The sequence below is a fragment of the Crocodylus siamensis genome, chromosome 14 (genome assembly GCF_052110815.1).
Source record: "Crocodylus siamensis isolate JL-2025a chromosome 14, ASM5211081v1, whole genome shotgun sequence".
In the NCBI taxonomy this organism is placed as follows: Eukaryota; Metazoa; Chordata; order Crocodylia; family Crocodylidae; genus Crocodylus; species Crocodylus siamensis.
Genome location: NC_143408.1, coordinates 12,057,651 through 13,028,934, shown reverse-complemented (window position 1 = coordinate 13,028,934; position 971,284 = coordinate 12,057,651). Strand labels below are relative to the sequence as shown.

The 971,284-nt window shown below is 46.1% G+C and overlaps 1 protein-coding gene and 1 pseudogene across 9 annotated transcripts; one reads left to right on the top strand and one right to left on the bottom strand.

Moving 5' to 3' along the window:
• Positions 1-33,505: 33,505 nt before the first annotated feature.
• Positions 33,506-33,740, top strand: LOC149853376 (U2 spliceosomal RNA; annotated as a pseudogene).
• A 16,594-nt stretch (positions 33,741-50,334) lies between these two features.
• On the bottom strand, positions 50,335-877,354 carry PKNOX2 (PBX/knotted 1 homeobox 2). Of its 9 annotated transcripts, XM_090027055.1 has the most exons (16): positions 874,828-877,354; positions 753,881-753,947; positions 677,996-678,112; positions 519,729-519,914; positions 461,133-461,270; positions 388,671-388,712; positions 382,708-382,816; positions 303,322-303,461; positions 243,971-244,142; positions 209,544-209,732; positions 127,092-127,221; positions 126,166-126,263; positions 92,718-92,837; positions 60,596-60,672; positions 57,266-57,444; positions 50,335-53,733 (listed from the first exon to the last, which is right to left on the bottom strand). In XM_090027055.1, the coding sequence occupies exons 7-16, from the start codon at positions 382,792-382,794 to the stop codon at positions 53,507-53,509; spliced, it is 1,419 nt and encodes a 472-aa protein (XP_089883181.1). In that variant the 5' UTR covers positions 382,795-382,816; positions 388,671-388,712; positions 461,133-461,270; positions 519,729-519,914; positions 677,996-678,112; positions 753,881-753,947; positions 874,828-877,354; the 3' UTR covers positions 50,335-53,506. The 9 variants fall into 9 exon arrangements, with proteins under 9 accessions (XP_089883181.1, XP_089883174.1, XP_089883173.1 ...); XM_090027048.1 differs by lacking the exon at positions 461,133-461,270 and having other exon boundaries at positions 873,213-877,354; XM_090027047.1 differs by lacking the exon at positions 461,133-461,270.
• Between the last annotated feature and the right edge of the window lie 93,930 nt (positions 877,355-971,284).

The following is a 971,284-nucleotide window of genomic DNA, read 5'->3' as shown; positions in this document are numbered from 1 at the left end:
AGCAGGGAGACTAACATGCTCCCTTCACAATTCCATCATTGTACTGCAAGGAAACACAGGTTGACCATGGACAGCCTGGGTCAGCCAATCAGGGCTTCCCTATGCACTGCTGCCATCTATCACCAGGCAGACTAAGAGAGCCTGCAGAACACAAGATGTGTGTACAGTTACTGCCTCCCCACCCCCGGTCCAGGAGAACAAACCTAGGAGATGTTCCAGATTATTTGAATATTTGTACACAAGCTAAGTTATAACTCTCACTCCCCATATGTTGGATATGCCCAGTAGTACCTTATTACTGACTGTGCTGATTAAGTGGAAGCCAGATACAAATAAAAACACAGGTCACTACATTGAACCATAGGTGGAATTTAACTGCATAACCCCAAATGAGCAGTCCACAAAAACCCTGACTAATCCCTTAGATGTCATAAAGTTCATACATCAGGTATCCAGGTTAAGTTCATAGGCACTCACGTTTTCTGGCAAAAACTCACTTAGGTACAATGGGTGGAATTTTGTCTTCCTTTGTGCATCTACTTTTGTAACCACACAAGTAAGACTTATGTGCAGGGAGCAATTCAACTTACCCTGCAGTGTGGCTGCATAATCATGTACCTGTAAATAGTGTATGCAGTCAGGCATACACTGGTCAGGCATCTACATATGCATGCCCAGTCTGGATATGTGCCTATGTCTAGTGTCCTAGTAGGTGTTTGATTCCAAAGGAGGAGGAAGACCTTTCCCCTCTCCACAGTTTAATCTAGGGGTGTCCAACCTGTGTCATAGGCACCACAAGTGGCATAGACAGCCTCTGTGAGTGGCATGTGGCAGATTAGGGAAGGGACAGGCAGCATAGAAGCAGATGGGATGAGAAGTAGAAACCAAAAAGCAAACTGAGTAGGGAACACAGAGCTGGGAGAAGAACACAGAGAAGCATATCAAGCAGGGGAAGGTGATAATAATGACATTTGTGGGGCTGCAGAACTAATTTGTCTCATGCCTGCTGAAAAGTTTGGTTTAGTTCGATAGCTGAAGATTAGGGCTTTTGCCCAGGAAACTTGATACCTGTATTCTTGCTTCCCTTTCACCCACCAAGGGCCAGGACCTGCTCCTTGATGAGTTCCTAGCATTTTTTTCCAGCCACACACTATGGGTTAGTCATTAAGCATTGCTCTCCCCATTGTTCCTTGTGTCACCCTGGACAGCCAAAAAAGGAGGTAGTTTGTGCCATGGATGCTGACCTAAAAGAGAGCAGACTTTGAGGCCTAGTTTAGGCACGTTTTCTGCCTCATCAGGGAAAATAACTCACTTCATTTTATCCAATGTTATCAATTAATTTTGTCTAATGACAATTAAAAACAAGGGTCAACGGTTCTGCCTCCAAAGGGGCATTAGATACACTGGATAATGCATAATTTGTGGCACTAAAGCACTAAGCTACAAATCAGAGATGCGGGCACAAATGTTGTCTGAGTGTGGGGACTTAAACCCTGGGTCTCTGGCTTCCTGTGTGAGTGTGTTAATCCTTGAGTGAACAGAAGGCTGTTTTCCTACTCCTTCCTCTATTTTCTCCTGGACTAAACTCAGGTACAAACATATGTAGCTGCTTATGAACCAAACCAATATGTAGGCCACTGTATGTACTCAGGCTACATACATGCACTTGTGACGCTGTGCTGCACAGAAGTTAAATTATTGCTTGAGTGCGAGTGCTAAAAGTGTAAATTAAGCAGCTAGAAAACTGCAATTTTGACATTTCAAGAAGTTCACCCTTATAGTTTAACTCCTGCTCATGTTCAAAGCCAACACAATAATAAGTGAGCCAAATATTTAGGCAACTTGTTTCGCCTAAGGGATTCACAATTTACATATAGAATCATAGAATCATAGAAAGTAAGGGTTAGAAAGGACCTCAGGAAGTCATTTAGGCCAATCCCCTACTCAAAGCAGGACCATCCCCAATTAGATAATCCCAGACAAAGCTTTATCTAGCCAGTTTTTGAAAACCTCCAAGGATGGAGCTTCCACCACCTCTCTGGGTAACCTACTCCAGTGTTTCACTACCCTTCTAGTGAGAAAATTCTTCCTAATATCTAACCTAAACTTTCCTGCTGCAGCTTGAGACTATTGTTCCTTGTTCTGTTATCTGCCAGCAATGAGAACAGTTTAGTTCCATGCTCTTCAAACCCCACTTCAGGTACTAGAAGGCTGCTATTAAATCCCTTCTCAGTTTTCTCTTCTCTAGACTAAATAAGGCCAGTTCCCTCAGTCTTGGCTCATCAGTCATGTACCCCAGCTCCCTTACCATTTTTGTTGCCTTACGCTGGACTCTCTGCAATTTGTCCACATCCTTTCTGTAGTGGGGGGCCCAAAACTGAACACAGGATTCCAGACGTGGCCTCACCAATGCTGAATAGAGAGGAATAATCACTTTACTGGACCTGCTGGCAACACTCCTACCAATGCAGCCCAGTATGCCATTAGCCTTCTTGGCAACAAGGACACACTTCAACTTGTTGTCCACTCTAACCACCAGGGCCTTTTCTGCAGAGCTCTGCCCAGCCAGTTAGCCCCCAGTCTGTACTTGTGCATGGGATTGTTCCATCCTAAGTGCAGGACTTTGCATCTGTCCTTCTTGAACTTCATGAAATGTCTTTTGGCTCAATTCTGTGATTTGTCTAAGTCACTCTGAAACCTAGCCCTATCCTCCAGCATATCTACTACTCTCCACAGCCGGGTGTCATCTGCAAACTTGTTAAGGATGCACTCTATGCCATGTTCTAGGTTGTTGAAGACATTAAGCAAAACTGGCCCCAGGAATGACCCCTGGGGCACTCCACTTGATACCACCTGCCAACTAGACAATGAGCTATCCTCTGAACTCCATTCTCCAGCTGGTTTTCTATACAATTTACTGTCCATTCATCCAGGCCATACTTTCTTAGCTTGCCTACAAGAATGCTGTGGGAGACCATATTAAAAGCCAGGCTTAATCAAGGTACACCACATCCACCAGACTTCCCACATCCACAGAGCCCCTGGTGAATCTATGCTGACTCTTCCTAGTCACCTTCTTCTCCTTCAGCTGCTTCAAAATGGATTCCCTGTGGATATGTTCCAGGATTTTTTCATACAAGGAAAGGCTGAGGGACTTGGGCCTCTTTAGACTAAAGAAAAGAAGGTTGAGAGGAAACTTGATTGCTGCTTACCACTATATCAGAGGAGTGCATCAGGAGCTTGGTGAATAACTGTTCACTAGGGCAGCCCCAGGGAAGACTAGGACCAATGGATACAAACTCCTGGAAGGCCGCTTCAGGCTTAATACCAGGAAAAACTCCTTCACCGTCAGGGTGCTGGACTGTGGAATAAACTCCCTCCAGAGGTGGTGCATTCACCCACCATGGAGGTTTTCAAGAGGAAACTAGATAGTCCCTTTGCTGGGGTCACTTAACCCCAGTCGTCTTCCTGCCTAGAGCAGGGGGGCTGGACCCAATGATCTGCAAGGTCCCTTCCAGCCTCTAACAATTTGTGAATCTATAAATTACTGTGCTCCAGCATCCTCCAGCATCTCATGTATCAGCTTCCCTGCACTTCAAATGGTAGTGCATGTGCTTGAACTAAAGCTCATTGAGCAAACTGTGGGCTGTGCTCAGCCTCTGCTCCTTGCTGCAGCTGCTTTGGCAGTGGCATGGTATGGCATGGAACCACGTGCCTCATTGCCCAGGCTGCCCAGTGGTGGGCCTCAGAAGGTGCTGCACCATGCCACTGTCAAAGCAGTGGCAGCAAGGCAGGAAGCAGTGGTCCTATTTCCCCACGACCTGGCCTGGCTTGAGTGCAGCCTTCCCACTGCTAGGAACAGCCAGGTGTAGCCCCAGCCCCACTACCCGCCCTCCATGGCCCTTCCTTTGGCATTGATGGCGGCAGCAGTGGGCCACAGTGATCCCCCCTGTCCTTCCTGCTCCCATCCCAGCCGCCTGTTGTTGGGGGGATGGGGCATGGCACAGAGCAGTGGTTCCCTCGCCTCCGACCACCTTCACCCCTTCCCCCAAGCCCCAGCGCATGTGCAGTTGGTCTGGAGTGTAACGGATAGACAACAGACAGCCAGACAGAGAGATGGATTAAGGCTTTTATTATATTAGAATAGAGATAGATAGATAGATAGATAGATATACACATTTATATGTGTGTGTGTGTGCGTGTGTGTGTGTGTACATTATATAAATACATACATACATACACATATATACACACACACACACACTCAAATACATGTTCAAGGAAATGAACTGGTGGTTTATATACAGATGCAACCATAAACTGATCCAAGAAATCAGATTTTTAATTCAAACTTCCTATTTGTTTTAATACCAGATTTGTGCTGCAGGTAGCTCTCCAGGAGCCTGGAGGGGTGTGGAAGAGAAGGGAAGCTGCACCTTCCAGGGAATCAGGGGAAGAAGCTGTTGTGCTGAATGCTTGAATATGCAACCTTCCTAGTGGGTGTAAAGGCTATAATATGCTTCAGAAACATGCCACTGTTGAAAATCCATTGGAAGTAGCTACTCCAGGACCTGAATAATGATGGATGATGTACTCTTTGTGGAGGCCCAGTAGGGCGTGCTCCTGTGCTGAACCACCAGCCTCACTGCACCCAACCAAAAAACATGATTCAGGTGTCTCCCTTGGGGTGTCTATGTCCGGCCAACCCCCTTCCTGGAGCACACCCACAAGCCTGGGGTAACCACTGCAACCACTCAGGGTCTGGTCTTTGTTAGGGCTCTGTGCCACTGGGATACACCGACCCTTTAGATCTTGGGGTTGCTTAACCCAACATGGTACTTTGGAGTGCTTCTCTTCACCTGAAGCATTCACAAATAGCCTCCCTTGGCCAGCTGAGGAAACGGGAGCTGAAAAGGCTTTCCCCATCCCTCTCAAGTAGTTACAGCAAGGCTTGTTATAATGGATAGCTTTATTCATCAGAGAGAGTAGACATGGGAAGGGGTACAGGTCAGAAAAGTAGCAAAAGAAAAACCTTGAGCAGACAGAAGAGGCTTGGTAGCCTTTTGATATGCTTCTAGATCATTTCGTCCTAAGTTACTAGCTAAAATTCAGGAAAGTTACTCACATCCACATCCAGAGAATTCTGGAGTCCCAGAGCTTGATTCAGTGACCAGAAGATGTCTCCCCCCTCCTAAGATGGATGGACCCTTTTAAATAACCTTTCTGACCTCTTCACCTGGCCCCAACCAGGATCAGGTATTTTATGAGCACCACTGATGCTGACCAGTCAGTTTGAAATACATCAGCCCTCACCTTGATGAGTGACCACTGCCTTAGGACTGCCCCTCCAGGTAAATTGTGGGAAAGGTCACACAAAGGACCCGGGTACAGGAAGAGGTAACCCCCACACCCTTCCTCCTTAGAGGATCACCTAGGCAACCAGGTTGATAGACACATAGTCAGAGAGTATCCCAGGGGCCTGGGCTGTCTCAGAACAGAGGTGAGGCAGCCAAAAAGGGGATTGCTTCACACTCTTAACTGGAGTGAGCCCCTAATTACTCACTTAGAGAAACTCATCACTGCCTTTCACTTGCTTTGGGAATGTAAACACGAGTTCCTGAAGCAGCAGGTCAGTCTGCTGTCCTTTTTATGCCTCTGAATCTTTTTCCTGCCAGGGTGTGGAAATTTGCCCTTCTGTGCATCAGGACTCAATTATGTGCCAAATGTTCCAAATAACAAAACATATTCTCTAAGTGATCATTGTGAATAGTGAGGCACTTCTAGGAGGGTTCAGAAGCAGGATAGAAATGTTAGGCTTATATAGATTTAGGCAAAGACTGAGTTGGGGAATTTTGAGGACTGCAATAGGAAGGTTTGGAATGGGGATGGTGGATTTTGAGGCCTCCCACCTAACATGGAAGTTAGGTGTTTCAGACCCACTCTACTTCCTTTGTAGTTCTAGTTCAGAGTCAACATCATGACACTGTGGCAAATACATAGAAACAGTATTGCACCAAACCATGCAACCCCAGAAACTGGCACAGAGAACCTCTAAGGTGAATTTCCATTTTTATATAGGGAATGCTGGGGATTAGGTTCACACACCAACAAGCTAAGGGAATTAAGAAAAGTACAGGAAAATAAACATTAGAATACATACACTTAGGATATATATAACAGGTAATAAATGGTGTCACTGTGGTCAGACCACCCAAGAACAGATAACAGGTAACATATAGAGAACACTAACATTGTGGTATATCCACTGGAGAAACCTTAAACTCCCCATAACTCTGGAGGGACTCCAACCCAGTACCTGATTCCAAAACACTTAATGCCCACCTGTTCCACCTGAACCTGAGATCCACTGCTGCAGTTCACAGTCCTAGCTGCTTCCCGCTCTCATACCACATATCTGTTTTCATCACACAGTTCAACAGTAGTGCAAAGCTGCTCCTTCCACTTCCTCTTTTCTCCTGCGGCCTTCTGGGAGCTGTAGTGCATGCTACAGTTCATTCTCCCAGTCCTCTGAAGGCTTCTGGGAATGGAAGTCCGTACCACAGTTCCTTCCTCCAGTCCTCTGGAAGCTTCTGGAAGCTGTAGTTCACCTTACAATGTTACAGTGCAGTATGCTATATTCTACCCAATAGGTGTATCTACACATGACACTATGTCACTGTAGCAATGCTCTACAGTGATGTAGCATCCACAGGAAAAAACTATGATGCCTCTGCTATGTTGCCATAGCAACATGATCCCTCCATATAGTACATTGCTATCGTGATGTAGTGGCTAAAAATAACTGTGCTGGGGCATATGTAGATGCACCTAGTATACAGGTCAATATTTTGTGATGAGACCAACCAAAAAGTGTAGTACTGAGCTTCCCATTAATATTAACTGATTGAAAAATCATCTTAACATTTTCAGGAGTTTTTTCCATATAAAAGTGAAATTATAAACAATGAGTATTATATATTTTGGATTATACTGAAGGCACAGTCCTGGCATGTCTTGCCTTCTCAGGTGTCTAATTTTATTTCAAATCTCAAAAACCACACATATCCAAAAAATCTCATATCTATCAGGCTGTATGGTGGGGCTTTGCCCTGACACATATTTAATTTAAGGTGCAGTGGACATGAGGCATCACAGTGTTCAACATTTTTGTGTCTGAATTCTCATTTTGTCATACACACCCTAAAATACCTCGATTTTGATCAAAAGAACTTGAATTTCTATGCCATATAGCAGAATAGAATAGAAACTGCTATATCAGCAGAAGTTGAGCTGGAGATACTACAAACCTGTCTTACTTCATCTTGCTGTTACTTTCTGTTTGAAGTACTTCTAAAACTATATTGACCATTGGTATTTTCAAAACAAGTATTGCTGTTGTTAGCATATTTAATTCCAAATATGTTTCTCGAGAGAGAAAATCTTCCAATGACGTAGCATTCTCCAAAACCTGTTAAATTTAAGACCCAATGATTTCCTCATCTTAGTTCACTGAAACTTAGAGATGACTACATCACTGTGAATTATCCCACAGTCTGTACCCGTCTGGTCAATAACTTCGGCCGGAAGTGCACTGTCTCTGGAGCTGCGGACGTCAAAAGCCACCTGCCATGACTTTTATGGTTCCAATGTTCAATGATTTTCTTCTGACGTGCGCAGCTCCAGAAATAAGACTTCCAGTTATTCCAGGTGTGGCATCCTTGAGGGCTCCTTCCTCCCCTACACCCTCACCCGGGCCTCCGTGACGAATCGCAGTTGGCCTTCTAGTCTCTCCCCCGCTTAGGGAGAGTGAAGGCCAACACCTCAAATATAGGAGTCCCGAAATCAACAATTATAAATCAAACAAACAGTTCCACTCCTGGGCGTTCGGTCCCAGGTTCCTATGATTGGTTGGCTTTAGCAAAGCTCCAAAGTCCTTTGTCAGGGAACTCCTTTCCGTTCCCTTCCCACAGAAGCCAGTCTCCCCCCTCAGAGTCCTCCCCTTCCTGGGAGTAATCCCGTTGCTTGCTGGGCGTACCGTGGCTGAGATTAGCAGCCCTATGAGCTGTTCAGACCCCGCCGTGGTGAAGCGCCTCCAGCTGCCACGACTCCTGCGGCCAACTTCGGGGCCTATTGCCCCCGTTGCCTCGCCCCCCCCCCCGGGGCATTACCCTTGCTCCAGAACGTGCGTGCCGGTCGCGTGTTGGTGTGCCTCTGCTGGGCTGGGCTTCCGCCGGTGATCTGCTCCCACGCCGGCACTTCCGGTTCCCCGCTCCTCCATTCCGGCCTGGCTTTTAAGCCAGCCAGCTTCGCCTCACACCTGCAACAGGTGAGTAAGTGCCCCACCCCCAGGGGCCGCAGGTGGGCTGTTGCTGCAGAGCCTTCCGCCCCGCAGGTCTCAGGGCTTGTCTGCCCCGCCGCCAGGGACCGTGGGCGGGCAGGAGCTGCGGAGCCCTCCACCCCGCGGGTCTCAGGGCTTGTCTGCCCCGCTGCACTCGCACAATCACCTCTGAGTGGAAGTCCAACTCACCATATAAAACAAGTTCATCACTGAAGGGATTTTAAATATGGATCTGGTAAGATTCAATGGATTTTTCAATATGGAAATAGAAAGATTCTGGTGCCAGAGAGATACTTTTTGACATCCCCATAGAAATTCAGTTACTCAAAATGTCATTTGCAATATCCCTAGCTAAAAAGTCAGTATACTTTCTGTAGTGAGCATGTTCATTTGCATTTTGCTTATCACAAGCAACTGAATATACTTCAAAAAGGAGCAGGGACATGTACTTTTTCTGTGTTATGACACAGACAAAATGGATGATCCTGCTTCCCTTTGTATTACAGGAAAGTATTATGGCAATCAGGAAGAGAACACATGTTGGGAACTCCCCTGCTACCAACTTGTGTTCGTAAGTAATCCCACATGCAATTAACTGATACACCATTGACTAGGTCGATTATTATTAAAGGTCCCAGTGAGAACTTTATCCAGGCTTGATATTAATGTCTTAGTCGCACTGGATATTTACAGATATTCAGGGAGTTTAGAGGGAAGTTAGATTAAGTTAAAAATGACCACCTAATCTAAACTAAATCAGGAGGTTTAGCAAGCTTGGGTCCACTGGGGGAGGGGAGTTGCCAGTCTAGGGGTAGGGGGTTAGCAGGATGGGGAGGTAATTGGGATCTATGGGAGGAATCGGGGGGAAAGCTTGGTATATAGGGGCACTTGGGGGGATAAGGGGTGCTACAGGAGGCCCATGGGGGGTGTCAGGGGAATGGAGGCAAGTGACATCTGTGGGAGGGAGCATCAAGGGGCAAGCAGAGTCTGTGGGTGAAATCAGGGGGGATGGGAGAGCAAGCAGGATAATCTGCAGGGGGGCTTTTACAGATTGGGAACTCCCCCACCCCCACCCCAGGACTAGGGGCTATTTTTATCCCCCTGTCCCTCCCACCTTCAGATGAACAACTCTGTCCCCTGGTGAACCAACACTCCTGCCTCTATCCACCCCTTCCCCATCTCTGATTTACTTCCTGGGCTTCTGGCACTGGTGAATTCCAGTAAAACTGGCACTGGGAGTGGGTTGCAAGATGGGTGGTTTAGCAAGCTTGGGTCTGGCTGGTCCACTGGGGGAGAGGAGTTGCCAGTCTAGGGGCAGGGGAAAGAACTAGGGAGCTAAAAATAGCCCTGAATGGGGGGCAGGTAGGATAAGCCAGCCCTGGGGCTGGGGCCAACTGCCTGGCTTTCCCAGCACTGGGGTTGCACTGGGAACTACAGAATTTCAGTTAGTCACTCTAGCTGGACCCAACCTAAATTAGACTACCTCTGACATAGGGTTAATTTAGGTTGTGTCAGGTATTTTTAGACTGATCTGACCTTTCTGAATTTCTGTACAGTTTGCACTTAGATCAACCTAACTAGGATTTTAAGGGTGGAGACAGAAGAGGAGCTCCCTGCTGTAACTCACAAGACTTTGCAGGAAGTGTTCTCAGTAACAACAATGCTCTGGACCAAACAGAAGTTAATTTTTGGGTCCAGGGGAGAGTGGGGATTAGGAAATCCAGCTGTTGGCTATAAGCCTGTAGCCAGTTTCCCCTAGCAATGGGCCCTCTTTCCTCCCAGCCTAGGCACTCTTTTGAAAATGGGAAAGGAGAAAGGGAGCAAAAGGAGCTCATTCTAGGGATTCCCCAGCCAGTGCTGGAGGATGGGGTGGGATGGGTGGAATAGAGTTGGCTGAAAAACCCCAGACCAAATATCCTCTTCTCTCTTACCCGCTCTCCCATTCTGAAAATAGCTCCAAGACTAGGAGGCAGACACAAGTTACCAAAGATGTTACGTTTTGGAACATCATCTGAACCCTCGTGCGATGACAGTTCAGATTTTCTCAGGATTGGGCCCTTTGAAAGTGCTTTGTAGCCATGCACTTCTGTTTGGTCATGGCTTGTAAAGTGCTTTAAAGGGCCAGATCAAGTGAAAATTGTCACTTCTATCTGCACCTTCTGTGTAAGGTTCACACCTGGGTGAACTAAGTTAGATCTCTGGACCCTCTCAATGCTGTCCAGATTTCTCCTGAAGTGCAGCACCCAGAATGAACACAGTACTCTTCCATGAGGCATGGGTGGAGAAGGTGCAGCAGGTGAAGGATACTTAGCAGTGGCAGTGGCATCAGTGGCAGCAGCAGCAATAGTGACAGCCCTCATCCCAAAGACTCTGGGCAAGCTGCGCACCTGTCAGATGGAGGCCAGGGCACCATGTATGAGAGGTGCTGGTGGACCACCTCCTCCTACACCCCACATGGTATGGGACTTGGCTAGCCAGCCATGGACCCCAGGCCCACTGCACACTACCAATACCACACTCACTGTGGACAGTTTTCAGCAAAAGTCTTTACCTCCACAAACACAGACCGTACCACCAAGCCCACCACCAAAAAAAATCTTCTTCCCTGTGCAGACTATTTACATTGTGCTCTGTATGCCCTCCCAGGGCATCCAGTACAGTGGAGTGGAGAGTGGAGGCACCTATGAGGCAGGTCCTGGGAACAGGTTCCCAGCACACTGGGATATGGCCACACCACTGTGGGTGCAAACGCTGCAGTGAAGCCAGTGATCAGGGGGCTTGCCCAGGGGTGAGGGTGGCCATTGTTCTGCCTGTGCTGCTGGTGGCCTCTCCTCCATTATGGGGCCAGTGCCAGCAGGGTCCATGCCTGAGGGTGTTCCCCTGGTTGTGGGACTGACTGGGAGCAAACATGCCCACAACACCTGCATGTTCCCTAACTCTGCCTTGCCAGAGATGGTTCAGAGTGGGTTCATGCCAGGGTTTCTGAACCTGCAGCTGGGCATCATGGTAGTCCCACCCCTGCTCATCAGGGACCTCAAGGGATGTTGGCGCACCCTCACCCTGCCCATCTTCAGTTCACCGAGGACAACCTCACCTGGGTCATCATTACAGCCTGCATGCTGCATAACATCTGTGAAGCCCAGGGGGAAATCTTCCACAAGGCCTGGGCAGAGGAGGTGCAGTGCATGGAGGATGCCTGGCAGCAGGAAAACCACCTGTAGTGGCAGTGACAGTGGTGGGCCTCCCATTCTGAGGGCCTGGACAAGCCACACACCCATCAGTGGGGGCCAGGGCACAGGTTGTGAGAAAAGATGGTCAACCACCTCCTCTTGTAGCCCCACAGTAACTCAACTGGATAGCCCAAAGACCCCCACCTCCCCACCCACCCCCAGCACCATGCTTAATGCAGACAAACCTCAGAAGAACAAGTTGTTATCCCCTTCACATCAAACAGATCCCCCACTCCTTACTCAACAAATAGAAACCCTCTCTCCCACCTTTCCTGACAGAGCCTCCTCCCCCTTTCTCCTCAACAAATAGAGCCCCCTTCCCTCTCAAACAACAGAACCCCTCCACCCCCCACCCACTCACAGTAAAACATGCTTTTCCCTGTGCAAACAATTTACAATGGGTTTATGTGCTGTCTGAGTGAGGCAGGGGGAGTGGGGGCTCAGGGCACCTAGGAGGTAGAGCCAAGGAAGGATAGCATGGTTGGCTGCTCCACTTGGTCCCAGGCAGTGGCAATAGCTTTCAGGAAATGGTAGTGTTCTCAGGCAGCAGGATGTGACATACAGGCACCCAGCCAGGCCTCTCCCCGCACCCCCCAGGAGAAGCTGCTGCTGCTGGTGCCTGCTGATGATGTGGCCAGCCATGCCTCATAGCTGGGGCTGGGGCAGAGCAGTTGGGATAGGCTCTAGCCTGGGCTCTCTGAGCTGCTGGTGGAGCCTGTGGCCCAGGAACTCTCCCCAAGGGGACACTTGACTGCCTGTACACAAATGCCAGAAGATTGGGGAATAAGCAGGAGGAGCTCATCATCCTGCTCAATGCAAATAATTATGACATCATAGGGATAACAGAGACCTGGTGGAACTCCACCCATGACTGGACCACGGGTATAGATGGCTATACCTTGTACAGGAGAGATCGTGTAGATAAAAGGGGTGGGGGTGTAGCTCTCTATGCTAAGAAAAGGTACTCATCCCTGCAAGCTGATGTTGGTGACCAAGGTGGATGACTGGAGACCCTCTGGGTTAAAATCCATGGGGAACATGGCACAGGGGACATAATGGTGGGAGTCTACTACAGACCTCCCACCCAAAGTCAAGAGCTTGACCAGGAGTTAACCCGGAAACTGGCTGAGGCCGATTGTTCCAGGACCATGGTTGTCATGGGTGACTTCAATTACCTGGACATCTCGTGGGAGGATCACTCAGCAAAATCTGAGTGGTCACAAAGCTTCCTCTCATGCATGGATGGCCTCTACCTGACTCAAGAAGTCTATGGACTAACAAGAGGCAAAGCGCTGCTCGACCTGGTACTGGCTACTGGGGATGACCTAGTCGGCAACCTAGTGATCTATGGGAAGCTGGGTGACAGCAACCACGAGCTGATCACCTTCACCATCTACCATAAAGCTGACAAGTCAGTCAGCAACATGGAAGCTTGACTTCAGGAAAGCCGAATTTGACAAGCTCAGGAGGCTTGTCAGTGAGGCCCTAAGGAACCATGGCCCCAGGGAGAGGAGAGGGACTGATCCTCAATGCACAAGCTAATTCTATTCCATCTTGGAGGAAAGGCAGCAAGAGGGCATAGCAGCCCTCCTGGCTCTCCAGGGATCTAGTAGACCTCCTGAGGCTAAAAAGAAAGGCCTACAAAGGATGGAGGATGGGATTCACCTCCAAGGAGGATTATTCTGCACTGGTCTGGTCCTGCAGGGAGCAAAACAGGAAAACCAAGGCTGCAACTAAACTCTAACTAGCTTCGAGCATCAAGGACAATAAAAAGTCCTTTTTCAGATATGTGGGGAGCTGGAGGAAAAGTAAGGGCAATATTGGACCCCTGCTGAACCAGATGGGGCAACTGACAACTGACACCCAGGAAAAAGCCAGCCTATTAAATGGGTACTTTGCGTCAGTCTTTCATCAGTCCCATGGGATGCCCATGCCCACCACGGGACAGGGTGGTCCAGGTGAGGGAGATCCCCTGTCCGCCATTAATGTTGATCTCAAGAAGGAATACCTTGAGAAGCTGGATACCTTCAAGTCAGCCAGTCCTGACAATCTGGAAAAGAGCAGGCTCAGGGGTGATCTGATGGCCACCTATAAGTTTATCAGGGGTGACTACCAGTATCTGGGGGAACGTTTGTTCACCAGAACGCCCCAAGGGATGACGAGGTTGAATGGTCATAAACTACTGCAAGACCATTTCAGGCTGGACATAAGGAAGAATTTCTTTACTGTCTGAGCCCCCAAGGTCTGGAACAGCCTGCCATCAGAGGTGGTTCAAGCACCTACATTGAACACCTTTGTAGCAGGGCACTAGGGTGCCTGCTACTAGCAGGAGGAATAGGGCTGCTGAAGTGACCCAGAGCAACACAGATGGGGGTTGCTAGGGCAACCAGGCAGGTCATGTGGCCAGGAGGGGGCAGGGCCAGGCCCTTATAACAAGCTAGGCCAAAGCCTAGCTAGCAGTACCCTTCTGGATGCCGCAGGAGTAGCAGCTCTGTGGCTGAGCTGAGCGGCCAAAGTTGGTGGTTGCAGCCTTACCTTACTGACCGGCTGCGATGATGCTAGGGACGAGAACACCCTGACGAGAGGGGCTTGGAGTTTACATTATGAGCGGGTAGGCTCTTTTGTTGGTTTTGTTTGGGCTTGGCTTGAGTTATGGTTAACCGGAGGACCGGGTGAGGCTGTAGGGGAGTGAAGAGGCCTCAGTGGGGCTCCCCAGCAGCTTGGGGGAGGTTCCAGGTGCCCAGTAGGGCCACAGTGCCAGCGGGGCACAACAGTTGGTGCCGGAGTGGCGTGGAGTACAGGGTTTGGACCCCAGCCCATAAGGGCGGCACTTTGCCCAGTGGGGCAAACGACCCAAGAAAGGGTCAAGGGGGCCAGGCATGGCTACGGATACCTGAGCCCCAAGCACGGGAAATGCGCAGCACGAGGAGCGTGGTACAGGCCCCAGAGGGGGCGAGGCCCCAGAGAGGGCGCAGCGCAAGGAGCGCGGTACAGGCCCCAGAGGGGGCGAGGCCCCAGAGAGGGCGCAGCGCGAGGAGCATGGTACAGGCCCCAGAGGCGGCGGGAGGCACAGAGAGCGCGGGCAGAGACCCCGAGAGGAACTAGGGCGGCCCAGGGGCATCAGTAATAGGCCGGTGGGTAAGAGCCCGGCCCAGGGGCGCCAGGCAGGTGACGAGCCCAGGGTGCCAGAGGGAGAGCACCCAAGGGGGAGGGGACTGGGCAACGTCCCACGGAACAGCTGCGAGGCTTGGGGCGTGCTAAAGGGGAGGTTTGGAGGCACGCATTTGCCCATAAGGCTGGGGTGAGAGTACCCCCACTTTGGAACGGAGGTGATACCAGCAAGGTGTCATTAGGTGTAAGTAGGCAGCCTCCCATTCTGAACCTCAACAGCAAAGACGTGGCGGGCGAGTAGAGGGTGCTAGATCACCCTAATTGGCACGGGAAAGGGGCGCTAGCGAGTTCACGGCCGCTCGCGGGGCCACCCCGTGACAACCTTCAAGAGTAAATTGGATGCTTATCTTGCTGGGATCTTATGACCCCAGCTGACTTCCTGCCCTTTGGGCAGGGGGCTGGACTCGATCTTCTGAGGTCCCTTCCAGCCCTAATGTCTCTGAAATCTTCTATGAAATCTATGAAAACTCAGTAAAATGAGCTGCTGAAGGCTCAAAGGGCACTCTGTCAGATCACTGTGGATACCAGGCCAGGGCATGTGCTCGGGCAGTCCACCCATGCTGTTGTACACTGCACAGCTGCATCCTGGGTTTTGAGGTACAAGGATCTCCATCAGTTGCTGCATAAAGGGCATAGACTTGTGGGTACTCCCTGACTGACAATTGTGGTCAGTGATGGTGACCCACTGCACCCACAAGGCCTTGACCTTTATGTGGCATTGCCACGCTGACCAGTCATGCCAGCACTCCTGCATCCAGCCTGACAGCTCCTCATATACATTGGCTTTGGAGCATCTGCCCCACGCAATATGGCACTGCAACTCTGCTTCACCTCACAGCACCACAAGATTGCCAGTCTCCTCCATTGACCATTTAGGACCCCAGGTGGCAAGCACTGGTGTTGGCAATGATGAGGCCATCAGGGGTCTCACACCAGGTCTCTGGGCCTCTGCACAGCTGTCCTAGTGCTGCGGACCTGGGCAGCTGCCTGCAGTGTCCAACACCGGAGCACAGTATGGGACTGGCAGGCACATGGTGAGGCAATGCCCCACAGCACCTGCAGGCTCAGGTCAGCATGCTAGGAGTGGGCTGCAGGCAGCTGAAACTGGTCCTGGGGGCCAGGAGCTGCCTGCAGCTGGGCCTGGGTACTGGCAGGCCTGGCAGAAGTCTGCAGCACCCTGCAGGCCTGAACAGTGTGGGCCTGGCAGCTGCACAGCTGGGGTGGCTAGCCTGTGACCTGTCCAGGGAGACACGGGGGCCTGGAGTGGCCTCAGCCTGCCTAGGACTCAAATGCCGGCAGGCTTTTACGGGCCTAAGGCTGGGGCTGCTATACAGCCATCCCAGCCTTGGGGCAAGACAGGTTTTGAGCCTTGATTCCTGGGGCTAGCCTCAGGCTGCCCCCTAGTGGAAGGGCTTACTGGGAGCAAAGCTGGTCCCATTTGGCATCTACATGTGCATTACTGTGCAGTAATTACTCACGAGTAAATTTGCTAATTGCATTTTCAGGTAGTAAATGTACTAGCAAGTAGCATCATTTACAATTAGCAATTACCATACACATGTGTTGATTTACATGCTTACTGAGCAGTAAACTATGCTGCTGCTCAGTAAAGCATCTCATGTAGACATGCCCAATGTGCAGTTAATTACAAATGCAGGTAGTAAACTAACCACACATTAATCTAATTTACTACACAGTGGGTGTATTTACACATGTGCCGGACTGTGCAGTTATTACACAGTTGTGCAGGTATTGTGCAGTCCCGGTGCTGTACAAGTTGTTTCCCATGCTACTGCCCTGTAGCAACAAGCTACTGCATAGTAGCTCCTTGCTACTGCTCAGTAGCATCAGTGTCATGGTTCGTGCCTGCCAATGCTACTTCACAATAGCAACAAGCTACGCAACATAGCTTATCACTACAGCAATGTAGCATCTCATGTAGATGTTCTCACTAACTGCCTGAACATGTAGAGAGCAATGTTTTACTGCAAATAAAATTGTTCTACTATGCAGTAAAGTGTCTTGTATAGATGCAGCTACTGTGTCTCAGGATCATCCATATGTGCTGACCTGATACCCCATCTGTAAAACTGGACTACTGGTGCATTTATAAACTGATATTACTGTATGTTACAGATCCTCCCTGATATTCTATAAAGAGGATAATAGATTACACTATGCAATAAATCGTCTTTAGTTATATTATCAGTGTTTTGTTACAATGCTAAAAGTCCATTCTGAATACCCCACTAAAGACTTACGGAAAGAACATTTCAGTGGGATACAAGAGTTTTTGGTTGGTCTTCATTCCTTTTCTAATATCTATATCTATATCTATCTATCTATCTATATATATTAGTTTTGAAAAAAATTGTGGTACATGTGCAGGTACATACATATGTACAAGAACCAAAGAAGAGAAGACTGCAACTACGTGAAGAGTGGTTCAAAATAGGATGGAAATAGACTGTTCTCAGTGGTGGTAGATAACAGAGCAAAGAGTAATGGGCTCAAGTTCCAGCAGGGGAAATTTAGGTTAGATATTAGGAAAAGCTTTTTCACCAGGAGGCTAGTAAAGCACTGGAACAAGTTGCCCAAAGAAGTGGTGGACTCTCCATCTTGGGAGGGTTTTAAGACCAGGCTAAACAAAGCCATGGATGGGATGATATATTTGGGGTGGTCCTGCTTTGAGCAGAGGGTTGGATTAGATAACTTCCTGAGGTCCCTTCCAACCCTAATTTGCTATGATTCAATCTTAAGTTCCGAAATTTGGAATTTACTTCAATTTATGCATTTGCTAACACTTTAAAAATCACATTTAAGTATAACTATACCCACATGGCATAACAATTCTGAGCAAGGACAGATAAATTATTTTAATGGTAATGGGTTATCAATAAGGATGCATATTGCTAAAACTGGCCTTACTGTAATTATGAATGGAAGAATGTTTCAATCCTGTGAATTTGTTGAGTCTGTGTATGAAAATGTATCAGAGCCAGAGAGAAACAATTAATTATTTAATATAAAGGACTTTCACTTTAAATCATTTTCATGTTATGCTCTTCCTTTGGGTTGAGCAGGATTTATGTTGCTTGCGTGGCTTCTATTCTTTCTGCTTGAAGAAAGAATATTACATGGAATATTTTCATGGAGATCAACGAAACAACCTAGATGAAAAGCCAGAATAGATCAGTGGAAGGACAAAAGAGCAAAGAATTTGTTTTAATAGCAGTTTCATTATTGCAATCTATCTGGCAAAGGGGTTTTTCATAGTACTAAGTGAGCTGTAGGGAATGCAGTGCCTGGACAGTCTATATGTTTGTTAATGTGCCATGGTTACTGGAATCAGAACTCTTGTTAGAGGTGATATATTTTACTAGACCAACTAAATATTTGCAAATATATATATATGCCAACAGGGTGCATCTACACATGCACTAATGCATTTTAATTAATGTATATTAAATCTAGTACCTCCATTGTGAGGTACTAGTAAAATGTGCATTAGCCTGTCTTAATGCACATTAACTGAAGAGCAATGTTTTTTTAGTGACCTTTTAATGCACATTAAAATAGGCTAATGCTCATTGAAGTGCATGTGTAGAAGTGCCCCACTGGCACAGGAGGGGCAGGTCCTAGACCCTCACCCTGGTGTGCCAGAGGGACAGCCAGCAGTCAGCCCTGGTAGGGTGGGGGGGTTCCCTGACCAGATGGGGGCTTGGTGCTAGTTGCCCCAATGATGGATTGGAACAGCGGGTTGAGACCTACCCCTCCACCGCAGCTCTTTCCAAGCCCTGCACTGTGATCATCCTATCTGCACATGGTGCTGGGACCTGTCCCTGATCGAGAAGTCTTCACCTGCAGCACAGAGCTGGCTGGTGACTGCCTGAAATGGGACAGTCCCCAGCCACCTCCAGGCTGCACATGCAGGCTTCCCCATGCAGCCAGTGTCTCAGTCAGGCAGGTCCCAGCCGGGTCTAGCCTGTGCAGGGAACTCTTCCCATGCAGGGAGGTCCCAGTCCCCAGTCCACAATCTTGGATCAGCAGCTGGGAACAGGCTGGGATCTTGTTCCCACCCTCAGCTCTGCTAACCATTTACTAAAAGTACCTGAAATCTGTAGTGCAGGGGAAAAAATTGTAACAAATGAAACACCCACACTTTTTCACATGACACTCAGATTCAAGCAATTCTGTCACAACTGAAGTAAAATCTTATATGTTAGTGGGTGAAGTGATTATTTCTTACACATTAAATTTATTTTCACCCAAGGGAATGGGCCAAGAGCTAGCAGAGCCAGTGGAGTACAAGGACATGTCTCAAGCTGCTTTAATCTTCTTCTTAAACCTTAACTTTCTAACTTGGGCAGTGGACCCAAGCAGCTGAGAGAAAATGCTTTCATAAGAAACAGGCTTTTAATGACCTTGGTTATTCTTCTTAGATCTATGGAAAGATCTTATTTTGACTAGGTATGCCACCATAACTGACATACTAGGCAGCCTTTTCCGTGCCATTCACATGTACAGAGAGAACTAATAACTGTACTTATTTAGAATAGATTTCTATGGAATTCACAGTTCTGAGATGGTTGAAGTATGACATTGGATTTCAAAAAGGTGGCTTTCAACTGACTCATGGAGACAGTAAGCATGGTGCCATAGGAAGACAGACTAGGAGTTTCCAGCCCTCCTGGGCCTCTTTGGGTATGTTTACATGTGTAAATCCTTGGGGGTTGGTTTACTCTGGAGTAATTTACTCTAGAATAAACATACCCCAGGCAGACATCTTCACATGCACCTCATGCTATCAGTCTGCTCCTGGCCCTACTGACCCTGCACTAGCGCCCTGTAGCAGTGAGGAGGAGCTCTAGGCTCCCCAGCCTGGGGCTGGCAGGGAGTTTGGATCCAGGAGACCACTGTCTCCTGGTTGGGGCTGGGAATTGCTCTGTGCCCCCCAGGAGCTGCCTGGCTCCATCACCAGACCCTAGGTGGGGACCATGTCCCAGAATCTCCCAGCCAAGATCCTGGGACCACAGAGCTCAGGTTGGGAGATAATAATCTTCTATCCCAAGCCCTGTGATCCCACTCTCTGATCGTAATCATGAAACAGGGATTGGGAGCTCTCTGCTTCCAGGGCAAGGGGACATTGTCCCCACCCAAGCTCCAGTGGCAGAGCCTTCCCTGGCAGCAGGTAGCTCCTGGGAACAGGGAACAATCTCCTGACCCCTTCTGCCCATCTGACTGGGAGCTTCCAGTCAGAAATCTACACGTGCCATATAGCGCAGTAAGTAATCGGGAGTAAATTTGTTAAATGTGGAGCCAAAATCTGCACACAGTACCCTAGATTGGGCCTAACCACTGCTGAGTAAAAAGGTGCTTTCACCTCCTATGTCTTGCACCTAAACCTCGTATTGATGCAGCTTAAACCTCATTCACTTTTTCTACAGCTGTATCACATTACTGATTCATATTGTTTGAAGTCCACCAAGAATCCTTGATCCTCCTTTGTATATTGTCATTCAGCCAGTTGCCATCTTTTTGAATTTGTGTTTCTGGTTATTCTTCCCAAGGTGTAGGCACCTGTCATTTGTCAGCATTGACCCTAATCCTGATGGCTCTAGTCTATCTTTTAGTCTATCAAAAATCTTTGAGTTATGCTCCTGTCCTTTTCCTCCATGTAGGGTAACCCTGTCACTTGGAAGAGATCATAGGAGCAGGCAGTTTGTCTAAGAACAGGGCACAAGCCACAGTGGTGCAGTACTGCTTAGATGGTGAGCTAAACTGCCTACATGGATGCCAGGTGCCTCATGTGCTCCAATGTATAGCAGCTGGCCCAAATCAAGTCAGCTAACAGAGGGAGGGTAGCTAGTGGGTATCAGGCAGTGCAGAAAGGGTAGGGAGTTGGATCCCTGCATAAGTTACAGTAGCACATTTCAGGATGGGGTGGGTAAGGGTACATTGTAGGAAGGTGTGGGTGCAGTGTTGGAATTGAAGTTGGGTGGTAATGGGGTGAGGTATAATGCAGAGAGTCATGAATGATGCATGCCCCCAGTGGCTAGGGGGGCACGGCAGTGGCAGGAGCATAGTGGCAGTGGTGGAAGTGCAGTGGTGGTAAGCGGGGAGCTCCCGCAGACACTGCTAGCACTTTTGGCGGTGGGGGGGAGGGGGCGAGTGGCGACTCATAGGGGGTGCCCTGCCATGCCCGGAGGATGCAAGTGCACCCTCATGCACCTCCTACACATTGCCAATGCAGAGATTGAAGATAAGGAGTAATGAGTTGGGGCTGGCATGTGGGAGATGGCCCTGGAGTGTGAAATTCCCGAGTAGTACTGAACTAGTATATTGCCCCTTTTTGCTCCAAGCGTAGGAAGCATGGCTGAGGGAGAGAACTTGAATGTCCTGCTGATGCACACACAGTCTGTGACTACACAAGCATGGATGTTTGTTTCCCCAGGGACAAGTAGCAATGGCACAAGGTATCCTCAAGGAACTCCTGTGCCATGTGTCCTCTGGTGCATGGCAGCTTACTCCAGAAGGGGGACGGGAGGCTGGGGCCAGCACTGTGCTGGCCCCAGCAGCCTTACCTGGGGTCATGGGGGCCTCGGGGATCTGCAGCTACAGCGATCCTGCCACTCAGAGCCTGGCCGGCAGCCAGAGCATGGCTCCGGTTTTGGGTAGCACACACTGCCCCCATGTGCTCTGCCCCATTTTTTTTATCACAGGTTTTTTTTGCAATGTCTTCAGTGAATTTCTTTTACCACGTGAAAATGGTCACATTTATAAAGCAACCTTTAAATAAGCAAAAACTACTATGGTTTTTCACCGAATCAAAAGAGTGATTGAACTATTCCAATTTTAGAGGGTAAAGAGATTGATCATTCAGAAGGCAGAACCAGTAGCTTCTACTGACCGTTATGCAAGCTGATAATATAGTAATTACATGTTGTGCTTGTAAAAAGACTATTCATATTTTTTGATGAAATTTGATTGTTTACCTGCCTGTGGAAAAGAGAGGATGTTTATTAATGTTTCTTGTTATGGCCACGTTGCCTCTACAGATAATTTTTGTATGTTTTCTTTGTAAGATATCGATCAATCGATATAGATATAAATATATCAAGAAACAGTACATTGTTTTCTATTAAAATATTTTTAAATATAAAGACATGACTGCTACAAGGAACACAGAAGATCTTGGTGTTCCCACAGAAACTCTCATGCATATTTATACTGGCTTCAACAAACACTGCAGCAGAATATGCAAATTATCAGCATAGTAGCTGGCTGCATTTGATAATTTTCATCTGAAAATCCCAGAAGAGGCATGAACACAAAACAGTCCAAGTGTTTTTAAAGAGGTTTCTCTTAACATTCAAAGGCAGCACATTTTTATATCACTGTAAAATTAAGCCATGACCCATTGCCTAGTTCTCAACACATGGAGATGTTACTGACTGTTAACAAGCTATACGAATCTTTGTTAGGGTGATGATATTTGGACTCAAGGGAAAAGCTATTGAGTCATTCCCCCTCTACTACATGTCCTTCCAGTTCCAGGTAAACCTACAACATAGGCTCTGTGCTTTTTCTTAGCATAAGGATTTTTTTGGTGCAGCAAAGGGAAAAATGGCAAAACTTCCATTGATTTCAGTGAGATCGGTGTTTACCCTTAAGTCATCCCCCAGTGTCAGTACCAGGTTGAGCAGTGCTTTGCCTCTGATCAGTCCATAGACTTCTTGAGTCAGATACAGCTCATCCACACACATGAGGAAGCTTTGCGACTGTTTCGATATGGCTGAGTGTTCTTCCCATGAGATGTCTGGGTAGTTGAACTTTCCCATGACAACCATGTACCAGGAGCATTAAGACTCAGTCAGTTCCCTGGTGAATTCCTGGCTAGGAGGTCTGTAGTAGACTCCCACCATTGTGTTCCCTGTGCCATGTTCACCATGGATTTTGACCCAGAGAGCCTCCAGTCATCCACACTGGGTGCTAATGTTGGATTTCAGGAATGTGTAGCTTTCCTTGACAGAAAGCTACACTCCCCCCTTTTCTCCACACAATCTCTCCCATACAAGGCATAGCTATCTATACCTGTGGCCCAGTCATAGGTGGAGTCCCACCAGGTCTCCATTATCCCTATGAGATCATAGTCATTCTTGTTTAGCAGGAGGACCAGTTCCTCCTGTTTATGCCTGATGCTCCTGGCTTTGGTGTACAGGCACGTAAGTGTTCCACTGGGGGCCCTTGCCTTCCCTGCAGATCATTCCAGGGCTGGGGTAAGGGTGGGTTCCCTTAAGTGCCTTAGCTTACTTGATTGGCAAAAGTTGCCCAGTGGGCTTGCAGTGGTGGTAGTCCCCCCATTCCCCAGGAGTCTTAGTTTAAAGCTTGGTCAAGCAGGTCAGCCAATCTGGCTGAGAAGAGCCTCCTCTACAGTGCAGTGAGGTGGAGGCCATCTCTTCCCAGCAGACCACTGCCGCTCTCACCAAAGAGTGGACTCTGACAGTAGAAGCTGAAGCCTTCACAATGACACCAGCGCTGCAGTCTTTGGTTGACTACCTTCATCCTCTTCTCCCTCCTCAGCCCATAACCCAAAACTGGAAGGATCAAGGAAAATACCACCTGTGCCTCCAACTCCTTAATTTCCACTCCCAAAGCCCTGTAGTGTCTCATGACCCAGCTGGGATTGCTCTGAGCCATGTCATTCATGCCCATGTGGATAAGGAACATAGGGTAGTGGTTGGTGGGCTGGATGAGTTTTGGGATCCTCTTGGCTATTTCCCAAATACAGACTCCCAGGAAACAGCATACCTCCAAGGCTAAGGGATGAGGGTGGCAGATTGCACCGTTAGTCTCCCTCAGGGGGAAGTGTCCCATGATGACCGCTCTACAAGTGGCTTTAGGGAGAGCAGAAACTGTAGCTGTGGTTGAGCCTTTGTTGCCTGCAGTAGCTGGAAGCTCTGCAGGCTCTACTGGGGGTGCAAGAGGTTTTTACCTGTTGCAAAGCTCCAGAGAGGAGGGGACCTTGGTGCAGTGGGTCTTGGGGCTGTTGACCACCTTGGTCCAACCCCCAGGCTGGACAATATGGGAGATCCTTGAGTCCTCCCTTGTCCTGGAAGGTGGTCTTGGTTGACCCTCTGCCTCCAGGGGGTGAAAGCCCTGGCAGTAGGATTCTACCTCCCATTCACCATCCTTGATGGCACAGTCTCTGGAATGTGGCCTGGAGCTCCTCTGTCTGGTGCCCCAGAGACTTCGAAGTGGAGCAAACCTCACAAAGGGGCTCACAAAAGAGCCATGCTCCCGGTCCCATGTGCCTGGAAATGTGCCAGGCAGTCCCTGCAGCTGAGAGCTAAAGGCTCTGTCTAGTTGGAGCCTGGGACCAAGGGTTTTGTCTGGGTGGAGACCTATGACATGCCATAGAGGGAGGCTGCAGACTCCAAGGGGACCCTTAGGGTGCACCGTGTGGCCATCCACATTGTGCCACTGGTAATGCACCGGGCCCAGAAGCACTCCTTTTTGCCTGTCCTGTTTGCAAGTCTCCAGTCATGTGGCTTCCTGTGGGGCTGGGCCAAGTAGGAGCCAGGGTAGAGTGAGACCCCCTGGCTCCTCTCAGCTGCCTCCCCCAGCTAAGCTAAGCTATCCCCCTCCTGCCATGGGCCCTACTTACTTCTGGCTGTGCTGGAGGTCAGTGGGGGAGCTCCACAGCTGCTGGGGGCAGGTCAATGGGGGCTTCAGGGTGCAGGGACATGATGAAATTGCATCCATGCATCTCTTACTTCTCCCAGAACCCAACAGAATTGGGGGGGCTCAGGGGGCTGGAGGAAATGGTGCTGGGCAGGGCAGGGATCAGGGTCACTCAGGGGGTTGGAGGGATGGGGTTGGGAAGGGAAGGGATCAGGGAGGCTCAAAGGGCAGGCAGGGGGTAGGACCAGCGGGAAAGGTATTGAGGGGCCAGGGAAGTGGGTGAGGCCAGCAGTGGTCCCCCCCATGGTCCCCTCCCCCCTCCTCCAGCCTCCCAACCCCTTATTTGCCAGCAGTGGAGTCCAGGTCCAACTCCCTACTGCTGTCATGCACCCTGGGCTTCAGCACCAGGGTGAGGGTTAATCATTAGGGCTGTGCGAGGCTTCAGACAGAGCTTCGAATCCAGAGAAGCTTCGGGATCTGAAGCAGCACATCTGGGTTGAAGCGCTGGCTTCGTTCAGCTTCCTTGATGCGGTTTGGAGTTTCAGAAGCACTTCAGAGCAGCCTCAGAGATCTGGCCATAGGGTATAATGGGGAAACAATAAAGTATCTATAACTTTGTTGTTTTTTCTCCTATTTGGGTAAATGTATCAGGGGTGGTAAACTCTTCAGAGAGGACAAAGCCTGTCAAGCTTCAAGAATGTCAGTGCAGGGGGTTGGGAGGAACAGCACCCCAAATTCTTGAAAGCAAAACTCATGTCACATCTAGGTGTTACAACATTGAGGGGTGAACACTGCAGGGGTGGTAGCTCTTGCTGAGGCCACAAAGTCTGCCAAGCTTCAAGAAGATCGGTGCAGAGGTTTGGGGGGAACTGCATCTCAAGCTGCGGACAAGCAAAACTGGTGCCATGGGTGCTTGTAGGACTGTGTCATGCTTGGGGCGGGGAGGGGAGATACTGCTGCAGGCCTGGCTGCTAAGCTACTGTGTTACCAGTTACCAATCAATCATGATTCACTCAGGGACCAGGGACTCAGGGACCAGCTCAATACACAGGACCTAGCTACTAGCAAGGACTTAAGGAGCATCAATAAGCACCTACAAAACCAGGCTAAGGAAAGGAAAGAATCAATACAGACAATCAACTGCCCCAAGACAGACACAGTCTTAGCACAGTTTTACCTGTCAGCAGCTAGGGGTGGAGGGCCCCAGAGTCCTCCTGCACCAATCTCCTCCACAGCTGACAGTTGTCATGGTCACAGCAGGGGCCCCAAACCCCTGCACCAATCTTCTTGAAACTTTTTAGGCTTTGTGGCCTCACTCAGAGCTACCACCCCTGCAGTTTTCACCCCCCTGTGGTGTGACACAGCTGTGACATGAGTTTGGCTTTCAAGAATTTAAGGTACAGTTACCCCCAATCCCTTGCACCAATATTCTTGAAGCTTGGCAGGTTTTATTCTCTCACCAGAGGCTACCATCCCTGCAAGTTTCATCCAAATCAGACAAGAAAAAACAGTTACAGCTATTTCATCGATTCCCCATTATATCCTATCTCTGAGGCCACAAAGCTTCCAGATCAGATCATGGCCATCTGAAGCGGCCAGATCCAAGGCCTGTTCGGATCGCTGCTGACTCACACAGGCCTACTAACCATAGAGACGCTCTGGCGGTTAGAGCATCTCTATGGAGGACCCAACCTCCAGTTGCCTCAGGGTGTGGTCACTGCAACAGGGAGCTGGACCTAGACTCTGGTGGTAAGTAGGAGGTGGGGGAGGGGAGGCTAGAGGGGAGAACGGGACTGTGGGGGGACCCCTGCTAGGTCCCATCCCCTGGCTGCTTCCCCAGCCCCCCGATTCCCCCTGAACCCCTGCCCACTGCTCCAGCACTCCCATCGCATGACTGCCCCACCTACCCTAGCTCATGGCTCCTTAAGAAAAAAAGCCCCTACTCACCAGCTGCTGCCAGGTGTGGGGGGTGGCAATCCCTGCTGCCCCCCCCACTGCCCCACGCTGTGTAGGGGGTTCTGCTACAAGCCCCCCAACCCTCACTCATTCTCCCAGTCCCCTCAATGCCTGCCCTGCCTGCCCCAGCTCCAGGCCTTTTAAAAGAAAAACAAAAAAGCCCCTGCATTCATTCTGCTATGAAACCAGAAACCACTGTTGAGAAAGCATTGCAATCTGGTATAGATCTAATTGTAAAATCATTCCCTATAGCGGATAGGTAACCGTGGTGAGTAAAAACAGAAGTGGAGAAAGATAATTTGTTGACACTACTAAAATAAATGATAATTTAAGATTGGCCAAAGTACAAAACATAGCTGTATCAGGTTACTGTAACAGGCAACAGGTTACTGGACTTGCAAGCAACATAACTGTAACAGACTATTGGACTTGCAGGCATGAATTATTGGTGGCAGGAGGTATAGTTTGTAAAGTTATCATGCTTGTGGTACTGAGAAGCCTCTGGAAGAAAATGCTGCAGAAGATTTATGCAGACCATTAAGGAACAAGTATAAAAAAAAATCATGAAAAGTGATGTACTGGCTTGGGTTCGACATTGCAAATATAGTAGAAACCTGTTATATCTATCTGAAGATGAGCCGGCTGAACTCGTATAACATCCAGTTCGATCTCAGTCATACAAAAAGGTCAGTATTGATCTATTCATATGCAATTCAAAGACATGCAATAGTTACAGGCTATTGTTCCCTGTACCCAGAAACATGCATTCTGTCTAGTATTACTGGGAAATCAGTGATAGCCAGTATGAAGGCCATATTTGCAAGGCATGGGATTCCAGAGGAAAGTATTGGTGACAATGGGCTTCAGTTCTCTAAGTTATGAGTTTAAGATATTTGCTAGGTATTGGGACTTTCATAGTTCTACATTAAGTCCTAACTATCCCCAGCTGTATGACCTTGGGAAATTTTCTGTTCAGTCTATAAAAAACCTAATGAAGAAATAATTTGATAAGGGGAGTGATTTACTGAAAGCATTATTGGCATTTTGAAGTACACCCCTGGTGAATGGCTGATCACCACCACAGCTATTTATAAGTCAATGGATATGTTCTAACTTAATAATTTGTGACTGCTTATTAATAGATCAATATAATGACACTGTCAGGGAGACAAAATACATTCAGAGGCATAAACAAAAATGGTATTTTGACAAAGGAGATCCACAGCTCCCAGTACTAAAATCTGGTGACAGAGTGAGCCTGAGGAATTACACCTCAACCACATAGGTTCAGTGGGGTGCTATCAAGTACTTAATGAATCCGTGGTTGTACTTGGTTCAGACAGACCAGGGACACACACTGGAGCACAATCATCAGGATCTATGAGCACTCTGAGAGAAGTCAAGACCTGAAAGAAAAGGTGAACATGGACACATAGACTCCAGTGTTCTCAAGCACTGGAAATAAATGAAGAACCAGACAATGTTTGTACATGCCATGACAGTTCCCGTTTACGTCACCGCAATTGTGTTCATGCTTGCATGAGCGGGATTTCCTACCACTTTAAAGGTCTTTTTGGCACACTAAAGTAAAACTGCTCAGACATGTTTTATTTTGCTGTGCTACCGTTTATGCCTCCCTATCTATGGATTCATAGCATGCAAACACTAAGCGAGCCAAAGACTTGTAATTACTTTCCTTCACTACCAGGTGGTGCTGTACTACTTCTGTAGTGGCCAGTAGGTGCAGCTGCTATTTTCCTTTTCCTTTTTTTTCCTGCCAATTCATCCCTCCCTCCCCCTGCTCCCACAGCTGACTGCAGGCAGTCAGGGCATGGTGTGGCAGCACAGAATAATTAATAAAGAGAAAAGGTAGGAGCAACCCATATCGCAAAGTTTTGTGACTGTTTACTACCCCCTGGCAGTTTTGCTCCTGCCTCCACCAGGGGTAGTGACCGTGCCCTCCGCTCTCTGTGCCCACCACAGTGTTCAGCACTGCTGAGCACAGTGGCATCACCAGAATGGAAGGTTTGCAACTGTGTTTGGAGTGTGGTAACCCTTAACACTTCAAACCATCCAATTTCTTATAATAGACATTCCCGTTCCAGAACCATGATGAATAGTCCAGATGGACACTGTCTGCCAGACCCACCTCCAGGATATGCAGCATCTCTGGTGTTATATAGGTAATATCAGTAATGTCCCACCAATTTTGGGGAAGGGGGGGGGTCTGTGGGCGATGTTTGGACTTTTATTGGTTGAAAAGCCTATATTTCTTTCTTCCCTTCCCTGCAGAACACTTTTGAGATCCCATATTGAAAATTTTAAGTGTTAAGGAAAGCATGAATCAATACTCACCTGTTAGAAGCAACTTATTTCATTAACTAGGACTTTGTTTTTGTACCATTTTCTATTTTCCTATTTTTCTATGAATTTAACAATTTTTGAAATTTTCTTTAATCTATACTTTTTAATGATGCCCTTTTGATAGAAAACTATTGTAATGACGCCTCATTTTTAAAATAAATATTTTAAATTGTGTTAGTTGTGAGGCATATTTTCTTTCATAGGCAGATTGGCAGTCTGTGTGGTTCAGGGGTGGGTGGAATGGGTTGGGAGACATAATGATGATCCCCCACACCTGTCTCAGCGTGGGGATCCTTTGCTTGGGTGGGTTTATCTGAGTGACGGTATTATTGAAAAGAGTTGCTGGGTGGACTGTTATGGGAGGCTGAATGTTTGTCCAAAATGCTTGTTTTATCCTCAATCCCAATGTACAGTGATCCTGGCAACTGAAAGTACCACCTCTCCCCACTCCACCCGCCTCCACACAGAACGCCCCATCCCAGGCCTGACAGGCAAACTGCAATACTGGGGCAGACATGGGAGAGCCTTTCTTAACAGAGGAACAGGGCAACTATCAACTCTTCCAAGCCTAATGCTTGGGCATGGTGGGTCAGCTGTGTGCAAGATAGGTTCACAAAAGAGAGGTGTCACATGAATCATTCTCTTGTAACAATCCTATAATTATTTTTATTTATCCTTTTTTTTCTTTTCCATACTAAAACTATGAATGAGTTACATTTGTTTGAATGCAAGCATTCACTGAGATACTACCCACACACTCACGCAGGGCAGAGACAAAAAATAACACAAAAAATAGCATTCACAATTTCAGAACTTAATATTAATAGCTAGCATGGGCTACTTACAATATTTCTACTAAAAGTGTCAGAGATTATTTTTCCTTGTGTTCTTTGTTTTTGTTTCCATGATTTTTGAGTGAGGGAGGGAGTGTAATAAATAGTGTATAGTGTTTATAGTTTATGTAACAGTAAAGTTAAAGTGTAGACCAGAGCCACCAATATTTGGTATTCTTTAGTTGTATACATATTGCATAGATAGTTTATAGATAGTATAAATAAACAATACTTTGTATTTCAGTGCACACAGTGAGAATCAATCTACCCACCCATCTCTGCAGGGCAAAGACAAAGAATAATGGAGGGTGGGGTGCATCTGCCCTTGGTGGGCTTGGGGATCCCAGGCAACTGGGGCAAGGGGATGTGAACAAGTCAATAACACTTCCATTAAATGAGACAGTATCCAGTGAATACTTTTGCAAGTACAGCAAAAGTAGCTGAAATAAACTGAAATCCTATTCTGATTGATGAATCACAATACATTGAAATACAATTCTTTGGTAAATCACAATAATTTCAAATGTTATTCATGCAGGCCCAGGCCATGGCCCTGAGACCTGACAGATCTTTTCTGATTGGTGAATCACAATAAATTGCAATGTTATTAATAAATTGAAATTCTGTTCTGAGTGGTGACCCACAATAAATTGCAACTCATTTATGCATGTATGTATATGAGATGTAGGCAGCCCTGGCCCTGAGACCAAGCAGGAATACTGTCTCTAATTCATGTATTTTTGATTGGGAAATCATAATATATTGAAATGCTATGTCCGTTGGGAAATCACAATCGATTGAAAAGTTATTGAAATTTTACGTATTTATATTGCAGCTGAAATAATGACAAGAAATTGGAATGTTGATTAGCCTATCTGTGGAGAAATGGAGGAGCAAGCCATATGGCAGACCTTCCAATGTGGAGATCTTGTTCATTTCCTGAGATGTGACCAGTTGGCAGTAGGAAGGGGACCACCAGCCAGATGGGGGGGGGGAAGTGCCATTGGTAGTCAAGTGGTGAAGCTGTGAAAATAGTATCACAACTCAAATGTACCTATGTATGTGTGTGTGAAAATGTGTTTTGGGAGTCAAGTGGTGAAGCATCTATTCCCACCTCCCTGGGAGCACCTTTTCATCCTGGATATTGAAACTGACTCCAAGACTATCTTTCAGTTCACCACTGTCGCTATTGTAATTTGTAGCTTTTGTTTATGAAAGGTAGTTAAGATTAAGTATTTAACATGGTCGTGTGTGTGTGTGTGTGTGAGAGAGAGAAGGTTGGAAAGCCCACCATGCAATGAGGAAGCTAGGATGTCATTGGTAGTCAAATGGTAAAGCATTAGACTTTTTGGGCAGCACCAATTTCAGACCAGGGAGTTCTTGGAAAAACTTTCTACAGTAAAGTAAAAGACATTCTACAGAGCACTTTATAAAATTTGTAGATTGATGATTAGATTGATGATTAGATTGATTAATTGATTATTTGATTACTTTTATTGATTTTTGATTGATTATTTGATAATTTGAATGATTTTTGCATTGATTGTTTGAGGGAATGAAGCAGGGAGGGAGGTTCCTCAAAATTAACAGGCAACTTGTGTGTATGAAAAAGGTGGGAGGGACCTCACCTCACCTGAACTCGAAGCAGGGTGGCCCTTGCTCTGAGACCAAGCCAGGCTAAGAGAAAGTAGAAGCAAGTTTGTTAAATAGTGCATTCATTTTATATAGAAAATAGTGTATATATAGTGAAATAGTGTACAGGTGCATAGGTATTGTATAGGTGTGTTGGCATTGTATAGATAATTTTAATTCACAGATTTTGATTGACAGATTTTTTTTTGCTAAATCACAATAAATTAGATGCCCTCAAGGGAGGCCAGAGATGGTTGCACTCCACAAATTACAAAGGAGCACAATCATTACTAAGACACGACCATGCCCAGAGCATTGTTATTATAAGTTGTGATTACTGATATTATAATAACACTGTAATATATAGAATAATATATAGTATAAGTCTACTGTACCGATTGTATTGTAATTCTATATAATATCAGTCTATCTCAGGGGTTCTCAATTTGTGGGTCACGACTCCCCAGGGGGTTGTGAGCAACTTAAAAGGTGGTTGTGTTGGGGAGGGGCGTGGTGGGGGTTGTGTTCAGGATGCAGCAGTGGCTCAGCAGTGGTGGTATGCAGTGGTGGTGTGCAGTGGTGGCATACCGCTTCTCAAGTACCGTCGTTTCTCTGTGCTGCTGCCATGTTTCTATGCACCTTGTGTACTTTCCTTTACAACAAAAAAATTCCATCAACCTGGTTTGCAATAAAGTTGAAGTAGACGATACACCCCACTCCCCCCCATACACCCCCCCCCGAGGGCACAGGCAAGTGTCAGGCGTCACTTACCAATATGTAAAGGTGCCACTTGTGGAGCACATTGCTATGTTCTCTTTCAAGTTGCACGTCGCAAAGCTGTGCTCATCTAGCACTCAAAGCTACACTGCACCCCACTTCAGCAGCCTGTATTCATCTTGAATTCTGGATTCACATTCTGGTGCCCCCCAGGGGCAACTCTCCCCACTGGGCTGAGTGTTTCTGCCTCTGGTGTGCTGCTGTCTCTCATCCACCTCTCTCATCCCCCGTCAGAGGCAGAAAAGACTGGGCAAGTATGAGCCCCTGTATACATCTTTGCAAAGTGTGTCTGGCTCGCCAAAATTCAAGGAAGGCTTGTGATGGGTGACACATCACTTACACTTGATGGGAATGTTAGGATGCTTCCCTTCTCCAAACTGAGGGAGGTCAAATCTGAAACAACCTGGCCTCCAAAGTGGCTTTGCAGAGTGGCTACTGTGTTAGCAAACTGCTGGTTCACAGGCCAGCAGGCCAGTCAGGCTTGTGAGGGGCAACCCACCAAGGTGGCCCCCCTGTGTACCTGGGCACAAGAGATTGCCAGCCCCTCCCCTCCCCCTCCCATGCCCCATGCTGCAAGTACCCATGAAAATCACAAAGCATAAAAGCGAAAGAAGAAATAAACCAAAAAATGAATGAAATCCTCCTTTGCCACCCAGCAGTGTGAGATGGGATTTTGCCAGCCCAAGATATGGAGCCAGATGCAGAAAGCCAGGGTAACATAAGGTTTTATTGTAAGGAACACAAGATTGTAAGCAGTCAGTTACTTGGCCTTCTCCCCACCATCACCCTCAATGGGCCCTGGCTCCCTGAACCACAGAGGTGGCCACCTGGCCCTGCTGGCAGTCGTACACCCCTCCCACGGCATTTGGGGGACCAGGCTCAGCTGTAATGCTCCTGGGTACCTCTTGGACATAGGCAAGCCAAGTGAAGCTACTTTTCTGTGTCTGGGGTGGTACCTGCTTTTTAAAGACGTGCTTTGGCAATTTCTGTAGGGCACCACTTACCAAGTCCTGTGACCTCTGGTAGTCAACACAGGACTCTGTGGCCATGTCTACCAATGCCCCATGTGATCTAGCACCTTCTCACAGAAGGCAAGTGTGTTGTCTGTGATTCAGTTGTCCTGGACCGCATGAGAATGCATCAACTCTCGGAGTTCATCCTGCCAGGCTTCTGTGCCTGACACTCTGGCTTGTGATGAATTTGCCATCTAGCTTTCTTGGGAGCATTGCTGCCTGCGGTACATATTCCTTGAGCACTCTGCAGTAGTGCGAGCTGGGGCCCAAGGTTCAGGGGCATGTTCCCAACTGTCATCGGGTTTGGTAGTTGGTAAAAAAATGGAAAAGGTCCTTCTGGTTATGTGACATTTCCTTCCCCCAATAGGAGGAAACTCTACACCCCTACCCCTGACCCTGCAGTGGAGACAATGCCTGCAGGCACGGAAACAAACTGCAAAAGTGGGGCACCATTCATACTGCCCAAAACATACAAGTTCATGGTTCAGAACCACGTCCACAGCTGCCACTGCCTGTGCCAGCTGCAAATGATTAAAGCAAAAACATTAGTTTGGCATCTGTTATAAGCAGCGTGACCATGTAGGTGGGCTCCCCAGGGCAGGTGATTGTCTCTGATATGTCCTCCATCGGAGGTCTATGTTGAGCAGATTCTTTTTGGTGTTGGGTGGTGGAACCGGAGCTTGCTCCATCCACTCCATGCATTGACCTGGTATTGCGTGCTTCCAGGACTGGTGCAAAAAAACAGAAAAAAAAAAATCTGTTATATTATGAGCTGTCCAACCACAAAAGAGAATGTCACATACTTTTCATCCACCACCACCTAAAGAGCATGGTGACCAACCAGCAACGCATGAATTTCTCCACACCCCACGCAACCTCCCAAACCCAACCGTCATGAACTGGAGAAATGCCTGCCAGTGACAAGAGGCACATTACAAGATACAAGTCACCAGCCATGCATCTGCCTGGGTTTCAGGATCAGAAAATGATGATTGAGTGTTTCATAGATTTTCATAGACATTAGGGCTGGAAGGGACCTCAGAAGATCATTGAATCCAGCCTCCAGCTGTGGCCTCACCAAGGCTGAGTACAGCAGGAGAATGACATCTTGAGATTTGCTTAAGAAGCATCTATGGATGCAAGCCAGAGTTTTGTTCACTTTACCAGCTGTGACATCGCATCAGTGGCCTATGTTCATCTTGTGGTTAATCATGACCCACAACTCCCTTTCAGCCATGGTGCTAGTGAGCGTAGCACTGCTTAGCTTATAAGTGTGATGTGGGTTTTTCTTCCCAAGGTGGAGTCCCTTGCATTTTTCCGTATTGAGTGTCATCAGGTTCTTATCCTCCCGCTTTCTAAGCTTGTCGAGGTCAGCCTGGATCACCAGCCTATCTTCAGGTGTGGACCCAAAGTTTGGTGTCACTGGCGAACTTGGCCAGTCTGCCTCCAACCCAAATGTCCACATCGATAATGAAGAAGTTAAAGAGTACAGGTCCAAGGACAGAGATCTGGGGGACACCACTGGTCACAGAGCGCCACGATGATTCACTTTTGTCGATTACTACTCTCTGGGTCCGACTTCAGAGCCAATTCCCCAGCCATCAGACTGTGATGTAGACAAGGCCACAGTTGGCCAATTTTTCCATGAGGAGATCATGGGATACCAGATTGAAGGCTTTTTTAAAGTCCAGATATATGATGTCAATCTCTTCTCCCTTGTCCAGGTGATATGTCAGTTGATTATAGAAGGAAATAAGATTGTTCAGGCAAGACCTACCCACAACAAACCCATGCTGGCTGTCCCTCAGGATGTTGCCATCAGCCAGTTTGTCAAGAATGGTCTCTAGAAGAATTTTTTCCAAAATCGTTCCAGGGATTGAGTTCAAGATGGTTGGCCTGTAGTTCCCTGGATCTACTTTCCTCCTTTTCTTGAAGATAGGCACCACATTGGACTTCTTCCAATCTTTGGGTACTTCACCTGAGCGCCATGAGTTCTCAAAGATCCTTGCCAGTGGCTGGGCTATGATGCCTGCCAGCTCCTTAAGTACCCTGGGGTGCAAACTGTCAGGACTGGCTGACTTGAAGGTGTCCAGCCTCTCAAGGTGTTCCTTTACAAGGTCTACACCAATGCTGGGTATAAGTTCACCCTCACCCTGGCCATCCCACATTGTGTTAGGCAGGGTGGTCCCTTTGTGCTGGTGAAAAGTTGTTGGGAAGAGAAACGGTATCAGTTTCTACCCATTTCTCCTCCTCCACCTCATCATGTGTGCTAGACCATGAAATTGGGGAGGGGACACTGGGAACAAGTTCAAGGTGTACTGTTGTTTTTGTTGGCAGTCCTCATCACGCAGGAGCTTCGAGCAGTCTCCATACCACTGCAACATGCTCATGGTTTCCCTCTCAGGAGAAGATGCCTCTGTTGGTGTGGTCTCCTCCTCTACAACCCCAGTCTTGAAAGAAAGCATACCAGGATTATCACCCACATCCTTGGGGAGAATGACAGGCAGCTGGTTGTAGAAAGGAGTAATTGTGCATCCTGGCCTAGAACACTAGTTTGTATCTGGGCCTTGACCTTGCACTGGCACTGGGTCCAGTTCCAGTTGTGCCCTCACACCTGCATTGCTTTTGCAATGACTATATAAACATACTTATTCCCCCTACTTTCCAGCTGCTCTCTGATCTTTTGCTCTGACCAAATGTTGATTAAATCCTGTAGTTCTTCCTGGGCCCAGTTGGGTCCACAGGCATTGGAGGTAGCAGCCTCCTGCTTCCTCACCTCCAGACTGCTGGCCTCAGCTTTCTGAGACATGGTGAAGCAGTTTGTGTTCAACAGCAAGTGATTCATGAAAGGTCGCTGGTGAAATTTGGGGCTTCACCCTAACCCTAACCCTAACCCTAACCCTAACCCAGACACATGCCGTCCCTGCATTAGGATTTTGGAAAATACCAAAGACTGTGAAATTACCTGTGTCTCACAATACCCACAAATGATGAAGCCCCCCGTTACCAACAAAGACATAGTGATGGGCTTGAGCATGGGCTAAATAAGGCCTTTGTCCATTGGGATGGCTGCCTAATGTTACAGAATGTTGCGAAAATCAATCGCACCTGCGTAAATTGTGTTTTTCCCTGTCTTCCCCTAGTCCCACAATGGAGGCCATTTTTTTATTGCTGCAACTACAGAAGCACAGTCTGTTTTTGCTGACCTCACAAAAGTATTCAGCTGATACTGGCCCAGTTTGGCTGGTCCTACATTAACAGTAGAGCACTACGGGAAAATCTTATCTGTCCCATTGCAGAACTAAATGTTTGCAAGCTTGATTACAGTTGTCTTGAACAATGACTTGATGCATCAGAACATTGAAGTTGCTTCTTATCTTACAACAAAACAAAGGCTGCACAAATGCCCAGTGCCCCAGGGTTACTTGTTGAAAATGCAGTGGTCATGTACTGAATGCAGCTAGACAGAGCTCCAGATCGTAACACCCCCACTCCCTTACCCCCTGCTTAGTGCAGGGGATGGTGGCAATCTTAGAAACAGGTAAGATCTGAGAAGAAGATGATGAGGGAGAGGGACCAAATGGAGATTCAGGCTGAAACGCATGAGGAATAGGAAGTGGCAAATGGAGAAGAACGCAGTGAATACTCCTCCGACATAGAGAATCTGGAGGGCATGGGTGAGCAGGAGGAGGAGGTGATAGTGCTGTTGATCGAACTACTGCTGGCCTTGAAATTAATACAAGGTATGCAGTACTGCTGGATAACAATGACAGCGTATGCATCATTACCATTTCTCCAAGCTTCACATTAGGACATGGCTGCATGCACAGGTACCTCATGAAAAAGATAATGGAGATATTCCAAGGAACGGAACAACCAAGAGGCATGCAAAGAAGTGGAAGATGACTCGGCTCTGTGGAGAAACCTCAGGAACAGCATCCGCATGGTCTGGACCTACGAAAGTAGCTCAGACTGGTGGGAGTGAATCGTGCTAACTACTTGGAGTAATCATCAGTGCCTGGAGACATTCCAAATGACTGGGGAGATGTTTTAGCATATTGTCTCAATGCTGGCCTCACATATTGATATGCAGGACACTAACATGTGTCGGGCCATCCCACCAGACAAGAGGGTGGCCACAGCCATCATGAAACTAGCCACCCTGTCCAGCCTCCACTACATCATGAACCAGTTTGGCATGGCTCCCTGCATGACTGGGGTGACGACTCATGAGGTATGCCAGCTGCTACAGGATACAACTGCAAAAAACTTTATTTGCCTGGGAACTTCTCAGGAGGTCATAGATGGCTTCAATGCCATGGGGTTCCCTAACTGCATGGGGGCTTTAGACAGCATTCACTTCCCAATGCAGTCCCCTCTGGGGAGGGGGAGGTCTTTCAAAAACAGGAAAGAATTTGCCTCCACAATTCTGCAAGCCATGGTGGACCGCTGGGGCTGGTTCATGAACATTTTTACCGGGTGGGCCAGCAGCGTGCATGATGCGTGCATGCTCAGAAACTTTCCCCTGTCTGGTTTCATGGAGAAAGGACAGTATGCACTCAGAGTCCATGATCCATGGTGTTGCCATTCCCCTGTTTATAATAGTGGATGCTCCCTACCCACTAAAGCCCTGGCTCATGAAGCCTTTTGGAGGGAACATTATGGACCCACAGAAGCTCCTTTTCTACGCACATCTGAGCAGTTGCAGGATGGCCTTTGAATGTGCCTTTGGCTGACTGAAAGGACAATTGAGTGTGCCTAACTGCCACCTTGAGCTGGAGCCAGAGAATATCACGGCCTTTGTAGTATCAGCCCGTGCACGCCACAATATCTGCAAGACCCACGGAAAGGTCATAGGCTGAAGAAGCACACCAGGCAGCAGCCAGAGATGTGGCTGGCCAGCAGCACAGGGACCAAGGACATATCCACAATGAGAAGCTGATCGGGTGGCCCTTGTGTGGGATTGCCTGGCAGCACATATTATGGATATGGATGCTGACAACTAGCAGCATCAGCATTCTTTTGATTACAATAAATTCTTTTACTATTTTCAACATAAACATCTGTGTCTATCTGCAGGGGTGTGCGGGGGAAGGTAGAGGGTGAGCATGGTGGGGAGGTAACCTGGAGTAGGAGGTTGTTGCTTGGAGGTTGGCAGTGGTCAGGGGTGTGTGGCTTATTACAGACATAAGCACCTAGCCAGCCTGATGCATGTCCTATGGAAGGGTTAATTACACCTCTTGGCCAGCTGGGGGGGGAGGGGGCACATTCCAGCTCAAGGGCACCAACAACCCATCAGTGCAAAAACATTTCACAACACCCCTCCAAAAGCCATATGCCACACTAAGCAAATTCACAGTGGAGCATGGGCAGGGAAGGGGAATGGGGAAAGCGGCCGCATTGGTGAGTCCCCATGGAAACTGTTCCATGTCCTGGCAGCTTCAGGACACCAGGAAACGTAGTCTTAAAAAGCCATAAAACTAAGAGCTGTTGGATTTGCCACCACTCCTCTGCCCCTACACTGCATACTATACTATTAGTACACTCACGTTAATTTTCACTAATAAGCATCCATGGCACTCATGTGCCTCGGCAACACAAAACAAAACACAGTCACCTCACCACCACCAATAGCTGCAATAGCCAACCGCCTGGGGCGGTACCACCCTTCCACTACTCCTAACACCGTACATTTCTGATATCATATCAGTTACATATTGTAAAAAACAATTTTTTTAATATTTATAAATTCCCATTACTTTGTAAAATGGGGGGAGGGAAAGGGATGGGCAGGGATGATTCACAAGGCTTGTCATCAGGATCACCATGGGGTTGCTTACTGGGAGACTGGACAGAGCCTAGACTGGTGCAAGTGGCAGGGTTTTCAAGTGACCGTGCCCTGGAGTGGGGTGTGGGGCAGGGGGGGGATGACTTAGCGTGAGACTCCTGGCAGTGGGGGTAGGGGGCAGGGACTGTGCAGGGAGGCCATTTTACCAAAGTACAGGCTCCTCCTGCTGTAACTCATTAGAAAAGACATTACTGGAGATAATTGGCATTTGGCTCTCCCTGCTGGAATCTGTGAGGAATTACACATGGAACTTAAGTCACTTGAAAGCTCCTGGTGTGCAAACACAAACATGATGCACCAAAATAACCCAGGTTACAATTTTTAAGGTGCAGTAAATTAACAAGGCTCAAACACCGTGGCATGTACACATAGTCTTAGGCATCTCAGAAGATCTGACACTGTCATTCTGAGGGAAGTGATCCCCACTGAAAGATTCAAAAGACTTACTAAAAATTGCCACAGTTGGATAAGTTTTCACCAGTGAAGCTCCCCAAGTGACTGAAATTATGCATTAGCACATGTCCAAGGTTTGCCTCATCTAAGACTGAGTGATTTTGTGCATATCTCATGTCTAAGCCCAATTGGGATTAACAAACTAAAAATTCTATCACCTAGACCGCTGAGAGGAACTATCTAGTAAGCATGCTCTGAGCATATCTGATACTCTCTTACAAGATCAGGTTCTTCACAAGATGGACATGATTGTCTCCTTTCAGAAGTGAATCTAAGATTTTGAAAAGTGTTTGTGGTGAGAGCTCACTGTGGGAGTTAGCACTGAACTTGCTGCTGTGCAAAGAGGTGACTTTAGAGACAAAATATGGTGGCAAATAAACAGAGGTGAGAGGGTTAACATTCTCCAACACCTCCACCCCAGAGCAGGAGTTTCCCCCAGGAATAAACTTTGGGCCAGTGCCAGCCTGGCAGTTGCTGCTCTGCTTTCCCTGCCTATCTCACAACTGGCTGCTACAGCCACTTCATGGAAAGTGCAAGGTACAGGTAGGGGGCCATGTGTTACATAGCTGAAGGGGCTGCAACCATTGCATACCCCTGGATACACTAAGTATCCTTTTATCCAATAACTCAGTGAGGGGAGTACTCAATCAGAATATGGGCTATGTGGATTATATGCCATTTTTACTCTAAATCAGTGGTGCCCAACCCATTGGGCTCCATGGGCCATATGAGTGGCATATGGGCCAAATCAGGCTGGCACATGGGGTTAGTCTGCTGCTGGTTCATATCTGTGGACTGACCTCTAATCCAGAGTCTGGCTATGTGCCAACATGATACAGTGCACAGAGCCATGTCATCTGGCCCATAGGGCTTGCCAGAGGTGTAGCAGGGCAGCTCCCAGCTACCACTAGGATAATGGCAACAATGCAATCAGCTATCACTGTGGCAGTGATTCTTTTTGCATACACCAGCCCTCTCCTCCACAACAAAGGCAGCACGTAGGACGGCTGTCCTGATTGCTCCCCCAAAATTACACTGCGAGGACTCCCCATGGGTCCAGAAATTTGGTGGAAAGGGAACTGTGACTGTGTTAATTGCCACAGCTCCCGGAGACAATTAATGCTGCCACTGCTTCATTGCCACTCAGTTTCCAGGGGAGTCTTTCACAGGCTGGATGACAGTTCTGTAGGCCTGATCCAGCCATAGGCTATAGGTTGAGCAACACTATCATAAAGGGATTCATTTACCAGAGAAGTGCCTTATCCATGAGTTTGCAGGCTATTAGGGGAGGGTGGAGAGGTGCAATCCCAACCATTCTGTTGAATCTATGCTTCCATTCAGAAGAAGAATGAATTGGTCCATAATTCTGTAATGTGTGCAGCACTAATGATATGGAGAGGACAGTGCTGGCTTCTTGACCCCACTCTGTATTTTATTCAATGATTGCTTAACCCACATTTTATAAACAGTCCTTGGAGCAGAAACCAGAGCCTGGTTCTCACACCTGGCCAGTTGAATGCCCTGATTAATTTTGCTGTATCTCTCTGGCTTATGTATCTGGAATTCAGTTTTTATTTAGTGTCAGAGCTTCCAAAAGAGAAGCAGGTAAAGAAGAAAAAGAGGAAGAAAAAGGTCACCACCACAAAAAAGAATCTATAGCCTGATAGTTAGATCTTTATCTAGGAGGCAAGAGCTTTTGGTCTGAACTTCCTCTGCCTGATAAGCGGAGTAAATCTTGGGTCTAACTTCTAACCTGTAGGATAAAGTGGGGACACTACCTTCTGTGTTTTAAAAGAAAAAGATAAATCCTGTTTCCTTCTCCAAAGGAATTACTTATATTTCAGAAGCTTCAGATTGAAATAAGCACTTCTCTGAACCCTGAAGTTATGTACACATGATCTTGTGAAGGGAAAGACTTAAGATATCCCTAGATCTTCAGTGTTTCCTGCTAGGGTGACAGTATTTGGATCTTGGGGAGCATTGGATTTGTAGCTGATTAAAAGGCTATAAACTGTGGCCTAGCAAGTTGCTATCCACAAGGCAGAATGGTATGTTAAAAGTAACATTGCAAGACACTTTAGGTAAGCATTTTCCTAACAATATAGTACTGTTGTAAGATATATAGTTCATTGTGTAAAAAGAAGAGGATGCAGACCACTGGTTATCATTAGGAGGTAAGACCTTGAAGATGGTGAGGAAATCAGCAAGAAACCTCAAGTGACCAAGAGAAGCAGGGGTCAGGGTCTTAGGCATATGCTCATGCTAAAAAGACATGTAAATAAGTGAAATGCATAGGTAATTATATGTTAATGAAATAAACAATAAACAGAGGTAGAGCTCAAGATGGGAAGGAATAAAGGTGGAACAAAGGAGGGACAATGGTAGGGTAAATGTTAATAAGCATAAACCAAAGTGTATAAATATGGAAAGATCTAATGTTTGCTGCAGCTCCTGGTTTGTTGGAGCTAGCCTGTCTCCATTTTGAAGAAAGGTGTATGTGTGCATCAATTCATTGTCTCCCTAGTCATTGCGTGTTGCGTGGAGTTGAGGTCCATCTTGGCATAGTCGGCAGGATTCAACACACATTTGGAGGGGAACTGATCATCCCATCCTATCAGGGTAAGGCCTAGCTGTCTTAGCTAGGGTCTCCTTAGCTATCATACCTCTTCTTATACCTTTCCCCAGTAGCATGGCAGTGGATTTTCCTCTGTGTGTGTGGCGTCAGGGGGACCTCAGGGATTTTATTGAGTGTTAGGTTAAATGGAATGGGGGTACATTGCAGGGGCCCCAGGATAATCCATCTAGCCCATCTTGGATTATGGCCCAGGGGTGGGCTGAATTTCAAGTGAAAAATCACAGAAGCAGGCCTTCCGTAAAGCAACTGCCCTCCAGGTTTTAGCTTGGAGTGTTCAAGATTTCACCTCCAGACTGCTAACACCTAAGAGAGAGAGCCTCAGAGTGGAGCCTGCATCCTGGCCAGATGTACTTTGACTCTGATGACAGCCCTAGGCTTGGTAGATATAGAATTTTTTGATTGTTTGTATTATTGCTTTTTTGTTATTACCCTATATTGATAAATTAACTTATTATCAGCTGGCAGGTGTTGTGATTGGTCTAAGGGTTGTGACCACCCAGAACAAAGGTATAAGTGCTGGGTCAAATCCAGTCCAGCAATTAGCAATTCCACTAGAACACAAGGGGCATGTCCACATGAGCACGCATGTGCCTCTTGCCCCATCTCAATCCCCTTTGAGATGGGGCAAGAGCTGCCATCTGTTTCACTGGGGCCCTACCAGCAAAACATGGGGCAGAGGGACAGCCCCAGCAGCCCCAGCCTGGGCCCTGCTGCCCCTCACTGCCCTGTGCTGCCCAGAGAGCTCTGCCAGGAGGCCCTGGAGCACCCCTCAGCCCTGCTTCTAGGGTAAGTAGAGGCTTTTTTTTTTTTTTTTCCTTTTCCTTTAAAGTGATGGTGCCTGGGGTTGAGGGGGCAGCCATGGGGGTGTGGGGGAGTGGGGTTGAGGCTGGGTGTAGCAGCCATTGGGGGCTGGGGCATGTGGGCCTTGCAGGGGGGGTGGTAGCCCCTGTGTGGGGGCCTTAGCCCTTGCATGGGGGCCATAGCCCCTGTTGGAGGGTAGCAAAATATATATTCATCTATTCATGAGGGCCAGATGCCTCCATTGGCTGTGCAGTCCCCATCCGTGTCTGGCAGGTGTGCAACAGGTCACAGCCAGGCAGCAGCCTCCACTGCCAGACTGCTGCAGTGGGTAGAGAGTGTAGGGAACTCTCGGGGCTTCAGTAGTCCTGCTGGCACAAGGTGTAGTGTCCCCAGGTACCAACTGGCTGGGCCCCAGAAGCTCCTCAGAGTGAGTAGCCCTGAGCTACTTGCCAGGGCAGCTTTTTATACTGCTGGGACAGCACAGGTGCTGGCCCTGGGTTCTAGCTCCCCCTGGCTGCAGATCCAGGAGGAGCCAGGCAGGGTTATTTTGCCCAAAGTGGCACAATTTGCTCCACAACAAAGTGCATGTCCAAGCATGTGCACTGAGGCAAAAAGCCCTAGCTCACATTTGCACCACTTCTATTTGAGCTGCTGCAAACGCACATGCTTTCATGTGTGGGCGTGCCCAAGAGTAGTAACCTAACCAATCAAGGAATTTGTTGATGCTGAGCAATCTATACTAATTCTGTGAGGGAGTGTGAGGGTCACAGTATTTGGATCTTGGGGAACAGTTGATTTGCAGCTGAATAAAATGCAGCTGCTAACCACAAGGCAGAATGATATGTTAAAAGTAGCATTGCAAGATGCTTAGGCAAGCATTTTCCTAACAATATAGTACTGTTGTAAGATATATAGTTCATTGTGTAAGAAAAACAGCTAGCTGCTGTTATCTGCTAGCTAACACAAACCCAGACATAGTAGGGCTCACTGAAACCTGGTGGGATTCAACCCATGCTTGCAGGGTAAACATTAGGGGCTACATACTGTACAGGTGGGATAGAATGGGGAGGAAAGGCAGAGGTGTGGCTCTGTAGGTCAAAGAGCAATACACATCTTAAACAAACAGTATAGGGTCAAAGGATGGGCAGACTGAAGTGTTCTGGGTAAGAATACAAGGGGATCATGGGGAAAGGGACTTAACAGTTTGTGTCTACTACAGACCACCCAACCAGGGGGAAGAGCTAGACTGGGAATTCTCAAGTCAGCTTGTGGGGGCAGTTAAGTTAAGGGATGTGGTAATCATGGGTGACCTAAACTATCCGGACATCTACTGTGAAGAACAGTCAGCCAGGTCTGACCACTCACATAGGTTCCTAGAGGAGATACAGGACCTCCACCTAACCCAGCAGGTGCACAGTCCCACCAGGGGAAATGCCTTGCTGGACCTGGTCCTGGTCACAGGCGATGACTTGGTGAGGGAACTGCGGGTTCTCAACCACCTGGGTGACAGCAATCGTCGCCTACTGGAATTCACTATCCAGCGAACGGTATCAAAGGTCTGCAGCAAGGCCTTTGACTTCAGGAGGGCTGATTTCAATAAGTTAAGGAGATTAGTAGGAGAGGCACAGAGGTCCTGGAGGGTAGGGGACTTGGAAGTCTAAAAAGGGTGGTCGTTCCTTAAGGAGATGATCCTCTGAGCCCAAAGAGTGACAGTCCAAATGCAAATCAAAGTGGGCAAGAATGCTCAAAATCCCCATGGCTCAGCAAAGGCATTCAGGAACATCTGAAAGCTAAAAAGGAGGCATACTTCTGGTGAAAGGGAGGGGCTATGACCAAGGAGGATTATACCTCCATCGCTCAAGACTGTAGGGTGGCAGTTAGAAAGGCTAAGGCGGAGACAGAACTAGGACTAGTGACAAAGGATCAAAGGTCAAAAGATTAAAGGTCCTTTTTTAAATACATAGGGAGTAAAAAGAAGGCACCGGGTAATGTGGGACCCCTGCAGAACACGCTTGGCAATCTGGTGGTTGCACCAGACAATAAAGCTGACCTCTTTAACAAATTCTTTCCCTCCATTTTTCTTGGCAGGGACCAGGACATCTCCCCTACCAGGATTCTGTATGGACAGAGAGGTGCCACCAGGCCTAGGGTCAGGGAACTTCTGGTGGGGCTGGACATGTTTAAATCAGGAGGTCCAGATAATCTCCGCCCCAGGATGCTGAGGGAATTGGCAGGAGTCATTGTAGGGCCCCAGGCTACAACTAGATCTGGACAGGTTACAGGGGTGGGTGGATAAGAATAGGACGGGCTTCAATACTGACAAGTGCAGGGTGCTGCACCTAGGGAGAAAAAACTAGCAGCATACCTATAGGTGGGGGAACTCCCTTTTCATTAGCACACAGGCAGAAAGGGTTCTTGGAGTCATTATTGATTCCAAAATGAACATGGGCCGCCAATGTGAGGATGCAGTCAGTAAGGCACCTTGTCATACATCCACAGGTGCATCATGAGTAGATCCAAGGAGGTGGTCCACCCACTCTATGTGACATTGGTCAGGCCCCAGTTGGAGTACTGCATCCAGTTCTGGGAACCGCACTTCAGGAGGGATGTGGACAGCATTGAGAGGGTTCAGAGGAAGGCCACTCACATGGTCAGGGGGCAGCAGGGCAGACCCTAGAAGGAGAGGTTATGGGACCTGAACCTGTTCAGCCTCCACAAGAGAAGGCTGAGAGGGGATCTAGTGGCCATCTATAAACTTAACAGGGGGGCCCAGCAGGGAATGGGAGAGTCCTTGTTCCCACAAGCGCTACCCGGAGTAACTAGGAATAACGGCCACATGTTGATTGAAAGTAGGTTCAGGCTAGACATCAGGAGACACTACTTCACAGTTAGGGCAGTTAGGATCTGGAACCAACTTACAAGGGAAGTGGTGCTCTCTCCTACCCTGGGGGTCTTCAAAAGGAGGCTAGATAATCACCTACCCGAGGTCATTTGACCTCAGCATTCTTTCCTGCCCATGGCAGGGGGTTGGACTTGATGATCTGCTCAGCTCCCTTCTGACCCTATCAACTATGAAACTAACTATGAAACAGGATGCAGACCACTGGCTATCATTAGGAGATAAAGCAGAAGCAAGACCTTGAAGACGGTGAGAAAATCAACAAGAAACCTCAAGTGACTAAGAGAAGCAGGGGTCAGGGTCTTAGGCATGCTCTCATAACAAAAAGGCTGTAAATAAGTGAAATGCATAAGTAATTCTATGCTAATGAAACAAACAGTAAACAGGGGAAGAGCTTAAGTTTGGAAGGAATAAGGGTGGAACAAAGGAGGGACAAAGGTAGGGTAAATGTGTATAAGCATAAGCCACAGTGTATAACTATGGAAATAACTATGGATATACCTCCTTTTTCACAAAGATACAAGTCTTACTGAACTTCAAGGTGCACATCATAGATTTCTTAGATTTCTAGGATCAGAAGGGACCTTGTAGATTGAGTCTGACCCCCTGCTCTATGCAGGAAAAAGCACTGGGTTTAAGTAACCCCAGCTAGGTGCTTCTTGATACCTTCTTGAACACCTCTAAGATTGGAGAAAGCACCACCTCCCTTGGAAGCCCATTCCATATTTTGGCAGCCCTTTCCATAAAGAATTTCTTCCTGATGTTCAATCAAAATCTACCCTTCTTCAGTTTATAGCCATTATTTCTAGTAATCCTGAGGGGCGCCCTGGTAAACAGAGTATCCTCTATTTCCTGCTGACCCCCCGATGAGTTTCAGGCCCACAAGATCACCTCTCAGCCTTCTCTTGCCGAGGCTGAAGACTTCATAGGCTCTAACCCACAGGCCCTCAACCATACAAGTAGCCCTCCTCTGAACCTCTCAAGGTTATCCACATCTCTTTTGAAGTGCAGTGACCAAAACTGGATGCAGTACTCCAGCTGCGGCCTGACCAACACCACATAGAGGGGAAGTATGACCCTAGACCTGCTCATGATGCACTTACTAATGCAAGAAAGAGTGTGGTTAGCCTTACTTATTGCCTTGTCACATTGACGACTCGTTCATTTTTATGTCGGCTATGACTCCAAGATCCCTTTTCACTGCTGTGGTACTCAGAATGGTACTTCCTAGTATAGGTGTATTGAAGATTCTTTCTCCCCAGGTGCAGCACCTTGCACTTATCCTTGTTAAATTGCATCCTATTCCGATCTGCCCACTTCCAGTCTGTCCAGATCCACCTGCTCTCCAGTGGGTTTACTATACTGTGTCCAGGAACACAGATGCAAAGAAATCATTTAAAAGCTCCACTTTATCCATCCTGTTATGACTTGCCCTAGTCCATTCTGTAGAGGCCCTATATTACGCTGCACCGTCTTCTTGCTCCCTATATACTTAAAGAAGGACTTTTTATTACTCTTAATCTTTGTTGACAACTGGAGTTCTGTGTCAGCTTTGGCCTTCCTCGTTGTTTTCCTACAAGCGCAAACCGAGCAGGTATACTCTTCCTTGGTGGCTGCCCCCTTCTTCCACAGCCTTTAAGACTCTCTTTTCCTCTGAAGGCTGTCCTGGATTTCTCTGCTCAGCCAAGAAGGTGTTTTGGTTCTTTTGCCTCCCTCTGTGTGTACTGAAATGGCACCCTGCAGGATCAGTCCCTTGAGGAACTCCCACCCTTCTTGGACTCCCATCTCACAGATTTGATTTCCCTCAGACCCACTTTAACTAAGCTCCTGAGCTCATTGAAGTTGGCCTTCTGGAAGTCTAGCACTTCTGCTAGCTGTCTTTCCCACCTTTTGCCAGATAGTGAATCCTATCAACTGGTAGTCACTGTCCTCTAGGTTACCTTGTAACTGTAGATCCCCGACCAAGTCCTCCCCTGTGGCCAGCACCAAGCCAAGTACAGCATTTCCCCTAGTGGGACTGCATGCCTCCTGTGTTAGGTGAAAGTCCTGTATGCAGGTTAAAAATCTACATGAACGGGCAGACCTAGTAAACTGCTCTTCTGAGCAGTAATTTAGGTCCCCCATGACAACTAGGTCCTTTGAGTGTACTGCCTTTGAGAGATGTTTTGAGAATTCTAGGTCTATGTTTTGAAAATTAACTCCTCCTCCTGGTGTGGGGGCCCACTACGAAGTCCCTTTCACCCCTACCCCCTTGTAATCTGACCCATGGGACTTCGATCTGTCCTTCTTCTGTCCCCATCTTTATTACATAAGATATCAAATGTTCCCTGATGTATAGAGCAAGGCCCCCACCTTTTCCCCAATCTATCCTGCTTGTATAGTCTGTAGCCCTCAATGCCCACTGCCCAGTCATGGGAAGGGTTCCACTAGGTTTCTGTTAGTCCAACCAGGTCAAAATCTGTCTGTAAGCAGGAGTTCCATCCTGATGGAAGAGTATAGCCTACTAAAAGCTTGTCAGATTCCTTGACTCAAAAAAGATCACTCAATTCCACAGGTTGCAATTTAGGGCTATAACACTGGAAGAAAATAAAGAATTAAAAATATATATCAATAAAAATATGATTTTAATTAAAATTGTTTTTAAAAAAAATCATTTAATTTTTTAATCATTATTTTGTCCACCCTGCATTTAAGTATTGAAAAGGATGGAAAAGACATCCACCAACTATGTTTCCAGCTCTTTGTACCTACTGTAGGATTTCTCCAAATGTATTACAGTAAGTAGTTCCATTCCCACATCTCTCATATTAACAGATCTTTTGGCTGTAGAGCTGTCTTTCGGAGTAAGGCCTCTTATGCCTTCATGCTTCCTACCAATTAAATCCAATGGCTAGCAGATTTTGTTCCACCTAAAATAATAGATTTAATCATTTCAGTCTTTCATCAGATTTTTGTTCTATGCACTTGACAGTTTCCTGATGCAGGCTATGATGGCTTATCCTCCTTAAACTGGAAGTTGTGTCTTGAAATCTTGAAGGGCAGCAGATTTCCGTAATTCGTAGTGTCCCTTCACATTGGTATGAAATGGCCACTCAGAAATTCTGTTATTCAATAATTAGAAGTCATTCCCTTTTATAAAAATGGTGAGACTTATCTTGTTCAGGACATTCAGTATGATTAGAACTCACACAGCATGATCACTTGTTGTCTGAGGAGCCAGTGAAAAAGAAAGATTGGAGAAAAAAGGAATTTCCTAGAGGCTCATGCTAAAGATTTCCACTGGTATTAAGAGGAGCAGTAGTAAGTTTGTTTGTTTTTTCACTATTTATTCTCATTCTGTAACTTTTCCTAGGTAAAGGAAAGTATAGAGACCTCTTATGTTCAGTACCGATTGCACTGCAGAAAGGGCTTTTTGTTTCTCTTCCAAAATCTGCAGTGTGATGTCAAAAGTACAGAGGTTGTAGATCTAGCCACTTGAAAAATAGTGTTAACATGTAACTTCTTGGATGCTGCAGGACTGTTTCTCTTGAGGTTTCCTTAACAGAATGGTGTTTGACTGGATGAGAGGCCTGGTCACTCATCCCAGGAGCGTTAGCAGTTTTAATAGGAAAGAGGTGAAGCACACAAGGTGTGGTTTTAGACCTGGGTACAAAGCTTTAATTCAAATCCTGAGCTGGCAGAGGTTCTCACCAAGATGTCTGCAGAAGAAGATCTGACTGAAGGCCATGGGAGAAACCCTGGACTCTCATTGAAATGATACTTCTAACCCTTTGGATGTTGCCAGGTCCCTTACTAAAGTGGATAGATCCTTTTGAAACACAGGGAGCACTGACGCTGTAATGGGAAGTTCTGCTCTTGTAAGTCTATTCTCTGAAAGGATATGTGTTCCTATATGTGTGGAAGGAACAATGGAGTGAGTGGCCCATTAGTTTTGCATTCAGGGGAGCCTCAAACAGAAAGACAAACAAGTAAGAGAAAATAGCAAAACAAGAACAAGAACCATCAATTAACCTGAGGGGACATACACAGTCCTGTGATTACACAGAATGTTTACATCAGAATTCCATTTTTTATCTTTATTTAGAAATGCATTTACTTTGTCAGCTAGATAATTTTGAGTATTTTAGCCTCACAGTTACAGGAGTTGAATGCCCAATATAAGCAATATGATCTGCAGCTCTTTTGGATTGAACAAAATGATTGCTCAGACCTGTGTATCTGTTCCTTTAATTCAGATACATATCCCACATATGGATTGTGAGAATAAACGTGAAAATAAATGCAGCTTGCTGTAGAAGGAATTACTGCTGTAGAAGGAGGACTGACTTTTCTCAGTCAGGTTGCTCTCGTCTTCCAGTCATTATCACAAAACAGTTATAGTAGTGGCTATAAGGAATGGCCACCATTTCAGACATCTTCAACAGTTTTTGAGAATAACAACAATTTTCAATTCTGAGGCCTGACAAAAGAGAATCAAGTTAAAAGAACTCATATCTTGTGTAGCACTGGGTTCCCCCACTAGCATGAATTTCTATTACTCTTTATTCCTAATTCTTTTTCAAGAACATATAAATAAAATCACAATGAAATACATCTTCAAAACCTCATCTGGTAGCACTTTATAATAAATGGACATGAATTAATACTAAATTACAATGATTTTTTATGAAATTACACATTACATTCAAGCCATACCAGTATTGAAAATGGGTCTTCATGCCCATTGCCATTCCATAACGTTCCCATGGAATTATTGACCCAACCTTTATTGTGTTTAATAAAACCTCTCAACTCCTCAAGACCCAAAAGAAGAAGCAGAGTGAAGACTGCAGGTTCAGGGAAGAGGAAAAATCATTGTTGTAGAGGAATAAATCTTAAAAGTGGGATCAAGCTTTATAATAAAACATTAATTTTACTGAAAAATATCTCAAACCCAGAGTACATTATTTAGTTGTGAGGACTATATAAAATCAGGTACATGTAGGGGTACATAAAGTCTGTGTAGTGTTGGGGATGGTGTTTTATGCAAATGTGTTCAACACAGAATATGATCCAAGGAGTAAAGCCCATCACACTCTCAAAAGTGGAACTTGTTCTAATTATGACATTGAGATATGGTCTATTACATTGACTTGAAATTAAATTGTTTTGCCAATTTTCTACAAAACCGTTAAATATCAGCTGTCTTTGGGGAAGAGGGGGAGGGAGCAGGACATTCAAGCGTTAAGCAGGAGCTGGACTAGGTGACTTGCAGAGGTCCCTTCCAGCCCTACATTTCTATGATTCATTTCAGAAAGCCTGCATCAGTTTCAAATCCATTCCTCTCTCCAACAGTGGAACTTAAAGACCTTCCACTTTTTCAAAAGAAGCCACTTCCAGGAGGTACAGGATTGTTAGCTATGGTTTCTTACTGAAATGTTCTAATTACAATTTACAGTGATTCAAATGTGCATGAGAAATGTACCCTTATTCAGTTCCAGTATTCACTATCATGGAGTGGAGGAGGGAGAGACTGAATGTTCAAGGGTCTTCCCTTCCATTTTTCTGATTATCATATTTTCTCACATACAGCAATCTCCTATATATAATAGAGGAGCTTTTTTTTCCTTCATGGTACATTATTTGTAAAAGGCACCATGAAGGAAAAAAAATCTTCCTTACAGAAACTGAATAGTAGCAGCTAGGGAGCTGAGCTGGATCCTGAGCTTGCTGCCAGTCCCATGTGCCAGATGTGGCCTGTGGATCAGCACAATGTACTGGGTCTAGGGTCACCTGCTGCATTGGGGGCTGTATACATGGTCCAGCTCTGCACATTGAATCTGGGATCCAGTGTCTGGGGCAGCATGATGGGTCCAAACCTATGTTCTGGGTCTGAGGCCACATGCTGGGTTTGACTCAGTTCACTAGGTCCAGGGCCAGGTTTGGAGTCCAATACCACATGTCAGATCTGGGGCTGTGTGCCAGGTCCAACCATATGCCCTGGGTCTGGGGCAAGTCCACCCTTGTGACCCAGTCCAGGGCTGCGTGCCAGATCTGGGGCCACCTGCTGGGTCTGACCCCATGCACTAGCTCAATCCAGTGTGAAGAGGCATGTCAACTGGCAAGCATGGGAGAGGGCTCCCTATGGGTCCAGAAATTTGGTGGCAATGGGGAAGTGGAGCATTAATTGGCATTGCTTTAGAAGCCATGACAATTAACGCTGCCACCTCTCCCCTGTCACTAAAATTCCAGATGCATGGGGATACGTTTTTCTCACTTGTAATGAACAAGCACCTGGCTGGGGTTATCTGACCCCAGACCTTTTTCCTGCCTGGGGTACAGCATTGGACTCAATGATCTGCTGAGGTCCCTTTTGACCCTAATAGTTATGAATCTATGAATACACACCTCGATTTCCACAAGTTGGTTTGGGGGGGGGGGGAAAGGTGCAGGGTAATGTCATAAAATATGGTGTTTCAATAATCTCATTCTTATTAGTTTTATGTATTAGAATATTGGGCAGTCATGTTTCCCAGGACTTCTATTACTAGTATTGCCCCGTATCTCATCACATACCTTCTTCATTCACAAATGAAAGTGTTTATGGATCTGATCCCAAATCAAACTGTATAAAAGATATCTATGCTTGCATTTTATTTCAAGAGGGTTCCAGTTCTAGCATTCATATTTTCTGGATGAAATGGTTAAACAAGAAGTAATTTTGGTGTGTATTCCATATGATGGGTGGAGGTATGATGGGAAGGCCTTTTTTATTTCATTGTCTAGACAGAAACATCAATTAGTGTTGCTCAAGAAAATGTTCCTATTTTAGAAATCCCTGATGCCTCAAAGCCAGGAGATCAAACAGAAGTTACCTGTATTTATCATAGCAGAGTATGGAACTGTTTCTGAAATTTGAACACATGTCAGATGAACAAGGAAAATTTAGAATTTTGTTTCACGTTTGATTAATATACTGCAAGTATAAAAGTATCCAGTTATTTCTGACTGAATTTTTCAGTATTCATGGTCTTTATTTAGTAGCACCTAAAATACACATTCTTGGTATGTTCTTAGTCATGTGACATTGCACCTATGGCATAGAAAGTCCACTAATTATGTCATAAACAGAAAATCAAATTAAAATGGTTTAAATTCTCAGTTTTCTTAGAAGAGTTGTCCATCTGACAGTTTCACACTGAGCTGTCACAAAATGTGTGCCTCCTCTGTACTCTGATTTGCTACACTTGTATAGTACAAGCTGGAAGTCTAAAGAGTAGAAATTCATTTAATCAGCTCTAATTAGGGCATAAGTGAATCCAATGTTAAATTCTTTTCGATATTCAGTTTTAAATTCTGAAAATTTGCAAACTGATATCCCTACATTTGGATCTCTATAATCATTACAATCTTTTACTTTTCTAAAAAAGTGTGAGAACTTTCATATCTATAAATCTTTCAGAAAAGCAATGAAAATGAAAAGGCTTGCCTCTTACCTGCATATCACAAAAAGGCATTTCATGATAACATCCATCAAACAGTCATACAGAAAACAGCTTACCCTAAAAACACTTTTGTGTTCTTATCAAAAGAAAAGAAAAAGGAAAAAGCTGGCCACAATATGTGCCTTGTAAACACGTGTCCTCCATTTAAATAATAAGCCTGCACATTCTACCGGTCTCTTAAATGTGCACACCAGTCCACATCTGCAGTCTGATTCAGGCAAATGGGACAATTTGTAGGGCATCATTACTTGATTTTGTCATGTATGATTTTTAAAGAAATGTGTGGGAACTTGTTTGACAAAGTTCAAGGATTCCTCAGCTTCTGATTTAGGTAAGGAACAACTTTCCAGGAGGCATCTGTTTAAAATCAGGGACCTTCAGTTATTTGCTACTCCAGTGAGTCACTGTGTTCCAAACCAAGGTCACTAACATTTGTTGTCTGGAGCTCATCGTTATCTTCCTCCAGTTCATCATCTTCCTCTTCCTCTATTTCATCTTCTTCCTCATCTTCTGTACCATCAAGTGAGTCATCATGAGCTGCCATCATGGCTTGCTGCATAGCAATGGTAGCATTATCGGATGAGAGAGACTGCAGGTTGTCCATATTTATAGAGCCTACAATAAAAACAATAGGTATATAAGAAATTGTATTTGGGTGATATAACTTGCCAGGGATAGAGTGCCATTTGACATTGTTCTGCCACTATTTTTGACTATGGAATCCCATATTTTTTGGTATCCTCAGTTTTTCCTATTCCATATAACTAAATTAAAACCTTCACTTCAATTAAAAAGATTTGCAGTAAAAAAATCACAGAATCCCTATTGCCAAAACTTTAGATAAACCAATAAAAAACCTGAATTTTTAGTGGTGACTCTGCATTTGACATACTAAGTTTAAAAAAATATTAACATCAGTACACATGACTTATCAAAGGTATAAAAGAGCTTTAGTTTAAAAGAGCTTGCAAAGAACTTTTTTTTCCACTACTCAGTTGGTCTAATAAAAGAGATTACATCTACCCAAAGAACCTGGCCTGCCTAAAGCAGCTTTACAAAGGTGTGTCATGTAAGTATTAATATACTTCCTTTACAGATGGGGAAATTGAAACACATAGACGGAAAGTTTCATAGGTTTCAGATGTGTGTGCAGACATGTTAAATGTGAAGGGTCATAATTATGGAGTGATGGTATCTATAGGCTCTACCCAACAAAGGTGGAATTGAATAAAAATACTTGGGACATTAGGAATTAAAAAGAACTCAGGAAACCTGAACCAGCTAACTAGGGGCCAAGCCCTAGGTATAAGCAGAGGATAAAAGGAAATCCTTGCCAAGTAAGAAACGGGGTTGGTCTTGAGATAGAAAGAGCCCCAGGCTTTCAACTTGATGGTCAAGCTAAATAGGGAGTCTCTGGAGGCTGCTGCTTATGTGTTCCAAAGTGCTGCTGGAGGAAAAGCAAGCTCCTGCTCTCCTTAGGAATTTATCTTACCAGATCACCTAGGTGACCAGATTGAATCAAACAGCAGCAAGTGAAGGAGAGAGGGGCATTGCTGGACTGACCCAAGCAGGGACAGACAGAGGAGGATTTCTTCACATAGGCACCCTTAGATAGGGCATCAAGGTTGGCAGCATACACTTCATATTCAATTTGAGGAATCTGTGGATGACTGCAGAGTGAATCAATGATGCTGGCAAAAAAAAATCAAAAACTCTGAGTGACTTACAACCAAAGGCCCATGCTCTTAAGTCATTTAGGTATTTTTCTGAATGTTAATTGATGCTGTCAGAATTTTGTTGCGTTCTATCAGTGTTGAGTGACCAAGTGGGATCTCTGAAGCTTTGGCATACTTTTCCTGAGAGAGTTTGCTTTGAGATCCATAAATTAAAACTCTTTTAAAAACTCCAGAATAATCTTGTACTCAGATACTAAGTCTTTCACCATCATAAAAAAATCTAAGATTTGTCCAAGGTATTAATTAAGATTAGTTTGTTAATTTGTGAAAGGACAGGAGAAGTCAGTATATTTTTTTCAGCGTATTCAAGGGAACTTGATTCTTCCCTTTGAACTTATAGTCATAAACACTTTGGATTTAGGTATTAGGGCCTTGTTACATGTTGCACTTGGAGCGGCTCAAATGATGACTGGTGTTAATGCTAGCTTCAGTTTGGACTGGTCACACCTTAGGGCTAAAAACCTTCTTTGACTGATAGATTCATAGACATTAGGGCTGGAAGGGACCTCGGAAGATCACTGAGTCCAGCCCCCTGCCCCAAGGGCAGGAAGACTATCCCTCACCTGCACAGCTGTGATTTTCCACTAGAGGTCTAGTGATCCAGAGCAGGCTCTAGGTGGAGATGTGAGAGAGATAGATTGGGGGACAGTTAGGAACATGAAGTGGGAAGGCAGAGAGTTAATGGTGGGTAATGAAATGGGAAGTGGAAAGGAAATGGGATGGGGGATGAAATAAGGGCAGTCAGCCACTGAAGAATAAAATAAAAGAAAGAAGAGAAGAATTTAAAAATAAATGAAGAAGTTGTAAATTAAAGAAGGCTTCATGTTTTAATAAATTGGGATTGGGTGGGGCCATTGGTTGTGCTTGCTGGGGTGGCTGGGAAGAGTAAGGGAAGTTGCTTTTGGGGGAGTTAAAGCTGGGGAGATAAAGCCCCTGCCCCAGGAACGAAGCTTTAACTCATGAGGACCCAACGTGGCTCCCTACCTTGTTCTCCCCATACCCACTAGACACACTTCCAGACCCATCCATGCCCTGTGACCTGGCTAGCTGCCATGTGCCATGTGCTTTGCAGGCTGTTTGTGCACGGTGGCACCCTGGGGGTGGGACAGTCACACCACTGGGAGTGGGAGAGGGAGGGGGAGTTGGTTTGGTGCCACTACCCTCCCCTCCCCTCCTTTCTCAGGCAGTAGAGGTTCAGAGGGTGGATACTGGAGGACTACAGCTAGAGCAGCTCATCTTGCAGAGTGGCCACACATTAAAGAAACATGAGCTGTGTAACACGGCTCAGAAATAAATCTGCCCTGGAATGGTGTAATCTTAAACTTCCTAAAGTGTGCTTAAAACTAGTTTTAGGTGTTAATGTGCAAATAATCCAGGGGTTAAGAGCCCCAGAAGCTACCTATAATTAACATATCACTACACCCTTGATTGGTCCCTGTATCAGAAAGTCTCTGGGTTGAGGTAGTTTTACTGGTGGCATCATCTGCATGCATACCAACTCTTGACAGCCACAACTTCCATGGCAAGGAATGGCAATCAGTGTCACTGTGGTGCTTTGGTCTGCTACAGTGTTTTTAATTGTGTATATTAGGAGTGGAGCATGTGACAAGTATAGCAGTTTTGAGAGCCATCGCTGGGACAGACAGCCATCAGTGGCTACATATGCGAATCACGAAGCTGCATAAGTAAAATTCAATTCTGCAAAGAAGTGAAATAAACTTGCACTTAAGATGTTGAAGCTTAGCCATTGCCCCTTAGTAATTTTAAAAAACATGGGTGGAGGGCATTGTGGAGAGGACTTCTGCTTCACTCAGAGAATCCAGGACCCCTTTCCTGAGCCCCACACACATGGTTTCTCTAGCCACTTAGCTACTGAAGACTTATTTTAATCTGTTCCTGAGTCTAAATCATAGGCTTTGGTTGACTACATTTTTGAGCCTTAGACACAACTGAACATCCACAAGGGGTAAACACACAGGGTACAGCCTGTGTCCATTTTTCACATGGACATTGTTATAGATGTGCATAGGTACAGAGAATGCATTGGTAAGAAAAAAGAGATTCAACACCATTTTCTTGTGTTCATCAGCTGACACAGCACATGGCCTATGATTTTATTAGTCACTATGGCAAATGAGGATCAGGAAATGAGTTTACATTTTCTTTTTGATCCCCTCAGTTTTGCAAGGAGAGGTTTCTCATAGGTTTCTCAGTCACTGCTAAACTATCACCCATGTCAGATTTCCATAGATAAAATAATGCAAAGCCAGTTTTTGGTCCTCAATAGTTTAAGCTGATTCCTTGCTATAATGAGGTAAACTATGCAAGGATTCTGCTTTTATTCTCCATGGCAGCAATTCTCGAAGGCCTTCAGAAGTCATTCTCATGCCTTATCCTCACTGCATTCTTACCATCAGGATTAGTACCAGGATTGCCTCCTTGCTGCTGCAGCACACCAGCTGCGATGGAGTTGGGCCAGAATCTTTGAGTAGGCCGATGCTGGGACTTGATCTTCTTGGCTTTGGGAGCTGGATCTGGATTGCTTGCATCAAGCATGGGTTGCAGAATGCGCCGTCGGGCATTGATAAACCTTTCCAAAACAGGGGGAAAAAATAGTTATTTGAATTGCTGTAGGTTTAAAGTTATTGTGAGATTTGGGGGTGAGTATGGTGGGGGAGTATCAAGCAAGACCATGTATCTCAGTGCTCCTATGATCAAGGGCACTTTGAGATAGTAAATGTATACTAGTTGCTATGACTTGTGTTTAGGTGATGTTACTGGGCATTAATTCAGGGCTGCAAGAGCCAGATTTTTTAAAGATTTAGGTTTTTAAAGTTACAGATAATAGGAAAGTTGGGCTGGAAGGGACCTCATGAAGTCATCTAATCCAGTCACTTGCTCAAGGCAGGATTATCCTTGACTAAATCATCCCAGTCAAATATCTGTCCAACCTGCTCTTGAATATTTCCAGGGATTATTTCCAGAGAGATTCTTCAACTTCTCTAGGTAGCCTGTTCAATGCTTGACCATCCTCATCATCAGAAAGTTCTTCCTAATTTCCAATCTCAGTATACTTTGCTGTAATTTGAGACCATTACTCCAATCCTCTCTCCTACAACCACAGAAAAATATTTATAATCTATTTATAATCACCCTTCAGGTATTTGAGGACTGTTATAAAATCCCAGCAGTCTTTTCTTCTCTTGACAAAATAGCTCTAGTTTTTTTCATCCTTTCCTCATAATTGTGCTTCCCATGCCTCTATTCACTTTTGTCACCTCTGCTCTTCAGATAGGTGCCTAGAGGCCTAACTCCATATTTCCCTAGGTCTAGGCAGGCCTAATATACTGTCTTGATAAAGAGAGAATGATTTGTACCCCACTGTTGAAACTCCCATGAGAGGAGTCCTAGGTCCTAGTCCCTGGTCCTAACAGGGTTGATGATTTTTGCATTACACAATCATTCAATAAAATATAACAAAATATTTTTGGAGGGTGGACCAGAAATCAGCTCATCCATCCCAAGGGATTATCCTCATTATTAGACTACCATCCTCTTACATGTCCTCTTTCTAGCCCCCTAATTTTGCAGTCCTGGCTATGCAGTGATCCAAATTCAGCATCAAGGATGGAGTGTGGCTCTCTTCTAACTTACAGACTCATTGCACTAGAACAGAAAACTTGTGGATTTGAATATCTTGTAAGGATGGTATAGGTCTTAGATCTGCCATTTCTTGGGAAATAGCTTTAAGTGGCACATTACTTGAAAGGTGTGCCCACGTGACCATGGGTGCTAGATTCAACAGTGTTGGTATATAGAAAAAATGCTCTGAGCATGACTACTGGATTGCACCCCCAGGGCACTTTTACACATGCTCTGATGCATTCTGATTAGAAAACTTTGGAGGAGACTCGACTCATTGATTTCTAATAAGAATGTTCCAGTGTGCTGCAGGGTCTTATGTATTCAGTGTCCCTGCATTTCAAAATGTTTGACAAGCTTTACTTAAAGCACCCACACCACTGTTTTGAAATGTTGGACACTGAACACATGAGACACTGTGGGCATTTTAATTAGAGTGGTTCCCAAGAGCCACTCTAATTAAAAACAGACTCCTCCCTGTGGAGCACATGTACAGATGCTTCCAGTGACTTAGGCTTAGAGACATGTAGTTTATTAATCCCAAGTAGCCTTAGGGCAGAGACTGATAACAACCAACCCAGGATGGTTATGCTTCTGTCTGTGCACACTATCTAAAGTGCAGTGAATTGTTGTCTTGAACTTATTTATAAAGCACAAAAGTGCCTAAATTGCACTTCTGGCACATAAATTCCCTTTTGAAATTAATCCTAAATTCAGGTTTTACCATAACTAGATGTAATTTCTATTGAAGTTAATGAAAGTTAGCATTAGAAGTGTAGCAGAGAGTATAATGACAGACCTTGTGGTTGAACTCTTTATAGTGAATTTTCCTACTTAATGTCTTCTCTGCCCACCATGTAAATGTTGCATGTCCATTTCCAACTGAATGCAATATTTTTACAAGTTATGCTGTTTTATGAAAAATAAACAGTTTGTAAACTTAAGTCTTGTAGTGCCAGGTCAGGTCTGATTTGTTTATTCTATCATTTATGTCACCAATGACTGGAGCATATTGATATCCAAGATGTCGCACTAGTGATGTTCAGGCAGCATGTGCTTGAACTGGGCCAAGAATGATTTCTGGATGTCCACCGTTTCTAAGATCTAAGGCTCTACTTTCTCTTAGTATTTTACTAGCAAATGTACTCTTAGGGAACCAGATTCTGGTCTTATTAATGTAAGTAAGCATCCTCCAATAATTTCAGTGAGACTAGCACTTGGCCTAGAATATTCTCCAAAAGACTTATACCATATTTTCTTGCATACAAAACATACTCGTTTCCCCAAATCCAACTGCTGGAAGTTGCACTGAGCATTATATGTGAGAAAAACAGTAAGACTGTACAGTAATACTGCTGTTTACCTTCCAAAAGCAAAAGTAAAATCTGAAAGCAGTGATGACCAGAACAATGAGCAGACTCAGCTTCCCAGCTGATGCTACTTGGTTACTTATTACAAAGAAAGACCTTGTTTTTCCTTCATTTTGCCTTTCAAAAACATGTTCTGGGCTGTTTCATGAAAGAAAATGTTATATTCTCTGGTTTCACTTTGATTATCAATATGTTATTTTAATTAATCAATCTTACTGTTGTAATTTATTGGCCTAATTTCATCTTCTTTAATTTCCATTTCTGCTGACAAATTATATGGCATGGGGTATAGCGATGTCATTAACTGATTACTGACAGAAAATGGAAAAAGATAAAAATAAATATAAACAAATACACGTTTTAATTTTAACTTTGAATATGCCTTAGAATTTACATCTACAGCTTTATCAGCTATTCCAGGCCATGCTGCACACAGCTTTGCCATGCACTATTCCACTTGCTTTCCCCATTTTTGTTTAGGAGCTATTTTTACTTAATCTATAATTTATATACAAGACCTAAAAAAAAAGATAGAAAAGGCCCTTTTCCTTTAGGTTTTATTCCTATATTGTTCTGAGAAGTGGTCAATAGAGGTAGGTGCCTGAGGAACTTAATCAGCATCTTGCTACCCATGTGTTAAATACCAGGCTCAGGAAGGGCATTAAGATACAACAGTTTAATAAGCAATAAAGCAGGGAAATTCCCAGAACCCCTCTTAAGTTAACTCACCAGTTATTGACTTGCAAAAGTGTCAGGTTTGTTTGTGCTGCTATCTGCCTTTTCTCATCCTCTGTTGGGTAAGGGTGCTGCAAAAAGACAAATAACATTTTTACATTGCATATCCTAGGTCTTGGACCCTTCCCAGCAGCAAGAAAGACACTGAAGTCCAGAAAGTAAGTCAGCTGTGTGTTTTACCTGAATGGGCCAAAGCTAAGAGTGTCCAATCTTTGTCCTTCTGGGCAGCTCAGTATTATAGTAATTAAAGAAGTCGATCTAAGTACAACTTAATAGACAGCTCAAGCAGCATTCAAAATCCCAGATTATAAAACAGTTCTCAGTAAACTGCATATCTTCTTGCCATAGATACTAGACATATTCAGTGGCAGCAGAGAAAACCTATACATAAGCAGTGAGGCTGCTCTGACATGCTATAATTACAGCCGACTTCAAATGGTGAACAAGCTTTATTTCAAGTGTCCTCAGCACTTTTGAAGCACAGGGATGCTGATACCTGAGATGTGGTGGTTCTTTAATTAGAGTGGCTCCTGGAGCCTCTCTAATTAAAGAGCTGCCCCAACCCTCACACCCCAGGCGCATGTAAAAGTACCCTGAATGGATGGACTTGGATTCTGTCTCAGTGGTCTAAAGAAAAGGATGGTAGGTCTTGGGCAGCCTCCACTCCTTCATATCCTTGCCTACACATATGCATTGAAGGCCTTAGTGACTAGACCTCTTACATGTACACCATGATCCAGAGAATCAATGGTTATCTACTGTATATTCCAGTATTCCAGTGGGCAAAATACAGCCCAGAGGCCAGATCCAGCCTTTGTCCAGCCTGCGGTGAGTCCCTCGGTCCCACCTGGCCCAGGAACTAGGCCTATGCAAAGTGGAAAGTATTCAATTTGGATTCGGCCAATTCAGGGGACAGTGATTTGATTTGGTAATTCAGCTGCTGAATCGGCTGAATCTCTGAATCAAACAGACCCCATTCCCTGCCTGTTCTCTCCCAGCCCCATCAATGGCTGCCCCACCAGGCCCCACCCAGCAAAAGCCAGTGAGTGGAAGGCTTTTTTTTTTTTAAGTGCCAGGATGCTGGGCTGGGTGGGGCAGCCATTGACAGGGCTGATAGAGGGGACAGGGGTTCGGGCATGCTCAGGAGGGCTGGGGGAGCAGCAAGGGGATGCGGCCTGGTAGGGTTCCCCCCATGGTCCCCTCCCCCCTTCTATACCCCGCCGTGCCCTGCCCCCTACTTACTAGCATGGAAACCAGGTCCATCTCCCTGCAGCGGCGAGCAGGGCCTGCCCAAATCACCAAAACTCTGAATCTTTATCCAAATCTTTTCTGAATTGATTTGGAGGCTTTGAATTGATTCAGACTTTTTTACTGGTCTCCCAATTTGATTTGGATTCAGAGATTCAGCCACTGAATTGGGCCAGATGTTCTCTGAATCGAATCAACACCAGAAGCTTTGCATAGCCCTATCAGGCACTATCTGCCTGTGGCATGTCTTGCTGCTCCCTGGGCATTCAGCAGAACTGTGGCAGCTTCTCATCTAGACTGCCATTCTAGGCAGCCCAGATGGCAGCGGCTCCTTCTGGCTGCTGCCACTGCTGCCTCAGCCTCAGCCCCATGGTACTAGCAGAGACCTGCAAGCACAACCCCTACGCTGTGCACCCTGTGCCTGCTCCAGGCTAGCCCACCCGGCTCAGCAGTGACAGCACAGGACAGGGGGGCAGTGGGTCTGATCTGGGCCAGCAGGGATAGGTGAGTTCTTTACACTAAGTGTAGCTTAGAGGGGCTACATCTCAGTGTAATACGATTTGGGTGGCATGGATCACAAATAATCCTGCCCGGGAGTGTCATAACTTTGAGCTGCATAATGAGGACTTAAATCTAGCTTCACATGTTAATGTGTGGATAATCTCAGGGTTAACAGCTCCCTGAGCCACCTAAAATTAATGCGTTGCAAACCCCTAACTAAGCTTTGAGGCCTTGCCTGGATTTACATGGGTAATGCTGAATTGCAAATAGTGCATCACTGCCAAAGGTGGCAATTATGCAGCTACCTACCCAGCACTTAAACATGTAACGGGTAAATAGGATCTGGGCACTAGTAGCACTACACGCACTGTTTGCATATGGCAGTAGAGGTATACCAAGATGGTTCTGAATCCTGGGTGGCAGCGCTAGCAAGAGTGATGGTGCAAGTGTGGCCAAGCTACGAGCAATGGCAGTGTATGTTTTTGAACTCCCTCTAAGTTGGCAGTTGGATATGGTGCCCTGGTTGCCAATCCTTAGTCAGCAGTGCACGATTAGATGGAGAACAGGGGGAAGGAGATGGAATTGTGTATGTTGGAGACAGAACTTCCAATTGTCAAAAAAATTGTTAGTTAAAAACGACGCAGCAGCTAAAAATGCCTGTCAGTAAAGTCTGTAAAAAAATCTTAGCTATCAGTAACTACGCTAAGCAGTGGCAGGCTGATTGAAGCTCCAACAGACAGAGTACTGACGCATCACTTGATGTGTGAGTAGGAGCACAGTACCCTGAAGCAAGTGTTCTCTCAGCAATGTAATGCTGCTTCTGCTTTGTCCCACACTTACTATAATGCTTCTGGGTCACAGGAAGGTTTCTTTGGAGGCCTGTGCCAGGATAGGAGGAGTGCAGGGCTAGCAGGGGTAAGCCTGGAACTGTGGTTAGGTGGTAGGGGGAAGAGTAGCATGGTTCAGGGTGCACTCAGGGCATCGGTGTGTACGGGTGAGTAGGGGTTATCTGGTGAAGAGTAGGGAGCAGCATGCAGCAGCAATGGCACCCTCCTGCCCTGCAGCAGCAACTCCAGTGTCCTGGGGCCAGAGCTGTTGCTGCTACAACTGCTGCTGCTGTGTGGCTGGTACAGGGTTGGAGCTGCCCTGTGCTCTGTACCCCAGGCAGAACGGTGCCAGACCATTGTCAAACAGTAAGCAACAGATGGGGGCAGAGGCTGCAGGGATCAGAGGTGGCAGAGCGTGCAGACACTGTCAGGGAGGGAGAGGTGGTGGGGATGCAGGCATCACAGGGGGAAGGCAGCAGGGCTCTTGGGCACAGGAGGGACAGGCAGCAGTGGAGGGCAAGTGGGGGGAGCCAAAGGTCGGGGTGAGGCTGCTCGTCCCCAGTCAATGATTTCCATGTATAGAATCTAATTACTGTGTGGTTGTCTTCAAAATTGGCTTGGATCTGGGTAAATCTCATAAATACCTCAGGATACAAACTGAGAGAATGCAGTAAAAAGCAAATACAGTAAAAGAACGAATCTTTGTATAAGAAGTAAACATACTGTCTGAAATAATTTTATGAAGAGCTGCTGACTGAGGGCAGGAGTTAGCCTGTTCCCTGCTCAAGAAGGACTAGATCAGCAAACAAACATAAGTAAATATTGACGTAAAGGTTGCCAACATACAAACTTCTAAACTACACAAACGAGTTATCTGTTTCAAATTATAAGCACTCCTAGCTGGTAGACAGAATACCTGATGGTCATTCTAGATCTAGCAGTCCAGATGGTCCATGTTCTACCCTTCTCTTAAAATAGTAGGGTTAAGCAGATCATTTAAAAAAAATAAAAATTCCCAGATTTAATATTAGGACATTCCATTGCGTGTGGGCTTTATTTCTTTATTTATGATGTCCAGGTCCTCCTGAGTTTACTTTTTTAATTAGATTGTTGGGAAAACTACATCAAATGAGCTACATTTAATCCCAAGGAGCTCTGCTGTCTGCATTGCTAAACTTTCTTGGTGAGTCACTCAGATTGAAAATAGAGTCTGATGGATTTATGAGGTAGTTTCAGGTTCACTACAATTGTGCTTCCTGCTATGCCACCTTGTGTTTCCTGTCATACACTTGGTACATGTGAATTGCAAGCAGCATGATTGTGGGATCGAGCATCATAACCCACCTCACCTTACTCTCAATACAGGGAAACCCAGGATCATGATTCTGGGCTCCCCCTGCACTGGCAAGTAGTAGGCTTCTGTGTCTGGGAACCCCCTTAACTGATGGGACTCACAGCCATGGGGTGTGGCCATATATGCAGTTAATGGTTTGGTAGGTTATTACATATTGTTGTGGAATAATTTTGAGGCTTATTCCTTGTTTTATGATGCCATTAATTACCTTAACATGTGGCTGGGTTACAACTTAAGATGAGACTAACTGGTTAATCATATTAACACAGGGAGAAGAGCTCTTCTCCCTGGATCCGACCGACACTGAAGTCTACCAGACCCTGTGGGACAGACTCCTGCAGGCCACCCTCTGCCTGATGGCTGGCAACAAGGTGTTGGGCATAGACGAGCTGACCACAGAGTTCTACTGGGTCTTATGGGACGTCCTCAGCCTGGACCTTCCCGTAGTCTGGGCCGAATCCAAGGGAAGTGGGGAGCTCCCCTGTCATGCCACAGGGCTGTGCTGACCCTCCTGCCGAAGAAGGGGGATCCCCATGACCTGAGGAACTGGCATCCCATGTCCCTCCTCTGCATGGACTAAAAGGTGGCAGCGAAGATGTACACAGTGGCCAGATGTTCCATCTTCGAGAACCAGGTACAGGTTGAGGACCTCCTGGAGCTAGTCTTTCACTCTCCTATCCCTGGACGAGGAGAAGACATTTGACAGAGTGGATCACAGGTACCTCACAGGCATACTGCATGCCTTTGGCTTTGGGCACCAATTTGTGCAGGCGCTCCAGGTGCTGCATGCCTCTGCAGAGTGTTTGGTGAAGCTCAACGGGACCCTAATGGAGCCCATCCCATTCAGGAGAGGGGTGTGTCAAGGTTGCCCGCTGTCAGGCCAGCAGCATGCCTCGGCCCTGGAGCCTTTCCTCATTCTCCTGTGGAAATGAGTGGTAAGGTTCATCCTCTGGGAGCTGGTGGTTCATCTGGTCCTGTCAGCATATGCTGAGAGGGTGGACCCCCCTCCTGCACTGCTCCAGTGCATGGGTGTGCCCAAGACACTTGCAAGCCTAACCTAAAGCAGCCCCTACACCTTCTACCCACTGCAGCAGTCTGGCAGGGGTAGAAGGGACACTGCTGTCTGGCTGTGACCTGCTGCTACCTGCAACAGGATCCACCCCCTTGGATTTGCAGCCCCATGGCTGCACACCTGCCAGACCTGGACAGGGACCATACAGCAGCCTGGGTCAGATAAAGGGGTGCCAATGGAGTCTCGCCACCTGCCTGGAAGCAGTGCTACAATACATATCCTGCATTATGCACAGCATATGTCCTGCATAATGTGTTTGAGTCCCAGGGACAGGTTTTTGAGACTCAGTGGGTGGAGGAGGCTTGCTGTGTTTCCCAGAACATCCAGCTGGAGCTGCAGCAGAGATGGCCAGTCAGGTATGGCGCCACAGATGAGACCCACCCCCTCTGGCAGCAGCACTTGGGAGCCAGAGTGTGGGACACCATCACCACCCACCTGCTGGCCCACCCCTTTGAGTAGGGCATCGGGCCTCCCTCAACCAGCACCAGGCCACCTGCCCAGGGGCCTCCATCCTTGCCCACTGCCAGGACCACAAGAGCACAGGCAGTGTGGCTGTGCTGAAAACAAGTGTAATTTTATTCCCCTTCCCACTCCACAAAACTTCCTGAACACCAGCAGTACATCATGCCCACAGTACCAACACTATACACCCAGTCCACCTTCGCCCTCCCTACCTCACTCACCCCAATCCTGAAAGCAATGAAAATTATATAGATGTGGCCCAGGGGAATAAGACGGCATGGAGGGGTGGGGGAAACTCAAGGGGAGGACATACAGGGAGGAGGGGTTCAGGGGTTGGCTGCTCTATGGCCCAGATCCAAGCCTTAAGACAACCACCCTGTGTGTGGGGGCCACAGAAACATGGACCAGGGTTTGGTTACTCTGCAAAAGAGGGTGGTTGCTCCTCATGAGGGGCAGCCAATGCAGGTTGTCCTGGGCCTGGGAGAGGGGGAGGCAGTATCCATGCTCTTTGATGGCCATAGTGGGCCTGTGGGGCCTGCTGGGGGGCCAGCTGTGACATCATTCAGCCAACCTGCTCCCCGCTGGACCTCTCCCTGGTGCCAGGGGTGCAGGCTTGGCAGAGGGGCCAGGTGGCTGTGGTGAGGCTGGCAGAGCCTGGGGCACAGTGCCATGAGTGACTGGGGTGGGGATGGAGGACAGGAACTGTCTGGTGACCCTGCACTCATGTGCTATGCAGATATCAATGGAGGCCCAGAGTTGGCACACTCCTCCAAGCTCTCCAGGGCCAGCTACCACTCCCCCTCAATCTGAGTGACTAGGTGCTTCAGGGCTGCCCTCCTGGTCTGCACCTCCTCTATGTCCAGAGCATGGTTGTGTTGAAAGCAGTTTAGTTCCTGCAGGACTTGATTACAGAAGTCCTGAGCACGCCTGATCCATATGGAGCACCTCCTCCTGCCAGCTCTCCCACTGGGTGTGCTGCTCCTGCTGCAGGTGGTGCATCCATATAGCCCCTGGCATCTGGAAGACTTGGCGAGTGGCTCCTGGATACAGGGCATCAACTTCTTCTTTGGCAGATAGGCTTTCTGGGGAGAGAGAAAATGGAGGGCCATCTTCAGCAACAGAAACATAGCATGGGACAAGAGCAGCTTCACAAGGATCCCCAGGGAGTAGCCTCACTCTTGGGCACATGGCCAGGCAGATGGCTCCCAAGCCAGGGCCTTGCGGGCCCGGCCCCCTGACAAGGGCTGAGGCCATCTTGGGATTTGGCTACCTCCTTCCACTGTTTGGGATCCTCCTGGGGACAAGCATCACAGCCAACCCAGGCTGCAGCTCCCAGCCTCTTCCCCTCCCAGGGAAGATCAGTGTTCCAAGAGGCCCAGGCCCTCAGGCAATGGTCCCAGTGCTTCAGAGTTGGGGTCCCATGGGCTTGTGGCCCCAGCAGCTTTCACCTCCCCCAACTTCATGGCCTGGGCCAGATCCATCCAGCAGAGAGTGCTGAAAAGGTGGGGAGCTTGTCCTGTCCCTTCTGGGAAGCAGGTCCCAGTATGGCTGATGACTGGTGCTGAGGAGAGTAGGGAGTAGGGGAGGTGACAAGGATGGGCTTGGGGCCCAGGGAGACCTTGAGAAAGAGTGGGTTAGGGGAGAAGGGAAGGCAGGAGAATGGTGGGGAAAGGCTCCCAGTTCCCCATGCTGTGTGTATGGCTTACCATGCCTTGGAGACAGCCAGCCAGGTTGGCTGGGAGTGCTTGGATCCTAGGCCTTGGGCTGCGGGGCACGTGGAGCTGGACAAGGTTTCCAGTGGGGGTGAGGCCTGGTGCTTAGGCTGCCAGAGTGTGGCCTCCCCTGACCTGGGCGACACCCAGGTCCACCACTCCACACTCCTACCGATATCCTACAGGAGGCAGGGGACCTCTTGCTTGGAGCTCCGCTCAGGCATGGCAGTGTCTCTGGCTGTGGCCTGCAGTGTCTGCCCCTCACTGCTGTCTCCCTTGACATGACTGGATGGTGGTGGGTCAGCAGGGCTGGAAGAGAGCCCAACTTCTGGGGACTTTGGCCGGGTTTCCAGGCTGGCTGTCCCTGCTTCCACTTCTCCCTCAGAGGCAAAGAAGTAACAGTGGGTCTTGGTGGCTGTGGGCCTGAGAATGCAGGCCAGCTCCTCATAGTGGGGCATGGTGATGCACCCCACCCCTGAGTACGTGTTCACATCACGGACTGTGGTAAATTGCTGCCACAATGCCTTGGCCTTCATGCAGCACTGCTGCCGCATTTTCTGATGCCCTCACTCTGCCATCTGGGCAGCTATTGCCCAGAAGATGTGCTCACTGTGGTGGACCACTGTAAACTGTTAAAGCTTGTCCTCCTGGCCCCAAATGGCCAGGAGGTCAACCACCTCATCTTCCCTCCAGCTGGGTTCCTGGTGCCAGCCCTCGGCAGGCTCTTCCTCTGCCCAGGTCCCGCCACCTGCCTCACTAGCAGGGATCCTGGTGTTCCCTGTTTAAAAATTGCAAATTCTGGGATAAAAAATCCCAAATTCACTAATAAAAATTATTGTTCTTCCATGATTAAAATGAAACACCACTCTGTGTATGTGTGTGTGTGTGTGTTACAGAAAGAAAGAGAGATCAGTTTGCAAATATTTTATTGATATACTTACAATTTTAAAGAAATCTGGAAGCCCACAAGTACCTTTATCATCATAATAAAATACATTCTAAATATCTATATACTTTGAAATTTGCTCTTGGTTTTTTTTAATCATAGAAAATCAGAGCACCCCCTTTGCTAACCAGGATGTGGGGACAGCTGGCCATGCAGCCACAGCTTCAACCAGCAGGACCCATCCTGTCTGGCAGTTGGGCACACAGGGTATGAGATGCAGGAGGGATATGGGGTTTGCAGGGGAGGTGGGAAGTGGGGAGTGGGTGTCAGTAAGGTTTTCTCAAACACGTAATTTTGTTAGATCCTCCGATTTTGGTCCTAGTTCTATTTTTTTAAATATGATCAAATGTCCAGGATTTTGGTCAGCTCAGTTTCAAAGCTTTTCCCAATACTTCCCAGCTTGCCCTAGCAAGGAACTGCTTGGGGCTGAAGGGAGGGCAATTGGAGACAAGGTGCACACACATGGCTAGCATGTAGCCAGGCAGGGGGGGTGAGAGCAGCCCAGCAGCTGGATATAGCTAAGTCTGAGGGAGGTGAGGGATGGAGGGCCAGGGCATAGGGACTGTCCTGTGTGGGGGGAGGAAGGTGTGGTGGGGCAGAGGTGTGTGGAGGGGATGGATGTGAGAGGGAGCAGGTGCCTGCTGGTGCTGAGGGAAGCTGTCTGGGTGCTGGGTCTACACTAGGGCAGGGGAGGCAGAGGCAGTACCTGACCCTCCAGTAGGGGAAAAAGGCGGGGGGGCCCTTCTGGAGCATCAGGGAGTTGTGTGGCCTGACCCCTTGCTCACAGGGGTGGGGCAGGTATTGGGGGGCACCCCCCCACCTCTGGCCTGAAACAGTCCCCCAAGCCCACACCCTAGCTCTTGCAGTCTGAAACTCTGCTGGCAGGCAGAGAGCTGTTTGAAAATGAGGAAACCCCGGGTTTCCCTTTGAAAAGGAAAATTCACATCTTCCCACATCCCTTCTTTCCAGGATCACCCCTGGTCCTTGTCACAGCCTCCAAGTCCTCCTGACTCTGCTGCTGGCCTAGACAGTCCTGGGTGCCTCCATCTCTGGGACACAGGCACAGCTGGTCCTCATGCATGCCTGGTCCTGCTCATGTGCTTTTTTTTGCTTCAGCTGGTCTCTCCTGAGCATTGTCTCCTCGCAGAGGTAAGTGGAGTCATCATGGAAGCAACAGACTCCCCTCTCTGCTCCAGATGTTCTGAACTGGTTATATATCTGCCTGGAGATGTTGCAAATAATGGGCTGCCTGTTATTCCCAGTGGCAGCAGTCCCAGAGGTTTCTCAGAGACCCTTTTATCACCTACATATTCAGAAGCATTTCCTTAAAGGTCTCCAAGCAAACCAGGCACCCCCCTTGGAGGGACTGTGTCTTATTTTTCTACCTCATCCCAGAAGAGATTTGCTTTCCATCACCACAACAGGAGAGTGTCAAAGTAACACACACACCCTGACATGTTCATATCACTGAAGCATAAAAAGGACAAAGTAATAAATCTGAGACAAAAGAAAATCCATACCACATTTACTTGATTCCAAGATGAGCTTTCCCCCGCTCCATTTAACATGGGGGGTGGGGAGAGGAAATCCCCTAGTTTTGGAATGAAGTACAAGATGGGGGGCGGGGGGAGGAGGGCAAGCACCTGCTCTGGCTCTGGCTTTGACCCCAACCCAGGGTTGGGGCAGGAGCCAGAGCCAAAGCTGCTGCCAGCCCCACTGTCTGCCCCACTGCCACCTTTGTGCCCATCTCTCCCCAGTGCAGACTTGTCCCTCCACCCCTACTGCCTCTTCCCCTGTGCTTGCCTCCCCCCTCCTACTGCTTACCCTTAATCCTGCACCAAAAGGTACTCTACCTGTACCAGTCTGGGGCACAGAGCATGGTCCCACCTCAGCTCAGTAGCAGTAATAGCTACCAAGCCAGACTGGGTCCATGCTCCATGACCTAGGCTGGAGAAGGAATGGAGCCTGCTGTACAGGGAAGCAGGGGGAGGGAGACTAAAAGATGCTGCAAGCAGGCAGGCACAAGGGGAGCAAGTAGCAAAGGACAAGGTGCTTGACCCCTCCCCACCTTCCCCACTGCCCATCTCCCTCCATCTCTCCATGTATTGCCCCTTTCCCCAAAACACCCCCCCAATGCCTCCCCCTCTGCCTCTGCTTTCCCTGCTGCAGCAGTAGGGGGCAGGAATTAAGGCTGCCCACCAATAATTAGATTCTATACTGAAAAATTTAGAACACATTTTTACATTTTTCTAAAATTCAGGGTCATCATGGATTATGGTAAATATGGTAGATTGTGGGGGTAGGGTCCTAGCAGTTCTTCAGAATATGTCTTTGTCCTATTCACTATCCCTTTGTATTTACTTCCATTCAGATTGACCTAGCTAATCATCATGCTAAAGCTGATCGCTTGCAGACATCTTGCCATTTAGTGGTGGATTGACTGCAACAGTTTAGAATCATGTGGGTACGTTGTTAAGTGTTTTCAAGATAATCTTGTAACTACATTGCCTAACTTTGCCTCCCAGAGGCATCTCATAAATACATATTGCAGAGTAGTGAAGACAATGTGGATCCTTGCAGGGACTTTCGGGTGAGGATTTTCTGAAAGGATGAAGAGTTTTCCATCAGCAATCTCTGAGTTATGCTGGGGAGGAAAGGCTGCAGCTACTGCACTGTTGGGCCTTCTACTCCTGCTATGTTATGAAATCAGTTTAGCAGCATCTGACAGCCCATTGTATTAAAGTCTGATAAAAACAAAACTTGCACACTGACTCTATACGTGTAATAGGTTCCCAGGTATGTAAATGCACTTTCACATATGACTTGCATTTTTGTCCCTTTACATTTTGTTCCTCATTCACCCATGGTTTCTCTTCATTTTCTTCATTAAATGAAATGCCCAGAACTGTCATTCTGAGCTCATTCCAAATTGTCAAAAGTTCTATAGCAATGCTATTTCCCTACCATGATAACAGTCATTTGATTTCTTTGTTTATAGTCATTTTTTGATTGTCTAGTAATATTTTCTTTCCATTCTGGGGCTATTTTTGCTTCATTTTTCAAAGCAAAACAAAGTAGTCACTGAGTATCATAGAATTATAGAAAATCAGAGTTGGAAGGGGACCTCAGGAGGTCATCTAGTCCAACCTGCTGCTGAAAGCAGGACCATCCCCAACTGGATCGTTCCAGCTATGACTCCATCAAGCTAGGCCTTAAAAGCCTCCAAGCATGCAGATTCCACATCTTCTCTAGGTAACCTGTTCCAGTGCTTCACCACTCTCCTAGTGAGAAAGTTTTTCCAACCTAAACCTCCCTTGCTGCCACTTCAGACTGTTGGTCCTTTCTATGTTATCTGCCACCACTGAAAACAGAGTAGTTCCATCCTCTTTGTAACCCCCTCTTCAGGTAGTTAAAGACTGCTGTCAAATTCCCTCTCAGTTTTCTCTTCTCCAGACTAAATAAACCCAGTTCCCTCAGGCTCTCTTCCAGTGTCCCAGCCCCTCAGGCATTTTTGTTGCTGTCCACTGGACTTTCTCCAACTTGTCCACATCCTTTCTATAATGGAGGGAGGTGGGGGACGGGGTGTGGAAACTGGATACAGTAATCCATATGTGGCCTCGCCAGTGCAGAACAGAACACTTACTTCCCTGCTGGCAGCGCTCCTACTAATGCAGCCCAGTATGCTGTTAGCCTTATTGGCAACAAAAGCATACTGCTGGCTCATGTCTATCTTATTGTCCACTGTACCCTCCAGGTTCTTTCTTGCAGAACTTCTGCTTAGACAGTCAGTTAACAGGCTGCAGCAGCACATGGGATTGTTCTGTCCTAAGTGCAGAATTTTGCACTTGTCCTTATTGAACCTCATGAGATTTCTTTGGGTGCAATCCTCCAATTTAGCTATGTCATTCTGAATCCTAGCCCTACTCTCCAGTATACCGACTACACTCCGCAGCTTGCTGTTCCGTGAACTTGCTGAGGTGAAATCCATCCCATCTTTGAGATTGTTAATGAAGATATGCAGGCATGTACCCTTCCTCCCTTCCCATTCTTCCCTCCCTGCCTGCTGTTGCTACTGTCTCTGGCTTCCCTACAGGTGGAGGGAGCTCCAGAGCCACTCCTATCCCACTTCAAGCCTAGGCTGATAAGGGGGAGGAGGGAAGGGAGGGGCCACTGCTGTCATGGTTAAACAGTATATGTATGAGAAGTTGAGAGATACTTTTCCAACATAGAGTTTTACAAACTCCTGACAGAATACCACACAGCACAATATGAGAAGTAGCTACATAAACTCATAGAGCACATCCAGAAGAGCATGCACATGCCTCTTGCAGCTTCTCAAAGCCCTTTGAGATGCTGCAAGAGGCATATGTGGGAACAAAAAATGTTCCCTGCACTGCAAATTAGCAGCACAGGGGCAAAATTAGATCCCTGGATATCCAGGGGTCAAACAATAACCCAGGTGAAAAAAGCAGGGCATGGCATGAACCCTGACCATGTCCTGAGGCAACAGGGGCTCAGATCCTCCACAGAACTGCTCTGGCAACCAGCCAGAGCATCTCTATGGCCAGCCCTCACTCCAGTGCTAAAGCACACTGCTTGCCCCTGCAAGGCAGGCAGTGTGCCAGCCATGGGGAGCTGGACCCAGGCTCCATGATGGTAAGAAGGAGGTAAAGGGGGGGCTGCCATTGGGGGAGAGCAAGTGGGGGCTGGGTGGGGGGCATGTTGGCCCTGCAGGGGGGTGGTAGCCCCTGAAGGGGCATGTAGCCCTTGTTGGATGGGCTGCAGCCCTTGTGGAGTGGCTGTGGACCCTGTTGGGAGACAGTTCGTGAGCTGTGGGGGGGGCTGGTCCTGCAGGGGGCAGGGGACCTGAGCAGCCCCACCCCTACAGTCCTCCCACAATCCACCCACACCTACCCGCATACCCTGCAGCCCCCCACATCCCTCCAGAGCCACCCACATGCCCCCACCCCCAACCTGCAAACCCCACATACCCCCAGCACACATCCTGCATGCCCAGCTGCAAGACAGGATGAGACTTGCTGGCAGGAGCTGTGGCTGCAGGGGTAGCTGTTCCCACATCCTGGTTAGTGAATGGGTCAGTGGGAGCTCTAGCTGCTCTATGATAAGAAAACCAAAGACAAACAACAAAACATATAGATAATTAAAATTCATTTTATTATGATGATAGAGACAATGGCAGGCTTCCAAATTGCTTTAACACTATAGATATATCAATAAAACACTGTCCAGCTGATAGCTGTGTCTCTGTCTTTCTCTCGCTACATATATAGAAGTCTTTTGTTTTAATTGTGGAGGATCATGGATTTTGGGGTATTTTACAGAGTGACTTTGGCACTTTTTTGTCAGGGTTTTTTCAGCTTTCAAATAGGGAACACCAGAATTCCTGCTAGGGAGGCAAGTGACAGGACCTAGGGAGAGGAGCCTGCTCAGAGCTGGGACCTGGGACGCAGCTGGAGATGGCCTACCTCCTGGCCAATTGGAGGTGGCTGACCTCCTGACAGTGTCTGTGAAACTCACCATGGCAATGGCTCCATGGAGGAGCTGCCAGCTGAGGTTCCCAAATGGCTCATGGGTTGAGGGTGGAGTACAGACTCAGCCACTGGGGTGTTCTAGCTATGCCCTTGCACAGTAGGTCCTGCCACTTGGTGTCTGGGCAGGATGCAAAGGTGGCATGATGGATTGTGCAGCACACAAGCATGTAGATGATGTGGCAATGGACGGTGCAAAAGCAGATTGGTCTGGTGCCTTCCAGTCTGGTGCCTTCCAGTGGTGGAGCGGGGAGTGCTGTGAGGCCGGGTGAGGTGTTGTCCCCACAATAAACTCTGGTGGGCCAGAGAACATGGGGGGGGGGGGGCAGGGACCACCACAGCACAGGATCTGGACAACAAGGGCAAGGGCATCACAAGATAGGGCAGATTTCACCTCCTGGACCAGACAACCAGTCATGTCATATGTAGACCCATGCACTGGGCCAGTGCAGCGGGGTCCACCCACTCCTGCCTATCATAGTCCAGGATGTTTCCAATACAGGTGACACCAGCCAGGATCAACCTGTCGCAACCTGTGCGCCTCTGCCGTTGGCACCTCCAGCTGTGGGTTCCAGAGGAGGAGCTTGATGAGAGGGTTAGCACCCTGGGTTAGTGTTTCAGGGGACCTGGAGGTGGAGACCAGCCTCCAGGCCCAGAGGAGATCCTGGAAGACCTCTGGCAGCCCTCGCAGGTCCTGCAGGGAGAAGCCTCACAGGCCAAGGAGCTGCCAGTCATCTCAGAGCCCCCAAAAGTGATGGAGGAAGGCGTACCCCAGGTGGCCTCATGCCGCATGGCTACCAACTCAGAATAGCAGTTGCTGTAGGGCCTGAAGGTGGAATATCAAGACCTGGTTATGGAGGCAAACCCAAGCCCTGGCCACCCTCCCTCAAGAGGAGGCTCAGGATCTGCCTGAGGATGCTCACAGTGGCCTGGTTCTGCTCCCTGCACAACTGGTCTTGTACGTCTAGGGTGACATTATAGTCCCCACCAAGGACCAGACATTCATGAGGGTTGAGGGTGCTGATGTAAGTGGCCATGTGGCAGAAAAAAATCCTCCAACTCCGGGTCTTTTGCAGGTGTATACATGTTCAAAAGGTTCAGGACCCAGCCCTGCACTTGGAAACTGGAGGTGCAGCGAGTGTCCTGGCACCACCTCAATGTCCTGGAGAATCTTTGGCTGCAGGTCTGGAGAGAACAGGGTGGCCACCCTGCAAGAGGTGGCTGAGAGGCAACTAAAAAGATCCTGCCTCCCCACTTCAGTTGCCAATTAGGCTCATTGGCCAGAGTTGTTAGGATCTCCTGTAAGAATGTCATGGGGTACACCCCCTCCTGAAGGAAGGAGACCACCCAGAATCTCCAGAGACCCTTCCTGCAGCCATGGACATTGAGGGTCACAATCTTAAATGATCTCATGGCTGCAGGAGGCAGGGGGAGAGGATGGTTCAGCAGAGTCCTTGTGCATCTCAATGCCCAGTGTGGGGCTCACTAGCTTGCACAGCACACTCCCATAAGTATAGAGGATGTCTATGACATTGCAGGCCCACCTATAGAGCCAAGAATTGCAGCTTTTGCACCCCTTGCCTTCCCCTGCCAGCACCCTCATAGTTCAAACCCTTGGTTTCTGCTGTCCACCCCAGGACCCTTCCAAACTTGGTTTGGGATTCGGGATCCCCTGAGCTCAAAGGGGGGCTGGATGATGCCCCCTGATAAGGTTCCTGTGTTGCCATTGATTCACATGAGGGAGGGGAAAACAATAAAGGAAACCAAAATATACAGTGGTGCTGGTGAATCTAATAGGGCAGGTTGGAGTTGTGGGGGAAACGGGGTGCGGCAGGACAGGAACTGAAGCTCACTAAGCTACAGCCACACAAGAAAAAAGACTCGGGGGGGTGTGCTTGGAGAATGTGGGGGAGGGGAAAACAGAAACAAGGACTGGGGAGACTCAAGCTGGCTTACTCAGCCACATCACAAACACCAGGGCAGGGGGGCATGGACCACAGGACTTACTACAGAAAAGCAAAAACACACAGGGAAGCTACTGAGGCAGATGTAAAGGTGACTGGAGCAGTGGAGGGGCTTTGTTTCTTGCAGATCAGCCCAGGAGCCCCGCAGGCCTCCAGCCAGACATTTGGCAGTAGAGGCAAGGAAACAAAGCAGAACCAGACGCAGTGAGGCAGCTGTGGGGGAGGGCAGCAGCAATCAGTCAATTAGGGAGTAATCCAGTGCAGGTGTGGTGTTGAGTGGTGCAAGGTGGTGTAGCAGGGAATTTCCCTCTCTCCTGAGATGACAGAACGGACAGCAGCAGCAGTGATGGTAGCAGCTTTATAGTTCAGCCACTCAGGGTATGCTTCACGTGAAAGTGAAGGTGAAGTGGGGGGATGGCCTTCCAAGGCAGCTGAAGCAAGTAAGGCACCTTTAGGCTCTAGCAGTGGTGGTGGGGGAGGGGACCACAGGCAATGCAGGCTTCTTCCCCGAGCTGTTCCCCAACCATGGCTTGGCAGCAGGCTGGAATAGGAGTGCAGAAGCTGGGCTGCTTTGTGGGGTGCAGTGCAGTGGGGTGCCCCCCAGGGGGGCAGTGGTGTGCAGCATGCAGCAGAGGACCCCCCCCATAGGGGGCAGCAACAGCAGTCCAAGGCAGATGTGGATGTGGCCAATTTACCCCCAAACACTCTGAGAATAAGCCAGTAGCTAGCAGTAGCCAGAGGCAGGAAGGGGTCTGGCCATTTTCTCCCCAGAAGCTCCTGAGACCAAGCTAGCAGCAGCCGGGGACAGGTAGGAGCATGGCCAACTTCCTCCCAGAGGCTCCTCCCCCAGGAGCCAGTAGCCCTGAGCTACTTGCCAGTGCAGCTTTTTGTATTGATGGGGCCAGGACAGGGCAGCTTTTTAAACTGGCTCTAGTTCCCCCTGGCCACAGATCCAGGAGAAGCCAAGCAGGGTTATTTTTGTCCCAAGTGACACAACTTGCACCTACCAAAGCACATGTCTGGGCATGTGCACAGAGGCAAAAAGCCCCAGCTCAAATTTGCACCACTTCTGTTTGAGCTGCTGGAAGCGCACATGTCTGCATATGTGGATGTGTCTTAAAAGATCTCTGTCTAGAAACACAGGAGAGGAGGAGCAGGAGAGGATTACTACTTCCATTTCCCAGGACCTAGGTCAGCCATTGTTACTGAAAATCCACAAACCTAACAACCCAGAACAGCCTGTTCTCTCTGACATTGACAGCACCATGAAGGGAATTTCTGGATATCTTGTAAAACACCACAGATTTCCTAAAGAAATTGGACTTCATCAGGAAGCTTCTGGCAAGCACCATATTAGCCATCAGAGATGCCACATCTCTGTACACCAACATCCCCCATGAAAATGGGATACAAGCTATAGGATGGATTGCAAGCCATCATTATTCTTGATGAGAAAAGTGCTTTTGTTTCCATTATTTCAGGGATCTGTTTTGTAGCTGTATTGGCCTGTGACCAAGAGGAATACAAAAGTCTAAAACTCTTGGTTCAGAGGTGATAGCTTTTATTAGACCAACAGAAAATAGCAACAACAACAACAATTTTTTTTGCAAGCTTTTGGTCATGTGCCTTTCTTCAGGCTGAGGGGAAAATCAAAGATTGTAAAAGTCCCCTTAAGTAGTAAATAAACTTCATTTTGCAAAGAGGAATATGAAGGTGAATGTATGTTCCTCTGGGTCCATGAGAGTCCCTTTGTGTGAGCTGCTCTTTGATGTGCAGATAAGTCAGTTTCTCTATACCTCCCTGCCTTTCTGTCATCTGACACCACCACAGAAGAGAAAGCCCTCTCAAGGTAACCCTGGGGAACAAAACTGTCCTGGCTTACAGTCAGCCCCCCAAACTCAAACAACATTTCTCAATCAACAAACTAACCACCACCAACCTCATCTAAGCTCTGTCTTGTAATGGAGCCAAGTAACTTCCATATACCCACATCAATACAAACATCATCATCACTGAACTGAATAACAAGGAATATAAAATGCGAGGCTCATTAACCTGCAACTCTACATACATGACACCACCTTTCTACAGTGCCCCTCTGCTATCTACGTGAGACAGGCAGGGTGATCTCTATAGGCACATCTACATGCATCACTATGGTAATGTTGTTATTGTGACATGATTAAGTACTTCCTTTTGGAAGTACTAACTACTCTGCATATACAGCACACAGTTATTTCTAGCAGCTACTTTGCCAGAGTGGCATGCTATACTGGGGGAAACACATTGCTATGGTATTGTAGTTGTTAGGGTGACAATATTTGGATTTTCAGGGAGCATTGAATCTGCAGCTGGAACAAGGCTTTAAGCTGTGGCCTAGAAAAAGCTGCTAACCATAAGGCAGAATAATATCTAAGCCAGCCATTTGCTTATGCTAAGTAACCATCTTAACTGTGTCAACCATTTCCTGAGGAAAAAGCAGCAAGTGAATCTGTGTGAGTCTGCATGCTGTGAATGAGGTAAAGTTTTAGGAACGTGGAAGATGGTACAATGTGGGACAGAAAAACAGATTGGAATGTGAAAAAAAACATGCAGTTGGTAACAGAATCTGAAATGAACATATGTAAGTTGAATGGTGATTGTTGAAGAAGACTCTAGAAGCTTCCACATTTTGGTCAAAGTCCCCCTGTTGACCGAAGAATAGAAGTCAAAGTCTTAGAGATGCACTTATAGCAAAAAGACATGTAAATGAATGAAATGCATAGGCAATTCCATGCTAATGAAGCAAAAAGTAAAACAGAGGCAGAGCTTGAGATGGGAGGAGAAATGGGTGAAACAGAAAGAGGGACAGAGGTAGAATGAATGTTAACGAGTATAAACCAAGGTGTGTAAATGTAGGAAAAAACTATTGTTCAGTGCAGGTCCCTGGTTTGCTATTTTTCGTACCCTTCTCTGAAGGGGACATTTGGAATCCCTCTGACAAAGCCTGGCTAATTAGGTAAGGGGAACTTTAAAATAGGTCTTATAGGACATAGCAAAGAAAATCTACCAGCCATAAAGTGGTTAAAACTAAGGGGTAAAAGACATTGAGAAGAGTGTTATTTTGGTAGAAAAGAAAGGAAACCATATTACAGAGAAAAAAGGACCTGGACAAGCTCAAGAAATTATTCTTCACAGGTCCAAGAGGACAAAAACAATATTTTTTTTTTAGTGTTCCCAGGTGAAGATAAGGGGAAATAGAACATTAGTGATATTATGGGGAGAGTACTGCAGACCACCAAATCAGGAAGAGATGGATAAGGCATTCTTGAAGGAGATAAGACAACCTAAAACTTGAAAGATAGTTGTAATGTGGAATTTTAACTTCCTTAATATTGGTCAAAAGACTGGTACATTTTAAAAACTGCTGGACAACATGGCTTGCTGTATCTGAATGTGACACATCTGTTTCAGAAAGCTGAGAATACAACTACAGGAGGGTGAACCATCTTGGGTCTTGATCCGACTGGTACAAAAGAACTAGCAGCAGTCATGAAGTTAATTGGAAACTTGGGAAGAAGTGATTTTGAGATGATGAAATTCATGAACTAAAGGAAGAGAAGGCATGAGAATAGCAAAATTGGGCACTGAACTTCAACAAACAGGTTTCAACCAACTCAGATAGTAAGTCCAATGGGTAGATAGATTAAACGATAAAAATGGATCCAAGATGGCTGGTAGTTGCTAAAGGATTGGAAGTTCAAGAACAAGATATTCTGATGTAGTTGGAAGAGAAAAACTGCAAGCGACCAATGTCCAAGGAATATCCTAGGACAGAATTATATTTTACTTCATGTCTAAATGGTATTTTGCCTTGAAGCTGTCAGGCTCATCCCACTGTACCAAACCAGTTTGAGATGTAGAGGCATGTTTCCCAGAGGCAGCTAGGAAGTCTTTTTTAAACACAGCATCACAAACTCAACATCCTTTGGCTAGCAAAGGCCCCTCAAAAGGAAGAAGCAGGCTCCATGAATACTAAGATCACACAAAGGAAGTAGATCCCTGACTAGGAATAAGTATGAAACAACCCTTTTAAGAGTTTAGAAACAGTAGCCCGAGAAGACGCAGAATATAATCAAATAGTGCTTGGCATACTGAAACTGCAAGCAAATAGACATCAGACCTGATGGAGAGGGACCATCTGCTCCAAAATTTTGGGAATAGGAGCTTCCAATGGTTAAGATTGCACAGAGAGGCTCAGAGGGAGATTCTTTTCTCTTCCTAGTAGATTTTTCTTGAAGACAGTTTTCTGTTGTGTAGCAAAATGTCATGTATATTTGGCCAATCAATATTTAGCCATCATACATAGCCAATTAACTGTTGTGCTGTCATGTGTAGAAATGCAAGTTTTGTGATTTTATGTTTGTATATCTGGGAAGGAACTGGAAGTTGCACTGGGTGTTAGAGGTCACTGAACCAGCAAGCAACTATAAGAATTGTTATAGCTTTGTCCCATCTGATTTTTCTTACCATTCTGGATAACTGATGAAGTGAGGGAAATATTTAGGAGACCCGAGGTCCAAAAGATGAGAAATACATCGTGGACCTGGGCTTATGCCTACTGGGCTCATATGCATGTGATGCTAACTGTGCTAGTCTAATAACACTGTGCAGTAATGTGTCATGGCAAAAACTGTGCTAATAGCCTACTGTGCAATGTTATTAGGCTAATGCCTAATAACAGTAAGCATCACTAAATAACATTTTGCCCGTGCTAATATGTAGTAAACCTATGTACTGTGCATTTAGTAAGTACCTTATTAAGGAAGTACTAAACTAAATGTGCAGTATTTAAGGCAAATTAATGAACATGTGGACGTGCCTACTCCAGAGTAAAAGAAAACATTTTAGACCATATCCAAATAATTCTTGTTGGACCTAAATATGGAAATTAGATTCCTAGACCAATACCACTCTATTGCCCCCAAAACCACCTAGACTGATGGAATTTTGGTGTATTGTGGTGAATGCAGGGGAAGATATGAAACAAAGAACAGATAATGAACAATTAGCCCAACCTAGCTAAAAGTGAACCAATGAAAGGAATGTTAGACAAGCATCTCTCCTCCCCAGAAAAAAACCCCCAGAAACACAAAAAACCCACTTTACTTCTTTCATATTTCCAGGATTATCATGGCTATAACACTCCAACCCTACTACAGATAACACAGATAAGAGCTGGGGAAAGAGATAAATGTTTCAGGTAAGAGCCCCACACAGCTGAGTTAGGTTCCATTGCAACTAATAGCTAGAGAAATGTAAATGGAGGTTTTAGGATAATTGCCTTTTATGCTTTTGAGTGGTCAGGAATGAATCTATGGAGTGCAGGAGACAGGGGCAGTCCCCATGGATCAAATAGAGTCTAAGGATGTCCTGAACTCAGATGCCACATATATGTCATTTACTCATACCAGTTTGTGTAGCAAGCAGCAGACAAATGATTTGCCACCTTTGATTCCTCAGTCTGAATGATTATATATGAGGTTGTATCAACCTATTTCATAGTAAGGGGGGAAAAAACCCCAAACAGTTGGCAATGGGAATAATTTAAATGAGGCAATCTCTAGAGGTGTTCCAGCTCAGCCACCCTTAATGAATATGTGGGCTTTGACAAGGCAATTAACATTCTCATTTCCCCACATAAAAGTTTACGATTAACCAAACTCCCTTCAAGATGGATAGGCATTTGGTTTAACAACAGCAAGCAAAGAGTAATAATAAATGTATCTATATTGGAATGACAGGAGGTCGAGTGAGGTCCCTTTTACAGGACCAGCCACCAAGGATGGCCATGATGTGCCCACCCTCAAGGATGACTAACACCTCCTAGTGGCCAAACTACCTGTCCACTCAGCTCCTCAAGGCAGTCTCCATTATCTTCCATCTTCCACACTTTGATGGAAATTGTACATTTTGCTTGGGAGGCGATTCCCCAGAGTCTGGGTATGCTTACTGGGCCCCTATTTAGCCTGTTTTTTCCTGCTTGTCAGGCCCATTTTGCTTCTGGAAATGGACCCAAATTCTGCTACTACTCTGCACCCTACTGGCACCCACATTTCGTTAACCAATAGAGTACTTTCTGTACCATCAAGAGCCAACTCACCTTAGGGGCATTAATCATGGCCTGCAGCACCCCCCACTCCCATGTCTCATGGGTCTTGCTCTCAGTCCACTTACTAGGTCCAGGGGGCCTGGCAGGCTGGTGAGGCCCTATTGAATTATCTAGGCCCCAGGCCCCATCATGGCTAGAACTCCTCTCAGCCCTGGCCTGCCTGGCTCCAGTCTGGTATTGGCCCTCTCGGCCCTAGCCCACCTTCCTCTGCCCCTCTACAGGGCTTGAAACTCAGAGTGCCCCAAGCACCCTGCTACATGGCTTCCAATCCATCCCTACAGCCACAATCAAATCCTCCAGTTAAACCAAAACTGAAATGCCATCCATCTGCTTCAAATAAAGTTCTCAAAGACCCTCTGGGTCATCATACTGCTGCAGAAGCCCCCTCCCCTCTCACTGGTTTTCTCCTAGCCCCATGGAATACTTCTAGGCCTGCAGGTTTTGCTCCCCGACATCTGAGGCTGGCAAGAGCTCCTCACTCTGCAAAGCTCAGGGCAACACTGGTATCTCTGCCCCAGGCATCCAAGGTTTATATTGCCTGAACTACTCTTCTAATCAGGTATTTCCCTGACCAACCACGCTTGTGTTCCCTAGGCCTAATGGGCACAACTGCTTATCACATAAAACAGAAAGACTGCAAACTATTGAATGATAGCTTAAAGAGGGCAGAACTCCAGGAACATAGAGGGAAACAACTGCAGCTGAGCCAGGAGAGCAGCATTAAGCTGCTCATTAGTAGGGCCTGGTGTAAATTGCAGGCACAGCTTAATGGCACAATGACTCCTTTAAATCTTGGAGTTCCCCTTGCATGCCCCCCACTTTAATTGGTGAAGGGGCCCCATCAACCCTGCCACTTGCTCCTGAGGGCTGGGAAGTGAAAACCATACTTTTAAATATGCTACAGTGTTTTCCTCCCTCTACTTGCTGCTGACGGGACAGGGAGACAAAAACCACAACATATGATGAAACAAAAGGTGTTTGTTGTGGGACACTCCATCCTGCGGGCGACTGAGGGGGCAATCTGCCGCCCCGACCCCTTAGCCCGGGAAGTCTCCTGTTTCCCGGGGGCCTGCATCCGAGACATTGCGGAGAGGATCCCAGAGCTCCTCTGGCCCACAGACCACTATCCCATGCTCCTTATTCACGTGGGCACCAATGACATGGCTTGGAGCACCCCCAGCCAGGTCATGAGGTGCTACAGGGATTTGGTAGCGGGGCTTAGGGGTCTGGGAGCTCAGGTGGTGTTTTCATCGATCCTCCCAGTCTCGGGCTATGGGCTGAGGAGGGAGAAGAGGATCCATGCAGTGAACCAAAGACTGCGGAGCTGGTGTCATCGGGAAGGCTTTGGCTTCCATGACCACAGCCTGCTCTTTGGCGAGAGAGGCAGCGAGCTGATGGCCTCCACCTCTCCCCCCTGGGGAGGAGGCTCTTCTCAGCCAGGCTGGCTGACCTGCTCCACCGGGCTTTAAACTAAGCCCGCTGGGGGATGGGGGGACTACTGCCACTGCTGGCCCACTGAGCAACCCTTGCAAAGCCAGCAGACCAAGGCACTTAAGGGAGCCCACCCCTGCCCCAGCCCTGGCACAATCTGGGGGCAAGGCAAGAGCCCCCAAGGGGACACTTGCCTGCCTGTACACTAATGCCACGAGCCTGGGCAAGAAGCAGGAGGAGCTCATCCTCCTGCTCAGTGCAAAGAATTATGATGTCATTGAGATAATGGAGACCTGGTGGGACTCCACCCATGACTGGACCATGGTTATACAGGGCTATACCCTGTACAGGAGGGATCGTGTTGACAAAAGGGGCGGGGGTGTAGCTCTCTATATGAAGGAAAGCTACATGTTCCTGCAAGCTGATGTTAGTGACCAGCATGGACAGCTAGAGACCCTCTGGGTAAAAATTCGTGGGGAATACAGCACAGGGGACACAACGGTGGGAGTCTACTATAGACCTCCCACTCAAAGTCCTGAGCTTGACCAGGAGTTCGCCCAGGAACTGACTGAGGCCGCTTGCTCCAGGACCTTGGTTGTCATGGGTGACTTCAATTACTCGGACATCTCGTGGGAAGATCACTCAGCAAAATCCGAGCGGTTGCAAAGCTTTCTCTCGTGCATGGATGACCTCTACCTGACTCAAGAAGTCTATGGGCCAACGAGAGGCAAAGCGCTGCTCGACCTGGTACTGGTTCCAGGGGACGACCTAATCGGCGATGTAGTGATCGATGGGAAGCTGGGTGACAGCGACCACGAGCTGATCACCTTCACCATCCGCCGTAAAGCTGGCAAGTCAGTCAGCAACACAGAAGTCCTTGACTTCGACAAGCCTCTTGAGCTTGTCAAAGTTGGCTTTTCTGGTCAGGCCCTTAGGGACCATGACCCCAGGGAGATGGGAGTTCAAGAAGAGTGGTTGCTTCTCAAAGAAGCGATCCTCAATGCTCAAGCTAAATCTATTCCAACACAGAGGAAAGGCAGAAAGAAGGCACAGCAGCCCTCTTGGCTCTCCAGGGACCTAGCGGACCTCCTGCGGCTAAAAAGAAAAGCCTACAAAGGATGGAGGACGAGATTCACCTCCAAGGAGGATTATTCTGTGCTGGTCCGGTCCTGCAGGGACCAAACCAGGAAAGCCAAGGCTGCAACTGAACTCCAACTAGCTTCAAGCATCAAGGACAACAAAAAGTCCTTTTTCAGATATGTGGGGAGCCGGAGGAAAAGCAAGGGCAATGTTGGACCCCTGCTAAACCACATGGGGCAACTGGCAACTGACGCCCAGGAAAAAGCCAACCTATTAAATAGGTACTTTGCATCAGTCTTTCATCAGTCCCACGGGATGCCCATGCCTGCTATGGGACAGGGAGATCCGAGTGATGGGGATCCCCTACCCTCCATCAATGCTGACCTCGTGAAGGAACACCTTGAGAAGCTGGATACCTTCAAGTCAGCCGGCCCTGACAATCTGCACCCCAGGGTACTCAAGGAGCTGGTGAGCGTCATAGCCCAGCCCCTGGCACGGATCTTTAAAAACTCCTGGCGCTCTGGTATAGTGCCCGAAGACTGGAAGAAGGCCAATGTGGTGCCGATCTTCAAGAAAGGGAGGAGAGTGGATCCAGCTAACTACAGGCCCATTAGCCTGACTTCTATCCTGGGGAAGATCTTAGAAAAGTTTATTAAGGAGGCCATCCTTGAGGGACTGGCCCAGGCTAACATTCTAAGGGATAGCCAGCACGGGTTTGTTGCGGGTAGGTCTTGTTTGACCAATCTCATTTCCTTCTATGACCAGGTGACCTATCACCTGGACAAGGGAGAAGAGATTGATGTCATATATCTTGACTTCAAAAAAGCTTTTGATCTGGTATCCCATGATCACCTCTTGGCCAAACTGCCCAGTTGTGGCCTTGGCTCCACCATGATCCGCTGGCTGGGAAATTGGCTCCGTGGTCGGACCCAGAGGGTTGTAATTGATGGCAGTCACTCATCGTGGTGCCCTGTGACCAGTGGGGTCCCTCAAGGCTCTGTCCTGGGACCCATACTGTTCAACATCTTCATTAACGATGTGGACATTGGAGTCAGGAGTGGACTGGCCAAGTTCGCCGATGACACCAAACTTTGGGGCAAAGCATCCACGCCAGAAGATAGGCGGGTGATCCAGGCTGACCTGGACAAGCTCAGCAAGTGGGCAGATGGGAACCTAATGGTGTTTAACACCGAAAAATGCAAGGTTCTCCACCTTGGGAGGAAAAACCTGCAGCTTCCTTATAGGCTTAGCAGTGCTACTTTGGATAGCACTACAGAAGAAAGAGACTTGGGGGTCATCATTGACCACAAGATGAACATGAGCCTGCAATGAGATGCTGCAGCTAATTAAGCGACCAAAATGCTGGCTTGCATCCATAGATGCTTCTCAAGCAAATCCTGGGACGTCATTCTCCCCTTGTACTCGGCCTTGGTGAGGCCGCAGCTGGAGTACTGCGTCCAGTTTTGGGCTCCACAATTCAAAAAGGATGTGGAGAAGCTTGAGAGAGTCCAGAGGAGAGCCACGCGCATGATCAGAGGTCAGGAAAACAGATCTTACAATGACAGGCTGAGATCCATGGGACTCTTTAGCCTCGAAAAGTGCAGGCTCAGGGGTGATCTGATGGCCACCTATAAGTTTATCAGGGGTGACCACCAGGATCTGGGGGAATGTTTGTTCACCAGAGCGCCCCAAGGGATGACGAGGTCAAACGGTCACAAACTCCTGCAAGACCGTTTCAGGCTGGACATAAGGAAGAATTTCTTTACTGTCCGAGCCCCCAAGGTCTGGAACAGTCTGCCAGCGGAGGTGGTTCAAGCACCTACACTGAGCACCTTCAAGAGTAAATTGGATGCTTATCTTGCTGGGATCCTATGACCCCAGCTGACTTCCTGCCCTTTGGGCAGGGGGCTGGACTCGATGATCTCCCGAGGTCCCTTCCAGCCCTGATGTCTATGAAATCTATGAAATATTTAAAACCATGGTTTTTGCCTCCCAGTCATCATGAATGAGCAGTGGGGACAATGGGGGTCCTCCACCAATCAGCAGCATGGGTGTGCACGGGGGGAACTCTAAGCTTAAAGGAGCCATTGTACCACAAGCTGAGCCTGCAATTTACAGTAGGCCCTACTAATGAGCAGCTTAATGCTCTCCTGGCTGAGCTGCAATTGTTTCCTTCCTACTTTCCCAGAGCTGTCCTGAGCTATTCTGGAGCTATCTACCACATAGTTTTTTGGGGCCCTTTCACTCCCTAAGTGCCTGTTCACCTGCACCTAGCTCAGGTTCAGTTGCCTGCTTCTACTTGTGGACCTTATCTGTTATACTCTCCACCTTAAAGTAAGTTTCTGGCTCTGTTACAGTCCTATAGGGGTCTGTCCTGAGTCCAGTGATATTCAATGTGTTTATCAATGACTTGGATGCCAGGAAGAGAGCTTCCTGAGCAAGACTGGTTATGACATAAAAAAGAAAGATTGCAAACTGCTGAACAATAGAGGTAGAACACAGAAGGGTTGTAATACATTGGAAGCTGAGCTAGAGACAACAGGATGAAACAATGCAGACAAAGGCAAGCTTCTACACTGAGCAAAGAATCATCAGCTGCACAAATATAGAACATATAATAACTGGTTGGGTGGCAGCACTGGTATGAAGGATCCTGGGATTTTTGTAGATGACAGTTTCAATATGAGCAAACAATGTGATGCAGGTGCAAAAAAGCCACTCTGGTTCTGGGCTACATCAACAGAAGTATTTGATGCAAGACAATGCCACTCACTTGGCACTGGTTGTAGTTCTGGGATACACATTTTAAAAAGGATGAACAGATACTAGAAAGGTTTCAAAGCCACACAATAATTTGGAATGCAACCCATACAAGGAGAGTTTGAGGAAAATTAGCACGTTTATCTTGCAGAAATGGTGATTAAGGGGAGGAGGACATAATAGCTCAGTTAGTACTATTAGGAATATGAAAAATAAGTAACATTGAGCTGGATTGAGCAAACAAATATCAATTAATAGGGATTTGCAGAAGCAGACTTGATTTACAGGTGCAAATGTTATAAAAGTCTATTTTAATGAAGATCAGAGGTATTTTCAGTTTCTGGACATTTAGTTCACTGTGCATATGTCTACATGTACTTTTACATGTGCCTAAACTTAATCCACATTTGCCTAATGTGCATTAAGTCAATTTAGAGCACGTCTATATGTGCACAGGCTAAGGCACATTAATGCGGTGTGCGGAACAGCTTGGGACTAAAGTTAGTCTCAAGTCAGTCAACATACACAGCATTAATGTGCCTTAGCACATCTACATATGTGTTAAAAGTTCTTTAGTTATTTGTACCTAAATTTGAAACCTGCTTTTGCAGGTATCACATTTAGGCATGAATAGCTTTAAAATAAAATCAAAAAAAAAAAAAAATTTTGAAGGTGCATTAAGGGTGAACACATGTAGTCCCATGCTCTTAATGCACCTTAAAAATGGCTAATGCACCTTAAGTCAGCACATGTAGACATACGCAGTAAGTGGTGCTAAGTGGAACTAACAAGAATCAAATTACTAGTATGAGAAATTCTCTCTACTGTGAAAACCTTTCCCATTCTTAACTATGGTAGAATCTTATTAAAATATGAATTCTCCATCAATTAATTTATTAATGAATTGAGAGTAAGAGAAAAAAAAAGTGGGGGAGGGGGCGTGCAACTGCACGGTGGTAATTGATCTTCTAGCTCATGATATTGCACAAGGGCAACTTAGCCTCATTTCATTCATGGGTAAGTTGTTCCAGTTTAACTTTCACTTATCATGGGGTAAGAATGGTCAGATGGACATTTGCTTCAGCTGAGAGACACTTGTTTAAAGTTATGGGCATATAAACAGTTATCACTGATCAACATACCGTAAGGAGCATCTCTAAAAGAGAACCGAGGGCACAAACATTTTCCTTATTGACAGACAGTTAAGATTTCTCTCTACCAATTCAGCATGTTTCACATTGTGTTAATAAAACTGTCAAAGAGACACATCTGTAAGTAGGCCATTTACTCTACTGCCTGTGACAGGCAAGTTAGCACCATGCTCAGCTTCACAGGCCTGCTTTGTATTTCATAAAAAAAACTAACCTGGAATCCACAACAAATCAAACCAAGAGCCCTTTTAGGCACTAGAAGGGAGATAAATTTAGTTCTAGGCTTCTCACATCCTAATACTCTCCTCCTGGAGTTCTTAATTCTTCCTGTGGCTCTACCATCATTAGGTGGTCACCACTTCCAACTGACCCCAAGCCTTCCAGCCAGGCATACTATTATGCACTGAAACCCTGCAGCTGGGTCCCCAGCCCTTGAGGGGTTGCGCACTTCCTTACAATCTTTTTGTTAAAGATCCCTCACTTTTCTATAGCCTCTAATATGCCTTACATACTGTATTTTATATTCTAAGAAGTACAGCCATTTCCACTTTGTGCCCCAGGAAATACAGCTACATGTGAAAGGCAACATTAGTAAAATTTTATTCCTGCTCCTACTGAAAAAAAATGTCCTTCTTTGTGAAGAATAAAACCGTGAAATTAAGAACAAGGCCAGATGTTCAGTACTATTTAGCTGTCAGAAGAGATGGCAGAAGTTTTAAGTAAATTTTCAACATCTTGGGTACGCCATCATTTTTTAAAAACCTAAGAGATGCCCAACAGCTTTTTTTAGCTTCTAAATTACTTCGAAAATCTGACCTCCAACAAGAGCTTTGCAAATTACCATATCAAAAAGCACACAGATTCCTAAGGCATATGTAGCCAGAGATGAGATTCCTGGATCTAGAAAGGTCATGATATAGGTTTCTATTACAAACACATCCTTACAAACCTAGGATCTTCCAGTGCTCCTATTACTATTTCTGAAGTTTCTACAAATGCCATAAATGAAGGCACTAATTTAAAGATACTACTGAAATCATAGAAGGCCTAGGCCCCTGACACACATTACATTTTAGATGCATTAACAGGTTAATTGCACCTTAAAAAATAGTAACCCGGCCACATGTTAATGGCAATTTAAGGAATGATAATACAGTTAATAAGCCACAAAATTATTCCACATTTAATGTATAATAACTTTGTGGCTCATTTGTGTCACGCCTTAAATTGAATATGTGGCCAGTTGCCAGATCCTGACACTCATCTTAGTGTCAGGCTCCAGCACAGAGTAGCCCTATGGGTTGGACCACAACTGTCCCAGGGTCCCGGTACACTGGGATTTGGGGTGAAGTCAAAACTTTATGTTCCATCCAACTGGATAGCGCATGAATTTTAAAAAATCCAGTTGCACAGAGATCCTGGGATTGGGCTGTGACAGCCCAATCCCAAAATCCTTATGGGCTGGCATGGAGTCAAAACTATGCAAGTCATTAGATCTCTGTTCAGTCCCCAGCCCCAACCAACAATCAGGTGATTGTTGGCAGCTGTATTTTAACTTTTGGTGCAAGGGGAGCCCAGGATCATGATCCTGGGGTCCACCTGCACTGACAAGTAAGATGTGATAAGGTTCTAATCCCAAATCCCAAACTTGTTTTAGGATTGTGGCTTGGATCCCATGGTGCCTTAAACTGTAAGACACCTTACTGTTTGCTTGCATTTGTTGCAAAAATGAGCTGGAAAATAGGACATTTCAGAGCAACACTTTTACTTCCACATTGTGGTCTCCAAGGGGTACGACCAGCCACAGAACCTATTATTTTGTTCCATCTTCACTGGCTTCCTTTCTCCAGCCAAAAAAACTCTAAAATTATCTACAAGGAGGTAAAGAAGCAAAATGCTTTCTGTTCTGTCCCTTGTTCTTAGCACCTCAGAATGTTATAAAACTTCCAAGTCTGATCTGCCCCCAAATTAGTTTTTATTTTTATTAGTTTTTCAAGATTAAATAAATCCATTCAACAATTTTCAGATTTAAGAAGGTGCAAACATAAAATTTTCCCATCTTAAAACTTTACCCTTAGTCCAGTTTAAGTTAGAAACTGAAAACCAACCTGTGCACAGGGCCTGATCCTAAATCCACTGTTATTAATGGGAACCTAATTTATCTGCTCCATGGTGCAGAGCCTTTGGCTGGGGGGTGGGTGGGGTGGGATGGTGTGGTTAACATGGGAGCTTTGGAAAATCCTGGGAAACTGCATCTGATAGATCTGCTCCCTAGGAGAACCCAAGCCTTTCAGAAGGTACAAGATTGCCACATGAATATCGCTTTTCTCCAGATGATCCGTCAGAAATCTAATGGGCCCAAAGAGAATATCATACCGCTTGGTATCTACAAAAATAGCTTCACAACATGGTCTTTCATTTCCATTGTAAAGATGATCGGAATCTGTTAATTAGAATCATTAAAATGATTGATTTTCCCTTTTTCCTGTTTGTTCTTATTATTTAATATAGTTTTGACTGCATCAACAGTCAGATAAAATACATGGGATTCCCAGTAAGACTGAATTAACATTGCTGAAGTCAACTTAGACAGATGGCAGGGGTAGAATTGTATCTTGTAGGCTATCAGACTAACACACCTACCTCTGCTCATGAAGTTACCATAATCTATATACAGTAGAACCCATATTGGGATAGTTCACAACCTGCTTAATTTGAAGTGGGCTGCCAAATTAATGACAAGTGATTCAGCAGATGGCTATAGCTTTTACTGCAAAAAGCTTCACTTCTCCACTCAGCTAGAGCTCATTAGCAGTCCCACAGAGCTGACTAGAGAAGCAGTACTCCTTGAAATAGAAGCCAAGCAAATAGCTGGAGCACCTAACAGGTCCAGTACAACTATATGCTGTGGCAATATATGCTCCATGCTAGTTCACAAGCTCTCATTTTAATGAAGAAAAAGGAGGTGAGGAATTTTATGCTAAAGAATCCAAGTTCTATAGTATTCCTTTACTTTGTAATGCGTTGTATTATCTTTTATATTTAATTTTAATTGATAGTAAGTATTCTATTAGGTTAGGGGGAAAGACAGTGTTGCAAAAAAACTCAGGACCAGTACAAATCTTCTTGGTAACAGGAATAAAAACAATGCCTGTGCAATCTTTCCAACTGAAGTACTAAAGCACTGAGCAAATAAATTAACATATTGTTGACTAGAAACTGAAATGCATTCAAATAATCTATTTTGATACTTTAAGCTAAAAAAACCCCCAAAAACCTAAAAACAACAAAACACCCCCCAACTTAAATAAGAAAAAAAAGTCAAATAGCACAAAAGCATAAAGTCAGTAATTTTTTAAATGATTTTATTAGTATGTATCTAGTTTATGCAAGAAACAAAAATAGCACTATATGGGCTCCAGGAGTATGGAAGAGGGGGGCTCTTTAGAATGGCTCCTAGAGCTGCTTTAATTAAAGCACCCAGAGTGTCACTTGTATCAGCATCCCTGTGCTGAAAAATGGTGGCAGGGGTGCTTTAACTGAAGCTCAAACAAGACTTAGTTAAAGCATCCCCACTGCCATTTTTCAGCATGGGGATGCTGATAGATGTGACGCTGAAGTCTGCTGGATTATGGTACTTACCACATTCCAGCAGACTCAATTCATTGCTGTAATTACGGCACATAGAAGCAGCCTCTCTGCATGTCATATATTAACTTTACTTTCTTCTTTAATTACTGACCCTCCTAAAGGGTTTTTTTTTTTTAAAATACAACTATCAAAGAGGAAGCACAGAATAAAATGTTTAGTTGTATAAAGACCCGATGTTAAATGAGTACCCACAAATAAGTATATGGAAAGAGAGGGAGTTAAAGTGTTAATCTCTCACACACTTGTTGACTTCTCACCATAAGATGCTGGAAGAGCCAGGAACGCATTATGTTTGTAGCATGCTTTGGTAGCACTCCCCTTTTGTTCTTTGACTTTTTATCATCACTGTCAAGGAGGGAGGTCAGGTCCAGGTTAACCTACAGGGCAGGAAAAAGGGAAAGAAAAGCTTAAAGGACAATGCAGCTAAAAGGAACAGTGTTACCATGGAGATGCATCATACAATGGTTGACTGATTTTATGGTGATTTTCCTGGGCTACAGAGATTCCTGCCATTCCCAGAGGTAAAGGAAACACATCTTAAGTGAATTATATTCCAAAAAGGCATAAAACATTAAACGGCTTTTACCATGCAACTAAGCTTGACTAAAATACTGCACTTATTGAAAATATAGCACTGGTAAATAAAATAAGATTTTAGTGCTTTTCTGTATTCATGGTGATTTAGTCAGCTGCAATTAGTTAATCACTATTGCACCTCTTTTCTGCATGTTTTCATCACTCACTAACTGGTTTTTGAGTTCTCGCATATACTTGGGGAATGGCTTTAGTTTAGCAATTAGTGGCCAGTATTTGGTGCTGCAGCACTATTGCTCATTCTTCTTTACCTTGGTTCTGAATCTTGATTAGTTAGACTGATGAAAATTGCACCTTACCTTTGTGTCTGCTTTGGTGAACTAATCCTTACATATCTTCCTACACATAGATTTAAGCACAGTAATTTGTTGCACTGACAAATACTACTTGTATCTGATGGGACTATCCAACAGCATATTAACTTAGTCTACTGTACCCTAATTGCTGAGCGCATATAGATGGCGATGCTTTATACTGCACAGAAAGTTAGTCTGCTATGCAGTAAAGTATGGCATGTAGATGAACCCACTGGGGGATATCTGAATTGTTGTATAAAGGCAAAATTTAGGCTGGCCAGGTAGGCATCACAAGTGCTCTCCTCAAAGTAGATTTGATATCTGAGGGTCTGACCACTTAATTTGCATCAGTGACCAAAAAAGTTAAGTCAATGGTTTTAAAGAAACATTTACGGTGACTCCAAGGTCTATTTTCTCAGTTATAACGACTGATTTAGAACCCAGCACTACATATGCACAGTCAAAGTTGTCTTTTCCCCATACACATTATTTGGCACTTGTTAGATTAGAAGTTTGTGCCACTTTTTGTCTACTGACTTAGTTTTTTAAAGATCTTTCAGCAGATGCTCACCATGACCTTTTGATTTAAACTTATTGGAATAATTTAGTATCATCTGAAAATGTTGAGATTTCACTTTGAGCTCCTTTTAAATATCATTTGAAAATGTTGAACAAAGCTAACCCACCACGGATCCCTAGAAACCTCATTACTGACATTCCTCCATCCTGAAAAGCGACCATTTATCCCTACTCTTTGTTTCCTTTCTTTTAACCAGCTTTCAATCCATGAAATGACACTCTCTCCCCATAACTCAGTTGTCTAAGAGATTTTGGTGAGGGACCTTATCAAAAGCTTTTTGAAAATCCAAATATATTATATCAACTAGATTCTCCTTAACAGTGTGCTTGTTTACACTGTCAAAGTACTCCAGCAGGTTTGTGAGACAATATTTCACTCTACAAAAGCCATGCTGGGTACATCCAGACATGCATGCCTTACGTGGGGTCCTCCCCAAGGGAGCTGCACTGCAGCGCAGCCACAATGTTCCTGCTGGATGGAGCCTGGCTAGCAGGTGCAGCAGCATGGCTCTGCTTTTTAGCATGCACTGCTTGGGAGGCGGGGGGGGGGGGGGGGGGGGTTGACTTCTGGATACCCAGGGGTCAAAAACTGGAAAAAAAAAGGAGCACTGTATGCTCCAGGAGCATGCCCTTGCAATGCAGAGAACTGTAGACTTTGTGGTATGTGGTGCTGCAAATGTGTTTGTAGTGCCACATACTGCATGACCACGCTTACGTGGATGCACCTGCTGAGTCTTCCTCATTGTATCAATAAACTTCCCATTAGCTCTTATCGGGTGTTTTAAGGCTGACATTTCAGAAAGCAATAACCAAATTTTCTTACTGAAAAATATAGCAATTTGACAAATTGTTCAGCTCTGTGTACACAAGCATGCATGTACCCAAATAGGGCTGTTCTCTTGTCAGGCACATGGTGACAGACACTCACCTAGCTGAACACAAGGCCAGTGAAGTCCAGAAATCACTAGTGGGTATCAGATTCAGAAGGAGAGGAAGAGTCTTGTTATTTCTTAGCCCAATCTCCTACCTGTTAAGACATTTGCCTAGGGTACAGATTCAAATTTTAGCTCTACCTGCCTCCCCTCACGTAGGGTGTTTAAATCTCTCTTGCTAATGAGCAAGGCGTTTTAACCACCAGACAACAGGCCATAGCCATAGTCTGATATAGAAACTGAGTCATTGTACCTTGCTTTTAATACTAATTGGATAAACATGACTGGTTAAATGTTTTTGCTATGTTGGCAACAAGGGCTAACACAAGAACTCAGCCTTCATCCTAGCTACAGTAGAGCCTGTTTTGTTAAGCTACACACCTCTCCTGATGCTAGCTTCAACTTGTGGAAAACCAGAGCCTGAAACTTGGTGTAAGTGCTAAAAGTGGCAGGTCTGTGGCTGTGTGAGAGCCTGCTTTACGTAGGCATGCAAAATTAAATAGGATTTATCCCTTAGTTTCTCCATGATTAGGTCACATTCAAATAGTTGTCATCCTTAAAGCCACTAGTAACAATAACTACCTTTTCCTTAACAAACTTATTGCTTACGATAAAAAACCCCTCTGAATTTATTAATCACTTCAAAATGTGTAATTTAGAACTGGATTGTTCTAAAAAAGAACAACATTTAAAAAAGGAACGCATTTGAAAAGAAAACCTGTTAAAAATTGCAAGCATGTCTTAGGAATCAGAAAGAGAAAAATTTTAACAAGGTTACAGGAAACTAACAGAAGTCTCAGCATCAGTTTAAAAGCTTCTTTTTAGGTTCTTCATCAAAACATTTCTCCTATATGAATTAAATATCAGTATGGAGCCCTGTGTCAGGTAAAAATGATTCCCTCAGGCACCGACTGGGATGTACTGCAGGGCCAAAGCTGAATAAATTACCCAGGCAATACAGGAAATCACATCAGGAGGTTCTTGTCCAGGGCTCTGTTACTGCCACAGTACTCCCAGCATACTTGTATTTCACATATCTGATCATTTTTGTGGTAAGATCTGAACCAGCAACAGTCTTTACACATTAAAGGGATAGTAGATTTCCTTTTTTTTTCCCTTCCTCATCTAGGCTCAAACAGCTGTGAACAAAAGATTAGAAAGACTGTTGTTCTGAACAATTTCCAAGAGTTTTACGGTAAAAGCTCTGTTATCCAGCATCCCCTGGGAATGGGGGATGCCAGTTAATCAAATATTCTGATTAATTAAATGTGCACTGCCTGGTGCACCCTCAGTGTCAGTGTGCTGGGGGACAGGACGGAGGGCCCTGCGCAGGCTGCTTTATCCTGCACAGGATGCTTTGCTCTGGGATGTGGGCCGAAGAAGGGGCAAAGAAAAAAAACTCTGCCCGTGGCAGTGAAACCTGGAAGTGGTACTTCTGGTTTCCCTTTTGCTGCATCCCTCAGATGCCGGTTAACAGAGTTTTCCAGCTAATAAAGTGCACTAATATAAGAAGAGGATGAGGAAGATTTTAAAGAGCTCCAAGATGATCAGATACAATCTAGATCCCAATTGGTACTGCCTCTGTATGAAGTGACAGAACTGAAAAAAAAAAATCCTTCTCTAGGGTTGCAGCTGTGAAGTATATGATTCTCTAGGTTAAAAAATACCAGGGGACTAAACCAAAGGAATTCATTCAGAAAAAACAAAAATACCTAACTTGATTTTATTTCACAGAATCTTCGAGAAGTAGGCTGGAAGGGCCCTCCAGAGGTCATCTAGTCCAAACCGCTAGATAGTAGGGCTTAGGGCTGTGTAAAGCTTTGGATCATGATTTGGATTTAGAGATGATTTGAAGGCTGAATCTACAAATCCAAATTGAATTGCAGGAAGCCTTAGGCTTTCCAATTTGATTCAGAGCTTCTGAATCAATTCAGAAAAGATTCGGAGATTCATACATAGAGTATAATGGGGAATCAATGAAATATCTGTAACTTTGTCATCTTTTTGCTGATTCAGGTGAAACTTGCAGGAATGGTATCCTCTGCTGAGAGCATGATATGCCAGGCTTCAAGTTAATAGGTGTAGGGGTTTATAGGAAACTGCACCCCACAATTCTGAAAGCAAAACTCATGTTGTGTGTGTGTTAAGCTACAGTGGGGTCAAAACTGCAGGGATGGTAGCTCTTACTGAGGCCACAAAGCCTGCCAAGTTTCAAGTATATAGGTGCAGAGGTGTGGGGAAAAATGCACCCCAAAATCTTAGAAGCAAAACTCATGTCACATGTATGTGTTACGCCACAGTGGAATCAAAAACAGCAGGGGTGCTGGCCCCTGGTAAGGCCACAAAGCCTGCCAAGTTTCAAGGTGACAGGTGTAGAGGTTTGGGGGAAACTACACCTCAAGCTCCAGACAAATAAAACGTATAACCATGGGTGATGACACTGTGTGTGTTAAGGTGCAGCAGAGTGAAAACTGCAAGCCTACTAGCCCCTTATGAGGCCACAAAGCCTGCCAGCTGTCAAGGAGATTGGTGCAGGGCTTCTGGGTTCTGGGGCCTGCACCTCTAGCTGCTGACAGGCAAAACTCGTGACATGCATACTTGTACAACTGCTTGTCTCGGTCTTGGGGCAGTTGATGGTCTGTCTTGGTTCCTTCCTCTCCTTAGTCTGTGGTTTTGTAGGTGTTAATCTTTGCTCATTAACTCATTACACTAGCTAACCACGGTGTATTGAGCTGGTCCCTGAGTGAATCATGATTGACTGGTAACTGGTAACACAGCAGCTTAGCAGCCAGGCCTGCAGTAGTTCCCCCACCCCATACCCCAAAACAGACACAGTTGCACAAGCACCCATGACACAAGTTGTGCCTGTTGGCAGCTAGGGCTGCAGGACCCCAGAACCCCTGCAACTTTCTCCTTGAAACCTGGCAGGCTTTGTGGCCTCCCCAGGGGCTACCACCCCTGCAGTTTTCACCCCCCTCCCCGCCCCCCTTGGTGTAACACATACATGTAACATGAGTTTTACTTTCAGTCATTTGGGGTACAGTTTCCCTTGAGCCCCTGCCAGGTCAGGGGAAACTGCACCCCAGGATAGTGATCATTTCTATCCAGACTATCTTATACAATGAAGAAGCTAAACTCTACATAAGACTATGGTTAACCCTAACACAATACATCCTAACATCCACATCTGCCAGAGTTAAAGCAGGGAAACCATGGCAGCCAATGTTCTGCTTCTACAAGATGTTGTCAATATATGCTCAAGAGATTCCAGGCAGAGGGCCGTACCCCTCATTATAGAGGAAGGCAAACATTCCCACAGTCCATACCAATCTCATCATGGCAGGAAAATTCCTTTCTGTAACCAAATATGGTGCTTGGTCTGAACCTAAGCAGAGGGGCAAGACCCTGTAGCCAGGAACCTCTGGCTTTGCACTGAACATGAGCACTACAAAACCCCAGTCAGAATCCCCAGCCTTGGCTATAGCCAACAGTCAATGCCCCTGAGGGATGCTTAAGAACACCCCAACGCATGTAGCAGAAAGGTGGGGCGGGGGAAGGGGAAGGGTGTGCAACAAAAGCCCAGAGGCATGGGAAATACCTACAGTGAACACAGGTATAGCTATACCCAGATCATCCCCGACCAGTGACTATCCAACCTCTTCTTGAACACCTCTAGTGATGAAGAGTCCACAGCTTCTTAAGGGAGTCTTTTCCACTACCTCACTGTCCTCACAGTGATAACGTTCTTCTGGATTTCCAATCTAAAACTTACTTGGCTGCAACTTGAAGCTGCAACTTCTAGGTCCATGTCCTCCTATCTGAAGCAAGAGAGAAAAGGTGCTTTCCTTCTTTATAACAGCCCTCCAAGTATTTGAATACTGATTTCATGTCCTGCCTTACGCACCTTTTCCACAAGCTGAACCTGCCTAGTTCCTTCAGTCTCTCCTCATACGACTTGGTTTCCAAGCCCTTGATCATCTTTGTTGCCTGCTTCTGGATCCTCTCCAACTTCCTCATGTCCTTTTTAAAATGTGGAGCCCAGAACTGCACAGAGTACTCCAGATGAGTCCTAACCAGAGCTGAGTAGAGGCACTATTACCTCCCCTGTTTTACACCTAATGCTTCTGTTGATGCATCCTAAAACTGCATATGCCTTTTATGCAGCTGCATCACACTATAGGCTCATACCGAGTCTGTGATCTACCAAAACCACCAGATCCTTCTCCACAGTGGCTAGGTTTCACCCATTTTGTATTTGTATTTCTGAATATTCTTTCCAAAGTGCACATCTACACATGCAATTAATGCTATTTGGTTTTACTGAAAAGTAATTTAATGTGCAGTAAACCAACCCAGAGCAGGCATCAACCCAGGACAGCCATTTGGGAACAGATTTGCTGCTTAGGGGAACAGCCTGCTCTGGGCCTCCTCCAGCCCTTATTCACCCCCTTGCAGAAGCTAAGGGGAGCTGGAGGCTCCAGCCACAGCTGCCTAGGTGCCAAGGGCATCCTATAAAAAGCAACTTCATGTGATGCTCCCTGGTCACCTGGTCCAGAACAGTCTGCAGCATGCTGACACAACCTTCTGTGTCACTGTCTGCAGAGCCTGTGCCCACTGTGCAATGGCTGTTCCACCCCAGGCCCTGGTGGTGATGACCCATGTCCAAGGCTGCTATTTGCCACCCTGTTCACAACCAAGTGACAACCAAGTGGTCCCATTCAGCCCTGGCTCTGTTGGACTCCCTATGCCATGTGTCCAAGCTCACCACTGCATCTGAGGCACCCTTCACGCACGCTGATGCTGCCCAGCTCCTGGGCTACCATGGCATCCCTGCCAGGGTATGCAATGACATGCACGTGGATGCTGCCACTGGTAAAATGCACAAGCTCCTGGGGCTCCAGCCCCACCACAACCAGGACTGGTGGCTCCACATCGTCCAGCACACCTGGGATGACTACCAGTGGCTGAACTGGTGTGTAGTTCCCCGAGTTCTCCTTTTTGCCTTTTTTAAAGAAGGCCACAATGTTGCCCCTTTTCCAGTCCTCTGGCATCTCCTTCATTTTCCACAACTTCATGAAGATTATTCCTAAGGGCTCTGAAATCTCTGCCAGTTCCCTCTGTATCCTAGGATGAAGTTCATCAGGTCCTATTGATATGAATTTATTTGGAACCAACAATAAAAGACAGAGAGCTTTTGACATTTCATCCCACAGTTTGTCCCCTTCCTCATATGGATAATACATGTTAGGTATCTAGCTGCAGCTTTTTTTTTTTTTGGTGAAGACTGAGGCAAAATAGCTGTTGAGTAGGTTTGCCTTCTTTGCATCTTCTGTTAAGACTTCCCCTTGGCTAGTTAACAATGGGCCTACAGTTTCCATGGTCTTTCTTTTCTAGACAACATACTTATAGACCCCCTTCAGGCCATCTTTAACCTCCCTTGTCAGGTGCAGCTCATTCTTTATCTTGGTCTTCCTGATTTGGTCCCTCCAAGTTCGTTCTATTTCCTGGTACACTTCCTTGGTGACCCACCCATTCTTCCATTGCTTGTTTGGTTTCCTTTTGCATTTGAGGCATCCTAGAAGGTCCTTATGGAGCAACATTGGTCTGTGATCATTCTCCTTCTGCTACCATGTGTCACTGTACCATGTGAAGAACTAGGATCAGTGCTTTAAGACAGTGGTGCTCAACCTTTGGTTCACAGGTCACATCTGCCCTGCAAGACCATGTCATATGACCTTTTGATCTTCTCTTGGTATGGAAATTTGGTGGCAGGGGAGAGGTGGCAGTGTTATTTGCCACTCTTCTGTTGCCAAAACTGCAGACCCATGGGGAGACCAACAGGTCATATGACATGGTCCTGTGCATTAGATCATGCTTGCCTGTTCTGGGGCTGGCACATGGGGTCCATTTGGTGTATAGCCAGATATAGTGCATGAGTTTGGGCTAGCATACAGCCAGATCAGGCACACAAGGTCAGGCTACATGCAGGGTCAGACTAGCATGGATGGTTCATCTGGTGCATTGGATTGTACTCAAGGTTCAACTCTATGTGCCAACCCCAGATGGGGTCCAACCCATGGACCAACCCCATGCCACTCATGGCCCCCAGGGGGCCATAAGGTTGAACACCACTGCTGTAAACTGCCAGAGCCAAACGCTTTTCAAGTAATAAACAGGGATCCTGGTTTTCCCTGATAAAAAATAAAAAAAAATTCTCTGACTAAAAACCCCAGATCCATGATTAAAATGAAAGGGGGTGTGGGTGTAGTTGAACACAATGTTTTCTTGATATATATTTACTATTTTAAAGCAATTTGGGAGCCTACCAGTGCCTCAATCATTATAATAAAATAAATTCTAAATACCTGTAACTTGTGGTATTTGATCTTGGGTTTCTTATCATAAAAAGAATCAGAGCTCCCCCTGCCCCCTTAACTCACAGAATGCAGGTCCAGGCCCCTCACTCCCAAGCCAGCCCTGCTGGCGCCCCTCACCATGTAACAGGATGGTGTCCTAGGGGGTTGCCGTGATCTCCCCTGATGCTCCTTACCATGTCCAGTCAGTCTATGAAGCACCCTCAATTTTCACCCGCCACATCTTTGATGTTAAGTATATATAATAGGGAGGCTGCCTCTTCGTCTCCCTGGACCCAGTTTTCCTCCTGTACACTGGCCACATTTCTGTAAGGGGCATTTCTGTGCACCCCGGCATTATGGGCTATGCGTGGCTCCAAACACCCCTTTACCATGCCCCAAGCCTTGCCGATATAATGGACATTATTCGGTCTCACACTGTGCCCTACTGGCGCTAGGGCCCTCCGCAGCCCTGTCTCATGCCGTGCCCCACTGGGTGCTCGGGGTCAGCACACTCCCAATGCTGCCCTTTTCTGGTGTCTGGCGGTCGCTACCCCCCCCCCCCCCGGGCTTCCCAATTGCTGCCTCCCTCTCTGAGGCTGGGGTCCCCACTCTATCGTGAGTCCCCTATGAGGCCTCCTCCATCCCCTTGTAGCTTCACCCAAGCAACTGGTTTCAACAACAAACAAAAACCAACCCCTGGGCTATATCACAAATTCATGCCACTTGGCTAAAACATCACTCGAGCCACCCCAAGGTTGCTCCATCCCTCACCCATATCAAGCTGCTCATGCATTCAGGTTTCATCACCTCTCTCAATCAGGCAGAGCTCCTTTCCCCTTGGCTGCCAGCAGGGAACTGCCTGCTAGGCCTCAGCCTGGGATTTATATAGGGATCAAGCCCTGCCCTTTCCGGTCAGCTGACTGCTAACAGGTGTGGGTCACTGGCTCCTAGCAACCTGTGCCCGGGCTCCTTCATTACTGCTCCAAAAGTAGCAGGCACACCCCCACCAGAGCTCTCCCCCAGCCCTGCTGCTGCCCCTGCCTCACATGCAGATCTGGGGGGAACAGTTCCTTCCTGCCCCTCCCAGGAGAGCACACAGCAATGGGGAGCTGGCCCCACTCTCAACCCTGTCTACAGCTCCATTCTACTCCCCGCTGAGGCCCTTCAGCCATGCGTTCTGGCTCTGGGCCCCAAGCCCCATGCAAAAGTGCAAAATCCATGGGTATCTCTTTTAAAATGAAAATTCTGCATTTTCCTCAGGTAAAGGGGAAAACCTTCATTTTTCTCCATTTTTCCAAGGGAAATGGAAAATGCAGATCCCTGGTAATAAGCCTTGTGCATGGGTCAGGCAGGTGATGACTCTCTCAGTCCAAGAATAAAAGCCTGTTCAGAGGTCCAACATAGAAGGGTTCTCAAAGTCTGGGAACAACAGAATGTGAGGGACAGAGGGCAGTTGGACAAAGAACTTCATAGTCTTTGCTGAAGTCATGAAAAGGCTATGTCCACATTACAGATAAGATACAACTGTATTTTATGTAAGTATAACTTAACTAGTTTTAAAGGAATTAGTGCATATACTAGATAATAACATGGCTACATTACTTGGATAATAGCATAGCCACATTGATCCTTCCAGATCATGGTGTACACAAGAGGTTGCCCGGACCTTTGATACATATGCCTAAGCAGGGAGGCTGCCCAGAACTTCTATCCCCCCTTTAGGTCACCCAGAAGGAATCCAAAAAACAGACTGGGTCCAGATGTTTGGTGCCTCCATGACTGTATTTGTTTACACATCCAGGAATTGAACCTGAGTGTCCTGTATGGCAGACCAGGAGTCTACCACTGAACCACAGGGAACTCCACTACATTGATGCGGAGCTTGTAAAAAGCTGCAAAACCCAGGAAGCTGAGTAAATTCTATGGCAATTTGCCTGAGCAAAGCTCCTGGCTGCTTACGCTATATTTCTATAAATTAGTGACCAATTTAATGCATGTAATGAGAGGGGATTCTATGAGCCAGAAGGTCCCTTTGTAAGCCTTGCGTTTCTAAACATTTGTGTTTCAGTAAACTCCCAACAGAACATAGGCAAGGTTCTGTCACAAATCTACCTGGTTTCCTTCCAACATACCAGATAGCCAATGAGTCTACTTCTCCAGGTACTGATGACCCTGGGCTTCCACGGTCTGTCACTCTTCATTAGCCCCGCCAGACTTACTTATCTGTAGTCAGAAATTCCAGGGCTTTTGAGATCTGTGGTTCAGGGACATCCCCAGTATGCTGTCTGCTTCAGGATCTTGGGGCAGAGTGCTGTCACAGATACAGAAAACTGGAAACCCTGCAAGTAAATCCCCACTATCAAAGCTTCTGTGCTCCCCATTCCACAGCAAGGAGCCCGACAGCTTCTGAAAGTCTTAGGAATCCTTGTTCAAGCTGGGGATCTCAGGACCTGTTATAAAGCAAGGATCTTCCTTGTCTCCTCAGGAGTTCCTGGTCTGTCCTTGGCTTCCACCTGTTACCAGCTTCAGGGGAAAGGAATTCCCACGAGTCAAGGCATTTGGCAACTCATTTCTTTCAGGAAAGTCAAACCAAAACATTTTGATATTTGTTAAATCATTTTTGGATGGAAGCTGACCAATCTGTAGTTCCACAGATCCTCCTTCTTCCTTTTCTTAAGCTTGGGCACTATATCTGCCCATATCCAATTGTCTGGAACTTTTCCCAATCATCCAGGTTTTAAAAGATAATAAACAGCAGACCTGCAGTCATAGGGTGCTTGTATACCTGATGAAACTGGCCTTTTAAGTGGTTTAATTGCCCTTTTTAACCAGTTTAATGCCATCACAGTTTACACCTGCAGTAACATAGTACATTTGAATTTCGTCACGCTGTACACATGCAGTGACATATTTCTATTTAAGCTACTTTGTTACTAAAGCAAAGTAAAACACATTTGATGATTTTTAGTTTGCTACATAACAAATTGCAGTGATACATCCAGAGAAGGTGGCATGGATGGTGCATGGGGCAGTAGAAGCCCAGGCATGCTCAGGGAAGCTCAAGCTTAGCAGGTTTCCAGTGCCCCATGCACTATCCCTGTTGCCTTCTCCTGCCACTAGCATACCCAGCCACTCTCTTGCTTCCTTCTCACACTGCTCCAGGGGCAAGACAGACCATTCCTGGGCAGTCCCAGACAGTGGGAAGGTGGCAGGGATAGTGCACAGGACACTGGAAGCCTTCCAAGCCTTAGCTTCCCCAAGTATGCCAGGAATTCCAGTGCCCCATGCACTGTTGGTTCAGGCTGGGTGCTGCCTGTGACCTGGGACAGTACCTATACACTAACATCCCACCCGGGCAGCCCCAGGGGGTGCCACTGCTATGGAGGGAAGCATCAACCCCCCCAGCTCAGGGGCTGCATGACCCAGTGACACCTCATGCAGACAGGCTCCATCAAGGAAAAAGAAAAAAAAGCAGTGAGGGGCCCTTCCCGCCCTCCCCTCCATCCTTGCAGAACCTGCCCACCTCTGGATTTGGATTCAGATTCAGCTGATTCAGATGCCAGAGATCCAATTTGGAGGTCGGAATAATTTTTCCAATTTGATTTGGAGCTTATTCGGAGCCAATTCGGAGATTTGGCCATAGAGCGTAATGGGGAATCAATGAAATAGCTGTATCTTTGTTGTTTTTTGGCTGATTCGGAGATGATTCGGATGATTTGGAGGCTGAATCTATGAAACCAAATCAAATCACTAGAAGTTTTAGGCTTTCTGAATTGATTTGGAGCTTCCAAATAGATTTGGAAAAGATTCAGAAAAGATTCGGTGATTCGGAGATTTGGCCATAGGGTATAATGGGGAATCAATGAAATATCTATAACTTTATTGTCTTTTGGCTTATTCAGATGGAACCTCCAGGGATGGTAGCCTCTACTGAGGGCATGACACGTGCCAAGTTTCAAGATGATCGGTGTACAAGTTTCTGGGAAACTGCACCTCATAGTTCTAAAAGCAAAACTCATGTCACGTGTTTCTGTCAAGCCACAGGGGGGTGAAAGCTGCAGGGCTGCTAGCCCCTTCTGAGGCCATGAAGTCTGCCAACTTTCAAGGAGATGGGTACAGGGGCTTCTGGGTTCTGGGGCCCTGCACCTCTGGCTGCAGACAGGCAAAAGTCTTGTCATGGGTGCTTGTGCAACTGTGTCTGTCCTGGGGCCCAGGGGGTGGGGAGGAACTACTGCAGGCGTATATCCTTGAAACTTGGGAGACTTTGTGGTCTCCACAGGGGCTACCAGGCCTGTAGTTTTGACCCTGCTGTGGCTTAAAACATATATATGACATGAGTTTTGCTATCAAGAATTTGGGGTGAAGTTTCCCCCAAACCCCTGCACCTATCATCTTGAAACTTGGCAGGCTTTGTGGCCTCAGCTACCATCCCCACAGTTTTCACCCCCCCCCCCCGCTTAACACAAACACAGTGTCTCCTATGTCATGAGTTTTGTTTTCAGCAGTTTTGAAGTGTAATTTCCCAGAAACTCCTGCACTTATCTCCTTGAAACTTGACAGGCTTTGTGGCCTCAGCAAGAGCTACCACCCCTGCAGTTTTCACCCCACTGTGGCTTAACACACACACACAACAGGATTTTGAGGTGCAGTTTCCCAGAAACCCCTCCACCAATCACTTTGACACGTGTCAGACTCTCAGCAGAGCATACCATCCCTGCAGGTTTCATCTGAATCAGCCAAAAGACAACAAAGTTATAGATTTTTCATTGATTCCCCATTATACCCTACGGCCAAATCTCTGAATCACTGAATCTTTTCCAAATATTCAGGAGCTCCGAATTGATTTGGAAAGCCTAAAGCTGTTAGCGATTTGATTCAGATTCATCGACTCAGCCTCCAAGTCATCTGAATCATCTCCAAATCCGAATCATGATGTGAAGCTTTGCACAGCCCTACTGCTGACTTTCTCTCATTGTTATTGATTGGAATTAACTGATTTTTCATTTAAGCACTGGTGTAAGAGGTCTCTGTTGATTGGGTTCTTGAGGCCTTCGATATTGATCTTCTGTTGGAATTGCTTCCACTGCATTTGAGAGCCAGTTTGAGTTACATAACTGAGTGGATGAATCTGTGGCTCAGCCAGCAATCATCAGCTCCTAGCACAGCCTAAGTGATCCTGGGCACAAACAATGACATAGTGAATCAAGTGCCAATGCTTAGATTTCCAGGTGTTGCCATGCTGTCTTGTGCCTATTTCTCTGGTGGGACAGGGTGTGGGTGATGGTGAGTCCATGTTCTGTACATTTGATCAAAAGGAAAATGCCGCTACAGTTGATTTTTCCCACTCCTTCCTTGCTTTCACAGGTTCAAATCCCTTTTGATTCTGGCATTGAAAATGCTGAGCATAATAAGTCTGTTTCTTTTCAGAACATCAGAAAGGACTTGGTCAAGGTTGGCATAAAATTCCTCCTTGGTTTTGTCAGCAGCATCAAGAGTTGGGGCAGAAGAAGGTATAGTCATCTCCTTGTTCTTTGAGCTTTCATCTCCTGCTCATTGGGTCTTGCTCAGTGTGGTGATGTCAATATTGTGTTGTCTGAGTTCTTGAGCCACAATTATGGTGAAGCAGTCTGGGCATTCATTATTAGGATTATTCATGAGGGTCCTGATGTTTCAGGTCCCAAAATTATTTGTAAATTTATTGATTTTGACCACAGTAAAGATGATCTTGCTGGACATGCTTATCCAGTCAGGAAAAAGGTAGGCAGACTAAATTTATGGCAGCTTTTCTAGCCCCCTCCCCATGTGGGGTGAGCAGAACAGATTCTGAAGAGGGCTGCTCAGTCACACCTACCACTGCCGAATCACACTCCTTCCTCATCCAAGTGCTAGACAACCTTCTTGTAACTATCACCTTCATGCCAGTTCATGACTAGGAGCTTCCAGTTGATCACAAGTCCTACTCCTGTCATCACTAGTTGGTCACCAAAGGGCTTGAAAGATGTGCTGGAAAAGCTGTGTTACTGGAAGACATCTGTGTGTGATTTATTTTATTGTGGAGAAGCTGCTACACATCAGCTTCCGCATGGTTCCTGATAGATTTGGACATTGATCCAGTGGCAAGAAGGCCAAGATAATTGGAGATCTCTTCCCAGTGCAAATGTTGTCCACTTTGAAGCGGTTGACATTCTAAAATCTTCTGCCTGCTGTGCCACTGAGGCTTGTAGACCTATGGCTGAGGGCTGGACAGGCTTATTAGAATGGCAACCTATACTTGCCATGTCATAGCACTGTCAAAATGCTGTTTCACCAAGTAGACACTAAGGATGCATCCCCACATGCAGGAACCTGCAGTTGCCACTGCAAAAATAACAGGGTCACAAATTTGTGCTGCTACTTTTTGCACGCAGGGTTGGTGCAGGGCAAACTATGCTGGGTGGAATAGGGGAGGCTGAGTCTAGCACCTGTGCTGGTCCCAGAAGCCTTACCTAGGGTCCTGGCAGCCTCCCAGGGCAGTAGCAGTAGCGATCGAGCTGTTTGAAGCCTGGCCAACAGCCAGAGCATATGGCTGACCAGGCTCTGGTTCCTGGTAGCTCATGCTGCTCCCACGTGTGTCATACCACTTTTTTTAGCAGCAGGCTTTTTTTTTTACATTGGGAACTCCCAATGCCAAAAACCCCCTGCTGCACTGCTAATTACCAGTGTAGCACACAGGTGGAGTAGCGCGAACTGATTTGAGGAACGACAAATTACATGTATGCACTTGTGGGGACATGCCCAAAGGATCATATCATATTTCATCTAGTGGGTGTCTAAGGAGATCTAGGCATTGAATGCAATCCACCCTGCTAGAGTCTTTGAAAAAATTGTTACTGTAACAGGTTGGTTCCTTTTTGGTTTTTTTATCATTCAAATGTAAGAGTAAGATGATTATGTGTTATAATAGTGATGCATTAATGGATTTTTCAAGTACTTAAACAGGATGCAACAGAATCACACTTAGGGAACTAAATCCATTTAGACACCCCATAGGTAGAATAGGGTCTGCCCATTAGTAGCTGCCCATGCCCAGGTAGGCAGAAAAATGTATTTATGCAAAAAGCATGAGTAGCAGGACATACCTGGTCACAACAAGTGGTGTTGATACACTTCTTTTCAATCAGTTTGCACCTGTACTGCATAAAAGGGGCCCTGAGGGCCACAAGGTGAATATGGGCCAGACAGTATAAGAGAGGCGACCAAGGAGTACTGCAAAGAGGGGAAAGAGCTAAGTACAGGCAGAATAGCTGTGGAGACTGGAGAGCAAGGGATATGGGCTAGAAGGAACTAGAGCAGGCTGAAGGGAAAACAAAAACAGATTAAGGGCAGACTGGGTAAATATCCAGTAGTGGAGAAAAGTGTGCATCAAGTAAGATAGGGCTGCAAGGCTACAAAGTAACTCTTAGGGTGGTACTGGGTGTTGAAATACTGGGCTAGGGAGCATGGAGGGGATCTTATTGGAAAACTGAGTTTGAAGAGCCAGTGAGTGGAAAAAGACATTCTCTTGCACCCTATGTTCTGTATCCAATGGGATGTCCAAGTCGTGGCCCCAGCCTAAGCCACAAGCAGCAGCCACACACCAGGACAAGGTGCAGGTTGGTCCTAACAGCAGCCCTAGGCCTCATCAAGACTTCAAGGGGCTGAGTGGCTAGGTCTGCATACAGAATTAACACCAAGTGGCATATGCCAAACCCTCTGTGCTGTGCTGTGGAACAGCCCATAAGCATCATTCTCTATCAATTTTGCCTTCTTGGTGTCAAACAAAGCCAAAGACCTAGAAATATGCACCTCAGTCTCCTTCCAGAAAGTGGCTGCAAACCCCATGGGTATCAGTTAGTCCAAAGCCCCAAAGGTCCTGTGCTACTTCCTGGATGCCCTCATCCTGCACATCCCAGACATGGAGGCAGACCATGTGTTAGTTTCTGAAAATAGCCAACATCCCCCAAGCCCTGGGCACCATGGACAGGACGTACATACATTAACATCAAGAAGCCAACATATGACTCCATGTGTTCATCAACAGGCATCACACATATGTCATGAATATAATGATTCCCACCTCTAATTCACCAGTATTGCAATAAAGGTATCTTCAGCTGCAATACTTCCATGTGGTCCCAGATGGCCATTCTCAGTCATTTCCAACCAAGAAGAGGTCATATCTGGGTGACTGATGGGTAAGGAGGTACACCTTTCTGTGTCCCATCACAGTCACCAATCTCCTGCCAAGGTTCCCTTGACTGCTTAGGACCATTTCTAGTTTTCGTAGATTTCATAGACATTAGGGCTGGAAGGGACCTCGGGAGATCATCGAGTCCAGCCCCCTGCCCAAAGGGCAGGAAGTCAGCTGGGGTCATAGGATCCCAGCAAGATAAGCATCCAATTTACTCTTGAAGGTGTTCAATGTAGGTGCTTGAACCACCTCCGCTGGCAGACTGTTCCAGACCTTGGGGGCTCGGACAGTAAAGAAATTCTTCCTTATGTCCAGCCTGAAACGGTCTTGCAGGAGTTTGTGACCGTTCGACTTCGTCATCCCTTGGGGCGCTCTGGTGAACAGACGTTCCCTCAGATCCTGGTGTCCACCCCTGATAAACTTATAGGTGGCCATCAGATCACCCCTGAGCCTGCGCTTTTCCAGGCTAAAGAGTCCCGTGGCTCTCAGCCTGTCATTGTAAGATCTGTTTTCCTGACCTCTGATCATGCGCGTGGCTCTCCTCTGGACTCTCTCAAGCTTCTCCACATCCTTTTTGAATTGTGGAGCCCAAAACTGGACGCAGTACTCCAGCTGCAGCCTCACCAAGGCCGAGTACAAGGGGAGAATGACGTCCCAGGATTTGCTCGAGAAGCATCTATGGATGCACGCCAGCGTTTTGGTCGCTTTACTAGCCGCAGCATCGCATTGCAGGCTCATGTTCATCTTGTGGTCAATAATGACCCCCAAGTCTCTTTCTTCTGTACTGCTAATCAACGTAGCACTGCCGAGCCTATAAGGGTGCTGCAAGTTTTTCCTCTAAAGGTGGAGACCCTTGCATTTTTTGGTGTTAAACACCATGAGGTTCTCGTCTGCCCATTTGCTGAGATTGTCCAGGTCAGCCTGGATCACCCGCCTGTCTTCTGGCATGGATGCTTTGCCCCAAAGTTTGGTGTCATCGGCGAACTTGACCAGTCCACTCCTGACTCCAATGTCCACATCGTTAATGAAGATGTTGAACAGTATGGGTCCCAGGACAGAGCCTTGAGGGACCCCACTGGTCACAGGGCACCACGATGAGTGACTGCCATCGATTACAACCCTCTGGGTCCGACCACGGAGCCAATTTCCCAGCCAGCGGATCGTGGTGGAGCCAAGGCCACAACTGGGCAGTTTGGCCAAGAGGTGATCATGGGATACCAGATCAAAAGCTTTTTTGAAGTCAAGATATATGACATCAATCTCTTCTCCCTCGTCCAGGTGATAGGTCACCTGGTCATAGAAGGAAATGAGATTGGTCAAACAAGACCTACCCGCAACAAACCCGTGCTGGGTATCCCTTAGGATGTTAGCCTGGGCCAGTCCCTCAAGGAAGGCCTCCTTAATAAACTTTTCTAAGATCTTCCCCAGGATAGAAGTCAGGCTAATGGGCCTGTAGTTAGCCAGATCCACTCTCCTCCCTTTCTTGAAGATTGGCACCACATTGGCCTTCTTCCAGTCTTCGGGCACTATACCAGAGCGCCAGGAGTTTTCAAAGACCCGTGCCAGGGGCTGGGCTCTGATGCTCGCCAGCTCTTTGAGTACCCTGGGGTGCAGATTGTCAGGGCCGGCTGACTTGAAGGTATCCAGCTTCTCAAGGTGTTCCTTCATGAGGTCAGCATTTATGGAGGGTAGGGGATCCCCCTCACCCAGATTTCCCTGTCCCATAGCAGGCATGGGCATCCCATGTGACTGATGAAAGACCTATTTAATAGGTTGGCTTTTTCCTGGGCATCAGTTGCCCCATCTGGTTTAGCAGGGGTCTAACGTTGCCCTTGCTTTTCCTCCGGCTCCCCACATATCTGAAAAAGGACTTTTTGTTGTCCTTGATGCCTGAAGCTAGTTGGAGTTCAGTTGCAGCCTTGGCTTTCCTGGTTTGGTCCCTGCAGGACCGGACCAGCACGGAGTAATCCTCCTTGGAGGTGAATCCCATCCTCCATCCTTTGTAGGCTTTGCTTTTAAGCCACAGGAGGTCCGCTAGGTCCCTGTCTTTGCCAAGGTGATTGCAGCTATTCCTTCCAGCAATAGCACCTCAACCCCTGGCATATTCTAAGACAGAAGCCAAACTGCTGAATAATTGTGCATGGTAGATCATTTGGAGAGAGGGGTACCTGTATAAATTTAGTAAAACATTATAGTATAGTTCCAAATATGTTAATGAGATTTTCATGAAGTGTTGTACTCTGCACAATATAGCTGTAAGACATGAAATTTCTCTGCCTGAGAGATTTGACTTAGACAAAGAGAGTTAAGAGGCAGTCATGGAAGCAGTGGCAGTGGCAGAGGAAGCTGTCTCAACTCTAAAGCTTGTGGGAACATGATCCCAGGGGATATGGAGAAGATGGGCAAGGAAGCAGAGGGTGCTGTGACACTGAGGCAGCTCAAGCAGATATGGTAAGAAAGGCATGTGAGCAACATGTGGAGAAGCAGCTCAGAAGAACAGTCAGGACCAAGCTGATCAAAGACATGACTGAATATCTGTTTGTGCAACAGGTGGCTGAAATTCATAAGTGAGGCTGATCTCTGGGTGATGTCAGCCTGTTGCATCCTGCAACACTGGCAGATGCTGTAAGTGCTACAGACTGCACTGTGTCCATCCCTGAGCCAGGCACCTGTTATGCCCACTTTGCCCTCTAATTAACTGATTCTAGAGATGCTTCCAGACTTTGTGACAGTGACTCTAGCATGGGTGGAGACCCATGCACCTGATGAAAGCCTCCCAACTGAAGCTCTTTGACACCTCTTGGATTCCCTACTGAAGTTGCATCTTAGCCTCAGGTGAAGTCCATCTGCTTCTTTTGGATGGACTCCAGTGGTCTGTTCCTGGCCCCCTCCCCACTTCACCGACCTGCTGCTGCCATTCCCCTGCACAGAACTCCCAAATGTGCTAGACCATATCATTTAAGGCTTATAGCTACTGTTGGGCAAAGCTGGGGCATTGCAGGGGGGCACATAATGCCCCTTCTACCTCCTACTCAGAGCCAGATCTTGCCACAGCAACTACTCTTCTAGATGCCTTGCCATTGGTGGATGGTCTGCAGCCATGGCTTTATGAAAAGCCTTGAGTTGAGCAGCTGATCCTAGAGAACCCAGAGACCTGCATTCCTGAACACTTAACCATTATGTTTCTAAGTTGAACTGGGGAAGGGGGAAAGGAGGTTTACCTGACTAAGACCAGTACAACAAAGTGAATCAGCTGTGGCTCTGGTTGTGCAAGTGATACTTTGCACCTCAATTAGTCATCTGGATATCCAGCAGTTCAGCAGTGTGTCTGATCAGATACATTTTCTGGCAGATAGAAACATGTAAAGTTAGGGTTGGATAGGACCTCAGGAGCTCATCTAGTCTAACCTTCTGCTCAAAGCAGGACCATCCCCAACTAGATCATCCCAACCAAAGTTTGTCCAGCTAGGTTTTGAAAACCTCCAAGGATGGAGCTTCCATCACCTCTCTGGGTAACCTGTTCCAGTGTTTTACTATCCTCCTAGTGAGAAAACTATTCCTAATACCCAACCTAAGGGGTTTGTTCAGCAGTGTGGGTGAGGGTCTCACTGGTGCATCACTTTCTTAGGAATGCTCCTTTCTTCAGTTGCTGAAAATGCCTCTGGGCTCCAAGCAGATTACTCCATGTAGCAGGAATCTTCCCTCTGAGCCATCCCCTGGAGTGCACAAGTCATCTATTACCCAGGTGGGACAGCAGGAATGAAATAGGATTGCCCTTCAAGACACACAAGTACCTCCCTGCTCTTACAACCCAGCCCATCCTAAACTCACATGGTCCTCCACAATTACAATTAGAGGGCAACCCTTGGAGAATGTTCTGCATTTCCCCTATCTGGGTAGCCACCTTTCCCCAAAAGTAAATATAGGGGACAATATTCACACAAAATAAAATCTACTAGTGTTGCCTTTGGACCTCTCTGAATTTGTGTCTTTCATGATCAGGTTCCAAACGAAACTTCTTGTCTATCAAGATGTTATCATCCCCACCCTGTTGTACTGGTGTAAAACTTGAATGACATATCGAAAGCACTATCTTCAGAAAATCCTCCATGTCAACAGGAAGAACATAGGAATGTACCCCTGTCTTCTAACTCAAGGAAAAGCCACCAGCATAGAAGCCATGCTTATACAGTACAAGATCCCTTGAACAGGACATGTCATATGGGTGCCTGACAACTGCCCCCACAAAACAGGTCCTATGCTCCCACTGCTCATAAGAAGAGATTCAGGGACACCTCAAAAGTCGATCTGAAAAAATGTGAACTTAACATCAATACTTGGAAGACTCAAGCACTGCATCATCTCCAGTGGTGCTGTGATATATAACAAGGCATCTAGCATTTCCAGCAAACTTGTTTCATCATGGGGGTGGCTAGAAAAGAGAGACAAAGGGAAAGTGTTGTGACCTGACATTAACAGGCTCTACTCCTTCCTCTCAGAATGCAGGATCAGCTTCCTCAGTCATATGTAGACTCACTGATGACTTCCCTATTCACTGGAGAACTGTCATCCTCTTAAGGAACTGCAATGACAGGACAATGGAAGCATCCAGTGGAGGGAAGCAGAATTGCCCCTAAAGAGTACAGACCGTTCTTACAGGATGGGAGACTCTATCCTGGGAATGAGTGATTCTGAAACAGAATTGGAGGACTATTGGCAGATATTCAGTTGAACAAGTGATATTGTGATATTGGGTCTCAAAGGCTAATATGTTCCTTGGGTGTATGAATGTGAAAACTAAGTAAGTATGGAGAAGCTGCATTGACGTGTATTTGATAATGGTGCAGCTGATACTAGGATAACTTTTCCAGTTCTGTAAGTTATGTTTTTAATGGAAAGATCTCAGAGAAGAACCACAAGAATAGTGGAAAGATTGAAAAGCATGCCTTAAAAAGTGAGACTCAAACTATTGAAAAGGCTGAAGGTTGACTTGGTCATAATCTGTAAAGTAGGGGTCTACCCAAATTAAGAAGGTGGTGACCAATTTCACAGGGATATCATGGGGCCAGCCAGCATTTCTGTGGGTTGATTGCAGCAGCCTTCCACCCCATATCTATGATTAGCTGAGGGGCTACAGTGGCCCCACCTCTTATTGTTAATTGGTTGTGAGGGGTGTCCGTCATGCTGCCTTGCCCCTCACTGCTGATTGGCGGAGAGTGGAAGGGCTACACAGCAGGCAGCCCTCTCAGCCAATCAGCAGTGAGGGGCAGGGGCAGCAGTCACCTTGGGCTCCCCCTCCCCACTTCTCTCTGGCAGGCTGCATGCTTGGGTTGCAGTGCCATGGGGACTGGTGGCTCCCTCCAGGAAGACAATGTTTTTTTCAGTACATTTTTTTCAGGGGGAGAGGGGTGAATTCCATGGGTATTGCTGGATTTTGTGATTTCCATGAAATCTGTGAAATCACTATTTTGGTAGGTCCCTATCTATAGGTCTATATATTGAGAAAGGATGTTGCAGTTTTGTTGCAGGACACTAAGGCATGCCTGGTCATTTAAGGGCAGAAGCAGCCTAGCTAGAGAGCTCTAGGAGGGAGGCAGAGCTCCACAGTTGCAGGTTTCCTTGGCAACAGGCTACTGAGGGAATTAGCTGGCACCTGCACACAGTCAGCTGACCAGAAGGAGGCAGGGCTGCAGCCACATGTAAGCTACAGGGCTGGGGATGGCATGGGTTTGTTCTCTGGCAGCCACTAGGGGAAGGAGCTGCTGCATGAAAGAACTACTCAGAGGTGTTTGGTTGCCTGATCTGCTGCCTGTAAGCCTAATAGGGCTCCAGGAGCTCATAAGGTCCCCAAGGTTAGAAAGCACACAATACTAGGGTAGACGTTTGTCTTTTTAAAGGGACAGAGCGTAACCTCCATTATTACTGTTATGTTACAGTCCAGGGGCTTATGTTTATGTTGTTATTTACACCCAAGGTTTTGGATGAGGTTTAAAGGAGAGGTTTGGAGGCCTCATTAGTGTCCAGAGGGGGGCACACAATTGTGTACAGCCCCAGCACCAGCAGGGTGCAGCTACAGAGGCCGGAGAGCCTGCTGCCAGAGGGGCACAGCTACAGGAGCTGAAGAGCCCAGAGCCAGCGGTGCACAGCAGACAGTGGCCAGAGGTGCAGTAACAAGTGGGGATTGATTAAAGCTAGTGCCTCAAAGCCAGGCCTAACAGTGGATCTAGGCTAGAAGGCCTAGCTACATAACAGGGGAGAGGGCAAATAGGCTGAGAATCCAACAAAGGTAACAACATTCATATACAGGAATCTTGGTTTACCCTTATAAAATACCTTTACACACCTCCCATGCCTGCTGCTACTTTGAGGGGCCCAGCCCTGTGTGCAGGAGGCATGTCACTGGGGCAGTGCAGGGTGAGCAGCGGTGAGGAGATCCCCACACAGCTCCACTGCAGCCTGCTGCCCCAGATCACACCTGCCGGGCTCCAGAGGCCCCAGGGGAGGGAGGCAGGGCAGCAGGAAACAGCAGCTAGCAGCTTCTCTGTGCAGCTCTGCTGTCACTCGCCACCCTGCTACTCTCCCCCGGAGCCTCTGGAGCCTGACAGGCATGATCTGGCATGGCACGAAGCAGCAGAGCTGCACGGGGATCTCCTCACTACAGCCCCGGTGATGTGCCTCCTGAGCATGAGGCTGCAGTGAAGGCAGTGGCACAGTGAGGAGAGAAGGCAAGATCCCCGCTGTCTCTGCTGTCCCCAGCTGTGCCTGCTGGGCTCTGGAGGGCCTGGGAAGTAGAGTGGGAGCCCAGCCTTCAGCCTGCACCTGCCTTGGGTAGAGATCTGGGCGGGTGCGGGTCCCCCATGCTGCCCAGGAGTGCGCATGGTAGCAGGGAGCCAGTCTTCCCCTATTCCCCCCTCAACCCAGATGAGCTACCTGTGGCCCTGTCCTGCTCCCTGCTGGGGTCCTGCAACTGGCTATTGTGGCCCCAGGCCCCAAATTCCCCCTCTCCCCCCACTTAACTGCTGGAGCTTCTCTTCAAGCTGCCTGGCATCATGTGGTACCCCCTGTCTCTCCACCTTCCTCCCACTCCCTCCCAGCTCCCTGCAGGCTGGAACTCTGTCAGGAAGCTGACTGCAAAATGGCAAAATCCACGGGTTTCTCTTGTAAAATGAGAAATCCATGTTTGCCTCTGGTAAAAGGTAAATCCATGGTTTACTTTGTTTTTCTGTGGGAAATGGAAAACCTGGATCCCTGTTCATATACAACTTGTGAGGCATGGGGTATGGTAAAGGGGCAGTTTTGGAGCCACACATTTAGCCCATAAGGCCTAAAGTATCCCATGAGGCACCAGCTTAGAGCAGGACCCAGCAGGGGGTCCAAGAATCCACAAGGTCTAGTGGGGCTCAACAGGACCATGACTACACAGAAACTCATAGGCAGTCTCCCTACTTATTATCTTCACCAACAAGACACGGCAGGTGAAATTAGAAGCTACCTTCAAGGCAAAGCTGGTACAGTCATGAAGCCCTAGGAGCATCACAGCCATCCCTGGGGACCCCCAAAATAGCAGAAAAAGGATAACAAGATTTAATGACCTGCTATTCAAAATAGACACGTTCAGACTAGAAACAAAGAAAAAATGTTTATATCTTTATATATTTTTAAATTTGTTTGTGATATATTTTTCTTATTTACAGATGCCTTATGACCTGTGCTATTACACGAGAAAAAAGGCAGAGTGAATTTGCATCTTATAGACTAACCAAAGTACATATAGCACAAGGTTTTGTGAGCTCAAACTCACTTTGTCAGATGTTGTGAATGGATGTGCAACAAGCAGTGCATTAGAAGGAGAGAAAAATTAAATAACAAAAGACAAGGGAGGTGAAGAGAGAGACAGAGAGAGGAGGGGGGATGGAGCAGTGCTGGGAGAAATAAAGAGGCAGTAAACCCACAGAAGCAAAATAATCACAAAATAATCACAAAATGGACAAAATGGGTCTAATCCATAGACCCTGTTTGAATTGAATCCAGTCTTTGGATGATTTCTTGTTTCACAATTTCCTATTCAAATTGGTTTTGAAAAGTTTGCTGTCTAAGAGCAACCACCCTCAGGTCAGTGATGGAATGTTCATGGGGGTTAAAGTGTTCTGTCATGGGCTTCCATGTCTTTCTGCTTTCCATTAGCTTAATGTGCAGCAAGTTCGACCAAATGGCTGATCCATAATGAGGATAATTTATTATTGCCATCAATTCCTCCACTACATAAAGTGGCTGGAATATATCTGCGTTGTAGATCTGCACTTATAGGCCATGCCCCCGGAGACTAACAGAAGTGACACATAGTTGGGGAATGCTCCTGCATGTATGCATGCTCTGGTGTGCAGCAGGTTGCCCTGGGTGCTAGTTTTAGCTGGGATCCTGGGGACCTCCCAGTAGTCCAGCATTGGCAATGCAGCAGCAGGGGGCCTGTCTGACAGCTGGAAAATGGCTCTGGCCAGGCAGGCTCTGGTTTTGGGTAGTGCACGCTGCTGCCACATTTCATAGATTTCATAGACATTAGGACTGAAAGGGACCTTGTTAGATCATTGGGTTCAGCCCCCTGCCCAAAGAGCAGGAAGTCAGCTAGGGTCAAAGGATCCCAGAAAGAGAAGCAACTAAATGTTTCTTAAAAGTGTCCAGAGTAGTGCTTGCACCACCTCTGAGGGGAGTGTATTCCAGGCCTTGGGAGATCCGACAGTAAGAAAGTTTTTCCTTATGTCCAACCCAACATGGTCTTGCAGGAGTTTGTGACTGTCGGACCTTGTCATTTATTTGGGTGCTCTGGTGAACAATCATTCCCCCAGATCCTGATGCACATCCCTTATGTACTTGTACGGTGCTACCAGGTCACCCCTGAGCCTGCACTTCTCCAGGCTGAAGAGTCCCAAGTCTCACAGCCTTCCTTGATAAGGCCTGTTCTCTTGCCCCTGATCATGCACATGGCTTTCCTCTGGACTCTTTCAAGCTTCTCCACATCCTTCCTGAATTGTGGAGCCCAGAATTGGATGCAGTACTCCAGCTATGGCCTCACCAAGGCTGAGTACAGTGGGACGATGACATCCTAGGTCTTGCTTGAGATGCATTGGTAGGTGCAAGCCAGAGTTTTGTTCACTTTTCCAGCTGCAGTATTGCATTGGTGGTTCATGTTCATCTTGTGGTCAGTCATGACTCACAAATTTCTTTTGGTCATGGTGATAGTGAGTGTAGTATTGCTGAGTGCAACAGGGAATCCTACCCTTCCCATTAAGACTAGAAGTGTCAGGGTACAGCCTTCAGGCAGAGCAAGGGTTAAAAGTCAAGCCTTACAGGCCAACCAGCTGACTGGGGGCTGTCAGGTGGCCAGGAGAGGGTTCAGGCCAGAACTACATAAACCCTAATCTGAGCTAGCCCAGGTTGCAGAGAAGGTGAACTATGGAGGACTCCAAGCAGAGCTGCAGCAGCCCTTCAAAAGAGAGAGAGGAGTAAGTGGTAGGACTCAGAGATGTGGAGTCCATGGAAAAAACGTAAGCAAGCTAACTGCCTTAGTTAACTTTCCTTCATTATAGCCCATGGGCTTATTGTTTATGTTTTAGTTTAACTTGGTGGTTTGTGGCTGAGACTGTAGGGGAGGTGGAGGCCTCATAAGCACCTACAGCACACACCTACAGAGGGCCAAAGAGTCTGGCACTCCAAGGCACACCTACAGAGGGTCAGAGAGCCTGGAGCCATAGCGGGCACAGCTGGGCTGGGCCAAGGCCTGGAACAGGTGGAGTGAAGCTAGGGCCTCTAAGACAGGTCCTATCCAGTGGGCCAAGGCTGGTAGGCCTAGCTAGAGTGAAGGGGCAGAAGCCTAGAAGACTGAGGCCCCAACAAAGGGACATCATACAGAAAGGAGGGGTCGGAGCATGCAAATAACCCTTATGGCAGAAGCTCTTCACTGCCAGGTGTACGCAAGCATAGATTTTTTCCACCGAGGTGGAGCACCTTGCATTTCTCCATATTGAATACCATCAGGTTTTGATCTACCCATCTTGCAAGCCTATTGAGGTTGGCCTGGATCACCAGCCTATCTTCAGGAGTGGACACTCTTCCCCAAAGTTTGGTTGCATCAGCAAACTTAGCCAGTCTGCTTCTGACACCAGAGTCCAGATCATTTATAAAGACATTAAAGAGTACACGTCTGAGAACAGAACCTTAGGGGACACCAGTGGTCACTGAGTGCCATGTTGATTTGATTCTATCAACTACCACTCTCCGGGTCCAACCAGAGAGCCAGTTCCCCAGCCATCAGACTGTAGTGTAGTCAAGGCTGCAGTTGCCCAATTTTTTCATGAGGATATCATGCGAAAGGCTTTTTTAAAGTCCAAACATATTATATCAACCTCTTCCCATTTGTCCAAGTGATACATCACCTGGTCATAGAAGGAAATGAGATTGATCGGGCAAGATCTTCCCTCAATAAACCCATGCTTGCTATCCCTCAGAATCTTGCCTTCTGTTAGCTTGTCAAGAATGGTTTCTTTGATATTTTTTTCCAAGATCTTTCCAGGGATTCAGGTCAAACTGATTGGTCTGTAGTTTCCAGGTTTTTCTTTCCTCCCTTCCTTGAAGACAGGCACCACGCTGGCCCTCTTCCAATCTTCAGGTACTTTGCCCAAGAGCCACGAGTTCTCAAATATCCTTGCCAGTGACTGTGCTATGATGTCTGCCAGTTCCTTTAGCACTCTTGGGTGCAATCTATCTGGAACAGCTGATTTGTAGGTGTCAAGCCTATCAAGGTGCTTCCTCACAAGATCTATGCCAATGGTGGGCATATATTCACCCTCACCCTGGTCATCCCGCATCATGTTAGGCAGGGTAGTCCCTTTGGGCTGGTGAAAAAAGAATGCAAAGTATTCATTAAGCAGATTGGCTTTTGCCTGGGTGTTGGTTGTCACCTGCCCAATTGGTTTAGAAGGGGTCCAATGTTGCCCTTGTATCTCCCCATGTATCTGAAGAAAGATTTTTTATTGTCCTTGATTCATGTAGCCAGGTTGAGTTTGGTTGCAGCCTTAGCTTTCCTAGTTTGCTCCCTACAGGTGCAGACCAGTGGAAAATACTCCTCCTTAGTGGTGTTTCCTGTCTTCCATCCTTTGTAAGCTTCTCTTTTAGGCCGTGACTAGGCAGCTATTCAATCCAGCTTTGGATCCAGCCACTTCAGATGCCAAGGATCCAATCCACAGTTCTGGACCGGGTTCCCGCTTCAATCTGGTCAAAGTGGCTCCAAAGCTTCAGAGCCACCTCGGATATCTGGCCATAGGGTATAATAGGGAATCAGTGAAATATCTATAACTTTGTTGTTTTTGTCTGATTTGGATTACGCTTGCAGGGGTGGTAGCTGCTGCTGAGAGAATGAAGTCTGCAAAGTTTCAAGAAGATTGGTGTAGGGGCTTGGGGGAAACTGCACCCCAAATTCTTTAAAGTAAAACTCATGTCATGTCTTTGTGTTACATCAAAGGGGGCTGAAAACCGCAGAGGTGATAGCCCCTGGTGAGGCCACAAAGCCTGCCATGTTTCAAGGTGATAGATGGAGGGGTTTGGGGGGAGCTGCACCTCAAGCTGCTGATAGGCAAAACTTATGACATAGTGTGTGTTAAGGTGCAGCAGGCTGGAAACTGCAGGGGTGGTGGCCAGTGTTCCCTCTAGGAAGCAGTGGTCTGTAAGTGCACTGCCTTGGTCTATGAGTGCACTGCCTCAGTCTATGAGCGCGCCGCTTTGGTCCAGCATGGAACACTTATTGCTGGGGCCTGGAGGCTAGAGCTGACAGGCTGAAGCTGGGGGCCTGGGGTTGGGGGCTGGAGGCTAGGGCTGGGGGCCAGAGCCATGGGCTGGGGCAGGCTCCACTGGCTCCGGGGAGGTGCTCTTCTCCCCTGCATCAGGGCTGGAGAATGGAGCACTTCCCTGGAGCTGGCGGAGCCCGCACCAGCCCCCCACCCCAGCTTTTATTCCTGCCTTGCCTCACCTCAGGGAAGAGCTGCTGCCTACTCTGAGTGAGGCTCCTCCGGCTTTGGGACACTGATCTGCTCCCCTACATGGCCTTGGGGGGCATGTCCTACAGTGTTCTGGAGCTGGCGGAGCCTCACTGGGGCAGGCAGCAGCTCCTCTCTGAGGTGAGGCAAGGCAGAGATGGAGGCTGGGGCAGGGGGCTGGTGCAGGCTCTTGCGAGTTTCATCCCAATCAGACAAAGAACAACAAAAATATAGATATTTCATTAATTTCCCATTATATCCTATGGCCAGATCTCTGAAGCAGCTCCGAAGATTTTCCAAACCAGTTTGGAAGCTCCAAACCACTTTGGAAAGCCTACCAAAGCCAGCACTTAGAAACAGACATGCTGCTTCAGATGCTGAAGCATCTGAAGTTTCTCTGGATCCAAAGCATGGTCCAAAGCCTCGCACAGCCCTACCCTCTTTTGAGACATAGGAGGTCCATGAGTTCCCTGTTGAGCCAAAGGCGTTACTGAGTTATTTTTATCACCTTTTATAAGTTGGGATGAACTTCCCTTGTGCTTCTAGGATCTCTTTCTTAAGGAACAACCACTCATTGTGAACTCCCCTCCCTGTCAAACATGGTCTCTCAGGGCCTGAACAACAAACCTCCTGAACTTATGAAAGTTGGCTTTCCAAAAGTCGAGGATTACTGCATTGCTGACTGACCTGCCAGCTTTGCAATGGATAGTGAAAGTGATCAACTTGTGGTTACTGTCACCTAGCTTCCCTTCAGTTCTTAGGTCGGCTAGGAGCTGGAACCAACTTCCAAGGGAAGTGGTGCTGGCTCCTACCCTGGGGGTCTTTAAGAAGAGGCTTGATGCCTACCTGGCTTGACTCATTTGAGTCCAGTTTTTTTTTTTTCTCCCACCCAGGCGGGGGGTCAGACTTGAAGATCTACAAGGTCCCTTCTGACCCTACTTCTATGATTCTATGATAATAAATACGACAGTTAAGGTTGTCCACATAACTTTCCTGCATTTTTGCATATGTATTTTATGAAAGCTTTTAATTATAAATTACATAATCATGAGAAACTATGCCTCATTCATGATGTATCTAATAAACTAAATTACACAAAAAGTCTGTGAAAAAAACATGTGCATTCATGAATTGAAGTGGGGGAGGGGGTTATCAGCCCATGGGGCCTCCCAAAATATTAGAAAATTATTACTTGCCTGTGGCTGCCTCTCTAAGGTACCAGTGGTGGCAGAACCTGGGATGAGCCATCAGAAGGAGCTGGTGGCAAGACCCAGGGGTGGCAGGACCCAGCGGCTGCAGCAGCAAGGCCTGCCTGGCTCCATCCCACCCCCAACCACTCCCTAGCCCCCAACCAGAAGCCTCTGCCAGCACCAGCAGAGGCTTCTGGCCTGGTGACCATAGATCTGTTCCCCCCGCCCTCCCTCCCTGCAGGAATGCAAACTCAGATAAAAATGGAAGGGAAGGGGACCACTGGTGATTGCCCCAGTCCTCAGGGCTGGGCTGGCTCCTGCTGTGCCCTGCAGTCCTGGCCATGCAGCTGGGAAGCATGTGGTGCCAGACCAGCAGGTGGGTGGGCAGTCTGGTGGAGAGGAACGGCAGTGGCAGGTAGAAAGATGGGGAAATGGTTGTGGCATTGGTGGCAGGTGGGGGGTGGGAAGTGGCTGTGAGTGGGTGGGCAGGAATGCACTGACAGCTGGGTAGGAGCACAACATACATTCTTCTCCAAATTAAAAAGATACCAGAAGCTTTATGAATATACCAGGAATCTACAACTATATTATTTAGTTCAAGATTGAAGTAAAATAGATATAACTTTATTGGAATATCCTTTAATTGGCTATATTTATATAAAACACAATGAACTGGGCAAAAATAAAATCAACAGATATTTCATTGTTTCAGTAGTTATTAGAATTAAATGTACATCTCTATTCAGATTCATAAAACAAAATCCAGCCTTCCTGAGTGTCTTAACACAATGTATTTAGTACTTCATTAACAGTCATTTCCACACCTGAGTTAATGTATTCAGCTAGAACTAAAAACAAGATGCAGGACTGTGAAATAGGAGCTACATTACCAGGAATAGCTAACAGATAGCAAAATTGAAGATGAAAGAATATCTTGGCGAGAGGACCATCATTACCATTAAAAAAAAGAAAGGATCATTAGCATAAATAGAGTAATAGGCAAATTATAAAAAGCCAAGAAGTGATTTGCAACCACACCACTGTACCCATCCTGGATCCACCCCTGTCCCTATACAATTCATGAGGAGAGGTAGGTAACCTTATGTGTGGAAAATACAGTGGGAGCTGATTGGAGGTAGCCAAGAGGAAACATACAGCCCAAGGGTATTTTTCACACCCTGGCCTTCTCCAAAGCTTTGGTGTCTGAGTTTGGGCTTACGTTAGAGATGCACCTCTATCCACTTGGGATCCAAACCCCAGAGTCTTCGCCTGAGGGAAGGAATGTACAGCTTTTCTTTCAAAGAAATGATCAAGGCTCACTTTTTTCATTGTAGGAGTGGTGGTGATGACTACCTTTTCCACAATAGCATAGTTGTTAGAACACTCTCCCAAAAGGTTGTACCCCTAGGTTCAATACCTTCCTCAGTGTGAAGAGATTCAGACTTACATTTCCCCATTACTAAGAGAGAGTCATAATTGCCAAGCTATAAAATAAACTGGGTGGGGACACATTATATTCCAAAAAACCCCAAAACAAACAAAACCAACTCCCCCTCAATAAACACACACACACAACCACTGGACCAGATTTACAGATGCACCTTAACATCTTTGTTCTACATCACTGAAACAAAGTGAGTGGCTTAAGTGGCTGGTTAAGTGGATTTCCAGGTGATTTACATATCCAAAATACATGTTTAGAGAATAAAACATTGGGGAAATAGGCCTAGCCAATTCAATGAATGAGGCAGTACACTATGCAGTAGGGCTGTGCAAAATGGCTGTGTTTCAGTTCAGTTTTGGGTTTGACTGTCTTGGAGGACAGTGATTCATTTCAGTGTTTTGCATCACTGTCCTGTTTTGTTTCAGCCAAATTGGTTTTGCTCTGGCAAATTTCCTCTGAATCTGTTTAGAATGGGCTGCAAGGCAAGCTTTGCACAGCCCTATCCAGCTGAGCGGGGCTTGGGGCCAGGGGCTGCAGAGCCCCAGCAGAGAGCAGGATGGGGCCGTGGGTGGTTTGTCCAGAGGTGGGGAGAGCCACTGCTCTCCATGCAGGCATGAAGACCCCTGTGTGGATCTCTGATCCTGTCACGCCAGGTCACAAGGCAGGGAAGCAGCGTAAAGCAGCGAGCAAGTCTGCTGGTCCCTGCTGCATGACTTGGATCTGTAGGGAGCAGAGATCTATGCCATGGGTCTCCTCACTGCCACTGCCCACCCTGCACTGCCCCAGCAACCTGGGGCTGTGCAGGGCAGGCAGCGGTGATGAGGAGACCCCCCGGTATGGATCTTTGCTCCCTGTGGAGCTGAGTCCTGTGGCAGAGACCAGCACTTACCTGCCACACAACCTTGCACCTCAGGGAGCAGAGATCCATGCCAGGGTCTTCTTGCTGCTGCTGCCCACCCCGTGCAGCTCTGCATCTCCAGGGCAGTGCGGGGCAGGCAGCTGTGGCAAGGAGACACTGGGCTTGAATCTCTACTCCCTGTGGAGCCAAATTGCATGGCAGGGCATCAGCACACAGCTGTTTCCTTGCAAACCTGGCTCCAAAACCCCCAAATTTTCTGAAACATTTCTGAAAAATTTTGGATGTGTCATTTCATTTTGGAGATGTTTCTGAGCCTTCCATTTCAATTAAGATTCAGTGTTTCAGGTGCTGAAACGGCTCGAAACACCTCCAAAATGAAACAGCCGCCAAAATTTTGCACAGCCTTGCTATGCAGCTAATTTAGCTACCCAGGGCAGTAGTACATACATACACTGTCTATAACGATTAAGCTAGGACTGCTTAGGTGAAAAGATCTTACTCCAGTTTGCATTTATGGGGATAAACACAGACCTCCATCAGTTTGCCAGTTTTATTGCAGTAAGATCAGTGAATAATCATCCCTGCCCATTATTTGACCAGAGCCTTCATTAAGTTGTTTCAGACCTCTGCACCTCTTCACATGATATGTATGCAGTGACTCTGACTCCCCGTGCCAGTAATTATTACTTAAAGTATTAGACAGGTTCAGCTAGACACCCCAGACCTGATCTTCCCATCACTTGCAGACACATAACTCCTACTGGCTTTAATAATATGCACCATCCGTCACTCATTCCCAAATAGTTTGTCACAAATCTCCAGCTGTAAAGTTCATCTAAAAGTAGTGGTAATTCTTGTTTGTAAGCAGGTCTACCATTTTACAGGAGAGAGGGGAGAGAGTATGAGACAGAAAATGGACTGAGAATGAAAGAGTATGTGAGAAGAGAGAGCAACAGGAAGGGCACATGTAGAAAGAGCTCACACAGGGAGAGAACAGCAAGAGTAGAAACGGAAAATGTGGAAGTGAGCAAAATGAGAGAGGCCTAGAAGTAAGACCAAGTGTGAAAGGAAAAATGTGGCCGAATAGTTGAGTGGGAAGATATCAGAGCATGGAATAAATGGAAGTGACTGAACTCTTTCCCTGGGGCTACCCCTGTTTTAAAGTTTTAAGGAACTTCGCTCTGGCCAAACACCAGACATCCTGACCTCAGTTGGCTTACCTGTGTGTTCTGGATCTGTATGGCTCCCTGGGGGATTGCTTGGGTTACCACCTGGCCCTGAGATGTTACCATAGTTACAGGCTGGTAAAGGGTTCCACCTAACAAAGAGATATGGTTCAAAGCAGAGCTTTAGGGTAAAAACAAACAAAAACACACATGAACTCTGGTTAGTGAAGAGGGAGGGTCAAGCACAGACGCAATGTATTGGCCCCAGTTGACAAATATAGGGTGGGAAGACCACTTTGAAAAAAGCACATTTAGTTCAGTTATACAGTGGCTAACACAAAGGCATGGGGAAAGGACAAGCCACGTAAACCATGTCTAGCTCCATTCCTTAAGCTCAAGCCAAAGGTAATTTCATTTTCAGAAATGGTAAAAAATAACATCAATCCCTGAAAAGCCAAGAGCTCTGTAGATTTGTTGAACTTGGGGTGGTCATAGAATGGTAACTTCCTTGAATCAGACAGGTTTGAGGTTTCAAAGAAGACGAAGGTTGCTGAAACTATGGGATTTTATGTTCTGCAAAATAGAAATGATAGAAGGCCTCAACCCTGCTAAAAAAACAAAAGAGATCCTTAGCTGTTAGTTATTAGTGAAAGTAAAACACTGATAAACAAGGGGCCAACATGCGGTACTATGAAGTCCTGTTCTGGGGAGAAAGAGCCACAGCCACAGTGCTGCCAAGCCAAAAGCCAGATGTTCCATTTTAGGACAGAAAATGCCTTTTGAGTTTCCAGAGATTTATAAACACAAAGTGCTGCCTATTTCCATGCCATGCTTTTTCCATTTTCAGACATTTACTGTCACATTTGATGCGTCTGACATAAGGTCGTTTTGGGGTTTTTTTGGTCATCTAAAAAAACCAAAAATACAAGCATGCAACAAATACGATCTGAATGCTCACTAATATATTCCACATTCCACACCTGACACAACTTGTGAGTTGACTGTTGTCATGGAGATGTTTCCCTGCTGTATTGCTGATGCAGGTACTACGATTCCCTGGGGATTGTTGGATACTGCAGTCATCGAGTTAGGAGAATTCTGCAGCATATCCTAAAAAAGAGCAACACAAACTATTTTAATTTTTTTTACAAAACATACTTTAATCATTATTATTAGTGCATTTTAAATTAGCCTTTAAATTAGAACATTAATTTATTACTTCACTTTCTCTAGAGCCATTGTTTTAAACCACTCAAAGCAGTTCAGAAAAGATAATCTCACATTTTTCATCATAACATTTCCATCACAGAATTTTCATTCAAAATTTTTCTTGTACAGAATCTTGTATTGTAATTTCACACAGATTACAATAGAAACAAGTATAGTAGCTGTCTGAAATGTCATTAAGTTTGAATTTAACTGGAAACCTCATCTAAATTAGGATCATAGGAATGTAGTGCTGAAAGAGACCTCACAAAGTCATCCAGTCCAGGGCTGGCATGAGAGATCAGGGAGTCAAGCAGAGCTCAGGCGCAGGAAGGGGAGACTCAGCCATTGCTGCTATAATCCCAGCTAACCCAAGTGAGGAGGGAGCCCTAGAGCCACTCCTGTTCTTCTCTCGCTAGGGCTATAGGGAGCAGCTGCATGCAGTGCATGCTTAGCTGAGGACTAGTGTGGAAGCAGGTGGGTCCCCCCTTTCAGCATTTGCTCCTAGCTTGGCAGGGTACACCTGGGTGGAGAAGGTAAGGAGCAGGTGCAGGATGGGGGATTCCCCTGCTACCACCCATTCCTTGGTGGTAGAAGAGTAAGTTTAGTGCATGAACCCACTAACTTTAAATTGAAGAAAGAATCACACTGTAAAGAGGAATAGTGCTTCCTTCCAATAGAAGGGATTTATGGTAACCTTCTAACAAAAATGGGTGCCTATGATCCAACTGAGGGAGCACCTCTCTTTTTAAAATAAATCTGTCTTTTTTCTGTACGTTGTTGGCATTTTACAGGTGTATTTGGAAACCTTTGACTGCCTCTCATAACCCTAGTTAAACTGTACCTTCTTAGAGATGGTATCCAGGTTGTAGTCATATTGGTCTAGAGGAAAAAGCAATCAGGGCTCATGGTAGACCAACCTGGATACATGAGCCCTTACTGCTTTTTCCTCTAGACCAATACAGCTACAACCTGGATACTAGGGCTATGCGAGGCTTCAGACTATGCTTTGGATTCAGAAAAGATTTGGACAATTCAGACGCCAAATAGCATGTCCAAAATGAAGCACTTGCTGCTTTAGGATTTCCAAATTAGTTCGGAGCTTTTGAACCAATTCGGAAAAGATTCAGTGCTTCAGAGGGCTGTCTGTGTGGGGAAACAGAAACTTAGAAGAGGGAGGGGGAGACAGGGAGTGGGGGGGGAGGAAGATCAGGGGGGAGCGGGAGCATGGAGGCAAGACTGATATGTTTAGGTGGCCAGTGAACACGATTTCTCTCTGGCTGCCTTTCCAATTACAGTGTCTGGGGGGAGGGACCTAGGAACAAGACAAAAGTCTCAGTTTGCAGGTGTGCGGTGCCTTTTGTAAGCTGGTTCTGTCTTGGGAAAGGTACTGTGTTAGCTGGCTTGCTTTAGTCAGCAGTTGAACTTGCCTGCTCCTTTTTGTTGTTAGAAAGGATTGGGTAGGATTTAGCTTAGCTTAGCTTAGCATCTCTTACTACTATTCAATTCATTTATTTCAATTTATATTTGCTCTTTTTTTTTCGCAAACTTTGAAAAAAGAAAGCTGTGTTTTCCCTGCCAGCGTGATCCATCACTGTGCAGGGAGGCACATAGATTGCACCCACTCGTGCGCGCACGCGCAAACACGCACACACACCCACCCACACACACACCCTTATAATATACATACATAGCTCTTAACACTTGTTACTGAGGCAAACAATCACAGAAAAGTCCAATGCATGCACGCAACAGAGGGAATACGAGAGAGTGAAGAAAACACACAAGTCAGACTTCATATTCGTAATTTACACTAAATAAACACATCACTGTGGAGTAGACAGACAGACAGCAGACAATTTTTACATAGCTCTTAACACTTGTTACTGAAGCAAACAATCAAAGAAGAGTCCAGTGCATGCATGCAACACAGGGGGAATAAAACAACATAAAAGGAGTGGCGCGCACACACACGCGCGCGCGCACACACACACACGCGCGCGCACACACACACACACACCCTTTTGCAGCACAGGAAAGATTAATAAGAAGAGTGGTAGAAAGGGAGGTGCCAGATCTTCTGGTAGGGGAGGGAGAGGTGGTAGGTGGAGAGCTAGAGCTGCAAGTCCCCCCACGTCCCGCAAACATAGACGCATTCGCTTCCCAAGCAGCCATGACATCAGTGCTGCCAGTGGAAGCAAGTAAGTGGGAGCAGTGTCTGCACCTGCACCACCTCCCCTCAGTCCAGAAGTGGGCACCAGCTGTGGAATCACTGTCTCCTCCACCCCAATGTCACCTCTCAATGTGAGTCTCCCACTGCCAGAGGAGGAGCTGGAACCATGGATGCTGAGTGTACTGGCTCAAGGAATTCTGGGGACTGAGGGGGAATCAGAGTTTGTGCTCCACACCCCATCAAATTTCCCCTAGACCCAGGTCTCCTCGGGAAAGCAGCACCTCATAGGAGGTTGAGGTTGTGAAGGCAAGCGGCTCAGCTGAGGCAACTCCTCCTGCTGTTGAGTCTCAGCCTGCTAAGGAGTGGGACAAGGCAGGATCCTCACCCTCAACTCAGAAGCAGGTGAGTAGCATAGTGTGGGAGCATTTTTGAGCTGGCAGATGATCCCAGATTTGCCATCTGCCAGCAATGCCAAAGGCACATCAGCTGTGGCAAGGATGCAAAACACTTTTCCACAAAGGCAATGCTGCTGCATCTGAGGAGGCAGCACCCCCTTGTCCTTCTTGCTGCTCAGCCTGGCAGCAGTGCAGACGTGCTGAAAGGGAAGTCCCCCACTTGCTCCAAAGCCCCCTTCCCCCAAAAGCAGAGGCAGGCCACCCTGGACCTATGGGGAAAAGGTGGACAGAAAGCGGGGAGGGTGTTCCCACGGCAAGCAAGATCACCCAGACCATTGGGGAGATGCTTACTCTGGATAGCCAGCTCTTGTCCCTAGTTGAGTGGCCAGGATTCAAGAGGCTCAAAGCACTTCTGGCCTCTTCTTACAAAGTGCCTGCATGCACCACCTTTAGCAGGACGGTGGTGCCCTCCCTGTATGAGGCACGCAGGGAGTACTTGAGGGAGGAGCTGTGCAAGGCAGGGCTGCAAGTAGCTTTTCACTTCACCTCTGAACTCTGGAGCAGCCAGGGTAGTGATCACACCTGCCTCTCACTCAGAGGGCACTGGTGCACTCAGTCAGGCCGCCGGTGCACTCTACTGCAAGCTGAGCTGCTGGATGAGTCCCACACAGCATGGTAGCTCATGGGGCAGGCCAAGCTCACCCGTGGTTCACAGTCACCAACAACGGGCCCGATACAGTGAAGGCTGTCTGTGATAACAACTTTATACACAGGCTGCACCTCATAGTGAGGGATGCCTTGGAGGGGGACAGGGCTGCTGGTGATGGCACCACCACCACTACTGCTACCAGCCAAGTGATTTTGAAATGCAGGAAGGTGGTGGGCTACTTCCACTGCAGCATCAAGGGGGGGCAATATGCTGTGGGAGAAAAAGGCAGACCTGAGCATCCTGCAGCACAAAATCATGCAGGATGTGGAGACTTGGTGGAACTCCACATACCTGATGCTCAAAAGGCTGCTGGAGCAACAGAAGGCCATCCATGAAATGGCCTTGCTTGGGGAGATTGGGATCAGCGGCCCCCTGAACAGAGCTGAGTGGGGTACCATCTCCCAGATGCTGGTAGTCCTCAAGCCCTTCCTCGAGGCCACCAAGACCCTTAGCACTGGCGATGTCCGCCTCATCTAGGTGAACCCCATAGTGAGGAAACTTTAGAACCAAATGGAGAAGTTCCAGGGGATCAATGTTCCTGGCTGGGGCAAGCTGCTGTCACCAGACGTGCAGGCACTGGTGAGGCGGGTGAAAGAGGGCATCAGGAGATGGCTAACTGTCTTGCAGTCTAGTATGTTGCACATGATAGTGGGCATGTGTGACCCAAGGGGTGAAGGGGAGTATGTGCACTGGCAGCACCAAAACCCTTGATCACTAGATGCAGGTGCTGGGCAACAAAGTCATGGAGGCCAGTGTGCAGAGGCAAGGGGATGTGGAAGAGGAGGATCCACTTTCCCATGTCAGCACTCCCAGCACCAGCACCAGCACCAGCCAGTCTCCTTCACACCAGCCACTGCCAATGTGGGCCTTGGGCATGGCTTCAATGCTGGGGTCCAAACACACCAGACCCCAGCCTCAGGCAGGTAGCGCCGAGGCTTCAGTGGCTACCTATCTCATTGAGGATGTGGAGCCACTGGACTCCAACCACGTGGCCTACTAGGCAAGCTACAGCCAGATGTGGCAGGATTTGGCCACAGTTGCCTGGCAACAACTGTCCTGTCCACTTACCAGTGTTCCAAGCACCCCACCGCACCTGCTTGGATCCTGGCTTGGAGGAGCAGCTGGTATTCCTAAAGGTAAACCTCCTGCTGCTGGGGTTCCCCAAGCTCCATGTGCAGACAGACTGAGTGCCACCCTCCTCACTCCATTTGCACCACTTTCCTTTTTAGAGCTTTTTAAAAGCCAAGTAATACCCTGCTGTCAGCTGGAGGGGGCACTAACTGCATCAGTAGCCAGCAGGGGAACAACATGTCCCTGCTGAGCTCATTCCCCTGCCAGGATGAACTTGGAGGTATGGGATTGGGGCTATGGGGAAGGAGAAGGCCCCAGGTCCTGGGCATGACCACTAAAACTGCATCCTGCCAGGGTAGGGAGGCCTGGTGGCAGTGCAGCAGCCCCGTAAATGCCAGGACCAATGATCCCCTGGTGAAAGGCATCATAACCTCCAGCATCATAACCTCCAGCTAACACACACACACACCAAGTCCTGGCTGGGGAATGCCCAGACCTGTCACGTCTTTGACAGGCCTGGTGCTTGCTGGTTGCAGCGCAGTGCAGTTGTGAGGCTCCTGGTGAGTTCAGCTTAGCTGCCCAGGATGCCAGCTTTTGCATTGAAAACCACCTTGTCAGGCTGCAGTTGGTCCTGGATGCAAGGAATAGCAGGTCGCAGTGTGCCTGAATTCCACTGTCTAATTTATATTGAGTCCATGAGTTTCTGTACTTACCTATGAGGCTGATGCAGTGCAGTTCATAGGCCCAGCTTTGAAAAGTGGTTTGCATTGTAATTTGTTCCCTCTCAGGATCAGGCCTGAGAGACTGGAGGCAGAGTGTTTTTTTGGTGAGGAACGTGCCCCCACAGGTACATGGGTTTTGTTTTTTGAACAGATTCTGGTGTGCAGTTTGTGGGGGTACTGGAGATAGTTGGCAGGTTTTGTGTTTTAAGCTGTAGGAAGTTCTGGTAATGAGGTTAGGTGCTGGTTTGAATGTGCAAAGGCAAGGGGATGTGGAAGAAGAGGATCCACTTTCCCATGTCAGCACTCCCAGCACCAGCACCAGCACCAGCACCAGCACCAGCACCAGCACTGGCACCAGCCAGTCTCCTCCACACCAGCCACTGCCGATGTGGGCCTTGGGCATGGCTTCAATGCTGGGGTCCAAACACACCAGACCCCAGCCTCATTTTAACAAACCACCAGACCCCAGCCTATGTTTGAACAAACCATTTTTCAGAGCTGGACCTATGAACTGCACTTCATCAGCCTCGTAGGTAGGTATGGAAACTCATTGACTCAATATAGATTAGACAGTGGAATTCTGGCACACTGTGACCACGACCTGCTGGACATCTGACACCCCAGGTACCTCTGCACTTTTACCTGCACTGCTACACCCTCCTTTCCCCCTACCCCCCACCCAGCGTGTCCCTCACCCCTGATGCCTCCATTTCCATTTTCACTGACTGGCTGTCTTACCTGCATTGTGTGCCAGGCCAGCCTCTTGCTTCTTTACTATTCCTTCCATCCAGGACCAACTGCAGGTGTTTCCTCAGCCTGATAAAGTGGTTTTCAACCCTAAGGTTTCCTAAGATACATATTTTTAAGTACTCCTTTTTTTTCATAATAACCATATAGACATAAAAACACAAGATAAACCATCATACACCATGAGTAACATTATACATCCAACACAACACAACACCTTTACTTCTTGCTGTCAATTCCTTTATAAAAAGAAAGGATCTGTGACAGTTCCATTTGGGTACCTTTGATGCTGCTGCCGATGCTACTGGTGTTGAGCCAAGTAAGTTATTTTACTTCTTGTCATGTAAAGTGGTGGACCGGACCTGAGGCTCTAGGGGAGGAAGAGGCCTCACTGAGGCACACTTCTGTGTGTACCTGAACACAAGTACACACACACACAGAGTCACACAGTGAGAGCACAACTTAACAGATACGCTAGAGAAGAAGCAGCTCCTACCTGAGAGGAAAGAAGGGCTCAGTCTGGCTACCTGAGATGCTGCTGGTGCTACCTCAGTCAGTCACTAGGTTATTTTATCTGTTGTCATGTAAAGTGGTGGACTGGACCTGAGGCTGTAGGGGATGAGGAGACCTCACTGGGCCACACTGCTGTGTTGTACAGAGGCCCCAGTGCCAGGAAGGGTGCACCTTAACACACACACAGTGTCACCCACCCACATCATGAGTTTTGCCTGTTAGCAGCCAGAGCTGCAGGGCCCCAGAAGCCAGACTCCCCCTGCACCTATCTCCTTGAAACTTGGCAGGCTTTGGGTCCTCAGCAGGGACTACCACCCCTGCAGTTTTCACGTCCCCCCCCATGGTGTAACACATACACATGACATGAGTTTTGCTTTCAAGAATTTGGGGTGAAGTTCCTCACAAATCCCTAAACTTATCTTCTTGAAACTTGGTAGGCTTCATGCTTTCATGTAGGAATCCAATAATAGAAAGAGGAGTATGAATGAGAATGTGGGACATGAGAGAGTATGTATGGAGACTGAGAGAGAAAAAAATATGTATGGACACAGAAAGAAAAAGAGGAAAGTATGGAATCATCCAGGGAAGGGGCAAGGAATAAGAAGGAATGATCCTATGCTTCTGAACAACAGGATCTTTGTGCTGAGACCCATAGAAGTAGATGGTCCAGTTATCATTTCCTACATTTCCCTGCAAAAGGAAAAGTGATGGCTCTGGAAGAAAAGGTGTCAAGGACTAGTGAACCTCCAACTGAGGAAATGTCCAAGGATATGGACACAACCCTCTGGACTATCAGTCATGTTCTTCAAACTTTCTGTTACCATAAGGGTGTGTGTGAACTCATCTCATGCTTTTAGAAGGAAGGGGTTGGACAGAAAAAAACCCCCCTGCTCTTCCAGACTTGGCCACAAGATGGTAGTGCCATTACACTGACATAGCTGACTGAAATGGAAATAGTCAATAGTGGGTATACAATATCTAGCCAATAATTGACTTGTTTTTAAGTTACTCAAATTTCATATTCCAGGTTAGGTAACTACTTCATTTCCCAGAGAGGCATAATTACATTAAGAAGTTCCCTGTTAATGGGATCTCTATTTGAAGCCATGCATTGGATGTTATTTCTATACAGTTACCTGTAGAAGATTCAAGGTAAAGATCCATTTAGCATGTAATGACTTATTTTTTCAGTAACCATCATATGACAAACTTATTCTGGATCCTTTGAAAGGATTTATATCAAAGACTAATAATTCACAAATGTCAAATCAAACTCTATGGGACTCTGCTACAGTAAAATGCAAAGAAAAATACAAATTTCTCAAAAATAAAAGAATTACTCAGATTGTAGAATAATACAAGATTTTTTTGTTGTCATTAACACTAAACCATCTCTAGTATTAGTAAAGGCTAAATGGACCATGGACTCTCATTTAAAGTTCTCTAGGAGCAATTTTCCATTCAATTTCATATAAAAGGATGCAGTGTGGCAAAACAACTTCCTAAACAGTCACACAATAGAAGTACTCAAGAAATTAAAGTGTAGGAGAAAGCATTTAAGGACTTCTAGAAAAAAAAATCAAAAGAGCTTTTTATATTGATTTTTTTCCCCACTGTATTCATTTAACTGATCAAAGTAAAAAATAAAAATAAAAAAAGAACTTTTTGGCTTATGTTAATCAACCCAAATTTTCAGTTGAAAAATTGAAGGCTCTTATTCCTGTTCACACAGATGAAATTTAGAGCGCTGTAATGCTATCAAAATGCCAAAACTAAACAGAACTCTGGCACTCATATATTAGGTACACAATTTTAACATACCACATCTAGCACCTTTATTTACTTTTTCTATTTAGAGGCATCTAGCTCACACTGAAATGCCAAAAGAAAGCAAACCAGCTGATAGAAGTCTCTTATTAACTGTTTTTATTTAAATTTGAATATAAATATTTATGCAAGATTCCTGTAGGTTAGGTGAATTTTATAACAGGAACCAGAAATTCTCCTGGTTAGTCATTATTGCTCAGACCATCTTATGTGAGTGATGACATTACCCTGTTAATTGGCATTTCTAAAAAGCTGCAAACAAAACAGACAGCCTGGCAAAAACAGCAGATCAAGCTGGGCTCAGGGTGTGGCGAGCCAGTAGGGGGTGCTCCTGCATTGAGCCGCCCACCTCCCTGCGCCTGACCACCTTCCAGGCTCCGAATGCCTCCCTAGGGGCGCCTTATGCTTGGCTGACCCCTCTCCCGGAGCACACTCGCTAGTCTGGGGGTAACATAGCTGCCACCACCCCGAGAAGGGACTGTCTTGGCCCTGTGTCCTCGGGGAAACACAGGCCTAATAGTCCAACGGGTACTCGACCCGGTTCAGGCACTTGGGGCACTTCCCCAAGTCAGGGGCCAAAAAGTAAAGTCTCCCTTAGTTCACAGACCTAAGGGGTCTCTTAGGCATAATTTAGACCCACCCCTCAATAAGTCTTCCACACCAGTCAAAAAGGAGAACTTTATTGATTACAAGGGGTAGGGTAAACTAGGGTACAGGATTGAGCAATATCTTAGAAATCCTAGAGAGCAAACAGTGTGGCTGAGGTAGCCTTTTGATTACACATCTGTGTTACTGCCAGCTAAATATCTAATCAGATCTCAAGTAGCTTACTCACAAGCATCTTCCAGAGGCTGGTGAAATTCCCCTCTGTAAGCAGGCGGTTTCTAGCTCGTGAGTTTGGGGGAGAGAGCCAACTTTAGATGGTAAAGCTCCTCTGTGTCCCCCGCATGGCTGCTGCTTCACCTCATGGCCAAAGAGAGAGAGCTCGCCTCCTAGCCCGTCCTAACTTATATAGCCGCTGTGACCTCATTCACCTGGTCCAGTGGAGGTCAGCCCCAGTTGGCTGTCAGCCAACCAATTTGAGATACATCACCTGTCACTGGGCAGATTCCAGCTCACCAGGTAGAAACCCCTTACCCAGGTAACTGATGCCAGTCACGTAGGCAGAGGGAGCAGGTTTCCCCCCTCCCTCAGGAATGCAGCCAGCTCAGGTTACCTAAAGAGATAGGGTAAAGGTGTGAATCCTTTGTGCTGGCCCATCTAATCACATTGTCACAGGGCAGAGATTTTGGGGAGAAACCAAGGTGGCTTTCTGCCACACAGGGTAGTTTTCTGCCTGGCACCACCTCAAAAAGAAAGTGACATCAAGAAAAAGAAAGGAAGACACATCATTCAGTAAATTAAGCAGTTTATAAAAGCCAAAGCATTATAACATGAAAACAAACAGAATTTTCTATGCAAACATAATCTATTATTATTATTATATGCCAGGGACAAACAGAGATGAAACAGAGCATCAGACAAGAAACTAGGGGTGGCATACTATTCTTCCTATTCATTTAAGTGGTCACTTTTTAGTGTTTGCAGGGCATTTTTGGTCCTTATGCATTCATTGATATTCTGTTCCTCAACACATAGCCCTGAACTCATGGAAAACTATGTACATTTCTCAGTGGTGGCAGATGACAGGACAAGGAGCAATGGTTTCAAATTGCAGCAAGGAAAGCTCAAATTAGATATTAGGAAGAACTCACTAGAAAGATACTAAAACACTGGAACAGGTTACCCAGAGAACTTGTGGACTCTCCATCCTTGGAGGTTTTTAAGATGCACCTAAACGAAGCCTTAGCTGGGATGATTTAGTTGAGGATAATGCTGCTTTGAGCAAAAAGTTGGATTAGATGACCTCCTGAGGTCCCTTCCAACCCTAATTTTCTATGATTCTAGGATTCTATGCACAGACTGACAGAAACAAAGTGAAAAAGGGATATCAAGTATTTACTGAGGTAACTGAGTTACCAGGACACACATTTGGAAACCCCAAGGATCTGCGTTCTGTCCCTTCCTCATGAGCTTGAACCTACATGCTTCTAACTTTTTAGCACAAACCTCAAACTACTAGGTCAGTTATTAGCTAGCCTTTTCTCTGGTGCTCCTTTTGAGCTTGTCCCCTTGGCAGCCCTGAGGGCAGTCCATGGGAGTTATGTGGGGCCAGGAGGAAGGGAGCAAGTGTAGGTTGTGGGTCAGTGAACTGGCTGTGAAAGGTAGGCGGCTCTTGCTCCCAATAAGGCAGAAATGCCCCGCAACCCCACCTTCTACCCTTCCCTCCTCTTCCAGGACTATGTTAGTGGATCAGCTTCTGCAGGTGAGCTTCCTATACTAGGAAGTGAAAGAGGACCTGATTCACACTCCTTCCAGGACCTCTAGCATCCCAAGTAAGTGCACAAGCCTGACCCGTGCTTTAAGTAATGGCAAGTGAAAAACACCCTTTTGCAAGCCACCTATGGGCAAGGAGGGCCCAGAACCCAGCAACGTAGTTAAGTGCAATTGAATTCTATGGCAGAAGAGGGGACACATCCACCCCACTTTTGTTCCCAAGGCTAAATCTGATAGTCATTCATTCTGGATGACTCCATTTTTGGATGTTGAAGCCCATTATGAGTCTACATGAGGCACACAGTTGAAAGGAAGACCTGGATTCACTTGGAGCATGTCCTTCTGATGGGCTTGTTTATATTATGGAGGCAATGAGTGTCCAGGAGAATGATGCTGAGTATGTACAGTCTACCTGAGCCAACTGATGTGCTCCAGAGCCAGAAGTTTGCTATTGTATATTGCTCCAGGCTCATCCCCTGTGCCTGCCAGAGATAAAAGGGTACCTGCTGGAGATAGGAGGGTACCTGCTGGAAATCAGCCTGTGTCTGGAATTAGGCTGGGATTTTATTATTTTATATTTATTATTATTATTATTATTATTTATCTGTATTTCTGAAGTATACTAAAGATACTATCACATGCTAGGTGCTCTATAAAGTTAGAACAAAACATGGTCCCAATCCTGAAAAGCTTATGCTAGAAGTATAAAACAGGAGGTAACAGATGCATATAGACCGATGGACACAGTCAACATGGCTGGCAGTAGTCTCAGAATAGCAGCAGTCTAGCCATTACCTAGTGTTTTGTAGACATCACAGGAAAAAATGTTTTATGGAGGATATCTCTAAGTTAGGTGGATATTTATGAGGTGTTCCAAAGCATAAGAAGCATAAGAAAAAACACAATGGTGCTGTTTTGCCCATATAATAAATGAGCTGGGAGGCTGGCTGGGTCATATGCATCTTAGCTGTTAATAACAAAATCATAGAATCCTAGAGAAGTAGGGCTAGAAGGAACCTCCAAGGTCATCTAGTCTAACTCACTGCCTGAGACAGGATCATTCCTATCTAAACCATCCTATGCAAATGCGTTGTCTAACTGTTTAGCAAAACTGCACAGTCAAAGAATCCACAAAGCTTAGATACCCCACAAAGCTTAGATAGCTGCAAAGCTTTAAACACGAAGATCAGCCCAAGTACAAGTGAAAAGTGGTATGGTGAGGTTGTTCACAGTGATCAAGAGGAAAGATAGGGTAGGGCTTGTGAGAAAAGATTGAGAATTTTCTTTGCATACAAATCTTAAAATGGCACCTAGACATCCACAAGGACATACTAGACAGACAAATTGTGATTTAGTTTGGACAGAAGGAAACCAATGTCAAACAGAGAGCCTGTTTTGTAAAGTGTCAGGATGTGACAATAATTTAATCTGTGATTGCTTTTGAGATTATTCATGGATAACAGAGAAGTGAAAGGCACCAAGGGCAGAATCTTGCGAAACACCTTCTCCAAAATTTGGAAGGAGGATGAAGAGAATCTTCCAAAAATTTGCTGAAAGAGCAATTGGAAAAAATAGGGAGGAAAACATGGAAAAGGAAAAAAGTCACAGGAAGCAAAAGAGGAAAAGATTTCAAGGCTAGTATGCTCACTCATGTCAAAGGTGGCTAGCACATCTAGGTAGCAGTACTGGTTCTGAGTTTTGGCTAGTAAGAAGTCATTAGAAGTTTGATGAGAGCATATTCATGAAATGCAAGTGGTGGAAGCCAGATTAGGATGGTCAATGATAAAGGTTGGAAGGATGCCAGACAGTAATTGTAGATAACACAGTCTTAAAGATGAAAGTGGATGGGACAGTTGAAGAGGTAAAAATGGTTTGAAGAATATTTTTTAAATGTGAAAGGAAAAAGCATTTTTCCCCGATACGTGGAAGAACAGAGCCAGAAGAAAATAAGTTTTCAGTGTATTCTCAGCTGTTTTAAAAATAATGAACTTATTTAAGTGCTTATACACAAAATAAACATGTGATCTTTCCTTTTATCCTGAATTCTCTGAACAATTGTCTTTAATATATATATTTGCTTCATTTGTAAGACCATAACAGTGGTATTTAGTGTCATTTAAAATGAACATAACAGAAAGTCATCTCTCTAATAGATGCAGATGAGCGCAGTAGTGTAACAAAGGCTGTAAATACTTCCTGTTATTTTAATATAGAGTCACAGAGAAGTGGGGCTGGAAGGGTTCTCCAGAGGTCATAGTTCATAAGACTGTGCGAAGCAGCTAGTATTCACTTCAGATTCAGATTCGGCTGATTTGGGGGACAGTGATTCGATTTGGTGATTCGCATCACTGTCCTGAATTGATTCAGCCAGATCTCCAAATTGACCCCATCCCCTGCCTGCTCTCAACTGCTGCCCCTCCTGCTCTCCCATCTCCCTGCTCTTTGAAAAAAAAACAAACCCACTCACTGGCTGTTGCCAGGCAGGGGGGGGAGGTGATCCCCACTGCCCCCTGTTGCCCCATGCTACGTAGGGGCCTCTGCCATGAACCCCCTGACCCCTACCTGCTCTCCCATCCCCCCACATCCCCATGGCTGCTCTGCCTGCCCCAGTTCCTGGCCCTTAAGAAGAAGAGCCCTGGGATTCACTGGCTGCTTCCAAGTGGGGGGGCAATCCCTACTGCCCCCCACAGCCCCACGGTGCATGGGGGAGCTCTGCCAGGAGTCCCCAGAAGCCCTGAGGCTGCTGTAGCAGTTGGTGGGTCAGGGATTTTTTTTTTTGAGAGGGGGCTGGGAGAGTGGGGGGGTCAGGGAGCACATGACAGAGTGCCCCACACAGTATGGGGCAGGGGGGGCAGCAGGGATTGTCTCCCCACCTGGCAGTAGCCGGTGAGTCAGAGCATTTTTTTAAAGAGCTGGGAGCTGGGGCTGGCAGGGCAGCCATCGGGGAGGGGTCTGGGACAGTGGGCAGGGATCATGGGGCACCCAGGGGGCCTGTGGGAGCAGGCAGGGAATGGGGCCTGGCAGGGGTCTCCCCATGGTAACCTCACCGCTCCTCCAGCCCCCTCCTCCCCTGTTCCCTACTTACCAGCATGGAGTCTGGGTCCAACTCCCTGCTGCAGCAAGTGGGGACTGCCTGAATTGCCAAAGCTCTCCAAATATTTTCTGAATTGATTCAAAGAGATTCAAATCGATTCTGACCTTTTAATTGGTCTCCTGATTCGATTCAGATTCAGAGATATGGCCACTGAATCAGGCCGAATCTCCTCTGAATCGAATCAGCACCCAAAGCTTCACACAGCTCTACCAACCCCCTGCCTGAGGCACGATCATCCCTATCCAAACTATCCCATACAAACCATAATCCAAACTCTACATAAAACTATCATCAAACCTGACACAACATAGAACTAACATCCTAACTTGCCACAGATAAAGCAGGGGAACCAGTATAGCCAAAGGCCTGCTTCTATAAAAAGATGTCAATATACGCTCAAGAGGTCCCAAATATATGCCCAAAGCAAGGCAATGTGACATGGTATTCAAAATGTCAGCAACAACATGAACATTCCTACTGTTGACCCTTTTCTCCCACCCTGAGCTCTGGGGCAGCAGGGACTGTAGTCAGTCTTACCTACCCTGAGAGTCAAAACCCCTGATTGCTGATGCTTGTGTTACTGTATGCTCGCCCCCAGATGTTACTGCTGTGGTCCATGCACCCAGACTGGTAGCAGCCCTGCCCCCTGATGGGCAATAGCAGGGCTGCTACCGGTCTTCATAGCAAAAACTCCCTCTGGGAGCTACCACTCTGGTCCCCAGCTTGCCCACCCTTTTTATACTACTGAGTGATACATTGGGAAGAATTCTACTTCCTTTATATCCTCAAATGGCAGTGTTCTAACAGCATTCCTAGCTGGTTTTGGCCCCGTCTTTGCACTGTAAATGTGTAAGCAGGCACACATACATTGTCCACACATAGCAGGCTCTGTATCAGCTAAGCACATGCAAAAATACTTGTACAGAATTATGGGAATAGGCAGAAGGGAATAGAAGGACCTTACTTTAGCCTCAGTAGCTGAGTGGTTGGGAATCTCACATAGGAAGACAGAGACAGAAGTTCTAACTCCCCCTTGCCCAAAGGGCATTTGATCCTACGTTTTTATGATTACCCAGCAGTTTGCTAAACAACATGCCATAATTCAGGTATTATCAAAAGCCTTATCCTTTGCTCCTTTTGAAGCTTAGCCATGGCCTCTTTGTATTTAAGAGTCATTGGACAATATGGGTATAGAACTGTGTAGAAATTGTAGCCCTTTTGGGAAAAAGAATGGAGGCTAGAACTTTGGCTAGCTACTTTGAACTACTAAATTAGATTGTTTAGCAATTCTAAGGGTAAATAAGGCAGTATTAATGACTAAGTTCTCAGTTGATTAAATATTCATTTAATTTGAATAACCCCACATGATGTGAATTTAACATCTAAGTAGCAACACATCATATACAGGAAGTGCTCTTCATTGCCAGAACACGTAGGGTGTGCCCACACTTGCAGGCATGTACACTTGCAGCAGCTCAAATAAGAGCAGTACAAATTTATGCCAGGGATTTTTGCCTCGGTGCACATGCCTGGACACGCACTTTGGTGTAGGGCAAGTTGTGCCACTTGGGGCAAAATGACCCTGCCCAGCTCCTCCTGGATCTGCAGCCAGGGTGAGCTACAGCCTAGAGTCAGCACCTGCGCTGGCCCCAGAAGTACAAAAACAGGCCCTGGCAAGCAGTTCAGGGCTACTTGCTCTCAAGAGCTTCTGGGGTGGGCCTTACAGCCCTTGTAAATATGAAGGATACAAATAGACAATAGCTTCCTGGGCCTGGCCAATTGGTATCTAGGGAGACAAGCCCCTTGTGCCAGCTGGACTGCTGCAGTAGCCATAACCTAAAGTCCCCTGCACCCTTTACCTACTGCAGTAGTCTGGCAATGGGGGCTGCTGCCTGGCTATGACTTGCTGCCACCTGCGACAGCCTGCGGCCCCAAGGCTGTGCACCTGCCAGACGTGGTTGGGGACAGAACGGCTGCAGCAGAGGCATCTACATCTCTGGGCCAGCTGCCAGTAGGACATGGTTGCACAGTTGGCCTTTATGCGGCACTGCTGCCATGTATGCTGCCACCCTGCCATTTGGGAAGCTATTGCCCACAAGATGTTCTCATTGTGATGATCTTCTTTGAACTGTCAAAGCATGTCCTCCTGGCCCCAAGTGGCCAGGAGGGCAGTCACCTCCAGCTCCAGCCACCCATCTGGGTGCCAGCCTTGAGCAGGTTCCACTGTTTGTGTCCTGCCACTTGTCCCACTAGCAGGAATCCTGATGTTCCTTATTTAAAAACTGCAAATTTTCCGATAAAAAAATCCCAAATTCACTCTTTGAAATACCCCAAAATCCATGGTCATCCACAATTAAAACAAAAGATCACTATGTATTAGAGGTATACATCTGTCTGATATCAGTGCAGCACTGATATAAAGAAAATTGCCTGTATTGGAAATCGGCCCAATGTGGCCTATAGTCTGACCAATACACACCTGTGTATGTGTGCAGCCACAGCACAACACATAGGTGGAAAGAAGCACAGCCCAGCAGTGTGGAGAGCTGTGTGCAGCTGGTAGGTTCACTGGGGTGGAGGGGGAGGGAAGGGGCATGTGGGGCAGATCAATGCCCCCCATGGTGAGGGAGGGAGACAGGAGCAGATGCTGCCCAGCCAGACAGGGTTGGAGAGGCATGGAATGGAGCCATGGCTCATCCAGGGGGCACAGGGAGGGGGCAGCTCCCACTGCTGCTTGCACTCTGGGAGGACATGGTGGGGCTGTCCCCCCAGATCTGCACAGGGTGGGGTGGGGTGGACTGAAGCTTCTCAGTGGAGGCTGGGCATGAGGCAGCCGGTGATGGCACTGGGAGAGGGGCTATGGGAGAGGTACAGCCACCCCAAGTTTCACCATAACCCACCCTGAAAGCCCCCTCCCAGTGTTGCTGCTGCCTGCCCCAAGCCCAGCCCCCACTGAGAAGATCCTGATGCAGCCCTGGCTTCAGCCCTGAGTTGCAGCCTGCTCCCCTGCCCCGCACAGACCCGGGGACACATACCCTTCCCATGCCCTGTCAGGGTGCAAGCAGTGGCAGGAGCCACCCCCTCATGGTCCCCCAGATGAGCTGCCACTCCGTCCCACACCCTGCCCCATCCCAGCTGGCCAGTCTGCCTCTATCCCACCCCCTCCCTCACCATGGGTGCCATTTATCTGCACCCCCATGCCCCTTCCTTTCCCCCTCCCCATTCACCACAATGGACTTACCAGCTGCATGCAGCTGTATCAGAAATTGGAATGGTATCAGCCAATATGGCTCCTTAAAAATTGTCTATTGGCATTGGCCCCCAAAATCTCTATCAGTGTACCCCTACTATATATATATATATATATATAGAGAGAGAGAGAGAGAGAGAGAGAGAGAGAGAGAGAGAAACAGACAGACAGACAGAGACAGAGAGAGACAGAGACAGAGATCAGTTGGAAAATGTTTTTATTGACATATTTACAATTTTAAAGCAATTTGGAAGCCTGCCATTGTCTCTATCATGGTAATCAAATAAATTATAAATATCTGTATGTCTTGATGTTTTCTTTTTTTTTTTAATCATAGGGGTGCCTTAAAACTCCAGCCTTCACCTTTTGGTGGGTTATTAACATCAGAGGGGAGTACGGCCAGGCACACCCAGAGACAGGGGTGAGTGTGTTGAGGCCCACCTGAGGCCACATGAGGGACTGAAGCCAAGTAAGGCAGCATAGAGAGAGTTGTGAGTGGAAGGGGTGAGTCATTGACCCCAATTTTGGGCTTTGTTACCCAGTGATGGGCCAGGGGCAGTGTTAGCCTAGTGTCTGGCAAATTGCCCAGCCACTATGCAGATGAGGGTTGTGGGAGAGACCCAAAAGGCTGTTCCAGGGCTGGCCAAGGAATGAAAGGAGAAGCCTGATGGCCCATGTAGTCACCCAAGGGAGCTGGGTGGGGTGAAAGAGGCCCGGTGAGCATGGGCGGAGTAGTAGAGACCCCAGTGAGAGGGGGGTGTTGTGTGTGAGGCCCGAAACAGGGCAGCATGAGAGAGGCCTAACAATATGCTGAGTTGGACCTGGCCTCAAGCTGGAGCATAACATAACTCACGGGTGTCATCTGTGAGGCATGGGACAGAATAAAGGAAGACTGGAGTCATGTGAGAATAGCCCTTTGGCATCAGGGTGCTCAAAGGTCAGCCTCCCGCCTAGTACCATCTTCATACATATTTAACAACAAGGTGTGGAAGGTGAGTAAGGTGGGCGGCATGCCCAAAGACAGTTGGGTGGGCCAGCACTGTAACCAGGCATGGAAGATTTCCTCCTGTAACACCAGGTATCAAATTTTGAACCCACGCTGGAAATATGCAGCACAGGGAATGTTTTTTTGTTCCCAGTGTGCCTCTTGCCACATCTCAAACTTCTCTGAGACACAGCAAGAGGCATGTGAAAGCTCATCTGGAAGCATACTTAGAGTTAAAAAATACACCAGAATAAACATATTATTTGATTTTTTTCCCATTTCCTGCTAGTGGAATGCCTAAAAATAAATGGGGATTTTAAAAACATATTTATTGTTCTAAATTACTGGTTTATTTTTATCTAAGCCTTATTGACTATGTAGAGATCCACAATTTGATCTATTGTTTAGTTGTGACTTGCTGCTTACATTACATTACAATGTTTCTTTTTCCTTAGTGGAAGATCATAGCTCTTATAAAGTTTTATATAATTGTGGCATCATTGGTGCCTGCCACTGCAAGAGCTGAGCCAAACAGCCAGCAGGTGCTTGACTGCGGTAGCCATTTTAGATCTCTGGCTGCCTATATAAACAGAGCAGTTTCCTGCTGGCAGGCCAGACAGAAATATTGCCTGGCTGCAAAGCTGCATGCAACATTCTGGAGGTAAGGGCAGGAGCTGTAGGGGATGGTTTGGAGGGTCCTGGTCCTGGGCATGACCTAAAACTTCACCCTGCCGGGCATGGGTGGCCTGGTGGGGCTCCCAGTGGCACAGGAACTCTCAGGAAATGCCAGGCAAGTTATCACCCTGGTGAAAGGTGGGTAGGGGTACCTTAACCCCAGCCCTCACCTTTGGGTGGGTCATTTATCATTGGAGGCAGTGGGGCCAGGCATGGCAGTGGCCACTTGAGCCCTGTGGGGTAAAAGATCCTGAGGAGTGAGAGTGCAGGCCAGGTACAGTTGTGGCCACCTGAGCCCTGTGGGGAACAAGACCCTGATGAAAGGTAGTTGGGGCCAGGCATGGCTATAGCCACCTGAGCTCACCTGGGAGGGAAGACCCATTGCCCAAGTGAGGAGGTGGTGTGGAGCCCCAGTGTGGGGGCAGAGATGAGTCCCAGTGAGGGGGTGGCCCCAGTGAGGGGAGGCTAAGGGATGTCTTTGGACACCTGAAGCCGGAGTTTGGGGCAGAGGCTGAGTAAGGGGGCTCAGTCTGATAGATTGGGGTGAATCCTGACCTCAGTAAACCCTCCACCATTGGGAGGCTGAGTGTGGGTTGAAAGTAAGAGCTATAGTAGAGCACAATGACCTGCTGCCCCTGGGAGGGAGGGAGAGTCCATGTGAGAGGTGGAGCACCAATTGTGCTGTGGATTAAGAATGCTCTGGTAAGGGGTGGCCCCAGAAAGGGGCAAAGAGGTGACATCCTTGTGAGAGGGTGGCCTCAGTGAGGAGATGGTGTGGAGTCCCAGTGAGGGGGCAGAGATGAGGAACCCCAGTGAGGGGGCGAAACCAGAGGGCTGGGAGCGCAGTATCGTTTGAGTGAACAGACTTGCCCTGGGAAGGGGCCAGGGCAAGCTTGGACCTGGTCGGGTAATTGGCTGGCCACTACCCCAGAGAGGCCCAAAAGACAGTATGTCTGCCACCCAAGGTATGAGCTAGATAAAGCCTATGGCCTAAGGGGCCTGCTCCAAGAGGGAGCAAGGCAGTACAAGTTGTCAAGGCATGAAAGAGACCCTGTGAAAGGGGTGGAGTGTGAGAGGCCCTAGTGAAAGGACGGCAGTATGAATGTGTGTGTGTCTGAGGCCTGACAATGAGGCCTAAGCTTGGTCTGGCTGTAGGCTGGGAGCACTGTCATCTGGATGCCAACTGTGAGGCTTGGGCTGTGGTGTAGGGGAGGAACAGAGCCGCAAATAGCGCCCCCCTGGCATCGGGCCAGAATGGGCAGCCTCCCACCTTAATTAACAACATAATTAATTAACAACAAGGCATGGCAGGAGAGACAGGTGGCTGGTGTGCCCAAAGGCAGGTGGGGAAACTAGCACTGTGGCTGGTCAGGGAGTTTCCACCTTGCCACAATAATTGTTCATGGAGAGTGAAGCTTAACTTTACTTTTGGGACCCTCTGTAGTATCTAAAATTAACAAAATGTGTGCAAAGATGTCTTAAAATGATTATGTGGGATTGCTTTTTCATTTTGTCTGCCTAGTGATTCAGCCATAGACACAGCTTTGTTTTTGCTATGTACCTCAAGGTACCAGGCATGGCTTGTGAATGCTGAGATGGCGAGGCAGATGGAGAGTCCAATGGGAGCGCAGGGGAGGTCCTAGCACTAGCACTATCCAGTAAGTTTTGAATTGGAAATTCAGTAACCCATATCTTCAATGGAAGGGAAAAATAGGCTGCATTATACTTGCCTTTAAACTACAGCAATGCTTATTGTTAAGCACTCAAATACCTAGGTCATGAATGTGACACAAATGCTTAGTCAGAGAAGCCACTCACAGTGAGGACTATAACAGATCTGTTTAGACCATTACCACCCTGTGTTCTTATAAAAAAACTCTGAAAATGAGTTGTATAATATTTTTATCAGGTTTTTTTTTTCATGTCAAAGTTCCTATGGGCAAGACTGACACTTTAGTATTGGCCATACTTAATGCCCACCCTCCTTCTGTTCTTGCTGAAATCAACAGAAAAACTCTCACTGATTTCCTTGGGAAAACAATAAGGCCAACTCTGCTTAGCTTGTATAGATGTTAGGACATGAATCATGTTTTCTTAGAACTTCTTGGTTGTGAAGGCAGCAGCTGAAACACTCTTCTTCTCTGGCTAAGCACACTGCATACTGCATTGGTCTGTTTGAGTAATAACTATTTTTTTTATATAAATTACTGAGGACAGAGTGCTGTAGATTTTGCCTTTCACTCATATTTAATGAATAACAGAAAATATGGTTAAAACCTTCATAAAAGCTAATGACACAACAAAGATGGTCATCATCAGCTCTTAGAACTAATGAGGTAGATTCTTAGCATCATGGCATTTATTTAAAAATAAATTTTAGAATAAATGCAAAAACTAGCAACAAAATGTTAATGCAAGTAAAAGACCTAGGGAATTAATAATATCATTTTATTATACTTAAACTATTCCTTTTTGGGAAATAGGGACTATCCTCAGTGGGAAAGAAAGGTCCAGAGATCAAAGTCTTCAAAAGTGGTCACTGGCTTTGTGTGCCCAACTTGAAATGTGGTTGAGAAGGATGTACTGATCACATGGCAAGGGCAGTAGGGGTCTCTGAAATGGGCTGTATTCGATTTGGATTTGGCCTGAACTGGGGACAATGATTCGATTCATTGATTCAGATCACTGTCCCTGATTCAATTGGGCCGAATCTGAATCTGAAGATTCAATGATGATTTGGAGAGTCGGCAATTTGGCTGTAGACACAGCTTGAAATGTTTTTCCTACATACCTTGAGGTACCAGGCATGGCTCATGAACAGTACAATGAGGGAGTGGATGGATCTTCCCACAGGAACGCCCCCCCCCCCCTGCAACATGCAACCAGAAGTACTTCCATGTTCTACTTCCGGGTCTGCTACTAAGCACACAGGGGTGCCCCCCCATCTCCCTGGCTTGGCAATCAACTGTGGGGGGATCCCAGGTGCCCCCCCCCAGATCCAGGAGGCACCAGTTGCCAAACTGGGGGGCATGGGAGGGGTGCTCAGTGTGCTCCCTGGCAGACCTGAAAGTGGACCAGAAGTGCTTCTGGTACACTTCTGGATCTGCTGCCAAGCGCATGGGGGAGCCCCTGCACTCCTGTGGGATGCTTCATCCGCCCCTGCATCTCAGCCTTCATGAGCCACCTGGTACTGTGAGGTGTGTAGACAAAAACATTTAAAGCTGTGTCTATGTCCAAATTGCCATATTTTTCTGAATCTCTCTGAATCGATTCAGAGGGTTCTGATTTGATTCGGAGAGATTAAAGTGTCTCCTGATTCGATTCAGTGTCTGAATCTTTGTATCCAGTGGAGATTTGGCCTGATCCAAATTGAATCAGGAACCAAAGCTTCACACAGCCTTATTAGGCAGCCTGGGCTGCATGTGGTACAGGGGCTGCAACTAGTGCAGTGTGTGACCTCCAGCCATTCAAAAGTTGTACAACCCTGAGCTAGAAAATGATTTTGCAGAGTGTTGATTATTCTACAGTAACTGCTTGTGTTTATGCCCTTTCCCCAAAGTAAATGCAAGGCTGCTTACCTCTCAGAGTGGGTTAATCTACATCATAAAATATATGGGATAAGAATATAAATACAGTCAGTTATCTTACAGTAGCTAACATGCTGCAAGTTCACACCCAACCTTGCGTTCATTTGTTCACATGCCCATATCTTCATATGGGCAGAAGCTCAGAATCAAAATCTGCCATGTGGATCTAAAAGAAGAAATTTCTCTTTAATTAGTAAGTGCAAGATTTCCATTTTTTTTGCTATTTGTAAAAAACAAAACAAAAAACAGAACATTACAATACTATGTATCAATGAATGGATTGAAAATATCACTAAAGTTATCTTATGTTTAATAGTTTGGTAATTTTGAAAATGAAAATTATCTCTTATTTCTCTTAAAATTATGGCTCAATGTAGTAGAAAATTATATGGTTGACAAACACTTATCCTGTAATAATTTATCACTAGATGTCTCTGTTGATCCATCCAATAAATTAACATTTCTATATGGCATAAGACATTTTGTTTAAATTCAAAGATATTTTAATGAGGAATTTGATATTACATATATTATGCTTCATAAAAAGACCTCTGTTAAAGGAACATTAGCATTGCAGTCATGCACTTCAAAGTGGATAAATGCCAGAATTACCTGAGCAACCTTAGTTCAGCCCCCTTGTTCATAAGGATTATGATAGACTTCTAATATAGGATCATATACTATTTCACTCACAGGACCCCTGTCTCAACTAATGCACAGGGTGATCCATGGCTGGGAACCTATTCAATATTTCCTTTTATTTTTATCATGTAATTAATATCTCCAGGCCTATTGACTGGACAATATTTGAATCTTGCACTATAAAATTAGGCTTTCCTCACGTGGTGTTATTGTAATATCCTTGAGACATATTCAATAAAGGGAAGCAATGTAGAGCCAGACAGTGGAAAACACTAAATACAGAACCAGGTCTGAAGTTCTACATTTATCTGATTCAGGTGGAGTTTTTTGGTTTTTTGGATGCTACCCTAGTTGGTCAGACAGCTGGGGGGGGGGGGCGGGGAAATCCTTGTTTCCAATGTAGTTTATGCCCATTTCATTTTGCATTTCAGAGTCATCAGTAATGCTTCATAAACAGTGTTGGGGGGCAGGGGGTGGGGTGGAGGAAGGAATTAAATCTGGCATCTTCACATAGTGCTCCCCCTGCTTGAAATTCCCTACTCATGGATCTGGAGCAGATGCCATTAAAAAAATTGTCGAGTAGCAGTCTTCATATCAATACAGAAGAGACCTGCTGAAATACATAAAACAGAATCCCAGGAAAGAGTGTGTGCTTTTGTTTGGAGAGATGAAATGAAAACTTGGTAGACTAGCAGTAGATATCCTCAAGGCTGCTGGGTTTTTGGGTTTTTTTCTTTCAGGGAAAGAAAGTGTATGCATGTACAACACATTTGCCTTCTGTTTACTAGCCCATTCCACCCTTTGGTCACGGGCCCCAAAAATCATATATCTCTGCTCGTCTCACACCTTTTTCCCTCTCATCTACCTGACAAAAAAGTTTGTTTTCAGGCACCCCTAATTGAGCACTGTAGGCCTAAGTCCCCACCCAACTGGGTTGCATGGTAGTGAAATACAATCTAGAATAGTACTTTGATTTGCAGTAGTATGACTCCACAATGAATTTGGCATTAAAGGGCACTTGTCCACAGCATTGACTTTTTATGGCTAAAGATGTTCCTGGGTTTTTTGCACTGTTGCAATGTACCACGACTAATGACATAATGTGTATGTTATTTAGCTTGTTATGGCTTAATATGCTATTACTAGTAAAAAAAACACTAGGGGGCACGCCATAGCAATTTTACTCGCTTGACCTCCCAGTAATAATTTCCACCAGGGGGCATTTTAAGATAGTATTTGATTCCTTGGTTGGTTTATTTTCTTGGGTCATGTTGGGTTTCTTTCATTAGGGGGATTGTTGGCAGCTTTGTGGGGTCTAATAAGTACTCTAATAAGTAGTGCTCCCTGCCTCACCTGGCAAAACCTACCTCCCACTCACAAGTCTGTCTTGGCATTGAGGTTTGGTACTACAGGCCACCCAAAGGGGCTGCCCCCCTGGCCAAGCCTGTCCCCATACTTTTGCCTTCCACCTTTTCTGTGTGCTTGTTGCACAGAGATCTTTGGGGTTGGGGTGGGAAATCTTTTTGTGCAAAGGTCTGCAAGTGGCTAGCTGTCACCTTCTTACAAATCTGCCCTTGTCATTGGGGGGTCAGTATTGCAGGCTACCCAAAAGGGCTTCCCTCCTGCCTTCTCCTCACAAATCTGGCTTGCCAGTATCCCTGGGCATTGGCAACAGGGTACCACAAGCATTGCATCTCCCACCCAAAGGGGACGCCCCCTTCAAAGTCTTTTTCTGCCCTTTTTTTCACAGGCTTTTGGCGCTTTCTTTGGATGGGGTATTCACTCTCTTTTCCAGCCTGGTGCCAGCCTGTCTGTAGTTTGTTTTCTTTTTTTCCACCAGAAAGAGGCTGGCGGGGAGGTGGGTGCTCAAGGCCTATAAATTGGGGGAGCAGTCTTCAGGGTGCACATATGCTGTATGGGTGAGAGACTTTTGAGGTGCATGAGAGATGGCAGCATACCAGAGGCAGAAGGACTCAGCCCAGCAAGGAAGAGTTGTCCCTGGGTGACACAGGAATGCAAATGCAGTGTTCAAAAAGAGTGCAGGCTGCTGCTGCTGCTGTCAGGTGCAGTTCAGCATTTAAGTGCACAATGACAGCCACTTAGCAACGTGGGGACTTGGAAGACAACACTGCTTTAAGCATTGGTAAGTGACACCTGACACTTGGCTGCACCCTGAGGATGGGGGGTGCCTTGTTTACTTCAACTTTGATGTTAATAGGGTGGGTTGATTTAATTGTCATTAAGGAACCTGGAAGGTAATGCAGAGCATGAAGCCCTGCAATGGCAGTGCACAGTTCGGGGTGGGGGGGGCACGTCCCCCCCCACCCCTTCCTCGGCTGTCAGCACACACAGCAGTGTAAGCTGCCTTTCTTCACCTCCCCTTGTCCCCACCCCCTCCACCTCCCTGTACAGGAGGCACTGCATGGTGTTTTTTCCAATTCAAATTCTTATGCTCTTAAACTTCCCCCAGCACTCCTTTCCACCCTCCTATTTTGAGCTCCCAATTGCTACACTGGATGTTACTCCCACAGGTGACAACAGGAAAAAGAGAAGAACACACGAAGCCTGAGAAAGGCACCTTACACCACTTCCTTCTACACAGTCTCAAGCATCAATGCTGGCAATGTCACTGTCAGGTGACTACCACTACTTGTATTATCTTTAAATTAATAATGCAGTGGAGTCGCATCATATGCACATTTAACTTGCGCAAATTGATCATACGTACTGTGCACGGGGCCAGCAGCCCTGCTGGGAAGCTGTACACGCTGGCCGGGCAGGAGTTTGGTGCAGGCTGCCCTGGGTGCTGTGGGAGGCTGCCCTGGGGGAGGGAGCACACTGTACCTCTGGGCAAGCCCCCCGGCTCCCCTCCACCACCAGCCAGCTCCTGGGACCTAGAGTGCGTGCAGCCTGCAGCTGCCCCCCCGCAGCGCTGCGCATGGGGTCAAGCAGCTACATTGGGAGCAGCCCTGCTGGGAAGCTGTGCATGCTGGCTGGGCAGAATTTTGGTGCAGGCCAGCTGATTTTCTAGGGTAATTTTGACTATACCCGGTTTTCGCCTTATGTGCTGACTCTAGAACCTAACCGCCGTGTAAGATGTGACCATACTGTACTGCAAAAGTAATAAGAGAACGAGCATGATAACTAGTTCACCATTAGCAGCGTATGTATAAAAATTTTGGTTTAATATACGAACATGCTAGTATTTACTAATTATTAGAATGTTTTGTCTCTGGTCAGGGTAAGAATAGTCTGCTATGTTTGTGTGCCTTACTTCCAGGCTTGCCTGTTGCTCAGCCACCCATCCTACAGTATGCAAGATCTTGAAATGCTGAAAAATTACAAATATTCAGGTAGTCCAAGCAGCTACTTACTGAAATATGCTTCATTAACTCTTTTAAAAGATGCTATATGCAATGTTCCTTGTTTGTTTATATACCCACAATTCTTTACTTCAATGTATTTCACTACTCGGGCTTGGTGTGCTCTCAAGATACAAAGTAGCACAAAGTGATTTACAGGGGCTGGGTGAGAAATGACTGCCTGTTGGGCAGTCTGTTCACTTTGTCCACCAGGTACAGCAAAAGAATTAGAATGAAGTTTTTGTATTGGGATAATGTATTTTCATCTTATTGTTGTTATTTCTCATATGTCTGTCTTTGTTGGCCTCTCTCCCTTGCTGTCTGCCTTCTTCTGGTGCCTGCCCAAAGATCTGAGATACTGGACCCTGTACTGGACTGGGTGCCTATTTCATAATGATTGTACTTTTTCTGTCTTGTGAGGACAATGATCCCAAGTAATTCTGTCTACAGTAATGATTAAATTAATAATTATACCAGTAATAATCGTAAATGATAATACCAATACTCTAGCCGCCGTGTCATTTTAGTACTTACTGTGCTCTTAGCACCACGCTCTCACTTACTCATGTCTTAGCACCTGAGACCTTCCCTCTTCCCCACTGCCTGGTCAGTCTTAGCACGCGGGGTGGTGCCTCTCCCCAGTGCCTGGTAGCTCTCAGCTCCCAAGCTGGTGTTTGGGCAAAGGCCCTCCCTCCCTCTTCTCCAATGCTTGGTGGCTCTTATACCTACGGCCATCCCTCTTTCCCACTGCCTGGCCAGCCTTAGCACCCGGGTGGTTCCTCTCCCCCACTCCCTAGTGGCTCTTAGCACATGAGGCCTTCTCTCTTACACCCCAGCTGCGGGCTCTTAGCACCCAGGGTGGTGCTTCAGCAGAGGCCCTCCCTCCCTCTTCCCCAACACATGGTGGCTCTTAGCACCCAAGGCCTTCCCTTTTGCCCCCCAGCTGGTGGGTCTTAGCACCGGGAGTGTTGCTTGGGCAAAGACCATCCCTCCCTCTTCCCCACTGCCTGGTTCTATTTGGCATCACATCTTTTCATACATTCTGAAGAGAACTGATGAGATTCAAATTTGATTGACTGATTCAAATTCATACATACTTTCATACATACATTCTAATCAAGCCATTGAGTTATGCAAATGGCACCGTACAACCAAGTTCTTGGGGTCCCCTACCTGCTTATTGTCAGCATCTGGTAATCATTTGAAATAATCACAGGACAACATAAGGGAGCACAAACTCTCCCCACCCTCCTGCCCCGCACCACATCACCAGTCTTGTGTTAACTTGTGTTATTTTTCTCCACCTTGCAGGGGTGCTTTTCTCAAACTATGGGGTACTGCTGCTGCCCAAATGGTGTTGGGTTTCTCTGTCTGCTGAATTTCCTGCAGGGTGGGGTGGCTGTCACTTTGAGTGCTTGTATTTTAAAAAATGTAACTAAATCACAGTTTTGCTAATGGGAAAAAAAGGCTTGAATAGAAACATTGAGGGATTTTTATATAGAAGAGAATGCATGATCTGACTCCTGTCATATGTGTCCTCTCATCAAACAGCATGGCTGATTGGGGCGGGTGGGGGGGTGGTTTGGGTTTGTCAAAGAGGTGCATTAAGATTCCTTGGGTACTGGAAATCCCCGTCCACAGGACAGCTGCCCCCTATGTGGGGGGGAGGGGCAATCGGCTTACTACGCCTTCCACCCAGTGATTACAACACTGCCCAGCATGCACGCACACTAGTGTGGGTGAAGGGGAACCACCCACCAGTGCAAAGACAGCCTGATGAGCTGTCCCCACCACACACATGGCGTGGGGATGGTATGGTTGAGGTGATGCAGAAAACAAAACTCAGGATCAGTGAGAGAAATTTTCTTATCACTTACCCTATTTGCAGTTCAGTCCTATTATTACTTGCATCACAGATCATTGCCTGCAGTCACATCCCTTCCCCCCCACCCCCCGGTTTTACTCCTTCCTTTTTTCTCAAGTCACCTGCCACCCCAAAACAACCCAGACCCATCCCCCAAACTCCCCCCAAACAAAATTTATCCACCACTGCTGGTCATTCCAGCAGTCACCACTGAGCTGGCTGACCAGCCCGACATGCTGCTGAGGCTCCCTGTGCCCCCTGGAAGCAACATGGGCTGCCCCTTCAGCACACTGCCCCAGAGGGGACTCTACGCATAGGTGCTGTGCACCTGGCATGCCCAGGTGCTGACCAGTCACCCTGATACCAAGTGGTAGTGGCACCTGGTATTGCCGGGGAATCCAGCGTGGTGCACACTGTACACAGTGCCCACTGCCAAGAAGACTGGCAACCAGTGGAGATTGGTGCATGGCATCCTGGCCACTGGCACCTTCACACAGTGACCTGGGTGGCCTGCCCCTTCTGCCCAGGAGCGGTGGAAGAGAACATTTTTCATGCCTTCCTTGACTGCCCCTGGCTGCAGCTGCTCTTTGCTACCCTCGGGGCAGTGCTTTGGGCACTGGGCCGGGACTTCTCAGAGCACGTATACATCTGCTCTTTCCTGTACTGGGTGGCCGAGTGGGGCGCAGTTGGCCTGGCCAACTTCCTTGTGGGCCAGGGCAAGATGACCATCCTGAAGAGCTGCTGAAACCAGCTTGCCAGGACTGGAATGGATGACGCCCTGCAGCTTTTCCACCTGCTGATGTGAGCCTGCCTCTCACTTGCATTCGAGCATGTGGTCCTCCAGCGGATGGTGCCCACCTTTAAGGAGTGCTGGGCTGTCGAGGGGGTGCTGTGCTGGGTTGATGGGGGATGCCTGCTCCTTGTACTCTGATGCCGCTGCCTGCTTGGAGAGTGGGGGCAGGTCCAGCGGGTCGACCCCTGATGTCCTGAGGCCCCCCTCAGCTATCCTGCTGTAGAACTGCATATACATGTATATGTATATATTTCTTTGTCCCTTATTTTTTTGTTTGTCTAGAGTGTGTGGGCAAGCCTTTCAGGCCATGAGTCTAGGTTTTGCCCTTGAAGCCCAGAACTTGGGGCCAATCTGTAGGGTCTTTACTGCTGCCCATTTGTCACTCTCCCTGGAATAAATGTTTCTAAAAGTCAAAGTCCTTTTTTCTTTGTCATTTTTGTTGATTGAAGTACTGATTTATGGATCTTAAGTTAAATTATGTTATTCAATTTTTTTGCTCTGTAGAATATAGGTTTTTGTGTGTGTGCTTGCTCAAAATGAATGAATGAGAAGAGCAGGAGAAACACAGCCAGCCCCAGTACTGTGGGCATGTATGGCCTGGCTGTGGTGTGAAAGAAGGGGTGTGCTGCAGAGCTGTGGGGTCAGCCACCCTTTGGGAGGGGAGAGAAGCAGGGCATGCAAGGAGCAGGAGAAAAGATGGGGTGCTGGGGGAGGCTTTCTGGCTCTGAGAAGTGGCAATTGGGAAAATAGGCATTGTCTGCCCCAGGGGTAGGGGTGGAAGGGGAGAACCCCAAAATTCACAGCAGGGCCAACCAACCCTGGTACTGTGGGCTTGCATAGCCTGGCCATGGTGTGAAAGCAGAGGTTTGCTGCACAGGTATAGGGTCAGCTACCCTTTGGGGGTGGGGGCAGGGAAGGAGGGCATGTGAGGAGCAGGAGAAAAGTTGGGGCACTGGGAAAGGATTTCCATCTCTGAGAAGCAGCAACTGGGAAAATGGTCATTGCCTGCCCATGGGTTGGGTGGGAAGGGGAGAGCACCACAATTCACAGCAGGGCCACCCAGGCCCCGTACGGTGGGCATGCATGGCCAGGCTTGGTGTGAAAAAAGAGGTGCACTTCAGGAGTAGGGAGTCAACCACCCTGGGGGGCGGGGCAGGGAAGCAGGACAAGTGAGGAGCAGGAGAAAAACTGGGGTGCTGGGAGAGGCCTTCCAGCTCGGACAAGTGGCAATTGGGAAAGCAGACATTGCCAGGTTTTGGAAGTGCACGCAAACACTGGGAATATTGTTTTGGAGTTGAAAAAATAGTATTTGTAATTAACCTGAACCTTGAACTAAATGACTGGGTAAAGATTTGCAAGTATTGCACCTGGTGTCTTCTAGCCACATTGCAGCAGAAATTCCATGGATTTCCAAGTGAACCCAAGCAGCACCTGGTGGCAAAATCAGTGCAAGAAAAATGACATTTTTGCCCATATGCTAGATACACATTGAAAAAATATAACAACAAAAAAATCCTCTTGGCACAAATTGCCATGCTAATCATAAAATGTGTTGGAGGTGGTTTAATTTCCCATGATAAAAAATGACTAACACAATAAAACAAGGTAAAAACGTGGATTGTGAGATGTGATTAAGGTAGCAAAATGGTGATTTTTTGTCATGTGGAAACAGGAAAAGTGCTACATGGGCAAGTGCCCAAAGAGTCATTGAGGAGAATGCATAAGCAGCCTGGGGAACAGGGACAAGAATCCAGAACCCCAATCTTCACCTCCCTAACACTCTCAGGGAGGTACCTACCTCCCTGGGCTATAAAGTAAGGCTCCCTGTTGTTTTTTTTCTCCTTCTGTTCCTGAGACTGCTCCTCTTTCCTGCCTAGTAGATGAGTTTCAAGAGCAAAAGAATGTAAAAAAATATTGAAATGGAAACTGTACAACATGAAAAAGAAAGAAGCCAAACTCAACAGCAACATATATTTTCTAAGCCTTTGCAAGGAACACAACTTCATTCCCTGAGGACTAAACATCTACAATCCTCTGACTACTACACACAACTCCAAACAGCTATGCAGAAGAACTTCAGAGAAAATTAGAAATCATCTACTTCACCTATGCTACTCCAAAAGAGACCAACTGAGGGAAGAAATCATCACGTGCTACAACAACTTAAAAGACAGAAATCTTCCCTAACAATATACAATAGATACAAAGAGACTATGAAAAACTTTCTACAACATTCATCCTACATAAAAAGAAGAAATGGAACAAATTACTCCAAGAACAAGTTCCCCAGCCACAAAATAACCATCAAAGGAACAACACCAACAGTTTACAACCTTCCAACCTCAGACTTGATAAAACTGAAAGCAACAACCAACCCACAAATATGATCAATCTCTCCACACACATGCTTAGCAGAACTGAAAAATCTGTCCTTTCTAAAGGCCTAAATTGCTGTCTAGAAAAATACCCTAATAAAATATTTCAATATGGAGAATTCTTCTGACGCTTCCACCTCAAGGAATATTTCCACAACCAAACTGAACCCACTCCCAACAACAACTCATCCTCTGACAACATTCAGGAAAAGATCAATGCTAAACCCCCCCCCAAAAACATCAGATTGGACACCTCACAGTGGACAAAACCCTAACCTTGACGACCACATTGACTCCTTCAGGGAAAGAATGAGCAATGAAATAATCAGCAACACACACCACCACAATAATCTCTCTCTACCAGAGAAAAAGGCCATAGAATCTCTAAGATCTAACCACCAAATAGTAATAAAACCAGCAGATAAAGGAGGAGCCATAGTCATCCTAAACTGTGAAGACTACGTAAAGGAAGCCAACAGACAGCTCTCTGACACCACCTACTACAAAGTACTACAAGAAGATCCTAATCCTCTTTTCACCAAGAAGCTCAACAATACCATCAAATCATTTCCAGCAAGACTACAAGAAAAACTTCAGACCTTGATCCCCCCCACTACCTAACCCAGGGACTTTTTACATGCTCCCTAAAATCCACAAAGGAGGGAACCCTGGCAGACCTATCATAACCAACTATGGGACCCTAACTGAGGAAATACCAGGTTTTGTTGAATCAATCCTAAAACCACTCATCATCCACAGAGCAAATTTTGTACAAGACACTACAGACTTCTTACGGAAACTTAAAAACATAAACCACCTTCCCAGCAACACCCTCCTTAGCCACCATGGAAGTTACCAGCCTATATACCAACACCCCACACCAGGACGGCATCCAAGACTGCCTTACATATCTACAGGAACAAGATTACAACTCCGAATACAGACCCAAAGATATTACTGACCTTATACACTTCATCCTCACACACAACAATTTCACTTTTAATAATCAATACTTCCTCCAGATGATGGGAACAGCTATGGGCACCAAAATGGCCCCACAGTATGCCAACCTTTTTATGAGCCACCTGGAAGTAGACTTTCTTAAGAACTGTACCATCAAACCCTTGTTATACTTAAGATATATTGATGACATCTTCATCATTTGGACTGAAAACCTGCAATCTCTGATGGAGTTCCATCAGAAATTCAACAATCACCATCCCTCCATCCAACTTCCTCTAGAACACTCCAGCACCAACATCTCCTTTTTAGACACAATGATCAGTATCCAGGATGATGAAATACAGACCACGTTATACAAGAAACCCACAGGCCAACATACATATCTGCACAGAACCAGCAATCACCCTAAACACACCCAAAAAGCTGTGATATACAGCCAAGCCCTCAGATACCACTGAATTTGCACTGAAGAGAATACCTGGGATTACCACCTCACTAATCTTAAAAAGGCTTTCACCCAACAATGACACTCCTCTAGAGAGAGAGATCGCACGTTTGAAAGAGCCACCCAGATACCATGTGAAGAACTGCTGCAGTACAGAAGAAACCCCCCCACAAATCGCACACCGCTGGTTATGACATATCACCCCTCCCTCAAACCTGTATGGAAAATCCTCAAACAATTGCAGCCCATGCTAGAAAGAGACCCTATTCTTAAAAAGATCTTCCCAGACCCACCCATCCTAACCGTCAAATGAACACCAAACCTCACTAACCTCATCACCAGAAGCAAACTTCCTCAAGCCCAGAACACACTAAATGGATCCAGACCATGCCATGACAAGAAATGCAAAACCTGCCAACACATCTCCACCACCCCCACAATTACTACACCCCACAACAGAGCCATCAGCATTTCCCAGATCTTACAGCTGCACCTCCAGAAATGTAATATATCTCATCCAATGCACCAAATGCCCTGGTGGAAAATACGCAGGAGAGACCAAACAACAACTGTGCACCAGAATGAGCACACCAGAAATCTATCAAAGACAGGAATACTCAATTACCTGTGGGGGCACATTTCTCACAAGAAAACCACTCTCTCTCCAATCTCTCAGTCCTGATCCTCAAAGGAAACTTACAAAACACTTCTCAGGGACGAGCCTATGAACTTCACTTTATCAACCTTCTGTACACTAAAAATCATGAACTAAATATAGACATTGGATTTATGACACAACCTGCCAGACATCTGACTCCCCAGGTATCTCTCCACTGTTCACCCCCCTTCTCTCTCTTCTCCCCCACCCCCACCTGTCTCTCACCCATTGAGACTCCTCAATCTATATTTTCACTGACTACCAGTCTTGTATGCATATCAGACCAGCCTCTGGCTTCTTTACTTTTCATTCCATCCAGGAAGAGCACAGACCAACTGCTTAAACTTCCTTAGCCTGACAAAGGGTTTTTGAACCCGAAAGCTTGCTTAATAATTGTTTTCCAACTATTTAAGTTGGTCTAATAAAATATATCAGATTCATGCAAAGAACCTTATCTGTAAAATACTGAGGCACTTTCAGTCCCATTTAGCTATTTATGGAGTAAAAGATTTATGCTGCTGTCCATGTAGATGTCTAGCTGCTTATGTAAAAAGTTCAGCTGAGCTGATCAGAAGGAAGGAGGATTCTGAGCAGACACCATTTTTTTAACACGAATTAAAATTCCACATTGGAATGAATAGATAGCCATTAACCTGCCTAAACAAGGATCTCTCTCTTCAAGTACCTAAGGGCATCCCATTGAATGAATCTGCTTCTGCAGGGTGCAGAAGAATTCACTTCTAGCAGTGCAATAGCATGGAATCAGAAGTCCTTGCCTGATTCTGGTTATGTACACCAGGATTTTGCCAGAAACTACATACAGGGCATCTAGGCATCTAGTGAGTTAAGCCCAGCAGCATGAGATGCTTTTTTAGTGTTGTTGCAAAAAGAATGGATGTAGTTCTTGGATGTATAATGGGGCTGGGAGTAGGAAGATTTTACCTCTGCCACACACACATACATGCGCGCGCACACACGCGCACACACACACACACACACACACACTGGGTTGTGTGTACTGATCAGCAGGGATCCTGGTTTTCTCTGATTAAAAAAAATCCCCAATTTTTGGATTTAAAAAAGTAAAGCAAAATCTATTTTTTCCTGTGATTAAAATGAAACACCACTAATATATACATTAGGGCTGGGCAAAACAGCACCATTTCATTTAGACTTAAATTTTGCCATTTCAAAGGGACAATGTTTCATTTCACTGTTTCAAAGCACTGTTCTGTTTTGTTTCGTCGAAACTGTCTCGCTGTTTTGATACTGTTTCGACACATTTCAATGTTTCACCCATAGGCTATAATGGGAAATCATGAAAATGCCTATAACTTTGTCATTTCTTTCCTTACCTGAATGAAAAAAGCAGAAATGGTAGCCCCTGTAGAGGCCACAAAGTTTGTCAAGTTTCAAGGAGATAGGTGCAGTGGATTCTGGGAAACTGCACCTCAGGTTGCTGAAAAGCAAAACTTGTGATGTGTGTGACTTTTTATGCTGTTTTTTCCATCCCTCTCCCAGAGCAGTGGGATTGGAAGGAACCTCAGGGAAGGATCAGTCACTGGCCAAATACACATGTCAATATCAGAGCAGTCCTTCCCCCCACATTCCCCCTCTCTGTCCTTAGTTTCTGTTTAACTGAAAGCAAGCCTGGCTTCAAAACCCAAAAAGTTTCAAAACTTGCAAAACATTTCAAGTGACCTCATTTCCTTTTGAAGCTGTTTTGAAACCCTTCATTTCATTTTGATTTTGCTGTTTCAAGCTCAAAACACATTGAAGCAGCTTTGAAACAAAACACCCATCAAAATTTCACACACACACAGCCAGTCCTTGATTTATGATTTTTTGACTTACAACAAATGATACTTATGACGTTTATAAACTGACACCTTGTTTTGAGGTCCCAATGCCGGTTTCAACTTTACGATGCTAAACACAGGTGCCTCTGGCTGGTAAGTCTCTTGTGGTGGAAGGAGGGAAGGGCTGTGGGAGGGTGGATAAATGCCCCTGCAGTGAGGGAGGGACTGGGGCTGGGGGAAGTGCTGCTCAGCTGCGGTGTGGGGGGCAGCTCCCACTGCTATGTACCAATGGTCAGGAAGGGCATGGCAGGGGGGTGCAACTGGATCTGCAGGGCCGGGGCTGCACTCCAGGCAGGCAGCACTGAGAGCGAGGACTATGCCCACCCACCGCGTGCCCATCAGAGCCAAGGGGGTGTGGGACAGAGGCGCTGTACTGCCTCTGGACAATCTGGGGGCACATGCCCCCTCATGCCCTGCTGCTGCTCATCCAGCTGGGCCAGGGAAGTGGGGCAGGACATGGAGGCATAGGGAGACCAAAGACACATGGAGACTGGAGAGGCTCCCGCCACTGCACACCACTCCCACTGCTCACCCAGCTGGAGTCGCGGTGGGGCATAGGACGGAGAAGCTGTGCTGCCTTTGGATGAGCAGTGCACAGTGGCAGGAGCTGCCCAAGCTTCCCTGCAGCTCTGTCCCCGCCCCAGCTGGGTGAGCGGTGACATTACATGGGGTGGGGAATGTGCCCCTGGTTCTCTGTGGGGTGGATGGGAGCGGTCGGGGCTGCACAGGAAAGGTGGCAGGAGCTATGGGTGACTTTTAGTGGCTGCAGCCCCCACTCCGCCAGCCCAGCCAGGTAAGCAGCAGGAGGGCATAGCCCCTGCTTCCAGTGCCACCCCCCAATCCCCTTCCCTCCCCACACCACAACAAACTTACTACCCAGAGGCAGTTGTGTAAAGGAAACAACCCCCCACTGATAACATTGTTCCTATGGGAAAATTGGTTCTGACTTGCAGCATTTCAACTTAAGATGCAGTTTTCAAGAACCGCACTGTAAGTTTGAGGACTGCCTGTATATGTGTGTATGTGTGTGTGTGTGTGTGTGTGTGTGTATAGTGGTGTTTCATTTTAATAACAGAAAAGTGTGGATTGTGGGTTACCTTTTTTAATCTGAAAATTAGGTACTTTTTATCAGAGAAAAATCAGGATCCCTGCTGATCAGGAGTGGAGCCCTGGCAGTTCTGCTGGCAGTTTTGGCCACACAAGCCTGAGTGCAATAATACTATGGGGATATTAATCCCTGGAACAAACTACCCAGGAATGGGTCCTGGCAGTTTCCGGCCTCTGTGTTTGGGAAGTGTAGTGTCTCAGCATCCTGGTATAGCTGAGATTTGCTGTCCAGACTGCAGCCATAGGCCTGGGCCCTTTTTGTTGTTTCATAGCTGTTGCATTTCAGCCTAGCTGTGCAGCTGAACTTCAGCCATATGTTTAGATACCAGATTTGGGCCAGGATGAAGCCTGGAACTATTTGTCATTTTCCCAGGCTTCTGTGTAGTGTAGGTCTGGTCAGCTTTTTTCCTGCTCAGTTCAGGGCCAGTGAGATAGGCCTGAACTTTCCTTTGAGTTCTTTTTCAGTTTTCTGCCCAGCAGAGCTGGGACTGGGACTAGCAATTTTGGGGTGTGGTATGCTAAAAGAAGCAGGAGTTAGTCCCTCAAAGCCACCATATGAAAGTGGGGGCTGGTGCTCTACCACTTCTCCAGGAGCAATGGAGCCTCTTGCGATGCAAAAGGACCCATGCTCTCGAGCAGTTCCCCATGGTGCAGTGAACCCAAGGGACAGCTCATAGGACTCTCTGGTATGGGCCCCCCTCCTCCAGCCAATTGCTGAAGGGCAGGTATAGGGGTTCAGGCCCCCAGAACTACCCATTGGGGAGCCCCAAGTCCCAGACTACCTGGGTAGGGTTGAAGAGGATGCCACCTATAGACATTGCTTTGTAATAATAGTTTTTTAAAATTATATTTAATGTTTGCTTTTGTTTGCTTTTATTCAGTGTAATAAGTTTGGGAGTTCGTGTTTATACTGTTTGCAAAGAGAAGATTTAGTTTATGTGGGACACCCTAGTAATTCATTTAGTGTTTTCCAGGTGGTCTAGGTAGGGGCTCAAGCTAAGGTAAAATATATTTAGTACCCCAGAATTGAACCCAGCCCTTGTTGCTGTTGACCAGTGCCTGGAAGAAGAGCTACACCTCTATATATGAGATTCCTGAGACCAATAATGGTAGACTGCCCATATTTTAGAAAAGTAAAAGTAGAAAATTGGAGGGAAAGCAAAATTGGAGAGATAACAGGATGGAGTGTCATGGCTGATGTCTTATGGCAGTTCAGACTGGATATTAAGAGATCTTCTAACCAGAAATATTCAGGAAAAAATAATCCAAATTAATTAGAGACGTCACCTTAAAGTGGATTAGTTAAACTGTATTAAACCCTTGTGTGAACATTTTCATTCAGAATTAAAATGGCTTTAATTTCATTTACCTTAAGTTATTTGTTAAGTGAAGTTCCACTTTCATATGGTGGCTTTGAGGGACTAACTCCTGGTTCTGTTAGCATACCACACCCCAAAATTGCTAGTCCCAGTCCCAGCTCTGCTGGGCAGAAAACTGAAAAAGAGCTCAAAGGAAAGTTCAGGCCTATCTCACTGGCCCTGAACTGAGCAGGAAAAAAGCTGACCAGACCTACACTACACAGAAGTACACACTAAGTACACACTAAGGCTACTTTAATTCTAAATTGAAGTGTCCATACAAGTAATTTAATGCCACTCAGTTAATCTATTTTTAAAAATAGTATATTTTTCCTGAATGTCCAAAGACTCCCAAATTCAACTATATTTCTTTCAAACTTCATAATTTAATTTGAGACACTTTTACAACACTTAAAACTCACCGAGGCTTTCCTATCTTTAGAATTCAGCCCTAAAATGCAGTCTACACTGATACTGGTCAATTTTACCCAACTGGTAATCTAAACAAACTAAAGGGATGGGACAAAAAAAAAAAAAAGATTTGCTCCTTGTCCATATTTTACAGGTGAACCCATCATCAGCTCTTGAAGACCTGGTTCCTACAAGTAAAGCAGGGAAGCTTTACTAAGAAACCAAATAAATGTTAACATTGTTGGCTTCCCTACTGGCTGGGAAGTGACCCTCTCTGGAGCACAGAAGTGGAAAGGGATCTTGGAATCAAAGTGGACTCCAAGATGAACATGAGTCGTCAGTGTGATGAAATCAGCAGCAAAGCTAATTGCACTTTATCATACGTCAGCAGATGCATGACAAATAGAACCAAGAAGGTGATACTTCCCCTCTATGCGGCACTGGAATGCAGTTGGAGCATTGCATTCAGTTTTGGGTGCTGTACTTCAAGAAGGATGTTGATAGACTTGAGAGGCTCTGAAGGAGGGCCACACATATGGTTAGGGGCTTACAGGACAAGCCCCATGAGGAGAGACTGAGGGACCTGGACATCTTCAGCCTCCGCAAGAGAAGGCTGAGAGGTGATCTTGTGGCTGTGTACAAATTCATTAGGGGGTGCAGCAAGGGATCAAAGTTGCTCTATTCGCCAGGGCACCTCTTAGGGTAACAAGGAACAATGGTCACAAACTGATAGAGAGCAGATTTAGATATCATGAAAAACTTCTTCACAGTAAGAGTCGCCAAAATTTGGAATGGGCTTCCAAGGGAGGTGGTGCTCTCCCCTACCTTGGGGGTCTTTAAGAGAAGGCTGGATAGGCATCTGGCTGGGGTCATCTGACCACAGCACTCTTTCCTATGTAGGCAGGGGCTCAGACTTGAGGATCTATAGAGGTCCCTTCTGACCCTAGCATTGCTGAATCTATGTTGGGACAGTAAACAAATAACCTAATCCCAAACAAACCTTCCACTCAGGCTGTTGAAGCCAAATGTTGTATTTCCAAAGCCATACGTTGGAAGAGGCGGTTATAGAGCATTGGGATAAATTGCAAACAGCTTTAGAAACTTTCAGCTGCAGAAGACCAAAGCCCACTCAAACTTAACATCTCATGTCACTTGCCATTTCCTGAAAATGTACTCACCCATTTTCTGGGGACAGGCCAGTATTAATTTATCAGTAACAAGCTTCTGAAGACTGCACTTCCCAAACTTTTCCTCAGTGTGAAGCCATGCGTGATCCCACTTCCTCAGCATGACCCCTCACTCCCAACTCCCAACCTCCCACATACCCTCAAGTGCCCCTCACTCTCAATCCACAGCTCTTTGGCCCTGCCAGTGCCCCTCACTCCCAATGTGCAGCCCCCCACTCTCCCCAAGAGCCCATTGCCCCCTCACCCCAGCAGCATCTGAGCCCCAGCTGCTGCCCTCAGGAAGTAGCAGCTGCTGAGCCCAGAGCATTGGGTGGGGGAGGAGGGGGGGAGGCGAGGGGAAGAATGTGGGCTGTCTGCTATGGGCTTGGAGCTCCTCACCCTGCTTCCCTTCCCCAGGTTTCTGCAGCCCAGAGCCCAGCAGGCAGGACCTGGTGTGGGAGAGTGCCACACAATCCCATCTGCTGATGTTGCAACCCCATTTGGGGTTGCAACCCACAGTTTGGGAACCGTTACCTTAAGAGATGTTTTAATCTGTTTATGTGAACTGTACAGGAACAGTGTGGCCATAGAAGGCACTGGGTTGTTGAAACTCCTGGACATGGGGTGTCAGGATTAACAAGAACAGTAATCATATTCCTTACAAAGGATATATTTGAAACCTTAAAGCACTGAGCATGAGCTTTGGGGTGAGAAAAGCCTCTTTGGGCCTTGTTGCACAGTAATTTTAGGGAGCTCCTGGAGCTCTTAACCCCAAATTGTCCACACATTCACACCTAAAACAAGTTTTAAGCACTTACTAGGTGGCTCAAAGTTATGCCACTCCAGGGCAGAATTATCTCTGATCTGTGTCACCCAGATGGTATTAAACTAAGGTGCAGCCACTCTAGGTGAATCTAAACACCCTCTCCTTCCCCTGCTGGCCCACTGAGCGGAGCAACCGCTGCTCCGCCCCCCCCCCCCCCCCCCCCCCCCCCCCCCCCCGGCAGCAGAAGAAAGCCAGTCAGGCAAATTAAGTCTTCCCTGCCTGCTCTCCTGGGACAGACAATACAAGAAGCTACAAGTAGGCAGGGGGAGAACAGGGAGAACCCTGAGGGGTAAGTGGGGAGCCTCTGGGGGCAGGGAAAGAAAGGGAGGCCCAGGGGGCAGGGGCAAGCCCAGAATGGAAGGGGGGGATTCTTACCTATCAGCCATCTAGACCCCTGCTGGCCTGAATGAGGGATTGCTCCAAACTTGAGCTAGCATTAACACCTATCAATATTTCAGTATGTGACTCAATATTTGTGTAACACGTAACAAGGCTCTTTCTGTCAGTTCTTTCTCCTCTGAAAGTACCCAAGACTCAACAGCAGCTTGTATATTCATTGCAAGTGTTGAAGTTTGGATCATTCCTAATTTTAAAGTTTCAGACCCTAACAGGATCCAACTGTCCATGAGTCTTTACCTAATACCTTTCATGAAGCTACAAATATCCATTTCCCTCCACAGTTCTCTCAACTATTTACCCACAAACTGGAGAATCCTGCAAAACTCCATCAGCTGGATAGGATGTTAAACATATATGTGACAAGCAACAGCAGTATAACCCAGAAATCATCAATATAAATATATTCTGACCCCTTCTTTTAAAATTTTCTGGCCTGATATTCTGTACTAAAAAAAAAGAAAAAAAGGAAGCACAAATCTTTTCTAATGTCACTGTAGAGAGGGAGAGCCACAACCCCTTTTTGACAAGATTGGGATTTCTATTTAACATTATTTTTTCAAGTGGATCTGTTTTTCTTTCCTCTGTAACACAAATCAGGGGAATTAACAACTTGAGAAAAACATTAGCAAGCTGCCTCCTCAAATCTGGCAGCAGAGTGGAATTTTTATCTTGCGTATCATTTTCCAGTAAGGAGCAACCTTAACAAGAGCACAGGTGGTAACTTCTATTTCAAGCTGCTGGGATTAAATCTGAACCATGATGAATTTTGCACTCTCTCTCTCTCTCTTAAAAACTGTATACTTAATGTCAACTTGCTGTGGAAAATCCCTGACTTGAGTTTTCCAGTGCCCTTTTTCCATCCCTTTCAGATGCAATCTTACTTTGAATTTCTTAATGCAGTTGTGTATGTATGTCTAAATTAACCAATTTTGACCAAATCAGTTTTACTGTAAAATCCACTAACCTCAATTTATGAGAAACTTGTACTTTACAACATATCCCACTGCATCAAAGAAGCAGCAGTTTGTTCAGAAATGACCTGCAAGTGGAAAATCAGAGCAGAGACAGCATGGAATGAAGAGTCATAGCTTTCCAAAGGGCACATACTAAAGGAGCTTTCCTATTGCCAGTGAATGTTTCCCTGTGCCCCCCACATAGCAAAGAGTAAGTGCAATCTGAGCTAATATGTCCACAAAGACATAGCTATACAGTTGGTCCAATAAACAATATCACAAAAAATACTTGCCTCTCATGCATTTCCTAGACCATCATGGTTACAATAAAACTACAAACCTACTACATTATGAACAAATTACCCCTACTTTGCTCCCCTACTCTGGTGAAGTTAATTAACAACTTCATGGGTGCAGGTTGTAGCTGTGTGGTCTAAGGACACAGGCAAACAAGGTTCTTTGGGTAAATCTGACATATTTTATTAGACTAGCTCAAATAGTTGGAAAAATTCTTCTTAGCCAACTTTCGGGCACAAACACCCTTCATCAGGCAACACACTTCGTGAGGAAGTGTCTGCAGATGGTGTTGGTTCTTCCACTCCATCCAGGAAACTGGCTATGAAGAACGTTTCCAACTATTTGAGTTGGTCTAATAAAAGATAGTGGATTTAACCAAAGAACCTTGTCTTAACAACTTCATCAAATTTAAACTCTTGTAAGCACTAAAAGCAACTTGAGAGAAAAGTCTATGCTTGCACCAGAGAACCTTCTCTCAGTTTTCATGCATTTTAAACCGGATGCCAATATGTATATCAGATCCCCACATAAACTAAGGCTTATTCTTCTTTCCTACTCTTGACTTATTTTCAGATTGCTGAGCAGTGGCCTAGTGTTTCTGGATTCAGGTGGTTTGCATGTGTAAAATGTTTAAAGTAAATTATGAGTAGATGAAAAGGGCCAGCCTTGAAGCACTGGAAATTGGTTTTGTCTCTTCTGTGGAGAAGCTTGAGAGAGTCCAGAGGAGAGCCACGCGCATGATCAGAGGTCAGGAAAACAGACCTTACGATGACAAGCTGAGAGCCATGCGGCTCTTTAGCCTGGAAAAGCGCTGGCACAGGGGTGATCTGATGGCCACCTATAAGTTTATCGGGGTGACCACCAGTATCTGGGGGAACATTTGTTCACCAGAGCACCCCAAAGGATGACAAGCTCGAATGGTTATAAATTACCGCAAGACCATTTCAGGCTGGACATAAGGAAGAAGTTCTTTACTGTCTGATCTCCCAAGGTCTGGAACAGCCTGCCATTGGAGGTGGTTCAAGCACCTACATTGAACACCTTCAAGAGTAAATTGCTGGGATCCTATGACCCCAGCTGACTTCCTGCCCTTTGGGTGGGGGACTGGACTCAGTGATCTTCCGAGGTCCCTTCCAGCCCTAACGTCTATGAAATCTATGAAATCTGTTACTCAGAACTTTGGGAAAATGGCACCAGGGCAGTGGTTCATAGCTTTCATAGGCTCAAGGCCCCCCTTGTTTGACTCAAGACGGTCCTCAGAAATGCCAGCTCTTAGCTTTCACTCATTTCTTGACTACAGAAAAATAATAGAGCAACTAGATTGTTTCAAAAAACTCAGAAAGACCACAACAGGTCAGAATGTTTTTGATAGTATGAATTCCTCTTTGAAATCTGTGGGTTTATCTTGTGAATCATGTATAGCTGTTTGCATACCTAACAGCTGCAAAGTACCCTGTTGCATTTGTCAAAGAATCTGAGACACCCCAAGGTGCTGTAGCACCCAGGATCAGAATCACTGCACTTGGGTTTCATGGTGCCATGTCATATGGCTCACTGGGAATTAATAATGTTTCCCAAATTTAAGGAATGACAGTGGGAATCTATTTTCCTCCATATATCTAAGGGGAAGTATAGCAGACTAGCTATGAACAGCTTGCAGCAGCCTACACATACCAGGCTGCAGGAGTCTTCAGGTTTGCAGGGGCTACCACCCAGCTGCAAGTAGTGTAACTTGATTAGAGGTCTGCCAGGAGGACTGAGCCAACTGATACCAAAAATTAGCTAGCCACAGAAAGCTGAAAGACTCACAGAGAAAGAAGCCAGAAGGGAACCAAGAGAGACAGAAGACTGAGGGATAGTGAAGACAGAAGTACTAGTCTAGTGGTGGCAAAACTGAGCCATGGTGATTCTCGGTGTCTGGAAGAAGATCTAGGGACTGCAAGCCTGGAAACAACAGCACCACATCAGAAGCTGAGTCAGAGACAGCTAGAGAAGGAAGATGGAGTGGCAGGAAGCCACAAGCTCCTTCTCAGGGGCTGGAGAAGACTCAGGACTGTGAGAGCACCCTGTATAGACTATGCTAAGTGTGTTAAAGAATTATGATTTATGTCTGTAGTGGTTCCTGAGAGGCAAGTGTACCCAGAAAAATAAAGAATTGTGTAAAGTTTTAAGGACTCTTTGAGCTAAGAAAGTCCTCAATCCACTACAGGAAGCTCCTCTCACCCAGAGGTGGTTTGAATTTGTAACTTTCTGACTTCCACTATGGTTCTTAAACCACCAAACTACAGGTAAATCATAATCCAGGCCTCCCTGTTCAGTGTGCTTTTCAAGACTGAGCCACTGCCTCTAACCATTTTATCCATTGCCAAAGATAAAATGGAGAAAGGGGAGGGTAGCTGAAATAATGTTGTCTCCTTAGGAACACGTCTAGGGTAGAACTGAGGGCCTGCTTACTTCAAGACTAGGAACTGGCTCATTGAAAGATTCTTCAGCTTGCTTCCTTCTTCCTGGCCCCACATCACTCCTTCTCTGTGTTGCCATGAGCCGAACTTGGAAAGAATGCCAAAGTGGGGTTGGATAATGTCTGATGTGTGGTGTGTGCTACAAAGAGAGCTGTTCTGGTAAATTAGAGATGCAAGTTTGAAACTGAAATTTTCAACTAGCTCATTAAATACTTTATCAGAATGTCACATACTGAGCTACACAAACCTTGGCAGCTATGTGTTCATATAATCTCCAAGCTGGAGAAAAAGAGGACAAAGAGAAAGAAACACCCCTCCCCCCAAAACCCGCCCCCAACACATTTAGATTGTGTGACTGCTCTGCAGCACATTTCCCCTGCTTTCAGAATACACTAGGCAGAGCTGAGTTTAAAGAAGGAAAGGATTGTTAGGACTGAGAGAAGCTAGGGGGATAGGAAAAGCCTTGGCTTGGAAAAGAAGCAATGAGAAAAGCAAAAAAACCTAAACTCCTTTTAAGAAACTAGGCTCCAGGCCCAAAGCAGAGCCACTGTAGCACGGAGACTCAGATTCCTTAGTAACAGAAAAGAAAGGGCCATATCCACAAAACCAGAGATGGAAGGAAAAAAGATGCTCATAAGCAATAGTAGAAGAAGTGGGAAGAAAGTTATTAAAAAAGAAATGGAAATATTTTCTCAATTACAGAAAAGAATTTAAAGTGTATTGGAAGAATTATAGAAAATATTAAGTTCCTCATCAATCATTTAGTCAAACAGAAGAAATAACTTTGAGCAGTCCGAAGTTTTATCTCTGTCATTGGGGTTGAGACTGACAGCAGAAGGCTAGATGAGTAGCAAAACACTGACTTTCTGCAAGTGACATTAGCAAAGTGCACTTCATAGGAAACCTGGGGAAAGTTAGGGTACAAATTTCAGTGCAATGAGTCTCAATAAGGGAACTCAGGAAGCTGAGAGTCTGACAGAAAACTCTGTGGACAGAAACAGAGGACACTGCACTATATATAAATATATTTTAAATGTAGTTAATACTGCGGTACTGCTGGGAAGTATGCCCAGCCAAAGAAACTGAGTGCCAGAAAAGGGGATACAAAACATTTTTCAGCTTCTCCAGATGGGAGGGGAAGGGAGGAGGTCACAACTGAATAACTATTAAACCCACAAAAAACTTTATTACAGTCATTTAGTTTGCCCTTCTGCGTAACACATGTCAAAAATCTAACTCAGTGATTCCTAATTTTAGCCCAATATCTTGTGACTGCCTTTGAACAGATCTATTAGAAAGACCATCAGTCATAAAGACTCCAAGGGTATGTCTACACAGAGAAAGGCAGTGCTGTGCAAACACACTGGAGCTAGCTCAAATACTGGAAGGCTAGCATTTTAATTTTGCTTCAAAATGCAGATTTAAATGGACTGAGGGAGCTAATAAGCTTGCAAAAGGAAAGCATACAGGTAATGAAAGAATGGGCAGGTCACCAAGGAAGCATACCAGGAAATAGCAAGACCTTGCAGGGACTGAATCAGGAAGGCCATAATAAAGAATGAGCTGCACCTGGTCATGGAGGTTAAAGACACCAAGAAGAGGTTCTATAGGTATGCTGGCCAGAAAAGAAAGACCAAGGAAACTGTGGGCCCTTTTGTTAACTAGCTAAGGGAAACTCTTAACAGGAGATAGAAGAAGATAGAGCTAATCAACAGTTAGCTGGACTCAGTCTTCACAACAAAAAAGAAAAAATCAAGCTGCAGTCAGATACCTAACAAGGATTATTTGGATAAGGAAAGGAACAAATTGAGGGATGAGATGGGGGAAGAAAACAAAAAAAAAGACAGGGAGCTTTTACAGAAGTAGAGGGCTATTGTCTCCTTGCTCTACCTGTGGCATGTTAGGATGTTGTGTCTTTAGTTTTGTCAGTATTCTTGTTGGGCTTCCAATTTGTACCCTTTAGTGTAACAAGAAGCCCCTTCTTGCCTGCATCCCTCTCCACATTTTGTGCAATTCTTTTTCCTTCTGAGTACTGACAGAAACCTAGCACACACATTGCATGGGTATGGCAAGGCTCAGAAAACAAAAGAACTAGAATATCCACTTCAAAGACTGTAATTATATCTTGGTGCTAACCTAACTCACTCACTGTCCCCAGTAGCCTTTGATCCTCACTACGTCACACTACATTTTTATATATTTCTCACTGCATTTTCATAGTTCATTTTTCTCATCTTTGCCATGGCATTTTGTATTTTATATGTTATTTTAAACCCTTAAGGAATATACTTCCTGTAGAATGAAGTTACACCCTGGGCCATTGTTTAAAACAGCATTGAAACTGTAATTGTGAAGTGATAAAGTCTGCTATATTGGGTTGGTCTCTTGAGTGAATGCAAGTATGAGTCAATAGATAATTGAATGACAAAGCAAGAGCCTCTGGCTGTTAAATGACACTAGTGTTGGTGTCACTGGGCATAACCCTAGGTAACTCAGAGGGATGGAAGACCACGAGTGTCGATGAAGCCCCTCTGCTCTAGGCCCAGGCGAGCCAGGGCCCCCCCCCCCTTCCTGAACCTTTATAACCCTTTCCTTAAACTCTTTGTAACCTCCTGTAATACTGGAAAACAGGATGAGTAGCAGGCAAGCTGAAACTCCCTAAAACTGTTATCTGTGGAATGCAAGGACACCACTCAGAGAGAGAAGGGAGGAGGGAAGGGGGTGGGGGGAGTGGAAGCCAACTAGTGGAAAACTACTGCTGGAAGTGACCAGGGTATAAAAATACACTGTTGCAGGGCTAGGGGTGCAGGATTTGAGACCATACAGTCTCCCTGCACCTTTTACTTGAGCTCAAATAAACTCTGTCTACTTCTCCCCCCAGTATGTTTATTGGCGACGCACACCGGGCAACGAACCCAATTGTTGCCTCCCTCGGGCACCTTGTGCCGGCAACACTAGCCTAACCAGAGGAAATTACCGTTACAAAACTCTACTGTACAAGCCATTTTATGCTAACCAAACTACCTGAAACCTGCAGGGACACAGCCATTGAATCAATCAAGTCAAGGGTGGCTTCCCAAAATTTCAGCATTGGGCAAAACCTCTAGTGACTGTGACTAACAGCTGTCATGCACTACTCAAGACCCACATGGGACAGCGACCTGTGAGCTGGGCAGCCAAGATGGTGCTGGGGGAATCACACAAGTCTTCCAGAAAGGGATAAAAGGCAGTGAAGCATAACCCTCAGTGACGCCCTCTCATCTAGCACCTGACCTACTGAGGCAGAAGGGCAAGCAGTCGACCCTCTTCTGGAGAAGACATCACTTTGGAGGAAGCTGACCATCAGCAGAAGACTCCAGTGCCCCAGACAGGTGTAAGCCAACATCAGTGCTACACGACTATTGCAGCAATTGTGTGTGTGTCAGTGTGTTAAGGTGGTCAGTACCTCTCATAACTCAAAGTTTGTATATATGATTTTACTGGTAATTTCACATCCTGTACAATAAACTAGAATTTATGATGATCCTGAGAGCGGGTCCTTTGTAGCCAACATTAGAAGGTCCCAAGCCCTCCTTCGGCTGTCAGATGATGGTGACCAGATTTGAAACTGAAAGAAAAGGATGCACTTGTTCCACCAGATACAGTTGGTGAAAGTCACTCCTAGGCACAACTGCACCCTGAGAATCCAAGTGCAGCAAGGGACCCAGAAGCATCTCATAGCTGTAGACCTGAGGGACATGGGGAGGTTGAATCCCATCCATAATGAGTGTCCCAGTCTCCCCCCGCCCCCCCCAAATCTTGGTGTCTGCCCACTACAATCACCTTTGTCTTGTCTGGATTCAGCTTCACTTGGTTCACCCTCACCAATTCCCAACAGTAGCTAGGCACTGGGTAAGAGCAGAGACTGCAGGACCTGAATCAGGTGAAATAGAGAGATAAAGAAAGCTGGGTGTCATCAATCCCAAAAGGAAGGTCTCAAGGGGAGAATGAACATGGCCCCACCACATTCTGAGATCTCTGTTAGGAAAGAGCAGAACTAGTTAAGAAAAGTCCTGCAAATACCTACCAAGTCATGCAAATGTGTTATCAACACTTCATGGTCAGCTATCAAAAGTTGTTAAAAGATCTAATAGTATCAACAGGGTGCAATTTCACTTCTGGATATCCAGGTGAAGATCATTTAACTAAGGCCATAAACATAAGATGAATAGGAGAATAGGAATAATAATAATAATATGAATAGGAGAATAGGAAAATAGGAGTGGGACAGGGCTGCAGTGGTGAACCAGACCCAGGCGCTGACCCCATTAAGTAGGGATGTGGGAGTGGGGAGATTGTATGTAGGGGGAGTTTGTTGGGGTGGGGGAGAATGCTCAGGAGGGGTGGGTCTTCTTCCGGCCCCCTGCATGGTGTACAGCTTCTCCTCCTCTGCAGCAGTGGCCATCAGGTGCTCAGGGCCCACTGCTGGCAGAGGCCCCTATGGTAAGGCATGGCCCCGGCTGCCTGAGACCCAGTGCTGCCTGTGGCACATGGTGCAAGCCCAGCCCAGCCCAGGGATGTGTGCCTTCAAGCAGAACCAGGCCACTCTTGCTGCCCAGGGCCCCTGGCACTACATGCAGGGGCTGCATGTTGGGCCAGGCCAGGCCAGGTCTTACCTCCATGGAGCCGGCCCAGACTGATGGCACATGGGGTACTTGGAGGCAGGACCCAGCCCAGCCCAATGCATGGCTCTTGGATGCAGGGCCAGGACCCTGGATGACAGCAAGAGCAGCCCAGTCCTGCATGAAGGTGCATGCCCCTGGGCTGGGCCAGGAACATTGTTTGTGGCACAGATGCCTCTGGGTCTCAGGTGGCTGAGGCCATACCACACCATAGGGGAGCTCTTCCAGTAGCGGGCCTTGAGCAGCCTGATGGCTGCTGCTGTGGGGTGGAGGGGGGCTGTGCCAGGGGAAAGGTGAGGGACCCACCCCTCCTAAGCAGTACCCCCCTACCTACAACCCCCCCAACAACACACCTACAAACCCCATACTCCTCATACCCTCCTACAAACTCTGCACCCACCTCCCACACAAATTTCACCCCCCGCTTGCCCAGCTGGCCAAATGGGATGGGATGGGCCCTGCAGGCGGGAGCTGTGGTTGCAGGACAACTGCCACACTTCAGACCTGCCCAGTGCCCACACCAGTACTGGGACATGCAGCACCAGCATGGAAGGTGGGGGTTCCTTGTCTCCAGAAACCACTTGGGTGTGTCATGGGCTGGGGGTAAGGTAGAGGGGACAGCAGGGATGCGTTTGTAACAGAGAGATGGGAGTCAGGGTGGGGGTGTGCTTTGGGTAGGAGAGGCCACTAGATCCAGGCTTAGAGCCCCTCTGGCCCCCTAAAGTAGCCTGTGCAGGGGGAGGCCAGCCTGGAAGGGAAGGGGCTTGCCCAGCCTAATCCCTGAGCTGCAGTAGAGGGCTTCTCAGGAACAGCATGGGGATCACTGGGGCCTGGGCACAGGCACAAGGAGCAGAACAACAAGGGCTGACAATGCTCAGAGCCACAAAGCAGGAGGTGGAACAGCTGCAGCCAGACTCATGTCCTGGTGTTGGGATGGAGCTGCTGTAGGGAGGAAGCTAGTGGGGGGGCAGGCAGGGGCTGTGAGTCTGGAGTGAGGGTCACTTGGGGAGGGCTGTGAGTTGGGAGTGAGAGGCAGGGGCAGGGCATTGGCATATCAGTGCTGCTCAGAACCCCACATCCTCGTGAGTGAAGGAGGCAGGGGCAGCTCTGATTTTTTCTATGATTAAAAAAAAACTAAAAGGAAACACCAGACTGTATAGAGATTTAGAATTCATTTTATTATGATGATAGAGGCACTGGTAGGCTTCTGAATTGCTTTAAAATTGTAAATATATCAATAAAACATTGCAATGCCCACACCAGTACTGGAAACTGAGCAGCACTGATACTCCAGTGCCGTGCCCTGCCCTCGTTCCTCACTCCTGACTCTCAGCCGCTACCTGCCCCCCACTAGCTCCCTCCTGGCATCAGCTTCATCCCAGCTCCAGGACATGAGCCCAGCTGCAGCTTTTCTATCTGCTACTTTGTGGTTCTGAGCAGTGCCAGCCCTTACTGTTCTGCCCCTTCCACTTGTGCCCAGCCCCCAGCAATATCTATGCTATTCCTGGGGAGCCCTCAACTGGGGCTCAAGGACTGGTCTGGGCAAGCCCCTTTCCTTCCAGGATGGTCTCCCCCTGCACAGGCTGAACTAGGGAGGCAGAAGGGCTCTCCTACCTGGAATGCTCCCCCATCCCTGACCCCCATCTCTATTTCTCACCCCTGCTGTCATTGCCACCTCTACCCCCAGCCCGTCACAGCCCAGAAGTAGTTCCTGGGACCAGAAGCCTCTCCAAGCGGGGGCCACATGTCCCAGCTTTGGTGTAGGTATAGGGTAGGGGTGCAGTGTAGTAGTTGCCCCTGCAGCCAGGGCTCCTGCCAGCAGGACCTGTCCCATCTGGTGGCTGGGCACTTGGGGAGAGATGTGTGGGGGCAATGTGGGATTTTGGGAAGGGTTGTGGGTGTAGGGGTGGCTGTACAGTTTGTGAGGGTGGGGTTTGTGGGGGATGTGGGGCTTGTGCAGGGGTTTGGGGTGGTGTGGGTTTTGTGGAGTTGATTTGGGGTGGGGGGTTGTGGGTGTAGGGGAGCTGTGTGGGGGTCAAGGGGACTGTGGGGGTGGAAAGGACTGCTCAGGAGAGCCCTCACCTGCCCTTGTCCTCACCCTCACCCCGTCTCTGCTCCTACCCCTCTGCAGCAGCAGCAGCAAGACTGGCCATCAGGGCACTAGTGACACTGCAGGCACAGCCACCTGGCAGCACACGGTGTCATCTGAGACTGGGGGCTGTGCATGGTGACAGCCCAGCCTGCTGGTGTGTACTCTCAGACAGGACTGGGCTGCTTTTGTTGTCATACAGAGCTCCTGGCACCTCACACAGAAGCTGCACATTTTCAGGCCAGGGCCAACCCTCCTTGCATGGAGCCAGCCTGATCTGATGGTATGCAGGGCACATGGAGGCAGGAGCCAGCCCAGCCCAAGGGCATGCAGCTTCTGCCTGTGGTGCTGCGAGCACTGCATGGCAGCAAGAGCAGCCTGGTCCTGCCCAAGAGTGCACGCCAGCAGGGTAGGCTGATGCCCTACACCATATACAGCTCCCAATCTCAGGTGGCATGGCACAGCAGGTGGGCTCTTCCAGGAGTAGCAATGAGCACCCTGACAGCTGGTGCTGCTGCAGGGGGCCTGTGCACCATTTGGGGAGGTCTCACTGGGGGGCCCCACCCCTCCTGAGCAGTTCCCCCACACCCGCAATTCCCCTATTCTCCCGCACATATTCCCCCCACCCCCACATCCCTGCTTACCTGGGACAGAGCCCAGGTCTGATCCACCAATGCAGCTTTGCCCTGCTCCTATTTGCCCCATGTACTGGAGCAGCAGGGGCATGCAGCAGGAATAGAGACACTCTAACCACAGTTGTTTCTCTGTAGAACCCAGCCTCCAGTTGCATCAAGACATGCTCCAGGAGCATAGCCTGTACTGCTTCTTGCCAGCAGGTTATTTTTTGATACTGGGGTTTCCACCAATATGTCTGTGATTTTAAGATTCCTAGAACGTAGACTGGGATGGACCTCAGAATACCACTGAGTCCAGCCCCCCTGGACCAAGCAGGAAAGACAACTGGGGTCAAGTGACCCCAGCAAGGTGACCGTCCAGTCTCCTCCTGAAGAATTCCAGGGTACATGATTGCACCACCTCTGGAGGGATCCTATTCCACAGTTTGGACACCCTAGCTATGAAGACAATTTTCCTACTGTTGAGCCTGAAACAGTCTTCCAGGAGTTTGTGACCATTGCTCCTGGTTTTCCCCAAGGGTGCCCTGGTGAAAAGCTGTATGTCTCTAATGTAGCGATAAGCTGCTACCAAGTCCCCTCTCAGCCTTCTCTTCTACAGGCTGAAGAATCCCAGGTCCCTCAGCCTTTCCTCATATGGCTTGCCGTGCAAATCTCTGATCATATGGGTGGCCCTTCTCTGGACTCTCTCAAGCTTTTCCATGTCCTTGTTGAAGTGCGGCGCCCAGAACTCTCTCTGCCATCTCACCAATGCTGAGTTTACTGAAAGAATCATTTCTGTGATTTTCCTGGAGATGCATCGATTAATGCACACCAGAGTATTATTTGCCCTGTTGGCTACAGCGTTGCACTGCCAGAGACAGATTGTCTCTGACTCATTTTTACTCCTGGTAAAAATACTGATTAGTGCTGAGCTAAAACTTTTTAATCAGAATTTTTTGATATACTGATTATATTATCAACCTGATTTCTTTTAGTAATAAGGTCCAGCATGGGATGTTTCCTTTATTTTGCCGAGATTTGACAGCACGTGGATAATCATCCAGGTCATCCCACTTGCTATTCTATTTTTTAATCTTGATGGCATGCTAGATTTTTCCAGTCTTGAATGTCCCTAGTTTTCTAAGGCCTCAAGAATTAACATAATTGAATGCAGAGTTTTTTAGCACTTTTTGGAAACAAATATTGAGTTATCTGAATCTGTCAATTAAAAAATACTAGGCAATAGCAGGTAATTTTTAAGACCCTCCTTAGTTATGGTTGGAATAAGAGTAATAAAAAGTATTTCATTCTCATTGCATATGATTCTCACAATACATCATGTAGTTTGTTTCTAAATGCAGAAGATATTTATATTATTTTTTACCAGCTATTGATGCCTTCACATCATTAGAGACAACATAGCAATTTCCATCTAGTAATGTACTCCCATAAATGTCTATATTCTTGATTTACTGGAAAAAAGATCTTATTGTAATTAATCCTTTTGAATGAGATATTTTGTTGATATATTTTGCATCATTTAACAGTTGTCTTCATTTCTTTCTTTCTAATTCATTTATTTATTGCTGTTTGCTTCCCATTTGCCATGTTATATAATAATTCTTTTCTATTAATAGTTGCTTTCACGTCTTTTCCCATAGCACATACCACTTAACTAAGAAGCTCTTTTAATTACAGAAATATTTTTATGACAAACAGAGGAGATAAACTGAAAAAGATATGAGAAAGAAGAGATACACCTGATATGCTTTCAGATGTTTACTAGTAAAGACAGCTCTTTGCTGAGAATGTGGTTTTGCCTTTTCTGCCACATATCCAAGCGTAGAATGTACTGTTGAAGGGTCTAATTATATTTCTGATGACAGAAATTAAATCAATGGTTGACACAAATTGGAGTCCTATAGCCAATATTTTAGTACTATCCTGGCTTTGAAAACATCTGCTTCTTGAAAACATCTGCTTCATTAGACAGTATGTATTCTTTTATCACTGCAGTCAAGAAGAATGATTTTCCAGGTCTCATAAGGTCCAAGTCTAAGGTTCTAATGGGAGAAGCTATTATCATACCTGATACAAAATTTTGTATATCAGCAGACGGTGAAAAGGCAGAAAAAGAAAATCAGTCTTCAAGTTAAAATGCTTAAAAAATGTTATGTATTGAAATACCATATTTACTCAATTCCAAGACATTTTTTTCTCCCACTTAACATGGGTGGGGGGGAGCCCCTCATCTTAGAATAATGTACAAGGATTGTGTGGAGGGAAGTGTCTGCTCTGACTTGGGCTCAGGCTCCTACCTGGCATTGTGGCCAGAGTCACAGTGGCGGCTGCTGCCTACCCCCTCACAGCTCTGCACTCTGCAGTCTCCACCCTACATCCAGCTTCTGCTTGCCCACCTGGCCCTCTACTTTCCACCCCTTACCCTTGCTCCATAATAGCAGGTTCTGTGTAAACTGCAGCCTAGTTTACTGAGCCTGGCCCCATAGAAGTGTCATGCAGCTCACATGGCTGCTACAGCGGCTGAGCTATGGCCATGTTCCATGCCTCAAGCTAGAACTGAGATGCAGCTTGCTGACATGGAGAAAAGGTAAGTGTAAGACAGTGGGGAGCAAAGACAGGTAGGGAGGGAAGGCAGAGCCTGGGGGAACCAGAGGCTGGAGGTGGAAAGAGGAGCAGAGCCTGGGGAAGGGGGGAATAGATGCTGGTGTGGGGGGGGCAGGAGGATAGAAAAAGGGGAAGTGGAGGGGTGCTGAAGCTGCAGGTGGGGAAGGTAGAAGGCAGAGGTGGCATGGGGGTAGGCACAAATGGGGCAAGCTGCTTGGCCTCCCCATACCACCTGCCACCCCACTGCCTGGCCTTGCAGTACTTGGGGCCGGGTGCGGAATTTAAGACTACCCTCCAATAATTAGATTCTATATATAGAAAATTTATCAAATTATAAAATTTACAAATTTATAAACTTTCCATGTATAGAATCTAATTGGAGAGGGGGTATCATCTTAAATTCAGAGTCATTTTAGATTCAGGTAAATACAGGAAAGCAGGGGTTCTTGACCTTTTGGCCTTGTGGGCCAGATCAGATCCCACATGCCAGGATCCCACATGCCTTGGGGCTCTGCACCACCTCTGTACAACGGAATTGGGACCTGTGGCTCTGCATCATCCCTGCTTGGTCCTACAGATGAGGATTCAGCTCAGGGGTCCCACACTGCCTCTACCATGTCCCTCATGCAATCCATGTTTTTCTGTTATAAAAATGAAACAACAGTATATATAGTTGGAATTTGGAAGCCTACCTATGACTTAATCACTATAATAAAATAAATGCTAAATACATATACATTTTGACATTGATTTTGGGTTTTTTTATCATGGAAAATCAGAGCTTACTGTGATCGCTTCACTCACCAGAATGCGGGTCCAGCTCCATCTGCTTCTTTCCTGCCTCCTCCCCCTGCTTTATGGAGCTGAGCGGCCCTGATATACCAGTGCCATTCACTCCCCACCCACAACCCCTCAATCCTCCCAGCCTTACTGGTGCACCCACTCATGACCTACAGCCCACTGCCCCACTCCCCTCAGCTCTGGCAGAGGTGGCGCCCAGGTGCCAGGACTATGGGGCGGAGGACATCTTTAAAATGAGAAATTTCACATTTTCCAACTGTTTTTCTGTGATGAACAGAAAACCCGGATCCCTGGTAACCAATAAAAGGTTCGGTTATAGATCTATCTCTTGCTTCTTGCCTATTTCCCAGTGAACCTTCATTCCTTTTTAGCTGCTTGGATCACACCCCCTTCTCTGCCCCCCACATACCCCTCAGGCACTCTCTCAGCTCTCCAAATAGCACCCCCCTCCATTGATGCCCCGCAGTTACCCAATCTTTCTCCCTGGATTACCCACCCCCACCAGCCCTTCCACCCCACAGCTTTCCCTCTGTCACTCTGATTACCTGACCTAATTCTCCTTTCATCATATAGTGAGCCTGGGTACCAATATAAGGGAGCTGGGTTCCACTAAGGTCATGACTATACAATGCAGGGTAGTTCCATGCATGTTCAATACCTAGTAGCTCTGGAACCTAAAGTAGTATAGTCATGTGTATCAGAGTAGTTTGTTCCTTTGAGAGTAACAGTCCGTCCTGTTGAGAGGGCTCAGTTGTGAGGCATCTGGCTAGGCAGGGAGTGTCTTACTAGGAGCTTTAAAAGCTCCATAAAGAGCAAGCAGGGAAGAGTGAAGTAAGTTGAGGCTATAGCAATTTGCTATGAGAAGGGGTTAGTCTACTGTGTTGGGGCCAGAGCCCAAGAACTCCTCTTCTCATGTGTGGGACAGGGCAGAAAGGCTTAGTTTTGTTTGCTTGTTTGTTACTTGAATACTTTGTTTTATTTGAGAGGACTGGCTGGGGAGCTCCTCAAGAAGAAAAAATCAGCCTGCAGAACCCAGCAGGCTAGGCAACCTGCTTACACCGTGTTCGGCTAACCATTCTTCTGAGACACTGAGCTTTTTAGTCCACATGCAGCACTACAGTAATGTGGTTATATTGCTTCTGATGCCAGCATAAGGCAAGATAGAGAAACAATATCTGCATAGCATTTCGTGGAACCATCTATGCATATCCTAGCTTGCAAGCCTTCTAAAGGTATGTCTACACTAGTCAAGAGAGTGCTATAGTTATCAGTGTGTGTAGTGGACACACTACTGCCTCCACAACTGGAGACATATCTGCATGAGATGCTATGTCACCATAGTGATGAGTTATGGTGACATTGTACGTTACAATAGTGATAAGCTTCAGCAGCCACTAACAGTGATGCTGCTGCTACTGCACAGCAGGGTAGAAAATAATCCGTGTGCCACTGGGACACTGCAGTACCAAGAGGTACTGCATAGTCATTTAGCATATGTTAAGGCAGGTACTAAATGTCTGTGTGGTACCAACTGCACAATCAGGGGCAAGTGTAGACACCCTGGAAGTAGTATAGCTGATTTAGTGAGGTGTAAGGCAACTATAAGGTTGAAGAAATAGGATGCTTGGAATGGGTGTTGCATATTGGCCTGCAGTTTCCTAATGCCATACTGGGAAAGTGTTATCATACCCTATAAGTTAAGCACTGCAAAGTTCGGCACTGCAGTACATAACACCTCTTTGTGGCTATAAGTCTTAATGCTCAAAGACTGGGCATGTGATCCTGGATCATGTAGAGCTATGTGAAGAGCTGTACACATGGTTTGAGGTGTGTTTATCTGACAATGGGTGAAAACACATTATTCTAGCTCATTAGTCAGCATCTGAGATTTACTTTCTGCTAAAGCATCCACACACCAGTTTTACAGGAGATTATATTTAACGAATTTTAACTGCAAGTATGAACTCTCTGGCAGGGAGAGGAATATGCTGTAGCTGAATCTATTTCTAACTGAGGAAAGAGAAAACCAGGACAGTTCCTTGATTACAGAACTCTATAAAACCAGAGGGCACTGAGAGGAGGGGTTTAGTACCTCTCCAAGGGCCTGATTATTTCCAAAGACTTGTGCTAATTTTCTGATATGATCCTCACATCTTTGTGAGGCACTAAATCCTCATTACTTTTCCTGACCGATGCATTCTAATTAGATCAACACTTAAAAAAAAATCACAATAGCCACAGGACAGCTTTCCATCTCATTAACTCCTCACTTATTATTTTCATTAAAATTACTGATAAAAAATGTGCATCTCCATTTGCTAGGACTTGGAGCCTCATCAGCTCATATCTAACATCTCTCTCATCACCCTGGATATGAGCTGTTGCTATGGTGACTCACAATAATAGAAACTAATAAATTACAAATGAGATGCTCATTAAGCAATTATTGTTCTCTTTCATGTCAGCTTTTTTGCTAATTTTGATCATAAGGAAAACTACAATAAAGCAATGAAGGAATAATATGTCCATTTCTAGAGAATATTAGAGAATAGAAAAAGGTCATTATTTTAGAACAATGATTAAGTAGTTTAGTTATTTCAGTAAAGCTAAATAAGAAAAAACTTATTTTGTCTGTTCTTTTCAGTGGACTTCTCCCTGCTTGTGCAGTGCTGATTCTCATTGCCACTTCTGTTTGGGAAAAAAAAGGATTCAAACTTCTATTAAAGTTGACTCAGAACATACATGATTCATAGTGAGACATGGTGTCCAAAATTGCCCTTTGAGGAAAAAAAATTCAATCCTTATTTCTGGCAGTGGAGTAACAACTAAGAGGTCTTTAGTATCATCATGGCTATGACAGCAGCAACACCTAATACAGTTGAGATGTTTTCTGAACCATCTATATGTATATAAGATGATTTCTTATTCTGTTGACAAGGTTCTTTGGGTGAATGTGATATATTTTATTAGACCAACTTAAATATTTGGGGGGAAAATAGCAAGCTTTCAGGTTTAAAAACCCTTTGCCAGGCTGAGGAAGCCTCATTATTCTGTTCATACTTTTTTGTGCTTTAAAATATTCTAGATCAGTGTTGTCCAGCTGGTGGCCCATGAGCCACAGGTAGCCCATAAGCAGTTAATCCTATGAGCCCGCGCAGCTGGCTCTCCCATTCCCATGCAGTGAGGAAGGACCCAGGGGTCCACGTGCTACCTGTTCAGTCAGTGCAGCAAGGGGGTCTGCACGCTGCTAGCACTGCATCCCATGTGGCAGGCTGCAAGGAGGTGTCTGTGTGCTGTTGAACCTCCTCTATGCTATTTTTTTGTGATTTAGCCATAAGTGACTTGAGCAAAGAAGAATATCATTGTTCTTATGTGCTAGCAGGCCAGGGGCTGCCCCCACTTGGAAGCAGCAACCAGCCCAATCTAACTGTTCCCTGAGCTTGAACTGGGCCAGGCCCCAGCCCGCTAGCAGCAGGAATGTCTGCCCCCCCACAACATAGCTCAGGAGCTGCTCAGTGGCAGTTTGCCTCCCAGCCACAGGAAAAGAAGATAGGTTTAGCAGGCAAAAAAAAAGGTGGGGATGGGGCCCCTTGCTATAACAGTGACAGAAGTCCCTAAATTGCAATGGACGGTTTTTAATTTAAAGGACTAAACCCCCATCACGTGTACAAGTGCCCTAGGTTTCCAAGAATGCCATGCCTAGTTTTGAGGTATTGGATCAAAGGCTACAAAATACTGGACAGCTCTCTCTAGGAACTCCAGGCTCCACAGATCCGTGTGTGGTGAGCACAGAGGGATGATGTATACTAAGCCTGTACAAAGCTTCAGGTGCTGATTTGATCTGGAGATCAGGCCCAATTCGGTGGCCAAATTTCCAAATCCAAATTAAATCAGGGGACCAATTAAAAGGTTCAAATTGATTTGAAGGACTCTGAATCAATTTGGAAAAGACTCAGAGAGCTTCAGCAATTTGGCCAGTCCCCACTGGCTGCAGCAGGGAGCTGAACTCCATGCTAGTAAGTAGGGGGTGAGGGAGTGGGAACTGGAGGAGGGGACCATGGAGGGACCCCTGCCAGGCCACATCCCCATCCTACTCCCCCAGCTCCCCCTGAGCATCCCCCGACCCCTGCCTGCTCTCCCAGCCCCCAATATGGCTGCCCCACCAGCCCCAGCTCCTGGCCCTTTAGAAAAACCAAACCAAACCAAAATAAAAAAAACTCACCAGCTGCTGTGCAGCAGCCTCAGGACTTTGTAAAGCTCACAGAAGAGCCCCCCACATAGTGCGGGGCAGTGGGGGGCACCAGGGATTGCCCCCCCCCCACCTGGCAGCAGCTGAAGAGACCAGGGTTTTTTGTTGTTGTTTTTTTTAAGGGCCAGTTGCTGGGGCAGGTGGGGCAGCCATGGGGGGGAAGGGGGGAGGAGAGCAGGCATGGGTTGGGGGGCTTGTGGCAGAGCCCCCACATGGCATGGGCCAGTGGGGATCGCCCCCCTGCTGGACAGGAGTTGGTGAGTGGCGGCTTTTTTTTTTTTTTAAGGAGCCGAGAGCTGGGCCAGGCAGGGCAGTCATTGAGAGTGTGTGGGGAATGGGACTTGTGTGATTCAGATTTGGCTGATTCAGCAGAAATCAAATCTGGGAATCAGATTCGCCCAAATCAATTTGGGACAGTGATTCGAATACTAAATCAAATCACTGTCCCCCCAGTTGGTCGAATTTGAATCCAAAGTGAATACTAGCCATTTTGCATAGGCCTAATGTATACGTTGAATGGGCTAATGTTCTTATATTTTTATGTTGATTCAGAAGGGGCCTTCAGAAACTCCTTTCTATTAAAGATTTAGAGTCAAGCATGGTAGATAGGAACACATACACCAATAAACTGAATCCATCACTGACCTCATCTTTCTCGCTCTTTGTACTTATCCCTGCTCTTATATTGAAGTAATCTAAAACTGCTACTCCAGTATAGTCAGCATTGTATCTAGCCAGGTCCAGGAAGCAGAGAGCAGGCAGACTAACAGTTGGTACCATAGGCTGGCCTGTTCAGTAGCATAACAGGACTGAAGTGAGGCTTAGGAGACCTGGAAAATAATTCTACACACCCTTATAGCACATTTCCAGTAACTGTTGGCAGTTCTATTACCTGTGCAGTGTGTACATATAAATGTCCATGTGACTACTGAGCAAGTGTGCTAAGCTACACACTGGCTGGGCCACTATGTGGCCACACACACACCCCTCTCTGAATGTAAGGCCCCAAAAAATGAGGAAGAAGAGTGCCCTTCCATGATTCTGCTTAACAAGTAAATGTTCTAGTCACTTATCTAGGAAGTGGGAGACCCAGCTTTCTGACACTACTCATTCAGAGGGGACTTAAACCTATATTGCTCAACTTGCTAATGCAGGGTGCTAACCACAACACCACAGGGTAGGCAGTACTCAGTTCCTTCTCCAGCACCCCTTTTGAAGCTGAGCTACCTCACTTTCATTTAATATTCATTAGATAAAATACATGGAGGGCAGTGTGCAGGTTTCTACTCCATTGGGAGCAAGGAGCCAGGCTAGACTCCTTCATGTACAACTTTCAAAGCATCCTTTCACTGAAGACTTGAGCTATTTTTCCTGGCTTAACATATATTCCTCTCTTGGCTGCCCAGGGGCAGCTTCAGTGTGAGGGTTGGAGGAAACAGGTAGTGTAACTAGGGTGGAGTGAGAGGGGCACCAGGCCTGGGCACCAACACAGAAGGGTTGCAAGCACAATCCCCACCTTCATGTAAGTCTTTTCCATGACAGGGGCAGCCCTGTGCAGCCTGGCTGTAGGAGCCAGGCAGGCACAGCCCCATGTACTGTAGTGTATCTGTGGAGGAAGTAGGTGAGCAGGTGAATGGGATAATATCACTGTCAAGGTTTTGCTGTGAGAGTTGCAGCCTTGTGCCCAGAAGCTGGCTGTTTGCAGGGGGGAGAGGGTTAGTGAATGGGGCACCAGGAGTGACTATGCTGGCTGAGTTAGCTGGGCTGCTGCATCAGCACTCAGGGAGCCCATTCATCAGATACAGCAGCCAAGCTCACAATGTTACAGCAGGAGCTGTAGCAGCTGCTGCCCGAGCACAGAGATCAGGGGCAAGAAAGATTCCATTCTCCCTCTACCTGCCCCCACTTGTGCCCCCTCTTCCTCTCCAGTGGTCAGAGTAATCCCTCTTCTCTCCCCAACTTCTGCCCCCATGCACTGAAATATCTTGCCATGCTTCTGGGAGGAAGATCTAGAAAATGCCTAACCTGTTCCTTTGGGTGAGAGCATTATACCGGGAAAGTCAGAAGCATAGAGATACAAACTTCCTCATGGTATAGGATACCTAGAACCTGGACTTTCTACTTATTGGGTAAGTACCAAATCCTCCTTCTCCTCTGGTGTCTAACACTTACTAGTCATGGGGTTTTTCTGAACTTTTATTTTGTGACTTGTGCATATGCCTGTGCATCATCAGTGGATGTAATATACCTGGACCTTAGCAAGGGTTTTGATATAGTCTCCCACAACATTCTCACAAGCAAATTAAGGCAGTATCAGTTGGATGAACAGACTGTAAGGTAGAAAGAAAACTGGCTGGATCATCACTCAGAGGATAGTAACGAATTGACACCCAGTCACAAGTGGAGTGCTCCAGGGGTCAGTTTTGTTCAATACCTTCATCGACAACATGGAAGATGGGATGGAGTGCATCCTCATCAGGTTTGCAATGACATCAAGCTGAGGGGGAATAGTAGATACACTAGAGGGTAGGGCTAGGATTCAGAGTTCCTCAACAACTGGAGAATTGGACCAAAATAAATGTCATGAAGCTCCAGAAGGAAAAGTGCAACGTCCTGCATTTAGGGTGGAGACAGAAGTGACAATTTTCACTTGATCTGGCCCTGAAAGTATTCTATCGTTATGACTTAACACAAGTGTATGGCTGCAGAACACTTTAACAAGGCCTGATCCCATCAGAATCTGAACATGAGGGTTCAAGTGAAGGTGCTCCAAAGTGAAGTACTTTCATTAACTTGTGTGTGCATACCAGGAACAAGGCTGGGCTGAGGCAAACTAGCCTTGTTCCCAGTGCTGTTTTCAGAATGGGAGGAGGGGGTGGGACCAGAGAGAGCTTGTTCTGCTGGTTGTGCAGCTAGTGTTGGAGGGTGGCTTGGAGGCCCCCCAAGGTGGGTGGCTCCAATCTACACATCCCCACCCACTCCAGCACTGGCTGGAGAAACCCCAGAATGGACCTCCCTTCCCTGCCTTCTTCCCTTCCCATCCTGAGACAGCATCAGGGGGCTGGGAAGGGAGTGGGGCTAAGAAAAGAGGTTGCAGAGGTGCAGCCTCTCTCCTTGAATCAGCTCCAAACTGGAGCTTGATCCCCCATCCTCCCAACCCAACAGCTAATGTCTGTTGGGTCAGGAGGATCAGTCTAACTCTTGGCACTTTCTGTGAAGTTCTATGAGTTAGACCGGGGAGCTGCACTTCTGTCTGTACTCTTAGGACTATGCCATGCACTGGTAAAGGCTGGGGACTGACTGGCTAAGCAGGAGCTCTGCAGAAAAGGACCTGGGGATTACAGTGGGAAGGAAGAAGAGTGTGTGTCAACAGTAATATTCCCTCCCAAATTGAAGGGAAGGTTTTGGTGATATCTTTATACCTCACCCCCAAAAAACTCCCCAAAAACAAAACCAAAAAAATCTCTGGTCAATTACTCCTACCTTAAATATCTAGAACTCAAGGAAAAATTAAGAAAATCATCTTTTTTTTTTTTCCTGGAGTGCATAAGATTGTACAAAGAGGATTTTATAAAAGTGCCCAAAGTGAGAGAGACCTATAGACATAATTACAGGTTACTCTTCACACACACACAAGCACATCTGTACATACATATACACAAGCAACACAGAAGACACTTCAGCTTTCATTAGCTGTAGCACCCATACAATCAGGATTTTGTTTAAAGAAAAGATATTCCAAGAAAATGTATGTAAAAAATATACAGTAAAAGCTCTGTTATCCGGCATCTCCTGGGAATAGGGGATGCCAGATAATAAAATATGCCAGTTAACTGAGTAGCCTGAACAGGCGTCCTTGCCTGTTGAGGCTACTGCTTTACCCACCATGTCCGGAGCATCACCACCCCTCCCATGGCATTGCTGCTCCTCCTGCGGGCCCTGCACAGCCTGTTATGCCCCTGGGCCATGGGGGCTCGGCAGCACAGGCTGCTTTGCCCTGGGCCGTGGGGGCTCCGAGAAAACGGAAGTGCCATGGTGGGCACCTCCAGTTTCACTTTACCTTGCAAGCCAGCATGCTGGTTAATAGAGCATGCTGGCTAGTAAGGTGCCAGTTAACGGAGCTTTTACTGTATTTGTTTTCTCAGTTGTGCCTACTTTATCTGTATAGGTATGACAAACTAAGTTAGTTTACTGGGGAAATAAAATTACTTTACCACTCTTTCTACAGCACATTTAGTCCTGATAAGTGTAACTGGTTTAGGAAGAAACTTTTCAAGGAGCTTCTATTTATATATTCATCTGCGTTGGCTTGTGACATCATTAGCCATGATAATTAATGTAAGAGGTCAGACCCAGAACTAAGAGCTAAGTGGTGATGTAGAAATTGAAGTGACATCACTATACTGAAAAACAGAATTAAGGGACATCTGGTTCAACCCCTGCACTAATGCAGGCATATTATACATTTTTTTTAGCAATCCATCCAGTGAGTCAAAACACAAAAAAGGAATTCTACAAAAAGTGGAAACTTGGTCTTATTACTAGGAAAGGGTTTTAAAATGTTACATGGGTGTGCAGGGAGAAAATTAGGAAGGCCAAGGCATGATTTGAGATGCAACTGGGAAGAAAAAAAAGGGCAATAACAAGAGATTGTACAAGTATGACAAAAGTAAGGGGAAAACCAAAGAAACCGTAAGTCCCTTATGGAATGCAAATGGTATTCTACTTATAGACAATGAAGAAAAGGCTGAAGTATGTAATGTCTTTTTTACTTCATTCTTCACAAATAAGGCCAGCTGGAAGATGATGAGCACAGTTGGAAGAAAAAATAGGGAAGAAGTCAAACAGTCTACTGTAGTGGCAGAACTACTTAGGGATCACTTAGAAAAGCTAGATACAGTCAGTCAGCAAGACCAGATGGAATACACTCTAGAATATTGAAGGTATTGACTGACAATTTCAGAGCCACTGGTTATCCTCCTTGAGAACTTGTCAGATGAGGTCCCAGATGACTGGAAAAGGGCAGATATACCCATTCTTAAGAAAGAAGAAAAAAGTATTCAGGGAATTACAAAAGAGTCATCATTAATTCAATCATAAAGCAGGATTCATGGACCTACATTCCTCAAGGAATCTAATTTGAAACACCTTGAGCAGAACAGGGTGATCAGGAATAGTTAGCATGGATTTAATAAAAAACAAGCAACACCTGACCCACCTGATTTCCTTTTATGATAAAAAGACAGGTTCTGTGGCTGGCGGGGGAGGGGAGCAGTGCATGTAACATACCTTGACTTTAGCAAGGTTTTTGACATTATCTCCCGCAACATTCTCATTAACAAGCTAAGGAAATGCAGATTAGATGAAAGTACTGTAAAGTGGGTATAAAACTCATATTCATTGAGTAGTCATCAGCCACTAAATGTCTAATCAGGAAGAGGTATCAAGTGGGGTTCCCCAGCAGTTAATATTGTTTAACATCTTTAATGATGTGGATGATGGGATTAAGTGCATTATTTAGCAAATTTGCAGATGATGCCAAGTTGAGTGGATTTGCAGACACACCGGAAGGTAGAGCTGCATCCAAATTGACCTGGAGAAATGGTCCAAAAATCAATCAGATGAGATTCAACAAAGAGAAATGCAAAGTCCTTAAATGAGAAAGGAATAATTGCGCACATAAATATAACCCAGCTTGGGATTGTCCAAACTCCTTAAGGCATCCAGAGCCCATGAAGTCTGCGGCAAGCCTAGCCTATGGAATCCCCACTTACTGTTATCTACCCACCTCTAAGTTCCAGGGCAGAAATGCTCATTTGTCATGCTGACCACTGTGCTGGACTCTGTAACTATGGGTAATTTCACAGACAAGACAATGAATGCCATGAGGACTACAAATCCCACTAACGGAATGACACAAACCCAAAACCATAGAGACCATAGATGGCTTGCTCCTGGCTTCAGGGACTATGGAATGGGAGACCACCACCCTCAAGATAAATCTGCTTTGACACAGAGAAATCATATGCTTTGGGGCCATTCACTCCCCGTACTACCCCTTGATTCTGGGGTTCCCCACAATCCACTAATCAAATGGAAATCCCAGCAAGTCCACTTGAACTCAGACTACTGCCAACAACACTGTTATAGGCTAGGTGGACACACCTCCTTAAAATCCAAGCTATAGAGGCTCACCTGCTGCAGAACTCCCAGTGGTGCCACTTCCATAACCTGAAACCCATTTGCTCAGGACATACCAGGAGTCCACAGATATCTTTGAAAATAAAAAATACAGACTTCCTTCCTCTGAATCAAGATTACAGCTGTCCCATTGATCTTCAAATCAGAGTGAAAATTCCTGTGGGAATTCAACGTTATGTCGAAGCCTGACCTCTCCACCTTCCATGAGTACCTAAAAGAGAACCTGGCTGAGGGGTTTATATGCAGGTCTACATCACCTGAAGGAGGGCTCATCCTATTTCTTAAAAAAAAAGAGGATGGGAGTATCCATCTCTGCGTCAATTATCAGGCACTGAACCAGAGTACTATCTTTACCAAACTGAATCTCTGGGGAGCCTATAACCTGGTTTGAATCCACACTGGAGACAAATGGAAGACTGTTTTTAGGATATGGTATGGGGATTTTGAATAACTAGTCATGCCCTTTGGACTCACCAGCGCTCTGGCTACTTTTCAACACTTTATCAATGATATTCTATGAGGCCTGCTGGACTTATAATTGACTACCTGGACAACATACTGATTTTCTCAGAAGACCCTAGCCATCATGCAATGCATGTCCAAGCAGCACTGGAAAGACTGTGCCAGCACGGCCTGTGCACCAAGTTAGAGAAGTATGTGTTTGACGAAATGGTGATCAAGTTCCTTCAATTTGTTTCATCTCCTGAAGGCCTGCAAATGGTTCAGGCCATCCATGAATGGAAAGCCCTCCAGAATGTTAGATAACTCCAGGGAGTTTGAGGATTTGTGACTTTTTACTGCAGATTAATCTCAAACTTTGACCAGGTAGTAAGTTCCCTCATGATGCTTCTGCAGAAGAATGTCCAGTTCTACTGATCCAAGGAGGTTCAGCAAACATTCAAACACCTGAAAAAGGACTTCACCTCTTCTCCTGTGTTCTCCCATCCAGATTCTGCTTGCCATTTGTGGCAGAGATGGATGCATCTAACACTGCCATAAGTGCAGGTCTCTCCCAATGGCAGGGTCCAGAACAAACCCTATACCTCTGCACTTTCTTTTCCTGAAAACAAGCAGAAAAGAATGACAATATCATGAACCAGGAACATCTGGCCATCCATGTGGTCTTCAGGGAATGGTGGCACTAACCTGAAGGAGTGTAACACAAGTTATAGGGCTTCACACACCACAAGGTTCTAGAATACTTCTAAAAAGTAGTAGGTAAAATCTCTCAATCTGAAGCAGCTGTGATGGGTGCTTTTCTTCTTCCATTTTGATTTCCAAATAATATACCAACCTGGGTCCAAAAATGGAAAAGCAGACATGCTATCCTGAAAGTCAGAATATGAATAGAAAGAATAGAAAGTCAGTTGGGACCAACTGCTGGTGGGACATCTATGGGTGCAAGCCCATTGCACCCCTAAGAGTGAAGAACTGTGGCGGATCTCTCCGGCGGACCCCTACCTGACCCCCAGCACAGAGCCAGGAGGTAAGTTGGGTTCTTAGTGGCTGGGCAGTAGCTAGAGGGGACAGCTGAGCAGAGTTGAGGAGCCCCTCCCCCCCCCCCGGCTCTTACTTAGCCCAGCCAACAGGGAGCCATGTGAACAGAGCTCACAAACAGATATGCTCTGGGCACAGCGTGCTTGTTAATGTGGGAGTTTGTGCAGAAGGGTGCACAGAGGGACAAGCAATGGGCATTTTCAACCCTGAGTTGCACCCCATAAGAGACACGCAGCACATCCCGTGCCTGTTGCACCCCAGGTCATTGAATCCCCCCATGCCATGGGACAGACCTCTGACACTGGATCTCGGGTAAAGGTGACAAGGAACCAGTCCTTCCCCACTCCTTCCAGGGAACGGCCCAGGATCACAGGGGCTCCTCAGAAAGCCAAGGGATTCCCTTGCAGGCAACTACTTGAGCCTGTCTACCAGACTGCAGCATCAGCAACAGCTGCTGGTGAGGCCCACATGGGAGTAATTACACCTACCTCAAACAAGCACCTAAGGAGCTGAGTGAATAGGGCCTACCATGCAACATGGTGATGGGCACATGCCACACGCCTACACTCCCTGATCCTGATGGACCACCCCCACTTGGTGTTTCGGAGGTCTTTACCCAGATGGAGCCCATAGTCCTGGCCTCCAAACAGGTGGAAGCCTTGTCTCCAGGCTGTGGAGGCTACCTGGCACATCTTCTGGAAGTTGGGATCTGGGGTTCAAGCACTCCCACTTGTGGGATGAGCTCACTGGTTGAGACTCTGGAAGGCCGGGTGAGGGAGCTCCAGGAGGAGGTGAGCAGCATTTGAACCATCAGGGAACACAAGGTAGATACTGATGCTTACTGCCAGGCCCTATGCCTGGAGGAGGATGCCATGAAGACCAGGCAAAAGAGAGGGCTTGAGCAAGATCCCCCCAACTGATGGCTCATGGAAACTGGACACATCAGGCTCAAAGCCATGACATGCATCAGCTGCTCCACCAATAGTCCTGCACAACAACTACACAGCTGTCTCATCATCAACGGATTAGACAACAGCATTCTCTGCACCAAAGACAGGACAGGAACAGCCGCCCCCACCAAAGAAGCAATGAAGAATGATTGTGCTGGGGGATTCCTTGCTGTGGGGAACATAAGGTGCCATTTGTTGTCCAGACCCCTTGGCTTAAGAGGTCTGCTGACTTTGAGGAGCCAGGGTCTGAGATTTAACAGCAAGGATCCCAAAACTGGTCCATCCTACAGACCACTACCCTATGATCCTTGTCCATGTGGCCAATAACGACACAGTAAGAAACAACCCCTGGAGAATCATGAGGGACTACAAGCCCATGGGGGCAAAGCTCAAGGAACTAGGAACACAAGTGGTCTTCTCTTCAATCTTCCCAGTTAGAGGCCATGGTCATCAGAGGGTGGAGTGTATTGAGGAAGTCAACCAAAGGCTTCAGAAACGGTGTTGCCATGTTGGTTTTGGATTCCATGACCCTGGGATACAGTTCAACAGCACTGGTCTGCATGCTACAGATAGTGTTCACCTCACGGGCAGAGGGAAGAAGCTCTTCTTTACAAGAATCACCGACTTGCTGAGGAGGGCTTTAAACTAGGCATGTCCAGGGGAGAGGGGGTAGATTTCACTGCTATACACAAATCCTCTGGCCAAGATGACTCAAGGGAGGAATTTCAAATAGGGGATACACAGATGAGTACCAATGCCCTGAGGCACTTGAAGTGGGACAGAAAACCTGACGTGACTAGGCGTAACTCAGATGTCTTCATGGGAACACCAGAATTATGGAAAAGAAACAGGATGAACTGGCACTCCTTCTGGCAGATGATGAATTTGACCTCACTGGGTTGATGAAGACCTGGTGAGACAATACATACAATTGGGCAGTGGACATTGAGGGCTATAGACTCTATAGGAAGGATCAGGTTGGGAAGAAGGGAGGTGTGGCCCTCTATGTGAAAGAGCGGTACCCCTCCCTGGAAGTCATGTTTGATTGCAGGGAGAGGTCCCTTCAGACCGTATGGATCAAGACACAACAGGGCTCAGGAGAGAGGGACCTGACGGTAGAAGTATGATATAGGCATCCCTCCCAAGAAGAGAAGAGTGATTAGGCATTCTCCAGGGAATTGCCAGAGGCAGACATCACCAAAGACGTGATTCTCATGGGTGACTTCAGCTACCCTGACATCTCTTGGGAAGACCATTCAGCCAGCTCCAGCAGGTCAACCAACCTCCTGGCAGCTATTGATGACCTGTTCTTGACACAGGCTGTGGAAGGACTGACTAGGTGTAAAGCCACTCTGGACTTAGTGCTGACTGTCATGGCACAGAGTCCTGCAGGATGGCCGTGATCTCCCCAAGGCCCCCTTACCGTGCCACGTTGGCCCAATGGGAACCCTTGATTCTTGCCTGACACGTTTTTGATGGAAAATATATAGTATGGAAAGCTGCCTTTATGTCCTCTTGGACATGGTTTGCTGTCCAGTCTGACCCCGTGGACTCCCGGACCCCTGGTGGGTACTGTTCCAAGAAAGAAGTCACAACGGGTGTTTCAGGGCACCCTAGCCTTATGGGCTATGTGTGGCTCCAACCACCCCTTTACCATGCCCCAAGCCTTACAGATGGTACTGAAGTTGTTTGGTCTGGGCCTTGTTATAATTTGGCCCCCTTGTCCTCCCTGGGCCCTCTGCAGCCCTGTCTCACTCCACACCTCACTGGCGCTTGAGCTCTCTGTGACCCTGCAAAGTGCTGCGCCCCCTCTGGCGCTGGGGTTGGTGCACCCCAAAATACTGCACCCCCTCTGGTGCCAGGGTCCCCACACTGCCGTGGGTCCCCTATGAGGCCTTCTTCTTCCCCAAATAGCCTCACCCAAACCACCAGTCTTAAACAGCAAACAAAACAAAAGCCCCTGGGCTATAACATAAATCCAAGCTGCCTGGCTATAACATCATTCAAGCTACACTGGGTGCTCCATCTCTCACCAGTATCAGAGGCTGTACCTGCAGTCAGGCCTCTCCCCTTTGCTTGCTCTGGGAGAGTGCCTTCCCCCTTGGCTGCTGGCAGGGAACTGCCTTCCTAGCCTCAGCTCTGGGGTTTATGTATGAGCCAAGCCCTGCCCCTTCCCGTCAGCTGACCGCTGACAGGTGTGGGCCACTAGCTCATTCTGGCTCCCCTGGTAACCAACAGCTGAGGCTTCCAACTCACTGCTAAGACTCTTCTAGCAGTTTCAGCTTTTTAATGGACCTTAGTGTCCTGTGACACTTTCGTAAGCTCAGGAGTCTGGAGCTATAAATGCCCTCCACAACCATCAACTGGATGATGTGGGAGTTCAGGATTGGTGGAGCTTCCTTAAGGATACAAGTGTCACTGCCCAAAGAGAGGCCACCCCCATGCAGTCAAAAAGCAGGAAAGGGGTCAAAAGACCTGCTTGGACAGGGACATCAGGGAACTCTTGAAAAAGAAAAAAGCATATAAGCAATGGAAAAACAGTTCAGCATACAGAGAGGAGTACATGGCCAGGATCTGCAGGTATGAGACACGAAAAGCCAAGATAGGCATGGAGATCAAGCTCCAAAATAGACAACAAAAAGTCCTTCTATAGGTACATAGGGATCAAGAAAAAAAAAATCGAACTCCACTGTGGGACCCCTACTGAATTCGCGGGGGTGGGGGTTCAGCCCACAGTTGATCCCCACGAAAAAGCACAGCTCCTACATCAGGGGTGGGCAGTTATTTCAGGCAGAGGGATGCTTACTGAGTTTTGGCAAGCTATTGAGTGCTGCATGACAGGTAACCAGAGGCAGATAAACATTAATTTTCTAATTTTTTTAGGGGCCCCAACTCAAAGGAGTTTTAGTTTGTTGTGCCCCAAGTCTTTTAAGGTGTATTACACTGCTGGATTTCCTACAGTGGCTGGAATTAATGTGCAATATACCACCAAGGCATCCAAACACCAGCACAATTAAAGCAGTGCAAAAGCATTTAGCCCACTTTAAAGTGTCATGAACACATGCCTTTCATTTCATCTACGTGGTCCAAGACTCCTATTTCCAGGGTGAGTGCCCTAAGCATTCAGTTATTGAGCTAAAACAAGTGAGGGCTCTCTTTTTTGTGTCATAATTATTAGTCATGGGGTTTTGTTCAGCTACAATTTTGGCATTTAAATTCAGCCAGCTGGGGGCTAACAGGCAAATGCCCCACAAGCAGGACAGTTTCTATTGATTCCTGGGCTGAATGGGAAAGCAGAGAGCTCCCCAGTCCCATTGCTGCTTGGCTCCCAGCTCCTGTAGTGAACTGGGAGCCACACAGAGATGGTACATGAGGGGCAGAAAGCAACCCCATCCTGATGCTGACAAGCTCACTGCTCCTGGTAGGAGCCAACAGCTGAGCAGTATCAGAACTGGAGATAGGGAACTCCCCCATTCCCTGTGGCCCCCTGCTGGTGTGGCTGACCAGAAACAAATGTGAAAACTATGTGTATACCTTCTCAGAAATGTCACTATGTGCTATGGTTGATGCCATAAGGCTACAAGAGTTAGTTTAAGCTAAATCCTGTGTAAGAGAAATTATGTAGCTTCACCACCTCGTGAAAACCCAGGCAATATATTCCTTCCAAGTTCTCATCTTTCTTATGGGATGAATTACTTTGGAACAGTCTCATAAGCTATTACTGTATCTTCTCCCAAACCAGCATTGGTGATTGATGTCCCAAGGTAAAACCAAGACTCTTAACTGAGGAAGCAACAGCACTAGAATTTTCTGTTCACAGTACAGTGCAGCAAGTCAGAGTGGGAAGTGGGGAAAGGAGTGGAGAAGGGTTTGAATATACTACTTCATGCCACAACCCTATGTGGCAGCAAAGGCCTGGGCTGTTGTTCTGTGGCCTCATAAATGCTAAATAAAGGTGAATAATCACTTTCCTTGATCTGCTGCCAATGCTTCTACCAATTCAGCCCAGTATGCCATTATCCTTCTTTGCAACAAGGGCACACTGTTGGCTCATATTCAGCTTCTTGTTCACTGAAGCTCCCAGATCCTTTTCTGCACAGCTACTGCTTAGCTGATTGGTCTCCAGTATGTACCAGTGCATGGCATTGCTCTGTCCTAAGTTCAGGACTTTGCACTTGACTGAGACTTTGCACTTTGCAACTGAGATGGTTTTCTTTATTATCATGAACAAACTCTGTTGGCCCAGCCTGACCATATATCTGCTACCAGCCATCAGTGATAGGAAGATAAGAATGAATCAAGGTGGGTATCATTCAATTGACCCTGACAGGTGGGCCAAGGACTGACTGGATTACACTTCAACCAACAATATTGATCTACTGGGATACAAGCAAGCCAGGCCAGCAACCGACTGATTGTCCCAGACATTTACCAACAGTATTAACATAAGGCGGGTGGGAGTGTCAAGGGGAGGAGGAGCCCCCAGGAATCCCAGGGTAGACCTCAAGGATGAAAGCTGCTCCTTCACTCCAGCTCCCAACAATTTAATCATTCCATCAAGTTGTAGCAGGCAAGAGTGCTCCATTGGAAGTTATGGACAGCATCCTCATTGAGTCACCTTCCCAACATCATATTTGCATCAGATCCTAGGACATCATGGGCCTCATCCCTACCAGATGGCTTCTCTACAGAGGCCCCATGACTCTAGTTCATCAAAAGAAAACCAGTCTAGGCTATGTTACCAATCATCCCCAAAGCAGATTCTGTTATTATGGTAAGTACAAGAATAAACTTTTCCACGTGTAACTCTTCCCAATTGTGCAATATGATAAAATTGGCTGCCCTGTTATTTTGGGAGGTCTGCAGCTTGCCCAGAGCCTGGATCTGATATCTCACAGAGGGGCATATATAGCTCTCCAGTACCCCATACTGCTCATCCATGTGAGCACCGCTGATACTGCCAGGGGAGACCCCGAGCAGATCAAAAATTAGTACAGAGCTCTGGGTGCAAGGGTGATGGGGAACTAATGTGCAGGTGGCATTCTCCTTGATCCTTCCAGTGAAGGGAAAGGGTCCAGGCAGGAGTGGGGACATCCTACAGATCAATGCATGTCTGTGCAGGTCATGTTGCCTGCAGGGCTTTGGTTTTGGTTTTGCTATAGACCACCAGACCAGGAGGATGTGGTGTATGAGACTTTCTTCAAACAGCTAGAGGAAGTTTCCTAATCACTGGCACTGGTTCTCATGGGGGACTTCACAGTCACCCTGACATCTACTAGGAGGGCAATACAGCAGTGTGCAGGCAATGCAGGGAGTTTTTGAAGAGTGTTTGGAACAACTTTTTGGTGCAAGTGTTGGAGCAGCCAAATAGGGGCAGTGCTCTTCGTGCCCTGCTGGGCAGTAGTCATCATAACTTACTGATTCAAGAATCTGAGGAAAGGAAAGAAGAAGAGCAGCAGAGTAAGGACTCTGGACTTCAGAAATGCAGACTTCATCTCACTCAGAGCATCCATGGGCAGAATCCCCTGGGAATCCAGTCTGAGGAGGAGAGGAGTCCAAGAGAGCTGGCTGTACTTTAAAGAAGCCTAACTGAGAGTGCAGGAACAAACCATCACAATTTGCAGGCAGACTAGCAAGTATGGCAGAAGACCAGCTTGGCTTAGGAGGGAACTGTTCAAAGTGCTAACACACAAAAAGAAGCATACAAGAAGTGGAAACAGACAAAAAATTAGGGACTAGGAAGGAGTACAGGAGTATTCCTGAGGCATGCAGAAATGAAGTCAGGAAGGCCAAAGCATAATTGGAGTTGCAGTTAGCAAGGGATGTGAAGGGTATCAATAAGGGTTTCTACAAGTATGTTAGCAACAAGATCAGGGAAAATGTGGGTCCCTTATTGAATGGGGGAAGCAACCTAGTGACAGATGATGCAGAAAAGTCTGAACTACTGAATGCCTTTTTAAATTTGGTCTTCACAGGCAAGGTCAGCTCCTTCACTATTGCACCTGGCAATACAGTGTGGAGGGGGGATGAGCAGACAACTGGAGCAAAAGAATAGGTTAGGGACTATTTAGAAAAGTTGGATTTATACAAGTCTATGGGGCCAGATGGAATCTGCCCAAAGGTGTTGAGGGAGTTGGCCAATGTGATTGTAGAGCCACCGGCCATCATCTTTGAAAACTCAGGGCCATCAGGAGAGGTCCCAGTTTATTGGAAAAGGGCATATGTAGTTCCCATATTTAAAAACGGGAAGAAGAAGGATCCAGAGAAGTACAGACCAGTCAGCCTCACCTCAATCCCTGGAAACATAGCAGATGGAAACCTGATGACATTCAACACCAAAAAATGCCAGGTAGTTGGGGAAAAATAACATGCAGCACACTTATAGGCTTGGCAGTGCTATGTTTGCTAGCACCACAGCTGAAAGAGACTGGGGGATCATGATTGACCACAAGACTATGAGCCACCAATGCAATGTCACAACTGGTAAAGTGAGCAAAGCTCTGGCTTGCATCCATAGATGAATTCTAGCAAATCCCAGGACACAAACTCCTCCAAGACCATTTCAGGCTGGACATAAGGAAAAACTTCTTTACTGTCCAAGCCCCCAAGGCCTGGAATAAACTGCCTCCATTAGTTGTGTAAGCACCTACTCTGGACTATTTTAAGAAACATTTGGACATCTATCTTGCTAGGATCCTTTGACCCTAGCTGACTTCCTGCCCCTGGGGCAGGGAGCTGGACTTGATGATCTTCTGAGGTCCCTTCCAGCCCTAATGTCTATGCAATCTGTGAAATCTATGAAACATCATGGAGCAGGTCCTCAAGGAATCTGCTTATAAGCACTTGGAGAAGAAGATGATTAGGAAAAGTCAGCATGGATTTGCCAAGGGCAAGTCATGCCTGCCTAACCTGATGGCCTTTTATGATTGAGATGACTGGTTTTGCGAATGTGGGTAGAACAGTGGATGTGGTATACCTTGACTTTAGCAAGGCTTTTGATACAGTCTACCACAACATTTTCTCTGGCAAGCAGGAGAAGTACAGGTTGGATGAATGGACTGTAAGGTGAATAGAAAATTGGCTGGCCCATTGGGCTCAGAGTGTAGCAGTCAATGGCTCAGTGTCTAATTGGCAGCCAGTATCAAGTGGGGTGTCTCAGGGGTTGGTCCTTGGGCTGGTTTTGTCTAATAGAATGCATACTCAGGAAGTTTGCAGATGTCACCAAGCTGGAGGGAGTAGTTGATATGCTGGGAGGGTAGTGCTAGGATTTTGAAGGCATCTCTACATGAGACACTGACTGTACAGTAGCTGAATACTACTGCACAGTAGCATCTCACGGCAAAAGCCGTGCCAAGATGCTACTGTGCAATAGTATTAGGCTACTGCACGGTAGCATCATAAAAATGGCATTCACCTGCACTACTACACAGTAACTCTGCTTACTGAATATTTATTTAATTGTTTATACAAGTACTAAATAAATGCACAGTCACCACTGAGCAGTAGCATCTCATGTAGATGTGCCGAGAGAGACCTACACAAATTTGAGGATTGGACCAAAAGAAATCTCATGATGTTCAAGAAGGAAAAGTGCAAAGTCCTGAACTTAGGACAGAAAAATCCCATGCACCAAGGCTGGGGACTGACTGGCTAGGCAGCAGCTCTGCAGAAAAGGCCCTGGCAGTTACAGTGGACAAGAGGCTGAATATGAACCAACAGTGTGCCCTTGTTGCAAAGAAGGTTAATGGCATATTGGACTACATAGGTAGAAGCACTATTAGCAGATCAAGGGAAGTGATTATCCCCCTCTCTTCAGCACTGGTGAAGCCACATCTGGAGTACTGTGTCCACTTTTGGGCTGCCTACTACAGAAAGGATGTAGACAAATTGGAGAGAGTCCAGTGGAAGGCAACAAAAATGGTTAGGAGACTAGGGCACATAACTTCTGAGGAGTAGCTGAGGAAACTGGGTTTATTTAGTCTGCAGAAGAGAAGACTGGTGGGGGGTTGATAGCACCCTTGAACTACCAGACCATGGAGCTAGATTGTTCTCAGTGGTGACAGATAACAGAACAAGGAGCAACATTCTCAAACTGCAACAAGGAAATTTTATATTAGATATTAAGTGCTGAAGGGGGGGCGGGGCAAGAGTGCCCGAAAGCCCCCCTGGCTTTCCAAGGGTGTCCAGGAATGCCTGATTGCCAAAAAGGTGGCATACACCTGGTGGAAGGGGGGTGCTATCTCCAAAGAGGAGTATACCTCCTTTGCTTGGGCCTGCAGGGGGGCTGTCAGGAAAGCTAAGGCGGACATAGAGCTAGGACTAGCGTCCAAGATCAAGGATAATAAAAAGTCCTTTTTCAAATATATAGGGAGGATGAAGAAGGCACCGGGTAATGTGGGGCCCCTGCAAAATACACTGGGCAAGCTGGTGGTTGTGCCAGAGGAGAAAGCGAACCTCTTTAATCAATTCTTCACCTCCATTTTCTTGTGCAGGGACCCGGACTTCCCCGCTGTGATGCAAGATGGACTCGAAGGGAATGCCTCCAGACCTCGGGTTGGGGAGGACTGGGTTAGAGAGCTTCTGGAGGGGCTGGACGTGTTCAAGTCAGCAGGTCCAGATGCTCTCCACCCCAGGGTGTTGAGGGAGCTAGCTGGGGTTATTGCAGGGCCCTTGGCACGGCTTTATGAGTGCTCATGGTGCTCGGGCCAGGTGCCACATGATTGGAAGATAGCTAACATGGTCCCCACCTTCAAAAAAGGGAAGAGAAAGGACCCAGGCAACTATAGGCCCGTCAGTCTTACCTCAATCCTTGGGAAACTCTTTGAGAAGATCCTCAAGGAGCACATCTGTGATGGGATGATGCTCAAGGGCAACCAGCACGGTCTCATTAGGGACAGGTCATGTCAGACCAACCTGATTGCCTTTTATGATCAGGTCACAAAGGCAATGGATGCAGGTGTCGCCGTGGACATAGTCTTTCTAGACTTCAGCAAGGCCTTTGACACCGTCTCCCACCCCATCCTCATTAAAAAAACTAGGCAACTGTGGCATTGATGCCTACACAGTCAGATGGATAGCAGATTGGCTCAAGGGTCGTACTTAGAGGGTGGTGGTGGACGGGTCATATTTGACCTGGGGGGGAAGTGGGCAATGGAGTCCCCCAGGGCTCGGTCCTTGCGCCTGCGCTGTTCAATTTCTTCATCAGCGATTTGGACGACGGGGTGAAAAGCAACCTGTTTAAATTCGCTGATGATACCAAAATTTGGGGTGAGGTGAGCACGCTAGTAGGGAGGGAAAGATTGCAGCAAGATCTGGATAGGTTACAGGGGTGGGCTAACATAAACAGGATGCGTTTCAATACTGACGAGTGCAGGGTGCTGCACTTGGGCAGTAGAAAATCAGCAGCACACTTAAAGAATGGGAAACTCCCTTCTTGAGAGCATGGAGGCAGAAAGGGATCTTGGAGTCATTATTGACTCCAAGATGAACATGGGCCGACAGTGCAAGGTCACGGTTGGCAGGGCTATCCGCACCTTGTCGTGCATCCACAGGTGCATCTCAAGCAGAGCCAGGGAGGTGATCCTCCCCCTTCTATGCAACGCTGATCAGGCCACAGCTGGAGTACTCCATCCAGTTCTGTGTGCCCCACTTCAGGAGGGATGTGGACAGCATTGAAAGGGTCCAGAAGAGGGCCACCCGCATGATCCGGGGACAACAGGGCAGACCCTACAATGAAAGACTGAGGGACCTAAACCTGTTCAGCCTTCACAAGAGAAGGCTGAGGGGGGACCTGGTGACTGTCTATAAACTCACTAGGGGGGACCAGAAGGGTTTGGGAGAGACACTGTTTCCCCTAGCGCCCCCTGGCATAACAAGGAATAACAGCCACAAGTTGTTGGAGAGTAGGTTTAGATTAGACATCTGCAAGAACTACTTCACAGTTAGGGTGGCTAGGAGCTGGAACCAACTTCCAAGGGAAGTGGTGCTGGCTCCTACCCTGGGGGTCTTTAAGAAGAGGCCTGATGCCTACTTGGCTGGACTCATTTGAGTCCAGGTTTTCTCCCACCCAGGTGGGGGGTCGGACTTGAAGATCTACAAGGTCCCTCCTGGCCTGACTTCTATGATTCTATGATAAGAAAACACTCTCTCACTAGGAGGGTAGTAAAGCACTGGAACAGGGTACCAGAGAGGTTTAAAAGACCTGGCTAGACAAAGCATTGGCTGGGATGATCTAGTTGGGGATGGTCCTGCTTTGATCAGGGGTTCAACTAGATGACCTCCTGAGGTCCCTTCCAACCCTAATTTTCTATAATACTATGATTCCATGAAGTCAGAAGTTTCCTTTTTGTAGTGCTGTCCAACCATTTTTTCAAGTGACTGTGTTAGTGGCTCAGCTTTAAAAGGAATGCCAGAGCCTGAACTAAGTAATGCTTCAGCTATGGAATAGGTGGTTAGTAGGGGTGCGCGAAGAGGGCCCTATTCAATTGGGATTCCGATTTGGACAGTGATCTGATTCAGATTGCTATCCCTGATTTGATTCAGCTGAATCTGAATCTGAAGATTCAGTGCTCATTCAGAGAATCAGCGATTCAGACATAGACACAGCTTTAAATGTTTTTTCTATGTACCTTGAGGTAGCATGCGTGACTCGTGAATCCTACAATGCTGGGGTGGATGGAGTGCTCCACAGGAGTGGGGTGGGGGGGAGTCCACATGCTCAGCAGTAAACTCAGAAGTGGACTGGAACTACTTCCAGTCCACTTCTGGGTCTGCCAGGGAGCCCACTGCCCTCTGCCCCCCGTTGTCTACCAGCTTGGCAATTGGCCACAGGGAGACCCTGGTTGCCCCCCCCGACTGAGGAGGTACCAGTCACTGAGCTGAGGGGGAGCCAGCACACTCCCCAGTGGACCTGGAAGTGGACCAGAAGTGCTTCTGGTCCGCTTCTGGGTCTGCTGCCGAGCCATACGGGAGCCCATGCACCCCAGCATCACAGCATTCATGAGCCCCTGCTCCCTAGAGGTATGTAGAAAAAACATTTAAAGCTGTGTCTACGTCCAAATCTACAAATCTTTCCAGATCTCTCCTAATTGATTTGAAGGATTCCAATTTGATTCAGAGAGATTAAATGGTCCTCCAATTCAATTCAGAGATTCAGCCACCGAATTGGGCTGCATCTCTGCCACATCGAATCAGGGACCGAAGCTTTGCACAGCCCTAGTGGTTAGCATGCTATCCTGGGAAATCTTAGATGCGGGTTCACACCCTTGGGTGAGGCAGAGCTTGGCACCCAGGTCCTCTGGCATCCTAGTTGCATACTCTATCCACTCAAGTACTGGAGACAAAAGATAAGCCAGCTTGCCTCCCTTTCTTCCATTTTGTTGCCACTGTGCATGCACAAATGACTGTATACAAGCACAGCCCATGCTATGAGGAATAGAATTCCTATTTGTGTTTTGACACTTAGACAATCAGAACTGCCATGCAAATGACCAAATCTGAACATGCAGACAACCAACAAGAAAATACAATACCACTCATTATAATCTAGATCAGGGGTTCTTAACTTTTTCAGACTCAGGTATTCCTCCATAACTCTTCTGAATTTAGTGGCACCTTCCAGGAATACAGGCAGAGGGAGCCCCTCCTTTTCCATGCACAAGAGAGACATGCCTCCTGCCTTTCCCTAAATGTCTGAAGACCTGGGGGTGCTCCTTGCCTACAAAAAAGTGCAGGGACAGGGGTAGCCCTCCTGTCTGTGGCAGTGATGTTCTCGTCTGGGTCCTCAGATGGGCCAGAAGCCTCATGGTGCTCCTCTCATCAGGCTAACCTGAAATGGAGTGCCTTGTCCTGCCACAGTCATGGAAACAGAGGCACAGCAGGGAGGTTCCTTCTGGCAGTGCAGTGTTGCCCTTAAAAGGATCCCATGTCACCCTAGCTGAGAATTTTTATCTAGATTAATCCCTCTTGTTACTGTTTATAAATCAGAAAAATGAATAAATATGTAAATAAATGTCTCATTGCTACTATCAGAAATAAATAAGTCCAGAATGCATATTTCCCAATATCTTGTATGGTGAGGACTAATGTTTAATTTCCCAGCAATTCTGTTAACTTCCTTTATTGTTCTCTTTCCTACCTCTGCAGATCTTTGTTTGTGAAATGTGTATTCATTAGCTATCATTTTCACAATAAAGAATGACACTTGAAAATAATAAGAACTTGTGAGAGGCAAGGATTGCTTTTATTGAACCAACTGTATGGTTGGGATAGACTGGAGAGTGTCCTGAGTGCTGGGAGCAACTGTGGCTTCAGGATCACCTTGAGTACTGGCAGAGGTCAGGGCCTCAGGTATGCCTAGAGTCCAGAGAGCCCTACCACTCTGGTTGCTATTAATGTCCTTGCTCTAGGCATTTGCGGGTAACAGAAGCCAGGGAGCAGGAACACATGGGCAGGGGAGCAGGCAGGCTATTAGTCATCCTATCCACTCTCATGGAAAAGAGTGGACAGAGCAAGAGCACTGTGGACTTCTAGAGGACACATGGACCCCCTCTCTGCGTGCTGATGTAATAGGAAATGAAGTACTTCTAAACAGTACCTCTTTTTAGGAAGTTCTATTTTGGAGTACTTTGGCCACTTTTGGGATCCTTCTGAGAGCATGTACATATGTATGGCTGGCCCTTTGAAGTATTTCAAAGGCGTTTCAAATGTTATGTCTGTCTATAATCTCTGTTGAGATCCTTAATTTCCTTCTCATGTTACCTCTTTTTCACCAGTTTTACTAAAGTTTAATTTTGATTTTTCTGTTTGCCTTGAACAATCCTGTGAACTTTGCCATTGGACCAAAAGACGGTTTACTTCATGCTTTTTTGCCTCCCATTTTGTTTCATGTTCTTTTAAATGTTCTGTACACTCAGCTGTTCAGTCAGCATCTGAACAAAAGTTTCAATAAATCAATCCCATAAAATAGCTTAGGATGCAGTGAGAAATTAAGTTAGCAATGTTCAGGCAGGATGGAATACTATAGAAGTAATGCACTCAACCACATCACAGAAGCTGCCTGTGCTGCGTCTAAAAACAAAAGGCAGAAGGCAACACTAGTGAGACCTGGGAAGAAAAGTCCCTTGCGTTACTGCTCTGTCAGTCCAGTGGATCAATGATAGCTAATCTAAAGGGCCAAATCTGGCCTTGGTACAAGGAAAAGTTTTTTTTAAAAAGTTAATTACAAAATAAAAAATTAGGCCTGAGGCTGGTGAAATTTTTGTACAAGTTTTTGTAACTATAAATCTTGTCCTTTTTGCTATGATGTTCCAAAATCAATAGTTTTCACGTTTGTGAACTTTCTGCAATATTCCATGAAAAATATTTCAAATCGTCAATATAAGATTTGGAAAAGTGAGAATCAGAATTTCCCACGGTTCTAATAATGCTTTACAAGCTCTTCAGCTACCTCTCTATATTTAATTGCCAGCATTTCTGGGAAGAGAGGTGGTCTACTTAATGAAGACAAGATAGTGCATCCTTCCATACAGGTTCATTAACCTAGTGAAGTAGGTTTTAAACTAGGCTCAATGGGGGCCCAGAGGTAAGTAAAATGTTGGATGCCAGGAGTAAAAAACAAGTAACAGAAGGCAATATGGGAAGTCTTACAAATATTCTTAGAGTAAATCAGGCAAATTGGAGTTATCAAATTGTTTATATATTAATGTGAGGAGCTTAAGGAATGAATAGGAAGAACTGGAAGGCCTAGGATACTCATTGAAGTCTGAAGTAGCTGAGATAACAGACCTGATGAGATAGTTTGCATGGCTGGAATATTATCATCAATGGGTATAACTTGTTCAGAAAGACAGATAGATGAAAAAGGAGGTGTTGCTCTATACATAAAAAGACATTTGTTTCAAGGTGCCATACAAAATGGAAAGTAGGCCTGTTCAAAGCCTGGGTTAAGGTGAGAGAGAACAGCACGAGTGATGTCACAGTAGGTATCTCCTATAGACTACCAAACCACAGAGGGGAGGTGAACAAATCTTTTTTTCAACAACTAATGGACCTGTCCAAATCACAAGGACCTACTGCTCATGCAGGAATGTAATTACCAAAACATGTCCTGGGAAGGTAACATGATCGTTCAGCAAGTTCTTGGAGTATGTCAGGGATTACTTTTTGGTACAGGTGGTGGAGAAGCCAATTAGTGGGGGAAGCACTTCTAGAATTTGGCCATAAGTTCTGAGGTAGAAAATGAATGATTTTGTTTTTATTTAGAGAGGTTTTTTTTAAGATTCCCATAGTACCTTACTTCTCTGGTCAGACAGAAAACCTCAGTCTCATAAAAGCCAGCTAGGATAACTGTAGTCTTCTGGTTACTGGATTAAAATAAGAAGGAACTTTAGCAAATGGAACATAATTGTTTGTAGAACAACAATCTCCAAACCAGGTTTCAGGGATGCATGTGTGGTAGGTGTCTTTAGCCATTACCTGTTGGTGTAGGTTTATGGAGGACTGGTTTGGGGAGTAGGGACCTCCAAGGTCATTCCTGAGTAAGTTGTCGCTGTGCATCTTAGTTTTGAGGCAGGTGATATAACGGTTACAAAAGTCCTTGCACAATTCATTCACCTTCTCCAGCTCCAGCAGATGGATTCTCAGAACCTGAATTGCTTTCACCATCTGATAGAAATAAACAAAGAGAAGAAATCAATCCGAGTCTATCAGCTTCCTATTAGTAACTCCAAATACTCATGTACAGAAAAAATAGCTATGAACGTGGAAATAGAATCTGCAGAAATGCCAAAAATGGCATAAATAACTCTCATTCAGGTGCAAAATTTGAAATAGGATTTAGTATCCTTGTACAATTTCTGGTCTTGTAGCCAAACAGGGTAGAATTCAATTATTTTCTGGTCAGCTACGTGTCCAGATTTGGTAATCCATTTGACTGTCTCAGTGCCAAAAATGTCACTTGCACACCAGTTGGAAATCTATTCCTGGTCATGTATCCCTTCACTCAGATACACACCCAGGAACAGAATTCCAACCATCATGTAAGGGACATTTTTAGCACTTAGACAACCACAAATGCCACATACATGATCTGGACACTTAGATGACAGAAACAATAACAGGCCATCTCTAACCCAGTCTCAGCCAATATTTGAGGACTATGGTATTAGTACAGGAATGCAGTGTTCTTAGATTGTGGAGTTTTGTCATTACTGATCAAAGAAAATAAATATAAAAAATAATCTCCTTCCCCAAGAAGTGCTTTGCCACTGCTTAAAGGTTATTTTGCTAGTCAATAAGTGTATCTACATATGAAATAATTTGACTTTATAAAGTCCCGGGCACCATGTTTACATGTGTGCCCTGGACCACAGCACATTAAGCTGGGTTGGAGCAGCCCCAGCAGGCAGGAGATCCAGGGGGTCAGCCTGCCAGCCTGAGGCTGCTTCAACCTGGCTCAAAATGCTGTGAAGGGACTGGCTTGGGCACGAGGGTGCTCCAGTGCAAGGCTAGCTAATAGACAGCCCCTGTACTAAAACACCGTGATGCCCCAGGCAGCCCCATCAGCATCCAGAAATGTATTGTGGCACACTAAATAACACTGCAGCAGGATAGTACTTGTGTTTACAAGTACTAAACTACAGTGGTATTTATTACTTTACTGTGGCCTCATAGGGCAGCATATATAGATGCTGAGACTTTACTGTGGAGCTAATTAGTCAACTCCCAAGTAAATGTCTTGTGTGGATTCACCCAGTATTATAAGACATATAAATTAGCAAGAGTTACCATCCCGATTAAAAAAAAAATGTCCAAACAAATTTCAGACATTAAGCATTGGGTGTAAAAATGCATTTGATTGTTCTGATCAAGGACATTTTTTCTATTAACAAGATTATGGATTAGCAACACAGTTGTATGCCTATTCTAGAGCAAAACCCAGGCCTCATTAAAATGTACACCATAAATATTTAAGAAATTACACATTAAAACTGCCCTCTTATGGAACTAGAACCTTAAGTTTCACAGCTCAGTTTGAAATCTCATATAATAGATAAAGTTTCAAATATTCACTACAGGGCAATAAATTAAGTTTTATATAATAAAAGTCTTTACATTTCAAAGGGTTTTTTAATGTATAAATCATACTGCTTATCTTTACAAACAGTTTGCCACAACTGTTCATGGGTAGAATTGACTATGCATATTTAAATGGATTGGCAATCAATTCCACCGAACCCTTCCAGGGGCAGCAGTGGAAAACAAGAAACACTGGGGAGGCCTGTTTTGCCCTTTACTAGTTTGTGTACTCAGGTTATATAAGAGGTACTGAAAATGGGTAGGAGAAAAACGGAGGTCTCAAGGTACAGAAATATCTCTCCTTCATAAATTACCATTAAGGCTTTTTCAAGTGAGTCACAAAGCCAGGAGGGAGACAAAATGAAGGACAAAGAAGTATGGGTAGCCAGGGCAAGGAGGGAATAAACTCCCTTTGCTTTCCATCTACTCAAGCAAGTGTTTGGATTAAAGAGTTGAAATCCCATGGGATATATTGGTTTTTCAGCTCTTGCTGCAACACATATGTGTTTGCTTTGATATGCTTGTGAATGTATGCACCCCAATACTCTGTTTTCTACTTCTTTTCTGTTAAATAAATGGGAACAATGCACAAGATTAAACAAGATTTTAAAAATGACTGGCATATGCCCTAGGAAATTAAGTTCTCCACAACTATTTGGAAAATGTGCACAAAGAAAGATGTAGCTCCAGAAAGGTACTCTTGGGGACAGGGTTCCCTCAGACCAGGGGCTGCATCCAACAATCACATTTATGAAAGTCAATATTCAAGGGCAAAGGCAAGAAGATTTCACACACACACACACACACACACACACACACACACACACACACACACTAAATCTCTCAATTATCTCAGCTCATTTGCTTAGGGTCTTTTATTTTATGTTCCTGCTTCATTGCACAGTATATCTGTCTGGATAAAGAGTTACAGTCCAATGGAATACGTGCGTGGGGTTGTAAAAAATACAGATGCTGAATTAATTGACTGTGTGGCACTCAGCAGCTGATTGAGTTGATAATGGCAAGATCTGACCTTTTTCTAATTTCTAATTATGTGCATCTTGGCTGTGAGGAATACATGATTCTTATTCTAATGATGGCTAATGTCACTGCCCTTTTCATCTCCTCTTTGTCATCAGCAATGGTAGATAATTTACATGGAATTAGTAGCATTAAATAATCTCAGCGAAAACATAAACAAACTTCAGCAGAGGATTTGTTTGTCATCACTTGTCCAGACATAATGATGGCCTTGCAGATCTCACAGAGTGAAGAGGAAAGTCCTAGACAGCACTGGGGAAGGTAGAAGTATTACACCCCAAACAAAACCCACTCTATCTGCTAAGGAATCTTCACACCATTATAAATAAGTGAATAGAAAACTTTGTTTCTCTTGATCAGCTTCAGACGTATTACAGCTGCTTCCTTCATATTCCTGGTGTAGTGTTGGATGTGAATCTTGTTCGTAACACTAGTAGAAGGAAGGAAGAAGTTTTCTTGTGTGGGTAAACACTGACACATCAGACTCCTGAGTCTGACGTAGTACATGGAACCAGCCCACACTGATATTTAACAAAAGCTAAGGAAAAGCCCTTGCAGCAGCAACAGCAACATTTCCTCCTTGTAATGCTAATACAAAGATATTACCTCCAAATACTACCTGCTACTCACTTCATCCTCATTCAGAATCCATCTGCTCCATGGACTTCAAAATTCTGCTCAAAACTGATTTTGGCTTGTTTTCCCATTCAACAGTGTAATCCTGCAGCTCTTACTTACAGAAGTAAGTCTTTAGGAATGTAAGACAGCACTGGAAGACCCTCCAGAATCATACTGCATAGCCCCTTGCAACCATATCATATAAGTGCTTTTATGGATCTATCAAGCTTTATCTTAAAACCAACCCCAGTACACCTTATACTGGTCAAATGGAATTTGTCAGACTGAGGCCTCAAAATAATGAAAGAATCTCATTATATTTTAAGTGGCTTGTGCTAACTACCAACTTTACTCTTCCTCTGAGTTCCCATTGGGTCTGACAAACTTCAGTTCAGAATAATTGTCATTTTAGCACCTCCATTTACATAACTTTAAAGCTATTATATTCGAAACATTTTCCACTGGGCACATAAATTTTAACTAATAAGGGTATTAGGCCACCCATATGTTTCATTACCGAGGGCCAGATTTCTCAGCTCTTACAGGGATAAAAAGGCTACAGGACTGGGCCTTCAGTGGAGATAAGCCCTGAAAATCATAAAATAATAAGTGCCTTTTGAGGGGGGAGGGAGGGAGTGCTGCTTGTTAAAACCTTTGTGTAGTGGAACTTGTGAAGAGTTTCTTACTTAAAGTTTGATCTCAATTTGTTTAGCAAATAGGACCTTTCAGAGTCAGATCTGCTGACTACAATGATCACAGAAGAACTTTCTGCTTGTTACTGCTTTTCTCCAGATTGGTCATCAATGTTCTTTCACACATCAGTCCAAGTGAAAGAATAACTATTGATGGCAGTTATGTTAAAGGAGGAGAGAAATCAGCTCATATTTTGAAACATTTAGGCTGAAGGGAGGAGAACTGGAGCTGCTGGATTTAGGGGCTTGAGCTGGGTAGCAAAGGCTCAATGGGTGGGGACACATGGGGCACATCTATACATTCAATAAAGTGCTTTAGGTGCATTAAATTTAGTACCTCCATTGTGAGGTACCAGAAGAATGTGCATTAGCCTATTTTTATGCACATTAGCTAAAGAGCATGATTCTTCTGTGACGCTTTAATGTGCATTAAAATAGGTTAATGCACATTAAAGCATATGTATAGACGTGCCCATGGTGCTTCTGCAATAAGAGGTGCTACTATGGTGGGAACCAATCCTCCTGTCTTCTCTATATATGCTTCTCTCTTCTCATCTATGCAGCACTCATCTTACAGACTTGGGTAGATTTAAGAGTCAGTGGCCATATCTACACATGTGTTTTACTGCAGAGTAGACTAATTGGCTACAGAGTAAAGCTTCACCATCTACACATGCAATGATATTAGGCTTCAGTAGATTAATTAACATCACCATAAGAAGTACTATCTTATGGCAGAGTAATTAACTGTGATTAAATGTACATGTAGATGCTCACCGTGGGTGTATTAGCCCAGCCAATAGGGGGTTAGATTCCTGCCTGCTGCCTAGCCATACAGCTCTGCACTTTCAACATCCTCATGCCCTAGCCAGCCCCTCCATCACCCAATGCTGTCACCTGGAGTTCTGGACAGAAGAAAGCAGGAGCAGCCCTGGTGTAAACTGCTTTGCCCTGCATCAAATTGCTCCCGTCCTATGTGCATGTGTAGACACTACACCTGGGAGTAGTTTACTCAGGCTCAAACTGCTTCAGAGTTTATTGCTTTGAATTAATTGTGTATGTAGATGAATTCAGTATATAGAACCCTAGTATTAGAAAGGTTCTCAAAACTCACTGTAGAACGCATTATTCTTATACTATACCAGTATTTATATTCCTATTGCAGGAAACAAAGTTATTCTCCATATGGAGCTCCTGGCCACATTAGGCATGAACAAAGAACAGCTACTTACTATACAGCTACTTACAGCTATACAGCTACTTACTGCTATACAGCTACTTACTATACAGCTACTTACTATAGCTACAAGAAGGTAGGATCCTCACAGAAACTTCAGTTCAGAATAATTGTCATTTTAGCACCTCCATTTACACAACTTTAAAGCTATCATATTCTAAACATTTTCCACTGGGCACATAATAAAGGCCCCCCATATGTTTCATTACCGAGGGCCAGATTTCTCAGCTCTTACAGGGATAAAAGGCTACAGAACTGATATCACAGAACGGATATGGGATTATACTAGGCAAGGACAGATCCACGATTTGGCAAAGTGGGGTGTGGGAACAGGTACACACAGTGCAGAGACAGCTGCACCTCATTCCTAATCTCTTCCTCTTCCCCTTACACCAACCAGTATGGGAAGACCATGACACTGGAACCTCTGGGGGCTTTCTAAAAGTCCCCAGTGCAGATAAGAATACCTTCCTTCCCCTTCTTGCTCACAGGTATATTCCCTTGCCCCCATCTCCTGCCTGCTACTACTTTTGGCCCCCCCCACTCCTACCCCAGGGAAGCTTCAATGCCCCTCCTGCCCACTCCAGCTGGGACATCACAGCAAGCCCTGGCATTACATCTCACTGTCCTATGCCCTCCACTCTGGACCCACCCTGATACTAGACCACTGTTTCTTAATCTTCTTTAACTTGAGGCACCCCTTATCAGACTTAAGACAGAAAATGCCTGCTTTTTCTCTTATCTTTTGACTATGGGAAAATAATAGAGCAATGTTTTCCCTTGCAAAGAACACAGGGGACGTATTTACATGTAAAATTTGTGCAACACAATGAACTCTGGCACAGTTCACACCAGAATTAATTGCTCCTGGGTGCTGTGTTTACACATGCCCCTGGGATTATAGCATATTGAGCTGGGACAGCACAGCCCCAGCAGGCAGCAGGCCCAGGGGTTAGCCTGCCAGCCCAGACAGCTCAACATGCTACAGAGGGCCTGGACGGGTCATGAGGGTGCTCCAGTGTAAGGCTAGCTGGTAGGCAGCCCACAGATTGTAGCACCCTTGTGCCTCAGCCAGCTCCAGTCTGCATCTACATATGTGTTTCAATGAAGTAAATAACTCTGCCATAGGATAGAACTTGTGTTGGGCAATACTATCCTATGGTGGAATTAATTAGTTTACCCTGGCCTAATAGCACCATATGTGTAGATGGTGACACTCTACTATGGAGCTAATAAGTCAGCTCCATAGTACATGCACCCAGAAAGATCAGAACTTTTATTACATTATAAATTCCTATTTGAAATGTCTGGATTTATCTTGTGAATTGTATTTGAACACCTGGAAGTGCTAATACTGTGTGATACCCTGTGGCAACCTTGAAAGGATCTCAAGGCACTCCAGGGTACTGTGGCACCCTGATTGAGAATTGCTCTAGAAGACAAGTACAAGAGGAAAAGTTGTAATGAAGAAGAAATGCTAGGTACTGGACAAAAGAATTCCAGGGAGAAAAGCTCACTGCAGGGAACAAATGACAAAGCAAGCTCAGGTTTTGATAAAGGAAAGCTGATTGTGTTTTCACCAAAAAAAGATAAAATCAAAAAATTTTTTTTTGAAGTTTAGGATTTTTCAGGCAAAACCTGAAAATTTTCACCAAAATGAAATTAGTGAAAATCCCATTTGCAAAAATGTTCCAGTGTAAAACAGTGGCCATCTCTATGGTATGTTTTGTGGAGTTAATAAAATCCTAGAACTAAAGTAAATCCACTTCTAAAGTAAATCAGGTCAGTTCCACTGTGTTCAATAGTTCTCGGTGGTTTATAAAATTACATTCCCAGGTGCTTACATCTGATTACTCTCTTGTTTTATGAGTTATTGTGTCCTGTTATTATAAGGTGCTCTCACCATTTGTTGGGAAGGCTGGCATATAAATCAAATAAATAAATAAATACAGGGATGCCCCATTTCATCCTTCATTCATGATCATAGGTGACGTGTGCCTCCTGAGGCTGGGGGGCATAGGCATCGGTGATGAGGGTGGGCCAGGAGGGGACCTTCCACAGGAGGCTGCAGTGGTGTCGGTGGTGGGGGGAGCTCCCTGCAGCTGGATGCCAAGCCCGGAAGTGCTGACAGCATGCCCAGAAGTTCCAGCTGCACTTCTCGGGGTGGGCACCAGCACTCTGCCTACCCCCCCTGCCCATCACCTAAGCCAAAAGCGCTCACTCTCAGGGCAGGCACCAGCACTTTCAGGGGGTGCACGTGCACCCCTGTGCACACCCTACATGTCACCTATATTCATGATGCCAGATGTTAGGTTCCAGATACAATTTTACCATTCCTGTATTCTACCTGTGCACACCCTACGTGTCACCTATATTCATGATGCCAGATGTTAGGTTCCAGATACAATTTTACCGTTCCTGTATTCTACCTGTGGAGGATGCTCCCAGGCTTAGCAATTTATCAAAGGAGTCAAGATGAATAAGATTTATACAGACTATAATAGATATCAAAGAAGGTTCCTACACAGAATTCTAAAATACAGCTTCTTGTCAGTTAAAAGATCACTCAACTGGTGACACAACGCCAAGAAACAATGATGCCTTCATTTGAATGTGTACGAGACCTGCCTATAACAAATCCCTTAAACTATTTCTACTCTGTAACTGAAGGTAAATTGCAAGATGGGTAGGCATGCCGTAATGTAGCCAGCACAGGTAACAATGCTAGTGAAGATGAGGTGGAACACATTTTAGCTCAGACTAACAAAAGGTTTTGCATTGGCTTGTTTGCTTTACTGAAAACTCATAGCAGCTGCAATTTTTCATGAGAAAAGTTTTGCTGTTGAGTAATTATTAATTATCCTTCTAAATTATTACAATTTGTTTTATTTTTCACCAAAATATAGCTTTAAAATGTCAATTCTCTATTAAAAATCATAAAAATTATTAGCAAATTATTGTTTACCAAATATTTAAGTAAACATGTACGTGCTTTGCTAAGAATATTTGAGGAAAACTTAATTAAAAATGGAAGGAATTAAAATTGTGATTAAAATGAAATTTATAACAATATATTGATTTTTTTTTATTATTAAAACAGTGGTTGAATTTTCAACCACTGTATTTTGCTAGTTAAATTCTCCTTTATTCCCTCCAAAAGAATACTAAAATATTGCAATTGACTTATACACAAGGTTGGTCTATAATCATATCATCAATAGTCTTGATGTTTGTACTTGCAATATGTTTGTTAATACATAAGTATACCAACTGAATTTTTTTTCAGTGCAGTTTTTATTTTAATATTTTAGTACATTTAGCTCTTTGGTTATTTAATTCTCTTTTTGGTTATGTAAAATGTTCAGGATCTTTACTATCTATACTTACTGACTTGTGTTCAAGTGAAAACTCAACTTTTTCTGAAATTGAATATAAATATATGGGGTCAACTTATAGCAGGGCCAACTTATAATTAGTATAATACAATAACTCTATTATGGCTCAAAATCTGTCTGTTCATGTACGACTCACCTGGTCCCATGGAGTCTTGCATCTCAGTTTCTCTTTCTCTCTCTCTCCAACATTCCTTCTTACATATTTCATTTTCAATTTAAATATAATATGGTCAAAATCAACTCATGATTTTTTCCTCCAATTTCGCTATACATCTCCATTCTCTGCAGGACATAACATTATTCTCCCAGTACTCATGCTCATAACCAGGGGCATCTTTGATTCCTCCTTTTTTCTATGTTACATACATTCAGTACATTGCTCAAATTTGTTAGTTTCTTTGTGCATGTCTCAGATCTGAGATCAGCCCACACAGCTCTCACCCCACCCACATTATCTTCCAACCTGATTATTTCACCTTCTCTTTCCTAGTCTCCATGGGGAGCATCCAGACAAACAGGAACATGCATTTTGCAGAGCCTCAAAGGCTTTTGAGGCTCTGCAAAATGCACACTGTGCATGTGAAAATGTTTTCTGTGCTGCATATTTACAGTACGGAGTAAAAATGAGACTCTGGAGAATCCTGGTATCTAAATAAAACAGAACAAAAAGAAGCGACAGCGCGTGCTCTAGGAGCATGCGCTGCAGCAACTAAAGGCTGGGTCCTCCAAGGAGATGCTCTGGCAGCTGGCCAGAGCATCTCTATGACTGCTGCATTCCCCTGCTGCTCCAGCACACCACCTCAGCATGCTAAAGGAAATAAAAGTATAGGAGGGCTTGCAGCAGCTGCCTCCAGAATGTACCTGGCACCCAGGGTCTGTCCTGGGCCCAGGCAGAGCAGCAGGACCAGCCAGTCTGCTTTGCAGCAATGCATGGGAGCCAACCATGCCTGTCCCCAGAGGCTGAGTCACCCGGGCCTGAGATGCAGGCCAGCAGCAGTGGCAGGAGGACCCAAAGTCTGCATCAGGGACCATCATGGGTGATCCTGGGGAAGCAAGTGGGGGGACCCAGCCAGAGGAGCCTGCTCAGGACTGGTGCCAGTTGGAGGCTGGAAGAGGTGGCTGAGCCCCTGGCCATTTGGGGTCAAGAGGATATACAGCGGTGGTTCACTGTGGGCTACCACAACAAGCATGTGTTCCAGGCAATAGCTGCCCAGAAGGTGAAGGCACTGGAAGGTGTGGCAGCAGTGCCAGAAAAAGCCCAAATTACTGTGGCAGCAGTTTAATGCTGTCTGCAATGCCAACTGGTGCTCAGGGGTGAGGCACACTGCCATGCCCCACTACGAGGACCTGGCCCACATCCTGGGACTAACAGGCACCAAGTCCTCCTGCTACTCGTTTGCCACCAGAGCAAAGGCAGGGACCGCCAGCTTGGAGACCTGGCTGAAGTCTCTGGAGGCAAGGCCCTCCTCCAGGCCTGCTGCCCCACCACTGTCCAGCCATATTGGGAGTGACACCAGCAAGTAGTGAACACCACAGGCCAGACCCAGTGCCACCACAATGCCCAAGGGAAGACCAGAGTGAGAGGTCCACCACTTCCTGTGGGAAAGCAGCAGGACGGGGAAGAGCCTGGGTTATTGGCCAGGTCATCAGAAGGCATACGCTGGAAGCCTTAGCACCAGGCCTCACTCCCACCAGAGGACTGGTCTGGCTTCCCCTCCCCCCTGCAGCCCAGGGGCCAGGATCCCTGGTCTCCCAGGTGGGCTGGCCACCTGTCACTGATTCCTGAAGGAACTGGGAGACTTTTCCCACTGTCCCCCCACAACCCCTCCCTTCTCTTCTGGCCTCCTTATTCTCAGGCGTTGCCTGTGCTCCAAGCCCATCCCCACCACCTTCTTCCATAGTTTCATAGTTTCATAGTAGCTAGAGTCGGAAGGGACCTAGGTAGATCATCTAGTCCGACCCCCTGCCTTAGCAGGAAAGAGCACCGGGGTCAGATGACCCCGGCAAGTTGCTCATCTAACTTCCTTTTAAAAATCCCCAGGCTAGGAGCCTGCACCACTTCCCCTGGAAGCTGGTTCCAGGCCCTAGCCGCCCTGACTGTGAAGTAGCGCCTCCTAATATCTAATCTAAACTTACCCTCCGCCAGTTTGTGACCGTTATTCCTGGTCACTCCTGGCAGCGCACGGGGGAACAGGGACTCCCCCAATACCTGCTGATCCCCCCTGACCAGTTTGTAGCAGGCCACAAGGTCCCCCCTTAGCCTTCTCTTGTGGAGGCTAAACAGGTTCAGGTCCCGTAGCCTCTCCTCATAAGGCCTGCCCTGCTGACCCCTGATCATACGAGTGGCCCTCCTCTGAACTCTTTCCATATTGTCCACGTCCCTCTTGAAGTGTGGCGCCCAGAACTGGACGCAGTACTCCAGCTGCGGCCTGACCAGTGCCGCATAGAGGGGGAGGATCACCTCCCTGGACCTGCTCGAGATGCATCTGTGGATGCATGACAGGGTACGGTTGGCCTTCTTGACTGCCTCCCCACACTGCCGGCCCATGTTCATCGTGGAGTCAATGACGACTCCAAGATCCTTTTCCGTCTCCGTGCTGGCAAGAGGGGAGTTCCCCAACCTGTAAGTGTGGTGCCGGTTCTTCCTCCCCATGTGCAACACCTTGCACTTATCAGTGTTAAACCCCATCCTATTCTCATCCGCCCACCATTGCAACCTTTTACGATCAGGTCACCAAATCATTAGACGCTGACCCCCTGACCCCCTCATCTGCTCTGCAGGAGCCCACTTCCCAGCACAACCAGGAAAATCTTCCCATCTTGCCAGCACTCACAGCTGGCCCTGGCCATGAGGGCATGGGGGAGGTGGTGGTATTGCTGGGACCACATGCCCATGAATTCCCAGCTCTGTACCCATTGGGACTACTAGCAGAGGGCCCAGGGTTTGTGGAACACCACATCTATCCTGGGAGGGGGTAATGCTGGGTGCCAAAGGCTGAGATGGCTGTGACGCTTGTCATTGGGAGGCTTCCTCCAGGAGAGGCACCATGGATGCCATGGCTGGGGGGTGACCCTTTTGGCAGCAGGCCACCCAGACACACAATGGGAGGGTATGGAAAGACCCTAGGATGGTCGCAGTCCTTGTCATAGTGCTGGGACAACATGGCTCTAGCTTGGAAGCCTTCTGCCTGGTCCTGCACCCAAGAGTGAGGCTACTTCTTGGTGACCCTTGCTGAGGCCTGTTTTCACCCCATGCCATGTTTCTGTAGCTGAATATGATCCTCCATTTGCTCTTTCTACAGGCAGCCCTTCTGCCAAGGGAGAGGCTGCCACCCTGAGCCCAGGAGCCACCTACCAAGAGTCACAGATTCTGGGAGCCATCTGAATGTGCCACCTGCTCTGGGAGTGGTGCAGCTGGCAGGATGAGGTGCTCTGGATGGAGCAGGCATACTGCCAGAAGGTCCAGGGTTTCCATGCCTGGGTCCTACAGGAGCTCCACTGCTTTTGCTGTGACCAGGCTGTGGTCCTGGAGGATGTGCAGGCCAGGAGCATGGCCCTGCTGCACTTAGCCACCCAAACTGAGGAGGAGCAGCAGTTGGCCCAGGACAGCTTGGAGGAGGTGTACCAACTGCAGTCCTCCATGAATGTGGTCATCGTGCACAAGCACAGGATTATGGAGCAGCACGTGGCCACCATCCCCAGCCTACCAGCTTCTGCTGCTGCACCCTAGTCTGTGCCAGCTCCACAACAGCCACCTGCCCCCCCGGCCAGCTCATACCCCCAGCACCAGGGACTGGGCCCAGCTGGGTGCAGGTTGGTTGGATAATGGCACATCTGCAACCCCAGAAGGTCCCAACAGGCCTGCCATGGCCATCAAGGGGCATGGGTCTTGGCTCCCCCCCTTCCTGGTCCTTGGCCAGCCTATGGTGGCTGCACCTAAGAAGCAGCTGACTTCCTCCCCAGAGCAACCAGGGTGTTCAGACCCAAGCCCAATACACAGGTCTGGACCATGGGGCCACCTACCCCTAAGTCCATCCTTCTTGTGCCTCCTGCCCCTGAGTTTTCCCCACCCCTCAGGACCCTCTCTCATTCCCCTGTGAAATTTGTACATAGTTTTTGTTGCTTTCTGGGTCAGGATGAGATTACGCATGGTGGGGGTGGGGGTGAATGGTACTGGGGTGGTGGAAGGTATCACAAGGGGTACTGTGGGCATGATGCATTGCTGATGCTGTGGAAGTTTTGGGAAGAGACAGGGGGAATAAAATTGCTTTTGTTCCCAATACAGCCACACTGCCTGTGCTCTTGCAGAGCTAGCGGTGGGTGAGGATGGAAGCCACTGGGCAGGTGGCCTGGCACCAGTGGTGCCTACTCAGATGGGGGTGAGGGTGAGCCTGCAGGTGGGGTGTGATGGCGTCATGTACCATGGTTCCTGTGTGCCACAGCTGAAGGGGGTGGTCCTCCCCTGTGACACTGTTCCTGGCTGGCCGGATCTGCTGCAGCTGCCGCTGAATGCATCATGATACATGGCAAGCCTCCTCCACCCACTAGGACACAAAGATCTCTCCCCTGGTCTCAAACACATTATGCAGGACACATTGCAATGATGATGTGGGGTATGTGCTGCAATGTTGCCTCCAGGCAGGTGGCGAGATTCCACCAGTGCTTCTTCAGCTGGCCATGCCTGCTCAATGATGCATCAGCAGTGGGTGAGGGCCTTATTGTAGTACTACTGCCAAGCATCCAGGGACCTGGGAAAGGGTGCATCAGCCAGGGGAGGAGTGGGCATGCAGCATCTGCTGCGATCACTGTCACTGGCAATGTCCCCTATGATCAGGTGCTAGATTATTTAGGTGAAGGTCCACGCCTCCATCAGGCCTGGGAGTGGGGAGTGATACAGAATGTGGGTGTCATGGGCCCCCAGGACCTGGAATAAATGGGGGTGAAGCAGTCTCAATGGTTTATGGCCACTTCAAGCACCACCGGGTGGGCACTGTGGTGGTTGATGTACTGCCACCCTCCCCCAGGGGGGCAGAGGATGGGATGTGGGTCCCATTCAGTGCCCCAACACAGTTGGGGAACCCAAGGGCCCCAAACTCCACCACCCTTGGGTTAGCCAGTCAGATGACCTAGTTGGTCAGGATGTCCTGGGTGGCCTCACAGACGCCCAGGATGGCCTGGCCAGCAGTGGCCTTCTCCCCACTGCAAAAGAGTGGGCCATGTACCTGAGGCTGGCAGGTGTAGCCATCCTCAGGATGCCTATGGCTACATGCTTCATGGCCTCATGGGGTGAGGGCTGGGCACATCACAGTGTCCTCATGCTCAATATTCAGAGCCAGCTGGGCCACCAGGTGCATAAATGTTCCCTTCTCCTCCAAAGAGATTGATCGCACTTTTGAAAGAGCCACCCAGATACCACGTGAAGATTTACTGCAGTATAAAAAGAAAATCTCCACAAATCGCACACCATTAGTTACAACATACCACCCTTCCCTGAAACCTACATGGAAAATCCTCAAACAATTGCAACCCATACTAGAAGAAGACCCAATTCTTAAAGAGATATTTCCAGAACCATCCATCTTAGCCTTCAAACAAGCACCGAATCTCACTAACTTCATCACCAGAAGCGAACTCCCTCTGATCCAAACCACTTCAACAAATAGATCCAGACCTTACCAGGACAAGAAATGCAAAACCTGCCAACATATCTCCATCACCCCCACTATAACTATACTCCACAACAGAACCATCAGCAGTCCTGGATCTTACAGCTGCACCTCCAGATATGTTACGTATCTCATCCTCCAGTGCACTAAACGTCTTGAGGGAGAATATGTAGGAGACACCAACACCAGAATGAATGCACACCAAAAATCTATCAAAGACAACTACCTGCAGGTGCACACTTCTCACAGGACAATAACTTCCTCTCTGATCTCTCAGTTCTAATCCTCAAAGGGAACCTTACTAACACCTTCTGTAGATGAGCCTACGAACTTCACTTTGTACATCTACAGGATAAAAATCATGGACAAAATATAGACATTAGTTTTATGACACATTACAACCTGCCTGACATCTGATTCACCAGGTGCCTGCCTGACAGCCTCTTTTCTACCTTGTACTCTATCACTGCACTGTCTCCCTTCAGCCTTTTTTCCCCCTGCTCTCTTCCCCCTCCTCTGCTTCACCTCTCTGCTCCACCTTTTGTCTTCCTAACCCCACCTATTCACATTTTAATTTTACCTATTTACTGCTTCACCTCTCTGCCTCACCCTTTGTCTTTCTAATTCTACCTATTTACATTTTCACTGACATCTGGCCACACTTTTAGCTTCTTTCATTTCTTGGAATCTCAGAACATCAGAGACACCCCATGCCTGATGACGGGTGACTGCATCTGAAAGCTTGCCAATTTTTTTCCCCAAATACTCAGTTGATCTAATAAAAGATATCACATCTACTCAAACAACCTTCCCTGCCTGTGTTCTTAGACCAACATGGCTACAACCAAAAACCTAACTAAACGTTCCCCTTGACAGTCTGAAGGTATGCACCCCGTGTCTGTCATCCCAGGTGGAGAGGACTACATGCTCCCATCATTGTTTACTGGTGGCTGAGGCCCAGGTGCAATGGTGGATGTGGGAGATGACATTGTCATCCTCTCCCTCAGTTGGGTCCAGGCTGGCTGGCAGTCCTTTCTCCCTTACAAATGTTTGCTTGCTTCTGTGCCACCCTCCTTATCTTTTGAGGTGTCATCTGCAAACCCACAATCTCCTTGCACAGATCCTCTCCAGTGACCACACTTCTTCCATATACTATTTTTGACTAATTTATGTACTCACAACTTCATTTATTTATTTCAGATTAGACATGGTCATTTATATTCATCTGAAAGCAAGGAGCCAGTATGTAAAGGTCCTAGAACTGGTGCTGAGAACTAGTGGGGAATAAAAACACATGACCTGATTTGTGGAGGAAGTATTTCAGGAGGGAATTAACTGTGTTTAACTTTAAAAACCCCCCTGCAATTTTTAAAGCATGGCATGTCATACTCTTATTTGTTGCATCCTTTTTTCCCCCCACTTTCCCACTGATTTTGCAATTTTAGATTGACAGACATTTAGATAATGTCTCACTGGAACAAATGCCACCTCTTGTAAATGTGGAAGAAAATACAACATGACATACAAAAACTAAAGCAGGAGAGAAAAAAGAAGCAAAGTGCTTCTAGGGAATTCATTATCTTCAGGAATCCACCCTCCTTCCATATATCCCTACAGTATTTATACTGGAATCAGAGGAGATGAGCGAAAGGACATAGGACAGAAACAGAAACATTCTCTGATTACAAAGGTGGAGGGAAACCACGTCTGCTCCCCTTACTTTGTGTTTTCATGAGGCCAAAGGCAAGATAATAAATCTATCACAAAAGAATGCAGATAACATTCATAGGCTGTAAAACTATTCTGCAAAGCAGAGGCTCTGTAAAGATTTTAGAGGGTCATATTGTATCATTCAGCAGCAAATGTATGTCACATTTCATATGTAGTGGGTGCCCTACAGAAGGGGTATAGATCCAGCATACAGGTTGAAATTGATTATCTGAAGACCAGGGTTCAAACCTTTGCTGGGTTGGTCTTTGGGTCAACGTAACAACATCCTGGGAAATATTTTTACTTATTAAAACACTGAGAAAATACACTGAAAATAAATTTGTGTAAAATGTTATAATTAGTCAACTACAGTGCAATGCACAACAAAATACAGATATATCACACTGCAATCATTTGTCATGCATTTCAATGACTAATTTTACACCAGTAGGTACAAAAGGTGAGGTGTTTGCATTTCTGCAGGACATCACACACAAGCCCTTTAATTACTTGGGATTTAGAAAAGGAATCAAGTAAAAAAAAATCTATAAAGATGTTAAAAGGAAAAGGAAAATCTAGGTAAATGTAGGTTCCTTACTGAATGGGTGTGTCTACACGAGATATTTACTGTGCAGTGGAGCAAATTACTGTGTAGTAAGCATCACCATCTACATGTGCAGATCCTTAGTGCCCAGTAATTTGATCTACTTGGCAGTTAATTTGCTACCTGAAAATGCAAGTAGCAAATTAACTGCCAAGTAATTACCGAGTAGTAAGACACATGCAGATTGCTGACTGGCAGCCCACGTGTAACATGGCAGGGCCCTGTTACTATGGGTACAAGGGAGTCTGAACAGAAGCACCTCCTCATGCCCACCCCAGACCTGGAAGAACTCACCAAAGGCTTGGGAGCCAGGTCTTGGGAGGCAGTGTCTCTCTCAGCAAAGGAGCTGACAGAGGTGGGGTGAATGAGGAAGACTTAGCCAGATGGGCCAGTAAGGGGAAGGATAAAAGACTTGGAAGCAGCCTCAAGGGGCTGTACCTGGCAGGGTGTAGGCTTGCCTGGAGCTTCTAGTTAAGCAGCTGCTGCTCCTGCCTTTCCATTTGTTTGTTTGCTTGCTTGATTGTGCAAGCCTGCAGGCCCCGCAAAGCCTCTGAAAGATAAAAGGTGGCCAGAAGGTGAAGCCTTGGAAGACAGCTAAGTGCTGGTTTATTTGTTTTAGGGATGTATTTGGTAGCTGTGTTGGTCTGAGACAAAAAAAAAAAAAAAGCAAAACTCTAGAACTCTTGGTTCAGCTATTATCCAAAGGTGGGCAATTATTTCAGGTGGAGGGCCACTTACTGAGTTTTGGAAAACCATTAAGGGCTGCATGACAGGCAGCCAGGGGCAGATGAATATTAATTTTCTAAACTTTTTAGGGACCCCATGGGCCAGATACAATGGTCTGGCAGGCCACGTCTGGCCCACGGGCTGCATTTTGCTCACCCCTGGATTATACCTATGAAATTGCAAAAAAAAAAACAAAAAACCCCAAAACCTCTTTTCTGCAAGCTTTTGGGCACATGCGTCCTTCCTTAGGCTCAGAGAAAATTTAAGACAGTAAAAAGTCCCCATAGGTAGAAAATAAACTTCATTTTTGCACAGAGGAAGCTGAAGCTGGAAGTCTGTTCCTCTGGGTTCATGAGAGTGTTTTTCTGAGTTGCCCTTTGATGTGCAGATAAAGCAGGATTCTCTTTGATGTGCAGATAAAGCAGGATTCCTTCCCTGGTTTATTTTCTATGTATAGGGACTTTTTACCATCTTTTCCCTATTATTTTTTTCCATAATCAAAAAAGAGTTGCATAAGTTTTTGAAATGGGGTCCCACTAAATTCAGAGAAGTAGGAAAGGTGTTTGTGAAATAGTCATCCTTCAAGTATTTCAAGTGCATGTTGGACAAAATATTTTTCTAGGATGCTTTTGGCAGAAGCCACACAGAGTTGGCCGGGCAGGCAGGGGGTGCCTTTCCATGGCAGCACGGTTGGCACAAAACTCCTGAGCAGCAGAGTGGGGAGTCCCAAGCCTGCAGTGGGCAATTCACATCCTCCCCCATCCCCAGGCTTCACTCACCTCTGCTCCACCATGCTGCGGGGGGGAAAGGGGGGGGAAGTCATCATCTTAGCCTCCCCCGTCCCCTGGCAAAAATAAGTTAGTGCAGTGGCAATGCACAGGGGGTGCACGGGGTGGACATGCACCCCCTGACAGGCCATACTCCCTGTTTATGCAACAGGCAGGGGAGGCAGGCAGGAGCACCAATGGTACCACTGCAAATGCCACAGCTGCTTCTGGGAGTGCTGCAGCCACTTCCCAGCGGGCGCAATCAGCCATGGGGGACACCCCTCCCATGGTCAGTGAGACTGGGTGTGCGGGACCCCTCCCTCCCGGTCACTGACTGATTGCTGGGAGGGCATGTACCCACCCTGACTAAGGTGGCACCAGTCACTCATGAGTCTGTGCCTATGGTGATTTATGTCTAGAGTGGTTGTCCATACATAGTTGCATACCTGCCTGTAATAGAACTGCAGACTGCCTCAAAAAACCCTTATGCAGCAGGGAAAGCTTTCATTAAGGCACACATAGTGAGGCAGTGATCTGTACCATGACTACTAGGAAAGAAAAATAAAAAAAGTTTTGTTTGTGATGTGGCACATTAAATATGTGTAGGGATACTGGTACTATTTAGTACTTCCCCACAGCCCTGTCCATACCACTACAACACAACCAGTACAACATTCTTTGTGTCATGCATTTCTTCATCTTCTGTACAATGTTTCTACATTTTCTTTTTTCATATTTACAGTGTATGAGAATTGACTAGTTTCCTTTTGAATGGTTTGGGAGCCCTCTCAGGTGTATCCCTGTTTCTATAGTAGAATCAATCAGAACCCTGCCAAAGAAACAGTGTACATTGGTAACTAGGCTTTGTATACTTTCACATAATTACTAACATATGGTTGTTTCACAAATCTATTGTCTTGTGTGAGAGATGGTATCTGTTTGGACATCAGCTCTGTTAATGCAGGTTCCTCAGATATGCATGTGAAAGCTGTAAATGGAGTTTTCAAACTTTTAAAACCTGGCAGGAGTAGTTCTGGCACTTGGCTGCCTATAAGACATAAGGTTTGGTTTCTTCGTTTGTTTGCTTTATTTTTGATTTTTGGCTCTTAAGGTGCATTTTGTTTTTAGAACTGGAAAGCTTTTTCTTCTTTTTTTTTCTTTATCTTTGGATACATATGGAGCTTGTCTTATTCCCTATCCCAATAAGCTTTGATGGCAATGAGCTGCCAAATGATACCCAATTTTTGTGTCTGGGTGACAAATCAGCACAGTAATTTGACACTTCTTTGCCATGAAACACAAGCAAAACAATTAATTCTTAATATTAGGCTTCCAAGTAAACAATCCACTAATACACCTTCAGGTTCAGGCGGACACAAACGATACAACTAACATAATTTTAAATGAACACACAGAGTATGCAGCAACATTTTAAAACACATTTTAAACAGATGTATAAACACGGCTCAAGTATAGGGGAGCTTTTCTGGGAAGAAGTATCTCTTTCATATGTTGGAATAAGGGAATGGTTTTTCGGAACAATGTGAAAAGGAGGAAGGATGTATATGAATCAAGAGTCTATAAATATTTTTCCTTTCAACAATTTCCCAGCATATTTTTCTTTTCTTCTTTCTACCTTCATGTGCATTTTAAAGGTTTTAGCTTCTAGCAATTGCAATAAGAAGCTATGGTAGCAATTTTGTTGTGGAAAGTTCTGGTACCCAAGAACCAATTGGAGCAATGGGGTTAGTGTCAGGGTTGCCAACTGTTTACCGAGTCCATAAAGAAGCCTACAAACTCTTATCTGAAAAGTCTGAAGAAAAAAATTGAGCTGTCTGCAAAAAGACTAAGAAACCATGAATTTGATTGAACATCTGTCATCAGAATGAGGCTGGATACAAGTGTTAATGAACAGACAGAGCAGAGCAGTGCCACTTTTTATCTGAGCAAGAGCACAGGTTGGTACCCTACAGGGAGGTCTCCACTAAGGCATTCTGGTCCATGGGAGCCTCTGTAGTCCCCTCTTCACCACCACCCAGCTAAGAGCTGCTGTTGCATCCTGTTGTTTGCCTGCTAGGTAGGCTTGCTTGGAGGTAGGCAGGCCCACATGGCCCTAGGCAGTCAGAGGCATTGCATGGGAGAGGGTAAGGGGAGTATAGACAGGATGGATCTGTGGTGGCTGATGGGATCTATGTTGGGATGGATAGAGTAGGGACAGAATGGTGCAGGGTGTGGTCAGGAGTATCAGGGTGTGGAGGTGAGTAGAAGATGCCTGGGATTGGAGAAACTTAGTGTAAAACTACTGCTGCAGTAAGACTGAGACTATTAATGGTTTAGGTTTCGCTTAATATTTAATAGTTATGATTTTATCTAAGATTATGTGTTTGTTTCCTTTTCTCCTGACAGAAACCCTTTTTTGGTTTAATATTGCTTGCAAGTGGGGACATTTTTTCACTTTGGAACACCCAATTAAAGTGTACTTTTCATTTCATAGACATTAGGGCTGGAAGGGACCTCGGGAAACTTTTTCAGGTTTCTGGGTGAGGACTCAAGCCAGATTTAGAAAATTGGTGTTAAACCCCCAAATTTGAACCCAGCTCATGTTATTACCATCCAGGGCTTAGAATCATAAAATCACAGAAAATGAGGATTAGAAGGAACCTCAGGATGTCATCTAGTTCAACCCCCTGCTCAGATTGGGGCCATCTCCAGCTAGATCATTCCAGCCAGGGCTTTGTCTAGCCAGGTCTTCAAAACCTCCAAGGATGGAGAGAGAGTCCACAACCTTTCTGGATAACCTCAGTATTTTACTACTCCCCTAATGAGAAATAATCACCTCCCCTTATCTGCTGGTAACACTCCTACTAATGCAACCCAGTATACCATTAGCCTTCTTTGCAACAAGGGCACACTGTTGGCTTGGTAAAAGTGTTACGTTTACCTTATGTAAAACATATTTCAGTAAAAACATATCAATATCATTTGGTTGTCAGTAAAAATTTTGTAGATTGTCAGTACAAAAACATTTTCTTGGGGTAGCAACCCTGAATAATCAAAGTAATTATTAGCATATTTACAGTAAGATTGCAGAGTCATATATAAGTTGTACCTAACTTTGGGTAATAAGAGGTGTCAGTCAATCAGAGTACAGGGACTCTCATACTGAGCAGTTATTGCAAACTAATTGTGCAGTGATTATTTAAATCCAACACCTAGAACCAATGAAAATGAAGGGAGTGCATAACAAGGGGGAGGAGATACTGTACTATAATGAATCAGGAGACTTGCACTCTGGCTGAGAAAATTCTAGTCCTTCAGCAGTCCCTCCCAGTCAAGGAATATTGTCTTTCATGACTGTCTTATCTGTGTGTCCAAAGATGGTTGAGGAGGCCTCACCAGGATCGACAGGCTCTACTGCAGTTCAGACGTGTTTCCGTGTGGCGTGGGTGGCTCTGGATTCTGATTTGGTCTGTGAGGTGCTGTTTCTGCTCCCCCTGCTTTTCCATTTGCTACTGTTATTGTGAGGTTTCAAAGTACTGAGATCCCCGCAGGAGACTTCCTTCATTTGGGGTGGTCCTGGGCAATAGTCTCCCATGAGTTGACATCAATGTTATATTTTTTTAGGTTCGCCTTGAGAACACCCCTGAATCACTTTCTCTTCCCTCCTTTTGAATATACGCTGAGCTGGGAAAATAAAACTTGCTTTAGGAGTCTGGCTTCAGAAATCCAGATGATACAGTTGGCCCAACAAAGTTAATGCTGGATGATCAATGCCTCAATACTTGTGGTGTTTTCTTGCAAGAGGACACTAACATTGGTGTGCCTGTTGTGATTCAGAGGATCACTTGCAGGCAGCATTAATGATAATTCTCCAACAACTTTAGCTGTCTCCAGTATGTTGTCCATGTTTCAACTCCCCACAGCAAAGTGGGGATCACGACTGCTTGTTAAATCAGGAACTTGGTTTCAGATCTGATGTCACAATCTTTGAACACCCATTTCTTCAGGCATCCAAAGGCTGCACTTGCTTGCTTGAGGTAATGTTGGATTTCTTTGTTGATGTCATCCTTCTGGGAGAGATGGTTCCAGGGTACAGGAGATGCTCTATGTTGTCCAGAGTCTCACCAGGGATCTGGATTACCACAGCTCGACACTGTTCATCGATTCATAGACACTAGGGCTGGAAGGGACCCCGGAGGATCATCAAAACCAGCCCCCTGCCTCAGGGGCAGAAAGTCAGCAGGGATCATAGGATCCCAGCAAGATAAACATCCAAATGTCTCTTGAAGGTGTTCAAAGTAGGTGCTTGAACCACCTCTGGCAGCAGTCTATTCCAAAACTTGGGTGCTTGGACAGTAAAGAAATTCTCCCTTATGTCCAGCCTGAAATGGTCATGGAGGAGTTTGTGACCATTCGATCTTGTCATCCCTTGGGGTGATCTGGTGAACAAATGCTCCCCCAGATCCTGGTGAGCACCCCTGATAAACTTGTAGGTGGCCACGAGATCACCCCCTGAGCCTGCGCTTTTTCAGGCTGAAGAGTCCCATAGCTCTCAGCCTCTCATCATAAGGTCTGTTTTACTGACCTCTGATCATGCATGTGGCTCCCCTCTGCATTCTCTCAAGCTTCTCTGCATCATTTTTGAATTGTGGAGCCCAAAACTGGACGCAGTACTCCAGCTGCGGCCTCACCAAGGCTGAGTACAAGGGGAGAATGAAGTCCCGGGATGTACTAGAGAAGCATCTGTGGATAAAAGCCAGCGTTTTGCTCGCTTTACTAGCCACAGCATCATATTGAAGGCTTATGTTCATTTTGTGGTCAATCATGACTGCCAAGTCCCTTTTGTCTGTAGTGCTAGTCAGTGTAGCACTGCCGAGCCTACAAGGATGCTGCAGGTTTTTCCTCCCAAGGTGGAGAACCTTGCATTTTTCGGTGTTAAACACCATCAGGTTCTCATCCACCCATTTTCTGAGCCTGTCAGGATTTGCCTGGATCACCCTTCTGTCCTCAGGTTTGGATGCTTTACCCCAGAGTTTGGTTTTGTCAGCGAACTTGGCCAGTCCACTTCTGACACCAATGTCTACATCATTAATGAAGATGTTAAACAGTATAGGGCCTAGGACAGAGCCTTGTGGGACCCCACTGGTCACAGCACACCACGACGATTGATTTCCATCAACCCTCTGGGTAACATATATTGAGAAAAGTGTTGAAGCAATGACACAGCCTTGCTTGACTTCTGTTTTAACCTCAAAGGGATCTGTGATAGATGCATTACTGAGAATCACAGCTTGCATATCCTCATGGAGAAGACAGTGAATGGTGACAAATTTCAGTGGGCATCCATACTTCAGAAGGATTCACCACAACATTTCTTGGCCGACAAAATTGATAGCTTTTGTGAGGTCAAAGGAGGTCATGTAGAGGCTTATGTTGTTCCCAACTTTTCTTTTGCAGCTGTGAAGATCCTGTCAGTTGTGCCTCTTGATGTCCTAAACCCATGTTGAGATTCTTTCCGATTGCAGTTTTACTGACTCACTTTTGGGATTAGATCACTCAGGGTGTTGCAGAACTTTGACATGCTGTGAGATCCTTTTAAGGATCAGCATCTACTGCCTGAGAAGAGAAAAGGGTTCTCCTACCCCCATCTGGAGCCCCATATCTTCTGCAGAATTCTGCACACAAACACTGCTCACAGATTCTGACTCAGCAAATTCTGACTTCTCCTTTTCCCTGTCCCTGTCCCACCCATCCCGTAGCAGCCCCTGTGCCATTTGTCCTCATGCTTTGAGCCATGGGATGGCAAAGCGGCAGCCATGCTTTTCAAGTAGTCTCCTTTCCCCTCCTCCCCACCCCCCTAATGCATGCTCACAGGACCACAGGAAGGGCCATGGGGCAGGGGGCTGCAGTTGCTGATGTGGAAGACCCTAAATGAGCTTCCTCAGCAGTGGAGGCTGTGCTTATCCCTCAAGAATAGACCAGGGGTGGGGAGGTTGCAGATGGTGGAAAGAATGGGGCACAGTGAGGTGTGGTTCTGCCCCTGCCACCCTTGCCTGGTACCAGATAGATTTGAGCTCAGTGCTGTCAAGTGAGATGCCACTAACATCCAAACTGTTATGGAAGGCTGATTTGAGGCTGAAAAGGTTGAGAAATTGATCTAAGCTCTCTGGTGTTCCTGCTCCTTATGCTGTAGAGATCATAACGTCTGCTTTCCAGACTGGCAGTCCTGGCACAACTGCCTAGGCTGTCTTCTAATTTAGCACTGGTATAGCTAAAGGATAATTGCAAAATGCAAAGTAGTTCTTCCTGCTGTTTGAACGAAGAAACCATGTATTCACCTTAGATTATTCATACAGCAGTGAATGAAAGGGTCTTTTCTTAGGGGGCAGAAAAAGCAGACTGCAAAAACAGAGCTGCACCAGCTACTATTAATGACTCAATCTCTGCAATGCAATCTTTAAAGTTCTAGAATTTTCTCAGAACAACTCAGTAAAACCTATTCCTGAACCCTTACTCAATAGCAGAACCCATTAGTGATTCTCTGGTAGTTAAATGCTGCAGGATTAAGCTTATATCTATATTTATTTATAGTGGAATGCATGTTAAAAATCCTTCAGATATCATAAGGCCTGTCTTTCTGGTCTAGCACACTGACCGACCCATTATCTCACCCCTCCACAAGAGGAATATAAAACGTTGAACATTTAAATCTTCAATTATTGATACATTTACTCTTCTCCGATAAGTGTAAAATTCTTTTATTTTCCTGTATCGTTTTTTCTTGTACGATTCCCCTTGTAGAGGATGACATTACTGTGGAAAAGCCATAATGAAAGGTTAGAGTAAAACAATTCATAATCATTCTAATCTCTTGTGGCTGGGATGCTGTAGCTCTGGCCAGCTGCCAAGAAAGCTCTGTTATATGCTTCTGAGTCTCAGTTCTGTTGTGAACATTTCCTTTGTTGCTGATGACTTCATTTAACATCAGATTTCTTCATTGCAGAACAGCTCCAAGCATTCTGTGAAGTGGTCTATGCAAAACTCACTGTATACTTCGTAAACAATAATCAGGATCTTGAATCAAATCTGCAATTTGATCAGAAGCTGGCAGTGGTGACACATAGGGGGTGCACAGGGGTGTACGTGCACCTCCTGACGGGCCACACTCTCCGCTTAGGTGACAGGCGGGGAGGGCAGGTTGGGACCACCAGTGCCCCCCCCCGAGCGCCGGCTGGGGAGTGGGAGCACCAGTTGAAGTGCCATGGCCACTTCTGGAAGTGCCACAGCCACCTCCTGGTTGGCATGATAGGTCCCCCCAGTTACTGACTGGTCCTGGGGGGGCATGTGCCCGCCCTGACTAAGATGGCACCAGTCATCCATGGTAGCTGGAACAGCATCTGCAGCTGAAGTCTTCTCAGTGACTCTTGCGGGTTAATAGACAGTCTAATATGTTGAACCTGCCCCCCTTCCATTATAGTAGTTTGAGATTTTTCATATTTGGAGACATCAATCATCAGGGAACATGGTATCCTGGTCAAAGATGGAAAAAGCCTGGCAAGCATCTGAAGCTAGCTGGATAGTAAACTACAGCGTCAATGAGGAATCCAGAAGCCCCTAAGCTATAGGGGGTGTGCAAAGCACGCTCTAGTCACTTTGGATTTGGATTCAGCCTGAATCGGGGACAGTGATTAGATTAATTGATTTGGATTACTGTCCCTGATTTGATTTGGCCAAATCTGAATCTGAAGATTCAGAGAATCAGTGATTCAGACACAGACACAGCTTTAAAAGTTTTTTTTTTCTACATACTTTGAGGTCGCACGTGCAGCTTGTAAATGCTGTGATGCTGGGGTGGATAGAGCTCAGGCCTGGCTCTCCCCTGCCTCCCACTAATGGGTTGCTTTGAAACTGGAAACATTTTAAAACTTTCAAAACACTTTGAGTGCCCTCATTTAATTTCAAAACCATTTCAATGCTTTTTGTTTCATTTAAATTTCAATGTTTCAAGCTGGAAACGTGTCGAAACAGCTTCAAAACAAAACACTCAGAGAAGTTTTGCACAGCCCTAATATGTTGCCACACAGATATAACTGCACACGGCACTCAAAAGTACAGACTCAGATCTCCTTTAGTTCTTCAAAGCCATCTATTATTGGAATGGTCTAATATCAGGCCATATTAGAAATCCTATTGACAGACTTTGCTTTTAGGAATTCACATAGCCTAGAACTGTATAAAATTGGCTGGAAGTTCATTCCAAAGGCAGAGACTTGAGTTGGAAGATGATTGGAAGTTATCCTGGTTGACAAACTAGATTATAAACTGCAATAATTTGGTAATTATAATAGTAGGAAAAAAGATGATCTTACCTTGTTGTGTTGGATGGAGGACTATACAACTACACTCTATCTCCTCAAATTGTTCTCACCTTTTATGCTATTAATGCATTGGTGAATGAACTCAATGGCTCAGGCAGCTTCTCTCAGTCCTATTTTCCAACATCACGGGTGCATCTACATGTTGCCATATAGTGAAGTTGCTACAGCACCGTGCTTCCTATTGGACGTACTAAAGCATGGTGCAGTATGGGCAATTACTGCTAGGCCTGTGCGAAGAGGCTAGTATTCACTTCAGATTTTGATTTGGCTGATTCAGGGGACAGTGATTTGATTTGGTGATTCAAATTACTGTCCCGAATTGATTTGCCCAAATCTGATTCAGAGATTCAGCATCAGCTGAATCTCTGAATCACACAGGCCCACCCCTGCCCGCTTTCCTAGCCCCAGCAATGGCTGCCCCACCTGCCCCAGCTCCCACCACTGGGGAAAAGGCCTGACTCACTGGGTGCTGCCACGTGTGGGGGGGGGGCAATTCCCCACTGTCCCACGCTGTATAGGGGGCTTTCAACGAGCCCCTCCCCCCACAACAGCCCCCTGCTGACCCAGCCTCCCCATGGCTTCTCTACCTGCCCAGCTCTGGCCCATTAAAAAAACACAACACCATCTCACCGGTTCTTGACCTGTGGGTGGGCACTCCCCATTGCCCCCCACTGCCCCACACCATGTCATGGGCTCTGCACAAGCTCCCCAAAGCCCCAAGGCTGCTGCAAAAGCTGGTGATTGTGGTGGGGGAGGGGGGTTGTGTTTCTTTTTTTTCCCTTAAATGCCTGGGAGCTGGTGACAGGTGGGGAGCCATGGGGGGCTGGGGGCAGCAGGCACTCGGGGGTGGGGGAGGGGGCTCAGAGAGCAGGCAAGGGCTAGGACTTGATAGGCCTCCCCTCTACTTACCTGCACGGAGTCCAGCTCCCTGCTGCAGCAGGCAGGGACTGCCTGAATCATTGAACCTCTTCGAATCTCTTCCGAATTGATTCAGAGAGCTTTGAATCAATTCAGACCTTTTTATTGGTCCCCTGATTTGATTCAGATGTGGAGATTTGGCCACCAAATCGGGCCAAATCTCCTCCAGATCGAATCAGCACCTGCAGCTTGGGAGCGCACTGCTCTGGTGATGTAGCTAGCGATCACATGTAGACTCTCATGATTGCTACATTGCTGTAGCACACCATACGTCACTGTATCATGTCACTACATTGCCATAGGGCCCAACGTGAAAGACTTTTTCCTTTGTGCTATTTACTTATAGATTGTCTGAATAGCTCATGATCTTTAGCAATGATGAGAGGTAGGAGATTTGGATGTAGGTCTTGTTAGAAGGCAATCTGCTTTCATTCCAGAAAAGCACAAGCTGCAGGCACTGAGCTGACTGGCTGCGAAGCTGGCTGACCTGAGTATGGCTGACTGGGCTGCAACAAGGCTGACTGGGCTGCAAAGCTGGCTGGGCTGGCTTGGCCCAGGCCATTCATTTGGACTATGGTTGCTTAACACAGCACACCCTGAAGCAGGAATCAACCTTGTTCCTAGCTTTTCTGCAGCCTTGCTCCAAGCATTTGTCCCTCATACCTTATGTCTGCTTTACCCCCTACCTTGGACCTCAGGACCTTGCTCATGCATCCCCATCCTGTGTTCTTGACTTATCTGCTCCTGCCCTCTTGCTTGGCCTTGACTATGGTCTTGGCTATCCCTAGACTAGGAATATAACTCAGACTCCTTGGTTCTGACCCGTCTGTGCGGCCTTAGTCCCCCATCTGGTTTCCCCACAGACCCAAATACTGGTTTAACCCCATACTCCTCAAGAATGCTTATCCTCCAGTCTTAATAGCTTGAGCAGCCCAAAAGGATCCTTCCTCACCATTCTCAGGGGAAGTACTCAACTACCCATTATGGATTCCTCCCTCGCCCCTCTCCCCACTGAAGCTTTGATGGCCAGCCTGCAGAACCTGCAGGCTAACACAGGGGCTCTCCAGCACAGAATACAGTTCTGCTGTTCCAGTTGAGATTCTGAAAGAGGAAAATGTGGTCCTGTGGGTCGAGAAGGCACAAACTTCTGCTACAGTTGTCCATTTCATATCTGTTCCTCTGAACCCAAAGTACCTCTGCCAGCTTGATTTGATGTGAACTCCAAGGAATGTAAGGGTTTTCCTGAACCAATACCACTTTCAGTTCTCCTTATGCCCTCATATTTATCCCACAGACAGGGTTAAGATGGCCTAGTAACCATCTTATTGATGGGCAGCATCCTTGCTGGGGCTTCTACACTTGTGGAATGTGCCAGCCTTGTGCTGGGCAACATGAAGAAATTTATTGAGGACTGACTACTCTGTATGGTGACCCCCTTCAGGAGTGGGCAGCAGAAATAGGCATGGGGCAGAGTTATGACTCCATGTCACACTATTCAATGGAATTCTGCTTTCTGACTGAGGATGTTCAACAAAAAGAGGCCACCCAACTCTCCTATTGCAGCTGGGGAATGAATGATGAGTTAACAGATGAGCTGACCAAGTTTGATATCCCTACTAATCTCCATTTATGTATTAATCTGATGGTCCTTCAAGGCCAGCCCTCTATACATGAGCAGTAGAGTTCCTGTACAATAAACCACAGCCGCTGATCCCAAGCACCAGTAAGTCCAGAACTAGAGTGGCCATCACAGAGGACATTCTGTTTTCTGCTACTCCGTCCTCTATTGATACAGAACCCAGTGCTTTTATGTCCTCTATTTTTCTCATCAAGGCAATGTCCTTTATGATGGCCACCCTACCCACAGCTAAAGTCCCCACTGCCCAATATTGGGATTTCTGGCATGTCTAAGAAAAAAAAGAAAAAACCAGGCTGGTATCTTGCCCATGCCTATGACTACCTCCTTGACTTGCAGCCAGGTGCTGTGGTACAATTTGTGAGCATATATTCATTATTCAAACCTGAAATCTTGGTTCTAAGAAACGATCTTCATGGAAACCTGGACAAAGGTTTCATTCAGCTTGGTAACTCCCCCACAGAATCCCCTATATTTTTCATTGCCAAGAAGTATGGTTTCTCTCCCACAAATTCCAATATTATTGAGCCCTCAATAGGATAATCAGCTATAATTGGTATCCCCTTCTGTTAATCATTGAACTATTTGAACGTAACTATTTTTACATTCCATGTGTATTTTTTTAAGCTAGCCTTATGGAGGCCTTACCATTTAGTTAAAATCAAGGATACATGGAAAATTGTCTTCCAGATACATTACAGGAATTTTGAGTATGGTGTAATGGCCTTTGGTATCTGCAATGCCCATTCTATTTTTTAACATTTTTAAATGATACCTTTTGAGATGGTTAGTATCAATTTGTCATTATCCACTTGGATGATAGTTTGATTTTTTGAATGCACAGGAACCACATAATCAATATGTGCATTTTTGTTTCAGAGGCTGAGTCACATATCTCTATATCAAAATAAAAAAAAAAAATGGGATTTTGATAAAACCATCATTGAGTTTGTGGGCTACATTATCTCCCAGAGGGGCTGATGATTACAGAAGGTGGCTGCAGTGATTGACTGCACCTCCCGCTCCCCCCCGCCCACACACATGAAGTCCAAGGGGTGCAGGGATTTATGTATGGAGTTTTCAAATTTTTATAAATATTTTATTAAGAGCCTCTTCCAGCTAATCACCTCCATCACCTCTCTGCCTTATAAGGGGGTACATGGACCCAGGAGGCCCAGGGAGCCTTTCAATGCTTGAAACAAAAATTTGCCTTTGCTCCTGTCTTGATTCATCCTGATCCAATGAAACTGTTTGTTATGGAGGCAAACACCTTCAGTTTTGTTGTAGGAGTAATCCTGTCACAGACTGCAGTGCTTTGGGGCTTAATACCACTTTGTGCTTTCTATTCCAGGGGCGTTTGTACACAACACATAATTTAATCCTGTTAATTTAGTGCACCTTAAACATTTTAACCTGGGTTATTTTGGGGCGTCGCATTTGTGTTTGAGTGACACACACTTTTGAGCAACTTAAGTCCCTGCAACTTAAGTCCCTGTACAATTCCCTGTAAATTCCAGCAGGGAGAGCCAAATACCACCTGCTCCACCTGCTCCCACCAAGCAGTCCCTGCATGACAGGACTACAGTTCCCAGCATCCCCCAACTGCCTGGGCTTGGTACAGTTTCCATGGGGAGCTACCAACTTGGTTGATCCTCCTGACCAACTTGGGGATCACTACTGGGCAGGAGGGGAGGAGGGAGAAAACCCTCAGCTTCTCCAGACACAGTTTGGCCTGAGGAGGTGCAAACCTTTAACAAAAAGGCAGGGACAGTTCTTTAAGTAGATACATAAAATAAATGAAAATAAAGGATATTTTCTTTGTGATTTCCCAGCTGGTCTTATAAAAGGTATAATTTTGAAACCAAGAGTTCTAGATTATTGTATTTCTTTTTGAGTAGATGTGATATCTTTTATTAGACCAACTGAGCCAGAAAAAAAGTTTTTGGCAAGCTTCTGGGCACAGTTACCCTTCTTAGGGCATATAGGGAGTCTCTTCTTTCTGAAACTCCAAGAGATGAAAGCTAAAAGTATGGCAGGATGTCAATGAAATTGTAAATAAGTAGAATTTGAAAGACAAAATTTGAAGCAGAGAGGTAAAAGTAGAGGGGGGAGGAGAAGACGGGAAAAGAGAAAAAAAGCTGAAAGGAGACATTACAGTGATCGAATACAGGGTAGAAAAGAGGCTGTCAATGAAAAAGAAAGTAGTTGGAAATCAGGAAAACAGGACTGAGAGACGTTTTCCCAGCATATTGTTCCTTAGCTATCTTTTCTTTTGAATTGTTTTGTAATGACAGTGGGTGGGTAATGTTAAGCCAAAGCTAAATGGAAATGATTCAAAGAAGTTTTAAATATATAGGTGGGCAACCGAATAATGCTGTGTGTTAATAACTGAATAATGCTGTGTGTTAGGATTAACAAGTACCTGGTTTATGTCACAACCGGTTCATGATAAGAGGCTATAAGAAAACCCCAACCAAACATGCTAACATCAGGGCGTTCTCTCTGTTTAGTTTAGTTTAGTTGCATGCAGTGTTTTTGTTTTGTTATGTTTTTCAATTATGTATGAGGGAGATGAGGAGAACAAATATATTATTGTCAATGTTTGGCATAAAAGCTATAATCTGAAGTCTGCCCTATGTAACATGGAGGATTCGGTCAGAATAACACGTTTTGGACACAGGCAATCGATAAGGCTGTGGGGAAAATGTCCAGGTAAAATTACTTTGAACCTAACACCCAACAACACAGATCTATATCTATATCTATCTAAATTCAAAGCTTTCCTACTGGGGCAAAAATCCCTTGCATCTCCCAATGGTTTAAAAATGCAAGCTTCCCTTCACCCTGACTGTATGGCTTTGCTTTTAGTGAAACATTTTTACATTTGAAAGAGGACATTTAGCACGTGATAGCACCTCCACAGGCCCCAGAGCTGTGTGTCTTTGGAGATGCTAAGGGGTTTTCTCCCTCTCCCTCCCTCCCACCCAGAAACAGGCATTTCCGCTCCTCCAAAAAAAAAAAAAAAAAGGTTTTATTGCACCTGAGTAAGAAGCGCACACACACAAGTGTTAAAAAACTTCCCTTTTTGGAAGAAACTCTGGCTTGATGGAGAAAGGACACTATGCACCTGGAATCTCTGAGAAAAGACAGTGAATCCTGGGCCGGCCAAGGGTCCCCCATAGAAACTGTACCAAGCCTGGACAGCTGGGGGATGCTGGGAACTGTAGTCCTGTCACACAGGGGAGGACTTTTCTTTGCCCATTCTGTTGCCCCTCAATACCAAGCCACAGATCCCCGGCCCTGCCGCTACCCCTCACTCCTGACCTACAGCCTCTAGCTCCCCCACACCCACCCCTGCCGGATGGTGGCTTCATCTCATGCAGGTGATGGCATGTGTCTGGCCCCAGCGCAGCCTGGAGGGAAGAGGAGGAGAGGTTTGTAGCACTCCCCACCCTGGGATGGGGCTGCCGGTCTCACCAATTCAAAGTGCCATCTGGTGGGCAAAGGGGCAAAATACAAAAAAAAAGCCACAACTCCATCTGGTGGACAAAGGTCTCATTACATGTCTATGTATTTCCATGACACACATCCATGGATTCGAGTGAAGTAAGCGAACTCGACACAAAATAAAACACATACGAGCACTGTTAGTTTAACATGCTGAAAAGACTCTTAGAACAGTGGGAAATCCCAGTCGTGCAAACCCAAACACAATTACGTCAGCATAAATGGGAAATCTTGTGTCGTCTACAAATGCCCCAGGACACTAATGCTGCCGCAAAGGAATTACACAATCCGGAACAAGGCTGCCTTTGAAGAATATCACCATCACCTCTAGGGGGCATGTTTCCTCTCAGAAGTCCTCATAGAGATGGAGACTGAGATGGAGATATAGTGGTGTTTCATTTTAATCATGGAAAAAATGTGGATTTTGGGTTACTTTTTTAAATTAAAAAATAGGGGACTTTTTTTTTTTTTTTAAATCAGAGAAAACCAGGATCCCTGGTCATAAGAACCTAGGGCATTTTTACACATGCTTTGGGGAGGGCGTGCTTTAATTAGAAGAATGGGGACACTGATACACGAGACACAGAAGCTGTCAGCAGACTTGATTAATTGAGTCTGCTCCAACACACTGTAATTACAGCTTACCAGAGCAGCCTCCCAGCACATATATCAGCACTCTAGACCACCTACATTTCTAAGTGATGCATAAGCCAAAACCAAACTCCCACCATGAAAATGTGACAAACTATAGTTTCTACCCTCATGCCCACCTAGACCTCCCACCCCTATCTTCAATTCCAGCAGACATGGACTTGGTCACATATATCAAGTTCAGGGAGAACTAAAGAAGCATTTACGAAGCAGACTGACCGGGGCTGCCAATTCATCCCTGGGGACAAGTCTGACTTTTGGCATACAATCTGTGATCAGCAGGCCAGCTATCAAGCTGAACCAGCAGTTGCTTGGACCAGTCCAGATTATCAAATATTCAAATTCGGTGGGTTTTAAACTCAGATTTCGAGATACCATGATGATCTACCCCATATTTCTGGTATTCCTGGTAAAACTTTAGGTAGAAAATCCTTTCCAAGGGAGAAAAAACAGTGCTCCCACCATTCATCACAGTCCAGAAGCACAATGACTAATCTGATTTGGCAAGTCCTGGAGTCTAGCCAGAGGGGGAAACTATTTTATTTGATAGATTGGGAGGGATATAGCCCAGTGGATATGTCTTGGAAACCTGGGAAAATTGTTGACATCCTTATTTAATCTGATACTTCCATCTGGCACATCCAGAAATGCTGTAGAGCCAGCTGGACTGAATATACAAGCCCAGGTCCTTCATTTGGGCTATGGCTGCTCAACACCTGACACCCTACAGCAGCTCCTAGCTTGTTCCCTTCCCTTGACCCTCATGCCTTGCTCCTACTTCACCCCTGTCTTGGACCCCACAACCTTTCTTCTGCTTCTCTACTGTGTATTCTGGACTCCCTGACTCCTGACCTCTGGCCTGGTCTCAACTACAAACTTAGATATTCCTACAGACTGCCTGCTAAGACATGGACTATTGATGGAGACAGTTAAAAGGCTACAGTGGAATTTCTCTTCCTGCCACACAGTGCATTTGTGTCATGTGTGCACAAGTCAATACAGCTTGTTGCCTTTAAACTAGTTCTAAATTATAGACAGTTTATAACTATGTCTTCTGGAAAGAAGAACTGCTAAAGGTTATTTAGCTCTCAGTTTCCTAATGCAACTGGGATATATGCTTCCTTAAACTCATCCACTATGAGACTTCTCTGTCTTGATACCCTTAGTTTGCTTTAGATTCAAATACTGGTCACCTAAAATCAAAGCACTTAAATGTACATATTGTCTCAAATGTCTCAAAAAATAAAGCAGCTCTGATTTGTCTGAACAGCAACTTTACCAGATTGTCCAGTTCAGGATCATCGCTGAAGAATGGTTTGTGTTCCTGTTCCTGCTGGTGTACAAAATTCTCAATGTCCACATCAAAGCTGGCTGAAGTGATGCACTCGGAGCCCTGTGTTGCCTGTTCACACTTCTCAAATAGCAGCGTCAGAAGTGGGAAGAGAGGGTGTCTAGAGATAAAAAATACATATATATATATATATTGTTTCTTCCCATAAAACCATTTTACCACATATTCCACTATTTTCAGCTTTATGGGCCATAGCCCAGGCCACGATTACAGTCATTCACTAGCTAAACAAAGGCATTGCTATTTCTCTTCTCAGCCTCCTCTTATTTCTTGACCTTTAATTTACCTCCTGACTCTGGAAGGCAGGGGCATCTTTATACAGTTAAAATACCAAAAAGTCAGCCAGTGGAGCAGCTACATCCTTAAAAGGTTGTTACATTTGTTTTATTCTGACCAGTTCTAGTAGACAAATTCTGCTAGCTGTGATGTCGCAAGATCAGAGTAGAATTGGAATTGTCACTATTGTACAGTGATGCTGCCCCACTTCACTCTCTGTGGGCATGTCTACACATGGAATTAATGTTATTTGGATTTACTGCAGAGTAATCTGATGTGCAGTAAATCAGCTCTGGGAAAGTGTCTACATGCACACCCGGTTGGAAGCAGATTTAATCCTTACAGGCTTAAATTGCTTCAGAGCTGCCTACTCTTGCCCTGCTCTGACCTGCAGCAGCCACAGGGAGCTTCAGCGTCTTCCCACACCTGGTCTGGTACCAGGGAGCTCCAAGGGGGAATAGGCTTGTCTGGGCAGGGGTCCCCATGGAGTGGGATGGACAGTCACAGCTGGGTAATGATCTTCAAGCAGGGGGATGGGCAGACACAGCTGAGCAGGGGTCTCCAGGGGTGGGCAGGAAGGCAAAACTTGAAAAGGGTCTCCAAGTGGGGGGATGAACAGGCACAGACAGGCAGGGGATGCAGTTCTCGGAACCTCTGGCAAGTGCAACATGGATGCCCTCCTGCCCCACCCCCCCAGCAGTGGCAGACAAGTCACCATGTATGCAACACACCCATGGGTCACCTCTTCCCCCACCCCCTGTAGTAGGGCCCCTAGGCAGCTGCCCGCAGACCCCAGGCCCACAGCTCTCCCCCAAAAGTACATGTATTCTGGACAGTTTCCATTAAACAAGCTTTAGTTTCTTCAAACACAGCACATTGCCTCCTGCCCCCCTCCCCAACAACATCCTTCCATGAACCCCAATGCCCACTATCAATATAACACCCTGTTCCCTGACACTGCATATGAAATATGGGAGGGGGGATCAATGGCCTGGTGGTGCCTTTGGGGTGGAGCCTGGGGAGTACCACTCAGCACTCCAGCCTCTGGTGGTGCCACTGTGGGTGCAGAGACTGTAGAAAACATTAGTGTCCAAGGACCTTGGCCAGGGGCTAGGGTGGGTGCAGGACAGCCTGCTCCCCCTTCTCCTCTATGGAGTGCACCTTGGCAGGGGCCATCTCCCTCTCAGGGGCTATATGGCAGGCAGGGGAACAGGGGGCATCAGCCTAGGTGGGCAGCCTGGATGATAGGGGAACCCACTTAGGATTAGGGGGAGGGTCCCTGGCCACTGCACCTGGTGCAGGGCCTCCTCCCAGGCCTGCTGCCTCAGGCCTGGGGCCAGGACTGGTGGCTGGCTGGCAGGCAACTGTGAGGCAGCAACTGGGGTTAGGGCTGGTGTCTGGGCAGTGGGTGGCTGCCAGGTGGCAGGCAGGACCAGGGCCAGGTGGTGGGGGGCAGGATGGAGGCTGCCAGAGTCAGGATACTGTCCAGAACCCAGCAGTCTTCCTCCATGGCCACCACTGCGTGAGCCCTGAGCTACCAGTCTGGTTTCCTACTTTGGAGCAGCCACCATCTGCTCGAGGGGGGCAACATGCCTTTCCTTGAACTCCAGGAGCTGGGCACAGTACACCCATTCTTCCTTGTCCCTCTCCTGCTCATGGACCTCCGTCCACTGTTTCTATGCTTCAGATGCCTCCTGCTAGACCTGGGAGTCAGACATCCACTCCTCTACAACAGAGACCAACCAGGCCAGAGGACAGTTCAGTTTTACACGTGCCACTGACAGAGATGGCATATGCAGAGGTCACAGCACTTCAGGGCCGCCGTCCTTGATCCCACATCCCTAGCAGTGGCTGATGCCTCTCTGCCACAAGCAGGTGCTGGACTTACAGAGTAAGAGCAGAGGCTCTTTGTGAGAGTTTGCAATATTTCAGAGATAACATGTACTCTACCAAAGGATGTGCAGTACCTGGCATCAGATCAGGGATCATGTGCTTACAGGTGCCCAGGGACCATGGTAAATTGGCCACCAGCCTCTGCCACAGGCAGTCACCAGACAAGCCCTCTGTCCCCTCTCCCTCTATGGAGTCAGGCAGCCTGCTTGGTGATTGATTGCTGCAGGCAGTCTGCTCTCCCCATCCCCTCCCCTGGCTGGGTTGTGGCTGGCTTCTGTTAGCAGCTGCCAGGGCTGCTCCAGGCCAACTCCTCTGCGCCCCTCCTCCTCCTGCAGACCAGGCAATTTTTTGCCATAGGGCCAGGACCATGTGGCTCAGGTTGCATGAGGTAAGGGACTCCCACCCCCCTGGGATGTGCAGCTGCTGATGCTCCCACCCTCCCCCTGATAGCAGTAGAAGCCTTAGGGGAGGGCAAACCAGGCAGCTGCTTGGGGCCCCACACTTTAGGGAGGCCCACATTTTTTGGGGGGGTGAAGTTTTTGCAAGGAAGTGGCTCTATTTGCATTTTAACGCTCAACTATTTATCTAAGTCCCCTAAAGAATATTAAAAAGATCCACAGTAAACCTGTGGTGGGTTAATATTTACTTGAGTACATACTTCTATGGGGCCCTAAATGACTCTCTTGCCAAGGGCTCCAACAACCCTAAGGCCACCACTGCCGGTAGGCCTCTCCCTAGAGGCACCACAGGGACGCCCCCCCCCCCATGCCTGCACATGGCCTGTAACCCAAGCATGCCCCTGTAGAGAGTCCCCTGGATGCACTGCAACAAACTGTTTGAATGCACTGAGGGGTGGCCGACCCATGACACCCTGCTGCTGCTGATTGCCATGGTGCCCTGGGAACAGCTGAGAACCTGGCGCAGTCTCCTGAGCTTCAGTGGTGCCCAAGGCAAGCCCATGCTGCCCCGCAATGTGCACCACTGCCTGGAGGGGTACCTCTGCCTACACTATGAGCCCCTGACCCCCACAGATTGCTGCTGTCATTGACATGTTTTTCTGCATGTGACATGCCCCTGGCTGCCTAGCTGGGGGATACTGACTGCTCAGTAAAGTTCTTTGCTGCCTCCTACCTCCCTGCATAATGTGGAGGGAGGACCCCAAGGGGCAGGGCAGAGCACAGCAAGGCTGGGTGGAGAGAAGTAGGAAGGGGATAGGGGGAGGAGGGCACCCGCAGTGCACAGTCTCTAGCTCTCGATGTGGAGGCTGGGGGTGGGCAGCTGAAGTCATGTGGACATGGGTGGCTGCAGTGTTCCCATTCCCCAAACCCTCTTCCCTGTGAGGGGCTTACCAGCTGGCTGTGGCAGGTGGCCCCAACAGACAATCTTGAAGCCTTGGTACAGGGAGGTGGTCAGGCTGCCAGGACAAAGCCGGGGTGGAGGCCCAGTGCATGGCCACACACCCAGTGACCCCCCTGAGGAACAGCTGGAGCTGGCCATGCGTGAGGCCCTTCCTGGCTTGTCCTCCCCACTCATGCTCTATGGATACAATTCCCTGAACAGGTACCAGCCTGGATTGCCAATGGTGGATGAGGAAGCCATGGGTGGAAAACATACTGGCCACTGATGCTGTTGGACTGAGGGGCCCTCTTCCAGGGACGACTCCTCAACACTGAGCCACTGCAGGGGCTCCAGTAGGCCCTCAGTACTAGAGAAGGTATGCTGCCCATGGCCTGGGTCCTGGGGAGCCAGGATCTGGGATAGTTCCACATGTAGGGCCTGCTTCTGCAGGCTACCCTAGACCTGCAGCTGTGGTCAGTTACCATGATGCACTTAGCCTGCAGGGCCTTCACTTTAACTTGGCACTGGCAGCCTAGTGATCATGCCCATGCTTCCTCATTTGGGCTACCATCTCATTGTAAATACAGGCATTGGCCCGCAAGTCCCTGGCAAACTGGCACTGCACCATATTAACTAAGTCAGATATCTTATCTGCCCCCCAGCTGGGGCCATGGGCTGAGGACCCTGGGGTTGGGGAGGATTCCATTCCAAGAAAGGTACCCTCAGGAGGACTACAGGAGGACCCAGGAACAAACGTACAAGCTGTGGTCACTTCTGAAGGCAGTGTGTGCCCATGCTGCAGTCACATGATGCCCAAGGGCCAGGCAGCAGTGCAACAGAGCCCTCTGCCTCTAGCTAGGGCTGATCAAGATTGCTGCTGACCGGGCTGGGATAACAGAGATAGCTCCAGTGACTGGGAGGTGACAACAGCTAGTTCTAGGGCCCAGAAGGCAGGCCAGAGAGCTTAGGGCCACTCAGGGGATGCAGAGGAACTTCCCCTGCCCCATGGATGGAAAGGCTGTCAGCCACAGTGCTCTCACCATGGCTGAAGGCTGGCCCCCTAGTGGTCTGGCTGACTGGGAACAAATTTCCCCCCAGTCAACATCTACACATGCGCTACTGCATATTACCTAATTCACATTAAATATAGTACTTGTGGGTACCTGTACATGAGCGCAGAGGCTGCTCCAATGCACGGTAATTACAGTGCATCAGAGCAGACTCAATTAATCGAGTCTAATGGAACATAGTAATTAGTGTTCCAGCAACCCCCCACATCTTGTGCATCAGCATCCCCACACTTCAAAATGGTAGCAAGCCACTTTATCTAAAGCTCATCAAATGAGCTTTAGTTTGGGCACTTTATTTAAAGCTCAATGAACAAGCTTTATTTCAAGCACCCCTGCTGCCATTTTGAAGCACAGGGATGCTGATACATTAGACACTGGCTAGGGACAGACAATACACATAAACCAGTTTAAGTGATCAGAAACTGGTTTAAACCTGCAACAAAACAGATGATTAATGCACATAAAACAGTTTGAAAATGGCTGAAACCAGTTTGAGATAAACCTGGTTGCATGTAGTATCAGACTTAAATGATTTGGCTCAAATCAGCTTATGCAATGTCTGTCCTAGACCCTTTGTTGGTTTAAGCTAAACCAGACACCACCAGCATCCCAGCATGTTCTCTGGACTGGACAGGGCTCTCTGCTTCACAGCAGATCTGGCCCCTCCCTTCTTCTCTTCCCTATGCCCTCTTTCCTGCCCATCCCCACTCACTACTTTAGCAGAGATCCCCTCCTCGTCCCTCCCACATCACAGACTGTAGCCAGCATGTGGTATGCTAGCTAATGCTGTGTAAGGCAGATAGGGCAGTATCTGCTTAGGGCTTTTTGGAGGTAATTAACAGCTCAAATGGTAATGTCCCTGCATTCCCTCCTTTGCAAAAAGCTGTTGTAATGAGCGAGAAAATATCCATGCCACGGAGCTACAGATACAGATTTCCTCTTGTATACTCATGTAGCTCCATCTAGCTCTAGTCTTCTAGGTGCTATATTCCCCTGGGAAGTGAAAGGTTTAAAGGTGTAAATCCCTTCAGGGTTAGGGGTATCTGGAATCCAGGTTTCCTGCAGATATGTGAATTCGCTACCATCAGGCTCTTAGGCAAGAAGTAGGAATCATTGTCAGGACTTGCTTTGAACTGAATCCAGTGCTATTGATGTGAGTTAGTTGTGCTTTTTGTCTGCCAAAAATCTAGGATCTCCAGCTGTGGAGGCTGCCTAGAATGGATACAGGCAGGCGGGTTTAGGAGCACTGACACCTCCCCTTGTGAGGCATGCTCAATGGTGGAGGCCATGGAGTACCAGTTTAGGGAGCTCCAGGCAGCAGTGCAGAGGCTGAGCACCATTAGGGGAGCAGAAGAGGAACTGGACACCTACTACCAGGCTCCCCACCAGGAGAGCAAAATGAAGAGCCACCATGAAGTTCAGCCAGGGGTTGCCTGGACGAAGGTAGTCTCTGGCCCAAAGAGGCTCTTCACCAGGATGACCACTCCCAAGGACCCGAACAACCATTTTGAACCCCTCACATCAGCAGAGCCAACAGGTGAGGATGGAGGGCCACCAGTAACTGAACCCCAAAGATGACAGGGCAGGAAAATTCCTCAGTAAATCAGAAATCCTCAACTTTGGGAAGGCTGACTTTCACAAACTCAGGAGACTGGTAAGTCTGGCATGGTTATTGCTTAAGAACTCAATCCTTGAAGCACAAGAGATGTCTATCCCATTTTGCAGGAAATTCAGTCAGCGGGCAGGGAAGCCCCCTTGGCTAAGCAGGGAATTTTTGGACCTCCTGAAACTTAAAAGAGAAGCCTACACCAGATGGAAAGCATGAATCATCACCAAGAAGGACTACTCAGCACTAGCCAGCACCTGTAGAGAGTGGTCCAGAAAAGCCAAGGCAGAAACTGAACTTAGACTAGCCACTGGAATCAAGGATAACAAAAAGTCCTTCTTCAGGTATGTGAGAAGCCAGAGAAAGATCAAAGGCAACACTGGACCCCTGCAAGATCAAATGGGACAGCTGATATTTGACACCCAAGGAAAAGCTAATCTCCTAAATGATTATTTTGCATCAGTTTTCCACCCACCAAGGGGGTCACACTATCAGAATGCAAAACATCCAGGGAGTGGGAAATGGGCTTACAATTGACACAGATTAAGTGAGGGAACACCTCAAGAAAGCTAGATATCCATAAGTCTACAGACCTGGACAGAATGCACATGACAGTCTTGAAGGAGCTGGCAGACATCATAACACTCCCTGTGGTGAAGCTATCTGAGAATCTGTGGCACTCAGATGAGGTACTGGAAGACTGGAAAAGAGCCACCACAGTCCCAATCTTCAAGAAGGGATGGAGGGAAGATCCAGGGAATTATAGGCCAATCAGTCTGATGTTCATCCCTGGAAAGATAATGGAGAAAATCCTCAAGGGATCCATCAGCAATAAGCTAATGGAAGGTAAACTTCTGAATGCCAGCCAACACGGCTTTGTTGCTGGAAGTTTTTGCCTGACCAATCTCGTCTCCTTCTATGACCAGGTGACACACTGCTTGGACAAGGGAGACAAGGTTGATGTCATACATCTGGATTTCAAGAAAGCCTTTGACTTGGTCTCCAATGATGTCCTCATGATTAAGTTGGGGAACTGCAGCTTCTACCATCTCACAGTCTGATGGCTGGGTAACTGGCTCCAGGGTCGGACCTAAAGTGTACTAGTTGATGGGAGCAAATCAACGTGGTGCAAGGTGACCAGCGGAGTCCCTCAGGGCTCAGTACTCAGGCCAGTACTCTTCAACATCTTCATTAATGTTCTGGATTTGGGTGTCAGATGCAGACTAGCAAAGTTCGCAGACAACACTAAACTATGGGGGAAGGCGGTCATATTTGGAAGACAGACTGGGGATACAGGCTGACCTGGATATGCTCACAAGGTGGGTGAACCAAAACCTGATGGCATTCAATGTAGAGAAGTGCGGGGTACTCCACCTTGGGAGGTACTTGATTTCAGTCAATTAAATTCCTAGTTAGGTTTCTGGTAAGTTACTCACTTCCAGATCCTGAGTATGAGAGAGGGCTTCTGAAGCCCATGCTGCTCAGTGCGTGTCTTTAAAATGTCCATCATTCTTCCTGTAGAGGACCCTCTTAAATGGCCCTTCTGACCTCACACGTTAGCTCCAATCAAGTCCAGGTGTTGTTCTATGCTGCCCAACCAATTCAAAAAGCATCACACCTTGACCTGCAGAGCTAGATAGTGAGCAGTGATCAGCCTGCAAATAATTTTCAGGTTGGAGAGCGATCACATATAGGACTGGGGAAAAGGAAAAGCAATGTCATTTTAAAGGAAGAGACCATTGTGCTCAATTATTTCACTTCCTGCACAACCTTACCTATTGATTCTTAAATTATGCCCAGTGATTTCTGGCTGTGCTAAAGAATAGTTTTAGACACTATTGATTTAAGGACATGACAGGATAGGGAATCTTCCAAGACCTTTGCCAATCTACTCCCAGGATTGATTATCCTCACTGACAAAATTCTGAATTTTTATTTCCAGTTTAAACTTAAATAGTCAGAGCCAATAGATCTTGTTCTTCCATTATCTTTTCCTGTTCTATCAGAATTAAGGGGACCTATGCATGTGCAGCGAGGCTGCTACAATGCACTGTAATTACAGCACATCAGAGCAGACTTGATTAATCGAGTCTACCGGAGTGTGGTAATTACTATGCTCCAGCAGAGTCCAGTGTCACAGGTATCAGCACCCTCCAACTGAAAAATGGTGGTGGGGGTGCTTTAACTAAAGCTCATTCAATGAGCTTTAATTAAAGCGCCCCTGCCACCTTTTTTCAGCATGGGGACACTGATACATGTGATGCTCTGAGCATTTTAACCTGAGCATGTGCATAAACACCCACAGTATTTACTTGCATACCACACATACCTTTGTCTGAAAAATCAGCCTGTTCAAAATTGGGTTGTATGTCTTAAGTGAGGACACTGATTTCTGTGTTGGAACTGAAGCATGAAAACACTGCTATAGCTGCACAGGGACACTAATGGCTATCACAGCTGTCCTTCTTTCCCCAACAGAGGAAAGGGTAGACTGCAAGCATAGTTTGTTTTGACCTTTTCACAACTCCTTATGATCTGTCAGTAGCTTCTGACTGAGCAGCCAAAAGCTGCTGCCAATTTAGCAATGATTGTGAGAGGATGAAAACTAGCTTTTGCCTGAGCAGGGGTGGTCGGGATTTATCTAGGCAGGATTCAGTCATATGGTTAGGATTCAGTCATGACTCTGGAAAAATCTTTTTTTCTTCAGTCTGCCCTTTCAAAACAAGCTCAGAACATACTTGCAGCAAATGTTTGCTGAATGACTAATATTTTTTTAGTTCCTACAAAAAGGAGAAACTTTGGGCTCAACTCACAAGAGCAGATAAATACTGGAGAGGTAATAGAACCAGCAGGAATGGTGCCCAGATTCTAGGCCTCTAGTCATTATGAGTATTTTAAAGTAATTTAGGTGGCTACAGATACTGATAGATGGCTACTGGGAATTTCCAAAACACCTAAGTACCTATAAAAGTCCCATTCTACATCTATCTGTATTTTAGGCATCTGAATACCTTTAAAAATACGGCTCTGTGTCTATACCTCTACTTTACATGCAACGTTCTTATTCATGGAACAAGTACTTTTCCTATTCCTCCAGTATCTTAGAGGTGGACACCATCTACAATGCTTGATTCTCTTAGGATGTTTTCCATGGCCTAAAATTCTTACATGGGTTAGCTTTATCCATCCACAGGGGAATTCTTAGAAAAAAGAAGTAGTAAAAGGCAGGGAAGGAAGAGATACCTTTCCTATGCGGTAGGTATATCTACATGAATACAGTGTTACCATCCACATGTGTGAGGTAATTACTGCATAGCAGATTAGCCTAATGCACAATTTTCTAGTACCTGTAGATACAGGTACTAAACATTGGTGCAGCAAACTAATGTGCCACAGTGCTTGACTGGGAGCAAATTGCTCCCTGTCAGCCTCAGCAGCCAGTGGCCACAGAGGTCAGGCAGAGCTGTCTTGCCTCAGTGGAATAAATTTACTCCCCTCAGGTGTATTTTCAGATGTATGCAGGAGTTCAGTTTAATGCTCTTGAATGTTCTGTGCAGAAAATTTAGGCACATTAATTGCATGTGTAGAGGCACCAACTGTAAACTTTTAAACATTTCTGTAGAAAGATTTACTATAATACTGCCAATTGCTGGACTGTTCTATTCAGCTATCTTTTAAAAGTAATTGACATTTTGCAAATAAAAATAGCCACCCCAAGGAGTAGTAGCAATTAGCAAGACACACAAAAAACCTACCACATCCAGCATACTTCCGGACACCTTTATTCCTCTTTCTTTAGTATACAAGGCAGCAGATGATCACCAACAATTGACTCACCCTCATGTCCTCATTTTCAGCCCAGTCCTTTAATTTAATTCCTTCACCCTCTTGTCGCTAATTGCCTAGTAGCCTGTGTCCAAGTAAGATCCCTAATACCTTTGCATTTATTCTATCATTAGAACCAGGAGCAGTTAGGAGAGTTAACTGACTGCTGTAATGTATTGCACACCTAGACCACTGTTATTTGACTCCTTCCCAAGAACATTAGAAAAAAATGTGGCAATATGTCATTGAGCTGAATGGGTCCATATTTAAAGCCTCCAGAATGGGCTGGCAGTGTACATCACCATCAACAAACAGGAGAAAGGAAATAAAAAGAACATAAACATCAAACACAAGACAACAAACTCATTGGCAAGCTTGTGTCATTAGAAGAAAACAGCATAAAAAATAAATAGCAAACACATTGTACAATGAGTCCTCCAAAAATCTTTGTTAATACAAACCCATGAATCTCTTCTCTAAAACCCCTCCCCTTTGCACTCATATTCCAATTAGCTCAATTGTTTGCAGGATCACTATAGGGAGAGCTCTTTCACAGCACTTAACACATATTTAAGCCACAGGTTTCAGACCTGAATGCTCTTCAGAACTGAATTGCTCTAAAACCAATTCTTTTAAATCCATATTTCAGCGTATAAGTAAAGCAGACTTGATTTACAGCTGTAATGAGTTCTTAAAGCTCACTCTGAAATCAATGGGATTTGTGGGTGCTCAGCACCTGTGAAGCTTGGTCACTTTTATTCAGGAGACCAGGTCTGACAATTCTGGTCTAAATTCATATATTACATAGTTAATGTCAACAGAATAATTATTAGGGCTCTGTGAGGCTTCGGACCATGCTTTCCAGATCAAAGCGCTGGCTTTGTTAGGGTTTCCGAAGCAGTTCGGAGTTTCTGAACCACCTCGGAAAAGCTTCAGAGCTGCTTTGGAGATCTGGCCATAGTGTATAATGGGGAATCAATCAAATATCTTTAACTTTGTTGTTTTTTTCTGATTTGGACAAAACTTACAGGGCTGGTAGCCCCTGCTGAGAGCATGACACCTGCCAAGTTTAAAGAAGATTGGTGGAGGGGTTTTGGGGGAACTACAACCCAAATTCCTGAAAGCAAACCTTATGTCACATGTATGTGTTACACCACGGGGGGGGGGGGGGGGGGCGGGGGAGGGAGAACTGCAGGGGTGGTAGCAGTTTGTGTATTGAGGCCACAAATCCTGCCAAGTTTCAAGAAGATCAGTGTAGGGGGTTGTGGGGAACTGCACCCCAAATTCTTGAAAGCAAAAAACTCATGCCATGTGTATGTGTTAAGCCACAGTGGGGTCAAAACTGCAGAAATGCTAGTTCCTGCTGAGGCCACAAAGCCTGCCAAATTGTCACGAGGTTTGCTTGTCCACAGTTTGAAGTGCAGTTCCCTCCAAACCCCTACACCTATCACCTTGAAACTGGGCAGACTTTGTGGCCTCACCATGGGTGACCATCCCTGCAGTTTGGACCCCACTGTGGCTTAACAATACATGTGACATGAGTTTTGCTTTCAAGAATTTGAGATGCAGTTCCCCCGCAAATCCCTGCACTGAGCTTCTTTAAACTTGGCAGGCTTCATGCTCTCAGCAGAGGCTACCATCCTGGCAAGATTCACCCAAATCAGAGACAAAACAACAAAGTTATAGATATTTCATTGATCCCCCATTATACCCTATGTCCAGATCTCCAAGGCGGCTCTGAAACTTTGATCCGGCTGAAGTGGCTCCAAAGTAGAAACCCAGTCTGGAGCTCCGGATTGGATCCCTGGAATCCAAAGCAGCTGGACCCGAAGCTGGATCAAATAGCTGCCTACTTGCACAAATCTAATAACTGTCTCAGCCAAATTTTTCTCATATTTTCTCATGTGATATAGAACGGGGTTTCAAACATATGGTCCACAGGCCAGATCCAGCCTGTAAAGTCCTATGATCTGGCCTATGGATCTTGAAATGACCCCATGCACTACATACAGTGCATGGAGCTGATCCCGCATGTGGGCTGGATCCAGTACTGCAGGTGCTCCATATAGCACATAGGTTCAGTTTGGGCTGTGCACTGCGTGTGGCATTTGTGCTGAACTGGTTCTGAGCCCTGGCTTCAGAGCCAGTCCAGAGTGGAGCATACTGGAGGCAGAATGTAGGGCCAGTCCAGCAGGGCACCATATGAAATATATACCCTATGGTAGGCCCCTGCACACCATGTGCAGTACATACTGGCCCCACTTGGAGCTCTCTCTGCACATGACATAGGAGGTGCATATGGTACCCCACCAAACCAGCCCTGCATGCTGCCCTGGTGCATGATCTGCAGACTAGCCTACTAACTCATCAGGGCTGAATGAGTTTGACACTCCTGCTCTAAGGTAAGATCCTTCTGGAAAATATGTTCTTCAGTGAATGCTACTAACATTGTGGATGAAGTCCTGGAACCACTGATCTTGTTTCTCTCCGAGACCAGTGTGCTTTGAGAATCTCTGTATGCTTAAATGGCAGTTTTTTTGGGCGATGTAAGTGGTGTTTTGGGCAATTAAAACAGGTTGAATTCCATCAGCTCTATGCTGTGGGTCTGTAAATGTATACCTGTGTGTGCTGAACATTCATAGTAGGATACATGCCATGATACCCAAGTTCAAGCTTCCTTACTCAGAATGGTTTTGAACCTTCATCTACCACTTTTCATCCATGTGCTATAACCATCAAGCATTCCCCAGGGCATCTTTTACCTCTGCTTTTGAAATGAAGCAATTGGGCTTGTAAAAAGAGAAGACAGAGGAGAACAAAACAGATTGTCTCTGTGAGATGCACACTGCCTTGGAAAGGAGGGGGTCCTGGCCTCAAACTCTGCTCTCAGTGGGGGCAGGAGCTGAAGCCAGAGCCTAGGGTCCCTCTTTTCCATTGCTTGGGTAGTGGGGCACCTTTCTAGGAAGTGGGAAATTCAGATCTATATCCCTCTGGGTGTGGGGAGGGGGGCTAGAACACGGGTCTCCTACCTCCTAAACCTGGAAATGTCCCATAAACACTAAACAATGTAGTTATCCAGTGGGAAGGACAAAGTGCCCTTTTTCAGGTCTCAGAAAGAAGTAGACACAGGCTAAGCTAAGTCTAGTATGTGAATCTACACATGCAAATAATGCAGGAGCAGTTTACTCTTGAGTAAACTACTCTAGAACAAATTCTCCCAGGCATGTGTCTATACATACAGCAGATTGCTCCCACTCTCTGTGGCCCTGAAACTGGCCCCTTCAGCAGCTAAGAGAAACTCTAGGTTCCCCCTGGGTCATAGCCCAGGGGCCAGGAGACAGCTGTCCTTTGATGGGGGTTGGGATATTGCTCCATGCCCCAGGAGATGCCTGCTACTAAGGCAGGCTCCACCACTGGAGCCTGCACAGGGATAATGTCTCCCTGCCCCAGCAACAGGGAGCTCCCAGCCCCTGCACCACAATGACAGAGATCCTGGGAGATCTCCCAGGGCTGGCCCTGCAGAACTAGCTCCCTGCAACCACAGAGCTGGTGTTGGTAGATAAGGATCTCCCAGCCCTGGCACTGAGATTGCAGGACTCAAGCTGGGAGATAAGGATCTCCCAGTCCCCGCTCTGTGGGAGCTCCCTGCTGCCATTGTTCCCACTCAGGCTTCAGTGGTGGAGCCCGCCCCCACAGCAGGCAGCTCCCAGGAGCAGGGAGCAATCTCCTGACTGCTGCTGCCTGGCTGACCAAGACCACATATGTTCCCAGTTAGGCATCTGCATGTGCACTACAGCACAGTAACTATTCATGAGTAAATCTGTTACTTGCATTTGCAGGTAGCAAATTTACTCGCAATTAGAGCCTATTACTAAGCAGTAAGCATCTGCATGTGTAGATGAAGACACTTACTGTGCAGTAATTAGCTCTACTGCACAGTACAGCATCTCATAATTGTCCAATGCAATTATATGATTTCTACAGGACCTTACCTCATTATATATGGATATTCGACAATGACTGAGACAGATGTTTAATGTTTATTAATGTCCTTATTTCTCAGCGAGGGAAGCACTGATTCATTCAATATATGCCATCCATTCAGTCTACTCAAGGCCCAAATGTTGTCTCATCTATGCTGATGCAAATACAGATATACTTCAGATTTACATGAGGTAGCTGTCAATAGAAAAGGGACAATAGCAATGTAAAGAACCACATCCTGCCTTACTCGTTCAGCCACTGCCCAGTCATGTGGCCCTTCTCCCCTTTGTTGAGTTCAGTGTGTCCAGCAACAGTTTGCTGTGTGGTAAGTGACTCTTACACTGTTTGTTAAACCCAGGAGCAGCACATTTAAATAGCAAATGTCCACACTGCTACATTAATCTTTGTACTAGGATTTTTTTTCCTTGCCTTCTTTTTTCTGACACTTTATTTTTCAGTCTGCTGCCGGAAAACAAAAATCCTTTCTGCTGCTCTTGCTTAGGTTTCCTAAGCAGAAAGAAAAATAAACTTTCAGAGCAAAGCTGGCCAACATGACTTTACCTTGCCATGTAGTGTATTGCCAGAACCAAAACACCAAGCTCTAGGCAATGCTCAGCAAAATAAAACACTTTCCTGACCTTAAACTCCTCTGGTCTAGACTCCAATGGTGCTAGACAGGCTTTTAATGACATTCAAATAGTCTGTAGTATTCTTCTCTAAATGAAGGGAAATTAGAAGTCATTAAAACAAGATGGTTGGTGGGGTGCAAGGCAGGCTATAGTTGGTGTGGGGGATCAGATACATCAATTATAAAGACTCTGACCCTCAGTTATGAAGATACTCTGGGTTTCAACCCCACCCTGTTTTTTTCCTGCATGGAGTCAATTCTCTGCCCAGAGAAATGTACTGTCTCTACAACTGTCCTTTCATTCTTTCTGTTCAAGCTCAGATTGCCATGTTTCCCTGAGAAACAGGGCAGTAAAATGTCAGGAAAAAGGAACATGCCTCCTGAAAGAAAAAATGTTTTATTAGCAAATTAAAATTAATTTGCTATTTAAGAAATTCCAAATTCATATATTGTTGAAGAGGATGATTCTTAATTGAAGATGAAATTAAACATGGGATGGTGAAAGTATAATTGGCTACTAACATTTATCAAATCAAAGGAAAATGAGAATGACATGGACTATTTCAAATGAATTAACTAGTCTACAATTCATACAGAAATTTGGCAATAGAGCTGTTTATACTGGCAGCACAATCCTAACATGACTTCAAATATCCTGCTTTTTCTTCTCTGTACATTTGCAAGGAATTGAAAAAACACATGCCTGTTTCACTAAGGTCTGAAAGGAACTTTATTTAATAAAGCAAGTGTACTTTAATTTCTCAAAAGTCTGCTGTCTTGGACATTTCTTGTTTAAGATATCCCAGGAGTCCAACAAGCTGAAAGATCTATTAAACACATCAACACATTAGAGGAAGTAATGGATTAGTCAAGCCTTCAGGACCAAGACAAAGAGAACGCCAGGTGAAGGGGTTAAACTCTGGTATAAGTCTTCATTTGCAGACCCTAATACTGCAGCATATTATAGTCTAATCTAGACTGATCCCAGTTTAATGCAAAATTCTCCAAGCCCTGAGTAGAATATGAAAAAAAAATCCTCAGTGGTCGTAATTTAGCAACCCTGCAGAGGCTTAGCTGAGGGATATGAAAGGCAAATTCCAGACGGTGTTATGAATTATTGCACCTTATGAACCTTCCAACTCTCAACAGATGCCTGCTGCCATTTAAACAGCCACTAGATCAATTAGAAATGAAAGGCACAAATCGACCCTGTGCAAGGGCACTAAATTACCAGGAACTAATAATCCAAGCAGTAATGCCAGGTTGTAGGAGTTCAGCATTGCACTCCCCACCTCTGCACACTGCACAAATTCCTTTTCAGTTTTATGGAGAGAATTAAAGTGCACACACTGAGTGGAAAAAGGAGCAATTTGTAAACCCCGGCAAACGTTCAGCAAGCAATCTCTATGGCATGTCTATATCTCAAGCACTATAGCTCAATCAAAGAATCCTAGAAACTGGACATGGAAGTGCCAATTAGACCAACAGGGGCCAACATTTTTGGCAGGTGTGCCACAATAGGCCCCATCCCCTCTCCAAGTGCCATTCTGATCTCACTCCCCTGCTAAACTTCTGCTTTTTTCTGCTCCCAGCCAGACCTGTGCTCCCTGCCACATTTACCACTTTGCTTTTGCTTCCTACCCTGTCACTATACTCCCTATCCTTTCCCCAATCTCCTGTGTGCCACACCCACAGGATGACTAGGTCATGTATGGCACCTGTGCTGCAGTTTGGCCACTGCTGAATTATACTTTCCCAACTGGGGTGGAGAAAATATTGCCTGCTGGCCAGATCTAGCCCACCAAGGGATTTCATCTAGCCCATAGAGGGTCACTCAGTCCTGCCTGGTCCAGGTGTGGGCAGCAGCCTAGGCCATGGTGCATGCAGCCTGTACTACCACCCCAGGCGCATAGCATGCCTGGGGCAACACAGCAACTGTACTCTACTTTTCAGAAGGCCCAGGAGCAGCAGCTCCTTCTGGCTGTCACCACTAGAGTTCTGCTACCACCAGTCCTGGCTCCATAGTCTGGACACCCCTGACCATCTACCCTGCACACACCACTGGAGGCACAGGCAGGCAGGGTCTCCAAGGAAACTAGCCAGGCCCCCTGTGGGCAGGGCATGCTTAGCTGGGCACATGGGATGGGGCCATGGGTGGGCAGGGAGTGGTGTCTCAACAGTGCAGCAGGATGGGCAGGTGGGGCCTGTCACTGGGGTCGCAGGGTAGTGGCACTGTGGGGTCATGCAGGGAGTGGATCATATCTCTGCCCCAGGGCCTGACCCTGGCCTTGTGCTGTCATCATCCTGTGATTCTGGCCTCAGCCCTGGCCCCACCAACCTATCCTGCTCTTTGATGCTAGTCCCCAACCACTTACCTGCCCAGCTGAGCACGCCATACAGACATATAACAAAGATAATTTCTGTGGCAAAAACCTTTACATTTTTAGTTCAAGTTTTGCACTATAATAAATACAGGAAAAGGTGAATGCCTGTAAGCAAATACTACTGGTGTGGACAGAGGGGGAAGGCAAAATATTTGAAGATGTATGTAGAAAGAAGTGGCTAAGCTACAGATCTGTAACAAAGAGATTTTATGCCCCCTTTTTTTTAAAAAAAGAAAGCATAGCATACAAGCAAAGGGTGCAAATAATTAGGGAAGGCCTGTCAATATATGAATATGGTTGTGGTATACAATTCCTAGGTAGAATTGTTTCCTTCCTTGTATTGTTGTTTAGCAGCTCCCCTAGCTCTTATCAACAGTAAGCACTAAATAGGTATCACAGTAGAAGTAGAGTTGTAAAAATAGATATTGGAAGGAAATTTGGACAGTGCACACTATTCATTGCGTAAGCTACAGCATAGGACAGACCTTGGAGATACCTGAGGTAGAAATTAGGGCTGTGTGAAGCTTCAGTCCCTGATCTGATTCGGTGGAGATTCGGCCCAATTCAGTGGCCAAATCTCCAAATCTGAATTGAATCAGGAGACCCTTTAATCTCTCCAAATTGAATCAGAACCCTCCAAATTGATTTTGAGACATTTGGAATGATTCAGTGATTCGGACATAGACACATCTGTGATGTTTTTTCTACATATACCTCAAGGTACCAGGGGGCTTGTCAATGTTGCAATGCTGGGGTGAGTTGAGCATCTCACAGGAGTGCAGGGGCTCCCCAGAGCACTCAGCAGCAGATCCAGAAGTGGACCAGAAGTACTTCTGGTGACTTCTGTGTCCATCAGGGAGTGCACAGGGCCCGCCCTCCTGGCTCAACAACTGGTGCCTCCTGGGTCTGGGGTGGCACCCAGGGTCTCATCACAGTCAATTGCCAAGCCAGAGGAGCATGGGGGGGGGGGGCATGTGCTCCCTGGTGGACTCGGAAATGGACCAGAAGTACTTCCAGTCCACTTTTGGGTTCACTGCTGAGCATGTGGGGGGCCCCCCTAAGCTCCTGTTGGATGCTCCATCTGCCCCACCATCACAGCATTCATAAGCCATGCCTGGTAGCTCGAGGTATGTAGAAAAAAACATTTAAAGCTGTGTCTATGGCTGAATCACTGATTCTCCAGATCAGTGTTGAATCTTCAGATGCAGATTTGGTTGAATCGAATCAGGAACAGTGATCCAAATCAACAAATTGAATCACTGTCCTTGATTTTGGCTGAATCCAAGCCCAAATAGGGCCCATTTTGCACACCCCTAGTAGAAATAGACAATTTGATAGTGGAGGATGAAAGTATATGTCAAAAGCTTACGGATAAAAAAATCTAAATGACATGTAATTATCTGAAAACAACTGTTACCAACATGGGCAGTCAAACTAAAATGTTAAAACTTCAAGAAATCCAAACCTGTTAAGGTATGAAATGAATGGTTAACCCAAACAACTTTAACTCTGCTCTGTAATAATGCCATGAGAAAAATATAAAACAAAGATTCTGTTTCTAGAAGCAAGGCTTTCGCAGAGTGATATCTTTTAGGCAAGTAAAGGCATGATGAGATCTGATGCACAGTCCCCACAATCACATTTCTTGCCATGCCACATGTGCGTGGCAGGAAACGTGGTTGTGGGATTGAGCATCAGATGCCATCTGTCTTATTTCTAGTGCAAGGGCAGCCTGGGATCACAATCCTGGGCTCCTCCAGCACCACCAAGTAGCAAGCTCCTGCACCTGAGCGCCCATTAGTTGATCTGGACTCCCACCTGCAGCAGTGCATGGTGTGCACCAATGGCTGGTACCCTTATCAATTGATAGGGCTCCCAGCTGTGTAGATACAGCCCATGGCTGGGAGCTTCAGCCTGACCACACATTCAATTAATGATACGATAGGAACCAGCCACAAAGGTATACTTTTTGTCATGCCATTAATTGCATTGATATGTGGCTGGGTAACAACTTAAGACATGATTAACTGGTTAATTATGTTGTAAGTGTAATGCGCGCGCACACGTGTGTGTGTGTGTGTGTGTGTGTGTGTGTGTGTGTGTGTGTGTGTGTGTTGGGGGGGTGTTATTAGACCAATTGGGATAGAGTTAAACAAGCTTTGGAATGCAAGACATTCTAAGACATACTTCTTTAGGTCCGACCAGAACAAACCAAGGACAGAAGCAGACTGATATGTACTGCCAAAAATACCTGATAACAACCATCCAGCATAACAAGAAAAAGTGGAATAAGCTATCACAACAGGATCTAACAACACAGAAGGGAATCCAGACAGCAGCACTTGGAACACCAACATCATCAACTTATCACATCACTCATTATCCCATTGTGAAATGGGGTAAAAAGCACCCTGTTCAAATTTGCTGATGACACTAAGATGTGGGGGGACGTGGGCACACTGGAAGGATGCAACAGGCTACAATCAGACCTCGACAGGTTACAAGGGTGGGCGGACGAGAATAGGATGGGTTTCAACACAGACAAGTGCAAGGTGATGCACCTCGGGAGGAAGAACCGGCACCATACCTGCAGGTTAGGGAACTCCCCTCTTGTCAGCACGGAGGCGGAAAGGGATCTGGGGGTCATCATTGACTCCAAGATGAACATGGGCCGGCAGTGTGGGGAGGCAGTCAGGAAGGCCACAGATGCATCTCGAGCAGGTCCAAAGAGGTGATCCTCCCCCTCTATGCGGCACTGGTCAGGCCGCAGCTGGAGTACTGCGTCCAGTTCTGGGCGCCGCACTTCAAGAGGGATGTCGACAGCATGGAGAGGGTCCAGAGGAGGCCACTCGCATGATCAGGGGACAACAGGGCAGGCCCTATGAGGAGAGGCTGCGGGACCTGAACCTGTTCAGCCTCCACAAGAGAAGGCTGAGGGGGGATCTTGTGGCCTGTTACAAACTAGTCAAGGGGGATCAGCAGGCATTGGGGAAGTCACTGTTCCCCCGAGCACCGCCAGGAGTGACCAGGAATAACGGTCACAAGCTGGCAGAGGGTAGATTTAGGTTAGATATCAGGAGGCGCTACTTCACGGTCAGGGCGGCTAGGGTCTGGAACCAGCTTCCAAGAGAAGTGGTGCTGGCTCCTACCCTGGGGGTGTTTAAGAGGAGGTTACATGAACATCTTGCTGGGGTCATTTGACCCCAGTGCTCTTTCCTGCCATGGCAGGGGGTCAGACTAGATGATCTGCTCAGGTCCCTTCCAACCCTACAAACTATGAAACTATGAAATATCTGAACTCTCCAAAGGCCTGAACTTCATCCCAGAGAAAAATCCAGAGGCTGTGTTTGACTTGTTCTGGTCACACCCGAAGAAGAATGTCTTGCATTCAAATGTCTGCTTGGATATGCTGGTCTAGAGAAAGAGAGCTCTTTCGAAAACGTAACAAATATGACTGACTATGTAACAAATCTGACTATCAGGATGGTGGTTTAACAGAAAAGGAGAGCGGGAAGAAACAACCAGGAACTAAAGTTTGACCATATTCAGCTTGACTGGACATCTATGAGGAGATATAAGAGAGTCCAAAGTATGAGACTAGATAGAGGAAGGTAGATTGTGAATTTGTGAGCTGTCAGCATGAAGATGGCATTTGTAAGCACTTGAACAGGTAAGATCACGCTATGACAGTTTTTATGGTGAAAGGAGGAGAGCATTTAGGATGGAGATTTGCAGAAGTTCCATCAGAGGAGGAGGAGAGGGACAAAGAATTGAACAAATCACCTAAGAAGTGATCAGGGAAGTCTGAGGCTATCACCAGAATTTGGAGTACAGTAACGAACATACAGGGAACACTTTTTTTTTAGTGTTATGCCCTCTAACTCTAATTTAAAAACTCATGCAATTGACAGTGTCAGATAAAGATTAAGGAGGACACTAGCTACTTCAGCCATATGGCTATAATGTAATCTGAGTTTTAGTGTAAAAGCAGACAGTTTCTGTCTTTCATTGTTGCTGAGGAAACAGAGCAGGAAGGTCACGTAGAACTGATGTAGTCCAAATCTGCTTACAAAAGACAGTCTTGACAGGTATGAAGTGTCCCAGCTACTTCAATGCTATGTTAGTAATGAGGTCCTTGCCAACTCCATATTGGTGAAAGGCTGTGCACCAGGAGCAGAAAAGTTGAAACAAAAATTGAAATGCTCTGGTTGATGGTATTAGTGGGGACTGATCACAGCACTCCTACTCTTTAAGGAAAAGAGTACCTCTGTCATCGTGCCTTCTTTTTCCAAGCAAAGAAACCCCCTTGCAGCCATTCTTGAACAATGAAAGGTCCTTTATGCCACTGTTCAGTCTTTATAATAGAAATGGGGTATCCTGCAACCATATCTTCAACTGCATGTCTAGGGAGGGACCTATGACAGGTAGGAAGACTGCAAAAATCACTGTCTTAATATGAAGATTATTGCATTAAAACTTGTGTTAAAACAACAGTGAGGCTGTGAAATTAAATTTTCAAAAATCAGCAATACCAAAGTTAATATTGGCTGTGCAACTTCATTTTGGGCCCTTGTATTATGATAGTCTTTAATGATATTACAACATGCTTTTTTTTAATCACACGATCCCTACCTCGGTGCAGCTTGATAGTGATAACAAATTGGGTAGCTATTAACTACTTCTATCCTCCATACTCAACATTTAGTTCTTATTTAACATATGGCATGAAAACTTTAAACTTAATACGAAATTAATTGTTTCCTGGGCATTTCCATGGTGATTATCACTGTAATATCTTTGTGCTTAACCAACAGTTCTGAATTTATTTTTATAATTACATTATGATGTAAGATAGTATTATCATCATTTTGAAGCTAAAGAGCTGAAGAACAGACTTCTCAATTATCACTAGTCATAGGCATTGTGATCTCTGATTTTTCAGTATTTTAAGACTCTTTGCATGTTTACATTGTTTATATATATATATATATTTTTTTTTAAACTCCAGTGATAAGACCAACATGTACACTCCTTCCAACTATTGTGAAAAAGAAGGCATGATTCCTATAGACAGAAGCCTCCAACATAAAAAAAATCATCATTATCTTTATTAATAATTGGATGAAAGGCAAGCAACTACATGTGATGATCATGGAAAGCTGTCATGTTCTTGAAAACATCAATAGTTCAAACTCATCAACAAATATCATACAGAAGACTTCTGAAAGCAGTTCCCTAGGCTAGGCTTTGGATTTGATCTTCACCAACAAATTCAACTTGGGCCAGGGCAGTGGTGTAACTATAGTGGGGCAACCAAGGCAGCCACCCCAGGCATCAACTTTGGGCACATAAAAGAATGACTGTTGTCATGGCTGTGTAATTATACTGACAACAGCTGTGGCAACTGGAAGTCTGTGTGGGGCAGTTGTACCATTAAGTGTTTGGGCCAAAGTAGAGATCTCAATCTAGATAACATGAGAGGATGAGACTGAGCAGGTTCATTTATTCCCATTCAGGCTCTGTGAGAAAGAAAAATAGGTCTGAGGAGATATTCTTTCCTATTCCCATGGCATGGCTTTCTCTGAAATAACTGATGCTAACTTGATAGTGTTTGAAATGATTTTGTAGCCATTATCATCCAAGAAATATGCAAGAGGCAAGCATTTTTGAGTGATATCTTTTATTGGACTAACTGCATGGTTGGGATAGACTTAAAAAGCTTTCAGGTATCAAAGTACCCTCCCTCTGGTCTCTGGGACAGAAGCAGACACAGAAGACCTAAGCAGCAGACAGAACAACTTGTGCAAAACTCCATATGCAACTAAAAGCAGGATTTAAGTTCAGGTAGCCAACAAATAAGAGAGATGCAATAAAAGCCTAATAGTGGAAGAATAAGTCATTCAGAAGCATTGATGATGCATTAAGTGTTGACAGTGGGGGGGCACAACTCTGAGACACATCTCATCCCCTCCCCAACCAGTTCCACACCCACTTCTGAAGGGTTTGTCTCTGAGTGCAAGGAGGGACCCATTCCCTGATGTAACTGTCCCCAGCACACCTGAGAAGGGAAGCCCTGAGGCTGCTCTTGTCCCACTCTGGCTGCAGCTTCTGTGACTGACAGCACAGAGTACTGGCCTTGACTAGGGACAGCAGCAGTGAGCAGGTCCCCCCTTCCAGGCACATCTGTTCCCTGCCCAGTCCCCTGGTACCCTCTGCTGCCCAGTAGCACATGGTGGGAAGTGTGGATTGCTAGCTACCACCATAATCCTTGGTCCAGCCTGGCACCCTATATAGCCACCTCTCACAGCTGGAGCCCCTGGGCTGGTGTGGGGAAACTCAGTGGAGTAAGAGGGGCAAGAAGCAGGAACATACCTGATGCCATTGCTACTGAGCCCAGCACCCCTTGTAGCCCGTCTCCACAGCCGTTGGCTGAAACAGGGCATAAGTGGCTTGGTGCTTCTGCACCATCAGATCAGCAGCAGCAGTGGGTTGGTCCCCCTTCCTTCCTTACTCCCTGTTTGGTCCCCACTCCCCTGGTATCCTCCATGAGCCTGGGACTGTACCCATGCCTGAACTGTGCAGGAGACCCAGGCATCCAGGGCCATGGGAAACTGAAGCCACTAGTGTGACTGTGCCACTGTATTCCCCCTTGGATCCACCCCAGCTGAGGGGTCCTAGAATCTGGTTCTTCCACTCCTTAGGTGAAAGTTCTAACCAACAAGTTATTGGGCATTAAGGCAGGAGGACTCTTCTCCTCCACTTCTGGTAGGTACATGCATAGGGAGCACCTCTTCGACCACAGATAGAAATAGAATCCAAACTCTACGTGCCCAGAACTGCAGTTACAAAGCTATGTAAGAACCACTTTGGCATGTAAGGGTGAAACAGGATTTAGCACTGTATGTGCAAAAAGCGATGGCAAAATCAGAAATGTAGAGAAGAAAACAATCGGAAACTTATCTGGAAGGATGAAGGAGGGGACAAACATTTAAGGGCACCTATACACATGACAGAGCTCTGCTCCAACATAAGCAGGCTTGGTTAATCGAGTCTGCTGCAAGTCTGCTGGAGCATTCAATTAGCATGCTCCAGCAGTTTCCATGTTACATGTATCCAATGTCTCTGCATTTCAAAATGGCAGTGGGAGTGCTTTACTTAAAGTAAAGCTTCAAACCAGACCTACTTAAAGTGCCCCCGCTGCCATTTTGAAGCTTAGGATGCTGAATACACATGACACAGTTGGCTCTTTCGAGTAGCTCTCAAAGCTGCTCTAATTAAAGCACCCCCCTCCACCTAGAGCACATATACAGACTCTCTCAAAAATATTAAAAGAGCTAAATCTGTTCAGCCTGGATGAGCCACAGCTGAGACTCCAAGGCTACAAAAGGAGTTAGGAAGAGGAGCAGAGCACAGATATAATACTTATCTTTAGGCACTCTTTCTAGTAACTGAGCAGCAGCAGGAAAGAATAAAGGAAAGGCACCAACTGAGTATTAGAAGCATTTCTTTAATGTTACAGCTACATGTGACAGTGGTCAACTCTAACTGGCACTATGCACAATACCATAGGCACTGCTGTTCACAGACAAGATTTCAATCTTATTTAAAGCCACTGGTCCATCCCAGGGCACTAGTTAACAACAAAATGAATCCTCACTCAATCAAACTGCTGGTTTAGACAGGCTGTTTTCTCAAACTATTTAAATAAAAAGCTCACTCTTGTGGAATGAAACAGAGCTAGTGGTCACCTTCACATTGTCCTCCTAGATAAAATTAGGGTTCTTTTTTCATTCCCAGTTTTCACTGAAGGCATATATAACCTACAAAGGAGCTGAGCAGCATGCTTTCTCTCTTGCTTACTCTTCCCATCCCCCCCTTTCCTCCTAAACCATTCATAATTTGGAGGAAATAAATCTCTCTACACTAATTCAGGGAGAGTTTGGTCCTCGTCAGTGCAGAACAAATAAATGGGCTGAACTGGCCTGACATTTTACTGCAGAAGAGAGGTCGTTTTCAGCCACTAATAAAAAGGATTTGACACAGGCTAATAAAGAGAAATGAATTCCTCTAATGGCCTAATTTAGCACATTCAGCAGTGCTCTGCCTGCAAGCTAGGAGAGGAACTGCAAAGAGAGTACAGACAGGGAAGGGGGAAAATAAATAATTTAAAATACTGGTTTCTTTTTTAACTTAAGTTAGGAGCATCAAGACAAAATCAGGTCTGAGAATATGCAGGTCTCATTGTTAAAGCAACCCCCAAAAAAGTATAATAAAATAAAGGACCAAACTCAATATGAAAATTACAGTCTTGTACCAGCTTAAATAGGTGATTAAACAGATGTGCTTATTTCTTGTGGGGTTGAAGCCTTCATTTGAATAAATGACACCCTTCATATTTCTATTATCTACAAAGATTCCACATATTTGAATATCTAAGAGCAGGGAGGAGTTCTAGCTGTTGGAGTTCAGCAGATATTGGGAAAGTTGCTGAGCATAGACTATATTACTGTAACAGAAAAAGATCCAGAATTCTGGGAACAACAGTGGAATATATCATGAGTGGAAAGTCTTTCCTCAAGACCCCTCTTTTTATTTCAAATAGCTGAGTAAATTGTAAGGATGATCCAGGAAGATAAAGGCAAAAGAAAAACAAGTTCTATGAATGTTCTTCATTAGCTAAGCAGCTAAACTATTTACACTAAAAGGAAGAATGTCCCTGTAATTGTGAAGAGAGAGAAATATTCTCTCTCAGATATTGTTCTAGTCATTCCTCTGCCTTTTTCTATGTATTTTTATATTATTCAAAGGGAATGCAAAATTCTGCCATTGTTTTTGGATGGCATTTATACACACATCATGCAGGGGGAAATGATTGCATGAGGAAGATGGCAGTAGAAAATTGGCCTGAAATCCTTGTACAATACACAGGTTAGTATTAATCTGAAAAGAATGGGGCTCTTTCTACTGCAGTAATTAAACATATAATGATTGTAAGTTTCAGTTCACCCCTGCTACTTTCTCCCCAAGACAAGTTCTGAAATGCCATATGGAAATTGTCAGAAGGGACTCACTGTAGTGGTCTGCATGGAGTTCCCAAGAAAACTGCTTGCTGAAAAACCCTACGAACATGCTCTGCTAAGGAGCGAGGGAAGAAATAATTTTGTAAAATTCTTTTTATGGGTGATAAAACTCCTGATACCCTATAAAGCTGAGCAGTAACTTCACAGTCACTCAACCATTTTCTTCAGACTGACCTTGGACAGGAAGCCAGACCTCAATTACAGACTCAACCAACTGTGCAGCAATCTGGCTGCTGGGCATTGCATTCCTTCCCCCATGAGTGACCTTGGAAACCTCAGCAGAATGCAGGGACTCATGATGTTCAGCAGTTCAGCTTTTACAGCCAGTACTAACACTTAGAAATAGTCATTTATCAGGGCATTAACTTCAAAATTTAGCTCAGACGCCAAACGCTACCATTTGTCTACCAGTCAGTCCCTCCAAACCATGCGGTAGCCTTTCGTCCTCCCAAATTCTACAGTTTTCTTCTATGATAGTCAAGCTCCATTAGAATGTCTCTTCATTTTGAATTCTGCTTATTTAGTACTAACAGAAGGAATTGTAGAATAGGGCCAGATACTCAGTTAGGGAAGGCAATGGGTAAAAGGGTATAGAAGAGATGAAACAATTATATGGCTTCCAGAGTTTAATACTGCCTCACCTTCTAATCTTCACATCTCACTGTTAAGTTTATTTTTTCATCTACTCATCAATCATCCCAGTCTTGGCCATCGTCTTATTTGTTTCTCCCAGAAGCACTTTTTTACTCATCACCATAAACGCCTAGGAAAAATTCCTGCCTATTCAAAAAACAAATCAATCATGTCAGACAGAGCAAGCCTGAAGAAGAGAAGCCCCAAGAATTAGGAGGGACGTAAAATAGAAGGTGAGAAGGGAACTTACCATGTAGAATTAACTCTAATGGCAGTTATTTCACCTCTAGCTATCATGACACAATCAAAATTTCAAGTAGATAATTGGGCAGTTTTAAAAGTAGAATAAAACTCCAGAAATAAGGGTCTTGAGGTTGAGGCACTATTTGGAACTCAGAGGGTCCATCTATATGAGACATTAACCGCTCAGTACCTAATAACACTGTGCAGTAGCATTTCAGGAAAAAATGTGCTAATACACTACTGCACAGTAGTAGTATTAGTGTTCAAATTTGCTGATGACACTACGATGTGGGGGGACGTGGGCACACTGGAAGGATGCAACAGGCTACAATCAGACCTCGACAGGTTACAAGGGTGGGCGGACGAGAATAGGATGGGTTTCAACACAGACAAGCGCAAGGTGATGCACCTCGGGAGGAACAACTGGCACCATACCTACAGGTTGGGGAACTCCCCTCTTGTCAGCACGGGGGCGGAAAGGGATCTGGGGGTCATCATTGACTCCAAGATGAACATGGGCCGGCAGTGTGGAGACGCAGTCAGGAAGGACAACCGCACCTTGGCATGCATCCACAGATGCATCTCGAGCAGGTCCAAAGAGGTGATCCTCCCCCTCTATGCGGCACTGGTCAGGCCGCAGCTGGAGTACTGCGTCCAGTTCTGGGCGCCGCACTTCAAGAGGGATGTCGACAGCATGGAGAGGGTCCAGAGGAGGCCACTCGTATGATCAAGGGACAACAGGGCAGGCCCTATGAGGAGAGGCTGCGGGACCTGAACCTGTTCAGCCTCCAAAAGAGAAGGCTGAGGGGGGATCTTGTGGCCTGTTACAAACTAGTCAGGGGGGATCAGCAGGCATTGGGGGAGTCACTGTTCCCCCGAGCACCGCCAGGAGTGACCAGGAATAACGGTCACAAGCTGGCACAGGGTAGGTTTAGGTTAGATATCAGGAGGCGCTACTTCACAGTCAGGGCTGCTAGGGTCTGGAACCAGCTTCCAAGAGAAGTGGTGCAGGCTCCTACCCTGGGGGTGTTTAAGAGGAGGTTAGATGAACATCTTGCTGGGGTCATTTGACCCCAGTAATCTTTCCTGCCATGGCAGGGGGTCGGACTAGATGATCTGCTCAGGTCCCTTCTGACCCTACAAACTATGAAACTATTAGGCTACTGCTCAGTAAGCATCACTGAAAAGTTGTGCGCCAGCACAACTGCACAGTAGTAATGAGCTACTGTGCAGTCAGCATCTTGTGTAGACGCAGCCTCTCTGTACTTCATTTCTTCTTCTGTAAATTGGGAGTAGTAATGCTGCCCTATTTCAAAGGAAATTTGCAAGGATTAATGTATCCATCCTTAAGAAGTTTCAAACTATTAGGATGGTGAGGTCAAAAAGCACCTGCCTAAGCAGTTACAGAGAAACCAGAAAGATTTTGCACAATGAAGACTTAATCCTATTTCAATTATATAGCTAAATTATGCATACAAAGGTGTGTAATGATGATTTTAGGCTCTTATACACAGTTCGCAATACCACTTTGCCCATATTAGCTTACTAAGTATGGACAGTAACACTACATTCTGGCTAGGCAGCTGAGCAGGGCAATAGATTCAACCAGGTACATTCATAAGGCCAAGCCCCAAAATTTCAGGAGGCAGAACTAGCAGGTGTTAGATAGTGGGGAGGACAGGCCTTTTAACCCAAAAGCACCCACTTAGGACACTTTATCAGGAAGCCGGAGATCCAGAGGAGACTTGAAGTTGCATCTAATGCTTCCCAAAGGACTCCTTCAAGGAAGGGATAAGTGATGGGAATGATCAGAGTACTGGAAAAGCGAATCTTTGGGTAAGTCTACATGTGCATTAATGTGCCTTTTCTAATGTGCATTAAATGTAGTACCTCCAATGTAAGGTACTAAATTAATACACATTAGGCCGCACTAATATGCAGTATAACATTGCTTTTTAGTGACACTTACAGTGCAGTATACTATTTTACTGCACATTATTGTAATGTCATGTTTTTTGTGTGATGGTTTTTATGTAATACTCAATAAAATAGCCTACTGTACATTAAAATGAACTAAATGGACACATCTACATGTTTAGAGAAGCTGTATGACAAAATAAGGCGTAATATACAGAAGGCACAAAAAGTCTTTCATTTTTTCTGTCTTACACAACAAACTAAGGACACATTCAATTACAAGGGAAAACAGCAAAGTTAAACTAATGAAAGAAAATACTATTTTCATAAAAACTGTACTTTGTTCACGACAGCTAACTGTCATATTTTGCTGTAGACAAAGCACAACTTTCCTCCTGAAATCCCCCCTACCCCCCTCCCAAAATTCAGATACTTGTATTAAGTGGGGAAATTGATTTTCTGCCTGGGATAGAAACACACTGCTTCACTTCCTGCTTCAGTGCAGCAGCTGTTGCATTACCATTCAAGCAGCTAAGGGTGTCCATTAAATTAACAGTTCATTGTTCTTTATGGCTTCAGGCTACACATAAGGAAAACTTCTTTACAAGTTGAGTGCCAAGGGTTCATAACAGGCTCCCCCCAGAGGTGGTACAGTCATCCACCCTGGCAATCTTCAAAATGTGTCCCCAAGACCCATCTTGCTGGGGTCATCTGATCCCAGCTGTCGTTCCTGCCCAAGTGCAGGGGTTGGGGGTGGACCTAATGATCTGTAAGGTCTGCTCTAGCCCCTAGCAACAACTATGAAACTTCACTTTTTTTCTCCTTTTTAACGGTCTTGGTGCTACACTAATCACAATAACTTTTCTTAGAGCAATTTTCCTGTCTGCTATCTGCTCCTGGTCTCTCTCATATTTCACAGCCTTGGAGATTCTTTAGCTATTTTTCAGAATCACAGGGAGACCAATCACCAGCAGCACCTAGGGTTTCAGTTTAAGTTAAACAGGAAATGGGGGATGAGCTTAAACTTTGTCCCTGTTCTATGCTGTCATTTCCCCCCTTGATTCTGCCTTTCAAAAATAATGTGTTCTTTATACCTGCAAGCAAATAGTGTAAATTGTGTTCCTCAATGCCACAAGATGTTTTTGGGACGAGAGTCTTTTCCACAAGAATAGACAATATTAATAAACACAAAGGCTGAAAAAGGAAAAGAGAGAATGTCTCACTGTAGCAGGGCACTAAGTTGTGCCTACTCCTTTAAGGGTAGAAACTGCCTGGCCAGAGGGCCCTACAAGCTAACAGAGCTCCACAGCTGCAGGTTGCCTGAACAAGAGCCTAAAGAGATAATTGGCCAGCACCTGCAGGCTGTCAGATGACTGGAAGAAGGTGAGGCTCCGCAAAACATAAGCTCAGGGTTGGAGCTAGCAGTTTCATTCTCTTTCTGGAGACTCCTAAGGAAGGAGCACAGCCTTCAACAGCTACCCAGAGACCTTTGGTCACCTGTTTTTCTGCCTACAAGGACTAAATCTCTAGGAACCTATAAGGTAGCCAGGCCTAGGAGACACTATCCTAGGGTGGGAGTTTTATCTTCTTAAAGGGACAGAACACGGTCTTCAATATCAGTGTTAGATTATAGCCCAGGGGGCTAATGTTTGTGTTGTTGTATGAACCAGTGGACCGGGAGGAGGCTATTAGGGGAGGAAGAGGCCTCATTGGAGCCCACTAGTGTGTAGAACCCCAGGCAATTGAGGGAGGTGCAGAGCCAGGTGCCCACAAGGGGTGCTCGGAGACAGATGCCAGAGAGAGGCACAGAGGCAGGCACAGAAAGACAGGTGCCAGGGAAGAGAGGCACAGAGGCTCATGTAGAGAGACAGGCACCAGAGAGAAGAGGCAGGCACAGAGAGACAAGTGCCAGAGAGCTCGGTCCCTGAGAGGCACAGAGGCTGTAGGGCCCAGCACCCAAGGGGTGCACAGAGCTGACAAAAGCAGTAAGATCTTTAAGGCATGAGACATAATAAGGGAAGGTCAGAGTTATGTGTACACCCCTGCACTTTGGGGTTGTAAATGGGCAGTCTCCCGCTTTAATATAATTCTTATTTAACAGCAAAGGCGTGGAAGGTGAAACTGGACAGACCGGCTTAGACAGCTGGGCAGGCTGGTATTGGGCCGGGAGCTTGCCCCCTATCACGCTCCACATTACACAAGTAGTCCTAGCAGAGTTATAATCCACATCTTATAAATCTGTCAACTGCTTGATCAAATTTGTAATATCCAGTACTGAGTATACGAAAACAGGGATGGAAGGGACCATACATCACCTAGTCCAGCCTCCTCCTCAAGGCAGGATCATCGCTGAATAAATCATCCCAGTCAAGTGTCTGTCTAATCTGTTCTTGAAAATTTCTGGAATAAAGATACTACAGCTTCTCTAGATAGCCTGTTCCAGTGCTCATAGTGAGAAAACTCTTCGTAATCTCTAACCTAAATTACCTCTAACCCAGTTTGAGGCCATTGGTCTTAGACCTCTCACCTAGGGAGAATAGTCTACTTCCAACCTCATTATAGTCATTCTTCTGGTATTCAAAGGCTGAAATCAAATCTTTCCTTGGTCTGTTTCTCTGCAGACTAAATAGTCCTAATTCTTTCACTTTTTCCTCATAAATCCTAGCCCTTCCAGGCCTCTAAAGATTTTTGTTTCTACACCCTTTCTAGTTTGTCCATATCTTTCTTGAAGTGTGAGACAAAAACTAGATGCAGTACTCAAGATGAGGCCTCACCAGTGTCAAACAGAGTAACAGAATCACTGCCCTTTACTTGCAAGTGACACTGCTTTTAATAGACTAAATCAGAGATGCATAAGCTTTCATGAGCCTGAGCTCACTTCATAAGATGCCACGAAGGAACATTTACAGAGCAATCTGCTTGTTCTGTGCATTCCTTTCACAGCATCTGATAAAGTGAGCTCAGGCTCATGAAAGCTTATGTATCTCTGATTTAGTTTATAAGGTGCATCTCTACCCTGCCTTCTGTCTGACTTCAGACTAACACAGATAACTACCTCTGTCTGGTCTCGCCAATACAACAAAGACTGTTGTTAGCTTTTTTTCTAGTGAGAACATGTTATTGGTTCCTATCCACCTTCTGTGGGGGACAGAGGCTTCCATCTGCCAGCCTAACCTGTTGTATTAGGAGGTTTGCTGCTTGTCCAGAGCCCAGATCTAATATGTTATAGTTGGGTTACCAAGACTCCTCTGACCACTACCCCATGCTGCACATTCATGTGGGCACCACTGATACTACCAGAGGTGATCCTGAGCAGATAAAAAGTGACTACAGGGCTCTGGGAGCAAAAGTGATCAGGACAGGGACTCAGGTGGTATTCTTCTCAATCCTTCTGGTTAAGGGGAAGGATATGGCCAGATCCATACATGGCTGTGCAAATGGTGTCACCAACTGGGCTTTGGATTCTTCAAACACAGAACGTTGTTCCAAGAAGAAGGATTGCTAGGAAGAGATGGGATCCACGGGGGAAGAGCATCTTCACAGACAGACTCACTAACCTAGTGAGGTGGGCTTTAAACTATGTTCTCCGAAGGATGGAGACCAAATACCTGAGGTAAGTGGATAAATGGGGAACCTGGAGGAAGCATAAGGAGAAGGGGGCAACAAAGGAGGCCATATAATTATTCTTGAGAAATCAGGGCAATTGGCTAGTTACCTTAGGTGCCTATATATAAATGCATAGAACCTGGGAAACAAGCAGGAAGAATTGGAAGTCTTCACACAGTCGCAGAACTATGACGAGATTGGAATAACAGAGACTTAGTGGGAGCTCACATGACTGGAGCAACGTCATGGATGGGTACAAACTGTTCAGGAAGGACAGGCAGGGGAGAAGAGGAGAAGGATTTGTACTTTATATAAAAGAGCCATATGATTGCTTAGAGCTCTACTATGAATCAGGGGGGTTGGCCTGTTGAAAGTATCTGGGTTAGGGTCACAGGGAAGAGCAACAAGGGTGACATCATGGTAGGTGTCTACTATAGACCACCAGCCCAGAAGGATAAGGTGGAAGAGGTTTTTTTCAAACATCTCATGGAAGTTTCCTGATCATGGGCCCTGGTTCTCATGGGGGACTTTAAGTATGCTAACATCTGCTGGGAGGGCAAAGCAACAGTGAACAGACAATCCAGGAAATTTTTCAAGAGTGTTGGGAAAATGTCCTGGTGTGAGTGTTGGAGAGGCCAAATAGGTGCTGTGCCCTTCTCGATCAGCTGCTCATAAAGAGGGAAGAATTGCTGGGGAATGCAGTAGCGGGTGGCAGCTTGGGCAGCAGGGACCACAATGATTGACTTCAGCATCCTGAGGAAAGAAAGGAAGAAGAACAGCACAGTAAGGACTCTGGTCTTCCAAAAAGCAGACTTTGAATTACTCAGGGAATTGATGGGGAGGATTCCCTGGGAGGCCAATATGAGGGGGAACAGAATCCAGGAGAGCTGGTTGCATTTTAAAGAAAGCTTAATGAGGGCACAGGAGTGAACCAACCTGATGTTCAGGAAGATTAGCAAATATGGCAGGTAGGTTGGCCTAGCAGGGAACTCTTCAGAGAGCTAAAACACAAAAAGGAAGCTTAAAAGACGCGGAAAGTTGGACAAAAAACTAGGGAGGCAGGGATGAAATCAGGAAAGCAAGAGCACAACTGGGGTTCCAGCTAGCAAGTGATGTGGAGGGTAACAAGAAGGATTTTTGAAATATGTCAGCGACAAGAGGAATATCAGAGGAAATGTAGGTCCTTTACTAAATAGGGGAGGCAACCTAGTGACAGATGATGAGGAAAAGTAAGTATGCAGTGCCTTTTTTACAGGCAAGGTCAGCTTCCAGACTACTGCACCTGGCAACACAGTTTGGGGAGGAGGTGAGAAGCCAACAATGGCAAAAGAAAAGGTTGGGGACTATTTAGAAAAGCTGGGCATGTATAATTCCAAAGGGCCCTAGGTGATGCACCCAAGGGTGCTGAGGGAGTTGGCTGATGTGATGATGTGATTATAGAGCCAGTGGCCATTTCCATTATCTTTGAAAACTTTTGGTGATTGGGAGAGGTCCCGGATGATTTGAAAAAGGCAAATATAGTGGCCCATCTTTAAGAAAACAAAAAGGATTTGGGACCAACAGATCAGTCAGCCTCACCTCAGTCCTGGAAAAATCAAGGAGCAGGTCCTCAAAAACTTCATTTCTAAGCACTTGGAGAAGGAGGTGATTTGGAAGTGTCAGCATGGATTCACAAAAGGCAGTTCATGCCTGCATATCCTGACTGCCTTCTCTAAGATGACTAGCTCCATGAATGTTGGAAGATGTGATATACATTGACTTTAGTGAGGCATTTGATATGGTCTCCCACAGCATTCTTGCAAATAAGCTAAGGAAGTATGGTTTGGATGAATGGACTGTAGGATGGATAGAAAACTGACTGGATTGCTGGGTCAGAGTGTAGTAATCAATATCTCAACGTCTGGTTGGCAGTCAATATTAAGTGTAGTGACTCAGGACTCAGTCCTGGGGCCACTTTTGTTCAATATCTACATCAATGCCCTGGAAGATAGGGTGCAGTGCACCCTCAGTAAGTTTTCAGATGACACCAGGCTGGGGGGATTAAAAGATAAATTGGGGGTAGGACTAGGATTCAGAAAGAACACTACACATTGAAGAACTGGACCATAGGAAATCTCATGAATTTCAGTAAGGTAGAGTCATCCACTTGGAATGGAACAATCACATTCACCCTTACAGGCTAGGGACCAGCCAGTTAAGACCCCATGTCTAAAGAAAAGGACCTGGGGGTTACTGTGGACAATAAGCTAAATATAAGCTAACAGTGCAGCCTTATTGTGAAGAAGGCTAACAGCATCCTTGGCTGCATGAATAGGAACATTGCCAGCAGATCAAGGGGAGGGATTCTTCTCCTCTATCTGGCACAAGTGAGGCCACATCTGGAGTACCGTGTCTGGTTTCGAGCCCCTCCCCGCCCCATCCCCACCACATAAGCAAGGACATAGACAAAAACTAGAGTCCAGTGGAGGGCAACAGAAATGGTTAGGGGGCTGGGTCTCATGACTTCAGAGAAAAAGCAGAGGGAACTGGGCTTATTTAGTCTGGAGAAGAGAAGAATGAGGGGAGATTTAGTAGCAGCTTTCAGTTACCTGAAGAGTGATTCCAAGGAAGATGGAGCTAGACTGTTCTCAGTGGTGGTGGATAACAGAACAAGAAGTGATGGTCTCAAGTTGCAGCACGGGAAGTCTAGGTTAGATATGAAGAAAAACTTTCTCGCTAGGAGGGTAGCAAAGCACTGGAACAGGTTACCCAGACAGGCTGTGGACTCTCCATCTTTGGAGGTTTTTAAGATCTAGGCTTGTGTGGGATGATATAGTTGGGGATGGGCCTGCTTTGATCAGGGGGTTGTAATAGAAGCCCTCTGAGGTCTCTTCCAAGCTTAATTTTCTATGATTCTATTACGATACGATACAATATGACCAAAGCTTTTAATCTTGTCAGCAGAGATGGTTTGTTCCTAATCCTGAAAAAGACTGGTTGCCCTCCTAAGCTCCTGAGCATTATCAAGTTCTTCCATGTTGGTATACATGGAACGGTGCAGTTCAGTGGGTCACATTTGGAAGAATTTCTTATCAAGAGTGGTGTCAAACTGGGCTGCGTCCTAGCTCTAACACTTTTTGGGATTTTCTTCATTGTCCTATTCAAATATGCGCTCAGTGGCTGTTCAGAAGGAGTATACCTTCAGACCTGATCTGACAGGAAACTCTTTAATCTTACTCATTTCAAAGCTAAAAGAAAAACCTGAGAAGCTTTTGTCCATGAAATGTTCTTTGTCGATGTTGCAGTAACTGTTAGTCATTCAGAAGCAAGACTGCAAAATCTCATGGATCACTTATTCCATGCTTGTAGTGATTCTGGTCTGACTATTTAGCCTAAAGAGGACAGTAGTAATAGGTCAACAAGTTGACTGCCCTCAAGTTAGAATAAATGATGAAAGCCTAGAAGTGGTTGAAAAAAATCACTTACTTGGGTGCCACCATTTCACAAAATCTGGGCTTGGAAGCCAGAATTAACACTCACATTGGAAAGGCAAGCAATGCCATGGCTAAACTTCAAAAGAGAGTTTGGAAAAACATTGCGTTCACTCTGTTGACAAAGATTTCTATCTACAGCACTTGCATACTTATCTCTCTCTTCTGTGGCAGTGAAACATGGACTCTGTATATTAAGGAAGAAAGAAAAATGAACAGTCCATCTTTGATGTCTCCACTGTATCCTGGCCATAATATGGCATGACATGATCTCCAGCTTTGCTGTTCTGCAGTGGACCAAGATACCCAGTATGTTCATGCTCCTGAGACAGAGATGCCTCCATTGGTTAGGACATATGAATTGTATGAGTGGTGGCCAAATCCTTAAAGGAATGCTGTACAGTGAGCTGACCACTGGCAAACCTCGACTTGGACAGCCCAAATTCTATTTTGTTGATATCTGCAAGAAAAACCTTTCAGAGCTGCACATAGATGACCAGTGCTTGGAATCAATTGGTTTGGACCACTGTGAGAGGAAAGCTGCCGTGAAGCAGGGCCTATGTCACTTTGAGATGGAGGGTCAATGATGAGTTAGAAAAGAGGCATCAGAGGCAGGAAGGACAAAATGGACAGCAAGCCAGTGCAAGTTCAATCGAATTTGTATGTGCAACTTGCTGGAGGGTTGACTTGCCAAGCACTGGACTCTTCAGACACTCACGAAGCTGTAGTGGCACCTGGTAACCCACCAAAGGGGCATGGTCTCCTGAAACTGATGACTGCCAATGAATGAAGATGATTATGGTCCACTATAACCCCCAGGTCCTTCTCTGCTGAATTATTCCATCATTTAGTGCTGATCATCTAGAGCAGGAGTATAATACACATCAGGCCTCACTGGGGAGATGAAAGGTATGGGGCTGGTTCACAGGCAAGATCAGGCTCACAGAATGGCTCTGCAAGCCAGCCTGTAGGGCTGGGTTAGGAAGGGTACTGCATACAGCCTGAGACCCAGACCAACCTCACATACTACATGCAGTGTGCAGGGCCAGCATGTGCTGCATGCAGCAAGCAGGGCCCACCTGGGGCAGGCTACATGTGGCATGTGGGTCCAGTCCAAGACCCACAGGTACCACAGTAGATCCTACGATAGGACTCTGTAGGCTGGATCTGGCCTGTGGGCTGGATCTTTGGAACACCTGACCAAGACTAATGTAACCAACTGATAAACATCTTGATTGACCCCAAAAGATTTTTTCCTTCACAAACCCATAATCACTTCTTATAATGGTCAAGAAATATAATTTACAAAATAAAGTTGGAAGACTGGAATTTCAGCAAGAAAATCATTGTAGACCCCTAAGAAAATATTTGAAAATTCTTAGAGATGAAAAGCTATGGATGCCTGTACACGAGTGTGGAGCCGGCTCCAATGCACTGTAATACTGTGCTCCAGCAACCTACCATATCTCACCTATAAGCTTTCCTGTGTTTCAAAATGGTGGTGGAGGCTCAGTGGGATTAGATTCTTATGGGTGTGTTCCAGTGTCTTTAAACCACTCCAAAAAGTGAAGGGTATAGACATGAATGGAGCTAGATTTTTTTAAAAGGGGAGTGCAGGTGATATGACACATCATCACATATAGCACACCACATATTTTTCTCCAGTTAAAGAAAAAACAGAAACTTTACTAATATGCTAAGAGCCTACCACTACATTTTTCAGTTTAAGATCAAAGCAAAAACAAATATAACTTTATTGAAATGCTCACTAATTTGTGAGATTATATATAGAATTTTACAAACAAATTAGTAAAAAATAGTCAAAAGTTTGATATTATTTCATTAGTCATGTAATAATTATAGTTACATTTACATCCTTTATTCAGATTTGGAAAACAAAATTTAACCTTATTCAGCATCTTGACAGTCCTTTCAGTACTTCAGTGTCATTCATTTCTACACCTGAGTTAATACTAGCACACTTGAATTAAGATACCTAGCTAAAGCTAAAAACAGTCTATAGGGCTGTGAAATAGAAGGGAGATGTTACCAGGAAGGGCTGATAGATGGAAACATTGAAGAAAGAAGTATAGTTTGAAGAGTAGAACATTAAACCCATTAAAAAAGGAAAGACAGCCATTAACACCTGTGAGGTAAAGAGAGTTTACGTGGAATTGGGTAGATTATAGTGAGTCATGAAGTCAATTGACTCCCTTAGTGCCATCTTCCACCCTGATCCACTGAGCCATTGGAGATCTCAGCTGTTGGTGTGTATCTGGCTCATTTTTAGACCAGTACAACACCAACCCCTTCTGTCAGCAGAGAGAGACCCTGGCACACACCTATCTCGAGTTTACTAGGCTGTAGCCTGCTAGCCATGGATGGCTCATCCTTGGCCTGACTGCATAATTTTACAAACAGTTTACATTGTTTGAGTATTGGATAAGTGAATAAAGTAGTTGCACACATGCTTAATGAAGGTGATGCTAGGAAGATTCTAGAGAGAGCTCAGTGAGGTATTGACCTAATTCAAGTGTAGGTAGGAGCATGTCAGTATAAGTATTGGTTATATAATCATTCATTTTCCCACCAAAGTGAATGTGAGGCTATCAGAATGGATGTATTAGTCTGGAGGTGTGAGGAATTGTGATTGGTATACATGATGATTGACAAATGAGTGATAGGCCTCTTCAGAGAGTGATTGGCTGGTGAATAATTGGCAGTAGTGGAGTGACTTGGGAAGTTAAAAGGAGCTTGCATCTGTTATCCCTCACATACTTACATATTGCTGCCTGGTGTTGAATATGTTTTGTATCCTCCTGTTTGCCTTATCTGTTTAATAATATAGTTCAGTTATTTTGAAATTTACCATTGAGTCTGTGGTTCTTATGTGCAATTTTCAGACACTAGGTGGAGTCAGGCGGTAGACTGATTCCTAGTGGAAAGCTCCGCTAGTCTACCTTACCGTGATTATTTGGACTTGGGCTCCGAGGACTAACAACCCTCACTATTGCCACCATTTGATTCCAGGTTCCAAGAGCCGCTCTAATTAAAGCGCCTCAGTGTCTCATGTATCAGTGTTGCCTCACTTCAAAATGGTGGTGGAGGCACTTGAACTAAAGGTCATAGAACATGCTTTAGTTCAAGTGCCTCCACCCCATTTTGAGGCACAGTAATGCTGATGCATGAGACATGGGAGGCTGTTAGAGCATGGTAATTACCACACTCTGGCATGTGTGCTGTAATTACAGTGCATCAGAGCAGCCTCTCAGCATGTCTACAGGCACCTCTAGGTTTCCTGTACAGACCTAAGTACCTTTCCAGAGTGATTTAGATCACTCAATCATTCAGCTGCAGGGCTGACACAAAGGGTGACATTCCATTCTTTTCTGGTCTTCTAAGCAGTCAGTTTTTTGGTTGTGTACAGGGAATTTTTTTATGCTAATATGCCCAAAAGAATTCTATTCTTGGAAGTGTAGCCAAGCACATGTGACCAAATGCATACTCATCCAGACTTACAGAGGGTAGGAAGAGAGAGAGACCTCCTATCTTTTCTAAATAGTAGAATGGCTAGGACACGCAACTGGGAAGCTGGATGCCCTAGGTTTTGGGCCATCTTGCCTAGAGGGGGTTTTAACCCATCTGTCTGACTTCCCAGAACACTACCTAAACCACTCCATCACAGGTCTGCCATTCCTTATCTAGTACATTCATACATAGTCAATGATAAACAGAGCTCTCTCTCCAGGAATAGAATTCCTCTGGGCATGTAAGTGCAAAAAATGTCCTGTAGATAATAACAAATTGGCCACTTAGAAGACAAAACAAGAATGGTAACCCAAGGCATGTCTGATCTCCTGCATGTGAAATCTGAATAGGATTCTGCCCAAAATAATAGGCCCTGAAAGATATCAGAAAGGTTACCATGTGCTTGGGCAACAGTGAAGCTCTGAAATCAGTTGCATCCCTGGGTTCTAGTAGCAGTTTTGATGGATCCCATAGACCAGGTTTTTCTGGTAATGTTCTTTTAGGTAAAAGGATTGCAGAATGAAGGATGCTGATATGCAGGGTAAAGTTAAGGGATTTAAAAATCTTGGACTCATTCTGAGGGCTACTTAAGAAAGCATAAAGAGACCTAAAGGAACACTTCCTCTAAACTAGAAAAGATCCAGGAAGGCAAAGACCAGTCTGGTTTCATCAGAAAATTCAAGAGATTATTTAAACTAAACAAACAGCCATCGTGAAATGGAAAGCCAGTTGTAGATTAACTAATAGAAGGAAATATAAAATTAGGGATGTAGGTTTGTGAAATAAAAATTAGGGACCTTGACAGTGCTGGGAAGCTAAATGGTTTCTTTGAGGATGTTATAGCTACAGCTACTTCTGGTGACAAAGATGAGGTGTTGTCAGGGTCTAGCAGTGGTACTATACAACCATTGATCCTTCTGGATCACAGTGTATGCATGACAGGTCACTAGGACCTTTGACATATGTGCCTAAACAGGAGTATAGGGGACTAGAGGGTATCCAGACCTTTCACCCCCACTTTAGACCATTGGGACAATATCTAAAGGCCAAACCAAGACTGGACATTCATGCCTAATGTCCACTTAGATGTCTAATAGAAGGAACAGAATCTTGCCCTTAAAATATTTGCAATTGAAACAGGTTAAAATGAGAATATAATGCAGAAATTTAAAAATCATGCTAACTTTGACTGTCTACCCTATGTGAGTGTCTTCTCTGCTAGTGCTGTCACAGATGCAATAATCCTGAGATTCCCCAACCCAAGGTTATCAGCTATTAGCTGACATCATGATACATTTGACGATATTCTAAGTTCTTCCTATACTGATGATATTAATGTTTCCATAGAAACTAGTGCATTTCAGAGGGGGAAACTGCATCAAAACTGAAGAGACCAATAAGGAGTATGAGCAAATATGAGATGGTGAATTTAGTGCTGTAAGGTTTCCAAATGGTTCTGTTGCACAGAAGCAATGTGGACATCCCAAGTTCATTGCAGCAAAAACCAGAATATCACACAATTCTGTTTCTACAAGGACATACACATTTCACAGATGTGCACCTGATCTCAAATCTAATTAAGATTATATCACAATTATTAAATGTCACCCACCGTGGCTTTTTAAGACTGCTACCTTCTTTTTTAACCAAAGAGATGCTCTCACAAGATTCAATTAGAATCAGCAACTTCCTTCCCAGATTTCAGATTAGAAAGAAGGAATATTGCTAATGCATTGCCTATACAGTGTAATGTGGCAGCATGTCATGTGCCTGTGTCAACTTCCCTTTTTGCTTCTGTGTTTTTAACATAACAGTGACTAAAAATTGTTCTACTGGGATTTCTGTGGGTGAGTCTGGGTATGGGTCTGTGTGCTTTTGTGAGTATGTGTGTCCATGTGCATAAATAAATGTAAGAAAGCAATTTAAGGTTTCCAAATATTTTCTTTTATCTGTTCTCTTCAAGAGCAAAGCATAAAAACTAAAGCTCAGGCATTAATTTGAGTTGAATGGGGCCTTGTTAAATTTATTGACATGAAATGAAAAATCCCCAGTGTGGTTCTGAATTGTCACGCTACCCAGAGGCAAGAAATTTTAATTAAAAAAAAATCTCCAGGCATTCAATGTGATATACAAGGTTTTTCAGCAACCTATTCAAATGCTCTTCATCCTAGTACGGAGACTTTCTCTGTCATGACTAGAAGCAGCCCTTCCCTGTTCTTTGTTGTATAAAATACAAATATATTATTGCAACCCCATTATGGATCTGAAATAAAGAGAGGAAGAGAGCAGAAAATACTAGAGTTCAGGCAGCCACACCATAAAATTCAAATTAATGCCTGGCAACTATGGACTTTAAATTTTGGCAACTATGGAGTTTATTCCAATTTGATCCTGCAGCAAGCTGCTTGCAGACATAAAAAAAAAAAATACAGCGCTTTGCTATAAACTCCATGTGCTCTGGCCATGAGCCCAGCACATGCCCAGAAGAGGCAGCAAATTAGTTGGACCCAGCTCACCTGACATCTGTATTGATTAGGCATTTAATGGACCTTTCTTGGTCCTTGATTGTATCAGCTTTAGATAAATGTACCAAAAAGCACTGCTGAAGCAGCCAATCTATACAGACACTACAGAGAGGAGTTGAAGTAACGTGCTGTTTCTTTTAGTAAAGTGGAGGGTTTTTTGTTTCTTGCGGGGGACAGTTGTGACATTTGCAAGGAGCCACAGTTACAATGAGAAATCAAATTCATATGGTTTGCAACACCAAAATGTTCACATGAATGGTAGGGGTGTACAAAATGGGCTGTATTCGATTCTGTTTCCGATTTGGCCTGAATCGGGGACAGTGATTCGATTAGTTGATTTGGATCACTGTCCTCGATTCCATTCAGTCAAATCCAAATCTGAAGATTCAATGCTGATTCAGAGAATCAGCAATTCAGTCATAGACACAACTTTAAATGTTTTTTCTACATACCTAGAGGTACCAGGTGCAGCTCATGAATGCTGTGATTCTGGGGTATCCCACAGTAACACGGGGGGGGGGGGGGGGCTTGCATGCTCAGTGGAAAACCGGGAAGTGGACTGGAAGTACTTCTGGTTCACTGCTGGGTCCACCAGTGAGCGTGCCGCCCCTACCCCCCCCCCATCTCTGTGCCCCATCCTGGCTCAGCGATCAGCCGTGGGGGAACCCTGGGTGCTCCCCAGATCCAGGAGGCACAAGTCACCATGTTGGGGAAGAGTACGGGGGGAGGCCAGCACGCTCCCCAGCAGACCTGGAAGTGGACTGGAAGTGCTTCTTGGTCAACTTCCAGGTCTGCTGCCAAGCATGCTGGAGAACCCCCTGCACTCCTTTAGAATGCTCCATCCATCACAGCATCGCAGCCTTCACGAGCCACCTGGTACCTTGAAGTATGTAGAAAAAACATTTCAAGCTGTGCCCGTGTCCAAATCTCTGAATCTTCCCCAATCTCTGTGAATCGATTTGGAGGGTTCTGACTCTATTTGGAGAGATAAAAGGGTCTCCTGATTCAATTCAGATTCCAAGACTGACCCACCAAATCAGGCCAAATCTCCGCTGAACTGAATGAGGAACAGGAGCTTTGCCAGCCCTAATGATTGGTCCCCCTCCCCATATGAACTTAAGAGTTTAGATCTGTCCTTGCTTTGGACCTATATGCCATAATTGAAGCAGGGGAGCCCCTTGACTTTATATGGCAACAGCCTAAGAAAAAAAGAACAAACAAAAAATTCCCCACTCATGGACAAAACAAGCTGAACACAAGACTAACTGCATTAGATATGGTATTAGCAATCATAAATGGGGAGAAATTGGATCTGAGTACGCTAGTCTGATGTAATAGATGAAAGAAGACAACTTGTGATACTCAGGTATAGTATACATGAGTGGCAAAACCACCTTCTGGTGGCTCTCTGTACACTTCCTGGTGCCTGTGCTTGGTGTTTCATTGCTCAATTCTTATCTGCTCTGCAGTGCTCAGCCAAAGTGTGTGAACATTTTTAACACATGCTGAAAGACTATATCTGACAAGCTGGCCATGGTGTTCTGGCAAGCACTTGCTGTCTCAGTAGAGAGGTGCTGATGTCTGAGTCTTGGAGCATTCCCTTGACTGTGGAAGATGCTAGCTGCCACAGAAAAAGATATTACTTGTAGTGCAGACTGACAAATAAAGCAACCCTTTAAAATATTGTCTGCTCCTAATTCCCTGGCTCATGGCTGTCTAGTGTCAATCCTTATCCACCCACATCCCAGTCATCCTTGATTAGGCGATCTCTAAAATAAAAGCAGAAGGCATACCAGCAGGTCACACTTCACTCACATGACTCATATGACAAATAAGTTCATAGAAAAACCTTGATCCAAAGACATAAAGGAAGTGTTCTACTAGTCTAGTGATTTGGCTGTCTGATTCATCTCCTTCCTTACAACTCCCATACCATCCCATTGCCTTTGTCTTTGTGGAGTCAAAACTGGTAAGGGCCTCCCTGACACATACCAAACTGAAAAAGAAGAAACATTTTACTAATTAAAACTGATGCAACCTTAATTATTTATGTGTTTACAGAGTGATTTTCTGCCAAGATATTTTTGCATCAGAAACACAAACTGGTTTTATTTCCATCCCACTTGCTCTCTATTTACACACTTAATGTCTGATTTCCTTTCAGAAATCAGTCCCAGAAGAGCTTCTTTCAAGACCCCTTGGGGAATGAGTGGTGTCTTTATTTTTACAGCCTTAGATTCCCTAGCTACATTCTTGGGTTCTGGGGGCATCCACATTGACAATCTCTTTAGATGGTTCCAATGGATAAGACAGGATTAGTCCTAGGGTGTTACTGTTTCATATGCAACACTTCATTTATTCAGAATACTACTGCAGAGGGTCACTCCAGGAATTTATCCAGTGTAAGTATCCTCCTTTCTATTAAGATTGTTGAATATAGAAAGATCCCCTTTATTAAGTTTCCCTACATGAACTTATATTGTGCATAGTTTGGGGCTCCACATTTTAAAAAGAACACGGTGAAGTTGGAGGAGGTCCAAAGGGATGACAAAAATTATAAAGGGCTTGAAAGGGAAACATATAAGAAGATATTGAAAGAAATAAGCATGTTCAGCCTGAAAAGGCGATTGCGAGGGGACAATAGTATCAGTCTTCAACTGTCTGAAAGGCTGCCATAAAGAAGAACAGTGACCTTTCCCCTGTCACTGTAGAGCAAGGGTCAGCAATGTTTTCCAGTCAGGGAAGCAGAAGGACTGTGCTTGGGTTGGAGGTGGGTGGGCATAGGCACTTCTCCCTGGCACTCAATTGCAATGCTTTTGCAGCTAAGTCTCCCCTCCATCAGAGCCTGTGCTGCCTGACTGTGGCATGACACACAGAACTCCCTCTCTGCCAGAACTTTAGGAGATTGGCTGTGGGACAGTACAGGCAGAGCCACCCACAGCTGAATGCCACCAAAGCTACAGCTTCTCAGGCCAAATCCAAAGGCTCCATGAGCTAGAGCTAGTCTGCAGGTAACAGGTTGTCAACTCCTGCTGTAGAGAATAGGATGCATAGCAATGGCTTGAAATGATCAGTACAATCTCCTTCATCAGGCTTTACCAGTATACTCTCCCTTTGAATGATAATTCTTGTATAGGTTACAGAAAAAAAGAATCTCCATGAGTATGTCAATACTGCTCTTTAGCATCAACCTTAAGATCATCCTTTAGCCTACAACATCCAATTATCTATACAGAAAATCCCTATGTTCATTCCTTGGTGAAAGTTCAGGCCTACCTCGGGAATTGTGCTGAATTTCAGGATCTAAAGTTCAGTCTGTCTCCAGCCAGGCATTCCCTACAGTGGGTGCATTTACATGAAATACTTTACTGCGCAGCAGACTAATTGGCTGTGCAATAAAGTTTGTGTCACTGTCTACATGTGCACAGAAATTAGGGCTCTGTAGACTAATTTACTTGCACTGCTGGATAGTCCCATCAGATACAAGTGGCACCTGGCAGTGCAGTAAATTATTGCACTTAAACGTGTGTAGATGGTGACATTGGGATTAGTTTACTCTGCCTCAAATTGAGCCAGAGTATATTCAGTCCAATTGGGTGCATCTATATGTTGCCCTATGGTAATGTTGTTTCTGGACAGTAGCTGCCTGTAGTGCACTGTGTGCACACTGAACAGTTATTTTTCAATGTTACTTTGTGGTAGAAGTGCACTAAAACAGGGAAGCGTGCTGCTACAGGAAAGTAGCTGTCAGTCACAAGTAGACCTGTGTGATTGCTACAGCAACATAGGGTGACATGTAGACGTAACCACTAATTACACGTGTAGACATGCCCACTGTCTCTGGAACTCACCCATGTGTTGCAGCCTACAAATACAGGATGTTTTCCAGCAGTGCTCCGTATCTTCCTGTTCCTGACTCCTGGCCCTTCTTCTTTCATCTATCTCTTTTCTCTATTGCCCATAATTAGAAGCAAGCACAGAATAAGAAAAAAGTAATCAGCATACCGATTACTAGAAGGGGTCCATGCAAAGGACAAGAAGATGCCCAAGATGTCCATCTACTATGTAGATGCCCTTGATGTAGATATCAGAGGTAAGGAGCACCAAAGAAGAGCCTGGGTAATGCCTGACCTGTGCTTGTTTGAGATGCAAGTTTAAACTTCTTCTGAGAAAAGGGGATCTAGAACACAAGTCTCTGGCTACCTGGGCAAGTGTCCTAGAAACTCAGCTATGGGGCCCAAAGCATAGGAAGGTGCTCTCCCTTCCACATTCTTTCAGAAATCATGCATGTACACAACTACATATGTATGAATGTAGCATATGTGTACAGATTTACATGGCCAAAGCATAAAATGGGGACCAAAACTCAACAGGTATATGGCTAGAAAACTGCCACTGAGAGGTTCAGAGGGAAAACAAATTTCACATGGCCTCCTAAAGAACAGAAAATTTTTGGTATTTCTCACAGGGCTATAATGATACCATGGGGAAGACATAAAAGGGTTTATGACGATAAACTGAGCTGAGGTAAAAGAAGCATATAGCACCCTTGAACATTGCATTAGTGCCCTGGCTAACAGCCTTAGTGAGTGAATATACTCTTCCACAAACCTACAGTTAATCTCACTAATAAGTAGCTGCTGATGTGTGTGCCCAGCAAACTAAAAAAACTACTATTCTCCCTACATTGAATCTGAGGAGTTTCAGAGTTCCAGATGAGACTGATCAAATCAAATTCAGATGTATGTAGGGAGAGTAATACAAAGAAGGCACTGCACCATTATAAATGGTACAAACTCTATAAAACCAATCTGACCATATTTGCAAGCTAAGCAGATAGGGTAACTTTTCTACGTGGCAAATTTTGGATGTTTTACCCAACACCTCCTGCAAGTGCTAACAAGAACACATGAAGGTGCTTCATAGTCAGCGGTGATCTTGGTGACATGGTTTGTTGCATGTTGTGGGACAAGGCAGTCTCTACACATTCCCATACAGTCAGAAGACCTGTGATTTCAAGCAAATAAAGCAAAGTGTATAACTTGTAAACTATGGTCTAGTTATCACAGGGAAATTACCGTAGATCAGGGGTGTCAAACTTATTTGGCTCTATGAACAAGATCCAGACCACGGGGCTTCTTGTGGACTGGTGACCAACCGCCAGCTGTGGTGTGAGTAGGAGCAGGCCCCTCAGTGCTGGCAGCCATAAGGTCAATGCTTCCTGTTACTCACCTCTCTGCCTTAGAATTGCATTCCCATTGGAGATCCCAAACCAGGAATTCATTGGTGGGGAGAGTGACAAAGTTAAACTCTTGGGTAGCAGCCCTACTGACATAGTAACAGAGACAGCCATGGGAGCAACACCACTGTTGTTCAACCTGTTGCTGCCTTACCCCCTGAGAAGCCCCATGGGCTGGATGACCCACCTTTGTGGGTCACAAACAGATCTTTAATATCCTAGCCTACCCAGTCTAAGTAAGAGGCAAAAAACAGGGGTAACACTCTTACTGTCTAACAAAAAGCTAATAAGCAAAATTAGCTTATTTATGATCAAGCCCATAAATATAGGTGCAAGGCTTTGGGGAAAAAGAGTGTCCTTGATAGAAAGAACAGACCAGAACACATACATTGCGGAAAGCAAACTTAGATTTGCCTGGTTTTCAAGAGTTTTTGAGCCTGATAGAAAAGTGTAGTTAGAATGCTTCTGTTCCTGAAAATCTGGAAGAAAATTTGTCTAATTTAGCTTGTGATTTGCTGTAAGATTAGTTTAGTCCAAGGATATCCAACTTTTAAGTGACTTGAGACTGAACATCTCATGGGCTGCACCAGAGAGGGATACAAACTAACAGGATGCACCATAGGCAGCAGAAGGCCGGGGCTAATAGGGCTTAGCCCCCACAAATGTGGGGCAGCAGTGGCAGCACAGAGGACTGCAAGGTAGCCTGGGTGTGGGCTCTGGGTGGCTGCAGTGTGGGGGGGGAAGGGGCCAGCACAGATGAGCAGCCAAAGCCTGCAGGTGGCTAGAAACTCAGCCCAGCTCACCTGTTTGTGGAGCAGCACCCAGCAGGTAAGTGTGTAGGGAGGAAGGGAAGTGGCATAGTGGGGCAGATTAAGGCACCCATGGTGAGGGAGGGAGTGGGGGGAAGGGCAGGAGCTGGGGTGAACAGGGCCCCAAGGTGGGTTGTGGAAGTGGCAGAGCCCGAGTGATTTGTCTAGGGGTATGGGGGGGCTCCCACTGCTGTGTGCACACCTGGGGCAGACACAGGTGACACATACCCCCCCAGATCTGTGCATGGGGTAGAGGCAGGCTGCCAGTATAGGTTTGGCTCTGCACCCTGATGCTGCTGCCCTGGCAGCCATGTGATGTAATGTGCCTGCTGCTGGCAGGCGGGCAGAGGCCTCGGCACCACCAGCGCACAGGACGCATGTGGTGTCACATGGCTGCCAGGCCATCATCACCAAGGAACAGAACCCCACACCACAGCAGGCATCCTGCCTCTGCCCCGCACACAGATCCAGGGGACACATGCACCCCCATGCCTGACACAGGGGTGCACACAGCAGTGGGAACCCCCCCATGCCCCTGCATGAGCTGCCAGGGCTCCAACCTTCCTATGACTCACCCTGGGGCCTCATTCACCCCAGCCCCTGCCCCACTCCTTCCCTCACTGTGAGGACTTTGATCTGCCCCCACCCCCATGCCCCTTCTTTCCCCTGTTTCCCTCCTACACACTTACCTGCTGGGCAGAGAGAGAGAGAGAGAGAGAGTGCAGAAGTATCTTTTAAGTTTTACTCAGCCCACCCCCCCAATAAGATTTTCTCCCTCCACCTATGGGATGCACCAGGGCAAGTCTCAGCTCCCTGGGGCCACATGCTATGCAGGTGCCCCCCCACACTCCCCAAAACTGCTGCACCACCCACTCACACAGGCCTTCCTCCCTACTGCTGCAATGTGCAGTTGTATTTCCCCCCCACTGTCCCACAGCTACATTGCATACCTGTGCAGACTCCCCCAGGTATGCCATGCTGCACTGCCCCACTCCCTAGGATAAGGGTAGGCAGTGAAAGCCAAAGGAGGGAGGGTTTTTGGTTGTAGCCATGTTGGTCTAAGGACATAGGCAGGAAGGGTTCTTTGAGTAGATGTGATATCATTTATTAGACCAACTAAGTAGTTGGAAAAAAAGTTCTCATTAGACCTTGACTCCATTCGACGTCTAACAGCCGGATAGCAATAGGTCAGCACACTCATTGGCTTAACAAAGTGGTTTTATTGCAAGACAGCACTCAGGACATCCACAACTTCAGTGACCCCTAGCATTCTTTCCTCCAGCCCCCTCTACACATGAAAATTAACTATTGTGACTTTGTAAAGTTAGTGAACATTTTCAAGCAATAACTATAGCTGGTTGGAACTTTTAGTTGATTTCTATCCACTTTACAGTTGATTTTCTATCCCAGCTTTAATTTGTATGCACAGGCAGTCCTGTGGCTGGGAGACAGAAGCTGCTGTGACCTCCAAGCTGCTGACAAGCACAATGCTCAACTAGGGCTGGGAGATTGCTGACAACTTGGTCTCCCAGATGTGGGTTGCTCCATACACCTACCTCTGTGGCTGGGACACTGCAGCTGAGCCCCATGGCTGTGAGGGTTGTAACTCCTGCACCTAACAAAGTTCTTGGTCTCAGCTATACCATATGTGCAGCCAGTACTAAGAATCCCCAAACCTGACCGGACTTTCCATCCCAGCAGCACCTCGCATGCAGCCCAGACAGAGTCCCACATCTGACAGGGCTCTTGGTCCTGGCTGTGCCCCCAGAAGGCGGCTCCCATGGCTGGAAGCCCTTGTTGCTGACAGAGCTCCCAGCTGCAGGTACAATGTGCAGCTGGGTGCCAAAATCCTATGCCTGAAAGGGTCCTTGGCCCTGGCTGTGCCCCATAAGCAGGTGTAGGACTCAGTCCCAGATGTGCATGGTCCCCACAGCTAGGAACCATTCAAAGGGGACTCCCACCCATGGGAGCCTACATTTTGCTGATGCAGGAGGAGCCCGGAATTAGGCTCTTCCTACACCAACAAGAAGGCACAACTGAATCCAATGCACAATCCCTAGGCTGACCATATCAGGATTTCCAGGATTTCCATCTGGGAAATTCAGGATACTGATCTCCCCTCCCCCACACACTCACAAATCAGTGGGGGCAGGGCTGCATGCCAGACAGACAGTGGTGCCTGTCTGTCACCTGTAAGGTACTCCATACCGCTCTGACCCCCAGCCAGACAGCTTCCTGTACTCCTATGTTTCTGGGATGCCATTTTAATTCCCAACAGCCAGCTGGGACCAGCCTCTGAAATCCAGGACTGTCCCAGCTAAAATGGGACATATGATCACCATAGCAACCCCGCTATGATGCCTCCTGCCTGTGTATATCACCCATTAGATCCAATTCCACCTTTACATGCGCATATAGTGGGGTCCCAATACAGCTATACTAGCAGCTACACAAGCCAAAGCTCCTAGTGGAAATATAGCATATATCAGTAAACAAATTCTTTCAACACTCATTTTTTAGGGACTTATTACATGGTAAATTTAGGTGGCTTCTAGAGCTCTTAAGTCCTGGATTGGCTGAGCATTATCACCTTCAAGTGGTTAAAACATTCATTACTTGTCTTAAAGTTATACGATTCCAGGGCAGAATTATTTCTAATCCATCTAACGTTGCTCTTGTTCCATTAAGGTGTGGCCAATCCCTACAGGTATTCCACCCGAATTGACATCCTCCAGCATCCCAAGATGTCATGGTGAGTGGGGATGTCATGGCATCGTGGGAATGGACACAGCACCTCACAGATTCACAGAAGTTTAGGGCTAGAAGGAACCTCATGAGATCATCAGGTCTAGCCCCCTCTGCTCTGGGCAGGAAAGACTGCTGGGTCAAATAACTCCAGCAAGCTGTATGTCCAATCTCCTTTTGAAGATCTCCAAGGTAGGTGCCTGCACCACCCCTGCTGGGAGTTTAATCCAGAGTCTGGTCACGCAAACCATGAAGAAGTTTTGTGTTGTATCCAGTCTGAAACCTTCTTCTAGGAGTTTATGACCATTGCTCCTGGTTCTCCCCTGGTGTGCTTTGATGAATATTTGCTCACCTAGACCCTGATGCTCTCCCCTGATATATTTGTAAGCTGCCACCAAATCTGCCCCCCAGTCTTCTCTTTTCTAGGATAAAGAGTCCCATATCCATCAGCCCTTCCTCATATGGCTTGCTCTTCAGACCTCTAATCATACAAGTGGCTCTTCTCTGGACTCTCTCAAGCTTCTCCAAATCCTTGAAGTGTGGTGCCCAGAACTGGATGCAGTACTCCAGCTGAATCCTCATCAATGCTGAGTAGAGTGGGAGAATAACTTCCTTAGTTTTGCTTGAGATGAATTGGTTGATGCATGCCAGTGTATTGTTTGCTCTGTTAACTGTAGCATTACTCTGGTGGCTCATATTTATTGTATGGTCAATTATGACCCCCAGATCCCTTTTGGACATGGAGCTAGGTAGTGTTGCACCACCAAGCCCATAAATTTGTTGCAGAATTCTCCTCTGGTTCTGGTCTTCCCATCTAACTAATCTGTTTAGGTCCTCCTGGATTGTCAGCCTACCCTGAAGTGTGGCTGCGCTTCCCCACAGGTTAGTGTCATTGGAAAACTTTGACAGTGCATTTTTCACCCCCACATCTAGATCATTGATGAAGATGTCAAAAAGCACTGGTCCAAGTACTGAACTCTGGGGGACCCCACTGGCTACACCGTCTGCCAGGTCAACACAGATCCATCTATTAGTACTCTCTGGGTCCAACACCATAGCCAGTTTCCCACCCATCTGACTGTTGAATGGTTGAACCCATATGCCCCCAGTTTTACCTTGAGAGCATCATGGGACACCAAGCCAAAGGCCTTCCTAAAGTTCAGATAAATGATGTCAACCTCATCTCCCTTATCCAGGTGGTGAGTAACCTGGTCATAGAAGGAGGTGACTTTAGTTAGACATGACCTACCGATGACAAAACTATCCTGGCTGTTGTTTAGAATTTTACTTTCTACTAGCTTGTCATATAGGAGCTCCTTGAGAATTTTTTCAAGGATTTTTCCTGGTATTGAGGCCAGACTGATCAGCCTCACCCCCTCCAGGGATGGGCAGAGTAAGCACCACAGCCCTGGAGTGCCCAGTTACCTAGGGGCTACAATGGACTTCCACCATCCCCTATACTGGATCTCTGCTCCCACCCACAGAGAATGATGAAGAAGCACCATGGGACAAGGGCAAAGTCCAGAGGAAAAAAGGATTGCACTCCTTAGAGCTCAAGCAGTACCTAAGTGGCCAGCAACCTACCCCCAACCCACCCCTCATCCCACTGCACCACTACAAGCTGGGCTGCTGGCCTGCCAGGTGTCACCTAAACTCTGAGGGGTCCAATTTTTTCAAGGCTCAGGCAGTGCCTGACCAGCAAGTAGCTCAAACACAAGTTGCATGGGTCAGTGATGCTAGCCAGCTGGGTATCGCTTGAGCTCCAAAGGGCCCAAATCTTTTTCTACTGGAGCTCACCAACCCCACAGCACAGCCAGCTGGATGCCACCTGACCTCCAAGGAGCCCAATTCTTTGGGCAGAGTGGGTGGAAGGCAGCTGACAGTTGCAGATGGATCTGGCACTGGAGCTGGAGCCTCTCATGCTAGGCCAGGAGTTGCCCAGCTGTAGCTTCTCCTCGCCCCCACCCCCACCCAACTGGAGTAGTGCAGCAGGGGCAGGAGGAGAAGGAGCCACAGGAGCTTGGGGGAGCTGAGCAGTACCTGGGCAGCTGCATCAGTAGCAGGGGCAGCTCTGCAGGGAAGCTGTGCATGCTGGTTGGGGCCTGGGCAGTGCAGTCAGCAGGCACAGGGTAGGTGTGGGAGGGAGTGCAGTGTGGGCTGCCTTAGGCAGGTGCAGGCAGGGCTTAGCTCCATGCAGAGCACCATGGGAGCAGCTGTGGGCCCAATACCATCAACTGGTAGACCAGATCCAGCCTAAAGGCCATATTTTGCCCTCACCTTCCCTAGCTCCTAGTCCTGCCCTTCCTCACCAAGCCTCTAGTGGTAAGTTACAGCTGTACAGGTGAAGGACAGTCCAAGATGGTTCTTGGCTTTAAGGTTAAGTTGCTCCACTAAGCAGAACAACACCAACCCAATTAACATTTGTTCAGCTTGCAGCGTAAGGTGTGACAAAGCCCTTAGGGTTTTTTTCTGCACAAAGGCAGGTACTATGCTTAAGTCCATAAAACTTAATATAGACATAGCTTCTGGGTAAGCCAAATCTGATCTTCCTGCCCAAGAAAGGTAATGGCACAAGGCTGAATATTGCAATGCACTCAGGAATAAATAAATAAATAAAGGAAATAGAGGTGCAAGCAAATCCCTAACTGTGAGAGAAGGGTATGCCCCTATTCCTTCACACTCTAAGCTTTCAGGTTAGTAGTTTAGGATTAACAACAGATAAAAATATGGTAAATGTAAAACAACAGTATTAATATGAACGAATATACTGTGGAGCGTATTGCTTCTGGGCATGCCATTTCAATATGCACCAGGGAGCAAAAATATCTGGAGCATGCTGCTTCAGAGTTTATTCATGCACAGCACAAGGAGCCTGGTTTGAGACCCAAGGGCTCAGCCTGCCAGCACAGAGCTGCTCCAACCAGGCTCCATGTGCTGCAAGACAGGGTGGTTGGGGCATCAGGGTGCTTCAGCACAGGGACTGCCTGCTGGCTTGCCCCACACTGAAGCACTTTGTGCCTCACCAGACAGCATGTGTGTGCGCTGCTGCACATGAAAAAAACAAAAGAAACCCTCTGCAGTAGGACAGTTCCTGTATTTTACAAATACTGCCCTGCTGTGGAGTTTATTAGTTTCATTTGCCCTAACAGATGTGCATGTGTAGACACCGAGACATTTACTGTGCACTTAATTAGTCAACTGCTCAGTAAACATCTTGTGTAGAAGTGCCCAGTGGGTGCATCTACATGAGATGCTATGTCACTGTAACTATGAGCTATGGTGATGCAACTCATTGCTATGACAATATGGTGGCAGCATGATTAGCGCCTGTTGGCACTACTACTGCACAGTAGCAACAAGCTTTGCAGTAGCTCATTGCTACTGTGCAGTAGGGTAGGAAATTACTAGTGCACTGGCAGAGCTGTACAGTACTGGCAGGTACTATACTTAAGCAAGGACTAAATGACTGCAGTACCAACTGCACATCTACACACATGTAGATGTGCCCACTAAGTCCCAAATTTGCAGCACAGCTAAATCCTCTAGGTAATAAGAGACTCCTATCAAATGACTTCAATGGGATTCATTCACCTAAATCTTTGCATCACCTGCAGGGCCAGGCAGTATTGGGAGCCTGGAGTGGGGAACATATGAAGGCAATAAAACAGAATTGAATATTTACTATTTCATAGACATCAGGGCCAGAAGGGACCTCGGAAGATCATCGAGTCCAGCCTGCTGACCCAGGGGCAGGAAGTCAGCTGGGTTCACAGGATCCCAGAAAGATAAAATATCCAATTGACTCTTAAAGGAATCCAGAGTAGGTGCTTGCACCACCTCTGGCAGCAGTCTGTTCCAGGCCTTGGGGGCTCAGACTGTAAAGAAGTTCTTCTTTACGTCCAGCCTGAAAAACTCTTGGAGAAGCCTGTGACTGTTTGACCTTGTCATCCCACAGGGCACTCTGGTGAACAGGCATTCCCCCAGATTCTGATGTAAGCCCCTTATATACTTATAGGCAGCCAGCAGGTCCCCCCCTGACCCTGTGCTTTTCCAAGCTAAAGAGTCCCATAGCTCTCAGCCTTGCATTATAAGACCTATTTTCCTGCCCTTTGGTCATGTGCATGGCTCTCCTCTGGACTCTCAAGCTTCTCCACATCCTTTTTAAATTGTGAAGCCCAGAACTGGATACAGTACTCCAGCTGCAGCCCTCACCAAGGTAGAGTACAGTGGGAGAATGACATCCTGGGATTTGCTAAAGAAGTATCTATGGATGCAAGCCAGAGTTTTGCCTGCTTTGCTGGCTGCAACATCACATTGGTGGCTCATATTCATCTTGTGATCAATCATGACCCCCAAGTATATAGAAAAGTATACCTTCTATAATGTGTATAGAAAAAGTTTCCATGTTTAGTATTCAACAGTTCCATGAAAATTCATTGGTAAAATTCCTCACCTGCAAGCCCCAACTATTTCTCCAATAGATTTGAGAGCACTACTGCCATTACAGCTTGCTTACACCAATTAAAATTATTAATATGGCTTATAACTAAGGCCTGGTTTAAATTTTGGCAAAGCTTGCTGCACTGCAGCACCTTTAATCTTTGAGTTCCCTCCGTGTGCCCTTCCCACCAGTGTTCGGTGGAGTGGCCTGTCAGCCCCACCATCCATCATTCATTCCCAATGGTTGGGAAGCTAAAAATGCAATTTTTTTTTAATATGCTGTAGGTTTTGCATTCTGCCACTTGCTGCTAACCAGTGGGGACACCCAAACAGTGGCATATTTAAAACCATGGTTTTCATTTCCAGGCCATCAGAACTGAGTGGCATGTGATGGGGCCAACTGCTCCCTCCACCAATCAGCAGCGGGAGTGGGGAGCGGCTCTAAGATTAAAGGAGCCACCGTATTGTGAGCTGTACCATGATTTAAACCAGGTCCTACTTATGAAACACTGCTTAAAAACAAATCTAAGCAGAAATTACAAAACCCAGGATAAATAAACAGAGATTGAGCTCAGGTGAGAGGGAAGGAAAGATGTGGTGCTTGTGACAGTCTATCAGCCATTAGAAACATCAGAAACAAAGTCCATAAAGTCTTAGAGCTCCAGCCTTACTATGGCCTTCATATAAAAGCACATGGGCTTATGACTGGAAAACAAAATGACTCTACTTGGGTTTTCAGAATGGGGACAGGCCTGAGACCCCTCTTGCCCTAGTATTTCTAAAAGGAAAGGGGGTGGGGAACCTCAAGATGTGTGTGGGGTTTTTAAAATAATGCTCACAAGCCATGTTTCTTCCCTGTTTTCCCTATCCTTTAGACTCTGCTCAGGTTGTACCAATCTTTTTATTCTGCCATGCACAAATTAAACCAGCATGTCATGACAGATATAGACCCAAGATAGCCTTCACATAAGTAGATGAGAGAAATGATAATACTAATAATACTAATTGTGAAATAGAAACAAAACAGATCTGGGACACACCACAGCCCTTTAAAAATTAAGTCTGAGGATAAGTTTCTGTGATTTGAATGCTTTTCAAATTCAGGCACAGAAGGAAAAAGACACATTTCAGGGAGACTGTGCTCCACACTCAGAAGCCAAATATTTCCATTGTGTTATCATACAAACATGGATAGGCAGAACATATTCAGCCTCATCTTTGAGGAACCTACCACGTTTACAGTGTGGACAAGCCCGTACTGCTAGTGGTATTAAACATATGGCCCACTGGCTGGGTTTGCCCCACAAAGTCTGTCTAGCCTCCTGGGCCACTGGAACTTGGTGGGGTGTGGCCAGAGGAATGGCTTGCCGCAGAATTCAGCACTTTGAGCCTTGGTAGACATAGCAGTTGGTGATAGGAGGCTGATTGCTACGTCCACTGAGCTGCTTTGCCTGATGCTATTGTCACAGTCCCACTTCCTCAGCCACCACTTTCATCGTTAACCCCATGCTGGATCCACTGCTGCTACAACGTGCTTTGTTTCCCATTCCATAGCTAGAGCTGCTCCTATGTCAGGCAGTAGTGGTGGCAGCTTCAGCTCCAGAAAAGGGCAGAAGACAAAAGACAGAGCTGTACTGCATGTAGCTCTGGCTTCAGCATGGGACTACTGCCACTACCACCTTGTGGCATGGATAGGAGCCAGAGTTGTCACTGTCACATGCCCTGGCCTGAACCCAGACCACATGGAGCCCTGCAGTCTGGACCTGGCCCATGGTTCAAGGTGAATTGCACACCCCTGCCTTAGGCTATTATTCTCTATGCGCACCAGTCACTATGGGTACATGACACAGGCTTTGCTAGTGTTTTACAAAGCTGTTCACTCTAACAGACTGTAAGGAATCAGGATTGATTAATTCTGCTGCTAGCCATGTTAGACTGGAAGATTTAAAGTTGGGACTTTCAGCTTTGAATGATTTTTTTTTTTTTTATTTGTACAAAGTTCATTTGTGCATGCATCTCAAAAGCAGGCTTGCAGGGGTGACGCCTTCTTACAAATATCATGACCAAATTTGCAGATATTTAATCTGAAAAGCAATGTGATTAAGTGGAATAGACATGTGACTGTCATATTTGAGACATGGCTTCTTTGGGACCTGTGCAATCTCTTATTCCTTCATATCAGCTATACAAGTAGAATGCTGGCCTTCTAGGGTGAGGATAGAAGGTCTTGCTACATCTGAATAGATTCTCATGGGGATAATAAAAAGCACCTCTCAGGCTTCATTGTTGTCCTGCTGCAAACTCTTGCACTTCAGTGAAATTAAAGAGAAACTGGCTAGACATTTCAGTTTTTCTAAGACTGCCTACCTAGTTTTCACTGAGTTCCTTCCAAACAGAAACAATCATATTTCAGTGCAGACTAAGTATTTTTAGTTCCATATGATGGCAATAAGAAAAATAAGATTATTAAAATTTGTAAGTGCTGTAGAAATTAAAAACAGGAACTTGCTATGGTCTGTTTCATCATAGCCATTATTACACCTATTATTGACAATGTTATAACTGTAAGCACACTTCTACTACAGCGCTTGCATAACCATGGCTGAAGGGCTAAATATCTTACTCTTGTCTATGACACTTATTTTTTTTTTTATCCAAACAGCAACAATGTGATACAGATGCTGCTGTTTGGATCCAAGACTAGGTCACAGATACTTTGCATTGATGCAGGAAGGGAGTCAGGGAAAGCACTTATAGTCTTTAAATCTTTTAATCTACAATACAGAGAAGGATTTATTATCAATTCCATTGTTCAGCATTCCAGCTATTGTGTATGGGCCAAGCTTGCTGAAAGCTGTATTTTCTTGCATCAGAAAGGAAACAGAACCACATACAAAGATGTTGAATGGTGGAGACTATGTATTCCTAGCTCCTCTGAAGCTCTCAGCATCCATGAAAGAATTGGGTGCACTAGGTGGTGGCTCTAGCTACTGCATGCAAGCTCCTCCCCACACACACACACACACTTCTTGGGAGGCAGCAGCTACTGGGGAAGCAGCAGCTACTGGGGAAGCAGGCTCAGGGCAGCTGCAGGGGGTTACGGGAAGGGAGCAGGGCTGGATATGAACTGGTGGGGGGAGGGACAGGGGGGGCACAGGGCCGGACACAGGGCTCCATCCCTGCCTGCCCATCATTCTTGACAGGCAATTTCCTGGAGTAGTGGCAGGAGTGGGCCAGAGCAGCAGGAGTGGGCCCAGACCTATAGCATCAGGGGGCGCAGGGGCATGGGGCTGGACACGGGCTCTGTCCTTGCCCACCCCTATTATCCTTGCCGGGCAATTTTCTAGTCTACCTATATTTGTGGTGTTCAGGTTTCCTCTGATTAGTGGAGTTTCATTTTAAATCATGGAAAAATTGGGCTTTGGGTTTACTTTAATCCAAAAATTATTCATTTGTTTTTTAAAGTCAGAGAAAACCAAGATCCCTTTTGATTACCCACGTGACATAAAAATTACCACATAGATACCAGTTGGCATCACTGGATCTATGCATTTCCTTATAATAAAGCTATAATAACTGAAATCCATGGTAAATTTTAATGAAACAAAGTAGGGGAAGGGGGACAGTAACAGACAAAAGCTAGCATAACAGGAAGGGAAAGAGAACGGGAAGGACTCGTACTTCTTAACATTATAGCATTTTGTTCCAATGTCTTCAACTGCGTATTCATTATTTTGGCGCCTAACATTCATGTGATCTAGAATCACTTTCTTCTCAAATGTGATATTATCCCAGTATCCTTAATGTCTCTCCAAAAAAGGAACAGACCTATTTCTTATTGAACATGGGTCTAGCTTCATTTAACATGAACTGAAAGTTGCCTCCTGAAAATCGATTGACAAGGCCTTCAAGGAAAGGGCCTCTCTGTAGAAACCTGCTGATAAAAGTTAGCCCCAGGCCACTTTCCAGTAAGAAGTCACAACTCTACAATGATGGAAAGGAACATTAAAGAACAGCCTTGCAGTAGGTTCTCTCTGTACCTGTAGACAGCCCGCTTGTCAGCCTCCAGCTGTGCCTGAGGGTCAATGGGAGTGCTTGGGACAGGGGTATTGGCTGCTGCTGAGGGTGTTGTAATGAGCACTGGCTGTGCCTTAGCTGGCTGTTGTGTTGTGGCAGTCATCTGTTAAAACAAGACAAGAAAGCATTGGGATTAATAACAAATCAGGTCAGTGAGTGTGTGCATGCATGGTGAGAGTCATTGCAACTGTAGGTATGGAGGAGAGAATAAACATGAGTTTGTGACTCTGTGCAATGTGGGTTTGAGTCCTGTTGTTTATGTGTGTGCTTGTCATGTCTGTGTTTTTGCACACCTCTGTCCTACCTAAGCGTATCTATGTCAGACATCCACACATGCACTTTTCAGGGGTTCCATGCATCTTGAAAGGTGTCACTGAATATATTACACACACACACATAAACACGAAAATGAGTCCAAATTTTTATCTGTCAGTATTCCTTCACAATTAGGGGTCTCTTTCTCAATGGATGCATCATGTATCAAATGTTTGTCTTAAGCATTGCCCACCTCACTACTGTCTTGTATCAGTTTATTTGGCTCCCCTGATGTATTTTTGGATATCTATGTCAACATCTCTTGACAGCGAATCCATGAAGTAGCATGTGATGGAAAAAGAATGCCGGAACTGTTAGAAAATACTGATTCTAAAAGCCTAGTCTTTTTCCCATTTCAGAGATGTGTTGAAAGTTTAGTCCAGACTCTTTAAAAATAAATTTCTGACATGAACAACAGCAAGAACCTTAATAATTGCAAACTGATTTCTCCATTGTCCTGTACTTTGTACCATAATTTACCCTGATTCAAAATAAGAGGTTTGCACCTATTTTTCATTTAATATTTTGAGGTACTATTCTTTCAGTTTGATTTAAATAACCATCATCATCATCATCATCTACAGAAGGCTCAAAACACTCCAAAACACCATTAGCATTAAGGCAAAACCTCAATAGCATTAATTAAAATCACTCAGGCAGGAGCTCGTCTAACCACCTGTAACAAAAGCTCCCTTCTACATCTCTGCCATTTCCAAGAGAAAGCACCAGGAGCCCTTTCCAGAGACCTTTTTAGGAAAGTGTCTTTTACAGTATATCCTTTAGTTTAGATCACCAAATCTGGGCTCCTTTGGACCACCTTATACTGCAAGGTGTGCAAATGCTGCCGTAAGTCATATGGAAGTAGTGCACTGGATGGAGCAGTGAAAGTTACCACATAGTTATAACACATTGGGCACATCAACACATGTGATTAACTTGCACAAATAAACTCTGGAACTTATTGTTCTGGAATTTTTTTCTTCTGGGTGCACTGTTTCAAGATGTGCACAGGAACAAAAAACACCTCTGCCTCAGTAATCTACCAAATACTACCCTGCTGTGGCAATTATTAGTGTTGTGCACCCCAGTAGGGGTGCACATGTAGACACTTAGATGGTTACTGTGCAATTAAGTAGTCAACTAATGTCATGTCAGTAAATGTCATGTAGATACACTCCTTGGGTCTGAACTGGAAAAGCAATCAAGCAACATGGGGTAGATATCTGGGACGTGTTGTAGGAAGCCTGGGACAACTGGGATATCCAGGACAGTGACCGCTCCCCACCTAAGTCAGTGGTGCTTTTTGCAGGCAGTAGCAAAGGCTGGCAAGCAGGAGTACAGGCACAGTCCAAACTGTGTCTTGCACCCTTATGATTCTGGGACTCCCATTTTATTTTTTTTAACCAATCACTTCAGACTGACAGACAAAATCTAGGACTTTCCTGTGCAAACTGGGTCATATGGTCACCCTAGGTAGACATATAAAAAATCCCTGTCATTAGTAGAATCCACAGGTCAAAACTAGTTGCACAAGCTTCCTAAAAAAAACACATAAAAAGGGCATTTCCAAACATTAGGAAACTTTTTACATTTGCTTCACATTTGGGGCAGGGGTTGTGAAATGTCGAAATAAAGAAAAAGGAATGAAAGCCAAAAAGCAAGCAAAGAAAGACATGAAGAAAAATTTGTTTGCAGATGCACTTGTGGCTAGGTATTACAAAAAACAAAATTAGAAGGTCACTCTTTCAAGCATTATGCTACATTTATTTACACCCTGGATTTGTGGGGGGGGGGCAGGGCATGGAACTGCAGTCAGGTGGTTCCTGTCCCAGTGCACAGGGCTTCAGCCAGTTCCCAGCTACCTTCCCCCCACTTGGCTGCTCATTAAGGCTGTGTGAATCAGGGTTCCCAATTCAATTTGGATGAGATTTGGCCTAATTTGGTGGCTGAATCTCCAAATCGAATAAGAAGACCCTTTAACCTCTTTGAATCAAATCAGACTCCTCCGAATCAATTCAGAGAGATTCGGAAAGATTTGACGATTCAGGCATAGACAGTTTTAAATGCTTTTTTCTACATACCTCAAGTACCAGGTGGCTTGTCAATGCTGCAATGCTGGGGCAGATGGAGTGCCCCACAGCACGTTTGCCAGCAGACCTAGATGTAGACCAGAAGCACTTCTGGCCCACTCCCAGGTCCAACAGGGAGCATGCACCCCCCGCCCCCCTGGCTCAGTGACTAGTGCCTCCTGGGTCCGGAGGGCACCCAGGGTCCCCCTTGTGGCCAATCACCAAGCCAGGGGAGGTGCAGGGGCAGGGCTCCGCATGCTGCCCAGCGGACCCAGAAAAGCGGATCATAGCCACTTCCAGTCCACTTCTGGGTTTGCTGCCAAGCACATACACCACACACACACTTCTGTGGGACACTCGATTTGCCCCAGCATCACAGAATTCACAAGCAGTGCCTGGTACCTTAAAGTATGTAGAAAAAACATTTAAAACCATAGCTATGGTTGAATCGCTGACTCTGAATCTGTTTCGAACCTTCAGAATCAAATCAAATCACTATCCCTAATTTGGACTGAATCTGAATTGAATACAGCCTGTTTCACACACCCCTACTGCTCATTGCATTGGGGAGGCAGAGTCTGTAGAAAGCAGCCAGGAACTGGAAATAGAGCCCCACATACAGAGACAAGAGCCATCCAGCTGCAGCTCCCCCTCCCTGCACCACACCTGAAGTGTCATAGGGGCAGGAGAAGGAACAGGAGAAGCTACTGGAGGTGGGGAGAGCTGAGAAGTCCCCAGATGGCTGCAGCAGTGGCAAGAGCAGCCCTACTGAGAAGCTGTGTGCACTGGCCAGGGTTGAGGCCAGGGCAGGGGCTCGGGCCAGGGTGGTGCAACTGGTAGTCATGGGGCAGGCACAGGTAGGAGAATGGGGTAAGCTGCTATGGGCAGGAAGAGGCAGGGCTTGCCCCCATTTGGAACACCACAAGGCAGGTGCAAGCTGGATACAGTCAATTGGTGGGCTGAATCCAGGCTGTGGGCCATATTTTGCCCACCCTTGGCCTAAAATAACAGAAAAACAGATTAGGAATCACTTAGAGACACTAGATGAATTCAATTATAAACCAACCAACCTGAACTTGATACCTGAAAAGATCATGGAGCCAGTTATAAAGGAAACAATAATGAAGCCCTTAGAGGAGAACAAGGTGATCAAGAACAGCCAGTATGGATTCACCAAAGGCAAGTCATGCCTGATCAACCTTTTTGCCTTCTATGAAGACATGACAGGCTCTGTGTAGGGGAAGGGGAAGGGCATGTGATCTACTTTGATTTTAGCAAGGCTTTTGACCCCATTTCCCATGACATTCACATTAACAAGCTAAGAAAATACAGACTAGATGAAAGTACTGTAGGATGGGCACAAAACTGGATCATAATGCTCAATGAGTAATTGTCAATATGTAGTTGGGAAGGGTATCAAGTGGGGTTCCCCAGTGGCCTATTCTGGGTCTGATATCATTTAACTTCTTCAATAATAATTTGGACAATGGGATTGAGTACATGCTTAGCAAATTTGTGGATGATGCCAAGTTGAGTGGAGTAGCAGACCAAGTGACATGGAGAAATTGTTTAAAAAAAAAAAAGATGAGATTCAGCAAGGACAAGTGCAAAATTCTGTACTTGGGATGGAATAATTGCATGCACAAATACAGATTTGGAATGAGTGGCTTGCCTACAGTGCCACAGAGAAGGACCTGGGGGTATAATAAGCCATAATCTGAATATGAACCAACAGCGTACTCCCCTCCCCCCCCAACAAAAGCTAGCAGTATACTTGGTTGTATTAACAAGAGTGTCACTTGCAGATCAAGAGAAGTGATTCTTTCACTCTATTCAGCACTGGTAAGGCCTTCCTGGAATCCTGTGTCCAGTTTTGGGCCCTGTACTTCAAGGAGAATGTGGACAGCTTGGAAAGCCTAATACAGAGAAATAAAAAAGATTAGGGGCCTGGAAGGAAAACTTATGTAAAAAGGCTGAAGTAAATAGTCTGGAGAAGAGAAGACTGGGGAGGGATTTGATATCGGTCTTCAGCTCCAACAGGGAGAATTTCATTTGAAGATTAGGAGGGGCTTTCTGAGGATGGAAATAGGCTATTCTCTATGGCCCTAGGGGATGAAACTAGGAGCAATGGCCTCACACTGTCAGATCCAATTTAGATTGGAGATTAAGGAAAGGTTCTCTCACTTTGAGAATCATTGAGCATTGTGGAAGCTCCATCCTTGGAAATTTTCAAGAACAGCTTAGACAGACACTGGACTGGGATATTTTAGTCAGGGATAACCCTGCCCATGAGCAGGGGGCTAGATTACATGACCTTCTGAGGACCCTCCCAGCCCTGCTTTCCGATGAACCCTGGAGGGGTCCAACATTCAGACACCTCAGGTTTTACTTGAACAGTTCCTATGAACCTAAAAATGCTTCAATCTTGGCAGGGCTGAGCAGCTCAGTGTCTCATTTTTAAATCCAGTCAATTTTGAGAAACTTGATGTGGCATTCCTTTCTTTTCTGGTCATTTAAGTGACTATTTTGGCATCTACAGAGTGTGGTGTTTACGTGCTCAAAGAAATTCCATGTGCATCTATCTTCCCCCCAGCCCCCTTCCCCCCCACCAGCTGAAGGGAAGGCAGAGGGCCTGGAATCTAGATCCCGCTCATCCAAAGGGTGCTTGAATCTGTTTGACTTTTCACTGCAATATTCTGACTACCATGATATAGGTCATTCACCATCTAAGCTCTTCTTTTGCATTCATTTTGAATCCGATATACCCAAGGGGGTACCCACAAGCAGGAAGGCTGTGGGTTACATGTTGGATTTGGAGAAAGGGAGAAAAGCAGAGGGTATGTGCCTCAGTAAGATGACTGTTGACTTAACAAGGAGATCAGCTTAGATTCTAGCCTGGGAACTTGGGGGGGGGGGGGTCAAAGCTTGCCCTCTGTAGCAAGTTTGCTACCACACTTGTAAGATTTGTGTGTGCAAGCAGTTAAGGACCTGGAGCAACAGCTCCCTCTCCCCTTCTGAAGGAGCTCCAAGTATATATTTGTTCATTTCCTACATCTGTTCTTGCATGTGACCTTAAAGTCCAAATTCAACTCTACTAGTAAATAGCATTTGCACAGCTTCTAATACAAGAGCCTACTTCAGGGCAGGTTGACTGCTAGCTTATGGGCTGCATGAAGCCTGCAGGACTTTAATTAGCAGCCTGTGGGCTCCTATCCAACCATCACTCCCCCACTGCCTGTCACTATGATGCTGGTTTGGGTGTCTGGGGCAGATAGCATGGCTGGAAGGGGCCTGATAAGCTCCTGCCCCATGACAGAGTGGGGATTGTGCCATCTATACCTCAGAACCAGCAGGAGGGAGGAGAGGCTTGGGGGGGGGGGTTCATGTAATGTGAACAATGGTAGTGAGGGGCTTATGGTACCCATGAAGCAGCAGTGAGGTCTCACCCTGCAACAGCATGAGCCAGGGAGGTTGTATTGCTCATGCAGTAGGGATCCTGGGAGCTCAAAGAGTGTGTGGCCCCTGCAGCATGGTGCTCCTACAGTATGCAGCCCCTGGCTCCTCTGAAGTTGGACAGATCTGGCCAAGTGGTTTAGAAACTTGCCCAGGGAGTGAGAGTTTAGCTCAGCACCTCACACTTACCCATATGGAATGAAAATAACTTTCCCTCTCCCTAGCCATAACCACCAAGACAGGACATAGATTAGGCCACCCTCACCACTCTTGTTGAAGCCAACCCATAGGCAGACAAAAAGTGTGTGGGACCAGAAAGAGATCAATACTTAATAGCTAAAATGGGAGTTAGATTTAGGCTTATGGTGGAAAACTGTTCCCTGTGTAAACAGGGGGATTTTCTCAGGGCTGGTCAGCCATTTACTCAGCCACCTGTTCCTGGGCTAAATGCCCACCTCACTCACTTGCCATACCTTGTTGTATCATAATTGGCTCTAATTAGGCAGGAGCCTACCTATTCTTGCCCCAATGCTAGGGGGTGTTCCCTGCAGTTCCAATATTCCCTTATACCACAGCCCAAGCCACAGCAGATAACATCCAGGTGACTCAAATACTCCCAGCCTACAGCCAGACCAAGCTTAGCCCTCGTTGTCAGGCCTCATACACACACATTCATACTGCCTTCCTCTCACACATCAATGACTTATACTGCCTTGCTTCCTCTCATAGCAGGCCCCTTTGGTCATAGGCTTTATCTAGTGTACACCTTGAGTGGCAGACATACCAAGTTTTGGGCCTCTACCATGACCCTCACTGGGTTAATGGCCAGCCAATTACCCAACCAGGGCCAAGCTTCCCCTCACTAGGGCTCCACATCCACCCCCTCACTGAGGTCTACACTTATTGGGGCTCTACATCTTCTACTCCCACACTGGGGCTACCAGGCTTCCCTTCCCAGGAGGGACTCAGGTGGCCATAGCTGTGCCTAGCCTCAACTGCTACCCACAATGATGTGGGGGCTAGGGATTATTAAAGCACCCTAACCCACTTTCCACCAGGGTGGTAACTGGTCTGGTATTTCCCTTGCCACTAGGACCCCAACAAGGCCACACACTCCCAGCAGGATGCAGTCTTAGGTTATACCCAGGACCTGGTTTTACCTGCACATATTCTCATACAGCAACTCAGCCATACAATATTTCTGCCAGCAGCAATCTGCTCTGTTTATATAAGCAGCCAGTGTCTCAAAATGGCTGCCACAATCAAGCACCTGCTGGCTGTTTGGCTCAACCCTTAAAGTGGCAGGCACCAACAATGCCCTGCCACACTCTACATTGCCTTCCTCTAAGCAATGAGAAGATATGTGGGGCGAGAAGTAGAACAAGCCAGAGGAACTGTGGTTCAGTGAGACTAATATTGTCCTGGAAGGGAGGGTCTCCTGGGTTCTTACCCAAAAGGTGTTTCTGAATGTAATAGTGCTTGTCAGAAGAGGGGTAGCCACTGTTCCATTAGCAGCAGCCACCATGAAACTTGCACCTTTGGCTTCATAATAGTCCCAACTTCAGTGGGAGAGATGGGGGTAAATACTCCTGCCTTCAGACAGCTTTTCCTACAGCCTATTTCCTGAAACTTAGTGCCCTCTCCTGGAAAGTGGGATGGATGATTTTGAAGCCCCCCCCCAGGTAAGGTGCCCCCAGTCCTATATTTTCTGGGCAGAAGCTTTTCCTGTTAGGCTACTGGACATAAGCATTACTGCAAAAACAAATGAAGATATTGTGCTACATGTCAGGTATGTGTTTCCTCCTTGTATATGTGTCTACACATGCATTTACTCCAGCTTAAACATACTGCTCAGTAAATTCCTGCACAGTAAGTGGGAATAGGCCAGTGTCTACATGTGCAGGTGTTAAAGCACATTTACAATGTCTGCATAAACACACATACAGGGTTACTGTGCAGTAAGGCATCTACACATGCATTAGTGTGCAGTAACTAATTGGGCCTAAATTGGATATCTGCATGATGCAGGTATCAAATTTATACTTGAGTCAGAATATGTCACCATATTTACTGTGCAGCGTGTGCATGTGTAGACGTGTGTCTCTACTGTACAGTAATTTAGGTACTGCACAGTAAAAGTGCATATGTAGATGCACCCTGTGTGATCTAGAATCCCATTATGATGGAAATGCCTTCCTTGCAACCTGAGTCAGATATCTAAGCTCTGAGGAAGAGGAAGAAACAAGACTCAACCCACTCCTTCAGTTTCCTATTGAATATCTGGAGGCATAAACCTCCTTAGGAAATAATTCTATTTTCCTCTGTGCATATAAATGACAATTTTCTAAAAGACAATTTGAATGACATTTTTATCTCTTATGTATATATGGCAATTATATTACCTTAGCACTGTGGACAGGTAAGGAGGAGTGTGTAGTAGACTGTTTTTTGACTTAGCGTGTGCTTACACATTACAACTAGCTCTCACTAACTTTAAGGAATGATAGGTCCTTAAAGTTAGCATGTGCTGGAAGCAGTAGTATATTTGGGCAGTAGTATACCAACTGCAACTGCACAGCTCTGAGATGTGCTAGAAGGTTGGTGAGTAGGGGTGTGGGTAAGAGCTGAAAAGTCTGCTCCACGCCTGCCCTGCTTACCAGCTCTCTAGCAGCACCCCACACCACACCCTACATAGCACAGCATACACAGATGCACAGCATCTCTCCCGCCCACCCCACACATACAGACATCCAGCACACACACCTACACTGAGCACAGGACAGCACATGCACACACATCCTACCCCCAACTCACCTTCCCACTCACCCCTCCATCCCTAGACTTGACTAAGCAGCACAGCTGGCAGATAAGAATCAACAGGGAAGGGGCCATCCCTGACTGCACAGAGCTGAGCAAAGCCTGGGAGTACACAGAGAGCATCCCTGTTGCCTTTCAGCAGCAGCCAGCAGTGCACAGTGCAACTCCTTCCCACATTCCTGTCATTGCCTGTTCTTATGCATGTGTTATTCTGTGAGTGTGAGTGCTTTGCTATGTGGGTGTCTGTGTGTCTCTGTTGAGCTTTGTGTGTGTGCTGTGTTTATTGTGCTGTGTGTCTGAGTTGTGCTTTATTTGCAGCCCCTCCCCCCCAGCATCTCCCTGCCTCCTCTGTTTGGCCTGCTTGTGTCCTCCCCCATCCCCCACGCTCACCCTACAGCCTGGCAGCTCCCTTATTCACCTGATGCTTCTGCACTGTTCATACTTTCACTGGGTGGAGTGTGTAAAAGAGGCTTCAGCATCCAGGACAGTGAGTCCACCTGGAATGGTGTCTCCTGGGATGCTAGAGGACAGTGAATTGGGTCATTTGATCTCCCATGAACAATTAGAAGTTAGGCTAAGTTGACTTGGTTAGCACAGCTCCAAGAGAACCCTCACTTCAAACAGCATACTTAGCAATTGTTAAGGAGCGTGAATGTGTGATCCTTCATATTTTAAGTGCCCTTAACAAAGTTTAATTGTAACTTCTAATCTCATCCTTAAACACAGGAACATATTCATAATGTGTGCATGCATGTAGCTATGCACTTGTCGAGCCAACACACAGCAGGAGTAACAGATTTGCAACCTTTGCATAAGTGCCAAAAACACCATTTATGTGGCTAGAAACTAGGGCTGTGTGAAGCTTTGGGTGCTGATTCAATTCAGAGGCAATTTGGCCCAATTCGGTGGCAGAATCTCTGAATTTGAATTAAATCAGGGGACCGATAAAAAGGTCTGAATTGATTCAAAGCTCTTCAAATCGATTCAGAGAGCTTCAATGATTCAGCAGCTTTGCCCCACCTGCTGTAGCAGTGAATTGGAGCCAGACTTGGAGCTGGTAAGTAGGGGCTGGAGGAGGGGGGGAGGACACCCTGGGGGGACTCCTGCCAGGCCCCATACCCTGCCTGCTCCCCCAGCCCTCCTAACTCAGCCCACACCCCCTCCCATGGCTGCCCTACCTGGCCCCAGCTCCCGGTGATTTTTTTTTTTTTTAAAGCCCCAGCTCCTAGTGAATTAAAAAAACAACCCTGTGCTTCCAGGCAGAGGGGTGATCCCTGCAGCCCCCTACTGCCCCATGCTGCCTGGGGGGCTCTGCACAAGCCCCCCAACCCTTCCCCAGCCCCTCCCAATGGCTGCCCAAATGCCCAGCTCTGGACCTTTAAGGAAAAGATAATCCCAAACCCCTGGATTCACCAGTTCCTGCAGCAGCCTCAGGGCAGTAGAGATCGCCCCCCACTGGGCAGGAACCAGTGAGTCCCAGCTTTATTTTTTTTTTCCTGAAAGGGCCAGAGGTGGGGCTGGGACAGCAGGAGGGGTTGAGGGGCTCATGGAAGAACCTCACACACAGCATGGAGCAGTGGGTGGCAGCAGGGATTGCTCCCCACACCTGGCAGCACTTGGTGAGCTGGGGTATTTTTTTTCCCAAGTGCCAGGGTTGGAAGGGCAGCCATTGCCCCTTGTTTTCCCCTCAGGTGTCCTGATAAACAGTTGGTCACTGAGCCCTTGATGTACTCTCCTAGTGTAGTGGTAGGTCCCCTATCAACCTTCCTTTCATCAAGCTGAAGAGTCCCAGATCCCTCAGCCTTTCCTTGTATGGCTTGCCATGTAAGACTCTGATCATACAGGTGGGTCTTATTTGAACTCTCTCAAGCTTGTCCATGTCCTTGTTAAAGTGTGGTGCCCAGAACAGGATGCATACTCCAGCTGTGGTCTCACCAGTGCTGAGTAGAGTGGAAGAATCAGCTCCTTGGCTTTGCTGGAGATGCATCAATTGATGCATGCCAGAGTATTATTTGCCCTACTGGCTACAGCATTGCATTGCTGGCTCATATTCATACTGTGGTCTATTATTACCCCCAGGTTCCTTTCATTCACGGTGTTAGTCAGTTAGGTGCTGCCAAACCTGTAGGTGTGTTTGGGAGTTGCTTGTCCCAAGATGGAGCACTTTACATAAAGGTAAACAGAATTTTGTTCTAAGTGATTAGGTAATTTGGATCAACCCTGGGAAGCATCTTCCTCTTGCTATTTCCTGTATAGGAAGGGTAGGAGATTAATACTGTCAAATTGTCATTACTCACCACTCTACCAATCATTTTGTCAATGAGTAGCTTTAAAGACAATTATTTTAACTTTTTCTTCCAGATCATTGATTAAAAAAGTATTAAATATCACTGGTTTGAGAACACCTCGTGGGACTTTTTTGGAAACAACCTTACTAGATAATTATCCCACATTAATAGTTAGTTTTTGAGATACGCTAATTAGCCAGGTTTTATTCCATTTAATTTCTGCTACATCCAAAATTGCATCCCATTTTAGAATGCTTTATACTATTTTTAACAGTTTTAATGTATATATGTATAATCAAGTATTATTTTTAACCAGTTTTTTGTGAACCAGTTAAGTGTTTTGTGTGAACACCATGTGACTAGTGTCTGATTGGTCCTCCAGGGATCATATGATGCACTGTGCTCTCCCACCTGCACCCCCACCCCTGGACAGCAACCAGTTGCCCTGGTGCACAGCCAGAACTCTACTGCCCCAGCCTCTGTTGTTTGCATTTGATTGCAGTGTCCTGGCTGGAAGCTTTGGGGCCAGTTCTCCACTGCTTTTAAATAGGGTTCCACGCATCTTGGGCTTAGTCGGGAGGTGGCCAGGTGGGAGGGCAGTGCTTGGAGACTGGGAATGCAGAGCCACTGCTTGAAATTGACCAGTTCCTTAAAAGTGTCATAAAGCTGCCTCCTGATCTCCCAGCCCCAAGGCACACAGGGGTACAAGCAACCCCTTTCTCCTTACCTGGCCAGTCCTCCAGTCCCAGATCAGCCTGGGATTTACCAAACCCTGGCCAGTTACCATGAATTAAAGTACACTGAGTGGCTTGTTGGGGAGGGGGAAAGTGCTCTTTAAAAGCTGTGAAAACTCTGGCAACTAACCCAGGCTAGAAAAAGACATCACTGAATGAAGCAGATAAGCTTAGTTAGTTGAAACATACTTTGCCCCTTGTCCTGTCTGATGGTCTGGGACAAGGAGTGATGTGTTTTTTCCCAGAGCTTGAGGGGAGAATTCCTGGGCAGGACTGGGCCCCTCAAGCCTTAAGAGCACTTGTTTAGTGTTCCCTACTTACCCAGATGCATCACTGGAGATTCCAGTTCTTTTCCCACTCATCCACACCTCCTTTAGTTTCCCTGAGTTCTATGCCTCTATGCCAGGACCCACATGGGCTTTCCTTGCTTAAGGAGACTGCCCCTGGAGATCATGGGTAGGTTTCTGTAAGCAAGGTACCCTGATTTCCCTACTTATGGAGAAGCACTCTGAGATTCCCTGGCATGCTTCTCTGTAAGCAGGGAAAGCTGGGTAAGTGCTCTTGGGCCTTGAGGGGGCCATTAGGCCCCTAAAGACCTGATGGGGGTAGCTAAAGGGTGTGCACAACTCAGGCTTCCCACACTCACTTACCTCAGAAATAAATGACATCTGTCACAGTAAAGCACTAGAGTCTATTACTACCTTTCTTCTGAATTGGCATGACAAAGGGTAGAGACTTCTATTTGTGCACAGTTTGTGCTGCTGCAATTTTTTTCATAGTGGTACAAATGAGACATCAGATGACATTTGTTTCTACCCCCAGAAGCAGGGATTCATACAGCACCCAAACCCTACACACACACCTAGGCAGCAGTGCAGTGATGCAGCCAAGGTGCCCAGGGTAAAGCAGAAGCAGCAATTTCTGGTTGCTGCCATGGTCATGAACATGCAGCTGCTTTTTTCTTTGTCCCCACAACAGGTTGGTGTCATAACATGTAGGCACTCCCAGTCAGGGTACCATCACACAGATGTACAGAAATGGGCCTTTATTTAACTCAATGTGAAGAGGGAGCAAAACATTGCAATTGGGCTGGATATCCACTACCACCGCTGCTTACAGTTCAACAGCAATGCAATGCCTAAAAGGTGGTTCTACTTTTAATCTTTAGCGGTGTACACACAGACACCTTTGATGAGGAACAATAAAAACCCAGTTTCCAATCATGACATTCTTGGAACAGTTCAAGTATTATGTTTGTCCACACCCTGACAGAGAGTGGCAGGTGGAACTACATGTTGAAGAGCTAGGTTTCAGAAGGGAATGTAGTTTTATCTGTCCCAGGGACTCAAAATACCCAGCTGCTGATATTGTATGGCAGTCTGTCCCTACACCTGCCTGCTGCTACCTTGGTGTGGTTTCTTTGGGGGACCACTTCCTCTAAGTCAGTGCCTTGTTCACACAGCCCTAGTTATGCTACTGGATGTTTTCCCAGGATTCCATCATTTATTAAAAATTAAAAAGAACAGTCCAGAGAGCTTCTTAAACAGCAATTCAGTCTCACTTTCAAGATATTTTGACTTTGTTCTTGATATAATTTTTCAAATCTATTTCACTGTCCATTATCCTCCTGGCTATGGGTTTTTAATTAATTTCTTCAATTACTTATATACAGTTCTGAATTTCTTAGTTACTTGAATTCTCTCTCTACACTGGGGTGACAAAATGTTGCCTGTGGGCCTGATCCAGCCAAGTTAATTCATCCGGCCTGAGGGCAAGCACCCACCAATTAATTGTATCCTGCTCAGCCTGTGGCTGCCCCTGCTGCACTCTGCATAGGGCCAAACCACACCCACTGCCACTGGGGCAGCATGCTGTGCTCCTACCCTCACCCATGGGAGGGCCCTGGCCCCAGCTCTGGCTACAGCCAGAGCACACAGCTTCTATAAAGGGCCACTGCTGCTACTGTTGCAGATGCTTCCCAGGGAACTACTTGATTCCCCTGGCCTCCAAAAGCTTCTCCTTCTGTCCCTAGTGCAGAACCGCAGGCAGCAGGTAAGAAAGCAGTGGTGTGCAGGGAGGAAGCTGCAGTCGGGTGGAAGTGTAGAGCCTATGCCAGGGCCAGGTGGAACTACATGCTGCAAGGGGCATCCTCCTGCCATGGGACCTGAGCATGCCAAGGCCTTGCTGCTGCTACTGATGCTGCTGGCAGTGGAGACTGTGTGCCTTGAAGGGTAGATTTGTGGGGAAGCCTCCAGATTCATACCCTACACCCCACAATGCCCACAAATACACCCACACAGCCCACCCCTCCAACAAACTCCACCCACATCCCCTCACAAATCCAACACCCACCCCCACACGCACCCAAACCTCTCACCCCTCACACCCCATAACATATACCCACCCACCCCTCCAACCACACCCAATACACTGCCCCAAACCCTCCATATAATAAACAAGAGTAAGACTTTATTCTGAACTATTATGCAACTGCTTCTACATACATTATAAAACCACACATGCATCAGGAAAAACATATTTTTTGCAATAAAATTAAAATATGTTATAGTTGATATTTGATTTTTAGTATATGATTAGATCTTTTTCTGGTTCCAAGATGGAATCCCACCCCCCTTCCAAAAGGAATATTTCTAGGGGCAAGGGGAGGGACCTTCAGTGGCAAAGGTCAGAGATTAGGGGTAGGACTTCCAGTCTCAAGATGGCGACCAGGGGACAGGGCACCTGGCAAGGGGAAGGTCAACCCTTGTGGCCCTTGACAGCTCACAAAAACTTGTTAAGCCTCCAGCCCAAATAACTGCCCATCCCTGAGCTAGACTGTTCTCAGTGGAGGCAGATAATAGGACTGTGCGAAGCTTCGGTCCCTGATTCAATTCGGCAGAGATTCAGCCAGATTCAGTGGCTGAATGTCCAAATCCAAATCAAATCTGAGGACCCTTTAATCTCTCCAAATCGAATTGGAACCCTCCAAATTGATTTGGGAGATTTGAAAAGATTCAGCAATTTGGACATCGACACAGCTTTAAATGTTTTTTCTATATACCGGTAAGTAGCAGGCAGCTTGTGAATGCTGTGATGCTGGGGTGCATGGAGTGTCCCACGTAAGTGCAGGGGGCTCCCCAGCACACTTGGCAGCAGACCCGGAATTGGGCCAGAAGCACTTTCGGTCCACTTCTGGGTCCACCAGAAAGCATGCAGGGGGGGCTGCCCCCCCAGCTCAGCGACTGGTGTCTCTTGGGTCTGAGGGGCACCCAGGGTCCCCCATGGCCAATCAATGAGCTGGGAGGGCATGGGGAGGGGGGGCATGTGCTCCCTGGCAGACCTGGAAGTGTACCAGAAGTATTTCCAGTCCATTTCCAGGTTTGCTCCTGAGAACGTGAGGGGGGCCCAGCGCTCCCGTGGGACACTCCATCCGCCCCAGCATCCCAGAATTCTTGATCCATGCTGGTACCTCGAGGTATGTAGAAAAAACGTTTAAAGCTGTGCCTGTGTCCAAATCGCTGATTCTCTCAGCAACGAATCTTCAAATTCAGATTCAGTCAAATTGACTTATGGACCATGATCCAAATCAATTAATCGAATAAGTGTTCCTAATTCAGGCCAAATATGAATCAAATAGGGCCCACTTCACACACACCGAGCAGATAACAGACAAGGAGCAACAGTGTCAAGTTGCAGCAAGAGAAGTTTAGGTTAGATATGAGGAGAAACTTTTTCACCAGGAGGGTAGTAAAGTACTGGAACAGGTTACCCAGGTTACCTCCCATCCTAGACGGTTTTTAAAACCCCTCTAGACCAAAGGGTTGGCTGGAATGATCTAGTGGAGAGTGGTCCTGTTTTGAGCAGGGGGTTGGACTAGATGACCTCTGAGGTAATTTTCAGCCCTAATTTTATGAGTCTATGAAGCAGGCTGAGTCATCCCTCAGGAAAAGGAACTCACACACAAGGGCCTATATAAGCTCAGACCAAACAACAGCAGGCTGTGTGAGCAACCACCTGTGCGTCTGTGTTTCTGGCCTGCTTGGAACTGCTAAGCCTAACCCCATGCGCTGAACCTCTGGCTTGCGGCGAGTGCTTTAGAACGCTGTTCTCCCTCCTGGCATTTCGTATCACTAGGTTATTCCCTGCAGCCTCAAAGTTGTTGTTTCTTTTAAGATAATATTCTCAATATGAAACCCACGTTTAGGCTCAACTACCTAAGGCCACAGCCTTATTGAATTACAGCTAGACAAGGAGAGGGAGGACACACAGACCTTTCCAGTATTCAGATGCTAGCATATGCATCTCATTTGAAATAGTTATTGCACATGCTTTGTACATCCCCTATGTTTTAAAACACATAGCTTCAGTTTTGCCTAAGCATTAGAATGCATAGACCCTCGCTGAAATGCTTACAACTTCGTATGTACATAAACATTGAGGCAAAACTTTACAGAATCACACATTCAAAAAAAGGCACACACAAATCCCTTTTTGAATCTGGACCCTGGATTGCTGTTCTGAGCAGCTGCAGGATGATGGCTGAGGGGGCTGAATGTTACAAAGCCTGTGCTCAGTGTCAGGCTGGAAACGTGAGGAATACCTGTCCACATTTCTGATTGTGTTTTGATTGCATCTTCAAGAGTGAGCTCATGGGTGACAGTCAGACAGAATGATGTAGTGGTTTGAGCAGCAAAAGTTCCAACCAATAAACACTAACACCCACCAAGTATGGTTTGCTTAGGAGACACTGAGTGCCCACTCTGAGAAAAATGCATGAATGTGCTCTGTACTTCTAGGGCTCTATGATGGGGCACCCTCATCATATCTAAGTAGGCAACTGAACTGCTTGCATCCTTCTATTCTGGTCCATTACGGTTGTATGTGCTCTGCAAGTTCTATTAGTAGTTCTTTTTCCTTAAGACATGTTATTCAGGGGATTACTGTCCTGCTTGGGCAGAAAGGCCCCATGAATTTTCTCTTTGTATGGAGGCCTTCACCTTTCAATTCTCTTTATAGACACGACTCGAATTCATTTATTTCCTGTGTCGTGAAAGTTGAGTCTGCTATTGAGTAAGACCTTAGGGTGTAAGCAGAGATTTATTTAGTCTTCATGTTTCACAAATAGAGGAGTAATATATGGGAATCTTACTCAATTGACTTTATTATTCATTTCAAGCAGCAAATACAAAAGTCTTTTGAACTACAAACAAATATTTTATTTGAAAATAATTGCAGAACTTGCATAGGGCTTCAAAAATGTGGATTTAATCAAGTACAAAAATCACAGAGGTCACACAAATAAAAGAGAAACAAGGTATGTACAAGTACAGGAAATATCATGAATTCACACTTGGCAAGTGTGAGAGCCCTTCATTCTCCAGCCCTTCATTGAGGGCTGGAACAGTACAGAGCCTCCCCACTGGCTCCCTCTGAGACTCTGGAGAGCAGAAGGGATAGGGCATCATCCAAGCATGAAGGCTGGCAAGCTGAAATCTGTCAGCTCCAAGAAATTTTTTTCTGCCATAAAGGGCATGTGGTCCTTCACCTCCCATACTGTTGTTCCTAGCACAAGGTGTTCATGAGTAGTTGCAATACATATGAATGAACTTCTGTTGAGGCTGGGTGGTCCTGAGCAAAAAGGGGCATAGACAGTGAAAAACAGTTCACACAAGGGTGTGTGAAGCAGGCGGTATTCAATTTGGATTTGGATTCAGCCCAATTTGGGGGACAGTGATTCAATTCAATGATTCGGATTACTGTCCCAATTCTTATTCAGAGAATCAGTGATTCAGCCACAGACGCAGCTTTAAATGTTTTTTCTACATACCTTGCAGGTACCAGGCACAGCCCGTGAATGTGAGGGACCCGGAAGTGGAATGGAAGTACTCAGCAATTGGCCCTGGGGGGACCACAGGTGCCCCCTCTCCACAAACCCAGGAGACACCAGTTGCCGTGGCAGACCCAGAAGTGGACCTCCCATGCTTCCGTGGGATGTTCCATCTGGCCCACCATCTCAGCATTCATGAGCCGACTGGTACTTTGAGGTAAGTAGAAAAAACATTTAAGGCTGTGTCTATGTCCAAATCATTGAATCTATCCAAATCAAAATTGGAGGCTTCCAATTCAATTCAGAGAGATTAATGGGTCTCCTGATTTCAGTTCACATTTGGAGATTCAGCTGTCGAATCAGGCCGAATCTCCTCCGAATTGAAATTGGCAACTGAAGCTCTGAACAGCCCTACAGCATGCTACTTCTGCTGCTCAAACTGGATGTTGTTATTAAGTCCAGAGTCCCTTGATGATATCCATGGCCTCCTCATTGAAGGCCAAGCTCTCCTTGTTTTTTATTTTTCTTGTCGTCCAGCACAAGTAATCTAAGGTTATCCTCACAACTCCCTCCATCAGGCACAGTCCTGCTGTCTCCAGATATCTGCAGCCCTGGCAAAACTGCTTATTTCTTCTTAACCTGGTTTTGGTGGGGCTTCTCCAGGCTTCCTCTGTAAGCCTGGATGTTGTGCAGTCCACAGCCTAAAATGCATGCTGCTCAGCAAATGGTGCAACCCTTGGGCAGGATGGAGATGCTAGTAGATGGTGTAGCAGTATGGTGATGTTCATTATCCTGCTTCTGGAAGCAGTCTAAAGCTTGGACGGTACAATCCTGCTCTGTCATGGAAAAGCATGCCTATCTTCTGTTCACCAGGACTGTGCCTCCCAAGTTATTCAGGAATGGAAGAGGGCAGCTACCTGTTTGGGAACTGAGAATGAGTTAGCCATTACTGACAATGGTGAAGCATTCCCTCAGACGTGGTCTAGGTACACTGATTTATAGTTGTGCATCTCTTAGGACATTTGAATGCCCAGGTTTATGGCTGGCAAAGAAGTCCTATTTCCCAAGGACCTCTTTGACCATGCAGTTTTTGCCTGCAGACCACTTTCTCTGTTTCCATCCTTCCATGATATTGGGTTGATATTGGTATGCCCTGGTAAGATTTGGTCCAGCTCTTCATAGCATGAAATTACAACATAGCCAGCACCTGAGCAGCCATTTATGTTCCTTGCCCAGTAGTAATCATGCTTGAGGACCCTGTCCTTAGAGTTGCAACGCCACGCTAATGTCCATATTCCTGTGATTCTTCCACAGGGATTGTTGAACCTTTGCCTCTTCTGAGAGCACAAGTAGGTACAGGATCCCTGTAAATGATCTCTGACTCTTGGAGCAGAAAGCAGCACACATCCTTCATGGTACTGTAGTTGTAGAGGCAAGAGAAACATGCGGTGCCTTCAAGGTTTCAACTCCTTGAGCAGAAAAAGGCAGAATCTGGTTCCAGGCCAGAATTTAAAGTTGAAGATGACGTCTGATCACTCTGACTCCAGGGAAGTAGAAGTCAAAAAGGTAAATAGAACAGTGTAGTCTGAAAGAATGTAGAATAGTATGGGAAGGCAGTCACTTACTCTGACTGGCTAAATCAGGGAGAGGTCTCAAGAATAAGAGTTAGCTCATGGCATTTGAGACCATGAGACAATTGCTTCTGAATCATTGAGAGGCAAATTTGCCAGTGTTGAAGCAGCATTACAGTACTTCTAGAGATTTGTGTCATATATTTTCAGATTTTAAAATTGAAACCGCTTGACTGTCCAAGAATTTACACATTCATGGCACTTGTCAGATCCTAGTTTATGGCTATGGACTCTTGGTTCTATAGACAATGCTATAGGGGTGGGCAAAATACAGCTTCTGGGCCGGATCTGGGGTGGGCCTGTGAGGCCCCTAAAAAATTTGGAAAATTAATATTGATCTATCCTTGGTTCCTGTTAAAAAAAAAAAAAAAAAAAAATGAAAGGAACCAAGGGCAGTAGGACCCAGGGGAAGCCCCGTGGGTTCCCACAACAACAGGACCCGCCTGGCCCCGCCCCCCAGCCAGAAGCCCCAGCAGGGGCTTCTAGCCTGAGACCATGTGGCTGCCCCAGTGCTGGAAATTCAGGTAAGGGGGTGGGAGGAAAGCAGCCCCTCCCCCACCCCATGCCAGCGCTCCTTGCTGCAGCTGCTCGCAGCCCACACAGGGCTGTCCTGAATAGGCACAGCAAGCCCCATGCAGGCTGCGAGCAGCTGCAGCACGGGGCAACAGCCACAGCGTGGGGGAGGGGCCACTTCCCCCCCCCCACGCTTAGCACCAGCTTGTAACCTGGCCTCACTGCCAGCCTGGGCCCCACACAGCTCCAGGCTTACCTGGTGGGGCTGCACCACAGCAGGAGCAGCTGCATCCCCGCACTGCTTGCAGTGGCAGGCAGTGTTTGCTGCTGCTGCCCACCCAGAGCTCACATGCTGGGCAGCCCAGAGGCAGTGGTGGCAAACACTGCCTGGCATGGCGTGGTGGGGGGTCTGCAGCTGCTGCCACTGTAGCACAGCCCTGATGGGTGAGCCCAGAGCCAGTGCAGGGCCCAGGCTGGCAGCAGGGGTGGGTTACAAGCTGATGTTGAGCATGGGGGGGGGAAGTGGCCCCTCTCCCACCCTGTGGCTGGCGCCCCATGCTGCAGCCACTACGAACCCTGCATGGGCTGTGAATGGCTGCAGCAGGGAGCACTGGCCATGGGGCAGGAGAGGGGCTGCTTTTTCCCGCACTCCACACCAGCTTGTTACCTGCCAGTGAGCATGGGGTTGGGGCTGCACACTGCCCCCCGCCTGTACTGCAGGGCTGGGGGGCACTGGGAGTGAGCAGGTGCATGAGGCCCACACCGTTGCCCCGGGGCCAGTGCCAGCGAGGCCCAGAGCAGAGCAGCAGGGGTACAGGGCCCCAGCTGGCAGGGGCTGTATGGAGCCAGGCCAGCTCCCCCCTCTCCCTGCAGGTGCAGCCCAGCCTGGGTCCGCAGACCCCTGCCAGTCTGCACCCCATTCTGGGCCCCACCAGCGCTGGCCCTCAGACATTGGTACCAAGACATTGGGACATTGGTCAAAAGATGGTGACCAGGGGGCAGGGCAAGTGTCAAGGGGAGAGGTTACCCATGTGGCCCTTGACAGCTTGCCAAATCTGGGTAAGCAGCCCTCCGCCCGAAATAGTTGCCTGCCCCTGGCTTATACCATTATGTCCCATGACTGTTCAGCTAAGTCATTCAAACTTCCCGAAGTGGAGTTACCCCTTCTGAAAAAGATGTTTTATATTGATATTTTGCACACATCGTGCAATATTTCTTCTGTAGATGCTAAGATTCTTTACAAAGCAGGGAAGTTTTATTAGGGAAGTTTTACAGTATTAATTAAGCATAGAAACATAGAGGGATTTGCATGAAAGGAACCATGCTTTAATACAGGGGTGGGCAATTATTTGGGTCCGAGGGACACTTAGAGAGTTTTGATAAGCTGTCACAGGCCAGATCAGCACCCCCTCCCCAACCCAACAACTCACCAACTGGGGTGAATTGGGTGCACAGGAAGCAGTGTTCAGGAGTGGGACAGGAGTGATCCGCTCCCTGCACAACCTGACTTATGGGGATGAGGAGGTGGTGAAGGGATGTATGGGTGTGTGTGGAGGGGGGGGCATTGCCCGAGAGTCAGCTGGCAGTGAGGGGAAGCAGGGGGCTCATGTGGTAGAGCTCACCAGGTTGGTGGCTGCCCCGTGGCACTCTACATGGGGCTGAGCCCCACCATGGGCAGCCAGTGCCATGCTTCCACCCACACCCACCAGCCCCAGCCCAGACCCTGATGGGACTGTTCCCAGTGCAGCCAGCTGGACTCACATTGCCACTGGGAGGTGAGGAGAGCACAACAGCACCTGTACTAGGAACAACCTCACTGAAAGCTACCTGCTCTGACCAGGGTCCAAATTGCCAGGGCTGTTCTGCTCCTTTTGCCTCCAACTGTGGCTGCTGCTCCTGCTCCTCCTGTCACACAGCTCTAGGTGGTGGTGGTGAGCTTCAATCTGGTAGCTTCTACCTTCTAGCTCTTCTACCTTCTAGCTCTGTTTCTAGCTGCCGGCTGCCTTTCACCCACTTCACTTGCCCAGCATGAAGAGCAGCCACCTGTGGGTGGGTGGAAGGCAGCCTGGAGTTCCATGCACTGGGCAGAATCTGCCCAGCTGAAGTTTCCCTCCTGCCTACCTGGAGTGGTGCAGCAGGAGCAGGATCTGGAACAGCAGCTGGAGCTGGAGCTGGAGCTGGAGCTGGAGCTGGAGCTGAGGGGAACAAAACAGCCCCACTGACCCAGACCACAGCCAGTTTGTGCAGTTTCCAGTGGGGCTGTTTTCAGTGCACTGCCACCACCTGGGTACTACTCTGTTTTCCCTCACTTCCAGCACTGTCTTCTCCTGCTTCTGCTTCTGCTCCTGCCTTTGCTGTGGTACTCTGGGCAGGTGAGCAGGAAGCTTCAGTTGGGTGTGTCCAGTTGGAGGTGAGGGGAGCAGAGCAGCATCCAGCTGGCTGAAGCTACACTGAGAATGGCCATGTCAGAAGCTGTGCACACTGGCCCTGGCCTGAGCCAGTGGGAGCATGTCACAGGCTGTCCCAGCAAGTGCAGGTGAAGCTCAGACCCATGTGGAGCACTGAGGGGGCAGCTGTGGGCTGGATCCAGGCAGTCTCTGGGCCAGATCTGGCCTGCGGGCCACATTTTTCCCCTCTCCTGCTTTAATATCATCTTAGGGACCTGGCCTTTCTTCCTGAAACTGGCACAAAATTTCCATGGGCCTTGAGCACATCAGCTCAATTCTTTTCCTTCCAGGCAACACCTTAGAAAATGGTGAAAGACCTAGAAGCCTCTTGCATGGAGATAGTACAGTGCTCTCAATATATAAAAAGTTTCAGTGTGCATTAATCAAATGATCCTATCCAAATTAGTTTTCTCATAAAAGAGAGAATTTTCATAACCAATCAGAATTCATAACCCAGTGATATTAGACTAATGCTAGAAGTCACTAAACAAACATTATGCTAACATGACTTGAAAGATTTAATTGAATCAGATAATAGGAACAGAAAAAACAGGGCAGAATGGCACCTTATAAACCAACTAATTTAGATAGGCAGAAGCTTGCTTACACTTGTGGTATCCCATTAACTAGGATGCATATCTTAAGGATCTGAAACAGGAATTCTTTCACACACAATACAACCACAACATTGTAGCTATTCCAACCAAGAAAGCCAGACTCAAATCTCACTCTGACCTAGGGTGGCCATCATAGAGGAAAGCCTGTAAAAACAAAGAAGGCAGCACATGCCTCACCTTGGGGACCGTTTGTAAATTTACAATTAGATTTTATTCAAATGCAGACATGTTGTTCTTACGAATATGTTATGTTCTTGTTATTGTATGTATGTTCTCTGGATGGGTAGAAGCCTACCCATGTGCAAAAGCTGATACCATCACTGTAAGCAAAAAGTTGCTCAGAGACTTTATTCCAAAGTTTGGTATTCCTTTACCCCTAGAGGAACTCATTTTACTGGACAGATAATGAAAGAAGTTTGCAAAGTCCTGAAGATCCAACAGAACTTTCATTGCCCATATCATCCACAGGCCTTGGGCTGAGTGGAACACCAAAATGACATTCTGAAAACTAAACTGACCAAAATTTGTGCTGAGACTCACCTGAAATGGCCAGATGCACTTCCCATAGCCGTTATGAGTATGAGATCTACTGCCAACCAGAAGACTGGGCTTAGCCCACATGAAATTCTAATGGGAAGACCCATGAGCTTCCCACCTCACCACCTGTTGCCTCCCACTTTTGCGACATACATTCACTTGATACCATTCTGGACTATTGTAAGGCACTAATGAAGTGCGTTAAGGCTTTTCATTCACAGGTACAGGCAGCTTTCCCCAAAGAACCAGATGAGCTGTGCCATTCCATCCTGCCTGGTGACTGGGTCCATATAAAAGTCCATCAATGAAAGTCATTGCTGGAACCTCTCTGGAAAGGCCCATTCCAGATAATCCTGACCACCAACACTGCAATAAAATGTCAAGGACTCCAGATATGGATCCACGCTTCACACAGTAAGAAAACATCAGCTCCGTTAGACCCAGAGTCTCCTCCATATCAATCTTGTAATCAGCCTCCACAGACTGGTAGTGAGCCTAGCACCTGCCAGCAGGGGAGCTCAAGACCAGTAGTGAGCCAAACGTCTACTGGCAAAGAGGATTTGCCACTACAGGGTGAATAGGATGTGCCGCAATGACACCACTATGCCCTCCGGGAAAGGCAAAAGGCTTCTACCTAGTTCCTGGTTCCCAAGGTGGAGTTGATTAATCATGATTTGAGTAGTTCTCAATATTTCTTTTTGAACCATCATATATGAACTTGACTCACCAGTTATGAGAGACTCTGTAAACCAAACTACACTTCTGCACTGACAAAGATCATTTCATGAAAATGTGTTCTTGCCTTTAGTTAACTAAATTGGGATAGATTTAAATGTTGGATATGAGTCATGTCCCCATCTATTCTACCGGAGGGATACCCATGATACCAGCACCCTTGAATGCAATTCAGATGTTAGCTCCTTACTGATCTGATCTGATCACTCACGTCGGTTCTTAGCCAGAGTGCAGGACCTCCATCTAACCCAGGAGGTGCACAGCCCCACCAGGGGAGACGCCTTGTTGGACCTGGTGCTGGCCACGGGTGATGACCTGGTGAGGGGGCTGCGGGGGATGGGCCACCTGGGAGACAGTGATCATCGCTTGCTGGAATTCACCATCCAGCGTAAGGTGGCAAAGAGCTGCAGCAAGGCAACAGCCCTAGACTTTAGGAGGGCTGACTTCAACAAGCTAAGGAGGATCGTTGGGGAAGCGCTGAGGACCCAGAGGGGAAGGGAACCAGATGTCGAAGGTGAGTGGTTGCTCCTTAAGGAGACGATCCTCCATGCCCAAAGGGAGGTAATCCCAACAAGGGTCAAAGGGAGCAGGAGGGCACATAAACCCCCATGGCTCACTAGGAGCATCCGGGAATGTCTCCTTGCTAAAAGGGAGGCATACACCCAATGGAGGGATGGGGTCATCACCAAGAAGGACTATGTTACAGTCGCTCGAGGATGTAGGGGGGCAGCCAGGAAGGCCAAGGCAGAGATGGAGATAGGACTAGCTTCCCGAATTAAGGACAATAAGAAGTCCTTCTTCAAATACATAGGGGGTAAAAAGAGGGTCCCTGGTAATGTGGGGCCCCTGCAGGACACGATGGGCAACTTAGTCGTCACGCCAGATGACAAAGCTAACATATTTAACGATTTCTTTGCCTCTGTCTTCCTAAGTAGGGACCAGTTCAGCCACCTCCCTGCCGGGCCCCCCTCGGGCCCCGGGGGAGAGACACCTGGGCCAGGGGTTAGCGAGGAGTTAGTTAGGGTACTTCTGGAGAGGCTGGACGTGTTCAAGTCTGCTGGTCCGGACGATCTTCACCCTAGGGTTCTACAGGAACTGGCCAAGGTCATTGCGGGACCCCTGGCGCGGCTCTATGAGCACTCGTGGTGCTCTGGTGAGGTGCCGGAGGACTGGAAGAGGGCCAATGTGGTCCCTATCTTCAAAAAGGGAAAAAAAGAGGACCCGGGAAATTACAGGCCAGTTAGTCTTACCTCAATCCCGGGTAAGCTCTTTGAAAAAATTCTCCTGGCACACATCCAGGAGGGCCTTGCGGGGGAATGCATGCTCAGGGGCAACCAACATGGGTTCATCAGTGGCAGGTCTTGTCAGACCAACCTGGTGGCCTTTTACGATCAGGTCACCAAATCATTAGACGCAGGGGTTGCTGTGGATGTAGTCTTTCTGGACTTCCGGAAGGCTTTCGACACTGTCTCTCACCCTGTCCTCATCAAAAAGCTGGGAGACTGTGGTGTCGATGCCCACACAGTCAAATGGGTCGCCAACTGGTTAGAGGGCCGCACCCAGAGGGTGGTAGTGGATGGGTTCTTCTCGACCTGGAAGGACGTGGGCAGTGGGGTTCCGCAGGGCTCGGTCCTCGGGCCCGCACTGTTCAACATCTTCATCAGTGACTTGGATGAGGGGGTAGAAAGCACCCTGTTCAAGTTTGCTGATGACACTAAGATGTGGGGGGATGTGGGTGCACTAGAAGGGTGCAATAGGCTACAGGCCTTGACAGGTTGCAACGGTGGGCGGATGAGAATAGGATGGGGTTTAACACTGATAAGTGCAAGGTGTTGCACATGGGGAGGAAGAACCGGCACCACACTTACAGGTTGGGGAACTCCCCTCTTGCCAGCACGGAGACGGAAAAGGATCTTGGAGTCGTCATTGACTCCACGATGAACATGGGCCGGCAGTGTGGGGAGGCAGTCAAGAAGGCCAACCGTACCCTGTCATGCATCCACAGATGCATCTCGAGTAGGTCCAGGGAGGTGATCCTCCCCCTCTATGCGGCACTGGTCAGGCCGCAGCTGGAGTACTGCGTCCAGTTCTGGGCGCCACACTTCAAGAGGGACGTGGACGATATGGAAAGAGTTCAGAGGAGGGCCACTCGTATGATCAGGGGTCAGCAGGGCAGGCCTTATGAGGAGAGGCTACGGGACCTGAACCTGTTTAGCCTCCACAAGAGAAGGTTAAGGGGGGACCTTGTGGCCTGCTACAAACTGGTCAGGGGGGATCAGCAGGTATTGGGGGAGTCCCTGTTCCCCCATGCGCTGCCAGGAGTGACCAGGAATAACGGTCACAAGCTGGCGGAGGGTAAGTTTAGATTAGATATTAGGAGGCGCTACTTCACAGTCAGGGCGGCTAGGGCCTGGAACCGGCTTCCAGGGGAAGTGGTGCAGGCTCCTAGCCTGGGGATTTTTAAAAGGAAGTTAGATGAGCACCTTGCTGGGGTCATCTGACCCCGGTGCTCTTTCCTGCCAAGGCAGGGGGTCGGACTAGATGATCTAGCTAGGTCCCTTCCGACTCTAGCTACTATGAAACTATGAAACTATGAAACTATTCAAATTTTCATGGGAATGAAACCTCGGAGAACGTAAGTTGCAACCAGTCTATGTACAATTAGCGTATGCCACCCCGGAAAGTTTTGCTGGACCTGTAATGGATCTCATGTTATAATAGGAGTCAGTAAATGTGAAGCAGAATTTAATACCCAAGGTGCATGGATCAATGGTTCCTGGGGACACCAGTATTCTTTGTTATGTCAAAAAGACAATCAAAGGATTTTCAGGTTATTATTAAAAAAAATGATGAACTGTAATACAAGTGGGTTTACAAAATAGTGACCAGCTAGTGCAGTATGTGGAGATAAGGCTTATTAAAAAATTTTCCTTCCAGTTGGAGAGGAACATGCTAGGTCTCTGCAGCATACCCTGCCTTTACTTGACTTACCTAATAAAAGGAAGAATTTGCAATGTTTGTGAAATTACAGAAAATCAAAAGTTTTGGGGTATAATGTTCCCCAGCTATGGGGGGGGAGGGGGACAGATAAAGAAGGTTGCAGCATCTCTGGAAAAGACTGCTAATGCTACTGCTGATGGTTTTGACAAAATAGATACGGAAATGAAGGAAAGAAGGCAAATAACATTGCAAAACTGACTTGCATTAGATTATATATTAGCCAGCAAAGGAGGAGTCTGTGCTTTAATAGGTAAAGAATGTTGTACTTAAATCCCGGATTTCTTCTGAATTATTGGGAATATAAGTAAACTTATTCGAAAAGAAGCAGCCAAATTGCACGAGTCAGATAGTTGGAATTTGAGTTCTTGGTTTAGCTCCATTTTCAGTTCCTTAGGCTCTACTGTCATTCATAGTTTGTTGTTATTGTTTGTTGTTTTTATTGAAGTATGCCTAGTGTTTATGATAATACAATGTTACTTAAGTTGTGCTGCCAAGCAAATGCGGAATAGCCCATTAAGCAGCTTTCATCCTGCTGCGCCTTAACATACACAGGGTCACCCATGTCATGAGTTTTGCTTGTCCGCAGCTTGAGGTGCAGTCCCCCCCAAACCCCTACACTGATCTTCTTGAAGCTTGGCAGGCTTTGTGGCCTCAGTAAGAGCTACCACCCCTGCAATTTTGACCTCCCTGTGGTGTAACATATAGATGTGACAGGAGTTCTGCTTTCAAGAATTTGGGATGCAAGTTCCCCCAACCCCCTGCACCGATCTTCTTGAAACTTGGCAGGCTCCGTAGCCTCACCAGGGGTCACCATCCCTGCAGTTTTCACCCCCTGTGGTGTAATACACAGCCATGACATGAGTTTGGCTTTCAAGAATTTGGGGTACAGTTCACCCCTAACCCCTGTACTGATCGCCTTGAAACTTGTCAGGTTTCATGCTCTCAGCAGTGGCTACCATCCCTGCAGGTTTCATCTAAATCAGACAGAAAACAACAAGTTATAGATATTTCACTGAGTCCCCCATTATACCCTATGGCTGGATCTCTGAGGTGGCTCCAAAGCTTCGGAGCCACTTCAGCTGGATCGAGGCAGAAACCCGGTCTGGAGTTACAGATCGGATCTCTGCCATCTGAAGCGGCTGGATCGGAAGCCAGATTGGATCGCTGCCGACTTGCACAGGCCTAACATTTATTTAGTACTTTCTTATACAAATACTAAATAAATGTACGGTAATCACTGCACAGTAGTGTCTTGTGTAGACATGCCAATGTTGTAGTAATTCACTGTATGACCTTTTCTTCAATCTGATGTGTAGAATTTTTATAAGTCAGCTGTATACAGCAAATAATTGAATGATTGCTAAAATTTAAGAGAAAGCCTCCTTTAACACTCCTTTTAAGCCATTACTTCACCTTAGACTAAAGACAATAATCACCATGCTTAATGAAATCTACTGTTGCTATGATGAAGAGCTGTCTCCTTTAAAAATAATAGATATCCTACTCTCAGTGCTACTATTTAAAGTGGGCAATGCACCTATAGAAGGTTTTTTGGTAGGGAAAAAGAATTTTCATTCTTTGTAGCAGGTTACAAAGTGTAAATTCACCACATGTATTTACAATGAGCAGGTGGCAATTAGGTGGGTTCTAGGCTGAGCCAATCGCCCAGTAACACACCCTGCAAACTTATATCAGAGAAAAGGAAACAAATTAAATAAAAAGTATCACAGTTTCTTTGACTCATTCTAAAGTATCTCTGAGAGGGAAGGCTCTTGAGTGTGGAAATAGAAGAAAAACCCAAAAAATAAATTGTGTAAGAAATGTTCATGTCTACACAGGCAATAAAAACTGAAAAGTAAGAAATGAGAGAGATACTCACAAAAATACAAATGAAGCAGTAATATGCTTCCAACAGAGAACTAGAATGCAGCAGAAGGTATTTGTCTAGGACAGAATATTGCAAAAGCCCAAGGAAAGTGAAAAAGTGTGTTACAAATATGGAACCTTCCTGTAAATATTGACTGTTGTTCTGATTATGACTGATTGTTACTGATGGATTATGCACTGGTTTACTTCAGTAAATTTGTCTGAAATGCTAGCAGGAAGGAGAAAAATAGCTCTAGAAACTAAGTCTGTGTGAAGCCCTGCTACACCGGGGCTGTGTGAAGCTGATTCAATTTGGATGAGATTCAGCCTGATTCAGTGGCTGAATCTCCAAATCCAAGTCAATTCAGGGGACCAATAAAAAGGTCCAAATTGATTCAAAGCTCTCTGAATCTTTGGAAAAGATTCAGAAAGCTTCAGTGATTCAGGCAGTCTCCGTCAGCTGCAGCAGGGAGCTGGAGCCAGACTCAGAGCTGGTAAATATGGGCCAGGGGAGGGGGGACTGAAGGAGTGGGGAGGGAACCATGGGGGGGACCCCTGCCAGCCCCCAGGCCCTGCTTGCTCCCCCAACACCCCTGTCCCCCACCTGCTCCCCCAGACCAAACCCCCACCCCAGGACTGCCCCATCCACCCCTCCCAGTGCCTTAAAAAAAAGCCCCTTCTCACTGGGTGCTGGTGCGTGGGGGTGGGCAATCCCCACTGCCCCATGCTGCATGAGGGGCTGTGTCATGAGCCCCATGACCCCTGCCCGGTCTCCCAGCCCCCACCCATGACTGCCCTGCCCACCCCAGCTCTGAAGAAAAAACAAAACTGAAAAAAAAACAAGACTTAACAGCTCCTGCAGCACCCTCAGGGCTTTGGGGGGGGCTTGTGCAGAGCCCCCACATGACATGAGGCAGCTGGGAGCGCCCCCCCAGCAGCACACAGTGAGTGCTGCTCTTAAAGAGCCTGAAGATGGGGTGGGTGGGGCAGCTATTGCCAGGTGTGACAGGGCAGGGCAAGGGTGGTCGTGACTCCGCTAGCACCCCCTACCCGTGCCAAGTCGGTGTCAACGCACCCTCGCCATCTCGCCCGCCACGTCTTTGATGTTAGTAGTGTTTAAGGGAGGCTGCCTTTTTGTCCTCTTTGCCACGGTGCACTGATGTATCCCAGTCTGTGCTCTGTCTTCGGTGGCTCGGTGCACTAAAGCCTTAGGGGCTATACATGGCTCCAACCACCCCTGTACCACGCCCCAAGCATCACAGATGTACCGGACTTTGTCTAGTCAATTCCCCTCTCGGCGCCCTCACGGGTGCCCCCCGGCTCATCTTACAGTTGCCTGTGCCCTCACAGGTTCCCAGGCTCATCTCACAATGGTGCTTGCACTGGGGCCTTCTCCGTGACCATGCCCGCACTGGGCCTTCTCCGCAACCATGCCCACACTGGGGCAGGAGTTGATACATCCCTGAATGATGTGCCCTCTCCAGCACCAGGATCCCCATGCTACCGTGGAGCCCTATGAGGCCTCCTCCAACCCCTGATAGCCTCACCTGGTCCTCTGGCGTAACAACAAACAACCAAAGCAATCACACAAGCCAACCGGCTATAACTCAAAATCTAAGCCTCCTGGCTAAAATGTTCTTTAAACTACGCAACATGTCACACCCATAAACTAGTGGTTTGTACCTCCAAGCCTTTCCCTTTTTCCCCTTTCAGGGAGAAGCTCTTTTCCTTGGTCTAGCAGTGCTCCTTTGGGCTGGCTGCTGGCTGGGAGAGAGGGCGCTCGCAGCCTCCTGTCTGGGTCTTATAGTGGTCAGCCCTGCCCCTTCTGGTCAGCTGACCCACCAGGTGCCGGCCCTTAGCGCCTCCTGGTTGCCCCTAGCAACCAGCACCTGAGCCCATACTGCTGCTTTTTAGTACCAGGCACCTCAGTGCCCTGCTACACCGGGGCTGGGCCTGTAGGATTCAGAGATTTGGATGAATTAATTCAGGACCGTGATTCAATCACTGAATCAAATCACTGTCCCATGAATTGGCTGAATCCGAATCCAAAGTGAATACTACCCGCTTCACGTAGACCTACTAGAAACCAATCTATCCAAAATAACAGACAAGCTTTAATAACCTATTGGTAAAACTATTAGCTTTGATGAATTGCTTCCTTGTCCAACCAACTTATACAAAATATTTTAACTTTTAACCAAGCCCAACAAACACAAGAGAAAAAAATGTTTGCAAAAATGAGGGGAAATTTTTTTTAAAAGACTTTCACAAGCAAGCCCGGGGAGTAAACCATATATAAACACAATTCAGATTTAGGAGTCTACTGCAAGATATCTGAAGATGTAAAGGCTTCTTAGGTCACCAACACATGGGGGGGGGGGTGTAAAAATACAATTTTGAAAAGGGGTGCAGATGGTGAAATGCATAACCATATATACTTTTTCTCCAGTTAAAAATAAGCTTGATGTTTTATTAAATTGGAAGGGGGGATGGGGCTTGGCATGTATTATTCAGTTTAAGTTTGAAGCAAAAACAAATACAATTTAATTGGAATAAGTTAATAACAAGACGTGGGGCTGTGAAACAGGAGCTTCATTACCAGGTTCAACTAATAGCAAGATTGCAGAACATAGGATAGCTTGACTGATAGAACATCAGGACCATTAAAAATATAAGGGGGTCATTAACATCCATGGCATGAAGTATTTAGAAGGTGTTACATAGATTACAATGAACCATGAAGTCAGTTTACTCCTTCAGCACTGTCTGACTAGAAGTGCTCCTGCCATGGCCAGGCAGTTGGTTTTAAACATTGGGTGAAGCAGGAATGAAAAGGGGCTGCAAGTATAGTTGTGCATTCCTGCTGGATCCACTCAAGAATACATATGCAGACAGTTAGCACCATATGACTGGAAGAAGCCTAACTGATTTTCCTGTTATTTCAGGTACCATGCCACATAATGCTTTTCATAAACTCCTTAGTTTAAATTCTTTTTGTCTAATATTTTCATCTTACTGTTAAATCAAAAGTACTTTGTTATTTCTGTTTTAAGAAGACAATCTGTTCCTTACAACCCCCTGGTCACAGGATCCCAAAGAGATGAACAATAGGTACCCAAACTCAAGAAAACTTACATAGTGTAATAGTTTACAGAGTCCTAGTATAAGAGTGTATAAGTTCCTCATCTCATGCTTTTACTTCGAAATGAGGACAAAGCAAAAAGCCATGATGTGAGTGATCAGAAAGGGAACAGTACTACAACTTACAATTCCTGGATAAAGTATGTGCTAACATATTGCAAATATGCAAGAAGAATGTATGGGTGATGTAAATGTAAGGGAAGATGTGGCATTGGCCACCAAGGCTTCATACACATGTTCAAATGATCTGGAAGAATTCTCCCAGGTTTGTTTTCCTGGTAGATTTAAATACAGTCAACAGACAGAGCCTTTTTGCTGTTCTGAAGAAACTGGGTTATCCCCCCAAACTGCTGAGCATCATTCACTTATTACATCAAGGAATCTTCATTTGTAGTGCATGAAACAAAGAACTGAATGCCTTTAACATCAACAACGGGGTGGGACAGGGATGTGTTTTAGCCCTTGTGCTTTTTAACATCTACTTTTCATTCCTGCTTCTTTGTGCTTTCAAGAACAGCAATCATGGCATTTATCTTCAAACCAGACTAGATGGAGGCTTGTTCAGCATTGCAAGTTTTATAGCAAAAACCAAGCTGAAAGAACTGGTTCTGAGAGATTTCCTGTTTGCAGATGATGCAGCCTTGGTTGACCACAGGGAATCTTCCATGTAAAATCTCAGGAAGATTTTCTGAGTCATGAAAGAGCTTTGGGATGGAAATTACTCTCAATAAGATTGTGATCCTGTACCAAGGGGTCGAAGAAACAATACCTGATATCACTCTGGAGGATAAATCTCTTGTTGTTGTTGACAGTTTTTGCTACTTAGGTTCTACAATCAGTAGGAATCTTGACCTTCAGACTGAACTGTCTAACAGAATCAGAAAAGCAGCCAAGAATTTTGGGCAATTATAGAAATGTGCATGGGATAACAGTGAACTATTAGCTAAGGTGAAGATGTGACTCTATGAGACTTGCTGCTATCAATCCTGATTTAATGGTTCAAAAATGTGCACTATATATGCTAGAGACTGAACAGCTACCACATGAAATATCTGCATAAGATCCTGAAATAAAGTGGGAAGACAGAATACCAAGCACAGAGGTAATGAAGCACAGAAGACTGAGACTTAGAAACCACTATCAAAAAGAGGCAGTTACAATGGATCAGCCATGTCAGGAGAATGGGAGGAGATCATATCCTCAGTAATATTTTGTATAGAAAGGTTTGAGTTGGCTGTAGAAAGCAGGGTTTCCCTCTACGGCAGTACCACAATGAGTGCAAAAAATATTATGTAGTTGGGAGACAGAAAGTTGGGAGGAGCATTCAGAATCCTGTCCTATCTGGAGGAAACCTGTGGCTCTGGGTACAACTCAATATGAAGCATCTTTGATTCAGAGGATGGAAGCAAACTGAGTAAGAAGCAGCATGCTGTAAATCTGGACTCCAATTCAGAGAGCATATGAAACTGTGAAATTTGTAACAAGCTGTCTCTCTCTCAAATTGGGCTTATCAGCCACAAATGGTTTCATCAGGCATCTGACCCAGACCTCTTATTTGTACACCATGATTCAGAGGATCAACGATTGCCTACTTTAGAAAAACATACCCATAGAAGCTTCAATGGACTTACGAATGATGAGTCCTTAAAGAGCAGAGACCCTGTGATGCTGATGCTGTGTAGCCAAGGAGCCCTTACACACACATCTGTGTGCTCTGTAGACTCCCTCGCTCTGTGTGGAGACAGATGGCAGAAGTGTCCAGGACAGCTCTGACTAGGTGACCCAGACTGCTTGGGGAGGAAGCAATGTACCCTAGGATACTAAGGGACTGTGCTTTGGCTTATTTTAGAAGAGAATGTGTACAGACATTTAATCTTGGTTGCTCCTGAGTTATTTTTCTTCTGTGGCCATTTTTGCACTGGGAGAAAAATCCTGAACATCTGTACACTCATGTTTCCTCTCGGGAGAGTAGCAACTTGAGCAGGAGAAATTGAATGTCTATACATGGCCTAGGTTATCATTACTCTTCACTGACAAGCCTGGCTTTTTAAGTTTGATCATTGCTGAAGTCCATAGATTTAGGAAAAGATCTCTGAGATAGTGACCTGAACTTTTGCTTTTTCTGCACTAAAGAGAAGGCTTTAAAAAGTAAAAAAAGGAGAAACAATTGTGGTCATATGCTCAAAAAAAAAGGATTTTGATGGTAAAAACTATAAAGTAAACTGCAAAAATCCTGGATAGAATGTACTTTTTCTGGGCTGGATGGGCTAATAAATCACTGTGGGCTTCCAGCCAGCAAAAGAGACTCTAGAAAATTTAAAACATTTTAAATTTAAAACATTTCTACTACATGTGGAATGTATTTCTAGACTGAATGTATTTCACGACCAGGTAAACAGAAATATCTGTAATACAGGAAATTCTGCAGATTTGAAAAGATGAGGGGAAGGTAAAGAGAGCGTTAATGCATTTGAACACACTGCCATTGTCACAGCTACACAGCTGTGTCATGAATCCATTTGTCTCTCTATATCTCTCCACACTTCAGTTAATTAAACCAGCATATTGGTGCTAATGACTGATCAAAGCTTGACTGCTCACTTAACAAAATGCTCTTTGGGCACCTTCCTCAGGCTTGCTTTCTTAGGGTGCCTATGCACATGCAATGAGGCTGCTTCAATGCGCTGTAATTACAGCATGTTGGAGGAGACTCAGTTAATCTAGTTTGCTGGAGTGTAGTAATTACCGCACTCCAGCAGACTCCAGCATCACGTGTATTAGTGTCACTGCACTGAAAAATGGCATTGGGGGCACTTCAACTCTCACTGATTAGCAAATCGCGCTCCCCACCCCGGGAGCACATGTATAAATGCCCTTGTCAAAGAAAGCTACACCAAAAAGTCAACAGCCCAAATGTGTGGTGGTAGCAGAAACTTTAGCGATTATTAAATATCACCCTTCTATTGGAACAATTTATGCACACTATGTATGTAACAAATTATGCAATTTTATTTTATTTATGAGGTCAGTCTGTTCCTTTGCTTTAGATGCTTTGGAAACTTGCAAGTGTTTGTATTTTCATGCAATAGAGATTCATAGATTTTAAGCTATTCTAGTCTGACCTTTTGCATAACAGACTTAATATAATCAATGCAAGCTCAACAAATTGTGGATTATTTACAGATACCATTGCTACAACTATTAGCACTACTACTACAAAAGGACCAGAAACTTATTTCCTCATTCAGCAGTGTAACTAACAGGGGTAAGACCAAGACACCAGCCTGGATGCCAACTTGAAGTAAGGAAGGGGAACAAAAGCAGTTGTTGCCACTTCTCTTAGTCACTGCATCCCCACTGGCATCCTGGCAGTGGATGCTACCCTGTGACTACCACTGCCCCTAGAGTGGTAGAAAGCTTTGGATTGCATTTGACCAAACCTTTCTGGCAGACACAGCATATCATATATTACATTTTCTCTTAGTATTTCTTGTACTTTATATTTATTTTATTTTTATTTTTCCTTTCTTTTCCTCATCCCACTCAGGATCTTTTCAAAAGTGTGCTTTGGAGGGTATGTTCTTATGAGCTCTAAATATATGGGAGAAGATTAATATTACAAAATACAGCAGTATACAGATAAACATTGTACATATGATTTAGAGAAACTGGCAAATTGTGAGCTATACACAAAGCTGAACATAGATGAGAAAGTCATTGAGAATGGTCAGTGCTATTTAGTGTGTATCCTGAAATGTTAAGGGCCTTAATGGCACTATTAAAAAGAAGAAAATGTATATATTTTTTTAAAATAGCATTCAATCTAAAGCTACTACTTCTGGCTTTTTTTTTACTTTGGGGTGGTATTCCAAGAAGAACTACTTCAAAGAGATGAGGTCTACCTGACAAAGACAGTGCTTTTGCATACAGGGTTGCTAACCTAATGAGGAGAGCTTCAAACTGGGTTCAGCAGGGGACAGAGACAAATGCCCAGAGGTAAGTAGACAACCTGGAAACCAGGAATAAAATCAAATTAGTAGAAACATTAGGAGATGCTTTAGAAATGTTCCTAGGGAAAAGGCAGGATGCCCAGTTAGATATCTAAAATATTTATATCCTAATGCAAGAAGCATGGGGACTAAACAGGAAAAAATATGGTGGTTTTAGTACAACTGAGGAATTGAGATGCAATTGGGATTACGGAGATGTGGATGAGAATAACTTCCAGGAACCACAAGCAGGGGAAAAAATAAGGAGGTATTGCCCTATATATAAAGGAGACGCATATGTATTCTGAGATGCAGTACAAAGTGGAATGAACATTTGTTGAAAGCTTCTGGGTAAAAGTCAGAAGGGAAAGAAGAAGAAGGGATGGTACGGTGGAAACCTTCTATAGGTTACCAACCAGAAAGAAGTACACAAGGTCTTCTTTAAACCAGTGACAGAAGCTTCCAGATTTCAGAACCTGTTTCTCATGGGGGACTTCAGTTATCTTCTGAGTGAAATACAGCAGTACGCAAGCAGTTCAGCAAATTCCCGGACTTAAGAATAACTTTTTTATACAGCTGATAGGGAGGCCAACTAGGGGCCAAACTCTTCGAGTTGCTGCTCACAAACAGGGAGGAACTGTTTGAGAATGTGAAGATGGAAGGTAACTTGGGGGACAGTGTGACAGTGACAACAAAAATTATATAAGTCAAGATCCTAAGCAAAGGAAGGAAGGACTTTGACTTTTTAACTACTTTATTCAGGGGTTCAGGTACAAAAAGTTGGCCCCTCCGGGGTCCAGGTCCAATATACAAAGCAAAGGCAAACAAATTACCATCAAACCAAGAGCACCATGTCATTCAATTCATTACATCACACCATAAGAAACACCTTCACTGAGTTACACATCATGCCTAACATGCCGTTATGCAGTCGGGACACCAGCCACACAGTCATATAAACCAAAGCTCTTTATAAACAAACGATTTCTACCCTGCCCTATCCAATCACACACATGACAACACCTTCAACTTCCCACACAAAGAAAAAAGCAAAAAGCAAAACGCAGCCTGGTGAGGACCCAGGGCATGACATGAGTTAGGTGTCACAGTCCAACACCAAGCCCTCCCTGTCATCCAGACTGGTCATGATATCACTGTGTGTACTGAAGACGGTTGTCCTCCATGTGGCACAGCAGTCTCTCAAGGGCCCGGCTTGCCTCAAAGGCAGACACCATCCACCAAAGCACAGCGTGCTCAAACTCCAGCGAGAGGTGTACCCACACCAGGAGGCTGAAAAGCCACAGGGCATTGTCTGAGCCGGTCCTGGCAAGCCGGTTGCAGCGGCTCTTGAGAACGGCCATCTTGGCCTGACCCAGTAGTAAATTGGCTGGGAAGATGGCACCCCGCTTGGCTGTCCAGTATAGGTAGGGGCACATGTAGGTGGTCTCTGAGAGGCTCCTGCCCAGCACCCACAGTGGTGACTCGAGGGAGACAAAGAGCAGCCACAGGCAGGGACAGTTGAGGAAGGCATGAAAGAGATTCTCTTCAACGTCCCCAGGGCAGAAGGGGTAGGCTGTTGAGGTGGCTGGGTCAAAGTGGGATGCAAATGTGCCAGTGGTTAGGATGCCATGCAGCAACAGCCACTGGTCAACAGTCTTCTTGGTGGTTGGTGGCTTATACAATGTGTGCCAAGCCAGGTGGGCCAGTGGGGAATCTGGCAGCCCCAGATGTTATCACCACAGTGTATTGGGTCAGCCCGCCAGCACCTGGGCATGGCAGACATGAACTATCCAGGCATATAGGCTTCTACATGACAGAAAAGCAAAGGGGCAATCTGTGTCACTATCAGGAGACATAAGGAGCATCAGCAGGGTGCCAGGCTGGCCAGCCAGCTTGCCAGCTATGGCCAGGGTGACTGGCAGCATGAGAAAAGCCTCTCTCAGGGCATCTGTGGCATGGGGGACCTGGCACACCCGGAGATGGTCATCCAGCGTGGCTGCTGCCTCTGGTGGGAGGGCGGCCTGGATGTCACATGGAAGATGGCCTGTGATGTGGATGGAGCGCATGCCTAGCTGGGTGGTCAGGGCCTCGGGTGAGAGCCAGGCCAACCGAGTGGGGTCAAGGAGATGGCTCAGTCAGAGGACACATGCCTGGATGAGGGCAGCCATGAGGCTGGAGGCCAGGCTCGGTATGGGGTGGCTCAGGGCTGGGTTGTGCACCAGGGGCCTCATCAGCAGCTGCAGAAACTGCAGGTGCCAGGTCCTGGGCTGGAGGCAGAAGGTGGCTTGCCAGACTCATACCATGCTGCAGTAGGAAGCCAGAAGCAATGACCAGTTCAGGAGCATGAAGTCCAGCAGGAAGAGCTCCCAGATGAAGCCGAAGGACCCCCCACCCTCTGCAGAAACCAGCACATCAGTTGTTGCCAGGGTAGGCACTCCTCACCATAGAGGAGTCACTGACGGGCTTGCAGGTGGAAGGCAGCCACCTTGCTCACGAGGTCAACCAGGCTTTGCCCCCAATCAGCAACAGGTAGGTAAAGGACAGCTCGTGGGAGCCAGTGGCACTTATCCCAGAAAAAATCTACCAGGAGGTGCTGGAGCCTCTCAAGTAGGTTGATTACAGTGCACTGGTACCATAGCATTGCTGCCACCAGGTTGTTTGTGATGAGGTCATGTCCATGGTAGGAGAGGCTGGGTAGGCACCAGCACCACCACTGTAGGTGAGCCTCCACCCTTCCTCAAGGCCACCTCAGTTGCACTCCATGAAGGTTGGTGGCCCCAGGAACACACACAGCACCTTGAGGCCCTCGCGGTGCCAGATGAGGCCCCCTGGCAAATCCGGGGGGGTTGTGCTGATCCATGCACCAAGCATCAGGGTATTACTTTTGGCCCAGTTGATACAGGCTGAGGAGGTGCATTCGTAGGCTCACTGCCAATCCGTCAGGGCCCACATGTCTTCCTGGATGTTAAGGAAGAAGGTTACTTCATCTGCATACGCCAACAGCTGGAGTGGAGGGCCAATGGATGGGCCCATGGCCAATGCCAAAGCCTCACCATTCAGATGGTGTCACAATGCATGCAGCAGTGGCTTGATAGCCATTGCATAGAGCATGCCTGACAGGTAGTACCCCTGATGGATGCTCCTGCATGCAGGGAATGGGGCGCAGAGTACACCATTCATCTTGAGCAGGCTGGAGGTGTCTTGGTACAAGACCCAGAGGGCCCCAGTGAAGAGGGGCCCAAAGCCAAAGGCCTCCAGCATCTAAAAGAGGTATGCGTGCCCACCCATCCAGAGAGATGAGGCTGATGTTTAGACTGAAGAGTTCACTGGTTGTGAGTAGGTCACGCAGCAGGAAGTGGTTGTCTTGGATGGTCCTGCCCAGCATGCAGTAGCTCTGCTCAGGCCCAGTGATGGACACCATGATGGTGCAGAGGCACATTGACAGCGCTTTGGCCAGAATCTTGTAGTCCACACACAGCAGGGAACTGGCCACCGATTCTTAATGCAGCCAAGGTCTCCCTTCTGGGGCAGCAGTGTGAGCACCGCTCAGTGGCTGCTGATCAGCAGGACCTTGTTGGCAAGACTCTCCTGGAAAATGTTTAGGAAGCAGGGGCTGAGGAGAGGCCAAAAGGTCTTGTAGAACTTGGCAGGTAACCTGTAAAGGCCTGAGGCTTTGTCAGAAGTAAGGCCAGCTGCGGCAGCTGCCAGCTCCTCCAGAGACAATTTCCGCTCAAGCTCGCTGGTGTCCGGGGCATAGAGACATGTGAGGCCCTCGTGGAGTTCCCGCATGGCCTTGGGGCAGGATGACTCAGCTGCAAACAGGTCATGATAGAAGGCAATGGCGTGCTCATGTACTTTGCCAGGGTCCATGATTACCCAGCCCTCAAGGGCCTTGAGGTGATCTAAGACTTTCCTCACTGCTCACCTCTGCTCCAGGTTGAAGAAATGGGTTGGGGTATTGGTTTCTGCCAGCTCTTGTCCGCAGACGTGGATCCTCACTCCATGGGCTGTGCTCTCCACCAAGTCATGCAGGCACTTCCTGCAGAACCAGAGGCTCTCACACAGCACAGCATCATTGCTGGCAGCCAGCAAGGCAGCCTTAAGCTCTGCCACATCTTCCTCCAGCTGTCAGAGATGGCAGTGCAATTCATTCGTAGCCAGCTGGGTGTACTGCTGGCAAAAAGCCCAGATCTGTACCTTGCCCACGTCCCACCATAGCTTCCAGGAGGAGTAGCATAGTCTCATGGCCTCCCATCTCTGCCAAAAACAGGCAAAGCAGTCCCAGGAGTAGGAGTCTCAAAGCAGGCTGAAGTAGAAGCACCAATAGGGCACCTACACACAGGATCTCCTCGGCAGGCTCAGTTCACAGCAAGGCCAGGCTATGATCTGACAGGGCTGAGGGAATGATGTGGCTGTTGCACAGGAGTGGCAGATGGTGCCTGGTGACATAAAGGTGGTCAAGGAAGTCCATGGTGAGACCACCTTCACTCATCCTGGCCCAGGGGTACTGGACAACTTCAGGATGTAGGGCTCATCAGACATCAACAAGGCCTGCAGTCTCCCGAGCAGACTATAGGTTGCAGGCTGAGGGCAGATGAGGCTCAGGCCTTGTGCAGTTGAGCAAGGCATCAATGGTGCAGTTAAAGTCCCCACCTATGAGGAGCAGGAGGGCAGCCAAGGTCTCAAAGAAAGTGACCCTTTCTTGGCCAACAGTGAGCATGTAGATATTGATGAGTAACAGGTAGTGTTGTGCTATGGTGCAGACAATCAGCAGGTGACCAGGGATGACCTCCCGCACCACCGCCACAGCATGTTGTAGTTGTGGTGAGAGAAGAGTCACAACCCCAGTGCTAAGGTTGGTGCCATAGTTCAGGAACAATTGGCCTCACCAGGCAGTGTGCCAAGCCACCTGGCTGAGCTCATCAGAATGCATCTTCTGGAGGAAGGCAATGGCCAGCCGTTTCTGGCACAGAAGCTCCAGGACAGCCTCCCATTTCACCGGATCTTGACAGCCATTGGTGTTAAAAGTGCCAATGGTCATGGCTGCCATGGGTGTGGGTATGGGAGAGAAAGAGCTAGGTAAGGTGTAGGTGGAAGAGCAGGCACCCAAGAGCAGACCAAAAAAGCAGAGATAGGTCAGGGAAGGCCTATCATGCCTTACTCTATTACAGGGACCCCCCAGGTCCCACTCATCTCTCACTTACTATGCAAGCTTCTCCAGATGGTAAGACATCTGACGAGTGCCCAATTTCTGTTGCATAAGTTTGGACACAGCTCTGGCAGCCTTGACAAAGAGTTTAGGATCTGTGCACCCTGCTACATTCATCTATCCTTTGGTCTGTTTCAGAAAGGCCAAGAGACCCCCATACTCAGGGCCAACCCAGGAGGGGTCTGCCAACATGGGCTGGACATTGCTGACAGAAGCACGGGGGGGCTGCACCCCAGGTGGGAGCTCACCCACAAACGCAATCTCTACACCCTCAATGTCTAGACAAATCAACCTCCTCTCCTTGTCCAGGTCAAGGACTGGCTCTGGGAAAGCAATCCCCACCTTCTTGATGGGAGAGAGGTCATCCTGCTCTCAAGGTCACTTGAAAAGTCAGAAAGCTGGATCTCCATCTCAGTATCTTCCTCATCCAATTTGGTAGGCCGGGACATGACCAAGAGGTCAGCAGACTCCTCTGCCCCCCCCTGGGTTGGGCCTCCAGAAGAGAGGCATTCTGAATGACTTTTACTGCCACCCAACTCCAGAAGCTGGGAGACAGGTGAGGGGTTGGTGACCCCTGTCATCACCTCTCCCACCTCCAAGCCATCCCCATCCACGGTCAACAGGGTCACCAGCATGACAGCCAGAGCAGGGTCAGGCTCTCCAGCAGGGACCCCCCCGGCATCAGCCAAGGAGGGTCCTAGCGGGGATGGGTTGTCCTGAGAGGCCCCCTTTCACCTTCCTCTTTTTACTTTTCTTCTTCCTAGTGGCAGGTGGTCCACCCTTCACAGGGGATGGGCTGGACTGCTCCCAACCCATCTCCACAGGGCCAGTCACCTCAGACAAGACCATGGTGGAGGGCAGCTGGGAGGAGGCCCAAACCCCATCGTCTGACAGGGCCACCCCAGCTGCCTCAGCGGCCACCCCAGCTGCCTCAGCCAGGGTGGTCAGGGTATGCAGGGGGCAACTGGGGACATCAGCTCCTCCACCTGGTGGGACCTCTGCACTGGGGGGGTGGGCACCATAGGTGGAATGGGTGGGGGAGAGGGCTAGGGAATAGTCCCAGCCCTCCGCTGGATGGTGCTCTCACACCAGAGACCCCAGCCCCCCAGGGATTGAACAGGGGTGGAAGAAGGTTGGGAAGAGCTCCCAGCCTCACTGGGTGGGGCCTGTGTCCCAGAAATAGATGTGACATCTGTCAGTGCTGCTGCAGTCACTGATGTTCTGGCCGCTTTTCCCCAAGAGCACTGGGCTGCTATGTGGGAAGAGCTACCACACTGGAAATACATGGAAAAATAAATCACAAACCTCCATCCATCGAACATGAGGTTCAAGGAGCAAGGCAGAGACTGCAGGCCCTACCTGAGGAGAATGAAAACCTGCCTCTGAAAAAACAGGACATACTTCAGCTTCAGGTCCTTGCTTCTGATTGTCAGTCAGCATAAGGGACTCATAGAAACCCCACAGGGCTTGAGTACCCTTGGCCAGCTCCTGGTCGGTCACATGTGGGGGCACGTTGGAAATCACCACCCTCACTGCCTGGGTGTCTAGGGGTGTGACAAAACAGTGTACACCCGTGATGTCCAGGCCTTCTGCGCACACCCTGTTGACCAGGGTGGAAGCACTCAGGTAAGTCACGGGGATCGTGTTAACATGACCTGTGTAACGTATGTTATGATGTCCCAGGAGACCAGCTAGGGCACCTATGCAGACCTCGACCCCGACATAGGGAGGGGTGTGAACCTTCAAGCCATGTGTAAGGGGAGGTCTTGAGAGTCATCCCTGTGCCAGCTGCTGGATGTATGAGCAGCCATATTTGCTAGGACAGGGTTAATTTCAAAACCCAAAGCTAAGAGAATGAAAAATAGTTGTGTATATTAACTACAAAGATAAGTGTCTGGGAATGCAGCCAAAAAAGACAAAGATAAAAATGTAAGTGTCCAGAGGGGAGGGAGGAAAGGAGGAAAATGAAAGAGTCAGGGAGGGGCTTATCATGGTTAGGAATAAAGCAGAAACAGAAAAAAAGAAAAGTGGGGGGACTCAGAGCACCCCTCAAAAGGCAAGATATAGAAAAAGATAACTCCCCACAACAAACAAGCAGAAAAGAAAGAAAGAAAGAAAGAAAACGAAACACTAAGGAAAAATCTGTAGAGTAGCAACTTGCAGACAAAGAAACCAGAAGTAAAGCGGGAGGGGACAGAGAGCACAGAAAAATAAGAAAAAACACTGCAAAAATGCAAGAAAAGAATCAGAAAGGGAGATAAACATAAGCAAGAGACCTTTAGACAGGTGGGAGTCAGAAAAGAAAAGAGATAGGAAGCCAGGGAGTCTTATGCTCAGGATCACCCCATGCAGCTCCAAGCAAGCCTGGTCCAAAGTGTCCAAAGTGGAAGGAAGAAAGGAAGGAAGGAGCAGCAGCATAAAGACAATGGACTTCAGAAAAGTCAGGGCACTGGATGGCAGGATCCCCTATAAGGGAAGTGTGAGGGGAAAAGGAGTCCGGGAGAGCTGCTTGTATTTAATGGAGGCCCATTTAAAGGCACAGGAGTAAGCTATATGGTGCAACAAAAAAATGGAAATGCAATAAGAGGCCAGCCTGACTAGACAGAAATCTCTTCAATAAATTGAAACTGGAAAAGAAATCCTACAACAGGTGGAAACTTGATCATAGTACTAAAAAATATAAGAATATAAGAGAATTGCATGGATGCGCATGGGCAAAATTAGGAAGACCAAGGCAGGATTTGAGATGCAACTAGCAAGGGACATAAAAGACAATAAAAAGTGTTCTACAAGTATGTGAAGAGGAAGACCAAAGAATCCATAGGTCCCAGAAGCCAATCTAGTTATGGATGATGCAGAAAAAGCCTTTTTTACTTCAGTCTTCACAAATACGGGTAGCTACAAGATGATGAGTGCAGTTGGCAGCCAAGATGGGGAAAGAGACAAAGAGTTGAGAGAAGTGGCAGAATATTAGGGAAGAGAAACTAGATGTTTTCATAGTGGCAGGGCCAGTTGGACCCTGAAGGAATTAGCTGATGTTATTTCAGAGACATTAAGCAACCTCTTTGACAACTCATGGAGGTCATGTGTGGACCCAGATGACTGGAAAAGGCAAATATAGTGGCCATCTTTAAGAAAGGGAAGAAGGAATATCTGGAGAATTACTGGGAAGATCATGGAGCAGGTCCTCCAAGAATCTATTTTGAAGTGCCTAGAAGAAAAAAGGCGTTCAGAAACAGCCAGCATGGATTCACCAACAACAAGGCACACCTGAACATACTATAACCCGACTTCAGCATAACTTGACTTCAGTCAAGCTTTTGACACTGTCTTCCACAGCATTATCATTAACAACCTAAGTTAATAAAGATTATGTTAAAGTAGTGCAAAGCAGAAGTCTAACTGGTTGTATTGTCTTCAGTTGGCTCAACATCAAGTTAGGAGGAGGTATCAGGTGGGGTACCAGGGGTCTGTCTTAGGTCCAAAATTGTTCAACATCTTCATTAAAGATTTGGATGCTGGAACTGAGTGCATTCTTAGCAAATTTGCAGATGACACTAAGTTCAGTGAAGTTGCAGACATACTCTGAAGAGTGGGTCTAGGATCCTCAGTAACCTATGGAGTACTCAGTCATTTTGAAACTGAAAACCAGTGGGCATGTTGGAAAATTGGCCCTATATATCTGTGATGGAGGCTTGTCAGATATAGCTGGTAATTAAGTCAATGGAACTATGTGAATTCATATAAATTAATTATATGTTGTATGTATTCTATTAGGGAAGAATCCTATTTCACTTTACATGCCCAAATGGCACTTACCTAACTGTATGACTGCCATTTTGTACACTTAGGCACATTTTGTGACTCTACACCTTGTGAGCATGCACAGTAAGCTGTCTTCTAGCTAGGCAGGTACATGGTTGCATTCATGTGTATCTGAGATTAAGCTCTAATATTGTAGCCAGGCAAAACCTATGGATGACCTATGGATGAAGCTAATATTCCTATAATTCCTAAACCAGGCAAGCATTTTATGAATTGTTCAAACCATAAGCCAATTTATTTAATGAATGTAGACACCAAAACGCTAGCCAAAAGTTTATCACACAGATTAGAACAGGTCCTCCCAATTAATTAATTTTTCTGGTAAGTAAGAGAGATGTAGTTTCAAACCCTCTCTGGCTGCAGTGGGGGTGGGGAGGGAGAAATTAAATCTCTCACTTCTTGGGCAAGTGCACTAACCACATAACCACTGTGGCTAAAACATAACATACCCTCTCTGCCTCCAACATCTAATACCACTTAGTTAGATAATCTATCCGCCTATGTTTTTGTGATTGGTACACATTTGAGAACTCAGAATGGGCATGCATACTCAACCTAAAGTGTACAGGTAATCAAATCATAACTTTTGTGTATGCTTCAAAATACGTTTCTTAAACATCCAGAAAACTTCTGCTTGAACTTACAAAGGGAAATAGAATTACACAGTCTGTTGATTTGCCTTAAGCCATTTTTCTCCTGGGATTTGGTTCAAGAAAATGTTTTTGTAGTTTGATTTTTGTCCTCAGTCAGGAAGAGAAAATGTTTTAGAATCTTGACATTTTTGCAGGATTTTTAAACCATTTTCCATCCACCATTAAAATTTGTATTAAAATTTGAATTTTCCTACTTAAAATGTCTAATGATTGGGTGTTATGGTATCTTTGTTTGCTGTAAGGTCTCTAATAGCTTCTTTTCCTATCTGCCATCAGGATCTCTGGCTCTGCCAACTGTTCTTGTGGGCTGAAAAATCAGATATTTCCTTCTTCAAAACCCATCAAACATGACAGTGGGCTCCATGTTTATGGTAGTGCTGAACACTTGGTCAAATTCCTTGTAAAGACAGGTTGATGGAGAACTGCTGGACCTGCCATTAGTATTCTATGGCCTTGAGGTAGATACTCTTCAGTTTCTTAATTCTTTTTCAACAGTGGACCGCCACCCAACTGGTCCCCCTGTCTTTCAACGCTGGTGTGGTTCTCTAGCCAATGACCAGCATGTTAGGATGAGGATGTCCTTGATGGTATCTTCTTATGACATTCATGTGAATGGAACTTTACTGTAAAAAAATGGAGCAAGTCACATGTAATGTGCTGTTGACATGCTGGCCAAGTGTTAAATGGCTTTAAGTGCATAAGGGGCAAGTAGGAAATGAGCATGCAGAAGTGCAGAAAAATATAACTCTCAAGGAACTAGGGGAAAGCAAGGAAGAATATCAAAACCAAGCTCTCTAATCCAAGCTTCAGCTGCATCCAGACTGGTCTGGGATCATTTTGAGCTGGCAGATGATTCCATGTACACTGTCTGCCTGCACTGCTAGGCCAAAACCAGCTGGGGCAAGGGAACAAAACATATGAGCACCACAGGGATGGTGCTGCATTTCCTCAGGCACCACCACCTTGCCCTTGCCCCTCCTCATCCTGGCACTAGTGGGAGCTTGCCCAAAGGGAAATCCCCCTCTTGCTCCAAAGCCCCCATCCTTCCAAAGCAGAGGCAGGCCACCCCAGAACAGTGGGGGAAAGGTGGACAGAAAGTAGGGTGCATTGCAAGGGTGAGCAAGATCAGCCAGAGTATTGGGAAGATGCTTGCCGTCAATGGCCAGCCATTCTCATTAGTTGAGCAGCCAGGGTTCAGGTGGCTCATGGCGCACATGGCCACATCACACCAAGTGCCTGCATGCACCACTTTCAGCAGGACAGTGGTGCTCTCCCTGTATGAGGCATGCAGGGAGTACTTAAGGGAGGAGCTGCACAAGGCAGGTCCACAGCTGCCTTTACACTTTGCATTCAACATCTGGAGCAGCTGTGGTGGTAATCACACGTACCTCTCCCTCACACAGCACTGGTGTGAACAGTCAGGCCATCAGTGGGCTCTTCTTCAAGCCAAGGTAATGGATGAGTCCCATATGGCAACAGAGATCATGGGGGCCATGAACTGCTTAGTGCAAGAGTGGCTCTCTGTGCACGGCAAGCTCACCCCCGGGTTCATGGTCACCGACAATGCAGCTAATATGGTCAAGGCAGTCCATGATGCCAACTTTGCTGGCATCCATTGTGTGGCACACAAGTTGTACCTTATTGTCAGGGGTGCCCTGGAGGGGGACAGGACTGCTGGTGATGGCGCCAGCACCACCAGCAAGTTCATCTTGAAATGCAGGAAGGTGGCAGGCTACTTCCACTGGAGCATCAAGGCGGGGGTGCGAAGATGCTGCAGGACAAACAAACAGAGCTGCACAAAATCATGCAGGATGTGGAGACTCGGTGGAACTCCACATATCTGATGCTCGAGAGGCTGGTGGAACAACAGAAGGCCGTCCATGAGATGGCTTTGCTTGGGGAGATTGGGATCAGTGGCTGCCTGAACAGAGCTGAGTGGGATACCATTTCCCAGATCTTGGTGGTCCTGAATCCCTTCCTCAAGGCCACTGAGACCCTCAGCACTGGAGATGCCCTCCTTAGCCAGGTGATCCCCACAGTGAGGGAGCTCTAAAGCCAAATGGAGAGTTTCCACGGGATCTATGTTCCCGGCTGGGGCAAGCTGCTGTCACCAGATGTGCAGGCACTGGTGAGGTGCCTGAAGGAGGGCATCAGGAAACAGCTTGATTGCTTGCGGTCCACGTACTGGCTGCAATGTGTGACCCAAGGGTGAAAAGCAGCGTATGCGGCAGCCAAACCTTGAATCAGGGGATGGAGGTGTTGGTGAAGAGAGTCAGGGAGGCAGAACAGCGGAGGTGGGGGGACATGGAAGAGGGGGATCCACTGCCCCATGCTAGCACACCATCCACCAGCCAGTCTCCTCATCCACCACAATGCGGGCTAAGGGCATGGCTTCCACGGCGTGGTCCAGAGCCACCAAACCCCACCAACAGGCAGGTAGGGCTCAGGCCTTGGTGGCTGCCTATCTTGCTGACGGCATGGAGGCACTGATGTGTGACCCCTTGGCCTACTGGGCAAGCTGCAGCCAGATGTAGCAGAATCTGGCCATGGAAGCCTGTGAGCACCTGTCTTGTCTACTGACCAGTGTTCCACGTGAGAGCATGTTCAGCATTGCTTGTGATGTAGTGACAACCCACCACAACTCCCTGGATACTGGTTTGGTAAATGAGCTGGTGTTCCTCGAGGTGAACCTTCTGCTGCTGGGGTTCCCCAAGCTCCAGATGCAGATGGAGTGAGTGCCACCCTCCTCACTCTGTCCACACCTATTTCCTTTTTTCATTTTTTAAAAACTATTTAAAGCCCCGCTCTCAGACCTGGAGTTGACACTCACTGCATCACTAGCCAGCAGGGGAAGAACATGTCCCTGCTGAGCTTTTCTGCCAGGATGAACTTGGAGGTATGAGCTGGGGCTACGGGGAAGGAAGCGGCCCCAGGTCCTGGGCATGACCACTACAACTACATTATTCCAGGGTCGAGAGGCTTGGTGGGACTGCCAGTGGCACAGCAGCCCCAGGAAATGCCAGGACTGAGGATCTCCCTGGTGAAAGGTGGGTAGGAGGCACACAGTCCTGGCTGGTGAAAGCTCAGACCCATCACGTCCTTGACAGGCCTGAGGCTTGCTGGTTGCAATGGAGTTGTGGGGCTCTAAGTGAGCTCAGCTTAGCTGCCTGGGATGCCAGCTTTCATGTTGAAAAACCCTTTGTCAGGCTGAGGAAGGACCTGCAGTTGGTGTGTCTGCTGGTCCTGGATGGAAGGACTAGTAAAGAAGCCAGAGGCTGGCCTGGCGTGCAATGCAGGCAAGAAAGCTAGTCAGTGAAAATGGAAATGGAGGTGTCAGGGGAGGAGGGGCAGGCTGGGGTGTGGCAGGGAGAGAGATGTAGTAGCACAAGTAAAAGTGGAGAGGTACCTGGGGAGTCAGATGTCTGGCAAGCTGCAGTGTGTCAGAGTCTAATTATAAAATTAATCCTTCCATCACTACAGCAAAGTAAGCATTGGCAGGGGAGCAGGTGGAGGAGGGCAGGAAGTTAAGGAGGCAGTGGAAGGTGGTAGGGGAGCAGGTTGGGGGGGGTCAAACAGCTGGGCCCCTACCCTTTGTTCTTCCATATCTTGCCTCCTGCTGCCAGTCTACCCCACCACTTGCCTCCTGTGCCTGCCCCCCATACCTGCCTCCTCACTAGCTCTGCCCCCACCTCTCCTCTTTGCCCCCTGTCTGTGCCCCCCCCCCACAACGTTGGGTCCCCTGTCCTCTTCCCCCCTTCATTCCACCTCCCCCCACTTCTTACATCTGCTCTGGCAGGCTCTGGCCCTGTTTCACCTTGGGGCACAGAGCACATTCATGCTCAAGCCTTAGCCCAATCTGATTGCAGTGCCAGCAGCTCTGGATGGGCCCTGATGCTAGGGTAAGAGATGCCACATCCCCATCATCAGTGCTACCAGACCAGGCTGAGGCCAGAGCCAGAGCTGAAGCCAGTGTAGGAGTAAGCAGCAGGGATGGGGGGCCAGCAGGGGAGCAGAAGCTATTGGTGGGAAAACAAAAGGAAGAGATGGTGGAGGGCCAGAGGCCCCGAGACTAGGGGCATCAGGCAGGGAGTGCAGAGGTTACAGAGTGAAAAAGTGTGGGGGCAGTGGGCAGAACAAAAGCCAGAGCTGGAGCCAGAGGTGGACTACCTGCCCCCCCCCCCCAACCATTGCCTCGTACTCAGTTCCAAGACAAGGGGCTTTTCCCCCAATGTTATATGAGGAAAACTCCTTGCCTTGGAATCAAGTAAATATGGTAAGTAGCTCCAACATTTGTACTCAGCTGAACTCAATACTTTTGATGCAAGCTGAATGTGGATTATTTTTGTCTCCTAGCATAAAAATCTCTCAGGAACTAGATGGAGCTTAGGCAGGAACTGTGTGCTGTTCCACCTGAAATAGTTCTGTGCATGCTCAGAAACTCTAATATAGCTGCTTAGGGAACTTGGCGGTCTGAAATGGAGGAACCTATGAATTTTGGCATTTAATAAGTTCTATTGCTGCTGTTTCAGGGGCATTTTGAATTGTTCTTTGGAGCATAGGAACTTCAATTGCATCGAAGTTTCACCACACATTTAAGGAAAAAGCCTAAATTCTGCCCCACACCTTCTGCATTTGATTTTTCCATATTTTTATGTGACTATTTCTAATATTTACCTGCTATTTTCATATCCTAGAACAACCACTATATATTTCATGAAATGAATGTTGGCATTAGGGAAACTAATAAAATGTTTTTAAACAACTTTCAAATTTTACATACTTTGAATATTTTCTTCCAAATAACAATTCAAATAAGCTCTATCGTGAGGATTAAATTAATGGGTTTAAACCTCGCTGTATAACATGTGGAAAGACAGCAATTTGGAGGATTAGAAAAGCAACTCTTAGGATATACTATGGTTAATATGGATGAAAGAGAGAGGTTAAGAACAACCAAGGCTATCATGTTCACCTGGCCCAATAAAAAAGGTTATGTAATGCATATTTTCTAAGTATTATAAATTCTTATGACTTTACTGCAAGTCTGGCAATATGTGATGCTTTTCATAAAACCTCAGTTCCTAGATGAATGTGATTATGTTAGAACCACAGCTTTCATCCTAAAAAAAGGCAAAACAAGACCCAAAAAACATACATTTTTGGACACAGGACACAGGACAAAGCTTGAGGATGTGAAACAAAAAGGCCTGACTATTGGAAAACAAATAAAATATCCCAAAAGTCATTATAATTTAAAACTGCATAATTTTTAACTCACTCTTGTTATGTTAAAGCTTAACATTTTCTATGATGATGAGTAACAAAATTTTATGCATAAGATTTCTCAATATATTTTTCCCCTAATAATCACTTTCACCAGGAATAGTACCTAGAAATCATTTGTTGTGAATGAGAATTAGCATAAATAATGATTCCAGAGGTTCTTGGTAGACCGCTCAGGACATGGTAGATTCTATATTACTTGAAAACTTTAAATAAAGACTGGATGTCTTCTAGAAGCTTTGCTCTAGCTCAGGGGTTGGCAGTATTTTTGGGAAGAGTGCCAAAAACACCTGCATCCTTGACTTGTAAGATGTTGGTGTCCCAAGAGCTGATGGCAGGGGAGCCATAACAGGCCCAATACTTGTTGTGGTAGCACAGCCTTGGCCCTTGCCACACTGTACACCTCGTGTTGTGTGTGGCAAGAAAAATCCCTTTGTATGCCACACTCTGGCTCATGTGCTGAGGGTTGCCTACCCCTGCTTTAGCTCATTCAGCGGCTTTGGCCTTGATGGAGGAATCGTAGGTGACATTTTACAGCCTTCACTATGGAGGATATAAGATGAAAAAAATCACAGTAGTCCACCACATTAATATCTATGTTAAATCTATTTTAAAATATGTGATCCGATTTGGAACCAATTATTCTATCATGTTATAGCCAACCATACTAGGAACTGAGCTTAGTTTGCTGGGCACATACGTATATATGTTTTCCAAAGTTAATTACAAGGTCACCATTGTCTCCACTAGGTGACTGACTCTAACCTGAGTTTTCATTTGAGAAACTAAATCAATTTGATATATCAGTCAAGACAAAGAATCATAGAAAAGTAGATTTGAAAGTAACCTCAAGAGATTATCTAGTCTAAATGACTAATTAGTGCAGGGTCATCCCTATTCAAACCATCCCAAACAATATTCTAAAACTATACAATCAACCCTGCCACACAACTGCAAGTTATTTTGACCCAAAACCTGCCTGCCACAGGTAAAGCAGTAGGATGAGGGCACTACCAATATCTTGCCACTAGAAGGGTTGTTAAAATACAATTAAGAAATCCAAGAAAGAGGGCCCTGTCCCCTGCTACAAAGTAAGGCAACAACCTTCCCTCCCCGCTAGTCTATTCCAATTGACCATGGGGTAAAATTCCTTCCTGATCCTAAATATGGCAAGTGATTTCACTCTCTGTGGAAGGGCAAGACCCTCTAATTAGGAATCTCTGGGTTTTAATCCTAGCAGATGCACTGGCACATTTAGACAATGGCAATAATATCTTCCAATGACATCTAAAGGCTTGGGGCTTCCAATTCTGGTTCACCAAATCCCCTTGCCTGGCTTTAGAAATCTCAGCCTCTAAGCCTATTATACAATATATTATAATATATTATACAATATATATTATAGCCTATTATACAGCCTCTAAGCCTATTATACAATATCATTTCCTATACAAATTAGGAAAGAAAAGAAAAAATATAGCAAAGCAGCCCCAACTATATAGATGGGAAAGCATCAAAATGCTAACCATGAAATGGGACTTGGGGGTCATGGTTGACCACAAGATGAACATGAGCCTTCAGTGTGATGCTGCGGGTGGTAAAGCAAGCAAAGCGCTGGCTTGCATCCATAGATGCTTCTCCAGCAGATCCCGGGACATCATTCTCCCCTAGTACTCGGCCTTGGTGAGGCTGCAGCTGGAGTACTGCGTCCAGTTTTGGGCTCCACAGTTCAAAAGGGGTGTAGAGAAGCTGAGATGGTGCAGAGAGCCACGTGCATGATCAGAGGTCAGGAAAACAGACTGTATGATGAGAGGCTGAGAGCAATGGGGCTATTCAGCCTGGAAAAGGGCAGGCTCAGGGGTGATCTGGTGGCCACCTATAAATTTATCAGGGGTGCTCATCAGGATCTGGGGGAATATCTGTTCACCAGAGCCCCCCAAGGAATGACAAGATCAAACGGTCACAAACTCCACTGTGACCGATTCAGGCTGGACATAAGAAAGAACTTCTTCACTGTCCAAGCCTCCAAGGTTTGAAATAGATTGCCACCAGAGGTGGCCACTTAAACAATTAAACTGCAGTTTCACGAGGAGGGCTGAAAAAACACCAGGAAAGCATTTGTCTTATGGTCTAGTGGTTCCATCCATCACTATGCAGGGGTATCAGAACAGTATAGTTTTGAGCTCCTTCTAAGTCTCCTGTTTGCTGGGTGAGCATCCTAATCACATGAATATATGGCAAAAACATAGGAAGGCCTTCCAGCTGGGTTTTTGCCTGGCTACAATATTAGAACTTAATCTCAGATACACATGAATGCAACCATGTACCTGCCTAGCTAGAAGACAGCTTACTGTGCATGCTCACAAGGTGTAGTCACAAAATGTGCCTAAGTGTACAAAATGGCAGTCATACAGTTAGGTAAGTGCCATTTGGGCATGTAAAGTGAAATAGGATTCTCCCCTAATAGAATACATACAACATATAATTAATTTATATGAATTCACATAGTTCCATTGACTTAATTACCAGCTATATCTGACAAGCCTCCATCACAGATATATAGGGCCAATTTTCCAACATGCCCACTGGTTTTCAGTTTCAAAATGACTGAGTACTCCATAGAAGATATCTCAGACCTGTTTTCAAGGGCTGCTAACCATGTTTAACTCCCAAAAGGCCAGATACATCACTACCATACACACTCTGCTGTCATTTATACAAGTGCAAAACTGAGGAGTGTGGAATGCTACCAAGAAGCAGGGTAGCATGTTACAACCATTGTGTACTTCCTGTACCTGTGTAACCTTCCCTCATGCCCCAAACCAGCACTTGAAGTTCTTGTCGGTGTCTTAGCTTGATCAGCAACAAATCTAAAATCTAATTACCACCCCTTTCAGTTGTCGATCTAACTTAGAGATACAAGCCATTCTCATTCGGATAATGTATTCAACCATGTGTACTCAAAAATGTCAGCTAGGGCAGGATGTGACAGCCTGTTTGGCAGTAAATTATACTCTACTTCCCTGGGCTATACTAGTACTCACATCATTTTCCTGTTACATTATCATTTGTGAAGTCCTTTATGGTGCTTGGGTTTTGCAAAAGCCATGTGGTTCTCATCCACCATCCTAGCAGAGGAGAACTGTGACTCCATATGCTGAGTCATGTATGTTTGGCATTGGAAACAGCGGATTTCAAGTGCAGGACTCAGAAAGATATTCTGTATGATTATTTATCAAGTTGTGTTCAACTTCTACATATTTTCTATATTAATAAAGTGTATCAATTTTACTGGACAAACAGCTCATTATAGAGCTAGAGAAAACTGGGAAAACTGCCTATATATAATATATATATATAAAAGCTCGTATAGATTCCGAATGACCCAGCAAGGAGAAAAATAGCAGCAAACAAAAGTAAAATTAGTGACTATATATGCAGGATTGAAAGGAGGTAATCTCAAAATAGGGGGTCCAGGCCAACTGAACCCTTTAAAGGAGTAGGGACAAACAATATCTAACTTCACCAAGATACCTGGCATCACTAAAATAAAGATATTCCTTCAGGAAAAAGGTTATAAGACTATAACAAAAACAGAGACACAGAGCCTGGGTTTTGTCATAAGAAAGGGGGAAAAGAGAGAACCTTAGTCACAAAGTACTAGTTACATTGCTTAGTTGCACTTTTGTAGAGTTGAAAGCTAGAAGACAGCACTGTGATTATCGCTCCCATTCTCAGCTTTTCATTCAGTCTCAGATAACCTTCCATCACATCCTCCTTGCCACGGTCTTCCTCATCCTGGGAGCATCTACACATGCACTTTAATGTGCAGTAGATACTTTTACTGCACATTAAAGTGACATGTAACATCTTGACATTATACTAATGCACAGTAAAATAGTCCATTACTCATTAAGTGTCACTAAAAAGCATATAAATGCACTATGCTCATTAGCACAGCCTAACGTGCATTATCTTAGTTCCTCACATTGGACGTACTAAATTTAATGCACATGAAAAAAGGTGCATTAATACATGTATAGATGTGCCCCCTGGATTTTATCCAAATGCCTTTGTCCACTCAACTCTAATTTTCCCTTCTCCTCTAGTTCTTCTCAGATCCTTTTCCCTATTCACCTCACAAGGGTTCCATGTTCCAGCCTTCTTGCCTGGCCAGTCCTATTTTCCCCCTTTTTTCCCCCTAGCAATTCAGTTATCATTATTCTGGTCCCAGTTACCTGGCTCTCAATCCACTTTTCATCATCAATTTCCAGTTACGTCTTTCTTTCACTCTCATCCAAGTCTGTTTCCCTCTAATCCACACCCTTGTCCTTCAGCTCTCTGGCCTAGTTTCCCATCCCAACCAGTTCAAACTTGTTTAGTCCCTCTATGAGTTAGATGACACCTCAGTCTGGTCACCATGAGAAGTAGTGAGACTGCTGTCACAATCTTCAGGGAATAAAACTCTGATGGGCATGTGCAAATTGCAATTTTTCAAAAACTAATATCATGAACATGTTTGGGCAGATTTTCACAGAGCTCAGAAAAGGTATGTCCCTGAAACAAAGGCCAATTTCTAGTTCCTGCTATAAAAATGGAGTTGCTAAGCTTTCTAGAAAAGACATTGCCAGAATTTTTTAACATGAGCAAATAAACTTTTTTTCATTAACTTTATTGGCAGAAACTAAAAAAGCTTAAGTAGGTCCCCTGCATTGAAAATGTCAGCCCAGAAGAATCTGTAATTGTGTCTTACAATGGGTAGTTTGGAGTCTTTAATAATAGAATCATAGGCAAGTAGGGCTGAATACATCTGAATACTGTGCTCTGTCAAGCAAATTCATCCCTCCCACTAAACACATCCCCAAAAGCATCTCTAATTGGGTAAGTTTACACTGTCTTTTTCCCAATTTACAATTCTTTTATACGGCTACTGTAACCAGTAAACCAACATTTTATGATTACTAAAGGTTTTGATGTTATTTTGCTACATAGTCTGGTACCATTGTGTATGAAAAATTTTCTGGTGGTACTTAAGGCTGTTTCATTTTAAACTGGTGGCATGCAATCTGTCAGAGTTTGGGAACCACTTCTGTAGATAGATACAGTGCTTACTGGGAATTCAGAATGTATTGGTTCTAAGGGGTAATTCAGATACTCCATAAGGGAAGAGAAAGGAGACATTCCACTATACCTGGGAACTAGAGGTGACTACATACACTGAGAGACTGCAGACACCAATGCTGGAATCTGGGAATAGTTGCCACCTAAAGGAAGGTATTTGTAAGCATTTCAGTGAAGTTAGCATCTTGCATTCTGATCTGCCTATAGCACCTCTCTACTCCAAACTCTTTCTCTTGTACTTATCCCTCATGTCCTGATTCTCCACTCAAGCTGTTCAAGTTAGAATAATTCTGTGCACCCTTTTATTATGATTTGTTGCTTCCAGAAGACCTTCATTGTTCTGACTGATCCCTGCTGGTGGTGCCCATGTGAGGATGGCTCCCTTGTGTCTGCATGGACTTCAATGTGTCTTTCATTCATGCCTTTTGTCTGTTGAGTATTATACTTTTTGCACTTCATTAAAAGTAAGTCTGCCTAAATCAAAAAAGAGGGTTAATTTACTGATATTTCCCTTACAGTGAAGTATCATGGGTTTTTGAGGGTAAAAGAGCACTGCAGGGCATTGTCAAAGGAATAAAACTTTTGCCTGCTCTTGAGAAAGGCAGTGAAGGAAGATAAAGACTTAAAAAGATAGAGATCCCATTTCAAGATATGTTTTGTTAGAGGGCTTTGCGTTTTTAGGAAGTGCCTTAACCACCAGACTAGTTGAAAAGTGTTTTCTCTCCCCATCCTCAATTTTTCTCCTATTGAAGTTGGACCATGATGCAGACAAGACTGAGTGTCATGGACAAAAGGGAATTTTACTCACAAATAAAACTCTGATTCTCTTCTGATTCTAAAGTTTAATTACATCCAAACCTGTAAATACAAGTAGCGAATTAACTTGTGATTAGTTACTGTGCTGTAAAGCACATGTAGCTGGCCAACCATAAGCAAAATTGCTCCCAATCAGCTGGGCATCAGGGGGCAGAAGGCTGCTCCCTGCCCCTGGAGGCCGCTTGTTGCCATGGTAAGCTCCACCACCAGGGACAATGTGAGCCCCCAGCTGCAAGGGGAAGCCCCTCCCAGATGGAGGCTTACTGCTAGCTGCCCCACTGGCAGATTGGGGCAGGAGGCTGGGGCTTGCCCCTCCCCTGCAACTCTTTCCAAGTCCCCACTCAGGAAGCCGGGGCCAGGAGCAACCTGCTGCTGGGGCAGGGGGGACGTTGCCTCACCTGGACTCTACCACCAGAGCACCCCCTGGCAGCAAGCAGCTCCAGGAGGAAAGAAGCAGTCTCCCAGCCCCTGCCAGAAGACAGCTCTCTTTTGGCCCCATGCTCCCTGCCAACCCCTGGGCCCTAGATCTCCCCCCTGGCTGCTGCAGAAGGCTGGTGCAGGGCTGGAGGGGGCAAGAGCAGATTGCTGCCAGGAGCAGTAAATCTGTTCCTGCATGCCCACATGTGTAGATACCTGCCTGGGGTGGGTTTACTTTAGAGTAATTTGCTCTAGATAAACCCATCCTGCAGCATTTGCACACACAGACATACCCACTGTGGCTATATAGTGGTGTAGTAATATTTTGCCCATTGTGCTTACTCCTCAGCAGAGAAAAAACAATCCAATATTTTTAAGAGAATCTTTCATTTTTATAACCTTATTCAGAAACTTGAAAAAACAAGATTTCAGTGAAAGATCTTCACTTGAATGTTTTTAATTTAGTATGAAGGTCATATAGGATCTTGAATTTTTATGCAGATTCCTCCTGTTCATTGGAATAGATTATGCTCAATATTACTAGCCTTTAGCAGAATCAGAAGAATATAAAAGCAACTGCCTTATTTTCAAAAGAAGTTGTTTTCCCGTTGCTTTCTCTTTATTTTAGGAATATAGTCTTCTTGACAATCAGTGCTGTTGCCTTTGAAAGAGCTTGTTAACCAGCCTCAGAGCTAGCAGAAAAGATATTAATGTTAATCTGTCAAAGAAGAACCCTAATTCTTCTTTACCAATCCTTATCTCTTTGCTTATTTTCCAGCTTTGTAAGCTGCCCCTGGGTGGTACCTTAGCACTAGGAGGCCTTTCAACCCAGCTTTCACAAAAATATGCATATATTACAGGAGTGGTCAGAGAGCATACTGACAATTAGGGCTGAGCACTGGGTTAATGGATGCAAACCTTAAGATGCACACAATGCCAGCCAAACAGCCAGCTGATCTAACAGTCACTGCTTTATTTTTGTGTGTCTCTAACTCTTCCGGAGAGTAGGGAAATTAACAGCACCATTACACACATGCTAATGCATTCAAATGGTCTCAAATTATATTTTGTTCTAAAACAGGATAAAATGAAAGAAAGTTCTTTTTCATTATAGGTCTGGACTTATCAATGAACACGTTGCCTGATGATGCTCAACTAGGCAACAGAATGTCAAACATTAAGTAAAATCCATTGTGTAGTGTGAAATGGACTGGAAGTATACACTGAAAGGAAGTGATTATGGAGGAGCCTCCTTATTTTAAGTGTTCCTTAAATGATAAACTGTGAATAAAATGCTCCTGTATTTTCCTGCATCCTTGATTTCAGCTGCACAAGAATGAAACAGTGCAGTTGAAGAACAGAGTTGTGCCTTACAAAGGAACAGTGTGTGTTAAAACAGGGAACCAAGTGGAGTAGTGAAGTGAACAAATAATGACACAGACATTCCAAATGCCATAAAACACCCACCAAGGTATCATTTGCACAAAGTGACCTTTCTCACTGGAGGGACACATTAAGAAGCAAGTGTAAAGAGGCCCATGTGACTTTCACAAAGGTTTATGTTCAGATTTCACTCCATCATAAAACCATCACCAGGTGGCAAGCAGGTTTTAACACTGTAATGTACAGCTTCTTGCTACCTAAATGAGAAAGCTTATGATGATAATCATACCTTTTATGTAATAATTTTTTGGCAAATAACTAAGATCCATTCTCCCTTTCCCCTCACACTCTGACAAAACATGTTGGGAAAAACTACCTCAAACAAGGGAATTCCATCACGATTCTGCTCTCAGAGGCAGGAAAAATGACAGGCCTCAGAAGAAAACTTCAAGTTGTTCCCAACTGGTGTTCTCCAAATTGTTTGGTATCTTGGGGATGAACTACTTTGGGGGAGGGGAGAATGGAAGACTTTGCCTTTCATTCCATTATTGGAGTACACTTCCCCCTTCCTACCCCTAAGAGGTGGAATATAGACTTCCTTAGCCAATTCCTGGAACTCCATTTGAAGGATTTAGACCGAATGCAGGTGTCAAACTGAAGAACTAAGGAACCATGGGTCTCTGGGGAGGCATACGGGGAGAGGATGATGTCTATCCCCCAGGTCTCTGGTTTCAGTCCTTTCCTTATCTCCCTGGATACCGAACTCAGTGAGGCTACCCATGGGGTTAAAACACTACTTGATACAGAATCTGAACCAATGAGAATCAGTGAATTACATATCAGTGTGGGCATTTCCACTCTTGTCACTGGGCTTCAGAGCTACCACACTGCCACAGGGTGCTAAGGTGCCTGCTCCTTTAAGAGCAGAAACTGCCTAGGGAGAGGGCCCTAAGAGCCATATAGAAACCCCACAAGTGCAGGTTACTATGGCAGCAGGCTAGCAAGGGAATTAGCTTGCACTTGCACCCAGTCAGCTCCCCAGAAGAAGGCAAGGCCCCAGAGAGGCAAACACAAACTCGAGGGCAGCCTCCCTATTTATCATAATTACCAACAAGACGTGGCAAATGAGGAAAAGGGTGCTTACTGAGCAAGATCAGCACAGTCACAGAGCCCTAGCGGTGTCATGGCCATCCCTGGGGATCCTGTCCTGTGACACACATCTTTGGGAGGAGGAAGATAGTGTACCTCCTCAGAGATACTATCCCTGGCTTACTACAGGCTCATGAAGAAAGCACTTCATTGATTAAATTCTGTCGATTATTTTTGTAACCATAAGGGATAGAAACATATATATTTAGTTCAACCAAAATTGTTAGGATCACCGCAGAGATATTGATACTATATAATGTCAGCTCCTTTTTACTAAAACTCGTACTTCATAGTATTGCCATTTACACTGAACACATTCTGAAGCTACCTGAAGTGCAACACAAACAATAAAAATAACTTGGGCATGAACTTTCTATTTCAGATTCCAAAAAAATTATAATTTTTCACATATTGTTCAAAGGGCACAGGTAGAACCCTTCAGCAAAGTGAGGATGACTTAGAACAAATAAACATGCTGAACTTAAACTTGAATTATGGCTTTATTTCCAATGGCCCCAGAGGGTAAATGTTGCTGCAACTATGCAGCAACATTTCAAAGAGGTTGGCCTGCTACTAATGTGCATCAGACAAGTGAGAGTTTTAATTTGGACCTTTTTAATGGATCTTCAGGGAATCACTCAAGGGATATAAAAAACCTGGAAGAGGTGAATGTGGCAGTTAAAAGCTTTCAAAGGGCTCACAAACTGACTGGAAAAATTACTAAGGAGGCTAAGAAAAAACAGCACCAGAGAAAGTATGGCTAGGATCCAGAGTACTGGGAGAACAGGGTTAGCAGTGAATGAATCTTTGAATGTATGCATTGAGGGGGCAACAGGGGAGGCCTGTATTCACTCTTCCTGAGAAAAATAGGGCAATCGGCTAGCTACCTTAGGTGTCTGTACATGAATGCACGGAGCCTGAGAAACAAGCAGGAAGAATTGAAAGTCCTCACACAGTCATAAAATGATGATGTAATTGGAATAACAGAGACTTGGAGGGATAGCTTGCATGACTGGAGCACTGTCATGGATGGATACAAGCTGTTCAAGAAGGACTGGCAGGGGAGAAGGGGAGGAGAAGTGTTTTATGTAAAAGAGCTGTATGATTGCTTAGAGCTCCAGTAGGAAACTGGAGACAAGTCTCTTGAAAGTCTCTGGGTTACAGTCAGAGGGAGAGCAAGAGTGTTGTGTGTGACAGAGAGCCCCAGGGAAAATGGTGATGAGAGCTAGTGTTTGTATGTCATAGCTGTCCTGTTAATCTGTGCAGTAAAAACGGCAACCAAACTTCTAATTTTCCTACTTGTCCTAAAAAAAATAAATCTATCTAGATGTAACAAATAATATCATTATTACTCTGATACACAGACAACAAGGTGGGCTGGTATGTCTATGGAAGGTAGTTGCATTGCATAGTAATTCTGATTTTTTTTCTTCTCTCTGTTGTCACTCTGGACTCCAAGTCTGATAGCATATGGATCTATGAAACTGGCACTCTCAAATGGGACTTGTCACCCACAAACAGATTTATCAGGTACCTGAGTACATCTCTTACGTGTATACCTTGATCCAGAGGATCAACGGCTCTATGCTGCTCTTCTTAACACTAATGAAAAACACAGACACTGAATGCAATTAGTCATTAATTAGGCTAAATATCAAGATGATTTGAGTTCTAATCCAATCCTTAAAAATATGTGTAATCCTTCCCAATTTTCTGTCATTTGCAAGCTTGATCTGTAAGGATTTTATTTCTTCATCCACATTATTAATAAAAATGTTAAACGTCACCAACCCCAGAAAAGACCCCCGTGGAACTCCACTTGAGATCTTTTTTTTGACACTGATTCACTTACCCTTATTCTCACCTTGTGTTTATGCAACCAGTTATGTATCCACCTAGTGGTAATTCTAACTAACCCAAGTTTCTCACATTTACTTATGAGACTGTCATGTGGGACTGTATCAAAACCTTTACTAAAGTTCAGGTATATTATATTATAGGTACTTCGTTTTTTAGAATGAACCTTACAAGAATAATAGTATTGCTGGACTTCTTAATACTAGTTTTTCACAATTAAAAGCTATGACCATTTCACTATGAATGTACTATCGAACATTCTGGCTCCATGAGACTCAGTGGAAATGATGCAAAGAAGAAGAGGGCACCTGGCAATCAGCAGGTGCCTTGGATGCACAACAAACAAGCCCACTTGACAAAGATGGTTTTTCTACATGTTTGTTTTCAAAAATCCTCTGCCAGCCATCACACCTTTCAAAGGAGTCTCCTACTACACAAACTGAATTGTGATCTAAGACTAAAAAAACCAAAAAAAGCTATAAGTCCAGAAATGTGATACTCACTGATTTTATAGTTCTGTACCATTATCCATCACTTTCTCAGTTGAGAAAGTTCCTCCTAATATCGAAACTAAATTTCCTTCGATGCAACATAAGACCAATATTCCTCGTCCTGTCCCTTCTGTCCACCATCCTTTTTATAACCACCCTTCAGGTACTTGAAGAATGTCATCCTTCCTTAGTTTTTAATTTTGCAGACTTACAGTCCACTCTAACTACCATGTCCCTTTCAGAAGCACTGCATCTGAGCCAACAAGTCTCCAATCTGTATTTGTCCATGTGGTTATTCCATCTTAAGGGTAGAACTTTATAATTATCCTAATTATACTCCATTCAATTGATTTTTCAGTCTTTCTCCAGTTTATCAAGGTTATTCTGAATTCTAATCTTATCCTCCAGTGGGTCTGCAACTCCATCTAGCTTGGTGTCATTTGCAAATCATCTAATCATGCATTCAATCCCATCCTCCAAATCACTAATGAATATATTCAATAGCACAGGACTCAAGACAAATCTCTATGGAACCCCTTCGACACTTCCTCCCAATTAGCCATCAAGCCACTGATGACTACTCTTGGAGTACAATGAACAACTAGTTATGTATCTACCTTGAAGTCTTCTTTCATTTAGACAAAGGGTGGGCAATTATTTGGGCTGGAGGGCCACTTATAGAGCTTGGGTGAACTGTTGCAGGCCAGGTCAATGCCCTTCCCTTTTCCACCCCACCTCATAACAGCTCACTCAAACACCCTAAGTGGTCCTCCGGCCCAAATAACTGTCCAAGGGTTCCCTAACCTTGTTTCCCCCGCTTCCCCCTGAACCCTGTCCTGAGTCTCCAGCATGCAGCTGGCCAATTGCTATCCTGTATTCCCATGCACTGGCTCATGCCATATAGATGTAGCTGATGTGGTTCCTGCCCAACCTGTCCCCATGTTGGGGACTCAGCATGGGGGAGGGAGTGCAGGGAGAAGAGGTAAAACAGAGCATGGCCACATCCTGGCTGCACCCAGATGACCTGAGGCTCCTGGTCCTCTTCTCCCTGCACCTTCTCCCCTGTCCCATGTCCCTGGCAGGTGGCCGAGTCAGGCAGGAGCCATGCCAGCTGTACCCATGAGAGCTGAACCAGCACATAAGAACAGTGTGGCACCATCCTGGCAGGGAGGAGAGAGCTGGGAACCGCAGGTTATCTGGACTCAGCCAGGCTGGTGCCATGCTGTGTTTCCCCCCTTCTCCCTTAACCCCCTCCCCTGCCCCAAATCCCCAACATGTGGCAGGCTAGTGCCACACTGTGTTTCTGTGAACCATTTCACACCACATGGGTACAGCCAGTGTGGCTCTGGCCCAACCCAGCCATGTGCCGGGGTGTCAGGTTGGGCAGGAGCTATGTCAGTCACTCCAGCTTTGCCCACATGGTGCAGCTCAAAATAGCATGTGGGAACACAGCATGGCACTAGTACCCCCATCCCTACCAGGCCTCAGCCTGGAAGAGCCCAGAAAACCTGCAGCTGCTGGCCCTCTTCCCCATGCACCCCCTCCCCTACCAGTGGAACCACACCCAGGCTTCAACTTTCCAGGCAGAGTTGGAGCAGAACACGGACAGTCTCATCAAGTAGGAGCATGGCCAGAAGCTCAGCACCCCTCACCTCGGAGCTTACACTGGGGCCTAGAGGTGGGTAGTTTGGGAAGGGAGGGAGAGGGGGCGGGTGGAAGTGGCTGGTGTTGCAGCTGGCTGACATGAGGAAGAGAGCAGGGCAAGATGTGCCAAAACCAGGCAGCTGCAAGCCAGATACAATTCTCCTTTAGAAGAGCAGCTGTGGGCCAGGTAAAATCATTTGGTGGGCCAAATGTGGCCCCAGGCTGTATTTTTTCCACGCCTGATCTAGACTTTTTCCTGAGCTTCCTAATGAGAATGTCAGCTAGAAGGCAGGGTAGATGTATACATTAAAGACTAAATGGCCATGTCTATATGAGATGCTGACTGGCCAGTAGCCCATGACTATTGCGCTGTAGTGTCATGTGACAGGAAATGTGACACAGAGCTACTGCACATTAGTTACAAGCTACTGCAGAGTCAGTGCAATGAAAAAGCTGCTCAGGAGCATGACTGCACAGTAACTCCGGTTACTGCATAGTCATTTAGTGTTGTTTATACAAGTACTAAATGATTGCACAGTAATGACTGCACAGTCAACATCTCGTGTAGCCACTAAATCAGAAATACAGGATCAGAAGCATTATTTAAGTCAAGATGCATCATGCTGCCACCCAACTCCCACTCACCAAGCCCATCACCTTGCCATAGAAAAAAATCTGGCATCCCTTCATCCAACACTAAATATAGTTATTTTGGTGGTACAGCTTGCATAGCAGTGCACACATCCCACACAACAATTTAGGTCACGAAATAAACAATGCCATATCTCACAAAACTGTGTGTGAAAATATTAGTCAGGTTGTTAGGTACACTTCAATTTATGGCTTTCCAAAAAATTTCTCTATCAAAATCATTCTTATGCCTTAGTTTGTTACAGATATTCCAGAATACTCCAATCTGTGGTATCACAGATATGATTACTACCAAATCTTGCATGCCATGCATGGACACATAATAGAGGACCAAGGCCCCTGTTACTTTAAAAGGAGAAAGCAACAAGCTAGAGCCATGATCTGCTGGAGGCAGTTGCACTACGGCCAGCTGCATTAGGGTAAGCATCCCAACGAAAAACGAGAGAAGGGTTATAGGACAGCCTAGAACAACTTAAGAATTAGGCAAGCAATAGGTAAACAGGGCAGAGATCCAGGCAGAAGGGAAGGGCTACAGCTTCACTGATGCAAATGCAGTTGATGAGGGGGCACACCTGGAGCTGGGAAAGAGCATGTCACTGGAAGGGGTGGGGTTGAGAATGTGATCCCAATCACACCATATGGCTGGTCCAGGGAGAGCATGGGATCATGATCCCGAGCTCCCCCTGCATTGACAGGCTGTGTGATTGACAATCAGCTAATCATCTGCTGGGTCTGGAGACTCATGGAGCCATTCAAGCTGGACTGTGATTCTGAGATCTGGTCAACAATCAGGTGATCACTGGCAGATCATGACTGCCCTGGTGCTAGAGCCATAGGGCAGTCCCAATCTGCAGTAATCTGGCAGGGACCTTCTGGGGTTTGACCCTGGAGCAGTTCAGATAATTAGGAGAGCCCTCAGGCTTGAGCCCTATGGTCATCCTGATGTCCCATCTTCTGGCACAGACTCCCCCAGGATTCAAGCACTGCGGTGCTCTCTGCCAAACAATGATGAGCTGATTGGGACTACCCTGGCACTCAAGCCATGGCACAGTCTCTGCATAGCATGCCACACATTCAAGTTATGGCCCCATTTAAACCAGACACAAAGAGATTACACATTTTTCTAGTAATAACTTTAAGACTGGTTTGTGATTTTTATGTCATAAATTCTATGACTGTGTGGCTAGTTCCTGTTCCTCACATGATTAACATCTTAATCACGCTGGAAACATAACTTCTTCCATGAGCCTAAGTGTATTGCATAACCCAAGACCTTGTGCTGTTTTTTACTGTGCTTTCTTGTATTTACCTTTGTTTAACAGTTAGTAAAACATCGCTGATGTACTTCTGGGGTAGGTAGTTCTGTTATTCTGAAGTCAAGCAGAAGGAAGGCTACAGTTGCACCTTGTAAAATTAAATCTGCTTCACTGGGTGAAACCTGTCACATGTCCCACCTGCTGACCTTGTGGGACAGTGGGCAATGTGTTCCCCTACTTGAAGAAATGTGTATCTGGCAAACTTTGCGGTTCCCAGAGATTGCTGGGGGTGTGTCTCTGGAAGAGATCCTGGCGACATGTTTCTGGAAGCAGGAAAAGCTGGGAAACTCTAGTACAGTCTGTGGTCCCAGGCCTGGGGCCACCAGTCAGCTGATTTGTGATCTTAGCTCTGAGACCACATCAGAACAAATTAAACCATAGGAAATACGTGCTAACTGCATTGGGTAGCATACTATGCCTTTTCTAGTAATCTGAATGTCCAGGATTGGTCATCTACATGGTATTTTGGTCTATCTGCCAAATATGCCACTTACACACAGGTAGGAATTCTATTCCTGGCCATATAGCTTGTGCCAGGAATAGAATAGGTGTAGGCAGACTACATGTAGGCACAGACTGACATGTACAGGCAGCCCTTCTGGATACACTGTGGTATCAGTCCCCCAAAATAGTCAGCTAAAATCCATGACTAGAGAGACTTAGACTCAGGAACAGCTGTGGTAGCAGCAGGTATTCCCATCTTTTGCTCCTTAATCATTCACTAGCAGTGTACTTACCTGAGGAGCTAGAGGGCCTGAAACCTCAGGCCCTAAACCTTGAAGGGGTTTTGAACCACTGACTCACCAGTACAGCAACCAAGCCACAATAACATGGATAAGACATTATCCTATCCCTTTCCCAGCACTCCTTTTGAAGTTGGCCACTTGGGCAGCCACAAAAGAAATGTATGAGTCAGATGCATAAGGCCAGGATGATGGAAGCAACCCTGAAGGTGAGTGGCTCAGTAAAATGCCTGCTGACATGGAAATGGGGAGCCCTGGCCTCTAAGTGGGGTCCTTGTTCCCAGAGAGACAGAAGCTTCTGCCCTGCCCACTATCCTTTTTCCCCCCCAATAGCTATTAAATTGGAAGGGGAGTGGCTCAGCCACAGAGAGGGGCTGGCTTAATATCTAAACCTGTGAAAGGTAGTTAGAGTATCTGAGTATTATGGGTGTTAGTTGGTAATGACTTTGTTCCCATAGTTCAGGCCATTGTTTCCAACTGATTCTAAGAGGTCCAGTGAAAAAAAAGGAGACTGTTTTCTGGGTCCACTTTGAAACCAGCTTTTATCTCGAGTATTTCTAGTGTTATGAAAGAGATGTCAAACTTGGAAGAATACATGGTGATATTTCTGAACCCCCATATTAATCTTAATTCAGCCTACAGTTCTAAACTCTGTTCCCCAACAGTTCCTCCCATCCTCAAGGGAAGAATGCTGTTTTCTCAGCCAGCCCCACAGTTTGTAAGGTGAAAGAACCACCGCAGCTGTTTGCAGAAGATTTAGGTGAAAGAGTGCAGAATGTCTCAAAAATTAAACCTACATACTGGTACAAAACTCCATGTCTTGAACTCTGAAGTATTTTGTCAGAATTTATTTAGGACAAACTCACTCTTTATAATAATTAAATTCCTAAGTACACGTGGAGAGAGGTTTGTTTGAACTTTTAGAGCAACCCTATATGTTAAGTACTTTTTCCCTGAGACTGGTTGCCAAAACTTACACAATAAATAAAAACATTGTTTAAATCTGAAACTTCTTTCCCTACCTAAATATTTCAGGAGTCTAGCTTGTTAGTCTTCTAGTTCTTCCGCAAACAAGACAGAGTAGAGGGAAGCATGTAGAACCAAACGCAACAGAATGTCTTTTCATTCTTTCCATTTTTCACCTCCATGAAAATGTCTACAAGAAATGCTGACTGCACAGTAGCCTGTGACTTGTTTATACAAGAACTAAATGACTGAGCAGTAATGACTGTGTAGTCAGCATCTTGTGTAGATGCAGCCACTGCTAACCAAATTCTTGGAATCAAGTGGATATGAAGAAACAATTAGAGAAGAGAGGCAATAAAAAGACAAAGACAATAAAACCCTAAAATCCTGTGTCACGAATTTTTCCTCACAGCAGAACTATATATGTGGGATTTGCTAAATGGGAAGGGAGGGAAGAAAGGAGAGAGACTTTAATATTATATATTTTTGTGTCAGAGCAGAGCAACTGGGAAGAGAGCACACAGTTGTTGTCACACAATAATCATCTCCATATTACAGTACTGCTGGAATTAGCTGCTGGCATGAGTTTGCCATTTGGTAAAGATCTGAAAGTGGTGATGTGGGATGCAGAGGTATTATGGCACCATAGTTTCACCTTCAGACCACTATTGGGACCATTGGAAGGCAATGTACCTCTCAAAAGAGAAGTGGCTCTAGCAGTGTCTAACAGGGACCCATTGTGGGTTCATTTTTGAGTACTGCTGTTTCCATTAGTTCTAATTCCCACCCACCTAATCATTAGTGTGTATATATAAGAACCTTATCTTGGCCACTTTCAGTATAACTTGACCCTAGCTCTCATCTCCAATAGGCACCAGTGTCTGGGAATCCCAAGCAGCCAACATATATTTTTTAAGATCAATTCATGCCAAACCAATTTAATCCCCTATGGGGTGCGTGGGGAGCTGGGGCATGAAATCTTTCCTTAGGAAGCTCTGCAGGGCTCCTTACAGGTGTACACAAGCATTGCATCTCCCACCCACACCCACTTTGCAAAGTTGCCCCAAGCAATTCCCCTCCGCCCCAGCTATTTTTTGCATAGGGAAAAGTTCTGTTTTGCCACATTGCCACATCTGCAATGTGAATGTTCAACAGCCTTCAAGATTAACCTCTGCTTTCTCCTTAGTCCCTCAGGATTCAAAGAACACATTGTATTTAGCAAGCAGGACATGCAAAGATTTTGGCTTGTTGAGTGACTTCTTGCTCAAACATCTGCAAAAGTCACTCTTCTAGATTACCATGAAACCACTGGCATCATCTACATGTCAATAGCTACAGAAATCATGTGCTCCCTGCAACCACAGGTTGCTGGGTTTGTCTGAAAACAGCTGAAATGTTACCACATTCCTAAAATGATAGCCCGCATGCTTCAACAGTCTAGACCAAATCACACATGACCCATACATGAGAGAGAGCTTCCAAAGTCATTGACGGGTGCAGCCTGCCAATGTCTTTGTGCAAAAAATTGTTTCCATTCCATTCCACAATTTCCCATCCAGCACAGGGAATATTCAACCTCTATGCTCTGGGCCTAAAAAATGTCTCTGGTCCACCACCCCCATCTCCTCCCCTCTTCTCTCCCCCATAAGGACCCTGAAACTGCTCATAAAGGATTTGTTTTTGCTCACATATCTAAAAGAAATGTGTCTCATTGATGCATTTTAACAGTTTCTCTCTTTCTCACCTGAAGTGATCACCCAACATTTTCAAGAATTTCCAGCACAATAGTTGTGTGACTATGCTTCTGAATGCCACGGACTAGACTGTCAAAAGTGAAGAACTGCCTCAAATGTCTGGCGATTGCACAAATCACACTTCTTTTATGCTTCTCTTGATAAAAGGTTCACACATCCCAGTTCCTCAGACATACCCAAGAACAGGTCCTAGCATAAGGCTGTAGAGTGTACCATTTGCTCTGCTTTACATTTTGTTGGCCATGGAGGGGATGAAGAAAAGTCAAATTTTGGAAGACATGATGGATCTTTCACATGGACAAGGACCAAACTAGACTTATGCAGAAGTTGAGGCACTGACTGACATTTGGGGTGAAAGGAGTATGATGACAAAACTGGGAAACCGCAGGAATAAACCTGTTTATGTCTCTATTGCTGAACAATTAAAGCAACTTGGCATCAAACGCGACTGGGAACAATGTCACAGTAAGACAAAGTCCTTGAAGTGTGCCTTCCATTGCATAAAGGACAATAATTTTTGATCCGGTGACTCACATAGAACAGTTCCATTTTATGACAAGATGTCTATCATCCTTAAAAGAGATGCTTCAGAGGCTTGCCTGACCAAGTTTGGAATAAGAGGTTTGCATGCACCATGAGAAACCAGAAACTCCCCAACACCAAAGCACTTCTCAAGCCACAGCTGCTTTGCAAGTTCCATACAATCAGCCTTTTCCTCAAGAACAGAATCAGTCGCAGACCAACGACCTCACTTGGGACTTCTCAAGGGACCTCTTCAGCGGGAGCCAGAGATGAGCTCCTCCTCAATTCTGGTCCACTCACACGTTTTGATACCAGACACCAGGAGGTTCAACAGATGCAGGACAGAAATAACTCTCCTGTTCATTATGAGGAAGAGGACTCTGACTCAACCATCATTGTGTCACAGGACTCATCAGGTTCCAAAGGGAGTACTGTGTCAGGGAGGCTACAACAGACTCCTGAGACAGAGACCCCGCTATCCTTGTGAAGGGTGACTTGTAAGTAACAGCAATGATATTAGTAGTGTTCTGAATTTTTGGTTTTTACAGATTTACATTGATAAATTTGCATGGAGGGTTTGGAGGGAGAACAAGGTGCTGCTCTCTGCAGTGGGTGCTGAACCTGGGCACTCCGCATGAGCCTGCAGAGCTGGAGCTGCTTCCCGGGGGAGGAGAGCTCCACGATCTCACCCCTGGCAGGGCTGCTGCAGCAGGGGCTGCCAAAGCCAAATGCAGAGGGAGGTGATTTGTGGTGCGGTGGGGGCGGCAGTTCTATCTTCAACATGGATGCCAGGAAGAGGGCTGTGGGATTGAGTCAAATACTTTTGGGGTACAGCCCTAATAAGATGGTTGGGTGCTAGATAGTGGGCTGTTGTTGGTAATTCTTGCAGTGGCTGTCCTGTTAAAATATTTTAAGAATGACTATTTTTCTTTAGAAAGAAATGTTCAATAGTAGCCAAAGACCTGATGAAAGCTCTCTTTTTATCTGTGGACAGGCACTCCTTCATTTTCATCTTCAAGAGCAGCTGCTAACACTCAATGTCAACATAGTTATCAACAAATCAATGAGATGCTAAGGAAAATATTCTTCATCTACTGAACGGAGCATCTGAAAACATACCTACATCCAGTGCAGATATGACATCTGAATTAAAGATGTGGTGAATGTATTAAAGAGGAGTGAGCAAGCCAATCTGCAAGTTATGAAAACTACCAGTAATGATACGGTATAATGTTTTAAGGAATTCCGGAAGAAGGTTGATCTCACTTGTGGGTGGATAAAAGGCTCACACAGGATTTTCTGACAGAGTTTTATGATTGCCGATGTATTGGGAGCAGCACTGAGAGTAGCCCACCCAAAAAAAACCCCTCTCCAATCTCTTCCAAAGGAGAACTGTGCCTCTTCTAGTCACAAGAGCAATTCAGGGATGATGTGATGGGGAGGAGGAAGAGGATGTGATCTGGGGAGGATGCAAGAGGGTGGCATGTTGTGGGAGAGCAAGTTCTCATGACTAAAGCCAGAGTGTATAGAAGAGGAGTGATGGGATGCTGTATGACCCCTAGGTTGGTGTGCTTCTCCCTCATGTGCTACCACCCCAGTAGTCTCAAAGCTGATTGCACTTCAATCTATCAGGTGCTGCGTGGGGGCTGTGTGAACTAGGTTATGTTCACAATCTATCTGTCTTTCCTCTCTATCTACTTTAAGAATCTTTTAGAAATCTCTGATAGAAATAAAGTATCACATAAGTACTTTGGAAAGTGTCCCATGTTTTTATTTTCCATGCAAGAGGCTGGGTGAAAATCTTTTGTGATGCTGGGTGAGGTGGGTGATAAAGGGACCCGCCCCATAATATGAATCCCAAAACTGATGACAGCCAGCTTGGGGCCAGCATGACCAAGGCTAGTGTCTTGTGGCTGAGTGCACTTATCAAACCATTAGCCTTTTACAAAGGCATTCGGTGAAAGACTCTATGTTATGTAGCATAAATTACCTATGGGGCACAGCAGGAAGACAGACAACTGCAAGATGCCTTTCCACTCTCCAATGTGCCAACATTCTCATCAGGCATGGGCACCCACTTGGGGTCCTTCCCTACCCACTCCACAGGTAATATGGATAACGCCCCCACAACCCCTCCAAACTGTGGCACACGCTAATGTGTACCTGCTGCAGCACAACTACCTTCCCAGGATGGGACCAATGGGAATGCTGCAGACCTCTACTGCAGGGACAAAGGAGAGTCTAGGACAATGGTAAGTTGGCAGATGGTGGGGTAGCTTGCAAAAACACAGCAACTTTTAGTTGAATTTTTTGAATGGGCTAACTGCTCAATGTTGTATCCCCTGACAGCTGTTTAAAGGCCTGACAGCAGAGATACAGGGACACAGACAGAGGGGGACTGGTATCAATGGGGATAGATTCATTACTTAGGTATGTATCTAATGGAAGGACTTGTTAAAACAGTTACGTCATGTGAGAAGAAAGTCCAAGTACTTGGATTCTCATATTTAGCAACCGGAGACAGTACAAATTGGACACATTTCAAACATAAAATTTGGCAGGAGTGAAACCTGGCAGAGGAGAATAATGAGAGAGGATGAAGAAATTCATTCCTTCTTCCATTTCAAAATGGCCACCAACCAAAGTGTCTGTTCAGAGCTCTGAGACCTTCTCCCTGTTTTGTGAGCCTTTCTCCTCCTCTTGCTTTATTTTCCCTCCCCCCAAGCAATCCGACCCCCTTCCCACCACAGCCGCCCCCCCCCCAATTTTCATTATTTTTTCCTGGCTTTTTTCCCCTTTGCTAAGTCCTTTCGCCTGCAGTCACTCTCTCTCCCCCTCACCCCACCCCTCCCTCAGGTTGTATTTTATTTTCCCTCCCTCTCCATGCAGTTCTTCTGCTGTTTATTGTTTTCCCTTCCTTTCCCTGCTACATTGCTTGCCTTTCTCCTCTCCCCTGGGGTTAGTTAGTTTGTTGTTTCCAGCTGCTTTGTTCCCTGCTGGCAGAGGGCTGCCCATCCCCCACCCCTCTGGTTCCTTGCAGAGTTAGCCCTTTTTTGCTGGAACGGCTGAAGGCAGTTCACTGCTGGGGTTTCAGCCACTCTGGACAGGAACTTTGGTTTCCAGCCTCATGCCCCTCCCTCCATTGGAGTGGAGGAGTTTGCTGCTGCTGCTGTGGGAGTGCTCATCAGCTGCAAACATGTTCTCTATACTGCCCGGGTGAGCCCCCATCATCTCCCTCAGCTCCCCTGTTTTAGTGCATGAGGTTGTGGTAGCAGATGTGTTGGTTAGGGGTGTTTTTTGCCTCGCAATGCCCCTAGACATACTGGCTGTTCCTGTGGTAGCCTCGAACATGCCTCCATTTCTCTAAGATGATGAGCTCACTAACTGCCTGTGCCCTTATGGCATGGTTACAGTGCCAGTCCATAGACTGCTACTTGGCAGCAAGGTCCCTGAGCTCCAGCATGTCCTGGTCTTTAAAAGGCAGCTGTTTATGCTGCTTACCAGGGAGGGTTGTGGTTTGCTTCAGTCCATGTCATTCATGATTGACGAGCAGTGGTACAAGATCTACCTCACTACTTGGGACACCTCATGTTTTTGCTGTGGTAGTAGGTCCCACCTGGCTACCCAGTGCCCAAAGAAGCAGCTGGCCACAGCGGAGCCTCCTGCGGCCGTGCCCAGTGGTAGCTCGTCCACCTCTGGTGTGGCAGCTCTGTTGGGTGATGGGGAAGAGACTTCCTCCCAGTTGCTCCCCACTTCATCAGAGTCAGCTAGCTCTGTGGTGGTGGACCTGGCCCACCCCTCTTCCTCCCCACTCAAGGGAGGATTTAACCCCTCCTGCTGGAACAGGAAAATCCCTGAAAAAAAGGGTCTTTTAAAAAGGCCTCGTTATCCCCTCAAGATCTCCCCACCACTTCAAGGGGAACTGAAGTTACTGAGCAGAGCCCCCCTTCTCTGCCTGCCTCCTTCTCTTGCCCCCCAGACTGTGTAGTCCTCTGGGGTAACCTGTGGGTAGGGGAGGTGATGGGGAGTCCAAAAGCCTTTCCCCACCTCTCACATCCTTGAGCCTGACAAGGTCAATATGGAGGTTGGGCCTTCTGGGAGCCGCAAGCAGCTCTGGGAGCAAGTGTACCTGGCCCAGGAGAGCATCCCACCTAAGAGATCAGGAACTGATGTCCCCACTCCAGGACCCCCCAGGCAACACTGCTCCCACAGGCCCTGATGCTGAGAGTCCTGGTGAGGGGTCAAGTGCTCCCTCCAGGGCTCAGCGTCTCTCAGTACCTGACGTGTACAGCTCCTCCTCCTTGGAGTCAGACTTTGATTCTGCCTCTGAGGATAAGTTGACAGAAGTCCTCCCTCAGGATGTAGTATCCCCCAACTCAGCTAAGGTGCCCCCCTCAATAGGGAGCATCCTCACCCCGGAGGCAGAACCTGTTCCTGCTTCTAAGGAACCTCCCTGTGCCGGTTACTCTGTTGAACACCTCACTGAGTTTCTAGACCACACCAAGCACCACCAGAGAGTTGCACAGCATATACATAAATGGTTCCCAGAACCTGAGACATTTGTGGTGTCTGCAAAGGCTGCAGCAGCAGTGCTGCACTCCAATCCAGGGATGCAGCATTACAGTGTTTCACCTTAGCAAGCTTGCAGGTAATGTTGGGCACTTGTTATGAGAAGTGCCAGCTGGGAAATTGTAGGTCCAGTCTTTCCATGTCCTGCATGTTTGCTCCTCTTTCCTGTTTCTCTCTCCATTTTTTTGGCTTTGCCTGTCCCCTCTTCCACAGCCTTCAAACATGGCTTTCACAACCTTTGGTTCTATTAATGCCAATGGCTGCAGAGACCCTGTGAAGTGAACAGCACTCTTTGATTTCCTGTGCCAGAAAAGGCTGGACATCACCTTTCTGCAGGAAACACACACTAACGCAGCTAATCAAGCTGACTGGCATGCTGCCTGGAAGGGCCGCAGCATCTTGAGTTATGGCACCTCCCTCAGCACAGAGGTCGCGATCCTTCTATCGCCACAGCTGACACCTGATTCAGTGGTAGTCCAAGAGGTCATCCCTGGCTGCCTGCTCACCATTTGTATCCTGCTTGTGCAACATTGCCTCCTCCTAATGCACCTACTGCTGGATGAGAATGGATCACCTTCTTTGAGACCCTGGGTGACTTCTTGTAGAGCGTAACTGATGGTGATGACCTTCTCCTCCTAGACTGGGACTTCAATTACACAGTTGATGCATGTCTTGACCAGAATGGGCCGGAGCCCCATCCATTCTTGGCCCAGAAGCTGTGGATTGCTTTGGAGGCAGCAGACCTTGTTGATATCTGGCACCATTTCCATGCCAATGCAAAGCAGTATAACTGGCTGAAAGAAGCCACTGGTGGGCTCTGTATGGCACACCTTGACTATTTGTACATCACCAGGCACCACCTACTGCTCTTGTGCAGCAGCCACATTACCTCAGAAGGACCGTCAGATCACAGCCTGGTCTCTTGTGTGCTGAGTCTACCTGGCAGGAAACATTTCTGGGCACTCTACTGGTGCCTCAACACCAGTCTGGTGCAGGACACTCACTTCCATGACTGCTTCGCTCACTTCTGGAAGACATGGGAGGCCACAAGAGCCACCTTCCCCTCCTGGAAGCAGTTGTGGGATGTGTGAAAAGTGCAGATTAGAGGTTTCTGTCAGCAGTACACGCAACTGGAAACAAGTGAGCTTCACCGCCGTGTTCAGGAGTTGGAGGAGGATGTGGTCCAGCTTGAGGTGGCCTTGCATGGTGCTGGTGGTGATGCAGAACTGATCACGAGTCTTAAGCTCCACAAGCAACGTCTGTGGGAGCTGGCAGAGAGTATGAGGGTCCATGTCCACTGTCTGGGTTGTGAGGGTCCGTGCCCACTGCCAAGCACTGGCACAGACAGATTGTCTCTGTTATATGTGTATGTTCACCTAAAATCCCTTTGACTCCCTTCTGCTCCCCCGTACCATTATCTCCCAGTGTCCCCTTGTCCCCCACGTATGTGTCATATTCCACCCTGTTCTTTCCCTCTCATACCGATATACGGTTAAGTTCCAATTAGTCTTGGCTCTTCTCTATAGGGGATAGAAGGAGAGCTGCTCCCCCCCATAGCGCACTAACACCTGCTAAGTCCCTTCAATTGGAGAGGGGGTACCTCATTTGAGTATCACTCAGGTTACATTTACCACCCAGATTACCCATATCCTCACAGCCCTGCCAGTCCCCCTCACCCCTGACTTGCCCCCCCAGCCCTGCCAAGCCAAAAACCCAGTCCAACAAACAGTAATTTTAATTAATCTGAGTCTTGAACTGCATGACCCATAACAACTTGATCTTTTCCGCAAAGTGCATGCAAACACAGGGAACTTTTTTTTTTTTGGGGGGGAGGGGGGGGAGGAATCCATAAAAGTTGTATTTTTCATTAATCTGAACCTTAAACTAAATCACCAGTAAAAATTTGCAAGACTAGCACCTGGAGTCTTGCTGAAGTATTTCAATAGAGATTCAATGGATTTCCATGGATTATCCAGTGAACCCAAGTAGCACCTGGTGGTGTAATAGTTGCAAAGCAAGGAAAATCATGTTTTTAGGTACAAATCAGGTCCACGTCGAAAACGTAAAATGAATTTAAAAAAAACAAAACCCTCATGGAAGACATTCAGGAGCTAAAAATAAAACGTCAGAGGTGTTTTAAATTACTATGATAAAAAACATCTAAAACAATGAAGTCACTAGCTTAATGGCGATTTTTGTCACATGAGCACAGGAAAAGTGTAATGTGGAAACAGGAGAGGTGTCATGTGGCTAAGTGCCCTTCTGGGACAAGGATCAGATAAACAGGATTAGGCAGTTCACAAAAATGTGAATTCCTCCCTTTCTGTGTCCTGTAGACACTCCCTCAGCAGTATCCCCAAGAGCACTAGGCAGGGGTAAAGGTTCCCTGGATGAACCAAATGTGCCCAATTTATTTTAATCTTGTCACACTCACCGAAAATCACTGCCTTTGAATGTGCTGTCCTAGTGGCTAAAGGCTCGGTTACATCCTTGGTTTGCTTGTTTAGTTTTGCTTTGTTTATTTCCTCTGTGTTGCCAAGCTCTGGGGAGGGCTTTTGGGAGCTTGACATCCTACTTCCATCCAGAAGTGCACTGTTCCTTGATATTAAAATACCCCATACTGCTGGGAGTATGCATACTTTCAACCTTGACATTAAGCATCTGTAAGTACTGGTAGTACTCTACTATTCATCAAAAGTGACCACAGAAAAAGCCTGAGCAGAGCCAAAGATAATTGACTTTTCAATCAGAGTGTCACAGGATCAGGATATGTTCTGTGGTGTTTACCCAACCCTCTCTGTATGCTGCCTTCTGAAGGAAAGCAGGATTCTGCCTGGTCCTCAGGCAGCTTTGTGTTAAACCTGTCTATAAAAAATGCAAACGTATTCCAGGGCTTTGGCTCATGTTCTTGATATCTGAGGACTTGAGTAGGATCAGTGGGTGGCAGTACAGGTATGTGTCAGAGTTCCCAAGAGACCACAGCTGTCTTTTATAGGCCTGTATCTTTTACAGGTCTCCAAGGAAAGAATTAATTCAGGAACCCTATGGTGTTGCCTTTCAGCTGGCAGGTGTCCAGCTCCCTTCACCCAGCCCTTTTTCCACCACTACTGTAAATGCCAACTTTAGAAACCTGATCAGTTTTCCGGCTTATGCCAATGTCTGGTAAGGATATTACTTTTTTGAAATCAAGGCCAAATTTAAAAGGGCACAAAATGATTATTATCTCATTTCCCTACCAAACAGATTATGTGCAAAAGTTACTTTTTTTTTTAAAGGGCACCAAGAGCTGGGAGCAGGGATATGTTTACACCATGCCATGAGTGTGACCAAGCCAGGCTATTCTGAAGCACACTTATCCACCTGCTCCTTGTTTGTACTACCTAAACCTGGAGATACTTTAGTAAGACTGTTCAGAGGCATTCATCTGTGGCTGCTCTTAAGACTTTGGTCTACGGTGTGCCTAATGGCAGCCATAGGGATAAAGCTGGAGAAGTCTTACTGATATATTTCTGGATTTAGCACCCGTGGCCACATTCAGACATGTAGGCATGTATGGTCTGTAGTGCCACAAGCTACATGCCCAGAAAGTTAAAACATGTCTTGCACTGCAAATTTGCAGTGCAGGTGCAAAATTTGCTACTGGGATTTCCCAGTAGCAGAAAAAAAAAAATACTGAGAAAAAAGTGGTACTGCTCATGTTACAATAACATTTATAGGAACAAATGGAGGCTCCATGCCCAAAGTGGGAAAATTTGTCCGTCCCCAAAACGGATGTGCAGGGGCATGCACTGTGGCACAAAGTAGCAGCACAGATTTGTACAGCTACTATCTGTGCTGCTGCAAGCTTGTTTGGAAGCAACCTAACTGTTCTGACTTCACGTCTTACTTAGCTTGTGTAAGAAGCGTCACACTGCTCTTGGAAATAATTATTTTGGATCAAGAACACTGCAAAGTCAATCATTTACTGTATATCCTCTGTACATATCTCCACCCCCTAAGAAAAATACTTGGATTAGTAAGCAAAATCTTTGTAAAGTTGAAGGAACTACCTTCCATCATCTGACTTAGGGAACATAGGCTTCCAAGATACCCAAGTACTTTTGAAAATATTAGCTTCTGGTAAGGTTTATTTAACTTTACCAGTTTACTTAAGTAAATTTACTTTTTTTCTATTTATTGAGTAAGAATAAATAATACTAGTATAAAGAAAGGGCTTCCCTAGCACAATGATAATTAAATGCCTGGGATGTGCTTTTTGCTTTCACACACTATTAAACCTCTGTTATGGATTCTGACAGAAAAGGTGCTACTAGTCCCATTAGAACTCAGTGGGAGTGTCTACAGGTTCATTCATGTGTAGTAGTTACTGTGCATTTAGTTTAGTACTTGCTTAATGAAGTACCAAGAAAATGCACAGTAACTATAGTTACGGCACAGTAGCACCAGCACACAGTTTCTTAGAGATGCTTATTGTGTAGTAGCCTAATACTACTGTGCAGCAGCTCTTTAGCATGGTTTTTGCCCAGCACACTGCTGAACAGTGTTATTAGGCTACTGCACACTAAGTGTTTTGTGTAGATTTGCCCAGTGGGAATTAGGTGCCTACATTGCTTGGGTGCTTTTGGAAACCTAATAGGCACCTGTCTGTCTTCATGTTTAGGCCTCTCTAAAAAGTGGGTATTTACCTAGTGCATGATACCAGAGTTCTATGGATATACCAGTCTCAAAGGTAAAAAAACCAAACCAAACACCGAAATCCAAACATATTACTGTTTCACTTGATTCTAGATACCAGTATGATGGTCATTTGTTCCCTGCAGTATCAATTGTGATTTGCACCTGGCAGCAATACAGTTTTAAACTAAGTTCTCTGTAGTTGATCTGCAACACCCCAAACATTGCAAAGACAGCAAGTGAAAATGCAAAAATAAGCCCATGAAAAACCTCACGTTTTGCATGTTGAAAGGGTGATGTTGAGTGTGATCTCTGCAGTACACTCACCTGCTGGCTCTCTTGGTAAGGGGGAGGGGGCACACTCTGTGTGGCCATCATTGTCAGAGCTGATGCTGGGGAGACATGTTGCATCATGGGATTGATTCACATCTAGAACCTGTTGATAGGAGAAAGTTCAGCTTGATTAAAAAAAAAAAAAAGAAACCAAACACACACATACAAACACACACAAAACCCACCACATAGGAAAGGACGAGTCAGTCAAGAATTAAGACACTGCATTTAAGACCCCCCAGCCAGGGCTGGTTTAGGAGCACCTGCCCTTCTGGAGCAATTCTGCCTCTTCCCAGATATCATTTTCCCCTGCTCACTTCAACACTTCCAGCTTAGTGAATGGTTTGGCATGTGTGTCTCAGTGAGGTGACTGGCGTCCTTAATGAGATGAGGCCCTCAGTTCTAGCTTGGGCCCTTGTTTCCACTGGGGTGAAACTTCCGTACTGTTCTCTCTTCACTTTATCCAATGAATATTAAATGCAATGTATAGGGAACCAGCCTTAAGAGGAAGGCTCTGAACAATGCTTAACCTGTTGCTTGGTAGTTACAGCACTTTGCTTAGAAACAGGAGATACAGATTTAAACCCCTTCTGAGTAAGGAGTTAGAGAAGCTGTGACCTCTGATCCTTAAGTATGTACCCTAACTAGAAGACTGTTGGTTTAGAAGAGGGGAAACTACATTTCCCTTTCTATGTCTAACAGAAGCTAGTTACAGAGTTTACCTTGGCTACAATTTTGGGACTTGAGTGCATACTTGAACCGTCATATGTCATCATGTACCCTCTTTCATGGAGCATGACTCAAATGAACATGCTCAGTAGATGCATGCACAATTGTCACTTAAAGTTGAATTGCAAACTGTGTTAGTGCTAAAACTGGAGTTATGTGTACGAGTAACTGCCATCTTGATGTACAAAATGAAACAAAATTTAACTCTAAGTTGGTTTTGTTGACATCTGTTGTGTATGGATTCAAAATCTTTTCAAATATATTTATTTATAGTACTTAAAATAATTAAAAACAATGCTGGATCAAAAAGATTTCTGCAGAAACTTCTTGGCTGACCTGCACCATGTTGTACAAGGGACAAATCTGATTTGCTACGTTTGCTATTAGAGTATTTTAAATAATGCTGTAACAGGGGTGTCAAACATACTGCCTGTAGGTCTGCCTCTGGCTAGATGATTTACCTCTGTATCTTGCCCATGGGATTTCTTGTTATGGCTTCTAGTGCCACTGTGCTTGTACAGCCAATACCAAAGGGGTTAATGCCACCCACACGCTTACCTACTGTAAAATTTCCAGATGTTGATCCTGCAGTCCAAATTAGTAGTAAAAATGGTAGTATTCACTTGTAGAGTTATTAGGCAAAGGGCAGAAGCTATGAACAACCAGTATTCCTGCTTGTAACCTCTGCTGGTAAGGACTACAGAGGAGGTGAAGAAGGATGAATCCCAGAGCTGCCTCACTGATGTGTTTTCAATTTGGAATGTCCTTTGGACTTCAGAGGATGGAACGTTTTTGTCCCTGCCCTTGCCAAGACTTGCCCCAACAGTGGTATGTGCCAGCTCTGCAAGGATTCATTGTAGCCTAGTGATTAGGGACTTAGCTGGGAGGGTGGGTTCTGCCTTCTGGTTCCCAGGACTATTCATCTATTTTATATTATCTCAATATTGGATGAAAATGAGAAATAACCCTAAAAAGAGAGACCAGGATCCAACATGTCAAGCCAAGAGTCCAGAGCACTAAATTAGACAGTCAGGCTTGCTCTTGTTTGTTTTCTTGCTGGCCCCATAACTTCTGCATTTTGGCTGCACACTGGCCCAGATTCAAGAGGAAGGTAGAAAGTGCCTCTCCCCAACAATTCTATAGCCTTGTTGTTAAGCCTTTCCTTTCGGAAATGAGAGATATGGGTATGAATTTCTTCAGGTGGGGAAGGGCCTAGAACATAGACCTCCAAATTCCTGAGTGAGTGCTCTAGCCCCCAGGCTATTTTGCAAAGGATAGATGCTGCTGCCAGATAGGTTATGAATGAAAGTGCCAGTGGCTTCTGCTTTTCCTATGGAGTTCAGTACTGTCAGTGTGTTAGGTATGCACTGAACCTAACAATGGGGCTTCTACATGATTTAAGGAAAAGTTTAAGCAGCACTTCATCCCCATTATGGATCTCATTAGTGTTTAGATATGAATTACAGTCCGTGGTGATTACACCAGGGTGCTTCTAAGCATACATGGAAGCTCAAGTTTAGGTGCCTAGGGTGGCATTCTGTTCCCTCCTGGTGGTCTACATGGCATTTTTAGAACATGCCTCTCAACCCAGAGGAATCCTGTTCCTGAACCCACAGCCCTGTGCACGTGGGCAGATTTGTAGGTGTACAGACTGGGCATGTACAGTAGCCGCTAAGACAGGTAGACACCCAAAGCTAGAGTCAACCAAAGCACATGACTACCCAACTTAGTCTAAGCAGAAATATTGAGGGCTGTGGGGAAGGAAGAGAATGAGAGTAGGCAACTACTCACCCAGAAGTAGTTACCTACTCTGGTCTTGCACCCACCACCACCAGCCAGAAGGGGTTTGTACCCAGCTTTATGACTTCTCAGAATAGTGCTGTAACCACCACATATACATGTATCTGACTGGCACACCACTGTTTCCAAGAGAAGCTGTGAAGGTTCAGACCAGGAAGGGCATTAGCTGATTTTCCAGACTGTTTTCAGACTATCTGGCTGAGGGCTGAGGCACAAAGCCAAGCCACCACAGGACCCCAGTTGAGAATCAGTAACCCAGAGAGAGAAAAGCTTCCCTCTTATGGTGCTGTATTTTTCAATGGCTATAGTAGTTGCTCAGCTTCAAAAGGAGAGTCAGAGAAGGGTCAGGCTCATGGCTGACCTGTAATGTTGTTGTTGCCAGTGCATTTGCCCATCTGCACTCATTTATGCCAGCAGTCATTCATGTTCATTATGCAGCCAGGAACAGAACTCTTCCTTAAGCACAAGTGCGAAAAATACTTTGTAGACAACTGAAAAATGGACACTTATAGGACCAGGAAGGAAAAAAATGCCACCTGTAATGATCTTTGCAATCTAAAACTCATGCCAAAATGAATGTAGGTGTCTAGTGGGTTTTATAAATGCTATAGAAAGGGCATTCTGAATTTTATTTTGAGATGGGTGCTTAACTTACAAGTACCATTTGGTTTCCCTGTTTGCTAAAATGGATTTGGTCCAAAACCTTAGTTGATAAAAAGGAATTTTAGTTAGATGAACTTTATCTCATGGAATAAGACTGGAATTGTAATGACTGTGAATGAGCAACCTAGTTGAATGTGTCCGTTTCATTTCAGATGATTTCACATCTCCCTAAATTACATTTGGTTAAGATATTTTGAGTCAGCCAATGTTTTCCTACATTTGACCACAATAAAAGCCCCCAAATTCAAGCAGATATAAAGTTACTATGCTGGCACTTGTATAAGAGGCATGAGAGCTGGGGAGTCACTCAGGAGTGAATTTCTGAGCTCAGAAAGACTTTCTGAAAATGGGAGAGAAGGGTCATGAGCATGTATAATTCTGCAGCTGAATCACCCAATCGAATCACTGTCCCTCCGAATCAGCTGAATGCAAATCCAAGGCAAATGCTTCCTGCTTTCCACAGGCCTAATAGAGGCATGACTTTGGCTTTTCTTACCTAAGAGCAGCACCTTATATTTGTCTTTGTTAAATTTCATTTTACCTTCTAGTGTGCAATTTCCTAATTTACTGAGATCCTTTTGATTTCTAATCCTATCCTCCAAACAGTGGCTCTCAACCTTTTCCGTAGCGGGACCCATTTGTAAACATTGACGGCAAGTCCCAACCCAGAGCCCCTCACTCCTGACCCACTGCCCCCCAACCCATACCAGGTCCCAGTCCCCAGTGTTTGGGGCAGTAGGAGGGGGCATGGGGCAAGGGGTGCCCCAAGCAGCCTCAAACAGCCCCTTGCAGGCTGGAACTCTGACAGCCAGCAAAGGAAAAGTCAAGGTTTCCCATGTGTTTTTTTTTCCTCTAAAGGAGAATCCATTTTTAAATTTTATCCATTTTTAAAGTTTGTTTGTGACCCTTTCATATATTTTTGTGACTCACGGGTTGACAAATGCTGCTCCAAACCATTTCCAACTCCTTCCAGTTTTCTGTCATATGCAATGCAAATTTGATCACTAATCTGCATCAATTCCTACATGCAAATTATTAATAAAACAGCTCTGGACCCAGAAGAAAGCCCTGGGTGCCCCACATGAAAACTCCTACCATTTTAGCATTGATCTAGTTATTGTTACCCAACTGACATCCAGTTAATGGTTCCCACAGGTTCGACCACATCTGTGCTGCTCTAAAGATCAAAGAATAGCTGACAGCAGCCATTACTGCCCCCTCTCCTCAGTGCTACTCCCTCTCCTCATCCCATTTAAATTTAAAATACTGACTTGAATTACTTCTCTCAAACAAACAAAATAATGCAATTTATAAATCCTAACTCTTCATCTGTTCACAGAAATAATTAACATGTTAGTCTGAAGTCAGGCAATAGACAAGGCAGGTACCACCTCCCCCTGCTGTCTCTATCTGTTGACAATGTCTGTGCAAGATAGGACAATGGGAAGGGAGACTTTGGGCAGAATAAGGGATACAGTTAGGGTGTGTTTTCTGAAATGACCTCTGCCTACAGAAAAAAAAAAGTGAGTAAAACTCTGGGTATCATGCGTTGATGGAAACCTATACTCTTTCCCTCCTTGCAGGGCTGTCCCTAAAACTACTGTTCTCGGTTTTTGAACTCCAGCAGCCTGGCCCCCAAAGAAGCCATAATTTGGATGAGTTGGTGCTGTTGACAGCAGGATGGATGAGTGCACAGAATAACTCATAGACAGTTTGATGTCCATCATGCACTTATGTTGCCATCCACCCTTTATTAAAACCTCTAATAGGCACCCCCTGAGGTCTCCTCACCAAAAAAATCAAATCCAAGTGGAGTCTAAATGAGGCTCTGGACTGCTCTTCCACATCAATACTATTACCATACTATTACCTGCAGGTAGCTACTATCTCTGTTTTTTCTCTTAATCCCTATGCCACAGGTGATCACTGGCTTGTAGCAGTAAATGGAAACTTGTGGGGAAAGGGACCTCAGGTGAAAGTAAGAGAGAGAGGATTGAGAATGAATATTCTAGTGACAATGAATAATTGTAGCAGAGGTAACATGAGGATGAGATATGAGGAAATAGGAAAGGGGAAAAGAAAAAAGCAACAGGAAAGTGGAAAAAAGGAAAGGAGGACAGTTGAAGCAATTGTCAACTAAAGGAAAAGCATAAAGAATATGGACGGGAGGAATGGGCAGCTTTTTGCTTCTCCATCCTCTTGAGATATATTGCACATATTTCTTCACCTGTCACTGAAACCATGTCACATGGACCCTCTGATAAGAGCAGATGTAAAGATCTGCACCGAGGAAGCAATTCGCAGTACACAAGAAATGCAACTGATTCTGCAAAACCAGGAAATATGCTACATCTACCCAGAGCACCATCCATCAGCACTTCATAATTAACCATGTAAAAATATACAGATACATTTCATTTAGAAGGCACTCCTGTAACATCTCCCTAAATACAGAGAAAACTAAATACCTTAACTACACAGTCTTTGAAATGAAAAGGAATCCTTACTGCTCTTTCACCTCACCTGTTTTTAATTTTAGTCTCTTCTTTTTCTCATCATTTGTTCTTGTAAATGTTTGGTGGTACTAGATTTTCTGATAGCATAAAGTTCCTTTTACATTCCCCAAAAAGCTCCTCTAATTCTAGAGCCTCTGACCCTTGTCTCTTTGTTGTTCTCAAAGAGAGTGGTTGCAGTACATTTATTCTTATATTTCTACCATATACCATGGTGGTGCTTTTCTTTACACAAGTCCAGGCTCTCCTTACCTTTTTTTCTGGAAGAACTGTGCATGAACTGGAATTTCCTTCCTGCCAAAATAAAAAAAGAAATCACATTCCTGATTTTTGTTTTTATTTTTTAGCTCACAACTGAGTAAAAAAAGTCAGAAATGTAAAATTTTCCATAGAATGACACTTTTTAAAAACATACTTTGAAAGAACGAAAATATTTTCTTCAAAAAGCTGGCTAGCAACTCCCCCAATCATCTCTTCAACTCCTCCTAGCAAACTAGCAAGGCTGGCAGGGGCCAGCCAGGCAATTGGGAAACTGTTCAACTGACAAGTCAGGTATGTAAGGACATAGGCAACTGGCTGCTCCACCTGGTTCCAGGGGTAGTCAGTATAGTCTGAGATTTGAGCAGCTGGGGGAGTCAGATACATACAGAGTAGAGCAGACAGGGACTTGGACAACCAGGGGAATCCAAGAACCTGAGGGCCCTTATAGCCATACTTTCCTATGATCCTCTGGTAGAAGGAAACTGGCCAGCCTGCCTGATTTACCAACTGTCATGCTCCCATAGATTCCACTGAAATAACATGTGCACCAGTGTTGGAAGCAAATTTGCTCCCAACAGGAGCAGTTGAGTCCAGGGCTGCTCATGTCCCCCAACCTTGCTCTGTGCCCCTGCAGCAGCCAGAGTGAGCTCCAGGTTCCCCCAGGGCCAGCTCTGGATTAGCAGAAGGTATGGGGATCAGGCCTGGGCTCCAAGGAGCAGGGGGAGCTGTCCTGGCGTCAGGGACAGCTTCCAGCCACATAAATCTTAAAATGCATCTTGGCTCAGTGGTGACGGCTTGGGGCAATGCCCTGCGACTGAGTAGCAGCAGTCCCCTGAGCTCTCCCCTTGCTTGCCTTGCTGAGGGTACAGGGAAGCTTTTTGTCCTCAACCTGGCACTGTGGGGGACAGAGAGCTCCCCTTTCCCCTCAGCAATCAAAGCAAGGGGAGAGCTCAGGGAGCTGCTGCCACTTGGCACTGCCCCAAGCCAGCACCACCAAGCTGGACTGTGATCCCAAGTTCTGCACTGGGCAGCTCTCCCAGCTCCCTGTGGCTCCCTGCATGATCCCAGCACAGGTGCAGCTCTGGCCAGCACTGCTCTGTGTGAGGGAGTGGAACCTGCCTTATTGCCGGGGTTCTGCTTTCTGCACCTGCAGCTCCAGCACTCTCAGTGGGGGAAGTCCCGCATTGGAACCTGCTGCCTCCCCTGCTCCCTGCTGCATAGGTCCCCACACTCTGCCAGGAGTGGAGGGAGCCCTGCTCCGCCCCCCCATGGAGTCCAGAGTGCAGCTTCCCCTCTGTGACTGCGGAGCCCCTGTGATAGAGACAGCCAATGCTGTGCCGGGGGCAAGGAGTGCATCCTGTGCAGGCTGCCCGGCTGCTTCTATCCCCAGGGCATACACAATCTGACATATACAAGCTGACATACACAATCTGACCTTCCAAACCATCTTTAAAAACTGGAATTGCCTGGCAATAGACCTGGAACAGATATTTGCAACAGGCAGGATCAAAAAGCATCAGATTTTGCACACCAGGGGATGACTTCAGTCCCAGCTCACTTTCAGATTGAAAGCCCTTATTTGTGCCTTTCCACCCATGCAGCAGATTTCCTGGGTACTCTGGAAAGTGAGACAGGCCTCCTTCCTCCTGCCTGGCGCAGAATCTTGATACCAGGATCCTGTGGAGCTAACACAGAGGAGTCCCAGATACCCTCTGATTTAATGCCTCCTGTCTCAGAGCATGAGAGTATTATACCTAAATCCTTCCCCCTCACAGTCAAAACTAAGGATGTTGAATGACCCGCACTCAGCAAGTTCTGTTTAGCATTTCGGCATACCAGGAAGGATTCTAGGAAGCATACCTACCTATCAAAGTAGACCAGACTTTCTAACTCATGCAGATTTAAGGATATTTCTCTTGGTAACTACTAGTCCAGCTTTTCTGGATTGCCTGCTAAGGGTCAAGCAGTTAGGCTGACCCCTGAGATAACTGCAAAATGCATTTTTACTAATCTGCCAGTTGATACTTAACCTATGCTTTCCAGACCCTGTTCCTAAGTGGGACCTAAATTTGAATCTCACTTTATTGTCAAGTTCACCACTTGAGGCAATGGGCTCATGCCCCTTGTTTCATCTGCCCATGAGAATATCTTAATAGTTGCTACCAATTCAGCAAGGTGCATGGGTGAGATCCAAGACTTGATAATGGAACATCCACACTACCCTTTACTCAGATAAAGTGACTTTACAGCTGCATCCTAAGTTTTTTCCCAAGGCACTTTTTGAGTTTTGTCTAAGTCAGAGCATCTCCCAGTGTTCTTTCCAAACTGTATTCTTTTCAAAATGAGACTTCCTTTTTGATCATAGTAAGGGGATACTTGCCTACTACCTGCATCAGCCTGGGTGCACCTACACATGCAATTACTGTGAAGCAATAAACGCCACAGCTGTTTGATCCAAAGTAAACAACTCCAAAGCACAACTTTTACACATGTGCAAGGGAAAGCAGCAATTTGACTCGGGACAGAGCAGGACTGGGCTGAGAGGGGGCACAGAGGGTGGAGTCACTGGCTGGAACATGAGGGTGCTGAAAGTACAAAACTATGTGGCTACCTGGCAGGGAGGAGTCTGGTCCCTGGGTGGCTGGGCTGACTGGGCACAGCTTATGCCAGCAGTTAACATCTACATATGTGTTTTACTGCAGTAAATTACCCCAGCATAAGATAATACTTTCCCTGCATTAATTAGTTTGCTGTGGTTTAATACTGTTGCATATGTAGATAGTAATGCTTTACTCTGCAGCTAATTAGTTAATTCCTCAATTAAGCACATGTATAGATGTGGCCACTAAGTCTTAGGCCTCCTCAAGTGTTTTTCTGTAGCTGACCCTCAGCTAACAATGCAGAAAATGAACCTTTATGATCTACCGGAAGAGAAACCAGAACAGCCATATATTAGGGATGTGAGAAACAGCACCATTTTGTTTTTACTTATGTTTCACCATTTTGAAGGGACAGTCTTTCATTTAATCATTTCATTTTCTTTTGAAGCACTGTTCCATTTCATTTCATTGAAGCTGTTTCACTGCTTCGACATTTTGCCCACAGGCTATAATGGGGAATCATGAAAATGCCTATAACTTTCTCATTTCATTCCTGATTTGGAAGAAAATTTCAGGAATGGTATCTACTTCTGAGGGCATGAATCCTGCCAAGTTTCAAGAAAACAGGTGCAAGGGTTTCTGGAAAACTACACCTCAAACTGCTAAAAGCAAACATGTCACTTGCCAGCAGCAGCAGCCTCCTGTCACCCCATGCACAGAACTGGGGGCTGTGCTAGACTCCTCCCAAGAGTGCGGGCCCCCAGATCCATGTGTGGGATGACAGGAGGCTGCTGCTACCACCTGGGACCGGTGCTGAGTGCAGCCTGTGCCCAGTGCCAGGAAGACTGCTGTGGCCACTGGCCCCAGTGGTAACCTCCTGTCATCCCACACACAGATCTGGGGGCCTACACCCCTGGGAGGAGTCTGGCAGTGCTGGGAGGGCAGGTTGAGCTCTGTGAGGCTGGCAGACCTGCTCGGAGCACAGCCCTGGCTCTCCCTGCCTCCTGCCACCGGACTGCACTGTGAGCTGCTCCACCAGCCCCATGGACCTTAGCCTGGTGGTGGGAGGTGGCAGAAGAGCCAGTGGTGGAGCCGCTCGGAGTGCAGCCCTGGCAAGCACAGCCCGGTGGTGGGAGGCACTGCAGCCCCATGTAGCTGAGCCTGGCAGTGGGAGGCAGGGGAGAGCCACTGGCCATGGCTGTGCTTGGATACAGGGCTACGCTCAGAGTGGCTCTGCCACTGGCTCTCCCACCACTTCCAGCCACCAGGCTGAGCGCCATGGGGCTGGCAGAGCCACTCAGACTGTGCTCACCAGGGCTGCGCTCAGAGCCAGGGCTGCACTCCAAGCAGCTCTGCCAGCCCCATGGAAATCAGCCCGGTGGTGGCAGAGCCACTCAGAGTGCAGGCCTGGTGAACACAGCCCAGTGGTGGGAGGCTCTGCAGCCCCAAGGAGCTGAGCCTGGCGGTGGGATGCGGGGGAGAGTCACTGGCCATGGCTGCGCTTGGAGCCAGGGCTGCACTCGGAGTGGCTCCACCACTTGCTTTCCTGGCACCTCCAGCCATTGGGCTGAGCTCAATGGGGCTGGCAGAGCCACTTGGAGCATAGCCCTAGCTCTCCCCCCACCTGCCACCACCAGGTTGCTTTGAAACGCGAAACTTTTTGAAAGTTTTGAAATATTTTGAGTGTCCTCATTTCATTTCAAAGCTGTTTTGAAGCCTTGTTTCGTTTTGATTTCATTGTTTTGAGCTCAAAATGTGTCTAAACAGCTTTGAAACAAAACTCCCATTGAAATTTCTCACAGCCCTACCATATATAACTGTATGTATGTATCAAAATCACAGTAACCTAACAGACCCTGATAGTTACCTACATGGAAATGAGAAGTAGCAGAGAAGCAGAGGGACTACCACTGAGTTCAGTCTTTTTTTTTTTTTTTGTCCCTTAAATCCAACTGGTAGGCTCTAGCCTATTCATGCCATCTGTATTCACTAGCACAGAGGTAGTTGGATGGAAATACAAGAGTACCTACTTGCCACTCCTTGATGGAACATTTATGATGTTTTATAGTATTTAGGGAGGCTTACCTAGGGTCTCAGAGTGAGCCCCAGTTCACTTTAGCCAGCTGGTACTTCCTGTAACCCACTGGCCCCACTCTTACCCTTCAGGCACTAAGTCATATCCCTCCTGGATCTATCAGTACCTTGGGGCACCAGTTGCTTTATGGGCTACATTTGTTAGTGGCTTAGCTTCAAAGGGAATGCCAGAGAATCTCACAAGAATCCATAGTTACAGTTTAGAGAACACCGGGCTCATCTATTTGAGACACTACGGCAATGTAGCATTGGCAGGCACTAACTGTGATGCTGCCACTACTGCACAATATCAATGGGTAGCTCATTAGGGTTGAAAATGACTCGTGCTGCTGGGACTATGCAGTACCGGTGGGTACTACACAGTCATTTACTACAAAGACTTTGCAGTACCAACTGTGCAGTCAGGGGCACATGTAGATATGTCCACCGTCACCTGGGATTAAAGACTCATCTTCATTTTTAGTGCAGAAGCTTAGGTCCACGTGGCATGCTTCCAAATTGACATGCTGCACCACTCTCACCCAAACACCAGCTCCCCAAACTTCACCCTTGCCTCCCTGCCTTCATGAAGATTTCTGTGGCATTGTTGGACCTTCCCTTTCCTCTTCCTTGAACTGGTTTTCTCAATCCTGTATGATGCAATGAGAGGCTTTGGCATCAATCGAACACCTATTTTGGCATGCCTCTTTCTTGCAACCTCCCAGGGATTCCCCAACATTTATGAATGTTTCATTGATAGAATTCTGTTCTAGCAGCAACTGGTTCTGGATTGTCCAAATATTCCCTGGCACTGAGCCTTTGTGTTCATTTGCCCTTGTCATTCAGGAAGAATTCATATAATTTCACTTTAACTTTAAGGCCCTGTCTGCCTTCCAGGAGCCTTACAATTTCCTTGATTTTGCTCATGACGGTTTCAGCTGCCAATGTATCTAGGATGGACACGGCATTCCCAGTCTGTTATTCATCATTATCCTTCCCGCATGCTTGTGGCAGCTTGGCTCATTTCTCCAGAACCTTGGCTGGGAGTCATAAAATACTGCAATCTCTCCACTCCCTCTGACATTGGCTCCATTGCTGTCCAGTACTTTCACTGAAAATTTCCAGGAGCTGATGAAACGTGGCAAGCCATGTGGCCTTCCAAAGCTCCCCGGAGGAATCACCAACTCCTCCTGCCGGTTTCCTTCTACCAGAGGATCATAGGAAAGTATGGCTATAAGGGCCCTCAGGTTCTTGGGTTCCCCTGGTTGTCCAATTCCCTGTCTGCTGTACTCTGTATGTATCTGACTCCCCCAGATGGTCAAATCTCAGGCTATACTGACTACCCATGGAACCAGGTGGAGCACCCTGCTGCCTAGGTCCTTACATACCTGACTTGTCAGTGGTACAGTTTCTCAGCTGCCTGGCTGGCCCCTGCCAGCCTTGCTGGTTTGCTTGATACTCTCCATCAGAATATCCATGTAAGGTGCCCATCTCAATTAATGCAGCCACTCTGAAGCCTGTGCAGGCAATTTTGTGCATATCAGCATTCGGTCCTATCATTGACAAATGTGCAGGCAGATGGGTCCCAGTTCTTCATGGTCAAGGTTGCCACAATCTGGAATGGGCCCCCAAGGGAGGTGGTGCTCACCCCACCCTTGGGGGTCTTCAAGAAGAGACAGGATGGGCACCTGGCTGGGATCACATGACCCCAGGGTTCATGACTCTTTTCTTGCCTGCCAGGGGCAGGGGGTTGGACTAGATGGCCCACTGAGGTCCCTTACAACACTATGAATCTATCTATAAATCTATAGCTGGCCACACAACTGTTCTCATCAAAACACAGCTTTAGCCTGCCTTTTCTATCTCCCCTCTTAAAGTAACAGGGGGCTTGGCTCCCTGTTACAGAGTGCACTTTATGATTCTGTTTCCAGAGTGCACAACCAGTCTCGCTGCACATAAAACCATTTATCTGCACAGAGCTGCATACACAGGATACCAACCAGTGCATAAATGGCATTTTGGGGTTATCTAGATGTCCAGAAAATAATAGAATGCCAGACTCAGACCAATATAGTTAGCCAATTTAACATGTGTTATGTATCAGGATGTTCATTTCACGTGGAGAAGCATATCATGAAACGGGTCTATACTTAAAACAATATAACCAAAAACAAGATGTATATTTACCGACTAAGAATCCCTTAGATCTGTATAGCCTCCATTACCTGAGTTAGACTCAAGGTCCATACATGGAGAATATTTTACCCTAATGAGGAAGAAGGTTTTATAACATTCTAATAAATCAACAGAACTAAGTGAGAGGATTAGATGTGACCCTGGCCACATGAAAGGACTGTGTAAATACACTCATATGTGTAGGCCACACACTCTCCTTCCCTGACCCCTGCTCCAATATCACAGAAAACAGCACCAACACTATGCACCTGCATCAAGAAGCAGCAGACTAGAATTACACCAGACTCAGTGTTAGACCAACCCAGTCTTAAACCAGACCTCCTTAGCCTGATCTCCAGTCCGAATCTCCTCACTCTGCTGTCAAATGTATCAAAGCAAATTGTCAGCAGTGACTACAGTAGTTGGCTCAGAAATTTGCAGAATTGAACATTCACTAATTAACAATTAATATAAACTAATACACAGCTAGATCTACTGGTTTGCTTCACAGTACAGCACTATGTGAATTTTCAATGGCAGACAAATTGGGTAGCATATAGTGTTAATAAGCGGAAACCAAAAGGACAACTTGGGCCGCACAACACAATCAAGTGGAGAGAAAACTTGTATACAAAGACCAGATGGAATTCAACAGCTGCTACTTACATAAAATCTTGAGCTGGATTGAGGGAAGCTGATTTTAATTTGTTATTCATGAGCAGTAGAAATATGAAGTACTTGAATAATTTCAAGTTGCCACCATTTCGTTATGATCCCCAAGCTGAAGCAATATATTTTTTATTCCACTTAAATAATGCTTACCCAGCTCTTAGGACCACAAGAGTAATAAAACAAAAGCAAAAGTTTGTAGAGGTTGAGATTGTAGAACTAACCAGTATTCATATGAGCACGTGCAAGAAGCCAAGCATGCAACAACTACATATAAAATCATACAATAATCTAGCTTCCAATGACAGCAAAATTATAGATGTGAGGGTCCAGGCAATCAGGCCTTCTAAAGCAAAACTTACATAGATGAGCATGCATGTGTGATTTGCAGTGCCTCAAAGCTGTTTGAGGTGACACAAACTGCATGCAACACATGTCTATCTGTTCACAGCACTGTTAATTTGCAGCTCAGTGGCAAAATTTGACACTGGGAGATCCCAGAGTCAAAAAAATTCCACTGCTAAAATAAGTGGTGCGGTGCACACAGAAGCAATGTGCACCACCAGAAATAGAGCCTGGCCGGCCAGAGCCAAGTTCTGGCTGCTGGCCAGGCTCTGAGTGGCTGGATCAGCACCGCGACTGCTCTGGGGGGCCGCCCAGGTAAATCTGCTGGGGCAGCACAGGTGCTGGCCCCAACCTCTTCTACCCCACCCAGTCAGTTTGCTACATGCTGGACCACACATGCAGGGGTGTGCCTTGGGACAAAAAAGCAGTGGCACAAACGTCTGCTGCTGCTTTTCGTGCAGTGGGAAATGGACCCCTCCTCCCCATGTGCACGCTTGTCTGGATGCATCAATACAGTTCAGTAAAAATACAAAGTAAACCAGCTTCAATGCTGAAATAATGCATACAATCCAATGATTTGGGGACTACAAAAAAGTTTTGCCTTCTGAAATAGAGGAGCCTTCTAAAATTAGGGTTTTTTCCCTAAACTATCCAACCCTATACTACTATGCTCCATAAATGTTTTAAGTCTCCCAGCAGGCCTTGTTAGAGATTCCTGTTTCTGGGTTTTAGATGTTTCGAAGGTTCCTAGTAATCATAGCAGGTAGACACCTTTAAAAAAACAAACAGAAAGAAAGCTGATATTGTGTAGAACACAATACCATCTTCAAAGATATGTCAGTATTCCTAATATTAGCCACTATGCAATCTGTGGCTCATCTGAGAGGTAGGTGATGACAGTACTACAGACAACCCCCACTTAGTTCTCTTAATTGGTTCTGGAAAAACTGAGTCCTCGGTGAAACCCATTTCCCCATAGGATTTAATGTAAAGAAATATATTTAGTTCTGCACCACCTGCCAGTCTTGGCCCAGCGTTCCTGCCACCCTACCGGCTCCGGCCTCAGGCACCGGTCCAGGCCCTGCACTCCTGCTGGCCCTGGCCTTGTCGGTCTCGGCAAGGCACTGCGCAGGCTCCACCAGGGAAGCCATTGGCTCTTCCCAGCCTCATTGTTCCACTGCTGCAATGGCCTCTGCCAGCCCACACCCACACCCACACCCACACCCACCAGTCACGAGCACACCTGTGCGCAGGCCCAGCTGCCCTGCCCACAGGGCCTGCCTGAGTCAAGGACCTGCCTGCCCACGGATTTATGGCAAGAAGGCAACGGGGCTCCAGCCAGCACAGGGGAAGCAGTGAGTTCACTTACCTGCCCACATCCTGCTCTGCCCAGCAAGGGCTCCCTCCAGGACACCCGGCACTGGGACTAGCCACCACCACCAGATCGCTGCAGGCTCAGGATGGTATCTGCACCCCACAAGTGACTGCATGACTCGAACAGAATGGGGCACAGGCTGCAGCCCCTGCCCACCCTTTTTCGCCACCACTGCTCCTTTCCTGCCCGCTGGACACTCCAGCACCACATGGCAGAGTGGACCCTGCACTCCTGCCGCCCCACCCTGGGCCTGCGCCAGCTGCCACTTACCACTTCGTTCACTAACACTGCCACTGCTTCTCCCCACCCCAGTGCTGAGTGTTATAACGAAATGCGTTGAGCACTAAGTGAAACCAGGTACATATTTTAAATGACTGCTATAGTGAAACTGCGCTAAGCAAAATCGCTCTAAGTGGGGGTTGCCTGTATAGGATTCAGCATTCATTTTATTTAATACTAGCCAATTTCACAACCACACCCACCCACTCAACCCCTGGCTGCACACCCACACCCACCCACCCTGTCCCTGGCTGCACGCACACACACACATACTGCCCCTAGCTGCACAAACAGACCCACTAACTCTGCCCCTGGCTGCACACCCACACCCACTCTGTTCCTGGCTGCACAACCACACCCACACACTCAGCCCCTACCTGCACAAACACACCTACCCACCTACTCTGCCCCTGGCTGCACAACCATACCTACCAACCCACTGTGCCCCTGGCTCCACAAACACACTCACCCACCCTGCCTCTGGCTACACACACACCAGACATCCCCACGACACACACACACACTCTACTGGGTAGCTCCATGCTCCCTTCTTCTGCCATGCAGTCAGGCCACGTGGTACTGACAGTGCCACCAAGCAAGAAGTGTGATTGCTGGGGGTGGGTTGGGCTCAGCTGCTCAGTCCTGCTGAGACTCCCTCTGGATCCTACTGCCCCTGCCTCTGTCAGCTTTGACAGGAACTAGGGGCTAGTCAGTACAGTTTTAAATCCTAAGGGCTCCCTCCACCTAAGCTCCCTGCCTGAGGGGGTGCAGCCCATGCAGCCATTTGCCACCCACCCTCTCCAGGGCACATGCCTAGCTGGCCCCCAGTGTTATGGACAGACCGACAGAAGTACTAAGACTTTTCTTATATTAGAATTTTTATTAATGGTTTGATAGAATAATTATCAAGCACATTAATGGAACCCCAGTATGCAACTAGTTTTGAAAACATGAGTGAGGATAGAGAAGTAAACAAAGGGACCTAGCAAGATTAAGTGAATAGTAGCCAGCCTAAAAATACAAGCTAATACATACTTGGGAAAAACAATTTAAAAAACACAGCTGTTTAGTGGGAAGTAGAAGAACAGAAGTAGTAATGCTGCAAGAGACCTCATGGCTAGGGACATACATTACACATAAACTGGTTTAAGTGATCAGAAACTGGTTTAAACCTGTAACAGAACAGCTATCCAGTGCACATAAACCAGTTTGAAAATGGCTGAAACCAGTCTGAGATAAACCTGGGTGAATGTTGTATCAGACTTAACTGATTTGGCTCAAACCATTTATCCAATGTCTGTCCCAGCCCCCTTGCTGGTTTAAGATAAACCAGACACCCCCAGCATCCCAGCATGCTCTCTGGGCTGGGCGTGGCTCTCTGCTCCACAGCAGGCCTGCCCCCTCCCCTCTGAACCCTAGCTGGAGTTCCAGAAACTGCAGGCTGCTCTCCTCCCCTCCCCTCTGCCTTGCTGAGGAGGTGTCTGTGTATTAGCTAGCAGATCACATGCAGAATCAACAAGTAGCTGGTAATGTTGCTCTGTTGTTTTCTTAAATGGGTGATAAACACTGCTATCAATTCCATTCTAGGCTAATCAGAGCTCCTGTCAGAGCCTGGACACAACACAGATCCTCTGCCCAGGCTTCTGGCAGAAGGCTGTTCCTTTCTTCTGCTCTGAATCCCCTTTTTTCTCTGTAAGATGCAAAGCCAAAAGGGACATTGTCTCACTGCCTGACTACTCCATGTTAGGATGCCTCTAGTAAAAAAAAGGCAGAACCCAGGAATACACACTATGCACAATACAGAAATCCCTAATAAACAAACTGACCACAGGAAGGTGATGATGAGGTGATAACCCCAGGTACCATTTCATTAAATTAATAATAGTCAGTTTGCAGCACTGTTACAAAACTACTTCAGCACTGTTAGGGATACAGCAGCTTATGCATGGTTAATTTTAAATAAATGTCTTACCAAAAACATGTAGATACAAACACACACATGAACACTCAGATGCATACAGAATACATACAGAAGCACATACATGCTTTATGGATGCACGTAAGTATGTATGCCCACATGCACATTCAGAATCTTTTCTGCTATTGTTTCGCTCCATCTTTCCTTCAAGGGTTCATAGTACTTCCTTCATTAGAAAAGAACCATGTGAACCTGCTATAAGAAAAAATCTGCTTCCTTCTCAAATTGCCCTGAGGAGTCACTACAAAGGGACACACAGCATTCCCTTCCTGGAGACCGCTCTGCTCAGGCAACACTGCACTTGTTTCCATTTAATTCCTCTCCTAGGGAATCCCTGAGAGTTTTGCAGCAAGCTATCATCTGACAAAATCTTCATTTGGTATTCCTTAAACACAGGTTTGGTTGGGGCTGCCTTCCCTGGGAGTAACAGCACTGACAGCTCCTCAAACAAAGTTAAACCCTTATCTTACTGCTTCTTGTGCACATGATATTTAGATTCAACTTCATGCATGCACTAAAGTGAAGAAGGATTAAGTGAGGAGACAGGCTCCAGAAAAGAGATAAAATAGGAGGTATGGAGGAAAGCATCTAGACTACCATAGAGATGGATATGTGGTAAATGTGTTGGAGCAGTGAAAGCCACCCTGGTGAATTCTATGCTATTCTCTCTCCCATGAAGATAGGACCAGATAAACTAAACTTAGAATATATGGGCTTTTACTACAAATGATATGCTCTCACTTATACTAAATAACCTTGACTCATTTGGGGCTGCTTCCTATTCTTTGTTGTGGTTTTCATGGCTTTGGTGATATTTATATCTCAGATCAACAACTGCATTAGGATAATAATAATAATGTATACTTGAAATCAGGCTTGGAAAATAATGAGATCATTAAATGGAAGCTTGTTAGAACTTGTTGACATTAGATCCATTAAACCAATTAACATTCCATTAACCGCACCACAGCTTCCTTGGGGCATCCATGGGTTAATTCCACCTTGTTGCAATTGGCTATGCGTGCTAAAGGGCACATCCACAAATGCTGAAGTTATCAATAGACTATCCCTCCTGAAAAAAACAAAAATTGTCTGATTGTGAACTCTCAAGACACTCAGCCTAACCAAAGCAACCAAAATCTACATCCTCCCACTGACATGGAGTAGCATTTAGGCTGAGTTGATGGCTCTTCCAGATATATGCGCTTGAAGAACAGAGGCCTTGTCTGTGTTGTCTGTCTCTCTGCAGGAATACAGAGAGAGAGAAGACTGGTAGGACTGAAAATATACGCTGATTTTAGAGGGAATGAAAAACAGAAGCATTTTTTTTTTTTTTATGCAGCACAAGCTTGGTTGGGACTGTGTTTGCAGAAAAAAGAAACAAAATCAGAAATAATTTGCAGGCAAGTTCTATTATACTCAAAAAGTTGGGAAGGACAAAGTATTTTGGAAAGGTATTTCTGGTCTCAGTCCAGCTGTAGATAATACTGTGAGAAAATGCCCCTTCCTATGAACCTATTTGTGCTGTGCTTTGCTGATGCAGGAGACTATGTTCTCAGTACTAGGTTTTTATGGACAGGAATTTTTATTGACAGCTAGACTTAGCTCTGAGAAGTATGCTTAATGTTGTGTTAAACTGAGTTCTGACGCACCTTCTCTTTAAAAGTAAAGACAATATAAATTGTACCCTTTGAAAAAGCTGTTTCAAAATAGGCTCTGCTGAGCAGGACAGTGTCCCCATCTGGTATACACACAGATCCAATGATGGCAGATGCAGTGCAGGAACAGGCAAGCATACTTGGACAAACAAGTTTCCAGAAGAGGAAGAAAAGAGAAAATGTCACAAAAATTACCTGATAATTTGGGAACAGACCTAGCAATGTAGTTGTACGTTCTAGACGGCCAGAATTTTCAAGGCAGCTGATACACTTCCCCTCTATAAGTTAACCATGTCCTAGCAAACAGAGACCCAACACCTCTTGAGACCCAAAAGGCTGGTGGAAATCCTGTTTAATTTGTCGGAGAACTTTGCTGGTTCCCCCTCTCCTATTTCTGGATACTTCATGTTTTTCAGAAAAGTCTAAGCTAAGCTTAGTTCAAAAGGAGTGCTGTCTCAAGCTGGCTTACCCAGGCTTGCCTAAAAATCTACAGGCTTTCCCAACAGTACTTTTTCTTCCTCTGTGTCAACATGTGGATATTTAAAACAAGATACAACTGTTTTTAAGAGTGAGCTTGAAAAACAATTATTAAAGGGTGTGTATAACATGGTTTCCTACCATAACAAGAGGACTGGACTTGAGGATCCAGGAAGCTCCTACATCATATGTAATCTTCACTTGCACAAACTCACATTTATCTACATGTTCCCACTAACAAACACATACTCTGGAGACTATCCCACCTGTCTAAGGAAGAAATAATTATTTGGGTCCTATCAATACACCACAGTTGCTGTAGCTAAGTGACAGAAATACACTCCCTTTCTCTTCGTCTCTCTCCCTGTCACAAACTCTTTTTTCTTCTGTACCTTTGGGGAAAAAAAGAAAGAGGAAGTGGGAAACCAGGAGATGTTCGTGCAAAATACATTTTAATGCATTTTAAACTCAGATTAATCACTGACTAATAATTCCCTTTGCAGGGGCTTTCCAATTTTCTGAGCTGGTGAAAACATTCATCTATCAACAGCAATGAAAGCCTTTTAACTATCTGTTAAAAACTCTACATAAAGCATTTTTAAGAGGAATCTATTTGTAATACACAACTTCATTAGCCCTACAAAATCCAGGAATTATGATACATATCTTTGAGTTCCATTTACCGGTACTTTATTTATTAACTAATCACTTACATATATAAAAATCACGGAACATTATCATAACAATATGCCTCAGTACTGCCTCCCAGAACTCACTAGCACTAGGCAGAAGGCAGGGTAGAGATGCACCTTTTACACAAACCAATTACAGATACATAAGTTTTTGTGAGCCTGAGCTCACTTCATCATATGCATCTCTTTGCTCACTGGATCTAGGTATGTTTCCTCTGATTTCTTTTCCTTCCCTTTGCTTGCTTCATTAAACTTGACAACAGGCTGCTATTGTGCTGAAATCACTGCCTATCATGCTGACCAGTACTGTCCACTGTTTCTTTGTGGTCCCCTGCTGGTTTCATGTCTTCAATGTATATTGTTAGCTATGCAGAGCAGGGATCATCTGTTTATTCTGTAATTGTAAGCACACAGTACTAGCATATCCTATCCATGACTGGAGCTTCTTCAGGCATGTAACAGCACAAATCATTATCATCATCATCCTGAGTCTCCCTCTCCACACAGATTTTGTTAACATTAGCACAGTATTAATTTCTGGACTGATCGTAGTTAAAATCAGATGACCCAGTTTGACATTTACAGTACTTTGAATATGTGATCCCTAGGTTTGTTATTCAAGTTCCACTGGGGGTGCTGATGGCACTGCTGATGCTAATAATGATGATTTGTATTGTTACATGGCTGAAGAAGCTCCAGTCATGGATAGGATATGTTTGTACCCACTGCTTACAATTTATGTAGGTAACACTGGCTCCAGGTCTCAGCTTACGCTATTCCAATCTGTGGTGCAAAACAGAGGCTGAAAAAACCCCCCCTCAGGCTCTGAGCTCATCTGATGCATAACTAGTTCTACAGGAATGAAAAGGAGTAATGATAAAAGTACATGTGATTTTTTTTTTGTACCCCAAAGACCACAAAGAGACGGTAAGAAATCTTGGTGGTTCTACAGTACCCAGGAATAATGCTGCATATTCTAGAGGACTTTCCTTTAGCACTTTGTAAACTACCAGCATACATACAGATAATGCTAATTTAGAGGCTACTCCTGTAATCTTTCCTGAATATATCTCTCTCTAGAAAAGAGAAGAAATAATGCTAATTACCTTTGAAATCACTAGGAAACTTCACTACTTTTCCACTTCCTATATTTTTAGTATCTTGGCTTTATGTATTTTTTTCTCTTACCACTTGCTTCCAGGAAATTTCTGTGCTCCATCTTCACCTTCACTAAGCCCTGATATATGTGCTGGAGATCTCCTATTACACTCACTGCCCATCTCTGAATTTGAAGCCATGCAGGAGGACTTTCTTGAGCCATCACATCAGGACCTATGGGACTTTAGCCATCCCTTCAGGATCACGGCTCATTATTAAGAAATGGTGGTCATAAAGGTAGAATCCTATTTCATTTTAGGCACTGAAGCAACAGTTTTGCAGCTGTATAAACAGCATTTTGGCAGTTAGGTAGTTTGCAATCCTACTCCCGGTGCAGTGTAGACATAAGCATCCACACAGCTACTGAGGATGTGCAGGAGGCTGTGTTCTGCCTGGATAGGTACACAGATCAACATGTGTACCTGAGTATGCCTTTGAGAGAGGGAGGTCTAGCACCAAAGTTTCCTCCTTTGCAATTTAGTGCCTTAACTAAGTTCTTGGCCCTAAAACCACCTTGGATTTTTTTGCCAGGTAGAATGTCATAACTTACACTCACCCATGTCTCACCCAGCACGATGGGCATAAGTGCTGAAAGTGCCACTTATGTGGCTGTAAGACTGCCATCTGTCATGGAAAGTGAAATAAGATTCTGCCCAAGCTGTATAATTGGCCTTGGACAGCTTGTCATTGTATTTCTACTATGTGCAATCTTGGTGCTACTATTTGTATAAGTGTACCTGCCCTCACTATCTTGTCCCTTGAATTTGGAGTAATAAATTACAGAGCCAGAAGGAACCATTATGATCACCTACAATGACTTTCTGCATAGCATAGGTTCTGTCTAGGACTCTCTTCAGTGAATTCCTGTTCGAACTAGAACCTATCCTGATAACACTTATACAAATAGTAGTACCAAGATTGCCCATAGTAGATACCGGAGAAAAAAGTATTTTGATTCTACAGTAAGTGATGGTGAATCTTATGTTGTTCTCATGGACACTTACCCTCACTTTTAAAGGTACTGGCAGTATTATTGTTGGCTTTAGTAACAGCTCTGGGGTGCTTCTCTCACAGTAATATTTGGCTATTATCACTACAGTTTGATTTGTTCTGCCAGCTTTTCCATGTGTGGTTTCAAAAGATTATTTACTGTTGATGATAGAGTTTGGGTGCAACATGATATAAGGCATTGTCTATGTTACTGCCTGTGCTTTCTCTTGTAGTTTCTGGTACAATAGCATTCACCATTGGCTTTTTTAGACATTTTTTTGGAAATTTTGATAGCCACTTCTGTTTTGCCTAAACTAACCGTGACAAAGTGAAGATGTGGAATGTTCAGATTCGGTTAATGCTGCAAACTCTGGAAATTCCCAACAGGCAAATGAAGGTCTTTTATCTGTAATAAATGTCTGGAATTCCATGGCAAGTAAGCTCAGCTTCATGATGTGCAGAGATAGAAGCTCTTGGAGGGGGTATGAGATCTGCTTCTGATGATCAGAACACAAGTCAGGTATCACTGAGTATACTTAGTATTTCATGCATCAAAAATAATTTACTTGTTGATTTGCTCTGAATACAACACAGATACTACAGCAGTTTATAAAGTCTGTATATCTCAGCTCTTAACTCACTTCAGCACCAATACAACTGGAGTGTACATATATTAGCATTACAGGATGCATGGGTGAGTACTGTCCTTAGGTCAAACAACGCTGCTTTAAGTTTAATGAACATTTGCACAGCACAACTTCTATTGGTGCTACAAAACCTAAGACAATGCTGCATATTCTTGAGTGCCATCTACTGGCACATGATCTGTTTACTAATATATACAGTCTTCTCTCTTTTCTAAAACACTGTAGTAACAAATGGTATCCCTGCAAACAAGTGAAAAAAATTGCATTAGCCCTAGTGCCAAAGTCTTTACTTGAAACGAAAGTGAGATCCTAAAGCCTACGAATAACATCTTACCCTAACCAGGTTAATTGAAGGACACATGAAACTAGATGAGTAGCAGCGAGGGGTGTGTGAAATGGGCCCTATTTGATTCAGATTCAGATTTGGCCTGAATCAGGGACAGCAATTCGATCTGTTGATTCAGATCACTGGCCCCGATTTGATTCAGCCGAATCCAAATCTGCAGATTCAATGCTGGTTCACAGAATCAGCGATTCGGACATAGAAACAGCTTTAAATGTTTTTTCTACATACCTCAAGGTACCAGGTGCAGCTCATGATGGCTGCGATGCTGGGGCAGATGGAGCATCCCACAGGAGTGAGGGGGAGCCCCTGCATGCTCAGCAGCAAACCCGGAAGTGAACTGGAAGTACTTCTGGTCCATTTCTGCATCCACTGGGGAGTGTGCAGGGTCCCCCCTCCCGTGATCCCCCAGACTGGTGATTGGGCACAGGGGGACCCCAGGTGCCCCCCAGATCCAGGAGGCACCAGTTACCAAGCCAGGAGGGTGCGGAGGGCCCCCCCAGCATGCTCTCTGGTAGACCCAGAAGTGAACTGGAAGTGTTTTTAGTCCACTTCCAGGTCTGCTGATGAGGGTGCTGGGGAGCCTCCCACACTCCGTGGGACACTCCATCTGCCCCAGCATTGCAGTGAATACAAGCCGCCTGCTACCGAGAGGTATGTAGAAAAAACATTTAAAGCTGTGTCTATGTCTGAATCGCCGAATCTTTCCAAATCTCTCCGAATCAATTCAGAGGGTTCTGATTCGATTTGGAGAGATTAAAGGGTCCCCTGACTTGATTCAGATTTGGAGATTCAGTCACTGAATTGGGCTGAATCTCTGCTGAATTAAATCAGGGACCGAAGCTTCGCACAGCCCTAGTAGCAGCCTGTCAAAAAAGTGATGAGCAAAAAAGAGGAAAACACCTAAAATTCTCAAACGTCTAAAACTTCTTACATTAGCCAGTGGTCAGCTGCTTAGTCCTATAGTCACTTGCTTGTTGCCGTGCTACAGATTCTGTCCTGTGGCCATCCATCAAAGAGAAAGCCCAGTTCTCATACATTATACAATCAGGATATATGGCTTGGAAAAAACTCCGAAGTTTGCTTCAAGATGCAGCGATACCAGTTTCCGGGCAGAAAAGGAAATTGACAATCTAAAAACCCCCCAAAAAACAGGCTCTTGAGGGCTGGTAGAAAGAATGGTTGGACACCAGTGTACAAAGAATTGGTCATTAGCTGGAACCAGCCAGTTACACACAACTTTTAATAACTTCACCTTCTTTTAGACTACTCAGCCTACTAGGTTTTGCTTCAGCAATACAGATGTATTCCCTGAGTTGTATTTTTGCTCTCTAATACTTTACACTTCACTAATATCCTTCATTCAAAGATACCAAAATACTTTACAATGCTTCATTAATAAAACATCATAACTGCTTTCTCAGGTATAGAACTGAACCTTAGAAACTCATCAGGTTTGAATTGGATGCATGAGTGTCATGACCTTATTATTCCCAGTCTTCCCTACATTTCCAATTGATTTCTTTAGAAGGAAAAATACTTGGGGAATAGTGCAAGTACTTGGCTAACATTCTTGAGCAGGGGTGGATGAAATACAGCTGGTGGGCTGGATCTGGCCTGAGGAGGGAGGGGCTTTGTCTGGCCTGCAGCAGGTCCCTTGGTCCTGCCTGGCCAAGGCACTGCCTAGTTGTACTGCATCTTGCCACCCACCAGGCACACAGAGCGGCTGGGGTAGCTCTGTGGCTGCACTGCCCTTCTAGGCAGCTCAGGCAGGGGCAGCTCCTTCCTGAGGTAGTGGTGGGAACCAGCATGAGCAGCCCTGACCCTGCACACCCCACGCCAGCTCTGGGCTTGCCTATCTGGGCTAAGCAGCAGCAGAGTGGAACAAAAAATGCTTCTCAGCATGAGGTAAAAATGGCTCTCCACCCCACCCACAACTGCTGGCGCTTCCTGGTGTAACTGTCCAGAGCCTGTGCTGTGCTGGGCTCCCCTGCATCTATGCCACATCACCACTAACTCTAGGTTGCCAAGTGGGGCTGCGGTGGCAGCACAGAGCAGATGCAGGGCAGCCCAGTGCAGGCTCTGGGCAGCTACACCAAGAAGCACCAGCAGTGGCGAGGGGGAGACACCCCTTTTATCCCAAGTTGAGAAGCAGTTTGTCTCCCACACTGCTGCTACTTAACCTGGGCCCCAGTGCCTGGTCTGAGCTCGCCAATTGGAGCTGAGCAGCAACAGCAGAGGTGGTGGTCAGGCAGCAACTGTTGCTTGGTGCAGGGGGAAAGTGGCTCTCCCTTTAGGTGCTGCTAGGCAGTTTTTGTTGCAGCCACCTGGAAGCTGCACTGCTCTGGGCTGCCCTGCATCTCCATCACCTCCACTGCTGGGCTGCCCAATGGCTGCTCTGCAGTGTCACCACTGCCATGCTGGGCAGCTCAGAGGTGGCCATGACAAAGTTGCAGGGCAGGCCAGCGTGGTGCGGGCTCCAGATGGCTGCAGAAAGAACTGCAGGCGCCCGCCTTAGGGCCCTGAAGGTGCAGGTGAGGGAGCTCCAAGAGGAGGTTAGCAGGCTGAGGGGAATCCGAGAGGCAGAGGAAGAAATTGACAGATATTTTCTTTCCCTGCAGGGTTGTACAACCAAGGAGGATGCACCTCAAGAAGTGCCCTCTGCTGCTAAGTGGCAGACGGTCACCGCCCATGCCAGGGCTGCTCGTAACACGGCAGCACCAGTTCCTCCAGTCTGGCTGGAGAACAGGTATGAGGCCTTGGCAGCCCTGGAGGAGGAGGGAGAGGATGATACCAGGGAGGAAGCAACTCCACGCTCCCCACGTCCCATGCAGGCTGAAGGAGACCAGCAGGCCAGGAGGAGAAAGCATCGCATGATCGTCATTGGCGACTCCATCCTGAGAGGTATGGAGGGCCCCATCTGTCGCCAGGACCCCTCGGCACGCGAGGTATACTGCCTACCTGGAGCGAGGATTTGGGACGTGAAAGGGATGCTCCAAACCATAATCCAGCCCACCGATTATTACCCCATGGTCCTAGTCCATGTGGGCACTAATGATGCAGCCAGGAGATGCCCTGATCACCTGATGGATGACTACCATGCTCTGGGGTGCGTGCTAAAGGAGATGGGCGCACAGGTGGTTTTCTCTTCTATCCTGCCAGTGAGCAGACATGGCAGACGGCATGAAACGTGCATCGTGGAGACCAACTGGCGGCTACAGGAATGGTGCTTTGAGGCAGGCTTTGGCTTCCTCAGCCATGACCGGCACATCACAACAAGAGACATGCTTGGATGGGATGGGCTCCACCTTTCCCCTAAAGGTAAGCATGTGTTCTCTTCTAGGTTGGAGGACCTCCTCCAGCGGGCTTTAGACTAGGCTCATCGGGGGAAGGGGAAGTTGAGGGCGAAGGAAACATCGGACTGCCAGACCAAACAACACCCACGACTACAGCCCAGCCTAGACCAAAGAGTGAAATGAATAAACAGGTAAGCGACACGGGCCAGGGCAATGCTGGGACTAGGAGGTCAGTACACACATCCACAGGAGGCCTCAAATGCCTCTACACAAATGCTTGTACTATGGAAACAAGCAGGAGGAACTCACCCTCCTGCTAGCTGACACTAGCCCGGACATAGTGGGGATTACAGAAACGTGATCATCCTACTTTAACTCTTGGGCTCCTAAGTAGACTTAGGCATTTAAGTGCCAAGATGAACATGGGCCAGCAGTGTGGGGCTGCAGTCAGGAAGGCCAACCATACCTTGTCATGTATCCACAGATGCATCTCAAGCAAGTCCAAGGAAGTGATCCTCCTGCTCTATGCGGCAATGGTCAGGCCACAGCTGGAGTACTGCGTCCAGTTCTGGGCGCCGCACTTCAAGAGGGATGTCGACAGCATGGAGAGGGTCCAGAGGAGGGCCACTCGCATGATCAGGGGACAGCAGGGCAGGCCCTATGAAGAGAGGCTACGGGACCTGAACCTGTTCAGCCTCCAAAAGAGAAGGCTGAGGGGGGAGCTAGTGGCCTGTTATAAACTAGTCAGAGGGGATCAGCAGGCATTGGGGGAGTCCCTGTTCCCCTGAGCACTCCCAGGAGTGACCAGGAATAATGGTCACAAGCTGGAAGAGGGTAGATTTAGGCTAGGTATCAGGAGTCGCTACTTCACTGTCAGGGTGGCTAGGATCTGGAACCAACTTCCAAGAGAAGTGGTGCAGGCTCCTACCCTGGGGGTTTTTAAGAGGAGGTTAGATGAACACCTTGCTGGGGTCATTTGACCCCAGTACTCTTTCCTGCCATGGCAGGGGGTCGGACTAGATGATCTACTCAGGTCCCTTCCGACTCTAGAAACTATGAAACTATGCTCAGTGGTGGCAAAAGGGAGGAGCCACTTTCCCCCCATGCCGAGCAACAGTTCCTGCCTGGCTACTGCTGGTGAACTCTGATGGGCAAGCCTGGAGAAAGTGGGGTCGGGAATTCATGCACACTGGTCCCCACCACTATGGCAGAGCTGGGGCCAGCAGTGGGGACAGCCGGAAGTAGCTGCCCCAGCCCTGCTGAATGCCCAGGGGCCACAGGATGCAGGGCAGTACAGTGCAGGCATGGGGCACATTAGGGTGGAGGTAAGGGCTGAGCATCTCAGGAGAACATGCACAGGAGCTCCCATGCATACCCCACCATACCCTGAAATCCTCCCCTGCAAACCCCAGAACCACACCCTTCCCCTCATACAATCACACACCCCACAAACACTGTATTTACTGACACCCTCCCCCACATATACACCAACACACCTCCAGGGAGCCACAAGCACTGTTACATGCACACACCCCACCACATATGCACCTATACACTCCTAGCCAACTTCCCTCTTCACACACCTCACTGCCCCCCACAAACCCCATACCCACCCACACATCCCCACAATCCCCCCATACCCACCCACATCCACACATACCCCCATAGTCTCCTCCACACCCCACATACACACACATCCACACACACCCACAGCCCCCCAGAAATCCCATACTCACCCATCCACACCCCTCCATACCCTCCACAATATACAAGACTAAGGCTTCATTTTGAGCTATTATGGAATCTTTTGTACATATACACAGTGCAAATGTACACAAATCAGGATAAAAATAGTTTTTAACATAAGTTTAAAGTATGTTATTACAGATGTTTGATTTTTAATATATAATTTGTTTTTTTTTCCAGTTCCAAGGTGGCAAACCCCCTCCCCAAAAGGAGTACTTCCAGGGGAAGGGGCAAGGGCAAGGACTTCTGGTCCCAAGATGGAGACCAGGGGGCAGTAAACTTGTCAAGGGGTGGGGCCACTCTTGAGGCCCTCAACAGCTCACCAAAATCTGTTAAGCAGCCCTGCAGCTGAAATAATTACCCATCCCTTTTCTTGAGTTATCTGTTTTACAAATAGAGACATTGAGTCATAGAGGAGATGAGAAATTCTGCTTGAGCTCCCTTGCATGGATATTAAGTAGACTGCTGTGTTTTGATATGCATCAGATCCAGATGATTCTAAGGGCCTTGTTATGCATTGCACTTTGAGCTACTCAAATGTTGATCAGTGTTAATGCTAACTCAAGTTTCAAGCCAGCAGTGGCCTTGAAGACTTAAAGGTAAGAATCTCCTCCTCTCCCATTCCACCTTCCTCCTGCCTGTGCCACCCAGGGCTTCCCTTGTTTCTTCCCACCCTTGGGGCTCCTTTCCTGTCCCTCACGGTTTCCCCCTGGCACCTCAGGACTTACTTGTGGCTGCCTGTCCAGCCCAGAGAGCACAGCAGTGGTGGTGGCCAGAGGTAAGTTTCCCTTACATGTGAGCAAGTTCTTATATACGGCACTACAATACCTTTTTTCTTTGTTCTTTTCCTTATGCTGGGAAGACTCCCCTACTCTAACTGATCCCCATGTAGGAAAGTTGGGAAGAACTGGTTTTCTCTAGGCTTCAGTAATCCAATTGTTTTGGAGCGCAGTCCTTTGACCAGACAACTACTTAGATTTAATGACTCTTCATTATTCATACTGAACTTCCCTGTCCCTGTTAGTAGGAATACAGGGGAGCATAGGAAACTCAAGGCTAGAAATGGAAGCAAGTAGTAATTGTGCAGGTGGATAGAGCTAAGGACTTAAAAAAAGGGGCCAGGCTGTTAATGATGTAATTAGATACACCTGGCCCCTGGGTGCAGGAGATCTAATCATATGACTGGAAGAAAGCTGATTTAGGCATATAAATCCAGTCCCTGACCCTGTAATGGGTAGTCTGGCTCTGGGAGTGCTTAGGAGAGAATTGGTTGCAATAAGAAGTCAAGCAAGTTTGAAAAAGGTATTCAGGGATGGAAGCTACTAGCCAACTTGAGAAGCAGGGCTTGGGCCTTAGTGTCCTAATATAAGTTGGGACTTGTTAGGTTGCTTTTTTTGTGTTGGAGTTCTACCAGAGAGATGGGTTGGGGCTACAGGGGTGGAGGATGCCATGGGTGGGGTCCTGGGTGGCATGCCCCACTGCCTTCCTCACTGCTCCCACCTCCCAGCCACCCGAGGAAGCTTGGCCAGCACCCCCTATGCTCTAATCCCAAATATGTTTATTAAAAAGACACCTTATTTAATTTACTTCCTTATTATTTCTTTTTAACTTCTTTATATCTTACCTTTCACTATCTGACTTCCTTCATTTCACCACCCCTCCACCACTCCATTTCCTTTCCATCTCCCATTACATTACCTACTCCCTCCCAGCTTAGTTTTCCCACCCCCCCCCCAATCCATCTCTCTTCCACCCCCATCTAGAACAGTGATAAACACCTACAAGGCTCACCAGCCTTGTAGTGGTAACTTAGCTGTAGTTCCCAAACAGGTGCCTGCTCCAAACTTGAGCTATCACTGACACTGATCAATAGGGAACTATCCAATCATGACAAGACAAAGGGATTTTCATAGACTACTCAAGGCACGTAGAACCAAATTTACATTCTTTTCATGGAGAGCCCCCCCCCCTTGCCATTGGTTGGCTGAGGAGCCCCAGGACCCCACCCCTCACCACTGATAGTGGCTGAGAGGCAAAAACTGGCATAATTAAATAGCAGTCCACAGAAATAGCAAATAAATTACTGCATTAGTAGAAATCTAAGTATTAAATTTAAATCTAAATAAAATATATTATGAATATAAATGTGTATATATAATACGAATTGTAACTAATATCATAATTTATTATTGGCATTCTATAAAAAGTTTAGTAATACTAAATAATGCTGATTTTGATAGAAAAAAAATTGTGCTGGTGGTTAAACATAGCATGTAGCATCCACCAGCAGTTACAGCTGACCTCTTTTGTGTCTGTGGTATGAACGTACACCAAGATCACACATTATGCATCCACTGAATTGGTTGGAAACAGACTCTCAAAATACAGTGATGGTCAAAGGCACCTAGCGTTCTTTAACAAAGTTCATGTAAAAAGCACATTCCTTGTCATGTTCTTTCTACCATCCAGATACTGATTTCAAAAATTGAGGGTCAAAACTCAGAAAAGGCACTGGATTGATGTAAAAAATGAGAACAGCACTTAAAAAAAAGGAGGCAAATGGTTGTTTAAGTATGGTGGTAGTGATAGATCATACTTGTACTGATTCAACTTTGCAGCTATTGCCTGGAACAGTTCTTGTCTTCACTGGTTTTCACACTGACAGTTTGAAAGTTGTTGTGATGCCATATTTTTGTTCCTGCTTATCAAATCCATCAGCTTGTTGCGTGCTTGGTGGATCAAAACCTGCCCATTTTAAACCACATTAGAAGCTCCCTGAACCGGATTGCACTTTCAGCCACAAACTTAACTTGATCTTGACTATCACCCTGCCCTCTGTAGATTCACCCTGCCTTCTGTAGATTCTGTAGTTTAAACATACACTGTGTGCCAGGTGTGATCTCAAGCTTCCCACACACAAATTGTTGCTGGTATTTCATATTCAATGCACAGTGGGGCAGCTGCTGGAAGTGACACAGTTATATCTAGTTCCATGCTCTGATTGGTGATGGACTCTCTGTACTGAAGCTTGTGGCCTGGACGATGTATGAACATTTTTTTTAAAAGAGGAAACTAAGCCATCCTCATCAGGAAAATGTGCACCAGACATCACTTTCTAAAGAAAGAATGTATGCTTTGCAGGTGACGTGAATTGTGTTAGGCATAATTCCATGAAGCACATCAGAGAAAGCTTTGCATATATAATATTGCATTATCAGGCATAAATGCTTAGATCTTGTTAAATTCTAAGATGGAGTTTACAATAGCCTTCACTACAGCTTTTACCATGGTAGAAAGACTGACAGATGAAAAAAAGCCAGGCAGGTCATGGTCTGTCCAGCTCCCAGCTACAATAAAATGTGTAGAGCATAGTTATCTTGGACATCTGTTGCATCATCTACTACAATTGAGATTGATTCATATTCTGCCAATGTGGATTTTGTACACTGAACATCTGAAATGATTACTTCTGGTAGATAATCTTGGCAAATCTTGTTCACACATGGGAAACTGCCAGTATGTTCAAATAATCCCTTAATTTAGGGTTATCAATTTTCTCCAGAGGAATGTTGGTGGCTGTGAGTGCCTCCACTAACATGAATGTAGCTTCTCTTCTTGTCAGACTGCTTTCAGTGGTCTGTTTAAAGATCAAGAACATAGTCACTTCTTTCTTGCTCTGACCTTCAGCCTCTACAGCAGCCACACCTTATGTGTGATTTTTCTTTGACACATCCAGAGTCACACTGGACAATGAACAAAAAATTCTACCACCATCTACATGCAAGGCTCAGGATCATGTAAGGCAGATTCCTATAGGAGCCTTGCATCTCAGTTGCTTTCTTACAAGCCATGTACTCAATGGCTGCTGCATTGCTGCACTTCCTTTGTACTCTGGTAAACTTTTATTTTTTAGGGGTGTTTCTGTGCAAAATAGTGGGAAATGCCATTTTTTGCACTGATTGAAGAAACCACTGTTTCCACGAAAATCACAAAACTGCAATTGAAGTAGGTCCCTACTTGGCAACATTTGAGCAGCAAAAAGTGCAACAAAGCCCTTAGACTCCTTAATCACTTAAGTACTTTTGAAATGTTTACCACTTGTGTATCTGTACTACTCAGTGCTATCTATATTATATTTTCTTGAGCTAATATCTTAAATAGTTCACCATGCTAGAGTGCTGTGACAAAAGTATCTACGTGTTATCTTTCTCCTAAAGCAGGGGTAGGTAATTATTTTGGCTGGAGGGACACTTAACAAATTTTGGTGAGCTGTTGAGGGCTGCCCTGCCCCCTGGTTGCCATCTTAGGACCTGAAATCCTGCCCCTAACCTCCGACCTTTACCACTGGAAATCCCTCCCCTTGCCCCTGTAAGTACTCCTTTTGGGAAGAGGATTTGCCATCTTGGAACCAGAAAAAAAATATACTAAAAATCCAACGTCCTTAATAATATATTTTAATTTTACTTTTAAAAAATATTTTTGTGCTGGTTTGTGTGGTTTGTGCTGTATATATAGAAGTGATAGAATAATAGTTCAAAATTAAGTTTTACTCTGCTACATTGTGGGGGATATGGAGGGATGTGGGGGTATGGATGGGCGGGTATGGGGTTTGTGTGGGAAATGTGTGTGTATGTGGGGTGTGGGTGTATGTCGGGTGTGGGGAAGGCTGTGGGGGTATGTGTGGATGTGTATGGGTAGATATGGGGGTTTGTGGGGATGTGTGGATGGGTATGGGGTTTGTGGGGGTCTGTGAGATATGTGTGGTATGTGCACGTAGCAGTGAGCAGGGCTCCCCCCAAAGGCATGGAGGAGGGTGTGGAGGGATGTGTGGTGTTTGCTGGGTTTGTAATTTTGTGTGGAGGAGGGTGTGGTTGTGGGGTTTGGGGGGGAAGGGTTTGAGGGTATGTGGAATGTGCATGGGAGCCCCCACATGCCCCCTGAGGTGGTCAGCTCCCACCCCTGGCCCACCCCACAACAGTCCACAGCCCATGTGCCCTGCAGCACCTCTCCCGCCACTGCCAACTGCACAACCCCAGTGCGGCCCGCCCCTGTTCCTGCTCCATGCCATTCAGCCATGGAGCATCCTGCCCCCCGGGCATGCAGTGTGCCTAGGGCGGCTCCTTCCAGCTGCTGCCACATTGTCCCCATTCCCATGGTGGGGACCAGCACACGCAGCCGTGACCCCATGATGGCTTCAGGCTTGCCCGTCTGAGCTGAACAGCAGCAGCAGAGCCTAGGCAGAAACTGTTGCTTGGCACAGGGGGAAAGTGATCCTCCCCTCACCTCTGCCCAGTTTTTTTGGTACAGCTGCCATATATCCCCCTGCACCATGCTGGGCTGCCATGCCACTCCATCCCTGTTGACTCTGAGCTGCCCTGTGGCTGCTCTGCAGTCATTGCTACCATGCAAGGCAGCCCAGAATCAGTTGTGACAGCCACAGGGCAGCCTGGCGTAGCAGGCACTCTGGGCGGCTGTACCTGCCCAGCGCTGGTGAGGGAGAGGGGCCACTTTCTTCCTGCACTGAACAACAGTTTCTGCCTGGCTGCTGCTGCTGCTGCTACTTCTCAGCCTGGAGGGGCAAACCCAGAGCCAGCTCTGGGGTCCAGATTCAGCAGCGATGGCATGGGAGAGAAACTTCTCAGGGTGGGGTAAAAGCGACTTTTCCCCATTGCCACCACCGGCTTTTCCTGGTGCAGCTGCTCGGAGCCTGCATCGGGCTTCCCTGCATTTGCTCTGTGCTGCCACTGCTGCCCTGCAGGGCAGCACAAAGGCAGCAGTGACATGGCGCAGATGCAGAGCAGCCCTGCGTGGGCTGTGGGTGGCTACACTAGGAAGTACCAGCAGCAGCAAGGGGGAGGGGCTGATTTTGCCCTGCACTGAGCAGGAGTTTCTGCCCTGTGCTGCCACTGATCAGCCTGGCTGGGTGAGCCTGGAGCCAGTGTGGGGCACATGGAATCAGGGCTGCTCCCACTAGCACCTGCTGCTACCGTGAGGCTGGGGGCAGTGGCGGTCAGAAGGAACAGCCCCTGCCAGGGCTGCATAGAAAGTCAGTCCAGCTGTGTGCCCTGCTGTATGCCTAGGGGGTGGCAGGACACACCACAGCCAGGCGGTGCCTTGGCCAGGCAGGACCAAGGAACCTGCTGCAGGTTGGACAAAGCTCCTCCCTGGGCTGAATCTGGCCCATGGGCCATATTTTGCCCTCCCCTGATCTAAAGCTATCCAAATCATTTTTGTCATTTACTGAACAGTCAAAAAAATGTTTCCATTGAGGCAACAAAAATACAGTTGTTCCCAGTGCATTTTTGCCAAATTATCTTGAAGCAACAACACTAAAGTTTTCAATATTGTACAGTTCCCTTTTGTTACTGTCCTACAAATGTGAAGTGAATTATTCTACTATCAGATAAGCTTTGCAACAGGATAACTAAGAACTGTCTTTTATCAGGAACTTTTTATCAATAGCTACATAGTCTTCTGGCTTAGGTCTGCCAGGTTAGGAAGCTGCTTGCACCAAATCTTTCAATAAAGTTTTGAAACAAAAATATTGTAGTATTTAAGTATTCTAAGCATCAGGGCTTATTTTCCATAAAAGTTGTATCTAACTAAAATGTAGAGAGAGAGCACACACACACACACGATTAATGTGCATGAGTAAATTCTGGAGCATATTGCCCTGGAATTTATTTGTGTGTAGCACATGGAGCCCCATTGGAGCAGCTGGCCCAGGACTGGTCTGATGAAGGTCCACATGCTGAAGAGCAGCTGGCTGGGGTGCAAGAGTGCGTCAGTGTTAGGGCTGCTGTGCATGAAAAAACTGCAGCAGGTTAGGTCTTGTATTTATAAGACCTAGCCTGCTGCAGAGCTTATTACTTTTGTGTGCTATAACAGGGGTACGCATGTAGATGCTGAGATGTTTACTGTGTAGTTAATTAGTCAACTGTGCAGTAAATGTCTGATGTACATTAACCCAGACAGGTCTAGAAATTCTGGCAGTGTGGTAAGCAGTGGCAGTGGCAATTAACCCTGCTGCCAGTTGTTCTGCCACAAAATTTCCAGATGCATGCACAACCCCCTGCATTAGTTCCACATCATCAGGCCCTAGGGCCAGAAATTTGGTAGCAAGAGGAGCAGCAGCTGCTGTGGCTTTGGGAGCCACAGCAATTAATGCTGCCACTGCTAGATTCCAGTCCCATAAGCCAAACAACACAGCCCTACACTCCAAATCATGTACTTGTGGCCGGATGATTGGACACCAGTGTCCTAAAACAAAGCCCCAATTTAGGTAATCATTTAAGTATATGTATAAAACTAGGCAAGGAAGAATTAAGTTAAATTTAACTTAAGATGGACTTGAAGGACCCTCTTCTATGTGTGTTACTTGGTTAAAATCCCATTGTTGCCAGTGGATGTAAATAGAGATTGTAAAACAATAAAACTTAACTGACTGCTACATTCCTCTCAATGAAAACAACAGAAAATGAAAGGGATTTTGAAAGAGGTCATTCTTTGTGGAACACTTATAATGGGCCATTTTTAGTTAATCTGTCTCTCAAAAATAAAATAGCAATAAAAGGTTTAAAATTATAGTAAATTCTTCACTCTTTGGAATTTGGCTGAAAAGTCCCACCCCTTTCCTTTGGGTGAAGAATGCTGTTACAGACTTTTGGGAGGCAAAAAATCAACCATTCCAGAACCCATTTCAGTACCTTTTATTAAAAAAAGGAATAGTCACCTTTGTCTATCGGCAAAGAGATGCAGTATCCCTGCTACAGCCAACCTCCCTCACCAATCAGAGCTGCCTTCCTTTTGAGTTCTGGATATGATTTGGTAGAAAAAGAAGTCCGCTCACAAAGAAATCCAGAAGGATTACCATATTTCCAGACGCCTGTCACCGGGGGGGAGGGGCAGGGGGAATATGATGGTGGGGGGTGGTGACATACTGGTGCCCTGTCCCTGTCCACTCTGTTGCTGCTCACTGACAAGCCAAATCCCCACCCCCAGCCCTGCCAGTGCCCCTCACTCCCAAATAGTAGTACCCTGCCCCCCCCAGCACCATGCTGTTGCCCTTAACTCCCAATCTGCAGCCCCCTGGTGCTGCCAGTGTCATGCACACTCAACCCACAGTCACCTGTCCCATCCCTCATGCCCCTCACTCTTGATCCCCTGCCTCCAGCCCCCCCCCCGGCACTGCTGGTGCCCCTCACTCCCAACCCGCAGCGTCCTGCACGACCAACACACAGTCAGCCCTCCCATTCTCCGTGCCCCTCACTCCTGATTTGCCTGCCCCTGCCCACCACCCCAGCCCTACCAGTGCCCCTCACTCCTGACCTGCATCCCCCTGCCTGGCTGGTGCACTTCACTGCCAGCCCCCTGCCCCCCCCAGCAGCCTCTGCTCCCCCCCAGAGCTGCTGGTGCCCCTCTCTCCTGAATTTCAGACCCCTGCCTCCCCAGACCTGATGCTCAAGCAGCTCCCACATTGCGAGCATGCCTGCTGGCTCTCTCTCTGTTTACCTGGCTTGTCAGAGCCTGCGCAGGGAGTATGTGACCCCCAACAGTAAATCACTTTGCCCGCTGCTTCCAGCTTGGAGCAGCCAGCCCTGGAGGGCAGAAAACCTGGACATTTGCTGTTATTTTAAAAACCCGTCTGGACACAGCACAGGGATCCAAAAAGGAGGATATGTTCAGGAAAACCCAGACGTATGGTAAGCCTGAATTCAGAGGCTGTTTTCTGAGCCAGTACCCAGACCAAATATCAGATGGTAGCACACTATCACTGAGGGCAACAATCGCCAGTGGACAAACCTGTATTCCACCTTAATCTGATGAGCCACCAAAGATTTAGGTTGGCGGTTCCTGCATGGAGCCATCATCACAGAGGTTTACCTGGTAAATTTTAGACTCCCCTGACCCCTGTCCTTTCTGTGGTCAGAGGGAGATCCTGGCATATATTTACCTCTAGTGCACCAGGCTGTAGCCCCTCTAGCGGCTCCTCAGAAACCTCCTATTGAGGTTCTGTCTGCTCTTTTCCACAAGCCTTTTCTTTTAGGCACACCCCATGTGTAGCTCCACTAGGTCCTCAAACCTTTTGGCCAGCCTCCTCCTGGCCCTGGCCAAGCTGTCCATCTGCCAAAGAAGAAAGGAGGCACTGGGCAGGGGGAACCAAGGCAACTACGTTTGCAGGGGTATGGAGAACAAAGCCCTTAATTAAGTGAGGAAGTGGAGGACCTGTAGGAAGCAGAAACAGGACAGGACAACAGGGGAGGCCTCATTATTCCTGAGAAAGTAGGGGAATTCATTAGTCATCTCAGCTGTCTGTACATCGGGAGCAGGCAATTATTTTGGGCGGAGGGCCACTTACTGAATTTTGGCAAGCCATTGAGGGCTGCATGACAGGCAGCCAGGGGCAAATAAATATTAATTTCCTAAATTTTTAGGGCCAGATAGAATGGCCTGGTGGGCCACATCTGGCCTATGGGCTGCATTTTGCCCACCCCTGTGGTACATGAATGGGAAGCAAGCCTGAGAAACAAGCAGGAAGAATTGGAAGTCCTGGCACAGTCAAAAAGCTGTGACACGATTGGAGTAACAGAGACTTGGTGGGAGCTTGTATGACTGGAGCATTGTCATGGATGGGTACAAACTTTTCAGGAAAGGTAGGCAGGGGAGAAGAGAAGGAGGAGTTGTACTGTATATAAAAGAGCTGTATGATTGCTCAGAGCTCCAGTATGAAACTGGAGATAGGTTTGTTGAAAGTTTCTGTATTAGGTTTAGAGAGTAGAGCACCAATGGTGATGTTGCAGTGGGTGTATGCTATAGACCACCAAACCATGAGGATGAAGTAGATGAGGCTTTCTTCACACAACCAGGACAAGTTTCCAGATCACAGGCCCTGGTTCTCATGGGGGACTCAGTCACCCTGACATCTGCTGGGAGGGCAATACAGCTGTGCACAGGCAATCCAGGAAGTTTCTGGAGAGTATTGAAAACACTTCCTAGTGCAAGTGTTGAAGAGACCAGCTAGAGGCCATGATCTTCTTGACCTATTGCCCACAAATGGAAGAATTGGGGGGGGGGGTATAGAAATGGATGACAAGCTGGGCAGCACTGATCATGAGATGATTGAGTTCAGGATCCTGAAAAAAGGAAGGAGAACATCAAAATATGGTCCTTGAACTTCAGAAAAGCAGGGTCTGACTCCCTCCAGGAACTCATGGGCAAGATCCCCTGGGAGGCCAGTCTGAGGAGGAAAGGAGTCCAAGACTGTTGGTTGTATTTTAAATAACCTTACTGAGGGTGCAGGAACAAATCATCCTGATGCGCAGGAAGAATAGCAAATGTGACAAACAACCAGCTTGGCTTAGCAGAGAACTCTTCAGTAAACTTAAACACAAAAAGGAAGTTTACAAGAAGTTGAAGCTTGCACAAACAACTTAGGAGGAGTGTAAGAATATTACTCAGGCATGCAGGGATGAAGTTAGGAAGGCCGAAGCACAATTGGAGTTACAGCTAGCAAAGGACATGAAGGGTAACAAGAGGGGTTTCTACAAGTATGTTAGCAACAAGCAGAAGGTCAGGGAAAGTGTGGGTCCCTTAGTGAATGGGGTAAGCAACCTAGTGACAGATGATGAGAAAGAGGCTGAAGTACACAATGCCTTTTTTACCTCTGCCTTCACAGGCAAGGTCAGCTCCCAGACTCCTGCACCAGGCAGCACAGTCTGGGGAGATGCCCTCAGTGGCAAAAGAACAGGTTGGGGACTAGTTAAAAAAGGTGGACATGCACACATCCATGGGGCTGTTTGCAATGCATCCAAGGGTGCTAAGGGAGTTGACTGATGTGATTGCAGAGCAGCTAACCATTATCTTTGAAAACTCATGGTCATCAGGGGAGGCCCCAGACAATTGGAAAAGGGTGAATATAGTGTCTGTCTTTAAGAAATGGAAGAAGGAAGATCCAGGGACCTACAGACTGGTCAGCCTCTCCTAAGGGATGAAAAAATCATGGTGCACATCCTCAAGAAAACCATTTCTAAGCACTTGGAGAAGAAAGTGATTAGCAGCAGTCAGCATGGATTCACCAAGGGCAAGCCATACCTGACCAACCTGATTGCCGTCTATGATGAGATAACTGGCTCTGTGGATGCAGGGAAAGCAGTGGATGTGAAACACCTTGAGTTTAGCAAGGTTTCTGATACTTCCTCCTACAGCATTCTTGCAAGCAAGCTGAGGAAGTATGGATTGGATGAATGGACTGTAAGGTGGATAGAAAGTAGATGTTGGGCTCAGACAGTAGTAATCAATGACTCAATGTCTAGCTGTCATTCAGTGTCAAATGGAGTGCCGCAGGGGTCAGTCTTGAGGCCAATTTTGTTCAATATCTTTATTAAAAATCTGGAAAATGGGAGGGATGCACTTCAGCAAGTTTGCAGATGACAGAAAACTGGGGGTTGTAGTAGATGCACTGGAGGGTAGGGCAAGGATTCAGAGTGACCTAGGCAAATTGGAAGATTGGACCAAAAGAAAGCTCATGCTGTTAAATAAGGACAGGTGCACAGTTCTGCACTTAAGGCAGAACAATCCCATGCACCACTACAGCCAGGGGGCTGATTGCCTAAGCAGGAGCTATGCAGAAAAGGACCTGGGGGATACAGTGGACAATAAGCTGGATAAAAGTCATCAGTGTACCTTCATTGCCAAGAAGGTTAATGGCATACTGGGCTACATCAGTAGGGGCATTGCCAGAAGATCAAAGAAAGTAATTATTCCACTCTATTCTGCACTGGTGTACCACATCTGGAGTACTGTGTCCAGTTTTGGGCCCCTCGCTACAGAAAGGATGTGAATAAGTTGGAGAGAATCCAGCAGCGAGCAACAAACATGTTTTGGGGACTGGGACACATAACTTATGAGGAGAGGCTGAGGCAGCTGGGTTTATTTAGCCTTCAGAAGTCAAGACTGAGAGAGGATTTGATAGAAGCCTTCAACGATCTGAAGGATAGTTCCAAAGAGGATGGAACTGGACTGTTCTCAGTGGTGACAGATGACAGAACAAGGAGCAAAGGTCTCAAGTTGTAGCAAGGGATGTTTAAGTTGGATATTTGAAAAAACATTTTCACTAGGGCTAAGTACAGACAGTAAAAAAGCCTGAGGCTGAATTGATTCAGTCTTTTCAGGTTGGTCCATGCTGCACAGATTAAATTGAAACAAAAGTGAATAGACACTTATCTTTAATTCAGGAAATAAAGTCACATGCCTGCAATGGCTCATGCCAGAGGTCACCAGGGCACTAGAGCCTGGCTCTCTGGCTGTGTGTCCATTTCCTCTTCCTGCTTCCCCTGAGGTCTCTGGGATTTGCAGTCCACACAGCAGTAGGACTCTGTAGGGTTACTCATCACTATATGTTCCTGCTTCTAGGTGCCTCTGGGATTTGTAGTCTACATTTGCAGTGAGCAGTAAGTTTGAGCAGGAGTAGGGGTGTTAAACCCCCTCCTTGGCCCAAAACTCCAGCTGGGGTTTTCCTGGAAGGGGCAGTTCTCCCCCCCACCGCCCCTTCCTGGTTACATCCCAGCCAAACTTGCCCTCTCCCCATCATCTTGCCAGACTTCACTGCTCCAGCTAGGGAGCAGAGGGGTGAGCCAGCCCTGGAAAGCATGCTGGGGGACTCTGATTTAACTTAAACCAGGAAGGGCCTGGGACAGAAGTTTCATAAATCATGTTCAACCCAAATCCTGTTACAGGTTTAAACCAGTTGCTGATCACTTAAACTGGTTTGTGTAGGACTTCTGTCCCTAGCCTAGAAGGGTGGTGAAGCACCAGAACAGGTTACCTAGAGAACTGGTGTAATTTCCATCTTTGGAGGTTTTTAACATTCATACATTTCCATGGGGTAATTCCCTACCCTAGACACATATTGTATGCAATATCTTAAAGTTACTTAATTCTAAAAAAAATTATTTTTAGGACTTTGTCACTGGTACCGCAGTGCACAATATCACCCCAAAACAGCCAGCTTACATGAACAGTTTGCTCTCTGTGGATGAAAAACTGCCCAAGGTAACATGTTACCCCAAGCATTAATGTGTTTTTCCATATGGGGTAACAACTTACCCCAAGCCCATGTTAATGCATTACCCCAATGCAATTTCTGTATAAATTACATGCCTATACCTGTTTGGCCACTTTCAGTGGATGCATCTGAAAGGTCAGCATTCATTCATGTTCACTTCAGGTATCCATGGTAGCTAATAAATGGCCATCCTCCATTCTGCTTTTGCAGAAGATGTGGTAATCCCTTTTGCTAGCCACTTTGTTTGCAGGCTTCAAGATCATCAAAACACCCTGCCCTTTGCAAAAAAACCCCAAAACACAACCCCCCCAAATAAAACCCCTTTATCAAACCCAAATCCACCTCTGCTCTCTTCTCATGGCAAAACTCCACCTCACCTGCCCCTTTCATAACATACAAGCTAGTTTGCCCTATCTTTGTTGGAAGGGCATGGAGCAAAGGGACAACCAGAGAAGAAGTAGAACAACATCGTACTTCAATACAGCGTACACTATGGAGTCCCCTCCAATGGTAAGGCCTTGATACCCCCATACCTCTTTTACCTGCTCTCAAGAAGACCCTGCATGTCTGGTTTCCAAACAGAATCCATCCATATTTGGCTTCTTGCAAAGGGTGGATGCTGGTCTCTGGCTTCTGTGCCCAGGAGGAAAGGGCGCTACCTGTGCTGCCATAGAGCAGGGAAGAATTGCTTCTGTGACAGCATAGATGGACAGGCTTGTCTTTGATTCTTATTTATATGCATTTAGCAGTAATCACTTTTTACTTTATTTTTTCTGCAGTCCAGGATGAGAAGGCAATGCATAGTCAGTGCCGAAGCCTGTCTTGCACAAGTAACCGGGGATGACAGTGACACATCCACTGATGAAATCTTATGCTAAGGCAGTGAGGATGATGACTTTGTTCCAGACATGAGAGATTGTTCAGAGCAAAAAGAGCAGGTGTCTATGGTAGCTTCATCCAGCTTAGATGAGGAGGAGTTGGTGCCACAAGCAGAAGTGATGCCAACACTTCCAGTGAGAAAGAGAAAAGGACCAGCCAGGGGCTGCCATGGAAGACTGAGGAGAGCTACAGAAGGACATGGAGCAGAACCACTGCCACCACCACCAGAAAACATTGCAGATGATGACACCTTTAGAGGAAGAAATGGCAGAGTGGGGGGGGGAAAAGTCCACAGCTAATACATCATTGGAGGACAGCCAAGGACATAGTCCATGAAAGTGTTAGGCCAACAAGAGAAAGTAATAAAAACAACTGTGGTGGAAACATTCCACATGTTTCTCTCACAAGATTTCCAGACTGTTATCATAAGAAAAACAAACAGAGAGGCAGAAAGAAAATTCAGAGTGTGGAATTATAGCCATCCTAAAAATAGAAAGGAGTGGAAAAAGCTGGATGAAACAGAGCTGAAAGCCTACATTGGCCTCCTACTGCTGAGTGGTCTATACCATGGTGGTCACGAGACACTGGAGGAGTTGTGGGAGAAACGCACTGGGCCTCCTTGTTTCCATGCCACCATGAGTTTAAAACAATTCCATCAAATCACCAAGTACCTGAGATTTGACAACAAACTGACACGTGAGGAAAGGAAAGCTGTGGACAAGCTTGCTGCCTTCAGAGATATTTGAACACAATTTGTGGAGCAGCTCAGGAAATGGTATATTCCAGGAATACGCCCAATGGTTGATGAGCAGCATATTGCGTTCAGGGGTCACTGTCCCTTCAGACAATATATGCCCAGCAAGCCTGCCAAATATGGCTTGAAAAGTTGATGGTGCTGTGATGCAGCAACACCATTCGCTTGTCTGGAGACAACCAGCTGGGCAAGCAACCAAAAGCTCCATGCCAAGGTAATCTTGGTACCCAGGTCATTGAAAAACTGGTTCATCCCTAATACAAGACAAGAAGGAATATTGTGGGTGACAATTTCTTCACAAGTACTGACCTGGCAGAAAAAATGCTACAGCAGGACGTGACCTATGTGGGTAAAATTTGGAAAAAATCTCAAATGAAATGCAAGCAAATTGAAGAAGTGAAACTTTTTCATCCATTTTTGCTTTTTATGGGGAACTCACCCTAGTTTCCTATGTTCCAAAGAAGTCCAAAGTTGTGCTGTTGCTGTCAAGCATGCACCATGATCTGTCAGTGGGTGGAAAACAAAGAAAACAGGACATCATGCATGACTACAATAAAAACAAGGATGGGGTGGATAACCTTGACCACTTAGTCCATATGACCACCTGCAGATGGAAAATCAACAGATGGCCAATGAAATTATTTTTCAATATGCTGGATGTAGCTGCCATTACCAGCCTCATCATTTGGCTAGGCCACAATGCAAACTAGAAGCAAAGATCACATTTAAGATGTAACTTTCTTTTTCAGGAGCTTGGAGAACAGTTGATCAATGGACACATAAAATAAAGAATGATGGATACACTCTTAATCTGTCTGTCAAGTCCCTTCTCATCAGTGCAGACTCAGAAAAGGATCTTGGAGTCATTATTGATGCCAAAATGAACATGGGCCGACCGTGTGGGGATGCGGTCAGGAAGGCCAACCCTGCCTTATCATGCATCCACAGATGCATCTCAAGCAGGTCCAAGGAAGTGATCCTCCTCCTCTATGCGACACTAGTCAGGCCGCAGTTGGAGTATCCGCAGTCCAGTTCTGGGTGCCACACTTCAGGAGGGATGTGGACAACACGGAGAGGGTCCAGAGGAGGCCACCCACATGATCAGGGGTCAGCAGGGAAGGCCCTACAAGGAGAGGCTAAGGGACCTGAACCTGTTCAGCCTCCACAAGAGAAGGCTGAGGGGGGGTCTAGTGGTCATTTACAAACTAGTCAGGGGGAACCAGCAAGCATTTGGAGAGTCCCTGTTCTCCTGAACACTACCAAGAGTGACAAGAAATAACGGTCAGAAGCTGGCAGAGAGTAGATTCAAGCTAAATATCAGGATTTGCTACTTCACTGTCAGGGTGGCTAGGATCTGAAACTAACTTGCAAGAGAAGTGGTGCTGTCTCCTACCCTTGGGGTCTTTAAAAGGAGGCTGGACTGGGGTCAAATACCTTGCCGGGGTCGTTTGACCCCAGTACTCTTTCCTCCCATGGCAGGGGGTTGGACTTGATAATCTGCGCAGGTCCCTTCTGATCTACCAACTAGGAAACTACGAAACTATGAAACTATGAAGTCTGGTATGACTACCCTAAATTACAAATTTCATAGATTTCATAGACATTAGGGCCTTGGAAGATCATCGAGTCCACCTCCCTGCCCCGGGGGCAGGAAGTCAGCAGGGATCATAGGATCCCAGCAAGATAAACAACCATGTCTCTTGAAGGCTTTCAAAGTCAGTGCTTCAGGCCTCCAGCAGCAGTCTATTCCAGACCTTGGGGGCTCAGACAGTAAAGAAGTTCTTTCTTATGTCCAGCCTGAAACAGTCCCTAAGGAGATTGTGACTGTTTCACCTTGTCATCCCCTGGGGCGCTCTGGTGAACAGAGACATTCTGCGAGATCCTGGTGAGCACCCTGATAAACTTATAGGCATCCCCTAGATCACCCCTGAGCCTGTCCTTCTCCAGGCTGAAGAGTTCCATAGCACTCAGCCTGTCATCATAAGGTCTGCTTTCCTGACCTCTGATCATATGCATGGCTCTTCTCTGCACTCTCTCAAGCTTCTCCACATCCTTTTTGAGTTCCAGAGCCCAAAACTGGATGCAGAACTCCAGCTGCAGCCTCACCAAGCCGGAGTACAATGGGAGAATGACGTCCTGGGATTTGCTTGAGAAGCATCTGTGGATGCAAGCCAGCATTTTGGTTGCTTTACTAGCCGTAGCATCACATTGAAGGCTCATGTTCATCTTGTGGTCAAACATAACCCCCAAGTCCTTTTCGTCCATGGTGCTAGCCAGTGTAGCACTGCCAAGCCTATAAGTATGCTGCAGGTTTTTCTTGCCACGGTGGAGAATCTTGCATTTTTTGGTGTTAAACACCATCAGGTTCTCATCCGCCCATTTCCTGAGCCTGTCCAGGTCAGCCTGGATCGCCCTCCTATCATCACGTGTGAACACTTTACCCCAGAGTTTAGTGTCGTCAGCAAACTTGGCCAGTCTACTTCTGATACCAATGTCTGCATCATTAATGAAATGTTGGCCCAAGGACAGAACCTTGAGGGACCCCACTGATCACAGGGTACCACGATGATTGACTTCCGTCAACCACCATACCCTGGGTCCGACCACAGAGCCAATTCCCCAGCCAGTGGATCATGGTGAAGTCGTGGCCACAGTTGGCCAGTTTTGCCAAGAGGTGATCATGGGATACCAGACTGAAGGCTTTTTAAAAGTCAAGATATATGACATCAATCTCCTCTCCCTTGTCTAGGTGATAGGTCATCTGGTCATAAAAGGAAATACGAATGGTCAAGCAAGACCTAGCCAGAACAAACCCATGCTGGCTATCCCTCAGGATGCTGCCATCAGCCAGTCTCTTAAGAATGGTCTCTTTGATAATCTTTTCTAAGACCGTATCCGGGACAGAGGTCAGGCTAATGGGCCTGTAGTTTGCTGGATCCACTTTCCTTCCCTCTTTGAAGATAGGCACCACATTGGCCTTCTTCCAGTCCTTGGGCACTTCACCAGAGCGCCAGGAGTTCTTGAAGATCCGTGCCAGGGGCTGAGCTATGATGCAGGCCAGCTCCTTGAGTACCCTGGGGTGTAAGCTGTCCAGGCCAGCTGACTTGAAGGTGTCCAGCCTCTCAAGGTGTTCCTTCACAAGGTCAGCATTGATGGAGGGTAAGGAATCATCCTCACTCAGGCATTCTTGTCCTGTAATGGACAGGGGCGTCCCTTGGGACTGGTGAAAAACCGATGCAAAGTACCCATTTAACAAATTGGCTTTTTCCTGGGCATTGGTTGTCAGTTGTTCCATCTGGTTTAGCAGGGGTCTGATGTTGTCCTTGCTTTTCCTCTGGCTCCCCACATATCTAAAAAAGGACATTTTATTGTCCGTGATACTTGTAGCTAGTTGGAGTTCAGTCACAGCCTTAGCTTTCCTGGTTTGCTCCCTGCAGGTCCGGACCATTGCAGAATATTCCTCCTTGGAGGTGGATCCAGTCCTCCATCCTTTGTAGGTCTTTCTTTTTAGGTGCAGGAGGTCTGCTAGTTCCCTGCATAGCCAAGGGGGCTCCTGTATCCTTTTGCTGCCTTTCCTCCAAGACAGAATAGACTTAGCTTGTGCATCCAGGGTCACTCCCTTGAGAAGCAACCACTCATCCTGAACTCTCCTCCCCTTGGGGTCATGGTCCCTTACGGCCTCACTGACAAGCCTCCTGAACTTGTCAAAGTCAACTTTCCTGAAGTCGAGGACTTCTGTATTGCTGACTGATTTGCCAGCTTTATGGTGGATGGTGAAGGTGATCAGCTCATGATCACTGTCACCCAGCTTCCCTTCAATTGTTAGGTCGCTGATTAAGTCGTCCCCCGTAGCCAGTACCAAGTCAAGCAGCACTTTACCTCTCATCAGCTCGTCGACTTCTTATATCAGGTAGAGCTCATACATGCACAAGAGAAAGTTTTGCAACCACTCTGATTTGGCTGAGTGCTCTTCCCATGAGATGTTAAAATTGCTACAATGCACCCCAGTAGAACCTTCTGCAAGCATGAGTGGGCATTGTACTTTTTGTCCAGGGACAGATGACCACAAAATCCAGAAGATTGTAAGTGATTTGCTTGCGTGCACCACAGTACATCACTTCTGTTTTGTGAGGAATGTAATATTTAGTTAAAACAGTTAGGAAATGTTTTTGGAAGTAACTGTTAGTTTGAAAACAGTGTGAACTGCAGACAGCAAATTGTTCATTCACACATTTTGGAACTCTAAAAAAAGTTTAAATATTGTTCATAGTTGTAGTTAAATAATATTTGGAGTTCAAATCACCAGAAATATTCTTTTACTCTTTCAAATAATCTGTAATAAATAGTTTTTGGTACATATATACTGTTGTCACTGGTTCCATTTTGTTCATCCAGGTTGGGTAACAAGTTACCCCATGAGACCAACAATGTTGAATTGCAAGGTAGCAAGTCACCCCATGAGAACAACAACAGTTATGGTTTCATGAGAATGGATGAGGGTTAAGGCCTGGCTAGAGAAAGCCTTGGCTGGGATGATATAGTTGGGGATTGTCCTGCTTTCAGCTGGGGGTTGGAATAAATGACCTTCTGAGCTCCCTTCCAACCCTAATTTTCTATGACTTCAACTGTGAAGCTGTCTTCCTCTCACTCATCTGTGTAACACGATATAATGAACATATATTTCTCTTCCATTCTTCTGGATAGCAGGGCCCTGAGGCAAACAGCTGGCTTCATACTTAACCCACAAATGTTGACACAATATATCTTCCAATCATTACAAACCTCACTAAATAATATTTTCTTTTGGGTTGTGGGGTTTTGTTTGTTTTAGTCTGTCTTTTTTTAGTGTTTACATATGAAGATGTCAGTCTACAAAATGCAAAAGTATTCATTTTTGGATGTGGTCAAGGGTTTTGCCAAATCTGGCTCAATGGAGAAAGAGCAATATTGCACCTTCAGCATTATATGTCTAACAAATGGGAGCTGATTTCCTGTAGAACCAAATAAAAACAAAATGAGACTTCAAAATGTTGGACAGTGAGCCAAAGAACCTTGAACTGAATGAGAACAAATAATATTTTAGGTGGAATAAATTATTTATGTTAGTGTGGGCGTGTAGTGTAGAAAGGGGCAGGGCCAGAGAGAAGTGGCGAGAGACCGAGAGGTGCAGATCCAGCAGGAAGAAAAACAAAACTGGAGAGGGGAGAGAACAAAGCCCAAGAAGTGGAAACCCCAAAGGGGAGAAGGGGGACATCTAGGATTAATGGAGAGAAAGAAGCTTCAACAAGAGCAGGTAGAGATGTAATCTGCCAGAAAAAGAAAACAGAGAGAGGAATCCTCTTCTCCTTTTGAGGATATTAGGACTGGGGTGTTGTTATTGTTCATAGGGTGTTGCTCTGCTGGTCAGGTAAGCCCTGGATATAAATGAAAGAGAAAGGAAAAGGCGAGTGAGGGAGAAGTTGCTACAGGTCCCCGGGTAGAGGGACCATGCCCCAAAAGGAAACAAAGTAAAAAGAAAGTAAACAGAACCCAAGGCAATGAAGATAGGATTGACACAAGAGCAATAGACACGAAGCAACTCAGTTAAGTTGAATTAAGGTCTGGGTGGGATTCTGCTTAAGTTGAAATTCATAGTTAATTTATGTAAATGAGTAAAGAGAGCTTTGCTCAGTGCAGGACGATAATGGATGTAAGTTTAAGTATTGATAAATAAAGGACATTGTAAACCCAAACTGGATGACCTAAGGCTGTATTTTCAAAATAAAGGTTGACAAGTTAGGAGCCCTATAAAGAAGAGAAAAAGGGGAAGCTAAGATGTGTCATAAAAGGGATCCTCCTTTTGAATCTAGATTGTGGACTATTATGACAGTAGATAATAATTAACACCTCTCGACTTATAACACTGAATATTAACCAAGATGTGGGAGGTAAGAGTCGGTAAATACCATTATACTATCAGGCGGAACAGCCTGACGTACAGAAGGAGAGGAGAGTACACCAGGTTGGAAGCTAAACCCCTTCCCCCCCACCACAGCCACATACTCAACCAACAAAAGACTATTGCTGGACCTAAAAGAAGTAGACACATTTATGCAACGACTCCCACTCAAGAAGTTCTTACTCACAGCTTCATCACTCCTGAATAAGGTAACCTTCCTAAATAAATACCTATAAACCTGAAAGTGTGATTATTCTGCTTAATAAGTAAACCTGATTATATCATTGTCTAATATCTCTTATAGAAAAGAAGCATAGAAGCATAGAAAGAAAGGCTGGAAGGGACCTGCAAGATCAAGTCTGGTCCCCTGACATGGGCAGGAGGTAAGGTAATTGGGCTCAAACGAGCTCAATGAGGTGCTTGTCCAGCCTCCTTTTGAACACTGCCAGGGATGGCAACTGCACAGCCTCTGCTGGAAGTGTGCTCCAAATTCTAGTTACTCATATGGAAAAGAAGTTTCTTCCACATGTCTAGCCTAAACTTTCCTTGACTAGCTTGTGCACATTGATCCTCGTCCTCCCATGGGGTGCTTTTCTGAAAAGTTTCTCTCCCAGATCCTGGTGTTCTCCCTTGACATACTTGTAGGCAGCTATCAAGTCACCCCTCAGCCTTCTTTTACTCAGACTGAACAAACCCAGATCCCAAAGTCTCTCCTCATAAGGCCTATCCCCCCAGGCCCTTGATCATGCTGGTGGCCCTTCTCTACACTCTTTCGAGCTTGTCCACATCTTTCTTGAAGTGTGGTGCCTAGAACTGGACACAGTACTCCAGCTGTGGCCTCACCAATGCCAACTAGAGGGAGAGGAACACGTCTTTGGATCTATTGGTGACACATCTGCTGATGCATGCCAGAGTTCTATTTGCTCTGTTGGCAATTTCATCACACTGGTGGCTCATATTCATCCTCTGGTCAACTGTCACCCCCAGGTCCCTTTTGGATGCAGTGCCAGCCAGTGGACCAACACCCATCATGTAGCCATTTTGAGGGTTCTTCCTACCCAGATGAAAGACCTGGCACTTGTCCCTGTTGAACCTCATCTGACTGCATTCAGCCCAAAAGACCTGCCTGTCAAGGTCATCCTGGATCTTTGTCCTGTCCTTGGACGTGCCCACTTGTCTCCACAGCTTGGTATCATCTACAAACTTAATCATTATGCTTTTCACTCCCTCATCCAGGTCATTGATAAAGATGCTAAAGAGCACGGGTCCAAGCACTGATCCCTGGGGGACACCACTGAAGACAGCTCTGCAGGATGAGGCTGTCACAGGAGCACTTAGGTGCCCTGTTCCTAAGGAGTGGAGAAGGGGAGGTGCCAATCTCCAGGGGCAGCTCAGGTGCCAGTCGCTGCGGCAACCAGGTGATCATGTGACCGGAAGGGGGCAGAGCCGGGCCTGTATAAATAGCTCAGGCCAGAGCCTAGCCAGCAGTTCCCCTCCGGCAGCCCAAGTGGCAGGAGCTCTGCTGAGGAGCAGAGTGGAGCAGACTAGGAGCCGAGCAGCCTGAGCATCGGCTTGCAGATACAGGGTGGGGAAGACCCTGATAAGGAGATGACGGAAGGTTAGCCAGGTTGGCTTAAGGTTTATGTTACAGCCGAGAGGCTCTGTGTTCTGTTATGGTTTTCAAGTTGTTGTGACTCCAGAGGGGGAGACTTTAGTTGGTTGTGGTGATTATTAAATCAGAGGACCGAGTGAGGCTGTAGGGGTGTGAGGAGGCCTCACGGGAGCTCCCCAATAGTCTGGGGGTTCCTGGTGCCAGTAGGGCACAGCGAGCGGTGCCAGTGGGGCACAGCTGTTTGCGCCAGTGAGGGGGAAGAGACCCCAACCCTGAGGGCGGAGTTGGTCCCCTTCGAGCTGATGATCCCAAAGAAGAGCAGGCAAGGGCCCCAGAGGGAGCAACGGGTGCGAGAGGCGCGGCAAGGGCCCCAGAGGGGGCAACGGGCACGAGAGGCACGGCACAGGCCCCGAGAGGGCGAGGAAGCACGAGAGGCACTGCACAAGTGTGAGAAACGTGGCATGAGCGCGAGAGGCGCGGCGTAGGCCCCAGAGGGGGGCAATGGGCGCGAGAGGCGCGGCATAGGCCCCAGAGGGGGGCAACAGGCGCGAGAGGTGCGCACAGGCCCCAGGAGCGGGTGCAAGTAACCATCAGACACCCAGTGGGGTGTGGACTAGAGAGGACCCCGAAGGGTCAGGCAGGCCAGGTAAGGCTCAGGTTGCCTGAGCCTAATTGGACTCATAATATCGGCAAGAACCCAGTAGGGTCCGAAAGGCCAGGTAAGGCTCCGGCCGCCTGAGCCTAATCTGGTATCCACCCTTAACTACTTCAGAGGGGCCAGTAAAGGCTTAGGAAGCCAGCCCAGTTGGGTGTGAGACAAGCCCAGAGGCGCCAAACAAGGGGTGCTGGTTGTAAGACAGGCCCAGGGGCGCCAGAGAGGGCGCAGTAAGAAAGAAGGACCAGATATCATCCAGGAAGAGCTGCGAGGCTTGGGGTGTGCTGAAGGGGAGGTAGGAGGCACGCATTGCCCATAAGGCTGGGGGTGTTGGAGCACCCCACTTGGAATGGAGGTAATACCAGCTCTGTGTCAAGGTGAAAGTAGGCAGCCTCCCTTACTGAACTTTATAAGAACAAAGACGTGGCGGGCAAGAAGAGGGTGCTGGATCACCTTAATTGACATGGCAGGGGGCGCTAGTGAGCTCACGGCCGCTCGCAGGCCCCACTCCGTGACAGAGGCCACCCCAAAAATTATCACTCCCTGGGATCAGCCAGCGAGCCAGTTGCCAACCCACCTCACTGTAGCCTGGTCTATGCCAGCACTGTCCAACTTAACTGAGAGGATTTCATGGGAAACAGTATCAACGGCTTTGCTGAAATCTAATTAAAGAACTTGTACATTCCCTTTTGAATTTGTTAACATTGTAATTTTGGTACCTGTTAATAAGTTGTGTATATTACCTAATTTTTTTATTTATGTATGTTTTTATTTATTTATTAGGTTTATATGTTGCCCATCCCAAAAGTGTCTCAAAAAGCAACACTCAAGATACTACATGGTCACATTATATTTTGTCTCATTCAATGGACTAGATAGAGGGTGGTTGCTGATCTATAAAGAAGGCAGCTGCTCAATATCTCTTTTTATCCTCACCACTCAGAGGCTGGTCCCTGCTTTATTTACCGCAAACCATCTAGGCCCTGCTCTGAATACAATATTATTAGTTTCTGTCAAGCCTTTGTATTATGTTCCTTAACATGAAGTCAGAATGCTGCCCAAATGTCAATGCATCTGACTTTATGTTAACAAACATAATAGATGGGGAGGTCATATCTCTGAGATGGGGAGGTCATACTGTCCCTGTTTTGCGGAGGTAAAGACAAGGCAGAGGGCCATTTTTTCTGTGTTATTTAGTTACCTGAAGTTGCAAACAGGCATAGGAAGATTTTCAATAGCACCAAGTGCCTAACTCCAAGCCACTCTCAAAAATATATACAGGGCTGGGTATTTGTTGTAAACTTACCATGCCCAGCAGAGAAGTCCTTAAGCTTGCTGCACTGTCTTACACAGACTACTTGATAAGCTGGAACCAGTGTAGTCACAGCTACATGGTGCCATAGGTGGGCTAATTAGCATATGGCTAGTCTACTTGGCAATATTCTCAGCAGTACTACTTATGTTGAAATACGGGAGTACTCAGCAGTAGTAGAAAAGTGAAGCCAAGCAACTGAAATTAGAAATCTGGCGCAAACTTTTAATTGCAGAATGTGTAAACATTGGAACCAATGGAACAAATTAAAAAGAGGAGTGATGGGTTTTTCAAATCAAAACTGATGGCTAAAGCATATTTTCCAGAAACCCAAACATAAATTATGAATGAATGAAAGACAAGTTATTGGTCTCAGTACAGAGCTAGGCATGTGAAAGTTAGTCTGACCTCTACATTACAGGCCACTAAATGTATAATAGCCCTTGCTGTCCTTAAACTCTATGAATCTGTGGTTCTGTGAATCATCAGAATAACATTCTGAAAACTTTTCATAAAGGAAAATGCTAAAATGAAGGTCATTGCTGCTCTCACTAATATAGGCAGAGTTTACTGTCAGAAATGATGTACATGAAAATCATGATTCCCCAGTCAAGTATTAGACACTTAATTTGTTTTTAAATAAAGTGAAGATTTAGGCCCTAATCCTTAAAAATAGTGTTTTTACTCACATACCAAGATTAACTTTTCTCCAAAAATCAGCCTGCTGAAATTGGGGTGTATGTATTAAGCAGGGAAGCTGATTTTTCTGTGCTGAAATAGAAATAGGGAAGAACAGAAACAGGGAAGCACTACTGCAGTAGGGATGCCATGCATCTCCTTCTGCCAGCCACAAGGAGGGAAGGAACCAAATTCACTCTAAGGGTCAGAGCTACAGTGTTAACCTTCTCACAGCCACAGCCACTGCACTCAGGATCCATTGCAGTCAGCATTCAGCCATTGCTGGAAAAATCTTCATTCTGCCATCTCAGAACAAGCTGCCTGTCTTATCTGAGGTGTGTGGTAAGTGAGAAAATACAGTACTTATGCATACAATTTATTTTATTGTGCTTTAAAGAAGGGGTCAGCAATTATTTGAGCCAGAGGGCCATTTAGAGAGTTTTAGTGAGCTGTCACAGGCCAAATCAACAGCCCCTTCTCCTCTTGCCCCACCAAAACTCCCTAAGTGGCTTGCACTCAGCTGGGTGGCTGGGATGGGACCACAGGCGGGCGGAGAGCAGCATTTGGGAGCGGGACAGGTGGGTGGGGTTGGGGCTGGGATTGGAATCGTAGGGAAGTGACAGTGCCAGGCCAGGGCTTAGGGCCGTTCCACATACACCTGTTCAATGGGAGCCAGCTCCATGGGCAGTGACGTGGGGAATCAATCCCGACTCTGTCCTGGGCCCCACTCTGTCACCACCCTGTAATTCTGGGGTCTCCATGGAAACTGGGCAGGATCAGTGCGGGCAGGGCATGCACCTGGATGGATGCAGTGGGGCTGTGGGTGAGCAGGGAGCTGCGTGGAGGAGCAGGACACGCAGGCGGGCCAGATCTGGGATCATGGGGCAATGACAGTGTGGGGCCAAGGCCCAAACCAGGCCCCTACTCACAGGGGCGTGCAGGGAGCATAACATGGCTCTTCCCCAGGCCCTGACCCTGTGCTATCACTGCCCTGCAATCAAGCCCTGTGATCCCAACCTCCCAATCCCATCCCCCTAGCTGTGCACCCTGCCTGTGCAGGTCCCACCCCAATGGGGATGCACGCAAGGGCAGCAGAGCAAGCTGTACGTGCCAGGGCCCAGACTGCCCCCTGAACCAGGGCCAGGTGGAGCCAAGGGACCTGCTGCGGGCCAGACAAAATGTCTCAGCCCTCACCCCACCTAACAAAAAACCCCTCTTCCAAGTGCAAACTATGCACAAAGTGCTTTTGTGGGGGCTGTGGGGTGGGGGCACCTAGGGGGCAGAACCTGGGCGTAGGTAGCAAGCACCCCAGCATCTGGCCTTTCCTCCATGGGTGCAGGCACTGCAGCAAGTGCATTGGGTGGGGGGGCTCACTCATGGATGACAGTAGCTACTAGTCCCATGGCACTGCTGGCTCCCCCTCCTCCAGACACTGTCCAGGGCCAGAAGAGCTGGCATGCTGAGCCTACTACAGGCAGCTCTATTTTTTTTCCTCCATGGAGCTGGGGCAAGCAGTGGTCTTGGGCCCAGATGGGGGGGCTGGGTGGTAGGGTACCTGGGGTGAAGGCTGGGCCAGGGTCTCCTAGTGGCTAGAGGTGGTGAAGGACCTCCTCCCAGGCCCAGGGAAGGGCCTGCTGCTGGATGGCAGGTGGTTGCCAGGGGGTAGACAGGGCAAGGGTTGGGGGCTGGGCAACAGGCAGCATGAAGGTGACCGCCAGGGCCGAACAGTGTCCAGTACCTGGCGGTCATCATTCATGGCCTGCACTGTGCAGCCCAGGACAGTGTTCTGCTCCCTGAACAAGTCCAGCTGCTTGCTCTCCAGGGCCAGGAGCTGTACCCAGAACTCTCTGTCCATCTGGTCCCCTGCCTCCTCACAGGCAATGTCCTCCTCCCAGCAGGCCCAGAAGTCCTCCAGACAGTCCTCTGAAACCACCACCTGCTGCTGCAGGAGTACAGTGTGGTTCATTGTCCACTTCTGGTTGGGCCAGCACATCTGCAGTGTCTCGGTTGTGGGTGGCAGTGACCCTGAGGCCACATCCTCACTGCCAAGTGTGGCCTCTCCCCCATGTCCAGCTGCAGGACCTGCCGAGCCATGAGACAGAAGATTTTGCAAGAATTCGCAACATTTCAGAGACAAGATGCTCTTCACCAGGGCCCTGTGACCTCAGATCAGGGGTCAGGCATGAACAAGTGCCCAGGGATCATGGTAAGTTGGTCTGGGAAGCCACTGGCCAAGATCCCTGTCCCTGTATCCTCCCTTGGGGCCAGTGGGCTGCTCGGTGCTGGCTGCAGGTAGCCTGCCTCCTCCACCCTGTTCCCAGGCTGGGACATACCCGGCTCCTGATAGCACCTGCTGTCACAGCTCCAGACTCATCTTTCCCCACTTCTCCTCCTAGGAGCTTCCCATGCCCCCACCGTCCCTGTATGTGGCCTTTTCAGGGGGAGGAAGCCCAGGGCCAGTCCTCTGTTATGCTGCCACTGTGACCCAAGCGTACCTCTGCTGCACATGCCCTGGGGTGGTGCATAATGAACTGTTTGTGTGGACTGAAGGGTGCTCAACCCACTATTCCCTGCTGCTAATGATTCTCATGGTGCCCCAAGTGCACCTGCTCATGTGGTAGGGGACTGTGTGGTATGATGGCACAGGGGGCAGTCCTGAGCTGCCCCACAAATTATGCCACTTCCTGGAGGGCTACCTGTGGCTGTGCTACATGTCTTTGCCCCTGCACCAATGCCAAGGAGAATATTGCTGCTGGTATTGACACATTCCTCCACTAGTTGTGGGGGCATGTACTGCTTAGTAAGGTTCTGCACTGCATCCTACTTCTCCACATACTGTAGTGAGGAATCTGGGGCCAAGGGAGTGCAGGTGGGCTGGGGAGGGGCGGTGGGGTAGGGCCAGGGGCTGGGGCTGGGAAGACCCTCCCGCCAGTGTGGGTCTTACTGCATGGCTGGGGCTGGCATGGCTGGAGGTTCCATGTAGTCCTGCCTGTCAGCGATGGTGTCTGGCTCTGGCTCGTGTCCTCAGACCATAATGTGCAGGTACCTAGCTTGGCTCCCTCCCCATCCCAGGAAGCAGCCAGAGCTGCTGGTGGCCAGTGCTGTTATGTCTGGCTGCGCCTTGTGTAAGGCCCTGGGGCTGTGGAGCTGATGAGAAAGGCACTGGCCAGGGCTTCCCAAGCTGCTGGTGGAAATTGCAGCCAGGGAGCTGGGCAGGAGGACACTGAGGGCACTCCCCGTTTTATGTGTCACTGGGGGTACCAGGCCAAGGCAGGGGTTTAGACAGGCCACCCACACTGCTGTAAAAAGCATGACTCCGGCCTTGGTCCTGGGGCTCAAGGATGGCTGTCAGTTGCCACATAAAGGTTATGAACTTCTGGGCATTGTCAGACTGATAACTATAGTCAGTCACAGTGACCCACTGTGTCCACAAGCCCTTGACTTTTATGCAGCACTGCTGCGCTGACCATTTGTGCCCACACTCCCACATCTGGCCTGACAGGGCCTCATAAATGTGCATGTTGGAGAGGCCACCCTGCTCAAACTGGCACTGCACTTCTGTGTCACCCCACAGTGCCATGAGGTTGCCAGTCTCCTCCTTGGTCCAGTTTAGGCCCCAGGCAGCAGGCACGGGTGTGCGCACATCTGCAGATCTACCATCGTGGGTCCCACACCAGCATTCTGGGCCCCCACATGGCTGCTGCTGGGCCTGGACAGCTGCCTGCTGCACCCAGCACAGGGGCACATCAGGGGATAGGCAGCCATGTGGAAGAGACAATGCTCCACATCACCCACAGGCTCTGGGCAAGTTGCTGGGGGTACACTGTGGATATGTGGAGCTGGCCTTGCTGGCCAGAAGGGCCTTGCTGCTGGCCCTGGGGGCTGACAGCCCTGGCTGGAAACTGAAGCAACCTGGTACACCCTGCAGCTCCCTGAGGCCCTGAACAGAGAGGTCTGGCCAGCCATGAGGCAGTGTGGAGGCAGGCAGCAGGGCTGGGGTACAGACAGGCTGACACAGGTAAGATGTGGCCTGCCCAGGGGGACAGGGTCTGGAGTGCCCTCAGGCTCCCTGTATGTGTGACCCACAGCTCAAAATGTTTTCAGGCTTTTAAAGCCTAAGACAGGGGCTGCCACAGAGGCAGCCCAGCCCTGGGACAGGAGAGGATCCCAGCCTGGAGGCCTGGGGCTAGTCTCAGGCTGGTCCCCTAGTTGGTTGGGCTGACCCAAGAGCAAACTTGTTCCTGGTTGCATTTACACATTCGTTACTAAGCAGTAACTAATCATGCTTACATCTGCTACTTGCATTTACAGGTAGCAAATTTAAGCATAATGCTTTTTACAGCACAGTAAGCACACGTGTAGATGCACATGCTTACTGTGCAGTAAACTAGGCTACTGAACAGTAAAGCATCTTGTGTAGACATTCTCCTAGGGAAGAATAATCAAAAGCACATATACAGAACAAGAGGCTGGATAACAGCCTTGCTGAGAAGAATCTTGGGATTTTGGTGCATTACAAACTCAACATGATCCAGCAATGTAATGAAGCTGGAAAAAGGGTGAATGCAGTTTTGTTCTTCATCAAAAGAAACATTTGTGAATTGGAAGTGATAGTGCCATTCTTCTTGGTACTGGTTAGGCCTCATCTAGAGTTGGGGTGGCAAACCTATGGGTATCACAAGTGGCATGGGCAGCCTCTGTGTGCGGTATGCAGGAGACTGCGGAGAGGACAGCAGAGCAGTGGCACATAAGACAGGAAGCAGTAAGCAGGGGAAGGGGATTGGAGTGGCACTTGGGAAGGATGTGGGGGTTAATCTATGGCATGCCAGTAAAAATTTGGCCCCTGTTGATCTACAGTATTGTTTGCATTTTTAAAGAATGTGGAGAATTTAGAGAGGGTCCCAAGGTGGGCAACAAAAATGTAAAAGGCTTTGAAATGCCAACCAAAGGAAAGGTCAGCAGAAGTAAACATGTTTATCTTACAGAAAGGGTGATTAAGAACCTTCAAATACCTGAAGGGCTGCCATAAAGAAGAGGGAAAACAACTTTTCCCCCTTGCTGCAGAAAGTAGAATGTAAAGCAATGGCTTGAAGTTGCAGCAAAGTAGGATTAGACTGGATATCAGGAAAAGTTTCTTTACTGTTAGAACAATGAGACAGTAGAACAAACTGCATAGGGAAGCTGTGGAACCTCCGTCATTGAAGGATTTTAAGAATAAGCACTTATCAGGTATGATTTAAAATTTAGAAAATCAGATTTGGATCTTACAGAGAATTTTGTGCTATGACAGCTACATTATCTTTACCTTCTTAAGCACCTAACTACAAACCACACAGAGAAAATGATTCAGCCCAGGGAAACCCTTGGAACTCAGGCAAGCAGTGACCTTCAGAAGAAAAATGAATGCTTGTGAGCCAGCCTGCTCTACAACTCCTAAAACAGGATAAAGTAAATTATGGAAAGAAAGGGAACCAAGAAAAGTGGAAACCTCTATATGTTTAGAGAAGTCCCTTTCCACTGAACCCTGAAGCACATATAATTATATACAATTCTTGAAAAGTGATGCTTCTGAATACATGCTTGAAGGCATTGTTCAAAATACTAGGACATGCAGGTGTATTCTCCTGAAAACAAGAAAAATTCAATCTTTTTACCTGTCAAACACATTAAGAATGCAGATGTCCAAAACGTAAATGCACCAATGATCTTTGCAGAATGTATATGAGACTTACAATCAATCCAGTGAAAGACAGAAGTCAAACCAACTAATTTCTATCTGTTGCAATCCTTCTGGGAAAAACTACATTGATTGTTTGCTAACTAATGGTTAGCCAACCAAGTGTTTATAATCTCTGGGGGTAGAGAACGAGACGTTGACACAAAGACAATGTCAAATAGTACCAGAGCATAGTAAAAGAACAAAAGCCAGCTGTTAAGAAATCAGCTCATACTCTTTGAAACTTCCTTCCCCAGCTTCCACATAGGTATAAGCACCTCACCTTACTGTCTGACTATGATCGCAGTTGCAATATTGGAAATAGAAAGTCCACTGAAATCAATACTACAAATTAACACTGGAGTGGATGTATTAGGACTAAGGCCTATGACCCTCGTCTCACTGGACAATCCTGTCAGTCTAACAGCCTTGCTTTCAGAAATGCTTAGTTTTCATTTAGACTCATAAAGGTAGAGCTATCTGAAATGTGGTCACACAGAGAATGTAGCTAGACTGTTCCCAGTGGTGGCAAATAGCAGAACAAGAAGCAATGATCTCAAGTTTCACCAAGGGAAGGAAGTTTAGTTACATATCAGGAAGAACTTTTTTAGTAGCAGGGGAGTAAAGCACTGGAACAGGCTACGCAGAGAGACTGTAGAATCCCCATCCTTCTCCGTGGAGGTTTCTAAGGCCCAAGTAGACAAAGCTTTGGCTGGGGTGATATAGTTGGGGGTGGTCTTGCTTTGAACAGGGGGCTGGACTAGATGGTCTCCTGAGGTCCCTTCTAACCTTAATTCTCGATGACTGTATGGTTTACAATGGGACTTACACACTTTAATGCCACTTTAGGAATATTCATCTTACAGGTTGGGGTCTACTTAATTAGTGGTGAGACAAAGCAATTTTTCTGGATCGGTTGCAGCATGAGGAGCTCATTTTGTGGATATTTCCTGTGGCCCCACCCCTTACTGCTGATTGGCAGGGAGACATATACTGTATAATTTAATAGAAAATTCCATGGAAAATAAATTATATCATATAATTTATGTTTTTATAAATCTGAATATTAAATATAAATATATTATCAATAAAAACATGTATACGATATGAATTGCAACTTATATCTTCATAATTTATTATTATAGGTAGCATTCTAACAGAAAGTTTAGAAATACCAATTAATGCTAACTGTTAGGGTGACAATATTTGGATCTTGGGGAGCACTGGATTTGCAGCTGAATAAAGGCTTTTTTCTGTGTCTCAGCAGAGCTGCTGGTCACAAGGCAGGATGATATATTAAAAGTAACTTGGCAAATGTTTAGGCAAGCAGTTTCCTAACAATGGGGTAGTGTGTAGAATATATGGTGTAAGGAGAACAAGATGCAGGCCACCAGCTATCTTCAGGAGATAAAGCAGAAGCAAGATCTTGGAGCTGAAGAAGGAGTCAACAAGAAACCAGAAAGAAGCAGCAAGTAACCAGAGGAAGCCAGAGGTCAAAGTCTTGAGCATGCACTCTTAGCAAAAATGCATGTAAATGAATGAAATACATAGGCAATTCCATGTTAATGAAGTAAATGGTAAACAGAGGCAGAGCTTGAGATGGGAGGAGAAATGGGTGGAACAAAAGGAGGGACGAAGGTGGAGTAAATGTTAATGAGCATGAACTAAGGTGTATAAAATGTAAAAAGAACTAATGCTCACTGCAGGTCCCCACTTTGTTGATTTTTTTGGGACCTTTGCCCAAAGCTGTCTCCATTCTGAATAAAGCTGTTGCGAGCAATGTGTGCTGGTGTTTGCTCCCTACTTGCTCTGGCTAATGAGCAACAGGATCCATGAGGAATTGGATTGTCGTCTTCCTAGTCATTGGGCACTGCATGGAGTCAGGGTCTAACACTAACCTTAATAGAAACATTTTCACTTCACTGACTAGTGCCTTCACTTAGTCTATGTCACTAGCAGACAATAATTTTCAGTCACATGATCTACGGCTGCAGTGATTCTTGCATTGTTTTTGTACTGTGGTAGTCACTAGGACATTCTAAAACAGTGAATTATATAAATAATAATGTGCTTGTGGGAGGAGGGGGTTTAGGTTCATTTTGTGGGCAATCAGAGCCAACGCAATATTTCTTTGCAATCATGGACAGCACCATTTTTCATGGTTGCCACAAAAACCATGAAACCACGAATTAAGTGGACTCCTAAGGGTGACCTAATCTCTAGGGGTAGAATTCTATTCCATTCTTGGTCATTTAAATTCCAAATTTGGTTATCAACTTGGTATTTTTGGTTATCTGAATGCCAAAAATGCTACTTATGCACATGGTGGAATTCTATCCCTGGGCACATAGCCCTGTGCATGCCGATGACTATATGTGACTATGTAGTCATGGAGTCTGGGCAGATGTAGCAGATGGGGCCTGCACCCATGCCTCTTGTGTGCTGGCCTTAGATGCCTGAAAATACAGTCAGACTAAATCTATGACTACTGGGTTTATTTCAAGAAAAGGCCAGACGTGTGTGCACATCTCTTTCAATGCCTGGGTCATTAATTTTAGAAGCTGAGGGTTTTAGGCACCTCTCACCAGAGAGAATTTGAATCTGACGGTCTCTGACTTCCCAGCATAGCACTCGAATCGCCATGCCACAGCTCACCTATTATCCAGCACTTCCTGCAAGATACCTTTTGAAGCTGAGCCACTAACATAGCCACTAGAGAAAGTATATGGAGAACAGTGCAGAGTGGAAAGCTTCTACCTTGCCTTCACTGATGTAGCATGTAATTAAATAGGCTGTTGCCAATGAAAACAAACAAACATATGCCTGTCTGAACTGTTAGTCTGTAATGTGCCACCCTAGATTGCTTTTTGCCTGATTTCAGACTAACATGGCTAACTTGTATAAGAGCGTGATAAAACCCATTTTCTGTTTTATTTACCTGACTATTTTTCTATGGTAAGTTTGATTTCAGAGTACCTGACAATTACGTGCTTATTCCTGTAGGGGTGAGGACTTATATTCTACAAACCAGGAGGCTATGATTCATAAACTGACAGCACTTCTTCTGCCTGAGCAGTAAGGTCTGGTCTGAAGACAGGTTGAACAATTTTGCTAGGACAAATTGTCCCAGGAATAAATATTGTCCTGTTCCTTGTAGACAAGCAGCACAGCGATAGAGGGAAGTTTAGAGCTGAAGGGTATCCCAGTTCCTTAACACGATAGTATACATGTGATCGACCCAGGCTGACCTGGGCAGGCTCACCAAGTGGGTGGACAAGAACCTGATGGTGTTTAACACCGAAAAATGCAAGGTTCTCCACCTTGGAAGGAAAAACCTGCAGCATCCTTATAGGCTTGGCGGTGCTATGCTGGCTAGCGCTATGGAAGAAAGAGACTTGGGGGTCATCATTGACCACAAGATGAACATGAGCCTGCAATGCGATGCTGCAGCTACTAATGTGACCAAAATGCTGGCTTGCATCCACAGATGCTTCTCAAGCAAATCCCAGGACATCATTCTCCCCTTGTACTCAGCCTTGGTAAGGCTGCAGCTGGAGTACTGCATTGAGTTTTGGGCTCCAGAATTCAAAAAGGATGTGGAGAAGCTTGAGAGAGTCCAGAGAAGAGCCACGTGCATGATCAGAGGTCAGGAAAGCAGACCTTATGATGCAGGCTGAGAGCCATGGGGCTCTTTAGCCTGGAAAAGCGCAGGCTCAGGGGTGATAGCTTTCAGGCCTGCAGTGGCTTCACTGTGACTTGAGGGAGCTGCTCAGTTGAAGAGTTTCTCCTTGGCATCAAACTGGCCTGTATTGGGTTTTATGAGCCATAGGTAGACCAGATGGACAGGTTCATGAATAGCAGAGGGCAGAAGAATAGTCACCCCTTACAGCTCTATGTTGGGAATGGCCTTCATAAACATTCTCCATGTTATTAATGGCACCACACTGAAGTTCTTAACAATCTTGATGTACTGGACCTTGCCTAACTACCCAGGGGTTGTGTGCATGAACTGTCCCTATTAGTCTACAATGCCCTGTTATAAAATGGATAGGGCTTTCTTGTGAACTCCAGCATGGTGTGGTGGGCACAGGATGACAATGGATAGCATTATGGATAGCACTGATGCAATTTGAAAAATACATACAAACAAATGTCTCAGTAACCTCCAGTATGTTCAAGAGGTGAAAGAATCTGGGTGCCAAAGTGGTTGGCAACAGACCAGATGCCTAGTGCAGCTCCAAGCTTCCACATGGCTACAGCCATTCATTTTTCATTATCATGGGCGTTTTCCTGTTCGTGGCTTGCCTGGAGTGACACGGCCAATCTGGCAGAGATCTTAAGGAAGGTGACCCTGCTCATCCTGAAGTTTTGCCATCACTGTTTGTTGTTCCATGTCCTCAGGCCTGTATACTCCTATCAGTCACTGCTTCTTTCCCAGGCTGAGAAGCACTGAGAAATGGCTTGTAGGGGGTCTCAGAAAAGTCCATCCTCTGTCGAGTCCTCTTTTCTTCCTCCACTACTAGACTCCAGATCATGGGACACAGCTTCAAGTACCTTTCAAGTACAAGGACCATGGAGCTTTTAGCTGCCATCATATGGCACCCATGTTCTAAAATGATGGAATGTACGGCAAGGTGGGTGACAACTCCCCTGGGACCAGGAGAATCCACCCCGTGAGAAACTGTAGAATAAGGAGATAGTGGACACATCTACATGAGACTTTACTGCTCAGTCGTTACTGCACATTTATTATTTGTATTGGCAAGTACTAAATAAATGGACGATTACCAGAGTTACTGTGTAGTAGCACTGGCAAATGTCTTTTAAGAGATGCTACTGTGCATTAGCCTAATAATACTGTATACTAGTGTATTACATTGTGCTGTGAAGTGCTACAGCACAGTATTATTCTGCTACTGTGCAGTCAGCTTCTCATGTAGACACACCTAGCAGGTAGCCATTCTCTGCTCTCCCTCAGAATGCAATGCATGTAAAACTGACTAGCCATCCTGAGGTGGAGGTGACAAGCCCTACAACTTCAAGAAACAGGGAGCAAAAGCTAGGGGATCAAATACCCATAGAGTTCTGCTGTTTTCACTCAGATGTTCATGGAAGCCTCTGTGGAATATAAGCTGAGAAAGACTTCAGCAGCCCTATTTCCCAGGCCTCTAGCTATGGAAAGGCACAACAGCATCTCATGTACATTTTAAACAGCTGTGAAGATTTCATACATTTGTATGTTACTGACAAGGTCCACAAAAAAGATGGGACTTGAAGGACTTCATACACACATCTCTCTGTATCCTAGGCAGCAAGAAGAACTTCTGTTTAATACCCATGGCAGTTGCACCTGACAGCTACTGAGGTCACAAGTAATATGTGGTAGTTGCAGCTAAATGGTAGCATGTTGACCATGATCTGAGCCTATTTATTGATCTGTACTCCAGGCATACTGACTATCAAACACTGGCTAGCAAAACCAAGATGCTGCCATTCTCTGCCAAGGTAAGTGGACCCAAATCCAACTTCCCCTTTAGGCATCTAATGGGCTACTTATGTACCTACATTTAAACATGTCAGTGACATTTGGGGCTACTTACCAAGATTTTAGTTCAGATTCCTCATCTGATAGGCATAGTTTACACCAAAATCTCCCATTCCCCAGCCACTAGAACATACTTTGAGCAGGGCCAAAAGCACCCTCCACTTCTCCAATTGAAACTGGCATTAGCTTGCAGCTTGCCCACCTGCCCCCATGTCTCCCTCTTTTGATTGCCCAATAAGCCAGCTTCAAGATGCAGTTCAGTATATGTGCCACTGCTATTACAGCACTTTTCTATAAAATAGTGATAGCTATTCAAATCTCATCTAAACTGGGGTGGGGGGGAATGCCACCTAAAATGTGCCCCCCAGCGAAACCCCCTAAAAAGCAGCCTACTAAGCTAAAAGGTGGGAGCATGCTCTCCATGTGTCTAACATCTGCTTATTGTGGTTTTTGTCCAATTCAAATTTCATAATTCTCCAGCTTATGTATTTACCAGGACAATTCTTTTTCTCCTCACAGCTGCCCAGCTGAAGTTCAGCCCTACTGAGCATATCCTAATATACCAAGGATATACCCCATGAGAAACTGTAGAATAAGGAGATAGTGGACACATCTACATAAGACTTTACTGCTCAGTCGTTACTGCACATTTATTATTTGTATTGGCAAGTACTAAATAAATGGACAATAACCAGAGTTATTAACCAAGTACTAAATAACTGGACAATAACCCAAACTGTGCATAAGTGCCCAAAACTGCAGTTATGAGATGTGTGCTTAGCATTTAGGCACATGGGGTATGTCCCCACAAGTGAGAACATATATTTCCACAGAAACAAATATCAGTGGCACATAGTTGTGCCACTGCTAGTGGTCCCTGGGGAACGCCCCAGCACACACATTCTAACATGTGGCAAGCTGCCCCAGGTGGGGTAGGGAAGCCCAGGGCCACCACCTGGACTGGTCCAAGCTGCCTTACCTGGGACCTTGGGGGCCTCCGAGGGCTGCAGCGGCAGTGATTTGGGAGCACAGAGCCTGACCAGCAGGTAGAGTATGGCTCTGGACAGCCAAGCTCTGGTTTCTGGCAGTGCATGCTGCTGCCACGTGTGCTGCAGCACTTTCTTCTCACACATTTTTTTTAACGACAGGATCTCCCAGTGTAAACCCCCCCCCCACTGCAAATTAGCAGCGCGGTGAACATGAGCATGTACAGCATGTGCAGTTTGCATTGCCACAAACTGCATGTGCATGCTCATCTAGACGCACCCATGAAGTATAACAGAATTAAGACTTTACTGAAAGAAGCACAAGAAATGCTAAAAGTTAAGTGTAAAAGTAAAGTCCATCTGTGAAAAACCTACTCTTTTCTTGGGTAAGAATGAAAAAGCAAACTGGCTGCACATTTTGGTATTTATCAAAGTTTTTCTTAAAATTATAATTTCATATGTCAAAATGAACAATGGTTAATCTTTTAAATGCACTTCTTCCTCCCTGTATTAGTGCCACAAAGAAAGGATTTGAAGATGAAGAGGATAAATCATGGAATTAAAATATTTGTCAGAAGCTGCCAGTTTAACTCATATAGCTTTTTCCCTTTCTGACAGGCATAAGTTTAAATTAAATACAACACTGTCCCAGACAGCTCAACTTAGGAAAATTACACTATAAAATTTTGTTTGCAAGTTACGGGAAGAAAATTTTAAACTTGGAATGAAAAAAAGCATAATCCAATGTAACAGAATGCTATAAAACAGATTTTGGAAATTTATATTAGATAGTCCAATTATTTATCAAATAAGACAGTAGTTCAGATAATTTAAGTTAGTGACCTCTGGCAGCAAGCATAACTCCTCACCTCTGCCTGCAGCAGTTCATCTGGAGAACAGATATGTAGCCCAAGCAACAGAGAAGGAGGAGCACCTTCCATTGGTGAAGGAGAAGAAGCAGCGGGTGGTGGTGGTCAGAGACTCCCTTCTGCAAGGGGCCGAGGGAGCCATCTGTCAACCTGACCTCTTGTCTCAGAAAGTCTGCTGCTTGCCCAGAGCCTGGATTCAAGATGTTATGGAGGTATTACTGAGGCTCATCTGGCCCTCTGATTACTACCCCATGCTGCTCATCCATGTGGAAACCAATGATACTGCCAGGGGAGACCCTGTGTGGATCAAAAGTGACAACAAGGCTCTGGGTGCAAGCGTAAAGGGGTCTGGGGCTCAGATGATTTTCTCTTTGATACTTCCAGTCAAGGGAAAAGGCCCAAGCAGGAGTGGGTGCATTCTGCAGATCAAAACCTGGCTGCACAGGTGGTGTTGCCAGCAGGGCTTCAGCCTCTTCGACCATGGGATGTTGTTCCAAGACGAAGGATTGCTTGGAAGAGACGGAATGCACCTGATGAAGAGAGGGAAGTGCATCTTTACAGATAGGCTCACTAACCCAGTGAGGAGAGCTTTAAACTAGGATTGCTGCGGGATGGAGACCAAAGCCCTAAGGAAAGTGGGGAAGTGGGAGACTTGAAGGAAGAGCATTCAGGAGGGATCAACGGGGGAGGTGCTCTCATACTTCCTAAGAAATTAGGGAAATCAACTAGTTACCTCAGGTGCCTGTACACTAATGCACAGAGCCTGGGAAACAAGCAGGAAGAATTGGAAGTCCTCACACAATCACAGAACTATGATGATTGGAATAACAGACACTTGGTGGGAGCTTGTGTGACTGGAGGACTGTCATGGATGGGTACAAGCTGTAAAGGAAGGACAGGGAGGAGAACAAGGAGGAGTTGCAAGTGATGTAAAAAAGATGTATGCTTGCTCAGAATTCTAGTATGAATCTCAAGATAGGCCTGTTGAGGGCCTCTGGGTTAAGGTTAGAAGGGAGCAGCAAGGGTGATGTTGTAGTGGGTGCCTGCTATAGACCACCCGACCAGGAGGAAGTGAGGCTTTCTTCAGACAACTAATGGAAGTTTCCCAGTCCCAGTCCCTGGTTCTCATGGAGGACTTCAATCACCCTGACATCTACTGGGAGGGCAATACAGCAGTGTGCAGGCAATCCAGGAAGTTTTGGGGGTTTTAGGGACAACTTACTGGTGCAAGTGCCAGAGCAGCCAACCAGAGGCCATGCTTTTCTTGACCTGCTGCTTTGACTCGCTTAGGGAACTCATGGGCAGGATCCCCTGGGAAGCCAGTCTACAGGGGAGAGGCGAGCTGGCTATCCTTTAAGGAAGCCTTACTGAGAGTGCAGGAACAAAGCACCCCGATGCACAGGAAAACTAGTAAGTATGGTAGAAGACCAGGTTGGCTTAGCAGGGAACAGTTCAGTAAACTAAATCACAAAAAGGAAGCTTATAAGAAGTGAAACCTTGGACAAGCAGATAAGGAGGAGTATACGAGTATTGCTCAGGCATGCAGGGATCATGTCAGGAAGGCCAAAACACAACTGGAGTAGCAGCTAGCACAGGATATGGAGGGTAACAAGAAAGGTTTCTACAAGTATGCCAGCAGCAAGAAGAGGATCAGGGTAAGTGTGGGTCCATTACTGAAAGGGGCAGACAATCTTATGACAGAGAATGCAGAAAAGACTGAAGTGCTCAGTGCCTTTTTTGCCTTAATTCTCACAGGCAAGGTCAGCTCCCAGACTACTGCACTAGGACGCACAGTTTGGGGAGGAGGTGCGGAGCCAACAATCATGAAAGAACAGGTTAGGGACTGTTTAGAAAAGCTGGACATACACAAGTCCATGGGGCTGAATGGGATGCATTTGAGGGTGCTGAGGAAGTTGGCTGATGAGACTGCAGACCCACTGGCCATCATCTTTGAAAACTCATGGTGATTAGGAAAGGTCCCAGATTACTGGAAAAAGGCAAACATAATGCCCATATTTAAGAAAGGAAAAAAGAAGGATTCAGGTAACTACAGACCTGTTAGCCTCACCTCAGTCCCTGGAAAAATCATGGAGCAGATCCTCAAGGAATCCATTACTAAGCACTTGAAGGACAAGACGGTGATTAGAAACAGTCACCATTGATTCACCAAGGGCAAGTCAAGCCTGACCAACCTGATTGCCTTTTATGATGAGATGACTAGCTCTGTGGACATGGGAACATGATTGGATGTGGTGTACCTTGATTTTAGCGAGGCTTTTGATACCACATTCTCCCAGGCAAGCTAAAGAAGTACAGGTTGGATGAATGGATTTTAAGTTGGATAGAAAAATGGCTGGAGCATTGGGCTCAGAGGGTAGTAATCAATGGTTTGATGTCTACTTGGTAGCTGGTATCAAGTAGAGGACCCAGGGGTCAGTGCTGTGGCCAGTTTTGTTCAATGTCTTCATCAATAACCTGGAAGATGATATAGAGTGCGCCCTCAGCAAGTTTGCAGAGGACACCAAGCTAAGGGGAGTAATAGATATGCTGGAGGCTAGGGCTAGGATTCAGAGTGACCTAGACAAATTGGAGGATTGGGTCAAATAAATCTCATGAAGATCAAGAAGGACAAATGCAAAGTCCTACACTTACGACAGAACAGTCCCATGCACCAGTACAGGCTGACTGGTTGGGCAGCAGCTCTGCAGAAAAGGACCTGAAGGTTACAGTGGAAAAGCTTAATACGAGTCAACAGTTTGCCCTTGCTGTAAAGGTGGTTAACAGCATACTGGGCTGCAGCAGTAGGAGTGTTGCCAGCAGGTCAAGGGAAGTGATTATTCCTCTCTATTCAGCACTGGTGAGGCCACATCTGGAGTACTGTGTTCAGTTTTGAGCTCCCCACTACAGAAAGGATGTGGACAAATTGGAGACAGCCCAGTGGAGGGCAACAAAAATGGTGAGGGGGCTGGGGTACATGACTTACGAGGAGTGGCTGAGGTAACTGGGTTTATTTAGTTTGGAGAAGAGAAGACTGAGCGGAGATATAATAGCAGCCTTCAACTACCTGAAGGGAGGTTCAAAAGAGGATGGAGCTAGACTGTTCACAGAGATGGCAGATAACAGAACAAGGAGCAATGATCTCAAGTTGCAGCAAGGGACGTTTAGGTTAGACATTAGGAAGAATTTTCTCACTAGGAGGGTAGTAAATTACTAAAACACATTACCCAGAGATGTTGTGAAATGTCTGTCCCTGGAGGCTTTTAAGACCTGGCTTAAAAAACAAAGCTTTGGCTGAGATCATCTAGTTGGGGATGGGCCTATTTTGAACAGGGGGTTGGACTAGATGACCTCATGAGGTCCCTTCCAACCCTACTTTTCTATGATTATATGATAATTTGATAGATTTATCCAACACTTGATTCAAAGTTGCTTGTTCTATGGAGTGTAAGATTTGAACATAAGAAGCTAAGCCGTTCATTCTCACAATATCATAGGATACATATTACCATATCCTTCATTTCAGTTTGCAATATACTGGCTGCATCTACATGAGATGCTTTGTACTTATATAAACAATTACTAAATGACTGCTATAGCCAGAGTTACCGCGCAGGAACATTGCAAAATGGCTTTTTCATGAGGCTGACTGCACCGTAGTTCTTTACGACTGCACAGTAGCATCACATCAGGCTTCTTGCCATGCAACACTAGTGTACAGTTGTCACTGGCTACTGCACAGTCAGTGTCTCCTATATATGCAGCCACTGGTAATTAGTATGGTGACAATATAACAATATACTTTCTGTATCAATTAAGGAAAAAGTCGTAAGCATTTATATCATAAAGCTAAAGACCTAAATGTGTCTCCTAAGATAACTTGGATCAGGTTTCTTTATCATACAGGGATGTACTTATACAGATAAGCTTCAATAGTTGTAGTATGAGTGATTATAATAACCATAGATGGTAGTAGTTAATCATATGTTTGTGAATTTATTGAGCAGTTTCAGAAATGTATAACTGTTGGTTTGAATCTCATGAATCCAGCATGTTTTTGCTAGTCTGCAAAGGTTTCTTATAAACAATATTGAAATAAAGTTTTATTCACATAGAAGTCACAGGAAAAACAATTTTTGGGATAGTAAATAAAATTTGTTTCTGACAGGTATAGTACAGTGATGATCAAAACAAAGGGTCAGGCATGGCAGCATATTTCTATTGTGAGAAGTGAATATCTAAAAGCAGAAATTTCTTACTTTACAGTTGTTTTCCTTATGTGAATGCAGGGCAGGATCTAATGATCTGAGGAAATAATATCAACATTACTTCTTACTCCAGGTAGCCAATACACCTAACAGGGAATGCCATTGATGCTATACTTTCTTATGCTTCAATAAAATTTGATTATGTCAATAGAATCTGATCAGTTAAAACTCTCCAGAGCCATGCAAGTCTTTGGGCACACACAGATATCAGAGATTATAATTTAATGAATGCCTTATTAGTTAGGACTATGCAAAACACCTGAGTAGAGACCCAGGACAGCTAAATTAAATAAGCCAAACAAGGATCTGGCTACAATCCAGACAGCTAGAACTATGTCACATGCATCTTTGTGTGAATGTGATCTAAGTTAAAAAATGTATGCTGATCTGAACTAAATCAAATCAAGAAAATTATAGATTGTTTGCAAAGAAGGTCTGGCTAAAGAATGAAGAAAGGATTCTTTTGATGACCCCTTCCAAGCACCAAGTACTATTTCTCCATTTTGCATTAAATAGACATTGGAAAAAAACTGGAGAAGGCACTAAGAGCAGGGAGCAAGGGCTAGAACCCAGGTCACCATCTCTTACGTGGCCTTCCCCACTCTACCAAGAAACAATATTGGACTTCTAGTTGTTCACTGTTCTTCTGAACCCAAATAGCTTTTCCTCTTGGCTACCTACTGGTCCAGCTTCAACAAAAGGATACAGGATGCCATCAGTCCTGCTTGGCCTATATCTTAATGCTAAGGATAGTTTGCTGGGTAGCTGGAGATGGAGTATCAATCTTATACTGGCTAAGAGGGCCTAAAACCTGTGTCTGCTGCTTACTGGGCAAGTGCCCTAATCACTAGGCTATGCCAGCCAATTCAACTGAGGTCCTGAAAAGAGAGTACAGTTAGCTGCTGGCACTGCCATTCCCTTCAAGTGAAAGGAGAAATCAGAAGGAAATCGTACCTGAAAGAGACACAACACCACCGGGTACTGCACTTAGGGCAGTGCTTCTTACACATACCCCTTTGTTAAAGGTCATTCCTAAGGTAAAATCAAGCCCTTGAGGAATACAAGACCAAGGAACTAGAATACTAAATTTAGCCTCAAGCAAATAGAATGGGGAAAGAGATTCCAAATGGGTTGTCTCTGGGCATCAGCCCTGTTTTTTGATTTGTTAACTTACAAAAACAGAGTAAGATATTTTTGGCATGTCACATAATTTTATAAATATGATGGCTAAGAAATGTGCTAATAATAGCTAATAATGATTAAAGTGTTCCACAGATCCATAGAACACATTGAAAACAACTGCTCACATTTACCAAGGGACAAAACCCACTTAGAAATAGACCAAGAACAAAGTAAATTTATATTAACTTTATAAAACAATGAGGTATCTACACATGCACTTTAATGTGTAATAGCTTATTTTACTGCGCATTAAAGTATCACATAAAAAACTGTGCAAATATGTTAATGCACAATAAAATAGGCTACTTATAAAGTGTGTGTTTTTGCTACTGCACATAAGAGCAGTCTAATGAGCATTTATTTAGTACCTCACATTGAAGGTACTAAATTTAATGCATATTAGGACAACTGCATTAATGCACATGTAGACGTGCCCAATATCATCCTTTATATCATAGATTGGAATCTTTAGAAAGTATAACCTGTTAAATAAGTCTGTTAAATAAATCTGAAAAAGTTGTCAGTAGAAAATAATACTCTTTTCATTGTACAAAGTTTATTAAAAGAAATTTTAAAACATTATTGAGGCAGTATCTTTTAAAAGAAGGACATTAAAGGCTTTGGATTGCTTTACTATGTGACTGATCTGGTTAAACTTTAAATCAATATAAATAAATGACTGCCCCTTTTTTAAACAAAGACAGTAGCCAAGGACTCATGAAATCATTCTTATTTATATCATTATATACTAAAACCTTGATTGTATTATGTTATCTGTTAGGGTGACAATAGGGTGACAATATTTGAATCTTAGGGAGCACTGGATTTGCAGCTGAATAAAAGGCTATAACCTTTTTATAGCCTAACAATATATTTTTTATATTTTCCTAACAATATAGTAGTGCTGTAAGATATATAGCTCGTTGTGTAAGAAGAAAGATGCAGCCCACTGGCTATCATTAGGAGATAAAGCAGAAGCAGGACCTTGGAGATGGTGAAGAAATCAGCAAGAAGCTGCAAGTGACCGAAAGAAGCAGGGGTCAGGGTCTTAGGCATGCGCTCATAACAAAAAGATATATAAAGCAGTGAAATGCATAGGCAATTCCATGCTAATGAAGTAAACAATAAACAGGGGTGGAGCTTAAGATGGGAAGGACTAAGGGTGGAGAAAGGAGGGACAAATGTGGGGTAAATGTTAATGAGCATAAACCAAGGTGTATAAATATGGAAAGAACCAATGTTTGCTGCAGCTCCCCGGTTTGTTGGAGCTTTGTTCGAAGCTGTCCCCATTTTGAATAAAACTGTTGATGAGAAATGTGTGCAGGTGATGCGTGATGGCATTGATCCATTGTCTCCTTAGTTGTTGGGTGTCGCATGGTTGAGGTGTAACATTATCTATAGCATTATTTACTAAAACCATTTTACTAAGGCTGTGGGCAAAGGTAATTTTCAACTGCTTTAAAAGAGGAAGATGCATTGCTGCTTGGGATCATGCATCAACAACAGAAGTTAGCTAAACTTTAGGATCATAGAAAAACAGGGTGGGAAGGGGCCTCATGATGTCATCTGTTCCAGCTTCTTGCTCAAGCAGGATCATTCCTGACTATACCATCCCAGCCAAGTGTCTCTCAAACCTGGATTTAACTTTAATCCTGAAGGAAACAGGGTTAAAATTGGAAAGGTTTTGCAACACTACGGGAGCATGCAGACGTAACAGTTATATCATAGCAGCTTATAGCAACTTCATTTGATAGTGATATATTTGTTACATCTGCCTTTACCCAAAGTGAAAGCTATTCATGTCAGCCTGACAGCAGCAATTATTTTTTAGTTATATTGAGAAATATCTTTCTACTGTGCCCTTTAAAACATCACTGAGGTCACTCCTAGTCATATTCCATGTGGAAAGCACCCTCTTTTTCATTCACTTGTGTTATTAAATGATTTTTTTCTGATTTGTTCTGCTCATTTTTGAAGCCATATGAGCATTACTGTTTGGAGTGTTCCCTGGAAGCAGCTTGTGCTTTGAAACTTTCCCCTTTGCCAGTAAAAGAAAAACTCCCTTTTACATTCATAGTCAAAGAACCTGAAAAGAAAAAGATAAACTATCATTTGCAAAAAAAGAACATATCCATGGAACAGAAATTCATGTGAATACAACAAATAAAAACAGCATAAAAACAATTGAGAGCCTCCACTAAGATAAATTATGAGTGAAACACACCAAGAACAGACAGAATGAAAAAAAATTACGCAAATATTACTCCCTGGCCTCTTATCCAGGATCCATTATATGAAAAAGAACAGTAAGTACAGGAGACAATTTCAGATCAAATATGGCCCCAAATTTGGGAATATTTTTAAACATTCCAGTGCAGAGGTGGCCAACCACGTGTGCCATAACTGGCACAGGCAGCCTCTGCATGCAGCACATGGCAGAACTAGGAGGGAGCAGGGAACACAGAAGCAGATAGGGTAAGAAACAGAAAGCACAGCAGCAAATTATGCAGGGTCCACAGGGAAGGGAGCAGAAAGCAGAGCAGCATATTGGACAGGGAAAGGAAGGGGATCAGAGTAGCAGCTGGGAAAGGTGCAGGTTTTAAGTTGTAGGACATCTGCAAAAAAGTTCCCCCCCACACTCGTTCTAAAAAAACCATTTATAAAGAAAACAAATATAAAGAGACACTACAGTGTTTGTATCATGTGCAAGTGCAAGTGAAACTGACCAGTCACCCTGATGAAAAGTGAAATTGAATATAGCAAAAGGAAAATAAACAGCACAGGAAGGTGCTCTTCAGTGGGGTTTTAAACATTCTTTCTATGGCATTATTCTGTTGCATTCTTAACATAACAGTGAGAGATGAATAAAGATAATAAGCAAAAGCCTTCAACATCACTTATTAAATTATCTGAAGAACTAACAGTGAGAATGTTCTCAACAGTGTCATTAGCAAACATCCTCTTTCCACCTTCTCCCATGGATTTTGTGTGGGTGGGGACAGATCTTCAAAAGAGCCTCACATCCAACATCTCCTCAACAGGCTGAGCCTTTTTGGAGAAGTCTGTCCTTTCCTGTATTCATAGGGTTTATGTCAGACACTGGAACACAGTTCATCACAAATATTTCCATCTCCATTGCATTCATCTCCCACATCTCATATAGCTAAGCAATTTTGTCAGCAAATTCAGTAATCAGTCAAATCCCCAGTATGTTTAAAAGAATGGGATAGGTCCGCCAGCTGCAGATATTGGGCCAAATCGCCTCCAAACCGAATCAGCACCTGAAGCTTCGCACAGCCCTACTGGGTACCTAAGTTGTACATACTATTCCAGAATTTTATTGATGTACAGAAGTAAAAACACTTTTCTGCTCATTTCTCCTCTCTTTATACATACAAGGATTATATTAGCCCTTCTTAGCAAAGCATCATAAAAGGAGCTTATATGGAACTGCTTGTCCTTTGTGCCCCCAAGTTCATGAACCCAGATAACCAGGCTATCTAGGCCACACAGGTTCATATGGTTGGAAGACACCAGGAGTCATTTAGTCCAATCCTTTGCATAAATGTAGAATGTGCTATTCCTAGGCCATGTCTCCATGAGACGCTGACCGCACAGTCGTTACTGTTTATACAAGTATTAAATGACTGTGCAGTAACCAGAGTTACTATACAGTAGTGTTGCCAAATGGCTTTTTCATGACGCTGACTGCACTGTAGCTCATTACTACTGTGGAGTAGATCATGTCATGCTTCCTGCCATACGATGCTACTACACAGTAATCTTGGACTACTGCTCAGTCAGCGTCTCATGCAGACACAGCTCTACAGTATCCCAGACAAACGTCCATGCAACCTCTTCTTGAAAACTGCTTCCTGAGAAGCTTTTTCCAGTGTCCTACTATTCTGACAGTAAGGAATCCCCACTCCACAAAAGATTTAATCTAAAACCACTTTGATGCTGTTTAAAGTCCTTGCTTCATGTTCTGTCCTCTGTGGCAAGGGGGAATTGCTGTTCTCCCTCTGCTGTATAGAAGTTTTTCAAAAATCTGAAAACTGCTGTCATGCAGCTACCTTTTCTCCAAAATAAACATACCTATTTCTCTCAACTTTCCTCATACAGCTTGCTTTCCAAACCCTTTATCACTTGCCTTTGGATCCTCTCCATTTTTTCCACATCCTTCTTAAGACTGCAGAACTGCATATAATATTGTAGCTGAGGTAAAACCAGCACTAAGCAGAACAGCATTTCTCACCTTTAATATGTTACCTACTACATTCCTGTTAGTGTAGCCCATAATTGTATTACTATTGTTAGCACATTGCTGGTTTATGTTCCATCAGAACCTAAGATCTTTCTTAGAAATGCTGCCACCCAGCTAGTCATCTCCCATACTGTATCTGTGCATTTTGTTCTTTTTTTCTGTTGTTTTCTTTTTACCTTACATTGATCTTTGTTGAATTTCACTATGTCAGTTCCCCAGTCTATCAAACTTTCTTTGCATCCTAATCATTTCCTCCCAAGTACTTGCCAGCCCTCTTTTGTGGGGTTGATCAGGAAGCTCTCTTTTCCTGCATCCAAATCATTTTCGAAAATTTAGAAAAACACCGGACCCAAAACAGACCTCTGTAGAATGCCACTTAAAACTTCTTGCCATTCTGACATCAGTCTACCTATAGTTACTCCCTGATTCCAGTTATTCAGCCAACTATGTATGCACTAGGGGTGCACTGACAGAGCTTTTTTGGGCCGATACTGATGGCCGATTTTTAATGAGCCACATTGGCCAATACTGATCCGATTGCCAATATGCAGCTGGGCAGCTTGGAGAGCGGCATCCGGCTGGTAAGTCTATTATGGGAGAAGGGGGAGGGGGGAGGGAAGGGAGACTGGGGGGGCAGATTGAGACCCCCATGGTGAGGGAGGGAATGGGGCAGGGGCAGGGACAGGGCATGGAATGGAACCATGGCTCATTTGGGGGGTCACGGGGGGGGCAGCTCCTGCAGCTACATGTACTGCGGGAGAGCATGGGGGGTGTATGCTTCCAGATCGTGTGCAGGGCAAGGGCAAGGATAGGCTCTTGCTGTGGGCTGGGGGCCAGGGGCTCTTCCCAGTGGAGGGGTGGGCCAGGCTGTGCTCAGGGAGGGCAGTGGCAGCACTGGGAGGGAGGCTGTGGGTGGGGGCTACAGCCATTCCAAAATTCACCATAGCCCCCCTCTGCTGCCCACCCTGAGTGCATCCCTGGCCCAGTATGCTTCCTGCATTTGCCTCATTCACCAAGTTGGTACCTGTCAAAGAATAAAATTAACTCGGATTGGCAATAAAATCATGTAGGTTATTTCTTCCCGAGATATTTAAAACTGATTATTTTATAATTTGTTTCAGTAGCTCCTCAGATATTGAAGTCAGGCTAATCAGTCTATGATTCTCCAGTTCCTCCTTTTCCCCGTTTTTAAAGAGGGGCTTTCTCAATTCTCTGGGACCTTGTTTGTCATCCATGACTTTGTGAATATTGCTGCCAGTGACTCAAGAGATTTCTCCAGGCAGGCCTTCAGCATCCTGGGATGAATTTGAACAGGCCCTACCAATTAACAGTCATTCACATTTATAAAGACCTCTCAGATGTGATCTTTAAGTATCATGATCCTTAGCTTTCCCCCTTCATTTATGCTGTTTTGTTAGCTAGTTGGGCATGTTCTTTTGTAGAGAAGATTGAGACAAAGTAGTCATTGAGCAGTTCTGCCTTCTTTGTATCTTCCATTAACAGATCACCCTTGCTATTGAGTAGTGGACCCACAGTTTCCTTGGTCTTTCTTTTCTGCCCAGCATACTTATAGAACCCTTTGTGGTCTTTGATATCGCTTATCAGTTTTATCTCATTTTGGTTTTGCTTGAGGATTTTGTACCTGAACTTTCATATTATTTCTTGGTATACATCCTCAGTGGCTTGCCTTTCTTTCCATTAACTGTTTCTCTTTTGATTTTGAGCTAAGTAGCTTCTTGTGTAGCCACATTAGTCTCTTTGCAGTTCTTCTTATCTTTCCACCATGTTGGAATGGCTTATTGTTGAGCCTCCAATACTACATCATTCAGGAACTGCCAACCCTCCTGAGTCCCTTTATCTTTCAAGCTGTCTGCCTGTGGGACTTTATCTGCTGTTTCTCTGAAATGGATGAAATATGCCCCTTTAAAGTTCAGCATTCTTGTTTTGCTAATCTCATATTCTCATTCTTAGAGTAACAAATTATATCATATCATGATCACTCCCCCCCATGTTTTCTATCACCTTCACCAAAAAACTCCCTTATTATTCATGACAAGATTCAAGATGGACAAAACTGTGCTTGTATCCTTAACTTTCTGTAATAGAACCCTGTCTTCTATATATGCTGAGAAGTTACTAAAAAACTTCTGCTTTCTTGTATATTCTTTGAGCAGATATCAAGAACGTTAAAATCTCACACTGATACTGTCATAAGTTTTAGATACACTTGTTACCTGCTTGAAGAATGCCCCATCCACATCTTCTTCCTGATTTGGTGGTCTATAGTAGATCTCCATTATATCACTATTGTTTTTTACCCCCTTTTTCTTCACCCAGACACATTCAGATTTGCTGCTTTCTTCCTCTTTGACCTGAGAACAAACATATATGATCTTGACTTATAATTCAGTACCACCTTTTTGTCAGATTTATCCTTCCAAAACAAGGTATACCTCTCAATGTTGATATTCTAATCATAGGATTTATCCTACCAAGTTTCTGTAATGCAGTTTTCTTTATATACTGTGACTTCTAATTCATCTTGTTTATTCCCCACACTCTTTGTGCTTGCATATATACTGAAGATGCTTTGTAGCCTTGGATCTCACTGCCTTTCTTCTCACATATCTTTTTGCTGCACTGTGTTGTCCCTCCTTCAGAATTAGGACTTATCTTTCAGTCCCAATCCTTCAGTGTTGAATGCTCGCTTGCCATTGGGTTTTCTTTACTAACAGCCTTAGGACCTAGTTTAAAGCCCTCCTCACCAAATTAGCCAAATACTGTCTTAAGATGCCTTTCCCATTCTTCTCCAGATGGATCCCAGTTCTAGCAGAACATATCAGCTAATTCTCAAAGAATTTAAGGTTTTTCTTTGAAAGTCACCATCACCTTCTGAGCCATGCATTTATTCCATGATGCAGTGGTCTCTGCCTGGGCCTTTACTGTTGATGAAGAGAATTGATGAGAATAGAAACTGCATAGCAAACTTCTTTATCTTCCTGCCTAGAGCCTCATAGACTCCTCTGATCTGTTCAGGGTCATTCCTGGCAGTATCATCAATAGCGCATGGACAAGCAGGAAAGTGTAGTGTTCTGAGAGATGAATGAGTTCCAGTACTCTCTCCCTAATGTCCTGAATTCTCTCTCTGATGTCCTGAATTCAGGCAACAGGTATACAGCACATCTCATGATACTCCAGATTAGGACAACAGAGAGATGATACCATCCCCTTCAAATGGGAGTTCCTGACCATCTCTAACTCTTCACCTTCATTTGGTGATCACAGAACCCCCATTCCTTGGGCCATACATCTTTGATCTTCTGGTCTGTAGGCTAGGTTTTTTTTATCTTTGCCATCTGTTGTTTCCTCCAGAAGTATTACCACCACTTTCTATGCAGAAACTCAGAAACAGCTCCTTAGTTCAATCTGTCTCTCCTGAATTTTGGTGTTCCTCCTGCTGGCATTCACATACTGCCACTTGTCTTCCTCGCTCTTCAGCTTCTCCTGCACCATTCTTTCATGATTACTATCCAGGGGCTCTTTTTTCATCTCTGATACTGTGCAGCATTGTGCATCTTACTCCTTGGACCGTCTCTTTTCATATCCTCACCAGCTTGCAGTTGATGCACATGAAGTCAGCTCTTCCTTCAGGGAGGAACACAAACAAAACATGTCCAGTGCAGGTTACAACAGCTGTTTCACCATTTCCCATCTTCATTTCCATTGAAACTTCTTAGGCAGCAAAATGAAAAACTCCCACCTTCTCCTAACTCTCTTCTCAGGGAAACTCCCAGACAAACTCACTCTGATGGTTTCCCTCTTTTTGCTGCCCACTGTATTCCTAATAAGGCTGCTTGGCCTATGCCTTTATTCCAGAATAAAACTTGCTTGGGTCATAAATGGTTCTTATTTATGCTCCAGTCACTCTCTTGGCTGTCTTGTCTTTATCATTTACTACACTGCCAATCTTTATCCATAATTTTCATCCACAGTGGTTTTATATTAAATTCCATATTATTGGTGAATATACTGAATAGTAGAGCTCTCAATGGAATTACAAGCTCCCAGTTCCAATCTCAGATAGTTATTTTCAATTATATGTTTGGTTATTTAGAATCACTGTTTTGCTGGAAGGAAGGCTAGCATTTTTGTGAACCAGAGCAAGAAAGCAATGTATTAAACAAATATGATTACATGGACTTGTCAGATATGTGACACATCTCCTGAAGTCTTCTAATCTGGACTAGATGCCTCTTTTGAACATAAGTAATCAAAAGTAATAGCAGAGGTGATATCTTTTATTAGACCAACTAGATATTTGCAAAAAAAATCCTTTATTTGCAAGCTTTCAGGTACAGGCACCCTTCATCAGGCAGGTTGTAAAAGTTCTCCTAGGTAGAAATGAAAATTCATATTTCACAGGCATTCTGAAACTGTGGTAAAGTCTCCTGTTTGGAACTGTTCACTTTGTCCAGATAAAGCTCAGAGAAAAGTTGGAAAAGTCTTTTTACTTCAAAGTTGTCTGGTGGTAAGCAGGATATAGAATCATATATCCTTCTGGGTATGATATTTCATATTTTACAGAAGAGTGGAAAGCTGGACTGCTCCTCTGGGTAGGAATTATTTTTGACCCTTCTCCTGCCTTTGTTTGAACTAATTTGCATTTTAACAGAGCAAAGAGATATCTCTCCACAAAAGAGATTCCTGCCCAGAAGAGCATTTCATCTTTCTACTCTTCTGTAAAATATGAAACATCATAACCAGAAGGAAATACGATTCTACGTCCTGCTTACCATCAGGTAACTTTGAGGTAAAAAGATGTTTCCAACTTTTCTCTGAGCATCGGTGACTGGTAGAGGGGGCATGGGGGGCTGACACTGGCGGCGGCTTCTGCAGGTGCCCTCCCAGATTCAGGAGGCACCAGTCACTTGTGTCTCTGAGTCTAATCTGCACAAAATGAATTGCTTCGAACAGGAGACTTTACCGTGCCTTCAGAATGCCTGTGAAATATGAATTTTCATTTCTACCTAGGAGAACTTTTACAATCTTTGAAATCCTAATGCCTGATGAATCGTGCCTGTGCCTTTAAAAGCTTGCGAATGAAGAAATTTTTTGCAAATATCTAGTTAGTCTAATAAAAGTTACCACCTCTGCCATGATTTTTTTATTTCTTTTGCCTCTAGACCAATACAGCTACAACCTGGATCCCTCTCTTGAACATATGCTTTAGTCAAGCATAAATTATGTTTTAGACAAAGATATGTTATTTCAGAGGCACAACAGGGCAATGCTGTACCCTGGGCAGCTTCAGTGCATAAAGTAACACAGCTGCAGCAGCAGCTATTTGCATACCTCTTTCTCCCCTTCACCCCTGCCAAGGCTCCTGTCACAGTTGCCCCCCTCATTTATGCTACTGTGTTATTGGTCTTAATACAGGAGTGACTAAATGAAAGTTTATAGTTTGTGTTATTCAGAAATTCAAAAGAGATGATCTAATGGTCCCTTCTGGCTTTTAATTCTATAAATTTAGTGGAACATTGACTATTGAACACAGCAGTCAGTTTCTGATAATCTCCCCTCATAAGAGAGTATCCAGATCCAGATGGTTTGGAAATGGCTGAAGCAAAACCAAAGAGTGATGTGGGGGTGAGTGGTGCTGAAGACACTACACATACTGCATGTATTTTATTGGTCAGTGCTGTTATTATTATTGCCCATAACTTCTTACTCCTTGTTTAGATTGCTACCACATTATTTAGATGCGGGACCAGCTGATTTTGAGCAGGTTCTGGTAGAAGATTAGGCCACAGAAGGTAACAGAGCAGGCTGATTGTGCAAAATTCCAAATACTCCCAATTCAACAATATTGTTTTGGTTATTTGTATCTATGGCAGTCTACACAAGTGAAGATCTTAAAGCAGATGATGAAGTGGACTACACAAAAGCATCTTTAAACAGGAAAGTAAAGATGTAGAAATTTCTACAGAATCTAACTAAAGATTATTTAGAAATTTGTAACTAAAGAATCATTTTCAGTACTGAAAGACTCTTAACTGCCTTTAGAATTTATAGTGTCACACTTATACTTACTACTAAAGGAGCAGGATAACTGTCCTAGTTTACGCCATAATATAATGTTCTATTGCTAGTGATGTTCTACAAGCATTGGCTAGGTGAAGCAAGTGAAAAATATTTCTATGAAATTCCATATCAGTAATTTTCCTTAATCTTCCATACTCCTAAAGTTTCACCTGTCTGTGAATACAACAAAATGAATATTTTCACATATAATCCCAGTTTTTCATACAGATTCAAAGGACATGTCCCCATGTGCAGGCATGTGTAATTTGCGGCACCACAGACCTCCCTGCGGCACCATAAACTGCATGTGGCAAACATTCAAGTACTGAAGATTTGCTCCAGTCAAATTTGTAGTGCAGGCCAAAATTTGCTATCAGGAGTTCCCAATAGCAAGAAAAAAAAAAGCCAGACCAAAAAGCACTGCAATGCACACTCAACAAGTATGTACCTACTTACATGGAAGCCAGGCCACCCAGGGCAATGTTCTGGCTTCCAGCCAGGCCTTCATGGTGCCCAACCTGTGCCCCTGCTGCTCCAGGCCACTAGGTAAAACTGATAGGGCCAGCACTGGTGCCTTTAGCTCTCTCTGGCTGAACAGCTGGGAGGAGCTGGCCAAGGGTATCTGGCTTGTTGTGGAACAATTTTTCCCTCAATGAAGTGCATGTGAAGGGGTGTGCTCTGCAGCAATTTGTGCTGCTGCAAGGGCATGCCCCTGACTATCTGGATATAGCCGTAATATGCCTACTTTCCCCATTAGGTGGATCATTTTCATGTAAAAAAAATCACAAAACCTGGGGGGAGTTTTAGTTTTCAAACAAGACATTTTCAAATCTGTAACAAACATTTCAATATTTCATTTTTTTCCTTTTGGTTTGGAACATTTATCAGCCCTTTGAATAATACAGTATGTCAGAGAATGAACCTTCTCAATATACAATCTATGCTGTAATATTCTGTATGTATTCTTTTTGCAGTTTTTTAATTTTTATATTATTTTATTATTTTGATAACTGGCTTATATTCCTAGATCAATCACAAATAAATATCAGCCCAATGATCACTCTAGATGTATCTGAATCTCTTAAATGTGCAAAAATGTGCAGTTTAATCATGAGCTCACCAAATCAGATGCACTGCAGGTAAGAATTACAAGGATGCTCTGTTAGCTGCAAAACAGAGAACAGTAAGGTACAGACACCAGACATTTAGAAGAGAAGGCTTCTTCGTAATGGCCAAATTAAAAACCTTCCTGGTCCTTTGTAGGCACTGCCAGGTTAAGAGCTTTATGGCTGAAATTTCAGAGTGGTGAATGTGTATGTGCCAATACTATCTTCCACTGGATGTCTATCAGGTCTGAGGAAATGGGTTTGATTGCCCTGTACTTTCCTACGGTGGCTTTCCTGTGGCAGCTCAAAGAATGTATTTTCTACCTCTATAGTCAGGAGGTTGGTGTAAAACTGTGGAAGGCACATTAGAGAAGGTAACAGATACCATGTCATTTGTTCATTGCTCAGGAATTATTGTACGTAACAATATGAACTTCTGGAGTAGCCAGAAGTTTTGCATAGAATTCAGATCTAAAGGGCTTTTGCTGAGCTGTTGAAGTGAAGCTTGTTCAGCAGTGATCCAAACTTTGTCTAGCCAGTTCTAGTAGCTCCTCATCTTAGCAAGCACTCATTCACTAACCATATAGAGCTTGACCTGCTCTTGCTGGCAATGTAGTCCTCATAGATTAAAATATTTCATAAATGGGGCACGTCTATGCACGCATTAATGACCATAATCACAGTACATTAAGTTTAATATTTGTAATAATAGGTACTAACTTCATACTCAGTAATTGGTGCTTACTGCGCAGTAGTACCAGCACGTCTTTTAAGTGATGTTAATTTGCAGTAGACTAATTCTATTGCGCATTAGCATGCCTTTCACCATAACATGCTTATTAGTCTACTCTGCTTTTAGCATCTCACGTAGATGTACCCAGTAACTCTTATAAACTGCTACAAGTATCTTCACCAGCAAATCACTGTAGCAATGGCATGATCTAGCTGCTTGTTGGGGTTTGGTTTGGACTGTTGGAGGTTTTGCCTTCCTCTGTGGCAGGGCATGGACTTTTTCCTGGGATCTCTTGAGCATATATGAACAACCTTTACAGCAGCAGGATGTTGGCTGCCATGGCTCCCCATGCTTTAACTGTTCATAGATTCATAGATGGTAAGGCTGGAAGGGACCTCAGAAGATCATCGGATCCAGCCCCTTGCACCAAGCAAGAAAGATAACTGGGGGCCAGGTGACCCCAGCAATGTGACTCTTGTCTCCTCTTGAAGATTTCCAGGGTAGGTGATTGCACCTGGAGGGAGCTTATTCCACAGTCTGGACAACCTAATGTCCAGAACATTTTTCCTAATGTTGAGCCTGAATCAATTGTCCAGGAGCTTGTGGCCGTTACTACTGGTTTTCCCCTTGCGTGCCCTGGCAAACAGTTGCTCACCGAGCCCTTGATGTACTACCCTAGTGTAGCGGTAAACTGCTACCAGGTTCCCTCCCAGCCTTCTTTTCCTCAGGCTGAAGAGCCCCAAATCCATCAGCCTTTCCTCATATTGCTTGCCTTTTAAGATTCTGATCATATGGGTGGCTCTTCTTTGGACTCGCTCAAGCTTGTCCACATCCTTGTTAAAGTGTGGTGCCCAGAACTGGATACAGTACTCCAGCTGCAGTCTCACCAGGTCTGAGTAGAGTGGAAAAATCTCCTTTTTGGTTTTGCTGGAGATGAATCAATTGATGCATGCCAGAGTATTATTTGCCCTACTGGCTACAGCATCGCACTGCTGACCCATATTCATACTGTGGTCTATTATTACCCCTGGGTCCCTTTCATTCATGGTGCTAGTCAGTTTGGTGCTGTCAAGCCTGTAGGTGTGTTGGGGGTTGTTCATCCCGAGGTGGAGGACTTTACATTTCTCAACATTGAACTTCATCAGATTCTGACCTGCCCAACTTACTAGCCTGTCTAGGTTCACCTGTAACTGTAGCCTACCTTCAAGCATAACCACACTTCCCCATAACTTGGTGTCATCTGTGAACTTGGCCAGTGTGCTCTTCACTCCCACATCCAAATCATTAATAAAGATGTTGAAAAGTACTGAACTGAGCACTGACCCGTGTGGGACACCACAGCCCACTTCTCGCCAGGATGACACCAATCCATTCACTACGACTCTCTGGATCCTATCCTGCAACCAGTTTCTCACCCACCTGACTGTCTCAGAGTTAAGCCCACAATCCTCCAATTTTCTCATGAGGACATTGTGTGATAATAGATCAAAGGCCTTTTGGAAGTCTAGGTATACAATGTCAACTTGTTCTCTCATGTCCAGGTGGCGAGTTACTTGGTCATAGAAGAAGATGAGGTTGGTAAGGCAAGACCTGCCCACAACAAAGCCATGCTGACTGTCATTCAGGATCTTACCTTATGCAAGCTTATTGCAGATAGACACCTTGATGAACTTTTATAGAATTTTCTTTAGGATGGAAGTTAGGCTGATCGGCCTATATTTACCCGGGTCCTCCCTCCTGCCCTTCTTGTGGATGGGCACAACATTGGTCCTCTCCCAGTCCTCAGGGACTTCCCCAGACTGCCATGAGTTGTGGAAGAGTTTGCCAGGGTTTGCACAATGACTTCTGCCAGCTCCTTCAGCACTCTTGTATAAAGATCATCTGGTCCTGCTGACTTGCATGCGTGTAATTTTTTTAATTGGTCATACATCAATTCTACAGCAATAGTAGGAAGGTGATTATTACAGTCCTCAGGGACTTCTCCAGAGTGCCATGAGTTGTGGAAGAGTTTTGCCAGGGGTTCTGCAATGACTTCATCCAGCTCCTTCAGCACTCTCGGATGAAGATCATCTGGTCCTGCTGACTTGTATACATCTAATTTTATTAACTAGTCATACATCAATTCTACAGCAATAATAGGAAGGTGATTATTCCTATGTGCTCACCCTCTACTCTACCTGGTGTGGTTTTCCACTTGGTCTAGTGAAAGACCAAGGCAAAGTAGTCATTCAGGAGGTCAGCTTTCTCCTGGGTACCAGTAACTCCTGGGTACCAGCTCTCCTGAGTTGCTGAGCAATGGCCCCATACTCCCATTTGTTTTCCTCCTATTCCCTACGTACCTAAAGAAGGACTTCTTGTTGGCCTGATTCCTGTTGCAAATCTACATTCAGTCACCACTTAGGCTGTCTTATCTGTTCCCTTCAAATGTGGCCCATCATGGAATAGTCCTTTTTGGGGCCCACCCCGAGCTTCCATTGCTTATAAGCCTCTTTCTTTTTTCTTAAGAAGAACGTTTTGTCTTGTATTGCGTCAGGGTTGACAGTAGTTTTACTAAGAGCTTACATTATGGATTAGTATAGGATGGTTTGGCTAGGGATGAACTGCCACAGGCAGGGGTTTGGGCGATAACTAGGAACCTACCTATATTGTGATTGCATGGATTTTTGCAGAAATCGCAAAATAAGGTGACCTCTGTGAAATCTGTGGGAGGAAAAAAGTCTTACTAAAAATAAAATGCTGTCTCTCCAGTGGGAGACAGCAGCCCTCCCAGCTGCACAGTCCACCTGGAGGAAGAGGGGAAGATGGCTACCAACACAAAGGCAAGAAGGCAAGATGGCAGCTGCTCCCACCCCTCATTGCTGATTGGCTGAGAGGGCTACCTCTCTTGTGGCCCTGCCCCTCATTACCAGTCAGCAGTAAAGGGTGTGGCCACATGATGGACAGCCCTCTCAGCCAATCAGCAGCAGGGGACAGGGGCATGGGGGCCCCTTAGCCAATCAGAAGTGTGAAGGGATCTGGCCAAAACAAGCCCTTGAAAATGGCAGCTAGCCCTGCAATCTGTGCACAAAATTGGCTGGCCACCTCCTTGAGTTGGGGAGACCTCTATAGATGACCTCTATAGGTCCCTTCCAGCCCTATTTCTCTATAATTCATTAAGTAGCCTTCCTTGTTCAGCAGTCCATTCTTCATAGGAGTAATTTCCAAGGTAGGATCTGTACAGAGAGACTGAACGTTCCCCTTATGTTTGTTTAAAAACATTTGTTTGATCAGTGGGAATGAAAATCAGCAGGTTGTTGGAGTTTGGTTTTGACTCTTGTTATATTCCAACTCTGGTCATGACAAATAAAAACAAAGGCTAATGTAGCAATGAATTCTTCTCATATATTTCCTGTGTTTCTGTTTTGTACCTCTTCTTATCATTTGGCCAATTAATGACAATCCTTACTTAGGTATAGATGTGTTTTACACTCTCAAGATGCTAACCAAGAAAAAAATATTAACATTAAACATTCATTTACCTATATACTCCAGCTGTGTGAAATTTTGGCAGCCTTTTTGTTTTGGAAGTGTTTCGGCCTGTTTCAGCACTTGAAACACCAAATCCAAAATGAAATGGAAGGCTCCAAAGCATCTCAGAAACCAAATGGAACCATCCAAAACATTTCCGAAAATTTCCGAAAATTTTAGAGTTTTGGAGGCAGGCTTGTGGGGAAAGATATAGTAAAAACATAGATATAGTCAAATAAGCAAATAAAAGAAGATATAGTAAATACACAGAAGATATATTACACACACACGCACACTTTCAAGCACAGCAAACAACATTATGAAGCATGCTAGAAAGGCAGATGCCAGGTCTTCTGGCAGGGGAACAAGAGGGAGCAGATGGAGAGCTTTAGGTCCCCCACCACACCTCAAAAAAACTTAGATGCACCCTCTTCCCTAGCATTCATGAGGCTTCTGCTGCTAGTGGCAGCAAGAATGTAGGAGTGGTGTCTGCACCTGTCCCACCTCCACTAACACCAGCAGTAATAATAACACCCAGCACCACCAGCATGACAAGCATGAGCATGACAGTCTCCTATCCCCCAATTTCAGTTCCCAGCATGAGCCTCCCAGTACTAGAGAAGGAGATGGATCTGGAACCAGGGGAGCTCAGTGCCATAGCCAGGGAAAATCTGGGGAAGGAGGGGAAATCTGAGTTTGAGTCCACACCCCTCAGAGTTCCCCTAGAGCCAGGTCTCCTTCTCTGGAAGGAACTGCAGAGGAGGTTGTAGGGGAAGGTGGCTCAGCTTCCCCTGTTGTTGTTCCTCTGCCTACTGAGGAGTGGGTTAAGGCAAGATACCCACCCACACCCCAGAAGTGAGGGGGTAGTGTAGTGTGGGATCATTTTGAGGTGGAAGATGATCCCAAATATGCTATCTGCCTGCACTGCCAATGCAAGACCAGCTGCGGAAAGGATGAGAAACACTTCAGCACCACAGGGATGCTGATGTATATCAGGAGGCACCACCCCCTTGCCTTGCTCCTCCTCAGCCTGGCACCAGTGGGAATGTGCCAAAATGGAAGTCCCCCTCTTGCTCCAAAGCCCCCATCTCCCCAATAGCAGCAGGCCAGCCTGGATCAGCGGGGGAAAGGCTGAGGGAAAGGGAGGTGCATTCCCAAGGCAAGTGAGGTCACCCAGATTTTTGCTCTGGATGGCCAGCCCTTCTCTTTAGTTGAGCGTCCAGGGTTCAGGTGGCTCATAGCATTCATGGCCCCATCATACCATGTGCCCGCATGCACCACCTTCAGCAGGACAGTGGTGCCCTGCATATATGAGGCATGCAGAGAGTACTTGAGGAGCTGCATAAGGCAGGTCCGCAGGTGGCCTTACAGTTCACCTCAGGAATCTGGAGCAATTGGGGTGGAGATCATGCCTATCTGTCCCTCACAGGGCACTGGTGTAATCAGTCAGGCCATCAGTGGGCTCTCCTTCAAGCGGAAGTGATGAATGAGTCCCACATGGCAAGGGAGATCATAGGGACCATAAGCCACATGGTGCAGGGGTGACTCACTGGGTAGGGCGAGCTCACCCATGGGTTCATGGTCACTGACAATGGGGCCAATATGGTCAAGGTGGTCCGTGATACCAACTTGGTTGGCATCTGCTGTGTGGCACACAAGTTCCACCTCATAGTCAGGGATGCATTGGAGGGAGACAAGGCTGCCAGTGATGGTGCTGTCACTACCATGAGCAGCCAGTTCATTTAAAAATGCAGGAAGGTGGTGGACTACTTCCACCGGAGCATCAAGGGCGGCAAGATGCTATGGGATGTACAGGTAGAGCTGAGCATCCTGGAGCACAAAATCATGCAGGATGTGGAGACTTGGTGGAACTCCACATACCTGATGCTGGAAAGACTGGTTGAGCAACAGAAGGCCATCTGTAAGATGGCCTCGATCAGAGAGATTAGGATCAGTGGCTCCCTTAACAAAACAGAGTGGGATACCATCTCCCAGATCTTGGTGGTCCTCAAGCCATTCCTTGAGGCCACCAAAAACCTCAGTGCTGGTGATGTCCTCCTTAGCCAGGTGATCCCCATAGTGAGGGAGCTTCAGAACCAAATGGAGAAGTTCCAGGGTATCAATGTTCCCAGCTGGGGCAAGCTGCTGTCACCAGAGGTGCAGGCACTGGTGAAGTGTCTGAAGGAAGGCATCAAGAAATGGCTGGGTCTGTTGAGGTCAAGTACAGTCCATGTGCTTGTGGGTATGTGCAACCTGAGGGTGAAAGGGAGCATTTGTGGCAGCCAAATCCTGGATCACTGGACGGATGTCCTGGTGAACAGGGTCAGGGAGGCAGAAGGGCAGAGGTGGGGGGACGTGGAAGAGGGGGGACCACTTTCCCATGCCAGCACTCCATCCACAATCTGGTCTCCTCCACCATAGGTGCTGCCAATGTGGGCCAAGGGCATGGCTTACATGCTGAGGCCTCAGTGGGTACCTATCTTGCCGACGACATGGAACCACTGCTCTGTGTCCCCTTGGCCTACTGAGCAAGCCACAGCCAGATGTTGCAGGATCTGACCAGGGTTGCCTGGAAACACCTGTCCTGTCCACCAACCAGTGTTCCAAGTAAGAGGGTATTCAGCATTGCTGGGGATGTTGTGACACCCCACTGCACTTCTATGGATCCTGGTTTGGTGCAACAGCTGGTGTTCCTCAAGGTGAACCTCCCGCTGCTGGGGTTCCCCAAGTTCCATGTGCAGACAGAGTGACTGCCACCCTCCTCACTCCCTCCACACCTATTTCCTTTTTTTTTCTTTAAACAATTTAATGCCCTGGTCTCAGAGCTGGAGGCGGCACTCACTTTATCACCAGGCAGCAGGGGAAGAACATCTCCCTGCTGAGCTCCCATGCCAGGATGAACTTGGAGGTATGGGCTGGGGCAATGGGGAAGGAGAAGACCCCAGATCCTGAGCAAGGCTTCAAGCTGCACCCTGCCATGGTTGGGAGACCTGGTGGCACTGCCAGTGGCACCGCAGCCCCCATAAAATGGCAGGACCGCAAGCTTCCCAGGTGAAAGGAGGGTAGGAGTCACCTTATAACCTCCAGCCACCACACACATGCACAGTCCTGGCTAGGGAAAGCCCAGACCTGTAAGATATTTGAGAGGCCTGAGGCTTGCTGGTTGCAGTGGAGTTGTGAGGCTACAGGTGAGCTTAGCTACCTGGGATGCCATCTGCGAGGCATGGGCCGCAGTGCTAGGGGATGTATGGAGCTGCGGAATGGATGCATTTCACCCCTAGACATCAGGGGCCTAAAAAGACAGTCTCCCATCTGGGAAACAACTGAATCAATCTTCCATCAAAGCATGGCAAGTGAAAGAAAGGCGGTCAGTTGCCCCAGAAACAGGTGGGTGGGCTCAGATCTCACCTGCACTGGGAAGGACCCCTGCTCTTCCTGGATGGGATGAATAGTGGAGAACCCAGAGGTTGGCATGCAATGCAGACAAGAAAGCCAGTCTACCTGGGGAGTCTGATGTTAGGAAGGTTATAGTGTGTCATAAATCCATGAGTTTCTGTACCTAGGAGGCTGATGAAGTAGAGTTCATGGGCTCTTCTTTGAAAAGTGGTTTGTAAATTCCCTTTGAGGATCAGGCCTGAGAGACTGGAGACAGAGTGGCTTTCTTGTGAGAAATGTGCCCCCACAAGTAGTTGGGTATTCTTGTCTCTAATAGATTGGATTAGTAGGTGGCAGGTTTTACATTTCTTGTCATGGCATGGTCTGGATACATTCGGTGTGTTTTGGGGTGCAGCAAGGTTGCTTCTCATGATGAGGTTAGCAAGGTTCAGTGCTTGTTTCAATTTACAAACCACTTTTCACAGATAAGCCTATGAACTTTACTTCATCAACTTCCTGGATACAAAAACTCATTGACTCAGTATAGACATTGGATTTATGACACACTATAACCTGCCTGATATCTGACTCCCCAGGTACCTCTCCACTTTTAACTGCCACATTGCCCCCCACCTCCAGCCTATCCTTCACCCCCAGACACCTCAATTTACATTTTCAGTGACTATCTTTCTTGCCTGCATTGCATGCCAGCCTCTGGCTTCTTCACTATTCATTCCATCCAAGAAGATCACACACATACCAACTAGTTCCTTCCTCAGCCTGACAAAGGGTTTTTTGACCTGAAATCTTGCTAAGATATAGTTCTCCAGCTGGTCAGTTGGTTTAATAAAAGATATCAGAGGTACCCTCAACTGGTCCATGCTGGGGCCAGGACCCAAAGTGGGGTCAAAGGGCTAGGGGCCCACAGCAAAGAATGCCTAAAGCAAGAGGCTCAGGATTCTGGCTGGCCTGAAGTTGGGGCCAAGGCCTAAGGGGGAGCCAAAGGTCCCAGAGAGGGGACAACAGCTGAATGCAGTGAAAGATGCAATGTGCGAGGCAAGGGGTTAGGGGAGGTACAGTGTTATGGGAGGTACAGAGCTGCAGAATGGATGTCACCCCAAGGCACCTAAATGAGCAGCCTCCCACCTAGGAAACGTCTGAATCAGTTCTCCATCAAGGCATAGTAGACAAAAGAAGGGCAGGTGTTTGCCCAGAAACAGGTGGGTGGGCAGAAATCTAAGTGGCAACAGGAAGGCCCCCTGTTACAGCCTACCATCCCTTCTGTTTTCATTCCACTCTGCCTTAACAAAGTCACACATGTCACAAATTTTGCTTGGAACAGTTTGAAGTGCAGTTTCACAGAAACCCCTGCACCTATCTTCTTGAAACCTGGCAGGCTTCATGCCCTGAGAAGAGGCTACCATCCCTGCTGTTTTCATACTGCTCTGCCTTCACACACACATGACCTGAGTTTTGTTTTGAACAGTTTGAGGCAAAGTTTCACAAAAGCCCCATCATCTATATCCTTAAAAGCTGGCAGACCCCATGCCCTGAGAACGTGATACCATCCCTGCAACTTTAATCTGAATCAGGCAAGAAATGACAACGTTATAGGCATTTTAGTGATTCCCCATTATAGCCTATGGCTGAATCTCTGAAACAGCATCACAACTCCGAAACCGATTCAGCCAACTCAAAATGGAACAGTGATCCAAAACCCCGAAATGAATCAGTGTCCTCCAAAATGGCCGAATATGAAATTGAAATGAGACATAGCCATTTTGCACAGCCTTACTATATACAGTAATCCAAGTCTTCTCAGTGAAAAAAACCATGAGACAAACCCCCCAAAATCATGAAATTAATTTAATAAGCAAAAAACCTGTTTTAGAAATGTACAAATATTTTTGTGTTTCCAATCTTGAGCTCTCAAAGGGAGCCATTCATTTCTGTACCTCTGTATGTATGCATGCATGCATGCACATAAATGTTTCTGTGAGCACGTAGGCCTTTCAGGAAATGCAGCAAAATACATAATCTGTGGAACACTTCCACATGACTGGTGGCAGTTACACTTGCTTTCCAGTTTCCTATATTTCTCCAGGCATTGTCTCATAAATTACCACAGCTTCCACACGAGTACTATCCCCAGCTCCCCTGAGCATACTCCACCCTTGAACTGTTGTCCTACTTTCACACTGCTCCATCAATGGGCACCATTCCCACCTTCTCTACATTCTTCAGGCAGTGTCCATGACCATGTTCCTGGGTCCTTGCACTGGTTCCTGACCTCTGATCTTGGGAACCATCCCAGATCTAGATAGCTTCCCTCCTTCACTATATTCAGCCCCCTACTCTACACTTTGCCTCACAGTTGAGCAGAGAGAAATGCTATGTAGGGCTGTGCAAAGCTTCGGGTGCTGACTGGATTCAGAGGAGATTTGGCCCGATTCAGCAGCCAAACCTCCAAATCCATATCAAATCAGGAGACCAATTAAAAGGTCTGAATCGATTCAAAGCTGTCTGAATAAATTGGGAAAAGAGTCAGAGCTTCAGAGATTCAGGCAGTCCCCACTCACTGCTGCAGGGAGCTGGACTCGGACTCTGTGCGGGTAAGTAGGGGATGGGGGAGGGGAGGCTGAAGGAGGGAGGAAAGGACCATAGGGGGACCCCTGCCAGGCCCCATCCTCTGCCTGCTCCCCCAGGTCCCCTGAGCACCCCCTAACTCCTGCCCGCTGTCCCAGCCCCCTTCCCATGGCTGCCCTGCCCGGCCCCAGCTCTTTAAAAAAAAAGCCCCCACTCACCGTCTGCCAGGCAGAGGAGCCATCCCTGCTGCCCTGCACTGCATGGGAGACTCTGCCATGACCCCCTCCAACCCCTGCCCACTCTCCCAGACCACCCCCCCAATCACTGCTCCATCCAGCCCCAGCTTCCAGTTCTTTAAAGAAAAAACAAAGCCCCAGACTCCTGCAGCAGCTGTTGGGGCTTCTGGGGGCTTGTAAAAGAGCATGGGGCAGTGGGGGGCAGCAGGGATCACCCCCTCCTGGCAGGAGCTGGTGAGTCAGAACTTTTTTTTATTTTTATTTTTTTTTAAAGCCAGAGCTGGCACTGGGCAGGGCAGCAATGGGGGGACAGCGGGCGGTGGATGGGGGCCTGTGACAGAGCCCCCCCATGTGGCATGGGGTAGTGGGGGTTAATAGGGATCATCTCCTGCCTGGCAGCAGCTGATAAGTACCAGTTTTTTTTTTCAAAGAGCTGGGAGCTGGGGCTGGGCAGGGCAGCCATTGACAGGTCTGCAAGAGTGGGTGGGGGATGGGGCCGATTCAGCGATTCGGTTGATTCAGCAGCGGCTGAATGTCTAAATCAGATTTGGCCAAATTGATTTGGGACACTGATTCAAATCACTGAATTGAATCCCTGTCCCCCGAAATCGGCCAAATCCAAATCCAAAGCAAATACTAGCTGCTTTGCACAGGCCGAATGCTACATACAAGGTGATACACAATAGTGAAGTTACAAGGAAGGTTGTAAGCAGTTTGCTGAGTGCAAGAAGAGGAAAGGGAAAAAGAGGCCCTAGGCACCAGATTCTGTTCAAGGAAGGTGAGTGAGTTAGGGCTGCCTGTGTGCTTGGCTTGCTGAGAGTTTGCTTGGTGGGCTGCATGATTCATCATGTGCTCTGAGCAGCTGGGAGTGCTGCTATCTGAGTGACTGCCTGTATCTAACAAAAGCCCTAACAAGGTGGCAGAGCCAATCCAGGTGCAGGACGGCATAAAAGGAGAGTCCCCGAATGATCAAGGGGCAAACAAACAGGCAGCAAACAAGGAAGTTTGCAAGCACTTCACAGGTCAGTTTGCTGCTTCCCCCTTTGAAGAAGAGCCTTTAAGGTAAGCTCTTTCTTTAAGAGTACATATATCTGGCATAAGGAGCTACCACTCAGCACTTAGACCAATAGTAAAGTCCAGAGTGAGGAGGAGTTCACTAGGGTGTTTGCCTGGAAATACTTTGTTCACTTTAAAATTGGTGAAAGGACGCGGGTTACAGGGAAAAGGGAACCTTTTTGGACCACGGAGCACTGAACAGGCCAGCTTACAGGGGAGATGGCTAGGGAAGATCAGCTTGGAAAGAGGGGCAGGAAGAGAGAGGTGGCAGGTTAAGAAACCAGACAAATGACTGAAGAACCTCAGTGTCAGACACACTGCCACTCCAGCTCTTTCTCTGCTTGCAACTGTGAGGTGTCTGTCCAGGCAGGACTGCTCACCATCAAGGAAGGCTTTCACCCAGGTCCTGTTTTGGCACTGGGGAGACTGTGGCTCTGCTAGGCAGGGACTTCCAGCTGGGGAGGGCTGGGGCCATGGCTTCCCCTGGGTTCTACTGCCCCTGGCTCCTGTCATCTGACAGGCAGTGAGGGGCAGATAAATACTAATTTTCTAATTTTTTTAGGGGTCCTGTGGGCCAGATAAAATGGCCTTGTGGGCCACATTCAGCCCATGGGCCATATTTTGCCCACCCCTGCTCTGCAGACTAGATCACTGCAAGACATACTGAGATGTGTGCTTTTTCTGGCCACCTGGTGGCAGAGTAGTACCACTACATGCTGCCACTCGTGTAACTTGGAACAACAAGAGGTTCAATTCTCAAAGGATGATGGTAAATACTTCTAGAAGGGAACGTTTGAGACTTGAATTGTAAATAAAAATAACCTGTTTGGTTTTGGCCACTACATGCATTTCACATACCCCAGATGCGAAAGATCTTTAGTCAGAAATAAGGCCTCTAAAACACTGGTCACATTTACTGCTACAACCTGTTCTGATCTTATTTCTAAGCCCTCTTTAGATCTTTTAGAGTCAGATTATGAAATGTTATATGAACAACAATAAAGTTCATAGATTTCATTTCATAGACATCAGGGCTGGAAGAAACCTCGAGAGATCATCGCGTCCAGCCCCCTGCCCAAAGGGCAGGAAGTCAGCCGGGGTCATAGGATCCCAGCAAGATAAGCATCCAATTTACTCTTGAAGGTGTTCAGTGTAGGTGCTTGAACCACCTCCGCTGGCAGACTGTTCCAGACCTTGGGGACTCGGACAGTAAAGAAATTCTTCCTTATGTCCAGCCTGAAGCGGTCTTGCAGGAGTTTGTGACCATTCGACCTAGTCATCCCTTGGGGCGCTCTGGTGAACAAACAAGAGTTAACCATAAATCTTCCAAAATAAGTCTGACTTTATACTTCATACTGCCAGCAGCTGCCAAGAAGACACTAGCTTGTAAGAAAACAAATTTAGAGTACACAGCCTGCACTGTGCACACAGCATAATGAAGAACTATCTGACCCACACAAGAGCAGCTGGCTGGTAGAGTGAGTCCATGGCATAGTGTCAGATGGACCACAGCAACACTCTCTTGTATTTCTATGGGGAAAATGAATTAAGCTCCATGGCACAATATGAAAATTGTAGGTGTGTATTCTTCATTAAAATTCCTAGCATATGAAAAAGACTTGAACAAGAAACGGTCCTCTGTTATGCTCTGTTTCTGGTTTCATGTGGCAATTCATATGTTCCAGTAGAGAAAGAAACAGTAGGACTTCAAGGATAGTTTTGAACTTTTAACCCAGAAGAACAACTTTAAACGAGGATGGGAGGTAAAGTACAAGCATCCTCATATTTCCATAATTCTTCATAGATTTGTTCTATCTGATGATGCCCTTTTGACATCTGAGCTACTAGTACAAATCCAGTCACTCTATTCCTCCAAGACTGGTGTCATCTCAGACTTTCCTGATGGGAAAGAGCAGGCTATTTTTTCATTTGTGATGCCGCATATGTGTGTAGGATATTTTCCTTTTTCTCACCCCCTGCATCACTTCCTCTCTACATATCTCTCTTCTTATTAGGGTATGGCTTCCATTTCCGTAAAGCATTTTGTGATATCTTCCATTAAAGATGTTATGTTATACTGTATTGCATTGTAGCAGCATGTGGAACTTAAAATTTTGTCTGTAGTCCAAACAATTGGGGATTAATAAAAGAGAGGCTAGCAACTGAAAATAAAATTACAAATAATACTGCAGCCGCATGACTTTCTTCAGGCTGTGGTAATAAATAGATTTTTCCATAATTAACAACTTACCTTTTCTTTGTTATTATCTACATAGCCTGAAGACAGCTTCCAGGCTGAAATATCACCTCTCATCTCTTCTTCTCTCCCCTGTAGGTATTCCTCTGAGCATAAGCATAACAATTTATTTGACAGAAAAGAAAAGGTAAACTAAAAAGAGAGAGCAAATAAGGAAGCTGAAACATATGTCAAACAATTGTAATTTATACCAGAGCACTATAAATATAGCACAGCATAGCCCTCATTGCTACTACCATACACTGGCCAAATATACACTTCAGTAGGTAGAAGCCATTCCTGTTGGCTCCAGTGGGTGCTTTTACATGAGATGCTTTACTGAACATTAGGATAATCTAATATGCAGTAAAGCATCACTGTCTACATGTGTGCAGCAATTACTTTACAGTATATTAGTCTAAAGCACTATTTTCTGGTATCACAGGCACTAGAAAAATGGTGCATTAACTAGTGCCTTGTACTGCACATGTAGATGCTGGGTGGGAGCAAATTGCTCCCCATGAGCCTTAGGCAGCAGGGGGCCACAGAAGGCAAGAAGAGCTGCTGTCCTGGATTGGCAGGACTCCCCCTCCTAGCCACATGGAGATCAGGACCAGTCCTGATCTCCACATTGCTATGAGTCAGCTGCCCAGAAGCCAGGACAGCTCTCCCTGTGCCATGGAGATCAGGATGGGTCCTGATCTACACATGACTGTGAGGCAACTGTCTATGCATCCAGAACAGCTCCCCTGCCTTGCTCCCTGGTCCACCCCACCCCCGCCCTCCAGAGTGTGAAGCTAAGCACTTGCACCCCCCTGCCAGCTTGGAGCTGGCACTCAAGGAACCCTGGAGCTTCCTGTGGCTGCTTCAGGGGGGTAGAGCAAGGCAGAAGCAGCCCTGGTCTGGGTTGCTCCTGTCAGGTTCAATTTGCTTCTGATGGGGGTGCATTTGTAGCTGTGTGCTAGGGAGCACTTTAAAAAACCCGAATTTTCTGTGCAGAAAATTCAGGTGCATTAATTGCATGTGTAGATACACCAAATGAGAGTTAAGCCTTCTTATGCCAGGCCTTAATTTGGTCCCTTAACATCTTTGCTTCTTTGAAGCAAAGCCTCAGACTGAGAAACATTATCTACCACCTTTAATCAAATGTAAACCCTTTCTCATCTGAAGAGATTACAATCTGCCCATTTCACCTATCGCAACTGACCCAGAGGCTACAGAATGGTCAGTGGAGATGGTATCATGCTGCTCTCCCCAAACACTCAATTAACAGCAAGGTTTGCTGTACTAGAGCTCTGTAGCAGGTACCAAGTCTGCAAACTGAGAAGCCTGAATCCACTACTAAATGAGCTACAGTTCAAACTATACCCAGCCTGTTCTGCATATCAATCCCTTGTGAGAGAGGACGCAGGGAAGACTCGCACACATTCTGCACAAAGATAGAGCTCTCCCACCTGTGTGAAAAATAACAAGCTATCAAGTAATAGTACACAAAAGGAAATGAATGTTTGTTAAGGTTGTCTCATTACTGGTTTTCAGCTGAACAGTCCAAGATTTGGGGGCTTTGTCCAGGGTCCGGTTGGACCATTGATCCAGATGCTCAGTGTTCAGAAACTGCACCTTCATTCTTGACTGGGAGTGGTGTCTTGGCTGTATACTGGACTGGGTCCCTGTAGAAGCTAGTGTCTGGGAACATAGGCAGCTGGCAGGAGCAGGGTGATATGCTTGGTGCATGTGCTTATATTCACCTATGTGTGCATACCCTAACTGCTTAGATATTAATACCAAATCACTGAAGTGTCTTTCTCCCCTAAACAGTTTTTCCTGAACTTACCATCAGGTCCATGCGTGCATAGCTGCACATTTGCCCAGCTAAATCATAGCCTACTGCACATGCTCTTTATGTGCACAGTGCAGAGATATGCACCAAAAATGCGAAGCATATGGCTAGACACTGCCATTAAGGTGCACACAAGGGTTGTAGAATTCTAGCCTAAGTCATTCTTCAAAATGAGCATGTGTCTCAAGCTGATGTAAGTCACCTCAGAAGAAGTGTTTCCTCTAAGTTGTGTGCGTACGCAGCTGTGCACAAGTCAAAATCTGGCCTTGCTCAAACTTTTTAAGGCCGTGCAACTGCCCGCAGAGAAGCTGGGCACAGCATGTAACAGAGGCACTGGGGCTGGTGTGGGACACTTACCAAAAGTAAGCTCCTTGCTCCTCATGCAGGGCAGGCAGCAGCTCCTCCCCGAGGTGACGTGACTACAGGGACAGGGATAGAGATGGGGATGGGGATGGGGATGTGGATGGGGGCTGGAGGCTGGCATGGGCTCTGCCAGCTCCAGGGAACTGCTCTGCTCTCCCGCCTCACTTTGGGGAGTGAGGAGATGCATGGCATCAGGGCTGGGGAGTGGAGTAGTTCCCTGGAGCCAGCAAAATTCCCTGGAGCCAGCAGAACCCACGCCAGCCCCCAAACCCCATCCCTGCCTTGCCTCACCTCGGGGAGGAGCCGCTGCCTGCCCCAGGGAACTGCTCCGTGGGCTCTGCCAGCTCCAGGGAACTGTTCCACTTCCCAACCCTGATGCCATGTGTCTCCTCACTCCCCGAGGCAATGCAGGGGAGCAGAGCAGTTTCCCGGAGCTGGTGGAGCCTGCAGAGCAGTTTCCCAGAGCCCATGGAGCAATTCCCTGGAGTTGGCAGAGCCCACGCCAGCCCCCAGCCCCAGCCCCCAGCTCCGTCCCCGCCCCTGCCTCGCCTCACCTTGCCTTGGGGAGGAGCCACTGCCTACCCTGCTTGAGGAGTGAGGAGCTTACCTTAGGTAAGTGTCCCACGCTGACCCCAGTGCCTCTCTTTCAGTTCTATCGATTGATTGTGTCTGGCCCATAGCTGGGCCACAGCATCAATGCTATCGATTGATTGTGTCTGGTCCATGCCTGGGCCACAGCACTCCACTGCGCTGCTCGGGGCAGCAGTTAGCATGGAGAAGTGTGGTGGCCGAACCCTGCCCACTCCCACCTGGACACTTACCAGAGGACTGTGCCGCACCAAAAAGGGGAGGCGGGACTGAAGTGGTGCACTCATAGACTGAAGTGGCGCACTCACGGACTGCTACTCCTTAAAGGGAACATTGCTCAGAAGAGCTTGTTAGATCCTGTGTCTTGAATCTTCAGAGACACAGTCCTTATGGAACAACCCTTGATCAGAGGTAGTAAGAACTAGATATAAGATACACAAATTATCTTTAGCTTGGACATGTGCCTAACAGTGGTCAAGTAAAAATCTGTTTTGATTTGGCTAAGATACAAGTGTTTAAAAATACTTCACTCATGGTCATTAAAATGAGAAAACACACCAAACGGTGCTAACATGAGATTTTTCGTCGATCCTCCCAGTCTCGGGCTATGGGCTGAGGAGGGAGAGGAGGATCCACGTGGTGAACCAAAGACTGCGGCGCTGGTGTTATCGGGAAGGCTTTGGCTTCCATGACCACAGCCCGCTCTTTGGAGAGAGAGGCAGCGAGCTGCTGGGAAGAGATGGCCTCCACCTCTCTCCCCTGGGGAGGAGGCTCTTCTCAGCCAGGCTGGCTGACCTGCTCCACCGGGCTTTAAACTAAGCCCGCTGGGGGAAGGGGGGACTACTGCCCCTGCTGGCCCGCTGAATGGCCCTTGCAAAGCCAGCGGACCAAGGCACTTAAGGGGGCACTTAAGGGAGCCCACCCCTGCCCCAGCCCTGGCACAATCTTTGGGAAGGCAAGAGCCCCCAAGGGCACACTTGCCTGCCTGTACACTAATGCCAGGAGCCTGGGCAACAAGCAGGATGAGCTCGTCCTCCTGCTCAGTGCAAAGAAATATGATGTCATTGGGATAACAGAGACCTCGTGGGACTCCATCCATGACTGGACCACGGGGATAGAGGGCTATACCCTATACAGGAGGGATCGTGTTGACAAAAGGGGCGGGGGGTGTAGCTCTCTACGTGAAGGAAAGCTACATGTCCCTGCAAGCTGATGTTGGCGACCGGCATGGACAGCTAGAGACCCTCTGGGTAAAAATTCGTGGGGAATTCGGCACAGGGGACACAACGGTGGGAGTCTACTATAGACCTCCCACTCAAAGTCCTGAGCTTGAACCAGGAGTTTGCCCAGGAAGTGACTGAGGCCGCTTGCTCCAGGACCTTGGTTGTCATGGGTGACTTCAATTACCCGGACATCTCGTGGGAAGATCACTCAGCTAAATCTGAGTGGGCGCAAAGCTTTCTCTCGTGCATGGATGACCTCTACCTGACTCAAGAAGTCTATGGGCCAATGAGAGGCAAAGCACTGCTTGACCTGGTGCTCGCTATGGGGGACAACCTAATCGGCGACCTAGTGATTGATGGGAAGTTGGGTGACAGAGACCACGAGCTGATCACCTTCACCATCTGCCGTAAAGCTGGCAAGTCAGTCAGCAACACAGAAGTCCCTGACTTCAGAAAAGCCGACTTTGATAAGCTCAAGAGGCTAGTCGGTCAGGCCCTCAGGGACCATGACCCCAGGGAAATGGGAGTTCAAGAAGAGTGGTTGCTTCTCAAGGAAGCGATCCTCAGTGCACAAGCTAAATCTATTCCAACACAGAGGAAAGGCAGCAAGAAGGCACAGCAGCCCTCCTGGCTCTCCACAGACCTAGCGGACCTACTGTGGCTAAAAAGGAAAGTCTACAAAGGATGGAGGATGGGATTCACCTCCAAGGAGGATTACTCCGCGCTGGTCCGGTCCTGCAGGGACCAAACCAGGAAAGCCAAGGCTGCAACTGAACTCCAACTAGCTTCAGGCATCAAGGACAACAAAAAGTCCTTTTTCAGATATGTGGGGAGCCGGAGGAAAAGCAAGGGCAATGTTGGACCCCCGCTAAACCAGATGGGGCAACTGACAACTGACGCCCAGGAAAAAGCCAACCTATTAAATAGGTACTTTGCGTCAGTCTTTCATCAGTCACACGGGATGCCCATGCCTGCTATGGGACAGGGAAATCTGGGTGAGGGGAATCCCCTACCCTCCATCAATGCTGACCTCGTGAAGGAACACCTTGAGAAGCTGGATACCTTCAAGTCAGCCGGCCCTGACAATCTGCACCCCAGGGTACTCAAGGAGCTGGCGAGCGTCATAGCCCAGCCCCTGGCATGGATCTTTGAAAACTCCTGGCGCTCTGGTGTAGTGCCCGAAGACTGGAAGAAGGCCAATGTGGTGCCGATCTTCAAGAACGGGAGGAGAGTGGATCCGGCTAACTACAGGCCCATTAGCCTGACTTCTATCCTGGGGAAGATCTTAGAAAAGTTTATTAAGGAGGCCATCCTTGAGGGACTGGCCCAGGCTAACATTCTAAGGGACAGCCAGCACAGGTTTGTTGTGGGTAGGTCTTGTTTGACCAATCTCATTTCCTTCTATGACCAGGTGACCTATCACCTGGACAAGGGAGAAGAGATTGATGTCATATATCTTGACTTCAAAAAAGCTTTTGATCTGGTATCCCATGATCACCTCTTGGCCAAACTGCCCAGTTGTGGCCTTGGCTCCACCACGATCTGCTGGCTGGGAAATTGGCTCCGTGGTCAGACCCAGAGGATTGTGATTGATGGCAGTCACTCATCGTAGTGCCCTGTGACCAGTGGGGTCCCTCAAGGCTCTGTCCTGGGACCCATACTGTTCAACATCTTCATTAACGATGTGGACATTGGAGTCAGGAGTGGACTGGCCAAGTTCGCCGATGACACCAAACTTTGGGGCAAAGCATCCACGCCAGAAGATAGGCGGGTGATCCAGGCTGACCTGGACAAGCTCAGCAAATGGGCAGACGAGAACCTCATGGTGTTTAACACCGAAAAATGCAAGGTTCTCCACCTTGGGAGGAAAAACCTGCAGCACCCTTATAGGCTCAGCAGTGCTACGTTGGTTAGCACTACAGAAGAAAGACTTGGGGGTCATCACTGACCACAAGATGAACATGAGCCTGCAATGCGATGCTGCGGCTAGTAAAGCGACCAAAATGCTGGCATGCATCCATAGATGCTTCTCGAGCAAATCCCGGGACGTCATTCTCCCCTTGTACTCGGCCTTGGTGAGGCCACAGCTGGAGTACTGCGTCCAGTTTTGGGCTCCACAATTCAAAAAGGATGTGGAGAAGCTTGAGAGAGTCCAGAGGAGAGCCACGCACATGATCAGAGATCAGGAAAACAGATCTTACGATGACAGGCTGAGAGACATGGGACTCTTTAGCCTGGAAAAGTGCAGGCTCGGGGTGATCTGATGGCCACCTATAAGTTTATCAAGGGTGACCACCAGGATCTGGGGGAACGTTTGTTCACCAGAGCGCCCCAAGGGATGACGAGGTCGAACGGTCACAAACTCCTGCAAGACCATTTCAGGCTGGACATAAGGAAGAATTTCTTTACTGTCCGAGCCCTCAAGGTCTGGAACAGTCTGCCAGCGGAGGTGGTTCAAGCACCTACATTGAACACCTTCAAGAGTAAATTGGATGCTTATCTTGCTGGGATCCTATGACCCCAGCTGACTTCCTGCCCTTTGGGCAGGGGGCTGGACTCGATGATCTCCCGAGGTCCCTTCCAGCCGTAATGTCTATGAAATTTATGTACTACTTATGGCAGGGATGAGCAAAATCTGGTCAGATCCAGCCTACCAACTCATTGGATCCAGTTGACTGGATCTGTCCCATGGTTGCCCCTGCAGTGCTCTTCATGGGGCTGAGTCCTTCCTAGGGCAGCCTGCACCACACTTCCATGCCCGCCAACTCCAGCCCCAGCCCCAGCTAGCATACAGTTTCTTGGCAGGGCTGCTCCTGGTGTGGCTGCAGCTACTTGGGTGCTGCAAAGCTTACCCTGCCTCCAGCAGCTCCTCCTTCTCCTCCTCCTGTCCCTACTGTGCCATTCTGGGTGGGAAGCTGAGGGGGTTTCTGCCCCAACATGTGGGGCTCCATCTCCATCTCCTGGCTGCCTTCCACCTACTCAGCTGCCCTCAGATAGCTGTTGGCCTGAAAGGGAATGGACTTGTATTCTAGCCTGGCCCTTATCCCCAGTAAAGCGTATGAGTATACAATGCCCTCTATCCATTTTTTTCAAAGGTTAAGTTCGTGGTTTCGCTTCAAAAGAGCCCTGAAAAACAGACTGAATAATAGTTGACCTGTGGCTTGGTAGTTAGAGTGCTATAATAAGAAACAAAAGAGGTCCTTGTTCAAACACCTCTGAGTAAGGAAAACCTAGAACCCAGCATCCCAGGTGAGGGACCTTGATAAATTGGAAAAATGATCTGAAATAAATAGGGTGAACTTCAGGAAGGAGATTATAAAATACTATACTTGGGAAGGAATAAACACATACAAATGAGAAACCACTAACTAAACTGCAGTACTGAAGTTAAAAACAAAAAGAAATAAACAACCCCTCCCCACCACAGCATATCAGGATGTATAAAGAAGTATTAGGAATTGATTCTTCCAAGCCGTTCAATACTGCTGAGGTCTCATCTGAGCACTATGCCCAATTCTGGATATCACATTTAAAGAAAGACTTATAATAACTGTAAAGAATCTGGAGGAGATCAACAAATATTATTAGACGTCTAGACAATATAACATACAAGGTAAGGTTGGAGGAAACTGGGTTATAGTCTAGAGTGTTATGTGTTATCTGAGAAGCAAACTAATCCCATTCTTGAGTTATAAGCAAACATATAATAATGACAGTTGAACTGAATTCTGAATGGAGTGGCACCAGTTTGTGATCTGAAAACTGAAGCAATCCCAGTCACTGGAAGCCACAAGCCCCCCAAAGGGTCAAGTGAAAAAAAAACCCACCTGGAAGATTTAGGGTTGTAACTTGAGAATGGCTGGTCCTATCCATTCTAAACCTTCCAAAATCACTGAATACCACCTGGGGAAAATTATAGGTGGGTTATTTTTCACTTGACTCTTTTGGGGACTTCCAGTGAGTGGGATTACTTCACTTCTCAGATAACAAACTGGTACCACTCCATTTTGGATGCAGTGAATTAAGTTCAGCTGGCATTATTATAAAATGAAGTGCATGTCTAACTGTATGTATGCATGTTCACGTATAACTCGAGAATGGCTGGTCCTATCTTACTCTAAGCCTTCCAAAATCACTGGATAGAACCCGAAGGAAATTATAGGTGGGTTATTTTTCTCTTGACCCTTTTCAGGGCTTCCAGTGACTATATAAGGGGGCAATGCTTTTTCACACAGTTATACATGGCTTGCTCCAAAGTTGGTAGCCGAAGAGGGTTGTATATATTGGCACCAAAAGGAACACCGTAAACAATGTTTACGAATAAGTTCCACAATAAAGTTCTTTCATTTGGATGCCATTTGAAATGTTAAATATGTTGTACTATGTTCTTTAAAAAGAAAAAATAATTTTAATCAATATATGTTGTACAAAGTTCTTTGAAAATAAACAAACCCTGCAATTACAAAAATAATGACCTAGGAAAAGAACAGGTTCTTCCATTAGTTCTTCCAAATACCAGCCAATTGCTCATCCAAAATGACAGGGTGGGGAGTTGGGGGTGGCAGCCAGGGACAGCAGCCTGTGCCCGGCCCTGCAACCCCCCCCCAACCATCAAGACCAGACCTGCTCTCCCTCTCCCCCTGGCTGCTTTGGGGCTGGGCTGCCCCCCCATCTGCAGCCCCCCACATCCGCTCCATTCCAGCTACCTGCAGCATTGGGGGGCTGGGTCCAGCAGCGCCGGCCTTGCCATTGAGGGGGGCAGGGGCAGCACCACTGGCTTGTCCACTCTGTTGCCAGCTGGTGGGGGAGAGAGGCCTGGGACCAGGCTCACTCCCCCCCATCCGCATCCTTGCTGCTTCGGGGCCGGGGCCACTGCCCTCACCCCCACCCTGGGGGCTGGCAGGGACAGAGCCCAGCATCCGGCCCTGCATCCCTGCTCCCCTTGTCCAGCCCCCAATTTGGGCCTGACACTGTTCCCCTGCCCCATCACTTCGGGCCCAACCCCATTGTCCCCTGGCAGTTCAGGTTCAGGGCCACTCCCCCTGTCCCCCTTTCACCATGGCAGCCCTGACCCCATTTCCACCCCTTGCACCCCTACCTCCTCCTCCATGGAGTGGGGGGGATTCCCCCTTTCCCCCCACTCTGCCGTGGGGCCAGGCCTGTCCCCCACATCCTGTCTGCTGCCATTGTGAGGCTGGCACCGACCCACCCCCCACCCACCCCACTGCTGTTGCAGGGCCTGTCATGCCCCTCCCACACCCTCTGTTTTGGGGCCAGGCTGGGCCCGGTGTGCCCCCTGCCCTCCCCACTGCCACCTCCAAGGAGCAAGGGGGGGAGCAGTTGAGGCCAGCTCTGCTGGCTTTGCTCCCCCCCACACTGCTCCATCTGTTTCCATTGCTGCTGCCTCCAGGGAGAAGGGTAGTGGGGAAGGCCAGCTGTGCTGGTGTCCTGCCCCACACCCCAGCATCATGGTGCCCCTCCACTGCACCGCTACCTCCTGTCCAAATGCTGTATGTGCACTCTGATTGGTTGTTTCCATTAGCCAATCAGGGTGTGAATAAAGCGCTATGGCCAAAGACAGGCAGACAGACTATGGCTTTTGTAATATTAGAATAAGAGGCTCTATGCCAGGCTTCAATTGAGCAATCTGGGAACTGTCTCCCCCTGGCTTTGGCAAAAGTGCTTTGCTGAGATACAGACTCAAAGCACCTTTGGCTGAGAGAGGCTCCAGAAAACAGGTTTCTGCTCCCTGGGCAAGTGCACTAGGTTTGTGAGTTAAAAGGCGGGAAGGACCACTTCTTCCTCCATTTTTGGTAGGTATGTGTGCACTTAGCAATTCTGTTTTGTGATAGGGCAAAACATAATTGTAAATTGTATTTAAATGCCTAAAACTGCAGTTCTGTAGCTGTACATGTATCATTTACATGCATAAAGTGAAATAGGACCTAGCCCTATTGCTGCCCCTAATTTTTGCGAATGTTTGCATGCCAGACTCTACATGCAAGTTGTAATGCCATTTTATGACAAATCTGCACATTTTTATGCAGGTTAACTCCCTGTAGGGAGGACGAAAAGAAGTGATCCCAACAGGGATGTTTACCCAAACAACCCTGTAGGGGGACAGAAATCTTTTTAGCTGGCTTACACTTATACAAACTTCAAAAAGAAGACTTTGAATTTTAGTAAAAGCCTTTGAAGTCATCACATACCCAAAAATACAAGATGCATCACTTGAGACACTGGGTTCCATTAAGTGCTACTGCAAGCTGGAATGTACAATAACGATTGCATGTTAGGGTAAAGTCATAATGACTAATACATTAACAAGGATTTTTGACAGCTCTGTTCAACAGTACAGGAGAGGTATAAGGAAGGGCTGCATAGACTCCTGACTAGCATCCTGCCACATGCTAGAAAAAGAACATAAATCTCTGTTTTCCACCCAAATGGCCCCAGAAAAGGATGTGGAGACAGAAAATTTCCAGTGTGGGGGCATAGTGTACTGAGGCTGCATAAACCCACAGATAACATAAATGTCAGCAGAATTTTGTCTAGCCTCTCCACATAAATAACATACCTGTCACCTGACCTAGAGGAAAACTCCTTTAACTGTGATAATAGTAAGCTGTGTAGTTGCTAGGATCAGCTAGTATTTGACAACTGAGGCTTTGATAGTTTATGCCTGTAATCATATAGTCATTATACTGCACTAGCCATTCAGAAAAAAAAAGCCAATATCACATCTTTGTCCCTTCCACTGTATGTGTTCCAATTTGCATACTGCAGATGCAACTCAATAGGTGCATGTGCATGAGATGCTAACTGCTCATTAGCCTAATAATACTGAGCAATAACATGTTACAGCACAAATGGTTCTAATACACTACTGTGCACTAGTATTAGGCTACTGCGCAGTAGCATCACTAAAAAGGCATGCGCTAGCACTACTGTGCAGTAACCCTGGTTACTGAACATTCATTTAGTACTTTCATTTAGTACTAGACATACATACATTCATTTAGTACTGCACATTCATTTAGTACTTGATTATACAAGTGCTAAATTTAATGTGCAGTAACTACTGCACATTAATGAACATATAAATGCATCCACTGTCTGATGCAGGAAGAGCACAAGACCCCTGCCTCCCCACAGAGCAGTGATCAGGGTGTTTGCTACTTATTGTATGCTATAGAAATGGAGGTTATAGCCACAAAAGCATTTAGACATCTAATTGCCAGTTTGAGTTCTTAAGTCTAAAATTTAGGTGCTCAAAATCTCTGCTTCACTGCTTTCTAACCCCAAAGGCACCTAAAAGCTTCCCTAGTGATTTCTCATATATATCTATATTTCTGTCACAGGGTACACGTACCAACAAGTTCCTTATTGCACCGTGCATGGACAGATCTAGAATTTTGAAAAGCAAAGTGCAGATGGTGAGCTGCATGATCACATGTAAAACAATGCATTTTTTTCTCCAGAAATACATAAAGTAGACGCGTTACTTGTATCCTAGAGATTTAGAGTTGTATTAGTCAGTTTAAGACTGAAGCAAACACAACTTCATTAGAATAAGTTAAAAGCAATCTGCCAGGGCTGTGAAATATAAGCTTCATTACCAGGAGCAGCTAACAGTCAGCAGAACAAAGGATAGCTTGATTAGTGGAATATCAAGACTATTACAATGGAGAGACGGTCATTAACACCTGTGGAATGAAGAGTTTAGAAGGGATCAGGTAGATTATAATAAACCCTGAAATCAAGTGACTCCTTCAGTGTTGCCTGGCTAGAAGTTCTGCTGCTTCTGCCAGGCAGTTGGTTTTAAACTGTGAGTGGATGACGAATCAAAGGGGGCTGCAAGTGCACCAGTGATCCACCCCAGGCACCAGGCACCTTTGCATCTATGTGCCCGCATCATATACACATTATGTGTTCTCCCTTTGTTATGTGCACTTGTATAAAATATTTAAATCTTGATCAGACAGGAACTGAATTTCCTGTTGAGGGCCCTGACCACCCAGCTGTGGAGCCATTCTAGCTTGCCTTCTTTTTTTTATTTTACGTAAAGTGGATCATCTTCAACAGGGAGAGAAGAAAACAGACCCACCTCAGAATATCCTAAGGCCTAATTATTAAGGCATTCTCATTTCTGAGGTATTCAAGCCTCTGCTCTGTAGCAAGCAAAGGAGGGAATTGATCCTGAGTCTCCCAGTTCCTAGCTAAATGTGTTGACTACCAAGCTGTTGGGCATTAGGGGTGTCTGTACAAGTTCACAGACACTGCTCCAACTTGCTGCTAATTAGCACATCCCAGCAGCCTCTGCATCTTATGTATCAACATCCCTGCGGTTCAAAATGGTGGCAGGGGCACTTTAACTAAAGCTCATGGAAGAAGCTTTAAAGTGCCCACACCATCATTTTGAAGCGTGGGGACACTGGTACACAAAACGCCCACCCCTGGAACATGTGTAAAGATGCCCTAGGAGAATGGCACCACATCTCCATGGCTTGGCTTTTTACAAGAAAGGACTGATGTAGGTGACACACCTATCTTCAGGAGAAGGTTCACAATTGAATGTGGAGTAGAAGGCAGTACTCCCCTCCAGCCCAGCTAGGTATAATGGTCAAATCCAAAAAAGGTTTTTAGGCACTTGACTTCCCATTGAAATGAACTTAGGATCCAAAAATCTGTTTGAATCTGGCCCCTCACTCCCTGAATGGGGCAGCACTCAGGCCCCATAACCACACTTGTCATTTCCTGATAGCTTGCTTAAGTAGCATGGCTGGCTGGCTTTTGCACATCTGACTTTAACACCTACCACAGAATAATGGATTCTAGTAAGAGTGTAACTAGGGAGGGGTAAGAGGAGAACCTGCATTGGATACTAACTTAAAGGAGACAGTCCAGTCATAGAGGGGGGCCACCCCACCATGTAGGTTCTTCAGGGGATGTCCCTAATGCTCTGTTCACCCCCTTATCCCCAGATACTCTAGTGGGCATGGGGCTGTGCCTTCTATGGCAAAAATCCCAGGGAGAGGTGCCATTCAGCTCAATCCCTTCCTTACATGCAGTACAGGAGCTAGGGCTGCCTGGGTTCTATGGCTGGGTGACATGTGGCTGCATCTGCCATAGCAAATACTCCCCAGAGTGGGGATATTCTGGTGCTCTCTGCCAAGCCTGTTCCTCAACTTTAGCAGCAAAAGCATGCACTACAACATCCACAGGTGCTACTGCTGGAGTGAGAAGAGAGCCAAGGAAGGTAAGATTCTGCCTCCTGATCCTCCCCAATCCTTAATTGTCTGTGTTCTGCCCAGGGCAATGTAGGACTATTCCTTTGGATTCCAGTATCTGGCAGGGTGCCTATGAATTTGGCAGTGAAAGCCTGAGTCTACAGGCTAGATTTCAAACATATAACTGGGAATGTTGGTGCCCTGGGTGTGAGGAGGGAGGATAAGAGTGTGTGAGCAAATCTTACTTCCCTGCCCATGGGCTGCTGCTGCTATGGCACAGGTTCCTCGGCACAGATAGAGAGAGAAAATATTACCTGTAATATGGGGCTAAGCCCCATTACCTCAGACTTCTGCTGCCTATGCTTCCTAGATTAATGCCAGTGCTGCCATGGTGCAGGTTGTTGCATCCTATCCAAATTAACACCTTGGGCTGGTGCCCTGCTTGTGCATCCCTAGTTATGATACAGCTAGATCTAGTTAGATCCACAAAAGGGACTTACATGTTGCAGTAATATAACATTACAGTTCCTAGCATTTAGGTATTTAGCCACCTACTAAAATTCACAACATCCACATTAGGTGTCCAAGTATCCTGCATCATACCTTTCTCTACCAGCTACTGACAGGCAAAACTTTGGTACCGAATGCTGGCTACAGTTAACTCTCCGCTCAGGATGTATAATCCTGAACCATCTTCTGGAGTCAGGGACTTAAGCCTTGCTTTGTTATTTCAAACATGGCTTTGGTCAGAGCGAAGGGGAGTGGGGAGGGGCTCACTTCTATCCAGTAGTTCTGTTGTTAAAACACTCATTCAGAATATCAACTAACTGAGTTAAAATCCCTGTGCATTATGAGATAGGGATTTTCTTTTTTCTTGAAACTGATCCATGTTAAATAAAATAATTAAATATTCATTAGGCCAGAAAAAGAATGAATGAGATTCTATAGCCTACAGGTTTGGCTGCCTCACCTGTGAGGGAAGGAGGAAGAGCCTAAGTTCTAGACCGTGCACCACTGCTTTATATTAAATACTCACTGGAGCAGTAAAAATACCCTTTACAAATAATCCAGGAGAACTTCTGTTAATACTACTATTTATAATGATAGCAATAATACCTGAGTATTAGCACCTAAATATACCCAGGTAATATTGGTAAATTGGTCAATGTTTCAAAAAGCATCTAGTTACAAATCCTACTTCACCTCAAAAGCATGGACAGTGATACTTTAACAACTTTTAGACATTTAGGTCACTAAATGTGATCCTATTTCACCTTGTGCAATAGCAGAAATACTGCTAAGGCACCTAAATTTTTATGTTCCTTCACTTACCCTGGAAAGTTCTGTGTGTGACTAGACTTGGCCTACTGCACAGATTCAGAGATTATCCAGCATGGTCACTTAGGAATCTGAGTTAGATATATGTTCTATTGTGTTCCAATACCATCCTGAATGAACATAAATTCTGTACAAGTCCCCAAATCCTTAAATAGAGGGGGAACCCCCCCCCCCCACATAGTGATTGTTTGGTTTTGTGCCACATTTCCCACTTCCTATCAAAACGACCTAACAGGCTACAGATTAGGCAGAGTGGAAAGGATGCTCCACAGCTTTTGAAGCTGGCTCAGTGGGTGGTAAAGAAATGTAAGAGTCATGGAGCTAAATGACAATGCATGAGAGGAAATAGGACTCTTTAACCTAGTAATTAGAACATTCAGCTAAGAGGAGTGAGTTCTGGCACCAGCTGCCAAGCTTATCTCTATATTTTTCAAAGAATTGTAGGATTGGGCTGACTTCAAGAGTCCTTGTAGGCGTGTCTACATGAGACACTTTACTACACAGAAGACTAATTTACTGTACAGCAAAGTGTCATCATCTACATGTGCGAAGCAATTAGGGCACAGTAAACTAATTTACTGCGCTGCCAGATAGTTCCTTCAGATACAAGTGGTATCCAGCAGTGCAGTTAATTGCTAGGCCTGTGCGAGTAGGCAGCTATTTGATCTGGCTTTGGATCCAGCTGCTTCAGATGTCAGGGATCCGATCTGGAGCTCCAGACCGGGTTCCTGCTTTGATCCGGCCGAAGCAGCTCTGAAGCTTTGGAGCTGCTTCAGAGATCCATCCATAGGGTATAATGGGGAATCAATGAAATAGCTATAACTTTGTTGTTTTTTGTCTGATTTGGATGAAACTTGCAGAGTTGGTAGCCTCTTCTGAGAGCATGAAGCATGCCAAGTTTCAAAAAGATCGGTGCAGGGGTTTGGGGAAACTGCACCCCAAATTCTTGAAAGCAAAACTCAATTCATGTGTATGTATTATGCCACAGTGGGGTCAAAACTGCCGGGATGGTAGCTCTTGCTGAGGCCACAAAGCCTGCCAAATTTTGAAGAGGTAAGTACAGGGGTTTGGGGGAAACTGCACCTCAAGCTGTGGACATGCAAAACTCGTGACATGGGTGACACCGTATGTTAAGGCAAAGCAGGGTGAAAGCAGCAGGGATGGTAGCCCCTGCTGAGGCCATGAAGCCTGCCAGCTGTCAAGGGGATAGGTGCAGGGCTTTTGGGTTCTGGGGCTCTGCACCTGTAGCTACTGACAGGCAAAACTCATGCCATGGGTGCTTGTGCAACTGACTGTGTCTGTCTTGTGGCAGTTGATTTGTCTGTATTGATTCTTTCCTCTCCTTAGTCTGTGGTTTTGTAGGTGCTAATCACTGCTAATTAACTGGCTACATTAGCTAGCAAATGTGTATTGAGCTGGTCCCTGAGTGACTCATGACTGATTAGTAACTGGTAACACAGTAGCTTAGCAGCCAGGCCTCCAGTAGTTCCCCCCCAAGACAGAGACAGTTGCACAAGTACCCATGTCATGAGTTTTGCCTGTCAACAGCCAGAGGTGCAGGGCCCCAGACCCCCCCTGCACCTATCTCCTTGACAGCTGGCAGGCGTCATGGCTGCAGCAGGGGTTATCATCCCTGCAGCTTTCACCTTACTGCGCCTTAACACACAGTGTCACCCATGTCATGAGTTTTGCTTGTCTGCAGAATGAGGTGCAGTTTCCCCCAAACTCCTGCAGTTATCTCCTTGAAACTTGGCAGGCTTTGGGCCTGAGCAGAGGCCACCACCCTTGCAGTTTTCAGCCTGTTGCACCTAAACACACACAGGGTCATCTACGTCACAAGTTTTGCCTGTCAGCAGCTTGAGGTGCATTTCCCCCCAAACCTCTGCTCCGTTATTCTTGAAACTTGGTAGGCTTTTTGGCTTCACCAGGGGACACCACTCCTGCAGTTTTTACCTCCCTGTGTTGTAACACATAGACGTGACATGAGTTTTCTTTCAAGAACTTGGGGCGCAGTTCGCTCCCCAAGCCCCTGCACTGATCTTCTTGAAACTTGGCAGGCTTCATGCTCTCAGCAGAGGCTACCACCCCTGCAAATGTCATCCAAATCGGACAAAAAAAACAAAGTTATAGATATTTCATTGATTCCCCATTGTACCCTATGGCTGGATCTCCAAAGCGGCTCTGAAGCTTTTCCAAAGCTCTTTGGAAGCTCCAAACCACTTCAGAAAGACTAACAAAAGCCAGTGCTTTGATCCAGACATGCTGGTTAAGATGCCAAAGCAACTGAAGCTTCTCTGGATCCGAATCACGGTCCAAAGCCTCACACAGCCCTACTAATTACTGCATTTAAATGAACATATAGACAGTGAGATTAGGATTAGTTTACTTCACTTCAAACTGAGTCAGCATATATTCAGTAATATTAATTGCATGGGTAGATGTGCCCTGTGATCCTTTAACCCAGTTAGGGGAGCCCTTCAACCAGGAGGGGTCAGTCTTGGGTTCTGACTTTTGCTTCCAAGTCTAGTTATTCATTTTATATAAAGACCATTGTATTCAAGGTACATAAATGGCCTGAGTCCAGGACCAGAATCCAGGAATTACCACCCCTTGTGGAGTACCCCAAACACTAGGTTACAGCAGCACACTCCTTTTTTTTTTTGCTGTCATTCAAGGCCCGTGGGGGAGCCCATGAGGGAGGGAAAGGGGTGGCTTCAGTGGGTCAATTTCAACGGGAAGCATAGAGAATGCTTTCCGCTGTGCCTAACTCATGGTTGGGTGGTTAAGGCATTGACTTGAAAAGTGTGAGGTCTAAAACCAAAGTTTCTCAATTCACGAACAAGTGCTGTAGGCAGAAGCCTATTAAGTAAAGGGTGGACTTCGGCACCACTTATAGCAGAATAAATTCTACTGTCTGTTAGTCCAACACACTTAGATGCCTCTAAAGAGAAACTGGATTGCAATATGGTAAATCCTGTCTTGATAAGTAAGATCAGGATGAAGCCTAGCTTGATGGAGACGTGTGTCAAGTTGCTCATCAATCTGCCCACTGAGAGAATGGGATAGGTAAGTATGCATCTCCTTGGGTGGAAGAGGAGCAAAAGGTGCCTGCTGCCTCTACCAGAACGGGAAACCTATGTATCTCTGTCTGGAAAATTAGGATTCATCTGTGGGTTTGTATTAAGCTGCTCACTGAGAGAATGTAAGGCTCAGAAGAGGACCAGTTCTCCTAAGGGAGATAAATGGATACATTTGTCAACAGACACATTGATTTTTAAGCTCCATCAAAGCAAGGACTATTTTTCTGCAAAGCACTGACTTCTTGTCATTCACAACAGCTGATAGCTACAGCAATTAATTTAATGTTGGCTTCTGTGACTTAAAGGCATGAACAAGGAATATTGTTCAGTGTTACTGGTTTTACCTCTTTAAACATTAAGCTGAGAATTTTTACAGGTACATCAACAGTATAACAAGTGCTGTTATAAAACTAGCGCAAGTTAGAGGATCACAAATAACTGAAAAAATAAGGGAAATCAGGCTTGAACTTTCAAATTTGAACCAACTGCATTACTGAAAACAGACTCTGGGTGTGTCTATACCAGATGCTTTACTGAGAATTAAACTAATCTACTGCATGGCAAAGTGTCACTGTATACACATAAGCACATTTACTGCACAGTAGATTAGTCTACTGGGCAGTTACTTACTACCTGTAAATACAGGTAGTAAATACAGGTAGTAAACTAACTGTGCAGTAGATACTGCGCATTAGCATGTGTGTAGGCAATGGCCAGAAGCAAATATGCTCCCAGTCAGCCCCAACACGAGGGGGCCACAGAGGATGCATAACTACCCTGGTCCTGGCACTGATCAGCTCCCAGCTCCCCCCAGGAGCTGGGACCTGAGCAGCACTGGGACTCAGAAACTCCCTGCTTCCCTGCACAGCCCACAGCTGGCTGGGAACTATCCCATTCTGAGGCATGTCCCAGCAAACTCTGGGCTGCATGTAGAGAGTTCTCTGTGCAACCTAGGGCTGGCTGGGACCCGTCCTATTCTGGGGCAGGTCCCAGCCAGCTCCAGGCTGCATGTGGAGAGTTTCTTTACGGCTAGCCAGTAATTGTCCTGTTTCTGGGCTGCTTGGAGAACTATTCATATGCAGCCTGGAGCTGCTGGAACCTGCCCCAGAAAGGGACAGTTCCTGGCCAGCCCCAAACTGTGTGGGGAAATCCCACTGGGCACAGAGCTTGTCCCATGTGCACAGGATAGGAAAGCTCTGCAGCAGCAGCTGTTTCCCAGCCCGATGAACATCAGGACCCCTCCTAATGTGTATGGGACCGGGAGACAGCTTCTGCTGCAGCTGACAGAGCTTTCCTGGCCCCATACACATGGGGACCAGCTCTGTGCTCCATGCCAGCCCCCCAGGGCTAGCACCCAGGGGGAGCCTGGGGCAGAGCAGGGCAGAAGCAGCACTGCATTGGGCTTTGAATGAATAGCACATGTAAATTCATAGATTCATAGATGTAGGGTCGGAAGGGACCTAAGTAGATCAAGTCCGACCCCCTGCCCTAGGCAGGAGAGAATACGGGGCTCACATGACCCCAGCTAGGTAATTGTCAAGCCTCCTCTTAAAGACCCCCAAGGTAGAAGCCAGCACCACTTCCCTTGGAAGTTGCTTCCAGATCCTAGCTGCCCTGACCATGAAGTAGCGCCTCCTGATATCTAGCCTAAATCTACACTCTGCCAGCTTGTAACTGTTATTCCTTGTTAGTCCGGGAGGTGCACGGATGAACAGAGTCTCTCCCATTCCCTGCTGGTAAGTTTGTAGATGGCCACCAAGTCCCCTCTCAGCCTTCTCTTGTGAGGGCTGAACAGGTTCAGGTTCCGTAGCCTCTCCTCACAGGGTCTGCCCTGCTGCCCCCTGATCGTATGAGTGGCCCTCCTCTGGACCCTCTTGATGCTGGCCACATCTCCCCTAAAGTGGGGTGCCCAGAACTGGATGCAGTACTCCAACTGCGGCCTGACCAGTGTCACACAGAGGGGGAGGATCACCTCCTTGGCCCTGCTTGGTGATGCATCTGTGGATGCATGACAAGGTGCAGTTGGCCTTACTGACCACGTCCTCACATTAGTGGCCAATGTTCATTTTGGAATCGATAATGACTCCAAGATCTCTTTCTGCCACTGTGCTTTCGAGGAGGGAGTTCCTCAGCCTGTAGGTATGCTGCTGGTTCTTACTGCCCAAGTGCAGTAACATGCACTTGTCAGTATTGAATCCCATCCTATTCTCATCCACCCACCCCTGTAACCTGCCCAGGTCCAGCTGTATCCTGTCGCTCCCTTCTAGCATGCCTACCTCACCCCAGAACTTGGTGTCACCAGCAAATTTGAACAGGGTGCTTTTCACCCCCTCGTCCAAGTTGCTAATAAAGAGATTAAACAGTGCAGGCCCAAGGACCAAGCCCTGGGGGACCCCACTGCCCACATCCCTCCAGGTTGAATATGACCCATCCACCACCACTCTCTGGGTGCGGTCCCTCAGTCAATTTGTGACCTATCTGACTGTGTAGGCATCAGTGCCACAGTGACCTAGCTTTTTAATGAGAATGGGGTGGGAGACAGTGTAAAAGGCCTTCCTGAAGTGCAGAAAGACTACATCCACTGCTACACTTGCTTCCAATGATTTTGTGACCTGATCATAGAAGGCAATCAGGCTCGTCTGGAAGGACCTTCCCCTAATGAACCCATGCTGGTTGCCCCTGAGCATCCTTCCCAGATGTGCTCCTGGATAACTTTCTCAAAGAGCTTCCCCAGGATCAAAGTAAGACTAACACCCTCTGTGCTCTCTAAGAATACATTTTTTTCCTTCCATAATGAAAGAATTTAACTTCCATTTAACCTGAGAAACTTAAGCTCTGGACACACAACATGCTAATATTGGTGTAACGTGCTCTTCCACCACTGTGAAAAAAGCAGGCACGTGATGTATGGCCCTACAATGGTGTTATTAATCTGGTGGGGAGTTACTACAGGAAAAACAAGGAGTAAAGCTACACTAATTTAAGTGTCATATCTGTTTTACCTGTTTTACTCAGTGAAGATTATTACTCGCTTTTCTACCACCAAGCATTGTAATAGTGGCACCACACTAACTACCCTGGGAAAGGTGGTGACCTTTCTGCTGAAGACACCAATATAACTAACAACGGTACATATAAATTATATAAATTGTGCTGCTCTTAGTGGAAAAAAGGAAAGAAGAAGTCTTTTTGGCTGACAAAAAAATGGGAGATGTAAGCTATTCGGGGGTTGACAAACAAAAGATGATTGTTTAACTGGAAGTTAAGCTACATGACAAGAATTCATTACATGGCTTTGACCACCATCTATATGACCCATGGGATTAAAGATATAAAATCTACACAGTATGTGTGCGCATGCACACACACACATGCAAGTTACATAAACATGGATACATATATACACATACACATTGTGCATTGCAAAAATGGAGGGAATGGGCCCCTGCACTCCTGTGGGACACACCATGCACCCCAGCATCACAATGATCATGAGCCACACCTGCTACCTCAAGGTATGTAGAAAAAGCTTTTAAAGCTGCATCTATGTTTGAATCTCTGATTCTCTGAATCAGCATCAAATCTTCAGATTCGGATTCAGCCGAATCACATCATGGACAATGACCAACAAATTGAATCACTGTCCTTGTTTTGGCCCAAATCTGAATCCGAATTGAACAGGGCCTTCTTTGCACACCCCCTAACAGCTATGTGCCTGCCACATCAGACATTCACAGCTGCAAAACAAACAGCCAAACCAAAAAGCCAGTTCTGCGCAACCACTTGCTAGAGCTACAACTACACAACTGCAATCAAAATGTTCCTAGCTACACAAACAAGAACCACAACAAACAGTTCCTACAAGAGTTAGGAAAAAATAATTTGGTTAAGAAAAATGTGTATGGTATGTAGCAATCTTAGCAACTTCCAAATGAAAGTTTTGGCGCGTTTATTTGAAGAGGAGTTTTGTCAAGTATTCTTAAAGTCAGTAGAACAAACAAGCCAAGAAAATCACCCTAGATAAAGTTGAAATTTTTAAACTTTGCCCTCTTAAAACCTGCAGGATAGACCTGTGATAAATTCAACTGCTTAGGACTCTCTTCCATTCACTTGAATACTAGGGGTGCACGAAGTGGTTCCTATTCAATTCAGATTTGGAGTCAGCCTGAATCGGGCACAGTGATTCAATTTGTTGATTCAGATCACTGTTCCTGATTGGGTTTGGTTGAATCCGAATTTGAAGATTTGATGCTGATTTGGAGAATCAGTGATTCGGGCATAGAGACAGATTTAAATGTTTTTTCTACATACCTTGAGGTAGCAGGTGCAGTTTGCGAATGCTGCAATGCTGGGGCACATGGAGTGTCTTACAGGAGTGGAGGGGGGCCCTTCACACGCTCAGTGGCGAATCCAGAAGTGGACCAGAAGTACTTCCGATCCACTTCCGGGTTTGCTGGGGAGCGTGCTGGGGGGACCTAGGAGCTTCCCTGGCTTGGCGAGCAGCCACCGGGGGGGGGCCTGGATGCCCCCTCCCCCCCAGACCCAGGAGGCAGCAGTCACTGAGCTGGGAGCGTGCGGGGGGGCCCTCCTGTGTGCTCCCTGGTGGACCCAGAAGTGGACATGAAATGCTTCTGGTCCACTTCCAGGTCTGCTGCCGAGTGCACTGGGGAGCCGCCCTCACTCCTGTGGGATGCTCCATGAGCCCCAGCATCACAGCACTGATGAATCCCTGCTACCTAGAGGCATGTAGAAAAAACATTTAAAGCTACCTTTATGTCTGAATCTCCAAATTTTTCCGAATCTCTCCAAATTGATTTGGAGGGTTCCAATTCAAGCTGGAGAGATTAGAAGGTCCTCTGATTCAATTCAGATTCAAAGATTTAGCCACCAAATTGTGCCAGATCTCCGCCCAATCAAATCAGGGACCAAAGCTTTGCACAGCCCTATTGAATACCTTCCTTCCTTCCCAGAGGCAGAGAACAGAAATCAAACCATCACTTATAAAATACTACTCAAACTTTTGAAGGACAAAGCAATGCCTGTGTGCACTTCAATCAAGTGATATCTGATAACAAAGTGAGAAGCCCCTCTGAGGGTTTGTGCATATTTGTGCTTGTGTTAATAGGACAGACTTCTGTATGTGATTATATGCTTGTATATCCATGAGTATCCTTGAAAATTAATTACACATGAGTGTGTATTTGTGTTATATTATTTGTCTGCAATTGCCCAGAGGTTTATGAGTTTATGCATATATGTGCATATACATGGGCATGAATATATGGGAGGTATACATGTGAGATTGCGTGTGTGCTTGTCTGTGTAAGAACAACTGTGTGTGTGGTGTGTACATGCTTACAAACCCATGCACATAACACACATTAAAGGATGATATGAAACAATAGTGATGATGAGTGCAGAGAAGTCAGTCACTGTGAAAAGCTGCCTCTGCACTGGGCCAATAAATAATAGAAAGTCAAAGTACTCTGCAGAAGCAGGCACCGTACTGTTTGGCCTCAGGCAAAAGAGAGGAAATTCGGTGCCCACGAGGTCTAGAACAGTGGGATTAATAACACATCAATTTTAATGCAGGATTTTTTTTTTCTGCTTCACAAACAGCAAAGTGAATGTTTGAGCATCTCAGTGGGGGGTTAATGAGGACTCTGATTAGTTATTCAGATTTCCTTACACAGCCTCAATCCATCCTGGTACCAAGAAAGAAAGAAAAAGGATTTATAAAGAAGCTCTTAAAGATATATTGCTCTGATTTCAAGGCTTACCTTGCCCGTAGGATAACCACACCAAAAAAGTTCATGAGGCAGAGCACTGCAGTTCAAGTGTTTCAGAGATTCAACCTGCTAAGAAGCTCAGTATGTCTATACAGTCCCAGTAAAGTAGTTTTACTTATATAGCAGCTTGCATAGAATCACAGAAAGAAGGACCAGAAGGGTCCTCCAAGTCCTTCAAGGGTCCTTAAGATCATCAAGTCCACACCGCTGCCATGGGCAGGGGGTAAATGGACACAAATGAGCTCAACGAGGTATTTGTCCAGCCTCCTCTTAACAACAGCCAGAGATGGCAACTGCACCACCTCTGCTGGAAGTGTGTTCCAGATTCTAGTTACCTGTACAGAAAATAACTTTTTCCTTACGTCCAGCCAAACGTTTCCTTGACTATCTTGTGTCCATTGGTCTGTGTCTTCTGGGGCAGGGTAGGGGACACTTTTCTGAAAAGTTGTTTACCTAGGTCCTGGTGTTCTCCCTTGACATATTTGTAGGCAGCAATCAAATTGCCCCTCAGCCTTCTTTTACTCAGGCTGAAGAGTCCCAGATCCCAAAGTCTCCCCACATAGGGCCTGTCCCCCTTGATCATGCAAGTGGCCCTTCTCTGCACCCTTTTGAGCTTGTCCACATCCTTCTTGAAGTGTGGTGCCCAGAAATGGATGCAGTACTCCAGCTGTGGCCTCACAAATACTGAATAGAAAGGAGAAACACCTCTCTGAATCTGCTGACGACACATTTGCTGATGCATGCCACAGTTCTATTTGCTCTGTTGGCAACTTCATCACACTGCTGGCTCATATTCATCTTCAGGTTGTCACCCCTACCTAGGTCCTTTTTGGATGCAGTTTATGACAGCCAGAACCAAAGGGATTAATAAGCAATAAATATGTGCTTCTTGGAGGCATTTGGTATTTTGCCTAAACAGGTAATATTAGTTAATACAAAGCTTATAAGTTGGTAAACTGCAAATGTAACTTGTCTGTCATAAGTTTAACCAAAATGATAAATTAACTGTTCACAGAACTGACTGGGCCCCATAGGCAAAAGTGTAGCTGTAAGATTAGGAGACCTAACGGGTTTTTGCTCAGGGTTCATCCCTGATGATAAAACTGGATCCAACTACCTGGCACACCCAACACATTTCAGGAAAGAACATCCCAAGAAAGCATCTTCAAATGAAACCTAAAAGGGGCTGGGGCATAGGCGGAGCAATGTCAATTTCAAACGTAAAGGTGCTCCATCATAATTTGCTTATTGGATAAACCCAAGTCTGGGTAGTAACCTTTTATGATAATTTTTAACACCTTTAAATCCCATAGGGTAATAGCTATAGGGTAACATTGCGAGTGGTTCTGAGGCCAACAGATTAACATAAGACTAGGTATAAAAAGCAAGTGCATCAGGTAACCAGTAGGAAGGAGGGAACAGTCATTTCTTTTCCACACCCAGACCCCAGACTCCTGGTGTGAGGATTGGATCCTGATCAAGGGACCTTCCACGGTAATCCTCTGACAGCGTTGATCGGGGACACCTGACTTCACTGGAATCACTTGACGCATACCTGGCATTGAGGGACTATCGATAAGTTGCCAACCCATGTCTGTCTATTTGATGTTTTGAACAGCCCAGTGGCTAATACCCTCACAGTGCCCAGTTGGCCTGCAACAGAATTGATCTATCTGCTGTTATTATCTGTTATTATTTATGATTAGCTCTTTAATACTGCATTATCTGCTTATTGCTTTTGTCTTTCTGTTAATTGTTGTGTATGTGTAAGCTATAATAAATTTGCCTTCACTTCACTCCCAACTTTGCCTCCTCGATCTGAAACTGAATCAAATAGCCCAGTTGGCCTGTAATAAAACTGATACACTCACAGTGCCCAGCTGGCCTGTGACAGCAGTGCCAGCCAGTGGACCACCACCCATGGTACAGATATGGTAAGAGTTCTTTCTACCCAGATAAAGGACCTGGCATTTGTCCCTGTTGAACCTGACCTGGTTTTGTTCAGCCCTTAGGACCCCTTGATCCTGAATGTCAAGGTCATTCAGATAAGATTCTGAATGACAGCCAGCATGGCTTCATTGCAGGCAAGTCTTGCCTCAGCAACCTCATTTCCTTCTATGACTAGGTAACTTGCCACCTAGACATGAGAGACCAGGTTGACATTGTATACCTTGACTTCCAAAAGGCTTTTGATCTAGTATCCCACAATATCCTGATGAGAAAATTGGAGGATTGTGGGCTTAACTCCAAGACAGTCAGGTGGGTGAGAAATAGGCTGCAGGATAGAACCCAGAGAGTCAGAGTGGATGGATCTGTGTCATCCTGGCGAGAAGTGGGCAGAGGTGTCCCACAGGGGTTGGTGCTTGGTCCAGTACTTTTCAATATCTTTATTAATGATTTGGATGTAGGGGTGAAGAGCTCACTGGCCAAGTTCATGGACGACACCAAGTTATAGGGAAGTGTGGTCACACTTGAAGATAGGCTACAGTTATAGGCAGACCTAGACAGGCAAGTAGGGCAGATCGGAATCTGATGAAGTTCAACATCGAAAAATGTAAAGTGCTCCACCTCTGAATGAGCAACCACCAACATACCTACAAGCTCGGTGGCACCACACTGACTAGCACCACAACGGAAAGGGACCTGAAGGTAATAATAGGTCACGGTATGAATAAGAGCCAGCAGTGTGATGCTGTAGCCAGTAGGGCAAATAATACTCTGGCATACATCAATCAACGCATTTCCAGCAAAACCAAGGAGGTGATTCTTTATCTATGAGTCTTTCTGAATCCTTGACCTCTCCTATGATGTGCCCACTTGTCTCCACAGTTTGGTATCATCCACAAACTTAATCACTGCACTTTTTGCTCTCTCGTCCAAGTCATTAATAAAGATATTAAAAATCATGGGCCCAAGCACTGATCCCTGGGGTATGCTACTGGAGACAGCCTTCCAAGATGGAGCCACCCCATCAATTAAGACTCATTGGGATCGACAGCTGAGCCAGTTCCCAACCCACCTCACTTTAGCCTGATCTAGGCCAGTACTCTCCAACTTAACTGAGAGGATTTCATGGGAAACAGTATCAAAGGCCTTGCTGAAATCTAGGTAGATGATGTCAACCTCCTGTCCCATGTTCAGGTGGTTAGTTACCTGGTCATAAAAGAACACCAGATTTGTTACGCATGACCTCCCCTCTACAAAGCCATACTGGTTGCTTCTCAGTATCCCACCAGACGCAAGCTTGTCAGTGACCTCCTCAATGACAATTTTTTCAAAGATCTTCCCCAGAACTGAAGTCAGACTGACCAATCTATAGTTGGCAGGGTCATCCCTCTTTCTTAAACATAGGTACCATGTTCACCTTCTTCCAGTCATTAGGGACAACTCCTGATTCCACGATTCCTCAAACAGCCTCACTAGAGGCACTGTTTGAGCTCAGCCAGCTCTTTCAGCACTCTCAGGTGAAGGTCATCTGGACACTATCATGGGCACCATTAAAAAATGTGGTTCAGTACAACTTGAAGCCAAACCTGTTGTAATCAGATGTTCAGTGGACCCTCTGCAGAAGATCCCAGAGTACAGAAAGCTTGCTCAGTGTCCTTTATATAAAAATTAATCCTCAAACAGTTTATCTAGAAAGAATGAGTCCAGATCAACCATTTGAGTAAGCAACTCCCTCCCCTTCCCTTCCGCCCTCCAGAACATGCCACAGCTTTCTTTGTGTGTTTAGGATGATTGTTGGTTCTGTGTAGATATGTATGTTGGACCATGGGTTTCTTGTATATGGTGGTTTGAATTTTACCACCTGTAAATATAGGTGGTTTTTACCAACTGTAATATACAGCCCAGCTCTCTGATACCACCAAGTTTGCAGTAAGGAGAATACCTGTGACTGCTCCCTCACAAATCTCAAAAGGGCCTTCAGCCAACAAGGACACTCCTCGAAGAGAGAGATCCCACTTTCAGAAGGCCTTCGACACTGTCTCTCACCCAGTTCTCATTAAGAAACTGGGGAACTGTGGTGTCGACACCTATACAGTCAAATGGGTCACCAACTGGCTGGAGGGCTGCACCCAAAGAGTGGTAGTGGATGGGTCATTTTTGACCTGGAGGGATGTAGGCAGTGGGGTTCCGCAGGGCTCAGGTCTCAGGCCCGCACTGTTCAACATCTTCATCAGTGACTTGGACAAGAGGGTAAAAAGCACCCTGTTCAAATTTGCTGATGACACTAAGATGTCGGGGGATCTGGGCACACTAGAAGGGAGAAATAGGCTGCACCCCTAGACAGCTTACAGGGGTGGGCAGATGAGAATAGGATGGGATTCAACACCAACAAGTGCAAAGTGATGCACCTGAGGAGGAACAACCGGCACCATACCTACAGGCTGGGGAACTCCCTTCTTGTCAGTACAGAGGCGGAAAAGGATCTTGGAGTCATCATTGACTCCAAGATGAACATGGGCCGGCAGTGTGGGGAGGCAGTCAGGAAGGCCAACTGCACCTTGTCATGCATCCACAGATGCATCTCAAGCAGGTCCAAAGAGGTGATACTCCCCCTCTATGCGGCACTGGTCAGGCCGCAGCTGGAGTACTGCATCCAGTTCTGGGTGCTGCACTTCAAGAGGGATGTGGACAACATGGAGAGGGTCCAGAGGAGGCCACTCGCATGATCAGGGGGCAGCAGGGCAGGACCTATGAGGAGAGGCTACGGGACCTGAACCTGTTCAGCCTCCACAAGAGGAGGCTGAGGGGGGATCTAGTGGCCTGTTACAAACTAGTCAGAGGGGACCAGCAGGCACTGGGGGAGTCCCTGTTTCCCTGACCACTACCAGGAGTGACCAGGAATAACGGTTACAAGCTGGCAGAGTGTAGATTTAGGCTAGATATCAGGAGGCGCTACTTCACGGTCAGGGCAGCTAGGATCTGGAACCAAGTTCCAAGGGAAGTGGTGCTGGCTCCTACCCTCGGGGTCTTTAAGAGTAGGCTAGATATACACCTTGCTGGGCTCATTTGACACCAGTACTCTTTCCTGCCACTGGAAGGGGGTCAGACTCAATGATCTGCTCAGGTCCCTTCCAATCCTAGAAAACTATGAAACTATGAAAGAGGCACCCAGATACCACATGAAGATTTGCTGCAGTACAAGAAAAGAAAATCCCTGCAAATCACACACCATTAATTATGACATATCGCCCTTCCCTGGAACCTACATGAAAAATCCTCAAGCAATTGCAACGCATACTTGAAAATGACCCCTCTCTCAAAGAGATCTTTTCTGAACCACTCATCCTGGCTTTTAAACAAGCACTGAACCTTGTTAATCTCATCACCAGAAACAAGCTCCCTATAACCCAAACCATACCCAATGAATCCATACCATGCCAAGACAAGAAATGCAAAACCTGCCAACACATCTCTACCACCCCCACAATAACTACACCCCACAGCAGAACCATTATCATTCCTGGATCTTACACCTGAACCTAATGTTATATATCTCATCCAGTGCACCAAATGATCTGATGGGAAATATGTAGCAGAAACCAAACAACAACTGCACCCCAGAATGAGTGCACAATGAAAATCTATCAAAGACAAGCATACCCATCTACCTGTGGGGGCAAACTTCAGACAAGACAATCACTCCCTCTCTGATCTGTCACTTCTAATCGTCAAAGGGAACTTACAAAACACCTGCCATAGACGAGCCTACGAACTTCACTCTATAAATCTACTGGATACAAAGAATCATGGACTCAATATAGACATTGGAATGCTGACACATTACAACCTGCCTGACATCTGATTCACCAGGTACCTGCCTGACTCGACCTCTTACATTCTTCTTTCCCTCACCTTTTCTCCCCTCCCCTCCCCTACTTTTCTTCCCTTTGTCTCCCTGATTTCCTACTATTTCCTTCTTCACTGAGAGTCCCTTTCTTACCTCGTATTATTACTACTGTAGTGTTTCCCTTTGGCCTACCCCCTCCACTTTCTTCCTTCTCCCTCCGCTGCTTTACCTTTTGTTTTTCCTTGTTTACATATTTATATTTTCACTACATCCTCTCACACTTTGAACTTTTCTCATTCCTGTTTTCCTAATCTCCGACTATTTCCTTTTTCACTGACAGCCTCTTTTCTACTTTGTATTCTATCACTGCACTGTCTCCCTTTGGCCTTTCCCCCCCTGCTTTCTCCCCTCTCCCCTCTCTGCTTTACCTTTTGTCTTTATAACTTCTCCCTATTTACATTCTCACTGACATCCTGCCACACTTTTAGTTTCTCTCATTTCTTGGAATGACAGCAGAGACTCCCTATGCCTGAAGGAGGGTGACTGTGCCTGAAAGCTTGCCAGGAACTTTTTTCCAACTATTCAGCTGGTCTAATAAAAGTTATCATATATAATCAAATAACCTTGCCTTCCCCTCTATTCTGTGCTTCTGAGGCCACATCTGGAGTAATGTGTCCGATTTTGGGCCCCCACTACAGAAGGGATGTGTACAAATTGGAGGGAGTCCAGTGGAGGGAAATAAAAGTGGTTAGGGGGCTGAGGCACATGAGTTAGGAGGAGAGGCTGAGCGTACTGGGCTTCTTTAGTTGGGAGAAGAGCAGACCGAAGAGGGATTTAATAGTAGCCTTCACCTACATAAAGGGTGGTTCCAATGAGGATGGAGCTAAACTGTTCTCAGTGGTGGCAGATAACAAAACAAGAAGCAATGGTCTAAAGCTGCAGCAAGGGATGTTTAGGTTAGGTTTTACAGAAAACTTTCTCACTAGGTGTGTAGTAAAGCACTGGAACAGGTTACCCAGAGAGGTTGTGGACTCTCCATCTTTGGGTTTTTAAGACCTGGCTACACAAAGTTTTTGAGCAGGGCGTTGAGTAGATGACCTCCTGAGGTCCCTTCCAACCCAAATTTTCTATGATTCATAGATCTTTTTTAGGGCAATTTTGCTGTCCCCTAAGGCTTAATGTTTCACAGATCATGCCTCTACCTCCCCACTCCATGCCCCACATCCTATGCCTCATGCCCAGGCTGCCCAAAATCCCAGACTGTCCCAGGCATCCCAGTACATGTGGTCACCCTACCTAGAACTCAGCTCTTTTGCTTTTTGAGCAAGTGACTTGCTAATCAGCTAACAAGGATAAAACATTAGGAGAGGGGGCATTAATCACGGTGTTCTAGCCTTCCCTAATGTGTATGCTTTGTCCACATACATGTGCTTACATGTCCACACTGTAGGAAAGGTACGGTAGGAAAGGTAAACCATTATCTGTGAATTAAGTGCCCAAAATGTCACACAGCTAAAAAAAACCCCCCTCCAAAGTGGATAAACAGAGGGAAGTAAAATTCTCCCCCTGGCCTTTGGAGATAACATGGAATAGGTTCCTTTGAAATGGACAGACAGAGGCCCATTTGCCTAAAACTGGACTAGCCTAGAAAGATATTAGTCATTCTTGCTGATTTCCTGCTTACTCCCCATACTTGTTTCTGTCTGATTTGAATTATAAGTTGCCAATGAAAATGGAGAAATACATGGGAGAACACTAAGCAAAATACTTTTCATTTGAAATAAAATGAACATACAAGGGAAGCCTGTTTTGTTTTGTAGCTCTTTTCCTTGCAAAAGCTTTCTTTCCCCACACAGTTTTACCAGTGCAAATTTTTCCTAATGATTTTACAGCCCAAGAACTTCCTTTCCTAAGCTTGCTCCTTCACTATAATCGGGAATGCATTTATTCCTCCTTAACATTTGCTTGAAGGAACATTAGAGTTGAATTATAGCGGGGACCATTATCTCACAATAACTGTCTGGGAAACATTAATGCCTGGATCATGCAGAATGCCACATTAGAGTTTTTATGGTGGACATAACATTTTTATTAACTTTTTCTTTGCTAGTGCCAGCATTTGCTATAGAAAAGAAAAGTGCCAGTATTATTAGAGCACCTGCTGATATATACAGTCTAAAGGGCACTATGAAGCAGAAGCATTTGTTGGAGCTCTCCCAAGGTGAGGAATGTCTTTTGCATTATAACCATTTGTAATTGGCTAGCAGCTTGTCATTCCAAAGCTGGGATTCTATCACAGTCCAATAACATTTTTCTGCTAATTCCTATTGCTGTAGTTGAATAAGCTCAAATTTAATACATACTTGTGAAGGATCTGCTACATTATGCATGCCATTGCTGCAACAACCTCATCTAGCAAGCACTGGGTGCATCTACTTATGATGCTACATTGCCATAGCAATGCACTATGGTGACGCAGCATCCATAGGCAAAAACTGTGATGCCGCAGCTACATCACTCTAGTGACACACTCCCTCATAATAGCATGTCACTATGGCAATGTATCTATCAGCTAAAAATAACTGTGCACCATGTGCGTGGCTCAACATAGGCTGTTACTGCGCCAAAAGGAAGTACTAAATGACGGTGCTGTAACAGTGCCATGGGGGCACATGTACACACACCCACTAAAGAGGCCACAAGGACTGATATTTCTGGATGTTAAAATACCTTTGAGCTACAGCACGTCTTCAGATGAACTTTGGGGTCTCTTTTCAGAAGGATGTAGGTAATTATTTAAAGTGATTCTTATTTCCATCTTTAAAAAATGCTTTTCAAGTGGTAGTTTTTTACATAGAATTTCATGCAGGTGTTCAGCATTTTATATCCCTGCACAAAAATAATGATCTTGCCTCTTTGCTCCTCAATGCAAAAATATTTTAAATAGGTTTAGGTCTCCCATCTTTGGAATATTTTTTAAAAGACTGAATTTACAACTTTGTTCATTATCTGCCTTCAGCTTCAATTTAAATCTCATAACTACTCCATTATAGGAAGACTGCATCCCCTTCTATGCACCTGCATTCAGAGGTTATATTCTTTCATTATACTTCTAGACAGACGCTGTTTAACCCCTGAAAGTGCTAGTAAAGTCTGGATGCCTAATATCGGTTTACAACCGTTAGGTTGACAGTGTCAAGCCTAAGAAAAAAGAGGAAGGCTGCCTGGGTGACCTGGCATCTCCCTCTAAATGACAGCTGTTACCTTAGGTGTATTCACTAGGGCTGTGCAAAATTTTGATAGGTGTTTCACTTCAAAGCTGTTTCAACATATTTAGGGCTTGAAACAGCAAATTTGAAATGAATCGAAAGGCTTCGAAACAGCTTCAAAATGAAACAAGGGCACTTGAAATGTTTTGAAAGTTTCAAAACATTTTGAGTTTTGAAGCCAAGCTTGCTTGCAGCTAAACAGAAACTAAGGAGAGGGAAGGGGAAGATGGGAAAAGGACTGCACTGATAGCCAGCCGGTGACTGCGATCCTTCCCTGAAGTCCCTTCCAATCCCAGTGCTCTGGGGGAGGGACGGAAAAACAGCATAAAAAGCGTTGTTTAAACTGAGCTTTCTCTGTGCCTTTGGGGTCAGCTTACTGAGCTGTGTCTTTCAGCAGCTCAGCAGCATCACCATCTATGCACCTATCTCCTTGAAACCTGGCAGGCTTCATGGCCTCAGCAAGGCTACCACTCCTGCCGTTTTCACCCCACTCTGCCTTAACACACACACATGACGTGAGGTTTTTTGTCAGCACCTTGAGATACAGTTTCCCAGAAACCCCTGCACCTATCTCATTGAAACTTGGCAGGCTTTGTGATCTCAGCAGGGGCTATAATGCCTGCTGTTTTCACCCCATGTGCCTTCACACTTACAAGCGATATGAGTTTTGCTCGAAACAGTTTGAGGTGCAGTTTCTCAGAAACCCCTGCACCTATCTTCTTGAAACTCGACAGGCTTTGTCACCTCAGCAGGGGATACCATCCCTGCTGTTTTCATTTGAATCAGGAAATAAATGACAAAGTTATAGGCATTTTTGTGATTCACCATTATAGCCGATGGGTGAAACATCACAACGCGTCGAAACTGTTTCACTGTTTCAACTCTGTTTCGACAAAACAAAATGGAACAGTGCTTCGAAACAGTGAAAAGAAACACAGTCCTTTGTAAATGGCTAAACACAAGTCGAAACAAAATGGTGCTGTTCACAGAGCCTTAGTATTTACAGAAGTTTTAGACAATTCCATTGGCAACATTTTTTCAAACATGGCTAAAAGTGCACTACACAGGTATAAAAATCAGTGACAGACATAACAAATTCTAGAGAGGACTTTTCCCCAGAGCAGCCTGCCCTGATTTCACAGTTCTAAAGCCACCTTCATGTCATAGACAGGGTACTCTAACAAGTATGCCATATGCTGATACTTGGTCTCATTACAGACAAGTGCAAATATCTAAATCAACCTGTTCTAGTTCTTGGCTCTACCAACTGAATCCTTTTCCATCAGGAGGTTGAAGCTTTCATTAGAAAGCCAAAACTATTCAACCAGAAATGTTTCTTGTTTAGAAACATGTATGGTGGGTACACAGCCTACTGGCAAGAGCTGGTGACTTTAATGTTTCCAAGAAGTTGGCTGAAGAGCATTTTGGTCTGTTAATATTAACTTTTAACAAAACTAGAGAGACTATATAAGTTTCAGAGAATTGGAAGCAAGCAAGAGTAAGTGGCATGATCAGGATCTGACTCAAAACATGGACCATCAGACACCAATTTTAACATTAAAGGATCAGGAGATGGAAACATTATGACATTTAATAATCTCATTGAGAACACGTTTTATCAAACAAACCAGGTACTATGATTTTTATGAGTTTAAATCTGGATGTGGATGGTGCAGTACATTGAACTGATACAAGTTTTATAAATGTTATGGCCAGAAGGAGTACTTTTGACAATCCAGGCTGACATATATGACAAAGACCAGAAAATTTCATCCAGTAATTCCTGCCTCAAGCCCATGGCCCATGGGGTTTTCAGAGTTTTCAGAGAAAGCCATCTACTCTTGACCTCAAGACTTTGAGTAATGGTGAACCCACCACATCTCTGGTTAATTTGTACAATTGGTGAATTAACCTCACCATTAAAAACATGTGCCTCATTTCTAGTCTGATTTTATCAACTTCCCTGTATTCCCTGGATTTCCCTGAATTAAATTCTGCCTTTGTCTGCACAGTAAGCACGGACAGTTGAGCTAAGGCCCAATTGGTGAAGATTTGTGGACAAAAGACTTAACCCCCCCACAAAAAGAAAAAACCCAACAACAACAACAAAACATTTCTCCAGCGTAGGCACCATATTTATGAATCAAATTAAATAATGTCTTAAACTTCTCTTTAATAAACTAGACAGCTTCTTAAATCTCCCCTTTTTAAAATAAAAGACATTAACTTTGCAGAGTACAGGCTCAGAGGCAGCTCAAGCAATCCTGGCTTGTAAGTACCTTCATGTAACAATGACTTCTAAGTGTACTGAGAGGTGGGGGCCTATATAATTACAGTGCATCAGAGAAGACTCAATTGAGTCTGCTGTCTGCTGGAGTGTGGTAATTGCCACACTCCAGCAGCCTCCCACATCTTGTGTATCAGCTTCCCTGTGCTTGAAAATGGTGGTGGGAGTGCTTGAACTAAAGCTCGTTGAATGAGCTTTAGTTCAAGCACTCCCACCACCATTTTCAAGCACAGGGATGCTGATACACAAGACACTGTGGTGCTTTAATTAGAGCAGCTCTCAGAGCCACTCTAATTGAAGTGCCATTCCCTCCAGCCGCAGAGCACATGTAAAAGTGCTCTTTGATTCTGGTCCAGGCTCTAGAACAAAGACAGCTAAATTCAAAGATGGACTGAACTCCATTTGGCATGTGAATTACTAGAGTCAGTGGAGATGGTAATCAACATATACAGAAAGGGCATGAAGAAGTGAATCAGCCACCGAATAAAGTCTTTAAATGAGGAACTACAATAAACCCAGGCCTTAGAAGAAAAGATGAATTGCTGAAGTGTGCTGCCTAGACATGTGTTTACTTCCTAAAAGCAAATGAAAGCTGGTGCTCCTGTTCCTATGCTGCTCAAGTCCTGTTCTACGCCTCCTTTCTCCTGCTGTAAGCAGCCAGTGTTCCAGACTCCCTTTCTGATACTAAAGAGATGCCATAACAGACATTTTTCTTTGAGACTATTCCATATGTTTCATTCCAGTTTGAAACTGCACGTTAATTGTTCTGAATTAACAGCTCCAGCTGGAAAAACAAACAAGCCATTTTCAAACCTTAAAATAACACCCCGCTTATCTTAAGTGATTTAAGTTTCAAAGGAAATCTCTCCTTTCTGGTTTGTAGAATACACATAAATTGGTATTGGTACATGAGAAATTAATTAAACTAATTATAATAATTCCCTCAGTTTAATAAACATGAACATTTGAGTTTAGGCCCAGTTGTGGGTATTTGGGGAAGGAGGGGGGAGTGCATGTTTGTTTATTTAGCTTTATCTTGGAGAGAAGGGAAAGGTAAGCAACGCTCTTCAATCCTAAGGATGCAAATATTATAGCTAGAGTTCAAAAATACTGTTTGTCAAAAAACCCTTTTTTTTCAAAGCATACTTTTAGTGCTTCATGTTTGCTTCATTCGAAACTTTCAGATTTTTCAATGGAAAACCATAATAATAATAATAATGATAGTGGTTTTGCTTTTTTAAGTTTCCCATCTTTAACTTATTTTATTCTTCTCCCTTTCCCTTTTCTTGTCTCCCGATATAGAAGGGGATGGAAAAAAAGGGCATGTAGATTGTAAAGTAAAACTTTTAGTCAGAAGGCAGGATTACACTTAGAGACTATAATTTCAGTTTTTCATTAAAAAACAAAAACTGGAAAATAAAAAACAAATCATACCTTTCAGAAAGAAATGACCTTTTTTAACCAACTCTAAGAAGCCTGCACCAGAAGCTGAGGAAATGACCATCCTGGTTTTCACAATCTTGCTAAGTCACATGTGAAAAGAAATATAGGGTATATATGGTGAAAGCAGATTATATATTTTAAGTTATTTAATTTTAATAAACTTATATGCAATTAGTAAGATGAGGAAATAAAAAAATGCCCATAATATTTATCCTAAAAGTGACCTTTCAAATGTAATTCTTGAAAGCTTCCTGTGGTGGATGATGTAATTGGGAGGTTTTCTTCTGGTTCAAATACAGGTAACAAATAACATATTCAAAAGCACACGCATGCATTAAGAACATTAGTTCTTTTGTAATAAGAGACTTTTACGTGTGGGTTCCCTCCTCCTCCTCCAGCTTCTAACTCTCATTCGTCATGAAGTTTTGCCAGGAACAACATTGCGACTTACATGCACACTTCATAGCATCTGAGAACGTAGACTGTCCCTTTGGAAGCATATACCGTCTAGTCTCTAAGGTGCTACTCTTGCTTGACTTCAAAGCAACCTAGCTAACTACCTCTCTCTACACACAAAATGTATGCATGCTTATAACAGCATATCTACCCAGCCAGTTCACAGCCTACTGAAAGGACCACAGAATTGGAAACAGTCTGTAAGCACGAAAAACGCCACATACATAGCTGGTGAACTGCCATTTGGGAGTGTAACATGAAACAGAATTCCCATTCCCCGGAGCAGAATCCAGAGCTCTGTAGGCACACAGGTTCCCAAAATACCATAGGCGGAGAATTAGGCACCTCAGAATAGCAAACTAGGCAACCAACTCAGTACGCAGGGAACTGTCTTCAACAAACTGATACAGAACGGTAAGGAAAGAGGTGTGTCTAAAACACCTCACTCCAGAGCTTAGGCGGCTGGGCAGGATGCGGGAGTGTGGGGACTCATGGCATGCCACCCCCACTGTGGGCAGCAGCAGCAGGCAGGGTCAGTCGGGCACAGTTGCCGGCGCACAGCAACACATAGCTCCAGCCACTGCTGCACATGGGAGCAAGGAGCACAGCCTGCCCGGCCTGCCTCTATTGCAGGGGCTCAGTGTGGCGAATGTGCAGCTTCCACACTTGTGCGGCACTAGGGGAAGCCCCATGCTGGAGCCAGCTGCCTTCCCTGCCCTTTGCTGCAGGTCCCAAAACTCTGCAGGGGGTGGGGCTCCCCTCCACTTCTTGTGTGGCACAGGATGGGGAAGGCGGCCAGCTCCAGCACAGGGCTTCCCCCAGTGCTGTGCAGTGGAGTGCTGTGCAAGTGCTGTGCTCGGCATGGCGCTCCCATGATACAGGCAGGCCAGGCAGGCTGCGCTCCTTACTAGGATATGCAGCACTGGCCGGAGCCACGTGCCACTGGGCACCAGCACCTGCACAGGGCGTAAGTGCTCTGAGCAACCCCGCCTGATGCTGCTGCCCACAGTGAGGGCTGCGCACCATATGGAGAAATGTCTGGGGGTCTCCACAGCTTTCCACCCTCCCTCACATCCCACAAACCTCACACATCCACACCTTGCCCCCGCAACCAATAGGTAAAATCAATAATTCTTTTATAAAGAAAAGGATCAAGGAAATATGATCCTATTTAGGTTAAAGTCAATGTTCTCTCAAGTATGTTGTTTCCAACCCTACTAGCTATGAAACAAGGGGGTTGGACTTGATGATCTGCTCAGCTCCCTTCCAACCTACTACTACTAACCACTAACTATGTAAGCCCCGATGTAATTTACAAGAGGGCATGTATATATGCCCTTCTGCACAATTAGAAAAGGGTTAACTAAAGCAGTTTTAAAAAACTGATGGTGCAATAACTGTACTGTTAGAATAATGTTTGCAGTTGGCACCTGAAAGAAAAAGGTAGAGAAAGGCAAGTCCAAGAATGCTGTATAATACATTGTAGTACAAAGTCTTCTATAACATTCAGAAAGTATCTACCTCTAAGGTAGAGACTTGGTATCAGGTCAGATTCGTCCTACCTGGGGGCCTGCTGGCTAGCATGTGAAGTAAAAGGGAAAAACCACGTTATTTCTGCATATTCTAGGGCAGTGGTTCTCAACCTTTTTTGTACCAGGACCCATTTGTAAACATCAAAGCCAGTCCCAACCCAGCGACCCTCAGTCCCAGCATGCTGCCTCCAGGCCCCAGCACCCCCGTGTGTGGGGCAGGGGGATCCCCAAGCAGCCCCTTGTGGTTTGGAACTCTTCCGGCCTGGGTGCGGGCTCCGCACTGCCACCAGGGCCAGCCCCAGGCTCTCTGCCCTCACCCAGCTGCAGTTCCCACCCAGCTCACCCTTGCCACTTCCCTACCTGCTGCCTGGAGTGAGTGGGACACTGGGGAAGCCAAGCAGGTCCCCCAGCAGCTGCAGCAGCAACTGGAACTCTTCCAGCCGACAAGGGAAAAGCCATGGTTTCTCTCCTTTAAAGGAGAATCAATTTTTAAAAGTTTGTTCATGGCCCTTTCATATATTCTTGCGACCCACTTTTGGGTTGCAACCCACAGGTTGAGAAACAATGTTCTAGGGGACCCTGTCAAGAACAATAGAACTCAATGAGCAACCAAATTCAAGAGTAGAAAAGCATGAACCTGCAGACTGCCCCTGTTCTTGGTGTGCCCTGTTACATAGAATATTTGTTCTTGATGGAGAATTACAATTAAGTCTTCATATTAAGTAGAGATCAGCAATCAGATTTCTTATAAAATGGCACCTCAATTATTCAAATAATCCCTGACACTAAACTAGGGTGCTGCTTACTGAAAGTGGGTCTATTAATGTGCTGCTGCTTCCCCATCACATCCGACACTCTGAACTTCATGTCTGATTACAGAATTTGCATTCAATTTATTTTTTCCATCTGGAATAAATGAATAATCCGAGTACCTAACCCAGCCTTAATTATATTTGTTAAATTAAAAACTGGAATGTGAAAAATTTAAATGCATGTAGTTGTGCAGCCAGATAAACTGCATGCTTGCACTGCTGAAGCCTTGTTCCATTTTCTTCCCCTTCCCCATAGCCATGCATCAAAAAAATTACAGCTAAAAAACAAAAGCTCTTTATAAATGATGACATAATAGATGATCTTTTGACATTTCCAGTGCTGCTTGTAGGAGAATGAGATAAAATGTAATAAAGTCATATACTTCTGTGTGTTTCTTGGCTGAAGCAGCTAAAATTTCCATCTCTTTATGCAGAAGTCCTGGGGAGCAGAAATCCTTGATAATGCCAAACATTTCAATACTTTTATTTTTCCTTTACTCTGCACCACACAAAATATAGACTTCAAGCTGCCAGCTGCTGGAAGTGAAACCAGATGCCATAGTCCTTTTGCATACGGAAAATTCATTCAAACTCAGAGCCTGCTCATAATAAAAACATAAAGGGATGAGTTTTCATTTCAGAATCAGAACCTGAGTGCAGTTCCCCTGACCTGTAACAGGCTACTGCTTTGCTGAGACAGTAAGAAATGAACTCCTTCATACAGGTGCCTTTGCACAGTATTAGATTTGCCGCCCTTTTATTCTGCTACATAGCAATATGCTCTATGCCATAGGAACTATGCATAACTTTCCAACTAGCATAACTTTCCTGCAGATGTAAATTCTTGAAAAAGAAGTTATTTACCAGTACCTGAAGTTGTCTGAGAGATATTGTCAGCACTTGTGGGTATGTCTTATACTTCACACTTTGACCAGAGACTTTTGCCTTAGCAGTAGTGTAGAGTGGAGCCTAGCTCCACCGCTTCTTGCTGTGTTGCTGTACTTCCTCTTTCTCCTCAGTTATCTCTCAGCTGCAGAGTCCAATCTTGTCTTGGCACTGAGAAACAGAGGAAGGAAAGTGGGATTGAAATGTGCATGTGGACAATACATCTCAAAACATTTTGTTACTAGTAATTTCATATTCTTACCTGTGATTAATAGTCCACAAACATGCTCTCATCTGAATGATTCCAAACCAGAGACCACATATATGAAGCTTAGTCTTACAGCATGTCTACATGTTAATTAATGCACTTTTGCTAACGTACATTAAATTACCTCTATTGTGAGGTACTAGAAAAAGGCGTGTTAGCTTATTTTAATGTGTATTAGTAAAAGCACACAATTTTTTGTGATGCTTTAATGTACATTATGTGTAGATACGCCCAGAAAGCGTCATACTGGGTCAAACCAATGGTCCGTTTGGTCTAACAGGCTGTCTCCAATAATGGCTTTAGAGGAAAAGCATTCAACAAGGTGTACCTAGAGTGATCTAACCCCTATGCATTACCTTCCCTGGCATCCACCATCATTGGTTGACAGATGTCAGAGACTACATCCATGACTGTTCTGTTTAATACCTATAAATAGATCCATCATCCATGAATTTGTCTAGCCCAGTGGTTCTCAACCTTTTCTTAGTCACAGCATCCCACTACCAATTTTTTTGGATGTGGTGGCACCCCTGGTTGAAACGTATTGTTGGTACTGCCTCAACTTACCTCAGTGCCTCTCAACCAGTTATAGCTGTCTCCAGGTAATCCACCTTGTGTGCCTGGTGCACAGTCAGCCTGACAAGGGCTGTGGCATGCACAGGCTCCCAAGCACCCTGTTAAACTTCCTGTCATGGGGTATAAGATCTATGTGTTGAAATATGAGGTTGAGATGTGATACAGCTTTGTGTTTTAGTGAGGAACCTCTGCCACTTCCTAAAGGACTCCTACAGGCAAGGGTTGACTTGCCTTGATAGTATATGGGCAAACCCTGACAAAAGAGAGCTCTTCCTCTGTGAAGTTCATGACTGGTATTTCAACATGCAGTTGTAAGGGGGAGAAAGTAGCCTAAAGGACAGAAGGGTAGACTTTACATCTTTAAGGTGTGTAGGGTCTCATCTATTTAAAAGGTAACTATTCTAGACCTTTGAAGGACAGATCCTCCACAGTGGTCTATACCTTCTTCAGGAGAAAAAGTCCTGTAGCCAGAGTGATACAGAGACCAATTTTGTAAGATTTGCTGGATGCAGAATGACAACCAAGGAGTGTGATCTTGCCAACATATGCTCTGGCCAAATTCTCAGGATGCTTGCCACCCTCTTCTTCAGTGTCTTCAAAACACAAATATTGGATTTGGGTGTCAACTAGGTGGAGGTAGCACCTGGAGAGAAAGATTCTCTTGAGTCTTTGGTTTCTGTGTTCCAGAGATTTAATGGCCAGAGTGACGTGGAAAGAAACTGAAATGACCCTGATCATGAACTCTAGAGCATATCCTTCCAAACACAGGGGAGATGGTGTAACGGGGCCCAAACGCCATTACTAGAAGGGCAGGGGTAGAGCATCTCAGCCCTTGCTGGGCCTTTCCTGTCCCTTGCCTTCCTTCTCCTCACTTCAGGATTCCCTGCTGGGGTGCTGTGGGAGCAATGCTTATGGAGAGCTAGGTGTTTTCCTTCCTGGCACTCAACACACATGATCAACTGAGGATGGGATCCCACAAGTTGGTCATGCTGCTGGCCTTAGGAGTGGACAACATGGGCAACCACCCATGACACCATGGCCAAAAACAGCCGGTGCTTACAGAAACATTCTCCCCCTGCCTTGCTATACCCTGGCCAATCTCCATCCGAGGAAGGAGGAATGGTGCCAAGCACAGCCCGCCCCCCACTTCCAGCTGATCACATGTGGGTGGGGGTTGTGTCTTCTCCCATCCACCTCACCTTGTTGCCGCAGAGCAGCAGTAGTGCCAGCCCGCTACACCATGCTGCTCTGGCTCCCTGATGGACCCTGCACCCTGCCTACCTGCCTCTGCCTGCAGCAGCGCTTCTGACTTCTGGGGGGCACCAAAATACAAGTTCACCCAGGGTTCCATTTTCCCTAGGGCTGACTCTGGGCATGTATTCAATATGCCAAAAGGATCTCCTTTAACTTTGAATACCTGAAACCTGCTGGAACCATAATGAGTGTCTAGATTGGAACAACTGGAGTTTATCATAGTACCCTGGAAGACTGACCTACATATAGAGAGCAGCTGGAGCAGTTTCTTTAAGTAAATGAAATTTCCCCATGAAAACATGTAGCTATATTACTTAATTTGATAGGAGGAAAAATATATAGTTTACTGCACAGCCTGATCATGTCAGAAAAGCCAGTAAGCAAAACTTTAAAGAGATAGTAAAAATTGTCCAAAAATATCTGGCACCTAAACCATTGAACAATGCAGAAAAATCCAGGTTCTATAAAAGGAGTCAATCCATTTCCTCTTTTGTGCCCCAGCTACAGAACTTGTCAGAACATTGCACTTTTAAGGATTGATGTCATGAGGCCCTCAGAAATAGATTTGTGTATGAGTCTCTTAATAAAGCCATGTAAAAAAAGGCTCTTAACAGAAGAAGACCTCACCTTTAAATGTGCTGTTGAGATTGCAATAGTTATGGACACTGCAGTAAAGGATGCTTTAGAATTCATGGAGGAGTTCTGGTGTAAATAGGAATAAATGCTTATTCCAATTATTAAACATGCAGTGGAAAACCCAGTGCATGCAGTGGCTATGTATGTGCTATCAGTATGGAAAAGTGTCCCATACCCTAGCTAAGGAACTCTACTACTGAAGTTGCAATAAAAAGGGGCATTATCCAGGCAATGTGCTCGTCTAAGATAAATATGGAAGAGACCAAAAAATGTATATGTAATAGATACAGGCCATAGTGCCACAGGTGGAGAAAGGGGAATAGATAATTCCGGGTCTATATAACGTGAACAAGAGTGAAAAACCAGAAATTTGGCTAAAATCCCAGGTTGTGGGGACAATGCTCAAAATAGAGTTGGAAACAGCCTCTGCAGTGTCTGTCATCTCATGTTCAGAATATGAAAAAAAAATTAAAAGTAAGGAAGTAAAATTTGAAATTAAGGAAGACACTGGTGACACGTAGGGGACGCATACGGCTGCACATGCACCCCCAAGATGGGCTGTGCCCCCCCTGGAAATGCCAGCCATGAAACCGGAAGTGCTAGTGGCTGCACTTCCAGTTTCGCTGCTGGTGATTCCCGGTTTGGCAATTGGCCATGGGCCTCGCCCCATCAGTGATCCGGTGCCCTCACCCAAGACTCAGGATGCACCAGTTGCCCATGAAGGAAGATACCAGTGTTTTTAAAGACATATCCAGGAGAAAAGATTGTGCCTCTTATCTATAGGCTGTTGAAAAAGGGTGACCCACTCTGGGGCATGAATGGCTAAAAAAGACTTCCCTGGGCTAGAATTCTGTAAAGAAGCCACAGGCCCTTTTGAAGGTCTTTGCAAAAACACTTAAACAACAGTTAGGAGGCATATTCAACCAGTCATCCAAAATGTTCATGGAAGGCATAGGAACTTTAAAAAATATCAAAGCTAGGATAATAGTAAATGAAGATGCACAGGCCAAGTTTCACAAAGCTCAGCTAGTTCCTTCCAGCCTATGTGCAAAAGTAGATGCTGAATTAGACTGCCTCAAAAGAGAAAGCATACTTTCAAAAGTAGCCTGGAGTGTGTGAAGCACTCCTATTGTGCCAACTGTAAATAGGCCAATTTCCATGGACTTCCATAGAGACCCCAGTAGCAGCAGAACCATGGCAGCAGGGGGACAGGGTTTCCAGCCCCAGCAGCTGGCAGGGCATACGGCACTGCTTGGAGCTACTCCAAATGTGGAATCTTGCAGTGGTGACAGTGTAGTCTGGAACCGAAGCACAGCTGTGATCCATTGCCCACTTGCTCCCAGCATGGGCATGCAGGCAGTGGATCGTGGATCTGACCTGGCCCTGAACCATATGGTCACCAATGCAAGATCCCAGCCCCAGCTGCAGAGCAGCTTTCCACCCAGCTCTAAGCCCTGCCAGTGATGCTGGGGCTGATCTCTATGGAAACCCTGGCCCTGTGCTGTCACAGCACTATCACTGATGGGGTCTCCATGGTAACTGGCTGCAGTGATGCAGGCAGGAGCTGCTGGGAAACTGAGTCTGGCCATTGGCTGGATCTGCCATTTTGCTTACCCCTGCTATAAACCCTGTGCTGAAAGTCAATAAATGCCCCCTACCTTGAATTGAATATATTTTTGACACATTAGCAGTAAGACAGAGATTTAGGCAAACTGACTTACCATAAGCTTGCCTACAGATGGAAGCAGGAGAATATTCAAAGGCTTATTTTACTATGAACAATCTACAAGGATTATAAAAATACAATAGGCTAGTGTTTGACATTGGTTTTCCTCCTCCTATATGACAATAAGCAATGGATCAAGTGTTACAAGGCATTCCAGAACACAGTGTTAGCTGGGTGACATTATTGTGACTGGTGAAAATAATGAAGAACATCTGAAAAGTTTTAAGAGGATATTAGAATCTCTAGAAGACTATGGGGTATGAGGAAATAGCACAAAATGTACATTTTTCACAAAGTAATTTGCTTATTGTGGACATGTTATTGTAGGTCCTGTGCAGCATAAATCTCAAGAGAAGATTAAAGCAGTTCTGGAAGCCCTAAAGCCAAACAATGTTTCACAACTTAGATTGTTTCTAGGATTTATTATGGTATATTTGCACCAACCTAGCAAGAGTACTGTATCCTTTAAATTGTTTTGCTACAAATGGGTTTGGTCACATGAGTGTCAAAATGCTTTCCTACAGGCAAAGAGACTGGTTGCATCAGATAGGACACTTGTTCATTTTAACCCATTGTTACCTATCAAGTTTGAATGAGACGCATCCTAACATGGCATTGGGGCCGTTATACACTAGCCACATTCCCATGAATGGGAACATGCAGTTTGCAGCACCTCAAAGTCTTTTGAGGCACCATAAAATGCAAGCAGTGCATGTTAATCCATTCCAATTGCATTGCATGTTAATCCAAAATTACATACCAGAAAATCCCGGTATTGAAAAAAAGGTACTAAAAATAAAAATAAAAAAGTGGTTTAGTGCATGCAGCAACAGTGTGTGCTTCCCGAAACCAGAGTCTGGCTGGCCAGAGCCATGCTCCAGCTGCTGGCCAGGTTCTGTGCACCCATATCACTAGTGCTGCAGCCCTGGAGCCCCCGAGCCCCAAGGAAGGCTGCTAGAGCCAGCCCAGATGCTGGCCCCAGCCTCCACTACCCTACCTGGGGCAATTTGCCATGCACCAGAGCATGTATGCAGGGGCATGCACAGGAACAAACAGCAAAAATATGTGCTGCTGCTATTCGTGCCTGAGTAAATGCATGTTCCCACTCATGGGGATGTGCCCACTATGTACAATGGCAGGGAGTGGTCCATAAAATTTGCATCCCAATCACTTATATTAGCAAAGAAAAATTATGCACAGACAGACAAAGAAGCTTTAAGTCTGGTGTTGGGGAGGGGCGGCAGGTGAAGAAATTTAACCTACACCCATATGAAAGGAAGTTTATTTTGGTCACAGACCACCAACATCAGTCTCCATCTGAGGAAAGCTATGTATGTATATGACAAGTACAGCACATAGGCAACGGTAGGCTCTCTTTTTATGATTTTGAATACAAAAGAACAAAGGCACATGGAAATACTGATGGGCTCTCTCAGTTAGCTGTGAAAGAACCTCCTGCAATACAGAGATTCTACTAAAATTATTAATTTATTTAGATGGAGTATGCCCCAGTGACCCGCAGTAAGTTTCAGCAAGAAACCAAGAAAGACCCCATAATGAGAGGTTGAAATATATGGAAAAAATAATTTAATACCTTTTTTATAGAAGCAAAGATGAGCTTACTATATATCAAGGATGTGTCATGCAAGGGATTTGTGTTGTTATAACCAGTAAATTGCACACAAGAGTTTTAGAAGAGCTACATATAGGTCATATAGGAATTGTAAAAATGAAGGGACTAGCCAGAAGTTTTATATGGTGGCTGGGTACTAATAAATATAACACCTAGTTAAAGAAACCATGGGATGCCAAGAGGTACAGAATATGCCCAAACCTTTGCCATTACAGCCTTCGGATGGGTGTCCATTCCCTGGCAACAGTTCCATATTCATTTTTTAGGACAATTTTTTACAGATTTCATAGACATTTGGGCTGGAAGGGACCCCGAAAGATCACTGAGTCCAGCCCCCTGCCTCAGGGGCAGGAAGTCAGCAGGGATCATAGGATCCCAGCAAGATAGATATCCAAATGTGTCTTGAAGGTGTTTTAGAAATGTATCTAGTGCTATTGAATGCCCACTCCAAATGGCCACAAATTTTCTGTATGAAAGCCATTACAGCAGTACAGATGGTAGAAAAATCGCTAATTCTGTTTTCAGGAATGGGATTAGCAATACAAATTGTACCTGACAATGGCCCTCAGTTCAGCTTAGATGATTTTCAAAGGTTCATGAAGAAAAATGGTATTTGACATATTGCTTCTACTATATCATCCAGCCACAAACAGACTGGCTGAATGTTTTGTACAGTCTTTCAAAAATGTCTTATTGTCCATGAAAGAGGGAGGGTCAGCATAGAAGAAGATGGCAGGCTTCTTACTAACATAATAAAATACAGTAAATGCCACAATGAATGAGATACCAATGATGCTGTTCATGGGTCAGAATCTCAAACCATGGTTGTACTTATTAAAACCAGACTTGGAGCAGCATGTTCACAATTTCCAGGTAAGTCAGGCAATGACAAGGGGAACAGGTGTTCCTCAGCAGCTACAAGTAGGTCAACAAGTACTGGCACTTGATTACTGGGTTCTCAATAAATGGCAGCCTGCAGTTGTGAGTGTCCTCGTAGTATGTAGTAGATGTGGTGCCTAAGGGCCTTGTGGCATGGTGCACTTTGAACTACTCAAATGTTGATCAGTATTAATGCTAGCTCGTATTTGTACCAGTCACATCCTAAGGCTAAAAACCTTCTCTGACTATCCCTCACCTGCACAGCTGTGACTTGTCACTAGAGGGCTGGCAAACCAGGGCCTGGCTAGGAGCTACAACTGTGAGTTGCCATACAGGGCTAGAGAGCCAAGATAAGATTTTATTCCTGCTCTAGGGGGTATGTGAAAGATGAGCTGGGGGGAGGGACTATGAGAACATGAAGTGGGGAGGCAGAGAGTTAAAGGGATGTGGAGGGGTAATGACATGGGAGTGGAAAGAAAATGGAGGTGGGGGATAGATGATGAAATGAAGGAAATCAGCCACTGAAGGATAAAACAAAGATAAAAAATAAAAATAAAAAGGAAGTCAGTTAAAAAAAGTCTCTGTTTTAATAAATTAGGATTTTGGATTGTGGTATGAGGGCTCCTGGTCATGATTCCTGGGGTGACCAGAAGGCAGGAGCAGTAAGGGAAGGCACTTTTGGGAGAGCTACTGCCCCTGCCCCAGGACCCGATCCAGCCCCCTTACTTTGTTTCCCCTGCACCCCTCTAGATCCCATTACCAGACCCATCTGTGCCCTGTGACTTGTTAGCTGGCATGTACTCTGCAGGTTTTTGGTGTGGAAAGGGCACATCACCAGGGGTGGGCGGGGGTGTTGGCTTAGTGCCTAAACCAAACCCTGGGAAGTAGAGTTCAGAGGGTGGAAAGTTTGTCCACACAGGACAGGAGGGTGGGAGATAGGACACTGCATTCTGAGATGCTGAAGAACTGTAACTTGCATTGTTCATCTGTGGGGAGGGGTCACTCATTAATATAACACAAGCTGAGTAGCATGGACCAGAGATCAATCTGCCCTAGAGTGGCATAAATTTAAACTGCTTAGCATGTGCTTAAAACTAGTTTCAGGTGTTAATGCATGGACAATCCCAGAGTCGTATGAAATTAATGTATAACAAGGCCCTAATATCATTGATACTGCCATAATGACCAACTGAGAGGTACAGAAGTAGCGGTGAGCAAAGTCCAGGAGTAATAGCTGAAGCCTCACATGTTGTCATGCCACTAGATTTGCAGCCTACAGTGACAACCAGTAGTGTTCTGCCTAAAGTAGCAATGCTGACCAGCCCATATCTAATGATTCTGAACAACCTATATCCAATGAGAAGGGGGCATCTGAATTTGATGCAGATGATGGCAAGCCAGCTCCTCAGAACTGTGTTCAATGGAGTGGCAGACACTACCCAGGACAGAAACAGAAACATGAACCTGACATAGTAGTAGATGCAGCATATCTTCAGGGAAGCACTCAAACTGATAGATGCTACCCAGAAAGGATCTGCAAGCCACTTCAGAGGTTTACTGCAATATGTCACCGTCACTTAAGAAGGGGGAAAGATGTGAGAAACGTGAATGTATTGAATGTGCCCATTAGAAGCTATGCTAATTTTTTATTTTGTTGAATCTACTTATGGCAATTAATGCATAGTTTTACTTTATGTCCCAAGTATATTCAGTCTTAGCCAGCATGACAGCACTCTTACCCACATCTATGGTTTGAGTCACTTTACTTATGGCTGCATTCAGATAAACACAACAACTTTGTCCTAAGATAAGAGAAAGGAAGCACCACCAAAAATTCAAAAATGGCATCTCCCATGGCACTGTCACAAAAAGGGGTTGGAAGGAGAGTTGGTACCAATGAACGGGCTCCCTGAAGGAAGAAGGTAAAAAGGAGAAGAAAGCTCTTGTCTTCTGCTTCCCAGGACAGTAAAGGTACTGGCGAGTACAAAGGGTACAGGACTGAGTTCTTCCTAAGGATCAAACCAGTAGCTACTTGAAACTCTGTCTCTAGCCAGGTGGATAAGAAGAACTGAGGAGAAGGGTGTGTGCATTGCCCTTTATCTCCTTAGTGCAGAGGCTAGAGGAGGGGTGGAAATAGGGCGCACTCTACATGTTAAGAAAGGCAAGAAAGTCTCCAGTGAAAACACGGGACATTCAGACAATGCTTGTTTGACTTTATACTTGCATAGAATCTACACTGATTAACTAAAGTATCACAAAAAACATGAATTCCAAGCAGGGGGATACATAGATTTCCAAAAAGGTGGGACAAAATACCTTGGTTCCCCTGCTTTAATTGGCTTCCCTCCTGTGGGAAGGCATGCCTTCCTAGAGGGGGTGTATGGTGAGGGGAGGTATGCTCCTCTAACAAACATGCCCTCGGAGGGTACATCCTGACAAGTGCTCATGTGCAGGGGCGCACATTCCTGCAGGACAAATAGCAGCAGGACATATTTGTGCTGCTGCTATTTGTCCCCATACACACCCAGCAGTGCTGAGCCAGCCGCTCAGAGCCTGGCTGTCAGCCAGAGTGTGGCTCTGGCCTCCCTTTTGGTGGTGCACACTGCTGCCATGTGCACCATGCCACTTTTTTTAGCAGCTGGTTTTTTTGTTTGATTTTGTTTGTTTTACACCAGGCTCTCACAGCACTGCAAATTAGCAACATGGCAAACAGGTGCACATGCACCACAAATCACGTGTGTGCACTCATCAGGATGCAATCTGAGGGAGTATGTCCCGTTGCAGGAAGGGCCTGGTCTGCTAGGAGCAAGGATTTGAATGTTCAAGCAGCCCCCAAGCAATGGTGGCCAAAAGCAATCACCCCAGGCACTCCCCTCTAACTATTTCCCTGTTTCTGAGCCAGTGAGCATGTCTACATGTGTGATTAATGCTCACAAATAAACACTGGAACTTATAGCTCTGGAGTTTTTTGCTCCCAGGTGTGCCATTTGAATGTGTGTCCAAAGCAAAAAAACTCCAGAGCATATTGTTCCTAAGTTTATTTGTGTGCAGCACATGGAGCTTTGTCAGAGCAGCCTGGACTGGCAGGGAACATGTGGGTCAGGTTGCCAACCCAGGCCTACTTTGACAAAACTCCACATGCTGCAGAGGGGCTAATTGGGGTACAAAGGTACCTTACCATGGCTGATGCCTGCCAGCTAGCCAGCAGGGCCAGTGTCTACACATGCGTTGCTGCGCACAAAAAACTCCACAGCGGGTTAGGACTTCTCCTAACCTACTGAGGAGTTTATGAGTTTTGTGCATCCTAATAGGGGTGCACATTTAGACACGGGGTGTATCTATATGAGATGCTTTACTGCACAGTACAGCTAATTACTGCACAGTAAGTGTCTGCATCTAAACATGCAGATGCTTAGTGTGGGTAATTGGCTCTTATCAAGAGTAAATTTGCTACTTCCAAATGCAAGTGGCAAATTTACTTGTGATTCGTAACTGTGCAGTAGGGCATGTGTGCACACTTGACCAGAAGCAAATTTGCTCCTGGTCAGCTGGGCAGCAGGGAATGGGAGATTGCTCCCTACCCCCAGGAGCTGCCTGCTGCCAGAGCAGGCTCTGCCACCGGAGCCCAGGCAGGGACAAAGTCCCCCTGTCCCAGCAGCATGGAGCTCCCAGTCCCTGCTCCACATTGTGGGGCCAAGGCTGGGAGATCCTTATCTCCCAGTCCAGATACCACAGTCACAGGGCTGGTGCTAGGGTATCCTTATCTCCCAGCGCCATCTCCACAATTGTGTGGCCCAGGCTGGAAGACCCTTATCTTCCAGTATCAGCTCCACAGTCACAGGGCTGGCACTGGAAGATCCATATCTCCCAACCCAACCCCTGCAGTCATCGAACCCCAGTTAGGAGATCCTTATCTCCCAGCTCCAGCTCTGCAGCTATGGGGCTGGTGCTGGGAGATCCTGATCTCCAAGCCAGAGTCCTGCCGTTGCAGGGCCAGGACTAGGAGATCCTTCTCCCAGCACAGGCCCAAACTAGGTCAGCCCTGTATTGTATAAAGAATAGCCAGGACACGGTGTTCCCATTTGACTCAATAATCTAGTGTTTAGGGACGTGAGAGACCCAGATTAAACTCCCTCCATTTTACTAATTTAGAAGGGAGACTTGAAACCAGGCCTCCTGCTGCTCAAAATGATACCCTGTTAACCGGACTACATGGTGCACTGAGGAGGAGTGCTTACAGTCTCTCCAGCTGAAGCAGTTTCACTTTGAATAAATTATTATATATGCCTTGGCACTAGGGATTTGAATGTGACCTCCTACATCCCACACCACTGTTTTCAGAGGCAGGGTATAGTCACACTCTTGCTTTCTCTCTCTGGCCTCCCAAATATGTATGTATACACAGAAGAATAGCTTCAATGGGAGAGACTGCAAAATTGCCTGTTCATAACCCCATCTAGTAAGGGATTATGAACAGGCAATTTTGCAGTCTCTCCTATTGCCTACTCATAATTCCCTACAGTAAAGGAACTCTTACACTACTTTAACCAGTGCACTAACAGAGAGAAGGGGGAAGAAAGGGAATTTCTCTTGGTGGTGTTTTGTGCACAACCTGATCTGGTAGATGTATTTTGAGAATATCTACTGATTATATCCTGTAGCCAAGATAGATCAAAAAACACCTTGTCTGTGAGTCTTACTGGGGTTTAAGCACTGAGCTGATCAGCAGCATCAAGACTTAGCGATTATATATATGCCCAGAGGTAAAAGCATGGGCACTTCTGAAATGTAGGTGCCTTCAGGGTTAGGAAGCACATGCCAAATTATAACAAATCTATTTAAATAAAACGTAAAGGGTGAAATTACAGGCAAGAGAGGGAGACTACTCAGGCGACAGTAAATAAAATAAGTTTAGCCTGGTAAAAATAATAAATACAGCTAATTGGAAAATCCGATGAATATAGTTTCAACCCTTTTCATTCTAAGAGCAACATGCTATTATCACATGGCATCAGCTATCAAATGACTGCCTTTATTAATTTACTCCAATTTGTAGAGTTCAATTATATCAAGAGTTTAAGAGAAATGTGTTCCAAATGCATTGCAAGATAAGTATTGCTTAAACATCTTTTATTTTATTTTCTATTGCCAAAAATTCCCTGCTGCAAGGAACTGAGGATCCAGCTATAGCACATGACAATAAGTGCATAGCTGAATAAAAAAACAAATATTCTAAAGTTAGAGGAAGCAAACATGAGCAAGACAAGTTGTGAATGGCTCTCCCTTCTGCTCTTCCCATTTCAAGGAACCTGGGTTTCATTTATAAGCAGAAAAATTCTCTAGGAAACGAATAATTGGACATATCTAGCATTGAGATTTACAGCCTGGCACTCTTCACTGCACAAACAGTATATCATCTCCATTGGTATGCCAGGTTTGTCAAAAGGAAGAAATAATCCTACCAAGTAGTAGTCACTTGCATCTCATTGAAGAAGTCTGCCATTCTAAGATCAGTCACTGGCCCTCTGATTTCATGCATACATAATACAGCTCTGTGAGGTTAACCCAAAAGACCAATAATAGATTGCAGAGGGAGCAGATGCAGAAAATAAAATGAGAACAAAGGACACAAGGTTAATATAAAGTGATGATGATAAGAGTAGAGGGTAAAAGCCACTGGGACCAGAAATATATGTATACATTTGTCTTTTAGTTTATCTACAAGTGCAAATCTGTCCTGGCTTCTACTGGACTTCACACTAACATGTCTAACCATGTCTACCTGAAAAAATAACTGTGTGATACAACCAACCATTACATACAGTTTTTATTGGTCAAATGCAGTTTGGCTGTTATAATGGAGTTGTGACAAAATAGCCCTTCTCTGAGTAGCTAATTGCTTCTTTATATTGTGCTGGGGTCTGTTAGTTTTGCAATTAAAAGCTGGGAACATAAACTTAATTGTTTTATGGCAAAACATAATGTTTGACTGGGAAGCAGAGGAAACCAGGAGTCTACTTGAAAGAGGCTCAACGTTTTTACTGCATCAAGAGCAGTTTGCTTCTGCAGATTGTGTGCTACCATCTAGAGTAGGGCATAAATGTAGCACCTTTCACTGAAAGATCAATGTTGGGTCCATGTAAAATCTTTAGGTAGAGAGAAACAGCACAGGAAATGTAGCATCAAGAAATAAAACTTCCTGAAAGGAATCCAATGTCCAGGTGCTTCAAACAGATGACTCTTTACTAATCACCTCCAGGCTCCACTCTTGGGACTTCTGATTCAGCAGCTTTCATTATATGATTACAAAAATTAACAGGACCCTTCATTTCTCACATGTTTAGCACATGTGGATGACACAAGTACTCTTTCTTAGGGCCTTGTTAAATGATGAATTTAAGATGTCTCTAGAGCTCTTAAAGCCTAGATTGGATCCATTTTAACACCTTTAAGTGGTTTAAAGCAGTTGTTATTTGTTTTAAAGTTACGCCATTCCAGGGCAGGATTCTCTCTGATCTGCCTAATTTTGTTTCTGTTCTGTTAAGGTGTGGCCACTCCTGACAGCTATTCCACCTAAACTGAAGTCTTCCAGCATCCCAGGATGCAGCAGAGATGCTGGGATGTAGTGGGGCCAGGCATAGCGCTTCACGCCCCTGGGACATCAGGCAGATAGAGCACTGGGGCCCTGGAGAGTCTGATGACCGCTGTGCCTCCCACCACAGCCCAGACTGTCTCACTGCTCCTGCCAGCAATAGTGTGCAGGGGAGGGCAAGCTCTGAGAAAACAAAGGATCAGGCCCCTCAGAGCACAGGTGATGAGCTGGTTTGAGCAGCAATGGGAGGCATTGCAGCCTCCGGACCTTGAGGACTGAGGCACTTGCTTAGCTCAGCTGAAGCAGTGAGTGGATCTTGCTGCTTGAGCTCCAAGGGGCCGGATCCTTTTTTACTCCGAGTTCACCCTCTGTGCCACTGCTGGCTCAGCTGCTGGCCTGCCAGGCACCATGTGAGCTCTGGGCCCAATCCTACTTTTCTCTAGAGTCAATCCTGCCCTTAGCTTCTAGTCATGACCACATTTCAAAGTGGAAAGGCGGGACACAAGCCTGCCCCACTCCCCACCCCTCCACAGCAGCACAGCCAGTGCAGAGCCAAGCAGAGCCTGTGGAGAAATCACCCCCCCCAATCTGTCTCTCTACTATAATGCAGCAGCCTAAACCCTCTCCATCTGGTTATAAACTCTGGCTGCTGGATTTACCTGTCCTCCTAGGTAACAGGGTTGTAAAACTTCCAAGGGGAGGGGGAACCTGCTACTTTTGTCTCAGTTTCCTGGCCTTACAGGTCATGTGAGTAGCCCTCTCCCCTGGTAAGGTGATGTCATTTGGAAGCACCTATCAGCAGCCAATGGAAGTGCTTCTGGTGGGAACGTAGTGATGAGGTCACATCAGGGATATTTAAGGTCCCTTCTTCCTTGAAGAAGAAGAGACATGTTTTGGGAACACAGCTAGTGAGCCATGCTGCCTGTAGACCAGGCTCAATCAGCCCCTGGGTAGAATTGTGAATAACTTGAATTGTAGTCAGTAACCTAGACCTAAGTGTTTTAGACTCATACTCAAAGGGACCATGAACCTTGTATACTGTTTTGCTCAAGGCTGTTTTCTTTCAACGTTAATTTTGATTTGTATTCCTTCCATATGCCCTCCCTTTCCAATCATTAAAGCCATCTATCAGAGAAAGCCTTTTCGTACATGTTTGTTCAGGCCCTGTGGCCCTGGGGGTATATAGGCCTTGTAGACCTTGAGGGTGCTTGACCCACTGTGAAATCTTGACATGCTTCCTTTAGTTTGGAGCATAAAAGGTAGCCTCCCTTAGTCAGCTTGCCCAATCCCTCTCAAAGACAAGACCCCGGGTGGTAGCAGTGGTTACCCATTTTGCGGGTGTGCTCCAGGAAGGGGGTTGGCCAGAAGCTGCCCCTGGGGAGGCATCTGAAGCTTAGTTTTTGCTAGGGTGCAGTGAGGCGGGTGGCTCAGTGCAGGAGCACCCTCTCCTGGCCTGACACAGAGCCCATGGGAGGTGGGGGAAGATGCGGACTGCCCACTGAGAGTTTGGGGTTCCCTGTTCTGCTGCCCTCCCCCTGGGAGCCCCACTCCAGCTCCATGTCCATGGCGAGGCATCCCCTGCTTGCCTGGCAGCAGTAGGGGTAGCATCTCTATGCCACAGGGGGCACCTCACCATGGTGGTGCAGCTGGTGCAGGGCTCCCAGGGAAAGGGACAGCAGGGCAGAGACCCCTAAGCTCACAGCAGGCAGCCCACATCTGGCCTTGCCCCATGCACAAATCTGGAGGGGCATGTGCCCCCTCATACCCACCACCCCAGGAGTACATGCAGCAGCAGGGAGCCACCCACCCCTCCACTGCCCTCTGGACGAGCCTCCATGGCACCATCCCACTCCCAGCCCCAGGCCCCAAGTACTGCCCCTTCTAGGCAGTGGCCTAAGCCCCTCCCTCACCATGGGGGCCTCAATCTGCACCATCACATAGACTTACTTGTAGGCAGCTGGAGGAGCTGCTCTCCACTGGGCAGCCTGGGGCTGTATTCCTGGCTACATGCATGTGTGCACACACACATGCATGTGGTGCCCCCTGGATCCCCCCCTCCCCCCAGCCCCAAGCAGCCCACCATTTCCCACATTTTTCCACAGTAAATGGAAAACCTGGATTCCTGCTGATACTGGAAATCCAGGACAAATACTGTCCCAGAGTCATGCAGCCCTGGACCGATACTTGATGTTCCCATTTTGGGACTTTCCCACCAAATTAGGGATAGGTGGTCATCCTAGTCCTGCTCCAGCTCACCAGGCTTCTAGTGTCAAGTCACAGCTGTGACAGTGAAGGAAGGTTTTTCACTTTAAGGTGTAACTGCTTCATGATGCCAAACAACACTAAACCCATGAACATTTGTTCAGTTTACAGCTTAAGGCCCTTGGATGCATGGCACAGACTATGCTTGGCTACTCTAGCATCACTCGTGAGTAACTCTTTAGATCCACTAAGCAACCTTCACAGCAGAACAGAGGTGGATGCCCCCAGGGTCAAACCTCAGAGTGAAACAAGAGTAAAGCAACAGAAAAGACAGGCCTCAAACCAACAGCAACAGGAAAGATGGCCAAAGTTCCACAGCACCCATTCCCTTTAAGCATTTGGGCTTGCTCTTGGATGTGCTGGCCTGTGTGATTTCCTTCCCTGAAAAAAGAAGTTTTTTTCACCATCTTGCTAGGCACACATCATGTAATTCACCTAGTTGACTCATCGCTGTGTTAGTGACAGTCATTCTGGGATTTTATAAGATCTGTTTGAACTCCATTATTACTTTTATATGAAAAGTAACGAGTTGCCCGTCATGAATGATGGGGCGGGCAGGGACAGAGAAACACCACCCAGCATCCCGCAGTGCTGCTGCTCTGACTCTGGCCTTGTGCGCCCCCCCCCACCCTCCGCATCCCCCCCTTGCAGCCTCCCACCCTCCACATTCCCCCCATGTACCCCCAACCTCCCATGTCCTCCCCCACCACCCGTGTCTAGCCCCATGTGCCCCCATGCCCTGGATCTCCCTACCCCCTCCTCCAGACTCATGCGCCCCCCCTACCACTCTCCTCCAGCCCCATGCACCACCCTCTGCTGCTCCACCCTGTGCCACTGCCAGCTCCCAGGAACAGGGGAGGAGGGGAGCTTGCATGTGGTGGCAGCCAGCAACACCCAGCAGCAGGCAACATCCACTCCTCAATGCCTCGCCCTCCCTCTCTCCTCCCTCCCTCCCTGCCACCTCCTCATCTCTGCTGGCTGTTGTCGGGCCCCTTCCCACTCCCCTGCCTCCCTTCCCTCCCTCCCCTCTTCTCTGCAGCCTCCCCCTCCCTGCTGACTGTTGTTGGGGGGGGCAGCACAGTAGCTCCCTTGCTCCCTCACCCCCTCTGTCCATAATGCTCCGGGGCCTCACGGCACACACCCTCTCCGTGATGCATGTGCAGTTGGCCCGGACAGTTACAGACAGACAGACTAAGGCATTTATTATATTAGAATTGAAGAGACTGTGCTTTCCAAGTGAAACCTGGTCTCCACAGGGTTTTCTCTGTTTTGTTTTGAATTAACAGTTATTGTGCCAGAGGATAAAACATCATGTTTTAGAAATGAGATCCCCAGTGAACTTCTTTAAAAATTAATTAGCTTCATGAAACATATTAGCAATGAATAGTAATTTTATTTTTATGTCTACTTTACCCCTTTCACCTACAGCAGATATTCCAGTTATTATATTATCATTCTAGTAATTCAAACCCTTAGCACCTGACACAGCTTGGAGGTTGTTCTCCATTCTCTGCCAACAACATCCTTAATATGGAAACCTCATGCAAAAATTTCCCCTCCTCCCTTCCCCCTGCACTTCCTTTTTTAAAATTCTTCACCTGCTCAGTAGAGATCACTTAGTGGTCAGAGCTTCTGCAAGCAGCTGCAACCTACTGACATCTTCTCCTACAGCTCTCACACAAGCTGCAAAGTTGGATTGTTTAGATGATATTTGGCTTGCCCCTCCTTTTCTATTTTGCTTAGTACTTTGTATCCAGATTAGTAGGATGAGGAAACCTCTGTGCTCATGTAATTCCTAACTCAGGAACCACAGGACATGATAAGGACTCTGCCACAGAACTCATGTATGTCAGCCGTATTACATTCTGATCACAAACAGAGGCAGGAGGAAACATAACAATCTTATAACAACACATCTGGTACAGGTCTGTAGTTAGAACATTACTCTTTCTTGACAACAAGTGCTAATAAAATGATTGACCTTTATTTTTTCCCAGACTTTATTCATTGTACTTACTAGAAGTCACTAGGAGTGGAACAGAAGTTAATCCAGCTACAAAATACTGTGTTGTATTTGTTAGGGGTGTGCAAAATGTGCCGTATTTGATTCAGATTTGGATTCAGCTAGAATCGGGGACAGTGATTCGATTAATTTATTTGGATCACTGTCCCCAATTTGATTCAGCCACAACCAAATCTGAAGATTCGATGCTGATTCGGAGAATCAGCCATTCGGCCATAAACACAGCTTTAAATGTTTTCTCTACATACTTCCAGGTGTGGCTCGTGAACGTTGCGAGGGTGGGGCAGACTGAACGTCCCAAAGGAGTGGGGGGGGGCACTGAGCACACAGGGGACCCTTGGTGCCTCCCCAGACCCAGGAAGCACCAGTCACTGAGCGGGAGGAGGTGCAGGGGGGCAGCACTGCACGGTCCCCAGAGGACCTGGAAGTGGACCAGAAGTGCTCTGGGTCCACTTCTGGGTCTGCTGCTGAGCGCACTGGGGAGCCCCCACACTTGTGTGGGAAGCTTCATCCACCCCAGTATCTCAGCATTCACAAGCCGTCTGGTACCTTGAGGTATGTAGAAAAAACATTTAAAGTTGTGTCTATGTCTGAATCATCAAATCTTTCCGAATCTTGCTGAATCGATTTGGAGGGTTCCGATTTGATTTGGAGAGATTAAAGGATCTTCTGATTCAATTCAGATTTGGAGATTCAGCGCTGAATTGGGCTGAATCTACATCAAATCAAAGCAGGGACTGAAGCTTTGCACAACTGTAGTATCTGTCACAAGTGAAGCACTGCACTGTGTGACCGGGAAGCAGGAATACAGCATAGGAGTTGAACTGTTGAGTTCTCCTGCACATAGAACATGGTCATGTACCAGTGCCTCCTAGTAGGCAGTGCAGAGCTGCACTGTGACAGTAGGGGCATGACAAAGACACTGCCACAGATCTAATGCAGAAGGGAAAGGAATTATAATCCTCTTTCCAGTCTTGCTTGCCAGTCAGGCGCTGGCTAGAAGAGATGGAATCTTTCACTAGTGACAACCTTCCGGCCAAAGAAGCAAAATCTAGTACACAATGGCAAGATGCGCCACTCTAAAGAAGGGTTCAGTCCCTGGCCTCTTAGTCAACTAGATCCTCCCTTCATACACATCCCACTCCTCACTTATTAAGCCTTCTATTGTGATAGGACCCAGCTGCTATAAATCAGCATGCTATACAACCTGAAACACTGCAACTGTGTGATTTACACCAGCCAAGGATCTAGTCAGATCTCTTCAGTTCCTTCCCCATAGGAGCAGCATATGCACGGCTAGGATAAATGAGTCCTCTTCCTGGTACTCATTTTTGTAGACTGTAAGTTTATTTGGGACAGAGCCAAGTCTATCTCTTCATCTGTACAGTATACAGAGCAGTAGTTTTAGTAATGAGTTAAACAAGGATTTGAATGAGAGGGTTTGGATAGCAATGATCCTACTCAAGCAGGAGGTTGGACTAGGAGACCTCCAAGGATCCCTTCCAGGCATTTCTTTTTATAATTCTATTGTTCTTTGCTGAGAACCAAAAAGTAGTGTGAATTAGTGCCAGCTTGGGATTGTATGTTTCTGATTAAATTGGTTGCCTGTTTTAGACTGCTTTAGACCCCCATTTAATATCCTATTGTCACTGGCTGCAGCCTTTCAAAGACAAGTAACTTGGGACAACCCATCTCAGGTATGGGATGTCAATGTAACATGAATTGCTCAATGTAGGCTTATAAACAAGATGAAAATAAAAGTAATCTTCTAAACTAGCCTATCATAATTTAAGGATTTACCTTTGGCACTCTCCTACCATGTAAAAATCCCTTGTTCCTTTGCTATACGTGAATGTTAAAGGGAAAAGAAGAGAATAAAACGTCTGTGGTAGTGATTGTTATTGTACCTATGCAAGTTATGAAACTGTAGTCAGAAAAAACTCCATGACATGTTAGGTAAAGGAGTAGGCCCTATGAATAGAATCATAGAAAATTAGGGTTGGCAGGGACCTCAGGAGGTCATCTAGTCCAAACCCTTGCTCAGAGCCAGACTATCCCCAACTAGATCATCCAAGCCAAGGCTTTATATAGCCAGATCTTAAAAACCTCCAAGGATGGAGATTCCACAGCCCCTGAGTAACTTGTTTCAGTGCTCTACTACTCTCTCGTGAGAGAGGTTTTTTTCCTAATATCGAACTTAAATTTCCCTTGCTGCAACTTGAGACCATTGCTCCTTGTTCTGTTATCTGCCACCACTGAGACTGAGTCTAGCTCCATCCTCTTTGGAACCCCCTTTCAGGTAGGTCAAGGCTGCTTTTAAATACTCTCAGTCTTCTCTTCTCCAGACTAAATAAGCCCAGTTCCTTCATATCTCATGTGCCCCAGCCCCCTAACAATTTTTGTTGCCCTCCACTGAACTTTCTCCAACTTGTCTAGATCCTTTCTATAGTGGGGGGGCCAAAAATTGGACACTGTACTCCAGATGTGGCCTCATCAGTGCTGAATAGAGAGGGATAATCACCTCCCTCAATCTGCTGGCAGCACTCCTACTAATGCAGCCCAGAATGCTGTTAACCACCTTTGCAACAAGGGCACACTGTTGACTCGTATTCTGCTTATTATCCACTCTAAAGCCCGGGTCCCTTTCTGCAGAATGTCTGGTAAGTTGATGGAAGTCTGGTAAGTTGCTTAAGGATGAGTTCTCATGTATCCTCACCCAAACTTGCTGAAATACAAAAGCAAGTTTCATTCTTCGGAGTCTCAGAACAGCAGAGACTCTTTATGCCTGACGAAGGGTGACTGCACTCAAAAACTTGCCACGAACTTTTTTCCAACTACTCGGTTGGTCTAATAAAAGAGAACACATCTACTCAAAGATCTTTGCCTGCCAAAAGCAATTTCCAATATTTCTCAGCAACACAGTGAAAGGCCTAAGTGATAAAACTCTTCCAGTGGTAGTATGCCTATCTATAGCACAACTCAATATGGTGACTGAAGCAGCACACCTAAATGCTTGTCAGAAATGCACTCTAACAATATCTCAATAAGATTGTGCAAGCAACAGTTCCTCCCTGATAATTATCAGCATCAGGCACATTTTAATGCTGACAAACACATCAAAGTGCTTCACCCTGACTGAGGAGGACAATGGAGTGAAGAAGCATTTCCCATTCAGTAACATCCAGCTGAACAAAGCAGTGGATATATCAAGCACATCTGTAATACATTGATTTTATGGCATGTTTTATATCACAGACAGGTACTTTGAACTGGTAGCTGGTAGCAGCTCCCTCTGGGTTGGCTGCAGTATGTTCTTTCAACTAAAGCTGCCTTGACATGACAAAAGGGTTAGGGAGCGAGAAGTGACATATTCCACACACAGCTTTCAGCCTCTGGGGATAATCCAAAAATTGAATTAAAAAAAAAAAAGACTTTAAATGATGTTCATCCCCACATCAGGCCATTAAGAGTCCCATCACAAATTGTAAATGACTTTGATAAATAAAATGGCGTAGCAGCTGCTAGGAAGAGCTTTCTGAAGATTCATTTGTTTCATGAAAAAGAAATGAGAAATTTAAAATCTTTCCAGCAGCTTCAAGTAGGCCTTGCCAAAGCCTATAATTCGCTGCTTTATGCTAAATGCTGCAAGCCTTTGCTACTCACAGTACAAGTGCAGAAGTAAGAAAAGGGAGGCTGGAAAACAGGTGGGGAAATGCATTGTCTTCCTAGTCACCTTGCACATGTACACATATTTGTACTTACATGCGTGTACAAATACATGCACATTTACTTAGGTACATGTGCATTTTGGTATGCAGTCATACACATTCCCACACACTCACACCTGGCGTTTCTCTGACAGTGTCAGCTGCAGGAGTCTATTCTCATTTATATCTGAAGAACAGAAGTGAATTGTAGTGGCAGTGTGGTATCCACTTAGAAGCCTTAGCTCTTTATTAGCTCCTACAGTCCAGATTTGGCTGCATGTCAGAGACAAGATATGAAGGAACATAAAACCATTTTTTGTTCAGATGTTGTTAAAATGCAATAGGAATGGCTGCTCTAATATGCCATGAGATATCCACAAATCCCACAACACTTCAGTCTACAATCAGATCTTACTTCAACTTCTAGCTCAAAGCACTGAACCCAAGATAGACATAGGTCCAGGCCCAGATCCATGTATTGTGTCCCCAGCATGTTACTAATTACATAAGTTTAGATGTCTTAAAAAATCTGTAGTAAAACCATCATCATCAAAGCTGGCAGGCCATTCAGCTTCAGAGGAACCACAGCTGGATACTGTGTCTGTTCAGGTGTCACACTTCCAAGTAGAAGTGGACAGGATTTTGTAAAAAAGAACAAAAATGATCCAAGGCCAGAAAAACTGTTATTCTCAAAATATTCTGAGAGGTGTTGGGATATCTGAAGAACTGCAAGTCAATAAAGAACACCAGAACTCCTACACTCAGCTCCTTGACATTTCCCTTAGGAGTGAGCATCTACCTCGTTTATTCCCAATAGCAGAAGCTTGTATATAAACAGCAGAACAAACTCTGTAGCTTGCCAGCCATATTGCAGTCCTGTGAGCATGTAAGTTATCTTATGTAGGGACACTGGAAGAAATGAGATGTGGAGGTTTACTGAGCCGGCATTACAGGGACCTGGAATTCTTAGGCATTTCCTGGTGTGCCTAACTCATTCAGGAAACCCCAGGTCCTACCCACCTCTCTTACAAACCATTCACACTATAAACCTGCCCATTAATGACATGACAAAATAGTTCTACGAGTTTAAAAGTTTTCGCATCAAGGAAGTATATCTACTGTCTTTCTTCCACCCAAACTTGGCAATAGATGTCTCTAAAGTCATTCCCTTTTTAGCTCATGTAAGATTCAGTTCTTTTGCCATCAGCCACATTCATACTTTATTTTACAGGCTGAACTTTTACAAATTCCTTTTTGTCTCAGTTCAAAGGTATGAAAGATGTAAAATATCTCTACATTATTCATGTGGCATTTAAATATAAGCCTGGAATATAGGAAAAAGTGGAACTTGTATTACAGAATTATCATATATTCTCACATACCCCAATATCATATTTTCACACATGATCCCAAATAAGACAAACACCATGTTTTGGGGAAGGCAGAATGGAGAAAAAAGGATTTTCCAGTTATGGTTTCCTACAGTGAGGGGACAGTCTAACCTTCAGTTTATTCACTCTAATATTTCCTGATCAGGAAAAAGCTACAGTTTTAACCCAGCTGAACCGTCAGCAATTCTTGGCTGTGCAGCCATAAACTGAAGCTGCAGCTCCTGCTGAAGACTGGACTCCATTTGCAAATCTAGGATTTTGAAAAGAGACAAATAAGAATCTGCAGAGTTGTGGAATAGGAGAAGAGAGACGAGAAGTAGCTGAATTATAAATTCTTTAGCAAAATTAACCAAAAAGGATAACTTGATTAGTAGAACATAAAGACAATTAAAAAAAGAGATTAGATCAGTAATACCTTTAAGCAAAGAGCAATTAGCAGTGTCAAGTAGATTACAACGAGCCATAAAAACAAGTGTTTCCCTCAGAGCTGCCTACATAAAAATGCCACTGCTTCTATTTTGGGCAGAAAATCAGCTTCCCCACTTAAGACATACACCCAAAGTTTGAAAGGCTAATTGTTAGGGAAAATATGCATGCAGTGTGCGAGTAAATACAGTGTGCTCCTCCACTGCATCTAATTCTTTTCTTTAGCTGCTTGACCAAAGGAAAAGATGAAGTTAAACAAAAGAGAGAAAAGCAATATAAAATCATCAAGCAGCTTCCACATTCAACATCAGTCCATCATTCCCAACACGGCCCACGGCCCTGGGCAGTCACCATACTGCTCCACCTCTGCTTCTGCAACAGCACCACTGACTTGGGAGAGCAGAGGCAGGGGGGAGTGTCCTGGATTTCCCATGGCCCCACATGGTCACCCTACATATACACAGCTGGCCAGGAAGAAGCCAACTGTACCTGCTTAATCTATGCCCACATACTTAAGCAAGAACAATGCAGGGGGAGTAGAATCACTACCTGCACATAAATGCCAAAAATGCCACTTACACAGCTAGAAAGTTGTCATTTAAGTGCACAAATAAAAATAGAATTGTGCTCCTCATGTTTCAGCTGGCTGATAGATCTGCACATGAGTGTTACACACCCCTCCTCCTCAGCTACTCCTGGCATTTTGCCAAGACAGTCTAGTAAGCCTTGGGAGGTGCTTATTCCTATTGTGCTTATGGGGGTATAGCTGGCATCAGGCACATAGCTAATTTTTCAACGCTTACATAAAACACATACTACTATATAAATGAGGCATCCTGTAAATATGAGAGGAAAGGATTTTTGTGATTACCTTTTACTGAACAAACTGCAATAGGGTTGGTTCAATAAAATATAGCCCAAACAATTTTTGCCTTTTGTACAATTCCTGAACCATCATGGCTACAGCAACACTCCAAATCTATTGCAACCAGCGCAAGACAGAGACCTTTCAAAGAAATGTGTAAGAAAGTTTAACGTGGTACATCAGGTTCCTTCAATTGCTAAATTGCACATATTCTGCCATGGCTGCCAGGACTAGACCAGCAGGCAAAGGTAATCTCACTAATTATTCAGTAATAGTATTTATATGCTGCTGGCATTCTCCATAATGCAGCTCCTAATAACAAAGGTCCACATCAGTATTAATGTTGCTGTTCTGTTAATACACTGAGTCTCCAAGACACAAAGAAATGTCAGAGCAAAAAAAAGAAAGGAAAAAGAAAATTACAAATTCAGAAAAAGGAGGGGAGGAAGGATGGAAGGAAAGAAGGTATAGAATAATAAGACTTTTTATCCACTGGCCCAGATATAAGTGGAACTACGAGTATGGTAACACAGAAAAGATCCATAAATATTTGGTTTAGAAAATACTTCCTGGACTGTAATATTCCTCAAACTTCACCTTAATTATTCCTCATGAATATTCTGGAAAAGTGTCATATTTAGTCATTGTTCAAAACTATTTGTCTATTTTAACATGAAGATTTTCCATATTAGAATATCTCACAAACCATTCATTGCATATTTTCAGTACTGGAATACTGAGATTCATGCTGTTTTTGACCAGTCACACAAATTATGATTTTTGTTTCTGTTCCCTGATTTAATGACTTACATGCTGCAGGATACATGAACTTGGAATATTAAAATTCATTAAACAATTAAATGTGGTATGTGCTGATTTTTCAGGCATTTGAACTTAAATACTGATCCTGGTAAGTATTCATTCCAGTAAAGCTCAAATTTTCACGGAAAATGAACTCAAAAGGTTTTATCACAATTTATATTCAAATTTAAATGAATATTTGCAGAAAACTTGTTCTATAATTGGATCAGCACTAATGAACATGCAGAGAAAGCAGCAGTCTGAAGACACTGCTAGTAGCATTGTAGAGTATTTCTTTATACTACAGAAATCACTGGGTTAATTTCCTGGACTAAAGGTCAAACAAAATTATTCGAATGGGCCCTGTTGGCTTCTGGATGAAAGTCTGGCCCCACTTGATTTCAAAGGGAAAACTCAATAAAGTCAGGATTTCACTTAATGAAGCTATGGTTTGATAACTGAAATTCTGGATCTGTGGCTGCCTGCTGCTGAATAGATTTTTGACCTATTTAAAGGTGGTGTAACAGATTACTTTCAAACTATTCTACAGGTACACAAAATGGGAGCATTCATTCATGAAAGGGTGTTAAACTGTTGAGCATTTTAACAATAAACCACTTAGTGAGCGAGCTTGAGCTGTTCTACCCAGGTTGAGATAAGGTATTGTTAGGAACCAAGAGATAAAGCAATCAATTTGAAGCCCTCCAACATCCCAGCCCCTCTACCCCTTTCTACCCTCCAAAGCTCTACTGGTCTCTCCCCTGGTGGTTACACACTTATAGCGCAGAGCCACCAGGGGTTAACTGCAACAAGTTCATGGAGCCCAGGAATGAATGCTTCCCCAGGATCCATGGTGTTGTCACCCGCTGGCCAACCAGCCCATGCTGGCTTCTCCATTTCAAAGATGCATGCCAACCTCCATCCTCTCCTACTGCAGAGGAGTGATAGAATCCAGAATCCTGTCCACAACCCTACTCACCAGGCCCTCACCAGTGGTAAGTCATAGCTGCGCAATGACAGCATTAATAGGGGTCTACCCAAATCAAAGAGGTGACCAGTCAATTTTGCAGTTCACAGAACCAGCCACCGTTTTCATGGACCTATCATAGTGCTCTCCCCTCCACCTCTGTTTGGCTGAGGGCCCCAGTGGCCATACAGAGCCTGACTCCTTGCCACTGACTGGATGAGAGGGTTGTCTGTCATGTGGCCCCACCCCTGACCACTGATTGGTGGAGAGGGGAAGGGCCACATAACAGGATAGCCCTCTCAGCTAATCAGCAGTGAGGGTTGGGGGTTGCAGCCATCCTGCCTGCTACCTTCCACCCGGCAGCCCCTTGCATATGGGGCTGTACAGGAGGGAGGACTTTTGGATCCCACTTGGAAGCTATCACTTTATTTTTAGGAAGGGGGAGGTTTCCCCACGGATTTCACAGATATCGCCCAGTCTCATGATTTCTGTGAAACCTGCTCAATTGTTATTTGAGTAGGTCCCTAGGCATTAAGTCTTAATCTGTGTCTGCTCTGACACTGTTTGAACTTCAAGACAACCTAACATTCCACAGATTTAGAATGGTTTAAATCTAATCTATAACAGCATCTCAAGTCACATTAGAGAGACAGTCTGCTGTAAGCATCCTGAGATCTGTTTAATCTGAAATCTGTTTCTAAATAATTTCTAAGCAGTCAGACTTTATGTTATGCTTATATTTATACATCGTTTATAAGGAGTTAATAAGCTATTAAAAGCATGTAATAAACATGATATAGGCGTGACTATGTGCTATGGATGATTATAAGCATCTCAGGTGTTATACATGGCTGTAGGTAGAACTGGTTAAAATGAAGTTCCATTAAGTGCTTTTTCATGGACCATAAAGGGCATTTATACACATATGTTTGTCTGCCCTGATGTGCCAGAGATCCAGTGCATCAGAGCAGACTTGACTAATTGAGTCTGCTCTGCACACAAACTGACACACCCGGCACTGCACTGCATGCATTTGTATAAATAGTGAAATGTGTGTCAGCGCTGAGAAAATAATGGTGGTGCACTTTTGAACTAAAATACTTTTGATGTGTTTTCCTTCAAAAGTGCGCTGCCACCACATTCTCAGCACTGACATGCATTTTGCCATTTATATAAATGCATGTGCTGCAGCACTGGGTGCTTTTAAAAATGCCTGGTGCTGTGGTGCAGGCATGTGTACAAATACCCATAGAATTTGATGACATGTTTTATGGCTAAAAGTCAACTTTATCATTTGGTTAATTCCATTTTGAATTTTATATTGCATTTAATATTAATTTCAATATAGTGGCATATATTTTATGTAATTTAACTCATACAGGTGTTACTTAATATTTTAATACAGAACAGAAATCAAAACAAAATTAAGCAAAACCAAGGCCATTGCATGTGCACCTAAAAAGGGCCTTGACAATCTGAGCAATCTCACTTTTTAAAAAAATGCATTGTCTCCCCAAATTTTCCAAAAGGCAGAGAGGAATGGGAATGTTTCACCAATGCATTGGTCAGAAAAATGCAGATTAATCAAGACCACAATTTTCCCCAAACCATATCTCTTTCAACTAAATTTCTGTCAGGGAGGGAAGAATTCTTTTCCTTCATGTGCCTAAATGGCAGTTTTTGAGTATTCAAAGATGAATGCAGTGAAGCAGGCATCTCTTCGTCAAAAAAGAGTATTTATTAATCTACAGCAATACAGCAGGCAGAGTTCTGGAACCACAATGCCTAGGCTAACTCCCCAGGGAACCTCTGACTCTAGCCTCTTTCTCTTGTACTGCTTTTCTCTCCCCTCCCCCTATCCCTATTTCTGGGAGTCTTCTTTTGAACATTATATCTTTGTACTGTGCTTCTCTGAAGTGTGGTCCTCCTGGCACCACAAACAGGTGTAACAGCTGGAGTTCACATGGTGTGTCAATTTAAGCATATTGGTTCATTTCTGTTTGATGTCCCATTCTCCCATAAAAGAATACTGGTGCAGATGTGCACAGTACCATTAAAACATACGTTCCCCCTGTACAAGTTAGTCAAGGAAACTGAGGGAGGAAACACTATTATAAAATTAAAACATTTAGCTCAAAAATAATAACACAAATAGTATCATAGCCCATCACACATGGATAGAAGATTTGCATATCCCTGCTGCTCTGAGTAGAGAGAGAACAAAAAAGTGTAATTCCTTTGTAGGATGGGTTGTCCTCTTTAACGTTCAGTAATCTATTTTCTAAGGATAGCTCTATATGTATATGCCAAAGAATGTTACTTAAATAATTGGAGAAAAAAAAAAAGTAACATTGCCAAGTAATTCTTTACAAATTGGTGAGGTATTGCATGATCCAAGAAACAACTTTTTATATATCAGAATACTCTGGACACACCTTATCTTTCTTTATTCTGTTTTATTTACCTTGAAATACAAGCCGCAGGCTCTTGAATTATTATGTTGAAAGCTATTTGAGTTCCACTATATCTTTTGTAGTCTATATTGAAATATTATTGGTTAATCTCATACGCAGCTGCTCCCTAGAGAATGGATACTCCTACCCCTCCAACTATGATAGTACACAGGAACTACTTTCTCTATAGAAGAAATAGACATACATATCAAAATCCATGCCCAGACTCTATTAGTTAAAACAACCTTAAAGTGCAAGTCTGAAACTGCTAGTTGTCATGAGCCCAAAATGAGGGGCAGCACCTGGTTGTCCTACCTCTAGAACAGCCCTGAAGGAAGATTGTAACCTCCTTTTTGATTCTTCTGTTGCAAAGGGAGAGTAAACAGTGTTAAGGTTAGGGTGCAACATGTATATTCCCTATACAGTGGGGCCTGTCCAAATTCCACCCTGTGCCACCCCACCACTTACCCATCAGCATGTTGGAGGAATCAAGTGCCCCTCTATGCTTCCTCTCCAGAACTGATATTTCTTCACCCTCTTATGTCCCTGGACCATCATGAAAGCCAGACCATCACATAGCCCTGCAATGGTTTAGAAGAGGGGTGGGCAATTATTTTGGCTGGAGGGGCACTCAGTGATTTTGGGAACCTGTCAAGGCCACATCCATCTCAGTCACCATGTCACTCTCTGTATCCTTCTCTCTCTCTCTTCTCTTCTCTCCTTTTCTCCTTCTCTCTCTCCTTTTAGAAATCATAGAATACATGGATTGGAATGGACCTCAGGTGGTCATCTAGTCCAACCCCCTGCTTAAAACAGACCCAATTAGATCTTCTCAGTCAAAGCTTTGTTTAGCCAGGTCTTGAACACCTCCAAGGATGGAAATTCCACAACCTCTCTGGGTAACCTGTTCTAGTGTTTTGTTACCCTCCTAGTGAGAAACTTCTTCCTAATAAGTAATCTAAACTTCCCTTGCTGCAACTTGACACCATTGCTCCTTGTTCTGTCATCTGCCACCATTGAGAACAGTCTCGCTCCATACTCTTTCAAATCCCCTTTCAGGTAGTTGAAGGCTGCAATTAAAACCCCTCTCAGTCGTCTCTTCTCCAAACAAGCCCAGTTCCCTCGGCTGCTTGCATCCCCCTCACCATTTTTGTTGCCCTCTGCAGGACTCTCTCCACTTGTCCACATCCCTTCTGTAGAGAGGGGGCCCAAAACTGAACACAGTACTCCAGATGTGGCCTCACCAATGCTGAAGAGAGGAGAATAATCACTTTCTTTGACCTGCTGGCAACATACCTACTAATGTAGCCCAGTGTGCCGTAAGTCTTCTTGGCAACTAGGGCATACTGGTGGCTATGGTGTCAGAACCTGCGAGCAGTGTCACTGTGTCTTGCCTGGGTCCACAGCTGAGTGTTAGGGCTCCTGGCAAATTGCAGCTTTGGTCAGGTTCTAGAGGGAAGGAAAGGGAGGGAGGGAAGGAGGGGAAAGGAAGGAGAAAGAAGAGAGGAGACAAAGGCAGGCAGAGAGATGCTGCTGCTCATCTGGCGTGGCAGCGGCTCCTGCCTGGGTCCACAGCTGATGCCACCAGCAGGTTCTAGGTTGGGGCTCCAGGTGGGAGCTTCCACCATGTTGCAAGAGCAGTGGGTCAGCTGTGGATGCTACCAGTAGATTCTGTATCCAGGCTTCTGAACCTGTGCACAGCATCCACAGCTGACACCGCCACCCACCCACTGCAGCAGTAGCCCTGCCCAGGTCCACAGCTGATGTCTGATGATGCTGAGTATAACATGCCATGAAAAGAAATTACTTTCATATCCCCAGCCCATCCTGTTGCATCTGCGCCCTGGTCGATGTAACAGGGAGGTGTGAAGCCCCCTCAAGAGCTGGTCAGGGTGGCTTTTTAGGTCTCTGCATCAACTAATACATAGCATTTATTCTTCCTCCTAGGAATACGCATTTCCTCCTGGACAAACAACGAAGTTAGGCTTCTGAAGTAACTCCTATTGAAGCCCCGTGCACTTACTGAGAAATAAGTCCCTGCCTACCTAGTCTGTGAAACTGATCTAAATGCCTCTCTTTAAAGTGTTCATCACCATTGTACTCTGTAGACTCTGCTTACCTGCATGTATTGCTCTTCGAAAAAATTATCCTGGCACACATCCAGGAGGGCCTTGCGGGGGAATGCATGCTCAGGGGCAACCAACATGGGTTCATCAGTGGCAGGTCTTGTCAGACCAACCTGGTGGCCTTTTACGATCAGGTCACCAAATCATTAGACGCAGGGGTTGCTGTGGATGTAGTCTTTCTGGACTTCCGGAAGGCTTTCGACACTGTCTCTCACCCTGTCCTCATCAAAAAGCTGGGAGACTGTGGTGTCGATGCCCACACGGTCAAATGGGTCGCCAACTGGTTGGAGGGCCGCACCCAGAGGGTGGTAGTGGATGGGTTCTTCTCGACCTGGAGGGATGTGGGCAGTGGGGTTCCGCAGGGCTCGGTCCTCGGGCCCGCACTGTTCAACATCTTCATCAGTGACTTGGATGACGGGGTGGAAAGCACCCTGTTCAAGTTTGCTGATGACACTAAGATGTGGGGGGATGTGGGTGCACTAGAAGGGTGCAATAGGCTACAAGCTGACCTTGACAGGTTGCAACGGTGGGCGGATGAGAATAGGATGGGGTTTAACACTGATAAGTGCAAGGTGTTGCACATGGGGAGGAAGAACCGGCACCACACTTACAGGTTGGGGAACTCCCCTCTTGCCAGCACGGAGACGGAAAAGGATCTTGGAGTCGTCATTGACTCCACGATGAACATGGGCCGGCAGTGTGGGGAGGCAGTCAAGAAGGCCAACCGTACCCTGTCATGCATCCACAGATGCATCTCGAGTAGGTCCAGGGAGGTGATCCTCCCCCTCTATGCAGCACTGGTCAGGCCGCAGCTGGAGTACTGCGTCCAGTTCTGGGCGCCACACTTCAAGAGGGACATGGACGATATGGAAAGAGTCCAGAGGAGGGCCACTCGTATGATCAGGGGTCAGCAGGGCAGGCCTTATGAGGAGAGGCTACGGGACCTGAACCTGTTTAGCCTCCACAAGAGAAGGTTAAGGGGGGACCTTGTGGCCTGCTACAAACTGGTCAGGGGGGATCAGCGGGTATTGGGGGAGTCCCTGTTCCCCCGTGCGCTGCCAGGAGTGACCAGGAATAACGGTCACAAGCTGGCGGAGGGTAAGTTTAGATTAGATATTAGGAGGCGCTACTTCACAGTCAGGGCGGCTAGGGCCTGGAACCGGCTTCCAGGGGAAGTGGTGCAGGCTCCTAGCCTGGGGATTTTTAAAAGGAAGTTAGATAAGCACCTTGCCGGGGTCATCTGACCCCGGTGCTCTTTCCTGCCAAGGCAGGGGGTCGGACTAGATGATCTACCTAGGTCCCTTCCGACTCTAGCTACTATGATACTACTATGATACTATGATTGCTACTTTTCTGCCCCTTTCAGCTCAGAGCTGATGGAAGTTAATATATGTTCTTTAAAGCATTTATTCCCCATTCTCTGATGATACATACTGTACTTATTCCTTATTTTTTGAGGTTCATATTCATTTTGATACTCTTTCTTCCCTGTTCACAGACAGGAGGACTCCTCCTTATTGCTTTATACAAAAATAAGAGAGAGCAGAAAAAATTCCCTACTTACATTTCAGGTGAAAAGGCAGGCTGTGTTTTGAAAAAAAAATACCTGCATAGCCAGTTTCATTTCCATTTTAACTGAATCAATGTCACCATCTCATCCCTCTCTGAAAATTAGGAAAGGGGGTTGTACTGATGGAACAAAGTCTATATATGTTTACACAGGATGCATCTATATGTGTATATTAATGTGCAGCAGTAAACTCCAGTGCTTATTACACAGGAGTTTACTGCTTCCAGGCACCACATTTACAAATGCACCTGGGACAGCAGCACACTGAGTCAGCTAACAGCAGCCCCAGTTGGCAGGCTGCCCAAGGGGTTAGCCTGCCAGCCTGGGACTGCTCCAGTCTGACTCAAGGTGCTGCAAATGGGCTGGCTAGGCCAAGAGGATATCTCAGTGTGGGGACTAGTATTTACAAGTACTAACGTGCTGCAAAGTTTATTAGTTTCCTGCCTAATAAGGTACACATGTAAAAGCCAAGACATTTACTGCAGAGCTAATTAAGCAACTTCGCAGTAAATGGCTTGTGTAGACACACCCACTGGGCATGTTTACACATGCAGCACATGTGCTTGCAGCAGCTCAAGTAGCAGCAACACAAATTTGTGCCAGAGATTTGTGCCTCAGCACACATGCCTGAACATGCACTTTGGCATGGGGCAACTTGTGCCACTTGGGGCAAACTGACCCTGCCCAACTCTTCCTGGATTTTCAGATAGAGGGAGCTAGAGGCTGGGGCCAGCACCTGTGCTGGGCCCAGCACTATGAAAATCTGCCCTGGTGAACAGTTCAGGGCTACTTGCCCTCAGGAGCTTCTGAGGCCTAGCCATTTGGAATCTGGGCACACTAGTCTCTTGTGCCAGATGAACTGCTAAAGCAGCCCTAACCAACACTAGCCCCTGCACTTGCTACCCACTGCAGCCGTCTGACAGGTGGAAGCTGCCGCCTCACTGTGACCTGCTGCCACCTGTGACAGCATTTGCCCTCTTGGACCTGTGGCCCCATTGCTCCGCACCTGTCAGACCCAGATTGGAACTGCACAGCTGCCTGGGCTTTGGCATGGGCATTGCAACAGAACTGCCTGCACATCTGGGCCACTGCCAGTGGACTGTGGCTGCACAGTTGGCCTTCATGTGGCACTGCTGTCATGTCTTTCCAAGCCCACTCTGCCATCTGGGCAGCTATCACCCAGAAGCATCTCAAGCAGGTCCAAGGAGGTGATCCTCCCCATCTATGCGGCACTAGTCAGGCCGCAGCTGGAGTACTGCATCCAGTTCTGGGTGCTGCACTTCAAGAGGGATATGGCCAACGTGGAGAGGGTCCAGAGGAGGGCCACTTGCATGATCAGGGGCAGCAGGGCAGGCCCTACGAGGAGAGGCTACAGGACCTGAACCTGTTCAGCCCCCACAAGAGAAGGCTGAGGGAGAATCTAGTGGCCTGCTACAAACTAGTCAGAGGGGACCAGCAGTCATCCTTGTTCCCCCAAGCACCACCAGGAGTGACTAGAAATAACAGTCACAAACTGGTAGAGGGTAGATTTAGTCTAGACATCAGGAGGCGCTACTTCACCATCAGGGCGGCTAGTATCTGGAACCAGCTTCCAAGAGAAATGGTGCTGGCTCCTACCCTGGGGGTCTTTAAGAGGAGGCTAGATGAACACCTTGCTGGGGTCGTTTGACCCCAGTATGCTTTCCCACCATGGCAGGGGGTCGGACTCAATGATCTGCTCAGGTCCCTTCCGACCCTACAAACTATGAAACTATGAAAGTATGAAACTAAATAGTTGGGGAAAAGTTCCTTGCAAGCTTTCTGGCACAAACACTCTTCCTCGGACATTGGGAGACTCTGCTGCTGTTCTGAGTTCTCCAAGGTAGAAAAGAAGCTAGAGGAAACAGATGTCTGTGAAGATGCAAATAAGTGGAAATTTGGAAGACAAAAGATAGAGATAGGAGAGAAGAGTGGGGAGAGGAGGGGGAAAAAGTGTGAAGGAATGCAGGTTATAAGCTAAAAGGCAGGTTACCCGGTGTGTTATATGTCAGGCAGCTTGTCAAGGGGGAAGGGGGTGTGAGGGTGGGTGTGTGGGGTTTGTGCGGGAGGAGTTTGGTGGGGTTGTGGGTGGGTGTGGGGTTGGGGGGCACCACACACCCGCCTGCCCCCTTGCCCCCCTCCGCAGCACACAGCTCACTCCACCAGCCGCAGCTGCAGCAGCAGCCAGCAGCAGGCCCTCAGGGTGCTCATAGCCCACTGCAGGCAGAGCCCCCCTCCCTCCCCCAGTCTTGGCTGAAGACACATGCCAGCAGGCCAGGATGGCCCCATGCACTACATGTAGCCCCAGGTCTTGGGCCATGCCACATGCTTCTTGGGGGCTCTGCCTGCAACCTCAAGGGCCCACTGCTGGCTGCTGCTGCTGCTGCCTGGGGTGGGGGTTGCACACCATGGGGGGAGTGCGCAGGGGACCCACCTCTCTCAGTATCAAACTTAGAGTCCATGCTCCAAATATTCAGCACAGGGAACATTTTTTAGTTTGTGGCACGCCCCCTGCGGTGTCTCAAGTTTCTGTGAGATGCTGCAACAGACACATGCTCGCTTGTGTGGGTGCAGCCACTATATGCAAATTAGGGCCTTGTCACACATTCACTTCTAACTGTTGTAAATCAATGGAATGTCTTAACCTATTAAAAGGTCCTAACCAATGTCCTGACCCTCACTTGGAAGGAAACAACTTTGCAATGCCACTGAGGGCACTTAATCTGTGCTTGAACTGCTTGAACATTAGGCCTGTGAGAAGCAGCAAGCATTCGCTTTGGATTCAGATCTGGCCGATTCAGAGGGACAGTAATGTAATTTGATTCGGTGATTTGAATCACTGTCCTGATTTGATTTGGCTGATTCGGATTCGGCAATTCGGCCATAGGCTATAATGGGGAATCGCTAAAATACCTATAACTTTGTAATTTTTTTCGCAGATTCAGATGAAAACAGCAGGGATGGTAGCTCCTTCTGAGGACATGAAGCCTGTGAGGAGGTTGGCACTCACTCCATCTGCATGTGATCCCACACTACACTATCCACCCACTTCTGGGCTGAGGGTAGGGATCCTGCCTTATTCCCCTCCTCACCAGGCAGAGGCACAACAGTAGGAGCTGAGCCATCTGCCCGCACAACCTCCTCCAAAATGCCTTCCAAAGGAGACCTGCCTCTAGGGGAACTTTGAGGGGTGTCAAGCACAAACTCAGATTCCCTCTTCTTCCCCAGAATTTCCTTTGCTGTGGCCCTCAGCTCCTCTTCTTCCAGATCCAGCTCCTCCTCTGGCACTGGAACACTCATGCTGGGAAGTGAAATCAGGGTGGGGAATGTAATGCTGCTGCTGGTTAATGGTATTAGTGGTGGTGGTGCAGGTGCAGGCACTGGTACCACCTCCTTGCTCCCACTAGCAGCAGAAGGCTCATCACTGCCAGGAAAGAAGGTGCATCTATGTTTGGGGTGGAGGGGAACTTGCAGCTCTCTCTCTGCCCCCTCTCGCTCCTCTGCCAGAAGACCTGGCACCTGCATTTCCTGCACACTTCATAATATTTGGTGTGCTACAAAATGTGTGTGTGTGTGTATGTGTATGTGTGTGTGTAATATATGTTGTCCTTTCCTCCACAGTGATGACACAGCATCAGGGAAAACACAGATTTCTTTTTGTGGGAGGAAAGAATCGAGACAGACTAAGAAGAACAAATATGAGGATTTTGGGGGCAAGAATAAGTTGAAAGGAAAGGATAGAGTTAACAACAGCGACTGAAGGCAATGGTAAGTAGGAAAGATTGGATACATCTTACAAGGAGAGAGACTAGCTACCAAGAGACTAGACAGCAACCCAGATGCTGCTGCTCCAAAAGAGAGACAGCTCACAAAAGGCACAGATCACTTCAGATACAGCTTGATATGTTGTTTCTATGTCCCTCCCCCAGAGTACTGTGATTGGAAGGGAACTCAGAAAAACCATAGTCACTGTCCAGCTACAGATGTCAATATCAGAGCAGTCTACCCCCCCTGCCCTCAGCCTTTTCCATATAAGGAAGATCACCTCACCCCACTACATCTACTCAATTTTTGTTTCCTGCAAGCCTTACAAATCACCAAATCTCTCTGAATTGATTTGGAGGCTTCTGATTTGATTTGGACCTTTTAATAGGTCTCCCAATTTGATTTGGATTCGGAGATTTGGCTGCTGAATCAGGCCAAATCTCCTCCGAATTGAATCGGCTACCAAAGCTTTGCACAGCCCTATTGAACACATGTCTGTTCTTGTTTTAACTGCACTTAGAAAGAATTAAGTTGAATGTGTGACACCACTTTTACACTGCTTTCCTTATCCTTTTAGCAAAAGAAACCGTGTGGGGATATTCCTGAATTAACTTAACTATCTAAGATACAGTTCCCCCATTTATCATCCTGGCATTGCTTTTTGCCTGAAGCAGTTTAGGACAAGACAGCAAAGAAAAGGAATATAGTTCATAGATAGACACTATTTCAGAGTGAGTTCTTTGCCTCCAATGAAAAGCGGCATTTCTGCTTTTTAAGCAAATTAAATTCCTAAACTAAAACAACTCAAATATTGACAGGGGCAATTGAATTGCCTCCCATATGGCCAGATAAGATCTGTAGTGATCACTGGGTTTAATAAGCACATTACAACAGGAAACCCTGACCCTCTCACAGGGAAAAGAAAGTGAGGGTAGAAAAATCAGAAAGACCCCTTGAAAGGCAGAACTTCTGTAGCCCAAGGGTGAGAGGGGGATCATCTGCAGCAGGAAAAGCCCTGCCAGAGCAGCCATGGGATAAAGATGTCAGCTGCCAGGAGGGATAAACTGCCAGCTGCAGGTGAAAGCAGAAACATCCTGAGGTGATTTAACTAGGCTATGAACTTGCTCCTGCATAACCTAGCTTGCAAACATCAGGCCGCAAAAAACAGCAGTGAGAGGGAAAGGAAGTTTAGCAACACCTAGGCCAAATGAACAGGAAACCCAGCCAGCTGACCAAGGAGGTGTGGCTTATTGGGATATAAAATCCCTTCCCCAGCAGAGGAAGGGGTGGAAAGGACAGGTTTCAGGGGCTGAGAAGGATGGAGTAACCATGGGGATAGATACAAACTCAGCAAGAGGAGCTGCTGCCTGAGAGAAAGAGTCCCTGTTGGGGGAAAAGAGAGTGAGTGGGTGTATGGGAAACACTGGGAGACTCTTGGTGTTAACTCAGGACTGATCCTTGAGAAGTAGGCACCCAGAGAACTGAGAACTGTTTATTTTAACCCAGGAGGAGCCTTGGGGAATGAACAAATCCAGGAGACTAGGGACAATTTATGCTGGCACAGGAGCAGCCCCTAGGGCAGGGGTGGGCAATTATTTCAGGCCAAGGGCCGCTTACTGAGTTTTGGCAAGCCATCAAGGACTGCATGACAGGCAGCCTGGGGCAGATAAAAATTAGTTTTCTTAATTCTGGAGGGGCCCCATGAGCCGGATAAAATGTCCTGGCAGTCCACGTCCAGCCCCTGGGCCATATTTTGCCCAGCCCTGCCCTAGGGAGTGGGTGCACCCCAAAGACTATTTATGTTAACCCAGCTAGGGTCTACTTTTCCTTTTCTTATTTCTGGCCATGTTGTTAGTACCACCTGGTGGACCACGGTGGTTGTGAGGGGAGATACAGAGTGGCCAGCACCTGTGAATTATTCCCTGATTTATTTATTTTTTAATCTGTTCGTTTACTCTTTCCTATTTTCATGGGGGAGTTTTCTGGGGGGAGGAAGGAGATAGATGACAGCCTCCACTCAGGCTGGGCCTCAACCCCCAAGAGGGGGTTGCAGCCCAGATGGGCTGGGGGTCCCAACTAAAGTCAGGTGGGCTGGAGCCTAATAGGGCTGAGGCCCCAGCCAAGGATTTGATAGATTTCATAGACATCAGGGGTTGGAAAGAACCCCATGAGATCAAATCCAGCCCTCCTGCCATAGGCAGGAAGTCAGCTGGGATCAAATGATCCCAGCAAGATAAACATCCAAATGCATTTTGAATGAGTTCAGAGTAGGTGCTTGCACCATCTCTGGGAGGAGTCTATTCCAGACCCTGGACACTCAGACAGTTAAGAAGTTTTTCTTTATGTCCAGTCTAAATCAGCCTTTCAGGAGTTTGTTGCCACTAGACCTTGTTATCCCTTGGGGGCACCCTGGTGAACAACTGTTCTCCCAGGTCCTGATGTAGGCTGGCACAAAGTCCCCTCTGAGCCTTCTCTTCTCTAGGCTGAAGAGTCCCATATCCCCTGCCTCTCCTCATAAGGTGGCTCTCTTGGCCTTTGATCATATGGGTGGCTCTCCTTTGGACTTGCTCAAGCTTATCCATGTCCCTCCTGAAGTGGGGGGCCCAAAACTGGATGCAGTACTCCAGCTGCAGCCTCACTAAGGCAGAGTAAAGTGGGAGGATGATGTCCCTTGTTTTGCTTGAGATGCATTGGTGGATGCATGCCAAAGTTTGATTTGCTTTGCTGGCCACGGCATCACATTGGTGGTTCATGTTCATCTTGTGGTCAATCAAGACCCCGAGTCTCTTTCGATTATGGTGTTAGTGAATGTAGCACTGCTGATCCTATAAGAATGATGTTGTTTTTTTCTCCAAAGGTGGAGCACCCTGTACATTGAATGCCATCAGGTTTTGGTCTGCCCACCTTGCAAGCATGTCTAGGTCAGCCTGTATCCCCAGCCTGTCTTCCAGTGTGGCTGCCTTCCCCCATAGTTTAATGTCACCTGCGAACTTTGCCAGTCCACATCTGATGCCCAAATCCAGATCATTGTTGAAGATATTGAAGAATACTGGCTCGAGTAGTGACTCCTGAGGGATTCCACTGGTCACCTTGTGCCACATTGACTCGCTCCCATCAACTGGTACTTTGCTAGTACTGGGATTCTGGGAGAGGGTGAGAGCGAGGGCAGACTGCTATACTGCCCAGCTGGAATAGTAGTTTAAGAAGGAGGGGGAAACAAGGTATTCACAGCTAGACTTTGGTTACCCAAAGGCAGTCTACTGAACAACATATTAATTTTTAACATTAAGGTGTGGCATGTGAGAGAGGAGCCAGATTAAGGAGCCAGGGTAGGTAGATAAGTGCCCAGTGGCCACCAGGGGGTGATTTGACCAACCCTAGGGTGTAACCTGTTACAACTTGGTGCATTGGTTGTGAACTTCCCACTAGTGGTCATGACAGGAGGGAAGATTCCTGAGGACCCAAGGATGGCAATGGAGACTGGCTAAGTATCACAACACTTGGCTCAGCAACCAAAAGAAACCCAGAAGTGTCAGAGCATGTTGACTCAGGTAATTCAAGGGCAGCAAATATAGGCTGAAGAGCAAAAAGCTATGTTTATGTGATAGCAAACGCTGGTCAAGCAGTTGGTATGGGTGGCATAGCAGCAGAAGGGTGGAGATGCAAAGGATTTGCTCCTGAAAAGATGACAAGGAGGATGACCCCAAAGCCTTCTATAGAATTTTTTTAGAAAACTGCAGAAGCAGCTGGTTGGAGCAGGACTACCCGAGCTACCTAGCTGAGACTCTTGTTGGTTGGGGAAGCTCAAGCTGAGTGCTTACCAAAGAAGAAGCTCGGGACTACAAGACAGTGAAGAAGGCCATTCTAGAATGTCTGGCCATCTCAGAGTGATGGCTTAAGAATGATATTTAAAAGTTTGCTTTTGGGGATTGGCTTATAAGTATATGTATATGCATTAAAGTGGTTCAGGATGGGCAGCAGGAGTTAATTGATTTCTAAGAGTCTGGGTCACACAGTCACATAATTTCACACAGCCTTGGAAGCAGACAGGCTGTCTACCATAACAAGGACACATAGTTTGGAAAACAGAGGGAGCATGTCCTACACTTGAGATAAAGTAGCACCAGATAACAAGGCCCCAGAGCAGGGAGGGAGTGGGGGGTGGGGAGAAGGAGCTGAGTCCCAGTTTTGGGGGAACAAACCAAATTAGGAGAAGGCCAGGAAAGACTAAATTAGTATATGTGTATGTGATAAGCTATGTGGATGTATGACAACAACACAGAGAGACCAACCAGTGATAGCCATGGATGAAGAGATTTCAGGAGGAAAGGAGAATACAAAAGCAAAAACTAAAAAATAACAAAGGGTCCCTCCTCCCCATTCCACCTGGGTCCTTCTCCTCCCTGAGAGGGGTCCCTGTCCCCCAGAAAGGGTCCTCGAAGCCACCATGCACAGAGGGCACACCATCTGCCCATCTCATCCACCCCACTGGACGAATGGTGTAAGCCTCAGCATCCCACCTCCAGATTGCTGACATCTAAAAGAGAGGCCTCAGCACAAGGCCTCTGGGTCCTAAATCCAGAGCCAACAAGAGAATTGCCAGAAATTCAGGTGTAAGGAGGCCTTACAGCCAAGAGGATTGGTGCAATCTGTCCACAAAGCAGTATACAAATGGCTGTGCCCAGGGAAAAGGATAAAAGAGAAAATGATAGACCAATTCATGCAAAAACAACTCCTATATCTGGAAGCCCAGACCTGGGTACATCAGAATAATCCAGCCACGTTAGATGTGGCCGTGAAGTTGGCTGAAGTCTTTGCAACAGCTGAAGACCTATCCCAGAAAGAAAAGGGGACCTGGAGTGAAGGAAGTAAAGGAATACCAGGCTGGGGGACCAGGAAAGAGCTATAAGATGGGGAGGAACATGTTAGACAAATGTTACTGATGTGGAATTTTGCACTTTACAAAATTTTGCCCCAGACGGGGAAAAGACTGACAATCAGTATAGGGAGACACAAGAGCCAGAGAACCTGAAGTTGAGGGGCTCCAGAATTGGAGCAAATGGATTGCAGCTATTGAGAGAAAGGGAAAGGAGGAGGCTGGGGGCCAACCTCAGATATCTCCTGATCCATAACAGACATTCAAATAGCTGGCCAAAAACAACTGCTGTCATGGACTCACCATGACCACGGCACATCCTTTGTGAGGAGATAATACCCCAGGATGAGAGAAAAACAGTGGGCCAAAGTCTACTTGCATGGCTGCATGCTACTATGAGTGAGTGTGGGTCATGCTGCATATACTGCTGTGAACCCAAGTGATGCTGGCCTGACTATCACCATTATCATCATGCCTGGTGATGCCACGGTATTTATTTCAGCCCTGTCAAACCCTAATTGAAACCTCTGGCCATTCTGACATCAGTACATTTATAGTTACTCTTCCTTGTCATTATGTATCCACCTAAGAGTTGGATACCTAGCCTATATTTTTCTAATTTGCTAGTTTGCAACTTATTAAAATGTCATGTAAAACCAAATGAAAAGTCTTACTAATAAAGTCCAAGTACACCATCTCAACAGCATTCCCTTCATTCACCAACCTAGGTATATTGACAAGGAAGAATATGAAGATGGCTTGGCATAATTTGTTTTTGACACCATGGATTTGTTTGCTACTGAATGCCCCTCTCTCTTCCAGGTGTTCAGTAATTGATTAACACTCATGAGAGTAACTTTACATGCACTGAAGATTGGTCTATAATTTCCCAGGTCTTTTTCTTTCCTTTTTTTTTAGATACAGGCATTATTTTAACCCTTCTCCAGTCTTCTGGGATTCTACCTATTTTTCCTAACTTTGCAAATATTATTGTGAATGGCTCCAAGATTTCTTCACTGAGTTTTTTCAGCACCATTAGATACATTTCATCAGACTCTACTGACTTAATTTCAATTTAGCAAGAGCTCTATGATATTCTGATCAATGTAAGCAGGTCCCAAGCCTGGTAGCTTCCTCAGGTGGGCTTTGCTCCTTGAGAAGCTCCTCAGCCACTCCTCTCAAATAACACAGTCTTTAGGTAACGAACACACCAATAAATAAACAAATCCTTGTGCCTTGTCCTGGGCACTTTAAGAGAAGTCCTCTGTCTCTGCCTCTTAGCATGGCAGCCAATCCCTTTCCTATAGCAAGCAACTGTGTTCACAGCTTACTGTTGTGGGAGTGGTTTAAAGCTCTTAGCAGAACTCTTGTGGGAGTGGTTTAAAGCTCCAAGTGAAGTGGTTGGTTCAAAGCTCCAAGCAAAGTGGTGCTGGCTCCTACCTTGGGGGTCTTTAAGACAAAGCTAGACAATCACCTTGCTGGGGTCGTTTGACCCCAGTACTCTTTCCTGCCATGGCAGGGAGTTGGACCTGATGATCTGCTCAGGTCCCTTCTGACCCTACTATGAAACTACGAACACTCCCTACCTACCCAAATGTCCTGCATCTGGGGTCCCTCAACAGGGCTGACTGTTCCCTCTTACAGGAACAGATCAATGGTCTCTGCACTTTCACTACTTATTTTATTCTTGTATGTCTTCTCTGTTGTGATTCCTTAGCTCATGGACTTGAAAGGGCCACTTCAGAGTGGTCATATTAGAAGGAGCTGCCTAAATGAAAACTCAGATGGCTTCACCCAGCCAACCACTCACTGGCTAGTACCACTGAATTCTAATGGGAAAGCTCAACAAGTGATTAAGGGTACGAGATTAGGCCCAGAGTCTGCTAGTGTGGCAGTGTTTTTGTTCACTGTGAAATAATGCATCATAAGAAAAGTCCAGCTTACAGACAAATGTATTTCACTCACTTTAAAAAGGAAGAGGAAGTTGCTGCATGGAAGTGCACAACACCTACTGTGATCTATCTACCTGTCACATCTGTATTATCCTATAAAAATATAGATTCACAAAACTGGCTTAACTTTGACCCCAAATAAAGCAGGGCTGAAGATGAAGCAGTTTTGCTACTCCTACATGGCTACAGAATCAAGCAGACATAACACAACTGCATGGTAACAGTTCATATTGGTATCCTTTGATATTGGTATGATTGTTATATATGACACTAACCCCAGTATGGCTTCCTCCTGAAAGCAGCACTTGGGAAATGTACTACAGCCAAGGGAGTAATTATTCCATCTTAAATCTGAGCCTTCAGTATTGTTGACTTCGGAGTTACTATGTAAAACACCCATTCTTACCCATGCTGGCTTTCAGGGTAGAAAAATGTTTAAAATCTCTCCCTCCCAAATATACAACAACAGGTTGATGCAACTCTTTTTTTTTAAAATAAAACAAAAATATCAGTATATTAGGAAGCTCTGAATTTTACAGGTTCAGTTGTAGTTCAAATTAGGGGTGTGTGAAGCGAGCTGTATTCGATTCGGATTCAGCCCGATGTGGGGGACAGTGATTCGATTAGTTGATTTGGATCACTGTCCCGATTCAATTTGACCAAATCTGAATCGGAAGATTCAATGCTGATTCAGAGAATCAGTGATTTGGCCATAGACACAGCTTTAAATGTTTTTCTATATACCTCTAGATACCAGAGGTGGCTCGTGAACGCTGAGATGGTGGGGTGGATAGAGCATCCCACAGGAGCATGGGGCCCACCCCACATGCTCAGTGGTGGACCCAGAAGTACTTCTGGTCTACTTCTGAGTCTGCAGCCAAACGTGTGGGGCATCCACCCCATGCCCTGCCCCCTGGCTCAGCGACCAGCCATGGGGGGACCCTGGGTACCCCTCCAAACCCATAAGGCGCCAGTCAATGAGCCAGGGGGGAGGGGGGTGGAAGTAAACCCAAAGTGCTTCTGGTCCACTTCTAGGTCTGCTGCCAAGTGAACTGGGGAGCCCCCACCCCCATGGGATTTAAAGCTATGTCTATGCCTGAATCATTGATTCTGTCCAAATTAATTTGCAAGGTTCCTGTTTGATTCAGAGAGATCAAAGGGTGTCCTCATTCAATCTGGATTTGGAGATTTGGCCGCCAAATTGGGCTGAATCTCACCAAATTGAATCAGTGACCGAAGCTTTGTACAGCCATAGTTCACATCCCCTGATCTGCTATGATATTGTAAGATGACATCCCTGGATTGGCAAAAGATAGTTGTTTTAATGGAGAATTTATCTATTCAACTTCTGTTTTTTGCTGATAGGATAGCCATAAATATATCATTATTTCCTTTAATTTGTTCATATTTAATTTGACTAAAAAAAACCCCAAAATGTTTCCTCTGTTGCCTGATTATGAATACTTTATTGTATTAGTTCCAGAAATTCTAGCTGTCGTTGTTTAATTGTAAATGACTACTAAACAGAATAATGTGGCATTGTTTCAGCTGCCATAAAGGCTGACTCATTTGAAACCTGATTTCCATCATAAGTTTGAAATTCACTTTCTATTCATGTTAATAGGGAACAATCCCTGAAAAGTCACTGGAATTTACAGCAAATTAATTGAGAAATTTGAATAAATTTCCCCAGATAAAACATTTTTACTTCTTACTCTGTCCAACTGTCATGGAGGAAAGTCATTTTCCTGATGAAATTGTCTACTCAGCAGCAAACACTAAAATCAAGTTACTTCTCCCCCAAAATGGGTCTGTTTTTTCGGAGATTATGGTTTCATCCGAATCAAAAGGGAAAAAAAAAGTTTCTTTTGATAAAATGTTTGTAGTTTTCAAGCTGACATTCTGATATACAGCAAAATGTTTAGTCCTGAAATCTTTAGTTAAGTGACATATTCAGCTAAAATGTCAATTTGAAGCTAGAATTCTGAAGTGTAGAAACATTTAATTTCCATTGCTAAAGCCAATTTCATTTCAGTTAATGATGAAAACAATGTTAAAATATAAGACTTGTCCACAGGCTAGAAATTCCATTTTGAACCAGGTATAGTTACTCGGAAATACCTAAACTGAATTTTTGTATATCATATGCTAGGTAAAGAGAAAATTCAATTAATTCCTTATTGAACCCTTTTTCTTTGTTAATTATTTTTTTTATATCTGATGATGGCTTTTCTCTCATTCTGCCACAGTTAGATAAAATTGGGATGTTGGGAAACATTTTTGCAAGACACCTAGTGAGATGAGTGCATGTGAAAATATAACTGGACCAGAGACGTTTCAAAAACAGATGTGGGCCAGAGTGTGTCACCTGTAAACTTAAATGTTATCTTTCCCTTCTTTTATTAAAAAAAAAAAAAATCACCAAATAGCAGAACAAGATTTACTGATTTACTCTTCTAGTGAAGGTTAGATGTGAAAGTAAACTGAATGACATTATTTTTATCTTTTATTTATGATATGTAAGGTTTGGCATCAGTATGATTTTTTTTAATTGTTTTTCATTGCTGAACTGTAAACCGGTTTTTGGCTTGTTATTCTTACTCTCTATGCAGATCTTTCAGAATACATGGAAAATCTGTTTGTTTTCTTTTCACATATTTTCTATGCTTTCTTATGTCTCCAGCATCCTGGAAGGCAACTGCTATGTATATATCCCGTTTTGAATTAACAGAGCAGTTAAACTGCATTCACCATATAGTACTTTCTGAACGTACAGGCTTGTTAACTGAGCCATCGGAAAGGCTCATGCTTCAAGATAATGTCTTTTTCAACTTTGATACACGCAGGTGAACCACCCCAAAGGTGTGCTTGGAGATAGGGAATTGACCGCAGTACCACTGGTCAGTCAAAATTGCTAATTCATTTGTTTTACAACTAAAGAGAAATATAATTATACAATTCTCATGATTTTCAGACCAGAATGATTCAAAACAGTATTTCTTCTTGCCAAAAAGGCTCCAGAACCTTAGCAAGTTTTTTACTGATCATGGTCCACATCTACCTTGTAATTAACACAAAATACACAAAATACAGGGCTATGCAGTTTCAGGTGTCAGTTATTTGTAGTGGTAGTGCTGGAGTAATTTTGTGGTCTTATAAGTATTAATACTTATAAGTATTATAATTGATGTTGTTTGTTTTAATGGTGGTACATAGGATCCAGGCAAAAATCAAAGCCTCATTGATGGAATTCTATTACCCTCAATGTCACTTAGCCACATCAGTGGCATTTTTTAGTACTTATGCACCATGTGTGATTCTATTACTCATGCAGTGTGGATGCATAATCACTTGCATTCATACTCTGCAGACCCAGTAGGCTATACACTGGGCAGACAGCTATATGGGTATGTATGTGCATACACAGGAATGAGTCCAGGTAAAAAGGGATTTCACATGTTTTAACCCCAAGCAAAGTACTTAGGGAAGTGATTCTCAACTACAGTAGGGTGCTGAACCTGGATCCTGCTATGCATGCCCTTTGAGACAAATCTGGCCAGGAGGTAGGGCTACAGAGGGGTGTAGAACCAGGAAAAAATTATAAGGTGGTGGAGAAATTGACTTGAATTAATGACAAGCATGGACTGCATTATGTAAGTAGTTTAAATGAATTAGAGACTGATTAGGGAAGAAAATCGATTAATTATAGAGGTCTATTGAATTAAGAAGGGCCCGAATGACCCAGTGTTGTGTTGTATGAATTAGTGAGTTTATGGGAAACCTGAGTGGGATGACTGGGTCAGCTGATAATTGAGTGAAGTTAATTTAATCCAGAACTTAATTGATCTAGGGCTCACAATTTGCTTGTTTAGGGTAAACATCTTAAAAGACAAACAAAGAGAAACCCAGGTGAAATCTATGAAGAGGGGAGGGGAGGGGCAGTTGCCTAAAAATAATTGATCTGGTGAGTGACAGACCAGAGTGTAGGGGAAGAGGAGTCCTGTAAATACACCTTAAGAATTTCCATCAGTTCAACCCATTAATAGGACAGCCACCTCCCTCTGTTTATTTAATAACATCTCAGCATGGGGGGCAAAACAAAACAGTGGAGAGGTGACAAAAGTGGCAACCAATTGTTAAGCAGGTGACTGATGTCACAGGCATCCTGGGGTGCCACCAGATCCTTTGAAGGGTGCTATGAAGTGTTTATAAGATTGTTGAAGGAGATAAACAGATCAAGTAGATAAATGTAAGATCAGGTTTGTTCCACCTTGAATAACTCCCCACCCCTACTGTCCAGCCCCTCTGCAAGGGGGCAAGCATGAGAAATGATCTTAGGTGTGGGGCCCAGGAAAAATCACCCTATGTGGGGCTCAGACGCAAAGAAGCCGGTGGCGGCAGTAGCGGGGAAGGGCAGGGTGGCGAATGGCCGGATGCAAAGCCAGAGGCAGCAGTGGCGCAGAATCACCAGGCCCTGCAGGAGAGTTTGCAGCTGCTCCATCCGGCTCTGAGGCCCCCCCCAAGCATGGGGCCCAGAGAAGTTGCCCCAATTTGCCCCCTCCCCGCCCCAGGGACGGCCCTGGTAAGCACTATAATATATACATTTTGTGTTTGAAATTGGTGCAAATCAAATTAGAAAAGTTATGAAGGGGTGCCACAAGTCCAAAAAGACTGAGAAGGGCACTCACCCCAGAAGCATAAGATTTAAGTTCTAGGCTCTCCTCGCTCAGACAGGCTTTGAACTGCATTTCTCTGACTTTCCACCAGAGTGCTCTAACAACCAGGGGACAGGTGAAGCATTAAGTAGCATGCTTTATGAAGCTGATCCATTGCACCTTTAATGTAACAGTAATTGGTAAAATGGATGGAGTACTGTGGAGATGTTTCAGCCACATTTGGGCAAGGGTTCAGAATACAACCTTTCCAGGACCATAGACATTTCAGTGCATCACACAGCCTCTGTCTTTTTTCTCTCTTGCTCCCATATATCTCTTTCTCTTAACTGCCCAAGCAGTCCAGTTTCGAAAAGAGTACTAGGAGAGGAAATTGTGTGATGCCTAGCCTATGGTGTGGTGGCTTGAGTACTGTGCTGGGATGAAATGCATGTTCAAGACCCTTTTAGTTGAGGGATGTCTGAAACCTGCATGCTTGAATATGAGCCAACAGTGTACTGCCTTTGCTGGAAAGGGAGCTAATGGCATCCTGGGCTGTATTAGTAGGAGAGTTGCCAGCAGATTAAGGGAAGTGATTCTTCCCTTATATTTGGTACTGATGACTACACAGCTGGAGTACTGTGTTCAGTTTTGGGTCCCCCAATACAGAAAGGATGTGGACAAGTTGGAGAGAGTCCAGTGGAGGCCAATAAAAATGGTTAGGAGGCTGGGGGCACATGAGTTATGAGAAGAGGTTGAGGGAACTGGGTTTACTTAGTCTGGAAAAGAGGGGGGCTTTAATAGTAGTCTTCAACTACCTGAAGAGTGGTTCCAAAGAGGATGTAGGCTAGACTGTTCTCAGTGGTGGCAGATAAAGAACACGGATCAATAGTGTCTCTTTTAGCAAGGGACTTTTAGGTTAGATTTTATGGAAAACTTTCTCACAAGAGAGTAGTACAGCACAAGAACAGTTACCCAGAGAGGTTGTGGAATCTGGCCATTTCCAGCTCCTGTTTTACCCTTTGGATGTGTTACACTGTGGATGTAGACTATGAGCATCTGTAGATGAAATGAGGGGCATGTGTGCACAACACTTTAAAGTGGGTTAAATGCTTTTGCACTGCTTTAATGGCGTTGGTGTTTTCGCATGTATATTGTGCATTAATTCCGGCCACTGTAGCACATTCAGCAGTCTAATGTGCCTTACATGACTTTGGGGTGTAGATCAACTCATGGAGCTTTAGTTTGCTGCCCCACAGCCCAACAGTGAAGCACTGGACTTTGTGTGGCTCAGGGACTGTGCAGGCAGTCTGTGCAGGCAGCCTGGCAGCAGCCCGGGAAGGCAGGCTCCACCAAAGGGAAAAAAAAAGCAGTGAAACTGATCTTTTTTTTTCTTCTCTGGAAGCCTGCCTGCCTGCATGAGCTGCATGGGGACCTGGTCCTCCTCTCTGTGGCTGCAGTGCCCCCGGGACCGCTCGAGCTTGGTGCCTGCAGGCAAGCGCCACCTGGGGGGGGCACCACAGCTGCAAAGGGAAGCACCAGTCTCCCTCCCTCCCTGCCACAGCCCAGGGACTGCTTTGCTCGCTGGCAGCTCACCCTCCCCTCCCCACTGCTGGAGAGGCAGGTAAGACGTGTGTACACGACACAGGAGTTTACTTCACCCTAAATTGAAGCAGTGTTTTTAAAAACCCACCACTTCAATTTAGGGCCCCCATTTCATCTACACAAGCCCTATGGATTCCAGGGTAAGTGTCCTAAGCACTCAGCTACTAGAGACTGGACATAGGAGGGCTCTGTGGAGTTTAACAGCCAGTAGTCATACCCTTCCAGCCATCTACATTTTTATGTCTCAGATGATGTTACACATCCACAAGGGGCATATGTATGTAACCATATACCAGCCTAGCCAGTGAAAGTGAATTGTCTATTGCACATTCTCAGTCTGCATGCACACACATACATGTCCACACTGACGCAGAAATAGAATTCATACCTGCACATAAGTGGCATTTTTGGCACTTGTACAACTAAAACACTGTCACTTGGAATTGCAAAGGGAAATAAATTTCTACCTGGCTGTATATATGCAGCTGTATACCTACTCAGCTGTGTAGGCATATATTTGCCCAAAATACTGAATACGTAATAGAAGATAACGTAGTTTCACAGTCCCAAAAAGACATGTCTCATGATTCAATGAGATGCCAACATATGAGCCCTAGCTTGAGCACTCCCTTCCGCTGTTTATTATGGAAGGTAAGTAGGAGGAGGATAAGGGATGCTCCAGGAGATAGTTAGAGACCTTTAGCAACATTATATTTTTATTGTAACTCTAAAAATTACCAGGTACATCTAGAGCACATACTAATTTCTTCATCATTTCTTCAAAGACAGCATTTTATATCACCCAGACCAGAATGCCAGTCTTCTCATTGATCCTGTGAGGCCTGGTTGATAATGCTTGCCAATAAGAACAAACTCTAGCAAATGAAAAGACCATTTTGCAGTAAAGAGTACCTGATCTTCCTGTGAATTGTACTGATAGAGGAATGTTCCTAGAAACAACCCACAGGCACTAGAGGGCAAGAAGGTATGGGGTGTCCTTTCCTATAATGCATTATTTAGCAAGCTGCTTTCAAATATTAGAGAAGTTGATTAGTGTTGTTAGACTTGTTAGTGGCCCCTGTAAAGGGAATTCAAGGTCAGGCAAGTGGTTAGCTGACCCCCAACTCCTACTCAAAGGCAAAGTTATCCTGGCAGAAGCATTGGCTAGATCTTTACCAAGATGCTAACTCCAGCTAAGCATCTTGAACTCCAAAGCTAGGTCCAGACATTCAAAAAGCTTGCACCAGAATCTAAGTTACACTGCTTTCTGTAAGAAGTACAGTTTAGATCAGAACCTCATTTGAACAGAGTAGTGAACAGAACCTCATTTGTCCTTTGTGTGTGTGTTGGGTGGGGAGGGGGGGGGGATTTAGATCAGGTTCCACCATTTTTAAACTAGCCTAAGTGTGTCCAACTACTGTTCTATTGTGGGTATAGACCAGTTCTGTGTGCCAAACTTGTGTTCTGTTACAGGTATAGACTAGTTTCCAATCACTTATGTCAATAAAAGTGTAATGTCTGTACCTGGCTGAAGACACTGGAACATTCAGAGGAATAACGGCTTATCCACTACCTTCAATGCAATGTCTTTCCTACCAAGTAGGCCTCATGTTCATAATGAAAACCAGCATATATTGAGTTGTGCCTGAAATTCTTACTGAACTTGAATGATTGCAACCTGACCTCAGTCTGATGGAAGGTTAGACCTTGGAATTATTCCTAATGAGAGCAAAACAGAATATTCCTAATTGGGGTAATAAAAGCAGTAATTTATTACCCTAACTGCTACAGCAGAAACATGATCTCCAGAACTCTTAGTTCAATAAAACTAGTTGATGATGCTATTATTATTAATCTCAAGTACATTAAGACAGAATCTCCAGCTGGCACTTAAATTCAGTGCTTTGAATGGTTTAAAACAATCCAAGAACGTTAGGAGAAATATTCTCTTACCTTTGACCCTATGGGCGAAGCTTGTCAGCTCCAGGAAGTATATTACACTTGGGTAAATTACAGAAGTTGCTTTCTGCTTAGTGGTTCAGCTTGTTATTGACATAGTCATAAATGCACCTCACCCATGTCTACAACTAGAGCTTATGCTAAAACCACTACTGTGAGGAAACACCAAGAGAGATTTACATATGCCTTTAAGACTCTTTTGCTGTGAAGAGACTGGGTTGGCAAAGCACATTTGATTTATCTGCTCTAAGATGGCCACTTCTAAATATCAACACAATGTCCTTCCTTTTACCCATGCCCCTTTCCCTCCACCTATCTTATACCAGCAGCACAAATTATTTTCTCCCGAGTCTCTACAACCAGGCTTTATCTGCATCTAAGATTTCCCACAACATCAGGTTCACAGTTCATTTTCTGGTGCTGAATTATACACATGTAGCTGTATTCCTAGAGACAAATTTTCTCACCAGCAAAATGCTCATGTAGCAATGAAATCTCCATGGTAGATGATGGTAAGTAGACAATTATTTCCACACCCATCACAACACATTCCTTGGAGTTCTCACTTCAGCCACTGAAATGAAAGCTATCCTCCCTTCCGTTGTCACAATCTAGACCAAGTTAAGGCATAGGCTAGAATTGGCAATGGCCTTGTTTTTCTAAGTTTACAATTGGGTTTTTGCAATTTAAATCTTTGCTTTGACTTACACCAGGCATTTTTGGCAGATACGCTAGATGACACAGCTCAAATAAGAGGTACATTTCCATCTTCTGCTCCAGTACCAAAGAACATCGTAAACAGGAGAACTCCCATTTCCTTATGACTTAAACTGGCAGGGCAGCTGTCCACACACTGGGCCCATCTACCCGTGATAATAATGTGATATAATAAACTCTGGCACAGTTTGTGCTGGAGTTTATTTCTCCTGGGCACAACATTTACACATGCACCCAGGATTACACATGCACATTGAGGCAGGGAAGTGGAGCCCAGTCTGGCAGGGTTCTGAGGGAAGGGGTGGGTAAGCCTGCTAGCCCAGACCTGCTCCCTCCCAGTTCAATCAGCTGCAGAGGGGCTGGCTGGGGCATGAGGCTACTTACCCTAACCTCGAACCCTAGCCAGCAAGCAGGCCCTGCACGGTAGCACCCTCATTCCCCAGCCAGCCACAGTCACTAGGCCTGTGCGAGTCAGCAGCGATCCAATCTGGCTTTGGATCTGGCTGCTTTGGATGGCCACGATCCAATCCAGAGCTCTGGATGGGTTTCTGCCTTGATCTGGCCGAAGCCTCAGAGATCTAGCCATAGGGTATAATGGGGAATCAATGAAATATCTATAACTTTGTGGGTTTTTTGTCCTATTTGGATGAAACTTGCATAGATGGTAGCCTCTGTTGAGAGCATGAGACCTGCCAAGTTTCAAGAAGATCAGTGCAGGGGTTTGGGGGGAACTGTACCCCAAATTCTTGAAAGCCAAACTCATGTCATAGCTGTGTGTTACAACACAGGGAGACGAAAACTGCAGGGGTGGTAGCTCTTACTGAGGCCACAAAGCCTGCCAAGTTTCAAGGAGATTGGTGCAGAAGTTTAGGGGGAACTGCACCTCAAGCTGCAGACAAGCAAAACTCATGCTGTGGGTGACACTGCGTATGTTAAGGCACAGTGGGGTGACAGTTGCAGGGATGGTGGCCCCTGCTGAGGCCACAATGCCTGCCAGCTGTCGAGGAGATTGGTGCAGGGGCGTTCTGGGACCCTGCACCCCTAGCGGCTGACAGGCAAAACTATGCCAAGACTGTCTCTGTCTTGGGGCAGTTGTCTGTATTGATGTTTTCCTCTCCTTAGCCTGGTTTTGTAGGTGCTAATTGATGCTCGTTAAGTCATCATGTAGTAGCTAGGTACTGTGTACTGAGCTGGTCCCTGAGTCCCTAGACCCTGAGTGAATCATGATTGATTAATTGGTAACACAGCAGCTTGGCAGCCAGGCCTGCAGCAGTGTCTCCCCTCCCACCCAAGACAGACACAGTCAGTCCCACAGGCACCCAGGGCACCAGTTTTGTTTGTCTGCAGCCTGAGGTGCAGTTCCCCACAAACCCCTGCACTGATCTCCTTGAAACTCGGTAGGCTTTGTGGCCTCAGTAAGAGCTACCATCCCTGCAATTTTGACCTCCCCCCCCCCCCCCACGTGTTGTAACACACAGACGTGACAGAAGTTTTGCTTTCAACAATTTGGGGTACAGTTGCCCCCAAACCCCTCCACTGTTCTTCTTAAAATTTGGCAGGCTTTTTGGCCTCAGTAAGGGCTACCATCCCTGCAGTTTTCACCCTGCTATGCTGTAACGCCTAGACATGACATGAGTTTTGCTTTCAAGAATTTGGGGTGCTGTTCCCCTCAACCCCTGCACTGATCCTCTTGAAACTAGGCAGGCTTTGTTCTCTCTGAAGAGTATACCACCCTTGAAAATTTAATCCAAATAAGACAAAAAACAACAAAGTTATAGGGATTTTATTGTTTCCCCATTATACCCTATGGCGGATCTCCGAGGCGGCTCTGAACCGCTTTGGGAAGCAAACAAGGCAGTGCTTCAATCCGGATGTGCTGCTTCAGACCCTGAAGCGTCCAAAGCATCTCCAGATCTGAAGCTCTGTCCGAAGCCTTGCACAGCCCTAACAGTCACCATCTATATGTGCATTGTAGCACAGTAAATAACTCCACCATAGGATAGTACTTGCGTTGGTCAGTACTATCCTATGGTGGAGTTAGTTTACTCCCGCCTAATAGGGACACATGTGTAGATGGTGACACATTACTATGGAGCTAATTAGTCAACTCTGCAGTAAAGCATCTCGAGTAGATGTGCCCACTGTAACCGTCTGGCTAGGTTGAAAGATATGAGATAATCCCCATTTCACTACGGCTTTTCTAACCACCAATCATGTGTTGTTGCTTCAATGTCTCCTGACATTGAACCACACTGAAATAAAGCAATTCTGTACTGAATCTCTCCATCTTCTCCAGTGAACCATGCTGTGTTTTTCCTTCCCATTTTAGACACAAAATTATTTCCTTGATCCCACTTCAAAGCAGCTTAACTTTAACTGGCCTCATAACAGAGGCTCCATGAACGAACTAAGTCTAGAGGATTCTGCAGGTGGTGCCTGAGGGGTCTTTAGCCTCCTAATGGGTAAGAACTGTAAACTGTTAATGCTAGAGAGTCTCTCTGAAAAATGGGTCTTTAAAAGTCTCCAAAGTAGGAAGTGAACTCCTATATCTTCCCTGGGCTCTGCCCTACAGCTTCTCTGCTCAGTGGTCAATCCAGATTGTCTGGACCTACCCCAGGGTGTCTTAATGTAGTCTGCTGCCCCATGGTGGTCAATCCTAGCTTGTTGGTCCTCCCCTACCTCCTTGTCTGCCACATCTTGACTATATTGAAGTTACAGAAGAGTTTACTTCCTAAGACAGAAGCAACTTTAGCTGCCTCTGTCCATATGCACACCTGTAGGCCACCTTCCCCTCTGGTCATGTAGGTTCTCTGACCCCAATCAACAGTCCAGTGGGTGGACACCCTAAATTTGGTTTGTTAAGCAGGTCAGAAGGAAACAGCTTGGGTCAGGCTGGGATGAGTGCCTGGCCTTATTATCTTGTTATTGCCACCACTCCTAGCCCATGGGAGCCGCCCTACACTCAGTTCCATGCAGTTTGGTCTCCCTGCACTCACTTCTATGGCACTCAGCTGCTCTCTACTTGGTCCCAGACAGAGTACCTTTTCCTAGCTGTTCCCAGGCTTCAGTCTAAACTGCTGTGGCTATCTTTACACAGCCCTCCTGAGCATACTCACAGTAATCAATTCCTAGCATTGCTTCTCCTAGCTCTGCTTGGGTCAGACTATCCAAATCTGTCCTTCGAGCTGGCTTTATATTCCTAAGGCTAGCCTCTTCCAGCCTCCCAGAAGCTCACCTAAAGGTGCAGTCTCCATTTCCTTACACTTACAAAGGTTATCTAGTAACAGGGCAGGTTCCCTTATTACAGAAACCCACTAGACCACAATTTCATAGACATTAGACATTAGGGCTGGAAGGGACCTCGGGAGATCATCGAGTCCAGCCGCCTCTCTACAATAATAAGTAGAGAGATATAGTTAGCTGTGTTAATCTGAAGTCAAGTAGCAGGCAGGGTAGATTTGCACCTTTTAGCCTAACCATAGTACAAGTGGGCTGAAGCTCACTTCATGAGGTTCAGCCCATGAAAGCTTGTGCTATACACACACACACTGGTTACTCTATAAGGTGCAAATCTACCCTGCCTTCTACACAGCAATAGGTGCTGACAACTGAACTAAGGGTGGACAGGAACATTATAGTGAATAAAGCTGTTATTACATTGGGGTTGGAGGAGGTGCATCTGTATGCAAACAGCATCATGATAAAAGTGTCCATTTACTAAGAAAGAATGCTCATAGCTACTATCCCCCCCAATTTATAAACCAATTTGTGCTGGAGGCTGGATTGTTAACTGCATTCTGACAGGAAAATGGTTTCATATTGTTCTTTTTTCAGAAGTGATTTTTGTTTTTAACTGAAGTGCTGGCCAGTATACCAAACCTGTTTTCAGTTATGAAGTCTTAGTAAAGTGCTCCATAGATATTCTCATTAACCTTTAACCTTTTCTCCCATAGATTACATCTCCCCAAATTTATTTTTGTTAGCCTCTCACATAACATTCATGTTCTTTCAGTCTGTTCTCTTAACTGAAAGTTAAGAGGTAAGATACAAACTCAGCCTCAAGCTGCTCAAAGTGCCCAAGCACAAGTTCATTCTGTCAGCAGGTACATATCAAAGACAGAATTTAAAAACTGTATTGGGAATAGTGCAATTATCTCATCTCACCACATTTCTCAGCCCCGACTGAGGTTTAATTAAAGTCAAGTAAAAACACAGAGGAGAATCACTATTTCAGATATCACTCCACTGCATACAGCTAAGTAAAAGGAAAATAAGAGCTTTATCACAGACTTTTTAATTTACTCAGAGAACCTTCCAGCTCAGCTGGATATTATTCCTTCATAACATTTTCTTAAAAGAAAAAGTATATATATGCACACAGACGCATATAAAAATTAGCTAATCCTTCATAATCTCCTTGAGTTGAACCTAAAACATAGTTTTATGCAGGTGACCTTTTCACAAAGGCTGTTCCTATGGTAACAGTATTGTTTGATCCAGTCAAGAGAAAAATGCTGCATGCAAACATACTTAATTTTGTTTAATTTGATGTCCTATTTAATACAGAAATACAGAAATGAGCTGATAGTGAAGAGGGGTTCAGTAACCAGCCTGATCCCCCAGTATCTCTCAGAACCATTTTTAATAAATTTCAAGGCCAGAAAGGACAACTGAAATTGTCTTCTATAAGCTCCTACGTAACACAGGCTAGAGAACCAGTGAATCTCCCATACACCCCCCACAGCTTGTTGTGCTAGAGCAGGGGTGATCAATCCCTGGTCTGCAGGCCAAATCTGTCCCCCAGCACCTTAATGTATCCAACATCTTGCTTATTCTGGACCGAGCACCTGCCAGAAATTTGAAAAATCTGGTTTTTTGAAACCACAGCAGCAGCCAGTCACAGAGCAGGTAGGAGGAGGGAGAGGAGTAGTGGTGGCCAGTTCCAGAGCAGTGGTCACACATGGAGCAACGTGGTGGATAGCAGTGGCAGCTGCCAAGTGCAAGCTTCCTCCTCCACATCTGGGGGTGGGGAGGGCAGGAGGGAGCAGTGGCCAGTCCCAGAGCAGCGGCCACATGTGGAGTGGGGTGGTGGATGGTGGCAGTAGCCACTGCATGCAAGCTTCCCTCTCCATGTCCAGGGGGGTGGGGCAGGGAGGAGTGGCGTTTGGTCCCAAAGCAGCAGCCACACGTGGAGTGGGGTGATGGATGGCAGCAGCAACCACCACATGCAAGTTTCTCCCTCCGTATCCAGTGAAGCAGAGGGGGAAGCTTAAAAAGTGCTGGATTTTCAAGAATTCTGAATTTTCAAGATCCAGATTTATGAGGTTATACTGTCATATATTTGCTTCAACCTATATCCATGCAGAAGATGGAATATTAGGCATTCCCAAAGCTGAGAATTGTTTGACTGATTGAACATTTTTCAAATTTGTGTTAATTTAAAAGAATTATTTCAATTACAAATTTAAAACAATTATGAAAAAATAATTGTTTCTAGAATTTAAATAGAAAGTTTCATTTTTTTCCATACAACCCGGTGCTCGAAATTTAGGAATTTAAAGCCCAAACCAAAGCAAAACATTTTTATTGTTGGGGCAAAACATTTCTGACTTTTCAGTTTGCCAAAAAAAAATTAAGTATCATTTGCATCAAACTGAGATGAAATTACTTTTTTATTTTTGCAATGCCAGTGAACCAAAAATTCAGTGTACACAGCACTGTTTATAACCAGCTTCTTTGGGAGAGACTGGAAAGGTCTTCCTCTTGTGGGTAGCTAACGACTGGAAATTGTCAATTTTCCTGTGTAAATAGCTTAATTTACCATCATGCCCTGCCACAGGGCAAGAGGAGTCAGAGTGAGTGACCAAAATATGTTTCAAAGCAGGTTTGTCTCACACCCAGACTACCTACTTATCTTGCTCTGGCAAGTCGGGACAGGAGCTAGGAAGACCTCTTTAGCCTTTGGGTTTTTCTAATTCTGGCTCTGTTAGCAAATCTCACTGTCCCCAGGACTGTTTTGAGCAACGGGTCTCAACCTATTTGCCATAGTGGGCCACACTTGAAGCTCTTGATGTGTTTTGTGGGCCACACCCACACAACTGCCTCTCTATCCATTTAATAGGATGTCACATGGGCCACAAGCTAATTGGGCTGCATGCAGCCCATGGGTTAAGAACTACTGTTTTAGAGCATTCCTCTCCATGAGGCATAGAATAGCACAGTATACCATGGTGTACTCTTTCTATGTTTCCCTGCATCCTACTTTGAATGATTAGGATTGGGTAATGGATGTAAAGTGTCCAGAAAACCCTTGAAGGCAGTGTTCCCTAACTGCTACTGAGCAAATAATATACTCCTGGTGCCATTGTGCTTTGCTCCCCTTTTCATACCCAGTTTTAACCTTTTAATTCCTTATGCCTGCAAGCAACACTGGAGGGGCCTGTGGGCAATATGTTCCCTACGGGTTGGGCACCAGTGCTCTAAGGCATGGATACTGGAAGGATATACCTCCTTTGCAGCCTATTGTCTGACTTGTGTATAAGGGCCAAGTGGCACACAACTGGATTCCTATGGTTAGAGGCTGAGCACTATGTGATAGTCTCCAAAGGTTTGGCTGTTTGTATCTCTGTCTCCCTTTCCATTAAGTTATTTTATTTTATTTAAAAAATAAAATCTGATCAAAATTTCTTGAGCCAGTTATCAGTGAGAAGAGCAGAGAATAAAACATGAATCTCCATCATCAGAATGCTAGCAATATATGAGACCCAGAATATGCAAGGAGTAATCTGTCTCTACATGCACATCCTTCCTGCAGAGATCAAGCCACCAGTCCCCTTTATCCAATATACTGCAAGAGCATTTGCTGTCGAACTAACAGTGAGGGCAAAGGGACTATGCTGAAGAAAGTTGTGTGATTAAAACTATGCACATGCACAAGTGTTTCCAGGACTAACCTAGTAGTCCTACATCTGAACTGACTATTGCAACTTCACTCAAAAATATACTAGTACTTTCTCAGTGCCCATGAATATAGTAATTATCCTATTAAGAAAGTGTCTCCTCGAAGGACACTTCAAATTACAGGGGGACACAGCAGAAAACAGAGCTGAATTCGGGGGTGATGTCAACTTTGTCCCATTATCCAAATCTACAGGATCTGCAAAATGAAATATCACCCAGATCTCTTCTTAGTTTTCCACCTTTTTTTATAAGGAAAGAAATGTGCCAGTGAATGTCACAAGCACTCCTACATTGCAAGGGATTGTGGGTGCTTTTCAGTCTACTAAAAGAGATTCAGTTCAAATTATGGGTTCACTCTTCCTTTCTCAATCAAACAGGAGAACAAAAAAATTCTACATTGGAAAATAGAGATTTTTTAAGGGTGTTAACTATCCTATCACTTCATCCTCCATGAATCACTTAACAGAAGCATATGCTACACATGAGTAAAAAAATGTCAGCCTTGAAACACAGTGAAATGGTGAACCTAGGTCATTATATAGACCAGCGGTTCTCTCAAACTGTTTTGTACCAGGACCCATTTCTAAATGTCAGTGGCCCGTTCTGACTCGGTGTTCCTCACTCCTGGCCCACTACCCCCTACCACCCGCCCCCGGTACGTGGGGCAGGGGGTGGGTGGGTGGAGGAGGGCCCCCAAGCAGCCCCCGGTAGGCTGGAACTCTGCCAGCCTGCAAAGGAGAAGCCACAGTTTTCCTGTTTTTCTCCTTTTAAAGGAGAATCAATTTTTAAAGTTTGTTCGTATCCCTTTCATATATTCTTGTGACCACTTTTGGGTCATGACCCACGGGTTGTGAAACGCTGATATAGACTATTTAATAAAAAGTTACTTCAGTGTAATATTGCGACTGAAATGTCAACTCGCAAGTGTCAGCAAAGTCAGCATTAATGGACCAAAGTAAATTAGCTCTACTCTTTTGGGATGAGATCTTCCCAAAGCAGAGACCCAGACCAACAGCCATGTTTCAAATGCCCATCATCTAAATGAGGCTCAAGGGGGGACAACAAAAGTTCTGCATCAGCTGCAACCCTCTCTAGTGACTTTGCATAAACAGACCCTAGCCTTCCACTTGGGGACATGTTAGGAAGGATTTGATGCTCAGCACACTTTGCATATGTTTGGAAAGATGGTTTCATCTTTCCTGTGCAATATGCTCTCCCTCTACCTGCCTCCAAGCTGAACTTACACCTGGGTCAGCCTTCCAGAAATGTGCACCGTAAGTACAGAGCCTAATTCTCCTTTTCTAAATCTTGCGTTCCACCCCATAGGCCTGCTCACTGTACCATTTCTTCCACCTGCTCCCTCATCTCCCTTTATTCCCTGGAGCAAGGGACAAGGCCTGGATTTAAAAATGAACTCAAAATGTAGCCGTATGCACCCTTAAATGAAAGTTAAACAGAAGAGAGACAGATAACCACCCAGTTCTAGATTCCTCTGAAATCCCAGGAGATTCAAATACACATATCCCACTTTCCGGGAAAGTGCCTTCACCACTAAGCCATGGTTAGGTTGAGCTAAGAGCATCCTCTACCTTTCCTGTTCAAGTTCTCTAACTGCTAAGCAATAATGAAAAAAAGGCTTGGTACCATTCCTTCCTATATCCTCCTCCAGTGAACTGATTACATTAGCTGCATAACTGACACTTCATGATATAAAAATTGAAATAGGATGCTGCCGTAAGTTTCTGTACTTTAAGCATGTTAGCCATGCGTAGACTGTGAGAAAGGCCCAGAGTAGTATTTAGAAAACTACAGGTTGGAAGTCTGGTGGCAGGCACCAAAACACATTTGAAATCTTTTCAAGACCATCTTGAGATAAATGGGGTCAGGTCAAATTGGTATAATAAATAAGGAAAGCATGTAAAGATGGTACAAACAATGCTAGTACAATAGATATGAAATTAATTCGTCAACACATTGTAATGTGCATGGCACCAAACATGACTGAGCATAACATATTTTATCATATATAACTCACACCTTTTTACCCCAAATCAGCTGATAGAAACCAGGGTGCATATTATATTTGAAAAATGGGGATCCACATGGGTCCAAAAATTTGGCTGCAGGGGAACGGTGATAGCCTTAGTTGCTGCATCTCTGGGAGCCATGGCAATTAATGCTGTCACCACTCCACTGCTACTAAATTTTCAGACCCATGGGGGGGTCCCCTCCATGGATAACACAGCCACATGGGCTGGACTGGACTGGAATGTGGGGCCAGTCTGCAGCTGGAGCCATCTTGTGGCCTTGGACCTGGTACATGGCCCCTGATCCAGTGTTCCAGACCAAACCCAGTGCATGGCCCCACACCCACGTGCTGAATTGGACTCAGTCTGTGGCCCTGGACTCACTGCACTGGATCAGATGTGGCATATAGCCCAGATACACCATGCTGGATCAGGCCATAGCCCCACACCCACCACACTGGATCAGCCTGCATGATTCCATACCCAGTATGCCAGGCCATGGTCCCAGAAGTAGTGTGCCAGATCGGGCCAAAGTGCAAGGTTGGACCATGGGCCCCATCCAACACAGATCTGGAGGCAGGTTCAGGAGCAGGCTACTCTCCCTAGCTGCTACTACTCAGATACTTATCCAAGGTAAGATCTTTTTTTCTTCCTGCTACTTTTTTACAAAAAGGTTGGGTGTTATATTTAGGGGTGGGACATATGCAAAAAATTATGGTATTTTGCTATGATGCATGCTTCATGTAAGCATGGATATTGTATTTAAAAAGGTAGAATAGAAAGATGTTTTGAAGTTGCATTTAACCCTGCACTATTCCTGCTGTCAGGCAATCTGATCACCTAGCTGATAGTATGAATAAAGGCTACACTATTTACATATACTCGGTATCTTCATTGTGGTAGGACCTAATAGGCTTCTGAAAGAAACAAAAGCACTGTGGATAGGGCCATATCTAGTAGGGGTGCAAATCAGGGCGACTGCCCCAGGCTAAGCAGCTGTGGCCCCTCCTGCAGGGCCCACCTAGTGTTGGTGACTCTGCATCACTGCTGCCGCTGCCACTGCCACACCTCCCCCGCCCAACACCCGCCACTACCACTGCCAGCTTCTTCACATCCACTGATTTGTCCTGGGCTCCACACCCTGCTAGGATCATCTCTGACTGTGGATATCCTGTATTTGGAGCTCTGAAGTTTGGTAGCACTAGAAGAAAAGCCTGAAGATAAGGAACAGCTATGGAGCAATCAGCTGAGATCCTACATACAAAAGGCAGAGGACAGTACTAAAATGAATTTGTCCCAAACCTCAAAAAGATTTTTGGGTTTGTTTCTCAGGATGAAGAAAGCTTTACACCCAGGTGGGTTTGCTGATTCCTAATTGTAATGTCTCTGTGGCAGGGCACTGTTGGTGCCTGCCACTTTAAGGGCTGAGCCAAGCAGCTAGCAGGTGCTTGATTGCAGCAGCCATTTTAGATCTCTGTCTGCCTATATAAACAGAGCAGTTTGCTGCTAGCAGGCAGACAGTAACATTGCCTGGCTGCAAGGCTGAATGTAATATCCTAGTGGTAAAGGCAGGAGGCTCTTGGTCCTGGGCATGACCTAAAACTGCACCCTGCTAGGAGTGGGTGGTCTGGCGGGGCTCCCAGTGGCACGGGAGCCTCCAGGAAATAAATACCAGGCCAATTACCACACCAGTGAAAGGCGGGTCAGGTCGCCTTAATAACCCCAGCTCCCACAACTGGTTGGGTTACCCCATAGTAGGGCAGAGAAGGTGGACCCATGTTAAACAGTGGGCTAGAGACTCAGATGCCTGACTTATAACACCCTTGACTGGTCAGAGCTGGGGCCAAGACCAGAAGGGTAAAAAGGGCCAGGGGCCCATCATGCGGGATGTCAAGAGCTGAAGGCCTGGAGTTTCTGACTGGCCTTGGAGGTGGGGCCAGGGCCTGTGTGGTCAAAGGTCCTGGGGGGGGGGCCACACCTGAGAGGGGGAAGAGTTCAGGGAGCTAAGCAGTCCAGAATGAGGGTGGAGTTAAGCTGCCTGATTGGAGGGATCCAGTTGGGATCTGGATCGGAGGATTATGGGGCCCAGTGTGGGGCTGGTGATGTGAAGAACTGTGGATGCCATATGTGAGACTTGGGCTCCAGTGTAGGGAAGGAATGGAGCCACAGATAGCGCCCCCTGGCATTGGGGCAAGAATGGGTAGCCTCCCAACTTATTAAGAACATAATTATGTAGCAACAAGGTGTGGCAGGAGAGGAGGAGGGTAGCTGGCCCAGAACCAGGGGGGTGGGCCAATGGTAGACCTGCCCTGAGACAGCCCCCTGTTGCAGTTTACACATAATGGAGAGTCCTAGGGATGGTCTCCATTTGGAATTTGCTGAATTTGAGAGTTAGATTCTTTTCCTTAACTTTAATCACAGAAATTTCAAATAGGAATCCAGAGTGTTAAGAACATTCTGAGCTGCTACAGACTTTCTGAGTTCTCTGCATCAGAAAAAATTACTCCATTATTTTGCCATAGTCAAGAAATAAGAAAAAGCTAAGAGTTGACATTTTCTGAGGCATGCCTTAAATCTTATAAGGGGTTCCTTAGTCTGACAAGTTTGAGAACCACTGAGCTAGAAAATAGAAGGTGCATGTATTTTTCTCTAAGATCTTCCATTTAATTTACTAACTTGGCCAATCAACCAAGTTGCAATGGGCCCAATAACTACAGGGTTCAACCCCTCTCCCTTCCCCTGTCCATTCCTCCCTCCCCCTGACGTACTCTATTGTTAAGAAGCTAGTTTATATTTTTGGATAGATCAGTCCTGTAATATGCAAAACTAGGAGGATAAAGATACTAGTTGTCATGAGAACCCTAATGTTAAAATATCAAAAATAACCATGTTCTAATTTAGTTGTTTCTTTGGGAAAGAAAATGTACAAGGTGAAGTTTGAGAATGGATCTTCTTGGCTTTCCTTGAATAGATCACTTTCATGAAAGGAGGATCCGTTTTTACAAAGATGAAGAATATCCAGCAACTGTCCCAGAACTAGAACAACAGTTTACCAGGGCCTCCTTTTCTACATATGAATAATTTATTTACCCATGACAAAACATACCAGCTGCCTTTTTTAAATGTTCCCTTTTTGAAAGGGCTGTAAATGTTTATATGACTACACCCTGCGGCATAATTCTACAGTTTGCTTCCTTTCCTTGGTTGACCATTTCTTGGTATTCCTTCAATGTGTCAGTCCTCCATTGTTCACAGTTAAATAATTCCCTTCCAGCAGTAGGGCTAGGTTTCCAGGTCTGCCAAAGAGGTACACAGAACAATAGGTAAATGAAGCACTGGGCAGGAAAAGTGTTTGTAGACTAGAACACTTTTCCATTTTCCCAGTTCTGGAGCCAGTCAGACACAAATACCTAACCTAAGGGTTAAATCCTTTCCTGAGGCTGACCTGACCACATCAGCACAAAGTTGTCAGCCATCTTTGTGTGTGTGTTAGTTATTGCAATAAAGCTCTTTTGAGAGCAAGAAGTCTCCCAGCTTTTTCCTGAGGTATGAGCAGGGATCCTGGTTTTCTCTTTAAAAATCACAAGTTCTCTGATTTAAAAACCACAAAACTACATTCTTCCATGATTAAAATGAACCATTACATATATATAGGTATCAGTTGAACGCAGTGTTTTATTGATATACTGGCCAATTGCTTGTCATGAATGACGGATTTCAAAGAAGTGTTTACATGGCCATCCCCGAATGGTGGCCCTGTCCATTGCCCATTCTGTTACCCCTCATTGGCAAGCCACAGGCCCCAAAGCCCTCCTGCTGCCTCTTACTACCAACCCACTGCCCCCAGCCCTGCCACTGCCCCATACTCATCAAAATGCAGTGGCCTGCCCCACCCCCACCCTGGGCCATGATGCTGCCCCTCACTCCTGACCTGCAGCCTCCTACCCCTGTCCCTGCTGGTGCCCATCACTCCTGACCCACAAACCGCTGGCACTGCCAGTGACCCACACTCCCTACCAAGTTCCCCACCCCACCCTGGTGCACCTCACTCCCAAGCCACAGCTTTCCCAGCCCTGCTGCTGCCCTTCACTCCCAACCTACTGACCACAGCTCTGCCAGCACCCCTCACTCACCAAACTGCAGTACCCTGCTTCCTTGGGCCCTGATGGTGCCCCTCAATCCCGACCCACAGCCCCCTGGCACTGCCAGGGCCCCCTGCACTCCCAACCCAGAGTCCCCTGCTCCCACCTTGGTGTTCCATGCTCCCAAGTCACAGCCCCCCTGCTGCTGCTGCCTCTCACTCCAAACCCACTGACCCCAGCCCTGCCAGTGCCCCTCACTCACCAAATTGCAGTACCCTGCCCCCTGGGCCCTGATAGTGCCCCATACTCCTGACCCACAGCCCCTCAACCCCCATCCCTGCTGATGCCCCTCACTCCTGACCCACAGTGCCCTGCCCCCACCCTAATGGCCCTCACTCCCAATCCACACCCCCCACCCCTGATGCTGCCCTTCACTCCTGACCCACTGCCCCCTGGTGCTGCCAGCATTGGTGATGTGTAGGGGGTGCACAAGGGTGCATGTGAGCCCCTAAGCTTTGTGGTGCACCCTCCTCAAAAAGTGATTGCTGCTCACCACCACCCCACCACCACCAACCCCACCGGTGGCTTCTGCAGGTGTCCCTGATTGCTGCTGGCTGCCGCCAACACTGGTGACGGCATCTGTGGGTGGTCACTGACCAATGGTCGGCGACCATCTCCGCCCTGCCACCAATATCACTGCAACTGCCTGCAGGAGCTTCTTGCTCAGCCCGCCCCCACTGCTGACACCTCCACAGCTGCCTGCAGGAGCTCCCCGCTCACCTTCAACATGCCCCTGCCATTGACACCACTGCCCTGTCAAAGCTGCAGCCCCCACTCCCTCTGCCTTGACCAAATGTCTGGAATTTTGCTGTGATCTGGGGGTGGGAGAAGGGAAGGTAATCAGAGGAAGCAGGGAGCACCCCATGGCTGCAGGCAGGTTCATGGGTGCTCCCTGCTGCTTCCCATCACACTCCCTCAGCTCCCATCCTCGAACTAAGGGGAAATCCAGCACATTTGGGCAGATTAAAAAAACCCCACCTGGACCACAGTCAGAGTGCTTAAAAAGAGTGGGGACACTGTTAAAAAGAGCCTTCTTGGAGGTGGATTGGAGGGAGAAGCTGCACTGGAGGCTGCAGGAGGAGGAGGAGCTAATGGAGGGGCTCCCACTTTTCCTCAGCTGGCTCCAGCACTTGTAAAATGCTCATGGCAATTTTTTGTTTTTTGCCTCTGTGGAGGTGGGACAGGGGGAGTCCCTGCACCGGAGGCTGCAGGAGGAGGTGGTGCCAGCTGAGGGGCTCCTGTTTTAACTCAGCTGGCCCTGCCTCCAGGCACCTGCCAGCACAGGTGCATTGGCGCATGCGCAGTTAGGCAAAAGCATTAGGGACAGACAGACAGAATAAGGCTTTTATTATAGTTTCATAGTTTCATAGTAGCTAGAGTCGGAAGGGACCTAGGTAGATCATCTAGTCTGACCCCCTGCCTTAGCAGGAAAGAGCACCGGGGTCAGATGACCCCGGCAAGGTGCTCATCTAACTTCCTTTTAAAAATCCCCAGGCTAGGAGCCTGCACCACTTCCCCTGGAAGCTGGTTCCAGGCCCTAGCCACCCTGACTGTGAAGTAGCGCCTCCTAATATCTAATCTAAACTTACCCTCCGCCAGTTTGTGACCGTTATTCCTGGTCACTCCTGGCAGCGCACGGGGGAACAGGGACTCCCCCAATACCTGCTGATCCCCCCTGACCAGTTTGTAGCAGGCCACAAGGTCCCCCCTTAGCCTTCTCTTGTGGAGGCTAAACAGGTTCAGGTCCCGTAGCCTATCCTCATAAGGCCTGCCCTGCTGACCCCTGATCATACGAGTGGCCCTCCTCTGAACTCTTTCCATATTGTCCACGTCCCTCTTGAAGTGTGGCGCCCAGAACTGGACGCAGTACTCCAGCTGCGGCCTGACCAGTGCCGCATAGAGGGGGAGGATCACCTCCCTGGACCTGCTCGAGATGCATCTGTGGATGCATGATAGGGTACGATTGGCCTTCTTGACTGCCTCCCCACACTGCCGGCCCATGTTCATCGTGGAGTCAATGACGACTCCAAGATCCTTTTCCGTCTCCGTGCTGGCAAGAGGAGAGTTCCCCAACCTGTAAGTGTGGTGCCGGTTCTTCCTCCCCATGTGCAACACCTTGCACTTATCAGTGTTAAACCCCATCCTATTCTCATCCGCCCACCGTTGCAACCTGTCAAGGTCAGCTTGTAGCCTATTGCACCCTTCTAGTGCACCCACATCCCCCCACATCTTAGTGTCATCAGCAAACTTGAACAGGGTGCTTTCTACCCCCTCATCCAAGTCACTGATGAAGATGTTGAACAGTGCAGGCCCGAGGACCGAGCCCTGCGGAACCCCACTGCCCACATCCTTCCAGGTCGAGAAGAACCCATCCACTACCACCCTCTGGGTGCGGCCCTCCAACCAGTTGGCGACCCATTTGACCGTGTGGGCATCGACACCACAGTCTCCCAGCTTTTTGATGAGGACAGGGTGAGAGACAGTGTCGAAAGCCTTCCGGAAGTCCAAAAAGACTACATCCACAGCAACCCCTGCGTCTAATGATTTGGTGACCTGATCGTAAAAGGCCACCAGGTTGGTCTGACAAGACCTGCCACTGATAAACCCATGTTGGTTGCCCCTGAGCATGCATTCCCCCGCAAGGCCCTCCTGGATGTGTGCCAGGATAATTTTTTCAAAGAGCTTACCCGGGATTGAGGTCAGACTAACTGGCCTGTAATTTCCCGGGTCCTCTTTTTTTCCCTTTTTGAAGATAGGGACCACATTGGCCCTCTTCCAGTCCTCCGGCACCTCGCCAGAGCACCACGAGTGCTCATAGAGCCGCGCCAGGGGTCCCGCAATGACCTCGGCCAGTTCCTGTAGAACCCTAGGGTGAAGATCGTCCGGACCAGCGGACTTGAACACGTCCAGCCTCTCCAGAAGTACCCTAACTAACTCCTCGCTAACCCTTGGCCCAGGCGTGTCTCTCTCGGGGCCCGAGGGGGGCCCAGCAGGGAGGTGGCTGAACTGGTCCCTACTTAGGAAGACAGAGGCAAAGAAATCGTTAAATATGTTAGCTTTGTCATCTGGCGTGATGACTAAGTTGCCCATCGTGTCCTGCAGGGGCCCCACATTACCCGGGACCCTCTTTTTACCCCCTATGTATTTGAAGAAGGACTTCTTATTGTCCTTAATCCGGGAAGCTAGTCCTATCTCCAACTCTGCCTTGGCCCTCCTGACTGCCCCCCTACATCCTCGGGCGACTATAACATAGTCCTTCTTGGCGATGACCCCATCTCTCCATTGGGTATATGCCTCCCTTTTAGCAAGGAGACATTCCCGGATGCTCTTAGTGAGCCATGGGGGTTTATGTGCCCTCCTGCTCCCTTTGACCCTTGTTGGGATTACCTCCCTTTGGGCATGGAGGATCGTCTCCTTAAGGAGCAACCACTCACCTTCGACATCTGATTCCCTTCCCCTCTGGGTCCTCAGCGCTTCCCCAACTATCCTCCTTAGCTTGTTGAAGTCAGCCCTCCTAAAGTCTATATTAGAATGTACAATTTTAAAGCAATTTGGAAGTCGACCAGTGCCCTGATCACTATAATAAAATAATGCCTAGGTACCTATAAATGTTGGCATTTGATTTTAGGTGTTTTATCATAGATGATCATAGCTCCCCCTGCCCCCTTTGCTCACCAGGATGCAGGTCCAACTGCGGCTGCCTCCCCTGACCCCCACCCCCATTGCTTTTTGGCTCTAAACAGCCTTGATATGCTGGTGCTCTGCCCCTGCCCATGCTGTTGCCCCTCACTCCCAAGCCACAGCCCCCTCAGCCCAGCTGGTTTCCCTCATACACAAAGCAGAGATGCCCCAACTCTGCCAATGCCCCTCACTCCTGACCAACAGCCCGCTGGTCCTGCTGGTGCTCTTCACTCCCAACCCACAGCACCCCAGCCCTGCCAGTACCCCTCACTTCCCACCCACAGCTTCCTGGCCCTGCTAGTGCTCCAAACTCTCCACCCACAGCCCTCTGATCCTGCCAGTGCCCCTCACTCCCAAACCAAAGCCAGAGCTAGATTAATGCATAGGCAAACTATGCACGTGCCTAGAGCCCTAAGTGAAGAAGGGGCCCAGTTGTGCTTCTTTTACATATTATAATTATTGAGTGAAAAAAGTAACATAAATATACAGTATTACGTAGGGGCCCATGAGTTTGTTTGCCTAGGGCCCACTAAAGGGTTAATCCAACCTTGCCCCCAGGCCTCTGGACCTGCCGATGCTCCTCACTCCTGAACTGTTGCCCCCTGCTCCTAGCATGTGAGCAAGGGAATGGGTGTGTGGAGAATGGAGTAGGTATGTGGGGAAGGGTAGGGGGTGTGTTCACAGGCAATGAGTGGAGGGATGGGGGGGTACAGGCGATGTAGCAGGGGAGCACATGCCCCCCAAGATTTCTGCACCCACACCAGACCACGTCTAGGCAGGAGCTGCCTCTGCAGCCCAGAGAGTGGAGTGCGGTGCAGAAGGGAACACTGTGCCGCTATGGCCACTGAGGTGAGGTGCCCCCTACCTGCCTAGCAGCATCAGGGACACAACTCCACACTGTCACTGCCATGCCTCACTTTGGCAGCCATGGTGGCATGGCACCAGGTCCTGCATGCTGGGCCGTAAAGGCAGTTTCTGCACAGAGCTGGTCCAGCCCCACTGCAGGTGCATAAATCTTGGGGGCACATGTCCTCCCACCTAATTACCTGTGCCCCCTCCTACCCCAGCAGTATGGCCCATGCCCCTTCTCCCCCCACCCAATATGTAGCCTGTGCCACCCCCTACCCAACACATAGTCTGTGCCACCCCTCCACGTTACCACGTAAGCACTCTTATCTACTCAATGGGGGATCAAGCCAATGAAATTATGATGTCACCCCCTACCCAACACATAGTCTGTGCCACCCCTCCACGTTACCACGTAAGCACTCTTATCTACTCAATGGGGGATCAAGCCAATGAAATTATGATGTCACTCCCTTTTACAAATGCAGATAAAGGCAATATCCTGATGTGGTAGAGTCACTATTTGAACATTTTTGGGGCAAAAGAAATGTGATTTATGAGTGAGCTAAATTCAATCTCTGTAAAAGGAGCCTTCAGAACCTGTGGACAGTTTTACTACATCTTTGCATACATTGGCTGAATCTTGCCAATATGGGGAGCTCAAGAAATAACTAGTTAGGAACTGCTTAGTTGTGGGTCTTCACTATGAAGAGCTCTCACAAAGACAACAGTTGGACCCTGATTTAATACTCTAGAAGGCTGTCACATAAGCCTGCCAATCAGTAGTTCAGCAGCAACAAAGGGGAATCAGAAGTGATTCCAAACACCATGAGCTATCAGCTAATTTTGATGCAACACACATTGCCAAGAAACCAGAAACAAAAATAAATAGAATTGACATGCACACTGAAGAAAAGGAGTGGTCCCATCAGCACCCACAGCAACAACCAAGTGGGAAAGGGGACCTACAAGTGCGGTCAAATCCCTGGACATTGCTATGTTAAGTGTCCTACTGAGGACAAGGTATCTCAAAGATGTAAAAAGAATGGTTACTACACTTTAGTTTATCGCTCAACCACAGGAGTCCATAATAGAACTCAAGTATTGTACTGTGTTATTAGATCTTACAGAGTCTGCATCAGACTCAGGAGTCTGGATGACAGCAACAGAGCTCAATGGACAGTCAATTCCATTTAAAATTGATACAAGGTGACAGTTTCAGCTATTAGGGCTATGCAAAATTGCAGCGGCTGTTTCATTTCAACGCTGTTTTGACTCATTTCAAACTCGAAACAGTGAAATAAAAAAAAAACAGAGGGCTTTAAAACAGCCTTGAAATGAAATGAGACCAGTTAAAACGTTTTGAAAGTTTTGAAACATTTCGAGTTTCAAAGCTGAAGCTGGGCTTGCCTGCAGGGAACCAGAAAGTAAGGAGAGGGAGGAGGAACAGAGAGGAAGGACTCTCTCATTATTGCAACCTGCCGGACATCTGACTCCCCAGGTACCCCACTTTTACCTGAGCTGCTACATCCCCCTCCCCCCCACACCTCAACCTGTCCCTAACCCCCTGATGCCTCCATATCCATTTTCACTCACTGGCTTTCTTGCCTGCATTGCATGCCAGGCCAGCCTCTGACTTCTTTTCTATTCCTTCCATCCAGGACCAGCAGACACACCAACTGCAGGTGCTTCCTCAGCCTGACAAATGGTTTTTCAACCCCAAAGCTTGCTAAGATACATATCTCTAACTATACAGTTGGCCTTCTAAAAAGACTGTTTTACCTGTTGCTATTTAAAGTGGTGGAGCAGACTGAAGCTGTAGGGGAGGAGGAGACCTCATTGGGGCACATTGCCATGTTGTGTATATGCCTTAGTGCCAGTGAGGGCACACCTTAACACACACACAGTGTCACCCACCCATGTCACGAGTTTTGCCTGTCAGCAGCCAGAGGTGTAGGGCCCCAGAACTCAGAACCCCTCCCCCCATCTCCTTGAAACTTAACAGGCTCCATGGCCACAGCAGGGGCTACCATCCTTGAAGTTTTCACCACCCCCTCCCGTGCCTTAACACACACAGTGTCACCCATGTCATGAATTTTGTTTGTCAGCAGCTTCAGGTGCAGTTTCCCAGAACCCCTGAACCTATCTCCTTGAAACACGGCAGGCTTTGTGGCCACAGCAGGGGCTACCATCCCTGTAGTTTTCACCCTTCTGTGGCTTAACACATACCCGTGACATGTTTGGCCTGTCACCACTTTGAGGTGCAGTTTCCCAGAAACCCCTCTACCTATGTCCTTGAAACATGGCAGGCTTCCTGCCCTCAGCAGGTGCTACCGTGCTTACAGGTTTCATCCAAATCAGGCAAAAAATGACAAAGTAATAAGCCATTTCATGCTTCCCCATTATAGCCTAGGGGCAAAACGTCGAAAAAGCATTGAAACAGTGAAACTGTTGAAACAAAATGGAACAGAGGTTTTGAATAAAAACAAAATTTGAAGCAAAACACTGTTCTGTCAAAATGTAGAAATGCAAGTTGAAACAGAACGGTGCCATTTTGTACAGCCCTATCAGGTATATCTGATACTTACTACAGCCAACATAGTGATGGGATCCTCCTTCCTCCTACTAAAAGGTTATAGGGGCCAGATGTCAAGAACTTCAAAGTACTGGGATCATTTAATTTAAAAATTATGTTGAAGCAGACAACTATACATCAGGAAGTGTGTTCTGTAATCTTGCTGTGCCTTTGCCTGGCTTACCAGCCATACAGGTACTAAAATGTATTCATCAGCTGGATGAAAAAGTGGATCAAAAATCTCTGGAGTAGCACTAAAGAACCAAATATCCATCCATCTTTTGAAGTCTTAGAAAAATGTCAGGTGAATATACGATACACCTAAAAGCTGATGCCGTTCCATATGCACTAACTACACCAAGACAGGTACCCTTGCTGCTAATGGACAAAGTAAAAAAAGACCTAGCATGAATGGGAGAAATGGAAGTAATCACAAAGCACAAAGACTGAATGAAACACCTACTTTTTGGTGTTCTGGGATGAAGGTTGTCCCAAAACCCAGCGGTAATATTAGAATATGGGTTGACCTCACTCAGATGAACAAATATGTGTGCTGAGAAAGACATTTGTTTTTCGGTGGAATGTACCCTGGATCAACTTGCAGCAGTCAAGGTCTGTACAAAATTGAATGATAAGGCAGGATTCTGGCAGTTTTCTAGCTCTTGAATCATCCAAGCTAATAACTTTTATTACTCCAGTTGGACAACACCGATTTAAATGGCACCCTTTTCTGATCTCATCAGTTCCTGAATTCTTTCACCTTCAGATGCCACAGATACTGGATGGCCCAGAAGGTGTGCTTTGTCATGGCAATGACCTTTTTAGTTTTTGGAACCACAAAGGCACAACATGATAAAAGACTGAATGCAACACTCAGAAAACTCCAAGAAACTGGAGTTAGACTTAATGAAAAGAAATGCAAAATTCTAGAACTCTTGGTTCAGAGATGATACCTTTTATTAGACCAACTAATGAACTGCAAAAAAAAAATCTTTTTCTGCAAGCTTTTGGGTACATGTGCTCTTCCTCAAGCTCAGGGAAAATTAAAGATGGTAAAAAGTCCACATAGGTAGAAAATAAACTTCATTATTGCACAGACAAAGTTGAAAGTGGAAATCTATGCCCATGGGCCCATGACAGTGTCTTTGTTAGTTGCTCTTTGATGGGCAGATGAGGCAGGATTCCTTCCCTGGTGGTGTCAGATGGCAGAAATACAGGGAGGTGTAGAAATCTTTCTTGTTGTTCAGCAATGAAATTCAAAGCCAAAATTGGCAAAAATTCAGCATCTTCCATGTTTCAGGGATGTATTTGGTAGCCACGTTGGTCTGAGACAAAAAAAGAAATGCAAAACTCTAGAACTCTTGGTTCAGAAGAGTTTATTAGATTAACTAAGCTTTTATTAGAGCAACTAAGAAATTGCAAAAAATATATATTTTTCTGCAGGCTTTCAGGCACATGCACCTTTTCCTCAGGCTCAGGGAAATGCCTGAGGAAGGGCACATGTACCCACAAATCTGCAGAAAAAGATTATTTTTTTCTGATTTCTTAGTTGGTCTAATAAAAGGTATCACTTCTGACACCACCAGGGAAGGAATCCTGCCCCATGGAGCTGGCACGGCTGGGGACATAGGAGACATGTTGCCAGGGCAGCTGGGGGGTGAGAAGTGGTGAGGAGGTATTCTGCACGGCTCCTCCTCTCCCTGCTGCACTGGGTCATGGGCAGGGGAGTAAGCAGGGCCACAGGAAACCTCCTCAATGCTTCTCACACCCTCCCCCCACTGCCCCAGCGATGCACCTCCTATGTGTGGGGCTGCAGCAAAGGCAGCAGTGCAGCGTTGCACCCCTCAAAGCAGTGGCAGGCACTGGAAGTGCATCACCAGTACAGTGGAGAAGAAGCTCACACCGGCGAGGAGTCCCCACGCAGCCCGGCTGTCCCCAGCGATGCCAGATCACACCCACCAGCTCCAGAGGCCCCGGGGGAGGAGAACAGGGTGGGAGCTCGAGCCCACAGCATGCGCATACCCCAGGTACAGATCTGGGGGCTGAAGGTCTTACCTACCATGGGAGCGCATGTGGCAGTGGGGAACTAGCCCTCCCCCGCCCCTGGACGAGCCACCCACAGCCCTGTCCTGCTCTCAGCTGTGGCCCTGCAGCCACATATTGCAGCCCTGGGCCCCAAGCTCCACCCAGTGGGGCAGCCTCAGCCTGCACCTGCCCCAAGTACAGATTTTGGAGCTATGGGTCCTCCCTGCCCTCTGGGAGTGGGGGAGCAGGGGGTGACCCCGCCTGAGTCTGCAGCAGGAGGGGAGCAGAGGCAGGGGGCTACATACCTAGGTCTGTACTCCTGGCAGCTGGGGGCCCCCTTCTGCAGGGCTGGGGGATTAGGGGCTGTGGGTAGGGGGCAAGGGGCAGCCACAAGGCTTTGGGGGCTGTGGGTGGGGAGTGAGGGGCACTAGCAAGGGCCAGGGGGACCTGTGGAAGGGGGGGTTAATTTTAATCACAGATTTGGGGGGATTTAGCAGAGAATATGTGATTTTTTATCAGGGAAAACTAGGATCCCTAATGACAAGGAAGTTAGTTGGTGGTGATGTCGACCTCTTCCTCACACCAGAGGGCTTCTGCCATGTAGTCCTCATGTAGCAGTTTGGACCACAGTGTGTACTGTGATAGTAGACATGCAGCAGGTGGATTTAAGAGACAAGAACATGTGGGTCTGGGGTCCACTACAACAATTGGCCTTCAATGAGATCAAATTAGTAATCAGCTCATCCCTGAAACTAGTCCAATACAATCCAGCATGAGAAACATGTATTACAGCGGATGCTTCATCCTATGGACTTGGAGGGCTGTTACAACAACATCAAGAAGCTGCCCACTGGGTTCCTATTGCCTTTGTCCTAACAGCCACCTGAAAATTGATATGCATAAAGAAAAAGAAGCACTAGCAGTTATATGGACATGTGACTGACTCAGAAATTTCCTCGTTGGCCTGATTTTTACTGATTTTTACTTTACAAACATAAGACACTCATGTCCCTGTTAGGAGACAAACCTTTCAATGAATCCCACTGAGAACCCAGAGATTTCACATCAGGATGCTGAAATTCACCTACAATGTTGTACACATTCCTGGAAAAGAGTTACAGATAGCTGATACTCTTTCTAGGGCACAGTTACAGATACCACTGTCTCCAGAAGAACTCTGCCAAGAGCGACGTCTCTCTGTTTATGTGGACCTTATTGTGGAGTGGATACCTGTATCTGTTTAATAACAGACAAGGATCCAGGAAGCTCAAGAAGCTAATCCTTTCTGTCAAAAGATACTGAAATATTGCTTAGGATGGCCTTAAGTAAGATTCAAAGACTGTGAGCTGGCAAGGTACCAACAAGAGAAACTCGATCTCCATACTGTCAGGGATTTAGTCATGTTCCACAACAGAGAACTGATACCTTCTTCTCTACACCAGGCAATCCTAGAGAAGATTCATGAAGCTTATCAGGATATTACAAAATATCAATCCAGGGCTCATCAGACAGTTTGGTTCATTCCATCAATGATGACATACAGAACTAGGTGGCTAGTTGTAAAGTTTTTGCTCAATGCTGACCAGTACCTGTTGAGACATGTCTTATGACTGTATTACCAGATTATCCATGGCAGATGCTGACAGCCAATTTACTGACCTGGAAGGGCTTTATTTACCTCATTGTTATTCCTATTACTTGGAGATGGTACAGTTACTTTACTGCAACTGAGTTATAACCACACTGAAGAATATATATGGACACCATGGCATATTTTCAGTTTTAAGAATACACAGGGCATTTAGATATGTGTTCCGGGGGTGGGTGGGCGGGTGGGTGTGGCAGGGGGGAGAGGAAGTGGGGGGCAGTTCCTTTAAATAGAGTGGCTCCAAGAACCACTCTAATTAAAGAGTGTCTCCTGTATCAGCAGCCCCAGGCTTAAAAATAGCAGCAGGGGCACTTTAACTAAAGCATCCTACCATCATTTTTAAGTGCAGGGACACTGATACACAAGATGCTGGAGTCTCCTGGAGTGCAGTAATTACCATGCTCCAGACAACCTGATTAATTGAGTCTGCTCTGACACTGCTCATGTATAGGTGCCCATAATTGTCCACAATTTCCTGGAGCTGCATTTAAACAGTTTGCAGCCCAGTATGACTTTCAACATATCACCAGAAGTCCACATTTCCCACATAGTAATGGGAAGCAGAATGTGTAGTGTGCACTGTGAAGAAATTGCTTCACAAGAATGAAACTTTCTATAAGGCTTTCCTAATATACTGTTCAACACCATTAGAGAATGGATATAGTCCAGCTGAGTTGCTTAAGAGTCACCAACTCCATACAATCTTACCAACTATGATAGATGAGTTAGTCCCAAAACTTGTCAATGCACAGGAATTTTGTGAGAAAGATAAACTAATAAAGGACCATCAGAGATGGAATTATAACACTAGGCATGCTTCAAGGAATGTACTTGATCTTTCCCCACAGAAGGAAGTCTTAAGCCCAGCTGCAGGAGTACAAAGCACTGTCCAGACTACAGTGGATATCCCTCATTCATATTGGATAGAGAAACCTAGAGGTCTCCTTCATAGGAGTGGAGAGCATCTCCGTCATATTCCACCTGTTTACTATACTTGGTCAGGAAGTGTGTCAAAGTTTCAACAAATGGTCTAGATGTGTGAATCTATCTGCTTTAAAAGAAAAAGTTGACTGATGTTCCTATTTTGATTATTCTCTTTTTGTAGGGAAGTGAATGGTAAAGACTCACAAGAGAGTGATGTGCTTGTCACCTCTCATCTCAAGATGATTTTGAAGTTCTTTGGAAATCCTTCAAGTTTCTCGTTAGAAAAGGGGATGTAGTACTAAAGGTTAACTCCCTTCCTGAGGGCTGACATGATGACATCAACAGGAAGTTGTCAGCAATCTTTGTGTGTGTTAGTTGTTGCAAGAAAGCCCTTTTGGGCACAATCAGATGGGTGTGCATGTGCATTTCCCTGGGGACAAATACCAGTGGCACATAGTTGTGACATTGCGACTTGTCCCTGGGGAACACCCGTGCACGTCTGCTCTGGCTCACAACCAGTTGCCCTGGGTGGAATAAGAGAGGCTGAGGCAAGGACCTGGGGGGGCTGGGGTCCTGGGGGGCTCCTGGGGCCCAGGGGTGGGGACAGGGGAGCTCCTGGCACACAGTGCAGCTTGTCCTTTGTCTGCAGCATCAACGGCATGCCCCTATGACCCTCATTTGGGTTGTAACCCAAGCTTGGGAACCGCTGCCTTAGACCTAGCTGGAAAGACTGCTATGGATATAGAACTCTGCTGCTTTCCTACCTCTCAGTCACTATTTTTTCATTGCTATACAGTTGTTTCAACTGGTACTGTTTCTCATTGGTGGAAGGAGAAAAAAATTATTTGGGGAGAGCTGAGTGTGTGTGTGTGTGCATGCACACACAGGCCCCCCCAGCAGGTAAGTCTGTGGGGGAAACGGTGGAGGGAGGGAGGGAGTGGGGCAGGGGCAAGATGTGCACATCTAGGACACATGTAGGATGGAGCCAGGAGCTGCAAAAAGTCTGTCTAGGGGGCTCCTGGAGTGGGGAAGGGGTGCTGAGAGGGGAGATTGGAGGGGAATACAGAAATTTTGGGATGGCTGCAGCCCCCTGCCATAGCCGCCCTCCAGGCACCGCTGCTGCCTGGCCCAGCCCCAGCCAGGAAAAGCCCAGTGCAGCCCTGGCCCCAGCCTGTGGCCGCAACCCACCCCACCCCATCCTGCGCAGATCCGGTGGCATACGCCCCACTCCTGTGCCTTCCTGGGATAAGCATAGCGGCCACTCACAGCTCCATCCTGCACCCCACCCCAACTGTGCAGGGCATGCCCCTGCTCCAGTCCCACTCCCTCCCTCACCCCTGCTGCAGCCTCTAGAAGCCCACGGCCAGTCTGCTTTGTGTCCCTACCACTGCCCCATATTTGGGGAGCTAAGCCCTTTAGCCCTGCCTTCCACCACCTATGCTCTTTCTTAACTACATCACATTCCTGCTCCCCTTCCTTACTTCCATTACTAACCCCTTCCCGTCTGAGTTATTGTGTTCCACCTCTTCAGTTCTATTTGACTATTTGACCTTCTCCAAGCCTCAAGCCAAGTTAAATGTTATTATCATTTACCCAAGAAACCCAGGCTTTTAATTCACAACAACAGAAATCCAGAGTTGCTCACTCTTGAGATTTTATGGTTAGTTTAAAAATACATAATAGATTACTGAAGGTCCTGGCTCCTGTGATTAAGTGAGAATATCTGCTTCTACTTTTTTTTTTTTTAAGTCTCTTTTTAGACTTTTTGGTTCTGGAGAAAACCTGGAAAATTTGACCTAATGGCTTATAAATCAGAAAACTAGGGTAATAATTTTAAAGGGCTGATTGCAAAGGATGATTTGTAAATAATACATTTGTAGCTTTTTAAAATCTAACATCCTAATTGTGCTAATCTTCACAGGGAAAGCTTGAGATCAGCAGAACAAGCATGCTAGATTTCAAAAAGGTAGTTTTCACCCAACTCAAGGAGTTAATATGTATGGTGCCATGGGAAGACAGACGGAAGGATAAAGGAACTAAGGAGGGCTGGAAGCACACAGTATTGGAATCCTAACAAGAAACTGTTCCAACACAATGGAAGCACAAGCAGAATGGTAACAGACCAATGTGAATACACAAGGAGTGTCTAGGATGCCTCAAATGCAAAAAGAAAGCATGCAGGCCACAGAAAAATCAGCAGAGCACAAAGGAAGCATTCCAGAAAACAGCAGGAACCTGCAGGGACAAAATCAGGAAGGCAGAAATAGAGAACGAGCTGTACCTGGTGAGGGAAGTTAAAGACAAGAAGAAGAATTTCTATAAGTAGGTTGGGCAGAAAACCCCTCCCAAAGCAGCTGTGGGTCCACTGTGAAATAGCCTAGGTGAACTCTGAACAAAAGATGAAAAGGTGGAGCTACTCAACAGCTACTTTGACTTAGTCTTCACAAAAAGAAAATTAGATCAGACAGCTGACAAGGATTATTTGTATAATGGAAGGAAACTGGCTGGGGAATGAGATAACAAGGGAGACAGTCCAAGAACTTTTGATGGGTCTGAACAAATTCAAGTTAACAGGACCTGACGAACTTCATCCAAGGTGTAACAGAAGACCCCTACTCCTATTACTCGAAGGGAGTAAGAGCAGTGTCAGGAAGTAAGCTAGGGGAATGCAGCTTCCAGGGAGATAAATTGCAAGGTGAAAAGGTAGGTGCAAACAGCTCAGTAAGTAGGGCTATAGGGCCCTGCCCTCAAGCAGAAAAACACAAAACTGTTACCAGAGGCCTGGGTCAGGTGACCAGAAAGGGGAGGAGAAAGAGTCATATAAGGGACAACTGACAACCGACTCCCAGGAAAAAGCCAACTTGCTAAATGAGAACTTTGCATCGGTCTTTCACCAGTCCCATGGGACACCCCTACCTATTACGGGACAGGGAGGCCCGGGTGAGGGAGACGCCTTACCCTCCAATGCTGACCTGTTGGAGGAACTCCTTGAGAGGCTGGACACCTTCAAGTCAGCTGGCTCTGAGAGTTTATACCCCAGGGTACTCAAGGAGCTGGCGAGCATCATAGCCCAGCCCCTGGCATGGATATTCGAGAGCTCCTGGTGCTCTGGTGAAGGGCCCAAAGATTGGAAGAAGGCCAATGTGGTGCCTATCTTCAAGGAAGGGAGGAAAGTGGATCTGGCAAACTACAGGCCCATCAGCCTGACCTCTATCCCAGGGAAGGTCTTAGAAAAGATTATCAAAGAGGCCATTCTTAACAGACTGGCTGATGGCAACACCCTGAGGGATAGCTAGCATGGGTTTGTTGCGGGTAGGTCCTGCTTGACCAATCTGATTTCCTTTTACAACCAGATGACCTATCACCTGAACAAGGGAGACGAGATTGATGCCATATATTTTGACTTTAAAAAAACCTTCTATCTGGTATCCCATGATCAACTTTTAGCAAAACTGGCCAACTGCAGCCTCAGCCTCACCACAATCTGCTGGCTGGGGAATTGGCTCCGTGGTCGTACCCAGAGGGTGATGGTTGATGGAAGTCAATCTTTGTGGTGCGCTGTGACCAGTGGTGTCCCCCAAGGCTCTGTCTTTGGGCCTACACTATTCACTATCTTCATTAATGATGTGGACATTGGAGTCAGAAGCAGACTGGCCAAGTTTGCCGACGATACCAAACTCTGGGGTAAAGCATCCACACCTGAGGACAGGAGGGTGATCCAGGCTGACCTTGACAGGCTCAGGAAATGGGCGGACAAGAACCTGATGGTGTTTAACACCGTAAAATGCAAGGTTCTCCACCTTGGGAAGAAAAACCTGCAGCATCCTTATAGGCTCGGCAGTGCTACACTCGCTAGCACTACAGGCAAAAGGGCCTTGGGGTCACGACTGACCACAAGATGAACATGAACCTTCAATGTGATGCTGCAGCTAGTAAAGTGAGCAAAATAGTGGCTTGCATCCATAGATGCTTCTCAAGCAAATCCCAGGACATCATTCTCCCATTGTACTTGGCTTTGGTGAGGCCACAGCTGGAGTACTGCGTCCAGTTTTGGGCTCCACAATTCAAAAAGGATGTGGAGAATCTTCAGAGGGTGCAGAGGAGAGCCACACACATGATCAAGGGTCAGGAAAACAGACCTTATGATGAGAGCTGAGAGCCTTGGGACTCTTCAGCCTGGAAAAGCGCAGGCTCAGGGGTGATCTGGTAGCCACCTATAAGTTTATTGGGGTGCTCACCAGGATCTGGGGGCATGTTTGTTCACCAGGGCACCCCAAGGGATGACAAGGTCAAATGGTCACAAACTCCTCCATGACAGTTTCAGGCTGGACATAAGGAAGAACTTCTTTACTGTCCGAGCCCCCAAGATTTGGAATAGACTGCAGTCAGAGGTGGTTCAAGTACCTACTTTGAACCCCTTCAAGAGACAATTGGATGTTTATCTTGCTGGGATCCTATGATCCCTGCTGACTTCCTGCCCCTGGGGTAGGGGGCTGGACTTGATGATCTTCCGAGGTCTCTTCCAGCCCTAACGTCTGTGAAATCTATGAAAGTCTGAGCCAGGGTTATGGGCTGAGACTGGCTCTGGTCTTGTTGAGAAAGTTTTGCTAAACATCTCAGAGATAAGTGGTTTTCTGTTATAGTTATTTATCTTTGGCATTTATACTTTTTCCGGAAGTTGTGGATACAGGGACAGATGGAGGCCACAGAAGGGAGTCAGCAAAGTGCTCTATGCTAAGGGCTGTAGAATGAGAGTCAAGCAACATTCATGAGGACCAGCAGGTCCAGTGTTGGGGGAAGTATGGGCTTACAGCTCAGTGGGTAAAAAGCTGGAGAGTGAATCCATGTTAGAATGAGGTTGCTTGGTGAGCTGAGGTTGAGGGGCTGATGCCTGAGCAAGATGGGGGTGAGATCAAGAAACTGACACCCAAGCAGGTGAATGGAATAAGAAAGAGGCAAGGCCAGTGAGCCTAGAGTCAAGAGCAGTAGCTAAGCCTTGCTCAGACAAAAACTGGGGCCAGGATAGGGACACCCAATGATGAGCAGAGTAAGGCACCTAAGGCTTACTGTAGCCTCTTAGGAGAGACATGGGGTACTGAAGGAATGGCATAAGTCATCCTGGAGTGGTTGGCAATATTTGTTATGTCTTATGAGATGGGTGAGGTACCAGAGGACTGGAAGAGGGCTAATGTTCCCCTTTTAAAAAGGCGGACTCAGGACTACAGAAGTTTAGCCTCACCTCAATACCCAGGAGACTATTGGAACATATCTTAAGGCAGTCAATTTGCAACCATCTGGACAAGGAGAAGCTGATCACAACCACCCAGCATGTTTTACTAAGAAAAAAAATCACATCAAACTGTATTTGCTTCTTTGACAGACTACTTGGGTAAATAAAGGGAATGCTCTGGATATAGTGTACCTAGACTTCAGCAAGGCTTTTGACAAGGTCCTCCATGACCTTCTCCTACACAAATTGGAGAAATGTGGGCTAGAAAAAACTACTGCAGGGTAGATAGACAAGGTAGATGGACAACTGGCTCAATAACTGCAAACAAAGAGTAATTATAAATGGATTCATATAAGAATGGCAGGAGGTTTTGAGTGCAGTACTGCAGGGGTCTGTCCTAGGCCCAGTGCTGTTTAATATGTTCATTAATGATTTGGATGCTTAAATCAAGAGCTTCTTGAGCAATTTTGAAGATCTTGACAGATTGGAAAGCTAGGTTGGAGATAATAGGAAGAAGCTCAATGCTCAATGTTTTTGAAGGAAAACAGACCTTATGATGAGAGGCTGAGAGCCATGGGACTCTTCAGCCTAGAAAAGTGCAGACTCAAGGGTAATCTATAAGGGCCCCGTATAATTTTATCAGGGGTGTTCACCAGGATCTGGCAGAACATCTATTCACCAGAGCGCCCCAAGGGATGACAAGATCGAATGGTCACAGACTCCGCTGCAACCGATTCAGGCTGGACATAAGGAAGAACTTCTTTATTGTCCAAGCCCCCAAGGTTTGGAGTAGACTGCCGCCAAAGATAGTTCAAGCACCCACTTTGAACGCCTTCAAGACACATTTGGATGTTTATCTTGCTGGGATCCTATGATCCCTGCTGACTTCCTGCCTCTGGGGCAGGGGGCTGGAGTGGGGGGCTGGACTCAATGATCCTTCAGGGTCCCTTCCAGCCCGAACGTCTATGAAATCTATGAAATACTGACAAATGCAAAGTGCTACTTCAGAATAATAAAAAATACAGATAAAAATGGATGACACTTTGCCAGATAGCAGCACTGACTCACCATTAGTTCACAGTGTAAAGCAGCTACTCAAAACGCTAATGCAGTTTTAGGGTGCATCAATAGAAGCATTAGACTGAAGACATGGGATGTGATAGTATCACTCTGCTTGGCACTGGTTAGACCTCATCTACAATATTGTATGCAGTTTTGGGGTTGATATTTTAGAAAGGATATGGAAAAATTGGAGAGGCTCCAAAGGTGGGTAACAAAAGGACTTGGGAGACAAAGCATATGAGGAGAGGTTGAAGGAAATAGGTATGTTCAGCTTGTGGAAAAGATACTTAAGTGAAGACATGATAGCAATCTTCAAATACTTGAAGAGCTGCCATAAAGAAGAGGGAGAACATCTTTTCTCTCTTGCTGCAGAGAGTAGGACATAGACCAATGGCTTGAAGTTGGAGCAAAGTAGATTTAGGTGGATGTCAGAGGAAAAAACTCTTCATTATTGGAACAATGAGGCAGTGAAATAGACTGCCTAGAGAAGTTGTGAACTCACCATCACTAGAAGTATTCAAAAAGGGGTTGGACAGCTAATTAGAAGTAGCTATGCCTATGTTCTTCTATAGGTATTTTCCATGATTCTGGGCTTTGCTAGTTGCCACATGGGCCTGGGAGGGATTTTTTTTCCTTCTCCTGCTGCTATGTGTGTGTGGGAAGTTGTGGGGGAAGGGGCTGCTGGTGTTTTTAAAAACCTTCCTCAGAACCACTGGGTGTTGGCTTCAGCCCGGACTAGGGATTGTGACTGGGATGGACCACTGCTCATGCTGAGACCTGAAGTTAGATGTTCCTGGATAGAGTGTCTTCACAGTCCTCTCAGGGTTAGACTGATCTCACTTTTGGGGTAAAGAAGGAATTTTACCCCATAGTCAGATTGTGGGGGGTTTTCCCTTCCTGTTGTGGGGATGGTTGTGCAGGGTGGTGGCCCTATTCCTTGGATTTCTTAAGCATATTTTAACAGCCTTGCAGCAGGAGGACACTGGCTGCTGCGAACCCCTGGCTTTACTTGTGGCACATTCAGGTTACCTGTGGCACATTTCGTTTTATATTAGGGTTGACTGTAGGTTTGTGAATGAGTTCTACAATAGATTTGTATAGGATAATTTGGATAGGGATGATCATGCCTGAGGCAGGGGGGTTGGACTGGATGACATTTGGAGGTCCCTTCCATCCCTACTTCTATAATTCTATGAGTTCTAAACACTTGTGAAGGCAACAATAGACATCTTTTTGTTGATAGGATTTTTTTGGGTGGGGTGGGGGCTGTTTGTTTGTTTCTAACAGCCCATTTTAAATTACTCCCAAGATTAGTGCTGAGGAAAGAAGACAGCACCCTCAAAGGCATGTGTTGTGGCCACCGTTATACTCTTCCCCTTGTTATAACTTCCCTTTTCCCACCCTGTCTTTGGTCATGTTGAAACAACCCCAGTACCTCCTCTGAAACAATGTTAAATCCTCCAATACAATGTGTGAAGTTATCCCCAGAATATTGGCCTCTGGTGGCAGCAGTCTGGAGGGCTTTCATTTTTCTTTTCCTAAACTGCAAAGCCCATGATTGGTTACTGATCTTGGAAACAGTTTCACTTTCTCGAATCCTTCCATTTTTTTCTTCATGACAAAATTTCAACAGAACAACTTTGTTTTTTATTGAAGTTGTGTCAAATATGACATGTGGAACTTGTTGTATGAAGAGAGAGCTAGAGACCATCCCTGTTCAAAGAGTTCTTGCAATTTACCTAGACAAGCCCCAGAACAGGTGGAGAAATGCAGGGTTATTTATCCCCTACTTTAAAGATGGTGAGCTTGGGCACAGGGAGATCAATGCCAGAATGAATCTGATACTGAAGGTAAAGGAAGGGTTCTTAATGACGTCAAGCATTATCAAAACAACCCTGAAATGACTTACCCAAATACAGATTTCCTGAGGACTGGTCTGAAACCTTAGCCACAAGGCCATCTATACTCTAAATTTATACACATAGGAAACCTCAAACCCATATGTGGGTTTCCCCATTCTTCCCTTTCCCTGCAATGTAGTGAAAACCTGGAAGATGGATTACTTTGCTTTCAAGGGTTTCTTCCTCCTACCTCCAACCTTTGTTTTTTTATTTGAGCAATCTAAGAAAGATCCAAGCCAATCCACCTAGGTTTGACTAGAGAACCTTTTGTGAAATACATGCACATTTATTGTAAGATCCTGTCCCTTCATTAAAGGAAAACAGCACTGAGTCTTATGCCAATATAGTACTACTCTATAGAGCAGCTAACCCTGCACAGTGGTTTAAAAGTGACAATGGCCCTTAAGGGGATCATGTAAAGTCATCACTTCTGCCACCATCATAACAAAGTGGGTGCAGCTGAGCTAGGCCAGTCAGGGTTGGATTGGTAAGTCTGTATAGGGGATGTGGTCCCACCATTACTAAGCTCTATGATGGCAAGCTCCCTAGCAGTCTGCACAGAGTATCTGGGCCTGCCCTTGGTGTTTGAGTATCCATTAGGGGCATGACGTTCAATGGCAGACCACTGGTTGCTGGTCTGGTGCTGTTATGACATGATGGTATACTGCACCCTTGTGAAATGCACAGGGGCAAGCAGACCCAGGTTGGTGATTTGGCAGAGGCAGCCAGGGCAGGGGGAGAGCCCACCTATGGCCAGGAGATAAGTGCCCACAGGTAGGGAGCAGGAGCAGAAAGGAACACAGAGAGAGTGGGATGCAGAGTAGGGTAGGAGGAGGCTTCTCATCCTCAAAATAGGTATGTCCCCAGGCTGGGCTGGATGCATTTTGTAACCCTGAGAAAAAATCCTCCCTCCGTAAAAAAACAAAAACTATTATTCTTCCCATCCCCAAAACAAAGAAAATGGCACTGACCTTTGTACTACAAGCAACTTCCATAATACAAAACTCATCTCACACTATGACACTTGCATTGTACTATTAAAATGTGAACAGCAGCAGACACAAGCCAGAACTTCAGACAGCCTTTTCATAGGTCATGAATGAATTAATCTGAGTACCCCATTTGATCGTTGTGATCTGTTGTTCTCAATGAAAGTCCTTGATCTCACCTCCTTTATTGAGCCTTCATATGTGTTTTGATCAGTTTGGAGCTTTTAAGTGCTTCATTTTACAAAAGCTGCCTTGTATGAATGTAGCTGGAAGGCTGCACTATCCAAAATGGGTGCATGGGGGTACAGGACCTGTTTGAGTCTTTTCTTTCAAAGAAAATGAATTTCCAATGGGGTCAGACTTGTGAGGCATGCCATCTTCATAGGGATTTGTGCTGCTCTGTCACTTTTAAATCAAAGTCAAAATACCTTACTTTAGCTAATGGTACTCTTGAGAACTTGGCTCCGTCACAGGATGCTTACTGACTGTCTGAGATTTGAAATATGTATGGCATCAAAGCAGATGAACTTGTACAGCACTCTAGAGGGTCACAATGGCTGGCTCTTAAGAGTGCTAACCATAGTCATCTGATCTACATAACAGTGGCCCTTAAGGGTGCCATACAGGGTTCTCAGTTCCCAGTTCCATCAAAATGGTGTCAGGGTGGTGAGTTCAGTTCACCCAGAGAAGGACCACAATTGGCTGGGTGAACCAGATCACTGCCACTTCACAGATCTGAAACACAAGGCTGGAAAGCATGGGGTTCTCCATCTCTGGAGCCACAGAGCTTGGAAGCAGCCCACAAGGATATGGGTCTACAGGGCTTGATAAATATTATATTTAACAGTTTGGTAAAAAAAAAAAAGAATTGAAACAGCATAATCAGAGTGGTAGGCCAGCACACTACTGAATCCCATGTCTCCATTTGAAAAAGAAAAAAGGGAGAGGGTGGGTAGGGGTCAGAAACTTTATTTACTATTCCACTATGATGAACAATTGTTAAATTTGGAAGTATGGTATGGCAAGCAGAAAATGAACAGACAAAGTGCTATGTTAAATACTCTCTATTTTATATATTGTGTTAATTATAGAATAGAGACCGTATATTCTGTATTGGAACTAGTCATTGAACTAACAGAGACACATTTAATCCCCCTCAAATATAACTTTAACATACAAGGAACAGAGTCTGATCTGTTGAGAACTCCTACTGCAGGAGAAGTTTCAGCTATTGTAAAGACAAAATACTGCTGTGCTTCACTGATCTATGAATCCCTGAAGGGTCAGTTATTCTTGTCACTAGAATGTATAAAAGTTTCTCTACCATTTATAACAGAATACATGAAATATGTGAGTAAAATAGCAAAGAGGCAAGGATTGGTGTGGAGGAAATAATTTATTCAGAGTCGGTTTTAGTGGTGGGTGGTGTGCACGACTGACCAGGGTGCTGTGGTTGGAGGGCACCAAACAGTTCACCACCCCACCTGATCACCACCCCAGGCAGGAGGAGTGGTGCCCAGCTCAGCCCAGCAGGGGCTGGCTGAGCCCAGCCATTGCCCCCTGCATCCATGGAGTCTCTTCATGCACCCTGGCTTGGTCATGCAACATGATGATCGAAGGGAAACTAGGCAACAGTAATCATGAGACGATCACTTTCTCCATCCATCACCAAGAAGGGAAATCAGTTGGCAGAGCTGAAATCCTTGCTTTTAGGAAAGCTGACTTCCACAGACTTAGGAGTTTGGTTGGTGAGGCCCTGAGGGACCATGGTCTGATAGGGAGAGGGGTCTCAGGGACATAATCCTCAGCACAAAGGAAGTCCATTCTGGCTCACAGGAAAGGTAGCAAAAGGGCTGGAAGACCCTCTTGATGCAATAGGAAAGTCATGGACCTCCTCAAATTGAAACTTATAAGGGAAGAAAGTCTAAAAATACCACCAAGGGAGAGTACGCAGCAATAGCCAATGCCTATAGGAGGAGGATTACAAAAGCAAAGGTGGAAACCAAATTCAAATTGGCAACAGAAATCAAGAACAATAACAAGTCCTTTTTCAGATACATAGGAAGTCGGGGGGGGGGAGAAAGAGGGAGGGAGGCGGAATAAGGGAAACATTGGACCCCTATGGATCAAAATGGGACAGTTAACAACTGACACCCAGGAGAAATCCGAACTCCTAAACAATTACTTTGCATCAGTTTTCCACCAGCCCAAGGGTGCTACCCTGCTTGACACAATATAGGACGATCAAGGTGGGGGTGATCACCCACCAATAGCTGGTGGAGATCTCATGAGGGAACATCTAGAGAGGATGGATATCTACAAGTCAGCAGGACAAGATGAACTGCACCTGAAAGTGCTAAAAGAATTGGCTGACGTCATCACACAACTCATGGCAAAACTATTTAAGAACTTGTGGCACTTGGGAGAGGTTCCAGAAGGCTGGAAGAGGGCCAACATGGTGCCTATCTACAAGAGAGGAAGGAAGGAGGATCTAGGGAATTACAGGCTAATCAGTTTGACCTCAATTCCTGGAAAAATCCTGGAAAAAATTATCAACAAATCTATTAGCAGTAGGCTAATGGAAGGCAACATTGTAATAGATAGCCAACATGGCTTCATCACAGGCAGGTCATGCTTGACCAATCTCATTTCCTTTTAGAATCAGGTAGCACACCACCTGGATAAGGGAGATGAGGTTGACGTCATATACTTGGATTTAAAAAAAGGCTTTGACTTGGTCTTCCATGATGTGCTCAGGATAAAACTGGGGAACTGCAGTCTCAATAACACAATGGTCCAGTGCCTCGGAAACTGGCTCACAGGCAGTAATAATAGATGGAACTGAGTCAACATGGTGCTTGGTGACCAGTAGCATCCCTCAGGGCTTAGTACTTGGACCAGTACTTTTTAACATTAATGATTTGGATTCAGATGTTAAAAGAGTACTGGAAAAGTTCACGGATGACACCAAATAATGAAGGGCTGCAGTAACACTGGAGAATAGGCTGGGGATACAGACTGACCTGGACAGGCTCACAAAGTGGGCAGACCAAAACTTGATGATGTTCAATACCAAGAAGTGTAAGGTGCATCATTTGGGGAGAAACAACCCACAACATACTTACAGGCTCTGCAGTGCTACACTCACTAGCACCATGACTGAAATAGACCTGGGAGTCTTGACAGTCCACAGTATGAACATGAGCCACCAATGTGATGCCATACCCAGCAAAGCAAACAAAACACTGGCATGCAACTACCCATGCATCTCAAACAAGACTAAAGATGTCATCCCCAGCTTTACTCAGCCTTGGTGAGGCCACAGCTGAAGTACTGCATCCAGTTCTAGGCACCACACTTCAGGAAGGATGTGGAGAAGCTTGAGAGAGTCCAAAAGAGGGCTATGCATATGGTTAGAGGTATGGAGAGCAGGCCATATGATGAGAAGCTAAGAGACATGAGTCTGTTCAGCCTGGAGAAGAAAAGACTTAGAGGGGACTTGGTGGCAGCCTATAAGTATATAAAGGAGCACATATCAGGGACTGGGAGAACATCTGTTCACCAGGGATCCCCACGAGAAGACTTGGACTAAGAGTCATAAATTGCTAGAAGACCACTTTAGATTAGACATAAGGAAAAACTTCTTTACAACTTGACTGTCCAAAGTTAGGAATAGATTCCCCCCAGAGGTAGTACAATCACCTCCTCTGGATATCTTCAAAAAACACCTGGATGCTCACCTTGCTGGGGTCACCTGACACCAGCAGTCTTTTCTGCCCAAGTGCAGGGAGGCTGGATCTGATGATCTTGAGAGATCGCTTCCAGCCCCTAACATATATGAAGCTGTGAATCATGTCTGTGAACTGCATCCCAGACTGCAAGAGCCAGCTGCATACCTTGTTGTGGCTGATGAGAACAGATACATTGTGATGACCAATGTTACTATCCCCCTTCAAGAACTGGCAGCAAGCTTCTGTTGCAGATGAAGTACTAATTGCTTGCAGATGCCCTGAGGAGCTGAGGATATGAGGTGACAGTTGAGGTGCTATTCAATCGGGGTGTTCAGATTATGGGACCCCAGCAATGAGACCATTCTGTGCACCTGCCAACTATCCTGTTGCTACGTCAAATGGATGAAGCATCTCATGGTGTCCGACATCTATGCCAGTCGAGTGCCCTACACTGGGCACATCATGGATGAGCACCAGTACGTGGACTCCAGCAAACCACCAGTCAGAAGCAAGCCAGATGGGATGGCCTGACTGCCCCCTGCCCCCACAACAGATTATGACCCAGGACACTGATATCCAGACTCTCCCTCACCCACGCAGTTGTATCCCTCATGCTGTTACTTGTATCTGTGTTAAAACCCACCTGTAATAATGCAGCTTTCCTGCATAAGTCACTTTGTGTTCTCTCTTCTCTGTAAGCGTTGCACCTTTTTAGCCCCCTTATCTGCCACCCCAACCCACCCCAGGGTCTAAGCAGGCTACGTTCTTACTATTTAACTTAGTTGTGCCCCTCCTGCCTGGATTATGTAGCCACCCTCATGCAAGTATTTGTATTTTCCCTAGTCAGCTAGGGTCAAAGGATCCCAGCAAGATAAGCATCCAAGCGTTTCTTGAATGAGTCCAGAGTAGGTGCCTGCACCACTTCCGGAGGGAGTCTATTCCAGGTCTTGGGGGCTCGAACCATAAGGAATTTTTTTCTTATATCCAGCCGAAAACGGTCTTGTAGGAGTTTATGACCACTGGTCCTTGTTTTTCCTTGGAGCACTCTGGGGAACAGATATTCTCCGAGATCCTGATGTACACCCCTTATGTACTTACAAGCAGCCACCAGGTCCCCCCCTGAGCCTGCGCTTTTCCAGACTGAAGAGTCCCATGGCTCTCAGCCTCTCTCCATAGGGTCTATTCTCTTGCCCTCTGATTATGCGCGTGGCTTTCCTCTGGACTTTCTCCAGCTTCTCAACATCGTTCTTGAATTGCAGAGCCCAGAATCAGATGCACTACTCCAGCTGCAGCCTCACCAAGGCCAAGTACAGTGGGAGGATGACATCCTGAGATTTACTTGAGAAGCATCTATAGATGCAAGCCAGGGTTTTGTTTGCTTTACTATCTGCAACATCACATTGGTGGCTCATGTTCATCTTGTGGTCAGTCATGACCCCCAAGTCTCTTTCAGCAGTGGTGCTAGAAAGCGTAGCACTGCCATGCCTGTAAGTATGCTGCGGGTTCCCCCGCTGCCCCTCCCCGAGGTGGAGAACCTTACAGTTATTGGTATTGAACATCATCAGGTTTGTGTCCACCCACTTACTAAGTTTATCCAAGTCAGCCTGGATCACTAGCCTGTCCTCAGGTGTGGGCACTATGCCCCAAAGTTTAGTGATATCGGTGAACTTAGCCAGTGTGTTTCTGACACCAATGTCCACATTGTTGATAAAGATGTTAAAGAGAACCAGTTCAAGGACAGAGTCTTGGGGGGTGCCACTGGTCATGGAGTGCCATAATGATTCACTTATATCAACCACTACTCTCTGGGTCCAACCTCGGAGCCAATTTCCAAACCATCAGACTGTGGTGTAGCCGAGACCACAGTTGGCCAATTTTTCCCATGAGGAGGACATGGGACACCAGATCAAAGGCTTTTTTAAAACCCAGATATATGCTCTCAATCTCTTCTCCCTTGTCCAGGTGATATGTCACCTGGTCACAGAAGAAGATAAGATTGATCAGGCAAGACCTACCTGCAACAAACCTATGCTGGCTATCCCTGAGGATGTTGCCCTCAGCCAGATTATCCAGAAATGTCTTCTTGATAATTTTCCTCAAGAATCTTACCAGGGATTGAGGTCAAGCTGATTGGCCTGTAATTCCCAGGATCTACTTTCTCCTCTTTCTTGAAGATGGGTGGAAGCAGGAAAGAAAAAGAGGGGGAGAAAAGATAAAGAGAGAAAGAGAGAAGCCAGGTGGAGGCTGGGTCATATGTGCATTTAAGTGATTTATAAGATCAATCTTTACCCTGAACAATCTGCTGCAGCGGGGGCAGGAGAGCGACGAGGACTGGACATGAGAGGTCCTCACTTTCCTGGCCATGTGCTTCCTCACAGCCTCTGCCATGAGCTGCTGCTCAAAGGGCAGTGCTCTGCTCTGGACCGATGACCTCCAGGATGGACAGTCATGAATGATTTGCTCCCACGACTCCAGGTTGATGCTGAAACTCTTTAAGGACACCTTTAGGGTATCCTTGTACTGTTTCTTTGGTGCACCATGAAAGCATACTCCATTTGATACTTCACCATAGAAGATTATTTTTAGCAGGTGAGCATCAGGCATTCTTGAAAGGTGGCTGGTCCATCTTAACTGCAGAAATTTCAGTAAGGTGTGGATACTGGTAAGAGCTGATCTTCTGAGCAGCTCAGTATCTGGAATCTTGACTGACCACTTTCTCTTTAGTATCTTTCACAGGCAGCACAGGTGGAAGTGGTTTAGTTTCTTGGCGTGATGCTGGCACGGTCCAGGTTTTGCAGGCATAAAGGAGGATCGGGAGAACAATGGCTTTGTAAACCTTCAGTTTTGTCAACATTCCAATGCCTCTGCCAAATGCCACGCTAGCTTTTGCTAGCCTCACGTTGACTTCATCATTGATGTGGACAGCACAGAAGAGCATGCTACTTAGAATAGGCAAATTTGTTGACTGTCGACAGCTGTTGGCCTTTAACTGAGACACGCAGTACCAGGCACAGGTTGAAACATCACTTTGGTCTTCTTTGTGTTGATAATGAGTCCGAAGTTGTCGCAGGATGATGAGAATAGGTCCATGGGCCATTGCATGTCAGCTTGTGAGCCTGTGCATAACACACAGCCGTCAGCGAAGAGGAAGTCACAAAGTGTGGCTGTCTGGACTTTGGAGCACGCTCGGAGCCTGCACAGGTTAAAGATGTCTCCATCAAAACGGTACCTGATTGCCATATGAAGGTCATTATCTTGGAAGGCGTCCAACAGCATGACAGAGAATATCATGCTGAAGAGGGTAGATGCTGGCACCTACCCTCGCTCACTCTATTCTAGTAAATATGGTATTAATGATGATGTTGGTTAACAATAACCCGTGTTTCATAACTGCAAGTTCTGTGAGTCCAATAGCTTGAATTATAGAAGTTTTTAAGTCTAAAAAACCCAGAGCCAACCTCAAGGCCATCCGCCGTAAAGCTGGCAAGTCAGTCAGCAACACAGAAGTCCTTGACTTCAGAAAAGCCAACTCTGAGCTCAAGAGGCTTGTCGGTCAGGCCCTTAGGGACCATGACCCCAGGGTGATGGGAGTTCAAGAAGAGTGGTTGCTCCTCAAGGAAGCGATCCTCAATGCACAAGCTAAATCTATTCCAACACGGAGGAAAGGCAGCAAGAAGGCACAGCAGCCCTCCTGGCTCTCCAGGAACCTAGCGGACCTCCTGTGGCTTAAAAGGAAAGCCTACAAAGGATGGAGGACGGGATTCACCTCCAAGGAGGATTACTCCGCGCTGGTCCGGTCCTGCAGGGACCAAACCAGGAAAGCCAAGGCTGCAACTGAACTCCAACTAGCTTCAGGCATCAAGGACAACAAAAAGTCCTTTTTCAGATATGTGGGGAGCCGGAGGAAAAGCAAGGGCAACATTGGATCCCTGCTAAACCAGATGGGGCAACTGGCAACTGACGCCCAGGAAAAAGCCAACCTATTAAATAGGTACTTTGCGTCAGTGTTTCATCAGTCACACGGGATGCCCATGCCTGCTATGGGACAGGGAAATCTGGGTGAGGGGGATCCCCTACCCTCCATAAATGCTGACCTCGTGAAGGAACACCTTGAGAAGCTGGATACCTTCAAGTCAGCTGGCCCTGACAATCTGCACCCCAGGGTACTCAAGGAGCTGGCGAGCGTCATAGCCCAGCCCCTGGCATGGATCTTTGAAAACTCCTGGTGCTCTGGTGTAGTGCCCAAAGACTGGAAGAAGACATATGTGGTGCCGATCTTCAAGAAAGGGAGGAGAGTGGATCCGGCTAACTACAGGCCCATTAGCCTGACTTCTATCCTGGGGAAGATCTTAGAAAAGTTTATTAAGGAGGCCATCTTTGAGGGACTGGCCCAGGCTAACATTCTAAGGGATAGCCAGCACGGGTTTGTTGCGGGTAGGTCTTGTTTGACCAATCTCATTTCCTTCTATGACCAGGTGACCTATCATCTGGACAAGGGAGAAGAGATTGATGTCATATCTTGACTTCAAAAAAGCTTTTGATCTGGTATCCCATGATCACCTCTTGGCCAAACTGCCCAGTTGTGGCCTTGGCTCCACCACGATCCGCTGGCTGGGAAATTGGCTCCGTGGTCAGACCCAGAGGGTTGCGATTGATGACAGTCACTCATCGTGGTGCCCTGTGACCAGTGGGGTCCCTCAAGGCTCTGTCCTGGGACCCATACTGTTCAACATCTTCATTAACGATGTGGACATTGAAGTCAGGAGTGGACTGGCCAAGTTCGCCGATGACACCAAACTTTGGGGCAAAGCATCCACGCCAGAAGATAGGCGGGTGATCCAGGCTGACCTGGACAAGCTCACCAAATGGGCAGACGAGAACCTCATGGTGTTTAACATGCAAGGTTAAAAATGCAAGGTTCTCCACCTTGGGAGGAAAAACCTGCAGCACCCTTATAGGCTCGGCAGTGCTACATTGGTTAGCACTACAGAAGAAAGAGGCTTGGGGGTCATCATTGACCACAAGATGAACATGAGCCTGCAATGCGATGCTGCGGCTAATAAAGCAACCAAAACGCTGGCTTGCATCCATAGATGCTTCTCGAGCAAATCCCGGGACGTCATTCTCCCCTTGTACTCGGCCTTGGTGAGGCCACAGCTGGAGTACTGCGTCCAGTTTTGGGCTCCACAATTCAAAAAGGATGTGGAGAAGCTTGAGAGAGTCCAGAGGAGAGCCACATGCATGATCAGAGGTCAGGAAAACAGATCTTACGATGACAGGCTGAGAGATGAGAGCCATGGGACTCTTTAGCCTGGAAAAGCGTAGGCTCAGGGGTGATCTGATGGCCACCTATAAGTTTATCAAGGGTGACCACCAGGATCTGGGGGAACATTTGTTCACCAGAGCGCCCCAAGGGATGACGAGGTCGAAAGGTCACAAACTCCTGCAAGACCGTTTCAGGCTGGACATAAGGAAGAATTTCTTTACTGTCCGAGCCCCCAAGGTCTGGAACAGTCTGCCAGCGGAGGTGGTTCAAGCACCTACATTGAACACCTTCAAGAGTAAATTGGATGCTTATCTTGCTGGGATCCTATGACCCCAGCTGACTTCCTGCCCTTTGGGCAGGGGGCTGGACTCGATGATCTCCCAAGGTCCCTTCCAGCCCTAATGTCTAGGAAATCTATGAAAAAGTAGAAATCACAGGAAAATAATTTATATGCGAAATGACCAAATTTTCCAGTAGAGCTATCCCATAATAAACAATTTAAAGTACCAATAAAGAAAAGGCCTTACACTCTTCTGATGTTTTTTTTTAATGTTTTTTTTAAATTGATGGACTCTTAACATTGATATATGACAGTATGAACAGGTTCCTTTGGGCAGTCTTTCCTATATGGAATTCAAGTAGTAGGGACTAATGTGAATTATAGTCAAAAGTAAAAAACACAGGGTCCTAGAAAGACATTTTATGAATGAATTAAATCCTGACTCAAAATCCTGAAGGTTCACAGCCTTCAATTACGTAAAAGAATACAAATAAATTAGGAATAAATCTTTACTTATGTTTGAAGTTTCTGATGACTCACAAGACATTCAAGTTTCACTGACATGGTCATTTCAATCCCTTGGCATGCATGTATAGCTTTACAGCTCGTTGTTACTCTGGCATGGACCTTAAAAGAGAAACTTGTGCACCATAATGATGGTGTGTCATGAAATGGCGCTTTCATTGTAGAACCCTGGAATTACTGATAAAGTAGTGAGAGGCAAAGCCCGGAACCATAGCAACCACAAAAAACATCTTATATGACTTTTCTTTTAACTGTGGACATTATTGTGAAGTAAATTAGATTCAATATCTTCCTACAAATTCTCTTACTAGCTATATTAATTAACATTGAACTGATTACCCCTAATCATGATTCAATTCATAAACAATTCCTGCCTGCCCCATGCTTATACTTCTGCTTCGGAAATACTAGCAAATCAGCGTTAGAGAGGGAGAGAGAGAGTGTGTACAGGAAAACTTGCATGGCCTCTATTACTTTAAACCACAGATGTGGCTCAAAGATATTTTACTACAGTACTAGGTATTTGCTGGAAGGGATCCAGAGTCTATAAATGAACAGAATCGGGCAGAAAATCATCACTGAAGTAGCACAAATGATAGAAGCAGAAGTACACATACCTCTATTTTATTCAATGAAAAATGGAAATGAAATGTCTGTATCAATCCATCGGGGACAGCACATTGTTAGTTTAGAAAAGTATTTTCACACTAAACAACAGCCTTGGAGAAGCAGGGCCAGCCATGGCTTAAAAAATTAAAGAGATACTTGAAATCTGTCTGATAATCTGGTTCACCTAAACAGGAAAAAACTCCAGCAAATTCAAACACCAGGGTTTATAACAAAAAGTCAGTTTAGACATCAGGGGCAGAATTTTATTCCCCTTTGGGCATGTCTACATGTACACTTTAATGGGTAGTAGACTATTTCACTTTGCATTAAAGTCTCTCATAAAAAACTGTGACATTACACTAATGCACAGTAAAATAGTATGCAAATGCACTGCTGCATAGTAGCGCAGCCTAATGCACATTAATTTAGTATCTCACATTGGAAGTACTAAATTTAATGCACTTTAGTAAAGGCACATTAATACACATGTTGACACTCCCTTTGTGTGCCAAAATGGTCGTTTTCAAGTTGCCTTTTTGATGCTTGCCCTACACTGTGGTTGCATAAGCATGCATGCATAGACTGAGCATACCCAATAGCTGTGTACCTGGGTAGCCAGGGTAAAGCCTACATATCTATATGTATGTTCCTAAGCATATGCCTGAGGAAAAAGCAGGGAGACAGAGAAGAAAAAGGGTCCTCCCATATTTTAGGTCTAATAGGGGTTGCATAATTAGGGGACATACTAGAAAGCAGAAGACATCCCCCTCTTCCCATAACTGATTTGGACCTGCATCTTTCCAATGTTCTAGCAGACAGACCTCAAAATCACATCACAGGTCATACATTAGCTAGTTCATAAACTGCTATTCCTTGCAGTTATTGGATAACACAGATAGAGAGCAATGCAGTGGGGAACACTGGAACAAGGCCCTAGGCAAGCAGCCACAGCCTACTCCCTTCCCTAGCAGAATCCACCTCACACTCTACCTTGCTGACTTCCACCTACCCAAACACATCCTTTTTTGACTTGAGAAAGGACCAAATTAATGTGGAATGATAACTAGGGCTAAGTACAGTGGGTTTTTGGTTGTAGCTGTGTTGGTCCAAGGACATAGGCAGGCAAGGTTCTTTGAGTAGATGTGATATCTTTTATTAGACCAAAGGAGTCTAATAAAAAATGTCTAATAAGAAGTCACAGAACAGCAGAGACTCCCTATGTCTGAATAAGGGTAACTGCACCCAAAACCTTGCCAAGAACCTTTTTTCCAACTACTCAGTTGGTTTAATAAAAGATATCACATCTCAAAGAACCAGGGCTAAGTACAGACATTTAGGGAGGTTAAATCAGGTTCAAAATGGCCACCTGATTTAAATTTAGCTCATCCCAGTGCTGATGTTACACTTACAGCCCCAGTTTCAGTGACCAGCAATCAGTCTAAACCTGTACAGAAGTCCCATGCACACAAACCAGTTTAAAAGTTTTAGAACCTGGTTTAAGGTGAGGTGCGTGGAACTTCTGTACAGTTTCCTTGCACAGCCCTGGGGCTGGGAAAACCCAGCCACTGGCCCCAGTCCCGGCCCCAGGGATGCTCTTTTCGCTCCCCCCACCAGTCTATTTTTTGCCCTTCCACCCCAGCCCCTTGTCCCCTGACCAGCCAGACCTCTCAACCCACATCCCATAAGCTGCTCTGAGCACAGCTGCTTTTATAGATTGTAAGGCCAAAAAGGACCTTGGAAGATCATCAGGTCCAGCCCCCTGCACCAAGCTGGTGCACCTAAATGACTTGAAAACTGCTTTGTGCACCTATATGCCTTGAAAACTGCCATTTAAGTGCACAAAGGGAAACAAAATTCTGCCCCAAATAACTAGTTTCTAGCCAAGACTATTGGTCAAATGATGGAATCTGTGCAGTAATAAAAGTCAGATGAATGCAAAGGGCAGAAGGTCACTTTCAGTATAAAGAACTAAGTAAATATTGGTGCTAATTAAAATCAAGCTTTGTAACAGCAGGAAATTAAGTTTGCTTCCTTTCTTCATCCAACCACCTCTCCAAAGACATGGAGAGGGATTCACTTGAACTAGGTCTCCTATTTAATGCGATATACTCTAGTCCATGGGCACGGTACTTTCCACTTCTTCAGCTGAAGTCCCCTCCACCAGTTGAGGGATTGTCCAAGATACATTATGGAGGGATTGTCCAACTGAGGGATTGTCCAAGATACACCTTTTAGATCTGCATGATCTTGAAATACAAAGAGAGGTAGTTAGCCATGTTAGTCAGAAACCAGGCAGAAGGCAGGATAGAGTTCACCTTGTAGAATAATGAAATACGAACTGGGCGCGCTACTGTTCATCCTAGCTTTACTTACTATTGCAAAAGCATTTGAAGTACCCACCTATACAACTGCCAGAGCCCTAGGAAAAGGAAGTCACAGGGAGATAGAGATGCAATGTCTAGTGATTTGCTTGCTTGTAAAAAGAAACATTTCAAGCCTAACCTCCTCATCCAATCCAGTTAATTTGCAGCTAAATGTACAAAGGCCTGTAGGTTAGGGAGGAAACTGGTGTGTGCTCCCCCCAGCACTCTAGAGCCAAATACCCTTCAGCTGAGCTAACTCCACAACTTGCCTGAGGAGGGAAATTGTTCTGAGAAAGTGGCCCTTTGGCTGGTTGCTATAGAAACCGACATACCACAGCTCTGACCCCAGGGATGTTTTGCACTCTCCTCAGCAGGGCTGCCAGCAGCTGGAGTGCAGCTGTTACAAAGTAAGACGGGACTGAGTGGAAGCCAGAAATCCCTGCCACTGACTGAGAACATAACAACTGTGGCTACTTATTGATCAAACACAGTTGCCCTTCTGATATTAATAAATATGCTTCATGCCAGCAATTTGCCAAACAATGCATGAAACTAACGAGTTCCTGCTCCAAAAGTTTATCACATAAACCACAGAGACACAGCACGTTAGCATCCCGAGATGGAGACCTGGGCACAGCCATGACTTTATTTGCTTCACCCCACAGTAATAACACGTGCATTTTCTCTGGCCTTTGTGGAAGAAGTAAGATTTGAAGAAAGGCTGGAATCAGGCAATCTGCACAAACAAAAGCTGACGAAGAGAAAAGGGCAAAGCCCAAGCCAGAGATTAGTGTCTGTAATCCAAAATTCCTTGCTGACCTCAGAGAGTATCAGACTCAGGCTTTTATAATGCTTTGTGCAGAGGCTTCCCGAACCCTACCATTTTCAGAGGTTTTTTGCATCCTTTCTGCTAAGTATCAGTTCAAGAGATATAAGCTAATGCTCCCAAGCTGGCAGCCAGTTCAAGGGGCAATTCCTTCAGATACATCTTTATTAATCTTAACAATCTTGATTTCAGAGACAGGACAAAAACACTGTTTAAGAAGTAAATTGTTCTATGCTGGATACTTGGAGCGGTTTAGATTAAAGATTAAAATTTGTTTCAACTAGGCATTTTCTGTAGTCCCATAACCCCTTGCTCTCCCCAAGTGGTCTTAAGAAAACAACTCCAAGCAGACTCTGCCTACAAATGGATAGCAGCAGGGCTCTGGTCAGGCTAATCTGTACTGAGATTTTAAATAAATACACTAAATGCAGGGAGAGGTGAGATGGCTTTTGCCCAGGGTCCCGATATCAGTGTCATCAATCACCAACGGATTGGAGCACAGAATGCTATTCATTCCAGCAGTTATTTGTGTGCCTCATTCATTTATGATCCCATGTCACACCATCCTGTACTGCTGCAAGAAAGATAACAATTCTTTTTCAACATTAATAAAAAACAAAAAAAAGGCAAAAGCGCAACTTGTAATTCTGCATCACTGGGTTTCTCAGCTGTCAATGCTTCTGTATTCATGTAATGTTTCTTGAACTCTTCCCAGCAGCCAGCATTTCCATCAGTTCTCCTGAAGCCTACATCTGTGCTGTTTCAACAACAAAAACTCTATAAATTACATCTCAATCAAATGTATCACAGGTCCCAACTAAAAAGGTCCCCCCTGGTGACTTCAGGAATGGGTTACACACTCTTTGTCTGCAGAAATGTATTACTGCAGGGTCTTTTTAAGGGTAAATGCTATTTTATTTACAAGAGATAAAATTATCTTCCATCTATTAGGCATGTAAGGGGATTTAAGTGCCTAAGTGCAATCTATTCCATCCTGCTCAAGTCACTGAAAAACTCTTAATATGAAAAAGTGAGTGGGTCCTCCTCCTTGTTGTTTTTTATGAAGGCAAGTTGATGGGATCATGGGTGACTGGTGATACCTTAGTCTGGGGGGGCACATGCGCCCCCCAGTAACCAGTCAGTGACTGGGGGGTTCCCCCATGGCCAATCTTAATGATCAGGGAGGGGTGGGGGGTCCCCCTGCAGATCTCACTGAACAAGCCTCCCAAAAGTGGTTGTGGCACTTCTCCTGTTGCCCTCACTCCCCAGCTAGCACTCGTGGGGGGGGGCACCAATGCTCCCACCTGCCCATTGCCTAAGCAAGGAGCACAGCCTATCAGAGTGCACCAGCACTTTCAGGGAGTGCATGTGCACCCCTGCGCACCCCCTACGCATTGCCACTGGATGGGATGCTGTAAAAGTAGAGGCATTAATGGATTTTCAGGGGCTTGAACAAGGTAGAATAGGATTGCCCTTAGGTTTACAAGTTCATCTCAACATTTAAATTCCCAATAGTTGCAATATGATCTGGTCCTAGATGTCTAATTCATGCTTTCAGGAAATCCTACCTTACATGACCATAATCAGGAAGACTTTCAACTGTACCTATATAATCATGTACTTCTCTGCATTCAGTGGGGAGCTAGCATACAGCACAGGCAACCTCAGAGTTGAAAACTACTTCTCCCTGCAGAGCCACACATATCTTTCATTTCAAGGGGCAGCATTTGGACATGCACAGTTATCCATTCAATCCAGTAAGGAGCTTTAACCTGTGCTAAATCGCATCCATCTGCTTAAATTGTACATAAGACATACTGATCCAAGGAAACTTCTGATCAGAGAAACATCAAGATAGGAGCCCTTTAACCTTTTCCTCTACGAAGTGGTAAGTGGTTAAGATACTTGCCTAGGACAGGGGTTGTCAACTGGGGGTACATGTACCCCTGAGGGTACGTGTGCAGGCTCTAGGGGGTACACGTGGGCAGGCAAGGATGGTGTACTGCTACCCACCACCCTGCATCTCCACCTCCCAGCAGCAGGGCCAGGTAAGGGGCAAGGGCAGCGGTGCCCCTCTGTGGGACAGAGGGGAAGCTTACACACAGCGGCCGCTGCTGCTTCCCACCAGCCCACGCTGCTGCTGCTGCTCTGTATCTGGCCACACACCACCCCCTTCCCTCACCCACTACACACCTGACCACCGGGGGTACACTTGCTAGAAAAGGTTGAAAACCTCTGGCCTAGGACATAGGAGACCAGACTTTTAGGCTTCCTAAACTTAAGAGGTTTGGACCCATATCTCTTAAACCCCAGCAGAATGCTACAACCTCTAAACCTGTGCTGTCCCAAACTTTTGGCTCCACAATCCAGAGTGGTACAGGGACCATCTGTAGGCTATCTGTATGCTGGACCAGGCCCTGGGGTGTGATACTGTAGGAAAAGCAGGGGGGCTGAAAACCGTTTGCTTTTACGAGAACTCAGGAAGCATCTACATGCAGCTTGTTTCCCGCTCTGTTGTGCAAACATGCAAACCGCAGACTTGCAGTTGGAAAGTCCTTAGCTTCGCAACTATGCCAGTTTGAAATGCGAATGCGCTAATGGAATTTTCCAATACCTTGTAATCGAGTATATAAGCAATGGAGAATAAGCACTCGAGGTCAGCTTTGATCTGAGTCTCATGACTCCAGGCCGACCTGCTTGCAAGCAATAAAGGCTTTGTCTCTGTGGCTTGTGGTGTGACTCACTTCTGGGGACCAAATTGGAACTTAGCCTCCAGGAGCTCAAACGGCCCCTTGTGCAACAATTCTGGCGAGCCAGGCAGGAGCGCTCTTGGACCACCCCGGGGCCAGACAACAAGACCGCCGTACATGCTCGTGGAGTGCGCACCAAGCCATAATTTGGGCTTGCCACGAGGCCGAAAGCATGAGTCGGGGCTCCCGGGAGGTTAAAGGCACTCCATTTCCATTTGAGTCACCCCAGCCGCGGACTCCGAGGACGAGGTACCTGGGCATGTTTGGAGTGAGTATACTAATTCCCTGTCTCATTTTGTTAGTATTGTTATTTGTTTGTCTGTCAGGACGTTGGTCTGGGAGTTCTTTGGCCCAGAATTTGGAGAGACATAATGGGTACGGGTCGCTCCCGAGTTGGAAACTCCAGCACCCCGTTGGGTTGTATTTTGTGCAATTTTGATAAATTTGTCAAATATGGAAATTATGGAACAAAAATGACTAAGGGTGAAATTTCAAAGTTCTGCCAATTAGAATGGCCTACCTTCGGGGTAGGCTGGCCAGGAATGGGATCCTTTGATGTTGACCAGGTCACAAGGGTGCAAAACGTAGTAGTTCATGACTGACATTGGGACCAGTTCCCTTACATTGACTGTTGTATGGCATGGCCCAGGACCAACCATCTTGCATCAGGAAATGTGCAACAAGTATAACTGTCAGCATATTCTTTTGCATTGTGTCAAGCTGCTGTCTCCTCACCTGTTGTGTACAGTGGTGTTTGCAGGCAGACTGTCACAGTTTGGATTTTCAGGCAGACTGTCATAATTTGGTTTTGCTTCTGCTTTTTTTTTCTGGCTTGCATGCTTAGGGTGTGTTCAGATGTGCAGGCATGTGGGCTTTGTGGTGTCACAAACTGCACTCATTGCATGTTAAACCGTGCTTGGCACTGCTAATTTGCAGTACAGGATTTTCTGGTAGCACAAATAAACCCCAGAAAAAAAAAGCATGTGAAAATAGCATGTACTGGGACAAACTTGGAGATGGAGGGAGCAGGCAGCATACGGCGGCTTGCTCCCCCATCTCTGCACCCTTACTCCAGTTTATTGAAAAGGTAGATACGTTCTGTACTTCAGACAGATTTATAGGGTGGTGGGGCAGTGGAAGGGGTGATCTTTTAAAGGTGAAGGTATAGTAACCATTTCATTTGAAGCTGTAATGTTCCATATATGCTTAGAATTGGTAATCTGTTTTGGAATAATGCATGCATTTAGTTTGGAGGTATCCTAAGAAGAAAACAGAACTTTTTTCCTTAAGTTTTAGTTTTGGAATTTTCAATCCATCTGCATATGCCTGAGTGCCTTGATACCTTATTGACTGGTTTCAAGACTATTGAATTTACTTGGGAATTTGGGGGTTTCGTGTCACAGGGAGCGGGACGTGTCGAGGCGGATACATGTGCTTATTGTAAGGAAAAGGGACATTGGAAGCAAGAGTGCCCCCGGCTGAGGGAGAAGAGGGGGGAACACCCTAAGTCCCACCAAATGAGAGCTGAACTCTCCGGAGAGGAATCCAATTGATGGGGACCGGGATCCAAGGCCACCGCTCTACAGGCAGAGTCCCGCAAGGATCCCATGGTAAAAATAAGGGTTGGTGGCAAAAATTATGAAGCATTAGTAGATACTGGGGCCACATTTTCAATGCTCCCCGAAAAACCCCCGCTTGGAGGGGAAAGTGGAAAGTATGTAACCATAGAAGGAACTGAGGGTAAGCAGAGTAAGCTGCCCATGTGCGGACCCCTCCTCACCAAAATTGGCGACAATCTGCTTGAGCATGCCTTTGTTTATTCCCCCGCTTGCCCAGTTGCCCTGTTGGGGCGAGATCTCCTTACTAAACTCCAAGCTGAGATTTTTTTCCGAGGAGACCAGATGGTGGTCCAGCTGCCGGTGAAACAAGGATCCAACTACCAGATGGCACTTTTGGAGGGCAAAAGCTCCACAGTGGGAATTGAAAGTTTAGAAAATGTACATCCACAGGTATAGGCCGACGGACCCCCCGCGAGGGCCAAGCATGTGACACTAGTAAGAGTGCGCCTCAAAGAAGGGGAGGGGCCCGCCCATGTAAAGCAATATGCCCTTAACAAGCAAGCCAGAAGGGGATTAAAACCCCTCATAGAGAAATTTAAAGGATATGGATGGCTAGTGGAAGGCTCATCCCCATTTAACACCCCCATACTCGGAATACCCAAGGCCGAGGGGACCTCATACCAATTGGTGCAGGACTTACGAACTGTGAACCAGAAGGTTCTAATAGATCACCCGGTGGTCCCAAATCCTCACACCATCCTAACCCAGGTCCCACCGAATGCAAAGATCTTCACAGTGCTTGACCTAAAAGATGCTTTCTTTTCCATCCCTCTCCATGAGGATAGCCAAAGGCTCTTTGCTTTTGAATGGGAAGATCCGGACACTCATCGTAAGTCTCAACTTATGTGGACTGTTTTGCCTCAAGGATTTGTATCTGCCCCACACATTTTTGGCATCTCTCTCCAAAAGGACTTAGAGGAGTGGAAGCAACTACACTCAGATGTTACCTTAATTCGTATCTGTAATACACCACACAGAGGTATTAAATTGTCCCCCTACAAGATAATGTTTGAAATGCCGCCCCGAGTCTTGCCACCAGGAGCCCGAGAAGCAGTCACCTTCGAATTAGGTATTACCGAACTTAGAGTGTATGTTATTGCCTTGCAGTCTGTTTTAACCTCTCTCCACAGGTATACCGCCTCTTTTCAGTGGCTTCCCTTGGATGCACCAGTCCATAGCTTCCAACCTGGCGACCAGGTGTTGGTACAACAGTGGAAGCGCGAGCCACTCTCGAAAAAGTGGGAAGGTCCCTATCAGGTGCTGTTGACCACTCGCTACGCGGTGAAGCTTGAGAAACACGACTGCTGTATCCATCACACCAGAATCAAGCGGTATACAGGCAGGGAGACGAGCAACAGCTCCACGGGTGAGCCCGCACCAGAAGCCGGGCCACCCTCGGAACAAGAAGCCGACACCTGGACCAGTGAGCAAGCAGGGGACCTCACGCTCCGACTTAAGCGATCGTCTAAGACCTAGTAGTATGGCAAAACAGTTGATTTGCTTGCTTTTTCTCTCATTCCTCCCAACTACCCCATTCCCCTTTCCTGAAGGAGTGTTAACCTCCTCCTACCAGCTTGCTAACCGCACAGCTCATAGTCTAAACCCTTCTGCCTGTTGGCTTTGTGTATCCCAGTGAAGCTGGGGAACTGCTATCCCAGCCCCACCATTCCTGTGGGGTTCTCTACAAGCTAGTAATTCTCAATGGATGAGAACGCACCCTAAATCAGACAGGGGTCAGTCTCTGAGTGGAGGGGAACAAGCGCTTAAGTCGGCATGGAAATTCAGAGATTAGCCCTTTACAGCAAAAAGCCCAGCATCCGGGTCCATATTCAGATATATTACTAATCATGCTGAGAATTTATACCCAATTTGTTTGCAGAGCAATTATACCAATCATCAAGGCTCTGTTTACCTCAGCAGCATAAGGCGCTGGCAATGTAATATTACCTTTTCGATCCAACCCCCAAAATTTACTACAGGAGGTTTCAATTGTTCTGTATTCTCCCCCTCTCAACTTAAAAGCTCTTCAAGACCCAGGCAGTACTCAGACTACGCCTGGGGTAGACCCACAAACTCACACCCAGCTTTGACAAAGGGAGGGCCAAATGCGATCCTATTGTATCAATCATTGCAGCCTCAAGGACAGGTCCTTTTCGATAGCAGCCGAGGGTCGATCTTCTTTGCCCCCACAAACGACACCTCCTACAAAGATCCTTCCCTAGATCCTTTGCTCTCAGCTACTACGGCTGCTCAAACGTTGCAGGCCTTTGTCGTAAAAGAAACTAGGAATGGAAGGGAGGTCAACCTCAACCCTCAGCACTTATATGCATCCGTCGTCTTTAACAGTGTCCTGTCTCCCGCATCGGGAGTCTACTGGATATGTGGCAATCGGGCCTACTGGGTCTTACCCCCTGGTTGGCAAGGGACTTGCTCCCTAGGGTTTGTGCTGCCACAAATCGAGGTGGCCCCCTCAGGGACTCCACTCCCCTTCCGACTACAAGCAGTAGGTAAAATAGCTAAAAGAGCAGCCCTACTGCTACCCCTAATGGCAGTAGTAGCGGCCGCAGCCGGCGCAACCGGGATAGCCACCGGGGGAACTGTGCTAGGGTTACAGCAAAAACTGTCCCAAGAGACAGCCAAAGCCCTTGAAAAAACAGGTGAGACTTTAACCTTGCTCCAGCAGCAACTTGACTGCCTTGCAGGGGTAGTGCTCCAGAATAGACGAGCTCTAAATCTTTTGACCTCAGGACAAGGAGGAACATGCCTGTTTCTCCAAGAGGAATGTTGCTTTTATGTAAACCAGTCAGGGCAAGTACAAAAAAACATTAATGAAATACTGCAGCATGCTAGCAACATCAAGTCAGCGGGATGGGGAACCTGGGCAGGGGGACCGATACAATGGCTATTATCCCTTCTATTGCCCCTTATACCAGTCCTACTCGTCGGGCTAGTTATCTTAATATGTGGCCCTCATACTATACAAACCCTGAACCGATTTATTTCTGCAAGGATCAAAACTGCTACACATTTACAACTCGCAATGCTTCATGGGAGACAGATGAGGAATTAAAAAGAAAGCATCTTGAGGGGGGAATAATTGTGGGAAAAGCGGGGGGGCTGAAAACCGTTTGCTTTTACAAGAACTCAGGAAGCATCTACATGCAGCTTGTTTCCCGCTCTGTTGTGCAAACATGCAAACCGCAGACTTGCAGTTGGAAAGTCCTTAGCTTCGCAACTATGCTAGTTTGAAATGCGATTGCACTAATGGGAATTTTCCAATACCTTGTAATCGAGTATATAAGCAATGGAGAATAAGCACTCGAGGTCGGCTTTGATCTGAGTCTCATGACTCCAGGCCGACCTGCTTGCAAGCAATAAAGGCTTTGTCTCTGTGGCTTGTGGTGTGACTCACTTCTGGGGACCAAATTGGAACTTAGCCTCCAGGAGCTTGAACGGCCCCTCGTGCAACAATACTACCCTCTCCCTGCCCTTCATGCTTTGATTGGGTACAGGGGGAGGCAACAGCAGCACCTCCCAATCCCTACACACTGGGACTGAGTCTCAGGGCGCTGGTACCCCCCACTCCCGCCCCCCTCCTGCCAGCATTGGGTCCCAAGGGCTGGCACTGCTATCTTCCACCCCCTTGCATCAGGATTAGGTCCTGGGGGCCTAGCACTGCCCCCACACACCAAGATTGGGCCCTGTGCCCCATACCTCCCTGTCCAGACCTGCATGCTGGGATTGGGCACTGGATCAAGTTCATAGGGCCTGGGGCTCCCTGTGGATAGAGAGATTTGGCAGCGGGGGAGCAATGCCAACTCTCCTTCACCACCAAATTTCCAGACTGATGTAGAGCCCCGTAGGCCAGATGATACAATGCAACAGGCAGTAGGTTCAGCATCCCTGCTTTAAACTATTGGGTGGATATGCCAGTAAGCACCTTCCATAACTTTCTGCTTGAAGCAGGCCCACTGGGCAACTGTAGCCAGTCAGACAACTCTTCTCTGTGATGCTCCCTGGTGGCCATGTATCCCCTGCTTCACTCTGGCTCCCTGGGTATTCCTTCTTCCTCTCACCTGCCATGTCTTGCTATAGTTAGTCAACTTGAAAATGGGAGGCTGCCCAAGGGCCCAGAATGGCTTTTACCCACTGTCAGTCAGTGAACTAGTGTGCCAAGTGTTATGCAAATAGCATAAATACCAGCTTAATATTAGGTAAATACATGGAGATAGACTTTTACCTGTTGCCTTAATTTTATGTATTTTCTTGAGTTTTGCATTGCCTTAAGAAAATCCATTTTGTATTGCTCTGTAGCTTGGCATAAGTGCTCGACCTTTGTATGTTGTATGTGCGAGAGAATGGGTGAGACTGTGTCTGTGGAAAAGGAAAACATCTGCTGGTGACTTGCTGAAGAATGAAGACAGATAAAAAACCAAAACAAGAATAATCTGCCCCAAAACAGCAAGAGAACAATATCAATTGACCTTCAAGGAAGAACACAGTGATAACACAGCTAAAGCCCAGCTAAACTCATGATCAACTTGCTGGCCACTAAGTTAATCGAAGCACAGAAAAGACTGGTAATGTAAACCAGTGCAGAACAGAAATTGGGGTATGAAAGTGGGGAGCGGGGTATGTTAAGTGCTTAATCAATAAACGCAGCACTCTGCCTTATCCCTTTCATAAGGTCTCGCTCGTGATTTGAGCAACTGACAATTTGTTTAACACAAGTGCCTAGGGTAGTTTTGTGGCCTCCAACCTCCCCTACCGATACTATTTGTTACTCATCTTGCTGGGCCTTGGCCTCAGACCAATATTGGGCCTATTCAGGCCTCTAGGTCTTTACTGAGGGCCTTGTCTTTTCAGGGCCCTCAGGTGGACTCTGTGCTCCATCAGTCTATCACTCAGTACTTCGTCATTTCCGTCGTGCCCTTGGGCCCTGGTCCTGGTGCCAACTTATCCCTCACCCCATACTCACCCCTCAAGGGCTCTGGTCTTACCTAGGCATAAACTCAGTATTATCCTATCAAAGTCTTTGTTCCCACCCCACATGGGCTCAGGCTTTGCCCCCTGCCCAAGGGCTCTGGTCTCACCCCTCACGGGCTTAGGCTTTGCCCCTGTGGGACTTGAATTTCAACCCCTCATGGGCTCAGGATTCACCTCTTCAGGGCTCTGGTTTCACCCTTCATGGGCTCAGTATTCGCCCCTCAAGGACTCAGATCTTGCCCCTTCACTAGCTCAGGCTTTACCCCTCAGGAGCTCAGGCTTCCCCTTCCTGCCAGCCTCTGGACCTGGCCTGAAGCCTAACCCGTGCTGGCTTTACAGGCAATCATGTACCCCTTGGGCATAAATGGGACTTCCAGCCTTCCCTGCTAGTCCCTTTCCAGTCCTCCAGTAAAATCTACAAGAAAAAGTAAACCCCTGGACTATAATGGAAACTATAAGCACCCTGGCTGCATACCAAAACTGAGCTCTTTACCTGCCTTTAATTCATTCCTTCCAGTCCTCAGGGTAGGCTAATCCCAGTCAGTCCCTCTACCATAGTCCTCCAATTAAAGAGCTCCTTCCCTGAAAACCCGCAAGGCCAGACTGACTCCCAACCTCTGTTTGGTCTTATGTACTCCCTAAGCCTTGCCCTTTGGGTCACATGTCTTCCTAGGTCAGCTGTACATGTTTTCCATTAGGTTACTGGCTGACCTAACTGCTGTGCCTATGCCTTTCTCTGCCCCTTTCTAAATTGGGCTCTGACCTATTCAACTACCGTTGTGCCACTAGCACTTCAATAGGCACTCTATTGCCTAGGCAAGCTCTGCCCTATTTTCCTATTGTGGGGCCACTTGCTCTGCAGTAGGTGCACACAGCCTATTAGTCTTCTATGACTTGTCTTTTGCAGCCCTTGGTGGGCAGCCCCTTGACCTGAGACTCTGCAGTTGTTCCACCCTTAAAGTATCAGGGAGTCTCTGGCTCCCTGTTACAGCAACCAAGTGGTAAAGAGTCATAGGGCCAGCAAGAAAGCTAGCTCAAAGAACCCTTATTGTATGGCTATAAGATTGAGAAGAAACCTGGCAAGGATGGATCCTTCAGCTCTGGCTTCTTCTATGGTTGCTGAGCATTTTTCCTAATGATCTTTTAGTGCCAGATGCATTACAGACACAGACGTATGTTTTTCAGTCATGCTGTTGTAAATGGTGGCACTATTCTGGGTTGCAATTTATGTAGCAAAACCCCCAGTTTTTCTTTTTTTGTTTAAAATGCATTCTCTCCCCTTCCCCAACCATTTCTGACTTTGCCTCTCCCTCTCTATTCCTTATAGATAAACTTAAGTTAACATTTTATTTTAGGTAGTAAGTTTTATTTCTCTCCCCTCTGCAAATAAGCGCCCTGCTACCTTGTTATAGATATCCACTGTTTTATAAGTGATGATTATTACGTTTGTAGTGATTCCTTTTTTTTTTTTTACTGCTTTTATATTGTGTGATTACTGCTTTAGGCCTATATATGTAAGTTGGTGTAAGTCATGTCAAGTTTCCGTCTTGTAATGTCATGCCTCCATCGTATCCCCAGGCCCGGTTGTGTAACCCATGACTCACACCTACCCCTCCTCTGTAACTCAGTTCCTGAATGAATGGGGATGAATGAGGGTGCTTGAGAGAAAATGGCAGTAGGTCTAAAAACAGCTCCCCCTGAATAACCGAACCATCAACACCAATACCTGGACCAAGGACCCAGTCCTTGGAACCATCCTCAGCATTCATGAAACAAAAGATGAGGCAACCCACCATTGTGCCAAGGCTGCACATGCTCAGTAAGGACACCTGGAACCCTCTGGAACAAGACTGACCTTGCCTGGACAGGCCCTCCCCATGGGAGATCAGAGGTAGTCTGCCCCACAAAAAGGGGTAGTGAAGACTGATTCCCTGGGAACACCATTTCCATCTGGACCAGACCAGCTCCGCATCACAATGCCTATCCACCCCAGAGGCCCTGCCAGTGTCCCCCTCTGGACAACACCGTGCTGGAGACCCTGACTGGCCACTGAGGATTCACTTTCAGCCTGAGATAGGTAGATATCACCTGCATATTTCCTCCTCCAATTTGGATTCTATCTCTCTCCTCCCGGACTTCAGCCCCTGCATGAATCAAGTCTCTTTAACCCCTGCTGCCCTTGTCTGTGTGTGTGTGTGTGTGCGCGCGCACGCATGTGCGCATGTGTGTGCGCAAAGGAACCAATAAAATATTGTGTCACCATCTCCCCTGTTCAATAAAACCACTATCATTTGTAACCCCAAGTTGGGTTGTGTTTTACTGAGACCAGGTCCCTTCCCTATCTTAAATTCTGCTCTCTGTCTCTTTCTCCCTCTCGGCTCTCAGCCCTGTTCCTGCCAGTTTTTGCCTTCTCTCTGTTCCTTTTCTGCAGGATCTCAACCTCACTCCCACCATGCTTTGCTTCCTCTCTGTCCCTTTTCTGCAGGCTCTCAGCCCCGTTCCTTTCTGCAGGCTCTCAGCCCTGTTCCCACCACTTTTTGCCTCCTCTCTGTCCCTTTTCTGCAGGCTCTCAGCCCCGTTCCTTTCTGCAGGCTCTCAGCCCTGTTCCCACCACTTTTTGCCTCCTCTCTGTCCCTTTTCTGCAGGCTCTCAGCCCTGTTGATTTCTGCAGGCTCTCAGCCTGGCTCCTGCCACTTTTTGCCTCTTGCCACAGCTTCCCAACCCTATCTCTCTCTGCCTTCTCTTTCACTCTCTGTGTTCTCCAGCCCCCCCATCCCCACTCCGAGTTTTCCTCTCCCCATGTACCTCTCAGCTCCTCTGTAGCCTCCTTGCTCCAGCTCCAGCCTTCTCCCCAGCATTGCTCCTTTGCTCTGGGGGTTTTCTGCTTTCAGTTAACACCAATTAACTTTAAGTTACCCCATGTTCCCTCCAGTCTGCCAGTTCTAATCCCAGCACTGGCAATTTTAATCTCAGTCTCCACCAACAGTAATCTAAAGTAGCCCCAAGCCTCAGCTTCTCAGCCCAGCTCTCTTTCTAGTCTACTGGTTCTAATCCCAGTCCTGGTGACTTTCACCCCCTACACTTTCAGTCCTTCTCTCTTACCTTAACCTTCCCCCAGGTATCCCAAGTACACCAAATGCATACATACACACCACAAGACCCAAGTGAGGAACTCACGTGTGTGTAGGTGACTGGTATGTATGTGAACTGATATACATGTACATCACTGTGTGCATGATATATGAATTAGTGATCTGTGTATGTGTATTGGGTGTGCAGGTATTGGTAATTGATTCTAATTCCTTGTGGTCTGTATAGTGTGCGTAGGTGCTTGAATTGGCGATAGGTGTGCACTTGCCTAGGCTGGTAATCTTGGATGTGTATGTGCCTGAACTGGTAGTGTGTGTGTGTGCACACCTCGTGTGTGTATGTGCCTAGTGTGTGTGTATGCACCTAATTGATTTTTTGAGTGTGTGCATGTGCAATTGTACACCATGCCCTCCTGTCTAACAGCACAATATTGAGATCCTGAGGGTTGGCCTAACTCCACAGGGCAATATTTAGTAATGTGGCATGATCTGAACCAACAGAGTTTTACCTGTGAAAGTGAGAGGGGGATTCTGGTCAGTAAGGATACTGGCCCCTTAAAAATCTTTTACAAAACCAGTTGTGGGCAATGAGTTAGGAGCAAGAGCTTCAAGCAATAGCATAATACAGTATTTACCCAAATCTAAGACAACCCTGAATTTAAAACAACCTCCCACCCAATAATTAGATTCTGTATATGGAAAAAATATAAATTTGTTATACTTTTTTCTGGCACAGAACCTAATTATTAGAAGGATATATTAAATTCATCCCCCATACCACTGCTACAACAGGGAAAGCAGTAGATGTGGCAGTCAGGTGGCTGGAGTGACAGTCCTCTTGGCCTCTGCTCCCCCTACTTCTTCCCCCTGCAGCCTTCCTGCCCCCTGCCACCTGTCCTTCCTATCTTCAACTTCCCACAGTCTCTGTTCCTTCCCCCCATGCCTCATAGTCTCTATCCCTTCCCCCTATCCACACCTTCCCTTACTATCAGGGAGGTCTCTGCCTTCCCTTTCCACCTTCCCACCACCCCTTACTATCATATGCTGCTTAGGCTCTATTCCCCCATGGATCACAAAGTGCAGCACATGGAAGTGCCCCTGCCAGGGCATGCAGCAGCATCAGTCCTGCTGTTTGGCTAAGAAGGGGACAGAGTTCCATGTGTTCTGTGCCTGGGAGGGAACCCAGACTGAGCCAGAGTAGAGCAAATGGAGTTACAGAAAAATCTGAGGAGGAGAAAGTAGCCATTTTTCTCAATATTACAGGGACAGGGGCAGTGACTTTATTGAACAGTTTTGCACTGGCTGCAAGAGAGCAAGCCAGTTTTAGACAATGGCCCCTGGCAACATATTACATTTAAGATGTGGTTAATCATGCCTTAAATAGTAATCCAGCCACACAGTCAAATCAATTTAAGTGATCCACAAAGTAATTCCATATATATTGTGCAACAACTGTGGCTTGTTTGTATCATCTCTTAAATTAAATGTATGGCTGATTGGGGCTTCCCAAAGACAAACCACAACACCTAGGTGACTGTCAATATCCAACATGGTGCAACCTTAGGGTCTGTCCTCAACTCAATTGGGCTGGAAGCAGAACTAGTCCCTGGACCCCAGACCTCTTCTGAACCCCTGGAGGCAGATGGGTGGCATGGTAAACACAGTGTTAGGGAACATCTCCCTGATTTTGGGCTCACTGCATCCCAGACCTTTAAAAACTATGTGTGTCGCTAGTTTGGTCCCCAGTCCCAGCTGATAATCAGCTGGTTGTGGACACCCAAGTTTCAACTTGCTGGTGCAGGGAGAGCATAGGACAATGATTCCAGGTTCCTCCTTCCCTGGCAAGAAAGGCATGATTGTGATCTAGTCCCAGATCCCAAAATTGTGCATCCTGCAGGCAGGAAGTGTGATTGTTCAAATTCTGGATTAGACCTCATCACACTTTAAAATGAAAGTTTTTCAGCAGTCATTGATAGTGCATTTTGAAGAATAATGCCTAAAACAAATGAGACTTTGACAAGTATCAGTTTCACTACAAAGGAGGGAGAGGCTATTCCTTTTTAAAAACCTTAAACATATTATATCAAATATGCCATTTCAAAAACCTTGCACAGTGTTTAATAGGAAACCAAATAACAATTGGGAATCAGAGACCAAAGAGTTAGAATAAGACTTTTAGAGGAACCATAGTTAGATTTGGCTAAAGCAGCATTGCCCAAAAGTTGCTATAGTCTGCAAGCAACAGGAAAGAAACAGTTTATCCACTTAGTTCACACTAAAGAAGGGAATGAATGACAGGACACCACACAGAGAAGGATGCAACAACACAGTTGCCAGGGAAGAGGATTTGTTTGCCCTAGGAATCATGCATCAGAAATGCATCCAGTAACTTTTATACCTTTTTGTCTCCCTACTGGGATGGAAATTTGTTATTTTTTTTAAATGTTACAAGTTTTGTTACTACCTCTCATGTACTCAAGTAACTACTTTACCTTTTCAAATCATAAGTGCTCACTACTATTGAAAAAATACATGTAATTGACAATAACTTAAAAATGGTCAGTGCTCCTGTTACTACTGTTATACATGGTATAAAAGACAATGATGTAGCTTTAGCTATTGTATGTGTGATTTATGGGAATCAATTAATTAATCACCTAAATAACAGAGTAAGAGATTTAGAAATGGAATGGTGGTCACCATTGATTAATTATGAAGAAAAGGGGTTGATGTAGAAATTCAGACAGGATCACTGTTTGGCTAACAGAAGCACTTTATTTTGCATTGCCATGGGAGAACAGCAAGAGGCAGCTGATGCTCAATGAGAGTAAAAAACAGGCTGCTTTATATACTGATAAATCACATACAGGTCAACCTGCCCCCCCCCGCACCAGGCTCTTGGCAGTCTGACAGCAACTCATCTCAGTGTCTGGCTGGACGAGCGAGTTTTCTCAAGCTGTCTCCTGATAAGCTTATCCTGAAGGCCGCTGTGTTGTTCTTGCTCGGCCTTTACCCACATCACATCTCCCCCCTGACATCTTCCCCCCATCCTGACCCGACACATATACACTCCTTTCAGTACTTTTCCATTCCTTATCAGGGTAGGATCTCTTCAGAGTAAACATCTACGATCGGCTAAACTGGAAAGTACACCAGGCAGCCAAAAGGTTGAGGCCACAACTGTAGTAATGTCTGGAATTCCCCAATGGAAGGGAGAACCCAAAAAGTATTTTATGCAAACAGTGTAAGGACAATCGTTAATAGGCAAAATTTATGTTCAGCAATACATAAGAATTAAGCATTAAGCTGGTCACTGAAGGTAGCCTTGAAGTTAATCAAGCATGTTGTGAAAAAGGTCACTGTTACTAGCTTTGTGAATGTTATGCAGAGGTACCAGAAAAAAGGAGTGCTGAAACAGATGAGGCCTGACTAGAACAAACATATCTAGTCAAAGAGGTGGTATAGCTCAGAGACACTGGATGTACTTTTGAATATCACAACTTTACCATAAGGAGAAAAACTTTTCCAGAAAGCTGGAAAGTGTTCTTCTTTAATAAGCACATCTACATATGTGTTTTAATGCACAATAGCCTATTCTACTGTGCATTAAAGCGTCACAGCAAAAACAGTGCTAATGTGCAGTAGAATTAATCTACTGTGTAGTAGCAAAAGTGCATTAATGAACATGAAGACATACCCAATGTAACTGATGTAATCCAGATTAGGACCCTGGCCTACAGTCAGCATCAACACTGCAGGAAAACGTGGCCATGGCAGTAAATTTGTCCAGCCTAATGTTGTGACTGTTTGCCCTCATAACAGAAATGCATGTTATAATAACCTCTTAGCAAATCATAAAGTAGAGGAATTGTTCCCAATAATTAACCTCATCCAACAGCAAAAGGAACAGGTAAAAGGTTGCAAAATGAGGTGTTCACACCTTGGCGAAGTGTCTTTAATATATAAGACTACACCTAGTTGCTAGGACATTGTTTAGTTTTAAGGAGAATTTACATTGTAGTCAACATCCATATAGTATGGTTAAGGAGACCTGAGAAAAAATAAAACCATAGAATAGTTTTCAAACAAAGCATGCTTGAAGTAATGAAAGACAATAAAAAGGAGGGGTATATAAAGGCCATAAGGCTGATGAAAAGCAGTAAGACTCCTGGCACACATTACAGTTATAGTCTGATAAATGTGATAGTAACACTGCTACACATCCAGCCAATTTATGGAGCCATGAAGTGGTAGATCAGACACAAAGATATTCAACAAAATATGTGGAACATCTTTGTAGCTCATTTATATGGCACCACAATTGAACATATAGTATCCTCATGCTGATGCTGACAATCAGCTGAGTGTCAGCAGTGGCATGGGGTCAAGAGTTGGCAGGAGAATAGAGACATAGATGAGTACTCACACATAGGGACAGTGGCAACTTCCGGTTGCTGCTGCAATCATAACTGGTTACACAGCTCCTGGCAGTAGCCCCTTTTTTCACCACCTCATAGCTGTAACTATGATGGGGCAAATGGGACTACTGCCCCAGGTGCTGACTTGGGAAGTCAGCCCCTGGGGAAATAGACCCATTTGCCCCATCATAGTTGTACCACTGGGGTTTGGCACTGGGACCAGAACAACCCTGGTCTTGATGCCAAAAATCAGCTGATGGGAGAGGGGGTTGAAAGGTTCTCTGGTGGGAGGAGCCTAGGGGCTCTAGCCACTGAAAAGATGGCAACCCCCACCCCAGCAGTCTTCCTGCCTTGCCCTGCAGCATGGCTCCCCACAACCCAGCATTTTAAAGTGCTGCAGTTTTTAGACATCCTGGAGTGTAAGGACCCTGGGATGGGGGGAGAGGCTCCCAGTGCCCTGGAACTTCTAAAAGCTATGCATGCAACTGGGAAGCAGCAAGGCTGGAAAAATAATCAGCTGATTGCCAAACCTGGCCCTGACAGCCCTGGGACTCAAAACATAACAGGGACTGTGAGCAGCTGTGTCTAACAATCAGCTAGTTGTTGGATGCAGCTCAGAATGGCCTGCGTTTGCAACCTACTGGGGGCTAGAGGCAGCCCTAAGTCCATGACAAGAGCCGCCCCATGCCTGACCTGCAAAATCGGACTGGGAACAGTTCAGAAGTGACACAATTGGAATTATGCTCCATCTCAAACACTGCACCTCCTGCCATACATGTCTCTGATCCAAATCATGCCATTGTTTTAATGTCTGCCAGGGGCCTAAAAATTGAAACCTATTCAAGAACACCCTGAGATAGAATCAATACAAACTTGTGTAATAGATAAGGAAAGTATGTGGGATGATACAATCAAATTTGGTACAACAGATATGAATGAATGCTGTAATTTAAGACGTTTATTACTCAGCAATTTGTAAGGTGTATGGCACCAAACATAACAGATCAAATACAGACGATACAGCCTTGATGTAAGTATATAATAAGAGTACAACAGAAATGGATTTTGGATTTGTGTTTAACATTGCACTATCCCCTGTTCTAAGCTGGTCTGAACACCTGGTTGATACTATGAATAAAGGTTGTCCTAAGTTCATATTCACTAGGTGCATCTACATATGTGCTTTACTGAGGAGATGACTAATTAGCTTCACAGTAAAGTGTCACTGTCTACACATGTGTCCATATTGGGGTGCAATTAATTAATTAACTCTGCTGTAGGGTAGTACTGTCTGGGACAAGTACTATCCTACAGCAGAGTAGTTATGTGCACTGAAACACATCTGTAAATGGTGACGAGGGCTGGCTGTGTCATGTGGGAGCTGCCTGCCACCTAGCTCTGCACTATAGCGCCCTCATGCCTCTGCAAATCCCTCCATAGCATGTTAAGGCAGTGCAGAGCAGCTCCAAGCTGACAGGCTGACCCCTCAGGCTCCCTGTCAGCCTGGGCTTTTCCACCTCAGCTCAATGTGCTGTGGTCCCAGGTGCATGTGTAAACACTTTGCTGGGGAACAATAAACTCCAGTGCAAACTGTGCTAGAGTTTATTCCTATGTGCTAACTGCATGTGTAGATGCACCCACTGAATAGTTCTTGCAGGCTAATTCAAACTGTGTTGCAGTAGAACCTAGGAGGACCTTGGAGGCAACAACACTGGTACACACATAACCACAATTTCTGAGATGACCACTAAAATGTTTCTATAAAAACACTACTCAGATAGAGGTGAGACAGGTAAACCTTAAATCATATGGCAAACAACCAATTCCAACAAAAGGATATTTATAAACTGGAGTTGAAAGTTAATACCAAATTTAAAAAAAAGGTTTGTAACTGTAGCTGGCACTGGTGTTTCAATACTGGGGTTAAACACTTGTCATGCCATCCTTGGCTTAATTAAAACAGCCTATACTATAAGCACCAAAAACACAGACACTAATCAAATTAAGCAACTTACGATTATAATACCTGAAACTCTAAAACCAAGGTGAAAAGTCGATAGAGATATATTTGTGTATACAGGCTATAACTATGTATTGGTCTTAGACTTTCTTTTTCATTATCCAGAACTTGAAATGCTAGATAATATAACATCAAACATATCAAATCCATATTTACCAGGCATGTTATATACGAAGTGGTCATGACTCATAAAGAACCACAATGTGATGCGTATGAATTTAAAAATTTGCTGAAGACTATAATTTCAAACATGATACCTGTATCCAAGGGTATCCACAGTAAGATGATGTTAATATCATAAAGACTCTTAAACGCTGAGGACTGAAACACATACACTTTCCTGGCTCTATTGAACTACAGGACATTACCTTTGCAATAAATGTTGTTAGCTACAAAAATGCTGTTCAACAGAAGGCCTAGAGCTAAACCACTAGGCTATATCAGCACAGCTGTGATGGTATAAATCTCCAGAGGCAACAGGAAAGAAAAACAGAAGAGGAATATGATAGAGGGGTATGTGACTTGCCACCTTTGCAGCCACGTGACAATGTATGGGTCTATGATAACAAAACATAGGCACAAAAGGCAGTAGTCTTAAGAGATTAATTCATATGAAGCCATTGGAGACTATGGACAGATTTATAAGAGAAATAGCTTCTTCTTCCATCAAAAAGAAAAGTAAAAGAACACAGAACAGAATGTCCAGGAGGGTACCTGTATCTAAACAAGCTGGGGAATCAAGATTCAGTAGCAGAGGATGAACTTCAGCAAACTGAGAAGTTACACAAGAATGAAAAAGCCTACCCAGGGACTAATTGAGACCTTTTGAGGCTAGAATACTGTGAATGTAAATAGATGTGAAGTGTTTGTTATTTTATGAGGAAAAAAAGGAGATGTAAGGATACTGGTCACTTAAGCAACTTATATGGTTGATTGTACAGAACTGGTTGTAGTCAGTAGATTAGAAGCAAGGCCTCCAGGTAGTAGCATGATAAAGTTGTCTCCCAATTGTATCCCTCTCAGTTTATTTATTAAGTCTACCTATTCCAGAAAACAATTACGCCTTTGCTGAACCTGTGAATAACAAAGCTTCCTGTACACAGTTTGATCTGCAAACAAATTCACTAACCAAACAATTCACAAATTCACTATCTGGCAAAAGGTGGGAAAAGATAACCATTAGGACAGAAGTGCTAGACTTCAGAAAGGGAAACTTAAGTGAGCTCAGGAGGTTAGTAAGTGAGGCACTGAAGGACAAGAGCATTGGTGAGATGGGAGTCCAGGAAAGGTGGTCATTCCTCAAGGGAACAATCCTTTCGGCACAGAAGGGGACAATCCTATTGCACATAAAAGGGGGCAAAAGGGCCAAGAAACCCTCTGGGCTAAACAGGGAAATCCAGGAAATCCTAGGAGTGAAAAAAGAGGCATACAGAATGTGGAAGGAGGGGGTAGCCACCAAGGAGGAGTATACCTACTTGGCTCACACTTGCAGAGAGTCAATTAGAAAGGCCAAAGCAGAAATGGAACTCAGGCTGGCAACAAAAATTAAAGAGAACAAAAAGTCCTTCTTTAGGTATATAGGGAGCAAAAAGAAGGTGCATGAGAACAAAGGACCTCTACAGGACAGACTAGGCCAATTGATGGCAGATAAGAGGACAAAGCTGAGTTCTTCAATAAGTTTTTTTGCTTCTGTATTCCTGAACATGGATCAAGACAAAGCTCCCAGATGGACTATAGGCAGGCACTGGAGGGACACCAACCCACCAATAGTTAGCGCAGACCTAGTGAAGGGACACTTAGGGGGCTGGATGTGTTCAAGTCAGCAGGCCCAAATGAACTTCATCCAAGTGTGCTGAAGGAATTGGTCAATGTCATAGCAGAACCACTAGCACGACTGTTTGAGCACTCGTAGCATTCAGGACAGGCCCCAGAGACTGGAAAAGGACCGATGTGGTCCCTATTTTCAAGAAGGAGAGGAAGGAGGATCCAGGAAATTAGTCTCACCTCTATTCTTGGAAAAACTTTTGAAAAAAATATTAAGGATAATATTTGAGGGAGTCCAGCAGGAAAAACAATGATAAAGGACAACCTGCACAGGTTCATAGCAGGTAGATCCTGCCTGACTACTCTTGTTTCTTTTTACAAACAGGTCACAAAATGCTTAGATGCAGGAATTGAGGCTGATGTCATTTTCTTGAATTTTAAAAAGGCCTTTGACATGGTGTCTCACCCCATTCTCATAAATGAACTAAGTGGCTGTGATGTACATGATTACGCGGTCAGGTGTGGCTAACTGGCTTAAAGGATGCACCTAGTGAGTGGTGGTGGACAGGTCAGTATCCATCTGGAAAGATGTGGGCAGTGCGGGTCCCGCAGGGTTCAGTCCTTGTACCAGTGCTGTTGAATGTCTTCATCAGTGACCTGGATGGGGGCGTGGAGAGCACTCTGTCCAAATTCACAGATGACCCCAAATTATGGGGCAAAGTAAACACTAGTGGGCGGGGAATGGATTCAAGCAGATTTGGACAGGTTTGAAAAGTGGGCACAGCAGAATAGGATGCAGTTTAACAAAGATAAGTGCGAAGTACTGCACCTGGGGAGAAGGAATCTCCAACACACTTACAGACTGGGAGATGACTTCCTAAGCAGCACAGCAGCAGAAAGGGATCTCAGAGTCATAGTTGACTCCAAGATGAACATGTCAATGTGACAAAGTGATCAGTATAGCTAACTGCACCCTATCATGCATGATCAGGGCTAGGGAGGTGATACTTCAAGAGGGATGTGGATACTTAAAGAGGGTCCAGAGGTGGGCTACTTGGATGGTTAGGGACCTGCAGGTAAGGTCGTACGAGGAGAGATCAAGGGACCTGGATCCCTTCAGCCTCCACAAGAGAAGGCTGAGAGGGAATCTAGTGGCTGTCTACAAATTTGTAAGGGGGGACAGCACAGAATAGAGATACTCTGTTTACCAAGGCACCCCTTGGAGTTCCTAGAAACAACAGCCACAAACTGACAGAAAGCAGATTTAGATTAGACATCAGGAAGAACTTCTTTATGGTAAGGGTTACCAGAATCTGGAACGGGCTTCCAAGGGAGGTGGTGCTCTCCCCTACCTTGGAGGTCTTTAAGAGGAGCACCTAGCTGGGGTCACCTAGCCCCAGCAGTTTTTCCTGTCCAGGGCAGGGGGTCAGACTCAATGATCTACTTGGGTCCCTTTTGACCCTAAACATCTAGGAAAGCTATGAAATCTATTAAATGGATTATCAATCATTAGTATGACCATGCCACTCTTTTCTGTAAATTGAATGTGTAATGAGAAGTACCAGAAGAAGTGTGTGATTTCAAGAGACTTTTGATAAAAGTCAGTTAGTATCCCATAAGGTGAATTGGGCTAGTGACAGATGGCTGAAGAAGGTTGAGTACTGCACACTTTCTTTTTCTGAAAAGAAAATCAGAGACTTGGTATTTATTCCCCCCCACTACAAACACAGGTACATGTTTCTTCCTGTTAGGGTTTAACGGTTATGTATATCAAGAGACCTTTCCTGTATGAGGACTATCACTCAACAAATTTCCGAACAGTACAATCTGGACATCTATTCCAGCCCCATCAAAAGGGCATTTTAGCAGGTGGAGCACCATGTGAAATTACAGTTTATACAATTTTCCCAATTACTTCATAATACAATGCATACAAACAACACTGTAAACTACATGGGCCTTATGCCCTTTACACCTATGTAAGAGCAGCATTTATTTCATTGAGTCACAAAGTCAGACTTCACAGAGATGTGGAGAAGCAGGGTTCCAATACCCTTAGGAGATGTGTCTGTGGGCCTTTCTTATCCTGAGCAGGTGCTTTAACCACTAGGCAAAAAAGTGGACACCTCAATACCAAACTCTTTCTAGCTTTGGTCTTTAGCTAGCTACAATTTTGCAGGGACCACACAGCATTTTGGTACTTCCATGATGGAGTAATGTTGAATTATATCTGAGCATGCATGGTGGGACAAATTAGTCAGAGGTTGGGTCCACATGAGTATGGACGTTTGGTTCTCCAGGGACAAGCAGAGGCAGTGCATCTTGAGTCACCACTACGTGTTCCTGGGGAATGCCCATGCAACGTACATTTTGGCATATGGCAAGTTGCCCCAAGTGGGGTAGGAAAGGCTGGGGCCACCAATGTGCTGGCCCCAGCAGCCTTACCTGAGGTCCTGGGAGGCCTCCCAGGGCTGCAGCTGTGGCATTTCTGCCACCCTGAGCCTGGCTTTTGAGTGTGTCGCTTTTTTTTCCTGTGTTTTTTTTTTCACCCCTGGTTATCTAGGGGCCAAAAAAAATGCAGAGCAGCACACCCTTCCAGTGCAGAGAATATCTGAATGTGTAGTATGTGGAGCCACAGACATGTCTGTGGTGTGTGGAAGAGCCCCGACCCCAGGCAGCCCCGGGACTCACCGGGCTGGGCGGAGCACGCCCGGCCGGAGCCGGCAGCGCGGGAACGCGGGACATGAGAGGCGTGGCACCGCCGGAGCCGGCGCGAAAGCCCGGGAGGGAATCTGCACGCGGAGACTGGCGGCACGCGCTTTAATTAACTCTCCCAGGTGCCGTGAGGAGCCGGCGGACTCAAAAGCGGCGCCGGTGCGGAGCAGCCGGGGGCCGGAAGGAGTCAGAGGAGGAGGAGCTTCCCAGCGGGGGAGCAGCAGCACGGCGGACGGCAGGAGGAAACCCGGCAAGGACCTTCTGGAGCCGGGTAGGGCCCCGTGGGGCAAGCTACGAGGGACAGAGGGCCCTCAGGGCCACTGATCAGGTGGTGGGGGCTGGGAGTGGGGAAGCTCCCCCGACCACAGCCCCGGCCGGAGCGGCCCGTGGCCAGAGGCGGCGGTGGCAGGCTGACCCAGGGAGGACTGTTGGGAGACGGACCCCTGGCAGGAACGGCGGGCCCCAGATACAGCCCCGGCCGGAGCGGCTCGTGGCCAGAGGCGGCGGCGGCAGGCTGACCCAGGGAGGACTGTTGGGAGACGGACCCCTGGCAGGAACGGCGGGCCCCGGATATACATAGGGGATCCTGCCAGGACTTACCAAGCGACCCGGGGGTCGCTAAAAGGACTTTCTTTTTGGGAGAAAAGAGACCCCAACCCTCGCCGAGGTAAAGGGGAGCACCATTGGGACTCACCGTGCGGAGGCTCGGGCGAGGGTGTAGGGGAGGCAGGTGCCCTCAAAGACCCCAGACCGGACTGGACAGGAGACCTGTTTTTGGACGTGCACCCGCCAAGGAAAATCACTGAACCAATACTATCAAAGTCGTGGCAGGCGGAATTGGCGGGAGCAGACTGGGAGCGGGAGTCACTCCAGAGTACGTAAGGCGGGGGACAGGACCCCACAACGACCCACAGGTGCTTGATTCGCGCCCTTACGGGTGGACCCGTGGACATGGTGCCATATATCACATGGTATAGGCTTCCAGGGGAGGTGGTGCTCTCCCCTACCTTGGAGGTCTTTAAGAGGAGACTAGACAAGCACCTAGCTGGGGTCTCCTGGCCCCAGCAGTCTTTCCTGCCCAGGGCAGGGGTTCAGACTGAATAATCTACTTGTCTGGATGTGGCCACAGGAAAAAATGTAACTATAAAAAGCAAATAGGCATCTAAGCACAACTCAGGACATTATACAAGAATATTAGACACCTTAAAACTACATAAATAACACACATCTTGGCAGTGAAATAGAATTCTGCTTTAATGTCTCAATATTAATTCCTTCAATATAAATTGGGCAAATCCAATTATATTCAGGAATTGCAGCTCTGCCTCATTAATGGATTTAAACAGATTTCCTTTAATAAAACTCTCAGACCACACCCGCTGCCAGTATGATATATTCAAACAGGACAGGAATCAACATAATGTCACAGAGAAACTGAACTCAACTTTTTAAAGAGTCATTACTAATAGGCCTTTCTCAACTTTTTGGAAGCCCAGCTTAAGAAACATTTCCAGGTGTGCTCAATATCCACAATTCAAGAGGAAGTTGAAGCGAGCCTCAGGTGCTCAGGAGCTTTGAAATATGAGTCCCAAGGTAACAATCCCAGAGGATACTTTGGATAATGCTGGCCTGTCCCTCACAAATTATAGTGGAAAGCTTGATTAGAGGTATGCAGAAAACCGTGAAATGGTCAAAAACAAACTTCAACAGAATCTCATCCCATTTAAATATACTTTCATCTAAAATTTTCTCTTTGGATATGAATGAATTGTCCAGTAAATCCAAACCCTTAAGCTTTTAAGTGTCTGTCAGTGGCAGAGCAAATTCCAGTTTGAAGAAACAAATATATTTTGTTCTCTTGCAGCCCATCAACCCTATAGCAGTCTTATTTTCACCCTGCAAGGACAGCGAAGTGATTCCAAATCTATACATTCATTTCAAGCACCACAGGCTCTGAAGCATGCTTGATATAGCCCTGGGAGACATTTTGGATTGAAGGATATTTTATGAAAAAAATATTCAGTGTACACTGAATTTAAAACGGGTCCTTAATAATATGTAGTGAGCAGTAGTGATGTGTGAAGTTTTCATGCATTATGGTTTGAGAAGACTGGCATTGGAATCTAAATCTGGCTGCAATAGTAGAACAGGTTGAGTAAGGTGTGACTGCTGACTGAAGTAGAATGAGGCAAGCAAGATCTTGACAAAACTGAACACATTTTTTTGTAGGAAATGTTGTACACTGTGCTCTAATACAAGAGGAGGACCACCAGTACAGGTACTACCAGGTGAATGCAGGTGCAAATTCAGTCAGACAGCTCAACTTTTTCTTTGAGCTGAACAGTTTACCCACTGAGACACAGACAGGAATATCCGGCAGTGAGACCAGCAGTAATGGCAAGGCTGGACTTCTCCAGGGAAAATCAGGGAATTTCAGTGACAAAATATAAGGAAATGTCAAAAGAATGGCCAACCAAAGGGAAAGTTCACATCCTCAGAGGAAGTTGACATTTATATGAAAAGGAAAAGTTAAGTATAGCTACTCAGAACTACGATGGGAAGGAGCAAGCTGGTTTTGTTTCTTGGTTTCACTGCCTACAGAAATGTTGAGTATTTTCCCACTTCCAGCTCCCATGTTTTCCTCTACACGCTTGTGACTCCAGAATAAAAAACCTACTGTTTTTTCTCTTGGAAGAAATGTCTTAAGAGTATAAGAGCAACAAATTAAAATACACTGGGTATGTCTACATGAGATGTTTACTGTGGACCTGCCTAATTAGCTCCGCAGCAAAGTCTCTGTGTCTACATGTGAGGCTCTATTAGGCCACAAGAAGTTAATTTACTCCACCATAGATCATTACTTGTAAATACAAGTACTATCCTATGCCGGAGTTATTCACTCCTCCACAACACACAGGTTGACTTTTGATAGGGCTGGCTGGGGCACCAGGGTGCTTTAGTGCAGGGGCTACCTGCCAACTAGCCCCACTCTGGAGTACGTTTGTGCCCCAGCCAGCCCCTCCGCAGCACGCTGAGCCAAGTCAGAGTAGCCCCAAGCTGACAGGCTGAACTCCCAGACTCCCTGCCAGCCAGGACTTCTCGAACCCAGTTCACTGTGCTACAGTCCTGGGCACATGTGTAAACTATATACTGGGAGCAGTAAACTCTGGCATGATATTCACCACCATTTATTGCTTCACATTAATTGCACTTGTAGATGCACCTGGTGTGATCCAAGCTTGAGATAGCTCAATCCACAAATATTGGACAGATATCCATTCCAGCATTTCTTCCTCCAAAACATCTGGCCATAATAGGAAGAAGATACTAGACTATATCGACAGCTGGAATAATTCAGCATGGCAGTTCTTCAGTGTGTATGGCCTTTTCACTCTATTATGGCACAAAAAAGATCAGCAAAGTCATTCCTCACACAACAGGATTCTTTCAGCCTTTGTGAAAGAACAAAGAAATGTCATGAGGACACAAAAGGAAATAAAAACGGATATATGATCAGAATAGTGCCAAAGCAAGATGATGGATGGAAGGCCTCAAAGCAAGACTTAAGTAGTTTAGAGAGAAAGAAGTTGATTTCTTCTAGGCAGCAGTTGGCCAGGACACAAACTTGCTTTAGTGATATGGTTAGGTATAAGCTGGAAACTGGCTGGAGTTCCTGATTTTACTGCATGCAGGGCAGGTAACAGCTGCATGAGACTAATGACTCTCAGTCATCACTGACCTGGAGAAGATTTCAGTAACTGACATCAAGGCAGTAGGCTTAGTGTCACATTACCAATTTTGGAGTCACTTCCATTGCCTTCAAGTCACTCAGTTCTAAAGACAACAGAAATGTCACTATATCTGAAAGTTACAGATTACCATTAAGAAGCAAAAGACTCAAAATGCTTTCTATGTTCCAGGTAACAATGGACATTCTTTAAGAGACCCCTTTTTACTCATTGTGATCCCCATTAAAAGAAAAGAGAAAAGTGGCAATATAATGTTTTTTATCAGCCTAAACTGTGCAATCATTTCATCTGTAGGTTTTTAATTGGACCTGTTTTTCAGACCTTCAATAATAAAAACAAGCCAATACAACGAACATGAAAACATATTCATTAGGATTTATAATGCTCATGAAAATTGCCTGTGTATGAAAGCATGATTTTGTTCCATAGAAGTAGGGAAAAATGCAAATTATACTGCATGATAAGAGGATATTTCCCTAATCGTCCAATCAAATGCCAGTGCAATTATCTGTGGCCAACCCAATGGGTTAAAATTACACTGTTCATCCTTGTACACAGTAAGGAGCCTAAAAGTGTTTCATTTTAATAAAAATGAAATCTGGACCCCGCAGAAACCAGCTTCACTAATGACGTGTTTGCACAGAAAAAGACAATTTCTATTTAATGGTGATTACTACTGAGAACAAATTAAACTTCCTGGACTATATGAGTTAGAGATAATGGGAAAGGAAAAAAAAGTTATATTTTGTGTGTGGATGCATGCACTCACGCATGTGTCTCTGTGCATGTATTACCATGCTTCAGAATGGTGTCCTCAAGAATGCTGGGCTGCTCCAGAAAGCCTGCTTCCTAAATGGGAAGACGGCATAACCACATCTGTGTGCTGATGCTGGTAGGCTAATTAGTATGGAGGTGGACTAGCATACCCTGTCAATCAGCAGTGCTAATTAGTCCACCCAAATCACTGCACAGATGCTGATAATATCGCTTTGGGTTTAGGAAGCTGGCAGGAGTGGACTGGGGGGAGTAGAAAGGGGCGGGGTGTGCAGCAGGGTGGTCACACCCTCATCTAGTTGTGTAGCATGTGTGCAGTGAATTGTCCATACTCACCAGCATGTCAGTACAGCGTCTGCCAGAGCTCTGTTTGTGCCATGAGCATCATTGGCTTATCAGCTCAGGCTTTGAGTAGGGTTACCATATTTCCAGTTCCAAAACAGAGGACACTAGTCATGTAGTGGGGGGAGGGGAGGGGAGGGGAGCAGGTGGTATATGATTGTGTGGGGCAGTGATATTGCTGGTGCCCTGACCCTGCCCACTCCATTGCCCCAACTCCCAGGCCACAGCCCCCTCCCAACCCCGCTGCTGACCTTCACTCCTAACCCATAGACCCCTGGCCCTGTCAGTGCACCTCACTCCCAACCTGCAGCCCCGTGCCCCCTCTAGCCCTGCAGTGTCTCCTGGATGCCCCACCTCATAAGCCAAGGAACCAGCCCTGGTGCTACCAGGCGAGTCACACAGCTCCCTGCTGCTCCTGAAGGGCCCACTTCTCCCACTGGAGGGGCAGGCATGTCCTCCCCACCTCCCTTGCCCTGGTGTAGCTCCAGCACCCAGATAGCTTCCCCCAGCACCAGCAGGCACCTGCCTCCCTCACACACCCATCCCCTCCACCCACCTCTGCTACACACACACACACACGAGCACCTCCCACCCCCCTGGATAGTCCCCAAGCCCTGGCCCTCCAACCTCCACCCCCCACAGACTTACCTACATCCAGCTGCTGAGGCTGTTCCCATCACCCTGCCTGGGGGTTGTGTATGTGCGCCTTACCTCCAATTGCCCTCCCCCTGCTCTCCCCAGACCCAAGCAGCTCCTTACTAGGACAAACTGGGAAAAACTTTGAAGCTGAACTGATCAAAATCCTAGACATTTGATCATATTTTTAAAAAACCCGCCCACACAGAGATGGGAGGACTCAAAAAGAGGGCATATGTGGCAAAACCCAGAGGTATGGTAACTCTATCTGAGGAGAGCCCCTACTTTCACACACCTCCAAAACCTAGTGGGTGAGGACTGCTGCAACTCACCCTCTCTTTTCTTCTGCTCATGAATTCAGTGGGAGGATGGGGGCAAGGAAGAGGAAGGGATAGGAGCAGGGGCAAGGGAAGGAGAGGGAGAGTAATGGCAACACTGACTCCCTCATCTCCAGAGCCCTGCAAAGCAAAAGCTCCAGTCAGAGTTTCTGTGGACTGTGGATGAGCAAAGAAATCTCACTATAAATGCAGAGCTCAGGCAGGAACTGCGTTGAGAGAGCTTCCTGTGCATGCACAGCACAGCACAAGGGGGTGAGGGCCATGGAAGCAGCCCATCATGAGCAGCCCAGATTTGGAAACACCACTTCAGAAAACTGTAAATTTATTGTGTTAACATGACTTGTGCATGCAAATCACCTTACATAACCTTGTGAATTTCTATATGTGTGAGGATGTGTGTATGTAGGTCTCAGACAGGGTGATCCAATTGTATTTCACTGGACATGGATAAATGGCAATTATTCAGTAGAACAGAAAAGTCAAACATACAGCCCATGAGCTGGACCTGGCCCATAGAGCCATGTCCTTTAGTTTGAGGGCCTTCAAAGATATCAGGAATTCAGGAGCAAGAGTGAGCATGAGTGCAGTATGCCACCAAATTCTGGGGTATCCTATTGGGAATACATTTAAATGGTGTTGGGATGAACAACAACTGTGTTAACCCACTCAGTTCCTTGGTGCTGCTCACCCTGCTGCTGGCGGGGGGTTTGATCCAGCCTGTGGAGAGGTCTGTGGTCCAGATCTCGCCTGCAGGGAGCAACATGGTCTGGATTTGGTAGGGGGGAATCAAACAGTAGCTTAACCAGGGGTAGACAAGCAGGGCACCACCACTAGGTACAGACTTAGAGGGGTGCATGATTGCTGGCTGCCCAGTTACTGCTGCCAGCACTGCTGCCCAGGGCACAAACACTGCTGCTTTGCCTGTTTTGCCTGCACTACCCTACTGAGCATGCTCACTTGGGCTATGTTCCAGACAGAGTGCAATGTTGGGAAACTGAATTGCCTAGGTATCTATGTAAAGCTGGACAAGTCCTGAAATTTTAGACAGGCAAAAGCTGCAACTATGAGGTGTTAGACAGTGAAGAAAAACTCTCCTTCCTTTTGAAACAACAGCCATATGGTTAGGGTATTTGTTCAGGAAATAGCAAACCCTGGTTCTAGACCCACCCCTCAGCAAGAGAGGGTTTGAATCTGCCTCTCCTGCTTGGCAGTAAAGTGCTCTATTAATTAGGCCATGCGGTAGGCATTACTCAGGGTACGTCTATATATGCTATTAGTGTGCAGCAATAAACTCCAGTGCATACTGCCCCAGAATTTACTGCTCCTAGGTGTTGTGTTTACATGTGCATCTGGGACTGCAACAAGTTGAGCTGGGTTGGAGCTGCCCCAGCTGGCAGGGGGCCCAGAGGGTCAGCCTGCCAGACAGCCAACCCAGCTCAATGTGCTGCAGAAGGGCCAGCTGGGGCATGAGGATGCTTCAGAGCAGGGCTAGCTGGCAGGCAGACTGAAGCACCCTTGTACCCCGGTCAGCCATGTCAGCATCTACATATGCAGTTCTATGTAGGGCCAAGAGAGTATAAACCAGGTGGCATGTGCCTCTCCTCCTCCGTTTTACTTCTAGTAGGAAAAATGGTAGAATACAGGATGATTCTATTTTACTGCAGGAGACAGCAGAACCTTAAACTGGGTTTAAGTGCCAAAAACTACAGTTATGCAGCTATATACATGTACTCAGGCATATAAGGTGATACATAACTTAGCCCTGTACCTATGTCTACTCTACGTCTATATTTGTGCAAGTTTTTGCTTATGTTTATATGTCTGTATCTACTTATGTAAATCTGTGTTTGGGCCTGCATCTAGTTCACAATGATAAAAAGTCTAAAGAAGCAGGAAAAATAAATAAGAAAAATAAATAATAATTTAAAATATAATGATAAAAAAGACAAGTGGTGATCTGTGTTTGAATATTTGTGCCCTGAGAAACACTGTGTTCTGTCACTTTCTTTTAACAGTGATGCAAGTTTACCAACTTATTCTGAATCTGACATAGGATTTTAAAAAAACAAAACACCTAGAATCCAACTTTCAGGTAAACTGGCTTCCAGAATTTAACTATCATTGCAAAACTATGCAAATTACCTCTCATCACTTCAACAGCTTCATAATGACACTTGAGGCTGTATGCTGGGAACCCCTGGCTAGAATTAGCTCAAGGAGACAATGCAAAATAAAGCTCTCTCTCGTTCTCTCTCCATACATATATCTATCTTGTTTATATCTATATATTTCTCTCTCTATATATATATAGAGAGAGAGAGAGAGCGCGCGAGAGGGAGAGAGAAATAATGCCTTGATGTATGGAATAAAAAGGCATAAAGTGTAAAACAAAAAAAAAGAAGCCTGGCATTTTTTCCTTCTCCAAGCCCAACATTTACAGTGACCCTCTATATTTCTCGTCTGTTTCTTTTTAGCAAAACCAAGGGCCATGAGGGGGCTTTTTGGTTGGTTTTTCATTTGTTTTGTCCCTTTTCTGCCAAATCCATTCCAAGTGGATCATGGTACACAGCATTTACTTGTGAAGACCCATCCCTAAGAGTTAGAGAAAATCATTTTAACATTCAATCACTATGAATGTTCCTTTGTAAACAAATGTTCCTTTGTAAAGAAGAACAATCTTTAACAGAACTGCTCCTGATGTGAACATTTCCCAGGTCAGGAATTTAAGCTCAACGCCATATGTTAATGGGATATCTGGAAAGATTTAATAATAGTAAAATTAAAATTGTAAGTGAAGCGTATTGCAAAATGTACTACAGTCTTGCAAAAATCCAAAATTACCTTCTCTGGAATGGCAATTCTTTCACAGCAACAATAGACAATGCACAGCTATGCAGCTTAATTATCTTTTGATTCAAAATATTCAACTAGATGCACAAACAATCCCTTCCAGGAAATGTAGCCAGATAAGTGTTAGATAGGCTCATATTTTTCTCAGTTCAAGGCTAAAAGGCTTTGGACCTTAATCCAAAAAAGAATCTGTTTAGTGGCATGAATAATCAAAATAAAAATAATAGTATGATTTGTACACAGTTTATTCTAAGGATTATTATCAACCATTCAAAAATGAATAACTGGTTAAACCTGACAAAATATCTAGAAGGAAACCATCCTTTACATAGCTTTGGGGGGCTACAGGAGTGTTTCTTCCCTTAATGACACCAAAAACAATTTTGTTGCATTGTGAAGGCTGTTTTAAAGGATTAAAAGAATTTCAATAACTCACTAGAGCTGGGATTTACATGTTCATTTGGAAGAAATGACAGAGTAAAACACTCAGCATGAATTAAGTTCACAGAATAACTCTAAAGGAAAAGACAATAGATAGTGCCACCTTATCAAAGGATGAGTCCAACTGACAGCCACAAAATCCAGCAACTGCAGGTGCAATTTGCAAATATACCCACGATTACATTTTCAATTGCCTGCAATTGTGGGGTAGGAGGCAGGGCCATCAATTTCAGGGTGAAAGAGAATTTTCACAGTTAGGGCGCAGACTATTTAACTAACTAAATCAAGGAGCTTTTGTCTTCAGGGAATGAAACCAAGGATTCCTCTGTACTGTTCTGCTCTACAGCTCCAAGAAAGCAAGTTTGGGATGGAGAAAATTGACAGGAAACATATTTAGAAAATGCTCAAATTGTAACTCTTAAAAATTTCTGTGTATTAAAGTGAAGCCAAGTTTAAAGACAGCCAGAGAAAGCTACATTGAAATAACCTGTGGTTAAATTATTGGACTGAGGTTTAGGAATTGAGCTGTGTGAATTGAAAAAAATTAGTTTGTTCACTAAGGCAAAAACTAGGAGAAAGATTTGTTCAGATTAAGTTTCACTTCTTGGTGAAATGGAAAGCTGAAAAAATATTTAATTTTAGATCAACTAAAATGTTTCATTTGACTTGAAACTACATTAAAATGTATTTTTCATTACATTTATACAAATTAAGTGTTAAAATATTGTTTCAAAAAGAAAAAGTAAAACATTCAATCTCGGAAATATTGGAAAGAAATGTTTTACCTTTCTCAGAATTTTCCCCCTTTTTCCAGTCCAAACTATTTACTGCATTCAGCATAAAACAGCAAATACCGTATTTACTCAAATATAAGACAACCCCTTAATAATTAGAATCTATATATGGGAATTTTATAAATCTTTTATAATTTTCCAGGTAGAGAATCTAATAATTGGATATTTGTCTTGAATCTGTTCACTGTGACAGAAAAGAAAATAAATCTGGGGATCACATAGCCTCCTCACCGTCTGCTCCTCCAACTTCTTAGCCCTGTACCTCATTCCATCCCTTTTTACAGCTGGACCCTACTCTCCCAAGCACATGGAAGGGTGGGATAAACTTGAAAATACTAACCTTGAAATAAACATACCTGTAGTAACTTGCATACAGGGAAGTTATTACAGATACCCATTAACTTAGTTTATCCAGAACTAATGTACTCTACCTCTTTTGAAACTGCTGCACGTTTTAGCATAGATACTCCATAAACACACTTTTAAGTATTATTCTTGTACCTACTTATAGAGAATACAAACTATTCATTACATTAGTTTAAAGCCAAAAGACTTAGGATCTACCATGTAGTTCATTGGGCTTGGCCTCACCAGAGAAAACAACCTTTTAAACCATAGTGACACCATAGTTCAGATTACTATGTGTGCGTACTCCACAGACTACTCTACAAAGGATCCATGTGCTAATTAGCTCCCCACTAAAAACTGGAACCAAGTGTTTTTGTCACCAGTCCTGGGATCCTCCAAAAATTTAAATGAAGATTGGCACAGGGCAACCTGGTCTGGCTCCACTTCATGCAAGGCAGGGCCACATTAATCATCTGTGACAAGCTGAGAGAGGGGGTAACAGAAGCATTCTGGTAAGCTGTTTGGGGCCACATTTGGTAATGTTTTCCAGACATTTAAGGTGGGTTTAAAAACAAGACTCGTTGACAATAGTAAAGAAATGTACAACTCAGGTGTGAGTCAAGAGAAAGTTGAAATATATTCAGTGTAGTGGCTCACCATGACTGAAAAGAGTCAGGGGGACTGGGCACAATGGGCAGTACTATATAGCTTATTAAGACGGGTTTCACTAACCTATTCTTGTCATAGGGGCCAACAGTATATTAGTCCCTTGTGGGCTGTGAGTTTTAGTCATGCTCAGTATTGACTGCATTTAATTAACTTCATAATTGGCTTCCATTGCTGAAAACATGCAGCTTTTGGCAGCATGTTTAATAATAGTCAATGTATTTAGTGACATTGCTTCATATGTAAATGTAAGAAAAGGAACATTTTTTCCCATGCTGAAAAAGGAGTGGGGGAGCTAATTTTGTATTTGAGTAAATATGGTACTTTCAGTCACTGCCCTTTTTTAGCAAATAGACTGTCTGAGATCTACATACCAATCCCCTGCACTTCTGTGAGCAAGTGACTTATCCTCTCTTTTCCATCACTATATTTAAATTAGGATCACTTTCATGACACCATTTATTCCCCTCTGTCTGCATAACAGGACCTCTAGGCATTACAGTATGGGTAATAACATTTACAATCACTTAAAAACATACTTAATTTTAATTTCAGATAAACTAATTGTATGCTTAAAGTTAAGTTTGTGTTGAAGTTAGGATCTGGATTAATTAAAAAAAATTAAACAATTTAGAAAAATGTCACACCAAACCCTAACTAAACCATAGTAAAAATCCCAAGTCCCCACTGGATCCAGCAACATATATTCATTAAAGAAAGTAAATAACTCATCAGTGGAAAGAGCCCCAAATGACTACCCCGTACTTAGTAAATGTGAAAAGACTGCCAATTTATTTCAGAACTCCCAACAATGCATATTGAAATGAGACAATTTTTGCCACATGTGTAGTAGGCCTATGCAAAGTGGCAAGTATATGCTTTGGATTTGGATATAGCCAATTAAAAGGGATAGTGATTCAATTCGGAGATTCAAATCACTATCCCAGTTTGATTCGGCTGAATTGGATCAGAAGATTTGGCACCACTTCAGAGATTTGGCCATAGACTAAACAGGCAGCAGTCCTCACTGCCTCCAGCTGATAAGTCTGTTGTGGTGGGTGGAGGGGGGAGAGAAGGGGTATGGGGGAGGGAGGGATTGGGGCTGGGGCTGGGACAAGCTGCCCAGCTAAGGTGGGGGAGAAGGGGTGTGATGCAGGAATAGCTCACTCCAGGCAGAAGGGGACAAGCGGCAGCAAAGCATAGCCTGCCACTTAAACAGCCTGAGAGGGGGGGCATGAGATGTGGGGGCTGCCACTGATTGCTCAGCTGGGGCAGGGGGGTGGACAGGATGCAGGTACAGCCGCGCCAGGAGTAGGAGCTATGCCCTGCTGCCCCTTGCCCCCTTTTGCCCGAGACTCCCAGCACCTGCATTCTGTCCCCTCCACCTGCCCCGGCTGGGCAAGTGGTGGCAGGGCAGACCCCCACTCCCAGCACTGATGCGGGTGCAGCAGCACTGATGCGGGTGCAGCAGCACTGGGCGCGGAGGCTATGCCCTACTGCCGCTTGTCCAGCCAGGGCAAGCAGGATGTGGCTGCAGCAGCAGTGGGAGTGGGGGCTATTCCCAGCTGCCCCTTGCCCCCTTCTGCCTGGAGCACACCACGCCTGCGTTGTACCCCACCCACCCACCCCAGCTAGGCAAGCAGCAGCAGGGCACAGGCCCCACTCACAGTGCTGCTGTGCCTGCATCATGCGTCCACCCCCTGCTCCTGCTGGGCAAGCAAGCAGTGGCAGGGCAGAGCCCCTCCCCAGCTGATGTGTTGGGAGCGGGGGTTATGCCCTGCTGCCACTTGCCCAGCTGGGGTGGAGGTGGGTGGTGGTGCAATGCAGGCATAGCTTGCTCTGGGCTGAACAAGGCAAGCAGCAGCAGGGCATAGCCCCCACTCCCAGCACTGCTGCACCCACATCCTGCCCCACCTTTCCTGCCCCAGCTGGGCAAATGGCAGCAGGGCATAGGCCCTGCTCCCACAGATGCCGCATCCACATCCAGCCCCCTCCCCCCCCCGGCTGGCCAAGTGGCTGGCTATGCCGTGCTGTCACTTGGCCCCTTCTGCCCAAAGCGAGCCGTGCCTGAACACGCCACTCTCCCTCCTGCCTCAGCTGGACAAATGGCAGCAGGGCATAGCCGCTGCTCATGAGCACTGCCATGCCCGCATCCTGCACCCCCTACCCCTCTCCCTGAGTCCCACACCCCCCCACCCCAGCTGGGCAGCTTTTCTCAGCCCCAGCCCCAGCCCCAGCCCCAATCCCTCCCTGCCCCATGCCCTTTCCCTCCCCCTCCACCCACCACACCAGCATTACCAGCTGAAAGCAGCTGCATCCAGTGTAGTGAGGACTGCTGCCTGTTTAATCTATGGCCAAATCTCTGAAGTGGCGCCGAACCTTTTCCAAATCGATTTGGAGCCTGCCAATTTGATTTGGATCTTTTAATTAATCTCCTGATTCAATTTGAATTCAGAGATTTGGTTGCCAAATCTCCTCCAAATTGAATTGAGTACCAAAGCTTAACACAGCCCTAACGTATAGCATTTTACAACCAACATTTTTTACCTGAAAACCAGAGTAGTAAGAATTTCAAAGAAACTGATCATTGGACAACTGTGATAATAAAAGTTTGCCCTTATTTTTGTGACTTTATCGATAGATAAATGCTTAGTAGCTCTGGGCACATGAGATGCTACATAGCCAAAGTAATGAGCTATGGCAATGTAGATCATCACTACGGTGATGTAGCACTGGCGGGCACTAATTGTCATGCCACCAGTATTGTGCAGTACCCAACTGTTACTGTGCTGTAAAGTTGACAATGACCCATACACCACCAGGACTGCACAGTACCAACTGAGCAGTCAGGGGCACATGTAGACATGCCCACTGGGCTACAAAACCACGTCCATAAATATTTTTAATTCTACTAAATGTGCCAGTTTCAAGTCTGAAAATATTTTGAAAATCAACCCATAAATACTGGTTGGAAGCACTGTCAGTGGTTCTCTATTTTGTTCATGATGAATAAAATATCTGCCCTGGTGAACTGTTACAAATACATTTATTGTTAACTCTTGGCTTCTGGCAGCCCATAAGGGACATTACTAGTTATTTTAGTAAATGAATGGCCAAATAGATCTGAAAAAAAACTTTAACATTCAAAATGCACTCGATATTAAGACCTCCTGCAAAACACCCAGGTTTTCATGCAGCAGGTTCAGAACCCTGCCATTAAACAGTAACATCTCTATAAGCTATTTAGTCTTGATTTAAAGACTTTGTAATGTAGAGTCTACCAAGTCCCTTGGGAATCTGTTTGAGCTAATTATTTTCACTGGTAAAAATTTGCATCTTCTCTCCAGCTTGAAATCATCCATCTTTAGCTATCATTACTGGATCTTGTTATGCATTTGTCTGCCAGATCAAAAACTTCAGTAAAATCAGATATCTTATAATTCTATGTGTGTGTCTATGTGAGATGCTTTCCTGTGCAGTAGACTAATCTACTGTACAGTTACCTATTACCTGTAAATATAGGTAGTAGATTAACTGCACCGTGGGTAGGTCTACATGCGCCAGACTGTGCAGTTGTTACTGAGCAGTCATTTATTACTTGCTTAAGCAAGTACTAAATAAGTGTGCAGCAACCAACATTACTGCGCAGTCCCGATGCAACACGGGTCGTTTCTGATGCTAGTGTACAGTAGCATCAGCATCACGGATCATGCCTGCCAAAAATACGTCACCGTAGCAATGAGCTATGGTGACACAGCTTGTCACTACAGCAATATAGCATCTTGTGTAGCTGCACGTAGTAACTACTGCATAGTCGCGTACGTGTAGGCTGCTGACTAGGAGCAAATTGCTTCTGGTCAACCCAGACAGCAGGGAGCGGGAAAACTGTCCCTTCCCTTGGGCAACTGCTTCCCAGCCCCATGACCTAATCGGCATATAGGGATAATGTCTTCTCCCCCAGCTGTTGCTACCTAGCCCCATGCCTCAATCTGCTGAATGGGGCTTGGAGCATGGGGCTGGGAAGCAGCAGCTGGGGAAGAGGAAGTTTTCCCAGCTTCATGCCCTGGTCCACAGATTGGAACATGGGCCTGGGAGGCAGCTGCTCTGGAGGTGGGACAGCTTCCTCCATCCTTCCCTTGGAGACCAAAGCTTCACATAGATGCCCCCTATCAGCTCAGTACTGGCCCATGGGAGAGCCTGGAGCTCCCTCTGGCTGCTGTAGGGAGGCACAGCAAGGCTGGACTAGCCCTGCACTAAACTTCTCCCCTCAGGGGAAAAACTCATAGTATCACTAAAGGGTGCATCCAGACGTGCATAGACGTTTGGTTCCCCAGGAACAAGTAGCAGTGGCGCACCTTGTGCCACCACTTCTTGTCCCCACGAAATGCCCATGCCACGCACACTTTGGTGCATAGCACTGTGCTGGCCCCAGCAGCTTTACCTGGGGTTCTGGGGGCCTCCTGGAGCTGCAGCCATGGCAATCCTGCCAGGCAGAAACTGGCCAAGCACCCATAGCACAGCTCAGAGCAGCCTAGCTCCGCTTTTTAGCAGCGTATGCTGCTCGATATCCAGGGATCAAAAAAGGCAGAAAAAAAAACACTGGAGTAGTGCACACTTCTAGAAGTCAGACACTACAGCACATAACTTGTGGAAGCCAAGGTCATTCATTGACCTTAAAAGCTTAATCATGGTCTTAAGGTGGTTTGTAAGTTTCCCCCCTGCATGCTGCAAAAAGAATACCAGGGAAAGAATGACTATTAATCCAGAAACAAGTGGGCTTGAGGCCAGATTCACTAGAACATGTTCTATTACTTTTATGATATTCAGGCCTTACTAGATAATCATAATGTGTAATAATCATTATCACACTAGGCTTTACTAGATAATCAACGTGTGGCTTAAAATCCCTGAAAATATTAAAGTACAAAAATTCTGTTTTGAAGCTAGAAGAAACACTCTTCACACCTCTGTCCCTAACTATAAAGAGGTGGTTAACTGTGTTAGTCAGGCAGAAGGCAGGAAAGAATGGCACTTTAGGGCATTTTTACACATGCTTCCGAAACAGCAGCAGGTGCTTTTGGCACTAATTAAAAGTGCCCGGTGCTGCATCAGATGCAAATATATTAGTGAGACAGAGTGCACTCAGACTGAGAAAATGGTGGTGTGCCTTGAACTAAAACACATTGAGCGTAAATAGTTCAAGGCACACCACCTGCCATTTTCTTAGCGGTAATAGACGAGCAAGCAGACTCACTGCACGTGTGTAAGTGCACTTACTCGTTCAGAAATTCATATGCTTTGGTAAGCAACGGCCTATTTTACCAGATGCTATGAATGGTCTTCCTTCCCTGAAGTGAAAGCTGCCTAGATGCAGGACAAAAATGAAGATGAGAAAATGAAGTACTACCAGGGGCTTCACTGATCCAGCCATAGTCACGCTGGCATGTAAAAAGATCTTACTATCTCCTTTGTAGAGAATTTGAAATAAATATTTATCCCTATCCTCAATCCTTCCTAATGGCCCTTTGATCTGCATTCAAGGAGAAACTATGTTGCCTTGCACAGGATTCTAGGAATTGTCATAGTGTGTAAGACCGGGACAGCACTCTATTCTGTCCTAGGCGGGCATTTTTGATCAAATACAGATTATTTATATTTTCAGGAAAATTCTAATCCTGGACATGTATGAATGATTACTTAAATGTACAGATCAGTAGCAACAGATTGGGAGTACAACTATGTATTTATATGTAGCCATCCATACTTTTGGGAACAGAATTCCCTTGGGCACATAAATGCCAAAAAATGCCCTATAAACAAACAGGGGGAAAATGTAACAGGTAGCTGACCAAATATGCTATGCAGACAACCAGATCTGGATGCCTAGCCATCCAGAAAAGAGTAAGATTGCTACCTCAGGTATATAGCATCCTGTCTCTGATTGTTATCTGTACCAGACAATGTTATCAGTACCAGACATTTCAAAGCAAAAATCCCTGCAGCAGGAATTTATAAAATAATCTGTTTGCCGAAATTACCTACTTACCCCTAGGAATCAGAATATGATCAAAGCCTTAAAGAAAACTTTATTTCAGTATCCAAACTCTTGGCTTTTTCACAATATTTACTATGGTTACTCTAAACACTATTGTTATTTTTATTAATGTCCAACCCCATTTTAAATTATGCCAAATTCTTGGCTTTCTTGCAGCATAACTCAGTCAGTTCCACAATGTAATGAGTAATGGGTTTTTGGTTGTAGCTGTGTTGGTATAAGGACATAAGCAGGCAAAGTTCTTTGAGCAGATGTGATATATTTTATTAGACTGAGTAGTTGGAAAAAAGACCAAAGACTCCCTATTCCTGAAGAAGGGTGACTGCACGCTAAAGCTTGATGAAAACTCTTTTCCAGCTATCCAGTTGGTCTAATAAAAGATATCACATCTACTCAAAGAAATTTGCCTATCAGTGTACTGAATCATTTTGTAAAGAAAAAGATCCTTTTACCACTTCTCAATGTGTCACCTTTCACTTCTATACAACAACAGAGAGAACACAACACATCAATCCATTCATTGCTTTGTATAATTAAATTTCCTTTGTAAGGGTGCAGACAAAAGTGGCAATTTTCACTCTATCTGGCCACAGAAAGTGGCCTATAGCTATGACCAAACACAAGTGCACAGCTGCAGACAGCTTCAAAAATGCCCGATTGGGTGAAAATCTGAACCCTTATTGCATGAAGGGTCAGATGATGACATTTCAAAACAGAGCATCTTCTGTAACTTCTGTCTGCCTGCTTGCCAGCCTGTCATTTTCAGAACGGGAGTGGGGAAAGGGAGTGGAGGGAGTTCAGTCTGGGGGATTTTTCAGCCCCTGCTGGAGGGTGGAGCAAGTGTATTGAAGTCCCCTCAAAGCGGGAGGGCTCCAATTCACCCACCCCACCCTCCAGCACTGGCTGGGGAACCTTGAGAACCCCTAGAACAAGCTCTCTCTGCTCCCTTTCCCCGTTCCCATTCTGAAAACGGCCTTGCAGGGAGGGGGGGGCCATTGTTAAGGCAAGCTGTCTGCAGCTAGATTCCCTCCCCCCGGAGGGAAGATTGCTAACCAGCAGTGAACTTCTGTTTGTTTCACGGTGCTGTTGTAACTCAGAACACTTCCTGCAAAGCATTCTCAGTTACAGTAGGCAGCTGCACTTCTGTCTGCACCCTAGGATAAATACTTGCAATCTTTTCAGCCTCTCTTCAGAGATGCCCTCTAATCATTTTCTGACCCTCTAATCATTTTCATTGCTTAGAGGTCTACAGTGCCCCTTTTAAGATAGATTGATCAATACTATAAAGCATATTTTAGTTGAGACCTCAGCACTGACATAGATAATGGCATTATAATATTTTCTCTATTATTCTCCACCTCATTTCTTTGATAATTTAACATTTTGTTTATGCACAGCTGCACATTGCACAGAATTCTCAAATGAGTTTTTTACAATGGCATTGTGGTTCCTTTGCTAAGTTAATTAGGTTAATTTAGAACCTGACAAGAAACATAAGTAGTTAAAAAATTTCCCTCCAATTTGTGTTACTTTGCATTTAGCAACAATAAGTTTAATCTGCAATGGTGTTGTCCTTCATCTATCTTGATTAGGTCCTCAGTAATTCCTTATACTCCTGTTTAGACTGGTCTAACATAATCAATAATTTTGTATCATCTATGACATTTCTCCCCTTTCTGGTCATCCCTTTTCCAGATCATTAGATGAAGTAAATAAGACTTGATAGAGCTGTGCTGTTCTACTGGGAGCTACGAAAGGCAGACACAACATGTCTCCAAGAGTTCTCTTTGTACAAAATGTGTGTATCCGGTTCTATATAACTCCAGAAGTTACAGAATACTTCCCACAATGAAAGATAGTGGGAGTATTAGCATCCTTGCTTCAGAGAACAACTTAGGCTGATTAGGTTATGTGCTAAGAAGAAACTATGGAACCACCTGAGCATTCTACAAAGAAAATATGACGTAGAAGGTGCTTCCAAGGGATAATTCAAAAAGGTAAAAAGGTAGCTAGTAGGAAGCACAAGATATGCGTGTTAGGGCTGTGCGAAGCTTTGGGTGGTGACATGATTCGGAGGAGATCTGGCCCAATTCGGTGACTGAATCTCTGAATCCCAATCGAATCAGGGGAGCAATTTAAGGTCCAAATCGATTCAAAGCTCTCCAAAGCTTTGGAAAAGATTCAGAGAGCTTTCATGATTTGGGCAATAACAGGTGGCTGCAGCAAGGAGCTCCAGCTGACTCCGAACTGGTAAGTAGTAGGGGCAGGGGAGGGGGGCCGAGGGAGGGGGGAAGGGACCATGGGAGGACCCCTGCCAGCCCCCCCCAGCCCTCCCCATGACTGCCCTGCCCACCCTAGCTCAGTACTTTTAAAAAATCCCCAGTGTTCACCGGATGCTGCCGGGAGGTGGGGGTGATCCCTGCTGCACCCCACTGCCCCACGCTGCATGGGGGGTTCTGCATGAGCCCTCCGATGTCCCCCCACACACCTCCAGCCCTGCCATGGGTGCCCTGCCTGGGCCAGCTCCGGCTCTTTAAGAAAAAAAAAAGGACAAAAGCCCTGAGACCCACTGCTCCTGCAGCAGCCTCAGGGTGCAGAGCCCCCCGACATGATGTGGGGCAATGGGAGGTAGCATTGATTGCCCCCCCCACACTGGCAGGAGTGGTGAGTCCTGGGAGTTTTTGTATTTTTTTTTCCTAAGGGGCCGGAGCTGGCCCAGGTGGAGCACCTGTGGTGGGGCTAGGGGAGTGAGGGGTGGGGCAGGGGACTCATGCAGAGCTCCCCACACAGCATGGAGCAGTGGGGGGCAGCAGGGATAACCCCCTGCCTAGAAGCACCCAGTGAGCACTGGGGGTTTTTTTTAACAAGTTCTAGGAGCTGGGGCAGTGGATGGCATCTCTGTGGAAATCTTCGAGCAAGTAAGAAAGGAGCTCACATCCCAGCCCTCATCTTAAGGATCTGGAATGATGAGGAAATCCCAGATGACAATCTTCAAGAAAGGACACAAGTCCAACTGTGGAAACTACAGAAGGATAACTTCGTTGTCCACCACAGGAAAAAATCATTGTGAGAACCCTCCTGAGCTGTCTCCTACTTGCTGAAGAGCTCCTCTGGGAATCTCAGGGTGAGTTTAGGGCATCAAGAGGCACAACTGACATGATCTTCACAGCTCATCAGCTGCAGAAGAAATGCCAAGAATATAAGCTTTTGTACATGGCCTTCTTTGACCTCATGAAAGCTTTCAACTTTGTCAGCTGAGAATGTTGTGGAGGATCCTTCTGAAGTACCAAAATTTGTCACCATTCTCTGCCTGCTCCATGAGGGTATGTGCATGGTGGTTTTCAGTAATGGATCTATCACAGATCCCTTAGAGGTTAAAATGGGAGTTAAGCAAGGCTGCATCATCACTCCAACACTCTTCTTAATATCCTTGTAATGATGCTGCATCTGTCTACCAACAAGGTTCCAGCTGGAGTAGAATGAAACTACTGAATGGATGGCAAGCTGTTTAAACTCATAGTTTCATAGTTTCAGAGTTGTTAGGGTCAGAAGAGACCTAAGCAGATCATCAAGTCTGACCCCCTGCCATGGCAGGAAAGAGTACTGGGGTCAAACGACCCCAGCAAGGTGTTCATCCAGCCTCCTCTTGAAGACCCCCGGGTAAGAGCCAGCATCACTTCTCTTGGAAGTTGGTTCCAGATCTTAGCTGCCCTGACAGTGAAGTAGCATCTCCTGATGTCTAGTCTGAATCTACCCTCTGCCAGCTTCTGACCATTATTTCTTATCACTCCTGGTAGTGCTCAGGGGAAGAGGGACTCTCCCAATGCTTGTTGGTCCCCCTTGACTAGTTTGTAAACAGCCACTAGATCCTCCTCAGCCTTCTCCTGTGGAGGCTGAACAGGTTCAGGTCCCTTAGCTTCTCCTCATAGGGTCTGCCATGCTGCCCCAGATCATGCGAGTGGCCCTCCTCTGGACCCTCTCCATGTTGTCCACATTCCTCTTGAAGTGTGGCACTCAGAACTGGATGCAGTACTCCAACTGGGGCCTAATGAGTGTTGCATAGAGGGGGAGGATCATCTCCTTGGACCTGCTTGAGATGCACCTGTAGATGCATGACAAGGTACCACTGGCCTTCCTGACCACGTCCCCACACTGTTGGCCCATGTTCATTTTGGCATCAATAATGACACCAAGATCCTTTTCTGCCTCTGCACTGACGAGAAGGGAGTTCCCCAGCCTGTAGGTATGCTGCTGGTTCTTCCTCCACAGGTGTATCACCTTGCACTTGTCAGTGTTGAAACCCATCCTGTTCTCATCCACCCATGCCTGTAACCTGCCCAGGTCCGATTGCAGCCTATTCCTCCCTTCTAGCATGCTTACTTCTCCCCACATCTTAGTGTCATCTGCGAATTTGAACAGGGTGCTTTTTAACCCCTCGTCCAAGTCACTGATGAAGATGTTGAACAGTGCGGGCCCGAGGACCGAGCCCTGCGGAGCCCCACTGCCCACATCCCTCCAGGTCGAATAAGACCTGTCCACCACCACTCTCTGGGTGCGGCCCTCCAGCCAGTTAGTGACCCATCTGACTGTGTAGGTACTGATGCCACAGTCTCCTAGTGTTGATGGCCTCCAGTGTCTCCAGTGTCAAAGGCCTTCCTAAAGTCCAGAAAGCCTAAGTCCATCGTGACACCTGCACCCAAGGATTTTGTGACCTGGTCAACACCAGGTTGGTCTGACAGGACCTGCCTCTAATGAACCCGTGTTGGTTGCCCCCAAACATAATGTCCCCTGCTGGCCCCTTGCAGACATACACCAGGATAATTCCCTCAAAAAGCTTACCCAGGACTCAGGTAAGACTAACTGGCCTATAGTTTCCAGGGTTCTCCTCCCTCCCTTTTTTAAAAATGGTAACCACGTTGGCCCTTTTCCAGTCCTTTGGCACAATGCCAGAGCACCATGAATGCTCGTAAAGCCATGCCGGTGTCTCGCAATGACCTCTGCTACTTCCCTCAGCACTCTGGGGTGGAGGTCATCAGGACCTGATGATTTAAATACGTCCAGTCCCTCCAGAAGTTCCCTGACTAGGTCCTCTCTGACCCTAGGCCTGGGTGCACCTCCCCTGGGGGCTACAGGGGTCCCAGTGGCGGGGATGACCCAGTCCCTGCTCAGAAAAATGGAGGCAAAGAAAGTGTTAAATAGATTAGCTTTTCTGTCTGGTGCGACGACCAGATTTCCGAGCATGTCCTGCAGAGGCCCCACTTTACCCGGTACCTTCTTTTTACCCCTTATGTATTTAAAAAAGGACTTCTTATTGTCCCAGGTCAGTTGACTCCAAGCAAAATGCTGATGATGCTTTAGTGTGTGCTCACTCAGAAGCAGACCTTCAGTCAATCACTGACATCTTTAGAGGCATACAAACAAAAATGGGACAGATGCTTAATATTCAGAAGATTAAGGTCATCCACCAACAAGTTCCCTAGCTCTGGTAATCCAGATCCATGGTGAGACTTTGGAGAACACTGAGTATTTGTTTTACCTTGGAAGCTGTGGCAGGGGGGGCCATCTCAAATTCCACCTTTTGTGTGGCCTCTAGCATCCACCGCACACACACTGCCTCTTTGGGCCTCTCAGATACCACCTTTTCTCACAGGGCCTCTTGTACTCTGCCTGCTCTCACCAGGCCTCTTGTGTACTGTGCACTTCCTGGACCACTCTCAACTTGCCTTACTCTAGACAGTGCTTCGGGTCTCTTTTGGGCCCTACTTACACAGCACTTGGGGATTCACTACTCACTCTCCAACCAAGCGTGCACGCAGCACTTCAGGCTGCCTTCCCTGGCCTTACCCTATGTGCCCCATGGCCTTATGCTATAATCCAGGCTGAACTCAGCCACTGGCCCCTCTCACATAGCACTTCAGGCCGCAACCATGCACCCTGCTCTATGCAGGCCTTTTGTCCCCTCCCTGGGGCCCCACAATCTCTCTCTGCGCCCTCCCTGGGGCCAACCTTTCTCCCTGTCCCCTCACTGGGGCCACTGGGGTTTTTCACCCTAAGGGGCTCAAGTGGCTACCATCATGCCTGGCCCCCCTAACTCTGGGCTATTCCACCCTATGGGGCTCAGGTGCCTAATGCTGTGCCTGGCCCCTACCACTGAGGTCTTCCACCCTGTGGGTTCAAGTGCCTGCTACCATGCCTCGCCCTTACCACTGGGGTCTTTTACCCTATGGACTCAGGTAACTCCTCACTGGGCTTACCTGCCCCTACTCCCCACCAGTGTTAATAAGCCACCCACAGGTGGGGGCTGAGGTTTTCAGGCACCCCTACTTGCCTTCACTCAGGCAGCACCTGGCCTGGGATTTCTGGGGGACTGTCCTGCCATATACAGTCCCACCAGGCCACCCATCCCCAGCAAGGCATAGTTTACAGTCATATCCAGGAGCAGGAGCCTCCAAACCTTCCCATAGCTTCTGTCTTTATCTCCAAGCTGTTCCTGAGCAGCTGCTGACCCAGTGTTGTCTCTCCAGATGCAGGCAACAAACTGTTGCTCCTTAGGACCTGGGTTAAAATGGAGGCTGCTCTGCCCTCTCCTCCAATCCCAAGGCCCTCCTAGGTTCATGTGCTAGCCTCATCGAGGCTAGCACACACCTGCCGGCTGCCCTCCTGCCAGGTCCAAAACCTGGAAGTGGCAGGCACCAAAAGTACTCCGCCACAGAAACCATCTCTCACAGAAGGCTGACATCAACAAAAAAATCCAACATCACCTCATATGTGCAAGTGCAGCCTCTGGATACCTGAAGAAACAGGTGTCTGAAGATTGCAATATCAGATCTGAAACCAAGTTCTTGTTCATCAAGCACTCATTATCCCCACTTTGCTGTATGGAGCTGAGACATGGACAATGTACATAAGACATCTAAAGTTGTTGGATAAGTGCCATCAACCCAGCCTGCAAAATATCCTCTGAATCTAGTGAGAAGATGGATGCACCAATGTCAGCACCCTCCTGCAAGCAAATATCATGAGTACTGAGGTGATGATCATCTGACAAAAACTTTGTTGGGCTGGCCATGTCATCCAGATGTCCAGCTCCAAACACCTGAAGCAAATTTTATTCTCCCAGCTCAGAGGAAGGCAGAGAAAGTGCTTCAGGGACATCCTCAAGGCCAACTTTAAAAAATGCAACATTGATATCAACTCATGGGATAATACTGTCCAGGACTGCCCCATATGGAGGAAGAGTCTCCTGCAGGGACCTCAGTACTTTGAAACTTCACAAAAACAACAGGAGATGGAAAACTGGGGGTGGCAGAAACAGTATGTCATGGACCAAATCAAGAATCCAGTGCCACCCACCCCACATGTAAACATGTCTGAGATGCAGTAGAACCTGTCAATCCCAGATAGGCCTCATCAGTCATCTTCATACACACAGAAAAGACAACCATGGAACACAATCATCCCTGACTGTGAGGGATTGCCGAAGAAGATACAATAATGGAGTTCCTTTTCCAGTCAGTCTTTGTGCAGTGAGTTTTTGGGGCATGGGTTCCTTGCCCAGGTTTTGCCTATATCGTTAAAAGATTTTTAGGTGAGGAAAGGATTGCAAAGAGAGTCTATTATTAAATGGACATCCAGTGAAACACACACAGCACTAGCATGAAGTATCTTGACATAGAGGTAGGCAGCTACATGCCAAACTGTTTGAACTTTATATGTATGTGATTTAGACACGTGGACCCAGATTGAGTACAAGCTGTGGCAGAATACCATCTCTGCCTCTCCCCAAACTCTGCTATCTGACAATTTGGTTACCATGGACACTGCAGAGGGCAGATACCTCTGGCCCCATCAGCTTCAGATAACCCTGAGCTGTAACCTGAGCTGGATACATTCCAGAGGGAGGGGGAAACCTACTCTCTCTGCCTACGTGACTGGCTTCACACACCTGTGTGGAGGCTTAAACTCCCTATTGTTCTAAGCAATATCATCATGACTAGAAGGGGACTAGAGACCCTGCCAATCTACCCAGCAACCAGTGATGAATTTCAAATTGGTTGGCTGGCAGCCAACAGTTGCTGGCCTTCATTGGATCAGGTAAATGAGCTCATGAGGTCTATATAAGTTAAGGACTGTCCAGGAGGCAGGGCAGCAGCCAGGATGAGAACTCTCAGAGAAACTGGACCATATGAAACTTGCTCTCTCTCTTGAAACTCATGTTCAGTAAACTGCTTGCCTCCAGAGGGAATCTCCACCTGCTTCTGGATAATACTTTTGAGTAAGCTACTTGAGATCTAACTAGATATATAGCTTGCAGTAACACACATGCTTAATAAAAGGCTACTATGCCACTGTTTGCTCTAAGGTATTTCTCTGATATTACTCTACCCTGTACCCTATTCCAAACCTACTCCTTGTAACCAATAAAGTTCTCCTTTGTACCTAGCAAGACAGATTTATTGGGAGGGGGTTTAGACCATGCCTTGAGGTCCCCTTGGTTTGGCTGACTAAGGGAAACCACTATTTGTGCTTCAGACTGAGGGAAGCATCCCAAGTTCTTGCAGTAAGTAAATACCCTCAAAAACTACTAGGCCTGTGTTTCCCAAAGGGTGCAAGTCCAGGATAAGTCCAGACTCAGGGTGGTGTTACCCCGAGGCTTGTGGGGGTTCTCCAGGAAGTGGGTTGGCTGCATGTGAGGTGCCCCCAGGGAGGCACTCGGAGCCTAGAAGGTGGTCGGGCACAGTGAGGTGGGTGGCTCAACGCAGGAGCACCCCCTACTGGCCTGCCACACATGCCATATTTTTTTATGGAGGTGGGAAAACATGGACCTCTATGACAAAGTCATCAACAACTTTAGTTGTAGTTTGTAGAATAAATGGATGATGGATAGATGGGGATGTTTCTCAGAACTGTTGTGGTTCATATAACTCTTGTCAGCACAGAGGCAGAAAAGGATCTTGGAGTCATCATTGACTCCAAGATCAACATGGGCCAGCAGTGTGGGGATGCAGTCAGGAAGGCCAACCGCACCTTGGCATGCATCCACAGATGCATCTTAAGCAGGTCCAAAGAGGTGATCCTACCCCTCTATGCGGCACTGGTCAGGCCGCAGTTGGAGTACTGCATCCAGTTCTGGGTGCCGCACTTCAAGAGGGATGTGGACAGCATGGAGAGGGTCCAGAGGAGGGCCACTTGTATGATCAGGGGACAGCAGGACAGGCCCTATGAGGAGAGGCTATGGGACCTGAACCTGTTCAACCTTCACAAGAGAAGGCTGAGGGGGGGATCTTGTGGCCTGTTATAAACTAGTCGGGGGGATCAGCAGGCATTGGGGGAGTCCCTGGTCCCCCGAGCACTGCCACGAGTGACCAGGAATAACGGTCACAAGCTGGCAGAGTGTATATTTAGGCTAGATATCAGGAGGCGCTACTTCACAGTCAGGGCGGCTAGGGTCTGGAACCAACTTCCAAGAGAAGTGGTGAAGGCTCCTACCCTGGGGGGTTTTAAGAGGAGGTTAGATGAACACCTTGCTGGGGTCATTTGACCCCAGTACTCTTTCCTGCCATGGCAGGGGGTCAGACTAGATGATCTGCTCAGGTCCCTTCTGACCCTAGCAACTATGAAACTATGAAAATACAAACAGTAATAGTTCCATTTGTACACCCTGCCTAGATACTCCATGGGATGAGAAAAAAGGGCAGAGGTGTTTATGGCAACAAGAGTCTGATTTCAGAATGAAGTACAAAAGTCCTGTTTGAGGATAAAGTGAACAGTCTCAATTTACACTCAACAGGAATCCAAAAGAAGTCCTGAATTTGTTGTGGAGACAACTGTAGAAAAGCTAAAAGCATAGACTGTATGGGAAAGGGCACTAAAAGGACAGTAGAAAATGAGAGGCAGTTTTCAAGACACAAAATGACCTGTGGGCCTGTTGTAATCCTATTGTTGAAAGTTAATAGAGCTGTACAGTAGTAGATGACAGAGTTGGCTAACAGTTCTAACAGCAAAACCAGAACAGTTTTTCTTCTGACTTCAAACCATGAACTCAAATGCTGAAAGAGGCATTGAAAGTGCAGAACATGGCAACTAAACTTTCCAGGATACAAATATCTCTTCCTTTCTGCTTCTCTAACATAGCCAGCCAGTACACAGGAGGCTTATTTTAGCCAGGCAACAAAAAAAGGAAAGACAAACAGCCTTTCAGTGTCCTCTCAATCTGTCTTGACAGAACTGTAAACAGAAGCACGAACAAGCACAAGTACTAACTCTCTCTTGTGTATTACTCCAGAGGTGTAACTTTAAATTTTGGTGCCCAAGGGGCGAGGATTGGGGGAGGGGGCAGACAGAGTGCACAGGAGGCTGCTGCTTCAGCACAAGCTCCCCTAACATGGGCTGTGACAGCAGCACAGGCTCCCCGGGAGGTGCCATTCTACTGTCCACTCTGAATTGGTGCCTGGGGCTAGTGCCCCAGACACCTTCCCCCAAGTTTATGCTACAGTACTACTTTCTTTGGAGTACTGCTCTGGTCCTCCTCCATTCTCTTCCTTCCTGACCTGAAGTTTTTCTTGTAAATTTACAGCCTTTGCACACGTGTGTGTGCACATATGTATGCATTTGTATATGTACATGCAGACAAGAGCATATGTGTACCTACTCCTCAATACCTCCCCTCCCCTCCCCTCCTTTTATCATAGTTCTTCCCTGAAACCACTATACTATTACAGTAAAATCCCTGTTATCTGGGATTTTATTAACCGGCACACTCTAGTAACTGGAATTGCCGGCTGGCAGGATTCAGGGGGGCAGCTGGGGAAAGCTCACATGCAGCTGCCGCTACCCACCACATTGTGCTGCTGCCTCTCCATGTCTAGCTGCTGCCATCCCCCCAGCCTCTGCTCTGCGTGCAGCCACTGCCACCCCTTCCCCACTTCCGCTCCGTGTCTGGGTGGAAACCCTGTGCTCTCAGGTAACCATCATTTTTATATTACCGGCACCCGCATTCCCCACTTGTCCCAGTTATCAGGGATTTTACTGTATCTATTAGACTAGGGCTGTCCAACTAGTAGCCCACAGGCTGCATGCAGCCCATGAGAGGTTAAACTGAAGCCCCTAAGTTCTTGCCCGGCCACAGGGACTCGAGTCACCCTCTGTCAACTTCCCCTTCCTGCCCCTGCCCCAGAGGATGGGGAGATTACGGTGCAGTAGGAGGTGCCCTGCATGCAGTGTAGTGGTGGAGGCACATGGAGAGCAGCAGTGGGGGAGTATACAGTGCAGCATGGAAGGGGCACCTGGGTTCGCAATGTACTGCAGGGGATGGGACATGCAGCATCTGGGACCCATGGCCCCCACTGGTGTGGCCCCTGCAAGCGTGGCCTGATGGGCACGCAGCCTCTGGCCACTTACAAGTTGGACAGCCCTGTATTAGAGAAACAATAGAGAGCAAGCTCCATTGTGTAGTTAGGATAATAAGGGGATGGGACGGAAAGATAGAAAAGGAAAAATTTCAGATTCATCTTTCTCTTGTATTATTTTTACCAATCAGAAATTAAATCTGTATTAAAAATCAAACACTGGAAGACAGGAGTACCTGACTGGAAGACAAGTGTTCATTCTGGTTTGGCTGGAACAACCCTGGAACAGGAACATAATCCATAAATGAATAGGCAAAGCAGGAAGTGATAAGGCTAAGTGTTGTCCAGGCAGACTAACAGGGAACAGGAGACAGGGAAACGTCACCTAAACTCCCCTATTCCTTTTTCTGCCTTGTTAATCCCACCTCTCAGCTATGGGAGATTCTGTTCTCCATTCTGCTGCATTAGTCCGCTTTCCTCAAAAGGAAACAATCTCAGCACTCTCTACAACTAACGAATCCTTGAAGAAACCCAGAATCACTGGGCCTTACAAATTCCATTAATGATCCTATTAACCCAGTCAAATCTAGAAGCAGAATACATAAACTTGTCTGACAGCTGTATCTGATAAGCAGGAGAGGAGTGTACCTGTGGCAGCTAATTACTTTAAAGATCTTTCAGACTGATGGCATACACCTGAGTTGTGAGGTTTGGGTATGGAAACTGGGCTCTTGGCACTTAGCAGTAGAAAGTGGGATTGTGTAGTGGCCTCCTTTCACCAAGGGAGTTGGAGCCATCTGATATGGCCCCCAAAACATATTAGGTTTCAACTAGGATGATCATCAGCTTGCAAGGTTCTTATGTTGTCCTTGGCAGAACTTCAAAGTGGCTGATTTCCCTGGGCAGGTGAGGTGCCACTCCTTTTTCAGGACTGCAGCTCCTTTAGCCCAGCTGCTTTGAGCAGTAAGGGGAATTCAGTTTGCATTCCCTGCACTCAAATGGCTAACTATTGATAGGAACATGTATTTAGTCATACTAGGTATTCAGTTACTAGGGGTGTGTGAAGAGGCCCCTATTCAATTTGGATTCAGATTTGGCCTGAATCAGGGACAGCTATTTGATTAGTTGATTTGGATCACTGCGCCGATTCTATTTGGCTGAATCTGAAGATTTGATGCTGATTCAGAGAATCAGCAATTTGGATATAGACACAGCTTTAAATGTTTTTTCTATATGCCTCAAGGTACCAGCATGGCTTGTGAACACTGTGACGCTGGGGCGCATGGAACATCCCACAGGAGTGCGGGGGGGGGGGGGGTCCTCCATGTGCTCAGCGGTGAACCTAGAAGTGGACCCAAAGTACTTCCAGTCCACTTCTGGGTCTGCTGGGAAGCGCACAGTGATTGGCTGTGGGGGGACCCCAGGTGCTCCCCACAGACCCAGGAGACACCAGTCACTGAGCAGGGAGGGTGCAGGGGGTCCCCCTGCACAATCCCTGGAGGACCCAGAAGTGGACTGGAAGTGCTTCTAGTCCACTTCCAGGTCTGCTGCCGAGGGTGCTGGGGAGCCCCCCGTGCTTCTCTGGGACACTCCATGCACCCCAGCATTGCAGCACTCATGAGCTGCCTGCTACCTAGAGGTATGCAGAAAAAACATTTAAAGCTGTGTCTATGTCAAAATCACTGAATCTTTCTGAATCTCTCCAAATCAATTCAGAGGGTTCCAATTTGATTCAGAGAGATTAAACAGTCCTCTGATTCAATTCAGATTCGGAGATTTGGTCACCAAATTGGGCCAAATCTCTGCCGAATCAAATCACGGACTAAAACTTCTCACAGCCCTATCAGTTACAATAGATATATTGTGTCCATTTACAGGGAACTCTCTAGGCCTTGTGACTTACACCCCAACCCTGTGGGAGTAAACATACCAGGTTTCCAGAGTAACTGCTTATTACCATCATGATTATACATCTCCTCTCCTATGCACAGGACAGAGAACTGTGTTCCATTTCATAGTTTTCACAGATTTCATAAACATTAGGGCTGGAAGGGACCTATGAAGATCATTGAGTCCAGCTCCCTGCCCAAGGGGCAGGAAGTCAGCTGGGGTCATAGGATCCCAGCAAGATAAGTGTTCAAATTTTTCTTGAAGGTGTTCAATGTAGGTGCCTGAACCACCTCTGATGGCATGCTATTCCAGACCTTGGGGGCTCAGACAGTAAAGAAATTCTTCCTTATATCCAACCTGAAACAGTCTTGCAGTAGTTTATAACCGTTCAACCTCATCATCCCTTGGGGTGATCTAGTGAACAAATGTTCCCCCAGATACTGGTGTTCACCTCTGATAAACTTATAGGTGGCCACCAGATCACCCCGAGCCTGTGCTTTTCCAGGTTAAAGAGCCCCACAGCTCTCACTCTGTCATCATAAGATCTGTTTTCCTGACCTCTGATCATGCATGTGGCTCTTCACTGGACTCTCTCAAGCTTCTCCACATCCTTTTTGAATTCTGGAGCCCAAAACTGGATGCAGTACTCCAGCTGCGGCCTCACCAAGGCCGAGTACAAGGGGAGAATGACGTCCTGGGATTTGCTCGAGAAGCATCTATGGATGCAAGCCAGTGTTTTGCTCACTTTACTAGCTACAGCATCACATTGAAGGCTCAAGTTCATCTTGTGGTCAATGATGACCCCCAAGTCTCTTTCTTCTGTAGTGCTAGCCAGCATAGCACTGCCAAGCCTATAAGGATGCTGCAGGTTTTTCCTCCCAAGATGGAGAACCTTGCATTTGTCAGTGTTAAACATCATCAGGTTCTCGTCCGGCCATTTCCTGAGCTTGTCCAGGTCAGCTTGGATAACCCTCCTGTCTTCGGGAGTGGATGCTTTGCCCCAGAGCTCAGTATCATCGGCGAAGTTGGCCAGTCTGCTTCTGACCCCAAAGTCCGCACCATTAATGAAGATGTTGAACAATATGGGTCCAAGGACAGAGCCTTGGGGGACCTGGTCACAGGGCACCATGACGATTAACTTCCGTCTATTACCACCCTCTGGGTTGGACCACAGACCCAATTTCCCAGCCAGAGGATCATGGTGGACCCAAGGCCACAGTTGGCCAGTTTTGCCAAGAGGTGATCATGGAATACCAGATCAAAGGCTTTTTGAAGTCCAGATATATGACATCAATCTCTTCTCCCTTTTCTAGGTCTCCCTTGTCCGCGTCACCTAGTTGTAAAAGGAAATGAGATTGGTCAAGCAAGTCCTACCTGCAACAAACCCATGCTGGCTATCCCTCAGGATGTTGCCATCGGCTAGTCTGTTAAGAATGGCCTCCTTCATAATCTTTTCTAAGACCTTCCCCGAGACAGAGGTCAGGCTAATGGGCCTGTAGTTTGCCAGATCCACTTTCCTCCCTTTCTTGAAGATAGGCACCACATTGGCCTTCTTCCAATTTTTGGGCACTTCACCAGAGCACCGGGAGTTTTTGAAGATCCATGCCAGGGGCTCAGCTATGATGCTCACCAGCTCCTTGAGTACCCTGGGGTGTAGATTGTCAGGGCCGGCTGACTTGAAGGTATCCAGTCTCTCACAAGGTCACCATTGATGGAGGGCAGGGTATCATCCTCAACTGGACCTTCCATTTAAGCTCATCAAGATTATACATCTCCTATCCTTTGAATAGAACAGAGAACTGTGTGCCATTTAAGCTCCAATCAAAGCAAAGAATAATGTTTAAGTGCCACAGTAGCTCGTTACTACTGTGCAGTAGCATTGTGTGGCACAAACTGTGATGCAGTGCTACTGTGGAGTAGTAACAAGCTACCGTGTATTAGTAATGAGCTACTATGCAGTCAGTAGCGCTGTGCAAAGCTTTGGGTGGTGATTCGATTCAGAGGAGATTGGGCTTGATTCAGTGGCCGGATCTCCAAATCCAAATCAAGTCACAGGACCAATTAAAAGGTCCAAATCGATTCAAATCTCTCCAAATCTTCAGAAAAGATTTGGAGAGTTTTGATGATTCGGGCAGTCCCTGGTGAGTACAACAGGGAGCTACAGCTGACTTTGAGCTGGTAAGTAGGGGGCAGGGGACGGAGGGCTGGAGGAGGGGGGAGGGGACCATGGGGGTACCCCTGCCAGCCCCCCAGGTTCCCCCGCTCCCCCCAGCCCCCTCCCCCAGCCTGCCCATGGCTGCCCACCCCCCCCGGCCCAGTTCCTAGCCCTTTAAAGAAAATCTCTGGTGCTCACCAGGACCTGCTGGGCGGCGGGGTGATCCCCACAGCCCCCTGCTGCCTGGGGGCTCTGCACAAGCTCCCTGACCCCCCCCTCGCTTGTGCAGAGCCCCCCACATTGCGTGGGGCAGCAGGGATTGCCCCTTTTCCCCTCCACCCACCCAGTAGCACCCAGTGGGTCAAGGCTTTTCTTTTTCCAAAAAGCCAGGAGCTGGGGCCAGCGGCGCAGCCATTGCCAGGCTGAGGGGGATAGGCCTGGCTGATTCAGCAGCCGAATCTCTGAATCAGATTCAGCTGAATTGATTCAGGACAGTGAGTCGAATCACTGAATTGAATCACTGTCCCCTGAATTGGCCGAATCCAAAGTGAACACTAGCTGCTTTGCACAGGCCTTTCAGTTAGCATCACCAAAAAGCCGCTCAGGGACACTACTGCACAGTAACTCTAGTTACTATGCAGTCATTTAGTGCTAGTATATGCAAGAACTAAATGTCTGTACAGTAACAACAGCACAGTCAGCATCTCATGTACATACAGCCACTGATGCCTAAGATCTGATGTAGACCCTCTGCACATGGTTAAATGTCACCCCATTTGAACAGTTACAAAGCTTTGCCAGCCTTTAACAGCCACCCATAGGTTTGCACAGGGGTAGCTAATGTTAACGCAGTAATGTTGTTCATAATGATCTTCTACTTAAATAAAAAGGTATTTATGCAGATGTAACCAGGTGGCTTCACCCTCCGGTGCTGTTTTTCCTCCTCTTTATACACTCTGTGTTCAGTCACTGGTCATCACATTTGAAGTTCATTAGGTCAGCAGGGACATATGGGAAGCAGTGGTACTCAGAGGAGATCTGGGTTCAGTTTCTAACCCTGTCAGAGTCCCTCCATGGCAGTGGACAAGTTGCTTAGCTTCTCTGGACCTCGGGTTCCTAATATGTAGAACGGAGATGATGATATCTACCAACTTTTGAAATGTTTTCAAGCTCCACAGATGAAAAGCAGCAAGTAAGTGCAAGATATTATGTGACATCCCTATATGTTTATGCATCATTGCTCTGACCAGTGAAATCCTGGAGATGATGAAAGCAAATTGATCATTTCAGCACATTCAAAGTGATGAGGCAAACACTGAGAAGAGAACTGAGCAGATGGTTTATTTCAGAATGTATTCCTGTAGGATCTCAGTCTGGTATCTTGCATCCTGTTCCCTGACACCTGGAAATAGTTCTCTCTTGTCCCCTAAATTCTCCCATGTGCAGAAAATAATTGATCACTTGAAATAGAGATTATTGTTGCTGTTTAGCATTTTGAGCCCCCACCCTAGAGTACAACTTAGGAACTTAGGTCCCTTTTTCAATAATAATTTAAAAATCTATATATATCTTACAAAAAGACAGGAAAAGTTAATTTATATTTTAACAAACCATAATTAAGATTCTAATTTATAAAATAATATATATAATGTATTATTAATTGTGCATGATTACAATATAACTTGAAATAACTAACATGATTGCAGTAGTGCTATATTCGGCAAGTTGACCAATGAGTGCTAGAACAACATTAAAAGAAGAAAACTCATTTTTTTAAAAACCTAGCAACTAGAAAAAAATGAGAATATAAAATATCAAACAGAATTTGTATTGTGTCCTTGAGAAGAGGAACATGAGTAGAATAGATTACCTCCATCCCTTATAGAGGAGGTAGAGGCCAGATTGTTTTTGACTTTTAAAACCAAAAAGGGAAAAAATATAGAAAATGGCCCACATGTAATGATCCTGCCTTGGCAGAGAGGAACAGGATTGTCAACAATTTCTTTTTTGCATGCGTAACACCCACTCACATTTGAGATTGTGTGTGGTGAAGTGTGTTCTGGTTTTATTTTGCTGTATGACCTTGTTTGTGCTGTATATTTTGCTTCCTCTACAACTGGAGAGAAACACCTCCCATCCCCCCTTATTGTGTCCAGAGCCTTTGTCTTAAGCTTCCCTCCAACAAACCTGAGGAACCAGTTTGGTGACTCTGGCCACTTCACCAGGAGTTGCTGAGCGCCTTTGAAATGACTGGTCCGCATTAGCAGTGTTCAAATAATCCCTGCTTCCAGTTGGGACGAAGTGACGAGGTCAGAAAAGTTATTTAAAGGTCAGGCCACCTGGGCTGGGTCTCTTCTTCCTCCTGGGGCTACTGAAGCCTGAAAGCTGAATTGGGAACCAGAAAAGCCTGCTTCCCATGGGGGGGCCTCCCCTCCCCTCCCCCTCTTTACTGAAGGAGCTAACTGAAGCTATGTGAGGGGAAAGCCTCAGGTACAGGGAGAGAAAGTCTATCTCAGGGCTTGAGACCTCTGCTCTCTCTCTCTCTCACACATTTATTGAGAAGAGGAATATGCCACATATATGGTATTTATGTTAGCTTCAGGATGGCAGCAATGTGTATAATTGTGTGTGTGGATGGGTTTACGCTAGGTCTCCAATTATGTATTTCAGTGGCCACTTGTGAAGTTCTGTTCATTCCCTTCCTTTGTTGCATTGTCACATTATAAAGTGTTCAGAGATACTCTGTAATATATATGCTGAAATGCTGTGTGTAGAATAATAACTGATTGACATATGCTAAGGTGAAAGACATAATCGTATGAGAATATGATTTTTTCTTTGAATCTGGTTTAACACTTTTATGCGGAGGTGCTTTAAGTTAATGAGACTAAATGTTTCACTAAATGGAAATCATAAGGAGGGGAACTAATAAATGACACAGGATAAAAAGCAACACTAGCCACATCTACATGAAACTCTGGATGTGCAGTAGCCCGTGACTACTGCGCAGCAGCATTGCACGGCAGAATGTGTGATGAGATGCTACTGCACGGTAGTCTCGGGCTACTGAGTAGTCAGCATCACGAAAAAGCCATTCTTTGGTACTACTGTGCAGTAACTCTGGTTACTGTGCAGTCATTTAGTATTTGTTTATACAAGTACTAAATATAGTTCATACCAGTGCATACACTCTTACCATATAGATGGGTGTCCAAAAAATTTTAGCTACACCAGGCATCCATTGCTTTCAGTCTGGGAAAAATGATCTTGCTGACATAGGGGCAGTTCTGAAATGCATCTCAGCCTCCACTTCCTGGTTAAAGAAATAAGTAAAATCCAGGTTAGCAGCAAAATCCATGTTCCCATACTTTTATCTGTGGAGAAGAGAAGACTGAAGGGGGATTTAAGAACAGTCTTCAAATACATGAATGGCAGTTACACAGAGGCTAGAGATGGGCTTTTCTCTGTGGCCTTAGGGGACAGGACTAGGAGCAATGGCCTCAAGCTTCAGCAGGGGAATTTAGGCTGGAAATTAAAAGGAACTTTCTGACTATGAGAATGGTCACACATTGGAACATGCTACCTACAGAAATTGTGAAATCTCCATCATTGGCAGTTTTCAAGAGCAAGTTAGACAGACGCTTGGGTAGGCTGTTTTAGTTGGGGATGCACTTGCCTTGAGAAAGGCACTAGCCTAGATGACCTTCTGAGGTCCCTTCCAGCCCTACTATCCTGTGATCTAGAAATGTGAATTTGTAGCAATTTATTAAAATTAGTGTGAGAAACAAGGATTTTGGGGGGGGCTGATATCTGTTACTGGATCAACTGTCTATTTGGGATAAAATCAGACATGCTTTGGAATACAAAGTTTTATTCTTCAGGTCTGAAGAAGACCTCACATACCAATTTTTAAGAACAGAGGTAAAGTTGTGAAATTGGAGAAGGGAGAAATTTCCAGCGGTAGCAGACAAAAAATTAGTAGGAGAAAAGAAGCTTGATTACTGGCAGATCAAATCCTATCAAAAGGGAGGAGAATCATTATTATCTTTAGTGTGTAGGGAGAATTTCAGGAATCAGATAAGGTTAGAGTGGGCCTGTCTACACAAGATGCCAGAAGTGCAGTAGACTAATGGTTTGCAGCCAGTGCTGTGAGAAGGCAGGTGCCATTTGCTCTGTCTTACTGAAGGGCAAATGAAAAGTCTGCAAGTACCAAAACCTGGGGGACCTCACTGGCTACCTTCCACCAAGTTGACAAAGATCCATCTATTAGTACTCTCTGGGTCCAACCCTGCAGTCAGTTTCCCACCCATCTGGCTTTGAATTGTTGAACTTATCGTCCCCTAGGTGGTTGATGACCTGACCCCCAAGGGTGTGCGGATGTGGAAGGAGAGGCGGGGGGTTCTTTTTGTATTGTAGCAGGTTACCCTGGGGTATTTGGATTCTTAAAATAAGTGCAAATTCTGTATGTGGCCTTAAATCAGTTTAAAGTTGGCTTCTATGGGCGCTTGTACACGTAACAAAAATTGCCCTTTTTTTGCAATTTAACCGTTACAGTTTTTACATACGGGTTTTTCTGGAAATTTAAATGTCTTTTTGGTGATTCAAAGTAAAACACATCCCAATGTATTTTACTTCGCATCACCAGGAATTAAAATGATGCGTCTATGGATCCGTCATGTGAAAACAGAAATGTACTCAATGATGTGTAATGAGCCCCTTTGTCCACCAGATGCCACTGCAACTTTTGTGTAGTGAGCCCCTTTGTCCACCAGAATTCTCCACCAGTGCTGTGAGAAGGCGGATACTTGGGTATAATGTGCAAATTGTTTGGTACTTGGGTGTAATGTGTTTCTTCGGATGCCAGGTGTTGCATGCCAGATATTGTGGTCCACCCAGCCCGACCTGAATCAATCTTCTATTCTCCTGCATGGACACCTCCGCTAGCCATGCCCTGGCCAGGGTGACAATGGCACCATCACCCCATATATCTGCCTCTGGGTTCATCCAGAAATGAAGAATCACTTGGCTGCCTATCAGGGTGAGGGATCCAGGTTGTAGCCATATTGGTCTACAGGCAAAAGGAATCAGAACTTGTGGTAGAGGTGATATCTTTTATTAGACCAAATGGATATTTTCAAAAAAAATTCTTCATTTGCAAACTTTTGGACACATTTTCCTTGTTTTCATTTTCTTTCAGAGCAAATGGCATCCTCCTGATGATAGGATTTTAGCTCATAGCCTGCATGCACAAGCTCACCCCACAGTTAGATCCATGGCAGCAGGTAGCCCTTAATGAAAACGGCATCATCGCCCCCTAATGTGCCCCGGTTCAATTCAGGAATTAAGAACCTCTTGGGTGCCTAAAGGGGCACCCTCCGTATTTCCAGTTTAAAAAAAAAGAGGTGCCCTGATCCAGTCCATTGTGTTGTCCCTCACTCCCAAGCCACAGTCTCCCAAGCCCTCCTGCTGCCCTTCACTTGAGATCCGGGCACCCCTTGCCCCACCAGTGCCCCTCACTCCCAACTCGTAGTACCCTGCCCCCCTGTGCCATTCTGGTGCCACTTTGGGATTTACTGGGTTTTCCAGTTTTACAAACTGAACAACCCTTGGTAATGGTGCAAACAGTTCTTGCTTTAGTAATCTCCTAATAGCCCACATTGAAAGAAAAGATTAGAGAAAAGATTTTTTGTCTTTTTTTTTTTTATATAATTTACCGTTACTGTTTAATTAAGCATCATTTACATATATAGCCAAACGTCACAGCATTTACAAGATAACTGTTACCAATAAGCAGTACTCTTTTACTTTTTAAACTTCAGGCAATGTGCAACGAGTTTTATTACAATAACTTTTACACAAGCAAGCAATGACCATAGGCATTATTTATGCTTAAATCAACAAACAGGCGATGATTAATAATCATCAATAATCAGCAAGTATCACTGCACATAAGCAACACTGTTTTTCTATGTTTCTGAGCTGGACTGCCCTTCTCTTTCCCTTTCTCATGAATGCCTCCCTACTGTGTTGCCCAGACAACACTTGGCCACAAACACGATATGCCTGTCTTGCTACCTCCTACAACCACACCACGCAGGTACTGATGGCACTGATGATTCTATCTGTCCAGGCATCATTAACAGGCTTCCTATGTGATCTACATTTTTTCAGTGGCAGCAGTGGTGATGTAACAAGTGGAGCTGAAACTCAAGGAACGTGCGGAATTAATTTTGTGCTCATCGAAACAGATGAGCAGATAAGCAGCCAGGAAACAACACTGAGAAGGGCCTGACTATCTGTCCAAGTTGTTGGACTGCAGGCCCTGAACGGCTGCAAACAATTCACCAACAAAGCCCCCCTGCTGTGCATTGCCCTGCACCTCTTCTCTTCAGCGGACTCATCAAGGGCCAGTACTAGTGAACTGCCGCTGTCACTTGAGGCAGCAGGATTCACAGTCAGAGCCATGGTCAGCAAACTCTCAGGACCAGAGGATGGCCTGGATACGTCTAGTCATCTCATTGTTTGGCATTCAAGTACCTCCATTAGTAGTTGGAGGTACCGATAATGTGGCACGTTATGCATGGGGGTGCCCTTCCGCTGAGTTCTTGCTACCTGGTGTCAGAAAGCAGCTGTCATATTCTTGGTCTTTATGCTGCACTGGACCACTGTCTTGTTGTGCCCCCACTGGGCAAATCTCCTGGAAGCATCCAGGTAGATGTGCAAGTACTCTCTCATGCTGTTCCTGATGCCAAACTGGTTAACACCTCAGGGTCCCCCAGCACCCACACCAGCCTCATCGTTTCTACATAGAAACAAGTTGTCCTAGTCTTACATGCCCTGGTTGTCTCTCTTCTCTCCCTGGTCTGCTCTCTTCTCTCCTCAGCGTCAGACATTTCAGATCAATGAGGGGTATCCATTGCATGCTTACCACTGTTAACTTTCCTGTTGGCCATTACAGGAGGCAGACAGCCAATAGAACAGAGAACCAGGGAGGAGTAGGGCCTGGAAGACAGAAGAAACTGAGAACACATTGCAGGGGCACAGAAGATGGTGAGGGTCAGAGCTTGGACCAGTTGAGGCTAACAGAAAGAATCATCTGGGGAAACCAGAGGACATGGGAGGAAGAACAACTTATTGGGGGAAATTAGAAGGATTTGTGTGAAGAAAAGAACTTGTGGCAGGGAAACAGGAGAACAGGAGAGAGAATGACAAGCCTATGGGAGAAGCAAAGGGGAGGCTGATGATCAGTATTCAATGCAATCCTAGATAGCATAGGGGGCAGAGTACAAAATAAAGGAAGCCTAAAGACAGACCTTGAGGGACTGCCTCAAGCCTGGTGGAAGGACAAGGTCCAGGGGTGGGAAAACCAAAGGCTTAAGGGAAAAAAGGGTAAAGCAAGGAGATAAAATAAAAAGGGAAAAGTGCACCCAAAATGAGGAAGAAATATTGTTGGGATGGACACAAGGTATAGAGGGGAAAGGGAAACACGCCTGTGGTGTGTCTCTGTATAAATGCATTGTTTAGGGATGTGCAAGGGCCTGGATGTATAAGTTGCTGCAAAGAAAAGATAGGCAGAGAGACTTGTAGGGCTAGCACATGCTATTCTAACTGCACAACTAATGTTTTAATCACAAAATGAATTGTAACATGCCACACATACAAGTAATTTATCAAATAAATAAATGGGAAACTAGCCACAATGACGGTCCACATTTAATGTGGAACATTGCTGTGGCTAGCTTGTAGCACACTTTAATTGGCACATAAGGCATGTGTTTAAAGGGTTTGGCAAAAGCCCAGACTGGGGAGCCACTCCCCAGTGCTGGGCTGCCCCTGATCCCTTCGAACATGGGAAGGCTGCTGTCTGATATCAGGCTCCCTGGGCAATGGTATGTTCAAACTGTATGGGGGAAGCTAGACTGTACCTTGTGCCTGAACCTTTTAAAAGTTCAGGTACAAGGTGCTGGGGATTGGGAAATGGTTCTCCTGTCTCAATCCTGCTGCATGCTGGGACTGTGGAGGGTGTGCAGCCCAGCTGTACACTGTTGCACAGGGAGCCCAAGATACCTTTTAAACATGTGGGCACAAGGGGAGCCAAAATGGATGAGCAGCTCGATAATTTCAGGCTTCCTGAGTGCCAAGTGCATGCAGATGGGTCACGCAGGTGCTTTTTAATACCCTGGGGGAAGGAAACTGAGAACATTGCCGCTGTTTCCCAATCTTAGGTTCCCTGCACACCCAGACCTTTAGGAGGCATGCATGCAGCCCAGTTGGTACAAGATTCCCCCAACACTAGCAGATACTTGATGGGATTTTATCCCAAATCCCCATAATAATGTATCCTCTGTGCCAGACGTCTGAGATCTGGCCTGGCAGGACATGAAGTTTTTGGGATCCAGAACAGAATCCCATCATGGTTTAAATTAACATTTGCCAGGGGCTGGAATGACAGGTGAATCATATTTTAATATTTTATTTTGATTTTATAAGTTACTGAGCTTATAAGTTTGGTTTTATAAGTTACTTCGTTTTGAGCCCTGAGCTTTTTGGGGGAAGGGAACATATAGATTAAGGGTGGGCAAAATGTGGCCCGTGGGCCAAATACGGCATGCCAGGACATTCTATCCAGCCCATGGGGCCCCTAAAAAAATTAGAAAATTAATATTTATCTGTCCCTGGCTGCCTGTCATGAGGCTCTCTATGGTTTCCCAAAACTCAGTAAGCAGTCCTCCGCCTGAAATAACTGCCCAACCAGATATAGATAGATAAATAAATAAATAAATAGATAAACAAATACATGATTACTGTTCCACTCTCTGTAGACATTTTGCTTGGAAGACTTCATTTTTATTTTAATGACTTTCCTAATAAGGTGCTTAGGTGCTGAATGCCATTGTCAATGTCTAAGGGCCCAGTTATGCAATTCTTCCTCATGTTGAGTTACAATTACCTGTGTAAGCAGTTCCACTGAATTCAGTAGGATTACTTGAAAAAGTAAGCACTGCTAAACATGAGTAAAGCTTGCAGAATTGGAATGTTAGGTTCCCACACTCAACAAAGCAGTTAAGCAAATGTCTATGTCCATCCCCATTCAGCAAAATAAATAATTAAGCACGTGCTTAACTTTAGGCCTTGTGTTAAGTCTAATAGGATGTAAGCACATGCTTGAGTAGTTCAACTCAAACAAAAATAATGACCTTTTAAATTTCAGCTAAAACAGTTTTGTGATTATCCTAACAGGGAAAAATGCATTTAATAACACAAAAGTCTTTTTTTAAATCATAATTATTATTTTGTTCAGAGAAGCATGAGCTTTCATAGGCTACAGCCTGCTTTGTGGTGAAGCAGACTGTAATCTATAAAAGGTCATGCTTCTCTGAATGATGTTACTTTACCCTGTCTTCTGCCTAACTTCCGACTAACACAACTAACTACCTCTGTAATTATTATTTGGGGCAAAGACATTCAGTAAGTCCATATGAAGAGGGAGGAAGGCTACGCAACAGAGGCTGCTGCCTCAGAACAACAATTCAATAACCTTTAATTAGGCTGAACTGTAGAATAATTCTAACAGGGAAAGTGTTTCATTCACTTAGTTTTCTGGAGGGTATTTTCTTCACAGTCATTAGTAGTAGAGCTAGGCAAACATTTTTTTCTGATGACTTCACTCCTTTTTGTGCATGAGTTGTTCACCTATACTTTGATTCCTTCTCCTAATTGTTTCAGGTAAGCAAATTTCATCCTATGGGATTTTCCTAAATGGGGTTCAGTGCATGTATTTGCTAGTCATCATTCATTAATACTGCTATGTGATTGATCACTTGAGTCACATGTTTTGTTCCAATTCCCCAACTGGATAACTAACTGTAACAAAGAGAGGGAAGGCATTATAAAAAGTAGTGATAACAATTAGACTAAAATTAAGCAAATGTTTACATTAAAAAATAAAGTCAACATTAAAAAAATAAGAAGCAGCAGAACACCATAACCAAAAGGAAATATGACTACATCCTGCTTACCACCAAACAACTTTGAGGTAAACCAACTATTCCAACTTTTCTCTGAGCCTAATCTGCATATAAAATGAACTGTTCCAAACAGGAGATTTTACTACACCTTCAACTCTCCTATGAAATATAAACTTTCATTTCTACCCTGAAGAACTTTTACAATCTTTTCTTCTATACCTGAAGAAGGGTGTTTGTGCCTGAAAGCTTCTAATTAAACAATTTTTTTTGCAAAAATCTAGTTGGTCTAATAAAAGATATCACGTCTACCAGGAGTCCTGGTTGCAAGAAGCAGCACAAGAATTCATAATAAAAAAAAACAAGGATATAAATAAAATAAAATGTTAGTTGATTGGAAAGAAAGGTTTTTTTTTTACTTTTTGATTTGTTTTTTAAATAAAAATGTTAAAAAAGTGAAAGATAATCCTATCAGAAGCTGGCCATGAAAGCATTCATCAGTCAAATTTACAATATAACCAGAGACTGAAACCTCTTCCTGCAACCTCTTCACCCCAAACACCCTTCATATAGACACATCTTTTGACTAGACAGCCATTTTCACCTGTACAGAATGTCCTTTTCCAAGTACACTGGGAGCAAGAAGAGGGCACCAGGCAATGTAGGGCCCCTGCAAGATGCAAACAGTAATCTTGTAGCTATGCCAGACAAGAAAGCTGATATTTTTAACAGGTTCTTTGCCTCTGTTTTCTTGAACAGGGACCGGGACACCCTCACCTACCAGAAGTAGGGACAATCTCGGGGATAGCTCTGTCAGGCCTTCAGTCAGCACAGATGTAGTTAGGGATCTTCTGGAAGAGCTGGACATTTTTAAATCTGCAGGTCCAGATGCCCTCCACCCAAGGGTGTTGAGGGAGCTGGCAGGGGTCATTGCAGAGCCCTTGGCCCGGCTGTATGAGCATTCGTGGTCATCTGGCCAGGTGCCAGGGGGTTGGAAACTGGCTAATGTGGTCCCAATTTTCAAGAAAGGGAGGAGGGAGGACCCAGGTAACTATAGGCCTGTAAGCCTCACCTCGGTGCTTGGGAAGATCTTGGAGAGAATCATCAAGGAGCACATCTGTGGGGGGCCAGCAGGAAAGATCATGCTCAGGGGCAATCAGCCTGAGTTTATCAAAGGCAGGTCCTGCCTGACCAACCTGGTTGCCTTTTATGACCAGGTGACTAAATCCTTGGATGATGGTGTCGCTGTGGACGTAGTCTTTCTAGACTTTAAGAAGGCTTTTGACACTGTCTCTCACCCCATCCTCATCAATAAATTAAGCATTGATGCCTACACAGTTGGGTGGGTAAGAAATTGGCTGACGGGGCACACCCAGAGAGTAGTGGTGGACAGGTTGTACTCAACCTGGTGAGATGTGAACAGTGGGGTACCCCAGGGCTCGATCCTCAGTCCCACACTGTTTAACATCTTCATCAGCAACTTGGACAAGGGGGTGGAAAGCACGCTGTCCAAGTTTGCTGATGACATTAAGATGTGGGGCGAGGTGGACGCACTTGAAGGGAGAGAACATCTGCAAATAGATTTAGACAGACTACAAAAGTGGGCAGACAAGAATAGGATGGGGTTCAACGTAGACAAATACAGGGTGCTGCACCTTGGGAGAAGGAATCCACAGCATACATACAGGCTGGGGAGTTCCCCTCTTGAAAGCACATAGGCAGAACGGGAACTTGGAGTCATTATTGACTCCAAGATGAACATGAGCTGCCCATGCCAGACCGCAGCCAGCAAGGCCAGCCATACCTTGTCATGCATCCAAAGATGCATCTCAAGACGGTCCAGAGAGGTGATACTCCCCTTTTATGCGACTTTGGTCAGGCCGCACTTGGCATCCAGTACTGGGCGCCGCACTTCAGAAGGGATGTGGCCAGACTAGAGAGGGTTCAGAGGAGAGCCACCTGCTTGGTGAGAGGGCAGCAGGACAGCCCTACAAGGAGAGACTGAGGGACTTTTTGTTGTCCTTAATCCTGGACGCTAGCCTGAGCTCCATCTCTGCCTTGGCCTTCCTACGCTCACAGGCCAAGGAAGAGTACTTCTCCTTGGTGATATCTCCTCCCTTCCACTGGTTGTATGCCCCTCTTTTAGTCCCCAGGCATTGCTAAATGCCCTTGCTGAGCCAAGGGGGTTTCTGAGCACTCTTACCCCCCCCTTGCTTCTCTCAGGGACTGTTATCTTTTGGGCCTGGAGGATCGCCCACTTGAGGTATGACCATCCCTTGTGGACTCCCATCTCTTCTACCTTCTGGGCCCTCAGTGCCTCCCCCACTAGTCTCCTAAGCTCATTGAAGTTGGCCCTTCTGAAGTCAAGGGCATTAGCTTTGGTGTAAGCCCTTGACACCCTGCATTGGATAGTGAAACCCAGCAGGTGATGATCGCTATTGCCCAGGTGGTCAAGGACCTGCAATCCACTCACCAGGTAATCCCCCATGGCCAGGACCAGGTCCAGCAAGGCATTACCCCTAGTGGGGCTGTGCACTTCCTGGCTAAGGTGAAGGTCCTGTAATACAGTGAGGAACCTATGCGAGTGGTCAGATCTGGCTGTCAACCTTTGGGGGCATGTTCTCCTCAGTTTCTTAAGTCTATCAACCCCAGACCTCTTAGAGGATGTACATTCCTGAATCAGATTCTCCTCTTCTAACTCTTGGAGTCACTTCCAGTTCAAAACCTTGACACTTGACACAGAAGACTTCATTTTCATCTTATTGTTTTCACGTTCAAATAACTGGGGTGGGAAGGTACACACTGGTTTCTTCCACTGCCTTACAGGCTGCAAGACCAACCAAGACAAGCTCTGCTTCTGTCTGGTATCTGGGCTGAGATGGTGGGATGGGGTTGGATATAGTCACAGTAGAAGGGACCTCTCCCAGTTGCAAAGGAGAGGGATGGGGGAGCCCTGCTTCCTGGCATTGGCCACATGAAGAGCAGTGGTTCTGGGAGGGCAGTGGTTGGCCAAGTCAGGCTCTCCCCCCTCTCAGATTTCAGTCTCAGCAGCAAAACTTAGGATTTCTTCTGAATAGGAGGGGCAAGGTGGATAAGACTATGCCTCCCCACCCTCAACATCAGTCACTGCAGAAGTGGTAAGAGCACATCGGGGGAGGCTCAGTTTTTTTACTCAGCTCCTCACTTAGGCTCAGAGTGGGCTAATTCTTTCCTGGGGTCAATTGGGCTGCTGTTGCTAAAGCCTGCTTCCACACCAAATACTGAACAGCCAGGTGAATAGAAATACCACAGTGAAAGCACATGGTCTCTTCCATGAAGAAACAGATCACATACTCATGTTCGCTTATCATATATCACAGGGAAATTCTTAAGGACTTGACCCCATCCTTCAAGAACTTAAAGTCTGCCTTCTGAAGGACAGGACATTTCTGAACTTAGGAACTTTATAGCTGAATGAAAATCTATGAATGTGGTTTGTTACCTTACTAAAATGAGCCACTTACCAAAATGAGTTAGCTTACCAAAACAGCTTGTCATTGCTGAAGAAGAGAGGGATGTTGGACACCATGACTCTTAGGCCCTGCCCAAAGGCATTGCTATGACAAAGGTGCCTCTAACTATAACAACCAGCTCTGCCACTTTGTTCACAAGGCTCAGGTGACCTGGAAAATGATTTCATAGATTTAAAAGACATTTGGGCTGGAAGGGACATCGGAAGATCTTCGAGTCCAGCCCCCTGCCCCAGGGGCAGGAAGTCAGCAGGGGTCATAGGATCCCAGGAAGATAAACATCCAAATGTCTCTTGAAGGCATTCAAAGTAGGCGCTTGAACCACCTCCAGCAGCAGTCTATTCCAAACCTTGGTGGGCTCGGACAGTAAAAAAGTTCTTCCTTATGTCCAGATTGAAACGGCCCTGGAGGAGTTTGTGACTGTTTGACCTTGTCATCCCTTGGGGCGCTCTGGTGAATAGACGTTCCTCCAGATCCTGGCAAGCACCCCTTATAAACTTCTAGGCAGCCAGCAGATCACCCCTGAACCTGTGCTTTTCCAGGCTGAAGAGTCCCATAGCTCTCAGCCTGTCATCATAAGGTCTGTTTGCCTGACCTCTGATCACGCACGTGGCTCTCCTCTGCACTCTCTCAAGCTTCTCCATATCCTTTTGAATTGTGGAGCCCAAAACTGGATACAGTACTCCAGCTGCAGCCTCACCAAAGCCAAGTACAAGAAGAGAATGACGTCCTGGGATTTGCTTGAGAAGCATCTATGGATGCAAGCCAGTGTTTTGCTCGCTTTACTAGCTGCAGCATCACATTGATGATGAGCACTGTGTTGACCCAGGAGACATACTTGGTGTTTCTGTAGCCCACCAGCTTTCCAGTTGCATTTCTCTACCCCAGCAGAGTCAGGGGTGAGGAATCGCAAGCCAAAGCTCTTGAGAGATTCAAACATCCCTTTGCAGACTGAGGCTGGATATTAGAGCTGGCCATTCTGTCAAGAAAAGTATTAACAAAAGAAGCCTCTAGCTGCTGCAGAGGAGACCAGGGAAGGGCTGTCTAGATCAGCTGAGGTAGAATTAGAGGATACGTAGCCAGAGGCTACACAATTGTGGTAGTATTCGAGGATGTGTGAGATGGTTCCAAAAAATAGTAGACCATTTGTTTTAGCCTACACCTTTGCCCCTGCTGAGGCAGAAACTTCTGCACTACATTGCTGTTCATCCATTTTATCCAAAGGCTTTTTAATGTAAGGTGCAGTGGCTGGGTTTCAAAACAAGTGCTAGAAAGGGTATCTAGTTAATATCTGACCTGTGATGTGGCAATTAGATACCATGCTGAGAAGGCAGAGAAGCATAAATACAGCACTTTTCTGGACAAAGGGACTGTAGAACTTGGCTTCTTGGGCAAGTAACTAAACCACTTACATATTAAGGCTAAAATACAGAAGTGCCCTTCTCATCCATCATTTTTCTGGGACCTAAGCTATGTCACTTGTGTATGTACCTGGTCAGTGATACTGTGCGTGCTCAGTTTATGTGTGCACATTTATGCACCCATCATGTAGAAGCAGGGCTCAGAAGTGGCCAGGTACATAGCTGGAAAACTGCCACTTTGGTGCACAAAGGGAAACAGACTTCCATCTACAGTAACCAAATCAAACTGAGATGCAGTTCCCAAGGTCTAGGCTCTATTGAAGCAAATTACACTGTCAATGACACTGCTTCTTGGGCTTGATTCTGCTCTAACTCACACCAGTTGAACTCTACTACCTTCATTAATCTTATTCCCAATTGGTATCAGTGTAAATGAAGTCATTTTTGTTGATATATACAGATGTTTCACTAATTATTGAGGCAGCAGTTGATGTAAGTGACCCCCTACTGTAGAATTGTTAACAAATTCTTTATTGTTAGCAGAATCCGTGCCCAGTAACCAACAGATGTATCGTTAGCCAATATCAAGGGACATCAGTCCAACTGCAAAGGGAAGAGGACCAGCACAACAAGGAGCAGAAAGTAAGTTATAGATGGTTCAACAACTAAATGCTACAGGAGAAGGGGCAGGGCCATTATGAAGGATTTATGGGGATGTGATGCACGGAAGCTGTAGCAGCATTTCTTGGGAGAAGGGGTTTACTATGTAGGTAGCTGGAAAATTAATGAAAATTGAAAGCTAAGTTAGATCTCATGTTGAGCCTACTTCCAGGTTTGAACTGGTTTAACTAAAAGTATATTTTTACTTAAGTTAAACCAGTGCACATTTGCTTGTGCGCACTTTTACTTTGGTTCAGGAATAGTTTTTATTGATTTACCTTAAACCAATTCTATACCATCTTAAGCTAAACCAAGCTAAGTCACTCTTAAACTGAAATATGACTGTCTGGCACATATCTAAATAAATCGCGTTAAAAACTGATTTAAGTCTAACTGATGGAACTTCTATGTGCAGACATGTACTTAGATAATAGTTAAGAATGACAATCACCTTTCCTATATCAGCATAAAGCACCCCAATGAGCTATAAAGACATGTCTTCAGGTGATTCAGGATGGATAGTGAGAACACACTTGTTAACGAGTAGAAAACAACCAGTTACAATGTGGAAGACAAGGACAAGTTGCAAAAGTATTTAGGGAATTTCTCTTTACAAGTTTCATGATATGTGAGACTTATATTTACCAGGATGTGCAGTGTTTGCTAGAATGTGCAGTGTTTGCTAGATCCCCAACTCCCGGAATCAAGTGATAAGGAAAGAATTACAAAAAAGGGAATAAATCCTCCCCCTGCTCACCACTTTTTGTGAGTTACAAAAGCAGTGTTGGAGTGATGTTGTAGCTGGGATGGTTCAGAAATAACGTGAGAGGCAAGGATTGTTGTGGGTTATATTTTTATTAGACCACCTGCATACTTGGGATAAAGTCAGGCAAGCTTTCAAATGCAAGACAATCTTCCTCAGGTCACCTGACCTTTCATCATGTCACCTTAGGTCACCTTGCATTCAAAAGTTTGTCTAGCTTTACCCCATGTAAAACATGTAGCAGGTCTAATAAGAAAAGAGCACCCAAAGAAATCCTTGCCCATTACAAAAGTATGTGCTTTCTTTTAAGGAACTTGAACAATGAGGAATAGGATCATGCTAGGTGGCTAGCTAGGTTCACCTAGGCACCTAATAGGTGAAACAGATCCAGCCCCTAAGTTTCTAGCTTTTCTAGTGGTGAAGAACAGCCCCAAAACAGGTTTCATAGAGTTGATGTTACATGGTTAACCCCCCTCCAAAGTCAGATCATCAAGTCTGACCTCCTATATATCACAGACCATTAGCTACCCATTTGTTGAACACAGCAACTTGTATTTAATTAAAGCATAAACTTGCGTATAAACCTGAGTATATTCAAAAACAGACAGCCAAATAAAAAGCCCCCCAAATTTGTTGTATTTTTTAAACTTTTCCACTTGAAATCCAGTCCCATGATCTGGCTAGAGGATGGCAGAAACTCATGAATTTCGGTGCTTGGACAAAGTGCCAGAAAAAAAATGTCCACTGCATTTTGCTCAACTCTACTGAATGGGTGCAACTGGATGTTACATCATTCAGCCCTTTGAAAAGTTCTGTTCCATAAAGGAAATGTGTAAGAGACAAAAACAAGCTGTTTTATTAATAGGCCTGTTTTGTTTTTAAAATTCAAATACTGAAAGGCACTGAACAACGACTTAGTAAATCACTGTATATGCCATACCTTCCTCCCAACCAGCTACCAGAAGAAATGAATAAGCATATAAAATTACCAGTTCCAGAAACACAAACTGTTTTCTCCCTATTGGGGACAAATATATCTTCAAAGAAACCATCTAGAATAGAAGACAAGACCCTAGGATTGATCAACAAAATGCAGGTGTTTTTTCATAAACATTTCTTAAATTATAACCAGGGTATATGCTCATGTGCGCACACACACAAACACACACATATACACAAAAGAATCTTCTGCCGGTGAAAGTTGTTCCCTATAAAATAAAAAAAGCTGTTTAAATGTCTCTTTTTCAAGCCAGTCCCACAGAGCTGGAGCTGAGAATACATTAGCCTTTAATGAAGTGAAACTCTCATCTTGCTGGAGACACCTCATTTAGCGCAATTGTTTCAGAGCCATTACAGAAAGACAATTACAAGGAAGCGGCGAGAGTAATTGGAAATGCTGGCAGGAGTTGGGCGAAATGATAATAAATAAAAATATTCACCCTAATAAGCTTCCAGGAGGGGGTGGACTGAAGAAAATCAACATAATTAGAACTGAACCTTGGCAAGCAAAAACAGACAGCAGGGTGGCAAGTGCTCAACATGCACAGGAAGAAAAAGTGAAATGAACTTGAATATTTACTTGATGTTCAGATTTGAGCACTGGGCTGACCCACAGAGACTTCCAATGGAAAGCAGAGACGCTTGGGGCAGAATCCTATCTCACTTCAAATGCCCAAATGGCAGTTGTCCAGATGCATCATGACAATTTTTGACACTTATGGATAGTTTGCAAGTTTATTCTATGTTCAGTGGGGATATGCAAGCATCCACGTGGCTATTGAGCATGTGCAGTAGACTGCACTCTAGGTGGACAGGTATGCAGCTCTGTACGCATGTACCCTGAGGGCCTTCGAAAACATTACATTTGTCATAGGCTATATATGTGTTTGTGCTACAAATCAATAACATGCTAGACTTTAAAGATAAAAGCAGCAAATCTATCACAGAAATGGGGAATCTGCCAAAAGATGCTGCTGGCTGAAACAGCAACTTCTTTGTGGCACAGAAAAAGCCCACAACAATTTTAATGTTTGGCCAGTTATACAGAGCATGACAAGTATGGCGGAAGGGGGTCAGTGAGCACTGTGCTCCGTGCTCAGCAGTCCTTGGGAACTCCTGGAGACAGAAGATGCCACAGGGCACCCTGAGACATCAGCTCACCATGTTTCCCCAGATAAAGCCTGCTCCTGCACCACTTCCTTTTCCATTCAGGAAAGCAGGCCCCCGAATGTCTGGCATGCCACGGTGTGGAACGTTTCTGTTTCATGGCAAAATTCCATTGTTCCTTTCATGCAGTGAAAATAATGCCTGCCAGCACCCTGTGTGAATATAAGCCACTGCTTTCTGGCCAGTCAGGAGAGGGAAATAAGGGCATCCAGGAGGAATAAAGCAAGTTAAAAACTGATCTGGAAGAGAAGGGCCAAGATAGAATAAGATAGGAGGAGACTACCCAAGATAGGAGGAGACAGAAGGCCGCAGCTAAGGTGGTTACAGCCCCCCAGGCCCATGAGATCAGAGAGAGAGAGGGCATGTCTACACAAGCTGCCCACTGCACAGTTGTTACTGCACAGTCATGTAGTACTTACATAACTAAGTACTAAATGACTGCGCAGTAGCTGGCATTACAGAGCAGCACTGTCCCAGCACGTTTGCCTAATGATCGTGTCGTGGTTCGAGCCTGGACACACAAGTAGACACAGCCAGAGAGAGAAAGAGAAACTAAGTGTTCATTTCTGTGACAGCTGTACAGAGGAAGACCTTGAGTTCTAGTTTGCACCTTTCTCTCAGTGCAGCAGAAAGGTCTGCACTGCTCTTAAACCATTTTATCCAATGAACTTTAAATGCAAGATGCAGTGGCTCAGCTTCAAAACATGTGCTGGAGAGGAGACTAAGTAATGGCTGCTCTATGACCTGGTGGTTAGTGTGCTGTGTTTGGAAGTCTGAGAGACGTATTTTTGAACTCCCTGTAAATGAGTAGGACCTGGAAACTGCGTCACTTGTTTCCTGGATAAATGCCATAACCAAGCTATTGGGCTACAACATGGGAGGACATTCTATCTGGGTTTTTTATGTGACATGCTTAGGTATGCAGGCGTACATATTGCAGCCTACTGTGCATGTCCAATAGGCTGTGGATGCTTACATCTCCTTAAAACTACTGCTATAACAAGCCTTGAGCAATCTCCAGGTCTGAACATTCAGATTCACAGTGAAAGTCTGGAGAACATTGAATATTTCCTGTACCTTGGAAACTGTCTGCTGCAGAAGGATGACATTGATGAAGAAATCTATCTGTGCCTCAAATGTGCAAGTGTAGTCTTTGGATGCCCAAGAAAAAAGTTCATGGCATCAGATCCAAAACCAAGCTTATGGTTTTCCAAGCAACAGTGATCCCCTCCTTATTGTATGGAACTAATACATAGACAATGTACAGGAGACACTTCAAGTTACTGGAGAAGTATCATCAATGTCTGAAGAAGATCCTCTGAATCCAGTGAGAAAACAGATGCACCAACATTAGTGTCATGTAAACACCATGAGCATTGTAGTGAGGATCATCTGATATCAAGTTCATTGGGCCAGTCACATCCTCCAGATATCTGATTTCAGACTCCCAAAGCAAATCTTATTCTCCCAGCTCAGACAAGGCATGTACTCAAGAAAAGAAAGCAGTTCAAGGAAGTCCTCAATGCGAACTTGAAAAAATGCAACATCAACATCAACTTATGGGAGACTATTGCCCAGGACTGCCCCAAATGGAGGGAGAGTCTGCTGCAAGAATCTCAGTATTCTGAAACCTTACAGCGACAACAGGAGATGGAAAAGTGGAAGCATCAGAAACAGTGTCATGGACCGCATTAAGAAGCTGGAGCCACACACCCCGCCTCTGCTCCTCCAAAGGCAACATTTGCCCAAGTTGGTGCAAAGTCTGTCAATCCCAGATTGTCCTCGTCAGCCATCTTCAGACCCATAAAGAAGACAATCATGGAAGACAATCTTCCCTGACTGCAAGAGATTATCGAAGAAGAGCAAGCCTTGCACTTTGCCATATTCATTTAAAATGTGCACTGCAATATTATTATTAATCAACTCTTTCTCATTCATCCCATTTCTCCCTTTCACAAACACACAAGAAGAGTCTAAGAAATAATGATTTTTCATCTGAAAAGCTCTGCTGCGTCCTTCTATACTCCATACAGTACAGACATCTTTTTACAGTTTGGAACATGGAGAAAGCATATTACTGCTGAATACTAATAAACAGTTTATAAAGCACCCCAACATTTCATCCTTGATGATCCCATTTGCACCAATAACTATTTTTCCTCAACCACATAACTCCCACTGAATTCAAGATAGTTAAATATGGTTCGTTTCATGGTCCTGGTCTGTGACGCAAAGCAGAACTGCAACTTAAAACACCCTGGAAATTCTTTTAGTTCTAAGAATTTAGAAGGGATTTATTAGACAAAATTTTATTTTTCTCAACAAGAAAAAAAGTATCTTTTATTGTAGTCTCTTAATTATACCTTTAAAATAAAAGAGGAAAGAAATGCTTCAAAAGGTTTCATCTTAAGAAAACATATTCTTTCTGATACCAGGGTATGTTTCAGTTTTGATGGAAGAAAAAGGATACTATAAAGTTTGCTTAAAGTTTCTTTTGTTGCTGAAAATGATTCCCAACCATAAAAGGCAATATCTGGGAAAAATTAACAGAATTTGTTTGAAAAAAAGTCTTTATTTGAATGATTAGATTGATATTTCATGCATAGAGGTGGGGGTTATGACCCAGCTCCCAAAAATCCAGAACTTCACATAAGTTTTCATGTTATGGAAGCTCTTAGTTCATCCTACTTAACCTGTACATAGGGATATAACTAGAAGTGCTTTCTGGTTTTATATAGTCCAGGTGCTTCAGTCTTCGTAAGGATAGTACACCATGAATTAGACAGTCATCCTATTTAACTAAACCAGAGGATTGGAGTAACATTTAGTTATTGGCTTGACAGCTTTCCAAAAGTAGCATTTTGAAGTCTGTATATTTTAATGTACAAATATAATAAATGCGTAATAAGTGTTGCTCATATCAAGATCTCTAGGATTAAAGCTAGAAGGTTGTACATTTCTATGGGTTTAGATTTATGTCTATGTTTTATATCCCAATAAAAGAGCATACAGAATGGATAATGGTTCATAGGTTCTCTGGGGGATGTACTGCATAATGCTGTCTCGTAGGGGTATTACCCTATGAAATAAGAGTTCTATCAGTACCTAAGGGGAAAAGGAAAGGAAGGGAAGGGTATGATGGAGGGTCACGGCAGGACTGTTTCATACAGTACTGCTTCAATAGCCAGCTTCAGCAGGGAACAGCTGGAGCAAAATGTGCAGTTGTTCCACTTCCATGTTTCACAGCAGATGTTGCTACAGGGCAATAACGCTGAGGGATCTAAGGATGAGACAAAGATAATACAATGAAAACTTGGATGAAAATGGAAATGAAAATTGGGAGCCATGATGCTTCCAAAATAGGCACTACTAAAAACGAAGTTTGTAAATAGATTTTCTCTATTGCTTGCATCCAGAAGGTAAAGAAAATGCCCCTGGCTTGCACTGCATCTCCTACCAATAGCAGGAATTTACCGCTTTCTGTAGACTTCACTGTCATAGCTTAGCCAAAAAATTAAAAGGAAGAAAAAAAAGAACCAGACCCAATGCAAAAAACAAATGACACTTACACGTAACATGTGGCCAAGACCACAGCCATGAAATAAAATGGCTCTAGTTCAGACCTGGCCCAGAGCCAATCTAAATAGTTCTCTAAAAGCCTCTGACTAACGCACATTTTCCACTTCTTGTTGGAAATTGCAGCAGGTGATTTCCTATGAATCTGAGCTAACTAACATTGCCACAACTGCTAACCAGGCAGAAAAACAGGGAAGGCCTGCTTGCTTCAGAGCAAACTGAAAAGCATTCAAAAGAAATAATAAATTTAAAATGAAATCATTAGCAGCATGCGTTTGAAAATTTTAGTTCCACAAACAGTTAGAAAGGGGCAGTTTCCCTAGACCTTACTAAGGCTTTTTATAAAACCAAAACCAAAAAGGAACACTTTCATCGTTAGTATTGTTTTTAACAGTCTTACGACATTGGAAGTCTCAGCAAACAGACATACACATGCATACTTTCTCTTTCCTTGCCCTAGAAGAAAAGATCCTGCCTTGAGCAAGGGGCTGGATTCAGAGACAATCCTACCAGCGTGCAGGGCCCAGGGCTCAGGGCAAATCAGCCTGTGCGGGGACCAGATGCGAAGAAGCTGGAGATGGAGTGGGGGGGGAGGAGGGGTTGGCGAGCAGCCGGACGCGAAGCCAGTGGTGGTTGCGCAGAGGACCTATGAACCTAGGCAGGCTCTGCAGGAGACCCCCAAAAGCATGGGGCCTGGGGCAGTTGCCCCTATTCGCGCCCCACTAAGGGCGACCCTGGCTGGATTAGACAACCAGGTCCCCTTATAGCCCTACTTTCCTATGGTTCCTATGAAAACACACTCCCTTAACATCCACAGAAAACATCCACCACACAAAATTCTCCCTTCTCAACACTTATTTTCTCCCCCAAAGACACTCATACTTAGTTCTCTTTCTCCTCCCCACCAACTCACCCCAAATCCACACTATAGTGATAAAGGTTATAATTTAGAGAAGCTCCCAAATTTAGAAAGGTTGGGAACTAGGAGATGGTCCCTCAGGTAGGTAGTAGATAGCTAGTAAGAAAGAGACAAAAAGTCTGCCGAGGTTGCCTGTCGTTACACAATTATAGCTTGTTGTTTAATTCCTCTCATTCATGTTTATTAAACCCAATGATCTCTACCTTCAGCAACCATTCTCCTCCTGGACACAAAAAAATTTCTCCAAAAATGAGCCCATCCAGCCTCCATTTAACTCACCCATATGCACACTCTCTCCCCAACATACACACACACTGCCCCCTCCTTCCTCTACCTAGCACAACTACCATCTAAACACACACCTCTCCTCTTTCTCCCTTACGTGGTCTCCAAAGCACATTTGCTCTTTCACCCAGCCTTTACTCATGCATTTGTCCTTCCTTACATCACTCACTCACACCTTTCAAACAAATTGCACCTAACTCTCAAGCACAACACTGCTACATCCTCTCCCAGATACACACAGTGTCTCCTCCCTCCCCTACTCAAACCCAACATGTGTCTCCTCTCCCCTCTTCACATTATCCCCACAAATATAACAGTATCCTACTTGTCTCTTCTCACTATCGCCATGCTTATATCCACCTCCAAACATACAATTTTCCTTGCCTTTCTCTTGTGATTCCTATGTGCAGCCTCCCTACATTAAGAGAGTGATGTAGAGGATTACTGCTAAGATCTTGTGCTTTGATTCCTGCCCCAATCACAGAACTGTCCCAGGGGGACTAAGACATAAATCCCTGTCATATAGTAATTGTCCACTGGTAATCTTACTGCACCCCAATATGGTCAGGTACTGCTGAAGTTACCTGAGTGTTGCATACCTTGGAGAAGGAAGAACTGTATGCATGTGTAACTCTGGGCGTGACGCTACCTGTGCCCTCACCTGAATAGTGGGATCCTGGGGTACCCAGTAACCAGTTCCTGCCCAGCTCCCTGGGTAGCTGCTGCAGGGTCCCGGAACGGAGAGCCTCCCCTTACAATCAAACAACCTTGCAGACCGTTATAAAACTATTTACAGGATTTAATTATTTACAAGGTAATATATAACCAATATATAACCCCTTCCTTGGCTCAGCAGGGAGCAGTGTTCGGGTTGCAGGTTGTAACAGTTTCCTCTGCCCAGCACAGCCTCACAGCACCCAATAAATGCAGCCCCACCCTGGGCCCTGCCTGCCCAGGGCTTCTGGTGGCTGGTGGCTGTCCAGGGCTCCCTCCAGCCCTCTGCGTCTACCCCTCCCCAGTGCCTTCTCACTCACAGAGGCAAAACCATAGCAATCTCAAGCAGTTTCCCCCTGGCCCTGTGTCCCCCTCCCCTGCTGTGCTCATCCAGGCAAGGGGCTTGCAGGAGGGTCTTCCCAGGCTCAGAGTCTCCTCACAGGGAGCTCCTCTCTTGCGCCTGCCCCGGCAGGGCTTGGAGGGGAAGGGAGGGAGAAGGGACACAGTGCAGCACTCTTGGTGCAGCCTCTTGCTGCTACTTCTGCAGGGCTCTCACGTGGGGCTCTCAGAGGGATGGCCACGGGGAGATCCTTTCTGCTGGAGCCTGTCTCCCATCCCCCCTCCCCCCCCCCAGGAAAACTGCTCCCCTCTTTTAACCAAGCCTATCAACCAATCCCAGGCCAGGACTCTTCCCGGGCTTTTGATAACATCTCTCATTCAAACCCTGCTGGGATTACATCACTCCTCCTGCTTCCAAGAGGGCTACCTCCAAAATAGCTTCAATCACCCTCAGGGCAAACAGTGTCTCTACTGGGACAAATTCTGTCTCTTTGCACCTTGGCCCTCTGCAGGTCAGCCCTTCCTATTCCTTCAGGTGGGTCCATTTTTAATGCTGCTATATCTGCATATGCAAGCGCCTTGATGGTGGTGAGCTGCCTATTCCCTATTAGAAGCAAGGTTTGTTTGGTGATATCTTTTCTTGGACTAACTATATAGTTGGAAGAGATGATAGATAAGCTTTTGGGCATGAAATGCCCTCCCTCAGGTCTGAGAAGAAGCAGATGCAGCCTAAGCTAAATACAGGGTAAAACCAAAACCTAGTATTTAGTTTAAACTTAATTCCAAAACACTTATTTTGCTTTTAAAAAAAATAAAAATTTCAGTTAAAATGTACATTTTTATTTAGTTCTTCATTTTAATTGTATTATTTCCACATTTATACAGTTAAGTTAATAAGTTGAGTTAAGGTTTTTGGCTAGAGCTAAAAGCAACTTGCAGGTCTGTGAAATAGGGGAGAGACATTTCGGGAATGGCTAACACATCAACAAAGCAGAAGAAAGGATCATTTGTATAGGGAAACTTCAAGACCATTAAAAAGGAGAGTTGTTATAACACCTGTTAAATGGAGAGAGCTTAGGGGGAATCAGGGAGATGATAATGAGTCATGAAACCAACTGACTCTATCAGTGCTGCCTGAACAGAAATGCTGCTGCCGCTTCCAGGATGTTGGTGTTAAAGTCTGGATTGAGCAGGAATCAGACTGCACCACTCCACCCCAGTAGGGTATAATATGATATTATGGGTGCATCTACATGAGACACTAAATCGCCATAGCAATCAGCTATGGTGATGTAGCTCATCACTTTCATGACATAGCGTTGGTAGGCACTAACCATGACACCACCACTAGTGCAACATGCTACTGTGCAGTAGGGTCTAAAACAACCCTTGTACCACTGGGACTGCGCAGTACCAACTCTGCAGTCAGGGGCACGTGTAGATGTGCCCACTATGTTAAATCATGGCATGATAGCATAACATACCATTTTATGTGTCACTGTTACTACTGGCAGGTCATAATATAATAGCTAACATTTATTTTAATTTAAAATCTTTAGAGATAGCTGCTAGTTAATACTGACGGAAACTTCTTATTTTATTTTCTAGCCTGCAATAATTTTTCTAGGATAGTAAAAACAAGATATTCCTCTAATTAGACTGAATGTTTGTCTCCTTTTCTTATTCAAAGTGTCAAACTGTTTCATGATATCACAAACAGGAGATATTTGTTCTAGAAAATAACATGAGATTTTCTAATGGAAAACTGGAGCTATTCCAGCCAGCTCTCAACTTTTTAGGATGCTGGTTATCTCTTCCAAGCCTCCTTCCCTTAGAATTTGGCAAAAGGACTACAACTGCAAAGACACTGGATAGTTAGTAGTCTTGTCAACTGAATCTGATGCTGAGCATGTCTACACATGCAAAGTGCTGTAGGGTGGGTTTACTCTAGAGCAGGGGTGGGCAAAATGTGGCCCGCCAAGCCATTCTATCTGGCCTGTGGGGCCCCTAAAAAATTTCAAAAATTCATATTTATCTGCCCTGGGCTGACTGTTATGCGGCCCATGATGGCTTGCCAAAACTCAATATGCAGCCCTCCACCAAAAATAATTGCCCAGCCCTACTCTGGAGTAAATTATTCTAGAGTAAACCCATTATGGGCAGGCTTCTGCACATGCAGGGAGGTGGGAGCAGATTTCCTGCTCCTACAGCAGTCTACTCCGACTCTCTGGCCTGGCAATGGTCCCCTGCAGCAGACACGGGGAGCTCTAGGCTCCCCCGGAGTGCTAGCCCAGGAGCTGGCTGGGAGCATGGGGCCAGGAGACAGCTGACTGCTGGTGTGGGGCTGGAAGATTTCTCCATGCCCCCAGGAGCTGCCTGTCCTGGCAGCAGGGAGCTCCTGGTCCCGCCCCCTTCTAAGGGAAGGAGGCTTGGAAAGAGCTGCAGGGAGGGGTAGGTCCCAGCACCCTGCCCCAATCCACTGGTGGGCCAGCTAGCAGTGAGCCCCCAGCTAGATAGGGATTCAATTGGTTTAAACTGAGTTATTTCTGATTTGCATGAGTGCAAGAGGCAAGTCAGACTGCTGAACATTTAAAAATAACCTCTCTGTGGCAAATACTATACCTCATCTGTGAGGCCTACTACCTTCCACAAAAGATAATGGTGGGTGGGGGGGTCATTTGTTGTGGAAATTAAAACCTGTATATTTTATTAATATAATTAGGGCAAACAATAGGAACATTACCTGAATAGACAGACAAACAGATGCATTTCCATTTACTGACAAAATCTGCATTCAGTGTATATCGTTAAGGATTGCAAAGTCAAGCAATCAAGATTTAGGAAATGCCAAAATTAATGTTTTGCATGCTACACATGATAAGTCATTATATGTTCACATATTACTTTTTTCCACCAAACACCTGTCTCGTTCAGTGCACTGGATAGATGCTGTTAGGCGAATATGGTAACCTTTCAGTACTTTCTTTTATACTTGCAATTGAATAAGTGGCCCCAGATTTTACTTACTGCACATTAGATGAACCCTACCCTAAATACAGAATTATATAGGCATTCATAAGCATTTTTAATACAGTCATCCCTCTACTTATCCATAGAAATCATAGCGGAGACATGGCTAGAGTATGTTTAATCTGGGTGGCATTCAGCTGATAGCCACAATTCCTTTCTTTTTTTATAGTCCCTTACTCACTTATATTGAATTGTTCATAAGCTTCTACACTAGTAACTACGATGAGAGAGAAAGAATTTTTTTCTCTCACCAGACAGGTACTTTTGCTCAGCACTAAACAATGTAAGTGTCACCACCTGAAATCATATTATACCTACAACTCCTCCTACTGTACAGTTAGGACATCTGCTATCCCTATCCAGCTCTACCACTCTTGGGTTCTACTGACTTACAGGGCAATGGGAGCACAAAAACTAGCTTATCCTCAGCTCCCAGAACAAATAGCCCTGGCTTTCACTGAGTGGACAGCAGGAGTTATGTTAAGCTCCTGAGACATCTTCTCTGTGTGTGAGGTTGCTTAGAGATAGAACATTGCAGTGGTAAATATATATTTAAAAACAGCCTTAGTGAGTGACTCCATGCACAACGTTTATGTTTGCTGGGCATGGGACAGAAACAGACTTGCTCAGTGACAATTAGAATATCTCTCTGAAAGTTTTTTTTAATTGTCATGCCTGGTAGTTATGAGCAACCTAATTTTTGGGGGGTAGTTGAGGAACTGGCTTGAAAGAAGACACTTACAAACCTTTTCTTGACAGCTGCCTCCTTACCTGGATGATCCTCCAAAAGCATAATACTTGAGCATGTCTGAACGTCTAACATAGCGTGGCACACTTACCACTACAGCCCGGCACACCCAGGCTTGGAAAATCTTCACTCTGATTGGTGGAGCACATCCACCAATCAGGTAACACTGGGAGCCCAGGTAACACTGGGTAACACTGGACCTGGCTGTAGCCTGCTCTTTGCAAGTCCAGCAACACTCAGGGCGGAGCCTCCAGAGTGAATAAAAGGAGCTGCGTGCCCAGCATGTGGCAGACGCGTTAAGGGATGGAGAAGAGGATGGACAAAGAAGAGCTAGTGTGAGCTGGCCAGCGGGTGGAACCAGCATCTCTTCGCGAGCAGGAGCAGCGAGCGGCTGCATCCCCATGCAGTGTCGGTACACGGCTTGGTGCACAGAGCTCCAGACCCTGGGAGCTGCACAAGGCAGATTGGGTCTGCAACCCCTGGCATGCGGCTGGGACCTTGGTGCATGAAGCTTGAGACCCTGGGAGCTGCATGAGGCAGCTCAGGTCTGCAACCCCTGGCATGTGGCTGGGACCTCAGTGCACGCAGCGGTGCGTGAAGATTGAGACCCTGGGGGATGCTTGAGGCAGCTTCTGTCTGCAATCCCTTGCAAGTGGCCAGGGAACTCAGTGTAGGCAGCACTGCAGGGGGCTAAACTCTGGGAGCCACTTGAGGCAGCTTGGGTCTGCAGCCACTGGCATGACGCCAGCAGCTCGGTGCAGGCGATGCTGCACAGAGGGTCCAGGAGTGGATTGAGCCCCAGCACCACAAGGCGGCCTGGGCCCCCAATCCCCACAGAAAGCAGTGCCCTCGGTGCACGCACCGCTGCATCAGGCCACCTGTGGGCAGCAGCCCAAGGGGAGCCAATGGCCTGGGAGGCCACGCATGTGAGGGCAACTTGACCAAGAGGCCAAGGACCACCCATCCAGGCCCTGGAGTCGTGAGTTAGACATAGATATAGACATAGACATTTGGGCTGAAAGGGACCCCGGAGGATCATCGAGTCCAGCCCCCTGCCCTAGGGGCAGGAAGTCAGCAGGGATCATAGGATCCCAGCAAGATAAGCATCCAAATGTGTCTTGAAGGCATTCAAAGTGAGTGCTTGAACCGCCTCTGGCGGCAGTTTATTCCAAACCTTGGGGGCTTGGACAGCGAAGAAGTTCTTTCTTATGTCCAGCCTGAATCGGTCACAGTGGAGTTTGCGACCGTTCGATCTTGTCATCCCTTGGGGGGCTCTGGTGAACAGACGTTCCCCCAGATCCTGATGAGCACCCCAGATAAACTTATAGGTGGCCACCAGATCACCCCTGAGCCTGCACTTTTCCAGGCTGAATAGCCCCATTGCTCTCAGCCTCTCATCGTAAGGTCTGTTTTCCTGACCTCTGATCATGCACGTGGCTCTCTTCTGCACTCTCTCAAGCTTCTCCACATCCCTTTTGAATTGTGGAGCCCAAAACTGGACGCAGTACTCCAGCTGCGGCCCCACCAAGGCCGAGTACTAGGGGAGAATGACGTCCCGGGATCTGCTTGAGAAGCGTCTATGGATGCAAGCCAGCATTCTGCTCACTTTACTACCCACAGCATCACGCTGAAGGCTCACGTTCATCTTGTGGTCAACTATGACCCCCAAGTCCCTTTCATCTGTAGTGCTAACCAGCATAGCAGTACCGAACCTATAAGCATGGTGCAGGTTTTTCCTCCCAAGGTGGAGAACCTTGCATTTTTCAGTGTTGAACACCATCGGGTTCTCGTCTGCCTATATCATGAGTCTGTCCAGATCCGCCTGGATCTCCCTCCTGTCCTCAGATGTGGATGCTTTACCTCGAAGTTTGGTGTCATCAGCGAACTTGGCCAGTCCACTTCTGACACCAATGCCACATCATTGATGAAGACGTTAAACAGTATAGGCCCTAGGACAGAGCCATGTGGGACCCCACTGGTCACAGCGCACCAAGACGATTGGCTTCTATTGACCACCACCCTTTGGGTCCTACCACAGAGCCAGTTCCCCAGCCAGTGGCATGGTGACATCAAAGCCACGGTTAGACAGTTTAGCCAAGAGGTGATCATGGGATACCAGATTGAAGGCTTTTTTAAAGTCGAGGTATACAACATCGATCTCTTCCCCCTTGTCCAAGTGATAAGACACCTGGTCATAAAAGGAAATGAGATTGGTCAGGCAAGACCTACCCGCAACCAAACCATGCTGGATATCCCTCAGGATATTGCCTTCAGCTAGTCTGCTAAGGATGGCCTCCATGATAATCTTTTCCAAGACCTTCCCCAGGATAGATGTCAGGCTGATGGGCCTGTAGTTTGCCAGATCTACTTTCCTCCCTTTCTTGAAGATAGGCATGACATTGGCCCTCTTCATTGGGCACTTCACCAGAGCACCAAGAGCTCTCAAAGATCCGTGCCAGGGGCTGAGCTATGATGCTCATCAGCTCCCTGAGTACCCTTGGCTGTAACCCATCAGGGCCAGCTGACTTGAAGGTATCCAGCCTGTCAAGGTGCTCCTTCACGAGGTCAGCCTCGATGGAGGGCAAGGAACCTCCCTCACCTGGGCCTCCCTGACCCATAGTAGGCAGGGCTGTCCCATGGAACTGGTGAAAAACTGATGCAAAGTACCCACTTAACAAGTTCGCTTTTTCCTGGGTGTCAGTTGTCAGTTGCCCCATCCGATTTAGCAGGGGTCCAACGTTGCCCTTGCTTTTCCTCCAGCTCCCCACATATCTAAAAAAGGACTTTTTATTTTCCTTGATATTTGTAGCTAGCTGGAGTTCCATCACAACCTTGGCTTTCCTGATTTGCTCTCTGCAAGTCCAGACTAAAGCAGAGTATTCCTCCTTGGTGGCGGTTCCAGTCCTCCATCCTTCGTAAGTCTTCCTTTTAAGATGCAGTAGGTCTGCCAGTTCCCTGGAGAGCCAAGGGGGCTGCTGTGCCCTTTTGCTGCCTTTCCTCTGAGATGGGATGGACTTTGCTTGCAAATCCAGGATTGCTCCCTTGAGGAGCAACCACTCGTCCTGAACTCCCCTTTCCATTGAGTTGTGGCCTTTTAGGGCCTCTCTGACAAGCCTCCTTAGCTTGTCAAAGTCAACTTTCCTGAAGTCGAGGACTTCTGTATTACTGAATTGCCAGCTTTACGGCAGATGGTGAAGGTGATCAGTTCGACCCAGCTTCCCTTCGATAGTTACGTTGCTGATTAGGTCATCCCCGGTTGCCAGTACGAGCTCAAGCAGTGCTTTACCTCTTGTCAGCCTGTAGACTTCCTGCATCAGATAGAGGTCATCCACACATGACAGAAAGCTTTGTGACCGCTTGGATTTGGCCGAGCGCTCCTCCTACGAGATGTCTGGGTAGTTAAAGTCTCCCATGACAACCATACACTGGGACCGTGTGGCCTCAGCCAATTCCCTGGTGAACTCCGGGTCAAGATCTTGACTCTGGGTAGGAGGTCTGTAGTAGACCCCCACCATAGTATCCCCTGTGCTGTGTTCCCCATGGATTTTAACCCAGAGGGTCTTAAGTCATCCACCATGGGTGCCAATGTCGGCTTACAGGGACACGTATCTTTCTTTGACATAGAGAGCTACGGCCCCGCCCCTTCTGTCCATTCGATCCCTCCTGTACAGGGTATAGCCGTCTATACCTGTGGTCCAGTCATAGGTGGAGTCCCACCAGGTCTCTGTTATCCCAGTGACATCATAGTTATTTTCATTTAGCAGGAGAACAAGTTCCTTCTGTTTATTCCCCAGGCTCCTGGCATTTGTGTATAGATACTCAAGTGTCCCCTTAGGGGCCCTTGCCTGGCCTACATTTTGTTCCAGGGCTGGGGCTCGGGTGGGGTCCCTTATGTGCCTTGGCCTCCTGGCTTTGCAAGGGCTACTCAGTGGGCCAGCAGTGGCAGTAGTCCCCCCATCCCCCGGCGGGCTTATTTTAAAGCCTGGTGGAGCAGGTAAGCCAATCTAGCTGAGAAGAGCCTCCTCCCCAACGGAGAGAGGTGGAGGCCGTCCCTTCCCAAGGTTAACCTAACACTGTTAAGGTTACCTATACTCACCTGTGCATATTTGTGCTTGAATGTTGTTTAGCTGAATTTATTTGTGTCTACCTGTATTTACTTATTGTTTATCCATTTTAGATTAACTGATTATCAACCCATTGCTTGGGGCTACCTGAAGGGTGTAATCTTTCAGCCTTTATCTGTAGGACCACAGTATGATATGATAATTGTATATTTGTATATATTTGTTTATTAATAGCAGTTCCCTTTAATTTTTGTATATATTAATAAATCTGTATATAGTTAAGTATATCTTGTCCTGGCCTGACTCTATAGGAAGTAGAAGGATCTGGCCTGCACATTACAGATCCTTCTCCCAGGACTCCTGCCTGCCACCCATCCCTTCTATGTGGCAAGGGGAGCACATTACTTGGGTATACCCAGGTTACAATACTTATTCCCAAAATAGTGGGTGCATCTACACATGCATTAACATACTTTATTTAGTTAATGAACATTAAATCTAGTACCTGCATTGTGAGGTACTAGGAAAATGCACATTAGCCTGTCTTAATGTGCATTAATTAAATAGCACATTTTTAGTGATGCTTTAATACACATTAAAAAAGGCTAATGTGCATTAAAGCGCACATGTAGATGTGCCCAGTGTGTACCCAAGGAAGCTGCTATCATTATCCTTTTACTGATGGGGAACTGAGGCAAAGAAATATGAATAAAGTCTCTATTCAAAATCAAAAGTCTGAAATAAAGTTGAAGTCAGTTACAGAGTTCAGAGAAGACTTTGAACAACTGACAGAAGGAAGGAGTGGTAAGGCTGTGCTTACAAGAAGCCTCTGACACCTAAAAAAAGATAATTTATTGTGCATATCTTGATTGATTTTGTGATTATGTGAATTAGGAAAAGGACACAACCAGGTTAAAGGAACTGAGGAGCTAGTTTAGTGTGCTAATAAATAAAAAGGAGACAGGCAAGAGCAGATGATGAGATGGCACAGAAAAGAGCTGTCAAGCCAAAAGAAAAGAAGAGGGAATAGAGCCTACAAGTGACTTTGACCAAGGAAAAATAGAAAAAAATAAAGAAGATCTAAAAACTAGAATGGCAGACAGAAGAAACAAAGAAAAGATCAGAGATGGATCTAATCACTAGGAATAGACAGGTTTATGTAACAGATTTCACTTCTAAGAAGAACAGTCAGACCTGTCACATGTGACAACCTAGGAAGCAGAAGGTATGCCATCTACCAGGTGCAAAGATATGGGATATTGACCTGAGTTTGAAGAGGATTCTTACAGGAGCTGGGAAAAAAATTCCATTCCGTGTTGTTCATATAGAAACAAATGATACAACTAGATAATCACTGACCAGGATAAAAAGTAACTATGATAGGCTGGGCTAGACACTTAGATCTAGAAGCTTAAGTGATCCTCAATGGGATTTTTCCTCCCCCAAAAGAAGGAAGAAGATAGACAAGATAATGATGATTAACGGATGGTTCAGAGACCGGTGTCATCGGGAAGGTTTTGGTATGTCTGACCAATAACAGAGGGCTTTCCTCTAGTAAAATTAATGGGGAAATAGCCTTCTGAGGTTGAGGTTGGCCCAACTAACAAGAGAAACTTTAAACTAGAAACTCAGGGAAAAAACTGAGAAATCCACAAAATCTCCACACTTGGAATAAAAGTACAACAGGAGGATAATCTGGTAAATGAAAAGTGGGCTCAAGAAGAAAGGGCATCAAAGAGGGGGATGGTAATAGAAGGAACATAGGTGTAAGCAGGAGTAATTTGATCATACATAATCCAACTGAGAATTTGGGTGAGAGTTCAGGGGTGGGTAATTATTTAGGCTGGAGGGCCACTTAGAGAGTTTTGGTGAGCTGTTACGGGGAGGTGGGAAGGGTACTGACCCAGCCTGTAACAGTTCACCAAAACTCCCTAAATGGCTCTACCCTGCGCTTGGCCAAGTGGATGGGATGAGGCTGTTGGCAGGTAGGGAGTGACATCCAGGAACAGGATGGTCGGGTTGAGCCAAGGCCAAGGCAAGGACTGGGATCAGGATCATGGGACAGTGACAACATGGGGTTGGGGCACGCAGGGAGTGGATCATGGCTATGCTGCAGGTCCCAGCCCTGTGCTGTCACTGCCCAGTGATCCCAGGGTCTCCATGGAGACTGGCCCAGGACCCATGCAGGTAGGGTATGCTCAACTGGGTGGATAAGATGGGGCTGCAGGCAGGTAAGGAGCAGTATCTGGGAGCGAGATGGGTAGGTGGGGACGGAACCTGGGTCAGAGCCGTGATCTGCTCCCTGCACACCTCTACCTGCAGAACCAGTGCTCATTGCAGGGATATGCAGGCAGGAGATCATAGCTCTGTCATCGGCCTCAACCCCATGCTGTCACTGTCCCATGATCCTCATCCCAGTCCCAGCCACAGCTCCACCCACCTATCTCACTCCCAGATGCCACTCCCCACCCATCCACACCCCCATCCCACCTGCACAACTGAGCACACCATGGCCTCATGAGTCTCAGGTTGGTCTCTGTGGAAACCCTGCCTGCCTGCTCTATCTGGTGCCCCCAGCGGTGGGTACTGGGGTGGATGGGCTGGAATGCCCAGGCAGCTGGGCTGGGTCCAGTGACGGCAGCATAGACTGGCAGCAGCAGCTGGAAGGAGCCACTGCTGTGGGGGATGACAGGAAGTAAGTCCAGCCACCACACCATCCCAGCCCTTCTGCATGCCCAGGCGTGACAGGACCAGCCACACCTGCCATGGCCCAGGCTACCTGCTACATCTAGGCCAGGCAGGGCTGAGGGATCCTCCATGGGCCAAATAAAATCCCTTGATGGGCCAGATGTGGCCCCCAGGCTGTATTTTACCCATCTCTGGGTTAGATGGAAACAACTGAAATGTTTGTATACCAATTCAAAAAGTATATATAATAAATTAGAGAAACTGGAATCCCAAAACCAGACACTAAAGGTATGTCCTATGGGTCCTATCCCACTGGAAATAAAGCATGATGGGATAGGACCCATGACCATTAAAGGGTATAAACTGGTTAGAAAGGATGGAAGTAGGAATAAAGATGGTGAGGTAGCACTGTAAATCAGTAAAGCTGTAGATTGTAAGAGAATAAGATGTGATGTTATAGACCAAACAATCTCTTTGTGTTAAAATCACATTAGGAAATAATAAAAAAAAAAATTCCTTAAAGAAACTGAATTGGGTATTTATTAGAGACTAGCTGAAACCTGCAAAACATCTGTGATTATTTTTTGATTGCGACATTATTTTTTTACATATAGGATTTTTAGTTATCCTTTAACCAAATACCATAACAGAATCAAAACTTCTCACCCTTGAAAAAGCTACATAAAGCTGTCTATGTGTAAACAAAGGCTTAGGAATATAAATACATATTTTGTCAAAAGTCTGACCTTGTGACTTGTTCATAGTCATAGAATAAGAGGGCCCTTGTACACGTAACTAAGAGCCCTTGTGCATGTGAGGAAATTGCCCTTTTTAGTGGTTTAATTTTTTTTTTAATTATTTAATTGCATAACAGTGTACCTGTTCAGCAGCATGTTACTATTAAATATCGTAACAGTGTATACGTTCCATGGCGTATTTCAATTTACTTTTTTTTACATAGCAAAGTAAAACACATTCCACATATTTTAATTTACTATGTAACAAATTACAACGATATACCTCATGTGTACAAGGGCCCTGTCTGGAGAAGGCGGCAGGGATGTTACACAGGGTGCTGGAAGCCCTGGCATGCTCAGGTACATTCAGGCTTGGCAGGCTTCCAGTGCCCTGTGCACTATCCCTGCTGCCTTCTCCGGCTGCCAGCGCACCCAGCTGCCTTCCTGCTGCCTTTCTGAGGCTTCCCAGGTGGGAAGGCAGTGGGGACAATGCACGGGGTACTGAAAGCCTGCCAAGCCTGAGCTTCCCTGAGCACACCTGGGCTTCCTGCACCCCACACACCTTTGGATCCAGCAGGTGCTGCCTGCACCCAAGCAGCTAGTACCCTGCCCAGGCAACATTGAAAGCACCGCTAACACCAAGGGAAGCACAGGGCCCCCACAGCTCAGGAGCTGTGTGATCCAGCAGCACCTTGCACAGGCAAGCGCTGCTGACTTAAAAAAAAAAAGCAGTGAGGGGCCTGGTCTTTTCTTTTCTATTCCTCCTTGAGCCTGTCTGTGTCTCCCATGGCTAGGGAGTGAGCTGCTGGTGGGTCTCACAGCCCCTGAGTTGTAGGGGACCCCAGAGCTTCCCTCCATGGCCGCACCCTCCAGGAAGCACCCACCTGGTGGCACCCCGCACAGCAGTCCTGGGGGCACTGCCACCATGGAGGGAAGCACTAGGGTTCCCCGCAGCTCAGGGCGCACTGGCAGCTCAGCCCCTGGCTGCAGGAGAGGTGGGCAGGCTGAGGGGGGAGAAGAATCAGGCCCCTCACCACTTTTTTTGTTTCCTTGAGCAGAGCCTACCCACTCCATGGCAGAAGGTCCTAATGCTTCATTCTAGCTCTGGACTTGTCTGCTCTGCTCTGGACAGACAGAATAAGCCTATTATTATTATTATAGATTCCCAGATTCACATTTGCAAATAAACAGAGATCTCTAAAAGTCTTGGGAGAATTTGTTTATAGTGGAAAGTGTGTAATTAGTGCATACTTCCATTTCTCAGATTCAAAATGGGTCAAAATAACTTCAGATAATGTTAGGGTGAAGATACGTTTGGACAACATTGCCAACAGATTTCTTTATCAAATGGTCACTGTATCAGAGAGACAAAGTTACCTTCAATCCAATCTTGGCAAGTAGTGAGGAACTTACGGAAGACTTGCTTATAAAAAAATAATCTGAGATCAAATGATCATTTGATCAACTCAAGTTGATTCACTTTGGTTGAAATACCAGAATTGACAAGAATAGTTAATGAGGTTGACTAGATATGAGAACTAAAAGACTTAGATGCAGATGTGGCAGGAAATTATTAAGGCAAAAGTTCAAATGTTATTGGGAGTGTGTATCCCAAGCAAGAACAAGAAATGGTAGGTAAAAGCTAAACAGAGGCATGGATGAACGAGCACCACAAACAGGCCATTGAGAATTAACCAAGGATTTACTAGCGAAGGGGAAAGGGACTGATCAGTAAGAAGGAATCACAGGAGGATAACTCTAGGAGGGAACCCACATGTCATCTAGTTCAATCTCCTGCTCAAGACAGGATCATCCCTGCCTAAACCATCACACCCAAAGTATAACCTGCACTTAAAAGCTTCCAGTTATCCATTCAGTGCTTAACCACCTTCACAGTGAGAAAGTTCTTCCTAATAGCTAATTTTAAATTTCCCTTGTTGAAATTTAAGCCCATTATTTCTTGTTTTGTCCCCTAGGGATGTATGGTCTATCACTGCATTCTTTATAACCACATTTTTCAGATTTTAAGACTGAAATCCTCTCTCAGCCTTCTCTTCTCCAGACTAAATAATCTCACTTATTTCAAACTTTTCTTATTTTTCATGTTTTCAAGACTTCTAACTATTTTTGTTGTTCTCCTCTAGTCTCTTTCTGACTGATCTAGGTTTTTCTTACAGTGTGGTATCCATTAGTAGACACAGCAGTCCTTGTGAGGGACTAAATAATCAGTGCTAAAAATCAATGCTAAAATGAATCAGTTCCTGTGATTTGCATATGACATTCCTGTTAATATAGCCCAATAAGTTATTAGCATCCTAGATATCAGGCTATTGATTAATTTAACATTGTGTTCTGTCTCATTACTTTTAAATGAAAAACCTCGAAAAGGTCTTAGATTTACTCCATATTAGAGTGGGAGAATTTTTGAAAACTCAGCTATGTTTACAAGATGGAAAAAATGTTTCTAATAGAAACTAACCTATACTTAGGCATTCCTGAGACTCAAAAATTATGGATGATGTTTCTTCCACATATGACCTGGATCAGTACCATAACAAAGGGATGGCAGCCATGGCAACGTTCAGGGTGCTGAGTCCAGAGGTAGGGGGCAAACAAATAGAAGTGGCCGCAGTGTCAGACTAGCTGCCACTATGCAGTACAGACAGTGACAGTCCCTAGTACAGCATTGTTGCCCAGGGCACTCAGGTGTCAGGTTATGCCTCTGACCAGGACCAAGTCATTCAATCTCCTCAGACCTCTATTTTCCATGTATAAATTTTACAAAATTGTTATGAGGCTAAACCCATAGATACTGATGACACTCACAGGGAATGGCATTCTGTTTGCTCCCTGGCTGTGTAAGTAGACATTTTTGGTTGCCTACATGGCATTTCTGGTACTTACACACAAAAAGGAATCCTAGTCCTCTATACAGGGTCTTCATAAAGTCCTTGTGCACAACCTAAATTATTAAAGTTTAAAAGTGCACAAGGACTTTATGAATACCCTGTGCATAATCTGGGCATACACACACTGGTAACAAAATGAAAGAGACAGTGCACATTCCCATCCTTCACCCCAAAAGCTAAGTAGTGAGGGCACCCACCTGAAAAGGTGGAGGACCAAGGTTCTCAGGCACCCAGAGAATGGCTGAATATGGGTCCTTCTAACTTGCCAACATAGCACTTTAACCACCAGGGCTAAGGATGGAAGTTACACATAAACCAATTTAAGTGATCAGAAACTAGTTTAAACCTGTAACAGAATGGATGCCTGGTGCATATAAATCAGTTTCAAAATGGCTGAAACTGCTTTAAGATAAACCTGGCTCAATGCAGCATCAGATTTAACTGATTTGGGTCAAACTGGTTTATGAAACCTCTGTCCCAGCTTCCTTCCTGGTTCAAGTTAAATCACAGTCCCCCAGCATGCTTTGCAGCCCTGGGCTGGCCTGTCTGCTCCAAAAATCAGAGCTGGCCCTGCACCTCTGCTCCCTAGCTGGAGCAGTGAGGGGTGGATGACAAGGGGGGGCAGGCAGGGGTAAGCCTGGCTGGGGATGCAGCCCAGTCTACCAGGGAAAGGGAACTTCCCTGCAAACTCTGACTGGGGTCAAACATCCCCTCCCCCATTCAAACCTACTGCTGGCTGTGACTGTGGACTACAAATTCCAGAGGCACATGGAAACAAGAAGAGGAAGTGATGAACAACCCTGCAGAATCCTGCTGGTGTAAATTTGAACACCAAATCCCAGAGACCTCAGCAGCAGCAGGAAGAGGAAGTAAACACACAGCCAGAGAGCTGTGCTCTTAGTGCCCCCTGGCTTCTGGCTTCAGCCACTACAGGCATGTGGCTGCTTTTCCTGAATCAAAGGTAAATGTCTGTTCACTTTTGTTTCAATTTAATCTGTGCAGCCTAGACTAACTTGCAAAGACTGAATCAATTCCGCCTAGGGCTTTTTGACTGTCTGTACTTAGCCCACATCACAGGTCAGGAATTAGCCAGAGCTTTTTCCAGTACTCCTTCTGAAGCTGAGCCAGTAACCTAGTCACTGGAAAGAAGCATAGATTCTAGATAGGACCATTATTCCCCAGGAGTCATAAACATCCCTCTTCCATTGCCCTCCATCCTTTTTCTTCCAAGGACTCTGTTAATGGCTTCAAAAAGAACACTGGAGAGGGGAGCAAGTAATTCCTGACCTCTGGTAGGGTGGTGAGACAGCTGTACTAGAAAGAGAAAGAGACCCAGGTTCAAAGGACAAGACTTCCAGCATCCCAATCCAGGCTCTCCACTTCCCAAATAACTGCTTTAGCCTCTGAGCTATGGGAGGGGGAGGGTGGAGTTGGGGTAGAGGAGCAAAAGAAAAAGGAATGTCCATCCCTTCCTTATCCCACAGGCTAGGTCTGGACATTATATGTTCCAGATGACTTTGTTTTCAGGTGCCTAAGGTCACTATAAATCCACAAGGGTTATAGCCACTACTGCACAGATTTAGTCTGCATGACTTCATAGTCCAGGGGTAGGCAAAATACAGCCCACAGACTGGATCTGGCCCACCAGCTGATTGGATCTAGCCTGCAGGTAGGTGCCCACCAGCTGACTGGATCCATCCTCCAGCTATCCCCTGGTGCTCTGCATGGGGCCAAGCCCTGCCTGCTGCCACCCAAGGCAGCCCATGCCATGCTTCTGCCCACATCCATTGGCCCCAGCTGCATCCATCCAGGTACTGCTTGGCTCCCCCCAGCTTCAGTAGCTCCTTTTCTTCCTGCCCCTACTGCACCACTACAGGCAGGGAGGAAGCTGCTGCAGCTGGGTGGTTCCTGCCCTAGCGTGTGAGGATCCAGCTCCAGCTTCCAGCTGCCTTTCACCCACAGGTGGGAGTGGGCAAGGTAGAGCACCATGGGCCACCTAGGGGGAGGGTAGAACACATGTGCCTGCACCACCCAGGCAAACTCTGCTTTATGCACCGTGTTACACACTCCCTTGGGATGGAGTCAGGAGCTTGGGCTCATGGGGTTCATGTTGGCGTCACTTCACCTCCCAGCCCCAGTGCACTGTCAATAGGGGAAGGAGTTACTCCCTGGCTAGGAAAATGTCTCTTCAACCCCTCAACTTGAGCACTAAGGTTCCCCAAGCTCCCCTGGATGCCCATGGTCTGGGTTTTCCCACAGTCAGGGTTAGCTGACTGGGTTAAAGGCAGGGTAGCTGTCAGGGTTAAAGGTAATTCATTAAATAATGCTTTCCAGCCAACTGTAAACTCCCTAGCATCTCTGAGCTGTTGCCCTGGCTCAGGAGGTTTGTACCAGTTTCATTCACTATGCTCCAGACCTAGCAGCTGGCTGGCCCCTCAGGCCAGCATGGAGGCTGGTCACCTGGGCAGGCATGCTCAGCCAGTGACTAGCTGTGTGCTGCCAGCAGGGAAGGTAAGGGAATAGGTGCTTCTTGGGCATGATCCCCCTGCCCCCAGCTTAAGCCCAGCTGAGGTGCTTGCCTTTGGCTTCCCTGAGCTAGCCTCACTGGGGGTTGAGTCACAACTCACACCAGGGCAGAACTGGCTGAGACCCAGCAGGCTTGCTGCACACATGCCACACCAGTGGAGAACTGAGACCTAGTGGCCACTCCATGGAGGGGGTGGTGGGGGAGGGCCAGGGTGGAGAAAGGGGTGGACATGGGTGATGCTGAGAGAGACATTCCAAATAAATAATCGCCCTGGTCAAATGCATATCATGAAGGAGGGAGGGGAAGCTGAGTGATGAGCCTTGATGCAGTGGTCAGCAGCAGTAGGGAGGCAGAAGGCTACCCAGAGCTAAAGCCTGTGCTCATTAGTGGTTAATTGGCTTTTTAACCCTTCCCTTGCACCAAGGGCCAGCCAGCTGCCTGCAGACAGAATTCCATGCCCAGCCAGGCAGCACAGGGTCTTTCTTGATCAGGAAGGGAGAGATGGAGGGAACCTGATGGCTGTCTCAGCAAGGTGGGGCTTCAGCTTGGCTAAGCCCCTTGCCTTCAGGTTCCCAGTCTGAATAGATGAGGCAGGGAAGGGGAGTATTATCATTCTCCCTGTTTCCACCTGCCCCTTAGCAACTCTCACCCCCACCCTAACAATGCTGTTTTCAGCGGTCTTGTGAATTCCTCCCAAACTTGTCTCCCCACATTCTCCCTTGTACACACAATTTGTGAGGAGGTGTGAATGCCTTCCAGTTGCTGGAAGGCATTCACCAGAGCAAGGAAGGAGGAAGGCTCCATGGCCTGCTAGAAACAAGGGAATGGAGTCACGGGGTGACTGACAGGAAATGCACGAAAAGCCCATTTCATAACAAAACAATGCAAACTTTATTTCTTCCAGCCAATAAAACAAAGCAAACATCAAACCGAAGGTGCAAACTACAGTGGGGTCTGATTTGGACGTTTCATGGCCCCTAGCTACTGTTTGCAGCTTGCAGCTTACATATGGGTGCCAGAGCAAGCAGCAGCAAACTTGTGAGCTACTGCACCTCAGTACAGAGTGGTCAGAGTGTCTTGGGGGTAGGAGGGAGAGTTGGCTTTGGGCCAGTACGACCCCTCTGGGCAGTAAAGTATAGGAGGGTTGAAAGTTTGCCTACAAAGCAAAAGAGTGGGAATGGTTGGGAATGGTGAGTCCTGGGATCATGGAGGAATGACATTTGAGCCTCTGATCTCCCTGGGGCCCTGGGGCCCCATTCATCCCAGCCTCTGTTCCTGCCCCACACCCTCCCACACTGAGAGCCTCGATGTGCACCTCACCCCCACCCCCTTCCTCTCCACTTACCAGCTGGGTGCTCTCTGTGTGTTTGTATCTCTGTGTCTCCATGTATTTCTGTGTGTCTGCTCCTCACGCCCAAGCCACAGACCCCCACAGCCCTCCTGACCCATAGTATCCTGCATCCTGCCGAGTTGTGCAGGGACCCCCTCCCTGGGCTTCAAATCCCACACACACACCCACAGCCCCCCACACCTTCACAAAGACCCCCCCACACACACATGCACACACACACGTTTCAAAAACAGCATCTCATGATTTACACGCCAAGCTCCTGATTTTTTTTTTAAGAGTGCTCATGATTCTTGGCAATACTGCAATATCCTCAAATGACCTGGGAAAACAGATCAAAGATAATCCTCAACTGGAGGAACATACCTTTGAAACATTTAGAGGGTACTTAGGATGGGATAACACCCTTTAATGCATGAATACCCACATTTTAAATGCCTTTAGGACAGTTTAAAGGTAACCTGTAATAGAACCCTTAGATGACCAGGAAAGGATAGAAAGGTGTCTCCCCCTCTCCTCTCACCCCTCTGTTCCTCTCTCTACATATTCTAGTCAGGGTTTTGGTCAACTAAATTTTCAGGCATCTAAGGCTAGTTCATGTCCATAAGGGGTACACATATGTGTGCCAGCTAGTACTGCACAAGCCCAGCCAGTGTGCATATGTAGTCATTTCTGCTGGTCTACATGTCCAGGAACTGAATTCCTACCTGTGTGGAAGTGCTAAAGCTATCACATAGACAACTGAGATATGGCCTCTTAGATGACCAGGAAGAAACAGAATGTCACTTATGCTGTGTCTGAGGGTTTTTATAAACAATCCAAGAAATAAATAGGGCCCTGTATACAAATGAGGGCATTAGAGATTTAGGATATACCTATACCAGTTCTTTAACATGCACATTTGGCTTGCTTGTCAAAAAATAAATTATTGTTTTAAAAAGATCAGCCTTCCTCTTACTTTCTGAGATTTTCATTCTAGGCACTGGGCAAACTGATTAGCATTTAGAAGTCAGGCCTTATTTTCTACAGAAGATAATGGTATATACTCTTCAAGCATTCAAGTGTGCCCCACTAGTTCAGTTGAAGCTATAAATGCAGGAAGCATGATATGGAGTCATTACACCTGATTGTCCTAAGATCTCTCTTTTTTTAAAAGCAATGAAAGCCATACAGTACACATGGCAGTACCAGCACATTCCTAGGACCCTTGGGATCTCTTACTAGAAGGCCAGAGATGAACTGTAACTTTTTATAGATTCTGGGATGCCTCTGAACATGAGGCTTGTGCTGGTAGATTATTCAAGTAAGTACTAATTGTAATGTTTAGAATGAAATCCCAAACATCTGTATTACTCTGATGTGCAGTGAGTGCCAAAAAGCTCCCCTCCCTGACACTGGAGGATGAACGTGAAAACGCTCACAGTTGTCTTACCCATTTAGATAAAACTGAGTTGAATACCTGCAATGAATATCTGGCTTTATTAAACGTATCACAGAGCTTTATTTCCACATTCCAGTGAGACTTCTTTTCTTCCCTAAAACATAATCTAGCTAAATATTTTGCCTGCCTAAGAAAATTAGTTTAGCTGTGTCCCTGCTCCAAGAAATAGCTTGAGCTGTGTTTTTTTTAAGTTTCTCAACAGGTGGCCAGAAACCTTACACTTGGAGGGCCCTGGCCTTATTGAATCCGAGTTAGCAAGAAACATCTGGCTGGAAGCCCAGAATGCTGCTTGGGACAGTGGGGGGTGAGGACAGGGGCACAGCTTCAGTACCGGTTCAGGGCTCATGAAACAGAAAAATAAACAAGACAACCAATCAGAGAGATGAGACGCTCACTTCCTGTGCTGGCCCAGAGCAATGCATTTCTGACCCCCATGCTGTGGGAAACAAGGCTGGAAGGCGTGGATAATTGAGGTATCTTTGGGGAATTCCCCTGATGGCTCATTGTCACCAGGCATACAGCAAATTGTTCACATGAGAGAGTGGGCACCACAAGCTTGACTGAAAGGAAGAAGAAAAAAATCAACCACAATTCAGTCAGGCTCTTTAAACAGGAAGCCAATTTTTTTTTATCAAATTGATATAGCTCCAGATTTCACCAACTTCTGAGGGAGCAGTTTAAGTCAATCAAAGTTGCCTGCATTAATTGAAAAAATCTGCAGCATTAATGGCAAATGCATACTGGATAAGACGACCCCAAACAGTCAAACCTAGGCAGTATGTTTACTTCATGGCAAATGCATCTGGTTGTCTCCTGGGAAGAGCACTTACCTCACCAAACGGTAAATCATACTGCTGGCATAGCCACTATGTCACCCTTTACCTGGAAGAGTTTGAGTTGCGCCATGCCCCTTAGTTTGAAAACAGAACGTGGTATGTACATATCAAAATGGTTCATAATTTTAAAAAGGAAAATGACAGACCCTGACAAAAACTTCTCACAGTAAGAGAAAGATTCCTGCTTTTCAGAAAGAGTCACTATGAAACACAGGATCCTCCTGCATGTATAAAAATTCAGACTACAGGATGCCCTGGCCTCTGCAAGCCCCAGAAAGAATAAGTGTTAAAGCAATCAACTATCCTGTGGTCTATGACAGGCCCAAATGTCAGGGGTGAGTCCCAGAATCTTCAAAGAGTCTTTGAAATAGGACTTGTTCCAAATTTGGAAAATTGTTTCCAAAATCAGCTGGGCCACTCAGAAAATGTTCTTGTAGTATGAAGAAGTATCATTTTACACCTGCTAATAGGCAGAATTAATAGCCTTGCAGCACCTTGCCCAGATGTTTCTATATTGCTTCTGATTTAGGTGAGAGCAGAGCTAAATACCTTCACTCTCCATATGCCCTCTGAGAGAAATGTATTACAACGGCTAAGCTACCTGAAGTAGAAGTGGTATAGACTATTTGTTTCTGGAGATCAACAGAGCACCCAGGACTGTGTCCTGGATTTTGCTACCTAAACTTTGTTCACTTCAGATGGTAGCAGTTGTTAGAATGAATAAAGAGAATGTGCAGCTTGCCTATAAAGCTTAGAAACATTTCTGTGTGTTTTAACTGATACTGAGCATGCAGGAAAGGAACAAGTGGCACATGAAGATAGAGCAATGATGCACAGCAACAAAGGGATGATGTGGAAGAAGAAACAACGAGACCTGGTATACAGGGAGAAAAGTTCTTGCGGGCATAGGATATACAAAACATGCAAAAAAGTAAAAAGTGTACCAAAGAGCGAGGGTGGAAGATAGGAGGCATGGAGAAGGAAGGCTAGGAATTCAAGAAAAGATCCATAAGGCTCTTTTAAAGTGAGAGCAAGGAGTTTGACGCAGATGCAGAAAGCAGCCAATGAGAAGATACATTAGGGCTGGGGAAGACATGGTTCCACTGGCAGGAAATGTTATTTCAGCTGCACTATGCTGAGAGACTAAAAAGGTACAAGCCAGGCAGTCAGGGAGGGCAGAGAGGAGGTAATAGGTATCCAGGTGACAGAGTGCCAATATTAAAGCCTGGGGAGCTTGGAAGAGATTTCAGTGCAATTAGAAATACAAGCCACAAGATTTACCAGCTTAGACATGAAAGATGGAGGGCACAGAGTTGCCAAAGAGAATGATTTCAGCTTGGTGTGAGAATAATAGGGATAGCAGTGGAGCAGTAAGCAAAAATGGGTAAAGAGTGAGGAAATAGAGACACGGGCAGATCCAAAGGGGGCACAATGGGGCATTTTGATTCCTGCAGCATGCAGGAAGTGCACTGAGTGAGCCTGACTGCCCAATGCAATGTCAGGCTGGCCTGGAGGGAGAGGAACAGGAGAGAAGCAAGCTGGTAAAAGGGAAGCTGGAAGAGGAGCAGGCAATGAGATGTATAGGGAACAGGACAGCAATAGTATGGGGACCCCTCCTTGCTTCCAGCCCCAGCCTGTACCAGAGGAGGCTGTGCTGCCAGAGCCACTCCTCCAGGGACATACAGTGGAGTCCAGAGCCACCTGGCCCTGCAGCCCCTCCCACAAGCCAGGGACCGCAAGAGCAGTTGGTAGCCAACCAGGCTGAAACATGTGGCTTTGTGCCCACACATCCTGTGACCGTTGTTGGAGGGTGGAAGGGGACAAATACACTGTTCGCTCCTCCCAGGGCACCTGGGGCTACCCCCTTCCACCCTGCAATGGCTGCTCTGAGCTGCATACTCTGCTGTGAAAGGGTAGGGGACACATGTACACAAAAGCCATGTGTTTCAGCTTGGATTGACTGCCAGCTTCTCGTGTGATCCCAGGACTGCAGGCTAAGGTCCACTGTATGGCTCTGGAGGAACAGCTGTGGCATTAAAGCCTGGTACAGACTAGTCCCCTCTGGTACAGACTGGGGGCTGGGAGCAGAAAGAGGACCCCGTCTGCCTCTGTTCTCTCCTTTCCTGAATTGTATGTGTGCTGCTGCATAATTAATAATGAAGTGTCTAGATTACAATATTCATACTATATGTATATGTAAGTTTTATGCTTTTCAGAGTGCAGCTCTTCCATGTGCATAGCCAGCTTGGATCCACACTCCAACTCCCGGCAGCTGCAGAAAAGAACAGTAGCAGTGAAAACCCTGGCTTGCTTTTAAAGGCAGCACTTTAAGGTGTCCCAGAGCCACGTCTCTCAGCAGCCTCTGTCACTACACTCCTGCAATGCTTGTTGCATTCCCACATATTTTAGATCTTAGTCATATTGTTATCTACTATTCTTGAGGCAAGGTTTTTTTGTGATATTGTTTATTAGCTGTCTTGTTTATTAGTGTATAGTTGGGAGAGGTGTTGGTCAAACTTTTGGGCATCAACTACCCTTTCTAAACTCACCTTCTCCAACAGCTTTCCCAACTGTACAACTGGTCCAGTAAACAATAGCACAGAAGCCCCTTCCTACACCAGTTACCAATATAGATACACCGTAGGTTACACAACAGTTTGAGACACCACTGTAGTGTTCTATATCAGTTTGCCTAACTCTAGCAAAAGACAGTGAGGTAAAGTTTAGAGAAAAGACAAACAGCACAGCCAGAACATCTCCTGAATTGCTAACGCTGAATGGTGCTGAGGACAAACTGTGGGATTGTCACATTAGATGTAAGAGTTTCAGTCTTGACTCTGCCTGATGAGTGACTGTAGCTGCCCCCCAAAGTTGGAATACAAGGCAATACAAAGGATATGGAGGGTTCAAAATTACATCTAGCAGCAAGCAAAAATGCTGGGAAGCAAACACACAGGCTTTGGGGCTAAAGTTCAAAATGTATTCCTACAGGTATTATGTGCGACAAGGCAGCTCTCTCTTATATATGTGACATTTTCTTTGAACTGCAGGCTCTTGTGACAGATATGCCTAATGCATGAGCATCAATATGAGATGTAGGACACCTAGTAGATATGACTGCAAGCCTGGATGTATTGCAGGCCTAGGACTGAATCAGCTGGTGTGCGGCAAAACTGGAGTGGAAAATCAGCATAGAGATAGCCTGCCCAGCTCCTTCCATATCAAGCTCCAGCCAGAACTGTCATCTCTTCTCTTTAACGAGCCTGGAAATTTAAATGAGAAAACCCTCAAAAGCCAGCATTTTAAAAGAGGCAAGAATTTCTTAGAGTGATACCTTTCATTGGACCAACTGTATGTTTGGGATAGAGTTAGATGAGCTTTTGAATGCATGACATTCTTCATTAGATCTGACTAGAACAAGCCAAACATAGCAAAACTGTAGCGAATGCCTTGTATTCAAAAGCTTGTCTAACTTTATCCCAGCCATACAATTGGTCCAATAACCAATATCACCATAAAAAATCCTTGCCTCTTGCATAATTTCTGAACCATCACAGCTACACTACTTTTACACTACCACAAGCATTTTAAAAGAAACTGGGTGCATCTACACATGCACTTTAATACACATTAGCCTATTTTAATGTGCATTACAGTATCACCAAAAAAAACATGCACTTTTGCTAATGCATATTAAAACAGGTTAATGCACCTTTTCCTAGTACCTCACAATGGAGGTACTAAATTTAATGTGCATTAGCAAAAGTGAATTAATGAATATGTAGATGCACCCACTTTCTGGTTTACTCTGTCTTTTGTGATGATCTATTTGTCAATATAGCATCAAACAATGCACACGGGATCCAATTTCATAACAACAATTCTGGGAGAGGCTTTAAGAAAAAGTGATACCTTGATCTAATCACTTGGGTTGCATTAAGGCTTGGGTTGATCTTCTCTTGTAGTCTCACCACTGAGAGCCCTCTCTTGCTAAGGCTCAAGACACAACTGAGTCTACCCAACCCTATCATCACTTAGGCAGAAAGATATCTTAGTAGACTGTGGTAAAAATATAGTCTTAAAGAGTGCCAGATTCTAGTCAACTGCCACCTTGGAGGTTAGGACCAGGACTTTAAACTTTCCTCTGAAATAAATGAGGGACAGTGGACCCTGCAAAGTTCAAATGTAATGACTTTTGGATAGTTTCAGTTGACAACAATCAGTTCAGCTGCTTGCTGTCGTATCAGCCTTGTCCTGGCTACTGTGTTCTACTGTGGCCTCCAGCCTGGAAATGCTAAGAGTTTTCCTGTCTGGTAGCCATAAAAGTGTGGATCAGTGTGGACAGGTCCTCACCTGACATCAGAGACTAACTGAAGAACCACTTGCAATCCCTGTATATCAAGTTTACCCAGACTTTTCTATTCCAACCCTCTGTTACTTATAATCCAGAAAAACTTTTACCTTTCAGATTGAAACTCTCCAGAATATGTTTGTTGTTGTTGCTATTTTAGAAAAACTGCAAAAACAGTGTAGTCATTTTCATACACAAGTGAAAAGTAAGAAGCTCCACACTAACCATTATTAAAAATAACTTTTCCCCTTCTGAATAGGTCTCATGTTTGTGGGATTTTGGGGGTAATGCCTGTAGTTTTACTGAAAAACAGCCCCTAGAAAATACACATTCTTTTGCTGATGAGTGAAAGTATATCCAGATTTGTAAGAGTTATATGTTTAAAAAGAGCTCTTTGCACTTGTAAAAAAGGTGTGATGTGAGTGGTAGGAGTTTTGACAATGGTCCAAATGTGCCTAGACTTTACTAAGCCAAACTCACAATATCTGAATGAATTTACTGAATTGATGAGGAGCATCCCACATGTATTTCTAAAGGGTTCCTAACAACACAGGACCCAACAAAAGGAATCTTCCTTCACTCTGTCCAGCTGAGGTGTCCTATTAGCCTTGAAGAATGTGAAGTGAGCTCAAAACCAGCTAGGCTAAAATTTTAGATGCACCCTTTCCCCTTGGCAACTTAAAATTTCTACTATGCCTCTCTAGTGAAGCTACCAACAGTAAGGTAAGTAGTAACCTTTTGTGTTTCACAGATGTGGTAATGGTGATCTCGTGACTCATCCATTGTTACATAGGAAGACTGAAACAAAGCTGGTTTGAAACCACCTCTGTCAGAAAAACATTCCATGTGCTTGGTTTTGTTGGCTGCCCATGGGGATACTCTCATAAAATTACCTTTGCAAAGTGCCTTGAAATGCATACTCGAAATGTGTTATACCACCAAAAATAATGTGAGCCTTACTTGATTTACATGCCTTACATAAGATACAGGGAAGCAAAGCAGCTTGGTGGGAGATACTGCAGGCAGGTTAGATGGTTTTGTTGGCTGCTCACACAACAGTGTAGCCCACAAGCAGAAAAGGTTCAATATTTAAACAGTGGCTGTCAGGACTAAACTTGTGGATGCCTGTCTTGGGCAAAACTTTTTATTATGCCACTGTTCAGTGCAAAGGCAGAATTGTGTGGCACCAACAATGCTAGCTTAGCAGCATTCCAAATGTATGACAAAAGTATGTTAAAAGTGCACTAAGGTTTCAGTCAAGCACTAGAAAGTAAGGAAATGCCAGAATTAAAGAGTCCTGTGCAACCTTAATTTGGTCCCCCATGCATTTGTATTATAATACAGTCTTCAAAACCTGACCACATACTATTTTTTTACCCAGGATTATTGCCTCATTCAATGCACAGGAGCAAAGATGCTTTCTAGATAGACTAGCTGTGGAACAGCCTCTACAGACAAACAGGACTTGACCCTGTCAATTGGTTTCACAGCTATTTTGTGACAGCAAAGGAATGGAGAAATTTAGCATTTTGGCCCCATTCAAGGTTCTGGGGGAGAATGTGCTCTAGTAGATACAGGCCTTTCTGTCCCTGTTCTCTCCTGAGCCTGATTCTTCTGCCTATACTCATTCTGTGCCAATCCTGCCTCTATATCACCTCCTCATTCTTCAACACTCTACTTCTGATCTCTGTTCAAACCTTCCCTTTTCCTCGCTCCTTATCCCAGCTTCTTCTAAATGTTTCTTGCCTTAGCAATCCTAGTCTCCCCTGGCTTCCAGCCCTAGTCTCCTGGCTGAAACAAGGCGATCCACACCCCCAGTTTAGTTTCTCCACGGTTTTCAGGCCCAGTGTCCTTGTCCAGCCATTTTCAGTACCCCAACCTGCTCCCTGTCCCCAGTCTATACTTGTGTCCCCTAGCTCTTTGTCCAGATCTAGTCCCCTCACTGGGCACATCCAGATAAGTGCACACATGAAGTTTGCAGTGCCTCAAAGCTGTTTGAGGTGCCGCACACGGCACATGTGCACCTGTTCACTGCGGTGATAATTTGCACTGTGGTGTCAAAAAAAGCTGCCACAAAAAAAAGTGGCGCACATGGTAGATGCATACCCCACCAAAAATGGAGCCTAGCTGTGCTCTAGCCTAGCTGCTGGCCAGGCTTCGTGAGGCTGACTGGCACTGCTACTGGTCCAGGAGGCTTACAGGACCCCAAGTAAGGCTACTGGGGCTAGTACAGGTGCTGGTCCCAGCTTCCTCTACCACACCCAGGACAATTTGGTGTGCACTGGAGCACACGTACAGGGGCATGCCCTGAGGCACAAAGCAGCTACAGCTATTTGTACCACAGCAAACGTATGTCCCTGCACGTGCGCGCTTGTCTGGATGCGACCCCTAAGGCAAATCTCTTCTTTCCTCTGCATCTCAGTCAGGGTGTTTCTTTATCCTTGCAATGTGGTCAGTTGCAAAGAGACACTGTGGGTGCCCAGACACGTGCAATGAGGCTGCTCTGATGAGTTGTAATTACACTCTCAGTTCTAGTGCTAGTACTGCTGGTTTCCCTAAAAACTTGGGAGCAGCAGTAAAAGTCCTACTCAGTTCCTGTATCCTAGGATGCAGCAAATTCAGTACATCCACGGCAATGACATAAGTGTGCTAAAGTTGGCACATACATGCATAGTATTATAATACATAATTCCATGTATTAGATGGAACAATCCCATGTACCAGTACAGGCTGGGGGCTGACTGTCTGGGTAGTAGCTCTGCAGAAAAAGACCTGGGGGTTACAGTGGACAATAAGCTGAATATGAGCCAGCCATGTGCCATTGTTGCCAAGGCTAATGACATACTGGGTTGCATTGGTAGGAGTGTTGCCAGCAGGTACATGGAAGTGATTATTCCCCTCTGTTCAGCACTGGTGAGGCCATATCTGGAGTACTGTTTTCAGTTTTGGGCCCCCACTACAGAAAGGATGTTGATAAATTGAAGACAGCCCAGCAGAGGGCAACAAAAATGATTCGGTGGCTGGGGCACTTGACTTACAAGGAGAAGTTGAGGGAAGTAGGCTTACTGAGTCTGGAAAAGAGAAGACTGAGGGAGGATTTAATAGCAGTCTTCAACTACCTGAAGGGTGGTTCCAAGGAGGATGGAACTAGACCAGGGGTGGGCAAAATGCAGCCCGCCAAGCCATTCTATTCAGCCGATGGGGTCCCTAAAAAATTTAGAAAATTAATATTAATCTGCCCTGGGCTGCCTGTCATGTGGCCCTCAATGGCTTGCCAAAAGTCAGTAAGCAGCTCTCCACCTGAAATAATTGCCTGCCCGTGAGCTAAACTGTTCTCGATGGAGATAACAGAACAAGGAGCAATGGTCTCAAGTTGCAGCAAGGGAAGTTTCGGTTGGATATTATGAAGAACTTCATCACTAGTAAAGCACTGGAACAGGTTACCTAGAAAGGCTGTGGAATCTCCATCCTTGGAGGTTTTTAAGATCCGGCTAGACAAAGCTTTGGCCGGGATAACATAGTTGGGGATGGTCCTGCTTTGAGCAGGGGGTTGGACTGGATGACCTCCTGAGGTACCTTCCCACACTAATTTTCTATGATTCTAAATTACTTAACCAACTAACAAACTTTAACTGAGCATGTGGAAATTTAGATTCTTTTCAAAGGCTTATATCTTGGAAGGAAAAAAGGCACCCACCTTCATACCAGTGTAGCCTGCTCCTTACAAATGAATCCCAAAAAAGCAGCAGTGAGGAAGAGGACTTACACATATTTTGAATTAACAGTTCCTCAGGGTCTTAAGCAGGGAGGAATAGAATCACACTTCAGATAAAAATAGACTAGTTTGCTACAACCCTTATGTAGGGATCCGGGTTTTCCGTTTCCCATGGAAAAATGTGGATTCTCCCCCTTTAAAGGACAAAAATACAGATTTTCCTCTTTGAGCAGGAAAACACGGGTTTCCCCCTTTTGAACAGCTTTCTGCAGGCTGGAAGAGTTCCAGCCTGCAAGAGCTACTTGTAAAAGAGCAGGAAACCCTAAGTCCTGTCTGGAAGGAGCAAGGCCTGAGAATCTGAGTCAGCCGGGGATGGCTCAGACTCACTTTCCCTCCTGTGGCCTTTGGGATAAGTAGGGTTTTTGGGGCCTGGGCCCTGAGGGTGGAGGACAGCTGCGAGCTTCCTCCAAAGGGACTCCAGTAGACCCTGTGGGTTGGGTGAGGGTCATGCTGTGAGGCAGGCCTGCAGGGTGGGTGGGTGGCAATCACCCTGTCCTGCACCATGGACCAAAGCCAGGGTGGGTACAGGCTGCCTTGTCCTACCATGGCTCATCCCAGTTAGGCTGGGGTTGAGGCTGGGGGCGCTGCCCAGCTGGGGTGGCAATGGCAGCAGTTCAGTGTGGGAGGGAGGGACCACACACTGTGCCCCTGCCTGCCAGGCCAGGCACCCTTGGAGCAGGGTTGAGGGCTGGAGGTGCTGCACAGCTGGGGAGGTGCCCATGGCTGGAGCCAGGGAACCAGGGATGAGTGTTCCCTATCTGCTGTGCTGGTGGCCACTGCCCCACTGCTCACCACACTGCTATACCACAGCCCACTGGCATGCATCTGTGGTGGCTGTTAGCATCTCTGCTGGGACTAGCACTCGAGGCAGTGGCTGGGGGTGCACTGCACGGCAGGGCACAGGGAAGGGAGGGGAGGGGAGGCACAGCTGACCTGCATGGGGCCTTCTCAGCCTTGCCTGCCCTGGGGGTGCTCCTGGTGTGTGTGTGTGCATGCATGCATGCGTGCATGTAAGTAACAGAGAGAGAGATATGGTGTGGAGCAGGGAGTACTCTGGGTAGAAGTGGTCTCCAAAGCTAGGCCTGGAGCCCCCCTGACCTACTAAAGCAGCCTATGCAGGGGGAGGCTGGCCTTGAAGGGAAGGGGCTTGCTCAGCCAGAGGCAGACCCAACCCAGTCCCTGAACCCCAGTCCAGGGTTTCCCTGGAAGGGCATGGGGACTGCTGGAGCATGGGCACAAGTGTGGAGAGCAAAACAGCAGGGACCAGCAATGCTCAGAGCCACAAAGCAGCAGGCGGGACAGTTATAGTTAGATCTGTGGCCTGGTGCAAGGGGGTGGAGCTGCTGTCAGCAGGGAGTAAATGGGAGCAGGCAGGGCCAGGGGGATCTATGGGTTGGAAGTGAGGGGCAGGGCACCGGCATCTAAGTGCTGCTCAGCACCACAAGGCAGCTGTGGGAACAGCTGAAGATGGATCTGCATCCTGGTGAGCAAAGGGGGCAGGGAGAGCTCTGATTTTCTTTAAAAAAAAAACAAAAACCAAACACCAAAATATAGGTCTTTAAACTGTATTCTACTATAATGACTGAGGCACTGATAGGCTTCCAAATTACATTAAAATTGTAAATATATCAATACAAAATTATGTTAATCTGATACCTATATACACAGTGGCCTTTCATTTTAATCATGGAAAACACAAATTTTGGGGGAGTTAATCAGAGAATTTGGGGGTTTTAAACATAGAAAACCAGGATCCCTGGTAATTAAGCTGGTATAGGACTGGCTGGCCTAGCTGTTTACATACTAGGTTTAAATGCTAATTCAGTCAAATTAGCTAGGATTATTCCAAGACACAGTGTTAATTTGAATAATTTACAGGTCCTTAATTCGGGACAATGGTCTTGACTTTCTGTAAGGTCTGCGGTTTAGTGGGAGACAAGACATTAAAATTCAAACCAAGCTGGTTGTCTTAGTCTTAGGTGAAATAAAAACTGGGGCCAAGATCTTCTCTTCCCAGCAGAATGCACTAAACATTAGGTACCAAGTCAAGTGCTTGCCCTATTCAGAACAGAACAATCTGGTGGTTAGGTGACTGTTCTAGGTGGTGGGAAATGTAGGACAGAATCTCTTCCAGAACAGGAGGGAACTGAATGTAGGTCTCGTCTGACCATCTTTTTTTTAAAAAGCAGCAACTGATGAGCCTAATCCCATTGGTGTGTTAGGCACATTCTGAGAATGCCTAGAATCTCGATCCCAATAAAGTGCTGGTGTGAGAAAGGCAGAAAGCTACTCAGCCCTGCCAAGACTCACGTGTAAAACCACATCTTTAGATGTGACATAATCACTCTCACCAGAACAGGTTAAGTTCTTAATAGAGTTTGCTAAAGTCTGCCTCCCAGACTGAAATACTAAGTTTGTCAGGTGGAGTTTCAAGACCAGGCCATGAACGGATACTATAGAGCCCATGATTCTTCTTCTGCCCTATTGGTGTCATTGTACCAAATGCCCTTCTCTTGGCCTGTGTTGTGCAGGAACCTGTGGCTGCTGCCATCCTCCTCAAAGGCAGCAGTTGATGCATGCCAGTTCATCCTACACCAGGGCAAATTGGTCTATTGACTTCAATTCATTGAATTACACTGATTTACATCAGCTCAGAATCAGACTCCCATACTGGAAAATGCTTTGGCAGGGAAGTGCTAATTATAAATATATAGCATTATCATAGTAAATTTGTCACTGAAGCATGGGCTTAAGGATAGTTATTTTACTGGGACATCTCCCAGGAAAAAGACTTAGTCAAAGGATAGTGAAAGGTAATGACTGCCCCATAATTGGGTCACTATAAATGCAGCTAGTGCCGAGTAGTTTAATAAAGATTAACCAGGTGCTAAATAAGTGTCAGTTTCAAAGCTCTGATCTTTTTGCATATACATTGTGAAAAAATAAGGATTAAAGTTTATATATATATATTCCTGAGTACTCATTAAACTCCAAAAAAGGATGGCCATGTTCCAGTAGTTAAAGCTAGCTGATGCACAGTAACCAAACAGTGCAAGAACATATTATCACTGTGCTCTCAGAGATGTCAAACATCTTGTGGGTCATCTGGCTCCTGGGGCTTTTTGTGGACTGGATGACCCACCCCTGGGCTGTTTTTGGCCCATGGAGGTTGTTATTACAGCTGCCAGAGCCACTGAGTTAGCGCAGCTTCAGAACCCAAAGAGTTAAGGCTGATATCGCTCATTCCTCCTCTTACTGCTTGCTAAATTCTAGTAGCCATTGGTAATTAAAATCAGCAGCACAGGAAAAAGGATGAGTAGAGGTTGTATTAACCCTCTAGATTACAGGCTCATGTCAATACAGTGGCTCCAGCAGCCCAAAGGATTTTAATACTGCTGTCATGGCCACTCATAAGTTATCTGACCTGCAAGAAACCCTGCAGTGAAGATCCACCCAAATGCGTTTGATACCCCTACTCTAGCAGTAATCTCTGATAAGTAAGAGAACATCAAAACTCTGGACACTGAAACAGATTTATTTCCCAATAGGATATTCCATTAAGAAAAAATTACAGTAAGATAAAGTTAGAAGGTGCACACACTGAAAATAGGTATCCTCTTTTCTATGCGAGTGCCATGGCCACGAGGCTGAAAAGTCACTATTTTTCTTTCTCTTTCTAACCCAGTGGGTATTTAATTATTTCATTTATACTTGAACATAATCAGTACGGGATATTGGGAGAGCCCTAGGCCAGAACATCCTTTGGTCTGGTGGCTGAAACATTCACAAAGGGAATAAACAGAACCCCCAGTTTCCTATATGTGGGGTGAGTGCTCTAAGTGATGAAACTGTCCTACAACTTCTGTTTCAGGTGGTGGGTGCCAGACCAGATTTGGAAAATATCCTGAGCCAGGTTCAGCTGTAATGCTGTGAGTAGTTAATACATGGCAGGATCTCATGTACTCTGGCACTTTTACCATCGTATTACTTAATTTTGCTCTTAATACTGCACTGATGCTGTGATCTCAGGTCTGAGAAAGGTAAGGTAACATTGTAATAAAAGTGATGGTGCCCAAATTATTCACCTGAATGAGTAAACACTTCTTGTTTGTTTCTCACCTTGCAGGAAAGTATTACTTTTGTAAGAGCATTGCTCTAAGAAATCCTTATATCAGAATCCCACTGCGTCTATGAGGTTGCTTTTGCTTGTTGATGTAGACATAAAAGGTATACAAGGAGAAGTAGATTAGGAAATGGTACAAATCAGGGATAAACTGATTTGTTTGCCAGGACCACCATATAAGCACCTGCAACACCACTTCTAACAGGTGGAGTATGGTGCTGGCCACGTACCTCCTTCTGGTGCCAAGAATAAAGAAACACTGGGAGCCCTGCCTCCATTGCCTCAATGCCCTATAAATGGGACAACTTTACACCATTTTTAAAGCATCTCTGAGGAAGCAAATGGGAATCAATGCAAATAGTACAATTTTGATACAAGTAAATCCAAGCTAAAGTTCTTGTGATAATGTGTATTTTAGCCCAAATTGTTTTCATGAATCAGTATTTCTCACATAAATGATTTAATCTACCATAATAAACATAGGATAACAGCAGGATTCTTTAAAGAGAGCTAATTATTTTAAGAGGAAAGATGCTACATGGCTAAAAGAAATCTCATCTAAAGTAACAATGAGAGCTATTCTTTGTACTGATTTTTAAACTATTCAGGATAATTCTATAATAGGGACATCTCAAATGATTTAATAATTTTACAAAGGATATCAAGGGTACTGTTCTTATTTATATGTAGGAGGCAAGATTTTTGCGGGGGTGATGTACTGGACCAACTGTATAGCTGGGATAAAGTTGGGCAAGCTTTTGAATGCAAAGTTCACAATGTATATATAAGCTTGTCTAAATTTACCCCAACTGTAGAGTTGGTCCAATACAAGACAGAACTCCAAAAAATCCTTGCCTCTCACAAAATGCCTGGACCATCACAGTTACAACATCACTCTAGCCTTACCATTTATATATATAGCTTTTAACATAATTTATTTTAGGCAACTCTTTTCTTAATTTAAAAAAATACTTTGATTTTATCCCTACATTCTATGACAAAAGGGGAACAAGGTGACAAACACAGCAAGCACACTCTAAGCCACTGGTTCTTAACTGGGGTGCTGTTATATCACGGTGGGCAATTATTTTGGTCGGAGGGCCACTTAGGGAATTTTGGTGAGATGTTGTGGGCCGGGTCAGCACTCCTCTCCCCCCTTCCCCACCCCCCAACACTCACCAGCTGCACTAGGTCAGCACCCCTCTCTTCCCCCAAACCTCCCGCTACAGCTCACCAAAATTCCCTAAGTGGCTCTGCTCCAGCCAGGTAGCAGGGATGGGGCCCTGGACAGGTGCAGAGTGGCATCTGGGAGCAGGGTGGGTAGGCAGGGCTGGGACCACAGGGCCATGACAGTGCAGGGCTAGGGTCCAGGGCAGAGCCACAATCCTCTCCCTGCATGTCCTTGTGATGAGCACTGGTTCCACAGCCAGGGGCATACAGGGCGTGCGTGGTCTATCGCTCTGCTTCCAGCCCCGTGCTGTCACCTCCCCAAGATCCTGAGGTCTTCATGGAGATTGTCCAGGACCCACGCAGACAGGTGGATGAGATGGGGTCTGGGGGGGCAGGGAGCTGCTTCTGGGAGTTGATTGGGAGGGTGGGGCTGAGTCCAGGATCTTGACAGCATGGGGCTGGAGCCTGGGGCACAGCCGTGATCCACTCCCGGCATGCCCCTGCCCATGGAATACCTGGCATACCCCTGCCCGCCGCCTGTCACAGGGAGATGTAGGGACCAGATCAAGACTGTGCCCCAGCCCTAGGCTGTCACTACCTCAAGACCCCAGCCTTGCTCTCCCATCCCATTCCTGGAAACTGTTCCCCACTCACCAACAGCCCCATCCCATCCATCCAGCCCCACAACCTGCCTGAGTAGGTCCTACCCCTGCCAGTGGGTGCAGGTTGAGTCAGGTCCAGTGGCAGTGGCAGACAGAGAGAGCCACCACTGCTGTCAGGCCTGCTGGAAAGTGAGTCTGGCTGCCATGCTGCCCCAGTCTCACTGTGTGCCCAGGGGTGGCGGGATAAGCTATTCATGCCGTGGCCTGGCCTGCCCTTTGTGCCTGGGCTGGGTGAGACTGAGGGAGACACTGCAGGCCAGACACATTCCCTTGGTAGGCTGGATCTGGCCCATGGGCTGTATTTTTCCCATCCCTGCATTATATTCAAAAAATTATGAAAGGTGCCTTGAGTCTGAAAAGGTTGAGAAGCACTGATCCAGGACTGCATGCATTTAACTGATTATATGTCTGGAATAAAAGGTGAGAAAAGAGAAGGAAAGGAGGACTTGGGCACATAAGTGTGATTTTATTTTACCCTGCCCAAGTCCCTGAAAGATTGTTAATACAAAATATGGGTGGGTTCTGCTCCTCCTCATCTTTGTAACCAAGTCTTAAGTGTCAGATGATAGGCTGTTACAAATGTAGATGCAATATGGATCTACAGAGATTTGAAGACACTGGAATAAAATCTTGTAGGCAACTAAGTCACCCAACAAGTAACAAGTCACCCAACAAATCTCATAGGCAATTTAGACACCCAACAAGGAGACAAGAAACTGGCAGCATCTGTAAAATAGGGATAATGAAGTTATTTACCAATAGGGCTGGGCAAAGCTTCAGGTGGTGATTCGGTTCAGAGGAGAGTCAGCCTGATTCAGTGGCTGAATCTCCGAATCCAAATCTTCAGAAAAGATTCAGAGAGCTTTGATGATTTGGGCAGCCTCTGGTAACTGCAGCAGGGAGCTCAACTATGACATTTCCTATGGGTCAACTGGTCTAAACTATGAAATTTCCTATGGCTCAAGTCCAACAGCGTGGTCAACATGGGGAATGAGCAGTTTTGCCCCAGGACTCAGAGGTGGTCAGAAAAAAAGCAGCTAGGGATTCTGTGGGCTAGGTTTGCCCCAGATTTCATGGGCTGTGTATGCCTTGGGGACTTTGGAAAAACTTGAGCTACTCTCCTTCACCAGGCCTTGTATATACTTATTTACCTTGACCCTCTCTGTGGGGGGTTGTGGCATGCTTATGTCTTGAAGCCCAACTCCGGGCAGGAGTTGCCTCCACAGCCCAGTGGGTGGGACATGGCACAGGAGGGAACACCATGCCACTATGGCCACCAAGGTGAGGTGCCAGCTTTTCACCTGGCAGCAGCAGGATGCACAACTCTGTGCTGCCACCACTGTGGGACCTCACCTTGGCAGTCAGGGCAGCACAGCACACCCACCCACTGGGCTGCAAAGATGGCTCTTGCCCAGCTGGTCCAGCCTAGTTGCAGCCCGGTACAGGAACAGAGATTTGGGATCTGGTGTGGGGGGGCATGCTCCTGCCGGTCACCTTATCTGTGCCCCCTGCCCCCGCAACACGTTGCCTGTGCCCACACCTCCCCCTTCCACCAACACCCACCCCCCTCCTCAAACACTGGGGGGCTAGGGCCTGGGGGTAGGGGACAGTGGGTCAGGAGTGAAGGGTACTAGCCGGGGGGGGTGCTATGAGTCAGGGGTAAAGGGAACTGGCAGGGCCAGGAGGCTGTGGGTCGAGAATGAAGGGCACTGGCAGTACCAGGGGTGGGGAGTGGTCAGAAGAGATCTGAATACCAGACTGGTGAGTTGCAACAGTTGGGGGATGAGGTATAAGAAACAATGTAGCATGGGATGCCTGGAAGACTGACCAAACCCATGTCATGGAACACTGAGTGTTCACACATAACACTAGATCAGTTCACAGTCAACTGGTTCAAATAGTACTGATTTCCCAGGTACTGATCCAAGCAGCTTTAAACCAGTTTAATAGACATGCACATCTTTCCACTTCAGGTGTAAACCACATTAAACCAGGTCAGGAAAACAGATCTTACGATGATAGGCTGAGAGCCATGGGACTCTTTAGCCTGGAAAAGCGCAGGCTCAGGGGTGATCTGATGGCCACCTATAAGTTTATCAGGGGTGACCACCAGGATCTGGGAGAACGTCTGTTCACCAGAGCGCCCCAAGGGATCACGAGGTCGAACGGTCACAAACTCCTGCAAGACCGTTTCAGGCTGGACATAAGGAAGAATTTCTTTACTGTCCGAGCCCCCAAGGTCTGGAACAGTCTGCCAGTGGAGGTGGTTCAAGCACCTACATTGAACTCCTTCAAGAGTAAATTGGATGCTTATCTTGCTGGGATCCTACGACCCCAACTGACTTCCTGCCCTTTGGGCAAGGGGCTGGACTCGATGATCTCCCGAGGTCCCTTCCAGCCCTAATGTCTATGAAATCTATGAAATCTATGAAATGTTTAAGTGTTATGTGAGTCCGTCCATGCCCTAAGTGATTTGCCCAAGTTACTAGGACTAGAAGCCAGTTTAATTTTTTACACAGTCCTGCTTAAACTAGCCAGTAGGAAATGTTGAGGACTTAAGTCCCACACCTCAAAGAAAATTAAGCATCTCATTCTGATCTGCAGGGAGGTGTCTTCTTTGACCTGGGATTCCAGCCTGAATACTATCTTAGAGGTGGGTGCATTCAACCAGCCCTTTCTCAGAAAATATTGGGTCAGGAAAAGAGGTGATAGTGTTTTGGCTCCCTTTAAAAAAACTGCAGTAGAGACTGGAACCCAGGTCTCTCTGTCTCCAATAAGTGCCCTAACCACAAGGATATGGAGGCTTACTTGCCAGTGAATATTTAACGTGACGTGGGCAAGCTTCAAATGGAGGGATTGATAAAGCCTACCTTTTGTATCCTATTGGCTAGGGCACATGTGTGGAAGGAGGGAAATGTGGGCTCATGCCCCTCACATAAAGAAGGAATTTAACCAGTTTTTCCATATCCCAGGAGAGTACTCTGACATTGAACTTTTGGTGTAAGGAGAAGTGATACCACCCCTACCTCCTCCAGCTGTTTTGTTCTGGACTTCATCTGGTTCATTCTGCGAACACCTTCTGGATCAGACTTTATAGGTGAGGTAAGTGAGGGGCTGTCTACCAGGAGCAAGGTGCTGTATTGCTCAATACTGTAAAGAAAGGCTCTAGGCAGTGGGGAACTTTACCAATGAAAACATATTGCCCGTAGCCGTTTGATGACACTTGGCAGCAACTGGTCAGGGGGGTTGAGATTCATGTAGAAATAGGTTTCTAAGTAGCCTAAATATGGCTGTGTAGGAAGCCTTAAATCCTTATAAAAGGAGTGGATGAGGAAGAAGCAAGAGCTGCTTGAATTAAGGAAATGTTTATTTACCAACAAATATCCAGAGGTTAAAAATGACAAAATCTACATCAAATTCTGTGAGCACTTTTGGTTCCAGTGCCTCAAATGCCATCCATGCACAGTGCTGATCATTTTTTCAGCACCATTTCAGGGCTTATACTCTAATATTGGTTGCTAATCATCTGCCAACAGACTGGGCCTATGCCTTGCAGCTGTATTATATACAAGCTGTTAGAGTGAGTCCTGGGTTTCCTTGGAGCCACAGAAAGCACCCACCATTCTCCTGCATACAAAACATTTGCAGAAACAGCTGCCACTGCCTTATTTAGAAGCAAACATGTAGAAGCAGCAGGAATGAACTCAGAGGCTGCCTTGCTTTTAAGTGTTCTGTAAGGCAGGGGATGTTATTAGAGGGCCATGCTAACATGCATACAACAAAGTATCCTTTTCAAGGTTGCAAAAGCTAATTAATTTCAAACCCAGTGTTTGGATACTCAAATTCCTGTATTTTCTTCTGTAGTGGAGTGGAAAGGTTTATTTGGCCAACAGCAGAGAAGGATTCACAAACATTTCCCTATCCTGCAGGGAGAGTCACACCAATGGAAAGGAGATTTAATTAGTAAAATCTCGTTAGGCAAACAAAATTATCCGTAAGACAATACTCCTCTGGACAGGGGGTATGATTAAACAAAGCTATTAATTAAGAAAGTAGCTTTAGCAACTCACTAAATTCATTCATCTTCATGCTGGCTCCATTTTACTTCTTCAGGGTTGAGTGAAGCAGTCTTTTTATTATTATTATTTGGGCTTAATGGAAAGATCTCTCAAAGCTTTCAGAAATTCACAATTTAGGGCCTCAGACCTTTGTGTCTCATCATCAGCAGGCTCTCCCTGCCAGTTTTCAGTTAAAGTGGCTTGATTGCATAATGCCTATTTGCATAATGTAAATTGCAACCTACTATTACAGAAGATGGGAGAGACAGAACAGCTATTTTGTTACATCTCTACAAAAATCCTACATTTAGGAGGGAGAGTTCCAGCTGAATAATAAGCCTTATGACTAGGACAACAGCATACCCCACTAGATCAAGCCAATTAAATCAGACCAGAGAGATTCGTTTTGTTTCATATCATTCATCCAAAAGTCACAAGTTCAAGACAGATCGGTCGGTCAGTGAGGGTCAATGGTACTGCACTGACACATTGTGGCACCTACCAATGTTACCTTTAGTTGCTTGCAAATGGGGGGGGGGAAATTTACTCAAAACCTGGCACATTCCTGGGCTGAGCCTAGCACATACCCAGAAGAGGCAACTCGTTAGTTCAGCCCAGCTCTGCAGCATCTGTATACAGGGACAGATTAACATAGGCAAACTTGGCACATGCCTAGGGCCCTAGGGGAGGAAGGAGCTCAGCTGTGCTTATTTTACATATTATAATTATTGAGTAAAAAAAGTATAACAATCCCATCTTCAGCTGGGGGCCAGCTAAAGGGTTAATCTGGCAGTCTATAGATCAGGTGCTTTAGTGGGGCTTTTTTGGCACTTTCATCTATAGCTGAAGCACCTGATCTATACAGATGCTGCAGAGCTGGGTCAAACTAACACTCTACTTCTTTTGGTAAAACACATTTTGGGGGGGAGAGGGGGGAGGTCACTTCTACAAGCAGCCTTTATGATTACTGAAGGGGAAACCACAGTACCATTAAATAGGAGTCCTTAACCCAAACAAAACTAGGTAGCTGTGGGCACATCTACACATGCATTAATGTGCTGTGGTTACTGTTCATTAAATTTAGTACCTGAAATAGCATATAATAACTAAATATGCAGTAACTGGCACTACTGTGCAGTAGCAACAGCGCACACCTTTTAAGTGGCACTAATGTGCAGTAGACTAATTCTACTGGACATTAACGCAATAGAATGTATTCTACTGTGATCCAGTAATACACAGTAGAATTAGTCTACTGCACATTTCATGTCTTATGTAGATGTGCCCTCTGTCTCTTGCTTAAAGAACTTCTTTCCAAACTACTGCTGTTACCTGCCTACTAGCATCTCAGAGCCCATGTCTTCATAGGTTTTTGTACAGTGTCTTACACAATGTGGCTTTGACCCTGAATGGGACTGTGAAAGAGAGAGAGGAGCCACTGGGCTCCAAAGCATACAGGCTAAACAAAGGCTCAGCGGCCCCAGGTCCGCAGGCCCAAGGAGCCTGGCAGAAATCTCCCTTACCCTGGTGTTTTGGGAGGGGAAGGGCAGAGAACTCCCACGCCAGTATAAAGAAGAGCCCAGGACAGGAAAGCTGGAGGAGCGCAGAACCGGAAAGAGGAGGAGGAGGAGGAGCGAGCTGACACACGCTGCAGGGAATTCTGAAAGCGACGTGGAGTGCTGGTAGGAGACTCTTGCAGAGAGTAAAACCCCCAGCGGGGACTTAGAGCCAAGTCTACTGGCCTTGAGGGGTGCATAACTGTTTGTTTACATGCCGGAAGCTGGCGGAGCCCAGCAGTGAGAATGGTACCGTAATAACCCTAATAGTACTATAGACTTTTGCAATGCCGTAATACATGTAAAAGTGGCACAAGCCAATAAGATGGACTCAAGGTGCTAAAAGAAATCATGGTGACCTCCACAAGAGGCTCTGAGAGAGAGAGCAAGCCACCAAAGAGGGACTGACCACACAAAGGTCAATTTTGGTTTAGATCTTGGCTGCAAACAGCAGGAACAGTGACACAGGCCAGAAGAGCCTTCTCTGCTTTCTTGTTTTCTTTTTGGTCTTTTGTTGGTTGTTTGATTGGAACTGAGGACACGTAGCAGGACCAACTGCCTGGTCAGAACCTAGTGGAATGGGCAAGGGTGTAGGGGTGGTGGAGCCCTCAGGAACACAGGACCCCGTGGGATGATGGTGAGACTACTAATTGGACTATACGAACACGTAATGAACCAACTCCGTTAACATCAAGTCATGGCAGGAGAAACATGGGTGTGTAGATCATCAATTGGAACCAATAACACCCTAGTCGAGCGGCCGGCGGCGTCCTACAGGTCTGCAAGTGACTGAGATACTTGACACGGACGTTTGAGGGGTACTACATTTGAAACATGTAGTAATAATAAGATCATTTAACAGCACTAAAATATGAAAAGACATAATGCTACAAAAAACTACATAGTGCTACAAAAAATAATAAAACTAATAGAACAATCTGCTTTGCCTAAAAATTTCCCACGATTTAAATTTTCATGTTATAATTAAGGAAAAAGTGAAATATATTAGTCCTTTAATGTTTGGTTTTCTGAACATATTATGGAAGGACATTAAAAAAAAAAGGGCTCATGCAAATGAGAAGCCAGGGAAGTAGTCCATGATATTCTTTTTTTTTTTTTTTTTTTTTTAAGAAGAGCATTACCTCTCTGAACTTGTTGTTTAGAGTACAATGCAACCTTGTAGTCTGCTGTCTCTTTTGACTTTATTATAATGATTCAATAACAATTTCTCAAAAGACAATATATTAATATGTCTGATCAAACTATAGTAAAGTTGTAAGGTCAAATATCTGAAGAGCAAAAATCTCTGAAGTTGAGGATATCCAGAAATGCTAAAATTACAGAATATGTGTATCTGTGGTATTAGAAACAAAGGACAATATAGGGAGCTTTACAGTTAATAGAGAAATAGAAAACAATATATGTGTGCAGATGGCTTAGGTAATGGGCCCTGTAACCTTATCTCTTTAGAATTTCCTGATTTCTGAGTGCTTGAACGCTTCATCTTACTATTACCTAAATGTGTTGTTGTTATTATCATCATAATCATCATCAAGCCACCTAAAAATCTTTGGAGGAAAAAAGAAATGCATTATACAGTCACAACATGTTTTAACAAAGAAAAATAAAACCATAGACTGTGACCATTGTTAACTATTGTAAACTATCTAGATGTTGTTAGTTATTAAGAAGAACACTAGATTCCCTCTTATGCCATTGTTGTTTCTGTTTTAAACTGAAAGATAGTCTTAGCTATGTTTCAGACAGGCTGGTTAACCATGTACATGGAGGCCAAACATTAAGCCTCTGAACACCACTTGTGTTTTTAACATGTTTGTTTTAGACGGTCTTTCATAAATCAGTGCACTTGTTTGCAAACTGAACAGTGGCCTCCAAGGTGCAACGTCAATCAGCTGGATAGTTAGCCTACTGTAATTTTATTTTTGTTCTGTGTATTGGAAGGGGCGAGCAATTATTTCAAGCTGGGGGCTGCTTAACAAGTTTTGGAGAGCTGCCAGGGGACCGCATAGGTAGCCCTGCCCCTTAACAGTTGCCTTGCCCCCTGGTTGCCACACTGAGACTAGAAGCCTGCCCTTTAAACCCTGACCTTTGTCACCAGAAGTCTCTCCCCTTGCTTCCACCCCCCCCAAATACTCCTTTTGGGAGGCAGGAGGTTGCCAGCTTAGAAGCAGAAAAAAACCCAAATCATACACTAGGAGTCAAACATCTAATATATTTTAACTTTATTACAATAAATATTTGTCAGGACTTGTGATTGTGTACTATACATAGAAAGGATTGCATAATAACTAAAAAATAAAGTTTCACTCTTTTACACTCTGCATGCGTGTGTGTGTATGCTGGGTTGTAGGAGTGTGTGGGGAGCTGTAAGGGGGTGTCACGGTGTGGCATACGGTATGTTGGGGTGTATGTATATGTTGATGGGGGTTGTCGGAGAAGGGTGTGGGTGTGAGAGAGGGTGGGGGGCATAGAGACCGCCCCACGCTCTCCATGGCATGCAGATTTCACTGCCTGATATCAGCAGTAGGCAGGGAGGTCAGGGCACTTGTGCCCAGTGGGGCGCAGCTTCAGCCAATGCTGTGCTGGGCGAGGGAGCAGAGCCTACCCTATCATCAAGGCTCTGCTCTGCATGCCTGCAGCTCGAGCACTCACAGCAAGGGAAACCCTGCACTGGAGAGTGCTGCCTGCCCCACTCCCTGCTGCGCAGGTCCCTGCACTCAACTCAGAGTGGAGGGAGCCCCACCTGCCACTTCCCCACGGAGTCCAGTGCAGGGCTTCCCACTGCAAGCATTGAGCTGCAGGTACGCAGCACGGAGCCCCTATGATAGGGCAGCCTCCGCTCTCTCCCCCAGCGCAGCACTGGCTGGAGCCATGCCTGCACCAGGCACAAGCACCCTGACCACCTCGCCTGTTGCTTCTGCCAGCAGCAGGGGCTGCACGCCATGCGGGAAGTGTGTGGGAGGTCCCCTAACGACCCCCACACACACACACCCACATGCTGCCCAGCTGAGCTTAGCACTCCCACTGCCGCTCTGGGATCAAACTCTGTACTGTGCTTCCACTTCCACCCAGGTGCAACTCCACCCCCTACCAGCCCACCGCTTCCCTACCTACTGCCCCAAGCGAGCAGGTTCCAGCTACTGCAGGAACCCCACCAGGAAGCTGCTGGCTGGGCACAGTCCTTCTGCCCATGAGGGTGGGAGTGAGGCCCAATAAGGGATACTGGGGGGTTGTACACATGGGCTGAAGGGCTGGGCGGGGTGCAATTCATTGTGGGGTGCTGTGGGCTGTATAGAGCTGGACCCAACCTGCAAGCTGTATTTTACCCACCACTGTATTGGACCGAAGGCTTTTCCTTACACCTGTGACCTTCATCCTCAACTGCAGCAGTGCACTAATAGCACAGAATACATGAGTAGCACAGAATGCACTAGTAGAGGTGGTCAAAATATTTCCAATTGGACAGTTTTTAATCAAAAAATGCTAGTTACATGAAACTTAACAGTTCATAGAAAAGTTAATATTTTGTTAAAATTTTCAGCATCAAGTCATTTAAGATTTTCTATGCAATAAGGTATTGTGTGTCAATTTTTATCATTGCTGCTTTTGGTTTGAAATGATTGTCAGACTGAATAATTTTAACGTTATCTAAATTAAATATAATAGTTCATGTAATAAAATTCTGAAATGTTGACGTATAATTAAAATTTTGAAATCTTGATATTTTTGCTGGATTGGGTTGCTTTTGGTTTATGCTCTGTTCTTCATAGAATCTGTGGGACAGAGATCTGAGTAGAGTTTTAGCTCAGATCAGCCTCAACGTCTCCTGAAAAGGCTCCTAGGTTTCCAAAAATAATCCCCCAAATGGCCCCTGAAGCTAGTTCAAATTATTTAACAATAACATTATGAAAAAGCAAAAAGAATCAAGGAAAGCAAAAGTAAGCAAAGCTTCATTCCACTGACTAATAGAGCCGTAGAGCTTCCTGGGCAAGTAGAAAAAACCATTTGCATCAGCAGGGCAGCTGAAATTGAAGCTCATAAACTGGGTTCAGGAAGACCCCTGCTCTGACCTACAACCTGACAGTTCACCAGCTGCTGCCCCCCTATAACTCCTACCTCTCCTTTTCTGCAACCTGACTCATCTCTGTCATCCAAGATTCCAAGCCTCACTACCTACACTGACTCATTCTTATCCGTCCACCTCATTTCACCAGGACAGGGGTAATTTAGTATGCATCTTAACTCCCAAAGTCACCCAGCCCCAACTTTGTGCTTCAGCTCTCTCCAGAGAAATTATTACAATAAGCAATAACCCACACTCTAATTAACATATCATTCACATGTATTTAATAATCGGTGGCTCACCTTAGTACAGGGGCAGGCAAAATATGGCCCATGGGCCAGATCCAGCCTGCAGGGCCCCTAAAAAAAATTAGAAAATTGATATTTATCTGCTCCTGGCTGCCTATCAAAGATGACAGGAGCCAGGGCAGTAGGACCCAGGGGGAGCTAGCAGCAGGACCCAGCAGCCCAGTCCTGCCCCACCCCCAGGTATTTCCCTGCTTTCCTGCCCCAGCACTGCTTGAACAGCATCTAACTCTTAGCTGCATCACAAGACTATGGAAGCATGGGCCCACGCTGGTACCCTGGGACCAGCAGCAGATGGGGAGTGTGCGCATGTGTGTGTAGGAAGGGAGGGAGTGTGTGTGTGTGTGTAGGGAGGGACACAGTGCATGTAGGGAGGGACAGAGTATTTGTGTGTGCATGTGTGCGTGCAGGGAGGGACAAGAGTTGTGTGTATGTGTGTGCATGCAGGGAGGGAGGGACAGAGTATTTGTGTGTGGAGGGAGGGAAGGAGGGATGGGCAGTGTGTGCACACACAGGGAGGAAGGGACAGAGTGTGTGTGGGGGGGACAGAGTGTGAATGTAGGGAGGGACACAGTGTGCGTAGGGAGGGACACAGTGTGCGTGTGTGTGTGTGTAGGGAGGGACAGTGTGTGTGCGCACAGGGAGGAAGGGAGAGAGAGTGTATGTGTGAGCACATGGAGGGAAGGACAGAGTGTGGGGGAGTGAGTGTGTGTGTGTGTGTGTAAGGAGGGATAGAGTGTGTATGTGTAGGGAGGGAGGGACAGAGTATGTGGGGGGACAGAGTGTGTGTGTGAGAGAGAAGGAGACAGACAATGTGCATGTGTGGAGGGAGGAACTCTGTGTGTGTGTGTGTGTGTGTGTTTGTGTAAGAAGGGAAGGACAGCGTGTGTGTGTGTGTGTGTGTGCACACGCATGGAGGGAAGGACAGTGTGTATGTAGGGAGGGACAGTGTGTGTGTGTGTAGCAAGGGACAGTGTGTGTGTAGAGGGAGGGAGGGACAGAGTGCATGTGTGTAGGGAGGGAAAGAGTGTGTGGGGAGGAACAGAGTATGTGTGTGTGTGTTTGGGGGGGACAGTGTGTGTGTGTGTGCGCATGCAGGGAGGGACAGCATGTGTGTGTGTAGGGAGGAACAGAGTGTGTGTGTGTATGTGGGGGCAGTGTGTGTGTGGTGGAGAGGGACAGAGTGCGTGTAGGGAGGGACAGAGTGTGTGTGTGTGGAGGGAGGGAGGGAGGGAGAGTGTGTGTGTGTGCGCGCGTGTGTGTATGCATGCATGCACAGAAAGGGTGGGACAGAGTGTGTGTGGGGGGAGGCACAGCGTGTGTGTGTGTGGGGAGGGAGGGAAGCATATATTCATGATTCTGGAGCTACAATAAGATATCCCAATGGCTCTGACATCACTTTTCTATAGGGCTGTGTGAAATATCACCAGCCTTTTCGTTTTGACACTGTTTTGATTCATTTCAAGCTCAAAACAGCAAAATCAAAACACAGCGAAGGGCTTCGTAACAGCCTCAAAACAAAACAAGGCTAGTCAGAATGTTTTGAAAGTTTTGAAATGTTTCCAGTTTCAAAGCAGCCAGCAGCCAGGTGGTGGGAGACAGGGAAGAACCAGGGCTGCACTCCCAGCGGCGCCAGGCTCAACCAGGCGGGAAGCACAGCCCTGGTTCTCCCTGCCTCCCATAGGGGAAGCTGATCACGGCACAGGGAAAGGGAACTGAGCCCCAGCTGGAGAAGGGAACTGAGCTGGATTGCTCAGTTTCCCTCACCAGCCCTACAATCAGGCTGCGGAAGGTAACTCAGCCCAGCTGGGCTGAATTCCCAACCCCAGCACAACCATGCACTGGGGTAATGAACTCAGCCGAGCTGGGCTGAGTTCATTTCCCCAGCACAATCGTTGTGCTGAGGATGGGAACTCAGCCCACCCAGGGCTGACTTCCTTTCCCCGGTCCGATCTGGCACTGGGGAGGGGAACTGAACAATTGGGCTCAGATCCCTCCCCCAGTCCCATGTGACAGCACCAGCTTCCCTCCCTCATCTGGCATGCAGATCAGGGACCCTCAGCCCCAAAAGGACTGACACAGGCCCAGCAGCCCTCCTGGGGTTGGGCCCCGATTTGCCTGCCAGATGAGAGAGGCTGTTTTGAGCTTCCCCGTTATAGCCAATGGGCGAAATGTTGAAACAGCATTGAAACAGCCTTACTGTTTTGATGAAGTGAAACACAAAATGAAATTCAAAACAAAACACTGTCCCATCCAAACCTTGAAACTCAAGTTGAAACAGAACAGTGACGTTTCACACAGCCCTACTATTCTGCCCCTGAACTACAATCAGCATGCACCCTAATCACTGGACCTCTTCACCCCTCCACATTTACATGCTAAAAACCCTTAAGCCTAAATTCTATGATGCTTCATGTGTATAAATGGCACTAGGATGGCACCCCACGTCATCCAAAGCCATGAGGGTACAAACTCACCATGAGATGAGATAGTCAAACACAGGACAGATAAATTTAAGGATAAAAAATCCCAATGTTAATAATTAGGGGAAAAAACTACAACAGAACTGGGGAAGACAACACAAAATAAATGTTTAAAACACAATCTGCTAACACTTTTCACTCTGGCCTCTGGCCAGGGCTTACTTCACAAGCCACAGCTTTTTAATAGTAGCAGGCAAGAATCATCATCATCATCTCTACAGCAAACTCCTCAGAAGGCTGCCTCTGCCCCACTGTTCCAGCCTTTTCAGGGGCAGTCACCATGTGGCAGACTTCCTCCATCCCCACTAGCTTCACACCAACAGGCCATTATGACTCCACCAAGTTACAAACTAGCAAGCACTCACACAGGCACATGCAGGCAGCCAGGCTAGGGAGAGGACATTACACATCAACTAGTTTAAGTGATCAGAAAGGGGTTTAAACCTGTAACAGAACTTGTTCAGTGCACATAAACTGGTTTGAAAATGGCTGAAACCAGTTTGAGATAAACCCCAAACAATTGATTTGGGTCAAACTGATTTATACAATGTCTGTCCCAGAACCTTTCCTGGTTTAAGTTAAATGCAGGTTCCCCCAGCATCCTGGCATGTTCTCTGGGCTGGTCAGGGCTCTCTGCTCCAGAGACCTGGGCTAGCCCCTCCCCTCTGCTCCCTGGCTGCAGCTTCAGCAGAGACTGCAGGTACAAGGCATCTGCCTGGCTTCTTCCTACTCCCCACTCCCACCACCACTACTCCTGCTGAAGCAGGGATCCTCCCTCCCCTCTGCCTAACACAGACGTCTCTCAGTGTGAGGTAGTATACCACATGCTGGCTATGGTCTGTGCTGTGGAACACAGGGCAAAGGCAGACAGGACAGTGCGGCTTAGGGCTTTTTGGAGCTAATCAACAGGTAACTGGTAATGTCCCTCTGTTCCTTCTTTGGAACATGTTGTTTAAGAAAAGTCCACCCTTGCCCACCCCCTCCCTCCAGCTCACCCAGCTTCTAGAGGCCAGAGTTTTCATGAAAGAGATCAAGACTGCCATCAAGAGTGCCATTAACCAGACCACATTCAAGACCTCTGCAATCCAGCCATTAACTCTTTCCCTGCCAGAACAAAACCCATCTAAAAAAACCACTTTCAATATAAAACATAAAACAAACAATAAAACACATAATCATCACTAGCACTTAACCAGTCATATAAGTGACCTTTTTGGCACTTTAACATAGTTTGAGATTATAATATTCTCTATTACAAAAAAAGATTTGACTCATAAACAGGGATCCTGGTTTTCTCTGTCTAAAAAAATCATAAATTCTCTGACTTAAAAAAACCCAAATCCACCTTTTTCCAGAATTAAAATGAAATGCCACTAATATATATAGATATAGATATAGATAGAGAGAGGTATCAGTTGAACACAATGTTTCATTGATATATTTACAATTTTAAAGCAATTTGGAAGCCTACCAATGCCTCAATCATTGTAATAAAATAAATTCTAAATATCTATATATTTTGGCATTTAATTATAGGCTTTTTATCATGGAAAATCAGAGCTTCCCCAGCTCCCCTTTTTTCACCAGGATGTGAGTCCAGCTGCGGCTCCCCTTCCTCCCCTCCCCTCCCCTCCCCAACCCCTCCACCCCGCTTTGTGGTGTTGAGCAGTCCTGATATTTTGGTGCCTGGTCCCTACTCATGCTGTTGCCCCTCAGTCCTGATGCACAGGCCCCTGGCCCTGCCAGTGCTCCTCACTCCTGGCACTCAGCCCCACCCAGCCCTACCGGTGCCCCTCACTCCCAACATGCTGCCATCTGCCCCAAGTGTGTGAGCAAGGGTTTGGGTGTGTGGGGAAGGGGTGTGTGGGCGCAGAGGGGCGGGGGGTTATGTGCCCCGCAAGATCCAAGCTTCCACAGTGGGCTGCAGGGCTGTAGCAGGACTAGAACAACTCCAAGTAAGAGTCACCTCTGCAACCCAGCAGACAGGACCCCATGTGGGAGGGAGCGCTCCACCACCATGGCTGCCAAGGTGAGATGTCCCTGCCCACCCAGCAACAGCAGGGGCACAACTCCGCACCACCGCAGGCATGGTGGCGTGGCACTAGGCCATGGAGGCGTCTCCTTCCTGGAGCTGGTCCAGCCCTGCTGTGGGTGCAGAAATCTTGGGGGGTACATAACTCCCCACCCCATTGCTTGTGCCCCCTCCCACACCTCCAACGCATGGCCTGTGCCCCTTCCCCTCCAAAGTAAACAACAAGAAATAACCAAGCAGGTGTGTTGGTGTAATAACACTGATGCCAAAAAGTACTCCCAAAAATTGCTGGCCACTATGACTAATTTAATCCTTCACAGGCTCCCAGATAACCAGTGTAATTTCTTTCTCAGACTATCAGGAACAGTTAGTGCCTGGTCTTTGTATGACTTCTGGTACTATCCAGAAGAAAAAAGATGGTATAAAAATAGTATAACCAGAAGAAAAAAAAAAAGACAGCCTGCTTATTTTTTCATCCAGTTGTTCATTAGGAACAAGTGCAACTTCACTGTTTAAAACCATAAGTGTAAGTGTTCAGAGAAGAAACTATAACTCCTGACTTTAGCTGCATAGCCACATCATTATATTCTCTCACTCAGCCAAGTGGGTAGACAATGCTAAATACAAGGATTAACATAGCCTTGTTTAGGTTAAAATTATGAGGAGGTACTCGTTGACAAAAAGGAATGAACAGACAGAAACCCCTACTGGTGACATATTGGGTCAGAGATTTGAGGTCAAATTCTATTCCACCAATCTGGCTTTTTTTTTTTATGTTGACTTAGGTTACTAAGGGTATGTACGAACATACCCTTCAAAGCCCTCTTGGGTAAACAGAGAAATCATGGTCCTCTTAAGAAGGAAGAAAGAGGTTTATAAACAGCGGAAGCTCGGGGCAGGCCCCAAGGAGGACTACACAACAGTGGCCTGCACTTGTAGGGAACAGATCAGAAAGGCTAAAGTGGCAACTGAACTTAAATTAGCAATGGGAATCAAGGACAACAAGAAGTCCTTCTTTAGGTACATAGGGAACAGGAGGAAAACAAATGGGAGCGTGGGGCCATTGCTTAACAACTCAGGACAGCTGGTTACTAGCATTCAGGAGAAAACTGAACTCCTGAATGACTACTTTGCCTCAATATTTCTACCAGGCCAAGGGGAGAGTCATGCCAGATGGAGAACAGAATGAGCAGAGTAGGAATGACTACCTCCCTTCTGTTACACCGTAATTGGTGTCTTATCAATTTAAAAAAATTAGACATAAGTCAGCAGGACTGGATGAACTTCATCCAAGAGTGCTGAAGGAGCTGGCCGAAGTCATCGTGGAACCTCTGGTGAAATTCTTCCACAACTCATGGTGCTCTGGAGAGGTCCCTGAGGACTGGAAGAGGGCCAATGTCATGTCCATCCACAAGAAGGGGAGGAGGGAGGACCTGGGTAACTATAGGCCAATTAGCCTAACTTCTATCCCAGGGAAAATTCTGGAAAAATACATCAAGGAGTCTATCTGCGACAAGCTTGCAGAAGGTAGGATTCTGAACAACAGCCAGGATGGCTTCATCACAAGCAGGTCTTGCCTTCCCAACCTCATCTCCTTTTATGACCAGGTAACTTGCCATCTGAACAAGAGAGGAGGTTGACATTGTATATCTTAACGTGCAAAAAGCATTTGATCTGGTACCCCACAATGTCCTCATGAGAAAATTGGAGGATTGTGGGCTTAACTCTGAGACAGGTGGGTGGGAAACTGGCTGTGGGGTAGGACCCAGAGAGTCCTAATGAATGGATCTGTGTTGTCCTGGCAAGAAGTGGCCAACAGTGTCCCACAGGGGTCAGTGCTTGGTACAGTACTTTTCAACATCTTTATCAATTATTTGGATGTGGGGGACCAAGTTCACAGATGACACCAAGTTATGGGTGACCATGGTCACGCTGGAAGATAGACTACAGATACAGGCAGACCTAGGTAAGCTAACAAGTTGGGTGGATCAAAACCAGATGAAATTCAACATGAGAAATCTAAAGTGTTCCATCTGGGGATGAACAACCCCCTGCACACCTACAGGCTTGGCAGCACCAAACTGACCAGCACCACAAATAAAAGGGACCTGGGGGTAATTACAGACCATGATATGAATATGAGCCAGCAGTGCGATGCTGTAGCCAGTAGGGCAAATAATACTCTGGCATGCATCAATCGATGCATCTCCAGCAGAGCCAAGGAAGTGATTCTTCTGCTCTACTCAGCACTAGTGAGACCACAGCTGGAGTACTGAGTCCAGTTCTGGGTGCCGCACTTTAGCAAGGATGTGGCAAACTTGAGAGAGTCCAGAGAAGAGCCACCCATATGATCAGAGACTTTCATGGCAAGCCATATGAGGAAAGGCTGAGGGACCTGGGACTCGTCAGCCTGAAAAAGAGAAGGCTGAGAGGGGACTTGGTAGCAGCTTACTGTTACATTAGGGGAATACATCAAAAGCTTGGTGAACAACTGTATACCAGGGTACCCTTGGGGAAAACCAGGAGTAATGGCCACAAACACCTGGAAGACGATTTCAGACTCAACAGGGTTCAGCTGGGTTTGGTAGGATCAGGGGGGTTAGCAAGGTCTGGGGTGGGGGGCTCTCTCTGCCACCCCCTTGGGACCAGTGGCCTCAACACATGGGCAAACAACTCCCCCAGGTGAACTTACCCCTCCAGACTTACTTCCTTGGCTCCCCGCACCAGTGAACACCAGTAAAACTGGCACCAGGGACACCTTGCAGGATGGGGGTTTGGCAGGGTCAGGGGGGCTGGCTGGTCTATTGTAGGTATTGTGCATGTAGTGGTACGGCAAGGGGCCAAGGGGCTAAAAACAGCCTAGCACCAGGTGGGGAGGGGGCTACAGGAAAAGTGCAGCCCTGGGGCTGGGGCCTGTGGCTGAGGTTTTCCAACCCCAGGGCTGCAATGGGAACTGTACAGAAGTTCAATTTGATTGGTCTTGCTGGACCCAATCTAAGTTAGACTACCTTGGAGGTACCCTTAGCTTAGATCAGATCAGCCACTTTTAGACTGATCTAACTGTCCTGAACGTCTGTACAGTTTGCACTTAAACTTTTACCTAATTAGGGATCTAAGTGTAGGTTCCACACCTGGGCAAACTAAATTAGATTGGATGGTTATTTTTAATGCAATCTAACCTCCCACTACCCTCCCCAAACATTTCATGTACCCTAATCGTGATCCTATTCCATGCTGCTCAAGTCTCTGAAAAATTTTTACTATGCCTACTTTTGTAACCTAAATCATAATAAAGAAAAGTAGTAAGCAAGAGAAGGATCCACCTTTTGCATTAACTGTTTTTTTAGGGACTCAGAGAGAGTAGAATAGGGTCACACTTGGGTGCACAAGTCCATCTAAGTTCCATAGATTAAATAGGAGCTAGTTCTTGGCCTCCAAGAAATTTAGCTTTGCTTCTACAAAAAGTCAGGATATAATACTGTACTGAGCTTTGTAATAACTAGCCACCAAGGTCAGTTAAAAACTTGTACCACAAAGGAACCTATGGGAATTTAATGAAGACCTAGAGGTTAGTGATCGGTTAGCTGTCATACCATCTAACACAGGGAGCACCCCCAGCTTCCTATGTGAAAAAAAACAGGAGCAGAAATGAGGAGTTAAACCATCTCCTGAATGGGAATGAAATACCCGTGTAGATACTGCACAAACATTTTAAGGGTTCAGCAAATATGAGCTAACTAGGAGGTAACTCACTGTGCAGGAGGAAAAGGACTCTGGACTATATGGGTGCCTGTACATGAGTGTGGAGGCTGCTCCAACATGCTGTAATTAGATTAATTGAGTCTGCTGTTGCGTAGTAATTACTGTGCTCCAACCAGCCTATGCAACTCATGTCTCAGTATTGCCATGCTTCAAAATAGCAGCAGGGGCACCTTCAAGCTTGTTTGACAAGCTGTAGATAAAGCACCCCCACTACCATTTTGAAGCACAGGGACACTGATACATGAGATGCTCCAGGTGTAAACACCCCACCTACCCACCCCTGCTGGCCTAGATCAGGTTCACTGTTCCCCCACCCTTCCCAGCATCCCAGATCCCTGCTCACAGTCCCCACCCATCCACTTACGTGGCTACCATCTCTCCCAGGGATCAGGCAGGAAAGGGTTAATCTGCCTGCCTGGCTGCCACCACCACAGCAGCCTGGCAGCAGTGCCAGCTGGACAGACAGGATAACCCTTCCCTACCCGCTCCCCTGGAACAGACAATGTAGGCAGCCACAATAAAGTAATGCCCCAGGGGCAGGGGAGGGGAGGAACCCCCAAAGGCCAGGAAGGAGCCCAAAGGTGGGTTGGGGGAAAGCCTGAAATGGGAAGGGAGGGATTCTTACCTTTCAGTTCTCCAGGCCCTTGCAGGTCTGAAAGTGTAACTGCTCCAAACTTGAGCTAGCACTAACACCCATCAATATTTGTGCAGCTCACAGTGTAAGTTGTAACAAGGCCCTCAGTAACCCTTTCATCGGCTGTTGCTCCAGAACAATCAACAACTGGCATTGTAATATCTCACCTCTGAGCCCTTTATACAATCATGACCTCCTCCATTAAGTCTATAAGCCTTATAGTATTATTAATACAGAAATTTCAGGCACAAGTACAGAAGTTTAAGGGTTGTTTTATTGGATTAATTACTCAAGAAGGAGTGCTATGCCATCAAGAACAAAGAGCCAGACAAACATAGCCACCTAACTGAGCTTCCCTGCAAGTTACTGTCTTCAATCACTAACTCAGAAAGGACAAAAACCAGTGAGCCTCCAGGTAATGAGGCTCTGCACATCTTGCTCAGCTGTCTTTATGATGTTATATGATATCAGGTTAACCATTTTAATGATTCATGCAAATATTTGTTACAGTTAATCTATTTCTACACAGAGGTAATGATATTCACTGACATCAGTTAATCACTTATATTTCCATGGATTATTTAATAGTCATAGGGGATTTCTTATGGATACCTTACAAAACAAAGCAAAGGCCAAAAAATGAGGACTGAGTATACCATGGGGAGATGGTCTGGACAATGCATGCAGAGAAGTCAATGCAAGTCTTTATGTAAATTCATGTCAAGACCAATTGAACATATCCAGAAAAACAACTCGGCCAATTAAAAGAACTGAGTGCTCAGCCTTAAGGCTGGGCTGAAGAGGGCTACTGAAAATTTGCTGCTTTATTTTTTTCCACCTCTCTTAATTCCTAATGAACAAGATTAAGCTTGACCAGTCCCTGGCAAGATAACTTGCTCAGTCTATGGAACAACTCATGGACATGAAGGCTTTATAAGACTTTATTTTGTAACTCAGGCCATGTAGTTAACACTACAGCAAGTCCAGTAACATATGTAAATGTTGCTGTGATCAGGAAGAAGATGAAAAAGGTTGTATATGCATAGTGCACTGGAGAGCAAAATGCTGCATATGTAGTATGGAGCCTACGTTCTTTGCATACACACAGGAACAGGGATAGCCAGAGCCTCTGTTTGTCTAAGTGGTAGATTTGGCTTTTCATTTACACAGAAAGAGGAAAACTTCCTGCTACAAATGTCAGCTTCACACTCTTCAAATCCATGCCAATCACACAATGTCACAGAGCTAATTGAACACATAACATACGAAATCTTTCTTAATGCACAATCAATAAAGACTAATTAAGTGAAATGTCATATTATAGTGTTCCTTTGTCACATTCTGATATAATCTACTTAGACTTTCACTTAATTTTAAATTCTGTTGAGTTCATTGTTGGCTGTTTCTTTACACAATGTGGTGGAACAAAATATCAAGTTCCTGGTCTGATTTAACCCATAACCTCAATGAAAGAAAGAAAGTGTCAATCAAAGTTACTTACAGTGCAGAGACTCCAGAAGGTTTTGGAGGGCAGAGAAGCCTCAGGATCTGACCTCAGACAGTACCTGCTGATATTAAAAACAATTTTATATGAGAAGTTATTATTACAATAAAAGCAAAAGTCAGCGAAAAAAATCCAAAACTTAGGGAAGTATTTGGGGGCTTGGACATGCTCAGCTTGGTCTTTAGTTCCTAGGCTCAAAACATGAACAAGATGTGCTGAAAACCACAGACCAGGACCCAGAGGCAACTGATGCACAAAATTAGCAAGAGAAGTTTCCCACCCAATTACACTCCATGCTTCCACTGGAGGGAACAAGTTGTTCTCTCTCCTGTGATTATGTAATTAAAGATTGACATCTACTATTCTAGACTGGAGATTGCTGTGACAAGGAGCAAGCCTGGGGCTAAGGCTCAAGTGTGCCTGCGCATCTGGCCATGGGGCAGTCTACCCAGTCTCCCCTTCTACGACTTTGCTATTATAATAAACTGGTGGTAAATATGGGAGACTGCCCATTTTATGCCCTGATGCCGGAGGAGGGGGCAGGGGGGTCAAATCCACAGCTCCATACCTTCCCTACACTGTGGCCCATGCCTCACAAATGGCATCCAAGATGTTATCATACTCCCAACCCCTAACTTTGGCCACACTTATTGGACTCTGTGCCCTTCACTCATACTGGGCTCCTTGCCCCACACACAGAGTTGGGGATCCTAGCCTCTGAGCTACTTGCCTCTTTGCTTATGCCCCTCGCTAGGCTCCATGCCCCTTACACTCTGGGCTACTTGCCTCTCACTAGGGTCTCTTTCCCTTGCTAGGCTCCATGTCCTTTCCCAAACTCTGGGCTCCTTGCTCCTCATTCGCTATGGGCACCTTGCCCCACTCTGGACCCCCTTGGTCCTGCCAACCTCCTTGCTGGCTTAGGCACTAAGATGTGAGGGCTAGAGTTATGAGGCATCTCTCCTCACCTTTCACTGGGGTGGTAACTGGCCTGGATATACTGTCTCTTTGCCTATTAATCAACTCATACTGCAGCCATACTTCACCTCTGTACTAGAAATGGGCTTAGCCTGGAGACCCTTGTTTTATTGTGAGATGCCAAGAAGCAAAACATTTTAACTAAACGTAAGTAACATTTTATGACCAAAATGCTATATAGACAACCACATCTGGACACAGATGACTGGGCAAGGAACATAAAGCTATCCCCAAGTGTCTGAAGGAAAAGAAACAACACCCAAGCTAGGTATCCTCATGAAATACATTCTTGATACAGAAAAGAAGCCTCTGAGCCTGTACACACAAACCTTTACCAAAGATCTCCAACATATGGTTTGTTTTCCTTTAACATGAAAGCATAGTAATAAAGTGAGAGATTTGTTTTCTTATAGGTTTTCTTCCTTCCTGTTGTCCCAAATTCTTCTTGGAAGTTCTGTTCCACCCTCTGTAACTAGGGAAATCTCTTAAAGGCTAAGTAGAGTCGAGTCTTCTCTTTGTTGCCTTTTCTGCATATGAGAGATGACGGTTCCTTAGCATCACTGCTAAATCACATTGTGAAAATGTCAAGGAACTTCAGAAATGTGTGAAGAATGTCCTCAGGACAAGAAGAATAAGTCAAAGTTGTAATAAACAAAGGTCTTTATCCTTTTCTCTTTCAAAAGCACAAACTTATGGATCTGTGAATTTCCCCAGGACTGACTTTTTCTGACCTGTTCACCTTTAAAGGGAAACATTACTGGCTTTTCACTAAAAGGATGGAACCCGCAGCCAACTTCATCAACTGCAACTCCTACTAGAATAGTAGCAGCCAACAACTCCAGAGTACAGCTGTTTCCAGAGAGTAGCAGCAGAGCTCTGTGCAGAGTGAATCCAGAAAGGATTCCTTCTTAATCAGCTCTGAAAATTAATGTAAAAAACATAATATGCCCTTACTAGCATGCAGCCACGTTCCAGACCTGACTTGCATGCCCTTTGGGCAGATTCCGTCATTATCCCAAGACTTTTCTTTGGAAACAGAGGGCCTGACCAATTCTGCTAGTTTTTTTCCAGTGTAACGCCACTGGCTGAATGTCAGGACTCTCAGTTTGCACCTACATCAGGGACAGAAGACACAGGTACAAAGTTTCAAATGCCAGAACGCAACAGGACTAGGGCAGCTCTTTACATATAATAACATCTAAATGTCACAATGGTCTCTGCAGATTCTTAAATAACTGCTCTGAAGCCCTCTCAGTAAGAATACACAGTAAGAATACACATTACCATGTCCTTCCTCCACAGATTTGTGTAAAATTATGGGTTACATAAATTCAAAGTTCTACCCACAAATAGTGAGATTTTCAGTCAAAGTAACCAAATCACTATTATAATGTCTCATAACACAAAACAACTAACTCCAGTGCCAAGCTATAGATACTACTCTAACCAAAAAAATAAATCAGGTCTCAGACACAGATGCCTGGAAGTGAAGGAAGGCTGGTAAACTCATTTCTTTGTCCATAAATGGATGAGCCGTAAGTGAATTTACCAGGTCCTGGAGAGCACTGTATTATTTTTAATTGATCCTCTTATTTACCACACTTTGATCCAACAAAGTGCTGGAAGAAACAATGAACCAGTACCATCTGAAAAGGGCCATAGGTGGTGGCAGGAAAATCAAAGCTTGACTTCTACCCAAGGACCTCTGCAGTGGGTAGAGATTCTCCACCCACAACTCCGGCCCAAAATGCCATTTAGTACTTTCAGTAAAATTAAGTTGCTGGCAAGAGGCACTGATGAGGTCTCACCTGGGGTACTATGATGTGATGAGTCTTGAGTACTGCACGTCAAGAAAAATACGGACAAATTAGAAGAAGCCCAGCAGAGAACAAGAAATATGAAAAGAGGTCTAGAAAATATGACATTAAAGGAAAGGTTAGAAGAACTTAGAGTATTTAGTCAGGAAAAGAGAAGACTGAGGAGGTATTTAATAACAGTCTTCCAGAAAAGCATTGTTATAAAAGAACATGGTGTTTGACTATATTCTGTATGTATATATGGCCAGACAAAAAGTAGTGGGCTTGAATTGCAAGAAGGGAAATTTAGGTTGGATATGAGAGTGATTAAGCACTGTTGTGGAGTCTCCATCATTGGCTATTTGCTGGGCTAGTTTAGATAGGGATGATTTGACCTTGAGCAGAGGCTTGGACTAGATGACCTCATGAGGTCCTTCCAGCCCTACTTTTCTATAATTCCAAGTGACATTCTAAATGCCCTCTTCTTTTTTCTTTTATCTTATAATATTTTCACAAGTAGCAGAAGCCTTCACTGAATTGCCCGCAATGATGCTCAACTATGTTTGGTAACGGTTAATCTAGAAGTCAGAATGTATGTGACTATTTCAAATTATTTCTTCTATTACTGGAATAATTGCTTCCATTCTACTCCTGCATTACTTTATATTATTTGGATAATAAGGATTTTCAGCTGCTTTCTTGCTATCCATGCAGCTAACTCAAACCATTTTGCAGTAATTCACATATAAAGGTGTAATAAGCAACTAGGTAGTCACATTGTTTTTAACAGAATTATAGGCACAAAGTCAACCAGATGCCTAAATGGTTTTCTGAATCAGGTTCTTGATCAGGCACCTCAAGAGTTCTTCAGTCTTCTCCAATCTTGAATAAATATAAAAAATAGCATCATTTGCAAATTTTGCTACTGCTCTTGTTCATTCCTTTGCCAGTTTATGATAAAAAATACCTTTCCTCACATTCAACATACCCCAGAATAAATTAGACACCTTGGCTAGGGACAGAAGTTGCACATAAACCGGCTTAAGTAATCAGAAACTGGTTTAAACCTGTAACAGAATATAAGTTCAGTGCACATAAACCAGTTTCAAAATGACTGAAACTAGTTTAAGAAGACTGGTTGAATGTAGTATTATTCCTAACTGATTTGGGTCAAACTGTTTATGGAACTTATGTCTCTGACCCTTTCCTGTTTTAAGTTAAATCAGAGTCCCCCAGCATCCCAGCATGCTCTGCAGCCCTGTGCTGTTCTCTCTGCTCCAACAGAGCAGGGCTGGCCCCACCCCCAGCTGCCAGCAGGGACTTTTCCATCCCCAACAGCCAGGAGCGGGGTGGATTTACCCGCCTCACCCCCTTCTTGGCTGGGAAATCAACCCAGCTTCCAGTTGGAACGGGAGTGTAAAGCCTCTCTTGCCAGCTTTTCCCTTGCACTGGGCACCGAGTGAGCATTCCCCCACTGCCCCCCACTGGCCCACAGGCCTAGGAGGGGAAAAGTGGTGCAGGTCCAAAAGGCAGTAGGCACTGGCTCCTGCCATGAAGGAGGGGATGAGGCACTGGGCTGCAGCTCTGTCCAGGAGGTGCTGGGCAGCTGATGCTCTGACCCCCTGAGCCATGCTCACTTACTCCTGGGATGACAGCAGGGCTCTAGAATGGGAGAGGGACAGGGAGAAGCCTGCTGTTTTTCCTCCCCACTCCCTTTTCACCTGGCTATTAATCAGCTATTAGACAAAAGCACCAAAAAGCCATGATGAAGTGAGAAATCTATATAAACAGTGGATGAGCTGGGTCAAAGTTATGTGATGCCTCTTCTGGGCATGACGCGGGCTTAGCGTGGGGGTGCACCAAACTGAAATTAAAGTATTGTTTTGTTTTTCATGTCTGTAAGCAGCCATTGTTTTTGAAAGCCAAAATGAAGAAACAAAGATATACCTTTGTAGTAAATAACTGAATAACAGCAGCTAAGGAGCCAAACTGCTGTTATTCTGTGCCCTGTCAATTGTGTACAGACTTTACTTTTACCAGTAATCAGTAGAAATTGCTCCTACCATAGGTCTCATGTAGAATGCACACTAAACTTTCTAGCAGCTGGTCTGGGGGGAAATGTGTCCATTTTCTGCAAGAAAATACTATATTAACACAAACTAATGCTAGAGGCTTTTAACAGCCCCCTTAGAGTCAAGCTATGTTCAAAATTGACCATTTATTTCTACCTGTTGTGGCCTTTCTACTCCCTGGCAATACTTTCTTTCTCACCCAATGATTTCTTACCTACATTTATAGGAAGCCCATTGGTCCTGTTTTATACCAAACAGTCCTTTTTTAAAACTGTTTGTCCTCTATGTGTTCCTGAATGAGGAATGGACAGCAAAAAGTCCGGTTTTTCAGTTCATTTTTGGAAATACATGTCAGTCATTTGTCCTTCTGGTTCTATTGGCTGTGCTTAGCAATATGGTGGTACACAGCCAGGAGGAGAGGGGTTTGGAGCCAGCCAGGAAGGGAAGAAGAGAGGGAGGTGGTGGCCCTACCCCCCACTGGTAATTGGCTGAGGAAGTAGTGCCCCCACCACTCATTGCTGACTGGTCAAGGGTGTGGCAGAAGGCCACCTCTGTTTCTCCCCAAAAACTCTGTTCTGTGACAATTTGGTTAGGATGGGACCAGCAGAGGATACACACCCTTACCCTATCTCTTTAGGTAAACTGAGCTGGATACACTCCTGAGGGAAGGGGAAACCTGCTCCCTCTGCTTATGTGACTGGCATCACATACCTGGGTGAGGGGCTTGCTCCTTGGGGAGCTACAAACTGCCAGTCTTCCCATCAACTAGTGATGCAGTTCAAATTGGTCGGCTATCAGCCAACAGGTGCTGCCCTCCATTGGACCAGGTAAATGAGGTCACAAGGGCTATATAAGTTAAGGACTGTAAGGGAGGAGGGGGAAGCAGCCATGAGGAAGACTCAAAGAGAGAGAGAGAAGAGCTGGACCATCTGAAACCTGCCCTCTCTCTCTCAAAACTCATGATCAAGGAACTACCTGCTTCCAGAGGGAATCTCCACCTGCCTCTGGATGATACTTGTGAGTAAGCTACCTGAGAGCTAACTAGATACGTAGCTTGCAGTAACTCAGATGCGTGATCAAAGGCTACCCAGCCATGCCAGTTTGCTCTATGGGATTTCTGTGATATTGCTCTACTCTACACCCTATTCCAACCCTACCCCTTGTAACCAATGAAGTTCTCCTTTGCACCTAGTATGGGAGACTTACTGGGAGTGGGTCTAGATTATGCCTTGTGGTCCCCTTGGTTCGGCTGACTAAGGGAGACCACTACTTGTGCTTCTGACTGAGGGAAGCATCCTAAGTTCTTGAAGTGAATCATGTACCCTTGAGGGCTACTAAGCCTGTGTTTCCCAGGGTGCGCAGAGCCAAAATCAAACCCAGCCCTGGGTGGTGGCAGTGGAACACCCAGGCTAGTGGGTGTACTCCAGGAAGGGGGTCGACCAGACCTGAGGCGCCCCCAGGGAGGCACTTGGAGCCTGGAAGGTGGTCGGGTGCAGTGAGGTGGGTGGCTCAATGCAGGAGCGCCCACTACTGGACTGCCCTTCACCAAGGGGCTGTCCTGTATTCTGGCGATGTGTCAGTGGCCACTAGGGGTGTGCAAAGTGGGCCCTATTTGATTTGGATTTGGATCACTGTCCCTGATTCAATTTGGCCAAATCCGAATGGATGCTGATTTGGAGAATCAGCGATTTGGCCACAGACACAACTTTAATTGTTTTTTCTACATACCTTGAGGTACCAGCACAGCTTGTGAATGCTGCAATGCTAGGGCACAAGGAGCATCCTACAGGAGTGTGGGGGGACCCTCCATGTGATTGGTGACAAATCCAGAAGTGGACCAGAAGTAGGGCTCCCTGTGCCCCACACCCCCAGCTCATCAATTGGCCACAAGGGGACCCCAGGTGCCCCCCCAGACCCAGAAGGCACCAGTCACCAAGCCAGAGGGAAGCGGGGGGGGGAGGCCCACTGTGCTCCCCAGTGGACCCAGAAGTGGACCAGAAGTGCTTCTGGTCCACTTCCAGGTCTGCTGCTGAGCACACTGGGGAGTCCCCTGTGCTTCTGTTGGACACTCCATGCATCACAGCATTCACAAGCCACCTGCTACCTAGAGGTATGTAGAAAAAACATCTAAAGGTGTGTCTATGTCCAAATCACTGAATCTTTCTGAATCTCTCCAAATCGATTTGCAGCGTTTCAATTCGATTCAGAGAGATTAAACAGTTCTCTGATTCAATTTGGATTTGGAGATTTGGCCACTGACTCTGGCCAAATCTCCACTGAATCAAATCAGGGATCAAAGCTTAGCACAGCCCTAGTGGCTGCCCTATATATTTAGGAGGGACAGTGAAAGAAGAAATACACCAATAGGCCTTTTTTCAGCCTGTTTAATATATGCTAAATCACTTAAGAATGACAGGGGGGTTTGGTTTGGTTTTGGTTTTTTGTTTTGTTTTTTTACAGAAACAGGGTGCTTTAACACTGGTTTTCTATATCTACAGGTTTATATAATTCTGTAATTATTTGGCATTTACATAAGTTTTCCCAATAATAGTAAGATGTCTGAGCACATCCAGAGGATTATGCTCTTTTTTTTGTCAGAGGAGCAGTAGGAATCATAAGAGGAGCTGCTTATCCATAGGCTTTTGGGGCAGGCACAGGACACTGGTCAGGAGGAAAAGAGTACTTCCTCAGAAAGGTGGCAGTCACCATGGCACCTTTAAAAAGATATCACAGAACCCCAAGGTTCTATAGCACCCCAGTTGAGAAACACTACCTTAGACTAAGATCTTGGGGTAAGTGAAGATCATCTCTCCATTATCTGTTTGTACTGTGCCCAATCCATTGGGGCCCTGCCTCTCAGCTGGAGACTTGCACATTACCACAACAACAGTTACCATAAGCAACACAAATTCATTTCATCTCGGGTGTGAACATGTATTTTAACCATGAGTACAAACTACTTTGTATTTTGCTTCTAAAAAGACTGAACAAAGGAACAGAGGCAATGCAGTGGAAAGCACAGAGCCATTTGTGTCCTTCTGGCTCTTGATGATGTTTGTCCCTCCCAAATAAGGAACATAGTCTGCCCTCAAGCAAGGGAAAACATGGATTTCTAAATTGTCTTGCCCTGAAAAAACAATAGGCAATGGCTTGGATTACAGGAGAGAGATTTGAGAATTTAAACTTGTTCAGTGGATACAAAATATTATTTGTGAAGTTTGCTCCAAATCCCTTCCCAACTCTCAAACCTGGGCTCAGACAAAGACAAAATACAGTGGGAAAGAAATCACAATGATCTTGGAGTGAATTGTATTTTCAGAAGGTTTTCAATTAATGACCCTTTTCTCAGTGTAATTGGAGCCAGTGATGGGCCTGCTTCTCAGTGGGTACATCTACACATGCTATTGATGTGATATAGGCTTACCACACAGTAAAACACTATGCAGTAAGCCTTCCCTGGGAGTGCAGCTACACTTGCTCCCTGTTGGGGCCAAATCTGCTCCCAACGGGTGCAGCATGGTACAGGGATGATCCTTGCTCTTCCCCCCTGCAGCTGCCAGAGGGAGCTCCAGGCTCCCCCATGGTCTGATCTGGGAGGATGGCAGAGGGCATGGGGGCCAGATCCAATGCTCACAGGAACAACTGTCTCCTGGCCCTGAGCACATTGGGAGGGGTCCTGATGTGCAGAGGGCTGGAAGACAGCTGCTGCTGCAGCTGGCAGAGGTCTCCTGGCGCTGTGCACATCAGGACACATAGCTGCCAGACACCCCTGTGCCCAGTGGGGATTTTCCACCCAGAAGAAGGCTCAACAGGAGCTGTCCCACTTCTGGGGCAGCTCCTGGCAAGCCCCTGGCTGGGCATTGAATCCTGTTGGGAGCCTGTGAGGAGCTGGGAGCTATACAGCACCAGGGCAGGGGGGGGGGGCAGAGAATGACTCTGTCCCAGCAGTGTTCAGCTACCAACTCCTGGGGAGAGGTGGGAACTAGACAGCGCTGGGATGGGGAGGGGGGCACTCTCCCAGTGCTGCTCATTTCCCAGGGGAGCCAAGTGCTGTGAAGCACCAGGATAGTGGGTGTGGAAGGGAGGGGCAAGAGAGCAACCCCATCCCACTGTTGATCAGCTTCCAGCTCCTGGGGGGAGCCAGGAGCTGAGCAGCACCAGGACCAGGGACAGAGAACTCCTCCTTTACCTGTTGCCCCCTGCTGGTGTGGCTGACTGGGAGCAAATTTGCATCTGGTCAACATCTGCAGGAGCACTACTGCTCAGTAACTACTATGCAGTTAATTTAGTACCTGTATTTACAGGTACTAGCTTAGCTAACTGTGCAATACATTAATTTCCTATGCAGTAAATGCCATGCGTGTGTAGACACTTTACCGCAGTGTAGTTTAGTTTACTGCACAGTAAGCATGTGCATCTACATGTGCATATGCTTACTGCACAGTAAACCTTGGTAATCATGAGTAAATTTGCTACCTGCAAAAGCAAGCAGCAAATTTACTTTTCATTAGTAATGATGCAGTAGTGCTCATGTAAACGCCTGACCAGAAGGAAATCTGCTCCTGGTCCAGCCACCACCAGGGGGTGGGAGATTGCTCCCTGTCCCCAGGAACTGCCTGCTGCCGAGGCAGGCTCTGCCACTGGAGCCCAGGCAAGGACTCCCTCCCTGGCAGGAGGGAGCTCCAAGTTCCCTGCTCCAAGATCATAATCAGGAAGCAGGACCTGAAAGATTTTTATCTTGTCATGGAGTTGGTTCTGGGAGCTCCCTGCTGACAGGGGCTGGGGAGCCTGTTCCCTGCTCAGCTCCATGAACAGGGAGCTGGGCAAGGACTGGTGACCTTGTTTCCTGGTCAGCTACATAAGCACAGAGCTGGGTGGGGTAGAAGCTCACCAGCTTTTTTCATAGATTCATAGACTGTGGGGGGCTGGAAGGGACCTCGCAAGATCATTGGGTCCAACCCCTTGCACTAGGCAGGGAAGACAACTAGGGTCAGGTAGCCCCAGTGCGGTGACCATCCAGTCTCCTCTTGAAGATTTCCAGGGTAGGTGAGTGCACCACCTCTGGAAGGAGTTTATGCCACAGTCTGGACACCACGACTGTGAAGAAGCTTTTCCTAGTATTAAGCCTGAAAAGGTCTTCTAGGAGTTTGTGGTCATTATTCCTAGTTTTTCCCAAGGGTGCCCTGTTGAGCAGTTGTTTGTCAAGCTCTTGATGTATTCCCCTGATGTAGTGGTAAGCTGCTACCAAGTCTCCTCTCAGCCTTTTCTTTTTTAGGCTGAAGAGGCCCAAGTCCCTCAGCCTTTCCTTGTCTGGCTTAACTTGCACGTCTCTGATCATATGGGTGGATCTTCTCTGGACTCTCTCAAGCAAAGACAGAATTCCAGAAAACTATTCCACACCCAGCTCTGCACTCAGAGTTGAGCATGAAACAAGCTCCCTGGCCTCTCCCCCACAATCCTGGACCAGGGGCTGGGAACTGCCCCGGTCATGGGCAGGTTCCAGTCCCATGCTCCGATTGGGTGATTGAGGCATGGAGACTGGAAAGAACTGCAGGAGTGCGGTAGGTCCCAGCCCCCTACCCCAATACATCAGTAGATGTGGCAGAGGGGTGAGACCTTTCCCTTCCTTACAGGTCTTTCCAAGTCCCCTGCCCCTAATCAGGAAGCTGGGGTCAGTAGATCCCTGCTGCCTGGGCAGGGGGACATTGTACCTAGCCCAGCAGCAGGCAACCCCTGGGGGCAGGGTGTAATGTCCCAGTCTTGGCCAGGACACAGCTGTGTCATGGCCCAGTGCTCCCTGCCAGCCCCTGGGCTAGCACCTGGGGGAACCCAGAGCTCCCCCCAGTGGTGGCAGAGGCCTATTGCAGGGCCCCAGGAAGAGGGAGCAGTTTGCTGCCATTAGCAGCAAACAGCTCTCGCTTCCCTACACGTGTAGACACCTGCCTGGAAATGTTTACTTGAGTAAACTGATCCTGGATCAAATGCATGTGTAGATGCACCCACTGTCTACATGAGACACTACATCGCTGTAGAGATGACCTATGGTGATGTAACATCACAGGCACAATGCTCGATGAGCTACCTCATTATATAGCACATCACTATAGCGACGCAGCTGTTAAAAATAACTGTGTGCCACCAGGACTGCACAGTAACAGCTGTTACTGTGCCGTCATTTAGTACTTCTTAAAGCAAGTACTAAATGACAGTGCAGTAATAACTATGCTGTGGGGGGCATGTGTAGGCATGCCCACTGATGCTTTACTCTGCAGTAGATTAGTCTACTGTGTAGTAAAGCACCTTGTGTAGATGTGCCTGTTAGTACACATGAAAATATCCTATTGTCTATTACTCTTAGCAGAGGATTTGATGATGAGAAAAACAGCAGTATAATTACAACTAATAGCTCTCCAGAGGTGATTTGTGTTCATTGATTACAAACTAAAGCTGTTCTTGTATATTCATTGATGTTTGTGAGGCTGTGTTACTACAGATGAGTGCCACAAAACAGCCAATGAGGAAATCAATTCTGTGTTTGGTGTTGGGTTTGCATAGCAGCAAAATAATAAGGCTGGGGTACACCCTGAATAGTAAAAATAAAAATAAATATTGAACTGTTCAGTGAATAAAGCGCTCTAAGGGAAAAGGTGTAATGTGATCAGAAAATGAGATGTTATCATAATCCATAAGCACAAAGAGGCAGAGGTAAAATTAGAAAGATATCCTTAATGCAGCTGTTTCCCAACTTTTCAGAGAAAAGTTTGCCTGTTTCCCTTGTAAAGGATGGCCCTGGGTGCCAATTTATAGGGGGCATCTATATACGCCCCCCCAGGAGTGAATGGGGCACCAGGAGTGGCTCCTGTAGAACCCATGCTGCTGGACTGCTGCACCATTGTACCTGTTGTAGCAAAAACCTCAGTTTTGCAGGGAGTGGTTATATTTAAAAATGCATTCCCTCCCCTTCCCCAACCATTTCTTTTTCTCCCCTCTCTATTCCCCATAGATAAGTATAAGTGAGCTAAGACATAGGATAAGCTTCAGCATTTTATTTTGGTAGCAAGTTGTATTCCTTTTGTTTTTTCTCCTTCTTTATATTATATATTACATTTATACTGATTTTTACTATTCTATATTACTGTTTTACTGATACTATATGATTTAGGCCTACATATGTAAGTAAACATAAGTCATGTCAAGTTTCCATTTTGTCAAGTCTCCATCTTGTCTCCATGCCCTGTTGTGTACCTATGACTCATACTTAACCCTCCTATGTAACTTGGTTCCTGAATAAATGGGGATGAATGAGGGTGCTTGAAAGACAATTGCAGTAGGTCTAAAAATAGCTCCTTCTGAATGACCGAACCATCAAAACCAATACCTTGACCAACAACCCAGCCATTGAACCACCCTCAGCTTTCAAGAAACAAAAGATGAGGTAACCCACCATTGTGCCAAGGCTACACATGCTCAGTAGCCTTGAACCCTCTGGAACAGAACTGACCTTGCCTGGACAGGCCCTCCCATAGGAGTTCATAGGCAATCTGCCCCATAAAAAGAGGTAGTGAAGACTGACTCCTTGGGATGCCCTCTCCATCTGGACCAGCACCACACCACACCACCTATCCACCCAGAGGCCCTGCCAGCAACAACCCTCTGGACAACACCTGGACAAAGCCCCCTTTCCAACTTGGATAGGTAGCCATCACCCCCACCCTCGCTTCAACTGTTTCTCTTCCCTACCTGGACTCCAACCCTTCCACTGAGTCTCTTTCTCCTGCTGCCATTGTGAGTGCTTGTGTGTGTGTATTGCGGGGGGGGGAGAAACCAATAACTTCATGGGCTGTGTAGTGTGTTGCCTGTTTAATAAACCTGTTACTTTGAAACCCCTAGTTAGGTTTTTGTCTTTTTCCTGACTGTTTCCTCCTTGCCACCACTTATCTGCCCCTGAACTCCCAGCTGTCTGCCTCAGTTTCCAGGCCTGAGCTCCCAGCCGTCTGCCTCAGTTTCCAGCCCCAAGTTCCCAGGTTTTTACCTCTCTCTCTTTCCTGGCTGTCTCCTTCTTGCCACTGGACTTTTTCCCCTTGCACCAGAGACCTTGCGTAACCCTGGGGCCACTTGACCTTAAGTAACCCCAAGCCTCAGTTCCTCAGCCAGCTTCTCTCTCTAGGTCTACCGGTTCTCATCCAAGTCCCAGCAACTTTCACTCCTTATACTTTCTCTCTCACCTTATCCTTCCCTCCAGGTATCCCAAGTACCCCAAACAGACACATACATACTGTACCATCCAAGTTAGGAACTCATCTGTGTGTATGTGTAGGTGCGTGGTATGTGTGTGAAATGGTGAATGTGCATGTCATCATGTGCATGATGTACGAATTAGTGATCTGTGTATGTGTATGGAGTGTGTGGGTATTGACAACTGACTGTTGTCTAATTTTTGGGGGGGATGTAGTGTATGTGCTTGAATTGGTGATAAGTATGCACGTGCCTAGGCTGGTTTGGATGTGTATGTGCCTGAGTTGGTAGTGTATGTGTGTGTGTGTGCATCTAGAGTGTGTGCGCGCGCCTAACTGATTTTTGTGTGTGTATGTGCAATTGTGCACCATACCCTCCTATCTAACAGCGCAATATTGAGATCCTGATCATTGCCTGACCCCACAGGGCATCAACGTAACTGCTGCAACAACTGCCTAACTGCAGAGAACAGTGCCAGGAACAACTAAGATTGCACTGCCCACCCTCCACCCCTGCTCTTCAGTGGTCAGCATAATTCCACTTCCATGCCACCCTCACACCTCCCCTCTGCTCCAGATATGAAGAAGCTCTCTACACCTCTGTTCCAGAGTCTGATTTTTTCTCAAATTCAGACCACTTAAAAATGCCGAAACTATTTTCATGTACATGGAAGATGGAAAAAAAAAATCTCTTTAATTTAAAACAACAGTGAAAAATATTGAACACACATACATAGCATGTCAGGGTGGAGATAGCTGTAACATTTTAAGTGCTTCAGAAGTGGAGCATTTCAGCCACAGACAGAGGTACAGACCCCTGCCATGCCGTTAACTGAAGCACTTCAAAATTGCCCCAGCTACATGCTGTGCTGTGCTCTTCAGCGAGGAGGCACAACACGGCTTCAGCAACCTGCAGCTCTGCTCCCTCCATCGCAGGAATTTGTGGGAAGTGAGTGGGTAGAGGGGAAGAGACAGGGAAGGTGGAGAGGACTGTCAGTCCCCCATGCCTGGGAGACTTCTCCAAAATTCCAAATTAACTCAGCTTTAATGTGGCAATAATTGTCTTACTTCTGTTTGGAACTGATGTTATTCTGTCTAGCTTTGATGGGTCTTCTTTTTCTGTCAGTGAGAACTTGAATTTCCCTATCATTTTCATCAAAACGGTCTTGATGGGGGAGGTTTATGGCAAAGCCTTGGCATTCTTTGCATGTCTCATAGCTGCCTTTCCTGAGGCTCTCCCAATGATAAATGTGTCAAGATCATAAGGGAGGTCAAAGTTTCTCACTGAACCACTGGTGGAGGTGATTGCTTTCAGCAGGATTTTTAAAGCAATAAAGACTGAACCTCTTGTTTACAGGTACCAGTGACTAAGCACAGGTGTATCCATTATGTCTTCCATGTGTAGCTTTGGCAGAATAAAGAGTCTGTGATGATGAGAACATGTTCCAAATACTTGCTCAGGAGAATTCCATTTGAGTTGACTTTCCCCTCCCTTTCCTTTCCAAGTGCTCTATTCCATAGCTCAAAGTCCGTAACCATTTTAGTATTAAAATCACCAAAATATTACATTTTTGGAGACAGATGACAGGACTTGGTTGAGGTTAAGATAAAATTTTATTTTATTTAACCATCTGCATCAAGAGTTGAAGAGTACACTGATAACTGTTGTAAGTTGTCTGTTGGTCAGTTGGATACAAAAGATCATGAGACGTTTGTTACCTGACACAGCATCAAGTAACCATCTTGGGTCTTAATAGCCAAACCAGTGTCATGAATGTGTCCATCTTTTTCAGATTTTCCTTTCCAAAAATATGTATAGCTACCATGCCCTGTGAGACGCCCCTCTCCTGCACATCTGGTCCCACTAAATGCAGCAATGTCAATTTCAAATCATGCATATTCTCTAGCCAAGAGTACTGTCCTTTGCTCCAGCCAGTTATTGTTAGGGTTGTATAAAGCCATAGCCTTGTACCTGGGCCCTTGGCCTGCCTGGTACAACCACTTATCCCAGTCTGCAACCTTCTAGCTGAGCACTGGAATGGACATAAGTGGTCAAAACCTGCTACCTAGGCCTAGACACTTGCCTACTCCCTGCAACTGGACTGACCAGCCAGGGTCAGCTGACCATTTACCCCTTTCTATAAAACCCCCTGAACCAGAAGAAGCAGCAACTGAGCAACGTTTAGACTTGTATCCAACATTTAGCCTTGGCTTGTGCCTCTATTAGCTTTCTGGCAGATTATCTGGCTACCCAACCCAGTTTGCCCACTGACCCTAAGATTGGCCTTACTCTTTGGCTCCCTAACTCTCATTTGATTCCCCAGACCCAACCCAGATGGCCTACTGAGCCTATGCTCTGCCCAATGCTCTGGATCACTGACTCAATTCTCCATATGGATGTTCTGTGTTCCTGGCTCCCCTATAGTCAGACTCTACACATACACCTCATATCTTGGTTTCTTCTTCGGACCATGGGTGACTAATCACAGAATCACAGAAAATTAGAGTTGGAAGAGAGCCCAACCATCCTAATCAATGGCTCAGAAACAGGTTCCTTCATTATTAAAACTAAAGCCAAGTAAGGAGTGTGTTATTGCAGAAATCTAGCTTGCAACTATTCCATGTCACTTTTATGATAGGCTTCCATCCAGAATAAGCGTTGACAACTGCATGGATGGGAATCTATTTACAGTCAACAAGTTACATTCCAAATCCAAGATAACCAACACCACCATTACTAATCTTTAATATACTGATGATTACATTGTGTATGCCCAGTTAACTGAGGAACTCCAGGTTACTCTTGATCGCTTTTGTGAAACATATAAAATGCTTGGACTCACTGTCACCTTTACAAATAACACTATACTTTCCCAACCTATGGTACAAGCCAAACAGCTGCTTCTCTGTATATTTTAATTAGAGGATAATTTTTGGAGAATGTTGAGCATTTCTCCTACCTGGGTAGCCACTTTTCCCCAAAAAATCAGTATAGACTGATATATAACACCAGATAAAGTCTGCCAGTCCTGCCTGTGGTTGTCTCTGAAATTGTGTCTTTAATGACCATGTCATCAGGATATAAACCAACATTAACTGTCTATCAGGCTACTGTCATTCTTATCCTCCTGTATGGATGTAAAACCTGGTCAACACATTAGAAACACCTGAAAACTTAGAAACATTACCATCAGCAATGCCTTCAGAAAATCCTCCATATCAGCTCCTTATCTGAAATACTGCATCCAGTTCTGGGCCCCCCACTATAGAAAGGATGTGGACAAGTTGAAAATAGTCCAGTGCAGGGCAATGAAAATGGTTAGAGGGCTGGGGCACACAAGTTATGAGAAGAGGCTGAGGGAACTGGATTTATTTAGTCTGCACAAGAGAAGACTGAGGGGGTATTTGATAGCATCCTTTACTACGTGAAGGGTGGTTCCAAAGATGATGGAGCTGGACTGTTTTCAGTGTTAACAGATGACAGAACAAGGGCGAATGATCTCAAGTTGCAGCAAGGGAGGTTTAGGTTAGATATTAGGAAAAACTCTCTCACTAGGAGGGTGGTGAAGCACTGGAATAGGTTACCTAGAGAGGTGGTAGAATCTCCATCCTTGGAGGTTTTTAAGCCCTGGCTCAAATGATCTAGGTGGGGATGGTTCAGCCAGGTGTTGGATTAGACACCCTCCTGAGGTCCCCTCCAACCCTAATTTTCTATTATTCTAAAGGAAAGAACAGAAGAATCTATGCCAATATTCTGGCTCATACAAACTCTACCTGCATTAAAGCTATGTTTATAATGTGCCAGTTCTGTTAGACATCCTTCTGACATGTCCTGTCCAACAGCTGGCCCCTGAAACAGGTTCTATACTCCCAACTCATCAATGGTCCTCACTTCAGAGATTCAAGGACACCTTGAAGGCCCATCTGAAGAAATGCAATATTAACATCAATGCTTGGGAGACTCAGACACTGAATCACCCCCAATGACACCATGATGTCTGACAAGGTATAGATCACTTGAAGCAAACTTGCCTCACTATGGAGGTGGATAGATGAGGCCTACAAAGGGAAAGAGGTGTGATCTTACATTACTAGTTTCTAGTCCTTTCTCCTGAAACCATTTGCCATTTCTACAGTCAAGCATGTGGATCTCAGAGTGGCCTCTTCAGCCACCTCTGGAATCACTGATGAGTCCCCTATTTACTGGAAGACTGTTCTTCTTGTATGTAGGGACTGCTGACAATAATGATACATGGACTAGAGTTTGAATAGCATGAATCCAAGTCCAGGGGGAAGAGATAGGAGGATGAGGGGTACTAGGTTGCCTGGTTCTGGCAGAGGATAAACATGGTACTTCTGGTCTCCCAGTTCTGTGAAAAAGATATGGCACCTTCCAGTTCCAGCAGGAGGTTCTTCTGGATGAGCAGAAGCTGAACAGACAGAAGAGTGCTCACTGACACAGTGCTCTGCTTCCCCTCCCTCCCCCTCCATGCTTCTAGGGAGGGTGAAGAGCTAAACACTAGAGGATGCTGGAGCACACAGAGGATCTCTCATCAAGAGGGATGTGGACAGCATGGAGAGGGTCCAGAGGAGGGCCACTCGTATGATCAGGGAACAACAGGGCAGGCCCTACGAGGAGAAGCTACAGGACCTGAACCTGTTCAGCCTCCAAAAGAAAAGGCTGAGGGGGGATCTTGTGGCCTGTTATAAACTAGTCAGGGGGGGATCAGCAGGCATTGGGGGAGTCACTGTTCCCCCGAGCACCGCCAGGAGTGACCAGGAATAACGGTCACAAGCTGGCAGAGGGTAGGTTTAGGTTAGATATCAGGAGGCGCTACTTCACTGTCATGGCGGCTAGGGTCTGGAACCAGCTTCCAAGAGAAGTGGTGCAGGCTCCTACCCTGGGGGTGTTTAAGAGGAGGTTAGATGAACATCTTGCTGGGGTCATTTGACCCCAGTACTCTTTCCTGCCATGGCAGGGGGTCGGACTAGATTGACCACAAGATGAACATGAGCCTGCAATGCGATGATGCGGTTAATAAAGCGACCAAAACACTGGCTTGCATCCATAAATGCTTCTCGAGCAAATCCCGGGACGTCATTCTCCCCTTGTACTCGGCCATGGTGAGGCCGCAGCTGGAGTACTGCGTCCAGTTTTGGGCTCCGCAATTCAAAAAGGATGTGGAGAAGCTTGAGAGAGTCCAGAGGAGAGCCACGCGCATGATCAGAGGTCAGGAAAACAGATCTTATGACAACAGGCTGAGAGACGTGGGACTCTTTAGCCTGGAAAAGCGCAGGCTCAGGGGTGATCTGATGGCCACCTATAAGTTTATCAGGGGTGACCACCAGGATCTGGGGGAACGTTTGTTCACCAGAGCGCCCCAAGGGATGACGAAGTCGAACGGTCACAAACTCCTGCAAGACCGTTTCAGGCTGGACATAAGGAAGAATTTCTTTACTGTCCGAGCCCCCAAGGTCTGGAACAGTCTGCCAGCGGAGGTGGTTCAAGCACCTACATTGAACACCTTCAAGAGTAAATTGGATGCTTATCTTGCTGGGATCCTATGACCCCAGCTGACTTCCTGCCCTTTGGGCAGGGGCTGGACTCGATGATCTCTCGAGGTCCCTTCTAGCCCTGATGTCTATAAAATCTGCTCAGGTCCCTTCCAACCCTAGAAACTATGAAACTATAGCGTGTATATTAGAGGTGCACTGATACATCAGTCCAATATTGGATCGGTACCAATATAAAGAAAACTGGCTGTATCAGATATTGGCCAAATGGGGCTGATAATTTGGCCAATAAATGCCTGGAGCTGCATGTCACTGGGAGTGAAGCAGCAGCAAAATTTGGGGTGGATGCAGCATCTTCCCAGCCCTACTGGCATCCACTCCAAGCCTCGCCACTCGCTCACTGAGAAGAGCCCCGGCTGCAGCCCGCCCCACCCCACCCCGTTCCAGGGGACACTCCCAGGGTGCAAGCACCGGCAAGAGCCACCTCTTCCCCCCACCATGAGCCATGGCTCCACCCCCTCCTCCCACCCTGCTTGGGCAGCACCTGCCTCTGCCCCTGCCCCCTTCCTCACTGCAGGGGGCATTGATCTGCCCTCCCCCTCATGCCTTTTCCCTCCCCTCTCCCCTTCCACCACCACAGACTTACCAGCTGGAGGCAGCTGTATTGGAAATTAAATTGGTATTGGCCAATATGCCTCCTTAAATATCGGCTATCCCTATCAGTCCTGAAAATATCTATTGGTGCACCCCTAGTGTATATATGAAAGCTGAAGTGCTTCATTTTGAAGAACTTCTAAATAGTTCTTATTTCCTTTAAGCATCTCTCTGGAGCACTTCTACCATCTTTGGAATACTTCAAAGGGTGTATACATCTATTCAGCTTGCCCTTTGAAGTGATTCCGGGGTTTTTCAAAATATTCAAATGTTATGTCTGTCCATTCCCTCAGCTATTTGGGGAAGAAACCTGAGATTCAACAATAAAAATGTGTTTTTGTTTGACTGTTTTATAAAGGTTTAAGAAAAATATGCTTTTAATATACACACAAAAATTAATATTACTGTTGGTTTTTAATAACAGTCTGTCACCATTTAACTAAATTTGCAGGCAGACCCAGAGCAGAATCCTGATCATAGGAACCAATGTGAAATGAGGCAGGGCTTCTAAACCCATCCTATTTCTAAGTTTTATCTCTTAAAACATAGCTGAATTTGGCTTCTTTTTTTGTATGTAAGACTAATATTTGCGTTGCTTGGTAGGTGTCACTCTATTCTCCCTATTGATTCCTAATACTTTATTTGCTTTACCAAGTCTGCATTATCTTCCAAGGTCCCTTCCAGCCCTAATGTCTATGAAATTATAAGCTCAATTTGCACTGTCACCTTAAGTTACAAGGAAAAGATTTTTATTTAAATTGTTTATAATTACAGTGAGCACAGATTATCTTTTCCTTGTATTTTAAAAAATTTAAATCAATTCGTTTTAAAAAGTAAAATCCACCAAATGTGGTCATTTTTGTCCCTTTGGAAAACCTTTTTTGAGCCTCCTCTTCAAGATGGGGTGGTTTATATTACTTACAACCGTAAAAATTATATGCATGCATGTAACTGAAAAGAAGCACTTGTGCATAGGGAAGTTCAAACAAATATTAAGATGAAATAAAAAGTAATCTATTCCAAAATATGTCTCTTTCTAACTCTGAAAAACTGGACTGGTCTTGAAAGCTTTCAGAATAAGATAGTGATGCTGAGCATTTTCTTATCATGGAATCATTCCCTGCTACAAGGAGGCAGTTTAGTCTCCAGACTCAGCTTTAAAATCCATGTGCAGATTTTTCCTGCCTGTGTTTGCTTCTATATGAGTTAGCACCTTGAAGGGTGCCTTTCATGTAGGCCAGTGCATACGATATACCACTGCCATCTTTTGCCCCATGCTACCACTTTACTTTCCAGAAATAAATCTATGGTGCTGAGTATATTGTACCACCCACCAGAACCAATCCACACAGTGCTTCTCAAATCGAAGCAGTGTTATGGGACTTAGAAATATAAGCAGAACTAGCCTGTGGCAGCGCTTCCAAGATTAAAGTCAGTTAGTGCCCAGAGTTCATAAGTAACCTTAGGCCACATCACCTAGTCGGGCCAATGAAGAGGTGTAGACAAGCTCTGCCATTTGGAAAGAACATAGCAACTATAGTCCCTCCCACATTTACTTACTGTTCCAGTTGCAGCTACAGTTACTGTTTTTCACAGCTGTCAGTAAGAAATATTTAACATATGAAATACCTTAGACTACCTGACACAACTGGGAGCAGGACACTGCTGAACAGAACATCTGAACAGAAGAGAGTTCAGTCATAAACAGGTATAAAAGCACTCAAGAAGGCTGCAGATAAGACCAGTTCCAACTTACGTATATCAAAGCACAAAACAACATCGACCTCGTCTCTGAACATTACATGTTATGCAACATAAAAGAGAGAGAATTAACTACTCAATTATAAAACAGAATTTTGTAGAGTGCAGCATATTAAAATACCATTGGAGCCCCAGGGTTTCCAAAGTAGTTATAGATGGCATAATCAGCTTGCTAGACTATTCTAGTCTATTTAGTTTTTTCTGCAGAGCCATAAATGTACCATGCATGTTCAAAGTTAAGAAATTAAACAGAGAAAAAACCCTGTCATTTGAGGTCTCCATCCACAGAGAAAAGGCATGTGTATTAGTTTGTTTCCTGTGCTGGGGGTAAATAAATGTGTTTATGTTATTAGTTGGGAAGACAATTCAGAGAGGTGCTTTTTGCCTTAACTGTAGCTGACCTGTGTCCCAGTGTAGTTACCCCCCAAGAAGGGAAGCTCTGCGGTGCAGGGCCTATGCTTCAACAGTCATATCTGATACATACTTCAGTCCAGCAATAGCTAATTCCACTATTGCCAAGGTCAGGTGCTGTTAAAGGCTGTCAATATCCTATAAGACGGAGATCTTTTAAAAAACTTTTGCCCACATTAGCTAGTACTTTACAAAGAACGAAAGAGGATGAAATTCAGACACATTGAACTCAGTGGAAAAATTCTAATTGATTGGAAAAGGGCCAATATTTCACTCTATGACCATAAAACAATCTATAGGTATTCGGTGAAGCAGAGAATAGAAGATGCTTTTATTAATCCAGGAAATGACCACCAGTTGCACTTCTCACAGCCTGTATTTTCAAATCCAAATAAAAGGACATGCAGCTATCCATCTGGGAGGGGCTGAAGACACATATGAATAAAGGTAAGTCAATAGCAGCAAGGATGGGTCACATTTTTCTAACCAGATGGAGACAGCATCTATAAGATTCACTATCTGCTATGGAAGAATCCAAACTCAAAGAATGTAGAAATACAGGAAATAACATAAAAATACTGTGAACTTTTCCAGGGATTTGTAGCCACATGGTCTGAACTGGTAGAGACAGCAGGAAGGCAGCAAAACTAACTTTCCTATGCTTGGAAGCATGACTTCTACCATCATGTAGGCCAGCTCTCTCTCACCAATGTGTTGAACTGATTTCAAATAACAGGATGACAATATTAACATTAGGTGGGAAACAGTAACTTCATTACATTGCTGACAATCAAGCCTGTGAAACGTCACCGTTTCTCTCAGTAGCTATGTGTAACATGGAAAGGAGCTGGTGAGACTGCAAAAGGCAGAAGGCCAATGGGAGAAGAAGGGGTGCAGTGGTGCAGTTGCACACCCCGCACTCTCCCCTTTCAGATTATGCCACGGGAGCAGTGGCCAGGCACATTTTTTTTTAAATGTCCAATGCAGATAACAATTTTCCTCTTCCCTTTCCCTCCATGCTCAGCAGCATGTCCCCTCCCCTCCTGTTCCCCCTCCCCCACCTACTGCTTCAGCTGTCCCAGCTGTGGCTCACCTGGGGACAGTGGCAGCAAATGGGTTCCCCCAGGTGTTGCTTACCAGCCAAAGGACAGGCTCTATTACTGTCCCTGGCTAAGCCTGGCTCCCCATGCAGCCCTGCTGGACAGGGGAAGAAACAGGGAAGAAACAGTTCTGGAACTCCTCCTGTTCCCAGGGTCTGCCAGGGACAGTGGCAACAGCTGAAGCAGATGGAGAAGAGTGAAAATGGGAGGGGAAAGGACATGCCACTGTGCATAGAGGGGAGAGGAGGGAGTGCCAAGAAGAGGAGGTGGGATTCTTTCCTAATTCAGGGGCTCAATAAAAGTACGGTTATTGCTCCTGTGGCATAGTTTTCCCATCCCAGTAGAGAAGAAAGCTGGGAGCAGGGGGTGCAGCCCCCCTCTAGTGCCAGTTGTGGCCCCCAGACCCCTCTACAAAATCCTGCTTCTGGCCATTGAGGCCGCTTCCCATCACTGTCATCTGGGTGCAACCCTTGAAAGAGGGTCCAAAGCTTCTTAGAACATTTCTGAAGTCCTTGATAACTTACACAGGTTTATTCTGGGACTGACTGACTGGAGTGCATGGGGAAGTCCAGAAGGATAAGAACGGATTCCTACTGTTTACTGACAGACAGCATATGTCCATGCACCAGTGCTACCCATACAGCCTCCATTCCCCATTCTGGCTGGAAAGTACAGTGAAGAGTCCAGCAAATGGGCTCTCAACAGCTGCCTTTTAAGATGCCTTCTTCATATTGTCCTAGGTCCTGAGTACATTCAACTTCCACCTTAGGCTCAGATACTGTGACATTTCTTTCTTTCTTTCTGTAGGCATCTCAGGAACTAAAGTGATTTCCCTTACTGCATCACAGAGGTGCAAATCACTGGGAAAGGTCCATGAGCTTTAACGTGTTACAACAACTTCCCTCCTGCTCAACGACAGCCAGGCTGCTCCTGGAACACAAGGAATGCTGAGACACGGTGATACTTAAGGCAAAGGAAAGATAGGAAGGAGGACTCACTTGTCCCTTAAGAATCTCAGCTCTACTTGCCATTTGGCCATTTAGTCCTAAGGCTGAGCCACAGGACACCTGAGGGGAAAAATACACAGAAGCAGCCAAGTTCAGCGCATACCTGGACACAAGTGTTAATACTGACCTTCTAGGCCCAGTGAAAATGGAAGTCCATCCACGGACTTGGAGGCAGCAGTAATGAAGAACAGACCATGCTTTCTTACCTTCTGCATAGAAGACATCCAAGCATGAGGCTCACCTCTTCACACACACATACACTATTGAGCTAAATCTTTTGCTCCCATTGCTGCTAGTATGGATTAAACAGCTCATATTTTGCTAATTGTACAAACCTAATGGGGAAATGCATTGCAAAAAAAGGGTAATGGCCATCAGGCCAATGATAAAACAAAATTAATGGCCCATTGGAAGAAATCATGTCCACTTTATACTGACTTTGAAACTCTGATAAAATAAAGTAATACCAGCAGGTCTTTTCTATACATGCAGATTGCTTACATCATGTTAATCAGAAAGCAGGCCATATTTCTATTCAAGCTCAGATGACCCATCAGGGAATGTAGTAGGTGAGAAACATTAAGTAAAACTGTCATTGTCAATATGCATGACTGCAGCAACAAGATACAGGCCAGAAGAACAGGCCAGAAGAACACACAAAGAAAACATGAATGCATCATGGGAACTGGTTAAGAACACTGCTTAAGGCACAGAGCAAATGCATACCACAAACCAAAAAGGAAAGTGGACCAAAAGAAATCCAACATGGTTTAATGGCAGAGTTGCAAAGGCAATAAGTAGAAAAAAAGGCTTCTTTCAAACTGTGGAAGACAAATCCTAATGAGGAAAATAAAAAAGAGAATGAACTCTGGTAAATCAAATGTAAAACCATAACAAGACAAGCTAAGAAAGAATTTGAGGAGAAACTTCTTAGAGACACAACGGGTAACAATAACATTTTTTTTAAAGTACATTAGAAGCTAAAAACCTTACAGGGAGTCATTTGGGTCTTTGGATGATAGGGGTGTAAAAGGGGCCCTTGCCAAGAAACTAAATGCATTTTTGCATCTGTTTTCACTGTAGAATATGTCAGGGAGATCCCCTCACCAGATCTACTCTGCTTTAGAGGTAAGTCAATGGAACTGACCCAAACTGAAGTTTCAGTAGATGAGGTCATAAGGGAAATTGATAAATAGTAGCAAAGCATCAGGACCTGATGGCATTCACCTTCAGATGCTAAAGAAGCTCAGATCAGAAACTGCCAAACTTCTAACTGTAGCATGCATCCTATCACTAAAAACAGCCTCTGTATCAGAGACTGGGAGGTTTCCAATGTGACTCCCATATTTAAAAAACAGTTCTAGAGAAGACACAGATCTCTCTCTCAATTGCTCAGGGGGCAGATTCAAAAGGAGCACTGAAATGAAGTATTTCAGTTCCGAAATGCAAAAATGCCTTTGATCAAAGTGTTTAAACAAATATTTCAAGTTTCAGTATTTCCAATTTTTCAGCCCTTTTAATAGATTCATAATCCCACTTAACATTTTGCTATTTAATCTTTTGTCCTTTTTTAGTTCAAGGCAAATATCAAAATATCATGATTCACATCCTCACACACAACAATTTCACTTTCAATAACCAACACTTCCTCCAGACCATGGACACAGCTGTGGGCACCAAAATGGCCCCACAATATGCCAACCTTTTTATGGGCTACCTGGAAGAAGAATTCCTCAAAAACAGCACCATCAAACCATGCTATGCTTAAGATATATAGATAACATCTTCATCATTTGGATCGAAAACCTGCAATCTCTGATTGGTTTCCATCACAAATTCAATAATCTTCCCCCTCCATCAGACTATCTCTTGAATACTCCAGCACCAACATTTCCTTTTCAGACACTATAAGCAATATCCAGAATAGTAAAATATAAACTACCACATACGAGAAGCCCACAGACCAACATACATATCTACATAGAACCAGCAATAACTCTAAACACACCAAGAAAGCTGTAATATACAGCCAAGCCTGCTGATACTACCGAATTTGCACTGAGGAGAACACCTGTGATCATCATCTCACAAATCTCAAAAGGGCTTTCACTCAACAAGGAAACTCCCCCAGAGAGATAGATCCCACTTTTGAAAGCACCACCTGGACACCACATGAAGAACTGCAAGTACAAAAAGAAAATCCCCTCAAATTGCACACTATTAGTTATGACATACCATCTTTCCCTGGAAACTATACGGAAAATCCTCAATCAGTTGAAATCCATACTAGAAGACGACCCCATTCTTAAAGAGATCTTCCCAGAACCACCCAACCCAGCCTTTAAACAAGCGCTGAACCTCGCTAACCTCATCACCAGATGCAAACTCCCTATGACCCAAACCACTTCCAATGGATCCAGACCATGCCAGGACAAGAAATACAAAACCTGCCAACACATCCCCACACCCCCACAATAACTATACCTCACAACAGAACCATCACCATTCCAGGATCTTACACCTGCACCTCCAAAAATGTTACATATCTCATCCAGTGCACCAAATGCCCTGATGGAAAATATGTAGGAGAAACCAAAAAACAACTGTGCACCAGAATGAATGCACACAAAGACAAAAATACCCAGTTACCTGTGGGGGCACACTTCTCACAGGCCAATCACTCCCTCTCTGATCTCTCAGTTCCAAACCTCAAAGGGAATTTACAAAACACCTTTCATAGACAGATCTACAAACTTCACTTCATAAATCTACTGGATACAAAAAATCATGAACTCAATATAGACATTGGATTTATGACGTATTACAACCTGCCTGACATCTGATTCACCAGGTACCTGCCTGACCTGGCTTCTTACATTCTTCTTTTCTCCCACCTTTTCTCCCTCCCATCCCCTACTTTTCTGCCTTTTGTCTTCCTAATTTCTAACTATTTCCTTCTTCACTGAGAGCCTCTTTTTACCTTGTATTATTACCACTGTAGTGTTTCCCTTTAGTCTTTTTTTCTTCCTGTTTTCTTCCCCCTCCCTTCCCTGCCTTACCTTCTCTTTTTCTAATTTCTACCTATTTATATTTTCACTGACATCCTGTCACACTTCTAGTTTCTCTCATTCCTGTTTTCCTGATCACCAACTATTTCTTTTTTCACAGACAGCCTCCTTTCTACCTTATATTCTATCACTGTAATGTCTCCCTTTGGCCTTTTTTACCTCCACTTTCTTCCTCCTCTCTTCCCTGCTTTAGCTTTTATCTTTCTAGTTCCTACCTATTTACATTCTCACTGACATCTTGCCACACTTTTAGTTTCTCTCATTCCTTGGAGTCTCAAACCAGCAGAGACTCCCTATGCCTACAGAAGGGTGACTGCACCTGAAAGCTTGCTAAGAATATTTTTCCAACTGCTCAGCTGGTTTAATAAATGATAGCACATCTACTCAGAGAACTTGCCTGCCTATGTCCTTAGACCAAGACAGCTACAACCAAAACCCCATAAATCCCACATAACCCCTGGAAGTCTCCCCACATATACACACTCCCCAACAAACCCTACAACCCCAACACAGCTATACTGCCTCACAAACCCCACACACCCCACCAATCACACATACCCACAGCCCAACCACAACTCACAGCCCCCACATACAATATACAAGAGTAAGACTTTATTTTTGAGCTATTATGCAATCACTTCTATATGCACTACACAAATGCACACAAATCAGAACCAAAATATTTTTTAAAATAAAATTAAAATACATTATAGTAGATGTTTGACTTTCAGTATATGATTTTTTCCCCAGTTCCAAGATTGCAACCCCTAACCCAAAAGGAGTACTTCTGGGGACAAAGGGAGGGACTTCCAGTGGCAATGGTTAGGGATGGGACTTCCAGTCCTAAGATGATGACTAGGGAGAGAGGCACCTGTCAAGGGGCGGGGCTACCCTTGCGGCCCTCCACCACTTACCAAAACTCATTAAGCAGCCCTCCAGCCAAAATAATTTCCCACCCCTGAGCTAGACACTTGGAATTGAACAAAATCACTCTGGGATGTAAGCAGCCATTCTGTGCTTCCAGAGATGAGTAAGACTTCTGTGGAACATATTCAGTGGCTGTAGGTTCAGGGCACCTGGCTAAGACGGAGCTGGATAATGCACTTGGCTGTATAAGTGTTTCAATTCTGGAAAATAAATACAGTAGGTATAAATGCAATTCTTTTTTATTTTCATCCAAGTCTGAGTCCCCCATCCCCAACAACATGGGGAGGAAAACCCCTGCCCTAGATTTGAGTACCAGTCCAGGACAGATGGTGGCTCAGCTCCAGCTTCAGATTGGGCTTGGAGCCAAAGCCAGAACTGAGCTGTCACCTGTCCTGGGCAAGAGTGGTTTGTGCAGTGGTTGAGAGGGTAAGTGGCCAGGAAAGCATGGTGGGGTGGGGCATGCAGTGGAGACCCCATGGAGGTATGCAGAGCACAGGGAAGATCTGTAGTGGGACTGGGGGAAGCACAGGGGAGATTCCAGAGCTTTCCCACCCCTCCCCTCCAGCTTACTTGAGGCTCCAGCTCCAGCCATATCTGGAACAGTCAACTGCCAGTGTTTTTTTTCCTGACCAGCTAGCAGGGGCCTGGGCTGGGACTACTGCTATCTCCCCCAGAGCCAAAGCCAGAGCTGCTCCGAGGTAAGCAGCGGTGGGGTGATGAGCTCTAGGAGAACTAGGTGAGACAGTGGAAGGCACAGACATATGATGGGGGCAGGCACTGGGGGCAGGCCCAGACATGTGGAGGGCAAGGGGTGGGGGTACAGGAAGCAGGGGAATGGGGGCAGGGTGAAAGTGGGGGGGGGAACAGCACCAGGTTAAGCACAGGCACAGGGGGGCAAGGGGTGGAGAAGCAGATGTGGGGCAAGCGGTAGGGATGGATAGGCGGCAAGGTGGCAGGCACAGGCATGGGGGGGTCAAAGGGCAGGAGTGGAAGGGGTAGGTGTTTTCCATGTACAGAATCTGATTACTGTGGGGGTCATCTTAAATTCAAAGTAATCTTGGATTTGGTAAATCAGGTAGTCAGTGGGTGTGTCTACATGCGCAAGTATGACATATAAACAAACTGCAGAGTTTATTGCTAAAGAATTAATTGCTCCTGGGTGTGCCCTTAGAATGTGTGCCCAGGAGCAATTAATTTCAGAGCAATAAGCTCCGCAATTTATTCATGTGTAGCATGTGGAGCCTGGTTAGACAAGCATGTGGAGCCCAGGGCTGCTTGCCCAGCTCAATGTGCTGTGGAGGGGCTGGGTGGCTTCAGCATGGGGCTAGCTGGCAGACAATCCCTGCACTGAAGCATCCTTGTGCCCCAGCCAGCCCCTCCAGCATCTAAAGTTGTGCAGTTGCAGAGTTTTTTTACTCCTAAGCAGGATAGTACTTGTATTTACAAGTGCTATCCTGCTGTGGAGTAAATTAGTTTACTCCAACCTAACAGGGGCACACATGCAGCTGTCAAGATGTTTATTGTGCAGGTAATTAGTCAACTGTGCAGTAAATGTGTCGTGTAGATGTGCCCAGTAAGTGGTACTTAAGTGACACTTATGCAACTACTTGGAGAAACAGGATTCTGCCCTAAAAGTCAGAATGCTTAACATTTTCAAACCAAAATATTTGAAGATTAATAAGTCCTTACCAGCCTGACTATACAAATGCTGAGTTTTAACTGCTTCACTTAATAGCATCATAAATTCCTAAAGCAAGAGTGTCAAAGATCCAGCCTGCGGAGCCCTATCATCTGGCCCACAGTGATGCCCATGCATCTCGGAGTCGACCCACACGTTGCAAGCGATGCACACTGGATTGGCTCTGTGCACTGTATGGGGAAAGTGAGGCCACTCTAGGAAATGCACTGCACACAGCACTCACACTGGGCCAGGCCAGTTGAAAATGTGTGCTACATACAGTGTCTGGGACATGTACTGGATCCACCTGTGGGGCCAGCCCTATGCCATCCATCTCGCCTGTAGACTGGTCCCACACCATTCATTTGGCTCACGGGGCCAGAAAAACACACCTGACAAAGTAGTGCAAGCAATGGATCCAGACTGGGTAGCTACAAAGACATTTAGCCACATACCTCTTGTGCCTTAGCTTTGCAGGTCTTAGAGATGTGGGTATTCTTATTTAGATATTGTACCTAAAGTTTCACACCTCTGAGAGAGTGACTAAGCATCTCCTACATGGAGCTATGTGTAAAGCAAATACCCCAGTTATGCAAATACCCCAATCCCAGATCCAGTGTTTGTGAAAGCACAGAAAGGACTGTTGCAACAAATGCCCTGAGACTGAGCAGCTGCAGAGGCAATAAAATTCAGCAAATTCTAGTTACAGGTAGATAACCTGCTGTTCTCCTTCAAGAACTGCCTCTGCAGAACCCTACTCAGGGGCAGTTAACAAGACTATTAATACCTTCCCAGACCAGAGTCAGAGGAGCGTCTTACTAAAGCTGATCCTTTTATAATAGAAGCTCTCTGAATGCTACAGAAAGGACGGAATAGAGCTCCCCATGGCAGCTTTCCAGATTTCAGTTCTCCTTAGTTTCAAGAAAGCCAGAACAAGGGCTCCTCTTGTGAATGGTAGCAAATCCAAATCTGATCAAAGTAAATACATTTTCATACAATCTGCAATTAAAAGATTAAATTAATTGAAATGGCTGTCATTAGGCCAAAAGCTAACATGATTCAGAGAGGACTGGACAAGTATCTGGATAGGAATAAGAATATCCAGAGCTATAATAGTTAAGGCTACAAAGTGAAAGATTACTGGAAAGGATATAAAACCTGCTCCTTCAGGGTGCAAACCAACCACTGGCTGAGACCTTCACAGGGGGTTGATTATAGATTCATAGCATCTAAAGCCAGAAGAAAGTATTAGAACATCTAGACTGACCTCTTCTATAGCACAGACCATTACATTTCAGCCAGTTACTACAGTTGTGAGCAAAATAAGATCTGCTTGGCTAATACAAATCTTCCAGAAAGGTATCCAGTCTTGATTTTAAGACACCAAGAGCTAGAGAATCAATCACTTCCTTGAGCTGTTTGTTCCAATGGTTAATTACCCTCACTGGGGAAAATGTGTACCTAATTTCTAATAATAATTAAATATAGTTTGTTTTGCCTTTCTCCACTAAATTAAAGAGCCCTTTATTACCCATTATCTTTTCCTCCTTGGGATTTTCTTACAGCCACTGCAAGATGTTAAAATAATAGTGAAAATGGGATCTGAACAATGTTATGCCCCCAAAAAAGCATTGTGGTCATATCCAGACAAGCGTGGCTGGGGAGTGGAGGAGCAGGGCTAGCCCTGGGAGATCCCAGGTTCAAAAAAACCTGCATGAAAAAAATGGAGGGAGGTACATATGGGGGCAGTGCACACCACTCAAAACCAAAGCCTGGCCAAGTGGAGCCACACTCTGGCTGCTGACCAGGCTCTAGCTCCAAGCATCAGGATTGCCACGGCCGCAGCCCTGGGAAGCCCCCAGGACCCCAGGGAGGGCTGCTGAGGCCAGTATAGGTGCTAGCCCCAGCCTCTCCTACTCCACCTCGGGTAACGTGCCGCACACCAAAAGGCATCTGGCATGGGTGTTCCCCAGGGACAAGTAGCAGCGGCACACTGTGCACTGCTGCTTCTTCTTCCTGAGGAAACAAATGTCCACACTCAGTAGGACACAGCTTATTTTTTCTGCCATAGCAGGACATGCAGTGTTTGGGATGGGGCATAAACTGATCACAACTCAGATCACAGCTGCACCTTTGTGGAGCTGGTCCCAGCCTGATCCTTCAGTTCAGGAAGCAGGCAGCTCTGTCCTAAACCCAGAGCTGCTCATTCCTGATCTCAAGCCTTAGCTGAGTGTCAGGATTTGGCACAGGCAGCCCCAGGCCCTGATTTGGGCCGTGGAGCTGCCCCTAGCACCTAGCTGCCAGGGATCAGGCTGGGGGTGGCCCTAGGACCCCGGGCTGTCTCTACATGTTACATGTGCCAGGAGCCTTTTATGCTGTAATCAAGGTCCCCTCTCATTCATTCAACACATTTTACAAACTGGACTCTCCCACCAAGATATTTTTACAACCCTTAAATAATGTTTGTGGCTCTTTTCTGCACCCTCTCCAATATTTCATCATCCTGTGCAGACTGGGATGAACGTGGTATTCCATTATCTGTTTCACCAGTGTTCTGTACAGAAGTACAATCATCTCCTCTTCTAACTCACTCTATGTCCCACTTTATACAGCCAAAAATGTCCATGGCCTTTTTTGTCAGAGACTCAAACTGGGAGTTCAAAATCAGTTACTTTTTCAGTATTACCCCCAAACCAGTGATACTCAGTCAGTGAATCCTGAGTCCTAAATGGCTTTTCAATTTATTACCTGCAGCTCTGCACAGATTTTACTGTATGCTTTGGGTATGCTTCGTATGATCATGAATAATGTAGCACATGTGACTATAGGCTGTCATTCTTTATTCTGAACTGAAGTGTGCTTGCCACACATCACCTAGGGGTATACACATTGCTATGGCTCTTTGCTTGACGATGCCTGCTCCGATGGCTTCTTAGCCAGTAAGGACTGAGTGTCACTCCATCTTCTATCTGCTAACTTGAGGCCTTGTGCGTCACTCTCTGCGAGGTCACTTGCGAGCGGCCCCTGAAGAGCCCAGTCATGGCCCATGGAATTTCCAACCGGAACAGGTAAGTGAACACCCAACGCGCAGGGCGGGCGAGCGGGCGGGCTAAACAACGAATGTGGCTGCCACCTGCACAATAAGAACTCTGAAGGGCCCAACCGGTGCTCTCCCATCCCCCCGACCCCCGGCCAGCGCCTGGGGGGCATGGCATCCTCCTGCCCCCCCAGTCTGTCCGCCACTGTTTGTGCATACTGCCCCCTCCCGCAGCCCTTTCTACTATGTGTCAGTGTTTTCCAGCCTCCTCAAAGGCATTGGGTATGGCTGAAGCCAAAGCTGGGCACTCTGATTAGGGTGGGTCAGTGCTCCTGCTGGGACTAAAGCTAGAGGTTCTTGACTAGAGGGTCTTGCCCCTCCGCTCAGGGTCAGGCTGATCATCAGATTTAGGGTCAGGAAGGAATTGTACCCCTTGTTCAGATGGGTATGGGGTACATGGGTTTTTGCCTTCCTCAGTAGCAGGGGGGTTGCCCTTTACCCCAGATCTCTTGAGCCCATATGGACAATATTTCATAGAAGCAGGATGTTGGCTGCCATGATTCCCCTGCTTTACCTGTGTCTGGTTTTGGTATTATGTCCGTGTTGAATGACATTAGTCTAATGCAGAGTTTAGATTAAGGTTTATATAAGATGGTTTGGCTAGGGCTGATCCTGTCTCAGATGGGGTTTAGACTCGGTGAACTCTGGAGGTCCCTTCCAGCCCTGCTTCTCTATGATACTACAAAAACAGAAGCAAAATTATGAAGCATCTTTTATGCAAGATTGCAGTGCAATTTACACCCATGACCCACTTTGTAGTGAGGTCTTTTAGAGACATTTGATTTACTAAGAGTTCATGGCAGTGGCAGAGAAAACATTATTTGCTGGTGTCACATCTCAGATGACACCCTTGCTCACCAAACATTGCTGTGCCTCAGGCTATGATCCTCAGCTTCTGTCACTACATGACAGCTCGTTTCAGATTACAAACTTTATCTACAAAATGCTATTAAAACAGGTGAACTCTGGAGGATACCATAGCAGCCACAGGCACAATCAGTTCAAAGCATTTCCACTCACTACTATCTAGGTTAGGAGGATTTAAATTTAAATACACTTTGTAAGAGGGAAAGCCATTCTGTTCAAACATAAGCAGAACTCCTACTCAATGCTAATTTTATGCATGCAGGTTAGATCTAGTTTTTGGGAGGGGCTAGCACAGTTCAAATAATTCTCTTCCTTTATATTTAGAAATGATGAATTCTAATGTTTTGTCTAGCATAATATGGACAAAGGATGGATTCTTTTCCCTATATGCTCATTAAATTGTTAGTAGCCTATAGCAACATATGGTAATAAACTATAAAAGCTCTTTTGCTAAAATTGGGAACTAGCTGTTTAACAGCAATACTCCTGAGGCAGCTAGGGAAATGTTTTTGTTATGGGCATCTATAACAAGGTGGCATGTTCCCTTAAGAGAAGACAGCCAGCTTGTCCGATGGACTGAAGCTGCGTGCAGGTAAATGATGGAGTGGCTCACTAGGACTAAAAAAAATCCAGGAAGCAGGACCAGAGAGGGGTGCAGGGGAAAAGCACCAGAGTGGGAGACTGCTGGGCTACACAGAGGGCTAGCCTTCTGTGGGAAGGCTGGAGCCATAGGGGACCCCTCCCAATGTCCAGGACAACAACTGTTTTTTATTTGCTTTATTTGTTAGGAGACTATATTACTGGGGCCTGCTAAGAGATGCTCCAGGGACCAAAGGTCAGCCAGTTTAAAAAGACTATTTATTACTGGTGTTGGCTGAGAGAAACTTGTGAGCAAAAGCCTGGCTGAAGAGGCTGTGAGGCAGCAGGCAACCTGTTACAGCATCTCTCCATTGATCAAGGCCAAGACAGTCTCACAAAAAAGTTCTCAAAGACAGCACTACCACTAACAGGGTGGGTCTACATGAGCCACTTTACTGAGAAGTAGAATAATGTACTACGCAGTAAACCATCACCAAGTAACCACGCTAATAAAATACTGTACAGTAAATTAGTCTACTGCACAGTTAGCTAGTACTGGTAAGTACAAGTACTAAACTAACTGTGTAGTAGATACTGCTCGGTATCATACAATCATAAAATCATAGAATCAGTAATGCTCATGTAGATGCTGACTGGGAGCAAATTTGCTCCCAGTCAGCCATACCAGGAGGGGGGCCCTGGTCCTGGAGCTGCTCAGCTCACTGTGGGGGCTGGGTCCCTCTCTTCCCTCACCCCATCCCAGCACTGCGGGACTCCTAGCTCCCCACAAGAGCAGGGAGCTGAGCAGCACTGGGATTGTGGAGCTAATGGGGGTGCAGCTAGCAGCAAGCCCCCAGCTGGACAGGGACTCCCCACAGGGCACAGGGCTTGTCCCCATGTACATGGAGTGGGAAAGCTCTGTAGCAGCAGCTGTCTCCCAGCCCAGTGCACATCAGGATGCCTCCGCAACCCCGCACCAATGTGTATGGGGGCAAGAGACAGCTGCCACTGCCCTCCTGGCCCCATTCTCCTTGCCAGCCCACAGGCTAGCACCCAGGGGGGGGATCTTGGAGCTCTCCCTGGCTGCTGCAGGGGAGCTGAGTGAGCACTGTGGGAGCAAGTGTAGATATGCTCCCAGATAAGCTTATTGAGCAGTATTTTTACTGTGCAGTAAGTCTATTTCTAATTAATAGCACATGTGTCAACATATGCCCACACTTGCCTTCTCTCAGACTATTGGGAATACATCATACCCATGTTCCAGTTTTGTTCCAGTACTTGAAGCAACTAATAGACCAGCCAAACCTAAATTAAAGACCAAATTTTGATCTATGAAATTCTGAGACAGCTTCACTCCTAGGAATAATAGAGACCATAAGAGCACAGAATAGCATATAGGAGAGCAGGGATTGAAACATTCTTCATTAGGGGATTTAGTTTTGAAACAAAGCTTCCACGAAGATTCTGACTTTTTCTAGATGTTGCAAACCCTTACTTTTGAAAATTAGATTGATGCTCAAAACAAAAAATTGCTACCACATTAAGGTATTTCTCCAGCTCCTGATACAGGCAAAAAATGAAGGCACTGCAGAAAGCAGCACGAAACAAGTAAGACTCAGCCAGTGAGATTTATCAGTCACATATCCTGTATGCAAGCTTTTCAATAGTGTGAGAAACTATCTTCCCTTAGAACTTGTTCCATATGGTCATCATTTGGGAACATTTGCTGGAGAAATAGGAATGGAAGTTTGCACCAGCACTACCACTCATACTGTATCTTTATTGCGGCCAAGGTAGCATTTCTCTCTCCAGGTTCTGTAAGTAGGTTAAGCAGATGCATGAAATGGGAGGCTGATGACAGAATCTGACAAGCAATCCTAGAGCCAACTCTTCAACAAACACCACCAGCCAAGACAAAGGGGTAGGAATATCTACCCCTACCAAATCTTGATGGGCCTGTAGGGAGCATTTGTTTTCAGTTGCTCTTAGCAAGGAATTCTTTCCAAAGCAATCAGATCCAAGAAAAATCACTATGGGCTAAATTTGACCTATTTCAAAGGCAAGTGGCACAAGTAAAGACCTGGGATTTATGCTGTATCCTGATCAGTTTAGTCTGCTCAGGAATGGCTGTAACTATGCATATGAAGGATTTCTTCCCTCTTTACGTTTGTCCATTTAGTCCAAATCTCATTTGTGTTCCCATCTACAAACACCATAATTTCTCCCCTAGTTTATATTATATATACAGTGCACTGTACTCTTCATATACTAATCCAGAATCTTTGCCTCTCATCTATCAAAGCATCAGCCTTGTTCAGGAAAGCCATAAAAATAGCACTAGCTAAAGCACAATAACACTGTTTTGCACAGACCAGTAGTACTCAACCTTCTGGGCCTACAGGGTAGATGAGTGGTGCAGGGCTGGATCCTGTCCAGTTAGAGCTCAGATCAAGCCATGTGTACCCAGATCCCATCTCACACTGCCCAAATCAGGTCCTGTGTACCCAGGTCCTGCCCCATGCTGTCCACATCAGTTTCTGTACACCCAGATCCTGCCCCATGCTGTCTGAATCAGGCCCTGCACACACAGATCCTACCTCACACTGCCTGGCAAAGGCCCTGTGCACCCAGGTCCCACTTCATTCTGCTTAGGTCTGGCCCCATGCACTCAGATCCTGCTTCATACTGCCCAGGTTGGGCCATGTGCACCCAGATCATGTTTCGTGATGCCTGGATTGGGGGCCTGTGCACCCAGATCCCCCTTCACGCTGCATGCCCCATGCACCCTACCCAGATCCCACTTCACACTGCCTGAATCAGGCCCTGCATGCCCAGATCCTGCTTCATGCTGCTCAGATTGGGCCCCATACATCCAGATCCCGCTTCACGCTGCATGGATTGGGCCCTATACACCCAGATCCTGCCTCACGTTGCACAGATCAGGCCCTACACACCCCGATTCCATTTTGCACCACCTGGATCTGGCTTCATACACCTTGATCCCAGCTCAAAACACCTGGATTGGGCCCCACGTGCCTGGATCCTAGTTCATGCCACCTGAATCAGGCTCTGCACATCCAGATACCAGCTCATAATGGACAGACCTCAAATCATGGCTGGATTCCATGCACCCAGATCCCACATTGCACCACCCAGATTTGGCCCTCTATGCCCAGATCCTGCCTTGGGCAACCCAGACATAGGCATTAGCTCTGTGGGTGCTCTGGGGCTCAAGCACCCACTGAAAAAAATTAGTATGCGTTTGCACCCATAAGCTACGCCCGTTTTGGTTTTACATGTTAGATCTTGCTGCTTGTACAGGTTAAAAAAAATGCCCGAAAAAGTAGTGCATTACTTTCGTCCAGCTCTGCAGTGTCTGTAAAGATTGGGTGCTTCAGCAGCACTTTTCAATCAGCTATTAAAGTGCCAAAAAAGCCCCACTCAGGTATGAGATCTTTACAGATGCTGCAGAGCTGGGCTGAAATAACGTGCTGCCTCTTCTGAGCATACATGGGACTTAGCACAAGAATGTGCTGAGTTTAAAGTAAAGCACCGTCTTGATTTTCTTTTTATGTCTGCAAGCAGCCACCAGCACCTATGCACCCAGATCTGGCCCTGTGTACCTGAATCCCATCTTAGCACTACTGAGGTCTGGCCCCATGTCATCTGGGTTGGGACCCAGGCATACAAACTAAAGTGTGCAATCTGGCATGCAGGGCCAAATTATCCATCTGACAGCGCTCCCCACAGGTCCGTAAGTTTGGCAGAAAGGGAGCAGCAATTAAGACCACCACCACCAACAACAAATTTTCAGCCCATGAGGAGTTCTGTGGGGTGGATGACATGATTCCAAGGGACAGACAGTTGAGTACTCTTGGTATAGACTAAGGAACCAATGGACAATTACCAGAGTATTGGCTGCTAAAGCAAGCCTGCAGGGTGAGTTCCATTATAAATCTCTGATTTCATGTGCTTGTAAGTTTCTGAAATTCTTCAAGCCTGGGTGCTAACCACAGGAGCTCCTCATTTAGAAGTCTGAACAAGTTTTGTTCAGTGAAGACAGAGACTATTCCCATCATAAGAAAGCCTTGAAAGTTAATTTAGAAGGAGGATTGAAGGTTTTTGTTAACTGAGAATTGCTGGAGCTTGACTTGGCTAGGGCTGTCAAATGAGAAAAAGTGTGTGAGCTTTAGTGGAAAGCAATAACTTGTGGCTATTAGAGTAGGAAATTCTTTTGAAAATGGAGTGCTGACCATGTTCCCTACTTAGGTTTGCTGTAGTCAACAAAAGCAGGAGAAAGATGACATGTTTAAATGCCCTATTCCTATACATCTAGTAAGTCCACGCAGCAATAGGACAGTTAAGAGCTTTGTAGGGCAAAGGGGTCAATTCTACCACACACTCTCCACTGCTACATGACGAACTTTCAACAATCTGTAGGCCTGTGGAGCTCTTTTTTTTTATGAGTTCATACTTGTGCAAAGATAGAAAATATGGAGAACCTGGAGTCCTTGCAGATGCTACATTTACGGTGTGATTTATGAGATCAGGCTGGAGGGAGCCTCCATCTCAAACCAGAACCTAGGGCTGCTCCATACCCCATTCCAGTTCTCAGCTGAGCATCAAGATGAGACACAGGGCAGAATTGGAGTTTGGATCACAGCTCTCACCCTCCACAATCCCCAGGATTGGGCTCTGGCAACCCCCACTCTTGAACTAGGACCCAAGTGAAAAGCCAGGTCATGAGAGAAAGAGGGGCACCCTACATTTTAGTGATAGTGCCCTAATTGCTAGAGGCTAACTTAGAAAGTGACAAACCCAAGTTCTAGCCTTCAATCACCCATTTGGGATTTGAACCAGTCTCTCTCCTGCTTTCCAGCACAGTGCTCTAACACCACAGGTTAGGCATTATCCAGCTTCACAAGGAGGAGTGGAGAGAGGACTAGATGAGTCCCGTGGCTTGCTAGATAGCACACACAATTTGGATGGATTAAGGTCAAACCCTCTCTGGGCGAAGGATGTCTAAAACCTGAGTCTCCTGTTCCCAGGGTGAGAGCCTTAATCACTAGACTGCAGCATGGAAGGGACTACTGCTTAACACCTAATAGTCATGGGTTTTTGCTTAGCTACATTTTTGGGACTTATGCTTGCTCAGGTATGCACATATGGGACCGTGTAACTGATAAACCAGAACCTAGCCTACTGCAGATACTCAGTAACAGTGGGGGCACACTGCACACAAAATAGGATCGCCAACGATGCTTAAGTGCCAAAAACAGCAGTTATGTGACTAGGTACATAAAGGGTAATAGGATTCTGTCCTTAGAGCATACCCACACTGTCTTAGTGCCCCACTCCAGGAGTTTCACTGGGAAGGGTATCCTACACCTAAGTAATCTGCTCCATACACACCAGCTCCCTGGAATGAAGCAATGCAGCTACATTAGAAGGGTACTGGAGTACATGAGAAGTAGGAGTGAGTGGCAGGGCATGCTTCACAGCAGAACACATGGACATAGAACGGAGGCAGTACAGACTTACCCTGAAGCTTCTTTTTTATTTTCTTTGAAAGCTATTAAAGAATTACAGTAAGTAAATGTGTAAATGCAAGGGGATGGATGGATGCCCACCCAGTCAGAAAATGTCATTTATTGTGTTATTCTTGCCTATTTACACATCTGAATAGTACAACATAACTATAGGGAAAGTGAAGCAAAGCTTACGTAAAAAAACCTCCTAGAACAAGATGTGCAAACTTGTGGTGCCTAAAGTCTGGTAGCTTCATTCCACACTTAGCCACCTAGACTGGGGAGAACCAAGTCAAACCTCTAAAAAATACTGATTTAGCATTGCACTAGTCACAAAACATTTCTCCAGTGAATGCCACTCTGGCCATGCATTAACACAGCGGGGGGCTGAACATGGATTGTCGTGCTAAGATTTTGTCACAAAGATATTTATCTAGGATTTCCCCCTGTATGATAAATCCCTTGCACTTGTAACAGAAGTCACAGAATGCTGAATGTGCTTGGCCAACTGCCAGGCATTTTCTTGGCTTTTTTAATGAAAGCAAAAACATTATAAAAATTCTCAAAGGGTGCAGAGTTTGGATATACAAAGCACAAGTTAAAATGAGCATTAAGGCTCCTTTACTAGCCTTGGTCCTATAGTACCAAGTGCCTTGCTGTGCCCACTACCTTTTAGCCATGGGATTTTTCCATCCAGTGAATGTTCATGCAGATCAACAAGACACTCTCTACTGCTATCTCATTAGGCAAGTAACACTGGGAGAATTTCTGCTAAACTTACTAACCTAGAAGCCAGGATGGAGGGATAAGATATAATTATGCAGCATGATCAGTTCAGTGGAAAACCGTGACTCTAATCACCAGAGACATATTACATAGCCAGACAACAGCAATTGAAAAATCAAAAACAAGCAAAACAAAACAATACAAATAGTGCCAGAGCAGGAAGTGTACTAGAAGCCCTATAGGGGAAAGAATTCAACAACTTACTTTTATACAAAATCTTGTGACAAGACTTCTAAACTCAGACATAAAAGAAGACCTCATACTTGAAAGAAGCACTCCATACCATTGTGTGGAAAAGCCCATCCTAAATCCTTAGAGAGAAATCACTTTACTCTTAATCTACTGCGTCATCTATAACAGAAAAATTAGCCTTTTACCACAATCACCACCACACTACCAGGACAGCTGACCCTCAGCACATAACGGTGTAAGCATGAATGTAGACAGTGCTCAGAAACATTTACCTACTCCAAGCAAATTATCAGGCCAAGGCATTAGAAATCTTCCTACGCATACAGTTAAGAATCCATTGCACAGCATTTTGGTTGCTGCCACTCTAATCAGGTACTAATTTCCCTGATGTAAAATGCATACCAGAGGGATAAAGACCAAATTTTGCTTACTGCACAAATAATACAGAAATAGAAATTAAAGAGGCCAGGCTGCCATTTTCCAAGATCTCAGTCCAATAACCGAGGCAAAGAAAAAAAGGCTTCTGCTCATCTGGAAGAGTATTTGGCAGACAAACAAGGAGCAAAACTCAGTTACTTCTAACCATGTCACATTTTTAGGAACTGAACATTCATATTCAGAATACATCACACTGGGCATGTCTACCCACGACACTATGCATTAGCTTGCTACTACTACTGTGCAGTAATGTCTCCAGGCAACTGTGCCAGGATGCCACTGTGCAGTAATGCCAGTTACTGCACAGTCATTTAGTACCTGATTATGCACGTACTAAATGACTATGCAGTAACAACTGCACAGTGGGCGTCTCGAGTAGACATGCCCACTATGACAGACTACCCCTAAAACACATTAATGAAAACTGAAATGCAGGATTTGCTGCACTTGCGATGAACTCCCATCCTACTTTACTGACATATCCTTCATTTCTTCCCTAGTTAGAGAAAATCCTGTTCTCTGTATTCAGCAACACAAGGTTCTTTTATATGGAGTGATCATCCTATACACTACAGATCTGAATCTATACAAAAGCTGTCTGTTACATCAATTAGAAGTTATTAAACTGCTGCAACTAAACATCAGATATAGTAAATAAGCCGGTAGCATTTTTCAAGCTCTTCCTGCAAAATAAACTCCACCCACATGAGATACCATGCACAGTAGAAAATACAGCTGCTCAAAATATAGCCACAAGCTCCTTGAATTCTGCTCATTCTTGGGGAGTTTCTTCCACATTCCTTGACTGAGGGAAGGAAAACAAATATCTCCCAAGCCCACTTATCAAAATGAGCTGCTGTTCACATAAAACTGTGCATGTCATTACCATATGAAATCCTCCTCGCTGTGATAAGGAGCAAAATAATTAACAGTGAAGACATTTAAAGTATTGCCACTGGTATGAGTGAGCCTCCAGTGAGATAAATAGGAAAGCTCACACCTCAGAGTCACTGTTCAAGTTCAACAAACAGAACATGCTAAATACCACATTTTCAGGGCTCACTTGGCAACCAAGGCAGCTGGAAACAGGTAAAATAAATAAAAACAGATTCTGGAGAGAGTGGCATCCAAGTAATGCCACGACCATCCCAACTGAGGAAAATGTTAATGAGCTCTATTTACAGGAGGTCCTCTTTAATAGCCGCTCAATAGGGCTGCGTGAAGCTTTGGGTGGCAATTTGACACGGAGGAGATTCGGCTCGATTTGGTGGCCAAATCTCTGAATCCGAATCAAAACAGGGGACCAATTAAAAGGTCCAAATTGATTCGAAGCTCTCTGAATCTTCGGAAAAGATTTGGAGAGCTTCAGTGATTCAAACAGTCTCTGGAGCTGCAGCAGGACTCAGAGCTGGTAAGTAGGGGGTGTGGGGGGGGGCCTCGAGGATGGGGGAGGGGACCATGGAGGGACCCCTGCCAGGCCCCATCCCCTGCCTGCTCCCTCAGCACCCCCATGGCTGCCCTGCCCATCCCAGCTCCCAGTACTTTAAAAAAAGTCCTGCTCACCAGCTGCTGCCGGGCAGGGGAGGTGATCCCTGCTGTCCCCCACTGCCCCACGCTGCATGGGGTGCTCTGCCACGAGCCCCCCAGCCCCCCACCACCACTGCCCCACCCACCCCAGCTCCAGCACTTTTAGGGGAAAAAACCCTGAGAAAAGCCCTGGACTCACCATGCATGCTTATGGGCAACCAACATGGGTTCATCAGTGGCAGGTCCCATCAGACCAACCTGGTGGCCTTTTACGATCAGATCACCAGATCATTAGATGCAGGGGTACCAGTGGATATAATCTTCCTGGACTTCCACAAGGCTTTTGACACTGTCTCTCACCCCATTCTCATTAAGAAATTGGGGGGCTGTGGTGTAGACACCCACACAGTCAAATGGGTCGCCAACTGGCTGGAGGGCCGCACCCAGAGGGTGGTAGTGGATGGGTCCTTCTCAACCTGGAAGGACATGGGCAGTAGGGCTCCGCAGGGCTCTGTCCTCGGGCCTGCACTGTTCAACATCTTCATCAGTGACTTGGATGAGGGAGTAAAAAGCACCCTGTTCAAATTTGCTGATGACACTAAGATGTGGGGAGATGTGGGCACACTGGAAGGATGCAACAGGCTACAATCAAACCTAGACAGGTTACAAGGGTGGGCGGACGAGAATAGGACGGGTTTCAACACAGACAAGCGCAAGGTGATGCACCTCGGGAGGAATAACCGGCACCATACCTACAGGTTGGGGAACTCCCCTCTTGTCAGCACGGAGGCGGAAAGGAATCTGGGGGTCATCATTGACTCCAAGATGAACATGGGCCGGCAGTGTGGGGAGGCAGTCAGGAAGGCCAACCGCACCTTGGCATGCATCCACAGATGCATCTCAAGCAGGTCCAAAGAGGTGATCCTCCCCCTCTATGCGGCACTGGTCAGGCCGCAGCTGGAGTACTACGTCCAGTTCTGGGCACCACACTTCAAGAGGGATGTGGACAGCGTGGAGAGGGTCCAGAGGAGGGCCACTCGCATGATCAGGGGACAGCAGGGCAGGCCCTATCAAGAGAGGCTATGGGACCTGAACCTGTTCAGCCTCCACAAGAGAAGGCTGAGGGGGGATCTAGTGGCCTGTTACAAACTAGTCAGGGGGGATCAGCAGGCACTGGGGGAGTCACTGTTGCCCCGAGCACCGCCAGGAGTGACCAGGAATAACGGTCACAAGCTGGCAGAGGGTAGGTTTAGGTTAGATATCAGGAGGCGCGACTTCACGGTCAGGGTGGCTAGGGTCTGGAACCAACTTCCAAGAGAAGCGGTGCAGGCTCCTACCCTGGGGGTGTTTAAGAGGAGGCTGGATGAACATCTTGCTGTGGTCATTTAACCCCAGTACTCTTTCCTGCCATGTCAGGGGGTCGGACTAGATGATCTGCTCAGGTCCCTTCCGACCCTAGAAACTATGGAACTATGAAACCACTCCTGCAGCAGCCTCAGGGCTTTGGGGGGCTCATGCAGAGTGCCCCACACGGCATGGGGCAGTGAAGGGCAGCGGGGATTACCCCCACCAGGCAGGAACGGTGAGTCTGGGGGGGTTTCTTGGGGGTTTTATTTCTTACAGGGCCAGAGCTGGTGTGGGTGGGGCAGCCATGGGGGGGGCTCATGCAGAGCCCCCCATGCAGTGTGGGGCAGCAGGGATCACCCCCCCACCCAGCAGCACCTGCTGAGTTGGGGCTTTTTTTTTCTCCAAGTGCCAGGAGCTGGGGCAGGCAGGGCAGCCATTACTAGGCTGGGAGAGTGGGCAGGGGATGGGCCTAGCTGATTTGGAGATTCGTCAGCAGCCAAATCTCCAACTCAGATTCAGCCAAATCAGTTCGGGACTGCAATTTGAATCACTGAATTAAATCACTGTCCCCCAAATCGACTGAATCCAAAGCAAATGCTAGCCACTTCGTACAGGCCTACTGCTCAAGTATTTTCCTTCCCTTGGCTTCACAACGCAGTAAACACAACCACTTGAATTAGGCGCAGATAACAGAGGAAGGGCACAAGGAAGACTTCATTTGAGTAAGGTAAGTGTGGATAATGGAGAACATGCCAGGAGCATTTACCTGATGCAGAAATTTTGCTGCTCTTGACAGCCATACCTGTCAAGGGAGCATTGTGGAAGGGCATACAAAGCAATGCGTCTAATTTTATCCCAATATAAAGTACCATATTTATTCATTTCCAGAATGAGGGTTTTTTTTCCCCATTTAACATGAAGGGGAGCTCATGTTCAAATTCTTCAAATTTAGTGGGGGGCAGGAGGGCTCTGCATGTCTTCACACTTCTCTCCTGGAGCCTTGGGCCCCCACCACCTCCTATCCACCCCCAGCACCACTTCTGCTCCTCCTGTCTCCATCCCATACCCACTTACCTTTGCTCTTGCACTACCAGGCCCCATACCCACTGCAGTCTAGAGCATGGCCCCAGCCTGGCCCCATAGCATTGGTGCCAGCTCCATACTGCTGCTATAGAGCTGGACTGGGGCTGTGCTCAGTATCCCAGGCTGCAGTGGAGACAGAATCTGCTAGCACAGAGCAGTGGTAATGAGGGAGGGGGGGAGCAGACAGGGGGGTAGAGGCTTGGGGGGTGATAGAGGAAGTGAGGGATGGGGGCCCAATGCTGCAGGAGGACAGAAGCGGCATGGATGGAGGAAGGGAGCAAGCTGCCTGCTCCTCTACACTGCCTTCCCCCTACCACCTTTCCTCCTACTTCCTGTCCTACACTGTACCCTCTGCTGCCTGTCCCTTTACTGCCTCCTCCACCTCAGGGTTTTCTTAGATATGGGTAAATATGCCCGTCTCAGGGTTTTCTCGGATTTAGGTAAATACGGTATTTCAGATTTGAGTAAAATCTTGTGCATAGTCAAATATGAAAAATAAATTAATTACAAAAGATTTTAGGGGTGAGCATTATAAGGAAACCAGCCCATTAAGGGCACATCCACACATGCAGGCATGTGAGGTTGCCGCAGCTCAAATAGAAGCGGTGCAAATTTCAGCTGGGGCTTTTGCTTCAGTGCATGTGCCGGGACATGCACTTTGGTGTGGAGCAAATTGTGCCACTTGGGGCAAAATAACCCTGCCTGACTCCTCCCAGATCTGCAGCCAGGGGGAGCTAGAGGCTGGGGCCAGCACCTGTGCTAGACCCAGCAGTATAAAAAGCTGCCCTGTCAAGTAGTTCAGGGCTACTCAGTCTCAGGAATTTCTGGGGCCCAGCCAATTAGTACCTGGAGACACTACCCCTTGTGCCAGCTGGACTGCTGAAGTAGTCCTGAGAGTTCTCTGCACCCTCTACACACTGCAGCAGTCTGGCAGCAGGGGCTGATCCCTGGCTGTGACCTACTGCCACCTGTGACAGCATGTGGCCTTAAGGCTGCATGCCTGCCAACCCAGATGGGGACTGCATGGCCATTAGAGGCACCTGCACTTCTGGCCCAGCTGCCAGTGACCTGTGGCTGCACAGTTGTCCTTTGTGTGGGACTACTGCCATGTATGCCACCTCCTGGCTATCTTGGCACCTATCACCTGGAAGATGTTCTCAGTGTAGAGGCCTGCTTTGAACTGTCAAAGCATGTCCTCCACCTCCATCTGGGTCCTGGGTGCCAGCTCTGAGCAAGCTTCTCTGCCTGGGTCCTGCCACTTGCCTCACTAGCAGGAATTCTGGTGTTCCCTATTTAAAAAACTGCAAAATCCCTGATAAAAAAATCCTGAAGTCACACTTTAAAATACCCCAAAATCCATGTTCTTCCACAAGTAAAACAAAAGACCACAAGACATATACATATACATACATATATGTGTGATGTGGCAGCGATAGCATGGGTGCCAGGCAGTTGGGACTTATCCCTCGCTGATCCCTCCCTGCCCTGGGCCCTGTGGGGAGGCTCTGCCATGAGGCCTCGAGTGGGCCCTACTGCTGCTGCTACTGCCAGTGAGTACGGGCTGTGCAGGGGATGAGGCCAGGCAGGGGAGCAATCAGGGAGCAAGGGCTGGGCAGGGGAGAGATCAGGGAGTGTGAGCTGGGCAGAGGAGTGACTGGAGAGCAGGGGCTGTGCAGGGCAGTGATCAGGGAGCAGGGGCTGGGCAGGGGAGTATTTGGGGAGTGGAGGGAGCAATTCAGGAGCTGGGACCCGGCAGGGAGCAATGAGGGACTGAGAACAGGTGGCCCCCCCCACGGTCCCCTCCCCCCTCCTCCAGCTCCCCCCATCCTTTACTTACCTGGCATGAAGCCAGGTCCATGTCCCTGCAGCCTGCACCACTGCTTGCCCTGCATGGGCAGGCAGCGTGCTTCAGCACCAGGACAAGGGCCAGCCATAGAGATGATCTGGCTGGCTACCAGAGCATCTCCGTGGAGGACCGAGCCTCCAGTTCCTTCAGGGTACGGTCCAGAACTGTGCCTTGCCCTGCTATTTCACGGTGCTTTTTTTTTTTGACCCCTGGAAGGGGTCTAATTTTGCCTCTGCACTGCAAACCTGCAGCTTGGGGAACATTTTTTTTGTTCCCGCACGTGCCTCTTGCAGCATCTCAAAGGGGTTTGAGATGCTGCAAGAGGCACATTTATGCTCAAACCCCTTTCAGACGAGGCGAGAGATACATGCAGGAATGAAAAAATTTTCCCCACGCTGAGAAAATTAGACCCCTAGATATCCAGGGGTCTAAAAAAACCGAAGCTAACAAAAGCGGGGCAGGGCATGGTCTCTGACCATCCCCTGAGGCTCCACAGAGATACTCTGGCTGCCAGAGTGTCTCCATGGTTGGCCCCGCGCCTTGGTGCTGAAACACACGGCCTGCCAGGCCATGTGTTCAGCACCAGGGCTCTAATGCCAGTGAGTAAGGGGTCAGGGGGAGCTGGAGAAAGGGGGAAGGGACCATGGAGGGGACCCCCACCCACTCCCTCAGCCCCCCCCGATTCTTGCTTTGTCCAGCCCCACCCCACACCTGTCCCCCTGATGCCCCGATCACTTCCCTGCCCTGCCCCTCCCCCTGCCAGCCCCCCCAACCTTCCTGATCACTTCCCTGGCTGGCCCCTCCTCCCACTAGCCCCCCAGTCCCCCCCATCACTTCGGTGGCCGTCCCCTCCCCCCACTAGCCCCCCGATCACTTCCCTGCCCTGCCCCTCCCCCAGCCAGCCTCCCAGACCCCCCAAACCCTGCCCTGCTCAGCCCCAGCCCCCACAACTCCCCAACCCCACTGATCCCTGTTCCCCCAGCATTCCCATATTTAAAAAAAAGCCAAAAAAACAAACCCCAGCACTTACTGGCAGCTCTAACTGCTGTCTGGCTGACTGGGGCCCTGCCTGCACAGTGTAGGGCAGAGGGACAGCCCCAGAAGCCCCAGCCTGGGCTCTCCTGTCCCCTGCTGCCCTGTGCTCCCCAGGGGGGCTCTGGCAGGAGGCCCCCAGAGCCCCCCAATCCCTGCTTCTAGGGTAAGTAGAGGCTTTTTTTTCCTGTGCTTTTTTTTCTGTTGTTCTTTTTTTTTAGTCACAATGCTTGTGGTTGTGGGGATAGCCATGGGGACCTGGTGGTGCAAGTTGGGGGGTGAGGCTGGGTGGCGCAGCCATTGGGGGCTTCATCAGCTGATGGGGGACAGGGCCAGATGGGGCATGTGGGCCTTGCAGGGGGAGTGGTAGCCCCTATGGGGGCCATTTGGCCCTTGTTGGGGGGCTGTACCCCTTGTGTGGGGGCCACAGTCCCTGTTGGGGGGGCCACAGCCCTTGTGCAGGGACTGAATCCCCTGTTAGGGGGCCGTAACCCCTGTGTGGGGGCCATAGGCCCTGTGGGAGGGCAGCAAAATATATATTCATGAATTCATGAAACATATATTTAGAGTTCACTTTATTATTATGATAAGAGACATGCTTTAACACTGTAGAAATATCAATAACACACTGTCCAACTGATCTCTGTCTCACACTCTCTCTCTCTCTTTAGAGTGGTCTTTTGCTTTACTCGTGGAGGAACATGGATTTGGGGGTATTTTACAGGGTGACTTTGGGATTTTTTTTCTTTAAATCAGGGATTTTTCAGTTTTCCAATAGGGAACACCAGAATTCCTGCTTGGACCCAGCTGGCTGTGGCTAACTTCCTGGCCAGTTGGGACCAGGAGGACAGGCTTTGACAGTTCAAAGCAGGCCACCACACCCAGAACATCTTTCAGGCAATAGGTACCCAGATGGCCCGGCAGGGGGCACACAGGCAACCCTGCAGCCACAGTCCACTGGCAGCTGGCCCAGAGGGGCAGATGCCTCTACTGGCTGTGCAGTCCCCATTCAGGTCTGGGAGGTGCACAGCAGGTCACGGCCAGGAAGCAGAACCCACTGCCAGACTCCTGCAGTGGGTAGGGTGTGCAGGGAACTCTCAAGAGCTGCTTCAGCAGTCTGGCTGGCACAAAGGGTAGTGTCCCTAGGTACCAATTGGCTGGGCCCCAGAAGCTCCTGAGAGTGAGTAGCCCTGAACTACTTGACAGGGCAACTTTTTATAGTGCTGGGAACAGCACAGGTGCTGGCCCCGGGGTCTGGCTCCCCGGGGCCAGATCTGGAAGGAGCCAGGCAGGGTTATTTTGCACCAAGTGGCACAATTTGCTCCATAACAAAGTGCATGTCCAAGCACGTGAGCTAAGGCAAAAAGCCCCAGCTCAAATTTGCACCACTTCTATTTGAGTTGCTGCAAGCGCATGTGCTTTCATGTGTGGATGCGTCCTAAAAGAGTTGGTTAATGTAACTGTGTTAGTCGTATAGAACTGTGTGAGAGCAGTGGAGATATGGCTGCCTGTCGTATTATAGTCTCTCCCAAGTACACCCCTCTTTTTTAGTTTGCTGTATTACTAAATTAATCTTTTCCTGAAAACTTAGCTAGAGCTCTTCTTCTGAACCCATGAATAATACCGGCAGGAGTTTGACAGTAATGAAAAGGAAGTTGCAGATGTAACTATCAAACTTTCGCCCTTCACAGCAGCAGGTAAATTCTGGGCTCTAATCTCCAGCTAGTGACATTTAATGTTATATAGATCTTTGTTATAAACAAAAGTCTTGAAGGTAACCTATTACATGGCTTACTATGACCAACAGTGAATTTACACCACTGAAGAGTCACTGTGTGATCTATCCCATGCCTCTTGGAAAGATATGGCAGATACAATCACACATTGCCTCCCTCCACAATCCATTGCATTGGACAATAGTTGAAAATATTTAAGGAAGTCTATTATCTATACTAACCCTTGAACAGACATGAACACAACATATGGATAACCTTAATCCAGACATTGGTCCAAGTATCACCCAACAACTAGATTTTGTATTTGGTTTTCAGTTCAGGTTTACAAATTTGAGTGAATGAAGACATACAGCTCTTAAGATGTAGCGCACCCAGAACGGTTGGATACATGGTTGCCCCTACATCACAGCAACCTCTCTCAGAAAGTAGGGGCTATGAAAATTGATTAAGTAAAGGAATACTGGGGAGAGCGGACTCCAGAGGCTGAAGAATTCTAGATGGGCAAGCAAAGAAGAAAGCTTCCTAAGCATGCAAGGTGGGTAGCCGGGACCTGGCATGAGGGGAACAACACATTTTGCAAAGAACATTCCTTTCTTTCCACTTTTTCCGGCATCATTGTGGGCTTTATGTCCTGTCCTTTATGTTGTCATTTGTATCAATGCAAAGTGAGCTAAAACATGATCACTGCACCATGGAACATTCTTCAATGACTCTGTGCTGGAGTCATCAACTCTATACAGTGCAAGATGGTAGAGAATCAGGCCAATAGCAATCATACCCATGAATCAGGCACGTGTTCTCCAGAGCACCTCCACCGACTGAGTCTTTCTAACCCTGTGATATGAACATTGGGACAAAAGAATGGAGTTCTCAACTCATTTCACTGGCAATAACTTTTGCTATCTGCATGTCCATGGCCCAGTTCTTTGAGCTAAAGGCAGGAAACACCCCATCTGGTTTCAGTAAGCATTATATCAGAGCACGCCGGCAGCAATACTGCCTTAGGTTATATTCAAACTGCTATGTATTTTCTGAAGCATGAAAATCCAAATAAAATGAAGGCAAGGACAGGATGTGCACATAATACTACTACATAGCACTTGTCACAGCCCACAACCCAATTATTTGAATCATGGCTTCCCAATGAGAGCAGACATTCCATAGATATTCTTCTATTCAATGTAAATTTAAGGAACAAGTAAACCTGACAAGGCAACAGAAGCATAATGTAAAATGAATGTAATGTGTGTAACAGCAGGTGGAACCAGGGGGCCGTCTGCAGAGCTGTGATATCTGTTAATTTGGACTGCAACTTCCAGAACCCCACAGGGGCTGAGGTGCAAGGGAAAAAGGAAGAGGAAGCTTGAGGCTGGAGTAAGGAGAAAAGAGAAGAGTGTGCATACAGAACCTGGTTAGCCCTACACAGGGGAATGCACAGCGGAGCTGGAGATCTCACTAGCTCAGTCAGCCAAAACTGTGGACTGGAGGAGGTGAACTAAGACTTGGGGGTAGCCTCAGGCTGCTATCTTGAGTGCTCTAGGGACTAAAGGTTTGGTTGGGCGGGGGGGGGGGGGAAATTAAAGTGCTGGGTATTAGGGCTATGCAAAACAGCACCATTCTGCTTTGGCTTCCATTTTGATGGAACAGTGTTTCATTTCGAGTTTCGTTTCATTTCGAAAGCATCTTTCCTTTTCATTTAATCGAAACCGTTTCACGGTTTCGATGCTGTTTCAACGTTTTGCACGTAGACTATAATGGGGAAGCACAAAACTGCCTATAACTTTCTCATTTCTGGCCCAATTCAGATGAACCTTGCATGGATAGTAGCCTCTTCTGAGGCCGTGAAGCCTGCCATGTTTCAAGGACATAGGTGCAGAGTGTTCTGGAAAACTGCACCTCAGGGTGTTGACAAGCAGGAGCCAGGGAGCAGGAGTAGCCTCCTGTGATCCAGCAGGCAAATCAGGGGCCTGAACCCCTGGAAGGAGCACCGATCTGCCTGCTGGATGACAGAAGGCTGCTGCCACTGCATCCAGTGTGGCTTCATGGAGCTGAGCCCAGTGGCAGGACGTGTAGCACAGCCCTGGCGCTGCACTCCACTTGCTGCCACCAGGCTGAGTTCCACTGGGCTCGGCTCCCAGCAGCTCGCACCCCGTGGAACTGAGCCCGATGGCAGCAAGCGGAATGCAGCCCCAGCGCTGCACTACACCTCCTGCCACTGGCCTCAGCTCCCAGCAGCTCGCAGCCCCATGGAACAGAGCCCAGTGGCAGTAAGCAGAGGGCAGCCCCAGTGCTGCACTATGCCTCCCACCACTGGGCTCAGCTTGCAGTGGCTCACAGCCCTGTGGAACTCAGTTGGGTGGCAGGAGGCAGAGCACGGCATCAGCTCGGTCCTCCTCCCGCCACCGGGCTGAGCCACATGGGGCTGCAGAGGTGCTCACAGTGCAGCCCTAGCTCTCCCCTGCCTCCCACCACCGGGCTGCTTCAAAACTCGAAACATTTCGAAAGTTTCAAAACATTTTGAGTGCTGTCATTTCATTTCAAAGTTGTTTTGATGCTTTTTGTTTCATTTTGATTTCGCTGTTTTGAGCTCAAAACATGTCAAAACAGCTTCAAACCAAACCAAAACACTTGGTGAAATTTCGCACAGCCCTACTGGGTATATGTTACCAGTGTTCATGTTTCTTTACATTTTTACCTTTTACCTACCTGTTCCTTCCCTTTGGCTCATTGCCTTGTGACCATAACCCCTATGATTTTCTGTATAAATCAGAATTCCCCCTTGCTTCTTGTACCAGTTTTGGGGGCAGCAGTTTGTCACAATAGCAAAATCCCCATCTAAAGATATCCCACTTCAACTGTAAGGCATATATTTATAGAGATGGTTAATTATGAGACTTGTTTTAAGGTTATTTGAATATTACATTCCTTCACAGTTTATGGCACCAGCACTAATTGGAATTAGTTTCTTTTTTCCACATGGACCCTCTATCCCCAGTCATCCAAGCACTAATAATCTCTGTTGTCTGAAAATTTTATCAGTTTCAGAAAAAGGCAAAGGATTCGCTTTGGAGATTTGGTACAAGTCAATGATTTATATTTAAATGTTTAAAAAATACTGAAATGAATTGGCTAAAAAACTGATTATTCTTGGAGGAAATTTCTCTTCAGTGGGGCACAATAAATGTCTGCCACTTATTATTATAAGTTACTTAAACTCAAGGCACTAAATGTTTTATTAATTGTTTTCTAATCCTTCCCAGCTAGATTGGAACCAAGAGCACAACCGTATTTCATCTTCTGTGTCATAACATATCCAATACCAACCAGCACAGCTCCCATTAATGATTTGGTTCGCTTTAATTCTGGCCTGCAGCTCAACAAAAATGACTTGTAAATGGCTAAGACAGAGAGTTACTGCAAAATTAATATAAGATATAGCCAAGAGGAGGGCAAGGCCTAGCTCACATGGAAAGATTTATGAAGACAGTATACAGTTAAAGTTAATTTCACAGGATCCAACCTGGCAGTCATACAGCTATTGCATTGCTATGCTATAAAATAGCTATTTTAAGACAGCCAGCTAAGACCTGTATGGGCTATTGTTTCACAAAACTTTTATGCTAATTTCAGACAACCACACCCAGCTCTATATTTAAATTCACATCTCAAATAATTTCCCATTTTTAATAGAGAAATATAATGTACAATAAACTTAATAGCTTCGAAAACCAAGGCATTTCCATTACTGTTTTAGCTATGTATTTTTCAGTCTATTCTATATATTTAAATAAATAACAACAGCACTCATTATATATACAGCACTCTGTATTTCTAAAGTGTTTTACAAAAGCAGCTAATTAAGAAAGATGCCAGCAACTGAAAATGGTTTCAGCAGTAGGGCTGTGCGAAATATTGCTGGCTGTTTTGTTTCGATGCTGTTTCAACTCGTTTTGAGCTTGAAAAAGCTAAATCAAAATGAAACGAAGGGCATCGAAACAGCCTCGAAACAAAACAAGGGCAGTCAGAACATTTCAAAACTAAACATTTCAAGTTTCAAAGCTGAAGCTGGGCTTGCCTGCAGGGAAACAGAAAGCAAGGAGAGTGAGGGGGAAGAGGGGGGGGGAAGCACACAGTGAAGGCATCCCTTAACACACATGCTGGAAAAGAAGCTCCTGCAGGAGAAGAAAGAAAGGCTCTGTCACAGTTTGGCTGCCTGAGATGCTGCTGGTACTACTGTGCTGCTCCTCACTGAGTTATTATTTTCCTGCTGTTATTTAAAGTGGTGGACCAAGCTGAGGCTATAGGGGAGGAGGCGGCCTCACTGGGGCACACTACTGTGTCGTGTAGAGGCGCCAGTGAGGGTACGCCTTAAACACATACAAAGTCAAACATGTAATGAGTTTTGCTTGTCAGCAGCTTGAGGTGCAGTTTCCCAGAAAGCCCTGCACCTATCTCCTTGAAACCTAGCAGGCTCCATGGCCTCAGCAGAGGCTACCATGCCTGCTGATATCATCCCCCTGTGCCTTCACACTTACAAGTAACATGAGTTTTGTTTTCAAGACTTTGAGGTGCAATTTCCTAGAAATCCCTGCACCTATCTCCTTGGCAGACTTCATGCCCTCAGAAGGGGTTGCCACCCCTGCTGGTTCCATCCAGATCTGCCAAAAAATGACAAAGTTATAGGCACTTTTGTGTTTCCCCATCATAGCCTATGAGTGAAACGTCAAAATAGCTTTGACGAAATTAAACGGAACAGTGCTTTCGAAACTATACGAAACCTGAAACTAAACACTGTCCCGCCAAAATGGCAAAACAGAAGTCAAAATGAAATGGTGCTGCAGGTCACTGACTTGCCCAGAGAATATAAGCAGCCTACTTTCCAGAAACTTATCAATTCACAACAACCAGGTTTCTGTCCCTTCTTCGCAATCCATGCTTTCAATGGAAGAGAAAGCTCTAGTTCATTGACTCTTTTTCTGCCACATCAACATGCAAATGTAGGTCAAAGTTGCCCTTCACACTTCCTCCAAAACAGCTCGGTGCCTTCTGAATTATTTCACAGCTATTAGCTACACTGGAACACAATGAATTTCATTTGACTTTACTTCAACCCCATATTTTAACCACTCTAGGTTTCTCTGTACTATTTTCTATATTTCAGCTGGAATTGAACCAGTTTAAATATCATCTATACATTTAATTAAGACTGAGCCAACTCCCATTTTCAGGTAAAAAATGAGCATGTTCAATAAGGTAGATATAATCACCAGTCACAGAGAATCTTAGTAGCCCTCTCCCCTGGAATTAAGAGTTACTAGGCACATCTACACATGCATATTAATGCAATACAATAAAATTCAGTGCTTATTTCACAGGAGTTTATTGCTCACAGGCATACATTTATACATGCGCCCAGCACTGCAGAACATAGAGCCATGTTGGAAAAGCCTCTGGCCGGCAGGGGCCACAAGGGGTTAGCCTGCCAGCATGGGGCTGCTCCCTCCCAGCTCAGCATACTGTGGAGGAGCTGGCTGGGGCATGAGGGTGTTTCAGTGTGGGGCTAACCAGCAGGCAGCCCCTGCACTGAAGCACCCTTGTGGCCCAGCCAGCTGGGGCAGCGTCTATACCATTTTTACTCCGCAGCAAGGTAGTACTTGCATTTACCAGTAAAAACCTGCTGCAGAGCAAATTAGTTTACTCCAACCTAATAACGGTGCACATGTAGATGTGAGACATTTATTGTGCAGCTAATAAGTCTACTGCAAGGTAAACATCTTGTGTAGACACACCCGGTATCAGCCATTTTCAGGTCCATAACCCAGTGACCCTGGCCACACCAATCTGAATTTGTGACTGTAAGAATTTGTGACGCACTCTAGAATACATTTCCTTAATTGCAATGTAGCCATGGCAACACTAAAAAGCACTCCTAATTAGGATACATTTGGTTTTAACTAGATTTTATTTATTCAATTCCATCTTTTGATGCCAGGACAGTATTTCTTCATTTGCTAGTTCCACAGCTACCAGCGTACTCCTCCCTGAGTCCAATGTCTCCCTCAGAAACATATTTAATTTCGTGCAAATCAATAGAGATATTTAAATAACGGGTTCATTTTCTCAGCCCAAATTGCTTATAAAAGATAATATTTATTTCAATACCTGAAATAGCTTCATATTTCATTTTACTATGACATAAGAAAAGGTGCAGGATTATTACAAAATTATTAGTGGTAGCAAGGAATCGCAATGCAAAAAACTATTGCTTTCTAAACAATTATCAAGAAATCAAATTGGTATCTCTTGTTGGGTCAATGGGCAAGCACGGATGAGGAGACTAACAGGAATGTTTCCTGATTTATAAAGTAATCTTTTTCTTAGCAAAAATACAGACTCCTCCTCATACTATAATCCTAGTTTGGGAAGTTTGTCATGAATTATTTTCAAATGATTTCAGCATTACTTTGGAGACTTTTCTGTTCTCATCTTGCCATCTTCAAATGTTTTCTGTAACATGAAAAAAAGAGTAGAGTGAAGGGGCTCCTACAGGTAGGATTATTTAAGACGTATAACTCTCATAAATCTTTTAGTATGCATTCCAGGCCTCTTTTATCTTAAAAAAAAAACATAGCATTAAACAAAAGTTAGCCATATAAGAAACTGAACACTCCATAAGTTACACTGATTCCAGCTATCTCTGGAGGAGTACTTCACTTCATCTATAACACTTTAGTTTGTAATACTACACAAGTTGGATTCATTGGTATCAAGTTCTATCCACTAAGGTTGAGAGGAGGGTCAGCAGTACAGAAAAACAGCTGATAAAAACAGCTGCTTTCAACCCCCAGTTCTTGTAGTAGAAGTGTCTGACTAAATACCTCAGCTCATCGTACAAGTACATTGTGGCAGCAGTCACAGTCCTGAAGTAAATAAAGCAGTGTAAAAAAAAAAAAAAAGGGTGATAAGGGGTTTTAAATGTTTCATGAAGATTTGGCCTCAAACCTGCTAAGCCAAGGGGATGGAGTTATCCAGGTCTTAGTTGTTCAGCTTAGCCCAACAGATGCCTCAGACATCAATATATTTTAACCACTTTCTTCTCAAATTAATAGAGCATCACCTGGATTTCCCAGGAACCCTGGGAACCTCAGATGCAGTCCAGGAAGGCAGGAGTAGCTCTAGTGGCCTAGGAAAAGAAGTTACACATAAACTGGTTTAAGTGATCAGTAACAGGTTTAAACCTGTAACAGAACAGAAGCTCAGTGCACCTAAACCAGTTTCAAAATGTCTGAAACTGGTTTAGAGATAAACCTGGTTCAATGTAGTATCAAACTTAACTGATTTGGGTCGAACCAGTTTATGAAACTTCTGTCCCAGACCCCTTCCTGGTTTAAGTTAAATTAAGAGTCTGTCAGAATCCCAGCATGCTTTGCAGCCCTGGCTGACTGATGCATGCTGACAGAGTCTTACCTCTTGTGCATCTGAACTTAATATTTTTATCCACAAATATGAAAAGCTTCCTTCTCTCCCACAGTATATCAGCAAAGGACAAAAAGAAACCTTAATTTTCTGTAGCTTTACTGCTTCAGAAAAAATTTAAGTGCCCTCATAAATTCAAGCTTGTGCCCCTCCCTCCCCCTCTGTTTTCACATACATATACTGTTTGGCTTTGAAAACATCCCTGTTCATATCCCTGCCTTGGAATGAAGGGTAGATCAGAACAACTTTGCAAGCTCTGAAATAAAATCCTTAGGGATTTGCAATCATAGAGAAATATATCATATTTACTCAAACAGAATACTCTCCTGATTATATGACCACCACCACCACCCCCAAATAATTAGATTGTATATATGGAAAATTTAAAAAACTGTTACAACTTTCCAGATTTACAATCAAATTATTGGAGGATTGCCTTGAATTTTTCCCCTTCGCACTGCTACAGCAGGGAAAATAGAAGTCGGAGGGATCACGTAGCCCTTTCTTCTCTGCTTCCCCAAAACTTTTTCTCTCCAGGAGCTTCTTCCCCCTTCTCTATCAGACCCTGCTCTCCCTGAGCAGATGGAAGTGAGGAGCAAAGTTGAACAAAATGAATTAAACAAGGCTACAGCAATTTCCATATAATAGCCATAGACTTAGTTCATCCAGAATTAATGTATGTTACCTTTTTTTTTTTTTTTTTTTTTTAAAGCTGCTGCAAGTTTTAGCATATGTGTTTCATAAACATAGATTTGAGCAGCACTTTGGCACCTACTTATATCTAGTATAAACTGTGCATAGTATTAATCCTAACCAAAAGGACCACCACACAGTTCATTGGCCTGGGCCCCACCATAGTCAACAGCATTTCAGGTCATGATGAGCCATGACATTGTATACACAGAATCTCTCTGTCAGCCCCTCTTTCAGCCTCACACATATAATTAGCATGGCACCACTGTTGACCCTGCAGCTCAGCACTGCTCAGTATGTGTGTATATGTCAGATACTCCTTCCCTCCCACAAAGGATTCATGTGCTAATTAGCCGCAATCATGACTGGAACCAGGTGTTCTTGTAATAAGTCCTGAGATGCTCCAAAAATTAATGTGCAGATGAGGCACAGCTTTGGCTTTACCTTATGAAGGGTGGAGCCACACTAATCACATGCACCAGGCAGAGAGAGGCCAACAGCAGCATTCTGGGTATTTAATGTCGTGGCTCATCATGACTTAAGAAAGAGAGGACACTGAGCAGGACTGTGCTTAATGGGCACTACCATATGCCTCATTTAGATGGGCTGTCTAACCTGTCCTTGTTGTAGGTTCCTGTCACTGGCATACCTTCCAACCATCGCTTAGCTAAGATCAAGTGTAGTGGCTGGGTAGAGGCCTGGCTTTACTACTTTGATTGATGCCAGGACCTCTGGGGGGATAGTGATGGAGTGTCAGGATGGAGGAGGAGTTCTTGGAGCCCGGGACAGCATTGGTGGCAGTTTTGGAGAGGAGAGTGGCAGTTACAAAAAAGGAAGTGGACCAAGAGATGAGAGGTAAATTGAAGAGCAGGGGCAAAGATCCAGAGTCTGATAAAGGATGGACAAAGGTGGAGAAGGCGGAATGAAAGAAGGTAGGAAAAGAAAGGTGTGGTGGGATCAGAGCTTTTTGAGGAGACTTTATTGAAGAAAGTTAGGAGGGAAAAGTCCAGTTGGCAGGAAAAACAGGAAAAGAAAAGGAAAAGAGGCCAGAAGAGAGAAATGAGGAACGAAAAAGTGACTGAAGGGAAGAGGAAGACTAGTGGGAGGAATAAGCCAGACCTACAAAGAGAAAGAAGATGTGAGAAAGCTAGAGATGGAGTGGCAGGTAATCTATGCCTAAAAATAAGAGCAGGAGTAATCGGGGAAAGAGAACAGAGAAGTCAGATGATGAACAGATATGAAATTATAGAAAAAATATTGTTTGAAGTTTTGGATGTTAAAGCAGAACATTTAAATTGCCTGGTTGCCTTCCCTAACCGGAAGGTTTGGGAAACTTCATACTGGAGCCAAGAAGATTATGAGGATTTTTGGCAAATGTATGTAACATCGGGTGAAAGAACTCAAGGAGATAAGTTTTATCGTGAGACAAAATACAAGAGAAAGACAATAATTATTCAAATATACATGGACATGTTTAAATGGAGGAGACAGAGAAATGGTTGGAGTATTATAGACAAAAAGTTATGTATGTTGAAAAGACACATGATAAATACAGCATTGCAGGATCATGAAACACTTGGGCGCTAATGAGGGCAGATGAGAAGAATCCTGGTGGGATAATGCACTTACCGCCAGTAATCCAAGTAAGGCTACACTGAGGGCTTACAATGTATTTCAGACCCTGTTCTAAACCCTGTTACAAGACTGGGCAGGAAGGACACTTGGCTACATACTGCTGGTATACAGTATGCTACAGGTATGAAGGGAAAGGGCACAGGGTGGCAAAGTGCCAAGAAATATTGAAGCATGTTGTTTGCAGGGAAGAGGGACGCTTACATAGCCGATGCCCATGGTCCTTCTCAAATAAAGCTACATCTACAGAGGAGCAGCAGACACAGGAAAGGGGAAGTGGAAAAGAAGATGTTGTGTCACAATGCATGATAGTGGAGATGTCACAAACAGGGAAAGCTGGAGAGGAAGAGAGTGAAATTTCAGTAGTTAAACTGGTGCAGCTAGCAACAGAGTAGAGAAGAGAAGGAAAGATAAGTGAAAAAAGTGACTGAGACAGAGGAGAGAGAGGGGAAAGAGAAGAGAACTATACAAGAAAGAGGAAGAGTGAGGAAAAAGCAAGAGAAAGAAAAAGAGAGCCAAATTGGGGGGGAAAAAGAAATCACACACTACAAAGCTTAGAAAGAAGAAGGTAGACAAAGAGAGAGAGAGAGAGGGGGAGGGAGATAGACTGATGAAAAACTCATTGGAGCTAATGTGGTCTGGGACTAATGAAGAGGAGAAAGGGGAGGGGGGAAGCAGAAAGGTATGGGAGGGAGGAAAGGGGTATGTTTCTTGAATATCAAAGCAATAAAACAACTGGCAGAGACTATGGGGATGCAAAGAGGGGGCTGATTAGAGCTGACAGTATCAAGCAGCAGCATAGAAGACTCGTAATGGGGTAAAGATGTGAAATTTAAATGGACAAGCATGACTTTGTGTATTGCATCTATAAATATCAGAAGTGTGTTATTGAAGAAGAGGTGGGATAAAATAATGCCAATATTGAGTGGGATGAAGGAGACAATCCTACAAGCCCAAAGGGTGACAGTCCCAATGAGGATCAAAGGGGGCAAGAGAGCTCAAAAGCCCCCATGGCTCACCAAAGGCATCCAGGAAGGTCTCAAAGCTAAAAAGGAGGCAAACACCCAATTGAAGGGAGGGGTCATCACCAGGGAGGATTATACTTTCATTGCTCAAGATTGTAGGGGGGCTGCTAGAAAGGCTAAGGTGGAAATGGAACTGGGACTAGCGACACGGATCAAAGATAACAAGTCCTTTTTTAAACACATAGGGAGTAAAAAGAAGGTACCAGGCAATGTGGCGCCTCTGCAGAACACGCTTGGAAATTCAGTGGTCACACCAAATGACAAAGCTGACCTATTTAACAAAATTCTTTGCCTCCATTTTTCTGAGCAGGGACCGGGACATACCCCCCACTGGGATCCCAGACGGGCCCAGGGGAGGCGCACCCAGGCCCAGGGTCAGTGAGGACCTAGTCAGGGAACTTCTGGAGGGACTAGACATGTTCAAATCAGTAGGTCCAGATGATCTCCACCCCAGAGTGCTGAGGAAATTGGCAGAGGTCATTGCAGAACCCCTGGCACAGCTTTACGAGCACTCATGGTGCTCTGGCAAGGTGCCAGAGGACTGGAAAAGGGCCAATGTTGTCCCCATTGTCAAAAAGGGAAGGAAGGAGGACTCAGGAAACTATAGGCCCGTTAGTTTTACCTTGGTCCTGGGAAAGCTTTTTGAGAAAATTATCCAGGTGCACATCTGCAAGGAACCAGGAGAGGCTACAGCCTTCTTCCACAAAAGAAGGCTGAGAGGGGATCTGGTGGCCATCTATAAACTTGCCAAGGGGGACCAGCAGCCTGACCAATGTCACATAGAGGGGGCACACTAGAAGGGAGGGATAGGCTACAATTAGATCTGCACAGGTTACAAAGGTGGGCGGATGAGAATAGGATGGGTTTCAATACTGACAAGTGCAAGATACTGCACCTGGGGGGGAAGAACCAGCAGCATACCTACAGGCTGGGGTGCTCCCTTCTTGTCAGCACAGAAGCAGAAAAGGATCTTGCAGTCACTATTGATTCCAAGATAAACATGGGCCGCCAATGTGAGGATGTGGTCAGGATGGCTAACCGCACCTTGTCATGCATCTACAGATGCATCTCAAGCAGGTCCAAGGTGGTGATCCTCCCCCTCTATGTGACATTGGTCAGGCCACACTTGGAGTACTGTGTCCAGTTCTGGGCACTGCACTTCAGGAGGGATGTGGACAGCATTGAGAGGGTCCAAAAGAGGGCCACCCACATGATCAGGGGGCCGCATGGCAGGCCCTAGGAGGAGAGGCTACGGGACCTGAATCTGTTCAGCCTCCACAAAAAAAAGGCTGAGAGGGGATCTGGTGGCCACCTATAAACTTGCCAACGGGGACCAGAAGGCATTGGGAGAGTCCCTGTTCTCCTGAGAACTACCGGGAGTAACAAGGAATAATGGTCATAAGTTGACCAAGACAGGCTAGACATCAGGAGGCACTACTTCACAGTCAGGACAGCTAGGATCTGGAACCAACTTCCAAGGGAACTGGTGCTTGCTCCTACCCTGGGGGTCTTCAAAAGGAGGCTAGACAATCACCTAGCTGAGGTCATTTGACCCCAGCATTCTTTCCTGCCCACGGCAGGGGCTTGGGCTTGATGATCTGCTCAGGTTTCTTCCGACCCTAGAAGCTATGAAACTAGAAGAGGACATAATATGTTTACAGGAGTGTGGAACCCCATGGTAAAGGAATTACAAGCATTTTGTAAAGAGATGGGAATGGGGGCCATCATGGTGGGCAGGTTGGATATAAACAAAGAGGCTGGAATTGCAATTTTACTCAAGAATGAGGAAGTACATCTGAAGCAAGTGCAAGAGAGTGTGGAAGGGAGACTGCAGCAGATAGTGGAGGAGTTTGAAAATAAAGTATGAGATTTTTAATACATATGTACCAGCTGAAAGAGAAGGCATGATTATCCTATTTAAGAAATTAGAGGTGTATGTACACAGAGGTAGGCAACAAAGTCTGATGGGAGATTTTAATTGCATTATTGAGGAAGGGGATAAGAGAGGGGATGGAGGTGAGGCACAACTAGATAGCTCATCAAAAGTCTGATTGATACAATAAAAGGAGGTTTAAAGGATATATGGGCTGGTGAAAAAGGGATTATGAGGATGGTATCAAGTGGGAGACAGGTGTCAAGGATTGATTTTGTATTAACGACAAATGGGCTAGGGATTGGAAAGAAGGAGATCTTAGACGTGACCTTCAGCAATCACCAGATGCTGAGAATGGAAGTGAATTTAGAAAAAAAATAAAAGATAGAGGGAAAAGAGATGTGGAAGTTAAATGTTCCATTATTAGAAAATGAGAAGAACTGTCATGAATATGTGGAACAGTATAAAGGATGGAGGACTCTTAAGATATACTACAAAAGCATCTGGGAGTGGTGGACTATGATAAAGAGAAAAACAAGAGAGTTTTTCAGAAATATTGGTTGAAGAGAAGCAAAGAGAGTGAAAGAGCTACAAGAACTGCAGGCAAGGAAGCAGAAATTGTTTAAGAGGTGGTAAGAGGAGTACAAATAAATTAAGAACTGGAAAGACAAAGCAATGGACTGAAGAATGGTTCAAAAGGAAAACAGAAGAGAAAAAATGTGGCTGCCTATAGAAATACCTGGAGGTGAGGGGGGATGGACACATTTTAATTACAGCAGCTCCCATGCAGCCACTCTAATTAAAACGGCTCACCGTCATATGTATTAAGCACCCCCACATTTCAAAATGGCTGCAGGGGCACTTCAACTAAACATTGTCAAATGAGCTTTAGGTAAAGCATTCCCATGGTAATTTTGAAATGTAGGGGACTTAATACAGGTAACGAGAAGGTGACTCATTCACGTTCTAATTAGAACATGGAGCAGACTCGATTAATTGAGTCTGCTGTGACATATTCTAATTAGAATGCATCAAAGCAAGGCTACAGGCAGCCTTTCTGACTAGAGCACCTTGGGTAGAGAAGAGGGAAAGATGTTGCAAGTACTTTTAAGTGAAATTGAGGAAAAGAAGGAAGGAACTGAAAGCAGTGAGAATTGAAGGAATACAAGTAGAAGAGAGTGTAAAAGTATAGGATACAGGGCAGAGAGTTCTAAAGAGTTGTACAAAAAAAAGATGAGTGGATGAAAGAAAAATGAAAGTGTTCCTTGAAGAGAAAAAGTAAGGAATAAAAGATGGAAAGAAACAAAAATTGGAGAAGTTAAATATGAGAGAAGTGGAGACCTGCTTAAAAGCTTTCAAGAGAGGGAAGGTGCTGAGAAGAGATGGATTTCAAATAGAAAAAAACTGGCAATGGCTGGGGACAGATATAATAGAGACATGCAGAGAAATATTGGATGGTGGGGAGACAGGGGAGGATTTTGCAGGTGTGGCAATTTTGATATTCAAGAAGGGAAAGAAAGACATGTTAGGCACCTGGAGGCCAATAACCCTTTTTGATGTAGATTACAAATTGATGTCAAAAGTATATGCCAAAAGAATACATGATTATTTAGCAGATGTGATATATGAAAAACAAACATGTGCCATTCCTGAGAGGGGGAGATCATAGACTCTATGGTTAATGAGAGATCTCAAATCAGATGTGTAAAAAAGGAAAAGAAATAGAAGAGACAATGAGACAATGAAAAGCCAACTTTGACAAGCTCAAGAGGCTTGTCGGTCAGGCCCTTAGGGACCATGACCCCAGGGAGAAGGGAGTTCAAGAAGAGTGGTTGCTTCTCAAGGAAGCGATCCTCAATGCACAAGCTAAATCTATTCCAACACGGAGGAAAGGCAGCAAGAAGGCACAGCAGCCCCCCTGGCTCTCCAGGGACCTAGCGGACCTCCTGTGGCTAAAAAGGAAAGCCTACAAAGGATGGAGGACGGGATTCACCTCCAAGGAGAATTATTCTGCGCTGGTCCGGTCCTGCAGGGAGCAAACCAGGAAAGCCAAGGCTGCAACTGAACTCCAACTAGCTTCAAGCATCAAGGACAACAAAAAGTGCTTTTTCAGATATGTGGGGAGCCGGAGGAAAAGCAAGGGCAATGTTGGACCCCCGCTAAACCAGATGGGGCAACTGGCAACTGACGCCCAGGAAAAAGCCAACCTATTAAATAGGTACTTTGCGTCAGTCTTTCATCAGTCACACGGGACGCCCATGCCTGCTATGGGACAGGGAGATCCGGGTGATGGGGATCCCCTACCCTCCATAAATGCTGACCTTGTGAAGGAACATCTTGAGAAGCTGGATACCTTCAAGTCAGCCAGCCCTGACAATCTGCACCCCAGGGTACTCAAGGAGCTGGCGAGCATCATAGCCCAGCCCCTGGCACAGATCTTTGAAAATTCCTGGTGCTCTGGTGTAGTGCCCGAAGACTGGAAGAAGGCCAATGTGGTGCCGATCTTCAAGAAAGGGAGGAGAGTGGATCCGGCTAACTACAGGCCCATTAGCCTGACTTCTCTCCTGGGGAAGATCTTAGAAAAGTTTATTAAGGAGGCCATCTTTGAGGGACTGGCCCAGGCTAACATCCTAAGGGATAGCCAGCACGGGTTTGTTGCGGGTAGGTCTTGTTTGACCAATCTCATTTCCTTCTATGACCAGGTGACCTATCACCTGGATAAGGAAGAAGAGATTGATGTCATATATCTTGACTTCAGAAAAGCTTTTGATCTGGTATCCCATGATCACCTCTTGGCCAAACTGCCCAGTTGTGGCCTTGGCTCCACCACGATCCGCTGGCTGGGAAACTGGCTCCGTGGTTGGACCCAGAGGGTTGTAATTGATAGCAGTCACTCATCGTGGTGCCCTGTGACCAGTGGGGTCCCTCAAGGCTCTGTCCTGGGACCCATACTGTTCAACATCTTCATTAATGATGTGGACATTGGAGTCAGGAGTGGACTGGCCAAGTTCACCAATGACACCAAACTTTGGGGCAAAGCATCCATGCCAGAAGGTAGGCGGGTGATCCAGGCTGACCTGGACAAGCTCAGCAAATGGGCAGACGAGAACCTCATGGTGTTTAACACCGAAAAATGCAAGGTTCTCCACCTTGGGAGGAAAAACCTGGAGCATCCTTATAGCCTCGGCAGTGCTACGTTGGATAGCACTACAGAAGAAATAGACTTGCGGGTCATCATCGACCACAAGATGAACATGAGCCTGCAATGCGATGCTGCGGCTAGTAAAGCGACCAAAACGCTGGCTTGCATCCATAGATGCTTCTTGAGCAAATCCCGGGACGTCATTCTCCCTTTGTACTCGGCCTTGGTGAGGCCGCAGCTGGAGTACTGCGTCCAGTTTTGGGCTCCACAATTCAAAAAGGATGTGGAGAAGCTTGAGAGGAGAGCCACGCATATGATCAGAGGTCAGGAAAACAGATCTTACGATGACAGGCTGAGAGCCATGGGACTCTTTAGCCTGGAAAAGTGTAGGCTCAGGGGTGATCTGATGGCCACCTATAAGTTTATCGGGGTGACCACCAGGATCTGGGGGAATGTTTGTTCACCAGAGCGCCCCAAGGGATGACGAAGTCGAACGGTCACAAACTCCTGCAAGACCGTTTCAGGCTGGACATAAGGAAGAATTTCTTTACTGTCCGAGCCCCCAAGGTCTGGAACAGTCTGCCAGTGGAGGTGGTTCAAGCACCTACATTGAACACCTTTAATAGTAAATTGGATGCTTATCTTGCTGGGATCCTATGACCCCAGCTGACTTCCTGCCCTTTGGGCAGGGGGCTGGACCTGATGATCTCCCGAGGTCCCTTCCAGCCCTGATGTCTATGAAATCTATGAAATAGAATACTAATGAATCTAGACCTAGAAAAAGCTTATGATAGGGTTAACCATGATTTCATGTTTGCAGTATTGCAGAGGACAGGGTTTCTGGCAAAGATGATTGTTAGGGGGACTGTATTTAAATCTTGGGGAGCACTGGATTTCCAGCTGAATAAAGGCTTTTTTTTTTCTGTCTCTCAGTAAAGCTGCTGACCACAAGGCAGAATTATATATTAAAAGTAACATTGCAAACTCTTAGGCAAGAAGTTTCCTAACAATGGGGTAGTGTGTAGGATATATATGGTGCAAGAAGAACAAGATGCAGCCCACCAGCTATCATCAGGAGATAAAGCAGAAGCAAGACCTTGGAGATGAAGGAGTCAGCAAGAAACCAGAAAGAACTGTGGCTCCCCTGGTTTCACAGGCTGTGCGTCTGTGAGGGAGCTAGTCTGAAGCCATCTCCATTTTGAATAAAGCTTTTGTGAGCATTGTGTGCTGGTGTTTGCTCCCTGCTTGCTCCAGCTAATGGGTAATAGGATCTATGAGCAATTGGATCGTCTCCCTAGTCGTTGGGCACCACATGGAGTCAGGGTCTAACAATGATCAGATGGGACAAAGTGCTATCCAGTAAAGCAGAATGACTAGTAAAGAGTTACTTGAGCAAATCATTCCCCATACAAATAGGGGAAAGACAATGGATATCCCCATTGTCCCCCCATCTTTTTATGTGCATGATGGAGCCATCATGAATTCTCTGCACTAGTGAAGTCCCACATGCATTTTGCGACTGCCCTTTTGTGCAGCGGGTATGGGAAGGTGTGAACTGCTTTTTGAGGGTGATCAATATGAACTGTGTACAAAATGGTGGTATATGAGTTAATCCCCAAAGAACTGGAGACACAGGTACGTCTACACAAGATGCTAACAGTGCAGTAGCCTAGTAATACTGTGCAGTAGTGCATCACAGCACAAACAGTGCTAATATGCTACTGTGCAGTCTTATTAGGCTACTGCACAGTAGGATCACTTAGAAGGCATTTGCTGGTGCTACTGCACAGCTGACCACATCTACATGAACAGCCGGCTACACAGTTGTTGGCACAGTCGCTTGCTGATTGTTGTAGTTTGCAGCGACAAGCTATGGCACATAGCTCATTACTATTGCGCTGTAGTATTTTTTGTCACAGTTCATTCCTGTTAACACTACGGTGCCATAGCAACAAGCTATAGCATAGTAACGCATTGCTACTGCACTGTAGTATCTCATGTAGACGTGCCCAGTAACTCTGGTTACTGTACATTTATTTAGTATTTAGTGCACAAGTATTAAATTAAATGCACAGTAACCACGGTGCATTAACGGACATGTAGATGCACCCACAGAGACTGAGAACCATACTACTTTGTGTAACAGTAGTGATATGGAAGGTGAGAAACCTACTGTTTGCCAAGGGACTCACTTTCAACAGAACAGGATGTTTGCACTTGGCAATTTATTAGTTGAAATACTATGTGGATGAAGATTCAGACAAGATGGGAAAGGGGAAGGAGAAGAAGACATGGACAGAAAAAGAATGGTGTTTCTTCCAAAAGGACAAAGGAACAAAGTGAAAGTTGTTGCTTCTTCCTGGGCTGGGGGTGGTTCACAAGAGGCTAATGTGTTAATAGTGAAAAGGGGTATAAGAAGAACAATGCACTGTTGTAGGGGAGGTTGTCAAGTTTTGTGTTGATGTAATTTCTTTTAGTTGTTTTGTAATAAAAAATGGTCCCATAACATGTTTGCCCAATGTAGACCATGTGTTTTATAGTCATGCTTACTGTTGGCTGCATTTGTTCAACTTCGTAGTTGGTTTCCACTGCTGAGCACATGTTGCTTTTGGCAGCAATTTAATCATAGACAGTGTACTTAGCAAGATGTCCTTGTGTGAATTATAAAATGACTTTTTCCCCCCCCATGCCACCTGAGAAAAAAACTGGTCTTGGAATTGAATAAATACAGTACTTTAAAAGGGAACAAATAAATTAATTCTTCTGGACAAACTAAATAACAGTTTTGGACTGAAGCAGAGAAAGTGCCTTTGGCTGTCTGGAGCAAGGAATATGGATCTATTCAGTATGCTCCCACCCCTCCCGCAACTGATCCTTAAGGCCCAGATCACTCTGGGGCTAGGGACAGACATTCAAAAAGCCTGAGCCTGAATGGATTAAATCTTTGCAGGTTAATTTAACCTGGCTAGGCTAAACTGGTTTGTAACTGTTCAGACATTCCCTCTGGACTGAAGAAATGCCAGCACATGCCTGCAGTGGCTTAGGCTAGAAGCTAGGGGGTGCTAGAGCAGCCCTCCCTTCCCTTCTACAGTACTGAGCTGACTGGGGCATGGCCAGGCCCCACCCAGCAGGACACTCTGGTTAGGGAGCTGTTCCACCAAGGGAACCAGCAGGGGATTCATAACAGACCACTGAGTTACACAGCAGGGAGTTGTTAGCACTTATCAGCCCATCAATCAAAATAAAAGCTTCTCTCATTAGTTCAAGCTCTTCTTAAACAACTTTCTCCAAGAAAAGTTTGGGTGCTGGTTCGATTTGGAGGAGATTTGGCCCAATTCAGCAGCCAAATGTCTGAATCCAAATCAAATCAAGAGACTAATAAAAAAAGGTCTGAATCGATTCAAAGCTCTCCAAATCAATTTGGAAAAAATAAAGAGAGCTTCAAAGATTCAGGCAGTCCTCACTCGTCACTGCAGGGAGCTGGAGCCAGATACTGTGCTGGTAAGTAGGGGGCAAGGAGGAGAGGGGAGGAGAAAGAAGAAAGATGGAGGGGGCCATAGGGAGACCCCCACCAGGCCACATCCCCTGCCTGCTCCCCTCAGCTCCCCGAGTGCCCTCGGAGCCCCACCCGCTCACCCAGCCACGTCAATGGCTACCCCTCCCGGCCGCAGCTCCTGGCTCTTAAAAAAAAAAAGCCCTGCACTCACTGGCTAGTGCCAGGTTGGGGAGGCAATCCCCACTGCCCCCCACTGCATGGGGAGCTCCGCCACAAGCCCCCATCCCCTGCCCATTCTCCCAGCACCCCCCATGGCTCACCAGGCACCCCCCCAGCACCTCTCCCAGCACCCCCCCCATGGCTGCACCACCTGGCCCCAGCTCCCAGCTCTAAAAAAAAAAAAAAAAAATACAAAAACAAAATCCCTGCACTCACCAGATGCGGCAACAGCCATCAGGGCTTCTGGAGGCTCATGGCAGGAGCCAGCGAGTGCAGGGCTTTATTTTTGGTTTGTGGTTTTTTTTTAAAGAACTGGGAGCTGGGTCCAGGCAGGCCAGCCATGGAGGGGTGCTGGGAGAATGGGTGGGGGAAGGGGGCTCATGGAAGAGCCTCCCACACTGAATGGGGCAGTAGGGGCAGTGGAGATCACCCCCCCACCACCACCAATCTGGCAGCAGCCAGTCAATGACGGCTTTTTAAAAAAAAGAGCCAGGAGGCTAGGGTCAGGTAAGGCAGCCATTGACAGGGCTGAAAGAGCAGATGGGTCCTGTTTGATTCAGAGATTCAGCCAATTCAATTTGGTCAAATCTATTCGGGACAGTGATTTGAATAGCTGAATCAAATCACTGTCCCCCGAATCGGCCACATCTGAAGCAAATAATAGTCGCTCCTCACAGGCCTACCAGATACCCATTGATTAGCTCCAAAAAGCCCTAAGCTGACACTGTTCTGTCTGTGTTTGTCCTGTCTCCCACATCATGAACCATAGCCAGCATGTGGTATGCTAGCTAATGCTGAGAGGTATCTGTGTAAAGCAGAGGGGAGTGGGAAATCCCTGCTTGAGAAGGGAGCGTGGGTGAGTGAGGAGCAGGAGGAAGCCAGGCAGATGCCGGTACCTTCAGTCTCTGCTGGAGCTCCAGTTGTAGCAAAACCCCCATTTTTTCCTGTTTTATTATTTATCTTAAAATGCATTCCCTCCCCTTCCCCAACCATTTCTGACTTCTCTCTCCCTTCTATTCCCTATAGATAAGTATAAGGGAGCTCAAAATCAGGATAAGCTTTAAGCATTTTTATTTTTGGTGGCAAGTTTTTGGTTTTGGATGTCCATTGTTTTATAATTATTAGGTTTGTATTAATTTTTACTGTTACATATTGTATTGTTGTCATTTTTGTATTGATTTTTGTTGTGTCATATGCATATTGTATGGTTTAGGCTTGTGTTTGTAAGTGAACCAAAGTAATGTCAAGTTTCCATTTCATATGTCAAGCCTCCAGCTTCTGTCCTCTGCCTGGGCATCCCATGTTGCAACAATATGATTCGCTGTACCCCTCCCATGTAAATTGGTTTCTGAATGAATGAGAAACAATGGTAGCAGGTCTCTACTGAATGGCCTGTAATGACTGGGCCATCACCTCGCATTGATTCATCCAGGAACTATGGACCTCACTCAGGAACAGAGACAAGACCAGCATTTGAAAAACAAAAGACCCTACAAAACCAGCAACTCTCACCATTACAGACACCTGAAACTGTACATCCCTGCATGGAGCACACATGCTCAGTATGCCGGGGGCTGACCCTTGCCTGGGCATGCCTCTTGTCACTACGGTCACACATGGACTGCCCCTATAAAGAGGGGCAGTGAAGACAGACCCAGTGGGAACACCACTTCCATCCAGACCAGACCAGCTTCACATCACCTATCCACCCCAGAGGCCCTGCCGGCAACCCCCAGCTGAAGAAGATCCCGACTGGCCATTGAGGATCAACTTCCAGCCTGGGCTAAGCAGATACTACCTGCATACTTCCTCTTACAACTTGGACTCTCTCCCTCTCTCTCTCTCTTCCTGGACTTCAGCCCCTGCATCAAGCCTCCCTAACCCCTACTGCCATTGTGTGGGTGTGGGTGTGGCTGGGTGCAAGGGAACCAATTTGGCATTGTGTCACCATCTCCCCTGTTCAATAAAAACACCTCTCATTTGCCACCCCAAGTTGGGTCATGTTTTTACTGAATCCCAGTCCCTTCCCCATCTTAAATTCCAGGCTCATTCTCTCTTTCTCTCTCAGCTCCAGTTCCCACCCTCTCTGCTAGTTTCCCCATCTCCTCCCAATTCCAACTCCCCTTTTCTGCCACCTCTCAGCCTCTCCTTGCTTTCCTGCTGTCCCTGCGACTTTCCGCTGCCTCTGTTTTCAGGCTCCCCCCCACACACCTTCTGTATTTCCCCACCCCCTGCAGCTTCCCAGCTCCTATTAGCTGTTTTGCAGTTCTCTCCAGCTTCTAGCACCTACTACCGCTCTCTGCAACTTCGCTAGCTGCCCCAGAGCCATCCTCTGGCTCCTCACATCCAGAACCCTTCTTTAACACCCACACTTTCCCTTAGTCCCATTTTTCCCCCTCCCCATCTACCTTTTCAGCTCCCCCATAGCTCTGGTTCCAGTCCCACACTCTGTGCCAGCATACTTCTCTGTTCTGCAGGCTTTGGGCATTGTTTTTTAATCAATTAGGACCAATTAACCTAAAGTTACCCCCAAGCCTCAGTTCTTCAACCCAGGCCCCTGTAGTCTACCAGTTCTAATCCCAGTCCTGGTAACTTTAAATGCCCTACACTTCTACTTTCTTACCTTAACCTTTTTCCAGGTATCCCAAGTATACCAAGCACATACATATATACACATATCACAATACCCAAGTTAGGAACTCACTTGTGTGTATGTGTAGTGGGTGGTATGTGTGTAAATTAGTGAATACGCATATATAGATATAGATAGATATTGTGTATGGTATATGAATTAGTAATCCACATATGTGTATTGAATGTGCAGCTGTTGGTAACTGGTAACTGATTCTGTCTAAATTTGGTGTGTGTACCCAGACTAGTTATTTTGAACAAGTGTGTATCTGAGTTGCTAGTGTAAGAGTGTGTGCGCATATATATGGCATTGTGTGCGTGATATACTAATTAGTGATCTGTGTCTAACTTTTGAGGTGTACAATGTATGTGCCTGAGCTGGTAGTGTGTCTGTATGCCTAATAAGGGTGTATGCACCTAGTGAGTGTGTGCTTGATTTTTATGTGCGCATGTGCAGTTGTACACCACACCCTCCTATCAGCGCAATATTGAGATCCTGAGCACTGACCTGACCCCTCAGGGGAACACAGTCAAGGAACAGAGGGCCAGGCCAGCCTTGCTGGACTGGAGCAGAGAGCAGACCCCCACCTAGGGTTTTAAAGCATCTGGGATGCTGGGGGACTCTGGTTTAACTTAAAGTAGGAAGGGGTCTTTGACAGATACTGCATAAACTGGTTTGACCGAAACCAGTTTAGTCTGATACTACATTCAACCAGGTTTATCTCAAGCTGTTTTCAGCCATTTTCAAACGTGTTTATGTGCACTGGACATCTGTTCTGTTACAGTTTTGAACTAGTTTCTGATCACTTAAGCCAATTCATGCAGCATGGCTCCAAACTCTTCACTCAGCTAGCTAACTGGGAGATCTCAATTGCTAAGGATTAGGTAGGTTACCTCAAAGCAAGTTTCTTAGGTGGAGAGCAAGCAAATAGGCCTCCCTTGTGATGAAAATGCACAGTTGTTTCTTCTTGAGACAGAACAGAGTGAGCTACCCTCTTATTCTTTGTTGATATACACTCTATGGAAATTTAAGAGCTGTAAATGGGGCAAATCCTCAACAAAGACAAAACCAAGTAGTTATGGAACTAAATCAGGCAAAGGCAGTCTAAGGACTAATGGTATGCTTTGATGATTTCACCAAAGTGGAGCAGAGAAGCTGGTGTCATCTTAAGACTGAAATCGCTTTTATTTTTTTGGTTCTTCTGAATCCTTCATATATACATACTTTTTCCACATATCTGATTCCTGAACTCTTTTCTCCAGGATAACTTTTTTTTTTTTTTAATGAAATCCATTATATCACGTCTTGCCGCACATTTTTTCACGTGGGGTTTCATTGATATCCTGTGTTTGCTTAGTTTAGTCCCAACAGCACATACACTGAGAGCAAGACACTATCTAACTAAAGGCCTTCTTCTGACATTTGGAGATAATATTTCAGTTCAGCCAGGCATCATATAATATGATCTACCGAATGAAATACCTTTTATACAAGGACCGTGACAAAAGCCATACCACACTCCCACACAGCATTCCTTACTCCTCCTTCCTACACTTCCTCCACATAGCACTCCTCCTCCCCATAGTAGGTTCAAGACTCAAGACACTAGGGAATTTTGCAACAAGAGATCATTTTAAGTCATAAAGGACCCTTTGATTTAGGATTAGCCAAACTTCCATTCCATGCTACTAATGCAGCAGCCATACTTCCAAACATAGCAAAGAGAGACCCAAGGCAGAAATTGCAAAATAGCATTTGAGACCATTAATAATTTCTACAGATGGAAGTTAGCTAATGTGATTTAAACCTCATGTGATACTTCACCCACATCCTTGCAGTTGGAAAACAAGCACACAAATAACTTTTATTTAAAAACACTTCACTCTTTGACCCTGATTCTGTACCAGAGTTTATCCCTAGCAAACAATGATAGAAAAATTTGAATGTGGTGTAAGCGAACCTTTTAATGCAAATGCAATCCCCACTCCTTGGATGTAGAAATAAGGCCTTGCTAAACCAGGCACACAGAGGTAAGTGTTACTGAAACTTGTTCTGTAGTATTCAGTACCTACCTTCCCATGTCTGCACCACTGGGATGCGAAAGTAACTGCAGCAAAATCCCTGGTAAGTGGGGGGAAAATTCCAAGCAGCATTCCCAGCAGCAGCAGGCTGGCAACAGCAAAGTACCAGATGAAGGTGCAAGCTCATTATGGTATTTTATTTTGGTTCTGATCTTGAGATACACCACACATTCACTGGCATCACAGAACGTATGGGTGTATGTCCAGGTCCCTATGCCAAAGCCAAGTGAAACTCTAAGGAAAGCAGGTATTTATAATATGAATTCTCATCCTCACCACCCCTCAGCTGAACTGTTTAATTAAATTAATACAAAGACTGTCTTGTTGAGAGCTCCAGCCTCACTGACTTTTTTCTAAGCCCGCCCAGCAAACAGGAAACAAAGGGTTTAATTCTGTCTGGTTTCATGAAGGGTGCTGTATGTCACAGCCAGATGCTGGAGCTCAGCCAGCTCCTCCTGTGGGCTCACCCCTCCCCTCTCTACAGATAGTCTGCATACACACTATCAGCCACAGCAGGCAGTATGTGAAGCTGCTCAACATACCATCACAGCAGGGATCTGGCACAGCCAAGGAAGGGATATCAGATGCATTTAAAGCACAAAAAAAAAAAAAAAAAAAAAAAAAAAAAAAACCAACCAGCCATTCGGGATGGAGAAAAATGAAGATCCAGCACTGTTAACTGGTATACAGAAAGCAGAACACATGGCCAGGTCAAAACACTCTGCTGCCCCTACAGTCACCAAAATGCTTGCTTTTAAACCCATATTTCACAAACCTTACACTGAGTTTTGTATCCTGGAGTTTAGTTGTTTTTGTTTTGTTTTTTATGCTTTAGGGGCCTGTTCCAAAGCCCAGTGAAAAGCTTCTCGTTCAGCCCACCGGACTTTGAATCAGACTCTGTTTCTTTCAGTTTAAATGGTGAAAATAGGATCAACTTCACTTCTGTTTAAAGACTTACATTCTCATGAACTAGCATGAGGCTTCAATAAACTGCAAATCCTACAGAAACATTTACTCATTTTAAGAAATTTTTCTTTTGGAATTAAAAATCCAGAGGCATTCCTGCTGGTCTATGGGGTTCATTAGAAGTGGGAACTCAACTGCTTTCATAATGACAACCTTAGAAAGGTTTTATTCATACAATAAAAAAAAAAAAAATATCAATTTAAAAGGGAGAGTTTCAACCAAGCATAAGGGAGTTATAAGCACAAGTCCTAGGAACTTGCAAAAGAACTTCTGGCTCATCCTAGTGTTTTTCAGTAAAATGTGTGCTCCTTAATCCCTTTAGCATTTATGACTGTTCTTTCAAAATCTAATTCCATAGACTTTACTCACATGAATAAACTTCTGGTCTTCCATGCGTCTTGCTAAATAAGTGAAAGATGTAGGATTATATCCTAAATACAGGGCTTATATTTAAAACCCAGCGCATCCCTTTAAAAAAATATATATATACTAGTAGTTTCTAAAAATTACTAATGAATTTAAAAGGTTGCTAGCAGTTTAAAGTACAAAATTCCAAAAAGAAATATCTCCAGAACAAGTTTTTATTGATGCAATCTGTGTGGATGGTGGAAGCAAACAAAAATCAATGGGAAATGGCCCACAGGTATTTGCAAGGCCACTGGCATGTGAGGTTCCCACATCTCAAAATATATTCCTTGGTCCTAAAAGAACTACTGGAAGGAAAGAAAACTGAAAATGCTCTGCTTAACAGGGACAGCAAAAGAATAACCCAGACAGCATGAGGGCTTTGTCTGAAGCCACAGCAGAGGAGTGTGTAAAAATGAAAAACTGCACTCTCCAGCCACTATATGAACAGCCACTGCCATATCACTCTCCAACACAATGCAGCAGAAAATACACTTTAAACGAGTAATTATCAATACAAACAAAACTGTTGTTCTATATGGATAAAATAGGAGACAGCCATGTAAGAGTTCTCCTCACACTTTTCCTAGCTCCTAGACCGTCCTTGCTGCTGTTTCCCTGGCTGGTTTGTACACTTAATTCTTCTGTTGCTGAGACTTTCACAGAAAAAATGAAAAGGAGATGACAATAAGAAAGCAAGGCAACTGCAGGTCCCAGTACTCTACATCATTCTTGGGGAGTGAATTTTATTTTCACCTCTGAAAATTGAAGAGTGACAGCTCTGAAAAGCTAGGAATCTCTTTTTACTTGTAAATTCACACCATAGACCAACTCCATACTCCCACTACACCACAGACACACAGGTCGCATCTACATGAAATGTGAACTGTACAGATTTTACTGTGCAGTCATTTAGTACGTATTAAACACAAGTACTAAATGACTGTGCAGTAACCGGCTTTAATGCGCAGTAGTGTCCCTGCACAGCTTCTTGGTGATGCTGACTGTGTAGTAGCTCATTAGTACCATGCTGAAGCGTTATATCATGCTTCATGCCACATGATGGTACTGTGCAGTAGTAACAAGCTACTGCACAGTCAGCATCTCATGTAGATGTAGCCACAGACACCCTGAAAAAGAATCCTAAAATCACCAGGTCCCCATCTGCAGTGGCCAGCACATGTATGGTATTAAATCTCCAGTCCATTTCAATAATAGTCTCCCCTGCCTCCAAAGAGATACAGCATGTCCCCACTTCTGCAACAATAGAACTCACTGCACAGGACCTCCCATTCGAGCTGAGCCTCCACACTCATCGCACACAAGAGATCGCTACCTGACAAGCAAGAGAGATTAAAGATGGGAGATTAGGCACTAAGACCCTCTAAGGTCACAATTAATTCAGAGTGAAAAAACTACTGTAATTCACACAGAGATAACAGCAGATTTATCCAGAAATTTCAGTCTGAACATTCTGCCACTGTATAATAAAATCCAAACATAAACGGTTACAGGGAAACAATAAAATGACCTACCTTGTGATAACCTTGGCTACCTTCCAGGTGTTCTACCAGCTACGCTACTAAACCAGATTGTTCACTTAACTACCCCCTTGTGAAAAGCTTAATTTGTAGCTTTTAGCATATATATTTTCACAGGATTCTCCATTCAAGCAGTTTGGGATATTTTATTTTAAAACCAGACAAAGGGGATTTTGTATCTTAAATGCTTCCTGTTTGGAAATATTTGAAGGGTACAAACACCAATGATGGAGAGGATAAAAATTAACGGCACAGAGGAGACTACCTCAGATGATAATAAGAACAAAAAATGTTACATTAAATTCAAGGAAATACTTCCTAATAGGAAGCCTGTGGGATAGAATATCTGTGGTGTGAGGAAAACAGTGATACATGCAGCCATAGTGTGGACTCCCCCCAGGGGCTGTCCCACCTTTATTACAGCTCTCCTAGTACAGCCTGTCTAGAGAGTGTGCAGGACTAGGACTCTGTCAGCACTCCACATCTCCCTTTCTTTACAAAGAAAAAGATTAGATTACAGTACATTATAAATGATGAACAATAAACTATAACCTTCAAAACTTTGTATAGGGCCATAGGCAATGCGTAAAGGGGGGCACATACTCCCCCGACAACGCTGCCCCCCCCACCATCCCCCGCACAAGGGAGCTATGCCATAAATCCCCGAATGGCCCCGACCACTGCTGCCACTGCCAGTGAGTGCGGGGGGCTGGGGCCAAGCAGGAGAGTGACCAGGGAGCAGGGAGAATGAACAGGGAGTTGGGAGAATATGGAGGGTTGGGGCCAGGCAGGCCCCCACCCCCCCCCAGCTGCCCCAACCCTCTACTTACCTGCCACGAAGCCGGGTCCAGGCCACTGCAGCCTGCACTGCCGCACAGGCAGACAGCATGCTTCAGCACCAGGGCAAGGGCCAGCCATAGAGATGCTCTGGCTGGCTACCAAAGCATCTCTGTGGAGGACCAAGCCCCCAGTTGCCTCAGAGCATGGTTCAGGACTGTGCCCTGTCCTGCTTTTTTCCCCTGGGGTATTTTTTGACCCCTGGATATCCAGGTAATTAATTTTGCCCCCAGCTTTGTTCCTGCAAGTGCTTCTTGCAACATCTCAAAAGAGGTTTGAGACGCTGCAAGAGGCACATGCGTGCTCATCTGGACATGCCCCTGGAGTCTGCACTAAGTAGGATCTAGGGGTGTTTGCTTAATTTTGGACAGGTCCAAACATTTGAGAACTTTTGAGTCAAACTTTGTCCTCTGGCAGCAACTCTGGTAGTGGTTTTGCTGTGTTGAACACTGAAGCATCTTTGCTGCTGAAGTTTTAGTACAGTATCTCATTTCTTAAATTCCTGTACATTGGGACATCTACACTTAAGCTGTATAAGTCCCATTGGCAATGACATCCTAAGTTGTTGTTCCATGAGCAGTTCAGCCAGAGAGAGTCCTGATGCCAGTGGTGTAGATCAATATATCAGAAGTGCCGGGTATAGATCTCTGGATTTACATAGGTGTTTTTTCAGAGTCTGTACTGTTCTCTCAGCTTCTCCATTACTTTGAGGATAGTCAGGACTGCTAGTGACATGTCGAAAATCAAAGCTCTCTACAAAGTGCAGGAATAACTCAGAGGTAAACTGAGGTCCATTGTTGGATATGAGGACCTCAGGAAAGCTGTGCCTTACAAATAGAGACTTAAGTTTTTGGGTCACTTGTCCATTGAGGTCTGTGTAAGTAAAGCCAAGGGAATATATCTGGAGAAATAATCTACTACAATAACATATGCAACTCCTTTCCAGAGAAATAAATCCATTGCTACCTGCTTCCAAAGACTACATGGCATCTTTTTAGACAGCAATGTCTCCAGAGCCAGTTTTTCTTTATTGCATTCCCCATAATCTTTTACTAAACTGTAATTTGCTTACTCAGGCTGGGCCACCATATAGATTGTTGTGGTCTTGCCCTGCATTTGTTAATAACCTGGTGTCCCTCATGGATCTTCAGAAGCAATTGCAGTGCATCTTCCTTTGAGAAGCAGACAATCAACTATGTAGAGGTTATTTCAGTCCTGCCAAAATGGTTGTAGGTCTTTTGGAAGTTGTATCCTGTGGTCCCAACCATTTTGACAGAAAGAAATTAGTTTCTAGTAAGCGTCATCCTGTCACTGATCACGTCTAATTTGCTCAAGTCTAGCAGCAGATGTTAGCAACACTGTCAGAACACGGTCAACATGTATATTAACATCTTTTTTCAATGTTATTTCTTTTTCTGCCTAACTGATGTTCTAGATAGAGTGACTTCAGCTATGAGCAGTTTCCCTGGTAAATGTTCAATAGTGAAAGAAAAATTCCATTAGTCACAATCAAAATCTCTGAATTCTGGGTGGAGTATAATCCAAGGCTTTGGATTTCAGCAGTGCTGCCAGGGGGGGGTGTCTTATGTTTCTATTTTCAAATTCAGGCCAACCAAGTAAGAGCTGGGCCATTCATAGGCCCAAGTGGTTACCAAAACTTCACGCACATAGATAGCATTGCTACAAGTTTGTAAGACATCTTGATATAAATGCAACAGGCCTCTGGTGTCCTTCTCACTGTGTTTGAATGAGTACTGCTCCTAACCCATATGAAGATGCATCTGCTGTGACTACCGAATACTGTGCTAAAGCAGGTGGTGATGCCAGCAGTTCTTTGATTGTATTAAATGTCCCTTGTTGTACATTCTCCCAAATATTGCATCCATTAAACAAGATATCTTAATGGTTGTGTTAGCTGTGCTAAATATGGCAAACATTTTACAAACTGTTCGGACATACCCAGCAATTGTCTTATGGTAGGAATGTCTTGGGGTTCAAACAAAGCATCCAATGCTTTTTTCTTTTCCTTTTTTTTTTTTTTTGGTCTGGGCCTAACTGAATTCCATTTTTGCTAATGATGACCAAAAAAAAAAAAAAAAAAAAAGAACAAAAACCTGGTCCTTCCCAAATTCTCATCTCTTATTCAAAGTGAGACCAAATTGTTGGAAGCCTTGCTATGGCTTTTGCTAGCATGTATTCTGGATCCAAATGCACTTGTGCCGAGAAACTGGCAACTATGATGCCCACAACAATTTGTATCTTTATGAGTTCATCTTTAAAAACTCCTTAATTTCAGTGTTCAGCAAGAGTGTGAACTACAGTAATAAAAGATTCAGCCATTTCCCCTTGCTCCTGGTATCTCATATTAAATTTGGCCTTTTTATATTCCCTATAAAGTAAGATTCAAAAGCCTTTTTTATTATTATTATATACAGTCCTCCTTTTCCTCCTCAGTGTGTGCATCTATGTGTACCCTTATGGTGCCGTTGTTACGGCGCCGTGCCGGTGGCGTATAGTTATTTTTAGCCACTATGTTGCCATAGCAACATACTATAGTAAGGGAGTGCGTTGCTATGGCAATACAGCTGCAGCATCAGTTTTTGCCCACTACGTCAACATAGCACATTGGTACAGCGACATAGCATCTCATGTAGATGCGCCCAGTTAGGGGGAGGGTACATACAATTTTATCTGCAGCCTCTCCCATAGCAAAAATTAGGATATTTACCTGGTATTCCTGTGTTCTTTCTGCTAAGCCTAAGGACATGCTGCAGTCAAATTTTTCTAAGTCCCCTGAATACATCTGTCTAGTGAGTGTGGAGGATCAGGATCAGTGATCACTCTACAATATGTATTAGGCTATAGAATTAACCTCTCAAGGAAAGGGGTGGAAGCACTACTACACTGTGGCAGGGCACCTTTGGTGCCTGCCACTTTAAGGGGCTTGAGCACAGACAATCAGGTGGTCACATAGCAGCCAGGAGGCCGCCTGACTGAAGGAGAGCTTGGCAGCCTGAATAAAAGGCCAGGCCCATGGCAGTTGCAACTGAGAAGCCAATGGAGTAACATCACCCGGCTGAAGGAGTCTGCACCCAGAACATCATGGAGGTTAGGGACCCACGTGGGATCCAGAGCCCTTAGGAGGTAGCTGTGGGGAGTCCAGCCTAAAGTAAGGGGCTGTGTACACAGAGGCCCAAGGGAGAGGCCAGGATGGCCTATTTAGATTGGCTGGGAATACAAGAACCTAAAGAAGACACAGACCAGCCAAAGCAGAAGGGGCTTAGAGTTTGTCAATCTACAGAGGGGCTAGCTAAGCTCCTGAATAGAACTACTGAGAATATGGGTAACTGGGGAAAGGCCTGGGGGAAACCCAGGGAGTGGGGCTGACCCTGAAGAGGTCTGTGGAGGGGCTCAGATGAGCCCAGCCAAGTAAAGGGCTGCTTGCTACAAGACTTGTTGGGCTCCAGGCAAGCCTAGTGTGAGAGGATTGATTCATGGAAGGGCCCTGGGGTAGACCCCTATCTAGTGAGAGAGTCAGCTGTTTGTAGATTGACACAGGGCTCTCAACTAGCCCAAATTGGGCCCAGTGCCCAGGAGGCAGAAAGGCAAGTATGCCCATCACAAGGGGCCCCAGAACTGGAAGCCTGGGGTCCTGACTGGCTGGAGAGTGGGGCTTAGGAGAGAGACCACCAGTAAAAGAGTAAGGGGGGTCAGTCAGCAAGCAGTCTGGAATGATGGAGACTAAAGCTCAGCCACCTGATTGGAAGTATCTTGTAAGGGGTCTGAGAGCATGAGTGGGAGGCCTGAATGAGCACAAGGCCTAGCGACAAGCCAGGAGAGGGAGGCCTAGGTATGTCAGACACCTGAGGCCTGAGTGGGCCATAGGCCGAGTTTGAGACACCCAAGGCCAGAGAAGGTCAGGGGCTGGAATCAGCCCAGTGTAGGGCAATAAGGCCTGAAATGGGCAGCCTGAAGGTCTGTGAAGGGCCAGGAGCAAGCATGACAGAGGAAGCCTGAAGGGCTGTATGGAGTAGGGCCAAAGGGGCCTGAAGGACCATACAAAGTAGGACAAAGTGTATATGGCCCATGGTGGGGTGAGAATGAATGTGACCCAGTAAAAAGGGGCAGCGTGAGTGAGACCTAATTGTGGGATGCATGCAAGAGGCCCAACATACAGACAGAGTCCGGCCCTGGAGAGGGCTAAGTGAGTGTCAACTGTTTGGGGGCCATCTGTGAGGGGAGGTTGGAGCCATGTATTTTGCCCTTTGATCCAGATTCCAACCCAGAACAGGTTGATGTAAGCCAGGAGCAGCTCCACTGGATTGACTTCTATACAGCCTGGAATGAATGGGGGTCAATAGGCAGTAGTAGGAGTCCCCACTCTAGAGTTGGAACATAACTACTAATAGAATTTTTAATGAGATGATTAAAAAACCCACAATTATCTCATTAACCTTATTAACTGAGACCTAAGAATCACTCACTGATCTTTCTTAAAAGGTAAGAATCAAAACAGCAGTTAAAGGCAATTGAATCACAATGTTCAAAGCCCAAGAAGAAAAATCACTGAAATTTCAGATGTACCCCAGTAACATGCATTATGTCCTTACAACACTGGTTTTTGCTCTGCTCGTTCCATAAAGAAAAGAGAGATCTGATGGATTTGTCACGCTCACTCCAGTCAAACTGTTTGTTATGAAGGGAGGGGAGCCAGGTGTCCAAGGAGAGTGGTCGCTCCTTAAGGAGACGATCCTCCAAGCCCAAAGGAAGGTAATCCCAACGAGGATCAAAGGGAGCAGGAGAGCACACAAGCCTCTGTGGCTCACCAAAAGAATCCGGGAATGTCTCCTTGCTAAAAAGGAGGCTTATACCCAGTGGAAAGAAGGGGTCATCACCAGGGAGGGCTATTCTGTAGTTGCTCAGGGATGTAGGGGGGCAGTTAGGAAGGCCAAGGCAGAGATGGAACTGGGACTAGCTTCCCAGATTAAGGACAATAAGTCTTTTTTTAAATACATAGGGGGTAAAAAGAAGGTCCCGGGTAATGTGGGGCCCTTGCAGGACGACATGGGTAACTTGGTCGTCACACCAGACGGCAAAGCTAACATGTTTAACGATTTCTTTGCCTCCATCATCCTAAGTAGGGACCAGAACAGCCACCTCCCTGCTGGGCCCCCCCTCGGGCCCCAGGGGAGGCACACCTGGGCCACGGGTTAGCGAGGATTTAGTTAGGGAGCTTCTGGAGGGGTTGGACGTATTCAAGTCAGCCGGCCCGGATAATCTCCACCCTAGAGTTCTAAAGGAACTGGCCGGGGTCATTGCAAGTCCCCTGGCACAACTTTATGAGCACTCGTGGTGCTCTGGTGAGGTACCAGAGGACTGGAAGAGGGCCAACATGGTCCCCATCTTCAAAAAAAGGCAGGAAGGAGGACCCGGGAAACTATAGGCCGGTTAGTCTCACCTCGATCCTAGGCAAGCTGTTCGAGAAAATTATGCTGGCACACATCCAGGAGGGGCCAGCAGGAGACTGCATGCTTAGGGGCAACCAACATGGGTTCATCAGTGGCAGGTCCTGTCAGACCAACCCGGTGGCCTTTTAGGATCAGATCACCAGATTGTTAGACGCAGGGGTAGCAGTGGATATAATCTTCCTGGACTTCCGGAAGACTTTTGACACTGTCTCTCACCTGTTCTCATTAAGAAACTGGGGGGCTGTGGTGTAGACACCCACACAGTCAAATGGGTCGCCAACAGGCCGGAGGGCCGCACCCAGAGGGTGGTGGTGGATGGGTCCTTCTCAACCTGGAGGGATGTGGACAGTGGGGTTCCGCAGGGCTCGGTCCTCGGGCCCGCACTGTTCAACATCTTCATCAGCAATTTGGATGAGAGGGTAAAAAGCACCCTGTTCAAATTTGCTGATGACACTAAGATGTGGGGGGACGTGGGTACATTGGAAGGATGCAACAGGCTGCAATCAGACCTCAACAGGTTACAAGGGTGGGCGGACGAGAATAGGATGGGTTTCAACACAGACAAGTGCAAGGTGATGCACCTCGGGAGGAACAACCGGCACCATACCTACAGGTTGGGGAACTCCCCTCTTATCAGCACGGAGGCGGAAAGGAATCTGGGGGTCATCATTGACTCCAGGATGAACATGGGCCGGCAGTGTGGAGAGGCAGTCAGGAAGGCCAACCGCATCTTGGCATGCATCCACAGATGCATCTCGAGCAGGTCCAAGGAGGTGATCCTCCCCCTCTATGCGGCACTGGTCAGGCCACAGTTGGAGTACTGCGTCCAATTCTGGGCGCCGCACTTCAAGAGGGATGTCGACAGCATGGAGAGGGTCCAGAGGAGGGCCACTCGTATGATCAGGGGACAGCAGGGCAGGCCCTATGAGGACAGGCTGCGGGACCTGAACCTGTTCAGCCTCCAAAAGAGAAGGCTGAGGGGGGATCTTGTGGCCTGTTATAAACTAGTCAGGGGGGAATCAGCAGGCATTGGGGAAGTCACTGTTTCCCCGAGCACCACCAGGAGTGACCAGGAATAACGGTCACAAGCTGGCAGAGGGTAGATTTAGGTTAGATATCAGGAGGCGCTACTTCACTGTCAGAGCGGCTAGGGTCTGGAACCAGCTTCCAAGAGAAGTGGTGCAGGCTCCTACCCTGGGGGTGTTTAAGAGGAGGTTACATGAACATCTTGCTGGGGTCATTTGACCCCAGTATTCTTTCCTGCCATGGCAGGGGGTTGGACTAGATGATCTGCTCAGGTCCCTTCCGACCCTACAAACTATGAAACTATAACTATGAAAAACATAAATAGTCATCTGACCTTATTGGCTACCATGAAATGAAAGAGGACTAAAAGCAAGGCTGTTTTCTTCTCCTGGAATAAAATTAAGAAATTTTCAGCCTTTCCTTAATATTTTTTTACTTAACAGTACAATAAAAATGTTGACAGCATGTCATTCTCCACAGGTTCCTCATGCTCTTATCCATTAAGTCAGCTGAGGTAGTTATATACAAGGAAAAATTATAGCATTAGGACTTTCTAAAGAACAAAGATCTAATACAATCACTTAGGTTTGATGCCAAATGATGTTAACTAAAGGGAAGTGATCTAGAGTAAATTTGTGACAGATTAATTCAATTAAAACACGGCTTGCCAATCTGTCTCCTATTCCTGGCTATTTCACCTGTCCTGTTATGTAGTGACAGTTCAGGTTCATACAGAAAAATAACCCACCGATACCATTTAAGTTTTTTTCTTTGCTGTCAAGCTGACAAAGCGTTCCAATTTATAGAATGTTTGCTTAGAGTCAAATAGCTTTTGCATTTAAGTTCCATGCTAAATATTCGCCAAAAGTAAAATTTTCATCTAGTGAGCAACTTAAAAATGCATTTAAATGTTATTTTTAAATGTTTAAATTCAATCCCAAAAAGAAGAGATGCCTCAGTACATAAAACAGCTCACAAACAGCCAACTGCTCCACTGACAAAATGCTCCACTTAATTTTTTATGTTGCTAAATGAATTGTTGTAATTACGTATCTTGGATTTGTCATTAAGATATAAGGAAACCAATTTATGCACAAATGCATTAAAGAACTTTCCACACATGCTAAATAAGTGGGAACTTACAGGGTTGAAAAGGTACTTTCAAGCTAAAGAAAGTTAGGATATTTGATATCCAGATGTATGTCTGTGGATGTGTCTACACATGTAATGAACATGCCTGAATTTTCTCTGCAGAAAACCAAGGCACATTAAACTACACCCAGGCACGCATTGAAACGTGTGTATCAGGAGCAAATTTGATCTTAACAAGAGTTCAGTCAAGGGCTACTCCTGTCCTGCTTGCCCCCCTGCTGACAGGGGACACAGGAGGAGTCAGGCCTGGGTTCTAGGGGGAGGTACCTGGCTCCTCTGCATTGGCTAGCCTCAATCTCTGCTCAGCTGGGAGGGAGCTGCCCTGGAGCTAGAAAAAGCTCCCCCCGCCCCACAGAACCCAGGCCAGGTCGGGGTCTATACGTGAACTTTGGTGCATTAGTTAATGTGCCGTTTTTCTAGTACCTGTATCTATTGGTACTAGCAAATGGAGCATTAGACTAATATAATGTGCAGCAATTGAAACCCACATGTAGATGGTGACATTTCATTGTGCATTTAGGTTAATCTGGGTGTGTCTTGACATGCCTTTATGTGTACCTAAACTTAATGAGCATTAGGCAAATGCGCATTATGGTGATTTAGGCATACATCTGCATGTGCATGCGCTAAGGCACATTAATGCGGTATGCAGACCAACTTGGGACTAAAGTTAGTCCCAAGTCAATTGACACACACAGTGTTAATGCACCTTAGCATGTCAACACGTCCATTAAGGTGCTTTAGCTATTGGCACACAATTTGACACCTGCATGAATAGCCTAAATTGCCATTTTTAAGGCACATTAAGGGCACTTACATGTAGACCCATGCCCTAAATCAGTACATGTATAGCAGGCATGATCAACCTGCAGTACAAATGTCAAAAGTGACATGGGCAGCATCTTTGTTTAATAAGTGGCAGATAGGGGAAGGGACAGGCAGCACAGAAGGAGCTAGAGCAGGAAGCAGAAAGTAAGTGAACCAAATCAGGTAGGGAACCCAGGGCAGGAAGCAAGACAGAATAGGGAGCAGAAAGCAGAGCAGCAGATTGAGTAGAGAAAAGGGATCTGAGTGGCACTCAGTGTGAGGGGTTAATTTTTGGCAAGTCTGCCAAAAGGTTTGTGCCCACTGATCTATGCTACTGAACCATACCTGCTACAGGGTTCAAAATAGCTGGAAGAGAACACCTGCAGTGCAAGACAATAACAAGTGTGATCAGGACTATAAAATCATTTATGTTCTTGAGTGCCACATACTGATGTACAAGGAAAATGCTGCTTTACATGCATATAGATATCTGTCAGTCACCAGAATACTTTTGTAAGGCCATCCAATCCTGCTCCCACCAACCTCTCCTAGACCAGGTCTGCTCAACTCACATACTTACCCTACAGCAGTGGTCTCTGACCGTTTTATGGTGAAGATCAATTTTTGGCACCCCAGGATCTACCACCCACCCAGCACCCCCTGTCCCACCTTTTACCCCACCCCTGCGCCTTCTGGACAAGCCACCTGGGCTGACCCCACTCGTCCAGCCCAGCCCAGGCAGCAAGGGGCTTGGCTTAGCCCAGCCAGGCGCATCCTGCTGCTCCCAGCTGTGGAGCCTCTGACAGACTGAGATAGACTGTCAGAGGCTCCACGATCAGCCAGTTGATCGAGATTGATTGGTTGGTCACCATGGCTCTACAGGAACCTGAATCTTTGAAAAGCCACTCAAAGGAAATGGGGTGGTGTTGCTAAGTCAGTTCACCACACCATCCTCCTTTCGACATACAACAGGGGAGATCCATGGGCAAAGAGGTCCTTCCAAATCAGGATCACAAGAGATAGCATAGGCCACCATTTGTTACAGGATTACCCAGGAGCCAGCCCCAATCTCTGTGGGGTGTGGGGAGCTGTTCCTGCTCCAGGGCAGATCCCTCCCAGCCACACAGAGATCGGGGCCAGCCCCGATTTCCATGCAGGGGAGCCAGATAGCTCCCCACAAAACCCAGGCCTGACTCCTCCTGTGCCACCTGGCAGCCCAGGGCTGGCACCTGGGGGAGCCTGGAGCTCCCCCCGGCTGCTGCAGGGGGGCAGAGTAGCTTTTGACTGAACTGTCAAATGCCAGGAGAGATAAAACATCTAATAATCAAAAACAACGTATTAGACTCTCTGCAGGACAGATATTTTCACCAAACTATCGTCTCATAGAGCTGTTTTTCATACCTGAAATCTAGCCTATTCTACTCTTTAGCTAGAAAAACATTTATCATCCTGTGGGAAAACACAAAACCAGATTTAAAGTGATTGGGGGAGGGGAAAGAGGGGCAAATTCACAGACTGGCACTAAATGTTTAAATTGGAAACACCAAACAACTCAGCAAACCTCAAACACCTTGAGCAGGCAGAAAGGACACACCCATGTTACCCTCTAACAATTGTTGCAAAAGTCACTGAATGGAAAGTAATATTCAAATGAAGGAAGTTAACAGCTTGAAACAGTAAAGATATAAAATTTCCCCCTAGAAAGATGCAAGACATCTTTGCAGAGTTTTATATGCTACATAAATTAGGATACTGTATCTTTCACCTGCACAGGCTGAGGTGCTTGCTTTCTCTTTCAGATGTATTGCTTGGGAATGTCTAAAAGAGGTTGCATACACCATCACAGTGGGAATTTGCTTGGGTATAAGGGAACTTGTAACTGCTATTCTAAACTAGCCTTATAAGCTTGAAGTAGTGTTTAAAAACATTTAATGGTTTTATAAAGCTATAAAGTGCCTTCTTACAACCTAGAAGTAATACATCTAAAAAAGACTAGTCTTGCTTCCAACGAATAGGAGATGTGGAATAATCTATTCTTAAATCAGATAACGCATGCTTCCTATAGATGAAACTATTGAAATGAAATATAATTCATAAACATTTAAAAGGGATTATTTTGAACAGTTTGACTTGCTGCTTAATTCCTAGTGCTGCTACAGAAGTCATGCCCATTATTAAAATTAGGTATTTTCATAGAATCTGCTTGCTGCAAGGAGTCACAGACTTCACAAGGGCTAATGACAAAAGTTACACATAAACCAAAATAAATGATTGGAAATTGATTCAAATCTGTAACACAACAGAAGTTCAGTGCACATAAACCTTTTTCCAAATCGGTTTAGTGAACTTCTGTCCTAGATCCCCTCCAGATTCCAATTAACTCACAATGCCCCAGCATCCCACCATGCTTTGCATCTCCCCCGGAAACTCCCTCTCTCACAGGGTGGGCCAGCTATCCTTGCTCAAACTGTTTGCTCCAGCCAAGCAGGGAGGTATGCTCTAGCACAGCCCGCCCCCCACATCCTGCCCCCCTGCTTCTAGCCTGAGCCATTGCAGATATGTGGCTGCACTTCCAGAATCAAAAGTAAATAAATAGCTGTTCACTTGTTTATTGGTTCAATCTATGCAGATTAGATTAACCTGTGAAGACTGATCAATTCAACCTCAGGCTTTTTGACTGTCTGTACTTAGCCTTGGGGAACATGCATTGAGAGCCAGGCACAAAACCCAGATCCCCTTTGCCCCCCAGATACTTGTTGTTTGATCACTTTGTTGTTACAATTTACATAGCTCATATCAGAAACTGAAAATATGGAACTGGACTACGAGAAAATGCTGCTTATGCTACAGCTGTTAATTGCATCCTGGTAACTTGGCTAAGCAGACAGGATTCTTTGCTGCCTGCCCCACAGGTAACCTACAAACTGGATACTCTCAAATACCCATCCTGAACTATGGCATATAAATGTGCTGCACTTCTAGGTTGCATCCCCACCCAACATTTGGCTTTAGGAAGAGCTACACCAGATATGAAGTGATCGCAGGAGCAGATTCTTAAACAGCTGCCAGATTTCAACCCAGATAAATAAGGGTGAAGTGATACTTGCATTTGTAGGTTTTTACTGAGCAAATACTTGAGGACATCTAGGGGTTTTATATGGATAGGGTCTCCACATTCAATCCTACAGTTTCATCAATCAGATAATAAAGCATGAAAAGCCTTTGGGATCCATCTTAGTGCTGTTGCTATACAAAGGTACACTCATTTCCATTATCGCTGTTTAAACTTTATTAGTGCAGGAAATGTTATGTGTCCTTTCCCTCTGGTCTTTATCCTACAGCTAGGTCTCAGGTAGTTGAAAGTTGTTTCCAGAGAGAGAATGGAGTACTACCAATTCATTCTTGCCAAAACACAGCTTTTATTGCTTGTGCTACTAATAAGAAGTCAGATGCAAGTTCTGCAACAGACTTTTTTTTCCCCTGATATTAAGTAAAAAAAAGAAAATCAGGGAGATTTCAGCTCTCAAATATATTTAAAGAACTAATTCTAGTGTAGCAATGTTTCTTATGTTAGTGCAATCACTACTACTGCAGGAAGCAATTATAGGTCAGTTTCCTGACTTTCAGTTGATGTGATTTTAATGGCTGAAATCCTGTTTTGAGACACATTCTTTAAGAGTTTGGATTTTACACAAAATAAAGTACTATTTGCTGGAATTTTTTTTAAATGAGCCTTGGATTCTCAGACATCAGTATTTCATAGATGAAAACAAAGCTAGAAATTGCTCAGTTACCAATTTTTAATTGATTTAGCACTGTATTGACAGCACAAAGCAGTATATTATAGCAGTGAAAAGGGAGAACAGAGCCTAGGTTTGCAGAAAAATGTGGTTTCACTTACAAGCACATTCATAATTTTTGCAACTCCTTATTAAAAGTTGAAAGTTACATATATAATCATTACTGGTGGCATTTTTCTAATCCACTGAAGTTTTATATCATTCCTCACACACAATACTGAAGAATTAAATGCACACAATCCTGAATTTTCACCAGGCCCTTTTCTCAGCTCTGGGCTGTCCAATGAATGTCTCCACCTGTGCTTAATTCATTCTAGACATAAACAAGCTCCGACGGAAAATTTCAAATGCATGCATATTTCACCAGAAAAGCTTTAATTTAGGGCATATTGGAATGTAGGACAGATTTCTTCTTAGTTGGACAATTCTGGCATTTACACAAATGTTTTAATATACTTGGTAGTCATAACAAGAATCTTAGAAAAGTAAAGTAGACTGGAAGGGATCTCTGGAGATCATCTAGACCAACCCACTGTCTGAGAAAGATCATTCCTTCTAAGCGCTCATACAAATTCTTGTTTAACCTAGTACTAAAACTACACACTTAACCCTGCTGCGCAACTACGAGGCATAGTACCCTTACCTGCCACAGGTCCTGCTGCTACAATGTTTGTTAAAATACACTTGATAAACCAAAGGAAAAAGGGCCATACTCCTTGCTACAAAGGAGGGCAGAAAGCCCCACAGCCCTTACCAATCTGTGAGTGACATAAAATTCCTTCCTGACCCCAAAAGTGTAAGTCAGTCTGACCCTGAAAGAAGGGGCAAGACCTTCTAGCCAGGAACCTCTGGGTGTTAGCCCCAGCAGAAGCACTGGGACACTCCAAATGAGTCAAATCCTCCATCTTGTCTGCAGCAAATACCCAATGCTTCTAAGGAAAGTGGAAGTGTGTGGAGGTGGAAACAGGACCCAAAATCTGTAGCAATAGGAGGGGGAAAAAATTCCTTCCTGGCACCATGTAGCAATCAGTAAAGCTCAGACGCATGGGAAATACTAGAACACCCTTCCTTCTGCTCTGGAGACAGGGGGGTATAGCTCCATATATCACACCTTCTTCCTTTGAAAAAGACAACAGGAACTCCCCTCTCTATATTCCCACTGAAATCTTTTCCTAGATCTTTTAAACTTTTTCCTGCACCAGCTGTGGAGATTTGCTTCATTCTCCTGTTACTGGGTATGGTAAATCTCCAATATCCATCTACTTTAAGCTACTCCTCTCCCAGCAATCTTGAGAGAATAGGAAGACAGCTTCTGAGCTTCCAACTGTGCTCTTCATACTTCACTCCAGCCATAACTACTCCTATATCATCCCTGACCAATGTTTATCCAATCTCTTCTTGAAAACCTCCAGTAATGGAGAACACCTCTTCTTTTAGTTATTGACATATCAGCCAGAGGACACTTCTTATAAATTGACGTCAAAACCATAATCCATGCACAAAAATAAGACAATTGATACGTTTGCTACAGACTCATATTCAAATCTGATCCAACCGTTTCAGAGCCATATCCAACTATTCACCAAGTGAATTTGACCCATCATCTCTTATTAGAATCCCCTTTCAGAAACAGAGGGGAAAGTAGTTTTGTCAACTGTTTTAGACAGAATCCACCAAAGCAGGTGATAAGTTATGTGTATATAGATACCTTGCAAAAGACAAGAACAAAAAAAAAAAAAAATTAGAAAGGTCATGGAGAGAAGAGCGACAGATCTCTTTAATGACAGCTCAAAATGCCTACCACCTCCACATTTTCCGACAGACTGAGATCAACTGTCAAGAGTTTGTGTGTGCTGTTCCCCACCACCATAAGGCTGAAACAGATGTGAGCAGAGGCTAGTTGTCAGTCCACTATTGGTACATAATTATTCAGAGAAGCTAGCCAATGAGGATTCCAGAATAAAAGGAAACTAGATGATTAAAAAAGTGGGTGATACCTGGACATTAATTAAATTCCATAGGAGTTATGGACACCTGGACATTCATTCAATCCCCTGCACTATCACCACCCTGCAATCCCAGGCACGTGTGTGTGAGAGTGTGTGCGAGTGAGTGAGTGAAGCGGGCAAGTCATCAAATATGGACAAGAAGAGACTCTGCCTGCCCACCTGAATGCTCCATCCAGAGCCCCCAGCAGTGAGAGTGTGGAACGGATGGGCCAGGGTGCCCAGGCAGTGAGGCCAGACCTGGCGGCGGCGCCAGCCGGAAGAAGCCACCGTCGCTGATGCTCCTGGAAAGCCGAGTCCAGCTGCCGTGCTGCCCCGTCCCTGCCACACCTGGATATAATCCTTTGGCGGGCTGGATCCAGCCTGTGCCCTGTACTTTGCCCGCCTCTGCTACAGATCCTAAGCAGTAATTGTTCTGCAGCTTCCATTAGGAGACAAACCCACCACCTAATAGGAAAATTTTTTTATATTCATAGTGTTTCAAATTCTTAGTTGAAGTTTCTCTTACACCCCAGCTCATAGAGTTAGGCAACTATGGCAGACTTTCAGCTTTCATCTTAAATTGATGTGGATTTATAGCTCTTGTGACTAAGAACATGAAAATACGATGTTTAAAGGCTCAAACACAAGAAGGTAATGCTTGGGGTTTTTTTAATTAATCACTAGCCTCAATCACTTAGCACTGAACATCAACCCTGTGTGTCTCATCAAGTTGGAAAGAGCATCACTTAAAGCAACTCTGGCCATAAGCAGACTTTTTTTCTACAAAAGCAATCAGGCTAAAATGTCAGACAATTCTCCTCAAGTGCTATATCTCTCCATAGTTGCAAATATTTAACAAATACTTTTTAAAATATATGAAGAAATGTTTTGTGATAACAATGTAACTAATAAACTTAATTCATCACTTTTATTTTAATTTTTTACCATCTCTGGGAAGATGGCACCATGAGGAATTCCCCAGCACAGAGAAGTAATTGGCCAAATTTTTATCTTACTACTCAGATGTAAATCAGGGGTCAGTGGAGTCACTCCAGATTTACAGAAGTAAAAAGAGGATCAGTGGGCACATCTTCACATGCAATTAAGACATGAATAAACTGCAGAGCTCATCTGTCTGGAGTGTTTTGCTCCTGGATGTGCTGTTTCAACATGTGCCCAGGAGCAAAACACTCTGGAGTGTATTGCTCTGGAGTTTATTTGCATACAGCACATGGAGCCCAGTTGGAGCAGTCTGGGCTGGCAGGGGACTCAGAAGGTCAGCTTTCCAGCCCAGGGCAGATTCAGTCAGGCTCCATATGCTGTGGGGGTGCTGGCTAGGGCACAGGACTGCCTACCAACTAGGCCGCACTGAGGCCTGCACTCCACCCAGCTGGGGCAGCATTTACATGTGCACTGCTGCGCATAAAAAAATTCTGCAGCAAGGTAGTAATTGTATTTTACAGGACTACCCTGCTGCGGAGTTTATTAGTTTCAAGCACTCTACTGGGATACACATGTAGATGCCAAGACATTTTCTGCGCAGTTGGCTAATTAATTGTGCAGTAAATGTCTCATGTAGATGCACCCACCATGTGCCATTTTTCTAGCAGGCTAACTGCTGCGCTGGAGGAAAGGCGCTGTTTTATTACAGCTGTCGGGAAGAAGACATGCATGCGCTGACTAAAAGCAGCTATTTACTGCTAGAATTAAAAAGGCTATTTTCTGCTGGGGATTGAGGTCTCCATTAAGGTGGGTTTTAAGACAAACAACGTTTTCTGCTGTTGCCCCAACTCCACATGTTAAGTGTTAAAATCCATCAGCTGTTATTTATAACTACTAGAAGAAAAAAACTGCTGTGTAGCTGTTAGTGGCAAAAAGTTCTATAAATTTTATCCAACCTGGGTCATAGATTCATCAATTCCTCCTTCAACTAAGGACAAAGCTGCCAGTTATTCTTAGGGATCCAATTACTTTCTCTTCTTCTCACTATTATTTTGAGCAAAAAGTTTAAGTCTGACTAATGATGCCATGAAATAATTTTTTTCTAATTAGAGGACATTTATTCTTTAAAGGATTCCAATTCCAATTCTCATTAGGTGGAAATCTGCACTGTGTGTACTAATAACATATTTAGTCCTCCCTAACGCTCTATAAAAACACTTTATGATCAGCCTAATGATCATTATGACCCTCAGTTTGGTGGAGGGTAGTTGCAAAATTACTTTAAAATTGAATTGCATGTGTGCAGTTGGCTTGAACCTAGATAGCCTAAACTCAAACAATTTTACATGCACCTGAGTTATGCTTAGAAAAACTTGCTGGGAGAAGGGATTAAAGCCAGAACTGCCTCCTAGGGAGAACTCCCTTCATAGTTCAGCTATCAAGACCACACAAAATGAATGAGGCCCTTTGGTGCACACTGTTTAGTGCTGTGCTCTCCAGGCAAAGGAAAATTGTGAATTAGTGTAACCATTCAGGGAACAATGACAAAGCAAGAATTACGCTTGCAACAGTCAGGGTAAAGGCAGTGTCATATTAAATGCTTTTATGCCGTTTAGCTGGCTTTTCATAGAGAGAAGGGTTAAGGTCCAGTGAAAAAAAATGCATTACAGAGGATTATTACTCAGTAAAATCTAACCCCCTACTCAGCTTTTCAGAAATGGGCTAGACCACCCCTCTGATTTCTGCTATGAACTGTATTTATGACAGCACAAAATCTGTAACATGGGGAGGAGGTGAGGCAAAGCAGCAACCCTTCCCAATCTTGCAGATTCCCCTTTTGCATTAACTTTGCCCATAGGGAATGCTCAGGTTTTTCACCTGCATCTCTGAACAGACAAGACTAGGGACCTGTCCAAGTGCTTTTACCTCAATTTGAGATTCTATGGATGGATATGATCTGTTCCAGTGAGAAATTTAGTTTCAGCTTGCCTATAGTTCCAGTGGAATTTATTCTTTTCTTCTACTTCTAATATATGCATGAGTGCAGCAAGTGATTTCACTCTCCTCTCCTGACCTGCTGACCAATGCCACTTAAGATAGTTTAAGATCAGTATGCCCCGTAACAAACGTATAGGGCACATCTACACATGACCCCATGGCGATGCTGTTTGTGCTTATGGCAACTACTCTATGGCAATTCTGATTACTAAAGCATGACACAATAACTGCCCATACTGCATTGTGCACATGGCGCACAGTTAGTTTTAGCTGCTACTTCACTGTAGCGGTGCATTAAAACAAGGGAGCATGCTGCTATGGCAAAGTAGCTGTCTGTCATGTGTGGACTCACGTGAACGCTATGTTGCCTTAGTGCATCGCTAAGGCAATGTAGGGTGACGTGCAGATGCACCCATAGCATATGTGCAGACATTATACCTGGACTGACCTAGCTAGGGTTAGATCAATTTAATAGATTTCATAGACGTTAGGGCTGGAAGAGACCTCGGGAGATCGAGTCCAGCCCCCTGCCCAAAGGGCAGGAAGTCAGCTGGGGGTCATAGGATCCCAGCAAGATAAGCATCCAATTTACTCTTAAAGGTGTTCAATGTAGGTGCTTGAACCACCTCCGCTGGCAGACTGTTCCAGACCTTGGGGGCTCGGACAGTAAAGAAATTCTTCCTCATGTCCAGCCTGAAACGGTCTTGCAGGAGTTTGTGACCGTTCGACCTCGTCATCCCTTGGGGCGCTCTGGTGAACAAACGTTCCCCCAGATCCTGGTGGTCACCCCTGATAAACTTATAGGTGGCCACCAGATCACCCCTGAGCCTGCGCTTTTCCAAGCTAAAGAGTCCCATGGCTCTCGGCCTGTCATCGTAAGATCTGTTTTCCTGACCTCCGATCATGCGCGTGGCTCTCCTCTGGACTCTCTCAAGCTTCTCCACATCCTTTTGGAATTGTGGAGCCCAAAACTGGACGCAGGACTCCAGCTGCGGCCTCACCAAGGCCAAGTACAAGAGGAGAATGACGTCCCGGGATTTGCTCGAGTGACAATCTGTTCATGGAGCTTAGATTGGACAAAAAACAGCCAGCCTGAACTAACTTAGTTTACCTGAGGAGGTGCACAAAGTTAGATCAGGCACAAGTTAGCCCAATCTACCAAACATCTGTATATATTTGGAGCACAGCCCTGGGACTGGGAAAGCCCAGAAGCTCATCCCAAACCCTGCACTGTTCATTTCTTATGCCTACACTGCTCCCCCCGACACACACACCCACCCCAAGTTATTTTTATGCCTACCTGACTCCCTGGCTCCCGAGCAGACAATGTCCCCACCGCGGAACCACCAGTCCCCCTGATCCCAACCACTTCTCCCCGAACCCCAGCTTATTTAGATCATGTTCCTAATGCAGCTTGCAGCACCAGCAAAGGTGTGCACAACTGGGACCCAATCCATGATCAGCTGGCTGAAAGTAAGCCAAATGATCATAGATCAGGTCCCAGAAACATCTGCATGTACCCATACTCTATCATGGACCCAATACATTTTGGTCTTTAGTATCTCAACATGAAGACTCACGCTTGGGAATGCTATTCAGCTTTTCAGCAAGAATCTGTTAAGGATGCTGTTACCAACTTTTACCAGAAGTTCTTGCCTGCTTCTTTTTAGCTGAAACATAAATGGTGTAAAATCTGCAGCAGCACTTTTACCTTCCTGTGGGTATCCACGCAAAGGAGAGCACCCTGGATTAAACAGATCCTGCTCCTTCACAACAGCAACTGTGTCAATCAAAAGTGTCAAAAAGGATCTATTACCTAAGTGATTATAAAATAGAACAAATAGATCAGCAAGGGGTCAGCATCCTAAAGCATGTGCAATCTGCATGCAGCTACACTTGCAGCCTTTCAAGTCCTGCAGCAAAATAAACAAGCAAAATATTTCCATTTGAATAATCATCCTCCAACTGGATTCCACGGGAGAGATTTTTCTTGCAGCATGTCAGGGTTCTAGTTTCAAAGCGGCTGTGTGGAGGGGCTGCCTTTCTAGGAAGCCTGCGTGGTGGCAGCTCCTTCAGGCTGCTGCTAGCCTCAGCCCCACAGTACAGGTGGGGACCAGCACATGCAGCCCCAACCCCGCACACCTTGCTCCGGCTCCAGGCTCTCCCGTCTGGGTTGAGCAGCGGCAGTACAGGAAAAACTGCTGCTCAGTGCAGAGGAAAAGCGGCCCCTCCCCCTTGCCCTTGCCAACACTTACCCCGAGCCCACTCAGGGCTGTCCTGCACCTCCACTGTGTCTCTGCTGCCTCTGGGCTGCCCCGCGGCGCAATAGTGGCAGCACAGAGCATAGTTTCAGTTAGCAGGGTCAGAAGGGACCTGAGCAGATCATCAGGTCCGACCCCCTGCCAGGCAGGAAAGAGTACCGGGGTCAAACGACCCCAGCAAGGTGTACATCCAGCCTCCTCTTAAAGACCCCCAGGGTAGGAGCCTGCACCACTTCTCTTGGAAGCTGGTTCCAGATCCTAGCCGCCCTGTGAAGCAGCGCCTCCTGATAACTAGCCAGAATCTACCCTCTGCCAGCTTGTGACCATTATTTCTAGTCACTCCTGGGAGTGCTCGGGGGAACAGGGACTCCCCCCATGCCTGCTGGTCCCCTCTGGCTAGTTTGCAACAGGCCACTAGATCCCCCCTCAGCCTTCTCTTGTGGAGGCTGAACAGGTTCAGGTCCTGTAGCCTCTCCTCATAGGGCCTGCCCTGCTGCCCCCAATCATGCGAGTGGCCTCCTCTGGACCCTCTCCATGTTGTCCACATCCCTCCTGAAGTGTGGCACCCAGAACTGGATGCAGTACTCCAGCTGCGGCCTGACCAGTGCCGCATAGACGGGGAGGGAGGATCACCTCCTTGGACCTGCTCGAGATGCATCTGTGGATGCATGACAAGGTGCGGATGGCCTTCCTGACTGCCCCCCCACGTTGATCTTGGCATCAGTGACTCCAAGATCCTTTTCTGCCTCTGTGCTGATGAGAAGGGAGTTCCCCAGCCTGTAGGCATAGTGCTGGTTCTTCCTCCCCAGGTGTAGCACCTTGCACTTGTCAGTGTTGAATCCCATCCTATTCTCATTTGCCCACCCCTGTAACCTGTCTAGGTCTGATTGCAGCCTAATCCTGAGAGACAGTGTCGAAGGCCTTCCAGAAGTCCAGGAAGACTATGTCCACTGGCCCTCTTCCAGTCCTCTGGTACCACACCAGAGCACCACAAGTGCTCCTAAAGCCATGCCAGGGGTCCTGCAATGACCTCAGCTAATTCCCTCAGCACGTTGGGGTGGAGATCGTCCAGACCAGCTGATTTGAATACATCCAGTCCTTCCAGAAGTTCCTCACTGACCCTTGGCCTGGGTGCGCCTCCCCTGGAGGCGGAGGGAGACCCGGTGGGGGGGGGGGGGGCTGATCTGGTCCCTGTTCAGGAAAATGGAGGCAAATAAGTTGACAAAGCTAACCTATTTAACATCTGGTGTGATGACCAGATTTCCTGGCATGTCTTGCAGGGCCCCCATGTTACCCGGTAGACACAGGCCATCCCCATGTGTGCTCTGGGTGGCTGCACCAGGAACCACAGGCAGCAGGTGGAGGAGGGGCTGCTTTTAACCCACACTGAGCAGCAGTTTCTCTCCCACACCACCGCTGCTGAGCCTGGGCCCCAATGCCTGCTCAAGGCTCAGCCATCAGGGCTGAGCAGCAGCAGCAGCAGCAGCAGTACTGTGTCTGGTTGGGGGGGGGGGGGGGGGGGTGGAAAAAGCAGCCCCTTCCCCCCTCGCTGCCTCTAGGCATATTTTGGTGTGGCCATCCAGAGCCCATGCTGTGGTGTGAATCACTGTCGCCTTTAGGCTGCCCAGCATGGTAGCAGTGACAGTGTGGAGCAGCCACAGAAGAGCCCAGATGTGGCGGTGATGGAGCTGTAGTGCAGCCCAGTATGATGTGGGCTTTGGGCAGCTGCACCAAAAACTGCCCAGCAGCTGCAAAGGGGAGGGGCTGCTTTCCCCCTTACCAAGCAACACTTTCTGCCCAATGCCAACTCCGCTGCTGCTGTTCAGCACAGACGGGTGAGCCCAGATCTAGCACAGGGCACAGTGTCAGGGCTGCATGCACTGGTCCTCGCTGCTACCGCGGGGCTGGGGCCAGCAACAGGAGCAGCCAGAAGGTGCCGCCCCACCCTGTTGCATGCCCAGGGTGGCAAGACGCACCACGGCTGGTAGGGCTGTGTGAAGCTTCAATCCCCGATTTGATTCAGCAGAGATTCGGCCTGATTCAGTGGCCAAATTTCTGAATCTGAATAAAATCAGAGGACCCTTTAATCTCTCCAAATCAACTCGGAACCCTCCAAATTGATCTGGAGAAATTTGGTAAGATTCGGCAATTCAGACAGACACAGCTTTAAACGCTATTTCTACATATCTCTGGGTACCAGGTGGGTCACGAACACTGCAATGCTGGGGCCATTGTGTGTCCCGCAGAAGCACAAGGGGCTCCCCACCGCATCTGGCAGCAGACCCATAAGTGGACCAGAAGTAATTCTGGGCCCACAGGGGAATGCGCAGGGCCCCCCCACCATCCCCTCTGGCTTGGTGACTCATGCCTCCTGAGTCTGGGGGGAGGTACCTGGGGTCCCCCTTCCAGTCCACTTCTGGATTTGCCGCCAAGCACATGGAGGGCCGCTCCCCCCCGCACTCCTGTGGGACACTCCATGCACCCCAGCATCACAGTGATCATGAGTCACGCCTGCTACCTCAAGGTATGTATAAAAAAAAAAAAAAAAAACTTTTAAAACCGTGTCTATGTCCAAATCGCTGATTCTCCAAATCAGCATTGAATCTTCACATTCAGATTCGGCCAAATCAAATCAGGGACAGTGATCCAAATAAACTGAATCACTGCCCCTGATTTGGTCTGAATCCAAATCAAATAAGATCTGCTTCGCACATCCCTAGTGTCTACATCTATTCAGCTTGCCCTCTGAAGTGATTCAGGCATGTTTGAAATTATTTGAATGTTAGGTCTGTCCATTCCCTCAGCTATTTGGAACAGAAACCTGAGACTCAACAGTAGAAATGTGTTTTTGTTTGACTGTTTTATAAAAGTTTAAGAAAAATATGCTTTTAATACACACACAAAAATTAATATTACTGTTGGCTTTTAATAACAATCTGTCACCATTTAACTGGCACTAAACATGCAGGCAGACTCAAAGTAGAATTCTGATCATAGGAACCAACGTGGAATGAGGCAGGGCTTCTAAATCCATCCTATTTCTACTTCTGGTCCACTTCTGGATTTGCTGCTGGGCACATGAAGGGCCTCCCCGCACTCCTGTGGGATGCTCCATGTGCCCCAGCACTGCAGTGTTCTCAAGTCAACGTAGAAAAGACAAGGTATGTAGAAAAAACATTTAAAGCTGTGTCTATGTCCAAATCGCTGATTCTCCAAATCAGCATTGAATCTTCAGTTTCAGCTGAATCAAATCAGGAACAATGATCTGAATCAATTAAATCGAATCACTGTCCCGATTCAGGCTGAATCCGCATCTAATAGGGCCTGCTTGACACAACCCTAATGGCTGGGCACTGTGGAGCAGGCACAGGACACACTGAGGCTGCACACTGCTGGCAGTGGTAGGAAGGAGCTGCTGGTGCGCACAGGCTCTGGGCTGTTGCAGGGTCGGGGGGTGAGTGTTGACTTGCTACAGGGGGCTCCTATGTGTACCCAATCATATCCTCAAACCCTCCCCCACACACAATCACACACCACACAAATACTGTACCAGCACATATACCTGCATGTCTCTGGGGGGAGCCCCACTCACTGCTACATGCACACATCCCACCATACACATGCACCCATACACACACATCCAGCCACCCTCCCACTCCACACACCCTACAGCCCCTCATACCCACCCAGCCCCACAAACCCCCCAAACCCACCCAGGACCCCCCACAAACCCCATACCTACCCATCCATACCCCCATACCACTCCACACAATATACAAGAAGAATAAGACTTAGTTTTGAGCTATTATGCAATCACTTCTATAGACAGCACAAACAACTCAGGACAAAATATTTTTTAATTAAATTAAAATATATTATTATGGATGTTTGATTTTGAGTACCTAATTTGATAGGGGGTTTTCTGGTTCTAAGATGGCCAACCCTCTTCCCAAAAAGAAAAGGGGCAATGGGAGGGACTTCCAGTGGGAAAGGTAAAAAGTTGGGGTGGGACTTCTGGTCCCAAGATAGCAACTAGGGGGTGGGGCACTTGTCAAGGGGTGGGGCTACATAGCCCTCCACAGCTCACCAAAACTCATTAAGCAGCCCTCCAGCCAAATAATTGCCCACCCCTGACCTAAGGGCATGTCTACACATTGCCCTATAGTGACATAGCGATCTGCTAAGTCAGCATATGGCAGGCATGCTACAGCAATGTAGCAATGATTTCTATACATGACTGGCCACTACGTCACTGTAGCAGCACACTCCCCTGGTATAGCACGCTACTATGGCGACTGTAACAGGGGGAGCCTTTCAGGGCTGATCTCCGCGCAACCCGCCCACCTGTTCTCAGGCTAACCGCAAACTTTCTCACTGGCCACGCTTTGATCTTAATAATAATTAATAGATGCAATTTAAGCAGGAGGTTACCCATTTTCTGCCCCACTGCTAGGGGGCGCTATCTGCAGCTCCATTCCTCCCCTACACCACAGCCCAGGCCTCACAGATGACATCATGATGTTGTCATACGCACCAGTCCCACACAATGGGCCCCCAGAATCCCACTGTAGGGCCCCACCTGGATTCCTCCCTTCAGGTGGACTCTGCCGCCGTCATACTGGGCCATATCTCCCCCTGCCACCGGTTCCCCTTCAGGTGTAGTCCCCTCACTGGGACCTTCGGCTCACACTAGCCCCAGCCTACTCCCAGGTCCATCAGGACCCCAGGCCCCTGGCTCCTGAGCATCACTCTCAGTGGGCCTCCTTGTCCTTCTGACCCTCCTGGTCCTGGCTCCCACCTGGGCCAGTCAGAGGAAGCTCTGGCAGGCCTCACTGTATGACCCATACTTTTTTCCCAGGGTCCCCCTCTCTGGGTCCTCCTTCACAGAGGTGGGGAGCTGGGGTACCTCACATCATGACTGATGCCTCAGGGTCTCACAGGGGACTCTCACTCCCCACCTGGACAGCAGGTCATGGTGCTACTACAGATGTTATCTTTGACCCACACTCTGCCTCCCAACAGTGGAGGACTTATCACAGTCAGGACTCAGCTCTCGCTCTCTCTGGCTGAGCTTCTATTCTCCCTTCACTGAGCCCCACATCACCCTCTCCCTGGGGCTTCTGGTCACTGCCCCCTCTCAACTGGGGCTCCACAGCGCTGCTCCCCTCTCAACTGGGGGTTTCTCGCTGTTCATCACACCCGCTCTACTTGGGGTCTCAGGGCTTCCCTCCTCTGGGGGCTCAGGTGGCTGTAGCCATGCCTGGCCCCAACTCTCCCCCTCAGGGTCTCAAACCCCTGCAGGGCTCAGGTGGCCTCGGCCATACCTGGCCTTCAACTCCCCATTCTCCTTCTCAGGGCTTACCCCCAGCTGCCTCCAATGGGACACGACCCACCCAAAGGTGAGGGCTAGGGGTTAAGGCGCCCTGACCCGCCTTTCACCAGGGTGATCCCTGGCCTGGCATTTCCTGGGGGCTCCCACGCCACTGGGAGCCCCCACCAGGCCACCCACTCCCGACAGGGTGTAGTTTTAGGTCATACCCAGGACCAGGAGCCTCCTACCATCCCCTACAACTCCTCCCTTACCTCCAGATGAAACTCAACAGCCCTCTGGTCAGGCAATGTTGTTGCACAGCTTCCAGCAGTCAAACTATCTTGTTTATATGGGCAGCCCTGAACCTAAAATGGCCGCCCTCATTAGGCACCTGGAGGCTGCCAGCTCCAGGGCCTTAAAGTGGCAGGCACACACAGTGCCCTGACACAGCAACCACATGCCATGCATATGGTGCAATAACTACTTATACTGCACCCTGCTTTAGTACTTCCAAAAGGAATTGCTAAAGCAGTGCTGTCTAAAAATATTACTCGTAGCAGCTTGTATTTTCCATTACATTGTAACTAACAACTGAAGAATGCTCTCTCATGAGGGTATCACCACAATTTGGCTTTATATTTCCTGACATTTCAGAGATAACAAATAAAGAAAGCAAAGAATTTATTGCTTAATTACATAATAAATTTAGTGCGCTTAGAATTTAGTGCTTCATTAGACAACAGAAACATCTACATTTTGGAGACTTACAAATACCTAGTTGAAGATGTCCCTTCAAAATCTATACAGGAAAGAAAGGGCAAACAGCAACTTTATAGACACAAATCAGTCCTAAAGTTGTACCTGAAAAATCAAAAATCTCACAGTAAAACCAGGGAGTCATAAACACGAGGGATACTGCCATTGTACTCTGGATGAGTTGCTGCCTAGTAACAGTGGACTATAGTTTCCTGATACAAACTAAACCAAATGGACCACTTATAAGTGAGCACACAATTGACTTGTATCTCCTATTAAGCGTTTAAGGATATGGCAGGATTTGTTTTTGAAGCCTAAAGATAATTTTATAGCATACTCAGGAAAAGACAATTACAATTCAGAGGTTCTCAACAGAGTTTGCCTCAACCTCAAGCCAGCTTGTATTCCTAAATGAAATAAAACATACTCTGGGTTGTACACAAAGGTATTCAGTTTACCAATACAAAGTAATTAAAAAGAAAATTATTCTGCAAATAAAGAAAATAAGAAAGTCTTACTTAATAATAACCAATATTGCTTTAAAGTCTTGGCCACTGCTAGCTATTAACAATCACGGCACTTCCCAAAAATAGGTTTAAACTCCAGCATTCTGGCCATTTGAATAATCCACCAGGAATTTTCGTCTCTTTAACTTCCCTTATTTGCTACAATAAAAGTTATTCTTCACTTCCCATCCTAGAAAATGTATGAACTGCTGACTTAGGATGCTTTCCACCTTTCTCTCCTAAAGCGAAGAGAGTATGATCCTACATTTACATCTGTCTAGGTCCTGGTCTGAGTTATATATAGAACTCACTCACCCACAACCTGGAATGCAGTCATGTCTGGAGTAAAAGGCAGCAACACTTCTATGCCCACAGTACTATACACATTCTTGAAGTATGAAAGTGAAGTTCCATTTCACAATGCAGGGGAAACGTATGGGAATAATAGTAATTAATCCATCTGGAAGGAATAAGAGATGCTCTGTTTGCAGGAGATGCTATGATGCAGCAAAGAATAGGAGATGCTTTGTTTACCAGGACACCCCTTGAAGTAACTAGGAACAACGACCATAAACTGACAGACAGCAGATTTAGGTTAGACATCAAGAAGAACTTCACGGTAAGGGTTGCCAGAATCTGAAATGGGCTTCTAAGGGAGGTGGTGCTCTCCCCTACATTGGGGGTCTTTAAGAGGAGGCTAGACATGCACCTGGCTGGAGTCATCTGACCCCAGCGCTCTTTCCTGTCCAGGGCAGGGGGTCGGACTCAACGATCTGCTAAGGTCCCTTCCAGCCCAAACACCTATAAATCTATGAACATGGCATTCACCTCCCTATTAGTGTGAAAATACCAGGAAAGCATTAATGACAACAAATGGTAAAGGCCTTAGTTTTCAGTCTTTTCAGAAAGCTGGTATTCAAACAGTACAGCATGTTTAATACTGTGCATGGCAATGGTTTACTACAGACAGAGAAGGAAGAGTCACAAGGAAATATCCTGTGTAACCTAGGTCTCCCAAATACTAGAAAGGCTCAATCCCACTTAGTATGTCAAATCTGTGGAATGTGCTCAATAATAAAAATTGTCATGACCAGGGATCCAGGTTTTCCACTTGCCACAGAAATATGTAGGTTTTTTTTTTAAAGGAGAAATTGTGGGTCTCCCCCTGCAGGCTGGCAGAGTTCCAGCTTTCAAGGGACTGCTTGGGGCTGGGGGGAGCAGGATGCAGGGGGTGCCACATGCATATGTACACATGTATGTGGTCGGTAATACAGCCCCTTAGGCAGAGCAGCTCCCACAGGTAAAGCGGGGGGGAGCGTGCATAGGGGACATGTGGGGGGGCATAAGCAATGTGGGGGGGGGGGAAGATTGAAGTGGCGGTGGCCACAAAGAGGGAGGGAGTGGGACAAGGCTGGGGCTGGGGGTGCTGCCAAGCAGGGGCAGTGCACAGGGCCAGGGCAGGAATCCACGGTTATGGGGCCTGGCCAGAGAGCAAGATGGAGCCACAGGGGGTTGGTGAGTGGGCCAGCTCCCCACAGTGATTTGTGGGGTGGAGCCCATGTCCCCCTACATTTGTGTGCCCACAGCCAGGCGCTGGGCTACAGCTTGGCTGCCTCCACCGTCCAATGGTCAGGACCTGGGGGCGGGGAAGCAGAGTGGGGTAAGGAGGGTCAGTGCTGCCACTGATGCCAGGAACCCTGCATCTGAAACACCACCATGGCGAGGCACCCTATGCCCACCCAGCAGCAGCAGAAGGGGTGGTGATAACATGGAGATGTTTACAGGGGGGTGCTGGGCTCTGCATTCTGCTCCAGCCAAAGCAGCCACTACCTTAGGCACGTGGCAGCTAGGGCTCAGGCACCACTGCCTGTCTGTGGCTGGAACCCATGGAGCAAGAGCGTGCAGGATGGTCCTGTAGCCCTGGCAGCTGGGGGTGCCTCCAGCAGGGATGGTGGGGGTAAGGGGCTGTGGGTTGGAAGTGAGGGGCACCAGCAGGGCTGGGGAGTTGGGGGGACTGTGGTTGGTGGTGAGGGACACTGGCAGGGCTGTGGGATGGACTGAGGAACAACTGCACGGGCACGGGCACGGGCAGAGCATCAGTATATCAGGGTTTCTCAGTGCCACAAAGCAGTGTTGGGGGACAGCTCCAGCTGGATTAGCATCCTGGTGAGTGAAGGGGGAAGGGGAGCCATGATTTTCCACGATAAAAAAAAAAAATTAAAAAAAAATCAAAATCCAATGCCAAAATATATAGGTATTTAGAATTTATTTTATGAAAATGATTGAGGCACTGGTAGGCTTCCAAATTACTTTAAAATTGTAAATATATCAGTAACACATTGTGTTCATTTTAATTGTGGGAAAATGCAGATTTTGGGTGTTTTGGTCAGAGAATTTGGGATTTTTAAACAGAAAAAGCCAGGACCCCTGGATGACTGCTTGCCCTGAGGGCTGCTAAACTTCCAGATGATACTCTTTTACAAATACCACTACCACCAATCTCACCCTCTAGAGCTGCACTCCAGAATTAGATGGTCACTGTTCAACCAAAAATCAGCCCTGCATCTGGAACAAGATTTATATGGGTTTTGCTGATTCAAGACGCTTTATTCTGTTCTCAGAGTATACAGTAGGCTCCCAGAGTAATTTTCTTACCTGTGAGATTTTCTTTTGCAGACAGTTACTTAATATAGGAACACATTATCTAAAGCATATTTACGTTTGTGCTCATAAACTGTCATCTTTGGATACTCTGATAGCTCATTCCATAATGGAGTACCTTGAAATATTTTCTGCAAAAAATGTCTACCATCATAAATAAAGGCTGAAATCATGCACTGGAAACTGTGATAATTGAAGCACCACAGCATTGTGTCTTCTTACACATATTAACACATCTGTATCATGGTACTCCATCGATGTACTTAAATTTATCAGTTAGGAATATCGCTTCCAAATATTCCTTGAGTATGGCACCATTATTTATTTAGAGTGGGAGCATCTGATAACATGTAATATGCATGTCAGAGTGTGAAGCATCTCAAACTTACTTTCTACATGATATCACATAAACAGTCTGTATTCCTGCTTCATAATATGACATACGGTAAGTTTTGTAATCACCCAGAAAGGACATGCGATATTTTTCCTATAATAACAACATTCATGATACATGTCATACAGTTCTGCCACCCTCCTTCTCCCAACCTTAGGATAAACAGTTTCCATCCTGGTGGACTCAACTGCATACTGCAGTGTAAAAGAATAGAAAACTGCAGCCAGCTTGTATGTCAGCAAAGAGTGAAGACTTCAGAGATGACCTCATATTTCTCAGTTTATTCATGCTTTGTTTCTTTTGAAATTTCATAGGCCTGAGATGCTATAACTGTGCATAATTTCCCCTTCCATGAACAGTATCAGAAGAAGATTATTTCGGTCTGTTATAGATAAAAATACAATAGTTGAGATCACGCATAACCTGTGATAAATTCAATCTGTCCCTTGAATAAGGTCTTCCAATATCTGAAATGCATGGCACTCAGCTCTGTGGCTAACAAATTTCTGCAACTGCAGAATAAGGGAGAACTTTCTAAACCACTGTATTACAGACTCCAGTGCTTAAAAAAACTAAGGCCTGATGTAATAGTAGCCACATTAATAATTACTTGAATAAAAGTGTCAACATTTTAATGTCATGGTATAGCTATGGAGGATAGCAGTGATTTGTTTGATCCTAGCCACTCTTCCCCCTTCCCTGTAGTAGAATAAGGGTTGACATGGATCTTACTATCCTGAGCTCCTTGTCTGTGACCATTACAACTCAGCCTGTTGTCTACTTAGGTGGTCACGATGAATACCAGGGAGGTCAGCACTGTTTCCATAGCCTGACCTTCATCAGACAGAGGTTGGAAGGGGCCTGTGAACTCTAACAGACCACTAATCAACATGTTTCCTATCATCTTTCCAGCAGAGGACATGATGCTTCAGTTCCAGGAAAACAAGTTTATGGAGCCCAGTGCAGTGACTGCAGAATCCCCAGCATCATCAAGCCCTGATTTTTCCTGCTTACTGCTTTCAGGGCATACAGCCTTTGAGAAGGTTTCACAAACCTGCAGGATGGAGCAAGAGCTACCTGCTGCATAAGGATCTCTGATTTGGCTGACAAGTACTCTGGCTAAATGTATTTCACATGCAGAAACTCTGCTGTAGTCAATATAGGACATTAAGATCTACTGAATATTTATTCTACTGTTCCTGATGATATAAATCCATCCAACTGTTATATTTTTGTGACCCTGCCCATCTGTGGTCAAGCCACATCTCTATTTAAGCACTCACCCAACACGAACCTGGGTATGTTGCACATGAAAAGCTGAATGTGGTGTGAAGGCTACTGTCAGATCATTTAGTGTTGAATTAACATTGAAGTTGAAGAAGCTAATGTGGATGAAGCAGTGAAAAGTGGGTCACCTGATAACAATTGTAATTTCTCAGCCTTTTGCTACTGACAGCATGCCAAATGAGAGCCAAGTAGAGCAGTTCAACAAAAAGGCAAAATTTCCAGCCTGCATAAAGAACTAAAATATTTAAAATTTGCTTCTAAAAAGGGTCTTGATAGTTTAATCAAAATTAAAGCAAATCTGAAGCTGCTGACTGACTGCAACACTGAAACAATGGAAGTTCTCCATCTGACACAGAGATGGAATTCACCCCAGAGCAACACCTTGAAGGCAGATTAAGCATTCTGTGGAGGGAACCTCCCCAAAAACCTGAACAGTGTAGCCAGGGAGGCCGAGTTAGGGAAGGGCCTGTGGAATCCATGTTTAAGTAAACCTACCAGCCTAAACATCCTGTGCAAGTAATGCAAAGGGATGCAGCTGCTGCATTCAGAGGAGGTTAGACAATACAATATTTGGTAGAGGTGACAGCTGCTGGCAAGCAGAAGTCTTACCCAACACTGCCCTTTTAACCAAAACAGCAAACAGCCAGGAGAAGGCAACAGTGGAAACACCATAGAAACATCCCTGTCTGTAACACACCTCCTGAGCACCCCCGCACTACCTCACTTATGGAAGTTCCCCTTTTCCTCATTTGGTAATGTCTTCCCAATTTCTTTTTACTGCATTGAAAATCATCCCTCCCTATTAACTTTGGGCTTCAGGAGTAAAGGATCAAAAAATACTGCTTGGAGAAACAGGGAAGACCTCAGCTCTGCGGGTTTGGTAACAGGGAAGGAGCAGAATCTCCTGTGCATGGTGTGTGGAAACTCAGCTGCCTGGGCTCAGTCAGACTATCTCCACAGTGGACCCCATCCTAGCCCCACCACCACGAATAAACCATGTACCATTTATTTCACATCACATCTTAGTCTCATATCCCAATACAGACAGCATATGACTACATGTGCAATTACTGAACATTACGGTTACTACACAGTAATTTAAGGTGCATTAAAATGTGGCAGGGAATGCATCTTACGTGCTCCTGTCAGGAGCAAATTTGCTTCTGCGGGCTACATTCAGATGACCAAGGGTATGCACTTGCAGCACAAATTAGTAGCGGCACAAATTTGTGTCGCTACTTTTGTGCTGCAGTGCACACCCCTACACATGCCCTTTGTTGCAGACCACGCCCAGCTCCCCACAGCTGGGTTCCACGTGCTGCAGGGGGAGGAGAGCCTGGCTGGTGCACAGAGTGCCTCAGTGTGGAGCTAGCTAGCAGGCAGTGCCCGTGCTGAGGCACCCTATACTCCAACCAGCTGGGGAGTGGCATGTGGAGACAGGGAAGCAGAGAGCCCAGGTCTGCCTACGCTCCTGTCTCTGGCCTATCTGCTCCCCCATGCCCGCATTTGTCCCAGATGGGGCAAATACTTTCACATACTTTTTCTTGCTTTTTTCTGGGGATACTTTTTTCCTACCAGGAAATCCTGGCAGCAAATTTTGCCTCCACACTGAAAATTAGCAGTGCCAGGCATGATTTAATGTGCACTGCATGTGGTTTGTTGCACCACAAACTGCACATTTGGATGCACCTGTGGGGAGAAAATTTTCTCCCAATGGGAGCAGTTGGATGCAGGGCTGCTCCAGCACTGCTCTGTCCCCATGCAGCAGCCAGGTGGAACTCCAGGCTCCCCCAGGGGCCAGCCCTGGGCTGGCAGGGGGAATGGGGGTCAAACCTGGGCTCTAGGGATTGTGGGGGGAGAGCTGTTCCACTTCTAAGGCAGCTCCCTGCCAGCCCCCACACAGATCAGGGCTCACCTGGCAGAGCACAATTGTACAGGCTCACCTGGTGGGGTGGATCAGAGGCAGGGCAGAACTGTCTGGGCTCACTCAGCTTGGCATTGGGCTGGTTGGGACCTGCCCCACAAGTGGGACATCCTCCCTCCCCGGGCTGAGCAGGAGTGATTTGCTCTCAGTCAGCTGTCTATACATGCGCTACCACACTGTAGCTAATGTGTAGTTAATTAACCTGTATTTCTTGGTACTAGGAAATCATGCATTAGCCTAACTTACTGCACAGTAAATGCTGTGCATGAGTAGATGCTAATGCTTCACCGCATAGTAGATTAGGCTACTACATAGTAAAGCAGCACGTGCAGATCTGTCCATAGAAACATATTTCTTCTTTCCACGAGACATGGCTGAGAGCAATTCCAAAGCAGCAGAACATGGGAAATGGGGCCAGGGCCATATCTCTAACAGCTGCACTCTGCCAGAAGGGTGCAGGAACATTGCTTCCCTCTAAGTGCTTCAAGAAAGGGTAAGGCAAGTAAAAGCATGGGGGCAACTGAATTTCCCTTGCTTGTCCTGCTGCTTCCACTTCACTGCCCTTAAGGCCCCATCAAGTCAAAATCTCTGTCTTCTGGTGTTTTACAAGGCCTGATATTCAGAGGTTGAATCTTATCACTTTGTCCCATCAAGGCAACTCTAGCATCCAGTCGAGGATTACTGACCACAAGAGATCCTGACCAAGGCCCCTGCAGTCCACTGACACCTCATGATACAACACTATCAGTTCTGCAATTAATACCTTTTGAAATGAGACTTTAATAAATAAACTGTAGTGCCAAACATTCAATCTTAGCCAGAGGATTTAAGTCAAAAGAAGTATTCCCTGTGTTTTCTTTCTGATTGTCTGCTCTGAAATGATAGAGCAGCTATAAAACTTCTAAACTCTGATGAGCTTCAAGTTTATTATTCGAGAGACTTCAATCCAATTCACTTTAAATTTTGTTAAATAGTTTGTACCTCAGTCCCATATACACCCTACTCATTTTGAGGCTGACATTCTGGTTGAAAAAAGAGAAGGTGTAAGAGTTGGGGAGAATAGTGAAGTCAGGCTACTAATGGAAATTCAGTTACAACCTTAACTATGTAGTCACATCAGGCATTCATCAATGACACTTTCACCTTCTTGCTCTTATTCAGCACAAGAAACCCCCCTTTTAAGTTCAGGTAAATAAGAAAACATTCAAAACTAAGTTATGGTGAACAAAGTATGTTAAATGCAGACAAAGTTAAAGTGGAGTGTGCAAATAGGTATAAACAGATGAAACCTTTTAAAAATTCTAAGGTTGGCATTACAACCCCCCCAATAGAAAAAAGATCAAAGAGCAAATTTAAAATACACTTTATACCAGGAGCAAGAATCTAAGGGCTACTTACATTGCTTTAAATGTCAATTTAATTATTTAAAAACAGCAAAACGTAGCACAGTTCCACCCCACGTTACACTCTGACTCTCACAAGACGCGTCAGAGACAGCTGCCTTCCCCCACATTCCAGCCAAAAATAATAACAGAACGGAATTGTTTGGAAGAGACTTAATCTAAATCTTCACTGCTTGGGTTTTAAAATATCCTGCTTGGTTTAGGGTTTCTTATTACACGGAGAGATGTGTTTTTAGTGACATAGGTCTTAGCAGGACGGTTCTTCATAGAAGCTTCATGCAGCCAGAAACCAGAGGCGGCCAACTCTACTGACACCCAAACAAAAAGCCTCCACAAAACAACAGTTTTGGAGCAAATTATACTGACATTGAGCTTTTATGACAACAGTTATTGGTGCCATCAATACCTTTCAAGTTTTGTTTCACTTAAACATACATTTTTAAAAGTACCCTCAAGAAAGTCTGAGTCACCAGCGCTCAACTACTCCAGATTCTCTCTGGTATACACCCTGTGAGGAAGCAAAAGTCACAGGGCTCAAAAGTACAAGGGCTAAACAAAGGGTCTGCAGCCCCAGACCCAGAGCCCGGCAGAAACCCGCCTTACCCAGGTGTTGCTGGAGGGGAGGGGGGGGGCGGTGAGCGCCAACGTTGGTACAAAGAAGAGCCCGGACCAGGCAGAGAGGGGAGTGTGGAATCGGGCCCACGCACGCTGCAGGGACCATTCAGAGCAACGGGGAGAGCCGGTAAGAAACTCCTGCGGAGAGCGAGCTCCCCAGAGGGAACCGGCAGCCAGGACTCCTCGCCCAGCCCTGCTTACAACCCGTTGTTCCTGCCCCGGGGGAGCCCGGCACAGTTTTGTACCGTAAAAGTCCCTAATACAGGGGCACCATAGAATTGCAGTACTGTAAAGCATCTAAGAGTGGCACAAGGCAAAATGGTGTCACAGATGGACCTAATGGGATGAAGGGAATCGTGACAACCTCAATAAGATGCTCGGGAAGAGCCCCCAAAGAGTGGGTAGGAGCTGGAAAGAAGGACTGACCTAACAAAAGTCAATATTGTTTTTGCTCAGCTAAAAAGAGCTGGAACATTAACCACGGGCCAGGAGTGCCTAGGGTTTTTTGTTTGGTTTTTTTGGGGGGCGGGGGGGTTGTTGTTGATTCTTCTTCTGCTCAGGATGGAAGTCATGTTGAAGGACCAAGCGGCTGATCAGATACCGGCGGAACGGGAGAGACTGTAGGAGTGGTGGAGCTCTCAGGAACATAGGACCTCCACGGGACAACTGTGGGACGACTAATGGGACTACACATCCAGGAGCTGAACCAACTCCTTTAACACCAAGTTGTGTCAGATGAATAGCGTGGGTGTGTAGATCTCCAAATTAGAAACCGTCTCACTCGAGTCAGCCAGCAGGCAGTGTCCTCCAGGTCTGCAAGTAACTGAGCTACTTGACACACCCAAATAAAGAACTTTCAAAATTCCGGTTATTCTGTTTTATCCTCATATAACCGAAAAAAAAAAAATCAGAATTTAGGCCCATATGCTAAAACATGAACCCAGAATTCTCTAAGCTTTAACAAAGAGGGCTTTGAAAGTACTGCAGTTCTTGGCACAAGAAAAAATTCACAAAAATACAACAGGTTACAAAAAACAAATTGTGAAAAGCAGGTAACTCTACTGTAAGACCTGTTCAAATTAAAAATTAAGTGAGGTCCCAACTGTGACTTCGGAAACAGCACCAGGGGAGCAAGTCTATGTTTTCCAGAGTCCTGTACAAATGCACCCTGCTCACAATGATACAAAATCCCATGGAAGAATGTTTTAACCTCCCTGTAAATTGGATTGGATTGTGTTAAGAATGGTCTCAAAAAAGATCATAGAGTCTTATCCTTTTAGCTTTTATCACCCATATATCCCTCAATGGGTGATGTCTCAACATACCTTCACCTTTCTTTACAGTACCCCCTCAACCTAGTCCTCCCTCCCCCTTTCCTTAGCTTTTGTATTTCAATTATTTCATTCCTATTTAGTACCCCTGCTCTCTCAAGTCCATTCACAGCATCGGATGGAGTAGGCTGTTGGATTTGTGAACAAGCAGGGCCAGTCCAACCAGTAGGTGAACTACGCAGTCGCCTAGGGCGCCAAAATTTGGAGGGCGCCAAAATTATACGCACAGCAAAATAACAGGAACATCATTCTAAACAACAGTCCCGGCCGGCTATGGCTCCACCTTGGTCTAAGACTTTTGGTTTGATAAGGGAAAAAAGACCTCTGAAAAGAACTCGGACAAAAAATCATTAGAATTGACCACATTACAGCTAGAACTCTTGGTTACCTCCACACAGCTACATCAAGGGATTGGACATGGCTTTAAGTGCACCTCATAGCTCTCTTGTGCTCCCCTCGTGACTCCTACCTTTTCAACTCTCAAGCGGACTTACGACCAGCCCATACTGTGGTGTCATCCTAAAAGATGAACCCCTACTCCTATATCATCTTACAGCTTGTAGCACTGATTTTTTACACCTTCCTTCTCCCTTCCAACCACCCTTTTTTAAATCTAAAGCACCCTAGTTTTTGTCAGCTGCGTTTTTAAGATTTCGTCAAGAGTAAGATGATCAAAATATGCCGACTCTAGCTACAGATATGTATTGTGCCTCTAATTCAGGAAATGGCCTTCAAGGTAGGAATTTCTTGGTTCAATTTTTTGTAGATCTCATTTAATTTATATGATGTAGAACTGATGTACATATGTAGTTATTATCATAGGTACACCTGAGTAGTCGTGTTTAATATTCTCAATTTTATGTCTAGAAATGGTTGGAGTAGGATTGCTGAATCATTACATTCTTGTAACAACGCATGGGAATTTTTTTAAGTAAGTCGAGCTAGGGGTAAGCCTTTGCGTATCTCTCACGAGTTTCCAACCATAATATGTACACGAGGCATTCAGAATATGTGTGTTAAAGCGGAATGAGTGCTAATTAATTGCTAGCAAGTTCAAGAGAGATTCTTTAATTAGTTAATTTATAGAAACGACCGTATTGTTGTGTAAGGAAACAGTTGTATGACTGTGTCTACAGAACATGTAAGGTTGGTTGACCCAGAAATCTGATGGGATATGCGAGATAAGTAAACATAACTACTCAATGGACAATGACAATTTACTTTACAGAGGACCATGCTAAGGAAGTATTAATTTGCTGGAGGAACCTGGCTACCTACTAGATAAAAGATGTCAGTTAGTAGAGTACTGTACACAGGAAATAATACTTAGTTTACAAAGCTCCTTGACAAACAAGACATCTGCTTGACCAACATTAGATAACCAGTTACCATGTTTACACCTTAGTCGTACATCCTAACAAATACCTTCCTGATTGCAGGGGCAGTTTGCCCATAAAAGCACTTTAGGCAGTGCCTAGCCATATTTCTTCCATGATAACTTAATCAATTTTCCACATGAATAATGTCATCACAGTCAGAATTGTCTTTGAAACTGTACTTGGTTTTAAACTGTTTCAAATAAATTATCAATGTAGAGAAGAATCAATCTGTTTCACGGGAATGGTACCATGGCAGATAGGAGGAGGGAAAAAGTGGGGTCTGGAGCTCGGTATCATAAATGAAAAGCTGAACAAGCAAAGCAAGAGGGTTCCTTCCTAAAATATTTTTGATTTCACCCACATCAAGATGGAAGCAGTTTACAACATCAAGATGAAGGCAGCTTACTTCAAGATGATTCAGTCTTTGGTTTCCTCTGCCATGTCCACCGTTTGGAAAATAAGATATCAAAACAGATAATGGAACATTGCTTGAAGCTAGAGTCAGCATTACAGCATGGAAATTCTAAAGATATTGATGCTGCAGATTTGTGCAATGAACTGCAGGCTATTTCACAACGACTTCCAAAACATCTTACATCTCAAGATGTACTAAAGTTTATTTCTGAACATAAACTGACAGTTTTCCCAATGTCTTCATTGCTCTCCACATTCTCTTGACTCTCTGTTTCTGTTGCTAGCTTCTCAAAAGCTAAAATTGATAAAGACATACCTTCATTCTTCTATGCTGCACGAGAGACTTGTTGGACTGGGCACCATGTCAGCAGAACATGAAATAGCTGGAAAACTTTGCCTTAAAGAACTTGTTTCTGAATTTGCAAAACTGAAATCACGAAAAGCAAAATTCTGATCAGAACAAGTTAGTCTATGAGGCTGATTACGGTGTTTAAAAAAAAACAAAACAAAACACGCTTTACTGGAAGAAGCAGAGAGACCTCGCAAGATCATCAGGTCCAGTTCCCTGCCTAAGGGACAGGAAGTCAGCTGGAGTCAAATGATCCCAGCAAGATAAGCATCCCAGTGTTTCTTAAAAGTGTGCAGAGTAGGTGCTTGCATCACTTCTGGGGGGAGTCTATTCCAGGCTCTGGGCACTTGGACTATAATTAAGTTTTTTTTCTTATGTCCAGCCTAAAACTGTCTTCCTGAAGTTTGTGACCATTAGATCTTATCTTCCCTTTGGGTGCCCTGGTCAACAGACAGTCTCCCGGTTCCTGATGCAGACCCCTTATGAACTTATCGGCTGCCATCAAGTCACCCCTGAGCCTTTGCTTCTCCAGGAGGAAGAGTCCCATGCCTCTCAGCCTCTCCTCATAAGGCCTGTTCTCTTATCATGTGCGTGCCTCTCCTTTGGACTCTCTAAAGTGCAGAGCCCAGAACTGGATGCACAATTCCAGCTGTGGCCTTACCAAGGCCGAGTAAAGTGGGAGGATGACTTCCTGGGTCTTGCTTGAGATGCATGGGTGGATGCAAGCCAGGGTTCTGTTTGCTTTGCCGGCTGCGACATCACATTGGTGGCTCAGATTCATCTTGTGATCAGTCATGACCCCCAAATCTCTTTCAGTCGTGGTGCTAGTGAGTGTAGCGCAGTATGATGTGGATTCCTCCCTCCCCTGAGGTGGAGTACCTTGCATTTCTCCATCAGGTTTTGATCTGCCCAACTTGCAAGCCTGTGCCTGTCTAGGTCAGCCTGAATCCGCAGTCTGTCCTCTAGTCTGACCACGCTTCCCCATAATTTGGTTTCATCTGTGGGTTTAGCCAGTCTGCTTGTGATACCTGAATCCAGATACTCTTTAATTATATATAAAAATAAATTAATAGTCCAGGTACAGAGTCCTGAGGGACGCCACTGGTCACCATGCGCCATGTTGACATGGTTCCATTGACTATCACTCTGGTTCTGACCACAGAGCCAGTTTCCCAACCATCAGACTAAGGTTGTCAAGGCCACAGTTCCCCAGTTTTACCATGAGGACTTCATGGGAGACCAAGTCAAAGGCTTTTTTGAAGTCCAAATAAATGATATCAACCTCTTCTCCTTTGTCCAGGTGATTCATCACCACATCATAGAAAGAAATGCGGTTGATCAGGCAAGACCTACCCATGCCAGCTATCTTTCAGAATGTTGCATTCAGTTAACCTGTTGTTAATAGTTTCTTTGGTGCTTTTTTCCAATATCTTATCATGGACTAAGGTCAAACTGATTGGCCTGTAGTTCCCTAGATCTTCCTTTCTCCCTTTCTGAAAGATAGGTACCACATTGGCCCTCTTCCAATCTTCAGGAACCTCTCCTGAGTGCCACAAGTTCATAACACAGCCAATAGTGAGGATATTTGAGATGTCAGCCAGTTCCTTTATTACTCTTGGGTGCATTCCACCTGGGACAGCTGATTTGTGGATGCCCAGCCTCTCAAGGTGTTCCCTCATGAGATCTTCACCAAAGATGAGCGTGTGTTTGCCCATATCCTGGCAGTCCTGCATCTTGTTTGGCAGGGTGATCCCCCTGGGCTGGTGGAAGACTGATGCAAAGTAATCGTTAAGGAGATTAGCTTTTTCTTGGGTGTCAATTGTCATGTGCCCATTTGGTTTACCAAGGGTCCAGCGTTGCCTTGGCTTTCTTTTGACTACCCACATAACTGAAGAAGGACTTTTTGTTATCCTTGATTCCTGTAGCCAGTCTGAGTTTGGTTTTAGCCTTGGCTTTCCCAGTTGGCTTCCTACAGGGATTGGGCCAGTGCTGAATACTCCTCCTTGGTGATGTTACCTGACTTCCATCCCTTGTAGGTTTTTCTTTTCAGATATAAGAGGTCCATGAGTCCCCTATTTAGCCACAGGAGTTGCCCAGCCCTTTTGCCACCTTTCCTGCAGGCTGGAACAAACTTCCCTTGTGCTTCAACCATTGCATCCTTAAGAAGCGACTGCTCACTGGGGACTCCCCTCTCTATCAGATCGTGGTTTCACAGGGCCTTGGCAACCAGCCTCCTGAACTTAACGTCAGCTTTCCTAAAATCAAGGATTTCTGCGTTGCTGGCTGATTTTGCCAGCTTTGCGATGGATGAAGAAGGTGATCAACTCCATGATCATCATCTCCTAGCTTCCACTTGATTCTCAGGTCACTCACTAGAGCATCCCCTTTGGCCAGTACCAGATCCAGGAGTGCCGTACCTCTTGTTGTCCATGAACGCCGCTTGTCTCAAGAAGTCTATCAATGGAAGGGCAGAAGCTATGTGATGGATCAGATTTGGCAGAGCGTTCCTCCCATGAGGATGTCAAATTTAAAGTAAAACATCTTTGTGGGGGGGGGGGGGGGTTGTTAACATCTGTAAGCAGCCTAAGGTGCCACCCTGCCCTGTCTTCAGATTAACACAGCTAATTACCTCTCCTGGCAGTGGGCCAAAGAGGAAAGAATGGGACTTGGATCAAATCAAAGGTTTGGTAACAAATATTGTAAAATCCTCATGAATCAGAACAGTCGAAAATCCTGGACTAGCACCACCACTGGGAATTATTTATAAGTCCCTGGGAAGGATACCCCACATGGCCCTGCTTGCAGATTTTTCATGTCACTTTTAAAATGTTCATTTAAATTTTTAAACTCTAGAAAGTCTGCGAGCTCAGTTCTTACGCCTGAACACTCATGGAACAACCGAACAAACAGAGCAACAATACTTAAAGTAGTCTAGATGTTGGGTGCTACAAACTACACTCGTTCCCATGTTCTTTTCACAGGGCGACATGTTTTGACAACTTGCTCGAAGACAAGAACTGTTATTTCTTTTTTCCTTTAAAAAATCATAACCTGCAGGGGGGGAAAAAATCCTTTAAAACTGTAACTACAACCTGCAGTTCAATCTGCAGGAAGAGAAAAAATGTTTGAACAAGCCAGGCAGTGTTTGGGCCTGTTGGTACAGTTGATTTTCCATTTACTTTTCCTTTCTTTGTCAAGTTACTCTTGCTTCTTCCCACAACCTATTCTACATTCTGTTTCACCACAGCACTTTCCTTCCTATCCTTGTCACATCCCCTATTTGCCCAGAACATCCAGCAACTGCATGACACATTTTTTTTTTTTTATATATAAATCCTAGCAGGCTCCAGCCGTCATGCATCAAGCGTGGAAAATAAGACTTAATAGTTTCTCAGCATATTTCACCTCCAACCCCCTCACCCATGCACACACACAAACCCTCACCATGAAATAAACATGTGTTAAAAAATAAGGAAAGAAGCTTAATTTATAAAAGGGTAATTAAAAAAAAATTAAAGAGTTCTTTTGAAAAGGAAACAATCTGTTATTAGCTTAAGTCCCATTTAGGTCCTCCTTTTGTGTGATTTACTGCATAGATTATCATAACTGATGGCATTTTAAGAAAGAAAAATAAACTTATTTTTGTTATGCTATTCTGGTTTGGGCATTTCCCTGAAATCAGAGTAGAGCTAGACTGACCAGTCAGTTTGTTCACCATTTTTCCTAAGCAGAGAAGCTCCAGTTACCCACAGTTTATTACCAGGACAAGGCAGCAGAACAGGCATTGTCAGTACAAAATCTGGCACCATTCTACCTATTTTGCCCTGAGAGCAACTGTTCTTATTCAGGGAAGGCAGAACTTCATCTCCCATAAGCTGGATGTCAATTATCTGTATTTCATCACTAATTTACTTTAAATGTGTTTATACAATTTATTGCTACTGAATTTCAAGGCAAGTGGTCTAAACTTAATCAAACACAGCTTGGGAAGCTTTGAGCTAAAGAAGACTAACCACAGATTAAATACTTATGACATGCGGTCAAAACCACAAGCAGATTCAGTGTTAGAACAGTCAAAAAAGTTTGCAGTCGAGCCCTCTCGCCAGCTAAAGCAAGGAGAAGACTGAAAAGCAGGCAGCGGACATTTCTGCCTCTGCGTTTGGAGGGGAGCGGAGCGGAGCCGAATCCTGCCGACCGGGCCCCTGCGGCCCCTCGACTGCACCAGCGAGAAGGGGGTTTTATAGCCTGCATCCGGGAGACCCTGGCACCGAGAGCCAGCCTTACCGAGTTGTTTCCAGCGCCAGGCAATACAGCAGGCGACACTTACACCGCGGCAGCGGAATCCAGCCGAGCACCAGCCACACAAACGCCCAGCCAGGAGAAAGCCCTAACAAGCGGCCGCGTCGAGCCGCGCCGGGCAGGCGAGCTCCCCGCCCGGGGCCAGAGCGGCTGCGCGGGGCCGAGCAGGCCCGGGCCGCTGCGCTCTGTGAACCGCGGGCCCGGGAAGAGATGGATGAGGCCCGGCCCTGCAGCCCCCGAGGGGCCCCGGCGCTGCCGGCGCATCGCCACCGCTCCGCGGGCCGGGCCGGGGCAGCTCGCGGCCCCCTCAGGTCCCGCCGCCGGCTGCGGGGGCTCGTCGCCGCCTCGACACGGCCCTGAACTCCTGCCGTGCCCCGGCTCCCGGGGGTCCGCAACGAGCGTCCGCGGCGGCTGCGGGGAAGGCTCCGGCGGGCCGATGCAGCCGCTCCAACGAGAGACCCCGCCCGCAGAGCACGTGAAGGATGCCCGGCCGCAGCCAGCCGGTCCCGCGCGGGCCCAGAGCCGCGGGGGCCGTGGGGCTGTCCGCTCCGCGCCCGGCCACCTGCCACAGGCGGCTGGTCCCGAGCAGTGCGCGCTCCTGGCTCGCCGCCGCCCGGCTCGGGGTCGCTGCCTGCCAGGCGTCTGTCCCGGGCCCTGCCCTCGGAGCCCGCGCCAGCTCTCCCAGGGTGCAGCCCGGGCGCGGGCTGGAGCGCCCCACGGCCGCTCCGCCGGCTGGGTGCTCGCGGCTCCAGCCGCTGCCTTCTTCCGCAACGAAAGACCAAGGCCATCCCCGGGCGCGCGGCGGCGGGCGGCGCAGACCCGTCGGGACAGGCGTCCCAGGTTGGGGCGTGCGGCGGGTCCCGACGGAGCCGCCCGCAGGCATGGCAGGGGGCTCCAGGCCGGCCGGGCCGGGCCTGCTCCCGGCCTCCGCTCGCCGCCCGGTCCCGAGCGGCCCACGCCACCGCTCGCCCAAAGCCTCGCGGATCCGGGCGGGACTGCCCCGAGCCCAGGTCCCGCTCCAGGCCGTCTGCAGCCCGGCTCCAGCCCAGCAACTTCGCCGCGGCCGCCGGCCAGCCGGGCTGCAGCCTCCGCACCGCTCCCACCTGCCCCGGCTGCTGCCACGCACCGAGACGGCCGACCGACGTCCCTCAGCCCTGAGCACCCCGCTCGGCTGCCCGAAGTTCCCGCGGCCCATAAGGGAGGGAGCCGCTCCTGGGTCGGTGCCCCGGCGACCGATGCCGCCTCCTGGATCAGCCTCTGCCCCATGCCCGCACCTTCAGCCGCTAGATCCCCCCCACCCCGGGCCTCCTCGCCCGCCGCCCCGGCTCAGCCGCCGCCGCCGCCGCCGCCGCTCCTTCCCCCGCACCCCTGAGCCTTTGTCCCGCGCCCGGCGCCGGCTCGCCCCCAGCCCGCATCCGCCGCCGCGGCCGGCTCTCGCACTAACTCATCGCCTGCCCCCAGCCAGGCGGCACAGCCCGCGCCGGGTCCCTCGCCACTAAGCGCCGCTGGCGGCCGCAGCCTGCCCGGCTGCGAGATCTGTGAGCAGCGCCGGCCGCCCCGAGAGCGGGCGCGACGCGGCTCGCTCTGAATGACAGCTTACCTGCGTGCCAATCTTCATCAGACTGACACCGGCCTGACGGCACAGCCTATACTCACTGCCCGGCCCTGCCCGCGTCACCGGCTCCGCCCCGACCCGCGCGCCCCGCCCCCGGCGCCGCCCCCGGCGCCGCCAAACCCTGCTGTCTCCCTCTAGCGGGCTCGCCGCCCCGCGGAGCCGGCTGCGCCCTGCGGCGCTCTGGCCCCTGGCCCGGCGGCACTTGGACCGCTGCTAAATCCGGAGCGCGACCAGTGCAGCCGTGAAGGGGCGGCTGGGCGCCGGATGCGACTGCGCGGGAAGCCTGCAGAGACGCACGGGCCTGCTCCTGCTCCTGCTCCTGCTCCTTTCAGAGGGAGTCGCCGCGTCAGCTCCCGAGCCGGAGGCCGGGACCCCTGCCTCCCTAGGAGCGCCCGGGATCAGCGCCAGGGGAGGAGGTTCGGGATGTTGCATAGTCCTTGAGTCCACGTCTATTTCTAGTCACTGTCAGAGAGGCAGTGCAGCGGCCACAGGCTCTTTACAAGGCAATGCTCATTTGATTTTGGCTTAATCCTTTCAAATGGATTTTTAAAGCACCACAACAGAGAAACCTTTATGATTCTCTTAGCTAAAGGAAAAGGCTCTTTTTTTTAAACAAAGCACCCAGCTTGGATTTGAACTAGTGGCCAAAAGAGCATTATTTTACCCCCTGCTTCATGTAAAATTATATACTGGAACTATAAAAGTTGAAGACTCCTTCAGAGAAGAGCCCAAATAGGAGCTAGTAAAATTATTCCAGGATTTCATCTTTCAGAGAAGCAACAAAGACGATTACATAGACAGGACCTGGCATATGTGTTCATTTTAGAAGAGAGTGATAGTGATCTCCTTCAAACCTACTGTGGCGGGCTTGCTGGCTGGGAAGGGCTCTGAGGGATTGATGGGATGTCTCCACCAATCAGGTGATGGCAGGGGAGAGGCTTGCCTTGCCCCTACCCAGGGGAAGAGCCAGACCTGAGAGTGGACTAACCCCCGCCCTCTCTGATTGGTCGATTTGCAATCTGAGGGCAAAGCCTCTGGAGGGAATAGAAGGGCAGCTGGGTGCACAGCTGGGAGGGTCGGGAGGCGGTTGGGGTCTCCAGTCCCCTGCACAAGGCAGATAAGTGGCTCACAGCCTGTGCGCAGAGGGTCTGGGAGCAGACCGAGACCCCCATGCTGCACAAGGCAGCTGGGGTCTCCAAACCCTGGTACAAGACAGGGCCAACGGTGCATGGAGCGGTGCATAGGGCCCTGAGCGGAGGCCAGGAGCCCCAAAGCAGCTGGGGGAAGAGACGGCTCACCCTAGAAGATGAAGACAGCCTCACCAGGCCCTCAGAGGAGTGGCGAGTTGCCTGGGAAGGGGATTCCCACAAGGGAGAAGGATCTTTCTCCCATGACAAGCAGTTGGGGTATTTAAGTTGGTATCTGGGGCTCCCCATTCCCCTCCTCTTAGCTAGGGCCCCTCCTTCTCCTGAGGCATTGCTATTGTTTTAATATAGTTGATTGGGGTTTTTTTGCTTCTTTTTTCCCCCCTGGCCCCTGCACGTCGTATCTTGTGAACCCTGTGCCTCACGCTTTGTAAAGTGGCATTCCATTAGAGTATAAAATTTGCATGACTTCTAATGAGACTCTTGCTTTGATCCCTTTTTTGATGCCTCACCTGTATATAGTGTTTGCATTGCCCTGTATATAAGCTGTTTCAGCTCCTATATTTTATGGGTAAATACGTTAACCCTATAACTTTCATATCTTATTAAATTTGTACATAGTTAAGCCTTACCACGTGTCCTGGGCTTGTTCTATAGGAGAAGGAGGGAAATGGTGTGCCACAGACAGTTTCACCCCTCAGCGCACCTGCCCTGCTAACATTCCCTTCATCTGGAGAGGGGGACACATCGTTGGGTACCACCCAGGTTACACTGCCTTAAAACTATTACTGACGTGTCCAAAAATGTTGACATCAGCCTGCCGGAGCTCTAAGACCCCTGCCAGTATTGCTACTGATAGCCTTTGTCTCCACACTACACAGAGTGTAGTGCCTCCTAATGGGCATACCTGGCCCCGCTGCTCCATTACCCTCCAATCTTACCTACGAGATGGTGGGGGCCAGGGTTAAGGCGCTCCTAGCCAGATTACACCAGGGAGGTCACTGGCCTGGCATTTCTTGGGGGCTGCTCCACCACAAACAGCCCCACCAGGCCACCCTTCTCCAGCAGGGTGCAGTTTCAGGTCATGCCCAAGATCAGGAGCCTCCAAACCATCCCATAGCTCCTGCCCTTACCTCCGTGCTGTTCTTGGAGCAGCAGCTCTGCCAGGAGATGTTACTTCCTCAGGGTCTTGCAGCAAACTGCTGCCTCACCATATAAACACTGTCACATAAAATAGCTGTCCTAATCAAGCACCTGCTGGCTGGCTGTCTCTGGCCTGTAAAGTGGCAAGCACCCAAAGGTGTGCTGCCACAGTACGTGTTTAAGGTAGGCCAGTTCCTGAGTTCTAGGCAGTATTCTTAACAGAGTATCACATTGTGTTGATCCTATGCTGCAACATTCCAAAAGCCCCAATTTGTGGCACTGCTCTTGCTATGGTTTTTTTGTTGTTGTTCATTTGTTTTTGGTTTTTTTGCACATAAAGGACATATTGAGAAACTTAAAAAACTCATGCAAGGTAGAAGATGAAAGGGAAACCCTACAAACAACATCAAGTGAAAAACACACTGGGATATCAAGCCAATCATCTACTCCAGCAGTTCACTTGAACATGTGAATATTCTGCCAGAAGCGTTCTAATAAGAAGAGACTGTGTCAAGTGTTGTGTTTGAATCAACCAATGCAATACACAAAGTGAAAGGGAAGAATGAAGTGTTGCATTGCTGAATTGGTGTCAAAGATCTAATAGCGGTTGAGGCATGTTACCATCCTGAATGCAGGTGAGAGGAACAATTGAAGCAACAAGTCTCTCATTCCCAGTCATATGCAGAGATTGTGCAAGAAGATATCTTTCTTTCTCCTGAAGTGAGAGCATGGCATCAAGTGATTGATGAACTAGATGCTGGTTTTGCACGGAAAAATGTGTAGGTCTGAAAGATATACTTGAAAATAATGTGAATGTCTTCTGACCACACTGAAGCAAATGAAGCAAGAACTTTAAACTTACTACAAGACCACTATTTTAGTACCAAAGAAATGTAAATCTGTGGCAGCTGTTAAAGCCATACAAGCAATTATAACTATATAAATGATGAGGAAGCCATTGGCTTGCAGTTCAGAGAAGAGTTTTCAGACACAAATCTGGATGTTAGGGTGAAATTATTCCATAAAGGAGAAGCTCTGGATAAATTTCCACCAACATACGACCCCTTGCGCACCATGTATATAGAACCGATTATCCAAGTCTCATTTGGTGAAGTGCACTTGAACCTAATCCACCATTGCCATCACCTAACTAGAGTGGTTGGTAAGCTGAAAATGTTGGTTATGTTCCTATCAAACCATTACCAGCAGAATACCTTTGGATAACAAGTTGCAAGTGCAAGACAGAATTCTGCAGACCAGCGGGCTCACACAGGCATGCATTCCTGGGTGCAAGTGCTATGACAGCATGTCGTAATCTGTATAATAATTACAGGGATTCAGAAAAAGGGATTCAAGTGATGAAGAGATCTGAAAAACTGCAAGTATCCATTGTATTACAGTTATATAAACTGTTGTATTATCGTTAGAATACCATTGGATTAGACCGTTAGGTTTTACTATTGCCTTGGGCCAAACACATGTCTGTGTTTTCATTACCATTGATTTATGTATTATTCATAACTGTCTTATCTGCATTCTAATTTTTTTTTAATGTATTGTCTTATTTACTACAACTTGAAGAAGTAGCCTGAGTTATAATGTTTTCAGTACTGTAGGCCTTCTATTCAATTCTAGAGTATTCACTTGGCTACTCTAACACCAGCATTTCCTTTTTGGACACCATGATCAATATCCAAGATGGTAAAATTCAAACCACCATCTACAAGAAACCCACAGACCAACAATCATTTCTACACAGAACTAGCAATCACCCTAAACACACCAAGAAACCTATAATTTACAGACAAACTCTCCAATACCACTGAATTTGCAGTGAGAATACCCATGATTGCCACCTTACAAATCTCAAAAGGGCCTTCAGCCAACAAGGAAACTCCTCCAGAGAGAGAGAGATCACAGTTTTGAAGGAGCCATCAACCCCCACAAATCTCACACCATTAGTTATGACATATCACCCTTCCCTGGAACCTATGCAGAAAATCTTCAGACAATTGCAACCCATACTAGAAGGAGACCCCATTCTGAAAGAGATTTTTCCAGAACCACCCATTTTAGCCTTTAAACAAGCACCGAACCTCGCTAACCTCATTATCAGAAGCAAAATCCCTATGACCCAAACCACAGCCAATGGATCCAGACCATGCCAGGACAAGAAATGCAAAACCTGCAAACACATCTCCACCACTCCCACAATAACCACACCCCACAACAGAACCATCCCCAGATTTTACACCTGCACCTCCAGCAATGTCCTATATTTCATCCAGTGCACCAAATGCCCTGCTGGAAAATACGTAGGAGAAACCAAACAACAACTGTGCACCAGAATGAACACACTGAAAATCTATCAAAGACAAGAATACCTAACTACCAAGTGGGGGCACACGTCTCACAAGACAATCACTCCCTCTCTGATCTCTCAGTTCTAACCCTCAAGAGGAACTTACAAAACACCTTTCATAGACAAGCCTATGAACTTAACTTCATAAATCTACTGGATTCAAAAAATCATGAACTCAATGTGGACATTGGATTTATGATGCATTACAACCTGTCCGACATCTGATTCATCAGGGTCCTGTCTGACCTGACCTCCTACATTCCTCTTTTTCCCCCCACCTCTTCTCTCCTACTTTTTTTCCTTTTGTCTTCCTGATTTCCAACCATTTCCTTTTTCTTTGAGAGCCTCTCTTTTAGCTTGTACTGTTATCACTAGTATTTCCCTTTGGCTTTTTCCCTCCTGCTTTCTTCTCCATCTCCTCCCTGTTTTGCCTTTTGGTTTTTCTAATTTCTACCTATTTATATTTTCACTGACATCCTGTCTTACTTTCTGCATCCCTCATTCCTGTTTTCCTGATCTCCTACTAATTCCTTTTTCACTGACAACTTCTTTCTACCCTGTATTCTATCACTGCTTTCTCCCTTTGGCCTTTTTTCCCCTGCCTGCTTTCCCCTCCCTTTCCTGCTTCACCTTTTGTCTTTGTTATTTCTACCTATTTACATTTTCACTGACATCCTGTGACACTTTTAGCTTCCCTCATTCCTTGGAGTCTCAGACCAGCAGAGACTTCCTATGCATGAAGAAGGGTGTCTGCTCCCAAAAGCTTGCCTAAAACTTTTTTTTTCCAGCTACTCAGTCGGTCTAATAAAAAAGATCTCTCTCAAAAAACCTTGCCTACTATAGGCCTTCTATGAAATTTGTAGTTATAGAATTTGTGAGGTTTTAGTATTGGAGTATTGTTTACTAGGTTTTTCAATTACATTGAGTTGATACATATATGCTACTGAGTCAGTTATCTTGAAATCCAATATGGCTACCATTTTGGAAATGTCACAATTCATCTTCTCACAATGTTGGTTTCATCACTGGCATTATTTTTCTAACTCTCTGAGGGATGAATTGACAAAACGTGAATTCACTGCAGCTATCTTGGATTCCAATACAGCAGCTACACACACTACTTGGCAGATTGCCAACATAACTTTTCTGACACGGGTTGACCACCTCTTCCTAAAACATACTGCTGCCATTTATGGCAACAAGTTGCCTACAATAATAAAATCTATTATTGGTCATTTTTATACCCTGCTGCAGGGTGATAACTGTTATTGGATCAACTATGTAGTTGTGACAACATTAAACAAGCTTTCAAATGTAAGACATTCTTTGTCAGGTCCCTGATGTCCCCAAGAAATCCTTGTCTCTTGCAGGGGTTTCTTAAGCCTTCCTCAAGGGTATTGGGTACAGCCAAAGCTGGGGATTGAGACTGAGTGTGCCAGTGCTCCTGCTGAGACTTAAACCCAGAGATTCCTGGCTAGAAGATCTTGCTCCTTCCCTCAATCACTATACTGGGGGCAGAGAGAAATTTTACCTCATTGTCAGATTGGTATGGACCATGACAATTTTTTGCCTTCCTCTAGAGAGGTGAAGGGGAGGCATGGCCTTGTTTCTGGGATCTCTTGAGTGCATATTAACCTTTATAACAGCAGAACATTGGCTGGCATGGTCCTTCTGCTTTACCTGTGGCAGGTTAGGATGTTATATATTGTTTGTGTCAGGTCAGCTATGTAGTTTTGCTAAGAGGTTAGACAGTGGGTATGTATGGGATTGTTTGGATACACATGATCCTGCCTCAGAAAGGGACTTAGACTAGATGACCCTCTCTATGATTTATGACTTTCTGATTTGTAGAATGTCTAGCATAGATGCCTTTCTATCCATGATTAGAAGCCTACATCTACAGTAATACATTTCATCATAATATTTGGTAACAGAATTAACAATTATTAGGTACAAAGCAAATCAAGATAAAGTTCTCTTTACATAGTGTTTATATTAGTTTTATTATTATGTTAAAGTGAAGTACATATGCCCAGAAGTTGTAATGGGTACCTTTTTAATAAGTATATATATATTTTAAAAGGTAGTGCTCATTGAATAATACCTATCAAATAATTTATTTGATGCTGTAGCAGGACTGTGATATCCCCTGGTGGTAACGCAGCTCCTACGCCCCTGCCTTCTCATAGCTCCCCAGTCTTTCCCCCAGCTCTTCTGGGGGCTAGGCCCCCAGATGATGCGGGATGACAGCAGGCTGCTGCTAGCTGGTGATGGTAGTGGCTCTGACCTATTTCCTCAGCTGGCAGCAGCAGCCTGGGCCATACCCCCCAGGAAGAGCTAGGGAAATGATCAGAGAGCAGGGGAATCAAAGTGGGAGCTCCGGATGACAGCTGGAGCCGCCCCAGCTCCCAGGCAGTGTGCAGCACCCTACCAAGCCATGCTGCACCTGCGCCATGGGGCAGCTGCCATGCGGGTGCCAGGCAGAGGGGACTATCCCCACTGCCCCACACTGTGTGTGTGGGAGGGCTCTGTCACCACTGCTGCATCCAGTGAGTGTAGAGCTTTTTTTTTTAAAGAGCCAGGAGGCTGGGGCCAGGCAGTATAGCCCTGGGGGCTTCTTCCACAGCTCTTCCAGCTGTGCGTGCCTCTGCCCCGGCAGGGGGAGCCACAGGGGCTATGCTCTGCTGCTGCTTGCCCCCTTCCATGTGGGGCCGTCCCCCGCCCCCCCCCCCGCCACCATGCCCAAGCTGAGCAAGCAGCAGTAGGGCAGAGCCCCCGCTCCCAATGCTGCCACGCCTACATCCCACACACCCCTCTGCTCCCCTTCCCAAGTACTGTGCCCCCCCACCCCAGCTGGGCACCTTGTCCCAGCTCCAATCCCACCCTCCCCCACAACCCTTCCCTCCCCTCCCCTCTCCCCCAACCCCAACAGAATTACCAGCTGGAGGCAGCTGTCAGCTGCCTGTTTAGTCTCTCTCTGAATTGGCTAAATCTTTTCTGAAGCTTTTCCGAATTGATTTGGATGCTTCAGATTGATTCACAGCTTTTACTTGGTCTCCCGATTCAATTCGGATTCAGAGGTTTGGTCCCTGAATCAAGCTGAATCTCCTCCAAATTGAATCAGCTACTAAAGCTTCACAGAGCCCTAGAGCTTAGCTCTGCTGCTTGCAGCTTCCACTTCAGGGCTGCCCAGATGTCTGCCCCTTAGCTGCTCACTGTGGAACCACTAGTTCCAGGACAGTCTCTTCCCTGGTGGTAGCTCCTACCCTGTTGTTACTGGGCTGCCTGCTTTCTGACAAATAGCTTTCTAGCAGCTATACTGCTTCCTAGCTGCCCAACTGCCAGCTCCCCTACATAGGAAACTCCATCTGCTGCTCTCTCCTTGAAGTCATAGGGACCTTTGTCTGCCTGTTACAGATGCATTTTTCAGGTATTCACTAAATTGTTTGACAAATATCCATTTCTTATTGGACATGTTACTTTCAGTTTTGTGTATATAATTTCTCAGACTCCAGGGGATTGCATGTGTGTATTCTGGAGTAAAATTTGGCCTTCATAACTATAAAGCACATGACATTTCTTGCATGTTTTGTGGTAATTTATATTTCTGCAACATAGGTTTAAAAACTACCACCGATGTGTTTCACTGGAAGGGTTTGATTTGGTAGAGTATTGTATCATTTTTGCAAACCTGTAAGTGATTGCATAAGATACAATCACTAAATAGTGTTCTTCCCCCTATATTTTATGTAAGCATTCAAATGACTGAATTTGGACAGCCTGCAAAAACTGTTTTTATTCTACCATCTCATCCCAGAAAGGCACTTATAAACTGTAAATGTTTGTTTCAGATTTCTATTATGCCAGTATAACGAGATTTCAGAACCATAAGAAGTAAAGCAGTGGACCCTCTTTTCACTGAAAAGCTGAACTACTTTGCCTATTTTGTGTATATACTTCTAAATTAAATTAAAATAACTCTTGTATTTAGAAAAACTACAACTCAGTCAAAGAGGAAAATGACAAAAGAAAGATACAGCATGTACCCACACAATTTCCCTCAACGACCTCCTTTTACTTACATAACACATGCTTTATCTCATGTGCTGGTTCTTCTTTACCAACATGATATTCAATGAACTTGTTGTGATGTTTAAGCTTTAAGTATATTTTCCCTCTGCACAAATTTGCAAAATCATAAAATTAGGAAGAGTCCCCTTTTTTCAATGGATCTGTTGTTTTGCTCATGAATAATTTATATTAAAGTCACGGTGAGTTTTCCATATAAGTAGTGAAGGCTCAAGACATAACTATGATGAGACATAGCTTATACATCAACTCAGCAATCAGCAAAAAGCAGGGACCCGTTTGAATTATCAGTTTCAACATATACAATAAAGTAATATAAAATGTGATATTGCAAATGTAAAAATTCTACACTCAAATATTTTGAAAAGGTTATAGGGGAAACTGGCAGTGGCACAAGAAAATTAACATGCCTAACACCTTCCTCAAGACTTTTTTTCAGTTGCTTATCATCTTGTCAAGCTACAACCATTCAGGGTGAAATTTTCTATGTTATTTGCTTCAGGGAAATTTTTTTTCCCCCCTCCATTTTAAAAGTTTCAGATACATTCATTTCACTGTTTACAAGAACAATGTTAAGTCAAACAATACATTTTCCCTACATTATAAAAGCTTTTAACAATTGAGAAGATCTAATTGTCTCCATCCTTTTAAAAGCATGGAGGAGTTGAAATTTGGAAAAGGGTTACTGAAAAATATCAGTTTGCACATCGTCAGTAGAAGTTTGTTAAAGGCAGCCTCTCCATGGGTTGAGACCGTTAGTGGAGAGGCTTGTGTGTCCCAATGATCCTCAGAGCTATGTCATCTGGATTTTTGTACTCCTTGTTTGTTGGAGGTCTGTAACAGGGAGCTTATGGCTCCTCTTACTTTAAAACAGTGGTAAAGAGCATTCAGGAAGCTAAATAAACATTAGCTGCAATGTAATAGGCAGCCAGAGGCCAGAAACTGAGAGTGCCTATTGATGTGCTAGTCGCACAACAACAAACAGTATGATAGGACAGAGCTTACTTAAGCAAGAAAGCTAGCTTAAGCAAGATAGGAATCCAGGTAGCAATAACAAGCTGCCTATTAGAGTGAGAGAAAGAGGCAGCTATGCCAGGGCTAGGAAGCCATCTGACTGGAAATGGGTAGGGCTTGAGTGCAATATAAGCCAGACCCTTAGCCAGAGCAGACAGTCTGGCTCTGACAGCTGCAGAGGGAAGAAGTCTGCAGAGAGGGCTCTAGCTGCAACACTCACTGAAATCTAAGCACAAAATAGGAATTGGAGAGTAAGAAATTGAGACCTTAGAGGGAGTGAGGACCCAGGATGAAGGTGATTTTTGGTACGCAAGCCAGCGAAAAAAGGATTTTGTATTATAGCTAGGGTGCTCATGCTTTATATTGTGGTTTAAACTGGTGGTTTGGATTTGGGTTTGGAACCAGAGGGGTAGTTTGGAGATCCCGTTAGTCCCTGACGGTCACATGATTGCTTTGAACCCTGCTAGGGGCCAGGCTTAAGGCACTGTCAGGGCCAGAGGGCCCAGAGCCCTCATAGGGTGGAGACAGGGGCCAGGGACATATAGCCTGTGAGGTGGCCTGTTACCTTTGAGATTGCACACTTGCATAATACCTGTGAGGGATGGGCATGGCTGTAGGGGAGGTTGGAAGCTGTGATTAGCCCATAGCACAACAGATTTCCTGGGGGCACATACAGGCCTGGCAGGCTAGCTAAGTGTGAGGACTGTAGTGAGTCCATCAAGGTTTGAGGGGATCCTCTGGCAGGAGGCCAGCATGCAGCTTGCTCTAGGGCCCCGGGGCAGCCTCCCCTTCCAAACTTTACTAAGAACATAGAGGCATAGCAGGCAGGAGTAAAGAATGGGTACCTAGAGTCAGAGCAGGACAGGACCTGGGTGGCCACCAAAGGATGTCTCAGCCATTGCTAGAACACTAGTCACAGGGTCACCTATGGCAAACAAGCTGGAGGAGATGTTTCAAACAAACTATGGTACAACCTCAAGTCCTCCATGGCAGATCAGGCAAAAAATATCAGGATTTCAGTGGCTGTAAAGATGGAAGAAATCTGCAGCAACATAGAAGTCTCCATCTAGTCTCTTTCATCTAGGATTTGAAAAGGAATTTATAAAGTTGAAAGGGAGGGTGCCCCTTGCATGCTCCCCAGTGGACCCGGAAGTGAACCACAAGTGCTTCTGGTCCACTTCTAGGTCTGCTGCCAAGCGCTCTGGGGAGCCCTCCACGCTCCTGTGGGACACTCCATCTGCCCCACCATCTCAGCATTCACGAGCCACACCCAGTACCTTGAGGTATGTAGAAAAAACATTTAAAGTTGTGTCTATATCTGAATTGCCGAATCTTTCTGAATCTCTCTGAATTGATTCAGAGGGTTCCAGTTCGATTCAGAGGGATTAAAGGGTCTCCTAATTCAATTTGGATTTGGAGATGTGGCCACCAAATTGGGCCAAATCTCTGCCAAATTGAATCAGGGACCGAAGCTTTGCACAGCCCTAGTGGCTACATAGTACAGAGTGGGTCTGGGGAGGATGCAACTGTGTTACATAGTAAGACTGTAGCTTAGTTAGTCTGTGGGTGGGTTGTGGTAGGGAGTAGGGTAGTTAAGGGTGCAAGCCTACAAAGAAGATAAGATACAAAGTACCCATGCAAGGAAGCCACATCATTACCGAGTTGTGGGTTTTAAAGAACACACACAGAAACAAGTAACAGCATGTGGGGTTTAATGGCAGGGGTGAGGGAGTCCTGGTATGAGTTCTCAGTCATGATCTGTTGGAACGGGTGGTCAGGCTTTTCCCTTTGGGTCACTTCCAGTCGATGGTCTGTTGGAGTTCACATACTGGCACTTGCCTGTAACATGCTTGACGTAGATGTCTCTGAACCATCTGGTGGTGTCTGACATGATGAGGCACGCCATCTACTTGGTGTAGTGGCAGGATACTTGGCAAGTGCGCAGGATGCTCTTGTTGGGGTCCCATGCTCTGATTGCTCTTATGATCAGCACCTCAACCATCACCTTGTATCCCCAATTCCTCAGGGTGTCTATCTGCCAGCAGCTGGTATTTAATCAGCTTCTGTTCATGAGCTTTGATGAAAGCTTGCCACTGGATCTTGAACAGGATGATGACATTAACCTTTATGATGCACCTGTTCTTCTCATTGGTCATGATAATATCTGGGCAAAAGGCCTAGAAATTCTACTCCAATGTTGACCATGTTCTGATTAATACTCCCAAGGAGGACAAGATCAGTCTTCTCAGTGACTTCAGCAATAGAGTCAGGTGTAACCTAGAACTCTGGAGTGGCACCATTAGAAATGAGGTAGTAAGGAAAGCCAATTCCAACAACATCCTTCTCCTGAGCAAATGCACGGAATGTGATCTTGTCAATACAAACATCTATAGGCCATAAAGGAATGCCCATATCACCTGAGCCTCATGAGGAACCAGTGACTGATGGACAGATAATCATTTGTCACATCCATTATGAACATCCAACTTGTTCTGAAACACTGAAAAATAGCCAGAAGCAATGGGAAGGTTTTTTAACATCGTATCTCTTCAAGAACCACAGGTCTGAAAGAATCTCCAGCAGTGTCTTCACAAAAAGCTCACTGCCCTGCCCACAACATTGAGGAACTGCCATCCATATGGTCTGTGCTGAATCAGTCCACTGGCTATACCACCTGTAAACACCGGGAGTGGTTTGTTAAGAGTGACACTGAGATCCAAGAGCTTCTCAACCAGAGTGGAAGGGCTTATTCCTCTTGGCAAGATAGCACCTCATCTCAGCAGAAGAAAATCAGCTTCTCAAAAGCTGAAGACCAGAGGAGTATCTGGGAAATAAAAAATGAGTGGTGGTAAGATAAAGCCAAGGAGATTCAGATTTTTGCTTACAAGCATGACATGCATATATTTTTCCAGTCAACAAAAGCATCTACAGTCCAACCTGGCACAGTCCTACTTTACTGTGATCACAAGATTGTTCAGTGCTCAAAGACAACAAATATATCCAAGCTAGATGGAAAGAGCAGTTTAAGGCGCTCCTGAACCGCGAGTCAATTCTGATGGAAGCTATCACTGAGTCTGTCCCCCAACACTCTGAAAGGGGATTCCTCACTAACCCTCCTATCCTAGAAGAAATATGGCATGCCATCAAGGAAACCAAGAGCAGCAAGGCTACTGGACCAGATGGCACACCTGCTGAAATCTTCAAGGCTGGCAGCAGGGAGCTAGTACTAATACTCCACAAATCTATTCTTCAAATTTGGGACATTGAGAACATCCCTAGGGACAAGAGGAGAACCAACATTGTGACTGTCTTCAAGAAAGGAGATAAGCCTGTGTACAGTAACTATCAAGGGATCACCCTTCTTTCCATAGCAGGGAAAATCCTCACCCTCATCCTTCTGAACTGTCTTCTACCTGTAGCTGAGGAAGTCCTGCTGAAATCTCAGTTGCTTCAAAGCAATTGCCAGGATCATTGTTGCCTGCCAGATCCAAGTGCTGGGAACAACATCAGTACTTGTGTATGTCCTTCATTGACCTCACTAAGGCCTTTGAATCCATCAGTTGTGAAACCCTGTGGAAAGTACTGGCCAAATTTGGATGCCCCAAAAATACGTCAAAGTCCTCACGCTTCCCCGTGACCAGATGACTGTGACCATTCTTTGTAGTAGATCAAAGACATTCATTTGTCATCTGATCTGGGTAGTGCCATGCCCCAATTCTGTTCTCCATTATTTTTTACCATTATTTTCTGCACACAGAGGAAATCCTCCTGACCATTCTGGGTCCCTTTGCAGAAGTTTATCAGATTTTTGGCCTCTCTCACACCACAATGAAACTAGAATGCTTTATCATCCTGCTCCAGACCATGAATCTGACCCTGTTCTCAAATTATGATCAAGGAAAGGCCATGGAGGTAGTTGAGCACTTCCCTTACTTCTGTAACCACCTCTCTAGAAAGCAAACATTGATGAGGAAATCTAGTACAGAATCCAGTGTGCAAATACTTCTTTTGAGAAATTGCTTCATCATATTTTAATTGATCACAATCTCCAGAAAGACACCAAGATCCAAGTCTACAATGCAGTCTTCATCCCCACTCTCCTTTATGGATGGGAAACCTAGAACACCCTGTACAGGTATCACCAATGATGTCTCTGAAAAGTCCTCTGCATCAAATGGGAAAATAGCCACACAAACACTAGCATCCTTGCTGAAGCCAGCATTACCAGAATTGAGTTGGTGATCCTCAAGCACCAGCTTCTCTGGATCGGACATTGTGTGTGGATACTCTACTCTTAACTCCCCAAACTAGTGCTCTACTTCTAGCTTTATTGCAACTTGAGATCTCATAGCAGACAGAAAAAAGACAGCAAAGAAAGGAAAAGGAAAGAAATCCCAGCCTATGCCATACTTTCCCATGTGCATAGGTGGAAGAAGAAAAAAATTTGGAGGGGGGCTGAGCACCCATGTGCCCACCCCCCCAGTGGGAAAGTCTGTGGGGGAGGGGGAGGGAGGGAAAGGGATTGGGGCTTGGACCAGGAAGGAGCAGAACTGAGCCAGGCCCAGAATCAGGGCTGAGGCCCGCAGCACCTGCCCCTTCCCCCAGGCCTGGGATCATTGCCCGGCACTGGTGCCAACAAACCTACCTCCCCCCAGCCCAGCCCCAGCCCTGGCTGCCTCTGCACACTGGTCCCAGCCCTGCATCACCCAGGGGGGCCCGGAGTAGGGGGCCAGAGCAGGGCCAGCCTCAGACGCATTGTTGGGCCAAAGGAGATGGAGCCCCCAGGACCACTGTACTCATCCCACCAGGCCCTGCACAGCCAGGGCAGGGTGGGGCATAGGACAGAGCCATGGCTCGTCCAGGGAGTGCAGGGATGGGGTGGCAGCTCCTGCTGCTGCCCATGTCCCAGGAGGCATGGGGGTTGCATGCCCCTGATCTGCACAGGGCAGGGTGGGCAGCTGCTGTGAGCTGTGGCTGGGCCAGTGCTGGACTCTTCCCCGAAGGGGGGCACTATCCTATGCTGGGAACAGGTGGAGGTGGTGCTGGGAGGGGGGAGTCGGGTGGGCTATGGTGAATCTTGGGGTGGCTGCAGTGACCCCTTCCACACCTGTAGCCTCCCTCCAAGCGCCACCACCTCACGCCCCCAGCATAGCATGGTCCCCCTGACTGGGAAGAGCCCAGTGCAGTCCCATCCTTGACCCACAGTGACAGCCTGCCCTGCCCTATGGAGATCGGGGGCAAGCACCCCCCATGCCTCCCAGGGTGCCTGTAGCAGCAGGAGCCATGACTCAGTCCCACGGTGGGCAGCACCTGGCCCAACCCTGCTGCAGCCATTAGAAGCCCTCAGCTGGGCTTCCTTGCAGCCCTACTGCTGCCCTCCATTTGGGGGGACTAAGCTCCATGAGCCCTCACCTTCCACTGGCTGTGCCCATGTGAAAAGACCTTCAACTTCTACAGATGAATCTGTGCCTGAAGGACTGGAGTCTTAAATCACCTCAGGACACATCAATGAGCCATGGTAGAGATCAACCTAATGTTAACAGATTTCTGATGGCAACATTAGAAGCAGGCAGATTCACTGAGCATGCTCAGTGTGACTGCAGTGCTGAGGAGTCAGTAGTGGAGTAAGATGCTGGTAGCAAACTGAGCAGGATCTGAAACTGATGGGAGAGGGATGAGAGAGGAGAGAGACAGGATCCAGGGTGAGTATTTGGAATAGAGAGCAATTTTGAACCTACTAGTAAAGTGTGTGCAACTCAGCCTATCATGGTGCTGATCCATGCAGGGGAAAACAGTATGCTACTGATGCCAGTTCCTCCTTTAATTCAAGTGGCAGAGATCTATGGTGTGACTCTTGAGGTCCAAACCCTGATCATGACTCATGCAGAGGTCAGCACAGCTGATGTTCTTTACTGGGAGAAAGAGATGTCACCTTATCCCACGCTTGATGGTACAGGACAAGGGGCAATATGATCTCTTCACTTTACCTGCTCAGCCAGACCCAGGGCATTGGATTGGCTTAATGGGGAAAGCAGGGTTTTTCCATGCCCAATCATACCAATTTCCCTGCCATTATGAAAAAGTGAGTCTGGCTGAGCAAGGAAGGATTTTTCCTCACCTGGGGCATGGGTCTGGCTAAGATGGGAAAGTGTTTTTTTTCCTCACCCAGCCAGACCCATTTCTCAGCCATCACAGAGAAGTGGTTCTGGCTGAGTGGGGAAGAGCTTTTCCCCACCCAGCCTGACCTAAGGCACAGGTCTGACTGAGCCGGTAAGGCACTGCAGAGGTAAGACACATCCACTGCAATAAAGCTGCAGGGTCTAATTAACCACCTTCTGTTGCACTACACTCTTTTTCCTTTCATGTGGCACAAAAAGGGGTATTGACATCTTATTTGCTCACCATTTCTGCCACCATAAAAATGTATTTCCAGCACAAATGAGACATCAGGTAACATCTGTGTTCACTGTCAGTGTGTCCATGCAGAGTACCCCCTAAGCCTCTTGATTCTTTCCTGCCATGACTTTGATCTCAACATAAATAGTGGGAGAAGGAGGTGTTACGTGAGCGGGTACCCACGGGAAGGACCACGCTGGATCAGGGTATGATACAGGTGCTTTTATTAAGCCCTTTCTTTCTCTTATTTACAGGAATCCCCTTGGAGGAGGAAACAGTCTGACAAACCGATCTCAGGGATCCCCTGGGCATCCAGGCCAATCCCTGTCCACTTATGCAATAGGTAAGTACCATGTAAAGTCCCAATATCCGCCACTAATTATCTTATTAGTGGCTCATTAGCAGCACGGCCAAAGTTCCCTTGCCATGTTTTGCGCTGGATGGGGGCCCACCGCGTTCTAGGGGTCTCTTATCCCCGACCCCCTTCTCTTCGGGTGCGGGGTGCCAAGTCCCTGCCTCCTCAGGGCTGGGTCAGGCATTCCCTGCTCCCCTTTTTCTCCTGAGTAACTTCACCGTGTCCTGGCACGGAGCCGCAGCTTTTCCTGCATTGCAGCTCTGCTCCTCTATGACTCACCATTGCTGGCATGGACTTCAGGTACGTAGAGAGGAGGACAGGTGGTCCCAGGACTCTGTCATCATCCTCGTATGGACCCTTGCATCTAGGATTCACCCTCGGGATCCTTTGTAGCAGTGTCCTTAGTGACATCTCCTCTGCTCGTGGTGCCCAAAGGCAATTTCTCCCCGGCCTTCTCTCCCTCTTATACTTTGGGCCCAGGCCTCATTGGCTCTCAGTGGGCATTGCACGTCTCCTCCCCACCAAGTGATAATTGTCTCCAACTGCCCACATCCCTCTAGTAACAGGGTTTCAGTCTGGACCCTGTTACATTCACTAAGTGTTATTTTTGGATTCCTTTGTTTTTTAAATATGTTTTGAAGTTCCCAACATCAATCATTCAAGAGTTAGGGCATGCAAATTTAAGGCTACTCCCCTAATTCGAGCCTACTTCATACATATACATTATAGCGCAGTCTTTAATTGTCTGACCATAACCTATTTTTTCCACAAGTCCCTGGTCTCATTCAGTTCACAAGCTGGACCTGTTCTGGGAAAAATCAGGACTACGTATTCACAGAAGCTGTTGTATGTGAGATCCCTGCCTCATTTAGAATCATAGAAAAGTAGGGTGGGAAGGAACTGAGTGAAATTACAGTATCTCTCAGAGAAACAAATGTTAGATGGGGTTTTCCTTTAAAAATATATCTTTACACATCAAGAAAAGCAGTACATTATAAAGGAGGAAAAAAAATCCTACCATCCTTGAGAAATTTAATTTAATGGAAAGTACTCTGGAATTTCAGTCTAAGACTGACACAAACAGCAAATAACACCGCAGTACTACTGAATGGCAGATTGTCATACCCAGGAGAAAGACATTTCCAAAGGACAAGGACAAGGAGATTGGAAGAACAGACAAAACTAGAATGTGGCAGTGCACTTGCAGTGCCTGCCACTTCAAGGGCTGAGTCAAGCAGCCAGTAGGTGCTTGATTGCGGCAGACATTTTAAAACACTGGCTGCCTATATAAACACAGGAGTTTGCTGCTGGCAGCCAGGCAGAAACACTGCCCAGTGAAAGGCTGTATGAAACATCTTGGAGGTACGGGCAGGAGCTTATGAGGATGATTTGGAGGCGACTGGTCCTGGGTATGACCTAAAACTGCACCCTGCTGGGGATGGGTGACCTGATGGGGCTCCTGGTGGCATGGGAGCCCCCAAGAAATGCCAAGGCAGTTACCACCCCAGTGAAAGGTGGGTTGGAGCACCTTAACCCCTAGCCCCCACAACGCTGTGGGTACAATGGTGCCAGGCATGGCTGTGGCCACCTGAGCCTCCACAGGGGAGGGAAACCCTGGAGTCCCAAAGGAGGGGTGGATGCATAGCCCCAGAGAGGGGGTGGTAGTGAGGGCCTGGAAGAGGGTTGAGTAGGGTTGAGGGTCAGCCTGAAGGGCAGCCCAAGGGGTGCACTGAGTAGGTCTGTGGGATGTAAGAGAAACCAGCAATACAATCATGAAAAGCAGATGACCCTTGAAAAAGCAGATAATCTTTTTCTTCCCCCTAAAATTAAAAGATCGCCTCTTACTGACAGTAAGTGACGTGTACTTCTCGCTGACAGTAATGTGTAACCGTGAAACCAGTCTCAGCTAGCCCAAGCTTGCTCTGTACCATGTTTTGTAATTTTGTAATGGCAAGGGAAAAAACCCAATGCGCGCGCAACAATGTAGTAATGCAATGCTTAATGTATAAATACCAAGCTGTAAACTCAGTTCAGGGGGAACTCTCTGTCTTTGTGACACTGGGTGACCCCCCTCTGCAGAAAAATAAATCATCTTGCCGACACTCCCTCCTTCTCTGCCTAATTGATCGCGGCTAGGAACGAGCCCAGCAAAAGGGATGAGATCAGTGCTCCTCATGAGCGCACCCTTTGGTGTATGGGTGCTACACAGTAGCTGATCAAATTTCCCCAACAAATTGGCGACCCAGATGGGACCCTAGCTCTCCGGATTGGTGCCACCGCCTCTACGACAATGTCCAGCTGGCTAAAGAGGGTAAGTTTCCCCTCAGTGTCCTTGTCAGGGGAGCAGGCGGCCCTAAGTTGGACGTAAGGTGATCTCAAATCTTTTAAGGGTAGGAGTGTCGGCTATGTGCCCTGAGTACGGTGATTCTCAGGCACTAAATTAATTGTTTGTTTTATAATGTGTCAGTCTGAGTACGGCAATTCTCAGGCTCCTTGTTATCTGCATCTCTTTTTGTCTGTTTGTCTGGCTGTGTCTTAGGCCTGTCTTCTCCCGGTTCCTCAATCTGGTGACATAGGCAATCATAGAGCGTTGTCCGTCTGACCCTTTTGGGCCGGGAAAGGTGTGTGGTGCAATTTTTGTCTCCATTTGCGCACAGAGGAACCGATTTCTAATCTTATCTCTTCTCTTTAATAAGTCCCCTTTCCTGTTTGGGGCACCGGCCAAGCCTGTGGTCTCTTTGATAACTCCCCTTTCCTGTTTTAGGGCATTGGTCAGGTCTGTGGTCTGTGAAGTCGACTCTGGTATTCTGGTTTAAAGGCAAAGGGGTACCCCACCAAGGGAGACAGGATGGGACAGACAGGGTCAGTCCCTGTCCCACCGGGAAGTCCCCTTGGAATTGTCCTTTCTGGTTGGACTAAAATCCCAGGAACTGGTCAGGTTAAAAAGCTTAAATTAATCCAGCTATCTACAACTGTCTGGCCCGGATACACTTACGAGGATCCAAGCCGACAGCGGCCCAGTCTTGGTTCTTTTGACCAAGAAACCCTGAGGTACCTCAGAGGATTTCTGGCAGATCCTCACCCCTGTCAGATGGATTACTGGTATGTCTGGGCAAACCCTGCACACGAGTTAGAAAAACGTTGCTTGGACTCCTCTAAAAAAGAAACCCGACACTTGGCTCCGCTCCAGGTTGATCCTAAAAGCCCCTCTGAAACTCTGCCACCTCCATATGCTCCATCTGCCCCTAAGTCAGAGGAAGATGAGTGGTGTCCAGCAGGACCACCACTACTCCCGGCGCCAGTCATACCCCCGACCCCCGCATCCACCGCTTCAAGTGAACGTTCCTCCGACAATGAAACAGGAAGTTCTTCCCCTGTGTCGACACACACGCGAAGTCAAACAAAGAAACAACTGCCTGCTTACCTAGCTCTACTGCGTCAGTACCCTATTGCCACTCAGGAAGGAATCCAATATCCATATACACGTTCCGTTCAATCCTCAAGACCTTGTCCTGTGGCAGACTAACACCCCCAAGTTTAGAGACGACCCAGAGTCAGTGAGACGCAGAATAGAAACCATAATCAGCACCCACAACCCTACATGACAGATATGAATCAGCTTTTAGATGCTCTTCTCAGCAAAGAGGAGAAAGCAGAAATTATAAATCAAGGAAATCAGTGGGTGTCAGAAGACACGCAGAATAGAACTAATTGGCTGGTCCAAGATCCTGGATGGGATCCAAATACTGAGGGCAGCAATAATCTATTGCGCTTGCAACATGCCCGACTATCCCTTTTAGAAGGGCTAAAAAGAGCAGGCAAAAAAAGAGCAGACTGGACCAAAGTCCAAGCTATTAAACAAGGACCAAATGAACACCCGAGTGATTACTGTCAAAAGCTCCTAAGCACTATGAATAGACACTGTGGTGATTTTGACCCTAGCAGCCTTGCCAATCAAATGATAGTAAATTCTGCATTTTTTGGTCAAGCAACTGATGATATAAGAATGATGATATATATATCACTAAGCACTACCCTGACTGGACCACCAAAACGCTTCCCCAGCTAGTCAACCTGGCTTCCTATGTCTTTGACCAATGCCCTAAGGTCCAGAAGCAAGAAAAATTAAAACTGAAGCAAAAGGAAGTGAATATGTTAACAGCTGCCTTCACTCAACACTTCCAAGCACCCCCCTGGCAAGGCTACAGCCAAGACCGAGGGAGAGGGCAGGAACAAGACAGACCCCATACTTGGTCTTCCCAGCCCTTCAATCAACCAACAAGGGGGCCTCAATCAGATGATACCTGCAATTATTGCAAACAAAGAGGGCACTGGAAATGAGATTGCCCAGTCTGCCCATGAGGGACCCCTGCACCATTTAACACTCCCCGCACGCCTGCCCTGCCCGAAGTTAACCACTACCAACAATACCTGGTGGAGTCACCTGAACTTGAGGATTGACATGAGGGGGTGGGGTCTTCCACGAGATGAACCTTGGGGACTTTCATGAAACTTCACACAAATCAGAATGTCCATGCTCTGAACCATATATTAACCTAGAAGTCCAGGGTCAGATATACAAATGTTTAATTGATACTGGCACAGATCTTTCTTCACTGGGTGTCTCCCCAAGTCAGCCAAATTAAGAGTAGCAAAAATTGAATGGGTGGTAGGAGTCTCAGGAAAGCCCTTTAGCCCTTATAGTGTTCCTACGAAAGTCACCATTGGACCCTTAACAACTGAGCATGCCTTCTTACTCTCAAGTGGATCACCTGTTAACTTATTGGTGAGAGATCTGCTCTGCAAGCTCCATGCCACCTTGCAGCATAGGCCAAACAGAATCCAAATTACTGTCCCCAGCACTAACCTCTTGGCCTTTCAGGCCATACTTAATGAGTCTGGGTGCCCTTCTCTCCCTGAAGATCTCCAAACTTTGCCCGAATCACTGTGGGGATGGACCCCCACAGCAGTACAGCTCCTTAAATCTGCTACCCCAGTCAGTATCCAAACAAAGCCAGGTCAACCCCCGTCGGTACCCCAGTATCCCCTGTCTAAAGAGGCAGAAGAAGGCTTAGAACCACTGGTGACTAGCTATTTAGAACAGGGAATACTGAAGCAGTGTCTCTCACCCTGTAACACCCCCATCCTTCCAGTCAAAAAACCTAAACCCGGTCCTGATGGTAAACCCGTGTACTGGTTCGTACAAGACCTTTGGGCAATTAACAGTTATGTTATTCCACGACACCCCATAGTTCCAAATCCAGCTACTATTGTTATAACTATCCCAGCTACACTGTCATCGACCTGTGTGCAGCTTTCTTCAGTATTCCCATACACCCAGATTCATAGTAGTTGTTTGCTTTCACTTGGAAAAGGAGACAGTTAACCTGGACTCGATTACCCCAAGGGTATGTGGAATCCCCCACGCTGTTTTCACAAATCCTGCATAAAGATTTATCTGCAGTCACTCTATCCTCAGAGACCGCTTTGATTGTTTATGTAGATGACCTCTTGCTAGCTTCAAACAGCACAGAAAGCTGTAGAGGAGACACTGCAAGGTTACTCTCTGACCTTGCAGAACAAGGACATAAAGTGTCTCCCTCAAAGCTACAATACTTCCAGCCTGAAGTAGAGTATCTAGGCTACATACTCAAAGCAGGCACCAGGAAGTTATCACCCAGATGCTTACAAGCCATCCAAGATCTCCCACGGCCCCAGAATAAGAGGCAAATCTGTGCACTCTTAGGCATGGCAGGGTTTTGCAGACCTTGGATCCCGGCCTTTGGGGAAATAGTCCGTCCTTTAGTTCAAGCTACTGCTAAAGAAGCTGAGGATCCTGTTCACTGGTCTAAAGATAAAGAACAAGCATTTCACCAAATAAAACATGCCCTCATGACTGCACCAGCCCTAGGCCTCCCTGACTATACTAAACCTTTTATCTTATACGTTCATGAAAACAGAGGAGTGGCTTCTGGAGTACTGATGCAGCCCTGGGGAGATCGGCCTCAACCAGTCGCATACTGCTCAGTTCAACTAGACCCGGTTGCCCAAGGAGCTGTTTCATGCCTTGACTCCATCGCTGCTGTCGCAACACTGGTACAGCAAGCGATCTTGGGCCACCCGCTTATCATAAGAGTGCCACATTCAGTTGAGGCTCTCCTTCTCCAGCATAACACTCAGCATTTCTCAAACCAGAGACTCAACCGATACGAAGTCCTTTTGCTGACATCTGAAAACATCAGCGATGTGCACAACTCAACCCAGCCACCCTTCTGCCAAAAGCAGATGAAGGACAGCCACACCATGATTGCTGTAAATTGGTTGAGTACGTGGAAAAACCCTGGAGTGACCTTAAAGATCAACCCTTGCATAACTCAGACTCTGTTCTCTTCACTGACGGATCGTCATCAGTCATTAAAGGCACAAGACATGCAGGGTACGCAGTAACCACAGTGCAATGGGTTTGGGAACCCAAGCCTCTTGCACCAGGTACCAGTGCCCAAGCTGCAGAACTTATTGCCTTGCAGAGAGCATGTGAGCTCACCACAAACTGTTCATTAACCATCTATACTGACTCTCGATATGCATTTGGTATTTGTCATGTGACCGGCCAGCTGTGGAAGCAACGAGGATTTCTCACCTTGAATGGACACTCAATCGCTAATGCCACAGAAGTCAACAATCTTCTGAACGCTATCCTGTTACCCAAAGAAATCGCAGTTGTCCACTGTCCAGGGCACTCCAAGGACAGTACTGAGATTGCTGCCAGGAACCGTATGGCTGATGCAGCCGCAAAGGCAGCAGCCATTCAACCCGTTTCTGACAACTCTAACTCTCACCTCTTATTCATTACATTATCCAGCCCAACCTCCATATACCAGCACCTTCAACCGACAGAAGTCCAAGACTGGAAGACCAAATATGAAGGCACTGAAGGGACAGATGGCATCTGGCAAGTACCTGACGGGTATCCCATTGCCCCCAAAGCTGTTCTTTGCAGCTTGCCCAAGGAGCCCATCGTCTAAACCACTCTGGTAAAGAAAATCTAGCACACAGTGTTCTCCGTGACTAGTTCGCACCTGGCATCTATGTGGAAGCCGCCAGGATGGTCAATTCCTGCCCTGCATGCCAAGCATTTAATCACAAAACAAGAAAAAGTATTCACAAAGAGGGGAGGCCATGGGCCTAGCTACCATTTCAAAGACTCCAGGTCGATTATATAGACTTACCAAAGGCCTTCCACTATAAGCATTGTTTAGTGGTAATCGACCAACTCACCGGATGGCCAGAAGTTTTCCCTGCTTTGTGAGCAGATGCCTCAACTGTAGTCAAAGCCCTCCTTAGAGACATTGTACCAAGATTCAGACTCCCCGAAGTTACTGAATCAGATCAAGGCTCACACTTTACTGAAAGGATTTTGCAAGAGGTGTATAAAGCCTTAGGAATTCAAGCACAGTTTCATACCCCTTACCACCCACAATCCTTGGGTCAGGTAGAAAGGTTAAAACTATCCCTGAAAACCCTTTTAGGAAAGATCTGTGCCGAAACTAAATTAAGTCCTGCTGACAACTCACACTGCGGTCAAAGTCACCAAGAAAGAATCCTGGATCCACCATAGCCACTTGAAACCTGGAAAAGAGCCAGCATCGCCAGTACCGCCAGAGAAGCAAGCTGTTCCACCCTTAAAACTTACAAGGACTGTAGGAGACGCATTGCATGTTAAAGACCCGTTAGACGCCTCCTAAGCTACAAATAGTGATCCCGCAAGCTGTCCTCATTTACCTATTCTTAACGCTAGCAACAATTGTGTCTATAATATCTTGTATTGTTTGTTGTTGGTTGCACAGGCACAGCTAAAAGAATGAGCGTAACAACTTACTTCTTCCTTATCACCCTCTTAACTATAATTAACCAGAGTACAAGTAATATTGTCCTACAACTCATTCAAACATGGGCAAAAATCCTAGATAACCCCAGCCTCACAGCCTGTCTGCCCGTTCCGACCTCCATAACTGACAGTCCCTTAAGGGTTTATGTCACCCCATTTGATGTGAGCCTAGCCTTGCTTCACACTCTCGAAGTGGGTTCATACTAGTTGATTATTTCAGTATTCAAATAAACTATACCTGGCCTACATGCCCCAGTTTTCTCCATTGCTTTGATAGGTCCATAGATCCTGACTATGACGCTAGAAAATGCTTAACAAATGGCGAAAGAGCATACCATTCAGCTATACCTTGGGGAATGTCCCCATTAGGAACAGTATGGTCAAGAGAAGATCACTCCCTGCGTTGGGACCCACGCATGGTCTGGAATCCCCCGTGGTGCATTGAACGAGCGTCTAAGTTCAATAATACATTAGACAAGCGCACCCAAGCTTATGCCAACCTCACCCCTTAATCGTCGTCCAACCCCTAACTACCTGGACCTGCAAACAAACCATTACCAACAAAAATCATACTCAGCCCCTGAACTTTTACTTTCCAGCTGTGCAAGCCTTCCTTCAGGGTCAAGCATGTCTTAACAGTAGTCTAGAGTTTGGTCTGATCATCACAGACAGATCCACTTTTAAAATTACATTCCCTGACTTTCTGTTTGACTGGAGTAAAGAACAAGACAAACATCCTTGTAATAAAGTGTCAATCCCTTGCAACAGAATCAGCTCCCCATCCCTGCCAGGGCTTTTATGAGCATGCACTGATGGAACACTCCAAACAGTACTGCCCGCAACCTTAAGCAACGTCCAATGCACCCTAGCTACAGTTGTCTTCTGCCCTCCACTAATGTATCCAGGCCTGTCACCCCCTTTTACTTTATGGAAAAGAGTTCGCCGTACCCCAACTTGGAGCCAACTTACCTATGGAAAGCGTGTAAGAAAGAAACTAGAATGGGGATTCGAAGGTCTGTTTTTATGGGGATTAGCAATTCAAAAAGCCAGAATAGCAATAGCTGAGATAGCCGAACAAGTCACGATCCTTGCCAATGTCACTGCTGATCGCTTCAGTGCAGTTAACACCCAATTACAAGCTACCTCGCAAATGACCCTGCAAAACTTAGATGCCTTAGATGCCTTGCTTTTGCATGAAGGAGAACTATGTCAGTACCTCAACTTGTCAAAAGAACATTGTTGCATAGCTATCCCCAATGCTTCTGTCTCACCTGAGCAACAAGTCAATAAAATTAGAGCTGTAGCCACTAACGTTAACAAAGCAGCCTTAGCCAGCAATAACTGGCTTAGCGGACTGGCTAGTTTGTTTGGATGGACTATTGGTAACTGGCTAAGCTCTCTTTTAACCCCCATGCTTTCTTTACTTGCCATGCTCGTTATAGGATGTACGTTTGCACCTTGTATTATTGCTTATGTAAAAAGGCTGTTTGCATGCGCAATGCAGAACAAGTATGTCATGTACGCTCAAGATTGGCAAACTTTGATGTCAGCCACTGAGCTAGAGCTCAAGGCTGAAAGGGGGGAATTGTAAGAGAAAACGGCAATACAATCATAAAAAGCAGATGACCCTTGAAAAAGCATATAATCTTTTTCTTCCCCCTAAAATTAAAAGATCACCTCTTACTGACAGTAAGTGACGTGTACTTCTCGCTGACAGCAATGTGTAACCGTGAAACCAGTCTCAACTAGCCCAAGCTTGCTCTGTACCGTGTTTTGTAATTTTGTAATGGCAAGGGAAAAAACCCAATGCGCACGCAACAATGTAGCAATGCAATGCTTAGTGTATAAATACCAAGCTGTAAACTCAGTTCAGGGGGAATTCTCTGTCTCTGTGACACTGGGTGACCCCCCTCTGCAGAAAAATAAATCATCTTGCCGACACTCCCTCCTTCTCTGCCTAATTGATCATGGCTAGGAACGAGCCCAGCAAAAGGGATGAGATCAGTGCTCCTCAGTATGAGCACACCCTTCAGTGTATGGGTGCTACACAGTAGCTGATCAAATTTCCCCAACAGGGACAGCCTGAAGGGCAACACATGGGCCAACCCCCTGGCATCAGGGCATGTAATGGGAAGTCTCCCACACTTAACACCCGTTTATGGGAGCAGCAAAGTCATGGCAGGTGAGACAGGGTAGACTGCCCCATAGACACAGGTGGGCAGGCCGGCATGAGACTTGGCCCTAAGCGTGCCCCCTGTCACATAAGGATATTCAAAAGAACTTGAATGGGAGAAGAAAATAAAAAATTGAAGCAAGAATATCACAAGAGGTTAAACAAGGAATAAAACAGCAATGTTTGGAACCAAATTAGTTAGGAAAATGTGAAGTAACACATAATCTAAGGCTAAAGGCAACGGGTAAGGGGCTGGGGGAAGGGTATAAATGTAGCGTAAAAGGGAAAAACTTGGGGGAGGCCTTAAATACAGCTCTGCACAACTCCCTCCAGAAAACAGTATCTGACAAACTTGAATACAGTACCATGACTCCTCTAAGGTGGGAGTCGGGAAACTCCCAGGAAGGTGTAAAAGGATTCATTATTCTGTTCCATCTAAGGGTTAGGGTGAATCTCCACATTTTCATATTTATAAAAGTAGGGTCGGAGGGGACCTGAGCAGATTATCCAGTCCAACCCGCTGCCCTGGGCAGGAATGAATACAGGGCTCTTATGACCCCTACTAAGTTTAAGCTCAAATGACACCAAGTGATAGTTATCAAGCCTCCTTTTAAAGACCCCTAAGGTAGGAGCCAGCATCACTTCCCTTGGAAGCTGGTTCCAGATCCTGGCTGTCCTGGCTGTGAAGCAGTGCCTCCTGAAAGTAGGTTCAAGCTAGACATCAATCAACTTGTGGCCGTTGTTCCTTGTTACTCCGGGAGATGCTCAGGGAAACAGGGTCTCACCCAATCCCCTCTGGTCCCCCCTGGTAAGTTTATAGATGGCCACTAGATCCCCCCTCAGCCTTCTCTTGTGGAGGCTGAACAGGTTCAGGTCCCTTAGCCTCTCCTCATAGGGCCTGCCCTGTTGCCCCCTGATCATGCGAGTGCCCCTCCTCTGGACCCTCTCAATGCTGGCTTCATCCCTCCTGAAGTGTGGCACCAAGAACTGGACACAGTACTCCTTTAGAAAAGGAGTAAAAGGTAAAACAATTAAGATTGTTTGGAGATCCAAAAGGGAGGGAACTGGTCTGAGTAAACAATGTGGATGAGTGGGGGAAGCAGGAGCTTTAGTAAATAAATTTAAATTTGGGGGCAAGAATGGAAAAAAGAATACACAGCAACCAAAACAGTATTGCAGGTATATGAAATAAACCATGAACTACATATTCTTTAGTTCTTATTTTTATAAGATAAGAAAGTGAAGACAGTTCCAGCTATATATTTATATATTTTATTTCGCCAAACAGTGAATCAGGGCCTTTAGCCAGGTTGTTTGAATGTTACTCTATATAATTATTATTTTTATAGTAGAGATCATAAATTATAAGAATTACTGTATATTGCCTTTAAATATGTAATACCTCCAACCTCATGCAATCACATTGCCCAATTCTCTTGGCACCCCCGGATGCACTGAATCTGTCCCAATAATCTTGTAAATGTCCAGGTTTTCTAAATAGTCTCTAGACTGTTCTTTCACAGTTGGCTGCTCACCTCTTCCCCAAACTGTGCTGCCCAGTGCAGTAGACTGGGAGCTGACCTTGCCTGTGAAGACTAAGGTAAAAAAGGCATTGAGTAGGCTTCAGCCTTTTTCTCCTCATGTCACTAGGTTGCCTCTCCCATTCAGTAAGAGACCCACATTTTCCCTGACCTTCTTCATGCTGCTAACATACTTGTAGAAACCCTTATTACCTTCCATGTCCCTTGCTAACAGCATCTCCAGTTGCGCTTCGCCTTCCTGATTTAAATTCCTGCATGCCTGAGCAATACTCTCATACTTCTCCCTAGTTATCTGCCCAACTTTGACTTCTTATAAGCTTCCTTTTTGTGCTTAAGTTTATAGAAGAGTTGCCTGCTAAGCCTGGTTGCCTGCCATATTTGCTACTCTTCCTGTGCATCAGGATGGTTTGTTCCTGCACCCTCAGTAAGGTTTCTGTAAAATACAAACAGCATTCCTGGACTCCTTTCCCTCTTAGTTTGGCCTCCCAGAGGATCCTGCCCATCAGTTCCCTGAGTCAGTCCAAGTCTGCTTTTCTGAAGTCCAGGATCCATACTCTAATGCTCTCCTTTCTTTCTTTCCTCAGGATCCTAAACTCATGGCCACTGCTTCCCAAGTTGCCATCCACTTCTAGATTCCCTACCATTTTTCCCTGTTTGTGAGCAGCAGGTCAGGAAAAGCACAACTCCGGAAAAGCACAACTCCTAATTGGTCTCTCCAACACATGCCCCAAGAAGTTGCCCCGGCACTCCCCCAAAACTTTCTAGATTGCCTGTGTACTGCTGTATTGCCCTCCCAACATATGACACAGCGATGAAAGTCCCCCATCTCAACCAGGGCCTGTGATCTAGAAATGTCTGCTACTAGTCTGAAGAAAGCCTCATCTATGTCATCCCCCTGGTCTGCTGGCCTATAGCAGACTCCTACCACAACATCACCCTTGTTGCTCTCCCTTCTAACCTTAACCCAGACACTTTCAACGGGCCTATCTCTGGTTTCATACTGGAGCTCTGAGCAATCATACAGTTCTTTTACATAAACTCCTCTTCTTTTTTCCTCCTGCCTGACCTTCCTGAACAGCTTGTACCCCTCCATGACAGTCATGTGAGCTCCCACCAAGTCTCTGTTATTCCAATTGTGTCATTCATAGCTTCATGACTGTGCGAGGACTTTCAATTTTTCCTGCTTGTTCTCCAGGCTCTGCATTTATGTCAAGACACCTGAGGTAACTAGCCCATTGCCCTACTTTGTCAGTAAGAATAATGAGGCCTCCTCTGTTGCCTCCTCCTTGTGCTTCCTCCAGGTTTCCCACTTACCTCAGGCCTTTGGCTCCATCCATCCCCCAGCAAACCTAGTTTAAAGCTCTCCTCACTAGGTTAGTGAATCAGCTGCACTACAACTCTTGTTCCTGTAGATTGTTACCTCTTTTCTTGCAATAAACAAAATAAAATAAAAAGAGGGAAAAACACATTTGTATGGATATCTGAGTTAGCGTGGTTTTCAGGACCAGAGGTCACCAGCACGTAGCATGCCATGAGGACATGGCCTTCAGTGCCATTTCAATATGTAGGCTCCTAGATCTCTGTGATTCAAGAATGTTTGTCATCAAACCAGTCTCCCACTTCTTGTTTGGCATACTGCTCCAGGGGCAGGATTTGGTTTTCTCCAGCTATGGCCTTCCTGTCAGTGATTGTCTTCCTGGTGGCCAGTCATATTCCTTCTCATGCTGACCTCTAGCCAACTGATAATCCAGGCCTCACCAGAGTCATATGGGCACTGGTCTCTTCTGTTCCTGCAATCTGTTTTCCTGATATTGCTACTCTACAACTGTCTATGGTTTCTTCTCACCTGCCATTGTAACTACTTCATGGGACCTTGGCCCAACAATAGCTTGGATAATGGCCTTTTTTTCATTGTTTTCTGTAGCTACTGGCTGGCTGAATCCAGACACTCTCCCCTATGTGGAGAGACCTCACTCAGGCTTCTGGCCCTTTTATTGTAAAATGCTGCCTCTCTGTTTTGATGTTCTCATAGTCTCTGTAGGGCCTGGGGTGGTAAGAGAGTGCCAAGGCACACAGTTGACAGCCCAGAGAACAAGTCTGATGCCATAGCCAAATCACCCTGTAATAGGGGACCTGATATGGTGCCTGTTATGGGGAGAAAAAGGGATATACCAGCAGGAACAAAGGAAAAAAAACTTATTCATGGCAAGGCCATGGAGAGGGGGGTGGAGCAGAATGGGGGGGAGCAGGACAATGCTGAGCACCAGGAGCCCAAGTGTTCCCTGTGAAGTACCATCCAGACTCTGGCAGGGCCACATGTGGGAGCAGGGCCAAGGCGGATTGGCTCTTGAGGGAGGGGCTGGAAGGTAAAAGGGAAACAGAAAGAGGAGATAGATTCCCCCCGGGGCAGAGGCCAACCACAGAGAGAGGAGTTGTGGCAAAGAGCAAGCCCAGATCTGTGAGCAGGGCAACTCTGGAGATGCAAGTACTTGCTGGGGGAGAGAAAAGAGGTCCAGGAAGAATGCTGAGCTGTGGAAGGCTTCCTCTGTGCATATGAAAACAGGAGAAGCCAGAGTGAGGAGCAACTGGGTGGAAGGCACAACCCCTCTGTCTGTGGGGAGAACCCAGGAAAAGTGATGTCCAGCAAGCAGCTGCCAGAATCCCAAGGAGACTACAGAGGCTGTGACCCTGCAGATTTAAAGGGCCAGTCAGCAAGGGTCGGCTGCCAGCTGATGCTTGCTTAACTAGTATGGAGGAGTGTGAATAGAACAGTCCTGCCCAGGAGACGGTAGAGAGTCACTGCAGCAGGCAGCTGCCAGTGTTGCAAGGAGTTTACAGAGGCTGGGACCTTGAGGATTTACAGGGCCAGCCAGCAAGCCTCTGCTGCCAGCTGATGCATGCTCAAGTTGCACAGAGAGCTGTGAAGAGAACAGCTCTAGTCCAGGGGAGTGAAGAGGAATGCCATCTCACTGGGGATTGGGCAAACAGGATGGGAAAAGGACAGAGGGAGAGGGACTCTTGTGACTACAAGACCCATTGGAAGAAGAGAGAGTGAAATGATACCCGGAGTGACACCAAAGCCCAGCATATCTCAGGCGTGGTCAGGACAGGGTGAAGGGGAGGTAGGAGCCTGTGAAGAAAACTCAGTCACATCTCTGAGGCGTACTGAGAAGACCACCTCTCAATCTTGGAGTTCTTTCTTAATGTACCTATTTTTTCATCAAGGTGTGGCAGGCAAATAAGGAAGAACCATGAGACCAAATGCCATGGAGTAACCATAACACCCAAGATGCCAACATAACACTTACACACCCCCAGTGCAACCTGTCAGATTCCAACAAATTTGTGAATTCTACTAAGGACCTTGTCACAAGGACATGAAAAAGGAAGGAAGTAGTCGTATGTTGTCTACATTCCCTCGAGCTGGTTGTAGCAGGTTGTCTCTCATGAGAAGTAGAGTCCTGGTTCTTCACCTCCTCAGTGTCTGGGCTAAATCTGTCCCCCACAACCTGGATGCCATCTGCTACAATCCTGATTCATGAAAGTTCCTCTTGTGCCTGATTCAGTTTACTGGAACACGACTCAGGCAGGACTGATTCCCATGGTCATTCATACCCAGCACTCTGGCAAGAGCATTGAAAAGGTTGACAGATAGGTTAAAGGTGAAATCTAGAGGTACTAATACAGCTTCAGCTCGGTCCCCCTCAACAATCTCTACCTTAAAATAATTTGTGTGACATCTAATGCTAAGCTGTCTCTAATAAGGGAGTCTTATAAGTCCAAAATTACTTGTGGATGACAATCATTTTACAAGACAGAAGAAAATTCACCACCTTGGAACAAGGTGACAGTCTGACACTTGCTTATTGTTCCAGCTTGATCCGCATGTTCACAAAGCTCAAAGTGCCTCACCACAAGAGATTTCCTGCACAGGAATGCATCCATCACATCATTCTCCTGTGAAATATATGAAATATCATCACCAGAAGGAAACAATTCAACATCCTGCTTGACATCAGTCAACATCAAGGTAAATAGACTGTTCTAACTTTTATCTGAACCTAATTTGAAGAAAAAGAATTATCCAATGAGGAGACCTTATAGCACCTTCAGCTGTCCTGTGAAATAAGAATTTTCATTTCCACTTAGGAGAAATCTTACCATCTTTGCATTCTCCTATTCCTGAGGAAGGGTGAGTGTGCCTGAAAGCTTCCAAATAAGATTTTTTTTTTGCAAATATCTAGTTGGTCTAATAAAAGATATCATCTTTGCCACAAGTTCTGATTCCTTGTGGATGCCAATGATTTCAACTCTGTAACATAATTACCTATTCCTTCTTCTGCATCCTGATCCTAGGTAATAGTGGAATGTGTCTACACATGCATTAGATCTGAGAGCAGTTTTACTTGCAAGTAAACTCTGATCACAGAGCTGGGCAGGGAACAGGCTTCCCAGCCCCTGTCAGCAGAAAGCCTCCAGCACCAGCTCCATGACCACAGGGCCAGTGCTGGGAGGTTCTTATCTCCCAGCTCAAGCCCCACAACCATCAAGCTTAGGCTAAAGCAAATACTAAATGACTGTACAGTACCAACTGCTCAGTGAGGTGCATGTGTAGACATGTTCACTCAGTTTTTATAAGTGCCCATGAGGAAATTAATAAGGTTTCATTTAGTACAGGAAGTGGTGTGCTATAATGCTTGGGCAACAGCTTGAATGTTGAAGATATAAGTAAGTATTATCTATTCAGTGAGCAGTGTCCATCTTGTACACTGAATGAGGCAGAGGTCCTGAGGAAAAAATAATATACTATCAGATAATTAAGTACAGTAAGATTATATCAAGATGCATACACACAAGGTGGACTTTTAAATGGCAAATCAAGGTTGTATCTATACTTTTAAATGTTAACTTTCTTATAATACCTCTTTAACAAAAAGCAAAAATCATGGGAGGTATCCACATGACAGGTACAACATTAAGTAACCCCCTAGCATCTGAAACTGCAAAAAACATGAAAATGGTTATTCCTTATTGGAGGGGGGGAGGGCATGCAGTGGTGCACTTGCATCCTCCTTTGATTCCTGCTGCACCCAAATTTTTAAAACCAAGTGCCTGGAAGGGGCAGCAGTATTTCTAGTCAGGCAGTGCTGAGGGAGGCAATTGACTTCATGGCTCATTATCACCTACCTGAATCCCTTCTAAACTCACCATTCCACAGATGTTAATAACCCTCTCTTCTTTTTAATGGTCTTAATGTCCCACTAACCAAGCTAACCTTTCTTCAATTCTGCTGCCTGATGGCTACCTCCTGTCATGTAGCTCCCATTTCACAGCCCTGCAGACTCTTTTTAACTCTAGCTAAAAACATCAACTCGGTGTGGAAATAACTTCCAGTGAAGCATTGGATGCACAGCCAAGATGCTCAAGAAGGCTTGATTTCTGTTTCATGAAAGAGATGTACATTTGATTCTCATGGTTTCAGGACTGAAGACACTATCTTTTGGCTGGTTTGTTGGCTTTTTCATCCATAATGTATGATATTGCAAATGTAATGCACATTCCAATAAAGTTATATTTGTTTTTGCTTTGATCTTAAAATAAATAACACAGCCCTAGGTCCCTAGCATATTAGTAAAGCTTCTAGTTTCTTTTTCACCTGGAAAAAAGTCTGTGTTGTGTTGTATGGGATGATGCATCTCACCCTCTGCACTCCCCTTAGATGATCTAGGATTTAGCAATGTTCGTGCTTATATCTGCTTCTGTGAAGTAGCATGCTGGACAACTGTGATCCTTTCATGAAGCGTACAGACTTCTAAATTGTTACAAGGGAAAGAGATCTATCAAATAGCTCTGCAGGCTATGTGTGCAGCATGTTACTTCAACTATTTTAAGGCACGGGGTCCATTCAAGCCTGAACCATGTGAAGTATATTATGTTTCTAGAGGGTGACAGTTTTCTTCTGTTGGTGAAGCTTTTTTTTTTTAAATCAAGTTTTGCATCCTCTCAAAATCAGACAAAAGATTTGGTTCAGCCAGAACCATGTACAGCACGTGCCCCTAGCAGCTTGGGGGGCACGGCTATACCAGCAGTGGCGGGAGCCCGGCAGCACCAAGTGGGGAGTTCCAGCAGGTGCCACCGGCACTGTCAGCAGCGGCGGGGGAGGAAGGGAGCACTGACCATGGGTTGGTCACCACCCGCAGGCACTGCTGGCAGCAGCAGTAGCCAGGGACGATCATGGACTGCCCACAGATGCTGCCAGCGGCAGGCTGGCAAGTGGCGACTGCCCGCAGGCACCACTGACAGTGTTGGCATCGCTTTTTTGCAAGGCGTGCACCACCATGTGCAGGGGGTGCAGGTGCACCACAACATGCAGGGGGTGTGGGTCCACCTTCATGCACCCCCTAAGTGTCACTCCTGGCCAGAACTTTGTTAGGGCCTGAAAAAATGTTCCATTAAGTCACTCCTTACAAAGCCAAAGACACACATATAACAGCACTAGTTCTAATCCACACTGCCTTTTTCTAGAAAGTTATACTAGATCTATTTGGTTGACTGTGTTCTCTTTGAAAATGGGGCTAATCTGGTATGCCCACCTCTCAAACAGGTGAACAGATGAAGTTGCGGGGAGGGCGGGGGGGACCTATATATGTGGGAATGTTTATGAAGCAACTGAAAAAGTGCATTCCTTGAATTACAGGATCAGCCTAAGACCCAGCACAGGTCAGTTCTAGCACTGTTCCTGCTTTGTGCTTTTTTGTGGTATTGGTTATTTGTATAAAGCACAACTTTTAAAATGGATTACTCTTGGACCCTCTCTTTCTGTCCCATGGATTCCCTTTGGTAAAATATGGATATTCATACTTTCCTTCCTCAGGAAGGAGGTTGGCAGGAAAAGGTAGGAGTTAAGGTTTGTTAGAATAGCCTCATGTTGAGAAAACTACAGGAGACCTGGAGTCCTGCCACTAAGGGACCCAAGTATGCCCCACTGCATGTTTACTTCCAAAGCCAGAAGTATGCTGAAGTAAAGCTACTCCAAGCTTGTCCCTCCTCAGGGGCTCAAGAATGGCTGTGAACCATTGTGGTTGTGGATGAATGGAGCAGTCCAATAGCAAGCTTCTGGGTTTGGAGTGTGTCTGCAAGCAGGTGATATGCAGTATGTGCTTAGTGTGTCCACAAGCAGATGGTATGTGTTTGGGCCTTTCAGTTGCTGCTGTGATGTAGACAAGCCTTATAATGTCTTCAGAAATAAATTTACCTTTGCCCCAGAAAATGTGGTGTAGTGCAGGCCTGAAGATACTTTTGTGTTGTTGTAATACATATTTTAATTTGCTAGTATGATTATTCTTTGGATGAGAAGACAATGCCAGAACAGCCACTGAGTTTGCAAACGCATTGGAACCATGTCTCTTACTGGAGTACTATAATCATGTATGCCTGCCGTGTTGATACCACAGATAGAAAAGCCATCCTGAGCAGAGAGATGCTATGGCCTTCCAACAGCTTGACCTAGTTTCAAGCTTCAAAGAAGAACATTTGCTTACAAAAAAAACTTCATTCAGCTGAAGATAAAGTTGTTGCCTTCTACTGGTGCCCACTTTAACGACAAGCCTCATAACTTAGGAATCCAGGAAATCCTCAGTTGCAATCTCCCTAAATCATACTTGAAAAGAAGGTTAATGTGACAGGAAAAAAAAAACAACTCCCGCAGTTATAGTTCCTAGCAAATGCACAGCTAAAGGGCTTCTCAACAAGTGTTATGTCTTAACAAACTTACCTCCAGTCCTGTAAGGAGCATAAGAGGAACTGAAAATATCAGTGCCACACTGCTCTTGCCATAAAATGCAATTTCTTCTATGCTTACTGCAATTCCTAACAAAGAGGTCTATTTCCAGAGAGTAAGGGCTTTGTTACATCTTACACCAGGGGCAGGCAAGAAATACAGCCCGCGGGCTGGATCCAGCCCACCAGGTACTTTCATCTGGCCTGCAGTGCCCTCTAATGAGTTGAACCCCACCCAGCCCTTCTGCCTGCACAACACCTACATCTTCCCCCAACATACGCTATTATGCTTCGTTCCCATCCTTGTGGCTGGAAGGACCCAGCCCTGCTAGCACCAGGTGGGGCTGTTGCTGCAGGTTTCCCCAGTGTCCAGCTCCCTCTGGACAGCAGGTAGGAAAGCAGTGGGGAGGGGAAGCATGGGTGGGGCTGCAGCTGGGTGGAGCCCATGCCCAGTGGGTGGGAGGTATGGGGACCCCTCCCGCACTCCCCCATGGCATGCAGCCCTGTCAGGAAGCAGAGGCACAAGTGTGTGGGGGGGTGCTCATGCTTTGCGCTGGTCCCTGGCTTCACGGCGGGCCATGCAGCTCCCATAAGGTGGTCTGTATCACGTGCACTCCCTGCACTCATGAAGCAATGGAGGGAAACCCCAGGCACGGAAGGGAAGCTTCAGGCACAGGAGCTGGCTTTGTCAGGGAAGACAACCAATTCCCGTGCCTGGGGCTTCCCTCGAATGCAGTGAGTGTGGGGAGTGCCCATGATACAGACAGACAGCCTGGTGGGGCCTGTGCTCCACGCTGCGACATGCAGCCAGGCACCAGCACCCCCACCTGCTTCTGTACCATTGGGGGTCCCCATACCCCTCCCACCCCAAAAATGCCACACACACCACAGTGTTGCTTGCATTGACTGCAGGAGAAGACAGTGTGTTCCAGAGACCAGTGTATTCAAGAGCCACGCACACTCCAGAAATGCCACACAACCCCTCCAACATTCCCTATGCCCCCCACAGAGCCATGCCCACGCAAATTCCCCCCACACCACCACCCATATACCCCATAACCCGCTCCCACACAGGTACCCACCATACACACGCAGCCCCACCCCCCACCACACACACCCACACCCCATAATACACAACACACACATATACCCAACCACACCCCCTTACACAATAATATACAACATTCTGTTTGACTAAACTTATGTTTAGTTATGTAATCACCTCTATATACACTATGCAAACACAAATTGTGACAAAAAAATTTTTGTAATACAATTAAAATGTTATAATAAGTGTTTGACTTTTAGTCTATGATTTGTTTTTTTCTGGTGCAAGATTGCAACATCCTCCCCCCCACACACACACACACACACAAAAGGAGTATTTCCAGGGAGACAAGGGAAGGGATTTCCAGTGGCAGTGGTTAGGGGTGGGACTTCTGGTCCCAAGATGATGACCAAGGGGTGGTGCAACTGTCAAGAAGCAGAGCTACCCATGTAACCCTTGACAGCTAACCAAACCTCATTAAGTGGCCCTCCACCCAGAATAATTGCCTGCCCCTGCCTTACACCATGGGTTGCTCAAATGATGATAGGTGTTAGTGCTAGCTTGAGTTTGGAGCACTCACACAGTCAGGCCAGCAGGGGCCTGGAGGTCTAAAAGGTAAGAATCCCCTCCCCCCCTGAAATTCCCTGCTTCCCCTCCAACCTCCACCCTTGGACCTCCCTCTGGCCTACTTTTTGGGGTTCCTCCCACCACTTGCCTTCCCCCATCCCTGGGGCATTACTTACTTACGGTTGTCTGCACTGTCTGTCCCAGGGGAGCATGCAGAGAAGAGTTAAACTTACCTGCCCAGCCACCACTGCTGCTGGGCTGCTGCTCTTCTGGCCCACAAAGTAACAGTGCGGACAACACCCGGGCAGGCAGGTTAACCCTTCCCTGCTTGCTCCCCTGGGACAGACTATGCAGCAGCTACAAGTAAGGTGGTGTGGGGAAAAGCATAATGAGCAGGGATGTGGGGTGCTGGGGAGGGTGGGTGGGCAGGTGGGGAATTCACACTAACATGTAGCTTATAATGACTACACTTTCATGTAACATGGGGCTGAATAAACACAGATCAGAAATAATCCTGCCCTGGAGTGGCATAACTTTGAGCTGTATAACAAGTGCTTAAAACTACCTTTAAGTGCTAATGTGCAGGTAGTCCAGGGGTTAAAAGCTCCAGGAGGTGCCCAAAATTACTATTTAAGAGGCCGCAGCAAGACCCTCAACATGGCCTTGTTGTTCCTAATACTGAAAATAAGGAAGTATTTGAAACAGTAGCTCAAGAAGCTCCTTAATTACATTCCGTTTGTCCAGGGATTCTACTGGACAATAAAAGTCTAACTCAAATAAGCCATGTTAAGTATTGAAGGGTATTTTGTTTTCAATGATGGTCTCATGGGTGGAGGGAATAAAGAGGGTACTGGAATAACTTTGCAGCACCTGGCTTGTGCCTGTTGGAAGTAGCAAGGTAGTTTTACAGTCAGTTTGACAGAATCAGAAAGAAAGATATTGTATTTTCAGAAAGTGTTTAAAAGTAGAATAAATTTGCATAGTGAGCAGAATTAATGAAGGCAAAATTACAAAAACTTGTCTACCATCTGTCTGCATTTTTATCTCAAGTAGCTGAACTGTCATACTTCAGAAATCAAGAAATAAACACTGGTTTCTTCAGTTTGGCTTTTAGTTATGCATTTCATTTCCATTGAGAGAGAGATTTGTTTAATTGTCCCTCTCAGAAAGTGTCTCAAGACAGCTCTCCTACATAATCATGAAAACAGTTCATTCCAGATCCTTTACAGAGCATTCTGTTACAGGATGATATAGTGACTCCTTTAGTTAATTCAGAAGTAGTATTAATTATTTCATTATTCTATGTTTTCTTAATTTGGCCTTGAGGGGCAGGGCACCTGTTGAGCTTATTCTGCTCCATCAGGGAAGGAGTGATTCCTACACCTGGAATCCTCCATGGAAATGTATTGTGCAATTGTGAGATAAGACCCTTTTGCCCCATTTAAAAAAGAAATGTTAAACACAATCTAGATGAGTAAACACAGAGATTTTTACTAAAGCCTGAGTTCAGACTCGAGACAAGTACTGCCCCTTCCTGTTTCCTACTACAGTTAAATTCATATACAGATATATGAATAAGTATAAGATCTCCCCATAAAACAGCAATGGAGGAGAACTAGCCCAAGGGTTATTCAGGCCTTACCATTGGGTCACAAGAAATAATGGCCCTAAGCTAGCAGAGAGCAGATTTAGACTGGACATTAGGAAGAACTGCTTCACAGTTAGAGTGGCCAAAATCTGGAATGGGCTCCCAAGGGAGGTGGTGCTCTCCCCTACTCTGGGGGTCTTCAAGAGGAGGTTAGATAGGCATCTGGCTGGGGTCATCTGAACCCAGCACTCTTTCCTGCCTATGCAGGGGTTCGGACTTGACCTACTGAGGTCCCTTCCGACCCTAACATCTATGAATCACAACTACAGGATAATGAAGGCTATATAGTGGGCATGTCTACATGAAATGTGTTATTGTGCACCAGACTAATTTAATGGTCAGTAAAGTGTCACCATCTACATGTACATAGCCATTATGATGCATCAGATTAGTCTAATGTGCCGTTTGCTACTAGGGATAGATACAGGTACTAAAAAATGTTCCATTAAACTAATGCACTGTACTGCACATGTAGACAGTGACCAGGAGCAAATTGAATGCAGCCAAAGGCAGAGAACAAGGGGCAGGAAAGCACAGGGATGAGAAGGCTGGGCACACTGGTGCTTGCCTACACCTTGCCAAGAGCTCGACAGATACATTGGACACAGCCCCATACCGGTGTAGAAACATAGGGGGTGGCAGGCCCAGAGGCATGACAATGTTGACCCCTGTTCCACAGGATCCCCAGAGCCAGGCATGTTTGGTGACACGGCAAGGTGGGCTCTGCCATTATACCAGGTACTACAGGGGAACAAGGACCTGGAAAGCCCAACTGAGGATGGGATCAGCCTCTGTGGCATGAGGGCACCTTCCATCCCTGGGGCTGCTATGTGGTTTCATGACCTGTGCCCCAGCACCTCCTCTTTGGCTGCAGGACACGCACTGTGGGGAAGCTCTGGACCCCACTGCTGCTGCCATTAAAGCTCTTAGAGGAAATCACAGACCGTGGGGGAAGGGAGAACAAGTATGATATGGGCACCATGGGACCTGTCTCCCCAGCTGGTGACTTGGACCTCTACACGCTCCTCCCAGGAGTACTGGCTGTCACCAACCCTGAGCTCTGTGGGGCTGGGAGCTGCCCTTGGAGCCAGAGCCCAGGTCTGACCCTCATGTCCTCTGCCAGCCCAGGGCTTCCCCCAGAGTCCCTTACCAGTCCAGAGCTGCCCCCGATGCCCCCTGCTAGCCTGGGGCTGGTACCTAGGGGAACCTGGTGCTGCCCCTGGCTGCTGCAAAGGGGCAAAGCAGGACAGAAGCAGCCCTGTAGATGAGCACCTGGGATCAATTTAATATGCGTGAATTTACTGCAGTATATTCAGGTGCATTAATTGCATGTGTAGATCTGCCCAGTTATGCTCAGTCTCCTTAAGCCTCTCTCACTTGTGGCATTTTGCTCTAGCTTATGAATTGGACTGAAGGCAGCACAGGAAAGAACACTGATATCAAAGCATTTAGCCTTCCCTGCTAGGGTTAAATGGGACTGGCTCAAATAAAGATGTTAATGGTCATTAAAGCATTTTTCTTCCTTTTATCTACTATTTTTTTCCAGGTTCTTGTACTGCAGCTCCCAGCAATCACCATCTTTCCCTTGCTTCACATATTAGCATGCTTTGTTTTGTGACACATTCAGACAATTGAGCAGTGCTGGAGCCTGGCCAGGGCTGATAAGACATTTAGTTGCATCTGCAAACCAGAAACTGTTCAATGATTCCTCTTTCCAGCCCTCTGGTTAGATATCATGGCAGACACAGGATAAGAGTAAAGGAACAGAAAAAAAGCTTCCTGATGCTGGCTTTTACACCCCTTTGCTGAGAAAAGAGCATACTTTTTTTGTTTATCTAAGTGCATACAGCAGAAGACTACAGAATGTAAAAATGCATGTCTTATAGGGCTGCATGAAGCTTTGGTTCCCAGATTCGATTCAACAGAGATTCAGCCCGATTTGGTGGCCGAATCCAAATCAAACCAGAGAACCCTTTACTCTCCAGACCAAATCAGAGCCCTCCAAGTCAATTCAGAGAGAATTGGTGATTCAGACATAGACACAGCTTTAAAGGTTTTTTTTCTACAGACCTCTAGGTACCAGGAAGCTTGTGAACACTGCGATGCTGAGGCGCATGGAGTGTCGCACACGAATGCAGGGGGATGCACAGCATGCTCAGCAGCAGACCCGGAAGTGGACCACTTCTGGTCCACTTCCAGGTTCGCTGCCAAGCACATGGAGGAGAGTGCTTCCCACACTCCTGTGGGACGCTCCATCTGCCCAAGCATCACAGCATTCATAAGCCATGCCTGGTACCTCAAGGTATATGGAAAAAACATTTAAAGCTATGTCTATGGCTGAATCGTTGATTCTCCGAATAAGCATCGGCTCTTCAGATTTGGATTCGGCCAAATCAAATTGGGGACAATGATCCAAATCAGCAAATCGAATCATTGTCCCCAGTTTGGGCCAAATTCAAATCAAATAGGGCCTGTTTTGCACACCTTAACTGTCCTGTGCTATAGACACAAATTACAGCCATTAAAATATAATCTACAGATAGAAATTCAATAGTTTGATTGCCCCCCACAAACAGCTATACTCTGACAGCAAGTAGAGAACTGTAAGAGTCTGTGGGCCTATCTACCAGTGCATTTATGCCAGCTTAAATTTACTACATAGTGTGTTACTGTACAGTAAGCAGGAATAAGCCGACATGTACACATGCAGGTGTTGAAGCACATTAACACTGTGTGGGGGCTAATTTAGGGCTAACGTTAGGCCCAAAACAGTCCCCCCGTATCCACACATGCATTACTGCACAGTAACCAATTGGATGTAAATTTGATCCCTGTATGATGCAGGAATTAAATTTATGCTCACGTCAGTGTAAGGCACCATATTTACTGTGCAGTACAGGTATGCCCTGTGTCTCCCAACATACCACCATACCTTCCTTAAATAGTAAAAGTACATGCAGTGTTTTAACCTCCCAGCCAATCAAAATTAAAACAAACAAACAAATAAACAAAAACAACCCTTTCTTGTCCTGATGGTGCCAAGCCTTCACACATGCAGAGAATCTCACAGGCATAATCACACAACTCAACCACTCATACAAACCCATGTGAATCAGCCTGTTTTTCCTAGAGCCAGCAAAGGAAGGAGGAGATTGTTACGGTAATTTCTTTTTTTTTTAATATATGGGAAGTGCTCAGATACTATAGTGATGAGGCCATAAAATTCCTAAGTAGTCATAAAGGATATGATCTCTCTCTCTCTGTGCCTAGGTCCAGACCTGCATATGAGATTCCTCAGTTCTCGATAGAATTAAGGAGACATGTGGACCTCAGGGCCAGGCCCCTTTTCCTAAAGATCTCAATGAATTTAAACTTAAAAAATATAAAGAACCTGGACTTCTCCAGTGTAGGCACTTGAGAGAGAGGGTTTGTCACTAGCTATTAAAGTTTTAAAGTAGAAATGCATAACTGTCATGAATCAATTCTGAGACATTTTTTCTCATGTTAATTTCCTGCCAAATTTTGAAGCTATGATTAAGAAAGCAGACAATTTGAAACATATTACTTTTTGCATTGAGATAAATTATAATCCTAATTTGATAATGCCTGTTAATGGTCCATTAACCACCCTTAGCTTCCTAAAGTCAGATTACATCTTCATAGCTGTGAGGCACATGGCAGCTGAGAAATAGCAATCCTCACATCATTAGGTGTCACTGCTTCAACATCACTAAATAGATAGAAAATTAACCCAATTTGTCACTAAGTTGTTTCTATGACTCTTGATTCCCAAACTAACTTTTACAATTATGGTCACTGTTTGACAAGAGTTGCTAATTCACTCTAGTACTTGTCTGTGGTGTGCTGTCAAGTTAACAATTATAGTAACAAAAAAATCTACACCTGAGTTGCACAATTAACTACTCCTTATGGACCCCATTGTGTTGTCACTACCTGCAGAGAATTAGATCCTAAATCCAGAGTCAGCAAAGAGTTGAAGCTTGTGGGTTTGTTCATGGGCTCACTATCTTACTCACACTTGTTCTTAAGTGCAGCCATGAATCAGGACCCTATTTACACTGATTTATCTTATGTAATGATTCCATTTGCTAATTTTCACCCTTTGTTAAGGAATACGTGAATATGAATAAATAACAGGCCCTACCACGCCATTTGTTTTAATCAGAACACCCTATTATATCAACATGGAGGTTTCCTTAACTAGTCACGATTCTATAATGGCCCAATGTAGTAAAAATACTACACAAGCATAATGAAAGCAGAGAGAAGGGAAAAGCCAAATTAAAGGCAATAAGGAGAAAACATAAACATACTCCTTATTTTAGATAGATCTATGGCGTCTGACAGGTAGTGCGAAGAAATCCTCCACCTTCTTTCTCTGTCCTGGCCTAAGACAGCCTCAGCCTAGCCCCCCACTCTGCTTATCACCTGGTCAATGGGGCCTGAGTGGGAGAAATTCCTGAGGGAGGGGGGAGCTCACTCTTCTTTGTCCTGGGAGAGGCATGTTGGGAAGAGGACAGGCAGTCATCTTGGAACTCACTCACACAGAAGGATGTGCCTCCTGAGCTCTCCTGCTCTCTGGATGTATAAGTCAGTAACTTACCAGAAGTTCAGCTAGGGATATGCATTTTAGTTCCATATTCAAAGAATCCTTGAGCCCCTTCTGTTTTGCTCAAGGTGTTTTTCTCTAAAGTCTTTTTCCTCTATAGCTATCCCATTCCCTCTCTCCCTGAACAATAAAAGGTTACTGTTAGGGTGACAATAATTTGGATTATTGAGGAGCATTGGATTTGCAGCTGAATACAAGGCATGACCTGTGACCTAGCAAAGCTGCTGACCACAAGGCAGAATGGTAGCTAAGCCAGCCATTTGTTTATGCCAAGTAACTATTTTAACTGCATCAACCATTTTCTGAGGAAAAAGCAGCAAGTGAACCTGTGCGAGTGTGTACTGTGAATGAGGCGATGTTTTAGGAATGTGGAAGATGGTACAACCCAAGACAGAAAAACAGACTGGAATGTGAAAAACGACGTGTAATTGGTAACAGAATCCAAGATGAACATATGCAAAAAGATGAATGGTAATTGGTGAAGAAGCCTCCAGAAGCTTCCAGGTTTTGGTCAAAGTCCACCCATTGACCAAAGAACAGAAGTCAAGGTCTTAGACATGCGCTCATAGCAAAAATACATGTAAATGAGTAAAATGCATAGGCAATTCCATGCTAATGAAGCAAGCAGCAAACAGAGGCAAAGCTTGAGATGGGAGGAGAAATGGGTGGAACAGGAGGAGGGACAGAGATGGAATAAATGTTAATGAGTCTAAACCAAAGTATATAAATGTAGGATGAACCTATTGTTTGGGGCAGGGCCCCATGTCTTATGATGTGAGGCCCTTGTCCAAAGGCATCTCCATTCTGAATAAAGCTGATGCAATCAATGTGTGCTGGTGTTTGCTCCCTGCTGTGCTCTGGCTAATGAGTAACAGGATCCACAGGTAATTGAACCATCGTGTCCCTAGTCATTGGGTGCTGCAGGGAGTCGGGGTCTAACAGTTACCTGCGTGCAGTGAGCTGGCTGTGAATTCCTGTGGGGAGAGGGGTCAGACAGCCATTATAGCTCCTTTGGCTCAGCTAGCTAAGGTGGACTCTGCTTTTTACTTTCCTCCTGTACCGAAGGCTGCTTTTGAATGCTTCAAGCTAATAGAAGCACTTCAAAAATTCCACAGTGGTTTAAGCACCCTCAGGGTCTACAGGGTCCGTGTACCCTTGGAGACACAGAGACCTAATAAAGATCCAGGCCCAGCTGGTGGCAGCAATTGCCCCAAGCTTGGGGGTGTGCTCCAGGAAGGAGGTCGGCCGGACATAGGCACCCCAGGGGAGACACCTGAAGTGGGGTTCTGGTTGGGCACAATGAGTTGGGCAGCTCAGTGTAGTAGGGCTCCCTACCGTCCTACAGGTTCACTGTACAGCAGTTTATATCTTGTCTGCACTTATAAGAATGCAGCAAGTATTTGCCTTCTGGAAGGTGTCTAGTTGAGACTCTCTTGGGGATGCTTTAAATCATCTTATAACTGTACCGCTCCATGATCTCTGCCATGCACTGTTGTGGCAACATTGCCTGGCTATGGGCCCCTCAAAGGAGCAGCAGTTGTAGGGGACTCATGTTGCTCCAATTCCAGACAGACTTTCTACTACCAAGAATTAGGTTCAGAAACTTAGTATTCATACATGTGCTCTCACAATGGAGTGGTTCTAAGAGCCTAGAGTGTCTCATTTATCAGTGTCTCTGCACTTCAAAATGGTGGTGGGGGTACTTTATCTAAAGCTCATTGAACAAGCTTTAGATAAAATGCTCCCACCACCATTTTGAAGCATGGGGATGCTGATACATGAGAGGCTGCTGAAACACAGTAATACCCATGCTCCAGTAGACTCTAAATCAAGTCTGTTCCAATGTGCTGGAAATATAGTGTATTGGAGTAGTCTCCCTGCTTGCAGTGGTGATGCATAGGGAGTGCACAGGGGTGCACGTGCACCCCCCAAGAGCACTGGTGTACCCCCTGAGAGCCAGCACTCCCCACTTAGGCAATGGGTAGGGGAGCAGGGGGGAGTGCCAGTGCCCCTCTAAGCACTGGCTGGAACACAGTGCTGGATGAAGCGCATGCAGTGATCCCAGAAGTGGCTGCAGCCACTTCTGGGAGCTCCATGGCTGCTTTCAGGTGAGTGGGATCAGTCACAAGGGGGACCCCCACCCCACCAGTCAGCGAGTTTGGCCACAGGGAGGACATGTGCTCCCCCTGACTCAGATGGCACCAGTCTCCCATGCCTGATTGTGTATAGGGACCATGTAACATGGGGTCTCAGGGTCAGTCTGTCATTGGCCCACCCACCTGTTTCTGGGCCAATCACCCACCTCCTTACCAGCCACACCTTGATGATACATAATTATGGTGTTAATTGGGCAGAAGCCTACCTATTCTTGCCCCGATGCCAGTGAACACTATCTGCAGTTCTGTTCCTCCCCTACACTGCAGCCCAAGCCTCGCAGATAGCATCAAGTTATTCCCTCCCTAAGACCGAAGCAAACTGAGTCCAAAGTTGGGCTCCACACACGCGCACATTCATACCACCTCCCTTCTCACAGGAGGCCTCTTCCACTCTACCCCCTTCTCACTGGGGCCTCTGGCATACTGCTCATTACTGGGCCATACTCCACCACCTTGCTCCTCCTTGAGTGATCCCTCTGGGCCATCAGGCTTCGCTACTCACATGCTGGCCTCGCCATGCAGTCCCTTTGGTTCCCGCAAGATCCTGTACTTTACACAGTTCGGCCTTGTGCCAAATCTTGGGCTAATTCCACCCTGCACCCCTTACTGGGCAACTCTATACACATTTACTAGGCTCCCAGCCCTCTGGTTTCCCCCTAACTGGGGCTCCTCATCTCCACCCCTTTGTTAGAAATGGAGTATTGTTAGAAATGCACAGCTTGCATCTTGCACCTGATAAGAAAGAAACACTGCCAAGGACTTTTTTCCTCGCCCGGCCTTGCCACAGTTCTTCTTATACTAAATCGCAGACTCTCCCCCAGCTTCTCCCTAGCCTTTCTCATGCAGATTACAGAAGCTGGAATTCAACTGACTGTGTCCTTGAAAGGGGGGGGATTTAAACTCTTGGTGACCTAAAGAACTTTCTGAGCATGCTTAATTAGCTGATGCGTATTTACTTCTCCGCCCTGCATACTTAAGTAGTTAATTATAATGTACATGCGACGGATGTAGTGATGTAACCACACATATGTTTGTATGAAACGGAAATGAGCTGTAAGAGTTCCTGTTTCTGCACACGTACCCAGGAGGGAAAGGATAAATATAGGCTGCAAAAATTCCTCAGGGGTTCGGAGTAATCTGAGTCTTTGACTCTGCTCTGACCCTATTTGCAAATACACCTTTTGTGCTGCTAATAAGTGTGTGTCTGTGATTTTGGTGGCCTCCAAAGAAACGAACTGCTTTTTGCATCAAATTTGGCGCCCAATTTGGGGCATCTTTGGACTACCCCGGAATTCAGCGACAAAACCGTCTCTGCCACCACGGGGAGTGTGCACCGAGCCGCCTTTTTGGGCTTGCCCAGGGGTTTGAGACGTGAGTCGGGATGTTCGGGAAGTTAAAGGCTCCTGTGCAAATTTTTCATTTCTGAGGACGCCAGACACACACTCCAGAATTCTGATCGAGATATCTGGGGTATCTGAGTGAGTATACGAATTTCCTTGCCCAATTTGGTCTGGGTCCAGGAACAAAGACGTGTACGATTACCGGGAAAAATTTTGGCCAGGTTTTCGTTATAAATCGCCTGTTGTAAGGACCTGTTGGTATTTGGTGTGCATTGAGCGCACTCTTGTGGGCATATGGGTACGGGTCGCTCCCATGTAGAAAACTCAGATACGCCTTTAGGATGTATATTATGGAACTTCAGTAAATTTGGAAAGCAGGCAGATTATGGAGTGAAGATGAAAAAGGGTGATTTAATTAAGTTTTGTCAACTCGAGTGGCCAACATTTGGGGTCCACTGGACCCCAAAAGGATCCTTTGTAGTAAAAGAAGTGATAGCTATCCATGAAATAGTTATGCAGAACGGATATTGGAATCAATTTCCTTATATCGATTGTTGGTTGCGGGTGGTTCAAAATCAGCCACCTTGGATTAAGAAATGCTTAGTAAAGTCTCAGGTGATGGTTGTTAAAGGAAAGACTCGAGGAGGACCGCCTGTACTCCCTGAGTCTAATGAGGGGGGGAATTCTGAATTGACTGAGTATCGGACCCACTCTCCGGTCACCCTGTCAGGTAGCGAGGATGAATCAGACAACTCCTTGGGATCCAGTCCCTCTGCACCACCGCTCCCTCCCTCAGGGAGACCACCACCAGCGTATCAAAACATACCTAATGATTCAGAGCGTGAGCCTCAGCCAAGTGCCCCATCTGAATTAGGGAATAAGGGCTATTATTTGCGTAAGACTGTAGAATCACAGCCGGTGCTGAATTGCCCGATGCGAGAGGTTATCAGAGAGGGGGGCAATGCAACTTTTGTCTACACCCCATTTAGTACTTCAGATTTATTTAACTGGAAGAATCAGAGCCCCTCTTTTCATGAAGACCCTGAAAAGATGAGGGACCTGTTTCGATCTATTGGGCAAACCCATCGACCCACTTGGGCTGATGTCCAGATGATGCTCCAAACCCTCCTGACCCCGGAGGAAAGGAGATTAGTGTTGGGGACGGCAGAGCGCATTGCAGCAGCCAGGGTAGAAGCAGAGGGAGCTGCTGGTCGTACCTTGCGTGATACCTGCCCTGTTGAGGAACCGAGATGGGATAATCATACTGCAGAAGGAAGAGAGCTGAGTGCACGGTATCTGGGGATTATAGTGGAAACAATGGGGAAGGCAGTGCCTCAGGTTACTAATCTGGCTAAATTGTATGAAGCGAGACAGGGAAGAGAAGAGGATCCCTCAGCTTTCCTCGGGAGGCTGTATGAGGCGTTCCGCAGGTTTTCAGACCTAGATCCAGAAGCCCCAGATAATCAACACATGGTAAATCTTATGTTTATTGGTCAATCTGCTGCTGATATTCGTAAGAAGTTACAGAAAACTGAGGGAGGTGCTGGGAAACCGATTTCAGAGCTGGTGGAAATTGCATATAAGGTATATGGGAATCGTGAGCATATGCAGGAGCACAAGGAGGATAAAAAGGCTCAACGACAGATGGCAGCGCTGGCAGCTGCTATAACTGGAGGTAACCCTGGAAAGGCTGGGATGCAGAAAGGGAAAGGAGAAAGAGTGGGAGCAGACGTTTGTGCTTACTGCAGGGAGAAAGGACACTGGAAGAGGGAATGCCCAAAGTTAAAGGAGAAGAGAGAGGGTGAACCAAGAGGTCACCTCATGTGGGCAGAGGAAAAGGGTGAGGACACAGAATGAAGGGGACGGGGATCTAAGACCACTACCCTTTGGGTTGGAGCCCGAGAAGATCCCATGGTAACCATTAGGGTTGGTGGCAAAAACTTTGAAGCCTTGGTGGATACTGGGGCTACATTTTCAATGATTCCAGAAAACCACCCCTGTGCAGGAACTAGTGAACAGCATGGACTTGTGGAAGGGATTGAGGGAACGCAATCCCGACTCCCTGTTTGTAAACCACTCCTCACCAAAGTGGGGGACCATTTGCTTGAGCACTCCTTTGTGTATTCTCGAAGTTGCCTGGTTGCACTACTTGGGCGGGACCTACTCACAAAATTGCAAGCTGAGATATTTTTCAGAGACGACCAGACGGTGGTCCAGCTACCTGTCGAGCAGAGCTCGAACTATCAGATGGCTCTCCTGGAGGACCGGCGCCCTGTAGTAAGTTCTGAAGATCACATGACTGGAGCAGACCCTTCGGTATGGGCTGATGGAACCCCTGCACAAGCTAAGTCGGTCTCCCCGGTAAGGATCATACTCAAGGATGGGGAGGGGCCCGTTCGGGTAAAGCAGTATCCACTCAGCCGAGCGGCCAGAGCTGGACTCAAGCCGTTAGTAGAGAAATACAAGAGGTGCGGATGGCTAGTGGAAGGGTCCTCACCATATAATACCCCCATTCTTGGAGTGCCAAAGGCAGATGGGGTCTCATACAGACTGGTCCAAGACCTGCGAGCAGTAAATAAGAAGGTCCTTTCAGACCATCCTGTAGTCCCGAACCCACACATGATTTTGACACAAGTACCAGGGGAAGCTGAAATATTTTCAGTGCTAGATTTGAAAGATGCTTTCTTCTCCATTCCCCTTCACCGAGAGAGTCAAAAATTGTTTGCTTTTGAATGGGAGGATCCAGATACTTTCCATAAAACCCAACTCATGTGGATAGTTCTTCCACAAGGATTCATAGCAGCCCCCCATATTTTCGGACTTGCCCTTCAGAAGGACTTGGAGGAGTGGAAGGGATCACACCCTGCAGTGACTCTCCTCCAGTATGTGGATGACCTGCTAGTTGCAAGCCCAAATTTGCAACTCTGCGAGGAAGCCACCAGGTCACTGCTAAACACTCTGGGGGAAAAAGGATATAAAGTCTCTAGAGAGAAAGCCCAAATATGTCAGCCTCAAGTTACATTTTTGGGATATAAGCTCTCAAAAGGAGTCAGAGCCTGAGTGCAGATCGCATACGGCAATCCAAGGTCTAACCCCACCTAAGTCACCCAAGGAGTTGCGGGCATTCCTAGGGCTAACTGGGTTCTGTCGTCTATGGATACCGGATTATGGTGGGAAGGCTAGACCACTGTATGACTCACTGACTAAGGAGAGTCTCATTAAATGGAAATGGAATAAAGAAATGCAGCATGCCTTTGATCTGCTTAAGGCAGCATTAACCCAGCCCCCTGCCCTGGCCATCCCAAATAGTAAAAAGCCATATCGACTGTATGTTCATGAGAATCGAGGGGTCGCATCAGGGGTGCTGACACAGCCATCAGGCCCGACCTGGAGACCCGTGGGATATTACTCAAAGGTTCTAGATCCAATTGCACTCGGGTGGCCAGCCTGTCTTCGGGCTGTGGCAGCCACAGCAGTGGTTGTTGAAGAAGCCCAGAAGATAGTCATGGGTGCGGATATGGAAATACACACCCCACATGGAGTTCCCCAGATTCTAGGGACTGAGGGAAGAAAGTTTCTCAACCCCTCCAGACAATCACGGTATGAAATATTTTTGCTCTCTAATCCAGGACTTACTTTCAAACATACTACAGCCTTGAACCCTGCAACCTTGCTGCCAGAGCCAGGGAAACCGACACATGACTGCCTTGAGGTCCTGAATCAGACCACACAGGTGCAGCCTGATCTTGCTGAGGACCCAACTGAAGACCCAGATGCTGAATACTTCGTAGACGGCTCCAGCTCCGTCATCGATGGAAAAAGACAAACAGGATGTGCAGTGGTAACCTTGGATAAGGTAGTATGGAGGGAGTCATTGCCGAGCTCATGGTCGGCACAGGCCACGGAACTCACTGCGCTCACCCGAGCATTACAGCTGGGGACGGGCCAGCGGGTTAATGTATACACTGATTCTCGCTATGCTTTTTCTATGGTCCATGCGCACGGACTATTGTGGAAAGAAAGGGGTTTCATTACGGCTTCTGGGAATAAAATTGCTAACGGCCCCCAGATTAATCAAGCTACTAGAGGCACTCCACCAGCCTAAAGAGGTAGCAGTCATTCATGTGCGGGCCCATGGGAAGGCTGCTGAGGAAAAGCATAAGCTTGGAAATGCAAAGGCTGATGCGGCAGCAAAGGAAGCCACATTTATTGGTGGAGAAGCGGAGGAAGTATCCAGGCAGGCCTTGTCCCATGCCATATGGCCATACGTTCAGGATTTAGTCCCACAGTGTTCCCCTGAAGAAGATAAATTTGCACAGAAAGCTTGTGCAAAAAAAGAACTCCCAGGGGTGGTGGATAGTACCGGGAGGAAAGGTCATGATACCAAGCCATTGCTTCGGGAGGTGCTGCAACAGCTCCATGCAAGAACCCATATGGGAGGCTTGGCTATGGGTGATCTAGTGATCCGCCAAGCAGTAGCCCCAGGGCTATATGTAGAAGCTCAGCGTATTGCTACCAGATGCATCACATGCCAGAAAGTAAACCCTCGTTTTTACTTGTCATGGTAGACCAGCTCTCTGGTTGGGTTGAGGCATGGCCCACCAGGACTGCCACTGCGGCTACAGTAGTGAAGTATTTGTTGCAGGAGATCATTCCCCAGTATTCTCTGCCTGAATCCATCGAGTTGGATCAAGGACAACGCTTTGTGGGAAAGGTAGTTCAAGAAGTCACACAAGCTCTCAAGATCACTTGGAAACTACACACACCATGGAGACCACAGAGTTCAGGACAAGTGGAACGCATGAATAGGACCTTAAAGACTCTACTCACCAAAATCTGTATTGAAGCACGCCTTAAGTGGCCTCAAGCATTGCCGCTAGCTCTTACTTGCATTCGAAACACTCCCCGACGGGGCCTTAAATTAACCCCATATGAAATTATGTTTGGCAAGCCCCCTCGAGTCTTACCCCCTGGGATGCGAGAAAATGTAACTTTTGAATTAGGTAATAGCGAGCTTCATATGTACGTTATTGCTTTGCAGTCTGTCTGGTCTTCTCTTCACAGGTATGCAGCCTCCTTTCAGCGTCTGCCTTTAGACATACCGGTACATGACTTCTGCCCAGGAGACTGGGTCTTGGTGCAGCGGTGGAAAAAGGAACCTTTGACTGAGAGATGGAGTGGCCCTTTCCAGCTACTTCTAACAACCCACACCGCTGTAAAGATTGCTGGCCATGACCGTTGGATACACCATACCCATGTGAAACGACATCCACGAGCATCAGAGGACACCAACTCCCAAGACGAACTCACTCCGGAAGCTGAGTCGTCTTCGGAACAAGAAGCCAGCAAGTGGAGCTGTGAACCTACTGGTGATCTCAAAGTGCGCCTGAGACGGCTTAATCAAAGTTCAGAAAATTAGACAAGAAAGTAAAAAGGGAAAAGTTTAGGCTGTATTTGATCTCATGAAAGGGAAAATATGGTGGGAATCTTAATATGCCTTGTTGTTATCTATGTAGTAAGAGAAGCAGGATTGAGCAGCCCTAGCCGCCAGCCTATATCCCCGCTTCCCAATTGCTCCCCCAGGGACAAATCTGTATGTTGACATGATGGAAAGAATTGCAGGTACCTTCAATCTTACCAACTGCTGGGCCTGTGGGGGACTCCGAGAGGCCGGAGAACAGTGGCCTTGGAGGGCTTTTCCTTTGGCCCCAAAATGGTTGGTAAGTGATAAGGCGGATGTTAAGAGTACTGGTCAAGAATGGGATGAGAACCGCAGCTGGGACCTTTCCCAAGTGGCATTAGGAGAGTACTGTATTAGCAATAATGGTACAGGGAGGAGTTTGGGACATAGCCAGTGTACATGGACATTGAAATGGGTCTGAACATGCACTACCTGTTATGCCCTTAATTGCAGCAAGTATGCAGGTCAATGGAATTCTACTGCTGTTAAGCTCCCAAACTCCACGTGGATGAAATGTAACCCATCCACTCCACAATCATCCCCACATGATGAAGACACCTGCTTCAAAAAGATTGGTAACCACCACAGTTGAAGGGATGCAAGTTGCAGCAGTCCCCCTCAAAGCGCAGACTGCAGCAAAAGTCATGTACTCAGAAAAATTCCTCATAATTATCTTGATCTGCCTAAATGAGAATGGGGAGCAGAAAGCATCTTGAGGGGGGAATATTGTTAGAAATGGAGTATTGTTATAATATTGTTAGAAATGGAGTGTTGTTAGAAATGCACAGTTTGTATCTCGTACCTGATAAGAAAAAAAACACTGCCAAGGACTTTTTTTCCTTGGCCAGCCTTGCCACAGTTCTTCTTATACTAAATCACACTCTCCCCCAGCCTCCCCCTAGCTTTTCTCATGCAGATTACAGAAGCTGGAATTCAACTGACTGTGTCCTTGAAAGGGGGGGGGTTTAAACTCTTGGTGACCTATAGTACTCTCTGAGCATGCTTAATTAGCTGATGCGTATTTACTTCTCCGCCCTGCATACTTAAGTAGTTAATTATAATGTACATGCGATGGATGTAGTGATGTAACCACACATATGTTTGTATGAAACGGAAATGAGCTGTAAGAGTTCCTGTTTCTGCACACGTGCCCAGGAGGGAAAGGATAAATACGGGCTGCAAAAATTCCTCAGGGGTTCGGAGTAATCTCTGAGTCTTTGACTCTGCTCTGACCCCATTTGCAAATATACCTTTTGTGCTGCTAATAAGTGTGTGTCTGTGATTTTGGTGGCCTCCAAAGAAACGAACCGCTTTTTGCATCACAGGAACCATGGACCTCACCCAGAAACAGAGACAAGAACCCAGCATTTGAAAGACAAAAGACCCTGCAGAACCAGCAACTCTACCATTGTACTCCACCATTACAGATACCTGAAACTGCACATCCTTGCGTGGAACACACATGCTAAGTACGCCAGGGGCTGACCGTTGTCTAGGAATGCCTCCTGTCACAGGGTCACACAAGGTCTGCCCCTATAAAAAGGGGCAGTGAAGACAGACCCAGTGGGATGCCCTTTCCATCTGGACCAGCACCATGCCACACGACGTATCCACCCAGAGGCCCTGCTGGCGACCCCGCTCTGGACAACACCTACTGGCCACGGACCCCTTTCCAGCCTGGATAGGTAGCTATCACCCCCCACCCCCTCTTCAACCAAGGATTTGGACTCTGCTTCTCTTCCCTACCTGGACTCCAGCCCTTCCACTGTGTTACCTGTCAGCTCCATGTTTTTGGGGAACCCTGACACAGGACACAGACTGTCTGACTCACAAAGAATCGCCCCCCCCCACCTAAACAGAAACTGATTAAGATGCAGTGCGAGACGCACCTAAAACCCTCCAGATAAGGGTGACAAAAGTGAAACAACTGCCCTAGGTCTCATTTGCATCTGAGATGAGAACAGATGACCATTCATTTACATGAGAGATGGAGAACAGAAAACCTGAAGCAGAGACTGCAGTGAATTCTGGGATCAGCAAAGCAGGGAAGCACTGCATGATGACGAAGCGGTGTTCCAAATGCTAATCAACCCCCACACCCAGCTCAGCATTTATCAGACCAGTTCTAATCTGGATTTATAAAGGACTTTTCCTTCCCCCCCTCCCCCCCACCTCTAAGCAAAAATAAGTTTATTGGGCATCTCGGGCCGCACATTCCCCGGTCCCACTATGGGAGGCCTATGTAAACTTAATTGGCTACAACTCGGTTGCCAAGTTAGGGAATGCTGAGGCAATAGACTGAGTCAGAGGGGGTATGGGCAACATTTGAACAATGGTACAGGGTTCATCACAGCGTCCAGCCCGTTGGAGCCCTGTCCACAAGTGTTGTCATACTTTTCCCGAGACGACCTCTCCACAACAGGTTATGAACATTCCAATAATTGCCTTAAGTCTGTTAAAAGACTATAGTAAGATCTGGAAAAGTCATGCTAAGCTGAGGCTTGTTCACAGCAATTAAAAATCCAAAAACCCTGATGCTGCAATCTATTGTTTCTGAAGACACCAATCTATTGTTTCTGAAGACATCCCATCAAGTATTTAATGTCAAGCTGGCTCCCAAATAGGTGTTTCCTGAGTATCAATCAAGTTCCTGAGATGTTCCACCCAGATAACCCCTTGTCAATAGAAAAGACAATTTGATTTACAATATTGAGAATGCTTGAAAGAAACTGAACTGGGGGTATAAAAATCTGTAAAAGAAGCAGCAGTGTGTGTGCTGACACCACTCGCTTTCTTCTGGAGAGGCTGCAGGAGGAAGATCATCTCCCTTCAAGGATCGTGCTGAGAACTTTGACCTGTCAGCTTTGCAACCCGAATGCCTTGGACTGGTGAGATCCCAGCTCTCTCTCTCTCTTTTCTCTTCTCTCTCTCTCAGCATAGATTTCTGAACTTGAACTGTATTAGTTAAGCTTGAGCTAAGTTTCCCCAAATACTTAGTGAAACCAGGGTATACGGTGACTGTTTGTGTTTGTTTTTCCTTTGCATGTCTATCACTACTAGTGTCAATATATATTTCATCTACTTAGCAATAAATTACTTTTATAGTCAAACATAAAACACAAAAATAACTGGGTATATTTTGCCTTCTTTACTTCTCTTTCCCCACTTGCTCTGTAGCAACGCCCCTCTTACCTAAGCTAAAGATCTCTGTGAAGCCCAGAAATACTGTGGGGTCTGCTCATCAAGAGACTAAAAGATTGGGACGTGCTGAATTCAAAACACATAAGGGGATCAGCTTGTATAGGCTGATTGACCCAGTTTGGCTCAGACATGCCCTAATGAACTGAATGCTGGCCCACGAGGGTGTCATCTGGACACCCGGCCAGATTCAGAGGTATTCTGTTTAACTGTGTGCTTGTGTCTGACTGTGGTTATTGTTGCTCTGATGAACTGATTCTTGGCATATGAGGGTATCAGCCTGTCCATGCTGATCAACCCAGCCAGGTCAGGCGTGTCACGTTAATCTGTGTGTGTTTGTGTGTATGACTGATTTGGGGACTGGAGGAACTCAGCCCCACTGAACCGAGTCCTGCAAGATAGCTCCACTGGGGGTGGGGGCTTGCAGAAGGGAGAGATACAGCTCCATATAGAAACACAAGTAACACAAGCAGCACATTAATAGAATTACCAAGACCCTAGCCCTAATAAATGAGCACACCCCAAAGTAGCAGGCAAATCTGGTAACAACTGAGTCTTTTTCTCCTGCTGCCAGTGTGAGTGTGTGTGTGTGTATGAGTGTGTGAACCAATAACTTCATGGGGCTGTGTAGCGTGTTGTCTGTGTAATAAAACTGTTATTTGGACCCCTAAGTTGGGTTTTGCTTTTGGCCTTACTCCAATCTCTGCTCCTCGCCCCTCTAACTTCTGTCTCATTTCTCCCTCTCCTGCTTTTGGCTCCATGCCTCCTCCAGCACCTGTCCTGAGCTCCTCTCTGCCTCCAAACCCCCTGTTTCTTTGTCACTGTCTTATCCCCACTGCCTTTTCCCCTGAGCAACCAGGTTTCTGCCTCAGTTTCTTTCCTAGCTCTCTTCTCCTTGCCACCACTTATCTGCCCCCAACCCAATATCTTACCTGTCTGCCTCAGTTTCCAGCCCCAGTCTACCTTAAGTAAACCCAAGCCTCAGTTCCTCAGCCAGCTTCTCTAGTCTGCTACTTCTAATCCTGGTTCTAGCAATTTTCATTCCCTACACTTTATCTCTCTCTCTCTCTCACCTGAACCTTTTCCCAGGTACCCCAAGCATGCACATACACATTGTACCATCCAACTTAGGAACTTACCTCTGTGTGTGTGTAATATCTATCTATCTATCTATCTATCTATATATATATATATGGCATTTTGTGCATGATATATGAATTAGTGATCTGTGTCTAACTTTTAGGGTGTATAGTGTATGTGCTTGAATTGGTGATAGGTATGCATGTGCCTATGCTGGTTTGTACGTGCCTGAGCTGGTAGAGAGAGAGAGAGACAGAGAGACAGAGAGTGAGTGTGTGTACCTAATTGATTTATGTGTTTGTATATGTGCAATTGTGTCACACCCTCCTGTCTAACAGTGCAATATTGAGATCCTGAGAGTTGACCTGACCCCACAGGGCAACACTCCTGCACTGAGCCACCCACTTCACCGTGCCTGGCTACCTTCCAGGCTTCAAGTGCCTCCCTCAGGGGTGCCTTACCTCTAGCCTACTCCCTTTCTGGAGCACACCCACTAGCCTGGGGGTAGTGCTGGCCTGATCCTAGCACTGTGCCCCCTGGGAAACACAAGCCTAGTAGCCCTCAAGGTACTCGACTCACTTCAAGAACGCGGGGTGCTTCCCTCAGTCTGAAGCACAAATAGCGGTCTCCCTTAGTCAGTCTAACCAAGGGGATCCCAGCGCCACTCCCAATAAGTCTCCCATGCTAGGTACAAAGGAGACCTTTATTCATTACAAGGAGTAGGGTTGGAATAAGGTACAGAGTAGAGCAGTATCAGAGAAATCCCACAGAGCAAACAGGGTGACTGGGGTAGCCTTTGATCATGCCTCTGAGTTACTGCAAGCTATATATCTAGTTAGATCTCAAATAGCTTACAAGTATCATCCACAGGCAGGTGGAGAGTCCCTCTGGAGGCAGGCAGTTCACTGAACATGAGTTTCCAGAGAAAGCAAGTTTCAAATGGCCCAGCTCTTCTCTCTGAGTTTTCATCATGGCTACCCCCACCCTCCTGGACAGTTCTTAACTTATATAGCCCTTATGACCTCATTTACCTGGTCCAATGGAGGTCAGCATCTGTTGCCTTCCAGCCAACCAATTTGAAATGCATCACTGGTTGCTGGGCAGACTGGCAGAGTCTCTAGAACACTAGGGAGCCCAAGCCCCCTCACCCAGGTATGTGATTTCAGTCACGTAGGCAGAAGCAGCAGGCTTCCCCCTCCCTCAGAAATGTATCCAACTCAAGTTACCTAAAGAGATAGAGCAGGGTGTATACCCTATGCAAGGCCCATACTAACCAAATTGTCACAGAGCAAAGTTTTGGGGGAGAAACAGATGTGGCATCCTGCCACAGGAGAGCTGGTTACTGGCACCCAAGAGAAAGCTGAACTTCTGAATGACTACTTCAACTCGGTATTTCACCATACCAAGGGGAAAACCACACCTGGTAGAGTAAAGGATGAGCATGGTAGGAATAATCACTTTCCTATTATTGCAGTAGAATTGGTGTATGACTAATTAATAAAATTAGATGTATACAGGTCAGCAGGACTGGATGATCTTCATCCAAGAGTGCTGAAAGAGCTGGATGAAGTTATTGCGGAACCCCTGGCAAAACTCTTCCACAACTTGTGGCACTCTAGAAAAGTCCCTGAGGACTGGAAGAGGGCCAATGTTGTGCCCATTCACAAGAAGGGCAGGAGGGAGGACCCGGGTAACTATAGGCCAATCAGCCTAACTTCCATCCTAAAGAAAATCCTAGAAAAGTTCATCAAGGAGTCTATCTGCAATAAGCTTGCATAAGGTAAGATCCTGAATGACAGCCAGCATGGCTTTGTTGTGGGCAGGTCTTGCCTTCCCAACCTCATCTCCTTCTATGACCAGGTAACTCACCACCTGGACACAAGAGAACAAGTTGACATTGTATACCTAGACTTGCAAAAGGCCTTTGATTTAGTATCCCACAATGTCCTCATGAGAAAATTGCAGGATCATGGGCTTAACTCTGAGACAGTCAGGTGGGTGAAAAACTGGCTGCAGGATAGCACTCAGAGAGTCATAGTGAATGGATCAGTGTCATCCTGGCGAGAAGTGGGCAGTGGTGTCCTGCAGGGGTCAGTGCTCGGTCCAGTACTTTTCAACATCTTTATTAACGATTTGGATGTGGGGGTGAAGAGCACACTGGCCAAATTCATGAATGACACCAAGTTATGGGGAAGTGTGGTCATGCTTGAATATAGGCTACTGTTACAGGCAGACCTAGACAGGCTAGCATGTTGGACAGATCAGAATCTGATGAAGTTCAACGTTGAGAAAAGTAAGTGCTCCACCTTGGGACAAGCATCCCCCAACACACCTACAGGCTTTGTAGCACCAAACTGACTAGCACCACAAATGAAAAGGGACCTGGGGGTAATAATAGACCACAGTATGAATCTGAGATAGCAATGTGATGCTGTAGCCAGTAGGGCAAATAATACTGTGGCATGCATCAGTTGATACATCTCTAGCAAAGCCAAGGAGATGCTTCTTCTGCTCTACTCAGCACTGGTGAGACTGCAGCTGGAGTACTGCGTCCAGGTCTGGGCACTGCACTTTAACAAGGATGTGGACAAGCTTGAGAAAGTCCATAGAAGAGCCACCCATATGATCAACATCTTAAAAAGGCAAATCATATGAGGAAAGGCTGAGGGATCTGGGACTCTTCAGCCTGAGGAAAAGAAGGCTGAGAGGGGGACCTGGTAATAGGTTACCACTACACTAGGGGAGTAAGTCAAGGGCTTGGTGAGCAACTGTTCACCAGGGCACCCTCGGGGAAAATCAGGAGTAACAGTCACAAACTGCTGGATGATTGATTCAGGCTCAACATTAGCAAAAAACTTCTTCTCAGTCACAGTGTCCAGACTGTAGAATAAGCTCCCTCCAGAGGTGGTGCAATCACCTGCCCTGGAAATCTTCAAGAGGATACTAGACAGTCACCTTGCTGGGGTCACCTGACTCCCAGTTCTCTCTCCTGCTTTGTGAAGGGGGTTGGACCCGATAATCTTCTGAGGTCCCTTCCAGCCTTACAAATTCATCCCTTTCTTGAAGGGAAGTCTTCACGATGACACCAGCACTACAGTCTTTTGTTAACTACATTGGCCCTCTTACAAGCACTACAGTCTTTTGTTAACTTCTACAATTCTTCTCTCCCTCCTGTGCCCATGATCCATAACTGGAAGGATAGAGAAAACCACCTCTGCCTCCAACCCTCTGAGCCCTGCTCCCAGAGTCCTGTAGTCATTAATGACCCATCTGGGATTGCTCTGAGCCATGTCATTCATGCCCATGTGGAATGAGGCATGGTTTTGGGGTGTGGCGGAAGGCATAGGAAGGGTGCTGTGCAGGGAGCAGGTAAGGGGCATGTCATACCCCACAGCTGCATGCTATATGGCAGAGGGCATGGGAGGGTAGAGCACAGCCATAGGGTGCTGCATGGGGCAGGGGCAGTGGGGAGTGGGCAGCACCCACCAGCTACGGGCCACAGGTGTGGTGTGCAGCCGCAAAGTGCTGCATGGGAAGTGAAGTGGGTGCGGAGGGTGCGCTCCACCCTGCAGCCATGCACTGCAGTCGGCAGATGCTGCCCACACCCTCTGTGCCCAGTCCCTGCACAGCTCCCTGAGGCTGTGTATTCCACCCCCCCATGTACCCTGCATGCCCCACAGCTGCAGCCGGCGAGCACTCCCAGCGTCAGGGGGCAGGGAACACAGGAGCATGGAACATAGCCACAGGGTGCCACACAGGAGGTGGCCACATTGGATGTGCCCCATCTTGCAGCCACGTGCTGTAGCCGGCAGGCTCTGTCCACACCCCACTGCCTGCTCCCTGCATGTCACTCTGTAGCTGCACACCATGCCTCCCCTTGTGTGCCATGCTCCCCATGCCAGCTTCCTACATGACACCCTGCAGCTGCAGGCCTGTGCACCATGCCCTGCCCTGTGGTCCGCAGCCAGCGGGTGCTCCCTGTGTGGGGGGTGGGGCTTGCACCCACAAGGTACCATATGGAGATCAGGCAGGGGGGCATGCCCCACCCCACAGCTGCATGATACATGGCAGATTGCAAGAGGGGGTGGTGTGCAGCTGCAGGGTGCCAAGCAGGGAGTGGGCAGGGGGGACCAGGCAGTGCCCACTGGCTATGGGCCATGGGGTGGGGTGTGGTGTATGGCTGCAGGTTACCACATGCAGAACAGGCATGGGGGTATGACCCACCCTGCAGCCAGGTGCTACAACCAGTGCACACTGCCTATGCCCTCCATGCCCACTCCCTGCACAGCACCCCGTGGCTGTGTCCTCTGCCCTGCTGTGCACTCTGCCGCCCCCCACGTGCCATGCATACCCTGCAGCTGCAGCCAGCGAGTGGTCCCAGTCTGGGGCGCTGGGACATGTGGGGGTGTGGAACACAGCCGCAGGTTGCCACGCAGGGGGTGGGTGAGGGGTGCCCCACCTCACAGCCATATGCTGTAGGCAGTGGGTTCTGGCCTTACCCCCTGCCCACTACCTGCAGCCATATACTACACCCCCCACATGCCACACCCTGGTGCTGGCTCCCCATGTGGCAACCTGTGGCCACACACCCATGCCAGCAGGCACTCCTTTCACAGGGGGTGGGGCTTGCAGCCATGTGGGGGGAGTGGGGCTTGCGGCCACAGAGTGCCATCTGGGGAGGAGACAGGAGGGCGTGCCCTGCACCACAACTGTGTGCTGCAGTCAGTGTGTGCTGTCCAAGCTCTCCTGACCGCTCCCTGCATGGCATCCTGCAGCCGTGCACCCTGCCCCCTCCCCCCCACATTAGCAAGCCATGCCCCCCACGGCCATTCCCTCCCGCTGCAACCCAGAGTGGGGAGCACAGGCTGACCCCTCCTCCACCCCTACCTCTGCCTCCATCTGTTTGCCTCTCTGTCAGTAAGGCTCCTGGTTGCGCATGCACAGATGGCCAGGAGCATTACGGTCAGACAGACACACAGCTGAAAGTACCATGGCTTTTATTATATGAGAATTGCCACGGTTCCTTTACATGGTGAGACAAAAGGGAAACAACATGTAAAACCATTTATGTCAGCTATGTTCCCTCAATAAACAGATTGAAGGAATGTTAGTGAATATAGTCAGTTTAGCTATCAGAGTATGTTACATATTCGATGGGGAAAAAATGCTTTCAGATTAAGGCGTGACTATTGCTGCAACCAGACCAAGAGTAGGTCACACTGAGTCTTGGCTTTGCAAATGGGAAACTTTGGCACAGCCTCCTTGATATTGCACCAAGTGGGTCTATTGTAAATCAAAGAGATATAACTCAGTCAATGAGTCAGATGGAGATTTCTTCATGAGACACAGTGGGATTTCTATCAGCACAGCATGTCAGCTTGAAAAACATAATTCTAGGAGTAACTTGGAGCAGCTCTGTTTCTCCCTCACTGTCAATTCATCTTTGGAGATTTGGGGGCAATGATTTACATAATTTCTTAGGCCCCTGGCAGATGTTACACTTAAGATGTGATTAACCAGTTAATCACATCTTAATTTGTTACTCAGCCACACGTTAATTCAATTAATGGCATGATAAAATAAGGAATAAGCCACAAAATTATTACACCAAAAATGTGTAATAAATTTGTGGCTGGTTTCTGTCATGCCATTAATTGAATGAGTGGCCAGACTGGGGCTCCCAGTTGCAGAGTATACCTGGTGGCTGAGAGCCCTGTCAACTGATCCAGCCTCTCAGTTTCAGGGGCACATGGCATGTCCCCTTGATTGGGAGCCCCATCAGCTGATTGATGGCTAGAAAATGATATTTAGAGATTTGTTTTTGGAAATTGGCTCATAGATAAAATAGATATGCATTAGAACAATGGTCCAGGACAACAGCAAGGCTTAATTGATTTCTAAAAGCCTGTTCATGAAAGTTTCCCTCAAGGCCCACTGTGTCGGATGCAGGCAAGCAGCAAGCAGGCACACGGGTTGGGAAATTGAAGACATATACCACACTGGTCTATAACATGATATAAGGTGGCATTAAGTCAGAGTGCCAAACTGCAGACCCCTTGGGATTTCTGGTTCTGGTAAACAGAACAAATTAGGATGTATACGTATAATGGGTTTTTGAAACAAAGGAATATGCTGACAGGACAGAACATGGACAGTATGTCAACCCCAGGGAGACCAATCAACAGTGCCCAGAGATGAACAGTTAGAGGGGGAGAAAGAGTACAAAAGGAAAGATTTCAGAGCAGCAAAGTGTCACCCAAGAGGGAAACCTGAGGACACCATGGACAGAGAGCATACCACTAGCCCCTAGTACTTACCAGCTCGGAGTCAGCTGTAGCTCCCTGCTGTAGCCTCTGGGGACTGCTCAAATCAAAGCTCTCTGAATCTTTTCTGAAGATTCGGAGAGCTTTGAATCAATTTGGGCCTTTAAATTGGTCTCCCGATTTGATTTGGGTTCAGAGATTCAGCCACCTAATCAGGCCGAATCTCCTCTGAGTCAAATCAACACCCAAAGCTTTGCACAGCTCTAGTAGATATATAACCAGGCTCAATTGGGCTCATCAGTGGATCAATATCTAGTTACGAGAAGGTATCAAATGGGGTTCCCCAGGAGAAATGCGCAGATGATACCAAGTTTGGTGGAGTTAGAGACACTCTAAGGTACGGAAAGGATCCAGAATGACCTGAATTTCATGAAAAATGGTCGGCAGTCAGCCAGATGAGATTCTACAAGTACAAGATGCACTTGGTGTGGAATAAAATACATATACAAATACAGGCCGGGGAATGAGTGGCTAGACTGCAGAGAAGGACCTAGGGGTTTTAGTAGACCATAAGCTGACTATGGGTGCATCCACACATCTCCCTATGTCACTGTAGCAGTGCACTGCAGTGCAATCACGTCAGTTTACACATGATTGGCAGCGACATCACTGTAGTTGTGCACTCCCTTGTTTAACACACTGCTACATCAGTGAGCTCTAGCCATGCACTGCACACAGTGCAGTATGGGCAGTTACTGGGCTCTGCTTTACTAAAGCATGGCACCATAGCAATATCACCATACAGCAATATGTAGACACACCTTATGACTCTAAACATACTGGGTTGTATTAATAGCACTGTCACTTGCAGATCAGTTTCTTTGGTCTTCCTCTTGAGATATTTATAGAATTCCTTTTTATTGCCTCTTGTATTCCCTGCTTCTCAAATCATGCCTTGGCCTTCCTGATTTACTTCCTCCACACCCATGCAATGCTTTTATATTCTTGCCTAGGACTATGACAAAGTTCCTACTTTCTGTAGGACTTCTTCTTGGGTTCCAGCTCCTTGAAGAGATTGCTGTCAGACATCACTAAAAAACCATGCAAATGTGCATTAGGCTGCAGTAATGCATGGTACTGCATTTGCATGAATTTTAAGTGATGCTTAATGCTCAGTAGACTATTTTACTGTAATGTCATGGCTTTTTATGTGATGTTCCAGTGTGCAGTAAAATAGTCTACTGTACATTAAATTGCATGTGTAGATGTACCCACTGTCTCCCAAGTTACCTTCAACCTTTGCAGTATCAACCAATTTCTTCCTGTTTGTGAGCAACTGCTCTAGAAGAGTTTCCCCCCTACCTGGTCTGTCTGCCATTTGTATCAAGAAGTGATCCACAACATGCTGTAAGAATTTGCTGGACTGCTTGTGCACAGCTGTATTTTCCTCCCAGCACATGTCCCAAAAATTAAAGTCTACCATGAGAACCAGGTCCTCTAATTCAGAAGCATCTATCATCCATTTAAAGAAAGTCTTGTGCACTTCCTCCTTGTTTGGTGGCCCACAGCAAACACCTACCATGGCTTGCTGCACTCCCCTCTGACATTTCTTCAGCCAGTGGCTTAAAACAGATCTATTTGCCATTGCTTACTGCACCCAACAGAACATGTTTTCATCTCCTTGCAAAGAATCATAGAAAATTAGGGTGGGAAGGGACTTCAGGTGGTCATCTAGTCCAACCCCCTGCTCAAATCAGGATCATCCCCAATTATATCATCACAGCCAAGACTTTGCCTAGCTTGGTCTTACAAATCTCCAAGGATGGAGATTCCATAACTTCCCTGGGTAGCCTGTTCCAGTACTTTATTACTCTCCTAGTGGTAAAGTTCTTCCTAATAGCTAACCTAAACATCCCTTTCTGCAACTTGGGACTATCACTCCTCATTTTGTTATCAGCCACCACTGAGAACAATCTAGCTCCAGTGTCTTTGGAACCATCCTTCAGGAAGTTAAAAGCTGTATTAAATCCACGCTTAGTCTTCTCTTTGCCAGACTAACCTGAGTTCCCTCAGCCTCTCCTCCATAAGCCATGTGCCCCAGCCCCCAACCATTTTTGTTGTACCCTCTTATGGACTCTTTCCAAGTTGTCTAGATGCCTTCTGGGGGGTGGGGGGCAGGGGTTGCAAAACTGGACACAGCACTCCAGATATGGCCTCACCAGTGCCAGATGCAAGGGAACACTTACTTCCTTCAATCTGCTAGCAAGTCTTCCTGATGCAGCCCAGTAGGCCATTAGCTTTCTTCACAACCACTGTTGGCTCATACTCAGTTTTTCCACTGTAACCACCCAGGGCCTTTTCTGCAGAGCTGTTGGTTAGCCAGCTGGTCCCCAGCCTGTACTAGTGCATGGGATTGCAGGACTTTGCCTTTTTCCTTATTGAACCTCATGAGATTTCTTTTGGTTTAATCCTCCACTTTGTCAAGGTCTCTCTGAATCCTAGCCCTATTCTTTAAACATATCTACTACTCCCTCCATCTTGGTGTCATTTGCAAACTTGTTGAGGGTGCACCCCATCCCATCTTTCAGGCTGTTGATGAAGATATTAAAAACACCAGCCACAGGACTGACCCCTTGGGCACTCTGCTTGATACTGGCTGCCCACTGGACATTAAGCCACTGATTACTACCCTCTGAGCTCAACAATCCATTCAGTTTCCTATCCACCTTACAATCCAGCCATACAACCTGTACTTCATTAGCTTGCTTGCAAGAATGTTGTAGAAGACTATATCAAAAGCCTTGCTAAAGTCAAGGTATATCATATCCACTGCTCTCCCCACAACCACAGGGGCAGTCATCTCATCATAGAAGGCAATCAGCTATGGCTTGCCCTTTGTGAATCCATGCTGAATATTTGTAAGCACCAGGGATCCTGGTTTTCTGTGATAAAAAAATAAATTCTGATAAAAAATGGCAAATTCTCTTATAAACCCCCCAAAATCTGTGGTCAAAATTAAGTGCCCCCCACAGCCCTGATTGTGCCCCTTGTCCCCCACTCATAGCCCCTCCCCACAGCCCTGCTGGAGGGGGCCCCAGCTGCCTGGGCTATGGGGCCAGGGACTCAGGTCCACAAGGCCCCTGCCCCCAGTGGAAGGGGGCTCATGCTCCCTGCTCTGCTGCCCTCCCCCAGGCCCTCTGGAACACAGTGTGTGTGACTGGCACAGCCAGGCCACACAGGAAAGCTGCTTGCCGATTGATGTACTCCAAGCAGAAGTGCAGAGACACAACTGGGTAGCTGGGGCACAGGAGCAGTGGCAACCTCTTATTGTAAACACGCAGCTGCTGGATTTTCTTTTGCCTCTCCCCCAAGCTGATGTCCAAGATAGTTGTCCTATTTGCCCCACCCTAGTTATACCACTGACTCCAGGCCCCTGGTGTGCCATTTACAGGATAGGAATCTGGGTGTTATTGATAGCCCTGATGCAGTTCAGAAAATCTATATGAATAAATCTGGCTATAATTCCTGTGGGTTGAGAATGAGGCACAGAATGTGGCCAGAGGATACCTTGCAAACCAGTACAAATTCCAGACAGTTAATATATCTGTGGACTTGCTTTGTTAGCAACAGATTGGCAGATGCTGGGGTTTGCCAGCTTACAGATCATATATTGTGTCAATCTTTGCAATATCACTGGAAATACCGTTTACTGCCTGTGCTAAACTGTTAAGAAATGTTGCTCACGGTAATCTGAGATAGCTAGAATTGCCTTATGGATACTGATAAATAAATAAATAACCCTGCATATATCAATCATAGATAACAACTTAATTACAACAGGACTCTGTAGAATATTATGTTTTCTTCATATTAGTTATATGAAGTTACTTAAGTTTTGGTGACAGTTGTTTCTCTACATAAACAATTTGCGATAAACATTCCACACGGGAAGAATGAGCTGTTAGTTATAAACTGGCCTTCTAAACAGAAATCAAAAGAGGCCATAAATCACTCTCACTGAATTCACCAACATTACCCCTCCACTGAGCCAGCCAATATGGATTTAAGATAAAGTGTCCTCCAAAATGATGCCCAAGAGCAGACACACATGAAATGTTCTTCAAATCTCACCCAAATTTGCACTTTTTAAAATTTTTCAGTACTGTACAAATATAGGTTCTTCACAGTTTAAGCATTTTGTCATATGCCAAACCAATGCAGTTCCACTGCTCCACAGTTAGGGAGATGGAAAGAAGGGGTCCCAGCATCCATCTTGGCCACAGCTCAGTGATAATTTTATTTACAGATTTACAGGTTTTGTTATCAAAATCAGTGTTTTATGTCTCCCCCTATTTATCTGCCCCATTTAAATTATACAGTCTCAGAAGAACTAAATATTTTTTGTCTGGTACCAAATCTGGCTGAAACAACTGAGTGCTCAAGACAGTTTTATTTCTCCTTGCCTTCCATTGCTCTAGTAGAACTTTAATGAGGTTGTGAAGACCACCCTGTTTTCTGATTTACAAAACACTTAGAGGTCTGATTTACAAGGCAGTCAGAGGTCACCACTGTATTGCAAGCCAAGTGAAGGTACGGCGGGATTGGATGTGGGATCCCTACAATTGCACTTCCTACCACACCACATGTACATAGCAGAAGGCATGATTCTGGGATTGTAACAGGAGTCCTAGGGGTGTCGTGATCTCCCCTAGCTCCCCTCACCGTGTCCAGTTCACCTACAAAGCACACTTCATGCTAGCCCGCCACATCTTTGATCTTAAATGTATAAGATAGGGAGGCTGCCTCTTCATCTCCCTGGACACGGTTTACTTCCTGCTACATTAGCCTGGCTCTGCTAATGGGTGTTCCTGGGGACCCCAGACTTATGGGCTATGGGTGGCTCGAACCACCCTGTACCACACCCCAAGCCTTGCAGATAGACGAAACAACATCTGATACATCTCACTCTCTGCACCCTCTCTGGTGCCCAGGCTCTCCACAGCCCTCGTCTCTCATCTGCGCCCCACAGGCACTATGGCTTCTGCAACCTTGTCTCAGAAACGCGCCCCAGAGGCGCTCTGGCTTTCCACAGCCTTGTCTCACAATCATGCCCCACAGGCACTATGGCTTCCGCAGCCTTGTCTGGGGCTACTCTGGGGACTCCACGTGGCCGTGGCTCCCCTATGAGGCCTCCTCTATCCCCTTATAGCCTCACCCAGTCCTCCAGTCATAAACCATCAATGCAAATTCAAGCCTTTTGGCTATAACATAAACCTAAGCCATCTGGCCATAATCACCTTCAAAGTCTGTCACCGGGTTTCTCCAACTCTCACCAGAACAACCGCCTGTGTATTCTAGCCTCTTTCTTTTTCTCACTCCGGCAGAGTTCCTACCCCTATGGCTGCTGGCAGGCAACTGCCTGCCTGGCTTCAGCCTGGGAGTTATATGGGAGCCAGGCTCTGCCCCTTCCAGTCAGCTGACTCCTCCTGGTTACCCTGACAACCCACAGCTGGCCTCCTCACTTACTTCCACAAGTAGCAGGCACCTCAGTGCCCTGCTACACACACACACACACACACACACAATGTTCTCATGAGAAAATTGGAGGACTGTGGGCTTAACTGTGAGACAGTCAGGTGGGAATCTGGCTGTGGGGTAGGGCCCAGAGAGTTCTAATGAACGGATCCATGTCATCTTGGCAGATAGCGTTCAGTGGTGTCCCGCAGGGGTTGGTGCTTGGCTCAGTGCTATTCAACATAGATTTTTACTGTCAGTAGGGACCTTAGTAGATCATTGAATCAGCCCCCTGCCTGGGCAGGAACAAGCGCTGGGGTCAGATGACCCCAGCCAGGTGCTTGTCTAGTCTCCTCTTAAAGACCTGCAAGGCAGGGAAGAGCACCATGACCCTTGGAAGCCCGTGCCAGATTTTGGCAACCCTCACCATAAAGAATTTTTTCCTAATGTCTAATCTAAATCTGCTCTCCATCAGTTTATGGCCATTGTTCCTAGTAACCCTAAGGGGTGCCCTGGTAAACAGAGTGTCCCCTATTCCTTGCTGCTCTCCCCTCCTGCAGTGAATATGTAGCCAGCCACAAGATCCCTTCTCAGCCTTCTTTTGCTAAGGCTCAAGAGATTCAGGTCCCTCAATCTCTCCTCATAGGATCTTACCTGCAGGCCCTTAACCACATAAGTAGCCCTCCTCTGGACCTTCTCAAGGTTATGCACATCCCTCTTGAAGCATGGTCCTCAGAACTGGATGCAGTACTCCAGCTGCAGTCTTACCAATGCCACATAGAGAGGAAGTACCACCTTCTTAGACCTGTTCATGATGCACCTTCTAAATCAGTGATTTGGATGGGGGAGTGAAGAGCTCACTGGCCAAGTTCATGGATGACACCAAGTTATGGGGAAGCATGGCCACGCTTGAAGATTGGCTGCAGATATGGGTGGAGCAAAGCCAAACTGACCAGCACTACGAATGGAAGGGATTTGGGGGCAATAATAGATCACAGTAGGAACATGAGCTGGCAGTGCGACACTGTAGCTAGCAGGGCCAACAATACCCTGGTATGCATCAATCGATAAATCTCCAGCAAAATCAAAGAAGTGATTCTCCCATTCTACTCAGCAATGGTGAGACTGCAGCTGGAGTACTGCATCCAGTTATGAGCACCACACTTTAACAAGGACATGATAATGCTTAAGAATCCAGAGAAGAGCCACCCATATAATCAGAGATTTGTGCAGCAAGCCATACAAGGAAAGGCTGAAGGATCTGGGACTCTTCAGCCTGAAAAAAAGAAGGCTAAGAGGGGACTTGGCAGCATATTACCACTACATCAGAGTGTCATGTCAGAGGGTCCCAGGGATGGTCGTGATACCTCTAGGGCTCCTTGACCATGCCAATCCTATCCCACAGGCACCCTCTCTCTCTCCTGCCACATCTTGCTCGTAATTCTAATAAAATCATTAGGCTGCCCTCAAATTTGTATTTTGGACACGGTCTTGATGGACCCCACTGAACCCTATGGGTTCTTAGACCCCTTTTGGGTCCTGCTTCAAGATGGATGCTTCACAGGACACCCTCAGCCTTATGGGCTAGATGTGTGGCTCCAAAACCACCTCTTTACCATGCCCCAAGCCTCACAGATGGTATTTAAACATCGTCTCTCCTGGGGCCTTGCTATAGCTCAGCCTCTTGTCCTCACTGGACTCTCTGCAGCCCTGCCTCCGCACCCCAAACTGGCGCTGGGCTCTCCACCTCCCCAGCTCAGAAATCAGCTTCAGGGGGACCCTGGGTGCCCCCCCCAGACCCAGGTGGCACCAGTCACCAAGCCAGGGGTGTGGGATGGGGCCCAGTGCACTCCCTGGCAGACCTGGAATTGGACAGGAAGTGCTTCTAGTCCACTTCTGGGTCTGCTGTCGAGTGCACTGGGCAGCCTCCCATGCTTCTGTGGGACACTCCATGCACCCCAGCATCGCAGTACTCATGAGCCGCCTGTTACGTAGAGCAGTAGTCTCCAAACTTCTTTGATCATGCACCCCTCTCAGTAAAAAATTTTTGAGCACACACCCCCAATATATGTGTATTTATTTATTTATAAATTATATACACTTACTACTCACGTACCATACGTGACACGTGACCGTCTGACATACGGACCAAGTGAGGGCGCCAGTGTCAATCCATATATTAAATATTAGTAACACTTACAGTTTCATAGTTTCTAGGGTTGAAAGGGACCTGAGCAGATCATCGAGTCCGACCCCCCGCCATGGCATAAAAGAGTACTGGGGTCAAACAACCCCAGCAAGGTGTACATCTAGCCTCCTCTTAAAGACCCCCAGGGTAGGAGCCAGCACTACTTCTCTGGGAAGTTGGTTCCAGATCCTAGCCACCCTGACCATGAAGTAGCGCCTCGTGATAGCTAGCCTAAATCTACCCTCTGCCAGCTTGTGACCGTTATTCCTGGTCACTCCTAGTAGAGCTCAGGGGAACAGGGACTTCCCCAATGCTGCTGGTCCCCTCTGACTAGTTTGTAACAGGCCACTAGATCCCCCCTCAGCCTTCTCTTGTGGAGGCTGAATAGGTTCAGGTCCCGTAGTCACTCCATAGCCTGCCCTGCTGCCCCCTGATCATGCGAGTGGCCCTCCTCTGGATCCTCTCCGTGTTGTCCACATCCCTCTTGAAGTGCGGCGCCCAGAACTGGATGCAGTACTCCAGCTGTGGCCTAACCAGTGCCGCATAGACGGGGAGTATCACCTCCTTGGATCTGCTTGAGATGCATCTGCGGATGCATGACAAGGTATGGTTGGCTTTCCTAACTGCATCCCCACACTGCCTGCCTATGTTCAAGAGGAGACTGGATAGGCACCTGCCTGGGGTCTTATGACCCCTGCAACCTCCAGTGCTCCTTCCTGCCCATGGCAGGGGGTCAGACTAGATGATCTGTCTAGGTCCCTTCCGACTCACTGATTCTATGATTCATCTTGGCATCAATGATGACTCCAAGATCCTTTTCTGCCTCTGTACTGATAAGAAGGGAGTTCCCCAGCCTGTAGGTATGGTGCTGGTTCTTCCCCCCCAGGTGCATCACCTTGCACTTGTCAGTGTTGAATCTCATCCTATTCTCATCCGCCCACCCCTGTAACCTGTCTAGGTCTGATTGCAGCCTATTCCTCCCTTCTAGCGTACCCGCATCCCCCCACATCTTAGTGTCATCAGCAAATTTGAACAGGGTACTTTTTACCCCCTCGTCCAAGTCACTGATGAAGATGTTGAACAGCGCAGGCCTGAGGACCGAGCCCTGCGGAACCCCACTGCCCACATCCCTCCAGGTCGAAAATGACCCATCTGCTACCACTCTCTGGGTGCAACCCTCCAGCCGGTTGGCAACCCATTTGACTGTGTAGGTGTCAGCACCACAGTCCCCCAGTTTCTTAATGAGAACGGGGTGAGAGACAGTGTCAAAGGCCTTCTGAAAGTCCAGGAAGACTATGTCCACTGCTACCCCTGCATCTAAGGTTTTGGTGACCTGGTTGTAGAAGGCCACCAAGTTGGTCTGACAGGACATGCCTCTAATGAACCTGTGTTGGTTGCCCCTAAACATAATCTCACCTGCTGGCCCCTCGTGGACATGTGCCAGAATAATTCTCTCAAAAAGCTTGCTCAGGATTGTGCTAAGGCTAACTGGCCTATAGTTCCCCAGGTCCTCCTTCCTCCCCTTTTTTGAAGATGGGACCCACATTGGGCTTCTTCCAGTCCTCTGGCACCACTAGTGCTTGTACAGCCATGAAACACAATGGCCCTTTTCCACTGCAAGAAGATTCATTTCTTGGTAGTTCATTCACCCCAAATCATTTCAGCTGGGACTTGAACCCAGACCTCCTCCACAGTAGGCAAGAGCACTACCACACAGCCACCATTGGCAGCACTAATTGCATATGAAGAGCTTGACCACAAATTCTCTAGGGAACTGGCTGAAGCTGCACACTTTTAGTTCATGGTCATCATGGGTGACTTCAACCACCCTGCCATCTCATGGGAAGAGCATTCAGCCAGATCAGTTCAGACGCAAAGCTTCCTCACTTGCATTGATGAGCTCTATCCAACTCAAGAAGTCTATGGACTGACAAGAGGTAAGGTGCCGCTGGATCTGGTTCTGACCAAAGGGGATGATCTAGTGAGCAACCTGAGGATTAAAGGGAAGCTTGGTGACAGTGATCATGAGTTGATCACTTTCTCTATCCATCACAAAGCTGGCAAATCAGTCAGCAATGCAAAAATCCTTGACTTTAGGAAAGCTGACTTTCACAAGCTCAGGAGGTTGGTTGTTGAGGCCTTGAGAGACCACAATCCGACAGGGAGGGGATTCCACAATAAGTGGTCACTCCTTAAGGACACAATACTAAAAGCACAAGGGAAATCCATTCTGGCCTGTAGGAAAGGTAGCAAATGGGATAGGAGACCCCCTTGGCTCAATAGGAAACTAACTGACCTCCTGGATCTGAAAAGAGAAGCTCATAAAGGATAACAGTCAGGAAATAGCAATAAGGAGGATTATGCAACACTGGCCCACACCTGTTGGGAGAGGACCAGAAAAGCCAAAGCTGAAATGGAACTCAAACTGGCTATGGGAATCAAAGACAATAAAAAGTCCTTCTTCAGATATGTGGAAAGTTGGGGAAAAAAACCCAACCAAGGGCAACATTGGACGCCTGCTGAACCAAATGAGGCAGCTGACAACCGACATCCAGGAGAAAGCTAAGCTTTTCAACAATTACTTTGCATCAGTTTTCCAACCAGCCCAAGGGGATCGCCCTGCCTGACAGGATGCAGAATTACCAGGGTAAGGACTTTCTAGACCATGACCCTCACTTCAGAATGAGAGACATGCTCGGGTGGGATGGGCTTCACCTCTCCCCAAAGATAAGCAAGTGTTCTCTTCCAGGTTGGCTAATCTCCTCCAGCGGGCTTTAAACTAGGCACGTTGGGGGAGGGGGAGGGGGAGGAAGAGCACTAAGAGAGCCACAGACAACCAAACCAAGAGACATCCACAAGAATAGCCCAGCCAAGTCAGGCGACGAGCACAAGAAATACCCAGGTAAGAGACAGGGGCCTGGACAATCCGGGGATTGGGGGGGGAGGTGCATACACCTTCAGGAGGCCTTAAATGCCTCTACACTGATCGTCGCACTATGGGAAACAAACAGGAGGAACTTGCCCTCCTGCTAGCTAACACAAACCCAGACATAGTGGGACTCACTGAAACTTGGTGGGATCCAATGCATGACTGGGTGGTAAACATCCATGTGACCTCTTTCCAGTCACACCATTGGATCCAATACAATTTAACAGCAACAAAAAAGAATGCAAGCTGCCACTTTACAAACTTAGAGTCCACCCCCTGGCTGGAATAATTGCTCCCTGAGAGATGACAGCAATCAGCTGTGGCTTTAAATCCAAACTTTTCCCCTACTAGGGAATCTAACCAGCTCTCCTAGGCTCCCTTTGTGTGGCTCCCAACATTGGCTTTCCCGCTCTGTCCATCTAAGCTGCTGCCTTTCCAGGTCCCTCTCTCTCTTTGTTCCAGCAGCTGCACTTCTGGCTCTTCCCTCCTTCCCCTACTCAAGCAGTTCCCTCTCTTCATCTGTCTTTCTTCCCATGAGTTATCTGCCTCTAGTGTTGGCCTGCATTTGCAGCTCATAGCATTTACCTCTGCCCTGAGTCTCCCTCAAAGAGGTGATGGGGGAGGGGACAGGGAGAGGTAACTGAAGACCCCCGGCAGTATTGCATTTTTCTCATAACAGGGCATTAGAAGTGCCTGTTACAGCCACTTACACACATCTTGGCATTCATACAGCTCATGTCCTGTGCACCTTTGTGTAGCTATGCACATCTGTCCTGATTTCCTTGTGATGCTAAAAAGGTATGTGTATCAGTGCCCAGAGGTACTAGATTTAACATGCATTAATACATGCGTAGGTGTGCCCATGGACCATATAAGCCCCTGCACAGGGCTCAGAGGTTAGTCTAATTCAGATCCCTATGAGCACTGGAGTTATTTGGGCTTGGGCTCTAGTGGGAGTGTGATAGGACAAGGGGACCGGTGTGGTAAAGCAAAGGGACAGAGCCCTGCTCTGGTTAGCATGTGAAGACTAGGCAGATGGATAGCCCAATGAGCACGGTGAAGCAAAGCAACAAATGCCAAACTCCAGTTCTCTGAAAGCAGCCTCCTCAATATATATTAACTCAAATATCAAGGTGTGACGGGTAAGAGAGTGAGGCCAAATTGGGGAGATGAAATAGGAGAATGGATGCACTGTGTGACAGGGGGCCATCCCCAGGGCCAGTCACAGTATCAGCCCACCCACCTGTCTTGCCATGCCTCCTCTTGACCATGCCCCATGCCTCACAGATGGCATCCAAAACTCCCCTGGCCCCATTGTTGGGCCACGCTAAGCCATTGGCCCAAACTATCCACTACTACTCCCCTGGCTCCACTGCTGAACCACACTCGGCCTTTGACCTAAACTCAGCCTCAGGCCTCCAGAAACTTACCTTGGCCTCGTGCACCCTTACTGGGGCCTCAATTCCCACTCCAGGATCCATGCCTCTCAACAGGCTCCTAGCCTCTTATACTCTGCCCCTCACTGGGGTCACCATTCCACCCCCTCATTGGGGCTGCAGGGCCTTACAACCCTTAGGCCTCAGGTGCCTCTGTAGATGTGTCAGGACCTCCCGTCCTATGGCCCACTCAGGCCTCAGGTGTCTGTACATGTGTCTGGACCTCACTCTCCCTCAGGCCCCTCACAAGGCCTCACTCTTATCAGACCCTAAAGCTCAGGCCCTCCTGGCCTCCATGATCTTGTCTAAGCCTTGTGCTTTTCTGTCAGAGTATGCTCCCTTAGCCTGTCCCCTCCAAAAGGTACCTTTAAGGTGGCAGGGCCTGAGGCTTTATGGTGCCCCATACTCACAAAATCACTAGGGAGACACTGGTGTAGCATTTCCTGAGGACTGCCCTGCCATCAGCAGCCCCACCACACCATCCTCCCAAGCTTGAGGGGCAGTTTCCCCCAAACCCCTGCACCTATCTTCTTGAAACTTGGCAGGCTTTGTGACCTCAGTAAGAGCTACCATCCCTACAGTTTTTGCCCTGCTAAGTTGTAACGCCTAGATGTGACATGAGTTTTGCTTTCAACAACTTGGGGTGCTGTTACCCCCAAGCCCCTAAACCAATCTTCTTGAAATTTGGCAAGCTTCATCCTCTCTGCAGATTATACCATCCCTGAAAACTTCACCCACATCAGACAAACAACAACAAAGTTATAGCTATTTTATTGTTTCCCCATTATACCCTATGGCTGGATCTCCGAGGCAGCTCCAAACCGCCCCGGGAAGCCGAACGAGGCAGTGCTTCGACTTGGACGTGCTGCTTCAGATCCCAAAGTGGCCGAAGCTTCTCTGGATCCAAAGCTCTGTCCGAAGCCTCACACAGCCCTACCCAGGACCAACAGATTTGAGGCTGGTGCTGCTGCCTCAGCAGCATCCCTGCAGCAATTACTGGCTTGTCTCACAGGGCCTTCTCTTATGCTGAGGGTCTGCTGCCCAGCTCCAATCAGATGACCTGCTGGATGTCATGTGACCACCTGATTAGCTCTATAGTCACCTGGAAGCTGCCTCATAGCCTGCTCAGGCCCTTAGTGGCAGACACCAAATGTCTCCCTGCCACAGTGTGACAGCCTGTGGACAGCATGGATGCTGCTGGTGTGTGCACCTCATTATAATGACACATATACCACCTCAACAGCTAGCTGTAGGTGCCCAGATCCTTCCCAGGTTTGTGTATACATTGGCCATCCTGCACCCAGAAAGGCACTGTTCAGTACCTGAACAAAGAAGTGACAAAGCTGCCACCTGTGAGTACTCTGCAATATCCCAGAATCCTTATATGATACCACAAGGCTTGGATGCTGATTCCAAGGATCTACTCATTAGAAAAAAAAAAAAATATTCAAAAGGTCAAACAAACAAACCAGGAATATGAAGACATAGGTCCACTGCTGGCCCTGAAAGTACTGCATGCTCATAGTAGCCACCCTGTGGGTAAAATATATGTGCAATACGAATGTATTCTAGCTACCTACATAAGCCCCACATTCAAAGACAAAGGAGGGGGAGAGAGAAAGATTCAAACCTACGGCCATTTGCTCGTCAGCTTCCATTCCATTCAAAATCTGGTTAGAGGACTATGAAGAATGCTTGCTTGAGCATCCAAAAGCCAGGACAGAAAAGAGCTAAAAATGCACAAAGAACTGTAATTCTGCCCCCTTGTGCAAAGTCTAGAGCTGCTGTGCATTGTTAAACAGCTGCCATACTCCATGACAAAAATGGCTAAACTTGGGTTAATTGTATCTTGTATCAAGTGGAAAGCACTTTGGGATCCTCTAGGATGAAATTGCTATATAAATGGAAGGTTATATCATTTATTAGAAAATCCCTACTGCCAACTTACTTCCTTTTAATGTTTAATTTCAAGCCATAATAAGTCTGCTGCTTGCTCTCACTATTCCTTCAGGGTCTCCTAGCTGAGGTACTGCATTTCCAAACCTTCTTTTAAAGGTAAAAGTACTTCTGCTCTCATATTTACAGGTCCTTTTTCAACAGCGCAGAGAACAGAAAAGAAATTTGATGCTATGTAGGGCCTTTCACATGCTCACCTGACTAAATCCTGCATCAAAATAGTAATGCAGCAGCCCTGCAGAAAGGCATGGCAACAATATGCTTATATCTGTGTTCACCCTTACAAAAAAATAACTTATTTTACTAAGGTGATTCTGGACTCATGGAAAGAAACACAGGGCCTTTTAAAATATGTATACTTTGAAGTAGCTATTAGGATTTCAAGAATTCAGAAGAGTAATTAAACAATCCATAATCAAAACAAACATTTGCACCATAAGCAAACAAAGCCCATAAAATATCTTAAAATCAGTTACTAAAATAATTCCAGTGAAATCAGAATAGATCATATCCATTTCTAATGGGAAATCTATGCTTCCATAATATCCACCAGAAGAATTGTATTTAAGATGCAAAACAATTCAAACACACAGGAAAACTAAGATGTAGGCAACACAGCTGATAAATTCCAAAGGTTTGTCACCCTTGAAGCCGTCTTTAAATTTTAGCTGAACAGCTCCAGAGGCAATTTTTAGCCCCTGCTGATTTTTCACGTACCCGGCTTTGTTTCAGTTCAGTCCATGATGCGAAATCACCTTCATCCATAGTACCTATTTAAAAACTAAACCACGCAGAACTTCACAAATTGTAAAACTGGCCCAGCTTCAGATTTAACTAGGAAGGAATGAACCAAGAGGTGGTCACAACTCTTTAAAGATGCAAATTGAGAATCAGCCATCATAACAAGAAAGTTCTGTTAATTCTCCTATGAGTATGCAGATTTCAGCACTGACTTTTGCTAGACTTATTTGTTTTATTTAGCAATAAATTTAATACAGGCTCCCTGAAGCAGAGAGACAGATGGACTATAAACTTTGAATTTTTAGTAGCTAGGTAAGTGTAATTTTTGATCTCTGCTTAAATGATATCTATGAAAGTTTATATTGATTGAATTCTGGTTTTATAGCCTCCAGTCTGACCATATGCCTTTTGCATTAGAATTTACAAGGGTTCATTTTTGATTATCTGTGTTCTTATTTTTTGCACAGGTTACTAAAAAGTGTTGCAAGTGCCCTCAATGCAATGTGCTCATATGTTGTGTTTCACAGTTAAGGACAAGAAAACAGTCATTACATTTTATTCCTTAATTTCATTTGCCTATGTGTTTGTATACCAGTATTTTGCACTCCCCACTCAGTTCTCTCTGCCAGGTTTACCCTGCCTAGATGTAGCAGTTCTGAGTGGACCCTGCTGTCAAATAAGCTTTGAATATCCCATTTGCTCTGTGTTCATTTTCATACTCATCTGCTTCTCTATTAATATTTTCTTTGTTTGAGCATGAAGATGCAGCCATATTCATGTAATGTCATTCTGAACATAGCCCAGAGAACGTGTCTGCAGCACAGCGACAGTAAAGAATCCAGGCTACATGGCAGGGTTACTGATGTCTTAGCAGGACTTGGCCTGCAATATTCAAGTCCAGAATTTGAATAGGGGCAGAGGGAATTTGTTTTCTAAGTATAAACTAACTGCTAGGCTTAAGCCGTATTCATCAAAGAGGCAACAGCTTCTCTGTGCATAATGGACAGGTGTATTTTATTGTCAAAATATAGGACTGCTTCTGCTCATCTGCTTGTGCTTTAAGGTCCACCATGCCCTAAGAACCAGTGCTATTCTGTCCTCTGCCACTGGCACCACTTCACTGCATACTGGCAGAGGGCACTAGTATAGAGAGGAACAATACTAGAACTGGGGACCTATTCTTGATTGGGACCTCTATATAATACTGAAATAAGCACATTAATATTAATACCAATGAATACCTTAAATATTTGTAGATTAACACTGGGTATTATAGTATCTACAGCTATTGAGTTTGCTTACATATCAAAGAAGAGAAGTGTTTGGAACAGTATAAGACAACAGCATAATTGCTAGTCTGTGGGGAAAAAAGGAAGATCCTGAGAACAGGAAAGTCCAGCTATGTATAAGTAAACTTTATGAAGATTTAAGTGTGTGAGAATAGGGATAAAATGGTTCCCTAAGCACATAGGGTGTTTTTACATGTGGTTTGGGATGTGGCACTGGGTGCTTTAATTAGCATGCTGTGCTAATTAAAAGTGCCTGCACATCACATGTATCAGCATGTGCATGCGACTGGCCTACACTTACAGGCTTGGCAGTGCTATGCTTCCTAGCACTACAATTGAAAGGGACTCAGGGGTCATGATTGACTACAAGCTGAATATGAGACACCAATGTGATGTCACAGCTGGTAAAGTGAGCAAAACTCTGGCTTTCATCCATAGATGCTTCTTGAGCAAATCCCAGGATTTCTTTCTCCTGCTGTACTCGGCCTTGGTGAGGCCGCTGCTGGAGTACCGCATCCCATTCTGGGCTCCACAATTTTAAAAGGATGTGGAGAAGCTTGAGAAAGGCCAGAAGAGAGCCACATGCATGATCAGAGGGCAAGAGAACAGGCCTTATGATGAGAGGCTCATGGGACTCTTCAGCCTGGAAAAAGCGCACGCTCAGGGGGGAACCAGTGATCTATTTAGGTCCCTTCCAACCCAAAGCACTATGAAACTATGACTATCTGACTTCCTGCCCCTGGGGTAGGGGACTCAGTGATCTTCCAAGGTCCCTTCCAGCCCTAATGTCTATGAAATGAAATCTATGAAAAGTGGAATGCTGCACATTAATTTCCATGCTCCAGCAGACTCAATTGCGCAATTAATTGAGTCTGCACCAATATGCTGGATCTCCAGCATGTTGAAACAGGCTCTGTAAACATGTATAGGACCCCTTAGTACATAAGTGCAGCCATTAACTCGTCAGATCATAGGTCCCTGTTGCCCAGCATCCTGTGTCCACAGGGTACCACCACTTCCCCCAGGCTGTTACTGAAGCTGCTGGGCCAAGGATCCAGGCTGAGGCTCTCCCCCGTACAGAGCCTGCTTTCCTTCCTTACTCCCCCAGAGAGGGTCAGCTCCCCTGTCTGCTCCACCTTGGTTAGCCCCTAGACTGTTGCTCATGGATCCTGGCAAGCTGTGAGAAAAGCTCTGCATAGAAAGCCCTTGCCCTTTCTCATTGAATCAGACTGAGGCTGAAGCCCACTAGGTTCTGTGGAAGCAACTGCCACAGGCTTGTGCAAGTGACTGGGACCAGCTGAAGGCTCCTTTGATGCTGGCCAAGCTCTCAGATATCCTCCACCTGATGCCCACGAACATAGTGCTGGGCACCAACAGGCTGACCACCGAGTTCTACTGTACCTTTTGGGATGTCCTTGGCCCAGACTGTAACTATTTTTTTTTTTTTCCTCCTTCTGTATAACTGCTGCGCGGCACTCTCACATTTATGTAACCTTGAAGTCTTAACTAGTAAGCTAAATGAGCGCTTTGTATTTTTCTCTGTTGGCATTAAGCTACACATGCGCATTTTACAGATTTCATTTCTTATCTAAAAGTGTTATTTTTGCAGAAATGAAACTTATGTAGAAAGTCTGCCTAGCAATTACTATGTAAAAGAGACTATCCTATCCCTGTATGCTCAGCTTATATCATAGTTAGTGTCACAGAGGCAGTCCAACCAACATCTAAAAAGAGGCAAAGAAACAGAAAACAGCAGAGACGACAACCGGAAAACTCTATAGGCCCGATCACCCTATAGACCGGTTCTCAGCCTCTCCGTCTGGGCGTACCCCAGCGAAGACAAAGGCCTCGAAAATCCGACAACTGACAACGATTCACTGTGTTACAGTTTTGTACTATATATCCCATTCATGAGCTGTTGACCAGTTCTGGGACTTAAAGAGCCGGCAGCTGCACCTAGCTTTGGACTAGCTCCACTGTTGGAACGCAAGGGCTGGCTCTGGAACCCCGTGAACCAACAGACCCAGCATACTGTAACCGAAGAAACATCGGAGACTCCACAACTCGACTGCCTCTCATCATAGCTTAGACAGCATATCTACGCTCGCTATGCTCGTATTTACTGCAGCTTCGTTCCAACCGGCCTCCCCTCTTATTCGTAAGAGGGTGAGGCCAGGTGAGTGAATAAAATCTTTTTGTTTTACTCTATATCTACTCCGTAATAACTTCTACTACTAACAACCCATATCAATGAGCCGTTGACCAGTTCTGGGACTTAAAGAGCCGGCAGCCGCACCCAACAGTGGAGCTAGTCCAAAGCTAGAACGCAAGGGCTGGCTCTGGAACCTCGTGAACCAACGGACACCCTATAAATTAAGAAACATTAACAACTTACTCTAAGTTGTCTACTTGTGCCAACTCGGCGAACCTCGAGGGTGCCTATAAAGCTACCTCCAGTCCCGCCCCACAAGCCGCGCGCTCGCACAGCTCCGCAAAGGCCGCGGCTCCCCTAAGCGGTGCCGGAACCGCTAGCCCGGCATTCCGCCACACAGACTTTGCTGACCCTCCTGCCCAAAAATGGGGACCCCTGAAACTTGAGGAACTGGTGTCCCATCTCCTCTTCTGCATGGACTACAGGGTGGTAGTGAAGGCCATTTTGCTGTCCTTGAAGTCCATGCTGGCAGACGTGATCCACCCCCTGACCAGATATACATGGTACTAGGGAGGACCACCTTCAACAACTTGTACCTGGTCTGGGATCTCCTGGAGCCTGTGCCTGTCTTTAGCACTCATGCCCCTTGACCAGGAAAAAACATTTGACAGGTTAGATCATGGGTACCTCACAGGGACACTGAAGGCATTCAGCTTTGGTTCCCACCTCAGGTGGTTTCTCTGGGTGCTTTAGAAGCTCAACTGTCCACAAAGTGCATAGTCAAGCTCAAATAGACACTGACAGAGCCCCTCCCATTCAGGTGTGGACTGTGCTAAGGCTGTCGGGCCAGATCTACACCATCACTCTCAAGTCCTTCATGTGCCTCCAGCACACACAAATAGTGGGACTGGTGCTTCAAGAGCCTGCCATGAAACTGATCCTGTCAAGAAACTGGCCCTATCAGTGTAAGCCAATGATGTGTTCCTTGCCATCCATGACCCAGGTGATCTGGTGCAAGTGGAAGCCTGCCAGTCCATCTACTTGGTGGATTCTTCTGCCTGGGTCAAGTGAGTCAAGAGCTCTGGTCTGACTGTGGGCAATAGGTGGCAAATGGGTTTGCTCCCACCCATGCTCCAGAGCATCTGCTGGGGTGCAGGTTCACTGTTCTACCTGGGGGTCCACCTGTCCCTCAGACATCCCTCCTTACTGAACATTTAAGTAGGCAGACACTAGAGGTCAGGGTGTTTAAGTGGCTGAAGGTATGGGCAGGCCTGCTGCAGTGCCTATCCTTTTGTGGGAGGACACTAGTCATCAACTAGCTGCTCCTGTCCATGCTCTGGCATTACTTCGACACCTTGCCTGCGCTCTCAGAGCTCCTGGCCAGACTCCAGAAATGGGCACTGGGGTTCTTATGGCTAGGCTGGCACTGGGTCTCTGCAGGTGTCCTGAGCCTCCCCTTGCAGGATGCCACAGCCAGATCCACACCTTCCTCCTGCAGGCCCTACAGAGGCTCCTGTACAGTGCTGGCAGCAATGCAGCATGGAACCATTTGGGACATGCTTTCCTCTGCCACCTCCAGTGGTTCCAATACAATTGGCAGTTCTACCTGTGAAGGCTTCCCAAGCAGGACCTGGGAGAGCTTTCAGATTTCTACCAAGACCTCCTCAAAGCCTGGAGGCTTGTCTCCACCTCAAAGTCCCCAGACATAGTCACCTAGGGTGCTGTTCTCTTCACTGAACCCCTGCTAGGACACTCCCCCCCCAGCTGATGGTGCTAGCAACAGGTGGCTTGGATGCACTGGATGATGGTCCTGGCCAATATTAGCCATATCAGGGACTTCCTGGACCATGTCAGGCAAGGGTAGGCAGATCCTGCTGTGCTGGCAAAGTGCATGCAACTGCTAATGCTGTATACACCCCTGCTGCCTACTCCAGGATGTCAAGGCTGCCCTGCTAAAGCACTGACCTCATGTACATCAACCAGGTCCTGTGTGAGGGCAGCCCCCACCCTCGTATTCCTCAGGACCCCTGAGCTTCTTGCGGCCTCATCCACCTCCAGTACCAGCGACCACCCGTTGCCATGCCTGCCTGAAGTGAGAGGGGGCTGCATAATGCCGGTGGGGGCCCTTCACAAGCAATAACACCAGCTTTCCTGCTACCATCAGCTTTCCTTCCACCAGCAGCCCTGTGTCTATCCACCTGTGTTGATTCCTGTGCTCCATTCCCCTTCTCCTGGTGTTTTCTGGATGGCAGCTGACCCCCTCACTTACAAGGATGTGGGTCCAGCTGAGGTTGCCTCCCCCGCCGCTTTGTGGTGCTGAGGAACCCTGATATGATGTTGCCTCTAACTCCAAAGCCACTGCCCCTGCCAGTGCCTCTCACTCCCTGCCTACCCCGCACTCGCTCCCTCCCAGCAGCAGCAACCCCCATGCAGCAGGATGAAGGTCCAACTGTGGCTGTCCCCCCTGCTGTTTTGTGGTGCTGAGCAGCCCTGACTTATTGGTGTCCTGCCCCCGCCCATGCCGTTGCAACTTACTTCTAAGCCACAGCCCCACCAGCCCTGCCAGTGCCCCTTACTCCAGACCCACAGTCCCTGACTACCCCGCACTTTCTTCTTCCCAGAAACAGCTCCCTTGGGCGTGTGTGGTGGGGAGGGAGTATGTGGGATTTGTGGTGTACAAGTAATTGGCTTACTTGACTAGAAAAAAAACAGACAAAGACCAGACGTGCTGATACTGCTTAATTCAAATGTTCTGAGATAAGGAATCCGCATTCCTTGGGATAGCCCTATGCATAGATAATTGTTTAAGTAAACATTCTAAGTTCCTGTGTAATTTACTATTGTTTTGTTTCTCCAAGGTGTATTTTTTCTCTTTCTTTAGTATAAATACTCTTGTAAACTTAAAGAGTCTGAGAAATCCTTTGAAACAGACAAGGGTGATTCCCCTTGCTGTATGGAATTCTCCCCGTAATCACAGTATAGCCTTAAATAAAGAAAAGCTGGCTCTGTCAGTTCTGATTCAGCCACAATGCAAAATTTGATTTCTTCCACAATTTGGTGCCGTGATTCAGATAGAGACACCCAGAGTGATCAGTTGGGACACAGACATCTCTTCACTGAAGCCCTGGTGCCAAACCAAGGTAAGAGACCTTTTGAAATCTCTACTGGGGCTTTTCAGTGAGAGGCTGTCTCTGTGTCTTCCTGATTCACTACTTGAGGCTCACTCTATCCAAACTTTTGCTGCCAGAACTGTCAGACCCACTGTGTAAGTATTAACTGCGAGTAGAAAGAGTCACGGCTAAAGAGTCACTGTTGTCAGTGAAAGTATTTCCCTGTATGAATTGGAGTTAAGTTCCATAAAGAACTGTGAGGTCTTTCTGAGGCCAGAAGTAGAAACCTTGTGCAGCTGCCCCAAAGACACCAGATTTGTTCTGTGTGCTCTTCGAAAGCAAGGGTGCAAGGTGGAAACTCTTAGAGAGTGTGAATGTTTTTCCATGATAAGCGTTGACCAAGGCTGAGACTAAAGAAATGCTCTTGAACCTCGTGCCTCAATGCAGAAATTCCCTTGTGTGAATTGAGAGTATGAATTGAGAAATGTGAGCCACTGACCAGGTCTGAGACTAAGGTTGGGTTCAGCCGACCCAAGGCTGTCTGGAAGGGCAGTTTTAAATGCAAGGGGGCCCAACTGGAACCTCGTGACCCACGAAAGGTTTACCCTTTCCCCACCCTCATAATGAGCTGTGTCTAACTGTGAGTAACTGCATTGTGTGCTGTTATTGCAGTGGAGTCTTGTCTTTGGACATTAGCCACAGCATCTCTGTGCCACTAGCAAATCTCACAACCTGACTGGATGCCCTGAATAAGCCATTCCTGTATGAAAGACCTGTGTGAATTGAGTTTAAAGATATGGGGAGCGGAGAGTCTAAAAGACATACTGGCTCTGCCAAAAGGGACTCCAACATTGTACATGTACACACACTATGGCCATAAAAGTTGTAAGTTTCTAGACAAATGGAATTGGTATACCAGAGATGATTTTAGCCGGCAGTTTCCCCTGGAGGGAACATTTGATTTAAGTAAAATTGTTCATCCCCACAGAGACCTTGAGTTAAGAGGTAGTAATATACCACAGACTCAGTGGGACACATTTTTTTGAGTAATATAAATAAATAAAATAGGGAGGAAAAAAAAAAAAAAACCCTCTCAAGTTCAGAGTCTTAAAGACTCCCAAGAGAAACTGAAATCTCAGATAAAGGAATTAAACAGAAAGGTGCACCAAAAGGGGGACCCCCATCAATAGTACCATCAGCACCAAAACAACTTTATCCACAAATAACTGAGAATGAATCTGCAGAAGATATAACTGATTTTCTTAATGTGCCACCCCCATATCAGTTCCAGGCACAATCTGAACCTGAAGAAGTCCAAAGTAACAAAACAGACTCTTCTGGCAGGATTAGCCCACCTCACCAGGAAACTATCACTCAACAGCTGTCACCTGGCCCTGGGGCATGCCCACGCCCACCGAAGACATGGCGTCTCTCTCCTGAAGTCTCAACTCCCTTCTCTTGTTTAAGGTCTGGTACCCAGTATGGTCCAGCCCCTTCTTTAAAAATCTAAAAAGGCTCAGCTTATGCCTTTACGCCAACTTCCAGGGCAAGGTCCAAATGGGGAAGCTACAATCACAGTCCCTGTCCCCTGGACCCCAGGACATCTCCTAAACCTTGTTAAACAATTTCCCAACATCAGAGAGGAGCCCCAGAAATTTAAAGATGAATTGGAAACTGTAATCCATTGTTATGATCCAATATGGGCAGATTTGAACCAATTAATGAAAAGCGTTCTGCCCTCTGAGGTCTGCAACCGCCTCATCACACAGGCTACTTGGCCTGCTCAAGACCCCGGAACTGGAGATCACTTGGCAGATGCCCAAAGACGCCTCCTTGAGGCTGTGCTTAAAATTTGCCCCAGAAAAACTGATTAGGTCAAAATACATAACTGTAAACAAAATAAAGGAGAATCCCCAGCAGACTACATGGACTGCTTGAAACTAGTATTTGAAAGACATTCTGGTATTGAAAATGCAGCTGAAACTGCCCCAGAAGCAGTTGCTTCCGCTTTTGCCACAGACTTCTTTCTAAAGTCCAGGAACAGTTGTGCACAATTGCTGTAGGCTGGCAGACTAAGCCACTTGCAGAACTAGTCACCATTGCAAATCATTGTACAACCTGCCAGGAAAAGAAGAAGGAATCCACGGAAACTAAGCTAATGTCATTGCAATTACAGACTTTAGACAGGGGCAGAAGCCGAGGTTTCCATCGAGGACGGTTCAGAGGCAGGGGACATGGTCGTGGGATGGGACGAGGAGGATTTCAGTCCCAAAATAATGTCAGTTGTCATTATTGTGGCCAACCAGGACACTGGAAGGCTCAATGTCCTCACCGGCCTGGCCAGCCAGGGATGACATTTAAACCTCCACCACCTCCTTTCACTCAATTCTCTGTCCCGAATCAGGGAGCCTCCTGTTAGGCCAGCCTGAGGGATAGTAACATCATCACAGCCACTTAATCAAGATGATCCCTTTGTTTCCTGCGTGATAAATGGCATCTCTACAAAATGTTTAGTAGACACTGGTGCAAGCCGCTCTACTCTTCAAGCTGAAGAATTTTCCACAACTCCCTTCTCCTCTGCTGTTGTAAATGCTGTGGGAATTTCAAATCAAATAATTCCTCATCCTGTTTCCCAACCATTACATGTTTCTTTTGGTCCTGTTTCTCATCAACATGCCTTTCTCCTTAGTCCTTGTTCTCCTATTAATTTGTTAGGCAGAGATTTGCTTTGTAAACTCAGCTGTACTATCTATTGTTCTCCTAATGGTGTTTATTTAGATGTCCCTTGTGATAATGAGATAGCAGTACTTGCTGCTTTAGCTAGCTCACCTCCTGAACCTGAGTTCCCTGATCTTTCTGTGTTACAAGAAGAAATCATAAAAGCTGTCCCTCCGTCTCTCTAGTTCCAGCATGCTAATGAAGTAGGACAAATCCATACTGCCCAGCCTGTAAAAATGAGATTAAACCCAGCTAAGGCTTTACTCAAAGTTGCTCAATACCCTTTACATCCAGAAGCTGAAGAAAGGATACACCCTGTTATAATTGCCCTTTTAATGCAAGGTATCATTGTCCCAGCTAAGAGCCCTTGTAATATACCTATTCTTCCTGTAAAAAAAACCTGGAAAGAATACCTATCACTTTGTACAAGACCTCCGTGCGGTAAATTCTGCAGTTTTACCTACTTCTCCTGTTGTACCAAACCCAGCTACTATCTTGGCCTGTATTCCCCCTAAAGCTTGTTATTTTACTGTTGTTGACTTGTGTTCTGCATTTTTTTCTACCCCTATACACCCTCATAGCCAGTTTCTCTTTGCATTTACCTATCAAGGACTTCAGTATACCTAGACACGATTGCCCCAGGGTTATACTGAATCCCCTTCTCCTTTTTCTCAAGTTCTGAAAAGGATCTAGATGACATAATATTTAGAGAAAATTCTGTGCTTATGCAATATGTTGATGATTTGCTCTTGGCATCTACCTCCTTAAAGCCTGTAAGAACAAAGAAGGCAGCACATCCCCCACATTTGTAAATTTACAATTAGATTTTATTCAAATGCAGAAATGCTGTTCTTATGAATATGTTCTTGTTATTGTATGCATGTTTAGAAGCCTACCCATGTGCAAAAGCTGACACCATAACTGTAAGCAAAAAGTTGCTCAGAGACTTTATTCCAAGGTTTGGTATTCCTTTATCCCTAAACTCTGATAGAGGAACTCATTTTACTGGACAGATAATGAAAGAAGTCTGCAAAGTCCTGCAGATCCAACAGAACTTTCATTGCCCATGCCATCTGCAGGCCTCGGGTCAAGTAGAACGCCAAAATGGCATTCTGAAAAATAAACTGGCCAAAATTTGTGCTGAGACTCACCTAAAGTGGCCAGATGCACTTCCCATAGCCCTTATGAGTATGAGATCTACTGCCAACCGAAAGACTGGCTTAGCCCACATGAAATTCTAATGGGAAGACCCATGAGGCTCCCCACCTCGCCACCTGTTGCTTCCCACTTTTGCGACATACATTCACTTGATGATACCATTCTAGACTATTGTAAAAGCACTACTGAAGTGTGTTAAGGCTTTTCATTCGCAGGTACAGGCAGCTCTCCCCAAAGAACCAGGTGAGCCATATCCTGCCTGGAGATTGGGTCCATGTAGAAGTCCATCAACGAAAGTCATCACTGGAAAGGCCCATTCCAGGTACTCCTGACCTCCAACACTGCAATAAAGTGTCATGGACTCCAGACATGGATCCATGCTTCACACAATAAGAAAACATCAGCCCCATTAGACCTAGAGTCTCCTCCATATCAATCTTGTAATCAACCTCCACAGACCGGTAGTGAGCCTAGCGCCTGCCAGCAGGAGAGCTCAAGGCTAGTAGTGAGCCAAGCACCTACTGGCAAAGAGGATTTGCCACTACAGAGCGAAGAGGATGTGCCCCAACGACACTGCTATGCCCTTCGGGACAGGAAAAAGGCCTCTACCTAGTTCCTGGTTCCCGAGGTGGAGTTGGTTAGTCGTGATTTGGATAGTTCTCAGTATTTCTTTTTGGGCCATCTTATATGAACTTGACTCATCAGTTATAAGAAACTCTGTAAACCAAACTACACTTCTGCACCAACAAAGAAGATCACTTCATGAAAATGGGTTCTTGTTTTTAGTTAATCAAATTGGAATAGATTTAAATGTCTCTCATTGTTAGATATGTAGTCATGTCCCTATCTATTCTACTGGAGGAATACCCATGATACCGGTACCCTTGAATGCAACTCAGATGTTAGCCCCTTACTATTCAAGTTTTCATGGGAATGAAACCTGGCAGAATGTAAGATGCAACCAGTCTGAATATGTACGATTAGCTTATTTCACCCCTAGAAAGTTCTGTTGGACCTGTAATGGATCTCATGTTGCAGTAGGAGTCAGTAAGTATGAGGTAGAATTTAAAATAAATGGTGCTTGGTTTTTCCTAATAATTCCTGGATATCTATCTAACTACTCCCCTGCAGGTCAATTTTCAGGCTATTATTTGCAATGGATGATGTCCCCACACTGTAATACAGGTGGATATACTGCATTAGCTGGTCACTATTTTGTATGTGGAGATAAGGCCTATTAAAAAAAAAAAAAAAAAAAAAAAAAAATCTTCCCTCTGGTTGGAGAGGAACGTGCTATGTCTCCACCGCGTATCCTGCTTTTACTATGAGATCTCGTTTACCTAAAGGGAGAATTCACAATGTTCGTGGAATTATACCCCAAAATCTTTGATTTTCTGTAATGTTCCCCAGCTATGATGCAGGCTTAGCTATGTCTGAGATAAAGAAAGTTGCAGCATCTCTGGAAAAGATTGCTAATACTACTGCTGATAGTTTGGATAAAATAAATACAGAAATGAAGGAAATAAGGCAAATGACATTGCAAAACCAACTTACATTAGATTATATATTAGCCAGCAAAGGAGGAATCTGTGCTTTAATAGGTAAAGAATGCTATACTTATATTCCCAATTTCCAGAACTCTAGCAGCAAGCTGTATGCAGAGGCAAGCAGGATCCTACCTGGCCCAATGCCGTGCAACTCCATGCCTCCATGTGTGGCTTTCTGCGATGGTGTGCAGCTCCTGATCCATGCACCAATCAGGCTGGGCTGGGTCAGCAGAAAACCTGCAGCCTCAAAGCCTGGTCCCTCCACTGCCTCCATGCACAAAGCCTCAGGAAATCAGGGCCTCCTCCCCACCATCAGGAGATGCTACATGGTGCTGTGTGAGATGCCCAAGATAGAGGCACTCTGCTTTGAAAGAGTAGTGCAGGCATTTGCTCAAGCAGTGAGGCCTCCACCACATCCAATCCTTCTGATGCTAAATTACCACCCAGTAGGCCTGTGTGAAGCAGTTAGTATTCACTTCGGATTCTTCCAATTTGGGGGACAGCGATTCAATTCACTGTCCTGAATCAATTCAGCTGAATCTGATTTAGAGATTTGGCTGTTGCTGAATCAGCCAAATCTCCAAATCAGCCCCATTCCCCACCTGCTCTCCCAGCTTCATCAGCCTGGCACTCACCAACTGCTGCCAGGTTGGGGGGACAATCCCCGCTGCCTCCCACTGCCCAACAGCTGCTGCAGCATCCAGTGAGTTCAGGGCTTTTTTTTTTTTTTTTTTTTAAATAGAAAAAGGAAGAGCCAGGAGCTGGGGCAACCGTGGAGTTCTGGGAGAGTGGGTGGGGGTCAGGGGGCTCATGGCAAAGGCCCCCATGCAGAGCAGGGCAGTGAGTGGGGGATTTTTTTTAAAAGAGCTGGGGCCAGGCAGGACAGCCATGGGGGGTGGGGGGGAGAGAGAGGGCAGGAGTCAAGGAGTGCTCAGGGGTGCTAGGGGAGCAGGCAGGGGATGGGTGTCACGGAGTGGGGCCTGCGAACGGCCGTGAGCTCGCTAGTGCCCCCTGCTGTCTCAATTAAGGTGATCCAGCACCCTCTTCTCGCCCGCCACGTCTTTGTTCTTATTAAGTTCAGTAAGGGAGGCTGCCTACTTTCACCCTTGGAACGGAGGTAATACCAGCGTGGTGTCAAGTGGGGTGCTCCAACACCCCCAGCCTTATGGGCAATGCATGCCTCCTACCTCCCCTTCAGCACGCCCCAAGCCTCGCAGCTGTTCCTGGACGCTGTTCTGCTCTTGCCCTCCGGTGCCCTTGGGCTCGTCCTGCCCTGGTGCCCCTCTCTGGCACCCCCGGGCCTGTCACCCACCTGGCGCCCCTGGGGCTTGTCACGCCCCGGCGCCCATCTCCGAAACTCCTGGGCCTATCACGCCACTGGCCCCCTTTACCGGTGCCCCTGGGTTGGTCACACGCCTGTCGCCCCTTTACCAGTGCCTCTGGGCCGGTTAAACAACTTGCACCCTGTTACCAGCACCCCTGGACCACTGCTGCAACCTACACCCCACTACCAACGCCTCTGGGCTTGCCGTGCCCAGGCCTCACCCCACTGGGCCTGTCTTGCAGTTTTTTCCCCCGCTTCTCGCCCTCTGGAGCCTTTTGCCCCCTTCTAGGGCCTTTGCTGCACCTCCCGCGCTTCTCGCCCCTCTAGGGCCTTTGCCATGCCTCCCGCACCCTTTGCCCCCTCTGGGGCCTATGCCACGCCTCTCACGGCTGGGGCTACGACCCCCACACACCGAGCGCCTCTCCCACACTTGTCATGCTGTGCCACTGTGGCAGTACTCACTGTGCCCCTGCTGGGCACCAGGAACCCCCAAGCTACTGGGGAGCCCCCGTGAGGCCTCCTCGCACCCCTACAGCCTCACCCGGTCCTCCGGTGTAACCATAAGTAAACCAAAGCATCAGCCAGCCGGCTACAACATAACATAAGCACCAGGCTTAAAATACAAACACCACGCAATGCTGACTCTCACCTATACGTCCGTCCAGCTCTCTCTCTCCCCCCCCCACATCATTGCAGCCAGTCAAACCGCCACCACTGACTCTGCTGCTCAGCTCTCCCGCACAGCCACAGCTCCTGCAGCTGCCAGAGGGGAACTGCTACTCTGGCTCCAGCCTGGGCAGTTTATAAAGGCCCGGCCCTGCCCCTTTCTGGTCACCTGACCTGTCTGGTTGCTGCGGCAACCAGCACCTGAGCTGCCCCTGGTGATTGGCAGCTCCTTAACCCTATATTAGTAAGAGGACACCTCCTTGATCCTGTGACAATGGGGCCTGGCAGTGGTTTCCCCATGGTCCCTTCTCCCTTCCTGCAGCCCCGCCCCGCCGCCCCCTACTTAGCAATAGTGAGCAGGGATTGTTCAAATCACCAAAGCACTCCGAATCATTTCCAAATCGATTCGGAGAGCTTTGAATTGATTCGGACCTTTTAAGTGGTCTCCTGATTAGATTAGGATTTGGAGATTTGGCCATCGAATTGGAATTTGATCCTCCAAATCAAATCAGCACCTGAAGCTTTGCACAGCCCTTCCAGGGGTCCCCCAACAGGATTTTCTACTTGGAAAGGAAGTACTGAGCACTGGGCCACCTCATAGATTCATAGATTCATAGATGCTAGGGTCGGAAGCCTACATTACCCCAGCTAGATACACATCCAACCTTCTCTTGAACACCCCCAGGGTAGGGGAGAGCACCACCTCCCTTGGGAGCCCGTTCCAGAGCTTGGCCACTCGAACTGTGAAGAAGTTCCTCCTAATATCTAATCTAAATCTGCCCCCCTTGGTGAATAAATACTCACCAATTCCCTTCTGTGCCCCCCTGACTTGAAAAGGTCCAGTTTCTCTAGAGTGGCCCTTCTCTGGACAATAGTGAGCAGGGATTGTTCAAATCACCAAAGCACTCCGAATCATTTCCAAATCGATTCGGAGAGCTTTGAATTGATTCGGACCTTTTAAGTGGTCTCCTGATTAGATTAGGATTTGGAGATTTGGCCATCGAATTGGAATTTGATCCTCCAAATCAAATCAGCACCTGAAGCTTTGCACAGCCCTTCCAGGGGTCCCCCAACAGGATTTTCTACTTGGAAAGGAAGTACTGAGCACTGGGCCACCTCCACCAAGAGTGCCTTAAAAGAGGGGCACCACAGGCCCCCATTGAGGCTAGGTGTGCCACCACAACTGATACTCCAACCCCAGCATCCATCTAGAGAGCACCCCAGCTGGTGGAGTCCCAGCCTCAAGCTCAGAGGGCATTGTGCTACAGCCACTGGTGGCATCCCAGGGTGGGGGGGCCATAGACAATGGAGGATAGTGAGGGGGGAATGCCTGCCCCTGCACCCTCTTATAGCTTGGCATCACTCCCAGAGCCCCAGGGTGACTCTTCTGTGGGCCAACCCAAGCCTGAATGAGTGTTGGTCCCATATAGGTGGTAATCTGTTGCCCAGAGGCAAGGTGAAGCATAAGGCCAAGGTGTAGCTTGGTCCTTCCAATATGGATGAGGCCCTCTTCCCACCACCTAAGAGAAGGGCTGATACTGACAACATGCCAACCACCTCCTGAGCTGTACTAGGAATCCCACCTGGATAAAAAATCACGTCCCCCCTCCCCCCAAGTCCCAGATCAGCTAGGGAGAGCAGTGGTAGAGGCAGAAGAGATGTTCTCCCCCTCTCTTAGAACTGCTTCTCCTAAACCCCATTGCCTTTGTCTTCTTAAGTGAGTGTCTTAGGCACTCAGGTACTGGGGCCAAAAGATAGGAAGCTTCTGCCTCTGCCTCACCAGTCTGCATTACTCTGTAGTCATGTTTAGTCATCTGTACATGTAGATCTATGCATTCAGGAATAGAATTCCTCTGGGCATGTAAGTCCCAAAAATACTGTGTAGATGACTGAACAATTTCACCCCTAAAGAGCAATTGTCAGGAAGGGAAAATGGCTTCAGGCTACCCTCATGGACAGCTGCTTGATTCTGTCTAACCTTGGGCAACTCACAGCAGACAACTGAGATGTTTTAAAAACAAAAAATGTAGCCCCCATTTCAACAGATAAATAAAATGGCTGGAGATGCTGGGTACTGAACACTTATGAAAATCTAACCACTTCATTTAGGTCCTGAAACGGGTGCTGAGGTTTTTCAGAAATAGGGCCTCAGATCCCTCTGTTGCTCAGTTTCCCTAACTTTATAAATGAGTTAGTAATATTTTCTTGCCTTAGAGGGCTAATGAGGGTAAATTATACATGTCTGAAAGGTGCTCAAATACTTAGATCAGTGATTTTCAATCAGGTCGCTCTAGCAAATTACGATGCCTTGAGAGTTTTCAAGAGTGCCACAGGATGCCTTGCTATTTTGGCACTGTTAGGCATGCAAACATGATTCACAAGATAAATCCAAGGATTTCAAATAGGAATCCATAGTGTTAAAAATTCTCTGCCCTTTTGTGTCCTTTCTGAGGTCTTTACAAAAGGAAAACGGCTCTATTAGTTTACTCTAGTCAAAAGGTGAGTGAAAACTAAAGGTGCCTATACACATTCAAACATATTCTGATTGGAATGTGTTGGAGCAAACTTAATTAATCAAGTCTTCTGGCATATTCTAATTAGAATGTTCCAGCATGCTGCAGTGTCTAATGTATTCACCATCCCACAGTTCAAAATGGCTGTGAGAGCACTTTAACTAAAGCTTGTCAAATGGCCATTTTGAAATGTGGGGAATGCTGAATACAAGATGCTGAGGCATTTTAATTAGAGCAGCTCCCAAGAATTACCGTAATTAAAATACCCCCCCACCCCTCCCACACACACTTCAGAGCACATGTATAGGCACCCTAAGAGTTGGCATTTTCCAAGGGGTCCCTAGTGTCTAACAAGGTTATCTTATATTCAAGTAACTCTGGTAGCTTTGCATAGTCTACTCAGTAGAGACATCAGCACAAGAATTCCATGCCCAGCAACAGTCATGGGAGATAAGAATTATGAACAGTACCACGAATGAAAGGCATGGGAGCAGCTTTGATCCTCCACGTGAACACAGTGAACTAAGAAGGAAAAAGAAGGAAGATAAATTACCCATTTTTGCCTTTTGGAATTATGAACCCCACTTTTACGTTTACTGAAGCATACTGACCAAATGGCGTCAACCAAAGAGAAATAAATGTCATCTTCTATGAATTGTACCCATCCACCCATCAGAGATCTGTCTCTATACAATTTATGAATTTGGTGTGAAATTTTAGCTCACTGTTTTATTGTTTAGGAATAGGGACCTACCTAAATCATGGTTTCACCAATTTTGCAAAAACAGTGTGAAAAACAGTATTGTCTGTGATTGCCACAAGTGCTAGGAAATCCAGCATTAGCTGTGATTTCCTGCAAAATCAACCAAAAAACAAAACCAAAAAACCCAGTAGTGACATAGACTGATTAAAGGATTCTTCCACCAATCAGTGGTGAGAGGTAGGGTAAAAAGTGGTAATGATGTAGACTGAGTGAAAATGCCCTCCATCAACCAGTGATCAGAGTCGAGGCTGTCAGGGCCCCTCCACCAATCAGGGGTGAGGGGCAGGCCCTCCACAAAATGCCTGTAAGATTGGTCCTGCATGTTGCAAGCAGGCTGTGAAAAACACTTTGTCTGGCCACAACTTAGGTTGGTCCCTATTTATGAAGCTGAAAGTTCTGCTTTGAAAGTTTACCTCAATAGCCTCCTGTATTAGCATTTTACATCTGGACACAAGACCTTTCCTGCCTCAGGCAGGAGGTTGGGCTAGATGACTTCGTGATGTCCCTTTCAGCCCTACTTCTCTATGATTTCTATGTTGGACAGGAGTTCTAACAGTGTAAGGGTAACAATGGAAGACTGTTGACTCAAATGCTCTACAACTGAAATGAGATTGCTGTAATGAAATTTCTGGCTGTAATCCAGTTTCTTGAATTTCCATGAAACTATCTAGAGACAAGAGACTCTTTGGAGGCAGAAACTCCTGATTTAAAAATGGTGAGTACCCCAGCTGAAGTACAGATACCCAAGACCTAGCCAATGGCATGAATTTATGTAACTTCCCCTGTAACATGAGAATTACCTTGTTTACATGTATTGGAGATCTGGTCAAGTTCCCATAAGTAGGCAGACTTAAATTGTAAGACAAACCCCCAATACTTAGATTCTATATATAGAAACTTTATAAATTTGTTATAATGTTCCCAGTATAGAATCTAATTATTGGCAGTTTTGCTTTGAATTTGTCCCTGTCTCACTGCTACAGCAGGAAAAATAAATCTGGGGGGTCAGGTGGCCCCCTTTCCCCTCCAACTTCTTCCCCCTGCAACCCTTATCCATCAAACCCTGCTCTCCCTGAACACACGGAAATGAGAAGAAAATTTTGAAAACACTGACTTTGAAATAAATGTGCTTGTAGTACTTTGTGTATTATTATGGGTACCC

What these genes read in the sequence shown, in the direction of transcription:
- PKNOX2 (XM_090027048.1), bottom strand. Translation starts at nt 382,794, where the DNA reads ATGATGCAACATGTCTCCCCAGCATCAGCTCTGACAATGATGGCCACA. An exon ending in CTTACCAAGAGAGCCAGCAG is followed by an intron (nt 303,462 to 382,707) that starts GTGAGTGTACTG and finishes TTGTTTTAACAG; the next exon opens with ATGACTGCCACAACACAACA. An exon ending in GGCTCTTCCAGCATCTTATG is followed by an intron (nt 60,673 to 92,717) that starts GTGAGAAGTCAA and finishes GTCTTTTTGCAG; the next exon opens with CACCCTTACCCAACAGAGGA.